Source organism: Mustelus asterias, unplaced genomic scaffold (genome assembly GCF_964213995.1).
Source record: "Mustelus asterias unplaced genomic scaffold, sMusAst1.hap1.1 HAP1_SCAFFOLD_171, whole genome shotgun sequence".
NCBI classification, from domain to species: domain Eukaryota; kingdom Metazoa; phylum Chordata; class Chondrichthyes; order Carcharhiniformes; family Triakidae; genus Mustelus; species Mustelus asterias.
Window position 1 is genome coordinate 1 of NW_027590177.1, and position 872,659 is coordinate 872,659.

Below are 872,659 nucleotides of genomic sequence, written 5' to 3' on the forward strand. Positions count from 1 at the left end.
ACCAGCCGGTCCTGCAATAATCTCATAGAATCTCTACAGTGCAGAAGGAGGCCATTCGGCCCATCAAGTCTGCACCAACCACAATCCCACCGACCCGATCCCCATAACCCCATGCATTTACCCTCGCAAGACCCCCTGACACGAAGGGGCAATTTAGCATGGCCAATCCATCTAACCCGCACTTCTTTGTACTGTGGAAGAAAACCGGAGCACCTGGAGGAAACCTACACAGACACGGGGAGAATGTGCAAACTCTACACAGACAGTGACCCAAGCTGGGAATAAAACCCGGGTTCCTGGCGCTGTGAGGCAGCAGTACTAACCACTGTGCCACTGTGCCGCCCCAGTTTAATTCTAACTCATTCTGAGTAAATATTCTCACCAGGTCCTCTGTCGGGGCCCTGCTAAGCAGCTTTAATGGTCCGTGATTGCAGAAACTGAGCAGTCACAGGAATGTGGTCAAGATAGTCCAGTCCCATAATGCCTCACATTCAATCTGCAGTCCTTCAATTATAACAGAATATGTGGCTGTATGTAGCTGCCTCGGACATGGTCAACCCCAACACTGCCTTCCTGAACTGCTACAATGCCTGAGGTGTAAGTACACCCACAGTGCTGTTAGGGAGGGATTTCCAGCTACACATTCCAGACATTCACTGGACTGTAGGTGGATACCAGATTGAGGTATTCCATTCAACCACACCCAAGATGAGTTATTCCAATTCCTTTATTGTCCAGGACAATATATTCACAATATCTTTAAAACAGAAATTAAACATTCCCATTTGATTTCAGGTATTAACATATTCTGTTAGTTTGTTCTTTATTGTCGATGTCAGGCTGGGGTTGTTCTCCTTGGAGCAAAGGAGGTTGAGGGGAGATTTGATAGAGGTGGACAAGATTCTGACAGGTTTAGATAAGGTGGACAAAGAAAAGCTGTTCCCATTAGCTGATGGGACAAGGATGAGGGGGACACAGATTTAAGGTTTTGGATCAGAGATGCAGGGAGGTCACCCTTCGACCCTCCCCATTGACCAACTGTGAGAATGAACAAAATGCAGTCCTGGGTGTAATTGAGAGCAGAAACAATAACAGCAGAATCCAACCTCTGGAATCACTCGTGAACTCGCTGGTGTCTCAACAGGTGGGATGACTGAGCGAATCCCTTCCCACACTGAGGGCAGGTGAATGGCCTCTCCCCAGTGTGAACTCGCTGGTGTATCCGCAGGTCAGATGACCGAGTGAATCCCTCCCCACACTGAAAACACGTGAACGGCCTCTCCCCAGTGTGAACTCGCTGGTGTGTCAGCAGGTTGAATGACTGAATGAATCCCTTCCCACACTGAGAACACATGAACGGTCTCTCCCCAGTGTGAACTCGCTGGTGTCTCTGCAGGTTGAATGATTGAGTGAATCCCTCCCCACACTGAGAGCACATGAATGGTCTCTCCCCAGTGTGGTTGCGCCGATGAGCTTCCAGCTCATTTGGGTATCTGTATCTCTTCCCACAGTCTGCACATTTCCATGGTTTCTCCATGGTGCAGGTGTCCTTGCCTCTCTCATGGGTGGACAATCCGTTGAAGCCTCGTCCACACACAGAACACGGGTACAGTCTCTCCCCGCTGTGAATGGTGTGATATTTATTCAGGCTGTGTAACTGGTTAAAGCTCTTTAGTCCGTGCGCTGGAACACACTCACTCGAGTGTGGCAGTGTGTTGGTGCTTTTCCAGTCACACTGATGTTTGAAATCTTTTCAAATCAACAGACCGGACAATCATTTCTCCTTCGAGATTCAAAGTCCGATGATATTGAGCTCCCAAGGAATATGACTCTGTCAGATCTGACATGACGTTTGAGATTTCGGGCTGTGATTCCTCTTTCAATGTCCTGTGAAATTAGTTTACAAAAGTCATCAGTGTCAGTACAGGATAGAAAGTCAGAACAGGATTCTATTTAAAAATGAAAGTGGATGGGCACTTGAAGGAAATAAACTTTCAGGAGAATGGGGATATAGAGTGGGAATGGGACTGGAATGTTATACAGAGAGTCAGCATGGACTCGAGTTACCAAATGGATTCCTTCTGTGCTGTAATGACTTTATGACTGGAAATGTATAACATCGCTACAGCATTATATTACAATGCAAGAAATAATAATAAATGTATTTTATTACAGAAACATAAATAATTTATCTAATCTGGGTACCATATAATAACACGAGACATATCTCTGTCCTATATTAATTTACTGTCCCCTTAAATATCAGACATCTCTTGCCCTTTAATTGTGAACATTTGGAAAGAGACCGTCCTTTTAGACAGAAAGAAGATTAACGTTTCAGGGTGGGCAGAATGAATTACAGGGAATAAAAATGTCTCAGATTTTGTTGGTTAATATAAGCTCAGAAGTGGAAGGGAAATGATCTCCAGTGGAAGAGAAACTGTTCCTGAACATTGTAAGACTAAGCTGGTCACTCAGCAGTGAATAGAGTTGTGAAGTGGTAAAAACCTCATCAAGACATAGCTTGTGGAAATAATAGTTAAAATACACCCATTATTAGAGGCAGAGGAAGGTAGACGATGGCAGAGAGCTGATCAGGGAGGGCAGAGGTGAAACAGAGAAATGGATGGTCGTTTAAAAATTCATAAAAAGCATGGTTAGCAAGTTTGCAGACGATACTAAATTAGGAGGAATCGCTGATAGTGAAGAAGGTTATCAAAAATTACAAGGGGATCTTGATCAGTTGTTCGGTTAGGAAAGTGGGCCAATGATTGGCAAATGGATTTCAGTACAGATAATACAGAGTACAGAGGCACAACCTCAGGCTAAAGGGACGATCCTTTAAAACAGAGATAAGGAGGAATTTCTTCAGCCAGAGAGTGGTGAATTTGTGGAACTCTTTGCCGCAGAAGGCTGTGGAGGCCAGGTCATTGACTGTCTTTAAGACAGAGATATATAGGTTCTTGATTAATAAGGAGATCTGGGGTTATGGGAAAAAGGCAGGAAAATGGGGATGAGAAAAATATCAGCCATGTTTGAAGGGCGGAGCAAACTCGATGGGCCGAGTGGCCTATTTCTGCTCCTATCTCTTATGGTCTTAAGTGTGAGTGTTGCATTTTGGAAAGTCAAACCAGGGTAGGACTTGTACAGTGAATGGTAAGGCACTGGGGAGTGTTGAGGAACAGAGGAACACGGGAATACAAGTACATAGTTCATTGAAAGTGGCGGCACAGGTAAACAGAGTGGTGAAGAAGGCATTTAGCACACTGGCCTTCATCAGTCAGGGCACTGAGTATAGGAGTTGGGACATTATGTTATAGTTGTATAAGTCATTGGTGAGGCTGCACTTGGAGTACTGTGTACAGTTTTTGTAACCCTGTTACAGGAAAGACATTGATAAACTGGAAAGAGTGCAAAGAAGATTTATGAGGATGTTGCCGGGACTAATGGGCCTGAATGATCGTGTGAGGTTGGATAGGCTAGGGCTTTATTCCTTTGAATGTAGGAGAATGTGGGGTGACTATATTGAGGTGTATTAAATCATGAGGGGCATAGATAGGATGAACCCACATTGTCTTTTTGCCAGGGTAAGAGAATTGAAAACTAGAGGGCATGGGTTTAAGATGAGAGGGGAAAGATTAAAAGGGACCTGAGGGGCAACTTCTTCATGCAAAGGGTGGTGTGTACATGGAATGAGCTGCCAGAGAAAGTGGTTGAGGCAGGTTCAAACAGCAGGTTTAAACATTTTTAAAAGCATTTGGATAATTACATGAATTGGAAAGGATTAGAGGGATATGAGTCAAACATGGACAACTGGGACTAGCTGGGAGGGCACCATGGTTGGCATGGATCAGTTGGGCCCAAGGGCCAGTTTCCGTGCTATATTGCTCTATGACTCTATGTGTTGGCTGCATCAGCATCTATTGCCCATAACTCATTGCCCTTGAACTGAGTGGTTTGCATTGCTGGGGGATGTGGTAATTTCCTTCTTTAAAGGACATTATTAAATTGGATGGATTTTTACAACAATTGTCATCAATGGACTTCTAAGTCTAGATTTTTACTGAATTCAAATTTCAACATCTGCCGTTGTGGGATTCGAACCCAGGGTTCACAGTGCATTGACCTGGATCCCTGTATTACTAATCCAATAACACTATCACTGCACCATTGCCTCCCCATCCATGGTAAAGGAGTCACAATAGCCCGAGATCCATGGAATCAGAGCATGCTCTAAATTTAAATTAATGCTCACTAACACTCACCTCAAAACAATTTCACTGTTTTCACATTTTAAAATCTGCAGCAGCTGAAAAGATCTCAGAGAGGTTGATGTCCGGGAAAAATGTTGCAATCTTCAAATCTTCTCCCTGTAAATGATGAAAGTTATAGGTGTAATTCAAGGTTAGAAATTCAAGACAGACAAACATTTCTTTTGGTCTGAGTTTGCTGTGTGTAAATCTTTCCCTTCTAATCCCCTGTAAAAGGAGTTTCCAAAATCCATCAGCATCTGTCCAGGATAGAGATTCAAAACATTCACTCCTCCTTTAACCTGGCACAGAATTACTTCAGCTGGGACAAAATTGCAGTGGAGGCAGTTCAGAGAAGATCCAGTTGGTTGATTCCTGAAATGAGGAGTTTTATCTTTCAGGTTGAGCAGCTTGGGCCTCTACTCTTTGGAGTTCAGAAGACTGAGAAGTAATCTTAATGAAACATCTGGGAATTTAAGGGCGGAACAGTGGTTAGCACTGCTGCCTCACAGCACCAGGGTCCCAGGTTCAATTCCGGCCTTGGGTCACTGTCTGTATGGAGTTTGCACATTCTCCCCATGTCTGCGTGGGTTTCCTCCGGGTGCTCTGGTTTCCTCCCACAGTTCAAAGATGTGTGGGTTAGGTGGATTGGCTATGCTAAATTGACCCTAGTGTCAGGGGGATTAGCAGGGTAAATGCATGGGGTTGTGGGGCTGGGGCCTGGGTGGGATTGTGGTCGGTACAGACCTGATGGGCCAAATGGCCTCATTCTGCACTGTAGGGATTCTATGATTCATATGATATAAGGTGCTTGACAAGGTAGATGCTGAGAGGATGTTTCCTCTGGTGTGGAAATCAAGTAAAAATAAAGGATCTCAAATTTAAGATGAAGAGAGATCTTTTCTCTCAGCGGGTTGTTGATCTTTGGAACTCTGTCTTCACCAGTGAGGATTGGAGGCAGGTCATTGAATATATTCAAAGCTGAGGTTTTGATCCACAAGAAAGCCAAGGGTATGGACGGGGTGGGGGTAGCAAAGTAGACATGATCTTATTGAATGATGCAGCAGGCTCGATGGGCCCAACGACTGGCTCCTGTTCTTGGATAGCTGCGCATGCGCCCTGCTACCTATTGTCCCTCTGAAGATAGAGGTTCTGAACAAACCCCTGAAACCACGCCCATTATGACCCGTCACAGACAGCAGCGCATGCGCCCTCCGTCTCCGCTGAAACAAGATGGCGGCCGATAACTGGGGCCTGTTCCAGGGATAAAAGCCTGGGAGCTGTAAACTCGGGACCTGCAGGGTCTATTCGGGCCGTGCGGCCTACAGCGGGTGTTTCGAAGCCATACCTCCCTCCCTATCCCGACTCCCGGCTCCATTTCTCCCACAGCCCAACCGACTCACCCGCAGAAAAATGTGCCAACTCCCGCACTCGCAAGACTCCGAGCAAAGTGACATTGCGCACGCTCCAGATATAGCACTGCGCCTGCGCAATAGGCTCCTGTGGAATGAATAGGACACTGTCACACCCGCAGGGGCAGCTGGGAATTAACGGCGTCATTGTCAAAGACGATAATAGAAAATTATCTTGTGCAATTAAGATCAAATAATTTTTAAAAATGTATTCCTCGGAATTTATGCACTGCCATTCTCCATTTCTAAAATTGATTTAAACCAGTGCTCTCCTGTGGGAATACCCCGAGTTTTAAAAACTTTTCCCACTGGTTTCTTCCCCTCTCTGCTCTTCTGAAGGTGCTCATACTGGTTGGGTAAATCCCACAGAGACTGGTTTCTTTCACTTTCTTTCCCCTGATGCTGAATATTCTGTTTTATGGAATGATACATCACAGATGGAAACCATTTTGCTCATCCTGCCCAATCGGGCTGTCTTTAAGATCTATCCAATTAATCCCACAGCCTTGCTGGCAGAGTGAGAACAATATCTATATACTGCAGCAGTGCAGGAGGTGAATGGAAAATGTTTTCCAGTTGCACACCTCTCAGACACACTCACCCCTAGAAAGATAAATTGGCCTGTGTACTAAGAACAAAGAAAATTACAGTACAGGCACAGGCCCTTTGGCCCTCCGAGCCTGCACCGACCATGCTGCCCGATTTAAGTAAAACCCCCTACCCTTCTGGGAACCATATCACTCTATTCCCATCGTATTCATGTACTTGTCAAGACGCCCCTTAAAAGTCACTACCGTACCTGCTTCCACTACCTCCCCCGAGTTCCAGGCACCCACCACTCCCCGCTGTGAATGCTGCGATGTATTTTCAGGCTGTGTAACTGGTTAAAGCTCTTTCCACACTCAGTGCACTGGAACACTCTCACTCGGGTGTGTGTCTCGGTGCTTTTCCAGTCACACTGAAATTTAAAATCTCCTGAAGCAGACTGAACAGAGAAACATTTCCATTCTGGATTCAAAGGTCGATAATATTCAGGTCCCGACGAATTGAGGACTCTGTCAGATATTGATGTGACGTTTGGTTTGAGATTTCTGTCTGTAAATCCTCACCTTCTAGTATCCTGTAAAAGGAATTTACAAAAGTAATCAATGTCAGTACAAGATAGAAATTCAGAACAGACAGTTCAAGTTTCTATGGAACATTCTTTCCTCTCTCATTCCCCAAAAGCTGTAAATCTCCATCCCACACACTCTCTCTCCATTCTCACTCTGCTGTATCTAATATTCACCCTCCTAATTCTCCTAAAGATGCTAATTGAGGCTGATTGACAGATCCATGCTCACTGCTTCCTGTCCTGGACACAGGGAGCTGAAAATCTCCATGCAGGCTGCCAGACAGATGTCTATAATACTGGATAAAAGTGTAATATACAGGACATTATTTGAATAGTGACAGAGCAGGGATTTGAGGAAGATTTATACTTGGGTAGGGAGAGCACATGATCTGGAACTCGCTGCCCATAAGGATGGTGGAACAGAAGATGAATGGGAAATACATCTCATGATATAGTGGGATCTGGAAAGCAGAATTTATTTCCCTTTCCAAAAGAGAAAATGCTGGAAAATCTCTGCAGGTCTGGCAGCATCTGTGAGGAGAGAAAAGAGCTGACATTGAGGCCGGATGACCCTTTGTCAAAGCTATTTCCCTTTCTTTCCTTCTCTGCCACCGCTCTGCCTCATCAATAAGACATTGGGACTCAGAGGGTTGATGCAGTTTGATGGACAAGTTGTCTCCATTCTGAACAATGGGGAACAAGCTCCTCCCACTCAATGACAACATTGCCCCCTAAAAGGATGACGGCTGCGCATGCGCCTTCTTGCATATTGCCCCCAATAAAGATGGTGGCCGTGAGCGCGGCCCGAACATGAGGAGCTGCGGTACCGCTCGGTACAAACTGGGTCCGTTGGAGGTCCCTCTACGGAGGGATCTCCCCCAATTACGTCGGGGACCTGGGGTGGAGGGTGATGCATGCAGCAGTTCCGCACAACCGTAGGATTCACTGGTTCACGGGCTCCGAAGACTGCCCTTTCTGCGGCCTTGTGGAGTCCATGGACTATGTCTATGTTTTGTGTCTTCGGCTGCACTCCCTTTATGTTTTCCTAAAGAGCCTTTTGTTGATGTTTTGTCTGCATTTCAGTCCCACGCTCCTGATCTACGGACACCTGGTGCGGAGAGGGGAGGGTCGGGATGGCGACCTCCTTGTGAACCTGCTCCTGGGCCTGGCGAAACGCGCCATTTACTGGTCCAGGCTGCGGGCGATCGAGGGGGCCGTCCATCCTGACTGTCTTCCCCTCTACCGCAGCTACGTTCACGGCCAGGTGTCCCTGGAGAGGGAGCATGCGGTGTCCACGGGCGAGGTTGACGCTTTCCGCGCCCGCTGGGCACCGCAGGGGTTGGGGTGCATTATTGACCCTAATAATCACATTTTAATTTGATGTTTTCAAGTTTCCTTTGTACTTTGATTTCTGTTCGGGCTGTTCCCCCTCCTTTTTGGGGAGCTGCCCCTTTCACTTTGTCCTGATTAAATCTGAGTTTGTTTACTTGGTTTGGTTTGACCTAAAAAGAGGACAAACTGGGTCCGTGAAGCTCTTTACCGAGGTTCACGGCTGACACAACCTGCTTACGCAGCGTTTCCGTCCACCCGCGAGATCCCTCGCCCCCTCCGTACCGTCAATCACCGCTAACCGATCTCCGAGCCGAAAAAACAGCCCCGTCGCCATTACCCACACTGCGCATGCCCCAGTCAGAGCGGGCCCCGCCCCTCATTCACTGTGATTGGTTGGAGGACCAGCCTCTCCCACTCGGACCTCCAACCGCGCCCCTTGTCTCCCCATTGGCCCACGCTGCCGTCAATCAGCCGGGCATTGTGACGGTGACTTGCTGCTTGTCCAATAATAAGTGACAGAGTCTCAGTGTTACAATGACACACACAGGCTCCAATACAATCAGAGTGGAGATGGAGCACAGAGACAACACAGCAAAGCACTGACTTACTCTGAGTGTAACAATGACACACACAGGCTCCAATACAATCAGAGTGGAGATGGAGCACAGAGACAACACAGCAAAGCACTGACTTCAAAACAGAAAATGCTGCAAAACCTCAGCAAGTCTGACAGCAACTGTGGAGAGAGATTCCATGAAGTGGAGATGCCGGCGTTCGACTGGGGTAGGCCCAGTAAGAAGTCTCACAACACCAGGTTAAAGTCCAACAGGTTTATTTGGTAGCACAAGCCATAAGCTTTCGGAGCGCTGCCCCTTCATCAGATGAGTGGGAGTTCTGTTCACAAACAGGGCATATAAAGACACAAACCCAATTTACAAAATAATGGTTGGAATGCAAGTCTTTACAGGTAATCAAGTCTTAATGGTACAGACAATGTGAGTGGAGAGAGCATTAAGCACAGGTTAGAGATGTGTATTGCCTCCAGCCAGGACAGCCAGTGAGATTTTGCAAGTCCAGGCAAGTTGTGGGGGTTACAGATAGTGTGACATGAACCCAAGATCCTGGTTGAGGCCGTCCTCATGTGTGCGGAACTTAGCTATCAGTCCCTGCTCAGCGACTCTGCGTTGTTGTGTGTCATGAAGGCCGTCTTGGAGAACGCTTACCCGAAGATCAGAGGCCGAATTCTATGAATGCCTGTGACTGTTGAAGTGTTCCCCAACAGGAAGAGAACACTCTTGCCTGGTGATTGTCGAGCGCTGTTCATTCATCCGTGGTCGTCTCGTCTGCATAGTCTCCCCAATGTACCATGCCTCGGGACATCCTTTCCTGCAACGTATCAGGCAGACAACGTTGGCTGAGTTGCAAGTGTATGTACCGTGTACCTGGTGGATGGTGTTCTCACGTGAGATGATGGCAGCCGTGTTGATGATCCGGCACGTCTTGCAGAGGTTGCTGTGGCAGGGTTCTGTGGTGTCGTGGTCACTGTTCTCCTGAAGGCTGGGGAGTTTGTGAGACTTACAAAGAGATTCTAGCCAACATTTCGAGTCTGGATGACCCTTCGTCATGGATTGGCTTAGTTTACTTACTCTGGATTTAACAAACATAGTGTTTATTCCAAATATAAGTCAGGCTGCAGTGTGTCAGTGAACACAGTATTGGATCCAATGTAATGATAGGGCAGACAGTATAGAATCCCTACAGTGCAGAAGGAGGTCACTGAGCCTATACCAACAACGATCTCACCCCCAGCCCTATCCCCGTCACCCATGTAGTTATCCTGCTAATCCCCGACACTAAGGGCCAATTTAGCATGGCCAATCAATCTAATCTGCACATTTTTGGAGTGTGGGAGTAAATAAGAGCACCCGGAGGAAACCCACACAGATACAGGGAGAATGTGCAGACTCCACACAGTCAGCTGAGGCACGAATTGAACCCGTGTTCCTGGCGCTGTGAGGCAGCAATGTGAACCACTGTGCTGCCAGGCTGCCTGTGTTTTAAGAAATCTCATTAAAATCTGGAACTCAGATGGGGATATGGGTTGGTGTTTGGTGGGAATCAGATTTACAGAATTTCAGAATGGATTCCTGTAATATCAGCAATCCAATTGCTATATGTTGGTAAGACTGAGGGAAGTATTTAAAGTGGAGACCATCGGTGTGTTTAAAGGTCGTGATGGAATTTATGAACTGAGAAAATATGAGAGAGCAAAGAAATCAATCTAGAAAATTGTAGTCACTTCACGTTGTTCCAGGAGAAGTGGCGTCTGGTTGTGGAGATGTCAGGTTTTACACAGCACATGGTCATTCTGAATGGAGAATCTCTGAGTTGTACAATTCACATCATTCAGGGGCCAGATTGTCTGCTCAGAAAGAGGAAGGTTTCTGTGACACCAATGAAAAGCAACACACACACTCACAGACACCCTCACACACAGAGTCTCACACCCTGCAAATTATCTCCTGTCACTTTATTGTTTTTAGTCTTTTTGAAATAAATCCTGAATGAACTATAAAATCATTCATAAGTACTTGTTGAGATTCCCCTGAAAGACATCTGTACTGTTAATTTCACTCCCTGTAGTTGTGATTTCCATATTCTCGCCACTCTTTGTGTAGAGAAATTTATCCTGGATTTCCTATTGGATTTCTTAGTGACTGTTTCATATTGATTGTCTCCAGTTTCCCAGTAACTTCATTGCAGTGTTAATCTAAGCCTACTTGTGACTAATAAATAAACTTTACTTTTTGCTTTTCCCCTCAAGAGGAAACACTATTTCTGTATCTAAATCCTTTATAATTTTGAGGACCTCTGCTCAGGTTACCCCTCAGCCTTCATTTCTCAAGAAAGAAGAACTAGCCTGTCAATCCTTTCCTGATAAAAAAACACACATTTTGAAATTCATTTATGGGATGTGGGCATTGCTGGCTTGGCCAGTATTTATGGCTAATCCCTGATTGCCCTTGAGAAGGTGGTGGTGAGCTGCCTTCTACATTAAAATCTCATCATTAAAATCTTCTCTGCACCCTTTCCAGTGCCTGGATATTTTTTAATAATACGGTGACTAGAATGGTGTGCAGTAGTCAGTAAGATTCTTGATCAGAGAGTCACAGATTTTCCTAAAGTGGTTTGAGCTTATCCATGGTTTTAAATTAGATTCTTAGGAAGCAACAATTTAAAAATGATGCGTAATAAACAGGGGGAAAAAAACAAGACCCATGGCAGGTGAGTAACCGAGGCCCCAGCACTGATCCTGCGTTACCCAAATAGTCACTGCCTGCCAGTTGGAAAAAGATCCGTTTAATCCTACTCTTTGTTTCCTGTCTGCCAATCAGTTTTCTACCCATCTCAGTACAACAGCCCCAATCCCATGTGCTTTACTTTTTGTGAAGAAGTTGCCAAGTTGGCGGACGAGGGGAATCGGGTTCACGTTATCAATCTCAGGGCATAATCATCAACAACTTGTATTTACACAGAGTGTTGTGGGGCTGGAGGAGGTTACTGAGATACTGAGGAACTTTTTTCAGTTCATTTTTACGGAATGTAGGCGTCACTGGCTGGGCCAGCATTTCTTTCCCATCCCTATCTGCCCTCCATTTCAGAGGGCATTTGAGAGTCAACCACATTGCTGGTCTGGAGTCACATGTAGGCCTGACCAAGTAAGGACGGCAGGTTTCCTTTTCTAAAGGGCGTTACTGAATCAAATGGGTTTTTACGACAATTGATTAAAGGTTGAGGTTTGTCATTAGACTTTTAATCCAAGATTTTAATTGAATACAAATTTCACCATTGCCTGTGGTGGGATTCGAACCTGGGTCCCCAGAGCCTTACCCTGAGTCCAGTGATAATTCCACTGTGCCGCTGCCTCCCCTATTCATCCAATTGTTATTGTTTATCTCAGGGCGCAGAAACAACAGAATCCAACGTTGCCGGTCACACATGAAGTCGTCTATGTTTCAGCAGGCTGTAATACTGATTAAATCCCTTCCCACACATGGAGCAGTTGAAAGGTTTTGCCCCAGTGTGAACTCGCTGGTGTCTCTGCAGGCGGGATGGATCAGTGAATCCCTTCCCACACAGGGAGCAGGTGAACGGTTCTGTCGCAGTGTGAGCCCGCTGGTGTTTCAGCATATAGGATGAATCAGTGAATCCCTTCCCACACACAGAGCAGGTGAACGGCTTCTCCCCGGTGTGAATGCGTTGGTGTCTCAGCAGGCCAGATGACTGAGCGAATCCCTTTCCACACACAGAGCACAGGAACGGCCTCTCCCCGGTGTGAATGCGTTTGTGTTTCAGCAGATCATCACTTCTTTTAAAGGTCTTATTGCATTCTGAGCATTGAAAAGGTCTCTTATCAGAGTGAATGTGTTGGTGTTGATTGCAGGAGGAAAACTGAGCAAATCTTTTGCCACAAATGGAGCAGGAGAACGGCTTCTCCCCTGTGTGAATGCGGCGGTGTCTCCGGAGGCTGGATGACTCCGTGAAAGCCTTCCCACACACGGAGCAGCTGAATGCCTTCTCCCCGGTGTGAATAGGCCGGTGACTTAGCAGATGCTGCAAACAAGTAAATGCTTTCCCACACAGGGCAAACGTATGGCCTCTCCCCAGTGTGAGTGCCCTGGTGTCTCAGCAGACTAATCCTTCTTTTGAAGGTCTTCTCACATTTAAAGCATTTAAAATGTCTCTTCTGAAAATGAATCTGTTGGTGAACGGTGCAGTGGGAGGACTGAGTGAATCTCTTCCCACACTGGGAGCAGCTGAATGGCCTGTCCTTGGTGTGAACTTGTTGGTGCTCAGTGAGATGCACTGAGTCGCTGAATGACTCTCCACAGTGAGAGCAGCTGAACGGTCTCTCGTGTGTGTGAAGGAGCTGGTGCTCTGCAAGGCGGGAGGACTGGCTGAACCTCTTCCCGCAGTGGGAGCAGCTGAACGGTCTCTCGTCAGTGTGAAGGAGCTGGTGTGGGGCCTGTTCCTCAGAGGTTTCAATGCTTTCCCCAGAGTCAGAGCTTTGAAGAGGCTTCTGAATAATGTGATTGAGTTGGTGAGCCAGCAGGTTGGATGAACACATGAATTTCTTCCCACACACGGAGCAGGTGAATGAACTCTCACTGTTGCGAGCTCGCTGTCATGTCAGCATGTTTTCCAGCTGTATCAATCCCTCCCCACAGGAGGAGCAAGGAAACAGATTCTCACCAGTTTCCAACTGAGATGGTCAATTAAATCCCTTCAGATGTACAAATCTTCAAATCCCAATGAATTGATTGACTCTGTCTGACGTGAGATTTGATTGTCCAGACTGCAAATCCTCCTCTTCTATTTCCTGCAAAATAAGTTTACAAAGAATTACGTGGCTGGCACGGTGGCACAGTGGTTAGTACTCCTGCCTCACAGCGCCAGGGACCTGGGTTCGATTCCGGCCGTGGTTACCTGTCTGTGTGGAGTTTACACAGTAAGGAGTCTAACAACAGTCCAACAGGTTTATTTGGTAGCAAAAGCCACCAGCTTTCGAAGCGCTGCTGTGCGGAGTTTGCACATTCTCTACTTGTCTGCGTGGGTTTCCTCCGGGTGCTCCAGTTTTCTCCCACAGTCCAAAGATATTCAGGTTAGGTGGATTTCATGCTAAATTATCCATTTTTCCCCCAGCATGTGTAGGTTAGGGAGATTAGTGGGGTAAATAAGTTGGGTTATGTTGTTGGGGCCTTGGTGGGATGCTCTGTCAGAGAGTTGACTTGATGGGCCAAATAGCCTCCTTCCGAGCTGTGGAATTCTATGAATATATCTGTCCTGGACTGAGAGTGGTGACTTTTGTAAACTCCCTTTACAGGATATTGGAAAGGAGGATTTACAGCAAGAAAACACAAACCAAACATCACGTTGAGATCTGACAGTCACTCGGATCATTCAGAGCTGATTGTTATTGTCTTTGAACAGGGAAGGAGAATTGTTTGTTCTGTCTGTGACAATACACAAACAGGCCATTCGGTTTATCGAGTCTGTACTGGAGTTTATCCTCCACATGAGTCTCCTCTCATTCTGATCACCACATCTCAGCTTTTCACTTGATTTTTCCAATCCCTTTTCTCTCATAGGCTCATATATTTTCCTTTTGAAAGCATCTAAAGTATTTGAGTCAACCACTTCCAGTCGCAGTGAGTTCCAAATTCTAACAACTGCCTGAAGAAAGAAACATCTCCTATTTTCCTGTTTGATTTATTTGTTGTCTGTTCATGGTTCCCAGGAATGGAAAAACCAACAAGTGGAAACATTCCATTCACATCTCCCTACTTGTCCCATTCAGAAAGCCCGTATCAGAAGAGACAACATTTTCTCTTGGTTTGAGCTTGTTGTGTGTAAATCCTCCCTTTCTAACCCCCTGTCACAAAAAAGTGTTCAAAATCCATCACGATAGAAAATCCAGGTACAAGTAATTCAGAAAGCTATCATTTGTTATGAGGGGAATGGAGTAAAAGCAGGGAAGTTATGTTTCAGTTGCACACGGTGAGTCTGTAGCTGGAGCAATGTGTACATTATCGATTTCCTTATTTAAGGAAAAATATAAGTGCATTAGAAGAAGTTCATAGAAGGTTTAGTCGACTAACACCTGGAATAGGTGGATTGTCTGATGAGGAGCAGTGAGACAGTCTCTGCTCGAGTTTAGCTTCTGCTCGAGTTTAAAAGAATAAGAGGCAACTTAATTTAAACCTTTCACATCCTGAAAGGTCTTGGATGTGGAGAGGAGTTATAGAGGTTTATAGCATGGAAACAGGCCCTTCAGCCCAACTTGTCCATGCCGCCCCTTTTTTTAACCCCGAAGCTAGTCCCAATTGCCCGCATTTGGCCCATATCCCTCTATACCCATCATACCCATGTAACTGTCTAAACGCTTTTCAAAAGACAAAATTGTACCTGCCTCTCCTACTACCTCTGGCAGTTTGTTCAAGACACTCACCACCCTCTGTATGAAAATATTGCCCCTCTCGACTCTTTTTATCTCTCCCCTTAAACCTATGACCTCTAGTTTTAGACTCCCCTACCTCTGGTAAAAGATATTGACTATCTAGCTGATCTATGTCCCTCATTATTTTATAGACCGCTATAAGTTCACCCTCAGCCTCCTGCGCTCCAGAAAAAAAAGTCCCAGTCTACCCAGTCTCGCCTTATAACCATCAAGTCCTGTTCGCATCCTAGTAAATCTTTTCTGCACTCTTTCTCATTTAATAACATCCTTTCTATAATAGGGTGACCAGAACTGCACACAGTATTCCAAGTGTGGCCTTACCAATGTCTTGTACAACTTCAACAAGACGTCCCAACTCCTGGATTCAATGTTCTGACCAATGAAACCAAGCATGCTGAATGCCTTCTTCACCACTCTGTCCACCTGTGACTCCACTTTCAAGGAGCTATGAATCTGTTACCCTAGATCTCTTTGTTCTATAACTCCCCCCAATGCCCTACTATTAACTGAGTAAGTCCTGCCCTGGTTTGATCTACCAAAATGCATCACTTCGCATTTATCTAAATTAAACTCCATCTGGCATTCGTCAGCCCAATTGATCAAGATTCCGTTGCAATCAGAGATAATCTTCTTCACTGTCCACTATACCACAATCCTGGTGTCTGCAAACTTACTAACCATGCCTCCTAAATTCTCATCCACATCATTAATATAAATGATAAATAACAGTGGACGCAGCACCAATCCCTGAGGCACACCGCTGGTCACAGGCCTCCAGTTTGAAAAACAATCCTCTACAACCATCCTCTGTCTTCTGTCATGAAGGGGCAGTGTTCTGAAAGCTTGTGGCTTGTGCTACCAAATAAACCTGTTGGACTTTAACCTGGTGTTGTGAGACTTGTTCTGTCATCAAGCCAATTTTGTACCTATTTGGCTACCTCACCCTGGATCCCGAGAGATTTAACCTTATGCAACAACTTACCATGTGGTATCTTGTCAAAGGCATTGCGAAAGGTCATGTAGAGAACATCAACTGCACTGCCCTCATCTACCTTCTTGGTTACTCCTTCAAAAAACTCAATCAAATTTGAGAGATATGATTTTCCACTCCAAAGCCATGCTGTCTCTAAATGCCACTCACATGGCTGTCTCTAATCAGTCCTTGTGTCTCTAAATGCCTGTAGATCCTGTCTCTCAAAATACCTTCTAAAAACTTGTTAGAACTGTTGTTTACTCTTATGGGAGAATCTTGCGGTCACTATTTAAAAAACAGTGCTGCCCATAGAGACAGAGATGAGATGTTTTTCTCTCAGTGGGTCATGAATCTTTGGATCTCCGTTCCTCAAAAGTGGAAGTAGAGCCTGATTTCAATTAGATATATCTCTTGGGGCTAAAGGGATATTATGGGGTGGGGGGTGGGATTAGGGTATTGAATTTGAGGATCAGCCATGACTATAATGAATGGCAGGGAATGCTCAAAGAGCTGAATGGTCTACTTCCGCTTCTATGTAAACATGAGGAGCCTGGGGCTGAACTGTAACGAAAAGGCGACAAGACATAGGAGCAGAATTGGGCCACTCAGCCCATTGAATCTGCTCCACCATTCAATTATGGCTGATATTTTTCTGATCCCCATTCTCCTACCTTTTCCCCATAACCCCTGATCTGCTTATTAATCAACAACCTATCTATCTCTATCTTAAAGACACTCAATGACCTGGCCTCCACAGCCTTCTGCGGCAAAGAGTTCCACAGATTCACCACTCTCTGGCTGAAGAAATTCCTCCTCATCTCTGTTTTAAAGGATCGTCCCTTTAGTCTGAGGTTGTGCCTCTGGTTCTAGTTTTTCCTACTCGTGGAAACATCCTCTCCACGTCCACTCTGTCCAGGCCTCGCCGTATCCTGTAAGTTTCAATAAATTCCTCCTCAACCTTCTAAACTCCAACGAGTACAAAAGCCGTGTAACCGCTTCATGTAAGTACTCTGGGATGCAACCTCTCACACTGAATATGTACATGACCCATAAACTTCTCTCGGCTGCAAACGTGAGGTGCAGCCTGGGAGTGGGTGAAGCTGTTTGAAAATCTATTGTTCATTGTTGGTTTGCATTAGGACCCGGTGGGTGCATTAGGACCCGGTGGGAGCAGAAACACAAAGACCCGCCCACTCACGGTTGCGTCACCAAGACACCAACGCGTGCGCTCTGCTCCCCGCTGAATCAAGATGGCGGCCGTTAACCTGAATTTCGTCTCGGGACAAATACCTGAAGCTGCAAACACGGGACCTACGGGCTCATATTCGAGGTTTGAGGCCTTCACCAGATATTTACAAACCCTCTACGTCCATCCGCCGCTTCCATTACTCCCTCTATGTTTCTGCATCCTTACCGGCTGCTGATGAGACAGAGGAACTTCTCTCCAGTTGCTGTCACCTACACTGCGAACGCCGTTGCTTACTGCGCATGTGCATCTCTCGCAAAGAATAGGGAACTCTTCCTATTGGTCCGGGCCCTCATTCAGTGCGATTGGTTGGAGGACCAGCCGCTCCCGCTCGGTCCTCCAGTCCCGCCCCTCATTCACTCCGATTGGTTGGGGGACCTGCCCCGCCCCCTCTTTCTATTGGTCCGGAGCTGCCGTCAATCAGCCCCCGGGCATTGTGATGTGGAGCATGCGCAGTGTCATTGCTGTCCTTGGCGCTTGTTTGTCCCGGAGAAGCGGAGTCAGCGTTAGGCGGTGGCTGGGAGGATTTGGAAACACTTTGTGGATCCGCAAACCCTTCAGAATCATTGTCAGCTCCCTGGTTTGCAGCTGCGGGGCTTCTCCCTCCCTCCCTCCCGGGAACAGGCCCAGGTTAACGGCCCCATCCTGGCTCAGCCACTGGAGGATGGTTCACATCAGAGGATGGGGGAGGGGGACAATAAATAAGAGGTTACACTTTGGCCTCAAATCAATGAGGACTCTGATCTCTGGGAAGGAAGGAAACCCTGGGAGGTGGGCGGGGAGGATTCACAAACACCCGCTGGAGGCCCCAACACCCCCAATAAGAGCCATTGGTTTTATTGTCTGTCTGCAGACAGGAGCTGGAGAACTGAATCCATGATGTGGAGATGCCGGCGTTGACTGGGGTAAAGACAGTAAGAAGTTTAACAACACCAGGTTAAAGTCCAACAGGTTTATTTGGTCGCAAATGCCACGAGCTTTTGGAGCGCTGCCCCTTCGTCAGGTGGAGTGGAGAAATGCTCACAAACAGGGCATACAGAGACACAAACTCAATTTACAGAATAATGATTGGAATGCAGTCTTTACAGATAATCAAGTCTTAAAGGTACAAACAATGTGAATGGAGGGAGCATTAAGCACACGTTAAAGAGATGTGTATTGTCTCCAGACAGGACAGCCAGTGAGATTCTGCAAGTCCAGACAAGCTGTTCGGGTCAATGCGCCTAACCAGCACGTCTTTCAGAATGTGGGAGGAAACCGGAGCACCTGGAGGAAACCCACGCAGACACGGGGAGAATGTGCAAACTCCACACAGACAGTGACCCAAGCCGGGAATCAAATCTGGGTCCCTGGCGCTGTGAAGCAGCAGTGCTAACCACTGTGCTACCGTGCCTCCCAAAACATTAAATCTGTTTCTCTCGCCAGAGGTGCTGTCAGACCCGCTGTGTTTTTACAGCACTTCCTGTTTGTATTTATGAGTTCAAGAGTCAGGCCAGAAGGAAATTTAAAGACAGTTTGGCCCGGTGGGCGAATGGAAGAGAGGGAAGGAGCAGAGGCAGCTGATCAGATTGTCTCAATCTTGGTGACAAAGAAGCTCCATGAGCTCCTCACACTTGTTGTTGGAGGTGAGGATGGAGGAGACGGGAGAGGGGGAAGCCCTTCAAATGGAACTAACATGTTTGAGGTATTAAAAGCATTCATCACACTGTGTTGAACATAAAGCTTGTGTATTTGAGTTCCACCCAAAATATAAACCTTCCAACTGGGCTCGGATTTATCAGCAGAAACAGACACCAATGAAAATAGTCAGGACCTTGATGTGATTAAGAGCAAAATACAGTCCTTGCAGTCACTCGTGAACACGCTGGTGTTTCAGCAGGTGAGGTGACTGAGTGAATCCCTTCCCACACACGGAGCAGGTGAATGGCCTGTCCCCAGTGTGAATTCGCTGGTGCTTTACCAGGTTGGATGATTGACTGAATCTCTTACCACAATCAGAGCAGGTGAATGGTCTCTCCCCGGTGTGAACTCGCTGGTGTCTCTGCAGGGTGGATGAATCAATAAATCCCTTCCCACAACTGGAGCAAGTGAATGGCCTCTCCCCAGTGTGAACTCGCTGGTGTTTCAACAAGATGAATGACTGACTGAAGCCCTTCCCACACTCAGAGCAAGTGAACGGCCTCTCTCCGGTGTGACCTCGCTGGTGTTTTAGGAGGTTGAATGATTGAGTGAATCTCTTCCCACACTCGGAGCAGATAAATGGCCTCTCCCCGTTATGAATTCTCTGGTGTTTCAGCAGGTAGGATGAATCAGTGAATCCCTTCCCACAATCAGAGCAGGTGAACGGCCTCTCTCCAGTGTGAACTCGCTGGTGTTTCAGCAGGATAGAAGAGGTAGGGAATCCTTTCCCACAATCAGAGCATCTGAATGGTCTCTCTCTAGTGTGAACTCTCTGGTGTGTCAGCAGGATTGATGAGTTAGCGAATCCCTTCCCACACTCATGACAGTTGAATGGCCTCTCCCCAGTGTGAACCCACCGGTGTTTCAACAGATGGGATGAACAAATGAATCCCATCCCACACTTGGAGCAGGTGAATGGTCTCTCCCCAGTGTGAACTCGCCGGTGTGTCAACAAGATGGATGAGGTAGTGAATCCCTTCCCACACTCAGAGCAGGTGAATGGTCTCTCTCCAGTGTGATTGTGTCGATGAGTTTTCAGTTCAGATGGAAATCTGAATCTCTTCCCACAGTCTCCACATTTCCATTGTTTCTCCTTGTTGTGACTGCATTTATGTTTCAACAGGCCAGATGACCGGCTGAATGTTCGTCCACACACAGAACAGGTGTACGGTTTCTCTCCACTGTTAACCGTGCTTTCCCCTTCCATGTTCAAAACCCAATGATATTCAGATTACAATAATTTAGGCGACAGCGTCAGATCCTGATGCGACGTTTGGTTTGAGTTTTCTCCCTTCCACTCCTGCACTTCTAATATCCTGTAAAAAAAAAACTCCAAAGTTAAAAATTGAAGCAAATATTTCTCTTGGTTTGAGTTTACTGTGTGTAAATCCTCCCCTTCTCACCCTCTGGAAAAGGAGACTCCAAAATCCATCAATGTCAGTCCAGGATAGAAAGTCACAACATTTTCTCACAGGGACAGTGATAACCGTGCCTGTGTCCTGCCCCCGAGAAAGATGACAGCCATTAACCCAAGTCTATCAGTGTTTCTCCTTCACTATTTCATGTGATGTGGGTTTTATTGCCAAGACCAGCATTTATTTCCTGCCCCTGAGGAGGGCAGTTAGAGGCTGAATTGCATGTTGACAAGTCTATGGAAAGACAGCAGATTCCCATGAATAAACAGGGTGGGTTTTTAAAATTGTTCACAGCTGTAATGGTTACTCAAATGAAATTATATTCCAGATTTTCCAGCGTTTTGTGAATTCTATTTAAATCTCCCCCCCCCCCCCCCCCCAGCTCCATGATGGGACTTGAACCCCTGTCCCCAGAACATTAGGCTGTGTCACTGATATTACCACCACCTCCCCGATTGTAGAGGTGCTGCAATTACCCCCCGGGTCGGTGCAAACTCGGGCCCGGGGGGGTTTTATTCGGGGTTTGAGGCCTCCTCCACTGGCTGTTTCTGAAGCCTCTGCACCCGCCTCCCTGCAGCTCCAGCACCCACACTGCGCATGCTCCACTCAGAATCAGGTACTGCGCCTGCGCAAGCGGCTGCTCTTGTGACAATACGGCACATTCTCTCTCGCTGCGAATGCTGGGTAAGAGGACCGCCATAGGAAGGAAATAATTTCAACACAAAATTGTGCTTTGTCATCCAATTACGATCAGAACTATCGGGTTAATATATAAAATTATTAAACCAATTGATACATCTACCAATGTGCATGGTGGGATTGTTACTGGACGAGTATTCCAGAGACCCAGGGTCCTTTTAGAGTCTACCCCACTCTGCCGTAGGTTGCAGCACGATATAGTTGGGTTGGTCAGATGGGCAGAACACTGGTAGACTTCGAAATATATCACCATTCCTTCACAGTCACTGGGTCAAAATCCTGGAATTCCCTCCCGAACCGCATTGTAGGTAAACCCACAGCACATATACTGCAGCAATTCAAGAAGGTAGCTCACCACCACCTTCTTAAGGGCAACTCGGGATGGCCAGCTAGTGATGCCCATGTCCCACAAATGAATAAAAAAAATATGGTATTTAATCTTGATAAGTGCGAAGTGATGCACTTTGGAAGAAGTAACAAGACAAAGAAATAATGAATGAATGGAAGGACACGAGGTAAAATCAGAGGAGCAGATGGATCTTGGGGTACTTATTCACTTAAGGTAACAGAGCTGCTGAATAGAATAGATAAGAAGGCATATGAGACACTTGCTTTTATCAGTCGTGGCATACAGTATAAGAACAAGGAGATAATGTTGGAGCTGTACAGAGTGTTGGTTAGGCCACAGCTGGAGTACCGTGTGCAGTTCTGGTCACCTCACTATAGGAAGGATGTGATTGCACTAGAGGGGGTACAGAGGAGATTCACCAGGATGTTGCCTGGGATGGAACATTTGAGCTATAAGGAGACTGGATAGGTTTGGAGTGTTTAGAGCAGAAAAGGCTGAGGGGGACATGACTGTGGTGAATAAGATTATGAAGGATATGGACCGGGTGAGTAGAACCCTTGGTTGAGAGGTCAATCATGAGGGGACATAGTTTTAGGGTGCCAGGCAAGAGATTCAGAGGGAAGTTGAGAAAAAAAAAATCAGAGGGTGGTGGGAATCTGTAATAAACTGCCTGGGAAGGTAGTGGAGGCTGGAAACTTAACAACCTTTAAAAAGTATTTGGATGAGCACTTGAAATATTATAGCATTCAGATAAGGATATGGGACAAGTGCTGGAAAATGGGATTAGCATGGGAGTTAGTGGTAGCTATTGTTGGTGCAGACTCTATGGGTCGAAGGGTGTTTTCTGCACTGTATGACTATGACTGTAACTCTCGCTCAGTCTCTTTCACTCTAACAGTCTTTGTGTCTCTATCTATTTCCCTCTTTTGGTCTTTGTTCTATTTGCTCACTGTCGTCGTGCAACTAAATTTCACTGGATTGATTCCTGAGATGAGGTGGTTGTCCTTGGAGGACATTCAGTGGGATGAGTCTGTCCTCGCTGAAATTCAGAATAATGAGAAGTGATATAATTGAAAAGGGAGGGAAAAGGAAGGATCAGGAAAGCAGCAAACACTTGATGTTGTTCCAGGAAAAGTGGGGTCTGGTGGTGTGGATGTCAGGTTTTACACAGCACATGGTCAGCCTGTGGATTCACCCAGGATGCAGAATCTCTGAATGATTCTATTCAAATCACCCGGAGAGGAACCTTTGAGAGGAAGCACCTAAGAAGAAGCAGCACATGAAGATATCCAAACACAGAGATCCAAACACACTCTCTCTCCCTGTCTCTTACACAGACATGGGCAAACATAGAGACATACCCACAACCAAACAGACATCTTCATTCATAGACACACACCCACACAGATAATTCCAGCCCTATCATGTGGAGAATACAGCCCATTCTGACTAATACTGGAGATGAAATAACAGTGGCTTTACAAACTACGATGTTTGAGAAATTCAAGTAACCATTACCCGTCAGGGACAGTGAGCAGTTCTGATTACCCATTTCCACTCCTTTCTCTAAACTTGAATCTATATTGAACAACATCTGGGACAGCAGCAGTGACAAATCACTAACACTGAGCTGCCTCTTGTCAGCCTGGGTGAAGAGCCCTGCTGGGGGATAGTGTAAATTACAGAACAACATCCCTGGGTAATCAGTGTCTCTGGGTTCTGGAATTACAGAAGATGCTAATTCCCCTCACATTGATGGTCCAGTTAATGAAGAGAATTCTAAGACAGGTTTCAAGCATAAAGAATATAATGTTGTTTCGAATCTGTCATCCTGGCCTCATTCATTACTGCTCCAATGTCCTGGGAAATGTGCTGCACCACATCCAGCAGGTACCACAGACACTGTTCATCTTTTTCAAAATGTGGATTCGAATCCGGGTCCCCAGAACATTAGCTGGGTTTCTGGATTAATAGTCTATCGATAATACCACTCGGCATCGCCTCCCCCAAATGTGTTCCCTTTAGAACAAAGAAGCTGAAATGGAGATTTCATGGATCTGTTCAAGATGATCGGGGTGGGGACGGGTGGTTTGATGGAGCAGATCGGGAGAAACTGTTCCACTGATGCGGGTCAGTAACCAGAGGACTGGGATTGAAGATAATTAAAGAAAGACAGACTGGCATCAATATCGCACATTTCCCAACCAGCAGGAATCACAATGGGATCATTGTTATAATGAAGGCTGAATGGCCGAATGCTGCTCCTACGGCTTATGGTCTATTCCTTAGTTCCCTCGAAACGGGGATAATCCCAGCCTCCCAAATGAAGATGCAGTCATTCAAAAATTAAAACAAAGTTGATTTAAAAAAAATTTTAAATCCAGAATACTAATATCTAAATCTGCACTGGATATTGTTAACATCAGACCCCAATAAATATAGTTCAGTTCTGGATGTGATTAACAGCAAACTCCAATCTGGCTGGTGTGTCAGCACGTTGGATGACTGATTGAATCCTTTCCCACACTTGAAGCAGATGAATGGTTTCTCCCCAGTGTGAACTCGCTGGTTTACAGTGAGAGGAGATGATTGTCTGAACTCAGTCCCACAGTGAAAGCATCCGAACGGACTCGAGTGTGAACCCGTTGATGGGTCATCAAGTTCCCAAAACTTTTAAAGCACTTTCCACAGTCTGGGCATTTAAAAGGTCTCTCGTCAGTGTGAATCCGTTGATGGCAGATCAGGTTCGAAGAGTTAGCGAATTTCTTCCCACATTTGGAGCAGGTGAACGGGTTATCCTCAGTGTGAATCCGCTGGTGTGTCAACAGTTCTGTTGATGTAATGAATGCCTTCTCACACTCAGAGCAGGTGAATGGTCTCTCTCCAGAGTGAATTCGCTGGTGAATCAGAAGGTGAAACGACCGGCTGAATTTCTTCCCACACTCGGAGCAGGTGAATGGTCTCTCCCCAGTGTGAACTCGCTGGTGTGTCACCAGGTGGGTTGACTGAGTGAATCCCATTTTGCACTCGGAGCAGGTGAATGGTCTCTCCCCAGTGTGAACTCGCTGGTGTGACACCAGGTGGGCTGACTGAGTGAATCCCACCTTGCACACAGAGCAGGTGAACGGTCTCTCCCCAGTGTGAATTCGCTGGTGTCTCACCAGGTGGGACAACTGAGTGAATCCCTTCCCACACTCGGAGCAGGTGAACGGTCTCTCCCCAGTGTGACACCGTCGATGAATTTCCAGCTCTGATGGGGAACTGAATCCCTTGCCACAATACTCACATTTCCACAATTTCTCTCCGTTGTGACTGCATTTATGTTTTGACAGGCCAGATAAACGGCTGAATCCTCGTCCACACACGGAACACGTGTACAGTTTCTCCCCACTGTGAGCGGTGCTTTTTCCTTCCATGTTCAAAATCCAATGATACGCATATTACGATAAATTGGGCGACTCTGTCTGATCCTGATGTGATGTTTGGTTTCAGTTTTCCGACTGCAAATCCTCACCTTTGAATATGCTGTGAAATTGATTTAAAAAAGAAAAAAAGAGAGTGAGAGAGAACCCACAAAAACACAAAGGCAGGTTGTGAAATTGAGCTGAATGAATCTGGTAATTTGTGGGGCCGGCACTGGGAAAAAGAGACCAAGAAAACTGATGGATTGTCACAAAAACCCAACTGGTTCACTAATGTCCTTCAGGGAAGGGAACCTTTGAGCCAGTCTGAACCTATACAAGACCAGAGCTTCAATGTGAAGAGGCAGCGGATGGGCGGGATTAAGAGATGTGGGAGGAGAAGAGGTGAAGGAGTGGATACATCTACAACCAGACAGAAACTCCCAAACCCTCAACCTCCACCATTTAGAAAGACCAGGTTCACAGGTGAATGTGAACATCATCACCTCAAAGTCACACAGCATCGCGACTGGACTGAGATCCTGTCCTGGATTAGGAGAAGTTTCCTCCATTTAAAGAGTGAGAAACATGAAACAATTGTCTTCAGTCCGTGCTACAAACTCCACCCCGTGGACACTGACACCATCCCACTCTGATGCTGAAGCAGGCTGTTTACAACCAGGTTCAAATATTTATTTTCTAAGTCTGACTTTGCAGGGTCGACAAGGCTGTTTCCCGTGCCAAGGCCTATGCCTGGTCTGCCCATTTCCATACCTTTTTAGTAACTTTGTACCAGTTGGGTATAACTGAGTGGCTTGCTGTGTCATATCAGAGGGAATTTAAGATTCAACCACGTTGCAGACCTGGAGATACATGTAGGCCAGACCAGGTGAAGATGGCAGATTTGTTTTTCCCTAAACAGCACTAGTGAACCCAATGGGCTTTAATGAGAATCAATAATGGTTTTTTGCTCATCATTAGCCTTTCAAATTTAAACTTTTATTAAATGTAAATTCCACCACCTGCCGTGGCAGGATTTGAACCTCGGTTCCCAGAACATTACCCTGGGTCTCACCCCCTCGATGCCCTTCCAACCACACACCTGTCCCATCTCCAAGAATGGGTTTCCATCGGTGAGGGGGCTGGGACCTCACACTGCATACTTCTTTGAAAACATGTATTGATATCCTCATAGCTATTTCTAAAATTTTAAAATTTGAGAAATAGCTGAATCTGAATCTCTGACCTCTGAACAAATGGAGCAATCTGGGAGACACAAAGAAACTCACACCTCATTCTCCCAGAAGCAACATTTTGATTCTGGATCATGTGAAACACAATTGTTCTCTGTGATCTCTGCACTGTAAATCTTTCCTTTCTCTGTCCATCTTCTATGTATTAATGCATCCATCATTATGAAGTGCTTCGAAAGGTTAGTCATGGCACAAATCAGTCCGGCCTCCCAGACTGCCTGGATCCACGACAGTTCACTACCGCCGCAACAGGTCCACAGCAGACACCATCTCCCTGGCCCTGGATAACAAAGCACCTATTTCAGACTCCTATTTATTGACTACAGCTCAGCCTTCAACACCATTATTCCTATGAAACGCATCTCCAAATTCCGTGGCCTGGCCTTAGCTCCTCTCTCTACGACTGGGTCCAAGACTTCCTAACACTCAGATCAGTAAGAATAGGCAACAACACCTCCTCCACGATCATCCTCAACACCGGTGCCCCACAAGGCTGTGTCCTCAGCCCCTTACTATACTCCTTATACACCTATGACTGAGTGGCCAAATTCCCCCCAACTTGATTTTCATGTTTGCTGATGACACCACCACAGTGGGTCGGATCTCAAACAGTGATGAGACAGAGACAGGAATGAGATAGAGAATCTGGTGAACTGGTGACAATAATCTCTCCCTCAATGTCAACAAAATGAAGGAGATAGTCATCGACTTCAGGAAGCGTAATTGGGGACATGCCCCTGTCTACATCAACAGGGATGAAGTGGAAATGGTCGAGAGCTGAGTTTCTAGGTGACCAGATACCAACAACCTGTCCTGGTCCCTCCATGCCAATGCTACAACTAAGAAAGCCCACCAATGCCTCTGCTTTCTCAGGAGGCTAAGGAAATTTGGCATGTCCGTTATGATTTTCACCAACTTTTATAGATGCACCATAGAACGCATTCTTTCTGGTTGTATCACAGCTTGGCGTGGCTCCTGCTCTGTCCAAGAACGCAAGAAACTACAATGGGTCATGACCGAAGCCTAGTCCATCACGCAAACCAGCCTCCCACCCCTTGACTCTGTCTACACTTTCCGCGACCTCGGAAAAGCAGCCAGTATAATCAATGAACTAACACATCCCAGACATTCTCTCTTCCAACTTCTTCCGTCGGGAAAAAAGTACAAAAGTCTGAGGTCCCGAACCAATCGACTCAAAAACAGCTTCTTCCCTGCTGCTGTCAGACTTTTGAATGGACCTCCTTTCATTAAGTTTATCTTTCTCTACACCCTAGCTCTGACTGTAACACAACATTCTGCACTCTCTCTTTTCTTTCTCTACGTACGGTATGCTTTATCTGTATGGTGCGCAAGAAACAATACTTTTCACTTCATACTAATACATGGTGGCACAGTGGTTAGCACTGCTGCCTCACAGCGCTAGGGACCCGGATTCGATTCCCGGCTTGGGTCACTGTCTGTATGGAGTTTGCATGTTCTCTCTGTGTCCTTCTGGGTTATCCGGTTTCCTCCCACACTCCAAAGATGTGCAGGTTAGGTTAATTGGCCATGCTAAAATTCTCCCTCAATTCTCCCTCTGAACAGGTGCCAGAGTGTGGCGATGAGGGGATTTTCACAGTACCTTCATCGCAGTCTGAACGTAAGCCTACTTGTGACTAATAAATAAACTTTTGTGTGACAATAATAAATCAAATCAAATGGTGCAACATTGAGTTACCACATTTGGAGTGTCGTGAGTAAACTAAAGTTAATTCTCACTTAGAGTCACAGAGGTTTCGGCACAACCTGTCCATGCCGCCTTTTTTAAAACCCTAAGCTAGTCCCAATTGCCCGCATTTGGCCCATATCCCTCTATAGCCATCTTACCCATTTCCTTCCCTAAAGAACATTAGTGAACATACATACGGATGTATGAATTACGAGCAGGAGTAAGCCTTGAAGTATTGGGTAGTATGTCACTGCTTATAAAGGACGAATCAAATCAAAGGCATCTTTCTGGTCACAGACAGATGTGAGATGAGAAATCAATGTGGAATAAATTACCTTCCGCCCCTCCTGTATATAACATATCCCACTAACATGGCTCACCCTGGTCCTGTCTTAGTATTGTTTCTGAAAATTTCATGCATTCCCTCCTGACTTGACTGGACAGCCTCATCTATTCATTACCAACTTGAGTTTCGCTAAATCCCTGTCTCAGCTGATGTTTCTAGAACTTTCATTCATTCCTTTACTTTCTTGAGACTTGACTGTTAGCGTCCCTCATTTAATCCATGAAAAACTTTGGTGTATATAATTCCCTGTCCTCTGCATCAAGTCCCACACACCCATAACCATGTCCTTACCATGGGGCTGCAGTGGTTAGCACTGCTGCCTCACACTGCCAGAGACCTGGATTCAATTCATGGCTTGGGTGACTGTCTGTGTGGAGTCTGCACATTCTCCCCAGGTCTGCATGGGTTTCCTCCCAGTCAGAAAGGCTTCCTGGTTCGGTGCATTGACCCGAACAAGCGCCGGAGTGTGGCAACTAGGGGAATTTCACAGCAACTTCATTGCAGTGTTAATGTGAGCTCAGCTAATGTGACACTATTAAATAAACTTTAAAACAATTCAATTGAAAAAATTGCATCTTTTTTTGCAAATCCTTCCATGACATTATTGTTCCCTATTTCCAGTCACACAGATGTTTGAATCTTTTTCTACTGACACACTTACAATCAGGTTCTGATGAATGGAGTGACTCTGTCAGGTTTTGATCTGATGTCTGGTTTGAGTTTCCCTTCAAATTTTGTCGTCAAATTTCCTGTAAAAAAAGATCATCACTGTCAGTCAAGAATAGAAATTAAGCGAGAAACATTTCTCTTGGGTTGAGTTTTCTGTGTGTAAATCCTCCCCTTCTAACTCCCTGTAAAAGGAGTTTCCAAAGTCCATCCCTGCCAGTCCAGGAGAGACATTCACAACATTCTCTCCTCCTGCCGATAGGGAGCAGCGCGCATGCGCAGTATCGCCCATCGCCCCGAGAAAGATGGTCTCCGTCAACTCGGGGCCTCCAAACTCAGGCATCTGCGGTCGCGGCCCCGAATGGTAGGAACGCGGTACTGAGCAGTTATTATTCGGGTTTTTCTGTATCCACTGGGTGCTTATGAAGCCTCTCCACCCACCCCGCCGCCTGTATTACCCTCCAGAATAAGCCGTTTCCCTGGAAACCCGGAGCCGATATAACCGCCCTGCTGCTACTGCGGCAGCAACATCCACTGCGCATGCACTTTAGATCTACAGTACGCATGCGCAAAGTTTGCTGTAAGGGTAGATCATATTCTGATTCACTGTGAATGCTGGGTAAGATAGCCACCATTGAAGTATGTCATTGCATTAAAAAATATATATGTTTTGTGATTCAATTACAACTGAAGCCAAAGCACCAAGGTATAAAATGAAAATAACTAATACAGCAGCTAATGTCAACAGGCACCACAGTTCTGTCCTGAGTTTAATTAATAGCGGAACAAACGTCCACACCTGAAGATGAACTCCTTGGCGTGTCAGCTGGTGTAACAAACTGATTGATTTACCATCCACCCCCTCTCCACACACACACACACACACACGGACTTGACAATAAGAATGAACTCATGGTTGATCAAATCCTTTGAACTTTTAAATATGTTAACAGAAGGGGAAAATGAATAAATCCATTTACACACATAACATATCTGAATGGTCTCTTTCTGGTGTGGCTGTGCTGCTGTAAATAGGATAACTGACCACTTACATTCCAGAACTGACTGGGTCAGCACTGCTCTATTTCCAAGACCAACATTGAGGGGCAGCACAGTGGTTAGCACTGCTGTCTCACAGCACCTGGGACCTGGGTTCTATTCCCAGCTTGGGTCACTGTCTGTGTGGAGTTTGCACATTCTTCTCACGTCTGCATGGGTTTCCTCCGGGTGCTCTGGTTTCCTCCCACACTCCAAAGATATGCGGGTTAAGTGGATTGGCCATGCTAAAAATTGTCAGGGGGACTAGCTAGGGTTAATGCATGGGGTTATGGAGATAGGGTGTGGGTGGGATTGTGGTCGGTCCAGACTCGATGGGCTGAATGGCCTTCTTCTGCACTGTAGGATTCTATGATCCTTGAAAAGGTACGAAATCAACTGCATTACTGCAAATAGTTTTATTTCCAAAACTGTATGAGAATTCCCACCTGACTCTATTGATTCAAGGAAACTTTGTTAATTTTTAAAATGTCCATGAATACTGCAGAGGCTTCTGCAACTCTTCCGATGTTGTTGTTTGTTAACTCAGATTTTTCAGAAAGAGAATTGAACAATCGTTTGAAAGGAGAAATAATGCACGTTTTTATGAAAGGGAATGATATTAGGACTAATTGTATAACTGTTTGAAAATAAGCTAGCACAGACATGATGTGTGTCCTCATGAACTGTTATTTCACGATTCTATTGTTAGATCAATGTCTCTCCAACATTCCAAAATATCCAGTCCGAATTCTATCTCTGCAAATCAAGGTCACGAACTACAGCATGACGACACAGTTTGAAATACTCTGCAGTCCCTTTGAGATGCTGACCGTGACGTGTGTCTGTCGTGTACTGATTATCATTCACCTCACACTATGAAAGATCCCCAGCTGAAAGTGGGAGGGGGAAAGTTTAAACGAGATGTAAGGGGGAAGTTTTCCAAGAGTGGTAAATTTGTGGAACTCGCTGCCCCACAACATGGTGGAGTCTGAATTGTTGAATGATTTCAAGGAGGAGATAGATATATTTCTGACACAAAAAGGGATGGGAGATATGGGGAACAAGTGGGGGATCGATTTGAGACCAGGGAGAGATCAGCCATGATCTGACTGAATCGCGGAGCAGGCTCTAAGGGCTGAAATTTACCTACTTCTGTTCCTATAAATACAAGTTAAGTTAGAGTTTATTGGTCACAAGTAGGCTAACATTAACAATGCAGTGAAGTTACTGTGAAAATCCCCTAGTTATTGTATCACAGCAGCTCGTTTGCACAATGTGACTGAACCATCACATCAATACTTGGAGTAAATGACTGGGCTGAGACCTGGCTTGGATAAAATCATGGTCATCACAGAATCTGAGAAATTTACAGCACAGGATGCCATTCAGCCCATCATGTCTGTACCAGATGAAAATGAGCTGTCCAGTTTAGTCCCACTTTCCAGGTATAGGTTATGACCCTATAGGACACAGCATGTCAAGTCCATATCTGAATACCTCTTGCATGTGAACATTTCTGTCTCCACCACCCTTTCAGAGAGTGTTTGATTCCCTGCCACCCTCTGGGTGAAAACATCTCCACACTTCTCTAATCCTTCTGCCAATTGCTTTACCTCTCTGCCCCTTAGTTCTTGACATCTCTGTTAAGGAACTAGGATCTTCTGAGCCACACTCTCTGGCTAACCACCCCCTAACTAGAATGGTGCTGAGTACTCTAGCTGTGATCTAGCTAGTGTTTTTAATAGTTCCAGGATAACCGCTCTCTCACCTTCCATTGGTTCAGTATAATGGAAACTGGGAGTTGCAACCTGTTAGCATTTGAAAGATATTCACAAATGATTGGAGGGTTTCTTACAAACAACAAAGAACAAAGAAAATTACAGCACAGGAACAGGCCCTTCGGCCCTCCAAGGCTGCACCGACCATGCTACCCGACTTAACTAAAACTCCCGACCCTTCCGGGGACCATATCCCCCTATTCCCATCTCATTCATGTACTTGTCAAAATGCCCCTTAACAGTCACTACTGTATCCGCTTCCACTACCTCCCCCGGCAACGAGTTCCAGGAAGCTACCACTCTCTGTGTAAAAAATCTGCCTCGTACATCTCTTTTAAACCTTGCCCCTCACACCTTAAACCTATGCCCCCGAGTAATTGACTCTTCCACCCTGGGAAAAAGCTTCTGACTATCCACGCTGTCCATACATCTCATAATCTTGTAGACTTCTATCAGGTCTGCCCTCAATCTCCGTCACTCCAGTAAGAACAAACCAAGTTTCTCCATCCTCTCCTCATAGCTAATGCCCTCCATACCAGGCAACATCCTGGTGACTCTTTTCTGTACCCTCTCCAAAGCCTCCACATCCTTCTGGTAGTGTGGCGACCAGAATTGAACACTAGATTCCAAGTGCGGCCTAACTAAGTTGGGATTTTTCTCTGTTCTGTCTACTCGATGACTTTCTCCTGTGAATATCTCGCTGGAGTATTGGTCCCTGATGTGTTTCCTTGTTCATCTTGTTGACTCTAAATATTGAATCTTATGGTTTCAGACATCAGATAATCAAATTCCCAACAACAGATTGTCTTTTACTGACTGTATTAATAGCACTGCAATAATACAGACAGAGTATAGTGACCCCATCCAGAGAACAGGGAGAATGTTGGGGTAGACTCCTCATGGTTCAAGTGTGTCCAAGCTGTCAGTGATTTTGTTGTTTTCTGTGGATCCTCTCCTGATGGGAGAGTCCGATGTGGGATCGACATGGACATCCACAGAACTGGCAGTTCATGATGTTGTTGTTAGTGCTCAAGGGGGATGGGGGGAGCTCTGTGGCTCCGCTCCACCTCTGGTCTTCCTCTGCTGCTGCTCCACTTCTGATCTTCCTCTGGATAACTCGGATGTTGAGAGTTTGGTGATAATGGTCCTTGAAACTGAACCAAATTTCAGTGCTGCCCCCACACGTGCCGGTCACCACAGTGTTTTCCCCAGAGAGGTGGTCCGCAGTGCAGAAGTTTGTGAGGATGTATTTTACGGGGTCCGTGTGTCGTTTGTATTGACCACCTTGATGTTGTTTGCCCTGAGACAATCTCCCATCGGGAAACTTGAATATATTGGACTTGGTCTCTTGAAATAAGTCATGAATATGGATTGTTAATAAACTCCTGTCCTGCTTCTTGTGCTGTCCCCATAATAAGAACCTGCCGACCTGAAAATGACACATCAATCCCTTCTCTTTGTCCTTTAACAACTCCTTTACCAATGCTAATATTTCACCCCCAATGACCTGAGCCCTTATCCTGTGCAACAACCTTGTGTATGGCACCTTATCAAATGGCTTTTAGAAATTCAATCATACAATATTCTCTCGTTCCCCTTTATCTAACCTGTTAGTTACATCCTCAACAAATTCTACTCGATTTGTCAAATTCTTTCATAAACCAATGTTGACTTTGTCCAATCATGTTCTAATTTTCTAATTGTATTGTTATCACTTCCTGAATGATAGATTCCAATATTTTCCTCCAAGTCCCGCAGTTTGATTTGAAACAGCACAGCTTTTGTTTTTAGCTTCACACACAGACTCAAACTTCACACACAGACTCAAACTTCCTCCTCTGGCCAACATTTATGAGAAAAACACTTTCTTTCCCCCACCCCCCTCCTGGGAAATACAGAGAGTTGTGGGATTCTGGAGCTGGAGGATAATCCAGGGTAATGATTTTGGGATAAAGCAAAGTCCTGCAGATGCTGGAATTCTGAATAAAACAGACCTGCTGAGTTTATCCAGTATTTTCTGTTTTTATTATAATGATTTTGGGACCTGGGTTTGAATCCCACCACGTTTCAATAAAAATATTGATGCAACATGAATCAATTGTTGTAAAAACACATCTGGTTCTCTAATGCCCTTTAAGGAAGGAAATCTGCCGCCCTGATCCAGTCTAACCGACATGTGACTGGGTTCACAAACAATTCAAGGGCTGACTGGGTAAACAGGGAATGTCACCATCAGAAAAACAGAGCCCCTGGAGGGCAGAAGGGTTAGGACAGGTTATGGAGGTTAAAACTGTCATCATTGAGAACAACCCAGACTTCAATGGAACAACTGATCCCAAAAACAATCTCTTGTAGTTAGTGTGGCAGGTATGGTGAATCAGGTTTAAAAAGAGTCAAATTATATATGTTTTCTGGTTTGGACAACCACATTTAAATCTGGGACTCAGATGAGGATATGAATTGGTGTTCGGTGGTAAGATCTAAATCTGTGTATTACGCCTGGAAGCCTGAAGCCCAGAGTGAGAATATTTCAGAACCAGGATTCAAAATACATGGCTGTGGAGGGTTAATTCACCCTCAAAACGGCCGTGGAAATTCTGTCATAGGAGGAACTACTGGAAGAAAAATCACCCTGTCCATGGGAGAGACAGAAACTGCGAGGACCATCTCCTCCAATCGCAGATTCTGTCTCTCCGGATGTTGCTACATCTGCAGAGACGGAGTCTCAAATTGGAGGAACAGCTTTGCCACCTATTTTGAGAAAGGAAGGTCACTGACTCAGCAGCCCGTCTGTGATGTGTGGAGGAGTTGTGTCTTCCTGCTATAAAACTAGTTTCATAGCAATGTGAACCTCAAAAGGAATGATCCAACCATTGACAACACAGAGCTTTCCCCATTCTGCTGAACATTATTTTTATATATCTCAGTAGGTGGGGTGTACAGCTCAGGAATTTGAGTAATCAGGTATTCTGAACTTACCTACCAATCACTTGGGTCATCACATAGAAATTGAGATACATTCATCCAGGTTCATATTGTAAACTGCTTTTATTTGCAGTTTACCGCTCACAGACAACATACAGAATCCCTGGTCAGAGCTGATCTCAGCTGGTGGAGTGAGGTTATTGATGGGTTATTAATGTAAATCCACACACAATGAAGTTGAGAATCGGGTGAGTTTTTTTCCTGCTCCACGGTCTGATCCAATAAACAGTCTGCCCCGATTCAGTTACCTTGTGTCAAATAGTCCTATAGTCGATTTCCAAAATCTCATTTATTTTTAAAATAAATTAACAAAAAAATCTTATTTATAGATTACAATTGAAAAGATTTAATATACACACAGTCTTTGGTATTTGTGCTAGCTTACCTAAAGAAGCAAACTCAAAAGATATTCAACACACACACAGAAGGTAATGTTACTACGTGACTACATCACTAAATAAAGGAGTTACTGAGAATGGAAAAGGATCCCCTGGAAACCAAAAAATAGCCCTTAAAATCAAAGAGTAGCTCTCGAGAAAATCCCAACAAAAGCATTGAAAAGAAATACTTTGAACCCTACCGATGGATCTTTCAGATACTGAATTGTAGATTTTGAACCAAGAATCAATTTAGAATTGAAGCAAAAGTTCATAATTTTATTCCAAACAGGTTCCTGTTGAAAGTTCTTCAATTAAGGGGGAATTAAGATGGTGCTTTTAAAAAGTGACATTGCAACCCTGAAAATCAGTGACATCTCCAGAATAATAAATTCCAGCCAGTTATGGGATTTGTTAACATCAGCAGAAATAAAATATTGTCAGACTGTCAATACTGAACAGCAGCAAAAACAGCAAAATCCAACCCCTGCAGTCACTTGTGAACTTGAAGTCTCAATAGTCATTGCGACTGAGTGAATCCCTTCCCACACACAGAGCAGTTGCATGGCCTCTTAGTGTGAGTGCATTGGTGAGCCAGCAGGTTGAAAGACTTTGCGAATCCCTTCCCACACACGGAGCAAGCGAATGGCCTGTCCCCTGTGTGAACTCGCTGGTGAGCAGAGAGGTTGGATGACCGATTGAATCCCTTCCCACACACGGAGCACGTGAATGGTCTTTCTGCAGTGTGAGTGCGTCGGTGAGCAGTGAGGTTGGATGACTGCCTGAAATTCTTTCCACAGTCAGTGCAGCTGAACGGCTTCTCTTCAGTGTGAATTTTCTGGTGTCTCAGCAGCGTGGGTAAAGCTGTGAATCCCTTTCCAAACACAAAGCAAGTAAACGGTCTCTCCCCAGTGTGAATTCGCTGGTGTGCAATGAGGGAGGATGCCTGTCTGAAACTCCGTCCACAGTCAGTGCAGCTGAATGGCTTCTCCTCAATGTGAACTTGCTGGTAAGACAGTAAGTGGGATGACCGAGTGAATCACGGCGGCACGGTAGCCGTAGTGGTTAGCACTGCTGCTTCACAGCTCCAGGGACCTGGGTTCGATTCCCAGCTTGGGTCACTGTCTGTGTGGAATTTGCACATTCTCCTCGTGTCTGCGTGGGTTTCCTCCAGGTGCTCCGGTTTCCGGCATCTGTTCAGGTACATTGAGGGAGAATTTAGCATGGCCAATCCACCTAACCCGCATGTCTTTTGGACTGTGGGAACAAAAAAGAGCACCGGAGGAAACCCACACAGACACAGGGAGAACGTGCAGACTCCGCACAGTCACGCAAGCCGGGAATCGAACCCAGGTCCCTGGCACTGTGAGGCAGCAGTGCTAATCACTGTGGCACCGTGCCACGCTAACAAGTCTTGTTATCTGTTTTTTTTTAGTCTGTTGTCCTCAGAAGGGAACATCGTATAATCCCCACAACATTTTTACCATTCTTAATGTTTATAATTCTAAAAGTTATAAACTTTTGTATTCAAATTTACATTTCCAGCCTTTCTAACATATGCAGCAATGAATCATTTATTATTTAATTGTTTCACAATTCAGGCTGTCCATTTAACTAATCTCCTGCTTTACAATTGTGGGAACTTCAGTCCAAAAATAAGGTAGTCAAATGTGTTGTCAAAAACAGAATGTTCTTTATATAAATAAATAACAAAGTTTAAAAATCATTGGCAAACAAAAGGAAACAGGAGCATTGGAACCAGCCTGGACTTGCAGACTGAAACCCCGCCCAAAGCCCGCACGAGCTCAGAAGGGAGAAAGGTTGAGAAGAACACTCCGTAACACTTCTCCTCCCCTTAAATTTCAATCCCCCATCAGGACAGAAATACAACAAAGTAATGTCTTTAACAATACAGAAGTCTGTCAGGAGCTTTGTGGTTTCATTGCGACCTGTACAATACCACTGGTAAATCTTGTAATGGTGTTTCTGGAATGGGAGATGACGAGGGAGTTTGAGAATCTGTACATGAACATTCCTCTTCCACTCCCACAGCAGAGTCAACTGGCAAAGCTGGAACCATTTCCTGGTGAACATCCACAGCAGCATGACCCTCTGCCATGTTCTCAGTAATGGTTGCTGACTCTGAAACTGTTCCTGACTCGGGGTCACACCGCAAGTGAATCTGGTCTTCGTGGCTATGCTTAAAATTTCCACATTTAACTGGTTCCCATAAATCCTCAATTATAAAGCAAAATAGACAGAAGTTTCCAGGCGATTTAAAAACAAACAAACTGTCTGCTGAAAGGGTTAACTTTTCTACAGAACCTAAAGGGGTGGGGAGTGAGCAGAAAAAAACTTGGCACACAATTACATCACTTTACACAAGTTAAAAAATCTTCTCTAACAACAAAACAATCTGAATTTTAAACTTCATCGATTATTCTTTTTGTTTTCTTCCTCAACCGAATAATTTTAATTTGATCAGTTTTTGTTTGAGATGGGTAACTTCTGTTCTTTATAAACTGATTCACTCGTTTTGTTAGTTCTACATGAGAATCAGAACCCAGACTTTATCATCCTTATCCTTTTTCTCCTTTTGCCACCACTCCCTCTGTTTTGCGGGAGGGTCGTGGGGATTCCAGTCAGAACTAATCATTTTATCATAAAAGTAAAATACTGCGGATACTGGAAACTGAAACAAAAACAGAAAATGCTGGAAAATCTCAGCAGGTCTGACAGCATCTGTGGAGAGAGAATAGAGCCAATGTTTCGAGTCTGGGTGACCCTTCATAAGAGCTCTTCTGAAATGTAATCCAGACTCGAAACATTGGCTCTATTCTCTTATCATTTTAATCGATATGTTTCTTGTTCTTAGTTTCCAAATGGCAGGTAAGAGACCTGTCCAGTCCCCACTTGAGCTCTGATTTTTCACTGGCCATGCTTGGGTAGGATTATAACCATTAGAATCTACTCTCAGAGGTCCGCTTTTCAGTCCATTGCTACTTGAAGTATACTGTCACTTCACCAACTATCAGGTCACAAATATATGATAAAATAATTTAAATAATGCCTGAAAACGCTTTGAACCAACTACCTATCATCGTTAGTTGATTGGTCAGACCCCCTTTTTACAGATTCAAGTATCTCAGCCACTGAACACCAGCCAGTCCTGGAATAAGTTTAATTCTCACTCATTCTGAGTAAATATTCTTACCAGGTCCTCTATCAGGGCCCTGCTAAGCAGCTTTAATGGTCCGTGATTGCAGAAACTGAGCAGTCACATGAATGTGGTCAAGATAGTCCAGTCCCATAATGCCTCACATTCAATCTGCAGTCCTTCAATTATAACAGAATATGTGGCTCTATGTAGCTGCCTCGGCCACGATCAGCGCCAACACTGCCCTCTTCAACTGCCACAATGCCGGAGGTGTAAGTACACCCACAGTGCTGTTAGGGAGAGATTTCCAGCTACACATTCCAGACATTCACTGGACTGTAGGTGGATACCAGATTGATATATTCCATTCAACCACACCCAAGATGAGTTATTCCAATTTCTTTATTGTCCAGGACAATAGATTCACAATATCTTTAAAACAGAAATTAAACATTCCTATTTAATTTCAGGTATTAACATATTCTGTTAGTTTGTTCTTTATTGTCGATGTCAGGCTGGGGTTGTTCCCCTTGGAGCAAAGGAGGTTGAGGGGAGATTTGATAGAGGTGGACAAGATTCTGACAGGTTTAGATAAGGTGGACAAAGAAAAGCTGTTCCCATTAGCTGATGGGACAAGGACGAAGGGGGTGCAGATTTTGGTTCAGATATGTGGGATGGGGGGTGGAGGGGCGGGGAGGGGGGCGATGTGAGGAAGAATATTTTGATGCAGCGAATGGTAATGACCGGGAACTTGCTGCCTACGAGGGTGAAAGAAGTGGAGACAATGAACAATTACAAAGGAAATCACTCGTGAATTTGCTGGTGTCTCAGCAGCTGGGATGAAACTCTGAATCCCTTCCCACACAGAGAGCAGGTGAATGGTCTCTCCCCAGTGTGAACTCGCTGGTGTGTCCGCAGGCTGGATGAGTTAGTGAATCCCTTCTCACACTGAGAGCAGGTGAATGGCCTCTCTCCGGTGTGAACTCGCTGGTGTGTCTGCAGGCTGGAAGACTTGGTGAATCCTTTCTCACACTGAGGGCAGGTGAACGGCCTCTCCCCAGTGTGAACTCGCTGGTGTTTCTGCAGGGTGGATAATTGAGTGAATCCCTTCCCACACACAGTGCAGGTGAATGGCCTCTCCCCAGTGTGAACTCGCTGGTGTGTCCGCAGGGTGGATAACTGACGGAATCCCTTCCCACACACAGGGCAGGTGAATGGTCTCTCCCCAGTGTGAACTCGCTGGTGTCTCTGCTGGTTGGATAACTGACTGAATTTCTTCCCACACACGCAGCAGGTGAATGGCTTCTTCCCAGTGTGAACTCACTGGTGTTTCTGCAGGCTGGATGACTGAGTGAATCCCTTCCCACACACAGAGCAGGTGAATGGCCTCTCCCCAGTGTGAACTAGTTGGTGTGTCCGCAGTTCAGATGACTGAGTGAATCCCTTTCCACACACAGAGCAGCTGAACGGCCTCTCCCCAGTGTGACTGCGTCGATGAATTTCCAGCCGAGATAGGCACATGTATCCCTTCCCACAGTCCCCACATTTCCACGGTTTCCCCATGGTTCGGGTCCTTGTGACTCTGTAGTTTAAACAATCAGTTAAATCTCACACAGACCATGGGTACAATCTCTCCCCGCTGTGAATGTTGCGATGTATTTTCAGGCTGTGTAACTGGTTAAAGCTCTTTCCACACTCAGTGCACTGGAGCACTCTTACTCAGGTGTGTGTGTGTCTCGGTCTTTTTCCAGTCACACAGATACTTAAAATCTTCAGAAGCTGACAGAACAGAGAAACATTTCCCCTTCTAGATTCAAAGGTCAGTGATATTGAGGTCCCGATGAATTGAGTGATTCTGTCAGATGTTGATGTGACGTTTGGTTTGAGATTTCTGTCTGTAAATTCTCACCTTCTGATATGCTGTAAAAGGAATTTACAAAAGTCATCAGTGTCAGTACAGGATAGAAATTCCGAACAGACAAATCAAGTTTCTAAGGAACATTCTTTTCTCCCTCATTCCCCAAAAGCTGTGAATCTCCATCCCACACACTCTCCCTCCATTCTCACTCTGCTGTATCTAATATTCACCCTCCCAATTCTCCTGAAGGCGCTGATTGGCAGATCCATGCTCACTGCTTCCTGTCCTGGACACATAGAGCTGGAAATCTCCATGCAGGCTGCCAGACAGATATATGTATATATGACTGGACCAAAAATGTATGGATTATATAGACTGGACTCACTTCCTTTCCCTTCAGTGACTAAGGGCGGACAAGTCACCAGGACCCAATGAACTGCGTGTCAGCTTTTTAATGGAGGTTGCTGAAGAGATAGTGGAGAATTTTGTTGAAATATTTCGTAACTCGCTAGATTCCGGGAGAGTATCAGAAGATTGGCCATCGGTCAATGTGACTCCCTTGGTCAAAAAGGGAGAAGGCAGAAGGCAGAGAACTATAGGCCAGTTAATTTAACATCTATTATTGGCAAGATGCTGGAGTCAATAATCAAAGAGCAAATAGCTAATCATTTAGGAAAGCTGAATATAATCAAACCTCGTCAACATGGTTCTACGAAAGATAAATTATTTTTGACAAATTTGCTTGAATTGTTTGAGGATATAAGAAGGAGGGTAGATCGCGAGAAATCTGTAGTTTATTTAGATATGGTGCCATGGCAGCACAGTGGTTAGCACTGCTGCCTCACAGTGCCAGGGACCCGGGTTCAATCCCGGCCTTGGGTGACAGTCTGTGTGGAGTATGCGCATTCTCTCCATGTCTGTGTGGATTTTTGAGTTCTCCAGGTTCTTCCCACAGTCCAAAGATGTGCGGGTTAGACTGATTGGCCGTGCTAAATTGCCCCTTTGTGTCCCAATAGATGTAGATTAGGTGGATTAGTGGGGTAAAAATGTAGGGCTACAGGGATAGGGCCGGGAAAGATAAGTCGAGAGTTGGGGAAGATGCAATAAAGTCACCCCTCTGTCTTCTAAACCTGGCAAATGGAGTTTAAAGTGGGGAAGTGTGAGGTCATGTATTTCAGTAGGAGGAATCAACAGGGAGATTATCTAAATGGAGAGAGGCTGCCGGTGAGTGAAGTACAGAGGGATCTTGGTGTTCTTGTGCATGAATCACAAAAAGCGAGCAGGCAGGTCCCACACGAGTTAAGGAGGAAAATGGCATTTGGCTTTTATTGCAAAGGGGTTGGAGTTTAAAAACAGGGAGGTTTTGTTGCAACTGTACAGTGTGTTGGTGATGCCTCACCTGGGATAATGCATACAGTTTTGATCCCCTTACCTAAACAAGGATATAGTAATATTGGACATAGTCCAAAGGAAATTCACCAGGCTAATTCCTGGGATAGGAGGGTTGTCCTATCAAGAGGGAGTAAATTGTCAAGGTCTGTGTTCCTTGAAGTTTTGAAGACAAGGGAGTTATTGAAACATTTCAGATCCTGAGGGGGCTTGACAGGGTAGATGGTGAGATATTGTCACGAGTGGGAGAGTCTCAAACAAAATAAAGGGTCAGTCATTTAAAACTGAGGTGTGCAGGAATTTCTTCTCATAGAGGATGATGAAGCTCTGGAATTCCCCGCCCCAAAGGGTGGTGGAGGCTGGATCGTTAGAAGTATTTAAAGTGGAGGGGGATACATATTTGATAGATCGGGGAATACAGGGCTATGGGGAAATGGCACAGTAAAGGAGTTGAAACCGGCATCAGTCAGCTATGATCGGATTGAATGGCGGGTCAGGCTTCAAGGGCCTGGTGGCCGCTCCTGTTTCTATTTCTCGTGATCAGTTGCTGCAAGTCAACAATTTCTCCCAGAATGAGAAAATAAATGGAAAGGCTGAGAACAGAAAGTGTTTTACTCACAGATGGTGCCGACAGGAGGAAGTTTGAGTCTGTCTGAAGCTCAATCTTCATTCAGAGAGAGACCTCTTTTTAGGTCAAACCAAGTAAACAAACTCAAATTAAATCAGGACAAAGTAAAAGGGGAGCTCCCCAAAAAGGAGGGGGAACAGCCCGAACAGAAATCAAAATGCAAAGGAAACATAAAAACATCAAATTAAAATGTGGTTATTAGGGTCAATAATGCACCCCAACCCCTGCGGTGCCCAGCGGGCGCGGAAAGCGTCAACCTCGCCCGTGGACACCGCATGCTCCCTCTCCAGGGACACCTGGCCGCGAACGTAGCCGCGGTAGAGGGGAAGACAGTCAGGATGGACGGCCCCCTCGATCGCCCGCTGCCTGGACCGGTAAATGGCGCGTTTCGCCAGGCCCAGGAGCAGGTTCACGAGGAGGTCGCCATCCCGACCCTCCCCTCTCCGCACCGGGTGTCCGTAGATCAGGAGCGTGGGACTGAAGTGCAAACAAAACATCAATAAAAGGTTCTTCAGGAAAACATAAAGGGAGTGCAGCCTAAGACACTCAACATAGACATGGTCCACGGACTCCACAAGGCCACAGAAAGGGCAGTCTTCGGAGCCCGTGAACCAGTGAATCCTACGGTTGTGCGGAACTGCTGCATGCATCACCCTCCACCCCAGGTCCCCGACGTAATTGGGGGAGATCCCTCCGTAGAGGGACCTCCAGCGGGGATCTCCGCCGCCCGGCGGCAACAAGGCCCGCCAAGGTGTATCCGGGCGACAGGCGAGGAGGCGGTAGTGGAAGGTGTGCAGCAGCAGCCCGCACAGGAAACGCCTCCGCGCGGTAGAAAAAGGCACGGAGGGCATTTCCGCGAGGCGGCTCAGGCTGTGGGGCACCTCACCCAGGGGAGGGGGCTGAGGCTTTGGGCCAATGTGGAATTCCGCCCGAACAGGGGAACGCTCGGGCGGGATCCCACCGCACGCCTGCGCCGTCTCAAGTTTGCGTGCAGTTTCGGGGCCGAGCACGACCGTCCTAAGGTCTAGGATGGCTTTGGCCGCACGCCGGACGGACGTCCCCGCGCGCTCAGCCAGCACGCGGGGACTCATCCAGCCCACTCCTCCGCCATCGAGCACGTCCCCGATTCTGGTCACCCCGGCGTCCACAGCCCCCCTCTCCGCCAGCCACCTGAAGTTATACGGCTGGAGGAGCGGATTCCTGAGCAGCGGCTCTCGCACGAGAGCCGCTACTCCTGACGGGGGAGAGCTGCGTCGCGAGGCGACCTTGTTCCAGACAGTGAGGAGGTCCTGGTAAAAGACGGGCAACTCCTGCAGGGCGGTCGAAGCACGCCCCAGTTCGATATGCAGGAGCTGCACGTCATAATTGAGGCCGTGCCACTGGCGGAAGAAATACGTCGCCATGGCACACCACTGTGGAGGGGGCTCAACGTAAAGGTACCTCTGCAGGGCCTGGAGGCGGAAGGTCGCTATCTGAGTGCGGAGGCACACCAGACCTTGTCCGCCCTCCTCAAGCGGGAGATACAGGACCGCAGCAGGGACCCAGTGCAGTCGATTGCCCCAGAAGAACCGCACGAGGGTTCTCTGGATATCGGTGACAAAGCCAGGGGGAGGGGTCAAAGGGACCAGCCGGTACCACAGCATGGAGGCGACCAGCTGGTTTATGACGCGAGCTCGCGCCCCGTAGGACAGCACTCGGAGCAGTCCTGTCCAGCGACCCAGGCGGGCGGAGACTTTGGCCTCCAGCTCCCGCCAGTTCGCCGGCCAGGATTCCTCGGCTGGGCAGAGATGGGCCCCCAAGTAGAGGAGGTCGGTCCTGCTCCAGGTGAAAGGCCTGAGCTCCTCCGGGAGGGGGTCCGTCTCCCAAGGACCGACAAGGAGTCCGGAGCACTTGGCCCAGTTGATCCTGGCGGAGGACGCGGCGGAGTACACCGCCTGGCATTCTCGCATCCTCCGCAGGTCAGCCGGGTCCGTGAACATGAGGAGCACGTCGTCGGCGTAAGCTGACAGGACCACCCCTACGTCCGGTCCGCGCAGGACCAAACCTGACAACCTCCTCCGCAAGAGGCGCAGGAATGGCTCCACGCATACGGAATACAGTTGGCCGGACAAGGGGCAGCCCTGCCGTACTCCTCTCCCGAAGCGAAGGGGCGCCGTCAGGGACCCGTTAACCTTAATCAGACACTCTGCGGCAGAGTACAGTAATCGGATCCGGGCGACAAAATGCGTCCCGAACCCGAATGCCCGCAGAGTCCCGAGTAAATACTCGTGCTCCACCCTGTCGAACGCCTTCTCCTGATCTAATGACAAGAAGGCGCCCGACAGACCAGCCCTCTGGGTGTGATGGATTAGGTCCCGGACCAGGTGGAGATTGTCATGTATGCAACGGCCCGGGACCGTGTAGGACTGGTCAGGGTGGATCAAGTGGTCCAGCACGGATCCAAGGCGTGAAGCCATAGCCCTGGCAAAGATTTTATAATCCGTGCTGAGGAGGGAGACCGGGCGCCAGTTCTTGAGCAGGTGGAGATCCCCCTTCTTGGGCAGCAGGGCAATGACGGCCCTGCGCCACGAAAGGGGCATCTCCCCGGTAGCGACGCTCTCCCCCAGGACCCCCGCGTAGTCGCTCCCCAGGACGTCCCAGAACGCCCCGAAGAACTCTACTGTCAGCCCGTCCAGCCCAGGGGCCTTGCCCCGGCTGAGGCCATTTAGGGCGCCGGTCAGCTCGGCCATGGTGGTAGGGGCCTCGAGCCTGCCGACGCCCTCCGGGCCGACCTGCGGCAGGTCCTCCCACAGAAGTCTGCGGGCATCCTCGCTGGACGGATCCGGAGAGAAGAGCGAGGTGTAATACTCCCGGGCAATGGCCCGGATGCCCTCCGGATCCGAGACGGGGGAACCGTCGTCGGCCAGCAGCGTAAGGAGCTGCTGACGGTTAGCCCGCCCTCTTTCCAGCGAGTAGAAGAAGGGGGAGCCGCGGTCCAGGTCCACCTGGAACTGGAGCCGCGACCTCACGTACGCGCCGCGAGACCTGGCAAGCTGCAGGTCTCGCAGCGCGTCCTTCTTCTCCCTGTACTCCGAACGCAGGGCCGGGTCCGCGTCAGGCCGACTGAGACGTGCCTCCAGGTCGAGCACCTCCTTCTCCAACTCCTCGAGCCTGGATTTCCGCCTCTTTGTCGACCCCCTCGCGTACCCCTGACAGAAGGTACGGACGTGAGTCTTGCCCACATCCCACCAGAGCCTCAAGGAGGGGAAGCCTCCCCGCTTCCTTCTCCAGCCGGCCCAGAATCGACGGAACGAGTCCAGGAAGCGCTCGTCCTCCAGCAGCGTGTTGTTAAAGTGCCAGTACGCGGACCCCCGCCGGATGCGAGACGGCGCAAAGTCCGCCCACACCAGGCTGTGGTCCGTGCTCGACACCGGCCGCATGGAGACCGAGGACACGCCGGACACGTGCGCCTTCGAAATGTAAAGGCGGTCGAGCCTGGACGCTCCGACTCCAGGCCTCACGAAAGTGAAGGCGCTGGAGCCAGGATGGAGATGTCTCCAGACGTCCACCAAGTCGTGGGACCCGATCAGGTCCCGCAACTTCACCACCGCCGGAGTGCGCAGCCAGGGGCCGGTGCGGTCCCGTGCCTCGAGGATGCAGTTGAAATCTCCCCCGAGGATAATGCATTCGCCCCCCGCGATGGTGTCGATGTGAGCGGACACTTTCTCGTAGAAAGTCGTTTGCTGCGGTCCGGCGGTCGGGGCGTAGACATTCAGCAAGTGAATGACCACGCCCCCCTCACGGACCGTCAAGTGCAGCAACCGGCCTGGCACCGGCTCCTTGACCCCCAAGATCTCCGGCTTATAACGCGGGGCCAACAAGATAGCCACCCCGCAAGAAGCGAGCGTGAGGTGGCTCATGTAGACCCCCCCTCGCCACTCCAGGAGCCATTGGGCTTCGTCTCCCGGAACGGTGTGGGTTTCCTGCAGGAAACACACCGCATACTTCCCGTCACGGAGGACCGAGAAGTTCTGGAACCTGCGGTGTGGCCCACTGCTGCCGTTGATGTTGAGGCTGGCTATGGTCACCTTCATGTCAGCAGCTTTGTGCCACCGTCACCACTTAACTAGGTGTGTGGGGGGGGCTGGCGCAATTCTCACCAGTCCACCCCCCACCTTTTCGAGCCTGTGGAGGAACCGCAGTACCCAGCGCCGCTCTATTTTCTCCAGGCCCGCGGAGGCATGCGAGCATGCCTTCACGGACCGGACGAGCCGCGCCAGGTCCGGCCAGCGGCCGAGGGCTAGCCGGATTATGTCGGAGCGACCGGAATGGCTACGGATAAAGACCCTGAGGTCCTTGGAGGGGATGAGGGACGACTCGGTGGGGGGCACGAGGGAGTCCCCCGCCTCGCTCTGGGCAGACTCTGAAAGTGTCCCCGTGCCCTCCACCGAGCCGCTGACCTCCTCAGGGCGGTCGCCCCTCGACTCCGAGTCCCCCGCCGCAGGACGTACGGCGGGCGGCACGGAGCCACCAACTAGCCCTAGCCCCTCCCCGATCCCACCCCCAGGATCGGTGGAGGAGGGGTTCCCCCCGGGCTCACCTTTCCCGGATTGCGGGCCCCCGTGCGACGGCGGCCCAGCCCCCCCCCCCGCCCCAGACGCTTGGACACCCCCCAGGTCCGGTGTATCCTTCGGACTGAGGTTGGGGATGTCCAGCGTCCAAGGTCGGGACGGAGAGGACGAGTGGATCGTCTCTTCGCCACCGCCGCACGAGGACATGAACATTGGAGTGTCGCCCCAGTCCCCCGACAGACTGAAGAAGAACTCCGGGTTGTAACCGGCCGGGTGGAACGGAACCGTGGGGGCCCCGCTGCCACCCGGCCCCGGAGACTCCTCGCCGGGGGACTGAGGCAACACATGCTTGGATTTACAGGGTGACTTGCCCCCTTTTTTCGCGGGACAAGGCACAAAGACAGGTGGGGGCACGGCAGGAGATGACTCACAAGGGGGGAGGGGCACGCAGACCTCGAACTCTACGGTGCCCGAGGGGCCCCGCCTCTTTTTGTTAACCTGCCCTCGGGCAGGCGAGGCCCCTCGCCCTCCGCCCCTCTTCGCCTTGCCGCGCCCCCCCTGCTCTCCCGTCACGTCCCCCCGAGGTGGCGGCGTCGCCAGTTTTGCCGGCTCGGGGTCGCTTACCCCCCCATGCTCGGGCCCATGATCCCGGGCGCCGGACCCAGCACTAGGCCCCGGAGAGCCCACGGGCCCGGCAGATGGTGGTGGTGGGGGGGGGGCGCAGGTGGAGACTGAGGCGGTCCCCGAGCCGGCTGCCGGGGTGGTTGGGGTGTTTTCCCTGGGGGCCGGGGTTCCGGTACCCCCCTTCTTTTTTGTGGGTCCCTTCTGGGCCTTTTGGCCGCGCGGGGGCTCCGCTCCCCCCCCGCCGGCAGCTGAGGTGGCAGCTGCTGCCGGCGTGGCCTCCCCTCGCGGGGGGGCAGATGGTACTCGCTTGGGGGGAGAGGGGGCTGCGGTGCCAGCTGCGGCCGCCTTGGGTTGGTGGTCGGCGGCCTTGGAGACGGGGCAGTTTTTCCTCACGTGCCCCGCCTCCTTACAGGCATGGCACCGCACACCGTCCGCGGACCAAAAGACCCGGTACGTGGTCCCCTCGTGGGGGACATTGAAACCTCCCTCCAGTTCCTCCTCCCGGGCCAGGCGGACAAAAACCTGGCGCCGGAAGGAGTATATATGGCGGAGGGAGGGGTCCCGAAGGCCGAGCGGGATCGGCTGCACCCCGGACCTGACCTCCCCCAGTAGATGGAGGTGGGGGAGGAGGAGCTCACTCGGTAGGAAGGGCGGGACGTTTGATATTACTATCTTGTGGGCGGTGGCCTCCAAAGGGTCCACCGCCAGGAACGTCCTGCCCACCGTGAGCCCCTTTTCCAGGGCGAGGCGAACCGCCCGCTCGGCCTTCAGGAAGAATACGGCCCGGCCGTACATCTTTGAGGCCGCGACAATGGCTGAGGGGCCGACAACCCCAGCCATTTCCACAAGGCGGCTCAGGCTGTGGGGCACCTCACCCAGGGGAGGGGGCTGAGGCTTTGGGCCAATGTGGAATTCCGCCCGAACAGGGGAACGCTCGGGCGGGATCCCACCGCACGCCTGCGCCGTCTCAAGTTTGCGTGCAGTTTCGGGGCCGAGCACGACCGTCCTAAGGTCTAGGATGGCTTTGGTCACGCGCCGGATGGTCGTCCCCGCGCGCTCAGCCAGCATGCGGGGACTCATCCAGCCCGCCCCTCCGCCATCGAGCACGTCCCCGATTCTGGTCACCCCGGCGTCCACAGCCCCCCTCTCCGCCAGCCACCTGAAGTTATACGGCTGGAGGAGCGGATTCCTGAGCAGCGGCTCTCGCACGAGAGCCGCTACTCCTGACGGGGGAGAGCTGCGTCACGAGGCGACCTTGTTCCAGACAGTGAGGAGGTCCTGGTAAAAGACGGGCAACTCCTGCAGGGTGGTCGAAGCACGCCCCAGTTCGATATGCAGGAGCTGCACGTCATAATTGAGGCCGTGCCACTGGCGGAAGAAATACGTCGCCATGGCACACCACTGTGGAGGGGGCTCAACGTAAAGGTACCTCTGCAGGGCCTGGAGGCGGAAGGTCGCTATCTGAGTGCGGAGGCACACCAGACCTTGTCCGCCCTCCTCAAGCGGGAGATACAGGACCGCAGCAGGGACCCAGTGCAGTCGATTGCCCCAGAAGAACCGCACGAGGGTTCTCTGGATATCGGTGACAAAGCCAGGGGGAGGGGTCAAATGGACCAGCCGGTACCACAGCATGGAGGTGACCAGCTGGTTTATGATGAGAACTCACCTCTTAACCTTCTTCTCTCGAACGAAAACAGCCTCAAGTCCCTCAGCCTTTGCTCATAAGACCTTCCCACCATACCATGTTCCAGTTGGATTGTATCGTCCCCAGCAGTTACACACGACACACACACAGTCCAGAAGAGACACACGTGTGGAAGATGATGCTGTCAGAGGCAGAGGTGCCTCGAGCTATCCGTGCAGCAACGCAGCTCCAGTGCGCTGAAGGCTGTCCTCCTCGGCAGTAATGACCGGTCTGCGCCTTCACAAGACTCTGGACACAATGGGTAAAGAGAGATAGAGAGTGAGAGATGGATTCATATCTATACATGATGAGAGAGAGAGAGAGATTGCCCCAATACAAACATCACTCCCCAACCTCTCTATCCCCCTCCCCAGCAACTATCTGAAGCTAAATTAATGTCACAACATTACTGCCATCTTTTACCCAAAACTTAGCTTCAGACCCTGTCCCTCTATATTTAACCAGCCCGTCTCTGACATCTCCTCCAGTCACACAACCCTGTGAGATGTCTGCACCGCTCTAATTGTGGCATCATGAGCGTTCCACATGCAACATGACTTGCATCGATAAACTCTCATCTCCAACATTTCAATTGAAATTTCAAAGCTCAATGTCTTTGAAGCCGAATGGTCCAGATTGCCATGGCCTTCAATGTGAACAAGTTGTTAGTGATGTCACTACAGAGGTTGTCTAGGAAACAATGACTGAACACAGGGGGTGAATGTGAGAAGCTGAAATTTCCACTTGAAGACATTCCCAGTGTCTCTGAGCAGCTGAACTGGGGAAGCCTTTGGGCAGAGACTGTGCTGCTGCTATTGCCCTTCCTGGCCACCAGGCGTCGCTGTAGTGCTCCCGGGGGGCTGCTCCTCCCAGTGTCACCTCTTGCCCACTCCGGCCCGGCCCATGCTCGTTGGCGGGACAACAGGGGGTCTGTCGAGGGGGGCGGGGCTACCTGTGCGCATGTGCGGGACGGGAATGCTCCCAGAAGTCAGCGCGCGGGACGCCACCGCATTGATGCCGTCTCCCCTGGCAACGCAAGATGGTCGCCGCCGTCTCCCTTGGCAACGGAATATGGCCGCTGGCCGTCTCCCTTGGCAACGCAAAATGGCGGACGGCGGTGAGTGTCATTGCTGCGCATGCGCAGTGAGGTCTGTCTGCAGCCAGTGTCCAGATTGCCCCCAGTGGATGGGGTTGGGATTGTGCAGCAGATGGAGCAACAATCCCAGTTTCAATAGGGGGACAGAAGCTGCAATGCTGCCCCCTGTTGGTCACTTCTCCCAGTCTCAGCATTGCAGAGTGTTTAAACAAGAGTGCATTGTCACAGCAGCACCTTGACCTTCAGTTTCAGTTTATTTATTAGTGTCAGAAGTAGGCTTACATTAACACTACAATGGAGTTACTGTGAGAATCCCCTAGTCGCCCACACTCCGGCGCCTGTTCGGGTACACTGAGGGAGAATTTAGCACGGCCAATGCACCCTAACCAGCACATCTTTCAGACTGTGGGAGGAAACCGGAGCACCCGGAGGAAACCCACGCAGACACGGGGAGGGGACAGCACGGGGGAAAGCTCCATTCCAACTGTCCCTGGAGTGTCAGATTAACCTGGGTCACTCACGCACCCCCGGCTAAGACTCACCTCCCTCAGACAGTGAGACCCTCCTGTATCACTCACCTTACTGTAGTCACATACCCTCAGACTCAGCACTGGGCCCTGGGCGTGTTCTTTAAATGCTGCGACCTATCGTGGAGGAAAGAATTGGGAGGATTTTGATTTGATTTGATTTATTACTGTCGCATGTATTGGGATACAGTGAAAAGTATTGTTTCTTGTATGCTGTACAGACAAAACATACCGTTCATAGAGTACATCGGGGAGAAGTAAAAGAGAGGGTGCAGAATGTAGTGTTGCAGTCATAGGTAGTGTGTAGAGAAAGATAAATCTAATATGTAGCAGGTCCATTCAAAAGTCTGAGGGCAGCAGGGAAGTTCTTGAGTCGGTTGGTACGTGATCTCAGACTTTGTATCTTTTTCCTGACGGAAGAAGGTGGAAGAGAGAATGTGTGCATGAGGTCCTTAATTATGCTGGCTGCTTTTCTAAGGCCGCGGGAAGTGTAGACAGAGTCAATGAATGGGAGGCTAGTCTGCGTGATGGACGGGGCTACATTCACGACCTTTTGTCATTTCTTGCAGTCTTGGACAGAGCAGAAACCATACCAAGCCGTGACACAGAAAGGATGCTTTCTATGGTGCATCTGTAGAAGTTGGTGAGAGTCGTAGCTGACATGTCAAATTTCCTCAGCCTCCTGAGAAAGTAGACGTGTTGGTGGGCTTTCTCAATTATAGTGTCGGCATGGGGGGACCAGGACAGGTTGTTGGTGATCTGGACACCGAGAAACTTGAAGTTGAGACCCAAATGACAAGTTGTCATAGTGTCATAGATGTTTACAGCATGGAAACAGGCCCTTTGGCCCAACTTGTCATGCTGCCCTTTTTCTTTTAACCCCTAAGCTGGTCCCAATTCCCCACATTTGGCCCATATCCCTCTACATCTATCTTACCCATGTAACTGTCTAAATGCTTTTTTAAAGGCTGCCAGACAGATCTATGTCTCTATTACGGGACTAAAAATGTGTTTAATGGATAGAATTGTTTCAGTTGGCTAAGATACAGGGGGCTATAATTGATCATGATCTTGAACTGCTTGTGAGGGTGTTCAAGCAGAGATGATCAATAACTTGGAAATTAAATTGGAGGTGCTGCAGAATGGGATCCACTCGACACTGACAGTGAGTCGGCATTGACCCGAGTGGTCCAATGGACTCCTTCTGTGCTGTAATGACTCTGTTACTGGACATTTATCACGTAGCTACAAGTTAAGGCTCAGGTTAGAAACTCCAAAATGTTTTATGGAGCCCCCCTGAATCATAAGCTTTGCATCTTGAATTTGGCATGAAATGTTTCACTTCAGGTATGATTCAAATAACCCACCAGGGAGCTTTTGACAAAGTTTGCTTAAGAATATAGTTAACATGGATAGTAAGAAAATTAGCAAGAACTTTTATCAATTACAAACAAACCAAACAACCAAGATAATGCATAACCCTTAATGAATATAGGAACTGTCCCAGTCAAACAATCACATAAACACCCTTTTTCATAGGTTTAACACAGCAGAAACTCAAACTCACGTGATAGTGGAATTGAGTCCTTTGGGTGAATGCTGCAGTTCTGTTGAATCACAGAGCAGTTTGAAGTCAGAACAGCTTCCCAAAACCACCAGGGAGACTCCAGGCAAGCCATCAACAGCAGAATATTTTCTTCAGGAAGGCAAGACCTCGCTTTCAGAAGGAGTTCACTCGGCTATCTAGCCTGCAGGTACATCAGCGAGTTCACACCGGGGTGAGACCATTCACCTGCTCTCAATGTGGGAAGGGATTCAATGATTTATATGCCCTGCAAACACACCAGCGAGTTCACACTGGAGAGAAGCCATTCACCTGCTCTCAGTGTGGGAAGGGATTCACTCTGTTATGCAACCTGCGGACACACCAGCGAGTTCATACTGGGGAGAGACCATTCTGCTGCACTCAATGTGGGAAGGTATACAGAGATTCATCCACCCTGCAGACACACCAGCGAGTTCACACCGGGGAGAGGCCATTCACCTGCTCTGTGTGTGAGAAGGGATTCAGAGTTTCATCCAGCCTGCTGAGACACCAGCGAGTTCACAAGTGATTACAGGGGTTGGATTCTGCTGTTACAATTCAGCTCTCAAATATGTCCAGGACTGCGTTTTGTTCATTCTCACAGATGGTCAACCGGTCGCACGATTTTGCCTCCAGTGGGCTGATGCTCTTTGAGTCTTGCTGCTAAAACCCTGTTTTCAAATTTCACAAGGATCACAGAGTGACAGGGTGTTAAGAAGTTCAGACATATTTAGTCAGCATTTCTGTTTGAAACTCCCCCAATGCCCATCCAATTTCCTTTGTAATTGTTTCTTGTCTCCACTTCCTCCACCCTCGTAGGCAGCGAGTTCCAGGTCATTACCATTCGCTGCATCAAAATATTCTTCCTCACGTCCCCCTCCACTGCATCTCTGATCCAAAACCTTAAATCTGTGACCCCCTCATCCTTGTCCCTTCAGCTAATGGGAACAGCTTTTCTTTGTCCACCTTATCTAAACCTGTCAGAATCTTGTCCACCTCTATCAAATCTCCCTTCAACATCCTTTGTTCCAAGGGGAACAATAAGGAACAAACTAACAGAACATGTTAACACCTGAAATCAAATGGGAATGTTTAATTTCTGTGTTAAAGATTTGGACTGTAAGAGTGAATTAATGGATTTGGTAAACGGGGGGATAGATTTAACACCCCCCCCCCCTTCATTCGAGTAAAATCACAGGCTGGTCAATTGCTAATACCTCAAGGTGCTGACATCAGGAGGCTGGCCAGCAAGGTTGTTTACTTTCTAGAAAAACGGACCATTTTCTCACAAACTTTTGAGTAAAGATTTAAGAACTAACCTAAGATTGGAATTTTAAATGTTCTGTGTATTGAATAATTGTGTAAGCTGTCTGTATCTGTGACTTGGAGCTGAGAGTTGTATTAGAATGCTATCTCTGTGATTACTCTGTTCGAGAGCTGTGACTTTGAGCTGTGAGAGCTGTATCACAGGAGGGTGCTCCTCCAGAGCTTTCTCTGGGGTTGTTCCCTCCAGGCGTGAATCATGAATAAACTATTGTAACATGTTCCTGGGTCTCCTGTGGTTAGTTGGAAGAAATACATCACAACAGGACAATAAAGGAATTGGAATAACTCACCTTGGGTGTGGTTGAATGGAATATATCAATCTGGTGTCCACCCACACTCTAGTAAAAGTCTGGAATGTGTAGATGGGATGAATAAGTTGATCACTTTCTCTTGGTGATATTTACATCCTTGTCCATGAACTTTGATTTAACAAAATCCACATTTGAAAGCCCGGCCACTACATGAAACATCAGCACCATAACAGGGGGAGATAAGAAAGACAGGCACATTTTGATCATTTCATTCGTGCATCTGAGAGTTAAGAATGTGTGACATGATTTTGGGACACCGGAGTGAGTGTACAGATGTGATTTGTTACGTGTGAAAAATAGCAAGCCTAAATTCATGGTGAGATGGAGTGAAGAGCGGGTCCCAAACACACACAGCTACTTGAGACACAGCAGGAGATGAAATGGTTAATGTGGCCAGGGCATTGAGACAACATTGTGACATCATCAAGGCATTGACACACACTCCAGAGAAACTGAGTTCAAAACAATCAGGATCCAATTAAACACACTGCACATGGACAGAAAGTGAGTGAAATTAAAGTAAAATGCGTAATATTATAGATTGGGACAATTAAGGGATTGGGAGAAATAATACAGAGTAAGAACTGTCCACAATTTGGACAGGGGTAAAGAGAGAGCTGGAGAATCTTTTACATCCATGCTTGATCTGTTGCTTGAAGCATCTGTCCTTGTGTACGAGTAACCTAGAACTCATAGTGCTCCTTCAGGAGAAGAAAAGATCGAGTAGATGTTACCCCAGGCGGGACCAGAACAAAACTGGAAAATAACGGAGTGAAATTGAGTGAGGGTCAGAGAGAGAGTTCTCCCCCCTCAAGGTGTGGACTATAAGAATCCTGGGGGACCCCCAACTTTGGGTTTTCTTGCTAATTAGTGAACATTAAATTCTATGACTGGCTGTGCATTGATTTTGAATTTGATTGTTACACTTCTCCTGTTTTTATTCCTGTTGTGATTACGCTCTGGGTAAGGATGGTTGACAGGTGACAGGATGGGAAATTGTGGTTTGGGTCTTTGACCAAATGTTTTATTGATCCGAAAGGTGTAAAAGGGGCAAAACATCAGCAGAAATCCAGCAGAGCTGAGAACAGATGACTTGCTCTGTGGGAACAGGGAGATAAACAGCTCCCGGAGGACAGAGAAAACAAGAGTGCCTTGAATCCTGATGACACCTGTGTGTCAAGGCCACCATGTTTTCACTGCTTGGCATGGGAATGCTGACTCCCTGTACCAGGGACGGAGCGTGGGAAGACAATTGTTTGAGAGTTTGACATGGCATGGGCGGGTACAGATGGTTCAATGACAGGTTTTGTAATTGGTCCGTTCAAATGTTAGCTGGGCAATGATTGGGTTAAATTAGTCTCCATAGACTTTGTGATGTAACAAAGTATAAGAAGGGATTCCCCGAGCACAGAGATTAGTCGAGGTTTTACATATTGCATTGACTGGTACCATGGCATCTGGGGCAGAGCAGGGAGCATTTCCGTGGAGATGCTGCTTCTACCCAGAGTGTAATGGTAATGCTGCTGCACTTTGATACGACTGCTCAGACATTAGACTGTGTCAGCTCTTATTGATACTGAATAAAATCTAACCACTGTCACCAATAAGGGTTATCACTGGGAATCATTTCAGAGTTTGGGAAAAGGGGGGAAAGGGTTAATTGACTCCCTGAACCCCATTTTCCAACATCGCTGAGTCAAAAATAAAATCCCATCTCCCCCTCTGGCTCCTTTGCCAATTACCTTAGAGGGACTCACTTTCTGTTAAAGAGCCTGCCAACCCCTCTCACCCACTTTCCCTAAAGTGCATCAATCTCATCAGGAAAAGTCCAGAAAGTCAAATATTTTTACTGATAGAAGTTTATTGATGAAACAGAAAATGGTTAAAACAAACAGAAAATGACTTGAGGATCAAAGACAACCAGAGTAAAAGGATGTTCACAATGTTCTGGATACAAATGGTTTCTCTTTGATTCATCGATAGCCTGTTCCCTGCCCTCTTTGTGGAACACCTCCGCTCAGTCCACAAGCATAACCCTGACCTTCCGCTTGCTTACCATTAGAAATCATAGAAACCCTACAGTGCAGAAAGAGGCCATTCGGCCCATCGAGTCTGCACCAGCCACAATCCCACCCAGGCTCTACCCCCACATATTTACCCGCTAATCCCTCTAACCTTCACATCTCAGGACACTAAGGGGCAATTTCTTTTTTAGCATGGCCAATCAACCTAACCCAAGCATCTTTGGACTGTGGGAGGAAACCGGAGCACCCGGAGGAAACCCATGCAGACACGAGGAGAATGTGCAAACTCCACACAGACAGTGACCCAAGCCGGGAATCGAACCCAGGTCCCTGGAGCTGTGAAGAGCAGTGCTAACCACTGTGCTACCGTGCCGCCCTTCATCATCTTGCTCTCACGCTCACATTTCTGTCCTCGACCTGCTGCAATGTTCCGGAGAAGCCCAACACAAGCTGGACAAACAGCCCCTCATCTTCCAATGAGGCACTTTACAGCCTTCTGGACTCAACATTGAGTTCAACAACTTCACACCCTGAACTCTCTCCTACATTTTGGTTTGTTTTTTGCCGAGTGCCAGTCTGTATCTTGTTTTCATGTTTTTTTGCTTCCAGACAGAGCTGTCCTTTATTCTGCCATTAACACTAAACTCTGGGCCAATGCTTTGTTTCTTTACCACAACCATTACCTCTCCCTTTGCCTTTTGTTCCAGGACATTTTTGTCATTTAATCTCACCCGCCCTCTAACCAATCCCTGACTTTCCCTTTTGTTCTACCTGCCCCTCCCCCCTTTCTCAGCAGCATCAAACCCATCACATTTCTCCCTCTCTTTAGTTCTCAAGTAGAGTTACATTGGATGTGAAACATTAACTCTGTTTCTCTCTCCACAGATGCTGCCAGACCTGCTGTGTTTTTCCAGTTCTTTCTGTATTTATTTTTGATCTACCTGTAGTGGAGGGAATAGACTATTTACTATCCCAGAAAAATAAATGTCCTTCATCAGTTTTTGTGGATCATTTCAGTGGAAATGTGCTCTCCCAGACTCAAAGGGTATCAGCCCACTGGGAGCAAAGTCATGAGAGCGGCCAGTCCAGCAGAAAGAAACCCTCCAACCCTCCCCAGTGACCAACTTTGAGAATGAATAAATTGCAGCCCGAGATATAATTGAGAACAGAAACAATAACAGTAGAATCCAACTCCTGTAATCACTTGTGAACTCGCTGGTGTCTCTGCAGGGAGGATGAAACAGTGAATCTCTTTCCACAGACAGAGCAGATGAATGGTCTCTCCCCAGTGTGAACTCGCTGATGTCTTTGCAGGTTGGATGCTGTTCTAAATCTCTTTGTGCAGTGAGAGCAGCTGAACGGTCTCTCCTCAGTGTGAATGCGCTGGTGGACCATCAGTTCCTGAGAGCTTTTGAAGTCGCTCCCACATTCAGAGCATTTAAAGGGTCTCTCCTGGGTGTGAGTGACTGTGTGCGTCGACAGGGCAGATGACTGAGTGAATCCCTTCCCGCACACAGAGCAGGTAAATGGTTTCTTCCCAGTGTGAACTCGCTGGTGAACCTGCAAGTGTGATGACGTTCTAAACCTCTTTGTGCAGTGAGAGCAGCTGAACGGTCTCTCCCCGGTGTGAATGCGCTGGTGGACCCTCAGATCTGAAGCATGTTTGAAGGCACTCCCACACTCAGAGCATTTAAAGTGTCTCTCATTTGTGTGAGTGACTTTGTGACTTAGCAAGTGTGATAACTGAGTGAACACCATCCCACACACACAGCAGGTAAATGGCTTCTCCCCGGTGTGAACCCGCTGGTGTGTCCGCAGGTTGGATGACGTTCTAAATCTCTTTGTGCAGTGAGAGCAGCTGAACGGTCTCTCCTCAGTGTGAATGCGCTGGTGGGACACCAGTTCTCCAGAGCTTTTGAAACCACTCCCACAGTCAGAGCATTTAAAGGGTCTCTCATTGGTGTGAGTGAAATTGTGACTCAGCAGGTGGGATAACTGAGTGAATCCTTTCCCACAGTCAGAACAGGTGAACAGTCTCTCCCCAGTGTGAACTCGCTGGTGTCTCTGCAGATTAGGTAAGTCAGTGAATCCCTTCCCACACACAGAGCAGGTGAACGGTCTCTCTCCAGTGTGACTGCGTTGATGAACTTCCAACCGAGATGGGACCGTGAATCCCTTCCCACAGTCCCCACATTTCCATGGTTTCTCCATGGTGCGGGTGTCCTTGTGACTCTCCAGGTTAAACAATCAGTTAAATCTCACACAGAACACGGGTACAGTCTCTCCCCGCTGTGAACGCTGCGATGTATTTTCAGGCTGTGTAACTGGTGAAAGCTCTTTCCACACTCAGTGCACTGGAACACTCTCACTCAGGTGTGTGTGTGTCTTGGTGCTTTTTCAGTTGCACTGATGCTTAAAATCTCTTGAAACAGACAGCTGAGAGAAACATTTCTCCCTCTGGATTTAAAGGCCGATGATATTCAGGTCCCGATGAATTGAGTGACTCTGTCAGACGTTGATGGGATGTTTGGTTTGAGATTTCTGTCTGCAAATTCTCACCTTCTCATATCCTGTAAAAGGAGTTTACAAAATTCATCAGTGTCAGCACAGGATAGAAATTCAGAATAGACAATTCTAGTTTCTCTGAAACATTCTTTCTCTCTCATTCCCCAAAATCTGTGAATCTCCATCCCACACACTCTCCCTCCATTCTCACTCTGCTGTATCAAATATTCACCCTCTCAATTCTCCTGAAGGTACTGATTGAGGCTGATTGACAGATCCATGCTCACTGCTTCCTGTCCTGGACACAGAGAGCTGGAAATCTCCATGCAGGCTGCCAGACAGATCTATGTCTATCTGACTGGACTAACAATGTGTGGAATGTACAGACTGGACTCCTTTCCTTCCCTTCAGCGGCTAAGGGCGGCCAAGTCGCCAGGACCCAATGAACTGCACACGAGGCTGAAGAGATAGTGGACACTTTGGTTAAAATATTTTGTAACTCGCTAAATTCCAGGAGGATATTAGAAGATTGGAAAACAGCCAATGTGACTCCTTTGTTCAAAAAGGGAGAAAGGCAGAAGGCAGTGAACTATAGACCTGTTTACAGAATCATACAATCTACAGGAGACCGCCATTTGGCCCATCGAGCCTGCACCAACAACAATCCCAGCCAGGTCCTATCCCTGCAACCCCATGTATTTACCCTCCTAATCTGCCGACACTAAGGGGCAATTCACCATGGCCAATCAACCTAACCCTCACTTCTTTGGAATGAGGTAGGAAATCGGAGCACGCAGAGGAAACCCACGCAAGCACGGGGAGAACGTGCAAACTCCACAAGTCCTTGGCACTATGGGGCAGCAGTGCCAACCACTGTGCCACCAAGCCGCCCCGTGCTGCCCCAGTGAATTTAACACCTAGTCAACGTGGTTTTATGAAAGATAAATCATGCTTGACAAATTTGTTCAAATTCTTTGAGGATGCAAGGGGTCGTATAGATCGAGAGTAATCTGTAGATGTAGTGTATTTACATAGGGTGGCACAGTGGTTAGCACTGCTGCTGCATAGCGCCAGGGACAAGGTTTCAATTCCAGCCTTGGGTGACCGTCTGTGTGGAGTCTGCACATTCTCCCCGTGTCTGTGTGGGTTTCCTCCGAGTGCTCCAGTTTCTTCCCATCGTCCAAAGATGTGCAGGTTAGGTTGATTGGCCATGCTGAATTATCCCTTTGTGTCCCAATAGATTTAGATTAGGGGGACTAGTGGGGAAAAAATGTGGGCTTATGGGATGGGGCCTGGGAAAGATGTTCAAGCTGCTCGATGGGCCAAATGACCCCCTTCTGCACTCTAGGGATTCTATGATTTCCAAAAAGCATTTGTCAAGGTGCCACATAAGAGGCTGGCGCATAAAGTAAAGGTCCATGGAATTGGTGCAAGTGTGTTAGCATGGATTGAAAACTGACCGTCACATAGAAAACAGAGAGTTGGAATAAATGGGTCATTTTCAGAGTGGAAAGATGTAACTAGTGGAGTACCACAGGGATCAGTTCTTGGCCTTCAATTCATGATTCAATTAATGACCTGGAGAAGGAACAGAATGTAAGGTTTCCAAATGATATGAATATAGGTGGAAGGACATGTTGTGATGAGGATATTTTGATTCTGCAGTGGGATATAGATAGATTGGGTGACGAAAACCTGGCAAATGGAGTTTAATGTGGGGAAATGTGAGGGCATGTATTTCAGTCGGAGAAATCAAAAGGGAGATTATTTACATGGAGATGCACTGCAGGTGATTGAAGTATAGAGGGATCGAGGTGTTTTGCACATGAATCACAAAAAGCTAGCAGACAGGTCCCACAATAGGCAAGAAGGAAAATGGAATTTTGACCTTTATCGCAAAGGGGTTGGAGTTTAAAAACAGGGAGGTTTTGTGGCAACTGCACAGGGTGTTGGTGAGGTCTCACCTGGAATAATGAACACAGTTTTGATCCCCTTATTTAAACAAGGATATAGTAAGATTGGAGGTTCACCAGGTTAATTCCTGGGATGAGAGGGTTGTCCGATCAAGAGAGAATAAATTGTCTAGGTCTGTATTCCTTGAAGCTTGAAAGATAAACATAGAACAGTACAGCACAGTACAGGCCCTTCAGCCCTCGATGTGCCGAGCTTTGTCCGAAACCAAGATCAAGCTCGCCCACTCCCTATCATCCTGGTGTGCTCCATGTGCCTATCCAATAACCGCTTGAAAGTTCCTAAAGTCTCCGACTCCACTATCACAGCAGGCAGTCCATTCCACACCCCAACCACTCTCTGAGTAAAGAACCTACCTCGGACATCCCTCCTATATCTCCCATCATGAACCTTATAGTTATGCCCCCTCGTAACAGCTACATCCACCCGAGGAAATAGTCTCTGAATGTCCACTCTATCTATCCCCCTCATCATCTTATAAACCTCTATTAAGTCGCCTCTCATCCCCCTCCGCTCTAAAGAGAAAAGCCCCAGCTCCCTCAAGCTTTCCTCATAAGACCTACCCTCCAAACCAGGCAGCATCCTGGTAAATCTCCTTTGCACTCTTTCCAATGCTTCCACATCCTTCTTATAGTGAGGTGACCAGAACTGCACACAATATTCCAAACGAGTCTCACCAAGGTCCTGTACAGTTGCAGTATAAGCCCACAGCTCTTAAACTCAAACCCCCTGTTAATAAACGCTAACACACTAAAGGCCTTCTTCACAGCTCTATCCACTTGAGTGGCAACCTTCAGAGGTCTGTGGATATGAACCCCAAGATCTCTCTGTTCCTCCACATTCCCCAGAACCCTGCCGTTGACACTGCAATCCGCATTCAAATTTGTCCGACCAAAATGAATCACCTCGCACTTATCAGGGTTAAACTCCATTTGCCATTTTTCAGCCCAGCTTTGCATCCTATCTATGTCTCTTTGCAGCCTACAACAGCCCTCCACCTCATCCACTACTCCACCAACCTTGGTGTCATCAGCAAATTTACTGATCCACCCTTCAGCCCCCTCCTCCAAGTCATTGATAAAAATCACAAATAGCAGAGGACCCAGCACTGATCCCTGTGGTACACCACTGGTAACTGGTCTCCAGTCTGAAAAATTTCCATCCACCACCACCCTCTGTCTTCTATGAGATAGTAAGAAGTTTAACAACACCAGGTTAAAGTCCAACAGGTTTCTTTGGTAGCAAAAGCCACACAAGCTTTCGGAGCCTTAAGCCCCTTCTTCAGGTGAGTGGGAATTCTGTTCACAAACAGGGCATATAAAGACACAAACGCAATTTACAGAATAATGGTTGGAATGCGAATACTTACAGCTAATCAAGTCTTTAAGATACAAACAATGTGAGTGGAGAGAGCATCAAGACAGGCTAAAGAGATGTGTATTGTCTCCAGACAGGCCAGCCAGTGAGACTCTGCAGGTCCAGACAAGCTGTGGGGATTACAGATAGTGTGACATGAACCCAATATCCCAGTTGAGGCCGTCCTCATGTGTGCGGAACTTGGCTATCAGTTTCTGCTCAGCGACTCTGCGCCGTCGTGTGTCGTGAAGGCCGCCTTGGAGAACGCTTACCCGAATATCAGAGGCCGAATGCCCGTGACCGCTGAAGTGGCTGTCCTGACTGGAGACAATACACATCTCTTTAGCCTGTTTTGATGCTCTCTCCACTCACATTGTTTGTATCTTAAAGACTTGATTAGTTGTAAGTATTCGCATTCCAACCATTATTCTGTAAATTGAGTCTATGTCTTTATATGCCCTGTTTGTGAACAGAATTCCCACTCACCAGAAGAAGGGGCTTGGGGCTCCGAAAGCTTGTGTGGCTTTTGCTACCAAATAAACCTGTTGGACTTTAACTTGGTGCTGTTAAACTTCTTACTGTGTTTACCCCAGTCCAACGCCGGCATCTCCACTTCTATGAGATAGCTAGTTACTTATCTATCAGTTATCTACATTATCTATCAGGGAAATAAAGCTGCAAAGATATGAGGATAGAGCAGAGGAATGGGACTGACTGGATTGCTGTAGACACCTTGCATGGATTCAATGGGCTGAATGGCCCTGCACCAGAATGACACTTTCTTGTAATCTCATCTTCTAATTTAACCCTGGGAGTTCAGATATCACTCGGGTACATCTGTTCTACACTCTCTCCAGGGCTATTATATCCTGTTGCCCGGAACTGAGCACAGTTCTCCAGATGTGGTCTAACCAGGGTTTGTGAATCTCGGGGCCTTTCCAGTCACACCGAAACCCGAAATCTTCTCTCACAGACACAATCGACAAAACTGTTACCTTCCACATTCAGAGGCTGCTAATATTCAGGTTCTGATGTATTGAGTGGCTCCATCAGATCACAATGTGATGTTTGATTTGAGTTTCCCATATGTCAATTCTCCACTTCCAGCACTCTGTAAATTTACAGAAACCATCACAGTCAGTCCAGGATAGAAATTCACAACATTCTCTCCACCGAGTTGCCAAATGTGATTAAATGTTTCCTGGAAGTTTTACCACGTCTTTTCTATTGTGCCCATCCTCCAACCATTAATCAGTCCACACATCCTTCCCCACTGCCTTCCTGGGCCAATTGGAAAGCAAAAAAGACTCCTTACCTTACAGCATAATGATTGACAGTGAGGCAAACAACTTTTATCCATTTTTAATATTTTTATATCGGTGCAGAGAAATGTTCAAAGGAAAATGACAACAAAAGATATATTTTTAAATGTCCTGAATGTTTTAGAGACTGAGGTTTGAATCCCACTACAGCAGATGGTCAAATTTGAATTCAATAAATATCTGGAATTGAAAGTCTAATGATGACCATGAAACCATTGTCGATTGTCGTAAAAAGCCAACTGATTCACTAATGTCCTTGAGCCAAGGAAATCTGCTGCCTGACCTGGTCAGGTCTATATGTGATTCCAGATCTCCAGCAATGTGGTTGGTTGACTCTTAAAATGCCCTCTGAAGTGCACTCAGTTCAAGGGAAAATAAAGATGGGCAATAAATGCTGGTCCAGCCAGTGGCAGCCACATTCCCTGGATGAATTGGGAAACAAATCTCCCATCCTTATCTGATCTGGCCTAAATATGACTCCAAACCACTGAGATGCATAGGTTAGAGGGATTAGCGGGTAAATATGTAGGGATATGGGGGTAGGGCCTGGGTGGGATTGTGGTCGGTGCAGACTCGATGGGCCCAATGGCCTCTTTCTGCACTGTAGGGTTTCTATGATTTTATGTGGTTGACACTTAAAATTCCCTGTGAGATGGTCTAGCAAGCCACTCAGTTGAAGGACAATTAGGGATGGGCAATATATACTGGTCCAACCAGCGACTCCCACATTCCCTGAATGAATAAAAAAATTCCTGGAGACTCCAGTCCAACCCGGGAGAGTTGGTAACTGGTCCAGGCTCACAGCGCATGCGCCCTTCTGTACATTGTTCCTGTAAAGATGGCGGCCGCTAACCCGGGCCTGGAGCCGCTCAGCTCCGACTCTATTCAGTACCAACTGAAGCGGGACCAGGAACATTTTATTCTGGATTGAAGCCTCTAGGGGATATTTATGAAGCCTCCCAGCCCACTCCGCTGCTTCGATCTCTCCCCGGTCACCCAGCGGCTCCATTACTGAACCTCACTCCATTGTTTCTTTCCGGCTCCTCGCAGCTCCAGTCACAGTCCGGACTGCGCATGCTCCAGTCAGAGCCAGGTACCGCGTTTGCGCAAGGCGGTGCTGTAATGTGGATAGGGCACATTCTCACCCGCAGAGAATGTTGGGTAATCACCCCGCCATTCACACTGGTTTTGTTAAATAGAAAATATGCTTTGCGATCTGAATATGATTGGTACCATTGGGCCACAATAACAAATGTATTAAATCTATTCATGTGGAACTAAGGAGTAATATAGTAACTAAGGACTGGGATGGCACAGTTGCAAGCACAGCTGTCTCACAGCGCCAGGGAACCAAGTTCAATTCCGGCCTCGGGTCACTGTCTCTGTGGACTTTGCATGTTCTCCCCGTGTCTGTGTGGGTTTCCTCCCACAGTCCAAAGATGTGCAGGTTAGGTTAATTGGCTATGCTAAAGTGCCCCTTAGTGTCAGGGGGATTAGCAGGGTGAATAGTTGGAGTTATGGGGATAGTGCATGGGTAGGATTGATGTCAGCAGAGACTTAATGGGCTGAATGGCCTCCTGTAGGAATTCTCTGAATCTATGAACATAGGGTCTCCACCACAGTTCGGTCCTGGGTCTGATTGACAACAGAACAAACATCTACAGTTAGAAGTGAATGCATTGGGGTCTCAGCACGTTTTCCCCATAGACACAACAGTTAAACTGCCCCTTGTCAATAAGAATGCTGGCATTGGAGCAAATGCTTTGAGCTCTTAAAACCAGAGTGTTAGCCACTGAGGAAAACTAAGGAAATCCCTTTGTACATGTGAAGTGTCTGAGTGTTGGCCCCCTAGTCTAACTGTGCTGTTCTATCAGTAAATGAGATGACTGAGTGAATCCATGTGAAGGACAGTGTGTGTCAGAGTGCAGCAGTCCCTCAATGTCAGACTGGAGTGTCAGCCGAGATAATGTGCTCAGCTTGATGAGTATTTCCTGTTGTTATTGATGTGGATCATTCAGAAACAATGGACTCTGATGAGGTCACCCAGTCCTGCTGCAATGATGTCATAGAGACTATTACATCACAGCGGAACCTTATTGCTGAAAACAGTTTTGTCCCAGACGGCAGCAAGTCCATTACTGATAGATCTAAAATGAAAATAGTGGGGATGGAAGCACCCCAAGTTATTTCAGAGAAGTTTCATAGTGAAAAAATTAGCATTCGTGGTTTGCATTGTTTCCTCGCAGCACCAGGGCCCTGGTTTCAATTTTGGCCTCGGGTGACTATCTGTCTGGAGTTTGCACGTTATCCCCATGTCTGCATGGGTTTCCTCCGGGTGCTCCGATCTACTCCCACAGTCTGAAGATGTGCAGGTTAGGTGGATTGGTCACGCTAAATTGACCCTTAGTGTCCCAAGTTGTGCAGGTTAGATGGATTAGAAATGGTAAATGTGTTACAGGTATAAGTGGGGGAGAGGGCCTGGGTAAGATTCTCTGTCAGAATGTCGGTACAGACTCTTTAGGACAAATGGCCTCTTCTGCACTGTAGGGATTCTGAGTGACAGAGCATAATATTAGGATAGATGGGAAAAGCCTGATTGGAGAGGCAGATCTTGAATCAGGAGAGATGGACAATTTAGTGAGAGAATTTCACAGTTTCACACCCAGGCCCTGCCACTAATGATGGAGTATTAAAATCAGGGATGCTCAAGAGGCCAGAATGAGAAGAGTGCAGATATCTGACGTAGGAGTACTGCGCGCAGTTCTGGTCACCTCATTACAGGAAAGATGTTGAAGCCATTGAAAGGGTGCAGAGGAGATTTACAAGGATGTTGCCTGGATTGGGGGGCATGCCTTATGAGGATAGGTTGAGGGAGCTTGGTCTCTTCTCCCTGGAGAGACGAAGGATGAGAGGTGACCTGATAGAGGTTTACAAGATGTTGAGAGGTCTGGATAGGGTAGACTCTCAGAGGCTATTTCCAAGGGCTGAAATGGTTGCTACAAGAGGACACAGGTTTAAGGTGCTGGGGGGTAGGTACAGAGGAGATGTCAGGGGTAAATTTTTCACTCAGAGGGTGGTGGGTGAGTGGAATCGGCTGACGTCGGTGGTGGTGGAGGCAAACTCGTTGGGGTCTTTTAAGAGACTTCTGGATGAGTACATGGGATTTAATGGGATTGAGGGCTATAGATAGGCCTAGAGGTGGGGATGTGATCGGCGCAACTTGTGGGCTGAAGGGCCTGTTTGTGCTGTGGCTTTCTATGTTCTATGTTCTATCTCAGAGAATAGTGAAACTGGAGATTACTGAGATTGGGAGGTATAAGGTCATGGAAGAATTTGAAATCAAGGATGCGAATTTAAAATTGATGCATTACTTGACTTGAAGGTGAGGTAGGTCAGTGAGCTCAGGGGGAATGGGTGAATCTTTCGTTTCTGTGTGGGGGTGGGATGAATGTGACGGGCTGGTCAGAAATGTATTGGAATTGTCAAGTCTAAAGGTAACACGGGCATGGATGAGGGTTTCAGCAGCAGATGAGCTGGGGTGGGTGAAGACAGGTGACATTATGGAGATTGAAATATCTGGTATTGGTGATGGGGTGGATATGTGATCAGAAACTCATCTTGGGGTCAAATCTGACACCGAGACTGTGAAGTGTGTGGTTCAGCCTCAGACAGTTCCCAGGGAGAGAGATGGACTGTAAGACGTAGGAGCAGAAGGAGGCCATTTGACCCATCAAGTTTGCTCTGCCATTCAATGAAATCATGACTGATCGCTTGTGATTATCCACAACTCCACTTTCTTGCCTTATCCCCATAACCCTTGATTCCCTTACTGATTAAGAAAAAAAAAATCGATCTCAGCCTTGAACATACTTAGTGAGCCAACCTGTACAGCCCTCTGTGGTAAATAATTCTACAGATTCACTACCTTCTGAGAAGAAATTCCTCATCACTGTCTTAATTGGATGACCCGTTACTCTGAGTAGTGAGGGAACAGAATTTTTAGTGATTGCTGAAGACAGTGGCTTTGGTCTTTCCAATTTTTAACTGGAGGAAACTTCTACTCATCCAGAACTGAATGTGGGATGAACAGTTTGATAATTTAGTAACGGTGGAGGAATGGAGAGGGATGGGGGTGAGGTGGGAAATAGGAGGGGCCAAGGACAGATCCTCGGGGGACACCGAGTTCAGGGGTTTTGGAAAGGAAAAGGAGGTTGGAGATGGGGCAGTAATTTGCAAAGATAGTGGGGTTTAGTGTTTTTTTTAGGATGGGTGATGACGGTACATTTAAAGTGAGAGAAACAGTGAGAAATGGGAGAGAATTGTGAACAGTGTCAGCTAACATGGGGAAGTTGGATGGACAGCAGTTTTGTGAGAATGGAGTCCAGGGAGTTGAAGGCAGGTCTCATGGACAAGATGAGCTCAGAGGAAGATAGAAGATAGGAGAAAAACTGGAGAAAGATAGAGCTCAGACAAGGAGGAACTTCACAGACACTTTGGTCCGGTGGTCTGTGGAAGGGAAGGAAGCAGCAAAGGCAGCTGATTGGATTGGCTCAATCTTAGTCACAAGGAACCATCGAATCTGCACAGTGCAGAAAGAGGCCTTTTGGCCCATCGAGTCTGCACTGACTCTGAAAAAGCATCCCACCCAAGCCTTCCCCTCCACGCCATCCCTGTAACCCCACATATTTACCATGGCTAATCCACCCAAACTACACATCTTTGGACACTTGGATGCAATTTAGCATGGCTAATTCACCTAACCTGCACATCTTCGGAGTGTGGGAGGAAACTCAAGAACCCGGAGGAAACCCACGCAAACACAGGGAGAACGTGCAACCTCCACATGGTCACACAAGGCCAGAATCAAAGCTGGGTCCCTGGCACTGAGGGAGTAGTGCTAAATACTGTGCTGCCTTATATGCCATGCGTTCCTCACACTTGTTGGAGGTGAGGATGGAGGTCCCTTTAAAAGGAAATAATTTGTGATAGAGATATTTAAAAAGACTTGATACACTTTGTTGAATACAAAGCTGATTTATTTGACTTTTATCTCGAATATTAACTCCTATAACTGAGCTGGAGTTTATTTAATGTTAAGGGCATGGTTTATGCTCAATGTTGTGCTGTCTATGGTTGGAGGGGATGTAGAGATCGGGACAATTCAAGAGGTCCACACAAGATTGAATAAAAACAGCATTGAGGCTGGTTTATTTTTAGGTGTGCATTCGACAGGCTTCAATTCCCCAACTACTGGCAGCCTGCAGAGACCCGATGATGTCACAGAGTGATCACGTGACCATGCCACACACAACAATATCCCAAATACACAACAACAAATCTGAGTTTACAATGTGTGTTGTATGAGGAGAGGTTGTGAAATCTGGAAATGTCCCAACTTCTTATGATGGTTTTATAGCAATCTAAATATTAATTAAGAAATAGGGGGAAAAAAACCACAAAATGAAATAGAATTACACTTAAAATAATACAATGGCTTCACACAGCATCAATACTTTAAACAGTTCCAAACAATCTCAATTTAACTACCTTCACCAATCTGTCCAGCAACGCCGTTAGATTTTAAGATCTATAAAAATCCAGTAACTTTTTATTTTAACTTCTCAGTGCCTTTACTCCTGTTGGTGTTGCTTCTGAGGTTAACCAGCAGTTGTCTTTTCCAATCCGGCCTCCTTCACACTGCTTTCTGGGAGTTAACCAACTATTACTGCTGTTGACCGAGACCTGAAACAACTCCCTTCATAGGTTTCAGTTTCCCATTAACTCTGTTCTTTCCTTTCATCTCTCTATTCGCACCCAATTTCCTCACAACTAATCTCTCCCAGAATTGATCAACATCATCTCTTTACTTTAACATCGATAATTTAAAAGGAAAGTAAATTCACTTTAATCATACTTTACTCGTGACAACTTTGTGGCACAGCATGCATCTATTATTTTTTGATCACTAACAGCCCATTCAGATCTATTTCTGTTCTGTACCCACCCCTACTAAACTGTTTTGGATAAGCACCTGTCTGAGGTCTTGCTGGGCTCATTAACACATCAAACTCTCAGTTTAAATTCACACAGCCACTCTGTTTCCTGCTGTAATTACCACTCTCACACTCCATCAGTTTTTTAAAAATGAGCAAATGCCAGGCAATGACCATCACCAATAAGAGACACTCTAACCACCGCCCCTTGACATTCAATGGTGTTACCATCACTGAATCCCCCACTGTCAACATCCTTGGGGTTACCATTGACCAAAACCTCAACTGGACTCACCACATAAACACAGTGGCTACAAGAGCAGGTCAGAAGCTTGGAATACTGCGGCGAGTAACTCACCTCCTGACTCCCCAGAACCTACCCACCATCTACAAGGAACAAGTCAGGAGTGTGATGGAATACTCCCCACTTGCCTGGATGGCGCAGCTCCAACAACACTCAAGAAGCTTGACACCATCCAGGGCAAAGCAGCCACTTGGTTGGCATCACATCCACAAACATTCACTCCGTCCACCACCGACGCTCAGTAGCAGCAGTGTGTACTATCTACAAGATGCACTGCAGCAATTCACCAAAGATCCTTAGACAGCACCTTCCAAACACACGACCACTTCCATCTAGAAGGGCAGCAGATAAATGGGAACACAAACACATGCAAGTTCCCCTCCAAGCCACTCACCATCCTGACTTGGAGATTTATCGCCGTTCCTTCACAGTCACTGGGTCAAAATCCTGGAATTCCCTCCCTAACAGCATTGTGGGTCAACCTATAGAACATGAACTGCAGCGATTCAAGAGGCAGCTCACCACCACCTTCTCAAGGGCAACTAGGGATGGGCAATAAATGCCGGCCCGCCAGCGACGCCCATGTCCCACGAATGAATAAATTTGGAGACAGTTTTATCCGGTGAGCTCGAGGAAGGGAGAGAAGCAGCAGCTGATTAGATTGTCTCAATCTTAGTGACAAAGAAACTCCATGAGCTCCTCACACCTTATAACAGGGTTGGAGTTTATGAACATCAGCAGCAACAGACCTCAATGAAGCTGGTTCAGTCCAGGATGTGACTAACAGCAACATCCAATCACTGAGATTTCTTGTGAATTTGCTGGTGCATTAGCAGGTTGGATAACTGAGTGAATCCCTTTCCACACACGGAGCAGGGGAATGGCTTCTCCCCAGTGTGAATTCGCAGGTGTACAGTAAGGTCAAATGATCGTCTGAACCCAGTCCCACACCGAGAGCACCTGAACGGTCTCACGTCAGTGTGAACACGTTGATGGAACAGTAGTTCCCCAGAACTTTTATAGCACTTCCCACAGTCTGGGCAGTTAAAAGGTCTCTCACCAGTGTGAACTCGTAGGTGTACAGTGAGGTCAGATGATCGTCTGAATCCAGTCCCACAGTGAGAACACCTAAAGGGTCTCTCATCAGTGTGAATGCGTTGATGGGATATCAGTTCCCCAGAACTTTTATAACACTTCTTGCAGTCTGAACATTGGAATGGTCTCTCCCCAGTGTGAACTCGCTGGTGTCTCAGCAGATTGGAGGAGTGAGCAAATCCCTTCCCACACTGGGAGCAAGTGAACGGCCTCTCACCTGTGTGAATGTGTTGGTGTGTCTGCAAGTGGTATGAGTGTGTGAATCCCTTCCCACACTGGGAGCAGGTGAACGGTCTCTCCCCAGTGTGAGTTCGTTGATGAATTTCCAACTTGGATGGGTAATCGAACCCTTTCCCACAGTCCCCACATTTCCATGGTTTCTCCCCATTGCGACGGCATTTATGTTCTGACAGGCCAGATGATCGACTGAAGCCTCGTCCACACACAGAACATGTGTACGGTTTCTCCCCAGTGTGAACAGTGTTTTTTCCTTCCATCTTCAAAATCTGATGATATTCCATTTACGATAAAATCTGTCTGTCTTAGATCCTGATGCGATGTTTGGTTTCAATTTCCCAACTCCAAATCCTCTCCTTCTAACATCCTGTGAAATAGATTTAAAACAGCAAAATGGGAGTGAGAGAGAACCCACAAAAACACAAAGGCAGATTGTGAAATTGAGCGGAATGAATCAATCTGAGGTTGATTGGCCATTTGTGGGGCCGGAACAAGGAAAAGGTGACCATGGAAAACTGCTGGATTGTCATAAAAACCCAACTGGTTCACCTTTATGGGAGGAGCAAAGAGGGAGGGAGAGAGTTTGTGTTTGAGGGAGAGCGCGTGTGTGAGAGGGAGAGTGCGCATGCGAGGGGGAGAGTGCATGTGAGAGAGCGGGAGAGTGCGTGTGAGAGAGCGGGAAAGTGCGTGTGAGAGAGGGGGAGAGTGTGTGTGAGAGAGGGGGAGAGTGTGTGTGAGAGAGGGGGAGAGTGCGTGTGAGAGAGGGGGGAGTGCGTGTGAGAGAGCGGGAAAGTGCGTGTGAGAGAGCGGGAAAGTGCGTGTGAGAGAGCGAGAAAGTGCGTGTGAGAGAGGGGGAGAGTGCGTGTGAGAGAGGGGGAGAGTGCGTGTGAGAGAGGGGGAGAGTGCGTGTGAGAGAGGGGGAGAGTGCGTGTGAGAGAGGGGGAAGTGCGTGTGAGAAAGGGAGAGAGTGCGTATGAGAGAGGGGGAGAGTGAGTGTGAGAGAGGGGGGAGTGCGTGTGAGAGAGGGGGAGAGTGCGTGTGAGAGAGGGGGAGAGTGCGTGTGAGAGAGGGGGAGAGTGCGTGTGAGAGAGGGGGAGAGTGCGTGTGAGAGAGGGGGAGAGTGCGTGTGAGAGAGGGGGAGAGTGCGTGTGAGAGAGGGGGAGAGTGCGTGTGAGAGAGGGGGAGAGTGCGTGTGAGAGAGGGGGAGAGTGCGTGTGAGAGAGGGGGAGAGTGCGTGTGAGAGAGAGAGTGTGTGTGTGTGTGAGAGAGAGTGTGTATGTGAGGGGGAGAGTGTGTGAACGAGAGGGAAGGTGTGTGTGTGAGGGAAGGTGTGTGTGAGAGGGAAGGTGTGAGAGAGAGGGAATGTGTGTGAGAGAGGGAAGGTGTATGTGAGAGGGAAGGTGTATGTGAGAGGGAAGGTATGTGTGAGAGTGTGTGATAATGTTTGTGTGAGGGAGAGAGAGTGTGAGAGGGAGAGAGTGGGTGTGTGTGAGACAGACAATAGATAGGCGGCGATAGAAAGGGATTGAATACATGCACAGCTGGGGTTTTCGCCCCTCCCCCATGGGCATTTTGCATTGATCGCTGGCCGTGCTGCTGGGAAACTGCCTCGGGCGGTCACCATCAGCTGGAATGGAAGATCCCACTGGTGGAAGGGCTGCAAATACCGTCCCGCAACTAAACCACAACTTTAACAGAATCTCCCAACAGACAGAGAAAAATCTCCTCATTGAGGAAATCCCCAGAGAGCGGGGATGATGTCACCACACAATGTGAGCATGGTACTGTGGTTAGCATTGCTACCTTACAGCGCCAGGGACCCGGGTTCGATTCTGGCCTTGGGTGGCAGTCTGTGCGGAATTTGCACATTGTCACCAAGTCTGCCTGGGTTTCCTCCAGGTGCTCTGGTTCAATCCCACAGTCCAAAGATGTGCAGGTTAGGGGGATTGGCCATGCTAAACTGACCCTTAGTTTCCAAAGATGTGTAGGTTAGGTGGAGTGACCATGGTAAAATTGTCCCCATGTCCCAAGATCTGCAGGTTAGGCAGATTAGCGGGGTAAATATGTGCAGTTCAGAGGGTTGCGCCTGGGGAAGATGCTCTGTCAGAGAGTCAGTGCAGACTTGATGGGCCGAATGGCCTCCTACTGCACAGACAGGAACACAGAACATCTGGATCTGTGCAAAGCAGTGATCACCACACATTATGGAGAATGTGAGGCTCCTCGACAGGGTGCAGAGGAGATTTACCAGAATGGTTCCAGGGATGAGGGATTATAGTTACGATGTTAGGCTGGAGAAACTGGGGTTATTGTCCTTGGAGCAAAAGAGACTGATAGAGCTGTACAAGTTTATGATTGGTCTAAGAGAAGGTAGCTAAAGAAAAGCTGTTCCTATCAGCTGATTTGGGTGGCACGGTGGTACAAGTAAAGTGAAGTTTATTTATTATTCACAAGTAAGGCTTACATTAACAATGCAGTGAAGTTACAGTTAAATTCCCCTAGTCACCACACTCCGGCACCTGTTCAGGTCAATGCACCTAACCAGCACGTCTTTCAGACTGTGGGAGGAAACCGGAGCACCCGGGTCCCTGGCGCTGCGAGGTAATAGTGCTAACCACTGTGCCACCGTGCCACTAACAGTGGTTAGCACTGCTGCTTCACAGCTCCAGGGACCGAGGTTCGATTCCTGGCTTGGGTCACTGTCTGTGTGGAGTTTGCACATTCTCCTTGTGTCTGCATGGGTTTCCTCCGGGTGCTCTGGTTTCCTCCCACAGTCCAAAGATGTGTGGGTTAAGTTGATTGGCCCTTGGTGTCCCCGGATGCGTAGGTTAGAGGGATTAGCAGGGTAAATAGGTGGGGTTGCAAGGATGGGGCCTGGGTGGAATTGTTGTCGGTGCAGACTCAATGGGCCGAATGTACTCCTTCTGCACTGGAGGATTTCTGTGATTGCAAAAGAATTAAGGGGCACAGATTTAAGATTTTGAGCAAAATCTACAGGGCAATATGAGGAAGAAATTTTACACCATGAGGGGTAATGACTTGGAACTCAATGCTTACGTTCAAATGATGACTACATCCAGGTCCTGATGAGTTGAGTAACAATGTCAGTTTTTGATATGACGTTTCATTTGAGATTTGTGTCTGCAAATCCTCTTCTAATACCTGAAAATGAAATGTACAAAAGGCATCACTGTCAGTCGAAAAATGAAATTCAATAAGAAGTTGTCCAGGACAACGACTCAGGCTCCCTGCTGCACTTTTCCCTTTGTCATTGTCAGCAGTCCCTCGATTCGACGACGATGTCTCCTCAGGGTCGCGAGTTTCTGCCATGGATCTTCATGTGACTGAACTGAGCCCACAGATCTTCGGGCCAATGGGAAAGACATCCCATGATATAGTGGGATCTGGAAAGCAGAATGTATTTCCCTTTCCAAAAGAGGAAATGCTGGAAAATCTCTGCAGGTCTGGCAGCATCTGTGAGGAGAGAAAAGAGCTGACGTTGAGTCCAGATGACCCTTTGTCAAAGCTATTTCCCTTTCTTTCCTTCTCTGCCACCGCTCTGCCTCATCAATAAGTCATTGGGACTCAGAGGGTTGATGCAGTTTGATGGACAAGTTGTCTCCATTCTGAACACTGGGGAACAAGCTCCTCCCACTGATTGACAACATTACCCCCTAAAACGATGGCGGCTGCGCATGCGCCTTGTTGCATAGTGCCCCCAATAAAGATGGCGGCCGTGAACGCGGCCCGAACATGAGGAGCTGCAGGAACGCTCGGTGCAAACTGGGTCCGTGAAGCTCTTTACCGAGGTTCACGGCTTACACAACCTGCTTACGCAGCGTTTCCGTCCACCCGCGAGATCCCTCGCCCGTCAATCACCTCTGACTTATTTCCGAGCCGGAAAAACAGCCCTTCTCCGTCGCCACTATCCACACTGCGCATGCTCCAGTCAGAGCAGGCCCCGCCCCTCATTCGCTCCTATTGGTTGGAGGACCAGCCTCCCGCGCTCGGACCTCCAACCCCGCCCCTCCTCATCCCATTGGTCCGCGCTGCCGTCAATCAGCCGGGCATTGTGACGGTGACTTGCTGCTTGTCCAATAATCACAATGAGAGAGTCTCAGTGTAACAATGACACACACAGGCTTCAATACAATCAGAGTGGGGATGGAGCACAGAGACAACACAGCAAAGCACTGACTTACTCTGAGTGTAACAATGACACACACAGGCTCCAATACAATCAGAGTGGGGATGGAGCACAGAGACAACACAGCAAAGCACTGACTTACTCTCAGTGTAACAGTGACACACACAGGCTCCAATACAATCAGAGTGGGGATGGAGCACAGAGACAACACAGCAAAGCACTGACTTACTCTCAGTGTAACAGTGACACACACAGGCTCCAATACAATCAGAGTGGGGATGGAGCACAGAGACAACACAGCAAAGCACTGACTTACTCTCAGTGTAACAATGACACACACAGGCTCCAATACAATCAGAGTGGGGATGGAGCACTGAGACAACACAGCAAAGCACTGACTTACTCTCAGTGTAACAATGACACACACAGGCTCCAATACAATCAGAGTGGAGATGGAGCACAGAGACAACACAGCAAAGCACTGACTTACTCTCAGTGTAACAATGACACACACAGGCTCCAATACAATCAGAGTGGGGATGGAGCACAGAGACAACACAGCAAAGCACTGACTTACTCTCAGTGTAACAATGACACACACAGGCTCCAATACAATCAGAGTGGGGATGGAGCACAGAGACAACACAGCAAAGCACTGACTTCAAAACAGAAAATGCTGCAAAACCTCAGCAGGTCTGACAGCAACTGTGGAGAGAGATTCCAGCCAACGTTTCGAGTCTGGATGACCCTTCGTCATGGATTGCCTTGATTTACTTTAGATTACTTACTCTGAGTGTAACAAACACAGTGTTTATTCCAATAATAAGTCAGGCTGCAGTGTGTTAGTGAACACAGTATTGGATCCAATGTAATGATAGTACAGACGGTATAGAATCCCTACAGTGCAGAAGGAGGTCATTGAGCCTATACGGACAATGATCCCACCCAGTCCTGTCCCCGTAACCTATGTAGTTATTCTGCTTATCCCCGACACTAAGGGCCAATTTAGCATGGCCAATCAATCTAATCTGCACATTTTTGGAGTGTGGGAGGAAACAAGAGCACCCGGAGGAAACCCACACAGACACAGGGAGAATGTGCAGACTCCACACAGTCATCTGAGGCATGAATTGAACCCGGGTTCCTGGCGCTGTGAGGCAGCAATGCTGACCACTGTGCTGCCAGGCTGCCTGTGTTTTAAGAAATCTCATTAAAATCTGGAACTCGGATGGGGATATGGGGTGGTGTTTGGTGGGAATCAGATTTACAGAATTGGTTCCTGTCATAGCAACAATCCAATTGCTATATGTTGGTAAGACTGAGAGAAGTATTTAAAGTGGAGACCATAGGTGTGTTCAAGGATAATGATGGAATTTATGAACTTATGAACTGAGAAAATATTGAGAGCAAAGAAATCAATCTAAAAAATTGTAGTCACTTCACGTTGTTCCAGAAGTGGCGTCTGGTTGTGGAGATGTCAGGTTTTACACAGCACATGGTCATTCTGAATGGAGAATCTCTGAGTTGTACAATTCACATCATTCAGGGGCCAGATTGTCTGCTCAGAAAGAGGAAGGTTTCTGTGACACCAATGAAAAGCAACACACACACTCACAGACACCCTCACACACAGAGTCTCACACCCTGCAAATTATCTCCTGTCACTTTATTGTTTTTAGTCGTTTTGAAATGAACTATAAAAATCATTCATAAGTACTTGTTGAGATTCCCCTGAAAGGCATCTATACTGTTCATTTCACTCCCTGTAGTTGTGATTTCCATATTCTCGCCACTCTTTGTGTAGAGAAATTTATCCTGGATTTCCGATTGGATTTCTCAGTGACTGTTTTATATTGATTGTCTCCAGTTTCCCAGTAACTTCACTGCAGTGTTAATCTAAGCCTACTTGTGACTAATAAATAAAGTTTACTTTTTGCTCTTCCCCTCAAGAGGAAACACTATTTTTGTATCTAAACATTTTATAATTTTGAAGACCTCTGCTCAGGTTACCGCTCAGCCTTCATTTCTCAAGAAAGAAGAACTAGCCTGTCAATCCTTTCCTGATAAAAAAACCACACACATTTTGAAAATCATTTATGGGATGTGGGCATTGCGAGCTTGGCCAGCATTTATGGCTAATCCCTGATTGCCCTTGAGAAGGTGGTGGTGAGCTGCCTTCGACATTAAAATCTCATCATATAAATCTTCTCCACCCTTTCCAGTGCCTGGATATATTTTTTTAATAATACGGTGACCAGAATGGTATGCAGTGGTCAGTAAGATTCTTGATCAGAGAGTCACAGATTTTCCAAAAGTGGTTTGAGTTTATCCATGGTTTTAAATTAGATTCTTAGGAAGCAACAATTTAAAAATGATGCATAATAAACAGGGGGAAAAAAAACAAGACCCATGGCAGGTGAGTAACCGAGGCCCCAGCACTGATCCTGCGTTACCCAAATAGTCACTGCCTGCCAGTTGGAAAAAGACCCGTTTAATCCGACTCTTTGTCTCCTGTCTGCCAATCAGTTTTCTACCCATCTCAGTACAACAGCCCCAATCCCATGTGCTTTACTTTTTGTGAAGAAGTTGCCAAGTTGGCGGACGACGGGAATCGGGTTCACGTTATCTATCTCAGGACATAATCATCAACAACTTGTATTTACACAGAGTGTTGTGGGACTGGAGCAGGTTACTGAGATACTGAGGAACTTTTTTAAATTCATTTTTACGGAATGTAGGCGTCACTGGCTGGGCCAGAATTTCTTGCCCATCCCTAACTGCCCTCCATTTCAGAGGGCATTTGAGAGTCAACCACATTGCTGGTCTGGAGTCACATGTAGGCCAGACCAGGTAAGGACGGCAGGTTTCCTTTTCTAAAGGACGTTACTGAACCAAATGGGTTCTAACGACAATTGATTAAAGGTTGAGGTTTGTCATTAGACTTTTAATCCAAGATTTTAACTGAATACAAATTTCACCATTGCCTGTGGTGGGATTCGAACCTGGGTCCCCAGAGCCTTACCCTGAGTCCAGTGATAATTCCACTGTGCCGCTGCCTCCCCTATTCATCCAATTGTTATTGTTTATCTCAGGGCGCAGAAACAACAGAATCCAACGTTGCCGGTCACACATGAAGTCGTCTATGTTTCAGCAGGCTGTAATACTGATTAAATCCCTTCCCACACATGGAGCAGTTGAACGGTTTTGCCCCAGTGTGAACTCGCTGGTGTCTCTGCAGGCGGGATGGATCAGTGAATCCCTTCCCACACAGGGAGCAGGTGAACGGTTCTGTCGCAGTGTGAGCTCGCTGGTGTTTCAGCATATAGGATGAATCAGTGAATCCCTTCCCACACACAGAGCAGGTGAACGGCTTCTCCCCGGTGTGAATGCGTTGGTGTCTCAGCAGGCCAGATGACTGAGCGAATCCCTTTCCACACACAGAGCACAGGAACGGCCTCTCCCCGGTGTGAATGCGATTGTGTTTCAGCAGATCATCACTTCTTTTAAAGGTCTTATTGCATTCTGAGCATTGAAAAGGTCTCTTATCAGAGTGAATGTGTTGGTGTTGATTGCAGTAGGAAAACTGAGCAAATCTTTTGCCGCAAATGGAGCAGGAGAACGGCTTCTCCCCTGTGTGAATGCGGCGGTGTCTCCGGAGGCTGGATGACTCCGTGAAAGCCTTCCCACACACGGAGCAGATGAATGCCTTCTCCCCGGTGTGAATAGGCCGGTGACTCAGCAGATGCTGCAAACAAGTAAATGTTTTCCCACACACAGAGCAAACGTATGGCCTCTCCCCAGTGTGAGTGCCCTGGTGTCTCAGCAGACTAATCCTTCTTTTGAAGGTCTTCTCACATTTAAAGCATTTAAAATGTCTCTTCTGAAAATGAATCTGTTGGTGAACGGTGCAGTGGGAGGACTGAGTGAATCTCTTCCCACACTGGGAGCAGCTGAATGGCCTGTCCTTGGTGTGAACTTGTTGGTGCTCAGTGAGATGCACTGAGTCGCTGAACGACTCTCCACAGTGAGAGCAGCTGAACGGTCTCTCGTGTGTGTGAAGGAGCTGGTGCTCTGCAAGGCGGGAGGACTGGCTGAACCTCTTCCCGCAGTGGGAGCAGCTGAACGGTCTCTCGTCAGTGTGAAGGAGCTGGTGTTGGGCCTGTTCCTCAGAGGTTTCAATGCTTTGCCCAGAGTCAGGGCTTTGAAGAGGCTTCTGAATAATGTGATCGAGTTGGTGAGCCAGCAGGTTGGATGAACACATGAATTTCTTCCCACACACGGAGCAGGTGGATGAACTCTCACTATTGCGAGCTCGCTGTCGTGTCAGCATGTTTTCCAGCTGTATCAATCCCTCCCCACAGGAGGAGCAAGGAAACAGATTCTCACCAGTTTCCAACTGAGATGGTCAATTAAATCCCTTCAGATGTACAAATCTTCAAATCCCAATGAATTGATTGACTCTGTCTGACGTGAGATTTGATTGTCCAGACTGCAAATCCTCCTCTTCTATTTCCTGCAAAATAAGTTTACAAAGAATTACGTGGCTGGCACGGTGGCACAGTGGTTAGTCCTCCTGCCTCACAGCGCCAGGGACCTGGGTTCGATTCCGGCCTTGGTTACCTGTCTGTGTAGAGTTTACACAGTAAGGAGTTTAACAACACCAGGTTAAAGTCCAACAGGTTTATTTGGTAGCAAACGCCACTTGCTTTCGGAGCGCTGCTGTGTGGAGTTTGCACATTCTCCACTTGTCTGCGTGGGTTTCCTCCGGGTGCTCCGGTTTTCTCCCACAGTCCAAAGATATTCAGGTTAGGTGGACTGGCCATGCTAAATTATCCATTTTCCCCCCAGGGTGTGTAGGTTAGGGAGATTAGTGGGGTAAATAAGTTGGGTTATGTTGTTGGGGCCTTGGTGGGATGCTCTGTCGGAGAGTTGACTTGATGGGCCAAATAGCCTCCTTCCGAGCTGTGGAATTCTATGAATATATCTATCCTGGACTGACAGTGATGACTTTTGTAAATTCCCTTTGCAGGATATTGGAAAGGAGGATTTACAGCAAGAAAACACAAACCAAACATCACGTTGAGATCTGACAGTCACTCGGATCATTAGGAGCTGATTGTTATTGTCTTTGAACAGGGAAGGAGAATTGTTTGTTCTGTCTGTGACAATACACAAACAGGCCATTCGGTTTATCGAGTCTGTACTGGAGTTTATACTCCACATGAGTCTCCTCTCATTCTGATCACATCTCAGCTTTTCACTTGATTTTTCCAATCCCTTTTCTCTCATAAGCTCATATATTTTCCTTTTGAAAGCATCTAAAGTATTTGTGTCAACCACTTCCAGTCGCAGTGAGTTCCAAATTCTAACAACTGTCTGAAGAAAGAAACATCTTCTATTTTCCTGTCTGATTTATTTGTTGTCTGTTCATGGTTCCCAGTAAAGGAAAAACCAACAAGTGGAAACATTCCATTCACATCTACCTACTTATCCCATTCAGAAAGCCCGTATCAGAAGAGACAACATTTTCTCTTGGTTTGAGTTTGTTGTGTGTAAATCCTCCCTTTCTAACCCCCTGTAACAAAAAATATCCAAAATCCATCACGATAGAAAATCCAGGTACAAGTAATTCAGAAAGCTATTATTTGTTATGAGGGGAATGGAGTAAAAGCAGGGAAGTTATGTTTCAGTTGCACACGGTGAGTCTGTATCTGGAGCAATGTCTACATTATCGATTTCCTTATTTAAGGAAAAATATAAATGCATTAGAAGTTCATAGAAGGTTTAGTCGACTAACACCTGGAATAGGTGGATAGTCTGATGAGGAGCAGTGAGACAGTCTCTGCTCGAGTTTAAAAGAGTAAGAGGCAACTTAATGTAAACCTTTCAGATCCTGAAAGGTCTTGGATGTGGAGAGGAGTCATAGAGGTTTATAGCATGGAAACAGGCCCTTCAGCCCAACTTGTCCATGCTGCCCCTTTTTTTAACCCCGAAACTAGTCCCAATTGCCCGCATTTGGCCCATATCCCTCTATACCCATCATACCAGTGTAACTATCTAAATGCTTTTCAAAAGACAAAATTGTACCCGCCTCTACTACTACCTCTGGCAGTTTGCTCAAGACACTCTCCACCCTCTGTATGAAAATATTGCCCCTCTGGACCCTTTGTATCTCTCCCTTCTCACCTGAAATCTATGCCCTCTAGTTTTAGACTCCCCTACCTTTGCAAAAAGATATTGACTATCTAGCTGATCTATGGCCCTCATTATTTTATAGACCGCTATAGGATCACCCCTATGCCTCCTGCACTCCAGAAAATAAATTCCCAGTCTATCCAGTCTCTCCTTATAACCATCAAATCCCAGTAGCATCCTCGTAAATCTTTTCTGCACTCTTTCGCGTTTAATAACAACCTTTCTATAATAGGGTGACCAGAACTGCACACAGTATTCCAAGTGTGGTCTGACACAAGTCTTGTACAACTTCAACAAGACGTCCCAACTCCTGTATTTAATGTTCTGACCAATGAAACCAAGCATGCCGAATGCCTTCTTCGCCACTCTACCTATGAACCTGTACCCCTCGATCTCTTTGTTCTGTAACTCTCCCCAATGCCCTACCATTAACTGAGTAAGTCCTGTCCTGGTTCAATCTACCAAAATGCATCACCTCGCATTTATCAAAATTAAACTCCATCTGCCATTCACCAGCCCACTGGCCCAATTGATCAAGATCCCGATGCAATCCTAGGTAACCTTCTTCACTGTCCACTATGCCACCAATCCTGGTGTCATCTGCAAACTTACTAACCATACTGCAAACTTACTAACCATGCCTACTAAATTCTCATCCACATCATGAATATAAACGACAAATAACAGTGGACCCAACACCGATCACTGAGGCACACGGCTGGTCACAGGCCTCCAGTTTGAAAAACAACGATCTACAACCACCCTCTGTCTTCTGTCATCAAGCCAGTTTTGTACCTATTTGGCTACCTCATCCTGGATCCCGTGAGATTACCCTTATGCAACAACTTACCATTTGATACCTTGTCAAAGGCCTTGCTAAAGTCCATGTAAAGAACATTAACTGCACTGCCCTCTTCTAACTTCTTGGTTACCCATTCAAAAAACTCAATCAAATTTGTGAGACATGATTTTCCACTCCAAAGCCATGCTGACTGTTTCTAATCAGTCCTTGCCTCTCTACATGCCTGTAGATCCTGTCTCTCAAAATACCTTCCAACAACTTGTTGGAAGTGTTGTTTACTCTTATGGGAGAATCTCGGGGTCACTGTTTAAACAAGTGTTGCGCATAGAGACAGAGATTAGATATTTTTCACACAGTGGGTCGTGAATCTTTGGATCTCCATTCCTCAAAAGTAGATATATATCTCTTGGGGCAAAAGGGATATTATGGGGGGATGGGTGGGACAAGGGTATTGAATTTGAGGATCAGCCATGACCATAATGAATGGCAGGGAATGTTCAAAGGGCTGAATGGCCTCCTTCCGCTTCTATTTTCTATGCATGTTTCTATGTAAACATGAGGAGCTTGGGGCTGAAGTGTAACCAAAAGGCCATAAGACATAGGAGCAGAATTAGGCCACTAGGCCCATCGAGGCTGCTTCACCATTCAGTCATGGGCTGATATTTTTCTCATCCCCATTCTCCTACCTTTTCCCCATAACCCCTGATCCACTTATTAATCAAGAACCTATCTATCTCTGTCTTAAAGACACTCAATGACCTGGCCTCCACAGCCTTCTGTGGCAAAGAGTTCCACAGATTCACCACTCTCTGGTGGGCCAGTGGGCTGACGAATGGCAGATGGAATTTAATTTCGACAAATGCGAAGTGATGCATTTTGGTAGATTGAACCAGGACAGGACTTACTCAGTTAATGGTAGGGCGTTGGGGAGAGTTACAGAACTAAGAGATCTAGGGGTACATGTTCATAGCTCCTTCAAAGTGGAGTCACAGGTGGACAGAGTGGTGAAGAAGGCATTCAGCATGCTTGGTTTCATCGGTCAGAACATTGAATACAGGAGTTGGGACGTCTTGTTGAAGTTGTACAAGACATTGGTAAGGCCACACTTGGAATACTGTGTGCAATTCTGGTCACCCTATTATAGAAAGGATAGTATTAAACTAGAAAGAGTGCAGAAAAGATTTAGTAGGATGCTACCGGGACTTGATGGATTGAGTATAAGGAGGCTGAATGGACTGGAACTTTTTTCTCTGGAGCGTAGGAGGCTGAGGGGTGATCTTATAGAAGTCTATAAAATAATGAGGGGCATAGTCAATATCTTTTCCCAAAGGTAGATAGTCAATATCTTTTCCCAAAGGTAGGGGAGTCTAAAACTAGAGGGCACAGGTTTAAGGTGAGAGGGGAGAGATACAAAAGTGTCCAGAGGGGCAATTTGTTCACACAGAGGGTGGTGAGTGTCTGGAACAAGCTGTGGGTACAATTGTATCTTTTAAAAAGCATTTAGATAGTTACATGGGTACGATGGGAATAGAGGGATATGGGCCAAATGTAGGCAATTGGGATTCGCTTCAGGGGTTTTAAAAAAAAGGGCGGCATGGACAAGTTGGGCCGAAGGGCCTGTTTCCATGCTGTAAACCTCAATGACTCTGGCTGAAGAAATTCTTCCTCATCTCTGTTTGAAAGGAACATCCCTTTAGTCTGAGGTTGTGCCCTCTGGTTCTAGTTTTATCTACTCGTGGAAACATCCTCTCCACGTCCACTCTGTCCAGGCCACGCTGTACCCTGTAAGTTTCAATAAATTCCTCCTCAACCTTCTAAACTCCAACAAGTACAAAAGCCGTGTAACCGCTTCAGGTAAGTATTCCGGATGCCACCTCTCATACTGAATATGTACATGACCCATTAACTTCTCTCGGCTGCAAACGTGAGGTGCAGCCTGGGAGTGGGTGAAGCTGTTTGAAAATCTGATGCTCAAATTTAGTCATTTTTCCGAGCACTAGGACCCGGTGGGAGCAGAAACACAAAGACCCGCCCCCTCACGGTTGCGTCACCAAGACACCAGCGCATGCGCTCTGCTCCCTGCTCAATCAAGGTGGCGGCTGTTAACCTGAGCTTCGTCTCGGGAAAAAGACCTGAAGCTGCAAACACGGGACCTACGGGCTCATATTCGATGTTTGAGGCCTTCAACAGGTATTTAGAAACCCTCTACGTCCATCCGCCGGTTCCATTGCTCCCTCTATGTTTCTGCATCCTTACCGGCTGCTGATGAGACGGAGGAACTTCTCTCCAGTTGCTGTCACCCGCACTGCGCGTGCTGCAAACGCCTTTGCTTACTGCGCATGCGCACTTCTCCCATGCGTGGAACAGGGAACTCTTCCGATTGGTCTGGAGCGGCGCATGCTTCAGTCGCAGCCCGGCCCCGCCTCTCATTCACTCCGATTGGTTGGAGGACCAGCCGCTGCCCATCGGTCCTCCAGCCCCGCCCCCTCTTCCGATTGGTTCGGAGCTGCCGTCAATCAGCCCCCGGGCATTGTGATGTGGAGCATGCGCAGTGTCATTGCTGTCCTTGGCGCTTGTTTGTCCCGGAGAAGCGGAGTCAGCGTTAGGCGGTGGCTGGGAGGATTTGGAAACACTTTGTGGATCCGCAAACCCTTCAGAATCATTGTCAGCTCCCTGGTTTGCAGCTGCGGGGCTTCTCCCTCCCTCCCTCCCGGGAACAGGCCCAGGTTAACGGCCCCATCCTGGCTCAGCCACTGGAGGATGGTTCACATCAGAGGATGGGGGAGGGGGACAATAAATAAGAGGTTACACTTTGGCCTCAAATCAATGAGGACTCTGATCTCTGGGAAGGAAGGAAACCCTGGGAGGTGGGCGGGGAGGATTCACAAACACCAGCTGGAGGCCCCAACACCCCCACTAAGACCCATTGGTTTTATTGTCAGTCTGCAGACAGGAGCTGGAGAACTGAACCCAGTAAGAGTTTTAACAACAGGTTAAAGTCCAACAGGTTTATTTGGCAGCAAATGCCATTAGCTTTCGGAGCGCTGCTCCTTTGTCCAATGGAGTGGATATCTGCTCTCAAACAGGGCATACAGAGACACAAAATCAAGTTACAGAATACTGATTAGAATGCGAATCTTTACAGCTAATCAGGTCTTAAAGATACAGACAATGTGAGTGGAGGGAGCATTAGGCACAGGTTAACGAAATGTGTATTGTCTCCAGACAGGACAGCCAGTGAGATTCTGCAAGTCCAGGAGGCAAGCTGTGGGGGTTACCGATAGTGTGACATGAACCCAACATCCTGGTTTAGGCCGCCCTCATGTGTGCGGAACTTGGCTCTCAGTTCTGCTCAGCGACTCTGCGCTGTCGTGTGTCGTGAAGGCTGCCTTGGAGAATGCTTACCCGAAGATCAGAGGCTGAATGCCCATGACCGCTGAAGTGTTCCCCAACAGGAAGAGAACAGTCTTGCCTGGTGATTGTCGAGCGGTGTTCATTCAGCCGTTGTCGTAGCGTCTGCATGGTTTCCCCAATGTACTATGCCTCGGGGCATCCTTTCCTGCAGCGTATCAGGTAGACAATGTTGGCCGAGTTGCAAGAGTAGGTACCGTGTACCAGGTAGATGGTGTTCTCACGCGAGATGATGGCATCCGTGTCGATGATCCGGCACGTCTTGCAGAGGTTGCTGTGGCAGGGTTGTGTGGTGTCGTGGTCACTGTTCTCCTGAAGGCTGGTTAGTTTGCTGCGGACAATGGTCTGTTGGAGGTTGTGCGGTTGTTTGAAGGCAAGAAGTGGGGGTGTGGGGATGGTCTTGACGAGATGTTCGTCTTCATCAATGACATGTCATTGATCAGAACTGAATCCAGACAGAGGAGAGGGAGGGAGGGAGAAAACTGGGAATGGAGGAAAAGAATGTTGGAGATGATGAGATGGGTTTGGATTTCAGCCCAGGGAGGAGGGTGAGTGTGTGGGATGGGGATTTACAGATTTGGGGGAACAAGCGGAAAAAATGTTCCAGAGAAACTAGAATTGTCTGTTCAGAATTTCTATCCTGGACTGACAGTAGTTTTGTTCTCTTCTTTTGCAGGATATTTGAAGGGGAAGATTTACAGACTGGAAACTCAAATCAAATTTCATACGAATATTTTACAATCATTCGATTTATCAGCACCTAAACTCAATTAGCCTTTGAATGTGGAAGGAAAAATGTTTGTTCTGCCTGTGGGAAAATATTTCAAACATCAGTGTGACTGGAGAAGCATCGAGACACATGCACACACTGGAGTGAGACTGTTCCAGTGAACTGACTGTGGAAAGAGCTTTACCCAGTTACGCAGCCTGAAAAACATCACACCATTCACTGTCAGGTGAAACCGTACACGTGTTCTGTGTGGACAAGGATTTAACAGATCATCCAACCTGGAGAGACACAAAGACACCAGCACCATGGAGAAACAGTGGAAATGTGAAGACTGTGGAAAAGTTTGTAAAACCCCATCTCAGCTGGAAATTCATCGACGCAGTCACACTGGGGAGAGACCATTCATCTGCTGTATGTGTGGTAAAGGATTCGCTCAGTCATTTAGCCTGGTGTCACACCAGCGAGTTCACACTGAGGACAGACCGTTTAAATGCTCTGACTGTGGGAACAGTTTTAAGAGTTCTGAGGGTTTAATTCACCATCAACGGGTTCACACTGGCGAGAGACCATTCAATTGCTCTCAATGTGGGAAGAACTTCAGGCAAGTATCTCACCTCACTGAACACCTACGTGTTCACACTGGGGAGAAACCCTTCACCTGCTCCATGTGTGGGAAGGGATTCACTTGTGCTTCCCACCTCACTGAACACAAGCGTGTTCACACTGGGGAGAGACCATTCAGCTGCTCTCAGTGTGGGAAACATTTCAGGCAGTATTCCACCCTCACTGAACGCAAGCGTGTTCACACTGGGGAGAGACCGTTTGTTTGCTCCTTTTGTGGGAAAGGATTTGTTAAATCATCCCATCTTCTTAGACACCAGCGCATCCACACTGGAGAGAGACCATTCACCTGCGCTGAGTGTGGGAAGAGATTCACTACAACATCTCACCTCAGTGAACACCAGAGTCTTCACACTGGGGAGAAACCTTTCACCTGCTCCCTATGTGGCAAGGGATTCACATGTTTATCCTACCTCAGAAGACACAAAATTGTTCACTCCGATGAGAGACCCTGTAAATGTTCTGACTGTGGGAAGAGGTTTAAAAGCAGAAATGAACTGATGAAACACCAGCCTCTTCACACAGGGGAGAGGCCGTTTGCTTGCTCTGTGTGTGGGAAGGGATTCACTCAGTCATCACAGCTCAGCAACCATCAGCTTGTTCATACTGATAAGAGACTGTTTAAATGCTCTGACTGTGGAAAGAGCTTTAAAAGTGCAGGGAATCTGCAGAGACACCAAACCACTCCCACTGAGAGGGGCTGTTCAGCTGCTCTTCATCTGGGAACTGATTTACTACTTCATCCCAAATCACTGATCACCTGAGGGTTCACACTGGTGGGAGGCCATTCCTCTGATTTGAGTGTGGGAAGGGATTCACTGTCATCCAGCCTGCTAAAACACCGGTGCACTCCCACTGAGGGAGCATGTTCACCTGCTCCGTGTGTGACAGGGGATTCAATCAGTTCAGCAGCTTTATTTCACATCAACTTGTTCAGACCGAAAAATAAATGGTTTTGATGTTCTGATTGTGACGAGATTTAAAAGTGCAATGGATCTGCTGCAACACAAGCACAACACTGAGCAGAGGCTGTTTACCTGCTCCATGTGTGGGAAGGGATTCACTCAGTCATTGTATCTCAGTAAATATCAACTTGTTCACAATGAGAAGAGACTGTTTAAATGCTTGGACTGTGAGAAGAGGTTTAAAAGCTCCCTCCCTAACAGCACCGTGTACCTGTACCACAGGGATTGCAGTGATTGAAGAAGGCAGCTCACCACCACCTTCACAGAGTAATGAGGAAGGGGCAATAAATGCTGGCCTGAGCATTTGAAAAATGGAAAGAAGTCATCGGTGATTTTTCACTCAGTTATTAAGAAGCAACAGTTTAGATATGATACATAAAAGACATAAAACCTGTAATAGGTAAGATCCCGGATGAAGGAAATACTGATCTCCGCTAATCGCTGGAGGTGATATTCTCCTCGGAAGGGTTTACTGATCCCGGATCAGGGGGATACTGATCTCCGTGTCTGGAGGTGATATTCTCCTCGGAATGGTTTACTGATCCCGGATCAGAAGGATGCCGATCTCCTGTCTCAGTCACCTTTAGCCACTTTGAAAAGCTCTTTGTTGTTTGAAGTGATTTCCCCACACAAAATTCCATTTATGTAGCTTATTTCTGTGGCGGCGGGGGAGGGGGGGGCGCGGGGTGGTGGTGTGGTGGCTCGTGTTGGTGTTTATGTCAATCATTTATTTAATTATCATTTGCAAGGGACAGATGTTCAGTGAATTCCCTGCTATTTCCATTCGAGTCAGAGAGGTTTACAGCATGGAAACAGGCCCTTTGGCCCAACTTGTTCATGTCGCCCCTTTTTTTAACCACAAAGCCAGTCCCAATTGCCCGCATTTGGCCCACATCCCTCTATACCCATCTTACCCATGTAACCACTTTTTAAAACACAAAATTGTACCCGCCTCTACTACTAATCTGGCAGCTTGTTCCAGATGCTTACCATCCTCTGTGAAAAAATTGCCCCTCTGGACCCTCTTGTATCTCTCCTCTCTCACTTTAAACCTATGCCCTCTAGTTTTAGACTCCCCTACCTTTGGGAAAAAATATCGACTATCGAGCTGATCTGTGCCCCTCATTATTTTATAGACCTCTATAAGATCACCCCTCAGCCTCCTTCGCTCCAGAGAAAAAAGTCACAGTTTATCCAGCCTCTCCTTATATCTCAAACCATCAAATCTCAGTAGCATCCTACTAAATCTTTTCTGCACTCTTCCTAGTTTAATAATATCCTTTCTATAATAGGGTGACCAGAACTGTACACAGTATTCCAAGTGTGGCCTTACCAATGTCTTATACAACTTCAATAAGATGTCTCAACTCCTGGATTCAATGTTCTGACCAATGAAACCAAGCATGCCGAATGCCTTCTTCACCACTCTGTCCACCTGTGACTCCACTTTCAAGGAGCTATGAACCTGTACCCCTAGATCTCTTTGTTCTATAACTCTCCCCAATGCCCAACCATTAACTGAGTAAGTCCTGCCCTGTTTTGATCTATCAAAATGCATCACTTCACATTTATCTAAATTAAACTCCATCTGCCATTCGTCAGCCCATTGGAAGTCTCTTCAGTCACTTTGTGGTTCATTGCTTGCTGCGACATCCTGTTTAACCTTTATGTAGTGAGTTTACATATTGGCCATGATCACCCCACCCTATCAAGCTTGTCTTGGCCATGATCACCCCATCCTATCAAGTTTGTCTTGTTTCAGATCTGTGCTAGAGACACGTTTTTGGCTGGGATAAACGGTCTACACTGTCTGAGAAATTCAACACATTTAACACTTATTAAGTGGCAATTGTTTCCTGATTTCCCCATCCTTATTCACTTCTTACAAATGATTTCTGATTAACTCAGTAATTCCTAAACTACGAGCTTGTTTTAATTTCTTGATTACATATCGTCGCTACTCGAATGATCAGAATCAGCAATACAAACCCTTGAGCTTCCAGCAAGACTAAATGTAAAATATGGTACAAGTACATTTTTCACTCAGTAATTAGAACATTTCACTTTTCTCAGCACAGCAGCTGGCAGCATTTTAGATTCAATACCAATTGTTCACTTCTCTTCTAGCTGGGTCATCCAGACTGGAAACGTTGGCTCTATTCTCTCTCCACAGAAGCTATCAGACCTGCCGAGATTTTTCAGCATTGTCAGTTTTTGAATTTCTTGATATCAGCTGGTCCAGTGATTATTGGCACAGTATCGCGCTGTTTTTACACATTTTTCCTGGCTATTTTCAAGTGACCCAGTGTTCCAGCTGTTGGGTTTATGTTGTACCATCAAGTAGGCTTCGCTTTTTGCTTCAATGACACGTCATCTCTGCTGAATGGATCTCAAACCAGTCTTTGTTGTGTGTGGGGTCATCTGGACTCGAAATGTCAGCTCTTTTCTCTCCTTACAGATGCTGCCAGGCTTGCTGACATTTTCCAGCATTTTCTCTTTTGGTTTGTTGTGTGTTCCACCTTACCAAATGTTGCTGCTGCTGTGTCAGAAATTATTGAACTCAGCGACTTTCCAGTTGCATCAATATCAATGTTGATTGTTAAAGTTTTAATTGATGTGTCTGTAAAATATTTCACTATTTTGTTCACTGTTCCTTGATAATTTCATTTCAGAATGGGAGTGTCACTGTGAAAAACGTGTTAATCAGTAATTGTCAGCAAGGATTAATCAGCACTTTCTAATTGGAGATGTTAATTAATGGACCCTTTTAAACATTGACTTCTGGATTTTGTATCAATTTAGGATTGAAGTAAAAGTTTATAATTTTATTGTAAACCAGTTCCTGAATTCTTGAATTTAGGAGAAAGATCACAGAATGTGTGTTTAAAAAGGGACATTGCAGCCCCGAAAATCAGTAACATCTCCAGAATATTAAACTCCAGCCATAGAGTTTGTTAACATCAGCAAAATCAAACCAGATATTGTCAGATTATCAATCCTGAATGTGATAAACAGCAGCAATAACAACAGCAGAATCCAATCCCTTCAGTCACTTGTGAACTCGCTGATGTCTCCACTCTTTAGCTGCCTCAGTGAATCCCTTCCCCCACACACACAGCAGATAAATGGCCTATCCCCGGTATGAATTCACTGGTGTATCATCAAGTTGGAGACTTTGTAAATCCCTTCCCACATATAGAGCAGATAACTGGCCTCTCCCCAGTGTGAGCTCGCTGGTGTTCAATGAGGTTGGATGAAGATCTGAAATTCTTCCCACAGGAACTGCAGTTGAATGGCCTCTCCTGAGTGTGAACTTCCTGGTGGTATTGGAGGCTGGATAACTGGGCAAATTCCACCCCACACACGGAGCAGGTGTACACCTTCTCCCTGGTGTGAATTTGCTGGTGCGCAGTGATGTTGGCTGAGGACCTGAACCTCTTTCCACAGTGAATGCAGATAAATGGCTTCTCCTCAGTGTGAATAAGTTGGTGTGTCAGCAGGTGGGATGAATTGGTGAATCCTTTCCCACACTCGGAGCAGATGAATGGTCTCTCCTGAGTGAACTTGCTGGTGTAATGTGAGGCCGGCTAATTGAGTGAATCCCTTCCCACATACAGAGCAGGTGAACAGCTTCTCCCCAGTGTGAATGCGTTGGTGATTTCTCAGCAGGGATGGGGAATAGGATCCTTTACCACAGTCCTCACATTTCCAAGGTTTCTCCACACAGCCAGAGCTCTTCTGTCTCTCCAGGTTGGACAGTCAGCGCTGTTCACATACAGAATAGTTTACTATTGAGTCCCCCGCTGTCACTGGCACAATGTTTTTTTTTCAGGTTGTGAAACTAATCAAAACTCACTTCACTGCAACACCCAGGTGTATATCTCGGTGCTTTTTCTAATCACACTGATGTTTGGAAAGTTTTTCCACAGATTGAATCTGGAAAATGAAGTTTTTCTCCATCCTAAGGCTGATGATATTCAGATCCTGATGAATAATATGAGGGTATCAGATCTTGATGTGATGTTTGATTTGAATTTCCTGTCTGCAAATGTTCTCCTTTTAATATCCTGTAAAAGGAATTTTAAAATGTAACCAGTGTCAGTCCAGTATGAAGAACATAGAACAGTACAGCACAGAACAGGCCCTTCGGCCCACGATGTTGTGCCGAGCTTTATCTGAAACCAAGATCAAGCTATCCCACTCCCTATCATCCTGGTGTGCTCCATGTGCCTATCCAATAACCGCTTAAATGTTCCTAAAGTGTCTGACTCCACTATCACTGCAAGCAGTCCATTCCACACCCCTACCACTCTCTGCGTAAAGAACCTACCTCTGATATCCTTCCTATATCTCCCACCATGAACCCTATAGTTATGCCCCCTTGTAATAGCTCCATCCACCCGAGGAAATAGTCTTTGAACGTTCACTCTATCTATCCCCTTCATCATTTTATAAACCTCTATTAAGTCTCCCCTCAGCTTCCTCCGCTCCAGAGAGGACAGCCCTAGCTCCCTCAACCTTTGCTCATAAGATCTACCCTCCAAACCAGGCAGCATCCTGGTAAATCTCCTCTGCATTCTTTCCAGTGCTTCCACATCCTTCTTATAGTGAGGTGACCAGAACTGCACACAATATTCCAAATGTGGTCTCACCAAGGTCCTGTACAGTTGCAGCATAACCCCATGGCTCTTAAACTCCAACCCCCTGTTAATAAAAGCTAACACACTATAGGCCTTCTTCACAGCTCGATCCACTTGAGTGGCAACCTTTAGAGATCTGTGGATATGGACCCCAAGATCTCTCTATTCCTCCACAGTCTTCAGAACCCTACCTTTGACCCTGTAATCCACATTTAAATTAGTCCTACCAAAATGAATCACCTCACATTTATCAGGGTTAAACTCCATTTGCCATTTTTCAGCCCAGCTTTGCATCCTATCTATGTCTCTTTGCAGCCTACAACAGCCCCCCACCTCATCCATTACTCCACCAATCTTGGTGTCATCAGCAAATTTACTGATCCACCCTTCAGCCCCCTCCTCTAAGTCATTAATAAAAATCACAAAGAGCAGAGGACCAAGCACTGATCCCTGTGGCACTCCGCTAGCAACCTGCCTCCAGTCCGAAAATCTTCCATCCACCACCACCCTCTGTCTTCGATCAGATATGATGTGGGCTATCCAATTGGCCAACTATTAAGATGCAGAACAGACAATTCTAGCTTCTCTGGAACATGTTTCTGTCTGTTGTTCCCCCATATTCAGTAAATGCCCATCCCACACTCCCTGGGCTGAAATCGAAATAAAGTTATGGATAATTATTTCTGTAAGCTTTTGACAAATTTGGTATCGACTGATGTCCACAGAGATGTGCAGGTTAGGTGGATTGGCCATGCTAAATTGCCCTTTGGTGTTGGGGGAGGGGGTGGGGGCTAGCAAGGTGAATGCATGGGGTTGTGGGGATGGGGCCTGGGTGCAGACTCGATGGGCCAAATGGCCTCCTTCTGCACTGTAGGGATTTTATGATTCCAGAGTAACAGACCTTGTGTCCAGAACTGACTGCCTGGAGATTTTCTTAGAGGAGTCAAACCGCCTGGTTATTGATCCCTCTCACAAGAGGAAAGGTTTCCTGCAAAACATGTCCCTCAGAATTGGTAAACTTCAGTCAGGTTCTCCCGCCCCCCCAATGCTGAGAATCCAGATTGCACTAAACACGCGCACGCCCCCCGACATTGACCTCTCCCGGGTACCTCACAATAAGAAGTTTAACAACACCAGGTTAAAGTCCAACAGGTTTATTTGGTAGCAAAAGCCACACCTGGAGATTTTGCTACCAAATAAACCTGTTGGACTTTAACCTGGTGTTGTTAAACTTCTTACCGTGTTTACCCCAGTCCAACGCCGGCATCTCCACATCATGACTACCTCACAATGCCCGGGGAGTGATTGACAGCAGCTTGGGACCGATAGGGAGAGAGGGCGGGGTTGGAGGACCGATCGGAGCGGCTGGTCCTCCAACCAATCAGAGTGAATGAGGGGGCGGGGCTTGGCTGTGAGTGAAGCATGCGCAGTCTAGTTAATGGCGACGAAGACAAGCTTTTGTTCTTTGGATCTGCCATCCGTAACCGAGAGAATGGCGAGACGAAGGGAACCACGGATCAGGTGAGTGACTGGATACGTAACGTAAACACGTTACACAAACCGCAAATGCGGAAAAAATTTCCCAGCGTTTCCCGCGAACCGTTGCCTCCTCCCTGCAGCAGGGGCCGCAGCTTTCTCACAGAGCTGGGTTTCGCGGCCGCTATCTTTATCCAGGCATTAGCAGCAGAGCGCATGCGCGGCTCCATCTTTGTTCGGGGCAGTAGCAGCAGAATGTGTGTATCGCCGCCACCTTTGTTGGGGGCAACAATTTTGATTATCTCCAAGTGAGAATCTCCATCAACCTGTTTCACTCTGTCACTCCCAGTTTCTTACTGATGAGGCAGAACAATGATATATATCCAGGGCAGTCACCATTATTTGTATTTATATTGTGCATGAATAGAATTAAACTTTTAAACACATTTCAGAGAAATGTTATGAAATAACAATTGACATTGAGCCACATGACGAGATATTAGGTTTTAAGGAGAATCTTAACTGAGAAAAATAGGGTGGCGAATCAGAGAGGTTTAAGGAGGAAATTCCAGAGCTTCTGAAATAGGCAAAATCAGTAATGATGGAACGATTAAAATCGGGACTGCTCAAGTGGTCAAAATTAGATGAGTGCTGAGATCTCGGAGGATATGTGCCTGGAGGAGATTACAGAGATTGGGATGATTGCTACCATGGAGGAAAACAAGGATAAGAAATTTACAATCTTGGTGCATCTTAAAATTAAGCATTGTAGATCAGTGAGCATTTGTTTGTAGATCAGCATTCGTCAATATATGTGCCATGGGTAGCACAGTGGTTAGCACTGCTGCCTCACAGCGCCAGGGACCTGGGTTTGATTCCCGGCTTGGGTCACTGTCTGTCTGCGTGGAGCTTGCATGTTCTCCCCGTGCCTGCGTGGGTTTCCTCCGGGTGCTCAGGTTTCCTCCCACAGTCTGAAAGACGTGTTGGTTGACTACCCAAACAGGTGCCGGAGTGTGGCGACGAGGGGAATTTCACAGTAACTTCATTGTAATGTAAATGAAAGCCTTACTTGTGACGAATAAATAAACTTGAGCTTTAACTTTAATATTTAAATGGGGGACATTTCTGCTCATCCAGCCTTGGATGTCAGACAAGTTCGGATGCTATGTAGCTTGGAGGGGAACTTGCAGGTGATGGTGTCCACATACTCTTGCTGCCCTGGTCCATCCAGGTGGTGGAGGTTGAGGGCTTAGGAGATTGTGGTTCAGTTCTAGGTCTATAGAATGCCTCCCATTTGCCCCTGTCTCTTGCTACTTTCTCTCTGTCTCTCTCTCTGTCTCTCTTGTAACGTAGATTTCTCTGGCCCAGGGTGCTACATCATTCAATATGATGATGACATGTGGTTGAAAGGCAGATCAGCTTCGACAGGCTGAATGGCCTCCTCCTGCTCCTATTTCTTGTGTTCTTGCAGAGAACTTGTAGACTCAGAGAACTTGTGTTCTTGTAGACTCAGACCAGAGGCAGGCTTTCTTCCCTGAAGGACAGTAGTGAGCATTTCACTTCTGACAAAGGACCAAACAGGTTTCATGGTCACTTTTTCCTTGTGCCAACCCCATAAATGACCAGATTCATTCAGCTCAATTTCACAACCTGCCTTTTGTGAGTTCTTTCTCATCCCCTTTTTTCTGTTTAAAATCAATTTCAGATTATCTGAAGTGGAGGATTTCCAATCAGAAAACTCAAACCAAACATCCCATCAGGATCAGATGGAGTCACCCAATTTATTGTCAGCTGAATATTTGTGAATTTTGAACATGGAAGGAAAAAGCACTGTTCACAGTGGGGAGAAACGGTGGGAATGTGGGGAGGGATTCAGTTCCCCATCGGAACTGGAAACTCATCAGCCCAGACACACCAGGGAGAGGTCATTCACTTGCTCCAAGTGTGGGAAGGGATTCTCTCGCTCATCCAGCCTGCTGCAACACCAGCGAGTTCACACTGGAGAGAGACCTTTCAATTGTTCCAACTGTGGGAAGGGATTCGCTCAGTCAGGCAACCTGCTGAGACACCAGCGAGTTCACACTGGGAAGAGACCATTCACTTGCTCAGAGTGTGGGAAAGGATTCGCTCGGTCCTCTGACTTGATGGTGCACCAGCGAGTTCACACTGACGAGAGACCATTTAAATGTCCAGACTGTGGGAAGTGCTATAAAAGTTCCCGGGACCTGATACTCCATCAACGTGCTCACAGTGACGAGAGGCCATTCAGATGCTCTCATTGTGGGACTGGGTTCAAACAATCATCTCAACTCACTGAGCACCAGCGTACTCACACCGGGGAGAGGCCATTCACCTGCTCTGTGTGTGGGAATGGGTTCAGTCGGTCATCTAACCTGCAGACACACCAGCGAATTCACACTGGGGAGAGACCTTTCACCTGTTCTGAGTGTGGGAAGGGATTCACTCAATTATCCACTCTGCTGAATCACCAGAGTGTTCACAATGAGAAGAGACCATTTCAATGTCCAGACTGCAGGAAGTGCTACAAAAGTTCCCGGCAACTGCTCCACCATCAACGAGTTCACACTGAGGAGAGACCTTTTAACTGCCCAGACTGTGAGAAATGCTTTAAAAGTTCTGGGGAACTGATGCGCCATCAACGTGTTCACACTGACGAGAAACCATTCAGGTGCTCTCACTGTGACGCTGGGTTCAAGACATCATCTGACCTCACTGTACATCAGCGAGTTCACACTGGGGAGAAACCATTCACCTGCTCCCAGTGTGGGAAGGGATTCACTCAGTCATCCTCCCTGCTGACACACCAGCGAGTTCACACCAGGGAAAGGCCGTTCACCTGCCCCAAGTGTGGGAAGAGATTCGCTCAGTCATCCAACCTTCTGAGACACCAGCGAATTCACAAATAATTTCAATAAATTAGCTTTGTGTTAACAGTGTTTAATCTTTTAACACCTTTAACATATGTTATTTCCTTTTGAAGGGTTCTCACGCTCCCCTGTCTCTTCCAACCTCACCTCCAAGTGTGAGGAGCTCATGGAGCTTCTTTGTGAGATTGGGACAATCTGATCAGCTGCCTCTGCTGCTTCCCTCCCTTCCACAAGCTCACCGGGACAAACCGTGTCTAAAGTTCCATCTTGCTCAAGCCCAGAACCTACAGCTTTCTCCAGTTTCTCTCCTATCTCCCTTCATGCCCTCTGCATCTTGTCCATGAGACCCACCTTGTGCTCCATCAATCCTATTCTCACTAAACTGCTGATCATCCAACTTCCCCTCATTAGGTGATATTGTTGACAGTTCTCTCTTTTCTCTCATACTGTCTCTCTCACTTTCAAATCCACTGTCATCACCAATCCTAAAAAAACACTCAATCCCAAGTCTTTGCCAACTGCTACCCCATCTCCAACCTCTCTTTCCTCTCCAAAGGCCCTGCACTAGGTGTCCCCCAAGTGTTTATCCTTTGCCCCTCCTGTTTCTCATCTACATGCCGCCACTGGGTGACATAATACAGATAGATTGTTGCCTATCTTCTTCCTACTCAGCTTCTCTGAGCTGTGAACCGGGCAGCTGAAAGCTGATACTTATTAACTTTTTCTGGACACAGCCCCTTGTACATGATCAATGGTGTTCCTGAACTCTGGTTCGCATGATCAGTCTCTGATTGATTTAATTCCATCTACAGGTCCAGGCAGAGGGCGATCGAAAGGGTCTTCAACCTGACTGTCTGCCCCCTCTACCACAGCTATATTCGTGGCCAGGTGTCCCTGGAAAGGGAGCATGCAGTGTCTGAGGGCACCACTGAAGCCTTCCATGCCCGCTGGGCACTGCAGGGACTGGGGTGTGTTATTGACCCCTTTAATCACATTTTAATTTGATGTTTTAAGTTTCCTTTCCGCTTTGTTTTTTGTTTTGGGCGGTTCCCCTCCTTTTAGGGAGCTGCCCCTTTTTGAGTTGTCCCGAAGTTAAGTTGATTTTGTTTATTTGGTTGGACACAAAAAAGATGTCCCTGATTGATGTCGGTGGTGTGTAATCAGTTTCTGATTGGTTTCTTCATGGTGATGGTCATCTACCGATCATTTCCTGCAGCCTCCTGACTGGCCCTCTAATGTATCAGTTACTTTCGGAGTCTGCCCCATGTTATAACCTTTCCATTTTTTTGCAGAAAACCTTTCCTCTTGTTAGAGGGGTTAATAACCAGGCGGTTTGGCTCCTCAAAGAAAATCTCCACGCAGTCAGTTCCGGACACAAGGTCTGTTACTCTAGAATCATAAAATCCCTACAGTGCAGAAGGAGGCCATTTGGCCCATCAAGTCTGCACCCAGGCTCCATCCCCACAACCCCATGCATTCACCTTGCTAGCCCCCCGCTCCCCCCACCCCCCCCACCCCCCATCACCAAAGGGCGATTTAGCATAATTATCCATAACTTTATTTGGATTTCAGCCCAGGGAGGGGGGAGTGTGTGTGGGATGGGTATTTACAGATTTGGGGGAACAACAGACAGAAACATGTTCCAGAGAAGCTAAAAAGAAAAAAGAGGCATACATGAGGTCCAGGCAGCTAAAAACAGATGGAGCACTGGAGGAATACAGAGAAAGGAGAAAAGAACTCAAACGGGGAGTTAGAAGGGCAAAAAGGGGTCACGAAATGTCCTTGGCATACAGGATTAAGGAGAATCCTAAGGCATTTTATACATACGTTAGCAACAAGAGGGTTGTTAGGGAGAGAATCGGACCTCTCAGGGACAAAGGAGGGGAATCATGCTTCGAACCAAAGGAAGTCGATGAGATCCTAAACGAATACTTTGCATCAGTATTCACAAAGGAGAGGGACATGTTGACTGGTATTGTCTCAGAGAGATGTGTTGACCCGTTAGAAAAAATCTCAATTACAAGGGAGGGAGTGTTAGGTTTTTTAGGAAACATTAAGACAGACAAATTCCAGGGCTGGATGGCATCTATCCTAGACTCCTCAGGGAGGCAAGAGATGAAATTGCTGGGCCTCTAACAGAAATCTTTGTCTCTTCACTGGACACAGGTGAGGCGCCAGAGGATTGGAGGATAGCAAATGTGGTCCCGTTATTTCAGAAGGGTAGCAAGAATAACCCGGGTAATTATAGGCCGGTGAGCTTGACGTCCGTGGTAGGGAAATTGTTGGAGAAGATTCTTAGAGATAGGATATATGCGCATTTAGAACTGAATAATCTCATTGTCGAAAGACAGCATGGTTTTGCATGAGGGAGGTCATGCCTCACAAATTTGGTTGAGTTTTTTGAGGAGGTGACAAAAACGATTGAGGAGGGAAGGGCCGTGGATGTCGTCTACGTGGATTTTAGTATAGCGTCTGACAAGGTCCCTCATGGCAGGCTGGTGCAAAAGGTTAAATCTCACAGGATAAAAGGTGAGCTAGCTAGATGGGTGGAGAACTGGCTTAGCCATAGAAGTCATGATGTGGAGATGCCGGCGTTGGACTGGGGTAAACACAGTAAGAAGTTTCACAACACCAGGTTAAAGTCCAACAGGTTTATTTGGTAGCAAACGCCACACTTTTGGTACCCCATCTCCAACCTCTCTTTCCTCTCCAAAGAGTTTCACTAGTTTCCCCCAAGAGTTTATCCTTTGCCCCTCCTGTTTCTCATCTACATGCCACCACTGGGTGCATAATACAGATAGACTGTTGTCTATCTTCTTCCTACTCAGCTTCTCTGAGCTGTGAACCGGGCAGCTGTGTGGCTTTTGCTACCAAATAAACCTGTTGGACTTTAACCTGGTGTTGTTAAACCTCTTACTGTGTTTAGCCATAGAAGACAGAGGGTAGCAGTGGAGGGGTCTTTTTCCGGTTGGAGGTCTGTGACTAGTGGTGTTCCGCAGGGCTCTGTACTGGGACCTCTGCTGTTTGTGATATATATAAATGATTTGGAGGAAGATGTAGCTGGCGTGATCAGTAAGTTTGCGGACGACACGAAGATTGCTGGAGTTGCGGATAGTGATGAACATTGTCAGAGAATACAGCAGGATATAGATAGGCTGGAACATTGGGCGGAGAAATGGCAGATGGAATTTAATCCAGATAAATGCAAAGTGATGCATTTCAGTAGATCTAATGTAAGGGGGAGCTATACAATAAATGGCAGAACCATCAGGAGTATAGACACACAGAGGGACCTGGGTGTACAAGTCCACAGATCCATGTAGGTGGCAGCACAGGTGGAGAGGATGGTGAAGAAGGCATATGGCATGCTTGCCTTTATTGGATGGGGCATAGAATATAAAAGTTGGCGTATGATGTTGCAGCTGTATAGAATGTTGGTTAGGCCACATTTGGAATACTGCGTCCAGTTCTGGTCGCCACACTACCAGAAGGACGTGGAGGCTTTGGAGAGAGTGCAGAAAAGGTTTACCAGGATGTTGCCAGCTATGAGAAGAGATTGGGTAAACTGGGGATGTTCCCCCTGGAAAGACAGAGGATGAGGGGTGGCCTAATAGAGGTGTATAAAATTATGAAGGGTATAGATAGGGTGAACGGTGGGAAGCCTTTTTCCAGGTCAGAGGTGACGAACACAAGGGGTCACGGGTTCAAGGTGAGGGGGGCAACGTTCAACACAGATGTCAGGGGGACGTATTTTACACAGAGGGTGGTGGGGGCCTGGAATGCACTGCCAAGCAAGGCGATTGAGGCAGACACGCTGGGATCGTTAAGACTTATCTAGATAGCCACATGAACAGACTGGGAATAGAGGGATACAAACGAATGGTCTAGTTGGGCACTTGAGCGGCGCTGGCTTGGAGGGCCAAAGGGCCTGTTCCTGTGCTGTATTGTTCTTTGTTCTTTGTCTAATTGATGTGTAGAAATCCTGTAGAGTTCTCATTGGGGCAGGTGACTATCAGTATATTTTGGTTAAAGAAAGTGCTTGCTGGTTTTTGTAGTGGTTGCCAGAGCTTGGAACACAGTTAATTAAAAGGACACAAAGTGACACACAGCCTTAAACTAATACAGAAATTACAAAGTTACTTCAGATCTAAAATCCAAAGAAAGTGGCATCAAATCAGTGTGTGAAAGGTGAGAGAGCAGGAAACACAAATACAGCATAATACATTCAATTGATAAATGTTCAAAAGTAATTAGTCAGAATAACCACTACGCTATGAAAACTGATTGGAGAACTAAAATCTTTAATTTTTCAAATCAAAGACGGATTTATAGTCTGAAGGAAAGTGACTGCTTCTTTTAAGATATTACAAGTTAAAAGGATACATTAATTTACGACACAGTGCTGAAGGTTTGAAACTTCACAGCTGGTTTCTTCACACAATATGGCCTCTAACTCAAGTATAAGAAACATATAAGATGATTAGAGGTTTAGATAGGGTGGATAGTGATAGCCTTTTTCCTCTCATGGAGAAATCCAGCACGAGGGGGCATGGCTTTAAATTGAGGGGGGGTAGTTATAGAACCGATGTCAGGGGTAGGTTCTTTACCCAGAGGGTGGTGAGGGATTGGAATGCCCTGCCAGCATCAGTTGTAAATGCGCCTAGTTTGGGGGCGTTTAAGAGATCTGTAGATAGGTTCATGGACGAAAAGAAATTGGTTTAGGTTGGAGGGTCACAGTTTTTTTTTTAACTGGTCGGTGCAACATCGTGGGCCGAAGGGCCTGTTCTGCGCTGTAATGTTCTATGTTCTATGTTCTATAACTGTTGTTGTCAATGGCTGAGGGGTTAACAATTCCAGACCTCAGCTCATCCAGAGTTGATGGGATCCACAGGACTCTGTAATTAAAGTATAAAAGTGTAGCTTTACACCGGCCTCGGGTCATGTGATGTATTTCACTTGTCAAATAAGAACGCAGTTACAGACAAAGCCAGTTACATGATACTAATGTATTACAATTCAGCAGAATATCACAGCAGATTAATTGATTAATAAGCTTCAATTACTTGATCATTACACATAGCTAAGCTACAAACTATTAAACATGACCGTTCCTACAGTCAAACAGTCCAGTCGAGAAACAGGCTGACACAGTCATACTTTGAATCATATCTTACTGCCAATGTCTCACAGGAACAAGGAGCAGGATTCGGCTATTTGGTCCCTTGAGTCTGCTCCACCATTTAATCAGATCAGGGCTGATCTGATAGTAACCTTAAATCTGCATCCTGCCTACCCCCAATAATCTATCGCCCACTTGCTTGCCAAGAATCTATCTACATCTGCCTTAAAAATTTTCAAATATTTTGCTTCCACCGCCTTTTCAGAGGCGTTCCAGAGGTTCACGACCCTCTGAAAGAAAATATTTCACTTCATCTCCGTTTTAAATGGGCGAACCCTTATTTTTAAACAGGGACCCCGAGCTCTAGATTCTCACAGAAGAGGAAACATCCTTTCCACATCAACCTGTCAAGAACCTTCAGGATCTTCTATGTTTTGATCAAATTTATCTTACTCTTCTAAACTCCAGCAGACACAAGCCTAGCCTGTCCAAGCTTTACCCATAAACCACACATTTCTGGCATTAGTCTGGTCAATCGACTGCTTCCAATGTATTTACATCCTTGCTTAAACAAGATGACCAATCCTGTACACCGTACTCCAGATGTGGTCTCACTGGTGCTCTGGATAACTGAAGCATAATCTCCATATTTATGTAATCAATTCCCCTCACAATAAATGAGAGCTTTCCTAATTACTTGCTTTACCTGCTTACTAGCTTTTCGTGATTCATGCAAAGAACAGCACAGCACAGGAACAGGCCCTTCGGCCAACGCTGATCACATTGTCCTATCAAGACCAACCACTTATATCCCTCTATTCCCCGGCTGTTCATGTGTCTATCCAGATAAGACTTAAATGTTGCTCATGTATCTGCCTCAACCACCTCACTTGGCAGCGCATTCCAGGCCCCACCATCCTCTGTGTAAAAACCTTCCCCCAACATCTCCACTGAACCTTTCCCCTTTATCTTGAGCTTGTGCCGCCTTGTAATTGTCATTTCTGCCCTGGGAAAAAGCTCTCAACTGTTCACCCTATCCACACCCCTCATAATTTTATAAACGTCTGTCAGGTCGAGCCTCAGCCTCCATCTTTCCAGGGAGAACAATCCCAGTTTATTCAATCTCTCGAACACTCAGAACCCTCTGCATCTCAGAGCTCTACAATCTCTCACCATTTAGATAATATGCTTCCCTTTTATCCTTCCTGCCAAAATGTTCTGTCCTACCAGCAGTTCAGACCTGAGTAGAGGGAGCAGCACAGAGGTGGACAGTGCAAGTGAGTCTTCCTGGGAGTCCTCAAGTTGAAATTCTTTTTTATTCATTCGTGGGAAATGGGCATTGCTGGATGGCCAGCATTTATGGCCCAGTCCTAGTTGCCCTTAAACTGAGTGACTTGCGAGGCCATTTCAGAGGGAGTCACATGTAGGCCAGACCGGGTAAGGATAGCAGATTTCCTTCCCTAAAGGGCATTAGTGAACCAGATGGGTTTTTTACGATAATCAACAATAGTTTTATGGTCATCAGTAAATTCTTAATTCCAGATTTTTTTCATTGAATTCAAATTCCACCAACTGATGTGGTGGGATTCGAAACCCGGTCCCCAAATCATTAGCTGAGTTTCTGGATTAATAGTTCAGCAATAATACCACCAGTCATCACCTCCCCTAGTTCAACATGGAGTGTAGGAGAACAAGTCAGGAGCAGCACTGGGCACCCTAAACCTGAGATTCCAACCTGGTTACTCTGTAACATGAGACTATAAGCATGCTGAACAGCAGAAGCAGCATGTTCCAGGCAGGGCCAAGCGATCCCACAAACAACGGATCAGATCAGAGCTGCAGTCCCCCCACATCCAGTCGTGAATGGTGGTGGACAATTAAACAAATCACAGAGAGAGAAAGCTCCACAAATATCACCATCCTCAATGATTGGGGCAACAGTGGATCAGTGCAAACAACTGTGATTTATCGTTTGTGATCGTGGATGTGTTACTGATGCCTTCCCTGGATTCCGATGCCAGGAAAGACACTCTGGAAGGTATGGGGAGCTGGGACTTGTCCATGAGAGTAACTGAAGGTATGAGAACTGAAATAATATAGAGTTAGAAACGAGAAAAGGGCACAGAAATGCAACAAGACATTGATTAATCTGTTCTTATCCTGGAGAAATGAAGGTGCCGGCTTTGTGTCTGAAACAATATTAGTTCAGTTGACATTTATCCAGAGTATTAAACTCCAGCCCAGTTATAGCGATCACTAACATCAGCAAAAACAAACTCCAACTGTCAGAATGAACACGGTTCAGTCCTGGATGTGATTAACAGCCGCAATAACAACAGAATCCAACCCCTCCAGACATTTGTCAATTTAGAAGATGGGTTGACTGAGTGAATCCCATCTCACACTCAGAGAAGGTGAACAGTCTCTCTCCATTGTGAGTGTGTTGGTGTCTCAGCAGGTGGGATGAGTGAGAAAATCCCTTCCCACACTCAGAGCAAGTGAACGGTTTCTCCCCGGTGTGAATGTGCTGGTGTGTTTGCAGGTTGGATGAACGAGTGAATCCCTTTCCACAGTCGGAGCAGGTGAACGGTCTCTCCCCGGAGTGAACTTGCTGGTGTCTCAGCAGAACACTGGAGGTCTTAAAGCTCTTCTCACATTCAGAACATTTGAAAGGTTGCTTATCCGAGTGAACAAGTTGGTGTGATCTGAGGCTGGTTAAATAAATTAATCCTTTTCCACACAAGGAGCAGGTGAACGACCTCTCCCCAGTGTGAACTCGCTGATGTTTCTGGAGGCTGGATAACAGAGTGAATCCCTTCCCACACACTGTACATCTGAATGGCCTCTCCTCATTGTGAACTCGCTGGTGTATCAGCAGATCACTTGTGGTTTTATAACTCTTCTCACATTCAGTACATTTGAAAGGTCTGTTATCAGTGTGAACCAGTCGGTGTGTAGCGAGGTGGGATGATCGTGTGAATCCCTTCCCACACACAGAGCAGGTGAACGGCCTTTCCCCAGTATGAGTGCGTTTGTGTTCAATGAGATTCTGTGATCGTTTAAATAACTTCCCACAGTAAGAGCAGCAGAACCGTTTCTCGGTGTGAATAGATTGGTGGGTGACCAGGTCCTCAGAGCTTTTAGAGTTGTGATCACCGTCAGAGTGGTTAAAAAGCCTCTCTTCAATGTGAACTTGCTGGTGGGTCAGCAGGTGGGATGACTGAATGAATCCTTTCCCGCACATGGAGCAGGTGAATGGTCTCTCCCCAGTGTGACTGCGCCGATGCATTTCCAACAGCGATGGGTAACTGAATCCCTTCCCACAGTCCCCACATTTCCATGGTTTCTCCATGGTGCGGGTGTTCTTATCTGTTCAAGCCTTGTCCACACACAACATGTGTATTGCTTCTAAGTAAGGCTATTAAGGGTTATGGGACAAGGCAGAAAATTGGATTGTCATATCAGATCAGCCGTGATCTCATTGAATGGAGGAGCAGACTCGATGGGTCCAATGGCCTAATCCTGATCTTAATTCTTATGATCTTATGGTTCTCTGCTGTGAATGGTGTGATGTTTCTTTCAGGCTGTGTAACTGGTTAAAGCTCTTTCCAGTCAGTTCACTCTCACTCAGGTCTGTGTCTCGGTGCTTTTCCAGTCACACTGATGTTTGAAATTGTTTCCCACCGCCAGAACAGACAAACATTTCTCCTTCCACATTTAAAGGTAGACAATATTCAGGTTCTGATGAATTGAGTGACTCTGTCAGATCTTGATGTGATGTTTGGTTTCCATTTCCCATCTGCAATTCATCGTCCTCGTGGACCTTGTAAAAGACATTGACAGAGTCAGTATCGCTGTCAGTACAGGACAGAAATTCAGAACAAACAATTCTAGTTTCCATGGAATATTATTTCAAATCTTGTTTCCCCAATCTTGTGAACCAATCGAACTTCCATCTGAACTAAACCAGAACTTTGTTTCCAGTGTTTGCGAGACACTCTGTACCCTGAGTTGTGGAAGATATCGAGTGTTCCAGTCGACACTGTCTGCTCCCTCTCCAGGACCACACGAGCACGGACAAGAAAGTTAAAGTTTATTTTTATTAGTCACAAGTAAGGCTGACAGTAACACTGTAATGAAGTTACTGTGAAACCACAGAAGAGGGGCCCACAGCCAAGTTACCCTCTGCTGAACTACAAATTACTGTTTTAACCAGCCCCAAGAGCAGGTCCAGGAAAAGATCCTCTGACCTCCCCAGTCTCCTCCACACTGGGCAGCCAACGAACAGGAGCGTGGGGCAGAACAGAATTGTAACTAAAAGTGGAGAAGCAGCTCCTTCAGGGGTTGCAATCTCTCACACTGAATATGTACATGGCTCGTGGATTTCTCGAGGCTGCAATTTAAAGAGGAAAAAACAGTGATAAACACAAAGGCAGGTTGTGAAATTGAGCTGAATGAATCTGGTCATTTGTGGAGCCGGCACAAGGAAGAAGTGACTCCGGAAGCTGCTGGATTGTGATTAAAAACCCAAATGGTTTGTTAATGTCCTTCAATGCAGGAAACCTGCCACCCAGTCCAGATCTACACAAGAATTCAGCCTCAATGGGAGGAGAAAGATGAAGATGAAACAGGGAGGGAATGAACGGTAAGGACTTTATACATCTACAACTGGACAAGAACTGACAGAACCTGCCAAACCACAACCTTCACCAACTCAAAGGATGCAGGAAAATTCACCTCCAAATGTCGTTTTCAATCTCAAGTCTCAAAACAACTTGTAATCCTGAGGTAACCTGTATCCTCCTGCATTTAAGGGGCAATTTAGCATAGCTAATCCACCTAACCTGCACACCTTTGGGGTGTGGGAGGAAACCGGAGCACCTGAAGGAAACTCATGCAGTCACAGAGAGAATGTGCAAACTCCACACAGACAGTCACCCAAAGCTGGAATCGAACTTGGATCCCTGGTGCTGTGAGACAACAGTGCTGACCGCTGTGCCACCCTGAGCCACTGTACTGTGTTGCTCGGAAATAAGTTTTAGGATTTTGGCCGAGTGATTGTGAAGGCAGAGCAGTAGACTACCAAGTCAGAATAGTGCGTGATTCTGAAGAGTAAATGCAGGTAGTGGGGTCTCATGCACAAACTGCCCTTATCCATGTTGGAGGAGAGGTTTGTAGTTTTGGAAGGTCCGGCCAAAGGATGTTTAGCCAATTGCTGATAATTCTAGAAATGTACATGTTCCAGTTGTGAACTCGCTGGTGCCTCAGCAGTGTGGATGAACGACTGAATCCCTTCCCACACACTGAAAAATTTGAAATTTTTCTAAATGTAAATTTAATGAAAATCCCTGACAGAACGACTTTTTCCTTACTTGAAACACAGCTTTAAATGGTCCATTTGTTTCTAGACTCAGTTCCAAGAGCAACGCCTTCAACTAAACAAAATCAAAACACTGCAACTGCTGGAAATCTGAAATGAAAAGAGAAAACGTTGGAAATACTCATCAGGTTAGACAGCATCTATGGAGACAGAAACAGAATTAATGTTTGCAGCCACTGACGCTTCTCTAATAAAACACATACCAATAGCTGCTGTTTAATGGGGCCGTGGATCCCACAATCCCCTGTGCCCCAGAAACAGCTCTATCCATCACACACATTTCCCATTATGACACTTCTATGTCAAGAGGGCAAGCTGTTTAAAAGTCATCAAGTTCCATTTTTGCGTGTTGATGTTCATTAAAGATACGGCAGTGGGCTGACGAATGGCAGATGGAATTTAGACAAATGTGAGGTGATGCATTTTGGTAGATTGAACCAGGGCAGGACTTACTCAGTTAACGGTAGGGCGTTGGGGAGAGTTACAGAGCAAAGATATCTAGGGGTACATGTTCATAGCTCCTTGAAAGTGGAGTCACAGGTGGACAGAGTGGTGAAGAAGGCATTCGGCATGCTTGGTTTCATTGGTCAGAACATTGAATACAGGAGTTGGAATGTCTTGTTGAAGTTGTACAAGACATTGGTAAGGCCACACTTGGAATACTGTGTGCAATTCTGGTCACCCTATTATAGAAAGGATATGATTAAACTAGAAAGAGTGCAGAAAAGATTTACTGCAATGCTACCGGGACCTGATGGTTTGAGTTACAAGGAGAGGCTGGATAGACTGGGACTTTTTTGTCTGGAGCGTAGGAGGCTGAGGGGTGATCTTATAGAGGTCTGTAAAATGATGAGGGGCACAGATCAGCTAGATAGTCAATATCTTTTCCCAAAGGTAGGGGAGTCTAAAACTAGAGGGCATAGGTTTAAGGTGAGAAGGGAGAAATACAAAAGTTTCAGAGGGGCAATTTTTTCACACAGAGGGTGGTAGGTGGCTGGAACAAGCTGCCAGAGATAGTAGTAGAGGTGGGTACAATTTTGTCTTTTAAAAAGCATTTAGATAGTTACATGGGTATGATGGGTATAGAGGGATATGGGCCAAATGCGGGCAATTGGGATTAGCTTAGGGGTTTTTAAAAAAATGGGCGGCATGGACAAGTTGGGCCGAAGGGCCTGTTTCCATGCTGTAAACCTCTATGACTTCCCCCTTATTATGTATCAATTTCAGATATTTCGGTCGAGAATTTCCATTCCCTTACTTTTTGGTGGATAAGGAATGCCTTGAGTACTTAGATTGCAGTATAATTTGATTCCTAATGACTGCATCACTGTCCCTAATTTTCACATCGCAGCAGAAAAAGCTCACTGTTCACAAATGAGGCGTCTCGATGGCGTGCGCTTTACCCACCATTCCTCGCGGTAGTGAATGTCCCCTATCCACAGCACGGGAGAGAGCTGCGCATCCGCAGTCAGGCAGTGTGTGGCGCATGCGCAGCGTGAATGATGGCAATGGGGAGTGACATTCCTTTGTCTCATCAGCAACCGGTAAGGATGCGGATACATGGAGGGAGGATTGGAACCGGCAGATGGACGGAGAGGATTTCTAAATATCTGCTGAAGGTCTCAAACCTCTAATAGTAATCCGCAGGTCCCGTGTTTACAGCTTCAGGTCTTTTTCCCGGGACGAGGCTCAGGTTAACAGCCGCCATCTTGATTCAGCAGGGAGCGGAGCGCCTGCGCTGGGATCTTTGTGACGCAACAGTAAGTGGGTGGGGCTTCAGCGCTTTCTGCTCCCAACCGGGTCCTAGTGACCGGATTTCGCAGCAGACAGAGCAACAGGTTTTCAACAGCTTCACCCACTCCCAGGGAAAATTGGAGCATGGAAGTAAGCTGGCAGGGAACATAAAAACTGACTGTAAAAGTTTCTATAGATATGTAAAGGGAAGAAGATTGACAAAAACGAATGTTAGAAATGGGAGAATTCATAACGGGGATTAAAGAAATGGCTGAGGGATTAAATTGGTAATTAGCTTCAGTTTTCACAAAGGAAGACGTGAATAATGTACCAGAAGTGCTGAAAGAAACATGTGTTAGTCAGGGGCTGAAGGAAATCAGCATCTGTCGAGAAATGGTTTTGGGGAAATTGATGGATAAAGGTGGATAAATCTCCAGGTCCAGATAATCTTCATCCCAGAGTACTTAAGGAAGTGGTCCTGGAAATAGTAGATACATTGGTGGTTATTTTCCAAAATTCTTTGGAATCGGTAATAGTTCCTACAGATTGGAGGGTAGCTAATGTAAACCCACTATTCAAAAAGGGAGGGAGAGAGAAAACAGGGAACTATAGACCAGTGAGCCTAGAATTCGTACTGGCGAAGTTGCTGGTGTCTATTATCAAGGATTTCACAACTCGGCATTTGGAAGGCAGTGGTATAATCAGACAAAGACAGCATGGATTTACAAAAGGGAAATCATGCTTGACGAATCTATTGGAATTTTCTAAGGATGTAAGTAGAGTTGACCGAGAAGAACCAGTGGATGTGGTTTATGTAGACTTTCAGAAGGCTTTCGACAAGGTCTCACATAACAGACTGCTATGTAACGTTAAAGGACATGGGATTGCAGGTAATGTCTTGAGATGGATAGAAAGCTGGTTCGCAGATAAGAAGCGAAGCGTTGGCGTAAATGAGTCTTTTTCTGATTGGCAGTCAGTGACTAGTGGGGTTTGTCAGGGATCTGTGCTTGGACCCCAACTCTTCACATTATATATTAATGATTTGGAAGAGGGAACTGAATGTATTATCTCCAAATTTGCAGGTAATACAAAGTTGGGTGGGAGGGTGAGCTGTGAGGAGGCTGCAGAGATGCTTTAGCGTGATTTGGACAGGCTGAGTGTGTGGGCGTCAGCATTGCAGATGCAGTATAATGATGATAAATGTGAGATTATCCACTTTGGTAGGAATAATAGGAAGACAGATTATTACTTGAATAGGTGTAAATTGAGGGAGGTGTATACTCAACAAGATGTTGGATTCCTCGTGCATCAGTCGCTGAAAGTAAGTGCGCAGGGACAGTAGGCAGTAAAGAAGGCAAATGATATGTCGGCCTTCATAGCAAGAGGATTTGAGTATAGGGATAGGGATGTTTTGCTGCAGTTGTATAGGGCGTTGGTGAGGCCACACCTGGAGTATTGTGTACAGTTTTGGTGTCCTTATCTGAGGAAGGATGTCCATGTTATAGAGGGAGTGCAGCGAAGGTTTACCAGGCTGATTCCTGGGATGGCAAGTCTGTCATATGAGGAGAAACTAAATTGGTTAAGATTATATTCACTGGAGTTTGGAAGAGTGGGGTCTCATAGAAACTTATAAAATTGTAACAGGGTTAGACAGGGTAGATTCAGAAAGAATGTTCCCAATGGTGGGGGGAGTCCAGAACGTGGGGTCATAGTTTGAGGATAAGGGGTAAACCTTTCAGAACTGAGGTGAGGAGAAATTTCTTCACCCAGAGGGTGATGAATGTGTGGAATTCACTGCCTCAGAATATAGATCAAGGGATATGGAGGAACGGGAGTGGGGGGTGGATTAGGATATTGAATTTGATGATCAACCATGACCATAATGAATGGCGGAGCAAGCTCGAAGGGCTGAATGACCTACCCCCACTTCTAGATTCTATGTTTCAGTGAGAGAAGTTTCCTGAAGCGGTGGCAAAATATTTGGTTACACTTCAGGCTCCTCATATTTACAGAGAAACATACGAGAAAATAGAAGTGGGGAGGAGGCCACTCGGCCCTTCGAGCCTGCTCCGCTGTTCATTTTGGTCATAGCTGATCATCAAATTCAATATTGTAATCCCGCCTCCCCCCCCCACCCCCACCCCCCGATTCCTTTGATCCCCAAGAAATGTATCTAATTCCTTATTGAAATCAGACTCTACTTCTACTTTTGAGGAAGGGAGTTCCAAAGATTCAAGACTCTCTGAATGAAAAAAATCTTCTCATCTCTGTCTTCAATGGGCTGCACTGTTTGTTAAACAGTGACCCCCAGATTCTCCCATAAGAGTAAACATCCTCTCCACATCCAAGATCTTTCAGGATCTTGAAGGTTTAAAGTAAGTTGCCTCTTACTCTTTTAAAGTCGAGCAGAAGCTAAACTTGAGCAGAGACTGTCTCTGGTGTTATTATATGGTAAGAAGTTTAACAACACCAGGTTAAAGTCCAACAGGTTTATTTGGTAGCAAAAGCCACACAAGCTTTCGAGGCTCTAAGCCCCTTCTTCAGGTGAGTGGGAATTCTGTTCACAAACAGAACTTATAAAGACACAGACTCAATTTACATGAATAATGGTTGGAATGCGAATACTTACAACTAATCCAGTCTTTAAGAAACAAAACAATGGGAGTGGAGAGAGCATCAAGACAGGCTAAAAAGATGTGTATTGTCTCCAGACAAGACAGCCAGTGAAACTCTGCAGGTCCACGCAACTGTGGGAGTTACAAATAGTGTGACATGAACCCAATATCCCGGTTGAGGCCATCCTTGTGTGTGCGGAACTTGGCTATCAGTTTCTGCTCAGCGACTCTGCGCTGTCGTGTGTCGCAAAGGCCGCCTTGGAGAACGCTTACCCGAATATCAGAGGCCGAATGCCCGTGACCGCTGAAGTGCTCCCCAACAGGAAGAGAACAGTCACCAGGCAAGACTGTTCTCTTCCTGTTGGGGAGCACTTCAGCGGTCACGGGCATTCGGCCTCTGATATTCGGGTAAGCGTTCTCCAAGGCGGCCTTCGCGACACACGACAGCGCAGAGTCGCTGAGCAGAAACTGATAGCCAAGTTCCGCACACACAAGGACGGCCTCAACCGGGATATTGGGTTCATGTCACACTATTTGTAACTCCCACAGTTGCGTGGACCTGCAGAGTTTCACTGGCTGTCTTGTCTGGAGACAATACACATCTTTTTAGCCTGTCTTGATGCTCTCTCCACTCCCATTGTTTTGTTTCTTAAAGACTGGATTAGTTGTAAGTATTCGCATTCCAACCATTATTCATGTAAATTGAGTCTGTGTCTTTATAAGTTCTGTTTGTGAACAGAATTCCCACTCACCTGAAGAAGGGGCTTAGAGCCTCGAAAGCTTGTGTGGCTTTTGCTACCAAATAAACCTGTTGGACTTTAACCTGGTGTTGTTAAACTTCTTACTGTGTTTACCCCAGTCCAACGCCGGCATCTCCACGTTATTATATGGGACAGATTTACTTCTGGTCCTGTAATAAATGCATTTATTATTTCCAGTCTTATAGTCCTGTAGCTACGTTATATATTTCCAGTCATAGAGTCATTCCAGCACAGAAGGAGTCCATTGGATAACTCGAGTCCATACCGACTCTCACAGTAATTTCATAGTTTTTCACAGTTTTTTTGTGATTTTCACAGTGACTTCATTGCAGTGTTAATGTCAGCATCCTTGTGACACTAATTAATAAATTATCAAAAATAAACTATAAACTGTCTGTCGAGCAATTCTGTCCGTCTGGAGTGGGTCCCATTCTGTAACCCTGCAGCACCCATCCAATCACATTTAGAAATTATTGATCATCTCTGCTTGACTACCCCCACAGGCAGCAAGTTCAAGATCATCATCAATCGCAACCCCCTGTATCTTAACCCACCTAGAGCCATCCGATCCATTAAATATATTTTTAGTTCAATCATAGCAGAGATATTTGTATCATCGATAGTCACGGGTGAGGTGCCTGAAGATTGGAGGGTGGCAAATGTCGTGCCTTTGTTTAAAAAGGGCTGCAGGGAAAAGCCTGGGAACTGCAGGCCAGCGAGCCTCACATCTGTGGTGGGTAAGTTGTTGGAAGGTATTTTGAGAGACAGGATCTACAGGCATTTAGGAATACAAGGACTGATTAGGGATAGTCAGCATGGCTTTGTGAGTGGTGAAGAAGGCATTCGGCATGCTTGGTTTCATTGGTCAGAACATTGAATACAGGAGTTGGGACGACTTGTTGAAGTTGTACAAGACATTGGTAAGGCCACACTTGGAATACTATGTACAGTTCTGGTCACCCTATTATAGAAAGGATATTATTAAACTAGAAAGAGTGCAGAAAAGACTTATTAGGATGCTACCGGGACTTGATGGATTGAGTTATAAGGAGAGGCTGGATAGACTGGGACTTTTTTGTCTGGAGCGTAGGAGGCTTTGGAGTGACCTTATAGAGGTCTATAAAATAATGAGGGGCACAGATCAGCAAGATAGTCAATATCTTTTCCCAAAGTAGGGGAGTCTAAAACTAGAGTCCATAGGTTTAAGGTGAGATGGGCAATTTTTTCACACAGAGGGTGGTGAGTTACTGGAACAAGCTGCCAGAGGTAGTAGTAGAGGAAGGTACAATTTTGACTTTTAAAAAGCATTTAGACAGTTATATGGGTAAGATGGGTTTAGAGGGATATGGGCCAAATGCGGGCAATTGGGACTGGCTTAAGGGTTTAAAGAAAAAAGGCGGCATGGACAAATTGGGCCGAAGGGCCTGTTTCCATGCTGTAAACCTCTATGACTTTAAATAGACTGTCTGGCAGTCTGCATGGAGATTTTCAGCTCTCTGTGTCCAGTGAGCATGGATCTGTCAATCAGCACTTTCAAGAGAATATGGAGGGTGAATATTAGATACAGCAGAGTGAGAATGGAGGGAGAGTGTGTGGGATGGAGATTTACAGCTTTTGGGGAATGGAAGAGGAAAGAATGTTCCATTGAAACTAGAATTGTCTGTTCTGAATTTTGATCCTGTATTGACTGTGATGACTTTTGTAAACTCCTTTTACAGGCTATAAGAAGTTGAGGATTTACAGACAGAAATCTCAGACCAAACATCACGTCAACATCTGACAGAGTCACTCAATTCAATGGGACCTGAATATCATCGGCCTTTGAATCTAGAAGGAGAAATGTTTCTCTGTTCTGTCTGCTTCAGGAGATTTTAAACATCAGTGAGACTGGAAAGCGCCGAATCTCACACACCAGAGTGAGAGTGTTCCAGTGCACTGTGTGGAAAATGCTTCAGTTGCACAGCCTGAAAAAACATCGCAGCATTCACAGCGGGGAGAGACTGTACCCGTGTTCTGTGTATGGACGAGGCTTCAACTGATTGACCGACCTGGAGAGTCACAAGGACACCTGCACCATGGAGAAACGGTGGAAATGTGGGGACTGTGGGAAGGGATTTAGATACCCTTCTCACCTGGAAACTCATCAACGCAGCCACACTGGGGAGAGACCGTTCACCTGTTCTCAGTGTGGGAATGGATTCAGTCGATTATCCGCCCTGCAGACACACCAGAGAGTTCACAATGAGGAAAGGCCATTCATCTGCTTTCATTGTGGGAAGAGATTCACTCAGTCATCCGCCCTGCAGACACACCAGCGAGTTCACAATGAGGAGAGACCATTCATCTGCTCTCAGTGTGGGAAGGGATTCAGTCAGTCATCCACCCTGCAGACACACCAGCGAGTTCACACGAGGGAGAGGCCGTTTACCTGCTCTCAGTGTGGGAATGGGTTCACTCAGTTATCCCATCTGAAGACACACCAACGGTTTCACACTGGGGAGAGGCCGTTCACCTGCCCTCAGTGCGAGAAGGGATTTGCTCAGTTATCCACTCTTCAGACACACCAGCGAGTTCACACTAAGGAGAGACCGTTCACCTGCTCTCAGTGTGGGAAAGGATTCACTCAGTTATCCAATCTGCGGAGACACCAGCGAGTTCACATGTGATTCCAGGGATTGGATTCTGCTGTTATTGTTTCTGCTCTCAATCACATCCAGGACTGCATTTTGTTCATTCTCACAGTTGGTCAATGGGGAGGGTCGGAGGGTTTCTTTCTGCTGGACTGGCCGGTCTCACCACTTTGCCTCCAGTGGGCTGATAATCTTTTAACCTTGTTGCGAATATCTGGCTTTGGATTTCTCAAGGATCACAGAGTGAAAGAGCGTTAGGAAGTTAAAAGATATTTTGTTCACAATTATGTTTGGAAGCCTCGCAAAGCACGCAGAGGGAGTAGTGAGTGTGAGGAACTGAAAGAGATTAGTATTAGTGAAAAAGTAGCACTGGAGAAATTAATGGGGTTGGAAGTGAATAAATCCCCAAACAGCTGCTGATCTACATCCCAGAGTGTTGGAAGAGGTGGCTGTGGAGATAGTGGATACATTGGTGGTCATCTTTCCAAATTCTATAGATTGTGGAATGGTTGCTGCAGATTGGAAGGTGGTAAATGTAACCCCACTGTTTAAGGAGGGAGAGAGAAAACGGGGAACCACAGACCCATCAGCCTGACATCAGCCAGAGGGAAAATGCTACAATCTATTGTACAGGATGTGATAACAGATGAATATGCACATTCAGAATAGGGGTACGTCCCTCGAGCCTGCTCCACCATTCAATACATACACAGCTGATCTGATTGTAACCTCAACTTCACATTCCCACCGACCCCCCAATGAGCTTCAGACTAAAACTCCCTCCTCTGGGCAACATCTGGAAGAAATCAATGTTTCCCCCTTTCCATTTCTTTTCTCATTCTGGGGGGAATTGGGGACTTGCAGCAACTGAAGGGAAAGGAAGTGAATCCAGGGAGGGTGAAGACTCTGGAAAGGTTGGCCCAGGTCTCTCTCTCTTAAAGACATTGACATCCTTTGCTCCCTCAGCTTGACACATTTATTTGTCTGGCTAAAAGGATGGTCTCTTTCCGAATGTTAACAATTAAAGGGTTGTTTCCCCAGGAAATGGCTGACATTTCAGGGGACAATGTAGTCAGGTAGGTGATGTCTCTGTTATGACTCGTGTTACATTTACATACTCTATATTTATGATTTTCTGGTACAGTAGGTTTATTATATTTCTAATCTTGCAGTATACTACTCGTCCTGCACCTGAATGCAGGGCTGCCAGATGAGGGAGTGGTGGATGGAACTTTGCAAAATGTATTCTGTTTATTTTCTTACAAGTCAATGCATTTTAATTTTTAACATCACAGGTTTTGTTTTTATCTTCACACAGGCCAAAACCTCCTCCTGTCTCCAACACCTGTGAGTAAAACACCTTATTTTTCTCCCCCTTTCCATTTCTTTTCTCATTCTGGAGGAAATTGGGGACTTGCAGCAACTGAAGGGAAAGGAAGTGAATCCAGGGAGGCTGCAGACTCTGGAAAGGTTGGCCCAGGTCTCTCTCTCTCTTAAAGACATTGACATAATTTCCTCTCTCAGCTTGACACATGTATTTGTCAGGCTAAAAGGATGGTCTCTTTTCTAATGTTCACGGGCTGGTTTCCCCAGGAGATAGAAACCTGCTCGACCATCCATTATGATCATGGCCGATCATCCCTCCCAATATCCCTTCAGCGCCGAGAACTCTATCTAATTTCTTCTTGAAATCACACAATGTCTTGGCTTCAGCTACTTTCTGTGGGAGTGAATTCCACACATTCACCATTCTCTGGGTGAAGAAATTTCTCACTTCAGTCCTGAAAGGTTGACCCCTTATCCTCAACTCCCCCACCATCAGGAACATCGAGAGATGGCTGACATTTAAGGGGACAGTAAATATAGGACAGACATCTGTCTAATGTTGTTACATGGTGCATAATTGGTTCTGTAACAAAATACATTTATTATTTCTAGTTTTGTAATATAGTACTTTAGCGACATTATATATTTCCATTATACATTCACAGCACAGGTGTCCATTCAGTAACTCGAGTCCATGCCGACTTTCTGTCGGACAATACAGTCAGTCCCACTACCCCTCTATAGCCCTGTTCCCCTGCAAGTTTATTTCCTTCAGATGCCCAACCCAATTTATTTTAAATTATTCTTCTCCACTTCCACCACTGGTGTGATTTTCTGATTATACCCACTCGCTGTCTAAATAATGTTCTTCCTCACACACCCCCTACTCTATCTCAAATTAAAAGATACAGCACTCTCGATCAAACATTTTCTGGACAGTTAATTGTGCATCTGGCGAGATATACGTACATTTACTGAATTAAAATGTTTGGGTGTCTGACTCCAGGACCTTGTATCGATAGATCAACATGACTCACTGATTCAGGAGAATTGGGAGGGTGAATATTAGACACATCAGAGTGAGAATGGAGGGACAGTGTGTGGGACGGAGATTTACAGCTTTTGGGATTTTTAAAAATGTATTAGTGTCACAAGTCGGCTAACATTAACACTGCAATGAAGTTACTGCGAAAATCCCCAAGTCGCCACACTGTTTGGGTACACCAAGGGAGAATTTAGCATGGCCAATCCACCTTACCCGTGGATTGTGGGAGGAAACTGGAGCACCTGAAGGAAACCCATGCAGTCACGGGGAGAATGTGCAGACTCCACACATCACATCAACATCTGACAGAGTCACTCAATTCACCGGGACCTGAATATCATCAGCCTTTGAATGTAGGAGAAATGTTTGTCTTTTTTGTCTGCAACAGAAAATTTTAAACTGGAAAAGCACCTGGACGCACAGAGATCCGAGTGAGAATGTTTCAGCTTTAACTAGTTACACAGTTTTTCAAAACATTACCCTTTGGAGTCGGGAAAGACACTCTCCGTGGTCTGTGTTTGTGGACACCTCAGTTGGTTCTTGAACGTGGAGAGTCACAAGGACACCTGCACCATGGAGAAACCTTGGGAATGTGGGAAGGGATTCGTTACCCCATCAAGACTGGAAAGTCACCGACGCGTTCACACTGGGGAAAGGCCATTTACTTGCCCTGATTGTGGGAAGGGAGTCACTCAGTTATCCCACCTGTGGACACACCAGTGAATTCACACTGGGGAGAGGCCTTTTATCTGCACTGAATGTGGGAAGGGATTCACTCAGTCATCTAACCTGCTCGGACACCAGCGAGTTCACACTGGGGAGAGGCCTTTTATCTGCACTGAATGTGGGAAGGGATTCACTCAGTCATCTAACCTGCTCGGACACCAGCGAGTTCACACTGGGGAGAGGCCTTTTATCTGCACTGAATGTGGGAAGGGATTCACTCAGTCATCTAACCTGCTCGGACACCAGCGAGTTCACACTGGAGAGAGGCCATTCACCTGCACTGAGTGTGAAAAGGGATTCAGAGATTCATCCACTCTGCAGAAACACCAGAGAGTTCACACTGGGGAAAGACCATTCACTTGCTTTGATTCTGGGAAGCAATTCCAAGATTCCTCCACCCAGGTGAGACACCATCAATTTTATACGGGGAGAGGCCGCTCACCTGCTCTGACTGTGGGAAGGGATTCACTCAGTTATCCACCCTGCAGACACACCAGCGAGTTCACAATTGCTTACATGAGGTGGATTCTTCTGTTAATCACATCCAGGACTGAACCATGTTCATTCTGACAGTTGGTGACGTGGGAGGGTCGGAGGGTTTCTTTGAGCCTGGGAGAGCACATTTCCACTGAATGATCCACAAAAACTGATGAAGGACATTTATTTACTCCAGGAGAGTAAATAGTGTTTTCCTCCGACTACATGCAGTTCTACAATAAACGCAGAAAGAACTGGAAAAATGCAGCCGGTCTGGCAGCATCTGTGGAGAAGAATTTTGTAGAACAGAAGCAAAAGGCGAGGTAATGGTTGTTGTAAAGAAGTGTGTGTTCAGGACAGAATAATGAACATCTCTGTCTGAAACAAAAAAACCATGAAAACAAGTTCAGGGTGTGAAGTTGTTGAACTCAATGTTGAGTCCAGAAGGCTGTAAAGTGCCTCATTGGAAGATGAGGGGCTGTTTGTCCAGCTTGTGTTGGGCTTCTCCGGAACATTGCAGCAGGCCGAGGACAGAAATGTGAGCGTGAGAGCAAGGTGGTGAATTCTAATGGCAAGCAAGCGGAAGGTCAGGGTCATGCTTGTGGGCTGAGCGGAGGTGTTCCACAAAGAGGGCAGGGAACAGGCTGCAGATGAATTAAAGAGAAACCATTTGGGTCCAGTACATTGTGAACATCCTTTTACTCTGGTTGTCTTTGATCCTCAAGTCATTTTCTGTTTATTTTAACCATGTTCTGTTTCATTGATAAACTTTTATCAGTAAAAATATTTGATTGTTCTGGACTTTTCCTGGTGAGATTGATGCACTTTAGGGAAAGTGGGTGAGAGGGGTTGGCAGGCTCTTTAACAGAAAGTGAGTCCCTCGAAGGTAATTGGCAAAGGAGCCAGAGGGGGAGATGAGATTTTATTTTTTTGACAAAGCGAGTTGTTCTGATCTGCCTGAAAGCAGATTCAATAGAATCTTTCCAAAGGGCAAAGACTTGAAAGGGAAGAATTTGCAGGACTGTGGGGACAGATCAGTGTGGTAGGATGAATCAGACAGTCCTTTCAAAGAGAGAGCAGGGGCACGATGGGCTGAATGGACTCCTGCATCCTGTCAATCTCAGCCTCCTGCTTCTGTGCAGGTTAAAAGGGACAGATTTCAGTGCAACCTCTTCCCTGTATCTGTATTTAAAGAGACAGGTTTCTCTTTAGCTCTGAGTGACTGATATGACAATTGTTTGGAGGCCCATTTCCCACTCAGTCCTCCAGCACCTTCCTGTCTCTCTATTAGTGCGACGCTCATGGCAGTTTCCCAACTGGAGTGCAGGCCCCATTATTCTCAGCTAAATTCAGCCCTCAGCTCTGTCGCCTGGCTGTCATTGACACGAGCAATAGAGAGACAGAAAGGTGCCCCAGGCTCAAATGGGAAATTGAAACGTGGGGCTTTAAATGAAATGTTAGGATCTCTGTAACGATCAACAATTTAATAAAAATGAATTCTAAACCCAGTAAACAAATTAAAGAATCACATGATAAAACTTCAAGTTTTCTGATGTTTACTCCAACAAACTGGAAGCAACAATGATTAAACACTTTTTTATCGGGAACATAGCCCTTAAACTGTAAAATTAAACTTTGCCCTTTTACTCTTAACACCATTAAATATCCACTCAATGGATATATTTTACTTTGCCTTGGAATGTTGACACACTTTCTCCAAAAACCAGTCCAAAGTGATTCTTTCCTCCCCAAAGGGTTTATTTCCATTGTTTTCCTTTTCCAGTCTGGCAACCTTTAATCCCAGAGCTGTCCTTCACAGTGATGGTTCTCCTGGACATTTTCCCACTAACACAAGCAAGGCGAATCTTCCAGCCTTGTTTCACAATCCTCAGAAATCTGTGACCAACATTCGACATCGGAGCAGAAGTCGGCCATTAGATGGGTGGAGAACTGGCTTGGTCATAGAAGACAGAGGGTGGTAGTGGAAGGGTCTTTTTCCGGCTGGAGGCCTGTGACTAGTGGTGTACCGCAGGGCTCTGTATTGGGACCTCTGCTGTTTGTGATTTATATAAATGATCTGGAAGAAGGAGTAACTGGGGTGATCAGTAAGTTTGCGGACGACACAAAACTGGCAGGACTTGCAGATAGTGAGGAACATTGTCAGAGGCTACAGAAGGATATAGATAGGCTGGAAATTTGGGCAAGGAAATGGCAGATGGAGTTCAATCCTGATAAATGCGAAGTGATGCATTTTGGTGGGAATAATGTAGGGAGGAGCTACACGATAAATGGAAGAACCATAAAGGGTGTAGAGACGCAGAGGGACCTGGGTGTGCAAGTCCACAGATCTTTGAAGGTGACGTCACAGGTGGAGAAGGTGGTGAAGAAGGCATATGGCATGCTTGCCTTTATAGGACGGGGCATAGAGTATAAAAGTTGGGGTCTGATGTTGCAGATGTATAGAACGTTGGTTCGGCCGCATTTGGAATACTGCGTCCAGTTCTGGTCGCCACACTACCAGAAGGACGTGGAGGCTTTGGAGAGAGTACAGAGGAGGTTTACCAGGATGTTGCCTGGTATGGAGGGGCTTGGTTATGAGGAGAGATTGGGGAAACTGGGGTTGTTCTCCTTGGAAAGACGGAGGATGAGGGGAGACTTAATAGAGGTGTATAAAATTATGAAAGGCATAGATAGGGTGAACGGTGGGAAGCTTTTCCCCGGGTCGGTGGTGACGTTCACGAGGGGTCATAGGTTCAAGGTGAAGGGGGGGAGGTTTAACACAGATATCAGAAGGACATATTTCACACAGAGGGTCGTGGGGGCCTGGAATGTGTTGCCGGGCAAGGTGGTGGAGGCGGACACACTGGGAACGTTTAAGACTTATCTAGACAGCTATATGAACGGAGTGGGAATGGAGGGATACAAAAGAGTGGTCTAGTTTGGACCAGGGAGCGGCGCGGGCTAATTGTTCCTGGTTTCTCGTTTCAAGGCTTCATTCTACGATCATCTTGCTGGTGCCAGTACAGAGTGAGACTGCGGATAGTTGGGAACCTGTCTCGGGGGCAGGGAATTCATATGGTGTTCGTGGAAGTGGAAATGACTAGGGTTGGGAAGCATTTTCCGATCGGGGCCATTGTGATCTCCTGGACTCGTTTCGATCGCCTCAGGGGGTCGGAGAGGAATTTCCCAGATTTTTTTTTTTTTTCCCCATATTGGCCCTGGGGTTTTTCACTCTGGGTTTTCGCCTCTCCCTGGAGATCACATGGTCTGGAATGGGGGGGTGGGGGTAAGTTAATAGGTGTAATGAACAAAGCATCATAGCTGTGAGGGACAGCTCGGTGGATAGGATATTGGTATGTAGATAGGCTGGAAAATTGGGCGGGGATCCTGGATTCAGGATTCAATCCTGGACCGGGGAGCGGCGCGGGCTTGGAGGGCCGAAGGGCCTGTTCCTGTGCTGTATTGTTCTTTGTTCTTGTTCTTTGTTCTTTATTTGGCCCTTTGAGTCGGCTCCACCATTTATTTAGATCATGGCTGATCTGTTTGTGTTGAGTTCCACATTCTCGTTCTACACCTGATACTTTTGATGCCCTTATCCAACAAGAATTGGTATAAAGGCAAAATTCTGCTGTTGTTGGAATCTGAAACAAAAACTGAAAATGCTGGACAATCTCAGCAAGTCTGACAGCATCTGTAAAGAGAGAATAGACACAGCATTTTGAGTCAGGATGATTCTTTATCAGAGGTGAAGACAAGGAAAATCTGACAACATTTATCCTGTGAGGGTCAAGAATTGGGAAGCAATCTATTAAACCTCCTCTGAACCACTTTCAATGCATTTGTATCATTTCTTAAACAGGAGACAAAGCTGCAGCCAGTATTCAAGATGCAGTCTCAGTAACGCCCTGTATAACTGAAGTACAACATCTTTACTTCTTTGTTCAATTTCTCTCGTAATAGAACAAAGAACAAAGAAAATTACAGCACAGGAACAGACCCTTCGGCCCTCCAAGCCTGCACCGACCATGCTGCCCGACTTAGCTAAAAGCCTCTCCCCTTCCGGGGACCATATCCCTCTATTCCCATCCTATTCATGTACTTGTCAAGATGCCCCTTAAAAGTCACTGCCATATCCGCTTCCACTACCTCCTCCGCCAACGAGTTCCAGGCACCCACTACTCTCTGTGTAAAAAATCTGCCTCATACATCTCCTTTAAACCTTGCACCTCGCACCTTAAACCTACGCCCCCTAGTAATTGACTCTTCCACCCTGGGAAAAAGCTTCTGAATACCCACTCTGTCCATTCCTCTCATAACCGTGTAGTCTTCTATCAGGTCTCCCCTCAATCCCCGTCGCTCCAGTGAGAACAAACCAAGTTTTTTCAACCTCTCCTCATAGCTAACGCGCTCCATACCAGGCAACATCCTGGTAAATATTTTCTGTACCCTCTCCAAAGCCTCCACATCCTTCTGGTAGTGTGATGACCAGAATTGAACACTGTATTCTAAGTGCGGCCTAACTAAGGTTCTATAAAGCTGCAACATGACTTGACAATTTTTAAACTCAATGCCCTGCAAGCATGCCATATGCCTTCTTGACTACCTTCTCCACCTGCATTGCCACTTTCAGTGACCTGTGTACCTGTAGGTCACTATCAATACTCCTAAGGGTTCTGCCATTTACTGTATATTTCCGATCTGTATTAGACCTTCCAAAATGTATTACCTCACATTTGTCTGGAATAATAAAGGATAACATTCCATTTGTAAGAACTTTGATTTATTTGAACTAAGATTTATGAGGGTTCTCTTGTTTACAACAACCTCCCCAATCGTAAATCACACCAGGTTCCAGTGACTTAACCATATGGCAAGAAAGAATACTTTAAATGGTGAATTCAGGAAGTTTATTAATCATTAAAAACGTAACAAGTCAGAAACATAAAAAACAGAGTGTTGATTAACAGTTAATGGAGAAAGTTTAACATTAACAATTGAACGGACTTCTCTCCATCCCTCTCAGACCAGGACATGAAGTGACCGCTCCAAAAACATGGATAACTTGTGAAACCAACAGCTCTCAACACCTCTCTGTAAACATATCTCTCTCCACCTCTCTCCCAAATTGCCTTCTCAAGACCACTTTTTTATACTTTAAAAATGTCAAAAGACCATCTTAGCCAATTCCCATAAATCTTCAATTCTGAACTAAAATAGACAGATGAGTCTTCAGGCGATTTAAAAACAAATGAACTGTCTGCTGAAAGGGTTAACGTTTCGACAGAACCTAAAGGGGTGGGGACTGAGCAGCAAAAACTTGGCCCACAATTACGTCACTTTACACAAGTTTAAAACAAAACAAATGATTTTAAACATCATCTATTAATTTTTTTGTTTTATTCCTCAACCTACTTAATTTGATCAGTTTTTGTTAGGGATGGGTAACTTCTGTTCTTTATAAACTGATTCACTCATTTTGTTAATCCTACATGGGCTCAGAGAATCAGAACCCAGACTTTATCATCCTTATCCTTTTTCTCCCTTTGCCACCACTCCCTCTGTTTTGCGGGAGGGTCGTGGGAATTCCAATCAGACCGAATCATTTTATCATAAAAATAAAATACTGCGGATGCTGGAGTCTGAAACAAAAACAGAAAATGCTGCAAGATCTCAGCAGGTCTGACAGCATCTGTGGAGCGAGAATAGAGCCAATATTTCGAGTCTGGATGACCCTTTATAAGAGCTCTTACGAAGTGTCATCCAGACTCGAAAGGTTGGCTCTATTCTCTAATCATTTTAATCGATAAGTTTCTTGTTCTTAGTTCCCGGGTTCCTGGCGCTGTGAGGCAGCAGTGCTAACCACTGTGCCACCGTGCCGCCCCAGTTTAATTCTAACTCATTCTGAGTAAATATTCTCACCAAGTCCTCTGTTGGGGCCCTGCTGAGCAGTTTAATGGTCCGTGATTGCAGAAACTGAGCAGTCACAGGAATGTGGTCACGATAGTCCAGTCCCACAATGCCTCACATTCAATCTGCAGTCCTTCAATTATAACAGAATATGTGGCTGTATGTAGCTGCCTCGGCCATGGTCAACCCCAACACTGCCTTCCTGAACTGCTGCAATGCCTGAGGTGTAGGTACACCCACAGTGCTGTTAGGGAGGGATTTCCAGCTACACATTCCAAAACTTTCACTAGACTGTAGATGGATACCAGATTGATATATTCCATTCAACCACACCCAAGGTGAGTTATTCCAATTCCTTTATTGTCCAGGACAATATATTCACAATATCTTTAAAACAGAAATTAAACATTCCCATTTGATTTCAGGTATTAACATATTCTGTTAGTTTGTTCTTTATTGTCAATGTCAGGCTGGGGTTGTTCCTCTTGGAGGAAAGGAGGTTGAGGGGAGATTTGATAGAGGTGGACAAGACTCTGACAGGTTTAGATGAGGTGGACAAAGAAAAGCTGTTCCCATTAGCTGATGGCACAAGAATAAGGGGGCATAGAGTTAAGGTTTTGGGTCAGAGATGCGGGGGGGGGGGGGGTATATGAGGAAGAATATTTTGATGCAGCGAATGATAATGACCTGGAACTCGCTGCCTATGAGGGTGGAGGAAGTGGAGACAATAAACAATTACAAAGGAAATTGGATGGACATCTGGGGGAGTTTCAAACAGAAATAGTGACTAAATATTTCTTAACTTCCTAACACCCTGTTACTCTGTGATCCATCTGAAATTTGAAACCAGGTATTCGCAACAAGACTCAAAGAGCATCAGTCCACTGGAGGCAAAGTCATGAGACTGGCCAGTCCAGCAGAAAGAAACCCCCCGACCATCCCCATTGACCAACTGTGAGAATGAACAAAACGCAGTCCTGGATGTAATTGAGAGCAGAAACAATAACAGCAGAATCCAACCCCTGTCATCACTCGTGAACTCGCTGGTGTCTCAGCAGGTGGGATGACCGACTGAATCTCTTCTCACACACAGGGCAGGTGAAGGGCCTCTCTCCAGTGTGAACTCGTTGGTGTGTCCGCAGGCAGGATGACCGAGTGAATCCCTTCCCACATTGAGAGCAGGTGAATGGACTCTCCCCAGTGTGAACTCGCTGGTGTGACAGCAGGCTGGATGAATCACAGAATCCCTTCCCACACTGAGAGCAGGTGAACGGTCTCTCTCCAGTGTGAATTCGCTGGTGTATCCGCAGGTGGGTTGACTGAGTGAATCCCTTCCCACACTGAGGGCAGGTGAATGGCCTCTCCCCAGTATGAATGCGCTCATGTGCCCGCAGATTGGATGACCGAGTGAATCCCTTCCCACACTGAGAGCAGGTGAATGGCCTCTCCCCAGTGTGAACTCGCGGGTGTGTCTGCAGGTTGGATGACTGAGTGAATCCCTTCCCACACTGAGAGCACGTGAACGGTCTCTTCCCAGTGTGAACTCGCTGGTGTGTCTGCAGGCTGGATGACTGAGTGAATCCCTTCCCACACTGAGAGCAGGTGAATGGTCTCTCCCCAGTGTGGTTGCGCCGATGAGCTTCCAGCTCATTTGGGTATCTGTATCCCTTCCCACAGTCCGCACATTTCCATGGTTTCTCCATGGTGCAGGTGTCCTTGCCTCTGTCTTGGGTGGACAATCAATTGAAGCCTCATCCACACACAGAACACGGATACAGTCTCTACCCGCTGAGAATGGTGTGATAGTTATTCAGGCTGTTTAACTGGTTAAAGCTCTTTAGTCAGTGCACTGGAACACTCTCACTCCAGTGTGGCAGAGTGTTGGTGCTTTTCCAGTCACACTGATGTTTGAAATCTTTTCAAATCAACAGACCGGACAATCATTTCTCCTTCTCGATTCAAAGTCCGATGATATTCAGCTCCCAAGGAATATGACTCTGTCAGATCTAGACGTGATGTTTGAGATTTCGGGCTGTGATTCCTCTTTCAATATCCTGTGAAATGAGTTTACACATATCATCAGTGTCAGAACAGGATAGAAATTCAGAATAGGATTCTATTTAAAAATGAAAGTGGATGGGCACTTGAAGGAAATAAACTTTCAGGAGAATGGGGATGTAGAGTGGGAATGGGACTGGAATGTTATACAGAGAGTCAGCCTGGACTCGAGTTACCAAATTGATTCCTTCTGTGCTGTAATGACTTTATGATTGGAAATGTATAACATTGCTACAGTATTATATTACAATGCAAGAAATAATAATAAATGTATTTTATTACAGAAACATAAATTATATATCTAATCTGGGTACCATATAATAACACGAGACATATCTCTGTTCTATATTAATTTACTGTCCCCTTAAATGTCAGCCATCTCCTGCCCTTTAATTGTGTACATGAGGAAAGAGACCATCCTTTTAGACAGAAAGAAGATTAACGTTTCAGGGTGGGCAGAATGAATTACAGGGAATAAAAATGTATCAGATTTTGTTGGTCAATATAAGCTCAGAATGGGGGAGGTGGCTAGATGGGTGGAGAACTGCCTTGGTCACAGAAGACAGAGGGTGGTAGTGGAAGGGTCTTTTTCCGGCTGGATGCCTGTGACTAGTGGTGTTCCGCAGGGCTCTGTATTGGGACCTCTGCTGTTTGTGATTTATATAAACGATCTGGAAGAAGGTGTAACTGGGGTGATCAGTAAGTTTGCGGACGACACAAAATTGGCAGGACTTGCAGATAGTGAGGAGCATTGTCAGAAGCTACAGAAGGATATAGATAGGCTGGAAATTTGGGCAAAGAAATGGCAGATGGAGTTCAATCCTGATCAATGCGAAGTGATGCATTTTGGTAGAAATAATGTAGGGAGGAGCTATACGATAAATGGCAGAACCATAAAGGGTGTAGATACGCAGAGGGACCTGGGTGTGCAAGTCCACAGATCCTTGAAGGTGACATCACAGGTGGAGAAGGTGGTGAAGAAGGCATATGGCATGCTTGCCTTTATAGGACGGGGCATAGAGTATAAAAGTTGGGGTCTGATGTTGCAGATGTATAGAACGTTGGTTCAGCCGCATTTGGAATACTGCGTCCAGTTCTGGTCGCCACACTACCAGAAGGACGTGGGAGCTTTGGAGAGAGTACATAGGAGGTTTACCAGGATGTTGCCTGATATGGAGGGGCTTAGTTATGAGGAGAGATTGGGTAAACTGGGGTTGTTTTCCCTGGTAAGACGGAGGATGAGGGGAGACTTAATAGGTATATAAAATTATGAAAGGCATAGATAGGGTGAACGGTGGGAAGCTTTTCCCCAGGTCGGTGGTGACGTTCACGAGGGATCAGAGGTTCAAGGTGAAGGGGGGGAGGTTTAACACAGATATCAGAAGGACATATTTTACACAGAGGGTGGTGGGGGCCTGGAATGCGCTGCCGGGCAAGGTGGTGGAGGCGGACACACTGGGAACGTTTAAGACTTATCTAGATAGCCATATGAACGGAGTGGGAATGGAGGGATACAAAGAATGGTCTAGTTGAGCCAGGGAGCGGCATTGGCTTGGAGGGCCGAAGGGCCTGATCCTGTGCTGTATTGTTCTTTGTTGTTAGAAGTGGAAGGGAAATGATCTCCAGTGGAAGAGAAACAATTCCTGAACATTGTAAGACTAAGCTGGTAAATCAGCAGTGAATAGAGTTGTGAAGTGGTAAAGACCTCATCAAGACATAGCTTGCGGAAATAATAGTTAAAATACACCCATTATTAGAGGCAGAGGAAGGTAGACAATGGCAGAGAGCTGATCAGGGAGGGCAGAGGTGAAACAGAGAAATGGATGGCCGTTTAAAAATTCATAAAAAGCATGGTTAGTAAGTTTGCAGACGATACTAAATTAGGAGGTATCGCTGATAGTGAAGAAGGTTATCAAAAATTACAGGGGGATCTTGATCAGTTGATCGGTTAGGGAAGTGGGTCGATGATTGGCAAATGGATTTTAGTACAAATAATAGAGTACAGAGGCACAACCTCAGGCTAAAGGGACAATCCTTTAAAACAGAGATAAGGAGGAATTTCTTCAGCCAGAGAGTGGTGAATTTGTGGAACTCTTTGCCGCAGAAGGCTGTGGAGACCAGGTCATTGACTGTCTTTAAGAAAGAGATATGTAGGTTCTTGATTAATAAGGAGATCTGGGGTTATGGGAAAAAAGCAGGAGAATGGGGATGAGAAAAATATCAGCCGTGATTGATTGGCGGAGCAGACTCGATGGGCAGAGTGGCCTAATTCTGCTCCTATGTCTTATGGTCTTAAGTGTGAGTGTTGCATTTTGGAAAGTCAAATCAGGGTAGAACTTATAAAGTGAATGGTAAGGCCCTGGGGAGTGTTGAGGAACAGAGGAACCCAGGAGTACAAGTATATAGTTTGTTGAAAGTGGCGTCACAGGTAGACAGAGTGGTGAAGAAGGCATTTAGCACACTGGCCTTCATCAGTCAGGGCACTGAGTATAGGAGTTGGCACAGTAAGAAGTTTAACAACACCAGGTTAAAGTCCAACAGGTCTGCTGTTGGACTTTAACCTGGTGTTGTTAAACTTCTTACTGTGTTTACCCCAGTCCAACGCCGGCATCTCCACATCATGACTACTATAGGAGTTGGGACATTATGTTATCGTTGTATAAGTCGTTGGTGAGGCTGCACTTGGAGTATTGTGTAGAGTTTTTGTAACCCTGTTATAGGAAAGACATTGATAAACTGGAAAGAGTGCAAAGAAGATTTATGAGGATGTTGCCGGGACTAATGGGCCTGAGTGATTGCGTGAGGTTGGACAGGCTCGGGTTTATTCCTTCGAACGTAGGAGAATGTGGGGTGACTATAATGAGGTGTATTAAATAATGAGGGGCATAGATTGGATGAACCCACATTGTCTTTTTGCCAGGGTAGGAGAATTGAAAACTAGAGGGCATAGGTTTAAGGTGAGAGGGGAAAGATTAAAAGGGACCTGAGGGGCAACGTCTTCATGCAGAGGGTGGTGTGTACATGGAATGAGCTGCCAGAGAAAGTGGTTGAGGCAGGTTCAAACAGCAGGTTTAAACATTTAAAAAGCATTTGGATAAGTACATGAATTGGAAAGGATTAGAGGGATATGAGCCAAACATGGGCAATTGGGACTAGCTGGGAGGGCACCATGGTTGGCATGGATCAGTTGGGCCGAAGGGTCTGTTTCTGTGCTGTATTGCTCTATGACTCTATGTGCTGGCTGCGTCAGCATCTATTGCCCTTGAACTGAGTGGCTTGCATTGCTGGGGGATGTAGTAATTTCCTTCTTTAAAGGACATTATTAAATTGGATGAATTTTTACAACAATTGTCATCAATGGACTTCTAATTCTAGATTTGTACTGAATTCAAATTTCAACATCTGGCCATTGTGGGATTCGAACCCAGGGTTCACAGTGTATTGCCCTGGATCCCTGTATTACTAGTCCAATGACACTAACACTGCACCATTGGCAAAGGAGCCACAATAGCCCGAGATCCATGGAATCAGAGCATGCTCTAAATTTAAATTAATGCTCACCAACACTCACCCCAAAACAATTTCACTGTTTTCAACATTTTAAATCTGCTGGAGTCTACATCTGCAAAGATCTCAGAGAGTTTGGTGTCCGGGAAAAATGTTGCAATCTTCAAATCTTCGCCGTGTAAATGAGGAAAGTTATAGGTGTAATTCAAGGTTTGTAATTCAGGACAGACAAACATTTCTTTTGGTCTGAGTTTGCTGTGAGTAAATCCTCCCCTTCTAACCCCCTGTAAAAGGAGTTTCCAAAATCCATCAGCATTTGTCCAGAACAGAAATTCAAAACATTCTCTCCTATTGCTTGCACAGAATTACTTTAGTGGGACAAAATTGCAGTGGAGGCAGTTCAGAGAAGATCCAGTTGGTTGATTCCTTTCAGGTTGAGCAGTTTGGGCCTGTACTCTTTGGAGTTTAGAAGACTGAGAAATAATCTTATTGAAACATCTGGGAATTTAAGGGTGGCATCGTGGTTAGCACTGCTGCCTCACAGCACCAGGGTCCCAGGTTCAATTCCGGCCTTGGGTCACTGTCTTTGTGGAGTTTGCACATTTTCCCCATGTCTGTGTGAGTTTCCTCCGGGTGCTCCGGTTTCCTCCCACAGTCCAAAGATGTACGGGTGTGGTGGACCGGCCATGCTAAATTGACCCTCGTGTCAGGGGGATTAGCAGTGTAAAAGCAGGGGGTTGTGGGGATGGGGCCTGGGTGGGATTGTGGTCGATACAGACTTGATGGGCTGAATGGCCTCCTTCTGCACTGTAGGGATTCTATGATTCATATGATATAAGGTGCTTGACAACGTAGATGCTGAGAGGATGCTTCCTTTGGTGTGGGAATCAAGGAAAAATAAAGGATTTAAGGTTAAGATGGAGAGATCTTTTTTCTCAGTGGCCTGTTGATCTTTGGAACTCTGTTTTCACCAGAGAGGATTGGAGGCAGGTCATTGAATATATTCAAAGCTGAGGTTCTGAACCACAAGAAACTCATGGGTATGGATGGGGTGGGGGTAGCAAAGTCATAGAGATTTACAGCATGGAAAATGGCCCTTTGGCCCAACTTGTCCATGCCGCCTTTTTTCAAAACCCCTAAACTGGTCCCAATTGCCCACATTTGGCCCATATCCCTCTCTACCCATCATACGCAAGTAACTATCTAAATGCTTTTTAAAAGACAAAATTGTACCTGCTTCTACTACTACCTCTGGCAGCTTATTTCAGACACTCACCACGCTATCGAATTACAATGGGATCTTGATCAATTGGACGAGTGGGCTGACGAATGGCAGATGGAGTTTAATTTAGACTAATGCGAGGTGATGCATTTTGGTAGATTGAACCAGGGCAGGACTTACTCAATTAATGATAGGGAGTTGGGGAGAGTTACAGAACAAAGAGATCTAGGGGTACATGTTCATAGCTCCTTGAAAGTGGAGTCACAGGTGGACAGACTGGTGAAGGCGGCATTCAGCATGCTTGGTTTCATCGGTCAGAACATTGAATACAGGTGTTGGGACGTCTTGTTGAAGTTGTACAAGACATTGGTAAGGCCACACTTAGAATACTGTGTGCAATTCTGGTCACCCTATTATAGAAAGGATATTATCAAACTAGAAAGAGTGCAGAAAAGATTTACGAGGATGCTACCGGGACTTGATGGATTGAATTATAAGGAGAGGCTGGATAGACTGGGACTTTTCTCTGGAGCATAGGAAGCTGAGGGGTGATCTTTTAGAGGTCTATAAAATAATGAGGGACATAGATCAGCTGGTCAATATCTTTTCCCAAAAGTAGGGGAGTCTAAAACTAGAGGGCATCGGTTTAAGTTGAGAGGGGAGAGATACAAGTGTCCAGAGGGACAATTTTTTCACACAGAGGGTGATGAGTGTCTGGAACAAGCTGCCAGAGGTAGTAGTAGAGGTGTGTACAATTTTGTCTTTTAAAAAGCATTTAGACAGTTACTTGGGTACGATGGGTATAGAGGGATATGGGACAAATGCGGGCAATTGGGATTTTAATATAAAGACAGCATGGACAAGGAGGGCCGAAGGGCCTGTTTCCATGCTGTAGACTTCTCTGACTCTATGACTCTCTGTGTGAACAAATTGCTCCTCTGGGCACTTTCGTATCGCTCCCCTCTCACCTTAAACCCTTGCCCTTTAGTTTTAGACTGCCCTACCTTTGGGAAAAGATATTGACCGTCTAGCTGATCTGTGCCCCTCAGTATTTTATAGACCTCTATAAGATCACCCCTCAGCCTCCTATGCTCCAGAGAAAAAAGTCCCAGTCTATCCAGCCCCTCCAAAGTAGACATGATCTTATTGAATGATGCAGCAGGCTCGATGGGCCGAATGACTGGCTCCTGTTCCGAATTCTTATGTTCTTATTCCGATGTTCTTGGATAGCTGCGCATGCGCCCTGCTACCTATTGTCCCTCTGAAGATAGTGGTTCTGAACCAGCCCCTGAAACCACGCCCATTGTGACCTGCCACCGACAGCAGCGCATGCGCTCTCCTTCCCCGCTGAAACAAGATGGCGACCGAAAACCGGGGCCTGTTCCCGGGAAAAAACCCCGGGAGCTGCAAACCCGGAACCGGCATGGTCTTATTTGGGCCTTGCAATCTGGAGCGGGCATTTGTGAAGCCTCCGCTCCCTCCCCACCCCGACTCCATTCCTCCCTCCGCCACACTGACTCTCACCCGCTGGAAAAAGCGTCCCCCGCACTCGCAGGGCTGAGAGCAAAGTGGCACTGCGCACACTCCAGATTCAGCACTGCGCCTGCGCAATAGGCTCCTGTGGAATGAAGAGGACACTTTCCCACCCGCAGGCGTGCTTGGGAATTAACGGCGCCATTGTCAAAGACATAATAGAAAACTATCTGGTGCAATTGAGATGAATTAATTTTTTTAATACATTCCTCTGAATTTGTGATTAATTGGCCTGTGTACTAAGCAGATATTAATGTTCCACTTAAAATTAAAAGAGAAGGTGCAGGAAAAACGCAGCAGGATTGAGAGAGAACCCACAGAGGCAAGTTATGAATAGAGTTCAGACTGAAACAACAATAAAAAAACCCACACGGGGGACCATGAACTGAGTTCTGCATCCAACAGACAGCCTGATTTATGCCAGCTCCTAACTGTGTTTCTAAACTCGAACCTATAAAACAGTAACACAGAAACAAAACTCTGTAGAGATTGTTTCTGGGACAAAGAAAACAAATACTGGAGATAGTCATCAGGCCAGACAGCCTGTGAGAGTCACAAACAGAATTGAGGGTTCAGGTTGCTGACCTGCCCTCAGTCTGCAATTAAACATTTAGAGTTAGTCACTGACTAATGGCGGTCACAATTCCCACAATGCCCAGCGCCTCAGAAACCCCTCCATTCAAAAGTTGTTCGCCGGAATTCACTAATCATAGAATCCTTACAGTGCAGAAAGAGGCCATTCGATCCATCGAGTCTGTACTGCAACGGCAACAATATATTCTGCACCCTACTCTTTTCCTTTCCCCCTATGTACTCTATCAATTTACTTTTTTTCTGTATAGCACGCAGGAAATAATACTTTTCACTGTATCCCAGAACATGCGACAATAATAAATCAAATTTGACACTACATATCTTGGACACCAAGGGACAACTTTACCTAACCTGCACATCTTTGGGCTATCAGAGAAAAAACGGAGCACCCAGAGGAAATGCACACAGACAGAGGAAGATTGTGCAAACTCCACACATGAGGTGGAGATGCCAACGCTGAACTGGGGTAAGCACAATAAGAAGCCTCACAACACAAGGTTAAAGACCAACAGGTTTATTTGGAACCACAAGCTTTCAGAGCGCTGATGAAGGAGCAGTGCTCTGAAAGCTCGTGATTCCAAATAACCAAAAGAGAAAATGCTGGAAAATCTCAGCATGTTTGGCAACATCTGTCAGGACAGAAAAGAGCTGACATTTCGAGACCAGATGACTCTTTGTCAAAGCTTTGACAACGGGTCATGTGGATTCGAAGCATCAGCTCTTTTCTCTCCTGACAGATCCTGCCATATCTGCTGAGATTTTCCAGCAATTTCTCTTTTGGTCTCAAATTCCAGCATCCGCAGTAATTTGCTTTGATTCCAAATAAACTTATTGGACTTTAACCTGGTGTTCTGAGGCTTCTTACTGTGCAAACTCCACAGAGACAGTCACCCACCGCTGGAATCGAACCCAGACTCAATGAGGCAGCAGTGCGAACCACTGTGCCACAGTGAAGGTAGTTTGCCGCAAATTTCGGGTGATAACAATGGGCTGGATGTTGCTCAGAATGTGGAGCACTGCAGCAAAGTACAGAGAGACAGAGACAGAGCAGCAGACTGGACTGAGAAATGGAGTCTGCAGACTGGAACTGGCAGCATGAGGAGAGGTTATTTAGTCTAACACTCACAGCAATCTACAACCCACCCCTATTACCGAGACAGTGAGACAGAGATTATAAACACTCACCAACACAGCTCCAGTGAAACGTCCCAGGAAAAAGGGGGAATCTGTGGCAGTTCCTGTCCTGATATAGCCCCAGGACTGTCACTCAAACCCCCAACCCGGCCCAGTTCACAGCTCAGCCTCTCAGCTTGCAGCTTCCTGCACCTTGAGCCAACCCTAACCAGGTGTGGGAGGGATGTGGAACCCCAGAGTGGGGGGAGGGGTGACCTCCTGCTGTGCCCCAAATAGTTTCTCCTTCCCCTCCCCCTTGGCGCTCTAAGGTCTCAATGTGGATGTGTTGATGGGCATTGCAGAGCCTCACTGAGCTGCGCCTGTACCTTATCCTGGGTCACCCCCTCCCCCTGGGTTCAGTGTGTTCAGTTCGCTGCTTCTTTTCCTGCTGAACTTTCAGTTAATCAAAAACAGAAAGTGCTGGAAAACCTCAGCAGGCCTGACAGCATCTGTGATCATCCAGACTGGAAGCATTGACTCTATTCTCTCCACAGACGCTGAGATTTCCAGCATTTTCTGTTCCTGTTTCAGATTCCAGCATCCGCAGTATTTTGCTTTTATCTTAAACAAGCATTCTTTGATGGCCTTTACCCTCCGTGCTCCTTTCCAGAGCTTCCCACCTTCTGCTATTGTCCCTGACTCCCACATTAACTCTGTCATTCCTCCCCTTTACCCCGCTCACCCTGTCTGAAGTCAGGCTCAGAGTTTTAGCGCCATCTCCCCCTCCCCCAGCCTCCACATCCCAACACCCGGAATCTCTAACCCAGCGGTTCCAGTTTATCTGGTTTGAGTTCAGATTTGCCGCAGCACCGACAGGATTTCACTTCAAACCAGCCGGAACTGACTGCTCACAAATCCCTAAATGTTTCTCCAGCAGCCCGGGCTTGTTAATGTTGTTTAAAGTCAGCGCCCAAATGGAGCAACTCTCCTCAGTTTAAAAAACTTCTCCGTTTAATCTAAGGTATTATTCACACCAGACACAAATATAAAATTGTGACCGTTACCCCCCCCTCCCCCACCCGGCCACCCAGACCCGAGCTGGGGTGTCCTGAGTAAGAGACATCTGTTCCAGGTGTGACAATTCTTACACATTGTCTGGTTGACATCAAACGGAAAACGCTGGAAATATTCATGAATGAAAGCAAATTGCTGCTTTTGTCAAAAGGGTCACCTGGACTCGAAACCTCAGCTCTTTCTGTCTCCTGCCAGACCTGCTGAGATTTTCCAGCGTTTTCTCTTTTGGCTGGAAATACTCAACAAGTCAGGCAGCCTCTGTGGAGAGAGAAACAGACTGAATGTGACCTGTCATCGGAACTGGGAAATATAATATTATTTCTCGCAACTAAAAGAGACACTTTACAGCCTTCAGAACAAAACTGAGCTCAACAATTTTACACCACAATCTCTGCCCCCATTGTGTTCTGTGTTTCGTTGCTGCTTTTTTCACCTCATTTCCCTCTTGTTTACTTTACATTCAGACTTTTGCTAACCGGCTATTCACACCTCATCCAGAACATCTTTTGTGGTCTTTACTTGTCCCATTACCACTCGCTTTGGTCTTGGGCCGTGAAACATTTTGTCAGTTTGCAGATCTTTCATTTTGTCTCCTCCACCTCCCTCTCTCAATTCTTCAGAGGTCAGTCTTTGACAAAGGGTCACCTGGACTCGAAACGTCAGCACTTTTCTCTCCTGACAGATGCTGCCAGACCTGCTGAGATTTTCCAGCATTTTCTCTTTTGGTTTCAGATTCCACCATTCACTGTAATTTGCTTTTATCCTGATTTTCCCTGTGTGGCTCTGGAGAGCGCTTGAGACGTTATGAACAGAGAAAACGAGATTTTTCTCTCTCTCTCAGAGGGTCTTTGGTCTGTGGAATTCTGTTCCTCAGAGAGCAGTGGAGGCAGAGTCAATGAATATTTTTAAGGCTGAATAAATGGATTCTTGATTGACAAGAGAGTCAGAGGATTTGGGGGGTGGGGGTGGGGGGGAGAGACAGAAAAGTGGAGTTCTGGCCACAATCAGATCAGTCGGGATCTTGTCAAATGCTGGAGCAGAGGGGCCCAATGGTCCACTGCTGCTCCTCATTCATATGGATGTTTAGCTGTATGTTTCACTCTGTTTTTACCTCCATAGAAGCTGCTGAGCCTGTTGACTATTTGTGGCATTGACTGTTTTATTTCAGATTTTAAGACTCTGTAACATATCACTGTGTAATCCAACAATTAATCCAGTTCTCCTGGATTTCTACTCTGTAACATATCACTGTGTAATCCAACAATTAATCCAGTTCTCCTGGATTTCTACTCTGTAACATATCACTGTGTAATCCAACAATTAATCCAGTTCCCTGGATTACTGCATTGTGGCATAGTGGTTAGCACCGCTGCCTCACAGCACCAGGGACCTGGGTTCGATTCAAGTTTTGGGTCACTGTTGAGTTTATTTGTTGAGTTTGCACATTCTCCCCGTGTCTGCGTGGGTTCCCTCTGGATGCTCCAGTTTCCTCCCACGGTCCAAAGATGGGTGGATTATGTGGATTGGCTATGCTAAATTGCCCCTTAGTGTCAGGGGGAACTAGCTCGGGTAAATGCATGGCGTTAAGGGGATAGGGCCTGGATAGGATTGTGGTCGGTGCAAACTCAATGGGCTGAATGGCCTCCTTCTGCACTGTTGGATTCTATGATTCTAGTTAGAAGTCTCACAACACCAGGTTAAAATCCATCAGGTTTATTTGGTATCACGAGCTTTCGGAGCACTGCTCCTTCATCGGGTGAGTCAATCGTCCATGATTCTAGATACGGACAAACTCACAGATGCACAAATACATTCACAGACACGCAAATATGATTTCAAGAAGTAATTAGATATCGCTCATGGGGCGAAAGGGATCAAGGGATATGGGAGGAAGGGGGGATCAGGATATTGAATTCGATGATCAGCCATGATCAAAATGAATGGTGGAGCAGGCTCGAAGAGTCGAATGGCCTACACCTGCTTCTAGTTTCTATCCTTCTATGGACACACACACACGCATGCACACGCATGCATGGACGCACGCGCACACACACACACTCAATCTCAGACACTCTCACAAACACAGAGACAGACTGAGACCATGAAGGGTTGATGTTAGTCTCACTCTAATCCACCTGCTGGGCACCAAAATAATAACAGAAGCAAATCTGAAACTCAGTGTGCGGGTTTTATTGTGAAATTAGATAATTTATAAATATATCCCCATAGCTCCGGGTGGGAGTGGAATTGATGATTTCTTGACTGTCTGTCTGCACTGCTGCCTCACAGCGCTAGGGACCCGGGTTCAATTCCCGGCTTGGGTCACTGTCTATGTGGAGTCTGTACGTTCTCCCCGTGTCTGTGTGGGTTCCCTCCAGGTGCTCTGGTTTCCTTCCACAGTCTGAAAGATGCGCTATTTAGGTGCATTGACCCAAACAGGTGCCGGACTGTGGCGACTAGGGGAATTTCACAGTAGAACATAGAACATAGAACAGTACAGCACAGAACAGGCCCTTCGGCCCATGATGTTGTGCCGAGCTTTATCTGAAACCAAGATCAAGCTATCCCACTCCCTATCATCCTGGTGTGCTCCATGTGCCTATCCAATAACAGCTTAAATGTTCCTAAAGTGTCCGACTCCACTATCACTGCAGGCAGTCCATTCCACACCCCAACCACTCTCTGTGTAAAGAACCTACCTCTGATATCCTTCCTATATCTCCGACCACGAACCCTATAGTTATGCCCCCTTGTAATAGCTCCATCCAGTAACTTCATTGCAGTGTTAATGTTAGCCTTACTTGTGACTAATAAATAAATTTAACTTTTAACTTTCATTTTGTGATCTCATAGAATCATAGAATCTTACAGGGCAGAAGAAGGCCATTCAGCCCATCGAGTCTGCACCAACCACAATCCCACCCAGGCCCTACCCCGGTAACCCCACATATTTAACTTGCTAATCCTCCTGACACTAGGGTCAATTTTAGCATGGCCAATCAACCTAAGCAGCACATCTTTGGACTGTGGGAGGAAACCTGAGCACCCGGAGGAAACCCACGCAGACACAGGGAGAACGTACTGACTCCGCACAGAAGTGACCCAAGGTAGGAATTGATCTCAGGTCCGTGGCGCTGTGAGGCAGTAGTGCTAACCACTGTGCCACCATGCCGCCCTCATCTCCTTGAACAAATAGTAAATTGTAGAGATTATAAAGTTTGAATTGTAATATCTAATGGTGTAAAGTATCTGGGAGCAGACTGGATGTGATAAAGGCTGGAATACAGACTGTGGGAATGAGGGTGAAACTGCTGTGCAGAGTGAATGGTTCTTGTAGGGAGGGATGGGAGGAGGGAGAGAGGGATGGATGGTGAGAGGGAGGGATGGAGAAAGGGAGGGAGTGTGAGGTGGATGGAGGGAGAGACGGATGAATGGGGGTGAATGTGAAAAGCTGAAGTTTACAGTTGAGGAGGTTCCCAGTCTCTCTGATCTCCAGTTGAACTGGGGAAGCTTTTGCACAGACTGTGCTGCTGCTGTCTCCCCTCCTGTCCACCAGGGGTCGCTATAGGCCTCCCAGCTGCTGTTCCTCCCAGTGTCACCACTTGCCCACTCCGGCCCCTCCAGTACACCTCACTGGGGCCCCGGACCATTCTTGCCATCCTGCCAGGTCACGAGTACTGACGCCAACAGTAAAGTTTATTTATGTGTCACAACTAGGTTTACATTCACACTATAATGAAGTTACTGTGAAAATCACTGTGTTGCCACACTCCGGCACCTGTTCGGGTACACTGAGGGAGAATTCAGCATGGCCAATGTACCTAACCAGCCTGTCTTTTGAACTGTGTGAGGAAACCGGAGCAAATCCACACAGACACGTGGAAAATGTGCAAACTCCACACAGTGACCCAGCCGGGAATCGAATCCAAACCCCTGGTGCTGTGAGGCAGCAGTGCTAACCACTGTGCCACTGTACCGCCCAGTGCTCTAAGGTTAAGTTTCTTCTTCAAACCTAAGAAGATTCAGTGTCACATCAGGGCGGGGAAAAAGGAGTCCATTGGCTTCAGATGGATAATGGTAAAAGTTAATATCCCAATTTATTCACTTTATTCCTTCAAGCTGAGATTTACAAAGTGAAAATTCCACTGTTTATAGCAGTGACTAAATAAGCAATGACCCACCACATAGCTGGTAATGCAGAATTTATCCCATAGGCAGCTCCTTGGCTCATTGTCTGCTGATGTGTCATCCAGAGCTGTTTTCCTGGCAGTTTGTGTCAGTAGCAGGCTGCCGTTACCATCCACTCTTGGGCAGAGTGAGGAGACAGCTCCGACACCGACCTCAGCTGGAATGGGAATTGATCCATACATTAGTCCGCAAGCCAGCAATGCTGCAGGAATTGCAAAGGGGCTGCACAGAGGTCCAGAATTAGAAGAGGGGGTTGTGAAGATGGAGGAAGCGTCTGCAAGACATGGGGACATTTTGGATTATCTCAAAATTACAGAATGTGGGAGACCAGTCAGGAATGTGTTGAAATTGTCAAGTCTGGCAGTAATGTGTGGATGTGGGATTCAGCAGCAGATGAAGGGCTGCACTGTGGAACAGTGGTTAACACTGCTGCCTAACAGCAGCGGTTTTGAATCCAGCCTTGGGTTTGTGTGTGGAGTTTGCACCTTCTCCCTGTGTCTGAGTTTCCTCTGGGTGCTTCAGTTTCCTCCTACAGTCCAAAATTGTGCAGGTTCGGTGGATTGGCCTTGTTAAATTATCTGTTAGCGTCCAAAGATGTGTAGGTTGGGGGGGTTAGCAGGGTAAATGCACAAGGGTACAGGGTCCATCGAATCTGCACCGACTCTCCAACAGAGCATCTTACCCAGGCCCTATCCCCGTCGCCCCACATATTTACCCCGCTGTTCCACTGTGTTACTTATTCATTACAAAAGGACCAGAGTCTGAGGTTATAAATGGGTGAGTTTACTCCAATAGTAATTCCTTCAACATCTGACAAGTTTACAGCTATGAACATCCCACCTATCAAATAGCTCCAGCCTACAGATGAGATTACCAACATTCAGAGCTTACACATCCTCATCCTGAAGTTACAAAACAGACTTTAGTCATTGGCCTGCTGATACATCGGCACATTCACACAGGGGTGGATTGGACTGTGATCTGTTTATTGTTCATCTTTAGTTCAATACAGTTTCTGAGTGATTTAAATTTAAAACAAGGTATGCAGGTGTGATTATTTATTGACATATGAATGTGAGATGCTGTGGGGCTCACCCCAAGTTCAACAGGGCCGATTTACATCAAAAATAAACTCCAGCTATCAGAATAAACATAATTCAGTCTGGGATGTGATTAACAGCAGCAATAACAGCAGAATCACACCCCTGTGATCACTGGTGAACTCACTGGTGTTTCACCAGGTTGTGTGACTGGGTGAATCTCTTTCCACACAAGGAACAAGTGAACGGCTTCTCCTCACTGTGAACTTGTTGGTGTCTCAGCAGAGTGGATGACCGGGTGAATCCTTTCCCACACTCAGTGGAGGTGAACGGTCTCTCCTCAGAGTGATTTCGCTGGTGTGCGAGCAGAAGTTTTCTGCTTTTAAAGCTCTTCTCACAGTCAGAACATTTGAACGGTCTCTCATTTGTGTGAACAAGTTGGTGAGAAGTGAGAGAGGATAAACAAGTGAATCTCTTCCCACACACAGGGCAGGTGAATGGCCTCTCCCCAGTGTGAACTCGCTGGTGTACAGTGAGGTCGCCTGATCGCCTGAAGCCAGTCCCGCAGTGAGAACACGTGAATGGTCTCTCGTCAGAGTGAACACATTGATGGTGACGCAGTTCCTCAGAACTTTTATAGCTCTTCCTGCAGTCTGGACATTTAAACGGTCTCTCTTCACTGTGAACTCGTTGGTGTTTCTGCAGGTTGGGTGATCGGTTAAATCCCTTCCCACATTCAGAGCAGGGGAATGGCCTCTCTCCAGTGTGAATGCATTCATGTGCCACAAGGTGGAATGATGTCCTGAACCCTTTCTGGCAGTGGGAACAGCTGAACGCTGTGGAACCGGTGTGAATGTACTGGTGCTCCCGCAATGTGCATCGAGTTTTAAAATTCTTTCCACACTCAGGGCATTTAAACTCTTGTCGGTGTGAACTCGCTGGTGTCTCTGCAGGGCAGAGAAATCTGTGAATCCCTTCACTCACACGGAGCAGGTGAAAGGCCTCTCCCCTGTGTGAATGTGTCGCTGTATCAGCAGGGCCAATGACTGAGTAAATCCTTTTCCACATTCGGAGCAGGTGAACTGCCTCTCCCTGCTGTGAATGCGCTGGTGAATCAACAGGCCAGCTGTCTGAGTGAATCCCTTCCCACACACAGGGCAGGTAAAAGGTGTCCACTCCAGTGTGAGTGCGTTGGTGATTTTGCAGGTCAACTGGATAATTGAATCCTTTCCCACAGTCTCCACATTTATACGGTCTCTCCCTGGTGTGACTGCGCTTGTGTCTCGACAGGCCAGATGATCGATTGAAGCCTTGTCCACACACAGAACACATGTACAGTGTCTCCTCTCTGTGAACGGTGCATTTTTCTTCCATGTTCAAAGGCCGATGATGTTTAGATCCTGATGAATCAAAGCTCTCTGTCTGATCTTGATGTGATCCTTGATTTACAATTTTCTGTAATTCCTCACCTTCTAATCCCCTGAAAAATGAATTGAAAACAGAAAGAGGGAAACATGAGAGACAAGCCATAAATATACAAAGACAAAATGTGAAACTGAGTTGAACTAATCTGGTAAATTGTGGGATTGGAACTAGGAAATAGTGGATATGAAAGCTGCTGGATTGTGACAAAGCCTCAAACTGTTCACCAATGCACTGAGGGAAAGGAGCCCTCCACCTCTTCAGAGCCAACAACAAGAATTCAGCCTTTATGCGTGAAGAGGGAGAGGTCAGGAGGAGGGTGATGGAGAGAGACTTTATGCATCAGCAACTCAACCAGGATTTTGGCAGAATCTCCTCAACCCACAATCTTCCCCACCTGGAAGTACCAGAGCAGCTGGTACATGGGAAAACCACACAACTCCCTGACTTGGACAAATATCACTGTCCCTTCAACGTGACTGGGTTAAAATTCTAATACTCTTGCATTGTGGGAGCACCTTTACTATATGGACTGCAGAGGTTCAAGAAGAACAAGGCCAACTATCACCATCACAAAGGACAATTGGTGATTGGTAACGTATCGCTGTCTGTGATAGTAATTCAGGACAAATACCTGGGCCTTTTTTGTTCGTTTGCAAATCTGTATGAAACCTGCAATTTCATAAGATATAGGAGCAGAATTAGACCATTCGGCCCCTCGGGTCCGCTCCGCCATTCAATCATGGCTGATATGCTTCTCATCCCCATTTTCCTGCCTTCTCCCCATAACCTTTCAACCCATAACCAATTAAAAATCTGTCCAACTCCTCCTTAAATTACTCACTGCCCAGCATCCACCGCACTTTGGGGTAGCAAATTCCACAGATGAAAGGAAAACAAGGAAACAAAACCCATGACCGCTACAATCTAGGAGGACAAGGACAGTGGACAGGTGGGGAAAACCACTACTTGGAAGTCCCCCTCCAAACCACTCACCATCTTGACTTGGAAATATGTCACTGTTCCTTCACTGTCATTGGATCAAAATCCTGGAATTCCCTCCCTAACAGCACTATGGATGTACCTACACCACATGGATTGCAGTGATTCAAGAAGACAGCTCACCACCACCTTTTCAAGGGCAATAAATGCTCATCTAGACAACAACTAGAATCCATTGAATGATTTTAAAAATGACTTGGAATATCCATGAGAAAACAATCCTGACAGTTACTCAAATAAATACTTCACTCAGTCACACCAGCTTCCGAGTTTACATTTGACTGGAGTGGTTGGATTTTGCTGTCATTGCTGCTGTTTGTGGAAAACCTTGGGGCATTTGCCCAGTCCATTACGCAAACCAGCCTCCCATCCATTTACTCTGTCTACACTTCCCGCTGCCTCGGAAAAGCAGCCAACATAATAAAGGATGCCACACACCCCAGACATACTCTCTTCCACCTTCTTCCATCAAGAAAAAGGTACAAAAGTCTGAGATCATCTACCAACTGACTTAAGAACACCTTCTTCCTTGCTGCCATCAGACTTTTGAATAGACCTACTTCTCATTAAGTTGATCTTTCTCTACACTCTAACTGTGACTGTAACACTACATTCTGCACTCTCTCCTTTCCTTACCTATGTACAGTATGCTTTGCCTGTATAGTGCACAAGAAATAATACTTTTCACTGTATACTAATCCACGTGACAATAATAAATCAAATCAAAAAAGAACCCCACACACCCTCTCTTCCACCTTCTTCCATCGGGAAAAAGATACAAAAGTCTGAGATCACGTACCAACTGACTCAAAAATAGCTTAATCCCTGCTGCCATCAGACTTTTGAATGGAGCTGCCTTATATTAAGTTGATCTTTTGCTACACCCTAGATATGACTGTAACACTACATTCTGCACCCTTTTCTTCCCTTCTCTCCTATCTGCTCTATGAATGGAATGCTTTGTCTGTACAGTGTGCAAGAAATAATAATTTTCATTGTAAACCATAACATGTGACAATAATAAATCAAAATTATCCACCAGTTCCCACTTCTGTTCTTTCTGATGAATGAAGGATCTGTGCACAGATTTTTCAACCCTCCTTCCAATCTCCACATCACAACAAAAAAATGACCTGTCAATAATAACGACTTTCAATGACGGAGCGTTTACCCAGCATTCGCCGCGGTGGTGAATGCCCCCTATTTACACCAGAGGAAGTTACTGCGCAGCCGCAGTATCGCCCAGTACTGGAGCATGCGCACTGTCAGTCATGGCGATGGGGTGAGTCTCTCTTTTTGTCTCTTTGCCACGGGGAAGGAAGCGGAAACTCTGAGGGAGCGATGGAGCCGGCTCTGGATAGAGAAAGTTTCTAAACACCTGGTGGGCGCTCAAACCCCGATTGAGACTCCGCGCTTCCGTGTTTGCAGCTCCGGATCTTTTTCTGCCCGAGGCCCAAGTCCAGGTTAACGGCCGCCATCTTGGATCAACGAGAGGCGCATGCGCCAGGGTCTTCGTGACGCAACAGTGAGGGCGGGGCTTAGGTTTTACAGTTCCCACCGGATCCTAGTTTCCAGCACATCAGACTTCCAATTATTGATTCGTGTCAGAAGTAGGTTTACATTGACACTACAATGAAATTACTGCGAAAATCCCCTAGTCGCCACACTCCGGCGCCTATTCAGGTACACAGAGAGAATTTAACATGGCCAATGCACCTAACCAGCACGTCTTTCGGACTGTGGGAGGAACCCTGAGCACCCGGAGGAAACCCACACAGACAGAGGGATGATGTGCAAACTCTACACAGAGAGTGACCCAATCCGGGAACTGAAGCCAGGTCTAACCACTGTGCCACCATGCCTCCCACCAAACTGGGCAACAGGTGTCTAAACAGTTTCACCCACTCCCAGCCTGCAGCTGATGTTTGCAGGGGTCCATGAACCATGTACATATTCAGTGTGAGAGGTTGCAGTCCCTGAAGGAGCTGCTTCTCCACTTTTAGTTCCACTTCTATTCTTCCCCACGCTCCTAATCATTGGCTGCCCATGTGGAGAAGGCTTGGGAGGTCAGAGGATCTTTTCCTGGACCTGCTCTTGGGGCTGGTTAAAACAGTGATTTGTAGATCTGCATGGGGTAACTAGGTTGTTGGCCTCTCTTCCGTGGTCTTGTCCATGCTTGTGTGGTCCTGCAGAAGAACCGTGCAGTGTCGACTGGAACACTCGAAAACTCCACAACTCAGGGTACAGAGTGTCTCATAGACACTGGAAACAAAGTTCTGGTTTAGTTGAGATGGAAGTTTGATTGGACCACAAGATTGGGGAAACAAGATTTGAAATAATATTCCATGGAAACGAGAATTGTCTGTTCTGACTTTCTATCCTGTGCTGACAATGATACTGACTCTGTCAATGTCTTTTACAAGGTCCACAAGGGTGATGAATTGCAGATGGGAAACTGAAACCAAACATCACATCAAGAGCTGACAGAGTCACTCAATTCATCAGAACCTGAATATCATCGACCTTTAAATGTGGAAGGAGAAATGTTTTTCTGTTTTGGCGGTGCGGAAAGATTTCAAACATCAGTGTGACTGGAAAAGCACCAAGACTTACACACACACCCGAGTGAGAGTGTTCCAGTAAACTGACTTAGGAAAGAGCTTTAACCAGTTACACAGCCTGATTTTAAAAAAATCTCACTATTCACAGCAGAGTCAAAGGATGAGAAGATCTTGGAGCAGAATTAGGCCATTGGGCCCATTGAGTTTGCTCCACTATTCACTGATCTGATATAATCCTGAACTCCACGTTCCTGCCTGATCCCCATGACTCTTGATTCTCTTACTGAGAAATAATACACACGTTCTTTGTGTGGGCAAGGCTTGAACAGATTGTTTAACCTAGACGGACACAAGGACACCTGTACCATGGAGAAACCATGGAAATGTGGGGACTGTGGGAAGGGATTCAGTTACCCATCGCTGCTGGAAATACATCGCCGCAGTCACACTGGGGAGAGGCCATTCACCTGCTCCGTGTGTGGGAAGGGATTCATTCAGTCATCCCACCTGCTGACCCACCAGCAAGTTCACATTGAAGAGAGGCTTTTTAACCACTCTGACAGCGATAACAACTCTAAAAGCTCTGAGGACCTGGTCAAGCACCAGGTTGTTCACATTGCGAGACAGTTCAGTTGCTGTCACTGTGGGAAGCTGTTTAAACGATCACAGAACCTCATTGAACACGAACGCACTCACACTGGGGAAAGGCCGTTCACCTGCTCTGTGTGTGGGAAGGGATTCACACGATCAACCCACCTCGCTGCACACCGACTGGTTCACACTGATAACAGACCTTTCAAATGTTCCGAATGTGAGAAGAGTTATAAAACCACAAGTGATCTGCTGATACACCAGCGAGTTCACAATGAGGAGAGGCCATTCAGATGTACAGTGTGTGGGAAGGGATTCATTCAGTTATCCAGCCTCCAGAAACATCAGCGAGTTCACACTGGGGAGAGGTCATTCACCTGCTCCTTGTGTGGAAAAGGATTCATTTATTTAACCAGCCTCAGATCACACCAACTTGTTCACTCAGATAAGAAACCTTTCAAATGTTCTGAATGTGAGAAGAGCTTTAAGACCTCAAGTATTCTGCTGAGGCACCAGCAAGTTCACTCCGGGGAGAGACCATTCACCTGCTCTGACTGTGGAAAGGGATTCACTCGCTCATCCAACCTGCGAACACACGAGCACATTCACACCAGGGAAAAACCGTTCACTTGCTCTGAGTGTGGGAAGGGATTTTCTCACTCACCCCACCTGCTGAGACACCAACACACTCACAATGGAGAGAGACCGTTCACCTTCTCTGAGTGTGAGATGGGATTCACTCAGTCAACCCATCTTCTAACTCACCAGCAAATTGACAAATGTCTGGAGGAATTGGATTCTGCTGTTATTGCTGCTGTTAATCACATCCACGACTGAACAATGTTCATTCTGACAGTTGGGGTGTGTTTTCGCTGATGTGTGTGATCGCTATAACTGGGCTGGAGTTTATTACTCCGGATAAATGTCAAATTAACTAATATTATTTAAGACACAAAGCTGGGACCTTCATTTCTCCAGGATAAGAAAAGATTAATCAATGTCTTGTTACTAATTGCTGCATTTTTGTGGCCTTTTCTCCTTTCTAGTTCTAGATTATTTCAGTTTTTATACCTTCAGTTACTCTCCTGGGCAAGTCCCAGCTCCCCACACCTTCCAGAGTGTCTTTCCTGGCCTTGGAATCCATGGAAGGCATCAGTAACACATCCGCGATCACCAAACACAAATCACAGTTGTTTGCATTGATCCACTTCTTTCCCCAGTCATTCAGGATGGTGATGTTTGTGGAGCTTTCTCTCTCTGTGATTTGTTTAATTGTCCCCCACCATTCACGACTGGATGTGGGGGGACTGCAGCTCTGATCTGATCCGTTGTTTGTGGGATCGCTTGGCCCTGCCTGGAACATGCTGCTTCTGCTGTTTAGTGTGTTTACAGTCCTGTATTATAGAGTCACCAGATTGGAATCTCAGGTTTAGGGTGCCCAGTGCTGCTCCTGACTTGTTCTCCTACACTCCATGTTGAACTAGGGGAGGTGATGACTGGTGGTATTATTGCTGAACTATTAATCCAGAAACTCAGCTAATGATTTGGGGACCGGGTTTCGAATCCTGCCACATCAGTTGGTGGAATTTGAATTCAATAAAAATAATCTGGAATTAAGAATTTACTGATGACCATAAAACCATTGTTGATTATCATAAAAAACCCGTCTGGCTCACTATGGCCCTTTAGGGAAGGAAATCTGCTATCCTTACCCGGTCTGGCCTACATGTGACTCCCTCTGAAATGGCCTCGCAAGTCACTCAGTTTAAGGGCAACAAGGACTGGGCCATAAATGCTGGCCATCCAGCAATGCCCATTTCCCACGAATGAATAAAAAAGAATTTCAAGTTGAGGACTCCCAGGATGACTCACTTGCACTGTCCACCTCTGTGCTGCTCCCTCTACTCAGGTCTGAACTGCTGGTAGGACAGGATATTCTGGCAGGAAGAATAAAAGGGAAGCAGATTATCTAAATGGTGAGAGATTGTAGAGCTCTGAGATGCAGAGGGATCTGAGTGTTGTAGAGATTGAATAAACTGGGATTGTTCTCCCTGGAAAGACGGAGGCTGAGGCGCGACCTGATAGAAGTTTATAAAATTATGAGGGGTGTGGATAGGGTGAACACTTGGGAGCTTTTTGCCAGGGAAGAAATGACAATTACAAGGCAGCACAAGTTCAAGATAAGGGGGAAAGGTTCAGTGGAGATGTGCGGGGGAAGGTTTTTACACAGAGGGTGGTGGGGGCCTGGAATGCACTGCCAAGTGAGGTGGTCGAGGCAGATATGTTAGTGACATTTAAGTCTCATCTGGATAGACACATGAACAGGTGGGAATAGAGGGATATAAGCGGTTGGTCTAGAGAGGACAGTGTGATTAGCGATGGCCGAAGGGCCTGTTCCTGTGCTGTTCTTTGTTCTTTGCATGAATCACAAAAAGCTGGTAAGCAGGTAAAGCAAGTAATTAGGAAAGCTATCATTTATTGTGAGGGGAATTGATTACATAAATATGGAGGTTATGCTTCAGTTATCCAGAGCACCAGTGAGACCACATCTGGAGTACGGTGTACAGGATTGGTCATCTTGTTTAAGCAAGGATGTAAATACATTGGAAGCAGTCGATTGACCAGACTAATGCCAGAAATGTGTGGATTATGGGTAAAGCTTGGACAGGCTAGGTTTGTGTCTGCTGGAGTTTAGAAGAGTAAGATCAATTTGATCGAAACATAGAAGAAACAAGAAGGGTCTTGACAGGTTGATGTGGAAAGGATGTTTCCTCTTGTGTGAGAATCTAGAGCTAGAGGTCCCTGTTTAAAAATAAGGGTTCACCCATTTAAAACGGAGATGAGGTGAAATATTTTCTTTCAGAGTCTCTGGAACACTCTTCTGAAAAGGCGGTGGAAGCAGAGTCTTTGAAGATTTTTAAGGCAGATGTAGATAGATTCTTGGCAAGCAAGTTGGCGATAGATTATTGGGGGTAGGCAGGATGCAGATTTAAAGTTACTATCAGATCAGCCCTGATCTGATTAAATGGTGGAGCAGACTCAAGGGGCCAAATAGCCGAATCCTGCTCCTTGTTCCTGTGAGACATTGGCAGTAAGATATGATTCAAAGTATGACTGTGTCAGCCTGCTGCTTGACTGGACTGTTCGACTGTAGGAATGGTCATATTTAATAGTTTGTAGCTTAGTTATGTGTAATAATCAAGTAATTGAAGCTTATTAATCACGATGGCACAGTGATTATGAATATAGCTGAGGAGGACACTGGGTTGCAAGGGAGTAGAATAGACAGTATTACAGTTGATAAGGAGGATGTGCAGGATATTCTGGAGGGTCTGAAAATAGATAAATCCCCTGGTCCGGATGGGATTTATCCAAGGATTCTCTGGGAGGCAAGAGAAGTGATTGCAGAGCCTCTGGCTCTGATCTTCAGGTCGTCGTTGGCCTCTGGTATAGTACCAGAAGATTGGAGGTTAGCGAATGTTGTCCCATTGTTTAAGAAGGGGAACAGAGACTTCCCCGGGAATTATAGACCGGTGAGTCTCACTTCTGTTGTCGGCAAGATGTTGGAAAAAATTATAAGGGATAGGATTTATAGTTATTTGGAGAGTAATGAATTGATAGGTGATAGTCAGCATGGTTTTGTGGCAGGTAGGTCGTGCCTTACTAACCTTATTGAGTTTTTTGAGAAAGTGACCAAGGAGGTGGATGGGGGCAAGGCAGTGGACGTGGTATATATGGATTTTAGTAAGGCGTTTGATAAGGTTCACCATGGTAGGCTTCTGCAGAAAATGCAGATGTATGGGATTGGGGGTGATCTAGGAAATTGGATCAGGAATTGGCTAGCGGATAGGAAACAGAGGGTGGTGGTTGATAGTAAATATTCATCATGGAGTGCGGTTACAAGTGGTGTACCTCAGGGATCTGTTTTGGGGCCACTGCTGTTTGTAATATTTATTAATGATCTGGATGAGGGTATAGTTGGGTGGATTAGCAAATTTGCTGATGACACCAAAGTCGGTGGTGTGGTAGACAGTGAGGAAGGGTGTCGTAGTTTGCAGGAAGGCTTAGACAGGTTGCAAAGTTGGGCCGAGAGGTGGCGGATGGAGTTTAATGCGGAGAAGTGTGAGGTAATTCACTTTGGTAGGAATAACAGATGTGTTGAGTATAGGGCTAACGGGAGGACTTTGAATAGTGTGGAGGAGCAGAGGGATCTAGGTGTATGTGTGCATAGATCCCTGAAAGTTGGGAATCAAGTAGATAAGGTTGTTAAGAAGGCATATGGTGTCTTGGCGTTTATTGGTAGGGGGATTGAATTTAGGAGTCGTAGCGTTATGTTGCAACTGTACACAACTCTGGTGCGGCCGCACTTGGAGTACTGTGTGCAGTTCTGGTCCCCACATTACAGGAAGGATGTGGAGGCTTTGGAGAGGGTGCAGAGGAGGTTTACCAGGATGTTGCCTGGTATGGAGGGGAGATCCTATGAGGAGAGGCTGAGGGATTTGGGATTGTTTTCGCTGGAAAGGCGGCGGCTAAGAGGGGATCTTATTGAAACATATAAGATGATTAGAGGTTTAGATAGGGTGGATAGTGATAGCCTTTTTCCTCTGATGGAGAAATCCAGCACGAGGGGGCATGGCTTTAAATTGAGGGGGGGTAGTTATAGAACCGATGTCAGGGGTAGGTTCTTTACCCAGAGGGTGGTGAGGGATTGGAATGCCCTGCCAGCATCAGTAGTAAATGCGCCTAGTTTGGGGGCGTTTAAGAGATCCGTAGATAGGTTCATGGACGAAAAGAAATTGGTTTAGGTTGGAGGGTCACAGTTTTTTTTTTAACTGGTCGGTGCAACATCGTGGGCCGAAGGGCCTGTTCTGCGCTGTAATGTTCTATGTTCTATGTTCTATTAGCACTGCTGCTTCACAGCTCCAGGGACCTGGGTTCGATTCCCAGCTTGGGTCGCTGTCTGTGTGGAGTTTGCACATTCTCCTCGTGTCTGCGAGGGTTTCCTCCGGGTGCTCCAGTTTCCTCCCAGAGTCCAAAGATGTGCGGGTTAGGTTGATTGGCCATGCTAAAATTGCCCCTTAGTGTCCTGAGATGCGTAGGTTAGAGGGATTAGCGGGTAAATATGTAGGGATAAGGGGGTAGGGCTTGTGTGGGATTGTGGTCGGTGCAGACTCGATGGGCCAAATGGCCTCTTTCTGCACTGTAGGGCTTCTATGATATTCTAATCTGCTGTGATATTCTGCTGAATTGTAATATATTAGTATCATGTTACTGGCTTTGTCTGTAACTGCATTCTTATTTGACAAGTGAAATACATCACATGACCCGAGGCCGGTGTAAAGCTTCACTTTTATACTTTAATTACAGAGTCCTGTGGATCCCATCAACTCTGGATGAGCTGAGGTCTGGAACTGTTAACCCCTCAGCCATTGACAATAACAGTTATACTTGAATTAGAGGCCATATTGTGTGAAGAAACCAGCTGTGAAGTTTCAAACCTTCAGCACTGTGTCGTAAATTAATGTATCCTTTTAACTTGTAATATCTTAAAAGAAGCAGTTACTTTCCTTCACACTATATCACCATATTTGGTTTGAAAAATTAAAGATTTCAGTTCTCCAGTTTTCATAACACAGTAGTTATTCTGACTCATTAGTTTTGAACATTTATCAATTGAATGTATCATACTGTATTTGTGTTTCCTGCTATCTCACCTTTTACACACTGATTTGATGCCCACTATCTTTGGATTTCAGATCTGAAGTAACTTTGTAATTTCTGTATTAGTTTAAGGCTGTGTGTCACTTTGTGTCCTTTTAATTAACTGTGTTCCAAGCTCTGGCAACCACTACAAAAACCAGCAAGCACTTTCTTTAACCAAAATATACTGATAGTCACCTGCCCCAATGAGAACTCTACAGGATTTCTACACATCAATTAGACATTTGAGACAATGAACCCAAATGTTAACCATTGGGATTTGACACCATAAGCTTGCTTTTCTCAAATAAGTGACAAAGAAGATATCTTTAGGCCCCCATTATCTCAGTACGAAGCCATAAAATTTAATAAAATGACAGGAAAGGTTATAACGTGGGGCAAACTCCGAAAGTAACTGATACATTAGAGGGCCAGTCGGGAGGTTGCAGGAAATGATCGGTAGATGACCATCACCATGAAGAAACCAATCAGAAACTGATTCAACACCACCGACATCAATCAGGGACATCTTTCTTGTGTCCAACCAAATAAACAAAATCAGCTGAACTTATGGTTGCTCTGAGAGGACACAGGTTTAAGGTGCTGGGGGGTAGGTACAGGGGAAATGTTAGGGGGAAGTTTTTCACACAGAGGGTGGTGGGCGAGTGGAATCGGCTGCTGTCAGTGGTGGTGGAGGCAAACTCAATAGGGTCTTTTAAGAGACTCCTGGATGAGTACATGGGACTTAATATGATGGAGAGTTATAGGTAGGCCTAAAAGGTAGGGATATGTTCGGCACAACTTGTGGGGCCGAAGGGCCTGTTTTTGTGCTGTAGTTTTTCTATGTTTCTAACTTAGGGACAACTCAAAAGGGGCAGCTCCCTAAAAGGAGGGGAACCGCCCGAAACAAAAAACAAAGCGGAAAGGAAACTTAAAACATCAAATTAAAATGTGATTAAAGGGGTCAATAACACACCCCAGTCCCTGCAGTGCCCAGTGGGCATGGAAGGCTTCAGTGGTGCCCTCGGACACTGCATGCTTCCTTTCCAGGGACACCTGGCCATGAATATAGCTGCGGTAGAGGGGGCAGACAGTCAGGTTGAAGACCCCTTCGATCGCCCTCTGTCTGGACCTGTAGATGGAATTAAATCAATCAGAGACTGATCATGTGAACCAGAGTTCAGGAACACCATTGATCATGTACAAGGGGCTGTGTCCAGAAAAGGTTAATAAATATCAGCTTTCAGCTGCCCGGTTCACCGCCCAGAGAAGCTGAGTAGGAAGAAGATAGACAACAGTCTATCTGTATTATGTCACCCAGTGGCGGCATGTAGATGAGAAACAGGAGGGGCAAAGGATAAACACTTGGGGGACACCTAGTTCAGGGGCTTTGGAGAGGAAAGAGAGGTTGGAGATGGGGTAGTAGTTGGCAAAGACTGTGGGATTTGAGTGTTTTTTTAGGATTGGTGATGACAGTAGATTTGAAAGTGAGAGGGACAGTGAGAGAGAAAAGAGAGAACTGTCAACAATATCACCTAATGTGGGGAAGGTGGATGATCAGCAGTTTAGTGAGAATAGGGTTGATGGAGCACAAGGTGGTTCCCATGGACAAGATGCAGAGGGCATGAAGGGAGATAGGAAAGAAACTGGAGAAAGCTGTAAGTTCTGGGCTTGGGCAAGATGGAACTTTAAACACGGTTTGTCCCAGTGGGCTAGTGGAAGGGAGGGAAGCAGCAGAGGCAGCTGATCAGATTGTCCCAATCTTACAAAGAAGCTCCATGAGCTCCTCACACTTGGAGGTGAGGATGGAAGAGACAGGGGAGCGTGAGAACCCTTCAGAAGGAAATAACATATGTTAAAGGAGTTAAAAGATTAAACACTGTTAACACAAAGCTAATTTATTGAAATTACTTGTGAATTCGCTGGTGTCTCAGAAGGTTGGATGACTGAGTGAATCTCTTCCCACACTTGGGGCAGGTGAACGGCCTTTCCCTGGTGTGAACTCGCTGGTGTGTCAGCAGGGAGGATGACTGAGTGAATCCCTTCCCACACTGGGAGCAGGTGAATGGTTTCTCCCCAGTGTGAACTCGCTGATGTACAGTGAGGTCAGATGATGTCTTGAACCCAGTGTCACAGTGAGAGCACCTGAATGGTTTCTCGTCAGTGTGAACACGTTGATGGCGCATCTGTTCCCCAGAACTTTTAAAGCACTTCTCACAGTCTGGGCATTTAAAAGGTCTCTCCTCAGTGTGAACTCGTTGATGGTGGAGCAGTTGTCGGGAACTTTTGTAGCACTTCCTGCAGTCTGGACATTGAAATGGTCTCTTCTCATTGTGAACACTCTGGTGATTCAGCAGAGTGGATAATTGAGTGAATCCCTTTCCACACTCAGAACAGGTGAAAGGTCTCTCCCCAGTGTGAATTCGCTGGTGTGTCCGCAGGTTAGATGACCGACTGAACCCATGCCCACACACAGAGCAGGTGAATGGCCTCTCCCCGGTGTGAGTACACTGGTGTTCAATGAGTTGAGATGATTGTTTCAACCCAGTCCCACAATGAGAGCATCTGAATGGCCTCTCCTCACTGTGAGCACGTTGATGGAGTATCAGGTCCCGGGAACTTTTATAGCACTTCCCACAGTCTGGACATTTAAATGGTCTCTCGTCAGTGTGAACTCGCTGGTGCGCCATCAAGTCAGAGGACCGAGCAAATCCTTTCCCACACTCTGAGCAAGTGAATGGTCTCTTCCCAGTGTGAACTTGCTGGTGTCTCAGCAGGTTGCCTGACTGAGCGAATCCCTTCCCACAGTTGGAACAATTGAAAGGTCTCTCTCCAGTGTGAACTCGCTGGTGTTGCAGCAGGCTGGATGAGCGAGAGAATCCCTTCCCACACTTGGAGCAAGTGAATGACCTCTCCCCAGTGTGTCTGGGCCAATGAGTTTCCAGTTCCGATGGGGATCTGAATCCCTCCCCACATTCCCACTGTTTCTCCCCACTGTGAATGGTGCTTTTTCCTTCCATGTTCAAAACTCACAAATATTCAGCTTACAATAAATTGGGTGACTCCAATCTGATCCTGATGTGATGTTTGGTTTGAGTTTTCTGATTGGAAATCCTCCGCTTCAGATAATCTGTGAAATTGATTTTAAACAGAAAACGGGATGAGAAAGAACTCACAAAGGCAGGTTGTGAAATTGAGCTGAATGAATCTGGTAAATTGTGGGGCTGGCACCAGGAAAAAGTGACCATGAAATCTGTTTGATCTTTTGTCAGAAATGAAATGGTCACTAATGTCCTTCAGGGAAGAAAGCCTGCCTCCGGTCTGAGTCTACACAAGAAATAGGAGCAGGAGTAGGCCATTTGGCCTGTCGAGGCTGCTCTGCCATTCAACACACATCTCATCATCTCAGCCTTAAATATATTCACTGATGGAACCCTCTGGGCTAGAGAAATCTATGTCACAAGAGAGACAGTGAGAGAAAGCAAAACAGACAGAAAGAGACAGGGAGAGAGGGGGGCAAATGGGAGGCATTTTTATAGACCTAGAACTGAACCTCCTAAGCCCTCAACCTCCACCATCTGGATTGTCCAGGGCAGCAGGAGTATTTCAAAACCATTACCTGTAAGTTCCCCTCTGAGCTCACACCATCCGAACTTGTCTGACATCCAAGATTAGATGAGCAGAAATGTCCTCCATTTAAATATTGACAAGACTGAGCCCATTTCCTTCAGTCCCCTCGACAAACTCCAGTCCCTAGCCATCAACTCCATCCCAGTCCCTGCCAAATGTCTGAGACTGAAACAGGAGGTTTGCAGTCATGGTGAAATATTTCACCCCAGATGATCTTCCAAACTGATCCACATCAGCACCAAAATCACCTATTTTCACCTCAGTAACATCGCCCAATTACACGTTAGCCTCAGTTTATCCACTGCAAAAACCATCATCCATTCCTTTGTTACCTCTAGACCAAGTTATTCAAACACACTCCCAGCTGGCTTTCAACATTAAACAACCCCCTCCAGGCAGGTAAAATCACTGCCTCCAATGCGCTCAACATATTCTATGCCCATTTTGAGCAAGAGGTCAGTGAGAGCACGCCCTCCATCCCGGAAGCTCCGACGAACCTGTATTCGAGCTCACCACTGCTGACATCAGAACAGCCGTCTCAAAAGTCAACCCATGGCAAGTGACTACCCGGATGGACTATCTGGACGAGGGCTCAGATCTTGTGTAGACCAGCTCACAGGGGTATTCATAGACATCTTTAACCTCTTTTTACACCAATCTGGTGTCCTTATCTGCTTCAAGAAGGCAAACATCATCCCGATACCAAAGAAAAGCCAGGCAGCGTGCCTTAATGACTGTTGCCCAGTGGCTCTGACATCCATCAGTATGAAGTGCTTCTAAAGGTGAGTCATGCCTCAAAATTAATTTCGACCTCCCAGATTGCCTGGATCCACTACAGTTTGCCCATCGCCGCAACAGGTCCATAGCAGACACTAACTATCTCCTTGGCCCTACACTCAACACCTGGAACACCTGAATAACAAAGACACTTATGTCAGGTTCCTACTCATTAACATTATTCTGACAGAACTCATCTCCAAACCGTGTGGCCTGGGGCTCAGCTCCTCCCTCTGTGACTGGATCCTAGACTTCCTAACCCACAGACCACAATCAGTAAAAATAGGCAACAACATCTTCTCCACAATCATCTTCACACAGGTGCCCCACAAGGCTGTGTCCTCAGCCCTTTAATATGCTCCTTATACACCTATGACTGTGTGGACAAATTCCCTTCCAACTCAATTTCCAAGTTTGCTGATGACACCATCATAGTGGATTGGATCTCAAACAATGATGAGACAGAGTACAGGAAAGTGATAGAGAAGCTGGTGAACTGGTGCGGCGACAATAATCTCTCCCTCAATGTCAAAAGGAAGGAGATAGTCGTTGACTTCAAGAAGCCGAGTGGAGGACACGCCCCTGTCTACATCAATGGAGATGAAGTGGAAATGGTCGACAGCTTCAAGTTTCTAGGTGTCCAAATCACCAACAGCCTGTCCTGGTCCCGCCACGCTGATGCTATAGTTAAGAAAGCCCACCAACGCCTCTACTTTCACAGCTTCTTCTTTGCTGTCATCAGACTTCTGAATGGACCTATCTTATACACCCCCAGCTATGATTGTAACACTACATTCTGTACACTCTCCTTTCCGTCTCCCCTATGCATTCTATGAATGGTATGTTTCTGTCTGTCCAGCACAAGAACAATACTTTTCAACTTCATAGTAATACTTGTGACAATAATAAATCAAATCAATCAAATGTGACAATAATAAATCAAATCCCTTAAGACTCTTTAAAACTCACCACTTGTCCAATCTTTTGGTCATCTGTGCTAATATATCCTGATGTATCTGGATGTTCCTGTGAAGTGCACTGGGATGATTTCTGATGTTAAGGATTTTAAATAAATAGAAGTTGTTGTTGACTGGAACCCTGACTTCCTGTTTTACAACCCATTGATTTCAATCTGAGGCTTTGCTCCTGCGGCTTTGCAGCCTGAGCCTAGCATCGGCAGTGCGCATGCTCCAGCTCACCCGGGGAGTGATTGACGGCGGCTCTGGACCAATAGAAAGAGTGGGCGGGGCTGGAGGACCGAGCAGGAGAGGCTGGTCCTCCAGCCAATCGGAGTGAACGAGGGGCGGGTCTAGGCGCGAACACTCCTGTTGTGACTGAGAACATGCGCAGTGCCGATGAGAACTCACGATCGAGGCGGTTGTGGAGATTCTCAGCCGGTGAGATACCGTGGGATGGGTCATGAGGGAGGGATGGAGCCGGCGGGTAGGTTTGGAGGCCTCATAAACATCCCGTGCGGGCCGAAGCTCCGATGCGGCGTTTGTAGCGGCGGAAGCTGCTCAGGCTTTTCCCCGAGACAGGCCCGTGTAAACAGCCGCCATATTTACTGGTGTGGAGATGCCGGCGTTGGACTGGAGATAAACACAGTGAGAAGTCTCACAACAGCAGGTTAAAGTCCAACAGGGTTATTTGGTAGCAAAATATTTGGCTCAGAACACCAGGACTTTAACCTGATGTTGTGAGACTTATTACTGTATTTACTGGGGACAGTGTGCGGCCGGGCGCATGCGCAATGAGGGAGAGTTAAGAGATTCCAGACGTCACAATGGAATGGGTGAGGGTTTGATTTGATTTATTGTCACATGTATTAACATACAGTGAAAAGTATTGTTTCTTGCGCACTACACAGACAAAACATACCGTTCATAGAGAAGGAAATGAGAGAGTGCAGAATGTAGTGTTACAGTCACAGCGAGAGTGTAGAGAAAGATCAACTGAATGCAAGGTAAGTCCATTCAAAAGACTGACAGCAGCAGAGAAGAAGCTGTTTTCGAGTCGGTTGGTACGTGACCTCAGACTTGGAACACAGAACAGTACAGCACAGAACAGGCCCTTCGGCCCACGATGTTGTGCCGAGCTTTATCTGAAACCAAGATCAAGCTATCCCGCTCCCTATCATCCTGGTGTGCTCCATGTGCCTATCCAATAACCGCTTAAATGTTCCTAAAGTGTCTGACTCCACTATCACTGCAGGCAGTCCATTCCACACCCCAACCACTCTCTGTGTAAAGAACCTACCTCTGATATCCTTCCTATATCTCCCACCACGAACCCTATAGTTATGCCCCCTTGTAATAGCTCCATTCACCCGAGGAAATAGTCTTTGAACGTTCACTATCTATCCCCTTCATCATTTTATAAACCTCTATTAAGTCTCCCCTCAGCCTCCTCCGCTCCAGAGAGAACAGCCCTAGCTCCCTCAACCTTTCCTCATAAGACCTACCCTCCAAACAGGCAGCATCCTGGTAAATCTCCTCTGCACTCTTTCCAGCGCTTCCACATCCTTCTTATAGTGAGGTGACCAGAACTGCACACAATATTCCAAATGTGGTCTCACTAAGGTCCTGTACAGTTGCTGCATAACCCCACTGCTCTTAAACGCCAACCCCCTGTTAATAAAAGCTAACACACTATAGGCCTTCTTCACAGCTCTATCCACTTGAGTGGCAACCTTCAGAGATCTGTGGATCTGGACCCCAAGATCTCTCTGTTCATCCACAGTCTTCAGAACCCTACCTTTGACCCTGTAATCCACATTTAAATTAGTCCTACCAAAATGAATCACCTCACATTTATCAGGGTTAAACTCCATTTCCCATTTTTCAGCCCAGCTTTGCATCCTATCAATATCTCTTTGCAGCCTACAACAGCCCTCCACCTCATCCACTACTCCACCAATCTTGGTGTCATCAGCAAATCTACTGATCCACCCTTCAGCCCCCTCCTCTAAGTCATTAATAAAAATCACAAAGAGCAAAGGACCAAGCACTGATCCCTGTGGCACTCCACTAGCAACCTGCCTCCAGTCCAAAAATTTTCCATCCACTACCACCCTCTGTCTCCGATCAAACAGCCAGTTACCTATCCAATCGGCCAACTTTCCCTCTATCCCACACTCCTCACTTTCATCCTGTGCTGACCATGATGCCTTAATTTTTAAAAAAATCAGCTGAGATTGGGTGGGGGGGGGGGGGGGGGGGGTGGAGTCAGGTGATGTCACTGAGGTGCAAGAACAGACAAAAGTACAGACAGGAACAGGCCCTTTGGCCCTCCAAGCCTGTGCTGACCATGACCAGACTAGGAAAATGGGCTGAAAAATGGCAAATGGAATTTAACGCAGACAAGTGTGAGATATTGCACTTTGGAAGGACAAATCAAAGTAGAACATACAGGGTAAATGGTAGGACTCTGAAGAGTGCAGTTGAACAGAGGGATCTGGGAATACAGGTACAGAATTCCCTAAAAGTGACGTCACAGGTGGATAGGGTCGTAAAGAGTGCCTTTATAAATCGGAGTATCGAGTATAAAAGTTGGAGTGTTATGGTAAGGTTATATAGCAGCAGCCTGGGAAGGTTTTGGAGGGTTTAAAAGTAGGCCGCACCTTTGAGCGGGCAGTGGAGTGAGCAGGGGGCAGAGTGAGAGCTGAAGGGCTTTGGCTCAAAACAGGCTTCGGCGAGAACAGGCAGAGGCGAGAGTAAGTTTTTTCTTTCCCAGAAAGTTTATTCTTGTTTTTCCCCAGACTAAAAAAAAATGCCAGGCAGGATGTTGGAATGCCCCTCTTGCAGGATGTGGGAGATCAGGGAGACCTCCGGTATCCCTGACGACAGCACCTGCAAAAGATGCATTCAGCTGCAGCTGCTAGCAAAGCGTGTTAGGGAACTGGAGAAGGAGCTTGATGACCTCCATCTAATTCGGGAGAATGAGAAGTTTATAGACAGTAGCTTTAGGGAGATAGTTACACCTAAGCAGCAGAGCACAGGTAATTGGGTTACTGTAAGGAGAGGAAATGGCAGTGTGAAAGGACAGGCAGAGCAGGGTTCCCCTGTGGCCATATCCCTCCACAACAGGTATACTGAATTGGATACTGTTGTGGGAGATGCTTTACCTGGGACAAGCTGCGACAGCCGGAACTCTGATACTGCGTCTGGTTCTACAGCGCAAAAGGGTGGGATGAAGAAGAGGAGAGCAGTAGTGATAGGGGACTCAATGGTCAGAGGTACAGACCGGAGGTTCTGTGGTCGGGACAGAGACTCCCGCATGGTTTGTTGCCTCCCAGGTGCCAAGGTCAGCGATGTCTCTGATCGCGTGCACAGCATTCTAAAGTGGGAAGGTGATCAGCCAGATGTCGTGGTACACGTCGGTACTAATGACGTGGGAAGGAAGAGTGAGGAGGTCCTAAAGAGTGAGTACAAAGAGCTTGGAAGGAAGTTAAAAAGCAGGACCCCGAGGGTAGTAATCTCAGGATTGCTACCTGAGCCACATGCCAGTGAGGGCAGGAGTAGGATGCTTGGGCGGATAAACACGTGGCTGAGGAACTGGTGCAGGGGGCAGGGTTTCCAATTCTTGGATCATTGGGACCTCTTTTGGGGCAGGTGGGACCTGTACAAGAGAGACGGGTTACACCTAAACTACAAGGGGACCAATATACTTGCAGGGAGATTTGCTAGTGTTATTGGGGAGCGTTTAAACTAGATTTGCAGGGGGTGGGAACCAGAGTGCCAGAGCAGATAGTGGAGCAGGGGTAAAAAGACAGGTTAGTTCAAGCAAAATCACAAATGGAAGGGTAGAGTGTGGTGGAAATAATTTTTTGAGGTGTGTCTATTTCAATGCCAGGAGTATTGTGGGGAAGGCAGATGAGCTGAAGGCGTGGATAGACACGTGGAAATATGACATTATAGCCATCAGTGAAACTTGGCTACAGGAGGGGCAGGACTGGCAGCTCAATGTTCCAGGGTTCCAATGTTTCAGGCGGGATAGAGGCAGAGGGATAAAAGGTGGGGGGGTGGCATTGTTGGTCAGGGAAAATGTTACAGCGGTACTCAGGCAGGATAGATTAGGGAGCTTGTCTACAAAGGCCCTATGGGTGGAGCTGAGAAACAGGAAAGGTATGACCACATTAATGGGCTTGTATTATAGACCACCCAATAGTCAGCGAGAATTGGAGGAGCAAATCAGCGGAGAGATAGCTGACAACTGCAAGAAACACAAAGTTGTGATAGTAGGGGATTTTAATTTTCCACATATAGATTGGGACTCGCATACTGTTAAAGGTTTAGACGGGGTAGAGTTTGTAAAATGTGTTCAGGAGAATTTTCTACATCCGTATATAGAGGTGCCAACTAGAGAGGATGCGATATTGGATCTCCTATTGGGAAATGAGTTAGGGCAGGTGATGGATGTGAGTGTGAGGGAATACTTTGGATCCAGTGATCATAATGCCATTAGTTTCAACCTGATCGTGGATAAGGATAGATCTGGTCCTCGAGTTGAAGTTCTGAACTGGAAAAAGGCCAAATTTGATGAAATGAGAAGGGATCTGGGAAGTGTGGATTGGCACAGGCTGTTCTCTGGTAAGGATGTAATTGGAAAGTGGGAGGCCTTCAAAGGAGAAATTTTGAGAGTGCAGAGTTTGTATGTTCCTGTCAGGATTAAAGGCAAAGTAAATAGGAATAAGGAACCTTGGTTCTCGAGGGAGATTGTAACACTGATTAAGAGGAAGAGAGAGTTGTATGAAATGTACAGGCAGCAAGGAACAGATCAGATGCTCGAGGAGTATAAAAAGTGCAAGAAGCTACTTAAGAGGGAAATCAGGAGGGCTAAAAGAAGACATGAGGTTGCTTTGGCAGACAGAGTGAAGGAAAATCCAAAGAGCTTCTATAGGTATGTTAGGAGCAAAAGGATAGTGAGGGATAAAATTGGTCCTCTTGAAGACCAGAGTGGTACACTGTGTATGGAACCAAAAGAGATGGGGGAGATACTAAATGGTTTTTTTGCATCCGTATTTACTGAGGAAACGGGCATGGAGTCTACGGAAATAGGGCAAACTGGTAGGGAGGCCATGGAACCGTTACAGATTAAAAGGGAGGAGGTGCTCGCTGTCTTGAGGCAAATCAGAGTGGATAAATCCCCAGGACCGGACAGGGTATTCCCACGGACCTTGAGGGAAGCTAGTGTTGAACTTGCAGGGGCCCTGGCAGACATATTTAAAATGTCAGTCTTCACGGGGGAGGTGCCGGATGATTGGAGGGTGGCTCATGTTGTTCCGTTGTTTAAAAAAGGTTCCAAAAGAAATCCGGGAAACTATCGGCCAGTAAGTTTGACGTCGGTGGTGGGCAAGTTATTGGAAGGTGTGATACGGGATAGGATCTACAAATATTTGGATAGACAGGGACTTATTAGGGAGAGTCAACATGGCTTTGTGCGTGGTAGGTCATGTTTGACCAATCTATTAGAGTTTTTCGAAGAGGTTACCAGGAAAGTGGATGAAGGGAAGGCGGTGGATGTTGTCTACCTGGATTTCAGCAAGGCCTTTGACAAGGTCCCTCATGGAAGGTTAGTTAGGAAGGTTCAGTCGCTAGGTATACATGGGGAGGTAGTAAATTGGATAAGACACTGGCTCAATGGAAGAATCCAGAGAGTGCTTGTGGAGGATTGCTTCTCTGAGTGGAGGCCTGTGACTAGTGGTGTGCCGCAGGGATCGGTGTTGGGTTCATTGTTGTTTGTCATCTATATCAATGATCTGGATGATAATGTGGTCAATTGGATCAGCAAGTTTGCTGATGATACAAAGATTGAGGTGTAGTGGACAGTGAGGAAGGTTTTCAAAGCTTGCAGAGGTATTTGGACCAACTAGAAAAATGGGCTGAAAAATGGCAAATGGAATTTAACGCAGACAAGTGTGAGATATTGCACTTTGGAAGGACAAATCAAAGTAGAACATACAGGGTAAATGGTAGGACTCTGAAGAGTGCAGTTGAACAGAGGGATCTGGGAATACAGGTACAGAATTCCCTAAAAGTGACGTCACAGGTGGATAGGGTCGTAAAGAGTGCCTTTGGTACATTGGCCTTTATAAATCGGAGTATCGAGTATAAAAGTTGGAGTGTTATGGTAAGGTTATATAAGGCATTGGTGAGGCCGAATTTGGAGTATTGTGTACAGTTCTGGTCACCTAGTTACAGGAAGGATGTAAATAAGATTGAAAGAGTGCAGAGAAGGTTCACAAGGATGTTGCCGGGACTTGAGAAGCTGAGTTACAGAGAGAGATTGAATAGGTTGGGACTTTATTCCCTGGAGTGTAGAAGATTGAGGGGAGATTTGATAGAGGTGTATAAGATTTTGATGCGTATAGATAGAGTGAATGCAAGCAGGCTTTTTCCGCTGAGGCTAGGGGAGAAAAAAACCAGAGGGCATGGGTTAAGGGTGAAAGGAGAAAAGTTTAAAGGGAATATTAGGGGGGGCTTCTTCACGCAGAGAGTGGTGGGAGTGTGGAATGAGCTGCGAGATAAAGTGGTAAATGCGGGGTCACTTTTACCATTTAAGAAAAAGTTGGACGGGTTCATGGATGAGAGGGGTGTGGAGGGATATGGTCCAAGTGCAGGTCAGTGGGACTAGGCATAAAATGGTTCGGCACAGACAAGAAGGGCCAAAAGGCCTGTTTCTAAGCTGTAATTTTCTATGGTTCTATAAGGCATTGGTGAGGCCGAATTTGGAGTATTGTGTACAGTTTTGGTCACCTAGTTACAGGAAGGATGTAAATAAGATTGAAAGAGTGCAGAGAAGGTTCACAAGGATGTTGCTGGGACTTGAGAAGCTGAGTTACAGAGAGAGATTGAATAGGTTGGGACTTTATTCCCTGGAGCGTAGAAGATTGAGGGGAGATTTGATAGAGGTGTATAAGATTTTGATGGGTATAGATAGAGTGAATGCAAGCGGCTTTTTCCGCTGAGGCTAGGGGAGAAAAAAACCAGAGGGCATGGGTTAAGGGTGAAAGGAGAAAAGTTTAAAGGGAATATTAGGGGGGGCTTCTTCACGCAGAGAGTGGTGGGAGTGTGGAATGAGCTGCCAGATAAAGTGGTAAATGCGGGGTCACTTTTACCATTTAAGAAAAAGTTGGACGGGTTCATGGATGAGAGGGGTGTGGAGGGATATGGTCCAAGTGCAGGTCAGTGGGACTAGGCATAAAATGGTTCGGCACAGACAAGAAGGGCCAAGGGCCAGTTTCTGAGCTGTAATTTTCTATGGTTCTATGATGCCTTAATTTAAGAAAACATCTTTTGCCCTTACTCAGTACTTATCCCTCTATTCCCTCCCGATGCATGCACCCATCCAGATGCCTCCTAAATGTTGCTAATGTGCCTATTTCCACCACCTCCTCTGGTAGCGCATTCCAGCCACCCACCACTCTCTCCCTGAAACTTTCTCCCTCTCGCCTTGAACCTGTGTCTCCTTGGAAATAGGCGGTCTTAATCATGATGTGGATATGTGGTTGGAAGCTCAAATTGGGGTGAAATATTTCACCACAGTTGCGAACAGCCTGGTTCAGCCTCAGATAGTTGCCAGGAAGTTGTTGGCGAGGGAATGGAGTTTGTAGTTCGGACTGAAGACAATGGTTTCAGTCTTCCCAGTATTTATAAAAAAAGTTTCTGTTCTTTGAGTACAGGATGTCAGATAAGTCAGGATGATGTGTGAGTTGGAGGGGAACTTGGAGTTGATGGGGTGTACTTTTACCTGCTACCCTGGTCTTTGGTAGTGGAGGTTGAGGTCTTGGGAGATTCTGTCAAAGATCTGTTGAGTTGTAGATGTATAAAATCCCTCTCCTTCACCCCCGATCTCTCCTATTTTTCTCTGTCTCCTCCAAGAGTGTCCACAGTCTTGTGTTGATCCAGACTGGGTGTCAGGTTTCCTTCCCTGAAGGATATTGGTGAACCAGTTGGGTTTTGATGAAAAACCAGCAATTTTCCTAGTGTCGACCCCGCAAATTCCCAGATTCATTCAGCTCAATTTCACAACCTGCTTTTGTGTTTTTGTGGGTTCTCTCTCACTCCCTTTTTTCTGTTTTAAATCAATTTCACAGGGTTTCAGAAGAGGAGGATTTGTAGTTTGGAAACTGAAACCAAACATGATATCAGAACCTGATGGAGTTGGTCAATTTATTATAACCTGAATATCGTTGTATTTTGAACATGGAAGAAAAAAGCACCGTTCACAGTGGAGAGAAACTGTACACGTGTTCTATGTGTGGACAAGACTTTAACCAATCATCAAGTCTTTCGGAACATAATTGTCGTCACAACAGGGAGATGGCATGGAAGTGTGAGGATTGTGGGAAGGGATTCAATTGCCCATCCCTGCTGGAAACCCATCGATGCAGTCATGCTGGGAAGAGACCATTCACTTGCTCCCTGTGCGGGAAGGGATTCAATTGGCCATCCAACCTAGCAATACACCAGCGAGTTCACACTGGGGAGAAACCGTTCACCTGCTCCCAGTGTGGGAAGCAATTTTCTCACTCGTACAACCTGCGGATACACCAGCGAGTTCACACTGGGGAGAAGCCATTCACTTGTTCTCAGTGTGGGAAGGGATTCGCTCATTCAGCCAATTTGTTGAGACACCAGCAAATTCACACTGGGGAAAAGCCGTTCACCTGCTCCCAGTGTGGGAAGGAATTCGCTAACCAATCTCACCTGCTAATACACCAGCGAGTTCACACTGGGGAGAGGCCGTTCACTTGTTCTGTATGTGGGAGGGGATTCACTCAGTCATCTGACCTGCTGATACACCAACGAGTTCACACTGGGGATAGGCCTTTTATCTGCTCCCAATGTGGGAAGGGATTCACTCGTTCAGCCAAGCTGCTGATACACCAGCAAGTTCACACTGGGGAGAAGCCATTCACCTGCTCTGTGTGTGGAAAGGGATTCAGTCAGTCATTCAATCTATTGGCACATCAGCGAATTCACACTGGGGAGAGGCCTTTCACTTGTTCTCAATGTGGGAAGAGATTCAGTCAGTCATCCCATCTGCGGACACACCAGCGAATCCACACTGGGGAGAGGCAGTTCACTTGCTCCCAGTGTGGGACGGGATTCACTACCTCATCCAATCTCCTGAGACACCAGCGAACTCACAAGTAACTATTGTGATTGGATTTTGCTGTTAATCATATTCAAACTGAACCATGTTCATTTGGGTCTGTTGGTGGAATTGAAAAATAACTCCAGCTCTGTTACAGATGTTAATATAGTTGGTCTTAGAAGGGGAGGATTTGGGTTCAGGAAGCTCACACAAAACATTAGTTCAAGGTACCACATGGTAGGTTGTTGCATAAGATTAAATCTCATGGGATCCAGGGTGAGGTAGCCAAATGGATACAAAATTGGCTTAATGACAGAAGACAGAGGGTGGTTGTAGAGAGTTGTTTTTCAAACTGGAGGCCTGTGACCAGTGGTGTGCCTCAGGGATCAGTGCTGGGCCCACTGTTATTTGTCATTTATATTAATATTGTGGATGAGAATTTAGTCGGCATGTTTAGTAAGCTTGCAGATGACACCAAGATTGGTGGTACAGTGGACAGTGAAGAAGGTTATCTAGGATTGCAAAGGGATCTTGATCAATTGGGCCAGTGGGCTGACGAGTGGCAGATGGAGATTAATTTAGATAAATGCGAGGTGATGCATTTTGGTAGATTGAGCCAGGGCAGGACTTACTCAGTTAATGGTCGGCCACTGGGGAGAGTTACAGAACAAAGAGATCTCGGGATACATGTTCATAGCTCCTTGAAAGTGGAGTCACAGGTGGACAGAGTGGTGAAGAAGGCATTCGGCATGCTTGGTTTCATCGGTCAGAACGTTGAATACAGGAGTTGGAATGTTTTGTTGAAGTTGTACAAGACATTGGTAAGGCCACACTTGGAATACTGTGTGCAATTCTGGTCACCCTATTATCGAAAGGATATTATTAAACTAGAAAGAGTGCAGAAAAAATTTATTAGGATGTTACCGGGATTTGACGGTTTGAGTTATAAGGAGAGGCTGGATAGACTGGGACTTTTTTCTCTGGAGCGTAGAGGCTGAGGGGTGACCTTATAGAGGTCTATAAAATAATGAGGGGCATAGATCAGCTAGATAGTCAATATCTTTTCCCAAAGATAGGGGAGTCTAAAACTAGAGCACATAGGTTTAAGGGGAGAGGGGAGAGAGACAAAAGTGTCCAGAGGGGCAATTTCTTTCACAGAGGGCGGTGAATGTCTGGAACAAGCTGCCAGAGGTAGTAGTAGAGGCGGGTACAATTTTGTATTTCAAAAACGTTTAGATAGTTACATGAGTAAGATGAGTATAGAGGGATGTGGGCAATTGGGACTAGTTTGGGGGTTAAAAAAAGGGGTGTCATGGACAAGTTGGGCCGAAGGGCCTGTTTCCATGCTGTAAACCTCAGCACAATTTATCATAACCTGAACAGCAGAGAATTTTGTCCATGGAAGCAAACCACCATCCACAACCACAGTGAGAAACCAGGGAAATGTGGAGACTGAGGAGATATTCAGTTACACATCAGAGCTGGAAACTGATTGACGCACTCATCTGCTGTGTGTGTGGGAACGGCTTCACTGTCGTCCCAGCTTTCTGCACAACAGCGAATTTACACCGGGGAGATGCCATTTATAAGCTTCAAGTATGGGAAGTGTGATGAGAATGTTGCGATGGATATGTATGTATATATACTTATTATATACATATATATTACATACATTGTTTTTATGTTTAGAGAGAATGTTTAAAAATTCAGCTTTATTCTACAGGCTCAAGGGTTCTGAAAGCAAGTTAATAACTCATTTTAGCTAGAAATTTGTTTCTTTGATAGAGCTAATGAGCTTTTGTTTATATAAGAAGCTCCCCTTGGATTTCTGACTAGTATTGTTACAGGGTCATGGGATAGTGTGGGTCTGTGCAGCAAGAAAGAAGCTTTTGCAGTTCTGGCAAGGAACTGTTGGAGGGTTTCTACAAACTGATCTAAGGCTTGTTTTCTCTCTAAAAGCTTCAAGACTGTCTAGACTCAGTGAAGAATCCCTACAGTGCAGAAGGACGCCATTCAGACCATCGAGCCTGCACCGACAACAATTCCACCCAAGCCCTATCCCCATAGCCCCACATATTTACCTTTCTCATCCCCGTGACACTGAGGAAAAACTTTACTGGGTCAATCTACCAAACCTGCACATACTTAGAGTGTGGGTGGAAATGGGAGCAATGGAGAAAACCCACGCAGACACGGAGAACGTGCAAACTCCACATATTCATCCAAGGCCACAATTGATCCTGGCTCCCTGGCACTGTGAGCAATGCTGACATGCCACCCTAGCAAGTATACATATGGTTGCTAACTGTATTTAAAGTGTCATTTACATCTCTTAAGAGGAACTGAAACAATGAAAGGTTAGAAATTAAAGTTGTTTCATTTTTAAATGTTGTTCAACTGTTAATAACTGCTTCATTTGTTAGAGTTATCTTTGAACTGTGATATTAAATAAAGATTGTTTTACTATAAAAGATCCCCAAGTCAGTGAAATTACTCCTGGAATGAAACATTCTAACCTCACATTTATGCCAACATAGAAATGTTGTTGGGGTCTGGTCTGGCTTCCTAATGTAATTTAGGGGTTTTAGTCCAGGACCCTAACAGGATCCACCCTGCAAACACCCACGTTTCACACTGGGGAGAGACCTTAAAAGTGCCCAGCCTGTGGGAAGTGTTGCAAAAGCTTTGGACAACATGTTCACACTGATGAGACCATTCAGTTGCTTTTCCTGTGAGACTGGGTTCAGGAGATCATCTCAACTCACTGTGCACCAGTAAGTTCACACTGGGGAGAGGCTATTCACCTGCTTTGAGTTTGGGAAGAGATTCACTCTGTTTTGAAGTTTTCTCCATTTCTGCGTGGGTTTTCTCCATTGCTCCCATTTCCACCCACACTCTAAGTATGTGCAGTTTCTGCAGTATCTGGAATCATAGAATCCCTGCAGTGCAGAAGGAGGCCATTTGGCCCATCGAGTCTACACCGACAACAATCCCACCCAGGCTCTGTCCGCATAACCCCACATACCTACCCCACTAATCCCTCTAATCTATGCATCCTGTGACACTGAGGGGCAATTTAGCATGCCTAATGAACCTAACCAGCACCTCTTTTGGACTGTGGGAGGAAACTGGAGCACCCGGAGGAAACCCATTTAAACATGGGCAGAACATGCAAACTCCACACAATGACCCAAGCCGGGAATCAAACCCAGGTCTAGTTTTTGGGTCACTGTGGATCAGTTTTCTGTCACTTACCGTTACCTGTTTAAAGGTAAAGGAGTTTTTAAAGAATAAGGCAACAGTAACTGTCACCCTGTTCAACATGAAACTCTCTATTAATTCTTCCTCAGTAACAATTTTAAACACAAAGTTTGCAGTGGGGATTGAAGCGGGGACTTTCTCCTATAAAGTTGCAGTGATAATGAGTGTCCTGGGGAAACCCACCTGATGAAGGAACAGCCGGTTCCGAAAGCTAGTGGCTTTTGCTACCAAATAAACCTGTTGGACTTTAACCTAGTGTTGTTAGACTTCTTACTGTAATGACCCGGACAGAGGGGAACTGACCATCCATCCCCAGCTCGAATTCCCAAACAGAAAATGCTGCCAATAATCTTCAAGTCAGCCTGAGTCTGTGGCCCCTCCCTCAATCTGAACTGTCACAATGCCCGGCTGATTGACGGCAGCTCTGGACCAATAGAGGCAGAGGGGCGGGACTGGAGGACCGAGCGGGAGCGGCTGGTCCTCCAACCAATGGGAGTGAATGAGGGGCGGGGCTGGGCTGGGAGTGAAGCATGCGCAGTGTGGTGAATGGCGGTTGGAGAGGTGATTGTTATTTTGATCCACAATCGCTAGCAGAAAATAGTGGATGTGAGGGAGCGATGGATCCAGCTACCGGGCGGAGATGTTTCCTAAACATGTTGTGTAATCCCCGAAAAAGAGCTTCCAGGGTCTTCCAGCTGCACTGAGTGGGTCTCCAGCTCCGAGTGATCGGTCCGGGTTAGCGGCCATCTTTATTGGGGCCAATGTGCAACGGGGATAGTGTGCAACAGGGCTTATGCATGGCTGCCATCTTTGTAGGGGGCAAAGTTGTCAATGAGTGGGAGGAGCTTGTTCCCCATTGTTCAGAATGGAGACAACTTGTCCACCAAACTGCATCAACCCTCTGAGTCCCAGTGTCTTATCGATGAGGCGCTCTGGTGGCAGAAAAGGAAAGATGAGGCGCTCTGGTGGCAGAAAAGGAAAGAAAGGGAAATAAATGACTTAAAGATATGGCAAATGCACTAGTGGTAATTTACCAAAATTTGCTGGACTCTGGGGTGGTTCCCGCAGATTGGAAAACAGCAAATGTGACGCTACTGTTTAAAAAAGCAGGTAGACAAAAGGCAGGTAACTATAGGCCAGTTAACTTAACTTCTGTAGTAGGGAAAATGCTTGAATCTATCATCAAGGAAGAAATAGTGAGACATCTGGATATAAATTGTACCATCGATAAGATGCAGCATGGGTTCATGAAGGGCAGGTCGTGTTTGACTAATTTGGTGGAATTCTTTGAGAACATTACGTGCACAGTGGACAATGGGGAACTTGTGGATGTGGTGTATCTGGATTTTCAGAAAGCATTTGACAAGGTGCAGCACCAAAGACTGCTACATAAGATAAAGGTGCACAGTGTTACAGGTAATGTATTAGCATGGATAGAGGATTGGTTAACTAAGAGAAAGCAAAGGGTGGGGGTAAATGGGTGTTATTCTGGTTGGTGATCAGTGACTAGTGGTGTGCTTCAGGGATCAGTGTTGGGACCGCAATTGTTTCCAATTTACATAGATGATTTGAAGTTGGGGACCAAGTATAGTGTGTCAAAATTCACAGATGACATTAAGATGGGTGGCAGAGCAAAGTGTGCAAAGGACACTGAAAGTCTGCAAAGGGATATAGCTAGTCTAAGTGAATGAGCAAGGGTCTGGCAGATGGAGTACAATGTTGGTAATTGTGAGGTCATCCATTTTGGTAGGAATAGCAGCAAAATGGACTATTATTTAAATGGTAAAGAATTGCAGCATGCTGCTGTGCAGAGGGACCTGGATGTCCTTGTGCATTAATCACAAAAAGTTGGTTTGCAGATGCAGCAGGTAATTAAGGCGGCAAATGGAATTTTGTCCTTCATTGTGAGAGGAATGGAGTTTAAAAACAGCGAGGTTATGTTGCAGCTGTATAAGGTGCTGGTGAGGCCACATCTGGAGTACTGTGTACAGTTTTGGTCTCCTTACTTGAGAAAGGATATACTGGCACTGGAGGGGGTACAGAGGAGGTTCACTTGGTTGATTCCAGAGTTGAGAGGATTGGCTTATGAGGAGAGACTGAGTAGACTGGGGCTATACTCATTGGAATTCAGAAGAATGAGGGGAGATCTTATAGAAACATATAAAATTATGAAGGGAATAGATAACATAGAAGCAGCGAAGTTGTTTCCACTGACAGATGAAACTAGAACTAGGGGGGGCATAGCCTCAAAATAAGGGGGAGCAGATTTAGGATTGAGTTGAGGAGGAACTTCTTCACACGAAGGGTTGTGAATCTGCGTAATTCCCTGCCCAGTGAAGCAGTTGAGACTACCTCAGTGAATGTTTTTAAGACAAGGATAGATAAATTTTTGAACAGTAAAGCAAGCAAGGCTCATGGTGGGCAGGCGAGTAAGTGGAGTTGAGTCCATGAAAAGCTCAGCCATGATCTTATTGAATAGCAGAGCATGTTCGAGGGGCCAGATGGCCTACTCCTGCTCCTAGTTCTTATGTTAAATCCTGCTCTCCAGATCCCACTGTCTCATGGGATGTCCTTCCCCATTTGTCTAAAGATCTGCAGGTCTGCTACCAGTCCCACCTTAGCAGTGAACAAGGCATGAGATGTGAAGCGTGTCCTGGTCACAGACCCAGGTTATTGACCACCATCTTTCACTGGGCAAAGTGCAGAAGGGCATGTGGGCAGTGCTCCCTGTCAGCAGAAGAGAATATGGTGAATTTGAAGAGAAGATGGTGAATTTCCATCCCGGACTGACGGTGATGGATTTTGGAAACTCCTTTTACAAGGCATTAGAAGGGGAGAATTTGCATACAGCAAACTAAAACCAAGAAAAACGTTTGTCTCTTCTGAATTGCATTTCTGCACTGTCAGTGCTGGGATTTGTAAACTTCGTTTACAGTATATTAGAAGAGGATTTGTCGAAAAGACATCAATATCTGATAGCACCATTTGATTACAGCATCTGGATGTTATCGGTCTTTGAGTGGAAGTATCGGGTTCCAGGTCATTACCACTCACTGTGGAAAATTTCTTCCTCATATCCCCTTGGTAGATCATTTTCAAAATCCTCAATCTGTGTCCTGTAATCGGATAATGGGAATAGTTAAACCTTATCTACGTTATCTATACCTGTCATAAATTTGTACACCTCTGTCAAATCTCCCCTCAATCTCCTTTGCTCCAAGGAGAATAACGCCAGTTTCTCGAGCCTAACATTGTAACCATAATCCCTCATCCCTGGAACCATTCAGGTCAATCTCCTCTGCACCCTCTCAAGGAGTCTCACATCCTCCATAATGTGTGGTGATCACTGGTTTGCACAGACCCAGATGTTCTGTGTACCTCCTTGTGATCTCATCACACACCCACAATTCCACAGTGACATCAGCCCCACTCCCCAGGGATTTCCTCAACTGGGAGACTTTTCTCTGACTCCAGTGTTTCTGATATCTTTCCAGCTGCAGGTCCCAACAGAAGAGTTTAAATTTTAAACAGTGAAATTGTTTCATAGATGAGTGTTTCTGACCATTCATCTACAATTGAGAGTTGTTAGTGCTGAGTTTTGTTATCTGTGAGAGGTTCCATGTCTTTAGGGCTGGTCTGACTCCTTTACTGTGGATCTGACTCCATGTGCATTCATTGCTCTGTTTCACCTCTGCTTTCCCTGATCACCTCTCTGTCATTGTCTAACTTCCTCTGTCTCTAATAATGGGTGTATTTCACCTGTGTTCAGTATTTCATTATTAGTTCTGCCAAATGTGTCGAAAGAAGGTTCCCACTTGTAACGATGCGCTGCTGGCTGACCAGCTTCCCGCAATATCTTTAATAGTCAGAAATTATTTTTCCTGTGTTCTAATCCACTTCTCCTATTTCTGAGGTTACATTACATTTGGCACCATTTTTATTCCACATAGTTCACCCTGGATCATTGATTCTGTCTTTCTCACCCCAGCTACTGCCTGACCTGCTGAATATTTCCAATATAAGCTCTTTTTAATTCAGATTTCCAGCGGCATCAGTATTGGGCTTTTATTTTGTTGCCGACATTTCTGAGTCTAGAAATAGAGAGGAACTACTTAAGAACTGATTTGTATCAGGGTGGACCCTTGCATCTAATGCAGGTCCTTTTTCATTGAGTCATAGAATCACAGAATGATTACAGGTGGAGCCCTTTAGCGTGTTGCACCCTTGTGGCTCTCTGCAAGGACAAGGCAGTTAGACTCATTCCCCTGCCTTTTCCTCATACCCCAGCAGCTTCTTTCTCTCCAGGGTCTTGTCCAGTTCCCTTTTCTTTGTTGTATCAGTTGGAGCTGGAATGGAGATGTAGGAGAGCCTGTTGTGTTTAACCGCAAGGACTGTGGAACTCAGTTGGACCCAGCAATTTCCAATGTGAAATTGTCAAGGGAGCTGGATTCTGGGGAGATCAGGTTGTGAAACAGACACTGTCCGTACAAAGGAAAAGGATATTGTTAGAGGAACAGGTATTTCTGCAGATGCTATTTTTATGTTTCACACATACATATGTTTAAAATTTAATTTTGGAATTTAGGCATCATAACAAGACCAGCAGCAAATACTCCCCATCTCCAGTTACCTTTGGAGAAGATGATATTTGACTTTCTTGAACCACTGCAGTCCGTGTGGTGAAGGTGCTCTCGCAATACTGTTCGGTAAGGAGATACAGATTATTCACCCGGTGACGATGAAGGAACAATGAAATGTCTCCAAATCGGTAATAGCAGTGTGTATTGGACAGCACTTTTTTGCGTAATGGAACATTTCAGGGTGTTTCACAGAGTTCTATGATGCCACATTTGACTCAGCCATATAAAGAGGTATGAGGACAGATGGTCGAAGGTTTGGTTAAAGAGGTTTTGAGGAGAATCTTAAAGGGAGAAGGTGAGGGAGAGAAGCAGAGAGGTTTCGGAAGGAAATTCCACAGCTTGTGGGCTTGGCAGCTGAAGGTGCAGCCTCCAAAGATCAAACAGTTAAAATAAGGAATGGTCAGGAGGTCAGGAAAAGAGGAGTGCAGAGATCAGCAAAGATTCGACTTCACAGATGTGTGCGTGAGGTGGATTGGCCATGCTAAATTGCCCCTTAGTGCCAGGGGGATTAGCAGGGTAATATGTGGGGTTACAGGGATAGGGCCTGGGTGAGATTGTTGTTGGTGCAGGCCTCCTTCTGCGATTTAAGGATTCTATAATTCTATCTCAGAGATTTGAGAGTCTCGAGGAGATTACACAGATAGTAAGGAGCCATGGAGGAATTTTAAAATAAGGACGAGAATTTTTTAAAAGTTGCTTATTGATCAGAAATCTTTGTAGGTGAGTGCGCACAGGGGTGATGGGTGAACAAGACTTGATGTGAGTAAGCAGATTTTTGGATGAGCTCAAGATTACAGAGAGGTTGAATGTGGGAGGCCGCTGGGAGTGCGTTTAGATAGTTACATCTAGAGGTAACAGGAATGGATGATGGTTTCAGCAGCAGTGAGCTGAGACTGGAGTGGAGTCAATGACGTCAGTGAGGTGGAATCGACGCTCTGGGTGATGATGTTGATATGTGATTGGAAGCCCATCTCAGTTACACAAAATACTCCCTGGCTGTGAACAGTCTGGTTGAGCCTCAGACTGTTTACCAGTGGGAGGGATGGAGTCCATGTCCAGGGGATGGAGTTTGTAGAAGAGACTGAAGGCAATGGCTTTGTACTTCCTAATATGCAAGTGGATTGTCAGACAAGTCAGTGCAGTGTGTGTGTTGGAGAACTTGCAGGTGATAGTGTTCACATAATCCCGCTGCCCTGGTCCTTTGAGGTGAGGAGGTTCAGTGTTTAATGATTCGGTCAAAGTTCTGGCTGAGTGGTTTATGTATAAAATCCCTCTTCTTTGCCTCCTGCCTCTCCACTTCTCTCTTCTTCCCTCTCTCCCTCCTTCTCCTCCCTCAGAGGCCAAAGTCTTGTCCAGACCAGGTGGTAGGTTCCCTCCCCTGTAGGACATTAGTGAATCAGTTGGGTTTTTATGACAATCCAGCAGTTTTCATGGTCACTTTTTCTTAGTGCTGGCCCCAGATTCATTCAGCTCAATTTCACAACCTGCCTTTGTGTTTTGGGGGTTCTCTCTCACTTCCTTTTTTCTGTTTTAAATCAATTTTGCAGAGTAACAGAAGGGAAGGTTTGCAGTCATGGAACAGGAAACTAAACATCACATCAAAATCTGAGAGTCAATTATTTTATCGTACCCTGAATATCATTGGATTTTAATCATGGAAGGAAAACGCCCTGTTCACAGTGGGGAGAAACTATACACATGTTCTGTGTGTGGACGAGACTTCAACCAACCATCTGCCCTGTCAGAACATCAATGTCACCACACTGAGGAGAAGCCGTGGAAATGTGGGGACTGTGGGAAGGGATTCGATTACCCATCCCAGTTGGAAATTCATCATCGCAGTCACACCGGGGAGAAACCATTCACCTGCTCGGACTGCGGGAAGGGATTTACTAAATCTTCCACCCTGCTGACACACCGGCGCACTCACACTGGGGAGAGACCATTCACCTGCTCCGATTGTGGGAAAGGATTCACTCAGTCATCCAACCTGCTGACCCACCAGCGAGTTCACACCGGCGAGAGACCATTCATCTGCTCAGTGTGTGGGAAGGGATTCACTTTTTCAGCCAACCTGATGACGCACCAACAAGTTCACACTGACGTGAGACCTTTTCAATGCCCAGACTGTGGGAAATCTTTTAAAACTCCCCAGGAACTTATGTACCATCAACGTCTTCACACTGAGGAGAGGCCGTTCAGGTGCTCACTCTGTGGGACAGGATTCAGACGTTTGTCACATCTCACTGTACACCAGCGCACTCACAGTGGAGAGAAACCATTCACCTGTTCAGAGTGTGGGGAGGGATTCACTCAGTCATCCACTCTGCTGAGACACCAGCGAGTTCACACTGGGGAGAGACCATTCATCTGCTCCAAGTGTGGGAAGAGATTCACTCAGTCATCCACTCTTCATCGACACCAGCGAGTTCACACTGGAGAGAGGCTGTTCATCTGCTCCAAGTGTGGAGAGGGATTCACTAAGTTTCCCAACCTACTGATGCACCAACAGGTTCACAAGTAACTAAAGAGATTGGATCGCATCCAGGCCTGAACCATGTTCATTGGGGTCTGTTGCTGCTGATGTTCATAAACTCCTATCCAGTTATAATAGATAGTATTCTGGATTCAAAATACAATTAAATTAGATTCATTTTAATCAAACACTGGCCAGTTTTTAAAAATATCTCTAACACAATTCAGATTCTTCTGAAGGGCTCTCCCTCTCCCCTGTCTCCTGCATCCTCACCTCCAACAACTGAGAAGAGCTCAGGAGGTTCTTTGACACAAACATTGAGACAATCTGATCAGCTGCCTCTGCTGCTTCCTCCCTTCCACTGGACCACCAGGGCAAACTGTCTGCTTTTGTCCAGGTTCTGAACTCTGATCTCCCTTTGATCCTAATCTCACTAACCTGCAGGACAACCAACTTCCCCATGTCAAAAACTCTCTCTTTCTCTTTCTCCCCCTCTAGCTCACCCACTGTCTCTCCTTCATTATTTATTGTTGTCTTTCCCCCTCTTTATCTCAGAGTATTGCCATCTGTGTTTCTCTGCCCATCTCTTGCTCAGTCTTTATCTCTATATCTGCCTCTGTGTTCTCCCCACCTCTCTACCTTACGTACAGATTTGAAAAATACAACCCTACTCTCTCTCTTCTGGCACTGTCTCTCTTAAATCCACCGTCATCAAATCTTTTGACTGCACCACCTTTGCGAATTATTGTGCCATCTCCAACCTGCCTTTCCTCTACATACCCCCTGAACTCAGTGTCCCCCAAGGATCTATCCTTGGCCCCTCCTATTTCTCATCCACATGCTGCCACTGGGTGACATCATCCAAAAGCACCGTGTTAGTTTTCACCTGTACACTGACAACACCCAGCTCTACCTCACTCCCATCCCTCTCCATTCCTCCACTGTTACTAAATTATCAAACTGCTCATCCCACATCCAGTACTGAATGAGCAGAAATTCCCTGCAGTTAAAATTCAGGAAGACCAAAGTCTTCAGTCACCACGACAAATTCCGTTACCTAACTGCCCAGTGTATGTGGTCATAGAATCATAGAGTTTACAGCACGGAGCAAGGCTCTTCAGCCCAAATTGGTCCATGCCAATGCCCATCTAAACTAACCCCATTTGCCTGCATTTGGCCCATCGCCCTCTAAACCTTTCCTATCCATGCTTCTATGCAAATGGCTTTTAAATGTTGTCAATGTTCCTGCCTCAACTCCTCCAGCAGCTCATTCCACATACATACCACCCTCTGTTTAAAAAGGTTTTCCCCTCTTAACTTAAACCTATGCCCTCTAGTTTTCAATTCCCCAACCCTGGGAAAAATAATAAGTGCATTTACTCTATCAATGCCACTCATGATATTATACACCTCAAAAGATCACCCCTCAGTCTCCTATGCTCCAAAGAAAAAAGTCCTAGCCTGTCTAATCTTTCCTTAACTCAGTCCCTTGAGTCCTGGCAACATTCTTGTAAATCTCTTCTGCACTCTTTCCAGTTTAGTAACATCTTTCCTGTAGCAAGGCGACCAAAATTGAACACAGTACTCCGGGTGTGGCGTCACCAATGTCCTGTACAACTGCAACATACTTCCAAACTACTATAATTAATGCACTGACTGATGAAGGCCAGCACACCAAAAGCCTTCACTGTCCTATCTACCTATGACTCCACCTTTAGAAAACTGTAGATCTGACCTCCGAAGTCCCTCTGTTCCACGATACTCCTGCAATTCACCATGAAAGCCCAACCTTGATTTGACTTTCCAAAATGCAACACCTCACACTTATTTGTATTGAACTCCATTTGCCATTTCTCAGCCCACTTCCCCAGCTGATCAAGATCCTGCTGCAATTGTTGATAAACTTCCTCACCGTCTACAATAGCACCTATTTTACTGTCATCTGCAAACTTACTGATCATGCCTTGTACATTCTCATCCAAATCGCTGATATCAATTTCAAACAGCAATGGGCCCAGCACTGACCCCTGAGGCACACCACTAGTCACAGGCGCCCAGTCCGAGATGCATCCTTCCACCATTATCCTCTGCTTCCTACCATCAAGCCAATTGTATATCCAATTTGTCAGCTCTCCCTGGATTCCATGTGATCTAACCTTCCAGAACAGCCCACCATTTCGAACTTAATTAAAGGCCTTACTGAAGTCCATATAGACTGTCTACCACCCTACCCTCGTCAATCTCCTGGTCACTTCATCAAAGAACTCTAACAAATTTGTGAGGCATGATCTCCCATGCACAAAGCCGTGCTGACTACTCCGAATCAAACCCTGTCTTTCCAAATGTCTGTATATCTTATCCCTCAGAATCCTCTCTAGTAACTTACCCACCACAGATGTTAGGCTTACCGGTCTATAATTCCCAGGTTTTTCTTTGCAGCCCTTCTTAAATAAGGCCACAGTATTTGCTGCCCTCCAGTCAACTGGTACCTCACCGTGGCTAACAATGATGCAAGTATCTCATAGAACATAGAACAGTACAGCACAGAACAGGCCCTTCGGCCCACGATGTTGTGCCGACCTTCATCTGAAACCAAGATCAAGCTATCCCACTCCCTACCATCCTGGTGTGCTCCATGTGCCTATCCAATAACCGCTTAAATGTTCCTAAAGTGTCTGACTCCACTATCACTGCAGGCAGTCCATTCCACACCCCAACCACTCTCTGCGTGAAGAACCTACCTCTGATATCCTTCCTATATCTCCCACCATGAACCCTATAGTTATGCCCCCTTGTAATAGCTCCAACCACCCGAGGAAATAGTCTTTGAACGTTCACTCGATCTATCCCCTTCATCATTTTATAAACCTCTATTAAGTCTCCCCTCAATCTCCTCCGCTCCAGAGAGAACAGCCCCAGCTCCCTCAACCTTTCCTCATAAGACCGACACTCCAAACCAGGCAGCATCCTGGTAAATCTCCTCTGCACTCTTTCCAGCGCTTCCACATCCTTCTTATAGTGAGGTGACCAGAACTGCACGCAATATTCCAAATGCGGTCTCACCAAGGTCCTGTACAGTTGCAGCATAACCCCACGGCTCTTAAACTCCAACCCCCTGTTAATAAAAGCTAACACACTATATGCCTTCTTCACAGCTCTATCCACTTGAGTGGCAACCTTTAGAGATCTGTGGATATGGACCCCAAGATCTCTCTGTTCCTCCACAGTCTTCAGAACCCTACCTTTGACCCTGTAATCCACATTTAAATTTGTCCTACCAAAATGAATCACCTCACATTTATCAGGGTTAAACTCCATTTGCCATTTTTCAGCCCAGCTTTGCATCCTATCTATGTCTCTTTGCAGCCTACAACACCCCTCCACCTCATCCACGACTCCACCAATCTTGGTGTCATCAGCAAATTTACTGATCCACCCTTCAGCCCCCTCCTCTAAGTCATTAATAAAAATCACAAAGAGCAGAGGACCAAGCACCGATCCCTGCGGCACTCCGCTAGCAACCTGCCTCCAGTCCGAAAATTTTCCATCCACCACCACCCTCTGTCTTCGATCAGACAGCCAGTTACCTATCCAATCGGCCAACTTTCCCTCTATCCCACACCTCCTTACTTTCATCATAAGCCGACCATGGGGGACCTTATCAAACGCCTTACTAAAATCCATGTATATGACATCAACCGCCCTACCTTCATCAACACACCTAGTTACCTCCTCAAAAAATTCTATCAAATTTGTGAGGCACGATTTGCCCTTCACAAATCCGTGCTGACTATCCCGGATTAATCCGCATCTTTCTAAATGGTCGTAAATCCCATCCCTAAGGACCTTTTCCATCAATTTACCAACCACCGAAGTCAGACTAACCGGTCTATAATTACCAGGGTCATTTCTATTCCCTTTCTTAAACAGAGGAACAACATTTGCCACTCTCCAGTCCTCTGGCACCATCCCCGTGGACAGCGAGGACCCAAAGATCAAAGCCAAAGGCTCTGCAATCTCATCCCTCGCCTCCCAAAGAATCCTAGGATACATTTCATCAGGCCCAGGGGACTTATCGACCTTCAGTTTATTCAAAACTGCCAATACATCCTCCCTCCGAACATCTATTTCCTCCAGCCTATTAGCCTGTAACACCTTCTCTTCCTGAAAAACATGGCCCCTCTCCTTGGTGAACACTGAAGAAAAGTATTCATTCATCACCTCGCCTATCTCTACTGATTCCATACACAAGTTCCCACCACTGTCCTTGACCGGCCCTAACCTCACCCTGGTCATTCTTTTATTCCTCACATAAGAGTAAAAAGCCTTGGGGTTTTCCTTGATCCGACCCGCCAAGGACTTCTCATGTCCCCTCCTAGCTCTCCTCAGCCCCTTTTTCAGCTCGTTCCTTGCTAACTTGTAACCCTCAATCGAGCCATCTGAACCTTGTTTCCTCATCCCTACATAAGCTTCCCTCTTCCTTTTCACAAGACATTCCACCTCTTTTGTGAACCACGGTTCCCTCACTCGGCCATTTCCTCCCTGCCTGACAGGGACATACCTATCAAGGACACCCAGTATTTGTTCCTTGAAAAAGTTCCACTTTTCATCAGTGCCTTTCCCTGACAGTTTCTGTTCCCATCTTATGCCCCCTAATTCTTGCCTAATCGCATCATAATTACCTCTCCCCCAATTGTAAGCCTTGCCCTGCCGTCCGGCCCTATCCCTCTCCATTGCAATAACAAAAGACACCGAATTGTGGTCACTATCTCCAAAGTTCTCTCCCACAACCAAATCTAACACTTGGCCTGGTTCATTTCCCAGTACCAAATCCAATGTGGCCTCACCCCTTGTCGGCCTATCCACATATTGTGTCAGGAAACCCTCCTGCACACACTGCACAAAAAGTGCCCCATCCAAACTATTTGACCTACAAAGGTTCCAATCAATATTTGGAAAGTTAAAGTCCCCCATGACAACTACCCTGTGACCCCCACACGTATCCATAATCTGCTTAGCAATTTCTTCCTCCACATCTCTATTACTATTTGGGGGCCTATAGTAAACTCCTAGCAACGTGACCGCTCCTTTCCTGTTTCTAACTGCAGCCCATATTACCTCAGTGTGCATATCCCCCTCAAAGTGCTTCTCCGCAGCCGTTAAACTATCCTTGATTAACAATGCTACTCCTCCACCTCTTTTACCAGCTTCCCTACACTTACTGAAACATCTATACCCCGGAACGTCCAACAACCATTCCTGTCCTTGTTCTACCCACGTCTCCGTAATGGCCACAACATCGTAGTCCCAAGTACCAATCCACGCCCCAAGTTCATCCACCTTGTTCCGGATGCTCCTTGCATTGAAGTAGACACACTTCAACCCATCTTCCTGTCTACCGGTACCCACCCTTGACCTTGATACCTTCCCCAATATCTCACCACCCTCAACACTGACTTCCGGACTACAACTCCTTTTCCCACTCCCCTGACAAATTAGTTTAAATCCCCCTGAAGAGCCGTAGCAAATTTCCCTCCCAGGATATTGGTGCCCCTCTGGTTCAGGTGCACCCCGTCCTGTTTGTACAGGTCCCACCTTCCCCAGAACGTGTTCCAATTATCCACGTATCTGAAACCCTCCCTCCTGCACCATCCCTGCAACCACATGTTTAAGTGCACTCTCTCCCTGTTCCTCAACTCGCTATCACGTGGCACCGGTAGCGTACCAGAGATGACCACATGTTTTGTCTTTGCTCTCAGCTTCCAGCCCAGCTCCCGAAATTCCTGTTTTAAATCCCCGTCCCTTCTCTTACCTATGTCGTTGGTACCAATGTGTACCACGACTTGTGACTGTTTCCCCTCCCCCTTAAGAATCCGGAAAACACGGTCCGAGACGTCACGGACCCTGGCATCCGGTAGGCAACAAACCATCCTCGAGTCTCTTTTGCTGCCACAGAACCTCCTATCTATCCCTCTAACTAACGAGTCCCCAATAACTATTGCCCTCCCGCTCTCCTCCTTACCCTCCTGAGCCACAGGGACGGACTCAGTGCCGGAGATCCTCTCACTGCGGCTCACCACTGGTATGTCGTCCCCCTCAACCGTATCCAAAGCGGAATACTTATTGCTAAGGGGAACGGCCACAGGGGATCCCTGCACCGACTGCTTCTTCCCAGCCCCTCTCAGCGTCACCCATCTATTTTCATTCCGCGGAGTAACTGTATCCCTGAAGCTTCTGTCTATGGCCATCTCTGCATCCCTAATGATCCTAAGTTCCTCCAACTCCAGCTCCAGTTCCCTTACACGGTTTTGGAGGAGCTGCAGATGGATGCACTTCTCACAGGTATAATCAGCAGGGACACTGACGTCGTCCCTCACCTCGAACATAGTGCAAGAGGAACATTGCACTGCCTTCACACCCATCCCCTCTAGATACCTTGCCAGTACCAGGTAGAAACAGCAAAAAATGAATTAACTCACCCCTGCTCGCCCTTTCTGCCTAAGCCCTGTGAGCCAAAGCCCTACAGCTTTCACTCTGCCTCCTGCTCACTCTGCTGCCCGCTAATGAGGCTGAAAACTGCAAGTTAAGCACTTTTAAACCCTCCAAAAACCTTCCCAGACTCCTGCTGGGCCCACTTCCTGTTTTAAAAAAAAACCTCCGATTTTTTACACAAATTTAACTTAAAATAAATAAATAAATGTAGTGAACAAACCAACTGCCTTCTCCTCAGCCTGGTCCTGTGGAACAATGAGGCTGAAAACTGCAAGTTAAGCACTTTTAAACCCTCCAAAAACCTTCCCAGACTCCTGCTGGGCCCACTTCCTGTTTTAAAAAAAAACCTCCGATTTTTTACACAAATTTAACTTAAAATAAATAAATAAATGTAGTGAACAAACCAACTGCCTTCTCCTCAGCCTGGTCCTGTGGAACAATGAGGAACAATCTCAGCCAGGGCTCCCGCAATTTCTTCTCTAGCCTCACACTGTGTTCTTGGATATACCTGGTCAGGGCCAGGAGATTTATCCACCTTCATACATTTTGACACATCCATCACCTCCTCTATTGTCCTGCGAACTTCCCCAATATAATCGGCACTAACTTTCCAAGGTTCCCAAGTCATGTCTTTCTCCACAGTGAACACAAAGGGGAATTAGTGTCCATTGGCTAGTTAAGCACACAAAGTGCCTGGTAGAGTTTAATTGAATATTTCTGCAGACCCCATACACCACAGTGACATTATCAATAAAGGGCTAAGGAAGTAGTCTGTTGTGTTAAAAGAGGATGAATTCTGGAATTTTGCATTCATGTCCTGAATCTTCATAATTATCACTTAGCTGGGATGTTTCAGAATGAAAGAATCCCATGTACTTGTCAGTATGGGTTTCCTCCGGGTGCTCCGGTTTCCTCCCACAGTCCGAAAGATGTGTTGGTTGGGTGCATTGGTCGTGCTAAATTCTCCCTCAGTGAACCCGAACAGGCGCCGGAGTGTGGCGACTAGGGGATTCTCACAGAAATGTCATTGCAATGTTAATGTAAGCCTACTCGTGACACAAATGAATAAACTTTAAACTTTAAAACTTGAAAGGGGTCGTGTCCAATAGACCTGTTAAAGACAAATCACTGTGAGATTGACCTGGGGTTTATGTGATCAGGTCTCAGTTTTATGAACAAGGTCTGTATCAGACTAGAGCTGTGTCTTTGATTCTCTGTAGCAGTTGTAGTGTCCTTACTAAATATCCACCACAACTGCAACAGTTAGCCCAGAAATCTCACATTATTGTGATCACAGCCCTTCAAATCGTTACTGATGTAACTACTAAATATTCTGAAACGCAGCTTCTCCACAGCAGAAAGGAAGCCACTCCTCATCAATCCAAACTCTGAATGATTGGGGATGTTGCTGGTTAGAGTCCACAATAAACTGCTATTTGTCAGGTGAAGGTAGATCAGCAGCAGGAGTTAGTGAAGAGTGATGGTAAGAACCAGGCAGACTGACTCACCAGGAAAGCTGCTTTGGAAGGGATTCCATCCAAAACACAATCAATGTCACCGATATGATAGAGTCCAATTAAACCTGATTTAAAAACTTGTCAGGACTCTCACCCTGATGTGACTTTTTAAAATTCATTCATGGGACATGGGTGTTGCTGGCTGGCCAGCATTTACTGCCCATCTCTAATTGCCTGAGGGCTGTTGAGAGTCAACCACATTGCTGTGGCTCTGGAGTCACATGTAGGCCAGACCAGGTAAGGACAGCAGATTTCCTTCCCTGAAGAATATTAGTGAACCAGATTTCTTTTCTGAAATGGCTGGATGCGAAGCCAAGTCCCATGACTGTGGCCAAAGAGGGTGCAGACCAGAGGAAACTTTCTTTCATCCCTCATAGCATCTCACGTATTTGATATAATGAGGTTTTCTATCACAAGCAGTGTTTAAATTTTACTTCAGTCAATCCTCGATAACTTCAAAAAGAATTAGTATATTTGATGGATCAAAGCAGGGAATATTTCTGTTTTTTGAGTGCTCAATATTATACATAATTATGATACCATCAGTGGCTGAGGATGCATCAGAATGTCCATCACCTCCTGAAACTGTGCCTCATCTGTGTTCAAACTAATAAGACCCTGTGAAATGTATTGTTCCATAACACGTCCCATATTATTGATCTTCCCAAGGAAACACTGCAGATTGATTATACAGACCCACCCTCCACATTGAGAGGGGACCGGCAGTTATATATATGTTTACTTATTGGACTGAAGCTTGCGCTGTTTGTAAAAACAATGTAGCAGTCACTACAGCTAAAACCTTGTGGGAACAGATCTTTACCAGATGGGGCTTTCTGGAAAAGGGCAGAGAGTGACAATGGTTCTCATTTCACTGCAGAAACAATGCAGCAGCTGTGGGTCTGGAACAACATTCCCAAATCTACCTGCAATCTGGTGGGATGGTTGAGAGCTTCAATAACTCTGGAGAAACAACATTGAAAAAAGCCATCGTGAAGGGAGCTGATGATCTGGTTAAGGCCAATGACTGGGTCACTCCCCTCCTATTCATGATCCCGGTCACAGTCCATTTCAGGTCATGACGGGTTAGCTAATCCAGATTGTGATTCTCACCAGGGCCCACTCCCCAATGCTACTCGACAGACTCATGAGCAGCTTTCCAGAATTTCCAACAAATCTTAGCATCCTCCCTGCTACAGACAGTGGAGAGGTTGGATGCTGCCCATCTCAACACCTCCATGGAGGAACACCTCACACATTAATCATTCAACAGGTGATGAGGTCATGTTAAAAACATTGTTAAAAAAAGGTGGGCCAGGTGGAAAATTGGAAAGGTCCACATCGTGTTCTCGATAGATTGGAAAAAACAAATCTGATACTGGCAAATTGGAAATGAGGGAAGGAAACACAATATGTGTTACCATGGAGGTGAGTGTAAACTGTACAAAACTAAAAGGTCAGATAACTAGACGGAGAATAAACACTGTTTGATTTTATCACAGGGACAAGATGCGTATGGTCATTGTGCTCCTGGACTGTGTACAGGCTGAAGTTCTGTTCCTGCCATATGATCCTCCCCAAGACTGTCCTTTCTTGAGCTCCAGACAGGTGATGTTAAACACTCAGGTGGGAAAGACAAAATCTACAACAATGTGTTTAAACCAAAGCTGATTAATTTGAGATATACCCAGAATATTAAACTTCAGTTCAATTATTATCAGCAGAAATAACACAAATAGTCAGAATGAACATGGTTTAGTCCCAAATGTGATTAACAGCAGCAATAACAGCAGAATCCAACTCCTACAGTCACTTGTGAACTTGCTGGTGTCGAACCAGGTTGTTTGACTGAGCAAATCCCTTCCCACAGACACAGCAGGTAAACAACCTCTCCCCAGTGTGAACTCGCTGGTGTCTCAGAAAGTTGGATGAATTGGCGAATCTTTTCCCACATTTGGAGCAGGTGAACGCCCTCTCCCCAGTGTGTGTACGTTGGTGTGACAGCACCTCACGTTTGCTTTTAAAACATTTTTCACAATCAGAACATTTAAAAGGTCTCTGATCAGTGTGAACCAGTTTGTGAACAGCAAGGTGGGATAATCGAGAAAAATTCTTGCCACACATGGAGCAGGCGTATGGTCGTTCCCCAGTGTGAATTCGCTGGTGTATCAGAAAGTCAGATGAATGAATGAATCCCTTCCCACATTCGGAACAGGTGAATGGCCTGTCTCCAGTGTGGGTACGTTGGTGTGTCAGCATCTGGTACCTGCTTTTAAAGCTCTTCTCACAGTCAGAACAGTGAAAAGATCTCTGATCAGAGTGAACCAGTTGGTGGGCAGTGAGGTGGGTCGACCGAGAGAATCCCTTCCCACACACACAGCAGTTGAATGGTCTCTCTCCGGTGTGAACTCGCTGGTGTGTCCGCAGGTGGGCTGACTGAGTGAATTCCCTCCCACATGCGGTGCAGGTGAATGGTCTCTCCCCAGTGTGAACTCGCTGGTGTACCCTAAGATCAGATGAATTAATGAATCCCTTCCCACATGTGGAGCAAGTGAACGGTCTCTCCTCAGTGTGAATGTGCTGGTGTCTCAGAAGGTCAGTTGACCGTGCGAATCCCTTCCCACACGTGGAGCAGGGGAATGGTTTCTCCCCAGTGTGAGTGTGTTGATGATATTCCAGCCGTGACTGGTATTTGAATTCCTTCCCACAGTCCTCACATTTCCACGGTTTCTCCATGGTGCAGTTGTTCTTATGTCTCTCCAGGTTGGATGATCAGTTGAAGCCTGGTCCACACACAGAATGTGTACGATCTCTCCTCGCTGTGAATGATTTTCAGGCTGTGTAACTGGATAAAAGTCTTTCCACAGTCAGCTCACTGGAACACTCTCACTCGGTGTGTGTGTGTCGGTGCTTTTCCAGTCACATTGATATTTGAAATCTTCTCCCACAGACAGAACAGACAAACATTTCTCCTTCCACATTCAAATATTCAGGTCCTGATAAATTGAGTCACGATAAGATCCTCATAATTGGTTTTACTTTCCTGTCTGTAAATCCTCCTCTTCTAAACCCTGTAAATAGAGTTCATATAAAATTACATAGAACATATAGAATAAAAACAGGTCATTCTGCCCAGCTTGTCTCTGCTGGTGTTGAAACTCCACACACTTCTCCTCCATTGCATCTCCCTCAGCTCAATCTTTCAGTTGGTTTTTCTATTCCTCTCTCTCTCTCTCTCATGTACTCGTTTAGTTTCCTTTTGAAAGGATCTCAGCCTTTTGCCACAACCACTTCCTTTGGTAATGAATTCCACATTCTAATTATTCTGAGTAAAATAACATCTCCTTATTTCCTAAGTGGATTTAACAGTAACTATCTTGTATTTCTGCCCCCCTGTTTTGGATTCTCCCGCAAATGGAAACATTCTCTCCATATCGACAAGGTTCCACATGGTGGACTGGGCAGCAAAATAAAGATCCAAGAGCAAGTTACATTTTGGATTCAAAATTGCCTCAGTTGCACGAAGTGATGAATGACAGTTGATGTGTGTTTTTTTGTGACTGGAAGATGGTGATGCAGTGGTTATGTAATTGGGCTGTTAATCCAGAGGCTCAGGGTAATGGTCTGGGGAATACATTCAAATCCAACCATGGCCGCTGGTGGAAATTAAATTGAATTAATAAATCTGGAATTGCAAACTAGTCCCTGGGTGAACATGAAATCATTGGCAATTGTTGTAAAAACCCATCCTGTTCACCAATGCCCTTACCTGATCTGGCCTACATGTGAATCCAGACCCACAGCATTGTGGTTGACTTCCAGAACTGCACTCTGAAAAAGCACAGCAAGCCACTCAGCTTAAGAGCCATTAGGACTGAGCAACAATGCTGGTCTTGCCAGTGACACCCACACCCCACAAAGAATAAAGAAAATCAAAAGGCTGTTTCCAGAAGGGGTTTCATAGGGATCATTGCTAGGTCCTTCATTCCTGGTTTATATAATTGATTTGAAGTTAAATATAGGTTCACCAATGACACAAAGAAATGTGTGCGCTTGATAGTGAGGCAGAAAACTGGAGGGGAAAACAAGGCAAAGGATTACTGATAAATGGCAGGACTGTGAAAATTGTAGAAGAACAGAGGGATGTTGGAGTGCAAAAGGTCACAGGTACAAGTCGAGAGACAGTAGATTTAAAACTGAGATGAGGAGGAACTACTTCATTCAGAGGGTGGTGAATTTGTGGAACTCGCTGCTCATCGCGCTGTGCAGTCTGAAGCGTTGAATGTTTCAAGGAGATAGATATATTTCTAATTTTAAAAATGTAAGTGGATGTTTACCATTTACATCGATGATTTGGAGTTGGGGACCAAGTGTAGTGTGTCAAAATTCGCAGATGACAATAAGATGAGTGGCAGAGCAAAGAGGACACTGAAAGTCTGCAAAGGGATATAGATAGTCAAAGTGAGTGGGCGAGGGTCTAGCAGATGGAGTACAATGTTGGTAAATGTGAGGTCATCCATTTTGGTAGGAATAACAGCAAAATGGACTATTATTTAAATGGTAAAAAAATTGCAGCGTGCTGCCGTGCAGAGGGACCTGGGTGTCCTTATGCAGGAATCTCAAGGAGTAGGTTTGCAGGTGCAGCAGGTAATGAAGAAGGCAAATGGAATTTTGTCCTTCATTGCTAGAGGGATGGAGTTTTAAAACAGTGAGGTTATGTTGCAGCTGTATAAAGTGCTGCTGAGGCCACACCTGGAGTACTGTGTACAGTTTTGGTCTCCTTACTTGAGAAAGGATATACTGGCACTGAAGGGGGTGCAGAGGAGATTCACTAGGTTGATTCCGGAGTTGAGAGGGTTGGCTTATGAGGAGAGACTGAGTAGACTGGGGCTATACTCATTGGAATTCAGAAGAATGAGGGGAGATCTTATCGAAATATATAAGATTATGAAGGGAATAAATAAGATAGAAGCAGGGAAGTTGATTCCAATGGCGGGTGAAACTAGAACTAGGGGGCATAGCCTCAAAATAAGGGAAAGCAGATTTAGGACTGAGTTGAGGAGGAACTTCTTCATACAAAGGGTTGTGAATCTGTGGAATTCCCTGCCCAGTGAAGCAGTTGAGGCTCCCTCATTGAATGTTTTTAAGGCAAGGATAGATACATTTTTGAACAATAAAGGAGTTAAGGGTGATGGTGAGCGGATGGGTTAGTGGAGTTGAGTCCACAAAAAGATCAGCCATGATCTTATTGAATGGTGGAGCAGGTTCGAGGGGCCAGATGGCCTGCTCCTAGTTCTTATGTTATGTTTTTTATATGGGGAAGAGGTGGGGAGGTGAATTTGAGACCAGGGAGAGATCAGCCATGATCTGATTGAATGGCGGAGCAGGCTCGAAGGGCTGAATTTGCCTACTTCTGCTCCTAATTCTTATATTCCTATGTCCACAGATCTATCAATGTGCTCGGACAAAGAACAATGCAGTACAGGAAAAGGCCCTTCGGCACACCAAGCCTGCACCGATACGCTGTTTCCATCTCTCTGTTCGCTTCCTGTTCATGCATCTGTCAAGCAGATAATTTCATGAATTACTTGTGACAACATGAATCTGAATCACCCTGACTGACCAGACAGAATCACAGACGTTAACCTTGTGTCCAGAATTGATTTTCTCAGAGGAGCCTCAGTCACCATCATTGAGACTAATTTTGAATTCGAGATTTTATTGATTGAATGGATTTCAAGCCCTGTCCCCATAACAATGTGCTGTCTCTCTGTATTACTTATGCAGTCATGATGTGGAGATGCCGGCGTTGGACTGGGGTGAACACAGTAAGAAGTCTCACAACACCAGGTTAAAGTCCAACAGGTTTATTTGGTAGCAAAAGCCACACAAGCTTTCGGAGCGCTCTGTGCCCTGTTTCAGAGCAGATTTCCACTCCATCTGACGAAGGAGCAGTGCTCCGAAAGCTAATGGTATTTGCTACCAAATAAACCTGTTGGACTTTAACCTGGTGTTGTTAAAACTCTTACACTGACATTGCCACTTGGTCAGCGTCCCCCTGCTCTCTTTGTTGGAGTTTGAAGTGGCGGACAGTGATAGTGAGTCGTAACCCCCCCCCCCCCCCCCCCCGCGACCCCGACGACGACGACACTGACCTCTCACCTGACACCTCACAATGCCCGGGGACTGATTGACGGCAGCTCCGGTCCAATAGCAGGAAGGGGCGGGGCTGGAGGAGCGAGCGGCAGCGGCTGGTCCTCCAACCAGACTGAATGAGGGGCGGGGCTGAGTGAAGCATGCGCAGTGTGATTAATGGCGATGGAGAGAGGATTTCTCGGATCCACAATCAGAAAAAGTGGGAATGGCGGGCGGAGGCAGCGATGAATCAGGCGGAGGGATTAGAGAGGCTTCGTAATCATGAACAACAAACCTCTGCAAAAAAAACCGACCGCTATCCGAAGATGGTCCCGGCCGTTTGCACAGAGCAAGGCCGCTGCTTTCTTCCCGCGACAGACCCGGGTTAACTGCCGCCATTTTTATCCGGGCACTACCAATATGGCGCATGCGCGGTTGCCATCTTTATTAGGAGCAATAGCCCTCTATTAGAAGCGCATGCGCAGCCGCCCTCTTTATGAGGGGCAATGATTTTGAAATTCGCCCGAGTGACAGAATGTGAACAACTTGTCCATCAAACTGCTTCGCTCTTTCACTTCCAATTTCTTACTGATGAGGCAGAGCAACGATATAATCATTTGTATCATACAGTCTCTTTAACAAAATATAATATTCCTAGATATTCCTCAAAATTGTTGCAGTTCTTTGAAAAGGGGTGGCAAGTTGTTAGCACTGCTGTCTCACAGCTCCAGCCATGTGTGACTCTGTCCCCTCTTGTCTGCGTGGGTTTTCATCCAGGTGCTCCGGTTTCCTCTCAGTCCAATGATGTGCAGGTTAGCTGGATTGCCATGCTAAATTGCCTCTTAGTGCCCCGAGATATTAGGGGAAGTAACGTGATAAATATGTGGGGTTATGGGCATAGGACTTGGGTGGGAAGCTTTGTTGGAGATTCAGTGCAGAGTCCAGACCAGTTGGCAAGTTTCCTTCCCTGAAGCACATGAGTGCATCAATTGAATCAAGCATGTTTCATGGTCACTTTTTCCTCGTGCTGGCCCCACATATTACCAGATTCATTCAGCTCAATTTCACAACCTGCCTTTGTGTTTTTGTAGGTTCTTTCTCACTCCTTTTTTTCTATTTCAAATCAATTTCACAGGGTTTAGAAGAGGACGATTTGCAATTGGGAAACAAACCAAACATCACATCAGGGGCTGATAAAGTCGACCAATTTATCGTAACCTGAACATTGTCATATTTTGAACATGGAAGGAAAAAGCACCGTTCACAGTGGAAATAAATCATACTTGTGTTGTGTGTGTGGACAAGGATTCAATCGATCATCTGGCCTGTCAAAACATAAATGCAGTCATGATGGGGAGAAGCCGTGGAAATGTGAGGAATGTGGGAAGGGATTCAATTACCCATCCCAGCTGGAAACTCATCAGCGCAGTCACACAGGGGAGAGGCCGTTCACCTGCTCTGACTGCGGGAAAGGATTCACTAAGTCATCCACCCTGCTGACACACCAGCGCACACACACTGGGCAGAGGCCATTCACCTGCTCTATGTGTGGGATGGGATTCACTCAATCATCGACACTGCTGACACACCAGCGCACACACACTGGGGAGAGACCATTCACCTGCTCTGTGTGTGGGATGGGATTCACTCAATCATCGACACTGCTGACACACCAGCGAATTCACACTGGGGAGAGGCCTTTCACCTGCTCTGACTGTGGGCAGGGATTCACTCACCAATCCACCCTGCTGACACACCAGCGAGTTCACACTAGGCAGAGACCGTTCACCTGCTCTGAGTGTGGGAAAGGATTTATTAATTTATCCAACCTGACGACACAACAAAGAAATCACACTGACGAGAGACCATTTAAATGTCTGGACTGTGGGAAGTGTTATAAAACCTCTCAGGAACTGATGTACCATCAACAAGTTCACACTGACGAGAGACCGTTCAGGTGCTCTCACTGCGGAACTGGGTTCAAGCGATCATCTCATCTCACCGTTCACCAGCGCACTCACACGGGAGATAGACCGTTCACATGCTCTGAGTGTGGGGAAGGATTCACTCAGTCATACATTCTGCTGAGACACCAGCGAGTTCACACTGGAGAGAGACCATTCACCTGCTCCAGGTGTGGGAAGAGATTCACTCAATCATCAGCACTGCTAAGACACCAGCGAGTTCACACTGGGGAGAGGCTGTTCATCTGCAATGATTGTGGGAAGAGATTCACTCAGTCATCCAACCTGCTGACACACCAGCGAGTTCACACCGGGGAGAGACCATTCACGTGTTCTGTGTGTGGGATGGGATTTACTCAGACATCCAACCTGCTGAGACACCAGCGAATTCACAATTAACTCCAGAGATTGGATTGTGTTGTCAATCAGATTGAAAACTGAGCTATGTCCATTAGGGTCTATTTCTGCTGATGTTAATAAACTTCAGGTCAGTTATAGAGGCTAATATTTGGGACAAAAATCAAATATGTTGTCTTTGATTTAAACATGCTGTGTCAAAACCTTTTAATATCTCTAACACAAGTTAGTTCCTTTTGAAGGACTTTCTCTTGTCTCCTCCATCTTCACCTCCAACAACAAAGTGTGAGGAGCTCATGGAGTTTTTTTGTCACTAAGATTGAGACAATCTGATCAGCTGCCTCTGCTGCTTCCCTCCCTTCCACTAGCCTCTGGGCCAGACTTTCTGTAAAGCTCCTCTGTATCCAAGCTCTGAACTCACATCTTTTTCCAGTTTCTCTCCTATTTCCTGTCAGTCCCTCTCATTGCCCATCTTGTCTATGAGACTTGCTTTCAACTCCTTTTACCCTTTTCCCACTAAACCACTGATAACCCAACTTCCCCACATTACCTGGTACTGTTAATGGACCTGTCTTTTTTGATACTCTCCATCTCACCTGTAATTCACCCTCATCATCCATCCTAAGGAAAAAACCCTTAACCGCACTGTCGTTACAAACTACTGTCCCAACTCCAACCTTCCTTTCCTCTCCAAAGTCCTTGAACTTTGTGTCCCCCAAGGATCTTTCCTTGGCCCCTCCCATTTCCCATGCTGCCACTGGGTGACATCATCCATTGTTTTGGAAGAAGATTGTAAAGTACCTTTTTGAGAGCGGAGTTTGGAAACACTCGTGTGACAATAATTTTAGGGGAAATTTGAGGTGAAATCCACAGAGGATCGATTGAGTTGCATCTGCCACTTAACTTCAGAGTGGGGGTTATCTGATTACAGTCAACCTGTGGGTTTAAAGGGACTGTGTGTTTACTGAGAACATTATAGCATAAGAAATTTTCTACCTGTGTTATCCTTGAAATCTGTGTACATTTGTGAAGGTAAGTGGGAGTGAAGAAGTCTTGTCTTATGGTCAAACTCTTCATATTTAATAAATATTTTATTGTTAAAATCTAATTGGCAGTCCTGTGACTCTGTTCCTCTATGTTTTCTAAAAAAATAAAAGTTATGGTCTTTTGAGCCAGGGTTCCATTCTGGGATCTTCCTGTCCAGTTATAACATCAACTGGGATTGTAACACTCACCATCTTGACTTTGAAATATATCGCTGTTCCTTCGCTGTCACTGGGTCAGAATCCTGGAACTCCCTCCCTAACAGCACTATGGGGTACCTACACCACAGGGATTGCAGCAGTTCTAGAAGGCAGCTCACCAACAGCTTCCCTAGGCCAATTAGAGATGGGCAATAAATGCTGGCCTAGCCTTCAGGAAAGGCTGTGGGCTTTGGCCTCTGTAAATGAATAAAAAATAAGGTAATATCTGTTTTAGCCAATTGAATTTCAATGACAGCATTGCCTTCTCCTTTGTTCTTACGTCCTGGGCCTATTACACGGTTATACTTGAAGGAATAGAGCCAGCCTGACTCCACTGTGTTACCTCTGACACTGTTTCAATCCCCAAGCTGCTACAGACATCTTTATTAGCTCAAACAAACACATTCTCACAGTTTGAGGCCAGTTCTCCTGCACAATTTAACTCATTTTGCAGACATTGCTAATTCCGGCAAGGCTGCGACTTGACTACATTGACCAGCATGCACTCCATTTTGAACCCACAATGCAGTTCAGTGCAGTTCTTCAGATATCCTCGGTCTGGGTTCTTCTATCACCCTCGATGTTCCATGTTACCGCCATGAGACAGTCTCCACACACAGGGTCCCACCGCAACCCATCTACACTTAATATAAAAGAAATAAGCAAGTTACAACTGATTGGGCCAGCATGGTGGCACAGTTGTTACCACTGCTGCCTCACAGCACCAGGGACCCGGGTTCAATTCCCGGCTTGGGTTACTGTCTGTGTGGAGTTTGCACATCTCCCCGTGTCTGCGTGCATTTCCTCCGGGTGCTCCGGTTTCCTCCCACAGTCCAAAGGTGTGCGGATTACATGGATTGGCCATGCTAAATTACCCCTTAGTGTCAGGGGGACTAACTATTGTAAATGCATGGGGTTATGGGGAGAGGGCCTGAGTGGGATTGTGGTCAGATTGTGGGAAACTTGATGGCCTCCTTCTGCACTGTAGGATTCTATGATTGCACATTGAGATAATACATTGGTTTTCAATAGGGCCATTCTGTTAAAAGCAGGTTGTTACGCTGAAGCTTCATAAAGCACTGTTTAAACCACAATGTGAGTATTGTGTTCATATCCAGTCAGCACACTTCAGGAAGGATGGGATGGTCCTTGAGAAGGTGCGGAGGAGACTTATCAGAATGGTTCCAGCAATGAGGAATTTTAACTCCAAGCTCAGGTTCGAGAAGCTGAATTTGTTCTACTTGGAATGAAGGAGGTGGAGGGGAGATCTGATAGAGGTGAAAACCATTATGGCAGGTTTGATTTGATTTGATTTATTATCATCCCATGTATTAACATAGTGAAAAGTATTGTTTCTTGCGCGCTATACAGACAAAGCATACTGTTCATAGGGAAGGAAACGAGAGAGTGCAGAATGTAGTGTTACAGTCATAGCTAAGGTGTGGAGAAAGATCAACTTAATGCAAGGGAAGTCCATTCAAAAGTCTGACAGCAGCAGGAAAGAAGTTGTTCTCGAATCGGTTGGTATGTGATCTCAAACTTTTGTATCTCTTTCCCGACGTAAGAAGGTGAAAGAGAGAATGTCCGGGGTGCGGGGGGTCCTTAATTATGCTGGCTGCTTTGCCGAGACAGCGGGAAGTGTAGTCAGAGTCAATGGATGGGAGACTGGTTTGCGTGATGGATTTCATGACCTTTTGCAGTTCCTTGCGGTCTTGGTTAGAGCAGGAGCCATACCAAGCTGTGATACAACCAGAAAGAATGCTTTCTGTGGTGCATCTGTAAAAGGTGGTGAGAGTCGTAGCTGACATCCCAAATTTCCTTAGTCTTCTAAGAAAGTAGAGGAATTGGTGGGCTTCCTTAACTAAGTCAATTACTCGGGGCCATAGGTTTAAGGTGTGAGGGGCAAGGCTTAAAGGAGATGTACAAGACAGATTTTTTTACACAGAGTAGTGGGTGCCTGGAACACGTTGCCTGGGGAGGTAGTGGAAGCGGATACGGTAGTGACTTCTAAGGGGCATCTTGGCAAGTACATGAATAGGATGGGAATAGAGGGATATGGTCCCCGGAAGGGTAGAGGGTTTTAGTTAAGTCGGGCAGAATGGTCGGTGCAGGCTTGAAGGGCCAAAGGGCCTGTTCGTGCGCTATAATTTTCTTTGTTCTTTGTTCTATAGTGTCAGCATGGGGGTACCAGGCCAGGTTGTTGGTGATCTGGACACTTGAAGCTCTCGACCCTTTCTACTTCATCTCCATTGATGTAGACAGGGGCATGTTCTCCTCTATGCTTCCTGAAATTGATGACAATCTCCTTCATTTTGTTGACATTGAGGGAGAGATTATTGTTGCCGCACCAGTTCACCAGATTCTCTATCTCATTCCTGTACTCTGTCTCGTCATTGTTTGAGACTCGACCCACTATGGTGTCATCAGCAAACTTGAAAATCAAGTTGGAGGGGAATTTGGCCACACAGTCATAGGTGTATAAGGAGTATAGAAGGGGGCTGAGAACACAGCCTTCTGGGTTTAGATCAAGTGAAGAAGGAAATTGGTCAGAATCTAGAGACTGTTGGAGGCAAGGCTGCTGATAAACGTAACCTTTAATTGCACATTCTTCGAACTATGTACAATACAAGATCAGCATGAGGCTTCACAGAGAACCAACTCTCAGCATGCTCTTGTTATCTGATCATACATCACTGTGTAGAATATTTACAAATTTAACATGAACCCTTTACACTGCACCAAGTCTTTAGTCAGCCCTCCTAACATCCCCTTCTTTGACTCAGTGTCAGTTAATGTTTCTGAGATTCACTTTGGGACACTCTCCTACATTAACGGTCTGATGGAAATGAAAGTTATTTTTAAATCACATTGTAACAGACCGGGGAAGTCAAGATTAAAACAATATCTGGGTAAATGGAGTTAGGTCTCAGATCAGTCCTGACCTCAGTGAATGACAGAACAGGCTCGAGGGGGATAAATGACCTCCTCCTGTTCCTGGTAAACTTGGACTCAGACACCAACTGATGAATGGAAAGTGATGGGAGACCTGGGGAGAAGAGACTTCATCAGAAACCAGCACTGGAGCAGAGTTAGAGAGTGGGAGAATCATGGGGAGAAACTACACAGGAACTGGAGTAGGTTGTTCAGCTCTTCCAGTCTGCTCTGTCATTCAGTTAGACTCTGGCTGATCAATTAGTTTATCATCAAGATTTATTTGATTCTATTCTGTAGATTAAGCTGCAGCTCAGATTTATGGGAAATGAAAGTCAGTAGAAACAAACTCCAACTCTCATAATGTGAACATGTGAATTAGGAGCAGGAGAAGGCCATTCGGCCCCTCGATCCTGCACCACTATTCAATAGTGTTCAATCATGTTCAATAGGATCCTGGCTGATCTGATTGTGGTCTGAACTCCACTTTCCTTCTTACCCCTCATACCCTTTGACTCTCTTGTCAATCAAGAATCTATTAAATTCAGACTTCAGAATATTCAGTGAGCCAGCCTCCACCACTCTCTGTGGAAGAGAATTCCACACTGTAACAACCCTCTGAGAGAAAAAGTTTCTTCTCCTCATTAAATGGGAGACCCCTTATTTTTAAACTGTGCCTCTAGTTCTCCTCTCTCTACAATCAACATCTGTCAAGTCCCCTCTGAATTTTATATGTTTCAATCAGATCCTCTCTCATTCTTCTAAACACCAATAGATACAGGCCGAACATGTCCAACTTTTCCTTGTATGATAACTCCCTCATCCCACGAATCAGTCAAGTAAACCTTCTCTGAACTACTTCTCACACAAGTCCTCTCTTACGTAAGGAGACCAAAACTGTACACCGTACTCTAGATGTGGTCTCACCAATACCCTGAACAAATATAGCAAAACATCCCTGCAATAAACAACAATTCATTTACCTTTCTAATCATTTGCTGTGTCCACACACTAATGTTTCCTGATTACAGTACCAGGACACCCAGATCCCTCTGTACCTGCAATCGCTCTCTTTAAATAATCAACTGCTTTTCCATCCTTCCTGTCCAAATGGACAAGTTCACATTATCCAAAAATCTTGTTCCAGCTGCCAACCTTTTACCCACTCACTCACTATGTCGCTTTGCAGGCTTGTTATGGTCATTCACATCTCATTTTTCTACCTACCTTTGCGTCAGCAAATTTTGATCCTGTCATCCACATCATGAAAATAGTTTGTAAATAGTTGAGGCCCCAGCACTGATCCCTGTGGCACTCCACAAGCGACATCTTGCCATCCCAAAAATTACTCCTTTCTCCCTCCTCTCTGTTTCCCATTAGCTAATCAATCCTCTATCCATGCTAATATAAAGAAGCGATGTGGATGGGATGCTAATATGCCTTATGCTATGAATTCTTATTTAGTGTGGTAAACTTTGATGTGTCAAATGCCTGCTGGAAATCTAAATACACCACATCCACAGGTTCCACTTTATCCACATTGCTTGTAACTTCCTCAAAGAAATCCAATAAATCAATTAAAGGTGATTTCCCTTGCACAAAACCATGTTGACTCTGCCTGATTGTACAGAGATTATCCATGTGTGCCACCCTCCCAGCCTCCTTAATAACAGAATGAACATGATTCAGTCCTGCATGGGGTTAGCAGCAACAGCAGAATCCAACCCCTGCAGTGACTTGTGAACTTGCTGGTGTCTCAGCAGGTGGGATGCCTGAGTGAACCTTTTCCCACACATGGAGCAGGTGAATGATCTCTCCCCAGTGTGAATTTGCTGGTGTCTCAGCAGGTCCTTACTGCTTTTAAAACTTTTCTCACACTCAGAACATTTAAAAGGTCTCTGATCAGTGTGGACCAGTTGATGTGCAATGAGCTGGGGTGGCTGAGTGAATCGTTTCCCACATGTGGAGCAAGCGAAGGGTTTCTCCCCAGTGTGAATTCGCTCGTGTATCAGGAGGTGGGGTGAATCAGTGAATCCCTTCCCACACACACAGCAAATGAATGGTTTCTCCCCGGTGTGAACTCGCTGGTGTCTCAGACAGTGGGATGAATGGGTGAATCCCATCCCACACACCGAGCAGGCGAACGGTTTCTCCCCGGTGTGAACTCGCTGGTGTGTCACCAAATCCTGTTTACTTTTAAAGCTCTTCTCACAGTCAGAACACTGAAACGGTCTCTTATCAGAGTGAACTCGCTGGTGTGTTTGCAGCTGGGATAAACGTCCGAATCTCCTCTCACACACGGAGCAGGTGAATGGCTTCTCCCCAGTGTGAGTGCGCTGATGGACTTGTAAATCATTTTTACTTTTAAATCTCTTCTCACAGTCAGAACATTGAAATGGTCTCCGATCAGTGTGAACAAGTTGGTGTGTCAGAAGGTGGGATGACTGAGTGAATCCCTTCCCACACACTGAGCAGGTGAACGGTCTCACCGCCATGTGAGTGCGCTGGTGTCTCAGGAGGTCCTTTGTGCTTTTAAAGCTTTTCTCACAATCAGAACACTGAAACAGTCTCTGGTCGGAGTGAACCTGCCGGTGAATCAGGAGGCTTGATAAAGCATGACATCCCTTCCCACATTCGAGGCAGGTGAACGGCCTCTCACCAGTGTGAACACGCCGGTGTGTATAGAGGCTGGATGAGTAAGCAAATCCTTTCCCACACTCAGAGCAGGTGAACGGCCTCTCTCCAGTGTGAATGCGATGATGAATATCCAATTCGGACGGGTAATTGAATCCCCTCCCACAGTCCACACATTTCAATGGTTTCTCTGTGGAGCGGGTGTCCTCGTGTGACTCCAGATTGGATGATGAGTTGATGCCTTGTTTACACAGAATGTGTGTCGGGTCACTAATCACTGAGAATGATGTGGGTTTTTCCAGCCTGTTTAAAGCTCTTTCCACATTCAGCACAACAGAAACTCTCAGGTGTGTGTCTTGGCGCTTTTTCAGTCACACTGATGTTTGGAATCTTCACCCACAAACAGAACAAACTTTTCTTCTTCTGTAGACAAAGTCTGACGATATTCAGTTTCCAATTAATTAAATCACTGAAACAGAGCTTGATTTGAAGTTTGTTTTGAGTTTCACATCTGTAAATCCTGCTTCATAATACCCTGCAAAAACAGTTTACAAATACCATCACTGTCAGTGCAGGATAGAAATTCTGAACAGACAATTCATAGTTTCTCTGGAACATATTTTCCTCTCTTGTTCCCCCAAATCTATAAATCCCCGTCCCACACACTCTCCCTCCTCCCCTGGGCTGAAATCCAAACCCATCTCACCATCTCCACCATTTCTTCCCTCCACTCCCAGTTTTCTCCCTCCCTCTCCTCTGTCTGGGTTCAGTTATTGATGTGGAAATCTCACTAACTGTCCTGGCTGGAGACAGTACACATCTCTTTAACCTGTGCTTAACCCTCTCTCCACTCACATTGTCTGTACCTTTAAGACTTGATTACCTGTAAAGACTCGCATTCCAACCATTATCTTGTAAATTGAGTTTGTGTCAATATATATGCCCCGTTTATGAACACAAGTCCTACTCACCTGATGAAGGAGCAGTGATCCGAAAGCGAGTGGCTTTTGCTACCAAATAAACCTGTTGGACTTTAACCTGGTGTTGTGAGACTTCTTACTGGGTTCAGTTCTCCAGCTGCTGTCTGCAGACTGACAATAAAACCAATGGGTCTTATTGGGGGTGTTGGGGCCTCCAGCGGGTGTTTGTGAATCCTCCCCGCCCACCTCCCAGGGTTTCCTTCCTTCCCAGAGATCAGAGTCCTCATTGATTTGAGGCCAAAGTGTAACCTCTTATTTATTGTCCCCCTCCCCCATCCTCTGATGTGAACCATCCTCCAGTGGCTGAGCCAGGATGGGGCCGTTAACCTGGGCCTGTTCCCGGGAGGGAGGGAGGGAGAAGCCCCGCAGCTGCAAACCAGGGAGCTGACAATGATTCTGAAGGGTTTGCGGATCCACAAAGTGTTTCCAAATCCTCCCAGCCACCGCCTAACGCTGACTCCGCTTCTCCGGGACAAACAAGCGCCAAGGACAGCAATGACACTGCGCATGCTCCACATCACAATGCCCGGGGACTGATTGACGGCAGCTCCGGACCAATAGGAAGAGGGGGCGGGACTGGCCGACCGAGCGGGAGCGGCTGGTCCTCCAACCAATCGGAGTGATTGAGGGGCGGGACTGGAGGACCGAGCGGGAGTGGCTGGTCCTCCAACCAATCGGAGTGAATGAAGGCGGGACCTGAAGCATGCGCAGTCCGGGTAATGGCGTCGGAAGGACGGTTTTGACTCGGAAGCGAGATCAATACGAGGTAGAGGGGGCGTGCGGGGAATGATAAATGTGGCGGGTGGGTGGAGAGGCTTTGTAAACATGTTGTTCAAACCCAGACCCCGGAAATGAACTTCCCGGTCCCCCCCCCTTTGTACCAAATGGAGCGGCAGCTTGTAGTGTTAGACCCGGGCTGACTGCCGCCATTGAGGCTGCATGTGGGAGGCCGGCAGGGATTGTGATCGGAGAGTGAAGCCCTGACGTCACAATCGAATGGGTGAGGGTGTGACATCACAATGGAATGGGTGAGGGTGTGACGTCACAATGGAATGGGTGAGGGTGTGACGTCACAATGGAATGGGTGAGGGTGTGACGTCACAATGGAATGTGATCGGAGAGCGAAGTTTCACTCTGAAGCTCATTGGACAACTTCCGCATTGTGATGCCACGATAGAGCCCTGCCTGAATCAGCCAATAGGAATCACTCTGCTCCGCGGTGACGTCTCCGGGTTCCAGTGAGCAGGCCCGGGCGTGCGGACCCGGGAGCCCCGCCCCCACCCATTGTTCCCCTCCCCCTACACCACATCGAGCCAAGGTTTCCAGGCAAGCGGCTGACGGCTCCGGCCAGAGCGAGAAGCCGCTCGGTGATCTCCCCCTACCCCCCCGGCCGGGGACTGCAAAATGTGCGAGGGAGAGGGGAAGCTGTGCATATGCGGGGGAGAACCCACCCTCTGAATGAGAGAGGAAAGAATGTTCCATAGAAATTGTCTGTTCTGAATTTCTATCCTGTACTGACACTGATGACTTTTGGAAACTCATTTTACAGGATATTGAAAGAGGAATCACAGGCCGAAATCTCAAACGTCACGTCTCGATCTGACAGAGTCATATTCCTTGGGACCTCAATATCATCGGCCTTTGAATCCAGAAGGAGAAATGATTGTCCAGTTTGTCGATTTGAAAAGATTTGAAATGTCAGTGTGAGTGAAAAAGCATCAACACTCTGTCACACTTGAGTGACTGTGTTCCAATGCACTGACTAAAGAGCTTTAACCAGTTACACAGTCTGAATAAATATCACACCATTCACAGCGGGTGGAGACTGTAATCTTGTTCTGTGTGTGGACGAAGTTTCAACTAATTGTCCACTCAAGAGTGAGGTAAGGACACCTGCACCATGGCGAAACCATGGAAATGTGCGGACTGTGGGAAGGGATACGGAACCCCATCAGAGCTGGAAGCTCATCGGCGCAGCCACACTGGGGAGAGGCCGTTCATCTGCTCTCAGTGTGGGAAGGGATTCAGTCAGTTATCCAACCTGCAGAGACACCAGCGAGTTCACACTGGAGAGAGGCCATTTACCTGCTCTCAGTGTGGTAAGAGGTTCACTCAGTTATCCAGCCTGCAGAGACACCAGCGAGCTCACACTGGGGAGAGGCCCTTCACCTGCTCTCAGTGTGGGAAGGGATTCACTCGCATATCCAGCCTGCAGAGACACCAGCGAGTTCACACTGGGGAGAGGCCATTCACCTGCTCTCAGTGTGGGAAGGGATTCATTCAGTTATCCGAGCTGCGGACACACCTGCGAGTTCATACAGGGGAGAGGCCATTCACTTGCTCTCAGTGTGTGGAGGGATTCACTCGGTCATCCAGCCTGCTGACACACCAGCGAATTCACACTGGGGAGAGGCCGTTCACCTGCTCTCAGTGTGGGAAGGGATTCAATCAGTTATCCAACCTGCAGGCACACCAGCGAGTTCACACTGGGGAGAGGCCGTTCACCTGCTCTCAGTGTGGGAAGGGATTCACTCGGTCATCCGACCTGCGGGCACACCAGCGAGTTCACACTGGGGAGAAGCCCCCATTCACCTGCTCTCAGTGTGGGAAGGGATTCACTCGGTCATCCCACCTGCAGAGACATCAGCGAGTTCACACTGGGGAGAGACCGTTCACCTGCTCTCAATGCGAGAAGGGATTCACTCTGTCATCCCACTTGCAGACACATCAGCGAGTTCACACTGGAGAGAGGCCATTCACCTGCTCTCAGTGTGGGAAGGGTTTCAGCGTTTCATCCCGGCTGCTGAGGCACCAGCAAGTTCACGAGTGATTCCAGAGTTTGGATTCTGCTGTTATTGTTCCTGCTCTCAATTACATCCAGGATTGCATTTTGTTCATTCTCACAGTTGGTCAATGGGAAGGGTCAGAGGGTTTCTTTGTGCTGGACTGGCTGGTCTCAGCCTCCAGTGGGTTGATGCTCTTTGAGTCTTTTTGCAAATACCTGGTTTCAAATGTCACAAGGATCACAGAGTGACAGAGTGTTAGGAAGTTTAGAGATGTTTAGTCAGAAGAAAATAGAGGTTGGCAGTGCAAAGGTACATTTCTGAATGGAGGGCTGTGACAAGTGACATTCCTCAGCGATCAGTACTGGGACTTTTGCTGTTTGTAATATATATATAAATGATTTGGAGGAAAATGTAACTGGTTTGATTGGTAAGTTTGTGGACGACACAAAGGTTGGTGGAATTGTGGATAGCGATGGGGAACGGCAGAGGATACAGCAGGATATAGATCAGTTGGAGACTTGGGCGGAGAGATGGCAGATGAAGTTTAATCCGGACAAATGTGAGGTAATGCATTTTGGAAGGTCTAATACAGATAGGAAATATACAGTAAATGGCAGAACCCTTAAGAGTATTCATAGGCAGAGGGATCGAGGTGTACAGGTACACAGGTCATTGAAAGTGGTAATGCAGGTGGAGAAGGTAGTCAAGAAAGCATATGGCATGCGGGCCTTCATTGGCTGGGGCATTGAGTTTAAAAATTGGCAAGTCATGTTGCAGCTTTATAGAGCCTTAGTTAGACCGCACTTGGAACCTCGTGTTCAATTCTGGTCACCACACTACCAGAAGAATGTGGAGGCTTTGGAGAGGGTACGGAAAATATTTATCAGGATGTTGCCTGGTGTGGAGGGCATTAGCTATGAGAAGAGTTTGGAGAAACTTGGTTTGTTCTCACTGGAACGACGGAGGTTGAGGGGAGACCTGATAGAAGTCTCCAAGATTATGAGGGGCATGGACAGAGTGGATAGTCAGAAGCTTTTTCCCAGGGTGGAAGAGTCAATTACGAGGGGCATAGGTTTCAGGTGCGAGGGGCAAGGTTTAAAGGAGATGTACAAGGCAGGTTTTTTACACAGAGGGTGGTGGGTGCCTGGAACTTGTTGCCGGGGAAGGTATTGGAAGCAGATATGATAGTGACTTTTAAGATGTGTCTTGACAAATATATGAATAGCATAGGAATAGAGGGATATGGTCCCCGGAAGGGTAGGGGTTTTAGTTCAGACGGGCAGCATGGTTGCTGCAGGCTTGGAGGGCCGAAGGGCTTGTTTCTGTGCTGTAATTTTCTTTGTTCTTCGTTCTGTTTGGAACATTCCAAATGCCCATCCAATTTCCTTTTTAATTGTTTATTGTCTCTACTTCCTCCACCCTCGTAGGCAGCGAGTTTCAGGTCATTATCATTTGCTGCATCAGAATATTCTTCCTCACATCTCCCCCCTCAATTCCCCCCCCACCCCACTGCCCCCCCCCCCCCCCCCCCAGCCCCCCACTCCCCCTCCCTTGCATCCCTAACCCAAAACAAGAAATCTGTGCCCCCCCCTCGTCCTTGTCCCATCAGCTAATGGGAACAGCTTTTCTTTGTCCACCTTATCTAAACCTGTCAGAATCTTGTCCACCTCTATCAAATCTCCCCTCAACCTCCTTTGCTCCAAGGGGAACAACCCCAGCCTGACATCGACAATAAAGAACAAACTAACAGAATAAGTTACTGTCTGAAATCAAATGGGAATGTTTAATTTCTGTTTTAAAGATATTGTGAATGTATTGTCCTGGACAATAAAGGAATTGGAATAACTCACCGTGGGTGTGGTTGAATGGAATATGTCAATCTGATATCCACCTGCAGTCCAGTGAAAGTCTGGAATGTGTAGCTGGAAGTCCCTTCCTAACAGCACTGTGGGTGTACGTACACCTCAGGCATTGCAGCAGTTCAAGAAGGGCACCCTTGGGGTTGGGGTTGACCATGGCCGAGGCAGCTACATACAGCCACATATTCTGTTATAATTGAAGGACTGCAGATTGAATGTGAGGCATTGTGGGACTGGACTATCTTGACCACATTCCTGTGACTGCCCGGAAACTCATGTGTCTATTTTAAAGCACAACGAACAATACAGCACAGGAACATGCCCTTCGGCCCTCCAAGCCTGCACCGATCATGTGTTCCTAACGAGACCATCCGTTTGTATCCCTCTATTCCCAGTCTGTTCATGTGGTTATCTAGATAAGTCTTAAATGTTCCTAGCGTGTCTGCCTCAACCACCTTGCTTGGTAGTGCATTCCAGGCCCCCACCACCCTCTGTGTAAAATACGTCCCCCGCATATCTGTATTGAACCTTGCCCCCCTTATCTTGAACTTGTGACCCCTTGTGTTTGTTCTTTCTGACCTGGGAATAAGCTTCCAACTGTTCACCCTATCTATGCCCTTCATAATTTTATAAACTTCTATTAGGCCGCCCCTCAACCTCTGTTTTTCCAGGGAGAAAAACCCTAGTTTACTCAATCTCTCCTCATAGCTAATACCCTCCATACCAGGCAACATCCTGGTAAACCTTTTCTGCACTCTCTCCAAAGCCTCCACGTCCTTCTGGTAGTGTGGCGACCAGAACTGGACACAGTATTCCAAATGTGGCCGAACCAACGTTCTATATAACTGCAACATCATATGCCAACTTTTATACTCTATGCCCCTTCCAATAAAAGCAAGCATGCCATATGCCTTCTTCACCACCCTTTCCACCTGTGTTGCCACCTTTAAGGTTCTGTGGACTTGCACATCCAGATCCTTCTGCGTGTCTATACTCCTGATGGTTCTGCCATTTATTGTATAGCTCCCCCCCCTGCATTAGATCTACCAAAATGCATCACTTCGCATTTATCTGGATTAAATTCCATCTGCCATTTCTCCGCCCAATTTTCCAGCCTATCTATATCCTGCTGTATTCTCTGACAATGTTCATCACTATCCGCAACTCCAGCAATCTTTGTGTCATCCGCAAACTTACTAGTCAGACCAGCTACATCTTCTTCCAAATCATTTATATATATCACAAACAGCAGAGGTCCCAGTACAGAGCCCTGCGGAACACCACTAGTCACAGACCTCCAATCAGAAAAAGACCCCTCCGCTGCTACCCTCTGTCTTCTATGGCCAAGTAAGAAGTTTAACAACACCAGGTTAAAGTCCAACAGGTTTATTTGGGAGCAAAAGCCACACAAGCTTTCGGAGCTCTTAGCCCCTTCTTCAGGTGAGTGGGAATTCTGTTCACAAACAGAGCTTATAAAGACACAGACTCAATTTACTTGAATAATGGTTGGAATGCGAATACTTACAACTAATCAAGTCTTTAAGAAACGAAACAATGTGAGTGGAGAGAGCATCAAGACAGGCTAAAAAGATGTGTATTGTCTCCAGACAAGACAGCCAGTGAAACTCTGCAGGTCCACGCAACTGTGGGAGTTACAAATAGTGTGACATGAACCCAATATCCCGGTTGAGGCCGTCCTCGTGTGTGCGGAACTTGGCTATCAGTTTCTGCTCAGCGACTCTGCGCTGTTGTGTGTCGCGAAGGCCGCCTTGGAGAACGCTTACCCGAATATCAGAGGCCGAATGCCCGTGACCGCTGAAGTGCTCCCCAACAGGAAGACAACAGTCTTGCCTGGTGATTGTCGAGCGGTGTTCATTCATCCGTTGTCGCAGCGTCTGCATGGTTTCCCCAATGTACCATGCCTCGGGACATCCTTTCTTGCAGCGTATCAGGTAGACAACGTCTACACACGCGGACGGTCTCAACCGGGATATTGGGTTCATGTCACACTATTTGTAACTCCCACAGTTGCGTGGACCTGCAGAGTTTCACTGGCTGTCTTGTCTGGAGACAATACACATCTTTTTAGCCTGTCTTGATGCTCTCTCCACTCACATTGTTTCGTTTCTTAAAGACTTGATTAGTTGTAAGTATTCGCATTCCAACCATTATTCATGTAAATTGAGTCTGTGTCTTTATATGCTCTGTTTGTGAACAGAATTCCCACTCACCTGAAGAAGGGGCTAAGAGCTCCGAAAGCTTGTGTGGCTTTTGCTACCAAATAAACCTGTTGGACTTTAACCTGGTGTTGTTAAACTTCTTACCGTGTTTACCCCAGTCCAACGCCGGCATCTCCACATCATGACTTCTATGGCCAAACCAGTTCTGTACCCATCTAGCTAGCTCACCTTTGATCCTGTGAGATTTAACCTTTTGCACCAGCCTGCCATGAGGGACCTTGTCAAATGCTTTACTAAAATCAATGTAGACGACATCCACGGCCCTTCCCTCGTCAGTCATTTTTGTCACCTCCTCAAAAAACTCAACCAAATTTGTGAGGCATGACCTCCCTCGCACAAAACCATGTTGTCTATCGCTAATGAGATTATTCAGTTCTAAATGTGTACAGATCCTATCTCTAAGAATCTTCGCCAACAATTTCCCTACCACGGACGTCAAGCTCACTGGCCTATAATTACCCGGGTTATCCTTGCTACCCTTCTTAAATAACGGGACCACATTTGCTATTCTCCAATCCTCTGGGACCTCACCTGTGTCCAATGAAGAAACAAAGATTTTTGTGAGAGGCCCAGCAATTTCATCTCTTGTCTCTCTCAGTAACTGGAAGTCCCTTCCTAACAGCACTGTGGGTGTACGTACACCTCAGACATTGCAGCAGTTCAAGAAGGCACCCTTGGGGTTCACCATGGCCAAGGCAGCTATATACAGCAACATATTCTGTTATAATTGAATGACTGCAGATTGAATGTGAGGCATTGTGGGACTGGACTATCTTGACCACATTCCTGTGACTGCCCGGAAACTCATGTGTCTATTTTAGTTTATAATTGAGGATTTCTGGGAATAAGTTAAATGCGGAAATATTAAGCATAGCCAGGAGGAATTTGGAATAACTGAGAATTTTATCCCCAGATAAAGAACAAAGAGTTTGCCGGTGTTTGGGTGTAACGTGTTTGGGATTTTAAATCAACAAAGATGTTATAGAACATAGAACATAGAACAGTACAGCACAGAACAGACCCTATAATGGAATATATCAATCTGATATCCACCTACAGTCTAGTGAAAGTCTGGAATATGTAGCTGGAAGTCCCTTCCTCACAGCATTGTGGGTGTACGTACACCTCAGGTATTGCAGCAGTTCAAGAAGGCACCCTTGGAGTTGGGGTTGACCATGGCCAAGGCAGCTACATACAGCCACATATTCTGTTATAATTGAAGGACTGCAGATTGAATGTGAGGCATTATGGGACTGGACTATCTTGACCACATTCCTGTGACTGCCCGGAAACTCATGTGTCTATTTTAGTTTATAATTGAGGATTTCTGGGAATAAATTAAATGCGGAAATATTAAGCACAGCCTGGAGGAATTTGGAATAACTGGGAATTTTATCCCCAGATAAAGAACAAAGATTTTGTCGGTGTTTGGGTGTAACGTGTTTGGGATTTTAAATCAACAAAGATGTTGCCTCTAAAATCAGTCCTTGTAAGTTGGCTTAAAAAAGGTTAAGTTATAATAAAGGATTTTGCATCTTATTTTAATCAAGGAGTTGTGAGCTTGTAGTGCTCTGTCGCTTTAAGAAGCTATCGCTGCGAGAGAGAATGCTGAGGATTCATTGTTTGAAATTTACGAGCTGTGAGAATCTGTGTGTTTTGTTTGTTTTATGTGGATGTTTGTCGATGTGTTTTATCATTGTTTTGGGCTACATTTGTTAAGGTTTATCTTTCTGGAGAATTAACCTTACCTTGAGTCTTTAATTAAAGGCATTTTTGGAAGTTTAAAAACAGGATCACAAGAGCGCTTAAGTAATTAATTTTGGTTATTGTTGTTGTAAAGCACATGTTAAGTTTCTCTGTTTGTGTGTGGATGATATTTGTGGGTTGAACGCTTCAAGCTTTGAGGTTTTCTGTCTGTGATTTAAATCAAACAGATTTTTAAAAAAGGAAGTGTGATCAATGAAACTTTTTTTGTTCAGAAGTTATGAACCTGGAGCCATATTTACTGGCCAGAGACAGGATTCCAGGATATTTTACTAAACATGTGGGAATTTTAATCCAGATACAATTCACCCATGTGAGAATGAGAGTTTTAATTTGTAATGGTTATTTAAAATTTGACACATGTGAAATGATTCTGACCAATCCTGTGTTGGATTGATCTTGGGTTAAACTTCCTGTCAGGTCCAAAAATTTATTCCTGACGCAAGTAACACAAAGAAAAGGAAAATTCTGGAATTGGATACTAAAGAAAAGAGTTTAAAAAGAGAGAGTATTAAATAGAAATGTTCCCAGACCATGTGGTGATGAGGTTAAAACAAAGGAAGAGTGCTGACGTCCATTTGAGAACTTTTAATCCACCCCATTTCTAACTAAGGGAGTCTATGGACAAAGAAAGCCCAAGAAAGACCCCCCCAAGGGGGGTCTGGAAAGCATCATGATGGGGGCACCTGTCCATGAGATGATCACAAAGCCCCATAATGCCCAGATACTAATTTTATTGAGCCTATAATGTATGTAATCTATCACCATTCTGATTGGATTGTGTCCAGCCGGGATGGGCTGAGTAACTGGATAAGAATTGATGATATTCTTTGTTGGGTGGAGTTACACATGGTCAGCCCCTGTGGCTTCTCCCCGCTGGCCTAACTCAATAAACTGTTTGTCGATTGAATCAGGCACGACACACTGGGTACATTACCACTTCATCCTTGGGAGTGGCCTGATAGGCCGTGGTCCAGAATAAATGTGGCCTCTGGGGGGCCTTTCATGAATCACATGTGTTTGGTCGTTGTAAATGTGCATTCAAAATGGTTGGAAGCACAGATCAAGAGTAATATTCCAGCTCCTGTGACAATAGAGAAGCTCTGTCAAATTTTCACAAGCCCTGGGTTACCAGATTGGCTTGTTTCAGATAACGACACTCTGTTAACAAGTGAGGTGTTTCAGGAATTCCTGTAAAGGAATGGTCTACGCCGTGTGCGTACTGCACGGTAGCACAGTGGTTAGCACTGCTGCTTCACAGCTCCAGGGACCTGGGTTCGATTCCTGGCTTGGGTCACTGTCTGTGTGGAGTTTGCACATTCTCCTCATGTCTGCGTGGGTTTCCTCCGGGTGTTCCGGTTTCCTCCCACAGTCCAAAGATGTGCGGGTTAGGTTGATTGGCCATGCTAAAAATTGCCCCTTAGTGTCCTGAGATGCATAGGTTAAAGGGATTAGTTGGGTAAATATGTAGGGATATGGGAGTAGGCCCTGGGTGGGATTGTGGTCGGTGCAGACTCGATGGGCCGAATGGCCTCTTTCTGTACTGTAGGGTTTCTATTTCTATTTCATTTCACTGTTTCATCTGGCTACAAATGGTCTTCATGATGTGGAGATGCCGGCGTTGGACTGGGGTAAACACAGTAAGAAGTTTAACAACACCAGGTTAAAGTCCAACAGGTTTATTTGTTCGCAAATGCATTTGTTAGCTCGTGGCATTTGCTAACAAATAAACCTGTTGGACTTTAACCTGGTGTTGTTAAACTTCTTACTGTACAAATGGTCTCACAGAAAAAGCTGTTCAAACTCTGAAGGAGGGATTGAAGAGAATGGCAGGCGATACTTTAAGAACAAGCTCTCAAGATTTTTGTTCCAGTTTCACATCACACCACAATCCACAACCGGACTCTCTCCTGTGGAATTTTTAGGTAGAAGGTTGAATTCTCATCTGGATCTGCTTCATCCAGATCTCAGAGCAAAAGTGAGCAGGAAACAAGAGAAGCAGAAGGAGGGACACGACTACCGCGCCAAAGAGAGGCAGTTCAAACCGGGTGATCAGGTTTACATCAGAAACTTTGGGAGTAACTAAAGATGGTTACCGGGAATAATTTTAAACCAAAGTGGTCCAGTATCTTGGGTGGTGAGACTGTAAAACGGAAGAGTTGTTCGCAGACACCAAGACCATATTCGCTTGCGGTGTGACCCCGAGTCAGGAACAGTTTCAGAGTCAGCAACCATTACTGAGAACATGGCAGAGGGTCATGCTGCTGTGGATGTTCACCAGGAAATGGTTCCAGCTTTGCCAGTTGACTCTGCTGTGGGAGTGGAAGAGGAATGTTCATGTACGGATTCTCAAACTACCTCTTCACCTCCCATTCCAGATCCACCATTACAAGATTTACCAGTGGTATTGTACAGGTCGCAATGCAACCACAAAGCTCCTGACAGACTTCCGTATTGTTAAAGACATTACTTTGTTGTATTTCTGTCCTGATGGGGGATTGAAATTTAGGGGGAGAAGTGTTACAGAGTGTTCTTCACAACCTCTCTCCCTTCTGAGCATGTGCAGGCTTTGGGCGGGGTTTCAGTCTGCAAGTCCAGGCTGGTTCCAATGCTCTGTTTCCTTTAGTTTGCCAATGATTTTTAAACTTTGTTATTTATTTATATAAATAACATTCTGCTTTTAACAATACATTTGACTACCTTATTTGTGGACTGAAGTTCCCAAATTGTAAAGCAGGAGATTAGTTAAATGGACAGCCTGAATTGAGAGACAATTAAAGAATAAACGATTCATTAATACAGATGTTAGAAAGGCGAGAATGTAAATTTGAACACAAAAGGGTGGCCCGGTGGCACACTGGTTAGCACTGCTGCCTCAGCGCCAGGGACCTGGGTTTGATTCCCGGCTTGGGAGACTCTGTGGACTTTGCATGTTGTTCCCGTGTCTGCCTGGTTTTCTTCCGGGTGCTCTGGTTTCCTCCCACAGTCCAAAAGATGTGCTGGTTAGGTGCATTGACCATGCTAAATTCTCCATCAGTGCACCCGAACAGATGCCAGAGTGCGGTGACTAGGGGATTTTCCCAGGAACTTCATTTATTCGTGTCACAAGTCGGCTTACGTTAACATTGCAATGAAGTTACTGTGAAAATCCCCGAGTCGCCACACGAAGGTGCCTGTTCGGGTACACGGAGGGGAGGGAGAATTTAGCATGGCCAATGCACCTAACCAGCATGTCTTTCGGGCTGTGGGAGGAAACCGGAGCACCCGGAGGGAACCCACGCAGACACGGGGAGAATGTGCATACTGTGATTCAAGTCGGGAGTCGAACCCAGGTCCCGGCGCTGTGAGGCAGCAGTGCAAACCACTGTGCCCTACAGAGAGGTGTTGGGAGCTGTTGATTTTACAAGTTATCCATGTTTTCGGAGCCATCACTTCATGTCCTGGTCTGAGAAGGATAGAGAGAAGTCTGTTCATAAGATATAGGAGCAGAATTAGGCCATTTGGCCCATCGAGTCTGCTCCGTCATTCGATCATGGCTGATATGCTCCTCATCCCCATGTTCCTGCTTCTCCCGATAACATTTCATAAGTTCATATGTTCAATTGTTAAAGCTAAAGTTTCTCCTCTTACTGTTAATCGATACTTTCCTTTTTTATCTTTGACTTGTTACATTTTTAATGGTTAATAAACTTACTGAATCACCGTTTAAAGTATTCTTTCTAGCCACATGGTTAAGTCACTGGAACCTGGTGTGATTTACGATTAGGGAGGTTATTGTAAACAAGAGAACCCCATAAATCTTAGTTCAAATAAATCAAAGTTCTCACAAATGGAATGCTATCCTTTATTCTGAGAGAAATTGAACAGAGAAGTAGATATTATGCTTTAGTTATACAGGGCGTTGCTGAGACTGCATCTTGAACACTGGGTGCAGTTTTGTCTCCAATTAAACAAAGGATCGTAGGATCCCTGCAGTACAGACAGAGGCCGTTCTGCCCATCGAGTCTGTACCAAACAGCATCCCACCCAGGCCCTATTCCCATAACCCCACACATTTACCCTGCTAATCCCCCTGACACAAGGGTCAATTTAGCATAGCCAATCAACCTAACCCGCACATCTTTGGACTGTGGGAGGAAACTGGAGCACCCGCAGGAAACCCACGCAGACACGGGGAGAATGTCCAAACTCCACACAGACAGTGAATCGGACCAGGGACCCAGGAATTGAACTTGGGTCCCTGGCGCTGTGAGGCAGCAGTGCTAACCACTGTGCCACCGTGCTGCCCCATTTTATAAATACCATGGAAGCAGTTCAGAGGAGGTTTACTAGATTGATTCCCATCCAGTAGTGTGAAATGTTAACTCTGTTTCTCTCTCCACAGATGCTGCCAGAGCTGCTGCGTTTTTCCAGTTCTTTCTGTATTTATTTTAGATCTACCTGTAGTGGGGGGAAAAACACTATTTACTATCCAGGATTAAATAAATGTCCTTCATCAGCTTTTGTGGATCATTTCAGTGGAAATGTGCTCTCCCAGGCTCAAAGAGCATCAGCCCACTGGAAGCAAAGTTGTGAGACCGGCCAGTCCAGCAGAAAGAAACCCTCCGACCCTCCCACTTCACCTACTGTCAGAATGAACATGGTTCAGTCCTGGATGTGATCAACAGCAGCAATAACAGCAGAATCCAACTCCTGTCATCACTTGTGAACTCACTGGTGTCTCCGCAGGCTGGATGACTGAGTGAATCCCTTCCCACACACACAGCAGGTGAACGGTCTCTCCCCAGTGTGAGTGCGCTGGTGTTCCTGCAGGTTGGATGACGTTCTAAATCTCTTTGTGCAGTGAGAGCAGCTGAATGGTCTCTCCTCAGTGTGAATGCGCTGGTGGATCATCAGATCCCCAGAACGTTTGAAACTACTTCCACAGTCAGAGCATTTAAAGGGTCTCTCCTGGGTGTGAGTGAGGTTGTGACTCAGCAGGCTGGATGAATGAGTGAATGCCTTCCCACACACAGAGCAGGTGAACGGTCTCTCCCTGGTGTGAATTCGCTGGTGCTCCCGCAGGTGGGATGACGTTCTAAATGTCTTTGTGCAGTGAGAGCAGCTGAACGGTCTCTCCCCAGTGTGAATGCGCTGGTGGATCATCAGTTCCCGAGAGCTTTTGAAACCACTTCCACAGTCAGAGCATTTAAAGGGTTTCTCATTGCTGTGAGTGACTTTGTGTTTTGACAGATTGGATAACTGCATAAATCCTTTCCCACACACGAAGCAGATGAATGGTCTCTCTCCAGTGTGAACGCGCTGGTGTCTCTGCAGATCGGGTAAATGAGCGAATCCGTTCCCACACTCAAAGCAGATGAACGCTCTTTCTCCAGTGTTAACCAGCCGATGTCGCTGCAGATGATATAACCGAGTGAATCCCTTCCCACACACAGAACAGGTGTGCGGCTTCTCTCCAGTGTGAATACGTCGATGGGTTTGCAGCTCAGAGGGGGTTTTGCAACCCTTCCCACAGTCCCCACATTTCCACGGTTTCTCCATGGTGCAGGTATCCTTGTGTTGCTCCAGGTTTGACCATCAGTTGAAGTCTCACACAGAACAATATTATGGTGCCCTGCTGTGATGGGGCAATATTGTTTACGGCCGTGTAACTGGGAAGCTCTTTCCACAGTCAATGCATGGGAAAATCTCAGTTGATTGTGTGTGTGTGTGTGTGTGTGTGTCAGTCCTGTTCCAGTCACACTGATGTTTAAAGACTGCTAAAGCAGACAGAACAGAGAAACATTTCTCCTTCTGGGTTCAAAGGCCAATAGCATTCAGGTCCTGATGAATTGAGTGACTCTGTCAGATGTGGACGTGATGTTTGATTCGAGATTTCTGTCTGTAAAATCCTCACCTTCTGATATCCTGTAAAAGGAGTTAACAAAATTCATCACTTTCAATTGAGGATAGAAATTCAGAACAGACAATTCTAGTTTCCATGGAACATTCTTTCCTCTCTCAATCCCAAAAGCCTCCTTCCTGTCCTGGACACAGAGAGCTGAAAATCTCCATGCAGGCTGGCAAACAGGTACATGTCTATCTGACCGGCCGAACAATGTGTGGAATGTACAGACTGGATTCACTTCCTTTTCCTTCAGTTGCTGCAAGTCCCCAATTTCCCCCAGAATGAGAAAAGAAGTGGAAGGGGGGAGCATATTCTGTTACTTTGTTCTATATTGTCAATGTCTGGCTGGGGTTGTTCCCCTTGGAACAAAGGAGGTTGAGGGGAGATTTGATAGAGGTGGACAAGATTCTGACAGGTTTAGATAAGGTGGACAAAGAAAAGCTGTTCCCATTAGCTGATGGGACAAGGACGAGGGGGGACACAAATTTCTTGTTTTGGGTCAGGGATGCAAGGGGGGGTGTGGCGGAGGGGGGGTGGGATGGAGGGGTATGGGGGGGGGAGATGTGAGGAAGAATATTCTGATGCAGCGAATGTTAATGACCTGGAACTCGCTGCCTATGAGGGTGGAGGAAGTGGAGACAATAAACAATTAAAAAGGAAATTGGATGGGCATTTGGAATGTTCCAAACAGAACAAAGAAAATTACAGCACAGAAACAAGCCCTTTGGCCCTCCAAGCCTGGAGCAACCATGCTGCCCGTCTGAACTAAAACCCCCTACCCTTCCGGGGACCATATCCCTCTATTAACAGGGGGTTGGAGTTTAAGAGCCGTGGGGTTATGCTGCAACTGTACAGGACCTTGGTGAGACCACATTTGGAATATTGTGTGCAGTTCTGGTCAACTCACTATAAGAAGGATGTGGAAGCGCTGGAAAGAGTGCAGAGGAGATTTACCAGGATGCTGCCTGGTTTGGAGGGTAGGTCTTATGAGGAAAGGTTGAGCGAGCTAGGGCTGTTCTCTCTGGAGTGGAGGAGGCTGAGGGGAGACTTAATAGAGGTTTATAAAATGATGAAGGGGATAGATAGAGTGAACGTTCAAAGACTATTTCCTCGGGTGGATGGAGCTATTACAAGGGGGCATAACTATAGGGTTCATGGTGCAAGATATAGGAAGGATATCACAGGTAGGTTCTTTACGCAGAGAGTGGTTGGGCTGTGGAATGGACTGCCTGCAGTGATAGTGGAGTCAGACACTTTAGGAACATTTAAGCGGTTATTGGATAGGCACATGGAGCACACCAGGATGATAGGGAGTGGGATAGCTTGATCTTGGTTTCAGATAAAGCTCGGCATAACATTGTGGGCCGAAGGGCCTGTTCTGTGCTGTACTGTTCTATTAGTCCTATGCTATTCATATATTTGTCAAGATACGTCTTAAAAGTCACTATCGTATCTGTTTACACTATCTTCCCCGGCAACAGGTTCCAGGCACTCACCACCCTCTGTGTAAAAAACCTGCCTTGTACATCTCCTTAAAACCTTGCCCCGCGCACTTTAAACCAATGCCCCTAGTAATTGACTCTTCCACCCCGGGAAAAAGCTTCTGATTATCCACTCTGTCCATGCCCCTCATAATCTTGTGGACTTCTTTCAGGTCGCCCCCCCCTCAACCTCTGTTGTTCCAGTGAGAACAAACCAAGTTTCTCCAACCTCTCCTCATAGCTAATGCCCTCCACACCAGGCAACATCCTGATAAATATTTTCCGTACCCTCTCCAAAGCCTCCACATCCTTCTGGTAGTGTGGTGACCAAAATTGAACACTAGATTCCAAGTGCGGTCCAACTAAGGTTCTATAAAGCTGCAACATGACTTACCAATTTTTAAACTCAATGCCCCGGCCGATGAAGGCAAGCATGCCATATGCCTTCTTGACTATCTTCTCCACCTGCATTGCCACTTTCAATGACCTGTGTACCTGTACACCTAGATCCCTCTGCCTATGAATACTCTTAAGGGTTCTGCCATTTACTGTATATTTCCCATCTGTATTAGACCTTCCAAAATGCATTACCTCACATTTGTCCGGATTAAACTTCATCGGCCATCTCTCCGCCCAAGTCTCCAACTGATCTATATCCTGCTGTATCCTCTGCCGGTTCCCATCACTATCCGCAATTCCACCAACCTTTGTGTCGTCCACAAACTTACCAATCAAACCAGTTACATTTTCCTCCAAATCATTTATATATATTACAAACAGCAAAAGTCCCAGCACTGATCGCTGAGGAATGTCACTTGTCACAGCCCTCCATTCAGAAATGTACCTTTGCACTGCCAACCTCTGTTTCCTTCTGACTCAATATCTCTAAACTTCCTAACACCCTGTCACTCTGTGATCCTTGTGACATTTGAAACCAGGTATTCGCAAAAAGACTCAAAGAGCATCAGCCCACTGGAGGCTGAGACCAGCCAGTCCAGCACAAAGAAACCCTCTGACCCTCCCCATTGACCAACTGTGAGAATGAACAAAATGCAGTCCTGGATGTAATTGACAGCAGAAACAATAACAGCAGAATCCAACCCCTCGTGCACTTGCTGGTGTCTCAGCAGCCGGGATGAAACTCTGAAACCCTTCCCACACTGAGAGCAGGTGAACGGCCTCTCCCCAGTGTGGACTCGCTGGTGAGTCTGCAAGTCAGATGACTGAGCGAATCCCTTTCCACACTGAGAGCAGATGAATGGTTTCTCCCCAGTGTGAACTCGCTGATGTCTCTGCAGGTGGGTTAACAGAGTGAATCCCTTCCCACACTGAGAGCAGGTGAACGGCCTCTCCCCTGTGTGACGTAGCTGGTGTCTCTGCAGGTCGGCTGACTGAGTGAATTCTTGCCCACACTGAGAGCAGGTGAACGGTCTCTCCCCAGTATGAAGTCGTTCGTGTGTCCGCAGGGTGGATGACTGAGTGAATCCCTTCCCACACTGACAACAGTTGAATGGCCTCTCTCCAGTGTGAATGCGTTGGTGTCTCTGCAGGTGCGATGACCGAGTGAATCCCTTCCCACACTGAGAGCAGGTGAATGGCCTCTCCCCAGTGTGAACTCGCTGGTGTCTCTGCAGGTGGGATGACCGAGTGAATCCCTTCCCACACTGAGAGCAGGTAAATGGCCTCTCCCCAGTGTGAACTCGCTGGTGTCTCTGCAGGTCAGATAACTGACTGAATCCCTTCCCACATTGAGAGCAGGTGAATGGCCTCTCCCCAATGTGAACTCGCTGGTGTATCTGTAAACTGGATAAATGATTAAATCCCTTCTCACACTGAGAGCAGATGAATGGCCTCGCCCCAGTGTGGCTGCGCCGATGAGCTTCCAGCTTAGATGGGGCTCTGTATCCCTTCCCACAGTCCACACATTTCCATGGTTTCTCCATGGTGCAGGTGTCCTTACGTCTCTCTTGAGTGGACAATTCGTTGAAACTTCGTCCACACACAGAACAAGATTATAGTCTCTCCCCGCTGTGAATGGTGTGATATTTATTCAGACTGTGTAACTGGTTAAAGCTCTTTAGTCAGTGCATTGGAACACTCTCACTCGAGTGTGGCAGTGTGTTGATGCTTTTTCACTCACACTGACATTTCAAATCTTTTCAAATCGACAGACTGGACAATCATTTCTCCTTCTGGATTCAAAATCCGATGATATTGAGGTCCCAAGGAATATGACTCTGTCAGATCTAGATGTGACGTTTGAGATTTCGGCCTTTGATTCCTCTTTCAATATCCTGTAAAATGAGTTTCCAAAAGTCATCAGTGTCAATACAGGATAGAAATTCAGAACAGACAATTTCTATGGAACATTCTTTCCTCTCTCATTCCCCAAAAGCTGGAAATCTCCATCCCACACACTCTCTCCCCATTCTCAGCAGGTCTGACAGCATCTGTATGGAGAGAAAAGAACTGATGTTTCAGAGCTTTGACAAAGGTCATCTAGACAAGAAACATCAGCTCTTTTCTCTCCTTACAGATGCTGCCAGACCTGCTGAGATTTTCCAGCATTTTCTCTCTTGGTTTCAGATTCCAGCATCTGCAGTAATTTGCTTTTATAAGGCTGCAGATACCTCCTCCCAAGTAGCATGCGTGTGCCCAAGACATCACCACTTGTTTCCCTTATTTCTTTAGCACCCATGGTGCTCTCCGCAGTAAACACAGAGGAGAAGTATTCATTAAAAATCTCACCCATCTCCTGTGGCTCCACACACAGATGGCCATACTGATTTTTAAGGGGATCTATTCTCTCTCTAGCCACCCTTTTACTCTTAATATAGCCATAGAACCTCTTGGAATTTTCTTTAATCTGACCTGCCAGATCCATATCAGACCCTCTTTTTGTCCTCCTGATTTCCCTCTTCAGTATTTTCTTACACTTTTTATAGTCAGAGTGATTCACTTGTCCCCGATTGCCTAAACCCAATGTATGCTTCCTTCTTTTACCTGACCAGAGCCTCAATGTCCCTTGTCTGCCAGAGATCCTTAAATTTACCATTCTTTCCCTGCATCTTAACAGGAATATACTGCCCCTGGATTCTTGATATCACACTTTTTTAAAACCTCCCATTTCCCAGTCATTCCTTTCCCTTCAAACAAACTCACCTCATCGACATCTGCTAGATCCTGCCTAATGCCCACAAAAGTGGCCCTGCTGCAGTTTAGGGCCTTGACCTGTGGACCTGTCCTATCTTTTTCCTGAACTATTTTGAAACTATTGGTGCTCCCAATAGTGCTCCCTGACTGACACTTCAGTCACTTGCTCCACCTCATTTCTTAACTGTCTAATAGAAAGTGAGTCCAGGAATTGATAATGAAAAATAAGGAGCTGGGAGATGAATTGAACAAGTATTTTGCCTCGGTGTTCACAATAGAGGATACAGTGAAAACTCAGAAACAGCTGGAAATCAGAAAACAGAAGTGTGGGATGAACTCTGAAAAAGCACAATTCCCAGGGAAGTGGTCCTCAGCAAACTGTTGGAGCTGTGGGCTGATGAGTCCTCGGGTCCTGCTGGGCTTCATTCTCGGGTCTTAACAGAGTGAGATAGTTGATGTGTTGTTCAATTTTCTAAAATTCCCCATCGGGAATTGGATAAAGGGAAACCGGTGGATGCGCTGTACTTAGATTTCCAGAAGACATTTGATGAGGTGCCACATCAAAGGTTATTGAACATAGAACAGTACAGCACAGAACAGGCCCTTCGGCCCACGATGTTGTGCCGAGCTTTATCTGAAACCAAGATCAAGCGATCCCACTCCCTATCATCCTGGTGTGCTCCATGTGCCTATCCAATAACCGCTTAAATGTTCCTAAAGTGTCTGACTCCACTATCACTGCAGGCAGTCCATTCCACACCCCAACCACTCTCTGCGTAAAGAACCTACCTCTGATATCCTTCCTATTTCTCCCACCATGAACCCTATAGTTATGCTCCCTTGTAATAGCTCCATCCACCCGAGGAAATAGTCTTTGAACGTTCACTCTATCTATCCCCTTCATCATTTTATAAACCTCTATTAAGTCTCCCCTCAGCCTCCTCCGCTCCAGAGAGAACAGCCCTAGCTCCCTCAACCTTTCCTCATAAGACCTACCCTCCAAACCAGGCAGCATCCTGGTAAATCTCCTCTGCACTCTTTCCAGCGCTTCCACATCCTTCTTATAGTGAGGTGACCAGAACTGCACACAATATTCCAAATGTGGTCTCACCAAGGTCCTGTACAGTTGCAGCATAGCCCCACGGCTCTTAAACACCAACCCCCTGTTAATAAAAACTCACACTATAGGCCTTCTTCACAGCTCTATCCACTTGAGTGGCAACATTCAGAGATCTGTGGATATGGACCCCAAGATCTCTCTGTTCTTCCACAGCCTTCAGAATCCTACCTTTGACCCTGTAATCCACATTTAAATTAGTCTTACCAAAATGAATCACCTCACATTTATCAGGGTTAAACGCCATTTGCCATTTTTCAGCCCAGCTTTGCATCCTATCTATGTCTCTTTGCAGCCTACAACAGCCCTCCACCTCATCCACTACTCCACCAATCTTGGTGTCATCAGCAAATTTACTGATCCACCCTTCCGCCCCCTCCTCTAAGTCATTAATAAAAATCACAAAGAGCAGAAGACCAAGCACTGATCCCTGTGGCACTCCGCTAGCAACCTGCCTCCAATCCGAAAATTTTCCATCCACCACCACCCTCTGTCTTCGATCAGACAGCCAGTTACATATCCAATCGGCCAACTTTCCCTCTATCCCACACTCCTCACTTTCATCATAAGCCGACCATGGGGGACCTTATCAAACGCCTTACTAAAATCCATGTATATGACATCAACTGCCCTACCTTCATCAACACACTTAGTTACCTCCTCAAAAAATTCAATCAAATTTGTGAGGCACGACTTGCCCTTCACGAATCCGTGCTGACTATCCCGGATTAATCCGCATCTTTCCAAATGGTCGTAAATCCCATCCCTAAGGACCTTTTCCATCAATTTACCAACCACCGAAGTAAGACTAACTGGTCTATAATTACCAGGGTCATTTCTATTCCCTTTCTTAAACAGAGGAACAACATTCGCCACTCTCCAGTCCTCTGGCACCATCCCCGTGGACAGCGAGGACCTAAAGATCAAAGCCAAAGGCTCTGCAATCTCATCCCTTACCTCACAAAGAATCCTAGGATATATTTCATCAGGCCCAGGGGACTTATCGACCTTCAGTTTATTCAAAACTGCCAGGACATCCTCCCTCCGAACATCTATTTCCTCCAGCCTATTAGCCTGTAACACCTTCTCTTCCTCAAAAACATGGCCCCTCTCCTTGGTGAACACTGAAGAAAAGTATTCATTCATCACCTCGCCTATCTCCACTGACTCCATACATAAGTTCCCACGACTGTCCTTGACCGGCCCTAACCTCACCCTGGTCATTCTTTTATTCCTCACATAAGAGTAAAAAGCCTTGGAGTTTTCCTTGATCCAACCCGCCAAGGACTTCTCGTGTCCCCTCCTAGCTCTCCTAAGCCCCTTTTTCAGCTCATTCCTTGCTAACTTGTAACCCTCAATCGAGCCATCTGAACCTTGTTTCCTCATCCCGACATAAGCTTCCCTCTTCCTTTTCACAAGACATTCTACCTCTTTCGTGAACCATGGTTCCCTCACTCGGCCATTTCCTCCCTGCCTGACAGGGCCATACCTATCAAGGACACCCAGTATTTGTTCCTTGAAAAAGTTCCACTTTTCATTAGTTCCTTTCCCTGACAGTTTCTGTTCCCAACTTATGCCCCCTAATTCTTGCCTAATCGCATCATAATTACCTCTCCCCCAATTGTAAACCTTGCCCTGCCGTACGGCCCTATCCCTCTCCATTGCAATAACAAAAGACACCGAATTGTGGTCACTATCTCCAAAGTGCTCTCCCACAACCAAATCTAACACTTGGCCCGGTTCATTTCCCAGTACCAAATCCAATGTGGCCTCACCTCTTGTCGGCCTATCCACATATTGTGTCAGGAAACCCTCCTGCGCACACTGCACAAAAACTGCCCCATCCAAACTATTTGACCTACAAAGGTTCCAATCAATATTTGGAAAGTTAAAGTCCCCCATGACAACTACCCTGTGACACCCACACATATCCATAATCTACTTAGCAATTTCTTCCTCCACATCTCTATTACTATTTGGGGGCCTATAGTAAACTCCTAACAACGTGACCGCTCCTTTCCTATTTCTAACCTCAGCCCATATTACCTCAGTGTGCAGATCCCCCTCGAAGTGCCTTTCCGCAGCCGTTAAACTATCCTTGATTAACAATGCCACTCCTCCACCTTTTTTACCAGCTTCCCTACACTTAGTGAAACATCTATACCCCGGAACATCCAACAACCATTCCTGTCCTTGTTCTACCCACGTCTCCGTAATGGCCACAACATCGTAGTCCCAAGTACCAATCCACGCCCCAAGTTCATCTACCTTGTTCCAGATGCTCCTTGCATTGAAGTAGACACACTTCAACCCACCTTCCTGTCTACCGGTACCCACCCTTGACCCTGATACCTTCCCCAATACCTCACCACCCTCACTGACCTCTGGACTACAACTCCTTTTCCCACTCCCCTGACAAATTAGTTTAAACCCCCCTGAAGAGCCTTATCAAATTTCCCTCCCAGGATATTGGTGCCCCTCTGGTTCAGGTGCACCCCGTCCTGTTTGTACAGGTCCCCACCTTCCCCAGAATGTGTTCCAATTATCCACGTATCTGAAACCCTCCCTCCTACACCATCCCTGCAACCACATGTTTAACTGCACTCTCTCCCTGTTCCTCAACTCGCTATCACGTGGCACCGGCAACGTACCAGAGATGACCACATGTTTTGTCTTGGCTCTCAGCTTCCAGCCCAGCTCCCAAAATTCCTGCTTTAAATCCCCGTCCCTTCTCTTACCTATGTCGTTGGTACCAATGTGTACCACGACTTGTGACTGTTTCCCCTCCCCCTTAAGAATCCGGAAAACACGGTCCGAGACGTCACGGACCTTGGCATCCGGTAGGCAACATACCATCCGTGAGTCTCTTTTGCTGCCACAGAACCTCCTATCTATCACTCTAACTAACGAGTCCCCAATAACTAATGCCCTCCCGCTCTGCCCCTTACCCTCCCGAGCCACAGAGACGGACACAGTGCTGGAGATCCTCTCACTGCAGCTCACCACTGGTATGTCATCCCCCTCAACCGTATTCAAAGCGGAATACTTGTTGCTAAGGGCAACGACCACAGGGGATCCCTGCACGGACTGCTTCCTCCCAGCCCCTCTCACCGTCACCCATCTGTTTTCATTCCTCGGAGTAACTGTATTCCTAAAGCTTCTGTCTATGGCCACCTCTGCATCCCTAATGATCCTAAATTCATTCAACTCTAGCTCCAGTTCCCTAACACGGTTTTGGAGGAGCTGCAGATGGGTGCACTTCCCACAGGTGTAATCAGCAGGGACACTGTCGTCGTCCCTCACCTCAAACATAGTGCAAGAGGAACATTGCACTGCCTGCACACCCATCCCCTCTAGATACCTTGCCAGTACCAGGTACAAACAGCAAAAATGAATTAAACTCACCCCTGCTCGCCCTTTCTGCCTAAGCCCTGTGAGCCAAAGCCTTATAGCTCACACTCTGCTTCCCACACACTCCACTGCCCGCTCCCGACGCTGCCCGCTGTATACTGCAGCCTACCTTTTATACTTCGCGCGCTTAAAAAACCCTTCCCAGACTCCTTAGCAGCCCACTTCCAGTTTTCACTTTAAACTTAAGAAAAATACTACTACAAAAGTAAATTGCAGCAAATAAAAATTCCTGCTGCGGGGATAACATATTGGCGCGGATAGAAGATTGGCGAACAGCAAACAGTGGGCAGAAATGGATCATTTTCTGGTTTGAGAGAGAGAGAAACCTGGGGCAACCTTTCCAGAGTCTGCACCCTCCCTGGATTCACTTCCTTTCCCTTCAGTTGCTGCAAGTCCCCAATTTCCCCCAGAATGAGAAAAGAAATGGAAAGGGGGTTGAAAAGAAAGTGTTTTACTCACAGATGTTTGAGACAGGAGGAGGTTTGAGTCTGTCTGAAGATCAATCTTCATTCACACAAAGCCCAGGCTCTGATTGGCTGGAAGACCAGAGTCCTTCCAGTCCTCCGACTCTTCCCATTGGTCAACACCTCAGCATGAAGATCAGAGGGTGGGTTCTCCCCTGCACATGCGCAGAGTCCCCTCTCCCTCGCACATGCGCAGTCCCGGGCCGGGGGGAGGGGGAGCTCACCGAGCGGCTTCTCACTCTGGCCGGAGCCGTCAGCCGGTTGCCTGGAAACCTTGGCTCGATGTGGTGTAGGGGGAGGGGAACAATGGGTGGGGGCGGGGCTCCCGGGTCCGCGCGCCCGGGCCTGCGATTGGAACCCGGAGACGTCACCGCGGAGCAGAGTGATTCCTATTGGCTGATTCAGGCAGGGCTCCATTGTGACGTCACAATGCGGAGGTTGTCCAACGAGCTTCAGAGTGAAACTTCCTCCTCTGGGCAACATCTGGGAGGAAATCAATGTTTCCCCCTTTCCATTTCTTTTCTCATTCTGGGGGAAATTGGGGACTTGCAGCAACTGAAGGGAACGAAGTGAATTTGGTCTGTATATTCCACACATTTCTACTCCAGTAATGTAGACATTTATCTGTCTGGCAGCCTGCATGGAAATTTTCAGCTCTCTGCATCCAGGGCAAGAAGCAGTGAGCATGGATCTGTCAATCACACATGAGGACGGCCTCAACCGGGATCTTGAGTTCATGTCACACTATCTGTAACCCCCACCACTTGCCTGGGCTTGCAAAATCTCACTAACTGTCCTGGCTGGAGACAATACACATCTCTTTAACCTGTGCTTAACCCTCTCTCCACTCACATTGTCTGTACCTTTAAGACTTGATTACCTGTAAAGACTCGCATTCCAACCATTATCTTGTAAATTGAGTTTGTGTCTTTATATGCCCTGTTTGTGAACAGAACTCCCACTCACCTGATGAAGGGGCAGCGCTCCGAAAGCCTGTGGCTTATGCTAACAAATTAACCTGTTGGATTTTAACCTGGTGTTGTGAGACTTCTTACTGTGTTTACCCCAGTCCAACGCCGGCATCTCCACACCCTGAGTGGAAACAGAGAGAAGTAGGAGAGGCCGGAGGTGAGGAGAGAGATTTTATACATCTACAACGCAACAGGAACTTTGGTAGAATTTCCAAACCCTGTGAACACCATCAGCTCCAAGTTCCTCTCCAACTCACACCCATCCGGACTTGTCTGACATCCAGTACTGAAAGAACAGAAATTTATTTCATATAAATACTGGGAAGACTGAACCCATTGTGTTCAGTCCCCACTACAAACTCCACTCCCTCACCAACAACTTTATCTCTCCTCCTGGCAACTGTCTGAGGCTGAACCAGGCTGTTCATAACCAGGGTGAAATAGTTCATCCCACGATGAGCTTCCAGCCACATGTCCACATCATCATCAAGACCACCTTCATTCATAGAAGCATTAATAGTAATTAATTAATAATAATGAATAATAAAATACAGTGTAGAAGGAGGCCATTCAGCCCATCGAGCCTGCACCGACAACAATCCCATCCAGGCCCTATCCACATATTTCCCTGTTAACACCCTGATAGCAAGTGGCAATTTATCATGGCCAATCCATCTAACCGGCACATAGAACCATAGGACATTACAGCACAGAAACAGGCCTTTTGGCCCTTCTTGGCTGTGCCGAACCATTTTTCTGCCTCGTCCCACTGACCCGCACCTGGACCATATCCCTCCACACCCCTCTCATCCATGTACCTGTCCAAGTTTTTCTTAAATGTTAAAAGTGAGCCCGCATTCACCACTTCATCTGGCAGCTCATTCCACACTCTCACCACTCTCTGCGTGAAGAAGTCCCCCCTACTATTCCCTTTAAACTTTTCCCCCCTCACCCTTAACCCATGCCCTCTCGTTTTTTTCTCCCCTAGCCTCAGTGGAAAAAGCCTGCTTGCATTCACTCTATCTATACCCATCATAATTTTATACACCTCTATCAAATCTCCCCTCATTCTTCTACGCTCCAGGGAATAAAGTCCTAACCTATTCAACCTTTCTCTGTAACTCAGTTTCTCAAGTCCCGGCAATATCCTTGTAAACCTTCTCTGCACTCTTTCAACCTTATTAATATCCTTCCTGTAATTAGGTGACCAAAACTGCACACAATACTCTAAATTCAGCCTCACCAATGTCTTATACAACCTCATCATAACATTCCATCTCTTCTACTCAATGCTTTAATTTATAAAGGCCAATGTACCAAAATAATTCTTTACAACCCTATCTACCTGTGACGCCACTTTTAGGGAATTATGTATCTGTATTCCCAGATCCCTCTGTTCTACTGCACTCTTCAGTGTCCTACCATTTACCCTGTACGTTCTACTTTGGTTTGTCCTTCCAAAGTGCAATACCTCACACTTGTCTGCATTAAACTCCATCTGCCATTTTTCAGCCCATTTTTCTAGCTGGTCCAAATCCCTCTGCAAGCTTTGAAAACCTTCCTCACTAAACACTACACCTCCAATCTTTGTATCAACAACAAATTTGCTGATCCAATTTACCACATTAATCATCCAGATCATTGATATAGATGACAAACAACAATGGATCCAGCACTGATCCATGTGGCACACCACTCGTCACAGGCCTCCAATCAGAGAAGCAATCCTCCACTACCACTCTCTGGCTTCGTCCATTGAGCCAATGTCTAATCCAATTTACTACCTCTCCATGTATACCCAGCGACTGAACCTTCCTAACTAACCTCCCATGTGGGACCTTGTCAAAGGCGTTACTGAAGTCCATGTAGACAACATCCACTGCCTTCCCTTCATCCACTTTCCTGGTAACCTCCTCGAAAAACTCGAATAGATTGGTAAAACATGACCGACCACGCACAAAGCTGGACTCTCCCGAATAAGTCACTGTCTATCCAACTATTTGTAGATCCTATCTCTTAGTACTCCTTCCAATAATTTATCTGCTACTGACATCAAACTTACCAGCCTATAATTTCCCGCATTACTTTTTGAGCCTTTTTAAACAACGGAACAACATGAGCTATCCTCCAATCATCCGGCACCTCACCCGTGGATACCAACATTTTAAATATATCTGCCAGGGCCCTTTGGACTGTGGAAGGAAACCGGAACACCCGGAGGAAACCCACACAGACACGGGGAGAATGTAGAAACTCTGCACAGACAGCGACCCGAGGCTGGAATTGAACCCGGGTCCCTGGCGCTGTTAGGCAGCTGCACTAACCACTGTGCCACCGGGCCACATGTCAGTGCCATCGCCCAACTCCAGCCCAGTCTCAGCTCATCTGGAACCGTCACCCATTCCATTGTGATGTCACACTCTCACCCATTCCATTGTGACGTCACACTCTCACCCATTCCATTGTGATGTCACTCTCACCCATTCCATTGTGACGTCAGGGCTTCACTCTCCGATCACAATCCCTGCCGGCCTCCCACATGCAGCCTCAATGGCGGCAGTCAGCCCGGGTCTAACACTACAAGCTGCCGCTCCATTTGGTACAAAGTGGGGGACCGGGAAGTTCATTTCCGGGGTTTGGGTTTGAACAACATGTTTACAAAGTCTCTCCACCCACCCGCCACATTTATCATTCCCCGCACGCCGCCCTCTACCTCGCATTGATCTCGCTTCCGAGTTCAAACCGTCCGTCCGTCCGTCGCCATTGCCCGCACTGCGCATGCTTCTGGTCCTGCCCCTCATCCACTCCGATTGGCTGGAGGACCAGCCGCTCCCGTTCGGTCCTCCAGCCCCGCCCCCTCTTCCTATTGGTCCAGAGCTGACGTCAATCAATCCCCGGCATTGTGATGTGGAGCATGCGCAGTGTCATTGCTGTCCTTGGCGCTTGTTTGTCCCGGAGAAGCGGAGTCAGCGTTAGGCGGTGGCTGGGAGGATTTGGAAACACTTTGTGGATCCGCAAACCCTTCAGAATCATTGTCAGCTCCCTGGTTTGCAGCTGCGGGGCTTCTCCCTCCCTCCCTCCCGGGAACAGGCCCAGGTTAACGGCCCCATCCTGGCTCAGCCACTGGAGGATGGTTCACATCAGAGGATGGGGGAGGGGGACAATAAATAAGAGGTTACACTTTGGCCTCAAATCAATGAGGACTCTGATCTCTGGTAAGGAAGGAAACCCTGGGAGGTGGGCGGGGAGGATTCACAAACACCCGCTGGAGGCCCCAACACCCCCGGTAAAAAGCTGCAGCTCCCGGGTTTGCAGCTTTTTCCCGGGAGGGAGTTGGGGAAGTTTTGTGGAGACCATTCCCGGCTGGTTCAGTTAGTGGTTCCTGGAGCTCAGAAACCCTGAGTTAAAATCCTGAACCCCACACTGGGTGGTGGTTTTATTAAATAATTTTTATTTATTAATGATCGGTTGAAGAAAATATTAATTTGTTTTGAAAAATCATTTTATAGCATTTGTGAAAATACCCATTAAAACAGCAATTCTCCCAATGAATTTCATAGAATCCCTACAGTGCTGAAGGAGGTTATTCGCCCATCGAGTCTGCACTGGCAACAATCCCACCTCGGCCCTATTCCCATCACCCCACATATGTAACCTGCTAATCCCTCTAACCTATTCATCCCAGTTTAGAAATGTCTTGTTTCAGGGTTTGTGACAGAGACATGTCCTGAGTAGAGAGAACAGACCTATCCTGTGTTTGTTGCCCAGCGAGCTGCTGTGGAAGCTCTCTTCATAAGAGAGCAAGCTGTTTCTAATATTCAATACATTTCTTGACATTTTATGAAGATCCGATGGTGATTGCTTTCAAAACATGCCGTCAAATCAGAGATTGGTGTAAAACTGTTCCTGACTGTAAGTGACACTTCCAGTCTGAAAATGTCTTTGGTCTGAAGCTTCCAAGTGTTTATGTGACATTCCTGAGTTTTCTGATGCAACAACAACTGGTATTTACCTGTTAACAGATTAAAGTCAGTAAAATATACCGATACCCTTCACAGAGACTCAGAAAGGTAGGGACAGGGATGATGGAGAAATTGTAATTCACTAAAGGTGTACACATGGGGATTGTCAAAATTTCCTTTTTAACTAACGACAAATCCAATGTACTGTTTGGAAGCACATCCAGGGTTAGGATTAGGGTGAGGTATTAGTTAGGGTGAGGTGTTAGTTAGGGTGAGGTGTTAGTTCGGGTGAGGTGTCAGCTTGGGTTCGGATTCAGGGTGGAGGTTGGGATCTTGGTTTTGTTGCTGAGAATGCACAGAGAAATTGGGATCTTGCTGTGTTTATGTGTGGAGTTCCGGGGGTGGTGGAACCAGGATGAAGAATTGGAAAAAGATGCCAGTACGGCCATGGTGGCACAGTGGTGAGCACTGCTGCCTCTCAGCTCCAGGGACCCGGGTTTGATTCCAACCTCGGGTAACTGTCTGTGTGGAGTTTGCACATTCTCTCCTGTCTGTGTGGGTTTCCTCCGGGTGCTCCAGTTTCCTCCCACACTCCAAAGATGTGTGGGATGGTTTGATTAGCCATGATGAATTTCCCTTTAATGTCGGGGGAATTAGGAGGGTAAATATGTGGGGTTACAGGAATCGGGCCTGGGTGGGATTGTGGTCGGTGCAGGCTCGATGGGCCGAATGGCCTCTTTCTGCACTGTAGATTCTATGATACAGTTTATATTGTCTGTTTCAGAGCCAGATTCATGTTTCATGTGTTTACATGTCATACAATTTCCTTGAATTCAATGTTGTTTTTCCTCAGTCCCAGATGTGGCAATCAAATTATGGATTCAACTATAAGTAAATGGGTGCACTGTGTGTGTGTGTGTGTGTGTGTGTGTGTGTGCGTGTCTTTGTATATGTCAGTTTATGTGTCGGTGTGTGTGTGTTGGTATGTTGGTGTGTGTTAGTGTCGGGTGTCTGTCTCTCTCTGTTTTGGTTTGAAGAACCCTTTGCTAACTGCTGCCTGTTGTTTCCTTGTGTTAGTTTAATCAGGCAGTGTCTGACAAATCGGCTTCATCTTCATCTGATGTGGCTTTAAGTTTAACAGAGGGATCGAGGCTTTTATAAATTCTTCCATTTCTCCCTTGGTGTGGGTCGAAACTCCCTACAAACAAACATGGGAACAGAAGACGGCCATTCAGCCCCTCGAGCTCATTCCGCCATTCAATGAGATCGTGGCTGTTCAGTGGCCTAACTCCATATACTTGCCTTTCACCCATATCCCTTAATACCTTTGCTTAACAAACAATGTATCTATCTCAAGATTTAAAGATAGCAACTGACCGAGCATCAACGGCCTTTTATGGAAGAGAGTTACAAACCTCTACCACCCTTTCTGTGTGGAAGTGCTTCCCAACATCCCTCCTGAACAGTATGGCCCTAATCTTTAGACTGCCTCCTGGCTCGAGAATCTCCAACCAGTGGAAATAATTTATCTTCATCTACCCTGTCTTTTCCTGTTTATACCTTGAAGACTTTGATCAGATCACCCCTTAACCTTCTAAATTCTCGAGAAAACAGGTCCAATTTGTATAATCTCGCCTCATAATTAAACCCCTGAAGCCCAGGTATCATTCCTGCAAACCTGCGCTGCACTCCCTCCAAGACCAACATATCCTCCCTGAGGTGTGGCGCACAGATCTGCTCACGTGCTCCAAATAGGGTCCAACCAGTGTTTTGTATAGCTGCAGAATAACTTCTGTCCTCCAGTTCTCTCAATATAAAGACCAGCTTTCCATTAGCCTTCTTGATTATTTTCTCAACCTGTTTGTGGCATTTTAAAGATGGGTGATCTGAACCCCCCAAGTCTCTTTGGATATCCACTGTATTGAACTTCATACCATCTGGAAAGTATTCTGATCTATCCACTACCAGGCTCCCACAGTCTAAGTGGATGGGTCTGTCTGGAGGTGTTTCTCCTGGTTCTGTCCATGTTGTTTGGGTGTTTGTGTATTTTTGAGAGCAGCTGGAATTCCCTGGTTTTGGCTGTTATCCTCCCAGATGTTCCATCTGTTTTTGGTTAATGTGACTGAGTTCTTCCAGCCTGTCTCCAATTCTCCTTCCTGTCTCTGGTATATGGGTCTAGGGGGCTTGGTGTAATGATCCACGTTAATTGTCTGTCTGCTTCCAACAAGTATTGTTGTCTGTCCAGAATGACGGTGTTGCTATCCTTGTCTCCTGGTTTTATGATCATATCCGTACTAGACCTCAGCTCTCTGATTGTCTGTCTTTCTCTCCAGGTAAGATTCTGTTTGTCTCTCGTGTTTCAGTGTTGTGGAGGGATTCAAACAAGGCATTCTGGGAAGGATGGACAGGGATTTTGGAGGTGACAGCACGTTCAGGGAGTTTGGAGGGGAAAGGGAGGCTGGAGATGGGGGAATAGATTGTAAGGATGGTGGGGTCAAGAGTTTGTTTTCTGAGAAGCAGAAGGACAGAGAATCAGTACCTGAAGAGTGAAAACTTAATATAGTCAAAGAACAAAGAACAATACAGCACAGGAACAGGCCCTTCGGCCCTCCAAGCCCGCGCCGCTCCCCGGTCCAGGATTGAATCCTGAATCCAGGATCCCCGCCCAATTTTCCAGCCTATCTACATCCTAATATCCTATCCACCGAGCTGTCCCTCACAGCTACGATGCTTTGTTCATCACAACCTATTAACTCACCCCCACCCCGCCATTTCAGACCATGTGATCTCCAGGGAGAGGCGAAAACCCAGAGTGAAAACCCCAGGGCCAATATGCGGAAAAAAAATCTGGGAAATTCCTCTCCGACCCCCTGAGGCGATCGAAACAAGTCCAGGAGATCACACTGGCCCTGATCGGAAAATGCTTCCCAACCCTAGTCATTTCCACTTCCACGAACACCATATGAATTCCCTGCCCCCGAGACAGGTTCCCAACTATCCGCAGTCTCGCTCTGTACTGGCACCAAGTCAATGACCAAAGGGAAGTTGGAGATCAGTAGTTTAGTGGATGATTTAGTGCGAATAAGGTCGATGGAGCAAGAGGTGAGTCTCATGGATGAGATGAGCCCTGAGAGGACATGAGGGGAAATGACAGAGAAACTCGAGAAAGGGATGGGTTCAGGGCTCGGGAAAGGATGAAATTTACAGACAGTTTGGCCGGTGAGCTAGTGGAAGGGAGGGAAGCAGCAGAGGCAGCTGATCAGATTGTCTCCATCTTAGTGACAGAGAAGCTCCATGAGCTCCTCATACTTGTTGTTAGAGGTGAGGATGGAGGAGACAGGGGGGAGGGAGAGAAATTCAATAAGAACTGAATTATGTTCAGAGAAATTAAAAAGATTCAACACAGTCTGTGTTTGTAACACAAAGCTGATTTAATTGACTTTTTAACCGGAATATTAGCCTCGACAAGTGGCTGGCGTTTATTATCAGCATAAACAGAACATTATGAAGATGGTTCAGTCCTGAATGTGAGTAACAGCAAAATTTAATCACTGTAGTTACTTGTGAACTCTCTGGTGTCTGAGCAGGTGGGATGTAGTCGTACATCCCTTCCCACACTCAGAGCAGGTGAACGGTGTCTCCCCAGTGTGAATTTGCTGGTGTACAGAGAGTTGAGATGATCGCACAAACCCAGTCCCACAGTGTGAACACGTTGATGGCGCATCAGCTCCCCAGAACTTTTATAGCACTTCCCACAGTCTGGACATTTGAAAGGTCTCTCGTCAGTGTGAACTCGCTGGTGACTCAGCAGGTGGGCTGAAATAGTGAATCCCTTCCCACACTCGGAGCAGGTGAATGGTCTCTCGCTGGAGTGAACTCGCTGGTGTGTGAACAGAGAGGATGACTGAGTGAATCCCTTCCCACATGTGGGGCAGGTGAATGGCCTCTCCCCAGTGTGACTGCGCCAATGCATTTCCAGCTTGGACGGGGAAATGAATCCCTTCCCACAGTCCCCACATTTCCACAGTTTCTCCTCAGTGTGACTGCGATTGTGTCTCCACAGGTCAGATGATTGTCTGAAGCCGTGTCCACACACACAACACGTGTACGGATTCTCCCCACTGTGAAATGTGCTTTTTCCTTCCATGTTCCACATCTGATGATATCAAAGTTACGATAAATTGAGCGACTCCATCAGCTTCCCAGCGGCAAACTCTCCCCTTCTAACACCCTGTAAAACTGATTTAAAACAGGAGACACGGAGTGAGAGAGAGAGAGCCCACAGAAACACACAGGCAGGTTGTCAAACTCTCCCCTTCTAACACCCTGTAAAACTGATTTAAAACAGGAGACACGGAGTGAGAGAGAGAGAGCCCACAGAAACACACAGGCAGCTTGTCAAACTCTCCCCTTCTAACACCCTGTAAAACTGATTTAAAACAGGAGAGACGGAGTGAGAGAGAGAGAGCCCACAGAAACACACAGGCAGCTTGTCAAACTCTCCCCTTCTAACACCCTGTAAAACTGATTTAAAACAGGAGACATGGAGTGAGAGAGAGAGAGAGCCCACAGAAACACACAGGCAGCTTGTCAAACTCTCCCCTTCTAACACCCTGTAAAACTGATTTAAAACAGGAGACACGGAGTGAGAGAGAGAGAGCCCACAGAAACACACAGGCAGCTTGTCAAACTCTCCCCTTCTAACCCCCTGTAAAACTGATTTAAAACAGGAGACACGGAGTGAGTGAGAGAGAGCCCACAGAAACACACAGGCAGCTTGTCAAACTCTCCCCTTCTAACCCCCTGTAAAACTGATTTAAAACAGGAGAGACGGAGTGAGAGAGAGAGAGCCCACAGAAACACACAGGCAGCTTGTCAAACTGATCTGAATGAATCTGGGAATTTGTGGGGTCGGCGCTGAGAAACATTGACCATGAAAACTGCCGGATTGTCACAAAAACACAACTGGCCTCTCTGGGAGGAGAGAGAAAGAGGTGAAGGAGAGGGATTTTGTATTTCTACAAGACATATTAAGAGAGTAATTAGCAAAGCAAATTTGATCCCGAGCTTCATAAAGTGTGATATTGATATATAAACAGGGAAGTTATTCTGAATATTTATAAAGCTCTGGTCACCGCTCTTCAGGAAGGATATAAAGATCCTTGAGAAGGTGCAGAGGAGATTTACCAGAATGGTTCCAGTAAAGGAAGTTGAGGGGAGATTTGATTCAGGTACACAAGATTCTGACAGGTTTCGATCAGGTGGATAAAGAAAATCTGATTCCATTTGCTGATCGTACAAGGACCAGGGGGACAGATTTAAGGTTTTGGGTAAAACCTTGATTGAACCATATAAGATCCTGAGGGGACTTGACAGGGTGGATGTGGAAAGGACATTTCCTCTTGTGGGAGAATTTTAAACTCGGCACCACAAAGTAAGGGGTCACCCGTCTAAATTAGAGATGAGGATTTTTTTCTCAAAGGATTGAGAGACTTTGGAACATTCTTCCTGCAAAGGTGGTTGAGGCAGAGTCCTTGAATATCTTACAGCAGAGCTGGATAGATTCTTGATAAGCAAGGAGGTGGAAGGTTATCGGGAGTAGGCAGGAACGTGAAGTTGAGATTAAAATGAGATCAGCCACAATCTTACTGAATGGGAGAGCGGGGCCGAGTGGCCGACTGCTGCTCCTAATTTGTATGTAAACAGTTGCTTCTGTCGTGTTATCATGTTCGCTTCACACACGAAAGGTACCTGGTTCGAAATCGGGCTGAAACACTGTTGGATCTTTCTCATTAAACGTGAGCAAAGTCTACATGATTGCTCAACATTTTGCGAATCTCAATGTTACATCAACTCAAATGCTTCTTTACAGTAAATGGCAGAACCCTGAAGAGTATTGATAGGCAGAGAGATCTGGGTGTACAGGTACACAGGTCACTGAAAGTGGCAACGCAGGTGGAGAAGGTAGTCAAGAAGGCATACGGCATGCTTGTCTTCATTGGCTGGGGCATTGAGTTTAAAAATTGGCAAGTAATATTGCAGCTATGTAGAACCTTAGTTAGGCCACACTTGGAATATAGTGTTCAATTCTCGTCACCACACTACCAGAAGGATGTGGAGGCTTTGGAGAGGGTACAGAAAAGATTTACCAGGATGTTGCCTGGTATGGAGGGCATTAGCTATAAGGAGGGGTTGGAGAAACTTGGCTTATTCTCACTGGAACGACGGAGACCTAATACAAGTCAACAAGATTATGAGGGGCATGGATACAGTGGATAATCAGAAGCTTTTTCCCAGGGTGGAAGAGTCAATTATTAGGGGCACAGGTTTAAGGTGCGACGGGCAAGTTTTAAAGGAGATGTACGAGGCAAGTTTTTTTACACAGAGGATGGTGGGTGCTTGGAACTCTCTGCTGGGTGAGGTAGTGGAAGCAGATACGATAGTGACTTTTAAGGGGCGTCTTGACAAATACATGAATAGGATGGGAATAGAGGGATATGGTCCTTGGAAGGGTAGGGGGTTTTAATTCAGTCAGGCAGCAAGGTGGTGCAGGCTTGGAGGGCCAAAGGGCCTGTTCCTGTGCTGTAATTTTCTTTGTTCTTTGTTTTGTTCTTTAGTACAGGAGATGTGAGGAAGAGTGTTTTTAGACAGTGAGTGCTAATGACCCAAAACTTGCTGCCCATGATTGGGGTGGAAATGGACATGATGAATAATTTCAAAAAGAAATTAGATAGACATTGGAGGAAAAGAAATCTGCAAAGATATGAGGATAGAATGGGACTGGATTGCCCTAGACAGATGGCATGGACTCAATGGGCCAAATGGCCTCCTCTGTGCTAAAACAACTTCCTGTAATCTCACATTGTAATTTTACCTGTGGAGTTCAAATATCACTCAGGAAAATCTGTGCCACACTCCCTCCAAGGCCATTCTGTCCTTGCTAAGGTATGTTGCTCAGAACCAAGCACAGTTCTTCAGGATTTGTGAATCTCAGGGCTTTTTCAGTCACACTGAGACCTGAAATCTTCTCTCTCAGACAGAATCGACAAACCTGTTACCTTCCACATTCAGAAGATGCTGATATCCAGGTCCTGATTTTTTCAAGTGACTCCATCAGATCACGATGTGATGTTTGATTTGTGTTTCGCGTCTGTCAATTCTCCATTTCCAGCACCCTGTAAATTTACAGAAACCATCACTGTCTGTCCAGAATAGAAATTCACAAGATTCTCTACTCCATAATCGCCAACTGTGATTAAATGTATTCCTGGAGGTTTTATCACATCTTTTATGTTGCCCCATCCTCCAACCTCCATTCCACACTGCCTTCCTAGGCCAATTGGAAAGCAAAAAGACTCATCACGTTACAGGACGATTGATGGTCAACCAAACAACTTTTATCTATTGTCAATATTTTAATATCCAGTGAAGAGAAATATTCCAAAAAAATTACAAAAAAGTATATTTTTTAATGTCCAGACAATTTTCCAGAGATGCAGGTTTGAATCCCACAGTCCAAAGATGTGTCGGTTAGGTGGACTAGCCATGCTAAATGTACAGGGTTACAGGGATAGGGCTGGATGGTGGGCCAAATGGCTTCCTTCTGCACTGCGGGGATTCTATGATCCTATGGTATGGTGAATTTTGAATATAATTAAAATCTGGAACTAAAAGCCTACTGATGACCATGAAACCATTGTTCGTTGTTGTAAAAACCCATCTAGTTCACTAATGTCTTTGAGGGAAGGAAATCTGCTCTCCTTACCTGGTCTGGCTTATATGTGACTCCAGATCTACAGCAATGTGGTTGACTCTTAAAATGTCCTCTGAAACTTAGTTCAAGGACAAATAGGAATGGGTGATGAATGCTGGCCCAGCCAGGGACACCCACAGTGTGAATGAATTAGGAAAAATATCTGCCATCCTTACCCGGTCTGGTCTAACTATATATCAAGAGCAATGTGGTTGACTCTTAAAATGCCCTGAGATGGCCAAGCAAACCACTCAGTTCAAGGACAATTAGGGATAGACAATAAATGCTGGCCTAGTCAGCAATTCCCACATTCCCTGGACAAATAAAAAATTCCTGGACTCCAGTCCAATCCGGGAGAGTTGGTAACTGGTCCAGGCTCATAGCGCATGCGCCCTGCTGCACATTGTTCCTGTAAAGATGGCGGCCGCTAACCCGGGCCTGGAGTCGCTCAGCTCCGACTCTATTCGGTACCGATTGAAGCGATACCGGGAACATGTTATCTGAATTGGGGCATCCACTAGGTATTTATGAAGCCTCCCAGCCCACTCCGCTGCTTCTATCCCTCCCCGGTCACCCAGCGGCTCCATTACTGAACCTCACTCCATTGTTTCTTTCCGGCTCCTCGCAGCTCCAGTCACAGCCCGGCCTGCGCATGCTCCAGTCACAGCCAGGTACTGCGCTTGCGCAATAATTGCAGTAATGTGGATAGGACACAGTCTCACCCGCAGAGAATGTTGGGTAATCACCTCACCATTCAAACCCATATTGTTCAATAGAAAATACGATTTGCGATCTGATTATGATTGGTACCATTGGGCCAAGGTTCAAATGTGTTACTTCAATTCATTTGGCAACTAAGCAGCATAGGCCTTCCAGCACATTTCTGTCCTGGGTGTGATTGACAACATAACAATCACCTGCATTTAGATGTGAACTCGCTGGGGTGAACAAGTGATTTGTGCCTTCTTAGACAGAACAGTTAAACTATCCCTCGCCAATAAGAGGGGTAGTTAAAATGCTTTGAGCTTTTAAAGTTATAGAGTGTTAACCACTGAGGAAATCCCTTTGCGAACGTTAAGTGTTTGAGTGGTCTTCCTCTGGTGTAATTCTGCTGTTCTATCGGTAAATGGGATGACTGAGTCAATTTTCACATTCAGCTGGGAAATAATTTGTTGATGGTGGGATTTAATCCAAAGGTTTACAGCTCAGACGGGAATCTCAAAAATTGGGCAAAAAATGCTGGCCTTGCCAGCAATGCCCACACCCCATGAATTATTATTATTTTTAAATAGTTCCTTTTGACGTGCTCTCCATCTCCCTGTCTCCTTCTTCCTCAAAGCATCAAACTTAAGGGAAAAGCATATAGCTACACAGAGGTGAGTGGCAGGTCAGATGATTGGCTGGAATATAAAGAACAGTAGAGAATGACTAAAAGGTTAATTGGAAGAAAAACATTAGAGTATGAGAGGAAGTTAGCTGTTAATGTAAAAATGAATAGCAAGAGTTTCTATAGGTATTCGAAAAGGAAAAGAGGAATAAGGTGAGTGTTGGCGCTCAAGAGAATGAGAATGGGGAGTAATAGTAGATAATAAATGGCCAATGAAATAAACAAATCTTTGCTTCTGTCTTCACTATAGAAAATACAAACCCAGCCAGTCCTAGCTGTAAATCAGGAGGTGGAAGGGAGAGTGAACTAGGAGAAATTACAATGACGTGGGAAGCTGTACTGAGCTGCAGCTGACAAGTCTCTGGGTCACGATGGAATTCATCCTAGCATCTTAAGAAGGTGGTTAATGAGATAGTGACAGTAGATTTGTTGGTGTTAATTTTCCAAAGTTCCCTAGATTCTGGAGAGGTTCCATCAGACTGGAAAGTAGCAAATATAAGCCCTCTAATTCAAGAATGGATGGTGGCATAAGACAGGAAATTTAGGCCAGTTCGATAGACATCTGTTGTGGGGAAGATATTAGAATCAATCATTAAAGAGGTTATAGCTGGCCACTTTGGAAAAACTCAAGGTAATCAGGAAGAGTTAGCATGGTTTAATGAGATTGTGTTTAACCAATTGGAGTTCTTTGAAGAAGTAACGTGTGGATAGAAGGGAACCTGTGGATCTGCTGAATTGAATTCCAGAAAACATGTGATAAGGTGCCACATCAAAGGTTATCATGGAAAACAAAAGCTAGTAGTGCAGGGGGTAACATATTACCCCCTGCACTGCTTCTGATAGAAGATTCGCTGTCAGAAAGTAGAGAGAATGCATATTTATTGTTTAACATGGGAATGGAGGTGAATGTAATGCTGAGACCAGTAGCAATCTGTGTGGTTGTTCTTGATGCTGTCAGAGTGAGTTCACCCTCACAGGCAGGAAGACTGTTCACTGTGATAACATCAAACTGACGCCGGCTGTTTCATTCTCAGGTAACACAACTTCCTGTTTCTCTGCTGCCGGTTCAAAAACGCACATCTCACTTCTGAGCAGAAAATAAATCCAGGGACCACAATCTGGTGAGAACATCTGTCAATGCGGCCTTTATCTGTCCACAGAGTCAGGGCAGAGTCACACTGATCACATTGCGGTGACATTTACAAATGAGCCTATTATTTCTGTTCAGAGTTTCCATTCCCAGATATAACTGGCTGTGTTTGTGGATCAGTCAGAGTTCGCTCTGATCCCCATAGCCGGGAACTGATAGCCTGCTCCCTTATATTTTATATCATTGTGTGTTGCTTGTTTCCTGTTTCTCAGCTTTTATCTTTGACAACCTCATCTTTCTGCTTTTTAAAATCTCTCTCAATTTTTCTCTCAGTCTTTCTGTCTCTCCTTTCCTCTATCTTTCTCAGGTTTTGTGTGTTCCTATTTAATCAAGATGTTCAAAATCATGAAGGGTTTCTGATTGATTATGGAAGGAAAATCAGGGAGAAAAGCAGAAAACCTCGGCAGGTCCTGCAGCATCTGTTCAGAGAGAAACAGTTAACATTTTGAGTCCATATGATTCTTCAGGACAGGAAAAACGTGGGTTTTTAGATCAGGGAATATGATGGGGAGATTTAATAGAGATGTTTAAAATGACAAATGATTTATGATAGTGTCAATGGAGAGGAACTGTTTCCCAGGAGCAGGAGGGTCTGTAAGCAGAGGACACAGAGATTTAACATAATTGACAGCCTAACTTTAGGGCATGATAAGGAGATTGTTTTACACAATGATTTGATGTGATCTGGAATGCACAAACTGACAGGTGCTAGAAGCAGGTTTGATAGTGACTTTCAAAGGGAATTGGATAAATACTTGCAGAAGGTAAATTGGCAGAGTGATGGTGAATGGGATTAATTGGACAGTTCACTCATCTTTGTGACATTCTGAATATTTCTATTTTGACTTTATGTGGAATTTGCACATTCTCTCCATGTCCGCGTGGAGAAGCAACTGGGTTTTTATGACAATCCAGCAGCTTCATGGTGACTATTTCCTCCTGCTGGCCCCAGAAATTACCAGATTCATTCAGCTCAATTTGACAACCTGCCTTTGTGTTGTTGTGGGTTCTCTCTCACTCCCTTTTTTCTGTTTTAAATCAATTTCACAGGGTTTTAGAAGGGGACGATTTGCGGTCTGGTCTCAAACAAAACATCACATCAGGATCTGACGGAGTCACCCTTAATATCATAGCCTGAATATCACTGGACTTTGAACATGGAAGGAGAAAGCATTCGTCACAGTGGGGAGAAACCATACACGTGTTCTGTGTGTGGACGAGGCTTCAACCAATCATCTGATCTGTCAAAGCACGAATGCAGTCACAGCGGGGGGATGACTTGGAAATGTGAGGAATGTGCAGCAGTATTCAGATCCTCAGCTGAGCTGGAAACTCACCAGTGTGCTCACACTGGGGAAAGACCAATCAGCTGCTCTGAGTGTGGGAAAGGATTCAGTCACTTATCCCAGCTAATGATACACCAGCGAGTTCACACTGGGGAGAGACCATTCACCTGTTGTGAGTGTGGGAAGAAATTCACTCAGTCATCCAACTTACGGACACACCAGCGAGGTCATTCAGGGGAGAAACCATTTACCTGCTCCAGATGTGGAAAGAAATTCCCTCATTTGTCTCATCTGCTGGCTCACCAGCAAGTTCACACTGACCAGAAACCTTTTAATTGTTCAGACTGCGGGAAATGTTTTAAAAGTTCCAGGGAACTGTTGTCCCATCAACGTGTTCACACTGATGAGAAACCATTCAGGTGCTCTCATTGTGGGACTGGGTTCAGACATTCATCTCATCTCATTGTACACCAGCGAGTTCACACTGGGGAGAGGCCGTTCACCTGCTCTGACTGTGGGAAGGGATTCACTCAGTTATCCAACCTGCTGACACACCAGCGAGGCCACACTGAAGAGAAACCGTTCACCTGTTCCCAATGTGGGAAGGGATTCACTCGATCATCTGACCTCCTGACACATCAGCTTGTTCACACTGGGGAGAGACCGTTCACATGCTCCAAGTGTGGAAAGGGATTCACTACCTCATCGCACTTGCTGAGACACCAGCGAATTCACTCTGGCGAGAGGCGGTTCATCTGCTCCGAGTGTGGGAAGGGATTCACTCAGTCATCTGACCTGCTGACCCACCAGCGAATTCATGAGTAACTACAATGATTAGATTTTGTGGTTAATCAAGTCAGGAATGAACATTGCTGATCAGGGTCTATTTCTGCTGATAATAAACTCCAGCCTACTTATAGATGTTAATATTCTCGATAAAAGTCAAATAAATCAGCTTTATGTTAAATACCAATGTCTGAATCTTTTAACATCACAAACACAAGGTAGTTCCTTTTCAAAGGCTCCCTCAAGCTCTCTGTCCTCTCCAACACTCTCTCCTGGTTAAAAGTGATTGTTATAATCTGCCTCTCCAATCATGGTTTTGTCCATTTATCCAAATATTTCCCATGTGACTCCGTTTTTTCTTTCTCAAACTCCTCTGAAGCATAGTGGGATGTTTTATTACATTAAACATGTTCTATAAAGACATAAGAACTAGGAGCAGGTGTAGGCCATCTGGCCCCTCGAGCCTGCTCCGCCATTCAATAAGATCATTGATCTTTTTGTGGACTCAGCTCCGCTTACCCACCCACTGACCATAACCCTTAATTCATTTACTGTTCAAACATTTATCTATCTGGCCTTGAAAACATTCAATGAGGTAGCCTCAACTGCTTCAGTGGACAGGGAATTCCACAGATTCACAAGTTCCTCCTCAACTCAGTCCTAAATCTGCTCTGCCTTATTTTGAGGCCATGACCCCTAGTTCTAGTTTCACCTGCCAATGGAAACAACCTCCTTATTTCTATCTTATCCATTCCCTTCATAATCTTATATGTTTCTATAAGATCTCCCCTCATTCTTCTGAATTCCAATGAGTATAGTCCCAGTCTACTTAGTCTTTCTCCAAAAGCCAACCCTCTCAATTCCAGAATCAACCTCATGAACTTCCTCTGCACCCCCTCCAGTGTCAGGATATCCTTTCTCAAATAAGGAGACCAAAACTGTACATAGTACTCCAGGTGTGGCCTCACCAACAACTTATACAAGTTGTTACTGTTTCTCAAGTCAGTTTGTACACAGTAAGATTCCACAAACAGCAGTCAGACCGATTGAAGAAGGGAAAGGGTTAATGTATTTTGTACCTAAAAGGTTGAACTTTGTACTTAGAATGTATCACAAGCATGACCCTTCATTATGGCTAATCCCCTTGTTTATAGTGCTTCAGGCATGAATATAAGTTATTTATTCATGGTTTCATTCTTTAACTTCATTCTTATAAAGACAGACAGCAAAATATCAATGTAATGTTTGTAAAGTCTTACCTTTTCTACAAGCTTGTCTGTGGTTTGAGGAAGGAAGGCAATTACAAGATGTGGAGCATGATAACGGCCATTTAAAGGAGGACTCCCGCTGGGCCAGCTACAATTGTGCCGGTAACTTCAAAGGAAGGGCCGTGGAAGAGCAGGAAACCTCAGACTGTATCGTGACTACAGCTGCCAGAGAACTGGACTTTGATTCATGACCAGACCAGTGTTTGTGTCGTGACTGGTGCTGGGAGCCATAATGTATATATATCCCCACTTTTCTGTGTTCAGGGAGAACTTTGGCTTCCGCTTTCAAGGGGTCAAGTTCTCCCGTGAGCTTGTGAGAATAAAGCCTACTTTATTTTGACTCATACCAGCCTCAGAGGTATTTTTTACCTACTACACCGACTAACCCATAGTAGTGTTAGTTAAGGCAGGAATGTTGGTCCCACTGCAGCAGGAGAACTCCCCTGTGGACAGTCTGTGGAGTTTTTGAGCTCTCCTGAGCTGAGAGTGGATCTGATTGAACTGTCAGGCCTGCAGTGGACCTTGAAGAACCGCTGTCTGGGATCTTTCCTCTCGATTCACTGATTCAAATCTTTTTGGCCAACCAAATAAACTAACTTAAATTTCAATTCACTCACTCCCAGCTAAAGTTGTTCCTGATCAGTCACATAATTAACTTTGAATATCAATCCCTATTTAACCTTTGGAGCAAAATCTACAAAATCAAAATCAGCTGTAAAAGAGAAAGAAAGTTCTTGTGTTCATTCAGAAACTTTCACACCCTTAGAGCATCCCAAAGTGATTCAGTCAATGATAGATTTTGGAAGGAAGAATGAGGAGAGGCAGAATAAACTAAATGGGACAATTTTAAACAGAATGCAGGAATGCAGTGACTTGGGAGTGGATGTAAACAAATGCTTTACTGTGACAGGACAAGTTGATCAAGCTGTTTAAATATAAAACTAATAGGTTCTCCGTTTATTAATGGAGACATGGAGTACAAAAGCAAGACAATTATAGTAAATCTTAATAAATCACTGATTAATCCCCAGCTGAAATATTGTGTTCAATGCTGAGCACCGCACTTTGGGAAAGATGTCAAGGTCTTGGAGAGGGTGCAGGGAAAATTTCCCAGAATAGTATCAGGGATGAGAGGTTTTAGTTCTGTGGAGAGACTGCAGCAGCTGGGATTGTTCTTATTCAAGCTGAGAAGGTTAAGGAATGATTTAATAGAGGTGTGGATTTTTAAAAAACATTTCCCATCTACATCGGGAGAAATTGTTTCCATTGTGGGGATGGTTGGTAACCACAGATCCCGGATTTAAAATAATTAGCAAAATATCCAGGATGGAGTAGAGATAATTTTACTCAGTGAATTATGACGATCTGGAACACATTGTCTGAATGACTGGTGGAGATCCAACAGTAACTTTCAGAAGTGATTTAGACTGATCGCTCTGCTTGTGAGTCTTTGGCACATTCACAAACCTACTCTGTAGCCATGGCAACAGACACTCGATTTCAGCAACTTGTGTGGAATTTCCGTTTTAAAGTGTCATCATTCATTGTACATTAGGCCACATCTATAAACCTGTTTCTCACACCTCCAATGAAGAGGGACAAATTTGGATGGATGGATCACTTTGAGAAGTTCTTTGCTGTCTGATGTGATTTACCCTCTCAAAGGCCCATTCATAAACCTTATTTTTGGGGTCTTACATCAATCACTTATTCAATTGTCCATTAGTCAAGCACAGATAATCAAGGTAATCCCTCCTATTCCCATCGAATATTCATGAAGTCATTTTGTGGCTCATTGCTTGCTCGGACATCCGGCTTAATCGTTACTCAGACAGTTGGTTTCCACGTGGGTCATGACAACCCCCCAAGCCGATCAAGTTTGTCTTGTTTCAGGTTCTGTGCTACAGAAGTGTCTTTGGCAGAGACAACAGGTCCACACTGTCCTGTGTTTATCAACCCAGGAAGCTTTCCTGATAAGAAAAGGAGTGAGAGAGAGACCCCCATAATAGTCAATACATTTCCAAAGATTTATATAAGGTTATTGGTGATTTCTTAAAGATGTCCCCACCAAGAGAGGGATTATCCTTATTGACATCTCAACTGATTTCAGACGAACCTCACCATTTTAAGCTGTTTCCAAGCTTGCTTTCCTAATTTCTGAATGACATTCCCTGGATAACAGACTGAAGCTACTCGAATGATCAGAATCAGCCACACAAATCCATAAGCTGCCATCGAGAGTAAATGTCAAAACTTTTCCAGTAAGTGTGATAACTGTTGACTTAGATTCATCCTCCCCACCTGCAGATCATCTTTCACAATTCTAAATTATTGACATGCTGTAAATACATCTGGTTCAAACATAAGTTCATGCACGAACTTTAAAGATTCTCCAGGTCTCTGTTCACTTGCATCCACCTTGTGGATATTTTCTAACTGATTCTGGACCTCATCAATTTGTCCTTTCTGAACCGGTTTAGAAATCCTATTGAGGATATACTCGTAATCCGTGTCACCCTCTTCTCCAATCCACAGGATATCTCTCACCCCCGGTCTGTTTTCTCTGTTAGACTATCTATCAGTCATTCCCTGTAATGAGGCAGTGCCATTGTATAGTCCTGGCTTCACTTAGGAACTTCTCCATTCATGTTTAACGAAAACTGATCCCACTCCGAACACCACTTGTAAGATTTAGCTTCACAAATCACAGATTACCCAAAAAGGGTGTTGAGCTCAGAAGTGACTTAAAGTATTTCATTGAGGAACAACAGTTTAAGTGTGATGCAGAAGCTAAATAAACAGGAAAAACCCACAAACTGACAGGTGAGAATGGTTTACCAGTCCCAGAGGACAAACAGGATGATACAGAGTGAGTGCTGGTCTCTGTAGCTGGTGGCTGCAGTCTCCTCTGAATGGTTAACTGTTGTGAGCCAGAGTGTGGGTATTGGGCTGAAGTCAGTACGGATCACTTCAAAATCTCTTCACTCTCGAGAGCCTGTTTTAACCTTCACGCAGACAGTTAGATTACATGAGGGTCATGAGATTGAAGGCCTGTGCTGCAAACAGAGTTAACAGGTCTGTCCTGTGTTTGTCAGCCAGTAACCTGCTGTGGAAGCTTTCTTCATAACACAGTGAGCTACTTCTATAATAATCCAGAAATTTCTTCAGATTTTATAGGGTTATCGGACAGAGATTTTTTTTTACAGCCTAGTACTTGGAGTGGAACTTGTGTGCACTCCCGAGCTGAGGGGAATACTTTTTTGATTTGATTTGATTTATTGTCACATGTATTAGTATACAGTGAAAAGTATTGTTTCTTGTGCGCTATACAGACAAGCATACTGTTCATAAAGAAGGAAACGAGAGTGCAGAATGTAGTGTTACAATCACGGCCAGTCATAGCTAGGGTGCAGAGAAGGATCAACTTAATGTGAGGTAGGTGCATTCAAAAGTCTGATGGCAGCAGGGAAGAAGCTGTTCTTGAGTCAGTTATGTGTGACCTCAAACTTTTGTATCTTTTTCCCCGAGGAAAGAAGGTGGAAGAAAGTATGTCTGGAGTGCATGGTGTCCTTATTTATGCTGGCTGCTTTGCCCAGGCAGCGGGAAGTGTAGACAGAGTCAATGGATGGGAGGCTGGTTTGCGTGATGGATTGGGCTACATTCACGACCTTTTGTAGTTTCTTGCGTCTTGGGCAGAGCAGGAGCCATACCAAGCTGTGATACAACCAGAAAGAATGCTTTCTTTGGTGCATCCGTAAAAGTTGGTGAGAGTCGTAGTTGACATGCCAAATTTCCTTCGTCTTCTGAGAAAGTAGAGGCACTGGTGGGCTTTCTTAACTATAGTGTCGGTGTGAGGGGACCAGGACAGGTTGTTGGTGATCTGGATACCTAAAAATTTGAAGCACTCGACCCTTACTACTTCGTCTCTGTTGATGTAGACAGGATGTGGAGATGCCGGCGTTGGACTGGGGTAAACACAGTAAGAAGTTTAACAACACCAGGTTAAAGTCCAACAGGTTTATTTGGTAGCAAAAGCCACACAAGCTTTCGAGGCTCTGAGCCCCTTCTTCAGGTGAGTGGGAATTCTGTTCACAAACAGAACTTATAAAGACACAGACTCAATTTACATGAATAATGGTTGGAATGCGAATACTTACAACTAATCCAGTCTTTAAGAAACAAAACAATGGGAGTGGAGAGAGCATCAAGACAGGCTAAAAAGATGTGTATTGTCTCCAGACAAGACAGCCAGTGAAACTCTGCAGGTCCACGCAACTGTGGGAGTTACAAATAGTGTGACATAAACCCAATATCCCGGTTGAGGCCGTCCTTGTGTGTGCGGAACTTGGCTATCAGTTTCTGCTCAGCGACTCTGCGCTGTCGTGTGTCGCGAAGGCCGCCTTGGAGAACGCTTACCCGAATATCAGAGGCCGAATGCCCGTGACTGCTGAAGTGCTCCCCAACAGGAAGAGAACAGTCTTGCCTGGTGACCTGCAGAGTTTCACTGGCTGTCTTGTCTGGAGACAATACACATCTTTTTAGCCTGTCTTGATGCTCTCTCCACTCCCATTGTTTTGTTTCTTAAAGACTGGATTAGTTGTAAGTATTCGCATTCCAACCATTATTCATGTAAATTGAGTCTGTGTCTTTATAAGTTCTGTTTGTGAACAGAATTCCCACTCACCTGAAGAAGGGGCTCAGAGCCTCGAAAGCTTGTGTGGCTTTTGCTACCAAATAAACCTGTTGGACTTTAACCTGGTGTTGTTAAACTTCTTACGATGTAGACAGGGGCATGTTCTCCTTTACGCTTCCTGAAGTCGATGACAATCTCCTTCGTTTTGTTGACATTAGAACATAGAACATAGAACAGTATAGCACAGAACAGGCCCTTCAGCCCTCAATGTTGTGCCGAGCTTTATCTGAAACCAAGATCAAGCTTTCCCACTCCCTATCATCCTGGTGTGCTCCATGTGCCTATCCAACAACCGCTTAAATGTTCCGAAAGTGGCTGACTCCACTATCACTGCAGGCAGTCCATTCCACACATTGAGGGAGAGATTATCATTGCCGCACCAGTTTACCAGATTCTCTATCTCATTCCTGTACTCTGTCCCGTCAGTGTTTGAGATCCGACCCACTATGGTGGTGTCATAAGCAAACTTGAAAATCGAAATTCTGTACCCACAGGAGGGGTAAGATTTGGGAACTCACGATTCTCCATCAATTCTCATTCCCCTTCTTTCTGGTGGATAATGGAGGTGTCACTGTGTGTAATGTGCAGGTCAGTAAGAATTCTCAGCAAGGATTAATCAGCACTTTCTAATTGGAAATGTTCATCAGGAGAACCTCTCAGGCACTGAATTGTAGAGTTTGTACCAAAGATCAATTTAGGATTGAAGTAAAAGTTCAGAATCTTGTTGTAAACTAATTTCTGATGAGAGTTGCTGAGTTATGGGGAAAGATCAGAGGCAGCGGTTCTTAAAGGGAAGCTGCAGCCCTGAGAACACAATCAGCTCTAGATCTAGAATTTTAAACTTCAGCCCAGTTACAGGGATTATTAACATCAACGAAACAAAATCCAAACCAGATAAAACTAGAACCAGAGGGCACAACCTCAGGCTAAAGGGACAATCCTTTAAAACAGAGATGAGGAGGAATTTCTTCAGCCAGGAAATGGTGAATCTGTGGAACTCTTTGCCACAGACGGCTGTGGAGGCCAGTCATTGAGTGTCTTTAAGACAGAGATAGATCAGGGATCAGGGGTTATGGGGAAAAGGCAGGAGAATGGGATGAGAAAAAAAATCAGCCATGATTGAATGGCGGAGCAGACTCGATGGGTCGAGTGGCCTAATTCTGCTCCTATGTCTTATGGTCTTATGAACTGTCAGTATTGAACTGCACTAACAGCAGAATCCAATCCCTGCAGTTAATTGTGAACTCGTTGGTGCCTCAGCAGGCTGCCAGACTGAGTGAATCCCTTCCCACACTCGGAGCAGGTGAATGGCCTCTCTCTTATGTGAACATGCTGGTGTCTCCTCAGGTGCGATGAAGAAGTGAATTTGTTCCCACACTCAGAGCAGGTGAATGGTCTCTCTCCAGTGTGTGTTCGCTGGTGTGTCTGCAGGTGAGATAACTGAGCAAATTTAGTCCCACACTCAGAGCAGATGAATGGCTTCTCCCCAGTGTGAACTCGCTGGTGTACACTGAGCTGGGCTGAAGACCTGAATCTCTTTCCACAGGAAGTGCAGCTGAACAGCTTTTCCTCAGTGTGAATTCGCTGGTGACTTAGCAAATCAGAGGGCCCAGTGAATCCTTTCCCACATACAGGGCAGGTGAATGGTCTCTCCCCAATGTGAACTTGCTGGTGTTTCAGCAGATTGGATGACTGAATGAATCCTTTCCCACACTCAGAGCAGGTGAACTGTGTCTCTCCAGTGTGAACTCGCTGGTGTCTCCGCAGGTCAGATAACTGAGTGAATCCCTTTCCACACTCCAAGCAGATGAATGGCCTCTCCCCAGTGTGAAACCGCTGGTGTGTTAGCAATTGGGATGACTGAGTGAATCCTTTCCCACACTCTGAGCAGATGAACGGCCTCTCCCCAGTGTGACTGCGCTGATGAATTTCCAGCAGGGATGGAGAATTGAATCCTTTCCCACACTCCCCACATTTCCACGGTTTCTCCATGGTGTTGGTGTCCTTGTGTCCCTCCGGGTTGGATGATCAGTTGAAGCCTCATTCACACACAGAACACGTGGACAATTTCTCGTCACTGTGAACTGTGTGATGTTTTTTCAGGCTGTGTAACTGGTTCAAGCTCTTTCCACAGTCAGTTCACTGGAACACTCTCTCTCGGGTGTGTGTGTGTCTCGGTGCTTTTCCAGTCACACTGATATTTCAAACCTTTTCCCACGGGCAGAACAGACAATCATTTCTCCTTCCACATTCGAAGACTGACGATATTCAAATCCTGATTAATCGAGTGACTCTGTCGGCTCTTTACGTGATACTTGGTTTGAGTTTCTCGTCTGCAAATCCTCCCGTTCTAATTCTCTGCAAAAAGAGTTTACAAAGTCATCACCGGAAGAACAGGAAATTCTAGTTCCTATGGAACACTTTGATCTCTTGATCCCCAAAGTTGCAAATTCCTGTCCCACTCATGTCTTTAGTTTAAAATTCTCCTCCTTGTGTTCAAATCTCTCCAGGGCTTCATCCCTCCCTATCTCTATATTATCCTCCAGCCCCGCAACCCGCTGAGATATCTGTGCTGCTCTCATTCTGGCCTCTTGTACATTCACTATTTAATTGCTCCACCATTTGAGACCATGCCTTCAGTCTCTCATCCCCAAACTCTGAAACCCTCCCCCTTCACCTCTCCCTCTAGCTGCTGTATTTTTGTCCTTTAAGACACTGGAGTATTGCTAAAAACCTTTTGTATCTTATACTCATCTGGACAGACACAAGCACACCAAATTGTAAAGATTATCAGTTGGACTTATAAAGTGTTTTACTTACACTTGCGAGAAGCTATATATAGTCAAACACAGGGAGCTGTCCTCTGCATGTAGAAGGAACATGTCCAAGCAATGGGCCTTTTCTGAAGCTAAACAAAGGCAGGAGTGATAGTTCCCTGGTGCATTCTCCATGGCAACATCCTAACCAATCAGAACTGACTGTCGAACCAGTCAATACATGTTCCTCATGCAGCAGCAATTGTTGTTTGCTTTGAAAAATTGTATTTCTGCATCTGTCTGGATGAGTGCAAGATGAAAAGCTTCAAAAACACATCTCTTTCAATCAGCAATACTTAAATTCCATACTACTGAGTGACCATGGGTTTACAATTCTATTATTGCTGCTCTGAAAGTCCCAGTGAGCACACATTTTATGAATGGCTCATTGCCACCTATAAAGATCATGCATAAAAACAGAAAATGCTGGATAAACTCAGCAAGAATGGGAGCAACTGTGGAGAGAAACAAAGTTAATGTTTGAGTCCATGTGGCCCTTCTACAGAACATAAAAAAGATATAAATGATAAACTTGAAGAGGGGTGGGGCAGAATGGAAAGCTAGTGATCGGTCAGAGTTAAGGAGAGATTGACAATGATGTCAGGGGCTTGAGAAAAAAGAGGGTGTTAATGGAATCATTAGGGATTGAAGAATGTTGACTGTGGCAAAGGTTAGATACGGAATGTGTTAATGGAAGATCAGAGGTCAGTACTCAGTGGGAGCAAAACTGAACAACAAGGGACAGTGGCCATGTCGGGCAGTTGTGTTGGGACAAGCCAAGGGGAACTGAATAACAGAAAACAAAAAAGGAGACTGAAGATGGAAGGGAAAGTTCACATTCTAAAGATGTTGAATGCAATGTTGAGTCCAGAAGACTGTAACTTGCCCAATTGGAAGATGAGGTGTTTTTCATTCAGTTTGCATTGTGTATCACTGAAGCATTGCAGCAGACCAAGGGTGGACATGTGGGCATGAGAGCAAGACGCTGAGTTGAAATGGTAAGTGACCGGAAGGTTGGGGTCAAGCTTGGGGCTGGAGTGAAAGATGTTTCCACAAAGCAGTCACCCAGTGTATGTTTAATATCCCCAATGTAGAGGAGACCACAAAGGGAGCAGTGAATATAATTCACCAAGTTGGAGGAAGTATAAGTGAAATGCTGCATCACCTGAAAGGAGTATTTCTCCTTGGGCAATGAGCAGGTAAAGAGGCAGATGTTGCACATTCTGCGATTGCATGGAGATTGCGCATGCACTTGAGTGCACATTGCCCCGCATAAAGATGGCGGCAGCGCATGCCCTTTGGTGCACATTGCCCTGTATAAAGGTGGCAGCAGCGCATGCGCTTTGGTGCAGATTGCCTCTATAAAGATGGTGGCCGGTATCTGGGGTCTCTCCTGGAGAAAGATCGCCTCGCCGAGCAAACGCGGGACCGAAAGCTTATTGAGGGTTTAGTGACCGCACAGTAAGCTTATGAAGCCTCTCTAACTTACCTGCTGGCTCTATTTATGTTTACGGATTTATTTTTGGCTCTGGATCCGCACTCGCCCTTTGTTAATCTCGCATTTTAAAACCTCTCGCTCGAGCTCTTGCCTTCCGTCTCTACCGACTGCGCATGTGCCAACACAATGATTGACACCGATTCCGGACCAATCGGAAGAGGAGATGCTGGAGGTCAGAGGGTGAGCGGCTGATGCTCCAACCAACCGGACTGAATGAGGGGCGGGGGCGGGGGCGGGGGCGGGGGCGGGCTGAGAGTGAAACATGCGCAGTGTCGGTGCGGTATCGGGATGAAGGCGATCGGATTCTCAATGCACCGCCCGGGGACACAGAGAGACTCATCCAAACACTGAACTGGGATCTCAGCCCAGGGAGGAGGGAGAGTGTGTGGGACCAGCATCTAAACTGGGATCTTAGCTCAGGGAGGAGAGAGAGAGAGAATGTGGGACCAGCATCTGAACTGGGACCTCAGCCCAAGGAGGAGGGAGAGTGTGTGGGACCGACATTTAAAAGAGAGGAAAAAATGTTCCAGAGAAACTGGAATTGTCTGTTCAGAATTTCTATCCTGTTCTGACAGTGATTAAATTTGTAAACTTTTGCAGAATATTGGAAGTGAGGATTTACAGCCAAAAGTTCAAACCAAACATCACATCAAGATCAAACAGAGTGGCTCAATTCATCAGGATCTGAATATCATCAGATTTTAAATGTGGAAGGAGAAATGTTTGTTCTGATTTGACTTGGGTAGAGATTTGAAGAATTCGTGTGACTGGAAAAGCACCGAGTCTCTCTCTCTCAGACACACACACAAGTGAGAGTGTTCCAGTGAACTGACTGTGGAAAGAGCTTTAACTAGTTACACAGTCTGAAAAAAACATCACATCATTCAGTGAGGAGAAACTGTACACGTATTCTGTGTGTGGACGAGATTTCAACTGATCATCCAACCTGGAGAGACACAAGGAACCTGATACCATGGAGAAACCACAGAAATGTGAGGACTGTGGGAAGGGATTCAATTACCCATCCCAGCTGGAAAAGCATCGACGCAGTCACACAGGAGAGAGACCATTCACCTGCTCCATGTGTGGGAAGGGATTTGCTGACTCATTCTGCCTCCAGTCACACTTGCAAGCTCACGCTGAGGTTAAGCTATTCTGCTGCACATCCTGTGGGAAAATGTTTAGGTATTCATCCAACCTCATTGTACATCAGCAAGTTCACACTAGGGAGAAACCATTTACCTGCACTGTGTGTAGGAGGGGATTCACTTGGTCATCCCACCTGCTGAGACACCATCGAGTTCACACTGGGGCGAGGCCTGTCACCTATTCTGTGTGTGGGAAGGGATTCATTCTGCCCAAGACCACAAGGAACTACAAAAGGTCGTGAATGTAGCCCAATCCATCACACAACCTAGCCTCCCATCCATTGACTCTGTCTACACTTCCCTCTGCCTCGGCAAAGCAGCTAGCATAATTAAGGACCTCATGCACCCCAGACATACTCTCTTCTGTCGGGAAAAAGATACACAAGTCTGAGGTCAAGTACCAACTGACTCAAGAACAGTTTCTTCCCTGCTGCCAACAGCCTATTGAATGGTCTTGCATTGCATTAAGTTGATCTTTCTCTACACCTTACTATGACTGTAACACTACGTTCTGCACCCTCTCCTTTCCTTCTCTATGAACGGTATGCTTTGTATAGCGCGCAAGAAACAATGCTTTTCACTGTATACTAATACACATAATAATAAATCAAATCAGAATCACAGTGACACTTCCATTATCCACCAGAAAAAAGGGAAATGGTCCCGTCTGGTACAGAAATACCGGGAATGGAGACGAGTCCAATTGAAGTAATGGACGAAATAAATTGCCCTCTAATCTCTTATAAAATCTTGAATTAAATATATGGAAAGGGCTCGCTCTTGCTCTGTTATGAAGAAAGCTTCCACAGCAGCCTGCTGGCTGACAACACAGTACAGGCTTGTTATCTCTGCTCAGGTCATGTAGCCAGGGATCCCTGGGTGACCAGGGACATTGAGGCTCTGGTCAGGTAAAAGAAGGAAGCATACATTGGGTTTAGGCAATCAGGGACAAGTGAATCACTTGATGTGATTAAAAAGTGTAAGAGAACACTTCAGAGAGCAATCAGGAGGGCAGAAAGAGGGTATGATATAGATCTGGCAGGTAAGGTTAAAGAAAATCCCAAGAGGCTCTATAGCTATATTAAGAATAAAAGTGTGGCTACAGACAGAATAGATCTTCTTAAAAATCAGCATAGCTGTCTGTGTGTGGAGCCACAGGAGATGGCTGAGATTTTTAATGAATATTTTTCCCCATGTTTACTGAGGAGAATATCATGAGTGCTAAAGAAATAAGAGGTTATGTATTGGGCGACACACATATTACTTGGGTGGAAATATCTTCAGCCTTAAAGTGCATGAAGGTGGATAAATCCCCTGGGCCTGATCAAGTGTATTCTCGGATCTTTTGGGAGGCTAGGGAAGAAACTGCAGAGGCCCTTGCAGAGATATTTGCTTCTTCTCTTTCCACTGGCAAAGTTCTGGAAGATTGAAGCTCATGTAGTTCCGTTGTTTAAGAAGAGTAGCAAAGAGAAGCCGGGTAATTGCAGGCCGCTGAGCCTGACATCAGTGCTGGATAAATGACTGGAGAGAATTCTGAGGGACAGGTTCAGTGGGTCGGCATGGACCAGTTGGGCCAAGGACCTGTTTCTGTGCTTTATTGCTCTATGGCCAGTGCTCCATTTGTTATCGGTCTTTATACTTCGAACAAGCTTTCTCTCATACTCAAATTTTTTCTCCCTTATCATTCTTTTCATCATTCTTGGCCATTTTTAATATTCTGCCCAGTTGTCTGACCTGCCAGTCACCATTGCACAATTGTATGTGTTAGAGTGGGCCAAGGCTGAGGCAGCTGTGTTACATATATCTTAAAAAGAGAACAGTCCAACGTTTCGAGTGTGGATGACCCTTTTGTCAAGAGTTCTCCACAGATGCTGTCAGACCCGCTGAGATTTTCCAGCATTTGCTGTTTTTGTTTCAGATCGCAGCATCCGCAATATTTTGCCTTTAAATGTATTTATATATCCTTGTGGACTGTGTTAACAAATGAATTACTGACTGATATATAAAGCATCATGGGATTTAGCAGGCTTGACCACATTCCTATAGCTATTCAGTCATTAAAGACACAATCATGGAGCATTAAACTTGCCCAGCAGGGCCTCTCGTATCAGCAGACAGGCAGCTGCTTTGTAAGACAGCTCCAAGTAGAGACAAAGTCAGAGATAAGAGTGTCCTGAGAAGAGAGATTCATTGTGAAGGCTCAGGGATGGTTGATGGATGTAGCAATTCTCATTCCCCAAAAGCTGTGAATCCCTGTCCCACACACTCTCCCTCCATTCTCACTCTGCTGTATCTAATATTCACCCTCCCAATTCTCCTGAAGGTGCTGATTCAAGCTGATTGACAGATCCATGTCCTGGACACAGAGAGCTGGAAATCTCCATGCAGGCTCCCAGACAGATCTATGTCTTTCTGACTGTATATCAGTTGTTTGGGTTTAATATCAGTTGTTTAGGTTTAATCTCAGTTGTTTTGGGTTTAATCTCAGTTGTTTGGGTTTAATCTCAGTTGTTCTGGGTTTAATCTCAGTTGTTCTGGGTTTAATATCAGTTGTTTGGGTTTAATCCCAGTTGTTTGGGTTTAATCTCAGTTGTTTGGGTTTAATATCAGTTGTTAATATCAGGGATTTGTTCCCAGGAGCAGGCTGAGGGTAAGAGAGTGGGTTTTCTGACTTTAATTAATTATTTATTTTTTCAGTTAATTTTGGGTTTAAAATCGGAGGTTTTTTTCAAAACCGGAAGTCGGGCCAGGAGAGGCCTGGGGAAGTTTTTGGAGGGTTTAAAAGCGCACCAAAGTATACAGCGGGCAGCATCGTAGCGGGCAGCAGAGTGAGTGGGAAGTTGAGTGAGCTGTCAGGGCTTTGGCTCACAGGGCTTGGACGAGCAGGGGTGAGTTTTTGTTTCCTTACACTCTTATTAACTTTTCACTGTCTTACTTGACATAAAGTGTCCAGTATGAGTGTGAAACCAGTGTGTTGTTCCCAGTGTAGGATGTGGGAGGTCCTGGAGGCATCTGGCCTCCCGGACATCCACATCTGTGAGGGGTATGTCGAGCTGCGGTTCCTGAGGGACCGTGTTAGGGAGCTGGAACTGCAGCTCGAGGATCTTAGGCTGATGAGGGAGAATGAGGAGGTGATAGACAAGAGCTATCATCAGGTGGTCACACCAGGGCAACGGGAGGAGGCCAAGTGGGTGATGGCCAGGAAGGGTAAGGCTAGGGTGGTTGAGAGCACCCCAGTGGATTTGCCCCTGCACAACAAGTACTCCTGCTTGAGTACTGCTGGGGGGGACAGCCCGCCTGGGGGAAGCAGCAGTGGCCGTGTCTCCGCAGTGGAGTCCAGCCCTGTAACTCAGAGGGCTAAGGAAAAGAGGAGGAAGGCGGTATTAATCGGGGACTCGTTGGTGAAGGGGACTGACAGGCGTTTCTGCGGAGGTAGGCGGGATTCTCGCATGGTGGTCTGCCTCCCTGGGGCAGGGATCCAGGATGTCGCTAGTCGCGTCCCGGAAATCCTGAGGTGGGAGGGAGAGGAGCCTGAGGTAGCGGTACATATTGGTACCGCTGATGTGGGTAGGAAGGGAGAAGGGGTCATGAAAAGGGAGTACAGGGAATTAGGGAGACAGCTGAGAAAGAGGAAAGCAAAGGTAGTAATCTCAGGATTACTGCCTGTGCCACGGGAAGGTGAGGGCAGGAATGGAGTGAGGTGGAAGATGAATGTGTGGCTGAGGGACTGGTGCAGGGGGCAGGGATTCAGGTTCCTGGACCATTGGGACCTCTTTAGGGGCAGGGGTGATTTGTATACAAAAAACGGGTGGAACTTGAATCACACGGGGACCAATATCCTGGCCGGTAGGTTGGCTAAGGTTACTGGGGAGAATTTAAACTAGATAGGTTGGGGGGAGGGGAGCTAGAAGAGTTGACTAGGATCAAGGAACTAATTGATGGGGTGGAGGATGCAGGGGTAAGGGGAATTACAAAATTAATGGTAGAGGAGAGGGTGCAAGTGAATGAAGGCGGTAATTTAGATAAGGGAGTAGAGGGAGAGGGTGTTCGCGACTCATCAAAGCGGGTCCAGATAAAAGCTGGAATAAGGACACTTTGCCTGAATGCACGAAGCATTCGGAACAAGGTAAATGAGTTGATGGTGCAAATCAGCACAAGTGGGTACGATCTAGTGGCCATTACAGAAACGTGGCTGAAAGGTGACTAGGACTGGGAGATGAATATCCAGGGGTATCAGGCGTTTAGGAAGAATAGACAGGAAGGAAAAGGTGGTGGGGTCACACTATTAATAAGAGATAATATCAGGGTAGTACTGAGGGATGACATAGGCTCTGAGGAACAAAACGTGGAATCATTATGGGTAGAGATGAGGAATAGTAGAGGGAGAAAGACACTAGTAGGTGTGGTATATAGGCCCCCAAATAATAATGTTGAGGTAGGGAGGGCTATAAACAAGCAGATAAGGGATGCGTGTAAAAACGGAACGGCAATAATCATGGGGGACTTCAACATGCACATTGACTGGCAGACTCAAGTCGGTAAGGGTGGAATGGAGGAAGAGTTCTTAGAATGCTGTCGGGATAGTTTCCTTGAACAGCATGTTACGGAACCGACGAGGGAACGAGCTATTTTGGATCTGGTATTGTGTAACGAGGTAGGTAGAATTAAGGATCTTATTGTGAAGGACCCTCTTGGGTCTAGTGACCACAATATGGTCGAATTTCTGATTCAGATGGAAGAGGAGAAAGTTTGGTCCCAAACCAGTGTCCTCTGTTTGAACAGAGGGAAATATGATAGGATGAGGGATGAATTGGCTAAGGTAGACTGGGAGAGCAGGCTGGCAGGTAGGATAGCTGAGGAACAGTGGAGGATTTTTAAGGAGATCCTTTTCAGTTCTCAGCAAAAATATATTCCAGCAAAAAACAAGGATTGTAAGAAAAGGGAGAACCAGCCGTGGATAACGAAGGAAATAAAGGAGAGTATTAAAATAAAAACAGCTGCGTACAGAGTGGCCAAAAATAGTGGAGAAACAAGTGATTGGGAAAAATTTAAGAAACAACAAAGAGAGACTAAGAAAGCGATAAAGAAAGGAAGGATAGACTATGAAGCTCGGCTAGCAATTAATATAAAAAATGATAGTAAAAGTTTTTATAAATATATAAAAAGGAATAGAGTGGCTAGAGTGAATGTTGGACCCTTGGAGGACGAGAGGGGGGAGTTAATAGTGGGAAATGAGAATATGGCTGAGTCTTTAAATAAGTTTTTTGTGTCGGTCTTCACGGTGGAGGACACAAATAGTTTGCCAAATATTAACGATAGAGGGTTGGCAGCAGGAGAAATACTTAATACCATTAATGTTACCAGAGAGGCAGTGCTGGGTAGACTAATGGGACTGAAGGTGGATAAGTCCCCGGGTCCGGATGGAATGCATCCCAGGGTATTGAAAGAAATGTCAGAGGTAATAGTGGATGCGTTAGTGATTATTTATCAAAACTCGTTGCATTCTGGGGTAGTGCCGGTTGATTGGAAAACGGCTAATGTTACGCCGCTGTTTAAAAAAGGAAGGAGACAAAAGGCGGGTAACTATAGGCCGGTCAGCTTAACGTCTGTAGTAGGGAAAATGCTGGAATCCATTATTAAAGAGGAGATAGCAGGGCATCTGGATAGAAATGGTTCGATCAATCAGACGCAGCATGGATTCATGAGGGGAAAGTCGTGCTTGACGAACATGTTGGATTTTTATGAAGATGTGACTAGGGCGGTTGATGGAGGAGAACCGGTGGATGCGGTGTTTTTGGATTTCCAAAAGGCGTTTGATAAGGTGCCCCATAAAAGGCTACTGAAGAAGATTAGGGCACACGGAGTTGGGGGTAGTGTGTTAAAGTGGATTGGGGACTGGCTATCCGACAGGAAGCAAAGAGTCGGAAAAAATGGGTGTTTTTCCGGTTGGAGGAAGGTAACTAGTGGCGTGCCGCAGGGATCGGTACTCGGGCCGCAACTATTTACCATTTATATAGATGATCTGGAGGAGGGGACGGAGTGTAGGGTAACGAAGTTTGCAGACGACACAAAGATAAGTGGAAAAGTGAATCGTGTGGAGGACGGAGAAGATCTGCAGAGAGATTTGGACAGGCTGAGTGAGTGGGCGAGGATATGGCAAATGGAGTATAACGTTGAGAAATGCGAGGTTATACACTTTGGAGGAAATAATAACAAATGGGATTACTATCTCAATGGAAACAAATTAAAACATGCTACCGTGCAAAGGGACCTGGGGGTCCTTGTGCATGAGACGCAAAAGCCCAGTCTGCAGGTACAACAGGTGATCAAGAAGGCAAATGGGATGTTGGCCTATATTGCGAAGGGGATAGAATATAAAAGCAGGGATGTCTTGATGCACCTGTACAGGGCATTGGTGAGGCCGCAGCTGGAATACTGTGTGCAGTATTGGTCCCCTTATATGAGGAAGGATATATTGGCATTGGAGGGAGTGCAGAGAAGGTTCACCAGGTTGATACCGGAGATGAGGGGTTTGGATTATGAGGAGAGGCTGAGGAGATTGGGTTTGTACTCGTTGGAGTTTAGAAGGATGAGGGGGGATCTTATGGAGACTTATAAGATAATGCGGGGGCTGGATAGGGTGGAGGCGGAGAGATTCTTTCCACTTAGTAAGGAAGTTAAAACTAGAGGACACAGCCTCAAAATAAAGGGGGGTCGGTTTAAGACAGAGTTGAGGAGGAACTTCTTCTCCCAGAGGGTGGTGAATCTCTGGAAATCTCTGCCCACTGAGGTGGTGGAGGCTACCTCGCTGAATATGTTTAAAGCGCGGATGGATGGATTCCTGATCGGTAAGGGAATTAAGGGTTATGGGGATCAGGCGGGTAAGTGGTACTGATCCACGTCAGATCAGCCATGATCTTATTGAATGGCGGGGCAGGCTCGAGGGGCTAGATGGCCTACTCCTGCTCCTATTTCTTATGTTCTTATGTTCTTATGACTGGACTAACAATGTGTGGAATGTACAGACTGGGGGAACAATGGGTGGGGGCGGGGCTCCCGGGTCCGCGCGCCTGAACGCGGAGACGTCACCGCGGAGCAGAGTGAATGCTCTTGTGCGGTCACAATGACTCAGAGCACACAGTGTCCCATTGGCAGCAATATCACCGGTTACAGAAGCAGCACACTGCGGATTGGACACCAGCTCAGAGCGGCTGGCGGTCAAAGCCCCGCCCAAACCCACGTGGGCTCGGGTTCCGCCCCCACATTGTCTACATGCGGCAGATTGACCAATGGCAACCCGTGGAGGACCGGATGGGCGCTGGTCCTCCAGCCAATCAAAGTCCGGGACCTGTATGCATGGCTGCACGCAGCGTCCTCCATTCCGGCCCAGCTGAACTGCTCCTCTCTGAATGAAGATTGAGCTTCAGACAGAACTCATATTGTACTGTAGCGACCTTAGATATTTCCAGTCATTCGTCTCTTGCCTATTAGAGTCCTTAGTGTTTGGATTTCTTCTCCACAGGGATGAGTGGAGGGTGAGAGTCATTGAATATATTCCAGGGTGAGTTAAACTGATTTTTGATTGATAAAGGCGTCAAGCGTTATGGGGAACAGGGAGAAAAAGGGAGAGAAAGTTAAGATGAGGAGGGATTTCCTCACTCAAGTATGTGGTGTAGTTTTGGAATTATGCACCCCACGCTGAGGTAGATTGGCCAATTCTCAATCAATGATTGAGGCAGTTCGATGGGCTGAATGGCCAACTGCAGCTCCTGTTTCTTATAATTTCTATGTGCTGGAGAGGAAGCAGTGAGCATGGATCTGTCAATCAGCCTCAATCAGCACCTTCAGGAGAATTGGGAGGGTGAATACTAGATACAGCAGAGTGAGAATGGAGGGAGAGTGTGTGGGATGGAGATTTACAGCTTTCGGGAAATGAGGGAGGAAATAATGTTCTATAGAAACTGGAATTGTGTCTTCTGAATTTCTATCCTGTTCTGACAGTGATGGCTTTAATAAACTTATTTTACAGGATATTGAAAGAGGAAGCGCATTCCGAAATCTCAAACGTCACGTCTAGATCTGACAGAGTCATATTCCTTGGGAGCTGAATATCATCGGCCTTTGAATCTAGAAGGAGAAACGTTTGTCCAGTCTGTCGATTTGAAAAGATTTCAAACATCAGTGTGACTGGAAAAGCAGCAACACACGGCCACACTCGAGTGAGAGTGTTCCAGTGCACTGACTAAAGAGCTTTAACCAGTTACACAGCCTGAATAAATATCACACCATTCACAGCGGGGAGAGACTGCACTCGTGTTCTGTGTTTGAACGAGGCTTCAACTGATTGTCCACCTAAGAGAGCGGCAAGGACACCTGCACCATGGAGAAACCATGGAAATGTGCGGACTGTGAGAAGAGATACAGATCCCCATCTCAGCTGGAAGCTCATCGGCGCAGCCACACTGGGGAGAGGCCATTCATCTGCTCTCACTGTAGGGAGGGATTCACTCGGTTATCCATCCTGAAGCAACACCAGCGAGTTCACACTGGGGAGAGGCCGTTCACTTGCTCTCAGTGTGGGGAGGGATTCACTCAGGCATCCGCTCTATGGAGACACCAGCAGGTTCACACTGGGGAGAAACCGTTCACCTGCTCTCAATGTGAGAAGGGATTCACTCGGTTATCCCAGCTGCAGACACACCAGCGAGTTCACACTGGGGAGAGGCCATTCATCTGCTCTCAGTGTGGGGAGGGATTCACTGACTTATCCAGCCTACGGTCACACCAGAGAGTTCACACTGGGGAGAGACCATTCGCCTGCTCTCAGTGTGGGAAGGGATTCACTCAATCATCCACCCTGCAGAAACACCAGCGAGTTCACACTGGGGAGAAACCGTTCACCTGCTCTCAGTGTGGGAAGGGATTCAGTCAGTTATCTAATCTGCAGGTACACAAGCGGGTTCACACTGGGGAGAGGCCATTCACCTGCTCTCAGTGTGGGAAGGGATTCACTCTGTCATCCACCCTGCGCAGACACCAGCGAGTTCACACTGGGGAGAAACCATTCACCTGCACTCAGTGTGGGAGGGGATTCACTCAGTCATCCAATCTGCAGACACACCAGCGAGTTCACACTGGGGAGAGACCATTCACCTGCTCTCAGTGTGGGAAGGGATTCAGAGTTTCATCCCAGCTGCTGAGACACCAACAAGTTCACGAGTGATTCCAGGGGTTGGATTCTGCTGTTGTTGTTTCTGCTCTCAATTACATCCAGGACTGCATTTTGTTCATTCTCACAGTTGGTCAATGGGGAGGGTCGGAGGGTTTCTTTCTGCTGGACTGGCCAGTCTCATGACTTTGCCTCCAGTGGGCTGATGCTCTTTGAGTCTTGTTGCGAATACCTGGTTTCAAATTTCACACGGATCACAGAGTGACAGGATGTTAGGAAGTTCAGAGATATTTAGTCAGCATTTCTGTTTGAAACCCCCCAAATGCCCATCCAATTTCCTTTATAATTGTTTATTGTCTCCACTTTCTCCACCGTCGTAGGCAGCGAGTTCCAGGTCATTACCATTCACTGCATCAAAATATTTTTCCTCACAACCCCCCTTGCATTTCTCACTGTATTGAATAACTGTGTAAGCTGTCTGTATCTGTGACTTGGAGCTGAGAGTTGTATTAGAATGATGTCTCTGTGATTACTGTATGAGAGAGCTGTGACTTTGAGCTGTATCACAGGAGGGTGGTCTTCCAGTGCTTTCTCTGGGGTAGTTCCCTCTGGGCTTGAAGCATGAATAAACTATTGTAACATGTCCCTGGGTCTCCTGTGGTTAGTTGGAAAAAATACATCACAACAGGACAATAAGGGAATTGGAATAACTCCCCTTGGGTGTGGTTGAATGGAATATATCAATCTGGTATCCACCTGCATTCTAGTGAAAGTCTGGAATGTGTCGATGGGATGAATAAGTCGATCAATTTCTCTGGAAGATATTTACATCTTTGTCCATGAACTTTGTTTTAAAGAAATCCACATTTGAAAGCCCGGCCACTACATGAAATATCAGCACCGTAACAGGGGGAGATAAGAAAGACAGACACTCACTTTGATCATTTCATTTGTGCATCTGAGAGTTAAGAATGTGTGACATGATTTTGGGATACCGGAGTGAGTGTACAGATGTGATTTGTTACATGTGAAAAATAACAAGCCTAAATTCATGGTGAGATGGAGTGAAGAGCGGGTCCCAAACACACACAGCTACTTGAGACACAGCAGGAGATGACATGGTTCATGTGGCCAGGGGATTGAGACAACATTGTGACATCATCAAGGCACTGACACACACTCCAGAGAGAAACTGAGTTCAAAACAATCAGGATCCAATTAAACACACTGCACATGGACACAAAGTGAGTGAAATTAAAGTAAAATGGATAATATTATAGATTAGGACAATTAACCGCTTGGGAGAAATAATACTGAGTAAGAACTGTCCACAAGTTGGATAGGGGTAAAGAGAGAGCTGGAGAATCTTTTACATCTATGCTTGATCTGTTGCTTGAAGCATCTGTCCTTTTGTACAAGTAACCTGGAACTCACGATGCTCTTTCGGAAGACAAGATCAACCAGGTGTTACCCCAGGCGGGGCCAGAACAGAACTGGAAAATAACGGATTGAAATTGAGTGAGGGGTCAGAGAGAGAGTTCTCCCCCCTCAAGGTGTGGACTGTAAGAATCCTGGGGGACCCCCTACTTCGGGTTTTCTTGCTAATTAGTGAATATTAAATTAAATTCTATGACTGGCTGTGCATTGATTTTGAATTTGATTGTTACACTTCTCCTGTTTTTATCCCTGTTGTGATTACACTCTGGGTAAGGATGGTTGACAGGTGACAGGATGGGAAATTGTGGTTTGGATCTTCATTAACCAAATGTTTTATTGATCCGAAAGGTGTAAAAGGGGCAAAACTTCAGCAGAAATCTAGCAGAGCTGAGAACAGACGACTTGCTGTGTGGGAACAGGGAGATAAACAGCTCCCAGAGGACAGAGAAAACAGGAGGGCCTTGAATCCTGGATGATACCTGGGTGTCACAGCCACCATGTTTTCACTGCTTGGCATGGGAATGCTGACTCCCTGTACCAGGGACGGAGCGTGGGAAGACAATTGGTTTTAGAGTTTGACGTGGCTTGTGCGGGTACAGATGGTTCAATGACACGTTTTCAAATTGGTCCGTTCAAATGTTAGCTGGGCAATGATTGGGATAAATCAGTCTCCATAGTCTTTATGATGTAACAAAGTATAAGAAGGGATTCCCCGAGCACAGAGATTAGTCGAGGTTTTACATTTTGCATTGACTGGTGCCATGGCATCTGGGGCAGAGCAGGGAGCATTTCCGTGGAGATGCTGCTTCTACCCAGAGTGTAATGGTAATGCTGCTGCACTTTGATACGACTGCTCAGACATTAGCCTGTGTCAGCTCTTATTGATACTGAATAAAATCTAACCACTGTCACCAATAAGGGTTATCACTGGGAATCATTTCAGAGTTTGGGAAAAGGGGAGAAAGGGTTAATTGATTCCCTGAACCCCATTTTCTAACATCGCAGAGTCAAAAATAAAATCCCATCTCCCCCTCTGGCCCCTTTGCCAATTACCTTAGAGGGACTCACTTTCTGTTAAAGAGCCTGCCAACCCCTCTCACCCACTTTCCCTAAAGTGCATCAATCTCATCAGGAAAAGTCCAAAACAATCAAATATTTTTACTGATAAAAGTTTATTAATGAAACAGAACATGGTTAAAACGAACAGAAAATGACTTGAGGATCAAAGACAACCAGAGTAAAAGGATGTTCACAATGTTCTGGACACAACTGGATTCTCTTCAGCTGCTCTGTCCCCTGTTCCTTTGACTCCCCGCTTTGGACACAGGGACACTGAACCCGGGGGGTCACGTCACCATCAGCCTCGGTCACCCCCTCCCGAGCCCCGATTGGTTGGAGGTCCATTTTCCAGTCAACCTTCCAGTACCTTCCTGTCTCTGTATTAGTGCGACGCCCAGGGCAGTTTCCCAACTGGGGCGCAGGCCCCGTTATTCTCAGCTAAATGCTGCCCTCAGCTCCATCACCTGGCTGTCATTGACACGAGCAATAGAGACAGAAAGGTGTCCCAGGCTCAAATGGGAAGTCAAAACTTGTGGCTCTAAACCTTCACCATTTGTCAGTCAAATCCATGTTATTTACACTGGGGGTTTTTATGATGAGATTAATTGAAGTGTTCGGCTGGTCAGCAAACTCGAGAAGCACTGATTCCAGATTGGTCAATACTTCTGCCTTGAATCACAAAAGCTTCTCACTTTATCCCCTTCCTGAACTGAATTCCATCATCCTGAGCAGCTGTGGGTGTCACCTCTCTGTGTAAACTCCTGCCCCTTTTTATAAGGCTTTCTCATTCCTTATTGTGGGTCAATTCTTTAATGGTTGAGGATCGCTCTGTGATGTAGTGAGTGTTTATCCGGTCAATCAATGTTTCTGATGTCAGTCAGAATGTCCATCGTTACTTTTCACCTGTTTCTTACTCTGTGTTTTATAAAAATAAAGTTTATAAACTTTTACAGAATGGTCAGCTTTAAGTTTCTGTAGTTCGTGATGAGGTCATCCAAAGGTCAAAGCATTTCTCTTTTCTCCTTCCTGTTTAACTAAGGGTTGTGTGGAATATTCCATTCAGGGGGAGGTGGTGGGAATGTCACTGGCCGAGTAATAGAAACATAGAAACATAGAAAAACTACAGCACAAAACAGGCCCTTCGGCCCCACAAGTTGTGCTGAACATATTCCTACCTTTTAGACCTACCTATAACCCTCTATCCTACTAAGCTCCATGTACTCATCCAGGAGTCTTAAAAGACCCTATTGAGTTCGCCTCCACCACCACTGACGGCAGCCGATTCCACTCGCCCCCCACTCTCTGTGTGAAAAACTTACCCCTAACATCTCCCCCGTACCTACCCCCCAGCACCCTAAACCTGTGTCCTCTCGTAGCAGACATTTCCACCCTGGGAAAAAGCCTCTGAGAGTCCACCCGATCTATGCCTCTCAACATCTTATACACCTCTATTAGGTCTCCTCTCATCCTTCGTCTCTCCAAGGAGAAAAGACCGAGCTCCCTCAGCCTATCCTCATAAGGCATGCCACTCAATCCAGGCAACATCCTTGTAAATCTCCTCTGCACCCTTTCAATCTTTTCCACATCCTTCCTGTAATGAGGCGACCAGAACTGAGCACAGTACACCAAGTGGGGTCTGACGAGGGTCTGATATAGCTGCATCATTATCCCCAGACTCCGAAACTCAATCCCTCGATTGATAAAGGCCAGCACACCATACGCCTTCTTCACCACCTCCTCCACCTGCGGGGCCGATTTCAGAGTCCTATGGACCCGGACCCCAAGGTCCTTCTGATCCTCTACCGTACTAAGAGTCTTTCCCTTTATATTGTACTCCTTCATCCCATTTGACCAACCAAAATGGACCACGACGCATTTATCTGGGTTGAAGTCCATCTGCCACTTCTCCGCCCAGTCTTGCATCCTATCTATGTCCCTCTGTAACTTCTGACATCCCTCCAGACTATCCACAACCCCGCCAACTTTCGTGTCGTCGGCAAACTTACCAACCCATCCCTCCGCTTCCTCATCCAGGTCATTTATGAAAATGACAAACAGCAAGGGTCCCAGAACAGATCCCTGGGGCACACCACTGATGACCGACCTCCATTTAGAAAAAGACCCATCTATACCCACTCTCTGCCTCCTTTGGGCAAGCCAGTTCTGGATCCACCGGGCAGCAGCCCCTTGGATCCCATGCCCTCTCACTTTTTCTAGAAGAGTGCAGAGACTCGGCAAAGGATCTGGGGACAGGCAGCTGGTGGGATTTGAATTCAGTGAATCAATCTGGAATTATATAAAGTTAGTCTCAGAAACGGTGACCATGAAACTATCGACTGTTGTAAAAACCCATCCAGTTCACCCTCTTCATGCTCCCTATTAGGGAAGGAAATCTGCCATCCTTACCCGGTCTGGCCTACATGTGAATCCAGACCCACACAGCGATGTGGGTGAATCTTAACTGTCCCTCTGAAATGGTCGAGCAAGTCACTCTGTTCAAGGGCAATTAGGAGCTGAGCAACGTGTGCTGGGGCTTTGCCAGCAGTGTCCACATCCCAGGAAAGAATAAAGAATATTCCACGGAAAGTGATGGGTGATTTGAAATGAATTGAAAGTAGGTCAGGAGGTGCTCATATCGTCCAGAGCTGCTTTTCAATGGATCCTCCTGTTTAAAATAAAAACACATCAGTGTGCCCCTTTCCCAGACGCACTGACCTCAGGCAGACCATTTAAAGGGGCTCTCCTTGGAGTGAGTGGCTTTGTGTCTCAGCAAGGTGGATGAATGAGTGAATCCCTTCCCACACACAGAGCAGGTGAACGGCCTCTCCCCAGTGTGAACACGCTGGTGTGACTGCAGGTAGGATGACCTTTTAAATCTCTTTGTGCAGTGAGAGCAGCTGAACGGTTTCTCCTCAGTGTGAATGCGCTGGTGGGACACCAGATCCTGAGAGCTTTTGAATCCGCTCCCACAGTCAGAGCATTTAAACGGTCTCTCATTGGTGTGAGTGAGATTGTGTGTGCGCAGGTTCGATGAAACAGTGAATCCCTTCCCACACACAGAGCAGGTGAACGGTCTCTCCCCAGTGTGAACTCGCTGGTGTTTCCGCAGGTCGGATGATGTTCTAAACCTCTTTGTGCAGTGAGAGCAGCTGAACGGTCTCTCCTCAGTGTGAGTGCGCTGGTGGGACATCAGCCCTGCAGAGCTTTTGAAGCCACTCCCACAGTCAAAGCATTTAAAGGGTCTCTCCTGGGTGTGAGTGACTTTGTGTGTCAGCAGGTGGGATAATTGAGTGAATCCCTTCCTACACACAGAGCATTTCAATGGTCTCTCATTGGTGTGAGTGAAATTGTGTCTCTGCAGGTGGGATGACTGAGTGAATCCCTTCCCACACACAGAGCAGGTGAATGGTCTCTCCCCGGTGTGAACTCGCTGGTGTCTCTGCAGGTCAGATGACGTTCTAAATCTCTTTGTGCAGTGAGAGCAGCTGAATGGTCTCTCCTCAGTGTGAATGCGCTGGTGTTTCAGCAGTTCTCCAGAGCTTCTGAAACCACTCCCACAGTCAGAGCATTTAAAGGGTCTCTCATTGGTGTGAGTGAAATTGTGTCTCTGCAGGTGGGATGAATGAGTGAATCCCTTCCCACACACCGAGCAGGTGAATGGCCTCTCCCCAGTGTGAACTCGCTGGTGTCTCCGCAGACCGGATGATGTTCTAAATCTCTTTGTGCAGTGAGAGCAGCTGAACGGTCTCTCCTCAGTGTGAATGCGCTGGTGGGCCATCAGTTCCCGAGAGCTTTTGAATCCGCTCCCACAGTCAGAGCATTTAAAGGGTCTCTCCTGCGTGTGAGTGACCTTGTGTTTCTGCAAGCTGAATGACTGAGTGAAACCCTCCCCACACACAGAGCAGGTGAATGGTCTCTCCCCAGTGTGAATGCGTTGATGAATTTCCAGCTCATTTGGGAACCTGAATCTCTTCCCACAGTCCCCACATTTCCACGGTTTCTCCATGGTGCGGGTGTCCTTGTGACTCTCCAGGTTAAACAACCAGTTAAATCTCACACAGAACACAGGTACAGTCTCTCCCGCTGTGAATGCTGCGATGTATTTTCAGGCTGTGTAACTGGTTAAAGCTCTTTCCACACTCAGTGCACTGGAACACTCTCACTCGGGTGTGTGTATCTCAGTGCATTTCTAGTCACAGTGATGTTTACAATCTTTTGAAGCCAAGAGGCCAAACAATCTTTTCTCCTGTTCGATTCAAAGGCCGATGATATTCAGGTTCCAAGAAATCGAGTCACTCTGTCAGATCTCGATGTGATGTTGGAGATTTCTGTCTGATTTCTCCTTGTCTAATATCCTGTAAGTCAATTTAGAAAAAAACATCGCAATTCAGAATATGATCGAAATTCAAATCTACATTTCTAGTTTATGGAGCATTCATTAAAGACACAGTCATGGAGCATTAAACTTGCCGAGCAGGGCCTCCCGTATCAGCACACAGGCAGCTGCTTTGTGAGACTGCCAGCAGTACAGACAAGTCAGAGATAAGGGTGTCCTCAGAAGTGGGATTCATTGTGAAAGCTCAGGGACGGTTGATAAGATGCAGCAATTCTATGATTCAAATGAATGTTCTTTCCTCTCCCATTCCCCAAAAGCTGTAAATCTCCATCCCACACACTCTCCCTCCATTCTCACTCTGCTGTATCTAATATTCACCCTCCCAATTCTCCTGAAGGTGCTGATTGAGGCTGATTGACAGATCCATGCTCACTGCTTCCTGTCCAGCACAGAAATCAGAACAAATAGGAGCTGCAGTCAGCATTCGGCCCATCGAATCTGCTCAACCATTCATTGAGATTATTGGTTGATCTACCTCTGCATTATTTTCCCCACACTGTCCCCCATATCCATCGATATCTTCAATATCTGGAAACCTATCAATCCCTCTCTTGAAAATTCTTGATGACTGAGGCTCTATAGTCCTCTGGGGTAGAGAATCCAAAACATCACCACATCCTTGAGTGAAGAAATCCTTCCTCATCTGAGCTTTCTCTCCATTTTCCAGCCTGTTCCCAATAATTATTGACTCCCTTGTCATTCAAAAACTGTCTAACTCATCCTTGAATATATTCAATCCCTCCACTGGCCCCTGTGGAAGAGAAATCTAGATATTAACAATTCTCTGAGGGAAGAGATTGTTGGAAATATATAATATAGCTGCAGTCCAAAATTACACAGCCAGATATAATAAGTGTATTTTATTACAGAGCTATAAATAATATATCTAATCTGTACCATATAAGAACAGGGGAGCTGAAAGCCTCGTGGTATTATCGCTAGACTATTAATCCAGAAACACAGCTAATGTTCTGGGGACCCGGGTTCGAATCCTGCCACGGCAGATGGTGGAATTTGAATTTAAAAACAAAATCTAGAATTAAGAATCTACTGATGACCATGAAACCATTGTCGATTGACCAAGAAACCCATCTGGTTCATTAATGTGCTTTAGGGAAGGAAATCTGCCGTCCTTACCCAGTCTGGCCTACATGTGACTCCAGAGCCACAGCAATGTGGTTGACTCTCAGCCAGCCTCTGAAATGGCCCAGCGAGCCGTTCAGTTCAAGGGCAATTAGGGATGGGCGATAAATGCTGGCCCAGCCGGCAATGCCCATGTCGCAAGGATGAATTAAAAACAACATCAGACACGTCTCTGTCCGATATTAGTTTACTGTCCCCTTTAATATATTTCAGAAATTAGATGGGCACATGAAGGAAATAAACTTGAGGGGAAAGGGAATATAGAAGGGGAATGGGAGTGACTGGATTGTTCTACAGAGAGTCGGCATGGATTTGAACAAAGAACAATGAACAATACAGCACAGGAACAGGCCCTTCGACCCTCCAAGCCCGTGCCGCTCCCTGGTCCAAACTAGACCACTCTTTTGTATCCCTCCATTCCCACTCCGTTCATGTGGCTATCTAGATAAGTCTTAAACGTTCCCAGTGTGTCCGCCTCCACCACCTTGCCTGGCAGCGCATTCCAGGCCCCCACCACCCTCTGTGTAAAGTATGTCCTTCTGATATCTGTGTTAAACCTCCCCCCCTTCACCTTGAACCTATGACCCCTCGTGAACGTCACCACCGACCTGGGGAAAAGCTTCCCACCGTTCACCCTATCTATGCCTTTCATAATCTTATACACCTCTATCAAGTCTCCCCTCATCCTCCGTCTTTCCAGGGAGAACAACCCCAGTTTACCCAATCTCTCCTCATAACTAAGCCCCTCCAGACCAGGCAACATCCTGGTAAACCTCCTCTGTACTCTCTCCAAAGCCTCCACATCCTTCTGGTAGTGTGGCGACCAGAACTGGACACAGTATTCCAAATGCGGCCAAACCCACGTTCTATACATCTGCAACATCAGACCCCAACTTTTATACTCTATGCCCCGTCCTATAAAGGCAAGCATTCCAAATGCCTTCTTCACCGCCTTCTCCACCTGTGACGTCACCTTCAAGGATCTGTGGACTTGCACACCCAGGTCCCTCTGCGTATCTACACCCTTTATGGTTCTGCCATTTATCGTATAGCTCCTCCCTACATTATTTCTACCAAAATGCATCACTTCGCATTGATCAGGATTGAATTCCATCTGCCATTTCTTTGCCCAAATTTCCAGCCTATCTATATCCTTCTGTAGCTTCTGACAATGCTCCTCACTATCTGCAAGTCCTGCCAATTTTGTGTTGTCCGTAAACTTACTGATTCAGATTGAGTTACTGAATGGACTCCTTCTGCGCTGTAATGACTCGATGAGTGAAAATATATAACATAGCTTCAGTGCTACATTACAAGATGAGAAATAATAATAAATGTACTTTGTTACAGAACCATAAATAATATACCAAATCTACAGTATAACAACACCAGGCATATCTCTGTCCTATATTAATTTATTGTTCTCTGAAATGTCAGCCATCTCCTGGGGAAACCAGCCCTTTAATTGTGAACATTCGGAAAGAGACCATCCTTTTAGCCAAACAAATAAATGTGTCAAGCTGAGGGAGCAAAGGATGTCAATGTCTTTCAGTCAGAAAGAGAGAGACCTGGGCCAACCTTTCCAGAGTCTGCAGCCTCCGTGGATTCACTTCCTTTCCCTTCAGTTGCTGCAAGTCCCCAATTTCCCCCAGAATGAGAAAAGAAATAGAAAGGGGGATGAAAGAAAGTGTTTTACTCACAGATGTGGGAGACAGAAGGAAGTTTGAGTCTGTCTGTACTCAATCTTCATTCAGAGAGAGAACAGCAGCCGCTTTGTGCAGTTTCCGCATTCAGACAAGGGGGGCTCTGGTTGGCTGCAGGAGAAAGCTTTTTCCGGTCCTCCAACTCTTCCCATTGGTCAATGCCTCTGCGTGCTGGTGGGAAGGGGCGGGCAGCCCTCCGCACATGCGCAGCTTCCCCTCTCCCTTGGACATGCGCAGTCCCGGGCCGGCGGGGGGAGATCACCGAGCGGCTTCTCGCTCTGGCCGGAGCCGCGAGCCTGGAAACCTTGGCTCGAGGAGGTGCAGGGGGACGGGAACAATGGGTGGGGGCGGGGCTCCCGCGTCCGCTCGCCGAGCCTGCGCACTGGAACCCCAGGACGTCATCGCGGAGCAGGCCGATGCCTATTGGCTGATTCAGGTAGGGCTCCGTTGTGACGTCACCGTGCGGAAGTTGTCCAATGAGCTTCAGAGTGAAACTTCCTCCTCTGGGCCACATCTGGGAGGAAATCAATGTTTCCCCCTTTCCATTTCATTTCTCATTCTGGGGGAAATTGGGGACTTGCAGCAACTAAAGGGAAAGGAAGTGAATCCAGTCTGTACATTCCACACATTGTTAGTCCAGTCAGATAAACATATATCTGTCTGGCCGCCTGCATGGAGGTTTTCAGTACTCTGTGTCCAGGACAGGCGATTACCTTCTTTTTGAGGTCTGCCCTTTCGATCTATCCCTCATTTAATTTAATTTGGTTTACTTGTTTTGTCAAAAAGATTAACAGAATAGTTAGTGATTTATTTCACGTTTAATTGTTTTGCCAAAAAGATTAACAGAATGTTTATTTGTCCCTCAGTTGATTTGATTTAGTTTAATTGTCTAACCGTAAAGATTGCCAGGAAGTAGTGAGCATGGATCTGTCAATCAGCCTGAATCAGCACCTTCAGGAGAATTGGGAGGGTGAATATTAGATACAGCAGAGTGAGAATGAAGGGAGAGTGTGTGGGATGGAGATTTACAGCCTTTGTGGAATGAGAGGGGAAAGAATGTTCCTTTGAAACGAGAATTATCTGTTCTGAATTTCTATCTTGTACTGAATGATGACTTTTGTAAATTTCTTTTACAGGATATCAGGTGATGAGGCTTTACAGACAGAAATCTCAAACCAAACGTCCCGTCCTCACTCAATTCATCAGGATCTGATTATCATTGGCCTTTGAATCCAGAAGAAGAAATGTTTCTCTGTACCGTCTGCTTCAGAAAGTTTTAAACATCAATGTGAGTGTCAAATCACCGAGACACACACATACTCGAATGAGAGTGTTCCAGTGCACTGACTGTGGAAAGAGCTTTAACTAGTTACAAAGCCTAAAAAAAATTACAGCATTCACAACGGGAGAGACTACTCGTGTTCTGTGTGTGGATGAGGTCTCAACTTTGAATCAAAACAATTCTGTGATTTCTTTTATTCATTCATGGGACATGGGCATCGCTGGCTGGCCAGCATTTATTACCCATCCCTAGTTGAGTCAGAAGGTTTTTGTTTTAGTTTAGTTAGGGCACCATGATCGGTACATTATAGAGTACATATGGGAGAAGGAAAGGAGAGGGATTCAATGTAGAAGTATTGAACAATCTGGAATCAGTGCTTATAAGAACATAAGAACTAGGAGCAGGAGTAGGCCATCTGGCCCCTCGAGCCTGCTCTGCCATTCAATAAGATCTTTTCGTGGACTCAGCTCCACTTACCTGCCCACTCACCATAACCCTTAATTCCTTTACTGTTCAAAAATGTATCTATCTTTGCCTTAAAAACTTTCAATGAGGTATTTAGTTTGTTTGAGACTCTCCCACTCGTGAAAATATCTCACCATCTACCCTGTCAAGCCCCCTCAGGATCTTATATGTTTCAATAACCCCTTTGTCTTCAAAGCTTCAAGGAACACAGACCTTGACAATTTCCTCCCTCTTGAGAGGACAACCCTCCCATCCAGGAATTAGCCTGGTGAATGTCCTTTGGACTATGTCCAATGTTACTATATCCTTGTTTAGGGAAGGGGATCAAAACTGTATGCATTATCCCAGGTGAGGCATCACCAACACACTGTACAGTTGCAACAAAACCTCCCTGTTTTTAAACTCCAACCTCGTTGCAATAAAAGCCAAAATGCCATTTTCCTTCTTACCTCATGTGGGACCTGCCTGCTAGCTTTTTGTGATTCATGCACAAGAACACCAAGATCCCTCTGTACTTCACTCACCGGCAGCCTCTCTCTATTTAGATAATCATCCTGTTGATTCCTCCAACTGAAATACATGACCTCACACTTCCCCACTTTAAACTCCATTTGCCAGGTTTTGAAGACAGAGGGGTGACTTTATTGCATCTTCCCCAACTCTTGACTCATCTTTCCCAGGCCCTATCCCTGTAGCCCTACATTTTCACCCCACTAATCTACCTAATCTACATCTATTGGGACACAAAGGGGCAATTTAGCACAGCCAATCAATCTAACCCGCACATCTTTGGACTGTGGGAAGAACCTGGAGTACTCAGAAATCCACACAGACATGGAGAGAATGCACATACTCCACACAGACTGTCATCCAAGGCCGGGATTGAACCCGGGTCCCTGGCACTGTGAAGCAGCAGTGCTAACCACTGTGCTGCCGTGGCGCCCTTTTTAAATAAACTACAAGTACAGATTTCTCTCGATTTACCCTCCTTCTTACATCCTCAAACAATTCAAGCAAATTTGTCAAACATGATTTATCTTTCATAGAACCATGTTGACGAGGTTTGATGAAATTCAGCTTTCCTAAATGATTTTCTATTTGCTCTTTGATTATTGACTCCAGCGTCTTGTCAATAATAGATGTTAAATTAACTGACCTATCGTTCCCTGCCTTCTGCCTTCTGCCTTTTTGACCAAGGGAGTCACATTGGCTGATTGCCAATCTTCTGATACTCTCCCGGAATCTAGCGAGTTACGAAAAATTTCAACAAAATTCGCCACAATCTCTTCAGCAACCTCCATTAAAAGCCTAGCCTGCAGTTCATTGGATCCTGGTGACTTGTCTGCCCTTAGCCACTGAAGGGAAAGGAAGTGAGCCCAGTCTGTATATTTCAGACATTTTTGGTCCAGTCATATCGACATATATCTGTCTGGCAGCCTGCATGGAGATTTCCAGCTCTCTGTGTCCAGGACAGGAAGCAGTGAGCATGGATCTGTCAATCAGCCTCAATCAGCACCTTCAGGAGAATTGGGAGGGTGAATATTAGATACAGCAGAGTGAGAATGGAGGGACAGTGTGTGGGATGGAGATTTACAGCTTTTGGGGAATGAGAGAGGAAAGAATGTTCCATAGAAACTAGAATTGTCTGTTCTGAATTTCTATCCTGTACTGACACTGATGACTTTTGCAAACTCATTTTGCAGGATATTGAAAGAGGAATCACAGGCTAAAATCTCAACTGTCATGTCTCGATCCGACAGAATCATATTCCTTGGGATCTGAATATCATTGGCCTTTGAATCTACAAGGTGAAATTATTGTCCAATCTGTCGATTTGAATAGGTTTCAAATGTCAGTGTGACTGGAAAAGCAGCAACACACTGCCACACTCGAGTGAGAGTGTTCCAGTGCAATGATTAAAGGGCTTTAGCACAGCAAGAAGTCTCACAACACCAGGTTAAAGTCCAACAGGTTTATTTGGTAGCAAATACCATAAGCTTTCGGAGCACTGCTCCTTCGTCAGATGGAGTGGATATCTGCTCTCAAACAGTGCACAGACACAGAAATCAAGTTACAGAATACTAATTAGAATGCGAATCTCTACAGACAGCCAGGTCTTAAAGGTACAGACAAGGTGGGTGGAGGGAGCATTCAACACAGGTTAAAGAGGTGTGTATTGTCTCCAGACAGAACAGCTAGTGAGATTCTACAAGCCCAGGAGGCAAGCTGTGGGGGTTACTGATAATGTGACATAAATCCAACATCCCGGTTTAGGCCGTCCTCATGTGTGCGGAACTTGGCTATCAGTTTCTGCTCAGCGACTCTGTGCTGTCGTGTGTCGTGAAGGCCGCCTTGGAGAACGCTTACCTGAAGATCCCAGGCTGAATGCCCGTGACTGCTGAAGTGCTCCCCCACAGGAAGAGAACAGTCTTGCCTGGTGATTGTCGAGCGGTGTTCATTCATCCGTTGTCATAGCGTCTGCATGGTTTCCCCAATGTACCATGCCTCGGGACATCCTTTCCTGCAGCGTATCAGGTAGACAACGTTGGCCGAGTTGCAAGAGTAGGTACCGTGTACCTGGTAGATGGTGTTCTCACGTGAGATGATGGCATCCGTGTCGATGATCCTGCACGTCTTGCAGAGGTTGCTGTGGCAGGGTTGTGTGGTGTCGTGGTCACTGTTCTCCTGAAGGCTGGGTAGTTTGCTGCGGACAATGGTCTGTTTGAGGTTGCGTGGTTGTTTGAAGGCAAGAAGTGGGGGTGTGGGGATGGCCTTGGCGAGATGTTCGTCTTCATCAATGACATGTTGAAGGCTCCGGAGGAGATGCCATAGCTTCTCCGCTCCGGGGAAGTACTGGACGACGAAGGGTACTCTGTCCCCCTTGTCCCGTGTTTGTCGTCTGAGGAGGTCAGTGCGGTTTAACCAGTTACACTGGTTTTAACCAGTGGCTAAAGGGCTTTAACCAGTTACACTGCCTGAATAAATATCACACCATTCACAGTGGGGAGAGACTGTACTCGTGTTCAGTGTGTGGACGAGGCTTTAACTGATTGTCCAAATAAGACAGAGGCAAGGACACCTGCGTCATGGAGAAACCATGGAAATGTGCGGACTGTGGGAAGAGATACAGATCTCCATCTCTGCTGGATGCTCATTGGCGCAGCCACACTGGGGAGAGGCCATTCATCTGCTCTCAGTGTGGGAAGGGATTCACTCTGTCATCCAGCCTGGAAAGACACCAGCGAGTTCACACTGGGGAGAGGCCGTTCACCTGCCCTCAGTGTGGGGAGGGATTCACTCGGTTATCTACTCTGCAGACACACCAGCGAATTCACAGTGGGGAGAGATTTGCTCGGTCCTCTAGCTGGTGGAGACACCAGCGAGTTCACACTGGGGAGAGGCCGTTTACCTGCCCTCAGTGTGGGAAGGGATTCAGAGATTCATTCTTGCTGCTGAGACACCAACAAGTTCATGAGTGATGACATGAGGGTTTGGATTCTCCTCTTATTGTTTCTGCTCTCAATTCCATCCAGGACTGGATTTTATCCACTCTCACAGTTGGTCAATGGGGAGGGTCGGAGGGTTTCTTTCTGCTGGACTGGCCGGTCTCACGACTTTGCCTCCAGTGGGCTGATGCTCTTTGAGTCTTGTTGCAAATAGCTGGTTTCAAATTTCACACGGATCACAGAGTGACAGGGTGTGAGGAAGTTCAGAGATATTTAGTCACTATTTCTGTTTGAAAGACCCCAAATGCCCATCCAATTTCCTTTGTCATTGTTTATTGTCTCCAGTTCCTCCTCCCTCATAGGCAGCGAGTTCCAGGTCATTACCATTCGCTGCATCAAAATATTCTTCCTCACATCACCCCCCTGCATCTCTGGCCCAAAACCTTAAATCTGTGTCCCCCTCATTCTTGTCCCACCAGCTAATGGGAACAGCTTTTCTTTGTCCACCTTATCTAAACCTGTCCGAATCTTGTCCACCTCTATCAAATCTCCCCTCAACCTCCTTTGCTCCAAAGGGAACAACACCAGCCTGACATTGACAATAAAGAACAAACTAACAGAATATGTTACTGCCTGAAATCAAATGGGAATGTTTAATTTCTGTTTTAAAGATATTGTAAATATGTTGTCCTGGACAATAAAGGAATTGGAATAACTCACCTTGGGTCTGGGTAAATGGAATATATCAATCTGATATCCACCTACAGTCTCGTGAAAGTCTGGAATTGTAGCTGGAAATCCCTCCCTAACAGCACTGTGGATGTACTTACACCTCAGGCATTGTAGCAGTTCAGGAAGGCAGTGTTGGGGTCGACCATGGCCAAGGCAGCTACATACAGCCACATATTCTGTTATAACTAAAGGACTGCAGATTGAATGTGAGGCATTATGGGACTGGACTATCTTGACCACATTCCTGTGACTGCTCAGTTTCTGCAATCACGGACCATTAAAGCTGCTCAGCAGGGCCCCTCTTATCAGCACACAGGCAGCTGCACTGAGTAATCGACTGCTAACGGAATAGGCTGGGATGTGGTGGAGATCAGAAAGTCCTGAGTAGAGTGAGTCATTGTGATGTCACAAGGTCAGTTGTTATAAGGTGTCTGGTCCACATGATGAGATGGTCCAGAGCTGTCCATGAGCTGATCACACAGCCACATGATGCCTAATTGTTAGCTTGTTTGGATATGTCTGGAATCGATTCATATTGTGATTAGCTTGGAACCAGCCAGGATGAGCATCGGTAAATGGATAAGAATGTGTGATTTTCTATGTTCAGGGTGGAGGTTGCAAGATGAGACCAGCGACTTGATCCCCGCCGCTGTAAAATAGACCATTTGATGATTGGAACAGAGCTGGGTGTCGAGCACTTAGTCTTCAATCATTCTTCACTAAGTGAACCGGCCAAGTTTTAGACCATAAGATATATGAGCAGAATTAGGCCATTCGGCCCATCGAGTCTGCTCCGCCATTCAATTATGGCTGATACTTTTTTCATCCCCATTCTCCTGCCTTTTCCCCATAACCCCTGATCCCCTCATTAATCAAGAACCTATCTATCTCTGCCTTAAATCCACTCAATGATGGCCTCCACTGCCTTCTGTGGTGATGAATTCCATAGATTCACCACCCTGTGGCTGAAGAAATTCCTCCTCACCTTGGTTCTAAAGAGTCATCCCTTTACTCTGAGGTTGTGCCCTCGGATTCTAATCTCTTCTACTAATGGAAACATCTTCCTCACGTCTGCTCTATCCAGGCCTTACAGTATTCTGTAAGGATTCATATTGTTGGTTCATTTTTGTTTCAGTGATGGTGAAATGAAAGTGTGCAATATTTATTCATAAAATTTGTTTTTTATTTGTTTCAGGAGAATGTTTAAAGCTTCTGGTTTATTCGACAAGCAGTGCTATGTCCAGGAAGAATGCAGCTCAGGGGACTACGAGCAGGATAATTTCCCATTTCAGCCACGCAGTTGTTTATCTGAGTGACTTTAATGGACTTGTGTCTGTTGAAAGGAGATGCCCTGGGGCTTTGCTAAAAGGATTGGAGTGTCGGTTGAGGAATGCTGGGTCTTGTGATGATGGGGTTAATGGGAGGAGTGAGGCGAGGTTTGGAAGTTAGCTGCAGTTCTGTTTGAAGGCGCGAGCTTCTGGAAGCTGATCTGAAACTTCCTTTCTCTCTTCAAGCTCCAAGATTCTCTACACGTATTATAGCCAGTATATTGCTGGCATAGTGGGCAGTGGATAAGGTTTCTAGGATTGCAATGGGATCTTGATCAAATGGGCCAGTGGGCTGATGAATGGCAGATAGAGTTTAATTTAAATAAATGCAAGGTGATACATTTTGGTAGATCGAACTGGAGCAGGATTTGCTCAATTAATGGTAGGGCTTTGTGGAGAGTTATAGAGCAAAGAGATCTCGGGATACAGGTTCATCGCTCCTTGAAAGTGGAGTCACAGGTGGACAGAGTGGTGAAGAAGGCATTTGACATGCTTGGTTTCATTGGTCAGAACATTGAATACAGGAGTTGGGACGTCTTGTTGAAGTTGTACAAGACACAAGGCCACACTTGGAATACTGTGTACAGTTCTGGTCACCCTATTATAGAAAGGATATTATTAAACGAGAAAGAGTGCAGAAAAGATTTACTAGGATGCTACCGGGACTTGGTTTGAGTTATAAGGATAGACGAGATAGATGAGGACTTTTTTCCCTGAAGCGTAGGAGGCTTAAGGGTGATCTTGTAGAGATCTATAAAATAATGAGGGGCATAGATCAGCTAGATAGTCAACATATTTTCCCAAAGATAGAGGATTCTAAAACTAGAGGACAAAGGTTTAAAATGAGAGGGGAGAGATACAAAAGGGTCCAGAGGGGCAGTTGTTTCATACATAGGGTGGTGTCTGAAACAATCTGCTAGAGGTAGTAGTAAAGTGTGGAAAAGTTTGACTTTTAAATGCATTTAGACAGTTACATGGGTAAGATGGGTATCGAGGGACAGGGGCCAAATGTGGGCAATTGGGACTGGCTTAGTGGTTAAATAAAAGGGTGGCTTGGACAAGTTGGGCCGAAGGGCCTGTTTCCATGCTGTAAACATCGATGACTCTATGATCTGTGTTTGTTAACTGTATTTAAACCTCTGAATGGATGTTGTTAAGTTAGAAATTAAATTGTTTCCTTTCATTGTAAGTATTGTTCAGCTGTTAATTGTTTGCGTTGTTAGTATTGTATTTAAACTGTTGTGAATAAAATTTATTTGATTAAAAAATCCCTATTTTCTCATCACTCCTGGAGCAAAGTCTCCTCTCCTCACATTTTTGCCAGAAAGAAAAAATGCTGGTGTCTAGTCTGGCTTCCTAATAAAACTTGGAGTTCCAGTCTGGTATCCTAACAATGGTTACAGAGTGACCAAGGCTGGGAACTAAATATTGCAGAGTATTTGACACTTTGAAAAGCTAGGAAGCTTGGAAAAGGAGGTGGGGTAGCTCTGTTAATGAAGGATGACATTAGTACAGTAGTGAGAGATGTCCTTAGCTCGAAAGAGCAACACAAATAATCAGACTGGGTAGAGATGAGAAATAGCACAGGAAAGAGGTGGGAGTGGTCCCTCAGCCTCCTAACAGTAGTTACCCAGTAGGACAGGGTGTACAGGACACTGATACAGACTCCCTAAGAATACACGATGTGCAATGGTTAACATGGCCTGAAGAATAAGAAAACATTTTGAAATGATCAAGGCACTGACACAGACCTCCATAGACAAATGGACGTTGAGACAATGAAAAAAAAGGCTAAAGGAATTTTGGATTGGGACAATTGAAGGCTCGGGAGAAATAATACTTCATAACATTTATCCACAAGATGGATCCAGGTGAATGGAGAGCTGGAGAATCTTTTATGTCCACACAATCTACTGCATTGATTCAATGTACTGACTGTAACTCAGAGTGGATCCCTCTCTCCGGGAATCTTGTTTGTGGGGTGTAGGGAGAAAGGGAGGAATGTTGTCCGCCCACACCCTGTAGGCTGGGGATGTAACACCACACTAAACTGTACGCTGGAAATTTCCAGTGCCCTCCATGAACCTACGCAGGTGGCATCCCATGTGACCACCCAGAAGCCTCAATACCAGTAACACCCACTGCCCAGTGACCAACTCCAGTTTCTGCTTCCACCCCCCAGACACCCCAATGACACGCAGACTTTCGGCAATAACCCACATCCGACCTCCTCACAGGGAGCGAGTGACCATAACCGATGATCCAAAGGGGAACTTACTGAGATCCCTGCTTCCTGACAGGAAGTGCATCCTGAAGCTGTCGGAACATCTACTGGAGTTGAGGAAAGAGACCTGCGCTGCAATGAATGTAATAATCCTGACGGCCTTAGGGTGGAGTCAATCTTTATTTGGTGTTGATTTATTCATAGAGTGAAACATGACAGATATATCTCCTAATTCCAGGCACTGTCACTAACTGTCCCTTTAAATATCTTCAAGTAAGCATCCAATCAATGACCTCCACATGTGTGTAGTTAACATTAATCAATACAATAGAGTCAGAACATCAAGAAAGGCTCCAATCAGTGTGATCGCTCTGGTGTCCCAGCAGCTCGGAGGACAAAGTGAATCCCAAAGTGAATTAACTTTTACCATTATCCATCTGAAGTGAATGGACTCCCTTTTCCTCTCCCTAAAGTGACACTGAATCTTCTTAGGTTTGAAGAAGAAACTTAACCTTTGAGCACTGGGTGGTACAGTGGCACAGTGGTTAGCACTGCTGCCTCACAGCGCCAGGGATTTGGATTCGATTCCCAGCTTGGGTCACTGTCTGTGTGGAGTTTGCACATTTTCCCCGTGTCTGCGTGGGTTTCCTCTGGGTGCTCCGGTTTCCTCCCACAGTCCAAAGATGTGCTGCTTATGTTGACTAGCCATGTAAAATTGACCCTGGTGTCAGGAGGATTAGCAGGTTAAATATGTGGAATTATGGAGATAGGGCCTGGGTGGGATTGTGGTTGGTGCAGACTCGATGGGCTGAATGGCTGCCTTCTGCACTGTAGGATTCTACAATTCTATGAGATCACAAACTAAAAGTTAAAATTATTTATTAGTCACAAGTAAGGCTTACATTAACACTGCAAAGACGTTACTGTGAAATTCCCCTAGTTGCCACAGCCCGGCACCTGTTTGGGTCAATGCACCTAAACAGCGCATCTTTCAGACTGTGGAAGGAAACCGGAGCACCCGGAGGAAACCCACGCAGACACGGGGAGAATGTGCAGACTCCGCACAGACAGTGACCCAAGCCGGGAAATGAACCCAAGTCCCTGGCGCTGTGAGGCAGCAGTGCAGACAGACAGTCAAGAAATCATCAATTCCACTCCCACCCAGAGCTTTGGGGATATATTTATACATTATCTCATTTCACAATAAAACCCACACACTGACTTTCAGATTTGCTTCTGTTATTATTTTGGTGCCCAGCAGGTGGTCTCGGAGTGTGTGCGTACGCGTGTGCAGAACGATAGAAACTAGAAGCAGGAGTAGGTCATTCGACTCTTCGAGCCTGCTTCACCATTCATTTTTTTCATGGCTGACCATCGAATTCAATATCCTGATCCCCCTTCCTCCCATATCCCTTGATCCCTTTCGCCCCATGAGCGATATCTAATTCCTTCTTGAAATCATATATGCGTGTCTGTGAATGTATTTGTGCATCTGTGAGTATGTCTGCATGTAGAATCATAGATGATTGACTCACCTGATGAAGGAGCAGTGCTCCGAAAGCTGGTGATAACAAATAAACCTGTTGGATTTTAACCTGGTGATGTGAGACTTCTAACTAGAATCATAGAATCCAACAGTGCAGAAGGAGGCCATTCGACCCATTGAGTTTGCACCGGCCACAATCCCATCCAGGTCCCATCCCCCTAACGCCATGCATTTACCCTAGCTAGTCCCCCCTGACACTAAGGGGCAATTTAACATGGTCAATCCACCTAACCCGCCCATCTTTGATCTGTGGGAGGAAACTGGAGCACCCGGAGGGAACCCACGCAGACACGGGGAGAATGTGCAAACTCAACACAGGCAGTGACCCGAAACTTGAATCAAACCCGGGTCCCTGGCGCTGTGAGGCAGCGGTGCTAACCACTATGCCACAGTGCAGTAATCCAGGAGAACTGGATTAATTGTTGGATAACACAGTGATATGTTACAGAGCAGCAATCCAGGGGAACTGGATTCATTGTTGGATTACACAGTGATATGTTACAGAGTAGAAATCCAGGAGAACTGGATTAATTGTTGGATTACACAGTGATATGTCACAGAGCAGAAATCCAGGAGAACTGGATTCATTGTTGGATTACACAGTGATATGTTACAGAGTAGAAATCCAGGAGAACTGGATTAATTGTTGGATTTCACAGTGATATGTTACAGAGTCTTAAAATCTGAAATAAAACAGTCAATGCCACAAATAGTCAACAGGCCCAGCAGCTTCTATGGAGGCAGAAACAGAGTGAAACATGCAGCCAAACATCCATATGAATGAGGAGCAGCAGTGGACCATTGGGCCCCTCTGCTTCAGCATTTGACAAGATCCCGACTGATCTGATTGTGGCCAGAACTCAATTTTTCTGTCCCTCCCCGCCCCCCCTTCAACCATCTGACTCTCTTGTCAATCGGGAATCCATTTATTCAGCCTTAAAAATATTCAATGACTCTGTCTCCACTCCTCTCTGGGGAAGAGAATTCCACAGACCAAAGACCCTCTGAGAGAGAGAGAAAAATCTAGTTCTCTCTGTCCCTAACGTCTCAAGTTCAATGCGCTCTCCAGAGCCACACAAAGAAAATCAGGATAAAAGCAAATTACTGTGAATGGTGGAATCTGAAACCAAAAGAGAAAATGCTGGAAAATCTCAGCAGGTCTGGCAGCATCTGTCAGGAGAGAAAAGTGCTGACGTTTCGAGTCCAGATGACCCTTTGTCAAAGACTGACCTCTGAAGAATTGAGAGAGGAGGTGGAGGAGACAAAATGAAAGATCTGCAAACTGACAAAATGTTTCACGGCCCAAGACCAAAGCGAGTGGTAATTGAACAAGTAAAGACACAAAAGATGTTCTGGATGAGGTGTGAATAGCAGGTTAGCGATAGTCTGAATGTAAAGTAAAGAAAACAAGAGGGAAATGAGGTGAAAAAAGCAGCGACGAAACACAGAACACAATGGGGGCAGAGATTGTGGTGTAAAATTGTTGAGCTCAGTTTTGTTCTGAAGGCTGTAAAGTGTCTCTTTTAGTTGCGAGAAATAATATTATATTTCCCAGTTCCGATGACAGGTCACATTCAGTCAGTTTCTCTCTCCACAGAGGCTGCCTGACTTGTTGAGTATTTCCAGCCAAAAGAGAAAACGCTGGAAAATCTCAGCAGGTCTGGCAGGAGACAAAAAGAGCTGAGGTTTCGAGTCCAGGTGACCCCTTTGACAAAAGCAGCAATTTGCTTTCATTCATGAATAATTCCAGCGTTTTCCGTTTGATGTCAACCAGACAATGTGTAAGAATTGTCACACCTGGAACAGATGTCTCTTACTCAGGACACCCCAGCTCGGGTCTGGGTGGCCGGGGGGGGGGGGGGGGGGCGGTGGCCGGGGGGGGGGGGGGCGGTGGCGGGGGGGTGGGGGGAGGGTGGGGGGGGGAGGGGGTAACGTTCACAATTTTATATTTGTGTCCGGTGTGAATAATACCTTAGATTAAACGGAGACGTTTTTTAAAGTGAGGAGAGTAACTGCATTTGGGCGCTGACTTTAAACAACATTAACCAGCCCGGGCTGCTGGAGAAACATTTTGGGATTTGTGAGCAGTCAGTTCCGGCTGGTTTGAAGTGAAATCCTGTCGGTGCTGCGGCAAATCTGAACTCAAACCAGACAAACTGGAACCGCTGGGTTAGAGATTCCGGGTGTTGGGATGTGGAGGCTGGGGGAGGGGGAGATGGCGCTAAAACTCTGAGCTGACTTCAGACAGAGTGAGTGGGGTAAAGGGGAGGAATGACAGAGTTAATGTGGGAGTCAGGGACAATAGCAGAAGGTGGGAAGCTCTGGAAAGGAGCAATGGGGGTAAAGGCCATCAAAGAATGCTTGTTTAAATGAAGATAAAAGCAAAATACTGCGGGTGCTGGAATCTGAAACAGAAACAGAAAATGCTGGAAATCTCTGCATCTGTGGAGAGAATAGAGTTAATACTTCCAGTTTGGATGATCACAGATGCTGTCAGACCTGCTGAGGTTTTCCAGCACTTTCTGTTTTTGATCAACTGAAGGTTCAGCAGGGAAAGAAGCAGCGAACTGAACACACTGGATCCAGGGGGAGGGGGTGACCCAGGATAAGGGACAGGCGCAGCTCAGTGAGGCTCTGCAATGTCCATCAACACATCCACATTGAGAGCTGAGAGCGCCAAGGGGGAGGGGAAGGAGAAACTATTTGGGGCACAGCAGGAGGTCACCCCTCCCCCCACTCTGTAGTTCCACAGACCTCCCACACCTGGACAGGGTTGGCTCAAGGTGCAGGAAGCTGCAAGCTGAGAGGCTGAGCTGTGAACTGGGCCGGGTTGGGGGTTTGAGTGACAGTCCTGGGGTTATATCAGGACAGAAACTGCCACAGATTCCCCCTTTTTCCTGGGACGTTTCAGTGGAGCTGTGTTGGTGAGTGTTTGTAATCTCTGTCTCACTGTCTCGGTAATGGGGGTGGGTTGTAGATTGCTGTGAGTGTTAGACTAAATAACCTCTCCTCATGCTGCCAGTTCCAGTCTGCAGACTCCATTTCTCAGCCCAGTCTGCTGCTCTGTCTCTGTCTCTCTGTACTTTGCTGCAGTGCTCCACATTCTGAGCAACATCCAGCCCATTGTTATCACCCGAAATTTGCGGCAAACTACCTTCACTGTGATACAGTGGTTAGCACTGCTGCCTCACTGAGTCTGGGTTCGATTCCAGCGGTGGGTGACTGTCTGTGGAGTTTGCACAGTAAGAAGTCTCATAACACCAGGTTAAAGTCCAATAAGTTTATTTGGAATTAAAGCAAATTACTGCGGATGCTGGAATTTGAGACCAAAAGAGAAATTGCTGGAAAATCTCAGCAGATATGACCGGATCTGTCAGGAGAGAAAAGAGCTGATGCTTCGAATTCACATGACCCTTCGTCAAAGCTTTGACAAAGAGTCATCTGGACTCGAAATGTCAGCTCTTTTCTGTCCTTACAGATGTTGCCAAACCTGCTGAGATTTTCCAGCATTCTCTCTTTTGTTTATTTGGAATCACGAGCTTTCAGAGCACTGCTCCTTCATCAGCGCTCTGAAAGATTGTGGTTCCAAATAAACCTGTTGGTCTTTAACCTTATGTCGTGAGGCTTCTTACTGTGCTCACCCCAGCTCAGCGCTGGCATCTCCAACTCATGTGTGGAATTTGCACAATCTCCCTCTTTCTGTGTGCATTTCCTCTGGGTGCTCCGGTTTTTTCTCATAGCCCAAAGATGTGCAGGTTAGGTAAATTTGCCCCTTGGTGTCCCAAGATATGTAGTGTCTAATTTGATTTATTATTGTCGCATGTTCTGGGACACAGTGAAAAGTATTATTTCTTGCGTGCTATAGAGAAAAAAAACGTAAATTGATGGAGTACAGAGGGGGGAAGGAAAAGAGTCGGGTGCAGAATATATTGTTGCCGTTGCAGGCAGGGTGAAGAGAAAGGTCAGTAGGAGGATTAGCAGGGTAAATGCGTAGGTTTACGGGTATAGGGGGTGTGCCTGGGAAAGATGCTCTGTCGTAGAGTCAGTACAGACTCGATGGATCGAATGGCCTATTTCTGCGCTGTGAAGATTCTATGATTCATGAATTACGGCGAACAACTTTTGAATGGAGGGGTTTCTGAGGCGCAGAGCATTGTGGGAATTATGACCGCCATTAGTCAGTGACTGACTCTAAATGGTTAATTGCAGACTGAGGGCAGGTCAGCAACCTGAACCCTCAATTCTGTTTGTGACTCTCACAGGCTGCCTGGCCTGATGAATATCTCCAGTATTTATTTTCTTTGTCCCAGAAACAGTCTCTGCAGAGTTTTGTTTCTGTGTTATTGTTTTATAAGTTCGAGTTTAGAAACACAGTTAGGAGCTGGCATGATTCAGGCTGTCTGTTGGATGCAGAACTCAGTTCCTGCACTCCCCCGTGTGGGTTTTTTTTATTGTTGTTTCAGCCTGAACTCTATTCATAACTTGCCTCTCAATCCTGCTGCGTTTTTCCAGCACCTTTTCTTTTAATTTTAAGTGGCACCTTAATATCTGCTTAGTACATAAGTACACATCACAAATTCAGAGGAATGTATTTTTAAAAATTAATTAATCTCAATTGCACAGATAGTTTTCTATTATGTCTTTGATTGATAATGGCGCCATTAATTCCCTGGTGCCCCAGCGGGCTTGAAAGTGTCCCATTCATTCCGCAGGAGCCGCTTGCGCAAGCACACTGCTGTATCTGGAGCATGCGCAGTGTCACTTTGCTCAGAGCTCTGCGAGTCGGGGGACTTTTTTTCAGCGGGTGAGAGTCAGCGGGGCGGAGGGAGGAATGGAGTCGGGGTGGGGAGGGAGGAATGGAGCCGAGAGGAGGGGTGGGGAGGGAGGAATGGAGCCGAGAGGAGGGGTGGGGAGGGAGGAATGGAGCCGAGAGTCGGGGTGGGGAGGGAGGAATGGAGCCGAGAGTCGGGGTGGGGAGGGGGGAATGGAGCCGGGAGTCGGGATGGGGAGGGAGGAATGGAGTCGGGAGTCGGGGAGGGAGGAATGGAGCCGGGAGTCGGGGAGGGAGGAATGGAGCCGGGGTGGGGAGGGAGGAATGGAGCCGGGAGTCGGGATGGGGAGGGAGGAATGGACCGGGAGTCGGGGTGGGGAGGGAGGAATGGAGTCGGGGTGGGGAGAGAGCGGAAGCTTCACAAACACCCGCTGGAGGCCGCAAGGCCCGAATAAGAACATATGGGTCCCGGGTTTAAATCTCCCGGGCTTTTTTCCCGGGAAGAAGTCTCACAACACCAGGTTAAAGTACAACAGGTTTATTTGGTAGCACAAGCCACTAGCTTTCGGAGCGCTGCTCCTTCATCAGGTAAGTGGGAGTTCTGTTCACAAACAGGGCATATAAAGACACAAAATGAGTTTGTGTCTTTATATGCCCTGTTTGTGAACAGAACTCCCACTTACCTGATGAAGGAGCAGCGCTCTGAAAGCTAGGGGCTTGTGCTACCAAATAAACCTGTTGTACTTTAACCTGGTGTTGTGAGACTTCTTACTGTGTTTACTCCAGTCCAACGCCAGCATCTCCACATCATTTCTTGCCGGGAACAGGCCCCGGTTTTCGGCCGCCATCTTGTTTCAGCAGGGAATGAGAGCACATGCTCTCGGGCTGGTCATAATGGGCGTGGCTTCAGGGGGCTCGGTTCAGAACCACTATCTTCAGGGGGACAATAGGTTGCAGGGCGCATGCGCAACTATCCAAGAACATCGGAACAAGAACATAAGAATTAGGAATGGGAGTCAGTCATTCGGCCCATCGAGCCTGCTCCATCACTCAATAAGATCATGTCTACTTTGGAGAGGCTGGATAGACAGGGACTTTTTTTCTCTGGAGCATAGGAGGCTGAGGGGTGATCTTATAGAGGTCTATAAAATAGTGAGGGGCACAGTTCAGCTATAGTCAATATTTTTTCCCAAAGGTAGGGGAGTCTAAAACTAGAGGGCAGAGGTTTACGGTGAGAGATACAAAAGTGTCCAGAGGGGCAATTTGTTCACACAGAGGGTCATAGAGTCAGAGAGGTTTACAGCATGGAAACACGCCCTTCAGCCCAACTTGTCCATGCCATCCTTTTTTTTAAAACCCCTAAGCTAATCCCAATTGCCCGCATTTGGCCCATATCCCTCTGTACCCATCGTACCCATGTAACTATCTAAATGCTTTTTAAAAGACAAAATTGGACCTGCCTCTACTACTACCTCTGGCAGCTTGTTCCAGACACTCACAACCCTCTGTGTGAAAAAATTTCCCCTCTGGTCACTTTTGTATCTCTTCCCTCTCAACGTAAACCTATGCCCTCCAGTTTTAGACTCCCCTATCTTTGGGAAAATATATTGACTCTCTAGCTGATCTGTGCCCCTCATTATTTTATAGACCTCTATAAGATCACCCCTCAGCCTTCTACGCTCCAGAGGAAAAAAATCCCAGTCTATCCAGCCTCTCCTTATAACTCAATCCTTCAAGTCCCGGTAGCATCCTGGTAAATATTTTCTGCGCTCTTTCTAGTTTAATAATATCCTTTCCATAATAGGGTGACCAGAATTGCACACAGTATTCCAAGTGTGGCCTTAACAATGTCTTGTACAACTTCAACAAGACATTCCAACTCCTGCATTCAATGTTCTGACCAATGAAACCAAGCATGCTGAATGCCTTCTTCACCACTCTGTCCACCTGTGACTCCAGTTTCAAGGAGCTATGAACATATACCCCTCGATCTCTTTGTTATGCAACTCCCCCCAACGCCCTACCATTAACTGAGTAAGTCCTGCCCTGGTTCAATCTACCAGCTCGCATCAGCTCGCATTTGTCTAAATTAAACTCCATTTGCCATTCATCAGCCCACTGGCCCAATTGATCAAGATCCTGTTGCAATTGTATAGGGTGGTGAGTACTTGGAACAAGCTGCCAGAGGTAGTAGTAGAGGTGGGTACAATTTTGTCTTTTAAAAGGCATTTAGACAGTTACATGGGTATGATGGGTAGAGAGGGATATGGACCAAATGTGGGCAATTGGGACTAGCTTAAGGGTTTAAGAAAAAGGGCAGCATGGACAAGTTGGGTCAAAGGGCCGTTTTCCATGCTGCAAATCTCTATGAATCTATGACTTTGCTCCCCCCACCCCGTCCATACCCATGACTTTCTTGTGGATCAGAACCTCAGCTTTGAATATATTCAATGACCTGCCTCCAATCCTCACTGGTGAAGACAGAGTTCCAAAGATCAACAACCCGCTGAGAGAAAAGATCTCTCTTCATCTTAAATCCTTTATTTTTACTTGATCCGCCCCCCACCATCCACTTTCATTTTTAAATAATATCCATATATATGGATGGAGATTTACAACTTTTTGGGAATGAAATAGGAAAGAATGTTCCAGAGAAACTAGAATTGTCTGCTCTGAATTTCTATCCTATATTAACTGTGATGACTTTTGCAAACTCATTTCACAGGATTTTGAACGAGGAATCACAGGCAAAAATCTCAACTGTCACGTCGAGACAGTCATATTCCTTGGGATCTGAATATCTTGTAATATGGAACTGTAGCTACGTTATATATTTCCAGACATCTCTTCCCTCAGAGGGTTGTTAGTCTTTTGGATTTCTCTTCCACAGGGACCAGTGGAGGCTGAGGATCATTGAATATATTCCAGTTAGACAGATCTTTGACTGACAAGGGTGTCAAGAGTTATAGGGAACAGACAAGCAGATGGAGCAAAAGCTAAGATGTGGGGGGATTTCTTCACTCAAGGATGTGCTAAAGCTTTGGAATTTCAACCCCTGAGGACAGTGAAGTCTCAGTCATCAACTATTTTCACGAGAGAGATTGATTGGTTTCTAGATATTGAAGATATCAAGGGATATGGGTTTAGTGTGGGAGAATGATGCTGAGGTAGATGAACAAATTATCTCATTGAATAGTTTAAAAGACTCGATGGGCCAAATGGCCGACTGCAGCTCCTATTTGTTATGGTCTCTGTGTCCAGGACAGGAAGCAGTGAGCATGGATCTGTCAATCAGCCTCAATCAGCACCTTCAGGAGAATTGGGAGGGTGAATATTAGATACAGCAGAGTGAGAATGGAGGGAGAGTGTGTGGGATGGAGATTTACAGCTTTTTGGGACTGAAATATGAAAGAATGTTCCATAGAAACTAGAATTGTCTGTTCTGAACTTCTATCCTGTACTGACACTGATGACTTTTGTAAACTCATTTTACAGGATATTGAAAGAGGAATCACAGGCCAAAATCTCAAACGTCACGTCTGGATCTGACAGAGTCATTTTCCATGGGAGCTGAATATCATCAGCCTTTGAATCTAGAAGGAGAAATTATTGTCCAGTTTGTTGATTTGAAAAGATTTCAAACATCAGTGTGACTGGAAAAGCACCAACACACTGCCACACTCGAGTGAGAGTGTTCTAGTGCTCGGACTAAAGAGGTTTAACCAGTTACACAGCCTGAATAAATATCACACCATTCTCAGCGGGTAGAGACTGTACCCGTGTTCTGTGTGTGGACGAGGCTTCAACTGATTGTTCACCCAAGACAGAGACAAGGACACCTGCACCATGGAGAAACCATGGAAATGTGTGGACTGTGGGAAGAGATACAGATACCCATCTCTGCTGGAAGCTCATCGGCGCAGCCACACTGGGGAAAGGCCATTCACCTGCTCTCAGTGTGGGAAGGGATTCACTGACTCATCCAGCCTGCAGAAACATCAGCGAGTTCACACTGGGGAGAGACCATTCATGTGCTCTCAGTGTGGGAAGGGATTCACTCAGTCATCCAACCTGCGGACACACCAGCGAGTTCACACTGGGGAGAGGCCGTTCACCTGCTCTCAGTGTGGGAAGGGATTCACTCGGTTATCCAACCTGCAGACACACCAGCGAGTTCATACTGGGGAGAGGCCGTTCACCTGCTCTCAGTGTGGGAAGGGATTCACTCAGTCATCCCACCTGCAGGCACACCAGCAAGTTCACACTGGGGAGAGGTCGTTCACCTGCTCTGTGTGTGAGAAGAGATTCAGTCTTTCATCCCACCTGTTGAGACACCAGCGAGTTCACGAGTGATTCCAGGGGTTGGATTCTGCTGTTATTGTTTCTGCTCTCAATTACACCCAGGACTGCATTTTGTTCATTCTCACAGTTGGTCAATGGGGAGGGTTGGAGGGTTTCTTTCTGCTGGACTGGCCGGTCTCATGACTTTGCCTCCAGTGAGCTGATGCTCTTTGAGACTTGTTGTGAATACCTGGTTTCAAATTTCACAAGGATCACAGAGTGACCGGGAAGTTGAGATATTTAGTCAGCATTTCTGTCTAAAACCCCTCAAATGCCCATCCAATTTCCTTTGTAATTGTTTATTGTCTCCACTTCCTCCACCCTCGTAGGCAGCGAGTTCCAGGTCATTACCATTCACTGCATCAGAATATTCTTCGTCACATCCCCCCCACCCCCCCCCCCGCCCCCCCCCCCTCCCCAACCCTCTGCATCTCTGATCCAAAACCTTAAATCTGTGCCCCCTCATCCTTGTCCCATCAGCTAATGGGAACAGCTTTTTTTTTGTCCACCTTATCTAAACCTGTCAGAATCTTGTCCACCTCTATCAAATCTCCCCTCAACCTCCTTTGCTCCAAGAGGAACAACCCCAGCCTGACATTGACAATAAAGAACAAACTAACAGAATAAGTTAATACCTGAAACCAAATGGGAATGTTTAATTTCTGATTTAAAGATATTGTGAATATATTGTCCTGGACAATAAAGGAATTGGAATAACTCACCTTGGGAGTGGTTGAATGGAATATATCAATCTGATATCCACCTACAGTCTAGTGAAAGTCTGGAATGTGTAGCTGGAAATCCCTCCCTAACAGCACTGTGGGTGTACTTACACCTCGGGCATTGTAACAGTTCAGGAAGGCAGTGTTGGGGTTGACCATGGCCGAGGCAGCTACATACAGCCACATATTCTGTTATAATTGAAGGACAGCAGATTGAATGTGAGGCATTATGGGACTGGATTATCTTGACCACATTCCTGTGACTGCTCAGTTTCTGCAATCACGAACCATTAAAGCTGCTTAGCAGAGCCCCAACAGAGGACCTGGTGAGAATATTTACTCAGAATGACTTAGAATTAAACTGGGGCAGCATGTGGCACAGTGGTTAGCACTGCTGCCTCACAGGTTCAATTCCCAGCTTGGGCCACTGCCTGTGTGGAGTTTGCACATTCTCCCCGTGTCTGTGTAGGTTTCCTCTGGGTGCTCCCGTTTCCTCCCACATTCCAAAGAAGTGTGGGTTAGGTGGATTGGCTGTGTTAAATTGCCCCTTCGTGTCAGGGGGACTAGCTAGGGTAAATGCATGGGGTTATGGGGATAGGGTTGGTGGGATTGTGGTTGGTGCAGACTTGATGGGCCGAATGGCCTCCTTCTGCACTGTCGAGATTCTATGAGATTATTGCAGGCCCGGCTGGTGTTCAGCAGCTGAGAAACCTGGAATCTGTGAAAAAGGGGTCTGACTAATCAACAAATGGTGGTAGGTAGCTGACGAAGAGGTGAAGAAGCATTCTCAGGCATGATTAAATTATGTTATCATAGATTTGTGATAAGAACTGTGAGGGACTTGTGACCTGATAGTCGGTGAAGTGACGGTATACTCCAAGTAGCACTGGACTGAAAAGCAGACCTCTGAGAGTAGATTCTAATGGTTATAATCTTACCCAAGCATGGCCAGTGAAAAATCAGAGCTCAAGGGGGACCGGGCAGGTCTCTTACCTGCCATTTGGAAACTAAGAACAAGAAACTTATCGATTAAAATGATTAGAGAATAGAGCCAATCTTTCGAGTCTGGATGACACTTCATAAGAGCTCTTATAAAGGGTCATCCAGACTCGAAACATTGGCTCTATTCTCTCTCCACAGATGCTGTCAGACCTGCTGAGATTTTCCAGCATTTTCTATTTTTGTTTCAGATTCCAGTATCCCCAGTATTTTATTTTTAAGATAAAATAATTCGGTCTGACTGGAATCCCCACAACCCTCCCGCAAAACAGAGGGAGTGGTGGCAGAAGGAGAAAAAGGATAAGGATGATGAAGTCTGGGTCCTGATTCTCTGAGCCCATGTAGAATTAACAAAATGAGTGAACCAGTTTATAAAGAACAGAAGGTACCCATCCCTAACAAAAACTGATCAAATTAAATAGGTTGAGGAATATAACAAAAAAAATTAACAGGTTAAGTTTAAAGTCATTTGTTTTGTTTTAAACTTGTGTAAAATGATGTAATTGAGTGCCAAGTTTTTGCTGCTCACTCACCACCCCTTTAGGTTCTGTAGAAAAGTTAACCCTTTCAGCAGACAGTTCATTTGTTTTTAAATCGCCCGAAAACTCGTGTCTATTTTAGTTCATAATTGAAGATTTATGGGAATTGGCTAAGATGGGCTTTTGATGTTTTTAAAGCATGAAAAAGTGATCTTGAGAAGGCAATTTGGGAGAGGGAGTTGGAGAGAGATATGTTTACAGAGAGGTGTGGAGAGATGTTGGTTTTACAAGTTATCCATGTTTTTGGAGCGGTCACTTCATGTCCTGGTCTGAGAGGGATGGAGAAAAGTCTGTTCAATTGTTAATGTTAAACTTTCTCTATTAACTGTTAATCGACACTCTGTTTTTTATCTTTCTGACTTGTTACATTTTTAATGATTAATAAACTTTCTGAATTCACGATTTAAAGTGTTCTTTCTTGCCATATGGTTAAGACACTGGAACCTGGTGTGATTTACGATTAGGGAGGTTATTGTAAACAAGAGAACCCCCATAAATCTTAGTTCAAATAAATAAAAGTTCTGACAAATGGAATGCTATCCTTAATTATTCCGGACAAATGTGAGGTAATGCATTTTGGAAGGTCTAATACAGATAGGAGATATACAGTAAATGACAGAACCCTTCTGTGTATTGATAGGCAAAGGGATCTGGGTGTACAGGTACACAGGTCACTGAAAGTGGCAATGCAGGTGGAGAAGGTAGTCAAGAAGGCATACGGCATGCTTGCCTTCATCAGCCGGGGTATTGAGTTTTAAAATTGGCAAGTCATAGTGTTCAATTCTGGTCACCACACTATCAGAAGGATGTGGAGGCTTTGGAGAGGGTACAGAAAAGATTTACCAGGATGTTGCCTGGTATGGAGCGCATTAGCTCTGAGGAGAGGTTGGAGAAACTTGGTTTGTTCTCACTGGAGTGACAGAGGTTGAGGGGGGACCTGATAGAAGTCTACAAGATTATGAAAGGCATGGACAGAGTGGATAGTCAGAAGCTTTTTCCCAGGGTGGAAGAGTCAATTACTAGGGGGCATAGGTTTAAGGTGCAAGCTGGAAGGTTTAAAGGAGATGTACGAGGCAGAGTTTTTACACAGAGAGTAGTGGGTGCCTGGAACTCGTTGGCGGGAGAGGTAGTGGAAGCGGATACGGTCGTGACTATTAAGTGGCGTCTTGACAAGTACATGAATAGGATGGGAATGGAGGGATATGGTCCCCGGAAGGGTAGGAGGTTTTAGTTAAGTCGGGCAGCATGGTCGGTGCAGGCTTGGAGGGCCGAAGGGCCTGTTCCTGTGCTGTAATTTTCTTTGTTCTTGGTTCTTTGTTCTATTATGAGACAAATTGAACAGAGAAGTAAAGATGTTCTGCTTCAGTTATACAGGGCGTTGCTGAGACTGCATCTTGAACACTCGGTGCAGCTTTGTCTCCTATTTAAGAAATGATACAAATGCATTGAAAGTGGTTCAGAGGAGGTTTAATAGATTGTTTCCCAATTCTTGACCCTCACAGGATAAATTTTGTCCGATTTTTCTTGTCTTCACCTCTGACAAAGAGTAATCCTGACTCAAAACGTTGTCTCTATTCTCTCTTTACAGATGCTGTCAGACTTGCTGAAATTGTTCAGGATTTTCTGTTTTTGTTTCAGATTCCAACAACAGCAGAATTTTGCCTTTATACTAATTCTTGTTGGATCAGGGAATCAAAAGTATCAGGTGTAGAACGAGAATGTGGAACTCAACACAAACAGATCAGCCATGATCTAAATAAACGGTGGAGGAAACTCAAAGGGCCAAATGGCCGACTTCTGCTCCGATGTCGAATGTTGGTCACAAATTCCTGAGAATTGTGAAACAAGGCTGGAAGATTCACCTTGCTTGTGTTAGTGGGAAAATGTCCAGGAGAACCATCACTGTGAAGGACAGTTCTGGGATTAAAGGTTGCCAGACTGGAAAAGGAAAACAATGGAAATAAACCCTTGGGGAGTAAAGAATCACTTTGGACTGGTTTTTGGAGAAAGTGTGTCAACATTCCAAGGCAGAGTAAAATATATTAATTGAGTGGATATTTAATGGTGTTAAGAGTAAAAGGGCAAAGTTTAATTTGACAGTTTAAGGGCTATGTTCCCTATAAAAAAGTGTTCAATCATTGTTGCTTCAAGTTTGTTGGAGGAAACATCAGAAAACTTGAAGTTTTGTCGTGTGAATCTTTAATTTGTTTACTGGGTTTAGAATTCATTTTTTAAAAATTGTTGATCATCAGAGATCTGAACAGTTCATTTAAAGCCCCACGTTTCGACTTCCCATTTGAGCCTGGGGCACCTTTCTGTCTCTCTATTGCTGGTGTCAATGACAGCCAGGCGACGGAGCTGAGGGCTGAATTTAGCTGAGAATAATGGGGCCTGCACTCCAGTTGGGAAACTGCCATGAGCGTCGCACTAATAGAGAGACAGGAAGGTGCTGGAGGACTGAGTGGGAAATGGGCCTCCAAACAATTGTTATATCAGTCACTCAGCGCTAAAGAGAAACCTGTCTCTTTAAATACAGATACAGGGAAGAGGCTGCACTGAAATCTGTCCCTTTTAACCTGCACAGAAGCAGGAGGCTGAGATTGACAGGCTGCAGGAGGAGTCCATTCAGCCCATCGTGCCCCTGCTATCTCTTTAAAAGGACAGTGATTTATCCAACTGCTCTGTTCTTTCCCCACAGCCCTGCAAATTCTTCCCTTTCAAGTCTTTACCCTTTGGAAATATACTATTGAATCTTTCAAGCAGATCAGAACAATTTGTTGTGTCAAAAAATAAAATCTCATCTCCCCCTCTGGTTCCTTTGCCAATTCCCTTCGAGGGACTCACTTTCTGTTAAAGAGCCTGCCAACCCCTCTCACCCACTTTCCCTAAAGTGCATCAATCTCATCAGGAAAAGTCCAGCAAAATCAAATATTTTTACTGATAAAAGTTTATTAATGAAACAGAACATGATTAAAACAAACAGAAAATGACTTGGGGATCAAAGACAACCAGAGTAAAAGGATGTTCACAATGTTCTGGACACAAATGGTTTCTCTTTATCTGTTCCCTGACCTCTTTGTGGTAAAGGCAGAATTCTCTGGATAGTAAATTTAAAAAGAAGTTTATTGAATGAAAAAGGTTTACTGAACACAGTGGCACAATGGTTACTGCTGCCTCACAGTTCCAGGGACTCTGGGTTCAATTCCCGGCTTTGGTCACTGTCTGTGCGGAGTCTGCACATTCTCCCCATGTCTGCATGGGTTTCCTCCAGGTCTCCGGTTTCCTCCCACAGCCCAATGATGTGCAGGCTAGGTGGATTGGCCATGCTAAATTCTCATTCAGTGTACCTGAACAGGCGCCAGAGTGAGGCAACTAGGGGAATTTCACAGTAACTTCATTGCAGCGTGAATGTAAGCCTACTTGTAACCAATAAATAAACTTTCTAAGACATTGACTTTTACAACTTCATGCGGGTGATCAGTCCGTATAAGAGTAACCCTCTCTGGCTCCTTCTTTGTCAGGAATTCTTGTGGAATTCTGCATTGGGAGTCTGGCTCCTTCTTTGACAGGAATTTCCTTGGAACTCAGCCTTGGGAGGCTTCAGAATTTGGTTCACAAGGAAGACCTTCAGAACCTCTACTTTTATCCCCAAAGTGACCGTTACCACACGTCAGAGTTGGGCCTGTTGTAACATGACAATTGGCCAATTTAGTCACCAGATTAATTGAATTGGATCCTCAATTACTGACACCACTTTCTCTCATTATCTTAGACAGGAATACAAGAGAACGGGTTCATGTTATCCCTTTATCTGATTCTATACAATCCCCTTATTCACACAGTTTCAAATGTTGAGGCTAATCAGAGTTTGAAGATCTCTCTCGCCAGTACACTACGCCAGCTGCAGCACGGTGGCACAGTGGTTGGCATTGCTGCCTCACAGCGCCAGGGATCGATTCTCGGCTTGGATCACTGTCCATGTGGTGTCTGCACGTTCTCCCCGTGTCTGCTTGGGTTTCCTCCAGCTGCTCCTGTATCCATCCCCAGTCTGAAAGATGTGCTGGTTAGGGTGCATTGGCCATGATACATTCTCCCTCAGAGTAACCCGAACAGGCAACGGAGTGTGGTGACTAGGGGATTGTCACAGTAACTTCATTGCAGTGTTAATGTGAGCCTACTTGTGACACAAATAAATAAATTTTAAAAATTTATCTTCATTGCGCATTCGTTACATACACAGCAATTAAGATTTTACATTTTAACAGCAAATAAAAACTCAGTCTTTTACTATAACGACTGATTCATTAATTGTAACTCAATTAAGGGTCACTGCTTATTCAATCACCATGATGCCCCCTCCGTGGCCAATTCCTGAACGCCCCCCCCCCGTGCACATCCATCCCCCTTGGCAGAGATTCAGCCCCCCCTCCCCGCCCCCCGATCTCCCTCCCCCATGCAAAGCTCCCCCCTTGGCGTCCACCCTCCTTACGTAAGCCCCCAGTCATTGTAAATACCCCTCCACTAAGCCCCACCCCCACCCATCCCCTTGGCACTGCCCATGAGACACTTATGGTGCTCAACTGGGCACTGCCAGAGGCCAGCAGGGTACTGAATGTGGCATTTCCCAATGGGCACTGCCCCTGACCACCATGGTGGCTTCAATGGCCTCCGATCCCACACACACAGCCCCCCCCACACAACACACTCAGTGTGGCCCAAGCACCTGGTCCCCGCTGGTGAAGACCAGTAGTGATTCTCGGCGATGTGACGTCTCGCCAGCGAGGGGGGGAAGCAGCCATGCTGAACCCACCAATCACATTGTAATGTAGGCAACTCTGTGCAAATAGCCTTCACTCCCTTTCTGGGAATGAAGCCGGCAAAACACGGGCCGGGAAGAGAGCAATCCTTTAGTCTCGCACGCTATCTTCCTGACTCACCGGTCTAATCGAGCGGCGAGTCGAGCTGGTAAGATCGCCCCCTGTATCTTTCTTTCACCCTCAGACTGAACAATCAGCCTTATTCTTGAGGCAGATTTCACAGAATATAATGTCCTCTCGCTGATCAAAATGAAAGAAGAAATTCTTAGTTTAAACAATTCCTGCTCGTTGCACAGATTCCACAAGCATTGAGGTGAATACAGTGTGGTAACAACAAAATGACAACAATACATTCAGTAACAACAAACTTTTTTAAACTTCATCTTTTTTTTGTTATATTCCTCAACCTAATTATTTTAATTTGATCAGTTTTTGTTAGGGATGGGTAACTTCTGTTCTTTATAAACTGGTTCACTCATTTTGTTAATTCCACATGGGCTCGGAGAATCAGAACCCAGACTTTATCATCCTTATTCTTATTCTCCTTCTGCCACCACTCCCTCTGTTTTGCGGGAGGGTCGTAGGGATTCCAATCAGACCGAATCATTTTATCATAAAAGTAAAATACTGCGGATACTGGAATCTGAAAAAAACCCAAAAAATGATGGAAAGTCTCAACAGGTCTGGCAGTATCTGTGGAGAGAGAATAGAGCCAATGTTTCGAGTCTGGATGACCCTTTATAAGAGCTCTTCTGAAGTGTCATCCAGACTCAAAACGTTGGCTCTATTCTCTTATCATTGTATCGATAAGTTTCTTGTTCTTAGTTTCCAAATGGCAGGTAAGCTCTGGTTTTTCACTGGCCATGCTCGGGTAGGATTATAACTATTAGAAGCTACGCTCAGAGGTCCACTGTTCAATCCAGTGCTACTTGGAGAATACCGTCACTTCACCGATTATCGGGTCACAAATTTATGATAAAATAATTTAAATGATGCCTGAGAACGCTTCTTAACCAACTACCTATCATCGTTTGTTGATTGGTCAGACCCACTTTTTACAGATTCGGGTATCTCAGGCGCTGAACACCAGCCAGTCCTGGAATAAGTTTAATTCTAACTCATTCTGAGTAAATATTCTCACCAGGTCCTCTGTCAGGGCCCTGCTAAGCAGCTTTAATGGTCCGTGATTGTAGAAACTGAGCAGTCACAGGAATGTGGTCAAGATAGTCCAGTCCCAGAATGCCTCACATTCAATCTGCAGTCCTTCAATTATAACAGAGTATGTGGCTGTATGTAGCTGCCTCGGCCATGGTCAACCCCAACACTGCCTTCCTGAACTGCTGCAATGCCTGAGGTGTAAGTACACCCACAGTGCTGTTAGGGAGGGATTTCCAGCAACACATTCCAGACATTCACTGGACTGTAGGTGGATACCAGATTGATATATTCCATTCACCCACACCCAAGGTGAGTTATTCCAATTCCTTTATTGTCCAGGACAATATATTCACAATATCTTTAAAACAGAAATTAAACATTCCCATTTAATTTCCGGTATTAACATATTCTGTTAGTTTGTTCTTTATTGTCAATGTCAGGCTGGGGTTGTTCCCCTTGGAGCAAAGGAGGTTAAAGGGAGATTTGATAGAGGTGGACAAGATTCTGACAGGTTTAGATAAGGTGGACAAAAAAAAGCTGTTCCCATTAGTTGAAGGGACAAGGACGAGGGGGGTGCAGATTTTGGTTCAGATATGTGGGATGGGGGAGGGGGGGGGAGGGGGCGATGTGAGGAAGAATATTTTGATGCAGTGAATGGTAATGACCTGGAACTCGCTGCCTATGAGGGTGAAAGAAGTGGAGACAATAAACAATTACAAAGGAAATTGGATGAGCATTTGGGGGTTTTCAAACAGAAATGCTGACTAAATATCTCTTAACTTCCGAGCACCAGCCACTGGAGGCAAAATGGTGAGACCGGCCAGTCCAGCAGAAAGAAACCCTCTGACCCTCCCCATTGACCAACTGTGAGAATGAACAAAATGCAGTCCTGGATGTAATTGAGAGCAGAAACAATAACAGCAGAATCCAACCCCTGGAATCACTCGTGAATTTCTTGGTGTCTCAGCAGCTGGGATGAAACTCTGAATCCCTTCCCACACTGAGAGCAGGTGAATGGTTTCTCCCCAGTGTGAACTCACTGGTGTGTCCGCAGGCTGGAAGACTTGGTGAATCCCTTCTCACACTTCGGGCAGGTGAACAGCCTGTCTCCAGTGTGAACTCGCTGGTGTTTCTGCAGGCTGGATAACTGAGTGAATCCCTTCCCACCCACACTGCAGGTGAATGGCCTCTTCCCAGTGTGAATGCGCTGGTGTCTCTGCTGGTTGGATAACTGACTGAATCTCTTCCCACTCACACAGCAGGTGAATGGCTTCTCCCCAGTGTGAACTCGCTGGCGTGTCTGCAGGCTGGGTAACTGAGTGAATCTCTTCCCACACTGAGAGCAGGTGAATGGCCTCTCCCCAGTGTGAACTAGTTGGTGTGTCCGCAGTTCGGATGACTGAGTGAATCCCTTTCCACACACACAGCAGCTGAAGGGCCTCTCCCCAGTGTGACTGCGTCGATGAATTTCCAGCCGAGATGGGCACATGTACCCCTTCCCACAGCCCCCACATTTCCACGGTTTCTCCATGGTTCGGGTCCTTGTGACTCTGTAGTTTAAACAATCAGTTAAATCTCACACAGACCATGGGTGCAGTCTCTCCCCGCTGTGAATGCTGCGATGTATTTTCAAGCTGTGTAACTGGTTAAAGCTCTTTCCACACTCAGTGCACTGGAACACTCTCACTCGGGTGTGTGTGTGTCTCGGTGCTTTTCCAGTCACACAGATGCTTAAAATCTTCAGAAGCTGACAGAACAGAGAAACCTTTCCCCTTCTAGATTCAAAGGCCGATGATATTCAGGTCCCAATGAATTGAGTGACTCTGTCAGATATTGATGTGAAGTTTGGTTTGAGATTTCTGTCTATAAATTCTCACCTTCTGATATCCTGTAAAAGGAATTTACAAAAGTCATCACTGTCAGCACAGGATAGAACTTCAGAACAGACAGTTCAAGTTTCTATGGAACATTCTTTTCTCTCTCATTCCCCAAAAGCTGTGAATCTCCATCCCACACACTCTCCCTCCATTCTCACTCTGCTGTATCTAATATTCACCCTCTCAATTCTCCTGAAGGTGCTGATTGAGGCTGATTGACAGATCCATGCTCACTGCTTCCTGTCCTGGACACACACAGCTGGAAATCTCCATGCAGGCTGCCAGACAGATATATGTCTATCTGACTGGACCAAAGACGTATGGATTATATAGACTGGACTCACTTCCTTTCCCTTCAGTGGCTAAGGGCGGACAAGTCACCAGGACCCAATGAACTGCACGCTAGCTTTTTAATGGAGGTTGCTGAAGAGATTGTGGAGAATTTTGTTGAAATTTTTCGTAACTTGCTAGATTTCGGGAGAGATCAGAAGATTGGCAATCGGTTAATGTGACGACCTTGGTCAAAAAGGGAGAAAGGCAGAAGGCAGGGATCTATAGGCCAGTTAATTTAACATCTATTATTGGCAAGACGCTGGAGTCAATAATCAAAGAGCAAATAGAAAATCATTTAGGAAAGCTGAATAGAATCAAACCTCGTCAACATGGTTCTATGAAAGATAAATCATGTTTGACAAATTTGCTTGAATTGTTTGAGGATGTAAGGAGGAGGGTAGATCGAGAGAAATCTGTACTTGTAGTTTATTTAGATATGGTGCCATGGCAGCACAGTGGTTAGTACTGCTGCTTCACAGTGCCAGGGACCCGGGTTCAATCCCGGCCTTCGGTGACAGTCTGTGTGGAGTATGCGCATTCTCTCCATGTCTGTGTGGATTTCTGAGTACTCCAGGTTCTTCCCACAGTCCAAAGATGTGCGGGTTAGATTGATTGGCCATGCTAAATTGCCCCTTTGTGTCCCAATAGATGTAGATTAGGTGGATTAGTGGGGCAAAAATGTGGGGCTACAGGGATAGGGCCTGGGAAAGATGAGTCAAGAGTTGGGGAAGATGCAATAAAGTCACCCCTCTGTCTTCAAAACCTGGCAAATGGAGTTTAAAGTGGGGAAGTGTGAGGTCATGTATTTCAGTCGGAGGAATCAACAGGGAGATTATCTAAATAGAGAGAGGCTGCCGATGAGTGAAGTACAGCGGGATCTTGGTGTTCTTGTGCATGAATCACAAAAAGCTAGCAGGCAGGTCCCACATGAGGTAAGAAGGAAAATGGCATTTTGGCTTTTATTGCAATGGGGTTGGAGTTTAAAAACAGGGAGGTTTTGTTGCAACTGTACAGTGTGTTGGTGATGCCTCACCTGGAATAGTGCATACAGTTTTGATCCCCTTCCCTAAACAAGGATATAGTAACATTGGACATAGTCCAAAGGACATTCACCAGGCTAATTCCTGGAGGGAGGGTTGTCCTATCAAGAGGGAGTAAATTGTCAAGGTCTGTGTTCCTTGAAGTTTTGAAGACAAAGGAGTTATTGAAACATATAAGATCCTGAGGGGGCTTGACAGGGTAGATGGTGAGATATTTTCAGGAGTGGGAGAGTCTCAAACAAAATAAATACCTCATTGAATGTTTTTAAGGCAAATATAGATAAATGTTTGAACAGTAAAGGAATTAAGGGTTATGGTGAGTGGGCGGGTAAGTGGGGCTGAGTCCACAAAAAGATCAGCCGTGATCTTACTGAATGGCAGAGCAGGCTCGAGGGGCCAGATGGCCTACTCCTGCTCCTAGTTCTTATGTTCTTATAAGCACTGATTCCAGATTGTTCAATACTTCTACATTGAATCCCTCTCCTTTCCTTCTCCCATATGTACTCTATGATGTACCAATCATGATACCCTAACTAAACTAAAACAAAAACCTTCTGACTCAACGAGGGATGGGTAATAAATGCTGGCCAGCCAGCGACGCCCATGTCCCATGAATGAATAAAAGAAATCACAGAATTGTTTTGATTCAAAGTTGAGACCTCATCCACACACACAACACGAGTAGAGTCTCTCCCGCTGTGAATGCTGTAATATTTTTTCAGGCTGTATAACTAGTTAAAGCTCTTTCCACAGTCAGTGCACTGGAACACTCTCATTCGAGTATGTGTGTGTCTCGGTGATTTGCCACTCACATTGATGTTCAAAACTTTCTGAAGCAGACGGTACAGAGAAACATTTCTTCTTCTGGATTCAAAGGCCAATGATAATCAGATCCTGATGAATTGAGTGAGGACGGGACGTTTGGTTTGAGATTTCTGTCTGTAAATCCTCATCACCTGATATCCTGTAAAAGAAGTTTACAAAAGTCATCACTCAGTACAAGATAGAAATTCAGAACAGATAATTCTAGTTTCTAAGGAACATTCTTTCCCCTCTCATTCCACAAAGGCTGTGAATCTCCATCCCACACACTCTCCCTCCATTCTCACTCTGCTGTATCTAATATTCATCCTTCCAATTTTCCTGAAGGTGCTGATTGAGGCTGATTGACAGATCCATGCTCACGGCTTCCTGTCAATCTTTTCGGTAAAACAATTAAACTCAATCAAATCAACTGAGGGACAAATAAACATTCTTTTAATCTTTTTGGCAAAACAAGTAAACCAAATTAAATTAAATGAGGGATAGATCAAAAGGGGCAGACCTCAAAAAGAAGGGAATCGCCTGTCCTGGACACAGAGAACTGAAAATCTCCATGCAGGCGGCCAGACAGATATATGTCTATATGACTGGAGTAACAATGTGTGGAATATACAGACTGGATTCACTTCCTTACCCTTCAGTTGCTGCAAGTCCCCAATTTCCCCCAGAATGAGAAATGAAATGGAAAGGGGGAAACATTGATTTCCTCCCAGATGGTTTTTCTTTTGTTTTATTCAAACAAAATACAGAAAATTAAAAGTTTCTTTAGACGCTGACATACCAACTATGCAGTTGGAACTGGTCCAGGCTGCTGGATCACAGGCTGCTCTGGTTTGCCTCCCTTCTGTTCTGAAATGGGTGTAGTTGGCAAGATCTCATCCTTGACAATGCTGACATGATCAGGCAAAGGTTTCTTGGGTCCAATTTTACCACTTGGGTCCCATGGAAGCATGATCTTAACTTTAATTCCCAACACACCTTGCCTTAGCAGTACGTGACGCACAGCTGTATCAACATAGTAGTTCACTGGATCACCACTGTGGATCATCAGACCGTCAATTGGGAACCTGTCTCGGGGGCAGGGAATTCAGATGGTGTTCGTGGAAGTGGAAATGAATAGGGTTGGGAAGCATTTTCCGATCAGGGCCAGTGTGATCTCCTGGACTCGTTTCGATCGCCTCAGGGGGTCGGAGAGGAATTTCCCAGATTTTTTTTCCCCATATTGGCCCTGGGGTTTTCACTCTGGGTTTTCGCCTCTCCCTGGAGATCACATGGTCTGGAATGGGGGGGTAGGGGTGAGTTAATAGGTTGTGATGAACAAAGCATCATAGCTGTGAGGGACATCTCGGGGATAGGATATTAGTATGTAGATAGGCTGGAAAATTGGGCGGGGATCCTGGATTCAGGATTCAATCCTGGACCGGGGAGCGGCGCGGGCTTGGAGGGCCGAAGGGCCTGTTCCTGTGCTGTATTGTTCTTTGTTCTTTGTTGTTCTTTGTCAACAAATTTCATGGACTTGGCTCTCTGGCCTCGGAGTTTTCCGGAAACTACCACCTCGCAGCCCTTGGCTCCACTTTCCATAATGAAGCGGAGAACACCATAGCAGGCTCTACGTACAGCCAGACCTCCGAGCAACTTGTAACGCAGGGACTCTGCCTGAGCAATAGCACAAAGCCCTCGAGTGGCAACCTTTTCGGCATAGAGCTCAACACTTCCCTCTGGGAAACCAAACCGCTTCTGAACAACAGCAGTCAGCTCACGGATTCGACGTCCTTTCTCACCCAGCACATTCTGAGTCCTGGTGGCCAAGATGATGATCTCGGTCCTGGTGGGTGTGACTCGCACCTCCACACCGCTGTAGCCGTCCTCGGCCAACTCGCGGGTCAAGAACTCGTTGAGCTCGGCCTTGAAGATGCCGTCCGCCACTAACTTTAGCTTCTTGGAGATCTGCGCCGCCATTTCCCCTCGCGTGCAGAGGAGGAAGTTTCACTCTGAAGCTCATTGGACAACTTCCGCACTATGACGTCACAACGGAGCCCTCCCTGAATCAGCCAATAGACATCAGCCTGTTCCGCGATGACGTCCTGGGGTTCCAGTGCGCAGGCTCGGCGAGCGGACGCGGGAGACCCGCACCCACCCATTGTTCCCCTCCCCCTGCACCTCCTCGAGCCAAGGTTTCCAGGCAACCGGCTGGCGGCTCCGGCCAGAGCGAGAAGCCGCTTGGTGATCTCTCCCACCCCCGGCCAAGGACTGCGCATGTCCAAGGGAGAGGGGAAGCTGCGCATGTGCGGAGGGCTGCCCGCCCCTTCCCACCAGCACGCTGAGGTATTGACCAATGGGAAGAGTTGGAAGACCGGAAGTACCTTTCTCCTGCAGCCAACCAGAGCCCCCCATTTTCTGAATGCGGAAACCAGACAATGAGCTTGTTCACCCGCGAAGCTGCTGCTGCTGTTCTCGCCGAATGAAGATTGAGCTTCAGACAGACTCAAACTTCTTTCTGTCTCCCACATCTGTGAGTAAAACACTTTCTTTTATCCCCTTTCCAATTCTTTTCTCATTCTGGGGGAAATTGGAGACTTGCAGCAACTGAAGGGAAATGAAGTGAATCCAGGGAGGCTGCAGACTCTGGAAAGGTTGGCCCAGGTCTCTTTCTCTCTCTCTCTTAAAGACATTGACATCCTTTGCTCCCTCAGCTTGACACATTGATTTGTCTGGCTAAAAGGATGGTCCCTTTCCGAATGTTCACAATTAAAGGGCTGGTTTCCCCAGGAGATGGCTGACATTTAAGAGAACAATAAATTAATATAGGACAGAGATATGCCTAGTGTTGTTATATTGTAGATTTGATATATTATTTATGGTTCTGTAACAAAGTACATTTATTATTATTTCTCATCTTGTAATGTAACACTGAAGCAATGTTATATATTTTCACTCATTGAGTCATTACAGCGCAGAAGGAGTCCATTCAGTAACTCGAATCCATGCCGACTCTCTGTAGAACAATCCAGTCAGTCCTATTCCCTTTCTATATTCCCTTTCCCCTGCAAGTTTATTTCCTTCATGTGCCCATCTAATTTCTGAAATATATTAAAGGGGACAGTAAACTAATATAGGACAGAGACGTGTCTGATGTTGGGGTTTTAAAAATTCATCCTTGGGACACGGGCATTGCCGGCTGGGCCAGCATTTATTGCCCATCCCTAATTGCCCTTGAACTGAATGGCTCGCTGGGCCATTTCAGAAGCTGGGTGAGAGTCAACCACATTGCTGTGGCTCTGGAGTCACATGTAGGCCAGACTGGGTAAGGACGGCAGATTTCCTTCCCTGAAGCACATTAATGAACCAGATGGGTTTTTTTGGTCAATCGACAATGGTTTCATGGTCATCAGTAGATTCTTAATTCTAGATTTTGTTTTTAAATTCAAATTCCACCATCTGCCGTGGCAGGATTCGAACCTGGGTCCCCAGAACATTAGCTAAGTTTCTGGATTAATAGTCTAGTGATAATACCACAAGGCAATCCACTCCCCTGTTGTTATATGGTACAGATTAGATATATTATTTATAGCCCTGTAATAAAATACACTTGTTATACCTGGCTGTGTAATTTTGGACTGCAGCTATATTATATATTTCCAACAATCTCTTCCCTCAGAGAATTGTTAGTATCTAGATTTCTCTTCCATAGGGACCAGTGGAGGGATTGAATATATTCAAGGATGAGTTAGACAGTTTTTGAATGACAAGGGAGTCAATAATTATTGGGAACAGGCTGGAAAATGGAGAGAAAGCTCAGATGAGGATTTCTTCACTCAAGGATGTGGTGATGTTTTGGATTCTCTACCCCAGAGGACTAGAGAGCCTCAGTCATCAAGAATTTTCAAGAGAGGGATTGATAGGTTTCTCGATATTGAAGATATCGATGGATATGGGGGACAGTGTGGGGAAAATAATGCAGAGGTAGATCAACCAATAATCTCAATGAATGGTTGAGCAGACTCGATGGGCCGAATGCTGACTGCAGCTCCTATTTGTTCTGATTTCTGTGCTGGACAGGAAGCAGTGAGCATGGATCTGTCAATCAGCCTCAATCAGCACCTTCAGGAGAATTGGGAGGGTGAATATTAGATACAGCAGAGTGAGAATGGAGGGAGAGTGTGTGGGATGGCGATTTACAGCTTTTGGGGAATGAGAGAGGAAAGAACGTTCATTAGAATCATAGAATTGCTGCATCTTATCAACCGTCCCTGAGCTTTCACAATGAATCCCACTTCTGAGGACACCCTTATCTCTGACTTGTCCGTACTGCTGGCAGTCTCACAAAGCAGCTGCCTGTGTGCTGATACGGGAGGCCCTGCTGGGCAGGTTTAATGCTCCATGACTGTGTCTTTAATGAATGCTCCATAGAAACTAGAAATGTAGATTTGAATTTCGATCGTATTCTGAATTGTGATGTTTTTTCTAAATTGACTTACAGGATATTAGACAAGGAGAAATCAGACAGAAATCTCCAACATCACATCGAGATCTGACAGAGTGACTCGATTTCTTGGGACCTGAAGATTTGAATCTAGCAGGAGAAATGTTTGTTTGGCCTCTTGGCTTCAAAAGATTGTAAACATCAGTGTGACTAGAAATGCACTGAGATACACACACCCGAGTGAGAGTGTTCCAGTGCACTGAGTGTGGAAAGAGCTTTAACCAGTTACACAGCCTGAAAATACATCGCAGCATTCCACAGCGGGGAGAGACTGTACCCGTGTTCTGTGTGAGATTTAACTGATTGTTTAACCTGGAGAGTCACAAGGACACCCGCACCATGGAGAAACCGTGCAAATGTGGGGACTGTGGGAAGAGATACAGAGCCCCATCTGAGCTGGAAATTCATCAACGCAGTCATACTGGGGAGAGACCATTCACCTGCTCTGTGTGTGGGAAGGGATTCATTCATTTAGGCAGCCTGCAGAAACACAAGGTCACTCATACCCAGGAGAGACCTTTTAAATGTTCTGACTGTGGGAGCAGATTCAAACGCTCTCAGGATCTCGTGTCCCACCAGCGCATTCACAGTGAGGAGAGACCGTTCAGCTGCTCTCACTGCTCAAAGAGGTTTAGAACATCATACCACCTGCGGAGACACCAGCGAGTTCACACTGGGGAAAGGCCGTTCCCCTGCTCTGTGTGTGGGAAGGGATTCACTCAGTCATCCACCCTGAAGACACACCGAGTCACTCACAGCAATGAGAGACCGTTTAAATGCTCTGACTGTGGGAGCGGATTCAAAAGCTCTCAGGATCTCGTGTCCCACCAGCGCATTCACACTGAGGAGAGACCGTTCAGCTGCTCTCACTGCACAAAGAGGTTTAGAACTTCATCCAACCTGCAGACACACGAGCGAGTTCACACTGGGGAGAGGCCATTCACCTGCTCTGTGTGTGGGAAGGGATTCACTCAATTATCCACCCTGCTGAAACACAAAATTACTCACATCCAGGAGAGACCCTTTAACTGCTCTGACTGTGGGGGAGGTTTCAAAAGCTCTGGAGAACTGGTATCCCACCAGCGCATTCACACTGAAGAGAGACCGTTCAGCTGCTCTCACTGCACAAAGAGATTTAGAACATCATACCACCTGCGGATACACCAGCGAGTTCACACTGGGGAAAGGCCATTCACCTGCTCGGTGTGTGGGAAGGGATTCATTCAGTCATTCCACCTGCGCACACACAATCTCACTCACACCAATGAGAGACCGTTTAAATGCTCTTGACTGCGGGAGCGGATTCAGAAGCTCTCAGGATCTGGTGTCCCACCAGCGCATTCACACTGAGGACAGACCGTTCAGCTGCTCTCACTGCTCAAAGAGGTTTAAAACGTCATCCAACCTGCGGATACACCAGCGAGTTCACACCGGGGAGAGACCATTCACCTGCTCTGTGTGTGGGAAGGGATTCACTGCTTCATCCAGCTTGCTGAGACACAAAGCCACTCACTCCAAGGAGAGCCCCTTTAAATGCTCTGCCTGAGAGGCCGGCTTCAGAAGCTCTCAGGAACTGATGATCCCCGAGCACATTCACACCGGGGAGAGGCCGTTCAGCTGCTCTCGCTGTTCAAGGAGGTTTAGAATATCATCAACACTGCTGAAACACCAGTGAGTTCACACCGGGGAGAAACCATTCACCTGCTTGGTGTGTGCGAAAGGATTTACTCAGTTATCCAGCCTGCTCAGACACAACATCATCACACCCAGGAGAGACCCTTTAAATGTGGGCGTGGCTTCAAAAGCTCTCGGGAACTAATGTCCCACCAGTGAGTTCACACCAGGCAGAGGCTGGTCACCTGCTCTGACTGGGAAGGGATTCACTCAGTCAGCAAACTTGGTGAAACACCAGTGAGTTCACAAGTGATTACAGTTCTGGGATTATTCTTGTGAATCTTTCTTGACCCTTCTCCAGTGCCTCTATTTCCTTTTTCTAAATGGAGATCACAAATAGAACGTAGAACAGTACAGCACAGGAACAGAACCTTCAGCCCACCATGTTGTGTCGAACATGATGTCAAATTAAACTATTCCTTTCTGCCTGCCCTTGGTCCATATTCCTCTATTCCTTGCATATTCATGTGCTTATTTAAAACCCCCTTAAACACCCCTATCGTATCTGCCTCCACCACCATTCCTAGCAGCGCATCCCAGACACCTACCACTCTCTGTGTAAAAACACTTACCTCTCACATCTCCTTTGAACTTTCCCCGTCTCACCTTCAGTGCATGCTCCCTGGTATTAGACATATCAACTCTGAGGAAAAGATTCTACGTCTCTCATTTTATAGACTGCTATCAGGTCTCCCCTCACCCTCCACCGCTATCGAGAAAACACCCCTCGTTTGTCAGTCGCTCACACCCTCCAATCCAGGCAGCATCCTGGGAAACCTCTTCTGCACCCTCATCAAAACCTCTGCATCCTTTCTGTAATGTGGCGACCAGAACTGAACGCAATATTCTAAGCGCGGCCCAAACAAACTTTTATAAAGCTGCAACATGGCATGCTGACTCTTGTACTCAATAAAGGCAAGCATGCCATATGCCTTCTTTAGTGACTAAATATTTGTGTGGCTAATTTCAGGGAGCTCTGGACTTGAACCTCAAGATCCCTCTGTACATTAACTGTATACTTATCCTTAATATTTGATCTCCCAAAGTGCAGCACCACACACTTGCCCGGATTAAAATCCATCTGTCATTTCTCTGCTCATATCTACAGCTGATCTACATCCCACTGTATCCTTTGACAACCTTCTACACTATCTACAACTCCATCTAGTTTTGTGTCGTCTGCAAGCTTACTAACCCACCCATCCACGTTTTCATCCAAGTCATTGATATATATCACAAATAGCGCAGGTCCCAGTACGGATCCCTGCAGAACACCACTAGTCACAGACCTCCAGTCAGAAAAACACCCTCCACCACTACTCTCTGACTTCTATGGGCAAGTCAATTCTGAATCCAAGTGGCCAAGTGACCGTGAATCCCATGCATCTTAATCTTCTGGATGAGCCGACCATGAGGGACCTTGTCGAAAGCCTCACTAAAATCCATGTACACAACATCCACTGCTCTATCCTCATCGATCACCTTCGTCATCTCCTCGATAAAATCGATCAAGTCAGTAAGATGTTGACGGTGCTCCCACTGCAGTCCTGTGATGAAAATATAGACTGGTTGGTGAAATGTAGATAACAGGTAGAATTGATATCTAATGAGGACTTTATACTTTAGAATTGAATACAGGGCTCATTGTTACTAACGGGGAAAGAAGAGTTAAAACCCTGACCCAGAACCCTTTTCACACACACGTGGACATCTCTGAATCTGACGCACACCAAATGGAACGTTACACAAGGGACTGGAATTCACTGGAATTTCTTAACAACCTTTCAATAGAAATGTCCTGGTACCGACTGTGACAAAGGACACAACAGACAGCAAGAACCAGGAGGAACCTTTAACCCAGAGAATGTTAATAACCTTGTTCAGGACACCGGTGCCAGGCACAGGAGGATCCCAGGAAAAACAGAACATTCAATTTCTGTCTGTTTCACAATTCTAAATGACTGATTCTTTAACAAAGGAATGTTTAAAAACAGCATTGTGATATTCCAAGGTCACTGTGTCTGGGAAAGGCGCACACTGATGTGTTTTTATTTTAAACAGGAGGATCCATTGAAAAGCAGCTCTGGACGATACGAGCACCTCCTGACCGACTTTCAATTCATTTCAAATCACCCATCACTTTCCGTGGAATATTCTTTATTCTTTCCTGGGATGTGGACACTGCTGGCAAAGCCCCAGCACACGTTGCTCAGCTCCTCATTGCCCCTGAATGGAGTGACTTGCTCGGCCATTTCAGAGGGACAGTTAAGATGCACCCACATCGCTGTGTGGGTCTGGATTCACATGTAGGCCAGACCGGGTAAGGATGGCAGATTTCCCTCCCTAATAGGAGCATTAATAGGGTGAACTGGATGGATTTTTACAACAGTCGATAGTTTCATGGTCACCGTTTCTGACACTAACTTTATATAATTCCAGATTGATTCACTGAATTCAAATCCCACCAGCTGCCTGTCCCCAGATCCTTTGCTGGGTCTCTGCATTACTCGGCCAGAGACATTCCCACCACCTCCCCCGAATGGAATATTCTACACAACGCTTGAGTTAAGTGGGAAGTAGAAAAGAGAGAGGCTTTGACCTTAGGATGACCTCATCACCAACTACAGAAACCTTAAAGCTGACCATTCTGTAAAAGTTTATAAACTTTATTTTTATAAAACACAGAGTAAGAAACAGGTGAAAAGTAACGATGGACGTTCCGACTGACATCAGAAACATTGATTGACCGGATAAACACTCACTGCATCACAGAGCGATCCTCAACCATGAAAGAATTGACCCACTATAAGGAATGAGAGAGCCTTATAAAAAGGGGCAGGAGTTTACACAGAGAGGTGACACCCACAGCTGCTCAGGATGATGGCATTCAGTTCAGGAAGGGGATAAAGTGAGAATCTTTTGTGATTCAAGACAGAAGTATTGAACAATCTGGAATCAGTGCTTCTCGAGCTTGCTGACCAGCCGAACACTTCAGTTAATCTCATCATAAAAACCCCCAGTGTAAATAACATGGATTTGACTGACAAATGTTGAAGTGTTGATTTAGACCCACAAGTTTTGACTTCCCATTTGAGCCTGGGGCACCTTTCTGTCTCTCTATTGCTCATGTCAATGACAGCCAGGCGACGGAGCTGAGGGCTGAATTTAGCTGAGAATAACGAGGCCTGCGCCCCAGTTTGGAAACTGCCCTGGGCGTTGCACTAATAGAGAGACAGGAAGCTGCTGGAGAACTGACTGGGAAATGGGCCTCCAACCAATCAGGGCACCGGAGGAGGTGACCGGGGCTGATGGTGACGTGACCCCCGGGGTTCAGTGTCCCTGTGTCCAAAGCGGGGAGTCACAGGAACAGGGGACAGAGGAGCTGAAGAGAATCCAGTTGTGTCCAGAACATTGTGAACATCCCTTTACTCTGGTTGTCTTTGATCCTCAAGTCATTTTCTGTTTGTTTTAACCATGTTCTGTTTCATTAATAAACTTTTGTCAGTAAAAATATTTGATTGTTTTGGACTTTTCCTGATGAGATTGATGCACTTTAGGGAAAGTGGGTGAGAGGGGTTGGCAGGCTCTTTAACAGAAAGTGAGTCCCTCTGAGGTAATTGGCAAAGGAGCCAGAGGGGGAGATGGGATTTTATTTTTGACTCAGTGATGTTAGAAAATGGGGTTCAGGGAATCAATTAACCCTTTCTCCCCTTTTCCCAAACTCTGAAATGATTCCCAGTGATAACTCTTATTGGTGACAGTGGTTAGATTTTATTCAGTATCAATAAGAGCTGACACAGGCTAATGTCTGAGCAGTCGTATCAAAGTGCAGCAGCATTACCATTACACTCTGGGTAGAAGCAGCATCTCCACGGAAATGCTCCCTGCTCTGCACCAGATGCCATGGCACCAGTCAATGCAATATGTAAAACCTCGACTAATCTCTGTGCTCGGGGAATCCCCTCTTATACTTTGTTACATCACAAAGTCTATGGAGACTGATTTAACCCAATCATTGCCCGGCTAACATTTGAATGAACCAATTACAAAACCTGTCATTGAACCATCTGTACTTGCCCAAGCCACGTCAAACTCTCAAACAATTGTCTTCCCACGCTCCGTCCCTGGTTCAGGGAGTCAGCATTCCCATGCCAAGCAGTGAAAACATGGTGGCCTTGACACACAGGTGTCATCCAGGATTCAAGGCACTCCTGTTTTCTCTGTCCTCTGGGAGCTGTTTATCTCCCTGCTCCCACACAGCAAGTCGTCTGTTCTCAGCTCTGCTGCATTTCTGCTGAAGTTTGGCCCCTTTTACACCTTTCGGATCAATAAAACATTTGGTCAATGACCCAAACCACAACTTCCCATCCTGTCACCTGTCAACCATCCTTACCCAGAGCGTAATCACAACAGGAATAAAAACAGGAGAAGTGTAACAATCAAATTCAAAATAAATGCACAGCCAGTCATAGAATCGAATATCATATTCACTAATTAGCAAGAAAACCCAAAGTAGGGGGTCCCCCAGGATTCTTACAGTCCACACCTTGAGGGGGAGGAGAACTTTCTCTCTGACCCCTCACTCAATTTCACTCCGTTATTTTCGAGTTCTATTCTGGTCCCACCTGGGGTAACATCTAATCAAACTTTTCTCCTGAAGGAACACCGTGAGTTCTCGGTTACTTGTACGTTAGGACAGGTCCTTCAATCAACAGATCAACATGGATGTAAAAGATTCTCCAGCTCTCTCCTTACCCCTGTCCAACTGTGGACAGTTCTTACTCAGTATTATTTCTCCCAATACCTCAATTGTCCCAATCTATAATATGACCCATTTTACTGTAATTTTCCTCACTTTGTGAGCATGTGCAGTGTGTTTAATTGGATCCTGATTGTTTTGAACTCAGTTTCTCTCTGGAGTGTGTGTCAGTGCCTTGATGATGTCACAATGTTGTCTCAATCCCCTGGCCACATTAACCATTTCATCTCCTGTTGTGTCTCAAGTAGCTGTGTGTGTTTGGGACCCGCTCTTCACTCCATCTCACCATGAATTTAGGCTTGCTATTTTTCACATGTAACAAATCACATCTACACACTCACTCCGGTATCCCAAAATCATGTCACACATTCTTAACTCTCAGATGTATTGATGAAAAGTTCAAAATGAGTGTCTGTCTTTCTTATCTTCCCCTGTTATGGAGCTGATGTTTCATTGAGTGGCTGGGCTTTCAAATGTGGATTTCTTTAAAACAAAGTTCATGGACAAGGATGTAAATATCTCCCAGAGAAAGTGATCAACTTATTCATCCCATCTACACATTCCAGCCTTTCACTGGAATGTAGGTGGACACTAGATTGATATATTCCATTCAACCACACACAAGGTGAGTTATTCCAATTCCCTTATTGTCCTGTTGTGATGTATTTCTTCCAACTAACCACAGGAGACCCAGGGACATGTTACAATAGTTTATTCATGTTTCAAACCTGGAGGGAACAACCCCAGAGAAAGCTCTGGAAGACCACCCTCCTGTGATACAGCTCAAAGTCACAGCTCTGACACAGCTCTCTAATACAGTAATCACAGAGACATCACTCTAATACAACTCTCAGCTCCAAGTCACAGATACAGACAGCTTACACAGTTATTCAATACAGTGAGAAATGCAAGGGTTGTGAGGAAGAATATTTTGGTGCAGCGAATGGTAATGACCTGGAACTCGCTGCCTACAAGGGTGGTGGAAGTGGAGACAATAAACAATTACAAAGGAAATTGGATGGGCATTTGGGGAGTTTCAAACAGAAATGCTGACTAAATATCTCTGAACTTCCTCACAACCGGTCACTCTGTGATCCTTGTGAAATCTGAAACCAGATATTCACAACAAGACTCAAAGAGCATCAGCCCACTGGAGGCAAAGTTGTGAGACCAGCCAGTCCAGCAGAAATAAACCCTCTGACCCTCCCCATTGACCAACTGTGAGAATGAACAAAATGCAGTCCTGGATGTAATTGAGAGCAGAAACAATAACAGCAGAATCCAACCCCTGGAATCACTCGTGAACCTGTTGGTGTCTCAGCAGCTGGGATGAAACTCTGAATCCCTTCCCACACTGAGAGCAGGTGAATGGCCTCTCTCCAGTGTGAACTCGCTGGTGTGTCTGCAGATTGGATGACTGAGTGAATCCCCTTCCACACTGAGAGCAGGTGAATGGTTTCTCCCCAGTGTGAACTCGCTGGTGTCTCCGCAGGGTGGATGACAGAGTGAATCGCTTCCCACACTGAGAGCATGTGAACGGTTTCCCCCCAGTGTGAACCCGCTGGTGTATCTGCAGATTGGATGACTGACTGAATCCCTTCCCACACTGAGAGCAAGTGAACGGTTTCTCCCCAGTGTGAACTCGCTGGTGTTTCTGCAGGGTGGATGACTGAGTGAATCCCTTCCCACACTGAGAGCAGGTGAATGGCCTCTCCCCAGTGTGAACTCGCTGGTGTGACCGTAGGCTGGATAAGTCAGTGAATCCCTCCCCACACTGAGAGCAGATGAATGGCCTCTCCCCAGTGTGAACTCGCTGGTGTGTCTGCAGCTGGGATAACCGAGTGAATCCCTTCTCACACTGAGAGCAGGTGAATGGTTTCTCCCCAGTGTGAACCTGCTTGTGTCTCCACAGAGCGGATGCCTGAGTGAATCCCTCCCCACACTTAGAGCAAGTGAACGGCCTCTCCCCAGTGTGAACTCGCTGGTGTTGCTTCAGGATGGATAACCGAGTGAATCCCTCTCTACAGTGAGAGCAGATGAACGGCCTCTCCCCAGTGTGGCTGCGCCGATGAGCTTCCAGCAGGGATGGGGTTCTGTATCTCTTCCCACAGTCCGCACATTTCCATGGTTTCTCCATGGTGCAGGTGTCCTTGCCTCTCCCTTGGGTGGACAATCAGTTGAAGCCTCGTTCAAACACAGAACACGAGTACAGTCTCTCCCCGCTGTGAATGGTGTGATATTTATTTAGGCTGTGTAACTGGTTAAAGCTCTTTAGTCAGTGCATTGGAACACTCTCACTCGAGTGTGGCAGTGTGTTGGTGCTTTTCCAGTCACACTGATGTTTGAAATCTTTTCAAATCGACAGACTGGACAAACGTTTCTCCTTCTAGATTCAAAGGCTGATGATATTCAGCTCCCAAGGAATATGACTCTGTCAGATCTCGACGTGACATTTGAGATTTCGGAATGCGATTCCTCTTTCAATATCCTGTAAAATGAGTTTATTAAAGCCATCACTGTCAGAACAGGATAGAAATTCAGAAGACACAATTCCAGTTTCTATGGAACATTATTTCCTCCCTCATTTCCCAAAAGCTGTAAATCTCCATCCCACACACTCTCCCTCCATTCTCACTCTGCTGTATCTAATATTCACCCTCCCAATTCTCCTGAAGGTGCTGATTGAGGCTGATTGACAGATCCATGCTCACTGCTTCCTCTCCAGCACATAGAAATCATAAGAAATCGGAGCTGCAGTTGGCCATTCAGCCCATCGAACTGCCTCAATCATTGATTGAGAATTGGCTGATCGACCTCAGCGTGGGGTGCATAATTCCAAAACTACGCACATACTTGAGTGAGGAAATCCCTCCTCATCTTAACTTTCTCTCCATTTTCCTACCTGTTCCCCATAACGCTTGACGCCTTTATCAATCAAAAATCAGTTTAACTCACCCTGGAATATATTCAATGACTCTCACCCTCCACTCATCCCTGTGGAAAAGAAATCCAAACACTAATGACTCTAATAGGCAAGAGACGAATGACTGGAAATATCTAAGGTAGATACAGTACAATATGAGTTCTGTCTGAAGTTCAATCTTCATTCAGAGAGGAGCAGCTTTGCTGGGCAACAATGGAGGAAGCTGCGTGCAGCCATGCATACAAGTCCCGGACTTTGATTGGCTGGAGGACCAGCGCCCATCCGGTCCTGCACGGGTTGCCATTGGTCAATCTGCCGCATGTAGACAATGTGGGGGCGGAACCCGGGCCCACGTGGGGGGTGGGCGGGGCTTTGACCGCCAGCCGCTCTGAGCTGGTGTCCAATCCGCAGTGTTTTGCTTCTGTAATCGGTGATATTGCTGCCAATGGGACACTGTGTGCTGGGAACGCCCCTCTGAGTCATTGTGACGGCACAATGGAGCCCTGCCTGAATCAGCCAATAGCATTCACTCTGCTCCGCGGTGACGTCTCCGGGTTCAGGCGCGCGGACCCGGGAGCCCCGCCCCCACCCATTGTTCCCCCAGTCTGTACATTCCACACATTGTTAGTCCAGTCAGATAGACATATATCTGTCTGGCCGCCTGCATGGAGATTTCCAGCTCTCTGTGTCCAGGACATGGATCTGTCATTCAGCTTGAATCAGCATCTTCAGGAGAATTGGGAGGGTGAATATTAGATACAGCAGAGTGAGAATGGAGGGAGAGTGTGTGGGATAGGGATTCACAGCTTTTGGGGAATGAGAATTGCTACATCCATCAACCATCCTTGAGCCTTCACAATGAATCTCTCTTCTCAGGACACTCTTATCTCTGACTTTGTCTCTACTTGTAGCTGTCTTACAAAGCAGCTGCCTGTCTGCTGATACGAGAGGCCCTGCTGGGCAAGTTTAATGCAGTAAGAAGTTTAACAACACCAGGTTAAAGTCCAACAGGTTTATTTGGTAGCAAAAGCCACACAAGCTTTCGAAGCTCTAAGCCCCTTCTTCAGGTGAGTGGGAATTCTGTTCACAAACAGAGCTTATAAAGACACAGACTCAATTTACATGAATAATGGTTGGAATGCGAATACTTACAACTAATCAAGTCTTTAAGAAACAAAACAATGTGAGTGGAGAAAGCATCAAGACAGGCTAAAGAGATGTGTATTGTCTCCAGACAAGACAGCCAGTGAAACTCTGCAGGTCCACGCAATTGTGGGAGTTACAAATAGTGTGACATGAACCCAATATCCCGGTTGAGGCCGTCCTCGTGTGTGCGGAACTTGGCTATCAGTTTCTGCTCAGCGACTCTGCGCTGTCGTGTGTCGCGAAGGCCGCCTTGGAGAACGCTTACCCGAATATCAGAGGCCGAATGCCCGTGACCACTGAAGTGCTCCCCAACAGGAAGAGAACAGTCTTGCCTGGTGATTGTCGAGCGGTGTTCATTCATCCGTTGTCGCAGCGTCTGCATAGTTTCCCCAATGTACCATGCCTCGGGACATCTCGCTGCAAGAAAGGATGTCCCGAGGCATGGTACATTGGGGAAACTATGCAGACACTGCGACAACGGATGAATGAACACCGCTCGACAAAAGGGTCATCCACACTTGAAACGTTGGTCTATTCTCTTTTTAAAATATATATAACACAGCTGCCTCAGCCTTGGCCCACTCTAACACATACAATTGTGCAATGATGACTGGCAGGTCAGACAACTGGTCAGAATATTAAAAATGGCCAAGAATGATGAAAAGAATGATAAGGGAGAAAAATTTTGAGTATGAGAGAAAGCTTGTTCGAAGTATAAAGACCGATAACAAATGGAGCACTGGCCATAGAGCAATAAAGCACAGAAACAGGTCCTTGGCCCAACTGGTCCATGCCGACCCACTGAACCTGTTCCTCAGAATTCTCTCCAGTCATTTATCCAGCACTGATGTCAGGCTCAGCAGCCTGCAATTACCCGGCTTCTCTTTGCTACTCGTCTTAAACAACGGAACAACATGAGCCACGCTTCAATCTTCCAGAACTTTGCCAGTGGAAGAGAAGAAGCAAATATCTCTGCAAGGGCCTCTGCAATTTCTTCCCTAGCCCCCCAAAAGATCCAAGAATACACTTGATCAGGCCCAGGGGATTTATCCACCTTAAAGTGCATTAAGGCTGAAGATATTTCCACCCAAGTAATATGTGTGTGGCCCAATACATAGCCTCTTATTTCTTTAGCACCCATGATATTCTCCTCAGTAAACATGGGGAGAAATATTCATTAAAAATCTCAGCCATCTCCTGTGGCTCCACACACAGACAGCTATGCTGATTTTTAAGAAGATCTATTCTGTCTGTAGCCACACTTCGATTCTTAATATAGCTATAGAGCCTCTTGGGATTTTCTTTAACCTTACCTGTCAGATCTATATCATACCCTCTTTCTGCCCTCCTGATTGCTCTCTGAAGTGTTCTCTTACACTTTTTAATCACATCAAGTGATTCACTTGTCCCTGATTGCCTAAACCCAATGTATGCTTCCTTCTTTTACCTGACCAGAGCCTCAATGTCCCTGGTCAGCCAGGGATCCCTGGCTACATGACCTGAGCAAAGATAACAAGCCTGTACTGTGTTGTCAGCCAGCAGGCTGCTGTGGAAGCTTTCTTCATAACAGAGCAAGAGCGAGCCCTTTCTTTATATTTAATTCAAGATTTTATAAGAGATTAGAGGGCAATTTATTTCGTCCATTACTTCAATTGGACTCGTCTCCATTCCCGGTATTTCTGTACCAGACAGGACCATTTCCCTTTTTTCTGGTGGATAATGAAGTGTGACTGTGATTCTGATTTGATTTATTATTATGTGTATTAGTATACAGTGAAAAGCATTGTTTCTTGCGCGCTATACAAAGCATACCGTTCATAGAGAAGGAAAGGAGAGGGTGCAGAACGTAGTGTTACAGTCATTGTAAGGTGTAGAGAAAGATCAACTTAATGCAATGCAAGACCATTCAATAGTCTGTTGGCCGCAGGGAAGAAACTGTTCTTGAGTCAGTTGGTACTTGACCTCAGACTTGTGTATCTTTTTCCCGACAGAAGAGAGTATGTCTGGGGTGCGTGAGGTCCTTAATTATGCTAGCTGCTTTGCCGAGGCAGAGGGAAGTGTAGACAGAGTCAATGGATGGGAGGCTAGGTTGTGTGATGGATTGGGCTACATTCACGACCTTTTGTAGTTCCTTGTGGTCTTGGGCAGAATGAATCCCTTCCCACACACAGAATAGGTGACAGGCCTCACCCCAGTGTGAACTCGATGGTGTCTCAGCAGGTGGGATGACCAAGTGAATCCCCTCCTACACACAGTGCAGGTAAATGGTTTCTCCCTAGTGTGAACTTGCTGATGTACAATGAGGTTGGATGAATACCTAAACATTTTCTCACAGGATGTGCAGCAGAATAGCTGAACCTCAGCGTGAGCTTGCAAGTGTGACTGGAGGCAGAATGAGTCAGCAAATCCCTTCCCACACATGGAGCAGGTGAATGGTCTCTCTCCTGTGTGACTGTGTCGATGCTTTTCCAGCTGGGATGGGTAATTGAATCCCTTCCCACAGTCCTCACATTTCTGAGGTTTCTCCATGGTATCAGGGTCCTTGTGTCTCTCCAGGTTGGATGATCAGTTGAAATCTCGTCCACACACAGAATACGTGTACAGTTTCTCCTCACTGAATGATGTGATGTTTTTTTCAGACTGTGTAACTGGTTAAAGCTCTTTCCACAGTCAGTTCACTGGAACACTCTCACTCGTGTGTGTGTGTGTGTGTGAGTGAGAGAGAGAGACAGACTCGGTGCTTTTCCAGTCACACGAATTCTTCAAATCTCTACCCAAGTCAAATCAGAACAAACATTTCTCCTTCCACATTTAAAATCTGATGATATTCAGATCCTGATGAATTGAGCCATTCTGTTTGATCTTGACGTGATGTTTGGTTTGAACTTTTGGCTGTAAATCCTCACTTCCAATATTCTGCAAAAGTTTACAAATTTAATCATCGTCAGTCCAGGATAGAAATTCTGAACAGACAATTCCAGTTTCTCTGGAACATTTTTTCCTCTCTTTTAAATGTCGGTCCCACACACTTTCCCTCCTCCCTGGGCTGAGGTCCCAGTTTAGATGCCGCTCCCACACACTCTCCCTCCTCCCTGGGCTGAGATCCCTGTTCAGATGTCGGTCCCACACACTCTCCCTCCTCCCTGGGCTGAGATCCCTGTTCAGATGCCGGTCCCACACACTCTCTCTCCTCCCTGGGCTGAGATCCCAGTTCAGTGTTTGGATGAGTCTCTCTGTGTCCCCAGCGGTGCATTGAGAATCCGATCGCCTTCATCCCGATACCGCACCGACACTGCGCATGTTTCACTCTCAGCCCGACCCCGCCCCTCATTCAGTCCGATTGGTCGGAGCATCAGCCGCTCACACTCTAACCTCCAGCATCGCCTCCTCCGATTGGTCCGGAATCGGTGTCAATCATTGTGTGTTGGCACATGCGCAGTCGGTAGAGACGGAAGGCAAGAGCTCGAGCGAGAGGTTTTAAAATGCGAGTTTTGCAAAGGGCGAGTGCGGATCCAGAGCCAAAAATAAATCCGTAAACATAAATAGAGCCAGCAGGTAAGTTGGAGAGGCTTCATAAGCCCTCGGCTTCACTAAACCCTCAATAAGCTTTCGGTCCCGCGTTTGCTCGGCGCGGCGATCTTTCTCCAGGAGAGACCCCAGATACCGGCCACCATCTTTATAGAGGCGATCTGCACCAAAGCGCATGCGCTGCTGCCATCTTTATGCGGGGCAATGTGCACTCAAGTGCATGCGCAATCTCCATGCAATCGCAGAATGTACAACATCTGCCTCTTTACCTGCTCATTGCCCAAGGAGAAATACTCCTTTCAGGTGATGCAGCATTTCACTTATACTTCCTCCAACTTGGTGAATTATATTCACTGCTCCCTTTGTGGTCTCCTCTACATTGGGGATATTAAACATACACTGGGTGACTGCTTTGTGGAAACATCTTTCACTCCAGCCCCAAGCTTGACCCCAACCTTCCGGTCACTTACCATTTCAACTCAGCATCTTGCTCTCATGCCCACCCTTGGTCTGCTGCAATGATTCAGTGATACACAATGCAAACTGAATGAAAAACACCTCATCTTCCAACTGGGCAAGTTACAGTCTTCTGGACTCAACATTGCATTCAACATCTTTAGAATGTGAACTTTCCCTTCCATCTTCACTCTCCTTTTTTGTTTTCTGCTATTCAGTTCCTCTTGGCTTATCCCAACACAACTGCCCTGCATGGCCACTGTCCCTTGTTGTTCAGTTTTGCTCCCACTGAGTACTGACCTCTGATCTTCCATTAACACATTCCGTATCTAACCTTTGCCACAGTCAACATTCTTCAATCCCTAATGATTCCATTAACACCCTCTTTTTTCTCAAGCCCCTGACATCATTATCAATCTCTCCTTAACTCTGACCGATCACTAGCTTTCCATTCTGCCCCACCCCTCTTCACGTTTATCATTTATATCTTTTTTATGTTCTGTAGAAGGGTCACATGGACTCAGACATTAACTTTGTTTCTCTCCACAATTGCTCCCATTCTTGCTGAGTTTATCCAGCATTTTCTGTTTTTATGCATGATCTTTAGAGGTGGCAATGAGCCATTCATAAAATGTGCGTTCACTGGGACTTTCAGATCAGCAACAATGGAATTGTAAACCCATGGTCACTCAGTAGTATGGAATTTAAGTATTGCTGATTGAAAGAGATGTGTTTTTGAAGCTTTTCATCTTGCACTCATCCAGACAGATGCAGAAATACAATTTTTCAAAGCAAACAACAATTGCTGCTGCATGAGGAACATGTATTGACTGGTTCGACAGTCAGTTCTGATTGGTTAGGATGTTGCCATGGAGAATGCACCAGGGAACTATCACTCCTGCCTTTGTTTCGTTTCAGAAAAGGCCCATTGCTTGGGCATGTTCCTTCTACATGCAGAGGACAGCTCCCTGTGTTTGACTATATATAGCTTCTCGCAAGTGTAAGTAAAACACTTCACAAGTCCAACTGATAATCTTTACAATTTGGTATTTTTGTGTCTGTCCGGATGAGTATAAGATACAAAAGGTTTTTAGCAATACTCCAGTGTCTTAAAGGACAAAAATATAGCAGCTAGAGGGAGAGGTGAAGGGGGAGGGTTTCAGAGTTTGGGGATGAGAGACTGAAGGCATGGTCTCAAATGGTGGAGCAATTAAATAGTGAATGTACAAGAGGCCAGAATGAGAGCAGCACAGATATCTCAGCGGGTTGCGGGGCTGGAGGATAATATAGAGATAGGGAGGGATGAAGCCTGGAGAGATTTGAACACAAAGAGGAGAATATTAAACTAAAGACATGAGTGGGACAGGAATTTGCAACTTTGGGGATCAAGAGATCAAAGTGTTCCATAGGAACTAGTATTTCCTGTTCTTCCGGTGATGACTTTGTAAACTCTTTTTGCAGAGAATTAGAACGGGAGGATTTGCAGACGAGAAACTCAAACCAAGTATCACGTAAAGAGCCGACAGAGTCACTCGATTAATCAGGATTTGAATATCGTCAGTCTTCGAATGTGGAAGGAGAAATGATTGTCTGTTCTGCCCGTGGGAAAAGGTTTGAAATATCAGTGTGACTGGAAAAGCACCGAGACACACACACACCCGAGAGAGAGTGTTTCAGTGAACTGACTGTGGAAAGAGCTTGAACCAGTTACACAGCCTGAAAAAACATCACACAGTTCACAGTGACGAGAAATTGTCCACGTGTTCTGTGTGTTAATGAGGCTTCAACTGATCATCCAACCTGGAGGGACACAAGGACACCAACACCATGGAGAAACCGTGGAAATGTGGGGAGTGTGGGAAAGGATTCAATTCTCCATCCCTGCTGGAAATTCATCAGCGCAGTCACACTGGGGAGAGGCCGTTCATCTGCTCAGAGTGTGGGAAAGGATTCACTCAGTCATCCCAATTGCTAACACACCAGCGGTTTCACACTGGGGAGAGGCCATTCATCTGCTTGGAGTGTGGAAAAGGATTCACTCAGTTATCTGACCTGCGGAGACACCAGCGAGTTCACACTGGAGAGACACAGTTCACCTGCTCTGAGTGTGGGAAAGGATTCATTCAGTCATCCAATCTGCTGAAACACCAGCAAGTTCACATTGGGGAGAGACCATTCACCTGCCCTGTATGTGGGAAAGGATTCACTGGGCCCTCTGATTTGCTAAGTCACCAGCGAATTCACACTGAGGAAAAGCTGTTCAGCTGCACTTCCTGTGGAAAGAGATTCAGGTCTTCAGCCCAGCTCAGTGTACACCAGCGAGTTCACACTGGGGAGAAGCCATTCATCTGCTCTGAGTGTGGGAATAAATTTGCTCAGTTATCTCACCTGCAGACACACCAGCGAACACACACTGGAGAGAGACCATTCACCTGCTCTGAGTGTGGGAACAAATTCACTTCTTCATCGCACCTGAGGAGACACCAGCATGTTCACACAAGGGAGAGGCCATTCACCTGCTCCGAGTGTGGGAAGGGATTCACTCAGTCTGGCAGCCTGCTGAGGCACCAACGAGTTCACAATTAACTGCAGGGATTGGATTCTGCTGTTAGTGCAGTTCAATACTGACAGTTCATAAGACCATAAGACATAGGAGCAGAATTAGGCCACTCGGCCCATCGAGTCTGCTCCGCCATTCAATCGGCTGATTTTTTTTCTCATCCCATTCTCCTGCCTTTTCCCCATAACCCCTGATCCCTGATCTATCTCTGTCTTAAAGACACTCAATGACTGGCCTCCACAGCCTTCTGTGGCAAAGAGTTCCACAGATTCACCATTTCCTGGCTGAAGAAATTCCTCCTCATCTCTGTTTTAAAGGATTGTCCCTTTAGCCTGAGGTTGTGCCCTCTGGTTCTAGTTTTATCTGGTTTGGATTTTGTTTCGTTGATGTTAATAATCCCTGTAACTGGGCTGAAGTTTAAAATTCTAGATCTAGAGCTGATTGTGTTCTCAGGGCTGCAGCTTCCCTTTAAGAACCGCTGCCTCTGATCTTTCCCCATAACTCAGCAACTCTCATCAGAAATTAGTTTACAACAAGATTCTGAACTTTTACTTCAATCCTAAATTGATCTTTGGTACAAACTCTACAATTCAGTGCCTGAGAGGTTCTCCTGATGAACATTTCCAATTAGAAAGTGCTGATTAATCCTTGCTGAGAATTCTTACTGACCTGCACATTACACACAGTGACACCTCCATTATCCACCAGAAAGAAGGGGAATGAGAATTGATGGAGAATCGTGAGTTCCCAAATCTTACCCCTCCTGTGGGTACAGAATTTCGATTTTCAAGTTTGCTTATGACACCACAGTACTGGGTCGGATCTCAAACACTGACGAGACAGAGTACAGGAATGAGATAGAGAATCTGGTAAACTGGTGCGGCAACAATAATCTCTCCCTCAATGTGTGGAATGGACTGCCTGCAGTGATAGTGGAGTCAGCCACTTTCGGAACATTTAAGCGGTTGTTGGAAAGGCACATGGAGCACACCAGGATGATAGGGAGTGGGAAAGCTTGATCTTGGTTTCAGATAAAGCTCGGCACAACATTGAGGGCTGAAGGGCCTATTCTGTGCTATACTGTTCTATGTTCTATCTTCTAATGTCAACAAAACGAAGGAGATTGTCATCGACTTCAGGAAGCGTAAAGGAGAACATGCCCCTGTCTACATCAACAGGGACGAAGTAGAAAGGGTCGAGTGCTTCAAATTTTTAGGTATCCAGATCACCAACAACCTGTCCTGGTCCCCTCACACCGACACTATAGTTAAGAAAGCCCACCAGTGCCTCTACTTTCTCAGAAGACGAAGGAAATTTGGCATGTCAACTACGACTCTCACCAACTTTTACGGATGCACCAAAGAAAGCATTCTTTCTGGTTGTATCACAGCTTGGTATGGCTCCTGCTCTGCCCAAGACGCAAGAAACTACAAAAGGTCGTGAATGTAGCCCAATCCATCACGCAAACCAGCCTCCCATCCATTGACTCTGTCTACACTTCCCGCTGCCTGGGCAAAGCAGCCAGCATAATTAAGGACACCATGCACTCCAGACATATTTTCTTCCACCTTCTTTCCTCGGGGAAAAAGATACAAAAGTTTGAGGTCACACATAACTGACTCAAGAACAGCTTCTTCCCTGCTGCCATCAGACTTTTGAATGCACCTACCTCACATTAAGTTGATCCTTCTCTGCACCCTAGCTATGACTGGCTGTGATTGTAACACTACATTCTGCACTCTCGTTTCCTTCTTTATGAACAGTATGCTTGTCTGTATAGCGCACAAGAAACAATACTTTTCACTGTATACTAATACATGTGACAATAAATCAAATCAAATCAAAAAAGTATTCCCCTCAGCTCGGGAGTGCACACAAGTTCCACTCCAAGTACTAGGCTGAAAAAAAAATCTCTGTCCGATAACCCTATAAAATCTGAAGAAATTTCTGGATTATTATAGAAGTAGCTCACTGTGTTATGAAGAAAGCTTCCACAGCAGGTTACTGGCTGACAAACACAGGACAGACCTGTTAACTCTGTTTGCAGCACAGGCCTTCAATCTCATGACCCTCATGTAATCTAACTGTCTGCGTGAAGGTTAAAACAGGCTCTCGAGAGTGAAGAGATTTTGAAGTGATCCGTACTGACTTCAGCCCAATACCCACATTCTGGCTCACAACAGTTAACCATTCAGAGGAGACTGCAGCCACCAGCTACAGAGACCAGCACTCTCTCTGTGTCACCCTCTTTGTCCTCTGGGACTGGTAAACCATTCTCACCTGTCAGTTTGTGGGTTTTTCCTGTTTATTTAGCTTCTGCATCACACTTAAACTGTTGTTCCTCAATGAAATACTTTAAGTCACTTCTGAGCTCAACACCCTTTTTGGGTAATCTGTGATTTGTGAAGCTAAATCTTACAAGTGGTGTTCGGAGTGGGATCAGTTTTCGTTAAATATGAATGGAGAAGTTCCTAAGTGAAGCCAGGACTATACAATGGCACTGCCTCACTACAGGGAATGACTGATAGATAGTCTGAGAGAAAACAGGCCGGCCGGGGGTGAGAGATATCCTGTGGATTGGAGAAGAGGGTGACACGGATTACGAGTATATCCTCAATAGGATTTCTAAACCGGTTCAGAAAGGACAAATTGATGAGGTCCAGAATCAGTTAGAAAATATCCACAAGGTGGATGCAAGTGAACAGAGACCCGGAGAATCTTTAAAGTTCGTGCATGAACTTATGTTTGAACCAGATGTATTTACAGCATGTCAATAATTTAGAATTGTGAAAGATGATCTGCAGGTGGGGAGGATGAATCTAAGTCAACACTTATCACACTTACTGGAAAAGTTTTGACATTTACTCTCGATGGCAGCTTATGGATTTGTGTGGCTGATTCTGATCATTCGAGTCGCTTCAGTCTGTTATCCAGGGAATGTCATTCAGAAATTAGGAAAGCAAGCTTGGAAACAGCTTAAAATGGTGAGGTTAGTCTGAAATCAGTTGAGATGTCAATAAAGATAATCCCTCTCTTGGTGGGGACATCTTTAAGAAATCACCAATAACCTTATATAAACCTTTGGAAATGTATTGACTATTATGGGGGTCTCTCTCTCACTCCTTTTCTTATCAGGAAAGCTTCCTGGGTTGATAAACACAGGACAGTGTGGACCTGTTGTCTCTGCCAAAGACACTTCTGTAGCACAGAATCTGAAACAAGACAAACTTGATCGGCTTGGGGGGTTGTCATGACTCACATGGAAACCAACTGTCTGAGTAACGATTAAGCCGGATGTCCGAGCAAGCAATGAGTCACAAAATGACTTCATGAATATCCGATGGGAATAGGAGGGATTACCTTGATTATCTGTGCTTGACTAATGGACAATTGAATAAGTGATTGATGTAAGACCCCAAAAATAAGGTTTATGAATGGGCCTTTGAGAGGGTAAATCACATCAGACAGCAAAGAACTTCTCAAAGTGATCCATCCATCCACACTTGTCCCTCTTCACTGGACATGTGAGAAACAGGTTTATAGATGTGGCCTAATGTACAATGAATGATGACACATTAAAATGGAAATTCCACACAAGTTGCTGAAATCGAGTGTCTGTTGCCATGGCTACAGAGTAGGTTTGTGAATGTGCCAAAGACTCACAAGCAGAGCGATCAGTCTAAATCACTTCTGAAAGTTACTGTTGGATCTCCACCAGTCATTCAGACAATGTGTTCCAGATCGTCATAATTCACTGAGTAAAATAATCTCTCATCTCCATCCTGGATATTTTGCTAATTATTTTAAATCCGGGTTCTGTGGTTACCAACCATCCCCACAATGGAAACAATTTCTCCCGATGTAGATGGGAAATGTTTTTTAAAAATCCACACCTCTATTAAATCATTCCTTAACCTTCTCAGCTTGAATAAGAACAATCCCAGCTGCTGCAGTCTCTCCACAGAACTAAAACCTCTCATCCCTGATACTATTCTGGGAAATTTTCCCTGCACCCTCTCCAAGACCTTGACATCTTTCCCAAAGTGCGGTGCTCAGCATTGAACACAATATTTCAGCTGGGGATTAATCAGTGATTTATTAAGATTTACTATAATTGTCTTGCTTTTGTACTCCATGTCTCCATTAATAAACGGAGAACCTATTAGTTTTATATTTAAACAGCTTGATCAACTTGTCCTGTCACAGTAAAGCATTTGTTTACATCCACTCCCAAGTCACTGCATTCCTGCATTCTGTTTAAAATTGTCCCATTTAGTTTATTCTGCCTCTCCTCATTCTTCCTTCCAAAATCTATCATTGACTGAATCACTTTGGGATGCTCTAAGGGTGTGAAAGTTTCTGAATGAACACAAGAACTTTCTTTCTCTTTTACAGCTGATTTTGATTTTGTAGATTTTGCTCCAAAGGTTAAATAGGGATTGATATTCAAAGTTAATTATGTGACTGATCAGGAACAACTTTAGCTGGGAGTGAGTGAATTGAAATTTAAGTTAGTTTATTTGGTTGGCCAAAAAGATTTGAATCAGTGAATCGAGAGGAAAGATCCCAGACAGCGGTTCTTCAAGGTCCACTGCAGGCCTGACAGTTCAATCAGATCCACTCTCAGCTCAGGAGAGCTCAAAAACTCCACAGACTGTCCACAGGGGAGTTCTCCTGCTGCAGTGGGACCAACATTCCTGCCTTAACTAACACTACTATGGGTTAGTCGGTGTAGTAGGTAAAAAATACCTCTGAGGCTGGTATGAGTCAAAATAAAGTAGGCTTTATTCTCACAAGCTCACGGGAGAACTTGACCCCTTGAAAGCGGAAGCCAAAGTTCTCCCTGAACACAGAAAAGTGGGGATATATATACATTATGGCTCCCAGCACCAGTCACGACACAAACACTGGTCTGGTCATGAATCAAAGTCCAGTTCTCTGGCAGCTGTAGTCACGATACAGTCTGAGGTTTCCTGCTCTTCCACGGCCCTTCCTTTGAAGTTACCGGCACAATTGTAGCTGGCCCAGCGGGAGTCCTCCTTTAAATGGCCGTTATCATGCTCCACATCTTGTAATTGCCTTCCTTCCTCAAACCACAGACAAGCTTGTAGAAAAGGTAAGACTTTACAAACATTACATTGATATTTTGCTGTCTGTCTTTATAAGAATGAAGTTAAAGAATGAAACCATGAATAAATAACTTATATTCATGCCTGAAGCACTATAAACAAGGGGATTAGCCATAATGAAGGGTCATGCTTGTGATACATTCTAAGTACAAAGTTCAACCTTTTAGGTACAAAATACATTAACCCTTTCCCTTCTTCAATCGGTCTGACTGCTGTTTGTGGAATCTTACTGTGTACAAACTGACTTGAGAAACAGTAACAACTTGTATAAGTTGTTGGTGAGGCCACACCTGGAGTACTATGTACAGTTTTGGTCTCCTTATTTGAGAAAGGATATCCTGACACTGGAGGGGGTGCAGAGGAAGTTCATGAGGTTGATTCTGGAATTGAGAGGGTTGGCTTTTGGAGAAAGACTAAGTAGACTGGGACTATACTCATTGGAATTCAGAAGAATGAGGGGAGATCTTATAGAAACATATAAGATTATGAAGGGAATGGATAAGATAGAAATAAGGAGGTTGTTTCCATTGGCAGGTGAAACTAGAACTAGGGGTCATGGCCTCAAAATAAGGCAGAGCAGATTTAGGACTGAGTTGAGGAGGAACTTGTGAATCTGTGGAATTCCCTGTCCACTGAAGCAGTTGAGGCTACCTCATTGAATGTTTTCAAGGCCAGATAGATAAATGTTTGAACAGTAAATGAATTAAGGGTTATGGTCAGTGGGTGGGTAAGCGGAGCTGAGTCCACAAAAAGATCAATGATCTTATTGAATGGCGGAGCAGGCTCGAGGGGCCAGATGGCCTACACCTGCTCCTAGTTCTTATGTCTTTATAGAACATGTTTAATGTAATAAAACATCCCACTATGCTTCAGAGGAGTTTGAGAAAGAAAAAACGGAGTCACATGGGAAATATTTGGATAAATGGACAAAACCATGATTGGAGAGGCAGATTATAACAATCACTTTTAACCAGGAGAGAGTGTTGGAGAGGACAGAGAGCTTGAGGGAGCCTTTGAAAAGGAACTACCTTGTGTTTGTGATGTTAAAAGATTCAGACATTGGTATTTAACATAAAGCTGATTTATTTGACTTTTATCGAGAATATTAACATCTATAAGTAGGCTGGAGTTTATTATCAGCAGAAATAGACCCTGATCAGCAATGTTCATTCCTGACTTGATTAACCACAAAATCTAATCATTGTAGTTACTCATGAATTCGCTGGTGGGTCAGCAGGTCAGATGACTGAGTGAATCCCTTCCCACACTCGGAGCAGATGAACCGCCTCTCGCCAGAGTGAATTCGCTGGTGTCTCAGCAAGTGCGATGAGGTAGTGAATCCCTTTCCACACTTGGAGCATGTGAACGGTCTCTCCCCAGTGTGAACAAGCTGATGTGTCAGGAGGTCAGATGATCGAGTGAATCCCTTCCCACATTGGGAACAGGTGAACGGTTTCTCTTCAGTGTGGCCTCGCTGGTGTGTCAGCAGGTTGGATAACTGAGTGAATCCCTTCCCACAGTCAGAGCAGGTGAACGGCCTCTCCCCAGTGTGAACTCGCTGGTGTACAATGAGATGAGATGAATGTCTGAACCCAGTCCCACAATGAGAGCACCTGAATGGTTTCTCATCAGTGTGAACACGTTGATGGGACAACAGTTCCCTGGAACTTTTAAAACATTTCCCGCAGTCTGAACAATTAAAAGGTTTCTGGTCAGTGTGAACTTGCTGGTGAGCCAGCAGATGAGACAAATGAGGGAATTTCTTTCCACATCTGGAGCAGGTAAATGGTTTCTCCCCTGAATGACCTCGCTGGTGTGTCCGTAAGTTGGATGACTGAGTGAATTTCTTCCCACACTCACAACAGGTGAATGGTCTCTCCCCAGTGTGAACTCGCTGGTGTATCATTAGCTGGGATAAGTGACTGAATCCTTTCCCACACTCAGAGCAGCTGATTGGTCTTTCCCCAGTGTGAGCACACTGGTGAGTTTCCAGCTCAGCTGAGGATCTGAATACTGCTGCACATTCCTCACATTTCCAAGTCATCCCCCCGCTGTGACTGCATTCGTGCTTTGACAGATCAGATGATTGGTTGAAGCCTCGTCCACACACAGAACACGTGTATGGTTTCTCCCCACTGTGACGAATGCTTTCTCCTTCCATGTTCAAAGTCCAGTGATATTCAGGCTATGATATTAAGGGTGACTCCGTCAGATCCTGATGTGATGTTTTGTTTGAGACCAGACCGCAAATCGTCCCCTTCTAAAACCCTGTGAAATTGATTTAAAACAGAAAAAAGGGAGTGAGAGAGAACCCACAACAACACAAAGGCAGGTTGTCAAATTGAGCTGAATGAATCTGGTAATTTCTGGGGCCAGCAGGAGGAAATAGTCACCATGAAGCTGCTGGATTGTCATAAAAACCCAGTTGCTTCTCCACGCGGACATGGAGAGAATGTGCAAATTCCACATAAAGTCAAATAGAAATATTCAGAATGTCACAAAGACGAGTGAACTGTCCAATTAATCCCATTCACCATCACTCTGCCAATTTACCTTCTGCAAGTATTTATCCAATTCCCTTTGAAAGTCACTATCAAACCTGCTTCTAGCACCTGTCAGTTTGTGCATTCCAGATCACATCAAATCATTGTGTAAAACAATCTCCTTATCATGCCCTAAAGTTAGGCTGTCAATTATGTTAAATCTCTGTGTCCTCTGCTTACAGACCCTCCTGCTCCTGGGAAACAGTTCCTCTCCATTGACACTATCATAAATCATTTGTCATTTTAAACATCTCTATTAAATCTCCCCATCATATTCCCTGATCTAAAAACCCACGTTTTTCCTGTCCTGAAGAATCATATGGACTCAAAATGTTAACTGTTTCTCTCTGAACAGATGCTGCAGGACCTGCCGAGGTTTTCTGCTTTTCTCCCTGATTTTCCTTCCATAATCAATCAGAAACCCTTCATGATTTTGAACATCTTGATTAAATAGGAACACACAAAACCTGAGAAAGATACAGAGGAAAGGAGAGACAGAAAGACTGAGAGAAAAATTGAGAGAGATTTTAAAAAGCAGAAAGATGAGGTTGTCAAAGATAAAAGCTGAGAAACAGGAAACAAGCAACACACAATGATATAAAATATAAGGGAGCAGGCTATCAGTTCCCGGCTATGGGGATCAGAGCGAACTCTGACTGATCCACAAACACAGCCAGTTATATCTGGGAATGGAAACTCTGAACAGAAATAATAGGCTCATTTGTAAATGTCACCGCAATGTGATCAGTGTGACTCTGCCCTGACTCTGTGGACAGATATCGGCCGCATTGACAGATGTTCTCACCAGATTGTGGTCCCTGGATTTATTTTCTGCTCAGAAGTGAGATGTGAGGTTTGGAACCGGCAGCAGAGAAACAGGAAGTTGTGTTACCTGAGAATGAAACAGCCGGCGTCAGTTTGATGTTATCACAGTGAACAGTCTTCCTGCCTGTGAGGGTGAACTCACTCTGACAGCATCAAGAACAACCACACAGATTGCTACTGGTCTCAGCATTACATTCACCTCCATTCCCATGTTAAACAATAAATATGCATTCTCTCTACTTTCTGACAGCGAATCTTCTATCAGAAGCAGTGCAGGGGGTAATATGTTACCCCCTGCACTACTAGCTTTTGTTTTCCATGATAACCTTTGATGTGGCACCTTATCACATGTTTTCTGGAATTCAATTCAGCAGATCCACAGGTTCCCTTCTATCCACACGTTACTTCTTCAAAGAACTCCAATTGGTTAAACACAATCTCATTAAACCATGCTAACTCTTCCTGATTACCTTGAGTTTTTCCAAAGTGGCCAGCTATAACCTCTTTAATGATTGATTCTAACATCTTCCCCACAACAGATGTCTATCGAACTGGCCTAAATTTCCTGTCTTATGCCACCATCCATTCTTGAATTAGAGGGCTTATATTTGCTACTTTCCAGTCTGATGGAACCTCTCCAGAATCTAGGGAACTTTGGAAAATTAACACCAACAAATCTACTGTCACTATCTCATTAACCACCTTCTTAAGATGCTAGGATGAATTCCATCGTGACCCAGAGACTTGTCAGCTGCAGCTCAGTACAGCTTCCCACGTCATTGTAATTTCTCCTAGTTCCTCTCTCCCTTCCACCTCCTGATTTACGGCTAGGACTGGCTGGTTTTGTATTTTCTATAGTGAAGACAGAAGCAAAGATTTGTTTATTTCATTGGCCATTTATTATCTACTATTACTCCCCATTCTCATTTTCTTGAGAGCCAACACTCACCTTATTCCTCTTTTCCTTTTCGAATACCTATAGAAACTCTTGCTATTCATTTTTACATTAACAGCTAACTTCCTCTCATACTCTAATGTTTTTCTTCCAATTAACCTTTTAGTCATTCTCTACTGTTCTTTATATTCCAGCCAATCATCTGACCTGCCACTCACCTCTGTGTAGCTATATGCTTTTCCCTTAAGTTTGATGCTTTGAGGAAGAAGGAGACAGGGAGATGGAGAGCACTTCAAAAGGAACTATTTAAAAATAATAATAATTCGTGGGGTGTGGGCATTGCTGGCAAGGCCAGCATTTTTTGCCCAATTTTTGAGATTTCCGTCTGAGCTGTAAACCTTTGGATTAAATCCCACCATCAACAAATTATTTCCCAGCTGAATGTGAAAATTGACTCAGTCATCCCATTTACCGATAGAACAGCACAATTACACCAGAGGAAGACCACTCAAACACTTAACGTTCGCAAAGGGATTTCCTCAGTGGTTAACACTCTATAACTTTAAAAGCTCAAAGCATTTTAACTACCCCTCTAATTGGCGAGGGATAGTTTAACTGCTCTGTCTATGAAGGCACAAATCACTTGTTCACCCCAGCGAGTTCACATCTAAATGCAGGTGATTGTTATGTTGTCAATCACACCCAGGACAGAAATGTGCTGGTAGGCCTATGCTGCTTAGTTGCCAAATGAATTGAAGTAACACATTTGAACCTTGGCCCAATGGTACCAATCATAATCAGATCGCAAATCGTATTTTCTATTGAACAATATGGGTTTGAATGGTGAGGTGATTACCCAACATTCTCTGCGGGTGAGACTGTGTCCTATCCACATTACTGCAATTATTGCGCACGCGCAGTACCTGGTTCTGACTGGAGCATGCGCAGGCCGGGCTGTGACTGGAGCATGCGCAGGCCGGGCTGTATCTGGAGCTGCGAGGAGTCGGACAGAAACAATGGAGTGAGGTTCAGTAATGGAGCCGCTGGGTGACCGGGGAGGGATAGAAGCAGCGGAGTGGGCTGGGAGGCTTCATAAATACCTAGTGGATGCCTTAATTCAGATAACATGTTCCCGGTATCGCTTCAATCGGTACCGAATAGAGTCGGAGCTGAGCGACTCCAGGCCCGGGTTAGCGGCCGCCATCTTTACAGGAACAATGTGCAGCAGGGCGCATGCGCTATGAGCCTGGACCAGTTACCAACTCTCCCGGATTGGACTGAAGTCTCCAGGAATTTTTTATTTGTCCAGGGAATGTGGAAATTGCTGACTAGGCCAACATTTATTGTCTATCCCTAATTGTCCTTGAACTGAGTGGTTTGCTTGGCCATCTCAGGGCATTTTAAGAGTCAACCACATTGCTCTTGATATATAGTTAGACCAGACCGGGTAAGGATGGCAGATATTTTTCCTAATTCATTCACACTGTGGGTGTCCCTGGCTGGGCCAGCATTCATCACCCATTCCTATTTGTCCTTGAACTAAGTTTCAGAGGACGTTTTAAGAGTCAACCACATTGCTGTGGATCTGGAGTCACATATAAGCCAGACCAGGTAAGGAGAGCAGATTTCCTTCCCTCAAAGACATTAGTGAACTAGATGGGTTTTTACAACAACGAACAATGGTTTCATGGTTATCAGTAGGCTTTTAGTTCCAGATTTTAATTATATTCAAAATTCACCGTACCATAGGATCATAGAATCCCCGCAGTGCAGAAGGAAGCCATTTGGCCCATCACCCAGCCCTATCCCTGTAACCCTGTACATTTAGCATGGCTAATCCACCTAACCTACACATCTTTGAACTGTGGGATTCAAACCTGCATCTCTGGAAAATTGTCTGGACATTAAAAAATATACTTTTTTGTAATTTCGTTTGAATATTTCTCTTCACTGGGTATTAAAATATTGACAAAAGATAAAAGTTGTTTGGTTGACCATCAATCGTCCTGTAACGTGATGAGTCTTTTTGCTTTCCAATTGGCCTAGGAAGGCAGTGTGGAATGAGGTTGGAGGATGGGGGCAACATAAAAGATGTGATAAAACCTCCAGGAATACATTTAATCACAGTTGGCGATTATGGAGTAGAGAATGTTGTGAATTTCTATCCTGGACAGACAGTGATGGTTTCTGTAAATTTACAGGGTGCTGGAAGTGGAGAATTGACAGACGTGAAACACAAATCAAACATCACATCGTGATCTGACGGAGTCACTCGAAAAAATCAGGACCTGGATATCAGCAGCTTCTGAATGTGGAAGGTAACAGGTTTGTCGATTCTGTCTGAGAGAGAAGATTTCAGGTCTCAGTGTGACTGGAAAAGCCCTGAGATTCACAAATCCTGGAGAACTGTGCTTGGTTCTGAGCAACATACCTTAGGAAGGACAGAATGGCTTTGGAGGGAGTGTAGCACAGATTTGCCTGAGTGATATTTGAACTCCCCAGGTTAAATCACAAGGTGAGATTACAGGAAGTCATTATAGCACAGAGGAGGCCATTTGGCCCATTGAGTCCATGTCATCTGCCTAGAGCAATCCAGTCCCATTCCCCTGCTCTATCCTCATATCTTTGCAGATTTCTTTTCCTCCAATGTCTATCCAATTTCCTTTTGAAATTATTCATCATGTCCATTTCCACGCCAATCATGGGCAGCAAGTTTTGGGTCATTCGCACTCACTGTCTAAAAACACTCTTCCTCACATCTCCTGTACTATAGAACAAAACAAAGAACAAAGAAAATTATAGTGCAGGAACAGGCCCTTTGGCCCTCCAAGCCTGCATCACCTTGCTGCCTGACTGAACTAAAACCCCCTACCCTTCCAGGGACCATATCCCGCTATTCCCATCCTATTCATGTATTTGTCAAGACAGCCCTTAAAAGTCACTATCAGATCTGCTTCCACTACCTCACCCGGCAGTGAGTTCCAAGCACCCACCACCCTCTGTGTAAAAAAACTTGCCTCGTACATTTCCTTTAAAACTTGCCCCTCGCACCTAAACCTGTGACCCCTAATAATTGACTCTTCCACCCTGGGAAAAAGCTTCTGATTATCCACTCTATCCATGCCCCTCATAATCTTGTAGACTTGTATCAGGTCATCCCTCAACCTCCGTCGTTCCAGTGAGAATAAACCAAGTTTCTTCAACCCCTCCTCATAGCTAATGCCCTCCATACCAGGCAACATCCTGATAAATCTTTTCTGTACCTTCTCCAAAGCCTCCACATCCTTCTGGTAGTGTGGCGACCAGAATTGAACACTATATTCCAAGTGTGGCCTAACCAAGGTTCGATATAGCTGCAATATTACTTGCCAATTTTTAATCTCAATGCCCCAGCCGATGAAGACAAGCACGCTATTTGCCTTCTTGACTACCTTCTCCACCTGCGTTGCCACTTTCAGTAACCTGTGTGCCTGTACACCCAGATCCCTCTGCCTATCAATACCCTTAAGGGTTCTGCCATTTACTGTAAAGAAGCATTTGAGTTGATGTAACATTGAGATTCGCAAAATGTTGAGCAATCATGTAGACTTTGCTCATGTTTAATGAGAAAGATCCAACAGTGTTTCGGCCCGATTTCGAACCGGGCACATTTCGCGTGTGAAGCGAACGTGATAACACGACAGAAACAACTGTTTACATACAAATTAGGAGCAGCAGTCGGCCACTCGGCCCCGCTCTCCCATTCAGTAAGATTGTGGCTGATCTCATTTTAATCTCAACTTCACGTTCCTGCCTACTCCCGATAACCTTCCACCTCCTTGCTTATCAAGAACCTATCCACCTCTGCTGTAAGATATTCAGGACTCTGCCTCAACCACCTTTGCAGGAAGAATATTCCAAAGTCTCACAATCCTTTGAGAAAAAAAATCCTCATCTCTAATTTAGACGGGTGACCCCTTAGTTTGTGGTGCCGAGTTTAAAATTCTCCCACAAGAGGAAATGTCCTTTCCACATCCACCCTGTCAAGTCCCCTCAGGATCTTGTATGGTGAATGGTAGAGTGAATGTTGGACCCTTGGAGGACGAGAGGGGGGAGTTAATAGTGGGAAATGAGGATATGGCTGAGTCTTTAAATAAATTTTTTGTGTCGGTCTTCACGGTGGAGGACACAAATAGTTTGCCAAATATTAACGATAGAGGGTTGGCAGCAGGAGAAATACTTAATACAATTAATGTTACCAGAGAGGCAGTGCTGGGTAGACTAATGGGACTGAAGGTGGACAAGTCCCCGGGTCCGGATGGAATGCATCCCAGGGTATTGAAAGAAATGTCAGAGGTAATAGTGGATGCGTTAGTGATTATTTATCAAAACTCGTTGCATTCTGGGGTAGTGCCGGTTGATTGGAAAACGGCTAATGTTACGCCGCTGTTTAAAAAAGGAAGGAGACAAAAGGCGGGTAACTATAGGCCGGTCAGCTTAACGTCTGTAGTAGGGAAAATGCTGGAATCCATTATTAAAGAGGAGATAGCAGGGCAGCTGGATAGAAATGGTTCGATCAATCAGACGCAGCATGGATTCATGAGGGGAAAGTCGTGCTTGACGAACATGTTGGATTTTTATGAAGATGTGACTAGGGCGGTTGATGGAGGAGAACCGGTGGATGCGGTGTTTTTGGATTTCCAAAAGGCGTTTGATAGGGTGCCCCATAAAAGGCTGCTGAAGACGATTAGGGCACACGGAGTTGGGGGTAGTGTGTTAAAGTGGATTGGGGACTGGCTATCCGACAGGAAGCAAAGAGTCGGAATAAATGGGTGTTTTTCCGGTTGGAGGAAGGTAACTAGTGGCGTGCCGCAGGGATCGGTACTCGGGCCGCAACTATTTACCATTTATATAGATGATCTGGAGGAGGGGACGGAGTGTAGGGTAACGAAGTTTGCAGATGACACAAAGATAAGTGGAAAAGTGAATCGTGTGGAGGACGGAGAAGATCTGCAGAGAGATTTGGACAGGCTGAGTGAGTGGGCGAGGATATGGCAAATGGAGTATAACGTTGATAAATGCGAGGTTATACACTTTGGAGGAAATAATAACAAATGGGATTACTATCTCAATGGATACAAATTAAAACATGCTACCGTGCAAAGGGACCTGGGGGTCCTTGTGCATGAGACGCAAAAGCCCAGTCTGCAGGTACAACAGGTGATCAAGAAGGCAAATGGGATGTTGGCCTATATTGCGAGGGGGATAGAATATAAAAGCAGGGATGTCTTGATGCACCTGTACAGGGCATTGGTGAGGCCGCAGCTGGAATACTGTGTGCAGTATTGGTCCCCTTATATGAGGAAGGATATATTGGCATTGGAGGGAGTGCAGAGAAGGTTCACCAGGTTGATACCGGAGATGAGGGGTTTGGATTATGAGGAGAGGCTGAGGAGATTGGGTTTGTACTCGTTGGAGTTTAGAAGGATGAGGGGGGATCTTATGGAGACTTATAAGATAATGCGGGGGCTGGATAGGGTGGAGGCGGAGAGATTCTTTCCACTTAGTAAGGAAGTTAAAACTAGAGGACACAGCCTCAAAATAAAGGGGGGTCGGTTTAAGACAGAGTTGAGGAGGAACTTCTTCTCCCAGAGGGTGGTGAATCTCTGGAATTCTCTGCCCACTGAGGTGGTGGAGGCTACCTCGCTGAATATGTTTAAAGCGCGGATGGATGGATTCCTGATCGGTAAGGGAATTAAGGGTTATGGGGATCAGGCGGGTAAGTGGAACTGATCCACGTCAGATCAGCCATGATCTTATTGAATGGCGGGGCAGGCTCGAGGGGCGAGATGGCCTACTCCTGCTCCTATTTCTTATGTTCTTATGTTCAATCAAGGTTTTACCCAAAACCTTAAATCTGTCCCCCTGGCCCTTGTACGATCAGCAAATGGAAACAGATTTTCTTTATCCACCTGATCGAAACCTGTCAGAATCTTGTGTACCTGAATCAAATCTCCCCTCAACCTCCTTTACTGGAACCATTCTGGTAAATCTCCTCTGCACCTTCTCAAGGATCTTTCTATCCTTCCTGAAGAGCGGTGACCAGAGCTTTATAAATATTCAGAATAACTTCCCTGTTTATAGACCAATATCACACTTTATGAAGCTCGGGGTCAAATTTGCTTTGCTAATTACTCTCTTAATATGTCTTGTAGAAATACAAAATCCCTCTCCTTCACCTCCTTCTCTCTCCTCCCATTGAGGCCAGTTGGGTTTTTGTGACAATCCGGCAGTTTTCATGGTCAATGTTTCTCAGCGCCGGCCCCACAAATTCCCAGATTCATTCAGATCAGTTTGACAAGCTGCCTGTGTGTTTGTGTGGGCTCTCTCTCTCTCACTCCGAGTCTCCTGTTTTAAATCAGTTTTACAGGGTGTTAGAAGGGGAGAGTTTGACAAGCTGCCTGTGTGTTTCTGTGGGCTCTCTCTCACTCCGAGTCTCCTGTTTTAAATCAGTTTTACAGGGTGTTAGAAGGGGAGAGTTTGACAAGCTGCCTGTGTGTTTCTGTGGGCTCTCTCTCTCTCACTCCGTGTCTCCTGTTTTAAATCAGTTTTACAGGGTGTTAGAAGAGGAGAGTTTGACAAGCTGCCTGTGTGTTTCTGTGGGCTCTCTCTCTCTCGCTCCGTGTCTCCTGTTTTAAATCAGTTTTACAGGGTGTTAGAATGGGAGAGTTTGACAAGCTGCCTGTGTGTTTGTGTGGGCTCTCTCTCTCTCACTCTGTGTCTCCTGTTTTCAATCAGTTTTACAGGGTGTTAGAAGGGGAGAGTTTGACAAGCTGCCTGTGTGTTTGTGTGGGCTCTCTCTCTCTCACTCCGTGTCTCCTGTTTTAAATCAGTTTTACAGGGTGTTAGAAGGGGAGAGTTTGACAAGCTGCCTGTGTGTTTGTGTGGGCTCTCTCTCTCTCTCACTCTGTGTCTCCTGTTTTAAATCAGTTTTACAGGGTATCAAAAGTGGAGAGTTTGCCGTTGGGAAGCTGACGGAGTGGCTCAATTTATCGTAACTTTGATATCATCAGATTTGGAACATGGAAGGAAAAAGCACATTTCACAGTGGGAAGAATCCGTACACGTGTTGTGTGTGTGGACACGGCTTCAGACAATCATCTGACCTGTGGAGACACAATCGCAGTCACACTGAGGAGAAACTGTGGAAATGTGGGGACTGTGGGAAGGGATTCATTTCCCCGTCGAAGCTGGAAATGCATTGGCGCAGTCACACTGGGGAGAGGCCATTCACCTGCCCCACATGTGGGAAGGGATTCACTCAGTCATCCTCTCTGTTCACACACCAGCGAGTTCACTCCAGCGAGAGACCATTCACCTGCTCCGAGTGTGGGAAGGGATTCACTATTTCAGCCCACCTGCTGAGTCACCAGCGAGTTCACACTGACGAGAGACCTTTCAAATGTCCAGACTGTGGGAAGTGCTATAAAAGTTCTGGGGAACTGATGCGCCATCAACGTGTTCACACTGAGGAGAGACCGTTCCGGTGCTCTCACTGTGGGACTGGGTTCAGACGATCGTCTGACCTCACTGTTCACCAGCGAGTTCACTCTGGGGAGAGGCCGTTCACCTGCTCCGACTGTGGGAAGGGATTCATTCAGTCATCTGACCTGCTGAAACACCAGCGAGTTCACACTGGGGAGAGGCCATTTATCTGCTCTGAATGTAGGAAGGGATTCACTACCTCATCGATCCTGCTGACACACCAGCGAGTTCACACAGACAAGAAACCTTTTAAATGTCCAAACTGTGAGAAATGCTACAAAACCTCTGAGAAACTGATGTCCCATCAACGTGTTCACACTGACGAGAGACCTTTCAGATGCTCTCACTGTGGGACTGGGTTCAGACAATCAACTCAACTAACTGCACACCAGCGAGTTCACACTGACGAGAGACCTTTTAAATGCCCAGACTGTGAGAAGTGCTATAAACGTTCTGGGGAACTGACGCGACATCAACGTGTTCACACTGATTCAGGTGCTCTCACTGTGGGACTGGTGCGATCTTGTGCGATCTTCTCAACTCTCTGTACACCAACGAATTCACACTGGGGAGAGACCATTCACCTGCTCTGAGTGTGGGAAGGAATGTACGACTTCATCCACCTGCTGAGACTCCAGTGAGTTCACAAGTAACGACAGTGATTGGATGTTGCTGTTCTTCACATTCAGGATTGAACCATCTTCATTAGGGTCCGTTTACACTGGTAATAAACCCCAGCCACTTTAGGGGCTAATATTCTCACTAAAAGTCAAATAAATCAGCTTTGCGTCAAACTCACACATTGTGTTGACTCTTTTTAATATCTCAAACATAATAACAGGTAACACATACATGGCCACTCTCCTCACTGTGAATCCTTCGATCTTTTCCAGACTGTGTAACTGGTTAAAGCTCTTTCCACAGTCAGTTCACTGGAATACTCTCACTCGAGTGGATGTGTCTCAGTGATTTTCCAGTCACACTGATGTTTAAACAGTTTGAAGGAACAGACAAACATTTCCCATTCTAGTTTCAAATGCCGATGGTATTCAGATCCTGAATAATTGTGTGACTCTGTCAGATTCTAACGTCAGAGATTTGTGTCTGTAAATTCTCCCCTTCTAATAGACTGTGAAAGAAATTCACAAAAATCATTGCTGTCAGTACAGGATAAAAACTCAGAACAGACAATTCTCGTTTCTGTGGAACATTCTTTCGTCTCATTCTTGAAAATTTGTAAATCTCCATCCCAAACACTCTCCCTCCATTCTCACTTTGCTGGACCTGAAATAGACATTGTCCTGAGGGTGCTGATTCATCCTAATCGACAGATCCGTGCTGACTGTTTCATGTACAGGACACATATTCCTGAAATCTTCACACAGGCTCGTGTCTAAGCATATAAAAAATTTGCATATTTAGTGAACTAAAAATGTATGCAATATTCAGAACTCTATTACATGATTAGAGATACAGGTGGGTGCGGAAGAACTTGACTTAGGGAGCAAGCAATCATGTTCTGGAACTCGCTGACGATGAGAGTGGTGGAAGTGGAGACGACCAGTGATTTCAAAATAAAATTGGTCGGGCACTTGAAGGAATGAAACGTACTGGGGAACAGGGATATCGAGGAAAAATGGCACTGAGTGAATTCCCCGACAGAGACTTGGCACGGACTCAAGCTGCTGAATTGATTTATCTTGTGCTCTGATGACTCTTTGACTGGAAAATATACAGAGTAGTTACAATACTATTCTGGAATTAAACAACATCAACTGTAATACAAATCCATAAATAATATACCCATTATGCACCACAGAGTAAGAAGTCTCACAACACCAGGTTAAAGTCCAACAGGTTTATTTGGAATCACAAGCTTTCAGAGCGCTGCTCCTTCATCAGGTGAGAAGGAGCAGCGCTCTGAAAGCTCGTGATTCCAAATAAACCCATTGGACTTTAACCAGGTGTTGTGAGACTTCTTACTGTGCCCACCCCAGTCCAACACCGGCATCTCTACATCATGTGCACCATATAACAACGTAAGAAGTTTAACAACACCAGGTTAAAGTCCAACAGGTTTATTTGGTAGCAAAAGCCACACAAGCTTTCGGAGCTCCAAGCCCCTTCTTCAGGTGAGTGGGAATTCTGTTCACAAACAGAGCATATAAAGACACAGACTCAATTTACATGAATAATGGTTGGAATGCGAATACTTACAACTAATCAAGTCTTTAAGAAACAAAACAATGTGAGTGGAGAGAGCATCAAGACAGGCTAAAAAGATGTGTATTGTCTCCAGACAAGACAGCCAGTGAAACTCTGCAGGTCCACGCAACTGTGGGAGTTACAAATCGTGTGACATGAACCCAATATCCCGGTTGAGGCTGTCCTCGTGTGTGCGGAACTTGGCTATCAGTTTCTGCTCAGCGACTCTGCGCTGTCGTGTGTCGCGAAGGCCGCCTTGGAGAACGCTTACCCGAATATCAGAGGCCGAATGCCCGTGACCGCTGAAGTGTTCCCCAACAGGAAGAGAACAGTCTTGCCTGGTGATTGTCGAGACTGTTCTCTTCCTGTTGGGGAGCACTTCAGCGGTCACGGGCATTCGGCCTCTGATATTCGGGTAAGCGTTCTCCAAGGCGGCCTTCGGGACACACGACAGCGCAGAGTCGCTGAGCAGAAACTGATAGCCAAGTTCTGCACACACGACGATGGCCTCAACCGGGATATTGGGTTCATGTCACACTATTTGTAACTCCCACAGTTGCGTGGACCTGCAGAGTTTCACTGGCTGTCTTGTCTGGAGACAATACACATCTCTTTAGCCTGTCTTGATGCTCTCTCCACTCACATTGTTTTGTTTCTTAAAGACTTGATTAGTTGTAAGTATTCGCATTCCAACCATTATTCATGTAAATTGAGTCTGTGTCTTTATATGCTCTGTTTGTGAACAGAATTCCCACTCACCTGAAGAAGGGGCTTAGAGCTCCGAAAGCTTGTGTGGCTTTTGCTACCAAATAAACCTGTTGGACTTTAACCTGGTGTTGTTAAACTTCTTACTGTGTTTCCCCCAGTCCAACGCCGGCATCTCCACACCATATAACAACACCAGACATATCAATGTTGTTACGATCCTCATAGTCACCTTATAATAAACAAATTCTCACAAATCCCAATCGAATAAACAAAGACAATGTTTCATTTTAAAACAATTTTACTTTAAAAATTAATCTAAAATTAACATCACTGAATCATGCATTAAGAAACAGTATTTGAATAGACAGGATAAATTACACTTTAAAAAGCTCAGACAATAAAAACAGGTTCCACAAAATCACAAACATTTCTCCCTCAGTATATTTGACTCTAATTCCAGTTCCAGAGAATTTCTCTGTCTCTGTATTTCCCAGGGGCAGAAAGAAAGTGTTTTCCTCACAGATGTTGTCCAGAGGATGAAGTTTGAGTCTGTGGTGAAGTTGGAGTCTGTGTGAAGTTTGAGTCTGTGTGTGAAGTTTGAGTCTGTGGTGAAGTTTGAGTCTGTGTGTGAAGTTTGAGTCTGTGGTGAAGTTTGAGTCTGTGTGTGAAGTTTGAGTCTGTGTGTGAAGTTTGAGTCTGTGGTGAAGTTTGAGTCTGTGGTGAAGTTTGAGTCTGTGTGTGAAGTTTGAGTCTGTGGTGAAGTTTGAGTCTGTGTGTGAAGTTTGAGTCTGTGGTGAAGTTTGAGTCTGTGGTGAAGTTTGAGTCTGTGGTGAAGCTACAAACAGAAGCTGTTCTGTTTCAAATCAAACTGCGGGACTTGGAAGAAAATGATGGGAAGAGATTTTGCAAAGTCCCCTCCCCCACTCCCTCAGCTGGCAGCCCAGCACGCAGGCGCAGAGAGCGCTGCTGAGCCGAGTTGTCCGGAGCAGGCGCAGAGAGCGCTGCTGAGCCGAGCTGTCCGGAGCAGGCGCAGAGAGCGCTGCTGAGCCGAGCTGTCCGGAGCAGGCGCAGAGAGCGCTGCTGAGCCGAGCTGTCCGGAGCAGGCGCAGAGAGCGCTGCTGAGCCGAGTTGTCCGGAGCAGGCGCAGAGAGCGCTGCTGAGCCGAGCTGTCCGGAGCAGGCGCAGTGCGGCTGGCGCCAGCGGTCGCTCTCGATCTCTTTTTGGAGCAGCCGCCGGAGAGAGAGGGGGGAGGCGGAGATCACCGCGCGGCTTCTCGCTCTGGCCCGGAGCCGCCAGCCGGTTGCCTGGAAACCTTGGCTCGAGGAGATGGCAGGGGGCGGGGGAATCAATGGGAGGGGGCGGGACTCCCATGTCTGCACGCCCGGGCCTGCACACTGGAACTCCAGGACGTCACATCGGTACAGACTTATTCCTATTGGCTAATTCAGGCTCGGTTCCATTGTGACGTCTCAATGCGGAAGTTGGCCAACGATGTTCAGATTGAAACTTCCTCTTCTGGACAACATCTGGGAGGAAATCAATGTTTCTTTTCTCATTCTGGGGGAAATTGGGGACTTGCAACAACTGAAGGGAAAGGAAGTGAATCCAGGGAGGGTGCAGACTCTGGAAAGGAAACAGACAACATCGGAATTAGGAGCAAGACTCGGCCCAGGTCTCTTTTTCTTTCTCGCTCAAAGACATTGACATCCTTTAGCTCCCTCACTTTGACACTGAAGACAATGGGTTGTCTTCCCAGTGTTTATATGAAAGAAATTTCTGTTCTTTTAGTACTGGATGTCAGATAAGTCAGGATGGTGTGTGAGTTGGAGAGGAACTTGAAGGTGATGGTGTTCCCATCTATTTGCTACCCTGGTCCTTCTAGGTGGGTGGAGGTTGAGGGTTTGGGAAACTTTCTGTCAAAGTTCTCATTGAGTTGTCAATGTACAAAATCCCTCTCCTTCACCCCGACTTCTCCTACTTCTTTCTGTCTTCTCTCAGTGTCCAGAGTCTTGTGTCCAGACCGTGTGGCAGATTTCCTGCCCTGAAGGATATCAGTGAACCCGCTGGGTTTTTATGACAATCCAGCAGTTTTCATGATCACTTTTTCCGAGTGCCAGCCCCACAAATGACCAGATTCATTCAGCTCAATTTCACAAACTGCCTTTGTGTTTTTGTGGGTTCTCTCTCACTTCCTTTTTTCTGTTTTAAATCAATTTCACAGGGTTTTAGAAGAAGAGGATTTGCAGTTGGGAAACTGAAACCAAATATTATATCAAAACCTGATGGAGTTAGCCAATTTATTGTAACCTGAATATCATTGTGTTTTGAACATGGAAGGAAATAGCACCGTTCACAGTGAAGAGAAACTGTACACGTGTTCTGTGTGTGGACAAGACTTTAACCAATCATCCAGCCTTTCGGAACATAATTGCAGTCGCAACAGGGAGAAGCTGTGGAAATGTGGGGACTGTGGGAAGGGATTCGATTACCCTTCCCAGCTGGAGATTCATCGGCGCAGTCACAGTGGGGAGAGACCATTCACCTGCTCCCAGTGTGGGAGGGGATTCACTCAGTCAAACAGCTTACACATACACCAGAGAACTCACACTGACGAGAGACCATTCAACTGCTCCCAGTGTGGGAAAGGATTCACTGCCTCATCCCATCTGCTGAAACATCGGCGAATCCACACTGGGGAAAGGCCGTTCACCTGCTCCCAGTGTGGGAAGGGATTCGCTCAGTCTTCCAACCTCGCATTACACCAGCGAATTCACACTGGGGAGAGGCCATTCACTTGCTCCCAGTGTGGGAAGAGATTTGCTCAGTCAGCCACCCTCTCCACACACCAGCGGATTCACACTGATGAGAGACCTTTTAAATGTCCAGACTGTGGGAAATGCTTTAAAAATTCTGTAAATCTGCACTACCATCAACGTGTTCACACTGATGAGAAACCATTCAGGTGCTCTCACTGTGGGACTGGGTTCAAGCAATCATCTCAACTCACTGTACACCAGCGCACTCACACTGGGGAGAGACCGTTCACCTGCTCCCAGTGTGGGAATGGATTTGCTCACTCATCCACTCTGCTGACACACCAGCGAATTCACACCGGGGAGAAGCCGTTCACTTGTTCCAAGTGTGGAAAGGGATTCAGTCAGTCATCCAATCTGCTGAGACACCAGCGAGTTCACAAGTAACTGTTGTGATTGGATTTTGCTGTTTTCGTGTTCAGACTGAATCATGTACCTTTGGGTCTGTTTCTGCTGAATTGAAAAGTGACTCCAGCTCTGTTATAGGTGTTGATATAATTGGTCTTCGAAGGGGAGGATTTGGGGTCAGGAAACTTGCACAAAACATCAGATCAGGATTGGATGGAATTGCACAATGTATCGTAACCTGAACAGCAGAGAATTTTGAACAGGGAAGGAAATAGCACCGTTTTAATTATCCAACAGTCGCGAGATTTGAGGAAGATTCCAGTAGATTGCAAAGTAGCAAATGTAACTCCTTTATTCAAAAAAAGGAGGGAGGCAAAAAGGAAACTAAAGACCACTTAATATAAAACCTGATGTAGGGAAAATATCTTTATTAAAGATATCATGAGAATGAGAAAAATTCAGACAACCAGAGAGAGTCAGCATGGTTTGAGAAAGGGAAATCATATTCGACCTATTTATTGGAGTTCTTTGAAGGAGTCACATATACTTTGGATAAAGGGGGTCGGTTCGCTCAGTTGGCCGGGTGGCTGGTTTGTGATGCACAGCGACACCAACAGCACAGTTTCAATTCTCGTGCCAACCAAGGTTATTCATGAAGGTGCCGTCTCCTCAATCTTGCCCCTCACGTGAGGTGTGGTGATCCAAGATGATGAAAGGTATGGATAAAGCAGACGTGGAACGGATGCTTCCTCTTCTGGGGCATTCTAGGATGAGAGGTCATAGCCTTAGGATAAGGGGCAGCAAAGTTAAAACAGAGTTGAGGAGAAACTGCTTCTCCCAAAGGGTTGTGAATCTGTGGAATTCGCTGTCCCAAAGGGTGGTGGATGCTGGGACAGTGAGTAAATTTAAAGAGGAGTTGGACAGATTTTTAATTGGTAATGGGTTGAAGGGTTATGGGGAGAAGGCAGGAAAATGGGGATGAGGAGGTTATCAGCCATGATAGAATGGTGGAACAGACGCGATTGGCCGAAGGTCTAATTCTGCTCCTATATCTTATGAATTTATGATCCTCAGGTTAAGTGACCACCAGTCAGCTCTCCCTCTCAAGGGGACATCTGGGAGATGGTGACTTTATATATTGGATAATGGGGCAGCAAAGGTGAATGTACTGTACTTAGATTTCCAAAATGCATTTGATAAGCTGCCACATCAAAGCTTAATGTGGAAAATAGAATCTCACAGTGTGGGGGTAATATGGCATGGAAAGACGATTGGCGAGCTAACGGGAAACAGAGTTGGCACACATGGATCTTTATCTGGTTGACAGGATGTGACGAGTGGTGTGCCAAAGCGATCAGAACTGGGACCTCTACTTTTAACAATTTATGTAAATGACTTGGATGCAAGCATGGTCGCTAAATTTGCTGAGGACACAAAGGTAGAAAAGTAAGTTGTGAAGAGGATGTAAGGAGGCTACAAAGGGATGTAGATAAAGTTCAGCTAGTGGGCAAATATTTGGCAAATGGAGCATAACATGGGCAAATGTGGAATTATCAATTTTGGCAGGAATTCCTGCCAAATATTTCAAAAAACATTAAATAGTGAGAGGTTGCAGAGCTCTGAGATTCAGAGGTGTCCTAGTGCATGAATCACAAAAGGCTGGAATGCAGGTACAGCAAGTAATCAGGAAAGTTAATAGAATGTCATTGTTTATTGTGAGGAAAGTGGTTACAAAAGGAGTGAGTTTATGTTTCAGTCATACAGGACACTGGTGAGACCACATCTGGAGTGTTGTTAAAGTATTGAACTCCTTATTTAAGGAAAATGTAAATGCATTGGAAGCAGTTCAGAGAATGTCTACCAGACTAATACCAGAAATTGGCAGGTTGTCTTATGAGGAAAGATTGGAGAATCTGGGCTTGTTCACTGGAGTTTAGAAGAACAAGAGGGGCCTTGATTGAAACCTTTTACGTTTCTGAGGGCTATTGACTGGGTTGTTGTGGAAAGGATGTTTTTTCTCTTGCAGGAGAATTTTGAACAAGGAGACACTGTTTAAAAATGTGTTTCAGACAGAGATAGGGAGAAGTGTTTTCTCTCAGAGGATCATGGATCTTTGGAACTCTCTTCCTCAAAAGGCAGAGGAAGCAGAATCTTGGAATATTTTGAAGACAGAGCAAGATGGTCTCCTGATTAACAAGGAGATGGAAGATTATTGGTGAGGGTAGTGGGCAGGAATGTGGGGTTGAGGTTACAATCAGATCAGCCACGATCTTATTGAATGGTGGAACAGGCTCGAGGGGCCAAGTGGCCTCCTTCTGTTCCTAATTATTATGTTCGAATGGGTCTGTTTCCATTGCTGTTAATAAACAACAGTCCATTTATAGATGTTAATATTGTGGATAATAGTCAAATAAATTGACTTTATGTTAAACACATGGCCTTTTTAATATCTTCAACACAGGTTCGTCCAATGATGTGCGGGTTAGGTTGATTGGCCGTGGTAAAATTGACCCGAGTGTCTGTGGGAATAGCAGGGTCATTAAGTGGGGTTATGGGAATAGGGTCTGGGTGGGATTGTGGTCAGTGCAGACTGGATGAGATGCATAGCCTCCTTCTGCACTGTAGGGATTCTATAATTCTAGTCTTGTAATAGAATGGGGCAGCACGGTAGCACAGTGGTTAGCACTGCTGCTTCACAGCTCCAGGGACCTGAGTTCAATTCTGGCCTCGAGTCACTGTCTGTGTGGAGTTTGCACATTCTCCTCGTGTCTGCATGGGTTTCCTCCGGGTGCTCCGGTTTCCTCCCACAGTCCAAAGGTGTGCGGGTTAGGTTGATTGGCCATGCTAAAATTGCCCCTTAGTGTCCTGAGATGTGTAGGTTAGAGGGATTAGTGGGTAAAATATGTAGGGATATGGGGGTAGGGCCTGGGTGGGATTGTGGTCGGTGCAGACTCGATGGGCCGAATGGCCTCTTTCTGCACTGTAGGGTTTCTATGAGAACATTGTAACTATGTTAATATATTTCCAGGCATCGTTATTCCAATAGAGAAGGAGTCCATGTCAACTCCTTATAGAGCAATCCAGTCAGACCCATTGCCCCTCCATCTACTCATTCTCCTGCAAGATTATTTCCTTCAAGTGTGCCTCCAATTTCAGTTTGAAATCTTTAATTGCTTTCAATGCCACCAGATCCGTGGGCACCCAGTTCCAGATCATGATCACTCGCTGCACCCACCATATCTCCAACCAAGTAATGAGTGCTGCATATTACACACATTTGAACAGGAAGTGATGAGCATAGATTGGTTAACCAACATGAATTGGCACCTTTAGGAGAATTGGGAGGGTGTATAGTGGGAAAAAGTAAAGAATTTTCTATAAAAATTGGAATTGTCTTTTCTGAATTTCTAAGTTGCACTGACAGTGATGAATTTTGGAAATTCGTGTTACAGGATATCAGAAGAGGATTTCCAGACAGAAATCTCAAAACAAATACTCATGGTGATCTGACAGATTAACTCCATTCATCGGGACCTGGACAACATCCGCCTTTGGCATCTACAAAGAGAAATATTTGTCTGTTCTTCTGCTTCAAGAGATTTCAACCATAAATGTGATTGGAAAAGCATGGACGCACATAGATCGGAGTGAGAGCGTTCCAGTGAACTGACTGTGGAAAAAAACTCCAACACAGCTTGAAAAGACAGCACCAGTCACATTGGGGTGAGACCGTTCGGGTGTTTTGTTGTGGATGAGGCTTCAGCTGACTGTCAAACTGGGAGAGACACATGGACACCAGCACCATGGAGAAGCCATGGAAATGTGGAGACTGTGGTAAAGGATTCAATTTCTCACACCAACTGGAAACTCATCGATGTAATCACACTGGGGAGAGGCCGTTCATTTGCTTGGAGTGTGGGAAGGGATTTGCTCATTCATCCTCCCTGCAGACACACAAACGAGTTCACACAGGAGAGTGGCCATTCACCTGCCCCGAGTGCGGGAAAGGATTCACAAGTTCATCCCACCTGCAGACACACAAGCGAGTTCACAGCGGGGAGAAGCCATTCACCTGCTCCGATTGTGGGAAGAGATTCAGTGAATCATCCAACTTGCTGATGCACCAGCGAGGTCACACCGGGGAGAAATGGTTCACGTGTTCAGAGTGTGGGAAGGGTTTCACTCAGTTATCCCACCTGCAGACACACGAGCGAGTTCACACCGGGGAGAGGCCATTCATCTGCCCTGAGTGTGGGAAAGGATTCAGTAATTCATCCAACCTGCAGAGACACCAGCGAATTCACACCAGGGAGAGACCGTTCAGCTGCTCCGAGTGTGGGAAGGGATTCACTGATTCATCCTATCTGCTGATACATCAGCGAGTTCACACTGGGGAGAGGCCGTTCATCTGCCCTGAGTGTGGGAAGCGTTTCCCTTATGCATCAAATCTGCAGAAACATCGACGATTGTACACTGGGGAGAGACCATTCACCTGCCCAAATTGTGGGAAAACATTCACTCAGTCATCCCACCTGCAGACACATCAGCGAGTTCACACTGGAGAGAGACCATTCACCTGCTCTCAGTGTGGGAAAGGATTCAGTAATTCATCCAACCTGAGGACACACCAGCGAGTTCACACTGGGGAGAGACTGTTTACCTGCTCTGTGTGTGGGAAGGGATTCACTCAGTCATCGCAACTGCTGAGACACCAGCGAGTTCACAAGTGATGACAGGGGTTGGATTCTGCTGTTATTGCTGCTGTTAATCTCATCCAGGACTGAACCATGTTCATTCTGACAGTTGGTGAAGTGGGAGGGTCGGAGGGTTTCTTTCTGCTGGGCTGACCGACCTCACGGCTTTGCTTCCAGTGGGCTGATGCTCTTTGAGCCTGGGAGAGCACATTTCCACTGAAATTACCCACAAAAGCTGATGAAGGATATTTATTTAATCCTGGATAGTAAATAGTGTTTTTCCTATCACTACAGGTAGATCTAAAATAAATACATTTGTCTCTGTTCCGTTAAGTCTACAGCACAGGGCCGGGCCAGTCGGCTCAATTGGTCTGTGTCAGTATTTATGCTCCACATGAGCCTCCACCCACCCCTCTTCATCTCCCCCCATCAGCATATCCTTCTATTCCTTTCTCCCTCATGTATGTATCCAGCTTCCCCTTCAATGTATTCATGCTGTTCACCTCAACCACTCGCTGTGGTAGTGAGTTCCACATTCTCACCACTCGCTGGTAAAGAGGTTTCTCACTGAAATCCCGATTGGATTATTGAACCCCTTCATAATCTTAAAGACTTCCATCAGGTCACCCTTCAGTCTTCTCTTTTCTAGAGAAAAGCAGCCCATCATTCAAAATGTGTCAAACTTAGACTCAACCTTTAACAATGATTTTGATGCAGGGACTGAGTGTAATATATACAATATTGTGGAGAACAAGAAAACATTGCATTTCTATAGCACCTCTCACAACCACCGGGTGTCAGATGAACATATGAATCAGGAGCCTGTTCTGCCATTCAACATAATCATGGCTGATCTAATTGAAACATTAACTCCACATTCCCACCTCCCCCCGATAACCTTTCACCACCTTGTTTCTCTGGAATCTATCTAACTCTGCCTTTGTCCTGAAGCATTATACAGTGAATGAAGTTCTGTGAATTGTACTGACTGTGCTAATGGAGGAAACTGCAGTTTTAAAATTCAATCATTTTCATACCATATTCATTGCTATAAGTAACAAGGTCAAGGAAACCATTTTAAACTCAAAGCATGTGGCTTCTAACAGTCTGTTCACCTTCTGTCAGTTGGCTTTATTCGCTACAAATTGATTTTATATTAAAAGCCAGTCATGAAACAGATTCAGTAATGAACCTTGATTAAGGTATCGTTGGTGACTCAGTGTAATAGACAACTATACCGTAAAGGCTAGATCTTTATTTTAAAATATTAACACTGCAAAACCTGAAATGTTTCCAGAAACCGCAGAGCCGGCAGAAATTGTTTAAAGGAAGAAATTATTTTATAATTTTGATAAGCTACAGGAAATCATATTCTTCCAAAGTCCAGCTGAAGAATAAGGTTCATTGTTCAGTCTGGTCAGGATTAGTAAGGAAGAAAGCTGTTGTCTTTCTACAAACTGTCGTTTTGAACCAGTCTATCTTGCAGTAACCAAGTTTATTAATTAAAGATTACTGTATTAATTAGCTAGCAGTCAGCAATAGATGTTTGGAGAAGTAGTGAGATTTAATTGAGTTATAATTAATAAATCAATCAAGAATCAGTCACTGTTTTTAAATTTATCTATTAGTGTCACATGTCGGCTTATAGTAAAAAGCTGAGTTTTATTTGCTGTAAAAGTGTATAATCTGAATTGCTGTGTATGTAAAGAATGTGCAATGATGATAAATGTACTTTCAAGAGAGACCTTCAAGCTCTGATTTGTCTCAAAATTTGAAATTGTCTGAACACCTGATTGTATAGAATCAGATAAAGGGTTAGTGTGAAACTGTGCAATTGTATTCCTGTCTAAGATAATGAGAGAAGGTGGTGTCAGTAATTGGGGATCCGGTTAAATTAATCTGGTCACCAAATTGACCAAGTGTCATGTCACAATCAGCCCAACTCTGATGTCAGGTAATGGTCACTTTGGGGATAAAAGGGGCAGATGGGGTACTTGGGTTGGCATCTCATCCTAAAGGCAGCAGCTCTAATAATGCAGCACTCCCTCAGTGCTGGCATTTTGAATGTTGGCCTCAGGTCAATGGACTGGGATTGGAAAGAACAATCTTCTGATTCAGAGTGAAGATTTGATTTATTATCGTCACATGTATTAGTATACAGTGAAAAGTATTGTTTCTTGCACACTATACAGACAAAGCATACCGTTCATAGAGAAGGAAACGAGAGAGTGCAGAATGTAGTGTTACAGTCATAGCTAGGATGTGGAGAAAGATCAACTTAATGCAGGTTAAGTCCATTCAAAAGTCTGATGGCAGCAGGGAAGAAGCTGTTCTTGAGTCAGTTGGTACGTGACCTCAGACTTTTGTATCTTTTTACCAACAGAAGAAGGTGGAAGAGCAAATGTCCAGGTTGTGTGGGGTCCTTAATTATGCTGGCTGCTTTTCCAAGGCAGCGGGAAATGTAGACAGAGTCAATGGATGGGAGGCTGGTTTGTGTGATGGACTGGGCTTTGTTCATGACCCTTGGTAGTTTCTTGTGGAAGAGTGTGATCCACTGCGCCGTGGCTGATACAATAGACAATACAAAGTTAGAAAGGGAAAGTTATTCTTCGCCTCCAGTGCCTCAATGTCAAAATAACAACCTCATACAAAAACAGGTATTGAATGCACAAATGTTGAAGAGTTTGTTGAAAGCTACAAGTTTCAGGTTCCCACTTGAGCCTGGGGCACCTTTCTGTCTCTATTGCTCGTGTCAATGCCAGCCAGGCAATGGAGCTAAGAGCTGAATTTAGCTGAGAATAATGGGGCCTGTGCCCCAGTTGGGAAACTGCCCTGGGCGTCGCACTGATAGAGAGACAGGAAGGTGCTGGAGGACTGACTGGGAAATGGGCCTCCAGCCAATCGGGGCAGGAGACGGGCAATTGGGGCAGATGGTGACGGAACCCCTGGGGTTCAGTCCATGTGCCCAAAGTGTGGAGTCACAGTAACAGGTGCAGAGGAGCTGGAGAGAAACCATTTGGGCCCAGAGCATTGTGAACATCCTTTAAATCTATAGAATTGGGATTCGGGGTGTCCATTAACCCTTTATTCTCTTTTCCCAAACTCTGAAATGATTCCCAGTGATAACCCTTATTGGTGACAGTGGTTAGATTTTATTCAGTATCAATAAGAGCCGACACAGTCTGATGTCTGAGCAGTCGTATCAAAGTGCAGCAGCATTACCATTACACTCTGGGTAGAAGCACCACCTCCATGTAAATGCTCCCTGGTTGCCTCCCACAGTGCAAAGATGTGCAGGTTAGGCAGATTGACCAATGCTAAATTGCCCCATAGATGTCCCAAGATGTTATGGTTAGGGGGATTAGTGGGGTAAATGCGTGGGGTTATGGGGCTAGGGCGGGGAGGGATGTGTCTGGGGAAGATGCTCTGACAGAGAGTCGGTGCAGACTCGATGGGCCAAATGGCCTCCTTCTGCATTGTAGGGATTCTATGATTACCATAATTATCACAATCAGTTCCAGACAGGAAACTTAAACCTGCTGTTTCGCTCTCACTCAGGAACAGATCCCAGTTTTACACCAATCTCTGATCTGACAGCATGTTTCCAGCATTCACTGTTGTTCTTCCTGACTCTAAACACAGTTGTAAAGGAGCCTCTGTTCCATGTCGAGGAGCTCTGAACCATGGAAGAGCAGCTGGGACACATTTCTTACCCACCTCAGGTTTAACCCATACATTTAGTCTTCAATGTGATCAACAGCAGCAACACAGAAGACTCCAACCTCTGCACTCACTTGTGAATTTGCTGGTGTGTCAGCAGGTTAGAAGATTGAGTGAATCCCTTCCCACACTCAGAGCAGGTGAATGGTCTCTCCACAGTGTGAGTGCGCTGGTGTTTCAATAGATGAGATGAACAAGTAAATCTTTTCCCACACTCGGAGCAGGTGAATGGCCTCTCTCCGCTGTGAACTCGCCGGTGTGTCAGCAGTGCGGCTGATCGAGTGAATCCCTTCCCACACTCAGAGCAGGCGAATGGTCTCTCTCCAGTGTGAGTGCATCGATGTCTCAGCAGATTATCACTGTTTTTAAAGCTCTCCTCACAGTCAGGACATTTAAAAGTTCTTGCATCAGAGTGAGTGCGCTGGTGTCTCAACAGGTTGGATGAATTAATGAACCCCTTCCCACACATGGAGCAGGTGAACGGCCTCTCCCCAGTGTGAGTGCGCTGGTGTACAGTGAATTCAGATGATTTCCTGAACCCAGTCCCGCAGTGAGAGCACCTGAATGGCCTCTGGTCAGTGTGAACACGTTGATGGGACATCAGGTCCCCAGAACTTTTATAGCCCTTCCCGCAGTCTGGACATTTAAAAGGTCTCAGGTCAGTGTGAACTCGCTGGTGTTGCAGCAGGTTGGATGACTCTCTGAATCCCTTCCCACACATGGAGCAGGTGAATGGCCTCTCCCCAGTGTGAGTGCGCTGATGGATTTCCAGCTGGGACGGCCATTTGAATCCCTTCCCACAATCCTCACATTTCCATGGTTTCTCCATGGTGCCGATGTGTCTCTCCAGGTTGATGATCAGTTGAAAGCTCATCCACACACACACGTGTACAGTTTCTCCCCAATGTGAATGGTGTGATGTTTTTTCAGGGTGTGTAACTGGTTAAAGCTCTTTCCAGTCAGTTCACTGGAACACCTTCACTCGGGTGTGTTTGTGTGTGTGTGTGTGTCTCGGTGCTTTTCCAATCACACTAATGTCTGAAATCTTTTCCCACAGACAGAACAAATAAACATTTCTCCTTCCACATTGATATTCAGGTCCTGATGAATCGAATGACTGTCAGATCTCAATGTGATGTTTGATTTAAGTTTCCCACCTGTCAATCCTCCCATCCTAATCCCCTGTAAAAGGAGTTTTACGAAGTTATCAGTGTAAATGCAGGATAGAAATTCAAAACAGACAATTCTAGTTCGGATGGAACATTCTTTCCTTTCTTATTCCCTCCAATCATATGGTCCAAACGAACTGAAAGACAAAAATCAACAACCAAGCATCAACAAAACCAAAGGGAACCTTCCTAACTGAACCAGAAAGTTCTGACCAGTGTCTCTGATCCTCTTATGAGGCCTCGGGCACTAGGACCCAGTAAAAAACGAAATCCTGAATCCCGTCCACTCTCTGTTGTATCACAATGTGCGTCACCAAGACGCCAGCGCATGCGCTCTGCCCTCCGCTGAACTAAGATGGCGGCTGGTAACCGGCGTCTTCGCCCCGGGAGGACAAACCGGAGCTGCAAACGCGGAACCTGCAGGTCCGTATTCGCGGTTTGAGGCTTTCAGCAGGTATTTAGAAACCCTCCCCGTTCACCCGCCGACTCCATCCGCCCTGCGCGTTTCTACATCTTTACCGGCTGCGGATCAAACAAAAGGATCCTCTCTCCCCTTCGCCATCACTGACATCGCGCATGCTCCATACCATGTTCGATACTGCGCCTGCGCACTGTTCCCCTATGGTGTGGATAGGGGATAAAGAACAAAGAACAGTACAGCACAGGAACAGGCCCTTCGGCCCACAAGCCTGCGCCCATCACGTTGTCCTATCTAAACCAACCGCTTATATCCCTCTATACCCCGTCTGTTCATGTGTCAATCCAGATAAGTTTTAAATGTTGCTAATGTATCTGCCTCGACCACCTCACTTGGCAGTGCATTCCAGGCCCCCACCACCCACTGTGTAAAAAAACTCCCCCTCGTGTCTCCACTGAACTTTTCCCCCCCTTTGAACTGTGCCCCCTTGCGATTGTCATTTCTGCCCAGGAAGAAAGCTTCCAACTGTTACCTTATCTATGCCGCTCATAATTTTATAAACTTCTATCAGGTTGCCCCATGGCCTCCATTTTTCCAGTTTATTAAATCTTTCAAAGAACAAAGAACAATACAGCACAGGAACAGGCCCTTCGGCCCTCCAAGCCCGCGCCGCTCCCCGGTCCAGGATTGAATCCTGAATCCAGGATCCCCGCCCAATTTTCCAGCCTATCTACATACCAATATCCTATCCACCGAGCTGTCCCTCACAGCTACGATGCTTTGTTCATTACAACCTATTAACTCACCCCCACCCCCCCATTCCAGACCATGTGATCTCCAGGGAGAGGCGAAAACCCAGAGTGAAAAACCCCAGGGCCAATATGGGGAAAAAAAATCTGGGAAATTCCTCTCCGACCCCCTGAGGCGATCGAAACAAGTCCAGGAGATCACAATGGCCCTGATCGGAAAATGCTTCCCAACCCTAGTCATTTCCACTTCCACGAACACCATATGAATTCCCTGCCCCCGAGACAGGTTCCCAACTATCCGCAGTCTCGCTCTGTACTGGCACCAGCAAGATGATCATAGCTTATACCCTCCATACCATGCAACATCCTGGTAAACATTTTCTGTACTCCCTCCAAAGCCACCACGTCCTTCTGGTAGAATGCCGACCAGAATTGGACACAGTATTCCAAATGTGACCTAACCAATATTTTATATGACTGTAACATAATTTGCCAACTTTTATACTCAACATTCACCACCGTGGGGAATGTTGGTTAAAATCACCACCTTTGAAAGTCCCAAATCGTTAAGTCACTGTTTTTGCTTTGATGTGAACATTAAGGTGGCACGGTGGTTAGCACTGCTGCCTCACAGCGCCAGGGACCCGGATTCGATTCCCAGCCTTGTGGAGTTTGCACGTTCTCTCCGTGTCTGCGTGGGTTTCCTCTGGGTGCTCTGGTTTCCTCCCACAGTCCGAAAGACGTGCTGGTTAGGTGCATTGGCCATGCTAAAGGCTCCCTCAGTGAACCCGAACAGGCGCCGGAGTGTGGCGACTATGGGGTTTTCACAGTAACTTCATTGCAATGTGAATGTAAGCCTACTTATGATGCTAATAAATAAATAGACTGTGTCCTTTCACTAACAAGACCAGCAGCAAACATTCCCCATCCCCAGGACCTGTGGGCAAGATGATGTTTGACCTTCTTGAACCGTTGCAGTCCATGTGGTGAAGATGCTCCCACAATGCGTTAGGTTAGAGTTACAGGTTATTCACCCAGTGATGATGAAGGAACGATGATACATGTCAATAATAACAATCTGTATTTGTATATCTTCCATGTCATAGACTTTCCCAGGGCATTTCAAAGCAGTGTCATACATTAAGTGTCTTTGCAGGTCAGTGAGCTCAGGGGTGATGAGTGAACAAGACTTGGTGTGAGTAAGCACATGGCCAGCAGAGATTTGGATGACTTTAAGACTTCAGGGTGATTGAATGTAGGAGGCCGGGAATGCATTTGGATAGTTAAGTCTGGAGTTATCGAAGGGATGGATGAGAGTTCCAGCTGCAGATGAGCAGAATCAAGGACAGAGTCAGATGATGTTACTGAGATGGAAATTGGCAGTCTTGGTGATTATTCAGATATGAGGTCAGGAGCTCAGTTTAGAGTGAAAGCTGTTGTTGAGGCTGGGAACAGTCCGGTTCAGTCTCAGACAGTTGTCAGGGAGAAGGATGGAGTCAGTAGTTTGGGAGTGGAATTTGTACTGGGGACTGAAGAGAAACAATGGTTTTCTTCTTCCCAGTAGTTAAATGGAGCACATTGCTGTTCATTCAGTACTGGGTATCCGACAGGGCAGGACGGTGCGAGTTGGAGGGGAATTTGGAGATTATGGTGTTCGCATACACCTGGTCCTCCTTGGTGTGGAAGTTGAAGGTTTGGAGAATTTTGTCAAAGTTCTAGAATTCAAAGTAGAAAATCACCTCCTTTGTTCCTGCGTCTTTCACCTCTCTCCCCTCCCATAGAGGCCAGAGTCTTGTGTCGGCCCAGACTGGGTGGTAAGTTCCCTTCCCTAAAGGACATTAGTGAACCAGTTGGGTTTTTGTGACAATCCAGGAGCTTCCATGGTCACTTTTTCCTCGTGCCGGCCCCACAGATTACCAGATTCATTCAGCTCAATTTCATAACCTGCCTTTGTGTGTTTGTGGGCACTCTCTCACTCCCTTTTCTCTGTTTTAAATTAATTTCATGAAGTATTGAAAGAGGAGGATATGTAGTCAGGAAACTCAAACCAAACATTCACATCAGGATCTGATGGAGTGTCCAAATTATGGGATTTTGAACATTGAAGGAAAAAGCACTGTTCACAGTGGGGGGGGGAAAACCGTACACATGTTCTATGTGTGGATGAGGCTTCAACCAATCATCTAACCTGTCGAGACACTATCACACCGGGGAAAACTGTGGAAACATGAGGACTGTGAGAAGGCCTTCAGTTACCGTCTAAACTGGAGACTCAGCGACGCAGTCACACAAGGGAGAGGCCGTGAGCCGGCTCTGAGTGTGGGTTGGGATTCAATAAGTTAAACAACCAATTGAAACACCAGCAGGTTCACTGGGGGGAGAGGCCATTCACCTGCTCTGTATGTGGGAAATGATTCACTCAGTCATCATTGCCCATGACACAACAGCGAGTTCACACTGACGAGAGACCTTTTAAATGCCCAGACTGTGGGAAGTGTTATAAAAGTTCCCAGGAACTGACATCCCATCAATATGTTCACACTGAAGAGAGGCTGGAATTAGGGGAGAGCATAGATCATGGAGAATTGTGTGACTGAAGGATATTACAGAGAGAGGAGTGGTCGCAGCTATGGAGAAATTTGGAAACAAGAACGGGAGTTTTAAAATGTAGTGGTTCTTAAACAGGAACCTTTATAGGTCAGTGAGCACAGGGGTGATGGGTGAACAAGTCTTGAATAATTACACAGACAGCAGAGTTTTGGATGACCTCAGGATTGCAGGGAGGCTGAATGTGGGAGGCCAGCAAAGAGTGCTCTGGGAGAGTTAAGTCCAGAGGTAACAAAGGAATGGATGAGAGTTTCTGAACAAGATGATTTGAGACTCGGGCGATGTTACTGAGGTGGAAATAGACATTCTGGGTGACGGTGAGGATATGTGGCTGGAAGCTCAGTTTGGGGTGAGCCAGGACACTGAGGTTGTGAGAAGTCTGGTTCAGCCTCAGACAGTTGCCAGGGAGAGGGAGTGGAGTCTGTTGTGAGGACTGAAGACAACGGCTTGGTTCTTAATATTCAATTGGAAGAAGTTTCTGTTCATCCAGTACTGGATGTCAGACACGTCAGGATGGTGTGTGAGTTGAAAAGGAACTTGGAGATGATGGTGTTCCCATACACCTGCTTTGTTGCTCCATCGAGGTGGTGGAGGTTGTGGGAGTTTGAAATATTTGAAATTCCTTTTTTCCTGTGCTGCCCAATTCTGTCTCACCCTCTCCTACTTCTGTCTCTCTGCCTCTTCCCCCTCGATCTCTTCTCCCAGATTGTCCAGAGTCTTGTGTCGTCCCTGACCAGGTAGCAGGTTTCCTTCCCTGAAGGACGTTAGTGAATCAGTTGGGTTTTTTTTAAAGTTAAAAGTTTATTCATTAGTCACAAATAGGCTTCCATTAACACTGCAATGAAGTTGCTGTGAACTTCCCCTAGTCGCCACATTCCGGCGCCTGTTCGGGTCAATGCACCTAACCAGCATGTCTTTTGAACTGTGGGAGGAAACCGGAGCACCCGGAGGAAACCCACGCAGACACAGGGAGAATGTGCAAACTCCACACAGACAGTGACCCAAGCCGGGAATCAAATCTGGGTCCCTGGCACTGTGAGGCAGTAGTGCTGATCACCGCGCCGCCCAATGACAATCCGGCAGTTTCCATGGTCTCTTTTTCTTATTGCCGGCCCCACAAATGACCAGATTCATTCAGCTCAATTTCACAACCTGCCTTTGAGTTTCTGTGGGTTCTCTCTCACTGCCTTTTTTCCATTTAAATCAATTTCACAGGGTTTTAGAAGAGGAGGATTTTCAGTCAGGAAACACAAAGTGAACATCACATCAGGATCTGATGGAGTCGACCAATTTATTGTAACCATTGTATCATGATTGGATTTTGAACATGGAAGAAAAAAGCATCGATTGCAGTGGGGAGAATCTGTACGCGTGTTCTGTGTATGAATCATCTGACCCCACGAACCACAAGTGCCGTCACACTGAAGAGAAGCCGTTGAAATGTGGGGACTGCGAGGAAGGATTCTATTCCCCATCTGAACTGGAAATTCACCAGCGAGTTCATGCTGGGGAGAGGCCGTTCACCTGCTCTGTGTGTGGGAAAGGATTCACTCAGTCGTTCAACCTGCTGAGACACCGGCAAGTTCACACTGGAGAGAGACCATTCACCTGCTCCAAATGTGGGAAGGGATTCACTCAGTCCTCCAATCTGCTGGTACACCAGAGAGTTCACACCGGGGAGAGGCCATTCACCTGCTCCCAGTGTGGGAAGGGATTCATTCACACAAGCAACCTGCTATCACACCAGCGAGTTCACACTGACAAGAGACCTTTTAAATGTCCAGCATGTGGGAAGTGCTTTAAAAGTTCCCGGGAACTGACACGCCATCAGCAAGTTCACACCGAGGAAAGACCTTTTTACTGTGCAGAATGTGGAAAGGGCTATAAAAGTTCCTGGGAACTGACGTACCACCAACGTGTTCACACTGAGGAGAGACCGTTCAGGTGCTCTCACTGCGGGACTGGGTTCAGGCAATCATCTCAACTCACTGTACACCAGCGAATTCACACTGGGAAAAGGCCATTCACCTGCACGGAGTGTGGGAAGGGATTTAGTCGGTCATCCCAACTCATGGTGCACCAGCGGGTTCACTCTGGAGAGAGACCTTTCAAGTGCCTCGACTGTGGGAATTACTATAAAAGTTCTGGAGAACTGAAATCCCATCAGCATGTTCACACTGACAAGAGACCGTTCAGATGCTCTCACTGTGCAATTGGATTCAGGCAATCATCCCATCTCACTGAACACCAGCGAATTCACACTGGGGAGAGACCGTTCACCTGCTCCAATTGTGGGAAGGGATTCACTCAGTCCTCCCAACTCATGGCTCACCAGCGGGTTCACACTGAGGAGAGACCTTTCAAATGCCCAGACTGTGGGAAGTGCTACAAACGATCTGGAGATCTGAGGTCCCACCAACGTGTTCACACTGATGAGAGGCCATTCATGTGCTCTCAATGTGGGACTGGGTTCAGTCGATCGTCGATACTAATTGAACACCAGCGAGTTCACACTGGGGAGAAACCATTCACCTGCTCCAAGTGTGGGAAGGGATTTACTCGGAAATCCAACCTGCTGACGCATCAGCGAATTCATAAGTGAAGGCAGGAGTTAGAGTTTGCTGTTAATCACACCCAGGACTGAACAACATTCATTAGGGTCCGACTCTGCTGGTGTTCGTAAACTGCAGCTCGGTAATAGGTGTTAATGGTCTGGATAAAATTAAACTAAATCAGTTTTGTGTCAAACAAAATGTGGCAAATGTTTTTAATATTTCTTAACACAAGTTAGTTGCTTTTGAAGTGAGCTTCCTCTGGACCAAGATTTACTCTGGCTATTTGTTTCCTTTTTTTACACTGCTTGGATAGGTATGATCCCATTCTTTAAGAACAATATGCAATGAGAGAGTTTGGGGAGTCCATTCAGCCCTCATCGTTTGACTGTCAAGTTGACTTGGACGAAATGCATCATCTGTAAGGCTGTATTTATATCACATTCATAGCCCGTCCACCAAGTCACAGCTCATACTGAGTCAGAGGATCTACCATTTTACAGCCACAGGGGTGTCACACCATGCCAAATATGTGAACATTTCCATTAGTGGATGGAAATGATGGCAGTCTGGGGGCCCAATTGGAGACACAAGCACAGAAATATGGGGGAATTGACCATGTTAATGTGGGGATTTGTCACACACCTGAGAAGAGTTTTGGAACACTTCACTGTGGTTAAGGTGCAATATAAAACAAGCTGTACTTTGCTGTTATCCCAGCTGATGTTACTACTGGACAGAAAGGTCCCAGAACAGAATCCGAGCTCAATTCACTTTTACTTTTTAAAAAATCAGAAATATGGATGAACAGTCACAGGACTGCCAATTTGCTTTTTGCAAAAGATTATTAAAAATGAAATGATTGACTATCACACAATACACCTTCACCCCATCTTCATAATTGTTCTAACTTTTATGGATAACATAAGTTACGGAATATATTTAATATTTTATCATTCTCAGCACATACTCAGTCCCTGTAAACCAACAGGTTAACTGTGGTCAGATACACCACACTCTCATACCAAGTGGCAGACACCACCAAATACATCTTCTGTGGATTTCTCATTGAATTCCCCCCAGATGATGATCACATTGTGAGCCAACTGGTTTCATTGGAACTCCAGCTTCCAAACAAATGTTTACAAACTCAACCCTCGAAAAGACATGCCTTGGATTGCCACGTGCAATCAAGCTTCCACAAAATCATTCAGCCATGCTAACGGAAGATCACTGCTTCACAGGCTGTATTAAGATATCATCAGCCTTAGGATTGCTTCAGATATCTGGCTTCTCCCTAGTCAACTTCACCAAGTCTGCACCTGTCAGCTCTGCCTTTAACTGGGAGCCTTTCTCTACCCTTGTCTTTAACTTCAGGGAACAGTAAGTACATTGCTCAGTTTCCAGTTCCCTTTGTCTCTTTCACTTCAGTCTTCCTGGGACTTTTGTGTTAATTCCCTGGTTTTTATAATCACTGCTCCTTGTTCTTTTGGGATTCTATAGTTATGTGGTTTACAACATTATTTTCTATTCCAGGTTTCAAGTCACAATGGTGCTGCTGTTACCCACCATGCCTTGCGGATATGAATATGCCCTATTCATGCTACAAGAGAGCAGTGAACATGCGCAGTACTGGATTCGATCCGGAGCATGCACAGTGTCATTTTGCGGGGCCATCAAACAATCCCAGGAAACATACAACACAGGGTTAGATACCGATTAAATCTCTTTCTATACTGACTCCATCAAACACTCCCAGGGCACGTACAGCATGGAGTTAGATACAGAATAAGGCTCCTTTTACACTGTCCCAATCAAACATTCCCAGGACAGCATGGAGTTAGATACAGAGAAAAGTTCCCTCTACACTGTTCACATCAAACACTCCCAGGACAGGTACAGCACGGAGTCAGATATAGAGTGAAGCTCCCTCTACACTGTTCACATCAAACACTCCCAGGACAGGTACAGCACGGAGTCAGATATAGAGTGAAGCTCCCTCTACACTGTCCCCATCAAACACTCCCAGGTCAGGTACAGCATGGCATTCGATGCAGAGTAAAACTCCCTCGACAGTGTCCCCATCAAACATGCCCAGGACAGGTACAGCACGGGGTTAGATAGAGGGTAAAGCCCCCCTTACACTCTCTTCCCCAAATATCCCCAGGAAATATACAGCACGGAGTTAGATACAGAATAAATCCTCTTCTATACATATATGACCCCATCAAACACTCCTAAGATCATTGTTACCAATACCATCCCTGAATACCAAGGCTCAAAGAGACATTCTGGAAGTTATCAAGAGCTGGAACTGTTAAGGTTTGGTTTTGGGAGTCACAGGTTATCCACAAAGTGAGGTGGGGGATAAGGGGGATTACGCTGACATAATTTTAAAGTAGTTTATGAAGAGGCAGCAGTTTAAATATCATGTATGAACAAAATAGATCAGCAGAAACATACGAGCCGTGAAAGGAGAACAAAGAACATTACAGCACAGGAACAGGCCTTTGGCCCACTTAGCCTATGCTGACACATGATGCCTTCCTGAACTAAAGACCCTTTGCCTCTATGTGGTCCATATCCTTCTATTCCCTGCCTATTCATGAATCTGTCAAGATGCCTCTTAAACATTCTGCTTCTACCACCTCCTCTGGTAGCGCATTCCAGGCATTTACATCCTCTGTGTAAAACACTTGCCTCTCACATCTCCTTTAAACTTTCCCCCCTTTACCTTAAACCTATGTCCCCTGGTTTCCTGATCCAACAGGATGAGTGATTGTTTCTGTCGTTGATGGTTGGCAGAGCCAGCTCCTTCTGAATTAAAGTGTTAGGAAATTCTTCCCAGGTTGTCTCCAGCCTGACAGAGGCCACGCAGTGTGGATCACTTTAAAAAAATTCCAGAGTATTTTTTTCCCTCTCAGGAGCCTGTTTTTAACTTTTTCAAAGATGGTAATTTTGTGTGTGGAGATTGGCACTCCGCACAACACTCTCTGATTTTCCTTATCCTCAGGAGTGCCGTTAATTCTAAATTATTAGCAAATAAATACATACCATTAAAGTGACAGATCATGCTTGGACTTAAAAACTTCACCAGCTCTCCCTTCACCTGTATCCATCTTGAGGGTAATTCTCATTCAGGATTATTTATTCCTAGTCTCCAGTTGTCCGAACTCAATTCCTTTATTTCAATTTTACTCCTGTTGACCAGAACCAATGATTTTAGTTCCGTCCTGGGTGTTTTAAAGTCAGTTTCTCTGTGGAGTAAGTGTCAACACATTGATGATTTAAAAAAAAAATTACTTTTCACGTTAACAATTTCATTTTTTTAAATTCATGTGATGTGGCTCGGCCAGCATTTATTGTCCATCCTTAGATGCCGTTTAGAAGGTAATAGTGAGCTACCTTGTTGAATTGCTGCAGTCCCTGAGGTGTAGGTACACCCACAGTGCTGTTAGGGAGGGAATTGCAGGATTTTGATCCAGCGACAGTGAAGGAATAGTGATATATTTCCATGTCAGGATGGTCAGTGACTTGGAGGGGAACTTCGAGATGCTGGTGGTGTTCTCATGTTTCTGCTGCTCTTGTCCTTCTAAATGGTAGTGGGTTGGAAGGTGCTGCCTAAGGAACCTTGATGAGTTACTGCAGTGCATCTTACGGATGGTACACACTGCTACCACTGTCCATCGATGGTGAAGGGGGTGAATGTTTGTGGATGGGATGCCAGCGGGCTGCTTTGTCCTGGATGGTGTCCAGCTTATAATTTATTTAAGGCGAGTGACAATCAACCCAATCCATCTGTGCTTGTCAATTGTTCATTCAATTGTTTCAGTTTGAACAAGACTTTTAACCACTGGGTAAGACAAGAATCTCAGATGGTAAATTGAAATAAATTTATTTAAAAGGCAAACACTTACCAATACAGAAGGAAAAAGATACATTTATCAATACAGAACAGACTTTTACCATTTCTCTTGGTTGATCAGACTGTAAAAGCATAATTCCTTCTGTACCCCTCTATTGACAACAATTCTGATGAGAATCGTGCTTTGAGGCTTCCAGTCCTTGGCCAGCAACTCGAAGGATTTAAAAATTCGAATCCTCAAGTTTTAAATCCCGCAATGGCTCTTACCTCAACTCGAATAAACTGGGTAGAATGCAATGGTTGGTTGATTTCATTACTGAATCGATTCAAGTGATTTTGAATGATTTGGTTAACTGTCTCAGATAGAGATAGAATGGGACTGTTCAGTGCATCCCTCCTATCTGATCCTGGGCAAGCCTTCTATTCATTGTGTAACCTTTCGGCTCCAAATCAGTTTAACCCAGGCCGCAAAGGACTCGTTGTTAATCATCAGATCACACATTCCTTCTTACAGAAATTGTGGTATGCAATTTAAAACTGGCTTACAGAATTATAAGAATATACCAGGCTTTTAATATAACTATTAATATTGTGGTTACAGGGATAGGGCTATGGGGATAGGGCATAGGTGGGATTGTTGTCAGTGCAACCTCGATGGGCTGAATGGCCTCCTGCATGTAGGGCTTCTATGATTCTATTCTATGAAGTAAGCTAACAAGATCAATGAAGCCATTTTGAAACTAACATTTAACTGAAAAACTATTAATAGATCATTAAGTTTTCAATGATAATTAATTGAGGCTCACTTTTTTTTGATAATTTGTTTCTGACTGGTGACTAATTAATACAGTTCACTGATTAATACAAATGGTTAATCACTGGACACTAAATGTCTTTTTCAGGATCACTGAATTCCTACAGGGCAGAAGGAGGCCATCTGGCCCATCGAGCCTGCGCTGACAACAATCACACCTGAGCTCTATCCCTGTAACTCCACATATTTACTCTGCTAATCCCCCTGACACTAAGGGGCAATTTAGCATAGCCAATCAACCTAACCCGCACATCTTTGGATTGTGGGAGGAAACCGCAAACCCACACAGACACGGGGAGAATGTGCAAACTCTACACAGTCACCCAAGGCCAGAATCGAACATGGATCCCTGGCGCTATGAGGCAGCAATGTTAACCACTGTGCCACCGTACTGCCCCAAAAGTAAAGTTTACTTAAGTCAACATAAAATGTAACTGGTCTGAATATGAATAATTTCTTCTGAAACTCACTACCTAATCACACTAGATGTCTGTGAGGATCTTTGCTTGTTTTCCCATGCATTCTTCAACATCTTTGGCAGTGGCCAGTTTATCAAATGCAATTCTCTGTGAAAGTTCATGCACAAGGATATAAACATCCCCAAGAGAGCCATCATTTTATTAGTCGCATCTAGACTTTCCCTTTACTAAAATATACATCAATACCTCATTGATATATTCCATTGAACAGCACCCACATTGAGTTATTTCAATTCCTAATCAGTGGTGTGTTATTTTCCCGTCACTCTATTTCTCACCTTCAATCACTTGCTCTCATTTGATACATCCCATTAGTTACCATCCCATCTCATTCATGTGGCCTGGAGAAACTCTTCTATCCAACTCTCGTAATATCTTTAAAACAGGAATCAAACATGCCAGTTTGACTCCAGGTGTCAACACAATTTGTTTGTTATTTTAGATAGTTTTATGTAAAAGTCACCCACTTTTTTTGTAAATTTCAATATTAGCTCAAATTCAACTCGCAGCGTTGTGGGACTGACAGGTTTCCTTAATCTGCAATTTATTTCCCCAATGGAAACCTTTATTTCCAATATCCAGGACTGTTTGTTACCAGTTTGTGTTTTGAAAATTTGACAATCCCCCAAACTTCAGTGAAATCTCCCTTTGGATGTGTGAAATAGCAACTTGTTTTTATTTATTGGTGGGACACGGGTGTCGCTGGATGGCCAGCATTTATTGCTGATCCCTAGTTGCCCGAGAGCAGTTGAGAATCAACCACATTGCTGTGGGTCTGGAGTCACATGTAGGCCAGACCAGGTAAGGACAGCAGATTTCCTTCCCTAAAGGACATTAGTGAACCAGATGGGTTTTTCTGACAATCGACAATGGTTTCACAATCATCAGTAGACACTTAATTCCTGATTTTTTAATATTGAATTCAAATTCCACCACATGCAGTGGCGTGATTCGAACCCGGGTCCCCAGAGCATTAGCTGAGTGTCTGGATTAATAGTCTAGTGGTATTATAGCTAGACTATCTCCTCCCCTTCACTTTATTTCATCAATTTAAATCACAATTATGCCCACATTTGCTGGTTTTAAACTTGTGCTTTTGTATCAGAGCGAGAAGTGTTTGCAATCAGTTTGGAGGTAACTTCCATGTCTCCTGATCTCAAGCACTTTACCTTGAAAGACAACAAGTGGCCTGAATGGTTAAGACTCAGTCTTTGAAAAGCAAAGCCTTTAGTTCAAATTGTCACCATGTTGTGACGTTTGATGTCAGTTCTTGAATTCATTAAAACAATTCTCGATCTCTTGCTGTGATATCACCACCAAAGTGACCGTGGAAACCATCACCATTTGCTTTATAAAAACTCAAAGAATCCACTTAGCTTTGTCGAAGAGCCCAGTGGGTTAATGTGTTCAGGAGACCAACCAAAGATGTGAGAGCTGAAATAATCCAGAGGTTAATGATGAGGTGTTAGTGTTACATTCCCATTCTGAGTCAGGGGGATGTGGATTCAACTTCACCTCCGGAAACCTGATCATAAAATGCAGCTGGTATTTTGGTGCATTCCTGAGGGAATACTCTGCTGTCCTTCAGAGGAAACCTTCAACTATAACCCCATCTGCTCCTGCAGGAGGTAAAAGTTCCCACAATGATATTTTGAAGAGGGAAGTTCTTTCGGGTGAACTGCTCAATACGTAGCCCTCAGTGATCAGCACTCAGACTATCTGGTCAGAATCATAGCTGTTTTGAAATTTCTCTCTCTCTCAGGATGTTTGCCTGACCTGCTGAGTATTTCCAGCATCTTAGTTGTGTTTGTTGGAACCTGTTGTATACAATCTGGCTGCTACATTTCTGATATTACAACAGGCACTCCACTTCAAAAGAACTTCATTGACTGTAAAGCACTTTGGGACACCCTAAAGTTGCAAAAGGCGCTATATTAATACAAGTTTTCCATTAACAAAGGAGAAAATACCCAACAATGGGACAGTCGATAACAGGACATCAGTCAGTCTCCTCTTATCATGGAAAAATCAAGGACACAGACACTGTATTTAAGGCAATCATATTCATTCTATTCATCTCTTTAACTGGGCTGGAGTTTAATATCAACTGAAATAAACCTGAACTGTCAGAATGAACATGGTTCAGTCCTGGGTGCAGTAACAGCAGAATCCAACCTCGGTAATCACATGTGAACTCTCTGGTGTGACAGACGGCTGGATGGACGATTGAATCCTTTGCCACACACAGGGCAGGTGAACGGCTTCTCCCCAGAATGGACTCGCTGGTGTTTTCTCAAATTTGTCCTGGTTTTAAAGCTCTTCTTACAGTCAGAACATTGAAATGGCCTCTCACCTGTGTGAATATGTTTAAATCACGGATAGATGGATTCCTGATCGGTAAGAGAATTAGGGGTTATAGGGATCAGGTGGGTCAGTGGAACTGATGCACTTCAGATCAGCCATGATCTTATTGAATGGCGGGGCAGGCTCGAGGGGCTAGATGGCCTACTCCTGCTCCTATTTCTTATGTTCTTAGGTTCTTAATGATTGATTCTAACATCTTCCCCACAACAAATGTCTATCGGACTGGCCTAAATTTCCTGTCTTATGCCACCATCCGCTCTTGAATTAGAGGGCTTATATTTGCTACTTTCCAGTCTGATGGAACCTCTCCAGAATCTAGGGAACTTTGGAAAATTAACACCAACAAATCTACTGTCACTATCTCATTAACCACCTTCTTAAGATGTTCGGCTGAATTCCATCGTGACCCAGAGACTTGTCAGCTGCAGCTCCATCAGTTTGCTCAGTATAGCTTCCCACGTCATTGTAATTTCTCCTAGTTCCTCTCTCCCTTCCACCTCCTGATTTACAGCTAGGACTGGCTGGTTTTGTATTTTCAATAGTGAAGACAGAAACAAAGATTTGTTTATTTCATTGGCCATTTATTATCTATTATTACTCCCCATTCTCATTCTCCAGAGAACCAACACTCACCTTATTCCTCTTTTCCTTTTCGAATACCTCTAGAAACTCTTGCTCTTCATTTTTACATGAACAGCTAACTTCCTCTCATACTCTAATGTTTTTCTTCCAATTAACCTTTTAGTCATTCTCTGCTGTTCTTTATATTCCAGCCAATCATCTGACCTGCCACTCACCTCTGTGTAGCTATATGCTTTTCCCTTAAGTTTGATGCTTTGAGGAAGAAGGAGACAGGGAGATGGAGAGCCCTTCAAAAGGAACTATTTAAAAATAATAATAATTCGTGGGGTGTGGGCATTGCTGGCAAGGCCAGCATTTTTTGCCCAATTTTTGAGATTCCCGTCTGAGCTGTAAACCTTTGGATTAAATCCCACCATCAAAAAATTATTTCCCAGCTGAATGTGAAAATTGATTGTCATCCCATTTACCGATAGAACAGCACAATTACACCAGAGGAAGACCACTCAAACACTTAACGTTCGCAAAGGGATTTCCTCAGTGGTTAACACTCTATAACTTTAAAAGCTCAAAGCATTTTAACTACCCCTCTTATTGGCGAGGGATAGTTTAACTGCTCTGTCTATGAGGGCACAAATCACTTGTTCACCCCAGCGAGTTCACATCTAAATGCAGGTGATTGTTATGTTGTCAATCACACCCAGGACAGAAATGTGCTGGAAGGCCTATGCTGCTTAGTTGCCAAATAAATTGAAGTAACGCATTTGAACCTTGGCGCAATGGTACCAATCATAATCAGATCGCAAATCGTATTTTCTATTGAACAATATGGGTTTGAATGGTGAGGTGATTACCCAACATTCTCTGCGGGTGAGACTGTGTCCCATCCACATTACTGCAATTATTGCGCAAGCGCAGTACCTGGTTATGACCGGAGCATGCGCAGGCCGGGCTGTGACTGGAGCTGCGAGGAGCCGGAAAGAAACAATGGAGTGAGGTTCAGTAATGGAGCCGCTGGGTGACCGGGGAGGGATAGAAGCAGCGGAGTGGGCTGGGAGGCTGCATAAATACCTGTGGATGCCTCAATCCAGATAACATGTTCCCGGACCGTTTCAATCGGTACCGAACAGAGTCGGAGCTGAGCGGCTCCAGGCACGGGTTACCGGCCGCCATCTTTACATGAACAATGTGCAGCAGGGCGCATGCGCTGTAAGCCTGGACCAGTTACCAACTCTCCCGGATTGGACTGGAGTCTCCGGGAATTTTTTATTTGTCCATGGGAATTGCTGACTAGGCCAGCATTTATTGTCCATCCCTAATTGTGCTTGAACTGAGTGGTTTGCTTGGCCATCTCAGGACATTTTAAGAGTCAACCACATTGCTCTTGATATATAGTTAGACCAGACTGGGTAAGGATGGCAGATATTTTTCCTAATTCATTCACACTGTGGGTGTCCCTGGCTGGGCCAGCATTCATCACCCATTCCTATTTGTCCTTGAACTAAGTTTCAGAGGACATTTTAAGAGTCAACCACATTGTAGATATTTTACAGGGTGTTAGAAGTGGAGAGTTTGCCGTTGGGAAGCTGACGGAGTGGCTCAATTTATCGTAACTTTGATATCATCAGACTTGGAACATGGAAGGAAAAAGCACATTTCACAGTGGAGAGAATCCGTACACGTGTTGTGTGTGTGGACATGGCTTCAGACAATCATCTGACCTGTGGAGACACAATTGCAGTCACACTGAGGAGAAACTGTGGAAACGTGGGGACTGTGGGAAGGGATTCATTTCCCCATCCAAGCTGGAAATGCATTGGCGCAGTCACACTGGGGAGAGGCCATTCACCTGCCCCACATGTGGGAAGGGATTCACTCAGTCATCCTCTCTGTTCACACAACAGCGAGTTCACTCCAGCGAGAGGCCATTCACCTGCTCCGAGTGTGGGAAGGGATTTACTATTTCAGCCCACCTGCTGAGTCACCAGCGAGTTCACACTGAGGAGAGACCTTTCAAATGTCCAGACTGTGGAAAGTGCTATAAAAGTTCTGGGGAACTGATGCGCCATCAACGTGTTCACACTGAGGAGAGACCATTCAGGTGCTCTCACTGTGGGACTGGGTTCAGACGATCGTCTGACCTCACTGTTCACCAGCGAGTTCACTCTGGGGAGAGGCCGTTCACCTGCTCCGACTGTGGGAAGGGATTCATTCAGTCATCTGACCTGCTGAAACACCAGCGAGTTCACACTGGGGAGAGGCCATTTATCTGCTCTGAGTGTGGGAAGGGATTCACTACCTCATCTATCCTGCTGACACACCAGCGAGTTCACACAGACAAGAAACCTTTTAAATGTCCAAACTGTGAGAAATGCTACAAAACCTCTGAGAAACTGACTTCCCATCAGCTTTTTCACACTGATGAGAGACCTTTCAGATGCTCTCACTGTGAGGCTGCGTTCAGACGATCAATTCAACTAACTGCACACCAGCGAGTTCACACTGACCAGAGACCTTTTAAATGCTCAGATTGTGGGAAGTGCTTTAAAAGTTCTGGGGAACTGACACGACATCAACGTGTTCACACTGAGGAGAGACCGTTCAGGTGCTCTCACTGTGGGACTGGGTTTGTGCGATCATCTCAACTCTCTGTACACCAGCGAATTCACACTGGGGAGAGACCATTCACCTGCTCTGAGTATGGGAAGGGATATACGACTACATCCCACCTGCTCAGACACCAGAGAGTTCACAAGTAACTACAGTGATTAAATTTTGCTGTTACTCACATTCAGGACTGAACCATCTTCATAATGTTCTGTTTATGCTGATAATAAACGCCAGCCACTTGTCGAGGCTAATATTCCGGTTAAAAAGTCAATTAAATCAGCTTTGTGTTACAAACACAGACTGTGTTGAATCTTTTTAATTTCTCTGAACATAATTCAGTTCTTATTGAATTGCTCTCCCTCCCCCCTGTCTCCTCCATCCTCACCTCCAACAACAAGTATGAGGAGCTCATGGAGCTTCTTTGTCACTAAGATGGAGACAATCTGATCAGCTGACTCTGCTGCTTCCCTCCCTTCCACTAGCTCACCGGCCAAACTGTCTGTAAATTTCATCCTTTCCCGAGCCCTGAACCCATCCCTTTCTCGAGTTTCTCTGTCATTTCCCCTCATGTCCTCTCAGGGCTCATCTCATCCATGAGACTCACCTCTTGCTCCATCGACCTTATTCGCACTAAATCATCCACTAAACTACTGATCTCCAACTTCCCTTTGGTCATTGACTATATTAAGTTTTCACTCTTCAGGTACTGATTCTCTGTCCTTCTGCTTCTCAAAAAACAAACCCTTGACCCCACCATCCTTACAATCTATTCCCCCATCTCCAGCCTCCCTTTCCCCTCCAAACTCCCTGAATGTGCTGTCACCTCCAAAATCCCTGTCCATCCTTCCCAGAATGCTTTGTTTGAATTCCTCCACAACACTGAAACACGAGAGACAAACAGAATCTTACCTGGAGAGAAAGACAGACAATCAGGGAGCTGAGGTCCAGTACGGATATGATCATAAAACCAGGAGACAAGGATAGCAACACCGTCATTCTGGACAGACAACAATACTTGTTGGAAGCAGACAGACAATTAACGTGGATCACTACACCAAGCCCCCTAGACCCATATACCAGAGACAGGAAGGAGAATTGGAGACAGGCTGGAAGAACTCAGTCACATTAACCAAAAACAGATGGAACATCTGGGAGGATAACAGCCAAAACCAGGGAATTCCAGCTGCTCTCAAAAATACACAAACACCCAAACAACATGGACAGAACCAGGAGAAACACCTCCAGACAGACCCATCCACTTAGACTGTGGGAGCCTGGTAGTGGATAGATCAGAATACTTTCCAGATGGTATGAAGTTCAATACAGTGGATATCCAAAGAGACTTGGGGGGTTCAGGTCACCCATCTTTAAAATGCCACAAACAGGTTGAGAAAATAATCAAGAAGGCTAATGGAAAGCTGGTCTTTATATTGAGAGAACTGGAGGACAGAAGTTATTCTGCAGCTATACAAAACACTGGTTGGACCCTATTTGGAGCACGTGAGCAGATCTGTGCGCCACACCTCAGGGAGGATATGTTGGTCTTGGAGGGAGTGCAGCGCAGGTTTGCAGGAATGATACCTGGGCTTCAGGGGTTTAATTATGAGGAGAGATTATACAAATTGGACCTGTTTTCTCGAGAATTTAGAAGGTTAAGGGGTGATCTGATCAAAGTCTTCAAGGTATAAACAGGAAAAGACAGGGTAGATGAAGATAAATTATTTCCACTGGTTGGAGATTCTCGAGCCAGGAGGCAGTCTAAAAATTAGGGCCATGCTGTTCAGGAGGGATGTTAGGAAGCACTTCCACACAGAAAGGGTGGTAGAGGTTTGGAACTCTCTTCCATAAAAGGCCGTTGATGCTCGGTCAGTTGCTATCTTTAAATCTTGAGATACATACATTGTTTGTTAAGCAAAGGTATTAAGGGATATGGGTGAAAGGCAAGTATACGGAGTTAGGCCACTGAACAGCCACGATCTCATTGAATGGCGGAATGAGCTCGAGGGGCTGAATGGCCGTCTTCTGTTCCTATGTTCGTTTGTAGGGAGTTTCGACCCACACCAAGGTAGAAATTGAAGAATTTATAAAAGCCTCGATCCCTCTGTTAAACTTAAAGCCACATCAGATGAAGATGAAGCCGATTTGTCAGACACTGCGTGATTAAACTAACACAAGGAAACAACAGGCAGCAGTTAGCAAAGGGTTCTTCAAACCAAAACAGAGAGAGACAGACACCCCACACGAACACACACCAACATACCAACACACACACACCGACACATAAACTGACAAATACAAAGACACACACAGTGCACCCATTTACTTATAGTTGAATCCATAATTTGATTGCCACATCTGGGACTGAGGAAAAACAACATTGAATTCAAGGAAATTGTATGACATGTAAACACATGAAACATGAATCTGGCTCTGAAACAGACAATATAAACTGTATCATAGAATCTACAGTGCAGAAAGAGGCCATTCGGCCCATCGAGCCTGCACCGACCACAATCCCACCCAGGCCCGATTCCTGTAACCCCACATATTTACCCTCCTAATTCCCCCGACATTAAAGGGAAATTCATCATGGCTAATCAAACCATCCCACACATCTTTGGAGTGTGGGAGGAAACCGGAGCACCCGGAGGAAACCCACACAGACAGGAGAGAATGTGCAAACTCCACACAGACAGTTACCCGAGGTCGGAATCGAACCCAGGTCCCTGGCGCTGAGAGGCAGCAGTGCTCACCACTGTGCCACCATGGCCGTACTGGCATCTTTTTCCAATTCTTCATCCTGGTTCCACCACCCCCGGAACTCCACACATAAACACAGCAAGATCCCAATTTCTCTGTGCATTCTCAGCAACAAAACCAAGATCCCAACCTCCACCCTGAATCCGAACCCAAGCTGACACCTCACCCGAACTAACACCTCACCCTAACTAACACCTCACCCTAACTAATACCTCACCCTAATCCTAACCCTGGATGTGCTTCCAAACAGTACATTGGATTTGTCGTTAGTTAAAAAGGAAATTTTGACAATCCCCATGTGTACACCTTTAGTGAATTACAATTTCTCCATCATCCCTGTCCCTACCTTTCTGAGTCTCTGTGAAGGGTATCGGTATATTTTACTGACTTTAATCTGTTAACAGGTAAATACCAGTTGTTGTTGCATCAGAAAACTCAGGAATGTCACATAAACACTTGGAAGCTTCAGACCAAAGACATGTTCAGACTGGAAGTGTCACTTACAGTCAGGAACAGTTTGACACCAATCTCTGATTTGACGGCATGTTTTGAAAGCAATCACCATCGGATCTTCATAAAATGTCAAGAAATGTATTGAATATTAGAAACAGCTTGCTCTCTTATGAAGAGAGCTTCCACAGCAGCTCGCTGGGCAACAAACACAGGATAGGTCTGTTCTCTCTACTCAGGACATGTCTCTGTCACAAACCCTGAAACAAGACATTTCTAAACTGGGATGAGTAGGTTAGAGGGATTAGCAGGTTACATATGTGGGGTTATGGGAATAGGGCCGAGGTGGGATTGTTGCCAGTGCAGACTCGATGGGCGAATAACCTCCTTCAGCACTGTAGGGATTCTATGAAATTCATTGGGAGAATTGCTATTTTAATGGGTATTTTCACAAATGCTATAAAATGATTTTTCAAAACAAATTAATATTTTCTTCAACAGATCATTAATAAATAAAAATTATTTAATAAAACCACTACCCAGTGTGGGGTTCAGGATTTTAACTCAGGGTTTCTGAGCTCCAGGAACCACTAACTGAACCAGCCGGGAATGGTCTCCACAAAACTTCCCCAACTCCCTCCCGGGAAAAAGCTGCAAACCCGGGAGCTGCAGCTTTTTACCGGGGGTGTTGGGGCCTCCAGCGGGTGTTTGTGAATCCTCCCCGCCCACCTCCCAGGGTTTCCTTCCTTCCCAGAGATCAGAGTCCTCATTGATTTGAGGCCAAAGTGTAACCTCTTATTTATTGTCCCCCTCCCCCATCCTCTGATGTGAACCATCCTCCAGTGGCTGAGCCAGGATGGGGCCGTTAACCTGGGTCTGTTCCCGGGAGGGAGGGAGGGAGAAGCCCCGCAGCTGCAAACCAGGGAGCTGACAATGATTCTGAAGGGTTTGCGGATCCACAAAGTGTTTCCAAATCCTCCCAGCCACCGCCTAACGCTGACTCCGCTTCTCCGGGACAAACAAGCGCCAAGGACAGCAATGACACTGCGCATGCTCCACATCACAATGCCGGGGATTGATTGACGTCAGCTCTGGACCAATAGGAAGAGGGGGCGGGGCTGGAGGACCGAACGGGAGCGGCTGGTCCTCCAGCCAATCGGAGTGGATGAGGGGCAGGACTAGAAGCATGCGCAGTGCGGGTAATGGCGACGGACGGACGGTTTGAACTCGGAAGCGAGATCAATGCGAGGTAGAGGGCGGCGTGCGGGGAATGATAAATGTGGCGGGTGGGTGGAGAGACTTTGTAAACATGTTGTTCAAACCCAAACCCCGGAAATGAACTTCCCGGTCCCCCCCTTTGTACCAAATGGAGCGGCAGCTTGTAGTGTTAGACCCGGGCTGACTGCCGCCATTGAGGCTGCATGTGGGAGGCCGGCAGGGATTGTGATCGGAGAGTGAAGCCCTGACGTCACAATGGAATGGGTGAGAGTGACATCACAATGGAATGGGTGAGAGTGTGACGTCACAATGGAATGGGTGAGGGTGTGACGTCACAATGGAATGGGTGAGGGTTCCAGATGAGCTGAGACTGGGCTGGAGTTGGGCGATGGCACTGACATGTGGCCCGGTGGCACAGTGGTTAGTGCAGCTGCCTAACAGCGCCAGGGACCCGGGTTCAATTCCAGCCTCGGGTCGCTGTCTGTGCAGAGTTTCTACATTCTCCCCGTGTCTGTGTGGGTTTCCTCCGGGTGTTCCGGTTTCCTTCCACAGTCCAAAGGGCCCTGGCAGATATATTTAAAATGTTGGTATCCACGGGTGAGGTGCCGGATGATTGGAGGATAGCTCATGTTGTTCCGTTGTTTAAAAAGGCTCAAAAAGTAATGCGGGAAATTATAGGCCGGTAACTTTGATGTCAGTAGCAGATAAATTATTGGAAGGAGTACTAAGAGATAGGATCTACAAATAGTTGGATAGACAGTGACTTATTAGGGAGAGTCCAGCTTTGTGCGTGGTCGGTCATGTTTTACCAATCTATTCGAGTTTTTCGAGGAGGTTACCAGGAAAGTGGATGAAGGGAAGGCAGTGGATGTTGTCTGCATGGACTTCAGTAACGCCTTTGACAAGGTCCCACATGGGAGGTTAGTTAGGAAGGTTCAGTCGCTGGGTATACATGGAGAGGTAGTAAATTGGATTAGACATTGGCTCAATGGACGAAGCCAGAGAGTGGTAGTGGAGGATTGCTTCTCTGATTGGAGGCCTGTGACGAGTGGTGTGCCACATGGATCAGTGCTGGATCCATTGTTGTTTGTCATCTATATCAATGATCTGGATGATTAATGTGGTAAATTGGATCAGCAAATTTGTTGTTGATACAAAGATTGGAGGTGTAGTGTTTAGTGAGGAAGGTTTTCAAAGCTTGCAGAGGGATTTGGACCAGCTAGAAAAATGGGCTGAAAAATGGCAGATGGAGTTTAATGCAGACAAGTGTGAGGTATTGCACTTTGGAAGGACAAACCAAAGTAGAATGTACAGGGTAAATGGTAGGACACTGAAGAGTGCAGTAGAACAGAGGGATCTGGGAATACAGATACATAATTCCCTAAAAGTGGCGTCACAGGTAGATAGGGTTGTAAAGAATTATTTTGGTACATTGGCCTTTATAAATTAAAGCATTGAGTAGAAGAGATGGAATGTTATGATGAGGTTGTATAAGACATTGGTGAGGCTGAATTTAGAGTATTGTGTGCAGTTTTGGTCACCTAATTACAGGAAGGATATTAATAAGGTTGAAAGAGTGCAGAGAAGGTTTACAAGGATATTGCCGGGACTTGAGAAACTGAGTTACAGAGAAAGGTTGAATAGGTTAGGACTTTATTCCCTGGAGCGTAGAAGAATGAGGGGAGATTTGATAGAGGTGTATAAAATTATGATGGGTATAGATAGAGTGAATGCAAGCAGGCTTTTTCCACTGAGGCTAGGGGAGAAAAAAACGAGAGGGCATGGGTTAAGGGTGAGGGGGGAAAAGTTTAAAGGGAATAGTAGGGGGGACTTCTTCACGCAGAGAGTGGTGAGAGTGTGGAATGAGCTGCCAGATGAAGTGGTGAATGCGGGCTCACTTTTAACATTTAAGAAAAACTTGGACAGGTACATGGATGAGAGGGGTGTGGAGGGATATGGTCCAGGTGCGGGTCAGTGGGACGAGGCAGAAAAATGGTTCGGCACAGCCAAGAAGGGCCAAAAGGCCTGTTTCTGTGCTGTAATGTCCTATGGTTCTATGTGCCGGTTAGATGGATTGGCCATGATAAATTGCCACTTGCTATCAGGGTGTTAACAGGGAAATATGTGGATAGGGCCTGGATGGGATTGTTGTCGGTGCAGGCTCGATGGGCTGAATGGCCTCCTTCTACACTGTATTTTATTATTCATTATTATTAATTAATTACTATTAATGCTTCTATGAATGAAGGTGGTCTTGATGATGATGTGGACATGTGGCTGGAAGCTCATCGTGGGATGAACTATTTCACCCTGGTTATGAACAGCCTGGTTCAGCCTCAGACAGTTGCCAGGAGGAGAGATAAAGTTGTTGGTGAGGGAGTGGAGTTTGTAGTGGGGACTGAACACAATGGGTTCAGTCTTCCCAGTATTTATATGAAATAAATTTCTGTTCTTTCAGTACTGGATGTCAGACAAGTCCGGATGGGTGTGAGTTGGAGAGGAACTTGGAGCTGATGGTGTTCACAGGGTTTGGAAATTCTACCAAAGTTCCTGTTGAGTTGTAGATGTATAAAATCTCTCTCCTCACCTCCGGCCTCTCCTACTTCTCTCTGTTTCCACTCAGGGTGTGGAGATGCCGGCGTTGGACTGGGGTAAACACAGTAAGAAGTCTCACAACACCAGGTTAAAATCCAACAGGTTAATTTGTTAGCATAAGCCACAGGCTTTCGGAGCGCTGCCCCTTCATCAGGTGAGTGGGAGTTCTGTTCACAAACAGGGCATATAAAGACACAAACTCAATTTACAAGATAATGGTTGGAATGCGAGTCTTTACAGGTAATCAAGTCTTAAAGGTACAGACAATGTGAGTGGAGAGAGGGTTAAGCACAGGTTAAAGAGATGTGTATTGTGTCCAGCCAGGACAGTTAGTGAGATTTTGCAAGCCCAGGCAAGTGGTGGGGGTTACAGATAGTGTGACATGAACTCAAGATCCCGGTTGAGGCCGTCCTCATGTGTGATTGACAGATCCATGCTCACTGCTTCTTGCCCTGGATGCAGAGAGCTGAAAATTTCCATGCAGGCTGCCAGACAGATAAATGTCTACATTACTGGAGTAGAAATGTGTGGAATATACAGACCAAATTCACTTCGTTCCCTTCAGTTGCTGCAAGTCCCCAATTTCCCCCAGAATGAGAAAAGAAATGGAAAGGGGGAAACATTGATTTCCTCCCAGATGTTGCCCAGAGGAGGAAGTTTCACTCTGAAGCTCGTTGGACAACCTCCGCATTGTGACGTCACAATGGAGCCCTGCCTGAATCAGCCAATAGGAATCACTCTGCTCCGCGGTGACGTCTCCGGGTTCCAATCGCAGGCCCGGGCGCGCGGACCCGGGAGCCCCGCCCCCACCCATTGTTCCCCTCCCCCTACACCACATCGAGCCAAGGTTTCCAGGCAACCGGCTGACGGCTCCGGCCAGAGTGAGAAGCCGCTCGGTGAGCTCCCCCTCCCCCCGGCCCGGGACTGCGCATGTGCGAGGGAGAGGGGACTCTGCGCATGTGCAGGGGAGAACCCACCCTCTGATCTTCATGCTGAGGTGTTGACCAATGGGAAGAGTCGGAGGACTGGAAGGACTCTGGTCTTCCAGCCAATCAGAGCCTGGGCTTTGTGTGAATGAAGATTGATCTTCAGACAGACTCAAACCTCCTCCTGTCTCAAACATCTGTGAGTAAAACACTTTCTTTTCAACCCCCTTTCCATTTCTTTTCTCATTCTGGGGGAAATTGGGGACTTGCAGCAACTGAAGGGAAAGGAAGTGAATCCAGGGAGGGTGCAGACTCTGGAAAGGTTGCCCCAGGTTTCTCTCTCTCTCAAACCAGAAAATGATCCATTTCTGCCCACTGTTTGCTGTTCGCCAATCTTCTATCCGCGCCAATATGTTATCCCCGCAGCAGGAATTTTTATTTGCTGCAATTTACTTTTGTAGTAGTATTTTTCTTAAGTTTAAAGTGAAAACTGGAAGTGGGCTGCTAAGGAGTCTGGGAAGGGTTTTTTAAGCGCGCGAAGTATAAAAGGTAGGCTGCAGTATACAGCGGGCAGCGTCGGGAGCGGGCAGTGGAGTGTGTGGGAAGCAGAGTGTGAGCTATAAGGCTTTGGCTCACAGGGCTTAGGCAGAAAGGGCGAGCAGGGGTGAGTTTAATTCATTTTTGCTGTTTGTACCTGGTACTGGCAAGGTATCTAGAGGGGATGGGTGTGCAGGCAGTGCAATGTTCCTCTTGCACTATGTTTGAGGTGAGGGACGACGACAGTGTCCCTGCTGATTACACCTGTGGGAAGTGCACCCATCTGCAGCTCCTCCAAAACCGTGTTAGGGAACTGGAGCGAGAGTTGAATGAATTTAGGATCATTAGGGATGCAGAGGTGGCCATAGACAGAAGCTTTAGGAATACAGTTACTCCGAGGAATGAAAACAGATGGGTGACGGTGAGAGGGGCTGGGAGGAAGCAGTCCGTGCAGGGATCCCCTGTGGTCGTTGCCCTTAGCAACAAGTATTCCGCTTTGAATACGGTTGAGGGGGATGACATACCAGTGGTGAGCTGCAGTGAGAGGATCTCCAGCACTGTGTCCGTCTCTGTGGCTCGGGAGGGTAAGGGGCAGAGCGGGAGGGCATTAGTTATTGGGGACTCGTTAGTTAGAGTGATAGATAGGAGGTTCTGTGGCAGCAAAAGAGACTCACGGATGGTATGTTGCCTACCGGATGCCAAGGTCCGTGACGTCTCGGACCGTGTTTTCCGGATTCTTAAGGGGGAGGGGAAACAGTCACAAGTCGTGGTACACATTGGTACCAACGACATAGGTAAGAGAAGGGACGGGGATTTAAAGCAGGAATTTTGGGAGCTGGGCTGGAAGCTGAGAGCCAAGACAAAACATGTGGTCATCTCTGGTACGTTGCCGGTGCCACGTGATAGCGAGTTGAGGAACAGGGAGAGAGTGCAGTTAAACATGTGGTTGCAGGGATGGTGTAGGAGGGAGGGTTTCAGATACGTGGATAATTGGAACACATTCTGGGGAAGGTGGGGACCTGTACAAACAGGACGGGGTGCACCTGAACCAGAGGGGCACCAATATCCTGGGAGGGAAATTTGATAAGGCTCTTCAGGGGGGTTTAAACTAATTTGTCAGGGGAGTGGGAAAAGGAGTTGTAGTCCAGAGGTCAGTGAGGGTGGTGAGGTATTGGGGAAGGTATCAGGGTCAAGGGTGGGTACCGGTAGACAGGAAGGTGGGTTGAAGTGTGTCTACTTCAATGCAAGGAGCATCTGGAACAAGGTAGATGAACTTGGGGCGTGGATTGGTACTTGGGACTACGATGTTGTGGCCATTACGGAGACGTGGGTAGAACAAGGACAGGAATGGTTGTTGGATGTTCCGGGGTATAGATGTTTCACTAAGTGTAGGGAAGCTGGTAAAAAAGGTGGAGGAGTGGCATTGTTAATCAAGGATAGTTTAACGGCTGCGGAAAGGCACTTCGAGGGGGATCTGCACACTGAGGTAATATGGGCTGAGGTTAGAAATAGGAAAGGAGCGGTCACGTTGTTAGGAGTTTACTATAGGCCCCCAAATAGTAATAGAGATGTGGAGGAAGAAATTGCTAAGTAGATTATGGATATGTGTGGGTGTCACAGGGTAGTTGTCATGGGGGACTTTAACTTTCCAAATATTGATTGGAACCTTTGTAGGTCAAATAGTTTGGATGGGGCAGTTTTTGTGCAGTGTGTGCAGGAGGGTTTCCTGACACAATATGTGGATAGGCCGACAAGAGGTGAGGCCACATTGGATTTGGTACTGGGAAATGAACCGGGCCAAGTGTTAGATTTGGTTGTGGGAGAGCACTTTGGAGATAGTGACCACAATTCGGTGTCTTTTGTTATTGCAATGGAGAGGGATAGGGCCGTACGGCAGGGCAAGGTTTACAATTGGGGGAGAGGTAATTATGATGCGATTAGGCAAGAATTAGGGGGCATAAGTTGGGAACAGAAACTGTCAGGGAAAGGAACTAATGAAAAGTGGAACTTTTTCAAGGAACAAATACTGGGTGTCCTTGATAGGTATGGCCCTGTCAGCAGGGAGGAAATGGCCGAGTGAGGGAACCATGGTTCACGAAAGAGGTAGAATGTCTTGTGAAAAGGAAGAGGGAAGCTTATGTCGGGATGAGGAAACAAGGTTCAGATGGCTCGATTGAGGGTTACAAGTTAGCAAGGAATGAGCTGAAAAAGGGGCTTAGGAGAGCTAGGAGGGGACACGAGAAGTCCTTGGCGGGTTGGATCAAGGAAAACTCCAAGGCTTTTTACTCTTATGTGAGGAATAAAAGAATGACCAGGGTGAGGTTAGGGCCGGTCAAGGACAGTCGTGGGAACTTATGTATGGAGTCAGTGGAGATAGGCGAGGTGATGAATGAATACTTTTCTTCAGTGTTCACCAAGGAGAGGGGCCATGTTTTTGAGGAAGAGAAGGTGTTACAGGCTAATAGGCTGGAGGAAATAGATGTTCGGAGGGAGGATGTCCTGGCAGTTTTGAATAAACTGAAGGTCGATAAGTCCCCTGGGCCTGATGAAATATATCCTAGGATTCTTTGTGAGGTAAGGGATGAGATTGCAGAGCCTTTGGCTTTGATCTTTAGGTCCTCGCTGTCCACGGGGATGGTGCCAGAGGACTGGAGAGTGGCGAATGTTGTTCCTCTGTTTAAGAAAGGGAATAGAAATGACCCTGGTAATTATAGACCAGTTAGTCTTACTTCGGTGGTTGGTAAATTGATGGAAAAGGTCCTTAGGGATGGAATTTACGACCATTTGGAAAGATGCGGATTAATCCGGGATAGTCAGCACGGATTCGTGAAGGGCAAGTCGTGCCTCACAAATTTGATTGAATTTTTTGAGGAGGTAACTAAGTGTGTTGATGAAGGTAGGGCAGTTGATGTCATATACATGGATTTTAGTAAGGCGTTTGATAAGGTCCCCCATGGTCGGCTTATGATGAAAGTGAGGAGTGTGGGATAGAGGGAAAGTTGGCCGATTGGATATGTAACTGGCTGTCTGATCGAAGACAGAGGGTGGTGGTGGATGGAAAATTTTCGGATTGGAGGCAGGTTGCTAGCGGAGTGCCACAGGGATCAGTGCTTGGTCTTCTGCTCTTTGTGATTTTTATTAATGACTTAGAGGAGGGGGTGGAAGGGTGGATCAGTAAATTTGCTGATGACACCAAGATTGGTGGAGTAGTGGATGAGGTGGAGGGCTGTTGTAGGCTGCAAAGAGACATAGATAGGATGCAAAGCTGGGCTGAAAAATGGCAAATGGCGTTTAACCCTGATAAATGTGAGGTGATTCATTTTGGTAAGACTAATTTAAATGTGGATTACAGGGTCAAAGGTAGGGTTCTGAAGACTGTGGAAGAACAGAGAGATCTTGGGGTCCATATCCACAGATCTCTGAAGGTTGCCACTCAAGTGGATAGAGCTGTGAAGAAGGCCTATAGTGTGAGTTTTTATTAACAGGGGGTTGGAGTTTAAGAGCCGTGGGGCTATGCTGCAACTGTACAGGACCTTGGTGAGACCACATTTGGAATATTGTGTGCAGTTCTGGTCACCTCACTATAAGAAGGATGTGGAAGCGCTGGAAAGAGTGCAGAGGAGATTTACCAGGATGCTGCCTGGTTTGGAGGGTAGGTCTTATGAGGAAAGGTTGAGGGAGCTGGGGCTGTTCTCTCTGGAGCGGAGGAGGCTGAGGGGAGACTTAATAGAGGTTTATAAAATGATGAAGGGGATAGATAGAGTGAACGTTCAAAGACTATTTCCTCGGGTGGATGGAGCTATTACAAGGGAGCATAACTATAGGGTTCATGGTGGGAGAAATAGGAAGGATATCAGAGGTAGGTTCTTTACGCAGAGAGTGGTTGGGGTGTGGAATGGACTGCCTGCAGTGATAGTGGAGTCAGACACTTTAGGAACATTTAAGCGGTTATTGGATAGGCACATGGAGCACACCAGGATGATAGGGAGTGGGATCGCTTGATCTTGGTTTCAGATAAAGCTCGGCACAACATCGTGGGCCGAAGGGCCTGTTCTGTGCTGTACTGTTCTATGTTCAATAACCTTTGATGTGGCACCTCATCAAATGTCTTCTGGAAATCTAAGTACAGCGCATCCACCGGTTTCCCTTTATCCAATTCCCGATGGGGAATTTTAGAAAATTGAACAACACATCAACTATCTCACTCTGTTAAGACCCGAGAATGAAGCCCAGCAGGACCCGAGGACTCATCAGCCCACAGCTCCAACAGTTTGCTGAGGACCACTTCCCTGGGAATTGTGCTTTTTCAGAGTTCATCCCACACTCCTGTTTTCTGATTTCCAGCTGTTTCTGAGTTTTAACTGTATCCTCTATTGTGAACACCGAGGCAAAATACTTGTTCAATTCATCTCCCAGCTCCTTATTTTTCATTATCAATTCCTGGACTCACTTTCTATTAGACAGTTAAGAAATGAGGTGGAGCAAGTGACTGAAGTGTCAGTCAGGGAGCACTATTGGGAGCACCAATAGTTTCAAAATAGTTCAGGAAAAAGATAGGACAGGTCCACAGGTCAAGGCCCTAAACTGGAGCAGGGCCACTTTTGTGGGCATTAGGCAGGATCGAGCAGATGTCGATGAGGTGAGTTTGTTTGAAGGGAAAGGAATGACTGGGAAATGGGAGGTTTTAAAAAAGTGTGATATCAAGAATCCAGGGGCAGTGTATTCCTGTTAAGATGCAGGGAAAGAATGGTAAATTTAGGGATCTCTGGCAGACAAGGGACATTGAGGCTCTGGTCAGGTAAAAGAAGGAAGCATACATTGGGTTTAGGAAATCGGGGACAAGTGAATCACTCTGACTATAAAAAGTGTAAGAAAATACTGAAGAGGGAAATCAGGAGGACAAAAAGAGGGTATGATATGGATCTGGCAGGTAAGATTAAAGAAAATTCCAAGAGGTTCTATGGCTATATTAAGAGTAAAAGGGTGGCTAGAGAGAGAATAGATCCCCTTAAAAATCAGTATGGCCATCTGTGTGTGGAGCCACAGGAGATGGGTGAGATTTTTAATGAATACTTCTCCTCTGTGTTTACTGCGGAGAGCACCATGGGTGCTAAAGAAATAAGGGAAACAAGTGGTGATGTCTTGGGCACACGCATGTTACTTGGGAGGAGGTATCTGCAGCCTTATAAAAGCAAATTACTGCGGATGCTGGAATCTGAAACCAAGAGAGAAAATGCTGGAAAATCGCAGCAGGTCTGGCAGCATCTGTAAGGAGAGAAAAGAGCTGATGTTTCTTGTCTCGATGACCCTTTGTCAAAGCTCTGAAACATCAGTTCTTTTCTCTCCATACAGATGCTGCCAGACCTGCTGAGAATGGGGAGACAGTGTGTGGGATGGAGATTTCCAGCTTTTGGGGAATGAGAGAGGAAAGAATGTTCCATAGAAATTGTCTGTTCTGAATTTCTATCCTGTACTGACACTGATGACTTTTGGAAACTTATTTTCCAGGATATTGAAAGAGGAATCACAGGCCGAAATCTCAAACGTCACGTCTAGATCTGACAGAGTCTTATTCCTTGGGACCTCAATATCATCGGACTTTGAATCCAGAAGGAGAAATGATTGTCCAGTCTGTCGATTTGAAAAGATTTGAAATGTCAGTGTGAGTGAAAAAGCATCGACACACTGCCACACTTGAGTGAGAGTGTTCCAATGCACTGACTAAAGAGCTTTAACCAGTTACACAGTCTGAATAAATATCACACCATTCACAGTGGGGAGAGACTGTAATCTTGTTCTGTGTGTGGACGAAGTTTCAACTAATTGTCCACCCAAGAGAGAGATAATGACACCTGCACCATGGAGAAACCATGGAAATGTGCAGACTGTGGGAAAAGATACAGAGCCCCATCTCTGCTAGCAGCTCATCGGCGCAGTCACACTGGGGAGAGACCATTCACCTGCTCTCAGTGTGAGAAGGGATTCACTTGTTTATCCAGCCTGCAGACACACGAGCGAGTTCACACTGGGGAGAGGCCATTCACCTGCTCTCAATGTGGGAAGGGATTCACGCAGTCATCCCACCTGCAGACACACCAGCGAGTTCACACTGGGGAGAGACCATTCACCTGCTCTCAGTATGGGAAGGGATTCACTCAGTTATCCAGCCTGCAGACACACCAGCGAGTTCACACTGGGGAGAGGCCATTCACCTGCTCTCAGTGTGGGAAGGGATTCACTTGTTCATCTAACCTGCGGACACACCAGCGAGTTCACACTGGGGAGAAACCATTCACCTGCTCTCAGTGTGGGAAGGGATTCACTCAGTTATCCGCCCTGCGGAGACACCAGCAAGTTCACACTGGGGAGAGACCGTTCACCTGCTCTCAGTGTGAGAAGGGATTCACTCAGTTATCCAGCCTGCAGAGACACCAGCGAGTTCACACTGGGGAGAGGCCGTTCACCTGCTCTCAGTGTGGGAAGGGATTCACTCAGTTATCCAGCCTGCAGACACACCAGCGAGTTCACACTGGGGAGAGACCATTCACCTGCTCTCAGTGTGAGAAGGGTTTCAGAGTTTCATCCCAGCTGCTGAGACACCAGCAAGTTCACGAGTGATTCCAGGGTTGGATTCTGCTGTTATTGTTTCTGCTCTCAATTACATCCAGGACTGCATTTTGTTCATTCTCACAGTTGGTCAATGGGGAGGGTCAGAGGGTTTCTTTGTGCTGGACTGGCCGGTCTCAGCCTCCAGTGGGCTGATGCTCTTTGAGTCTTTTTGTGAATACCTGGTTTCAAATGTCACAAGGATCACAGAGTGACAGGGTGTTCGGAAGTTTAGAGATATTTCGTCAGAAGAAAATGGAGGTTGGCAGTGCAAAGGTACATTTCTGAATGGAGGGCTGTGACAAGTGACATTCCTCAGGGATCAGTGCTGGGACTTTTGCTGTTTGTAATATATACAAATGATTTGGAAGAAAATGTAACTGGTTTGACTGGTAAGTTTGTGGATGACGCAAAGGTTGGTGGAATTGCGGATAGCGATGGGGATTTGTGAGAGGGAGGCCATGCCTCACTAACCTGGTGGAGTTTTTTGAAGAAGTGACTAGAATGGTTGACGAGGGAAGGGCCGTGGATGTTGTCTATATGGACTTTAGTAAAGCGTTTGACAAAGTCCCTCATGGTAGGTTGGTGCAAAAGGTTGGATCTCATGGGATAAAGGGGGAGGTGCCTAGATGGGTGGAGAACTGGCTTGGTCACAGAAGACAGAGGGTGGTAGTGGAAGGGTCTTTTTCCAGCTGGATGCCTGTGACTAGTGGTGTTCCGCAGGGCTCTGTATTGGGACCTCTGCTGTTCGTGATTTAGATGAACGATCTGGAAGAAGGTGTAACTGGGTTGATCTGTAAGTTTGCGGACGACACAAAAATGGCTGGACTTTCAGATAGTGAGGAACATTGTCAGAGGCTACAGAAGGATATAGATAGGCTGGAAATTTGGGCAAAGAAATGGCAGATGGAGTTCAATCCAGATGAATGCGAAGTGATGCATTTTGGTAGAACTAACGTAGGGGGGAGCTATGCGATAAATGGCAGAACCATGAAGGGTGTAGATACGCAGAGGGACCTGGGTGTGCAAGTCCACAGATCCTTGAAGGTGACGGCACAGGTGGAGAAGGTAATGAAGAAGGCATATGGCATGCTTGCCTTTATAGGACGGGGCATAGAGTATAAAATTTGGGGTCTGATGATGCGGTTGTATAGAACGCATTTGGAATACTACGTCCAGTTCTGGTCGCCACACTACCAGAAGGACGTGGAGGCATTAGAGAGAGTGCAGAGGAGGTTTACCAGGATGTTGCCTGGTATGGAAGGGCTTAGTTATGAGGAGAGATTGGGAAAACTGGGGTTGTTCTCACTGGAAAGACGGAGGATGAGGGGTGACCTAATAGAGGTGTATAAAATTATGAAAGGCATAGGTAGGTTGAATGATGGGAATCTTTTTCGCAGGTCGGTGGTGACGTTCACGAGGGGTCATAGTTTTCAAGATGAGGTGGGGGGAGGTTTAACACGGATATCAGAAGGACGTATTTTACACAGAGGGTGGTGGGGGCCTGGAATGCGCTGCCAGGCAAGGTGGTGGAGGCGGACACACTGGGAACGTTTACGACTTATCTAGATAGCCACATGAACGGAGTGGGAATGGAGGGATACAAAAGAATGGTCTAGTTTGGACCAGGGAGCGGCGTGGGCTTGGAGGGCTGAAGGGCCTGTTCCTGTGCTGCATTGTTCTTTGTTTCTTTGTTTTGTTTCTTTGGGACTGGCAGAGGATACAGCAGGATATAGATCAGTTGGAGACTTGGGTGGAGAGATGGCAGATGAAGTTTAATCCGGACAAATGTGAGGTAATGCATTTTGGAAGGTCTAATACAGATGGGAAATATACAGTAAATGGCAGAACCCTTCAGAGTATTGATAGGCAGAGGGATCTGGGTGTACAGGTACACAGGTCATTGAAAGTGGCAATGCAGGTGGAGAAGATAATCAAGAAGGCATACGGCATGCTTGCCTTCATCGGCCGGGGCATTGAGTTTAAAAATTGGCAAGTCATGTTGCAGCTTTATAGAACCTTAGTCAGACCGCACTTGGAATATAGTGTTCAATTCTGGTCACCACACTACCAGAAGAATGTGGAGGCTTTGGAGAGGGTACGGAAAATATTTATCAGGATGTTGTCTGGTGTGGAGGGCATTAGCTATGAGGAGAGGTTGGAGAAACTTGGTTTGTTCTCACTGGAACGATGGAGGTTGAGGGGGGACGACCTGATAGAAGTCTACAAGATTATGAGGGGCATGGACAGAGTGGATAATCAGAAGCTTTTTCCCAGGGTGGAAGAGTCAATTACTCGGGGCATAAGTTTAAGGTGCGAGGGGCAAGGTTTAAAGGAGATGTACAAGACAGGTTTTTTATACAAGAGGGTGGTGGGTGCCTGGAACTCGTTGCCGGGGAAGGTAGTGGACGATAGTGACTTTTCAGATGCGTCTTGACAAATATATGAATAGCATAGGAATAGAGGGATATGGTCCCCGGAAAGGTAGGGGGTTTTAGTTCAGACGGGCAGAATGGTTGCTCCAGGCTTGGAGGGCCAAAGGGCTTGTTTCTGTGCTGTAATTTTCTTTGTTCTTCGTTCTGTTTGGAACATCTCAAATGCCGATCCAATTTCCTTTTTAATTGTTCATTGTCTCCACTTCCTCCACCCTCGTAGGCAGCGAGTTTCAGGTCATTACCATTCGCTGCATCAGAATATTCTTCCTAACATCTCAACCCCCCCTCCCGACCCTTGCATCTCTGACCCAAAACAAGAAATCTGTGTCCCTCTCGTCCTTGTCCCTTCAGCTAATGGGAACAGCTTTTCTTTGTCCACCTTATCTAAACCTGTCAGAAGCTTGTCCACCTCGATCAAATCTCCCCTCAACCTCCTTTGCTCCAAGGGGAACAACCCCAGCCTGACATTGACAATAAAGAACAAACTAACAGAATATGTTAATACCTGAAATCAAATGGGAATGTTTAATTTCTGTTTTAAAGATATTGTGAATATATTGTCCTGGACAATAAAGGAATTGGAATAACTCACCTTGGGTGTGGTTGAATGGAATATATCAATCTGATATCCACCTACAGTCCAGTGAAAGTCTGGAATATGTAGCTGGAAGTCCCTTCCTAACAGCACTGTGGGTGTACGTACACCTCAGGCATTGCAGCAGTTCAAGAAGGGGTTGGAGTTGACCATGTCCGAGGCAGCTACATACAGCCACATATTCTGTTATAATTGAAGGGGCGGCACGGTAGCACAGTGGTGGGGTGGCACGGTAGCACAGTGGTGGGGTGGCACGGTAGCACAGTGGTTAGCACTGCTGCTTCACAGCTCCAGGGACCTGGGTTCGATTCCCGGCTTGGGTCACTGTCTGTGTGGAGTTGGCACATTCTCCCCGTGTCTGCGTGGGTTTCCTCCGGGTGCTCCGGTTTCCTCCCACAGTCCAAAGATGTATGGATTAGGTTGATTGGCTATGCTAAGATTGCCCCTTAGTGTCCTGGGATGCATAGATTAGAGGGATTAGCGGGTAAAATATGGAGGGATATGGGGGTAGGGCCTGGGTGAGATTGTGATCGGTGCAGACTCGATGGGCCGAATGGCCTCTTTCTGTACTGTAGGGTTTCTATGACTGCAGATTGAATGTGAGGCATTGTAGGACTGGACTATCTTGACCATATTCCTGTGACTGCCCGGAAACTCATGTGTCTATTTTAGTTTATAATTGAGGATTTCTGGGAATAAGTTAAATGCGGAAATATTAAGCATAGCCTGGAGGAATTTGGAATAACTGAGAATTTTATCCCCAGATAAAGAACCAAGATTTTGTCGGTGTTTGGGTGTAACGTGTTTGGGGTTTTAAATCAACAAAGATGTTGCCTCTAAAATCAGTCCATGTAAGTTGGCTTAAAAAAGGTTAAGTTATAATGAAGGATCTTGGATCTTATTACAATCAAGGAGTTGTGAGTTTGTAGTGCTCTGTCGCTTTAAGAAGCTATTGCTGCGAGAGAGAATGCTGAGGATTCATTGTTTGAAATTTACGAGCTGTGAGAATCTGTGTTTTGTTTGTTTTATGTGGATGTTTGTAGATGTGTTTTATCATTGTTTTGGGCTACATTTGTTAAGGTTTATCTTTCTGGGGAATTAACCTTACCTTGAGTCTTTAATTAAAGGCATTTTTGGAAGTTTAAAAACAGAATCACAAGAACACTTAAGTAATTAATTTTGGTTATTGTTGTTGTAAAGCACATGCTAAGTTTCTCTGTTTGTGTGTGGATGATATTTGTGGGATGAACGCTTCAAGCTTTGAGGTTTTCTGTCTGTGATTTAAATCAAACAGATTTTTAAAAAAGGAAGTGTGATTAATAAAACTTTTTTTGTTCAGAAGTTATGAACCTGGAGCCATATTTACTGGCCAGAGACAGGATTCCAGGATATTTTACTAAACATGTGGGAATTTTAATCCGGATACAATTCACCCATGTGAGAATGAGAGTTTTAATTTGTAATAGTTATTTAAAATTTGACACATGTGAAATGATTCTGACCAATCCTGTGTTGGATTGATCTTGGGTTAAACTTCCTGTCAGGTCCAAAGATTTATTCCTGACGCAAGTAACACAAAGAAAAGGAAAATTCTGGAATTGGATACTGAAGAAAAGAGTTTAAAAAGAGCGATTATTAAATAGAAATGTTCCCAGACCATGTGGTCATTAGATTAAAACAAAGGAAGAGTGCTGACATCCATTTGAGAACTTTTAATCCACCCCATTTCTAACTAAGGGAGTCTATGTACAAAGAAAGCCCAAGAAAGACCCCCCCCCAAGGGGGGTCTGGAAAGCATCATGATGGGGGCACCTGTCCATGAGATGATCACAAAGCCCCATAATGCCCAGATACTAATTTTATTGAACCTATAATGTATGTAATCTATCACCATTCTGATTGGATTGTGTCCAGCCGGGATGCGCTGAGTAACTGTATAAGAATTGATGATTTTCTTTGTTGGGTGGAGTTACACATGGTCAGCCCCTGTGGCTTCTCCCCGCTGGCGTAACACAATAAACTGTTTGTCGATTGAATCAGGCACAACACACTGGGTACATTACCACTTCATCCTTGGGAGTGGCCTGATAGGCCGTGGTCCAGACTAAATGTGGCCTTTGGGGGGCCTTTCATGAATCACATGTGTTTGGTCGTTGTAAATGTGCATTCAAAATGGTTGGAAGCACAGATCATGAGTAATATTCCAGCTCCTGAGACAATAGAGAAGCTCTGTCAAATTTTCACAAGCCCTGGGTTACCAGATTCGCTTGTTTCAGATAACGACACTCTGTGAACAAGTGAGGTGTTTCAGGAATTCCTGTAAAGGAATGGTCTATGCCATGTGCGTACTGCACGGTAGCACAGTGGTTAGCACTGCTACTTCACAGCTCCAGGGACCTGGGTTCGCTTCCTGGCTTGGGTCACTGTCTGTGTGGAGTTTGCACATTCTCCTCATGTCTGCATGGGTTTCCTCCGGGTGCTCCGGTTTCCTCCCACAGTCCAAACATGTGCGGGTTAGGTTGATTGGCCAGGTTAAAAATTGCCCTTAGTGTCCTGAGATGCGTAGGTTAGAGGGATTAGTTGGGTAAATATGTAGGGATATGGGAGTAGGCCCTGGGTGGGATTGTGGTCGGTGCAGACTCGATGGGCCGAATGGCCTCTTTCTGTACTTAGGGTTTCTATTTCTATTTCATTTCACTGTTTCATCTGGCTACAAATGATCTTCATGATGTGGAGATGCCGGCGTTGGACTGGGGTAAACACAGTAAGAAGTTTAACAACACCAGGTTAAAGTCCAACAGGTTTATTTGTTCGCAAATGCATTTGTTAGCTCGTGGCATTTGCTAACAAATAAACCTGTTGGACTTTAACCTGGTGTTGCTAAACTTCTTACTGTACAAATCGTCTCACAGAAAGAGCTGTTCAAACTCTGAAGGAGGGATTGAAGAGAATGGCAGGCGATACTTAAAGAACAAGCTCTCAAGATTTTTGTTCCAGTTTCGCATCACACCACAATCCACAACTGGACTCTCTCCTGTGGAATTTTTAGGTAGAAGGTTGACGTCTCATCTGGATCTGCTTCATCCAGATCTCAGAGCAAAAGTGAGCAGGAAACAAGAGAAGCAGAAGGAGGGACACGACTATCGCGCCAAAGAGAGGCAGTTCAAACCGGGTGATCAGGTTTACATCAGAAACTTTGGGAGTAATCAAAGGTGGTTACTGGGAATAATTTTAAACCAAAGTGGTCCAGTATCTTGGGTGGTGAGACTGTAAAACGGAAGAGTTGTTCGCAGACACCAAGATCATATTCGCTTGCGGTGTGACCCCGAGTCAGGAACAGTTTCAGAGTCAGCAACCATTACTGAGAACATGGCAGAGGGTCATGCTGCTGTGGATGTTCACCAGGAAATGGTTCCAGCTTTGCCAGTTGACTCTGCTGTGGGAGTGGAAGAGGAATGTTCATGTACAGATTCTCAAACTACCTCTTCACCTCCCATTCCAGAAACACCATTACAAGATTTACCAGTGGTATTGTACAGGTTGCAATGCAACCACAAAGCTCCTGACAGACTTCCGTATTGTTAAAGACATTACTTTGTTGTATTTCTGTCCTGATGGGGGATTGAAATTTAAGGGGAGGAGAAGTTTTACAGAGTGTTCTTCACAACCTCTCTCCCTTCTGAGCATGTGCAGGCTTTGGCCGGGGTTTCAGTCTGCAAGTCCAGGCTGGTTCCAATGCTCCTGTTTCCTTTAGTTTGCCAATGATTTTTAAACTTTGTTATTTATTTATATAAATAACATTCTGCTTTTAACAATGCATTTGACTACCTTATTTGTGGACTGAAGTTCCCAAATTGTAAAGCAGGAGATTACTTAAATGGACAGCCTGAATTGAGAGACAATTAAAGAATAAACGATTCATTAATACAGATGTTAGAAAGGCGAGAATGTAAATTTGAACACAAAAGGGTGGCCCGGTGGCACACTGGTTAGCTCTGCTGCCTCAGCGCCAGGGACCTGGGTTTGATTCCCGGCTTGGGTGACTCTGTGGAGTTTGCACGTTGTTCCCATGTCTGCCTGGTTTTCTTCCGGGTGCTCTGGTTTCCTCCCACAGTCCAAAAGATGTGCTGGTTAGGTGCATTGACCATGCTAAATTCTCCCTCAGTGTTACCCGAACAGATGCCAGAGTGCGGTGACTAGGGGATTTTCCCAGGAACTTCATTTATTCGTGTCACAAGTCGGCTTACGTTAACATTGCAATGAAGTTACTGTGAAAATCCCCGAGTCGCCACACGAAGGTGCCTGTTCGGGTACACGGAGGGGAGGGAGAATTTAGCATGGCCAATGCACCTAACCAGCATGTCTTTCGGGCTGTGGGAGGAAACCGGAGCACCCGGAGGGAACCCACGCAGACACGGGGAGAATGTGCATACTGTGATTCAAGTCGGGAGTCGAACCCAGGTCCCTGGCGCTGTGAGGCAGCAGTGCAAACCACTGTGCCCTACAGAGAGGTGTTGGGAGCTGTTGATTTTACAAGTTATCCATGTTTTCGGAGCCATCACTTCATGTCCTGGTCTGAAAAGGATAGAGAGAAGTCTGTTCATAAGATATAGGAGCAGAATTAGGCCATTCGGCCCATCGAGTCTGCTCCGTCATTCGATCAAGGCTGATATGCTCCTTATCCCGATGTTCTTGCCTTCTCCCCATAACCTTTCATAAGTTCATATGTTCAATTGTTAAAGCTAAACTTTCTCCTTTTACTGTTAATCGATACTTTCCTTTTTTATCTTTGACTTGTTACATTTTTAATGGTTAATAAACTTACTGAATCACCGTTTAAAGTATTCTTTCTAGCCACATGGTTAAGTCACTGGAACCTGGTGTGATTTACAGTTATGGAGGTTATTGTAAACAAGAGAACCCCATAAATCTTAGTTCAAATAAATCAAAGTTCTCACAAATGGAATGCTATCCTTTATTCTGAGAGAAATTGAACAGAGAAGTAGATATTATGCTTCAGTTATACAGGGCGTTGCTGAAACTGCATCTTGAACACTGGGTGCAGTTTTGTCTCCAATTAAACAAAGGATCGTAGAATCCCTGCAGTACAGACAGAGGCCGTTCTGCCCATTGAGTCTGTACTAAACAGCATCCCACCCAGACCCTGTTCCCATAACCCCACATATTTACTCTGCTAATCCCCCTCACACATGGGTCAATTTTAGCATAGCCAATCAACCTAACCCGCACACCTTTGGACTGTGGGAGGAAACAGGAGCACCCGCAGGAAACCCACGCAGACACGGGGAGAATGTCCAAACTCCACACAGATAGTGAATCGGACCAGGGACCCAGGAATTGAACCTGGGTCCGTGGCGCTGTGAGGCAGCAGTGCTAACCACTGTGCCACCGTGCCGCCCCATTTTATAAATACCATGGAAGCAGTTCAGAGGAGGTTTACTAGATCGATTCCCAATCCAGCAGTGTGAAATGTTAACTCTGTTTCTCTCTCTACAGATGCTGCCAGACCTGCTGCGTTTTTCCAGTCCTTTCTGTATTTATTTTAGATCAACCTGTAGTGGGGGGAAAAACACTATTTACGATCCAGGATAAAATAAATGTCCTTCATCAGCTTTTGTGGATCATTTAAGTGGAAATGTGCTCTCCCCGGCTCAAAGAGCATCAGCCCACTGGAAGCAAAGTTGTGAGACCGGCCAGTCCAGCAAAAATAAATCCTTCGACACTCCCACTTCATCCACTGTCAGAATGAACATGGTTCAGTCCTGGATGTGATCAACAGCAGCAAGAACAGCAGAATCCAACCCCTGTCATCACTTGTGAACTCGCTGGTGTCTCCGCAGGCTGGATGACGTTCTAAATCTCTTTGTGCAGTGAGAGCAGCTGAACGGTCTCTCCTCAGTGTGAATGCGCTGGTGGATAACCAGATCCCCAGAACGTTTGAAACTACTTCCACAGTCAGAGCATTTAAAGGGTCTCTCCTGGGTGTGAGTGAGATTGTGACTCAGCAGGCTGGATGAATGAGTGAATCCCTTCCCACACACAGAGCAGGTGAACGGTCTCTCCCTGGTGTGAATTCGCTGGTGCTCCCGCAGGTGAGATAACGTTCTAAATGTCTTTGTGCAGTGAGAGCAGCTGAACGGTCTCTCCCCAGTGTGAATCCGCTGGTGGATCGTCAGTTCCCGAGAGCTTTTGAAACCACTTCCACAGTCAGCGCATTTAAAGGGTTTCTCATTGCTGTGAGTGACTTTGTGTTTTGAGATTGGATAACTGCATAAATCCTTTCCCACACACCAAGCAGATGAATGGTCTCTCTCCAGTGTGAACCAGCTGATGTCGCTGCAGATCGGGTAAATGAGCGAATCCGTTCCCACACTCAAAGCACATGAATGCTCTTTCTCCAGTGTGAACCAGCTGATGTCGCTGCAGATGATATAACCGAGTGAATCTCTGCCCACACACACAACAGGTGTGCGGCTTCTCTCCGGTGTGAATACGTTGATGAATTTGCAGCTCAGAGGGGGTTTTGCAACCCTTCCCACAGTCCCCACATTTCCACGGTTTCTCCATGTTGCAGGTGTCCTTGTGTTGCTCCAGGTTTGACCAGCAGTTGAAGTCTCACACGGAACAATATTATGGCGCCCTGCTGCGATGGTGCAATATTTTTTCAGGCTGTGTAACTGGGAGGCTCTTTCCACAGTCACTGCATGGGAAAATCTCAGTTGATTTTGTGTGTGTGTGTGTGTGTGTGTGTGTGTGTGTGTGTGTGTCAGTCCTGTTCCAGTCACAATGATGTTTAAAGACTGCTGAAGCCGATAGAACAGAGAAACATTTCTCCTTCTGGATTCAAAGACCGAAGATATTCAGGTCCCGCTGAATTGAGTGACTGTCAGATGTTGATGTGATGTTTGGTTTGAGATTTGTCTGTAAAATCCTCAACTTCTGATGTCCTGTAAAAGGAGTTTACAAAGGTTATCACTGTCAGTACAGGATATAAATTCAGAACAGACAGTTCTAGTTTCTATGGAACATTATTTCCTCTCTCATTCCCTAAGAGCTGTAAATCTCCATCCCACACACTCTCCCTCCATTCTCACTCTGCTGTATCTAATATTCACCCTCTGATTGAGGCTGATTGATAGATCCATGCTCACTGCTCCCTGTCCTGGACACAGAGAGCTGGAAACCTCCATGCAGGCTGCCAGACAGATATATGTCTATCTGACTGGACTAACAATGTGTGGAACATACCAACTGGATTCACTTCCTTTCCCTTCAGTTGCTGCAAGTCCCCAAATTCCCCCAGAATGAGAAAAGAAATGGAAAGGGGGAGAAAAGAAAAAGTGTTTTACTCACAGATGTTGGCCTTTTTTAAGGTCAAACCAAATAAACAAACTCAAGTTAAATCAGGACAAAGTAAAAGGGGCAGCTCCCCAAAAGGAGGGGGAACAGCCCGAAAAAAAATCAAAGTACAAAGGAAACTTAAAAACATCAAATCATAATGTGATTATTTGGGTCGATAACGCACCCCAACCCCTGCAGTGCCCAACGGGGGCGGAAGGCGTCAACCGCGCCCATGGACATCGCATGTTCCCTCTCCAGGGACACCTGGCCGCGAACGTAGCCACGGTAGAGGGGCAGACAGTCAGGATGGACAGCCCCCTCGATCGCCCGCTGCCTGGACCTATAAATGGCGCGCTTCGCCAGGCCCAGGTTCACGAGGAGGTCACCATCCCGACCCGCCCCTCTCTGCGTGGGTTTCCTCCGGGTGCTCCGGTTTCCTCCCACAGTCCAAAGATGTGCGGGTTAGGTCGATTGACTATGCTAAATAAATTGCCCCTTAGTATCTTGGGATGCGTAGATTAGAGGGATTAGCGGGTAAAATATGTAGGGATATGGGGGTAGGGCCTGGGTGGGATTGTGGTCGGTGCAGACTCGATGGGCCGAATGGCCTCTTTCTGTGCTGTAGGGTTTCTATGATTCTCTTGTCCCTCTGAAGATAGAGGTTCTGAACCAGCCCCTGAAACCACGCCCATTGTGACCCGCCACCGACAGCAGCGCATGCGCTCTCCTTCCCCGCTGAAACAAGATGGCAGCCGATAACCGGGGCCTGTTCCCGGGATTAAAGCCTGGGAGCTGTAAACCCGAGACCTGCAGGGTCTTATTCGGGCCGTGCGGCCTACAGCGGGTGTTTGTGAAGCCAGAGCTCCCTCCCTACCCCGACTCCCGGCTCCATTTCTCCCGCAGCCCCACCGACTCACCTGCTGAAAAAAGCATCTCCCGCATTCATGGAGCTCTGGGCAAAGTGACACTGCGCACGCTCCAGATATAGCATCGCGCCTGCGCAATAGGCTCCTGTGGAATGAATAGGACACTTTCACACCCGCAGGGGCACCTGGGAATTAAAGACGTCATTGTCAATCAAAGACAATAATAGAAAATTATCTTGTGCAATTAAGATCAATTAATTTTTAAAAATGCATTCCTCGGAATTTGTGCGCTGCCATTCTCTATTTCTAAAATTGATTTAAACCAGTGCTCTGCTATGGGAATACCCTGAATTTTAAAAACTTTTCCCACTGGTTTCCTCTCCTCTCTCTGCTCTCCTGAAGGTGCTCATACTGGTTGGGGAAATCCCACAGAGACTGGTTTCTTTCACTTTCTTTCTCCTGATGCTCAATATTGTGTTTTATGGAATGATACATCACAGATGGAAACCACTTGGCTCATCCTGCCCAGTCGGGCTGTCTTTAAGATCTGTCCAATTAATCCCACAGCCCTGCTGGCAGAGTGAGAACAACATCTATTTATACTGCAGCAATGCAGGAGGTGAATGGAAAATGTTTTCCAGTTGCATACCTCTCAGACACACTCACCCCTAGAAAGATAAATTGGCCTGTGTACTAAGAACAAAGAAAATTGCAGCACAGGAACAGGCCCTTCGGCCCTCCAAGCCTGCACCAACCATACTGCCCGACTTAACTAAAACCCACGACCCTTCCAGGGACCATATCCCTCTATTCCCATCTCATTCATGTACTTGTCAAGACGCCGCTTAAAAGTCAAAACCGTATCTGCTTCCACTACCTCCCCCGGCAATGAATACCAGGCACCCACCACTCTCTGTGTAAAACATCTGCCTCGTACATCTCTTTTAAACTTTACCCCTCGCACCTTAAACCTATTCCCCCCAGTAATTGACTCTTCCACCCTGGGAAAAAGCTTCTGACTATCCACTCTTTCCATGCCTCTCATAATCTTGTAGACTTCTATCGGGTCTCCCCTCAACCTCCATCGCTCAAGTGAGAACAAACCAAGTTTCTCCAACCTCTCCTCATAGCTAATGCCCTCCATACCAGGCAACATCCTGGTAAATCTTTTCTGGACCCTCTCCAAAGCCTCCACATCGTTCTGGTAGTGTGGCGACCAGAATTGAACACTATATTCCAAGTGCAGCCTAACTAAGGTTCTATAAAGCTGCAACATGACTTGCCAATTTTTAAACTCAATGCCCCAGCCAATGAAAGTAAGCATGCCATATACCTTCTTGACGACCTTCTCCACCTGCATTGCCACTTTCAGTAATCTGTGTACCTGTACACCCAGGTCCCTTTGCCTATCAATATTGTTCAAGGTTCTGCCATTTACTGTATATTTCCTATCTGTATTAGACCTTCCAAACTGCATTACCTCACATTTGTCCGGATTAAACTCCATCTGCCATCTCTCCACCCAAGTCTCCAACTGGTCTATATCCTGCTGTATCCTCTGATGGTCCTCATCACTATCCGCAAATCCACCAACCTTTGTGTCGTCCGCAACTTACCTATCAATCCAGTTACATTTTCCTCCAAATCATTTATATATATTATATAAATCCTGTGTGAATTCGCTGTTGTGTCCAAAGACTGGATGGCCCAGCAAAATCCTTCCCACACAAGGAGCAGGTGAACAATCTCTCCCCAGTGTGAACTCGCTGATGGGCACTGAGGTTGGATGAACGTGAGAACCCCTTTCCACAGGTGGAGCAGCTGAACGGCCTCTCCTCAGTGTGAGTTCGCTGGTGTAACAGCAGGTGGGATGAGGTAGTGAATCCTTTCCCACACACAGAACAGATGAATGGCCTCTCTCCAGTGTGACTGTGTCTATGGTTTTCCAGCAAGTACAGATAATTGAATCCTTTATCACAATCATCACATTTCCATGGTTTCTCCATTTTCCCAGCCCCAATGCGACCGTGTCGATGGGTTTCCAACCAGGATGGATAACTGAATCCTTTACCACAATCCTCACATTTCCACGGTTTGTCCATGGTGCTGGTATCCTTCTGTCTCTCCAGGTTGGATGATTAGTTGAAGCCTCATCCACATACAGACCATGGTGTGATGTTTTTCAGGCTATGTAACTGGTTAAAGCTCTATCCACAGTCAGTTCACTGGAGCACTCTCACTTGGGTGTATGTGTGTGTCTCAGTTCTTTTTCTGTCACATTGAATTTTGAAATTTTCTTCCACTGAAAAAACAGGGAACAAACTATCCCTCCACTGTCAAAAGCAATCATATTTAGGTCATGATGAATCGAATGGCTCTGTCAGACTTTGATGTGAAGTTTAGTTTGAGTTTCCTGTCTGTGAATCTTCCTCTTCTAGTTCCCTGCACAAAGAGTTTTAAAAAACTGCTTCAGAACAGACAATTTCAGTTTCCACGAAACATTTCTCTGTCTCATTTATCTTGAGCTGTAATCCCCATCCCACACACTCTCTCTTGTCCCTGAGCTGAAATCAAAATCATTGCCCCATCTCCACTCTGAGCCCAGCTCCCTCTCCCTCCAGCTGGATTCAGTCCTGCAGGCCATGTGCAGATTGAGAGGACAATCAAGGAGTCAATTATTTTCCTTCCAAGTCAGGGGACGTGCAGCCCCACTGACTCTGTTGTTACCACAATGGGCACATGTGCTCTGCTCACCAATGAAACACCGCGGTGACCATTAACATGGGCCTGTTCCGAGGAAAGGCTCCATTTTATTTGTGCCACAACAGCAGGGGAATTACCTCCTGCACAGGCACAAAGGTATCATCAGTCACAGAAAATAATTGCAGCTGGTGTCTCAAACCTCATTTTACCATTTGCTCCCAGACATTCTCAATTCAATTTTGAAATGCAAACTGAAATCTGGCAAAGTGGGTAAATTAAACACATTTTAATGGTCATTTTCAGAATGACTATTCCCAAGAATTAATTCCTAAATCAGTAAATTAAAATTCTCATCAGCAATGTAGGCAGCACAGTGGTTAGCACTGCTGCCTCACAGCTTCAGGGACCTGGGTTCGATTCCCAACTTGGGTCACTGTCTGTGTGGAGTTTGCCCGTTCTCCCCATGTCTGCGTGGGTTTACTCCAGATGCTCCGGTTTCCTCCCATCGTCCAAAGGTATGCCAGTTAGGTGCATTGGCTATGCTAAATTGCCCCTTAGTGTCCTGGGATGAGTAGGTTCGAGGGATTAGCAGGTTACATATGTGGGGTTACTGGAATAGGGCTTAGGTGGGATTGTTGTTGGTGCAGACTCGATGAGCCGAATAACCTCCTTCAGCACTGTAGGGATTCTATGAAATACTTTGGGAGAATTGCTATTTTAATGGGCATTTTCACAAATGATATAAAATGATTTTTCAAAACAAATTAATATTTTAATGATTAATAAATAAAAAGTATTTCATAAAACAACCACCCAGTGTGGGGTTCAGGATTCTAACTCAGGGTTTCTGAGCTCCAGGAACCACGAACTGAACCAGCCGGGAATGGTCTCCACAAAACTTCCCCAACTCCCTCCCGGGAAAAAGCTGCAAACCCGGGAGCTGCAGCTTCTTATTGGGGGTGTTGGAGCCTCCAGCGGGTGTTTGTGAATCCTCCCCGCCCACCTCCCAGAGTTTCCTTCCTTCCCAGAGATCAGAGTCCTCATTGATTTGAGGACAAAGTGTAACCTCTTATTTATTGTCCCCCTCCCCCATCCTCTGATGTGAACCATCCTCCAGTGGCTGAGCCAGGATGGGGCCGTTAACCTGGGCCTGTTCCCGGGAGGGAGGGAGGGAGAAGCCCCGCAGCTGCAAACCAGGGAGCTGACAATGATTCTGAAGGGTTTGCGGATCCACAAAGTGTTTCCAAATCCTCCCAGCCACCGCCTAACGCTGACTCCGCTTCTCCGGGACAAACAAGCGCCAAGGCCAGCAATGACACAGCGCATGCTCCACATCACAATGCCCGGGCACTGATTGACGGCAGCTCCGGACCAATAGGAAGAGGGGGCGGGGCTGGAGGACCGAGCGGGAACGGCTGGTCCTCCAACCAATCGGAGTGAATGAGGGGCGGGACCTGAAGCATGCGCAGTGCGGGTAATGGCGACAGACGGTTTAGAAAATTGAACAACACCAACTATCTCCCTCTGTTCAGACCCGAGAATGAAGCCCAGCAGGACCTGAGAATGAAGCCCAGCAGGACCCGAGAATGGAGCCCAGCAGGACCCGAGAATGAAGCCCAGCAGGACCCGAGAATGGAGCCCAGCAGGACCCGAGAATGAAGCCCAGCAGGACCCGAGAATGAAGCCCAGCAGGACCCGAGAATGAAGCCCAGCAGGACCCGAGGACTCACCAGCCCACAGCTCCAACAGTTTGCTGAGGACCACTTCCCTGGGAATTGTGCTTTTTCAGAGTTCATCCCACACTTCTGTTTTCTGATTTCCAGCTGTTTCTGAGTTTTAACTGTATCCTCTATTGTGAACACCGAGGCAAAATACTTGTTCAATTCATCTCCCAGCTCCTTATTTTTCATCATCAATTCCTGGACTCACTTTCTATTAGACAGTTAAGAAATGAGGTGGAGCAAGTGACTGAAGTGTCAGTCAGGGAGCACTATTGGGAGCACCAATAGTTTCAAAATAGTTCTGGAAAAAGATAGGACAGGTCCACAGGTCAAGGCCCTAAACTGGAGCGGGGCCACTTTTGTGGGCATTAGGCAGGATCGAGCAGATGTCGATGAGGTGAGTTTGTTTGAAGGGAAAGGAATGACTGGCAATTGGGAGGCTTTGAAAGTGTGATATCAAGAGTCCAGGGGCAGTATATTCCTGTTAAGATGAAGGGAAAGAATGGTAAATTTAGGGATCTCTGGCAGACAAGGGACATTGAGGCTCTGGTCAGGTAAAAGAAGTAAGAAGTTTAACAACACCAGGTTAAAGTCCAACAGGTTTATTTGGTAGCAAAAGCCACACCTTTTGCCAGCAAATAAACCTGTTGGACTTTCACCTGGTGTTGTTAAACTTCTTACTGTGTTTACCCCAGTCCAACGCCGGCATCTCCACATCAGGTAAAAGAAGGAAGCAGACATTGGGTTTCGGCAATCGGGGACAAGTGAATCACTCTGACTATAAAAAGTGTAAGAAAATACTGAAGAGGGAAATCAGGAGGACAAAAAGAGGGTATGATATGGATCTGGCAGGTAAGATTAAAGAAAATTCCAAGAGGTTCTATGGCTATATTAAGAGTAAAAAGGTGGCTAGAGAGAGAAGAGATCCCCTTAAAAATCAGTATGGCCATCTGTGTGTGGAGCCACAGGAGATGGGTGAGATTTTTAATGAATACTTCTCCTCTGTGTTTACTGCGGAGAGCACCATGGGTGCTAAAGAAATAAGGGAAACAAGTGGTGATGTCTTGGGCACACGCGCCATGTTACTTGGGAGGAGGTATCTGCAGCCTTATAAAAGCAAATTACTGCGGATGCAGGAGTTTGAAACCAAGAGAGAAAATGCTGGAAAATCTCAGCAGGTCTGGCAGCATCTGTAAGGAGAGAAAAGAGCTGATGTTTCTTGTCTAGATGACCCTTTGTCAAAGCTCTGAAACATCAGTTATTTTCTCTCCATACAGATGCTGCCAGACCTGATGAGAATGGGGAGAGAGTGTGTGGGATGGAGATTTACAGCTTTTGGGGAATGAGAGAGGAAAGAATGTTCCATAGAAATTGTCTGTTCTGAATTTCTATCCTGTACTGACACTGATGACTTTTGTAAACTCATTTTACAGGATATTGAAAGAGGAATCACAGGCTGAAATCTCAAACTTCACGTCTAGATCTGACAGAGTCATATTCCTTGGGACCTCAATACCATCGAACTTTGAATCCAGAAGGAGAAATGATTGTCCAGTCTGTCGATTTGAAAAGATTTGAAATGTCAGTGTGAGTGAAAAAGCATCAACACACTGACACACTTGAGTGAGAGTGTTCCAATGCACTGACTAAAGAGCTTTAACCAGTTACACAGTCTGAATAAATATCACACCATTCACAGCGGGTAGAGACTGTAATCTTGTTGTGTGTGTGGACGAAGTTTCAACGAATTGTTCACTCAAGAGAGAGGTAAGGACACCTGCACCATGGAGAAACCATGGAAATGCGTGGACTGTGGGAAGGGATACAGATACCCATCCCTGCTGGAAGATCATCGGCGCAGCCACACTGGGGAGAGGCCGTTCATCTGCTCTCAGTGTGGGAAGGGATTCACTCGGGTATCCAACCTGCAATCACACCAGCTATGTCACACAGGGGAGAGGCCATTCACCTGCTCGCAGTGTGGGGAGGGATTCACTCGGTTATCCAACCTGCAGTCACACCAGCGAGTTCACACTGGGGAGAGGCCATTCACCTGCTCTCAATGTGGGCAGGGATTCATTCAGTCATCCAGCCTCCTGACACATCAGCGAGTTCACACTGGAGAGAGACCATTCACCTGCTCTCAGTGTGGGAAGGGATTCACTCGATCATCCCACCTGCAGAGACACCAGCGAGTTCACACTGGGGAGAGGCCGTTTACCTGCTCTCAGTGTGGAGAGGGATTCACTCGGTTATTCAGCCTGCAGAGACACCAACGAGTTCACACTGGGGAGAGGCCATTCACCTGTTCTCAGTGTGGGAAGGGATTCATGAACTCATCCAACCTGCGGACACACGAACGAGTTCACACTGGGGAAAGACCGTTCATCTGCTCTCAGTGTGGGCAAGAATTCACTCAGTCAGCCGACCTGCAGAGACACCAGCGAGTTCACACAGGGGAGAGGCCATTCACCTGCTCTCAGTGTGGGAAGGGATTCATTCGGTCATCCCACCTGCGGATACACCAGCGAGTTCATACTGGGGAGAGACCATTCATCTGCTCTCAGTGTGGGAAGGGATTTACGAACTCATCTGACCTGCAGACACACCAGCGAGTTCACACTGGGGAGAGGCCATTCACCTGCTCTCAGTGTGGAAAGCGTTTCAGAGTTTCATCGGAGCTGCTGAGACACCAGCAAGTTCACGAGTGATGACAGTGGTTGGATTCTGCTGTTATTGTCTCTGCTCTCAGTTGCCTCCAGGACTGCATTTTGTTCATTCTCACAGTTGGTCAATGGGAAGGGTCAGAGGGTTTCTTTGTGCTGGACTGGCTGGTCTCAGCCTCCAGTGGGCTGATGCTCTTTGAGTCTTTTTGTGAATACCTGGTTTCAAATGTCACAAGGATCACAGAGTGACAGGGTGTTAGGAAGTTTCGAGCTATTTAGTCAGAAGAAAACAGAGGTTGGCAGTGCAAAGGTACATTTCTGAATGGAGGGCTGTGACAAGTGACATTCCTCAGGGATCAGTGCTGGGACTTTTGATGTTTGTAATATATATAAATGATTTGGAGGAAAATGTAACTGGTTTGATTGGTAAGTTTGTGGACGACACAAAGGTTGGTGGAATTGTGGATAGCGATGGGGACTGGCAGAGGATACAGCAGGATATAGGGCAGTTGGAGACTTGGGCGGAGAGATGGCAGATGAAGTTTAGTCTGGACAAATGTGAGGTAATGCATTTTGGAAGGTCTAATACAGATGGGAAATATACAGTAAATGGCAGAACCCTTCAGAGTATTGATAGGCAGAGGGATCTCGGTGTACAGGTACACAGGTCATTGAAAGTGGCAATGCAGGTGGAGAAGATAATCAAGAAGGCATATGGCATGCTTGCCTTCATCGGCCGGGGCATTGAGTTTAAAAATTGGTAAGTCATGTTGCAGCTTTATAGACCGCACTTGGAATCTAGTGTTCAATTCTGGTCACCACACTACCAGAAGGATGTGGAGACTTTGGAGAGGGTATGGAAAATATTTATCAGGATGTTGCCTGGTGTGGAGGGCATTAGCTATGAGGAGAAGTTGGAGAAACTTGGTTTGTTCTCACTGGAACAACGGAGGTTGAGGAGGGCAACCTGATAGAAGTCTACAAGATTATGAGGGGCATGGACAGAGTGGATAATCAGAAGCTTTTTTCCCAGGGTGGAAGAGTCAATTCCCAGGGGCATAGGTTTAAGGTGTGAGTGGCAAGGTTTAAAGGAGATGTACGAGGCAGGTTTTTTACACAGAGGGTGGTGGGTGCCTGGAACTCGTTGCCGGGGAAGGTAGTGGAAGCAGATACGATAGTGACTTTAAGATGTGTCTTGACAAATATATGAATAGCATAGGAATAGAGGGATATGGTCCCTGGAAAGGTAGGGGGTTTTAGTTCAGACGGGCAGCATGGTTGCTACAGGCTTGGAGGGCCAAAGGGCTTGTTTCTGTGCTGTAATTTTATAGAGAATAGAATAGAATCCCTCCAGTACAGAAGGAGGCCATTCAGCCCATCGAGCCTGTTCCGACCACAATCCCACCCAGGCCCTACTCCCGTAAACTCACATTTACCCTGCCAATCCCCCTGACACTAGGATCAATTTAGTATTGCCAATCAACCTAACCTGCACATCTTTGGACATTTATTGGTGAAACTAACAATGCAATAACACGAAGGGCCGATAGTTAACAGTGCTATAAAACAGGTGGATGTAATCGTCAACCGAGCCCAATTCCCTAAACCTTTCTCATATAGACTTTCACCCGTGCCCTCTTGGCGACCCCACAACATCTCCATCTCCCGTGGTCCAGCGCCACATCAACACGTCCCCCCAGGATGCACATCAGAACTGGAGGCAGCCAGCTGCACTCCGCACCCATTTGCCTGTGATGCCCCTGGCAGGCGTCTGCTGGAGAGCTGGGACCTAGAGGGGTCCAGCCGTCTTCCTGGTGATATGGATGTATCCTTGCCTTGCTGTTCGCCCTGCTGCTCTTGAGATGCACCGGTGTCAGGAATGGGGGAGTCGGAAAGCCCTGCATCCCATCGGCCGGAATCCCCCGGGTGGAAGGCCCTGGCACCGTTCCCAGGCCCCGCCCTCCTCCCTCGAGGCGCCAATGGACCCCTGGGTCACTCCGTGGGATGGTGAAGCTGACTAGGGGAGGGAGTGGTGATTGGGAAATTCTGCAGGGGTGGTGATTGAGGAGGGGGCTCGGGGGAGCTCTGCAGGAGTCCTGATGGGGGAGGGAGCTGGTGATCGGGGAAACTCTGCAGGGGTGGCGATCGGGGAGGGGGCGAGAGGGGGAACTCTGCAGGGATGCTGACTGGGGGGAGGGGTTGGTGATTTGGGGGAAACGCTACAGATGAGGAGATTGACGGGGCGATTTCTGTGGGGAGGGGGGGATGTCCACTGAAGATGGAAACTGGGAGGATGGAGCGCATGCACAATGACACCCCTCCAGATCAGCAGCTGGCTTCCCCAGCAAGTTTAGGTTCCTCCCCTTCCTCCTGCAGTGAGTATTATATTGTGACTGTTTTTGACTAAGTGCCACAAGATTGCTTTTTTTAAATTTGCCCAAGAAACGAGTTTGAAACTTTTCTCACTCATTCAGCACTTCGAATTTTTTTCATGAAATTCCACCCGATGTCTTTTGGTTAAAAACCAGTGGAGACAGACATGCATTTTATCAAAACCTCTCAAAAGTTTGAATATTACTGTTCAATCTTTCCTTAACCTTTCCTGCTCTATAGAGTGCAATTCCAGCTTCTCTAATCTCTCCATATGGATTATCCATCCTGAGGTCCCTAGTATCACAGATGCCCATCTTCAGCCAATTCGATTCACTTCAAGGGATATCAATAAGCAGCTGAAGGCAATGGATAAGGAAAAATCCAAACTGGCCAACTGCCATCCAATGTCTCTCGTCTCGATCATCAGCAAAATGATGGAAGATGTTGTTGCCAACGGTGCGATCGAGCAGCATTTATACAGCAATAACCTGCTCACTGATGCTCAATTTGGGTTCCACCGAGGACCACTCACCTCCTGCCTCATTTACAGCCTTTGTCCAAACATGGACAAAAGAGTTGAACTGGGTGATGTTGGAGTGATTGCCATTGACATCAAGGCAGCATTTGACTGTGCGTGGCATCAAGCAACCCTCTTGACATTGAAGTCAATGGGAATCAGGGGGAAACTCTCCACCGGCGAGAGCCACATCCCGCACAGAGGAGGATGATCGCGGTTGTTGGAGGCCAATCATCTCAGCCCCAGGGTAGTGTCCGAGGCCCATCCATCCTCAGTTGCTCCACCAATGACCCTCCCCCATCATAAAGTCGAAAGCGGAGCTGTTCATTGATAATTACAGTCCTCATGACTGAGAATGATACCAGGGATGAGGATTTTTTTTTATTCTTTCAGGGGATGTGAATGTGGCTGCAAGGCCAACATTCGTTGTGCATCACTAATTGCCCTTGTGAAGAAAGTGAGCCACTTTCTTGAATCGCTGCAATCCATCTGGTGTAGGTATACCCACAACGCTGTTAGGGAGTTCCAGGAATTTGATGCAGTGACAGAGAAGGAACGGTGATTGATTTTCAAGTCAGAATGGTATGTGATGTGGAGTACAATTTGCAGATGGTGGCATTCCCATACGCTGGCTGCACTTGTTTTTCAAGTGGTAGAAGTTAGGGTTTGGAACATGCTGTGAAAACAGCCTTGGTGATTTCTTGCAGTGCATCTAATATGTGGGATACACTGCCACCATTGTGGGCTAATGGTGGAGAGTGAATGTTTAAGGTGCTATTTGAGATGCTGATCAGGCGAGCTACTTTGTCCTGGATAGGATCGACAAAATTGTTGCAGATACACTCATCCAGGTAGGGAATATTCCACCGTTCTCCTGATTTATACCTTGTGAATCATGGCAGTTTGTTCTGTTAGTCTGTTAGTTTGTTCTTTATTGTCAATGTCAGGCTGGGGTTGTTCTCCTTGGAGCAAAGGAGGTTGAGGGGAGATTTGATAGAGGTGGACAAGATTCTGACAGGTTTAGATAAGGTGGACAAAGAAAAGCTGTTCCCATTAGCTGATGGGACAAGGACGAGGGGGGACACAGATTTCTTGTTTTGGGTCAGAGATGCAAGGGGGGGAGGGGGGGGTAGTGGGGGGGCGGGGTAGTGAGGAAGAATATTCTGATGCAGCGAATGGTAATGACCTGAAACTCGCTGCCTACGAGGGTGGAGGAAGTGGAGACAATAAACAATTAAAAAGGAAATTGGATGGGCATTTGGGATGTTCCAGACAGAACGAAGAACAAAGAAAATGTTGTTTTCTTTAAACAAAAAAAACCAAAGAAAATCAATCAAGACATCATTTGACTGAGTTTGGCAGAAAGGGACCTACACAGGGTTGGAATCGGTGGGATTCGGGGGGGAACTCTCCACCGGTTGGGGATATACCAGGTACAGACGAGGATGGCTGTGGCTGTTGGAGGTCAGTCATCACTGCAAGGGTCACTGCAGGGTTCATCTAAAACTCTGCTGGCCATGTTTAAACTCACATTAAGTGTTATTCCACTATCACCCTTGTGCACGATGATCCACCCAGTAAAGCAACAACTTAATATTAAAATTCTCATCCTTGGTTTCAAATCACTCCATGACCTTGCCTGTCCCAATATCTATGATCTCCTCTAAGCCCCACAACCCTCAATATATTACACGGCTCTAATTCTGGTCTTTAGTTTGTCCCTGACCTTGCTTCACCAGCAAGCTCTACCTTCAGTTGCTTGGGCTCCAACCTCTGGAATACCATCCCTACACGTCTCCAACTCTCCACCTCGCTTTACTCCTTTAACACACCCCTTAAAATCGACCACTTTGACCAAACATTTGGTCATCTAACCTAATATCTTCTTTGTGGCTCAATGTCATACTTTATTTTACAATGCTCCTTGGACGTTTTATTACTTTAAGGCGCTATATAAATATATTTTGTTGTTCCTCATGTCTCCTGGGCCTAATCATTTTCAGCTGCTTCATTAATTACCGTCTCCCCACCGTAGGGTTGGAAACAGGGTTGTTCACTGATGATTGCAGTGTATATTACCATTCACAACTCTGAACACTGAAGCTGCCCGCATGCAGCGCTGGACCAGGACAACATTCAGGTTGTCAATTCATACTGATACCACATAATTATCAGGAAATATCTATTTCCAGCAAGAAAATCTAACCATCTTCCCATGATATTCAATGGCATTACCATCAGTGAATGTCCCACCAGCAATAACTTTGGGGTTACCATTGACCAGTCATTTAAATACTGTGGTTACAGGAGCAGATCAGAGGTTGGGAGTTTTGTGGCAGGTTACTCACTTCATGACTCTCAAATGGGAATGTTTAATTTCTGTTTTAAAGATATTGTGAATATATTGTCCTGGACAATAAAGGAATCAGCTATAACTGAGCAAGAAGAAGACAGTTTCAATGTGGAATTGACTGGAATTTTGTCTCTGGATTTAAACAATGGGGGAACTACAAACATGGAAAAAAATAAATTTCAAAATGTGAACTCTGTACAGACTGTTTTCAAAATAGAACTTGAAAATTCACAAATGAACAGCAATGAAGACTCTCCTTTTGCAGGAGGAACTTTGGACTATAATTATCGGAAGAAGAAACGTTTCAGAAAAGACTGCAAGCAGTAATTTCCATCTTCAGTGGACTGAATTCCTGGACATGGAACCCAGCAGTGTGCTGTTACCAAGCTGGACTTGTGAATGTGAAGTGGACAATGGAGGGATTATTATGTCTATTGCAGGTTATAAGATAGATCAACACAGGAAAACAGTGGACTTAGGAACAGGAGTTGGCCATTTGGCCCTTCGAGCCTGCTCCACCATTCAATAAGATCATGGCTGTTGTTAAGATATACAGCATGTTGTAGATTGTAATATTCTAAATGGGATATTATGAAGGTGATACATTTTCATTTCTTCCTGTTTTTGTTACAAAAATCGAATTTTATAATTCCTATGTTTTAGAAATATGAATTAGTTGCAAGAATTGCTTTTAAAAAATGGAAAACCTGGATTGAGAATCTGACAAAAACACCCTCAGGGAATTCGCAGTCACAAAGCATGGCCCATGTTGGTTTAAGAAGTCAAAACCCGAGAGGTAAGAACTGTAAAAGGTCAGCTGGATCTTTTAGCTGGAGACATTGGGTCTGACAATTATTGTACTGTTTTTGTTTGGTGAATTCTTCATGAAGACCTCAGGAAAAAGGTTTAGTTTTGAAGCTGAATATCTGTTAGATATTCCACCTGGTCTCTGTTACCATGGGGATATGTGATTCAGGGTGGAGCCTTGGTTAGAATTAGACCATAAGATATAGGAGCAGAATTAGGCTATTCGGCCCATCGAATCTGCTGTGCCATTCGAACATGGCTGATAAATCTCAATCCCATTCTCCTGCCTTTTCCCCGTAACCTTTTGAGTCCTTTCCAATCAATGACCTGGTTCCAGCAGACAGTCTGCAGTTAGCTTGGAAGACACCAGTTGTGGGACCAGGAGCTGTGAACCAGCTGTGGAACGAGAAGCCTAGAGGACCATTAGAAACCAGGGGTGTTTTGAACATTTAAATCCCTCAGCAAGAATGCAGTGAAGCCCATGTTTGGACTGAGGAGTCCACAGTTTGAGAGCTTAAAGGAAAATTGGAGGCTTGTTTAGTGAAAGGATAATGGATGGACTCCCATAAACTCTTGGAGCTTGGAGAATATCTGGAGTACTGGGGAGAATTAAAGTGAATTGTGGAGAGCTTTGACATACCTTTGGGATGGTCCTAGGAACAGAAGTGAATGAAACTTCAAGATATTGTTAAGTATAATGAAACTCTTGGGGTGAGGTAAAAAAATAGAACTAGGTTTATATCATAAATCTTTATTGAGTGTCGTATTCAATTTGTAGTGTTGTCTTTTTAAATTTTATTTAAACATACAGTAAAGTTTGTTTTTGTTTAACAATGTGGAATCTTGTGATGTAATTCTTTCAGTTAATCACTGGGTGTTCGAATTTCTCTGCAAATGTTAACAGTCCTGACTGGGATCGCAAAGATTCACACAAACAGTGTTTCAAAACAAATCGAAGAGAAAGATGTTTTTTCTCCTTCAGTACAAACGTTACACATGAAGAAACCCTCTTCTGGTATCTCCAATAATTTGTTGCTTCAAGCAATTCTTTTCATGGAACAATCAGATAATTGATGACTGAAAATGGAACTAATTGTATCCCTTTAAAGCAGGAGGGTGATCGCCCAGCACAGAGGGGAATTAGGGATTTCTCCCATCGACCAATTGACAGGGATTCTACCCTCCAACCACCTGAAGTGAATTCTTTACATGAATCATCCGTGCCAGTGCAGTTATCAACTTGCAGTTTGGCTGATCAGAAAATGCTTTGTTGCTGATTTTCCTTGTGTTAGGAAGTGACAATGCCAAGGCCAGATCTTGTTTCCTCCTTGATCGGGATGTAACCCGTGTCCACATCGCCACTTCATTCTTCCACTGGTTGTATGGTTCAGACTCCGAGAGCATCAGCAGGTAATCAGACCCTGACAATTCCCACTGCCTTTCAGTCATTTCTCACAAAAGCTGCTGGGATTGGAAGCTTCCGTCTGAAATATACTTTCTTTTAGTTTCCAACCTTCACCAGTAGACAAGCATTTTCTGTTACCATGTTATAATCCTGACAGCCTTGGGGTGGAGTCAATCTTTATTTGGTCTAGATTTGTTCACAGAATCAAACATTACAGGTTCAACTCTGACTCCAAGTTATATTAGTGAGTCCCACTTTTTACCCGCTCATTATAACTATCTAATCAGTGCCCTCCATCTGAATAAACTTCACCTCTATTGATATAATTAACAGCCACAGTCAGAGCATCCGAAAGATCACTAATCGGTGTGACTGCCACGGTGCCTCAGCAGCTTGGGTGAACAAGTGAATCCTTTCCCACACACTGAGCAGGTGAATGGTCTCAGTTTGGAAACTAAGGGAAAATAAAATTTCAGGCAGAAGCTTCCAATCTGGTAGGTTTTATGAGAAATCGCTGAAAGTGAGTGGGAATTATCAGGGTCTCTCCCCAGTGTGAATTCCCTGATGTTTCAGTAGGTCAGATGATGTTCTAAACCTCTTTGCACAGTGAGAGCGCCTGAACGGGGGCTCCTCAGTGTGAATGCGCTGGTCGACCCTCAGGTAGGCTCAGGTTTTAAAGCAGCTCCCACAGTCAGAGCATTTAACAGGATTCTTATTGGGGGAGGTGCCTCAGTATTCCGGCAGACTGGATCATTGACTGAGTCACTTCCCACACACACATCAGATGAATGGCCTTTCCCCAGTGTGTAATCGTTTGTGTCTCAGCAGACTAGATAATTGAGTGAATCCCTTCCCACACTCGGAGCAGATGAATGGCCTCGGCCCAGTGTGAATGCGTTGGTTTGTCAGCGGGAGGGATGAGTGAGTGAATCCCTGCCCACGCTCTGAGCAGGGGAACAGTCCCTCACCCGTGTGAAATCGCTGGTGGTTCTGCAGGGTAGATGACTGAGTGAATCCCTTTCCACACACACACAACAGGTGAATGGTCTCTCCCCATTGTGAACCCGCTGGTGTGTCAGCAGGGCAGACGAATCGCTGAATTTCTTCCCACACTCAGAGCAGGTGAATGGCCTCTCCCTGATGTGAAGTCGCTGGTGATTCCTCAGGGTGGATGAATCACGAAATCCCCTTCCAAACTCAGAGCGGGTGAACGGTATCTCCACAGTGTGGCTGCATCGAAGGGTTTCCAGCTTCGAGGGACAATTGAATCCTTTCCCACAGTCCCTACATTTCTATGGTCTGAGTGTCTTTGTACATCTCCAGGTTCAGATGAAGATTTGACCCCACAGTTAACACATACATGGTCTCTCCTCACTGTGAATCCTTCGATCTTTTCCAGGCTGTGTAACTGGTTAAAGCTCTTTCCACAGTCAGTTCACTGGAATACTCTCACTCGAGTGAATGTGTCTCAGTGATTTTCCAGTCACACTGATGTTTAAACAGTTTGAAGGAACAGACAAACATTTTCCATTCTAGTTTCAAATGCCGATGGTATTCAGATCCTGATAATCGGGTGACTCTGTCAGATCCTAACGTCATGTTTGTTGAGATTTGTGTCCGTAAATTCTCCCCTTCTAATAGCCTGTGAAAGAAATTCACAAAAATCATTGCTGCCAGTCCAGGATAAAAACTCAGAACAGACAATTCTAGTTTCTGTGGAACATTCTTTCCTCTCATTCTTGAAAATTTGTAAATCTCCATCCCAAACACTCTCCCTCCATTCTCACTTTGCTGGACCTGAAATAGACATTGTCCTGAGGGTGCTGATTCATCCTAATCGACAGATCCGTGCTGACTGTTTCATGTACAGGACACATATTCCTGAAATCTTCACACAGGCTTGTGTCTAAGCATATCAAAAATTTGCATATTTAGTGAAGTAAAAATGTATGCAATATTCAGCACTCTATTACATGATTAGAGATACAGATGGGTGCGGAAGAACTTGACTTAGGGAGCAAGCAATCATGTTCTGGAACTCACTGACGATGAGAGTGGTGGAAGTGGAGACGACCAGTGATTTCAAAATAAAATTGGTCGGGCACTTGAAGGAATGAAACGTACTGGGGAACAGGGATATCGAGGAAAAATGGCACTGAGTGGATTCCCCGACAGAGACTTGGCATGGACTCAAGTTGCTGAATTGATTTATCTTGTGCTCTGATGACTCTTTGACTGGAAAATATACAGTGTAGTTACAATACTATTCTGGAATTAAACAAAATCAACTGTAATACAAATCCATAAATAACATACCTATTATGCACCATATAGTAAGAAGTATCACAACACCAGGTTAAAGTCCAACAGGTTTATTTGGAATCACAAGCTTTCAGAGTGCTGCCCCTTCATCAGGTGAGAAGGAGCAGCGCTCTGAAAGCTCGTGATTCCAAATAAACCCGTTGGATTTTAACCAGGTGTTGTGAGACTTCTTACTGTGCCCACCCCAGTCCAACACCGGCATCTCTACATCATATGCACCATATAACAACACCAGACATATCAATGTTGTTATGATCCTCATAAGACCATAAGACATAGGAGCGGAAGTAAGGCCATTCGGCCCATCGAGTCCACTCCACCATTCAATCATGGTTGATTTCAACTCCATTTACCCGCTCTCTCCCCATAGCCCTTAATTCCTCGAGAAATCAAGAATTTATCAATTTCTGTCTTGAAGACGCTCAACGTCTCGGCCTCCACAGCCCTCTGTGGCAATGAATTCCACAGACCCACCACTCTCTGGCTGAAGAAATTTCTCCTCATCTCTGTTCTAAAGTGACTCCCTTTTATTCTAAGGCTGTGCCCCCGCGTCCTAGTCTCCCCTGTTAATGGAAACAACTTCCCTACGTCCATCCTATCTAAGCCGTTCATTATCTTGTAAGTTTCTATCAGATCTCCCCTCAACCTCCTAAACTCCAATGAATATAATCCCACGATCCTCAGACGTTCATCGTATGTCAGGCCTACCATTCCTGGGATCATCCGTGTGAATCTCCGCTGGACCCGCTCCAGTGCCAGTATGTCCTTCCTGAGGTGTGGGGCCCAAAATTGCTCACAGTACTCCAAATGGGGCCTAACCAGTGCTTTATAAAGCCTCAGAAGTACATCCCTGCTTTTGTATTCCAAGCCTCTTGAGATAAATGACAACATTACATTTGCTTTCCTAATTACGGACTCAACCTGCAAGTTTACCTTTAGAGAATCCTGGACTAGGACTCCCAAGTCCCTTTGCACTTTAGCATTATGAATTTTGTCACCGTTTAGAAAATAGTCCATGCCTCTATTCTTTTTTCCAAAGTGTACGACCTCGCACTTGCCCACGTTGAATTTCATCAGCCACTTCTTGGACCACTCTCCTAAACTGTCTAAATCTTTCTGCAGCCTCCCCACCTCCTCAATACTACCTGCCCCTCCACCTATCTTTGTATCATCGGCAAACTTGGCCAGAATGCTCCCAGTCCCGTCATCTAGATCGTTAATATATAAAGAGAACAGCTGTGGCCCCAACACTGAACCCTGCGGGACACCACTTGTCACCGGTTGCCATTCTGAGAAAGAACCTTTTATCCCAACTCTCTGCCTTCTGTCTGACAGCCAATCGTCAATCCATGTTAGTACCTTGCCTCGAATACCATGGGCCCTTATTTTACTCAGCAGTCTCCCGTGAGGCACCTTGTCAAAGGCCTTTTGGAAGTTACCTTATAATAAACAAATTCCCACAAATCCCAATGGAATAAACTGAAAGACAATGTTTCATTTAAAAAAAAATTTACTTTAAAAATTAATCTAAAATTAACATCACTGATCATGCATTAAGAAACAGTATTTGAATAGACAAGATAAATTACACTTTAAAAAGCTCAGACAATAAAAACAGGTTCCACAAAATCACAAACATTTCCCCCTCAATATATTTAGCTCTAATTCCAGTTCCAGAGAATTTCTCTGTCTCTGTATTTCCCAGGGGGAGAAAGAAAGTGTTTTCCTCACAGATGTTGTCCAGAGGATGAAGTTTGAGTCTGTGTGTGAAGTTTGAGTCTGTGGTGAAGTTTGAGTCTGTGTGTGAAGTTTGAGTCTGTGTGTGAAGTTTGAGTCTGTGTGTGAAGTTTTGAGTCTGTGTGAAGCTACAAATGATGTGGAGATGCCGGCGTTGGACTGGGGTAAACACAGTAAGAAGTTTAACAACACCAGGTTAAAGTCCAACAGGTTTATTTGGTAGCAAAAGCCACACAAGCTTTCGAGGCTCTGAGCCCCTTCTTCAGGTGAGTGGGAATTCTGTTCACAAACAGAACTTATAAGACACAGACTCAATTTACATGAATAATGGTTGGAATGCGAGTACTTACAACTAATCCAGTCTTTAAGAAACAAAACAATGGGAGTGGAGAGAGCATAAAGACAGGCTAAAAAGATGTGTATTGTCTCCAGACAAGACAGCCAGTGAAACTCTGCAGGTCCACGCAACTGTGGGAGTTACAAATAGTGTGACATAAATTCTGATTCTAGGATCGCATGATAAAGACTCAGGAGGAAAAAAGCAGAAATATTTATGTGAAATAGTGTGACATAAACCCAATATCCCGGTTGAGGCCGTCCTTGTGTGTGCGGAACCTGGCTATCAGTTTCTGCTCCGCGACTCTGCGCTGTCGTGTGTCGCGAAGGCCGCCTTGGAGAACGCTTACCCGAATATCAGAGGCCGAATGCCCGTGACCGCTGAAGTGCTCCCCAACAGGAAGAGAACAGTCTTGCCTGGTGATTGTCGAGCGGTGTTCATTCATCCGTTGTCGCAGCGTCTGCATAGTTTCCCCAATGTACCATGCCTCGGGACATCCTTTCTTGCAGCGTATCAGGTAGACAACGTTGGCCGAGTTGCAAGAGTATGTACCGTGTACCTGGTGGATGGTGTTCTCACGTGAGATGATGGCATCTGTGTCGATGATCCGGCACGTCTTGCAGAGGTTGCTGTGGCAGGGTTGTGTGGTTCCTCAGAAGACAAACACGGGACACAGTGGACAGAGTACCCTTCGTTGTCCAGTACTTCCCCGGAGCGGAGAAGCTACGGCATCTCCTCCGGAGCCTTCAACATGTCATTGATGAAGACGAACATCTCGCCAAGGCCATCCCCACACCCCCACTTCTTGCCTTCAAACAACCGCACAACCTCAAACAGACCATTGTCCGCAGCAAACTACCCAGCCTTCAGGAGAACAGTGACCAAGACACCACACAACCCTGCCACAGCAACCTCTGCAAGACGTGCCGGATCATCGACACAGATGCCATCATCTCACGTGAGAACACCATCCACCAGGTACACGGTACATACTCTTGCAACTCGGCCAACGTTGTCTACCTGATACGCTGCAAGAAAGGATGTCCCGAGGCATGGTACATTGGGGAAACTATGCAGACGCTGCGACAACGGATGAATGAACACCGCTCGACAATCACCAGGCAAGACTGTTCTCTTCCTGTTGGGGAGCACTTCAGCGGTCACGGGCATTCGGCCTCTGATATTCGGGTAAGCGTTCTCCAAGGCGGCCTTCGCGACACACGACAGCGCAGAGTCGCGGAGCAGAAACTGATAGCCAGGTTCCGCACACACAAGGACGGCCTCAACCGGGATATTGGGTTTATGTCACACTATTTCACATAAATATTTCTGCTTTTTTCCTCCTGAGTCTTTATCATGCGATCCTAGAATCAGAATTTATGTCACACTATTTGTAACTCCCACAGTTGCGTGGACCTGCAGAGTTTCACTGGCTGTCTTGTCTGGAGACAATACACATCTTTTTAGCCTGTCTTGATGCTCTCTCCACTCCCATTGTTTTGTTTCTTAAAGACTGGATTAGTTGTAAGTACTCGCATTCCAACCATTATTCATGTAAATTGAGTCTGTGTCTTATAAGTTCTGTTTGTGAACAGAATTCCCACTCACCTGAAGAAGGGGCTCAGAGCCTCGAAAGCTTGTGTGGCTTTTGCTACCAAATAAACCTGTTGGACTTTAACCTGGTGTTGTTAAACTTCTTACTGAAGCTACAAACAGAAGCTGTTCTGTTTCAAATCAAACTGCGGGACTTGGAAGAAAATGATGGGAAGAGATTTTGCAAAGTCCCCTCCCCCACTCCCTCAGCTGGCAGCCCAGCGCGCAGGCGCAGAGAGCGCTGAGCCCAGCTGTCCGGAGCAGGTGCAGAGAGCGCTGCTGAGCTGAGCTGTCCGGAGCAGGCGCAGAGAGTGCTGCTGAGCCGAGCTGTCCGGAGCAGGCGCAGTGCGGCTGCCGCCAGCGGTCGCTCTCGATTTCTTTTTGGAGCAGCAGCCGCCGTAGAGAGAGGGGGGAGGGGGAGATCACCGCGCGGCTTCTCGCTCTGGCCGGAGCCGCCAGCCGGTTGCCTGGAAACCTTGGCTCGAGGAGGTGCGGGGGGAGGGGAACAATGGGTGGGGGCGGGGCTCCCGTGGACGCGCGCCCGGGCCTGCGCACTGGAACCACAGGGCTTATTCCTATTGGCTAATTCAGGCTCGGTTATATTGTGCCGTCACAATGCGGAAGTTGGCCAATGATTGAAACTTCCGCCTCTGGACAACATCTGGGAGGAAATCAATGTTTCGCCCTTTCCATTTCTTTTCTCATTCTGGAGGAAATTGGGGACTTGCAGCAACTGAATGGTAAGGAAGTGAATCCAGTCTGTATATTCCACACATTGTTCGGCCGGTCAGATAGACATGTACCTGTTTGGCAGCCTGCATGGAGATTTTCAGCTCTCTGTGTTAAGGACAGGAAGGAGTGAGCATGGATCTGTCAATCAGCCTCAATCAGCACCTTCAGGAGAATTGGAAGGGTAAATATTAGATACAGCAGAGTGAGAATGGAGGGAGAGTGTGTGGGATGGAGATTCACAGCTTTTGGGGATTGAGAGAGAAAGAATGTTCCATAGAAACTGGAATTGTCTGTTCTGAATTTCAATCCTGTACTGACACTGATGACTTGTGTCAACTTGTTTTGCAGGATATTGAAAGAGGAATCACAGGCTAAAATCTCAAACGTCACATCTAGATCTGGCAGAGTCATATTCCTTGGGACCTGAATATCATCGGCCATTGAATCTGGAAGATTTGAAAAGATTTCAAACATTAGTGTGACTGGAAAAGCATCAACACACTTCCACATTCAAGTGAGAGTGTTCCAGTGCACTGACTGAAGAGCTTTAACCAGTTACACAGCCTGAATAAATATCACACCATTCACAGCGGGGAGAGACTGTACCCGTGTTCTGTGTGTGGACAAGGCTTCAACTGATTGGCCACCCAAGGGAGAGGCAAGGACACCTGCACCATGGAGAAACCATGGAAATGTGCAGACTGTGGAAAGAGATACAGATACCCCTCTCTGCTGGATGCTCATCGGCGCAACCACACTGGGGAGAGGCCATTCATCTGCTTTGAGTGTGGGGAGGGATTCATTCGGTTCCCCCACCTGCAGACACACAAGCGAGTTCACACTGGAGAGAGACCGTTCACCTGCTCTCAGTGTGGAAAGGGATTCACTGTGTCATCCACTTTGCAGAGACACCAGCGAATTCACACTGGGGAGAGGCCATTCACCTGCTCTCAATGTGGGAAGGGGTTCAACCAGTTATCCAACCTGTGGACACACCAGCGAATTCACACTGGGGAGAGGCCATTCACCTGCTCTCAGTGTGGAAAGGGATTCACTCGGTTATCCGACCTGCAGACACATCAGCGCGTTCATACTGGGGAGAGGCCGTACACCTGCTCTCAGTGTGGAAAGGGATTCACCATGTCATCCACTTTGCAGAGACACCAGCGAATTCACACTGGGGAGAGGCCGTTCACCTGCTCTCAGTGTGGAAAGGGATTCACTCAGTTATCCCACCTGCAGACACATCAGCGCATTCACGCTGGGGAGAGGCCGTTTACCTGCTCTCAGTGTGGGAAGGGTTTCGCTCAGTCATCCGTCCTGCAGACACATCAGCGCATTCACACTGGGGAGAGGCCGTTTACCTGCTCTCAGTGTGGGAAGGGTTTCGCTCGTTCATCAAACCTGCAGAGACACCAGCGAGTTCACATGGGGAGAGGCCATTCACCTGCTCTCAGTGTGGGAAGGAATTCACTCAGTTGTCCCACCTGCTGAGACATCAGTGAGGTTACACTGGGGAGAAACCGTCCACCTGCTCAGCGTATAAAAAGGGTTCAGAATTTCATCACAGCTGCTGAGGCACCAACAAGTTCACAGGGGTTGGATTCTGCTGTTATTGTTTCTGCTCTCAATTACACCAGGACTGCATTCTGTTCATTCTCACAGTTGGTCAATGGGGAGGGTCGGAGGGTTTCTTTCTGCTGGACTGGCCGGTCTCACAACTTTGCCTCCAGTGGGCTGATGCTCTTTGAGTCTTGTTGCGAATACCTGGTTTCAAATTTCACAAGGATCACAGAGTGACCGGGTGTGAGGAAGTTCAGAGATATTTAGTCAGCATTTCTGTTTGAAACTCCCCCAGAAGCCCATCCAATTTCCTTTGTAATTGTTTACTGTCTCCACTTCCTCCACCCTCGTAGGCAGCAAGTTCCAGGTCAGTACCATGCACTGCATCAAAATATTCTTTAATTTCTGTTTGAAAGATATTGTGAATATATTGTCCTGGACAATAAAGAAATTGGAATAACTCACCTTGGGTGTGGGTGAATGGAATATATCAATCTGGTATCCACCTACAGTCTAGAGGAAGTATGGAATGTGTAGCTGGAAATCCCTCCCTAACAGCACTGTGGGTGTACTTATACCTCAGGCATTGTAGCAGTTCAGGAAGGCAGTGTTGGCGCTGATTGTGGCCGAGGCAGCTACATACAGCCACATATTCTGTTATAATTGAAGGACTGCAGATTGAATGTGAGGCATTGTGGGACTGGACTATCTTGACCACATTCCTGTGACTGCTCAGTTTCTGCAATCACGGACCATTAAAGCTGCTTAGCAGGGCCCCGACAGAGGACCTGGTGAGAATATTTACTCAGAATGGGTTAGAATTAAACTTATTCCAGGACCGGCTGGTGTTCAGCGGCTGAGATACCCGAATCTGTAAAAAGGGGGTCTGACCAATCAACAAACAGTGGTAGGTAGTTGGTTAAGAAGTTAAAAAGCGTTCTCAGGCATTGTTTAAATTATTTTATCCCAAATTTGTGATAAGAACTGAGGGACATGTGACCCGATAGTCAGTGAAGTGACGGTATACTCCAAGTAGCACTGGACTGAAAAGCAGACCTCAGAGTAGATTCTAATGGTTATAAACTGACCCAAGCATGGCCAGTGAAAAATCAGAGCTCGAGTGAGGACTGGACAGGTCTCTTACCTGCTGTTTGGAAACTAAGAACAAGAAACTTATCGATAAAATTATTAGAGAATACAGCCAACGTTTCAAGTCTGGAAGACATTTCATAACAGCTCTTATGAAGGGTCATCCATACTTGAAACATTGGCTCCACTCTGTCTCCACAGATGCTGCCAGACCTGCTGAGCTTTTCCAGCATTTTCTGTTGTTGTTTCAGATTCCAGCATCCGCAGTATTTAACTTTTCTGATAAAATGATTAGTTCTGATTGGAATCCCCACGACCCTCCCGCAAAACAGAGGGAGTGGTGGCAAAGGGAGAAAAAGGATAAGGATGATAAAGTCTGGGTTCTGATTCTCCGAGCCCATGTAGAATAAACAAAATGAGTGAATCAGTTTATAAAGAACAGAAGTTGTCCATCCCTAACAAAAACTGATCAAATGAAAATAATTAGGTTCTGGAATATAACAAAAAAATTAAGAGATGAAGTTTACAATCGAGTTTGTTTTGATTTTTATACTTGTGTAAAGTGGTATTATTGAGGGCCAAGTGTTTGCTGCTCACTCCCCATCCCTTTAGGTTCTGTAGAAAAGTTAACCCTTTCAGCAGACAGTTCATTTCTTTTCAAATCATCTGAAAACTCGTGTCTATTTTAGTTTATAATTGAAGATTTATGGGAATTGGCTAAGATGGGCTTTCGGCATTTTTAAAGTATAAAAAAGTGGTCTTGAGAAGGCAATTTGGTAGAGAGAGGTGGAGGGAGAGATGTTTACAGAGAGGTTTTGAGAGCTGTTGGTTTTACAAGTTATCCATGTTTTTGGAGCGGTCACTTCATGTCCTGGTCTGAGAGGGATGGAGAGAAGTCTGTTCAATTGTTAATGTTAAACTTTCTCTATTAACTGTTAATCGACACTCCGTTTTTATCTTTCTGACTTGTTACATTTTTAATGATAAATAAACTTTCTGAATTCACCATTTAAAGTGTTCTTTCTTACCACATGGTTAAGTCACTGGAACCTGGTGTGATTTACTATTAGGGAGGTTATTGTAAACAAGAGAACCCCCATAAATCTTAGTTCAAATAAATCAAAGTTCTTACAAATGGAATGTTATCCTTTATTACGAGAGAAAGTGAACCTCGGAGTAAAGATGTTCTGCTTCAGTTATGCAGGGCGTTGCTGAGACTGCATCTTGAACACTCGGTGCAGCTTTGTCTTCTTTTTAAGAAATGATACAAATGCATTGAAAGTGGTTCAGAGGAGGTTTAATAGATTGCTTCCCAATTTTGTCCGATTTTCCTTGTCTTCACCTCTGACAAAGAGTAATCCTGACTCAAAATGTTGCCTCCATTCTCTCTCTACAGATGCTGTCAGACTTGCTGAGATTGTCCAGCATTTTCTGTTTTTGTTTCAGATTCCAACAACAGCAGAATTTTGCCTTTATACTAATTCTTGTTGGATAAGGGCATCAAAAGTATCGGGTATAGCACGAGAACGCAACACAAACAGATCAGCCATGATGTAAATAAATGGTGGAGCAGACTCAAAGGGCCAAATGGCCGACTTCTGCTCCGATGTCGAATGTTGGTCACAAATTCCTGAGAATTCTGAACCAAGGCTGGAAGATTCGCCTTGCTTATGTTAGTGGGAAAATGTCCAGGAGAACCATCACTGTGAAGGACAGTTCTGGGATTAAAGGTTGCCAGACTGGAAAAGGAAAACAATGGAAATAAACCCTTGGGGAGTAAAGAATCACTTTGGACTGGTTTTTGGAGAAAGAGTGTGAACATTCCAAGGCAGGGTAAAATATATCCATTGAGTGGATATTTAATGGTGTTAAGAGTAAAAGGGCAAAGTTTAATTTTACAGTTTAAGGGCGATGTTCCCTCTAAAAAAGTGTTTAGTCATTGTTGCTTCCAGTTTGTTGGAGTAAACGCCATAAACTTGAAGTTTTGTCGTGTGAATCTTTAATTTACTCACTGGGCTTAGAATTCTTTTTTAAATTGTTGATCATCAGAGATCCTAACAGTTCATTTAAAGGCACACATTTCGACTTCCCATTTGAGCCTGGGCACCTTTCTGTCTCTATTGCTCGTGTCAATGACAGCCAGGCGATGGAGTTGAGGGCTAATATTAGCTGAGAATAACGGGGCCTGCGCCCCAGTTGGGAAACTGCCATGGGCATCGCACTAATAGACTAATAAATAAACTTTAAGACATTGACTTTTACAACTTCATGCGGGTGATCAGTCCGTAGAAACGTAACCCTCTCTGGCTCCTTCTTTGACAGGAATTCTTGTGGAATTCAGCCTCGGGAGTCTGGTTCCTTCTCTGACAGTAATTTCCTTGGAACTCAGCCTCGGGAGTTTTCAGTATTTGGCTCGCAAGGAAGACGTTCAGAACCTCTACTTTTATCCACAAAGTGACGATTACTTCACGTCAGAGTTGGGCCTGTTGTATCATGACAATTGGTCAATTTGACCACTAGATTAATTTAACTGGATCCTCAATTACTAACACCACCACCTCTTATTATCTTAGACAGGAATACAATAGAACTGGTTCATACTATCCCTTTATCTGATTCTGTACAATCCCTTATTCACACAGTTTCAAATGTTGAGGCTAATCAGAGCTTGAAGGTCTCTCTCGCCAGTACATTTATCCTCATTGCACATTCTTTACATACACAGCAATTAAACTCTTACAGCAAATAAAACTCAATCTTTTACTATAACGACTGATTCATTGATTAACTATAACTCAATTAAGGCTCATGACTTTCTCATCTGTTCATGACTGGTAGCTAATAAATAGCTACCAGATGGGGCAGATGTTTGAGGGCAAATCAACATCTGGCGTGTGGGAGGCTTTCAAGTGTAAGTTGATAGGGATTCAGGACCAGCACATTCCTGTAAGGGTGAAGGATAAGTATGGCAAGTTTTGGGAACCTTGGATAATGAGAGATATTGTGAGCCTCGTCAAAGAGAAAAACGAAACATTTGTCAAAGCTAGGAGGCTGGGAACACATGAAGCAAGTGTGGAATACAAGGAAAGTAGAAAGAAACTTAAGCAAGGAGTAAGGAGGGCTAAAAGGGGTCACGAAAAAGCATTGGCCAGCAGGATTAAGGAAAATCCCAAGGCTTTTTATACATATATAAAGAGCAAGAGGGTAGCCAGGGAGAGGGTTGGCCCACTCAAGGACAAGGGAGGGAATCTATGCGTGGAGCCAGAGGAAATGGGCGAGGTATTAAATGAGTACTTTGCGTCAGTATTCACCAAAGAAAAGGACTTGGTGGATGATGAGTCTGGGAAAGGATGTGTAGATAGTTTGAGTCATGTTGAGATCAAAAAGGAGGAGGTATTGGGGTTCTTGAGAAACATTAAGGTAGACAAGTCCCCAGGGCCTGATGGGATATACCCCAGAATACTGAGGGAGGCAAGGGAGGAAATTGCTGGGGCCTTGAGAGAAATATTTGTATCCTCACTGGCTACGGGGAGGTCCCAGAGAATTGGAGAATAGCCAATGTTGTTCCTTTGTTTAAGAAGGGTAGCAAGAATAATCCAGGTAATTACAGGCCGGTGAGCCATACATCAGCAATAGGGAAATTATTGGAGAGGATTCTTCGAGACAGGATTTATTCCCACTTGGAAATAAGTGGACGTATTAGTGAGAGTCAACATGGTTTTGTGAAGGGGAGTTCATGTCTCACGAACTTGATCGGGTTTTTCGAGGAAGTGACGAAGATGATTGATGAGGGTAGGGCAGTGGATGTTGTCTACATGGACTTCAGTAAGGCCTTTGACAAGGTCCCTCATGGCAGACTGATGCACAAGGTGAAGTTGCATGGGATCAGAGGTGAGCTGGCAAGGTGGATACAAAACTGGCTTGGTCAAAGAAGACAGAGGGTATCAGTGGAAGAATGCATTTCTGAATGGAGGGCTGTGACAAGTGGCATTCCTCAGGGATCAGTGCTGGGATCTTTGCTGTTTGTAATATGCACAAATGATTTGGAGGAAAATGTAACTGGTTTGATTAGTAAGTTTGCGGGCGACACATAGGTTGGAGGATTTGCAGATAGTGATGAGGACCATCAGAGGATACAGTAGGATATAGATCGGTTGGAGACTTGGGCGGAGAGATGGCAGATGGAGTTTAATCCAGACAAATGTGAGGTAATGCATTTTGGAAGGTGTCATACAGATAGGAAATATACAGTAAATGGCAGAACCCTTATGAGTATTGATAGGCAAAGGGATCTGGGTGTACAGGTACACAGGTCACTGAAGGTGGCAATGCAGGTGGAGAAGGTAGTCAAAAAGGCATACGGCATGATTGCCTTTATCGGCCAGTGCACTGAGTTTAAAAATTGGCAAGTCATGTTGCAGCTTTATAGAACCTTAGTTAGGCCGCACTTGAAATATAGTGTTCAATTCTGGTCGCCACGCTACCAGAAAGAGGTGGAGGCTTTGGAGAGGGTACAGAAAAGATTTACCAGGATGTTGCCTGGTATGGAGGGCATTAGCTATGAGGAGAGGTTGGAGAAACTTGGTTTGTTCTCACTGGAGCGACGGAGATCGAGGGGCAACCTGATAGAAGTCTACAAGATTATGAGAGGCATGGACAGAGTGGATAATCAGAAGCTTTTTCCCAGGGTGGAAGAGTCAATTACTGGGGGACAGAGGTTTAAGGTGCGAGGCGCAATGTTTAAAGGAGATGTACAAGGCAGATTTTTTACACAGAGAGTAGTGGGTGCCTGGAACTCGTTGCTGGGGGAGGTAGTGGAAGCGGATACGGTAGTGACTTTTAAGGGGCATCGTGACAAATACATGAATAGGATGGGAATAGACGGATATGGTCCCCGGAAGGGTATGGGGTATTCGTTAAGTCAGGCAGCATGGTCGGTGCAGGCTTGGAGGACCGAAGGGCCTGTTCCTGTGCTGTAATTTTCTTTGTTCTTTGTCCTAAATACAGTAATATTTAATGAACACATTTGGTTCATAGAATGTGGTTGACTCTCAACTGCCCTCTGAACAAGGGCATCTAGGGATGGGCAATAAATGTTGGCCAGCCAGCGACGCCCATGTCCCACAACTGAATAAGGTTAATACAAGATATACTGGTTCGAAAAGACACTTGCTGCAAGCCAATAACTTTCCTTCTTACTTGAACTGAGCAATCAACCTTATTCTTGAGCCAGATTTGACAGAATATAATGTCCCCCAACTGATCAAATTCATAGAAGAAATTCTTAGTTCAGACAATTCCTGCCAGCAATGCAGCTTCCACAAGCATGTAGGTGAATCCAACATTAATTTTTAAAATACAACTCCAGTCACATGTTAGAATTTAACATGTCTTCCTTGACCTTGTTGCTGAGAATGTTTGAAGAGGCAGCAGGGGCACAATGGGTCACACGGCCTCCTTTTGTGCTCTCTGCTCCTCGGTTGCATTTGAAGTGGTAAATATCTGGGACTCACTTCCTACGAGCGGCTGAAGCAGAGATAATGGAATGTTTCCAAAAGGAAATTGGATGGGCATTTCTGGGAAATAAATCTACGGGACACGGAGAGAGAACAGGGCAACAGGGCAACAGTTTGATCAATGGGCTGAATGGCCCCATTCCCAATCCTAATGCCTGTCTGATCTAAAGAGAGAAATTTCAGCTGTTCCAGTCCCTCCAACTCACTGAAGTCCCTCATCCCTGGAGTCATTCTCGTAAATCTCCTCTGCACCCTCTCTAAGAACTTCACATCTTTCCTAAAGTGTGGGGCCCATGTATAGGGTTCCATTCTCGAGGGATAGAATTGAACAGCAGGGAGGTTCTGTTCAACTTGTTTAGAACCAGGGTTAGACTACACTGGGAGCACTGTCAACATTTGTGATCTCCATTTAGAAAAAGGAAATAGAGGCACTGGAGAAGGAGCAACAAAGATTCACAAGAATAATCCCAGAACTGAGAGCATTTAACCCTCAGGAAAGGCTGGGGCTGCTTTTCTCTAGAAAAGAGAAGACTGAAGGGTGACCTGATGGAAGTCTTTAAGATTATGAAGGGGTTCAATAATTCAATAGGGATTTCAGGAGAAACCTCTTTACCAGCGAGTGGTGAGACTGTAGAACTCACTATCACAGCGAGTGGTTGAGGTGAACAGCATGAATACATTGAAGGGGAAGCTGGATACATACATGAGGGAGAGAGGAATAGAAGGATATGCTGATGGGGGGAGGTGAAGAGGGGCGGGTGGAGGCTCATGTGGAGCATAAATACTGACATAGACCAATTGAGCCGACTGGCCCGGCCCTGTGCTGTAGACTCAATGGAACAGAAACAAATGTACTTACTGTAGGTCTACCTGTAGTGGTAGGAAAAACATTATTTACTGTCCAGGATAAAATAAATGTTCTTCGTCAGTTTGTGTCGATCATTTCAGTGGAAATGTGCTCTCCCAGGCTCAAAGAGCATCAGCCCACTGGAAGCAAAATTGTGAGACCAGCCAGTCCAGCAGAAAGAAACCCTCCGACCCTCCCACTTCACCAACTGTCAGAGTGAACATGGTTCAGTCCTGGATGTGATTAACAGCAGCAATAACAGCAGAATCCAACCCCTGTCATCACTTGTGAACTCGCTGGTGTCTCAGCAGGAGGGATGAACTGGTGAATTTCTTCCCACACACAGCAGCTGTGATTGGACTGGTGGATCATCAGTTCCTGAGAGCTTTTGAAACCATTCCCACAGTCAGAGCATTTAAAGGGTCTCTCCTGGGTGTGAGGGACATTGTGCATCAGCAGCTGGGGTATCGAGTGAATCCTTCCGCACACACAGAGCAGGTGAATGGTCTCTCCCAGTGTGAACCCGCTGGTGTCTCCTCAGTGTGCATGTCCTTCCAAACCTCTTTGTGCAGTGAGAGCAGCTGAACGGTCTCTCCCCAGTGTGAATGCGCTGGTGGTCTATCAGATGCTCAGCAATTTTGAAGCCACTCCCACAGTCAGAGCATTTAAAGGGTCTTTCCTGGGAGTGAGTGACTTTGTGTCTGTGCAGGCTGGATAACCGAGTGAATCTGTTCCCACACTCGGAGCAGGTGAACGGTCTCTCCCCGCTGTGAACTTGCTGGTGAGTCAGCAGGGTGGATGACAGAGTGAATCCCTTCCCACACTCGGTGCAGGTAAATGGTCTCTCCTCGGTGTGAAGACGCTGGTGTGTCAGCAGGGTGAATGACTGACTGAATCCCTTCCCACACACAGAGCAGATGAATGGTCTCTCCCTGGTGTGAACTCGCTGGTGTCTCTGCAGTGTGGATGACCTCTTAAACCTCTTTGTGCAGAGAGAGCAGCTGAACGGTCTGTCCTCAGTGTGAATGCGCTGGTGGGACACCAGTTCCCCAGAAATTTTGAATTCACTCCCACAGTCCGAGCATTTAAAGGGCCTCTCACTGGTGTGAGTGACTTTGTGACTCAGCAGGTTGGGTAAATTAGTGAATCCCTTCCCACACACAGAGCAGGTGAATGGCCTCTCTCCGGTGTGAACTCGCTGGTGTGTCAGCAGGGTGGATAACTGCGTGAATCCCTTTCCACAGTCAGAGCAAGTGAATGGTCTCTCCCCGGAGTGAACTCGCTGGTGGTTCCGCAGGTTTGATGATGATCTAAATCTCATTGTGCAGAGAGAGCAGCTGAACGGTCTGTCCTCAGTGTGAATGCGCTGGTGGGACATCAGATCCCGAGAACTTTTGAAGCAACTCTCACAGTCAGAGCATTTAAAGGGTCTCTCATCGGTGTGAGTGACTTTGTGCGTCAGCAGGGCGGATGACCGAAAGAATCCCTTCCCACACACGTTGCAGGTGAACGGTCTCTCCCCAGTGTGAATTCGTTGGTGTGCCCGCAGTTCGGAGGACCGAGAGAATCCCTTCCCACACATGGAGCAGCTGAACGGTCTCTCCCCGGTGTGAACTCGCTGGTGTCTCCGCAGTGTGGATGACCATTTAAATTTCATTGTGCAGTGAGAGCAGCTGAACGGTCTCTCCTCACTGTGAATGCGCTGGTGGGACACCAGATCTCCAGAGCTTTTGAATCCGCTCCCACAGTCAGAGCATTTAAAGGGTCTCTCATTGGTGTGAGTGAGATTGTGACTCAGCAGGTGGGAGAACTTACTGTATCCCTTCCCACAGACTGAGCAAGTGAAGGGTCTCTCCCGAGTGTGACTGCGTTGATGGATTTTCAAATCACAGGGCAACATGAATCCTTGTCCACAATCGTCACATTTCCACAGTTTCTCCATGATGCGGGTGTCCTTGTGACTCTCCAGGTTTGATGATCAGTTGAATCCTTGTCCACACAGAACACGTGTACGGTCTCTCTTCACTGTAAACGGTGCAATGTTGTTTCAGCCTGTGTAACCGGTTAAAGCTCTTTCCACTATCAGTGGACTGGAACACTCTCACCCAGGTGTGTTCCAGTCACACTGATGTTTAAAATCTCCTGAAGCAAACAGATCAGACAAACATTGCTTTTCTAGATACAAAGGTCGATGATATTCAGGTCCCAATAAATCTAATGACTCTGTCAAATCTTGATGTGATGTTTAGTTTGAAATTTCTGTCTGTAAGTTCTCACCTCCTGATATCTATGAAAGGAATTTACAACAGGCATCACTGTCAGTACAGGATAGAAATTCAGAACAGACAATTCTAGTTTCTATGGAACATTCTTTCCTCTCTCATTCCCCAAAATCTGTCAATCTCCATCCCACACACTCTCCCTCAATTCTCCCTCTGCTCTCCTGAGTATACAACCTCCCAAGTCTATTGAAGGTGCTGATTCAGGCTGATTAACAGATCCATGCTGACCACTTTCTGCATTGGACACAGAGATCTGAAAATCTACGTGTAACGACCGGCCTACACACCAGAAACTAAAATCTGTGCCATATGTGGGACCGGATAACTGGATTGGGAGAAGGAGAAGGATGTGGGGAAGAATTTTATTTTGGTGCAGAAAGGTCATTACCTGGAACCCGCTGCCTCAGAGGGTTGTGGAAGTGCAAATGATCCATGATTAATCTTCAAGCTGACAGCCACGTTAAAGTTTTACATTTGGCCATAAATGAGCAGCCTGATGCTGTGTGTAATGCACTGTATTACCTGGTTACAGATACATGAAGAATGTGAGGAGGATTTTTATTTAGGCAGCGAGTGGTGACCTGGAAGTTAAAAATTCAACAAGTCCCCAATTTCCCCCAGAATGCAAAAGAAACACAAAAGCGGAGCAAAGAAAGTGTTTTACTCACAGATGTTGGCCTCTTTTAGGTCAAGAGGAGCTCACGAACTATTTTTCAAATTGACATTGAGCCAGCCAGGAGTCGCACCTGGAATCTTCTGATCCGTAGTCAGACGCGTTATCCATTGCGCCACTGGCCCACACTCTCACAGATGTTGGAGAGACAGGAGGAAGTTTGAGTCTGTCTGAAGCTCAATCTTCATTCAGAGAGAGAGCAGCAGCAGCTTTGCCGGGCAGGAATGAGCAGCTGAACAAGCTCATTGTGCAACTTCCGCATGTAAATCCCAAACATTTACCCTGCTAATTCCCCCCGACACAAGGGTCAATTTAGCATGGCCAATCCACCTAACCCGCACACCTTTGGACTGTGGGAGGAAACCAGAGCACCCGGATGAAACCCACACAGACATGGGGAGAACATGCAAACTCCACACAGACAGTGACCCAGGCTGGAATTGAACCTGGGTCCCTGGTGTTATGATGCAGCAGTGCTAACCACTGTGCTGCCGTGCTGCCCCATTTTATAAATACCATGGAAGCAGAGGAGGTTTCCTAGATTGATTCCCAATCCAGTAGTGTGAAATGTTAACTCTGTTTCTCTCTCCACAGATGCTGCCAGACCTGCTGCGTTTTTCCAGTCCTTTCTGTATTTATTTCAGATCTACCTGTAGTGGGGGGAAAAACACTATTTACTATCCAGGATAAAATAAATGTCCTTCATCAGCTTTTGTGGATCATTTCAGTGGCAATGTGCTCTCCCAGGCTCAAAGAGCATCAGCCCACTGGAAGCAAAGTCGTGCGATCGGCCAGTCCAGCAGAAAGAATCTCTCCCACCCTTCCACTTCACCAACTATAAGAATAAACATGGTTCAGTCCTGGATGTGATTAATGGCAGGAATAACAGCAGAATCCAACCCGTCATCACTTGTGAACTTGCTGGTGTGTCCGCAGGCTGGATGACTGAGTGAATCCCTTCCCACACACACAGCAAGTGAACGGTCTCTCCCCAGTGTGAACTCGCTGGTGTATCCGCAGGTGTGATGACGTTCTAAATCTCTTTGAGCAGTGAGAGCAGCTGAATGGTCTATCCTCAGTATGAATGCGCTGGTGAATCATCAGTTCCCGAGAGCTTTTGAAACCACTCCCACAGTCAGAACATTTAAAGGGTCTCTCATTGGTGTGAGTGAGATTGTGGTTCTGCAGGCTGGATGACTGAGTGAATCCCTTCCCACACACAGAGCAGGTGAACGGTCTCTCCCCAGTGTGAACTCGCTGGTGTATCCGCAGGTGGGATGGCGTTCTAAATTTCTTTGCGCAGTGAGAGCAGCTGAACGGTCTCTCCCCAGTGTGAATGTGCTGGTGGATAATCAGTTCCCGAGAGCTTTTGAAACCACTCCCACAGTCAGAGCATTTAAAGGGCCTCTCATTGCTATGAGTGACTTTGTGTTTCGACAGGTTGGATAACTGCGTAAATCCTTTCCCACACACCAAGCAGCTGAACGGTCTCTCCCCAGTGTGAATGCGCTGGTGAATCATCAGTTCCCGAGAGCTTTTGAAATCACTCCCACAGTCAGAGCATTTAAAGGGTCTCTCATTGCTGTGAGTGACTTTGTGTTTCGACAGGTTAGATAACTGCATAAATCCTTTCCCACACACCAAGCAGGTGAATGGTCTCTCTCCAGTGTGAACACGCTGGTGTTTCTGCAGATCGGGTAAATGAGCAAATCCGTTCCCACACTCAAAGCAGATGAACGCTCTTTCTCCAATATGAACCAGCTGATGTCGCTGCAGATGATATAACCGAGTGAATCTCTGCCCACACACAGAGCAGGTGAATGGCCTCTCCCCGGTGTGACTGCGTCGATGAATTTCCAATTTACAGGGAGCTCTGTATCTTTTTCCACAGTCCCCACATTTCCACCGTTTCTCCATGGTGCGGGTGTCCTTGTGACTCTCCAGGTTAAACAGTCAGTTAAATCTCACAAAGAACACGGGTACAGTCTCTCCCCGCTGTGAATGCTGCGATGTATTTTCAGGCTGTGTAACTGGTTAAAGCTCTTTCCACACTCAGTGCACTGGAACACTCTCACTCGGGTGTATCTGTGCCTTGGTGCTTTTCCAGTCACATTGATATTAAAGACCTGTTTTCGCAGACAGAACAGAGAAACATTTCTCCTTCCAGATTCAAAGACTGATAATATTCAGGTCCGATGAATTGAGTGATGGTGTCAGATGCTGATGTGATGTTTGTTTCAAGATTTTGGTCTGTCAATCCTCACCTTCTCATATCCTGTAAACGAGTTTGAAAAATTCATCAATGTCAGCACAGGATAGAAATTCAGAACAGACAATTCTAGTTTCTATGGAACATTCTTCCTCTCTCATTCCCCAAAAGCTGTAAATCTCCATCCCACACACTCTCCCTCCATTCTCACTCTGCTGTATCTAATATTCACCCTCCCAATTCTCCTGAAGGTGCTGATTGAGGCTGATTGACAGATCCATGCTCACTGCTTCCTGCCCTGGACACAGAGAGCTGGAAATCTCCATGCAGGCGGCCAGACAGATATATGTCTATCTGACTGGACTAACAATGTGTGGAATGTACAGACTGGATTCACTTCCTTTCCCTTCAGTTGCTGCAAGTCCCCAATTTCCCCCAGAATGAGAAAAGAAATGGAAAGGGGGAGAAAAGAAAGTGTTTTACTCACAGATGTGGGCCTCTTTGAAGGTAAAACAAGCGGCTTTGCATTGCCCGGGATCGAACCCAGGCCTCCTGCATGGCGGGCGAGAATTCTACCACTGAACCACCAATGCACAGGGCAGAGAAAACTGCTCAGTTCTTTCAACCAGTGCTTTCACATGCAAAGAAATGTTGATGATTTGCAGCAGCAAATTCAATGCTGCTAACACACACACACAACAACACTGTTGGAGAGAGGAGGAAGATTGAATCTGTCCACTCCCCTTCCGGGGCCTTCCGGGGCTGCGCATGTCCAAGGGAGGGGGGAAGCTGCGCATGTGCGGGGGAGTGCCCACCCACTGACCTTCATTCTGAGGTGTTGACCAATGGGAACTCTGGAGGACCGGAAAGACTCTGGTCCTCCAGCCAATCAGAGCTCCCCATTGTCTGAATGCGGAAGTGGACAATGAGCTTGTTCAGCTGCTCATTCCTGTCCAGCAAAGCTGCTGCTGCTCTGTCTCTCAATGAAGATTGAGCTTCAGACAGACTCAAACTTCCTCCTGTCTCTCCAATATCTGTGAGAGTGTGGGTCAGTGGCGCAATGGATAACGCGTCTGACTATGGATCAGAAGATTCCAGGTTTGACTCCTGGCTGGCTCGATGTCAATTTGAAAAATAGTTTGTGAGCTCCTTTTGACCTAAAAGAGGCCAACATCTGTGAGTAAAACACTTTCTTTGCTCCGCTTTTGTGTTTCTTTTGCATTCTGGGGGAAATTGGGGACTTGTTGAATTTTTAACTTCCAGGTCACCACTCGCAGTCGAAACAGAAATCCTCCTCACATTCTTCATGTATCTGTAACCAGGTAATACAGTGCATTACACGACCATCAGTCAGCTCATTTATGGCCAAATGTAAAACTTTAACGTGGCTGTTAGCTTGAAGATTAATCATGGATCATTTGCACTTCCACAACCCTCTGAGGCAGCGGGTTCCAGGTAATGACCTTTCTGCACCAAAATAAAATTCTTCCCCACATCCTTCTCCTTCTCCCAATCCAGTTATCCAGTCCCACATATGGCACAGATTTTAATTTCTAGCGTGTAGGCCGGTCGTTACACGTAGATTTTCAGATCTCTGTGTCCAATATAGAAAGTGGTCAGCATGGATCCGTTAATCAGTCTGAATCAGCATCTTCAATAGACTTGGGGGGTTGTATACTCAGGAGAGCAGAGGGAGAATTGAGGGAGAGTGTGTGGGATGGAGATTGACAGATTTTGAGGAAAGAATGTTCCATAGAAACTAGAATTGTCTGTTCTGAATTTCTATCCTGTACTGACAATGATGTCTATTGTAAATTCCTTTCATAGATATCAGGAGGTGAGGATTTACAGACAGAAATTTCAAACTAAACATCACATGAAGATTTGACAGAGTCATTCGATTTATTGGGACCTGAATATCATCGACCTTTGATCTGTTTGCTTCAGGAGATTTTAAACATCAGTGTGACTGGAACACACCCGAGTGAGAGTGTTCCAGTCCACTGATAGTGGAAAGAGCTTTAACCAGTTACACAGGCTGAAAATACATTGCACCGTTTACAGTGAAGAGAGATCGTACACGTGTTCTGTGTGGACAAGGATTCAACTGATCATCAAACCTGGAGAGTCACAAGGACACCCGCATCATGGAGAAACTGTGGAAATGTGACGATTGTGGACAAGGATTCATGTTGCCCTGTGATTTGGAAATTCATCAACGCAGTCACACTCGGGAGAGACCCTTCACTTGCTCAGTCTGTGGGAAGGGATACATTAAGTTCTCCCACCTGCAGAGTCACAATCTCACTCACACCAATGAGAGACCCTTTAAATGCTCTGACTGTGGGAGTGGATTCAAAAGCTCTGGAGAACTGGTGTCCCACCAGCGCATTCACACTGAGGAGAGACCGTTCAGCTGCTCTCACTGCACAATGAAATTTAAATGGTCATCCACACTGCGGAGACACCAGCGAGTTCACACCGGGGAGAGACCATTCACCTGCAACGTGTGTGGGAAGGGATTCTTTCGGTCATCCGCCCTGCTGACGCACAAAGTCACTCACACCGATGAGAGACCCTTTAAATGCTCTGACTGTGAGAGTTGCTTCAAAAGTTCTCGGGATCTGATGTCCCACCAGCGCATTCACACTGAGGACAGACCATTCAGCTGCTCTCTCTGCACAATGAGATTTAGATCATCATCAAACCTGCAGAACCACCAGCGAGTTCACACCGGAGAGAGGCCATTCACCTGCTCTGTGTGTGGGAAGGGATTCACTAATTTACCCAACCTGCTGAGTCATAAAGTCACTCACACCAGTGAGAGGCCCTTTAAATGCTCGGACTGTGGGAGTGAATTCAAAATTTCTGGGGAACTGGTGTCCCACCAGCGCATTCACACTGCGGACAGACCGTTCAGCTGCTCTCTCTGCACAAAGAGGTTTAAGAGGTCATCCACACTGCAGAGACACCAGCAAGTTCACACCAGGGAGAGACCGTTCATCTGCTCTGTGTGTGGGAAGGGATTCAGTCAGTCATTCACCCTGCTGACACACCAGCGTCTTCACACCGAGGAGAGACCGTTCACCTGCACCGAGTGTGGGAAGGGATTCACTCAGTCATCCACCCTGCTGACTCACCAGCAAGTTCACAGCGGGGAGAGACCGTTCACCTGCTCCGAGTGTGGGAACAGATTCACTCGGTTATCCAGCCTGCAGAGACACAAAGTCACTCACTCCCAGGAAAGACCCTTTAAATGCTCTGACTGTGGGAGTGGCTTCAAAATTGCTGAGCATCTGATAGACCACCAGCGCATTCACACTGGGGAGAGACCGTTCAGCTGCTCTCACTGCACAAAGAGGTTTGGAAGGGCATGCACACTGAGGAGACACCAGCGAGTTCACACTGGGAGAGACCATTCACCTGCTCTGTGTGTGCGGAAGGATTCACTCCATACCCCAGCTGCTGAGGCACAATGTCCCTCACACCCAGGAGAGACCCTTTAAATGCTCTGACTGTGGGAATGGTTTCAAAAGCTCTCAGGAACTGATGATCCACCAGTCCATTCACAGCTGCTGTGTGTGGGAAGAAATTCACCAGTTCATCCCTCCTGCTGAGACACCAGCGAGTTCACAAGTGATGACAGGGGTTGGATTCTGCTGTTCTTGCTGCTGTTAATCACATCCAGGACTGAACCATGTTCGTTCTGACAGTGGGTGAAATGGGAGGGTCGGAGGGTTTCTTTCTGCTGGACTGGCCGCTCTCACAATTCTGCTTCCAGTGGGTTGATGCTCTTTGAGCCTGGGAAAGCACATTTCCACTGAAATGACCCACACAAACCGACGAAGAACATTTATTTTATGCTGGAGAGTAAATAATGTTTTTCCTACCACTACAGGTAGATCTACAGTAAGTACATTTGTCTCTGTTCCATTGAGTCTACAGCACAGGGCCAGGCCAGTCGGCCCAATTGGTCTGTGTCAGTATTTATGCTCCACCTGAGCCTCCCCCCACCCCTCTTCATCTCCCCCCATCAGCATATCCTTCTATTCCTCTCTCCCTCATGTATGTATCCAGCTTCCCCTTCAATGTATTCATGCTGTTCACCTCAACCACTCGCTGTGATAGTGAGTTCCACATTCTCACCACTCGCTGGGTAAAGAGGTTTCTCACTGAAATCCTGGTGGATTATTGAACCCCTTCATAATCTTAAATTCTTCCACCAGGTCACCCTTCAGTCTTCTCTTTTCTAGAGAAAAGCAGCCCCAGCCTTTCCTGAGGGTTAAATGCTCTCAGTTCTGGGATTATTCTTGTGAATCTTTGTTGCTCCTTCTCCAGTGCCTCTATTTCCTTTTTCTAAATGGAGATCACAAATGTTGACAGTGCTCCCAGTGCAGTCTAACCCTGGCTCTGAACAAGTTGAACTGAACCTCCCTGCTGTTCAATTCTATCCCTCTGGAATGGAACCCTATACATGGGCCCCACACTTTAGGAAAGATGTGAAGTTCTTAGAGAGGGTGCAGAGGAGATTTACAAGAATGGCTCTGGGGATGAGGGACTTCAGTGAGTTGGAAAGACTGGAGCAGCTGAAATTTCTTTCTTTAGATCAGACAGGCATTAGGATTGGGAATGGGGCCATTCATCCCATTGAGTCCATGCCAGCTCTCTTTGGACTAAACTGTTCCCCTGATCTCTCTCCGTGTCCCTGTAGATTTATTTCCCTGAAGTTCCCATCCAATCTCCTTTTGGAAACATTCCGTTATCTCTGCTTCAGCCGCTCGTAGGAAGTGAGTTCCAGATATTTACCACTTTCTTCAAATGCAAATGAGGAGCAGAGAGCACAAAAGGAGGCCGTGTGACCCATTGTGCCCCTGCTGCCTCTTCAAACATTCTCAGCAACAAGGTAAAGGAAGCCATGTTAAATTCGAACATGTGACTGGAGCCTTATTTTAAACATTAATGTTGGATTCACCTACATGCTTGTGGAAGCTGCATTGCTGGCAGGAATTGTCTGAACTAAGAATTTCTTCTATGAATTTGATCAGTTGGAGGACATTATATTCTGTCAAATCTGGCTCAAGAATAAGGGTGATTGCTCAGTTCAAGTAAGAAGGAAAGCTATTGTCTTTTCGAACCAGTATATCTTGTATGAACCTTATTCAGTTGTGGGACATGGGCGTCGCTGGCTGGCCAACATTTATTGCCCATCCCTAGATGCCCTTGTTCAGAGGGCAGTTGAGAGTCAACCACATTCTATGAACCAAATGTGTTCATTAAATATTACTGTATTTAGAACAAAGAAAATTACAGCACAGGAACAGGCCCTTCGGCCCTCCAAGCCTGCACCGACCATGCTGCCTGACTTAATGAATACCCCATACTCTTCCGGGGACCATATACCTCTATTCCCATCCTATTCATGTATTTGTCAAGATGCCCCTTAAAAGTCACTACCGTATCCGCTTCCACTACCTCCCCCGGCAACGGGTTCCAGGCACCCACTACTCTCTGTGTAAAATATCTGCCTCGTACATCTCCTTTAAACCTTGCCCCTCACACCTTAAACCTGTTCCCCCTAGTAATCGACACTTCCACCCTGGGAAAAAGCTTCTATCCACTCTGTCCATTCCTCTCATAATCTTGTAGACTTCTATCAGGTCCATAAGACCATAAGACATAGGAGCGGAAGTAAGGCCATTCGGCCCATCGAGTCCACTCCACCATTCAATCATGGTTGATTTCAACTCCATTTACCCGCTCTCTCCCCATAGCCCTTAATTCCTCGAGAAATCAAGAATTTATCAATTTCTGTCTTGAAGACGCTCAACGTCTCGGCCTCCACAGCCCTCTGTGGCAATGAATTCCACAGACCTACCACCCTCTGGCTGAAAAAATTTCTCCTCATCTCTGTTCTAAAGTGACTCCCTTTTATTCTAAGGCTGTGCCCCCGCGTCCTAGTCTCCCCTGCTAATGGAAACAACTTCCCCTACGTCCATCCTATCTAAGCCGTTCATTATCTTGTAAGTTTCTATTAGATCTCCCCTCAACCTCCTAAACTCCAATGAATATAATCCCACGATCCTCAGACGTTCATCGTATGTCAGGCCTACCATTCCTGGGATCATCCGTGTGAATCTCCGCTGGACCCGCTCCAGTGCCAGTATGTCTTTCCTGAGGTGTGGGGCCCAAAATTGCTCACAGTACTCCAAATGGGGCCTAACCAGTGCTTTATAAAGCCTCAGAAGTACATCCCTGCTTTTGTATTCCAAGCCTCTTGAGATAAATGACAACATTACATTTGCTTTCTTAATTACGGACTCAACCTGCAAGTTTACCTTTAGAGAATCCTGGACTAGGACTCCCAAGTCCCTTTGCACTTTAGCATTATGAATTTTGTCACCGTTTAGAAAATAGTCCATGCCTCTATTCTTTTTTCCAAAGTGCATGACCTCGCACTTGCCCACGTTGAATTTCATCAGCCACTTCTTGGACCACTCTCCTAAACTGTCTAAATCTTTCTGCAGCCTCCCCACCTCCTCAATACTACCTGCCCCTCCACCTATCTTTGTATCATCGGCAAACTTGGCCAGAATGCCCCCAGTCCCGTCATCTAGATCGTTAATATATAAAGAGAACAGCTGTGGCCCCAACACTGAACCCTGCGGGACACCACTTGTCACCGGTTGCCATTCTGAGAAAGAACCTTTTATCCCAACTCTCTGCCTTCTGTCTGACAGCCAATCGTCAATCCATGTTAGTACCTTGCCTCGAATACCATGGGCCCTTATTTTACTCAGCAGTCTCCCGTGAGGCACCTTGTCAAAGGCCTTTTGGAAGTCAAGATAGATAACATCCATTGGCTCTCCTTGGTCTAACCTATTTGTTATCTCTTCAAAGAACTCTAACAGGTTTGTCAGGCACGACCTCCCCTTACTAAATCCATGCTGACTTGTCCTAATCCGACCCTGCACTTCCAAGAATTTAGAAATCTCATCCTTAACGATGGATTCTAGAATTTTGCCAACAACTGAGGTTAGGCTAATTGGCCTATAATTTTCCATCTTTTTTCTTGTTCCATTCTTGAACAGTGGGGTTACAACAGCGATTTTCCAATCCTCTGGGACTTTCCCTGACTCCAGTGACTTTTGAAAGATCATAACTAACGCCTCCACTATTTCTTCAGCTATCTCCTTTAGAACTCTAGGATGTAGCCCATCTGGGCCCGGAGATTTATCAATTTTCAGACCTTTTAGTTTCTCTGGCACTTTCTCCTTTGTGATGGCAACCATATTCAACTCTGCCCCCTGACTTTCCTGAATTGTTGGGATATTACTCATGTCTTCTACTGTGAAGACTGACGCAAAGTACTTATTAAGTTCCTCAGCTATTTCCTTGTCTCCCATCACTAGATTACCAGCGTCATTTTGGAGCGGCCCAATGTCTACTTTTGCCTCCCGTTTGTTTTTAATGTATTTAAAGAAACTTTTACTATCATTCCTAATGTTACTGGCTAGCCTACCTTCATATTTGATCCTCTCCTTCCTTATTTCTCTCTTTGTTATCCTCTGTTTGTTTTTATAGCCTTCCCAATCTTCTGACTTCCCACTACTCTTTGCCACATTATAGGCTCTCTCTTTTGCCTTGATGCATTCCCTGACTTCCTTTGTCAGCCATGGCTGCCTAATCCCCCCTCTGATAACCTTTCTTTTGTTTGGGATGTCGCCCCTCAACCTCCGTCGTTCCAGTGAGAACAAACCAAGTTTCTCCAACCTCTCCTCATAGCTAATGCCCTACATACCAGGCAATATCCTGGTAAATCTTTTCTGTACCCTCTCCAAAGCCTCCACATCCTTCTGGTAGTGTGGCGACCAGAATTGAACACTAGATTCCAAGTGCGGCCTAACTCAGCTTCTATAAAGCTGCAACATGACTTGCCAATTTTTAAACTCAATGCCCTGGCCGATGAAGGCAAGCATGCCGTATGCCTTTTTGACTCCCTTCTCCACCTGCATTGCCACTTTCAGTGACCTGTGTACCTGTATACCCAGATCCCTTTGCCTATCAATACTCTTAAGGGTTCTGCCATTTACTGTATATTTGCTATCTGTATTGGACCTTCCAAAATGCATTACCTCACATTTGTCTGGATTAAACTCCATCTGCCATCTCTCCGCCCAAGTCTCCAACCGATATGCTGCTGTATCCTCTGATGGTCCTCATCGCTATCCGCTAATCCTCCAACCCATGGGTCGTCCGCAAACTTACGAATCAAACCAGTTACATTTTCCTCCAAATCATTTGTATATATCACAAACAGCAAAGGTCCCAGCACTGACCTCTGAAGAATGCCACTTGTCACAGCCCTCCATTCAGAAACGCACCCTTCCACTGCTACCCTCTGTCTTCTTTGACCGAGTGAGTTTTGTATCCACCTTGCCAGCTTACTTCTGATCCCATGCTTCTTCACCTTCTGCATCAGTCTGCCATGAGGGACCTTGTCAAAGGCCTTACTGAAGTCCATGTAGACAACATCCACTGCCCTACCCTCATCAATCATCTTCGTCACTTCCTCGAAAAACCCGATCAAGTTCGTGAGACACGACCTCCCCTTCGCAAAACCATGTTGCCTCTCACTAATACGTCCACTTATTTCCAAGTGGGAATAAATCCTGTCTCGAAGAATCTTCTCCAATAATTTCCCTACCACTGATGTAAGGCTCACCGGCCGGTAATTACCTGGATTATTCTTGCCACCCTTCTTAAACAAAGGAACAACATTGGCTGTTCTCCAATCCTCTGGGACCTCCCCGTAGCCAGTGAGGATACAAAGATTTCTCTCAAGGCCCCAGCAATTTCTTCCCTTGCCTCCCTCAGTATTCTGGGATATATCCCATCAGACCCTGGGGATTTGTCTACCTTAATGTTTCTCAAGAACCCCAATAACTCCTCCTTTTTGATCTCAACATGACTCAAACTATCTATACACCCTTTCCCAGATTCATTATCCACCAAGTCCTTCTCTTTGGTGAATACTGACGCAAAGTACTCATTTATTACCTCACTCATTTCCTCTGGCTCCACGCATAGATTCCCTCCCTTGTCCTTGAGTGGGCCAACCCTCACCCTGGCTACCCTCTTGCTCTTTATATATGTATAAAAAGCCTTGGGATTTTCCTTAATCCTGCTGGCCAAGGCTTTTTCGTGACCCCTTTTAGCCCTCCTTACTCCTTGCTTAAGTTTCTTTCTACTTTCCTTGTATTCCACACTTGCTTCGTGTGTTCCCAGCTTTCTCGCTTTGACAAATGCTTCCTTTTTCTCTTTGACGAGGCTCACAATATCTCTCGTTATCCAAGGTTCCCAAAACTTGCCATACTTATCCTTCATCCTTACAGGAATGTGCTGGTCCTGAATCCCTATCAACTTACACTTGAAAGCCTCCCACATGCCAGATGTTGATTTGCCCTCAAACATCTGCCCCATCTGGTAGCTATTTATTAGCTACCAGTCATTAACAGATGAGAAATTAATGAGCCTTAATTGAGTTATAGTTAATCAATGATAGTAAAAGATTGAGTTTTATTTGCTGTAAAAATGTAAAAGCTTAATTGCTGTGTATGTAAAGAATGTGCAATGAGGATAAATGTACTGGCGAGAGAGACCTTCAAGCTCTGATTAGCCTCAACATTTGAAACTGTGAGAATAAGGGATTGTACAGAATCAGATAAAGGGACAGCATGAACCAGTTCTCTTGTATTCCTGTCTAAGATAATGAGAGAAAGTGGTGTCAGTAATTGAGGATCCAGTTAAATTAATCTAGTGATCAAATTGACCAATTGTCATGATACAACAGGCCCAACTCTGACGTGAGGTAATGGTCACTTTGTGGATAAAAGTAGAGGTTCCGAAGGTCTTCCTTGCGAGCCAAATACTGAAGACTCCCGAGGCTGAGTTCCAAGGAAATTACTGTCAGAGAAGGAGCCAGAGAGGGTTACTCTTCTACGGACCGATCACCCGCATGAAGTTGTAAAAGTCAATGTCCTAAAGTTGTTCAGTAAAACTTTTTCATTCAGTAAACTTCTTTTTAAATTTGCTATCCAGAGAATTCTGCCTTTACCACAAAGAGGGCAGGGAACAGGCTACAGATGAATTAAAGAGAAACCATTTGTGTCCAGAACGTTGTGAACATCCTTTTACTCTGGTTGTCTTTGATCTTCAAGTCATTTTCTGATTGTTTTAACCATGTTCTGTTTCATTAATAAACTTTTATCAGTAAAATATTTGACTTTTCTGGATTTTTTCTGATTATATTGATGCACTTTAGGGAACGTGGGTGAGAGGGGTTGGCAGGCTCTTCAACAGAAAGTGAGTCCCTCTAAGGTAATTGGCAAAGGAGCCAGAGGGGGAGATGAGATTTTATTTTATTTTTTGACACAGCAAGACATTCTGATCTGCCTGAAAGCAGATTCAATAGTATCTTTCCAAAGGGTAAAAACTTGAAAGGGAAGAATTTGCAGGACTGTGAGGACAGATCAGTGTGGTAGGATGAATCAGAGAGTCCTTTCAAAGAGATAGCAGGGGCACGATGGGCTGAATGGACTCCTGCATCCTGTCAATCTCAGTCTCCTGCTTTTGTGCAGGTTAGAAGGGTAGATTTCAGTGCAGACTCTTCCCTGTATATGTATTTAAAGAGACAGGTTTCTCTTTTGGTCTGAGTGACTGATATAACAATTGATTGGAGGCCCATTTCTCACTCAGTCCTCCAGCACCTTCCTGTCCCTCAATTTGTGCGACGCCCAGGGCAGTTTCCCAACTGGGGCGCAGGCCCCATTATTCTCAGCTAAATTCAGCCCTCAGCTCCGTCGCCTGGCTGTCATTGACACGAGCAATAGAGAGACAGAAAGGTGCCACAGGCTCAAATGGGAAGTCAAAACATGTGGCTTTAAATGAACTGTTAGGATCTCTGACGATCAACAATTTTAAAAAATGAATTCTGAACTCAGTAAACAAATTAAAGAATCACACGACAAAACTTCAAGTTTTCTGATGTTTATTCCAACAAACTGGAAGCAACAATGATTAAACACTTTTTTATAGGGAACATAGCCCTTAAACTGTACAATTAAACTTTGCCCTTTTACTCTTAACACCATTAAATATCCACTCAATGAATATATTTTACTTTGCCTTAGAATGTTGACACTCTTTCTCCAAAAACCAGCCCAAAGTGATTCTTTACTCCCCAAGGGTTTATTTCCATTGTTTTCCTTTTCCAGTCTGGCAACCTTTAATCCCAGAACTGTCCTTCACAGTGATGGTTCTCCTGGACATTTTCCCACTAACACAAGCAAGGCGAATCTTCCAGCCTTGTTTCACAATTCTCAGGAATTTGTGACCAACATTCGACATCGGAGCAGAAGTCGGCCATTTGGCCCTTTGAGTCGGCTCCACCGTTTATTTAGATCATGGCTGATCTGTTTGTGTTGCGTTCTCGTGCTATACCCGATACTTTTGATGCCCTGATCCAACAAGAACTGGTATTAAGGCAAAATTCTGCTGTTGCTGGAATCTGAAACAAAAACAGAAAATGCTGGACAATCTCAGCAAGTCTGACAGCATCTGTAAAGAGAGAATGGAGGCAACATTTTGAGTCAGGATTACTCTTTGTCAGAGCTGAAGACAAGGAAGTTCTGACAAAATTTATCCTGTGAGGGTCAAGAATTGGGAAGCAATTATTAAACCTCCTCTGAACCACTTTCAATGCATTTGTATCATTTCTTAAATAGGAGACAAAGCTGCAGCCAGTGTTCAAGATGCAGTCTCAGCAACGCCCTGTATAACTGAACTACAACATCTTTACTCCTGTGTTCAATTTCTCTCGTAATAGAACAAAGAACAAAGAAAATTACAGCACAGGAACAGGCCCTTCGGCCCTCCAAGCCTGCACTGACCATGCTGCCCGACTTAACTAAAAACCCCTTCTGGGGACCATATCCCTCTATTCCCATCCTATTCATGTTCTTGTCAAGACGCCCCTTAAAAGTCACTACCGTATCCGCTTCCACTCCCTCCCTCGCCAACGAGTTCCAGGCACCCACCACTCTCTGTGTAAAAAATCTGCCTCGTACATCTCCTTTAAACCTTGCCCTTCGCACCTTAAACCTGTGCTCCCTCGTAATTGACTCTTCCACCCTGGGAAAAAGCTTCTGACTATCCACTCTGTCCATGCCTCTCATAATCTTGTAGACTTCTATCAGGTCTCCCCTCAACCTCCGTCGCTCCAGTGAGAACAAACCAAGTTTCTCCAACCTCTCCTCATAGCTAATGCCCTCCATACCAGGCAACATCCTGGTAAATCTTTTCTGTACCCTCTCCAAAGCCTCCACATCCTTCTGGTAGTGTGGCGACCAGAATTGAACACTAGATTCCAAGTGCGGCCTAACTAAGGTTCTATAAAGCTGCAACATAACTTGCCAAATTTTAAACTCAATACCCCGGCCGATGAAGGCACGCATGCCGTATGCCTTCTTGACTACCTTCTCCACCTGCATTGCCACTTTCAGTGACCTGTGTACCTGTACACCCAGATCCCTTTGCCTATCAATACTCTTAAGGGTTCTGCCATTTACTGTATATTTCCTATCTGTATTAGACCTTCCAAAATGCAATACCTCACATTTGTCCGGAATAATAAAGGATAACATTCCATTTGTCAGAACTTTGATTTATTTGAACTAAGATTTATGGGTGTTCTCTTGTTTACAATAACCTCCCTCATCGTAAATCACACCAGGTTCCAGTGACTTAACCATATGGCAAGAAAGAACACTTTAAATCATGAATTCAGAAAGTTTATTAATCATTAAAAATGTAACAAGTCAGAAAGATAAAAAACAGAATGTCGATTAACAATTAATAGAGAAAGTTTAACATTAACAATTGAACAGACTTCTCTCCATCCCTCTCAGACCAGGACATGAAGTGACCGCTCCAAAAACATGGATAACTTGTAAAACCAACAGCTCTCCACACCTCTCTGTAAACATATCTCTCTCCACCTCTCTCCCAAATTGCCTTCTCAAGACCACGTTTTTATACTTTAAAAATGTCAAAAGACCATCTTAGCCAATTCCCATAAATCTTCAATTCTGAACTAAAATAGACAGATGAGTCTTCAGGCGATTTAAAAACAAATGAACTGTCTGCTGAAAGGGTTAACGTTTCGACAGAACCTAAAGGGGTGGGGAGTGAGCAGCAAAAACTTGGCCCACAATTACGTCACTTTACACAAGTTTAAAACAAAACAAATGATTTTAAACATCATCTATTAATTTTTTTGTTTTATTCCTCAACCTACTTAATTTGATCAGTTTTTGTTAGGGATGGGTAACTTCTGTTCTTTATAAACTGATTCACTCATTTTGTTAATCCTACATGGGCTCAGAGAATCAGAACCCAGACTTTATCATCCTTATCCTTTTTCTCCCTTTGCCACCACTCCCTCTGTTTTGCGGGAGGGTCGTGGGAATTCCAATCAGACCGAATCATTTTATCATAAAAATAAAATACTGCGGATGCTGGAGTCTGAAACAAAAACAGAAAATGCTGCAAGATCTCAGCAGGTCTGACAGCATCTGTGGAGCGAGAATAGAGCCAATATTTCGAGTCTGGATGACCCTTTATAAGAGCTCTTACGAAGTGTCATCCAGACTCGAAAGGTTGGCTCTATTCTCTAATCATTTTAATCGATAAGTTTCTTGTTCTTAGTTCCCAGGTTCCTGGCGCTGTGAGGCAGCAGTGCTAACCACTGTGCCGCCCCAGTTTAATTCTAACTCATTCTGAGTAAATATTCTCACCAAGTCCTCTGTTGGGGCCCTGCTTAGCAGTTTAATGGTCCGTGATTGCAGAAACTGAGCAGTCACAGGAATGTGGTCACGATAGTCCAGTCCCATAATGCCTCACATTCAATCTGCAGTCCTTCAATTATAACAGAATATGTGGCTGTATGTAGCTGCCTCGGCCATGGTCAACCCCAACACTGCCTTCCTGAACTGCTGCAATGCCTGAGGTGTAGGTACACCCACAGTGCTGTTAGGGAGGGATTTCCAGCTACACATTCCAAAACTTTCACTAGACTGTAGATGGATACCAGATTGATATATTCCATTCAACCACACCCAAGGTGAGTTATTCCAATTCCTTTATTGTCCAGGACAATATATTCACAATATCTTTAAAACAGAAATTAAACATTCCCATTTGATTTCAGGTATTAACATATTCTGTTAGTTTGTTCTTTATTGTCAATGTCAGGCTGGGGTTGTTCCTCTTGGAGGAAAGGAGGTTGAGGGGAGATTTGATAGAGGTGGACAAGACTCTGACAGGTTTAGATGAGGTGGACAAAGAAAAGCTGTTCCCATTAGCTGATGGCACAAGAATAAGGGGGCATAGAGTTAAGGTTTTGGGTCAGAGATGCGGGGGGGGGGGGGGGGTATATGAGGAAGAATATTTTGATGCAGTGAATGATAATGACCTGGAACTCGCTGCCTACGAGGGTGGAGGAAGTGGAGACAATAAACAATTACAAAGGAAATTGGATGAACATCTGGGGGAGTTTCAAACAGAAATAGTGACTAAATATTTCTTAACTTCCTAACACCCTGTTACTCTGTGATCCGTCTGAAATTTGAAACCAGGTATTCGCAACAAGACTCAAAGAGCATCAGCCCACTGGAGGCAAAGTCATGAGACCGGCCAGTCCAGCAGAAAGAAACCCCCCGACCATCCCCATTGACCAACTGTGAGAATGAACAAAACGCAGTCCTGGATGTAATTGAGAGCAGAAACAATAACAGCAGAATCCAACCCCTGTCATCACTCGTGAACTCGCTGGTGTCTCAGCAGGTGGGATGACCGACTGAATCTCTTCTCACACACAGGGCAGGTGAAGGGCCTCTCTCCAGTGTGAACTCGTTGGTGTGTCCGCAGGCAGGATGACCGAGTGAATCCCTTCCCACATTGAGAGCAGGTGAATGGCCTCTCCCCAGTGTGAACTCGCTGGTGTGACAGCAGGCTGGATGAATCACAGAATCCCTTCCCACACTGAGAGCAGGTGAACGGTCTCTCTCCAGTGTGAACTCGCTGGTGTATCCGCAGGTGGGTTGACTGAGTGAATCCCTTCCCACACTGAGGGCAGGTGAATGGCCTCTCCCCAGTATGAATGCGCTCATGTGCCCGCAGATTGGATGACCGAGTGAATCCCTTCCCACACTGAGAGCAGGTGAATGGCCTCTCCCCAGTGTGAACTCGCTGGTGTGTCTGCAGGTTGGATGACTGAGTGAATCCCTTCCCACACTGAGAGCACGTGAACGGTCTCTTCCCAGTGTGAACTCGCTGGTGTGTCTGCAGGCTGGATGACTGAGTGAATCCCTTCCCACACTGAGAGCAGGTGAATGGTCTCTCCCCAGTGTGGTTGCGCCGATGAGCTTCCAGCTCATTTGGGTATCTGTATCCCTTCCCACAGTCCGCACATTTCCATGGTTTCTCCATGGTGCAGGTGTCCTTGCCTCTGTCTTGGATGGACAATCAATTGAAGCCTCATCCACACACAGAACACGGGTACAGTCTCTCCCCGCTGTGAATTGTGTGATATTTATTCAGGCTGTGTAACTGGTTAAAGCTCTTTAGTCAGTGCACTGGAACACTCTCACTCCAGTGTGGCAGAGTGTTGGTGCTTTTCCAGTCACACTGATGTTTGAAATCTTTTCAAATCAACAGACCGGACAATCATTTCTCCTTCTCGATTCAAAGTCCGATGATATTCAGCTCCCAAGGAATATGACTCTGTCAGATCTGACGTGATGTTTGAGATTTCGGGCTGTGATTCCTCTTTCAATATCCTGTGAAATGAGTTTACACATATCATCAGTGTCAGTACAGGATAGAAATTCAGAATAGGATTCTATTTAAAAATGAAAGTGGATGGGCACTTGAAGGAAATAAACTTTCAGGAGAATGGGGATGTAGAGTGGGAATGGGACTGGAATGTTATACAGAGAGTCAGCCTGGACTCGAGTTACCAAATTGATTCCTTCTGTGCTGTAATGACTTTATGATTGGAAATGTATAACATTGCTACAGTATTATATTACAATGCAAGAAATAATAATAAATGTATTTTATTACAGAAACATAAATTATATATCTAATCTGGGTACCATATAATAACACTAGACATATCTCTGTTCTATATTAATTTACTGTCCCCTTAAATGTCAGCCATCTCCTGCCCTTTAATTGTGTACATGAGGAAAGAGACCATCCTTTTAGACAGAAAGAAGATTAACGTTTCAGGGTGGGCAGAATGAATTACAGGGAATAAAAATGTATCAGATTTTGTTGGTCAATATAAGCTCAGAATGGGGGAGGTGGCTAGATGGGTGGAGAACTGCCTTGGTCACAGAAGACAGAGGGTGGTAGTGGAAGGGTCTTTTTCCGGCCGGATGCCTGTGACTAGTGGTGTTCCGCAGGGCTCTGTATTGGGACCTCTGCTGTTTGTGATTTATATAAACGATCTGGAAGAAGGTGTAACTGGGGTGATCAGTAAGTTTGCGGACGACACAAAATTGGCAGGACTTGCAGATAGTGAGGAGCATTGTCAGAAGCTACAGAAGGATATAGATAGGCTGGAAATTTGGGCAAAGAAATGGCAGATGGAGTTCAATCCTGATCAATGCGAAGTGATGCATTTTGGTAGAAATAATGTAGGGAGGAGCTATACGATAAATGGCAGAACCATAAAGGGTGTAGATACGCAGAGGGACCTGGGTGTGCAAGTCCACAGATCCTTGAAGGTGACATCACAGGTGGAGAAGGTGGTGAAGAAGGCATATGGCATGCTTGCCTTTATAGGACGGGGCATAGAGTATAAAAGTTGGGGTCTGATGTTGCAGATGTATAGAACGTTGGTTCAGCCGCATTTGGAATACTGCGTCCAGTTCTGGTCGCCACACTACCAGAGGGACGTGGAAGCTTTGGAGAGAGTACAGAGGAGGTTTACCAGGATGTTGCCTGATATGGAGGGGCTTAGTTATGAGGAGAGATTGGGTAAACTGGGGTTGTTTTCCCTGGTAAGACGGAGGATGAGGGGAGACTTAATAGGTGTATAAAATTATGAAAGGCATAGATAGGGTGAACGGTGGGAAGCTTTTCCCCAGGTCGGTGGTGACGTTCACGAGGGATCAGAGGTTCAAGGTGAAGGGGGGGAGGTTTAACACAGATATCAGAAGGACATATTTTACACAGAGGGTGGTGGGGGCCTGGAATGCGCTGCCAGGCAAGTTGGTGGAGGCGGACACACTGGGAACGTTTAAGACTTATCTAGATAGCCATATGAACGGAGTGGGAATGGAGGGATACAAAAGAATGGTCTAGTTGGGCCAGGGAGCGGCATGGGCTTGGAGGGCCGAAGGGCCTGATCCTGTGCTGTATTGTTCTTTGTTGTTAGAAGTGGAAGGGAAATGATCTCCAGTGGAAGAGAAACAATTCTCTTGGGGGCAGCACGGTAGCACAGTGGTTAGCACTGCTGCTTCACAGCTCCAGGGTCCCGGGTTCGATTCCCGGCTCGGGTCACTGTCTGTGTGGAGTTTGCACATTCTCCTCGTGTCTGCGTGGGTTTCCTCCGGGTGCTCCGGTTTCCTCCCACAGTCCAAAGATGTGCGGGTTAGGTTGATTGGCCAGGTTAAAAATTGCCCCTTAGAGTTCTGAGATGCGTAGGTTAGCGGGATTAGTGGGTAAATATGTGGGGGCAGGGCCTGGGTGGGATTGTGGTCGGTGCAGACTCGATGGGCCGAATGGCCTCCTTCTGCACTGTAGGGTTTCTATGATTTCTATGAATTCCTGAACATTGTAAGACTAAGCTGGTAAATCAGCAGTGAATAGAGTTGTGAAGTGGTAAAGACCTCATCAAGACATAGCTTGTGGAAATAATAGTTAAAATACACCCATTATTAGAGGCAGAGGAAGGTAGACAATGGCAGAGAGCTGATCAGGGAGGGCAGAGGTGAAACAGAGAAATGGATGGCCGTTTAAAAATTCATAAAAAGCATGGTTAGTAAGTTTGCAGACGATACTAAATTAGGAGGTATCGCTGATAGTGAAGAAGGTTATCAAAAATTACAGGGGGATCTTGATCAGTTGATCGGTTAGGGAAGTGGGTCGATGATTGGCAAATGGATTTCAGTACAGATAATACAGAGTACAGAGGCACAACCTCAGGCTAAAGGGACGATCCTTTAAAACAGAGATAAGGAGGAATTTCTTCAGCCAGAGAGTGGTGAATTTGTGGAACTCTTTGCCGCAGAAGGCTGTGGAGACCAGGTCATTGACTGTCTTTAAGACAGAGATATATAGGTTCTTGATTAATAAGGAGATCTGGGGTTATGGGAAAAAGGCAGGAGAATGGGGATGAGAAAAATATCAGCTGTGATTGATTGGCGGAGCAGACTCGATGGGCCGAGTGGCCTAATTCTGCTCCTATGTCTTATGGTCTTAAGTGTGAGTGTTGCATTTTGGAAAGTCAAATCAGGGTAGAACTTATAAAGTGAATGGTAAGGCCCTGGGGAGTGTTGAGGAACAGAGGAACCCAGGAGTACAAGTATATAGTTTGGTGAAAGTGATGTCACAGGTAGACAGAATGGTGAAGAAGGCATTTAGCACACTGGCCTTCATCAGTCAGGGCACTGAGTATAGGAGTTGGGACATTATGTTATAGTTGTATAAGTCGTTGGTGAGGCTGCACTTGGAGTATTGTGTACAGTTTTTGTAACCCTGTTATAGGAAAGACATTGATAAACTGGAAAGAGTGCAAAGAAAATTTATGAGGATGTTACCGGGACTAATGGGCCTGAGTGATCGCGAGAGGTTGGACAGGCTCGGGTTTATTTCTTCGAACGTAGGAGAATGTGGGGTGACTATAATGAGGTGTATTAAATAATGAGGGGCATAGATTGGATGAACCCACATTGTCTTTTTGCCAGGGTAGGAGAATTGAAAACTAGAGGGCATAGGTTTAAGGTGAGAGGGGAAAGATTAAAAGGGACCAGAGGGGCAACGTCTTCATGCAGAGGGTGGTGCGTACATGGAATGAGCTGCCAGAGAAAGTGGTTGAGGCAGGTTCAAACAGCAGGTTTAAACATTTAAAAAGCATTTGGATAAGTACATGAATTGGAAAGGATTAGAGGGATATGAGCCAAACATGGGCAATTGGGACTAGCTGGGAGGGCACCATGGTTGGCATGGATCAGTTGGGCCGAAGGGTCTGTTTCTGTGCTGTATTGCTCTATGACTCTATGTACTGGCTGCGTCAGCATCTATTGCCCTTGAACTGAGTGGCTTGCATTGCTGGGGGATGTAGTAATTTCCTTCTTTAAAGGACATTATTAAATTGGATGAATTTTTACAACAATTGTCATCAATGGACTTCTAATTCTAGATTTGTACTGAATTCAAATTTCAACATCTGGCCATTGTGGGATTCGAACCCAGGGTTCACAGTGCATTGCCCTGGATCCCTGTATTACTAGTCCAATGACACTAATACTGCACCATTGGCAAAGGAGCCACAATAGCCCGAGATCCATGGAATCAGAGCATGCTCTAAATTTAAATTAATGCTCACCAACACTCACCCCAAAACAATTTCACTGTTTTCAACATTTTAAATCTGCTGGAGTCTACATCTGCAAAGATCTCAGAGAGTTTGGTGTCCGGGCAAAATGTTGCAATCTTCAAATCTTCGCCCTGTAAATGAGGAAAGTTATAGGTGTAATTCAAGGTTTGTAATTCAGGACAAACATTTCTTTTGGTCTGAGTTTGCTGTGAGTAAATCCTCCCCTTCTAACCCCCTGTAAAAGGAGTTTCCAAAATCCATCAGCATTTGTCCAGAACAGAAATTCAAAACATTCTCTCCTATTGCTTGCACAGAATTACTTTAGTGGGACAAAATTGCAGTGGAGGCAGTTCAGAGAAGATCCAGTTGGTTGATTCCTTTCAGGTTGAGCAGTTTGGGCCTGTACTCTTTGGAGTTTAGAAGACTGAGAAATAATCTTATTGAAACATCTGGGAATTTAAGGGTGGCATCGTGGTTAGCACTGCTGCCTCACAGCACCAGGGTCCCAGGTTCAATTCCGGCCTTGGGTCACTGTCTTTGTGGAGTTTGCACATTTTCCCCATGTCTGTGTGAGTTTCTTCCGGGTGCTCCGGTTTCCTCCCACAGTCCAAAGATGTACGGGTTAGGTGGACTGGCCATGCTAAATTGACCCTCGTGTCAGGGGGATTAGCAGTGTAAAAGCAGGGGGTTGTGGGGATGGGGCCTGGGTGGGATTGTGGTGGATACAGACTTGATGGGCTGAATGGCCTCCTTCTGCACTGTAGGGATTCTATGATTCATATGATATAAGGTGCTTGACAACGTAGATGCTGAGAGGATGCTTCCTTTGGTGTGGGAATCAAGAAAAAATAAAGGATTTAAGGTTAAGATGGAGAGATCTTTTTTCTCAGTGGCCTGTTGATCTTTGGAACTCTGTTTTCACCAGAGAGGATTGGAGGCAGGTCATTGAATATATTCAAAGCTGAGGTTCTGAACCACAAGAAACTCATGGGTATGGATGGGGTGGGGGTAGCAAAGTCATAGAGATTTACAGCATGGAAAACGGCCCTTTGGCCCAACTTGTCCATGCCACCTTTTTTTAAAACCCCTAAACTGGTCCCAATTGCCCACATTTGGCCCATATCCCTCTCTACCCATCGTACCCATGTAACTATCTAAATGCTTTTTAAAAGACAAAATTGTACCTGCTTCTACTACTACCTCTGGCAGCTTGTTCCAGACACTCACCACGCTATCGAATTACAATGGGATCTTGATCAATTGGACCAGTGGGCTGACGAATGGCAAATGGAGTTTAATTTAGACAAATGCGAGGTGATGCATTTTGGTAGATTGAACCAGGGCAGGACTTACTCAGTTAATGATAGGGAGTTGGGTAGAGTTACAGAACAAAGAGATCTAGGGGTACATGTTCATAGCTCCTTGAAAGTGGAGTCACACGTGGACAGACTGGTGAAGGCGGCATTCAACATGCTTGGTTTCATCGGTCAGAACATTGAATACAGGTGTATTCAAGACTGGGACGTCTTGTTGAAGTTGTACAAGACATTGGTAAGGCCACACTTGGAATACTGTGTGCAATTCTGGTCACCCTATTATAGAAAGGATATTATCAAACTAGAAAGAGTGCAGAAAAGATTTACGAGGATGCTACCGGGACTTGATGGATTGAATTATAAGGAGAGGCTGGATAGACTGGGACTTTTCTCTGGAGCATAGGAAGCTGAGGGGTGATCTTTTAGAGGTCTATAAAATAATGAGGGACATAGATCAGCTGGTCAATATCTTTTCCCAAAGGTAGGGGAGTCTAAAACTAGAGGGCATAGGTTTAAGTTGAGAGGGGAGAGATACAAAAGTGTCCAGAGGGACATTTTTTTCACACAGAGGGTGATGAGTGTCTGGAACAAGCTGCCAGAGGTAGTAGAAGAGGTGTGTACAATTTTGTCTTTTAAAAAGCATTTAGACAGTTACTTGGGTACGATGGGTATAGAGGGATATGGGACAAATGCGGGCAATTGGGATTTTAATATAAAGACGGCATGGACAAGGAGGGCCGAAGGGCCTGTTTCCATGCTGTAGACTTCTCTGACTCTATGACTCTCTGTGTGAACAAATTGCTCCTCTGGGTACTTTCGTATCGCTCCCCTCTCACCTTAAACCCTTGCCCTCTAGTTTTAGACTGCCCCACCTTTGGGAAAAGCTATTGACTATCTAGCTGATCTGTGCCCCTCATTATTTTATAGACCTCTATAAGATCACCCCTCAGCCTCCTACGCTCCAGAGAAAAGTCCCTGTCTATCCTACCTCTCCTTATAACTCAAACCATCAAATCCCGGTAGCATCCTAATAAATCTTTTCTGCACTCTTTCTAGTTTAATAATATCCTTTCTATAATAGGGTGACCAAAGAACAATACAGCACAGGAACAGACCCTTCGGCCCTCCAAGCCCGTGCCACTCCCTGGTCCAAACTAGACCATTCTTTTGTATCCCTCCATTCCCACTCCGTTCATGTGGCTATCTAGATAAGTCTGAAATGTTCCCAGTGTGTCCGCCTCCACCACCTTGCCCGGCATTGCTCCTCTGGGCACTTTTGTATCTCTCCCCTCTCACCTTAAACCCTTGCCCTCTAGTTTTAGACTGCCCCACCTTTGGGAAAAGATATTTACTATCTCGCTGATCTGTGCCCCTCATTATTTTATAGACCTCTATAAGCTCACCCCTCAGCCTCCTACGCTCCAGAGAAAAAAGTCCCAGTCTATCCAGCCTCTCCAAAGTAGACATGATCTTATTGAATGATGCAGCAGGCTCGATGGGCCGAATGACTGGCTCCTTTTCCGAATTCTTATGTTCTTATTCCGATGTTCTTGGATAGCTGCGCATGCGCCCTGCTACCTATTGTCCCTCTGAAGGTAGAAGTTCTGAACCAGCCCCTGAAACCACGCCCATTGTGACCCGCCACCGACGGCAGCGCATGCGCTCTCCTTCCCCGCTGAAACAAGATGGCGACCGAAAACCGGAGCCTGTTCGCGGGAAAAAACCCCGGGAGCTGCAAACCCGGAACCGGCATGGTCTTATTCAGGCCTTGCAACCTGGCGCGGGCATTTCTGAAGCCTCCGCTCCCTCCCCACCCCGACTCCATTCCTCCCTCCGCCATACTGACTCTCACCCGCTGGAAAAAGCGTCCCCTGCACTCGCAGGGCTCCGAGCAAAGTGGCACTGCGCACACTCCAGATTCAGCACTGCGCCTGCGCAATAGGCTCCTGTGGAATGAAGAGGACACTTTCCCACCCGCAGGCGTGCTTGGGAATTAACGGCGCCATTGTCAAAGACATAATAGAAAACTATCTGGTGCAATTGAGATGAATTAATTTTTTTAATACATTCCTCTGAATTTGTGATTAATTGGCCTGTGTACTAAGCAGATATTAATGTTCCACTTAAAATTAAAAGAGAAGGTGCAGGAAAAACGCAGCAGGATTGAGAGAGAACCCACAGAGGCAAGTTATGAATAGAGTTCAGACTGAAACAACAATAAAAAAACCCACACGGGGGACCAGGAACTGAGTTCTGCATCCAACAGACAGCCTGATTTAAGCCAGCTCCTAACTGTGTTTCTAAAGTCGAACCTATAAAACAGTAACACAGAAACAAAACTCTGTAGAGATTGTTTCTGGGACAAAGAAAATAAATACTGGAGATATTCATCAGGCCAGACAGCCTGTGAGAGTCACAAACAGAATTGAGGGTTCAGGTTGCTGACCTGCCCTCAGTCTGCAATTAAACATTTAGAGTTAGTCACTGACTAATGGCGGTCACAATTCCCACAATGCTCGGCGCCTCAGAAACCCCTCCATTCAAAAGTTGTTCGCCAGAATTCACTAATCATAGAATCCTTACAGTGCAGAAAGAGGCCATTCGATCCATCGAGTCTGTACTGCAACGGCAACAATATATTCTGCACCCTACTCTTTTCCTTTCCCCCTATGTACTCTATCAATTTACTTTTTTTCTGTATAGCACGCAGGAAATAATACTTTTCACTGTATCCCAGAACATGCGACAATAATAAATCAAAGTAGACACTACATATCTTGGACACCAAGGGACAAATTTACCTAACCTGCACATCTTTGGGCTATGAGAGAAAAAACGGAGCACCCAGAGGAAATGCACACAGACAGAGGAAGATTGTGCAAACTCCACACATGAGGTGGAGATGCCAACGCTGAACTGGGGTAAGCACAATAAGAAGCCTCACAACACAAGGTTAAAGACCAACAGGTTTATTTGGAACCACAAGCTTTCAGAGCGCTGATGAAGGAGCAGTGCTCTGAAAGCTCGTGATTCCAAATAACCAAAAGAGAAAATGCTGGAAAATCTCAGCATGTTTGGCAACATCTGTAAGGACAGAAAAGAGCTGACATTTCGAGACCAGATGACTCTTTGTCAAAGCTTTGACAAAGGGGCATGTGGATTCGAAGCATCAGTTCTTTTCTCTCCTGACAGATCCTGCCATATCTGCTGAGATTTTCCAGCAATTTCTCTTTTGGTCTCAAATTCCAGCATCCGCAGTAATTTGCTTTAATTCCAAATAAACCTATTGGACTTTAACCTGGTGTTATGAGACTTCTTCCTGAGCAAACTCCACAGAGACAGTCACCCACCGCTGGAATCGAACCCAGACTCAATGAGGCAGCAGTGCGAACCACTGTGCCACAGTGAAGGTAGTTTGCCGCAAATTTGGGGTGATAACAATGGGCTGGATGTTGCTCAGAATGTGGAGCACTGCAGCAAAGTACAGAGAGACAGAGACAGAGCAGCAAACTGGACTGAGAAATGGAGTCTGCAGACTGGAACTGGCAGCATGAGGAGAGGTTATTTAGTCTAACACTCACAGCAATCTACAACCCACCCCCATTACCGAGACAGTGAGACAGAGATTACAAACACTCACCAACACAGCTCCACTGAAACGTCCCAGGAAAAAGGGGGAATCTGTGGCAGTTCCTGTCCTGATATAGCCCCAGGACTGTCACTCAAACCCCCAACCCGGCCCAGTTTACAGCTCAGCCTCTCAGCTTGCAGCTTCCTGCACCTTGAGCCAACCCTATCCAGGTGTGGGAGGGATGTGGAACCCCAGAGTGGGGGGAGGGGTGACCTCCTGCTGTGCCCCAAATAGTTTCTCCTTCCCCTCCCCCTTGGCGCTCTAAGGTCTGAATGTGGATGTGTTGATGGACATTGCAGAGCCTCACTGATATGTGCCTGTACCTTATCCTGGGTCACCCCCTCCCCCTGGGTTCAGTGTGTTCAGTTCCCTGCTTCTTTCCCTGCTGAACCTTCAGTTAATCAAAAACAGAAAGTGCTGGAAAACCTCAGCAGGCCTGACAGCATCTGTGATCATCCAGACTGGAAGCATTAACTCTATTCTCTCCACAGACGCTGAGATTTCCAGCATTTTCTGTTTCTGTTTCAGATTCCAGCACCCGCAGTATTTTGCTTTTATCTTCATTTAAACAAGCATTCTTTGACGGCCTTTACCCTCCGTGCTCCTTTCCAGAGCTTCCCACCTTCTGCTATTGTCCCTGACTCCCACATTAACTCTGTCATTCCTCCCCTTTACCCCGCTCACCCTGTCTAAAGTCAGGCTCAGAGTTTTACCGCCATCTCCCCCTCCCCCAGCCTCCACATCCCAACACCCGGAATCTCTAACCCAGCGGTTCCAGTTTGTCTGGTTTGAGTTCAGATTTGCCGCAGCACCGACAGGATTTCACTTCAAACCAGCCGGAACTGACTGCTCACAAATCCCAAAATGTTTCTCCAGCAGCCCGGGCTTGTTAACGTTGTTTAAAGTCAGCGCCCAAATGCAGTTACTCTCCTCAGTTTAAAAAACTTCTCCGTTTAATCTAAGGTATTATTCACACCAGACACAAATATAAAATTGTGACCGTTACCCCCCCCCCCCTCCCCCACCCGGCCACCCAGACCCGAGCTGGGGTGTCCTGAGTAAGAGACATCTGTTCCAGGTGTGACAATTCTTACACATTGTCTGGTTGACATCAAACGGAAAACGCTGGAAATATTCATGAATGAAAGCAAATTGCTGCTTTTGTCAAAGGGGTCACCTGGACTCGAAACCTCAGCTCTTTCTGTCTCCTGCCAGACCTGCTGAGATTTTCCAGCGTTTTCTCTTTTGGCTGGAAATACTCAACAAGTCAGGCAGCCTCTGTGGAGAGAGAAACAGACTGAATGTGACCTGTCATCGGAACTGGGAAATATATTATTATTTCTCGCACCTAAAAGAGACACTTTACAGCCTTCAGAACAAAACTGAGTCCAACAATTTTACACCACAATCTCTGCCCCCATTGTGTTCTGTGTTTCGTTGCTGCTTTTTTCACCTCATTTCCCTCTTGTTTACTTTACATTCAGACTATCGCTCACCGGCGATTCACACCTCATCCAGAACATCTTTTGTGTCTTTACTTGTCCCATTACCACTCGCTTTGGTCTTGGGCCGTGAAACATTTTGTCAGTTTGCAGATCTTTCATTTTGTCTCCTCCACCTCCCTCTCTCAATTCTTCAGAGATCAGTCTTTGACAAAGGGTCATCTGGACTCGAAACGTCAGCACTTTTCTCTCCTGACAGATGCTGCCAGACCTGCTGAGATTTTCCAGCATTTTCTCTTTTGGTTTCAGATTCCACCATTCACTGTAATTTGCTTTTATCCTGATTTTCCCTGTGTGGCTCTGGAGAGCGCTTGAGACGTTAGGGACAGAGAAAACGAGATTTTTCACTCTCTCTCAGAGGGCCTTTGGTCTGTGGAATTCTCTTCCCTAGAGAGCAGTGGAGGCAGAGTCAATGAATATTTTTAAGGCTGAATAAATGGATTCTTGATTGACAAGAGAGGGGCGGCACGGTAGCCCAGTGGTTAGCACTGCTGCTTCACAGCTCCAGGGACCTGGGTTCGATTCCCGGCTTGGGTCACTGTCTGTGTGGAGTTTGCACATTCTCCTTGTGTCTGCGTGGGTTTCCTCTGGGTGCTCCGGTTTCCACCCACAGTCCAAAGATGTGCGGGTTAGGTTGATTGGCCAGGTTAAAAATTGCCCCTTAGAGTTCTGAGATGCGTAGGTTAGAGGGATTAGTGGGTAAATATGTGGGGGTAGGGCCTGGGTGGGATTGTGGTCGGTGCAGACTCGATGGGCCGAATGGCCTTCTTCTGCTCTGTAGGGTTTCTATGATTTCTATAGGGCGGCACGGTAGCACAGTGGTTAGCACTGCTGCTTCACTGAGATCAAGGTTGATAATCTACCTCAACCCCACCTCCCCCCACTGTCCCCATATCGCTTAACTTCTCTTTGTACCCAAATATTTATCAATCTTTGTCTTAATTACACCCAATGCCGAGCATCCACTGCTCCCTGGGGTAGAGAATTCCAGGAATTCACAACTGAGTGAAGAATTTTCTCCTCAATTCAATCACAATGATTGACCCCTTATTCTGAGACTGTGACCCAGTGTTCCAGGTTCCGCAGTCAGGGGAAACATTTTCACACCATCGAACCTCTCAGGCCCATGAAGAATCATATACTCTGATCAGATCACCTCTCATTTTTCTCACCACCATTAATTTGATCCTAGTCTGATTTTATTGGTAAAAGCAAAATACTGTGGATGCTGGGATCAGAAACAAAAATAGGAAATGCTGGAAAATCTCAGCAGGTCCGACAGCATCTGTGGGGAGAGAACAGAGCCAACATGTCGAGTCTGGATGACTGTCTGTCAGAGCTGACAAAGGGTCATCCAGACTTGAAACATTGGCTCGATTCTCTCTCCACAGATGCTATCAGACCTGCTGAGATTTTCCAGCATTTTCTGTTGTTGATTTTATGAGTACCCTGTTAACAAGTCCCTAACAATAAGATTTCTAATATTTCACCCACAACCGATGTTAACTGGTCTATATTCCCCATTTTCTCTCCTACTTTCTGGACTAGTGAGGTTAATGGTTGCTGACTTCCGATCCTTGGGAACTGTTCTAGGGTTTAAGGAATTCTGGAAGATCAAACTAATGCATCCACTATTTCTGAAGCTCCCTCTTTTAAACCCCCAAGATGCAGGTTGTCTGGTCCAGGGAATTTGTCACCATTTAGTCCCATTAATTTCTCCAGTCTCTATTTCTATAAGACCCTCATTCTTATTGGACAAGGGACTGTGTAACCGGTCTCCAAATCCACCACAGCTTTGGACTTGTGCAGCTCCCACCATTGATCAATCAAACCCATTTTAATGGGAATTAAATGGCTAGTTTCATTTTAAAAAACTTTTATTCACATTGCACTTGTCAGAAAGGATCATTTAATTAACAACTTTTCTGTAAAGTTCCATAAAATGAGGTTGGAACATGTCTGTCTAGTTTTTCATTATTATTGACATTTGATGAACAGCATTACAACTCAATATTGTATTGGTGACTAATGTTTAAAAATGGCTCTTCCTTGTATTAAAGTTCCCGCCCCCTTGCACTAACCCCTTGGTTCCCCATTATTAGAATTTTTCTTTTGTCTTCTACCGTGAAGACAGATAGATACAAAGTATTTGTTGCATTTCTCCGCCATTTCCTTGTTCCCCATTATATGTTGACTTTTATCTGCCTCTCATAGAGAATGTTTACTTTCACTCGCTTCTTCCTATCCACATACCTACAGAAACATTTAAAAATCTACTTTCTAAACTCTTACTGGTCTGCACCCAAAAAGGGAATTGAGCTCAGAAGCGATTTTAAAACAGTTTATTGAGAAGCAACAGTTAAAACAAGATGTGTGAGTTAAATAGATAGGAAAAGCACCTGACCTGTGACAGGTGAGAGAGATTTACAGATCCCAGAGGACAAGCAGACGGATGAAGCCAAGTGAATGCTGATGTCCATAACTGGTGCCTATGGAAGGTTCACTTCAATGAGCCTGATTGTGGGTGTTGGGGAGAAGCCAGTCAATTTGAAATCTCCTTGCTCTTGAGGGCCTGTTTTAACCTTTACATGGAGTTAGTTACTATAAGAGCCAATGGTATGAAGGTTAAAAATGTCCTGCCTCAGGGCCTGTGCTAGAGACAGGTCCTTGGCAGGGAGAAAGGCTTGTCCTGTGTTTGTCAGCCAGCAAGCTTTCTTCCGAAGACAGAGGGAAAGCTCTTTCTATAATATTCCATCAGTATCCAAAGATTTTATAAGGCTATTAGATGGTGATTTCTTACAATCTGTTACTTGGATTTGACTTTTCTCCATTCCTGTGCTGAGGGGATTTCTGTACCAGACGGGATGGGTGATATTTGGAGACTCTCGATTCTCCACCAATTCCCATTCCCCTTCTTTCTGGGGGATACTGGAGGTGTCACTGTGTGTAGGTCAGTAAGAATTCTCAGCAAGGATTAATCAGCACTTTCTAATTGGAGATGTTCATCAGTGGAACCTCTCAGACACTGAATTGTAGAATTCGGGCCAAAGATCAATAGGACGGCAGAGTGGTTCGCACTGCTGCCTCACAGCGCCAGGACCCGGGTTCGATTCCTGATTTAGGTCACTATCTGTGCGGACTCTGCACATTCTCCCCGTGTCTGCATGGGTTTCCTCCAGGTGCTCTGGTTTCCTCACAGTCCGAAAGATGTGCTGGTTAGGTGCATTGGCCATGCTGAATTCTCCCTCAGTGTAACCCGGACAGGCGACTAGTGTGGCGACTAGGGGATTTTCACAGTAACTTCATTGCAGTGTTAATGTAAGCCTACTTGTGACACTAATAAATAAACTTAACTTAAACAATTTAAGATTGAAGTAAAAGTTCTGAATCTTGTTGTGAACTAATTTCAGATGGACCGCGGTAACTGCAGCCCCAGGAGCACAATCACCTCTAGATCCAGAGTATTAAACTCCAGCCCAGTTACCGGCTGTATTAACATCAGCAGAAACAAACTCCAGCTGTCAGAATGAAAGGCCCTGGGTGTCATTAACAGCAGCAATAACAGCAGAATCCAATCCCTGCCCTCACTGGTGAACTCGCTGGTGTTTCAGCAGCTGAGATGAATCAATGAATCCCTTCCCACACTCGGAGCAGGTGAACGGCCTCTCCCCGGTGTGAACACGTTCATGTCTCAGCAGTTGGCATGAATCAGTGAATCCCTTCCCACACATGGAGCAGGTGAACGGCCTCTCCCCAGTGTGAGCTCGCTGGTGTACAGTGAGACTGCCTGAGTGTCTGAAACTCTTTCCACAGTCAGTGAAGCTGAATGGCCTCTCCCCAGTGTGAACTCGCTGGTGTTTCAGCAGGGTGGATGAAAGCCTAAAGCTCATTCCACAGTCAGTGCAGCTGAATGGTTTCTCCCCGGAGTGAACTCGCTGGTGTGCCACTAGATTAGAGGAATTAATGAATCCCTTCCCACACACGGAGCAGGTGAACGGCCTCTCCCCAGTGTGAACCCGCCAGTGTAACGCTAGATTGTATGACTGAATGAACCTTTTCCCACACACAGAGCAGCTGAACGGCCTCTCCCCAGTGTGAACACGCTGATGTAATGCTAGGTTGGATGACTGAGTGAAATCCTTCCCACACATGGAGCAGGTGAAGGGTCTCTCCCCAGTGTGGGTGCGTCGATGTGTTTCCAGTTTGGATGGGCAAGTGAATGCTTTCCCACAGTCCCCACATATCCACGGTTTCTCCGTGGTGTCAGTGTCATCATGTCTCTCCATGTTGATGATCAGTTGAAGCTTCGTCCACACACACAACACGTGTACAGTTTCTCCTCACTGTGAATGGTGATGTTTTTTCAGGCTGTGTCACTGGTTAAAGCTCTTTCCACAGTCAGTTCACTGGAACACTCTCACTCGGGTGTGCGTGTGTCTCGGTGATTTTCCAGTCACACTGATGTTTGAAATCTTTTCCCACTGACAGAACAAACAAACATTTCTCCTTCCACTTTCCAAGTCCGATGATATCCAGGTCCTAATGAATCGAGTGATTCTGTCAGATCTTGATGTGATGTCTGGTTTGAGATTCCCGTCTGCAATCCTCAACTTCTAACACCTGTAAAAACCGTCAATAAAAATCATCACTGACTGTCCAGGATAGAAATTCTGAACAGACAATTCTAGTTTCTCTGGAATTTTTTCCTCTCGAACCCCCAAAGTTGCAGATCCCCATCCCACACAATCTCCCTCCTCCCTGAACTGAAATCCAAATAAATTGACAGATAATCATTTCAGTATCCTTTTAAAAAATGTGTACAACTAGAGATAGTATTTTTGATGATTCACTTCATTCATAACACATGAGAAAACATTAATCTGAATCACCCTGACCCGATCAGTCAGAATAGCAGATGTTAACTTTGTGTCCAGAACTGACTGTTTAGAGATTTGATGAGAAATTGTGAAGGGGGTTTCTCCAAACCTCCCTCTCTAACTAAGTTAAACCTGGTATCAGTGTCAGGGCCCATTCTGCTTTCTGGTTCTCTTCCTGCTGACTAATTAACCTCAATTAAATATCAAGAATACTGAAGCCACTGCTTTTGGTCCCCCTTCCAAGTCTTGTTCCTTTGCAATCCACTCAATCCCTCTTCCTGGCAAATATCTGAAATTAAGCCAGTTTGTTCATAACCTCGGTGTCCCATTTGATCCCAAGTTTCTGGGACTGCCTATTTCCACCTCGGTAACATCACATGCCCTCAACTCTGCCTCAGTGCATCTGCTACTCAAACCTTCATTCAGGCCATTGTTACTTCCAAACTCAACTATTCCATTGCACTTGACGTTTTACCCGTGGAAATGTGAAGTCATCCAAAAGTCTGCTACTCCTTTCCTAATTAACAGCAAGTCCCTGATCACCCCTGTCCTCCATGACTTGCCTTGGCTCCCAGTCATGCAACACCTTGATTGTAAAATTCTCATCTTTGTTTTCAAATCGTTCCATGGCTTCAGCCCTCCTGATCTCTGTAATCTTCCCACAAACATCCGAGATATCAGTGCTGCTCTTGTACATTCCCTACTGTAATTGCTCCACTACTGGTGGTCGTGTCTTCAGTTCTTCAGCCCCAGGATCTGAATTCCCACCCTACACCTCTCTGTCTCTACCTCACTTTCCTCCTTTAAGCCTCTTTTAAACTCACCTCTTTGTCCAAGTTTTTGGTCATCTGTCCTAATATCTCCTGATGTATCTGGGAATCTCACTTTGTTTTATAATGTTCCTTAAAGTTTATTTATCAGTCACAAGTAAGACTTACATTAACACTGCAATGAAGTTACTGTGAAATTCCCCTAGTCGTCACACTCCAGCACCTGTTTGGGTCGATGCACCTAACCAGCACATCTTTCCGACTGTGGGAGGAAACCATAGTACCCGAAGGAAACCCACGCACACACAGGGAGAATGTACAAACTCCACACAGTGACCCAAGCCGGGAATCGAATCCTGGCGCTGTGAGGCAGCAGTGCTAACCACTGTGCCGCCGTGCCACTTGTGTGAAGTGCACTGGGATGATTTATGATATTATAAATAGAAGTTGGTGTTGGCTATAATTCTGACCTCCTGTTTTACAACAACCCACTGATTTCACAACAAACTCTATCTCTGATGTTTTGTTTGCTGAGGATTATCCATTTGGTTTTGCCCTTAATAAAGATGGCCGATGTTAACGTCTGAGGATTTTGCCTCACAAATTGAGGGATTAAAGTTTAATTATTAGTGTCACGAGTAGGTTTACATTAACACTGCAATGAAGTTACTGTGAAATTCCCCCAGTCACCACACTCCGGCACCTTTTCGGGTTACACTGAGGGAGAATTTAGCACGGCCAATGCACCCTAACTAACCAGCACATCTTTCAGACTGTGGGAGGAAACCGGAGCACCCGGACGAAACCCGCACAGACACGGGGAGAATGTGCAGACTCCACACAGACAGTGACCCAGGCTGGGAATTGAACCCGGGTCCCTGGCGCTGTGAAGCAGCAGTGTTAACCACTGTGTCACCCATGCCCGAGATCCGGCACCTGACCGACACCGGGTGTTTATGAAGCCTCACCGCCCGGATCCATTTATGTTTCCGGTTTTCTATCGGGCTCTGGATCCGCGCCATTTAAAATTCCCATTGAAAACCCGCCGGCTCGAGCTCCTTCCCGCCTGCGGATCCACAAAGTGTTTCCAAATCCTCCCAGCCACCGCCTAACGCTGACTCCGCTTCTCCGGAACAAACAAGCGCCAAGGACAGCAATGACACTGCGCATGCTCCACATCACAATGACGGCAGCTCCGGACCAATAGGAAGAGGGGGCGGCGCTGGAGGACCGAGCCGAGCGGCTGGTCCTCCAACCAATTGGAGTGAATGAGGGGCGGGATTGGAGGACCGAGCGTGAGCGGCTCGTCCTCCAACCAATCAGAATAAATGAGGGGCGGAGCTGGAGGACTGAGCCGGAGCGGCTGATCCTCCAACCAATCGGAGTAAATGACAGGCGGGTCCAGGCTGGGAGTGGAGCATGCGCAAAGATGATCAGGCGTTGGGGAGCCTGGGAACGCACTGCGCAGGTGTGGTGTGCACAGGAAGAAGTCACAACACCAGGTGAAAGTCCAACAGGTTTATTTGGAATCAGGAGCTTTCGGAGCTCCGCCCCTTCATCAGGTGACTCACCCAGTCCAACACCGGCACCTCCACATCAGGTGGTGTGGGTGTGCGCTCTGAGCATGCTCAGTGTCAGTCATGGTGTTGGGCAGGGTTCGGGAGGAGATTGTGAGCACAGGGTGGGAATGGAAACCACGGCTGCACTGGAAACAGCACCAACTTCTGGCCTAGGCCGCAGGCCCCGGCTTTACCACAGGGACAGCGCTGAAACCGGTGGCTGGACATTGAGGAGGATTTGGAAACACTTTGTGGATCCACAAACCCTTCAGAATCATTGTCAGCTCCCTGGTTTGCAGCTGCGGGGCTTCTCCCTCCCTCCCTCCCGGGAACAGGCCCAGGTTAACGGCCCCATCCTGGCTCAGCCACTGGAGGATGGTTCACATCAGAGGATGGGGGAGGGGGACAATAAATAAGAGGTTACACTTTGGCCTCAAATCAATGAGGACTCTGATCTCTGGGAAGGAAGGAAACCCTGGGAGGTGGGCGGGGAGGATTCACAAACACCAGCTGGAGGCCCCAACACCCCCAATAAGACCCATTGGTTTTATTGTCAGTCTGCAGACAGCAGCTGGAGAACTGAACCCAGACAGAGGAGAGGGAGGGAGAAAACTGGGAGTGGAGAAAAGAAAATTGTCTGTTCAGCGTTTCTATTGTGGATTGACAGCTGCTTTATAGATGCAAGATGGGGCAGCACGGTGGCACAGTGATTAACACTGCTGCCTTACAGCGCCAGGGACCTGGGTTCAATTCTGCCCTTGGGTGACTGCCTGTGTGGAGTTTGCACATTCTCCCCGTGCCTGCGTGGGTTTCCTCTGGGTGCTCCGGTTTCCTCCCACAGTCCAAAGATGTGCAGGTTAGGTGGATTGGCCATGCTCAATTGCCCCTTCGTGTCAGAGAGATTAACAAGGTAAATATTACGGGAATGGGTGGGATAGTTGTCGGTGCAGACTCGATGGGTTGAATGGCCTCCTCCTGTACCTTGAGGATTCTCCGATTCTATGATGGATGTTTGAAAACTGCTTTTACACACGGTTACATGTTGACGATTTACACACAGAAAACTCAACCCCAAGAGAAATGTTTGTCTCTCTGTGATTTCTATTCTGCATTGACTGTGATGATTTTTGTAAACAGAGATTACAACTTTCAGGAAAGGTTAAATGGACTGAAGTTTTTTCCTATCGAGCAGTGACCTGATAAAAGTCTTTCAAATTATTAGTGGCTTGGACAGGGGAAATGTGGAGAGAATGTTCCACTTGTGACAGAGTCTAAAAGAAGGAATGATCAATAAACGAAGAGTCATAAATACAAGATAGTTACCAATAAATCCAAGAAGCAATAAGGACAAATTTCTTCACTCACAGGTTTAGAATTACCATAGAAATGAGTTGAGGAAAGTGCTGAGATTGTTTCAAAAGGAAATGGGAGAAACACACAAGAGAAAAAGAAATGGAAAAATCAACTGAAAGGCTGAGATGAGGTCTATGGGACAGGAGAAGATGTGTCAAGTATAAAGAATTAAACTGAATGGCTTGTTTGTGTCTTGTGTATTCAAAGTAATTCAATGTAAACTCCTTTTCCAGAATATCTGCAGACGGGCGATTTAAACCAAACGTCTCGGGATCTGACAGTGTCACATGATTCTTCAGGATCTGAATATCAAAGGCCCATGAATGTGGAAGGAGAAACGTTTGCCTATTTTGTCTTTGGGAAATTATTCAACATCAGTGTGACTGGAAAAGCCCCGAGACACAGACATCTCAGTTACTTTTCCACAGTCAGCTGGAACAGAGCTTTAACCAGTCACACAGCGTGAAAAGAAATAGCACATTTTCATCAGGTAGACACCGCACTCGTGTTCTTTGTGTGGACCTGGTTTCAACTGATTAAATAACCTGGAGAGACATGAGGACACCGGCACCATGTGAACAAGGAGCAGCAATAGGCCATTCGGCCCCACGGGCCAGTTCCGCCATTTAATAACATCATGGCTGATCTGATAGTGAGCTCAAATCTGCATCCCGCCTACACCCGATAGCCTGTCAATAATCATGGAGAAACCGTGGAAATGTGCGGACTGTGGGACGGGATTCAATTACCCGTCTGAATTGGAAACCCATCGACGTATTCACACTGGGGAGAGACCATTCACCTGCTGTGTGTGTGGGAAGGGATTCACTCAGTCATCCAGCCTGTACACACACCAGCATGTCCATACTGGTGAGAGGCCATTCACCTGTCTTCAATGTGGGAAGGGATTTAATGCTTTATCAAACCTCCGGACTCACCACCAGGTTCACTCTGATCAGAGACCGTTTAAATGTTGTGAGTGTGAGAAGAGCTTTAAAAGCAGAAAGGATTTGTTGATTCACCAACGCACTCACACTGGGGAGAGGCCATTCATCTGCAACATGTGTGGTAAGGGATTCACCCAGTCATCCCACCTCCTGACACACCAAAGTGTTCACACTGATCAGAGACCATTTAAATGTTCTGATTGTGAGAAGAACTTTAAAAGTAAAAAGGATTTACTGATTCACCAGCGCACTCACACTGGGGAGAGGCCGTTCATCTGCTCCGTGTGTGGGAAGGGATTCACTTGTTCATCCCAGCTCCTGAAACATCGATTTGTTCACACAGATCAGAGACCTATCAATTGTCCTGAATGTGATAAAACATTTAAAAGCAAAAAGGATCTTCTGAAACACCAGCACACTCACACTGGGGAGAGGCCATTCACCTGCTCTCTCTGTGAGAAGGGATTCACTCGGTTAGCTCACCTTCTGAGACACCATCGAGTTCACACTGGGGAGAGGCCGTTCACCTGCCCTGTGTGTTGTCAGGAATTCATTGATACATCTGATCTTCTGATACACCGGCGAGTTCACACTGGGGAGAGACCGTACACTTGCCTCCTGTGCGGCAAGAGATTCACTCAGTCATCCCACCTGACTACACACCAACTTGTTCACACTGATCAGAGACCTTTTGAATGTTCTGATTGTGAGAAGAGATTTAAAAGTAAACAGAATCTGCTGAAACACCGGCGAGTTCACACTGGGGAAAGGCCGTTCAACTGCTCCATGTGTGGGAAGGGATTCGCTCAGTCAAACAACCTGCTGAAACACCAGCAAGTTCACAGGCGACAGCAGGGGTTGGATTCTGCTGTTATTGCTGCTGTTAATCACACCCAGGACTGAATAGTGTCTGGTTGCCAGTGAGGTTCCACAGTTTTGTGGTATATATCAATGACTTAGACTTAAATGTAAGGCTCATGATTCAGTTTGCAGATGAAACAACAATTGTATTTATGTTTAACAATCCAGAAGAAAGCCGTGGACTGCAGGAAGATATCAGTGGGTTGGTCAGATGGGCAGAAAAATGGCACATGGAATTCGATCTGGAGCAGTGAGAGAGAATGAATTTGGGACATTAGACAAGACAAGGGAATGAACAGTAAAGGGATGATGCTGAGAATTATAGAGGATCAGAGAGAACCTGGAGTCAACATCCAGGCATCTGTGAAGGAGGCTGGACAGGTAGATCATAAGACCATCAGATGTAGGAGCAGAATTAGGCCATTCAGCCCATTGAGTCTGCTCTGCCATTCAATCAAGGCTGATCAGTGTCTCAATCAGGTGGTCAAGAAGACATTTGGCCCAAGCCTAGTGTATAAGAGGAGGGAGATTATGCTCAAACTGAAGCAGAGAGTGGGAATAAATGGATCCTTTTCAGAGTGGGAAGCAGTGACTAGTGGGTGCGGCAGGTTCAGTGCTGCAACCCCAGCTGTTCATAATATACATTAATGATTTGGATGAAGGAATTGAATGCAATATCTCCAATTTTCAGCCGACACTAAGCTGGGTGGCAGTGTGTGCTGTGAGGAGGATCCTGAGAGGTTACAGGGGGGCTTGGACAGGCTGAGTGGGCAGATACTTGGCAAATGCAATATAATGTGGATAAATGTGAGGTTATCAACTTTGGTGGCAAAAACAGGAAGAAAGATTATTATCTGAATGGTGGCAGTTTAGGAAAAGGGGAAGTGCATCGTGACCTGGGTGTCATGGTGGGACAGTTGCTGAAGGTTGGCATGCAGGTACAGCAGGCGGTGAGGAAAGCTAATGGCATGCTGGCCTTCATAGCAAGAGGATTTGAGTACAGGAGTAAAGATGTCTTGCTGCAGTTGTACAGGGCCTTGGTGAAGCCACACCTTGAGTATTGTGTGCATTTCTGGTCTCCTAGTCTGAGGAAGGACATTCTTGCTATTGAGGGAGTCCAGCTAAGGTTCACCAGACTGATTCCTGGAATGGCAGGACTGACATATGAAGCGAGACTGGATCGACTGGGCTTTTACTCACTGGAATTTAGAATGAGAGGGGATCTCATAGAAACATTTAAAATCCTGATGGGACTGGACAGGCTCGATGCAGTCCCAACATGTTCCCAATGTTGGGGAAGTCCAGAACTAGGGGTTACAATCTTAGACTGAGATGAGGAAGAGCTTCTTGTTGTGAACCTGTGGAATTCTCTACCACAGAAAGGTGTTGGGGCCAGTTTGTTAAATATGTTCAAGAGGGAGCTGGATGTGACTCTTGTGACTAAAGGGACCACAAGGGGTATGGAGAGAAAGCGGGACTGTGATACTGTAAGTCCATGATCTACCATGATCATATTGAATGGTGGTGAAGGCTCGAAGGGCCGAATAGCCGACTCCACCTATTTTCTATGTTTATAAAATGCTTCATAAAACATTCTGTAGAAGGATCATTTAGATCCAAAAGATTAACTCTGTTTCTCCCCACAGATGCTGCCAGACCTGCTGAGGTTATCCAGCATATTCTGTTTATATTTATAAAATGCTCGTTGGAGCAAGCTGGAGTACTGAGCACAGTTCTGGTCACCAGATTAATCAGTTATAAAAGTATATGTCTAGTAAAGCTGTGTGGCAGAAAGCTGAAGCCAGTTGATGAATTTTTAATATAATTCCAATCTGTTCAATTTTCAAATCTAGTGAATAAAGGATTGAAGAATTGGGAGGGTTTGTGGAGGAATCATTTCACCCGGAGAGTGATGGGGATCTGGAACTCACTGCCTGAAAGGACGGGAGAGGCAGAAACCCTCATCACATTAAACAGGAACTCAGATACACAGCTGAGATTCTGTAACACACAGAGGGACAGATCAAGAGCTGGAAAGTAGGGTGAAACTGGACAGTACTTTGCCAGCCAGCACAGACCTGATGGGCTGAATGGCCTCCTGCTGTTCAGTGAATTTTCTATATTTCAGTTCTGACAGTTGGAGTTTGTTTCTGCTGATGTTAATAACTCCTCGAACTGGGCTGCAGTGTAATATTCTGGATAAATCAGATTTGATTAAAACATCAGAGTAGATTTTGTCTTACCCACCTGTGTTATCTGATTGTACTCTGACTTTCTGATCAGTAACACAACTAACCTCAGCCGCCCCAATCTGTGAGTGACTCAAATTCCCCAACAACACTGTGGGTGTCCCTCAAACCACAGGGACTGCAGCGGTTCAGGAAGGGCAGCTCACCACCACCTCAAGGGCAATTAGGAACAGGCAATAAAAATACTGGTCTGGCCAGCGACACCCACACCCCATGAAAAGAAAATGTCTGTTTAAACAAGACTTAATTAAGGCAGGACAGGATTCTGTGGATAATAAATTTTATAACATTAAATTAACATTATTATTAAAGGAAAGAGGTTTGCATAACAATTCAGGAAAACTTCCAAGATGGCGCAAGAGCAAGGTGACTTCTTGCAAGCTGTGCCCAGCATACCCTCTAATTCTATCTTTTACTCTCGTTCTGTGCTTCTAAAACTTTATTCTGACTCTTATAACACTACATTCTGCATCCTCTCCTTCTTTATGAACAGTATGTTTTGTCTGTATAGCGCGCAAGAAACAATACTTTTCACTGTATCCTAATACATGTGACAATAATAAATCAAATTAGACAATGATTTTTACAACTTTATCGAGGTGTTGATCCATCACAGCGTTCCCCTCTCAAGACTCTGTCTCAGATACAGTCCCACTTGCTGAGGTGGACATGTGATTCTTGCCTCGAGTGAGTGTCTTCAGTAATCAGCCAGCAACAAATCATTATGGAGCCTTGACTTTTCACCCCTGAGTGGCCAGCACCCTGTGTCAGAGTCAAGCTTTTCCTCAGTTAATAATTGACTCAGGGCTGCTACTTGAGTTAATCTAATTAGTTCTTGGTAACAGTGGCCACCCGGCCTCAGTATAGCAGACAAGAACACAAGAGAGCTAAAATCTGTTGAGTTTAACCAATTCTCCACCCACCGGGTCAAACTAAAGGATTGTGATGTGCCATTCCCTGGGACCTTTATCAGGGGTCCTTTATTGTTAGAACAGATGTCTGCACAAACGCAGAGACATACAATAACTGAAGCTAACGAGTTTTGAATGAAAAACCAGTCTTTCCAATATGATTATTGATTCATTATTTATACCATAATCAAGGCTCATTACCTGTACAGGCATCTGTTTCATGACTGGTTACTCCCTTCACACAGTGATCTGATCAATACATGTGGTTAATACAGAAAACAAAATGGCCCCTTTGGATATGTTAGTATCAAAATGACTTCCTTGACCTTGTTAGTTATTATTAGATACAATATAAAACTGGTGCAATTAAATTAAAGTCCAACCACCCAGACCTTACAGTTAGAAACATGATTTAATGCACCATAAATGAGAAAGGATTAATTGTAAAATTGAAACTGAGGTGTGGTCTAGTGCAGTTTTAAAAGAAATGATTCAGGCTAATATAAGCTGATGCAATCGAATGTAACAGTAACTAAGAATGATCCCTGTGAATTATAAGCAGAGACATGGTCTTCAGTGGTAATAAAACCAGGGCCTCCTATGATTTAAACATAGAGATGTTTTGTCTAATTATTAATAAGGAAGGGTTAAGTGTCGAATAGAACAATTGTCTAGTGTAAAATAAACTGAGACACAACCTGGTTTAACATAAATATAGGGCGGCACGGTGGCACAGTGGTTAGCACTGCTGCCTCACAGTGCCAGGGACCCAGCCTTGGGTTACTGTCTGCATGGAGTTTGCACATTCTCCCTGTGTCTGCGTGGGTTTCCACCCACAGTCCAAAGGATGTACAGGTTAGGTGGATTGGCCATGCTAAATTCTCCCTCAGTGTCAAGGGGACTAGCTGGGTAAATATGTGGGGTTGCGGGGCTATGGCCTGGGTGGGATAATTGATAGTGCAGGCTCCTTCTGCACTGTAGGGATTCTATGCTTTGAAATATGAACATGGTCTAGAAACAGTGTTTAACAAAGGCAGGGCGTGCAGTTATTTAAGTTAGGACATGGCTGGCACAGTAACTGAGTAAGAAGTCTCACAACACCAGGTTAAAGTCCAACAGGTTTATTTGTTAGCACAAGCCACAAGCTTTCAAAGTGCTGCTCTTTCATCAAGTGAGTGGGAGTTGTGTTCACAAACAGGGCATATACATAAAGGGCAAAAGAGTAACAAGGGAGAGAGTAGAGCCTCTTAAGGATCAACAAGGTCATCTATGTGCGGATCCACAAGAGATGGGTGAGATCCTAAATGAATATTTCTCATCAGTATTTACTGTTAAAAAAAGCATGGATGTTAGGGAACTTGGGGAAATAAATAGTGATGTCTTGAGGAGTGTACATATTACAGAGAAGGAGGTGCTGGAAGTCTTAAAGCGCATCAAGGTAGATAAATTCCCGGGACCTGATGAAGTGTATCCCAGGATATTGTGGGAGGCTCGGGAGGAAATTGCGGGTCCCCCAGCCGAGATATTTGAATCATCGATAGTCACGGGTGAGGTGCCTGAAGATTGGCAAATGTTGTGCCTTTGTTTAAAAAGGGCTGCAGGGAAAAGCCTGGGAACTACAGGCCAGTGAGCCTCACATCTGTGGTAGGTAAATTGTTGGAAGGTATTTTGAGAGACAGGATCTACAGGCATTTAGAGATGCAAGGACTGATTAGGGACAGTCAGCATGGCTTTGTGAGTGGAAAATCATGACTCACAAATTTGATTGAGTTTTTTGAAGGGGTAACCAAGAAGGTAGATGAGGGCAGTGCAATTGATGTTGTCTATATGGACTTTAGCAAGGCCTTTGACAAGGCCTACCGCATGGTAGGTTGTTTCATAAAGTTAAATCTCACGGGATCCAGGGTGAGGTATCTAAATGGATACAAAATTGACTTCTTGACAGAAGCCAGAGGGTGGTTGTAGAGAGTTCTTTTTCAAACTGGAGGCCTGTGACCAACGGTGTGCCTCAGGGATCAGTGCTGGGTCCACTGTTATTTGTCATTTATCTTAATGATTTGGATGAGAATATCGGAGGCATGGTTAGTAAGTTTGCAGATGACACTAAGATTGGTGGCATCGTGGACAGTGAAGAAAGTTATCTCCAATTGCAACAGGATCTTGATCAATTGGGCCAGTGGGCTGACGAATGGCAGATGGAGGTTAATTTTGATAAATGCGAGGTGATGCATTTTGGTAGATTGAACCAGGGCAGGACTTACTCAGTTAATGGTAGGGCTTTGGGGAGAATTACAGAACAAAGAGATCTCGGGGTACATGTTCATAGCTCCTTGAAAGTGGAGTTACAGGTGGACAGAGTGGTGAAGAAGGCACTCGGCATGCTTGGTTTCATTGGTCAGAACATTGAATACAGGAGTTGGAATGTCTTGTTGGAGTTGTCCAAGACATTGGTCAGGCCACACTTGGAATACTGTGTGCAATTCTGGTCACCCTATTATAGAAAGGATATTATTAAACTAGAAAGAGTGCAGAAAAGATTTACTAGGATGTTACCGGGACTTGATGGATTGAATTATAAGGAGAGGCTGGATAGACTGGGACTTTTTTCTCTGGAGCGTAGGAGGCTGAGGGGTGATCTTATCGAGATCTCTAACATAATGAGGGGCACAGATCAGCTAGATCGTCAATATCTTTTCCCAAAGGTAGGGGAGTCTAAAACTAGAGGGCATAGGTTGAAGGTGAGAGGGGAGAGATACAAAAGTGTCCAGAGGAGCAATTTTTTCACACAGAGGGTGGTGAGTGTCTGGAACAAGCTGCCAGAGGTAGTAGTAGAAGTGGGTACAATGTTGTCTTTTAAAAAGCATTTAGATAGTTACATGGGTACGATGGGTATAGAGGGATATGGGCCAAATGCGGGCAATTAGGATTAGTTAGGGGTTTTTAAAAAAAAGGGCGGCATGGACAAGTTGGGCCGAACGGCCTGTTTCCATGCTGTAAACCTCTCTGACTCTATGAACCTTAAATGAACAGACAGGGTCTGGAGTAGTATGAAAAGGCTCAGATGCAATAATAATAAGATAGTAATAACCGAGACAGGGCACATATTAAAATAACCAGAGATGGGAATCAGGATTGTATGGCCCTTCCTGGTCAGTGGTACATTATTGTCCCATTGAACTAAATGGAGATTTAAATGGTTCACCGCCTTCACTGGAGGGAGACAAGCTGTGGTGGGGCCATAAATTTCTGGCCAGAGTTTACCTAAAGTAAACAGAGTCATGATCTTGTGTAAAATGAACAGAGAAATATCTACTTCATATAAATGTACAAAGTTGCAAGTGTATTATCAGCAGAGACCTGGTCTAGTGCTGCAATCTCTGAGATACGGTCTTGTATAATATAAATGGAGTCTTAGTCTGGTACAGAGCAACAATACAGAGCACAGTACAGCAATACAGAGTACAGTGCAACAATACAGAGCACAGTGCAACAATACAGAGCACAGTGCAACAATACAGAGCACAGTGCAACAATATAGAGCACAGTACAGCAACACAGAGTACAGTGTAACCATACAGAGCACAGTACAGCAATACAGAGTACAGTGCAACAATATGGAGTACAGTACAACAGAGAACTAGCCTCGTTTTTCAGGAACCAAGACACTGTCTAATGCAACAAGAAGTTAGAGGTTTTGTAATGTAAACAGAGAGATTTAAAGGGAGCTTTAATGGTGATGTATAAAATTGTGAAGGGTTTTGATGGTGTTCATTGTTAGATGCTCTTTTTAACTGGCGGACATGATTGCCTTGGTAACAATATGACCAAAGTGGAATAAAAAAAAAGGTATCAAATAATCTGCAATTACATTTTAAAGTAAATAAGAAATGCTGTAAAATAATTCTTAAAATAATTATATTTCTGGAATTCATTTGCAAACAATAATGGGGTCTGCACACAAGTACAGACATGATATAAGTTAAACTAGAAGAGTACCAGGAGATGAGAGTCTGCAGTTCAGTGGAAGCGTGAGAGAATTGTGGAATTATACAACACAAAATGAGACCATTCAATCCATCGTACCTGTGTTGTCTCTTTGAAATAGTTATCAAATTAATCCCGCTAGTCGAATCTTTCCCCACAGCCCTGCAATTTTCCACTTTAAGTATATATCCAATTGTTTTTCAAAAGTAATTATTGAATCTGATTCCATAACCCAGTCAGTCAGTGCACACCAGTTCACATCTTATTGTGTCCCATAGCCGTCTCCTCATCTTGTTTCTTTACAGATTATTTTAAATCAGTTCATCCTCTGGTTACCAACCCTCTTGTTGGTGCAAATAGTTCCTCCCCATCTATCCTATCAAAACCCTTCATGACTTGAACACCTCAATTCAATCTTGCCTTAATCTGCTAACATTTCTCCCAGATGGTCTGTCCAATGAGGTGCAACTTCATTGCATCATTGCTGATGTATTTACCTTGCTCTGACAAGGGGATTAGATCTTTAATCTCAGCATTCTCTGAGTGCGGAACCTGGAGGGTCTTCACTTCATTCACAAACCACACACCATTGACACATTGGTAAAGCAGAATGCTCAGCTTGTGAGAATGTGTCTTGCCAGCTAGTTCACAATTGCTCACTGAGACAAGGAGAGTGGAAAAGTCATCCTCCTGCTGAATCTCACCATATCGCATGCGATTGTGAAAATTGTTCCTTGGCCGCTGGATCCTTTGACGATTTGGGCAAAAGGTAACACGCCATTGAGTCTTCAGTTTGAAATGGCTGGTCGAGAACGATGTCCCAATAGATGTTTGATTCATCATCTGATATCCTGTGATGTCCCAGAGGTGGCTGAAACTTCCTGATGTATACAGCCTCATGGTAAATGGGATGGTGGTGATATCATGGTGTTGGCTGATGGAGTCCATGGGCAAAAGGTGCACTTGGTAAACCAGCAAGCTCTCCCGGAGCAGGTAGGTAGAGATTGCCTCAGGTAGGCTTCCTCTGGCTTGGAGGTCAAACAGTTTCTCTGGGGGCATCATAGGATAGCGAATGTGGTGCAGCATTTCTTCAATATAGGCAGGATGCAGTGAAAGCCATCTCACCAGGGCTTGGAAAAGGATCACTTCATTCTCCAGCACCAGGTCAGACCTTTGGAGGAGAGCAGAGAGTTCATGGCACTCCATCGATGACCAGTCTGGCGACTTTATGACGCTACCAATGTTCCAGGCTATCAACCGGAGGCATTTTTCTTCCAGTTGGGTCAGACCAGTCAGCTTGGCATATTTCTGCCATGTGATGGCGCGGTTGGAGGAGTCTGGGGCAGCCACATTGGCCAACATGAATTGCTGGCAGCTTTCTCTCAGCTCCTGGACATTGTACTTCTCTGACAGACGGTGAAGGGGCTGCACATTCTCGGTGCTGAGGGTGACACTCCCACTGTACAGATACCTCAGGAAGTCCTGGAAGTGATCCAGGCACTCCTCTTCCTCAGTGAGGTGGACAGTCCGGCCTTTAGCATCCGACCAACGCTCAGTGTCCAACAGGGTCCTGAAGACGTCACTTCGCACGACCAGGATGAACCTGTGGGCGTTCAGTGTGAGCTTTTTGTTCACAACCAGTTTGATGTCACTGAAATCCTCCTTGTTGAACAGGGCAGAGAAGGTATTAACGAAACTAGTCTGGTGATTGAGGTTCTCCGATGGCCCAGTGACATCCATCATCTGTCAGTGAAATGCAAACAGTCAATAACTGATTAGGAGGAAGGAGACAGTGAGCAGGGATAATGGATACCAATGGAGAGCAGAATGTGACTGATGGAGCCCCCTCAGGCTAGCCCTCTGCCAGGGATCTGTACTGGGGCCTCAACTGAGGAATTTCACAGTAACTTCATTGCAGTGTTAATGTAAGCCTTACTTGTGACTAATAAATAAACTTTACTTTAACTTTTCACTACATTTATAAACAAGTCGGGTGAAAGACTAAAGAGACATATCTAAGTTTGCTGATGACATTGTTACGTGGTAAAATAAGTAATATATCCCTCTCTTCCACTCTCTCTGTTTCTCTCACTCCTTACCTGTATTGCAGAAAAACTTTAAAGAAAAGTGCTGAGTTCTCACCAACGATTTGAATGTGCGAATGAACAGCACTCTATATTAGAGCCAGTGGGAATCTTTAGCTCCTCACTTTCACTTTCAGTTCCCGGTTCTGACGAGGTATTCAGTGGGCGGGAACAATAAAACCCACCCTCCCACACAGGAACCACCCACATAAAACCCTTAAAAATAGAGTTAGACAAAAAAAATCTCCCGAGGGATATCACGTGTGTGCAACATCAGACAAAATAAATGTTTACCGAGCCAAAGAAAGAGGTGTTCAGAGCAGTGATCAGAATATCCATCCGTGAAGTGGGTTTGACAGCCAGCTCTCCCTCACTACACTTCTCCTGACTCTCCCCACTGACTCTGAATTCTCACACTGAGCGTCTGACAGTTCCTGAATAACAGAAATCTCAAATCAAACACTGGGAAGCGGGAAGCTTTTACATTCTGTGTCAGACACAAACTCTGTCCCCTAGCCAATGACTCCGTCGTTCTCCTGGCCAGTGTCGGGCTGAACCAGAGAACTCACAACCTTTTCTCCCATTTGACCCACAGATCAGCTTGCAATCCCCAAATATCAGCCTCCTCATAGAATCCCTACAGTGCAGAAGAGGCCACTGAGTCTGCACTGACTCTGACAGAACGTCTTACGCAGGCCCTCTCCCCCACCCAATCCCCGTAACCCCACACCTTCCCCATGGCTAATCCACCTAAGCTACACATCTTGGGACACTAAGGGGCAATTTAGCATAGCAAATCCACCTAACCTGCACATCTTTGGACTGTGGGAGGAAACCAGAGCATCTGGAGGAAACACATGCAGACACATGTGGGAGGACATGCAAACTCCACACAGACAATGACCCAAGGCCAGAATTAAACCCCGGTCCCTGGAGCTGTGAGGCACTGTGCCACCCGGGAAGGAACACATGAAATTGGGAGGATTGCAGGGATAGAGTGGGGCGGGGGGGGGGGGGGGGGCGGAGAGGGGGGGAGCAGCGTCTACAGAGGTTTACAGGGATTATTCAGGGAATTGAACAGATTGAGAATTTTAAAATGGAGGCATTACTGGTCAAGTTAGATCAGTGAACAAAGGCGTGATGGGTGAACAAGACTTGTGCAAATTAGGATACGGGCACCAGAATTCTGGATGAGATGCTGATGATGAAGGGAGATGGATGGGAGGTGGGCCATATATGTGATGGAATATACACCAGTCTAGAGATAATAGATACACAATGAGGCCATCAACAACAGAGCTGAGGCAGAGATGGAGATGGATGACATTATGGACATGGAAGGAGATAATTTTAAAGGGGACATGGGAGTTTGGGAATACTATTTTGGAACAAAAAGGTGGAGGTTTGCGATCAGTCCGGTTTAGCCTCAGTGATCATCCCAATCAGAATCACCAATGGGACAGTTAATGGATTGGTCTTGAATGAAGTTAAAGGCTGTGCAAACTCTTCACTGTCTCAGGATGGCTGTGATGCCTACACAGGGCCATTCTGCAAAGATGGTGACACTGCTGACAAGCATAACTAGCACCCACAACAGTTTATTCTGCCTGTATCAAAGATGGTGATGTCACAGCGAGGTCCTGTCTTTATCAAAGATGGTGAAATAGGGCATTTTGGCATTCTGATTGCCACACAGATGGAGAGTAACATGGTGCTGATGAGCTTGTCCCTAAATTTTAATGTTTCTCTCGGGATTTGGTCTCCAATTTGTAGCAAACGGCATAAGAAGTAGTCTGAGTAATTAACATCACTTCCTGATAATAGTCATCGTGAGGGTCCTTGGATTAAAATCCTAAACTGAGGGAATTTCTGTACTGGGGGAGGGGTAACATTTGGGGACTCTCGATTCTCGATGGGCTTGGGTAAGATGCTCTGTTGGGGAGTCAGTGCAGACTTGATGGGTTGAATGGCCTCCTTCTGTACTGTAGGATTCTATTGTCATTCTATGAATACTTGTGATATTCCCTGTCTGCCCAGTTATTCCATTAAATCAGCCTTTAATTGTTTGTGAATTACTCTCTCATGCTTCCACATCTCAGTGGTAAATGTTGATGTGTTTGCTCCGCACCCACAGGGCTCCATCTGTTTGCTCCGCACCCACAGGGCTCCATCTGTTTGCCCCCACACCCACAGGGCTCCATCTGTTTGAAGCCACAAACAGAAAGGTCCAGTTTTCTTTTTTTTAATACTTTTCCAATTCAATCAAATCAAATCCAATTCAGAGTCTCAACAAGTTGAGACATTTCAGATCCAGGCTGACAAGGTCCAGTTTTCTCCTGGAGTTTGACACAAAGCAGCTTCACAATGATGCAGAGTTTCAGCCAATGAGAGAGATCCGGGCTCAGCCCCGCCTCTCATTCACTCTGGTTGGTTGGAGGACCAGCTTCTCCCTCTCGGTCCTCCAGCCCCGCCCCCTCTTCCTATTGGTTCGGAGCTGCCGTCAATCAGTCCCCCGGGCATTGTGATGTGGAGCATGCGCAGTGCCGATAGTGGAGGTAGAAATTGGAGTGATTCATAGTAAGAGATCGCCGGGTAAACGGGGAACGATCGAGCCGGTGTGTGGGTTGGAAGGCTTTGAAAACATCTGATAGAGGCTCCAAACCCCGAATAAAAAGCTCCCGGTTCCGCGTTTGCAACAAACGGGCCGCGTTCGCGGTTCTGGGTTAACGGCCGCTGCCGTTAACGCCAGCAGGGCGTTGCTGGCAATGTGAAGGAGGGCGCATGCGCAGAGTGTGAGCCTGGGATTCCAGGTCAGCCCCGCCCCCTCACAGGGACATGTTTATCGACAATTGCAGGAATTTGTTATTTATTCTTTCACAGGGCGTGCCCCTCAGTGGCATTCATTGTATGTAGAGGAATATTCACGGTCTAAAATTGTTGAACTCAATGTTGAGTCCAGAAGGCTGCAATGTACCTCATCGGAAGATGTGGTGTTGTTCCTCCAGTTTGTGTTGGGCATCACTGGAGCATCGCAACAGGCCAAGGACAGAGATATGGGCATGAGACCCAGGTGCTGAGTAGAAATGGCAAATGAATGGAAGATTAGGGTCATGCTTGTAGATTAAGCAAAGGTGTTCTGCAAAGCTGTCACCCAGCCTCTCCCCAATGCAGAGGAAACAGCATTAACCGTAAGATACAGGAGCAGAATTAGGCCATTCAGCCCATCAACTCTGCTCTGCCATTTGATCATGCCTGATGATTCTCAACTTTATTCCTCCGCCTTTTCCCTGTAACCTGTGCAGTGAATGCAGTAGACTAAATTGAAAGAGGTGCAAGTGAAAGGCTGCTTCACCTGAAAGGAGTGTTCAGAGCCTTGGACAGGGGAGAGGTAATGGAGCACACATTGCATCTTCTGTGAATGCATAGGAAGGTAATGCATCATGATTGAATGGTGGAGAAGACTCAATGGGCCAATGACCTAATTCTGCTCCTATATCTCATGGTCCTATGGAAGGGATTGTGGGTACAGTGTGATGGAGGAGTTGTCCAGGGTGTCACAGAGGTAGCAGTCCCTGCAGAATGCTGACTGGGGTGGTGGTGCAGATGTGGCTCATGGTGTCAGCATGCTAGAGTTGGCAGAAATGGCAGATGATGTTCCTTTGGATTCCGTGGCTGGTATGGTGAAAAGGAAAGACATATTGAGTGACAGATCAGGCTTGATGGAGTGAATGGCCTGCTTCTGCTCCTATTTTTTATGATCTCTCAGTCCAAGACAGGATGCAGTGAGCATAGATCTGTCCATCAGCAGAATTGCAAGGATGTAGAAGGGTGTACAGCAGAGAGGAAGACTGTATGGTCTGGAGATTTGCAGATTTTGAGGATTGAGGGAGAAAAGAATATTCCTCAGAAATTAGAATTGTCTGTTTTGAATTTCTATCCTATTCTCATCGTGGCGAATTTTATAAACATCTTTCCCAGGATATTAGAATGGGAGGATTTGTAGACAGAAGTATCAAAGCACACATCATATCAAGAAATGACTGTCACTCACTTCATCAGGACATGAGTATCACTGGTTTTTGAATCTAGAATGAGGAATATTTTTCTGTTCTATCTGTGGGAAAAGATTTCAAACATCAGTGTGACTGGAAAAGCACTGAGAGACACACACACCCGGGTGAGAGTGTTCCAGTGCACTGACTGTGGAAAGAGCTTTAACACAGCCTGAAAAAAACATCACACCATTCACAGCAAGAAGAAACCGTACACCGGTTCTGTGTGTGGACAAGGCTTCAACTGATCATCTAACCTGGAAAGACACGAGGACACAAACACTATGGAGAAACCATGGAAATATGGGGAGTGTCAGAAGGGATTCTGCCCTCCCTGTGAGCTGGAAACTCATCAACGCAGTCACAGTCGAGAAAGGCCATTCACCTGCTCCACCTGTGGGAAAAGATTCATTGATTCATCACCCTGCATAGACATTAGCGAGTTCACACCAGGGAGAGGCTGTTCTCTTGCTCTGACTGGGAAGGGATTCACTCATCCCTCCTGCTGATATACCAATGCATCCACACTGGGGAGAGGCCATTCAGCTGCTCTGACTATGGGAAGAATTCACTCAGTCATCAAGTCTGGTGAGACATCGACGCATTCACACCAGGGAAGGGATTCAGGCAGTCTGCTGGGACAACAAGGCACCCACACCAACGAAAAACATTTTAAATGCTCTGTCCGTGGGAGTGCTTTATGCAATCTGTGCAGATGGACACTGAGGAGAGACCGTTCAGCTGCTCTCACTGCACAAAGAACTTTAGATTGTCATACGATCTACTGAGACATCAAAGAGTTCACACTGGGAAGAAGCCATTCTAACTGTGGGAAAAGATTCAGTGATTCATCCAATCTGCAGTGACACCGAGTTAACACTGGGCAGAAGCCATTCTCCTGCTCTGAGTGTGGGAAAGGATTTACTCAGTCACCCCACCTACAAACACACCAGCGAGTTCAGAATGGAGAGAGACCATTCATCTGCTCCATGTGTGGGAAGGGATTCGGTGCTTTATCCATTCTACTGAGACACCAGCGTGTTCACAATGGAGAGATTCATTCACCTGCGGTGTGTGTGAGAAGGGATTCATTTGTTCATCCAACTGCTGTGACACCAAGGCAGTTACAACTTTGACTGTGACTGTCAATGTATCAAATGAGAGGGGAGAGATACAAAAGGGTGCAGAGGGGCAATTTATTCACTCCAAGGGCGGTGAGTGTCTGGAGCAGGCTCCAGAGGCAGTAGTAGAGGAGGGTACAATTTTGTCTTTTGAAAAGCGTTTAGAAAGTTAGATGAGTAAGATGGGTATAGAGGGATATGGGCCAAATGCGAGCAATTGGGACTAGCTTAGTGATTTTTAAAAATGGGCAGCATGGACAAGCTGGGCTGAAGGGCCTGTTTCCATGCTGTAAACCTAAACTGAGTCTGTCTCTCTCCCTAGGAACTGTCTGAGGCTGAACCACACTCTTCACAAGTTCGGTATCAGATTTGACCTCAAAGATGAGTTTCCAACCACATATCCACACCATGTCTAATACCAGATATTTCAATCTCCATAATGTCACCTGTGCCCACTCCAACCCAGCTCAAGTCCTGATCAAACGCTCATCCATGTTCGTGACACTTTAGATTTGATGATTCCAATACATTCCTGACCAACCTCTCACCTTCACCTCACCCCCACACGGGAACATGTGATTATCCAGAACTCTGCTGCTCATGTGTTGTTCACCCATCACATCCTTGCTCACTAAACTATATCGGGCCTAGGTCAGATAATGCATTGCTTTTAACATTTGCATCCTTGTTTTCAAATCCATCCACAGCCTTGTCCCCCCCAGTCTCTGATCTTCAATAACACACTCTCTGAAATATCTGTGCTCTTCTCTTTCTGGCCTCTTGAACATCTCTGATTTTAATAACTCCATCATTCATGGCTGTGTCCTGGTATGAAGTTCTGAAATTCCCTCCCTAAGCCTCTCCATCCCTCCATCCTCTCCATCCTGATTAAAGATTCCCATTAAAATCTCCCATTCAAATCAAGCTTTTGACCATCTGTTCTCAAATCATGGAGGATTTTAATCTGCGTATCAATTGGTCAAACCAGTTCGGTCAAGGCAGCCTTGAGGAAGAGTTCATAGAATGTATCAAGCCTCTTTGAACAGTATGTAATGGAACCTACGAGGGAGCAAGCTATCCTAGATCTGGTCCTGTGGCATGAGACAGGAAAAATTAATGATCTGACAGTTAGGAATCCTCTTGGAAGGAGCGATCACAGTATGGTTGAATTTAAAATACAGACGGAGCGTGAGAAGGTAAAATCCAATATCAGTGTCTTGTGCTTAAACAAAGGAGACTACAATGGAATGAGGTAGGTGTTGGCTAAGGTAGACTGGGAGCAAAAACTTTATGGTGGGACAATTGAGGAACAGTGGAGGACTTTCAAAGCAATCTTTCACAGTGCTCAGCAAAAGTATATACCAGTGATAAAGAAGGACTGTAGAAAAAGAGATAATCAGCCATTGATATCTAAGGAAATAAAGGAGGGTATCAAATTGAAAGAAAAGGCAGACAAAGTGGCAAAGATTAGTGGGAAACTGGAGGATTGGAAAATCTTTAAAGGTCAATAGAAAGCCACGAAAAAAGCTACAAAGAAAAGTAAGATAGATTGAGAGTAAACTGGTTGAGAATATAAAAACAGATAGCAAACGTTTCTCCAAATATATAAAATGAAAAAGAATGGCTAAAGTAAACATTGGTCCTTTAGAGGATGAGAAGGGGGATGTAATAACTGGAAATGAGAAAATGGCTGAGGCATTGAACAGGTATTCTGTGTCGGTCTTCACAGTGGAAGACACAAATAACACGCCAAAAATTGATGACAGGAAGGCTATGGCAGGTGAGAACCTAGAAACTATCATTATCACGAAAGAGGTAGTGTTGGGCAAGTTAATGGTGCGAAAGGTAGACAAGTCTTCTGGTCCTGATGGAATGCATCCCAGGGTACTAAAAGAGATGGCGGGAGAAATAGCAAATGCACTAGCGGTAATTTACCAAAATTCACTGGACTCTGGGGTGGTTCCCGCAGATTGAAAATGTGACACCACTGTTTAAAAAAGGAGGTAGACAAAAGGCAGGTAACTATAGGCCGGTTAGCTTAACTTCTGTAGTAGGGAAAATGCTTGAATCTATCATCAAGGAAGAAATAGCGAGACATCTGGATATAAATTGTCCCATTGGTAAGACGCAGCATGGGTTCATGAAGGGCAGGCCATGTTTGACTAATTTGGTGGAATTCTTTGAGAAAATTACATGTGCAGTGGACAATGAGGAACCTGTGGATGTGGTGTATCTGGATTTCCAGAAGGCATTTGACAAGGTGCCGCACCAAAGACTGCTGCATAAGATAAAGGTGCACAGTGTTACAGGTAATGTATGAACATGGATAGAGGATTGGTTAACTAACAGAAAGCAAAGAGTGGGGGTAAATGAGCGTTTTTCTGGTTGGCGATCAGTGACGAGTGGTGTGCCTCAGGGATCAGTGTGGACCGCAATTGTTTACGATTTACATAGATGGTTTGGAGTTCGGGACCAAATATAGTATGTCAAAATTCGCAGATGACACGAAGATGGGTGGCAGAGCAAAGTGTGCAGAGGACGCTGAAAGTCTGCAATGGGATATAGATAGTCTAAGTGAGTGGGCGAGGGTCTGGCAGATGGAGTACAATGTTGGTAAATGTGAGGTCATCCATTTTGGTAGGAATAACAGCAAAATGGACTCTTATTTAAATGGTAAAAAAATTGCAGCATGCTGCTGTGCAGAGGGACCTGGGTGTCCTTGTGCAGGAATCTCAAGGAGTTGGTTTGCAGGTGCAGCAGGTAATTAAGAAGACAAATGGAATTTTGACCTTCATTGCGAGAGGGATGGAGTTTTAAAACAGTGAGATTAAGTTGCAGCAGTATAAGGTGCTGGTGAGGCCACACCTGGAGTACTATGTACAGTTTTGGTCTCCTTACTTGAGAAAGGATATTCTGGCACTGGAGGGGATGCAGAGGAGACTCACGAGGTTGATTCCAGAGTTGAGAGGGTTGGCTTATGAGGAGAGACTGAGTAGACTGGGGCTATACTCGTTGGAATTCAGAAGAATGAGGGGAGATCTTAGAGAAACATATAAGATTATGAAGGGAATAGCTAAGATAGAGGCAGGGAAGTTGTTTCTAGCGGCGGGTGAAACTAGAACTAGGGGGGCATAGCCTCAAAATAAGGGGAAGCAGATTTAGGACTGAGTTGAGGAGGAACTTCTTCACACAAAGGGTTGTGAATCTGTGGAATTCCCTGCCCAGTGAAGCAGTTGGGGCTACCTCATTGAATGTTTTTAAGGCAAGGATAGATAAATTTTTGAACAGTAAAGGAATTAAGGGCTATGGTGAGCGGGTGTGTAAGTGGAGCTGAGTCCACAAAAAGATCAACCATGAGGGCTCGAGGGGCCAGATGGCCTACTCCTGCTCCTAGTTCTAATGTTCTTCCCACAATCCCCACATTTCCATGGCAGCTCTCTGTGACTGCAATTATGTTCCAAAAGGCCAGATGATTGGTTGAAGCTTTCACCACACCTGACTAAACCTCTGACTAACCTGACTAAAACTGAGGATAAAGTATTGGTGTCTGTAAGGGCTAAAACAATACCCTTGGCTTCCTTGTAGATCTGTGGCACCAAGTTCAAGACTCCTTCATGAAGCATCCTCTTGGCCTCTAGCCTGTCAACTGCCCATGAGAATCTTATATGCTTCAGAATGTTCACTGCTCATTCTTCCAAACCTAATGAGTATAGGTGCAACCCTTCCCCAAAAGACAACGAGTTGGATTCTGCGGCCTCACTTGCCCCAAAACTGGAGAATCCCCCCCGAGGTCAAATAACCTTTGTGTGGTCCACCCCCCGGCCTGCTACGATTCCTGTGGTGGGTGGGATGGGAGAATTCTCCCCTACACCTTCACAACCTTTCCTCAAAAGACAACACCTTCATCTTAGGAATGGACCTGGTGAACTTTCTCTGAACTCATTCCAATGAAAACATTCCATAAGTAGGGAGACCAAAACCGTACACAGTATTCCAGCTGCTATCTCAGCAATGTCCTGTGCAGGTGTAGCAAGTTCCCTTTTTCAAACTCCACCCCCTTGCAGTAAAGTCCAACACTCCATTTGCCGCCTTCTTTACTTGCTGTACCTTCATCCTATTTTTTCACGATTCATATACAAGGACACCCAGATTCCTCTCTACGGCAGTATTCTTCAGTTTCTGTATATTTAAACAATTTTTTGCTTCTCTATTCTTCCTGCCAAAGTGGAAAAGCTCCCACTTTCCCGCACTATACTCCATCTGCCATTTTTCTGTCCATTCAGGTAACTTATCTGTGTCCCTTACAGATTTTTTGTAATAACCTCACAACTTGCTTTTCTACCTATCTTTGTATCATCAATTCTGGCTTCATCCAAGTCATTGATCAAGGTGGCTGTTTTTCTCTCTCTCAGTTGTGGGTGATATTTGTCTCTATTCTCCTGGAAACTGAATGAATCTTGTTCCAAACTGGGTTCAATATCAGACATTTCAGGGAGTCAGGAATCATTCGCCCCTAAACCTACACTGGTAAAACCCCAGGCAGTTCCTCAGTAAGGATTTTTCTGATTCCTCACCATATATTAGTCAGGATACTGAAACCCAGCTTTTTTACAGTCCACTCCTGGAGGCCCCACTCCCTGAGCCGACAACATTCAGCAGTGTCAGTGCTGAAGTTTCACAGTGGGAGTGATTCCCAGAGTAACTGTCAATCAGATCACCATTGATGTCCAGGTTTGTGTAGTTTTAGTTATCCGGATGTCTAACACACACACATCAATAAAACAGGGAATTCCTGCAAACAAACTGCAGCTTCTTCTCTATCTGGAGATCCAATGTTTGTTGAATAATTGTACCAGCGGTTAACAGGCTCCTGTGAACTCATCCAACTCGTATTTTAATACTGACTTTAACAAATATATTTTAAATAGGTTTATTTTAAATGAGTTAAAACCAGCCTTAAAATGGTAGATATAGAATAATAACCAGAGTAATTTTCAGACTGGAAACTTTAACCTGCTGTTTCACTTTCATTGAGGAGCAGATCCCAGTTTTACACCAATCTCTGATTCATGTATCCAGCATTCACCGTCATTCTAAAAACAGAAGTTGCTGCAAAATCTCGATGTGATTAACAGCAAAATTCAGTCCTTGCAGTCACTCGTGAACATGATGGTGTTTCAGCAGGTGAGGTGACTGAGTGAATCCCTTCCCACACACGGAGCAGGTGAATGGCCTGTCCCCAGTGTGAATTCGCTGGTGCTTTACCAGGTTGGATGATTGACTGAATCCCTTGCCACAATCAGAGCAGGTGAATGGTCTCTCCCCAGTGTGAACTCGCTGGTGTCTCAGCAGTTTGGATGAATCAATAAATCCCTTCCCACAACTGGAGCAAGTGAATGGCCTCTCTCCAGTGTGACTTGGCTGGTGTTTTAGCAGGTTGAATGACTGAGTAAATCCCATCCCACACTCGGAGCAGATAAATGGCCTCTCCCTATTATGAATTCTCTGGTGTTTCAGCAGGTCGGATGATATCAGTGAATCCCTTCCCACAATCAGAGCATCCTCCCCATTGACCAACTGTGAGAATGAACAAAATGCAGTCCTGGATGTAATTGAGAGCAGAAATAATAACAGCAGAATCCAACCCCTGGAATCACTTGTGAACTTGTTGGTGTCTCAGTAGGTCGGATGAAACTCTGAATCCCTTCCCACACTGAGAGCAGGTGAACGGCCTCTCCCCAGTGTGAACTCGGTGGTGCGTCCGCAGGTTGCATGGCTGAGTGAATCCCTTCCCACACTGAGAGCAAGTGAACGGTTTCTCCCCAGTGTGAACTCGCTGATGTGCCCGCAGGTTGGATACCCGAGTGAATCCCTTCCCACACTGAGGACAGGTGAATGGCCTCTCCCCCGTGTGAACTCGCTGGTGCCTCCGCAGGTGGGATGAACAAGTGAATCCCTCCCCACACTGAGAGCAGGTGAATGGCCTCTCCCCAGTGTGAACTCGCTGGTGCATCCGCAGGCTGGATGAACAAGTGAATCCCTTCCCACACTGAGAGCAGGTGAATGGCCTCTCCCCAGTGTGAACTCGCTGGTGTGACTGCAGGTAGGATGATCGAGTGAATCCCTTCCCACACTGAGAGCAGGTGAACGGCCTCTCCCCAGTGTGAACTCGCTGATGTCTCTGCAGGTCGGATGACTGAGTGAATCCCTCCCCACACTGAGAGCAGGTGAACGGTCTCTCCCCAGTGTGAACTCGCTGGTGTCTCTGCAGTTCGGATGACCGAGTGAATCCCTCCCCACACTGAGAGCAGGTGAACGGCCTCTCCCCAGTGTGGCTGCGCCGATGAGCTTCCAGCTGAGATGGGACTCTGTACCTCTTCCCACAGTCCACACATTTCCATGGTTTCTCCATGGTGCAGGTGTCCTTGCCTCTCCCTTGGGTTACCAATCAGTCGAAGCCTCGTCCACACACAGAACACGGGTACAGTCTCTCCCTGCTGTGAATGGTGTGATATTTATTCAGGGTGTGTAACTGGTTAAAGCTCTTTAGTCAGTGCACTGGAACACTCTCACTCGAGTGTGACAGTGTGTTGCTGCTTTTCCAATCACACTGACACGTGAAATCTTTTCAAATCAACAGACCGGACAATCATTTCTCCTTCTAGATTCAAAGGCCGGTGATATTCAGCTCCCAAGGAATATGACTCTGTCAGATCTAGACGTGAAGTTTGAGATTTCAGTCTGTGATTCCTCTTTCAGTATCCTGGAAAATGAGTTTACAAAAGTCATCAGTGTCAGTGCAGGATAGAAATTCAGAACAGACAAATCTAGTTTCTATCGAACATTCTTTCCTATTTCAGTCCTAAAAAGCTGTGAATCTCCATCCCACACACTCTCCCTCCATTCTCACTCTGCTGTATCTAATATTCACCCTCCCAATTCTCCTGAAGGTGCTGATTGAGGCTGATTGACAGATCCATGCTCACTGCTTCCTGTCCTGGACACAGAGACCATAACAAATAGGAGCTGCAGTCGGCCATTTGGCCCATCGAGCCTTTTAAACTATTCAATGAGATAATTCGTTCATCTACCTCAGCATAATTCTCCCCACACTAAACCCATATCCCTTGATATCTTCAATATCTAGAAACCAATCAATCTCTCTCTTGAAAATAGTTGATGACTGAGGCTTCACTGTCCTCAGGGGTTGAAAATTCCAAAGCTTTAGCACATCCTTGAGTGAAGAAATCCCCTCACATATTAGCTTTTGCTCCATCTTCTTGTCTGTTCCCCATAACTCTTGACACCCTTGTCAGTCAAAGATCTGTCTAACGGGAATATATTCAATGATCCTCAGCCTCCACTGGTCCCTGTGGAAGAGAAATCCAAAAGACTAACAACCCTCTGAGGGAAGAGATGTCTTGAAATATATAACGTAGCTACAGTTCCGTATTACAAGATATTCAGATCCCAAGGAATATGACTCTGTTTGGATGTGACGGTTGAGATTTTTGCCTTTGATTCCTCATTCAATATCCTATGAAATGAGTTTGCAAAAGTCATCACAGTCAGTATAGGATAGAAATTCAGAGCAGACAATTCTAGTTTCTATGGAACATTCTTTCCTATTTCATTCCCAAAAAGTTGTAACTCTCCATCCATATCTATGGATTCTATTTAAAAATGAAAGTGGATGGGCATTTGAAGGAAATAAACTTTCAGGAGAGTGAGGATATCGAGTGAGAATGGGACTGGAATGTTATACAGAGAGTCAGCATGGACTCGAGTTACCGAATGGATTCCTTCTGTGCTGTAATGACTTTATGACTGGAAATGTATAACATCGCTACAGCATTATATTACAATGCAAGAACTAATAATAAAAGTATTTTATTACAGAAACATAAATAATATATCTAATCTGGGTACCATATAATAACACGAGACATATCTCTGTCCTATATTAACGTTCTGTCCCCTTAAATGTCAGCCATCTCCTGGGGAAAGCTGCCCTTTAATGTGAACATGAGGAAAAAGACCATCCTTTTAGACAGACAAATAAATGTGTCAAGCTGAGGGAGCAAAGGATGTTCACCAGGCTGATTCAGGGAATCGCGGGACTGATGTATGAGGAGAGACTGACTGGGTTAGGATTGTTTTCATTGGAGTTCAGATGAATGAGGGGGGAATCTCAAAGAGATTTATAAAATTCTAACAGGTCGAGACAGGATAGATGCAGGGAGGATGTTCCCGATGGAGTCCAGAACCGGGGGTCACAGTCTGAGGATTCAGGGCAGACCATTTAGGACGGAGGTGAGGAGACATTTCTTCACCCAAAGAGTAGTCACCCTGTGGAATTCATTACCACAGGAAGTAGTTGGTGCACAAAACATTGAATGTATTCAAGAGGCGGCTGGATAAAGCACTTGGGGTGAATGGGATCACAGGTTATGGGAAAAAGCAGGATTAGGCTACTCAGTTGGATGATCATCCATGATCATAATGAATGGCGGAGCAGGCTCGAAGGGCCAAATGGCCTCCTCCTGCTCCAATCATCTCTGTTTCTATATCAATGTCTTTAAGAGAGAGAGAGAGGGAAACCTGGGCCAACCTTTCCAGAGTCTGCAGCCTCCCTGGATTCACTTCCTTTCCCTTCAGTTGCTGCAAGTCCCCAATTTCCCCCCAAAATGAGAAAAGAAATGGAAAGGGGGAGAAAAGAAAGTGTTTTACTCACAGATGTTGGCCTCTTTTAGGTCAAAACAAATAAACAAACTCAGATTAAGTCAGGACAAAGTAAAAGGGGCAGCTCCCCAAAAAGGAGGGGGAACAGCCCGAACAGAAATCAAAGTACAAAGGAAACTTAAAAACATCAAATTAAAATGTGATTATTAGGGTCAATAATGCACCCCAACCCCTGCGGTGCCCAGCGGGCGCGGAAAGCGTCAACCTCGCCCGTGGACACCACATGCTCCCTCTCCAGGGACACCTGGCCGCGAACGTAGCCGCGGTAGAGGGGAAGACAGTCAGGATGGACGGCCCCCTCGATCGCCCGCTGCTTGGACCGGTAAATGGCGTGTTTCGCCAGGCCCAGGAGCAGGTTCACAAGGAGGTCGCCATCCCGACCCCAACAAAAAGAAAGTGCAACCTAAGACACAAAACATAGACATGGTCCACGGACTTCACAAGGCCACAGAAAGGGCAGTCTTCATAGCCCGTGAACCAGTGAATCCTACGGTTGTGCGGAACTGCTGCATGCATCACCCTTCACCCCAGGTCCCCGATGTAATTGGGGCAATCCCTCCGTAGAGGGACCTCTACGGAAACAAGGCCCGCCAAGGTGTATCCGGGCGACAGGCGAGGAGGCAGTAGTGGAGGGTGTGCAGCAGCAGCCCGCACAGGAAATGCCTCCGCGCGGTAGAAAAAGGCACGGAGGACATTTCGACGAGGCGGCTCAGGCTGTGGGGCACCTGACCCGAGGAGGAGGGTTGAAGTTTTGGGCCAATGTGGAATTCTGTCCGAACAGGGGAACGCTCGGGTGGGATCCCACCGCACGCCTGCGCAGCCTCGAGTTTGCGTGCACTTTCGGGGCCGAGCACGACCGTCCTAAGGTCTAGGATGGCTTTGGCCGCGTGCCGGACGGTCGTCCCCACGCGCTCAGCCAGCACGTGGGGGCTCATCCAGCCCGCCCCTCCGCCATCGAGCACGTCCCCGACTCTGGTCACCCCGGCGTCCACAGCCCCCCTCTCCGCCAGCCACCTGAAGTCATATGGCTGGAGGAGCAGATTCCTGAGCAGCGGCTCTCGCACAAGAGCCGCTACTCCTGACGGGGGAGAGCTGCGTCGCGAGGCGACCGTGTTCCAGACAGTGAGGAGGTCCTTGTAAAAGACGGGGAGCTCCTGCAAGGAGGTCGAAACGCGCCCCAGATTGATATGCAGGAGCTGCACGTCATAATTGAGGCCGTGCCACTGGCGGAAGAAATACGTCGCCATTGCACACCATTGTGGAGGGGGCTCAACGTAAAGGTACCTCTGCAGGGCCTGGAGGCGGAAGGTCGCTATCTGAGTGCGGAGGCACACCAGACCTTGTCCGCCCTCCTCAAGCGGGAGATGCAGAACCGCAGCAGGGACCTAGTGCAGTCGATTGTCCCAGAAGAACCGCAGGAGGGTTCTCTGGATATTGGCGACAAAGCCAGGGGGAGGGGTCTAAGGGACCAGCCGGTACCACAGCATGGAGGCGACCAGCTGGTTTATGACGAGAACCCGCGCCCGTGAATGGTCACAAACACTCACTTCTGAAAGAATTTAACTGATTTTAATATTAAAATCTCCTGCTGGAGCCTGCAGCTGGAAAGATGCGTTGGCATCAGAGAAAAATCTCCCAGTTGAGGAAATCCCCGGGGAGCGGGGGTGATGTCACTGTGCAATTGTAAGTATGCGATGAGATCACAGACAGGAACACAGAATACCTGGGTCTGTGCAAACCAGTGATCACCACACATTATGGAGGATGCGAGGCTCCTTGACAGGGTGCAGAGGAGATTTATCAAAATGGTTCCAGGGATGAGGAATTATAGTTACAATGTTAGGCTGGATAACTTGGGGTTGTTCTCCTTGGAGCAAAGTAGATTGATAGAGGTGTACAAGGGTACGTGGAGGGTGTTGAAGTTTACATGCTCTGTTTACGCGTGTACAAGCTCTGGCTATGGGTCGTCCAGTCTCGAAACGTTGGTTCTATTCTCACTCCCCACTGAGTGCAGATCTTTGGGGGCGTGCGGGGACGGGGGGAGGGGGGGCGCGGGGCTGGAGAGAATGTTTATCCTCCGACCCTGACCTTGACCCGGGAGCCGTAAAGGTTGGTGAGAGTCGTAGTGGACATGCCGAATTTCCTTAGTCTTCTGAGAAAGTAGAGGCGTTGGTGGGGCTTACTTATCTATGGTGTAATTTTTCATTAGAGAGAAGAAGGTTAAGAGGTGACTTAATAGAGGCGTACAAGATGATCAGAGGATTAGATAGGGTGGACAGTGAGAGCCTTTTTCCTCGGATGGTGATAGCTAGCACGAGGGGACATAGCTTTAAATTGAGGGGTGATAGATATAGGACAGATGTCAGAGGTAGGTTCTTTACTCAGAGAGTAGTAAGGGTGTGGAATTCCCTGCCTGCAGCAGTAGTGGACTCGCCAACATTAAGGGCATTTAAATGGTCATTGGATAAACATATGGATGGTATTGGAATAGTGTAGATTAGATGGGCTTTAGAGTGGTTTCACAGGTCGGCGCAACATCGAGGGCTGAAGGGCCTGTACTGCGCTGTTATGTTCTATGCTATCAAATCTGCTGAGATTTTCCAGCATTTTCTGTTTTACTTTCCCTTTCTTTTTCCTTCTCTGCCACCGCTCTGCCTCATCAATAAGACATTGGGACTCAGAGGGTTGATGCAGTTTGATGGACAAGTTGTCTCCATTCTGAACACTGGGGAACAAGCTCCTCCCACTCATTGACATTGCCCTCTACAAACATGGCGGCCGCACGTGCGCACTGCTGCATATTGCCCCCAATAAAGATGGCGAACGTTAACCCCGGACGAACATGAGGAGCTGCAAGCCCTGCTCGGTACAAACTGGGTCCGGGAAGCACTCTTCCGCGGTTTGCGGCTAACACAACATGCTTACGCAGCGTTTCCACCCACCTGGGCGATCCATTGCTCTCTCCGTACCGCCAATCACCTCGAACAGATTTCCGAGCCCAAAACAAAAGCCGCCTCCATCGCCATTACTCACACTGCGCATGCTCAAGTCAAAGCTGGCTCCGCCCCTCATTCGCGTCTATTGGTTGGAGGACCGACCACACCAGATCGGTCCGCCAGCACTGCACCCTCTTCCCATTGGTCCGCGCTGCCGTCAATCAGCTGGTCATTGTGACGGTGACTTGCTGTTTGTCCAATAACCACAGTGACAGAGTCTCAGTGTGACAATGACACACACAGGCTCCAATACAATCAGAGTGGGGATGGAGCACAGAGACAACACAGCAAAGCACTGACTTACTCTGAGTGTAACAATGACACACACAGGCTCCAATACAATCAGAGTGGGGATGGAGCACAGAGACAACACAGCAAAGCACTGACTTACTCTGAGTGTAACAAATACAATGTTTGTTCAAATAATAAGCGTCACGTTGCAGTATGTTAGTGAACACAGCATTGGATCCAATGTAATGGTAATACAGTCAGTATCACGTGCACCAGAACCAAAGTTTAGGTTTCATTTGATAGTGTGAGTGAGTCATGGTCCATTGATATAATGTATTTAGATTCCGGTGTGTGTTACTCTGCCACTGTCAGTATCAGACAAGAACCTGTCTGTTATTCCAATTCTGCTGTATTTTACAACTGCAGCTCCTGGGGCTGATTGGAGTCTGGTATAATAATCACTGAGGTCGGTTTCAGTGTCTCTGAGGTCATTTTAACTGCAGATAATCTGACATTAAGGGAGACAAGAGCCCCAACAAACATTTGATTGTAATAGGAGGACAAAGTGTAAGGGAACAATGATATTTTAAGGTGTCTGTGTTATGGTGAGTGTCACTGGGAGGTGAGGGATAAAATACAAGTGGAAACATCATGACAGAGACACATGCGACTGACTCGGCCTGACTGAGAGCTGTTATACTCAAGGGGAGAATAATGAGGACATGGGGAACTCCAGGGATTTCTGATATCTGAGGTGTATCTGTTCGAGGAACTGAAAATAATCAGTTCCTTCTCATGGTTATCTGCAGTTCTCAAGTTACACACAGGAAACAGATCTGACAGCTCATCAAACCCAATGGTTTAATCTTCTGTTTGAGACACATTGTGACTGAAAAGATCAAATATTAAGACCTCAGGAGAGAAACATTCAGAATGTCACAAAGATGAGTGAACTGTCCAATTAATCCTATTGACCATAACTCTGCCAATTTACCTTCTGCAAGTATTTATCCAATTCCCTTCGAAAGTTACTATTAAACCTGCTTCTAGCACCTGTCAGTTTGTGCATTCCAGATCATATCCAGTTATTGTGTTAAAAATTCTCCTTATCACCCCCTCCAGTTCTGTTGTCAATTATATTAAATCTCTGTATCCTCTGCTTACAGACCCTCCTGCACCTGGGAAATAGATTCTCTCCATCGACAGACTTCCTGCTCCTGGGAGATAGTGTCAATGGAGAGAAACTATCATAAATCATTTGTCATTTGAAACATCTCTATTAAATCGCCCCATCACATTCCCTAATCTAAGATGGATAACCCATGTTTTTCCTGCCCTGAAGAATTATATGGACTCAAAATGTTAACTGTTCCTCTCTGAACAGATGCCGCCGGATCTGCTGGGTTTTTCTGCTTCTCTCCCTGTTTTTCCTTCTATAATCAATCAGAAACTCTTCATGATTTTGAACATGTCGATTAAATAGGAACACACAGAGCCTGAGAAAGTTACAGAGGAAGAGAGAGACGGAAAGACTGAGAGAAAAATTGAGGAAGATTTTAAAAAGCAGAAAGATGAGGAAGGTCAAAGATAAAAGCTGAGAAATAGAGGAAACAAGCAATACAGAGAGAATGATATAAAATATAAGGGAGCAGGCTGTCAGTTCCCAGCTACAGGGAACAGAGGGAACTCAGTAACTGATCCACAGACACAGCTGGTTATATCTGCGAATGGAAACTCTGAACAGAAATAACAGGCTCATTTGTAAATGTCACCACAATGTGACCTGTGTGACTCTGCCCTAACTCTGTGGACAGATATAGGTCACATTGACAGATGTTCTCACCAGATTGTGGTCCCTGGATTTATTTTCTGCTCAGAAATGAGATTTGGAACCGGCAGCAGAGAAACAGGAAGTTGTGATACCTGAGAATGAAACAGTTTGACGTTATCACCGTGAACAGTCTTCCTTCCTGTGAGGGTGAATTCACTCTGACAGCATCAAGAACAACCACACAGATTGCTGCCAGTCTCAGCATTACATTCAGCTCCATTCCCATTTTAAACAATAAAGAAAGGAGATTATTTGGACTTTTAACACATTCACTGAATTGGGAGATGGACTTGAGGGTCATCACTGGGAGAACTGAGGAGGAATTAGAGAACAAATGAGTTTTCCCAAAGAGGGTTATTAGAAAAGAGGAGATTTAAAGTGAGTCAGGGCCTGTCAGAGGAAGTGGGAGAGAGAAACAGAGAGGATTGAATCTCCATCAATTAGATGTTTTCTCAGACAGCGAAGAGAGATGAAGTTTGTTTGTGCTTTTTCAGAGAGAGGTAACGAGAGAGAGAAAACAATGAATAAGTTTGAGCAGATCTGAAATAAGAAGGTTAAATGAGTGAGTGTTTGAAAGAAAGATAGAGAGACATTAAGTGATGAACACAGTATCTGAGAGGAGAGAGGTTAAGTGAATGTGAGAGAGGAGCGAGGTTAGAGTATAAGAGAGATGGAAGGTAAGGTAAGTGTGAGTGAATGCCTGGAGAGAGAGAGAGACATTCAGTGAGTGTGAGAGAGATGAGAGATGTTAAGTGATTGAGTTTCTGAGAGAGAGGAGATGTTAAGTGAGTGAATGTCTGAAAGAGAGGAGAGCAGGTTCACACCCAGGGGTCACTGCGAATGATCAAAATAAGGAGATCACCCAGAAAACTACCAACAGGAAACTTCAGCTGAATACATCACTCATTCTTAAATGGTCAGTCAGGGCTCTGTTGCTGCTCAGCTTCTCTCTGTTCTGTTTATAATGGTTAAAGGCTGATAGGAGTGAGGTTTATTTAAAAGGATAGTGTATGGGAAGCACACATCAACAAAACTGAGAATTCTTGGACACACACTGCAGCTCCTTCTCTGTCTGGGAATCAAATTGTTGTCTAATTGTCCCAGCAGTTAACAGGCTCCTTTGAACGTCTCCAGCTGCTACTTTAATGCAGACTTCAACCAATTTATTTTAAGCCAGTTTCTGGTCAATAAACCAGGACTGACACACACACACATTAAAATGTTTTAGACTTTTTTTCATTTTTAGCTTGGAAACCTAAACCTGCCGTTTCACTCTCAGTCAGGAATAGATCCCAGTTTTACACCAATCTTTGACAGCACGTTTCCAGCATTCACCGTTGTTCTTCCTGACTCTAAACACAGTTGTAAAGGAGCTTCTGTTCCGTGTCTAGGAGCTCTGAACCATGGAAAAGAACGACTGGGACACATTTCTTACACACCTCAGGATTCACCCACACGGGGACTTTGCTGTCAGTGAAAAGTGACGAAAAAGACCAAAGTGCTGTGTGACCCTCTCAGCGTGACCCTGAAGGACTGGGTCAAGAATGAAGTTCTGTTCCTCCTGTATGACCCTCCCTCAGATTGCCCTTTCTGAGCTCCAGCCTGGTGACGTTAAACACTCAAATGGAAAAGACAAAAATCTACAACAATGATTCAATCAAATGTCTATTTCACATTTATTCAGAATATCAAACCTCAACAGAAGAAAAAAGTCAGAGTGAACATGATTCAGACCTGGATATGATTAACAGCATCGATAAGTGTAGAATCCAAACCTTGCAGTCCCTTGTGAACTCGCCGGTGTGTTAGCAGGTGGGATGACTGAACAAATCCCTTTCCACAGACATTACAGGTGAACGGCCTCTCCCCAGTGTGAACTCGCTGGTGTTTCAGAAGATAAGATAAATGAGAAAATCCCTTCCCACATACCGAGCAGGTAAATGGCCTCTCCCCACTGTGAACTCTCTGATGTGTCAGCAGGTTGGATGACTGACTGAATCCCTTCCCACACATGGAGCAGGTGAACGGCCTCTCCCCAGTGTGAACTCGCTGGTGATTCAATAGGTTGGATGAACGAGTGAATCCCTTCCCACACACGGAGCAAGTGAATGGCCTCTCCTCACTGTGAACCTGCTGGTGTGTCAGAAGGTTGTATGAACGGGTGAATCCCTTCCCACATTCAGAGCAGGTGAACGGTCGATCCCCTGTATGGAGTTGCTGGTGTATCAGAAGGTTGGATGAATTAATGAATCCCTTCCCACAGTCTGAGCAGGTGAAGGGCCTCTCCCCAGTGTGAATTCTCTGGTGGTTCAATAGGGCAGATGGACGGCTGAATCCCTTCCCACACACACAGCAGGTGAATGGCCTCTCCCCAGTGTGAGCATATTGGTGCGTCAGCAGATCTTTTTTATTTTTAAAGCTCTTCTCACAGTGGGAACAATTAAAAAGTTTGTTATCAGAGTGAACAAGTTGATGTGTCTGCAAGTGAGATGACTGAATGAATCCTTTCCCACACACAGAGCAGGTGAACGGTCTCTCCCCAGTGTGAATTCGTTGGTGTGTCAGCAGATCTTTTTTGCATTTAAAACTCTTCCCACAGTCAGAACATGTAAACAGTCTCTCATCAGTGTGAACAAGTTGGTGTGTCACAATGTGGGATGAGCGAGTGAATCCCTTCCCACACACAGGGCAGGTGAACGGCCTCTCCCCAGTGTGAACCCGTTGGTGAGTCAGAAGATTGTATGAATGGGTGAATCCCTGCCCACAGACGGAGCAGGTGAACGGTCTCTCCCCAGTGTGACAGCGCCGATGAACTTCCAATTGTGATGGGAAACCGAATCCCTTCCCACAATCCACACATTCCCACGGTTTCTCCATGGTGCTGGTGTCCTTGTGCTTCTCCAGGTTGGATGATCAGTTAAAGCCTGGTCCACACACACAACATGCATATCATTTCACCCTGCTGTGAAAAGTGTGATGTTTTTTCAGGCTGTGTAACTGGTTAAAGATCTTTCCACAGTCAGTTCACTGGAACACTCTCACTCGGGTGTGTGTTTGTCCCGATGCTTTTCCGGTCACACTGATGTTAAATTTCTTTGCCCACAGGCAGAACAGACAAATATTTCTCTTTCTATATTCAAAGACCGATGATATTCAGCTCCCAAGGAACTGAATGACTTTGTCAGATGTGATGTCCGGTTTGAGTTTTCTGTCTGCCGTTCCTTCACTTCGAATATCCTGTAAAAAACGTTTAGAAAAGTCATCACACTCAGAACAGGATAGAAATTCTGAACAATTCCAGTTTCTCTGGAACTTTTTTCCTCTCTTGTTCCCCCAAATTTGTAAATCCCCGTCCCACACTCTCTCCCTCCCCCCTGGGCTGAAATCCAAACCCATCTCCACCATTTCTTTCTTCCACTCCCAGTTTTCTCCCTCCCTCTCCTCTGTCTGGGCTCAGTTCATGATGTGGTTTTAAGACTTGATTAGCTGTAAGTATTCGGATTCCAACCATTATTCTGTAAATTGAGTTTGTGTCTTTATATACCCTGTTTGTGAACAGAATTCCCACTCACCTGAAGGAGCTTAAGGCTCCGAAAGTTTGTGGCTTTTGCGACCAAATAAACCTGTTGGACTTTAACCTGGTGTTGTGAGACTTCTTACTGGGTTCAGTTCTCCAGCTGCTGTCTGCAGACTGACAATAAAACCAATGGGTCTTATTGGGGGTGTTGGGGCCTCCAGCGGGTGTTTGTGAATCCTCCCCGCCCACCTCCCAGGGTTTCCTTCCTTCCCAGAGATCAGAGTCCTCATTGATTTGAGGCCAAAGTGTAACCTCTTATTTATTGTCCCCCTCCCCCATCCTCTGATGTGAACCATCCTCCAGTGGCTGAGCCAGGATGGGGCCGTTAACCTGGGCCTGTTCCCGGGAGGGAGAAGCCCCGCAGCTGCAAACCAGGGAGCTGACAATGATTCTGAAGGGTTTGCGGATCCACAAAGTGTTTCCAAATCCTCCCAGCCACCGCCTAACGCTGACTCCGCTTCTCCGGGACAAACAAGCGCCAAGGACAGCAATGACACTGCGCATGCTCCACATCACAATCTTTGGGCACTGATTGACGGCAGCTCCGGACCAATTGGAAGAGGGGGCGGGGCGGGAGGACAGAGCGTGGTCGGCTGGTCCTCCAACCAATCGGAGTGAATGAGGGGCGGGACTGGAGAACCGAGCGGGAGCGGCTGGTCCTCCAACCAATCAGAGTGAATGAGGGGAGCGGCTGGTCCTCCAACCAATCAGAGTGAATGAGGGGCGGGACTGAGCCAGGATCTCCCTCATTGGCTGAAACTCTGCATCATTGTGAAAGTTGCTCTGTGTCAAAGTCCAGGAGAAAACTGGACCTTTCTGTTTGTGGCTTCAGACAGATGAGCGGAAAGAAAGGGATCTGAAAAGCAGCAGACACTTCAGGTTATTCTGGGAGAAGTGAGGCCTGTGTAATGTCAGGTTTCACACAGCACACGGGCAGCCTGTGGTTTCACCCTGGATGGAGAATCTCCGAATTGCATCATTCAAATCACTCCATGGAATTCTCAGGAACCACATTGTTTGTTTGGAGAGGAAGGCTTGTAGTACAGTTAATGAAAAGCAGCACACAGCTAAACACAGAGGCCCACACATTCTCTCCCGCAGTCACACACAAACGGACATAGAACATAGAACATAGAACATTACAGCGCAGAACAGGCCCTTCGGCCCACGATGTTGCACCGACCAGTTAAAAAAAAAAACTGTGACCCTCCAACCTAAACCAATTTCTTTTCGTCCATGAACCTATCTACGGATCTCTTAAACGCCCCCAAACTAGGCGCATTTACAACTGATGCTGGCAGGGCATTCCAATCCCTCACCACCCTCTGGGTAAAGAACCTACCCCTGACATCCGTTCTATAACTACCCCCCCTCAATTTAAAGCCATGCCCCCTCGTGCTGGATTTCTCCATCAGAGGAAAAAGGCTATCACTATCCACCCTATCTAAACCTCTAATCATCTTATATGTTTCAATAAGATCCCCTCTTAGCCGCCGCCTTTCCAGCGAAAACAATCCCAAATCCCTCAGCCTCTCCTCATAGGATCTCCCCTCCATACCAGGCAACATCCTGGTAAACCTCCTCTGCACCCTCTCCAAAGCCTCCACATCCTTCCTGTAATGTGGGGACCAGAACTGCACACAGTACTCCAAGTGCGGCCGCACCAGAGTTGTGTACAGTTGCAACATAACGCTACGACTCCTAAATTCAATCCCCCTACCAATAAACGCCAAGACACCATATGCCTTCTTAACAACCTTATCTACTTGATTCCCAACTTTCAGGGATCTATGCACACATACACCTAGATCCCTCTGCTCCTCCACACTATTCAAAGTCCTCCCGTTAGCCCTATACTCAACACATCTGTTATTCCTACCAAAGTGAATTACCTCACACTTCTCCGCATTAAACTCCATCCGCCACCTCTCGGCCCAACTTTGCAACCTGTCTAAGTCTTCCTGCAAACTACGACACCCTTCCTCACTGTCTACCACACCACCGACTTTGGTGTCATCAGCAAATTTGCTAATCCACCCAACTATACCCTCATCCAGATCATTAATAAATATTACAAACAGCAGTGGCCCCAAAACAGATCCCTGAGGTACACCACTTGTAACCGCACTCCATGATGAATATTTACTATCAACCACCACCCTCTGTTTCCTATCCGCTAGCCAATTCCTGATCCAATTTCCTAGATCACCCCCAATCCCATACATCTGCATTTTCTGCAGAAGCCTACCATGGTGAACCTTATCAAACGCCTTACTAAAATCCATATATACCACGTCCACTGCCTTGCCCCCATCCACCTCCTTGGTCACTTTCTCAAAAAACTCAATAAGGTTAGTAAGGCACGACCTACCTGCCACAAAACCATGCTGACTATCACCTATCAATTCATTACTCTCCAAATAACTATAAATCCTATCCCTTATAATTTTTTCCAACATCTTGCCGACAACAGAAGTGAGACTCACCGGTCTATAATTCCCGGGGAAGTCTCTGTTCCCCTTCTTAAACAATGGGACAACATTCGCTAACCTCCAATCTTCTGGTACTATACCAGAGGCCAACGACGACCTGAAGATCAGAGCCAGAGGCTCTGCAATCACTTCTCTTGCCTCCCAGAGAATCCTTGGATAAATCCCATCCGGACCAGGGGATTTATCTATTTTCAGACCCTCCAGAATATCCTGCACATCCTCCTTATCAACTGTAATACTGTCTATTCTACTCCCCTGCAACCCAGTGTCCTCCTCAGCTATATTCATGTCCCCTTGTGTGAACACCGAAGAGAAATATTGGTTCAATGCTTCACCAATCTCCTCCGGTTCCACACATAACTTCCCTCTGCCATCTATAACTGGCCCTAAACTTGCCCTAACCAACCTTCTGTTCTTGACATACCTATAGAACGCCTTAGGATTCTCTTTAACCCTATCCGCCAAAGTCTTCTCATGTCCCCTTTTAGCCCTTCTAAGCTCGCTCTTCAACTCCCTCTTAGCCAATCTAAAGCTTTCTAGTGCATAAGACCATAAGACCATAAGACATAGGAGCGGAAGTAAGGCCATTCGGCCCATCGAGTCCACTCCACCATTCAATCATGGTTGATTTCAACTCCATTTACCCGCTCTCTCCCCATAGCCCTTAATTCCTCGAGAAATCAAGAATTTATCAATTTCTGTCTTGAAGACGCTCAACGTCTCGGCCTCCACAGCCCTCTGTGGCAATGAATTCCACAGACCCACCACTCTCTGGCTGAAGAAATTTCTCCTCATCTCTGTTCTAAAGTGACTCCCTTTTATTCTAAGGCTGTGCCCCCGCGTCCTAGTCTCCCCTGTTAATGGAAACAACTTCCCTACGTCCATCCTATCTAAGCCGTTCATTATCTTGTAAGTTTCTATCAGATCTCCCCTCAACCTCCTAAACTCCAATGAATATAATCCCACGATCCTCAGACGTTCATCGTATGTCAGGCCTACCATTCCTGGGATCATCCGTGTGAATCTCCGCTGGACCCGCTCCAGTGCCAGTATGTCCTTCCTGAGGTGTGGGGCCCAAAATTGCTCACAGTACTCCAAATGGGGCCTAACCAGTGCTTTATAAAGCCTCAGAAGTACATCCCTGCTTTTGTATTCCAAGCCTCTTGAGATAAATGACAACATTACATTTGCTTTCTTAATTACGGACTCAACCTGCAAGTTTACCTTTAGAGAATCCTGGACTAGGACTCCCAAGTCCCTTTGCACTTTAGCATTATGAATTTTGTCACCGTTTAGAAAATAGTCCATGCCTCTATTCTTTTTTCCAAAGTGTACGACCTCGCACTTGCCCACGTTGAATTTCATCAGCCACTTCTTGGACCACTCTCCTAAACTGTCTAAATCTTTCTGCAGCCTCCCCACCTCCTCAATACTACCTGCCCCTCCACTACCCGAGTGCTCACGTCTCATCCGAACATAAGCCTCCTTTTTCTTTTTAACCAACAAAGAAACTTTTTTGGTGCACCACGGTTCCCTAGCCCTACCAATTCCTCCTTGCCTGACAGGGACATACCTATCACAGACTCGCAGTAGCTGCTCCTTGAAAAAACTCCACATGTCGGACGTTCCCAGTCCCTGTAATCTCCTAGTCCAACCTATGTTTCCTAATTCTCTCCTAATAGCCTCTTCTCAACGCACAGAAACCCACGTATATCAACAGGTATTCTGTGCGTTGAGAAGACATCTTCTCAACGCACAGAAACCCACGTATATCAACAGGTACATGCACACAGGATATACACAGATATACTCCACGATACACACATACACTCATGGATACACTTACTCATACACAAATATACACACGGGACACTTACTGTCCTTTGGGGTGGACAACGCTCACCCATCTGTCTAATATTCGGGATAAAGTATTGCTACCTAAAAGAACCACAAAGTTCAAGAAATTTCAGGAAAAATGACCCTCCAAGGACAATGAGCAGTCTTGACCATCCAATATTCTACCTTCTTCTCTGAAACAGAATCTTACATTCCGCACAGAAACAACAACAAACACTAACATTAAACATTCCGTTCCCACCCTATGTTATCAGGCCCATTTGGAGATAGTAGACAATGCAGAATGTCTCAGGATAATTGCAGCCACTAATTTTCCTTTTGTAATTACAGAAATGCTCATCCTCTCATATTGATCATCTAGTTATTGAAGGAAATATTGATCGTCTAGTTATTGAAGGAAATTCTAAGACAGGTTACAAGGAGAAACAAAATCTAATGTTATTGTAACTCTGCAGTCCAATATTCCCTTGGCCCTAATCCTTGCTGCTCTAATCTGATGGGATTAGATGTATTGCAGAATACCTAGCAGGTGCCATTGACATTGTACATCTTCGCTATCAATAATACTCCTAACTTAGTATCATCCATAAACTTACTAACCATGCATTGTACATTCACATCCAAATTTGTTTTGATTTGATTGGATTTATTATTGTCAAATATATACAGTGAAAAGTATTGTTTCTTGCGTGCTATACAGACAAAGCATAACATTCATGGAGAAGGAAAGGAGAGAGTGCAGAATGTAGTGTTACAGTCATAGCTAGGGTGTAGAGAAAGATCAACTTAGTGCGAGGTCAGTCCATTCAAAAATCTGATGGCAGCAGAGAAGAAGATGTTCTTGAGTTGGTTGGTACGTGACTTCAAGATTTTATATCTTTTTCCCGACAGAAGAAGGTGGAAGGTGGACACTGACCTACACAAGAAAGCCAGATATGATCGAAGGAGATCCATCAAAGATGCCAAAAGACAATACCAGACCAAGCTAGAGTCCCAGGCAAGCCACACCGACCCCAATTATGGCAAGGTCTGCAAGACATAACAGGCTACAAGATGAAGGCATATAAAATTGCCAGCTCCAACGCACACCTCCCTGATGAGCTCAATGCATTCTACGTCCGTTTTGAGAAAGTGGTCAGCAAGAGCATGCCCTCCACCCTGGAAGCCCTGGATGAACCTGTATCTGGGGTCACCACTTCAGATGTCAGAGCAGCTTTCTTGAAGGTCAACCCACGGAAAGCAACTGACCCAGATGGGGTACCTGGAAATGCACTCAGATCCTGCGCGGATTAGCTGGCAGAGGTATTCACAGACATCTTCAACCTCTCTTTACAAGAATCTGAGGTCCCTATCTGCTTCAAGAAGATGACCATCATCCCGGTACCTAAGAAAAATCAAGCAGCATGCCTTAATGACTATCGGCCGGTGGCTCTGACATCCATCATTATGAAGTGCTTCGAAAGGTTAGTCATGGCACAAATCAATTCCAGCCTCCCGGACTACCTGGATCCACTACAGTTTGCCTACTGCCGCAACAGGTCCACAGCAGACGCCATTTCCCTGGCCCTGCACTCAACCCTGGAACACCTAGATAACAAGGACACCTATGTTAGACTCCTATTTATTGACTACAGCTCAGCCTTCAACACTATTATTCCCAAGAAACTCCTCTCCAAACTCCATGGCCTGGGCCTTGGCACCTCCTTCTCTGACTGGATCCTGAACTTCCTAATTCATAGACCACAATCAGCAAGGATAGGCAACAACACCTACTCCATGATCATCCTCAACATTAGTGCCCCACAAGGCTGTGTTCTCAGCCCCCTACTATACTCCTGATACACCTATGACTGTGCGGAAAAATTTGACACATGACAGGTAGACATCAACACGCATGCTATAATTGACCTCAGAATCCTCGGGTGGCACAGTGGTTAGCACTGCTGCCTCAGCTCCAGGGACCTGGATTCAATTCCCAGCTTGGGTAACTGTCTATGTGTCATTTGCACATTCTCTCCGTGTGGGTTTTCTCCGGGCGCTCTGGTTTCCTCCCACACTACAAATCCACGTCAGATCAGCCATGATCTTATTGAATGGCGGGGCAGGCTCGAGGGGCTAGATGGCCTACTCCTGCTCCTATTTCTTATGTTCTTATGTTCTTATGTGCGGGTTAGGTGGATTGGCCATGCTAAATTGCCCCTTAGTATCAGGGGGACTACTAGGGTAAATGCATGGGGTTATGGGGATAGGACCTAGGTGGGAATGTGGTCAGTGAAGACTCGATGGGCCGAATGGCCTCCTTCTATACGTAGGATTCCATGATTAAGACAAAAAGAAATAAGAACAGGAGAAGGCAGATCGGCCCCTCAAGCCTGCTCCAGCATTCAATAGGATCATGGCTGACCCAACATTCCTCACATCCACTTTCCTGACATAAGAACATAAGAACATAAGAAATAGGAGCAGGAGTAGGCCATCTAGCCCCTCGAGCCTGCCCCGCCATTCAATAAGATCATGGCTGATCTGACGTGGATCAGTACCACTTACCCGCCTGATCCCCATAACCCTTAATTCCCTTACCGCTCAGGAATCCGTCCATCCGCGCTTTAAACATATTCAGCGAGGTAGCCTCCACCACCTCAGTGGGCAGAGAATTCCAGAGATTCACCACCCTCTGGGAGAAGAAGTTCCTCCTCAACTCTGTCTTAAACCGACCCCCCTTTATTTTGAGGCTGTGTCCTCTAGTTTTAACTTCCTTACTAAGTGGAAAGAATCTCTCCGCCTCCACCCTATCCAGCCCCCGCATTATCTTATAAGTCTCCATAAGATCCCCCCTCATCCTTCTAAACTCCAACGAGTACAAACCCAATCTCCTCAGCCTCTCCTCATAATCCAAACCCCTCATCTCCGGTATCAACCTGGTGAACCTTCTCTGCACTCCCTCCAATGCCAATATATCCTTCCTCATATAAGGGGACCAATACTGCACACAGTATTCCAGCTGCGGCCTCACCAATGCCCTGTACAGGTGCATCAAGACATCCCTGCTTTTATATTCTATCCCCTTCGCAATATAGGCCAACATCCCATTTGCCTTCTTGATCACCTGTTGTACCTGCAGACTGGGCTTTTGCGTCTCATGCACAAGGACCCCCAGGTCCCTTTGCACGGTAGCATGTTTTAATTTGTTTCCATTGAGATAGTAATCCCATTTGTTATTATTTCCTCCAAAGTGTATAACCTCGCATTTCTCAACGTTATACTCCATTTGCCATATCCTCGCCCACTCACTCAGCCTGTCCAAATCTCTCTGCAGATCTTCTCCGTCCTCCACACGATTCACTTTTCCACTTATCTTTGTGTCGTCTGCAAACTTCGTTACCCTACACTCCGTCCCCTCCTCCAGATCATCTATATAAATGGTAAATAGTTGCGGCCCGAGTACCGATCCCTGCGGCACGCCACTAGTTACCTTCCTCCAACCGGAAAAACACCCATTTATTCCGACTCTTTGCTTCCTGTCGGATAGCCAGTCCCCAATCCACTTTAACACACTACCCCCAACTCCGTGCGCCCTAATCTTCTTCAGTAGCCTTTTATGGGGCACCTTATCAAACGCCTTTTGGAAATGAATGACCTTTCCCCATAACCCCTGATTCCCTTATTGATCAAAAATCTAACTCAGTCTTAAATATACCACAAGGATTTTGTCCCCATAGCTCTCTCTGGCAAGGAATTCCAAAGACTCACAAAGCCCTGAGAGAAGAAAGTCCTCTTCATCTCAGACTTGAATTGGCTTCAGGAGGTTAAAATCCTGTTTTGTTTCCCCTGCTGATTTATCTCCAGCGACCAGACAATCGGAGTGAATGAGGGGCGGGGCTGGAGGACCGAGCGGGACAGCCTGGTCCTCCAGCCAATCGGAGTGAATGAGGGGCGGGGCGGGAGGACCGAGCGGGACAGCCTGGTCCTCCAGCCAATCGGAGTGAATGAGGGGCGGGGCGGGAGGACCGAGCGGGACAGCTTGGTCCTCCAGCCAATGGGAGTGAATGAGAGGCGGGGCTGGAGGACCGAGCGGGACAGCCTGGTCCTCCAGCCAATGGGAGTGAATGAAGGGCGGGACTGGAGGATCGAGGGAGACAGTCTGGTCCTCCAGCCAATGGGTGTGAATGAGGGGCGGGGCTGGAGGACGGGGCGGGACAGCCTGGTCCTCCAGCCAATGGGAGTGAAGGAGGGGCGGGGCTGCAGGACCGTGCGGGAGAGCCTGGTCCTCCAGCCAATGGGAGTGAATGAGGGGAGGGGCTGAGTGCGGACCCCCCATTGTGATCTGGAGCATGCGCATTGCCGCTCACAGTTGAGGATTGAGGCGGTTGTTGGAATTATCAGCCCGGGAGACACCGCCGGATAAATCAGGAACGAGAGACGGAGCCGGTGGGTGGGTTGGTTTGGAGGCTTCATAAGACATGCTGTATAGGCCCCAAGTCCTCATACGAGGCTCGGATTCGGTATTTAAACGGATGACAGCTGCTCGGGCTTTACCCTCAGACAGGCCCGGGTGAACGGCCGCCATCTTGAGACGGGCACAGCTTGCGGCGGAGCGCGTGCGCAGACAGAGGGAGTTCCAGGCTCAGTCCAGATCCCGGTTGAATCTGATTGGTTGGAGGACCAGCGTCTTCCGCTCGGTCATCCGGCCCCGCCTCCTCTTCCTATTGGTCCGAGCTGCCGTCAATCAGCCCCCGGGCATTGTGAGCTGAACAAACCCTTCAGAATCATTGTCAGCTCCCTGGTTTGCAGCTGCGGGGCTTCTCCCTCCCTCCCTCCCGGGAACAGGCCCAGGTTAACGGCCCCATCCTGGCTCAGCCACTGGAGGATGGTTCACATCAGAGGATGGGGGAGGGGGACAATAAATCATCGAATCCCTACAGTGCAGAAGGAGGCCATTCGGCCCAGTGAGTCTGCACCGACCACAACCCCATCCCTCACTGTTTGTATGTTTCCACAATTCTGGGAGATGCCAGCCTCACACAGCCTGACCTCAGTTCTGGCAAGACCCATTCACCATTCTTTGATTTGATTTATTATTGTCACGTGTATTATCATACAGTGAAAAGTATTGTTTCTTGCGCACTATACAGACAAAACATACCGTTCATAGAGAAGGAAATGAGAGGGTGCAGAATGTAGTGTTACAGTTACAGCTCGAGTGTAGAGAAAAATCAACTTAATGCAAGGTAAATCCATTCAAAAGTCCGACAACAGCAGGGAAGAAGTTGTTCTTGAGTCGGTTGGTACGTGACCTCAGACTTTTGTATCTTTTTCCCGACCGATAAAGATGGAAGAGAGAATGTCCGGGATGCATGCGGTCCTTAATTATGCTGGCTGCTTTGCCGAGGCAGCAGGAAGTGTAGCAGAGTCAATGGATTGGAGGCACATCTTTGGACTGTGGGAGGAAACTGGAGCACCCGGAGGAAACCCACGCAGACATGGGGAGAATGTGCAGATTCCATACAGAGAGTGACCCAAGCCAGGAATCAAACCTGGGTCCCTGGCGCTGTGAGGCAGCAGTGCTAAACACTGTGCCACCCCAGAGGGAGGGGGTGGAATCTGCAAGTAAGGAAAGGAATTGTGAAGATGGTGTGATGGATTTAGCAGGCTGATCAACTCTCATGGTGAAAATTATGGTACAGCCTGCCCTGGAGTCCAAATGAATGGTGGATGGGTCTTGCCAGAACTGAGGTCAGGCTGTGTGGAAGTGGCGTCTGCCAGAGTTGTGGGAACATGCAAACAGTGAGGGATGGGGTTGTATGCAATGAGAAAGCCTGGGACAGTGGACTCAAATACAGATCAATCCTGTTAAATATGGGACATAGTTAGCCTGGGAAGAGTGTGTGGGATGAGGAGTCACTGTTTTCAAGGCACAAGTAAAGACAGATGTATCATGAAAAATGTAATTCTGTTCAGAATTTCTCCATTTATAAATTTTGTAAACTCCTTTTTCCAGGAAATTAGAGTGTGTGGATTTATGGACAGTAAGCTCAAACTGAACATCACAGAATGATCTGACAGAATCACTCAGTTCACCACAGCCAATATCATCAGTGTTTGAATTTGGAAGGAGCAATGTTTGTCTCTGAGACCATTTCAAACATCAGTGTGACGGGAAAAGCATCAAAACACATCCTGGAATGAGAGTGCTGCAGAGCACTAACCGTGAAAGATCTTTAACTAGTTAAACAGCCTGTAAAAACATCAGACCGCTCGCAGCGGGGAGTAACTACACGTACTCTGTGTGTGTTCAACTGATTCTGCAACCTGGAGAGTGACAAGGAAACTGGCACCATGGAGAAACTGTGGAAATGTGAGGACTGTGGTAAAGGATACAATTCTTCGTCCCGGCTGGAAATCCATCGACGTGTTCACACTGGGGAGAAGCCAGTCAGCTGTTCCGTGTGTGAGAGGAGATTCACTCAGTCATCTGCCCTTCGGTTACACCAGCGGCTTCACGCTGTGAAGAAGCCATTCAGCTGCACAACCTGTGGAGAGAAATTCCAGACTTCATCCCTTCTCACTGAACACCAGCGGATTCACACAGGTGCCAAACCATTCATTTGCTTTGTGTGTGGGATGGGATTCACTCAGATATTCGCTATCCAGTCACACCACAGAATGCACACGAAGGAGGATCCATTCAGGTGCACCACCTGTGGAGAGAGTTTCAGGCAGTCAACCGACCTCAATAAACACCAACACACTCACACTGGGGAGAAGCCGTTCACCTGCTCCGTGTGTGGGAAGGGATTCCCTTGGTCATCCCAACTGCTGTCACATCGGCGAGTTCACACCGGGGGGAGACCGTTCACCTGCTCATTGTGTGGGGAGGGGTTCACTCAGTCACAACGTCTGTTGAGACACCAGCAAATTCACAAGTGACTGTTTGCTGCTGTTAAAAACATTCAGGATCGATAGTCTGACAATATCTGGTTTGATTCTGCTGATGTTAACAATCCGATAACTAGCTAGAATCTGGAGATGTCACGATTTTTGGGCTGTTTTGTCCCTTTTTAAAATCGCCATCTGTGATCTTTCTCCTCAATTCAAGAACCCTCAGCAGAAGTTTAGTTGCAAGAAAAGTTATGAAGTTTTCAAATTCAGTCCTAAATTGATCTTTGATACAAAATGTACAATTCAGTGTCTGAAATGTTCCACTGATTAACATCTCCAATTAAAAAGTGCTGATTAATCCTTGCTGACAATTCTTACTGACTTCTTCACAGTGCCGTGTCCATTATGAAATTAAATGATGAAAGGAAGCGAAACAAAGAAGTGAAATATTGCACAGTCACATCAGTCTTCTGTGGCAAAGAGTTCCAACAGATTCACCACTCTCTGGCTGAAGAAATTCCTCCTAATCTCTGTTTTAAAGGATCGTCCCTTTAGCCTGAGGTTGTGCCCTGTAGTATTCCGGTTAACACGCTGGAATACTCCCTTGGCCCTTTAGGATAATGTCACTGCAGTATATGGGATCTGCAGAAACATTCAATTAAATTCTACCAGCCACCTGGTATGCTTAACTGTGGAAACCCTTTTCCATTAAGGTCTCAGATTACTACAGCAGATATGCATTGTTCTGACTCGACCAGCCGGGCTGTGGAATTAATTGGATAGATCTTCCAGAGAGCCAGCAGAGACATAATGGGCCAAATGGTTTCTATTTATGCTGTATCATTCTCTAAAACAGTGAATATTCAGTATCAGGGAGAGAGAGAAGAACCAGTGACTGTGCGATTGAACCCAGCCAGAATCAGCACCATAAAAGGAGTGAGAGGGGAAACGGTATAAAAGCTTTGAAACCATTGCATGGTCCTGCAGCAGAACTTTGAGAAATGGAGCACAGCAATGTACCAATTCTCAATATTTCATTAATTTACCTCAAATGCTTACAACGTTATTATGAATTAATTGCATGAGGTTTCAATGGCGGTTATTACCCAGCATTCGCTGCGGGTGTGACAGTGCCCTATTCACTGCACAGGAGCCCGGTGCGCAAGCGCGGTGCTGTATCTAGCGCATGCGCAGTGTCACTTTGCTCGGAGCCCTGCGAGTGCGGGAGACGCTTGTTTCAAGGGGTGAGAATCGGTGGGGCGGAGGGAGGAATGGAACCGGGAGTCGGGGTGGGGAGGGAGTAGAGGCTTCACAAACATCTGCTGTAGGGCGCCAGGCCTGAATAAGAGCCTTCCGGTCCCGGGTTTGCAGCTCCGGGGAATTTATCCGGGATCAGACCCAGTGCCGCGGCCGCCATCTTTGTTTAGCGGGGAGCAGAGCGCATGCGCGGCCAGTGGGCGGAGCTTCAGGATTTGGGTGACCAGGAGAGACAATGTTTGAGTCATTGACTGACAGGCCGGGTTAATGGATGCTGCCTTTCACCTTCTCAATTTGCAGCGGCTGCTCGCCGTCTTTTATACATTTTAATCATACAGACATTAGCGGTTACTTCGTTGTTAGCTTTGGGTGGTTACCTGTATTGAGACAATTGTCCTCCCCGAGCAACAATTGACCTCCAATCACATTCCTTCAAAAACAACCGTTAACAAAAACCCACAAGTTTCGGTTCCGCTTTATCTTAAGCTCAGCGGACCATCTGGACCTCGCGGTCTGGTTTTTTTTGGCTATTCCGTTTTTTTAATACAAGAACAGGATGTAGCTCCAAGGTTAGTTTGTTATTTAGTCAGCAACAGGATGATCTTTGTTAACCACAGGATAAGTGCTGGGCGCAGCCGGTCCCGTACGCATTAACTTTCAAAGGTCGCAGTCTTAGTTTCACTCCAACACTCATCTCATTTATCTAAAATCCAATGAGCATAGATGCACCCTGCCTAACCTTTCCTCATAAAACAGACCCCTTCATGCCCGAAATCAGCGAGTGAACCTTGTCTGAATTGCTTCCAATGTAAGTATATTCCATCTTAAGTAATCTTATGCTAGAAAACAGGAGGGGAGAATGTTATGGATTTATATTCAGGTCTGACAAATGATTGTTGGAGGTGACACAGTGGTTCGCACTTCTGTCTCATAGCGCCAGAGACCCGGTTCAATTCCAGCCTCGGGTGATTGTATGGAGTTTGCACATTCCCCCTCTGTCCGTGTGGGTTTCCTCTGGGTGCTCTGGTTTCCTCCCACACTCCAAAAAGTGGGTTGATCGACCATGCTAAATTGTCCCTTTGTGTCCCAAGATGAGGGGGAAGGAAAGGATTAGTGATGTACGTACATCAGGTTACAGGGATAGGGCCTGAGTAAAGGTGCTCTGTTAGAAACTTGGTGCAGACTCAATGGGCTAAAAGACCTCCTTCTGCACTGCAGAGATTCTGTGATTTTGGAATCTCCTTTTACAGATGGTTAGAAAAAGAGGATTTTTACAGCAATCTCAAGCCCCCAAAAAATGTGTATTTCTTAATTTCAAACCACAATTGACACATGACTCTTGTAATCTCCTTTTGCAGGGAGTTAGAGTGGGCCAAGCCTGAGGCAGCTGTCGTATGTATATTTACAGAGAGAGAATAGACTAACATTTCGAGTCTGGATGACCCTTTGTCAAAACAAGGGTCATCCAGACTTTAAATGTTGGCTCTACTCTCTCTCCACAGATGCTGTCAGACCTGCTGACATTTTCCAGCATTTTCTGTTTTTGTTTCAGTTTCCAGCATCCGCAATACTTTGCCTTTATATGTATTTATATATCCAAATGTGCAATGTTAACAAAATGGACAGTTACTAACCGAAATATAAAGCATCATGTGATTTAGCTGACTTGACCATATTCCTATAGTTATTCAGTCATTAAAGACACAGTCATGGAGCATTAAACTTGCCTCGCAGGGCCCCTTGTATCAACACACAGGCAGCTGCTTTGTGAGACTGCCAGCAGTACAGACAAGTCAGAGATAAGAATGTCCTGAGAAGAGAGATTCATTGTGAAAGCTCAGGGACGGTTGATAAGATGTAGGAATTCTATGATTCTAATGAACATTCTTTCCTCTCTCGTTCCCCAAAAGCTGTAAATCTCCATCCCACACACTCTCCCTCCATTCTCACTCTGCTGTATCTAATATTCACCCTCCCAATTCTCCTGAAGGTGCTGATTGAGGCTGATTGACAGATCCATGCTCACTGCTTCCTGTCCACCACACACAAATCATAAGAAACAGGAGCTGCAGTTGGCCATTCAGCCCATCGAACTGCTTCAACCATTCATTGAGAATTGGCTGATCTACCGCAGCATCATTTCCCACGCTATCCCCCAGATAGAGAGAGAATAGAGCCAATGTTTCGAGTCTGGAGAGAGGAAAGAATGTTCCATAGAAACTAGAATTGTGTGTTCTGAATTTCTATCCTGTACTGACACTGATGACTTTTGTAAACTTGTTTTACAGGATATTGGAAGAGGAATCACAGGCCGAAATCTCAACCGTCACGTCTAGATCTGACAGAGTCATATTCCTTGGGACCTGAATATCATCGGCCTTTGAATCCAGAAGGAGAAATGGTTGTTTGGTCTGTCAGTTTGAAAAGATTTCAAACATCAGTGTGACTGGAAAAGCACCAACACACTGCCACACTCGAGTGAGAGTGTTCCAGTGCACTGACTAAAGAGCTTTAACCAGTTACACAGCCTGAATAAATATCACAACATTCACAGCAGGGAGGGACTGTACTCGTGTTCTGTGTGTGGACAAGGCTTCAACTGATTGTCCACCCAAGAGAGAGGCGAGGACACCTGTACCATGGAGAAACCATGGAAATGTGCGGACTGTTGGAAGAGATACAAAGCCCCATCAGAGCTGGAAGTTCATCGGCGCAGCCACACTGGGGAGAGGCCGTTCATCTGCTCTCAGTGTGAGAAGGGATTCACTCATTTATCCAGCCTGCGGACACACCAGCGAGTTCACACGAGGGAGAGACTGTTCACCTGCTCTCAGTGTGAGAAGGGATTCAGTCAGTTATCCGCCCTGCAGAAACACCAGCGAATTCACACTGGGGAGAGGCCGTTCACCTGCTCTCAGTGTGGGAAGGAATTCACTGATTTATCCACCCTGCAGAAACACCAGCGAGTTCACCCTGGGGAGAGGCCATTCACCTGCCCTCAGTGTGGGAAAGGGTTCAGTCGATTATTTAACCTGCAGATGCACCTGCGTGTTCACACTGGGGAGAGACCATTCACCTGCTCTCAGTGTGGGAAGGGATTCAGTCAGTTATCCGGCCTGCAGACGCACCAGCGACTTCACACTGGGGAGACACCGTTCACCTGCTCTCAGTGTGGGAAGGGATTCACTCGGTTATCCAGCCTGCAGACACACCAGCGACTTCACACTGGGGAGAGACCATTCACCTGCTCTCAGTGTGAGAAGGGGTTCAGTCAATTATCTAACCTGCAGATACACCAGCGAGTTCACACTGGGGAGAGGCCGTTCACCTGCTCTCAGTGTGGGAAGGGATTCACTCAGTTATCCAGCCTGAGGAGACACCAGCGCATTCACACTGGGGAGAGGCCGTTCACCTGCTCTCAGTGTGGGAAGGGATTCAGAGTTTCATCAACCCTGCTGAGACACCAACAAGTTCACGAGTGATTCCAGGGGTTGGATTCTGCTGTTATTGTTTCTGCTCTCAATTACATCCAGGACTGCATTTTGTTCATTCTCACAGTTGGTCAATGGGGAGGGTCGGAGGGTTTCTTTCTGCTGGACTGGCCGGTCTCATGACTTTGCCTCCAGTGGGCTGATGCTCTTTGCGTCTTGTTGCGAATACCTGGTTTCAGATTTCACAAGGATCACAGAGTGACAGGGTGTGAGGAAGTTCAGAGATATTTAGTCAGCATTTCTGTTTGAAACGCCCCAAATGCCCATCCAATTTCCTTTGTAATTGTTTATTGTCTCCACTTCCTCCACCCTCATAGGCAGCGAGTTCCAGGTCATTACCATTCGCTGCATCAAAATATTCTTCCTCACATCCCCCCTTCCTCTCTGACCCAAAACCTTAAATCTGTGCCCCCCTCGTCCTTGTCCCAACAGCTAATGGGAACAGCTTTTTTTTGTCCACCTTATCTAAACCTGTCAGAATCTTGTCCACCTCTATCAAATCTCCCCTCAACCTCCTTTGCTCCAAGAGGAACAACCCCAGCCTGACATTGACAATAAAGAACAAACTAACAGAATATGTTACTGTCTGAAATCAAATGGGAATGTTTAATTTCTGTTTTAAAGATATTGTGAATATATTGTCCTGGACAATAAGGGAATTGGAATAACTCACCTTGGGTGTGGTTGAATGGAATATATCAATCTGGTATCCACTTACAATCTCCCTCCCTAACAGCACTGTGGATGTACTTACACCTCAGGCATTGTAACAGTTCAGGAAGGCAGTGTTGGGGTTGACCACGGCCGAGGCAGCTACATACAGCCACATATTCTGTTATAATTGAAGGACTGCAGATTGAATGTGAGGCATTCTGGGACTGGACTATCTTGACCACATTTCTGTGACTGCTCAGTTTCTGCAATCACGGACCATTAAAGCTGCTTAGCAGGGCCCCGACAGAGGACCTGGTGAGAATATTTACTCAGAATGAGTTAGAATTAAATTTATTCCAGGATCGGCAGGTGTTCAGCAGCTGAGATTCCTGAATCTGTAAAAAGGGGGTCCGACCAAACAGTACTAGGTAGTTGGTTAAGAAGTTAAAAAGCATTCTGAACCATTGCTTAACCTATCGTCAATTTGTGATAAGAACTGTGAGGGATTTGTGACCCGATATTTGGTGAAGTGATGGTATACTCCAAGTAGCACTGGACTCAAAACCAGATCTCTGAGAGTAGATTCTAACAGTTATAATCCTACCCAAGCATGGTCAGTGAAAAATCAGAGCTCGAGTGGGGACTGGACAGGTCTCTTACCTGCCATTTGGAAACTAAGAACAAGAAGCTTATAGATAAAATGATTAGAGAATAGAGCCAACGTTTCGATTCTGGATGACACTTTGTCAGACTCATCCAGACTCAAAACATTGGCACTATTCTCTCTCCAAAGATGCTGCCAGACCTGCTGAGATCTTCCAGCATTTTCTGTTTTTGTTTCAGATTCCAGCATCCGCAGTAGTTTACTTATATGATAAAATGATTAGTTCTGATTGGAATCCCCACGACCCTCCCGCAAAACAGAGGGAGTGGTGGCAAAAGGAGAAAAAGGATAAGGATGATAAAGTCTGGGTTCTGATTCTCCGAGCCCATGTAGACTTAACAAAATGAGTGAACCAGTTTATAAAGAATGGAAGTTACCAATCCCAACAATAACTGATCAAATTAAAATAATTAGGTTGATGAATATAACAAAAAACATGGGTGAAGTTTAAAATCAAGTTTGTTTTGTTGTTTGGGAAGTTTTTAAAACTTGTGTAAAGTGTCAAGTTTATTTCTGCTCACTCGCCACCCCTTTCGGTTCTGTAGAAAAGTTAACCCTTTCAGCAGACAGTTGATTTGTTTTTAAATTGCCAGGAAACTCGTGTCTATTTTAGTTTATAATTGAAGATTTATGGGAATTGGCTAAGATGGTCTTTTGACATTTTTAAAGTATAAAACAGTGATCTTGAGAAGGCAATTTGGTAGAGAGAGGTGGAGGGAGAGATGTTTACAGAGAGGTGTGGAGAGCTGTTGGTTTTACAAGTTATCCATGTTTTTGGAGCGGTCACTTCATGTCCTGGTCTGAGAGGGATGGAGAGAAGTCTGTTCAATTGTTAATGTTAAGCTTTCTCTATTAACTGTTAATCGACACTTTGCTTTTTATCTTTCTGACTTGTTACATTTTTAATGGTTAATAAACTTTCTGATTTCACCATTTGAAGCTTTCTTTCTTGCCATATGGTTAAGTCACTGGAACCTGGTGTGATTTACGATTAGGGAGGTTATTGTAAACAAGAGAACCCCCATAAATCTTAGTTCAAATAAATCAAAGTTCTTACAAATGGAATGCTATCCTTTATTATGAGAGAAATTGAACATGGAAGTAAAGATATTATGCTTCAGTTTCAGCAAGAAGTCTCACAACACCAGGTTAAAGTCCAACAGGTTTATTTGGTAGCACAAGCCACAAGCTTTCGGAACAGGCTGTTCCTTCATCAGGTGAGTGGGAGTTCGGTTCACAAACAGGGCAAAAGAAAACACAAACTCAATTTACAAAATAATGGTTGGAATGCGAGACCAGGCAAGTCGTGGGGGTTACAGATAGTGTGATATGAACCCAAGATCCCAGTTGAGGCTGTCCTCATGTGTGCGGAACTTGGCTATCAGTCTCTGCTCAGCGACTCTGCGCTGTCGTGTGTCGCGAAGGCCGCCTTGGAGAACGCTTACCCGAAGATCAGAGGCCGAACGCCCGTGACTGCCTAAGTGTTCCCCAACAGGAAGAGAACACTCTTGCCTGGTGAGGCACAGGAATCCCAGCGAGAGCAGCATTCAACAAGCCCCAGCCGAGACAAAAAGTTCTTACACAAGTCACGAACCCAAGCACTTGAAACAGAAACTTCACGCCGACCAAGGCGTTCCTCCCAGCGGCCACATTTCCAAAAGCTCACCGCAAGGCGCGCATAACTCCCAGTCAGGAGGAAGCTTGAGTCTGTCTGATGCCCCATCTTCATTCACGCAAAAAGCCACGCTCTCATTGGCTGGAAGACCTGAGGCCTTCCGGTCCTCCAATTCTTTTCATTGGCCAGAGCTGGTGAGGGGCGGTGAATCAAACGTACGCCTGTGCGGGTGTTGGGGGGAATGTGCGGGTGTGGGGCGGGGCCCGGGACAAAGCCGGCGCACTGACCATTGTCTGTCCGGGTCTTCCAGCCTTTCCCATTGGACAACAGCTCAGCGTGGCTGGAGGGCAAAGTCCCGCCCACCCCCACGTGGGGCTCCGCCCCTCATTTTCCATCTACGGGGGATTGACCAATGGGAACTCTGGAGGACCGGAAGGACTCTGCTCCTCCAGCCAATCAGAGCTCCCCATTGTCTGAATGCGGAAGTGGACAATGAGCTTGTTCAGCTGCTCATTCCTGCCCTGCAAAGCTGCTGCTGCTCGCTCTCTGAATGAAGATTGCGTACAGACAGCCTGAAACGTGCCTCCTCTCGACAACACCTACATTCTGTTTCTGAGGTGAAGTGGATTCACGTTCGCCCGTGTAGCGGAAGGCCCCGCGTCAGAACCAGGCGGAAACTTTGGGTTTGTTTTCTTTTTTTTTGTGAGTAACTTTATTTTGCAGTTTTTGCTCACAGAGACGCCCGGTTTTTGTGTTGTTTTTGTTTGTTTGTTTTTCGTTCCCTGCGGGGAGGAAGGAGGGAGGTGAGCTGCTGCCTGCCTGTCGCCTGGCCTGCCTGTCGCCCGGCCTGCCTGCCTGCCTGCCGGTCCAACGTCCCGCCCTTCCTACCAAGTGAGCTCCTCCTCCCCCACCTCCATCTACTGGGGGAGGTCAGGTCCGGGGTGCAGCCGATCCCGCTCGGCCTTCGGGACCCCTCCCTCCGCCACATATACTCCTTCCGGCGCCAGGTTTTTGTCTGCCTGGCCTGGGACGAGGAACTGGAGGGAGTGTTCAATGTCCCCCACGAGGGGACCACGTACCGGGTCTTTTGGTCCGTGGACGGTGTGCGGTGCCATGCCTGTAAGGAGGCGGGGCACGTGAGAAAAACTGCCCCGTCTCCAAGGCCGCCGACCGCCAACCCAAGGCGGCTGCAGCTGGCACCGCAGCCCCCTCTCCCCCCAAACGAGTACCATCTGCCCTCCCGCGAGGGGAGGCCACGCCGGCAGCAGCTGTCACCTCAGCTGCCGGCAGGGGGGGGAGCGGAGCCTCCGCGTGGCCAAAAGGCCCAGAAGGGCACAACAAAAAAGGGGGGGACCGGAACCCCAGCCCCCAAGAAAGACACCCCAACCACCCCGGCAGCCAGCTCGGGGACCACCTCAGTCTCCACCTGCGCCCGCCCCCCCCCCCCACCATCTGCCGGGCCCGTGGGCTCTCCGGGGCCTAGTGCTGGGTCTGGCGCCCGGGATCATGGGCCCGAGCATGGGGGGGTAAGCGACCCCGAGCCGGCAAAACTGGCGACACCGCCACCTCGGGGGGACGTGACGGGAGAGCAGGAGGGGGTGCGGCAAGGTGAAGAGGGGCGGAGGGTGAGGGGCCTCACCTGCCGAGGGCAGGTTAACAAAAAGAGGCGGGGCCCCTCGGGCACCATTGAGTTTGAGGTCTGCGTGCCCCTCCCGCCTTGTGAATCATTTCCTGCCGTGCCCCCACCTGTCTTTGTGCCTTGTCCCCAGAAAAAAGGGGGCAAGGCACAGCACAAAACTAAACGTGTGCTGCCTCAGTCCCCCGGCGAGGAGTCCCCGGGGCCGGGTGGCAGCGGGGCCCCCGTGGCTCTGTTCCACCCGGTCGATTACAACCCGGAGTTCTTCTTTAGCATGTCGGGGGACTGGGGCAACACCCCAATGTTCGTGTCCCTATCATCAGGTGGTCCACGGGAGGAGGCCAAGTGGCTGACGGCCAGGAAAGGTAAAGCTCGGGTGATTGAGAGCACCCCGGTGGATGTGCCCCTACACAACAAGTACTCCTGCCTGAGTACTGTTGGGGGGGACAGCCCACCTGGGGGAAGCAGCAGTGGCCGGGCCTCCGGAGTGGAGTCCGGCCTTGTAACTCAGAGGGCTAAGGAAAAGAGGGGAAGGCAGTATTAATCGGGGACTCGGCAGTCAGGGGGACGGACAGGCGATTTTGCGGAGGCAGGCGGGAGTCTCAGATGGTGGTCTGCCTCCCTGGGGCTGGGATTCAGGATGTCATTGGGCAAGTCCCAGAAATCCTGAGGGGGGAGGGAGAGGAGCCGGAGGTAGCGGTACATATTGGTACCGCTGATGTGGGTAGGAAGGGGGAAGGGGTCATGAAAAGAGAGTATAGGGAATTAGGGAGACAGCTGAGGAGGAGGAAAGCAAAAGTAGTAATCTCAGGATTGCTGCCTGTGCCATGGGAAGGCGAGGACAGGAATGGAGTGAGGTGGAGGATGAATGTGTGGCTGAGGGGCTGGTGCAGGGGGCAGGGAGTCAGGTTCCTGGACCATTGGGACCTCTTCAGGGGCAGGTGTGACCTGTACACAAAAAACGGGTGGCACTTGAATCCCAGGGGGACCAATATCCTGGCAGGAAGGTTGGCTAAGGCTACTGGGGAGAGTTTAAACTAGATAGGTTGGGGGAGGGGATCAGAGTGAGGAAGTTAGCTCGCAAACAGAGAAGGGTTATAGGCAGTGCAAGAGGGCGGATGGACGGGGGATAGAGAAGGGGAGAGCTCAGACCAAAGGATTGAGATGTGTTTACTTTAATGCCAGGAGTATAGTGAATAAAGGGGATGAGCTCAGAGCGTGGATCGATGCCTGGAAGTATGATGTGGTGGCCATTACGGAGACTTGGATGTCTCAGGGACAGGACTGGATACTCCAGGTGCCGGGATTCAGATATTTCAGGAAGGACAGGGAGGGAGGCAAGAGAGGGGGTGGAGTGGCACTGCTGATCAGGGATAGTGTCACAGCTGTAGAGAAGGTGTATGCTGTGGAGGGATTGTCCACCGAGTCTCTGTGGGTGGAGGTACAGAGTGCAAAGGGGCCGGTCACTTTGCTGCGAGTTTTCTATAGGCCGCCCAATAGTAACAGGGAGGTGGAGGAGCAGATAGGGAAACAGATCCTGGAGAGATGCAGTAATAGCAGAGCTGTTGTGATGGGAGACTTTAATTTCCCAAACATAGATTGGAATATCCCGAGGGTAAGGGGATTGGATGGGGAAGAGTTCGTTAGGTGTGTTCAGGAGGGTTTCCTGACACAGGATGTGGACAAGCCTACAAGAGGAGAGGCTGTACTTGATCTGATACTGACCAATGAACCTGGACAGGTGTCAGATCTCAGTGGGAGAGCATCTTGGGGATAGCGATCATAACTCTATCTCCTTTAGGCTTGCATTGGAAAAAGAGAGGATCAGGCAAGCTAGGAAAGTGTTTATATGGAGTAAGGGGAAATATGAAGACATTAGACAGCAAATTAGAGGAGTAAATTGGAAGGAGGTATTCTCAGGGAAATGTACTGAAGAGAGGTGGCAGTTTTTCAAGGAATGTCTGTCTAGAGTTCGACAGAACAACGTTCCGAGCAGACAGGGAGGTGTTGGTCGGTTAAAGGAACTGTGGTGCACGAAAGCTGTGCGGGACCTAGTCGAGAAGAAAAGGAAAGCGTACAAAAGACTCAGAGCTTGGCGAAGATAGGGATTTAGAAGAGTTTACGACTTGTAGGAAGGGACTAAAGAAGGAAATTAGGAGAGCCAGAAGGGGTCACGAGAAGGCCCTGGCAGGTAGGATTAAGGAGAACCCCAAGGTGTTCTATAAATATGTGAAGAGTAAAAGGATGAGACGTGACGGAATAGGGCCTATAAAAGGTGAAGGCGGGAAAATCTGTACGGAACCAGTAGAAATGGCAGAGGTGCTCAATGAGTATTTTGCCTCGGTTTTCACAGAGGAGAAGGACCTGGGTGGATGTACTGCGGGCTTGTGGTGGACTGAAAAGATTGAGTAGGTGGACTTTAAGAGGTTGTGCTGGAATCTTTGAATGGCATCAAGATAGATAAGTCACCGGGTCCGGATGGGATGGACCCCAGGTTACTCGGTCTGGGGAGGTTTGTTGCTGGCTTTAAAAAGGGATTGCCTTGGAGGTTTCAGCCTCACTATTCCACAGAGAGAGCTGAGGGTAAGAGAGAGTGTTTTTTAGTGGAGATTTATTTATTTATTTTTCAGTTAATTTTGTGCGTAAAATCGGAGGGGTTTTTTTTCAAAACCAGAAGTAGGCCTGGGGAGGTTTGTTGCTGGCTTTAAAAGGCAGGCAGCACTTACGAGCGGGCAGTGGAGCGAGTGAAGCAGAGTGGGAGCTGTCAGGGCTTTGGCTCACAGGGCTTGTGGGAAGCAGAGTGAGAGCTGTCAGGGCTTTGGCTCAGAGGGCTTAGGCGGTAAGGGCGAGGCAGGGCAAGTTATTTTTATCCAAACCTATATAGGAAAAGGGTAACTATGAACGATAGGCCAGTTTGGTGCTTCCGGTGTGGGATGTGGGAGTTCCTGGAAACACCGAGCCTCCCGGGAGGACCACATTTGCACCAGGTGCGTGGAACTGCAGCTCCTGAGGGACCGCGTCACGGAACTGGAGCTGCAGATTGCTGACCTTGGTCTAGTCAGGGAGAATGAGAATAATGGACACGAGTTATAGGGAACTAGTTACACCGGGGCATCGGGAGGAAGACACGTGGGTCACAGTTAGGAGGAGTAAAGGTCAGAAGGGTAACGTACCAGAGAGTACTCCAGTGGCTGTCTCTCATAATAGGAAGGGCTCGGTGACAGGTGTGAGAGGGGAGGGGAGTGAGCAATTAGAGGAGGGGTCACCTGTGGTTGTCCCACTCCAAAACAAGTATATTGTTTTGGATAGTGTGGAGGAGGATGACTCTCCAGGGGTAAGCCACAGTGACCAGGTCACTGGCACAGAGTCAGGCTCTGTGGCCCAGAAAGGAAAGAGAGGGGTTAGGAGAGCAATAGTGGTGGGGGATGCGTCGGTTAGAGGCACGGACAGGCGATTCTGTGGGGGCGAACGGGACTCCAGGATGGTAGTCTGCCTACCTAGTGCTGGGGTAATGGATGTCTCCAAGCGGATAGGAGGCATATTAAAAGGGGAAGATAAAGAAACGGATGTCATTGCACACATTGGTGCAAATGACGTAGATAGGAAGAGCAGGGGGATCCTACGAGAGCAATTCAGGGAGTTGGGAAATAGACTAAAAAGTAGGGCCTCCAGGGTGGCCATCTCCGGGCTGCTCCCAATGCCTCGTGCCAGTGAGGCTAAGAATAGGGAGTTAGTACAATTGAATGCTTGGCTAAAGGACTGGTCCAGGAGGGAGGGCTTCATCTTCCTAGATCAATGGGAAGTTTTCAGGAGAGGATGGCACCTGTACAAGAAGGACGGGTCACAATTAAGTTGGAAGGGCATGAATATCCTGGCTGGGAGTTTTGCTAGTGCAGTTCGGGGGGGGGTTTAAACTAGTATGGCAGGGGGGTGGGGATCAAAATATTAGGTCTACAAGTGTAGAGGCTGGGGACGAGCTTGGGGCTGGGACAAGGCTGGCAAAGAAGAAGAGCACTCTGGGGGAGGACGACCTCACTGGGCCTGGAGGTCTGGAGTGCTAATACTTCAATGCAAGGAGCGTGGCAGGTAAGACAGACGAACTTAGGGCCTAAATGCTCATGAGGAATTTGGATGTGGTTGCAGTGACAGAGACTTGGTTGAAAGAGGGACAGGACTGGCAGCTGAATATTCCGGGGTACAAGTGTTTTAGGCGAGACAGAGGAGGGGCCAAAACAGGTGGGAGAGTAGCAGTATTAGTTGGAGAGCATATTACAGCGGTGCAGAGGGAGGACAATTCAGAGGGGTCGTGTAACGAGTCACTCTGGGTGGAGCTTAGAAACAGGAAGGGTGCAGTCACTATGTTGGGGGTATACTACAGGCCCCCCAACAGCCCAAGGGAAGTGGAAGAACGATATGTCAGGAGATACTGGATAGGTGCAGGAAAAATAGGGTTGTTGTAGTGGGAGACTTCAATTTCCCTGGTATAGACTGGAAATCGCTGAGAGCTGGGACTGAATGGGGAGGAATTTGTAAAATGCGTACAGGAGGGTTCTTTGGAACAATATGTAGATAGCCCAACTAGAGAGGGGGCTATCTTGGACCTAGTACTGGGGAATGAGCCCGGTCAGGTCTTCAAAGTTCCAGTAGGGGAACATGTGGCAAATAGTGACCACAATTCTGTTAGCTTTAGGATAGTGATGGAAAAGGATGAGTGGTGTCCCAAGGGTAAGGTGTTGGATTGGGGGAAGGCTAATTTTAGTGGGATTATGCAGAAATTGGCAGCTGTTGATTGGGAGAGGCTGTTTGAGGATAAATCCACATCTGGCATGTGGGAGTCTTTTAAGGAACAGTTGTTAGGGCCACAGGACAGGCATGTGCCTGTAAAAAAGGATAGGATTCAAGAACCGTGGATAACCAGGGAAATTGAGGGACTGGTCAAAAAGAAAAGAGGCGCATGTTAGGTCCAGGCAGCTAAAAACGGAGGGAGCTCTGGAGGAGTACAAAGAAAGTAGGAAAGAACTCAAACGGGGAATTAGAAGGGCAAAAAGGGGTCACGAAATGTCCTTGGCAGACAGGATTAAGGAGAATCCCAAGGCATTTTATTCATACGTTAGGAACAAAAGGGTTATCAGGGGAAATAAAAAAATCAGACCTCTCAGGGACAAAAGTGGGGAATTATGCTTGGAGCCCAAAGAAGTCGGGGAGATCCTAAATGAATACTTTGCGTCGGTATTCACAAAGGAGAGGGATGTGTTGACTGGGAGTGTCTCGGAGGGGAGTGTTGAACGGTTGGAGAAAATCTCCATTACAAGGGAGGAAGTGTTAGGTTTGTTAGAGAATATAAAGACTGACAAATCCCCAGGGCCTGATGGAATCTATCCAAGGCTGCTCAGGGAGACGAGAGATGAAATCGCTGGGCCTCTGACGCAAATCTTTGTCTCGTCACTGGACACAGGTGAGGTCCCAGAGGATTGGAGGATAGCTAATGTGGTCCCATTAGTTAACCCGGGTAATTATAGGCCGGTGAGCTTGACGTCCGTGGTGGGGAAGTTGTTGGAGAAGATTCTTAGAGATAGGATGTATGTGCATTTAGAAAGGAATAAACTCATTAACGATAGTCAGCATGGTTTTGAGAGAAGGAGGTCATGCCTCACTAACCTGGTGGAGTTTTTTGAAGAAGTGACCAGAATGGTTGACGAGGGAAGGGCCGTGGATGCCATCTATATGGACTTTAGTAAAGCGTTTGACAAAGTCCCTCATGGTAGGTTGGTGAAAAAGGTTGGATCTCATGGGATAAAGGGGGAGGTGGCTCGATGGGTGGAGAACTGGCTTGGTCACAGAAGACAGAGGGTGGTAGTGGAAGGGTCTTTTTCCGGCTGGAGGCCTGTGACTAGTGGTGTTCCGCAGGGCTCTGTATTGGGACCTCTGCTGTTTGTGATTTATATAAATGATCTGGAAGAAGGTGTAACTAGGGTGATCAGTAGGTTTGTGGACGACAAAATTGGCAGGACTTGCAGATAGTGAGGAGCATTGTCAGAGGCTACAGAAGGATATAGATAGGCTGGAAATTTGGGCAAAGAAATGGCAGATGGAGTTCAATCCTGATAAATGCGAAGTGATGCATTTTGGTAGAAATAATGTAAGGAGGAGCTATACGATAAATGGCAGAACCATAAAGGGTGTAGATATGCAGAGGGACCAGGGTGTGCAACTTTAAAAGTCAGTTACCTGGGAGGTTCCCCCTCATTGATCCACTGGAGCAAGCTGAGAGGGGTGATTGAAAAGCAGCAGTGCTGGTAAGAGATTAATTGGATTAATTGAATTGTTTATTTATTTAATTAGTCAGCTAGTGTGTGTATTTTTTTGGCCTTTACTTTAACAGCAGTTTTTCAAGTTTAAAGTGAAAACTAGAAGTGGGCAGCAAAGGAGTCTGGGAAGGGTTTTTATTTTAACTTTAAAAGTCAGTTACCTGGGAGGTTCCCCCTCATTGATCCACTGGAGCAAGCTGAGAGGGGTGATTGAAAAGCAGCAGTGCTGGTAAGAGATTAATTGGATTAATTGAATTGTTTATTTATTTAATTAGTCAGCTAGTGTGTGTATTTTTTTGGCCTTTACTTTAAACAGCAGTTTTTCAAGTTTAAAGTGAAAACTAGAAGTGGGCAGCAAAGGAGTCTGGGAAGGGTTTTTATTTTAACTTTAAAAGTCAGTTACCTGGGAGGTTCCCCCTCATTGATCCACTGGAGCAAGCTGAGAGGGGTGATTGAAAAGCAGCAGTGCTGGTAAGAGATTAATTGGATTAATTGAATTGTTTATTTATTTAATTAGTCAGCTAGTGTGTGTATTTTTTTGGCCTTTACTTTAAACAGCAGTTTTTCAAGTTTAAAGTGAAAACTAGAAGTGGGCAGCAAAGGAGTCTGGGAAGGGTTTTTATTTTAACTTTAAAAGTCAGTTACCTGGGAGGTTCCCCCTCATTGATCCACTGGAGCAAGCTGAGAGGGGTGATTGAAAAGCAGCAGTGCTGGTAAGAGATTAATTGGATTAATTGAATTGTTTATTTATTTAATTAGTCAGCTAGTGTGTGTATTTTTTTGGCCTTTACTTTAACAGCAGTTTTTCAAGTTTAAAGTGAAAACTAGAAGTGGGCAGCAAAGGAGTCTGGGAAGGGTTTTTATTTTAACTTTAAAAGTCAGTTACCTGGGAGGTTCCCCCTCATTGATCCACTGGAGCAAGCTGAGAGGGGTGATTGAAAAGCAGCAGTGCTGGTAAGAGATTAATTGGATTAATTGAATTGTTTATTTATTTAATTAGTCAGCTAGTGTGTGTATTTTTTTGGCCTTTACTTTAACAGCAGTTTTTCAAGTTTAAAGTGAAAACTAGAAGTGGGCAGCAAAGGAGTCTGGGAAGGGTTTTTATTTTAACTTTAAAAGTCAGTTACCTGGGAGGTTCCCCCTCATTGATCCACTGGAGCAAGCTGAGAGGGGTGATTGAAAAGCAGCAGTGCTGGTAAGAGATTAATTGGATTAATTGAATTGTTTATTTATTTAATTAGTCAGCTAGTGTGTGTATTTTTTTGGCCTTTACTTTAAACAGCAGTTTTTCAAGTTTAAAGTGAAAACTAGAAGTGGGCAGCAAAGGAGTCTGGGAAGGGTTTTTATTTTAACTTTAAAAGTCAGTTACCTGGGAGGTTCCCCCTCATTGATCCACTGGAGCAAGCTGAGAGGGGTGATTGAAAAGCAGCAGTGCTGGTAAGAGATTAATTGGATTAATTGAATTGTTTATTTATTTAATTAGTCAGCTAGTGTGTGTATTTTTTTGGCCTTTACTTTAACAGCAGTTTTTCAAGTTTAAAGTGAAAACTAGAAGTGGGCAGCAAAGGAGTCTGGGAAGGGTTTTTATTTTAACTTTAAAAGTCAGTTACCTGGGAGGTTCCCCCTCATTGATCCACTGGAGCAAGCTGAGAGGGGTGATTGAAAAGCAGCAGTGCTGGTAAGAGATTAATTGGATTAATTGAATTGTTTATTTATTTAATTAGTCAGCTAGTGTGTGTATTTTTTTGGCCTTTACTTTAACAGCAGTTTTTCAAGTTTAAAGTGAAAACTAGAAGTGGGCAGCAAAGGAGTCTGGGAAGGGTTTTTATTTTAACTTTAAAAGTCAGTTACCTGGGAGGTTCCCCCTCATTGATCCACTGGAGCAAGCTGAGAGGGGTGATTGAAAAGCAGCAGTGCTGGTAAGAGATTAATTGGATTAATTGAATTGTTTATTTATTTAATTAGTCAGCTAGTGTGTGTATTTTTTTGGCCTTTACTTTAAACAGCAGTTTTTCAAGTTTAAAGTGAAAACTAGAAGTGGGCAGCAAAGGAGTCTGGGAAGGGTTTTTATTTTAACTTTAAAAGTCAGTTACCTGGGAGGTTCCCCCTCATTGATCCACTGGAGCAAGCTGAGAGGGGTGATTGAAAAGCAGCAGTGCTGGTAAGAGATTAATTGGATTAATTGAATTGTTTATTTATTTAATTAGTCAGCTAGTGTGTGTATTTTTTTGGCCTTTACTTTAACAGCAGTTTTTCAAGTTTAAAGTGAAAACTAGAAGTGGGCAGCAAAGGAGTCTGGGAAGGGTTTTTATTTTAACTTTAAAAGTCAGTTACCTGGGAGGTTCCCCCTCATTGATCCACTGGAGCAAGCTGAGAGGGGTGATTGAAAAGCAGCAGTGCTGGTAAGAGATTAATTGGATTAATTGAATTGTTTATTTATTTAATTAGTCAGCTAGTGTGTGTATTTTTTTGGCCTTTACTTTAACAGCAGTTTTTCAAGTTTAAAGTGAAAACTAGAAGTGGGCAGCAAAGGAGTCTGGGAAGGGTTTTTATTTTAACTTTAAAAGTCAGTTACCTGGGAGGTTCCCCCTCATTGATCCACTGGAGCAAGCTGAGAGGGGTGATTGAAAAGCAGCAGTGCTGGTAAGAGATTAATTGGATTAATTGAATTGTTTATTTATTTAATTAGTCAGCTAGTGTGTGTATTTTTTTGGCCTTTACTTTAAACAGCAGTTTTTCAAGTTTAAAGTGAAAACTAGAAGTGGGCAGCAAAGGAGTCTGGGAAGGGTTTTTATTTTAACTTTAAAAGTCAGTTACCTGGGAGGTTCCCCCTCATTGATCCACTGGAGCAAGCTGAGAGGGGTGATTGAAAAGCAGCAGTGCTGGTAAGAGATTAATTGGATTAATTGAATTGTTTATTTATTTAATTAGTCAGCTAGTGTGTGTATTTTTTTGGCCTTTACTTTAACAGCAGTTTTTCAAGTTTAAAGTGAAAACTAGAAGTGGGCAGCAAAGGAGTCTGGGAAGGGTTTTTATTTTAACTTTAAAAGTCAGTTACCTGGGAGGTTCCCCCTCATTGATCCACTGGAGCAAGCTGAGAGGGGTGATTGAAAAGCAGCAGTGCTGGTAAGAGATTAATTGGATTAATTGAATTGTTTATTTATTTAATTAGTCAGCTAGTGTGTGTATTTTTTTGGCCTTTACTTTAACAGCAGTTTTTCAAGTTTAAAGTGAAAACTAGAAGTGGGCAGCAAAGGAGTCTGGGAAGGGTTTTTATTTTAACTTTAAAAGTCAGTTACCTGGGAGGTTCCCCCTCATTGATCCACTGGAGCAAGCTGAGAGGGGTGATTGAAAAGCAGCAGTGCTGGTAAGAGATTAATTGGATTAATTGAATTGTTTATTTATTTAATTAGTCAGCTAGTGTGTGTATTTTTTTGGCCTTTACTTTAAACAGCAGTTTTTCAAGTTTAAAGTGAAAACTAGAAGTGGGCAGCAAAGGAGTCTGGGAAGGGTTTTTATTTTAACTTTAAAAGTCAGTTACCTGGGAGGTTCCCCCTCATTGATCCACTGGAGCAAGCTGAGAGGGGTGATTGAAAAGCAGCAGTGCTGGTAAGAGATTAATTGGATTAATTGAATTGTTTATTTATTTAATTAGTCAGCTAGTGTGTGTATTTTTTTGGCCTTTACTTTAACAGCAGTTTTTCAAGTTTAAAGTGAAAACTAGAAGTGGGCAGCAAAGGAGTCTGGGAAGGGTTTTTATTTTAACTTTAAAAGTCAGTTACCTGGGTGGTTCCCCCTCAGTAGTAGTTTTTTTTTTTCTCTCGGGCCCCTAGCCCTATAAATTGGTGCAGAGGAGATACCCGATCCTCTACACTGGTAGAGGATCCCACCCTTCCATCCTCCTCTAACCTAATTATAAGTGTGGGGAAGTTTTTTGTTTTCTTTTTTTCTTGCTGGTAATGGCTTCAGGGATGGCAGTTCAGGCAGTATGCTGCATCTCCTGTGGGATGTATGTGGTGAGGAAATCCAGTAGTGTTTCAGGAGATTTTAGTTGTAAGAAGTGCATTAGATTGCAGCTTCTGGAGGAGCGTGTAAAGGAGCTGGAGGGGGAGGTAGAGGAACTCCGCATAATTCGGGAGGCGGAGGTGGAAGTTGATAGGAGTTATAGAGAAATAGTAACTCCTAGAAATGAGGCTTGGGTCAATGCCAGGAGGAGGGGTAAGAAGCAATCGGGAAGACAATCCCCTGGGGCGGTTCCCCTCCATAATAGGTTTTCGGTGCTGGAGGCTACAGTTGAGGAGGAATCAACTGAGCATAGAGAGCAGATCTCTGGGGGTGAGCCGAGTGAGAAAGCTCAGGTGGTTAGGGGCTGTAAAAGACTGGGCCTTGTGATTGGGGACTCCACAATTAAGGAGACAGATAGGAGGGTCGGAACTAAAGGTAGGGACTCAGGGTTGGTGTGTTGCCTACCAGGGGCTGGGGTCCGGGATGTGTCTGACAGGGTATTCAGGACTCTTAGGGGGGAGGGAGATAAACCACAAGTTATTGTACATGTGGGGACACACGACATAGGGAGGATAGGGGAAGGGGATATTAGGCAGGGATTTATGGAGTTGGGGTGGAAACTAAAGGCCAAGACTGACAGAGTGGTTATCTCTGGACTCTTGCCTGTACCACGGGATAGTTTAGAGAGGAATAGGGAGAGGGAAGGTTTGAATTCATGGCTGAGGGGATGGTGAAGGAGGGAGGGGTTCAGGTACTTAAGCAATTGGGGCTCGTACTGGGGAAGGTGTGACCTCTATGAGAAGGATGGTCTACACCTTAATCAGAAGGGGACCAATATCCTGGGGGGTAAATTTGCTAAGGCCATGCAGGGAGGTTTAAACTGATTCGGGGGGGGGGGGAGGGATCCTGAGTAGTGGGGCTGAAAGTGAGGGATGCATGGATGGGGACTGCAATGCACGGCATTGCAGAGGTGGGGTGGAGCAGGGTTTGAAATGTGTATACTTCAATGCCAGGAGTATTCGCAATAAAGTGGGTGAACTTGCAGCGTGGATCAGTACCTGGGACTTCGATGTTGTGGCTATTTCAGAGACATGGATAGAGCAGGGGCAGGAATGGATGCTGCAGGTCCCGGGGTTCAAATGTTTTAGTCGAAGTAGGGAAGGAGGTAGAAGAGGGGGAGGGGTAGCATTATTGGTCAGAGATTGTATCACAGTGTCAGAGAGGAGGTTTGATGAGGACTTATCTGTTGAGGTAGTATGGGCGGAGATTAGAAATAGGAGAGGAGAGGTCACCCTGTTGGGAGTCTTTTATAGACCTCCTAAAAGTTCTAGAGAGGTTGAGGAAAGGATTGCGGAGTCAATCCTGCTTAGGAGTGAAAGTAATAGGGCAATTGTTATGGGGGATTTTAACTTGACTAATATTGACTGGAATTGTTATAGCTCTAGCTCGTTAGAGGGGTCAGTTTTTGTTCAAAGCGTGCAGGAAGGTTTTTTGACTCAGTATGTAGACAGGCCAACTAGAGGTGAGGCTATATTGGATCTGGTGCTGGGAAATGAGCCAGACCAGGTGCTAGACTTGGAAGTTGGTGTGCATTTTGGTGATAGTGACCACAATTCGGTTACGTTCACCTTAGTGATGGAAAGGGATAGGCATGAACCTCGGGCCAATGGTTTTAGCTGGGGGAAGGGTAATTATGAGGCTATTAGGAGAGAATTAGGAAACATAGGTTGGACTAGGAGATTACAGGGACTGGGAACGTCCGACATGTGGAGTTTTTTCAAGGAGCAGCTACTGCGAGTCTGTGATAGGTATGTCCCTGTCAGGCAAGGAGGAATTGGTAGGGCTAGGGAACCGTGGTGCACCAAAAAAGTTTCTTTGTTGGTTAAAAAGAAAAAGGAGGCTTATGTTCGGATGAGACGTGAGCACTCGGGTAGTGCACTAGAAAGCTTTAGATTGGCTAAGAGGGAGTTGAAGAGCGAGCTTAGAAGGGCTAAAAGGGGACATGAGAAGACTTTGGCGGATAGGGTTAAAGAGAATCCTAAGGCGTTCTATAGGTATGTCAAGAACAGAAGGTTGGTTAGGGCAAGTTTAGGGCCAGTTATAGATGGCAGAGGGAAGTTATGTGTGGAACCGGAGGAGATTGGTGAAGCATTGAACCAATATTTCTCTTCGGTGTTCACGCAAGGGGACATGAATATAGCTGAGGAGGACACTGGGTTGCAAGGGAGTAGAATAGACAGTATTACAGTTGATAAGGAGGATGTGCAGGATATTCTGGAGGGTCTGAAAATAGATAAATCCCCTGGTCCGGATGGGATTTATCCAAGGATTCTCTGGGAGGCAAGAGAAGTGATTGCAGAGCCTCTGGCTCTGATCTTCAGGTCGTCGTTGGCCTCTGGTATAGTACCAGAAGATTGGAGGTTAGCGAATGTTGTCCCATTGTTTAAGAAGGGGAACAGAGACTTCCCCGGGAATTATAGACCGGTGAGTCTCACTTCTGTTGTCGGCAAGATGTTGGAAAAAATTATAAGGGATAGGATTTATAGTTATTTGGAGAGTAATGAATTGATAGGTGATAGTCAGCATGGTTTTGTGGCAGGTAGGTCGTGCCTTACTAACCTTATTGAGTTTTTTGAGAAAGTGACCAAGGAGGTGGATGGGGGCAAGGCAGTGGACGTGGTATATATGGATTTTAGTAAGGCGTTTGATAAGGTTCACCATGGTAGGCTTCTGCAGAAAATGCAGATGTATGGGATTGGGGGTGATCTAGGAAATTGGATCAGGAATTGGCTAGCGGATAGGAAACAGAGGGTGGTGGTTGATAGTAAATATTCATCATGGAGTGCGGTTACAAGTGGTGTACCTCAGGGATCTGTTTTGGGGCCACTGCTGTTTGTAATATTTATTAATGATCTGGATGAGGGTATAGTTGGGTGGATTAGCAAATTTGCTGATGACACCAAAGTCGGTGGTGTGGTAGACAGTGAGGAAGGGTGTCGTAGTTTGCAGGAAGACTTAGACAGGTTGCAAAGTTGGGCCGAGAGGTGGCGGATGGAGTTTAATGCGGAGAAGTGTGAGGTAATTCACTTTGGTAGGAATAACAGATGTGTTGAGTATAGGGCTAACGGGAGGACTTTGAATAGTGTGGAGGAGCAGAGGGATCTAGGTGTATGTGTGCATAGATCCCTGAAAGTTGGGAATCAAGTAGATAAGGTTGTTAAGAAGGCATATGGTGTCTTGGCGTTTATTGGTAGGGGGATTGAATTTAGGAGTCGTAGCGTTATGTTGCAACTGTACACAACTCTGGTGCGGCCGCACTTGGAGTACTGTGTGCAGTTCTGGTCCCCACATTACAGGAAGGATGTGGAGGCTTTGGAGAGGGTGCAGAGGAGGTTTACCAGGATGTTGCCTGGTATGGAGGGGAGATCCTATGAGGAGAGGCTGAGGGATTTGGGATTGTTTTCGCTGGAAAGGCGGCGGCTAAGAGGGGATCTTATTGAAACATATAAGATGATTAGAGGTTTAGATAGGGTGGATAGTGATAGCCTTTTTCCTCTGATGGAGAAATCCAGCACGAGGGGGCATGGCTTTAAATTGAGGGGGGGTAGTTATAGAACCGATGTCAGGGGTAGGTTCTTTACCCAGAGGGTGGTGAGGGATTGGAATGCCCTGCCAGCATCAGTAGTAAATGCGCCTAGTTTGGGGGCGTTTAAGAGATCCGTAGATAGGTTCATGGACGAAAAGAAATTGGTTTAGGTTGGAGGGTCACAGTTTTTTTTTAACTGGTCGGTGCAACATCGTGGGCCGAAGGGCCTGTTCTGCGCTGTAATGTTCTATGTTCTATGTTCTATGCTTTAAGAGGAACAGTGCCAGTTTCCCATTCTGCTTTAATCGGAACAGTGCCAGTTTCCCCAGTCTGCTTCAACAGGAACAGTGCCCGTTTCCCCAGTCTGCTTATAAAGGAACAGTGCCAGTTTCTCCAGTCAGTTTTAAGGGGAACAGTGACAGTTTACCCAGTCTGCGTTAAGGGGAACAGTGCCAGTTTCCCCTGTCTGCTTTATGAGGGACAGCGCCAGTTTCCCCACTCTGTTTTAAAAGGAACAGTGCCAGTTTCCCCAGTCTGCTTCAACAGGAACAGTGCCCGTTTCCCCAGTCAGCTTTAAAAGGAACAGTGCCAGTTTCTCCAGTCAGTTTTAAGGGGAACAGTGCCAGTTTTCCAAGTCTGCTTTTAGGGGAAGGTGCCAGTTTACCCAGTCTGCTTTAAGAGGAAGAGTGCCAGTTCCCCGGTCTGCTTTAAGTGGAACAGTGTCAGTTTCCCCAGTCTGCTTTGTGGGGAAAAGTGCCAGATTCCCAAGTCTGCTTTAAGGGGAACGGTGCCAGGTTCCCCAGTCTGCTTCAACAGGAACAGTGCCCGTTTCCCCAGTCTGCTTTAAAAGGAACAGTGCCAGTTTCTCCAGTCAGCTTTAAGTGGAACAGTGCCAGTTTACCCAATCTACTTTAAGGGGAACAGTGCCAGTTTCCCCAGTCTGCTTTAAGAGGAACAGTGCCAGTTTCCCCGGTCTGCTTTAAAAGGACCAGTGCCAGTTTCCCCAGTCTGCTTGAAAAGGAACAGTACCAGTTTCCCCGGTCTGCTTCAATAGGAGCAGTGCCAGTTTCCCCAGTCTGCTTTGAAAGGAACAGTACCAGTTTCCCCAGTCTGCTTTAAGAGAAACAGTGCCAGTTTCCCCCATCTGTTTTAAGAGGAACAGTGCCAGATTCCCCAGTCTGCTTTAAGGGGAACAGTGCCATTTGCCCCAGTCTGCTTTAAAAGAACAGTGCCAGTTTCCGGAGTCTGCTTTACATAAGAACATAAGAACATAAGAAATAGGAGCAGGAGTAGGCCATCTAGCCCCTCGAGCCTGCCCCGCCATTCAATAAGATCATGGCTGATCTGACGTGGATCAGTACCACTTACCCGCCTGATCCCCATAACCCTTAATTCCCTTACCGATCAGGAATCCATCCATCCGCGCTTTAAACATATTCAGCGAGGTAGCCTCCACCACCTCAGTGGGCAGAGAATTCCAGAGATTCACCACCCTCTGGGAGAAGAAGTTCCTCCTCAACTCTGTCTTAAACCGACCCCCCTTTATTTTGAGGCTGTGTCCTCTAGTTTTAACTTCCTTACTAAGTGGAAAGAATCTCTCCGCCTCCACCCTATCCAGCCCCCGCATTATCTTATAAGTCTCCATAAGATCCCCCCTCATCCTTCTAAACTCCAACGAGTACAAACCCAATCTCCTCAGCCTCTCCTCATAATCCAAACCCCTCATCTCCGGTATCAACCTGGTGAACCTTCTCTGCACTCCCTCCAATGCCAATATATCCTTCCTCATATAAGGGGACCAATACTGCACACAGTATTCCAGCTGCGGCCTCACCAATGCCCTGTACAGGTGCATCAAGACATCCCTGCTTTTATATTCTATCCCCCTCGCAATATAGGCCAACATCCCATTTGCCTTCTTGATCACCTGTTGTACCTGCAGACTGGGCTTTTGCGTCTCATGCACAAGGACCCCCAGGTCCCTTTGCACGGTAGCATGTTTTAATTTGTTTCCATTGAGATAGTAATCCCATTTGTTATTATTTCCTCCAAAGTGTATAACCTCGCATTTCTCAACGTTATACTCCAGGGGAACTTTAAGGGGAACAGTGCCAGATTTTCCAGTCTGCTTTAAGAGGAACAGTGCCAGTTTCCCATTCTGCTTTAATCGGAACAGTGCCAGTTTCCCAAGTCTGCTTTAAGGGGAACAGTGTCAGTTTCCCCAGTCTGCTTTGTGGGGAAAAGTGCCTGATTCCCCAGTCTGCTTTAAGGGGAACGGTGCCAGGTTCCCCAGTCTGCTTCAATCGGAACGGTGCCAGTCTCCCCAGTCTGCTTTAATAGGAGCAGTGCCAGTTTCCCCAGTCTGCTTTAAGGGGAGCAGTGCCAGTTTTCCAAGTCTGCTTTCAGAGGAACAGTGCCAATTTCCCCTGTCCGCTTTAAGGGGAACAGTGCCAGTTTCCCCAGTCTCCTTTAAGAGAAACAGTGCCAGTTTCCCCAGTCTGCTTTAAAAGGAACAGTACCAGTTTCCCCGGTCTGCTTTGAGAGAAACAGTGCCAGTTTCCCCAGTCTGCTTGAAAAGGAACAGTACCAGTTTCCCCGGTCTGCTTTAAGAGGAACAGTGCCAGTTTCCCCAGTCTGTTTTGAAAGGAACAGTACCAGTTTCCCCAGTCTGCTTTATGATGGTCAGTGCCAGTTTCCCCCATCTGTTTTAAGAGGCACAGTGCCAGTTTCCGCAGTCCGCTTTAAAGGAACAGTGCCAGTTTCCCCAGTCTGCTTCAACAGGAACAGTGCCCGTTTCCCCAGTCTGCTTTAAAAGGAACAGTGCCAGTTTCTCCAGTCAGTTTTAAGGGGAACAGTGACAGTTTACCCAGTCTGCTTTAAGAGGAACAGTGCCAGTTTCCCCACTCTGTTTTAACAGGACCAGTGCCTGTTTCCCCAGTCTGCTTCAACAGGAACAGTGCCCGTTTCCCCAGTCCGCTTTAAAAGGAACAGTACCAGTTTCACCGGTCTGCTTCAATAGGAGCAGTGCCAGTTTCCCCAGTCTGCTTTAAGGGGAACAGTACCAGTTTCCCCAGTCTGCTTTAAGAGGAACAGTGCCAGTTTCCCCAGTCTGCTTTGAAAGGAACAGAACCAGTTTCCCCAGTCTGCTTTATGATGGTCAGTGCCAGTTTCCCCCATCTGTTATAAGAGGCATAGTGCCAGTTTCCGCAGTCCGCTTTAAAGGAAAAGTGCCAGTTTCCCAGTCTGCTTTAACAGGAACAGTGCCAGTTTCCCCAGTCTGCTTTAAAAGGAACAGTGCCAGTTTCCTCAGTCTGCTTTAAGAGGAACAGTGCCAGTTTACCCAGTCTGCTTTAAGAGGAACAGTGCCCGTTTCCCCGCTCTGTTTAAACAGGAACAGTGCCAGTTTCCCCAGTCTGCTTCAACAGGAACAGTGCCCGTTTCCCAAGTCTGCTTATAAAGGAACAGTGCCAGTTTCTCCAGTCAGTTTTAAGGGGAACAGTGACAGTTTACCCAGTCTGCGTTAAGGGGAACAGTGCCAGTTTCCCCAGTCTGCTTTAAGAGAAACAGTGCCAGTTTCCCCAGTCTGCTTTAAAAGGAACAGGACCAGTTTCCCCAGTCTGCTTTATGATGGTCAGTGCCAGTTTCCCCCATCTGTTTTAAGAGGCACAGTGCCAGTTTCCGCAGTCCGCTTTAAAGGAACAGTGCCAGTTTCCCAGTCTGCTTTAACAGGAACAGTGCCAGTTTCCCAGTCTGCTTTAACAGGAACAGTGCCAGTTTCCCAGTCTGCTTTAACAGGAACAGTGCCAGTTTCCCCCGTCGGCTTTAAGAGGAACTGTGCCAGATTCCCCAGTCTGCTTTAAGGGGAACAGTGCCATTTGCCCCAGTCTGCTTTAAGGGAACAGTGCCAGTTTCCCGAGTCTGCTTTAAGGGGAACAGTGCCAGTTTCTCCAGTCTGCTTTAAGAGGAACAGTGCCACTTTCCCATTCTGCTTCAACCGGAACAGTGCCAGTTTCCCCAGTCTGCTTGAAAAGGAACTGTACCTGTTTCCCCGGTCTGCTTTAAGAGGAACAGTGCCAGTTTCCCCAGTCTGCTTGAAAAGGAACAGTACCAGTTTCCCCAGTCTGCGTTATGATGGTCTGTGCCAGTTTCCCCCATCTGCTTTTAGAGGCAAAGTGCCAGTTTCTGCAGTCTGCTTTAAAGGAACAGTGCCAGCTTCCCAGTCTTCTTTAACAGGAACAGTGCCAGTTGCCCCAGTCTGCTTTAAGAGGAACAGTGCCAGTTTCCCCAGTCACCTTTAAGAGGAACAGTGCCAGTTTCCTCAGTCTGCTTTAAGAGGAACAGTGCCAGTTTCCCCACTCTGTTTTAACAGGACCAGTGCCAGTTTCCCCAGTCTGCTTCAACAGGAACAGTGCCCGATTCCCCAGTCTGCTTTAAAAGGAACAGTGCCAGTTTCCCCAGTCTGCTTTGACAGGAACAGAACCAGTTTCCCCTGTCTGCTTTAAGAGGGACAGCGCCAGTTTCCCCGGTCTGCTTTATGATGGTCAGTGCCAGTTTCCCCCATCTGTTATAAGAGGCACAGTGCCAGTTTCCTCCAACTGTTATAAGAGGCACAGTGCCAGTTTCCGCAGTCCGCTTTAAAGGAACAGTGCTAGTTTCCCAGTCTGCTTTAAGGGAACAGAGCCAGTTTCCCCGGTCTGCTTTAAGAGGAACAGTGCCAGTTTCCTCAGTCTGCTTTAAGAGGAACAGTGCCAGTTTACCCAGTCTGCTTTAAGAGGAACAGTGCCCGTTTCCCCACTCTGTTTAAACAGGAACAGTGCCAGTTTCCCCAGTCTGCTTCAACAGGAACAGTGCCCGTTTCCCCAGTCTGCTTATAAAGGAACAGTGCCAGTTTCTCCAGTCAGTTTTAAGGGGAACAGTGACAGTTTACCCAGTCTGCGTTAAGGGGAACAGTGCCAGTTTCCCCAGTCTGCTTTAAGAGAAACAGTGCCAGTTTCCCCAGTCTGCTTTAAAAGGAACAGGACCAGTTTCCCCAGTCTGCTTTATGATGGTCAGTGCCAGTTTCCCCCATCTGTTCTAAGAGGCACAGTGCCAGTTTCCGCAGTCCGCTTTAAAGGAACAGTGCCAGTTTCCCAGTCTGCTTTAACAGGAACAGTGCCAGTTTCCCAGTCTGCTTTAACAGGAACAGTGCCAGTTTCCCAGTCTGCTTTAACAGGAACAGTGCCTGTTTCCCCCGTCGGCTTTAAGAGGAACAGTGCCAGATTCCCCAGTCTGCTTTAAGGGGAACAGTGCCATTTGCCCCAGTCTGCTTTAAGGGAACAGTGCCAGTTTCCCGAGTCTGCTTTAAGGGGAACAGTGCCAGTTTCTCCAGTCTGCTTTAATCGGAACAGTGCCAGTTTCCCATTCTGCTTTAATCGGAACAGTGCCAGTTTCCCCAGTCTGCTTCAACAGGAACAGTGCCCGTTTCCCCAGTCTGCTTATAAAGGAACAGTGCCAGTTTCTCCAGTCAGTTTTAAGGGGAACAGTGACAGTTTACCCAGTCTGCGTTAAGGGGAACAGTGCCAGTTTCCCCTGTCTGCTTTATGAGGGACAGCGCCAGTTTCCCCACTCTGTTTTAAAAGGAACAGTGCCAGTTTCCCCAGTCTGCTTCAACAGGAACAGTGCCCGTTTCCCCAGTCAGCTTTAAAAGGAACAGTGCCAGTTTCTCCAGTCAGTTTTAAGGGGAACAGTGCCAGTTTTCCCAGTCTGCTTTTAGGGGAAGGTGCCAGTTTCCCCACTCTGTTTTAAAAGGAACAGTGCCCGTTTCCCCAGTCTGCTTTAAAAGGAACAGTACCAGTTTCCCCGGTCTGCTTCAATAGGAGCAGTGCCAGTTTCCCCAGTCTGCTTTAAGGGGAACAGTACCAGTTTCCCCAGTCTGCTTTGAAAGGAACAGAACCAGTTTCCCCGGTCTGCTTTATGATGGTCAGTGCCAGTTTCCCCCATCTGTTATAAGAGGCACAGTGCCAGTTTCCCCCATCTGTTATAAGAGGCACAGTGCCAGTTTCCGCAGTCCGCTTTAAAGGAACAGTGCCAGTTTCCCAGTCTGCTTTAACAGGAACAGTGCCAGTTTCCCGGTCTGCTTTAAGAGGAACAGTGCCAGTTTCCTCAGTCTGCATTAAGAGGAACAGTGCCCGTTTCCCCAGTCTGTTTAAACAGGAACAGTGCCAGTTTCCCCGGTCTGCTTTATGATGGTCAGTGCCAGTTTCCCCCATCTGTTATAAGAGGCACAGTGCCAGTTTCCTCCAACTGTTATAAGAGGCACAGTGCCAGTTTCCGCAGTCCGCTTTAAAGGAACAGTGCTAGTTTCCCAGTCTGCTTTAACAGGAACAGTGCCAGTTTCCTCAGTCTGCTTTAAGAGGAACAGTGCCAGTTTACCCAGTCTGCTTTAAGAGGAACAGTGCCCGTTTCCCAAGTCTGCTTATAAAGGAACAGTGCCAGTTTCTCCAGTCAGTTTTAAGGGGAACAGTGACAGTTTACCCAGTCTGCGTTAAGGGGAACAGTGCCAGTTTCCCCAGTCTGCTTTAAGAGAAACAGTGCCAGTTTCCCCAGTCTGCTTTAACAGGAACAGGACCAGTTTCCCCAGTCTGCTTTATGATGGTCAGTGCCAGTTTCCCCCATCTGTTTTAAGAGGCACAGTGCCAGTTTCCGCAGTCCGCTTTAAAGGAACAGTGCCAGTTTCCCAGTCTGCTTTACCAGGAACAGTGCCAGTTTCCCAGTCTGCTTTAACAGGAACAGTGCCAGTTTCCCAGTCTGCTTTAACAGGAACAGTGCCTGTTTCCCCCGTCGGCGTTAAGAGGAACAGTGCCAGATTCCCCAGTCTGCTTTAAGGGGAACAGTGCCATTCACTCCGATTGTCTGGTCGCTGGAGATAAATCAGCAGGGGAAACAAAACAGGATTTTAACCTCCTGAAGCCAATTCAAGTCTGAGATGAAGAGGACTTTCTTCTCTCAGGGCTTTGTGAGTCTTTGGAATTCCTTGCCAGAGAGAGCTATGGGGACAAAATCCTTGTGGTATATTTAAGACTGAGTTAGATTTTTGATCAATAAGGGAATCAGGGGTTATGGGGAAAGGTCATTCATTTCCAAAAGGCGTTTGATAAGGTGCCCCATAAAAGGCTACTGAAGAAGATTAGGGCGCACGGAGTTGGGGGTAGTGTGTTAAAGTGGATTGGGGACTGGCTATCCGACAGGAAGCAAAGAGTCGGAATAAATGGGTGTTTTTCCGGTTGGAGGAAGGTAACTAGTGGCGTGCCGCAGGGATCGGTACTCGGGCCGCAACTATTTACCATTTATATAGATGATCTGGAGGAGGGGACGGAGTGTAGGGTAACGAAGTTTGCAGACGACACAAAGATAAGTGGAAAAGTGAATCGTGTGGAGGACGGAGAAGATCTGCAGAGAGATTTGGACAGGCTGAGTGAGTGGGCGAGGATATGGCAAATGGAGTATAACGTTGAGAAATGCGAGGTTATACACTTTGGAGGAAATAATAACAAATGGGATTACTATCTCAATGGAAACAAATTAAAACATGCTACCGTGCAAAGGGACCTGGGGGTCCTTGTGCATGAGACGCAAAAGCCCAGTCTGCAGGTACAACAGGTGATCAAGAAGGCAAATGGGATGTTGGCCTATATTGCGAAGGGGATAGAATATAAAAGCAGGGATGTCTTGATGCACCTGTACAGGGCATTGGTGAGGCCGCAGCTGGAATACTGTGTGCAGTATTGGTCCCCTTATATGAGGAAGGATATATTGGCATTGGAGGGAGTGCAGAGAAGGTTCACCAGGTTGATACCGGAGATGAGGGGTTTGGATTATGAGGAGAGGCTGAGGAGATTGGGTTTGTACTCGTTGGAGTTTAGAAGGATGAGGGGGGATCTTATGGAGACTTATAAGATAATGCGGGGGCTGGATAGGGTGGAGGCGGAGAGATTCTTTCCACTTAGTAAGGAAGTTAAAACTAGAGGACACAGCCTCAAAATAAAGGGGGGTCGGTTTAAGACAGAGTTGAGGAGGAACTTCTTCTCCCAGAGGGTGGTGAATCTCTGGAATTCTCTGCCCACTGAGGTGGTGGAGGCTACCTCGCTGAATATGTTTAAAGCGCGGATGGACGGATTCCTGAGCGGTAAGGGAATTAAGGGTTATGGGGATCAGGCGGGTAAGTGGTACTGATCCACGTCAGATCAGCCATGATCTTATTGAATGGCGGGGCAGGCTCGAGGGGCTAGATGGCCTACTCCTGCTCCTATTTCTTATGTTCTTATGTTCTTATGTCAGGAAAGTGGATGTGAGGAATGTTGGGTCAGCCATGATCCTATTGAATGCTGGAGCAGGCTTGAGGGGCCGATCTGCCTTCTCCTGTTCTTATTTCTTTTTGTCTTAATCATGGAATCCTACGTATAGAAGGAGGCCATTCGGCCCATCGAGTCTTCACTGACCACATTCCCACCTAGGTCCTATCCCCATAACCCCATGCATTTACCCTAGTAGTCCCCCTGATACTAAGGGGCAATTTAGCATGGCCAATCCACCTAACCCGCACATAAGAACATAAGAACATAAGAAATAGGAGCAGGAGTAGGCCATCTAGCCCCTCGAGCCTGCCCCGCCATTCAATAAGATCATGGCTGATCTGACGTGGATTTGTAGTGTGGGAGGAAACCAGAGCGCCCGGAGAAAACCCACACGGAGAGAATGTGCAAATGACACATAGACAGTTACCCAAGCTGGGAATTGAATCCAGGTCCCTGGAGCTGAGGCAGCAGTGCTAACCACTGTGCCACCCGAGGATTCTGAGGTCAATTATAGCATGCGTGTTGATGTCTACCTGTCATGTGTCAAATTTTTCCGCACAGTCATAGGTGTATCAGGAGTATAGTAGGGGGCTGAGAACACAGCCTTGTGGGGCACTAATGTTGAGGATGATCATGGAGTAGGTGTTGTTGCCTATCCTTGCTGATTGTGGTCTATGAATTAGGAAGTTCAGGATCCAGTCAGAGAAGGAGGTGCCAAGGCCCAGGCCATGGAGTTTGGAGAGGAGTTTCTTGGGAATAATAGTGTTGAAGGCTGAGCTGTAGTCAATAAATAGGAGTCTAACATAGGTGTCCTTGTTATCTAGGTGTTCCAGGGTTGAGTGCAGGGCCAGGGAAATGGCGTCTGCTGTGGACCTGTTGCGGCAGTAGGCAAACTGTAGTGGATCCAGGTAGTCCGGGAGGCTGGAATTGATTTGTGCCATGACTAACCTTTCGAAGCACTTCATAATGATGGATGTCAGAGCCACCGGCCGATAGTCATTAAGGCATGCTGCTTGATTTTTCTTAGGTACCGGGATGATGGTCATCTTCTTGAAGCAGATAGGGACCTCAGATTCTTGTAAAGAGAGGTTGAAGATGTCTGTGAATACCTCTGCCAGCTAATCCGCGCAGGATCTGAGTGCATTTCCAGGTACCCCATCTGGGTCAGTTGCTTTCCGTGGGTTGACCTTCAAGAAAGCTGCTCTGACATCTGAAGTGGTGACCCCAGATACAGGTTCATCCAGGGCTTCCAGGGTGGAGGGCATGCTCTTGCTGACCACTTTCTCAAAACGGACGTAGAATGCATTGAGCTCATCAGGGAGGTGTGCGTTGGAGCTGGCAATTTTATATGCCTTCATCTTGTAGCCTGTTATGTCTTGCAGACCTTGCCATAATTGGGGTCGGTGTGGCTTGCCTGGGACTCTAGCTTGGTCTGGTATTGTCTTTTGGCATCTTTGATGGATCCCCTTCGATCATATCTGGCTTTCTTGTGTAGGTCAGTGTCCACCTTCCACCTTCTTCTGTCGGGAAAAAGATATAAAATCTTGAAGTCACGTACCAACCAACTCAAGAACATCTTCTTCTCTGCTGCCATCAGATTTTTGAATGGACTGACCTCGCACTAAGTTGATCTTTCTCTACACCCTAGCTATGACTGTAACACTACATTCTGCACTCTCTCCTTTCCTTCTCCATGAATGTTATGCTTTGTCTGTATAGCACGCAAGAAACAATACTTTTCACTGTATATATTTGACAATAATAAATCCAATCAAATCAAAACAAATTTGGATGTGAATGTACAATGCATGGTTAGTAAGTTTATGGATGATACTAAGTTAGGAGTATTATTGATAGCGAAGATGTACAATGTCAATGGCACCTGCTAGGTATTCTGCAATACATCTAATCCCATCAGATTAGAGCAGCAAGGATTAGGGCCAAGGGAATATTGGACTGCAGAGTTACAATAACATTAGATTTTGTTTCTCCTTGTAACCTGTCTTAGAATTTCCTTCAATAACTAGACGATCAATATTTCCTTCAATAACTAGATGATCAATATGAGAGGATGAGCATTTCTGTAATTACAAAAGGAAAATTAGTGGCTGCAATTATCCTGAGACATTCTGCATTGTCTACTATCTCCAAATGGGCCTGATAACATAGGGTGGGAACGGAATGTTTAATGTTAGTGTTTGTTGTTGTTTCTGTGCGGAATGTAAGATTCTGTTTCAGAGAAGAAGGTAGAATATTGGATGGTCAAGACTGCTCATTGTCCTTGGAGGGTCATTTTTCCTGAAATTTCTTGAACTTTGTGGTTCTTTTAGGTAGCAATACTTTATCCCGAATATTAGACAGATGGGTGAGCGTTGTCCACCCCAAAGGACAGTAAGTGTCCCGTGTGTATATTTGTGTATGAGTAAGTGTATCCATGAGTGTATGTGTGTATCGTGGAGTATATCTGTGTATATCCTGTGTGCATGTACCTGTTGATATACGTGGGTTTCTGTGCGTTGAGAAGATGTCTTCTCAACGCACAGAATACCTGTTGATATACGTGGGTTTCTGTGCGTTGAGAAGAGGCTATTAGGAGAGAATTAGGAAACATAGGTTGGACTAGGAGATTACAGGGACTGGGAACGTCCGACATGTGGAGTTTTTTCAAGGAGCAGCTACTGCGAGTCTGTGATAGGTATGTCCCTGTCAGGCAAGGAGGAATTGGTAGGGCTAGGGAACCGTGGTGCACCAAAAAAGTTTCTTTGTTGGTTAAAAAGAAAAAGGAGGCTTATGTTCGGATGAGACGTGAGCACTCGGGTAGTGGAGGGGCAGGTAGTATTGAGGAGGTGGGGAGGCTGCAGAAAGATTTAGACAGTTTAGGAGAGTGGTCCAAGAAGTGGCTGATGAAATTCAACGTGGGCAAGTGCGAGGTCGTACACTTTGGAAAAAAGAATAGAGGCATGGACTATTTTCTAAACGGTGACAAAATTCATAATGCTAAAGTGCAAAGGGACTTGGGAGTCCTAGTCCAGGATTCTCTAAAGGTAAACTTGCAGGTTGAGTCCGTAATTAAGAAAGCAAATGTAATGTTGTCATTTATCTCAAGAGGCTTGGAATACAAAAGCAGGGATGTACTTCTGAGGCTTTATAAAGCACTGGTTAGGCCCCATTTGGAGTACTGTGAGCAATTTTGGGCCCCACACCTCAGGAAGGACATACTGGCACTGGAGCGGGTCCAGCGGAGATTCACACGGATGATCCCAGGAATGGTAGGCCTGACATACGATGAACGTCTGAGGATCGTGGGATTATATTCATTGGAGTTTAGGAGGTTGAGGGGAGATCTGATAGAAACTTACAAGATAATGAACGGCTTAGATAGGATGGACGTAGGGAAGTTGTTTCCATTAACAGGGGAGACTAGGACGCGGGGGCACAGCCTTAGAATAAAAGGGAGTCACTTTAGAACAGAGATGAGGAGAAATTTCTTCAGCCAGAGAGTGGTGGGTCTGTGGAATTCATTGCCACAGAGGGCTGTGGAGGCCGAGACGTTGAGCGTCTTCAAGACAGAAATTGATAAATTCTTGATTTCTCGAGGAATTAAGGGCTATGGGGAGAGAGCGGGTAAATGGAGTTGAAATCAACCATGATTGAATGGTGGAGTGGACTCGATGGGCCGAATGGCCTTACTTCCGCTCCTATGTCTTATGGTCTTATGGTCTTATGCACTAGAAAGCTTTAGATTGGCTAAGAGGGAGTTGAAGAGCGAGCTTAGAAGGGCTAAAAGGGGACATGAGAAGACTTTGGCGGATAGGGTTAAAGAGAATCCTAAGGCGTTCTATAGGTATGTCAAGAACAGAAGGTTGGTTAGGGCAAGTTTAGGGCCAGTTATAGATGGCAGAGGGAAGTTATGTGTGGAACCGGAGGAGATTGGTGAAGCATTGAACCAATATTTCTCTTCGGTGTTCACACAAGGGGACATGAATATAGCTGAGGAGGACACTGGGTTGCAGGGGAGTAGAATAGACAGTATTACAGTTGATAAGGAGGATGTGCAGGATATTCTGGAGGGTCTGAAAATAGATAAATCCCCTGGTCCGGATGGGATTTATCCAAGGATTCTCTGGGAGGCAAGAGAAGTGATTGCAGAGCCTCTGGCTCTGATCTTCAGGTCGTCGTTGGCCTCTGGTATAGTACCAGAAGATTGGAGGTTAGCGAATGTTGTCCCATTGTTTAAGAAGGGGAACAGAGACTTCCCCGGGAATTATAGACCGGTGAGTCTCACTTCTGTTGTCGGCAAGATGTTGGAAAAAATTATAAGGGATAGGATTTATAGTTATTTGGAGAGTAATGAATTGATAGGTGATAGTCAGCATGGTTTTGTGGCAGGTAGGTCGTGCCTTACTAACCTTATTGAGTTTTTTGAGAAAGTGACCAAGGAGGTGGATGGGGGCAAGGCAGTGGACGTGGTATATATGGATTTTAGTAAGGCGTTTGATAAGGTTCACCATGGTAGGCTTCTGCAGAAAATGCAGATGTATGGGATTGGGGGTGATCTAGGAAATTGGATCAGGAATTGGCTAGCGGATAGGAAACAGAGGGTGGTGGTTGATAGTAAATATTCATCATGGAGTGCGGTTACAAGTGGTGTACCTCAGGGATCTGTTTTGGGGCCACTGCTGTTTGTAATATTTATTAATGATCTGGATGAGGGGTGGATTAGCAAATTTGCTGATGACACCAAAGTCGGTGGTGTGGTAGACAGTGAGGAAGGGTGTCGTAGTTTGCAGGAAGACTTAGACAGGTTGCAAAGTTGGGCCGAGAGGTGGCGGATGGAGTTTAATGCGGAGAAGTGTGAGGTAATTCACTTTGGTAGGAATAACAGATGTGTTGAGTATAGGGCTAACGGGAGGACTTTGAATAGTGTGGAGGAGCAGAGGGATCTAGGTGTATGTGTGCATAGATCCCTGAAAGTTGGGAATCAAGTAGATAAGGTTGTTAAGAAGGCATATGGTGTCTTGGCGTTTATTGGTAGGGGGATTGAATTTAGGAGTCGTAGCGTTATGTTGCAACTGTACACAACTCTGGTGCGGCCGCACTTGGAGTACTGTGTGCAGTTCTGGTCCCCACATTACAGGAAGGATGTGGAGGCTTTGGAGAGGGTGCAGAGGAGGTTTACCAGGATGTTGCCTGGTATGGAGGGGAGATCCTATGAGGAGAGGCTGAGGGATTTGGGATTGTTTTCGCTGGAAAGGCGGCGGCTAAGAGGGGATCTTATTGAAACATATAAGATGATTAGAGGTTTAGATAGGGTGGATAGTGATAGCCTTTTTCCTCTGATGGAGAAATCCAGCACGAGGGGGCATGGCTTTAAATTGAGGGGGGGTAGTTATAGAACCGATGTCAGGGGTAGGTTCTTTACCCAGAGGGTGGTGAGGGATTGGAATGCCCTGCCAGCATCAGTAGTAAATGCGCCTAGTTTGGGGGCGTTTAAGAGATCCGTAGATAGGTTCATGGACGAAAAGAAATTGGTTTAGGTTGGAGGGTCACAGTTTTTTTTTTAACTGGTCGGTGCAACATCGTGGGCCGAAGGGCCTGTTCTGCGCTGTAATGTTCTATGTTCTATGTTCTATGTTCCACAGATCCTTGAAGGTGACGTCACTGGTGGAGAAGGCATATGGCAAGTTGGGGTCTGATGTTGCAGATGTATAGAACGTTGGTTCGGCTGCATTTGGAATAATGTGTCCAGTTCTGGTCGCCACACTACCAGAAGGACATGGGGGCTTTGGAGAGAGTACAGAGGAGGTTTACCAGGATGTTGCTTGGTATGGAGGGGCTTAGTTATGAGGAGAGATTGGGTAAACTAGGGTTGTTCTCCCTGGAAAGACGGAGGATGAGGGGAGACTTAATAGAGGTGTATAAAATTATGAAAGGCATAGATAGGGTGAACGCTGGGAAGCTTTTCCCCAGGTCGGTGATGATGTTCACGAGGGGTCATAGGTTCAAGGTGAAGGGGGGGGGGGGGGGGGGGGGGCGGTTTAACACAGATGTCAGAAGGGCATATTTTACAGAGGGTGGTGGGGGCCTGGAATGCGCTGCTAGGCAAGGTGGTGGAGGCGGAGTGGGAATGGAGGGATACAAAAGAATGGTCTAGTTTGGACCAGGGAGCGGCACGGGCTTGGGGGGCCGAAGGGCCTGTTCTTGTGGGATCCCGCCCGAGCGTTGGCCGGCCTTGTTGCCGCCAGGTGGCGGAGGTCCCTGCTGAAGGTCCCTCTGCGGAGGGATCTCCCCCAATTACGTCGGGGACCTGGGGTGGAGGGTGATGCATGCAGCAGTTCCTCACAACCGTAGGATTCACTGGTTCACGGGCTCCGAAGACTGCCCTTTCTGTGGCCTTGTGGAGTCCGTGGACCATGTCTATGTTGTGTGTCTTAGGCTGCACTCCCTTTATGTTTTCCTGAAGAACCTTTTATTGATGTTCTGGCACTTCAGTCCCACGCTCCTGATCTACAGACACCCGGTGCGGAGAGGGGAGGGTCGGGATGGCGACCTCCTCGTGAACCTGCTCCTGGGCCTGGCGGAACGCGCCATTTACCGGTCCAGGCAGCGGGCGATCGAGGGGGCCGTCCATCCTGACTGTCTTCCCCTCTACCGCGGCTACGTTCGCGGCCAGGTGTCCCTGGAGAGGGAGCATGCGGTGTCCACGGGCGCGGTTGATGCCTTCCGCGCCCGCTGGGCACTGCAGGGGTTGGGGTGCGTTATTGACCCTAATAATCACATTTTAATTTGATGTTTTTAAGTTTCCTTTGTACTTTGATTTATGTTCGGGCTGTTCCCCCTCCTTTTGGGGAGCTGCCCCTTTTACTTTGTCCTGACTTAACCCGAGTTTGTTTATTTGGTTTGACCTAAAAAGAGGCCAACATCTGTGAGTAACACACTTTAGAGCTTGCTTGCTGGAGACGCCCGTTTTCTATCGTTTCTGCCGATTTGTTGGCTTCCTGCAAGAAGGAAGGAGGGAGGAAGGGGGAGGAAGGTGAGCTATCGCCTGCCTGCCTGCCGGAGGGTGCTCTCTCCCTGGAGGGAGAGAGGGAAAGGACACGGAGACACTTTCTTTCTTTACTTTTTTCCACCCTGGACTTAGTTTGCGCCCAAGAGAGCTGGAAGAGTAAAGTCCCCCCACCCACTGCTGCTGCCCCCAACACCGACACCCACCCCCCCTCCTTCCTCCTGACTGGGGCACCGGCCCTCCTCAGTGCCCTATCCCTCGGGTGCGATCTGCACCTGCGTCCTTGCAGATTGCCACTTTACTGAAACCCAGGAATGGCAGTGATCCGCTTTGTGCCCAAAACAGGTGCAATGGCGATTTAAATTGAATGAATGAACTGCCCGCCCAACTTTCAGCATTTCCCCCTTTACCACCGTGTTTGCCAATCCAGAACCGTGCCGTAATGGACCTGCTCAATAAAAGTCTGAATCGGGGCTCCAGCTTCTGAAGAGTGCGTTCAGTGTTTCCAACGGCTCTCTGACTCAGATCAGTGGTGTGGGGGGAGGAGGGTCAGATCATTCTCTGGTTGGGGGGGGGGGGGGGGTGGAGGAGGAGGAGGGCGATCGGTCTGGGTAACGGGGTGGTGGTGGGGGGGGGGGGGGGGTGGAGGGTGTTTGATTCTTTACTCAGGAGAGTGGTTGGGGTGTGGAATGGACTACCTGCTGTGCTAGTGGAGTCGGACACTTTAGGAACTTTCAAGCAGTTGTTGGATAGGCTCATGGAGCACACCAGGATGATAGAGAGTGAGATAGCTTGATTTTGGTTTTGGACAAAGCTCAGCACAACATCGAGGGCCGAAGGGTCTGTACTGTACTGTGTTCTATATAATCCAAGGTTGCCCTCCTCGCTATTTACCACACCACCAATGACAATTTGTTCAATTATATCACACCCCCATCCCTGCTTTCTGTACCTACATTGTCCTTCCACACAGTGAACACAGATGCAAAATACTAATTTAGTACCTCAAATACATCTTCCGGCTCCACACCCAGGTTGTCTAATGGGCACTTGGGTCCTAACATGCATGCAATATATATATATATATATATATATGATATATATGATATATATCATATGTGATTTTTTCTTTCGTTCTAACCTTCTGTGGCAACGCACTGCCTCGATAAGACATTGGGACTCAGTTGATGCAGTTTGATGGACAAGTTGTCTCCATTCTGAACAATGGGGAACAAGCCCCTCCCATTCACTGACAATTTGCCCCTTACAAAGATGGTGATCACCCATCCACACATCACCATCTTTATTGGGGGCAGTCATTAAGATCTCAGGGATCTTTGACCTGCTTGATGCAAATGAGGGAACTGGTGAATTTTCTTTCTGCACTGTAAAGAAGCGGTGATGCGAGTTCCTGACTGATGGGGAAAGATCACAGACAGCAGTTCTTAAAGGGAAATGGCAACCCTGAAAGCACAATCAGCTCTAGATCCAGAATATTAAACTCCAGCCCAGTTAGAGGGGTTGTTAACATCAGCAGAAACAAACCTCAAATGTCAGAATGAATGTGGCTCACTCCTGGATGTGATTAACAGCAGCAGCTACAGCAGAATCCACTCCCTGCATTCACTCATGAAGTCGCTGGTGTGTCACCAGGTGGGAGAAGGTAGTGAATCCCTTCCCACACTGAGCAGTGAATGGTCTCTCCCCAGTGTGAAGTCGCTGATGTGCTTTGAGGCTGGATCAATGTCTGAAGCTCTTTCCACAGTTAATGCAGCTGAACGGCCTCTCCTCAGTGTGAACTCTCTGGTGTGTCACTAGGTTGGATGAATTAATGAATCGCTTCCCACACACGGAGCAGGTGAATGGCCGCTCCCCGGTATGAACTCTCCGGTGTAGTTGTAGGTTACACATCTGGACGAATCCCTTCCCATACACAGAGCAAGTGTACGGTCTCTCAGTGTGAACTCACTGGTGTAATGTTCGGCAGGATGATTGAGTAAATTCCTTCCAACACACGGGGCAGTTGAAGGGTCTCTCCCCAGTGTGGGTGCGTCGATGTGTTTCCAGTTTGGATGGGCAAGTGAATGCTTTCCCAGTCCCCACATATCCACAGTTTCTCTGTGGTGTCAGTATCATCATGTCTCTCCATATTGAGTGATCAGTTGAAGCCTCATCCACACACAGAACACATGCACAGATTCACATTGCTGTGAATGGTGTGATGTTTTTACAGGCTGTTCACTGGAAAACTCATTCGGTTGTGTGTGTGTCTCGGTGCTTTTCCAGTCACGCTGAGTCCAGTCATCTTTTCCCCACACTCCACATTCAAAGGCTGATAGTGTTCAGGTGCTTGTGAATTGAGCAACTGTTAAATCTTGGTGTGAAACTTGATTCCATTTTGCTGACTGTAAATCTTCCCCTTCAAATATCCTGCAAAAGGAGTTTACAAAACTACTGACAGTCCAGGATAGAAATTCTGATCAGACAAGTCTAATTTCAAAAGGAACAACTTTTCTGTTCCTGTTGCCCAAAACAGTAAATCTATGTCCCACACACTCTCCCTCCTCCCTGAGTTGAGGGCAGCATGGTGGCAGTGGTTAGCACTGCTGCCTTACAGCACCACAGACCCAAGTTTGATTCCCAGCTTGGGTCACTATCTGTTTGCACATTCTCCCTGTGTCTGCATGGGTTTTCTCCAAGTGCTCTGGTTTCCTCCCACGGTCCAAACAGGTGCAGGTTAGGTGGATTGGCTATGCTAAATTACCCTTAGTGTCAGGGGGACTAGCTAGGGTAAATGCATGGGGTAATGGGGATAGGGCAGACTCGATGGGCTGAATGGCCTCCTTCTGCACTGTCGGATTCTATGAGATCTAAATGAAATGTTGCATATTTTTCATTCATCCCAACAACTAATTTTTCCAGATCACTCCAAGGCCTGTCCTTCCCCATCTCTGGAATCACCTCTAGCATTGCTCCGATTCTGGCTTCCTGCACATTCCCTATTTTAATCACTCCACCATTAGTGACAAGACCTCCAGTGCACAGGGATGACTTCTCAAAGAAGTCCTACAGTGCAGAAGGAAAGCATTTGGCCCATCAAGTCTGCACCAACTCTGAATATTTTACCCCTGATCTAAACTTGTAACCCATGTTTTTACCCCACTAATCCACCTTACCTGTACATCTTTGTACACGAAGGGGCAATATAGCATGGCCAATCCCCCTAAGCGTCACATCTTTGGGCGGTGGGAGGAAACCGGAGCATCCAGAGGAAACCCACACAGTCACAGGGATAACATGCAAACTCCACACAGACAGTGACCCAAGGCTGGAATCGAACCTGGGTCCCTGGAGCTGAGAGGCAGCAGTGCTAACCACCCTGATATTAATGGTGTTTTATCACTAGAAGTTGTTGTTGGCTGTAACCCTCAATTCCGGTTTTCAACAACACAGTTTGTTATGAAATCAATCTGATTTTTTGTGTCCCCTGTGGATTATTCATTTGGTTTCACCCCCAAGAAATATGGTGGCTGCGCATGAGTTGTTCCAAATTACCCTCAGTAAAGATGGCGGATGCGCAGGCGCTTTGCAGTACGTGGAGCCCTATAAAGATGGCGGATATTAACTCGGTCCTGAAGCCTTCGGAAGGCCCAAGGAATTTGCTTTGCAAATTGAGGGACTGTGGCCGACACTGGGTGTTTATAAAGCCTCACCACCCACCCGCCAACTCCATTTATGTTTCCAGTTTTATTTCGGGCTCTGCATCCGCACTCGGTCTTTGTAAACACGTTCCTCTTCGAGTGAAGGGCAAGGCTGGCAGAAGTCGGGAACCCTGGATGACTCGGGATAGTGAGGCCCTGGTCAAGAAGAAGAAAGAGGCACATGACATGCATAGGGAGCTGGGATCAAGTGAATCCCTTGGCGTATAGAGGGTGTAGGAGCAGAGTTAAGAGAAATCAGGAGGGCAAAAAGGGGACTGAGATTGTTTTGGCAGATAAGGCAAAGGAGAATCCAAAGAGCTTCTACAAATACATAAAAGGGTAAAAGAGTAACAAGGGAGAGAGTGGGGCCTCTTAAGGATCAACGAGGTCACTTATGTGTGAGGATCCACAAGAGATGGGTGAGATCCTATATGAATATTTCTCATCAGTATTTATTGTTGAGAAAAACATGGAACTTGGGGAAATAAATAGTGATGTCTTGAGGAGTGTACATATTACAGAGAAGGAGGTGCTGGAGTCTTAAAGCGCATCAAGGTAGATAAATCCCCAGGACCTGATGAAGTGTATCCCAGGACATTGTGCGAGGCTAGGGAGGAAATTGCAGTTCCCCTAGCTGAGATATTTGAATCATCGATAGTCACGGGTGAGGTGCCTGAAGATTGGCAAATGTTGTGCCTTTGTTTAAAAAGGGCTGCAGGGAAAAGCCTGGGAACTACAGGCCAGTGAGCCTCACATCTGTGGTGGGTAAATTGTTGGAAGGTATTTTGATCGACAGGCATTTAGAGACACAGGGACTGATTAGGGACAGTCAGCATAGCTTTGCGAGTGGAAAATCATGTCTCACAAACTTGACTGAGTTTTTTGAAGGGGTAACCAAGAAGGTAGATGAGGGGAGTGCAGTTGATGTTGTCTACATGGACTTTAGCAAGGCCTTTGACAAGGTACCACATGGTAGGTTGTTACACAAGGTTAAATCTCACAGGATCCAGGGGGAGATATCTAAATGGATATAAAATTGGCTTCTTAACAGAAACCAGAGGGTGGTTGTAGTGAATTGTTTTTCAAACTGGAGGCCTGTGATCAGCGGGGTGCCTCAGATCAGTGCTGGGTCCACTGTTATTTGTCATTTATATTAATGATTTGGAGGAGAATATAGGCGGCGTGGTTAGTAAGTTTGCAGATGACACTAAGATTGGTGGCATAGTGGACAGTGGAGAGAGTTATCTCCAATTGCAACAGGATCTTGATCAATTGGACCAGTGGGCTGACAAATGGCAGGTGGAGTTTAATTTGGATAAATGCAAGGTGATGCACCTTGGTAGATCGAACCAGGGCAGGACTTGCTCAGTTCGGGAGAGTTATAGAACAAAGATCGAGGGGTACAGGTTCATAGCTCCTTGAAAGTAGAGTCACAGACAGACAGAGTGGTGAAGGCAGCATTTGGCATGCTTGGTTTCATTGGTCAGAACATTGAATGCAGAAGTTGGCACAATTTGTTGAAGTTGTACAAGACATTGGTAAGACCACATTTGGAATACTGTGTACAGTTCTGGTCACCCTATTATAGGAAGGATAATATTAAACTAGAAAGTGTGCAGAGAAGTTTTACTAGGACGCCACCAGGACTTGGTGTGAATTATAAGGAGAGGCTGGATAGAGGGAGGGGAGGAGAGGGTAGGGAAGGGGAGGCAGGCCCCGGCTCCCCCACTCTCAGGGCACTGAGCTGCACCTGCCACCCCACGGGCAGCACTAACTCCAGGCCCTAGCAGGCAGGAGGGGGTCAAGCAGATCCTTACTCGAAAGGCACATTTCCCCCAGGGCTGTGCAGGGCATCTTGGTGCAGGGGGCCCCACTCTCTCTGGGCCACAGCCTGAGACACTGACCAGTCCTTCCAGACCAACCTAACCTGCTGGCACTGGAGGACCTGCAATTTTCTCCCTAGCCTCCCACTCCTGGGATACACTTCATCAGGTCCTGGGGATTTATCTACCTTGATGCACTTGAAGACTTCCAGCACCTCCTTCTCTGCAGCACTATTTTAACCTCAAACAATGAATATAAAACATTAGCTATGGAGATAAATTAATTTTTAAAAAACTAATTATTGCAAGCTGATCTGCTATGTTAAATTTCTCAAAGTTCTCCTGTGGGACTACAGAGATTTAGAAGCTTTTACATTGTCTCCTCTCTCTCCCCCCTTCCTCAACTCTGGCTGGATTCAATCACAGTCACTGGTTCCTCTCGTTCTGTCTCTTCCTGATGCCTGTGCGGCACGGTAGCACAGTGGTTAGCATTGCTGCTTCACAGCTCCAGGATCCCGGGTTCGATTCCCGGCTCGGGTCACTGTCTGTGTGGAGTTTGCACATTCTCCTCGTGTCTGCGTGGGTTTCCTCCGGGTGCTCCGGTTTCCTTCCACAGTCCAAAGATGTGCAGGTTAGGTTGATTGGCCTGGTTAAAAATTGCCCCTTAGAGTCCTGGGATGCGTAGGTTAGAGGGATTAGCGGGTAAATATGTGGGGGCAGGGCTTGGGTGGGATTGTGGTCGGTGTAGACTCGATGGGCCGAATGGCCTCCTTCTGCACTGTAGGGATTCTATGATTCTGAATATTCATTGTTTTACAGAATGATACAGCACAGATGGAAACCATTCAGCTCAGTATGCCTGGAAGATCTATCCAATAAATTCAATAGCCCTGTTGGCAAAGTCAGAACAATAAGGCCACACTTGGAATACTGTGTGCAGTTCTGGTCACTATTATAGAAAGGATATTAAACTAGAAAGAGTGCAGAAGAGATTTACTCGGATGCTACCAGGACTAAGAACCATAGAAAGTTACAGCTCAGAAACAGGCCTTTTGGCCCTTCTTGTCTGTGCCGAACCATTTTATGCCTAGTCCCACTGACCTGCATTTGGACCATATCCCTCCACACCCCTCTCATCCATGAACCCGTCCAAGTTTTTCTTAAATGTTAAAAGTGACCCCGCATTTACCACTTTATCCGGCAGCTCATTCCACACTCCCACCACTCTCTGCGTGAAGAAGCCCCCCCTAATATTCCCTTTAAACTTTTCTCCTTTCACCCTTCACCCATGCCCTCTGGTTTTTTTCTCCCCTAGCCTCAGCGGAAAAAGCCTGCTTGCATTCACTCTATCTATACCCATCAAAATCTTATACACCTCTATCAAATCTCCCCTCAATCTTCTACACTCCAGGGAATAAAGTCCCAACCTATTCAATCTCTCTCTGTAACTCAGCTTCTCAAGTCCCGGCAACATCCTTATTTACATCCTTCCTGTAACTAGGTGACCAAAACTGTACACAATACTCCAAATTCGGCCTCACCAATGCCTTATACAACCTTACCATAACACTCCAACTTTTATACTCGATACTCCGATTTATAAAGGCCAATGTACCAAAGGCACTCTTTACGACCCTATCCACCTGTGATGTCACTTTTAGGGAACTCTGTACCTGTATTCCCAGATCCCTCTGTTCAACTGCACTCTTCAGAGTCCTACCATTTACCCTGTACGTTCTTCTTTGGCTTGTCCTTCCAAAGTGCAATATCTCACTCTTGTCTGCGTTAAATTCCATTTGCCATTTTTCAGCCCATTTTTCTAGTTGGTCCAAATCCCTCTGCAAGCTTTGAAAACCTTCCTCACTGTCCACTACACCTCCAGTCTTTGTATCATCAGCAAACTTGCTGATCCAATTGACCACATTATCATCCAGATCATTGATATAGATGACAAACAACAATGGACCCAACACCGATCCCTGCGGCACACCACGAGTCACAGGCCTCCACTCAGAGAAGCAATCCTCCACAACCACTCTCTGGCTTCTTCCATTGAGCCAGTGTCTTATCCAATTTACTACCTCCCCATGTATACCCAGCGACTGAACCTTCCTAACTAACCTCCCATGAGGGACCTTGTCAAAGGCCTTGCAAATCCAGGTAGACAACATCCACCGCCTTCCTTCATCCACTTTCCTGGTAACCTCCTCGAAAAACTCTAATAGATTGGTCAAACATGACCTACCACGCACAAAGCCATGTTGACTCTCCCTAATAAGTCTTTGTCTATCCAAATATTTGTAGATCCTATCCCTTATCACACCTTCCAATAACTTGCCCACCACTGACGTCAAACTTACTGGCCGATAATTTCCCGGATTTCTTTTGGAACCTTTTTTAAACATCAGAACAACATGAGCCACCCTCCAATCATCCGGCACCTCCCCCGTGAATACTGACATTTTAAATATGTCTGCCAGGGCTCCTGCAAGTTCAACACTAGCTTCCCTCAAGGTCCGTGGGAATACCCTGTCCGGTCCTGGGGATTTATCCACTCTGATTTGCCTCAAGACAGCAAGCACCTCCTCCCCTTTAATCTGTAAAGGTTCCATGGCCTCCCTACCAGTTTGCCCCATTTCCGTAGACTCCATGCCCGTTTCCTCAGTAAATACAGATGCAAAAAAAACATTTAGTATCTCCCCCATCTCTTTTGGTTCCATACACAGTGTACCACTCTGGTCTTCAAGAGGACCAATTTTATCCCTCACTATCCTTTTGCTCCTAACATACCTATAGAAGCTCTTTGGATTTTCCTTCACTCTGTCTGCCAAAGCAACCTCATGTCTTCTTTTAGCCCTCCTGATTTCCCTCTTGATGGATTGAGTTATAAGGAGGCTGGGACTTTTTTCTCTGGAGCGTAGGAGGCCGAGGGGTGATCTTATAAGGTCTATAAAATAATGAGGGGCACAGAGCAGCAAGATAGTCAATATCTTTTCCCAAAGGTAGGGGAGTCTAAAACTAGAGGGCATAAGTTTAAGGTGAGAGGGGAGAGATTCAAAAGGGTCCAGAGGGGCAATTTTTCCACACAGAGGGTGGTGAGTGTCTGGAACAAGCTGCCAGAGGTAGTAGTAGAGGCGGGTTCAATTTTATCTTTTAAAAAGCATTTAGACAGTTACATGGGTACAATGGGTACAGAGGGATATGGGCCAAATGCGGGCAATTGGGATCAGCTTCGGGGTTTTAAAAAGTGCAGCATGGACAAGTTGGGCCGAAGGGCCTGTTTCCAGGCTGTAAACCTCTGACTCTATAAAATCCCCATTTAAAACCCGCTCGCTCGAGCTCCTTACCGTCTGCCGCAGGCACTGCGCATGCTCCAGCTCCCAAACCAGGGTGGGGCCGTTAACCTGGGGCCTGTTCCCGGGAGGGAGGGAGGGAGGGAGAAGCCCCGCAGCTGCAAACCAGGGAGCTGACAATGATTCTGAAGGGTTTGCGGATCCTCCACAACCGCCAGCTCCGCTGCTGCGATGTTGACTCCGCCCCCACCAGGTTTTATCTGAGTGTTGGTCCTCCAACCCCGCCCCTCATTCACTCTGATTGGTTGGAGGACTGGCCGCTCCCGCTCGGTCCTCCAACCCCGCCCCTCATTCACTCTGATTGGTTGGAGGACTGGCCGCTCCCGCTCGGTCCTCCAGCCCCGCCCCTCATTCACTCCGATTGGTTGGAGGACCAGCCCCTCCCGCTCGGTCCTCCAGCCCCGCCCCTCATTCACTCCGATTGGTTGGAAGAACAGCCGCTCCCGCTCGGTACCCCAGCCCCTCCCCCTCTTCCTATTGGTCTGGAGCTGCCGTCAATCAGTCCCCGGGCATTGTGATGTGGAGCATGCGCAGTGTCATTGCTGTCCTTGGCGCTTGTTTGTCCCGGAGAAGCGGAGTCAGCGTTAGGCGGTGGCTGGGAGGATTTGGAAACACTTTGTGGATCCGCAAACCCTTCAGAATCATTGTCAGCTCCCTGGTTTGCAGCTGCGGGGCTTCTCCCTCCCTCCCTCCCGGGAACAGGCCCAGGTTAACGGCCCCATCCTGGCTCAGCCACTGGAGGATGGTTCACATCAGAGGATGGGGGAGGGGGACAATAAATAAGAGGTTACACTTTGGCCTCAAATCAATGAGGACTCTGATCTCTGGGAAGGAAGGAAACCCTGGGAGGTGGGCGGGGAGGATTCACAACCACCCGCTGGAGGCCCCAACACCCCCAATAAGACCCATTGGTTTTATTGTCAGTCTGCAGACAGGAGCTGGAGAACTGAACCCAGACAGAGGAGAGGGAGGGAGAAAACTGGGAGTGGAGGAAAGAAATGATGCTGAATGCAAGCAGACTTTTTCCGCTGAGGCTAGGGGAGAAAAAAAACAGAGGGCATGGGTTAAGGGTGAAAGGAGAAAAGTTCAAAGGGAATATTAGGGGGGGGGCTTCTTCACGCAGAGAGTGGTGGGAGTGTGGAATGAGCTGCTGGATAAAGTAAATGCGGGGTCACTTTTAACATTTAAGAAAAACTTGGACGGGTTCATGGATGAGAGGGGTGTGGAGGGATATGGTCCAAGTGCAGGTCAGTGGGACTAGGCATAAAATGGTTCGGCACAGACAAGAAGTGCCAAAAGGCCTGTTTCTGAGCTGTAATTTTCTATGGTGAGATGGGTTTGGATTTCAGCCCAGGAAGGAGGGTGAGTGTGTGGGACGGGGATTTACAGATCTGGGGGAACAAGAGAGGAAAAAATATTCCAGAGAAACAAGAATTGTCTTCACAATTTCTATCCTGGACTGGCAGTGATGACTTTTCTAAACTGTTTTACAGGCTATTGGAAATGGAGGATTTACAGACTGCAACCAACTAAACATCATCTCAATATCTCACAGAGTCATTCAATTCATCAGGGTCTGAATATCATTGGCCTCTGAATGTGGAAGGAGAAATGTTTCTCTGTTATCTCTGTGGGAAAAGATTTTAAACATCAGTGTGACTGGAAAAACACTGAGACACACACACACACACACACACACACACACAGTGAGAGTGTTCCAGTGAACTGACTGGAAAGTGCTTTAACCAGTTACACAGCCCGGAAAAACATCACACCATTCACAGCGAGGAGAAACTGTACATGTTCTGTATGTGGATGAAACTTCAACTGATCATCCAACCTGGAGAGGCACAAGGACACTGACAACGTGGGGAAACTATGGAAATGTGAGGAATGTGGTAAAGGATTCAAGTATCCATCCCTGTTGGAAAACCATCGACACATTCACACTGAGGAGAAGCCATTCATCTGCTTTGTGCGTGGGAAGGGATTTACTCAGTTGTCCTGTTTCCAGTCACACCAACAACCTCACACTGAGGAGAGGCTGTTCAGCTGCACTTCCTGTGGAAAGAGATTCAGGTCTTAATCCAACCTCAAAGCACACCAGCGAGTTCACACCGGGGAGAGACCATTCAGCTGCTCCGAGTGTGGGAAGGGATTCACTCGATCCTCCCATCTGCTGGAACAGCAGCAAACCCACAGCGAGGAGAGGCCGTTCAGCTGCACCAATTGTAGAAAGAGGTCTTCATCCAATCTCATTGCCCACCAGATTCATTCAGGGAAGACACCGTTCACCTGTTGTGTGTGTGGGAAGGAATACACTCACCCATCCAACCTGCTGATGTCCCAGCAAACTCACACAGGGGAGAGGCCATTCACCTGCTCCGTGTGTGGGAAAGGATTCACTCAGCCATCTAACCTGCTGACACCAGCAAATTCATAAGTAACCGCATGGTTGGATTCAGTTATTTTTGCTGTTGTTAATCACATTTAATACGGATAACCTGATAATATTTGGCTTGCTACTGCTGACATTAACAAACTGGCCGGCTCTTAAATATCTTGGCTATGTCACAGATTTTCAGAGCTGTAAAGTCCCTGTTTGAAAGCACCATCTGTGATGTTTTCCCTTGATTCAAGAACACCGTCTCCTGGAGGTTCATCTCCAATTCTTCACCATCCTGACTTGGAAATATTTTTGACCATCCTTCATGGTCGCTGGCTCAAAATCCGAGAATTTCATCCCAAATAGCATTGTGGATGCACCTACACCCCAGGGACTGCAGCGGTTCAAGAAAGTAGCTCACCACCTCCATTCTTTAGAACCTGAATATCATCAGCTTTTGAATGTGAAAGGAGAAATATTTGTCTGTTGTGTCTGTGGGAAAAGATTTTAAACGTCAGTATGAGTGGAAAAGCACAGACACACACACACAACTCGAGTGACAGTGTTCCACTGAAGTGACTGTGGAACGAGCTTTAACCAGTTACACAGTCTGAAAAAAATCACACCATTCACAGCGGGGAGAAACCGTACACAGGTTCTGTGTGTGGACAAGTCTTCAACTAAGTGTCCAACCTGGAGAGACACCAAGGACACCGGCACCATGGAGAAACTGTGGAAATGTGGGGATTGTGGGAAAGGATACAGTTACCCTTCTGAACTGGAAATGCATCGACGCGCTCACACTGGGGAGAGGCCGTTCACCTGCTCCACCTGTGGGAAGGGATTCACTCAGTCATCCAGCCTGCTGACACACCAGTATGTTCACACTGATCAGACTCCTTTCAAATGTTCTGACTGTGAGAAGACATTTAAAAGCAAAAAGTATCTGCTGAGGCACCAACACATTCACAGTGAGGAGAAGCCGTTCACCTGCTCCTTGTGTGGGAAGCGATTCACTGCTACATCCAACCTGCAGAAACACCAGCGAGTTCACACTGACAAGAGACCCTTTAAATGTCCAGACTGCGGGAAGTGCTTTAAAACCTCCGGTGAAGTGACGTGTCATCAACGTGTTCATACTGACGAGAGACCATTCAGATGCTCTCACTGTGGGACTGGCTTCAGGCGATCATCTGAACTCACTGTACACCAGCGAATTCACACTGGAGAGAGACCGTACACCTGCTCTGTGTGTGGGAAGAGCTTCATTCAATCATACCACCTGCTGAAACACCAGCAAATTCATTCCGATATAAAACCTTTTAAATGTTTTGACTGTGAGCAGAACTTTAAAAGCAGCAATGGTCTCATGATGCACCAACGAGTTCACACTGGGGAGAGACCGTTCACCTGCTGTGTGTGTGGGAAGGGATTCACTCAGTCATCCCACCTGCAGTCACATCAGCAAATTCACTCTGATATTAAACGTTTTATGCTTTGATTACGAGCAGAATTTTAAAGGCTGCAATGGTCTAGTGATACACCAGCAAGTTCATACTGGGGAGAAACTGTTCACCTGTTCCGAGTGCGGGACTGGATCCACTGACTTACAGCAAATGCTGAGACACCAGCAACTTCACGAGTGTCTGCAGGGGTTGGATTCAGCTGCTTTTGCTGCTGTTAATCATAATGAGGACTAAATGTATGGGTTAATCCTAAAGTGTGTAAGAAATGTGTTCCAGCCACTCTCTTCCACAGTTCAGAGCTCCTAGACATGGAACAGAAGCTCCTTTACAACTGGGTTTAGAGTCAGGAAAAACAACGGTGAATGCTGGAAACTAGGATTTTAGTCCGGGAGTCAGAGATTACCCAAAAAGGGGGTCGGTGTCATTGGTGATTTTGAAACATTTTGTTCAGAAGCAACAGTTATGAAAGTTTCAAGTTTTTGTGCCCAGATCACCAACAACCCGTCCTGGTCCCTCCAAACTGACGCTACAGTTAAGAAAGCCCACCAACGCCTCTACTTTCTCAGGAGGCTAAGGAAATTCGGCATGTCTGCTCCGACTCTCACCAACGTTTACAGATGCACCATAGAAAGCATCCTCTGTGAATGTATGACAGCTTGATATGGCTCCTGCTCTGACCAAGACCACAATAAACTACAAAGTGTTGTGTCTGAAACCCAGTCCATCACGCAAACCAGCCTCCTATCCATCGACTCTGTCTACACTTCCCTCTGCCTCAGCAAAGCAGCCGGCATAATCAAGGACCCCACACACCCCAGATATACTCTTTTCCTCCTTCTTCAGTCAGGGAAAAAAATAAAAAAATCTGAGGTCATCTTCCAACCGATTCAAGAGCAGCTTCTTCCCTGCTGCTGTCAGACTTTTGAATGGACCTAACTTATGTTAAGTCTCTGCACCCCAGCTATGACTGTAAGACTACATTCGATACCCTCTCTTTCCCTTCTCTATTAACGTCATGCTTTGTCTGTATAGCGCAAGAAAAAGTACTTTTCACTGTATACTAATAAACCTGTTGGACTTTAACCTGGTGTTGTTAAACTTCTTACTGTGTTTACCCCAGACCAACGCCGACATCTCCACATCAGTACTAATACATGTGACAGTAATAAATCAATTTTTTTTAAAAATGGTATATTAGTTAAATAGGCAGAAAAGACAAATGAGCCATAACAAGTGAGAACAGTTTACTGATCCCGGATCAGCGGGATGCTGAGCTCTGTGTTTGGAGGTGACAGTCTCCCCGGAATGGTTTCCTGGTCCCGGATCAGACACTCGGACGGATGAAGCTGATCTCTGCCGCTGGAGGTGACGGTCTCTTCGGATCTCACTCCTCTGGATCCAGTCAAAGTGTTTGGTGTCTGTCTGAATCCAGCACGGATCACTTTGAAAAACTCTTTCCTGTCCAAAGTGATTTTCCCTCTCGAGCCTGTTTAACCTTCACTCAGACATTTGGTTAAATTCCAGGTCATAAGATCCAACCTTATCCGGTTTAGAAATGTCTTGTGTCAGGGTTTATGACAGAGACATGTCCTGGATAGAGATAACAAGTCTATCCTGTGTTTGTCACCCAGCAAGCTGCTATGGAAGCTTTCTTCATAAGAGAGTGAGCTGTTTCTATTAATATTCAATAAATGTCTTGACATTTTATGAAGACTTTATTAGATGGTGATTTTTTACAAAACAAGCCCTGAAATCAGAGATTGGTGTAAAACTGCAATCTGTTCCTGACTGAAAGTGAAGTTTCCAGTCTGAAAATGTCTTTGATTTGAAGTTTCCGAGTGTTTATGTGATATTCCTGAGTTTTCCCATGTCAGGCAGTGACAACAACAACTGGCATTGACCCATTAACAGATTAAAGTTACCGAGACTTCACAGAGGCTCAGAAAGGGAAGGAGAGGGATGGTGGAGAAATTGTCATTCACCAAAGGCGTGGGAAGTTTGTCAAAATATTAATTTCCTTTTTAACTCATAATAAATCCAATGTACTGTTTGGAACCACATCCAGGGTTAGGGTGAGGTATTAGTTAAGGTGAGATATTAGGGAGGGTGAGGTGTTGGTTCGAGTGAGGTGTTGGTTCGAGTGAGGTGTTGGTTCGAGTGAGGTGTTGGTTCGAGTGAGGTGTTGGTTCGAGTGAGGTGTTGGTTCGAGTGAGGTGTTGGTTCGAGTGAGGTGTTGGTTCGAGTGAGGTGTTGGTTCGAGTGAGGTGTTGGTTCGAGTGAAGTGTTGGTTCGGATTCGGGGTGTAGGTTGGGATCTTGCTGTTTGGAGCTGATCATGCAGATAAAGATTGGGATCTTGCTGTGTCTGTGTGTGGTTCCACTAAGGTTTATATTGTCTGTTTTAGGACCATATTCTTGTTTCCCAAACGTTAAGTAACAGATATTTGTTTGTGGGGTTGTTTGATTTGGAACAGTACACTTGGCTGTTCAGGTTTATACAATATCATGGTTGTTCTTTTTTTGTAATTGATAAAAATTATGCAAATTTTCTTGTTATATGTTAACTGTGTTCTTAAATAAGATTTTACATTGTTTATAATGGGATTGTGAAAACCACATTGTGTTGTTCCCATGTGATTCTGTGGTTTCTGAGAGCAGGTCTTCCTGTGTTCGGATATTCTGTTGGTTTCAGGATGTCTCAGTGTTTACATGTCCTACAATTTCCTTCAATTCAATGTTGTTTTTCATCAGTCCCTGATGTGGAAATCAAATTATGGCTTCAACCCTCAGTAAATGGGTGCACTATGTTTGTGTGTGTGGCTGTGTGAGAGGGTCAGGTTGGGTGTGTCGTTGTGGGGGGTTGTCTGTCCCTATCTCGCTCTGTCTGTGTTGGTTTGAAGGAACCTTCGCTAACTGGTGTCTGTTGTTTTCTTCTTAGAATCCCGACAGTACAGGAGGAGGCCATTCAGCCCATCGAGCCTGCACTGACAACAATCCCACCCTATCCCCGTAACCTCACATCTATTTACACTGCCAATCCCCCTGAAATTAGGATCGATTTAGCATGGCCAATCAACCTAACCAGCACATCTTTGGACTGTGGGAGGAGACCGGAGCACCCGGAGGAAACCCACGCAGACACGAGGAGAATGTGCAAACTCCACACAGACAGTGACCCAAGCCGGGAATTGAATCCGGGTCCCTGGCGCTGACAGGCAGCAGTGCTAACCACTGTGCTACCGTGCTGCCCTTGTGTTAGTATGTCTTGTGTTAGTTTAAACACTGCAGTTTGGAGAGGGGAGACTGGAGATGGGGAGTAGATTGTAAGGATGGTGGGGTCAAGGCTTTGTTTTTTGACACGGGTGTACTGATGGCAAATTCGAAAGAGGGACAGTACCTGAGAGAATCATTGACAATGTCCGCGGACACAGGGAAGTAGGAGATCAGTAGTTTAGTGGGAGATTTAGTGGGAATAGAGTCAATGGAGCAGGAGGTGGGGCTCATGGGCAAAATGAGTCTTAAGAAGCCATTAGGGGAGACGGGAGGGAAACGAGAGAAAGATGTTGATTCAGGGCTCCGGAAAGGTTGAAATTTAGAGAGAGTTTGGCCTTGTGGAAGAGAGAGAGTCAGCAGAGGCAGCTGATCAGATTGTCCCAATCTTAGTGACAAAGAAGCTCCATGAAATCCTCATACTCCACCTGTCTGCGTGGGTCTCCCCGGGTGCTCTAGTTTCCTCCCACAGTCCAAAGATGTGTGGGTTAAGTGGATTGGCCATGTTAAATTGCTCTTAGTGTCCAAAATGTGTATCTTAGAGGGATTAGCCATGGTAGACTTGCGGGGTTATGGGTATTGGGCAGGGGTGGGTGTGGACTTGGGTAAGAAGCTCTTTTGGAGAGTTGGTGCAGACTCCAAGGGCCAAATGGCCTCCTTCTGCACTGTAGGGATTCTTACATAAGTTCTAACAGTCTAACTTGTTGGAGATGAGGATTGAGGAGACAGGGGAGTGGGAGAGCTCTTCAAAAGGATCTGAATTGCGTGAGAGATATCAAAAAGATTCAACACAATGCGTATATTCAACACAAAACTGATTTATTTGACTTTTAGTGAGAATATTAGCCCCTGTAAGTGGCTGGGGTTTATTACCAATGTAAACAGACCCTAATGAACATGGTTCAGTCCTGAATGTCACTGACAGCAAAGTTCAATCACTATAGTTACTTGTGAAGTCTCTGGTGTCTGAGCAGGTGCGATGAAGTCATGAATCTCTTCCCACATTCAGAGCAGGTGAACGGTCTCTCCCCGGTGTGAATTCTCTGGTGTACAGTGAGTTGAGAAGATTGCCTGAACCCAGTCCCACAGTGAGAGCACCTGAACGGTCTCTCGTCAGTGTGAACACGTTGATGGAACATCAGTTCCCCAGAACTTTTATAGCACTTCCCACAGTCTGGGCATTTAAAAGGTCTGTCGTCATTGTGAACTCGCTGGTGTGTCAGCAGAATGGTTGATGTAGTAAATCCCTTCCCACACTCACAGCAGGTGAATGGCCTCACCGCAGAGTGAACTCTCTGATGTTTCAGCAGGCTAGATGACTGAGTGAATCCTTTCCCACACACACAGCAGGTAAACAGCCTTTCCCCAGAGTGGATTCGCTGGTGTTTCAGCAGGTCTGATGACTGGGTGAATCCCTTCCCACAGTTGGAGCAGGTGAACGGCCTCTCCCCAGTGTGAATTCGCTGATGTACAGTGAGCACAGATGATCGTCTGAACCCAGTCCCACAGTGAGAGCACCTGAATGGTCTCTCCCCTGTGTGAACTCGCTGATGTACAATGAGTTGAGGTGATCGTCTGAACCCAGTCCCACAGTGAGAGCACCTGAACGGTTTCTCATCAGTGTGAAGACGTTGATGGGACATCAGTACGCCAGAACTTTTAAAACACCTCCCACAGGCTGGACATTTAAAAGGTCTTTCGTCACTGTGAACTCGCTGGTGACTCAACAGTTCGGCTGAAATACTGAATCCTTTCCCACACTCGGAGCAGGTGAATGGTCTCTCGCTGGAGTGAACTCGCTGGTGTTTGGAAAGGTCGGACGACTGAATGAATCCCTTCCCACACACAGAACAGGTGAAAGGCCTCTCCCCAGTGTGGCTGCGGCGATGTGTTTCCAGTTTGGACGGAGAAATGAATCCTTTCCCACAGTCCTCACATTTCCATGGTTTCTCCTTAGTTTGACTGCACTTGTGGTTTGACAGGCCAGGTGATTGGCTGAAGCCTTGTGCACACACACAACATGTGTACGGCTTCTCTCCACTGTGAACGGTGCTTTTTCCTTCCATGTTTAAAATCTGATGATATTCAGTTCAGAATAAATTGAGCAACTCTGTCCAATACTGATGTTACCTTTTGTTTGAGCTTCTGGACTGCAATTCCCCTGTGAAATTGATTTAAAACACAAAAAAGGGAGTGAGAGAAAACCATTAAAACACAAAGGCAGATTGTGAAATTGAGCTGAATGAATCTAGTAATTTGTGGGTCCGGCTCTTGGAAAAAGTGGTTGAGGCAGAGTCCTTGAATAAGTTTAAGGCAGAACTGGATAGATCCTTGATAAGCAATGGAGTGGAAGGTTATCAGGAGTAGGCAGGAATGTGAAGTTGAGGTGAAAATTAGATCAGCCACAGGGTGGAGCAGATTCGAGGGACCAAGTGGCCTATTCCTGCTCCTAATTTGTATGTAAAAAGTACAGGGGATGTGAGGAAGCATGCTTTTACACAGCAAGTGGCAATGACCTGAAACTTGCTGCTTATGAGTTGGGTGGAAATGGACACGATGAATAATTTCAAAATGAAATTGGATAGACACTAGACGGAAATAAAGCTGCAAAGATATGAGGATAGAGCAGAGGAATGGGACTAACTGGCTTGCTGTCAACAGCTTGCATGGATCCAATGGGCTGAATGGCCTCTGCACCAGAATGGCATTTTCTTGTAATCTCACCTAATTTAACCCTGGGAGTTCAGATATCACTCGGCTACATCTGTTCTACGCTCTCTCCAGGGCCATTATGTCCTGTTGCCCGGAACTGAGCACAGTTCTCCAGATGTGGTCCCAGGGTTTGTGAATCCCGGGGCCTTTCCAGTCACACTGAAACCCAAAATCTTCTCTCACAGACACAATCGACAAAACTGTTACCTTCCACATTCCGAGGCTGCTAATATTCAGGTTCTGATGTATTGCGTGACTCCATCAGAATTCTCCACTTCCAGCACTCTGTAAATTTACAGAAACCATCACAGTCAGTCCAGGATAGAAATTCACAACATTCTCTCCTCCAAGTTGCCAATTGTGATTAAATGTTTCCTGGAGGTTTTATCACGTCTTTTCTATTGTGCCCATCCTCCAACCACTAATCAGTCAACACATCCATCCCCACTGCCTTCCTGGGCCAATTGGAAAGCTAAAAAGACTCCTTACCTTACAGCATAATGATTGACAGTTAGGCAAACATTTTTTTATCCATTTTCAATATTTTTATATCCGGTGAAGAGAAATGTTCAAAGGAAAATGACAACAAAAGATATCTTTTTTAATGTCCTGAATGTTTTAGAGACTGAGGTTTGAATCCCACTACAGCAGATGGTGAAATTTGAATTCAAGAAAAAACTGGAATTGAAAGTCGAATAATGACCATGAAACCATTGTCGATTGTTGTAAAAAGCCAACTGATTCACTAATGTCCTTGAGCCAAGGAAATCTGCTGCCTGACCTGGTCAGGTCTATCTGTGATTCCAGATCCACAGCAGTGTGGTTGGTTGACTCTTAAAATGCCCCGTGAAGTGCACTCAGTTCAAGGGCAAATAAAGATGGGCAATAGATGCTGGTCCAGCCAGTGGCAGCCACATTCCCTGGATGTGTTGGGAAACAAATCTCCCATCCTTATCTGGTCTGGCCTAAATATGACTCCAAACTACATAGATGTGGTTGACTCTTAAAATGCCCTGTGAGATGGTCTAGCAAGCCACTCAGTTGAAGGACAATTAGGGATGGGCAATAAATACTGGTCCAGCCAGCGACTCCCACATTCCCTGAATGAATGAAAAAATTCCTGGCGAGTCCAGTCCAATCCGGGAGAGTTGGTAACTGGGCCAGGCTCACAGCGCATGCGCTCTGCTGTACATTGTTCCTGTAAAGATGGCGGCCGCTAACCCGGGCCTGGAGCCGCTCAGCTCCGACTCTATTCAGTACCAATTGAAGCGGGACCGGGAACATTTTATTCTGGATTGAAGCCTCTACGGGGTATTTATGAAGCCTCCCAGCCCACTCCGCTGCTTCTATCCCTCCCCGGTCACCCAGCGGCTCCATTACTGAACCTCACTCCATTGTTTCTTTCCGGCTCCTCGCAGCTCCAGTCACAGTCCGGGCTGCGCATGCTCCGGTCAGAGCCAGGTACCGCGTTTGCGCAAAACGGTGCTGTAATGTGGATAGGGCACATTCTCACCCGCAGAGAATGTTGGGTAATCACCCCGCCATTCACACTGGTTTTGTTAAAAAGAAAATATGGTTTGCGATCTGAATATGATTGGTACCATTGGGCCACTATAACAAATGTATTAAATCGATTGATATGGAACTAAGGACTGATATAGTAACTAAGGACTGAGGTGGCACAGTTGCAAGCGCTGCTGTCTCACAGCACCAGGGAACCAGGTTCAATTCCGGCCTTGGGTTACTGTCTGTGTGGACTTTGCATGTTCTCCCTGTGTCTGTGCGGGTGTCTTCCGGGTGCTCTGGTTTCCTCCCACAGTCCAAAGGTGTGCAGGTTATGTTAATTGGCTATGCTAAAATGCCCCTTAGTGTCAGGGGGATTAGCAGGGTGGATACTTGGGGTTATGGGGATAGTGCATGGGTAGGATTGTTGTCGGTGTGGGCTGAATGGCCTCCTTCTGCACGGTAGGGATTCTATGATTCTATGAGCATAGGCTCTCCACTAAAGTTCGGTTCTGGGTCTGATTGACAACAGAACAAACATCTACAGTTAGAAGTGAACACATCAGGATCTCAGCAGGTTTTCCCCATGGACAGAACAGTTAAACTGCCCCTTGCCAATAAGAATGCTGACATTGGATCAAATGCTTTGAGCTTTTAAAGTCAGAGTATTAGCCACTGAGGAAAACTAAGGAAATCCCTTTGCACATGTGAAGTGTCTGAGTGTTGTCCCTCTAGTCTAACTGTGCTGTTCTATCGGTAAATGAGATGACTGAGTGAATCCATTTCCACATTCAACTGGGAAATAATCTTTTGATAATGGGATTTTACCCAAAGATTTACAGCTCCGACGGTAATCTCACACCTTCTGATGATGTGTTCAGCATTCTTTGTGCTCTCCAGTCAAAGACAAGTAAAATATTGCAGATGCTGGAAATCAAAATGTAAAATTCTGGAAATACTCAGCAGATCTAGTAGCATCTGTAGAGCAAGAAACAGAGTTTGCATTTTAGGCCCATGACCATTCAACACCCAGGCCTGAAAATTAGCACACTTTCTCCAACCAGAGATAGGCTATTATTTCCAGCATTTTCTGTTTTTATTTCTCATCTGTCTGAGAATGGAAACATCTTCCACTTGTCTACTGTGTCGAGCCTTTTCATAATCTTAATCAGATCATCCTCACTCCCTTTTCCAGAGAAAATATTTACAGACTGTCCAGTCTTTCTTGCTGGGTATAACTGCCTGTTCAGGCATCTTTCTAGTCTATTTTCCCGCATCTTCTCCAGTCCTTCTAGACCCATTTTATAATAGCAGTCCGTGCAGGGATCCCCGGTGGTCGTTCCCCTTAGCAACAAGTATTCCGCTTTGGATATGGTTGAGGGGGATGACATACCAGTGGGGAGCCGCAGTGAGAGGATCTCCAGCACTGTGTCCGTCTCTGTGGCTCGGGAGGGAAAGGGGGAGAGCGGGAGGGCGATAGTTATTGGGGACTCGTTAGTTAGAGGGATAGATAGGAGGTTCTGTGGCAGCAAAAGAGACTCACGGATGGTATGTTGCCTACCGGATGCCAAGGTCCGTGATGTCTCAGACCGTGTTTTCCAGATTCTGAAGGGGGAGGGGAAACAGTCACAAGTCGTGGTGCACATTGGTACCAATGACATAGGTAAGAGAAGGGACGGGGATTTAAAGCAGGAATTTCTGGAGCTGGGCTGGAAGCTGAGAGCCAAGACGAAACATGTGGTCATCTCTGGTACGTTGCCGGTACCACGTGATAGCGAGTTGAGGAACAGGGAGAGAGTGCAGTTAAATATGTGGTTGCAGGGATGGTGTAGGAGGGAGGGTTTCAGATACGTGGATAATTGGAACACGTTCTGGGGAAGGTGGGACCTGTACAAACAGGACGGGGTGCACCTGAACCAGAGGGGCACCAATATCCTCGGAGGGAAATTTGTTACGGCTCTTCAGGGGGGTTTAAACTAATTTGTCAGGGGAGTGGGAAAGGGAGTTGTAGTCCAGAAGTCAGTGAGGGTGGTGAGGTATTGGGGAAGGTATCAGGGTCAAGGGTGGGTACTGGTAGACAGGAAGGTGGGTTGAAGTGTGTCTACTTCAATGCAAGGAGCATCCGGAACAAGGTAGATGAACTTGGGGCGTGGATTGGTACTTGGGACTACGATGTTGTGGCCATTACGGAGACGTGGGTAGAACAAGGACAGGAATGGTTGTTGGACGTTCCGGGGTATAGATGTTTCACTAAGTGTAGGGAAGCTGGTAAAAGAGGTGGAGGAGTGGCATTGTTAATCAAGGATAGTTTAACGGCTGCGGAAAGGCACTTCGTGGGGGATCTGCACACTGAGGTAATATGGGCTGAAGTTAGAAATAGGAAAGGAGCGGTCACGTTGCTAGGAGTTTACTATAGGCCCCCAAATAGTAATAGAGATGTGGAGGAAGAAATTGCTAAGCATATTATGGATATGTGTGGGGGTCACAGGGTAGTTGTCATGGGGGACTTTAACTTTCCAAATATTGATTGGAACCTTTGTAGGTCAAATAGTTTGGATGGGGCAGTTTTTGTGCAGTGTGTGCGGGAGGGTTTCCTGACACAATATGTGGATGGGCCAACTAGAGGTGAGGCCACATTGGATTTGGTACTGGGAAATGAACCGGGCCAAGTGTTAGATTTGGTTGTGGGAGAGCACTTTGGAGATAGTGACCACAATTCGGTGTCTTTTGTTATTGCAATGGAGAGGGATAGGGCCGTACGGCAGGGCAAGGTTTACAATTGGGGGAGAGGTAATTATGATGCGATTAGGCAAGAATTAGGGGGCATAAGTTGGGAACAGAAACTGTCAGAGAAAGGAACTAATGAAAAGTGGAATTTTTTCAAGGAACAAATACTGGATGTCCTTGATAGGTATGTTCCTGTCAGGCAGGGAGGAAATGGCCGAGTGAGGGAACCATGGTTCACAAAAGAGGTGGAATGTCTTGTGAAAAGGAAGAGGGAAGCTTATGTCGGGATGAGGAAACAAGGTTCAGATGGCTCGATTGAGGGTTACAAGTTAGCAAGGAATGAGCTGAAAAAGGGGCTGAGGAGAGCTAGGAGGGGACATGAGAAGTCCTTGGCGGGTCGGATCAAGGAAAACCCCAAGGCTTTTTACTCTTATGTGAGGAATAAAAGAATGACCAGGGTGAGGTTAGGGCCGGTCAAGGACAGTAGTGGGAACTTGTGTATGGAGTCAGTAGAGATAGGCGAGGTGATGAATGAATACTTTTCTTCAGTGTTCACCAAGGAGAGGGGCCATGTTTTTGAGGAAGAGAAGGTGTTACAGGCTAATAGGCTGGAGGAAATAGATGTTCGGAGGGAGGATGTCTTGGCAGTTTTGAATAAACTGAAGGTCGATAAGTCCCCTGGGCCTGATGAAATGTATCCTAGGATTCTTTGGGAGGCAAGGGATGAGATTGCAGAGCCTTTGGCGTTGATCTTTGGGTCCTCGCTGTCCACGGGGATGGTGCCAGAGGACTGGAGAATGGCGAATGTTGTTCCTCTGTTTAAGAAAGGGAATAGAAATGACCCTGGTAATTATAGACTGGTTAGTCTTACTTCGGTGGTTGGTAAATTGATGGAAAGGGTCCTTAGGGATGGGATTTACGACCATTTAGAAAGATGCGGATTAATCCGAGATAGTCAGCACGGATTCGTGAAGGGCAAGTCGTGCCTCACAAATTTGATAGAATTTTTTGAGGAGGTAACTAAGTGTGTTGATGAAGGTAGGGCAGTTGATGTCATATACATGGATTTTAGTAAGGCGTTTGATAAGGTCCCCCATGGTCGGCTTATGATGAAAGTGAGGAGGTGTGGGATAGAGGGAAAGTTGGCCGATTGGATAGGCAACTGGCTGTCTGACCGAAGACAGAGGGTGGTGGTCGATGGAAAATTTTCGGATTGGAGGCAGGTTGCTAGCGGTGTGCCGCAGGGATCAGTGCTTGGTCCTCTGCTCTTTGTGATTTTTATTAATGACTTAGAGGAGGGGGCTGAAGGGTGGATCAGTAAATTTGCTGATGACACCAAGATTGGTGGAGTAGTGGATGAGGTGGAGGGCTGTTGTAGGCTGCAAAGAGACATAGATAGGATGCAAAGCTGGGCTGAAAAATGGCAAATGGAGTTTAACCCTGATAAATGTGAGGTGATTCATTTTGGTAGGACAAATTTAAATGTGGATTACAGGGTCAAAGGTAGGGTTCTGAAGACTGTGGAGGAACAGAGAGATCTTGGGGTCCATATCCACAGATCTCTAAAGGTTGCCACTCAAGTGGATAGAGCTGTGAAGAAGGCCTGTAGTGTGTTAGCTTTTATTAACAGGGGGCTGGAGTTTAAGAGCCGTGGGGTTATGCTGCAACTGTACAGGACCTTGGTGAGACCACATTTGGAATATTGTGTGCAGTTCTGGTCACCTCACTATAGGAAGGATGTGGAAGCGCTGGAAGGAGTGCAGAGGAGATTTACCAGGATGCTGCCTGGTTTGGAGGGTAGGTCATATGAGGAAAGGTTGAGGGAGCTAGGGCTATTCTCTCTGGAGCGGAGGAGGCTGAGGGGAGACTTAATAGAGGTGTATAAAATGATGAAGGGGATAGATAGAGTGAACGTTCAAAGACTATTTCCTCGGGTGGATGGAGCTATTACAAGGGGGCATAACTATAGGGTTCGTGGTGGGAGATACAGGACGGATATCAGAGGTAGGTTCTTTACGCAGAGAGTGGTTGGGGTGTGGAATGGACTGCCTGCAGTGATAGTGGAGTCAGACACTTTAGAAACATTTAAGCGGTTATTGGATAGGCACATGGAGCACACCAGGATGATAGGGAGTGGGATAGCTTGATCTTGGTTTCAGATAAAGCTCGGCACAACATCGTGGGCCGAAGGGCCTGTTCTGTGCTGTACTGTTCTATGTTCTATGTTCTAATATGGAGACTGGAGACATCAGCTAATCTGAGCAGCAAACTCACTATTGTCCCCAAATCCCTGCATGTTGAAGTATTTTAGCCATTTTCCAATCAGCTGAATATGAGATGGGATGGAATATACAGATTCAACAAGTCAGTCTGTAACACTGTGGAGCATCTCCAACTTGCCTCTTCCCCTTACTATTAAACAGTTGATTTTTTCACTCTTAATCTGTCAGTTATGGCACTAAGAATAAAGGGCTGAATGGCCTATTTCTGCTTCTATTTCATACGTCTGTATGTATGTTAGTATTGAATGGGAAACTAGAGGTACAATGAGAGATTGAAATGAGGAATGATGTGAGGAAGCTCCTTTGGAGCAGAAACACTGAGCTGGACTTGTTGTGTCCAATGGCCTGTTTTGCCTCCTGTGTCATTTCACTCCTGAAGGGTCTGCTTCAAACTTTTAGACAATGCCACAGATTCCTGGACTGTCAAACCAGCAGAAATAATTTATATTTACCCTCTGTTCCTCTTCATGTGTTTGATTCTTTTACTGTCACTGTTAATCACACCCAGAACTGAACCATGTTCATTCTGGTAATTGGAGTTTATTTCTACTGATTATTAATATCTTTGTAACTGGGCTGGAGTTTAATATCTTGATGTCAGTTAAATAAATCAACTTTGTTTCAAACAGTGTGTCAAGTACTTGATTTCTCCAGGATTAATTGATTGATTAATTGATGTCCTGTTACCGACTGTTCTGTTTTTGGATCTTTTCTCCTTTCTAACTCTAGATTATTTCAGTTCTCATACCTTCAGTTACTCTCATGGACAAGTCCCAGCTCCTCGTACCTTCCAGAGTGTCTCTCCCAGCCTAGAGATTCAGGGAAGTTTCAGTATTAAAAACAGAAAATGCTGGAGTTAGTAATCCATACTTTTCCAAGTATCAGTTGATTGTGTCCCAGATTATTGGTTTCATTTTCCCCACCGCTGATGTTAAGCTGATTGTTCTGTAATTGCTGTGTTTTGAACAGGGATGTAACATTTACATTCTCTCAGTCCTTTGTCACCACTACTCTATAAGGATTGGAAGATTGTGGTCAGAGCCTCCACAAACTCCATGTGAAGGACACTGTGTCAGAGTGCAGCAGTCCCTCAATGTCAGACTGCAGTGTCAGCCTAGATAATGTGCTCAGCTTGATGAGTATTTCCTGTTGTTATTGATGTGGATCATTCAGAAACAATGGACTCTGATGATGTCATCCAGTCCTGCTGCGATGATGTCATAGAGACTATTACATCACAGCGGAGCCTTAGTGGAGAAAACAGTTTTGTTCCAGACGGCAGCAAGTCCATTACTGATAGATCTGGAAATGAGAAGACTGGGAATGAAAGCACCCCAAGTTATTTCAGAGGAGTTTCATAAAGAAAAAAATGACAATGGTTAGCACTGCTGCCTCATAGCGCTAGGGACCCAGGTTTAATTCAGGCCTTGGGTGACTATCTGTCTGGAGTTTGAACACTCTCCCCATGTCTGTGTGGGTTTCCTCTGAGTGCTTGGATTTCCTCTCACAGTCCAAAGATGTGCAGGTTAGGTTGATTGGCTATGCTAAATTGCCCCTTAGTGTCCCAAGTTATGCAGGTTAGATGGATTAGGAATGGTAAATGTGTTCCAGGAATAGGGTGAGGGCCTGGGTATGATTCCCTTTCAGAATATCGGTACAGACTCGATCAGCCAAATGGCCTCTTCTGCATTGTAGGGATTCTATGAGTGACAGAGCATAATATTAGGATGGATGGACAAAAGCCTGATTGGAGAAGCAGATCTTGAATTACGAGAGAGAGATGAACAGTTTAGGGAGGGAATTTCAGAGTTTCACACTCAGACCCTGCCACCAATGGTGGTGTAATTAAAACCATGGATGCGCAAGAGGCCTGAATGAGAAGAGTGCAGATATCTGGGGGCCAAGCTAAATTGCCCCTTAGTGTCCCAAGATGTGTAGGTTAGGGAGATTTGCAGGGTAAATACTTGGGGTTATGGGAAACAGATCTGTGCGTGGTTGCCCTGAGTGTCAGGGATATTATGTGAGGTTACAAGGATACGACCTGGGATTGTTATCAGTGCAGACTTGATGGGCCGAATGGGCTCCTTCCGCATTTCAGGGATTCTATTCTATGATCTCAGGGAATTGTGAAACTGGAGATTACTGAGATAGAGAGGGATCAGGTCATGGAGGAATTTGAAAATAAGGATGTGAATTTTAAAATCGAGGCATGACTTGACTTAAAGCCGGTGTAGGTCAGTAAGCAGGGCAGGGGGTGGGGGGAGATGGGTGAATGGGATTTGGTGTGAGAAAGCCGGCAGGCAGCAGAGTTTTGGACGATCTCACCTTTCCATGTGGGAGTGGGGTGAATGTGAGAGGCTGCTCAGAAATGTACTGGAATCATCAAGTCTAAAGGTAACACAGGCTTGGGTGAGGGTTTCAGCAGCAGATGAGCTGGGGTAGGGTGGAGATTGCTGACATTATGGTGATTGAAATATTTGGTATTAGTGATGGTGTGGATATGTGGTCAGAAACTCATCCTGTTGTTAAATCTGACACCAAGGTCTGAATTTTCCATCTGTCGGGCACACTCACACGGGAGAGCCTGGAAGTGGGTGCAATCGGCCCCGGAATGTGATTTCAGACTGGCTGGCCAATTAATGATCAGTCATAGAAACCCTACAGTGCAGAAGGAGGCCATTCAGCCCATCGAGTCTGCACCGACCACAATCCCACCCAGGCCCTACCTCCACATATTTTACCCACTAATCCCTCTAACCTATGCATCCCAGGACTCTAAGGAGCAATTTTTTTTTAACCTGGCCAATTAACCTAACCCGCACATCTTTGGACTGTGGGAGGAAACCAGAGCACCCGGAGGAAACCCACGCAGACACGAGGAGAATATGCAAACTCCACACAGACAGTGACCCGAGCCGGGAATCGAACCCAGGACCCTGGAGCTGTGAAGCAGCAGTGCTAACCATTGTGCTACCGCGCAGTCAGTGTGAAATGCATGCTGGGAAAGGCTCAGTGCTGCCGGGGAGGGAGGGAAGGGGATGGGCACTGAGGAAAGCGAGGGTGCTGTTGGCATTTCCAATACACTCCCTCAGGGGGACAGCTGCTGCGGAGCCTGTCTCACAGCTACTGACCTGTAAAAAATAAACTGCGATGGAGCTCCTCACACTTGTTGGGGGTGAGGATGGCAGAGACGGGGAGAGGGAGAACCCTTCAAAAGGAATTAACTTCTATTAGTGATATTAAAAAGACACAACACACTGTGTTTAACACAAAGCTGATTTATTTGACTCTTATCCAGAATATTTACACCTATAACCGGGCTGGTGTTTATTAACATCAGCAGGACTAGACTCCAGTGAATAATCTTCGGACCTGCAGGTGACTAACAGCAAAACCCAATCACTATAGTTACTTGTGGCCTTGCTGGTGTCTCAGCAGATGGGATGACTGAGTGAATCCCCTCCCACACACAGAGCAGGAGAACGGTTTCTCCCCGGTGTGAATGCGCCGGTGTTTCAGCAGACTGGATGAGTGATTGAATCCCTTCCCACACTCAGAGCAGCTGAGCGGCCTCTCCCCAGTGTGAATTCTCTGGTGTACAGTGAGCTGAGATGATTTCCTGAATCCAGTCCCACAGCGAGAGCATCTGAACGGTCTCTCGTCAGTGTGAATACGTTGATGGGTCACCAGTTCCCCAGAACTTTTAAAGCACTTCCCACAATCCAGGCATTTAAATGGTCTCTCGTCAGAGTGAACCCGTTGATGGGATGTTAGTTCCACAGAACTTTAAAAGCACTTCTCACAGTTCAGGCACTTAAAGGGTCTCTCATCAGTGTGAACTCGCTGATGTTTCAGTAGGTGAGATGACTGAGTGAATCCCTTCCCACACACAGAGCAGGTAAATGGTTTCTCCCCAGTGTGGATTCGCTGGTGTTTCAGCAGATCAGATAACTGAATGAATCCATTCCCACAATCGGAGCAGGTAAATGGTCTCTCTCCAGTGTGAATTCGCTGATGTGTCATCAGGTGGTGACACATCAGGCACTGATGAAAAGTGGAACTTTTTCAAGGAACAAATACTGGGTGTCCTTGATAGGTATGTCCCTGTCAGGCAGGGAGGAAATGGCCGAGTGAGGGAACCGTGGTTCGCAAAAGAGGTGGAATGTCTTGTGAAAAGGAAGAGGGAAGCTTATGTAGGGATGAGGAAACAAGGTTCAGATGGCTCGACTGAGGGTTACAAGTTAGCAAGGAACAAGCTGAAAAAGGGGCTGAGGAGAGCTTGGAGGGGACATGAGAAGTCCTTGGCGGGTCGGATCAAGGAAAACCCCAAGGCTTTTTACTCTTATGTGAGGAATAAAAGAATGACCAGGGTGAGGTTAGGGCCGGTCAAGGACAGTGGTGGGAACTTGTGTATGGAATCAGTAGAGATAGGCGAGGTGATGAATGAATACTTTTCTTCAGTGTTCACCAAGGAGAGGGGCCATGTTTTTCAGGAAGAGAAGGTGTTACAGGCTAATAGGCTGGAGGAAATAGATGTTCGGAGGGAGGATGTATTGGCAGTTTTGAATAAACTGAAGGTCGATAAGTCCCCTGGGCCTGATGAAATGTATCCTAGGATTCTTTGGGAGGCGAGGGATGAGATTGCAGAGCCTTTGGCTTTGATCTTTGGGTCCTCGCTGTCCACGGGGATGGTGCCAGAGGACTGGAGAGTGGCAAATGTTGTTCCTCTGTTTAAGAAAGGGAATAGAAATGACCCTGGTAATTATAGACCGGTTAGTCTGACTTCGGTGGTTGGTAAATTGATGGAAAAGGTCCTTAGGGATGGGATTTACGACCATTTAGAAAGATGCGGATTAATCCGGGATAGTCAGCACGGATTTGTGAAGGGCAAATCGTGCCTCACAAATTTGATAGAATTTTTTGAGGAGGTAACTAGGTGTGTTGATGAAGGTAGGGCGGTTGATGTCATATACATGGATTTTAGTAAGGCGTTTGATAAGGTCCCCCATGGTCGGCTTATGATGAAAGTAAGGAGGTGTGGGATAGAGGGAAAGTTGGCCGATTGGATAGGTAACTGGCTGTCTGATCGAAGACAGAGGGTGGTGGTGGATGGAAAATTTTCGGACTGGAGGCAGGTTGCTAGCGGAGTGCCGCAGGGATCGGTGCTTGGTCCTCTGCTCTTTGTGATTTTTATTAATGACTTAGAGGAGGGGGCTGAAGGGTGGATCAGTAAATTTGCTGATGACACCAAGATTGGTGGAGTAGTGGATGAGGTGGAGGGGTGTTGTAGGCTGCAAAGAGACATAGATAGGATGCAAAGCTGGGCTGAAAAATGGCAAATGGAGTTTAACCCTGATAAATGTGAGGTGATTCATTTTGGTAGGACTAATTTAAATGTGGATTACAGGGTCAAAGGTAGGGTTCTGAAGACTGTGGAGGAACAGAGAGATCTTGGGGTCCATATCCACAGATCTCTAAAGGTTGCCACTCAAGTGGATAGAGCTGTGAAGAAGGCATATAGTGTGTTAGCTTTTATTAACAGGGGGTTGGAGTTTAAGAGCCGTGGGGTTATGCTGCAACTGTACAGGACCTTGGTGAGACCGCATTTGGAATATTGCGTGCAGTTCTGGTCACCTCACTATAAGAAGGATGTGGAAGCGCTGGAAAGAGTGCAGAGGAGATTTACCAGGATGCTGCCTGGTTTGGAGTGTCGGTCTTATGAGGAAAGGTTGAGGGAGCTGGGGCTGTTCTCTCTGGAGCGGAGGAGATTGAGGGGAGACTTAATAGAGGTTTATAAAATGATGAAGGGGATAGATCGAGTGAACGTTCAAAGACTATTTCCTCGGGTGGATGGAGCTATTACGAGGGGGCATAACTATAGGGTTCATGGTGGGAGATATAGGAAGGATATCAGAGGTAGGTTCTTCACGCAGAGAGTGGTTGGGGTGTGGAATGGACTGCCTGCAGTGATAGTGGAGTCAGACACTTTAGGAACATTTAAGCGGTTATTGGATAGGCACATGGAGCACACCAGGATGGTAGGGAGTGGGATAGCTTGATCTTGGTTTCAGATGAAGGTCGGCACAACATCGTGGGCCGAAGGGCCTGTTCTGTGCTGTACTGTTCTATGTTCTATGTAGGTGGGATGACTGAGTGAATCCCTTCCAACACACAGAGCAGGTGAATGGCCTTTCCCCAGTGTGACCACGTTGGTGTCCTAACAGATTGGATAACTGAGTGAATCCCTTCCCACACTCAGAACATGTGAATGGTCTCTCCCCATTGTGATCTCGCTGGTGTTTTAGCAGACTGGATGACTGAGTGAATCCCTTCCCACACTGAGGGCAGGTGAATGGTCTCTCCCCAGTGTGACTGCGTCGATGAGTTTCCAGGTCAGATGGATAACTAAACGCTTTCCCACAATCCCCACATTTCCACAGCTTCTCCCCAGTGTGACTGTGCTTGTGTCTCGACAGGCCAGATGATCGACTGAAGCCTTGTCCACACACACAACACGTGTATGGTTTCTCCTCACTGTGAACAGTGCTTTTTCCTTCCATGTTTAATATTCAATGATATTCAAGTTACGATAAATGATACACCTCTGTCAGCTCCTGGTGTGATGTTTGCTTTCAGTTTCCTGACTGTAAATCCTCCTCTTCTAAAACCCTGTGAAATTGATTTAAAACAAAAAAACAGGAGTGAGAGAGAACCCACAAAAACACAAAGGCAGCTTGTGAAATTGAGCTGAATGAATCTGGTAATTTGTCTGATACTAATGAACAGTGCTGGATTATCATAAAAACCCAACTGATTCACTAATGTCCATCAGGGAAAGGAACCTACCACCCAGTCTGGGTCTGTACAGACTCAGGCCTCTATTTAAGGAGAGTTCAAGACAGTGGGAGGGAATGGGGAGTAATGCAAGAGGTGAGGTTGTGGGGGGATGGGGGAGGTGCTGGTGATGGCAGGAGGAGAGGGATTTTACACATCTATAACTCAGCTGGAGCTTTGACAGAATCTCCCAAACCCTCAACTTCCACCACCTGGAAGGACCAGGATCACAAGTGTGAATGAACACCTCGAAATTCACCTTCAAGTCTCACACACCAGGGGATTTTCACAGTAACTTCATCGCAGTGTTAATATAAGCCTACTCGTGACATGATAAACTTTTAAAAAAGCGTTAAACACACTGTCCTGACTTGTCTGCCATCCAGTCCTGGATGAACAGACATTTTATATATTGGGAAGACTGAAGCCACTGGTTTCAGTCTTTGCTACAAACTTCACTCCCCAGCCACCGACTCCATCTCTCTCCCTGATAATTGTCCGAGGCTGAACATGATTGTTCACAACCATGGTGACATGTTTCACCTCAGGAATTAGGAGTCGGCCATTCGGTCCATCAGGTCTTTCACCTCTGTCACTGTTTCAAGTCTGGATGACCCTTCTCCAAATGATCATTCAGACTCGAAGCGTTGGCTCTATTCTCTCTCCAAAGATGCTGTCAGACATGCTGAGATTTTCCAGCACTTTCTGTTTTTTGTTAAACATTCACTTGATTTCAGTTGCTGTGGGTAAATCCTCCCCTTCTAACCCATGTAAAATAAGTTTCCAAAACCCATCACTCTCAGTCCAGGATAGAAATTCACAACATTGTGTCTGCCTGCTTTCGGCTCAGGATTACTTAAGCTGGGACACATTTTCATTGGAAGCAGATGAGAAAATGTTCACCAGGCTGACTCCTGTGATGAGGGTGTTTGGCTTCTGAGGAAAGGTGGAATAGGTTGGGCCTTTACCCATTGGAATTCAGAAGAATGAGAGGTGATCTTGGTGAAGCATATTAGATCCTGGGGGAGCTTGACTGGGTCGATTCTGAGAGGATGTATCCCCTCATGGGGTAATATCGAATTATGGAACAGTTAAAAAATAAGAGGTCTCTCAGTTTACACCATGAGGAGAAACGTATTCTCTATGAAGACCATTAGTCTTTGGAAATTCCTTCTCCAGTAAGTAGGAGGCTTGGTCATTGAATACATTTAAGGCTGTGTTAAGTTCATAAGATATTGGAGCAGAATTAGGCCATTTGGCCCATCGAGTCTGCTCCGCCATTCGACCATGGCTGATATGCTCCTCATTCCCATTTTCCTGCCTTCTCCCCATAACCAGTTAAAAATCTGTCTAACTCCTCCTTAAATTTACTCACTGTCCCAGCATCCACCGCACTTCAGGGTAGCGAATTCCAGATTCACAACCCTTTGGGAGAAGTAGTTTCTCCTCAACTCTATTTTAAATTTGCTGCCCCTTATCCTAAGACTATGAGCTCTCATTCTAGAATGTCCCACAAGAGGAAGCATCCACTCCACGTCTACTTTATCCATACCTTTTATCATCTTGTGTACCTCAATTTGATCTCCCCTCATTCTTCTAAATTCCAGAGAGTATAGGCCTATATCTCTTCATACGACAAACCCCTCATCTCTGGAATCAATCTGGTGAACCTCCTCTGAACTGCCTCCAATGCCACTACATCTTTCCTCAAATAAAGGGTCCAAAACTATGCACAATACTCCAGGTGCGGCCTCACCAATGCCTTGTATAGTTCCTTACATTTATATTCTAATCCTTTAGCTATAAATGCCAACATTCCATGCACTTTCTTTACAATCTGCTGTATCTGCATGCTGGTTTCCTGTGACTGGTGAATGCGGACACCCAGATCCTTCTGCACTGGAGCACCCTGAAGTCGCTCCCCATTTAGATAATAAATCACCTTCCCAACACTCCAGCCCAGGCAACATGCTGGTGACTCTCCTCTGCACTCTTTCTTGTGCAATCACATCCTTCCTATAGTGTTCCTCAGTGTTACGTTCTGTCTGATTCTGTCAGTTGATGTTTCTGAGATTCAGCTTGGGACACTCTCCTACATTAAGGTCTGATATAAATCAAAGTTATTTTTAAATCACATTGTAACAGACTGGGGAAGTCAGGATTAAAACAATATCTACGTAAATGGAGTTTGGTCACAGATCAGCCGTGACCCCAGTCAATAAGAGAACAGGCTCAAGGGGGATAAATGATTTCCTCCTGTTCCCAAGAAACTTGGGCTCAAACACCAGCTGATGAATGGAAAGTGATGGGAGACCTGGGGGGGGGGGGAAAACACTTCACCCGAAACCAGCACTGGAGCAGAGTTAGAGAGTGGGAGAGGCCCGGGGGGGGGGAAACAACACAGGAAATGGAGTAGCTCATTCAGCCTTTTGAGTCTGCTCTGTCAATCAGTTAGACGCTGGCTGATTAATTAGTCTTTCTGAACTTGAAGAACAAATACCTGAACAGTTAACTCCAGCTGATTATAGGGTTATTAACAGCAGCAGAAACACACCACAGCTGAATGAAACACCAGCTGATAAATGGAAAGCCTGTTCCTGTGCTGTACTTTTCTTTGTTCTTAACTGGGGGGAAGACACTTCACCAGGAACCAGCGATGGAGCAGAGTTAAAGAGTAGGAGAGCCCTGTGGACAGACTACTCAGGAAATGGCATAGGTTGTTCAGCCCTTCAAGTCTGCTCTGTTATTCAATTAGACCCTGGTTGATCCATTAGTCTATCTGAACTTGAACAAATACCTGAATTGTTAACTCAAGCTGGTTACAGCAGTTATTAACAGCAGCAGAAACACACCATAGCTATCAGAATGAACATGGGTCAGTGCAGGATGTGATTACCTGTTCAATAACTGGGGAATCTGCCTCCAGAAGACTTGTGAACTCGCTGGTGTCTCATTAGGTTTTGTGACTGAGTGAATCTGTTCCCACACACGGAGCAGGTGAATGGCCTCTCCCCGGTGTGAACTCGCTGGTGTATCAGGAGATCAGATGAGTTAGTGAATCCCTTCCCACACACGGAGCAGGTGAAAGGCCTTTCCCCAGTGTGAGCACGCTTGTGTTTCAGCAGGTGAGATGAACTGCTGAATCCCTTCATACACACAGAGCAGGTGAATGGCCGCTCCCCAGTGTGAAGTCGCTGATGAGTGCGAAGGTTGAACATTCGACTAAAACTCTTCCCACACTCGGTGCAGATGAACAGACTCTTCCCAGTGTGGCTGCGCTGATGTGCTTCCAGCTGGGATGGAGAACTGAATTCCTTCCCACAGTCCCCACATTCCCATGGGTTCTCTATGGTGTAGATGTCCTCGTGTCTCTCCAGGTTGGATGATTTAATGTGTGTATATTTCAAATATCCTGTAAAAGGAGTTTAGAAACATCATCACTGTCAGTACGGGATTGAAATTCAGAACAGACATTTCTACTTTCATAGAACGTAGAACATTACAGAGCAGTACAGGCCCTTCAGCCCTCGATGTTGCGCCGACCAGTGGAACCAATCTAAAGCCCCTCTAATCTACACTATTCCAATATCATCCATAGGTTTATCCAATAACCATTTGAATGCTCTTAATGTTGATGAGTCCACTGATGCTGCAGGCAGGGCATTCCACGCCCTTACTACTCTCTGAGTAAAGAATCTACCTCTAACATCTGTCCTATATCTATCATCCCTCAATTTAAAGCTATGTCCCCTCGTGCTAGCCATCACCATCCGAGGAAAAAGGCTCTCACTGTCCACCCTATCTAATCCTCTGATCATCTTGTATGCCTCTATTAAGTCACCTCTTAACCTTCTTCTCTCTAACGAAAACAACCTCAAGCCCCTCAGCCTTTCCTCATACGATTTTCCCACCATACCAGGCAACATCCTGGTAAATCTCCTCTGCACCCTTTCCAACACTTCCACGTCTTTCCTATAATACGGCAACCAGAACTGTACGCAATACTCCAAATGCGGCCGCACCAGAGTTTTGTACAGTTGCAGCATGACCTCCTGGCTCCGAAACTCAATCCCTCTACTAATAAAAGCTAACACACCGTACGCCTTCTTAACAACCCTGTCAACCTGGGTACCAACTTTCAGGGATCTATGCACATGGACACCCAGATTCCTCTGTTCATCCACCCTACCAAGTATCTTACCATTAGCCCAGTACTCTGTATTCCTGTTACTCCTTCCAAAGTGAATCACCTCACACTTTCCCGCATTAAACTCCATTTGCCACCTCTCAGCCCAGCTCTGCAGCTTATCTATGTCCCTCTGTAACCTGCCACTTCCCTCTGCACTGTCTACAACTCCACCGACTTTAGTGTCATCCGCAAATTTACTAAGCCATCCTTCCACTCCCTCATCCAGGTCATTAATAAAAATGACAAACAGCAGTGGCCCCAAAACAGATCCTTGCGGTACACCACGAGTAACTGAACTCCACTTTCTGTGGAACACAGTTTCTCACTTGTTCCTGTAAAGCTGTAAATCCTCATCCTGAACACTTTCCCTCCTCCCTGTCCTGCCACCAACTCCCACACTGACCAACCATCTCATATTTCAATGGATTGTCCTGTGTTTGAGTCCAGTGTGCCAGGCTGCATGGTGTGTGGGTGCTGTTTCACCCATAAGATGGATCTGTGCAGCACCCTCTTCCAACTGTTCTGGCTGCCAACCAGCCCCTGCCCACCCACGCAGTTCCAGCAGCACCACACACAATACTGCTCACCTGCTCCGACAGACTCATGAAGGAATCATAGAAACCCTACAGTGCAGAAGGAGGCCATTTGGCCCATCGAGTCTGCACCAACCACAATCCCACCCAGGCCCTGCCCCCACATATTTACCCACTAATCCCTCTAACCTACGCATCTCAGGACTCTAAGGGGCAATTTTTAACCTGGCCAATCAACCTAACCCGCACATCTTTGGACTGTGGGAGGAAACCGGAGCACCCGGAGGAAACCCACGCAGACACGAGGAGAATGTGCAAACTCCACACAGACAGTGACCCAAGCTGGGAATCGAACCCGGGATCCTGGAGCTGTGAAGCAGCAGTGCTAACCACTGTGCTACCGTGCCGCCCTAGGATGTCCTTTCATTTTCTCTGAGAGTTGGTCTGGCAAACCCAGTGTGAAATATCTTCACAAATCTTTTCTCCCGCCCTCTATTGTGGCTGGGTTCAGTTCTCTTTTGTACAGAGTGAAAATAAAATCAATTAATTATTTTCTCTCCTGGTCACTGCAGGGAGCTGCAGCTTTTTACTGGGGGTGTTGGAGCCTCCAGCGGGTGTTTGTGAATCCTCCCCGCCCACCTCCCAGGGTTTCCTTCCTTCCCAGAGATCAGAGTCCTCATTGATTTGAGGCCAAAGTGTAACCTCTTATTTATTGTCCCCCTCCCCCATCCTCTGATGTGAACCATCCTCCAGTGGCTGAGCCAGGATGGGGCCGTTAACCTGGGCCTGTTCCCGGGAGGGAGGGAGGGAGGGAGGGAGGGAGGGAGGGAGGGAGAAGCCCCGCAGCTGCAAACCAGGGAGCTGACAATGATTCTGAAGGGTTTGCGGATCCACAAAGTGTTTCCAAATCCTCGCAGCCACCGCCTAACGCTGACTCCGCTTCTCCGGGACAAAGGACTCTCGCTCCCGAGGTGAACAAAGCAACTGCGCATGCTCCACATTCAGACCGAGTGTTCAACCTCCATCAACCGTACCGGACTGCGCATGTGCCAGATCGCAATGCCCTGGGGAGGGTGATTGACAGCAGCTCCGGACCAATAGGGGGAGGGGGCGGGCCTGGAGGGCCGCCGGAAGCAGCTGGTCCTCTAACCAATCAGCGTGAAAGAGGGGCTCCAACTGAAGCATGCGCGTTGCGGGTAATGGCGACGGGGAATGCTTATTACCTAGGATCCGTAATTTGTCAGCGGAAAATCGCCGATCGGTGGGTACGATGAAACCGGCGAGTGGACGGGAAGGCTTCAGAAACAGGTTGTGCCGATCTGTAAAGTCCCCCCAAAATTTTCCGGTTACCGCATTTGCATCGAGCGGGTCAAAAATCCCCGAGATCGGCCGGAGCGTTAACAGCCTCCATCTTTATTGGGGGCAATGTGCGGCAGTACGCATGGGTGATCGCCATCTTTGTAAGGGGCAATATTGTCATTGAGTGGGAGGGGCTTGTTCCCCATTGTTCAGAATGGAGACAACTTGTCCATCAAACTGCATCAACCCTCTGAGTCCCAATGTCTTATTGATGAGACAGAGCGGTGGCAGAGAAGGAAATAAATCACAAGATGCTTTCTAAATATTTTAAGGGCAAGAAGGTAATCAGGGAAAGAGTAAGTAGGTTGGTAGGTTAGGAATCAATTGTCCATTCAGCAACCTGGGTGTGGAGCCTGAAGATGCATTTGAATCATTAAAGGAGTATTTTGCATCTGTGTTCACTGTGTGGAAGGACAATGTAGGTACAGAAAGCAGGGACGGGTGTGTGATAGAATTGAACAGATTGTCATTGGTGGTGTGGTAAATAGCGAGGAGGACAACCTTGGATTGCAGGGTGATACAGACAGGCTGGTCAGATGGGCAGAACAGTGGCAAATGGAACTTAACCCTGAAAAGTATGAAGTGATGAATTTTGGGAGGAGGACAAGGCCAGGGAATACAGAAGACCAGAGGAACATTGCGGAGCATTCCCAATTATCCCTGAAGCCAGCAGGACAGGTGGTTATGATGGATCTGTATAAAACACTTAAGTCACAACTCGGGTCCTGTGTGCAGTTCTGTTTGGAACACTATAGGAAGGATGTGATTGCACCAGAGAGGGCAGAGGAGATTCACCAGGATGTTGCCTGAGCTGGAGCACTTCAGCTATGAAGAGTGGCTGGTTAGGCTGAGGTTGTTTTCCTTAGAGCAGAGAAGGCTGAGGGGCGACCTGACTGAAGTGTACACGATTATGAGGAACATAGATCAGGTAAATTGGAAGGAACTTTTCCCCTTAGTAGAGGGGTCAATAACCAGGGAGATAGATGTAAGTTCAGGGCCAGGAGGTTTAGAGTGGAGTGGAGGAAAAACCTTTCACTCAGAGAGTGGTGGGAATCTGGAACTCACTGCCTGAAAGGGTGGAAGAGGCAGGAATCCTCACATTATATAAGAAGCATTTAGATGAGCAGGTGAAACACCATAGCATTCAAGGCTATGAACCAATTACTGGAAAATGGGATGAGGATAGATAGGTGCTTGCTGGCTGGCACAGACATGATGGGCCAAAGGGCCTCTTTCTGCACTGTAAAATTCTATGACTCTAAATGGAGGGAATTTCTGTGCATCCAGTACAGGCTGCCAGATAAGTCAGGGTGATGTGTGGCTTGAAGGGAATTTTGGAGGGATGATGTTCACATACACCGACTACCCTGGTCCTCCTAGGTGGTGGAGGTTGGTGGTTGATTGATTTGTAAGTAAATAAAATTCCCTCCCGTCACCCCATGCTGCTCCACTTCTCTCCTTCTCCCTCCCATAGAGAAGAGCCTGGTGTAAGTCCAGAAAAGGTGGTAGGTTCCCCTACCAGTTGAGTTTTTCACAACAATGTCAGTTTTCATGGTCACATTTTTCTCGTATCTGCCCCATAAATTACCAAATTTGTTCAGCTTAATTTCACAGCCTGCTTTTGCGGCTTATCTCTCCTTCCCTTTTCCCTGTTTTGAAATAATTTCACATGGCAATTGGAAGGAAAGATTTGCAGTTGGAAAACTCAAACTAAACATCACATCAGAATCTGATGGAGTCGCCCAATTTATCAAAACCTGAAATCATTGTGTTGTAAACATGGAAGGAGAAAGTACCATTCACAGTGGGGAGAAACCATACGTGTGTTGTGTGTGGGGACGAGGCTTCATCTGATTGTAGAACCTGGAGAGACACAAGGACACCCACAGCATGAAGAAACTGTGGAAATGTGAGGACTGTGGGAAGGGATTCAGTTACGCTGAGACACCAGCTCGTTCACTCTGGGGAGAGGCCGTTCACTTGCACTGACTGTAGGAAGGGATTCACTAATTCACCACATCTATTGAGACACCAACTAGTTCACACTGCGGAGAGACCTTTTAAATGCATGGACTGTGCGAAGTGCTTCAAAAGTTCTGGGGAACTGAAGTGCCATCAACATGTTCACACTGACGAGAGACCATTCAGGTGCTCTCACTGTGCGACTCGGTTCACACAGTCATCTGATCTCACTGTACACCAGCGGATTCACACTGGGGAGAGACCGTTCACCTGCAAAGAGTGTGGGAAGAGACTCATTAATTCATCCAACCTACTGAGACACCAACACATTCACACTGGGGAGAGGCCGTTCACTTGCACTGAGAGTGGGAAGGGATTCACTAATTCATCCCACGTGCTGACGCACCAGCAAGTTCACACTGACGAGACTGAACTGCGGGAAGTGCAACAACAGTTCTAGGGAACTGCTGTCCCATCAATGAATTCACCCTGACTAGAGATGATTCAAGTGTTGTCATTTTGGTCTGAGTTCAGGTAATCTCATCTCACTGTACACCAGTGCATTGACACTGAGGAGAGAATGTTCACTTCCTCTAAATGTGGGAAGGGAGTCACTCATTCGTCTCACCCACTGAGAACCAGTGATTTCAGAAATAACTACACTGATTGTATTTTACTTTTAATCACAGCCAGTACTGAATCACATTCTTTGGGGTCTGTTTCTACTGCTGATGATAAACTTCAGGCCAGTTGTATGTTTTTAATCTTCTGGTTAAAAATTAAATAAATCAGCTTTACGTTAAGCAGAGTGTCAATTTTTTTGATATCTCCAATATGTTAGGAGCTTTTGAGATGCTCTGCCCATTCCCTCTTTTCTCCATCCTCACTTCCAATAACAAGTGTAAGCAGCTCACTGAGCTTCTTTAAGATTGAGAACATCCAACGAATTACCTCGACTACTTCCAACAGTCCACCAGAAAAAAAATGCCTCTAAAGTCAGTGCTGGTGGAGGCGAACTCAATTGGGTCTTTTAAGAGAATCCTGGATGAGTACATGGAGCTTAATAGGATGGAGGGTTATAGGTAGGTCTAGAAGGTAGGGATGTGTTCGGCACAACTTGTGGGCCGAAGGGCCTGTTTGTGCTGTAGTTTTTCTATGTTTCTAAAGTTCCTCATTGCCTTAGCCTTGAACCTGCATCTTCCTCTGGGTTCTCTCACCAATTAATTGTGAGCATCAATGGTGGTGTTTTTACCCATCATTCCCCTGGTTGAGACCCCTATCCACAGCATAGGAGAGCAGTGGGCAGGCCTGGTTCTATTCTGTGTTTGGAGCATCCGCAGTGTCAGCCATGACTATGAACAGACATTTCTCTCTTGGATCCACGATGGGTAAAGGGGGGATGGTGGGAGCAATGGATCTGGCGGGTGGACGGAGATTCTCCGGAAACATGTTGTGGAAACCGCAAACCCCAAATGAGAAGCTACCGAGTTGACACGAGGGGAATTATCCCAGTGACAAAGCTGGAGCAGGAGGAGAGAATGTTGTGAATTTCTATCCTGGATGGATTTCGGAAACTCCTTTTACAGGGGGTTAGAAGAGGAGGATTTACACACAGCAATTTCAAACTAAAGAAAGGTTCATCTCTACAGGGTGGCACAGTGGTTAGCACTGCTGCCTCACTGTCAGTGTGGAGTTTGCACATTCCACCTGTGACTTCAGGGGTTTTCTCCAGGTGCTCTGCTTTCCTCCCACAGTCAAAAGATGTGCAGGTTAGAGAATTAGCAGGGTAAATGTGTGGGGTTGCTGGGGTTGGGCCCGGCTAAGATGCTCTTTTGCAGAGTCAGTGCAGATTCGATGGGCTGAATGGCCTCCTTCTACACTGTAGGGGATTCTCTGATTGTTCGGATACAGGTCTTCAAATGGGATGGACAGGTAGATATGGACAGAATGTTTCCACTGAGACAGGAATACACAGTAAATAGTAGTAAATCCAACCACTAACACCCAGACACCAAATCCAGGGACCACTTACACCCAGACACCAAATCCAGGGACCACTTACACAGAGACACCAAATCCATGGACCACTTACACCCAGACACCAAATCCAGGGACCACTGACACAGAGACACCAAATCCATGGACCACTTACACCATGATACCAAATCCAGGGACCACTTAAGCCAGACACCAAATTCAGGGACCACTTACACCCAGACACCAAATCCAGGGACCACTTACACCCAGACACCAAATGCAGGGACCACCTATACCGTAACACCAAACCCAGGGACAACTTACACTGAGACATCAAATCTAGGGACCACTTACATTGTGACACCAAACCCAGGGACCACTTACACCGAGATACCAAATCCACGAGATCATTTACACTGAGACACCAAATTTAAGTAATAATAAAAGGACATCTATGCAAGCAGCTAATGCCACAATAAAATAAAGCTGCTTACAAACTGCGGAGAACATGTTTTTTAAAAATACATTTCTTAAAGGCACACTAGCGTCACTTTCTTGAAAACATAAAGGGCACAATCTTCCCCAACAAAAATTCTAGGTCTGAAAAGAGTCTGATGAGTTTGGCACTGCAATCTTCCCAAACTCTGTCAATTTCTTTGGCAATTGGGAGATTTGTGTCGGTGGGGGAGGGGTGTGGAGCTTTTACATGCCAGGGAAACTATCAAAATCAACGATGACAATTACAAAGATCAGAACATTTCAAAGGCTCTCACATGCAGCACGTGTGGTGGAGTTTTAATAAACAAGATTCCAAAAGGGTTAATTAATCCAGAAAATAACAGATTTCTTCTGCAATATCATTCTACGGTTCACAGGAACTCCAGATGTGTGTAAAGTGAAACATTACAGTTCAATTTGTCACACCCACACGTAGAACACTCAAACAGAACAAGCTTGTGGTATCTTTTCTTCTGCTGTCTGAGAGAAGAAGCAAAAACCGTGTTAAATACTAATCTCTGAGCTCGATATCCAGGTCAAAGCCTCTGGTGTAAGATTTCTTATGAGCTCAGGGGCAGCCAATGGTGAAGTGGTATTGTCACTGAACAAGTAATCCAGAAACCCAAAGTCATGTTCTGGGGACCCGGGTTCAAATCCCACCATGGCAGACGGTGGAATTTGAATTCAATAACAAAAAAATCTGGAAACGAACTTTTAATGAAACCATTGCCGATTGTTATAAAAAACTCATGTCCTTTAGGGAAGGAAATCTGCCACCCTTTCCTGGTATGTTCCACGTGTGACTCCAGATCCACAGCGATGTGGGTCTTTAAATGGTCCAGCAAGCCATTCATTTCAAGGGCAATTAGGATTGAGCAATGAGTATGGACAGAGTAAATAGTCAGAAACTGTTCCCACTCAAGAGATCACCAAGAACTAGGGCACAGATTCAAAGTATTTAGCAAAGGAGTAAGAGTGATGTGAATAAAAATGTTTCACTCAGAGGGTGGTTGGAGTCTGGAACAAACTCACTGAGGTGGTAGTGGAGACAGGTTCGATCGAGGTATTTAAAAGAAAATTAGATTGCTATCCGAAAAGAAAGGACGTGCAATGTTAGGGGGATAAGGCAGGGAAGTGGGACTGGGTAGAAACTAGAAGCAGGAGTAGGCCATTCAGCCCTTCGAGCCTGCTCCACCATTCATTTTGATCATGGCTGATCAACAATGGTATTTCAGAACACTGGGAAATCTTCCAAAAAACAACTGACACCAACATCAAGTGCTTGTCACCAACCACCCAATGTCTTCAATAGATTTATAGGATTGATGAAGGATCAGAGTTTAATCTAGGAGGTGAACCAGACAAGAACAGAAATAATCTTGAGTACGAAAAGGCCCAAATAATGGTCCAGTCAGTAACAGATCAATCATTCTCCTCTTATTGAAGAAATCAAACATTCAAAACACTGTGTCTGAATCAAAGCTGATTTAGTCAGGATTTATACAGAACACCACTGCATACCCCAGCTTTCATGCTTATTAATATCAGCAGCAACAAACTCCAACTGTGAGAATGAACATAGAACAGTACAGCACAGAACAGGTCCTTCGGCCCACGATGTTGTGCCGAGCTTTATCTGAAACCAAGATCAAGCTATCCCACTCCCTATCATCCTGGTGTGCTCCATGTGCCTATTCAATAACTGCTTAAATGTTCCTAAAGTGTCTGACTCCACTATCACTGCAGGCAGTCCATTCCACACCCCAACCACTCTCTGCGTAAAGAACCTACCTCTGATATCCTTCCATGGTTCAGTCCTGGATGTGATTAACAGCAGCAATAACAGCAGATTCTAAATCTAATCCCTTCAGTTACTTGTGAACTCGCTGGTGCCAAGCTGTGTGGATGAACGACTGAATCTCTTTCCACACACTGAGCAAGGAAATGGCCTCTCCCCGGTGTGAACTCGCTGGCGTGTCAGCAGGGTGGACGACTGAGTGAATCCCTTCCCACACACTGAGCAGGTGAACGGCCTCTCCCCAGTGTGACTCCTTTGGTGATTAAGTAGGTTGGACACCCAAGTGAAGCCTTTCCCACAGAAAAAGCAGGTGAAGGGTCTCTCCCTGGTGTGAATGAGTTGGTGCATCAGCAGATCCATCTGGCTTTTAAAGCACTTCTCACAGTCAGGACATTTAAACAGCCTCTTATCAGTATGAACAAGTCGGTGTGTCAGTAGGTCGAATGAACGGGTGAATCCCTTCCCACACACGGAGCAGGGGAACAGTCTCTCCCCAGTGTGAGTGCGTTTATGGTTCAACAGATCATTTTTCCTTTGATAGTTTTTCTCACAGTCAGAACATTGGAAAGGTCTCTCCTCACTGTGGATTCAATGGTGTGACAGGAGGTGGGATGAGTTTGTGAAGTCTTTCCCACAGACGGAGCAGGTGAATGGTCTCTCCCCAGTGTGAACATGCCGGTGTCTTAGAAGGTGGGATGATTTAGTGAATCCTTTCTGACACACAGAGCAAGTGAATGGCCTCTCCCTAGTGTGACTGCGGTGATGAATATGTAACTCAGGTGGGTAATCAAATCCCTTCCCACAGTCTCCACATTTCCACGGTTTCTCCCCAGTGGGACAGCACTTGTGCTTTGACAGGTTTGATGAGCGACTGAAACCTCGTCCACACACAGAACATGTAAACACCTTCTCCCCATTGTGAACGGTGCTTTTTGATTCCATGTTCAAAAGTTGATGATGTTCAGGCCCTGATGAATTGGGTGTCTGTCAGATCCTGATGTGATGTTTGATCTGAGTTTCCCACCTACAAATCCTCCTCTTCCAATATGCTGTAAAATTAATTCAAAAAGGAGAAAAAAACAGTGATAAACACAAAGGTAGGTTGTGAAATTGAGCTGAATGAATCCGGTAATTTGTGGAGCCGGCACAAGGAAAAAGTGACCACGAAAGCTGCTGGATTGTGATTAAAAACCCAAATGGTTTGCAAATGTCCTTCAATTCAGGAAACCTGCCACCCAGTCCAGATCTACACAAGAATTCAACCTTAATGGGAGGAGAAAGATAAAGATGAAACAGGGAGGGAATGAACGGTAAGGACTTTATACATCTACAACTGGACAAGAACTTTGACAGAACCTGCCAAACCACAACCTTCACCAACTCAAAGGACGCAGGAAAACTATCACCTCCAAATGTCGCTTTCAATCTCAAAACAACTTGTAATCCTGAGGTAACCTGTAACCTCCTGCATTTAAGGGGCAATTTAGCCTGGCCAATCCACCTAACCTGCACACCTTTGGGGTGTGGGAGGAAACCGGAGCACCTAAAGGAAACTCATGCAGTCACAAGGAGAACATGCAAACTCCACACAGTCACCCAAAGCTGGAATTGAACCCGGGTCCCTGGTGCTGTGAAACAGCAGTGTTGACCACTGTGCCACCCTGTGCCACTGTACTATTGTTGCTCAGAAATAAGTTTTAGGATTTTGGCCGAGTGATTGTGAAGGCAGAGCAGTAGACTACCAAGTCAGAATAGTGTGTGATTCTGAAGAGTAAATGCAGGTAGTGGGGTTTCCACGGACAAAATGCCCTTATCCATGTTGGAGAAGAGGTTTGTAGTTTTGGAAGCTGCTGTCAAAGGAGGTTTAGCCAATTGCTGGTAATTCTAGTAATGTCCATGTTCCAGTTATTAATTTGAAAATTTTCTAAATGTAAATTTAATGAAAATCCCCAACAGAACTACTTTTTCTTACTTGAAACACAGCTTTAAATGGTCTGTTTGGTTCTAGATTCAGTTCCATGAGCAATGCCTTCAACTAAACAAAACCAAACTCTGCAGCTGCTGGAAATCTGAAATGAAAAGAGAAAATGTTGGAAATACTCATCAGGTTAGACAGCATCTATGGAGACAGGAACAGAGTTAATGTTTGCAGTCACTGACGCTTCTCTAATAAAACACATACCAATAGCTGCTGTTTAACGGGGCCGTGGATCCCACAATCCCCTGTGCCCCAGAAACAGCTCTATCCATCACACACATTTCCCATTATGACAGTTCTATGTCAAGAGGGCGAGCTGTTTAAAAGTCATTAAGTTCCATTTTTGCGTGTTGATGTTCATTAAAGATAAGGATCGATTTCCCCCTCATTATGTATCAATTTCAGATACTTCGGTTGAGAATTTCCATTCCCCTACTTTCTGGTGGATAATGAATGCCTTGAGTACTTAGATTACAGTATAATTTGATTCCTAATTTTATTGACTGCACCTCTATCCCTAATTTTCACATCGCAGCAAAAAAAGCTCACTGTTCACAAATGAGGAGTTTCGATGGCGTGCGCTTTACCCACCATTCTTCGCGGTGGGGAATGTCCCCTATCCACAGCACGGAAGGGTTGTGCATGCGCAGTCCGGCAGTGTGTGGCGCATGCGTAGTGTGGATGATGGCAATGGGGAGCGACATTCCTCTGTCTCATCAGCAACCGGTAAGGATGCGGATACATGGAGGGAGGATTGGAACCGGCAGATGGACGGAGAGGGTTTCTAAATATCTGGTGAAGGTCTCAAACCTCTAATAGTAATCCGCAGGTCCCGTGTTTGCAGCTTCAGGTCTTTTTCCCGGGACGAGGCTCAGGTTAACAGCCGCCATCTTGATTCAGCAGGGAGCGGAGCGCATGCGCCGGTGTCTTGGTGACGCAACAGTGAGTGGGTGGGGCTTCAGCGTTTTCTGCTCCCAACTGGGTCCTCGTGACCGGATTTAACAGCAAACTGAGCAACAGGTTTTAAACACCCACTCCCAGGCTGCAGCCAATGTTTGCAGCCTTGAGGAATCCATGGGCCATGTACATACTCCAGAAGTTGTTTATTCCTGTTTGGCGCAAGAGTGGTAAGGGAATTGTGGCCAAGCCATGGCTTACAAGGGAAATTAGAGATAGTATCAGATTCAAGGAAGAAGCATACAAATCGGCAAGAAAAAGCAATAGGCCCGAGGATTGGGAGCAGTTTAAAATTCAGCAAAGGAGGACCAAGGGATTGATTAAAAAGGGAAAAATGGAGTATGAAAGTAAGCTAGCAGGGAACATAAAAACTGACTGTAAAAGTTTCTGTCGATAAAGAGAAAAAGATTGACAAAAACGAATGTTAGAAACGGGAGAATTCATAACGGGGAATAAAGAAATGGCCGACGAATTAAATTTGTACTTTGCTTCAGTCTTCACAAAGGAAGACGTGAATAATGGACCAGATGTGCTGAGAGAAACATGTTTTAGTCAGGGGCTGAAGGAAATCAGCATCAGTCGAGAAATGGTTTTGGGGAAATTGATGGGATTGAAGGTGGATAAATCTCCAGGTCCAGATAATCTTCATCCCAGAGTACTTAAGGAAGTGACCCTGGAAATAGTAAATCCATTGGTGGTTATTTTCCAAAATTCTTTGGACACTGGAATAGTTCCTGCAGATTGGAGGGTAGCTAATGTAAGCCCACTATTCAAAAAGGGAGGGAGAGAGAAAACAGGGAACGAGAGACCAGTGAGCCTAACATCGGTACTGGGGAAGTTGCAGGTGTCTATTATCAAGGATTTCACAACTCGGCATTTGGAAGGCAGTGGTATAATCAGATAAAGACAGCATGGATTTACAAAAGGGAAATCATGTTTGACGAATCTATTGGAATTTTGTAAGGATGTAAGGAGTAGAGTTGACCGAGGAGAACCAGTGGATGTGGTTTATTTAGACTTTCAGAAGGCTTTCGACAAGGTCTCACATAACAGACTATTTTGTAAAGTTAAAGCACATGGGATGCTGATAATGTCTTGAGATGGATAGAAAACTGGTGAGCAGATAGGAAACAAGAGCTGACATAAATGAGTCTTTTCCATGGTGCTGGTGTCCTTGTGTCTCTCTCGGTTAAACAATCTGTTCAAGCCTTGTCGACACAAAGAACTTGTGTATTGTTTCTCAGTGAGGGAATCAAGGTTTATGGGGCAAGGTGGAAAAGTGGAGTTGGGGATTATATCAGATCAGCCATGATCTTATTGAATGAGATCAAACAGTGTCATCACTGATCAGTCAAGAGGTGTTGTGGACCAGGCCCAATTTAAGATTATTAATTAGACTCACAATGTGGCTCACTTATGCTGACTAGAAGATCCATATATCCTGACTCGGGGTCTGGTTCACTCCAGGCAAAAGCAACTTTCCAGGAAGTCTTGCTACAGCTGTACAAGGGATTGTTAAGACCACACCTTGCGTATTCTGTACAGTTTTGGGCTTCTTCCTTCAGAATGATATACAAGCATTGGAAGCAGTTCATAGAAAGTTCACGAGGCTGATTCCTGGGATGAAGGGTTGTCTTATGAGGAAATGCAGAGCATGTTGAACCTTAACTCAGTGGAGTTTAAAAGAAAAAGTAGTGACATTTTTGAAACAAATAGGATTTTGAGGGGGTTTGGTAGGAGCTGCGAGGTGGATGTTTTCTCTCATGAGGAAATCGAGAACAGTTTGAATAGATGGAGATGAGGAGGAGTTTCTTCTCTCAGAGGGTTGTTAGTCTTTGGAATTCTGTTCCACAGAGAGCAGCGAAGGCTGGGTCATTGAATGTATTCAAGGCTGAGTTGGACAGATTTTTGACCAACAGGGAAGTCAAGAGGAATGGGTAACTGGCAGGAAAGTGCAGTTAAAGCCAGATCAGGTCAGCCATGGTCTCACTGAATTGCAGAGCAAGCTTGATGGAGTAAATGGCCTCCTTTTTACTCCCATTTCTTATGATCTCTGACTCCAGGACAGCAAACAATGAGCATGGATCTGGGAGCGTGTATATTAGGTACAGCAAAGTGAGAATGGAGGGAGTGTGTGTGGAATGGAGATTTACAGATTTTGGGGAATGAGAGAGGAAAGAATGTTCCATGGAAACTCGAATTGTCTGTTCTGAATGTCTATCCTTTACTGATACTAATGATCTTTGTAAACTCCTTCTCCAGAATATTAGAAGGCGAGGATTTGCCTCAACTCAAGATCTGACAGAATCTGCAATTCACTTGACCTGAATATCATCGGACATTGAATCTAAAAGCAGAAATATTGGTTGTTCTGTCTGCTTCAAACTTCAATGTGATTGGAAAAGCACCGAGATGTACACACACCCAAGTGAGAGTGTTCCGGTGCACTGACTGGAGAAAGCTTTAACTCGCTATACAGCTCCACAAACACATTAGACTGTTCACAGCGTGCAGAGACTGTACAGGTGTTCTGTGTGTGGACGAGGCTTCAACTGACCATCCAACCTGGAGAGACACAAGGACACCAGCGCCATGGAAAAACCATGGAAATGTGGGGACTGTGGGAAGAGATTCCAATCCCCGTCTGCACTCGAGAAACATCGACGCAGTCACACTGGGGAGCGGCCATTCACCTGCTCCAAATGTGGGAAGGGATTCACTCACTCATCGGCCCTCCTGACACATCAGCGAGTTCACACTGGGGAAAAGCCGTTCATCTGCTTTGTGTGTGGAAAGCGATTCTGTGATTCATCAGCCTTATTGGCACACCAGCATGTTCACACTGGGGAGAGGCCATTCACCTGCTCTGAGTGTGGGAAGGGATTCAGTCAATCAGCCAACCTGCAGACACACCAGCGAGTTCACACTGGGGAGAGGCCATTCACCTGCTCTGAGTGTGGGAAGGGATTCACTCGGTTGTCCAACCTGCTTACGCACCAGCGAATTCACTCTGGGGAGAGACCGTTCACCTGCTCTGACTGTGGGAAAGGATTCAGTGATTCATCCAACCTGCTTACGCACCAGCGAATTCACACGGGGGAGAGGCCGTTCACCTGTTCTGACTGTGGGAAAGGATTCACTAATTCCTATAACCTGCTGAGACACCAGCGGATTCATACTGGCGAGAGGCCATTAACCTGCCCTGCTTGTGGGAAGGGATTCATTAATTCCTACAACTTGCTGATACACCAGCGAGTTCACACTGGGGAGAGGCCATTCCCCTGCTCTGTGTGTGGGAAGGGATTCACTCAGTCATCCAACTTGCTGACACACCAACGAGTTCACTCTGGAGAAAGGCCGTTCACATGCACTGAGTGTGGGAAGGGATTCATTCAGTTATCCCATCTAACGACACACCAGCGAGTTCACACCGGGGAGAGACCATTCACCTGCTCTGTGTGTGGGAAGCGATTCACACATTCATCCACCCTGCTAACACACCAGCGAGTTCATAAGTTGGATTCTGTTGTTATTACTACTGTTAATCACACCCAGGACTGAACCATGTTCATTCTGACAGTTGGTGAAGTGGGAGAGTCGGGGGGTTTCTTTCTGCTGGACTGGCCGGTCTCACGACTTTGCTTCCAATGGGCTGATGGTCTTTGAGCCTGGGAGAGCACATTTCCACTGAAATGATTCACAAAAGCTGACAAATTCATTTAATCCTGGATAGTAAATAGTGTTTCTCCTACCACTACAGCTAGATCCAAAATAATACTTTTGTCTCAGTTCCATTGAGTGTCTCTCCAGTGCCTCCATGTCCTAAATGGAGATCACTAATTTGGCAGAGCTCCCAGTGTTGTGTAACCCTGGTTTTAAACAAGCTGAACATAATCTTCCCGCTTTTCAATTCTATCCCTCTGGAATGGAGCCCTATGTATGGGCCCCACACTTTAGGAAAGATGTGAAGTTCTTAGAGAGGGTGCAGAGGGGATTTACGGGAAGGAAACCAGGAAAGAGGGACTTCAGTTAGTTGGAGCGGCTGGAGTAGCTGAAATTATTCTCTTTAGATCACACAGTAATAGGGACAGGCCATTTGGCCTATTGAGTCCAGACCAACTCTGTAGAAAAAACATTCAGTCCCATTGCCCTGTTCTCGTGCCATAATCTGCAGATTTATTCCCCTCAAGCATCCATCCAATTTCCTTTTGATATCGTTCAGCCTCTGCTTCCACCCCCTCATATTCAGCGAGTTTCAGTTCATTATCAGGGTCTGTGATAAAATGTTCTTCCTTACATCCCCTCTGCATCTCTTCGCCAAACCTTAAATCTGTGCCACCTCAGAAGCAACAGCTTTTCTTTCTCTGTCTGATCTAAACCTGTCATAAATTTCTACACCTCTATCGAATCTATCAAACCAAGAGAAATGTTTGTCTCTTCCAAATTTCACACCTGGACATGACTGTGATGGATTTTGTAAATTTATTTTGTAGTGTATTGGAAAAGAAGTTGCAGGCAGTAACTCAAACTAGATCTCACATCAAAATCTGACTGAGTCACTGTTCAACAGGACCTGGATATTGAGTTCCAGGTCATTACCACTCACTGTGTAAATGTTTTTTCCTCCAACCTCCTCTGTAGATCTTGCTCAAAATCTTAAAACTGTGTCCGAAGATCCTTTGTAAATCAGCTGATCAGAACAGCTTTTCTTTATCTATCTTCTAAAATCTGTTATAAATGTGTACACCTTCATCAAATCTCCCCTCAATCTACTTTGCTCCAAGGAGAACAACCCCAGTTTCTCCAGCCTATCATTGTTGTTAAAACCCCTCATCCCTGGTATTATTCTGGTAAATCTCCTCTGCACCTTCTCAAGGGCCCTCACTTCCTAAAGTGTGGTGATCAGAAATGGACTCATGAGTTGGGGTCTAACTGGTCCCAGAGGAAACCAATGCAGGCAGGAGCATAACATACAAACTCCACACAGTCACCAAAGGCCAGAATTGAACTGGCAGTGTGAGTCAGCAGTGCTAACCACTGTGCCAAAAGCAGGAGGTCATTGTATCCATCGTGCTTATGCCAGCTATCCGATTAATCCCATCGCTCTGCAATTTTCTCAGCGTTTACCCATTTAAAGCCCCCTCCCTTTATCTGCAGTCACAAAGTTTAATAATAAAACCCCAGTCTAAATAACATGTATCTGACTGACAAATGTTGAAGTGTTTGTTTGGAGCCACAAGTTTCAAGTTTGCACCTGAGCTTCAGGAACCTTTCTGCCTGTCTTGCTTCTTGTGTCAATGACACACTGCTCTGCCCCAGATGCCATGGCACCAGTCAATGCAATATGTAAAACCTCGACTAATCTCTGTGCTCGGGGAATCCCCTCTTATACTTTTTCACATCACAAAGACTATGGAGATTGATTTAACTCAGTCATTGCCGAGCTAACATTTGAACAGACCAATTATAAAATATGTCTTTGAACCATCTGTATCCATTCAAGCCACGTCAAACTCTCAAACAATTGCCATCCCACACTCCATCCCCGGTAAAGGGAGTCAGCATTGCCATGCCAAGCAGTGAAAACAAGGTTATCTTGACACCCAGGTGTCGTTTAGAATTCAGAAAAAGTGTTCCATATGCCTTTTTCACCACCCTACTAACATGTCCTTGCGTCTCTAGAGATCTATGGACAAACACGTCAAGATCCCTTTGTTCCACAGAACTTCCGAGTGTTCCATCATTCATTGAGTACTTTCTTGTCAAATTACTTCCAAAGTGTATCACTTCACACTTTTCAGAGTTAAATTTCATCTGCCACTTATCTGTCCATTTGACCATTCTGTCTCGTATCTTCTCGTAGACCAACACATTCTGCCTCACTGTTAACCACCCGTTGGTTCTTTGTGTCATCCGCAAACTTACTAATCCTACCCCCCACTTGGTTATCAATGTCATTTGTAATAATGACGAATAATAGGGGGCCCAACACAGCTCCCTGTGGTACACCACTGGATACTAGCTTCCAATCATTAAAGTAGCTTCACTCTCTGCCTCCTACAACTGAGTCAATTTTGAATCCACTTTATCAAATTACCCTGTATCCCATGTGAATTTATCTTCTTTACACATCTCCCATGTGAGACCTTGTCAAAAGCTTTGGTGAAATCCACATAAACTACATTGACTGCACTACCCTCATCCACACACCTAGTCACCTCCTTAAAAAATTCAATCAAATTTGTTTGGCATGACCTCCCTCTGACAAAGCCATGCTGACTATCCCTGATCAAGCTTTGCCTCTCCAAGTGAAGATAGATGCTCTCCTTCAGAAGTTTCTCTTGAGGAGAAGGAGATCTCTCTCTCTCTCTGACCCCTCACTCAATTTCACTCTGTTGTTTTGCAGTTCTGTTCTGGGCCTGAATGGTGTAACATCTACTCAATCTTTCCTTCTCCTGAAGGAGCACCGTGAGTTCTAGGTTCCTAGTACATGAGGACAGATGCTTCAAGCAACAGATCAAGCATGGATGTAAAAGATTCTCCAGCTCTCTCTTTACCTCTATCCAACTTGTGGACAGTTCTTATTCAGCATTGTTTCTCTCAAGACCTTAATTGTCCCAATCCATTATTTTATCCATTTTGCTTTAATTTCACTCACTTTCTGTCCCTGTGTATTGTGTTTAATTGGACCCTGATTGTTTTGAACTCAGTTTCTCTCTGGAGTGTGTGTCAATGCCTTGATGATGTCACAATGTTGTCTCAATCCCCTGGCCACATTAACCATTTCATCTCCTGCTGTGTCTCAAGTAGCTGTGTGTGTTTGGGACCCGCTCTTCACTCCATCTCACCATGAATTTAGGCTTGCTATTTTTCACATGTAACAAATCACATCTGCACACTCACTCCGGTGTCCCAAAATCATGTCACACATTCTTAACTCTCAGATGTGTTGATGTAAAGATCAAAGTGAGTGTCTGTCTTACCTTGCCCTGTTATGGTTCTGATATTTCAGATATTTCAGCAGGGATTACAAATGTGGCTTTCCTTAAAACAAAGTTCATGGACAAGGATATTAAAAATTCCAAGAAAAAGTGATCCACCTCTTCATCCCATCTCACGTTTTAGGAGTGTTGATGGAAAGGAGGTCATTGATATTGTTAAATATCATAAGAATAAAAAATCTACAAATTCAAACAATACTGAGATGTCAATCATTAAGCAGGTTATTGATTGTGGAGTAAAATCATTGACTTATATTTGCAACCGGTCTTTTCAAACTGGACTATTTCCCTGTAAAATGAAAATAGACAAAGTTATTCCCTGGTTTAAAACTGATGACAAATGTGATTTTACTAATTCCAGGAGCGTGTCTTCACTTTCCTTGTTTTTCAGAGAAAAGAGAAGTCATTTGCTAAATGATCTGATAATTCCATTGCTCAATGTAACTCACTGTGTAATAGTCAGATCAAGTCAGTCGATCTCATTATCACTGATGGAATTTGTGGAGGAAATGATGAATCCTGTGGATAAAAAGACATTTACAATAGAGGTTTTTACTGATCTTACACAGCATTTAATACAATTGACCATGGAATATTACTTGAAACACTGGAAACATATGCGATTCAGGGAGTGGTGAATAATTGTCTCAGAAGTTATTTGGAAAATCTCAACAATTTGTAACAATAGATGATTGTGAATCAGATTGTGTGAATATTGTGTGTGGAGTCTCACAGGGATCTGTTTTGGGCCCTAAATTGTTTATTTTATATATTAAGGACATTTGAAATATATCAACATTATTACAATTTGTTTTATTTGCAGATGATGCCAATATTTTTGCTGTGGGTGGGACCTTCAAGAGCTTATTGAAATTGTTAGTGCTGGTTTGTCAAAAATAAGTTGTCACTGACTCTGAGTAGAATGAAGTTTCTATTATTTGGTAAAGTAAATCCTCAGACTAATAAAATAAACAATGTCAATATTTACAAAAATAGAAGAGGGGTCAGACCCCTCTGATGAAGGGTCATCTAGACATGAAATATTGGCTCTATTCTCTCCCCACAGACAATGTCAACATTTATTTATTCATGGGATGTGGGTGTCGCTGGCTGGTACAGCATTTATTGCCCATTCCTAATTGTCCTTGAACTGAGAGGGCAATTAAAGGCAACCACATTGCTATGGATCTGGAGTTACGTGTTGGCCAGACCAGATTAGGGAAGCAAATCTGCCGACCTTAAGGACATCAGTAAACCAGATGTGATTTTACGACAATCATTTCTAATCATCATTAGTGTCATGTTCAAAATAAATAAATAAGTTCAGTGTAACTTAGGTAAGGGGCCCATTAACCACTCCCACACAAGATCTCATACCTTTACTATTTCTTATCTCGACCCAAACTGATTCTATATCCTGATCTTTCAGGCTAAGGTTGTCGCTCTGTACTGGACTAATGTCATCGTTAATTAATGTGAGAGATCCTGTCATCTTTTCCTAGCTTCCTGCCATTCCGTAATGTCAAATACCCTTTCATATTTAGATCCCAGACTTGGTCACCTTTCAAGCCTCTGTAATGTCAATCAGGACACACATATTTAACTTTAGTGAGCCTCACATCTGTGGTGGGTACGTTGTTGAAAGGTATTTTGAGAGGCAGGAACTACAGGCATTTAGAGACACAAGGTCCAATTAGGAACAGTCAGCATGGCTTTGTGAGTGGAAAATCATGTCTCTCAAAGTTTTTTGAAGGGGTAACCAAGAAGGTAGATGAGGGCAGTGCAGTTGATATTGTCTACATGGACTTCAGCAAGGCCTTTGATAAGGTACCACATGGTAGGTTGTTGCATAAGGTTAAATCTCACGGGATCCAGGGTGAGGTATCTAAATGGATACAAAATTGGCTTCTTGACAAAAGCCAGAGGGTGGTTGTAGAGAGTTGTTTTTCAAACTGGAGGACTGTGACCAGCGGTGTGCCTCAGGGATCAGTGCTGGGTCCACTGTTATTTGTCATTTATATTAATGATTTGGATGAGAATATAGGAGGTATGGTTTGTAAGTTTGCAGATGACACCACGATTGGTGGCATAGTGGACAGCGAAGAAAGTTATCTCCGATTGCAATGGGATCTTGATCAACTGGGCCAGTGGGCTGACGAATGGCAGATGGAGTTTAATTTAGGTAAATGCGAGGTAATGCATTTTGGTAGATTGAACCAGGGTAGGACCCACTCAGTTAACGGCAGGGCGTTGGGGAGAGTTACAGAACAAAGAGATCTTGGGGTACAGGTTCATAGCTCCTTGAAAGTGGAGTCACAGGTGGACAGAGTGGTGAAGAAGGCATTCAGCATGCTTGGTTTCATTGGTCAGAATATTGAATACAGGAGTTGGGACGTCTTGTTGAAGTTGTACAAAACATTGGTGAGGCCACATTTGGAATACTGTGTACAGTTCTGGTCACCCTATTATAGGAAGGATATTATTAAACTAGAAAGAGTGAAGAAAAGATTTACTAGGATGCTACCAGGACTTGGTGGTTTGAGATATAAGGAGAGACTGGATAGACTGGGACTTTTTTATCTGGAGCATAGGAGGCTGAGGGGTGATCTTATAGAGGTCTATAAAATAATGAGAGGCACAGATCAGCTCGATAGTCAATATCTTTTCCCAAAGGTAGGGGAGTCTAAAACTAGAGGGCATAGGTTTAAGTTGAGAGGGGAGAGATACAAAAGTGTCCAGAGTGGCAATTTTTTCACACAGGGTGGTGAGTGGAACAAGCTGCCAGAGGTAGTAGTAGAGGCGGGTACAATTTTGTCTTTTAAAAAGCATTTAGACAGTTACATGGGTACGATGGGTATAGAGGGATATGGGTCAAATGCGGGCAATTGGGATCAGCTTTGGGGTTTTAAAAAAAAGAGTACGGACAAGTTGGGCCAAAGGGCCTGTTTCCATGCTATAAACCTCTATGACCTCTATCCACGCTGACAATTCATTCCTTTTGTTACAAATGCTGCGTGCATTTTCAGAGATTCAATAATCTTAATGGGATTTAATGAGAAACCTCTTTACCAGCGAGTGGTGAGAATGTGGAACTCACTACCACAGCAAGTGGTTGAGGTGAACAGCATGAATACATTGAAGGGGAAGCTGGATACATACATGAGGGGGAAAGGAATAGAAGGATATGCTGATGGGGTGAGATGAAGAGGGGTGGGTGGAGGCTCATGTGGAGCATAAATACTGACACAGACCAATTGTGCCGACTGATCTGGCCCTGTGCTGTGGACTCAATGGAACAGAGACCAATGTATTTATTTAAGATCTAGCTTTAGTGGTAGGAAAAACAATATTTATGATCCAGGATTAAATAAACATCCTTCATCAGTTTGTGTGGATCATTTCAGTGGAAATGTGCTCTCCCAGGCTCAAAGAGCATCAACCCACTGGAAACAAAGTCGTGAGACTGGCCAGTCCAGCAGAAAGAAACCCTCCGACCCTCCCACTTCACCAACTATCAGAATGAACATGGTTCAGTCCTGGGTGTGATTAACAGCAGAATCCAATGCTTGTAATCGCTTGTGAACTCGCTGGTGTCTCAGCAGGTGGGATGATCGTGTGAATCCCTTTCCACATTCAATGCAGCTAAACGGTCACTCCCCAGTGTGAAGTCGCTGGTGTGTCAGCAGGTTAGACAATCGACTGAATCCCTTCTGACACACAAAGCAGTTAAATGGCCTCTCCCCAGTGTGAACTCGCTGGTGTGAAATCAGGTTGGATGAATCACTGAATCCCTTGCCACATACTGAGCAGGTGAATGGCCTCTCCCCGGTGTGGACTCGCTGGTGTGTCTGCAGGCTGGATGCCTGACTAAATCCCTTCCCACACAGAAAGCAGGTGAATGACCTCTCCCCAGTGTGAGTTCGCTGGTGTGAAAACAGGTTGGATGAATCACTGAATCCTTTACCACACTCAAAGCAGGTGAAGGAAGCCTCCCCAGTATGAAGTTGCTGGTGTCTCAGCAAGTTGGCGGAGTTAGTGAATCCCTTCCCACACACAGAGCAGGGAAACGGCCTCTCTCCGGTGTGAACTCGCTGGTGTGAATACAGGTTGGATGACTGAGCAAACCCTTTACCACACATGGAGCAGATAAACGGCCTCTCCCCAGTGTGAACTCTCTGGTGTGTCTGCAGTGTGGATGAAACGCTGAATCCCTTCTCACACACGGGGCAAGTGAATGGCCTCTCTCCATTGTGAACTTGCTGGTGTATCAGCAAGTGCGATAACTGAGTGAATCCCTTCCCACAATCAGAGCAGGTGAATGGCTTCTCCCCAGTGTGAACTCGCTGGTGTGTTAGCAAGATCGATAACCGAGAGAACGCTTTCCCACAATTGGAGCAGGTGAACGGCCTCTCCCCGGTGTGACTGCGTCGATGAATTTCCAGCACCGATGGGGAACGGAATGACTTTTCACAGTCCCCACATTTCCATGACTTTTCCATGATCTGAGTGTCTTTTTGTCTCTCCTGCAGCTTTCACAATACGTGCACTGGGACACTGTCACTCGGGACTGGAACACTGTCACTCGGGACTGGGACACTGTCACTCGGGACTGGGACACTGTCACTCGGGTTGCACGGGCCTCGATGCTTTTCTGTTCACACCAATGGTTCACCGAATTCAAGCAGATAAACGTTTCTTCCTCCAGATTCAAAACCGATGACATCTAGCTCCCATGAATTGAGTGACTGTTAGATCTTGACATTTCTATCAGCAAATCCTCTCCTTCTAATATCCTGTAAAACAAATTTACAAAAGTCATCACTGTCAGAACGAGATAGAAATTCAGATCAGACAATTCTAATTCATGTGGAACACTGCAAAGAATGCCAATGTCTTTAAGAGAGAGAGAAACCTGGGCCAACCTTTCCAGAGTCTGCAACCTCCCTGGATTCACTTCCTTTCCCTTCAGTTGCTGCAAGTCCCCAATTTCCCCCAGAATGAGAAAATAAATGGAAAGGGGGAAACATTGATTTCCTCCCAGATGTTGTCCAGAGGAAGTTTTGAGTCTGAATCTGAACCAATCGAGTTTCCGCATTGTGACGTCCACAATGGAGCCTGCCTGAATGACCCAATAAGAATCAGTCTCTTCCGCAATTACGTCATGGGGTTCCAGTGCGCAGGAGCTCCGCCCCCCCCCCCCCCCCCCCTCCCTCCCCCTGCCCCTCCCCTTGCACATCCTCGAGCCAAGGTTTGCAGACAGCCGGCTGGCGGGAGCGAGAAGCCGCTTGGAGATTTCCCCCGGCCCGGGACTGCGCATGTCCGGGGAAAGGGGACACTGCGCATGAGCGGGGTAGCCCGCATCCTGACCTGCATACTGAGGTGTTGACCAATGGGAAGACCTGGAGGACCGGAAGGACACTGGTCCTCCAGCCAATCAGGTCTTTGTGACGCTCAGATTGAGCTGCACACAGACTGAAACTTCCTCCTGTCTGAAGTGAGTTATTTTAGATGACATGAATCACACTTCTGAGGATTATGCTTCATATCCCAGATGAAGCGAGGTACCTAAGTATGTTTTATTCTCCAAACAAGCGGTCAGATGACATCGAACTCTGGCGGATAACTTATTTATCACTTATTTCCTTAAAAGAGGCCAACATCTCGCTTTTTCCTTTGTACTTTGATTTCTGTTCTGGCTGCTCCCCCTCCTTTTGGGGAGCTGCCCCTTTTACTTTGTCCCGATTTAATTTGAGTTTGTTTATTTGGTTTGACCTTAAAAGAGGCCAACATCTGTGAGTAACACACTTTCTCCGCCCCCCCCCCCCCCCCCCGCCCACCCCTTTCCATTTCTTTTCTCATTCTGGGGGAAATTGGGGACTTGCAGCAACTGAAGGGAAAGGAAGTGAATCCAGGGAGGCTGCAGACTCTGGAAAGGTTGGCCCAGGTCTCTCTCTTAAAGACATTGACATCCTTTGCTTCCTCAGCTTGACACATTTATTTATCTGGCTAAAAGGATGGTCTCTTTCCTGATGTTCACATTTAAAGGCTGGTTTCCACCGGAGATGGCTGACATTTAAGGGAACAATAAACTAATATAGGACAGAGATATGTCTAGTTTTGTTCTATTGTACAGATTAGATTTTATTTATGGTCCTGCAATAAAGTACATTTATTTGGAAAGAAAGCGAAGATGAGGTGGGATTTCTTCACTCAAGGATGTGGTGAAGTTTTGGAATTCTTTACCTCAGAGGACTGTAAAGCTCAGTCATCAAGAATTTTCAAGTGAGGGTTTGATAGGTTTATTCAAGATATCAAGGGATCCAGGGGATACTGTGGGGAAAATGGTGCTCAGGTACATCTGGGCGGCACGGTGGCTCAGTGGTTTTCATGGCTGTCTCACAGCGTCACGGACCTGGCTTCCATTCCTGGCTTGGGTCACTCTCTGTGTGGAGTTTGCATGATCTCTGCGTGGGTTTCCTCCAGTGCTCCGGTTTCCTCCCACAATCCAAAGATGTGTGGATTGGATTGATTGGCCATGATAAATTGACCCTTCGTGTTAGGGGATTCGAAGGGTAAATATGGGGGGTTACGGGGATTGGATCTGGTTGGGATTGTTGTTGGTGCAGGCTCGATGGGCCTAATGCCTTCCTTCCGGACTGTAGATTCCATGATTCTATGAATGGTTGAGCGGACTCGATGGGCCGAATTGCTGATTGCAGCTCCTTTTAGTTATGATTTGTGTGTGCTGGGCAGGAAGCAGTGAGCATGGATCTGTCAATCAGCCTCAATCAGTACCTTCAGGAGAATTGGGAGGGTGAATATTAGATACAGCAGAGTGAGAATGGAGGGAGAGTGTGTGGGATGGAGATTTACAGCTTTTGGGGAATGAGAGAGGAAAGAATGTTCCATAGAAACTAGAACTGTCTGTTCTGAATTTCTATCCTGCACTGACACTGATGGCTTTTATAAACTCCTTTTACAGGATATCAGAAGGTGAAGATTTACAGACAGAAATCTCAAACCAAATAACTGACAGAGTCACTCAATTCATCTGGACCTGAATATCATCAGCCTTTGAATCTAGAAGGAGAAATGTTTCTCTGTTCTGTCTGCGAGAGAAGATTTTAAACATCAGCATCACTGGAAAAGCACCTAGACACAGACACAGTCAATTGAGAGTGTTCCAGTGCACTGAGGAAAAAGCTTTAACCAGATACACAGCCCGAAAATACATCGCAGCATTCAGTGGGGAGAGACTGTACTTGTGTTCTGTGTGAGTTTTAACTGATTGTTTAACCTGGAGAGTCACAAGGACACCCGCACCATGGAGAAACCGTGGAAATGTGGGGACTGTGGGAAAGGATTCAAAGCTCCATCTGATCTGGAAATTCATCGGCGCAGCCACACTGGGGAGAGGCCGTTCACCTGCTCTGTGTGTGGGAAGGGATTCACTTTATCATCCAGACTGCAGAGACACCAGCAAGTTCACACTGGGGAGAGACCGTTCGCCTGCCCTCAGTGTGGGAAGGGATTCAGTCAGTTTTCCAACCTGCGGACACACCAGCGAGTTCACACTGGGGAGAGGCCATTCAGCTGCTCTCAGTGTGGGAAGGGATTCACTCTGTCATCCAGCCTGCGGACACACCAGCGAGTTCACACTGGGGAGAGACCATTCACCTGTTCTCAGTGTGCGAAGGGATTCAGTCAGTTATCCAACCTACGGACACACCAGCGAGTTCACACTGGGGAGAGACCATTCACCTGCTCTCAGTGTGGGGAGGGATTCAGTCAGTTATCCAGCTTGCAGACACACCACCGAGTTCACACTGGGGAGAGGCCATTCACCTGCCCTCAGTGTGGGGAGGGATTCACTCAGTCATCCCACCTGCGGACACACCAGCGAGTTCACACTGGGGAGAAACCGTTCACCTGCTCTCAATGTGGGGAACGATTCACTCAATTATCCATCCTGCAGATACACCAGCGAGTTCACACTGGGGAGAAACCGTTCACCTGCTCTCAGTGTGGGAAGGGATTCACTGACTTATCCAACTTGCAGAAACACCTGCGAATTCACACTGGGGAGAGGCCATTCACCTGCCCTCATTGTGGAAAGAGATTCACTGACTCATCCAGCCTGCAGAAACACCAGCGAGTTCACACGGGGGAGAGGCCATTCGTCTGCTCTCAATGTGGGAAGGCATTCAGTGTTTCATCTGCCCTATTGAGACACCAACAAGTTCACGAGTGATTCCAGGGGTTGGATTCTGCTGTTGTTGTTCCTGCTCTCAGTTACATCCAGGACTGCATTTTATTCATTCTCACAGTTGGTCAATGGGGAGGGTCGGAGGGTTTCTTTCTGTTGGACTGGTCGGTCTCATGATTTTGCCTCCAGTGAGCTGATGCTCTTTGAGTCTTGTTGCGAATACCTGGTTTCAAATTTCACAAGGATCACAGAGTGACAGGATGTTAGGAAGTTCAGAGATATTTAGTCAGCATTTCTGTTTGAAACCTCCCAAATGCCCATCCAATTTCCTTTGTAATTGTTTATTGTCTCCACTTCCTCCACCCTCGTAGGCAGCGAGTTCCAGGTCATTACCATTCGCTGCATCAAAATATTCTTCCTCACATCCTCCCCCCCCCCCCCCCCCTGCATCTCTGACCCAAAACCTTAAATCTGTGACCCCCTCATCCTTGTCCCATCAGCAAATGGGAACAGCTTTTCTTTGTCCACCTTATCTAAACCTGTCAGAATCTTGTCCACCTCTATCAAATCTCCCCTCAACCTCCTTTGCTCCAAGGGGAACAACCCCAGCCTGACATTGACAATAAAGAACAAACTAACAGAATATGTTAATACCTGAAATCAAATGGGAATGTTTAATTTCTGTTTTAAAGATATTGTAAATATATTGTCCTGGACAATAAAGGAATTGGAATAACTCACCTTGGGTGTGGTTGAATGGAATATATCAATCTGATATCCACCTACAGTCTAGTGAAAGTCTGGAATGTGTAGCTGGAAATCCCTCCCTAACAGCACTGTGGGTGTACTGACACCTCAGGCATTGTAGCAGTTCAGGAAGGCAGTGTTGGGGTTGACCATGGCCGAGGCAGCTACATACAGCCACATATTCTGTTATAATTGAAGGACAGCAGATTGAATGTGAGGCATTATGGGACTGGACTATCTTGACCACATTCCTGTGACTGCTCAGTTTCTGCAATCACGGACCATTAAGCTGCTTTGCAGGGCCCCGATAGAGGACCTGGTGAGAATATTTACTCAGAAGAGTTAGAGGTAAATTTGTTCAGCGGCTGAGATACCAAATCTGTGAACAGGGGGTCTGACCAATCAACAATCAACAGTTGACTAAAAAATTAAGAAGCATTCTCATGCATTGTTTAAATCAATTTATCCTAAATTTGTGATAAGAACTGTGAGGGACTTGTGACCCAATAGTCGGTGGTGACGGTATACTCCAAGTAGCACTGCACTGAAAAGTGGACCTCTGAGAGTAGATTCTAATGGTTATAATCCTACCCAAGCATGGCCAGTGAAAAATCAGAGCTCAAGTGGGAACCGGACAGGTCTCTTACCTGCTATTTGGAAACTAAGAACAAGAAACTTATCGATTAAATGATTCGAGAATAGAACCAACGTTTCGAGTCTGGATGACACTTCGTAAGAGCGCTTATGAAGGATCATCCAGACTCGAAACATTGGTTCTGTTCTCTCTCCACGGATGCTGTCAGACTTGTTGAGATGTTCCGGCATTTTCTGTTTTTGTTTCAGATTCCAGCATCCGCAGTATTTAACTTTTACGATAAAATGTTTAATCAAAATAGAGGGAGTGGTGGCAAAAAGATAAACAGGGTAAGGATGATAAATTCTGGGTTCTGATTCTCCGAGCCCATATAGAATTTTTAAAAATGAGTGAACCAGTTTATAAAGAACAGAAGTTACCCATCCCTAACAAAAACTGATCATATTAAAATAATTAAGGTGAGGAATATAACAAAAAAATTAATAGATGAAGTTTAAAATCAAGTTTGTTTTTTGTTAGAGAAGTTTTTTAAACTTGTGTAAAGTGATGTAATTGTGTGCCAAGTTTTTGCTGCTCACCCCCCACCCCTTTAGATTCTGTAGAAAAGTTCACCCTTTCAGCACACAGCTCATTTGTTTTTAAATTGCCTGAAAACTCATGTATATTTTAGTTTATAATTGAAGATTTATGGGAATTTGCTGAGGTAGCTGTTTGACATTTTTAAAGGATTGAAAAGTGGTCTTGAGAAGCCACTTTGGTAGAGAGAGGTGGAGGGAGAGGTGTTTACATAGAGGTGTTGAGAGCTGTTGGTTTTACAAGTTATCCCCATTTTCAGAGCCGTCACTTCATGTCCTGGTCTGAGAGGGAGAGAAGTCTGTTCAATTGTTAAAGTAAAGCTTTCTTTATTAACTCTTAATCGATACTTTGTTTTTTATCTTTCTGACTTGGTGCATTTTTAATGGTGAATAAACTTTCTGAATTCACCATTTAAAGTGTTCTTTCTTGCCATATGGTTAAGTCACTGGAACCTGGTGTGATTTACGATGAGGGAGGTTATTGTAAATAAGAGAACCCCCATAAATCTTAGTTCAAATAAATCAAAGTTCTTACAAATGGAATACAATCCGTTATTCCGAGAAAAATTGAACATAGAAGTAAAGATGTTATACTTCAGTTATACAGGGCATTGCTGAGGCCACATCTTGAAAACTGGATGTAGTTTTTGTCTCCCATTTAAGAAATGATACAAATGCATTGAAAGTGGTTCAGAGGAGGTTTAATAGATTGCTTCCCAATTGTTGACCCTTACAGTATAACTTTTGTCCAATTTTCCTTGTCTTCAGCTGACAAAGATTCATCCTGACTCAAAATGTTGTCTCTATTCTCTCTCTACAGATGCTGTCAGACTTGCTGAGATTCTCCAGCATCTTCTGTCTCTGTTTCAGATTCCAGCAACAGCAGAATATTGCCGTTATCCCAATTCTTATTGGATCAGGGAATCAAAAGTATCGGCTGTAGAATGAGAATGTGGAACTCCACACAAACAGATCAGCCATGATCTAAATAAACGGTGGAGCAGATTCAAAGGGCCAAATGGCCGACTTCTGCTCCTATATCGAATTTGGTAACAAATTCCTGAAAATTGCAAAACAAGGCTGGAAGATTCGCCTTGCTTGTGTTAGTGGGAAAATGTCCAGGAGAACCATCACTGTGAAGGACAGTTCTGGGATTAAAGGTTGCCAGACTGGAAAAGGAAAACAATGGAAATAAACCCTTGAGGAGTAAAGAATCACTTTGGACTCATTCTTGGAGAATTGAGTGTCAACATTCCAAGGCAGAGTAAAATATAACCGTTGACTGGGATATTTCATTGTGTTAAGAGTAAAAGGGCAAAGTTCAATTTTTTAGTTTAAGGGCAATGTTCCCTACGAAGAACAGTGTTTAGTCATTGTTGCTTCCAGTTTGTTGGAGTAAACATCATAGAACCTGAAGTTTTGTCTTGTGATTCTTTAATTTACTCACTGGGTTTAGAATTCATTTTTAAAAATTATCGATCGTTAGAGAGATGCTAACAGTTCATTTAAATTCCTGTGTTTCGACTTCCCATTTGAGCCTGGGGCACCTTTCTGTCTCTCTATTGCTCGTGTCAATGACAGCCAGGCAACGGAGCTGAGGGCTGAATTTAGCTGAGAATAATGGGGCCTGCGCCCCAGTTGGGAAACTGCCCTGGGCGTCGCACTGATAGAGAGACAGGAAGGTGCTGGAGGACTGAGTGGGAAATGGGCCTCCAACCAATTGTTATATCAGTCACTCAGAGCTAAAGAGAAACCCGTCTCTTTAAATACAGATACAGGGAAGAGGCTGCACTGAAATCTGTCCCTTTTAACCTGCACAGAAGCAGGAGGCTGAGATTGACAGGCTGCAGGAGTCCATTTAGCCCATCATGCCCCTGCTATCTCTTTGAAAGGATTCATGCTACCACTCTGCCCTGTTCCCACAGTCCTGCAAATTCTTCCCTTCAAGTCTTTACCCTTTGGAAAGATTCTATTGAATCTGCTTTCAGGCAGATCAGAACAACTCGCTGTGTCAAAAAATAAAATAAAATCTCATCTCCCCCTCTGGCTCCTTTGCCAATTACCTTAGAGGGACTCACTTTCTGTTAAAGAGCCTGCCAACCCCTCTCACCCACTTTCCCTAAAGTGCATCAATCAGGAAAAGACCAGAAAAATCAAATATTTTTACTGATAAAATGTATTAATGAAACAGAACATGATTAAAACAAACAGAAAATGACTTGAGGATCAAAGACAACCAGAGTAAAAGGATGTTCACAATGTTCTGGACACAAATGGTTTCTCTTTAATTCATCTGTAGCCTGTTCCCTGTCCTCTTTGTGGAACACCTCTGCTCAGTCCACAAGCATGACCCTGACCTTCCGCTTGCCATTAGAATTCACCACCTTGCTCTCACACTCACATTTCTGTCCTCGGCCTGCTGCAATGTTCCGGAGAAGCCCAACACAAGCTGGACAAACAGCCCCTCATCTTCCGATGAGGCACTTTACAGCCGTCTGGACTCAACATTGAGTTCAACAACTTCACACCCTGAACTCTCTCCTCCATTTTGATTTGTTTTTATTTGCTGAGTCAGCCTGCATCTTGTTTTCATGTTTTTTTCCTTCCAGACAGAGCTGTCCTTTATTCTGCCATTCACACTTACTCTGGACCAATGCTTTGTTTCTTTACCACAACCATTACCTCTCCCTTTGCCTTTTATTCCAGAACATTTTTGTCATTTAATCTTCACCCGCCCTCTAACCAATCCCTGACTTTCCCTTTTGTTCTATCTGACCCTCCCCCCTTTCTCACCAGCATCAAACCCATCACATTTCTCCCTCTCTTTATTTCTGAAGTAGAGTTACATTGGACGTGAAATATTAACTCTGTTTCTCTCTCCACAGATGCTGCCAGACCTGCCGTGTTTTTCCACACTTTCTGTATTTATTTTAGATCTCCCTGTAATGGGTGGAAAAATACTATTTACGACCCAGGATAAAATAAATATCCTTCACCAGCTTTTGTGGATCATTTCAGTGGAAATGTGCTCTCCCAGGCTCAAAAAGCATCAGCCCATTGGAAGCAAAGTCGTGAGAGCGGCCAGTCCAGCAGAAAGAAACCCTCCGACCCTGCCCATTGACGAACAGTAAGAATGAACAAAATGCAGTCCTGATGTAACTGAGAGCAGAAACAATAACAGCAGAATTCAACCCCTGTAATCACTCGTGAACTTGCTGATGTGCCTGCCGGCTGGATAGCTGAGTGAATCCCTTCCCGCACACAGAGCAGGTGAACGGCCTCTCCCCAGTGTGGATGACTTGCTAAATCCCTGCCCACACGTGGAACAGGTGAATGGTCTCTCCCCAGTATGAACCCGTTGATGAGTTTCCAGGTCAGACGGGCAACGGAATCCCTTCCCACAGTCCCCACATTTCCATCTTTTCTCCATGGTGCCAGTATCCTTGTGTCTCTCCGGGTTGGACAATCAGTTCAAGATTCATCTGCACACAGAACATGTACAGTTTCACCTCACTTTGAATGGTGTGATATTTTTTCAAGCTGTGTAACTGGTGAAAGTTCTTTCCACAGTCAGTTCAATGGAACGCTCTCACTCCGGTGTGTGCATGTGTCTCGGTGCTTTTCCAGTCACACTGATGTTTGAAATCTTTTCCCACAGACAGAACAGAGAAACATTTCTCCATCCACATTCTAAGGTTGACAGTGTTCGTGTGCTGATAAATTGAGCAACTGTGAAATATTAGTAAGAATTTTGATTTGAGTTTCCTGTCTGTAAAACTTCCACTTCAAATATTCTGCAAAAGAAGTTTACAAAATCACTGTCAGTGTAGGAAAAAAAATCGAAACAGGCAATTCTCGTTTCTCTGGAATATTTTTTCCTCTCTTGTTCCCCTAAATCAGTAAATCCCCGTCCCACACACTCTCCCTCCTCCCTGGACTGAAATCCAAACCCATCTCACCATTTCTTTCCTCCACTCCCAGTTTTCTCTCTCCCTCTCCTCTGTCTGGGTTCAGTTCTCCAGCTGCTGTCTGCAGACTGACAATAAAACCAATGGGTCTTATTGGGGGTGTTGGGGCCTCCAGCGGGTGTTTGTGAATCCTCCCCGCCCACCTCCCAGGGTTTCCTTCCTTCCCAGAGATCAGAGTCCTCATTGATTTGAGGCCAAAGTGTAACCTTATTTATTGTCCCCCTCCCCCATCCTCTGATGTGAACCATCCTCCAGTGGCTGAGCCAGGATGGGGCCGTTAACCTGCGCCTGTTCCCGGGAGGGAGGGAGGGAGAAGCCCCGCAGCTGCAAACCAGGGAGCTGACAATGATTCTGAAGGGTTTGCGGATCCACAAAGTGTTTCCAAATCCTCCCAGCCACCGCCTAACGCTGACTCCGCTTCTCCGGGACAAACAAGCGCCAAGGACAGCAATGACACTGCGCATGCTCCACATCACAATGCCTGGGGACTGATTGACGGCAGCTCCGGACCAATAGGAAGAGGGGGCGAGGCTGGTCCCCCAACCAATCGGAGTGAATGAGGGGCGGGACTGGAGGAACGAGCGGGAGCGGCTGGTCCTCCAACCAATCGGAGTCAATGAGGGGCGGGACTGGAGGACCGAGCGGGAGCTGCTGGTCCTCCAACCAATCGCACTGAATGAGGGCCCGGACCAATAGGAAGAGTTCCCTATTCTTTGCATGGGAGAGATGCACATGCGCAGTAAGCAACGGCGTTCGCAGTGCGGGTGAAAGCAACTGGAGGGAAGTTCCTGTGTCTCATCAGCAGCCGGTAAGGATGCAGAAACATAGAGGGAGCAATGGAAGCGGCGGATGGACGTAGAGGGTTTCTAAATATCTGGTGAAGGCCTCAAACCTCGAATATGAGCCCGTAGGTCCCGTGTTTGCAGCTTCAGGTCTTTTTCCCGAGACGAAGCTCAGGTTAACGGCCGCCATCTTGATTCAGCGGGGAACAGAGCGCACGCGTTGGTGTCTTGGTGACGCAACCGTGAGTGGGCGGGTCTTTGTGTTTCTGCTCCCACCGGGTCCTAATGCACCCATCGGGATTAATGCATTCCAACAATGAGCAATAGATTTTCAAACAGCTTCACCCACTCCCAGGCTGCACCTGACGTTTGCAGCCGAGAGAAGTTGATGGGTCATGTACATATTCAGTGTGAGAGGTTGCATCCCTGTGTACTTAGCTGAAGCGGTTACACGGCTTTTGTACTCATTGGAGTTTAGAAGGTTGAGGAGGAATTTATTAAAACTTACAGGATACTTCGAGGCCTGGACAGAGTGGACGTGGAGAGGATGTTTCCACATCACAATGTTGGAAAAACTAGAACTAGAGGGCACAACCTCAGACTAAAGGGATGATCCTTTAAAACAGATGAGGAGGAATTTCTTCAGCCAGAGAGTGGTCAATCTGTGGAACTCTTTGCCACAGAAGGCTGTGGAGGCCAGGTCATTGAGTGTCTTTAAGATAGAGATAGATAGGTTGTTGATGAATAAGCAGATCAGGGGTTATGGGGAAAAGGTAGGAGAATGGGGATGAGAAAAATATCAGTCATGATTGAATGGTGGAGCAGATTCAATGGGCCGAGTGGCCCAATTCTGCTCCTATGCCTTATAGCCTTTTCGTTACACTTCAGCCCCAGGCTCCTCATGTTTACATAGAAGCGGAAGTAGATCATTCAGCTCTTTCAGCATTCCCTGCCATTCATTATAGTCATGGCTGATCCTCAAATTCAATACCCTAATCCCACCCCCCACCCCATAATATCCCTTTAGCCCCAAGAGATATATCTAATTGAAATCAGGCTCTACTTCCACTTTTGAGGAACGGAGATCCAAAGAGTCACAACCCACTGAGAGAAAAACATCTCATCTCTGTCTCTATGGGCAGCACTGTTTTTTAAATAGTGACCGCAAGATTCTCCCATAAGAGTAAACAACAGTTCTAACAAGTTTTTAGAAGGTATTTTGAGAGACAGAATCTACAGGCATTTAGAGACACAAGGACTGATTAGAGACAGTCATGTGAGTGGCATTTAGAGACAGCATGGCTTTGGAGTGGAAAATCATATCTCACAAATTTGATTGAGTTTTTTGAAGGAGTAACCAAGAAGGTAGATGAGGGCAGTGCAGTTGATGTTCTCTACATGACCTTTCGCAAGGCCTTTGACAAGATACCACATGGTAAGTTGTTGCATAAGGTTAAATCTCACGGGATCCAGGGTGAGGTGGCCAATTCGGTACAAAATTGGCCTGATGACAGAAAAAGTCTCACAACACCAGGTTAAAGTCCAACAGGTTTATTTGGTAGCACAAGCCACAAGCTTTCAGAACACTGCCCCTTCATGAAAGAAGACAGAGGATGGTTGTAGAGGATTGTTTTTCAAACTGGAGGCCTGTGACCAGCGGTGTGCCTCAGGGATTGGTGTTGCGTCCACTGTTATTTATCATTTATATTAATGATGTGGATGAGAATTTAGGAGGCATGGTTAGTAAGTTTGCAGACACCAGGATTGTGGCATAGTGGACAGTGAAGAAGATTATCTCTGATTGCAACGGAATCTTGATCAATTGGGCCAGTGGGCTGACGAATGCCAGATGGAGTTTAATTTAGATAAATGCGAAGTGATGCATTTTGGTAGATTGAACCAGGGCAGGACTTACTCAGTTAATAGTAGGGCATTGGGGAGAGTTATAGAACAAAGAGATCTGGGGGAACAGATTCATAGCTCCTTGAAAGTGGAGTCACAGGTGGACAGAGTGGTGGTGAAGGCATTCGGCATGCTTGGTTTCATTGGTCAGAACATTGAATACAGGAGTTGGTACGTCTTGTTGAAGTTGTACAAAACATTAGTAAGGCCACACTTGGAATACTGTGAACAGTTCTGGTCATCCTATTATAGAAAGGATGGTATTAAACGAGAAAGAGTGCAGAAAAGATTTACTATGATGTTACCGGGACTTGATGGTTATAAGGCGAGACTGGATAGACTGGGACTTTTTTTTCTGGAGTGCAGGAGGCTGAGGGGTGATCTTATAGCGGTCTATAAAACCAAAGGTAGGGGAGTCTAAAACTAGAGGTCATAGGTTTAAGGGGAGAGATAAAAAGAGTCCAGAGGGGCAATATTTTCATACAGAGGGTGGTGAGTGTCTTGAACAAACTGCCAGAGGTAGTAGTAGAGGCGGGTACAATTTTGTCTTTTGAAAAGCGTTTCGACAGTTACACGGGTACGATGGGTATAGAGGGATATGGGGCAAATGCGGGCAATTGGGACTAGCTTCGGGGTTAAAAAAAGGGGCGGCATGGACAAGTTGGACTGAAGGGCCTGTTTCAATGCTATAAACCTCTATGACTCTATGAATCTCTGCATCCAAGACCTTTCAGGATGTGAAAGGTTTAAATTAAGTTGCCTCTTACTCTTTTAAACTCGAGCAGAAGCTAAACTCGAGCAGAGACTGTCTCACTGCTCCTCATCAGACAATCCACCTATTCCAGGTATTAGTCTACTAAACCTACTATGAACTTCTTCTAATGCACTTATATTTTTCCTTAAATAAGGAAATCGATAATGTAGACATTGCTCCAGATACAGACTCACCGTGTGCAACTGAAACATAACTTCACTGCTTTTACTCCATTCCCCTCATAACAAATAATAGCTTTCTGAACTACTTGTACCTGGATTTTCTATCGTGATGGATTTTGAACACTTTTTTTTTACAGGGGGTTAGAAATTGAGGATTTACACACCACAAGCTCAAACCAAGAGAAAATGTTGTCTCTTCTGATACGGGCTTTCTGAATGGGATAAGTAGGTAGATGTGAATGGAATGTTTCCACTTGTTGGTTTTTCCTTTACTGGGAACCATGAACAGACAACAAATAAATCAAACAGGAAAATAGGAGATGTTTCTTTCTTCAGACAGTTGTTAGAATTTGGAACTCACTGCGACTGGAAGTGGTTGACACAAATACTTTAGATGCTTTCAAAAGGAAAATATATGAGCCTATGAGAGAAAAGGGATTGGAAAAATCAACTGAAAAGCTGAGATGTGGTGATCAGAATGAGAGGATACCCATGTGGAGTATAAACTCCAGTACAGACTCGATAAACCGAATGGCCTGTTTGTGTATTCTCCTTCCATGTTCAAAGACAATAACAATCAGCTCCTAATGATCCGAGTGACTGTCAGATCTCGACGTGATGTTTGGTTTGTGTTTTCTTGCTGTAAATCCTCCTTTCCAATATCCTGTAACGGGAGTTTACAAAAGTCATCACTGTCAGTCCAGGATAGATATATTCATAGAATTCCACAGCTCGGAAGGAGGCTATTTGGCCCATCAAATCGACTCTCCGACAGAGCATCCCACCAAGGCCCCAACAACATAACCCAACTTATTTACCCCACTAATCTCCCTCACGTACACATCCTGGGGGAAAAATTGATAATTTAGCATGGCCAATCCACTAACCTGAATATCTTTGGACTGTGGGAGAAAACCGGAGCACCCGGAGGAAACCCACGCAGACAAGTGGAGAATGTGCAAACTCCACACAGACAGGTAACCACGGCCGGAATCGAACCCAGGTCCCTGGCGCTGTGAGGCAGGAGTACTAACCACTGTGCCACCGTGCCAGCCACGTAATTCTTTGTAAACTTATTTTGCAGGAAATAGAAGAGGAGGATTTGCAGTCTGGACAAACAAATCTCACGTCAGACAGAGTCAATCAATTCATTGGGATGTGAAGATTTGTACATCTGAAGGGATTTAATTGACCATCTCAGTTGGAAACTGGTGAGAATCTGTTTCCTTGCTCCTCCTGTGGGGAGGGATTGATACAGCTGGAAAACATGCTGACACGACAGCGAACTCGCAATAGTGAGAGTTCATTCACCTGCTCCGTGTGTGGGAAGAAATTCATGTGTTCTTCCAACCTGCTGGCTCACCAACTCAATCACATTATTCAGAAGCCTCTTCAAAGCTCTGACTCTGGGGAAAGCATTGAAACCTCTGAGGAACAGGCCCAACACCAGCTCCTTCACACTGACGAGAGACCGTTCAGCTGCTCCCACTGCGGGAAGAGGTTCAGCCAGTCCTCCCGCCTTGCAGAGCACCAGCTCCTTCACACACACGAGAGACCGTTCAGCTGCTCCCACTGTGGGGAGTCGTTCAGCGACTCAGTGCATCTCACTGAGCACCAACAAGTTCACACCAAGTACAGGCCATTCAGCTGCTCCCAGTGTGGGAAGAGATTCACTCAGTCCTCCCACTGCACCGTTCACCAACAGATTCATTTTCAGAAGAGACATTTTAAATGCTTTAAATGTGAGAAGACCTTCAAAAAAAGGATTAGTCTGCTGAGACACCAGGGCACTCACACTGGGGAGAGGCCATACGTTTGCCCTGTGTGTGGGAAAACATTTACTTGTTTGCAGCATCTGCTGAGTCACCGGCCTATTCACACCGGGGAGAAGGCATTCATCTGCTCCGTGTGTGGGAAGGCTTTCACGGAGTCATCCAGCCTCTGGAGACACCGCCGCATTCACACAGGGGAGAAGCCGTTCTCCTGCTCCATTTGTGGCAAAAGATTTGCTCAGATTTCCTCCTGCAATCAACACCAACACATTCACTCTGATAAGAGACCTTTTCAATGCTCAGAATGCAATAAGACCTTTAAAAGAAGTGATGATCTGCTGAAACACAAACGCATTCACACCGGGGAGAGGCCGTTCCTGTGCTCTGTGTGTGGAAAGGGGTTCGCTCAGTCGTCTGGCCTGCTGAGACACCAACGCATTCACACCGGGGAGAAGCCGTTCACCTGCTCTGTGTGTGGGAAGGGATTCACTGATTCATCCTATATGCTGAAACACCAGCGAGTTCACACTGCGACAGAACCGTTCACCTGCTCCCTGTGTGGGAAGGGATTCACTGATCCATCCCGCCTGCAGAGACACCAGCGAGTTCACACTGGGGCAAAACCTTTCAACTGCTCCATGTGTGGGAAGGGATTTAATCAGTATTACAGCCTGCTGAAACATAGACGACTTCATGTGTGACCGGCAACGTTGGATTCTGTTGTTTCTGCGCCCTGAGATAAACAATAACAATTGGATGAATAGGGGAGGCAGCGGCACAGTGGAATTATCACTGGACTCAGGGTAAGGCTCTGGGGACCCAGGTTCGAATCCCACCACAGTCGATGGTGAAATTGGTATTCAATTAAAATCTTCAATTAAAAGTCTAATGACAAACCTCAACCTTTAATCAATTGTCGTAAAAACCCATTTGATTCAGTAACGCCCTTTAGAAAAGGAAACCTGCCGTCCTTACTTGGTCAGGCCTACATGTGTCTCCAGACCAGCAATGTGGTTGACTCTCAAATGCCCTCTGAAATGGAGGGCAGTTAGGGATGGGAACGAAATGCTGGCCCAGCAAGTGACGTCTACATTCTGTAAAAATGAACTGAAAAAAGTTCCTCAGTATCTCAGTAACCTCCTCCAGCCCCACAACACTCTGTGTAAATACAAGTTGTTGATGATTATGCCCTGAGATCGATAACGTGAACCCGATTCCCCTCGTCCGCCAACTTGGCAACTTCTTCACAAAAAGTAAAGCACATGGGATTGGGGCTGTTGTACTGAGATGGGTAGAAAACTGATTGGCAGACAGGAAACAAAGAGTAGGATTAAACGGATCTTTTTCCAACTGGCAGGCAGTGCCTATTTGGGTAACGCAGGATCAGTGCTGGGGCCTCGGTTACTCACCTGCCATGGGTCTTGTTTTTTTCCCCCTGTTTATTACGCATCATTTTTAAATTGTTGCTTCCTAAGAATCTAATTTAAAACCATGGATAAGCTCAAACCACTTTAGGAAAATCTGTGACTCTCTGATCAAGAATCTTACTGACTACTGCACACCATTCTGGTCACCGTATTATTAAAAAAATATCCGGGCACTGGAAAGGGTGCAGAGAAGATTTTAATGATGAGATTTTAATGTAGAAGGCAGCTCACCACCACCTTCTCAAGGGCAATCAGGGATTAGCCATAAATACTGGCCAAGCCAGCAATGCCCACATCCCATAAATGATTTTCAAAACGTGTGTGTTTTTTTTATCAGGAAAGGATTGACAGGCTAGTTCTTCTTTCTTGAGAAATGAAGGCTGAGGGGTAACCTGAGCAGAGGTCTTCAAAATTATAAAAGGTTTAGATCCAGAAATAGTGTTTCCTCTTGTGGGGAAGAGCAAAAAGTAAAGTTTTTATTTATTAGTCACAAGTAGGCTTAGATTAACACTGCAATGAAGTTACTGAGAAACTGGAGACAATCAATATAAAACAGTCACTAAGAAATCCAATAGGAAATCCAGGATAAATTTCTCTACAAAGAGTGGCGAGAATATGGAAATCACAACTACAGGGAGTGAAATGAACAGTATAGATGTCTTTCAGGGGAATCTCAACAAGTACTTCTGAATGATTTTATAGTTCATTCAGGATTTATTTCAAAAAGACTAAAAACAATAAAGTGACAGGAGATAATTTGCAGGGTGTGAGACTCTGTGTGTGAGGGTGTCTGTGAGTGAGTGTGTTGCTTTTCATTGGTGTCACAGAAACCTTCCTCTTTCTGAGCAGACAATCTGGCCCCTGAAATGATGTGAATTGTACAACTCAGAGATTCTCCATTCAGAATGACCATGTGCTGTGTAAAACCTGACATCTCCACAACCAGTCTCCTGGAACAACGTGAAGTGACTACAATTTTTTAGATTGATTTCTTTGCTCTCAATATTTTCTCAGTTCATAAGTTCATAAATTCCATCATTATCCTTGAACACACCGATGGTCTCCACTTTAAATACTTCTCTCAGTCTTACCAACATATAGCAATTGGATTGTTGCTATGACAGGAACCAATTCTGTAAATCTGATTCCCACCAAACACCAACCCATATCCCCATCCGAGTTCCAGATTTTAATGAGATTTCTTAAAACACAGGCAGCCTGGCAGCACAGTGGTTAGCATTGCTGCCTCACAGCGCCAGGAACCCGGGTTCAATTCATGCCTCAGCTGACTGTGTGGAGTCTGCACATTCTCCCTGTGTATGCGTGGGTTTCCTCCGGGTGCTCTTGTTTCCTCCCACACTCCAAAAATGTGCAGATGAGATTGATTGGCCATGCTAAATTGGCCCTTAGTGTCAGGGATAAGCAGGATAACTACATGGGTTACGGGGATAGGGCTGGGGGTGGGATCATTGTTGGTATAGGCTCAATGACCTCCTTCTGCACTGTAGGGATTCTATACCCTCTGTACTATCATTACATTGGATCCAATACTGTGTTCACTAACACACTGCAGCCTGACTTATTATTGGAATAAACACTGTGTTTGTTACACTCAGAGTAAGTAATCTAAAGTAAATCAAGGCAATCCATGACGAAGGGTCATCCAGACTCGAAACGTTGGCTGGAATCTCTCTCCACAGTTGCTGTCAGACCTGCTGAGGTTTTGCAGCATTTTCTGTTTTGAAGTCAGTGCTTTGCTGTGTTGTCTCTGTGCTCCATCCCCATTCTGATTGTATTGGAGCCTGTGTGTGTCATTGTTACACTCCGAGTAAGTCAGTGCTTTGCTGTGTTGTCTCTGTGCTCCATCCCCACTCTGATTGTATTGGAGTCTGTGTGGGTCATTGTTACACTCAGAGTAAGTCAGTGCTTTGCTGTGTTGTCTCTGTGCTCCATCCCCACTCTGATTGTATTGGAGCCTGTGTGTGTCATTGTTACACTCAGAGTAAGTCAGTGCTTTGCTGTGTTGTCTCTGTGCTCCATCCCCACTCTGATTGTATTGGAGCCTGTGTGTGTCACTGTTACACTCAGAGTAAGTCAGTGCTTTGCTGTGTTGTCTCTGTGCTCCATCCCCACTCTGATTGTATTGGAGCCTGTGTGTGTCATTGTTACACTGAGACTCTGTCACTGTGATTATTGGACAAACAGCAAGTCACCGTCACAATGCCCGGCTGATTGACGGCAGCGCGGACCAATGGGAAGAGAAGGGGCGCGGTTGGAGGTCCGAGCGGAGAGGCTGGTCCTCCAACCAATCACAGTGAATGAGGGGCGGGGCCCGTTCTGACTGGAGCATGCGCAGTCTGGATAATGGCGACGGAGACGGGCTGTTTTTTCGGCTCGGAGATAGGTTAGCGGTGATTGACGGTACGGAGGGGGCGAGGGATCTCGCGGGTGGACGGAAACGCTGCGGAAGCAGGTTGTGTAAGCGGTGAACCTCGGTAAAGAGCTTCACGGCCCCAGTTTGCACCGAGCGGTACCGCAGCTCCTCATGTTCGGGCCGCGTTCACAACACCAGGTTAAAGTCCAACAGGTTTATTTGGTCGCAGAAGCCACGGGCTTTCGGAGCGCTGCCCCTTCATCAGGTGAGTGGGAGTTCTGTTCACAAACAGGGCATATTGGGGCGGCACGGTAGCACAGTGGTTAGCACTGCTGCTTCACAGCTCCAGGGTCCCGGGTTCGATTCCCGGCTCGGGTCACTGTCTGTGTGGAGTTTGCACATTCTCCTTCCGACCACCCTGCAGGAGTTGCCCGTCTTTTACCAGGACCTCCTCACTGTCTGGAACAAGGTCGCCTCGCGACGCAGCTCTCCCCCGTCAGGAATCTGCTCCTCCAGCCGTATGACTTCAGGTGGCTGGCGGAGAGGAGGGCTGTGGACGCCGGGGTGACCAGAATCGGGGACGTGCTCGATGGCGGAGGAGCGGGCTGGATGAGTCCCCACGTGCTGGCTGAGCGCGCGGGGACGTCCGTCTGGCGCGCGGCCAAAGCCATCCTAGACCTTAGGACGGTCGTGCTCGGCCCCGAAACTGCACGCAAACTTGAGACGGCGCAGGCGTGCGGTGGGATCCCGCCCGAGCGTTCCCCTGTTCGGGCGGAATTCCACATTGGCCCAAAGCCTCAGCCCCCTCCCCTGGGTGAGGTGCCCCACAGCCTGAGCCGCCTCGCGGAAATGCCCTCCGTGCCTTTTTCTACCACGCGGAGGCGTTTCCTGTGCGGGCTGCTGCTGCACATCCTCCACTACTGCCTCCTCGCCTGTCGCCCGGATACACCTTGGCGGGCCTTGTTGCCGCCGGGCGGCGGAGGTCCCCGCTGGAGGTCCCTCTACGGAGGGATCTCCCCCAATTACGTCGGGGACCTGGGGTGGAGGGTGATGCATGCAGCAGTTCCGCACAACCGTAGGGTTCACTGGTTCACGGGCTCCGAAGACTGCCCTTTCTGCGGCCTTGTGGAGTCCGTGGACCATGTCTTTGTTGTGTGTCTTAGGCTGCACTCCCTTTATGTTTTCCTGAAGAACCTTTTGTTGATGTTTTGTCTGCACTTCAGTCCCACGCTCCTGATCTACGGACACCCGGTGCGGAGAGGGGAGGGTCGGGATGGCGACCTCCTCGTGAACCTGCTCCTGGGCCTGGCGAAACGCGCCATTTACCGGTCCAGGCTGCGGGCGATCGAGGGGGCCGTCCATCCTGACTGTCTTCCCCTCTACCGCGGCTACGTTCGCGGCCAGGTGTCCCTGGAGAGGGAGCATGCGGTGTCCACGGGCGAGGTTGACGCTTTCCGCGCCCGCTGGGCACCGCAGGGGTTGGGGTGCATTATTGACCCCAATAATCACATTTTAATTTGATGTTTTTAAGTTTCCTTTGTACTTTGATTTCTGTTAGGGCTGTTCCCCCTCCTTTTTGGGGAGCTGCCCCTTTTACTTTGTCCTGATTTAATCTGAGTTTGTTTACTTGGTTTGGTTTGACCTAAAAAGAGGGCATATATGCAACAAGGCGCATGCGCAGCCGGCATCGTTTTCGGGGGTAATATTGTCATTGACTGGGAGGAGCTTGTTCCCCAGTGTTCAGAATGGAGACAACTTGTCCATCAAACTGCATCAACCCTCTGAGTCCCAATGTCTTATTGATGAGGCAGAGCGGTGGCAGAGAAGGAAAGAAAGGGAAAGAGCTTTGACAAAGGGTCATCTGGCCTCAACGTCAGCTCTTTTCTCTCCTCACAGACGCTGCCAGACCGGCTGAGATTTTCCAGCATTTTCTCTTTTGGAAAGGGAAATAAATTCTGCTTTCCAGATCCCACTATATCATGGGATGTTTTTCCCATTCATCTTCTGTTCCACCATCCTCATAGGTAGCGAGTTCCAGATCATGTGCTCTCCCTACCCAAGTATAAATCTTCCTCAAATCCCTGCTCTATCACTCTGCAAATAATGTCCTGTATATTACACTTTTATCCAGTATTATAGATATCTGTCTGGCAGTCTGCATGGAGATTTTCAGCTCCCTGTGTCCAGGACAGGAAGCAGTGAGCATGGATCTGTCAATCAGCCTCAATCAGCACCTTCAGGAGAATTGGGAGGGTGAATATTAGACACAGCAGAGTGAGAATGGAGAGAGAGTGTGTGGGATGGAGATTCACAGCTTTTGGGGAATGAGAGAGGAAAGAATGTTCCATAGAAACTTGAACTGTCTGTTCTGAATTTCTATCTTGTACTGACATTGATGACTTTTGTAAATTCCTTTTACAGGATATTAGAAGGTGAGGATTTACAGACAGAAATCTCAAACCAAACGTCACATCAATATCTGACAGAGTCCTCAATTCGTCGGGATCTGAATATTATCGACCTTTGAATCCAGAATGGAAATGTTTCTCTGTTCTGTCTGCTTCAGGAGATTTTAAATTTCAGTGTGACTGGAAAAGCACCAAGGCACACACCCGAGTGAGAGTGTTCCAGTGCACTGAGTGTGGAAAGAGCTTTAACCAGTTACACAGCCTGAAAATACATCGCAGCATTCACAGCGGGGAGAGACTGTACCGGGTTCTGTGTGAGATTTAACTGATTGTTTAACCTGGAGAGTCACAAGGACACCCGCACCATGGAGAAACTGTGGAAATGTGGGGAATGTGGGAAAGGATTCAGTTTTCCATCTCAGCTGGAAATTCATCGACGCAGTCACACTGGGGAGAGACCGTTCACCTGCTCTGTGTGTGGGAAGGGATACACTCAGATAATTGATTTACAGAGACACCAGCGAGTTCACACTGGGGAGAGGCCATTTACTTGCTCTGAGTGTGGGAAAGGATTCACTCGGTTATCCAGTCTGCAGAGAGACCATCAATTTCACACTGGGGAGAGACCTTTCATCTGCTCTGTGTGTGGGAAGGGATTCACTCAGTTAATTGATTTGCAGAGCCATCAGCGAGTTCACACTGGGGAGAGGCCGTTCACTTGCTCTGTGTGTGGGAAAGGATTCAGTGTGGCATCAGGCCTGCGGAGACACCAGTTAGTTCACACTGGGGAGAGGCCGTTCACATGCTCTGTGTGTGGGAAAGGATTCAGTCAGTTGCCCTACTTGTTGAGGCACAATGTCACTCACACCCAAGAGAGACCCTTTAAATGCTCTGACTGTGGGAGGGATTTCAAAAGCTCTCAGCTAATGATGTCCCACCAGCGAATTCACACTGAGGAGAGACCGTTCAGCTGCTCTCACTGCACAAAGAGATTCAGATCATCATCTGCCCTGCGGACACACCAGCGAGTTCACACTGGGGAGAGGCCATTCCCCTGCACCGTGTGTGGGAAGGGATTCACTCAGTCATCCCGACTGCAGAAACACCAGCGAGTTCACACTGGGGAGAGGCCATTCCCCTGCACCGTGTGTGGGAAGGGATTCACTCAGTCATCCCGACTGCAGACACACCAGCGAGTTCACAAGTCATAGAGTCATACAGTACAGAAGAGGCCTTTCAGCCCATCGAGTCTGCACTGACAAAACTATACTAAATTTACACTCATCCATTTTCCAGCACTTGGCTGATGGTGTTTGAACTGTCAAAACATTCAAGTGCTCATCCGTGCGCTTTTTAAAGGTTGTGAGGTTTCCTGCCTCCACTCCCCTCCCAGACAGTAAATTCCAGACTCCCACCACCCTCTGGGTGAAAACATTTTTCTTCAAATCCCCCAAAACCTCCTGCCCCTCACCTTAAAATGATGCCCCCTCGTTATGGACCCTTCAACTAAGGGGAACAGCTGCTTCCTATCCACCCTGTCCATACCCCTCACAATCTTATACACCTCAATCATGTCCCCCCTCAGCCTTCTCTGCTCGAAAGAAGACAATCCAAGCCTATCGAGTCTCTCTTAGAACAATGTGGTTGACAATGTGGTTGTCTCTCCTTATAGCTCAGCTGCTCCATCCCAGGCAACATCCTGGTGAACCTCCTCTGCACCCCCTCCAGTGCAATCACATCCTTCCTATGGTGAGGCGATCAGAATGAGTACAAACTGGGGTCAAGCAGGGCTGCGTCATCGCACCAACATTCATCCCCACCTTCCCCGCAGCAACTCTCCACCCCAGCACCATGAAGCTTCCCACTGCAGTCGAGCTAACTGACTGGACCAGTGGGAAACTTTCAATCTCCGACCCCTCCAGGCCAGAACCAAGAACCAGCCCAGCCTCAGTCATCGGGCTGCAGTACGCAGACTCTAAGGGGGGTGGAGGGGAGGTGATGGCCCAGTGGGTATTATTGCTAGACTATTAATCCAGAAATTCAGCGAATGTTCTGGGGGTCTGGGTTCGAATCCCGCCACAGCAGATGGTGGAATTTGAATTCAATTTTTTAAAAAGTTAAGAACCTACTGATTATCATGAAACCATTGTCGATTGTCGGAAAAACCCATCTGGTTCACCAGTGCCCTTTAGGGAAGGAAATCTGCTGCCCTTACCTGGCCTGGCCTACATGTGACTCCAGAGCCACAGCAATGTGGTTGTCTCTCGAATGCCCTACAAGGGCAACTCGGATGGCAATAAATGTCCCATAAATGAATGAAGAAAATGCCTATTTGATTTGATTTATTATTGACACGTATTAGTACACAGTGAAGAGGATTATTTCTTGCACGCGATACAGAAAAACCATAAAGTACATAAGGAAGGAAATGAGAGAGTGCAGAATGTTACAATCATAGCTGGAGTGCAGAGAAACATCAACTTAATGCGAGGTAGGTCCATTCAAAAGTTTGATGGCAGCAGGGAAGAAGCTGTTCTTGACTCGGTTGGTTCGTGTCCTCAGACTTTTGTTTCTTTTTCCCTGATGGAAGAAGGTGGAAGAGAGAATGTCCGGGTGCGTGGGGTCCTTAATTATGCTGGCTGCTTTTCCGAAGCAGTGGGAAGTGTCGACAGTGTCAATGGATGGGAGGCTGGTTTGAACGATGGACTGATCTTCGTTCACGACCTGAGTGAGTCTGTGCGCACACTCAGAGGTTGATCAAGGGCATTTTTACAGTAACTTCATTGCAGTGTTAATGTAAGCCCACTTGTGACACTAATCAAAAAGCTTAAACTCATCAACATATTCACTGAGACATATGAGAGAATGGGCCTCAGACTAAACATCTGGGAAACTAAGGTTCTCTACCAGCCCACTCCTGCTCCCCCTCCCCGACCCATCAAGATCCACAGTGAGCCCCTGGGTAACGTGGATCATTCCCCACACCTCAGGAGCCTCCTGTCGGCACGGGCAGACATCGACGATGAAATCCAGCATCGACTCCAATGGGCCAGTGCAGGCTTCGGACGCCTGAGGAACAGAGTTCAAAGCCCGAGACCTCAAATCCAGCACCAAGCTCATGGTCTGCAGAGCAGCCGTGGTCCCTGCCCTCCTGTATCCATCAGAAACATGGACAATGTACAGCAGACACCTCAAATCCCTGGAGAGATGTCACCAACGTTGCCTCCACAAAATCCTGCAAATCCACTGGCAGGATAGGCTTACCACCGTGAGTGTCCTCTCCCAGGCCAATATCCCCAGTATCGAGGCACTGGTCACACTCGACCAGCTGTGATGGGCGGGCCACATTGTCCGCAAGCCCCAGACAAGACTCCTGAAACAAGTGCTGTACTCCGAGCTCCGCAATGGCAAGCTGTTGGAGAAAATTCCTAATAGTTTGGAGAAATGTTAAACCATGAGGCATCTCAGACACGAACAGAACTACCAGCATTGAGTTAAATGACTAAATCAGACTGAGAAGCTAACAAGGGAACAGTCTACACACATGTGAACACAGTAAGAGATTTAAACAAGTAATTCTGATTTAAACATGAATTTTCTGAATTTAAAATGTATGTGAGCTGTATTTTTAAAAGCAATTGTAAACTTTAGCCAAAGGCAGGCTGCTGCAAGGCATGATGGTACAGAACACTGACAGACAGGCTACATTCTTCGGAACAATGCAGTCACAGAATGTGACAACCTTTATTCAGGAAGTTTCCAACAAAGTTTCTAAAGGCAGCTTCATGAATATGATTGATTCACACTGGCCAGACAAGACAGTGTCTTCTCAGACGTGAAAACGTGCATTTGTCTGGTTTGGCCAGTGACGGAATAAGAGCTGATTGGAACATTAACTTTGACCTTTGTAGCTAAGCTTCTGGGGTTGCTCAGCAACAAGGGGAAGCAGAGTCAGCAATAGGGGGAGGAAGTGTCCGGATTCTACGGACCAATGAAATCCCATTATGTCAGAGGGTAAAATGCAATTGGTTAAAGTATATGACGTGTAATTAATGATTGATTTGTATTGAAAATGATTGGTTTACACCTGATGAAAGGCAGGAGAATTGATATGAAGAATGTATTATTGATCTATCCTAATGATTGTCTGTCAGAGTTATTAGATCAGGATGCTTCTCTTCCAGAGCAGGATTAACACTGTCCAATAATTTCTCCCTTCAATCGTTGGTCAAATAAAAGATAAGTCTTTAAACTGGGATACTGGCTTTCATGAGTCTTTGTATTGTCTGAAGGTTTTGGCAATACCTGGTCTCCAACGGTAATGTACCCAGTGTGTTTTGGGAATGAACTCAGAAGAATCATTCAACACTCAAGCCTGATTCAATTGACAAACAGTTTATTGAGTTATGCCAGTGGGGAGAAGTTTGCCTGTCTGGAGACAATACACATCTCTTTAACCTGTGCTTCATGCTCCGTCCACTCACATTGTCTGTATCTTTAAGATCTGGTTGGCTGTAGAGATTCACATTCTAATCAGTATTCTGTAACTTGATTTTGTGTCTATGTGCCCTGTTTGAGAGCAGATTTCCACTCCATCTGACGAAGGAGCAGCGCTCTGAAAGCTAATGGCATTTGCGACCAAATAAACCTGTTGGACTTTAACCTGGTGTTGTTAAAACTCTTACAGTGGGGAGAAGCCACAGGGGCTGACCATGTACAACTCCACCCCACAAGGAAAATCATCAATTCTTATACAGTTACTCAGCCCATCCCAGCTGGACACAATCCAATCAGAATGGTTATAGATTACATACATTATATATAGGTCCAATTAAATTAGTATCTGGGCATCATGGGGCTTTGCGATGATCTCATGAACAGATCGGTGCCCCCATCATGATGTTTTCCAGACCCCCTTATCTACCATCCCTGGGCTTTCTTTGTACATCGACTCTCTTAGTTTGAAAAGCGTGGATTAAAAGTTCTCAAATGGATATCAGTGCCCTTCCTTTGTTTTAATCGAACAACCACACGGTCTGGGAATCATTTCTATTTATAATCTCTCCTTTTAAACTCTTTCCTTCAGTATCCAATTTCCTTTTCATTGTGTTAATTGCATCAGGAATAGATCTTTGGACCTGACAGGAGGTTTAACCCAAGATCAATCCAACACAGGATTGGTCAGAATCATTTCACATGTCCCAAATTTTAAATAACTATTACAAATTAAAACTCTCATTCTCACAGGTGTGAATTTATCCGGATTAACATTCCCACATGTTCAGTAAAATGTCCTGGAAACATATCCCTGGCCAGTAAATATGGGTCCAGGTTCATAACTTTTGAAAAAAAAGTTTTATTAATCACACTTCCATTTTAAAGTCCATTTGATTTAAATCACAGACACAAAACCTCAAAGCTTGAAGCGTTCAACACACAAATATCATACATACACAAGCAGAGAGTCTTAGCATGTGCTTTACAACAACAATAACCAAAATTAATTCCTTAAGCGTTCTTGTGGTTCTGTTTTTAAACTTTCAGGAATGCCTTTAATTAAATACTCAAGGTAAGGTTAATTCCCCAGAAAGATAAACCTTAGCAAATGTAGCCCAAAACAATGATAAAACACATTTACAAACATCCACATAAAACAAGAGATGGGTGAGATCCTAAATGAATATTTCTCATCAGTGTTTACTGTTGAGAAAAGCATGGATGTTTCGGGAACTCGGGGAAATAAATAGTGATGTCCTGAGGAGTGTACATATCACAGAGAAGGAGGTGCTGGAAATTTTAAAGTGCATCAAGGTAGATAAATCCCTGGGATCTGATGAAGTGTATCCCAGGTCACTTTGGGAGACGAGGGAGAAAATTGTGGGTCCCCGAGCAGAGATATTTCAATCATCGATAATCACAGGTGAGGTGCCTGGAGGTTGGAGGGTGGAAAATGTTGTGCCTTTGTTTAAAAAGGGCTGCAGAGAAAAGCCTGGGAACTACAGGCCAGTGAGCCTCACATCTGTAGTGGGTAAGTTGTTGGAAGGTATTTTGAGAGGATCTAATCAAGTCTTAAAGATACAGACACTGTGAGTGGAGAGAGGGCTAAGCACAGGTTAAAGAGATGTGTATTGTCTCCAGACAGGACAGTTAGTGAGATTTTGCAAGCCCAGGCAAGTCGTAGGGGTTACAGATAGTGTGACATGAACCCAAGATCCCAGTTGAGGCCGTCCTCATGTGTGCGGAACTTGGCGATCAGTCTCAGGGGAGGTCCCAGAGGATTGGAGAGTAGCCAATTTTGTTCCTTTGTTTAAGAAGGGTGGCAAGAATAATCCAGGTAATTACAGGCCGGTGAGCCTTACATCAGTGGTCGGGAAATTACTGGAGAGGATTCTTCAAGACAGCATTTATTCCCACTTGGAAATAAGTGGACGTATTAGTGAGAGTCAACATGGTTTTGTGAAGGGGAGGTCGTGTCTCACTAACTTGATCGAGTTTTTCGAGGAAGTGACGAAGATGATTGATGAGGATAGGGCAGTGGATGTTGTCTGCATGGACTTCAGTAAAGCCTTTGACAAGGTCCCTCATGGCAGACTGGTGCAGAAGGTAAAGTTGCATGGGATCAGAGGTGAGCTGGCTACGTGGATACAAAACTGCTCGGTCAAAGACAGAGGGTAGCAGTGGAAGGGTGCATTTCTGAATGGAGGACTGTGACAAGTGGCGTCCCTCAGGGATCAGTGCTGGGACCTTTGCTGTTTGTTATATATATATATATAAATGATTTGGAGGAAAATGTAACTGGATTGATTAGTAAGTTTGCAGATGACACAAAGGTTAGTGGATTTCCAGATAGCGATGAGGACCATCAGAGGATACAGCAGGATATAGATCAGTTGGAGACTTGGGCGGAGAGGTGGCAGATGGAGTTTAATCCGGACAAATGTGAGATAATGCATTTTGGAAGGTCTAATCCAAAAAGGAAATGTACAGTAAATGGCAGAACCCTTAAAATAGGTCAAGGGACCTGGGTGTACAGGTACACAGGTCACTGAAAGTGGCAATGCAGGTGGAGAAGGTAGTCAAGAAGGCATACGGCATGCTTGCCTTCATCGGCCGGGGCATTGAGTTTAAAAATTGGCAAGTCATGTTGCAGCTTTATAGAAGCTTAGTTAGGCTGCACTTGGAATATAGTGTTCAATTCTGGTCACCACACTACCAGAAGGATATGGAGGCTTTGGAGAGGGTACAGAAAAGATTTACCAGGATGTTGCCTGGTATGGAGGGCATTAGCTATGAGGAGAGGTTGGAGAAACGTGGGTTGTTCTCACTGGAACAGCAGAGTTGAGGGGTGACCTGATAGAAGTTTACAAGATTATGAGAGGCATGGACAGAGTTCATGCTGCACTATATAATTATGCCGCACTATATTCCAAGTGTGGCCTAATTAAGGTTTTATAAAGCTGCAACATGATTTGCCAATTTTTACATTCAATGCCCCAGCCGATGAAGGCAAGCATGCCATATGCCTTCTTCACTACCTTCTCCAACTGTGTTGCCACTTTCAGTAACCTGTGTACCTGTACACCCAGTTCCCTCTGCCTATCAATACCCTGCAGGGTTCTGCCATTTACTGTATATTTCCTATCTGTATTAGACCTTCCAACATGCATTACCTCACATTTATCCGGATTAAACTCCATCTGCCATCTCTCCGCCCAACTGATGTATATCCTGCTGTATCCTCTGATGGTCCTCATCGCTATCCGCAAATCCAACAACCTTTGTGTCGTCCACATTTTCCTCCAAATCATTTATATATATTACAAACAGCAAAGGTCCCAGCACTGATCCCTGCGGGATGCCACTAGTCACAGCCCTCCATTCAGAAACGCATTGTTTCACTGCTACCCTCTGTCTTCTGCTGACTAAATATTTCTGAACTTCTTAACACCCTGTCACTCTGTCACCCTGTCACTCTGAGATCCTTGTGACATTTGACTCAAAGAGCATCAGCCCACTGGAGGCAAAGTCATGTGACCAGCCAGTCCAGCAGAAAGAAACCCTCTGACCCAATCCATGGATCAACTGTGAGAATGAACAAAATGCAATCCTGGATGCAACTGAGAGCAGAAACAATAACAGCAGAATCCAAACCCTGGAATCACTCGTGAACTTGCTGGTGTCTCAGCAGCCGGGATGAAACTGTGAATCCCTTCCCACACTGAGAGCAGGTGAATGGTTTCTCCCCAGTGTGAACTCGCTGGTGTGTCCGCAGGTCGGCTGACTGAGTGAATCCGTTTCCACACTGAGAGCAGGTGAACGGCCTCTCTCCAGTGTGAACTCGCTGGTGTCTCTGCAGGTCGGCTGACTGAGTGAATCCCTTCCCACACTGAGAGCAGGTGAACGGCCTCTCCCCAGTGTGAACTCGCTGGTGTCTCTGCAGGTCGGCTGACCGAGTGAATTCCTGCCCACACTGGGAGCAGGTGAATGGTCTCTCCCCAGTGTGAACTCGCTGGTGTGTCCGCAGATGCGACGACTGAGTGAATCCCTCCCCACACTGAGAGCAGGTGAATGGCCTCTCTCCAGTGTGAACTCGCTGGTGTGACTGCAGGTTGGATGACTGAGTGAATTCCTGCCCACACTGGGAGCAGGTGAATGGCCTCTCCCCAGTGTGAACTCGCTGGTGTGTCTGCAGGTGGGATGACTGAGTAAATCCCTCCCCACACTGAGAGCAGGTGAATGGTTTCTCCCCACTGTGAACTCGCTGGTGTGTCCGCAGGTTGGATAACTGAGTGAATCCCTTCCCACACTGAGAGCAGGTGAATGGCCTCTCCCCAGTGTGAACTCGCTGGTGCATCTGTAGGCTGGATAAATGATTAAATCCCTTCTTACACTGAGAGCAGATGAATGGCTTCTCCCCAGTATGGCTGCGCCGATGAATTTCCAGCTTAGATGGTGCTCCATATCCCTTCCCACAGTCCACACATTTCCATGGTTTCTCCATGGTGCAGGTGTCCTTGCCTCAGTTGCAGCCTTGTCCACACACAGAACACAAGTACAGTCTCTCCCAGCTGCGAATGGTGTGATATTTATTCAGGCTGTGTAACTGGTTAAAGCTCTTTAGTCAGTGCACTGGAACACTGTTGGTGTGTTGGTGCTTTTCCAGTCACAGTGATGTTTGAAATCTTTTCAAATCGACAGACTGTACAATCATTTCTCCTTCTAGATTCAAAGGCCGATGATATTTAGCTCCCAAGGAATATGACTGTCATGTCTCGATGTGACTTTTGAGATTTCTGCCCGTGATTCCTCTTTCAATATCCTGTAAAACAAGTTTTAAAGAGTAATCAGTGTCAGAACAGAATAGAAATTCAGAACAGAAAATTCTAGTTTCTATGGAACATTCTTTCCTCTCTCATTCCCCATACCTGCTGGGGGGTCGGTACAGGGGAAATGTTAGGGGGAAGTTTTTCACACAGAGGGTGGTGGGCGAGTGGAATCGGCTGCTGTCAGTGGTGGTGGAGGCAAAATCAATAGGGATTTTTAAGAGACTCCTGGATGAGTACATGGGACTTAATAGGATGGAGGGTTACAGGTAGGCCTAAAAGGTAGGGATATGTTCGGCACAACTTGTGGGGCCGAAGGGCCTATTTTGTGCTGTAGTTTTTCCATGTTTCTATGTTCTAAAAGCTGTGAATCTCCATCCCACACACTCTCCCTCCATTCTCACTCTGCTGTATCTAATATTCACCCCTTCCAATTCTCCTCAAGGTGCTGATTGAAGCTGATTGACAGATCCATGCTCACTGCTTCCACTCCAGCACATAGAAATCATAAGAAATAGAAGCAACAGTTGGCCATTCAGCCCAATGGCCAACCATTGCCTCAACCATTCATTGGGAATTGGCTGATCTACCTCAGCGCCATTTCCCACATTATCTCCCAGATCACCCAATGTCCTCAATATCTCAAAATTTATCAATCTCCAGCTTGAAAATTCTTGATGACTGAGGCTCCACAGTCCTCTGGGGTGCAGAATTCCAAAACGTCACCACATCCTTGAGTGAGGAAATCCCTCCTCATCTTAACTTTCTCTCCATTTTCCACCTGTTCCCCAAAGCGCTTGACTCCTTTATCAATCAAAAATCAGTCTAACTCACCCTGGAATATATTCAATGACCCTCAGCCTCCACTGATCCCTGTGGAGAAGAAATCCAAAGACTCGAATAGGCAAGAGATGAATGACTGGAAATATATAATGTAGCGACAGTACAATATTAGTCTGTTTTAAGCTCAATCTTCATCCAGAGAGAGAGGAGCAACAATGGAGGAAGCTCCATACGGCCATGCACACAAGTCCCGGACTCTGATTGGCTGGAGGACCAGCGCCCATCCGGTCCTCCACACGTTCCCATTGGTCAATCTGCCGCATGTAGACAATAAGGGGGCGGAACCGGGGCCCACGTGGGGGTGGGCGGGGCTTTGACCGCCTGCTGCGCTGAGCTGGTGTCCAATCCGCAGTGTGCTGCTTCTGTAACCAGTGACATTGCTGCCAATGGGACACTGTGTGCTGGGAACGCCCCTCTGAGTCATTGTGACGGCACAATGGAGCCCTGCCTGAATCAGCCAATAGCAATCACTCTGCTCCGCGGTGACGTCTCCGGGTTCAGGCGCGCGGACCCGGGAGCTCCGCCCCCACCCATTGTTCCCCAGTCTGTACATTCCACACATTGTTAGTCCAGTCAGATAGACATATATCTGTCTGGGAGCCTGCATGGAGATTTCCAGCTCTCTGTTTCCAGGACAGGATAAACACAGTAAGAACTTTAACAACACCAGGTTGAAGTCCAACAAGTTTATTTGGTAGCAAATACCACTAGCTTTCAGAGCGCTGCCACTTCGTCAGGTGGAGTGGAGAAATGCTCACAAACAGGGCATACAGAGACACAAACTCAATTTACAGAATAATGATTGGAATGCAGTCTTTACAGATAATCAAGTCTTAAAGGTACAAACAATGTGAATGGAGGGAGCATTAAGCACAGGTTAAAGACAGGACAGCCAGTGAGATTCTGCAAGTCCAGACAAGCTGTGGGGGTTACAGATAGTGTGACAGGAATCCAAGATCCCGGTTGAGGCCGTCCTCATGTGTGCGGAACTTGGCTATCAGTTTCTGCTCATCCAGGACAGGAAGCATGAGCATGGATATGTCCATAGAACGGGTAAGGGTTTGCTCTGCAGAGAGCCAGCATTGAATCAGTGGCCCGAATGGCCCCATTCCAAGCCCTGATGTCTGACTGATCTAAAGAGAGAAATTTCAGCTGCTCCAGTCTCTCCAACTAACTGAATTGCCTCATCATAGAATCGTACAGTGCAGAAAAGGCCCTTCAGCCCATCGAGTCTGCACCGACATGCAAGAAACGCCTGACTTCCCACCTAATCCTATTTACCAGCACCTGGCCCATCATCTTAAATGTTCTGACTTGCCAAGTGCTGGTCCAGGTACTTTTTAAGGATGTGAGGTGCCATTCTCGCAAATCTCCTCTGCATCCTCTCTAAGAACTTCACATCTTAAACTGGGCGGCACGGTAGCACAGTGGTTAGCACTGCTGCTTCACAGCTCCAGGGACCTGGGTTCGATTCCCGGCTTGGGTCACTGCCTGTGTGGAGTTTGCACATTCTCCTCGTGTCTGCGTGGGTTTCCTCCGGGTGCTCCGGTTTCCTCCCACAGTCCAAAGATGTGCGGGTTAGGGTGGATTGGCCATGCTAAAATTGCCCTTAGTGTCCTGGGATGCGTAGGTTAGAGGGATTAATGGGTAAATATGTGGGGGTAGGGCCTGGGTGGGATTGTGGTCGGTGCAGACTCGATGGGCCGAATGGCCTCTTTCTGTGCTGTAGGGTTTCTAAGAAGATTCTAAGAAGATTCTAAGAAGATTCCCTCAAGTCTGAGGCCCACATATAGAGTTCCATTCTCGAGGGATAGAATCGAACAGCAGGGAGGTTATGTTCGACTTGATTAGAAGCGTGATTATACGACACTGGGAATACTGTCAACAGTTGTGATCTCCATTTAGAATCATAGAATCCCTCCAGTGCGGAAGGAGGCCATTCAGCCCAATTGAGTCTGTACTGACTCTCCAAAAGTTCATCCCAGCCAGGTCTATTCCACCCGAGCCTCGAACCCCGCATATTTGCCATAGCTAATCTATCTAACCTGCACATCGTTGGACTGTGGGTGGAAACCGGAGCACCTGCAGGAAAAATGTGCAAACTTCACACAAACAGTCACCCAAGGCCAGAATCAAACACGTCTCCCTGGATTTGTGAGGCAGCAGTGCTAACCACTGTAGAAATAAAAGCACTGGAGAAGGGGCAAAAAAAGTCACAAGAATAATCCCAGAACTGAGAGCATTTAACCCTCAGGAAAGGCTGGGGCTGCTGATTGTTACAAAGACATTATCAGTTTAAAAAATGTTTATTTTTGATCTGTTACATTGTTCCAATTTGGCTGTACACTGCCCAATTCTGGAACCCAAATTGTCCTTTTAAAGGGTTTGAATTTGGCAGAGATATAACCATCAAGCAAAGACTCAGACACCAAATCAGTCAATTGTATCAAAGTTTATTGATTACATGCAACTTTTAGAAACTGATCGGGTCAAGTTTACTCATCAATGAAACTCTACCAACTCCACACTTTCAAGTCAGTGATCGATCCAAGAGAAGTGGACGACAATGTGAAATCCTGGGGCTGACAGAGAAACAGTCACTGCCTCTGAGAAGCACGGACGGCACCTTCCTGGGGTTTCGAATAGCAGGGAACCCTTCACTGAACCATTCCCAGGACTAACTACTCATCTTTTTTTTATTCATTCGTGGGACATGAGCGTCACTGGCTGGCCGGCATTTATTGCCCATCCCTAGTTGCCCTTGAGAAGGTGGTGGTGAGCTGCCTCTTGAATCGCTGCAGTCCATGTGCTGTGGGTTGACCCACAATGCCGCTAGGGAGGGAATACCAGGATTTTGACCCAGTGACGGCGAAGGAACAGCGATATATTTCCAAGTCAGGATGGTGAATGGCTTGGAGGGGAACTTGCAGGTGGTGGTGTTCCCATGTATCTGCTGCCTTGTCCTTCTAGATGGAAGTGGTCATGGGTTTGGAAGGTGCTGTCTGAGGATCTTTGGTGAATTGCTGCAGTGCAGATAGTACACACTGCTGCTACTGAGTGCGGTGGTGGAGGGAGTGGATGTTTGTAGATGTGGTGTCAATCTATGGGCTGCACGATGGTGCAGTGGTTCACACCGCTGCCTCACAGCGCCAGGGCCTGGGTTCGATTCCCGGCTTGGGTCACTGTCTGTATGGAGTTTGCACATTCTCCCCGTGTCTGCGTGGGTTTCCTCCGGGTGCTCCAGTTTCCTCCCACATTCTGAAAGACGTGCTGGTTAGGTGCATTGACCCAAACAGGCGCCGGACTGTGGCAATTAGGGGAATTTCACAGTAACTTCGTTGCAGTGTTAATGTAAGCCTTACTTGTGACGAATAAATAAACTTTAAAACTTTAAAAGTGGGGAATATTCCATCACACTCCTGACTTGTGCCTTGTAGATGGTGGATAGGCTCTGCGGAGTCAGGAGGTGAGTTACTCTCCACAGTATTCCTCGCCTCTGACCTGCTCTTGCAGCCACTGTGTTAATGTGGTGAGTCCAGTTGAGTTTCTGGTCAATGGTAACCCCAAGGATGTTGACAGTGGGGGATTCAGTGATGGTTACACCATTGAATGTCAAGGAGCGATGGTTAGATTGTCTCTTATTGGTGATGGTCATTGCCTGCCATTAAATGTTACTGCCACTTGTCAGCCCAAGCCTGAATATTGTCCAGATCATGTTGAATTTGAACATGGACAGCTTCGGTGTCTGAGGGGTCATGAATAGTGAACATTGTGCAACCATCGGCGAACATCCCCAATTCTAACCTTATGATGGATGAAAGGTCATTGATGATGCAGCTGAAATGGTTGGGCCAAGGACACTACCCCGAGGGACTCATGCAGAGATGTCCTGGAGCTGAGATGACTGACACTCCAAAACCACAACCATCTTCCTATGTACCAGGTATGATTCCAACCAGCGGAGAGTTTGCCTCCTGATACCCATTGATTCCAGTTTCGCGAGGGCTCCTTGATGCCGCACTCGGTCAAATGTGGCCTTGATGTCAAGGACTTTCACTCTCACCTCACCTCTGGGATTCAGCTCTTTGGTCCATGTTTGAACCAAGGCTGTAATGAGGTTGGGAGCTGACCCTAGTGAAACCCAAACTGGGCGTCACTGAGCAGGTTATTGCTGAGCAGGTGCTGCTTGATAGCACTGTTGATGACCCCTTCCATCACTTTCCTGATGATCAAGAGTAGACTGATTGGGCGGTATTTGGCCGGGTTGGATTTGTCCTGCTTTTTGCGTTCAGGGCAATTTTCCACATTGCCGGGTAGATGCCAGTGTTGCAATTGTACTGGAAGAGCTTGGCTATGGAACGGGCAAGTTCTGGAGCACAAGTCTGGAATGTTATCAGGGCCCATTGCCTTAGCAGTATCCAGTGCCTCCAACTGTTTCTTGATATCATGTGGAGTGGATCGACTTGGCTGGAGACTGGCATCTGAGATGTTGGGGACCACTGGGACCCGCTCTTCGCTCCAATGCATCATGAATTTAGGCTTGCTATTTTTCACATGTAACTATTCATATCTGCACACTCACACCCGTATCCCAAAATCATGTCACACATTCTTAACTCTCAGATGTGCTGATGAAAAGATCAAAGTGAGTGTCTGTCTTTCTTATCTCCTGCTGTTCTGGTGCTGATATTTCATGTAGTGGCCGGACTTTTAAATGTGGATTTCTTTAAAACAAAGTTCATGGACAAGGATGTAAGTATTTCCAAGAGAAAGTGATCAACTTATTCATCCCATTTACACATTCCAGACTTTCTCAAGAATGTAGGTGGATACCAGATTGATATATTCCATTCAACCACACCCAAGGTGAGTTATTCCAATTCCCTTATTGTCCAGGACAATATATTCACAATATCTTTAACACAGAAATTCAACATTTCCATTTGATTTCAGGGATTAACATATTCTGTTTGTTCTTTATTGTCGATGTCAGGTTGGGGTTGTTCCCATTGAAGCAACGGAGGTTGAGGGGAGATTTGATAGAGGTGGACAAAATTCTGACAGGTTAAATAAGGTGGACAAAGAAAAGCTGTTCTCATTAGCTGATGGGACAAGGATGAGGGGGACAGAGATTTAAGTTTTGGGTCAGAGATGCGGGGGGGTGGGGGATGTGAGGAAGAATATTTTGATGCAGCGAATGGGATGACCTGGAACTCGCTGCCTACGAGGGTGGAGGAAGTGGAGACAATAAACAATTACAAAGGAAATTGGATGGGCATTTGGGAGGTTTCAAACAGAAATGCTGACTAAATAGCTCTGAACTTCCTCACACCATCACACTGTGATCCGTGTGAAATCTGAAACCAGGTATTTGCAACAAGACTCAAAGAGCATCAGCCCACTGGAGGCAAAGTCATAAGACCGGCCAGCCCAGCAGAAAGAAACCCCCCGACCCTCCCCATTGACCAACTGTGAGAATGAACAAAATGCAGTCCTGGATGTAATTGAGAGCAGAAACAACAACAGCAGAATCCAACCCGTGTGATCACTTGTGAACTCGCTGGTGTGTCTCCAGGTTAGATAACTGAGTGAATCCCTTCCCACACTGAGGGCAGGCGAACGGTCTCTCCCCAGTGTGAACTCGCTGGTGTCTCCGCAGGTGGAATGAAAGACTGAATCTCTTCTCACACACAGAGCAGGTGAATGGCCTCTCCCCAGTGTGAACTCGCTGGTGTGACTGCAGGGTGGATGACTGAGTGAATCCCTTCCCACACTGAGAGCAGGTGAACGGTCTCTCCCCAGTGTGAACTCGCTGGTGTGTCTGCAGGTTGGATAAATCTCTGAATCCCTTCCCACAGTGAGAGCAGGTGAATGGTCTCTCCCCAGTGTGACCTCGCTGGTGTGTCTGCAGACTGGATGAATGACTGAATCCCTTCCCGCACTCAGAGCAGATGAAGGGTCTCTCCCCAGAGTGAACTCGCTGGTGTGACTGGAGGATGGATAACCGAGTGAATCCTTTCCCACACCAAGAGCAGGTGAATGGCCTTTCTCCCGTATGAATGCGTCGATGAGCTTGCAGCTCTGATGGGGCTCTGTATCCCTTCCCGCAGTCCACACATATCCACGATTTTTCCATGTTTTGAGTCTCCTTGTATCCCTGCAGTTCAGACAACCTGTTGAAGCCGTGAAAACAGGTGTGCGCTTTCTCCCCAGTGTGAATGGATGTCAGGCTGTGTAACTGTTGAAAGCTCTTTCCACAGTCAGTGCACTGGAACACTCTCACTCGGGTGTGTGTGTGTCTCGCTGCTTGTCCATCCACACTAATGTTTAGAATCTTTTGAAGTTGTCAGACCGGTCAAACATTTCTCTGATATTCATGTCCCAAGGGATCGAGTGATTTTGTCCAAAATGCACATCACGTCTGAGATTTCTGTCAGTGATTTCTCCTCTTCCAATATCCTGTAAAAACAAGTTAGAAAATATCTCACTGTCAGTACAGGATAGAAATTCAAAACAGACAATTCAAGTTTCTCTGGAATGTGCTTTCCTCGCTCATTCACCAAGAGCTGTAAATTCAGGCTGATTGACAGACCCATGCTCACTGCTTCCTGCCCTGGACACAGATCTGAATAGTTGCTGCTGTTGACCATTCGGCCCATCGAGCCTGCTGAACCATTCAATGAGCTCACTGACCGATTTACCTCTGCCAGATTATTCCCCCATATCTCTTGATATCTTCAATGTCTAGAAATATATCAATCCCCTGCTTGAGCATACTTTATGACTAGGTTTCTGGGGTAGAGAATGCCAAAACTTCACCACATCCTCAAGTGAAGAAATCCCTCCTCATCTTAACTTTCTCTCCGTTTTCCCCATAACTCTTGACTCCCTTGTCCCCTCAATGATATATTCAATGATCTTCAGCCTTCACTGGTCCCCAAGGAAGAGAAACCCAGATAGTACAACACTCTGACGGAAGAGATGACTGGAAATATAGCTAAGGTACTACATTACACAGCAAGAAAAGACATTAACTATATTTTATTACAAGACAATAAATAATATATGGGCGGCACGGTAGCACAGTGGTTAGCACTGCTGCTTCACAGCTCCAGGGACCTGGGTTCGATTCCCGGCTTGGGTCACTGTCTGTGTGGAGTTTGCACATTCTCCTCGTGTCTGCGTGGGTTTCCTCCGGGTGCTCCGGTTTCCTCCCACAGTCCAAAGATGTGTGGGTGAGGTTGATTGGCCATGCTAAAATTGCCCCTTAGTGTCCTGACATGCATAGGTTAGAGGGATTAGTGGGTAAATGTGTCGGGATATGGGGGTAGGGCCTGGGTGGGATTATGGTTGGTGCAGACTCGATGGGCCAAATGGCCTCTTTCTGTACTGTAGGGTTTCTATGATTTCTATGATCTGATATGGACCATTTAATAACAGTAGACATATCTCTGTCCTATATTAATTTACTGTCTCCTTAAATGTCAGCCATCGCCTGGGGAAATCAGCCCTTTAATTGTGAACATTAGAAAAGAGACCATCCTTTTAGACAAACAAATAAATGTGTCAAGCTGAGGAAGCAAAGGATGTCAATGTCTTTAAGAGAGAGAGAAACCTGGGCCAACCTTTCCAGGATCTGCAGCCTCCCTGGATTCACTTCCTTTCCCTTCAGTTGCTGCAAGTCCCCAATTTCCCCCAGAATGAGAAAAGAAATGGAAAGGGGGAGAAAAGAAAATGTTTCACTCACAGATGTTGGTATCTTTTCATTTATTACAAATACGTTAATACAAAACAATTAAAATACACAAAGCACAAATGTGAAAAATACATTACCAATAGCTAACGCCATCCATTTATCAGTCACTACCTTCTATTTAGGAAGGGTTCACTAACGGTCATAGTTTTCCAGGGCATTGCCCTCTCAATACACCTCCAATTACAAATCATAATCTACAAAGTGACAAACATTAGTCCAACACAACAAGAATAAGCATTGCAGCATATCCGCCGCCCTCCAGGGCACCGCCTCCTGGGTTTTTCCCCTGCTGGGGGATGCAACCTTCCAGAGGTACTCAGGTCCGGGGATTCCACCTAATGGATGTTTGGCTGGAGGGGGGAAATGGGAACCCGGACCTACTCAATCCGGAATCCCTTCCGGAGTTTCAGCCGGGGCGGTGGGAAAGGTTCTCCGGGATACTCAATTCGGCCTGCCGTCCCGATTTTCTCCCACAGAATAAGATCCCTCCGGTGTTACTGTGTCCGGGGCTTCACCACCCAGAACTTTCCCCAACCGGATGTCACACCCCCCCCGGGGGTTACTCTATCCAGGGGGGGATGCCCCCCAGGCCACAAATCCGGCAAAGAATTTCTGTTGGTTAGTACAAATACGATATTACAAAACAATTACAAATGCGCAAAGAACAAATATGAAAAATACATTACCGACGGCGAACGCCATCCATTTATCAATTACTACCTTCCATTTCGGAAGGGTTCATCGTCGATTACAGTTTTCCAGGGCATTGCCCCTAAATACACCTCCATTTACAAATCATATCTACAAATCTACAAACATTAACACAACACCACAACTGTACACAACAAAAAATAAACACTGAAGCATAACCACTATCCTCCAGGGCACCGCCCCCTGGGTTTGTCCCCTACCGGGGGATGCAACCCTCCAGAGGTACTACTGACAGGGGTTACACATTACGGATGTTCGACCGGAGGGGGGAAAAGGGGATACCACTCCGGACCTACTCCGTCCGGCATCCCTTCCGGAGTTTCAGCTGGGGCGGTGGGAAAGGCTCTCCGGGGTACTCATTTTGCGGGGGGGGGGCACTCCCCGACTTTCCCCCGGACTTTCTCCTGGAGAATGGGGTCCCTCTGGTGTTACTATGTCCGGGGCTTCACCACCCAGAACGTTCCCAACCGGATGCTACACCCCCCGGGGGTTAATCTATCCAGGGGGGCGGGGGGGGAGATACCCCCCAGGCCACAAACAATGCAAAGATTTTCCGTTGGTTAGTACAAACACGATATTACAAAACAATTACAAACGAACAAAGAACAAATCTGAAAAATACATTACCGATGGCTAACGCCATCCATTTATCAGTTACTACCTTCCATTTCGGAAGGGTTCATCGTCAATTACAGTTTTCCAGGGCATTGCCCTCAAAATACACCTCCATTTACAAATCATAATCTACAAATCTACAAACATTAACACAACACTACAACTGTACACAACAAAAAATAAACACTGAAGCATAAGGGCACCGTCCCCTGGGTTTGTCCACCTGCCGGGGGATGCAACCCTCCAGTGGTACTCATATCCGGGGGTTACACCTTACGGATGTTCAGCCGGAGGGGGGAAATGGGGAAACCACCCCGAACCTACTCAATCCGGAATCCCTTCCGGAATTTCAGCCGGGGCGGTGGGAGAGTCTCTCCAGGGTACTCAGTTCGGGCCTGCCTTCCCAATTTTTCTCCCGGAGAATAAAATCCCTCTGGTGTTACTATATCCGGGGCTTCACCACCCAGAACTTTCCCCAAGTGGATGTCACACCCCCCGGGGGTGACTTTATCCAGGGGGGGATGCCCCCCAGGCCACAAATAACGCAAGAAAATAGACGGGGGCCGGAACAAACCACCAACTTTCATAACAGGAAAACCACATATTACAATAACAAACAATCCATGAACAACCACACAATTGTGAAACAGTTCGGAGGCATCGCCTTCCAGAGCTTCGTCCATCAACATTCCACCGTCCGAAGTCGACAACGCTCAACTACAGTCCTCCAAAGTCCACCACTCCGGGCCAGAACTTCCAAAATCACACCCACTGGGGCTGCACCGTCTGGGGTCACACCTTCCGCGGCTGAACCTTCCGAAACCATAGTTCCCAAATGGCTCCTCCCCGGCTTGGGTCTTCCGAGATTGCGTCTACCTGGGCCACGCCTTTCAAGGCACAGGAATCCCAGCGAGAGCAGCATTCAACAAGCCCCAGCCGAAACAAAAAGTTCTTGCACAAGTCACGAACCCAAGCACTTGAAACAGAAACTTCACGCCGACCAAGGCGTTCCTCCCAGCGGCCACATTTCCAAAAGCTCACCGCAAGGCGCGCATTAAGCCCGCCTTGAACTCCTTATCCTCTGCCCGCCCCCTGCCTGGAGCACACTATACTGGCCAACACGCAAAGCGAACGGCCAATATGGTGGACTGGCTGGACAATCCAATCATTCCCACTCACAGATGTTGGAGACAGGAGGAAGTTTCAGTCTGTCTGAAGATCAATCTTCATTCACACAAAGCCCGCGCTCTGATTGGCTGGAAGACCAGAGTCCTCCCGGTCCTCCAACTCTTCCCATTGGTCAACACCTCAGCATGAAGATCAGAGGGTGGGTTCTCCCCCGCACATGCGCAGCTTCCCCTCTCCCTCGCACATTTGCAGTACCGGGCCGGGGGGAGCTCACCGAGCGGCTGCTCGCTCTGGCCGGAGCCATCAGCCGGTTGCCTGGAAACCTTGGCTCGATGTGGTGTGGGGGGAGGGGAACAATGGGTGGGGGCGGGGCTCCCGGGTCCGCGCGCCCGGGCCTGCTCACTGGAACCCGGGGCGTCACCGCGGAGCACAGTGATTCCTATTGGCTGATTCAGGCAGGGCTCCATTGTGACGTCACAATGCAGAAGTTGTCCAATGAGCTTCAGAGTGAAACTCCCTCCTCTGGACAACATCTGGGAGGAAATCAATGTTTCCCCCTTTCCATTTCTTTTCTCATTCTGGGGGAAATTGGGGACTTGCAGCAACTGAAGGGAATGAAGTGAATCCAGTCTGTAGATTCCACACATTTTTACTCCAGTAATGTGGACATTTATCTGTCTGGCAGCCGGCATGGAAATTTTCAGCTCACTGTGTCCAGGGCAGGAAGCAGTGAGCATGGATCTGTCAATCACACATGAGGACGGCCTCAACCGGGATCTTGGGACATGTCTCACTATCTGTAACCCCCACGACTTGCCTGGACTTGCAAAATCTCACTAACTGTCCTGGTTGGAGACATACACATCTCTTTAACCTGTGCTTAACCCTCTCTCCACTCTCATTGTCTGTACCTTTAAGACTTGATTACCTGTAAAGACTCGCATTCCAACCATTATCTTGAAAATTGAGTTTGTGTCTTTATATGCCCTGTTTGTGAACAGAACTCCCACTCACCTGATGAAGGAGCAGCGCTCCGAAAGCCTGTGGCTTATGCTACCAAATTAACCTGTTGGATTTTAACCTGGTGTTGTGAGACTTCTTACTGTGCTTACCCCAGTCCAGCGCAGGCATCTCCACACTCTGAGTGGAAACAGAGACAAGTAGGAGAGGCCGGAGGGGAGGAGAGAGATTTTATACATCTACAACTCAACAGGAACTTTGACAGAATTTCCAAACCCTGTGAACACCATCAGCTCCAAGTTCCTCTCCAAATCACACACCATCCTGACTTGTCTGACATCCAGTACTGAAAGAACAGAAATTTATTTCAAATAAATACTGGGAAGACTGAACCCATTGTGTTCAGTCCCCACTACAAACTCCACTCCCTTGCCAACAACTTTATCTCTCCTCCTGGCAACTGGCTGAGGCTGAACCAGCCTGTTCACAACCAGGGTGAAATAGTTCATCCCAAGATGAGCTTCCAGCCACATGTCCACATCATCATCAAGACCACCTTCATTCATAGAAGCATTAATAGTAATTAATTAATAATAATGAATAATAAAATACAGTGTAGAAGGAGGCCATTCAGCCCATCGAGCCTGCACCGACAACAATCCCATCCAGGCCCTATCCACATATTTACCTGTTAATCCCCCTGATACCAAGTGGCAATTTATCGTGGCCAATCCGTCTAACCGGCACATCTTTGGACTGTGGAAGGAAACCGGAACACCCGGAGGAAACCCCCACAGACACGGGGAGAATGTAGAAACTCTGCACAGACAGCGACCCGAGGTTGGAATTGAACCCGGGTCCCTGGCGCTGTTAGGCAGCTGCACTAACCACTGTGCCACCGGGCCACATGTCAGTGCCATCGCCCGACTCCAGCCCAGTCTCAGCTCATCTGGAACCCTCACCCATTCCATTGTGACCTCATACTCTCACCCATTCCATTGTGACGTCACACTCTCACCCATTCCATTGTGGCATCACACCCTCACCCATTCCATTGTGATGTCACACCCTCACCCATTCCATTGTGACGTCACACTCTCACCCATTCCATTGTGACATCACACTCTCACCCATTCCATTGTGACGTCACACTCTCACCCATTCCATTGTGACGTCACACTCTCACCCATTCCATTGTGACGTCACACTCTCACCCATTCCATTGTGACGTCAGGGCTTCACTCTCCGATCACAATCCCTGCCGGCCTCCCACATGCAGCCTCAATGGCGGCAGTCAGCCCGGGTCTAACACTACAAGCTGCCGCTCCATTTGGTACAAAGGGGGGGACCGGGAAGTTCATTTCCGGGGATTGGGTTTGAACAACGTGTTTACAAAGTCTCTCCACCCACCCGCCACATTTATCATTCCCCGCGCGCCGCCCTCTACCTCGTATTGATCTCGCTTCCAAGTTAAAACCGTCCGTCCGCGCCATTACCCGCACTGCGCATGCTTCAGGGCCCGCCCCTCATTCACTCCGATTGGTTGGAGGACCAGCCACTCCCGCTTGGTTCTCCACCCCCGCCCCCTCTTCCTATTGGTCCGGAGCTGCCGTCAATCAGTGCCCGGGCATTGTGATGTGGAGCATGCGCAGTGTCCATTGCTGTCCTTGGCGCTTGTTTGTCCCGGAGAAGCGGAGTCAGCGTTAGGCGGTGGCTGGGAGGATTTGGAAACACTTTGTGGATCCGCAAACCCTTCAGAATCATTGTCAGCTCCCTGGTTTGCAGCTGCGGGGCTTCTCCCTCCCTCCCTCCCGGGAACAGGCCCAGGTTAACGGCCCCATCCTGGCTCAGCCACTGGAGGATGGTTCACATCAGAGGATGGGGGAGGGGGACAATAAATAAGAGGTTACACTTTGGCCTCAAATCAATGAGGACTCTGATCTCTGGGAAGGAAGGAAACCCTGGGAGGTGGGCGGGGAGGATTCACAAACACCCGCTGGAGGCTCCAACACCCCCAGTAAAAAGCTGCAGCTCCCGGCAGGGACCAGGAGAGAAAATCATTGATTTTATTTTCACTCTGTACAAAAGAGAACTGAACCCAGCCAGAATAGAGGGTGGGAGAATAGATTTGTGAAGATATTTCACAGTGGGTTTGCCAGGCTGACCAACTCTCTCAGAGAAAATGAAAGGACATCCTTCATGAGTCTGTCGGAGCAGGTGAGCAGTATTGTGTGCGGTGCTGCTGGAACTGCGTGGGTGGGCAGGGGCTGGTTGGCAGCCAGAACAGTTGGAAGAGGGTGCTGCACAGATCCATCTTATGGGTGAAACAGCGCCCATACACTATGCAGCCGAGCACAGTGGACTCAAACACGGGACAATCCATTGAAATATGAGCTGGTTGGTCAGTGTGGGAGTTGGTGGCAGGACAGGAAAGAGGGAAAGTGTTCAGGATGAGGATTTACTGCTGCACAGGAACAAGTGAGGAAACGATGTTCCACAGAACATAGTTCCAAATTCCAGCATCCGCAGTGATTTGCTTTGATTCCAAATAAACTTATTGGACTTTAACCTGGTGTTCTGAGACTTCTTACTGTGCAAACTCCACATAGACAGTCACCCACCGCTGGAATCGAACCCAGACTCAGTGAGGCAGCAGTGCTAACCACTGTGTCACAGTGAAGGGAGTTTGCCGCAAATTTCGGGTGATAACAATGGGCTGGATGTTGGTCAGAATGTGGAGCACTGCAGCAAAGTACAGAGAGACAGAGCAGCAGACTGGACTGAGAAATGGAGTCTGCAGACTGGAACTGGCAGCATGAGGAGAGGTTATTTAGTCTAACACTCACAGCAATCTACAACCCACCCCCATTACCGAGACAGAGATTACAAACACTCACCAACACAGCTCCACTGAAACGTCCCAGGAAAAAGAGGGAATCTGTGGCAGTTCCTGTCCTGAAATAGCCCCAGGACTGTCACTCAAACCCCCAACCCGGCCCAGTTCACAGCTCAGCCTCTCAGCTTGCAGCTTCCTGCACCTTGAGCCAACCCTGCCCAGGTGTCGGAGGGATGTGGAACCACAGAGTGGGGGAAGGGGTGACCACCTGCGGTGCCCCAAATAGTTTCTCCTTCCCCTCCCCCTTGGCTCTCTAAGGTCTGAATGTGGATGTGTTGATGGACATTGCAGAGCCTCACTGAGCTTATCCTGGGTCACCCCCTCCCCCTGGGTTCAGTGTGTTCAGTTCGCTGCTTCTTTCCCTGCTGAACTTTCAGTTAATCAAAAACAGAAAGTGCTGGAAAACCTCAGCAGGTCTGATCGCATCTGTGATCATCCAGACTGGAAGCATTAACTCTATTCTCTCTCCACAGATGCTGTCAGACCTGCTGAGATTTCCAGCATTTTCTGTTTCAGATTCCAACACCCGCAGTATTTTGCTTTTATCTTCATTTAAAGAAGCATTCTTTGACGGCCTTTACCCTCCGTGCTCCTTTCCAGAGCTTCCCACCTTCTGCTATTGTCCCTGACTCCCACATTAACTGTCATTCCTTCCCTTTATCCCGCTCACATCCCGCTCGAAACTCAGGCTCAGAGTTTTCCCGCCATCTCCCCCGCCCCCAGCCTCCACATCCCAACACCCGGAATCTCTAACCCAGCGGTTCCAGTTTGTCTGGTTTGAGTTCAGATTTGCCGCAGCACCGACAGGATTTCACTTCAAACCAGCCGGAACTGACTGCTCACAAATCCCAAAATGTTTCTCCAGCAGCCCGGGCTGGTTAATGTTGTTTAAAGTCAGCGCCCAAATGCAGTTACTCTCCTCAGTTTAAAAAACTTCTCCGTTTAATCCAAAGTATTATTCGCACCAGACATAAACACAAAATTGTGAACGTTACCCACCGCCCCCCTCTCCTCTCCCCCGCCCCCCCAACGAGACCCGAGCTGGGGTGTCCTGAGGAAGAGACATCTGTTTCGGGTGTGACAATTCTTACACATTCTCTGGTTGACATCAAACGGAAAACGCTGGAAATTGCCCCCATTACCGAGATAGTGAGACAGAGATTACAAACACTCACCAACACAGCTCCAGTGAAATGTCCCAGGGAAAAGGGGGAATCTGTGGCTGTTCCTGTCCTGATATCGCCCCAGGACTGTCACTCAAAACCTCAACCCGGCCCAGTTCACAGCAAATTGCTGCTTTTGTCAAAAGGGTCACTTGGACTCGAAACGTCAGCTCTTTTTGTCTCCTTACAGATGCTGCCAGACCTGCTGAGATTTTCCAGCGTTTTCTCTTTTGGCTGGAAATACTCAACAAGTCAGGCAGCCTCTGTGGAGAGAGAAACAGACTGAATGTGACCTGTCATCGGAACTGGGAAATATATTATTTCCCGCAACTGAAAGAGACACTTTACAGCCTTCAGAACAAAACTGAGCTCAACAATTTTACACCACAATCTCTGCCCCCATTGTGTTCTGTGTTTCGTTGCTGCTTTTTTCACCTCATTTCCCACTTGTTTTCTTTACTTTACATTCAGACTATCGCTCACCGGCTATTCACACCTCATCCAGAACATCTTTTGTATCTTTATTTGTCCCATTACCACTCGCTTTGGTCTTGGGCCATGAAACATTTTGTCAGTTTGCAGATCTTTCATTTTGTTCTTCTCCACCTCCCTTTCTCAATTCTTCAGAGGTCAGTCTTTGACAAAGGGTCATCTGGACTCGAAACGTCAGCACTTTTCTCTCCTGACAAATGCCCGTGACCACTGAAGTGCGTCATGGGCATTCAGCCTCTGATCTTTGGGTAAACATTCTCCAAGGCGGCCTTCAGGACACACGACAGCGCAGAGTCGCTGAGCAGAAACTGATAGCCAAGTTCCGCACACATGAGGACGGCCTAAACCGGGATGTTGGCTTGATGTCACACTATCAGTAACCCCCACAGCTTGCCTCCTGGACTTGCTGATTGTCCTGTCTGGAGACAATACGAATCTCTTTAACCTGTGCTTAATGCTCCCTCCACTCACATTGTCTGTATCTTTAAGAACTGGTTGGCTGTAGAGATTTGCATTCTAATCAGTATTCTGTAACTTGATTTTGTGTCTCTGTGCACTGTTTGAGAGCAGATTTCCACTCCATCTGACGAAGGAGCAGCGCTCCAAAAGCTAATGGTATTTGCTATCAAATAAACCTGTTGGACTTTAACCTGGTGTTGTTAAAACTGTTACTCTAAATATATCCCCATCGCTCTGGGTGGGAGTGGAATTGATGATTTCTTGACTGTCTGTCTGCACTGCTGCCTCACAGTGCCAGGGACCCGGGTTCAATTCCCAGCTTGGGTCACTGTCTGTATGGAGTCTGGACGTTCTCCCCGTGTCTGTGTGGGTTCCCTCCAGGTGCTCCGGTTTCCTCCCACCATCTGAAAGATGCGCTGTTTAGGTGCATTGACCCAAACAGGTGCTGGAGTGTGGCGACGAGGGGAATTTCACAGTAACTTCATTGCAGTGTTAATGAAAGCCTTACTTGTGACTAATAAATAAATTTAACTTTTAACTTTAATTTTGTGAACTCATAGAATCGTAGAATCTTACAGTGCAGAAGGAGGCCATTCAGCCCATCGAGTCTGCACCAACCACAATCCCACCCAGGCCCTATCCCCGTAACTCCACATATTTAACCTGTTAATCCTCCTGACACTAGGGTCAATTTTGCATGGCCAGTCAGCCTAAGCAGCACATCTTTGGACTGTGGGAGGAAACCGGAGCACGCGGAGGAAACCCACGCAGACACAGGGAGAATATGCAGACTCTGCACAGACAATGACCCAAGCCAGGAATTGAACTCAGGTCCCTGGTGCTGTGAGGCAGTCGTGCTAACCACTGTGCCACCATGCCGCCCTCATCTCCTTGAACAAATAGTAAATTGTAGAGATTATAAAGTTTGAATTGTAATATCTAATGGTGTAAAATATCTTGGAGCAGAGTGGATGTGATAAAGGCTGGAATACAGACTGTGGGAATGAGGGTGAAACTGCTGTGCTCAGTGAATGGTTCTTATTGGAGGGAGGGATGTAGCGGGATCTTCCTTGTTACTCCACTTACAGGCCGATGTTTGAGAGTCTGCCGATAGCTGTGAGTGTCTCTCTCTTACAGGCCTTGAAATTTCAAAGGCCGGGGAATGCTGCACTGGGGCAACTCCACAGGAGAGAGCGCTGAACCAGGCTCACCGTTTATACCTGACCAGTAACCTGATACTTATATCACACAGCCATCCCAAAACCGCCACCAAGGCCTCAGTGGTTCTCTCCATTGTCAGTGGGACAACGGCCACCCTGCACCCACTCCACTCGTGTAGGTCTCCAAGAGAGAGAACAGAGAGACTCTGTTCTTTATCTCCTGACCAGCAGTCTCCCTTGAGTGAGTGGGTTCAAATCGCTCAGATCACCCTCGGTTCTAGACTCCGGATTTATGGTAAGGGATATTGAAACTGTGACCTCGTCAGAGTGCGCTGATGAGAGAACAAGAGGCAAGACGGACTCCAAATGAGTTTCAAAACTTACAGTGATTTATTTAACAATAAAATCAACCTCTTCAATACCCCACCACACATGAATAAAACTTATACTTTATACTACACTATGGGAGAAATGCTAATGGGTACAATGTATTACTGAACTTTAAAATTACAATACACCACCCCTCCCCTTGCCTCAACCTCTATCCTATCCTCAGGAGCTTCGCAAGGTTGGCTGGGATACTCACAATTCTAAAAGGGGTTCCTTTGTGGTCGGCTCAAATGTCTTAGTGCAGGGTCGAAACTGAAGAGAGCTTGGTCCTGCTTGTCTGCTTCTCAGCTTGCGATTCTGGAAGAGAGCTTGGTTCTGCTTGTCTGTGTCACTGCTTGCGATTCTGGAAGAGAGCTTGGTCCTGCTTGTCTGTGTCACTGCTTGCGATTCTGGAAGAGAGCTTGGTTCTGCTTGTCTGTGTCCCTGCTTGCGATTCTGGAAGAGAGCTTGGTCCTGCTTGTCTGTGTCCCTGCTTGCGATTCTGGAAGAGAGCTTGGTTCTGCTTGTCTGTGTCCCTGCTTGTGATTCTGGAAGAGAGCTTGGTCCTGCTTGTCTGTGTCCCTGCTTGCGATTCTGGAAGAGAGCTTGGTCCTGCTTGTCTGTGTCCCTGCTTGTGATTCTGGAAGAGAGCTTGGTCCTGCTTGTCTGTGTCCCTGCTTGCAATTCTGGAAGAGAGCTTGGTCCTGCTTGTTTGACTCTCAGCTCAATTTATCAAAAACACCTTCCCTGCCCCCGTAGGTGATTTTCAAGGACAATGGGGCTTTCGATCACCGGCAGTTTCAGTTTAATTTCGTCAAGTCCACACAAAAGGCTGGAACTGCCTTGACCCCCTGTGGGTCGTTATTTCAATGTCTTCTGTGGATGGGCCGATTTCTGTGGCCATGGACTCCCTGCTGGTCTGTTTACTGTCCTTTGTCCTTCTGATGATTCGATCACTGGTGGATCTGCCTTTTTGGCCACTTACATATTCAGGGACCTCACACCTTTTTTTCTCTTAGCACAGTCCACAGGCAGGTTATGTTTGTCCTGCCGAGCCTTCTGGGAGGTTTTTATCAGCCAGCAGCCAGAGTTGGCCACTTTTAAACTGGCAGGTTTCTCCTGAGTCCTTTTAAAATATGGAGGATTGCCCTGAAACTTACAGGGATGGGAGGAAGGAGAAAGGGATGGATGGTGAGAGGGAGGGATGAGTGAGGTGGATGGAGGGAGAGAGGGGTGAATGGGGGTGAATGTGAGAAGCTAAAGTTTACATTTGGAGAGGTTCCCAGTCTCTCTGATCAGCTGAACTGGGGAAGCTTTTGCGCAGACTGCACTGCTGCTGTTTCCCCTCCTGTCCACCAGAGGTCGCTGTAGGCCTCCCAGCTGCTGCTCCTCCCAGTGTCACCTCTTGCCCACTCCGGCCCCTCCAGTACACCTCACTGGAGCCCCAGGCCATTCTTGCCATTCTGCCAGGTCTCGGGTACTGAGGCCAATAGTAAAGTTTATTTATGAGTCACAATAAGGTTTACATTCACACTGTAATGAAGTTACTGTGAAAATCCCCCAGTCGCCACACTCCGGCACCTGTTCGGGTTACACTGAGGGAGAATTTAGCATGGCCAATGCACCCTAACCAGCACATCTTTCAGACTGTGGGAGGAAACCGGAGCACCCGGAGGAAATCCACAGACACGGGGAAAATGTGCAAACTCCACACAGTGACCCAAGCTGGGAATCAAATCCAAATCCCTGGTGCTGTGAGGCAGCAGTGCTAACCACTGTGTCACTGTACCACCCAGTGCTCTAAGGTTAAGTTTCTTCTTCAAACCTAAGACGATACAGTGTCACATCAGGGCGGGGAAAAGGAGTCCATTGGCTTCAGATGGATAATGGTAAAAGTTAATATCCCAATTTATTCACTTTATTCCTTCAAGCTGAGGTTTACAAAGTGAAAATTCCACTGTTTATAGCAGTGACTAAATAAGCAATGACACTCATCCTATATTTAAATTAGTCTGTAATACACATCAATTTCACACAGGTTAACATTTTTCAAGCATTTGGAACCCCAAATGTCTGCTGATGTGTCATCCAGAGCTGTTTTCCTGGCAGTTTGTGTCAGTAGCAGGCTGCCGTTACAATCCACTCTTGGGCAGGGTGAGGAGACAGCTCCGACACCGACCTCAGCTGGAATGGGAATTGAACCATACATTAGTCCGCAGGCCAGCAATGCTGCAGGAATTGCAAAGGGGCTGCACAGAGGTCCAGAATTAGAAGAGGGGGTTGTGGAGATGGAGGAAGCGTCTGCAAGACATGGGGACATTTTGGATTATCTCAAAATTACAGAATGCGGGAGACCAGTCAGGAATGTGTTGAAATTGTCAAGTCTGGCAGTAATGTGTGGATGTGGGATTCAGCAGCAGATGAAGGGCTGCACGGTGGAACAGTGGTTAGCACTGCTGCCTGACAGCAGTGGGTTTCTGTGTACGTTCTCCCTGTGTCTGAGTTTCCTCTGGGTGCTTCCGTTTCCTCCTACATTCCAAAGATGTGCAGGTTAGGTGGATTGGCCATGTTAAATTATCCGTTAGCGTCCAAAGATGTGTAGGTTAGGGGGGTTAGCAGGGTAAATGCACAAGGGTACAGGGCCCATCGAGTCTGCACCGACTCTCCAACGGAGCATCTTACCTAGGCCCTATCCCCGTAACCCCACATATTTACCCCACTGTTCCACTGTGTTACTTATTCATAGTAAGAAGTCTCACAACACCAGGTTAAAGTCCAACAGGTTTATTTGGTCGCAAATACCATAAGCTTTCGGAGCACTGCTCCTTTGTCAGATGGAGTGGATATCTGCTCTCAAACAGTGCACAGACACAGAAATCAAGTTACAGAATACTAATTAGAATGCGAATCTCTACAGCCAGCCAGGTCTTAAAGGTACAGACAATGTGGGTGGAGGGAGCATTCAACACAGGTCAAAGAGATGTGTATTGTTTCCAGACAGAACAGCTAGTGAGATTCTACAAGCCCAGGAGGCAAGCTGTGGGGGTTACTGATAATGTGACATAAATCCAACATCCCGGTTTAGGCCGTCCTCATGTGTGCGGAACTTGGCTATCAGTTTCTGCTCAGCGACTCTGCGCTGCCGTGTGTCGTGAATGCCGCCTTGGAGAACGCTTACCTGAAGATCCAAGGCTGAATGCCCGTGATTGCTGAAGTGATCCCCCACAGGAAGAGAACAGTCTTGCCAGGTGATTGTCGAGCGGTGTTCATTCATCCGTTGTCGTAGGGTCTGCATGGTTTCCCCAATGTACCATGCCTCGGGACATCCTTTCCTGCAGCGTATCAGGTAGACAACGTTGGCCGAGTTGCAAGAGTAGGTACCGTGTACCTGGTAGATGGTGTTCTCACGTGAGATGATGGCATCCGTGTCGATGATCCGGCACGTCTTGCAGAGGTTGCTGTGGCAGGGTTGTGTGGTGTCGTGGTCTAAATCATTTATTGTATTCTATTATTCTAGCCCTCTTGACATGAATGCTAGCATTGCATTTGCCTTCCTAACTGCCGACTGAATCTGCATGTTACCCTTGAGAACAAGCACTCCCAAGCCCCTTTGTGTTTCTGATTTCCTAAGCATTTCCCCATTTCGAAAATAGTCTGTGCCTCCATTCCTCCTTCCAAAGTGCATAACCTCACACTTTTCCACATTGTATTCCATCTGCCACTTCTTTGCCCACTCTCCTAACCTGTTCAGGTACTTCTGCAGCCTGCTGCTTCCTCAATATTACCTGTCCCTCTACATATCTTTGTATCATCTGCAAACTTAGCAACAGTGCCTTCAGTTCCTTCTTCCAAAACATTAATGTATATTGTGAAAAGTTGTGGTCCCAGCACCGACGCCTGAAGCACACCTCTAGTCACTGGCTGCCATCCTGAAAAGGACCCCTTTATCCCCACACTCTGCCTCCTGCCAATCAGCCAATCCTCTATCCATGCCAGGATCTTAAGCTTAGCACCATGTGCTCTTAACAGAATGAACAGTCTCCTATGCGACACATTGCCAAAGGCCTTCTTGGGATCAAAATAAATCACGTCCACTGGTTCTCCTTTATCTAACTTCCTTGTTATCTCCTCAAAGAATTCTAAGAGATTTGTCAGACATGATCACCCCTTGACCAAGCCATGCTGACTCAGTCCTATTTTATCACGCACTTCCAAGTATTCTGCAACCTCATCTTTCATAATTGACTCTATAATCTTGCCAATGACTGAAGTCAGGCTCACTGGCCTCTAATTTCACATTTCCTGCCTCCCTCCCTTCTTAAACAGCGGTGTTACATTCGCTACTTTCCAGTCCTCTGTCATTCCTGAAAGATCACTGCCAATGCCTCCACAATTTCCTCAGTTATCATTTTTAGAATCCTGGCGTGTAGTCCATCCAGTCCAGGTGATTTATCCACCTTTAGACCTTTCAGTTTCCCCAGAACCTTCTCCGTAGTGATGGCCACTGCAGTCACCTGTTCCCCCTGATTCTCCTGGAGCTCTGGCATCCCCCTGGTGTCTCCCACCGTGAGGACCATGCAAAGTAACGATTCAGTCCATCTGCCATTTCTTTGTTTCCTATTGTTACTTCTCCCGCCTCATTTTGTCGTGATCCAATGTCTATTTTTGCCTCTCTCTTATCATTTATGGATTGAAAAAAACTCTTCCTGTCTTCTTTTATATTACTGGCTACCTTGCAATCATATTTCATCTCCCCCCCCCCCCCCCCCGCCCCCCACCCCCTCCACCCGCCCCGCCCTATTGCTTTCAGAGTTGTCCTCTGCTCGCATTTTAAAAAAATCCCAATCCTCCAGCTTCCCACTAATCCTCGCCACTTTGTATTCTTTTTCTTTTGCTTTTATCTTGTCCTTGACTTCCCTCGTCAGCCGTGGAGGCCTCGTCCTCCGCTTGGCATGTTTCCTCCTCCTTGGGATAGACTCGGTAGAGGGGACATTGAACAATGAAGGTCGGTGAATTGCCAAAGTGGGTTAGCGATCAACGCTGAAATTGAAATTATAATGAACATTTTGCTGTCTTTCTCTCTCTCTTTCTTTCTCTCCCACTCTCTCATTTACAGTATTAGATTAAGTCATAAGCGTCTAGGCTTTCGACATTGACAGTGGAGAAATTGTCAGGAGGGAATGAATAAAGGAGAAGGAGATATGAGAGCCGAGAGGCAGCTGTTCTGGGATCCTTGCTGTTTGTCATTTTCATAAATGACCTGGATGAGGAAGTGGAGGGATGGGTTGGTAAGTTTGCTGACGACACCAAGGTAGGTGGTGTTGTGGATAGTTTGGAGGGATGTCAGAAGTTGCAGCGAGACATAGATAGAATGCAAGACTGGGCGGAGAAGTGGCAGATGGACTTCAACCCGGATAAGTGTGTAGTGATCCATTTTGGCAGATCCAATGGGATGAAGCAGCAGTATAATATGAAGGGTACCATTCTTAGCAGTGTAGAGGATCAGAAGGACCTTGGGGTCCGGGTCCATAGGACTCTTAAATCGGCCTCGCAGGTGGAGGATGCGGTCAAGAAGGCGTACGGCGTACTAGCCTTCATTAATCGAGGGATTGAGTTTCGGAGTCGGGAGATAATGCTGCAGCTTTATAGGACCCTGGTTAGACCCCACTTGGAGTACTGCGCGCAGTTCTGGTCACCTCATTACAGGAAAGATGTTGAAGCCATTGAAAGGGTGCAGAGGAGATTTACAAGGATGTTGCCTGGATTGGGGGGCATGCCTTATGAGGATAGGTTGAGGGAGCTTGATCTCTTCTCCCTGGAGAGACGAAGGATGAGAGGTGACCTGATAGAGGTTTACAAGATGTTGAGAGGTCTGGATAGGGTAGACTCTCAGAGGCTATTTCCAAGGGCTGAAATGGTTGCTACGAGAGGACACAGGTTTAAGGTGCTGGGGGGTAGGTACAGAGGAGATGTCAGGGGTAAGTTTTTCACTCAGAGGGTGGTGGGTGAGTGGAATCGGCTGACGTCGGTGGTGGTGGAGGCAAACTCGTTGGGGTCTTTTAAGAGACTTCTGGATGAGTACATGGGATTTAATGGGATTGAGGGCTATAGATAGGCCTAGAGGTAGGGATATGATCAGCGCAACTTGTGGGCCGAAGGGCCTGTTTGTGCTGTGGCTTTCTATGTTCTATGTTCTATGAATGCTTGTTGGATGTGCTGGGAAGTATGTGCGCGATATGAGATGTGGGGAAGAGGTGAAGAGGTTCGCGCTCTCTTGTGGCCGTGGCTGACATGATTGTGCAAGTTGAAGATTTTAAAAGTGCAGTTCCAGCCGTGAGCAGCAGGGAGCAGTAAAAGTGAGGTGGATATTGAGGAGGCAAAGAATGGGGAGAGTGAGGAAAGTGGGAATTGCAGGATGGTGCGTGTGAGCGTGCAGGGCAGGTGGAGAGTTGGTTGGTCAAAGGTGTGTGTCCATGTTTTGGTTTACTTGCGTAGTTTGCTGTGGTGATGGCATTGGATGTGAGAGTGAATGAAAGGGGCAGCAGAGGGAGTGAGTGTGGAGGCAGGCAGAGAGGCATCGGGTTTGTCTGTATTGATGGGAACGGCAAAATATTTTGTTTGCTGCGATTGAAGGTGTGGAGAAAAGGATGCGTCTCGCTGTATTGGTCAGGCGGCACTGCTGCTTCTATTCACAGGTGCGATCCCACTACTGAAGAGCACAGGGGATTTGACCTGCTCCGTTCCCGACCTGGGCCGGTACACCCCTCCTTAGCACACCTGGTGCTCCCAGAGTCCTCTCGGAACACCATGCGGATACTGATCTTAGTGCGGACACCCGATCGGCACAGAGAACAACAGGCCAGAACTCCCGACCTCAAGCAATCCAGCAGCCTCAGCCTCCCAGCAGCGGGATTACAGGTGCGCGCCACAGCACCCGGCAAACGCAATCCTTGATTCAGCCGCCTTCAGTTCAAACAGCAGCAAGAGCTCGAATGCAGACTGACTTCACTGCTTCACTGACTCAACTGACCATAATTTGAGGAAGCTTCAACTTTGTGTGCTCAAGTTAGTCTAATTGACCTCTTAAAATTTATTTGTGCGAATTTTTGTTTGTATTCATGGAACCTGTGTGAATATGTTCACTCAGTCCCGTCCTCAGCCCAGGGATCAGTGCCATTGAAAATAAGGAGCCGTTTTCTTTGTTGGAATGGCACGCAGCAGCTCGACTGTCTGCCCCTGAAATACACGCGTTTACTGCGCGCATCACAGCAGAGTGGAACAGAGACCTTTCCTTTTCCAGATCTCTGAATGTGACGCAGTTTTTTGCCAAGTGGAAGCTATGATACCAGAAGACCATGAGACATAGGAGCAGAATTTTGCCACTCGGCCCATCGAGTCTGCTCCGCCATTTAATCATGGCTGATATTTTTCTCATCCTCATTCTCCTGCCTTTTCCCCATAACCCCTGATCCTCTTATTAATCAAGAACATATCTATTCCTGCCTTAATGACACTCAATGATCTGGCCTCCACACCTTTCTGCGGCCAAGAGTTCCACACATTCACCACTCTCTGGCTGAAGAAATTCCTCCTCATATCTGTTTCAAATGATTGTCCCTTTAGCCTGAGGTTGTGCCCTCTGGTCCTAGTCTTTCCTACTAGTGGAAACATCAACGCTGCACTCAGCGCTGGAACACGTAGATAACAAGGACATCTATGTCAGATTCCTATTTATTGACTACAGCTCAGCCTTCAACACTATTATTCCCACGAAACACATCCCCAAACTCCATGGCCTGGGTCTCGGCACCTCGCTCTGTGATTGGATCCTGCACTTCCTAACTCACAGACCATAATCTGTAAAGATAGGCAACAACACCTCCTCCACGATCATCCTCAACACCGGTGCCCCACAAGGCTGTGTTGTCAGCCCCTTACTATACTCCTTATGATACCTATGACTGTGTGGCCAAATTCCCCTCCAATTTGATTTTCAAGTTTGCTGACGACAGCACCATAGTGGGTTGGATCTCAAACAATGATGAGACAGAGTACAGGAATGAGATAGAGAATCTCCTGAAATGGTGCGGCAACAATAATCTCTCCCTCAATGTCAACAAAACGAAGGAGATTGTCATCAACTTCAGGAAGCGGAAAGGAGAACATGCCCCTGCCTACATCATGATGTGGAGATGCCGGCATTGGACTGGGGTGAACACAGTAAGAAGTCTCACAACACCAGGTTAAAGTCCAACAGGTTCATTTGGTATTTGCTTATGGTATTTGCTACCAAATAAACCTGTTGGACTTTAAGTGTTGTGAGACTTCTTACTGCCTACATCAACAGGGATGAAATAGAAAAGGTCGTGAGCTTCAAGTTGTTAGGTGTCCAGATCACCAGCAACCTGTCCTGGTCCCCACATGCCGACACTATTGTTCAGAAAGTCCACCAATGCCTCTACTTTCTCAAAAGACTCAGGAAATTTGGAATGTCAGCTATGCCTCTCACCAGTTTTTATAGATGCACCATAGCAAGCATTCTTTGTGGTTGTATCACAGCTTGGTATGGCTTCTGCTCTGCCCAAGACCGCAAGAAACTACAATAAGTCGTGAATGTAGCCAAATCCATCACGCAAACCAGCCTCCCATCATTGACTCTGTCTGCACTTCCCACTGCCTCGGCAAAGCTGCCAGCATAATTAAGGACCCCATGCACCCCGGACATTCTCTCTTCCACCTTCTATCTTCAGGAAAAAGTGTAAAACGTCGAACGTCATGTACCAACCGACTCAAGAACAGCTTCTTCCCTGCTGCTGTCAGACTTTTGAATGGACTTACCTTGCATTAAGTTGAACTTTCTCTGCACCCGAGCTATGACTGTAACACTACATTCTGCACTCTCTTGTTTTCCTTCTCCATGAACGGTATGTTTCGTCTGTATCGCGCGCAAAAAACAATACTTTTCACTGTGCATTAATAGATGTGAGAATAATCGATCAAATCAAATCAAAATCAAAACGTCCTCTTTACGTCCACTCTACCCAAGCCTCGCAGTATCCTGCAGGTTTCAACCTTTTCCTTCTAAACTCCAACGAGTACAGAGCCAGAGTCCTCAACCGTTCCTCATACGACAAGCCCTTCATTCTGGGGATCATTCCTGTGAACCTCATGTGGACCCTTTCCAAGGCCAGCACATCCTTCCTTAGATACGGGGCCCAAAACAGCTCACAATAGTCCAAATGGGGTTTAACCAGGGCCTTATTCAGCCTCGGAAATACATCCCTGCTATTGTATTCTAGCCCTCTCGACATGAATGCTAGCATTGCATTTGCCTTCCGAACTGCCGACTGAATCTGCACGTTAACCTTGAGAACAAGCACTCCCAAGCCCCTTTGCGTTTCTGATTTCCGAAGGATTTCCCCAGTTAGAAAATAGTCTGTGCCGCCATTTCTCCTTCCAAAGTGCATAACCTCACACTTTTCCACATTGTACTCCATCTGCCACTTCTTTGGTCACTCTCCTAACCAGTTCATCATTATGGGTAGAGATGAGGAATAGTAGAGGGAGAAAGACACTAGTAGGTGTGGTATATAGGCCCCCAAATAATAATGTTGAGGTAGGGAGGGCTATAAACAAGCAGATAAGGGATGCGTGTAAAAACGGAACGGCAATAATCATGGGGGACTTCAACATGCACATTGACTGGCAGACTCAAGTCGGTAAGGGTGGAATGGAGGAAGAGTTCTTAGAATGCTGTCGGGATAGTTTCCTTGAACAGCATGTTACGGAACCGACGAGGGAACGAGCTATTTTGGATCTGGTATTGTGTAACGAGGTAGGTAGAATTAAGGATCTTATTGTGAAGGACCCTCTTGGGTCTAGTGACCACAATATGGTCGAATTTCTGATTCAGATGGAAGAGGAGAAAGTTTGGTCCCAAACCAGTGTCCTCTGTTTGAACAGAGGGAAATATGATAGGATGAGGGATGAATTGGCTAAGGTAGACTGGGAGAACAGGCTGGCAGGTAGGATAGCTGAGGAACAGTGGAGGATTTTTAAGGAGATCCTTTTCAGTTCTCAGCAAAAATATATTCCAGCAAAAAACAAGGATTGTAAGAAAAGGGAGAACCAGCCGTGGATAACGAAGGAAATAAAGGAGAGTATTAAAATAAAAACAGCTGCGTACAGAGTGGCCAAAAATAGTGGAGAAACAAGTGATTGGAAAAATTTAAGAAACAACAAAGAGAGACTAAGAAAGCGATAAAGAAAGGAAGGATAGACTATGAAGCTAGGCTAGCAATTAATATAAAAAATGATAGTAAAAGTTTTTATAAATATATAAAAAGGAATAGAGTGGCTAGAGTGAATGTTGGACCCTTGGAGGACGAGAGGGGGGAGTTAATAGTGGGAAATGAGGATATGGCTGAGTCTTTAAATAAGTTTTTTGTGTCGGTCTTCACGGTGGAGGACACAAATAGTTTGCCAAATATTAACGATAGAGGGTTGGCAGCAGGAGAAATACTTAATACAATTAATGTTACCAGAGAGGCAGTGCTGGGTAGACTAATGGGACTGAAGGTGGATAAGTCCCCGGGTCCGGATGGAATGCATCCCAGGGTATTGAAAGAAATGTCAGAGGTAATAGTGGATGCGTTAGTGATTATTTATCAAAACTCGTTGCATTCTGGGGTAGTGCCGGTTGATTGGAAAACGGCTAATGTTACGCCGCTGTTTAAAAAAGGAAGGAGACAAAAGGCGGGTAACTATAGGCCGGTCAGCTTAACGTCTGTAGTAGGGAAAATGCTGGAATCCATTATTAAAGAGGAGATAGCAGGGCATCTGGATAGAAATGGTTCGATCAATCAGACGCAGCATGGATTCATGAGGGGAAAGTCGTGCTTGACGAACATGTTGGATTTTTATGAAGATGTGACGAGGGCGGTTGATGGAGGAGAACCGGTGGATGCGGTGTTTTTGGATTTCCAAAAGGCGTTTGATAAGGTGCCCCATAAAAGGCTACTGAAGAAGATTAGGGCACACGGAGTTGGGGGTAGTGTGTTAAAGTGGATTGGGGACTGGCTATCCGACAGGAAGCAAAGAGTCGGAATAAATGGGTGTTTTTCCGGTTGGAGGAAGGTAACTAGTGGCGTGCCGCAGGGATCGGTACTCGGGCCGCAACTATTTACCATTTATATAGATGATCTGGAGGAGGGGACGGAGTGTAGGGTAACGAAGTTTGCAGACGACACAAAGATAAGTGGAAAAGTGAATCGTGTGGAGGACGGAGAAGATCTGCAGAGAGATTTGGACAGGCTGAGTGAGTGGGCGAGGATATGGCAAATGGAGTACAACATTGAGAAATGCGAGGTTATACACTTTGGAGGAAATAATAACAAATGGGATTACTATCTCAATGGAAACAAATTAAAACATGCTACCGTGCAAAGGGACCTGGGGGTCCTTGTGCATGAGACGCAAAAGCCCAGTCTGCAGGTACAACAGGTGATCAAGAAGGCAAATGGGATGTTGGCCTATATTGCGAAGGGGATAGAATATAAAAGCAGGGATGTCTTGATGCACCTGTACAGGGCATTGGTGAGGCCGCAGCTGGAATACTGTGTGCAGTATTGGTCCCCTTATATGAGGAAGGATATATTGGCATTGGAGGGAGTGCAGAGAAGGTTCACCAGGTTGATACCGGAGATGAGGGGTTTGGATTATGAGGAGAGGCTGAGGAGATTGGGTTTGTACTCGTTGGAGTTTAGAAGGATGAGGGGGGATCTTATGGAGACTTATAAGATAATGCGGGGGCTGGATAGGGTGGAGGCGGAGAGATTCTTTCCACTTAGTAAGGAAGTTAAAACTAGAGGACACAGCCTCAAAATAAAGGGGGGTCGGTTTAAGACAGAGTTGAGGAGGAACTTCTTCTCCCAGAGGGTGGTGAATCTCTGGAATTCTCTGCCCACTGAGGTGGTGGAGGCTACCTCGCTGAATATGTTTAAAGCGCGGATGGATGGATTCCTGATCGGTAAGGGTATTAAGGGTTATGGGGATCAGGCGGGTAAGTGGTACTGATCCACGTCAGATCAGCCATGATCTTATTGAATGGCGGGGCAGGCTCGAGGGGCTAGATGGCCTACTCCTGCTCCTATTTCTTATGTTCTTATGTTCTTATGTTCAGGTCCTTCTGCAGCCCCCTGCTTCCTCAATACTACCTGTCCCTCTACATATCTTTGTATCATCTGCAAACTTAGCAACAGTGCCTTCAGTTCCTTCTTCCAAAACATTAATGTATATTGTGAAAAGTTGCAGTCCCAGCACCGACCCCTGAAGCACACCGCTAGTCACCGGTTGCCATCCTGAAAAGGACCCCTTTATCCCCACACTCTGCCTCCTGCCAATCAGCCAATCCTCTATCCATGCCAGGATCTTAAGCTTAACACCATGTGCTCATAACATATTGAACAGTTTCCTATGCGGCACATTGCCAAAGGCCTTCTGGGATCGAAATAAATCCACTGGTTCTCCTTTATCTAACTTCCTTGTCATCTCCTCAAAGAATTGTAAGAGATTTGTCAGACATGACCACCCCTTGACGAAGCCATGCTGACTCAGTCCTATTTTATCATGCACTTCCAAGTATTCTGCAACCTCATCTTTCATAATTGACTCTATAATCTTGCCAATGACCGAAGTCAGGCTCACTGGCCTCTAATTTCACATTTCCTGCCTCCCTCCCTTCTTAAACAGCGGTGTTACATTCGCTACTTTCCAGTCCTCTGTCATTCCTGAAAGATCACTGCCAATGCCTCCACAATTTCCTCAGTTATCTCTCTTAGAATCCTGGCGTGTAGTCCATCCAGTCCAGGTGATTTATCCACCTTTAGATCTTTCAGTTTCCCCAGAACCTCCCCCTTGTGATGGCCACTGCAGTCACCTGTTCCCCTTGATTCTCCTGGAGCTCTGGCATCCCACTGGTGCCTTCCACCGTGAGGACTGATGCAAAGTAACGATTCAGTCCATCTGCCATTTCTTTGTTTCCTATTGTTACTTCTCCAGCCTCATTTTATCATGCTCCAATTACTAGTTTTGCCTCTCTCTTATCGTTTATACATTGAAAAAAAAACTCTTCCTATCTTCTTTTATATTCCTGGCTACTTTGCACTCATATTTCATCTCTCCCCCCCCCCCCCCTCCTCCCCTTATTGTTTTTATAGTTGTTCCAAGCTCGCATTTTTTAAAAATCCCAAACCTCCAGCTTCCCACTAATCCTCGCCACTTTGTATTCTTTTTCTTTTGCTTTTATGTTGTGCTTGACTTCCCTCGTCAGCCGTGGATGCCTCGTCCTCCCCTTGGCATGTTTCCTCCTCCTTGGGAGAGACTCGGTAGAGGGGACATTGAATAATGAAGGTCGGTGAATTGCCAAAGTGGGTTAGCGATCAACGCTGAAATTGAAATTACAATAAACATTTTGCTGTCTTTCTCTCTCTCCCTTTCGTTCTCTCCCACTCTCTCACTTACAGCATTAGATTAAGTCATAAGCGACCAGGCTCTCGACGTTGACAGTGGAGAAATTGTCAGAAGGGAATGAAAAAAGGAGAAGGAGATATGAGAGCCGAGAGGCAGATTGAATGGTTGGTGGATGTGCTGGGAAGTATGTGCGCGATATGAGATGTGAGGAAGAGGTGAAGAGGTTCGCACTCTCTTGTGGCCGTGGCTGACATGATTGTGCAAGTTCAAGATTTTAGAAATGCAGTTCCTGCTGTGAGCAGCAGGGAGCGGTAAATGTGAGGTGGATATTGAGGAGGCAAAGAATGGGGAGAGTGAGGAAAGTGGGAATTGTAGAATGGTGCGTGTGAGCGTGCAGGGCTGGTGGAGAGTTGGTTGGTCAAAAGTGTGTGTCCATGTTTTGGTTTACTTGTGCAGATTGATGTGGTGATGGCATTGGATGTGAGAGTGAATGAAAGGGGCAGCAGAGGGAGTGAGCGTGGAGGCAGGCAGAGAGGCATCGGGTTTGTCTGTATTGATGGAAACGGCAAAATATTTTGTTTGCTGCGATTGAAGGTGTGGAGAAAAGGATGCGTCTCGCTGTATGGGTCAGGCTGCATTGCTGCTTCTATTCACAGGTACTATCCCACGACTGAACAGCACAGGGGATTTGACCTGCTCCGTTCCCGCCCTGCGCCGGTTCACCCCTCCTTAGCACACCTGGTGCTTTCAGAGTCCTCTCGGAACACCATGCGGATACTGATCTTAGTGTGGACACCCGATCGGCACAGAGAACAACAGCCCAGAACTCCCGACCTCAAGCAATCCAGCAGCCTCAGCCTCCCAGCAGCGGGATTACAGGTGCGCGCCACAGCAACCGGCAAACGCAATCCTTGATTCAGCCGCCTTCAGTTCAAACAGCAGCAAGAGCTCGAATGCAGACATCACTGCAAATATAATCGGCTGCTTCACTGACTCAACTGACCAGAATTTGAGGAAGCTTCAACTTTGTGGGCTCAAGTTAGTCTAATTGACATCTTAAAATTCATTTGTGCGAATTATTCTTTGTATCATGGAACCTGTGTGAATATGTTCACTCAGTCCAGTCCTCAGCCCAGGTATCAGTGCCGTTGAAAATAAGGAGCCGTTTTCTTTGTTGGAATGGCACGCAGCAGCTCGGCTGTCTGCCCCTGAAATACACGCGTTTACTGCGCGCATCACAGCAGAGTGGAACAGAGACCTTTCCTTTTCCAGATCTCTGAATGTGACGCAGTGTTTTGCCAAGTGGTCGCTATGATACCAGAAGACCATGAGACATAGGAGCAGAATTTTGCCACTCGGCCCATCGAGTCTGCTCCGCCATTTAATCATGGCTGATATTTTTCTCATCCTCATTCTCCTGCCTTTTCCCCATAACCCCTGATCCTCTTATGAATCAAGAACATATCTATCCCTGCGTTAATGACACTCAATGATCTGGCCTCCACACCTTTCTGCGGCCCAGAATTCCACAGATTCACCACTCTCTGGTTGAACAAATTCCTCCTCATATCTGTTTCAAATGATTGTCCCTTTAGCCTGAGGTTGTGCCCTCTGGTCCTAGTTTTTCCTACTAGTGGAAACATCAACACTGCACTCAGCGCTGGAACACGTAGATAACAAGGACACCTATGTCAGACTCCTATTTATTGACCACAGCTCAGCCTTCAACACTATTATTCCCACGAAACACATCCCCAAACTCCGTGGCCTGGGCCTCGGCACCTCGCGCTGTGATTGGATCCTGCACTTCCTAACTCACAGACCATAATCAGTCAGGATAGGCAACAACACTTCCTCCACGGTCATCCTCAACACCGGTGCCCCACAAGGCTGTGTTGTCAGCCCCTTACTATACTCCTTATGATACCTATGACTGTGTGGCCAAATTCCCCTCCAATTTGATTTTCAAGTTTGCAGACGACAGCACCGTAGTGGTTTGGATCTCAAACAATGATGAGACAGAGTACAGGAATGAGATAGAGAATCTCCTGAAATGGTGCGGCAACAATAATCTCTCCCTCCATGTCAACAAAACGAAGGAGATTGTCATCAACTTCAGGAAGCGTAAAGGAGAACATGCCCCTGCCTCCATCAACAGGGATGAAATCGAAAAGGTCGAGCTTCAAGTTTTTAGGTGTCCAGATCACCAACAACCTGTCCTGATCCCCCCATGCCGACACTATTGTTCAGAAAGTCCACCAATGCCTCTACTTTCTCAGAAGACTAAGGAAATTTGGAATGTCAGCTATGACTCTCACCAACTTTTACAGATGCACCATAGCAAGCATTCTTTCTGGTTGTATCACAGCTTGGTATGGCTCCTGCTCTGCCCAAGACCGCAAGAAACTACAAAAAGTAGTGAATGTAGCCCAATCCATCACGCAAACCAGCCTCCCATCCATTGACTCTGTCTGCACTTCCCACTGCCTCGGCAAAGCATCCAGCATAATTAAGGACCCCATGCACTCCGGACATTCTCTCTTCCACCTTCTTCCTTCAGGAAAAAGTGTCAAACGTCTGTACCAACCAACTCAAGAACAGCTTCTTCCCTGCTGCTGTCAGACTTTTGAATGGACTTACCTTGCATTAAGTTGAACTTTCTCTGCACCCTAGCTGTGACTGTAACAGGACATTCTGCACTCTCTTGTTTTCCTTCTCCATGAATGGTATGTTTTGTCTGTATAGCGTGCAAAAAACAATACTTTTCACTGCACGTTAATAGATGTGAGAATAATAAATCAAATCAAATCAAAATCAAAACATCCTCTTCATGTCCACTCTATCCAGGCCTCGCAGTATCCTGCAGGTTTCCCCCTCTTCCTTCTCAACTCCAACGAGTACAGAGCCAGAGTCCTCAACCGTTCCTCATACGACAAGCTCTTCATTCTGGGGATCATTCCTGTGAACCTCCTCTGGACCTTTTCCAAGGCAAGCACATCCTTCCTCAGATACAGGGCCCAAAACTGCTCACAATAGTCCAAATGGGGTTTGAGCAGAGCCTTATGCAGCCTCAGAAATACATCCCTGCTGTTGCATTTTAGCCCTCTCGACATGGATGCTGAGCATTGCATTTGCCTTCCTAACTGCCGACTGAATCTGCATGTTAACCTTGAGAACAAGCACTCCCAAGCCCCTTTGTGTTTCTGATTTCCTAAGCATTCCCCATTTCGAAAATAGTCTGTGCCTCCATTTCTCCTTCCAAAGTTCATAACCTCACACTTTTCCACATTGTACTCCATCTACCACTTCTTTGCCTACTATCCTTACCTGTTCAGGTTCTTCTGCAGCCCCCCTGCTTCCTCAATACTACCTGTCCCTCTACATATCTTTGTGTCATCTGCAAACTTAGCAACAGTGCCTTCAGTTCCTTCTTCCAAAACATTCATGTATATTGTGAAAAGTTGTCGTCCCAGCACCGACCCCTGAAGCACACCGCTCGTCACCGGCTGCCATCCTGAAAAGGACCCCTTCAAGCCCACACTCTGCCTCCTGCCAATCAGCCAATCCTCTATCCATGCCAGGATCTTAAGCTTAACACCATGTGCTCTTAACAGATTGACCAGTCTCCTATGCGGCACATTGCCAAAGGCCTTCTGGGATCGAAATAAATCACGTCCACTGGTTCTCCTTTATCTAACTTCCTTGTCATCTCCTCAAAGAATTGTAAGAGATTTGTCAGACATGACCACCCCTTGACCAAGCCATGCTGACTCAGTCCTATTTTATCATGAACTTCCAAGTATTCTTCAATCTCATCTTTCATAATTGACTCTATAATCTTGCCAATGACCGAAGCCAGGCTCACTGGCCTCTAATTTCACATTTCCTGCCTCCCTCCCTTCTTAAACAGCGGTGTTACATTCGCTACTTTCCAGTCCTCTGTCATTCCTGAAAGATCACTGCCAATGCCTCCACAATTTCCTCAGTTATCATTTTTAGAATCCTGGCGTGTAGTCCATCCAGTCCAGGTGATTTATCCACCTTTAGACCTTTCAGTTTCCCCAGAACCTTCTCCGTAGTGATGGCCACTGCAGTCACCTGTTCCCCCTGATTCTCCTGGAGCTCTGGCATCCCCCTGGTGTCTCCCACCATGAGGACCATGCAAAGTAACGATTCAGTCCATCTGCCATTTCTTTGTTTCCTATTGTTACTTCTCCCGCCTCATTTTGTCGTGATCCAATGTCTATTTTTGCCTCTCTCTTATCATTTATGGATTGAAAAAAACTCTTCCTGTCTTCTTTTATATTACTGGCTACCTTGCAATCATATTTCATCTCCCCTCCCCCCCCCCCCCCCCCCGCCCCCCCCCCTCCACCCGCCCCGCCCTATTGCTTTCAGAGTTGTCCTCTGCTCGCATTTTAAAAAAATCCCAATCCTCCAGCTTCCCACTAATCCTCGCCACTTTGTATTCTTTTTCTTTTGCTTTTATCTTGTCCTTGACTTCCCTCGTCAGCCGTGGAGGCCTCGTTCTCCGCTTGGCATGTTTCCTCCTCCTTGGGATAGACTCGGTGGAGGGGACATTGAACAATGAAGGTCGGTGAATTGCTAAAGTGGGTTAGCGATCAACGCTGAAATTGAAATTACAATGAACATTTTGCTGTCTTTCTCTCTCTCTTTCTTTCTCTCCCACTCTCTCATTTACAGTATTAGATTAAGTCATAAGCGTCTAGGCTTTCGACATTGACAGTGGAGAAATTGTCAGGAGGGAATGAATAAAGGAGAAGGAGATATGAGAGCCGAGAGGCAGCTGTTCTGGGACCCTTGCTGTTTGTCATTTTCATAAATGACCTGGATGAGGAAGTGGAGGGATGGGTTGGTAAGTTTGCTGACGACACCAAGGTAGGTGGTGTTGTGGATAGTTTGGAGGGATGTCAGAAGTTGCAGCGAGACATAGATAGAATGCAAGACTGGGCGGAGAAGTGGCAGATGGACTTCAACCCGGATAAGTGTGTAGTGATCCATTTTGGCAGATCCAATGGGATGAAGCAGCAGTATAATATGAAGGGTACCATTCTTAGCAGTGTAGAGGATCAGAAGGACCTTGGGGTCCGGGTCCATAGGACTCTTAAATCGGCCTCGCAGGTGGAGGATGCGGTCAAGAAGGCGTACGGCGTACTAGCCTTCATTAATCGAGGGATTGAGTTTAGGAGTCGGGAGATAATGCTGCAGCTTTATAGGACCCTGGTTAGACCCCACTTGGAGTACTGCGCGCAGTTCTGGTCACCTCATTACAGGAAAGATGTTGAAGCCATTGAAAGGGTGCAGAGGAGATTTACAAGGATGTTGCCTGGATTGGGGGGCATGCCTTATGAGGATAGGTTGAGGGAGCTTGGTCTCTTCTCCCTGGAGAGACGAAGGATGAGAGGTGACCTGATAGAGGTTTACAAGATGTTGAGAGGTCTGGATAGGGTAGACTCTCAGAGGCTATTTCCAAGGACTGAAATGGTTGCTACGAGAGGACACAGGTTTAAGGTGCTGGGGGGTAGGTACAGAGGAGATGTCAGGGGTAAGTTTTTCACTCAGAGGGTGGTGGGTGAGTGGAATCGGCTGACGTCGGTGGTGGTGGAGGCAAACTCGTTGGGGTCTTTTAAGAGACTTCTGGATGAGTACATGGGATTTAATGGGATTGAGGGCTATAGATAGGCCCAGAGGTAGGGATATGATCAGCGCAACTTGTGGGCCGAAGGGCCTGTTTGTGCTGTGGCTTTCTATGTTCTATGTTCTATGAATGCTTGTTGGATGTGCTGGGAAGTATGTGCGCGATATGAGATGTGGGGAAGAGGTGAAGAGGTTCGCGCTCTCTTGTGGCCGTGGCTGACATGATTGTGCAAGTTGAAGATTTTAAAAGTGCAGTTCCTGCCGTGAGCAGCAGGGAGCAGTAAAAGTGAGGTGGATATTGAGGAGGCAAAGAATGGGGAGAGTGAGGAAAGTGGGAATTGCAGAATGGTGCTTGTGAGCGTGCAGGGCTGGTGGAGAGTTGGTTGGTCAAAGGTGTGTGTCCATGTTTTGGTTTACTTGCGTAGTTTGCTGTGGTGATGGCATTGGATGTGAGAGTGAATGAAAGGGGCAGCAGAGGGAGTGAGTGTGGAGGCAGGCAGAGAGGCATCGGGTTTGTCTGTATTGATGGGAATGGCAAAATATTTTGTTTGCTGCGATTGAAGGTGTGGAGAAAAGGATGCGTCTCGCTGTATGGGTCAGGCGGCACTGCTGCTTCAATTCACAGGTGCTATCCCACTACTGAAGAGCACAGGGGATTTGACCTGCTCCGTTCCCGACCTGGGCCGGTTCACCCCTCCTTAGCACACCTGGTGCTCCCAGAGTCCTCTTGGAACACCATGCGGATACTGATCTTAGTGCGGACACCCGATCGGCACAGAGAACAACAGCCCAGAACTCCCGACCTCAAGCAATCCAGCAGCCTCAGCCTCCCAGCAGCGGGATTACAGGTGCGCGCCACAGCACCCGGCAAACGCAATCCTTGATTCAGCCGCTTTCAGTTCAAACAGCAGCAAGAGCTCGAATGCAGACTGACTTCACTGCTTCACTGACTCAACTGACCATAATTTGAGGAAGCTTCAACTTTGTGTGCTCAAGTTAGTCTAATTGACCTCTTAAAATTTATTTGTGCGAATTTTTGTTTGTATTCATGGAACCTGTGTGAATATGTTCACTCAGTCCCGTCCTCAGCCCAGGGATCAGTGCCATTGAAAATAAGGAGCCGTTTTCTTTGTTGGAATGGCACGCAACAGCTCGACTGTCTGCCCCTGAAATACACGCGTTTACTGCGCGCATCACAGCAGAGTGGAACAGAGACCTTTCCTTTTCCAGATCTCTGAATGTGACGCAGTTTTTTGCCAAGTGGAAGCTATGATACCAGAAGACCATGAGACATAGGAGCAGAATTTTGCCACTCGGCCCATCGAGTCTGCTCCGCCATTTAATCATGGCTGATATTTTTCTCATCCTCATTCTCCTGCCTTTTCCCCATAACCCCTGATCCTCTTATTAATCAAGAACATATCTATTCCTGCCTTAATGACACTCAATGATCTGGCCTCCACACCTTTCTGCGGCCAAGAGTTCCACACATTCACCACTCTCTGGCTGAAGAAATTCCTCCTCATATCTGTTTCAAATGATTGTCCCTTTAGCCTGAGGTTGTGCCCTCTGGTCCTAGTCTTTCCTACTAGTGGAAACATCAACGCTGCACTCAGCGCTGGAACACGTAGATAACAAGGACATCTATGTCAGATTCCTATTTATTGACTACAGCTCAGCCTTCAACACTATTATTCCCACGAAGTACATCCCCAAACTCCATGGCCTGGGTCTCGGCACCTCGCTCTGTGATTGGATCCTGCACTTCCTAACTCACAGACCATAATCTGTAAAGATAGGCAACAACACCTCCTCCACGATCATCCTCAACACCGGTGCCCCACAAGGCTGTGTTGTCAGCCCCTTACTATACTCCTTATGATACCAATGACTGTACGGCCAAATTCCCCTCCAATTTGATTTTCAAGTTTGCTGACGACAGCACCATAGTGGGTTGGATCTCAAACAATGATGAGACAGAGTACAGGAATGAGATAGAGAATCTGGTGAAATGGTGCGGCAACAATAATCTCTCCCTCCATGTCAACAAAACGAAGGAGATTGTCATCAACTTCAGGAAGCGGAAAGGAGAACATGCCCCTGCCTACATCATGATGTGGAGATGCCGGCGTTGGACTGGGGTGAACACAGTAAGAAGTCTCACAACACCAGGTTAAAGTCCAACAGGTTCATTTGGTATTTGCTTATGGTATTTGCTACCAAATAAACCTGTTAGACTTTAAGTGTTGTGAGACTTCTTACTGCCTACATCAACAGGGATGAAATAGAAAAGGTCGTGAGCTTCAAGTTGTTAGGTGTCCAGATCACCAGCAACCTGTCCTGGTCCCCACATGCCGACACTATTGTTCAGAAAGTCCACCAATGCCTCTACTTTCTCAAAAGACTCAGGAAATTTGGAATGTCAGCTATGCCTCTCACCAGTTTTTACAGATGCACCATAGCAAGCATTCTTTGTGGTTGTATCACAGCTTGGTATGGCTTCTGCTCTGCCCAAGACCGCAAGAAACTACAATAAGTCGTGAATGTAGCCAAATCCATCACGCAAACCAGCCTCCCATCATTGACTCTGTCTGCACTTCCCACTGCCTCGGCAAAGCTGCCAGCATAATTAAGGACCCCATGCACCCCGGACATTCTCTCTTCCACCTTCTATCTTCAGGAAAAAGTGTAAAACGTCGAACGTCATGTACCAACCGACTCAAGAACAGCTTCTTCCCTGCTGCTGTCAGACTTTTGAATGGACTTACCTTGCATTAAGTTGAACTTTCTCTGCACCCGAGCTATGACTGTAACACTACATTCTGCACTCTCTTGTTTTCCTTCTCCATGAACGGTATGTTTCGTCTGTATCGCGCGCAAAAAACAATACTTTTCACTGTGCGTTAATAGATGTGAGAATAATCGATCAAATCAAATCAAAATCAAAACGTCCTCTTTACGTCCACTCTACCCAAGCCTCGCAGTATCCTGCAGGTTTCAACCTTTTCCTTCTAAACTCCAACGAGTACAGAGCCAGAGTCCTCAACCGTTCCTCATACGACAAGCCCTTCATTCTGGGGATCATTCCTGTGAACCTCATGTGGACCCTTTCCAAGGCCAGCACATCCTTCCTTAGATACGGGGCCCAAAACAGCTCACAATAGTCCAAATGGGGTTTAACCAGGGCCTTATTCAGCCTCGGAAATACATCCCTGCTATTGTATTCTAGCCCTCTCGACATGAATGCTAGCATTGCATTTGCCTTCCGAACTGCCGACTGAATCTGCACGTTAACCTTGAGAACAAGCACTCCCAAGCCCCTTTGCGTTTCTGATTTCCGAAGGATTTCCCCAGTTAGAAAATAGTCTGTGCCGCCATTTCTCCTTCCAAAGTGCATAACCTCACACTTTTCCACATTGTACTCCATCTGCCACTTCTTTGGTCACTCTCCTAACCAGTTCAGGTCCTTCTGCAGCCCCCTGCTTCCTCAATACTACCTGTCCCTCTACATATCTTTGTATCATCTGCAAACTTAGCAACAGTGCCTTCAGTTCCTTCTTCCAAAACATTAATGTATATTGTGAAAAGTTGCAGTCCCAGCACCGACCCCTGAAGCACACCGCTAGTCACCGGTTGCCATCCTGAAAAGGACCCCTTTATCCCCACACTCTGCCTCCTGCCAATCAGCCAATCCTCTATCCATGCCAGGATCTTAAGCTTAACACCATGTGCTCATAACATATTGAACAGTTTCCTATGCGGCACATTGCCAAAGGCCTTCTGGGATCGAAATAAATCCACTGGTTCTCCTTTATCTAACTTCCTTGTCATCTCCTCAAAGAATTGTAAGAGATTTGTCAGACATGACCACCCCTTGACGAAGCCATGCTAGACATGACCACCCCTTGACGAAGCCATGCTGACTCAGTCCTATTTTATCATGCACTTCCAAGTATTCTGCAACCTCATCTTTCATAATTGACTCTATAATCTTGCCAATGACCGAAGTCAGGCTCACTGGCCTCTAATTTCACATTTCCTGCCTCCCTCCCTTCTTAAACAGCGGTGTTACATTCGCTACTTTCCAGTCCTCTGTCATTCCTGAAAGATCACTGCCAATGCCTCCACAATTTCCTCAGTTATCTCTCTTAGAATCCTGGCGTGTAGTCCATCCAGTCCAGGTGATTTATCCACCTTTAGATCTTTCAGTTTCCCCAGAACCTCCCCCTTGTGATGGCCACTGCAGTCACCTGTTCCCCTTGATTCTCCTGGAGCTCTGGCATCCCCCTGGTGTCTCCCACCGTGAGGACTGATGCAATGTTACGATTCTGTCCATCTGCCATTTCTTTGTTTCCTATTGTTACTTCTCCCGCCTCATTTTGTCGTGATCCAATGTCTATTTTTGCCTCTCTCTTATCTTTTATATATTGAAAAAAACTCTTCCTGTCTTCTTTTATATTACTGCCTACCTTGCACTCATATTTCATCTTTCCCCCCTTATTGCTTTTATAGTTGTCCTCTGCTCGCATTTTAAAAAATCCCAATCCTCCAGCTTCCCACTAATCCTCGCCACTTTGTATTCTTTTTCTTTTGCTTTTATCTTGTCCTTGACTTCCCTCGTCAGCCGTGGAGGCCTCGTCCTCCGCTTGGCATGTTTCCTCCTCCTTGGGATAGACTCGGTAGAGGGGACATTGAACAATGAAGGTCGGTGAATTGCCAAAGTGGGTTAGCGATCAACGCTGAAATTGAAATTACAATGAACATTTTGCTGTCTTTCTCTCTCTCTCCCTTTCTTTCTCACCCACTCTCTCATTTACGGCATGAGATTAAGTCATAAGCGTCTAGACTTTCGACATTGACAGTGGAGAAATTGTCAGGAGGGAATGAATAAAGGAGAAGGAGATATGAGAGCCGAGAGGCAGCTTGAATGCTTGGTGAATGTGCTGGAAAGTATGTGCGCGATATGAGATGTGAGGAAGAGGTGAAGAGGTCTGCGCTCTCTTGTGGCCGTGGCTGAAATGATCGTGCAAGTTGAAGATTTTAAAAGTGTAGTTTCTGCCGTGAGCAGCAGGGGGCGGTAAATGTGAGGTGGATATTGAGGAGGCAAAGAATGGGGAGAGTGGGGAAAGTGGGAACTGCAGAATGGTGCTTGTGAGCGTGCAGGGCTGGTTGGTCAAAAGTGTGTGTACATGTTTTGGTTTAATTGCGTAGATTGATGTGGTGATGGCATTGGATGTGAGAGTGAATGAAAGGGGCAGCAGAGGGAGTGAGTGTGGAGGCAGGCAGAGAGGCATCGGGTTTGTCTGGGAATGGCAAAGTAGTTTGTTTGCTGCGATTGAAGGTGTGGAGAAAAGGATGCGTCTCGCTGTATTGGTCAGGCGGCACTGCTGTTTCTATTCACAGGTGCTATCCCACTACTGAAGAGCACAGGAGATTTGACCTGCTCCGTTCCCGACCTGGGCCGGTTCACCCCTCCTGAGCACACCTGGTGCTCCCAGAGTCCTCTTGGAACACCATGCTGATACTGATCTTAGTGCGGACACCCGATCGGCATAGAGAACAACAACCCAGAACTCCCGACCTCAAGCAATCCAGCAGCCTCAGCCTCCCAGCAGCGGGGTTACAGGTGCGCGCCACAGCACCCAGCAAACGCAATCCTTGATTCAGCCGCCTTCAGTTCAAACAGCAGCAAGAGCTCGAATGCAGACATCACTGCAAATATAATAGGCTGCTTCACTGACTCAACTGACCAGAATTTGAGGAAGCTTCAACTTTGTGTGCTCAAGTTAGTCTAATTGACATCTTAAAATTCATTTGTGCGAATTTTTGTTTGTATTTATGGAACCTGTGTGAATATGTTCACTCAGTCCCGCCCTCAGCCCAGGTATCAGTGCCGTTGAAAATAAGGAGCCGTTTTCTCTGTTGGAATGGCACGCAGCAGCTCGGCTGTCTGCCCCTGAAATACACACGTTTACTGCGCGCATCACAGCAGAGTGGAACAGAGACCTTTCCTTTTCCAGATCTCTGAATGTGACGCAGTTCTTTGCCAAGTGGAAGCTATGATACCAGAAGACCATGAGACATAGAACATAGCAAAACTACAGCACAAACAGGCCCTTCAGCCCTCAAGTTGCGCCGGTCATTTCCCTACCTACCTAGGCTTATATATAGGCTTACCTATAAACCTTAATCTTATTAAGTCCCATGTACTCATCCAGAAGTCTCTTAAAAGACCCTATCGAGTTTGCCTCCACCACGATTGACGGCAGCCGATTCCACTCACCCACCACCCTCCGAGTGAAAAACTTACCCCTGACATCTCCTCTGTACCTACTCCCCAGCACCTTAAACCTGTGTCCTCTCGTAGCAGCCATTTCAGCCCTGGGAAAAAGCCTCTGAGAATCCACCCGATCTGTACCTCTCAACATCTTGTACAGCTCTATCACGTCACCTCCCATCCTTCGTCTCTCCAAGGAGAAAAGACCAAGCTCCCTCAACCTATCTTCATAAGGCATGCCACCCAATCCAGGCAACATCCTTGTTAATCTTCTCTGCACCTTTTCAATAATTTCTACATCCTTTCTGTAATGAGGCGACCAGAACTCAGCACAGACCTCTCAGTGGGATCTGTCGAGGGTCTTATAAAGCTGCATCATTATCTCCCGACTCCTGAACTCAATCCCTCGATTGATGAAGGCTAGCACACCATACACCTTCTTAACCACCTCCTCTACCTGCGAGGCCGAGTTAAGAGTCCTATGGACCCGGACCCCAAGGTATTTCTGATCCTCTACACTGCTAAGAGTCTTACCCTTGATATTATACTCCTTCATCCCATTTGACCTGCCGAAATGTACCACTACACATTTATCCAGGTTATCTGTGTTGTTTAAGTTTTTATGTACACTTTTATCGTGCCTGTATAATATTTCACTCCTTTGTTTAGGTTCCTTCACAATTGAATTTCATAATGGACACCTCACTGTGAAGAGGTCAGTCAGAATTATCAGCAAGGATTAATCAGCACTTTCTAATTGGAGATGTTAATCAGTGGAACCCCTCACACACAGATTTGCAGAAAAGATTAATTAATTTAGGACTGAAGTAAAGTTCGTAATTTTACTATTAGCTTTATGAACAGGTTCTTGTTGAGGATTCTTGAATTCAGGAGAAAGATCACAGAAGGTGCTTTTAAAAAGGAACATTGCAGCTCCGAAAATCAGTGACATCTCCAGAATATTAAACTCCAGCCAGGGGCGGCACGGTGGCACAGTGGTTAGCACTGCTGCCTCACAGCACCAGCGATCTGGGTTTGATTCCCGGCTTGGGTCATTGTGCTGAGTTTGCATGTTCTCCCCGTGCTTTGTGGACTTCCTCCAGGTGCTTCTGTTTCCTCCCACAGTCTGAAAGATGTGCTGGTTAGGTGCACTGACCCGAACAGGCACTGATGTTTGGCGACTAGGGGCATTTCACAGTAACTTCATTGCAGTGTTAATGTAAGCCTTACTTGTGACTAACAATTTTTTTTAAAGTTGTAGGGATGTTAACATCAGCAGAAACAAACCAGATATTGTCAGACTATCAATCCAGGCTGTGATTAAAAGCAGAATCCAATCCTTGCAGTCTATTATGAATTTGCTGGTGTCTCAGCCGGTTGGAGGACCTTGTGAATGCCTTTCCACACAAGGAGCAGGTGAAAGGCCTCTCCCCAGAGTGAGTGCGTCGGTGAGTCAGGAGGTTGGATGACTCTTTCCACAGGTACTGCAGCTGAATGGATTCTCCTGAGTGTGAGTGCAGTGGTGGGACTGGAGGGTGAATAACCGAGTGAATCCCTTCCCACACACCGAGCAGGTGAATGGTCTCTCCCTGGTGTGAAGTCGCTGGTGTCTCACCAGATCGAATGACTGGGAGAATTTCTTCCCACAAATGGAGCAGCTGAACGGTCTCTCCCCGGTGTGAGTGCGTTGGTGAGCAGTCAGGGTGGATTAATGACACTCGCAGTGTCATTCCCCACCCGCCGGCTCCATCCCCCACCCCCCGGCTCCATCCCTCCCTCATTCCCCACCCGCCGGCCTCCATCCCCCCCCCCATTCCCCACCCGCCGGCTCCATCCCCCCCCCCCCCATTCCCCACCCCCCCGCTCCATCCCTCCCTCATTCCCCACACGCCGGCTCCATCCCCCCCTCATTCCCCACCCCCCGGCTCCATCCCTCCCTCATTCCCCACCCGCCGGCTCCATCCCCCCCTCATTCCCCACCCGCCGGCTCCATCCCCCCCTCATTCCCCACCCGCCGGCTCCATCCCTCATTCCCCACCCGCCGGCTCCATCCCTCATTCCCCACCCGCCGGCTCCATCCCTCATTCCCCACCCGGCGGCTCCATCCCCCCCTCATTCCCCACCCGGCGGCTCCATCCCTCCCTCATTCCCCACCCGCCGGCTCCATCCCCCCCTCATTCCCCACCGCCGGCTCCATCCCTCATTCCCCACCCGCCGGCTCCATCCCTCATTCCCCACCCGCCGGCTCCATCCCTCATTCCCCACCCGCCGGCTCCATCCCTCATTCCCCACCCGCCGGCTCCATCCCTCATTCCCCACCCGGCGGCTCCATCCCTCCCTCATTCCCCACCCGGCGGCTCCATCCCCCCCCTCATTCCCCACCCGCCGGCTCCATCCCCCCCTCATTCCCCACCCGGCGGCTCCATCCCCCCCTCATTCCCCACCCGCCGGCTCCATCCCCCCCTCATTCCCCACCCGCCGGCTCCATCCCTCATTCCCCACCCGCCGGCTCCATCCCTCATTCCCCACCCGCCGGCTCCATCCCTCATTCCCCACCCGGCGGCTCCATCCCCCCCTCATTCCCCACCCGGCGGCTCCATCCCTCCCTCATTCCCCACCCGCCGGCTCCATCCCCCCCTCATTCCCCACCGCCGGCTCCATCCCTCATTCCCCACCCGCCGGCTCCATCCCTCATTCCCCACCCGCCGGCTCCATCCCTCATTCCCCACCCGCCGGCTCCATCCCTCATTCCCCACCCGCCGGCTCCATCCCTCATTCCCCACCCGGCGGCTCCATCCCTCCCTCATTCCCCACCCGGCGGCTCCATCCCCCCCCTCATTCCCCACCCGCCGGCTCCATCCCCCCCTCATTCCCCACCCGGCGGCTCCATCCCCCCCTCATTCCCCACCCGCCGGCTCCATCCCCCCCTCATTCCCCACCCGCCGGCTCCATCCCCCCCTCATTCCCCACCCGGCGGTGTCGGATCAGCTGAAAATTCCCACCGCCGCAATCCTGAGCTCCCAGCGGCACTGCGCATGCTCCACATCACAATGACCGGACAGTGATTGACAGCGGTTCCGGACCAAGGAAAAGGGGGCGGGGCTGGAGGACCGAGCGGGAGCGGCTGGTCCTCCAACCAGAGTAAATGAGGGGCGGGGCTGAGCTCTGTATCATTGTGAAAGCTGCTTTGTGTCAAACTCCAGGAGAAAACTGGACCTTTCTGTTTGTGGCTTCAAACAGATGGAGCCCTGTGGGTGCGGAGCAAACAGATGGAGCCCTGTGGGTGCGGAGCAAACAGATGGAGCCCTGTGGGTGCGGAGCAAACAGATGGAGCCCTGTGGGTGCAGAGCAAACAGATGGAGCCCTGTGGGTGCAGAGCAAACACATCAACATTTATCACTGAGATAAAGACAGTAAATGTTGGAAAATCTCAGCAGGGCTGACAGCATCTGTGGAGAGAGAATAGAGTAAGAAATCTCACACCACCAGATTAAAGTCCAACAGGTTTATTTGGTAGCAAAAGCCACTAGCTTTCGGAGCGCTGCTCCTTCATCAGGTGACTATAAAGGAATATCAGTTAAATATCAGTGACTACAAAGGAACAACTTGGTGGGAAGTTAAAAAGCAGGACCCCGAGGGTAGTCATCTCAGGATTGCTACCTGTGCCACGTGCCAGTGAGGGTAAGAGTAGGATGCTCAGGCGGATGAACACGTGGCTGAGGAACTGGTGTAGGGGGCAGGGTTTCAGATTTCTAGATCATTGGAAACTCTTCTGGGGCAGGTGGGACCTGTACAAGAGAGATGGGTTACACCTGAACTACAAGGGGACCAATATACTTGCAGGAAGATTTGCTAGTGTTATTGGGAAGGGTTTAAACTAGATTTGCAGGGGGATGGGAACCAGAGTGCCAGAGCAGATAGTGGAGCGGGGGTGAAAATAAATGATGTTAATAGTTCATGCAAAATCACAAATAGAAGGACTGTGTGTGGAGTTGGAATGTTATGGTGAGGTTGTATAAGACATTGGTGAGGCCGAATTTAGAGTATTTTGTGCAGTTTTGGCCACCTAATTACAGGAGGGATATTAATAAGGTTGAAAGAGTGCAGAGAAGGTTTACAAGGATGTTGCCGGGACTTGAGAAGCTGAGTTACAGAGAAAGGTTAGGACTTTATTCCCTGGAGCGTAGAAGAATGAGGGGAGATTTGATAGAGGTGTATAAAATTATGATGGGTATAAATAGAATGAATGCAAGCAGGCTTTTTCCACTGAGGCTAGGGGAGAAAATAACTAGAGGACATGGGTTAAGGGTGAGGGGGGAAAAGTTTAAAGGGAATATTAGCGGGGGGCTTCTTCACACAGAGAGTGATGGGAGTTTGGAATGAGCTGCCAGATGAGGTGATGAATGCAGGCTCACTTTTAACATTTAAGAAAAACTTGGACAGGTACATGGATGAGAGGGGTGTGGAGGGATATGGTCCAGGTGCAGGTCAGTGGGACTAGACAGAAAAATGGCTCAGCACAGCCAAGAAGGGCCAAATGGCCTGTTTCTGTGCTGTAATGTCCTATGGTTCTGTGGTTCTAACTGATCTTAAAGCCAATCTTTTTCATTCTGTGGGGAGGGGGTGCGCTGAATCAGTTTTAATGGGGTTTTATATTTGTTTATACAATGTGGGCATTGCTGGCTCGACCAGCATCAATTGCCCAGCCCAAATTATTCTTGAGAAGGTGATTGGGGCTGCCTTCTTGAACTGCAGATTTGAAGTTACTGTCAGATCAGCCGTGATCTAATTAAATGGGTCAAGGGGCAGAATGATCTACTCTTCTCCTATATTTATAAGTTTGCCGCAGTCGAAGATGCTGTTACGAAGGGATTTCCAGGATTTTTGATCAGCAACAGTGAAAGGACAGCAACATGATTCCAAGTCAGGATTGTTTATGTCTTGGGTGCCATTGTTTTTCGGTAAAGGGTCTGTTCCTCTGCTGTACTGTTCTTCGTTCTTTGATAACGTCAGTTGTCCATGTTGCCAATTATCTGCTGCCCTTGTCTCTCGGTGGTAGAGTCTGTAGGATTGGAAGGTAAAGGTCGCAGTGTTGGAAGGTGCTGTTGAAAGTTAAATTATATTAATTTCTTCAGACTAAAAAGTGGAACTCAGGTGAAGATTTGGTGGGGAGATCTAGATCAGAGAGGCAGTATTTCAGAGTTTATCACTGTGATAGCAGCAATCCCATTGCTATCTGTTGGCAAGACTGATGGAAATATTTAAAATGGAGACCATTGGAGGATGAGGTACAATGGAATTTGTGAACTATCTGAGGATAATGGTGAGGGGAAAGGAAGGGATCAGGAAAGCAGCTGACACTTCATATTGTTCCAGGAGAAGTGGGGTCAGGTTGTGTAGATGTCAGGTTTTACGCAGCACACAGTCAGTCTGGATGGAAAATCTCTGAATCACTCAAATCACTCAGTTGGAAACTCAGAGACCTATCATTGCTCAGAGGAAGGCTGTGTTGCAACTGATGAGAAGCAGCTTCACTCAGATACCCACATCCTCATGCACAAAAACTAACACACGCAGCCATCCTCCCACCCACCCACCCACCCACGTGATGTACCAACTGACTCAAGAGCAGCTTCTTCCCTGCTATCCGACTTTTGAATGGACCAACGTATATTAAATTGATCTTATTCTATACCCTCGCTATGACTGTAACACTATATTCTACACCCTCTTTTTTCCTTTCCCCCGATGTACTTTATGAATGTATGTCTTGTCTGTATAGCGCGCAAGAAACAATACCTTTCACTGTATCCCAATACATGTGATAATAGTAAATCAAATCAAATCAAAAACTCTCACATGAAACAGAGCCTGTCCCATTGGGTGGACAACACCAGCTAACATGACTAAAACTGAGGATAAAGTATTGGTGTCTGTAAGGGCTGAAACAATACCCTTATCTCTTGTTGATCTGTGGCACCAAGTTCAAGACTCCTTCATGAATCATTCTCTTGGCATCTAGCCTGTCAACCCCCCATGAGAATCTTATATGTTTCAGTACGTTCACTGCTCATTCTTCTAAACCTAATGATTAGAGGTGCAACCTTTCCCCAAAAGACAATGAGTTGGATTCTCCGGCCCCGCTCACCCCAAAACTGGAGAATCCTGCCCGAGGTCAATGGGCCTTTGTGGTCCCGCCCCCCCCGGCCCGCGACGATTCCTGTGGTGGGCGGGATGGGAGAATTCTCACCTACACCTTACAATCTTTCCTCAAAAGACAACACCTTCATCTGAGGAATGGACCTTCTCTGAACTCATTCCAATGAAAGCATGTCATTCCATCAGTAGGGAGACCAGAACCATACACAGTATTCCAGCTGCTCTCTCAGCAATGTCCTGTGTAGGTGCAGCAAGTTCCCTTTTTCAAACTCCACCCCCTTGCAGTAAAGTCCAACACTCCATTTGCCGCCTTCTTTACTTGCTGTACCTTCATCCTATTTTTTCACGATTCATGTACAAGGACTCCCAGATTCCTCTCTACGGCAGTATTCTTCAGTTTCTATATATTTAAACAATTTTTTGCTTCTCTATTCTTCCTGCCAAAGTGGAAAAGCTCCCACTTTCCCGCACTATACTCCATCTGCCATTTTTCTGTCCATTCAGGTAACTTATCTGTGTCCCTTACAGATTTTTTGTAATAACCTCACAGCTTGCTTTTCTACCTATCTTTGTATCATCAATTCTGGCTTCATCCAAGTCATTGATCAAGGTGGCTGTTTTTCTCTCTCTCAGTTGTGGGTGATATTTGTCCCTATTCTCCTGGAAACTGAATGAATCTTGTTCCAAACTGGGTTCAATATCAGACATTTCAGGGAGTCAGGAATCATTCGCCCCTGAACCTACACTGGTAAAACCCCAGGCAGTTCCTCAGTAAGGATTTTTCTGGTTCCTCACTATATATTAGTCAGGATACTGAAACCCAGCTTTTTTACAGTCCACTCCTGGAGGCCCCACTCCCTGAGCCGACAACATTCAGCAGTGTCAGTGCTGAAGTTTCACAGTGGGAGTGATTCCCAGAGTAACTGTCAATCAGATCACCATTGATGTCCAGGTTTGTGTATTTTTAGTTATCCTGATGTCTAACACACACACATCAATAAAACAGGGAATTCCTGCAAACAAACTGCAGCTTCTTCTCTATCTGGAAATCCAATGTTTGTTGAATAATTGTCCCAGCGGTTAACAGGCTCCTGTGAACTCATCCAACTCGTATTTTAATACTGACTTTAACAAATATATTTTAAATAGGTTTATTTTAAATGAGTTAAAACCAGCCTTAAAATGATAGATATAGTATAATAACCAAAGTACTTTTCAGACTGGAAACTTTAACCTGCTGTTTCACTTTGATTTAGGAGCAGATCCCAGTTTTACACCAATCTCTGATTCATGTATCCAGCATTCACCGTCATTCTAAAAACAGAAGTTGCTGCAAAATCTCAGTAAGTCTGACAGTATCTGTAAATGGTAGTCATGATGTGGAGATGCCGGCGTTGGACTGGGGTAAACACAGTAAGAAGTCTCACAACACCAGGTTAAAGTCCAACAGGTTTATTTGGTAGCAAATACCTTGGAGATACCACAGATACTTATCTGTTTCAGTATCCTGACTAATATATGGTGAGGAACCAGAAAAATCCTGACTGAGGAACTGTCTGGGGTTTTACCAGTGTAGGTTCAGGGGCGAATGATTCCTGACTCCCTGAAATGTCTGATATTGAACCCAGTTTGGAACAAGATTCATTCAGTTTCCAGGAGAATAGGGACAAATATCACCCACAACTGAGAGAGAGAAAAACAGCCACCTTGATCAATGACTTGGATGAAGCCAGAATTGATGATACAAAGATAGGTAGAAAAGCAATCTGTGTACCAAGTAACAAATACCACAAATACACGTATTTGCTACCAAATAAACCTGTTGGACTTTAACCTGGTGTTGTGAGACTTCTTACAGAATCTGTAAAGACAGGAACAGTTAATGTTTCCAGTTGAATGTGACTCTTCTTCAGTGTCAAAACATTAGCTCTGTTTCTCTCTCCAGAGATGCTGTCAGACCTGCTGAGTTTTTACAGCACTTCTTGTTTTTATTTACGAGTTCAGGACTCAGACAAGACAATCCACAATACAAATCTTACAACTGGGCCAGGGTTTATTAACATCAGCAGAAACAGACACCAATGAAAATGGTTGGGACCTCGATGAGATTAACAGCAAAATTCAGTCCTTGCAGTCACTCGTGAACATGATGATGTTTCAGCAGGTGAGGTGACTGAGTGAATCCCTTCCCACACACGGAGCAGGTGAATGGCCTGTCCCCAGTGTGAATTCGCTGGTGCTTTACCAGGTTGGATGATTGACTGAATCCCTTGCCACAATCAGAGCAAGTGAATGGCCTCTCCCCAGTGTGAACTCGCTGGTGCCTCCGCAGGCTGGATGAACAAGTGAATCCCTCCCCACACTGAGGGCAGCTGAATGGTCTCTCCCCAGTGTGAACTTGCTGGTGCCTCTGCAGGCTGGATGAACAAGTGAATCCCTCCCCACACTGAGGGCAGCTGAACGGCCTCTCCCCAGTGTGAACTCGCTGGTGTTTCTGCAGGTTGGATAACTGAGTGAATCCCTTCCCACACTGAGAGCAGCTGAATGGCCTCTCCCCAGTGTGAACTCGTTGGTGTGCCCGCAGGCTGGATGAACAAGTGAATCCCTTCCCACACTGAAAGCAGCTGAATGGTCTCTCCCCAGTGTGAACTCGCTGGTGTGTCCGCAGGCTGGATGACTGAGTGAATCCCTCCCCACACTGAGAACACGTAAATGGTCTCTCCCCCGTGTGAACTCGCTGGTGCCTCCGCAGGTGGGATGAACAAGTGAATCCCTTCCCACACTGAGGACAGCTGAATGGTCTCTCCCCAGTGTGAACTCGCTGGTGTGCCCGCAGGCTGGATGACTGAGTGAATCCCTCCCCACACTGAGAACACGTAAATGGTTTCTCCCCAGTGTGAACTCGCTGATGTTTCTGCAGGTGGGATGACTGAGTGAATCCCTCCCCACACTGAGAGCAGGTGAACGGTCTCTCCCCAGTGTGAATTCGGTGGTGTGTCCACAGGTCAGATGACCGAGTGAATCCCTTCCCACACTGAGAGCAGGTGAACGGCCTCTCCCCAGTGTGGCTGCGCCGATGAGCTTCCAGCAGAGATGGGGCTCTGTATCCCTTCCCACAGTCTGCACATTTCCATGGTTTCTCCATGGTGCAGGTGTCCTTGCCTCTGTCTTGGGTGGACAATCAGTTGAAGCCTCGTCCACACTCACAACACGAGTACAGTCTCTCCCTGCTGTGAATGGTGTGATATTTATTCAGGCTGTGTAACTGGTTTAGTCAGTGCACTGGAAGACTCTCACTCGAGTGTGGCAATGTGTTGGTGCTTTTCCAGTCACACTGATGTTTGAAACCTTTTCAAATCGACAGACCACACAACCATTTCCCCTTCTTGATTCAAAGTCCGATGATATTCAGCTCCCAAGGAATATGACTCTGTCAGATCTAGACGTGACGTTTGAGATTTCGGTCTGTGATTCCTCTTTCAATATCCTGTAAAACGAGTTTACAAAAGTCATCAGTGTCAGTACACGATAGAAATTCAGAACAGACAATTCTAGTTTCTATGGAACATTCTTTCCTATTTCAGTCCCAAAGAGCTGTAAATCTCCATCCCACACACTCTCCCTCCATTCTCACTCTGCTGTATCTAATATTCACCCTCCCAATTCTCCTGAAGGTACTGATTGAGGCTGATTGACAGATCCGTGCTCACTGCTTCCTGTCCTGGACACAGAGACCATAACAAATAGGAGCTGCAGTCGGCCATTTGGCCCATCGAGCCTTTTAAACTATTCAATGAGATAATTTGTTCATCTACCTCAGCATCATTCTCCCCACATTAAACCCATATCCCTTGATATCTTCAATATCTAGAAACCAATCAATATCTCTCTTGAAAATAGTTGATGACTGAGGCTTCACTGTCCTCAGGGGTTGAGAATTCCAAAGCTTTACCACATCCTTGAGTGAAGAAATCGCCCCACATATTACTTTTGCTCCATCTTCTTGTCTGTTCCCCATAACTCTTGACACCCTTGTCAGTCAAAGATCTGTCTAACTGGAATATATTCAATGACCCTCAGCCTCCACTGGTCCCTGTAGAAGAGAAATCCAAAAGACTAACAACCCTCTGAGGGAAGAGATGTCTGGAAATATATAACGTAGCTACAGTTCCATATTACAAGATATTCAGGTCCCAAGGAATATGACTCTGTCTAGACGTGGCGGTTGAGATTTTTGCCTGTGATTCCTCGTTCAAAATCCTGTGAAATGAGTTTGCAAAAGTCATCACAGTCAGTATAGGATAGAAATTCAGAGCAGACAATTCTAGTTTCTATGGAACATTCTTTCCTATTTCATTCCCAAGAAGTTGTAAATCTCCATCCATATCAATGGATTCTCACCTGGTGTTGTGAGATTACTTACTGTGCTTATCCCAGTTCAACGCCGGCATCCCCACACTCTGAGCGGAGACAGAGAGAAGTAGGAGAGGCCGGAGGTGAGGAGAGAGATTTTATACATCTACAACTCAACAGGAACTTTGACAGAATTTCCAAACCCTGTGAACACCATCAGCTCCAAGTTCCTCTCCAACTCACACACCATCCTGACTTGTCTGACATCCAGTACTGAAAGAACAGAAATTTATTTCATATAAATACTGGGAAGACTGAACCCATTGTGTTCAGTCCCCACTACAAACTCCACTCCCTCACCAACAACTTTATCTCTCCTCCTGGCAACTGTCTGAGGCTGAACCAGGCTGTTCACAACCAGGGTGAAATAGTTCATCCCAAGATGAGCTTCCAGCCACATGTCCACATCATCATCAAGACCACCTTCATTCATAGAAGCATTAATAGTAATTAATTAATAATAATGAATCAGAAAATAGTGTAGGAGGCCATTCAGCCCATCGAGCCTGCACCGGCAACAATCCCATCCAGGCCCTATCCACATATTTACCTGTTAATCCCCCTGATACCAAGTGGCAATTATCATGGCCAATCCGTCTAACTGGCACATCTCTCGACTGCGGAAGGAAACCGGAACACACGGAGGAAACCCACACAGACACGGGGAGAATGTAGAAACTCTGCACAGACAGTGACCCGAGGCTGGAATTGAACCCGGGTCCCTGGCGCTGTTAGGCAGCTGCACTAACCACTGTGCCACCGGGCCACATTTCAGTGCCATCGCCCGACTCCAGCCCAGTCTCAGCTCATCTGGAACCCTCACCCATTCCGTTGTGACGTCACACCCTCACCCATTCCATTGTGACGTCACACTCTCACCCATTCCATTGTGACGTCACACTCTCACCCATTCCATTGTGACGTCACACTCTCACCCATTCCATTGTGACGTCAGGGCTTCACTCTCCGATCACAATCCCTGCCGGCCTCCCACATGCAGCCTCAATGGCGGCAGTCAGCCCGGGTCTAACACTACAAGCTGCCGCTCCATTTGGTACAAAGGGGGGGACCGGGAAGTTCATTTCCGGGGATTGGGTTTGAACAACATGTTTAAGGAGCCTCTCCACCCACCCGGTGGATTCATCGCTCCCCACGCACCGTCCTCTACCTGGTATTGATCTCGCTTCCGAGTTAAAACCGTCCGTCTGTCCGTCGCCATTACCCGCACTTCCCGCCCCTCATTCACTCCGATTGGTTGGAGGACCAGCCGCTCCTGCTCGGTCCTCCAGCCCCGCCCCCTCTTCCTATTGGTCCGGAGCTGCCGTCAATCAGCCCCCGGGCATTGTGATGTGGAGCATGCGCAGTCTCATTGCTGTCCTTGGCGCTTGTTTGTCCCGGAGAAGCGGAGTCAGCGTTAGGCGGTGGCTGGGAGGATTTGGAAACACTTTGTGGATCCGCAAACCCTTCAGAATCATTGTCAGCTCCCTGGTTTGCAGCTGCGGGGCTTCTCCCTCCCTCCCTCCCGGGAACAGGCCCAGGTTAACGGCCCCATCCTGGCTCAGCCACTGGAGGATGGTTCACATCAGAGGATGGGGGAGGGGGACAATAAATAAGAGGTTACACTTTGGCCTCAAATCAATGAGGACTCTGATCTCTGGGAAGGAAGGAAACCCTGGGAGGTGGGCGGGGAGGATTCACAAACACCCGCTGGAGGCCCCAACACCCCCAGTAAAAAGCTGCAGCTCCCGGGTTTGCAGCTTTTTCCCGGGAGGGAGTTGGGGAAGTTTTGTGGAGACCATTCCCGGCTGGTTCAGTTAGTGGTTCCTGGAGCTCAGAAACCCTGGGTTAGAATCCTGAGCCCCACACTGGGTGGTTGTTTTATTAAATACTTTTTATTTATTAATCATCTGTTGAAGAAAATATTAATTTGTTTTGAAAAATTATTTTATAGCATTTGTGAAAATACCCATTAAAATAGCAATTCTCCCAATGTATTTCATAGGATCCCTACAGGGCTGGAGGAGGTTAGTCGGACCATCGAGTCTGCACCGACAACAATCACACCTATGCTCTATTCCCACATATGTAACCTGCTAATCCCTCTCACCTACTCATCCCAGGACACTAAGGGGCAATTTAGTGTGGCCAATGCACCTAACTGGCATATCTTTGGACGATAGGAGGAAACTGGAGCATCTGGAGAAAACCCACACAGACATGGGGAGAATGGGCAGACTCCACACGGACAGTGACCCAAGTTGGGAATTGAACCCAGGTCCCTGGAGCTCTGAGGCACCAGTGCTAGCCACTGTGCCGCCTACATTGCTGATGAGAATTTTAATTTACTGACTTGGGAATTAATTCTCGGGAATAGTCATTCTGAAAATGACCATTAAAATGTGTTTTAATTTACCCCATAATTGCAGATTTCAGTTTGCATTTCAAAATTCAATTGGGAATGTCTGAGAGCAAATGGTAAAATGAGGTTTGAGACCAGCTGCAATTATTTTCTGTGACTGATGATACCTTTGTGCCTGTGCAGGAGGTAATTCCCCTTGGTGCTGTGGCACAAATAAAATGGAGCCTTTCCCAGGAACCGGCCCATGTTAATGGTCACCGTGGTGTTCCATTGGTGAGCAGAGCACATGTGCCTATTGTGGTAACAATAGAGTCAGTGGGGCTGCACATCCCCTGACTTGGAAGGAAAATAATTGACTCCTTGATTGTACTCTCAATCTATACATGGTCTGGAGGACTGAATCCAGCTGGAGGGAGAGGGAGCTGGGCTCAGAGTGGAGATGGGGCAATGAGTTTGATTTCAGCTCAGGGACAAGAGAGAGTGTGTGGGATGGGGATTACAGCTCAAGATAAATGTGATAGAGAAATGTTTCGTGGAAACTGAAATTGTCAGTTCTGAAGCAGTTTTTTAAAACTCTTTTTGCAGGGAACTAGAAGAGGAGGATTCACAGACAGGAAACTCAAACTAAACTTCACATCAAAGTCTGACAGAGCCATTCGATTCATCATGACCTAAATATAATTGCTTTTGACAGTGGAGGGATAAATCGTTCCCTGTTTTGTCAGTGGAAGAAAATTTCAAAATTCAATGTGACAGAAAAAGAACTGAGACACACACATACACCCAAGTGAGAGTGCTCCAGTGAACTGACTGTGGATAGAGTTTTAACCAGTTACACAGCCTGAAAAACATCACACCATTCACAGTGGGAGAAACTATACACATGGTGTGTATGTGGATGAGGCTTCAACTAATCATCCAACCTGGAGAGACAGAAGGACACCAGCACCATGGACAAACCGTGGAAATGTGAGGATTGTGGTAAAGGATTCAATTATCCACCCGGTTGGAAACCCATTGACACGGTCTCATTGGGGTTGGGAAAATGGAGAAACCATGGAAATGTGATGATTGTGGGAAAGGATGCAATTATCCGTACTTGCTGGAAAACCATAGACCAGTCACATTGGAGAGAGGCCATTCATCTGTTCTGTGTGTGGGAAAGGATTCACTATCTCATCCCACCTGCTGTTAACACCAGCAAATTCACACTGAGGAGAGGCCGTTCAGCTGCTCCACCTGTGGAAAGGGGTTCTCATGTTCATCCAACCTCAGTGCACATCAGCGAGTTCACACTGGGGAGAGATCGTTCACCTGCTCCTTGTGTGGGAAGGAGTTTGCTAGGCCATCCAGTCTTTGGACACAACAGCGAATTCACACAGGATATATATAATATATATAAATGATTTGGAGGAAAATGTAACTGGATTGATTAGAAAATTTGCGGACGACACAGAGGTTGGTGGATTTGCGGATAGCGATGAGGACTATCAGAGGATACAGCAGGATATAGATCGGTTGGAGACTTGGGTGGAGAGATGGCAGATGGAGTTTAATCCAGACACGTGACGTAATGCATTTTGGAAGGTCTAATACAGATAGGAAATATACAGTAAATGGCAGAACCCTTAACAATATTGATAGGCAAAGGGATTGGGGTGTACAGGTGGACAGATCACTGAAAGTGGCAATGCAGGTGTAGAAGGTCATCAAGAAGACATACGGCATGCCTGCCTTCATCGGCTGGGGCATTGAGTTTAAAAATTGGCAAGTCATGTTGCAGCTTTATAGAACCTTTAGTTAGGCCGCACTTGGAACATTGTGTTCAATTCTGGTTGCCACACTACCAGAAGGATGTGGAGGCTTTCGAGAGGGTCCAGAAAAGATTTACCAGGATGTTGCCTGGTATGGAGGGCATTAGCTATGAGGAGAGGTTGGAGAAACTTGGTTTGTTCTCACTTGAGCGACGGAGGTTGAGGGGAGACCTGATAGAAGTCTACAAGATTATGAGAGGCATGGACAGAGTGGATAGTCAGAAGCTTTTTCCCAGGGTGGAAGAGTCAATTACTCGGGGGAATAGGTTTAAGGTGCGAGGGGTAAAGTTTAAAAGAGATGTACGAGGCAGATGTTTTACACAGAGAGTGGTGGGTGCCTGGAATTCATTGCCGGGGGAGGTAGTGGAAGCAGATACGGTATTGACTTTTAAGGGGCGTCTTGACAAGTACATGAATCAGATGGGAATAGAGGGATATGGTCCCTGGAAGGGTAGTGGGTTTTAGTTAAGTCAGGCAGTATGGTCGGTGCAGGCTTGGAGTGCCGAAGGGCCTGTTCCTGTGCTGCAATTTTCTTTGTTCTTAGTACACAGGCCAATTTATCTTTCTAGGGATGAGTGTGTCTGAGAGGTATGCAACTGGAAAACATTTTCCATTCACCTCCTGCATTGCTGTAGTACATATAGATATCGTTCTCACTCTGCCAGCAGGGCTGTGGGATTAATTGGACAGATCTTAAAGACTGCCCGACTGGGCAGGATGTGCCAAATGGTTTCCATCTGTGATGTATCGTTCCATAAAACAGAATATTCAGCATCAGGAGAAAGAAAGTGAAAGAAACCTGTCTCTGTGGGATTTACCCAACCAGTATGAGCACCTTCGGGAGAGCAGAGAGAGGGGAGGAAACCAGTGGGAAAAGTTTTAAAAACTCGAGGTATTCCCACAGGCGAGCACTGGTTTAAATCAATTTTAGAAATAGAGAATGGCAGCGCACAAATTCCGAGGAATGCATTTTTAAAAATTAATTGATCTTAATTGCACAAGATAATTTTCTATTGTTGATCTTTGACAATGACGCCGTTAAGTCCCAGGTGGCCCTGCGGGTGTGAAAGTGGCCTATTCATTCCACAGGAGCCTATTGCGCAGGCGCAATGCTATATCTGGAGCGTGCGCAGTATCACTTTGCCCAGAGACCTGTGAGTGCGGGAGCGGCTTTTTTTAACGGGTGAGTCGGTGGCGCTGCGGGAGAAATGGAGCCGGGAGTCGGGGCAGGGAGGGAGCTATGGCTTCACAAACATCCTCTGTAGGCCGCACGGCCCGAATAAGACCCTGCAGGTCCTGGGTTTACAGCTCCAAGGCTTTTATCTCGGGATGTGGAGATGCCGGCGTTGGACTGGGGTAAACACAGTAAGAAGTTTAACAACACCAGGTTAAAGTCCAACAGGTTTATTTGGTAGCAAAAGCCACACAAGCTTTCGAGGCTCGAAGCCCCTTCTTCAGGTGAGTGGGAATTCTGTTCACAAACAGAACTTATAAAGACACAGACTCAATTTACATGAATAATGGTTGGAATGCGAATACTTACAACTAATCCAGTCTTTAAGAAACAAAACAATGTGAGTGGAGAGAGCATCAAGACAGGCTAAAAAGATGTGTATTGTCTCCAGACAAGACAGCCAGTGAAACTCTGCAGGTCCACGCAACTGTGGGGGTTACAAATAGTGTGACATGAACCCAATATCCCGGTTGAGGCCGTCCTTGTGTGTGCGGAACTTGGCTATCAGTTTCTGCTCAGCGACTCTGCGCTGTCGTGTGTCGCGAAGGCCGCCTTGGAGAACGCTTACCCGAATATCAGAGGCCGAATGCCCGTGACCGCTGAAGTGTTCCCCAACAGGAAGAGAACAGTCTTGCCTGGTGATTGTCGAGCGGTGTTCATTCATCCGTTGTCGCAGCGTCTGCATAGTTTCCCCAATGTACCATGCCTCGGGACATCCTTTCTTGCAGCGTATCAGGTAGACAACGTTGGCCGAGTTGCAAGAGTATGTACCGTGTACCTGGTGGATGGTGTTCTCACGTGAGATGATGGCATCTGTGTCGATGATCCGGCACGTCTTGCAGAGGTTGCTGTGGCAGGGTTGTGTGGTGTCTTGGTCACTGTTCTCCTGAAGGCTGGGTAGTTTGCTGCGGACAATGGTCTGTTTGAGGTTGTGCGGTTGTTTGAAGGCAAGAAGTGGGGGTGTGGGGATGGCCTTGGCGAACACGGAACAGCCATGGGGACCAAATTCGCACCTCAATATGCCAACATCTTCATGCACAGGTTCGAAGAAGACTTCTTCACCGCACGGGACCTTCAACCGATGCTATACACTAGATACATCGATGACATTTTCTTCCTTTGGACTCATGGTGAACAATCACTGAAACAACTCTATGATGACATCAACAAGTTCCATCCCACCATCAGGCTCACCATAGACTACTCTCTGGAATCGGTTGCATTCTTGGACACGCGCATCTCCATTAAGGACGGTCACCTCAGCACCTCACTGTACCGCAAGCCCACGGATAACCTCACGATGCTCCACTTCTCCAGCTTCCACCCTAAACACGTTTAAGAAGCCATCCCCTACGGACAAGCCCTCCGTATACACAGGATCTGCTCGGATGAGGAGGATCGCAACAGACACCTCCAGATGCTGAAAGATGCCCTCATAAGAACAGGATATGGCGCTAGACTCATTGATCAACAGTTCCAACGCGCCACAGCGAAAAACCGCACCGACCTCCTCAGAAGACAAACACGGGACACAGTGGACAGAGTACCCTTCGTTGTCCAGTACTTCCCCGGAGCGGAGAAGCTACGGCATCTCCTCCGGAGCCTTCAACATGTCATTGATGAAGACGAACATCTCGCCAAGGCCATCCCCACACCCCCACTTCTTGCCTTCAAACAACCGCACAACCTCAAACAGACCATTGTCCGCAGCAAACTACCCAGCCTTCAGGAGAACAGTGACCATGACACCACACAACCCTGCCACAGCAACCTCTGCAAGACGTGCCGGATCATCGACACAGATGCCATCATCTCACGTGAGAACACCATCCACCAGGTACACGGTACATACTCTTGCAACTCGGCCAACGTTGTCTACCTGATACGCTGCAAGAAAGGATGTCCCGAGGCATGGTACATTGGGGAAACTATGCAGACGCTGCGACAACGGATGAATGAACACCGCTCGACAATCACCAGGCAAGACTGTTCTCTTCCTGTTGGGGAACACTTCAGCGGTCACGGGCATTCGGCCTCTGATATTCGGGTAAGCGTTCTCCAAGGCGGCCTTCGCGACACACGACAGCGCAGAGTCGCTGAGCAGAAACTGATAGCCAAGTTCCGCACACACAAGGACGGCCTCAACCGGGATATTGGGTTCATGTCACACTATCTGTAACCCCCACAGTTGCGTGGACCTGCAGAGTTTCACTGGCTGTCTTGTCTGGAGACAATACACATCTTTTTAGCCTGTCTTGATGCTCTCTCCACTCACATTGTTTTGTTTCTTAAAGACTGGATTAGTTGTAAGTATTCGCATTCCAACCATTATTCATGTAAATTGAGTCTGTGTCTTTATAAGTTCTGTTTGTGAACAGAATTCCCACTCACCTGAAGAAGGGGCTTCGAGCCTCGAAAGCTTGTGTGGCTTTTGCTACCAAATAAACCTGTTGGACTTTAACCTGGTGTTTTATCTCGGGAACAGGCCCCGGTTATTGGCCGCCATCTTGTTTCAGCGGGGAAGGAGAGCGCATGCGCTGCTGTCGGTGACGGGTCACAATGGGCGTGGTTTCAGGGGCTGGTTCAGAACCTCTGTCTTCAGAGGGACAATAGAATCATAGAAACCCTACAGCACAGAGAGAGGCCATTCGGCCCATCGAGTCTGCACCGACCACAATCCCACCCAGGCCCTACCCCCATATCCCTACATATTTTACCCGCTAATCCCTCTAATCTACGCATCCCAGGACACTAAGGGGCAATTTTTTTAGCATAGCAATCAACCTAACCCACATATCTTTGGACTGTGGGAGGAAACCGGAGCACCCGGAGGAAAACCCACGCAGAGAGGGGCGGGTCGGGATGGTGACCTCCTCGTGAACCTGCTCCTGGGCCTGGCGAAGCGCGCCATTTACCGGTCCAGGCTGCGGGCGATCGAGGGGGCCGTCCATCCTGACTGTCTGCCCCTCTACTGCGGCTACGTTCACGGCCAGGTGTCCCTGGAGAGGGAACATGCGGTGTCTACAGGCACGGTTGACGCCTTCTGCCCCCGTTGGGCACCGCAGGGGTTGGGGTGCGTTATCGACCCGAATAATCACACTATGATTTGATGTTTTTAAGTTTCCTTTGTACTTTGATTTTTGTTTGGGCTGTTCCCCCTCCTTTTGGGGAGCTGCCCCTTTTACTTTGTCCTGATTTAACTTGAGTTTGTTTATTTGGTTTGACCTTAAAAGAGGCCAACATCTGTGGGTAAAACACTTTCTTTTCTCCCCCTTTCCATTTCTTTTCTCATTCTGGGGGAAATTGGGGACTTGCAGCAACTGAAGGGAAATGAAGTGAATCCAGTCGGTATTTTCCACACATTGTTAGTCCAGTCAGATAGACATATATCTGTCTGGCAGCCTGCATGGAGATTTCCAGCTCTCTCTGTCCAGGACAGGAAGCAGTGAGCATGGATCTATCAATCAGCACCTACAGGAGAATTGGGAGGGTGAATATTAGATACAGCAGAGTGAGAATCGAGGGAGAGTGTGTGGGATGGAGATTTACAGCTCTTGCATTGTAATATGATGCTGTAGCGATGTTATACATTTCCAGTCATAAAGTCATTACAGCACAGAAGGAATCCATTCGGTAACTCGAGTCCATGCTGACTCTCTGTATAACATTCCAGTCCCATTACCACTCTATATCCCATTCTCCTGCAACTTTATTTCCTTCAAGTGCCCATCCACTTTCATTTTTAAATAGAATCCATAGATATGGATGGAGATTTACAGCTTTTTGGGACTGGTATATGAAAGAATCTTCCATAGAAACTAGAATTGTCTGTTCTGAATTTCTATCCTGTACTGACACTGATGACTTTTGTAAACTCATTTTACAGGATATTAAAAGAGGAATCACAGGCCGAAATCTCAAACGTCACGTCTCGACGTGGCAGAGTCATATTTCTTGGGAGCTGAATATCATCGGACTTTGAATCCAGAAGGAGAAATGATTGTCCGGTCTGTCGATTTGAAATGTCAGTGTGACTGGAAAAGCATCAACACACTGCCACACTCGAGTGAGAGTGTTCCAATGCACTGACTAAAGAGCTTTAACCAGTTACACAGTCTGAATAAATATCACACCATTCACAGCGGGGAGAGACTGTACCTGTGTTCTGTGTGTGGACGAGGCTTCAACTGATTGTCCACCCAAGAGAGAGGCAAGGACACCTGCACCATGGAGAAACCATGGAAATGTGCAGACTGTGGCAAGAGATACAGAGCCCCCTCTCAGCTGGAAGCTCATCGGCTCATCCACACTGGGCAGCGGCCGTTCATCTGCTCTCAGTGTGGGAAGAGATTCACTCAGTCATCCCACCCGCGGAGACACCAGCGAGTTCACACTGGGGAGAGGCCATTCACGTGTTCTCAGTGTGGGGAGGGATTCACTCGATCTTCTGACCTGCTGGTCCATGAGCGCATTCACACTGGGGAGAGGCCGTTCACCTGCTCTCAGTGTGGGAAGGGATTCATTCGGTCTTCCGACCTGCGGAAACACCAACGAGTTCACACCGGGGAGAGGCCCTTTACCTGCTCTCGATGTGGGGAGGGATTCACTCAGTCATCCCACCTGCAGAGACACAAGCGAGTTCACACTGGGGAGAGGCCATTCACCTGCTCTCAATGTGGGAAGGGATTCACTGGGTCCTCCCGCCTGCAGATGCACCAGCGAGTTCACACTGGGGAGAGGCCATTCACCTGCTCTCAGTGTGGGAAGGGTTTCTGTAATTCATCCAGCCTGCTGACACACCAGCGAGTTCACATTGGGGAGAAACCGTTCACCTGCTCTCAGTGTGGGAAGGGATTCACTCGGTTATCGAACCTGCGGATACACCAGCGAGTTCACACTGGGGAGAGACCGTTCAGCTGCTCTGTGTGAGAAGATATTCAGTCTTTCATCCCATCTGTTGAGACACCAACAAGTTCACGAGTGATTCCAGGGGTTGGATTCTGCTGTCATTGTTTCTGCTCTCAATTCCATCCAGAACTGCATTTTGTTCATTCTCACAGTTGGTCAATGGGGAGGGTCGGAGGGTTTCTTTCTGCTGGACTGGCCGGTCTCATGGCTTTGCCTCCAGTGGGCTGATGCTCTTTGAGTCTTGTTGCGAATACCTGGTTTCAAATTTCACAAGGATCACAGAGTGACCGGGTGTTAGGAAATTAAGAGATAGTCACTATTTCTGTTTGAAACCCCCCAATGCCCATCCAATTTCCTTTGTAATTGTTTATTGTCTCCACTTCCTCCACCCTCGTAGGCAGCGAGTTCCAGGTCATTATCATTCACTGCATCAAAATATTCTTCCTCACATCCCCCCACTGCATCTCTGATCCAAAACCTTAAATCTGTGTCCCCCTCGTCCTTGTTCCATCAGCGAATGGGAACAGCTTTTCTTTGTCCACCTTATCTAAACCTGTCAGAATCTTGTCCACCTCTATCAAATCTCCCCTCAACCTCCTTTGCTCCAAGAGGAACAACCCCAGCCTGACATTGACAATAAAGAACAAACTAACAGAATATGTTAATACCTGAAATCAAATGGGAATGTTTAATTTCTGTTTTAAAGATATTGTGAATATATTGTCCTGGAGAACAAAGAAATTGGAATAGCTCACTGTGGGTGAGGTTGAATGGAATATATCAATGTGGAATCCTGGTTCATTCCAGTGAAAGTCTGGAATGTGTCGATGGGATGAATAAGTTGATCACTTTCTCTGGGAGATATTTACATCCTTGTCCATTGTTCGAGGGGGTTCAGGACAACCTGGGACGAAAAGACTAATAGATCAGAATAGGTTAATTTAGAGTGAATATATTCAAGAAGAATCACAAAGTACCTGGAGTTACACAGGTACTGTTTGCATAGAAATACATATAACCATTGTTAGTGAATTTAAACATGTATTTTTGATAACATATATTCTGTATTAAAATCATACACCTTGGCTAATGACACTCTAAGGCATGATGGTATATAGCTATGTAAGAAGAACCACATTCTTTGAAAACAATACAGCTACTGAGTTAAGCAAAAAAAAACTCTTATCAGTGTTGGCTCCAGACAGTACAAGCTTCCCAGACAATTGAATGAATAAGAGCATACCGTTTCCCGATAAAGAATTGCTCGGACACAGTGGAAAAGCACTTTTGAATTTATGGACCTATGTATTCTCACGCTGCCAGAGAGTGACATGTTACTGGCCAAGGTAAATAATCTAGACGAATAATGATTGGCTGATGTCTGGCTGGGTGAGCAAAGTGGGTGGGGAAATGATTTTTGAAAGTTGTATAATTGTAATATTGGAAGCAATGGAATTTAGAATAGTTTGGCTGCCCCAAATTATTCTCTGACGCCCCTGGACCAGGCCTGGGCAATAAAGCACGTATTCAACAGAATTACTGTCTCTGTGAGGGCTTTGGCTCACAGGGCTTCGGCGAAGGCGAGGAAGGTTGTTTGTTTTTCTTCTGTTGCACCCCCTTTTTTGTTTTATCTCCCAAAAACTAAAAAGGACATGGCTGGTATGAGTGGGAGGCCAGTATACTGCATTCGGTGTGGGATGTGGGAGTTCCTGGAGACAACTTGCCTCCCGGAAGTCCATATCTGTGCCAGATGCGTGGAACTGCAACTCCTGAAGGATCGTGTAAGGGAGCTGGAGCTGAGGCTCGATGAACTCAGTTTAGTTAGGGCAAATGAGAGATTAATAGATAAAAGTTATAGTCAGGTAGTGACACGGGGTCTCAGAAGGAAGACACGTGGGTCACAGTTAGGAGGGGTAATAGTCAGAAGGGTGATGTGCCAGAAAGTACCCCAGTGGCAGTCTCCCATAAAAGAAAGGGATGGGCAACAGATGGGAGAAGGGAAGGGAGTGAGCAGTCTGTGGAGGGATCCCCTGTGGTTGTCCCCCTCCAAAATAGGTATCTTGTTTTGGATTCTGTGGAGGGGGATGACCCTCCAGGGGTAAGCCACGAGGACCAGATCGCCTCCACGGAGACAGGCTCAAGGGTCCGGAAGGGAAAGAAGCGGTTTAGGAGAGCGATAGTTGTGGGGGACGCAATGGTTAGAGGCACGGACAGGCGGTTCTGTGGGAGTGAACGAGAATCCAGGATGGTAGTCTGCCTCCCTGGTGCCGGGGTACTGGATGTCTCCGAGAGGGTAGGAAGCATATTTAAAAAGGAAGGTAGTCAAACGGATGTGATTATACACATTGGTGAAAATGATGTAGGTAGGAAGAGCAGGGGGGTCATACGAGAGAAATTCAGGGAGTTGGGTGCTAGGCTAAAAAGTAAGGCCTCCAGGGTAGCAATCTCTGGACTGCTCCCGTTGTCTAGTGCAAGTGAGGCTCAGAACAGGGAGATTCTACAGTTGAACGCGTGGCTAAAGGACTGGTGCAAGAGGGAGGGTTTTAAATTCACAGATAACTGGGAAATCTTCAAGTCAGGATGGCAACTGTATAGAAAGGATGGGTTACACCTTAACTGGAAGGGAGCAAATATCCTGGCTGGGAGTTTTGCGAGAGTGTTTCGGCAGGATTTAAACTAGTGTGGCAGGGGGGTGGGGAACAAAACAGTAGGTCAGTAAATACTGAGGCTGGGGTTGAGCTGGGGGCCAGGGCAAGGCTAGCTAAGAAGAGGAGCACTCTGGAGGAGGATGACCTGAGTGGGCCTGGAGGTCTGGAGTGCATCTGCTTCAATGCAAGGAGCGTAACGGGTAAAACAGACGAACTTAGGGCCTTAATGCTTATGCGGAATTTGGATGTGGTTGCGGTGACGGAAACTTGGTTAAAAGAAGGACAGGACTGGCAGCTGAATATTCCGGGGTATAAGTGTTTTAGGCGAGACAGAGGAGGGGCTAAAAAAGGTGGGGGAGTAGCGATATTAGTTAAGGAGCATATTACCGTGGTGCAGAGGGTAGACAACTTAGAGGGGTCATGTACTGAGTCGCTGTGGGTGGAACTCAGAAACAGGAAGGGTGCAGTCACTATGCTGGGGGTGTACTACAGACCACCTCTCGGCCCACGGGAAGTGGAGGAAAGGATATGTCAGGAGATTCTGGATAGGTGCAGAAAAAATAGGGTTGTTGTAGTGGGGGACTTTAATTTCCCTGGCTGGACTGTGCTTAGAGCTGGGGGTCCGGACGGGGAGGAATTTGTAAAATGCGTACTGGAAGGTTCTTTGGAACAGTATGTAGATAGCCCGACTAGAGAGGGGGCTATACTGGACCTAGTTCTGGGAAATGAGCCCGGTCAGGTCGTCAAAGTTTCGGTAGGGGAACATGTGGGCAAATAGTGACCACAACTCTGTTAACTTTAGGATAGTAATTGACAAGGATGAGTGCTGTCCTACGGGCAGGGTGCTAAATTGGGGGAAGGCTAACTATAGCCGGATTAGGCAGGAATTGGTGGATGTTGATTGGGAGAGGATGTTCGAGGGTAAGTCCGCATCTGGCATGTGGGAGTCTTTTAAGGAACCATTGATAAGGCTGCAGGATAGGCATGTGCCTGTAAAAAGGAAAGATAGGAAAGCTAGGATTCGAGAGCCGTGGATAACCAGGGAAATTGAGGATCTGATTAACATGAAAAGGGAGGCGTATGTTAAGTCCAGGCAACAGAAAACAGATGGAGCTCTGGAGGAATACAGAGAGAGTAGGAAAGAACTCAAACGGGGAGTTAGAAGGGCAAAAAGAGGTCACGAGATGTTCTTGGCAGGCAGGATTAAAGAGAATCCTAAGGCATTCTATTCATACGTTAGGAACAAAAGAGTTGTCAGGGAGAAAATCGGACCTCTCAGGGACAAAGGAGGGGAATTATGCTTAGAACCCAAGGGAATAGGGGCGATCCTAAATGAATACTTTGCATCGGTATTCACGAAGGAGAGGGGCGTGTTAACCGAGAGTGTCTCGGAGGGAGGTGTTGACCCGTTAGAGAAAATCTCCATTACAAGAGAGGAAGTGTTAGGTTTTTGAGGGAACATTAAAACTGACAAAGCCCCAGGGCCTGATGGCATCTATCCTCGACTGCTCAGGGAGACGAGAGGTGAAATTGCTGGGCCTCTGACGGAAATCTTTGTCGCTTCTTTGGACACGGGTGAGGTCCCTGAGGATTGGAGGATAGCGAATGTGGTCCCGTTGTTTAAGAAGGGTAGCAGGGATAACCCAGGAAATTATAGGCCGGTGAGCTTGACGTCCGTGGTAGGGAAGTTGTTGGAGAGGATTCTTAGAGACAGGATGTATGTGCATTTAGAACGGAACAATCTCATTAGTGACAGACAGCATGGTTTTGTAAGAGGGAGGTCGTGCCTTACAAATTTGGTGGAGTTTTTTGAGGAAGTGACAAAAACGGTTGATGAAGGAAGGGCCGTGGATGTCGTCTATATGGATTTCAGTAAGGCATTTGACAAAGTCCCACATGGCAGGTTGGTTAAGAAGGTTAAGGCTCATGGGATACAAGGAGAAGTGGCTAGATGGGTGGAGAACTGGCTTGGCCATAGGAGACAGAGGGTAGTGGTCGAAGGGTCTTTTTCCGGCTGGAGGTCTGTGACCAGTGGTGTTCCGCAGGGCTCTGTACTGGGACCTCTGCTATTTCTGATATATATAAATGATTTGGAAGAAGGTGTAACTGGTGTAATCAGCAAGTTTGCGGATGACACGAAGATGGCTGGACTTGCGGATAGCGAAGAGCATTGTCGGGCAATACAGCAGGATATAGATAGGCTGGAAAATTGGGCGGAGAGGTGGCAGATGGAGTTTAATCGGATAAATGCGAAGTGATGCATTTTGGAAGAAATAATGTAGGGAGGAGTTATACAATAAATGGCAGAGTCATCAGGAGTATAGAAACACAGAGGGACCTAGGTGTGCAAGTCCACAAATCCTTGAACGTGGCAACACAGGTGGAGAAGGTGGTGAAGAAGGCATATGGTATGCTTGCCTTTATAGGACGAGGTATAGAGTATAAAAGCTGGAGTCTGATGATGCAGCTGTATAGAACGCTGGTTAGGCCACATTTGGAGTACTGCGTCCAGTTCTGGTCGCCGCACTACCAGAAGGACGTGGAGGCGTTAGAGAGAGTGCAGAGAAGGTTTCCCAGGATGTTGCCTGGTATGGAGGGTCTTAGCTATGAGGAGAGATTGGGTAAACTGGGGTTGTTCTCCCTGGAAAGACGGAGAATGAGGGGAGATCTAACAGAGGTGTACAAGATTATGAAGGGGATAGATAGGGTGAACGGTGGGAAGCTTTTTCCCAGATCAGAAGTGACGTTCACGAGGGGTCACGGGCTCAAGGTGAGAGGGGCGAAGTATAACTCAGATATTAGAGGGATGTTTTTTACACAGAGGGTGGTGGGGGCCTGGAATGCGCTGCCAAGTAGGGTGGTGGAGGCAGGCACGCTGACATCGTTTAAGACTTACCTGGATAGTTACAGGAGCAGCCTGGGAATGGAGGGATACAAACGATTGGTCTTGTTGGACCAAGGAGCGGCACAGGCTTGGAGGGCCGAAGGGCCTGTTTCCTGTGCTGTACTGTTCTTTGTTCTTTGTGAGCTCTTTGTATGAGCTGAGTTGTAAATCAGTGGAAAACCAGCATAATACTTGGTCTCTGAAACGTTTCTACATCCATGAACTTTGTTTTAAAGAAATCCACATTTGAAAGCCCGGCCACGACATGAAATATCAGCACCATAACAGGGGGAGATAAGAAAGACAGACACTCACTTTGATCTTTTCATCAGCACTTCTGAGAGTGTGACATGAATTTACGATACTGGAGTGAGTGTACAGATGTGATTTGTTACATGTGAAAAATAGCAAGCCTAAAGTCATGGTGAGATGGAGTGAAGAGCGGGTCCCAAACACACACAGCTACTTGAGACACAGCAGGAGATGAAATGGCTAATGTGGCCAGGGGGTTGAGACAACATTGTGACATCATCAAGGCATTGAAACACACTCCAGAGAAACTGAGTTCAAAACAATCAGGATCCAATTAAACACAATGCACATGCTCACAAAGTGAGGAAAATTACAGTAAAATGGATCATATAATGGATTGGGACAATTAAGGGCTTGGGAGAAATAATACTGAGTAAGAACTGTCCACAAGTTGGATAGGGGTAAAGAGAGCTGGAGAATCTTTTACATCTTTTATGGACTAGTAACCCAGAACTGACAGCGCTCCTTCAGGAGTAGGAAAGATGGAGTCGATGTGACCCCAGGCGGGACAGGAACAGAACTGGAAAATAACGGAGTGGAATTGAAATTGTCTGAATGACTGGACTAACAATGTGTGGAATGGACAGACTGGGGAACAATGGGTGGGGGCGGGGCTCCCGGGTCCGCGCGCCTGAACCCGGAGACGTCACCGCGGAGCAGAGTGATTGCCATTGGGTGATTGAGGCAAGGCTCCATTGTGCCGTCACAATGACTCAGAGGGGCGTTCCCAGCACACAGTGTCCCATTGGCAGCAATATCACTGGTTACAGAAGCCGCACACTGCGGATTGGACACCAGCTCAGCGCGGCTGGCGGTCAAAGCCCCGCCCACTCCCACGTAGGCCTGGGCTCCGCCCCCTCATTGTCCACATGCGGCATATTGACCAATGGTTGCCAGGAGGACCGGATGGGCGATGGTCCTCCAGCCAATCAGAGTCGGGGCCTTGTGTCAATGGCCGCATGGAGCTTCGTCCATTGTTGCTGCTGCTCCTCTCCCTCTGAATGAAGATTAAGCTTCAGACAGACTCAGCCTTCCTCCTGTCTCCTACATCTGTGAGTAAAACACTTTCTTTTCTCCCCCTTTCCATTTCTTTTCTCATTTTGCACTTCAATTTTTAACTTCTGGGTCACCACTCGCTGCCTAAGTAAAGATTCTCCTCACATTCTTTATGTATCTATAACCAGGTAATACAGTGTATTACACACACCATCAGTCTGCTCATTTATATCCAAATGTAAAACTGTAACGTGACTGTCAGCTTGAAGATTTTCAGCTCTCTGTGCCCACAACAGGAAGAAGTCTCACAACACCAGATTAAAGTCCAACAGGTTTATTTGGTAGCACAAAGCCATCGTCACAATGCCACATTTGGTAGAACAGGAAACTTGAGAAACTCGGCATCACCACCAGCAGCAATCAAGCCTCCCCCGGTACCACAGTAGAAAACAGTACCACTGCAGGGAAGTCCATTGTCAACTTGTCAGACACACTTCAACCAGATGAAATCGAAGTTCTCAATTTCTGCCCCACCACCAAAATAGACCCCATCAGTCTCGCAGCAGACACAGAGGAATTCATCAGGCGAATGAGGCTGCGGGAGTTCTTCCACAAACCCCAAGAGGCCAACAGCGAACATAATGAGATAGTCAATGAACTGGAACAGCCGATAGAGAGATCCACGGTACAGCAACCGAAGAGGAAAGAGTCGAATTGGACTCCTCTGGAAGGCCGCTGCCCTCGACTTGACATGTATGCCCAAGCCGTCAGGAGGTGTGTCAATACCAGATTCATCAGTCACACTCACAAGACAGCCCCGAACATCACCCAAGCACAGCGCAACGCCATCTGCGCTCTCAAGATCAAGCGCACCATTGTCATCAAACCAGCAGACAAAGGAGGGGCAATCATCATGCTGAACAGAACGAATTACTGCAAAGTGTCCTGACAACTGAACAATGAGGAAAACTACAGACAGTTACCTGCAGATCCGACCAAAGAATACACCCGTCAACTCAACAGACAGATCAAGACATTTGATCTGGACCTTCAGAGCACCCTCCGTGCTCTCATCCCACGTACTCCCCGCGTTGGAGATCTCTACTACCTCCCGAAGATACACAAGGCAAACACACCTGGCCGTCCCATCGTATCGGGCAATGGGACCCTGTGCGAGAAACTCTCCGGCTATGTCGAGGGCATCCTGAAACCCATTGTACAAAGAACCCCAGCTTCTGTCGTGACACTACGGACTTCCTTCAGAAACAGCACACATGGAGCAGTTGAACCAGCAGCACTCCTCATCACAATGGATGTCTCGGCACTCTACACCAGCATCCCCCATGACGATGGCATTGGTGCAACTGCCTCAGTACTCAACGCCAACAACTGCCAATCTCCAGATGCAATTTTACAATCATCCACTTCATCCTGACCACAATGACTTCACCTTCAACAACCAGTTCTTTATCCAGACACACGGAATAGCCTTGGGGACCAAATTCACACCTCAATATGCCAACATCTTCATGCACAGGTTCGAACAAGACCTCTTCACTGCACAGGACCTTCAATCGATGCTATACACTAGATACATCGATGACATTTTCTTCCTTTGGACTTATGGTGAACAATCACTGAAACAACTATATGATGACATCAACAAGTTCCTTCCCACCATCAGACTCACCATGGACTACTCTCCGGAATCGGTTGCATTCTTGGGCACACACATTTTCATCAAGGACGGTCACCTCAGCACTTCACTGTACCGCAAGCCCACGGATAATCTCACAGTGCTCCACTTCTCCCACTTCCACCCTAAACACGTTAAAGAAGCCATCCCCTACGGACAAGCCCTCCGTATACACAGGATCTGCTCAGATGAGGAGGATCGCAACAGACACCTCCAGACGCTGAAAGATGCCCTCATAAGAACAGGATATGGCGCTCGACTCATCGATCGACAGTTCCGATGCGCCACGGCGAAAAACTGACCTTCTCAGAAGACAAACACTGGACAGGAGGACAGAGTACCCTTTGTTGTCCAGTACTTCCCCGGAGCGAAGAAGCTACGACATCTTCTCCGGAGCCTTCAACATGTCATTGATGAAGACCAACATCTCGCCAAGGCCATCCCCACACCCCCACTACTTGGCTTCAAACAACCGCACAACCTCAAAAAGACTATTGTCTGCAACAAACTACCCAGCCTTCAGGAGAACAGTGACCATGACACCACACAACCCTGCCACAGCAACCTCTGCAAGACGTGCCGGATCATCGACACAGATGCTATCATCTCACGTGAGAACACCATCCACCAGGTACACGGTACATACACTTGCAACTCGGCCAACGTTGTCTACCTGAGACGCTGCAGGAAAGGATGTCCCGAGGCATGGTACATTGGGGAGACCATGCAGACGCTATGACAGCGGATGAATGAACACCGCTCAACAATCACCAGACAAGAGTGTTCTTTTCCTGTTGGGAACACTTCAGTGGTCACGGGCATTCGGCTTCTGATCTTCGGGTAAGCGTTCTCCAAGGCAGCCTTCACGACACACGACAGCGCAGAGTTGCTGAGCAGAGACTGACAGCCAAGTTCCGCACACATGAGGACGGCCTCAACTTGGATCTTGGGTTCGTGTCATGCTATTTGTAACCCCCACGACTTGCCTGGGCTTGCAAAATCTCACTAACTGTCCTGGCTGGAGACAATACACATCTCTTTAACCTGTGCTTAAACGTCTCTCCACTCACATTGTCTGTACCTTTCAGACTTGATTACCTGTAAAAACTTGCATTCCAACCATTATTTTGTAAATTGAGTTTGTGTCTTTATATGCCCTGTTTGTGAACTGAAATCCCACTCACCTGATGTAGGGGCAGCGCTCCGAAAGCTAGTGGCTTGTGCTGCCAAATAAACCTGTTGGACTTTAACCTGGTGTTGTGAGACTTCTTCCTGTGTTTACCCGAGTCCAACGCCGGCATCTCCACATCCAGGACAGGAAGCAGTGAGCATGGATCTGTCAATCAGCCTGAATAGTATATATATTATATATTTCCAGTTATTCATCTCTTGCTTATTAGAATCATTAGTCTTTGGATTTTTCTTCCACAGGGATCAGTGGAAGCTGAGGGTTATTGAAGATATTCGAGGATGAGTTAGGTGGATATTACATTGATAAAGGAGTCAAGCGTTGTGGAGAACAAGTGGGAAAATGGAGTGAAAGTTAAGATGAGGAGGGATTTCCTCACTCAAGGATGTGGTGAAGTTTTTGAATTCTGCACTCCAGAGGACTGTGGACCCTCATTCATCATATATTTTCAAGAGAGAGATTGGTAACTTTTGAGGCATTGAGCAACATGGGGGACAGAACATAGAACATAGAAAAGCTACAGCACAAACAGGCCCTTCGGCTCACAAGTTACGCCGAAATGTCCCTAGCTACGAGGCTTACCGATAACCCTCTATCTTACTAACTTCCATGATAGTTTGGGAAATAGTGGCGCTGTGCAAATAGTGTGAGGTCGATCAGCCAATTCTCAATGAATGGTTGAGGCAGTTCGATGGGCTGAATGGCCAACTGCAGCTCCTGTTTCTTATGATTTGTGTGTGGTGGACAGGAAGCAGTGAGCATGGATCTGTCAATCAGCCTCAATCAGCACCTTCAGGAGAATTGGGAGGGTGAATATTAGATACAGAAGAGTGAGAATGGAGGGAGAGTGTGTGGGATGGAGATTCACAGCTTTTGGGGAATGAGAGAGGAAAGAATGTTCCATAGAAACTAGAATTGTCTGTTCTGAATTTCTACTTCTATTTCTAACTCATTTTACAGGATATTGAAAGAGGAACCACAGGCTGAAATCTCAAATGTCACATCTAGATCTGACAGAGTCACATTCCTTGGGAGCTGAATATCATCAGCCTTTGAATCTAGAAGGAGAAATGATTGTCCAGTCTGTTGATTTGAAAAAAAATTCAAACATCAGTGTGACTGGAAAAGCACCAACACACTGCCACACTCGAGTGAGTGTGTCCAATGCACTGACTAAAGAGCTTTAACTAGTTACACAGCCTGAATAAATATCACACCATTCACAGTGAGGAAAGACTGTACCAGTGTCCTGTGTGTGGACAAGGCTTCAACTCATTGTCCACCCAAGAGAGAGGTAAGGACACCTGTACCATGGAGAAACCATGGAAATGTGGGGACTGTGGGAAGAGATACAGAGCCCCATCAGAGCTGGAAGCTCATCGGCGCAGTCACACTGGGGAGAGGCCGTTCACCTGCTCTCAGTGTGGGAAGGGATTCGCTCTGTTAGCCACCTTGCAGAAACACCAGCGCGTTCACACTGGGGAGAGACCGTTCACCTGCTCTCAGTGTGGGAAGGGATTCAGTCAGTTTTCCAACCTGCGGACACACCAGCGAGTTCACACTGGGGAGAGGCCGTTCACCTGCTCTCAGTGTGGGGATGGATTCAGAGCTTCATCCAGCCTGTGGACACACCAGCGAGTTCACACTGCGGAGAGGCCGTTCACCTGCTCTCAGTGTGGGAAGGGATTCACTCTGTCATCCAGCCTGCTGATACACCAGCGAGTTCACACGGGGGAGAGGCCATTCACCTGCTCTCAGTGTGGGAAGGAATTCACTCGGTCATCCAGCCTGCGGAGACACCAGCGAGTTCACACCAGGGAGAGGGCCTTCACCTGCTCTCAGTGTGGGGATGGATTCAGAGCTTCATCCAGCCTGCGGACACACCAGCGAGTTCACACTGGGGAGAGACCGTTCACCTGCACTCAGTGTGGGAAGGAATTCACTCGGTCATCCAGCCTGCGGACACACCAGCACGTTCACACTGGGGAGAGACCGTTCACCTGCTCTCAGTGTGGGAAGGGATTCAGAGCTTCATCGAGCCTGCTGACACACCAGCGAGTTCACACTGGGGAGAGACCGTTCACCTGCTCTCAGTGTGGAAAGGGATTCACTCGGTCATCCAGCTTGTGGAAGCACCGGCAAGTTCACACTGGGGAGAGACCGTTCACCTGCTCTCAGTGTGGGAAGGGATTCAGAGCTTCATCCAGCCTGCTGACACACCAGCGAGTTCACACTGGGGAGAGGCCGTTCACCTGCTCTCAGTGTGGGAAGGGATTCACTCAGTCATCCCACCTGCGGAGGCACCAGCGAGTTCACACCGGGGAGAGGCCATTCACCTGCCCTCAGTGTGGGACGGGATTCAGAGCTTCATCTAGCCTGTGGACACACCAGCAAGTTCACATTGGGGAGAAGCCATTCACCTGCTCTCTGTGGGAAGCGGTTCAGTGATTCATCCAGCCAGCAGAAACACCAACAAGTTCACACTGGGGAGAGACCGTTCAGCTGCTCTGTGTGTGAAAAGAGATTCAGTCTTTCATCCTAGCTGTTGAGACACCAGCGAGTTCACGAGTGATTCCAGTGGTCGATTCTGCTGTTATTGTTTCTGCTTTCAATTATATTGGTCAATGGGGAGGGACGGAGGGTTTCTTTCTGCTGGACTGGCCGGTCTCACAACTTTACTTCCAATGGCTGATGCTCTTTGAGTCTTGTTGTGAATACCTGGTTTCAAATTTCACACGGATCACAGAGTGACCGGGTGTTAGGCAGTTCAGAGATATTTAGTCAGGATTTCTGTTTGAAACCCCCCCAATGCCCATCCAATTTTCTTTGTAATTGTTTATTGTCTCCACTTCCTCCACCCTCGTAGGCAGCGAGTTCCACGTCATTAGCATTCACTGCATCAAAATATTATTCCTCACATGGGCAGCACGGTAGCACAGTGGTTAGCACTGCTCCTTCACAGCTCCAGGGACCTGGGTTCTATTCCTGGCTTGGGTCACTGTCTGTGTGGAGTTTGCACATTCTCCTTGTGTCTGCGTGGGTTTCCTCCAGGTGCTCGGGTTTCCTCCCACAGTCCAAAAATGTGCGGGTTAGGTTGATTGGGCATGCTGAAAATTGCCCCTGAGAGTCCTGATATGCGTAGGTTAGAGGGATTAGCGGGTAAATGTGTAGGGATATGGGGGTAGGGCCTGGGTGGGATTGTTGTCGGTGCAGACTCGATGGGCCGAATGGCTTCTTTCTGCACTGTCGGGTTTCTCTGATTCTATGATCCCACCCAAAACTTTAAATTTGCTTGTCATCCTTGTCCCATCAGCTAATGGGAACAGCTTTTCTTTGTCCACCTTATCTAAACCTGTCAGAATCTTGTCCACCTCTATCAAATCTCCCCTCAACCTCCTTTGCTCCAAGGGGAACAACCCCAGCCTGACATTGACAAAGATCAATCCAACAGAATATGTTACTGTCTGAAATCAAATGGGAATGTTTAATTTCTGTTTTAAAGAGATTGTAAATATATGGTCCTGGACAATAACGGAATTGGAATAACTTACCTTGGGTGTGGTTGAATGGAATATATCAATCTGGAACCCACTTACATTCTAATGAAAGTCTGGAAGGTGTAGCTGGAAGTCCCTCCCTAACAGCACTTTGGGTCACCTATACCTCAGGCATTGTCGCAGTTCAAGAAGGCAGTGTTGGGGTTGACTATGGCCGAGGCAGCTACATACAGCCACATATTCTGTTATAATTGATGGACTGTAGTTTGAATGTGAGGCATTATGGGACTGGACTATGGAGTCATAGAGGTTTACAGCATGGAAATAGGCCCATCAGCCCAACTTGTCCATGCTGCCTTTTTTTTTAAACCCCTTAGCTAATCCCAATTGCCTGCATTTGGCCCATATCCCTCTATACCCATCTTATTCATGTAACTATCTAAAACCTTTTTAAGAGACAAAATTGTACCCGCCTCTCCTGCTATCTCTGGCAGCTTGTTCCAGACACTCACCACCCTCTGTGTGAAAAAATTGCCCCTTTCGACACTTTTGTATCTCTCCCCTCTCACCTTAAACCTATGCCTTCTAGTTTTAGACTCCCCTACTTTTGGGAAAAGATATTGACTATCTACCTCATCTATGCCCCTCATTATTTTATAGACCTCTATAAGGTCACCCCTCAGCCTCCTGCGCTCCAGAGAAAAAAGTCCCAGTCTATCCAGCCTCTCCTTATAACTCAAACCATCCAGTCCCAGTTGCATCCTACTAAATCTTTTCTGCACTATTTCTAGTTTAATAATACCCTTTCTATAATAGGATGACCAGAACGGCACACACTATTCCGAGTGTGGCTTTACCAATGTCTTGTACAACTTCAACAAGACGTCCCAACTCCTGTATTCAATGTTCTGACCGATGAAACCAAGCATGCCGAATGCCTTCTTCAGCATTCTGTCCACCTGTGACTCCACTTTCAAGGAGCTATGAACCTGTACCCCTCGATCTGTTTGTTCTGTTACTCCCCAACGCCCTGCCATTAACTGAGTAAGTCCTGCCCTAGCTCAATCTACCAAAATGCATCACCTCGCGTTTGTCTCAATTAAACTCCATCTGCCATTCGTCAGCCCACTGGCCCAATTAATCAAGATCCCGTTGCAATCGGAGATAACTTTCTTCACTGTCCACTATGCCACCAATCTTGGTGTCATCTGCAAACTTACTAACCGTGCCTCCTATATTCTCATCCAAATCATTAATATAAATGACAAGTAACAGTGGGCCCAGTACTGATCCCTGAGGCACACTGCTGGTCACAGGCCTCCAGTTTGAAAAACAACCCTCTATAACCACCCTCTGGCTTCTGTCAAGAAGCCAATTTTGTATCCATTTAGATACCTCACCCTGGATTCCGTGAGATTTTAACCTTATGCAACAACCTACCATGCGGTACTTTGTCAGAGATCTTGCTAAAGTTCATGTTGACAACATCAACTGCACTGCCCTCATCTATCTTCTTAGTTACCCCTTCAAAAAACTCAATCAAATTTGACTACAGCTCAGTTTCTGCAATCATGGACCATTAAAGCTGCTTAGCAGTGCCCTGACAGAGGACCTGGTGAGAATATTTCCTCATTGAGTTAGAATTAAACTTATTCCAGGACTGGCTGGTGTTCAGTGGCTGAGATACCCGAATCTGTGAAAAGGGGGTCCGACCAATCAACAAACAGTGGTAGGTAGTTGATTAAGAAGTTAAGCGTTCTCAGGCATTGTTTAAATTATTTTATCATAAATTTGTGATGAGAACTGTGAGGGACTATGACCCGATAGTCACTGAAGTGACGGTATACTCCAAGTAGCACTGGACTGAAAAGCGAGAGTAGATTCTAATGAATGGTTATAATCCTACCCTAGCATGGCCAGTGAAAAATCAGAGCTCGAGTGATCAAGAATAATAATGTGATAAGGTGCGAAGGAATAAGATCTCACCGTGTAAAAATCAAGTTGGGATGACATTTGTATCACATAGGAGTCAATGAATGGAATACATTGGGTATTGCACATCCCCTAGCCTGGCCTGATTGAACACATGAATGGGCTATTGAAACAACAAATCAAGCTTGACCACACACTCAAAGAGTGGCAAAGGCCTTACATAATTTGAATAATAGGCCACAAAAAGGAGGGGTGGCACGGCAGCACAGTGGTTAGCACTGCAGCCTCACAGCACCAGGGACCTGGATTTGACTCCTGGCTTGTGTCACCGTCTGTGTGGAGTTTGCACATTCTCCCCGTGTCTGCGTGGGTTTCATCCAAGTGCACCGGTTTCCTTCCACACTCCAAAGATGCGGGTTAGGTTGATTGGCCATGATAAATTGCCCTTTAGTGTCAGGGTGTTATAGGGTAAATAAGTATGGTTATGGGGGTAGGGCCTGGGTGGGATTGTGGTCGGTGCAGATTGGATGGGCCGAATGGCCTCCTTCTGCACTGTAGGGATTCTATGAACCCTCTTGAGTAAGATGATAAAACAACCTGTCCCTTCAATTCTTCCTCCAGACAGGGAATATGACACACCTGTATGTAAGGGTGGCAAGGTGTGGGTACATATCTCAAACCAAACCCCACAGAAAAGGGGAAATAATTGCTGCTCGACATGCTTGGCTTGTATCTCCTAAGCTGCGTTCACTCCCGATGCATGGGGGATGGAAGGCATCCAGTAAAATATGCACTCAAAACAAATGTACTTGTGGAGAAGGACAGAAATATGATTTGTATAACGTCACTGTCCAGGCATCCGTGCTCAGTGCGGCGGATTGTAGCCAATGGCCTTTTGTGGTGGTATGTCCTCTACATAACTCCTCATACATGAAGCTTGTACCTTACAGCTGAGTCATGGCCAATGTCAATAGGAATTATCGCCAGTTAATGATACTATTATGCATGAAATTGGACAAGTTTGGTGGGGAGGCGATGGCCTCGTGATATTATCGCTAGATTACTAATTCAGAACTCAGCTAATGTTCTGGGGACCTGGGTTCAAATCCCACCACAGCAGATGGTGAAATTTAATGAAAAAGATCTGGAAATAAGAATCTACTGATGACCATGAAACCATTGTCGATTGTCAGAAAAAAACCCATCTGATTCACAATGTCCTTTCGGGAAGCAAATCTGCCGTCCTTAACTGGTCTGGCCCACATGTGACTCCATGAATAATTTAAAAAAACTATTACCAGCACTCACAATGTACATCTGAATGCCAGATAGCTTGAACCCCCTGTAAACCAATGTTGGAAAGCTGCATGGGACATATTTGATGTACTTACTAATAGAACATATTATTTGATATAGACACACCCACGGTATTGTGCATCTGCCTTCAATTGAACTTAATAAATTATGCAGGTTTATTGAACAAGATACACACGTTTCTGCACACCTAAGTTAAGACAGGCAACATCTTCTTAGGCAGAGTGTGGAAATGACCTGTGCTTAAGGCAAACTTCACCAAACATCGAATGAACTTAATTGCCTCAGTTTTCACCTTTGGTGGGATGTTTGTAATGTATGGTCACCCAAAACATCCGCTGTTTTTACTTTAATGTTACACCCTGTTGTCATACTGCGACTTTGTACCCTTTTGTTGTTCATTTTACTTGTCTTGTGGCACAGAGTGCGTGCATTGTTCACACAGGTCATTGCTGTGAAGGAACTTATACAGGTACAGATGGGATTGCTGCGTTGGCTGCTGAATCTCAGGGTGGAATGTATAGAAAGTAAAGAGTTAAGATATTCACCAGTCAACTCAGCATTTATTCATGCTGTGAGAACCTAAAGAAGCAGCTGCGCTACAGAAACAAGCTGACCTTCCAGTGCTGTATTTGTATATTGTTTCCCAAGCCTGGGAATTGACCAAATCTCCTGTCAGGTTGTTTGTGCCGCACTGTAAAACACGGGGGGCGGGGCTTCGACCCGGGTACGTTGGTCTTCACCTTGGACCGGGATCACGAACGTTGCCGGGACCTCTCGAGCTCCAGACCAGCTGTCGTTAGAAGGGTCCCCGACAGGCAGAAGGCAGTGAGACTCATTGTTTTAATTTCTCTTGTATTATTTACTCTTTTTGAATAAACCATTATAATAGTTTAGGGATTATAATTCTTGTCTGTCTCTTATTTAACATTCACATGGATCATTGGTGGCACGGTGGCACAGCAGTTAGCTGCCTCACAGCGCCAGGGACCTGAGTTTGATTCCCAGCTTGGGTCACAGTCTAGGTTCTCCCCGTGTCTGTGTGGGTTTCCTCCGGGTGCTCCGGTTACCTCCCACAGTCTAAAAGACGTGCTGGTTAGGTGCATTGGCACCTAACCTAACTGGGTCCAGTGCTAAATTCTCCCTCAGTGTACCCGAACAGGTACCAGAGTGTGGCGACTAGGAGAGTTTCACAGTGTCTTCATTACAGTGCTCATGTAAACCTACTGTGACACTACCCAGAGGAAACCCATGCAGACATGGGGAGAATGTGCAAACTCCACACAATCACCCAAGGCTGCAATTGAACCCGGGTCCCTGGAGCTGTGAGACAGCAGTGCTAACCACTGTGCCAGCCCATGTTTGTGACCGGGTGGCCCTCGAGAGGGAGCATGTGGTGACGACCAACACAAGATCTTCCGTGGGCACTGCGGGGGCTGGAGTTCTTCATTTCTCACCAGAACCACATCATAGTTTTCAGTTTTTAACTTTTCATTCACGGTTTAGTTTTTGTCCCTTTAAAGGACTCCCCCCCGCCATTCATTTAATTTGATTGTTTAATTTGATAATTTGATCCAAATTCTGATGTTAATAAGAAGGGCAATTCATTATTGACCCCAAATAACAGAGAATATGGAACTTGGTCCATGGTGAGTGGTTGAGGTGAACAGCATGAATACATTGAAAGGAAAGTTAGATCCACACATGAGGGACACAGTAACAGAAGGATATACTGATCGGGAGGAGATGCAGTGGGGTAGGTGGAGGCTGATGTGGACCAAATTATTGACAGACCAAAAGAGCTGACTGGCCCGGCCCTGTGCTGGAGACTCAATGGAACAGAGACTAATGTATTTATCTGAGAACTACCTGTAGTGATAGATACAGAATCTATCAATAAATTCAGGCCAGGCTTAAGGTTCATGGTGTTGTAATCTCAGTGAAAACAGTATGGAGCAGCCCCAGCATCTCGGTTACAATGAATACTCATCTCCTGAAAGTCCTTGTGTGGCCAGTGACAATGTGCGTCTGTGAAAGCTGGACCATCGAGACGAGCGGCACAGTGGTTATCACTGCTGCTTCACAGCTCCAGGGACTTGGGTTCGAATCCCGGCTTGGGTCACTGTCTGTGTGGAGTTTGCACATTCTCCTCGTGTCTGCGTGGGTTTCCTCCGGGTGCTCCGGTTTCCTCCCACAGTCCAAAGATGTGCGGGTTAGGTTGATTGGCCATGCTAAAAATTGCCCTTAGTGTCCTGGGATGCGTAGGTTAGAGGGATTAGCGGGGGGATATGGGGGTAGGGCCTGGGTGGGATTGTGGTCGGTACAGACTCGATGGGCCGAATGGCCTCTTTCTGTGCTGTAGGACTTCTAAGATTCTAAGAGTGACGAGGTTCCAATAAAAGTGTTTGAAATGAAAGGACTCAGACGGATATTCCGTGTGTCACGGACGGCAAAGTGGGTGAATGAGTGGGTGCTGGAGAAAGCTGGTGTTCACCGGAACCTGTCTGAGGCTCTCACATCCCGGAAGCTCACCTATTTTGGACACGTGTTGTGAAAAGGGAGGGAGTGTTTGGAAAGAGGTAATGTGAGACAGAACACCTGGAAAATGTGTGCAAGGAAGGCCTGAGACGGGTGGATAATATCAGAATGTGGACCGGCCGCTCGATGGGACAGGCAGTGGAGAAAGATTGTCCAGAGCGCGGCCAACCCTCAGAACGAGGACGGAAAAACGACAAGATACCTGTAGTGGGAGGAAAAAGACTATTTACTATCCAGGGTAAAATTAATGTACTCTATGGAAACTAGGAGCAGGCCATTCGTGTCTGCTCCACCATTCAATATGATCATGGCTGATCCTCGATCTCAATGCCATATTCTCCCCATACCACTTGAAGCCATTAAAATCTAAAATAAATCTATCTCTTCCTTGAACATATTCAGTGACTGGGATTCCACAGCCTTCTGTGGTAGACAATTCCACAAGTTCACTGTCCTTTGAAGAATTTTTTCCTCATCTCAGTCTCATCTGACACCTGCTTTTGTGGATCATTTCAGTGGAAATGTGCCTTCGCTCAAAGGGAATCAGCCACTGGAATGAAAATTGAGAGACCGGCCAGTCCAGCAGCAAGAAACCCTCCGAACCTCCCACTTCACCAACTGTTAGAATGAACATGTTTCAGTCCTGGATGTGATTTACAGCAGCAATAACAGCAGAATCCAATCCCTGTAATCACTCGTGAACTTGCTGGTGTCTCAGCAGGTGGGATGGCCGAGTGAACCCCTCCCCACACTGAGAGCAGGTGAATGGCTTCTCCCCAGTGTGAACTCGCTGGTGTCTCAGCAGGTTGGATGATTGAGTGAATCCCTCCCCACAGTCAGAGCAGGTAAATCGTCTCTCCCCATTGTGAACTCGTTGGTGTGTCTGTCGGGTTGATAAATCACTGAATCCCTTCTCACATTCTGAGCAGGTAAATGGCCTCTCCCCAGTGTGAACTCGCTGGTGTCTCCGCAGGGTAGATAAATCACTGAATCCCTTCTCACATTCTGAGCAGGTGAATGGTCTTTCCCCAGTGTGAACTTGCTGGTGTCTCAGCAGATGGGATGACTGAGTGAATCCCTTCCCACAATTGGAGCAGGTGAATGGTTTCTCCCCAGTGTGAACTCTCTGGTGTCTCAGCAGACTGGAGGAATCTCCGAATCCTTTCCCACACACGGAGCAGGTGAACGGCTTCTCTCCCGTGTGAACTCGCTGGTGTGTCAGCAGATGGGATGACTGAGTGAAGCCCTTCCCACAATTGGAACAGGTGAACAGTCTCTCCCCAGTGTGAACTCGCTGGTGTTTCAGCAGAGTAGATAAATCACTGAATCCTTTCCCACACACGGAGCAGGTGAACGGTCTCTCCCCAGTGTGACTGCGTTGATGTGTTTCCAGCACAGACGGGAATCTGAATCCCTTTCCACAATCCCCACATTTCCACGGTTTTCCCATGGTGTGGGTGTCTGCGTCTCGGTGCTTTTCCTGACACTCTGATGGTTAAACAGGCAATGGTTTCCCCGTCCAAATGAGTGACTCTGTCAGAGCTTGGTGTGAAGTTTTGAGATTTCTGTTGGCAAATCCTCCCCTTTTAATATCCTGTAAAAGGAGTTTAAAATCTCATCACAGTCAGTACAGCTCAGAAACTGAGAATAGACAATTCAAGTTGCAATTCAACATTCTTTCCTCACTGGCTTAAAGTGAATAATGAATTTAAAACATTATTGCAAGTCAGCAAATCAATCAAAATGCTCACAAAGGAGTGGAATTTCTCTCCAGATGTACAGAAATCAGAAATCGTAAAATTATGTTTAATTCATACAGAATTTTAAGAACTCATAATCTCTACAGTGCAGAAAGAGGCTCTTCAGCCCATCAAGTCTGCACTGATGACTCAGATGAATGAACATGGTTCAATCCTGGATGTAATTAACAGCAGCAATAACAGCAGAATCCAACCCCTGTAACCACTTGTGAACTCGCTGGTGTCTGAGCAGGTGGGATGACTGAGTTAATCCCTTCCTACAGACATAACAGGTAAATGGCCTCTCCCCAGTGTGAATTCACTGATGTGTCAGCAGATGACACTAAAATAGGTGGTATTGCAGACAGTGAGGAAGGTTATCAAAAATTGCAGCAGGATCTTGATCAGCTGGGGAAGTGGGCCGAGAAATGGCAAATGGAGTTCAATACAGATAAATGTGAGGTGTTGCATTTTGGAAAGTCAAATCAGGGTTGGACTTTCACGGTGAATGGCTGGACCTGAGGGAGTATCGAGGAACAGAGGGAACTTGGAGTTCAAGTGCACGGTTCTCTAAAAGTAGAGTCACAGGTAGGTAGGGTAGTGAAAAAGGTTTTTGGCATGCTGGCCTTCATCAGTCAGGGCATTGGGTATAGAAGTTAGGAAGTTATGTTGTAGTTGTACAGGAAGTTGGTGAGGCCGCAGCTGGAATATTGTGTTCAGTTTTGGTTGCCTTGCTATAGGAAAGATGTTATTAAAGTGGAAGGAGTGCAGAAGAGATTTACAAGGATGTTGCCAGGACTCAAGGGACTGAGTTATAGAGAAAGATTGGATACACTAGACTTTTTTCTTTGGAGCGTAGGACACTGAGGGGTGATCTTATCGAGGTGTATAAGATCATGAGAGGCATGGATAGGGTGAACATACTCAGTCTTTTTCCCAGGGTTGGGGAATCAAGAATGAGAGGGCATAGGTTTAAGTTAAGAGGGGAAGAATTAATGGGAACCTGAGGAGCATCTTTTTTACACAGAGGGTGATACATATGTGGAATGGACTGCCACAGGAAGTGGTTGAGGCAGGGACATTGACAACTTTTAAAAGGTATTTGGACAGATACATGGATAGGAAACGTTTCGAGGGATATGGGCCAAATGCAGCCAAATGGGGTCAGCTTGGATGGGCATTTTGATCGGCATGGACCAGTTTGGGCCGAAGGGCCTGTCTCCGTTCCATCGATTCTATGATTGGATGACTGAATCCCTTTGCACACACAATGCAGGTGAACAGCCTCTCCCCAGTGTGAACTTGCTGCTGAATCACAGCAGCCCCAGAGCCAAGGAACCTCTCACAGATAACAGAGCACAGCACTAAAAACTCTGAATTGTAGGTGAATGTTCAATAATACTCACCTCTGGAACAATTTCACTCTTTTCAAATTTAAAACCTCCTCCTGGAGCCTGCAGCTGGAAAGATATCAGAAGTACTGGAGTCAGGGAAAAATTGCAGTCATCAAATCTTCTAACTCCCTGTAAAAGGAGGTTACAAGAGTCATGTGTCAACTGTGGTTAGAAATTATGAGATAAACATTTTCCTTGTTTGAGATTGCTGTGTAAATCCTCCCCTTGCAACTCCCTGCTAAAGGAGTTTCCAAAATCCATCAGTCAGTCCAAGATAGAAATTTGTAACATTCTCTCCTATTTCCTTGTGTACGATTATTTAAGATCAATATGCTTACATTGGGAGCAGTTCAGACAGGATTCACTAAGCTGATTCCAGGCATAAATGTGTTTGTTTTATGAAGAAAGTTTGGGCAGGGTGCATCTGTACTCATTAACTTTTAGATAAATGAGAGATGAGCTTACTGAAGCATGTAAGATTATGTTGGTGCTTGACAAGATAAGTCCTGAAAGAATGTTTCTCCAAAACGGGAAATCTAGAACTGCAGGCAATTTAAAAATAAGGCTCTAAGACAGAGATGAGGAGAAATTTCTTCTCTGAGGACCAATAGCCTGTGGAATTCTCTCCCCCAGTGAGCAGTCAAGGCTGGTTCATTGAGTATATTCAAGACTGCTTTCTACACCATTTTCACTCCCACTCATGGGTTAGGGAGGTTGGGGCTGGAGGAAAATACAATGATCAGATGAGACATGAGTTTACTGAATGGTCGAGCTGAATGTGTCAATGTGTACTGAATGTGTACTGAATGTGTCAATGGCCTGCTCCTGCTCCTAATTCTGATGATCCTTTTCTTCTGTTATTCGGATGGCCACACATTCACCCTGCATAACCACCCCCTCTGAAGAGGGTGTACAGTAACCCAGCCCTGTTGGTCAACGAATCAAACATCTTCTCTCCTGGTCACCAGGACCCTGGAGCTCCACCCATTGCAGATGCCAGAATCTGAAATAAAAAGAGAAAATGCTGGAAAATCTCAGCAGGTCTGACAGCATCTGTGGAGAGAATAGAGCCAACGTTTTGAGTCTGGATGTCCTTTCGTCAGAGCTAAGGACAAAGAAAATCAAAAAGAAATTGAGGGTGGGGGAGGGGGAGCTGTAAAACGACAAAAAGAATGTAAATTAGGGTAAAGATGACAGAGAGAAATGCTAAAAGTGTCCATTAAGGGATCATAATGTGTGATTGGCAGAATAGAGGTACAGATGGTTCAGGCAGTTGGCTTGAACGGTGGGGTGGGGGTGGGGGAGGCAAGGAGAGTGGGATTGGAAAAGTGGAAAAATGAAAGAGAGAAAGAAGGATGATAAAAATGGATGAATGAGATGAAAAGAAGAAACAGGATTAAATAAAATAAATGGAAATGGGGTGATGGTGGAGGGGAGTGTTCATGCTCTGAAGTTGTTGAACTCAATGTTCAATCCAGAAGGCTTTAAAGTGCCCAATCGTTCCTCCAGTTTGCATTGGGGTTCACCAGAACATTGCAAGGATGGACATGTGGACTAGAGCGTAGTCTGGTCTGTTGAAGTGGCAAATGACAGGAAGGTCTGGGTCCTGCTAGAAGGTGCAACACCTGCCCCTTTACCTCCTCTCTGCTCACCATCCAAGATCCTAAACACCCCTTTCAGGTGAAGCCGTGCCATCTTTATCCTAATTACATTCCCTTTGTCCCATTCCACCCCATAGTATAAATCTTTTCTGATTCTCTTTACCCTTAGCTCTGACAAAGGGTCATCCAGACTGGAAACATTGACTCCATTCTGATTCTGTCCCCACAGAAGCTGTCAGACCTGTTGAGCTTTTCCAACATTGTCTGGTTTCGCTCCGCCCACTGACTGCGCATGCGCCCTGCTCCCCGCGGAACAAAGATGGCGACCGCGGCACAGGGCCTGATCCCGGATAAAATCCCCGCAGCTGCAAACCCGAGACCCGTAGGGTCTGATTCCGACCTTGCGGCCTACAGCGGGTGTTTGTGAAGCCTCCGCTCCCTCCCCCACCCCGGCTCTGCACCGCCCTCCGCCCCATCGACTCTCACCGCTGGAAAAACCGTCTCCCGCACTCGCAGGGCTCCGAGTAAAGTGACACTGCGCATGCGCATTGGGCGCCTGTGGCGTGAATAGGGCACCTTCACACCCGCAGCGAATGCTGGGTGATAACTGCACCATTGAATTCTCAAACAGTTAATACAAAATAAAATTGTTAACATTTGAGATAACAAAATATTGTGAATTGGTGATTTGCTGTGCTCTATTTCTGGAAGATCCGCTGTGGATCACACAGAGGTATCAAAGTTTTTACACCGGTTCCCCTCTCACTCATAGAGTCATAGAGGTTTACAGCATGGAAACAGGCCCTTCAGCCCAACTTATCCATGCCGCCCTTTTTTTAAACCCCTAAACCAATCCCAATTGCCCGCATTTGGCCCAGATCCCTCTATACCCATCGTACCCATGTAACTAAATGCTTTTTAAAAGACAAAATTGTACCCACCTCTACGACTACCTCTGGCAGCTTGTTCCAGACACTCACCACCCTGTGTGTGAAAAAATTGCCCCTCTGGACACTTTTGTATCTCTCCCCTCTCACCTTAAACCTATGCTCTCTAGTTTTAGACTCCCCTACCTTTGGGAAAAGATATTGATTATCGAGCTGATCTGTGCCCTTGATTATTTTATAGACCTCTATAAGATCACCCCTCAGCCTCCTACACTCCAGAGAAAAAAGTCCCAGTCTATCCAGCCTCTCCTTATAACTCAATCCATCAAGTCCCGGTAGCATCCTAGTAAATCTTTTCTGCACTCTTTCTAGTTTAATAATATCCTTTCTATAATAGGGTGACTAGAATTGCACACAGTATTCCAAGTGTGGCCTTACCAATGTCTTGTACAACTTCAACAAGACGTCCCAACTCCTGTATCCAAACTCCTCTGTTGATGGTGCTGATTCTGGCTGGGTTCAATCGCACAGTCACTGGTTCCTCTCTCTGTCCCTGATACTGAATATTCACTCTTCTATATAATGATACAACACAAATAGAAACCATTTGGCCCATTATGTCTCTGCTGGCTCTCTGGAAGATCTATCCAATTAATTCCACAGCCCTGCTGGCAGAGTCAGAACAATGTATATCTGCTGCAGTAATCTGAGACCTTAATGGAAAAAGTTTTCCAGTCGGATAGTTCTCAGACACAATTGCCCCTGTGGAAAGATTGATTATCCAATTCATTGAGCAGATATAAAGTGCCCATTAAGCACACAAAGTGCCTGCCAGAGATTAATTATATATTTCTGCAGACCCCCATATACTGTAGTGATATTATCCTAAAGGGACAAGGGAGTATTCCAGTGTGTTAAGAGTAATTGATTGATGGAATTACAAAGAAAAAGAATTAATGTCCTAAATCTTCAGAATTATTACTTGGCTGGGATGTTTCAGTATGAAAGAATCCCACATATTAGTCAGGCAAAGAGGTCATGTCCAATGGACCTGTTAAATACAAATCACTGTTAGATTGCACTGGGGTTTATGTGATCTGGTTTTATGAACAAGGTCCGTATCAGACTGGAGCTGTGTCTTTGATTCTCCACAACAGTTGTCATATCCTCACTAAATATCCACCACAACCACAACAGTTGGCCCAGAAATCTGAATTTATTGTGATCACAGCCTTCAAACTGTTACTGATACAATCACCAAATATTCTGAAAGCTCCTTTGGTTGTAATTCCCTCACAGAAAACCTACCCCTTTGGGGGAGAAAACACGGCTTCTCCACAGCAGAAAGGAAACCACTCCTCACCACTCCAAACTGAAAGATTGGGGATGTTGCTGGTAAGTGTCCAGGACAATTGCTATTTGTGAGGTGAAGGTAGATCAGCAGCAGGAGTTAGTGAAGGGAGTGATGGTAATAACCAGGCAAACTGAATCACCAGGAAAGCTGCTCTAGAGGAGATTCCATGGGATCCACTCAAAACACAATTGTTGGGACTTGTACGACAGACTCCAGGTAAATGTCTTTTAAAAACTTATCAGGACGCTGACCCAAATGTGACTGTGGGCAAAGAGGGTGGGCACCATAGAAAAAACTTTTCCTCATCACTCACAGCAAGTAAGGACTCACTCATCTGACATAGAGTTTTTTTAAAATCACAAGCATGGTTTGAATTTGACTTTAGTCACACCTTAGAAAGGTAGTATAAGATCAAAGCAAGGCATATTTCTTGTTTTTTGACTCCTCAATATTATACAAGATGATCATACTATCAGCAGCTGAGGATGCGTCAGAATGTCCATCAGCACCTGAAGCTGTGCCTCATCTGTATCTAAACTAATCAGATCCTGCAAAATGCATTGTCCTAATGAACACATCCCATATTATTGATCTTCCCTGGGAAACAATGCAGCTTGATTATACCGGCTCACTCTCCACACTAAAAGGAGGAGACTGGTATATCCTGCTAATTACAGGTATATTTAGCTGGTGGTTGAAGCTTTCCCTGTTTGTAAAAATGATGCAGACACTACAGCTAAAATCCTGTGGGAACAGATCTTTACCAGATGAGGTTTCCTGAAATGGATGGAGAGTGATAATGGTTCCTCAGCAGAAATAATGTAAAAGCTCTGTAGTCTTTGGAAAAGAAAAAATCCAGAAAAATATATATTTTTTAAAAAGTTGATGAATTTCATATTTATCCAGAAGTAAAGCCCAGTCAAGATAGGATGGTTATTATTGTCAGAAGCAAAACCTGACTCGCAGAATGAACATTGTTCAGTCCAATTGGGTGGCCCTGTGGCACAGTGGTTAACACTGCTGGCTCATAGTGTCAGGGACTCGGGTTCGATCCACAGCTTTTGTCACTGTCTTTGTGGAGTCTGCATGTTCTCCCCATGTCTGTGTGGGTTTCCTCTGGATGCTCTGGTTTCCTCCCACAGTCCAAAAGACATGCTGGTCAGGTACATTGGCCATACTAAATTCTCCCTCAGTGTACCCGAACAAGCGCCAGAGTGTGGTGACTAGGGGATTTTCACAGTATCTTTATTGCAGTGTTAATGTAAGGCTACTTGTGACACTAATAAATAAACTTTAAACTTTTTTAAAAAACAGCAGTAATGACAGCAGAAGCCAACCTCTACAGTCACCTGTGAAGTCACTGGTGTCTAACCAGGTTCATAGAAATCATAGAAATCCTACAGTACAGAAAGAGGCCATTCGGCCCATCGAGTCTACACCGACCACAATCCCACCCAGGCCCTACCCCCATATCCCTACATATTTACCCGCTAATCCCTCTAACCTACCTATCTCAAGACACTAAGGGGCAATTTTAGCACGGCCCATCAACCTAACCCGCACATCTTTGGACTGTGGGAGGAAACCGGAGCACCCGGAGGAAACCCACGCAGACACAAGGAGAATGTGCAAACTCCACACAGACAGCGACCCAAGCCGGGAATCGAACCCAGGTCCCTGGAGCTATGAAGCAGCAGTGCTAACCACTGTGCTACCGTGCCACCCAGGTTGGATGACTGAATGAAGCCTTTCCCACACCCAAAGCTGATAAAAACTACTCTCCTCTGTGGACTAATTGGTGTCTCAACAGGTTGGAAGAAAGGGAAAGTCCTTTTGCATCCATGGATCAGGTGAATGATATCTCCCTCATGTGAATGAGTTGGTGATGCACATTTCATGTCTGCTTTTAAAGGTTTTCACACATTGGGAACATGTAAACACTCCTTTCAGTGTGAGCAGGGTAATGTTCAATGAGACACGGTGACTGAGCAAATCCCTTCCAGCACAAATGTTCGGATTTGGGAAGCACTGCCTAGATTGGGTGGAAGCAAGTTCAACTGAGGCATTCAGGAGGGACTTAGACTGTTATCAGAAAAGGAAGAATGTGCAGGGTTTGATTTGATTTGATTTATTGTCACATGTATTCATAGACAGTGAAAAGTATTGTTTCTTGCGTGCTGTGAAGGAAGGGATTCAGTCAGTTGTGCAGCCTGCGGACGCACCAGCGAGTTCACACTGGGGAGAGACCGTTCACCTGCTGTCAGTGTGGGAAGGGATTCAGAGCTTCATCCAGCCTGCGGACACACCAGCGAGTTCACACTGGGGAGAGGCCGTTCACCTGCTCTCTGTGTGGGAAGGGATTCACTCGGTCCTCCCACCTGTGGAGACACCAGCGAGTTCACACCGGGGAGAGGCCCTTCAGTTGCTCTCAGTGTGGGGAGGGATTCAGAGCTTCATCCAGCCTGCGGACACACCAGCGAGTTCACACTGGGGAGAGACCATTCACCTGCTCTCAGTGTGGAAAGGGATTCACTCTGTCATCTAGCCTGCGGATACACCAGCAAGTTCACACTGGGGAGAGGCCGTTCACCTGCTCTCAGTGTGGGGAGGGATTCACTCAGTCATCCCACCTGCGGAGGCACCAGCAAGTTCACACTGGGGAGAGGCCATTCACCTACTCTGTGAATGGATGCTGCAGGTCCCGGGGTTCAAATGTTTTAGTCGAAGTAGGGAAGGAGGTAGAAGAGGGGGAGGGGTAGCATTATTGGTCAGAGATTGTATCACAGTGTCAGAGAGGAGGTTTGATGAGGACTTATCTGTTGAGGTAGTATGGGCGGAGATTAGAAATAGGAGAGGAGAGGTCACCCTGTTGGGAGTCTTTTATAGACCTCCTAAAAGTTCTAGAGAGGTTGAGGAAAGGATTGCGGAGTCAATCCTGCTTAGGAGTGAAAGTAATAGGGCAATTGTTATGGGGGATTTTAACTTGACTAATATTGACTGGAATTGTTATAGCTCTAGCTCGTTAGAGGGGTCAGTTTTTGTTCAAAGCGTGCAGGAAGGTTTTTTGACTCAGTATGTAGATAGGCCAACTCGAGGTGAGGCTATATTGGATCTGGTGCTGGGAAATGAGCCAGACCAGGTGCTAGACTTGGAAGTTGGTGTGCATTTTGGTGATAGTGACCACAATTCGGTTACGTTCACCTTAGTGATGGAAAGGGATAGGCATGAACCTCGGGCCAGTGGTTTTAGCTGGGGGAAGGGTAATTATGAGGCTATTAGGAGAGAATTAGGAAACATAGGTTGGACTAGGAGATTACAGGGACTGGGAACGTCCGACATGTGGAGTTTTTTCAAGGAGCAGCTACTGCGAGTCTGTGATAGGTATGTCCCTGTCAGGCAAGGAGGAATTGGTAGGGCTAGGGAACCGTGGTGTACCAAAAAAGTTTCTTTGTTGGTTAAAAAGAAAAAGGAGGCTTATGTTCGGATGAGACGTGAGCACTCGGGTAGTGCACTAGAAAGCTTTAGATTGGCTAAGAGGGAGTTGAAGAGCGAGCTTAGAAGGGCTAAAAGGGGACATGAGAAGACTTTGGCGGATAGGGTTAAAGAGAATCCTAAGGCGTTCTATAGGTATGTCAAGAACAGAAGGTTGGTTAGGGCAAGTTTAGGGCCAGTTATAGATGGCAGAGGGAAGTTATGTGTGGAACCGGAGGAGATTGGTGAAGCATTGAACCAATATTTCTCTTCGGTGTTCACGCAAGGGGACATGAATATAGCTGAGGAGGACACTGGGTTGCAGGGGAGTAGAATAGACAGTATTACAGTTGATAAGGAGGATGTGCAGGATATTCTGGAGGGTCTGAAAATAGATAAATCCCCTGGTCCGGATGGGATTTATCCAAGGATTCTCTGGGAGGCAAGAGAAGTGATTGCAGAGCCTCTGGCTCTGATCTTCAGGTCGTCGTTGGCCTCTGGTATAGTACCAGAAGATTGGAGGTTAGCGAATGTTGTCCCATTGTTTAAGAAGGGGAACAGAGACTTCCCCGGGAATTATAGACCGGTGAGTCTCACTTCTGTTGTCGGCAAGATGTTGGAAAAAATTATAAGGGATAGGATTTATAGTTATTTGGAGAGTAATGAATTGATAGGTGATAGTCAGCATGGTTTTGTGGCAGGTAGGTCGTGCCTTACTAACCTTATTGAGTTTTTTGAGAAAGTGACCAAGGAGGTGGATGGGGGCAAGGCAGTGGACGTGGTATATATGGATTTTAGTAAGGCGTTTGATAAGGTTCACCATGGTAGGCTTCTGCAGAAAATGCAGATGTATGGGATTGGGGGTGATCTAGGAAATTGGATCAGGAATTGGCTAGCGGATAGGAAACAGAGGGTGGTGGTTGATAGTAAATATTCATCATGGAGTGCGGTTACAAGTGGTGTACCTCAGGGATCTGTTTTGGGGCCACTGCTGTTTGTAATATTTATTAATGATCTGGATGAGGGTATAGTTGGGTGGATTAGCAAATTTGCTGATGACACCAAAGTCGGTGGTGTGGTAGACAGTGAGGAAGGGTGTCGTAGTTTGCAGGAAGACTTAGACAGGTTGCAAAGTTGGGCCGAGAGGTGGCGGATGGAGTTTAATGCGGAGAAGTGTGAGGTAATTCACTTTGGTAGGAATAACAGATGTGTTGAGTATAGGGCTAACGGGAGGACTTTGAATAGTGTGGAGGAGCAGAGGGATCTAGGTGTATGTGTGCATAGATCCCTGAAAGTTGGGAATCAAGTAGATAAGGTTGTTAAGAAGGCATATGGTGTCTTGGCGTTTATTGGTAGGGGGATTGAATTTAGGAGTCGTAGCGTTATGTTGCAACTGTACACAACTCTGGTGCGGCCGCACTTGGAGTACTGTGTGCAGTTCTGGTCCCCACATTACAGGAAGGATGTGGAGGCTTTGGAGAGGGTGCAGAGGAGGTTTACCAGGATGTTGCCTGGTATGGAGGGGAGATCCTATGAGGAGAGGCTGAGGGATTTGGGATTGTTTTCGCTGGAAAGGCGGCGGCTAAGAGGGGATCTTATTGAAACATATAAGATGATTAGAGGTTTAGATAGGGTGGATAGTGATAGCCTTTTTCCTCTGATGGAGAAATCCAGCACGAGGGGGCATGGCTTTAAATTGTGGGGGGGTAGTTATAGAACCGATGTCAGGGGTAGGTTCTTTACCCAGAGGGTGGTGAGGGATTGGAATGCCCTGCCAGCATCAGTTGTAAATGCGCCTAGTTTGGGGGCGTTTAAGAGATCCGTAGATAGGTTCATGGACGAAAAGAAATTGGTTTAGGTTGGAGGGTCACAGTTTTTTTTTTTTAACTGGTCGGTGCAACATCGTGGGCCGAAGGGCCTGTTCTGCGCTGTAATGTTCTATGTTCTATGTTCTATGTGTGGGAAGCGGTTCTGTCCTGTGGACAGACTACTCAGGAAATGGAATAGGTTGTTCAGCCCTTCAAGTCTGCTCTGTTATTCAATTAGACCCTGGTTGATACATTAGTCCATCTGAACTTGAACAAATACCTGAATTGTTAACTCAAGCTGGTTACAGCAGTTATTAACAGCAGCAGAAACACACCATAGCTATCAGAATGCACATGGGTCAGTGCAGGATGTGATTACCTGTTCAATAACTGGGGAATCTGCCTCCAGAAGACTTGTGAACTTGCTGGTGTCTCATTAGGTTTTGTGACTGAGTGAATCTGTTCCCACATATGGAGCAGGTGAACGGCCTCTCCCCGGTGTGAAGTCGCTGGTGTATCAGGAGATCAGATGAGTTAGTGAATCCCTTCCCACACACGGAGCAGGTGAAAGGCCTTTCCCCAGTGTGAGCACGCTTGTGTTTCAGCAGGTGAGATGAACTGCTGAATCCCTTCATACACACAGAGCAGGTGAATGGCCGCTCCCCAGTGTGAAGTCGCTGATGAGTGCGAAGGTTGAACATTCGACTAAAACTCTTCCCACACACGGTGCAGATGAACAGACTCTTCCCAGTGTGGCTGCGCTGATGAGCTTCCAGCTGGGATGGAGAACTGAATTCCTTCCCACAGTCCCCACATTTCCATGGGTTCTCTATGGTGTAGATGTCCTCGTGTCTCTCCAGGTTGGACGATTTAATGTGTGTATATTTCAAATATCCTGTCAAAGGAGTTTAGAAACATCACTGTCAGTACGGGATCGAAATTCAGAACAGACATTTCTACTTTCTGTGGAACATAGTTTCCTCACTTGTTCCTGTGCAGCAGTAAATCCTCATCCTGAACACTTTCCCTCCTCCCTGTCCTGCAACCAACTCGCACATTGAACAACCATCTCATATTTCACTGGATTGTCCCGTGTTTGAGTCCACTGTGCCAGGCTGCATGGTGTATGGGCGCTGTTTCACCCATAAGATGGATCTGTGCAGCACCCTCTTCCAACTGTTCTGGCTGCCAACCAGCCCCTGTCCACCCACGCAGTTCCAGCAGCACCACACACAATACTGCTCACCTGCTCTGACAGACTCATGAAGGATGTCCTTTCATTTTCTCTGAGAGAGTTGGTCAGCCTGGCAAACCCAGTGTGAAATATCTTCACAAATCTTTTCTCCCACCCTCTATTCTGGCTGGGTTCAATTCTCTTTTGTACAGAGTGAAAATAAAATCAATTATTTTCTTTCCCGGTCACTGCAGGGAGCTGCAGCTTCTTACTGGGGGTGTTGGGGCCTCCAGCGGGTGTTTGTGGATCCTCCCCGCCCACCTCCCAGGGTTTCCTTCCTTCCCAGAGATCAGAGTCCTCATTGATTTGAGGCCAAAGTGTAACCTCTTATTTATTGTCCCCCTCCCCCATCCTCTGATGTGAACCATCCTCCAGTGGCTGAGCCAGGATGGGGCCGTTAACCTGGGCCTGTTCCCGGGAGGGAGGGAGGGAGGGAGAAGCCCCGCAGCTGCAAACCAGGGAGCTGACAATGATTCTGAAGGGTTTGCGGATCCTCGCAGCCACCGCCTAACGCTGACTCCGCTTCTCCGGGACAAAGGACTCTCGCTCCCGAGGCGAACAAAGGAATTGCGCATGCTCCACAATCAGATCGAGTGTTCAACCTCCATCAGCCGGACCGGACTGCGCATGTGCTAGTTCGCAATGCCCCGGGGAGGGTGATTGACGGCAGCTGCGGACCAATAGGGGGAAGGGGGCGGGCCTGGAGGACCGTGGGGGAGCAGCTGGTCCTCCAACCAATCAGCGTGAAAGAGGGGCTCCGACTGAAGCCTGCGCATTCCGGGTAATGGCGACGGCGAATGCTTATGACCTCAGATCCGTAATTTGTCAGCGGAAAATCGCCGATCGGTGGCTACGATGGAACCGGCGAGTGGACGGGAAGGCTTCATAAACAGGTTATGCGGATCTGTGAACTCCCCCCAAAATTCTCCGGTTACTCCATTTGCATCGAGCGGGTCAAAGATCCCTGAGACCGGCTCGCGCGTTAACGGCCTCCATCTTTATTGGGGGCAATATGCGGCAGTGCGCATGGGTGATCGCCATCTTTGTAGGGGGCAATATTGTCAATGACTGGGAGGGGCTTGTTCCCCATTGTTCAGAATGGAGACAACTTGTCCATCAAACTGCATCAACCCTCTGAGTCCCAATGTCTTATTGATGAGGCAGAGCGGTGGCAGAGAAGGAAAGAAATCACAAGATGCTTTATAAATATTTGAAGGGCAAGAAGGTAATCAGGGAAAGAGTAGGTTGGTAGGTTAGGAATTAATTGCCCATTCAGCAACCTGGGTGTGGAGCCGGAAGATGTATTTGAAGCATTAAAGGAGTATTTTGCATCTGTGTTCACTGTGTGGAAGGACAATGTAGGTACAGAAAGCAGGGACGGGTGTGTGATAGAATTGAACAGATTGTCATTGGTGGTGTGGTAAATAGCGAGGAGGACAACCTTGGATTGCAGGGTGATACAGACAGGCTGGTCAGACGGGCAGAACAGTGGCAAATGGAACTTAACCCTGAAAAGTATGAAGTGATTAATTTTGCGAGGATAAGGCCAGGGAATATAAAGGACCAGAGGGACATTGGGGAGCATTCCCAATTATCCCTGAAGGCAGCAGGACAGGTAGATAAGGTGGTTATGTTGGAGCTGTATAAACACTTGTTACTCATAACTCGAGTCCTGTGTGCTGTTCTGTTTGGAACACTATAGGAAGGATGTGATTGCATCAGAGAGAGTGCAGAGGAGATTCACCAGGATGTTGCCTGGGCTGGACCATTTCAACTATGAAGAGTGGCTGGTTAGGCTGAGGTTGTTTTCCTTCGAGCAGAGAAGGCTGAGGGGTGACCTGACTGAGGTGTACAAGATTATGAGGAATATAAATCAGGTAAATTGGAAGGAACTTTTCCCCTTAGTAGAGGGGTCAATAACCAGGGAGATAGATTTAAGTTAAGGGGCAGGAGGTTTAGAGTGGAGTGGAGGAATAACCTTTCACTCAGAGGGTGGTGGGAATCTGGAACTCACTGTCTGAAAGGGTGGTAGAGGCAAGAACCCTCACAATATTTAAGAAGCATTTAGATGAGCAGGTGAAACACCATAGTATTCAAGGCTATGAACCAATGAATGGAAATGGGATTAGAATAGATAGGTGCTTGCTGGCTGGCACAGACATGATGGGCCAAAGGGCCTCTTTCTGCACTGTAGAACTCTATGATGCTAAATGGAGGGAATTTCTGTTCATCCAGAATAAGATGCCAGATAAGTCAGGGTGATGTGTGACTTGAAGGGGATTTTGGAGGGATGATGTTCACATACACCGACTACCCTGGTCCTCCTCGGTGGTGGAGGTTGGTTGATTTGTAAGTAAATAAAATTCCCTCCCGTCACCCCATGCCGCTCCACTTCTCACCCTCTCCCTCCCCTCCCATAGAGAAGAGCCTGGTGTCAGTCCAGAAAAGGTGGTAGGTTCCCCTACCAGTGAACCAGTTGAGTTTTTCACAACAATGTCAGTTTTCATGGTCACATTTTTCTAGTGTCTGCCCCACAAATTACCAAATTTGTTCAGCTCAATTTCACAGCCTGCTTTTGCATTCTCTCATTCCCTTTTCTCTGTTTTGAAATAATTTCACATGGCAATTGGAAGGAAGGATTTGCAGTTGGAAAACTCAAACTAAACATCGCATCAGAATCTGATGGAGTCACTCAATTTATTCAAACCTGAAATCATTGGGTTGTAAACATGGAAGGAGAAAGTACCATTCACAGTGGGGAGAAACCGTACGTGTGTTGTGTGTGTGGACGAAGCTTCATCTGACTGTGGAACCTGGAGAGACACAGGACACCCACAGCATGGAGAAACTGTGGAAATGTGAGGACTGTGGGAAGGGATTCAGTTACTCAGTTATACTGGAAACTCATCAGTGCGTTCACACTGGGGAGAGGCCATTTACCTGCACCGAGTGTGGGAAGAGCTTCGTGAATTCAACCAACCTGCTGAGACACCAGCTCGTTCACACTGGGGAGAGGCCGTTCACTTGCACTGAATGTGGGAAGGGATTCACTCATTCATCATATCTGTTGAGACACCAACCAGTTCACACTGCGGAGAGACCTTTTAAATGCATGGACTGTGTGAAGTGCTGCAAAACTTCTGGGAACTGAAGCGCCATCAGCATGTTTCACACTGACATGAGACCATTCAGGTGCTCTCATTGTGGGACTAGGTTCACACAATCATCCGACCTCACTGTCCACCAGTGGATTCACACTGGGGAGAGGCCGTTCACCTGCAAAGAGTGTGGGAAGGGATTTGCTCAGATGTCCACTCCGCTGAACACACCAGTGGATTCACACTGGAAAGAGACCATTCACCTGCTCTGAGTCTGGAAAGGGATTCATTAATTCATCCCACCTGCTAACGCACCAGCAGATCCACACTGATGAGACTGAACTGCGGAAAGTGCAACAAAAGTTCCAGGGAACTGCTGTCCCATCAACAAATCCACACTGACTAGAGACAATTCAAGTGTTGTCATTTTGGTCTGAGTTTAGGTAACCTCTTCCCACTGTACACCAGCGCATTGACACTGAGGAGTGAATATTCACTCCCCCTGAATGTGGGAAGAGAGTCACTCATTCGTCCCATCCGCTGAGATCCAGTGATTTCAGAAATAACTACATTGATTGTATTTTACTTTTAATCACAACCAGTACTGAATCGCATTCTTTGGGGTCTGTTTCTACTGCTGATGATAAACTCCAGGCCAGTTGTATGTTTTTAATCTTCTGGTTAAAAGTTAAATAAATCAGCTGTATGTTAAGCTGAGTGTCAATCTTTTTGATATCTCCAATATGTTAGGAGCTTTTGAGATGCTCTGCCCATTCCCTCTTTCCTCCATCCTCACTTCTAATAACAAGTGTAAGCAGCTCATAGAACTTCTTTAAGATTGAGAACATCCAATGAATTACCTCTACTACCTCCAACAGCCCACCAGAAAAATACTGCTTCTAAAGTTCCTCATTGTCTGAGCTCTGAACCTGTATCTTCCTCTGGGTTCCATGGGGGGCAGCACGGTAGCACAGTGGTTAGCACTGCTGCTTCACAGCTCCAGGGTCCCGGGTTCGATTCCTGGCTCGGGTCACTGTCTGTGTGGAGTTTGCACATTCTCCTCGTGTTTGCGTGGGTTTCCTCCGGGTGCTCCGGTTTCCTCCCACAGTCCAAAGATGTGCGGGTTAGGTTGATTGGCCAGGTTAAAATTGCCCCTGAGATGCGTAGGTTAGAGGGATTAGCGGGTAAATATGTGGGGGTAGGGCCTGGGTGGGATTGTGGTCGGTGCAGACTCGATGGGCCGAATGGCCTCCTTCTGCACTGTAGGGTTTCTATGATTCTATGATTTCTATGATCAGTGGTGGTGTTTTTAACCCAGCATTCCCCATGGTTGAGAGTATCCCCTTTCCACAGCACAGGAGTGGGCAGGCCTGGTTCTGCCCTGTGTTTGGAGCATCCGCAGTGTCAGCCATGACAATGAACAGACATTTCTCTCTCGGATCTACGATGGGTAAAAGGTGGGATGGCGGGAGCAATGGATTTGGTAGGTGGATAGAGATTCTCCAGAAACCTGTTGTGTAAACTGCAAATCCCAAATGAGAAGCGACTGAGTGGACACAAGGGGAATTATCCTGGTGACAAAGCTGGAGCAGGAGGAGAGAATGTTGTGAATTTCTATCCTGGATGGATTTCGGAAACTCCTTTTACAGGGGGTTAGAAGAGGAGGATTTACACACGGCAATCTCAAACTAAAGAAAGGTTCATCTCTACAGGGTGGCACAGTGGTTAGCACTGCTGCCTCACTGTCAGTGTAGAGTTTGCACATTCCACCTGTGACTTTAGGGGTTTTCTCCAGATGCTCTGCTTTCGTCCCACAGTCAAAAGATGTGCAGGTTAGAGGATTAGTGGGGTAAACGTGTGGAGTTGCTGGCGGTGGGCCTGGGTAAGATGTTCTTTTGCAGAGTCAGTGCAGACTTGATGGGCTGAATGGTCTCCTTCTACACTGTAGGGGATTCTATGATTCTTCGGATACAGGTCTTCAAATGGGATGGACAGGTAAGTATGGACAGAATGTTTCCACTGAGACATGAATACACAGTAAATAGTAGTAAATCCAACCACTTACACCCAGGCACCAAATCCAGGGACCACTGGCACCATGACATCAAACTCAAGGACCACTTACAACGAGACACCAAATTTAAGCAGCAATAAAAGGACATCTAAGCAAGCAGCCAATGCCACAATAAAATAAAGCTGCTTACAAACTGCGGAGAACATGTTCTAAAAAAATACATTTCTTAAAGGCACACTGGCGTCACTTTCCTGGAAACATAAAAGGTGCAATCTTCCCCAACAAAAATTCTATTTGTCAAAAGAGTCTGATGAGTTTGACACTGCAATCTTCCCAAACTCTGTCAATTTCTTTAGCAATTGGGAGATTTGTGTCCATGGGGGAGGGGTGTGGAGCTTTTGCATGCCAGAGAAGCCATCAAAATCAACGATGACAATTGCAAAGATCAGAACATTTCAAAGGCTCTCACATGCAGTACGTGTGGTGGAGTTTTAATAAACAAGATTCCAAAAGGGTTAATTGAGCCAGAAAATAACAGATTTCTTCTGCAATATCGTTCTACAATGGGTGGTTCACAGGAACTCCAGATGTGTGTAAAGTGAAACACATTGACGAAGGGAAAGCGGTAGATGTGGTTTATATGGATTTCAGCAAGGCGTTTGATAAGGTCCCCCATGCAAGGCTTCTAGAAAAAGTGAGAGGGCACAGGATCCAAGGGGCTGCTGCCCGATGGATCCAGAACTGGCTTGCCCAAAGGAGGCAGAGAGTGGGTATAGATGGGTCTTTTTCTAAATGGAGGTCGGTCACCAGTGGTGTTCCCCAGGGATCTGTTCTGGGACCCTTGCTGTTTGTCATTTTCATAAATGACCTGGATGAGGAAGCGGAGGGATGGGTTGGTAAGTTTGCCGATGACACGAAGGTTGGTGGGGTTGTGGATAGTCTGGAGGGATGTCAGAAGTTACAGAGGGACATAGATAGGATGCAAGACTGGGCAGAGAAGTGGCAGATGGACTTCAACCCAGATAAATGCGAAGTGGTCCATTTTGGCAGGTCAAATGGGATGAAGGAGTACAATATAAAGGGAAAGACTCTTAGTACTGTAGAGGATCAGAAGGACCTTGGGGTCCGGGTCCATAGGACTCTAAAATCGGCCCCACAGGTGGAGGAGGTGGTTAAGAAGGCGTATGGTGTGCTGGCCTTTATCAATCGAGGGATTGAGTTTAGGAGTCCGGGGATAATGATGCAGCTATATAAGACCCTCGTCAGACCCCACTTGGAGTACGGTGCTCAGTTCTCGTCGCCTCATTACAGGAAGGATGTGGAAAAGATTGAAAGGGTGCAGAGGTGATTTACAAGGATGTTGCCTGGATTGAGTGGCATGCCTTATGAGGATAGGCTGAGAGAGCTCGGTCTTTTCTCCTTGGAGAGACGAAGGATGAGAGGAGATCTAATAGAGGTGTATAAGATGTTGAGAGGCATAGATCGGGTGGACTCTCAGAGGCTTTTTCCCAGGGTGGAAATGGCTGCTACGAGAGGACACAAGTTTAAGGTGCTGGGGTGTAGGTACAGGTGAAATGTTAGGGGGAAGTTTTTCACACAGAGGGTGGTGGGTGAGTGGAATCGGCTGCCGTCAGTGGTGGTGGAGGCAAACTCAATAGGGTCTTTTAAGAGATTCCTGGATGAGTACATGGGACTTAATAGGATGGAGGGTTATAGGTAGGCCTAAAAGGTAGGGATATGTTCGGCACAACTTGTAGGGCCGAAGGGCCTGTTTTGTGCTGTAGTTTTCTATGTTTTCTATTACAGTTCAATTTGTCACACCCACAAGTAGAACACTCAAACAGAACAAGTTTGTGGTTTCTTTTCTTCTGCTGTCTGAGAGAAGAAGCAAAAACCGTGCTAAATATTAATCTCTCAGCTCGATATCCAGGTCAAAGCTTCTGGTGTAAGATTTCTTATGCGTTTTGGGGCAGCCAATGGTGAAGTAATATTGAACAAGTAATCCAGAAACCCAAAGTCATGTTCTGGGGACCTGGGTTTGAATCCCACCATGGCAGCTGGTGGAATTTGAATTCAATAACAAAAAAATCCGGAAATAAACTTTTAATGAAACCATTGCCGATTGTCATAAAAAACTCATGTCCTTTAGGGAAGGAAATCTGCCACCCTTTCCTGGTATGTTCCACATGTGACTCCAGATCCATAGCAATGTGGGTCTTTAAATGGTCCAGCAAGCCATTCAGTTCAAGGGCAATTAGGGTTGAGCAATGAGTATGGACAGAGTAAATAGTCAGAAACTGTTCCCCCTCAAGAGAGCACCAAGAACTAGGGCACAGATTCAAAGTATTTAGCAAAGGAGTAAGAGTGATGTGAGTAAAAATGTTTCACTCAGAGGTTGGTTGGAGTCTGGAACAAATTCACTGAGAAGGTCGTGGAGGCAGGTTCTATCAAGGTATTGAAAAGAAAATTAGATTGCTATCCGAAAAGAAAGAATGTGCAATGTTACGGGAATAAGGCAGGGAAGTAGCACTGGGTACAATGCCCTTTCAGAGACCCAGGACAGACTCAATGGGCTGAATGATGTCCTTCTGCACTGTGAGGATTCTGTGTTTCTGTCAGCACAGACCCTACATCATCAGCATTGGAACTGAAACTCCCATCATTACATCAACACCAGAACCACGATGGAATTTCAGAAAACTGGGAAATCTTCCAAAAGGCAACTGATACCAACATCAGGTGGGTTTAACCAAGCACCCAATGTCTTCAATAGATTAATAGGATTGATGAAAGTTCAGAGTTTAATCTGGGAGAAGATCAATCAGAGAACAGAAATAATCTTGAGCAAGAAAAGGCCCAAATAATGGCACTGTCAAAAACAGGAGATCAATCATTCTCCTCTTATTCTTGGAGAAATCCAAAACACTGTGTTTGAATCAAAGCTGATTTAATCAACATTTACAAACAACATCACTGCACACACCAGCTTTCATGCTTATTAATATCAGCAGCAACAAACTCCAACTGTCAGAATGAACATGGTTCAGTCCTGGATGTGATTAACAGCAGATTCTAAATCCAATCCCTTCAGTTACTTGTGAACTCGCTGGTGCCTCAGCTGTGTGGATGAACGACTGAATCTCTTTCCACACACTGAGCAAGGAAATGGCCTCTCCCCGGTGTGAACTTGCTGGTGTGTCAGCAGGGTGGACGACTGAGTGAATCCCTTCCCACACACTGAGCAGATGAACGGCCTCTCCCCAGTGTGACTCCGCTGGTGATTAAGTAGGTTGGACATCCAAGTGAAGCCTTTCCCACAGAAAAAGCAGGTGAAGGGTCTCTCCCTGGTGTGAGTGAGTTGGTGCATCAGCAGATCTGTCTGGCTTTTAAAGTACTTCTCACAGTCAGGACATTTAAACAGTCTCTTATCAGTATGAACAAGTTGGTGTGTCAGTAGGTCGAATGAACAGGTAAATCCCTTCCCACACACGGAGCAGGGGAACAGTCTCTCCCCAGTGTGAGTGCGTTTATGGTTCAACAGATCATTTTTCCTTTGATAGTTTTTCTCACAGTCAGAACATTGGAAAGGTCTCTCCTCACTGTGGATTCGAAGGTGTGACAGGAGGTGGGATGAGTTTGTGAAGTCTTTCCCACAGACGGAGCAGGTGAATGGTCTCTCCCCAGTGTGAACACGCTGGTGTCTTAGAAGGTGGGATGATTTAGTGAATCCTTTCTGACACACAGAGCAAGTGAATGGCCTCTCCCCAGTGTGACTGCGAAGATGAATATGTAACTCAGATGGGTAATCAAATCCCTTCCCACAGTCTCCACATTTCCACGGTTTCTCCCCAGTGGGACAACACTTGTGTTTTGACAGGTTTGATGAGCGACTGAAACCTCGTCCACACACAGAACATGTAAACACCTTCTCCCCATTGTGAACGGTGCTTTTTGATTCCATGTTCAAAAGTTGATGATGTTCAGGCCCTGATGAATTGGGTGTCTGTCAGATCCTGATGTGATGTTTGATCTGAGTTTCCCACCTACACATCATCCTCTTCCAATATGCTGTAAAATTAATTCAAAAAGGAGAAAAAAACAGTGATAAACACAAAGGTAGGTTGTGAAATTGAGCTGAATGAATCCGGTAATTTGTGGAGCCGGCACAAGGAAAAAGTGACCACGAAAGCTGCTGGATTGTGATTAAAAACTCAAATGGTTTGCTAATGTCCTTCAATTCAGGAAACCTGCCACCCAGTCCAGATCTACACAAGAATTCAACCTTAATGGGAGGAGAAAGATAGAGATGAAACAGGGAGGGAATGAATGGTAAGGACTTTATACATCTACAACTAGACAAGAACTGACAGAACCTGCCAAACCACAACCTTCACCAACTCAAAGGATGCAGGAAAACTATCACCTCCAAATGTCGCTTTCAATCTCAAAACAACTTGTAATCCTGAGGTAACCTGTAACCTCCTGCATTTAAGGGGCAATTTAGCCTGGCCAATCCACTTAACCTGCACACCTTTGGGGTGTGGGAGGAAACCGGAGCACCTAAAGGAAACTCATGCAGTCACAAGGAGAACATGCAAACTCCACACAGTCACCCAAAGCTGGAATCGAACCCGGGTCCCTGGTGCTGTGAAACAGCAGTGTTGACCACTGTGCCACCCTGTGCCACTGTACTATGTTGCTCAGAAATAAGTTTTAGAATTTTGGCCGAGTGATTGTGAAAGCAGAGCAGTATACTACCAAGTCAGAATAGTGTGTGATTCTGAAGAGTAAATGCAGGTAGTGGGGTTACTGTGCACAAACTGCCCTAATCCATATTGGAGAAGAGGTTTGTAGTTTTGGAAGCTGCTGTCAAAGGAGGTTTAGCCAATTGCTGGTAATTCCAGTAATGTCCATGTTCCAGTTATTAATTTGAAAATTTTCTAAATGAAAATTTAATGAAAATCCCCGACAGAACTACTTTTTCCTTACTTGAAACACAGCTTTAAATGGTCCGTTTGTTTCTAGATTCAGTTCCATGAGCAACGCCTTCAACTAAACAAAATCAAAACACTGCAGCTGCTGGAAATCTGAAATGAAAAGAGAAAACGTTGGAAATACTCATCAGGTTAGACAGCACCTATAGAGACAGAAATAGAGTTAATGTTTGCAGTCACTGATGCTCTTCTAATGAAACACATACCAATAGCTGCTGTTTAATGGGGCCGTGGATCCCACAATCCCCTGTGCCCCAGAAACAGCTCTATCCACCACACACATTTCCCATTATGACACTTCTATGTCAAGAGGGCGAGCTGTTTAAAAGTCGTCAAGTTCCATTTTTGCGTGTTGATGTTCATTAAAGCTACGGATCGACTTCCCCCTCATTATGTATCAATTTCAGATACTTTGGTCGAGAATTTCCATTCCCCTACTTCCTGGTGGATAATGGATGCCTTGAGCACTTCGATTACAGTACAATTTGATTCCTAATTTTATTAACTGCACCCCTATCCCTAATTTTCACATCGCAGCAGAAAAAGCTACTGTTCACAAATGAGGAGTTTCGATGGCGTGCGTTTTACCCACCATTCCTCGCGGTGGGGAATGTCCCCTATCCACAGCACGGGAGAGTTGTGCATGCGCAGTGAAGCAGTGTTTGACGCATGCGTAGCGTGGACGATGGCAATGGAGAGGGACGTTCCTCTGTCTCATCAACAACCGGTAAGGATGCGGATACATGGAGGGAGGATTGGAACCGGCAGATGGACGGAGAGGGTTTCGAAATATCTGGTGAAGGTCTCAAACCTCTAAAAGTAATCCGCAGGTCCCGTGTTTGCAGCTTCAGGTCTTTTTCCCGAGACGAGGCGAGGTTAACAGCCGCCATCTTGATTCAGCAGGGAGCGGAGCGCATGCGCTGGTGTCTTGGTGACGCAACAGAGAGTGGGTGGGGCTTAGGCATTTTCTGCTCCAAACCGGGTCCTAGTGACCGGAAAGCACAGCAATCTGAGCAACAGGTTTTAAACAGCTTCACCCACTCGCAGGCTGCAGCTAATGTTTGCAGCCTCGAGGAATCCATGGACCATGTACATACTCCAGAAGTTGTTTATTCCTGTTTGGCGCAAGAGTGGTAAGGGAATTGTGGCCAAGCCATGGCTTACAAGGGAAATTAGAGATAGTATCAGATTCAAGGAAGAAGCATTCAAATCGGCAAGAAAAAGCAATAGGCCCGAGGATTGGGAGCAGTTTAAAATTCAGCAAAGGAGGACCAAGGGATTGATTAAGAAGGGAAAAATGGAGTATGAAAGGAAGCAAGCAGGGAACATAAAAACTGACTGTAAAAGTTTCTATAGATATGTAAAGCGAAGAAGATTGACAAAGACAAATGTTAGAAATGGGAGAATTCATAATGGGGAATAAAGAAATGGCTGAGGGATTAAATTGGTACTTTGCTTCAGTCTTCACAAAGGAAGACGTGAATAATGTACCAGAAGTGCTGAAAGAAACATGTGTTAGTCAGGGGCTGAAGGAAATCAGCATCAGTTGAGAAGTTTTTGGGGAAATTGATGGGATTGAAGGTGGATAAATCTCCAGGTCCAGATAAGCTTCATCCCAGAGTACTTAAGGAAGTGGTCCTGGAAATAGTAGATACATTGGTGGTTATTTTCCCAAATTCTTTGGAATCGGTAATAGTTCCGACAGATTGGAGGGTAGCTAATGTAAACCCACTATTCAAAAAGGGAGGGAGAGAGAAAACACAGAACTATAGACCAGTGAGCCTAACATTGGTACTGGGGAAGTTGCTGGTGTCTATTATCAAGGATTTCACAACTCGGCATTTGGAAGGCAGTGGTATAATCAGACAAAGACAGCGTGGATTTATAAAAGGGAAATCATGTTTGACGAATCTATTGGAATTTTGTAAGGATGTAAGTAGTAGAGTTGACCGAGGAAAACCAGTGGATGTGGTTTATTTAGACTTTCAGAAGGCTTTCGACAAGGTCTCACATAACAGACTGCTATGTAAAGTTAAAGGACATGGGATTGCAGGTAATGTCTTGAGATGGATAGAAAGCTGGTTCGCAGATAAGAAGCGAAGAGTTGGCATAAATGAGTATTTTTCTGAATGGCAGTCAGTGACTCGTGGGGTTTGTCAGGGATCTGTGCTTGGACCCCAACTCTTCACATTATATATTAATGATTTGGAAGAGGGAACGGAATGTATTATCTCCAAGTTTGCAGATAATACAAAGTTGGGTGAGCTGTGAGGAGGCTGCAGAGATGCTTTAGCGTGATTGGGACTGGCTGAGTGTGTGGGCATCAGCATTGCAGATGCAGTATAATGTGGATAAATGTGAGATTATCCACTTTGGTAGCAATAATAGGAAGACAGATTATTACTTGAATAGGTGTAAATTGAGGGAGGTGTATACTCAACAAGATGTTGGATTCCTCGTGCATCAGTCACTGAAAGTAAGCGTGCAGGTACAGTAGGCAGTAAAGAACGCAAATGATATGTAGGCCTTCATAGCAAGAGGATTTGAGTATAGGGATAGGGATGTTTTGCTGCAGTTCTATAGGGCGTTGGTGAGGCCACACCTGGAGTATTGTGTACAATTTTGGTGTCCTTATCTGAGGAAGGATGTCCTTGTTAAAGAGGGAGTACAGCGAAGGTTTACCAGGCTGATTCCTGGGGTGGCAAGTCTGTCATATGGGGAGAAACTAAATTGGTTAAGATTATATTCACTAGAGTTTGGAAGAGTGGGATCTCATAGAAACTTATAAAATTGGAACAGGGTTAGACAGGGTAGATTCAGAAAGAATGTTCCCAATGGTGGGGGGAGTCCAGAACCCGGGGCACAGCTGGAGGATAAGGGGTAAACCTTTTAGAACTGAGGTGAGGAGAAATTTCTTCACCCAGAGGGTGATGAATGTGTGGAATTCACTGCCACAGAATATAGATCAAGGGATATGGGGGAACGGGAGTGGGGGTGTGTGATTAGGATATTGAATTTGATGATCAACCATGACCATAATGAATGGCGGAGCAAGCTCGAAGGGCTGAATGACCTACCCCCACTTCTAGATTCTATGTTTCAGTGAGAGAAGTTGCCTGAAGCGGTGGCAAAATATTTGGTTACACTTCAGCTCCTCATGTTTACATAGAAACATACTAGAAAATACAAGTGGGGAGGAGGCCACTCGGCCCTTCGAGCCTGCTCCGCCGTTCATTATGGTCACGGCTGATCATCAAATTCAATATCGTAATCCTGCCTCCCCCCCACCCCCACCCCCCGTATCCCTTGATCCCCAAGAAATGTATCTAATTCCTTATTGAAATCAGACTCTACTTCTACTTTTGAGGAAGGGACTTCCAAAGATTCAAGACTCTCTGAGTGAAAAAAATCTTCTCATCTCTGTCTTCAATGGGCAGCACTGTTTTTTAAACAGTGACCCCCAGATTCTCCCATAAGAGTAAACATCCTCTCCACATCCAAGATCTTTCAGAACCTTGAAGGTTTAAATTAAGTTGCCTCTTACTCTTTTAAAGTCGAGCAGAAGCTAAACTTGAGCAGAGACAGTCTCTGGTGTTGTTATATGGGACAGATTTACTTCTGGTCCTGTAATAAATGCATTTATTATTTCCAGTCTTGTAATATAGTCCTGTAGCTACGTTATATATTTCCAGTCATAGAGTCATTCCAGCACAGAAGGAGTCCATTGGACAACTCGAGTCCATACCGACTCTCACAGTAATTTCATAGTTTTTCATGATTTTCACAGTGAATTCATTGCAGTGTTAATGTCAGCATCCTTGTGACACTAATTAATAAATTATCAAAAATAAACTATAAACTGTCTGTCGAGCAATTCTGTCCGTCTGGAGTGGGTCCCATTCTGTAACCCTGCAGCACACATCCAATCACATTTAGAAATTATTGATCATCTCTGCTTGACTACCCCCACAGGCAGCAAGTTCAAGATCATCATCAATCGCAACCCCCTGTATCTTCACCAACTGGAGCCATCCGATCCATTAAATATATTTTTAGTTCAGTCATCGCAGAGATATTTGTATCATCGATAGTCACAGGTGAGGTGCCTGAAGATTGGAGGGTGGCAAATGTTGTGCCTTTGTTTAAAAAGGGCTGCAGGGAAAAGCCTGGGAACTGCAGGCCAGTGAGCCTCACAGCTGTGGTGGGCAAGTTGTTGGAAGGTATTTTGAGAGACAGGATCTACAGGCATTTAGGGATGCAAGGACTGATTAGGGATAGTCAGCATGGCTTTGTGAGTGGTGAAGAAGGCATTCGGCATGCTTGGTTTCATTGGTCAGAACATTGAATACAGGAGTTGGGACGACTTGTTGAAGTTGTACAAGACATTGGTAAAGCAACACTTGGAATACTGTGTACAGTTCTGGTCACCCTATTATAGAAAGGATATTATTAAACTAGAAAGAGTGCAGAAAAGACTTATTAGGATGCTACCGGGACTTGATGGATTGAGTTATAAGGAGAGGCTGGATAGACTGGGACTTTTTTTTCTGGAGCGTAGGAGGCTGAGGGGTGATTTTATAGAGGTCTATAAAATAATGAGGGGCACAGATCAGCGAGATAGTCAATATCTTTTCCCAAAGTAGGGGAGTCTAAAACTAGAGTCCATAGGTTTAAGGTGAGATGGGCAATTTTTTCACACAGAGGGTGGTGAGTTACTGGAACAAGCTGCCAGAGGTAGTAGTAGAGGAAGGTACAATTTTGACTTTTAAAAAGCATTTAGACAGTTATATGGGTAAGATGGGTTTAGAGGGATATGGGCCAAATGCGGGCAATTGGGACTGGCTTAAGGGTTTAAAGAAAAAAGGCGGCATGGACAAATTGGGCCGAAGGGCCTGTTTCCATGCTGTAAACCTCTATGACTTTCAATAGACTGGCAGTCTGCATGGAGATTTTCAGCTCTCTGTGTCCAGTGAGCATGGATCTGTCAATCAGCACTTTCAAGAGAATATGGAGGGTGAATATTAGATACAGCAGAGTGAGAATGGAGGGAGAGTGTGTGGGATGGAGATTTACAGCTTTTGGGGAATGGAAGAGGAAAGAATGTTCCATTGAAACTAGAATTGTCTGTTCTGAATTTCTATCCTGTATTGACTGTGATGACTTTTGTAAACTCCTTTTACAGGCTATCAGAAGGTGAGGATTTACAGACAGAAATCTCGAACCAAACATCACGTCAACATCTGACAGAGTCACTCAATTCAATGGGACCTGAATATCATCGGCCTTTGAATCTAGAATGGAAATGTTTCTCTGTTCTGTCTGCTTCAGGAGATTTTAAACATCAGTGAGACTGGAAAGCACCGAATCTCACACACCAGAGTGAGAGTGTTCCAGTGCACTGTGTGGAAAATGCTTCAGTTGCACAGCCTGAAAAAACATCGCAGCATTCACAGCGGGGAGAGACTGTACCCGTGTTCTGTGTATGGATGAGGCTTCAACTGATTGTCCGACCTGGAGAGTCACAAGGACACCTGCACCATGGAGAAACGGTGGAAATGTGGGGACTGTGGGAAGGGATTTAGATACCCTTCTCACCTGGAAACTCATCGACGCAGCCACACTGGGGAGAGACCGTTCACCTGTTCTCAGTGTGGGAATGGATTCAGTCGATTATCCGCCCTGCAGACACACCAGAGAGTTCACAATGAGGAAAGGCCATTCATCTGCTTTCATTGTGGGAAGAGATTCACTCAGTCATCCGCCCTGCAGACACACCAGCGAGTTCACAATGAGGAGAGACCATTCATCTGCTCTCAGTGTGGGAAGGGATTCAGTCAGTCATCCAGCCTGCAGAGACACCAGCGAGTTCACACTAGGGAGAGGCCGTTTACCTGCTCTCAGTGTGGGAATGGGTTCACTCAGTTATCCACCCTGCAGACACACCAGCGAGTTCACACTCAGGAGAGGCCGTTTATCTGCTCTCAGTGTGGGAATGGGTTCACTCAGTTATCCCATATGAAGACACACCAACGGTTTCACACTGGGGAGAGGCCGTTCACCTGCCCTCAGTGCGAGAAGGGATTTGCTCAGTTATCCACTCTGCAAACACACCAGCGAGTTCACACCAAGGAGAGACCGTTCACCTGCTCTCAGTGTGGGAAAGGATTCACTCAGTTATCCAATCTGCGGAGACACCAGCGAGTTCACATGTGATTCCAGGGATTGGATTCTGCTGTTATTGTTTCTGCTCTCAATCACATCCAGGACTGCATTTTGTTCATTCTCACAGTTGGTCAATGGGGAGGGTCGGAGGGTTTCTTTCTGCTGGACTGGCCGGTCTCACCACTTTGCCTCCAGTGGGCTGATAATCTTTTAACCTTGTTGCGAATATCTGGCTTTGGATTTCTCAAGGATCACAGAGTGAAAGAGCGTTAGGAAGTTAAAAGATATTTTGTTCACAATTATGTTTGGAAGGCTCGCAAAGCATGCAGAGGGAGTAGTGAGCATGAGGAACTGAAAGAGATTAGTATTCGTGAAAAAGTAGCACTGGAGAAATTAATGGGGTTGGAAGTGAATAAATCCCCAAAAAACTGATGATCTACATCCCAGAGTGTTGGAAGAGGTGGCTGTGGAGATAGTGGATACATTGGTGGTCATCTTTCCAAATTCTATAGATTGTGGAATGGTTGCTGCAGATTGGAAGGTGGTAAATGTAACCCCACTGTTTAAGGAGGGAGAGAGAAAACGGGGAACCACAGACCCATCAGCCTGACATCAGCCGGAGGGAAAATGCTACAATCTATTGTACAGGATGTGATAACAGATGAATATGCACATTCAGAATAGGGGTACGTCCCTCGAGCCTGCTCCACCATTCAATACATACACAGCTGATCTGATTGTAACCTCAACTTCACATTCCCACCGACCCCCCCAATGAGCTTCAGACTAAAACTCCCTCCTCTGGGCAACATCTGGAAGAAATCAATGTTTCCCCCTTTCCATTTCTTTTCTCATTCTGGGGGGAATTGGGGACTTGCAGCAACTGAAGGGAAAGGAAGTGAATCCAGGGAGGCTGCAGACTCTGGAAAGGTTGGCCCAGGTCTCTCTCTCTTAAAGATATTGACATCCTTTGCTCCCTCAGCTTGACACATTTATTTGTCTGGCTAAAAGGATGGTCTCTTTCCGAATGTTAACAATTAAAGGGTTGTTTCCCCAGGAAATGGCTGACATTTCAGGGGACAATGTAGTCAGGTAGGTGATGTCTCTGTTATGACTCGTGTTACATTTACATACTCTATATTTATGATTTTCTGGTACAGTAGGTTTATTATATTTCTAATCTTGCAGTATACTACTCGTCCTGCACCTGAATGCAGGGCTGCCAGATGAGGGAGTGGTGGATGGAACTTTGCAAAATGTATTCTGTTTATTTTCTTACAAGTCAATACATTTTAATTTTTAACATCACAGGTTTTGTTTTTATCTTCACACAGGCCAAAACCTCCTCCTGTCTCCAACACCTGTGAGTAAAACACCTTATTTTTCTCCCCCTTTCCATTTCTTTTCTCATTCTGGAGGAAATTGGGGACTTGCAGCAACTGAAGGGAAAGGAAGTGAATCCAGGGAGGCTGCAGACTCTGGAAAGGTTGGCCCAGGTCTCTCTCTCTCTCTCTTAAAGACATTGACATAATTTCCTCTCTCAGCTTGACACATGTATTTGTCAGGCTAAAAGGATGGTCTCTTTTCTAATGTTCACGGGCTGGTTTCCCCAGGAGATAGAAACCTGCTCGACCTTCCATTATGATCATGGCCGATCATCCCTCCCAATATCCCTTCAGCGCCGAGAACTCTATCTAATTTCTTCTTGAAATCACACAATGTCTTGGCTTCAGCTACTTTCTGTGGGAGTGAATTCCACACATTCACCATTCTCTGGGTGAAGAAATTTCTCACTTCAGTCCTGAAAGGTTGACCCCTTATCCTCAACTCCCCCACCGTCAGGAACATCGAGAGATGGCTGACATTTAAGGGGACAGTAAATATAGGACAGACATCTGTCTAATGTTGTTACATGGTGCATAATTGGTTCTGTAACAAAATACATTTATTATTTCTAGTTTTGTAATATAGTACTTCAGCGACATTATATATTTCCATTATACATTCACAGCACAGGTGTCCATTCAGTAACTCGAGTCCATGCCGACTTTCTGTCGGACAATACAGTCAGTCCCACTACCCCTCTATAGCCCTGTTCCCCTGCAAGTTTATTTCCTTCAGATGCCCAACCCAATTTATTTTAAATTATTCTTCTCCACTTCCACACTGGTGTGATTTTCTGATTATACCCACTCGCTGTCTAAATAATGTTCTTCCTCACACATCCCCTACTCTACCTCAAATTAAAAGATACAGCACTCTCGATCAAACATTTTCTGGACAGCTAATTGTGCATCTGGCGAGATATATGTACATTTACTGAATTAAAATGTTTGGGTGTCTGACTCCAGGACCTTGTATCGATAGATCAACATGACTCACTGATTCAGGAGAATTGGGAGGGTGAATGTTAGACACATCAGAGTGAGAATGGAGGGACAGTGTGTGGGACGGAGATTTACAGCTTTTGGGATTTAAAAAATGTATTAGTGTCACAAGTAGGCTAACATTAACACTGCAATGAAGTTACTGCGAAAATCCCCAAGTCGCCACACTGGTTGGGTACACCAAGGGAGAATTTAGCATGGCCAATCCACCTAACCTGTGGATTGTGGGAGGAAACTGGAGCACCTGAAGGAAACCCATGCAGTCACGGGGAGAATGTGCAGACTCCACACATCACATCAACATCTGACAGAGTCACTCAATTCACCGGGACCTGAATATCATCAGCCTTTGAATGTAGGAGAAATGTTTGTCTTTTTGTCTGCAACAGAAAATTTTAAACTGGAAAAGCACCTGGACGCACAGAGATCCGAGTGAGAATGTTTCAGCTTTAACTAGTTACACAGTTTTTCAAAACATTACCCTTTGGAGTCGGGAAAGACACTCTCCGTGGTCTGTGTTTGTGGACACCTCAGTTGGTTCTTGAACGTGGAGAGTCACAAGGACACCTGCACCATGGAGAAACCTTGGGAATGTGGGAAGGGATTCGTTACCCCATCAAGACTGGAAAGTCACCGACGCGTTCACACTGGGGAAAGGCCATTTACTTGCCCTGATTGTGGGAAGGGAGTCACTCAGTTATCCCACCTGTGGACACACCAGTGAATTCACACTGGGGAGAGGCCTTTTATCTGCACTGAATGTGGGAAGGGATTCACTCAGTCATCTAACCTGCTCGGACACCAGCGAGTTCACACTGGAGAGAGGCCATTCACCTGCACTGAGTGTGAAAAGGGATTCAGAGATTCATCCACTCTGCAGAAACACCAGAGAGTTCACACTGGGGAAAGACCATTCACTTGCTTTGATTATGGGAAGCAATTCCAAGATTCCTCCACCCAGGTGAGACACCATCAATTTTATACGGGGAGAGGCCGCTCACCTGCTCTGACTGTGGGAAGGGATTCACTCAGTTATCCACCCTGCAGACACACCAGCGAGTTCACAATTGCTTACATGAGGTGGATTCTTCTGTTAATCACATCCAGGACTGAACCATGTTCATTCTGACAGTTGGTGACGTGGGAGGGTCGGAGGGTTTCTTTGAGCCTGGGAGAGCACATTTCCACTGAATGATCCACAAAAACTGATGAAGGACATTTATTTACTCCAGGAGAGTAAATAGTGTTTTCCCCCGACTACATGCAGTTCTACAATAAACGCAGAAAGAACTGGAAAAATGCAGCCGGTCTGGCAGCATCTGTGGAGAAGAATTTTGTAGAACAGAAGCAAAAGGCGAGGTAATGGTTGTTGCAAAGAAGTGAGTGTTCAGGACAGAATAATGAACATCTCTGTCTGAAACAAAAAACCATGAAAACAAGTTCAGGGGGTGAAGTTGTTGAACTCAATGTTGAGTCCAGAAGGCTGTAAAGTGCCTCATCGGAAGATGAGGGGCTGTTTGTCCAGCTTGTGTTGGGCCTCTCCGGAACATTGCAGCAGGTCGAGGACAGAAATGTGAGTGTGAGAACAAGGTGGTGAATTCTAATGACAAGCGGAAGGTCAGGGTCATGCTTGTGGACTGAGCGGAGGTGTTCCACAAAGAGGGCAGGGAACAGGCTGCAGATGAATTAAAGAGAAACCATTTGTGTCCAGAACATTGTGAACATCCTTTTACTCTGGTTGTCTTTGATCCTCAAGTCATTTTCTGTTTGTTTTAACCATGTTCTGTTTCATTGATAAACTTTTATCAGTAAAAATATTTGATTGTTCTGGACTTTTCCTGGTGAGATTGATGCACTTTAGGGAAAGTGGGTGAGAGGGGTTGGCAGGCTCTTTAACAGAAAGTGAGTCCCTCTAAGGTAATTGGCAAAGGAGCCAGAGGGGGAGATGAGATTTTATTCTTTTGACAAAGCGAGTTGTTCTGATCTGCCTGAAAGCAGATTCAATAGAATCTTTCCAAAGGGCAAAGACTTGAAAGGGAAGAATTTGCAGGACTGTGGGGACAGATCAGTGTGGTAGGATGAATCAGACAGTCCTTTCAAAGAGATAGCAGGGGCTCCTCCTGCAGCCTGTCAATCTCAGCCTCCTGCTTCTGTGCAGTTTAAAAGGGACAGATTTCAGTGCAGCCTTTTCCCTGTATCTGTATTTAAAGAGACAGGTTTCTCTTTAGCGCTGAGTGACTGATATAACAATTGTTTGGAGGCCCATTTCCCACTCAGTCCTCCAGCACCTTCCTGTCTCTCTATTAGTGCGACGCTCATGGCAGTTTCCCAACTGGAGCGCAGGCCCCATTATTCTCAGCTAAATTCAGCCCTCAGCTCCGTCACCTGGCTGTCATTGACACCAGCAATAGAGAGACAGAAAGGTGCCCCAGGCTCAAATGGGAAATTGAAACGTGGGGCTTTAAATGAAATGTTAGGATCTCTGTAACGATCAACAATTTAATAAAAATGAATTCTAAACCCAGTAAACAAATTAAAGAATCACATGATAAAACTTCAAGTTTTCTGATGTTTACTCCAACAAACTGGAAGCAACAATGATTAAACACTTTTTCATCGGGAACATAGCCCTTAAACTGTAAAATTAAACTTTGTCCTTTTACTCTTAACACCATTAAATATCCACTCAATGGATATATTTTACCCTGCCTTGGAATGTTGACACACTTTCTCCAAAAACCAGTCCAAAGTGATTCTTTACTCCCCAAGGGTTTATTTCCATTGTTTTCCTTTTCCAGTCTGGCAACCTTTAATCCCAGAGCTGTCCTTCACAGTGATGGTTCTCCTGGACATTTTCCCACTAACACAAGCAAGGCGAATCTTCCAGCCTTGTTTCACAATCCTCAGAAATCTGTGACCAACATTCGACATCGGAGCAGAAGTCGGTCATTTGGCCCTTTGAGTCTGCTCCACCGTTTATTTACATCATGGCTGATCTTTTTGTGTTGAGTTCCACATTCCCGTTCTACACCCGATACTTTTGACGCCCTTATCCAACAAGAATTGGTATAAAGGCAAAATTCTGCTGTTGTTGGAATCTGAAACAAAAACAGAAAATGCTGGACAATCTCAGCAAGTCTGACAGCATCTACAGAGAGAGAATAGAGACAACATTTTGAGTCAGGATTACTCTTTATCAGAGGTGAAGACAAGGAAAATCTGACAACATTTATCCTGTGAGGGTCAAGAATTGGGAAGCAATTATTAAACCTCCTCTGAACCACTTTCAATGCATTTGTATCATTTCTTAAATAGGAGATAAAGCTGCACCCAGTGTTCAAGATGCAGTCTCAGCAACGCCCTGTATAACTGAAGCAGAACATCTTTACTTCTATGTTCAATTTCTCTCGTAATAGAACAAAGAACAAAGAAAATTACAGCACAGGAACAGGCCCTTCGGCCCTCCAAGCCTGCACCGACCATGCTGCCCGACTTAACTAAAACCCCCTACTCTTCCGGGGACCATATCCCTCTATTCCCATCCTATTCATGTACTTGTCAAGGCGCTCCTTAAAAGTCACTCCCGTATCCGGTTCCATTACCTCCCCCGCCAACAAGTTCCAGGCACCCACTACTCTCTGTGTAAAAAATCTGCCTCGTACATCTCCTTGAAACCTTGCCCCTTGCACCTTAAACCTGTGCCCCCGGATAATTGACTCTTCCACCCTGGGAAACAGCTTCTGACGATCCACTCTGTCCATGCCTCTCATAATCTTGTAGACTTCTATCAGGTCTCCCCTCAACCTCCGTCGCTCCAGTGAGAACAAACCAAGTTTCTCCAACCTCTCCTCATAGTTAATGCCCTCCATACCAGGCAACATCCTGGTAAATCTTTTCTGAACCCTCTCCAAAGCCACCACATCCTTCTGGTAGTGTGGCAACAAACATTGAACACTATATTCCAAGTGCGGCCTAACTAAGCTTCTACAAAGCTGCAACATGACTTGCCAATTTTTAAACTCAATACCCCGGCCGATGAAGGCAAGCATGCCGTATGCCTTCTTGACTACCTTCTCCATCTGCATTGCCACTTTCAGTGACCTGTGTACCTGTACACCCAGATCCCTTTGCCTATCAATACTCTTAAGGGTTCTGCCATTTACTGTATATTTCCTATCTGTATTAGACCTTCCAAAATACATTACCTCACATTTGTCCAGAATAATAAAGGATAACATTCCATTTATCAGAACTTTGATTTATTTGAACTAAGATTTATGGGGGTTCTCTTGTTTACAAAAACCTCCCCAATCGTAAATCACACCAGGTTCCAGTGTCTTGACCATATGGCAAGAAAGAACACTTTAAATCGTGAATTCAGAAAGTTTATTAAGCATTAAAATATAACAAGTCAGAAAGATAAAAAACAGAGTGTCGATTAACAGTTAATAGAGAAAGTTTAACATTAACAATTGAACAGACTTCTCTCCATCCCTCTCAGACCAGGACATGAAGTGACCGCTCCAAAAACATGGATAACTTGTAAAACCAACAGCTCTCAACACCTCTCTGTAAACATATCTCCCTCCACCTCTCTCTACCAAATTGCCTTCTCAAGACCACTTTTTTATACTTTAAAAATGTCGAGAGTCCATCTTAGCCAATTCCCATAAATCTTCAATTATGAACTAAAATAGACACGAGTTTTTGGGCGATTTAAAAACAAATGAACTGTCTGCTGAAAGGGTTAACTTTTCTACAGAACCTAAAGGGGTGGGGAGTGAGCAGCAAAAACTTGGCACACAATTACATCACTTTACACAAGTTTAAAACAAAACAAATGATTTTAAACTTAATCTATTAATTTTTTTTGTTATATTCCTCAACCTATTTAATTTGATCAGTTTTTGTTAGGGATGGGTAACGTTTGTTCTTTATAAACTGATTCACTCATTTTGTTGATTCTACATGGGCTCAGAGAATCAGAACCCAGACTTTATCATCCTTATCCTTTTTCTCCTTCTGCCACCACTCCCTCTGTTTTGCGGGAGGGTCCTGGGGATTCCAATCAGAACTAATCATTTTATCATAAAAGTAAAATACTGCGGATACTGGAATCTGAAACAAAAACAGAAAAGGCTGGAAAATCTCAGCAGGTCTGACAGCATCTGTGGAGAGAGGATAGAGCCAATGTTTTGAGTCTGGATGACCCTTGATAAGAGCTCTTACGAAGTGTTATCCAGACTCGAAAGATTGGCTCTATTCTCGAATCATTTTAATCGATAAGTTTCTCATTCTTAGTTTCCAAATGGCAGGTAAGAGACCTGTCCAGTCCCCACTTGAGCTCTGATTTGTCACTGGCCATGCTTGGGTAGGATTATAACCATTAGAATCTACTCTCAGAGGTCTGCTTTTCAGTCCAGTGCTACTTGGAGTATACCGTCACTTCACCGACTATCAGGTCACAAGTCCCTCACAGTTCTTATCACAAATTCATGATAAAATAATTTAAACATGCCTGAGAACACTTCTTAACTTCTTAGTCAGCTACCTACCCCATTTGTTGATTAGTCAGACCCCTTTTTCACAGATTCCAGGTTTCTCAGCTGCTGAACACCAGCCGGTCCTGCAATAATCTCATAGAATCTCTACAGTGCAGAAGGAGGCCATTCGGCCCATCAAGTCTGCACCAACCACAATCCCACTGACCCTATCCCCATAACCTCATGCATTTACCCTAGCTAGTCCCCCTGACACGATGGGGCAATTTAGCATGGCCAATCTACCTAACCCGCACTTCTTTGGACTGTGGGAGGAAACCAGAGCACCCAGAGGAAACTTACACAGACACGGGGAGAATGTGCAAACTCCACATAGACAGTGATCCAAGCTGGAAATCGAACCCGGGTCCCTGGCGCTGTAAGGCAGCAGTGCTAACCACTGTGCTACCGTGCCGCCCCAGTTTAATTCTAACTCATTCTGAGTAAATATTCTCACCAGGTCCTCTGTTGGAGCCCTGCTAAGCAGCTTTAATGGTCCGTGATTGCAGAAACTGAGCAGTCACAGGAATGTGGTCAAGATTGTCCAGTCCCACAATGCCTCACATTCAATCTGCAGTCCTTCAATTATAACAGAATATGTGGCTGTATGTAGCTGCCTCGGCCATGGTCAACCCCAACACTGCCTTCCTGAACTGTTACAATGCCTGAGGTGTAAGTACACCCACAGTGCTGTTAGGGAGGGATTTCCAGCTACATATTCCAGACTTTCACTGGACTGTAGGTGGATATCAGAAACTGTTGGTGGGTTCCAGATTGATATATTCCAATTAACCACATCCAAGGTGAGTTATTCAAATCCCTTTATTGTCCAGGACAATATATTCACAATATCTTTAAAACAGAAATTAAACATTCCCATTTGATTTCAGGTACTAACATATTCTGTTAGTTTGTTCTTTATTGTTAATGTCAGGCTGGGGTTGTTCCTCTTGGAGCAAAGGAGGTTGAGGGGAGATTTGATAGATGTGGAAAAGATTCTGACAGGTTTAGATAAGGTGGACAAAGAAAAGCTGTTCCCATTAGCTGACGGGACAAGGATGAGGGGGACGCAGATTTAAGGTTTTGGTTCAGAGATGCAGGGGGGGATGTGAGGAAGAATATTTTGATGCAGTGAATGGTAATGACCTGGAACTCGCTGCCTTCGAGGGTGGAGGAAGTGGAGACAATAAACAATTACAAAGGAAATTGGATGGGCATCTGGGGGAGTTTCAAACAGAAATAGTGACGAAATATCTCTGAACTTCCTCACACCCTGTCACTCTGTGATCCTTGTGAAATTTAAAACCAGGTATTCGCAACAAGACTCAAAGAGCATCAGTCCACTGGAAGTAAAGTTGTGAGACCGGCCAGTCCAGCAGAAAGAAACCCTCCGACCCTCCCCATTGACCAACTGTGAGAATGAACAAAATGCAGTCCTGGATGTAATTGAGAGCAGAAACAACAACAGCAGAATCAAACCCCTGGAATCACTCGTGAACTTGTTGGTGTCTCAGCAGGTGGGATAAAAGACTGAATCTCTTCTCACACACAGAGCAGGTGAATGGCCTCTACCCAATGTGAATTCGCTGGTGTGTCAGCAGGTTGGATGAATCACAGAATCCCTTCCCACATTGAGAGCAGTTGAATGGTCTCTCCCCGGTGTGAACTCGTTGGTGTTTCCGCAGGTTGGAAGACTGAGTGAATCTCTTCCCACACTGAGAGCAGGTGAACGGCCTCTCCCCGGTGTGAACTCGCTGGTGTTTCCGCAGGTTGGAAGACTGAGTGAATCTCTTCCCACACTGAGAGCAGGTGAACGGCCTCTCCCCAGTATGAATGCGCTCATGGACCGGCAGGTCGGAAGATCGACTGAATCCCTCCCCACACTGAGAACACGTGAATGGCCTCTCCCCAGTGTGAACTCGCTGGTGTCTCTGCAGGCTGGATGACTGAGTGAATCCCTTCCCACACTGAGAGCAGATGAACGGCCTCTGCCCAGTGTGAACTCGCTGGTGTTTCTGCAGGCCGGATGAGTAGGTGAATCCCTTCCCACACTGAGAGCAGGTGAATGGTCTCTTCCCAGTGTGGCTGCGCCGATGAGCTTCCAGCAGAGATGGGGATCTGTATCTCTTCTCACAGTCCGCACATTTCCATGGTTTCTCCATGGTGCAAGTGTCCTTGCCTCTCCCTTGGGTGACCAATCAGTTGAAGCCTTGTCCACACACACAACACGGGTACCGTCTCTCCCTGCTGTGAATGGTGTGATATTTATTCAGGCTGTGTAACTGGTTAAAGCTCTTTAGTCAGTGCACTGGAACACTCTCACTCGAGTGTGGCAGTGTGTCGCTGCTTTTCCAGTCACACTGACATTTGAAATCTTTTCAAATCAACAGACCGGATAATCATTTCTTCTTCTAGATTCAAAGTCCGATGATATTCAGCTCCCAAGGAATATGACTCTGTCAGATCTAGATGTGACGTTTGAGATTTCAGCCTGTGATTCCTCTTTCAATATCCTGTAAAACGAGTTTACAAAAGTCATCAGTGTCAGTACAGGATAGAAATTCAGAACAGACAATTCTAGTTTCTATGGAACATTCTTTCCTATTTCAGTCCCAAAAAGCTGTAAATCTCCATCCCACACACTCTCCCTCCATTCTCACTCTGCTGTATCTAATATTCACCCTCCCAATTCTCCTGAAGGTGCTGATTGAGGCTGATTGACAGATCCATGCTCACTGCTTCCTGTCCTGGACACAGAGACCATAACAAATAGGAGCTGCAGTCGGCCATTTGGTCCATCGAGCCTTTTAAACTATTCAATGAGATAATTCGTTCATCTACCTCAGCATCATTCTCCCCACACTAAACCCATATCCCTTGATATCCTCAATATCTAGAAACCAATCAATCTCTCTCTCGAAAATAGTTGATGACTGAGGCTTCACTGTCCTCAGGGGTTGAGAATTCCAAAGCTTCACCACATCCTTGAGTGAAGAAATCCCCCCACATCTTAGCTTTTGCTCCATCTTCTTCTCTGTTCCCCATAACCCTTGACACCCTTGTCAGTCAAAGATCTGTCTAACTGGAATATATTCAATGATCCTCAGCCTCCACTGGTCCCTGTGGAAGAGAAATCCAAAAGACTAACAACCCTCTGAGGGAAGAGATGTCTGGAAATATATAACGTAGCTACAGTTCCATATTACAAGATATTCAGATCCCAAGGAATATGACTCTTTCTAGATGTGACAGTTGAGATTTCTGCCTGTGATTCCTCGTTCAAAATCCTGTGAAATGAGTTTGCAAAAGTCATCACAGTCAGTATAGGATAGAAATTCAGAGCAGACAATTCTAGTTTCTATGGAATGTTATTTCCTATTTCATTCCCAAAATGTTGTAACTCTCCATCCATATCTATGGATTCTATTTAAAAATGAAAGTGGATGGGCACTTGAAGGAAATAAACTTTCAGGAGAATGGGGATATAGAGTGGGAATGGGACTGGAATGTTATACAGAGAGTCAGCATGGACTTGAGTTACCGAATGGATTCCTTCTGTGCTGTAATGACTTTATGACTGGAAATGTATAACATCGCTGCAGCATTATATTATAATGCAAGAAATAATAATAAATGTATTTTACTACAGAAACATAAATAATATATCTAATCTGGGTACCTTATAATAACACTAGACATATCTCTGTCCTATATTAATTTACTGTCCCCTTAAATGTCAGCCATCTCCTGGGGAAAGCTGCCCTTTAATGTGAACATTAGGAAAAAGACCATCCTTTTAGACAGACAAATAAATGTGTCAAGCTGAGGGAGCAAAGGATGTTCACCAGGCTGATTCAGGGAATCGCGGGACTGATGTATGAGGAGAGACTGACTGGGTTAGAATTGTTTTCATTGGAGTTCAGATGAATGAGGGGGGAGTCTCAAAGAGACTTATAAAATTCTAAGGGTCGAGACAGGATAGATGCAGGGAGGATGTTCCCGATGGAGTCCAGAACCGGGGGTCACAGTCTGAGGATTCAGGGCAGACCATTTAGGACGGATTTGAGGAGACATTTCTTCACCCAAAGAATAGTGACCCTGTGGAATTTATTACCACAGGAAGTGGTTGATGCCAAAACATTGAATGTATTCAAGAGGCGGCTGGATAAAGCACTTGGGGCGAATGGGATCACAGGTTATGGGGAAAAAGCAGGATTAGGCTATTGAGTTGGATGATTAGCCATGATTGTAATGAATGGCGGAGCAGGCTCGAAGGGCCAAATGGCCTCCTCCTGCTCCTATCTTCTATGTTTCTATATCAATGTCTTTAAGAGAGAGAGAGAGACCTGGGCCAACCTTTCCAGAGTCTGCAACCTCCCTGGATTCACTTCCTTTCCCTTCAGTTGCTGCAAGTCCCCAATTTCCCCCAGAATGAGAAAAGAAATGGAAAGGGGGAGAAAAGAAAGTGTTTTACTCACAGATGTTGGCCTCTTTAAAGGAATGCAGTGCCAATTTGCAGATAGCACAGAAAGCCAGCAAAGGGGCCCTGCCGAAACCCGGGATTGAACCAGGGACCTTTAGATCTTCAGTCTCACACTCTTAATTGCTTGCACTTAATTGAAACAGGAGGAAGTTTGAATCTGCCTGAAGCTCAATCTTCAATCACACAAGGCCCGCGCTCTGCTTGGCTGGAGGACCAGAATCCTTCCGGTACTCCAACTCTTCCCATTGGCCAGAGCTGGTGAGGGGCAGTGAATCAAAAGTGCGCATTTGTGGGTTTTTAGGAGGAATGCGCATGTGCGGGTGTGGGGCGGGGCCCGGGACAAAGCCGGCGCACTGACCATTGTCTGTCCGGATCTTCCAGCCTTTTCCAATGGACAACAGCTCAGCGCGGCTGGAGGACAAAGTCCCGCCCACCCCCAGGAGGGGCTCCGCCCCTCATTGTCTGTCTGCAGGGGATTGACCAATGGGAACTCTGGAGGACCGGAAGGACTCTGGTTCAGCTGCTCATTCCTGCCCAGCAAAACTGCTGCTGCTCTCTGTCTGAATGAGAATTGAGCTTCAGACGGCCTGAAACGTGCCTCCTCTGGGGCAGCGCCTGCACTTTGTTTCCGGGGTGGGTTTGTTTAAGAAGACGCCCGGTTCTGTTTGTTTTGTTTGTTTGTTTGTTCTTGGCTCCCTGCGGGGAGGAAGGAGGGAGGTGAGCTGCTGCCTGCCTTGCCCGGCCTGCCTGTTGCCTGCCTGCCTGCCGTCTGGCCTGCTTACCTGCCTGCCTGCCGTCTGGCCTGCTTACCTGCCTGCCTGCCGTCTGGCCTGCTTACCTGCCTGCCTGCCGTCTGGCCTGCTTACCTGCCTGCCTGCCGTCTGGCCTGCTTACCTGCCTGCCTGCCGTCTGGCCTGCTTACCTGCCTGCCTGCCGTCTGGCCTGCTTACCTGCCTGCCTGCCGTCTGGCCTGCTTACCTGCCTGCCTGCCGTCTGGCCTGCTTACCTGCCTGCCTGCCGTCTGGCCTGCTTACCTGCCTGCCTGCCGTCTGGCCTGCTTACCTGCCTGCCTGCCGTCTGGCCTGCTTACCTACCTGCCTGCCGTCTGGACTGCCTGCCTGCCTGCCGTCTGGGCTGCCTGCCGTCTGGACTGCCTGCCTGCTTGCTGTCTGGCCTGCCTGCCGTCTGGACTGCCTGACTGCCTGCTTGCCTGCCATCCGGCCTCTGGAGGGTGCGCTCTCCCCGGGGGGAGGGAGGAAGAGAGGACAGGGAGTGACTGGAGGAGAGGGGGGGGGGGGGCGAAGGCGTTTGGACTGTCTCTTCTCCATCTGCAGTGGGGGGGGGTGAAGACCTTTTCCTAATTCCCCTACCCACTGCTGCTGCCCCCGGGACCGGCACCCCCTCCCCTTTTCCCTCCTGACTGGGGCACCGGCCTTGTTCCTCGTCTCCCTCCTACTGCTCCGACCTCCTCTCTCCCCTCTCACTCCGGGGAGAGAGCACCTACACCCCTACCCACCTACCCCACCCTCCCTTATTTTTCCCTCCACATATACGCCCTGCCGTACGTCTGGGCAGTCTCGGGGTGGGTGTAGCACTCCCTTGATACGATGGCGACATCACCAGCATCGCCGGTGGAAGGGCCTTCTCGGCCCACCTATGCGGGCGTGGCGGCTGCCAGAGCCCCCGCCGCTCCCAAGGCCCTGCCGCCATTCTCCCTAATCACGCGGCAGCTCGGGGTGAAGTGCTACGCCCACCCCGACATGTCTATCGAGGCCTGCGTTAAGGCAATGGCTGGGGTTGTCGGCCCCTCAGCCATTGTCGCGGCCTCAAAGATGTACGGCCGGGCTGTATTCTTCCTGAAGGCCGAGCGGGCGGTTCGCCTCGCCCTGGAAAAGGGGCTCACGGTGGGCGGGACGTTCCTGGCGGTGGACCCTTTGGAGGCCACCGCCCACAAGATAGTAATATCGAACGTCCCGCCCTTCCTACCGAGTGAGCTCCTCCTCCCCCACCTCCATCTACTGGGGGAGGTCAGGTCCGGGGTGCAGCCGATCCCGCTCGGCCTTCGGGACCCCTCCCTCCGCCATATTTACTCCTTCCGGCGCCAGGTTTTTGTCCGCCTGGCCCGGGAGGAGGAACTGGAGGGAGGGTTCAATGTCCCCCACGAGGGGACCACGTACCGGGTCTTTTGGTCCGCGGACGGTGTGCGGTGCCATGCCTGTAAGGAGGCGGGGCACGTGAGGAAAAACTGCCCCGTCTCCAAGGCCGCCGACCACCAACCCAAGGCGGCCGCAGCTGGCACCGCAGCCCCCTCTCCCCCCAAGCGAGTACCATCTGCCCCCCCGCGAGGGGAGGCCACGCCGGCAGCAGCTGCCACCTCAGCTGCCGGCGGAGGGGGAGCGGAGCCCCCGCGCGGCCAAAAGGCCCAGAAGGGACCTACAAAAAAGAAGGGGGGTACCGGAACCCCGGCCCCCAGGGAAAACACCCCAACCACCCCGGCAGCCGGCTCGGGGACAGCCTCAGTCTCCACCTGCGCCCCCCCCCCCACCACCACCATCTGCCGGGCCCGTGGGCTCTCCGGGGCCTAGTGCTGGGTCCGGCGCCCGGGATCATGGGCCCGAGCATGGGGGGGTAAGCGACCCCGAGCCGGCAAAACTGGCGACGCCGCCACCTCGGGGGGAAGTGACGGGAGAGCAGGGGGGGCGCGGCAAGGCGAAGAGGGGCGGAGGGCGAGGGGCCTCGCCTGCCCGAGGGCAGGTTAACAAAAAGAGGCGGGGCCCCTCGGGCACCGTAGAGTTCGAGGTCTGCGTGCCCCTCCCCCCTTGTGAGTCATCTCCTGCCGTGCCCCCACCTGTCTTTGTGCCTTGTCCCCTGAAAAAAGGGGGCAAGGCACCCTGTAAATCCAAGCATGTGTTGCCTCAGTCCCCCGGCGAGGAGTCTCCGGGGCCGGGTGGCAGCGGGGCCCCCACGGTTCCGTTCCACCCGGCCGGTTACAACCCGGAGTTCTTCTTCAGTCTGTCGGGGGACTGGGGCAACACCCCAATGTTCATGTCCTCGTGCGGCGGCGGCGAAGAGACGATCCACTCGTCCTCTCCGTCCCGACCTTGGACGCTGGACATCCCCAACCTCAGTCCGAAGGATACACCGGACCTGGGGGGTGTCCAAGCGTCTGGGGCGGGGGGGGGGGCTGGGCCGCCGTCGCACGGGGGCCCGCAATCCGGGAAAGGTGAGCCCGGGGGGAACCCCTCCTCCACCGATCCTGGGGGTGGGATCGGGGAGGGGCTAGGGCTAGTTGGTGGCTCCGTGCCGCCCGCCGTACGTCCTGCGGCGGGGGACTCGGAGTCGAGGGGCGACCGCCCTGAGGAGGTCAGCGGCTCGGTGGAGGGCACGGGGACACTTTCAGAGTCTGCCCAGAGCGAGGCGGGGGACTCCCTCGTGCCCCCCACCGAGTCGTCCCTCATCCCCTCCAAGGACCTCAGGGTCTTTATCCGTAACCATTCCGGTCGCTCCGACATAATCCAGCTAGCCCTCGGCCGCTGGCCGGACCTGGCGCAGCTCGTCCGGTCCGTGAAGGCATGCTCGCATGCCTCCGCGGGCCTGGAGAAAATAGAGCGGCGCTGGGTACTGCGGTTCCTCCACAGGCTCGAAAAGGTGGGGGGTGGACTGGTGAGAATTGCGCCAGCGCCCCCCCACACACCTAGTTAAGTGGTGACGGTGGCACAAAGCTGCTGACATGAAGGTGACCATAGCCAGCCTCAACATCAACGGCAGCAGTGAGCCACACCGCAGGTTCCAGAACCTCTCGGTCCTCCGTGACGGGAAGTATGCGGTGTGTTTCCTGCAGGAAACCCACACCGTTCCGGGAGACGAAGCCCAATGGCTCCTGGAGTGGCGAGGGGGGGTCCACATGAGCCACCTCACGCTCGCTTCTTGCGGGGTGGCTATCTTGTTGGCCCCGCATTATAAGCCGGAGATCTTGGGGGTCAAGGAGCCGGTGCCAGGCCGGTTGCTGCACTTGACGGTCCGTGAGGGGGGCGTGGTCATTCACTTGCTGAATGTCTACGCCCCGACCACCGGACCGCAGCAAACGACTTTCTACGAGAAAGTGTCCGCTCACATCGACACCATCGCGGGGGGCGAATGCATTATCCTCGGGGGAGATTTCAACTGCCTCCTCGAGGCACGGGACCGCACCGGCCCCTGGCTGCGCACTCCGGCGGTGGTGAAGTTGCGGGACCTGATCGGGTCCCACGACTTGGTGGACGTCTGGAGACATCTCCATCCTGGCTCCAGCGCCTTCACTTTCGTGAGGCCTGGAGTCGGAGCGTCCAGGCTCGACCGCCTTTACATTTCGAAGGCGCACGTGTCCGGCGTGTCCTCGGTCTCCATGCGGCCGGTGTCGAGCACGGACCACAGCCTGGTGTGGGCGGACTTTGCGCCGTCTCGCATCCGGCGGGGGTCCGCGTACTGGCACTTTAACAACACGCTGCTGGAGGACGAGCGCTTCCTGGACTCGTTCCGTCGATTCTGGGCCGGCTGGAGAAGGAAGCGGGGAGGCTTCCCCTCCTTGAGGCTCTGGTGGGATGTGGGCAAGACTCACGTCCGTACCTTCTGTCAGGGGTACGCGAGGGGGTCGACAAAGAGGCGGAAATCCAGGCTCGAGGAGTTGGAGAAGGAGGTGCTCGACCTGGAGGCACGTCTCAGTCGGCCTGACGCGGACCCGGCCCTGCGTTCGGAGTACAGGGAGAAGAAGGACGCGCTGCGAGACCTGCAGCTTGCCAGGTCTCGCGGCGCGTACGTGAGGTCGCGGCTCCAGTTCCAGGTGGACCTGGACCGCGGCTCCCCCTTCTTCTACTCGCTGGAAAGAGGGCGGGCTAACCGTCAGCAGCTCCTTACGCTGCTGGCCGACGACGGTTCCCCCGTCTCGGATCCGGAGGGCATCCGGGCCATTGCCCGGGAGTATTACACCTCGCTCTTCTCTCCGGATCCGTCCAGCGAGGATGCCCGCAGACTTCTGTGGGAGGACCTGCCGCAGGTCGGCCCGGAGGGCGTCGGCAGGCTCGAGGCCCCTACCACCATGGCCGAGCTGACCGGCGCCCTAAATGGCCTCAGCCGGGGCAAGGCCCCTGGGCTGGACGGGCTGACAGTAGAGTTCTTCAGGGCGTTCTGGGACGTCCTGGGGAGCGACTACGCGGGGGTCCTGGGGGAGAGCGTCGCTACCGGGGAGATGCCCCTTTCGTGGCGCAGGGCCGTCATTGCCCTGCTGCCCAAGAAGGGGGATCTCCACCTGCTCAAGAACTGGCGCCCGGTCTCCCTCCTCAGCACGGATTATAAAATCTTTGCCAGGGCTATGGCTTCACGCCTTGGATCCGTGCTGGACCACTTGATCCACCCTGACCAGTCCTACACGGTCCCGGGCCGCTGTATACATGACAATCTCCACCTGGTCCGGGACCTAATCCATCACACCCAGAGGGCTGGTCTGTCGGGCGCCTTCTTGTCATTAGATCAGGAGAAGGCGTTCGACAGGGTGGAGCACGAGTATTTACTCGGGACTCTGCGGGCATTCGGGTTCGGGACGCATTTTGTCGCCCGGATCCGATGACTGTACTCTGCCGCAGAGTGTCTGATTAAGGTTAACGGGTCCCTGACGGCGCCCCTTCGCTTCGGGAGAGGAGTACGGCAGGGCTGCCCCTTGTCCGGCCAACTGTATTCCGTATGCGTGGAGCCATTCCTGCGCCTCTTGCGGAGGAGGTTGTCAGGTTTGGTCCTGCGCGGACCGGACGTAGGGGTGGTCCTGTCAGCTTACGCCGACGACGTGCTCCTCATGTTCACGGACCCGGCTGACCTGCGGAGGGTGCGAGAATGCCAGGCGGTGTACTCCGCCGCGTCCTCCGCCAGGATCAACTGGGCCAAGTGCTCCGGACTCCTTGTCGGTCCTTGGGAGACGGACCCCCTCCCGGAGGAGCTCGGGCCTTTCACCTGGAGCAGGACCGACCTCCTCTACTTGGGGGCCCATCTCTGCCCAGCCGAGGAATCCTGGCCGGCGAACTGGCGGGAGCTGGAGGCCAAAGTCTCCGCCCGCCTGAGTCGCTGGACAGGACTGCTCCGAGTGCTGTCCTACGGGGCGCGAGCTCGCGTCATAAACCAGCTGGTCGCCTCCATGCTGTGGTACCGGCTGGTCCCTTTGACCCCTCCCCCTGGCTTTGTCACCGATATCCAGAGAACCCTCGTGCGGTTCTTCTGGGGCAATCGACTGCACTGGGTCCCTGCTGCGGTCCTGTATCTCCCGCTTGAGAAGGGCGGACAAGGTCTGGTGTGCCTCCGCACTCAGATAGCGACCTTCCGCCTCCAGGCCCTGCAGAGGTACCTTTACGTTGAGCCCCCTCCACAGTGGTGTGCCATGGTGAAGTATTTCTTCCGCCAGTGGCACGGCCTCAATTATGACGTGCAGCTCCTGCATATCGAACTGGGGCGTGCTTCGACCGCCCTGCAGGAGTTGCCCGTCCTTTACCAGGACCTCCTCACTGTCTGGAACAAGGTCGCCTCGCGACGCAGCTCTCCCCCGTCAGGAGTAGCGGCTCTCGTGCGAGAGCCGCTGCTCAGGAATCCGCTCCTCCAGCCGTATAACTTCAGGTGGCTGGCGGAGAGGGGGGCTGTGGACGCCGGGGTGACCAGAATCGGGGACGTGCTCGATGGCGGAGGGGCGGGCTGGATGAGTCCCCGCGTGCTGGCTGAGCGCGCGGGGACGTCTGTCCGGCGCGCGGCCAAAGCCATCCTAGACCTTAGGACGGTCGTGCTCGGCCCCGAAACTGCACGCAAACTTGAGACGGCGCAGGCGTGCGGTGGGATCCCGCCCGAGCGTTCCCCTGTTAGGGCGGAATTCCACATTGGCCCAAAGCCTCAGCCCCCTCCCCTGGGTGAGGTGCCCCACAGCCTGAGCCGCCTCGCGGAAATGCCCTCCGTGCCTTTTTCTACCGCGCGGAGGCGTTTCCTGTGCGGGCTGCTGCTGCACACCTTCCACTACCGCCTCCTCGCCTGTCGCCCGGATACACCTTGGCGGGCCTTGTTGCCGCCGGGCGGCGGAGGTCCCCGCTGGAGGTCCCTCTACGGAGGGATCTCCCCCAATTACGTCGGGGACCTGGGGTGGAGGGTGATGCATGCAGCAGTTCCGCACAACCGTAGGATTCACTGGTTCACGGGCTCCGAAGACTGCCCTTTCTGTGGCCTTGTGGAGTCCGTGGACCATGTCTATGTTGAGTGTCTTAGGCTGCACTCCCTTTATGTTTTCCTGAAGAACCTTTTATTGATGTTTTGTTTGCACTTCAGTCCCACGCTCCTGATCTACGGACACCCGGTGCGGAGAGGGGAGGGTCGGGATGGCGACCTCCTGGTGAACCTGCTCCTGGGCCTGGCGAAACGCGCCATTTACCGGTCCAGGCAGCGGGCGATCGAGGGGGCCGTCCATCCTGACTGTCTTCCCCTCTACCGCGGCTACGTTCGCGGCCAGGTGTCCCTGGAGAGGGAGCATGCGGTGTCCACGGGCGAGGTTGACGCTTTCCACGCCCGCTGGGCACCGCAGGGGTTGGGGTGCATTATTGACCCTAATAACCACATTTTAATTTGATGTTTTTAAGTTTCCTTTGCATTTTGATTTCTGTTCGGGCTGTTCCCCCTCCTTTTTGGGGAGCTGCCCCTTTTACTTTGTCCTGATTTAATTTGAGTTTGTTTACTTGGTTTGACCTAAAAAGAGGTCTCTCTGAGTGAAGATTGAGCTGCACACAGACTCAGATTTCCCATTTACCGGTCCAGGCTGCGGGCGATCGAGGGGGCCGTCCATTCTGACTGTCTTCCCCTCTACCGCGGCTACGTTCGCGGCCAGGTGTCCCTGGAGAGGGAGCATGCGGTGTCCACGGGCGCGGTTGACGCTTTCTGCGCCCGCTGGGCACCGCAGGGGTTGGGGTGCATTATTGACCCTAATAATCACATTTTAATTTGATGTTTTTAAGTTTCCTTTGTACTTTGATTTCTGTTCGGGCTGTTCCCCCTCCTTTTTGGGGAGCTGCCCCTTTTACTTTGTCCTGATTTAATCTGAGTTTGTTTACTTGGTTTGGTTTGACCTAAAAAGAGGACAGACTCAGATTTCCACTTGTCTCCTGCATCTGCATCCTGGACACAGTTAAACAGTCCTTAAAAGAGGCCAACATCTGTGAGTAAAACACTTTCCTTTCCGCCCCCCCCCCCTTTCCATTTCTTTTCTCATTCTGGGGGAAATTGGGGACTTGCAGCAACTGAAGGGAAAGGACGTGAATCCAGGGAGGCTACCCGGATCTCTCTCTGTTAAGAACATCCTTTGCTCCCTCAGCTTGACATTTATTTAAAAGTGAACTACTGCAGATGCTGGAATCTGAAACAAAAACAGAAGATGCTGGAAAATCTCAGCAGATTTGACATAGTGCAGTCCATCACGCAAACCAGCCTCCCATCCATTGACTCTGTCTACACTTCCTGCTGCCTCGGTAAAGCAGCCAGCATAATCAAGCATCCCCCGCACCCTGGACATTCTCTCTCCCACCTTCTTCCATCGAGAAAAAGATACAAAAGTCTGAGGACACATACCAACTGACTCAAGAACAGCTTCTTCCCTGCTGCTGTCAGACTTTTGAATAGACCTACAGCGCATTAAGTTGATCTTTCTCTACACCCTAACTATGATTATAACACTACATTCTGCACCCTCTCTTTTCTTATATTCAGTGAATGGTATGTTTTCTTTCTACAGCACACGAAACAATACTTTTCACTGTGTCCCAATACACGTGACAGGAATAAATCAAATCAAAATCTATGGTCATCCTGACTGGAAATATTGGCTCTATTCATAGAATCCCTACAGTCCAGAAGGAGGCCCTTCAGCCCATCAAGTCTGTATTGACCACAATCCGACTCAAGCCTTATTCCCGTAACCCCACACTAGTCAATTTAGCAGAGCCAATCAACCTAACCCGCACATCTTTGGACTGTGGGAGGAAACCGGAGCACCCAGAGGAAACCCACACAGACAGTGACCCAAGGCTGGAATTGAACCCGGGACCTGGAGCTGTGAGGCAGCAGTGCTAATCACTGTGCCGCCCCAAAACTCAAATCAATTCTGGCAGCGGTGGGATTCGAACTCAGGCCCCTGCTGAGACTGCAGCCTTAATCCAGTGCCTTAGACCGCTTCACCACGGTACCATTTCTCTCCCCACAGATGCTAAAAGTAAAAAACATTTATTTGTTAGTCACAAGTAGGCTTACATTCACACTGTAATGAAGTTACTGTGAAAATTCTCCAGTTGCCACACTCCGGCGCCTGTTCGGTACACTGAGGGAGAATTTAGCAAAGCCAATGCACCTAACTTGCACATCTTTGGACTGTGGGAGGAAACCGGAGCACCCAGGGAAACCTATGCAGACACGGGGAGAATGTGCAAACTCCACACAGACAGTGACCCAAGTCGTGAATTGAACCTGGGTCCCTGGCGCTGTGAGGCAGCAGTGCTAACCACTGTGCCACCGTGCCTCCTCAGATGCTGTCAGACCTGCTGAGATTTTTCAGCATTTTTTTGTTTTTGTGACACATTTATTTGTCTGACTAAAAGTATGGTCTCTTTCCTCTCTGACGAAGGGTAATCTCGACTCAAAACGTTGACTCTATTCTCTCTCCACAGATGCTGTCAGACTTGCTGAGATTTTCTGTTTCTGTTTCAAATTCCAGCATCCAGGTTCATTCGATTCATCAGGAATGGAAGCAAAAAGCACCATTCACACCAGGGAGAAACCATGGAAATGTAGGGACTGTGGGAAGGGATTCAGACGCCCGTGCGAGCTGGAAATCCATCGACGCAGACACACCGGGGAGAGGCCGTTTACTTGCTCTATGTGTGGGAAGGGATTCACTCAGTTAATTTGCCTTCAGAGACACCAGAGACTCCACACTGAGGAGAGGCCATTCATCTGCCCCATGTGTGGGAAAGGATTCACTCTCTCATCCCACCTGCTGAAACATCAGCAAGTTCACACTGACAAGAGAAAGTTTAAATGCTCCGACTGTGAGAAGAGCTTTAAAAACCCACATGGACTGAGGGAGCACCAGCGCATTCACACCGGGGACACACTGTTCAGCTGCTCACTGTGTGGGAAGAGGTTCAGGACATCACCCCACCTTCAGATACACCAACGAGTTCATACTGGTGAGAGACCTTTTAAATGTCCAGAGTGTGGGAAGTGCTTCAAAGGTTCTGGAGATCTTCAATACCATCAATGTGTTCACACTGATGAGAGACCGTTCAGATGCTCTCACTGTGGAACTGGGTTCAGACGATTATTTGAACTCACTGTACATCAGCGCACTCACACTGGGGAGAGGCCGTTCATCTGCCCCCAGTGTGGGAAGGGATTCACTCAGTCCTCCAACCTGCTGACACACCAGCAGATTCACACTGAGAAGAGACCATTCATCTGCTCTGAATGTGGAAAGGGATTTGCGCGACCATCCAATCTGCTGACACACCAGCGAGTTCACACTGGGGAGAGACCATTCACCTGCTCCGAGTGTGGGAAGGGATTTATTCGATCATCCAATCTGCTGATACACCAGCGAGTTCACACCAATGAGAGACCCTTCTCCTGCTCTGAGTGTGGGAAGGGATTTATTAATTCATCTACCCTGCAGGCACACCAGCGAATTCACACCGGGGAGAAGCCCTTCACATGCTCCACATGTGGCAAGTGTTTTAATCGATCATACAACCTGCTGGTGCACCAGCGAGTTCATAAATGACTGCACTGCTCTGCTCATCAGATTCAGGACTGAACTTTGCTCATTATGACACTGGGGAAGTGTTGATGATGCTGCTGCTAAGTACAGGAACTGGGCTTTGACAGAATTTGCATTGATATCACACTCTTCACAACCTCAGATCATCTCCGTGCGTAATCAGCCTCCACAAAGAGCAACATGATAATGAGCAGTGATGATCTGTTTTTAGGAAGATTGGGTGAGGGGTAATATTGCTCTCACAGGGGTGAACTCCCTGCTCTTGTTCAAAATAGTCACTATAGGATCTTAGAGAGCAGATGGGGGGGTCTTCGGTTTAACATCCTCATATCTCCTGATGTGGCTCAGAGTCACTGCTCCTGTAAAACCCTTTGGGATGTTTCTCATTGTCTGTAAGGAGTTTTATAAATGTGAGATCAAGGTGACATTGCAGATATAGATGTGCTGGGTGAAGCTGAACCTGATGCTGCCCACAGCTGAGAACTGAACCCACCGGAGCCACCAACAACTATTGAAAAGCTGAGGTTTTTATAATCTCAGATACAGAATATAAAGAATGGCAAAGAATGACAAAAAGATCAGTAAGGAGAGGGAAATTAGAGTCTGAGAGAAGGTTAGCGAGAAATATAGAAACAGACAGTAAGAGTTTCTACAAGTCTCCACTGTGGAGGAAACAAATAACATCCTCAGAAATAACTGTGAATAAGGGAGTGAAAGGGAGAGAGGAACTTGACACAATTACAGGGAACTTATAACATGCTCCAGAGACGAGGAACTGAGAGAATTATTGTATCTCAAAGCTGACAATTCCCTTGTCTTGATGCACAATGTTCCAGGGTCTTACAGAAGTGGCTGCTGAAATAGTAGTTGCAATGGGTTCAATTTTCCAAAATACTCTGGATTCTGGAAAGATCCAATCAGATTGGAAAATAGAGAATGTGACTCCTCTATTCAAGAAAGGAGGGAGACAGAAAGCAGGAAACTGCGGGCCAATTAGGTTAACATCGGTCATTGGAAAAATTCTCGAATCTGTGATGAAGGAGGTTAAGGTAGGGCATCTCCTTATTAATGGATTCCAGCATTTCCCAATGATGGACATCAGACTCATCTTGAAAGAGAAAGAGTATTTGTAGTATCTTGGATGATGGTCTTGATCCAGTTTTGAACAAGTTGTTCACATTTCCTCTCATCCTGCTTTGTTCGAATGAAAAGATTCCCAGTTTCTCCTCATGGGAAAATGAAATTGGGACTAAGTTCGAAGATGGGTCACCCTGAGAAAACATTTCATTCCATAGTGATTGAGTGTGCTGCCTGAAAGCTTCTGGGAGCAGGTTCAACAATAACTTTCAAAAGAGAATTGGAGAAATGTTTGAAGGGAAATTATTTCTGGAGCTGTGGGGAAACAGCAGACGAGTAGGATTAATGGGATAGCTCTTCCAAAGAGCTGGCAATGACACCAATGGCAGAGTGGCTTCTTTCTGAGCTGTAGTGAATCTGTTCTGCACCGTGTTCCATGGCCTTCCTGGTGTCAGATTCCCAAAACCTGACTCAATTCTCAAACAGCAGCTGAACCAATTGTTGAGAAGTTTATTTTATAAAATGTAGGATAATATTTTCAAACACACGCTCCAGCTTGAATGATTTCTGTATCTAAACCCTTTATAACTTATGACAATTCAATGAGGTACGGGGTCTAATATTTTTTTGTGTTTGGGAGAGAGTTTAGTCTGAGTTAGAGACTCAAACAGGCTCTTTACTGCAGACAGCTCACCATGGCAACACTGATAAGACATTCCATTGCACAGAATCGACTCAGAAACTCTTGTCTGAGGCCTGGTTGTACTCAGTAGCCACTGATGATTTAACATGTTTTAGTGACTGTCTTGAATCAGTGACTTTAATGCTGGTGTTACTATTTTAAAATAAACTCATTCAAAATAATTTATAAAAGTCTGCATTAAAGTATCAGATGAGGAGTTCACAGGAGCCCGTTAACCACTGGGACAACAATACAACAGGCATTGAGTGAGGGACAGACGCAACCTGGAAACTGGAGGAGTGAATATCGGAAATACTGACCCTTCAGCACCCAGTGAATTCACACATGGCTCTGAGCTCCTAAACAGGGAACAGAAGCTCCTTTACAACTGTGTTCAGAGTCAGGAAGAACAGCGGTGAATGCTGGAAACGAGCTGTCAAATCAGAGATTGGTGTAAAACTGGGATCTGTTCCTGAGTGAGAGCGAAACAGTGGGTTTAAAATTCCAGTCCGAAAAATGACTGGTATTTATTGTGTGATGATTTAATGTGTTTGTGATAGTCTTGAATCAGTGACTTTAAAGCTGGTGTTACTAATTTAGAATAAAGCCATTTAAAATAAATCTGTGAAAAATCAGTTGGAGGAGTTAAGAGGAGCCTGTTAACCCTGGGACAATTATACAACAGACATTGGATCTTCAGGTAGAGAAGGAGCTGCAGTGTGTTTCCAGGAATTCCCTGTTTAATTGAGAATAGTAAGAAGTCTCACAACACCAGGTTAAAATCCAACAGGTTTATTTGGTAGCAAATACCATAAGCTTTCGGAACTTGCTGCTCCTTCGTCAGATGGAGTGGTCAGATGAGAGACAAAAGGCGGGTAACTATAGGCCGGTCAGCTTAACGTCTGTAGTAGGGAAAATGCTGGAATCCATTATTAAAGAGGAGATAGCAGGGCATCTGGATAGAAATGGTTCGATCAATCAGACGCAGCATGGATTCATGAGGGGAAAGTCGTGCTTGACGAACATGTTGGATTTTTATGAAGATGTGACTAGGGCGGTTGATGGAGGAGAACCGGTGGATGCGGTGTTTTTGGATTTCCAAAAGGCGTTTGATAAGGTGCCCCATAAAAGGCTGCTGAAGAAGATTAGGGCACACGGAGTTGGGGGTAGTGTGTTAAAGTGGATTGGGGACTGGCTATCCGACAGGAAGCAAAGAGTCGGAATAAATGGGTGTTTTTCCGGTTGGAGGAAGGTAACTAGTGGCGTGCCGCAGGGATCGGTACTCGGGCCGCAACTGTTTACCATTTATATAGATGATCTGGAGGATGGGACGGAGTGTAGGGTAACGAAGTTTGCAGACGACACAAAGATAAGTGGAAAAGTGAATCGTGTGGAGGACGGAGAAGATCTGCAGAGAGATTTGGACAGGCTGAGTGAGTGGGCGAGGATATGGCAAATGGAGTATAACGTTGAGAAATGCGAGGTTATACACTTTGGAGGAAATAATAACAAATGGGATTATTATCTCAGTGGAAACAAATTAAAACATGCTACCGTGCAAAGGGACCTGGGGGTCCTTGTGCATGAGACGCAAAAGCCCAGTCTGCAGGTACAACAGGTGATCAAGAAGGCAAATGGGATGTTGGCCTATATTGCGAAGGGGATAGAATATAAAAGCAGGGATGTCTTGATGCACCTGTACAGGGCATTGGTGAGGCCGCAGCTGGAATACTGTGTGCAGTATTGGTCCCCTTATATGAGGAAGGATATATTGGCATTGGAGGGAGTGCAGAGAAGGTTCACCAGGTTGATACCGGAGATGAGGGGTTTGGATTATGAGGAGAGGCTGAGGAGATTGGGTTTGTACTCGTTGGAGTTTAGAAGGATGAGGGGGGATCTTATGGAGACTTATAAGATAATGCGGGGGCTGGATAGGGTGGAGGCGGAGAGATTCTTTCCACTTAGTAAGGAAGTTAATACTAGAGGACACAGCCTCAAAATAAAGGGGGGTCGGTTTAAGACAGAGTTGAGGAGGAACTTCTTCTCCCAGAGGGTGGTGAATCTCTGGAATTCTCTGCCCACTGAGGTGGTGGAGGCTACCTCGCTGAATATGTTTAAAGCGCGGATGGATGGATTCCTGGTCGGTAAGGGAATTAAGGGTTATGGGGATCAGGCAGGTAAGTGGTACTGATCCACGTCAGATCAGCCATGATCTTATTGAATGGCGGGGCACGCTCGAGGGGCTAGATGGCCTACTCCTGCTCCTATTTCTTATGTTCTTATGGTATTTGCTACCAAATAAACCTGTTGGACTTTAAACTGATGTTGTGAGACTTCTTACTGTGCTTACCCCGGTCCAACGCTGGCATCTCCACATCATAATTGAGAATAAGCAGCTTCTGGTCCCGGGTATAAACTGGCGACAGCTTCTCGGCTGTTTCCGGTGACAGACCCGGCACAGCCAATGAGGGAGCTCTTGCTCAGAGCCGCCTCTGACACTCTCTCTCTGGTTGGAGGACCAGCCGTCCTTTCTCATTCTTCTTCAGAAGAGTCACGTTGGACATGAAACATTAGCTCTGTTTCTCTCTCAACAGATGCTGCCAGACCGAGAGCTTTTCCAGCGTTTTCTGTTTTTATTTCACCATCTCCACCATTTCTTTCCTCCACTCCCAGTTTTCTCCCTCCCTCTCCTCTGTGTTCAGATCTCCAGCTCCTGCCTGCAGCCTAACAGTAAAATCAATGATTATCTCTCCTGGTCACTGGGACTCTGAAGCCCCGCCCCCTCGCTGTTGTGTCAAGGTGACCACACGTGTGTTCTGCTCCCTGTTGAAACAAAATGGCAGCCATTAATCTGATCCTGGTCTGGAGCAGAATTCCTGGAGCTGCAAATGCAGGGCCTGCAGGGTTTTATTCCAGATTTGCTACCAACCCTGGGTGTTAATGACCCACTGCATCCACCTGCCAGCTCCACGACTCCCTCATATCTCGCTGCCTCTGCCACCACTTACCGGCAGCAAATGGGAGAAAAATCTCTTCTTCACCATCACTCGCCTTGGGCATGCTCCAAACAATCCAACGCTGTTATTGTGCATTCGTCTCCCATGATGTAGAGAGGGGACTTTCCCCATCACAGAGAATGCTGGGTATACTCACCACCATTTAAGTCCCAATTAGTTTTAATTATTTATTTGGTGTGACGACACAGAGACTGGGGTTAGAGTGACAATCAATAAAATTAGGAACTAAATACAGAAACCCAAGTTTACAGTCCCTCTCCAATCTGCCAGACAGTAGGAGATGGGAATTAGTGAAGAAGGAGAGTGTCCACATAGCAGTGTGTTATAATCCAGGTCTGAAACTCCAAGGTGTTTTATGAAGTCATCCCAGATCATAAGCTTTGCATTTTGACTTTGGCACGGGTATGATTCAAGTGAGCCACTGGGGAGCTTTTATCAAACAAAGTTTATTTAAAAATACAATTAACACATAGAAAGAAACTTAGCAAGAGCTTTTACCAATTACAAACAAGAAAAAAAAACCATGATATTGTGTAAACATTAACAGCTCAATGTACTGTTCCAAAACAACATTCTTATCAACATACACACATGCTTTTGGTTTAGCACAGAAAATGCGGATGCTCACATGATTTTGCAGCTCTGCAACACCTGCTGTGAATTAGTCCTTTGGATGGAGAATTGAAATGCTGACTTCCCCGTCCTGTAGCTCCCAGCACCCTCGAGGTAGAGATAGAGCCACTGCTTGCCTCGAGCTAGCAAACCACTCTCAGCAAAATTTTCACTCCAGAAAGGCAAGAAAGACTGCTTCCATCGAGCCAGCAGAATTTCTAATACCAGGGAGAGACACAGAAATACTGCTTTTCAGTCTGGGATCTAACAGCTTCTACCGAAAACTGAAAGTGAATCTTTGGATTCTCCTGTGAAGGAACCACCTGACCTTGACCTGTCAATCAATCTTCCCACAACAATTCAAAAGGGACATAAACTCGTAAAACTCCAGGACATTCCATTCGGCCCAAATTACAGATAAACAAAAAGGCCCATTGTGCTTTCATCAGACATCACGGCAACAATACAAAAACCCCCCAGAGAATCCGGATTAAAATACCTTCCTTAAATGCACAGTAGTATCACAAGTGATCACTGCAGAATTGACTTCACTGTAACGTGAGCTCACTGGTGTCTCAGGAAGGTGAGATGCCTGAATCAATCCTTTTTGTAATTTCAGGATTGCATTCTCATGGATATTCCAGATCATGTACTTTATTTATGGTGGCATTTTGATTTGATTTATTATTGTCACATGTATTAGTACACAGTGAAAAGTATTGTTTCTTGCACGCCATACAGACAAAGCATACCGTTCATAGAGAAGGAAATGAGAGATTGCAGAATGTCGTGTTACAGTCATAGCTAGGGTGTAGAGAAAGATCAACTTAGTGTGAGATAGGTCCATTCAAAAGTCTGATGGCAGCAGAGGAAAATGCTATTCTTATATTGGTTGGTACGTGACCTCAGACTTTTGTATCTTTTTTTCCAACGGAAGAAAGTGGAAGAGAGAATGTCCAGGATGTGTGGGGTCCTTAATTATGCTGCTTGCTGCAGCTCCTTCCTTTTCAGAGGTTTATAAGGAACAGGCGCAGGAGTCGACATTTCACCCACCGGGGTTGCTCTGCCATTCAATGAGATTGTGGCTGATCAGATTATGGCTGATTGCAGCCTGAACTCCACATTCCTGCCTCGCTCCCGATCCCTCGACTCCCTTTTGATCAAAGCTCTGTGTAACTCACCCTTGAATGTATTCAATGATCCAGCTCCAGTGCTCTCCAAGGAGAGAGAATTCCAAAGTGAATGAGAAGAAATTCCTCCTCACCTCCCTTATTATTAAACCCAGCCTCCAGTTTGAGATTTCCATGAGGGGAAACATCCTCTCAGCATCCAACCTGTCGAGCCCCCCCTTGAATTTTAGGTTTCAATAAGATCAGCTCTCAATCTTCTAAAGTCTGTGTGCAGACCCAACCTTTCCTCATAAAGTAACCCCTTCATCCCAGGAATCAGCCCAGTGAATCTTCTCTGAACTGCTTCCAACACAATTGTATTTTGTGTCTTTCACTGAAAACGGGACAAATATTTTGTTCAGAGTCTGGGCCATTTCCTTCATTCCCATGATTGTTCAGTCTTACCTGCTGAGGGACCAATCCTCACTTCAGCTGCCCTTTCCTATTTCATAAACTTGGAGAAATTTTATTGTGAGATTTTTCCTGTGAGTTTCCCCTCAAACTCCATTTTCCAAGACATTCAATGATCTTAGAGAGGTAGGGAAGTTGGAGATGGGGCGCTAGTTTGCACAAACGGTGGGATCAGGAGCTGGTTCATTGAGGAGGAGGCTGATGTTGGCAGTTTTGCAGAGTGACAGGACCTGAGGCAAGGGAACAATTAAAACAATCAGCTCACATGGGGAAGGTGATGGTCAGCAACTTAGTGAGAATAGAGTGAAGGGAGCAGAGGGTGAGTCTCACCGAGAAGGTGAGCTCTGGAAGGGATGAGACGAGATAGGAGAAAAACTAAAGAAAGAGGCAAGTTTAAGGCTCAAGGAAGGAGGAGCTTTTAGATACAGTTTGGCTCCATGGGCCAGTGGAAGGGAGTGAATCAGCAGAGGCAGCTGATCAGATTGTCTCAATCTTAGTGACAAAGAAGCTCCATGAGCTCCTCACACTTGTTGGAGGAGACGGGGAGGGAGAGAATTTCAAAAGGAACTAACTTATGTTGGTGACAGTAAAAGGACTTGTCACACTGTGCTTAACACAAAGCTGATTTATTTATCCTTTATCCAGAATATTAACCTCCACCTGAAGTGGAGTTTATTGACATCATCAGAAACAGACCCAAGAACATAGTTCAGTCCTGGATGTTATTAACAGAAGAATCTAATCATAGTAATTACATGTGAACTCTCAGGTATGTCAACAGGTTGGGCAAACAAATAAATCCCTTCCTACACGCTGAGCAGGTGAACAGCCTCTCCCCAGCATCAGTGTGCTGGTTTACAGTGAGTTGAGCTGAACCCAGTCCCAAAGTCTCTTGTCAGTGTGAACACATTGATGGGATATTAGTTCCTCCAATTGTCTACAGCACTTCCTGGAGTTGAGCATTCAAACAGGTTTCAGACAAGTGATCGGTTCCAGCTTTATTACAGACTCAGTTGAAACAAAAATAAGACGTTTTAGTTGTTCAATTAAACAACAGCCTGTTCCATTTGATTACTACCAAAAGCCTGACTATATTCGTAGAAAGGAGTTTTGATCTATATTTTCATTTGGAATTCGTGGGGATTTTTCTTCTGATCGCAATGCATTGCTGGGCGCGATCAATGATCCAATCCAAAGTACGCATGAAATGGGGATGCCTGTTTCTCAAAATCCTCCACCTATTATAGTTAATAGGGGGAGAACATACATCGACAACCCTGCAAAACCCAGTGTATACAATGTTGTTTCTAGACACATTTAAGAACATAAGAACATAAGAAATAGGAGCAGGAGTAGGCCATCTAGCCCCTCGAGCCTGCCCCGCCATTCAATAAGATCATGGCTGATCTGACGTGGATCAGTACCACTTACCCGCCTGATCCCCATAACCCTTAATTCCCTTACCGACCAGGAATCCATCCATCCGCGCTTTAAACATATTCAGCGAGGTAGCCTCCACCACCTCAGTGGGCAGAGAATTCCAGAGATTCACCACCCTCTGGGAGAAGAAGTTCCTCCTCAACTCTGTCTTAAACCGACCCCCCTTTATTTTGAGGCTGTGTCCTCTAGTTTTAACTTCCTTACTAAGTGGAAAGAATCTCTCCGCCTCCACCCTATCCAGCCCCCGCATTATCTTATAAGTCTCCTTAAGATCCCCCCTCATCCTTCTAAACTCCAACGAGTACAAACCCAATCTCCTCAGCCTCTCCTCATAATCCAAACCCCTCATCTCCGGTATCAACCTGGTGAACCTTCTCTGCACTCCCTCCAATGCCAATATATCCTTCCTCATATAAGGGGACCAATACTGCACACAGTATTCCAGCTGCGGCCTCACCAATGCCCTTTACAGATGCATCAAGACATCCCTGCTTTTATATTCTATCCCCCTCGCGATATAGGCCAACATCCCATTTGCCTTCTTGATCACCTGTTGTACCTGCAGACTGGGCTTTTGCGTCTCATGCACAAGGACCCCCAGGTCCCTTTGCATGGTAGCATGTTTTAATTTGTTTCCATTGAGATAGTAATCCCATTTGTTTTTATTTCCTCCAAAGTGTATAACCTCGCATTTATCAACGTTATACTCCATTTGCCATATCCTCGCCCACTCACTCAGCCTGTCCAAATCTCTCTGCAGATCTTCTCCGTCCTCCACACGATTCACTTTTCCACTTATCTTTGTGTCGTCTGCAAACTTCGTTACCCTACACTCCGTCCCCTCCTCCAGATCATCTATATAAATGGTGAACAGTTGCGGCCCGAGTACCGATCCCTGCGGCACGCCACTAGTTACCTTCCTCCAACCGGAAAAACACCCATTTATTCCGACTCATTGCTTCCTGTCGGATAGCCAGTCCCCAATCCACTTTAACACACTACCCCCAACTCCGTGTGCCCTAATCTTCTTCAGCAGCCTTTTATGGGGCACCTTATCAAACGCCTTTTGGAAATCCAAAAACACCGTAACATATGTAATCTGATTGTAAATTCAAAGGAGACAAAATGGATGCCAGTCATTTGGAAAACATACTTCCTCGGTGTGATTCGTACATGAGTGCAATAATGAACCCTGGCCAACGATTTCAAAAAGTCCACACCACAAATTACGAGTATCAGATATCCAGTAAAGCAACCCCCAAAGAGGTCTTCAAAGTTTGCCATCTGTGAAAGCGCTTCAGCAAAGCGCATATTCAACTACTTAGAAAGGACATCACCAATAACTCTATCAGATGCACCACCCACCACCAGAGTTTCAACCGGCCAGGAAAAGTGCAAGCTGTTGGCGCAAACATCATCCATCGAGAGCATTCTGAAAAGAAAAATGAGTTTATCTCCTAAAATATTGCCTGCACTCACTCCCAGGACAAGTACAGAATAACAAAGATTCCCGTACAACATCGGATGAGTGCTGGACACATCTCAGCTTGGGAGGCAGAAAACGATGAAATCCTGTACTACATGCAGAAGACCAGTGGTGGTGATGACCAATCTGAGGATAAGGCAGTTGCTCCAACACCTCATCAAGAAGATCCAATCCAAAGTACGCATGAAATGGGGATGCGTGTTTCTCAAAATCCTCCACCTGATGCACCACCCACCACCAGAGTTTCAACCGGCCAGCAAAAGTGCAAGCTGTTGGCTCAAACACCATCCATCGCGAGCATTCCGAAAAGAAAAAGGAGTCTATCTCCAGAAGTATCGCCTGCACTCACTCCCAGGACAGGTTGCAAGTACAGAATAACAATGACTCCCGTACAACATCGGATGAGTGCTGGACACTTCTCAGCTTGGGAGGCAGAAAACGATGAAGTCCTATACTACATGCAGAAGACCAGTGGTGGTGATATCTAAGGATAAGGCAGTTGCTCCAACACCTCATCAAGAAGATCCAGTCCAAATGAGCAGACATAAGATGCATGAAACGTGGCTGTCTATTTCTCAAAATCCTCCACCTGATGCACCACCCACCACCAGAGTTTCAACCGGCCAGGAAAAGCGCAAGCGTTTGGATGAAACACCATCCATCGAGAGCATTCCGAAAAGAAAAATGAGTTTATCTCCAAAAATATTGCCATCACTCACTCCCAGGACAAGTTGCAAGTACAGAATAACAAAGACTCCCGTACAACATCGGATGAGTGCTGGTCACTTCTCAGCTTGGGAGGCAGAAAACGATGAAATCCTATACTACATGCAGAAGACCAGTGGTGGTGATGACCAATCTGAGGATAAGGCAGTTGCTCCAACACCTCATCAAGAAGATCCAATCCAAAGTACACATGAAATGGGGATGCCTGTTTCTGGAAATCCTCCACCTGATGCACCACCCACCACCAGAGTTTCAACCGGCCAGGAAAAGCGCAAGCTGTTGGCTCAAACACCATCCATCGAGAGCATTCCAAAAAGGTTTGGTTCTGCCTTTCAATTATCCTAATGAACAATGTTTGCACCTTCATCGCTGCTGACAGATAAAGTTAATAAAATACACATTCAGTTGCCTACAACAGTTAATAAACATTTGCATTGCTAAACAAAACCAGGTTTCTCATCAGTATGACTGCGCTGGTGTTTCCGCAGGTTGGCTAACCGAGTGAATCCTTTCTCACACTCTGGGCAGGTGAATGGCTTCTCCCCAGTGTGAACTCGCTCATGTGCCAGCAGGTTCGATGAGTGAGTGAATCCCATCCCGCAGTCAGAGCAGAGGAAAGGCCTCTCTCCGGTATGAACTCTCCGGTGGTTCAGCAGGTTGTATGAATGAGTGAATCGCTTTCCACAGTCAGAGCAGATGAATGGCCTCTCCCCGGTGTGAATTCGCTGATGTGTCACCAGACTGGATGACTGAGTGAATCCCTTCCCACACACGGGACAGGTGAACTGTCGCTCCCCAGAGTGGTTTCGCCCATGAGCTTTCAGTTCAAATTAGTAACTGAATCCCTTCCCACAATCCCCACATTTATAGGGTCTTTCTCCAGAGTGAATGTGCTTGTGTTTCAACAGGCCAGATGATCGGCTGTAGCCTTGTCCACACTCAGAGCACGTGTACGGTTTCTCCCCACTCTTAACAGTGCTTTTACCTTCCATGTTCAAATTCTGATAATACTGAGGTTCTGATGAATTGGGCGACTCTCAGATCCTGATGTGATGTTCAAATTTCCCAACTGCAAATCCTCAACTTCCAATACCCTGTGAAATTGATTTAAAACAGAAAAAAAGGGAGTGAGAGAGAACCCACAAAACTCAAAGGCAAGTTGTGAAATTGAGCTGAATGAATCTGGTAATTTGTGGAGCTGGCACTAGGAAAAGATGACCATGAAAACAGCTGGATTGTCATAAAAACCCAACTAGTGTCCTTCAGGCGAGGAAACCTGCTCATGCAGTCTGGGTCTACACCAGGTCTGAACCAACACAAGACTCTGGGATCAATGAGGGGAGCAAGGAAGAGAAAGATAGAGAGGTAGGAGCAGGAAGTATTGAAGGCGAGGCTTTTATGTATCTCCAACTCGACCCGAGCTTTGAAGGAATCATTAGCTCACCCACCTAGAAGGTCCAGATCATCAGGTGTGTGTGAACACGAACACTTCCAGGTTCCCCTCCAAGTAACACACCATCCTATCGTGTCTGACATCCAGTGCTCGTTGAGCAGAAACGTCCTCCAATTCAATACTGGGAAGAGGAAAGCCACTGTCTTCAGTGCTTGCAACAAAATCCACTCCCCACCTACTCTCTCTGTTGTAACTCTTTGAGGCTGAACCAGACAGTTCATTAGCTGGTTGTTAAATTTCATCCCAAGCTGAGGTTCTGATTACATATCACTAAGATTATTATATTAACACCTATAGCAGAGCTGGAGTTATTTTGCAATTCAGCAGAAACAAACCCAAATGAACTGGTTCAGTCTGGATATGATTCACGCCAAAATCCAATCACTGCAGTTACTTCGAATTTGTTGGTGTTTCAGCAGCCCGGATAAGGCAAACCTTATCCCGGACTGGGGTAAACACAGTAAGGAGTCTAACAACACCAGGTTAAAGTCCTTTGTTGCTAGACTCCATACCAGGGTAATGCAGGGTCAGATTACCCGGGTCAGAGGGTTGATGCAGTTTGAAAGACAAGTTGTCTTCATTCTGAACAATGGGGAACAAGCTCCTCCCACTCATTGTCAACATTGCCCCCTACAAAGATGGCGGCAGCGCCAGCGTCCTGTTGCACATTGCCCCTAACAAAGATGCCCGACACAGATGCACATTCCCACCGACAGAATGGCAGCAGTCAGCCCAGGCCCAACACTACAAGTTGCGGCCCCATTTCGGACGAACAGAGGGACCGATACGTTCTTTTCTGGGGTGTGAGTTTGAACAACATGTTTACGAAGCCTCTCCACCCACCTGCCAGATCCATCGCTCTCTGCGCACCACACTCCACCTCGTTTCATCTCGGATCCGACTTCTAACCGTCCGGCCCTCCCCATTACCCGCACTGCGCATGCTTCAGGTCCCGCTCCTCATTCACTCCGATTGGTTGGAGGACCAGCCGCTCCCGCTCGGTCCGCCAGTCCCACCCCCTCTTCCTATTGGTCTGGACCTGCTGTCAATCATTCCCGAACATTGTGACGCTGAGCATGCGCAGTGTGGCTCATGTCCAGGGACAGGCGCTTGTTTGTCTGATCTTCAGGCGGGAAGGAGGCGGATAAGCGGAGGCAGCGTTAGGGGCAGTGGGTGGGAGGGGAGGCCTCAACATTCAGAGGAAACTCCATTCATCAGGGCCTGGATATCATCAGCCTTTGAGTTTAAGTGTTGAGTTCCAGCTCATTACCGCTTACTGTGTAAAAAAACCTTCCTCATTGTCCCCCGTGTCTCTTTCCAAAATCTTAAAACTGTGTTCATAAGTTCGTAAGATATAGGAGCAGAATTAGGCCATTTGGCCCATCGAGTCCGCTCTGTCATTCGATCATGGTTGATATGCTCCTCATCCCCATTTTCCTGCCTTCTCCCCACAATTCTTCAACCCATTACCAATTAAAAATCTGTCTAACTTCTCCTTAAATTTACTCACTGTCCCAGCATCCACCACACTTTGGAGTAGTGAATTCCATGGATTCACAACCCTTTGGGAGAAGTAGTTTCTCCTCAACTCTATTTTAAATTTGCTACCCCTTATCCTAAGACTATGACCTCTCTTCCGAGGAGGAAGCAGGCTTGGAGGGCCGAAGGGCCTGTTCCTGTGCTGTAATTTTCTTTGTTCTTTGTTGCTCCACAAGAGGAAGCATCCACTCCACGTCTACTTTATCCATACCTTTTATCATCCTATATATCTTAATCTGATCTCCCCTTATTCTTCTAAATTCCACAGAGTATAGGCCTAAACTGTTCAATATCTCTTCACACAACAAAGTCCTCATGTCTTCAATCAATCTGGTGAACCTCCTCTGAACTGCCTCCAATGCTGCTACATCTTTCCTATCTTGTAAGATAGATTCCAAGATGGCGCCGGAGCGAGGCAACTTCTTGCAAGCTGTGCCCAGCATACCTTCTAATTCTAACTTTTACTCTCGTTCTATGCTTCTAAAATTTCATTCTAACTCTTTTAAACTCTCTAACAATGCTTGAATGCAATTTCTTACACCCTAGCTATGACTGTAACACTGCACTCTGCACTCTCTCATTTCCTTCTCTATGAACGGTATGTTTTGTCTGTATAGCGTGCAAGAAACAATACTTTTCACTGTATGTTAATACATGTGACAATAAATCAAATCAAATCAAATCGATAATGAGAGCTCATCTTTTCCTTCATCCCTGGAATCAATCTGGTAAATGGTCTCTCCCCAGTGTGAACTCACCGGTCTGTCAGCAGGTTGACCGCGCCCCCAAATAAAAGAGAATGTGGAACTTGGTACACAACAAGTGGTTGAGTTGAACAGCAAGAATACATTGAAGGGGAAGCTAGATACATACATCATAGAATCATAGAAATCATAGAAACCCTATAGTGCAGAAAGAGGCCTTTGGGCCCATCGAGCCTGCACCGACCACAATCCCCCCAGGCCCTACCCCCATATCCCTACATATTTACCCACTAATCCCTCTAACCTACGCATCTCAGAACACTAAGGGGCAACTTTAGCATGGCCAATCAACCTAACCCGCACATCTTTGGACTGTGGGAGGAAACCGGAGCACCCGGAGGAAACCCACGCAGACACGAGGAGAATGTGCAAACTCCACACAGACAGTGACCCAAGCCGGGAATTGAACCCAGGTCACTGGAGCTGTGAAGCAGCAGTGCTAACCACTGTGCTACCGTGCCGCCCACATAAGGGAGAAAGAAATAGAAGGATATGCTGAAGGGTGGGGGGGGGGGGGGGGGGGGTGGAGATGGATAACAGTGGGTGGAGGCTCATGTGGAGCATAAATACTGACACAGACCGATTGAGCCGGCTGGCCCGGCCCTGTGCTGTAGACTCAATGGAACAGAGACTAATGTATTTATTTGAGATCTGACTGCAGTGGTAGATGCAGAATCTATCAGATAAATTCAGGCCAGACTTAAGGGTCACGGCTGTTGTGATCTCAGTGAAAACAGTGCGGAGCAGCCACAGCATCTCGGTTACGATGAACATTCACCTTCTGAAAGCCCTTGTGTGGCCGGTGCTAATGTGTGTCTGTGAAAGCTGGACTATCAGTAAGAGTGACGAGGCTCCAATAAAAAAGTTTGAAATGAAAGGACTCGGACGGATATTCCGTGTGTCACGGACGGCAAAGTGGGTGAATGAGTGGGTGCTGGAGAAAGCTGGTGTTCACCGGAACCTGTTTGAGGCTCTGACATCCAGGAAGCTCACCTATTTTGGACAGGTATTGTGAATAGGGAGGGAGTGTTTGGAAAAAGAGGTAATGTGAGACAGAACACCTGGAAAATGTGTGCAAGGAAGGCCCGAGATGGGTGGATAATATCGGAATGTGGACCGGCCTCCCGATGGGACAGGCAGTGAGAGCAGCTGAGAAATCAGTGGAGAAAGATTGTTCAGAGTGCGGCCAACCCTCAGAACGAGGACGGATAAAAGACAAGACACCTATAGTGGGAGGAAAAAGACTATTTACTATCCAGGATAAAATTAATGTAATCTATAGAAACTAGGAGCAGGCCATTCGAGTCTGCTCCACCATTCAACATGATCATGGCTGATCCTCGATCTCAATGCCATATTCTCCCCACACCGCTTGAAGCCATTAAAATCTAAAACAAAAATTATCTCTTCCTTGAATATATTCAGTGACTTGGATTCCACAGCCTTCTGTGGTAGAGAATTCCACAAGTTCACTGTCCTTTGAGTTAAGAATTTTTTTCATCATCTCAGTCTCACCTGACATCTGCTTTTGTGGATCATTTCAGTGGAAATGTGCCCTCGCTCAAAGGGAATCAGCCACTGGAATGAAAATTGAGAGACCGGCCAGTCCAACAGCAAGAAACCCTCTGACCCTCCCACTTCACCAACTGTTAGAATGAACATGCTTCAGTCCTGGATGTGATTTACAGCAGCAATAAGAGCAGAATCCAACCCCTGTAATCACTTGTGAACTCGCTGGTGTTTCAGCAAGCTGGATAACTGAGTGAATCCCTTCCCACACACAGAGCAGGTAAATGGCTTCTCTCCAGTGTGGACTCGCTGGTGTGAGAGCAGGGTGCATAACTGAGTGAATCCCTTCCCACAGTTGGAGCAGGTGAATGGTCTCTCCCCAGTGTGAACTCGCTGGTGTATCAGCAGCGTGGATGTCCGAGTGAATCCCTTCCCACAGTCAGAGCAGGTAAATGGTCTCTCTCCGGTGTGAACTCGTTGGTGTGTCAGCAGGGTAGATAAATCACTGAATACCTTCTCACACTCTGAGCAGGTAAATGGTCTCTCCCCAGTGTGAACTCGCTGGTGTCTCAGCAGATGGGATGACCGAATGAACCCCTTTCCACACACAGAGCAGGTGAATGGCTTCTCCCCAGTGTGAACTCGCTGATGTGCCCGCAGGGTGGCTAACTGGGTGAATCCCTTCCCACAACTGGAGCAGGTGAATGGTCTCTCCCCAGTGTGAACTCGCTGATGTGTCAGCAGGGTGGATGACCGAGAGAATCCCTTCCCACAATTGGAGCAGATGAATGGTCTCTCCCCAGTGTGAACTCTCTTGTGTCTCAGCAGGCTGGAGGAATCTCCGAATCCTTTCCCACACACGGAGCAGGTGAACGGCTTCTCTCCAGTGTGAACGCGCTGGTGCGTCAGCAGATGGGATGACTGAGTGAATCCCTTCCCACAACTGGAACAGGTGAACAGTCTCTCCCCAGTGTGAACTCGCTGGTGTTTCAGCAAGTTGGAAGACTGATTGAATCCTTTCCCACAATTGGAGCAGGTGAACGGTCTCTCCCCAGTGTGAACTCTCTGGTGTGTCAGCAGGGTGGAGGAATCTCCGAATCCTTTCCCACACACGGAGCAGGTGAACGGTTTCTCCCCAGTGTGACTGCGTCGATGTGTTTCCAGCACAGACGGGAATCTGAATCCCTTTCCACAATCCCCACATTTCCACGGTTTTCCCATGCTGTGGGTGTCTGCGTCTTGGTGCTTTTCCTGTCACTCTGATGGTTAAACAGGCAATGGTTTCCCTCTCCTAATGAGTGACTCCATTAGAGCTTGATGTGAAGTTTTGTTTGAGATTTCTGTTGGCAAATCCTCCCCTTTTAATATCCTGTAAAAGGAGTTTACAAATGTCATCACAGTCAGTACAGCTCAGAAACTCAGCACAGACAATCCTAGTTGCTGTGGAACATTCTTTCCTCACTGGCTTAAAGTGAATAATGAGTTTAAAATATCATAGCGAGTCAGGAAATCAATCAAAATGCTCACAAAAGAGTGGAATTTATCTCCAGATGTACAGAAATCAGAAATAGTGAAATTATGTTCAATTCATACAGAATTTTAAGAACCAGTAGAATCCCTGCAGAGCAGAAAGAGGCTCTTCAGCCCATCAAGTCTGCACTGATGACTCGGATAAATGAACGTGATTCAATCCTGGATGTGATTAACAGCAGCAATAACAGCAGAATCCAACCCTTGTCATCACTTGTGAACTCGCTGGTGTCTCAGCAGGTGCAATGACTGAGTGAATCCCTTTCCATAGTCAGAACAGGTAAATGGCCCCTCACCAACGTGAACTCACCGATGTGTCAGCAGGTGGAATGACCGACTGAATCCCTTCCCACACACAATGCAGGTGAACGGCCTTTCCTCAGTGTGAACTTGCTGGTGAATCACACCAGCCCCAGAGCCATGGAATCTCGCTCAGATAACAGAGCACAGCACTAACAATTCTGAACTGTAGATGAGTGTTCAATAATACTCACCTCTGGAACAATTCCACTGTTTTCAAATTTAAACTTGCTGCTGGAGCCTGCAGCTGGAAAGATGTCAGAAGCACTGGAGTCAGAGACAAATTGCAGTCTCTAAATCCTCTAACTCCCTAAAAGCAGATTACAAGAGTCATGTGTCAACTATGGTTTGAAATTACGAGATAAACATTTTTCTTCGTTTGAGATTGCTGTGTAAATCCTCCCCTTCTAAACCCCAGGAAAAGGAGTTTCCAAAATCCATCATTCAGTCCAGGATAGAAATATGGAATATTCTCTCCTCCTGTTTCCTGATGTAAGATTACTTAAGATCAATATGTTTACATTGGGAGTAGTTCAGACAAGGTGCGCTAAGCTGATTCGGGACACAAATGTGTTTGTTTTATGAAGAAAGTTTGGACAGGGTGCATCCATAATCATTGAATTTTAGAGAAATGAGAGATGAACTTCTTGAAGCATAAAAGATTATCTGGGTGCTTGACAAAATAAATCCTGAAATGATGTTTCTCCTCAACGGTGAATCTAGAACAGCAGGTCATTTAAAAATAAAGCTCTAAGACAAAGATGCTTGCCACTTGAACACACCACCCTGACTTCCTGTCCACACGTCTGTCCTTGGCCTTTTGCAATGTTCACGTGAACCCCAAAGCAAACCAAAAGGACAGTACCTCATCTTCCGAATGGGCACTTTACAGCCTTCCAAATTGAACATTGAGTGAACAACTTTAAAGCGTGAACTCTCCCCTCCACCGTCACCGAATTTCCATTAGTTTTACTTAATTTTGTTTCATCTTTTCATCTCATTCATCAATTTATATCATCTTTCTTTCTCTCTTCCATTTTTCCACTTCCCCATTCCCACTCTCCTTCTTCTGCCTCCCCCCTCCAGGCCCACTGCCTTAACCATCTATATCTCTGTTCTGCCATTCAAAACATTCTGATCTCTTAATGGACAGTGCTAACCACTGTGCCACCGTGGGCGGCACGGTGACACACTGGTTAGCACTGCTGTCTCACAGCGCCAGGGACCTGGGTTCAATTCCCAGCTTGGGTCACTGTCTGTGTGGAGTTTGCATGTTCTCCCCATATCTGCGTGGGTTTCCTCCGGGTGCTCCGGTTTCCTCCCACAGTCCAAAGATATGCAGGTTAGGTGGATTGGCCATGCTAAATTGCCCCTTAGTGTTAGGGGGACTAGCTTGGTAAGTGCATGGGGTTATGGGGATAGGGCCTGGGTGGGATTGTGGTTGGTGCAGACTCGATGGGCCAAATGGCCGCCTTCTGCACTGTAGGATTCTATGATTCTCTGATATTTAGCAACTTCTCAGCCGCCTTTATCCTCATTTCCATTCGCTTTGTCCCATTCCACTCCCCCTCCTCATAGTATGAATCTTTTCTGATTCTCTTTCCCCTTAGCTGTGACGAAGGCTCATCCAGACTGGAAACATTGCCTCTATTCTGATTCTCTCCCCACAGAAGCTGTCAGACCTGCGGGGTTGTCCAGCATTGTCTGGTTTAGCTCCGCCCACTGACCGCGCATGCGCCCTGCTCCCCACGGAACAAAGATGGCGACCGGTGCACTGGGCCTGATCCCGGATAAAATCCCCGCAAACCCGGGACCCGCAGGCTCTTATTCGGCCCTTGCGTTCTACAGCGGGTGTTTGTGAAGCCTCCGCTCCCTCCCCACCCCGACTCCATTCCTCCCTCCGCCCCACCGATTTTCACCCGCTAAAAACATAGCATCTCCCTCACTCGCAGGGCTCCGAGCAAAGTGACACAACGCATGCGCCAGAGACAGCACCACGCCGGCGTACTGGCCTCCTGTGGAGTGAATAGGGCACTTTCACACCCGCAGTGAATGCTGGGTGATAACTGCACCATTGAAATCTCAAAGAGTTAATATAAAATTGTTAACATTTGAGATAAATTAACAAAATATTGTGAATTGGTGATCTGCTGTACTCCATTTCTGAAAGTTCTGCTGTGGATCCCACACAGAGATATCAAAGCTTTTATACCGTTTCTCCTCTCCTTCCTCGATGGTGCTGATTCTGGCTGGGTTCAATCGTGATGTGGAGATGCCGGCATTGGACTGGGGTAAACACAGTAAGAGGTCTCACAACACCAGGTTAAAGTCCAACAGGTTTATTTGGTAGCACAGGCTTTCGGAGTGTTCCTCCTTCAGGTGAGTGAAGAGTTGTGTTCACAAACAGGGCATTCATAGACACAGACTCAATTTACAAGATAATGGTTGGAATGCGAGTCTTTACAGGTAATCAAGTCTTTACAGGTACAGACAATGTGAGTGGAGAGAGGGTTAAGCACAGGTTAAAGAGGTGTGAATTGTCTCCAGCCAGGACAGTTAGTGAGATTTTGCAAGCCCAGGCAAGTCATGGGGGTTACAGGTAGTGTGACGTGAACCCAAGATCCCGGTTGAGGCCATCCTCATGTGTGCGGAATTTGGCTATCAGTTTTTGCTCGGCAATTCTGCGTTGTCGTGTGTCGTGAAGGCCGCCTTGGAGAACGTTGACACGAAGATCAGAGGTTGAATGCCCGTGAGTGTTCCCCGACAGGAAGAGAACATTCCTGCCTGGTGATTGTCGAGCGGTGTCCATTCATCCATTGTCGTAGCGTCTGCATTGTCTCGCCAATATACCATGCCTCGGGACATCCTTTCCTGCATTGTATCAGGGAGACAACATTGGCCGAGTCGCAAGAGTATGTACCGTGTACTTAGTGGTTGGTATTCTCACGTGAGATGATGGTATCCTTGTCGATGATCCGGCACGTCTTGCAGGGGTTGCTGTGGCAGGGTGGTATGGTGTCTTTGTCACTCCTGAAGGCTGGGTAGTTTGCTGCGGACAATGGTCTGTTTGAGGTGTGTCAATGCCAGATTCATCAGCCGCACTCACAAGACAGCCCCGAACGTCACCCAAGCACAACACAATGCCATCCGCACTCTCAAGACCATCAAACCAGCAGACAAAGGAGGGGCCACTGTCATACTGAACAGAATTAATTACTGCAAAGAAGTGTGCCAACATTGAACAACGAGGAACACTACAGACAGTTATCCGCAGATCCGACCAAAGAACACACCCGTCAACGCAACAGACTGATCAAGACCTTTGATTCAGACCTCCAAAGCATCCTCCGTGCTCTCATCCCACGTACTCCCCGCGTTGGAGATCTCTACTGCCTCCCGAAGATACACAAGGCCAACACACGCAGTTGTCCCATCGTATCAGGCAATGGGACCCTGTGTGAGAACCTCTCCGGCTACGTCAAGGGCATCCTGAAACCCATTGTACAAAGGACCCCCTACGGACTTCCTACAGAAACTCAGCACACATGGGGCAGTTGAACAAGGAGCACTCCCTGTCACAATGGATGTCCCAGCACTCTACACCAGCATCCCCCACGACGATACGGATGCCATCATCTCACGTGAGAACACCATCCACAGGGAAAAAGTACATACTCTTGAGACTCGGCCAACATTGTCTACCTGATAAGCTGTAGGAAAGGATGTCCCGAGGCATGGCGAGACAATGCAGATGCTACGACAATGGATGAATGAACACCACTCAACAATCACCAGGCAGGAGTGTTCTCTTCCTGTCGGGGAACACTTCAGCAGTCACGGGCATTCAGCCTCTGATCTTCGGGTAAACGTTCCCTGAGGTGGCCTTCACGACACACGATAACGCAGAATCGCAGAGCAAAAACTGATAGCCAAGTTCCGCACACATGAGGACGGCCTCAACCGGGATCTTGGGTTCATGTCACACTATCTGTAACCCCCACAGCTTGCCTGGACTTGCAAAACCTCAGTAGCTGTCTTGGCTGGAGACAATTCACACCACTTTAACCTGTGCTTAACCCTCTCTCCACTCACATTGTCTGTACCTGTAAAGACTTGATTACCTGTAAAGACTCGCATTCCAACCATTATCTTGTAAATTGAGTCTGTCTCGATGTATGTCTTGTTTGTGAACACAACTCTTCACTTACCTGAAGAAGAAGGAACACTCCAAAAGCTTGTGCTACCAAATAAACCTGTTGGACTTTAACCTGGTGTTGTGAGACTTCTTACTGGGTTCAATCGCACAGTCACTGGTTCCTCTCTCTGTCCCTGATGCTGATTATTCACTCTTTTATAAAATGATACAGCACAAATAGAAACCATTAGGCTCATTATGTCTGTACTGGCTCTCTGGAAGATCTATCCAATTAATTCCACAGCCAGAACAATGTAGTATTCTGAGGCCTTAATGGAAAAGGTTTTCCAGTCGGATAGTTCTCAGGCACAATCAGCCCTGTGGAAAGATTGATTGCCTAATTCATTGAGAAGATATAAAGTGCCCATTAAGCACATAAAGTGCCTGGCAGAGTTTAATTGTATATTTCTGCAGACCCCAAATACGGCAGTGACATTATCCTAAAGGGCCAATGGTTGAATTATGGAATTACAAAGAAAAAGTATTCACGTCCTGAATCTTCATAATTATTACTTGGCTGGGATGTTTCAGTATGAAAGAATCCTACGTCTCAGTCAGGCAAAAGCGGTCATGTCCAATGGACCTGTTAAAGACAAATAACTATTACATTGCACTGGGGTTTATGCGATCAGGTGTTGGTTTTATGAACAAGGTTTGTATCAGAGTGGAGCTGTGTGTTTGATTCTCCACAACAGTTGTAGTATCCTTCCTAAATATCCACCACAATCGCAACAGTTAGCCCAGAACTCTGAGGTTATTGCGGTCACAGCCCTTCAAACGGTTACCAATATAATCACCAAATATTCTGAAAGCTACTTTGGTTGTAATTCCCTCAGAAAACCTACCCCTCTGGGGGAGGAAACACAGCTTCACCCCAGCAGAAAGGAAACCACTGCTCACCACTCCAAACTCTGAATGATTGGGAATGTTACTGGATGTCCAGGACAAATTGCTATTTGCCAGGTGAAGGTGGATCAGCAGCAGGAGTTAGTGAAGAGTGACGGTAATAACCAGGCAGACTGACTCACCAGGAAAGCTGCTCTGGAGGAGATTCCATGGGATCCACCCAAAACACAATCATTGGGACCGGTACGACAGACTCCAGTTAAATGTCATTTAAAAACTTGTCAGGACACTGACCTAAGATGACTGTGGGTAAAAAGGGTTGGCACCGTAGAGAAAACTTTCCCTCATCATTCACAGCAAGTAAGGACTCTCATCTGACACAGTGAAGTTTTCTTTCACAAATATGGTTTAACTTTGACTTCAGTCACAACTCAATGGCTTAGAAAGGAATTAGTATATTTGATGGATCAAAGCAAGGCGTATTTGACTCCTCAATATTATATAACATGATCATACTATCAGTGGCTGAGGATGCATCAGAATATCCATCGGCACCTGAAGCTGTGCCTCATGTGTTCAAACTACTCAGATTCTGCAAAATGCATTGTCCCAATTAACACATTCCACATTATTGATGTTCCCTGGGAAACACTGCAGCTTGATTATACAGGCCCACTCTCCACACTAAGAGGAGACTGGTAGATCCTGCTAATTACAGCTATGTTTACCTGGTGGATTGAAGCCTTCCCTGTTTGTAAAAACGATGCAGACACAATAGCTAAAATCCTGGATGAGGCTTCCTGAAATGGAGAATGACAATAGTTCTCATTTCACAGCAGAAATAGTGTAATAGCTCTCCAAAAGAGTTGAGTTAGGATGGTTATTACTGTCAGAAACAAAACCTCTCAGAATGAACATTGTTCAGTCCAACTGGGTGGCATGGTGGCACTGTGGCTCGCACTGCTGCCTCACAGCATCAGGGACCTGGGTGTGATTCCTGGCTTGGGTCACTGTCTTGTGGAGTCAGCACGTTCTCCCCGTGTCTGCGTGGGTTTCCTCCGGATGTTCTGGTTTCCTCCCACATTCTGAAAGATGTGCTGGTTAGGTGCATTGGCTATGCTAAATTCTCCCAAATTCAGTGTACCCGAACAGACAAATTTAGCAACCATACCTTCAATTCCTTCATCTGAGTTATTGATATAAATGGTAAAAAGGTTGAGGTCCCAGCATTGATCCCTGTGGCACACCGCTCATCACATCCAGCCAACTGGAAAAAGACCCATTTATGCCAATCCTGTTTCCTGTTAACGAGCCAATCTTCTTTCCGTGCCAATATGTTACCATTCCCCCCGCCCCACTAGGAACTTTCATTTTCCACAATAACCTTTGATGTGATAGCTTATAAATGCATTCTGGAAATCTCAGTACATTCACCTTTCTGCACCTTTGGTTCCCGTTTATCCACAGCACATGTGACTCCTTCAAAGAACTGAAAAAATAGGTTGAATATGATTTCCCTTTCTCAAAACCATGTTGACTCTCCTTCATAGCCTGGATTTTTCTCACTGCCATGCTGTAACATATTTAATAATAGCTTCTAACATTTTTCCTACGGCATGTTAAGTTAACTGTCCTGTAGTTTCCTGCTTTTTGTCTCTCTCCTTCTTTGAATAAAGGAGTTACATTTGCTACTTTCTAATCGAATGGAACTTCCACCAAAACCAGAGAATTTTGGAAAATTAAAACAATGCATCAACTATCTCACCCCAGTTGTTTCTACCCCTCTTCAGCTAAAGAACAGCCAAATGGCCTCAAACGTCAGCTCTTTCTCCCTCCACAGGTGCTGCCAAACCTGATGACTCTTTCGAACATTTTCAGTTTTTATTTCAGATTTTCAGTATCTGCAATACTTTGCTTTTATCTCACGAGCTGCTTCTTTTCAGAGCCGAGAATGAAGTCCATCAGGGTCCGGGATTTGTCAGCCCACAGCTCCAACTATTTGCTCAGTACCACTTCATAAGTGACAGCAGTTTTCCTGAGTTCCTCTCTTCCTTCCACACCCCGATAAGATATTACTTCTATCCTCGATACTATCGGGTAGAGTACTAAACTATAGTGAAGACTGATACAAAGTACCTGTTGAATTCATCTGCCACCTCCTCACTTTCCATTATTAATCCCCGGAGTCACTTTCTCTTGGACCAACATTCACTTGGATAACTCTTTTTTTATTTAAATATCCAGAGAAATGTTTACAGAACAAAGAAAATTACAGCACAGGAACAGGCCCTTCTGCCCTCCATGGCCCTGCACCGACCATGCTGCCCGACTGAACTAAAACCCCCTACATTTCCAGGGACCATATCCCTCTATTCCCATCCTATTCATGTAAAAGTCAAGACGCCCCTTAAAACTCACTATCGTATCCGCTTCCACTCCCTCCCCCGGCAACGAGTTCCAGGCACCCACTACTCTCTGTGTAAAAAATCTGCCTCGTACATCTCCTTTAAACCTTCCACCTCGCACCTTAAACCTGTGCCCCCTGGTAATTGATTATTCCACCCTGGGAAAATGCTTCTGACTATCCACTCTGTCCATGCCTCTCATAATCTTGTAGACTTCTATCAGGTCGCCCCCCTCAACCTCCATCGCTCCAGTGAGAACAAACCAAGTTTCTCCAACCTTTCCTCATAGCTAATGCCCTCCATACCAGGCAACATCCTGGTAAATCTTTTCTGTACCCTCTCCAAAGCCTCCACATCGTTCTGGTAGTGTGGCGACCAGAATTGAACACTATATCCCAAGTGCGGCCTAACTAAGGTTCTATAAAGCTGCAACATGACTTGCCAATTTTTAAACTCAATGCCCCGGCCAATGAAGGCAAGCATGCCATATGCCTTCTTGACGACCTTCTCCACCTGCATTACCACTTTCAATGACCCCCTGTGTACCTGTACACCCAGATCCCTCTGCCTATCAATACTCTTAAGGGTTCTGCCATTTACTGTATATTTCCTATCTGTATTAGACCTTCCAAAATGCATCACCTCACATTTGTCCGGATTAAACTCCATCTGCCATCTCTCCGCCCAAGTCTCCAACTGATCTATATCCTGCTGTATCCTCTGATGGTCCTCATTGCTATCCGCAAATCCACCAACCTTTGTGTCGTTCGCAAACTTACTAATCAATCCAGTTACATTTTCCTCCAAATCATTTACATATATTAGAAACAGCAAAGGTCCCAGCACTGATCCCTGAGGAACGCCACTTGTCACAGCTCTCCATTCAGAAATGCACCCTTCCACTGATACCCTCTGTCTTCTTTGACCAAGCCAGTTTTGTATCCACCTTGCCAGCTCACCTCTGATATCATGCGACTTCCCTTCTGCATCAGTCTGCCATGAGGGACCTTGTCAAAGGCCTTACTGAAGTCCATGTCGACAACATCCACTGCCCTACTCTCATCAATCATCTTCGTCACTTCCTCGAAAAACTCAATCAAGTTCGTGAGACACAACCTCCCCATCACAAACCATGTTGCCACTCACTTATAGGTCCACTTATTTCCAAGTGGGAATAAATCCTGTCGCGAAGAATCCTCTCCAATAATTACCCTACCACTGATGTAAGGCTCACCAGCCTGTAATTACCTGGATTATTCTTGCTACCCTTCTTAAACAAAGGAACAACATTGGCTAGTCTCCAATCCTCTGGGACCTCCCCGGTAGCCAATGAGGATACAAAGATTTCTAATTTACTATCCATCTTTATCTTTCTAGCTGCCTTTCTCTCGTACTCCAATTCTTCTCCTTATTTAATCTTTTTATCATTCTTTGCTGTTTATATTCTGTCTAGTTTTCTGACCTGCCACCCATCTTTGTGCAATTGTTTACTTTTTTCTTCAAGTTTGATACTATCTTTAGCTTTTTTCGTGAACCACGGATGGTGGGTTGTCCCCTTGGAATTTTTCTTTCTCATTGGAATCAGTATCTGTTCTGGGTTTTCTGAAATAACCCTTTCAAATCTGCCACTGCACCTCTATTGACCTGTTCCTTAACCTCATTTGCCAGTTCACTTACATTGAACACAGTTCGGTCCTCGATGTGATCAACAGAAAAGTCCAATCACTGTGGTTAGTTGTAAAGTCGCTGGTGACTGAGCAGTGTGGATGACCGAGTGAATCTCTTCCAAAACTCAGGGCAGTTAAATGGTTTCTCCCCAGTGTGAAGTTACTGGTATGTAATCAGCTCAGAAGACTGAGTGAATCCCTTCCCACACTCAGAGTGGGTGAATGGCCTTCCCCCAGTGTGAGTGCGCCACTGAGTTTCCAGCTCTGACGGGTAACTGAGTCTCTCCTCACAGTCTCACATTTCCATGGTCTCTCCCTAATGTGACTGTGGTTGTAAACGGTGCTGTTTCCTTCCAGGTTCAAAATTCTCTGCTTTTCATGTTACGATAAATTGTGTGGCTCCATCCAATCCTGATCTGATGTTTTGTGTGAGTTTCCTGACCCCAAATCCTCCCATTCTCAGACCAACAATATTAACACCTATACCAGGGCTGGAGTCACTTTTCAATTCAGCAGAAACAGACCCAAATGAACATGGTTCAGTCCGAATATGATTCACAGCAAAATTCAATCACAATAGTACCTTGTGAATTCGCTGGTGTTTCAGCAGATTTGATGACTGACTGAATCCCTTCCCACACACAGAGCAAGTGAACGGCTTCTCCCCAGTGTGAACTCGTTGGTGAACCTGCAGCGTGTGTGAGTGAGCAAAGTCCTTCCCACACTGGGAACAAGTGAACATCCTCTCCCCAGTGTGAATCCGTTGGTGTATTGCTAGGTTGGATGATTGACTGAATCCCTTCCCACACTGGGGATAGATGAACGGTCTCTCCCCAGTGTGAACTCGCTGGTGTGTCCACAGATTGCCTGAGTGTGCAAATCCCTTCCCACACTGGGAGCAGCTGAAAGGCTTCTCCCCAGTGTGAGTTCGCTGGTGTGCCAGCAGGTGAGATGAGTCAGTGAATCGCTTCCCACACTGGGAGCAAGTTAACGGCCTCTCCCCAGTGTGAACTCACAGGTGTATCAGGAGGTTGGATGAGCGAGCAAATCCCTTCCCACACTGGGAGCAAGTGAATGGCTTTTCCCCAGTGTGAACTTGCTGGTGTAATGTTAGGTTAGATGACTGACTGAATGCCTTCCCACAAACAGAACAGCTGAATGGTCTCTCCCCAGTGTGGGTCCTTTGGTGTATATGTAAGCTGGATGACTGAGTGAATCCTTTCCCACACTGGGAGCAGATGAACGGCCTCTCCCCAGTGTGAACTCGCTGGTGTGTCAGGAGGTTGGCTGAGAGTGCGAATCTCTTCCCACATTGAGAACAGCTGAATGGCCTCTCCCCATTGTGAATGCGCTGGTGTTTTTTTAGCATGGATGATGCTTTGAAGCCCTTCCCACACACAGAGCAAGTGAATGGTCTGTCCTCACTGTGAATTCGCTGGTGTTTTGCTAGGTTTGATGACTGATTGAATCCCTTCCCACACACAGAGCAGGTGAATGGTTTCTCCCCCGTGTGAGTTCGCTTGTGCAATGCTAGGCTGAATGACCGATTGAATGCCTTCCCACACAGAGAGCAGGTGAATGGCCTCTCCTCAGTGTGAGTCCTCTGGTGTATATGTAAACTGGATGACTGAGTGAATCCTTTCCCACAGTGGGAGCAGGTGAATGGCCTCTCCCCTGTGTGACTACGTTGATGAATTTCCAGCAAGGATGGGGATTTGAATCCCTTCTCACAGTCCCCACATTTCCACAGTTTCCCTCTGTTGTGACTGCAATTATGTTCCGAAAGGTCAGATGATTGGTTGAAGTCTTGACCACAAACAGAACATGTGTACAGTTTCTCTCCACTGTGAATGGTGCTATTTTCTTCCATGCTCAAAATACAATGATATTCAGGTTACAATAAATTGGCCGACTCCATAAGGTGCTGATACCAGGCTTGGTTTCAGTTTCCAAACTGCAAATCCTCCTCTTCTAATACCCTGTGAAATTGAATTAAAACAGAAAAAGGGAGTGAGAGAGAACCCATAAAAACACAAAGGCAGGTTGTGAAATTGAGCTGAATGAACCTGGTAATTTGTGGGGACAGCACTAGGAAAAAGTGACCATGAAAACTGCTGGATTGTCAAAACACCCAATTGATTTCCTAATGTCCTTCAGGGAAGGGAACCTGCCATCCAGTCTGGCACTATGGGAAAAGACAGAGAGAAATAGGAGAGATCGGGAATGAAGGAAAGGGATTTTATACATCTACAACTCAATGAGAACATTGATAGAATCTCCCAAACCCTCAACTTCCACCACCTCGAAGGACCAAGATAGCAGGTAAATGTGAGCATCATCAACTCCAAGTTCCCCTCCAACTCATATCTTGACTTGTCTGACATCCAGTACTAAAAAACAGAAATTTCTTTCAAAAAATACTGGGAAGTCTGAACCCATTGTGTTCAGCCCCCACTACAAACTCCACTCCCTCACCAGCAACTCTATCCCTCTTCCTGGCAATTGGCTGATGCTGAACCGGCTGTTCACAATCCTGGTGAAATATTTCACTCTAGGATGAGCTTCCAGCCATATATCCACATCATCATCAAGACTGCTTATTTCCACCTTCATTCATAGAATTCCTACAGTGTGAGGAGGCCATTCGGACCATCGAGCCCGACAACAATCCCACCCAGGCCCAATCATCCCCATTTATCCTACGTATTTACCCTGTTAATCCTGCTGATGCCAAGGGTTAATTTATCATGGCCAATCCATCTAACCTGCACACCTTTGGACTGTGGAAGGAAACCGGAACACCCGGAGGAAACCCACACAGACACGGAGAGAATGTAGAAACTCTGCACAGACAGCGACCTGAGGCTGGAATTGAACCCGGGTCCCTGGCGCTGTTAGGCAGCTGCACTAACCACTGTGCCACCGGGCCACAGGTCAGTGCCATCGCCCGACTCCAGCCCAGTCTCAGCTCATCTGGAACCCTCACCCATTCCATTGTGATGTCACACTCTCACCCATTCCATTGTGACGTCACACCCTCACCCATTCCATTGTGACCTCACACTCTCACCCATTCCATTGTGACGTCACACTCTCACCCATTCCATTGTGATGTCACACCCTCACCCATTCCATTGTGACGTCACACCCTCACCCATTCCATTGTGACGTCACACTCTCACCCATTCCATTGTGACGTCAGGGCTTCACTCTCCGATCACAATCCCTGCCGGCCTCTCACATGCAGCCTCAATGGCGGCAGTCAGCCCGGGTCTAACACTACAAGCTGCCGCTCCATTTGGCACAAAGGGGGGGACCGGGAAGTTCATTTCCGGGCTTTGGGTTTGAACAACATGTTTACAAAGCCTCTCCACCCACCCGCCACATTTATCATTTCCCCGCACGCCGCCCTCTGCCTCGTATTGATCTCGCTTCCAAATTAAAACCATCCGTCCGTCGCCATTACCCGCACTGCGCATGCTTCGGGTCCCGCCCTTCATTCACTCCGATTGGGTGGAGGACCAGCCGCTCCCGCTCGGACCTCCAGCCCCGCCCCTTTTTCCTATTGGCCCGGAGCTGCCGTCAATCAACCCCAGGGCATTGTGATGTGGAGCATGCGCAGTGTGTGTATGCAGCCAGTGAGTAAGTGCCGGGTGAGCGGGAAGGATGGCGTCGGAGGGAAAGGTTTAGAAATCAGTGGTGTCGGCCACAAAAACCAGAACAGAGGCGGTCGTGTTAAATATCAAGCGGGTGAGTGCGGAAGGGTGCTGGAGCCGGTGGGTGTGTGCCGATGTTTCAGATAATCCTCGATAGAGGCCTCAATCCCGGAATGAGAAGCAGCCGGTTCAACTGTTGAAAGACCCGGATACCGACCGCCATCTTTGTAGGGGGCAATGTGTAGAAAAGCGCATGCGTAGCGCCATCTTTATCAGGAGCAGTGCAGCAGCGCGCGTGCGCAGTGCTCCCTTCAGCAGGCGGACTGAGTGATGGATTTTGGAAACTCTTTTACAAGGGGATGGTTTACACACAGCAAACTCAAATCAAGAGAATTATTTGTCTCTTCTGAATGGAATTAGCAGTTAGAATGTTTGTTGATCTATCTAATACTGGGAAACATGAACACACAAACTTCTTATTGTTGTGTTCTCTACCTGAAGGCAGGTCCTGACCCACAATGTCAGGATCTCCGCAATGGGTCGGGCAAAGAGGCAGAACCCAAATCCACCCCAGCCAGAATGGGGATTGAACCCCGTGCTGTCGGCACCAATCTCATCCACACCGGCCAGCTAGACCCCACAAGGAACCATGCTGCAGTGGCAACAGAAACTTTTATATCCGCTACCCATGGAGCCATGGATAGTGATGGGAGAGGCTCCAAATTGTTTCCATCATATGACTGACCAGGAATCTCTCCTGCTCTTATTGTCTATCATTGGTGTATGTTCGAAGGGCAGCACGGTGGCACAGTGGTTAGCACTGCTGCCTCACAGCGCCAGGGATCCAGGTTCGATTCCCGGCCTGGGTCACTGTCTGTGTGGAGTTTGCACATTCTCAGTGTGTCTGCGTGGGTTTCCTCCGGGTGCTCCGGTTTCCTCCCACAGTCCAAAGATGTGAAAGTTAGGTGCGTTGGCCATGCTAAATTGCCCTTTAGTATCAGGGGGACTAGCCTGGGTCAATGCATGGGGATAGGGCAAGGGCAGGATTGTGGTCGGTGCAGACACGATGGGCCGAATGGCCTCTTTCCGCACTGTAGTGATTCTATGAATGATTTACAGTTTGGCCACATTATGAACACACCTTCCTCGGCCATGTACTCTGAGTGGGACTGGAAACCAGAGCTTCTGACTCAGAAGAAGGGTCACTCCCCACTGCACCACATCTTCACAGTGCACAATCCAGACTAATAAATCCAACAGGAAAACAGGAGACATTTCTTTTCACAAACAGTTGTTAAAATGTGGAACTCACTGGAAGTAGTTGAGACAGATAACTTAGATTTTTTCAAAAGGAAACTAGATGAGAATGAGAGAAAAGTGAAGCTGAAAGGCTGAGATGAGGTTAGCAGAATGGGAGGAGACTCGTGTGGAGTAGAAACTCCGTACAGACTCGATTGCCCGAATGGCCTGTTTGTGTATTATATAGTCTATGTAATTCTTCGTGAAATTATTTTGCAGGGTAATGGAAGAGGAGGATTTGCAGTCAGGAAAAACAAACCAAACTTCGTGTCACAATTGGAAAGTCAATTCGTCAGGATGTGAAGATTTGTACACCTGAAGGGATTTAATTGACTGTCTCAGCAGGAAGCTGGTGAGAGTCTGTAAACCTGCTCTTCCTGTGGGGAGGGATTGATACAGCTGGAAAACATGATGACACGACAGCGAGCTCGCCATAGTGAGAATCCGTTCACCTGCTCAGTGTGTGGAAAGAAGTTCATGTGTTCGTCCAACCTGCTGGCTCACCAACTCGATCACATTGATGAGGACCCTCTTCAAAGCTCTGACTCTGGGGACAGCGTTGAGACGCCTGAGGAACAGGCCCAACACCAGCGAGTTCACACTGACAAGAGACCGTTCAGCTGCTCCCACTGCGGGAAGTGGTTCAGCCAGTCCTCCCGCCTTGCAGAGCACCAGCTCCTTCACACACACGAGAGACCGTTCAGCTGCTCTCACTGTGGGGAGTCGTTCAGCGACTCAGTGCATCTCACTGAGCACCAACAAGTTCACACCAAGGACAGGCCATTCAGCTGCTCCCAGTGTGGGAAGAGATTCACTCAGTCCTCCCACTGCACTGAGCACCAGCTCATTCATTCTGATGAGAGAAGTTTTAAATGCTCAGAGTGTGAGAAGACCTTTAAAACAAACAATAGTCTCCTGAGACACCAATGCACTCACACTGGGGAGATGCCGTTCCCGTGCTCTGTGTGTGGGAGGAGATTCAATCATTCATTCCACCTTCTGAGGCACAAACTTGTTCACACGGGGGAGAAACCATTCACCTGCTCCGAGTGTGGGAATGGATACACTCGCTCATCTCATCTTGTGATACACCAACGAATTCACACCGGAGAAAGGCCGTTCACCTGCTCCGAGTGTGGGAGGGGATTCACTCGTTCAACGCACCTTGTGATGCACAAGCAGATTCACATTGGGGAGAGGCCATTCTCTTGCTCTGTGTGTGGGAAGAGATTCACTCAGTCATCCGCCCTGCGCACACACAAGCGAGTTCACACCGGGGAGAGGCCGTTCACCTTCTTCGTGTGTGGGAAGAGTTTCCCTCGTTTGTCCCATGTTGTGATACACGAGCGGGTTCACACCGGGGAGAGGCCGTACATTTGTCATGTGTGCGGGAGGGCCTTTACTTGTTTACACCACGTGCAGAAACACCAGCTTGTTCACACCGGGGAGAAGGCCTTCATCTGCTCCGTGTGTGGGAAGCGTTTCCCTGAGTCCTCCAGAGACACGAACGCATCCACACTGGGGAGAAGCCCTTCACCTGCTGTGTGTGTGGGAAGGGATTTGTTCAGTCGTTCGACCTGGTTAAACACCGGCGAGTTCACACCAGGAAGAAGCTGCTCACCTGCTCTGTGTGTGAGAAGAGATTTACTCGGACATCCAGTCTGCTGAGACACCAGAAACTTCACATCTTACCGACAAAGCTGGACTCTGCTGTTGCTGCTGAGAATCACACCCAGAACTGAACCTTTTCTCCTTTCTAACTCGAGATTATTTCAGTCTCATACCTTCAGTTACTCTCATGGACAAGTCCCAGCTCCCCATACCTACCAGAGTGTCTCTCCCAGCCTCGAGATCCAGGGAAGGTTTCGGTAACATTCCTGGGATCAATGAACACAAAACACAGTTTGTGAATCACTTTCAGCTACTGGGCTCAGTGTGTGTCTCACAGGATCTCACTCACCTTCTGTATGTGAATGGAATGTCATGTTTGCAAACCAGGTTTAAACTGAATTTGATTTGATTTATTATAGTCACATGTATTAGTATTGTTTCTTGCACGCTATACAGACAAAGCATACCGTACATAGAGTACATAGGGGGAAAGGAATGATTTGATTTATTGTCACATGTATTGGGATACAGTGAAAAGCATTGTTTCTTGTGAACTATACAGACAAAGCATACTGTTCATAAAGTACAAAGGGGAGAAGGAAAGGAGAAGATGTAGAATATAGTATTATAGTCATAACTAGGGTCTGGAGAAAGATCAGCTTAATACGTGATAGGATCATTCAAAAGTCTGATGGCAGCTGGGAAGAAGCTGTTCTTGAGTCGGTTGGTACGTGATCTCAGAATTTTGTAAGGTGGAAGAGAGAATATTCGAAGTGCGTGGGGTCCTTGATTATGCTGGCTGTTTTTCTGAGGCAGCGGGAAGTGTAGACAGTGTCAATGGATGGGAGGCTGGTTTGCGTGATGGACTGAACTACATTCCCAACTGTTTGTGGTTTATTGCGGTCTTGGTCAGAGCAGGAGCCATACCAAGCTGTGATATAACCAGAAAGAATGCTTTCTATGGTGCATCTGTAAACATTGATGAGAGTCGTAGCCTTTTAGATCAGAGCTGAGGAGAAGGGAGTTCTGAATCGACTGTATTATCTCTGTTCTCCAGATCGAATGACTATTTTAAAAATGTAATGGTATTTTCTTCAAGAAACACATTCACAGCCCAAAGACTTAACTGCTGTGTAACTTACGTCAAAGATTCATAAAATTAAAGATACAACAATGGAAATATGTGACAATCCTGTAATAACAATAAACAAATTGATCAGGTAACAGGAAAGTGTTGGACATGATATTAAAAGAAGGAACATTGAATTAAAGTTACAGACCAATACACCATTCCTATGTTACAGGCTCTGAAATGCATATAAATTTTATCATTTCAGTACTTCGTTGAGCACTGGAACCATGTGAGGAATTACTCTGTCTGTATTATTGCAGTGCAGTTAATAAAGTCAGTAAAAGACAATCGGTTGTTGGGAATTTGATTATCTGGTGTTTGAAACCACAAGATTCAATATTTAGAGTCAACAAGATGAACAAGGAAATACATCAGGGCCCAAAACTCCAGCTGGATATTCACAGGAGAAAGTCTGTTATTTAAAACCTCAAGTGGACAGAAGAAAAATCTCAACTAAAAACCCTCCAATCATTTGTAAACATGTTTCAAATGCTGAGAGATTTCAACAGTGAGTTTCCATCACATTGAAGTCAATGGAAGGTGAGAGATGGTTCAAGGTTCCAGTTAGAAATGTAACTTGATGTTTCCATTGCCTTACATTGGTAGATTCAGGAATTCACACTAACATTTTAAATCTCTACTTTTTTCAGACTGGAAACTTAAACCTGCCGTTTCACTCAGTCAGGAACAGATCCCAGTTTTACACCAACCTCTGATTTGACAGCACGTTTCCAGCAATCACCGTTGTTCTTCCTGACTCTAAACACAGTTGTAAAGGAGCCTCTGTTCCATGTCTAGGAGCTCTGAAACATGGAAGAGAGCGGCTGGGACACATTTCTTACACACCTCAGGATTTACCCACATGTTCAATCCTAACTGCAGCATTAGCCAAATCCAACTCCTGCACTCATTTGTGAACTCGCTGGTGTCTCAGTAGGTTGGATGATGGAGTGAGTCCCTTTCCCACACACAGAGCAGGCGAATGCACCCTCCTCAGTGTGAACTTGCTCATACACCAGCAGCTCAGATGAGTCAGCAAATTCCTTCCCTCACCTGGAGCATCTGAACAGCCTCTCCCCGGAATGAACTTGCTGGTGTGCCGACAGACTGGATAACTGAGTAAATCCATCTCCACAAATGGAGAAGGTGAAAGTTCTCTCCTCAGTGTGACTGTGTTGATCATTTCCCAGTTGAAACGGGTAAATGAATCCCATCCCTCAATCCCCATATGTCCATGCTTTCTCCATGGTGCTGGTGTCCTTGTGTCTCTCCAGGTTGGATGATCAGTCAAAGCTTCATCCACACACACAACACGCATACAGTCTCTCCTCGCTGTGAATGCTGTGATGTATTTTCAGGATGTGTAACCGGTTAAAGCTCTTTCCACACTCCGTTCACTGGAACACTCTCACTCGGGTGTGTCTGTGTCTCGGTGCTTTTCCAGTCACACTGATATTTGAAATAGGGCGGCACGGTAGCACAGTGGTTAGCACTGCTGCTTCACAGCTCCAGGGACCTGGGTTCGATTCCCGGCTTGGGTCACTGTCTGTGTGGAGTTTGCACATTCTCCTCGTGTCTGCGTGGGTTTCCTCCGGGTGCTCCGGTTTCCTCCCACAGTCCAAAGATGTGCTGGTTAGGTTGATTGGCAATGCTAAAAATTGCCACTTAGAGTCCTGAGATGCGTAGGTTAGAGGGATTAGCGGGTAAATATGTGGGGGTAGGGCCTGGGTGGGATTGTGGTCGGTGCAGACTCGATGGGCCGAATGGCCTCCTTCTGCACTGTAGGGTTTCTATGAAATCTTTTACCACAGATAGAACAAACAAACATTTCTCCTTCCACATTGAAAGGTTAATGATATTCAGGTCCTGATGAATCGAGTGATTCTGTTAGATCTCAATGTGATGTTTGGCTATAAGTTCCCGACCTGTAAATCATCCCCTGCTAATACCCTGGGAATAATGTTCACAAGAATCATCAATAACCAGCCTCTTGTGCTGTTTGGGTTTCTGTTTCTCTTCCTGTACAATGTAACCCTGCCCTCATGTTCTACAGACATCCATTTCCCAAACACTGATCTGCTCGAGGGGGTTCCACCAACCCAAATGTCTGCCTCTGTACCACGGTTAAATTCACGGCTGGGTGGCCTTGGAAAGGGAGCACGTGGTGTCCACTGCCACTGCCAGGCCTTCCATGACTGGTGGGTTCTTGTGGGGTGTGGGCTGCATCATCAATCCCGGCCCCCCAGTAATGACATTTTAGTCTCATTAGTTACCTTTCACCCTCATTCTGTTTCATGTCACAGAATCATAGAATCCGTACAGTGCAGGAGGCCATCGGCCCATCGAGTCTGCACCGACCACAATCCCACCCAAGCCCTATTCCCGTAACCCCACATATTTACTCTCCTAATCCCCCTGACACTAGGGTCAATTTAGCATAGCCAATCAACCTAACCTGCACATCTTGGGACTGTGGGAGGAAACCAGAACACGCGGAGGAAACCCACGCAGACACAGGGAGAACATGCAAACTCCACACAGACAGTGACCCAAGGCCAGAACTGAACCCAGGTCCCTGGCGCTGTGAGGCAGCAGTGCTAACCACTGTGCTGCCCATTTACTTTTGGTTTATATTAAACAACATTTTAATTAATTTTGATACATTTTCTTTGAAGTTCTGTCTTTTTGTTACAATGATGTTTTGAGGAGATTTCACTTGTTAATTAGTTTATTTGTTTTAGTGGTATAAAAAACAGAACACAGATCAGAGACCTCACTGACTTCAGCCCAAAGTGGAACCACAGGAAGAGGAGACTCCACAAACATCCCTATTCTCAATGATGGGTCCAGCACATCAAGACTGGGTTTTGTGTTTACTGAGGCCGAGTGTGTTATCACTACCTTCACTGATTCCCCAGGTGAGGAGAGATGTTGTGGAAGGTCTGGGTCCAAGGGAATAGCTGAAGGTCCGCAACTGAAATGATCCAGACAGTGAGAAAGGAGAAAAAAAATACTCACAAATGGAGCAGTCAGTAACAGGATATCGAATAATCTCCTCTTATCCTGGAGAAATAAAGGACACGACGGTGTGTCTGAAATAATATTAGTTCATTTGACACGCATCGGAATACTAAACTGCAGCAAGTTATGGAGATTATTAACATCAGCATGAAGAAACTCCAGCTCTCAGGCTGAACATGTTTCAGGCTGGGATGTGATTAATCTGGAATTAAAAGTCTACTGATGACCATGAAACCATTGACGATTGTCGGAAAAACCCATCTGGTTCACTAATGTCCTTCAGGGAAGGAAATCTGCCGCCCTTACCTGGTCTGGCCTACATGTGATTCCAGAGCCACTGCAATGTGGTTGACTCTGAGATGGCCTCTGAAATGGAGGGGAATTAGGGATGGGCGATAAATGCTCGGCCCAGTCAGCGACCCTCACGTCCTGTAAGATGAATTTTTAAAGATAACAGCAGAATCCAAATCCTTCCATCATTTGTGAACTTTCTGGTGTCTCAAAAGGTGGGATGAGTGGATGAAGGTCTTCCCACAGTCAGAGCAAAGGAATGGCCTCTCCCCAGTGTGAACTCGCTGGTGTGTCAGAAGATTGGCTGAATGAATGAATCCTTTTCCACACGTGGAGCAGGTGAACGACCTCTTCCCAGTGTGAACTCGCTGGTGTTTCTGGAGGCTGGATGACAGAGTGAATCCTGTCCCACACACTGTACATCTGAATGGCCTCTCCCCATTGTGAACTCGCTGGTGTGTCAGCAGGTCAGTTGTGGTTCTGTAAGTCTTCTCACACTCAGAGCATTTGAAAAGTCTTTTATCCGTGTGAACCAGTTGGTGTTTAGCAAGGTGGGATGATCGTGCAAATGCCTTCTCACACACAGCGCAGGTGAATGGCCTCTCCCCAGTGTGAACTCGCTGGTGTATCAGCAATTCATTTGTGGTTTTATAACTCTTCTCACATTCAGTACATTTGAGAGGTCTGTTATCAGTGTGAACCAGTCGGTGTGTAGTGAGGTAGGATAATCGCGTGAATCCCTTCCCACACACAGAGCAGGTGAATGGCCTCTCCCCAGTGTGAGTGCGTTCATGTTCGATGAGGTTCTGTGATCGTATGAACCCCCTCCCACAGTGAGAGCAACTGAACTGTCTCTCAGTGTGAACAACCTGGTGCGTGACCAGGTCCTCCGAGCTTTTAAAGTTGCTTTCACAGTCCGAGCGGTTTAACAGCCTCTCATCAAGGTGAACTTGCTGGTGTGAAAGCAGGTGGGATGACTGAATGAATCCTTTCCCACACATGGAGCAGGTGAATGGTCTCTCCCCAGTGTGACTGCGTTGATGATTTTTAAGCTGGGAAGGGTAACTGAACCCCTTCCCACAATCCGCACATTTCCACTGTTTCTCCATGGCGCTGGTGTCCTTGTGTATCTCCAGGTTGGATGATCAGTTAAAGCCTCATCCACACACAGAACACGTGATGATTTCTCCTGGCTGTGAATGTTGTGATGTTTTTTTCAGGCTGTGTAACTGGTTAAAGCTCTTTCCACAGTCAGTTCACTGGAACACTCTCACTTGGGTGTGTGTGTGTCTCGGTGCTTTTCCAGTCACACTGATGTTTGCAAAACAAACAAACATTTCTGCTTCCACATTCAAAGGTCGATGATAATCAGGTTCTGATGAATGGAACAATTTTGCTGTATTTTTGTGTGATGTTGTGTTTGAGTTTCACATTTGCAAAACTTCCTCTTCTAATACCCTGTAAAAGGAGTTTACAAAAATTATCATTGTAACATGATAGAAATTCAGAACAGATATTTAATTTTCTATTGAATATTCTTTTCCCTTGTTTGTTTCCCCAAATATGTGGTCCAAACAAACTAAAAGAAAAAGATCAGCAACAAAGTACCAACAAGAAGAAAGGTTAGCTTCCTAACGAAACCAGAATGTTGTTTCCAGTGTCTTGAAGTTACTTTGTACCCTGCGATGCTCATCAGTTGTGGAAGGTAGCAAGTGCATCAGTGGACACCACATGCTCCCTCTCCAGGAGAGACTGCAAGGATATGCGACATCCACCCAATTGCTATGGACACTGCTCATTCAGCTTCAACAAATTGTTGTTTGAATCTGGCCCAAGAGCAGGTCCAGGAGAAGATACTCTGATCTTGGTTAAGCTGCATTTGGAGTATTGCATGCATTCCTGGCCACCATATTACCAGAAGGACCTGGAAGCTCTGGAGAGAGTGCAAAGAAGGTTCACCACGATGTTGCCTGGTCTCGAGGATGTTGGCGAGGAGGGGTTGAATGGGATTTTTCACTGGAAAGACAGAGGCTGACGGGAGACCTGATAGAGATCTACAAAATTATGAGAGGCATAGGCAGGGTGGATAGTCAGAGGTTTTTTTCTTAGGGTGGAATTATCAATTACAAGGGGCACAGGTTCAAGATGAGAAGGGGAATGTTTAAGGGAGATGTGCAGCGGAAGTTTTTCACACAGAGTGGTAGGTGCCTGGAACGTGCTGCCAAATAGGTGGTGGAAGCAGGCAGATTAGCAAAATTTAACAGGAATCTGGATGGGTACTTGAATAGGGAGGAATTAGAAATTATCGAAAGACTATTAATCCAGAAACTCAGCTAATGTTCTGGGGACCCGCGTTCAAATCCTGCCACAGCAGGTGGTGGAATTTGAATTCAACAAAAAATATCTGGAATTAAGAATCTACTGATGACCATGAAACCATTGTCGATTGTCGGAAAAACCCATCTGGTTCACTGATGTCTTTTAGGGAAGGAAATCTGCCATCCTTTTCTGGTCAGGCCTACATGTGACTCCAGAGCCACAGCAATGTGGTTGACTCTCAACTGCCCTCTGAACAAGGGCAACTAGGGATGGGCAATAAATGCTGGACAGCCAGCGACATCCATGTCCCATAAATTAATTTTTAAAAATCCCACCCAGGGCCAATTCCCACAACCACACACATTTATCTTACTAATTCTCCTGACACTCGGGTCAATTTAACATAGCCAATCAACCTAACCCGCACATCTTTGGACTGTGGGAGGAAACTGGAGCACCCGGAAGAAACCCACACAGACACGGAGAGAATGTGCAAACTCCACACAGAAAGTGACCCAAGGCCAGAATTAAACCTGGGACCCTGGAGCTCCGAGGCAGCAGTGCTAACCACTGTGCCACCATGCTGCCCAGAGGGATACAGACCGAGCAAGGGCAGAAGGTTTTTTGTAAATTAGGGTATCATGATTGGCATGGACTTGGAGGACCAAAGGGCCTGTTCCTGTGCTCTACTTTTCTTTGTTCTCCCCAACTTCCCCCCTCACAGCCAAAGATTAGGAGATTGGGGTGAAAGTGTTAACAAAGGTTGAGGAGCAGCTCCTTCAGGTAACTATACAGGACTGCAACATCTCACACTGAATATAGAATCCCTACAATGCAGAATGTGCCATTTGACCCATTGAGTATGCAATGACTCTCCGACAGAGTATCTTAGCAGGTGTTCTTCCTCACCCTATCCTGGTAACCTCACAATTTCCCATCTAACCTGCACATCTTGGGACACTAAGAGGCAAGTTAACATGGGCAATCCACATCTTTGGGCTATAATATAATATTAATATCATGTAAACATGGCCCATGGACTCCTTTAGGCTGCAAACATCAGCTGCAGCCTGGGAGTGGATGAAGCTGTTTAAAATCTGTTTACTCAGTTATGGTTCCCCGGGCACCAGTTGGGAACAGAGACCCTGAAGCCCCGTCCACTCTGTGACATCACCTGAACGAAGACGCATGCGCACTCCTCGGCTTTGAATCAAGATGGCGGCCAGTAACCGGGGCCTCGTTTCGGGAAAAAGACCCGGAGCGGCAAACGCGGCACCTTCAGGTTCGTTATAGGGGGTTAGAGAATTCACCCGGTGTTTACAAACTCTCCCCAACCAGAATCGCCTCCGTTACTCACTCCGGGTTTCCGCATCCTTACCGACTGCCTGTTAACCAAAGAAACGTCTTTGTCTCAGGAGACATCACTCATACTGCGCATGCTCCAACTGGATGAGCATTGAGCCTGCGCACTACTCTCCTGCAGTGAAGAAAGGGGACTTTCAGCACCGCGGGGAATGCTGGGTATAAAGCCCGCCATTGACAATCCCAATTAGTGAATAGTGATTATTTTTGCTGTGTTGTGGAAATTGTGGCGGGTGGGGAAACCGATAAAATTAGGAACAAAATCATAAATTACGCCAAGTGTACAGACCGTTAATTATCAACCAGAAAGAAGGAAAATAGGGATTGCTGAAAGACTGTCCTTTTAAGTATTGAAATTATATTTATAATGAGAAGAAAATCAATCTGTGTAGCTTTAGTGAATATCGATATGCAAAGAGTAAGATGAAAGACTTTTAATCACCTCAAACACTTGGCATAGAACTGTCTGAAACTCAAAACAGGAGCTTCAGGAAATCAATGACAAAATGAGCATTTATAAATATGTAAATATATATATATATATACATATATAAATTTATAAATGAGCATTTACACCGTTGACAGAAGACATTTTTAAATGTAAATTATTTACACTCAATCACTTTTGTATTCATTTGTGGGACGTGGACGTCGCTGGTCGGCCAGCATTTATTGCCCATCTCCAGTTGCCCTTGGTGGGCACTTAAGATTCAACCACATTGCTGTGGCTTTGGTATCACATGTTTTAATGACAATGTTACAATCCATAATTATCCATGTGGCAGAATGTATCCCATCAGTGACTGGTTGTCTGTTCTGAATTTCTGAGCTGTACTGACAGTGATGACATTTGCAAACTTCTTTTACAGGATATTAAAAGGGAAGAACTTGCCATAAGAAATCTCAAACCAAACTTCACACCAAGATCTGACAGAGTCACTCGATTTAATAGGATGAGGCAAACCATCGCCCATTTTACCATTCCTGTGACTGGAAAAGCACCGAGACACCGACACCATGGGGAAACCGTGGAAATGTGAGGGTTGTGGAAAGGGATTCAAGTCCCCATCTGAGTTGGAAATTCATCGACGCAGTCACACCGGGGAAAGACCATTCACCTGCTCTCAGTGTGGGAAGAGATTTACTAATGCATCCGACCTGCTTACACACCAGCGAGTTCACAGCAGGGAGAGGCCATTCACCTGCTCTGTGTGTGGGAAGAAATTCAGTATTTCATCCAACCTAGTGAGACACCATCGAGTTCACACAGGGATGAGACCATTCAGCTGCTCAGTGTGTGGGAAAAGATGCAGAGATTCATCCACCCTACTGGTACACCAACAAGTTCACACCAAGGAGAGGCAATTCATCTGCTCTGACTGTGGGAAGAGATTCACTCGGTCATCCAGTCTGCAGAGGCACCATCGAGTTCACACTGGGGAGAGACCATTCACCTGCTCAGAGTGTGGGAAAGGATTCAGAGATTCATCTGACCTGCTGGCACATCAGCGAGTTCACACTGGAGAGAGGCCGTTCATCTGCTCCGTGTGTGGGAAAGGATTCGGAGATTCCTCCACCCTGCTGATACACCAGCGAGTTCACACTGGGGAGAGACCGTTCACCTGCTCCACTTGTGGGAAGGGATTCACTCAGTTAGCCAACCTGCTAAGACACCAACAAATTCACAGCGGGGACAGGGAGAGGCCTTTCATCTGCTCAGAGTGTGAGATGGGATTCTGTGAGTTATCTACCCTGCTGACACACCAGCGGGTTCACACTGGGGAGAAGCCATTTACCTGCTCCGTGTGTGGGAAGAGATTCAATCGGTCATCGAACCTGCTGACACATCAGCGAGTCCACACTGGGGAGAGACCATTTACCTGCTCTGTGTGTGGGAAGGGATTCACTCAGTCATCCCACCTGCTGAGACACCAGCGAGTTCACAAGTGATGACAGGGGTTGGATTTTGCTGTTATTGCTGCTGTTAATCACATCCAGGACTGAACCATGTTCATTCTGACAGTTGGTGAAGTGGGAGGGTCAGAGGGTTTCTTGCTGTTGGACTGACCGGTCTCTCAATTTTCATTCCAGTGGCTGATTCCCTTTGAGCGAGGGCACATTTCCACTGAAATGATCCACAAAAGCAGATGTCAGATGAGACCGAGATGAGGAAAAAACTTAACTCAAAGTGTAGTGAACTTGTGGAATTCTCTACCACCGAAGGCTGTGGAATCCCAGTCACTGAATATATTCAAGGAAGAGAAAGATTTTAGTTTAGATTTTAATGGCTTCAGGTGGTATGGGGAGAATATGGCATTGAGATCGAGGATCAGCCATGATCATATTGAATGGTGGAGCAGACTCGAATGGCCTGCTCTTAGTTTCTTACAGTACAGTAATTTTATCCTGAGTAATAACGTCTTTTTCCTACCACTACAGGTCCTTTATCGCTCATCCGTCCTCATTCTCAGGGTTGGCCGCGCTCTGAACAATCTTTGTCCACTGTTTTCTCAGCTGCTCTCACTGCCTGTCCCATCGAGAGGCCGGTCCACATTCCGATATTATCCACCCATCTCGGGCCTTCCTTGCACACATTTTCCAGGTGTTCTGTCTCACATTACCTCTTTTTCCAAACACTCCCTCCCTATTCACAACACATCTTATAGAGACCTATAAGATAATGAAGGGGCTCGACAGGGTGGAGGCAGAGAGATTCTTTCCACTTAGAAAGGAAACAAGAACTAGAGGACACAGTCTCAAAATAAGGGGGAGTCAGTTTAAGACAGAGTTGGGGAGGAACTTCTTCTCTCAGAGGGTAGTGAGTCTCTGGAATTCTCTGCCCACTGAAGCAGTGGAGGCTACCTCGTTAAATATGTTTAAGTCACAGGTAGATATTTTTCTGATCAATAAGGGAATTAAGGGTGATAGGGAGCAGGCGGGTAAGTGGAACTGATTCACTTCAGATCAGCCATGATCTTACTGAATGGCGGGGCAGGCTCGAGGGGCTAGATTGCCTACTCCTGCTCCTATTTCTTATGTTCTTATGCTCTTATGTCCAAAATAGGTGAGCTTCTGGGATGTCAGAGCCTCAAACAGGTTCCGGTGAACACCAGCTTTCTCCAGCACCCACTCATTCATCCATTTTGCCGTCCGTGACACACGGAATATCCGTCCGAGTCCTTTCATTTCAAACACTTTTATTGGAGCCTCGTCACTCTTACTGATAGTCCAGCTTTCACAGACACACATTGGCACCGGCCACACAAGGGCTTTCAGAAGGTGAATGTTCATTGTAACCGAGATTCTGTGGCTGCTCCGCACTGTTTTCACTGAGATCACAACACCATGATCCTTAAGACTGGCCTGAGTTTGTTTGATAGATCCTGCAGTCAGATCTCAGATAAATACATGAGTCTCAGTTCCATTGAGTCTCCAGCACAGGGCCGGGCCAGCCGGCTCAATCGGTCTGTCAGTAATTTGCTCCACATCAGCCTCCACCTCCCCCACTGCATCTCCTCCCGATCAGCATATCCTTCTGTTACTGTGTCCCTCATGTGTGGATCTAACTTTCCTTTCAATGTATTCATGCTGTTCACCTCAACCACTCACCATGGACCAAGTTCCATATCCTCTGTTATTTGGGGTCAATAATGAATTCCCCTTTTGTACTCTTTAACATCGAAATTTGGATCAAATTAAACAATCAAATTAAATGAATGGGAAGGCGTGGGGGGGGGGGGGGGGGGAGGCAGTGGGGGGAGGGGGGGGGAGAATCCTTTAAAGGGACAGCCAAAAACAAAACCCTGAATGAAAAGTTACAAACGTAAAACTATGATGTGGTTCTGGGGAGGAATGAAGCTCTCCAGCCCCCACAGTGCCCACTGAAGACCTTGTGTTGGTCGTCACCACATGCTTCCTTTCCAGGGACACCTGGTCGCAAACATGGGCTGACATGGTGGTTCGCACTGCTGTCTCACAGCTCCAGGGAGCCGAGTTCAATTCCAGCCTTGGGTGATTGTCTGCATGGAGTTTGCATGTTCTCCCCATGTCTGCATGGGCTTCCTCCGGTTAGTGTCACAAGTAGGTTTACATTAACACTGCAATGAAGTCACTGTGAAAATCCCCTAGTCGCCACACTCCTGCACCTGTTCGGTGACACTGAGGGAGAATTTGGCATAGCCAATGCACCGAACCAGCACGTCTTTCAGACTGTGGGAGGTAACCGGAGCACCCGGAGGAAACCCACGCAGACAAGGGGAGAACACAGACAAGTGACCCAAGCTGGGAATCAAACTCAGGTCCCTGGCGCTGTGAGGCAGCTAACTGCTGTGCCACCGTGCCACCAATGATCCAGGTGAATGTTAAATAAGAGACAGACCAGAATTATAATCTCTCAACTATTAGAATGGTTTATTCAAAAAGAGTAAATAATACGAGAGAAATTAAAACAATGAGTCTCACTGCCTTCTGCCTGTCGGGGACCCTTCTAACGACAGCTGGTCTGGAGCTCGAGAGGTCCCGGCAACGTTCGTGATCCCGGTCCAAGGTGAAGTCCAACGTACCCGGGTCGAAGCCCCGCCCCCCGTGTTTTACAGTGCGGCACAAACAACCTGACAGGAGATTTGGTCAATTCCCAGGCTTGGGAAACAATATACAAACACAGCACTGGAAGGTCAGCTTGTTTCTGTAGCGCAGCTGCTTCTTTAGGTTCTCACAGCATGAATAAATGCTGAGTTGACTGGTGAATATCTTAACTCTTTACTTTCTATTCATTCCACCCTGAGATTCAGCAGCCAACGCAGCAATCCCATCTGTACCTGTATACGTTCCTTCACAACAATGACCTGTGTGAACAATGCACGCACGCTGTACCACAAGACAAGTAAAATGAACAACAAAAGGGTACAAAGTAGCAGTATGACAACAGGATGTAACATTAAAGTAAAAACAGCGGATGGTTTGGGTGACCATACATTAAAAACACCCCACCAAAGGTGAAAACTGAGGCAATTAAGTTAATCCGATGTTTGGTGAAGTTTGCCTTAAGCACAGGTCATTTCCACACTCTGCCTGAGAAGATGTTGCCTGTCTTGACTTAAGTGTGCAGAAACGTGTGTATTTTGTTCAATAAACCTGCATAATTTATTCAGTTCAATTGAAGGCAGATGCACAATACCGTGGGTGTGTCTATATCAAATAATATGTTCTATTAGTATGTACATCAAATATGTCCCATGCATCTTTCCAACATTGGTTTACAGGGGGTTCAAGCTGTCTGGCATTCAGATGCACATTGTGAGTGCTGGTCATGCAGACATAGTTTTAAAAAATTATTCATGGAGTCACATGTGGGCCAGACCAGTTAAGGATGGCAGATTTCCTTCCCGAAAGGACATTGTGAATCAGATGGTTTTTTTTCTGACAATCGACAATGGTTTCATGGTCATCAGGAGATTCTTATTTCCAGATCTTTTTCATTAAATGTCACCATCTGCTGTGGTGGGATTAGAACCTGGGTCCCCAGAACATTAGCTGAGTTCTGAATGAGTAATCTAGCGATAATATCACGAGGCCATCACCTCCCCACCAAACTTGCCCAATTTCATGCATAATAGTATCATTAACTGGCGATAATTCCTATTGACATTGGCCATGACTCAGGTGTAAGGTACAAGCTTCATGTATGAGGAGTTATGTAGAGGACATACCATTACAAAAGGCGATTGGCTACAATCCGCCACACTGAGCACGGATGCCTGGACAGTGATGTTATACAAATAATATTTCTGTCCTTCTCCACAAGTACATTTGTTTTGAGTGCATATTTTACTGGATGCCTTCCATCCCCCATGCATCGGGAGTGAACGCAGCTTAGGAGGTACAAGCCAAGCATGTCCAGCAGCAATTATTTCCCCTTTTCTGTGGGGTTTGGTTTGAGATATGTACCCACACCTTGCCACCCTTACATACAGGTGTGTCATATTCCCTGTCTGGAGGAAGAATTGAAGGGACAGGTTGTTTTATCATCTGACTCACGGGGTTTCATAGAATCCCTACAGTGCAGAAGGAGGCCATTCGGCCCATTGAATCTGCACCGACCACAATCCCATCCAGGCCCTATCCCCATAACCATACTTATTTACCCTATAACACCCTGACACTAAGAGGCAATTTAGCATGGCCAATCAACCTAACCCGCATCTTTGGAGTGTGGAAGGAAACCAGAGCACTTGGATGAAACCCACGCAGACACGGGGAGAATGTGCAAACTCCACACAGACGGTGACACAAGCCAGGAGTCAAACCCAGGTCCTTGGTGCTGTGAGGCTGCAGTGCTAACCACTGTGCTGCCGTGCCACCCCTCCTTTTTGTGGCCTATTATTCAAATTATATAAGGCCTGTGCCACTCTTTGAGTGTGTGGTCACTGGTCAAAAGTTTGATTTGTTGTTTCAATAGCCCATTCATGCGTTCAATCAGGCCAGGCTAGGGGATGTGCAATACCCAATGTATTCCATTCATTGACTCCTATGTGATACAAATGTCATCCCAACTTGATTTTTACACGGTGAGATCTTATTCCTTCGCACCTTATCACATTATTATTCTTGATCACTCGAGCTCTGATTTTTCACTGGCCATGCTAGGGTAGGATTATAACCATTCATTAGAATCTACTCTCGCTTTTCAGTCCAGTGTTACTTGGAGTATACCATCACTTCAGTGACCATCTGGTCATAGTCCCTCACAGTTCTCATCACAAATTTATGATAAAATAATTTAAACAATGCCTGAGAACGCTTCTGAACTTCTTAATCAACTACCTACCACTGTTTGTTGATTGGTCAGACCCTCTTTTCACAGATTCGGGTATCTCAGCCACTGAACACCAGCCAGTCCTGGAATAAGTTTAATTCTAACTCAATGAGGAAATATTCTCACCAGGTCCTCTGTCAGGGCACTGCTAAGCAGCTTTAATGGTCCATGATTGCAGAAACTGAGCTGTGGTCAAATTTGATTGAGTTTTTTGAAGGGGTAACTAAGTAGATGAGGGCAGTGCAGTTGATGTTGTCAACATGAACTTTAGCAAGATCTCTGACAAAGTACCGCATGGTAGGTTGTTGCATAAGGTTAAAATCTCACGGGATCCAGGGTGAGGTATCTAAATGGATACAAAATTGGCTTCTTGACAGAAGCCAGAGGGTGGCTGTAGGGGGTTGTTTTTCAAACTGGAGGACTGTGACCAGAAGTGTGCTTCAGGGATCAGTACTGGGTCCACTGTTATTTGTCATTTATATTAATGATTGGGACGAGAATATCAGAGGCATGGTTAGAAAGTTTGCAGATGACACCAAGATTGGTGGCATAGTGGACAGTGAAGAAAGTTATCTCCGATTGCAACGGGATCTTGATCAATTGTGCCAGTGGGCTGATGAATGGCAGATGGAGTTTAATTGAGACAAACGTGAGGTGATGCATTTTGGTAGATTGAGCTAGGGCAGGACTTACTCAGTTAATGGTAGGGCGTTGGGGAGTAACAGAACAAAGAGATCGAGGGGTACATGTTCATTGCTCCTTGAAAGTGGAGTCACAGGTGGACAGAATGCTGAAGAAGGCATTCGGCATGCTTGGTTTCATCGGTCAGAACATTGAATACAGGAGTTGGGATGTCTTGTTGAAGTTGTACAAGACATTGGTAAGGCCACACTTGGAATAGTGTGTGCAGTTCTGGTCATCCTATTATAGAAAGGGTATTATTAAACTAGAAATAGTGCAGAAAAGATTTACTAGGATGCAACTGGGACTGGATGATTTGAGTTATAAGGAGAGGCTGGATAGACTGAGACTTTTTTCTCTGGAGCGTATGAGGCTGAGGGGTGACCTTATAGAGCTCTATAAAATAATGAGGGGCATAGATCAGCTAGATAGTCAATATATTTTCCCAAAAGTAGGGGAGTCTAAAACTAGAAGGCATAGGTTTAAGGTGAGAGGGGAGAGATACAAAAGTGTCGAAAGGGGTAATTTTTTCACACAGAGGGTGGTGAGTGTCTGGAACAAGCTGCCAGAGATAGCAGTAGAGGCGGGTACAATTTTGTCTTTTAAAAAGCTTTTAGATAGTTACATGGATAAGATGGGTATAGAGGGATATGGGCCAAATGCAGGCAATTGGGATTAGCTAAGGGATTTTTAAAAAAAGGCAGCATGGACACGTTGGGCCGATTTCCATGCTGTAAACCTCTATGCCTCACATTCAAACTACAGTCCTTCAATTATAACAGAATATGTGGCTGTATGTAGCTGCCTCGGCCGTGGTCAACCCCAACACTGCCTTCTTGAACTGCTGCAATGCCTGAGGTATAGGTGACCCAAAGTGCTGTTAGGGAGGGATTTCCAGCTACACATTCCTGACTTTCATTAGAATGTAAGTGGGTTCCAGATTGATATATTCCATTCAACCACACCCAAGGTGAGTTATTCCAATTCCTTTATTGTCCAGGACAATATATTCACAATATCTTTAAAACAGAAATTAAACATTCCCATTTGATTTCAGGTACTAACATATTCTGTTCGATTGATCTTTATTGTCAATGTCAGGCTGGGGTTGTTCCCCTTGGAGCAAAGGAGGTTGAGGGGAGATTTGATAGAGGTGGACAAGATTCTGACAGGTTTAGATAAGGTGGACAAAGAAAATCTGTTCCTATTAGCTGATGGGACAAGGATGACAAGCAAATTTAAAGTTTTGGGTGGGATCACAGAATCAGAGAAACCCTACAGTGCAGAAAGAGGCCATTTGGCCCATCGGGTCTGCACCGACCACAATCCCACCCAGGCCCTACCCCCATATCCCTACACATTTACCCGCTAATCCCTCTAACCTACGCATCTCAGGACTCTAAGGGGCAATTTTTAGCATGCCCAATCAAACTAACCCGCACATCTTTGGACTGTGGGAGGAAACCAGAGCACCCGGAGGAAACCCACGCAGACACGAGGAGAATGTGCAAACTCCACACAGACTGTGACCCAAGCCGGGAATCGAATCCAGGTCCCTGGAGCTGTGAAGCAGCAGTGCTAACCACTGTGCTACCGTGCTGCCCATGTGAGGAATAATATTTTGATGCAGCGAATGGTAATGATCTGGAACTCGCTGCCTACGAGGGTGGAGGAAGTGGAGACAATAAACAATTACAAAGGAAATTGGATGGGCATTTGGGAGGTTTCAAACAGAAATGCTGACTAAATATCTCTGAACTTCCGAGCACCCTGTCACTCTGTGATCCTTGTGAAATTTGAAACCAGGTATTCGCAACAAGACAAGAGCATCAGCCATTGGAGGCAAAGTTGTGAGACCGGTCAGTCCAGCAGAAACAAACCCTCCGACCCTCCCCATTGACCAATATAATTGAAAACAGAAACAATAACAGCAGAATCGACCACTGGAACCACTCGTGAACTCGCTGGTGTACCAATAGCTGAGATGAAAGACTGAATCTCTTCTCACACACAGAACAGCTGAACGGTCTCTCCCCAGTGTGAATTCCCTGGTGTGTCTGCAGGCAGAATAACCGAGAGAACCCCTTTCCACACACAGAGCAGGTGAACGGTTTCCACCCAGTGTGAACTCGCTGGTGTGTCTGCTGGCTGGATGAATCACTGAACCGCTTCCCACACAGAGTAGGTGAAAGGCCTCTCCCCAATGTGAACTCGCTGGTGCCTCCGCAGGTGGGATGACTGAGTGAATCCCTTCCCACACAGAGAGCAGGTGAATGGTTTCTCCCCAGTGTGAACTCGCTGGTGTGTCCGCAGGCTGGATGAAGTTATGAATGCCTTCCCACACTGAGAGCAGGTGAACGGTCTCTCCCCAGTGTGAACTTGCTGGTGTGTCCGCAGGCTGGATGACCGAGTGAATCCCTTTCCACACTGAGAGCAGGTGAACGGTCTCTCCCCAGTGTGAACTCGCTGGTGTGTCCGCAGGCTGGATGAAGCTCTGAATCCCTCCCCACACTGAGAGCAGGTGAAGGGCCTCTCCCCGGTGTGAACTCGCTGGTGTCTCCACAGGTTGGAGGACCGAGTGAATTCCTTCCCACACAGAGAGCAGGTGAACGGCCTCTCCCCAGTGTGAACTCGCTGGTGTGTCCGCAGGTTGGATGAAGCTCTGAATCCCTTCCCACACTGAGAGCAGGTGAACGGCCTCTCCCCAGTATGAACCCGCTGGTGTGTCCGCAGGCTGGAAAACTGACTGAATCCCTTCCCACACTGAGAGCAGGTGAATGGCCTTTCCCCAGTGTGAACTCGCTGGTGTCTCCACATGTTCGAGAACCGAGTGAATCCCTCCCCACACTGAGAGCAGGTGAATGGCCTCTCCCCAGTGTGAACTCGCTGGTGTGTCCGCAGGCTGGACAACTGACTGAATCCCTTCCCACACTGAGAGCAGGTGAATGGCCTCTCCCCAGTGTGAACTCGCTGGTGTGCCTGCAGATTGGATAACTGAGTGAATTTGTTCCCACACTGAGAGCAGGTGAACGGCCTCTCCCCAGTGTGAACTCGCTGGTGTGTCTGCAGGCTGGAAGACAGAGTGAATCCCTTCCCACACTGAGAGCAGATGAACGGCCTCTCCCCAGTGTGACTGCGCCGATGAGCGTCCAGCTGAGATGGGGCTTTGTATCTCTTCCCACAATCCACACATTTCCATGGTTTCTCCATGGTGCAGGTGTCCTTGCCGCTCTCTTGGGTGGACAATCAGTTGATGCCTCGTCTAGGCACAACACCAGTATGGTCTCTCCTCACTGTGAATGGTGTGATATTTATTCAGGCTGTGTAACTGGTTAAAGCTCTTTAGTCAGTGCATTGGAACACTCTCACTCGAGTGTGGCAGTGTGTTGGTGCTTTTCCAGTCACACTGATGTTTGAATTTCTTTTCAAATCGACAGACTGGACAAACATTTCCCCTTCAAGATTCAAAGGCCGATGATATTTCACTCCTAAGGAATATGACTGCCAGATCTAGACTTGACATTTGAGATTTCAGCCTGTAATTCCTCGTTCAATATCCTGTAAAATGAGTTAGAAATAGAAATAGAAATTCAGAACAGACAATTCTAGTTTCTATGGAACATTCTTTCCTCTCTCATTGTGCAAAAGCTGTAAATCTCCATCCCACACACTCTCCCTCCATTCTCACTCTGCTGTATCTGCTGTATGTCTTATGGTCTTATGGTCTTATCTAATATTCACCCTCCCGATTCTCCTGAAGGTGCTGATTGAAGCTGATTGACAGATCCATGCTCACTGCTTCCTGTCCTGGACACAGAAATCATAAGAAATTGGAGCTGCAGTTGGCATTCAGCCCATCGAACTGCCTCAACCTTTGATTGAGAATTGGCTGATCTACCTCACACTATTTCCATAGGACCAATATTTCCCAAACTATCCCCCAGGTTGCTCAATGCCTCAAAAGTTACCAATCTCTCTCTTGAAAATATTTGATGACTGAGGCTCCACAGTCCTCTGGAGCGCAGAATTCAAACACTTTACTCACAGACAATGGACCAAGCTCCGCGCAGCCACTGACACCAGGCCCGGACTCTGATTGGCTGGAGGACCAGCGTCCATCCGGTCCTCCACGCGTTGCCATTGGCTAATCTACCGCATGTGGACAATGAGTGGGCGGAACCCGAGCCCACGTGAGGATGGGCGGGGCTTTGACCGCCAGCTGCGCTGACCTGCTGTCCAATCCGCAGTGTGCTGCTTCTGTAACCAGTGATATTGCTGCCAATGGGACACTGTGTGCTGGGAACGCCCCTCTGAGTCATTGTGACGGCACAATGGAGCCCTGCCTGAATCAGCCAATAGCAATCACTCTGCTCCGCGGTGACGTCTCCGGGTTCAGGCGCGCGGACCCGGGAGCCCCGCCCCCACCCATTGTTCCCCCTGTCTGTACATTCCACACATTGTTAGTCCAGTCAGATAGACATATATCTGTCTGGCCGCCTGCATGGAGATTTCCAGCTGTGTCCAGGACACAGAGAGCTGAAAGTGTCCAATACACATCTCTTTAGCCTGTCTTGATGCTCTCTCCACTCACATTGTTTGTATCTTAAAGACTTGATTAGTTGTAAGTTTTCGCATTCCAAGCATTATTCATGTAAATTGAGTTTGTGTCTTTCTATGCCCTGTTTGTGAACAGAATTCCCACTCACCTGGCGGCACGGTAGCACAGTGGTTAGCACTGCTGCTTCACAGCTCCAGGGACCTGGGTTCGATTCCCGGCTTGGGTCACTGTCTGTGTGGAGTTTGCACATTCTCTTCGTGTCTGCGTGGGTTTCCTCCGGGTGCTCCGGTTTTCTCCCACAGTCCAAAGATGTGCGGGTTAGGTTGATTGGCCAGGTTAAAAATTGCCCCTTAGAGTCCTGGGATGCGTAGGTTAGAAGGATTAGCGGGTAAATATGTGGGGGTAGGGCCTGGGTGGGATTGTGGTCGGTGCAGACTCGATGGGCCAAATGGCCTCTTTCTGTACTGTAGGGTTTCTCTATTCTCTACCTGAAGAAGGGGCTTAAGGCTCCGAAAGCTTGTGTGGCTTTTGCTACCAAATAAACCTGTTGGACTTTAACCTGGTGTTGTTAAACTTCTTACTGTGTTTACCACAGTCAAACGCCGGCATCTCCACTCCAGGACAGGAAGCAGTGAGCATGGATCTGTCAATAAATAGAACGGACAAGAGTTTGATATGCAAAGTGCCAGCATTGAATCAGTGGACCGAATGACCCCATTCTCGACCCTAATGTCTTGACTGATTTAAAGAGAGAAATTTCAGCTGCTCCACTCTCTCCAACTAACTGAATTGCCTCATCATGAAATCGTACACTGCAGAAGAGGCCCTTCAGCGCATCGAGTCTTCACCGACACGCAAGAAACACCTGACCTCCCACCGAATCCCATTTACCAGCACCTGGCCCATAGCCTTAAATGTTCTGACTTGCCAAGTGCCGATCCAGCTACTTTTTAATGATGTGAGTTGCCATTCGTGCAAATCTCCTCTGCACCCTCTCTAAGAACTTCACATCTTCCCGAAGGTCTGGGGCCCATAAATAGGGTTCCATTCTCGAGAGATAGAATTGAACAGCAGGGATGTTATATTCAAAAATTGGCCCACAATAATACCACTTTACACAAGTAAAAAATCAAAACAAACTAGATTGTAAACTTCATCTCTGAATTTTTTTGTTATATTCCATAACTTAATTACTTTTATTTGATGAGTTTTTTTAGGGATGGATAACTTCTGTTCTTTATAAACTGCTTCACTCATTTTGTTGATTCTACATGTTCTCAGAGAATCAGAACCCAGACTTTATCATCCTTATCCTTTTTCCCCTTTTGCCACCACTCCCTCTGTTTTGCGGGAGGGTCGTGGGGTTTCCAATCAGAACTAATCATTTTATCAGAAAAGTTAAATACTGCGGATGCTGGAATCTGAAACAACAACAGAAAATACTGGAAAAGCTCAGCAGGTCTGGCAGCATCTGTGGAGACAGAGTGGAGCCAATGTTTCAAGTATGGATGACCCTTCATAAGAGCTGTTATGAAATGTCTTCCAGTCTCGAAACGTTGGCTGTATTCTCTAATAATTTTATCAATAAGTTTCTTGTTCTTAGTTTCCAAATAGCAGGTAAGAGCTCTGATTTTTCACTGGCCATGCTTGGGTAGGATTATAACCATTAGAATCTACTCTCAGAGGTCTGCTTTTCAGTCCAGTGCGACTTGGAGTATACCGTCACTTCACTGAATATCGGATCACAAGTCCCTCACAGTTCTGATCACAAATTTGGGATAAAATAATTTAAACAATGCCTGAGAACGCTTTTTAACTAACTATCTACCACTGTTTGTTGATTGGTCAGACCCCCTTTTTACAGATTCAGGAATCTCAGCCACTGAACACCAGCCGGTCCTGGAATAAGTTTAATTCTAACTCATTCTGAGTAAATATTCTCACCAGGTCCTCTGTCGGGGCCCTGCGAAGCAGCTTTAATGGTCTGTGATTGCAGAAACTGAGCAGTCACAGGAATGTGGTCAAGATAGTCCAGTCCCATAATGCCTCACATTCAATCTGCAGTCCTTCAATTATAACAGAATATGTGGCTGTATGTAGCTGCCTCGGCCATGGTCAACCCCAACACTGCCTTCCTGAACTGCTACAATGCCTGAGGTGTAAGTACACCGTAAGAAGTCTCAAAACACCAAGTTAAAGTCCAACAGGTTTATTTGGTAGCAAACGCCACTAGCTTTCGGAGCGCTGTTCCTTCATCAGGTGAGTGGGAGTTCTGATTATAAAAAATCCTGTTTTGTGAACAGAACTCCCACTCACCTGACGAAGGAGCAGCGCTCCGAAAGCTAGTGGCGTTTCCTACCAAATAAACCTGTTGGACTTTAACTTGTTGTCAGACTTCTTACTGTGTTTACCCCAGTCCAACACCAGCATCTCCAGGTTGTGTAAGTACATCCACAGTGCTGTGAGGGAAAGATTTCCAGCTACACATTCCAGACTTTCACTGGACTGTAGGTGGATACCAGATTGAGATACTCCATTCAACCATACCCAAGGTGAGTTATTCCAATTCCTTTATTGTCCAGGACAATATATTCACAATATCTTTAAAACAGAATTTAAACATTCCCATTTGATTTCAGGTACGAACATATTCTGTTAGTTTGTTCTTTATTGTCAATGTCAGGCTGGGGTTGTTCCCCTTGGAGCAAAGGACAAGATTCTGACAGGTTTAGATAAGGTGGACAAAGAAAAGCTGTTCCCATTAGCTGATGGGAGAAGGAGAGGGGGTCACAGATATAAAGTTTCGGGTCAGAGATGTAGGGGGGGATGTGAGGAAGAATATTTTGATGCAGCGAATGGTAATGACCTGGAACTCGCTGCCTACGAGGGTGGAGGAAGTGGAGACAATAAACAATTACAAAGGAAATTGGATGGGCATTTGGGAGGTTTCAAACAGAAATGCTGACTAAATATCTCTGATCTTCCTCACACCCTGTCACCCTGTGATCCTAGAGAAATTTGAAACCATGTATTCGCAACAAGACTCAAAGAGCATCAGCCCACTGGAGGCCAAGTTGTGAGACTGGTCAGTCCAGCAGAAAGAAACCCTCCGACCCTCCCCATTGACCAACTGTGAGAATGAACAAAATGCAGTCCTGGATGTAATTGAGAGCAGAAACAATAACAGCAGAATCCAACCCTGTGAACTTGTTGGTGTCTCAGCAGCTGGGATGAAATTCTGAACCCTTTTTATACACTCAGCAGGTGGACAGTTTCTCCCCAGTGTAACCTCTCTGATGTCTCAGCAGGTGGGATCACTGAGTGAATTCCTTCCCACACTGAGAGCAGGTGAATGGCCTCTCCCCATGTGAATTCGCTGGTGTCTCTGCAGGCTGGATGAAGCTCTGAATCTCTTCCCACACTGAGAGCAGGTGAATGGCCTCTCCCCAGTGTGAACTCGCTGGTGTTTCCGCAGGTTGGATAACTGAGTGAATCCCTTCCCACACTGAGAGCAGGTAAACGGCCTCTCCCCGCTGTGAACTCGCTGATGTGTCCGCAGGACGGATGACCGAGTGAATCCCTTCCCACACTGAGAGCAGGTAAACGGCCTCTCCCCGCTGTGAACTCGCTGGTGTCTCTGCAGGTCGGATGACCGAGTGAATCTCTTCTCACACTGAGAGCAGGTGAACGGTCTCTCCAGTGTGAACTTGCTGGTGTGCCCGCAGGACGGATGACTGAATGAATCCCTCCCCACACTGAGAGCAAATGAATGGCCTCTCCCCAGTGTGGTTGCGCCGATGAGCATCCAGCAGACATGGGGCTCTGTATCCCTTCCCACAGTCCGCACATTTCCATGGTTTCTCCATGGTGCAGGTGTCCTTACCTCTCTCTTGGGTGGACAATCAGCTGAAGCCTCGTCCACACACAGAACACGAGTACAGTCTCTCCCCACTGTGAATGGTGTGATATTTATTCAGGCTGTGTAACTGGTTAAAGCTCTTCAGTCAGTGCACTGGAACACACTGACTCGAGTGTGGCCATGTGTTGATGCTTTTTCAGTCAGATTGATGTTTGAAATCTTTTCAAATTTCCTTCCAGATTCAATGGCCGATGATATTCACGTCCCAAGGAATATGACTCTGCCAGATCTCGATGTGACGTTCGAGATTTTAGCCTGTGATTCCTCTTTCAATATCCTGTAAAACAAGTTGACACAAGTCATCACTGTCAGTACAGGATCGAAATTCAGAACAGCCAATTCCAGTTTCTATGGAACATTCTTTCTCTCTCATTCCCCAAAAGCTGTAAATCTCCATCCCACACACTCTCCCTCCATTCTCACTCTGCTGTATCTAATATTCACCCTCCCAATTCTCCTGAAGGTGCTGATTGAGGCTGATTGACAGATCCATGCTCACTGCTTCCTGTCCTGGACAGAGAGAGCTGAAAATTTCCATGCAAACTGCCAGACAGATCTATGCCCATATGACTGGAGTAAAAATGTGTGGAATATACCGACTGGATTCACTTCCTTTCCCTTCAGTTGCTGCAAGTCCCCAATTTCCCCCAGAATGAGAAAAGAAATGGAAAGGGGGAAACATTGATTTCCTCCCAGGTGTTGCCATCTTTTTAGGTCAAACCAAATAAACTAACTCAGATCAAAGACTATTTCCTCGGGTGGATGGAGCTATTACAAGGGGGCATAACTATAGGGTTCGTGGTGGGAGATACAGGAAGGATATCAGAGGTAGGTTCTTTACGCAGAGAGTGGTTGGGGTGTGGAATGGACTGCCTGCAGTGATAGTGGAGTCAGACACTTTAGGAACATTTACGCGGTTATTGGATAGGCACATGGAGCACACCAGGATGATAGGGAGTGGGATAGCTTGATCTTGGTTTCAGATAAAGCTCGGCACAACATCGTGGGCCGAAGGGCCTGTTCTGTGCTGTCCTGTTCTATGTTCTAAGTCAGGACAAAGTAAAAGGGGCAGCTCCCCAAAAAGGAGGGGGAACAGCCCGAACAGAAATCAAAATACAAAGGAAACTTAAAAACATCAAATTAAAATGTGATTATTAGGGTCAATAATGCACCCCAACCCCTGCGGTGCCCAGCGGGCGCGGAAGTCGTCAACCGCGCCCGTGGACACCGCATGCTCCCTCTCCAGGGACACCTGGCCGCGAACGTAGCCGCGGTAGAGGGGAAGACAGTCAGGATGGACGGCCCCCTCGATCGCCCGCTGCCTGGACCGGTAAATGGTGCGTATCGCCAGGAGCAGGTTCACGAGGAGGTCGCCATCCCGACCCTCCCCTCTCCGCACCGGGTGTCCGTAGATCAGGAGCATGGGACTGAAGTGCAAACAAAACACCAATAAAAGGTTCTTTAGGAAAACATAAAGGGAGTGCAGCCTAAGACACTCAACATAGACATGGTCCACGGACTCCACAAGGCCGCAGAAAGGGCAGTCTTCGGAGCCCGTGAACCAGTGAATCCTACGGTTGTGCGGAACTGCTGCATGCATCACCCTCCACCCCAGGTCCCCGACGTAATTGGGGGAGATCCCTCCATAGAGGGACCTCCAGCGGGGACCTCCGCTGCCCGGCGGCAACAAGGCCCGCCAAGGTGTATCCGGGCGACAGGCGAGGAGGCAGTAGTGGAGGGTGTGCAGCAGCAGCCCGCACAGGAAACGCCTCCGCGCAGTAGAAAAAGGCACGGAGGGCATTTCCGCGAGGCGGCTCAGGCTGTGGGGCACCTCACCCAGGCTTTGGGCCAATGTGGAATTCCGTCCAAACAGGGGAACGCTCGGGCGGGATCAAGCCTCCAATTTTACTTTAAGCTCTCAAACTGTGGACTCCTCAGTCCAAACATGGGCTTCACTGCATTCTTGCTGAGGGATTTAAATGTTGGAAACACCCCTGGTTTCCAATGGTCCTCTAGGCTTCCAGTCCCACAGCTGGTTCACAGCTCCTGGTCCCACAAGTGGTGGCTTCCAAGCTAACTGCAGACTGTCCGCTGGAACCAGGTCATTGATTGGAAAGGACTCAAAGGTTCCGGGGAAAAGGCAGGAGAATGGGATTGAGATTTATCAGCCATGATCGAATGGCACAGCAGATTCGATGGGCCGAATAGCCTAATTCTGCTCCTTTATCTTATGGTCTAATTCTAACCAAGGCTCCACCCTGAATCACATATCCCCATGGTAACAGAGACCAGGTGGAATATCTGACAGATATTTAGCTTCAAAACTAAACCTTTTTCCTGATGTCTTCATGAAGAATTCACCGAATAAAAACAGTACAATAATTGTCAGACCCAATGTCTCCAGCTAAAAGACCCAGCTGACCTTTTACAGTTCTTACCTCTCGAGTTTTGACTTCTTAAACCAACATGGGCCATGCTTTGTGACTGCGAATTCCCTGAGGGTGTTTTCATCAGATTCTCAATCCAGGTTTTCCATTTTTTAAAAGCAATTCTTGCAACTAATTCTTATTTCTAAAACATAGGAATTATAAAATTAGATTTCTGTAACAAAAACAGGAAGAAATGAAAATGTATCACCTTCATAATATCCCAGTTAGAATATTACAATGTACAACATGCTGTATATCTTAACAACAGCCATGATCTTATTGAATGGCGGAGCAGGCTCGAAGGGCCAAATGGCCTACTGCTGTTCCTAAATCCACTGTTTTCCTGTGTTGATCTATCTTATAACCTGCAACAGACACAATAATCCCTCCATTGTCCACTTCACATTCACAAGTCCAGCTTGGTAACAGCACACTGCTGGGTTCCATGTCCAGGAATTCAGTCCACTGAAGATGGAAATTACTGCTTGCAGTCTTTTCTGAAACTTTTCTTCTTCCAATAATTATAATCCAAAGTTCCTCCTGCAAAAGGAGAGTCTTCATTGCTGTTCAGTTGTGAATTTTCAAGTTCTGTTCTGAAAACAGTCTGTACAGAGTTCACATTTTGAAATTTATTTTCTTCCACGTTTGTAGTTCCCCCATTGTTTAAATCCAGAGACAATATTCCAGTCAATTCCACATTGAAACCGACTTCTTCTTGCTCAGTTATAGCTGATTCCTTTATTGTCCAGGACAATATATTCACAATATCTTTAAAACAGAAATTAAACATTCCCATTTGATTTCAGACAGTAACATATTCTGTTAGTTTGTTCTTTATTGTCAATGTCAGGCTCGGGTTGTTCCCCTTGGAGCAAAGGAGGTTGAGGGGAGATTTGATAGAGGTGGACAAGATTCTGACAGGTTTAGATAAGGTGGACAAAGAAAAGCTGTTCCCATTAGCTGAAGGGACAAGGACGAGGGGGGACACAGATTTCTTGTTTTGGGTCAGAGATGCAAGGGGGGGAGGGGAGAGTGGGGGGGGATGTAAGGAAGAATATTCTGATGCAGCAAATGGTAATGACCTGGAACTCGCTGCCTACGAGGGTGGAGGAAGTGGAGACAATAAACAATTACAAAGGAAATTGGATGGGCATTTGGGATGTTCCAGACAGAACGAAGAACAAAGAAAATTTTGTTTTCTTTAAACAAAAAAAACAAAACAAAACAAAAAAAAACAAAGAAAATCCATCAAGACATAATTTGACTGAGTTTGGCAGAAAGGGACCTACACAGGGTTGGAATCGGTGGGAGTTGGGGGGGGGGGGGAACTCTCCGCCGGTTGGGGATATACCAGGTACAGACGAGGATGGCTGTGGTTGTTCGAGATCAGTCATCACTGCAAGGGTCACTGCAGGGTTCATCTAAAACTCTGCTGGCCATGTTTAAACTCACATTAAGTGTTATTCCACTATCACCCTTGTGCAGGATGATCCACCCAGTAAGGCAACAACTTAATATTAAAATTCTCATCCTTGGTCTCAAATCACTCCATGACCTTGCCTGTCCCAATATCTATAATCTCCTATAAGCACCACAACACTCAATATATTACACTGCTCTAATTCTGGTCTTTAGTTTGTCCCTGACCTTGCTTCACCATTGCAAGCTCTACCTTCCCCAATGGGATGGAGCAGCAGTATAAAATGAAGGGTACCATTCTTAGCAGTGTAGAGGATCAGAAGGACCTTGGGGTCCGGGTCCATAGGACTCTTAAATCGGCCTCGCAGGTGGAGGATGCGGTCAAGAAGGCGTATGGCGTACTAGCCTTCATTAATCGAGGGATTGAGTTTAGGAGTCGGGAGATAATGCTGCAGCTTTATAGGACCCTGGTTAGACCCCACTTGGAGTACTGCGCGCAGTTCTGGTCACCTCATTACAGGAAAGATGTTGAAGCCATTGAAAGGGTGCAGAGGAGATTTACAAGGATGTTGCCTGGATTGGGGGGCATGCCTTATGAGGATAGGTTGAGGGAGCTTGGTCTCTTCTCCCTGGAGAGACGAAGGATGAGAGGTGACCTGATAGAGGTTTACAAGATGTTGAGGGGTCTGGATAGGGTGGACTCTCAGAGGCTATTTCCAAGGGCTGAAATGGTTGCTACGAGAGGACACAGGTTTAAGGTGCTGGGGGGTAGGTACAGGGGGGATGTCAGGGGTAAGTTTTTCACTCAGAGGGTGGTGGGTGAGTGGAATCGGCTGACGTCGGTGGTGGTGGAGGCAAACTCGTTGGGGTCTTTTAAGAGACTTCTGGATGAGTACATGGGATTTAATGGGATTGAGGGCTATAGATAGGCCTAGAGGTGGGGATGTGATCGGCGCAACTTGTGGGCCGAAGGGCCTGTTTGTGCTGTGGCTTTCTATGTTCTATGTTCTATGTTCAGTTGCTTAGTCTCCAACCTCTGGAATACCATCCCTACACGTCTCCAACTCTCCACCTCGCTTTACTCCTTTAACACACCCCTTAAAATCTACCATTTTGACCCAATGTTTGGTCATCTAACCTAGTATCTTCTTTGTGGCTCAATATCATACTTTACTTTACAATGCTCCTTGGATGTTTTATTACTTTAAGGCGCTCTATAAATATATTTTGTTGTTCCTCATGTCTCCTGGGCCTAATCATTTTCAGCGGCTTCATTAATTACCGTCTCCCCACCGTAGGGTCAGAAACGGGGATGTTCACTGATGATTGCAGTGTATATGACCATTCACAACTCTGAATACTGAAGCTGCCTGCATGCAGCGCAGGACCAGGACAACATTGTCAATTCATACTGATACCACACAATATACCACAGTAGTGTGGCGACCAGAATTGAACACTAGATTCCAAGTGCGGTCTAACAAAGGTTCAATAAAGCTGCAACATGACGTGCCAATTTTTAAACTCAATGCCCCGGCCGATGAAGGCAAGCATGCCGTATGCCTTCTTGATTATCTTCTCCATCTCATTGCCACTTTCAATGACCTGTGTACCTGTACACCCAGATCCCTCTGCCTATCAATACTCAGAAGGGTTCTGCAATTTACTGTATATTTCCCATCTGTATTAGACCTTCCAAAATGCATTACCTCACATTTGTCCGGATTAAACTTCATCTGCCATCTCTCCGCCCAAGTCTCCAACTGATCTATATCCTGCTGTATCCTCTGCCAGTTCCCATCGCTATCCGCAAATCCACCAACCTTTGTGTCGTCCACAAACTTACTAATCAAACCAGTTACATTTTCCTCCAAATCATTTATATATATTACAAACAGCAAAAGTCCCAGCACTGATCCCTGAGGAATGTCACTTGTCACAGCCCTCCATTCAGAAATGTACCTTTGCACTGCCAACCTCTGTTTTCTTCTGACTAAATATCTCTAAACTTCCTAACACCCTGTCACTCTGTGATCCTTGTGACATTTGAAACCAGGTATTCACAAAAAGACTCAAAGAGCATCAGCCCACTGGAGGCTGAGACCGGCCAGTCCAGCACAAAGAAACCCTCTGATCCTCCCCATTGACCAACTGTGAGAATGAACAAAATGCAATCCTGGATGTAATTGAGAGCAGAAACAATAACAGCAGAATCCAACCCCTGGAATCACTCGTGAACTTGCTGGTGTCTCAGCAGGTGGGATGAAACTCTGAATCTCTTCCCACACTGAGAGCAGGTGAACGGCCTCTCCCCAGTGTGAACTCGCTGGTGTGCCCGCAGGTTGGATAACCGAGTGAATCCCTTCCCACACTGAGAGCAGGTGAATGGCCTCTCCCCAGTGTGAACTCGCTGGTGTGTCCGCAGGGTGGATAACCGAGTGAATCCCTTCCCACATTGAGAGCAGGTGAATGGTTTCTCCCCAGTGTGAACTCGCTGGTGTGCCCGCAGGTTGGATGACTGAGTGAATCCCTTCCCACACTGAGAGCAGGTGAACGGCCTCTCCCTAGTGTGAACCCGCTGGTGTGTCAGCAGGCTGGATGACCGCGTGAATCCCTCCCCACACTGAGAGCAGATGAATGGCCTCTCCCCAGTGTGAACCCGCTGGTGAGCCCGCAGCTCGGATGACCGAGTGAATCCCTTCCCACACTGAGAGCAGGTGAACGGTCTCTCCCCAGTGTGAACTCGCTGGTGTATCCGCAGATCAGATGACCGAGTGAATCTCTTCCCACACTGAGAGCAGGTGAATGGTTTCTCCCCGGTGTGAACTCGCTGGTGTTTCTGCAGGCTGGATAACTGAGTGAATCCCTCCCCACACTGTGAGCAGGTGAACGGCCTCTCCCCAGTGTGAACTCGCTCGTGTGTCAGCAGACTGGATGACCGAGTGAATCCCTTCCCACACTGAGAGCAGGTGAATAGCCTCTCCCCAGTGTGAACTCGCTGGTGTGTCCGCAGCTCAGATAACTGAATGAATCCCTTCCCACACTGAGGGCAGGTGAATGGCCTCTCCCCAGTGTGAACTCGCTGGTGTCTCTGCAGGTTGGATAACTGAGTGAATCCCTTTCCACACTGAGAGCAGGTGAATGGCCTCTCTCCAGTGTGAATTCGCTGGTGTCTCTGCAGGTGGGATGACTGAGTGAATCCCTTCCCACACTGAGAGCAGGTGAATGGCCTCTGCCCAGTGTGAACTTGCTGGTGTATCCGTAAGCTGGATAACTGATTAAATCCCTCCTCACACTGACAGCAGATGAACAGCCTCTCCCCAGTGTGGCTGCGCCGATGAGCTTCCAGCAGGGATGGGTATCTGTATCTCTTCCCACAGTCCACACATTTCCATGGTTTCTCCATGGTGCAGGTGTCCTTGCCTCTCTCTTGGATGGACAATTAGTTGAAACTTCGTCCACACACAGAACAAGATTACAGTCTCTACCCGCTGTGAATGGTGTGATATTTATTCAGACTGTGTAACTGGTTAAAGCTCTTAAGTCAGTGCATTGGAACACTCTCACTCCAGTGTGGCAGTGTGTTGATGCTTTTTCACTCACACTGACATTTCAAATTTTTTCAAATCGACAGACTGGACAATCATTTCTCCTTCTGGATTCAAAGTCCGATGATATTGAGTTCCCAAGGAATATGACTCTGCCACGTCGAGACGTGACGTTTGAGATTTCGACCTGTGATTCCTCTTTCAATATCCTGTAAAATGAGTTTCCAAAAGTCATCAGTGTCAGTACAGGATAGAAATTCAGAACAGACAATTTCTATGGAACATTCTTTCCTCTCTCATTCAGAGGGTGGGTTCTCCCCCGCACATGCACAGCTTCCCCTCTCCCTCGCACATTTTGCAGTCCCGGGCCGGGGGGAGGGGGAGATCACTGAGCAGCTTCTCGCTCTGGCCGGAGCCGCCAGCCGGTTGCCTGGAAACCTTGGCTCGATGTGGTGTAGGGGGAGGGGAACAATGGGTGGGGGCGGGGCTCCCGGGTCCGCGCGCCCGGGCCTGCGCACTGGAACCCGGAGACATCACCGCGGAGCAGAGTGATTTCTATTGGCTGATTCAGGCAGGGCTCTATCGTGGCATCACAATGCGGAAGTTGGCCAATGAGCTTCAGAGTGAAACTTTGCTCTACGATCACATTCCATTGTGACATCACACCCTCACCCATTCCATTGTGACGTCACACCCTCACCCAGTCCATTGTGACGTCACACCCTCACCCAGTCCATTGTGACGTCACACCCTCACCCAGTCCATTGTGACGTCACACTCTCACCCATTCCATTGTGACGTCGCACCCTCACCCAGTCCATTGTGATGTCACACCCTCACCCATTCCATTGTGACGTCACACCCTCACCCAGTCCATTGTGACGTCACACCCTCACCCATTCCATTGTGACGTCACACTATCACCCATTCCATTGTGACGTCACACCCTCACCCATTCCATTGTGACGTCAGGGCTTCCCTCTCCGATCACAATCCCTGCCGGCCTCCCACATGCAGCCTCAATGGCGGCAGTCAGCCCGGGTCTAACACTACAAGCTGCCGCTCCATTTGGTACAAAGGGGGGGACCGGGAAGTTCATTTCCGGGGTTTGGGTTTGAACAACATGTTTACAAAGTCTCTCCACCCACCCGCCACATTTATCATTCCCCGCACGCCGCCCTCTACCTCGTATTGATCTCGCTTCCAAGTTAAAACCGTCCGTCTGTCCGTCGCCATTACCCGCACTGCGCATGCTTCAGGTTCCGCCCCTCATTCCCTCTGATTGGTTGGAGGACCAGCCGCTCCCGTTCGGTCCTCCAGCCCCGCCCCCTCTTCCTATTGGTCGGGAGCTGCCGTCAATCAGTCCCCGGGCATTGTGATGCGGAGCATGCGCAGTGTCATTGCTGTCCTTGGCGCTTGTTTGTCCCGGAGAAGCGGAGTCAGCGTTAGGCGGTGGCTGGGAGGATTTGGAAACACTTTGTGGATCCGCAAACCCTTCAGAATCATTGTCAGCTCCCTGGTTTGCAGCTGCGGGGCTTCTCCCTCCCTCCCTCCCTCCCGGGAACAGGCCCAGGTTAACGGCCCCATCCTGGCTCAGCCACTGGAGGATGGTTCACATCAGAGGATGGGGGAGGGGGACAATAAATAAGAGGTTACACTTTGGCCTCAAATCAATGAGGACTCTGATCTCTGGGAAGGAAGGAAACCCTGGGAGGTGGGCGGGGAGGATTCACAAACACCCGCTGGAGGCCCCAATAAGACCCATTGGTTTTATTGTCAGTCTGCAGACAGGAGCTGGAGAACTGAACCCAATAAGAAGACTCACAACGCCAGGTTAAAGTCCAACAGGTTTATTTGGTCGCAAAAGCCACTCGCTTTCGGAGCGCTGCTCCTTCGTCAGGTGAGTAGGACTTGTGTTCATAAACGGGGCATATATATTGACACAAACTCAATTTACAAGATAATGGTTGGAATGCAAGTCTTTACAGGTAATCAAGTCTTAAAGGTACAGACAATGTGAGTGGAGAGAGGGTTAAGCACAGGTTAAAGAGATGTGTACTGTCTCCAGCCAGGACAGTTAGTGAGATTTCCACATCAAGAACTGAACCCAGACAGGAGAGGGAGGGAGAAAACTGGGAGTGGAGGGAAGAAATGGTGGAGATGTTGAGATGGGTTTGGATTTCAGTCCAGGGGAGGAGGTAGAGTGTGTGGGACGGGGATTTATAGATTTGGGGGAACAAGAGAGGAAAATATGTTCCAGAGAAACTATGAATTGTCTGTTCAGAATTTCTATCCTGCACTGACAGTGATGGTATTGGTAAACTGTTTTTGCAAGGTATTATGAAGCAGGATTTCCAGATGTGAAACTCAAACCAAACTTCACATCAAGATCTGTTTCAGTGATTTGATTCGTCAGAAACTGAATATCGTCAGCCTTTGTCTCCAGAAGGAGAAATGTTTATTCTGTCTGCGGGCAAAGATTTCAAACATCAGTGTGACTGAAAAAGCACCTAGACACACACACCTGTGAGTTTCCAATGTGCTGAATGTGGAAAGTGGTTTAAAAAGTCTGAAAAATAATCACATCATTCTCAGTGAGTAGTGACCCGACTCATATTCTGTGTAAACGTGGCTTCAACTCATCATCCAACCTGGAGTCACACGAGGATACCCGCTCCACAGAGAAACCATTGAAATGTGGGGACTGTGGGAGGGGATTCAATTACCCGTCCGAATTGGATATTCATCGTCGCATTCACACTGGAGAGAGGCCGTTCACCTGCTCTGAGTGTGGGAAAGGATTTGCTTACTCATCCAGCCTCTATACACACCGGCGTGTTCACACTGGAGAGAGGCCGTTCACCTGCTCTGAGTGTGGGAAAGGATTTGCTTACTCATCCAGCCTCTATACACACCGGCGTGTTCACACCGGTGAGAGGCCATTCGCCTGCCTCGAATGTGGGAGGGGATGTCATGCTTTATCAAGCCTCCTGATTCACCGGCAGGTTCACTCCGATCAGAGACTGTTTCAGTGTTCTGAATGTGAGAAAAGCTTTAAAAGCACAAAGGACCTCCTGAGACACCAGCGCACTCACATGGCGGTGAGACCGTTCACCTGCTCAGTGTGTGGGAAGGGATTCACTCAGTCATCCCACCTTCTGACACACCATCTTGTTCACACTGATCAGAGACCATTTCAATGTTCTGACTGTGAGAAGAGATTTAAAAGTAAAAATGATTTACAAGTCCATCAGCGCACTCACACTGGGGAGAAGCCATTCACCTGCTCCGTGTGTGAGAGGAGATTCGGACGTTTATCCCAGCTGCAAACACACCAGCGAGTTCACTCTGATAAGAGACCATTTCAGTGTTCTGACTGTGAGAAGAGCTTTAAAAGTAAACAGGATTTGGTGACACACCAGCGAGTTCACACTGGGGAGAAACCGTTCACCTGCTCGGTGTGTGGGCTGGGATTCACCCATTCATCCCACTGTCTGAGACACCAGCGAGTTCACACCGGGGAGAAGACATTTATTTGCTCTGTGTGTGGGAAGGGATTCACTGATTCGCCCCACCTTCTGATACACGAGCGAATTCACACTGGGGAGAAACCCTTCGCTTGCTCCACATGTGGGAAACGATTCACTCAGCCACCCCAGCTCATTGCACATCAACTGGTCCACACTGATCAGAGACCTTTTAAGTGTTCTGACTGTGAGAAAAGTTTTAAAAGCACGAAGGACCTGCTGAGACACCAGCAAATTCACACTGGGGAGAGATCATTCACCTGCTCCATGTGTGGGAAAAGGTTCACTCAGTCATCCCACCTGCTGAGACACCAGCAGATTCACACAGGAGAGAGATCGTTCACCTGCTCCGTATGTGGGAAGAGATTTGCTCGGTCAGCCAATCTGCTGAGACACCAGCAAGTTCACAAGTCACTGCAGGGATTGGATTCTGCTGTTGCTGCTAACCCCATGCAGGACTGAATCATGTTCATTCTGTTATTAAGGAGGCTGGGAGGGTGGAACACATAGATAATCTCTGTACAATCAGGCAGAGTCAACATGGTTTTGTGCAAGGGAAATCACCTTTAATTGATTTATTGGATTTCTTTGAGGAAGTTACAAGCAATGTGGATAAAGTGGAACCTGTGGATGTGGTGTATTTAGATTTCCAGCAGGCATTTGACACATCAAAGTTTACCACACTAAATAAGAATTCGTAGCATAAGGCATATTAGCATCCCATCCACATCGGTTCTTTGTATTAGCATGGATAGAGGATTGATTAGCTAATGGGAAACAGAGAGGAGGGAGAAAGGAGTAATTTTTGGGATGGCAAGATGTAGCTTGTGGAGTGCCACAGGGATCAGTGCTGGGGCCTCAACTATTGACAAACTATTTTCATGACGTGGATGACAGGATCAAAATTTGCTGATAACACAAAGGTAGGTAGAAAAATGAGATGTGAATGACCATAACAAGCCTGCAAAGCGACATAGTGAATGAGTGGGTTAGAAGTTGGCAGCTGGAACAAGATTTTTGGATAATGTGAACTTGTCCATTTGGACAGGAAGGATGGAAAAGCAGTTGATTATTTAAAGAGAGCGATTGCAGGTACAGAGGGATCTGGGTGTCCTGGTACTGTAATCAGGAAACGTTAGTGTGTGGACACAGCAAATGATTAGAAAGGTAAATGAATTATTGTTTATTGCAGGGATGTTTTGCTGCATTTGTTCAGGGTATTGGTGAGACCACATCAAGAGTACTGTGTATAGTTTTGGTCTCCTTACGTAAGAGAGGACTTGTGTGAGAAGTAGTTCAGAGAAGGTTTACTTGACTGATTCGTGGGATGAGGGAGTTATCATACAAGGAAAAGTTGGACATGTTCGGCCTGTATCTATTGGGGTTTAGAAGAATGAGAGAGGATCTGATTGAAACATATAAAATTCAGAGGGGACTTGACAGATGTTGATTGTAGAGAGAGGAGAACTAGAGGCACAGTTTAAAAATAAGGGGTCTCCCATTTAAGACTGGGATGAGGAGAAACCTTTTCTCTCAGAGGGTTGTTACAGTGTGGAATTCTCTTTCACAGAGAGTGGTGGAGGCTCGCTCACTGAATATTCTGAAGTCTGAATTTAATAGATTCTTGATTGACAAGAGAGCCAAAGGGTACGAGGGGTAAGAAGGAAAGTGGAGTTCAGACCACAATCAGATCAGCCAGGATCCTATTGAATAGTGGAGCAGGCTCGAGGGGCCGAGTGGCCTTCTCCTGCTCCTAATTCACATGTTCACATTGTGAGAGTTGGAGTTTGTTTCTACTGACTTTCATTTCCCATAAATCTGAGCTGCAGCTTAATCTACAGAATAGAATCAAATAAATCTTGATGATAAACTGATTGATCAGCCAGAGTCTAACTGAATGACAGAGCAGACTGGAAGGGCTGAACAACCTCCTCCAGTTCCTGTGTAGTTTCTCCCCAGGATTCTCCCACTCTCTAACTCTGCTCCAGTGCTGGTTTCTGATGAAGTCTCTTCTCCCCAGGTCTCCCATCACTTTCCATTCATCAGCTGGTGTCTGAGTCCAAGTTTACCAGGAGCAGGAGGAGGTCATTTATCCCTCGAGCCTGTTCTGTCATTCACTGAGGTCAGGGCTGATCTTGAGACCTAACTCCATTTACCCAGATATTGTTTTAATCTTGACTTCCCCAGTCTGTTACAATGTGATTTAAAAATAACTTTCATTTCCATCAGACCGTTAATGTAGGAGAGTGTCCCAAAGTGAATCTCAGAAACATTAACTGACACTGAGTCAAAGAAGGGGATGTTAGGAGGGCTGACTAGAGACTTGGTGCAGTGTAAAGGGTTCATGTTAAATTTGTAAATATTCTACACAGTGATGTATGATCAGATGACAAGAGCGTGCTGAGAGATGGTTCTCTGTGAAGCCTCGTGCTGATCTTGTATTGTACATAGTTCGAAGAATGTGCAATTAAAGGTTACGTTTATCAGCAGCCTTGCCTCCAGCAGTCTCTGTAGATTCTGACCAATTTCCTTCTTCACTTGATCTAAACCCACAAGGCTGTGTTCTCAGCCCCCTTCTATACTCCTTATACACCTATGACTGTGTGGCCAAATTCCCCTCCAACTTGATTTTCAAGTTTGCTGATGACACCGTAGTGGGTCGGGTCTCAAACAATGACGAGACAGAGTACAGGAATGAGATAGAGAATCTGGTGAACTGGTGCGGCAACGATAATCTCTCCCTCAATGTCAACAAAATGAAGGAGATTGTCATCAATTTCAGGAAGCATAGAGGAGAACATGCCCCTGTCTACATCAATGGAGATGAAGTAGAAAGGGTCGAGAGCTTCAAGTGTCCAGTTCACCAACAACCTGGCCTGGTACCCCCATGCTGACACTATAGAACAAAGAACAAAGAAAATTATAGTGCACGAACAGGCCCTTTGGCCCTTCAAGCCTGCACCGACCATGCTGCCCGACTTAACTAAACCCTCTACCCTTCCGGGGACCATATCACTCTATTCCCATCCTATTCATGTACTTGTCAAGATGCCCCTTAGAAGTCACTACCGTATCTGCTTCCACTCCCTCCCCCGGCAACGAGTTCCAGGCACCCACTACTCTCTGTGTAAAAAATCTGCCTTGTACATCTCCTTTAAGCCTTGCCCCTCGCACATTAAACCTATGGCCCCGAGTAATTGACTTAGTTAAGGAAGCCCACCAATTCCTCTACTTTCTTAGAAGACTAAGGAAATTTGGGATGTCAGCTACGACTCTCACCAACTTTTACAGATGCACCACAGAAAGCATTTTTTCTGGTTGTATCACAGCTTGGTATGGCTCCTGCTCTAACCAAGACCGCAAGGAACTGCAAAAGGTCATGAAATCCATCACGCAAACCAGTCTCCCATCCATTGACTCTGACTACACTTCCCGCTGCCTCGGCAAAGCAGCCAGCATAATTAAGGACCCCACGTACCCCGATCATTCTCTCTTTCACCTTCTTCCCTTGGGAAAAAGATACAAAAGTCTGAGATCACGTACCAACCGACTCAAGAACAGCTTCTTTCCTGCTGCTGTCAGTCTTTTGAATGGACCTACCTTGCATTAAGTTGATCTTTCACCACACCTTAGCTATGACTGTAACACTACATTCTGCACTCTCTCGTTTCCTTCCCTATGAACAGTATGCTTTGTCTGTATAGCGCGCAAGAAACAATACTTTTCACTATGGTAATACATGGGACGATAATAAATCAAATCAAATCAAACCTGCCATAATGGTGTTCACCTCTATCAGATCTCCCCTCCACCTCCTCCGTTCCAAGTAGAACAACTCCAGCTTCTCGAACCTGAGCTTGGAGTTAAAATTCTTCATTGCTGGAACCATTCTGATAAGTCTCCTCTGCACCTTCTCAAGGACCATCCCATCCTTCCTGAAGGAGCAAGAGCCATACCAAGCTGTGATACAACCAGAAAAAATGCTTTCTGTGGTGCATCTGTAAAAGTTGGTGAGAGTCGTAGCTGACATCCCAAATTTCCTTGGTCTTCTAGTGGTTTAAACACTACTTTATAAAGCTTCAGCGTAACAACCTGCTTTTAACAGAATGGCCCTATTGAAAACCAATGTATTATCTAAATGTGCAATCATAGAATCCTACAGTGCAGAAGGAGGCCATCAAGTCTCCCACAATCTGACCACAATCCCACTCAGGCCCTATCCCCATAACCCCATGCATTTACAATAGTTAGTCCCCCTGACACTAAGGGGTAATTTAGCATGGCCAATCCATGCAATCCACACACCTTTGGACTGTGGGAGGAAACCAGAGCACCCGGAGGAAATGCACGCAGACACGGGGAGAATGTGCAAACTCCACACAGACAGTAACCCAAGCTGGGAATTGAACCCGGGTCCCTGGTGCTGTGAGGCAGCAGTGGTAACAACTGTGCCACCGTGCTGGCCCAATCAGTTGTAACTTGCTTTATTTCTTTTATATTAAGTGTAGATGGGTTGCGGTGGGACCCTGTGTGGAGACTGTCTTGTGGCGGTAACATGGAACATCGAGGGTGATAGAAGAACCCAGACCGAGGATATCTGAAGAACTGCACTGAACTGCATTGTGGGTTCAAAATGGAGTGCATGCTGGTCATTGTAGTCAAGTCGCAGCCTTGCCGGAATTAGCAATGTCTGCAAAATGAGTTAAATTGTGCAGGAGAACTGGCCTCACACTGTGAGAATGTGTTTGTTTGAGCTAATAAAGATGTCTGTAGCAGCTTGGGGATTGATAACAGTGTCAGAGGTAACACAGTGGAGTCAGGCTGGTTCTATTCCTTCAAGCATAACCGTGTAATAGGCCCAGGACATAAGAACAAAGGAGAAGGCAATGCTGTCATTGAAATTCAATAGGCTAAAAACAGATATTACCTTATTTTTTATTCATTTACAGAGGCCAAAGCCCACAGCCTGTCCTGAATAATAAAACGTGGCGTCACCGGCTAGGCCAGCATTTATTGCCCATCTCTAATTGGCCTAGAGAAGCTGTTGGTGAGCTGCCTTCTAGAACTGCTGCAATCCCTGTGGTGTAGGTACCCCATAGTGCTGTCAGGGAGGGAGTTCCAGGATTCTGACCCAGTGACAGCGAAGGAACAGCGATATATTTCAAAGTCAAGATGGTGAGTGTTACAATCCCAGTTGATGTTATAGCTGGACAGGAAGATCCCAGAATGGAACCCTGGCTCAAAAGACCATAACTTTTATTTTCTTTGAAAACATAGAGGAACAGAGTCACAGGACTGCCAATTAGATTTTAACAATAAAATATTTATTAAATACGAAGAGTTTGACCATAAGACAAGACTTCTTCACTCCCACTTACCTTCACAAATGTACACAGATTTCAAGGATAACACAGGTAGAAAATTTCTTATGCTATAATGTTCTCAGTAAACACACAGTCCCTTTAAACCCACAGGTTGACTGTAATCAGATAACCCCCACTCTGAAGTTAAGTGGCAGATGCAACTCAATCGATCCTCTGTGGATTTCACCTCAAATTTCCCCTGAAATGATTGTCACACGAGTGTTTCCAAACTCTGCTCTCAAAAAGGTACTTTACAATCTTCTTCCAAAACAATGGATGATGTCACCCAGTGGCAGCATGGGAAATGGGAGGGGCCAAGGAAAGATCCTTGGGGGACACAAAGTTCAAGGACTTTGGAGAGGAAAGGGAGGTTGGAGTTGGGACAGTAGTTTGTAACAACAGTGCAGTTAAAGGTTTTTTCCTTAGGATGGATGATGAGGGTGAATTACAGGTGAGATGGAGAGTATCAGAAAAGACAGGTCCATTAACAATATCAGGTAATGCGGGGAAGTTGGGTTATCAGTGGTTTAGTGGGAAAAGGGTAAAGGGAGTTGAAAGCAGGTCTCATGGACAAGATGGGCAATGAGAGGGACTGACAGGAAATAGGAGAGAAACTGGAAAAAGATGTGAGTTCAGAGCTTGGATACAGAGGAGCTTTACAGAAAGTCTGGCCCAGAGGCTAGTGGAAGGAAGGGAAGCAGCAGAGGCAGCTGATCAGATTGTCTCAATCTTAGTGACAAAAAAACTCCATGAGCTCCTCACACTTTATTGTTGGAGGTGAAGATGGAGGAGACAAGAGAAAGTCCTTCAAAAGGAACTAACTTGTGTTAGAGATATTAAAAGGTTTTGACACAGCATGTTTAAATCAAAGACAACATATTTGATTTTTGTCCAGAATATTAGCCTCTATAACTGACCTGAAGTTTATTAACATCAGCAGAAACAGACCCTAATGAACATAGCTCAGTTTTCAATTTGATTGACAACACAATCCAATCTCTGGAGTTAATTGTGAATTCGCTGGTGTCTCAGCAGGTTGGATGTCTGAGTAAATCCCATCCCACACTCAGAACACGTGAATGGTCTCTCCCCGGTGTGAACTCGCTGGTGTGTCAGCAGGTTGGATGACTGAGTGAATCTCTTCCCACAATCAGAGCAGATGAACAGTCTCTCCCCAGTGTGAACTCGCTGGTGTCTTAGCAGTGCTGATGATTGAGTGAATCTCTTTCCACACCTGGAGCAGGTGAATGGTCTCTCTCCAGTGTGAACTCGCTGGTGTCTCAGCAGAATGTATGACTGAGTGAATCCCTCCCCACACTCAGAGCATGTGAACGGTCTATCCCCCGTGTGAGTGCGCTGGTGAACGGTGAGATGAGATGATCGCTTGAACCCAGTTCCGCAGTGAGAGCACCTGAACGGTCTCTCGTCAGTGTGAACTTGTTGATGGTACATCAGTTCCTGAGAGGTTTTATAACACTTCCCACAGTCCAGACATTTAAACGGTCTCTCGTCACTGTGATTTCTTTGGTGTGTCGTCAGGTTGGATAAATTAATAAATCCTTTCCCACACTCAGAGCAGGTGAACGGTCTCTGCCTAGTGTGAACTCGCTGGTGTGTCAGCAGGGTGGATTGGTGAGTGAATCCCTGTCCACAGTCAGTGCAGGTGAAAGGTCTCTCCCCAGTGTGAATTCGCTGGTGTGTCAGCAGTGTCGATGATTGAGTGAATCCGATCCCACACACAGAGCAGGTGAATGGCCTCTGCCCAGTGTGTGTGCGCTGGTGTGTCAGCAGGGTGGATGACTTAGTGAATCCTTTCCCGCAGTCCGAGCAGGTGAACGGCCTCTCCCCGGTGTGACCACGCTGATGAGTTTCCAGCTGGGATGGGTAATTAAATCCCTTCCCACAGACCCCACATTTCCACGGCTTCTCCCCATCATGACTGCATTTATGTTTTGACAGGTCAGATGACTGGTTGAATCCTTGTCCACACACAGAACACGAGTATGGTTTCCCTCCGCTATGAATGGAGCTTCTTCCTTCCATGTTCAAAATATGACAATATTCAGGTTACGATAAATTGGTCGACTGTATCAGTCCCTGATGTGATGTTTGGTTTCAGTTTCCCAATTGCAAATCGTCCCCTTCTAAAACCCTGTGAAATTAATTGAGAACAGAAAAAAGGGAGTGAGAGAGAACCCACAAAAACACAAAGGCAGGTTGTGAAATTGAGCTGAATGAATCTGGTAATATGTGGGGCCTGCACTTGGAAAAAGTGACTATGAGAGCTGCTGGATTCAATTGATTCACTCATGTCCTTCAGGGAAGGAAATTTGTCAACTGATCTGGACTCTGCACCGAATCTCTGACCCAGAATCCCACCCAGGTCCTATCCCTGTACCCCACATATTTATACCATTACCTCCCCAACCTACACATTTTGGGGCACTAAGGGGCAATTTAGCATAGCCAATCCAGCTAACCTGCACATCATTGGACTGTGAGAGGAAACCGGAGCACCCGGATGAAACCCCACACAGACAAGAGGAGGCAGAGTCACCCGAGGCTGGATTGAACCTGGGTCTTTGGAGCTGTGAGGCAGCAGTGCGGACCACTGTGCTACCCCTTTTCAAAGAACTGTAACAATTTTGTGAAATTTCTGAGGCTATTTTATTTTGTTAAAGACACATAAGAATACAAATGATCTTCACTGCCCTGATATTGTTGTTCTGCCTCATCAGTAAGAAATTGGATGTGAAAGAGTGACACGGTTTAGAACCATAGAACCTGACAGCACAGAAACAGGCCTTTTGGCCCTTCTTGGCTGTGCCGAACCATTTTTCTGCCTAGTCCCACTGACCTGCACCTGGACCATATCCCTCCACACCCCTCTCATCCATGTACCTGTCCAAGTTTTTCTTAAATGTTAAAAGTGAGCCCGCATTCACCACTTCATCTGGCAGCTCATTCCACACTCCCACCACTCTCTGTGTGAAGAAGCCCCCCCCCAATATTCCCTTTAAACTTTTCCCCCTTCACCCTTAACCCATGTCCTCTCGTTATTTTCTCCCCTAGCCTCAGTGGAAAAAGCCTGCTTGCATTCATTCCATCTATACCCATCATAATTTTATACACCTCTATCAAATCTCCCCTTATTCTTCTACGCTCCAGGGGATAAAGTCCCAACCGATTCAACCTTTCTCTGTAACTCAGTTTCTCAAGTCCCGGCAACATCCTTGTAAACCTTCTCTGCATTCTTTCAACCTTATTAATATCCTTTTGATGTGTGATGGACAAGTTGTTCACATTCTGTCTCTGGGAAGATGTCAAAACATTGCCCCCAACAAACATGGCAGCTACGCATGCGCCCTGCTGCGAGTGCCCCGAATAAAGATGGCGGCCGCGCATGCTCCCCATTGGGTGTGCCCAGATAAAAATGGTGGCGGTTAATCCGGATCCTAACTGGAACAAAACTGCTCTGTGCAAAGGGCTGGGATCAGCCCCGGATATCGGTAGGTTTTTTTTGCAGAAGCTGATCGTGATTACAAAGCCTCTCTGATCCCCCGCTCCCTCCGACAAGCAAATTCTCACCTTTTTCTGATTTTGGACCCGAACAAGAATTTCTCCATCGCCATTAATCACACTGCGCATGCTTCACTCAGTCCAGCCCCGCCTCTTCATTCACTCCGATTGGTTGGAGGAGCAGTCTCTTCCGCTTGGTCCTCCAGCCCCGCCCCCTCTCCTCCTATTGGCCCGGAGCTGCCATCAATCACTCGGGCATTGTGAGGTGTCGGAGGGCGGGGTTCACAATGAACATTCTCCACTCTCCCTATCCGCCGCTTCTGGCTTCTCCCCGCCAACAAAGAGAGCAGGGGAGACACACTGACCTCCTGGCAATGTCACTGCATTAGTAATCCAGAGAGTCAGCACAATGTCCTGGGGACAGGGCTTCAAATTCATTCAATTAATACGATCTGCAATTTAAAGTTAGTCTCGATGGTGACTGAGGATCCTCTGGGAAAATCTCCACACACTCAGTTCTGGACACAAGGTTAACGTCTGTGATTCTGTCTGATCAGCCAGGGTGACTCAGGTTGATGTTTTTCACAAGTCATGAATGAAATTATCTCCTTGACAGATGCATGACCTGGAGGCGAACAGAGTGATAGAAACCGCGTATCGACGCAGACTTGGTGAGCCAAAGGGCCCTTTCCTGTGCTGCATTGTTCTTTGGCTACATTCATGGATCTGTGGCTGTGGGAACATATGAGCAGCAGTAGGCAAATTCAGCCGTTTGAGCCTGCTCTGCCATTCAATCAAATCATGGCTGATCTCTCCCTGGTCTCAAATCCACCTCCCCACATGTTCCCCATATTCCCTTATCCATTTTTTAAAATTAGAAATATATCTATCTCATTGAAACCATTGAACAATTCAGAGTGCATTGTACTATAGGGCAGCGAGTTTCACAAATTAACCACCATCTTCGAGAAGTAGTTCCTCCTCATCTCAGATTTAAATCTACTGCCTCTCAAGCTATACCCGTGACCTTCTGCACTCCAACATCCCTCTGTTCTTCTACAATTCTCATAGTTCTGCCATTTATCAGTAATCCTTTGTCTTGTTTTCCCTCCAGCTTTCTGCCTCACTATCAAGTGCACAACCATTTTTAGGATCATCGGCAAACTTCTTAGTCATGTCCCTACATTTAATTTCAAATCAATGATATAAACCAAGAATGAAGGACCCAGTATTGAGCCCTATGAAACCCCCTCTGGACACAGCCTTTTGATTCTTTACTGGATGTGGGTGTCACTGGCAAGACGAGCATTGTTGCTCAATCCTAGTTGCTCTCAAGCTGAGTGGCTTGCTGTGCTTTTTCAGAGCGCAGTTCATAGAATCATAGAAGAATCAGAGAAACCCTACAGTGCAGAAAGAGGCCATTTGGCCCATCGGGTCTGCGCTGACCACAATCCCACCCAGGCCCTAACCCCATATCCCTATATATTTACTCGCTAATCCTTCTAACCTACGCATCTTAGGACACTAAGGAACAATTTTAGCATGGCCAATCAACCTAACCTGCGCATCTTTGGACTGTGGGAGGAAACTGGAGCACCCGGAGGAAACCCTGGAAGTTCTGGAAGGCAACCACAATGCTGTGGGTCTGGATTCACATGGAGACCAGATCAGTTAAGGGCACTGGTGAACAGGATGGGTTTTTACAACAATTGCCAATGATTTCATGTTCACCCAGGGATTCGTTTTCAATTCCAGATTTATTAATTCAATTTCCACCAGCTGCCACGTTGGGATTTGAATGCATGTCCCCAGTCCATTAGCTTGGGCCTCTGGATTACTCGTCCAATTACATGACCACTGCATCAGCATCTTCCAGTCACAAAAAAACACACATCAACTGTCACTCATTGCCTTGTGCAACTGAGACAATTTTGTATCCAAAACGTAGCTTGCTCTTGGATCTTTATTTGTTGCCCAGTGTACCATGTGGGACCTTGTAGATGTGGCACAAATGTTTCCATTTGCAGGAGAATCCAAAACAGATTTGATTTGATTTATTGTCACGTATTAGTATAAAGTGAAAAGTATTTTTTCTTGCATGCTGTCCAGACAAAGCATACCATTCACAGAGAAGGAAAGGAGACAGTGCAAAATGTAGTGTTACAGTCAAAGCTAGGGTGTAGAGAAAGATGAACTTAGTGAGAGGTTAGTCCATTCAAAAGTCTGACGGCAGCAGGCAAGAAGCTATTCTTGGGTCGGTTACTGACCTCAGACTTTTGTATCTTTATCCCGTTGGAAGAAGGTGGAAGAGAAAATGTCCGGGGTGCGTGGGGCCCTTAATTATGCTGGCTGCTTTGCTGAGGCAGTGGGCTGATTTGCGTGATGGACTGGGCTTCTCGACCTTTTGTAGTTTCTTGCTGTCTTGGGCAGAGCAGAAGCCATACCAAGCTGTGATACAACCAGAAAGAATGCTTTCTATGGTGCATCTGTCAAAGTTGGTGAGAGTCGTACATGATATGCCAAATTTCCTCAGTCTTTAGGAAAGTAGAGGCGTTGGTGGGCTTTCTTGACTATAGTGTTGGCATGGGGGTACCAAGATAGGTTGTTGGTGATCTGGACACCTAACAACTTGAAGCTTCTGACCATTTCTACTTTGTCCCCATTGATGTAGACAGGGGCATGTTCTCCTCTACGCTTCCTGAAGTCGATGATTATTTTGTTGACATTGAGGGACAGATTGTTGTTGCTGCACCAGCTCACCAGATTCTCTGTCTCGTCATTGTTTGAGATGCGACCCACCACAGTGGTGTCATCAGCAAACTTGAAAATCGAGTTGGAGGGGAATTTGGCCACACAGTCATAGGTGTATAAGGAGTATAGAAGGGGGCTGAGGACACAGCCTTGTGGGGCACCGGTGTTGAGGATGATCGTGGAGGAGGTGTTGAGGGTGATTGTGGAGGAGGTGTTGTTGCCTATCTTTAGTGATTGTGGTCTGTGAGTTAGGAAGTTCAGGATCCAGTCACAGAGGGAGGAGCCGAGACCCAGGCCATGGAGTTTGGAGATGAGTTTCATTGAATATGGTGTTGAAGGCTGAGCTATAGGGCCCGATTTTACCATTGCAGGCACGAAAACATAGTAAAGTTAGGTGTGAGACCATTAACACGCTCCGCGCCCGCGCAGATGGCCACTTTACTGAGACCCGGGAATGGCCATGATCTGATTCACGCCCGAAACGGGCGCAACGGTGATTTAAATGCATTTGCATGCATTTAAATTGAATTAATGAATTGCCTGCCCAGCTTTACCAGCATTTCTCCCTTTGCCACCACGTTAGCCGATCCGGAATCGCACCGAAATGGACCTGCTGAATAAAAGTCTGATTCGAGCACTCCAGCTGCTGAAGAGGCGCGTTCAGAGCTTCCAACGGCTCACTAACCCAGATCGACCGGAGCGGGGGGGGGTGGGGGCAAGGAGGAGGAGGCGGGTCAGATGTACCTCGGGGGAGGGGGGAGTAAAGCCAGATCATTCTCTTGGGGGGTGAGGGAGGATTAGGCCAAATCATTCCCTGGCCCGGGGGGGGGGGGGGAGGGGAGGTGGGTGGGGGGCAGATCATTCTCTTGGAGGGGAGGAGGGAGGTGGGTAAGATGTATCTCTGGGGGGTGTGGGGGGTGGGCATCGTCCTCTGGTGGCGGGGGGGGGGAGGGGGGGGGGGAGTGAGGCCAGATCATTCTCTGGGGGGTGGGGAGGGAGGCGGGTAACATGTATCTCTGGTGGGGGAGAGGGGGGGCCCGATCGCTCTCTGGCAGGGGGACAGGGGGGGTCTCTTCCATTGTTCAGGGCTCCTCGACACGGAACAGAAACTCCTTTACAACTGGGTTTAGAGTCAGGAAGAACAATGGTGGATGCTGTAAATGTGCTGTGAAATCAGAGATTGGTGTAAAACTGGGATCTGTTCCTGACTGAAAGTGAAATGCTGTTTAAGTTTAAACAGAAAGAAACTTTACAAGTGTTTTGTGTGTGGACAAGACTTTAACTGATCATCCAACCTGGAACGACACAAGGCCACTGGCACCATGGAGAAACTGTGGAAATGTGGAGACTGTGGGAAAGGATTCAATTACCCATGCCAGCTGGAAATTCATCGACACAGACACACTGGGGAGAGACCGTTCACCTGCTCTGTGTGTGGGAAGGGATTTGCACAGTTATCCAAGCTCCCTATCCACATGCGGGTTCACACCAGCGAGAAGTCATTCCCCTGCCTGGTGTGTGGGAAGGAATTTGTTCAGTTATCCAGCCTGCTGACACATCGGCGTGTTCATTCTGATAAGAAACCTTTCAACTGTCCTGAATGTGAGAAGTGTTTTGCGGAAGTGAGGTACTGAGACACAAGCGCAGTCACACTGGAGAGAGACCATTCACCTGCTCCATGTGCGGGAAAGGGTTCAGTCAGTCATCCAGCCTGCGGAAACACCGGAGAGCTCACACTGTTGAAAGACCGTTCAGCTGCTCCATATGTGGGAAGAGATTCACTCAATCCTCCACTCTGGTGGAACATCAAAGAGTTCACACTGGGGAAGAGGCCATTCATCTGCTCTGTATGTGGGAAGGGATTCACTCATTCATTCAACCTGCTGAGACACCAGCAAGTTCACAAGTGAGAGCAGGGGCTTGTTATGACTGTTGTTAATCACATCCAGACAGAAGCATGTTGGTTTGGATAATTGGAGTTTGTTTTGCTGATGTTCAAAGCCCTGTAACTTGGGTGGTGTTTAATGTTCAGGATAAATTTTAAACTTGTTTTAAACACATTGTAGATTTTTGTCTTTCCCACCTCCATGTTTAACATCACCAGGCTGGAACTCAGAAAGGATAATCTGCAGAAGGATCACACAGTAGGAACAGAACTTCAGCCTGGACACAATCCTTCAGGGTCACACTGAGAGGGACAAATAGCACTTGGCTCTTTCACATCGCTCTTCACTGACAGCAAAATCCCCGTGTAGGTGAATCCTGAGGTGGGTAAGAAATGTGTCCCAGCTGCTCTCTTCCATGGTTCAGGGCTCCTCGACACAGAACAGAAACTCCTTTACAACTAGGTTTAGAGTCAGGAAGAACAATGATGGATGCTGTAAATGTGCTGTCAAATCAGAGATTGGTGTAAAACTGGGATCTGTTCCTGACTGAAAGTGAAATGCTATGTTTAAGTTTAAAAGATAACTTGGTAACCAGGGTTTCTCAATGACTTAGAAGAAGAATCTGAAGGAGAGTCAGACTGTTTTGTGTCCCTAACTCTGTTTCTTTGTCCACAGTTACTGCCAAACTTGCTGAGTTTTTCCAACATTTCCTGTTTTCATTTCGCAATTACACACTTGACTGGTCAACACAGGTTGACTTATTACAGAACTCCCTGCTTCTTCTGCTCTGACTAAGATCGCAAGAAACTACAAAGAGTTGGGAATGTAATCCAGTCCATGATGCAAATCAGCCTCCCATCCATTCACTCCATCTAAACTTCAAAGAACAAGAAAAGTACAGCTCAGGAACAGGCCCTTTGGCCCTCCAAGCCTGTACCAATGATGATGCCCTAACTAAACTAAAAAATAAAATTCTGCCCATACTCAGTCGGTATCCTTCATTCCCTTCCTATTCATGTACCATCCAGATGCCACTTAAATGTTACTAATGTGCCTGCTTCCACCACCATCTCTGGCAGCACATTCCAAGCATCCACCACTCTCTGCATTGAAAACGTTCCCCCTCTCACCTTGAGCCCGTGCCACCCTCAGAAAAAGCCTCAGACTATCCATCCTGTCTATGTCTCTCATAATTTTGCCGTTGACTCAGGAAAGTAGCCAGCATAATCAAGGACGCAAAACACCCTGGAAATACTCTCTTCCACCTTCTTCCATTAGAAAAAAGATGCAAAGGTCTGCTAATATATAGCAATCAACAAGAACAGCTTCTTCCCTGCTGCCAACAGACTTTCGAATGGACCTACAATATATTAAGCTGATCTTTCTCTACAGCCTGTGTGTGACTGCAACACTATATTCTGCACCCTCTCCTTTCCTTCTCCCCTATGTACTCTATGAATAGTATATTTTGATTGTACAGCGCACAAGAAACAATACATTTCACTACATCCCAATATCTGTGACAAGAATAAATCAAATCAAATCCCTTGATCCTCTGAGACCACTTCCTGTTGGCTTCCAGGACAACATTACACTGTCAGATAAAGTTAAGGGGCTTGGAGACAGGAACAAAATGAGGCCATGAATTGGAGTTGGGAAATTAAATCAGATTAGCATGATAAATTTTTTAAAAAGACAATTAATAAAAAAATTAATTGTTACTTTTAATATATTAATTTTGCACAGGATAGCTAACGAGTAGGAGTAGATAATGTTAATTTTATTTTTCAATTACTGTGACCCTCGATATTTCATTCCATTGATGAAATAAATGCCAGGTTAATCAGGCCAATCTCCTTCTCAAGGGCAACACGCACATGCCTGTTAAGCTCTGCACCCAGTGCCCACCTCCCTGAACGGAGCATGTGCGGTGTGGCTGCAGGAGGCTGAGGGGACGAGCGCAGTCTTGGCAATTATATGAAGATGCTTGTAGATGTGGAGATTCACCTGATGATGGGGCGGTGCTCCGAAAGCTCGTGATTTCAAATAAACCTGTTGGACTTTAACCTGGTTGTGAGACTTCTTACTGAGTCTCAGCAACAGCGGATAAATAATTCTAAACTCACTGGATCAATGGCGGGGATGTTACCCAACCTGCCCCGCGGGAGAGAATGTCCCCGATCAGAGCAGGAGACCTGAACGCATGCGCAGTTCCTCTTTGTACTGAACATGCGCAGGCTGGACAGTGGACGAGAAGCTGGTTTGTCGAACCGCGGACGGTAAGAGGCGGCGGCGCGAGAAGAAACGGCAGCCGGTAGGAGGCGGAGGGTGAGGAGAGAGTTCATTAACACCCGGTGTAGGCCGCAAATCCCCAATAAAATCCTGCAGCTCTCGCGTTTGGCGTACCGACGCTTTTCCCGGCAACAGGCCCGGGGTAACGGCCGCCATCTTGTTCTAGCGGGCTGCAGGGCGCAGGCGCGGCTATCTGTGACGTCACAAAGGGCGGGCGGGTTCTCAGGGTCCCCGTGACCAGGAGAGAAAATGTTTGATTCAAGAATTTTATTCTCAATCCGTTCACAGGAGCGAAGGAGGAAGCTGGAAGTGGAGGGTGGAGATGCTGCAGTGGGTATGGATACACAATGAATGGGAGGATGCTAGGAAGTAGAGCAGAGAGACCTAAGGGTGCATGTGCAAAGATACTTGATGGAAGCAGGACAGGTTGGTGAGGTGGTTACAAGGCATATAAGATAGTTACCTTTATCAGCCAAGGCATAGAACAGAAGAGCAGGGAAGTTACGATGGAACTGTATAAAATGCTCGGTTGGCCACAGCTAGTGTGCTGTGTGCAGTTCTGGTCACCACACAACAGGAAGGATGTGATTGCACTAGAGAGGATGCAGAGGAGATTCACCAGGATGTTGCCTGTGTTGGAGCATTTCAACTATGGAGAGAATCTGGCTACGCTGAGATTGTTGTTCTTAGAACAGAGAAGGCTGATAGGGACATGATTGAAGTCTTTAAAATTATGAGGGATATAGTTAGGATAGTCATAGAGGTTTGCAGCATAGAAGCAGGTCCTTCAGCCCAACTTGCCCATGCTGCCCCTTTTTTAACCCCGAAGCTAGTCCCAATTGCCTGCATTTGGCCCATACCCCTCTACCCATCTCGTCCATGTAACTGTCTAAACACTTTTTAAAAGACAAAATTGTACCTGTGATGCACCTCAATGAGCACCCGGAAACAAGGCTTCAGAACTGAAGGCTTTAATACATTAACAATGAAACTACTAACACAAATTCACCCGTTCAGACTGAAGGGGTCCTGCCGGAGCAGGGGGTCTTATACCCTGCCACCGGAGGCGGGACCCCACTGGAGTGTGCCACGATAACACTTAGGACAGGTAAACACCCTAACCCAACAACATAGTACAACCCCCATAACAACAACACCCTAGCCCAACAGTAACACAATAACAACCCCAGTGGTGAACCCAACGATGGTTCACCACATTCACCCCTCCTTTAGGAACCAAAGGTGGCGGGGTGGATGAAAACAGACAATGACAAAAAAAATAACAGGATTCACAAGTCCAGACGGTCTGGAGGACCGCACCGACGCTGCGATCTTCTCAACACCGGTTGCGAAACCGGAGCAGGTGCTTGCGGTGGCTCTCTCAAAGCAACATCTGGCTGTCCCCTCAAAGACTCCCGGGCCGGCCGGCCCTGATGAGGCGATGGTGTAGGGGATCCTGGAACGTTTGGTGGTGGTGGTGGTGGTGATGATGGTGGCGCCGATCTCCGAGTCTCAGGCAAGCTGTACATGGGAGTAAAAGTGTTATGCACTGGTCCCGGTGCTGACCGCGCCACGTCTGGGGAAGTAATGAGGAGTAGTGGATCTGTGACTGGGGGAATAGGAGCGACGAGTTGCTACGTCCCCTGCGGGCGCCAGGTCTCTAATGGAGACAGTGTCCTCTCGCCCGTCAGGATATGCCACATAGGCATACTGAGGGTTGGCGTGGAGGAGTTGGACCGGTTCGACCAAGGGGTCGGACTTGCGAGCCCTCACATGGCGCCGCAGAAGGACGGGTCCTGGGTACGTCAACCAGGCTGGCAATGAGGTCCCCGAGGACGACTTCCGAGGGAATGAGAACATCCTCTCGTGGGGAGTAGCATTGGTTGCCGTACACAGGAGGGAGCGGATAGAATGGAGCGCAGTTGGAAGGACCTCCTGCCACCGGGAGACTGGAAGGCCCTTGGATTTCAGTGCCAGTAGGACAGCCTTCCAGACTGTAGCATTCTCCCTTTCCACCTGTCCGTTACCCCTAGGGTTGTAGCTCGTGGTTCTACTAGAGGCAATCCCGAATGAGAGCAGGAATTGCCTCAAGTCGTTGCTCATGAACGACGAGCCCCTGTCGCTATGAATATAGCAGGGGTACCCGAACAGGGTAAAAAGCTCACTGAATGCCTTGATGACGGTGGCAGTCGACGTGTCCGCACAGGGGAAAACAAACGGAAACCGGGAAAATTCGTCTATTATGTTAAGAAAATAGACATTCCGATCCGTTGAGGGAAGGGGGCCCTTAAAATCTACACTCAGCCTCTCAAAAGGGCGAGTGGCCTTGACCAAATGTGCCCGGTCTGGTCGATAAAAGTGTGGTTTGCATTCTGCGCAAATCCGACAACTTCTAGTAACTGACCTGACCTCCTCCACCGAGTAGGGTAGGTTGCGGGCTTTTATGAAGTGGTAGAGTCTGGTGACTCCAGGATGACACAGATCATTGTGGAGAGCCTTCAAGCGGTCCTCCTGCATGATGGCGCATGTTCCGCGCGAGAGGGCATCCGAGGGCTCATTGAGCTTCCCTGGACGATACATAATATCGTAATTATAGGTGGAGAGCTCAATTCTCCACCGCAAGATCTTATCGTTCTTGATCTTGCCCCTCTGCGTGTTACTGAACATAAACGCCACGGATCGTTGATCCGTGATCAGGGTGAACCGCTTACCTGCCAGGTAATGGCGCCAGTGTCTGACTGCCTCCACAATGGCCTGAGCCTCCTTTTCCACCGCTGAGTGCCGAATCTCTGGGCCTTGAAGGGTGCGGGAAAAAAACGCGACGGGCCTGCCTGCCTGGTTTAGTGTGGCGGCTAGGGCGAAGTCCGATGCATCACTCTCCACCTGGAAAGGGATGGATTCATCCACCGCGTGCATCGTGGCTTTCGAGATGTCGCTTTTCAAAACCTTGAAGGCCAATTGGGCCTCCGGCGTAAGTGGGAAGGTCGTGGACTTAATGAGCGGACGAGCTTTGTCCGCGTAGTTGGGGACCCACTGTGCATAATACGAAAAGAACCCGAGGCATCTCCTCAGTGCTTTCGTGCTAGCGGGCAAGGGAAGTTCAGTGAGTGGGCGCATACGGTCTGGATCAGGGCCAATGACCCCGTTTTCCACCACGTATCCGAGGATGGCTAACCTACGCGTACGGAATACGCACTTCTCCCTGTTATAGGTCAGATTCAGGCGAGATGCAGTGCGTAGAAAGTGTTGGAGATTCGTGTCGTGGTCCTGCTGGTCATGGCCGCAGATGGTGACGTTATCCAGGTACGGGAAGGTAGCCCGCAACCCGTTCTGGTCCACCATTCGGTCCATAGCACGCTGGAAGACCGAGACCCCATTGGTGACACCAAATGGAACCCTGAGGAATTGGTATAGACGACCATCCGCCTCAAAAGCCGTATATTGTCGGTCCTCTGGGCGGATGGGGAGTTGATGGTAGGCGGACTTAAGGTCTATGGTAGAAAACACTCGGTACTGCGCAATCTGATTGACCATATCAGAAATGCGCGGGAGAGGATACGCATCCAGCTGCGTGTATCTATTAATGGTCTGACTATAGTCGATGACCATCCGAGGTTTGTTCCCGCTTTTGACTACCACGACCTGCGCTCTCCACGGACTAGCACTGGCCTGTATGATCCCTTCCTTGAGGAGCCGCTGAACCTCAGATCTAATAAAGATCCGGTCCTCAGCGCTGTAACGCCTACTTTTAGTAGCGATGGGCTTGCAGCCAGGTACCAGATTTTTAAAAAGGGATGGTGTCGTGATCTTCAGGGTGGATAGATTGCACGCGGGGCGCTTTGGGCAATTTGGAGGCTGCGGCTGGTTCCCTACTGCCAGTGAAGGGAGTGGCCCACCGTACTGTAGGATCACACTCCTCATGTGGGCCATAAAGTTTAGTCCGAGGAGAATTGGCGCGCAAAGGTGAGGTAGCACAAGGAGCCTGTATTGCTCGTAAACTGTGCCCTGTACCTCAAGAGTTACCATACATCGTCCTTGGATCGGTACAGACCGGGACTGTGATGCCATGGAAATTGTCTGTTTGGCAGGGAGAACCCGGAGTCCACACCTTTTAGCAGTTTCAGGGTGTATGAAACTTTCGGTGCTCCCACTGTCAAACAGACAATTCACAGTTCTGCCACTAACATTTACCTCCATCATGGAATGTTCCAGTCTGAAATGCCTGGTCTGATCCAGAGAGATCGACGCCACCGTTGGCCCCTGGGCGTCACTGCATGCTGCCGATGTGGATGCTGAGGACCCCTGCTGGTCGCTCCTAGTCGTCGTGGACCATGATGGCCGCCCCCATGAATCGCATGTGGCCGAGGGCTCCAAGCGCAGCGACTCCTGGTGGTCTTCCTCCTCCTCTGTCTGCCACGATGGCGCCGTCCTGAGATCGCACGTGGTCGGACCTCGTGGGTACTGCAGCGCCGAAAGAGATGGTCTCCGTTCTGGAGGGTTACATGCTGCACTGCCGTTTTTAGGTTTGGACCTGCAGACTTTGCCGTAGTGGCCTTTTTTACCGCACTGGCTGCAGATTGCCGTTCTTGCCGGACACTGTTGCCGTGGATGCTTGGCCCCACCGCAAAAATAGCATCGCTGGCCACCTGGAGCTGCCGCCGTCGTCGAATCGATCTGGGAGCGCGGGTTCGCGGGGCGAGGAGGGAGCAGAGCTTGCTCCAACCACGTTGACTGCACGTGGTCCTCGGGGTACAGCGCCAAGCTCTTCGACGCCGCCTCCAACCTCACGGCCATCCCCATTGCCTGGGTCAAGTTGAGTTTCCCCTTTTCTAATAATTTAAGTCTGATGTACGAGGACCCTACCCCTGCTACGAACGCGTCTCGGGCGAGGTCTTGCATGTACTGCTCGGCGGAGACATCCTTACAGTCACAACCCCTGGCAAGCTGCAGGAGTTCATTGGCGTAGTCTTCTATGGTCTCGCCCGACTGCCGACGTCGTGTAGCGAGGAGATAACGAGCGTGAATCTCGTTGGGTGGCGTAATGTACCTATTCTTTAGGAGCTCGACGGCACCCTGGTAAGTGGAAGCTGCACGAATGGCTAGGTAAATCGTGTCGCTTACCCTTGCGTGGAGGACCTGGAGTCTATCACTGTCTGTAGTGATAGCTACCGAGGCTGCCAGGTAGTCCTCGAAGCACTTCCACCAATGTTCGAACGTGTTAGCTGCACCGACCGCACGTGGGTCCAGTGTCAGACGATCCGGTTTTAGGATCTGTTCCATATTCTCAGTTAATGTATTAAATTGATGCACCTCAATGAGCACCCGGAAACAAGGCTTTAGAACTGAAGGCTTTAATACATTAACAATGAAACTACTAACACAAATTCACCCGTTCAGACTGAAGGGGTCCTGCCGGAGCAGGGGGTCTTATACCCTGCCACCGGAGGCGGGACCCCACTGGAGTGTGCCACGATAACACTTAGGACAGGTAAACACCCTAACCCAACAACATAGTACAACCCCCATAACAACAACACCCTAGCCCAACAGTAACACAATAACAACCCCAGTGGTGAACCAACGATGGTTCACCACAACCTGCCTCTACTACTGCCTCTAGCAGCTCGTTCCAGACACTCACCACCCTCTGTGAAAAAAATTGCCCCTCTAGACCCTTTTGTATCTCTCACCTTAAACCTGTGCTCTCTAATTTTATACATCCTTACCTTTGGTAAAATATATTGACTATCTAGCTGATCTGTGCCTCATTATTTTATAGACCCCTATAAAGTCACCCCTAAGCCTCCTACGCTCCAGAGAAAAATGTCCCAGTCTATCCAGCCTCTTCTTATAACTCAAACCACCAAATCCTGGGAGCATCCTAGTAAATCTGTTCTGCACTCTTTCTAGTTGAATAATATCCTTTCTATGGTAGGGTGACCAGAACTCTCCACAGTATTCCAAGTGTGGCCTTACCAATGTATTGTGTACAACTTCAACAAGACGTCCCAACTCCTGTATTCAATGTTCTGACCAATGAAAGCAAGCATGCCAAATGCCTTCTCCACCACTCTGTCCACCTGTAACTCCACTTTCAAGGAGTTATGAACCTGTACCCCGAGATCTCTTTGTTCTGTAACTCTCCCCAACGCCCT

The 872,659-nt window shown here is 46.5% G+C and overlaps 34 protein-coding genes, 2 non-coding genes and 2 pseudogenes across 39 annotated transcripts; 18 read left to right on the plus strand and 20 right to left on the minus strand.

Annotated features, from left to right (window-relative positions):
* Positions 1-1,114: 1,114 nt before the first annotated feature.
* Positions 1,115-17,422, minus strand: LOC144485216 (uncharacterized). Its single transcript, XM_078203426.1, has 3 exons — positions 17,415-17,422; positions 12,108-12,786; positions 1,115-1,453 (listed from the first exon to the last, which is right to left on the minus strand). Exons 1-3 carry the CDS (start codon positions 17,420-17,422, stop codon positions 1,115-1,117), a joined length of 1,026 nt encoding a protein of 341 aa, XP_078059552.1.
* Positions 17,423-18,290: 868 nt separating this feature from the next.
* LOC144485218 (uncharacterized) lies at positions 18,291-29,391 on the minus strand. Its single transcript, XM_078203427.1, is given in 5 exon segments — positions 18,291-20,239; positions 23,878-24,121; positions 24,124-25,013; positions 28,858-28,945; positions 29,321-29,391. Coding segments are annotated over 3 exon segments (2,070 nt in total). The 5' UTR covers positions 24,905-25,013; positions 28,858-28,945; positions 29,321-29,391; the 3' UTR covers positions 18,291-19,194.
* A 6,169-nt stretch (positions 29,392-35,560) lies between these two features.
* Positions 35,561-39,831, minus strand: LOC144485219 (uncharacterized; annotated as a pseudogene).
* Positions 39,832-50,034: 10,203 nt separating this feature from the next.
* Positions 50,035-87,252, plus strand: LOC144485220 (uncharacterized). The gene is made up of 6 exons (XM_078203428.1): positions 50,035-50,047; positions 52,213-52,631; positions 64,004-64,046; positions 73,861-74,000; positions 83,708-83,947; positions 86,248-87,252. Exons 1-6 carry the CDS (start codon positions 50,035-50,037, stop codon positions 87,250-87,252), a joined length of 1,860 nt encoding a protein of 619 aa, XP_078059554.1.
* Positions 68,062-74,524, minus strand: LOC144485208 (uncharacterized). Its single transcript, XM_078203417.1, has 4 exons — positions 74,462-74,524; positions 73,640-73,744; positions 70,563-70,949; positions 68,062-68,373 (listed from the first exon to the last, which is right to left on the minus strand). Exons 3-4 carry the CDS (start codon positions 70,864-70,866, stop codon positions 68,231-68,233), a joined length of 447 nt encoding a protein of 148 aa, XP_078059543.1. The 5' UTR covers positions 70,867-70,949; positions 73,640-73,744; positions 74,462-74,524; the 3' UTR covers positions 68,062-68,230.
* A 6,282-nt stretch (positions 87,253-93,534) lies between the features above and the next one.
* LOC144485221 (uncharacterized) lies at positions 93,535-118,347 on the plus strand. Its single transcript, XM_078203429.1, is given in 5 exon segments — positions 93,535-93,614; positions 95,275-96,417; positions 114,402-114,692; positions 117,688-118,195; positions 118,282-118,347. Coding segments are annotated over 4 exon segments (1,899 nt in total). The 5' UTR covers positions 93,535-93,614; positions 95,275-95,383.
* Positions 118,348-125,205: 6,858 nt separating this feature from the next.
* Positions 125,206-154,802, minus strand: LOC144485222 (uncharacterized). Its single transcript, XM_078203430.1, has 5 exons — positions 154,432-154,802; positions 154,169-154,263; positions 153,694-154,003; positions 141,168-141,986; positions 125,206-125,779 (listed from the first exon to the last, which is right to left on the minus strand). Exons 1-5 carry the CDS (start codon positions 154,800-154,802, stop codon positions 125,206-125,208), a joined length of 2,169 nt encoding a protein of 722 aa, XP_078059556.1.
* Positions 145,768-151,534, plus strand: LOC144485194 (uncharacterized). Its single transcript, XM_078203401.1, has 2 exons — positions 145,768-146,597; positions 151,450-151,534. The coding sequence occupies exons 1-2, from the start codon at positions 145,858-145,860 to the stop codon at positions 151,532-151,534; spliced, it is 825 nt and encodes a 274-aa protein (XP_078059527.1). The 5' UTR covers positions 145,768-145,857.
* A 2,489-nt stretch (positions 154,803-157,291) lies between the features above and the next one.
* On the plus strand, positions 157,292-168,631 carry LOC144485201 (uncharacterized). Its single transcript, XM_078203408.1, has 2 exons — positions 157,292-157,586; positions 165,284-168,631. The coding sequence occupies exon 2, from the start codon at positions 165,393-165,395 to the stop codon at positions 166,344-166,346; it is 954 nt and encodes a 317-aa protein (XP_078059534.1). The 5' UTR covers positions 157,292-157,586; positions 165,284-165,392; the 3' UTR covers positions 166,347-168,631.
* A 1,437-nt stretch (positions 168,632-170,068) lies between these two features.
* Positions 170,069-243,124, plus strand: LOC144485195 (uncharacterized). 2 transcript variants are annotated; one of them, XM_078203402.1, is made up of 6 exons: positions 170,069-170,109; positions 174,134-174,254; positions 175,736-176,708; positions 192,154-193,161; positions 202,896-203,736; positions 241,644-243,124. In XM_078203402.1, exons 3-6 carry the CDS (start codon positions 175,843-175,845, stop codon positions 242,412-242,414), a joined length of 3,486 nt encoding a protein of 1,161 aa, XP_078059528.1. In that variant the 5' UTR covers positions 170,069-170,109; positions 174,134-174,254; positions 175,736-175,842; the 3' UTR covers positions 242,415-243,124. The 2 variants fall into 2 exon arrangements, with proteins under 2 accessions (XP_078059528.1, XP_078059529.1); XM_078203403.1 differs by lacking the exons at positions 170,069-170,109; positions 174,134-174,254; positions 175,736-176,708; positions 202,896-203,736; positions 241,644-243,124 and adding an exon at positions 190,961-191,192 and having other exon boundaries at positions 191,944-194,234.
* Positions 196,951-201,392, minus strand: LOC144485204 (uncharacterized). Its single transcript, XM_078203413.1, has 2 exons — positions 200,910-201,392; positions 196,951-200,473 (listed from the first exon to the last, which is right to left on the minus strand). Exon 2 carries the CDS (start codon positions 199,797-199,799, stop codon positions 198,990-198,992), a length of 810 nt encoding a protein of 269 aa, XP_078059539.1. The 5' UTR covers positions 199,800-200,473; positions 200,910-201,392; the 3' UTR covers positions 196,951-198,989.
* On the minus strand, positions 214,270-238,411 carry LOC144485209 (uncharacterized). The gene is made up of 5 exons (XM_078203418.1): positions 238,367-238,411; positions 237,072-237,188; positions 218,078-219,229; positions 216,934-216,945; positions 214,270-215,051 (listed from the first exon to the last, which is right to left on the minus strand). Exons 3-5 carry the CDS (start codon positions 218,876-218,878, stop codon positions 214,278-214,280), a joined length of 1,587 nt encoding a protein of 528 aa, XP_078059544.1. The 5' UTR covers positions 218,879-219,229; positions 237,072-237,188; positions 238,367-238,411; the 3' UTR covers positions 214,270-214,277.
* Positions 233,558-234,356, minus strand: LOC144485211 (uncharacterized). The gene has a single exon (XM_078203421.1). It carries the CDS (start codon positions 234,167-234,169, stop codon positions 233,558-233,560), a length of 612 nt encoding a protein of 203 aa, XP_078059547.1. The 5' UTR covers positions 234,170-234,356.
* Positions 243,125-262,176: 19,052 nt separating the features above from the next.
* Positions 262,177-354,396, plus strand: LOC144485223 (uncharacterized). The gene is made up of 5 exons (XM_078203431.1): positions 262,177-263,017; positions 292,423-292,773; positions 349,123-349,661; positions 353,319-353,338; positions 353,617-354,396. Exons 1-5 carry the CDS (start codon positions 262,179-262,181, stop codon positions 354,394-354,396), a joined length of 2,529 nt encoding a protein of 842 aa, XP_078059557.1. The 5' UTR covers positions 262,177-262,178.
* On the plus strand, positions 277,425-524,568 carry LOC144485203 (uncharacterized). Its single transcript, XM_078203412.1, has 2 exons — positions 277,425-277,452; positions 521,384-524,568. The coding sequence occupies exon 2, from the start codon at positions 521,466-521,468 to the stop codon at positions 522,306-522,308; it is 843 nt and encodes a 280-aa protein (XP_078059538.1). The 5' UTR covers positions 277,425-277,452; positions 521,384-521,465; the 3' UTR covers positions 522,309-524,568.
* Positions 305,864-307,108, minus strand: LOC144485210 (small ribosomal subunit protein uS3-like). The gene is made up of 2 exons (XM_078203420.1): positions 306,650-307,108; positions 305,864-306,206 (listed from the first exon to the last, which is right to left on the minus strand). Exons 1-2 carry the CDS (start codon positions 307,104-307,106, stop codon positions 305,932-305,934), a joined length of 732 nt encoding a protein of 243 aa, XP_078059546.1. The 5' UTR covers positions 307,107-307,108; the 3' UTR covers positions 305,864-305,931.
* Positions 317,358-318,200, minus strand: LOC144485212 (uncharacterized). The gene has a single exon (XM_078203422.1). It carries the CDS (start codon positions 318,198-318,200, stop codon positions 317,358-317,360), a length of 843 nt encoding a protein of 280 aa, XP_078059548.1.
* Positions 325,944-344,384, plus strand: LOC144485213 (uncharacterized). The gene is made up of 2 exons (XM_078203423.1): positions 325,944-326,690; positions 343,121-344,384. Exons 1-2 carry the CDS (start codon positions 325,944-325,946, stop codon positions 344,183-344,185), a joined length of 1,812 nt encoding a protein of 603 aa, XP_078059549.1. The 3' UTR covers positions 344,186-344,384.
* Positions 332,303-337,284, minus strand: LOC144485200 (uncharacterized). Its single transcript, XM_078203406.1, has 4 exons — positions 337,169-337,284; positions 336,992-337,061; positions 335,154-335,240; positions 332,303-334,073 (listed from the first exon to the last, which is right to left on the minus strand). The coding sequence occupies exon 4, from the start codon at positions 333,964-333,966 to the stop codon at positions 333,013-333,015; it is 954 nt and encodes a 317-aa protein (XP_078059532.1). The 5' UTR covers positions 333,967-334,073; positions 335,154-335,240; positions 336,992-337,061; positions 337,169-337,284; the 3' UTR covers positions 332,303-333,012.
* On the plus strand, positions 364,351-443,167 carry LOC144485224 (uncharacterized). Its single transcript, XM_078203432.1, has 7 exons — positions 364,351-365,621; positions 375,295-375,936; positions 376,189-376,327; positions 390,779-391,058; positions 409,023-409,692; positions 440,573-440,880; positions 443,127-443,167. Exons 1-7 carry the CDS (start codon positions 364,351-364,353, stop codon positions 443,165-443,167), a joined length of 3,351 nt encoding a protein of 1,116 aa, XP_078059558.1.
* On the minus strand, positions 432,000-434,574 carry LOC144485214 (uncharacterized). The gene is made up of 2 exons (XM_078203424.1): positions 433,441-434,574; positions 432,000-432,143 (listed from the first exon to the last, which is right to left on the minus strand). Exons 1-2 carry the CDS (start codon positions 434,572-434,574, stop codon positions 432,000-432,002), a joined length of 1,278 nt encoding a protein of 425 aa, XP_078059550.1.
* On the minus strand, positions 435,925-435,997 carry trnar-acg (transfer RNA arginine (anticodon ACG)). Its single transcript has one exon. It is a non-coding gene; the product is annotated as a tRNA-Arg (tRNA).
* LOC144485199 (uncharacterized) lies at positions 436,439-438,770 on the minus strand. The gene is made up of 2 exons (XM_078203405.1): positions 438,569-438,770; positions 436,439-438,147 (listed from the first exon to the last, which is right to left on the minus strand). The coding sequence occupies exon 2, from the start codon at positions 437,787-437,789 to the stop codon at positions 436,779-436,781; it is 1,011 nt and encodes a 336-aa protein (XP_078059531.1). The 5' UTR covers positions 437,790-438,147; positions 438,569-438,770; the 3' UTR covers positions 436,439-436,778.
* LOC144485202 (uncharacterized) lies at positions 439,036-638,468 on the plus strand. Of its 3 annotated transcripts, none has more exons than XM_078203411.1 (2): positions 439,036-439,125; positions 636,149-638,468. In XM_078203411.1, the coding sequence occupies exon 2, from the start codon at positions 636,490-636,492 to the stop codon at positions 637,333-637,335; it is 846 nt and encodes a 281-aa protein (XP_078059537.1). In that variant the 5' UTR covers positions 439,036-439,125; positions 636,149-636,489; the 3' UTR covers positions 637,336-638,468. The 3 variants fall into 3 exon arrangements, with proteins under 3 accessions (XP_078059537.1, XP_078059536.1, XP_078059535.1); XM_078203410.1 differs by lacking the exon at positions 439,036-439,125 and adding an exon at positions 633,714-633,763 and having other exon boundaries at positions 636,138-638,468; XM_078203409.1 differs by lacking the exon at positions 439,036-439,125 and adding an exon at positions 633,720-633,981 and having other exon boundaries at positions 636,138-638,468.
* trnah-aug (transfer RNA histidin (anticodon AUG)) lies at positions 439,128-439,200 on the plus strand. Its single transcript has one exon. It is a non-coding gene; the product is annotated as a tRNA-His (tRNA).
* Positions 452,953-576,250, minus strand: LOC144485226 (uncharacterized). Its single transcript, XM_078203433.1, has 14 exons — positions 576,225-576,250; positions 575,042-575,119; positions 573,071-574,283; positions 570,102-570,245; positions 567,545-567,719; positions 504,840-505,278; positions 496,366-496,384; positions 494,679-495,227; positions 494,128-494,347; positions 489,513-489,611; positions 482,205-483,450; positions 480,926-480,984; positions 467,785-468,530; positions 452,953-453,646 (listed from the first exon to the last, which is right to left on the minus strand). Exons 3-14 carry the CDS (start codon positions 574,186-574,188, stop codon positions 452,953-452,955), a joined length of 5,508 nt encoding a protein of 1,835 aa, XP_078059559.1. The 5' UTR covers positions 574,189-574,283; positions 575,042-575,119; positions 576,225-576,250.
* Positions 471,308-476,505, plus strand: LOC144485198 (uncharacterized). The gene is made up of 2 exons (XM_078203404.1): positions 471,308-471,345; positions 472,989-476,505. The coding sequence occupies exon 2, from the start codon at positions 473,457-473,459 to the stop codon at positions 474,603-474,605; it is 1,149 nt and encodes a 382-aa protein (XP_078059530.1). The 5' UTR covers positions 471,308-471,345; positions 472,989-473,456; the 3' UTR covers positions 474,606-476,505.
* LOC144485206 (uncharacterized) lies at positions 515,044-518,034 on the plus strand. Its single transcript, XM_078203415.1, has 2 exons — positions 515,044-515,118; positions 516,689-518,034. The coding sequence occupies exon 2, from the start codon at positions 517,027-517,029 to the stop codon at positions 517,615-517,617; it is 591 nt and encodes a 196-aa protein (XP_078059541.1). The 5' UTR covers positions 515,044-515,118; positions 516,689-517,026; the 3' UTR covers positions 517,618-518,034.
* Positions 591,081-594,087, minus strand: LOC144485227 (uncharacterized). Its single transcript, XM_078203434.1, has 2 exons — positions 593,937-594,087; positions 591,081-591,592 (listed from the first exon to the last, which is right to left on the minus strand). Exons 1-2 carry the CDS (start codon positions 594,085-594,087, stop codon positions 591,081-591,083), a joined length of 663 nt encoding a protein of 220 aa, XP_078059560.1.
* Positions 594,102-631,006, plus strand: LOC144485228 (uncharacterized). Its single transcript, XM_078203435.1, has 6 exons — positions 594,102-594,167; positions 596,441-596,647; positions 606,027-606,887; positions 617,763-618,671; positions 620,229-620,309; positions 629,348-631,006. Exons 1-6 carry the CDS (start codon positions 594,102-594,104, stop codon positions 630,614-630,616), a joined length of 3,393 nt encoding a protein of 1,130 aa, XP_078059561.1. The 3' UTR covers positions 630,617-631,006.
* Positions 603,200-759,104, plus strand: LOC144485232 (uncharacterized). The gene is made up of 2 exons (XM_078203440.1): positions 603,200-603,275; positions 758,074-759,104. Exon 2 carries the CDS (start codon positions 758,430-758,432, stop codon positions 759,102-759,104), a length of 675 nt encoding a protein of 224 aa, XP_078059566.1. The 5' UTR covers positions 603,200-603,275; positions 758,074-758,429.
* LOC144485229 (uncharacterized) lies at positions 644,283-652,507 on the minus strand. Its single transcript, XM_078203437.1, has 2 exons — positions 651,840-652,507; positions 644,283-645,048 (listed from the first exon to the last, which is right to left on the minus strand). The coding sequence occupies exons 1-2, from the start codon at positions 652,424-652,426 to the stop codon at positions 644,283-644,285; spliced, it is 1,353 nt and encodes a 450-aa protein (XP_078059563.1). The 5' UTR covers positions 652,427-652,507.
* On the minus strand, positions 690,709-701,212 carry LOC144485230 (uncharacterized). The gene is given in 4 exon segments (XM_078203438.1): positions 690,709-690,875; positions 690,878-691,108; positions 697,730-699,050; positions 701,145-701,212. Coding segments are annotated over 3 exon segments (1,377 nt in total). The 5' UTR covers positions 698,709-699,050; positions 701,145-701,212.
* Positions 721,328-745,936, plus strand: LOC144485231 (uncharacterized). Its single transcript, XM_078203439.1, is given in 5 exon segments — positions 721,328-722,442; positions 722,444-722,510; positions 729,814-729,917; positions 738,458-738,953; positions 745,649-745,936. Coding segments are annotated over 5 exon segments (2,070 nt in total).
* Positions 759,105-765,810: 6,706 nt separating the features above from the next.
* LOC144485205 (uncharacterized) lies at positions 765,811-771,655 on the minus strand. Its single transcript, XM_078203414.1, has 2 exons — positions 771,459-771,655; positions 765,811-769,493 (listed from the first exon to the last, which is right to left on the minus strand). The coding sequence occupies exon 2, from the start codon at positions 769,140-769,142 to the stop codon at positions 768,549-768,551; it is 594 nt and encodes a 197-aa protein (XP_078059540.1). The 5' UTR covers positions 769,143-769,493; positions 771,459-771,655; the 3' UTR covers positions 765,811-768,548.
* A 21,092-nt stretch (positions 771,656-792,747) lies between these two features.
* LOC144485233 (uncharacterized) lies at positions 792,748-859,696 on the minus strand. Its single transcript, XM_078203441.1, is given in 14 exon segments — positions 792,748-793,865; positions 798,379-799,386; positions 799,909-800,048; positions 800,189-800,241; positions 801,941-802,009; positions 805,764-805,835; positions 806,470-806,524; positions 809,271-809,357; positions 809,691-810,978; positions 833,235-833,471; positions 833,473-834,491; positions 845,903-846,848; positions 857,222-858,208; positions 859,645-859,696. Coding segments are annotated over 13 exon segments (6,381 nt in total). The 5' UTR covers positions 858,100-858,208; positions 859,645-859,696; the 3' UTR covers positions 792,748-793,336.
* LOC144485196 (uncharacterized) lies at positions 814,458-816,364 on the plus strand (annotated as a pseudogene).
* Positions 849,335-852,757, plus strand: LOC144485215 (uncharacterized). The gene is made up of 2 exons (XM_078203425.1): positions 849,335-849,364; positions 850,172-852,757. The coding sequence occupies exons 1-2, from the start codon at positions 849,335-849,337 to the stop codon at positions 851,153-851,155; spliced, it is 1,014 nt and encodes a 337-aa protein (XP_078059551.1). The 3' UTR covers positions 851,156-852,757.
* Positions 859,697-872,659: the final 12,963 nt, after the last annotated feature.

Bases quoted from the DNA above. Each gene is read 5' to 3' on its own strand.
- LOC144485216 (XM_078203426.1), bottom strand. The intron at 1,454-12,107 runs GTGTGACCGGCA...CGCAACCACACT, and splicing joins TGAAACATAGACGACTTCAT to GGGGAGAGACCATTCATGTG.
- LOC144485220 (XM_078203428.1), top strand. The intron at 52,632-64,003 runs TCCAGCCTGCTG...GGCTCCTCGCAG, and splicing joins AGAAGGGATTCAGAGTTTCA to CTCCAGTCACAGTCCGGACT. The intron at 83,948-86,247 runs GTTCCATTGCTC...ATTCATCGACGC, and splicing joins CCCTCTACGTCCATCCGCCG to AGTCACACTGGGGAGAGACC.
- LOC144485208 (XM_078203417.1), bottom strand. From the start codon at position 70,866: ATGGAATATCATCAGATTTTGAAGATGGAAGGAAAAAACACTGTTCAC. The intron at 68,374-70,562 runs GTGAGAGGCCGT...ATTAATATTTAG, and splicing joins ACACCAACACATTCACACAG to ATTGCTATAAAACCATCATA.
- LOC144485194 (XM_078203401.1), top strand. From the start codon at position 145,858: ATGGAGAAACCATGGAAATGTGGGGACTGTGGGAAGGGATTCAGTTAC. The intron at 146,598-151,449 runs GCAAGTTCACTC...CTTTAATTACAG, and splicing joins AGTATTCTGCTGAGGCACCA to AGTCCTGTGGATCCCATCAA.
- LOC144485222 (XM_078203430.1), bottom strand. From the start codon at position 154,802: ATGGAAGGAAAAAGCACCATTCACAGTGGGGAGAAACAGTGGGAATGT. The intron at 154,264-154,431 runs ATGTCCAGACTG...GAGGCCATTCAC, and splicing joins ACTGACGAGAGACCATTTAA to CTGCTCTGTGTGTGGGCATG. The intron at 141,987-153,693 runs GTAATTTCAATA...TTCATTTTTCAG, and splicing joins AGACACCAGCGAATTCACAA to GGGATTAGAAGGTGAGGAAT.
- LOC144485201 (XM_078203408.1), top strand. From the start codon at position 165,393: ATGGAAGAAAAAAGCACCGTTCACAGTGGAGAGAAACTGTACACGTGT.
- LOC144485195 (XM_078203402.1), top strand. From the start codon at position 175,843: ATGGAAGGAAAACGCCCTGTTCACAGTGGGGAGAAACTATACACATGT. The intron at 176,709-192,153 runs GTAACTAAAGAG...ACATAAATGCAG, and splicing joins ATGCACCAACAGGTTCACAA to TCATGATGGGGAGAAGCCGT. The intron at 193,162-202,895 runs TCACAATTAACT...TCATCGGCGCAG, and splicing joins CTGCTGAGACACCAGCGAAT to CCACACTGGGGAGAGGCCGT.
- LOC144485204 (XM_078203413.1), bottom strand. From the start codon at position 199,799: ATGGCGGTGAGACCGTTCACCTGCTCAGTGTGTGGGAAGGGATTCACT.
- LOC144485209 (XM_078203418.1), bottom strand. From the start codon at position 218,878: ATGGAGAAACCATGGAAATGTGTGGACTGTGGGAAGGGATACAGAGCC.
- LOC144485211 (XM_078203421.1), bottom strand. From the start codon at position 234,169: ATGTGGAACATGGAAGGAAAAAGCACATTTCACAGTGGGGAGAATCCG.
- LOC144485223 (XM_078203431.1), top strand. From the start codon at position 262,179: ATGGAGAAACCATGGAAATGTGCGGACTGTGAGAAGAGATACAGATCC. The intron at 263,018-292,422 runs GTGATTCCAGGG...TCATCGGCGCAG, and splicing joins AGACACCAACAAGTTCACGA to CCACACTGGGGAAAGGCCAT. The intron at 292,774-349,122 runs GTCGTTCACCTG...CACTGACGAGAG, and splicing joins CAAGTTCACACTGGGGAGAG to ACCATTCAACTGCTCCCAGT.
- LOC144485210 (XM_078203420.1), bottom strand. From the start codon at position 307,106: ATGGCGGCGCAGATCTCCAAGAAGCTAAAGTTAGTGGCGGACGGCATC. The intron at 306,207-306,649 runs TTGACAAAGAAC...ACAGGTTCCCAA, and splicing joins AGCCAAGTCCATGAAATTTG to TTGACGGTCTGATGATCCAC.
- LOC144485212 (XM_078203422.1), bottom strand. From the start codon at position 318,200: ATGGAGAAACCATGGAAATGTGCGGACTGTGGGAAGAGATACAGAACC.
- LOC144485213 (XM_078203423.1), top strand. From the start codon at position 325,944: ATGGAGAAACCGTGGAAATGTGGGGAGTGTGGGAAAGGATTCAATTCT. The intron at 326,691-343,120 runs GTTCACAATTAA...TGATATCATCAG, and splicing joins GCCTGCTGAGGCACCAACGA to ATTTGGAACATGGAAGGAAA.
- LOC144485200 (XM_078203406.1), bottom strand. From the start codon at position 333,966: ATGGAAGGAGAAAGCATTCGTCACAGTGGGGAGAAACCATACACGTGT.
- LOC144485224 (XM_078203432.1), top strand. From the start codon at position 364,351: ATGGAAGAAAAAAGCATCGATTGCAGTGGGGAGAATCTGTACGCGTGT. The intron at 376,328-390,778 runs GTACACCAGCGA...TCCAGCCTGCAG, and splicing joins TGCGATCATCTCAACTCTCT to ACACACGAGCGAGTTCACAC. The intron at 391,059-409,022 runs AACCATTCACCT...CAGGGGAGAGGC, and splicing joins GCGAGTTCACACTGGGGAGA to CATTCACCTGCTCGCAGTGT.
- LOC144485214 (XM_078203424.1), bottom strand. From the start codon at position 434,574: ATGAAATTTAAATGGTCATCCACACTGCGGAGACACCAGCGAGTTCAC. The intron at 432,144-433,440 runs GTTCACACTGGG...CGTGTCCCGTAG, and splicing joins CACTGAGGAGACACCAGCGG to ATTTATTTCCCAGAAATGCC.
- LOC144485199 (XM_078203405.1), bottom strand. From the start codon at position 437,789: ATGGAGAAACGGTGGAAATGTGGGGACTGTGGAAAAAGATACAGAGCT.
- LOC144485198 (XM_078203404.1), top strand. From the start codon at position 473,457: ATGGAGAAACCGTGGAAATGTGCGGACTGTGGGACGGGATTCAATTAC.
- LOC144485206 (XM_078203415.1), top strand. From the start codon at position 517,027: ATGGAGAAACTGTGGAAATGTGAGGACTGTGGTAAAGGATACAATTCT.
- LOC144485203 (XM_078203412.1), top strand. From the start codon at position 521,466: ATGGAGAAACCATGGAAATGTGCGGACTGTTGGAAGAGATACAAAGCC.
- LOC144485226 (XM_078203433.1), bottom strand. From the start codon at position 574,188: ATGGAAGGAAAAAGCACCGTTCACAGTGGAGAGAAGCCGTACACATGT. The intron at 505,279-567,544 runs GTTTGTTAATGT...ACCTGCTCTGTG, and splicing joins AGATATTTAAGAGCCGGCCA to TGTGGGAAAGGATTCATTCA. The intron at 483,451-489,512 runs GTGAGAGGTTGG...TTTCACTGACAG, and splicing joins CGTGTGGGGGTGAGGTGAAG to ATGATGGATGTCACTGGGCC.
- LOC144485227 (XM_078203434.1), bottom strand. From the start codon at position 594,087: ATGCTTCAGTTGGAGCCCCTCTTTCACGCTGATTGGTTAGAGGACCAG. The intron at 591,593-593,936 runs GTACGGTTGATG...CTCCTTTTACAG, and splicing joins TCTGGCACATGCGCAGTCCG to GATATTTGAAATATACACAC.
- LOC144485228 (XM_078203435.1), top strand. From the start codon at position 594,102: ATGGCGACGGGGAATGCTTATTACCTAGGATCCGTAATTTGTCAGCGG. The intron at 596,648-606,026 runs GAGACTGAACTG...ACCAGCGCCATG, and splicing joins ACCAGCAAGTTCACACTGAC to GAAAAACCATGGAAATGTGG. The intron at 606,888-617,762 runs GTGTGTGGGAAG...CGCACCATGGAG, and splicing joins AGAGACCATTCACCTGCTCT to AAACCGTGGAAATGTGGGGA.
- LOC144485202 (XM_078203411.1), top strand. From the start codon at position 636,490: ATGGAGAAACTGTGGAAATGTGGGGAATGTGGGAAAGGATTCAGTTTT.
- LOC144485229 (XM_078203437.1), bottom strand. From the start codon at position 652,426: ATGGAAAAATCGTGGATATGTGTGGACTGCGGGAAGGGATACAGAGCC. The intron at 645,049-651,839 runs GTGATCACACGG...TCATCGGCGCAG, and splicing joins ACACACCAGCGAGTTCACAA to CCATACTGGGGAGAAGCCAT.
- LOC144485232 (XM_078203440.1), top strand. From the start codon at position 758,430: ATGGAGAAACGGTGGAAATGTGGGGACTGTGGGAAGGGATTTAGATAC.
- LOC144485205 (XM_078203414.1), bottom strand. From the start codon at position 769,142: ATGGAGAAACCATGGAAATGTGCGGACTGTGAGAAGAGATACAGATCC.
- LOC144485215 (XM_078203425.1), top strand. From the start codon at position 849,335: ATGGGTTTGGATTTCAGTCCAGGGGAGGAG. The intron at 849,365-850,171 runs GTAGAGTGTGTG...ATTCACCGGCAG, and splicing joins ATTTCAGTCCAGGGGAGGAG to GTTCACTCCGATCAGAGACT.